This window comes from Castor canadensis, chromosome 17 (genome assembly GCF_047511655.1).
Source record: "Castor canadensis chromosome 17, mCasCan1.hap1v2, whole genome shotgun sequence".
NCBI lineage: Eukaryota > Metazoa > Chordata > Mammalia > Rodentia > Castoridae > Castor > Castor canadensis.
This window is the reverse complement of record NC_133402.1, coordinates 10,157,817-11,311,249: the sequence shown is the minus strand read 5'-3', so window position 1 is coordinate 11,311,249 and position 1,153,433 is coordinate 10,157,817. Positions and strand designations below refer to the sequence as shown.

The 1,153,433-nt window shown below is 41.4% G+C and overlaps 2 protein-coding genes, 2 long non-coding RNA genes, 1 other non-coding gene and 2 pseudogenes across 18 annotated transcripts; 3 read left to right on the top strand and 4 right to left on the bottom strand.

Annotated features, from left to right (window-relative positions):
* Positions 1 to 256,983: 256,983 nt before the first annotated feature.
* Positions 256,984 to 257,618, bottom strand: LOC109702272 (AP-1 complex subunit sigma-3 pseudogene; annotated as a pseudogene).
* Positions 257,619 to 428,112: 170,494 nt separating this feature from the next.
* Positions 428,113 to 902,533, bottom strand: Shisa9 (shisa family member 9). Of its 8 annotated transcripts, none has more exons than XM_074058977.1 (5): positions 901,621 to 902,521; positions 889,261 to 889,388; positions 645,816 to 645,968; positions 637,998 to 638,045; positions 619,555 to 623,349 (listed from the first exon to the last, which is right to left on the bottom strand). In XM_074058977.1, exons 1-5 carry the CDS (start codon positions 902,202 to 902,204, stop codon positions 622,970 to 622,972), a joined length of 1,293 nt encoding a protein of 430 aa, XP_073915078.1. In that variant the 5' UTR covers positions 902,205 to 902,521; the 3' UTR covers positions 619,555 to 622,969. The 8 variants fall into 8 exon arrangements, with proteins under 8 accessions (XP_073915080.1, XP_073915079.1, XP_073915078.1 ...); XM_074058975.1 differs by having other exon boundaries at positions 901,519 to 902,520; XM_074058980.1 differs by having other exon boundaries at positions 623,262 to 623,349; positions 645,816 to 645,924; positions 901,519 to 902,533.
* Positions 813,575 to 827,940, bottom strand: LOC141418537 (uncharacterized). Its single transcript, XR_012443166.1, has 3 exons — positions 825,942 to 827,940; positions 822,188 to 822,279; positions 813,575 to 818,304 (listed from the first exon to the last, which is right to left on the bottom strand). It is a non-coding gene; the product is annotated as an uncharacterized lncRNA (long non-coding RNA).
* Positions 900,681 to 913,544, top strand: LOC141418453 (uncharacterized). Its single transcript, XR_012443072.1, has 3 exons — positions 900,681 to 900,824; positions 910,149 to 910,278; positions 912,866 to 913,544. It is a non-coding gene; the product is annotated as an uncharacterized lncRNA (long non-coding RNA).
* A 58,860-nt stretch (positions 913,545 to 972,404) lies between these two features.
* LOC141418743 (U1 spliceosomal RNA) lies at positions 972,405 to 972,568 on the bottom strand. Its single transcript, XR_012443387.1, has one exon. It is a non-coding gene; the product is annotated as a U1 spliceosomal RNA (small nuclear RNA).
* A 19,877-nt stretch (positions 972,569 to 992,445) lies between these two features.
* Cpped1 (calcineurin like phosphoesterase domain containing 1) lies at positions 992,446 to 1,106,595 on the top strand. Of its 7 annotated transcripts, none has more exons than XM_020167241.2 (4): positions 992,449 to 992,622; positions 1,011,665 to 1,011,883; positions 1,074,734 to 1,075,156; positions 1,105,014 to 1,106,595. In XM_020167241.2, the coding sequence occupies exons 1-4, from the start codon at positions 992,553 to 992,555 to the stop codon at positions 1,105,241 to 1,105,243; spliced, it is 942 nt and encodes a 313-aa protein (XP_020022830.1). In that variant the 5' UTR covers positions 992,449 to 992,552; the 3' UTR covers positions 1,105,244 to 1,106,595. The 7 variants fall into 7 exon arrangements, with proteins under 7 accessions (XP_073915668.1, XP_073915669.1, XP_020022830.1 ...); XM_074059566.1 differs by having other exon boundaries at positions 992,485 to 992,622; positions 1,011,670 to 1,011,883; XM_074059563.1 differs by lacking the exon at positions 992,449 to 992,622 and adding an exon at positions 992,690 to 993,237.
* A 33,573-nt stretch (positions 1,106,596 to 1,140,168) lies between these two features.
* Positions 1,140,169 to 1,140,312, top strand: LOC141418728 (small nucleolar RNA SNORA48; annotated as a pseudogene).
* Positions 1,140,313 to 1,153,433: the final 13,121 nt, after the last annotated feature.

Genomic DNA, 1,153,433 nt, shown 5'->3' with positions numbered 1-1,153,433 from the left:
GCACTGTTCCTTCAAAACAGAGAATGTGGGCTTCAATGCAACACTGGGTTTGAAAAGATGAGAGGAGTTTTACTCAGCCATAAGGAATAATGACATGTGGCTTGAAGGTAAATGGATGCAATTGGAGGACATCTTGTTAAGTGAAGTAGCAAGACTCAGAAATATAAAGGTTACATTTTTTTCTTTCACACGTGGAAGATAGATCCAAAAGATAAACGTATACACAAAAACAAGCATGATCATTTACAAATGCATATGGAGGGCATGTCTGTAACAGTGGAACTGCTCTGTGGAACTCGGGGAAAGAGAGAAAGGAAGAGAGAACGCTAGCGCATCAGTAATATTGTAAAACGAAACATCTGTGAAGGTAGAGGATATAAGGTTGTGTATTGAAAGCTATTGAAAAATGGGGATTAGGAGGAAAAAGGGTAAGGGAGAGCAATTGAAGGAGTTGAATGGAACAAAGTAAGTAGACTCCCAGTAGGGATACACTGAGAAACTCCTTTGAACATTGACTTAAATATTAGCAACAAAAGACGGAATTGTAAAATTGGTACAGTGTGTGTGTGGTACTTGAGGGAGGGATGGAGGAAGGTGAAGGAAGGAGATTAAGGTGAGGGTGGATAGACTTCACATACTTATATGAAACAGAAGAGAGAAACCTCTTGCAATTTCTCTAAGTGGAGTGGGAAGAGGGTTAAGGGGGAGAGACAGTGGGGGTGATCTAGCCAGCATACAATATAAGCCTATTTGAAATTGTCACAATGAATCCCCCCTGTACGACAAATATATGATGATAGTAAAAGAAAAGATGAGAGGACTTAATTTCTGCCATGCTACAGGGAATCTCATGAATGCTCCCCAAATAGAGTTGATATTGCCCAGCAGTAGTAAGCATTGGCTCTTAGGATGTAAAAAAAAAAAAAAAATCCTACTCCTTTTTTGGAAGTATTGGGAATTGAACTCAGGACCTTGTACTTACAAGGCAGGTGCTCTGCCACCTGAGTCAATCCACCAGCTCTTTGTACTTTAGTTCTTTTTCATGTAGGGTCTTGTGATTTTGCCTGGGCCTGACCTCAGATCATAATCCTCCTATCTATGCCTGCTGTGTAACTGGGATGGCAGTTGCACACCACTAAGCTTGGGTTTTTGGTCAAGATGGAGGTCTTGCTAACTTTTTTGTCCTGCCTGGGATTCAGGAATGAGTTACCATACCTGGCTCAAAAAAACCTCACTCTTCTCGTGAATGAAGATATAAATACAGTACTAAATGATGGACATTTTCATTTGTGATAATAACATTTTCATGGTGGGAGGGAAGATTAGGAAAAAAGTGTACAAAGACTGCTTAGCAGGTGATAGTGAAAATGAGACTAGGTGACCCTGGGGTGTCTAACATCTAGTTATGTTTTTGGTCCCAGTTTTTCATTTCTTGACTTTGAGTTGGGCCATGTCATTTACTTTGGCCAACAGGATGTTAGCAGTGATGTGAGCAGAAGCTGGTGATGAGCTTATAGAGGTGGACTTGACCTCTTGAGTTCTAGTAACTGTGAAACCATTGGACTTGTACTGGACCTAGCAGTGGACCTGAAACTGAAGGGAATCCATGGCCTGGAGCAAAGGTGCCCAGCTGACGATGGGCTAGATTGGCTACACTTCAGTCAACCTGCAGAACCTTGAGCCTGAGAATAAAGCTACGGCTGAGAGCTGCTGGAACTCTGTAGGATTTGTTATACAACATTATTTTGGCTATACCTGTAGGGTTCCCTCACAACACGGTCCTGATTTCTTAAATAATTGACCTCATGTGCAACAGAGTTGGCCAAGCTTTTTAAAAATTTTTAATTTTTTTTCTCTTGCAGTAGTGGGGATAGAAACCACGGCCTTGAGCACATTAGGCAAGTGCTCTACCACTGAGCTGCACCCCCAGCCTGCAGAATTAGCCAGTCTCTGCTTTACACTCCAAGAAAGCACACTCTCAGGTATATACTGACCTCGCAGCATTCTGACCCCTTCCTTCCTGCTCTGAAATGGGTTCCATTTGTGACTGCCATTTCCTCAGGATGTTTGGATGCTTCTGGACTTGTTTATCTTTGAATGTTTTCACTCCTGCTTTGCAAACATGATTTAGACATGTTTTCTTTCCATTCTTCCTGAAACGGGGAAGTAATGTTTGAAAATTAAACAGAAGGTTTTACTTTCACAAATTAAGCATACTTTGGTGTGGCCTTTCTTATGGTAAGCAGGATGTCAAGTGAAAATTTAGTCATTTACTAGACTGCTTTTTTCCCTGATCTCTGCCTTCAAACGTATGTAAGTATCCAAAGACTTGGCTCAGTGTATATGAGACAGTTCTTCTCCAGATGTTTCTGATGTCACATAGACAAAGCAACATTATGGTGTTGTTAAAGAGTCAACTTCTAGTAATTTTGGAAGGGAATCACTGAGACTTTGGTTGATCAGAGGAGTTACTATTTATCACAAAATTTTAATGGCCTTAAAACATTTTATGTGGAGAGAAGAAAAAATATTCATAAAGTGTATTAGATTTAAAAACATAACCAGCGAGTCGGCAAATGAACAATGCATTTAAGCCCCAGCTATAAAACACCAGAGTATGATCTTGCATTTGCTTTTAAGCATGATATCACATAAAGAAAATTCTAAATTAAACCCGAAATCACACTCACCATGATTTCGGGCTGAGTTGTGTCATGGTAATGAAAGTGTATAGTTATAGAAGGAAAAGATGGCATTTGATATTGCCAATAATTCTTAAAGATAGAAGTGCAAAGACACAAGTATGCTTCATCTTCCACATTTTTCTCATTTCCCAGATGCTTCCCTTGCAATGAGGGATTAGAAAACATTATTATTATTATTATTATTTTGGGGGTTTGATCTCAGGATCTTGTGCTTGCTATGAAGTCAAACTCCCAACCCTTTTGCTTTAGTTATTTTCAGATAAGGTTTCCTGCTTTTGCCCAGGGCCATCCTTGGACTATGATCTTCCTACCTCCTCCCCGCCCCAAGTAACTGGGATTATAGACATGAGCCAGTGCACCCTCCCAAGAACCCTGTTGTATTTGAAGTCATCAAATTGGGTCTTTTAGCCTGCAAGCCAGTATTTCCTCATTCTCCCAGCCCCCAAGCTCAGAGTCTAAGTTGTTGTGGAAGAGTATTTGGGCCCCAAGTGGTAGAGTGGGATTTGAACCAGCTTACTGTGTGACTCCAAACCTATGTGCCAAACCATTGCCATAAAATATTGAGTGCCTTAGTTTTTCAGAGTAAGTTAGAGCTTCTTGGTTTGTGGCTAAGGTTGCCTTTCCCATAAGGATGTGACCTAGGGGGCAGGGAGGGGCAGACGGGTTCCTTTCTTCTTCAGTCCCCACAGAGCTGGGTTTCTTTTGTGTGTGTGTTTGGGTCTGAAAGTCTAAGAAGTCTTCCTGGATATACTGTCTAGAATCAATGATATCTGGGTGAATGAGCCACACCAGCTCCTCCACCACAGCCGTTGGAAGAGGAGTGAGGTACATTTTTATTTTTTTATTTCATGGCACAGGAAGAGAAACTGGAAGTGAGCCCTCGCCCAACCCCCTGCATGGGCATGGCAGAGAAACAGGAAGTGGCCGGCATTGATCACAGGACCCTGCCAATCAGCAAAATGTGACCCCTGACTGTGTCAGGTCAGTGTCAATCCAATCAGCAAGTCCTCCTCCCAAGGGCATAGGCATAAGCAGAAGGACAGAAGGCTGGGAGAGAGAGTTAAGTGACCTACTGTGCTAAGGCTTGGGGAGCAACAGTGTGCCATGTCCAGGTACTGGGGAGCAGTTTGAGCCAAAGATGTTGAGGATGGGTTCTCTATCCAGAGAAACGTTGGTCCTGGTGAGACAGTGGGCAGTGGGCTGATGGCACCAGCTGGGGTGGACTTTTTGTCCCTAGAGAGCACACTGTTAAACATTTACCAGGACATCACTGAAAAACAAGTATGCAGCAGCTTGAAAGCGATGGGCAATTTACCAATAAGCTATGTCTGGGACCATGTATTTGTTAAATCCTCTTAGAAATGCTGCGAAGCAAGAAAATCTCTCTAACAGATTTCTAAGCTCTGGCAACTGATCATCTGTTTTTCAAAAACAATTCCAAAGACTCCAGAGTGAAGGAAATTTGATGGGATGACCCATCAGGATGGAAAGGGATGCTGAGGAAAGGATTAGAGAAGTGGTAATCACATCTGAGCCTGCAGCCCCATCCTCTGGGTGGCTTGTGCTCTGCCTGTCAGTCCTCTCCCTTAGAGTTTCAGATTCAGCAGCTCCAGGCTGAGGCCAGAGAGTTTGCATTTCTAATACATTCTCAGGTAATGCTGATACACTGAGATGGGGACTATACTTCAAAGTCACCCGAGAGCTGCTGGGTTAGCCAGGAACCAATCCTGAAGCATTTCAGTAAGAAGCGGGAGTGATGGTGGCCAGGATTAGAAGGAGCAGTGGATAGGAAAGCACATGAAGGAGTGAGGAAAGTGCGCCATTCAGGAAGCACCTGCTACGCATTGGGCACTGATTGCCATGCGTTTCACAGACAGTCTCACATCACTTAATGATGGGATATGGTCTGAGAAGTGTCACCAGGCGATTTATCACTATGAACATCACAGAGTGTACTGACACAACCTGGATGGTATAGCTATATCTTTCTGTCTATCTATCTATCTATCTATCTATCATCTATCTATCTATCTATCTATCTATCTATCTATCTATCTATCTATCTATCTATCACCTATCTAATCTAGGAGCCTATTGCTCCTAGAGCTGTGATAAACAAAACAACATGACATTAAGCACAAGAGAAAATGACACAATTGAGAGACGTGGTAAACCTACATGAGGCTGCAGCTGACAGTAGAGCAGACTGCCTTATATACAAATAAAGAGATGGAAGAAACTCTAAAATAAAGATTAAAACGTATAGCATACATAAACAAGTAACATAGTCACTTATTATCATCATCAAGTATTTTGGGTGGTATGTGCTGTATTTATATGACTGGCAGGACAGTAGGGTTGTATTTCTTTTGTGGTGCTGGGATGGAACCCAGGGCCTTGTGCATGCTAGGCAAGCACTCACTACTGAGCCATACCCCCAGTCTCAGTAGGTGTGTTTGCACCAGCATTACCACAAACCTGTGTGTGATACTTTATGCTAATCTTACGATAGTTACATCGCCAGGTGACAGGGATTTTTCAGCTCCATTGTAACCTTGTGGGACCACTGTTGAAAAGATGGCTTGTCATTATTATGAGGCACATGTCTGTGATTGTTTCCACTAACATTCTCTCTTTAGTGAATACATGATGTCATGGTAACAAGCAAGCACAGAGTTCTGCGGGAACGACTAGGGTCTCCGTTGGGAACTGAGGTGAAGTGGCAGAATGGGGAAGGAGAAATGAGAGTTCCACTTTCCTCTTGATTCCTGAGTTTGGATAATTGTGTCAAAAATTATTTGAGAGGGCAAAATGCAGGGTAAAAGCTGAAAAATTCACGTGTTTTGAATATCAGCCAAAGGAATGACAGTAGTTCTAATTTCCTGTGCCTGCCTTGCCCCCTGGTACTCATTCCCTGCATTGCAGGTGTCAAGCAAGGGGTGTGGGGGGCTGGGAAGGAGCCACTGCTGCTGGCATATTGACAGGCACCGTTTCTATTCACCACGACACTCAAGCCTTCTGCTATTCCTTTTAATTTTCTCCATGCTGTAATTGTAAATGAAAAGCAATATTGCAAGACATCCAATTATAACCAGATTCTCATCCCCCAGGACTCATTGAAGAAAAAAAATTATGGGTGTGAGGAGATATTAATCTCTGCACTCACAGCTCCTCACTTGGTTCTAAAGCAGCTGCAAGAGCCGGCTGGCTCTCCCTCTCTCCTTTCTCCAGTGATGCACTTCATCAGGTGTCAGCTGGGCATTTTATTATAAATTACACCCTGAAATACTGGTTTCATAAGCACAGTGGTTAGGATCCCCTGAATAAGACTTTTTTCTTTGGTCTTCTGTTCTGGGATCATCCATCTTAGCTAGTGGGCTGTCTCATTTATACAAAACTTCTTTTTTGGCAATCAAAGTAGTATTTGTTTGTGGGGGAAGCGAGAATAAGGCAAATTGTCCTTGGAAAGATGAGAAAATGAGGTATTTTGTGGCTTTGGCTCTGTGAATGATGGTCAAAATCTGGAATTAAGAACCAGCTAAAATCACTTTTCTTTTCTCTTTCTTCTTGTTTAGACCATTTCTTCTCTTTTCTTCCTGCTGTTTAATATGTTAGTGAGTGTTCTAATTATTTTTTGATGTATAGAGATACTACCACAAACTTAGTTAGCTACTTAAAATTACTCACACATTATCATCTCACACTTTCTCTGGGTTGAGAGTTGGGACACGGTTTAGCAGAGTCTTCTGCAAGGTGGAAATCAGTCAGGGGTGTGGTTTCATCTGAGGCTTGACTGGGGAGAGGTCTAAGTGCACATGGTTGTTGGCAGAATTCAGGTCCTGCTGTGGGACTAAGGGCTTCCAATTCTTAGCCTCAGTTTCCACAGACCATTTGCATCTCCTTCCAAGGTGGGGGTTCAAGTGGTAGAGCACCTGCCTAGCATGTGCAGGTCCCATACCAATGTGGGGCTTCCCAACAACACAGCTTGCTGCTTCTTCAAAGCCAGCAAAATAGACAGACTTTAGCAGGATTGCTACTAGCTGGTATAATGTAACCACTGAATCAGGTACATCTTATCCTTTTTGCTAGATTCTATTGGTTAGAACCAGTCATAGGTTAAACCCATACTTGAGGGGAGGAAAACATGAGGGTATAATGACCAGGTAGTCAGGAGGATGGGGGGACCCTAAGAAATTGTCTTCCACACTGACAGCCATCAATGACAATGGCAATAAAAATAGTCCTGAGAATTATTATTATTTTGCACCAAAACCACACGACAACCTTCAAAGAATGTGTTATTAAGACCACCCTTGCTTTAATTATTGAGAGAGGTAAGGGAAGCTAAGGGCTCTGGCTAAAACTACATCTTTCAAGTCGAGGATTGCCAACTCCACACCTGCGGGAACCAGGCATGGAATGTTCATGTATGAAATGGCACAGGCAAGATTCTAATAGACTGGACAGTGGCTGACATGCCTTAAGGGGCAACTCCTGCTTGACCCAGTTCACTGTCACTCATCAGATTTTAGTTAAGACTCCTTAATTTAAAAAAATGGTCATCATTTAACAACAATAACATAAAGGTCCTGAAAGAAAGAAACATTTGCAGGTATAATTCATCTTATGGACCACAGCTTGGTGACATAGATGAGAAATTTAATCCAAGTTTGTGTTATCAGATTTGGCCTATTTGTCAGGAGTTTTTGGTTCTGAGTGACAGAAACCCACTGAACATGGTTTATTCAGAAAAGGAAATTTATTGACTCTTGTAACTGAGAAGGGCAGCACTTTGGGTACAGCTGGATCTGGGGCTTATGATGTCATCAAGAATTTTCTCTGATAAAAGCTACATATGACAAACCTACAGCCAACATCATACTTAATGGTGAAAAACTGAAACCATTTTCCCTAAAAACAGGAATGAGACAAGGATGTCCACTATCCTCACTTCTATTCAACATAGTACTGAAATTCCTAGCCAGAGCAGTTAGGCAAGAAGAAGAAATAAAAGGAATACAAATAGGTAAAGAAACTGTTAAAATATCACTATTTGCAGACGATGTGATCCTATACCTTAAAGACCCAAAAAACTCTACCCAAAAACTCCTAGACACCATCAACAGCTATAGCAAGGAGGCAGGATATAAAATCAAATTAAAAAATCATTAGCTTTTCTATACACTAATAATGAACCAACTGAGAAAGAATATATGAAAACAATTCCATTTACAATAGCCTCAAAAAAAAAATCAAATACCTAGGAGTAAACTTAACAAAAGATGTGAAAGACCTCTACAAGGAAAACTACAAATCCCTGAAGAAAGAGATTGAGGAAGACTACAGAGGGTGGAGAGATCTTCCATGCTCATGGATTGGTAGAATCAAAATAGTAAAAATGGCTATACTACCAAAAGCAATGTACATGTTTAATGCAATTCCCATCAAGATCCCAATGACTTTCATCACAGAGATTGAAAAAATCTACCTTAAAATTCATCTGGAAACACAAGAGACCGTGAATAGCCAAGGCAACACTCAGCAAAAAGAACAATGCTGCAGGTATCACGATACCTGACTTAAAATTATATTACAAAGCAATAGCAATAAAAACAGCATGGTACTGGCACAAAAACAGACATGAAGACCAGTGGAAAAGAATAGAGGACCCAGATATGAATCCACACAACCATACCCAACTTATTTTTGACAAAGGCTCTAAAAATATATTATGGAGAAAAGACAGCGTCTTCAACAAATGTTGTTGAGAAAAGTGGTTTCCCATCTGTAAAAAACTGAAACTAGTCCGTGTTTATCACCCTGTAGTAGTACCAACTCAAAATGGATCAAGGACCTTAATATCAGTCCCCAAACTCTAAAGTTGGTACAGGAAAGAATAGGAAAGAATAGGTATAGGCAAGGACTTCCTCAATAGAACCCCAGCAGCTCAGCAACTAAGAGAAAGTATTGACAAATGGGACTTCATAAAATTAAAAAGCTTCTGCACAACAAAAGAAATGGTCTCTAAACTGAAAAGACCACCCACAAAGTGGGAGAAAATATTTGCCAGCTACATATCAGACAAAGGACTGATACCAGAATAAGAGGGAACTTAAGAAACTAAATTCGCCTAAAATCAATGAATCAATAAAGAAATGGGCAACTGAACTAAACAGAACTTTCTCAAAAGAAGAAATTCAAATGACCAAAAAACACATGAAAAAATGCTCACCATCTCTAGCCATAAATGAAATGCAAGTCAAAACCACACTAAGATTCCACCTCACCCCTGTTAGAATAGCCATCATTAGCAACACCACCACAACAGGTGTTGGCGAGGATGTGGGGAAAAAGGAATCCTTGTACACTGCTGGTGGGAATGCAAGCTGGTGCAAGCACTCTGGAAAATATTTGGAGGTGTCTTAAAAATCTAAACATAGACCTGCCATCTGATCCAGCAATCCCACTCCTGGGGATATGCCCAAAGGAATGTGACACAGGTTACTCCAGAGGCACCTGCACACCCATGTTTATTGCAGCACTATTCACAATAGCCAAGTTATGGAAACAGCCAAGATGCCCCACCACTGACTAATGGATTAAGAAAATGTGGTATTTATACACAGTGGAATCCTACTCAGCCATGAAAAAGAATAAAATCTTATAATTCACAAGTAAATGGATGGAACTTGAGAACGTCATTCTGAACGAGGTTAGATAGACTCAGAAGACCAAAAATTGTATGTTCTCCCTCATATTCGGTCTTTAGATCAAGGGCTAATACAGCAATGTGATTGAACTTTGGTGACATGATAAGGCGAGAACACACATGGGAGGTATGGGGATAGGTAAGAAACCCAAAACACATATAGTATTTGATGTCCTCAATGCAGAGGAACTAATGCAGAAACTTTAAAGTGACAGAGGTCAATATGAGAAGGGGATCAGGAACTACAGAAAAGGTTAGTTTGAGAAGAATCAACTTAGAATGTAACACATATGTACATGGAAGGAATGCTAGGATCTCTCTGTATAGCTACCCCTATCTCAACTAGAAAAAATGCTTTGTCTTTCTTAATATTGCTTATACTTGCTCTTCAACAAAATTAGAGATAAGGGCAGAACAGTTTCTGTAGTGGGGAAGAGAGAGGGGCAGGAGGTAGGGGAAGAAAAGGCCCAAACATTGTATGCACATATGAATAAATGAAAAAAAAAAATTCTCTGCAAACAACCATTGAAAAAAGACAAGAAACTTGTATAGACATTTCTTCTCTTTTTTAAGACAGAGTCTTGCTATGTAGCACAGACTGGCCTTGAGTTTGTGATCCTCCTGCCTAAGGCTCCTGAGTATTGGAATTATAGGTATGCACCACCACGCTCAGCTTGAATAGATATTTCTTCAAAGGTGATATACAATACAATTTGCCAAAAAGCTCATAAAAAGTATTCAGTGGGCTCCAGCATGGTGGTTCATGTCTATAATACCAGAGTTCAGGAGACTGAGGCAGGAGGATCTTGAGGTTGAGGCCAGCCTGGGCTACATAGCAAGACTCTATCTTGAACAAACACATCCCTAAAGACGTTTAGTCTTATTAGTCAATAAGGAGATGCAAGTCAACTACAGTGAAGTGCAACTTCACACCCACTAGGACGACAATAACAACAGAAAAGAAGAAATCTTGGTGAGGCTGGTCACTGATTTCTCATACCTGTAATACTAGTTACATGGAGTCTGAGATTGGCTGGATCAAGATTCTAGACAAGACCAGGCAAAAAAAGTTTTCAAGACCCCATCTCAACAGGGTCTGGGATGGCATGCCTGTCATCCCAGCTATTATGGGATCCTCCTAAAATAGGAGGATCATGGTCTAGATTAACCTGGGCAAAAAGCAAGACCCTATCTTCAAAATAACCAAAACTTGGCGTGGCTCAAGTGGTAGAATACCTGCCTAGCAAGTGTGAAGTCCTGAATTCAAATCCCAATACCAGTACCACTACCAAAAAAAAAAAAAAAGGAAATCTTGGTGAAAATGTGAGGAAATTGGAATCACTGTGCACTGCTGACAGGGATGTAAAATTCTGTAGCTACTGTGGAAGACAGATCGGTGGTTCCTCACAAAAGTTGACAGAATTTTCAGATGAGCCACAAATTCTACTCTAGATATATGCCCAGAAAAATTAAAAGCAGGGACTTGTACAGACATTTGTATACTCGTGTTCATCACCAAAATGTAGAAATGACTCAAGTACCATCAATGGCTGAATGGATAAGCATGATGTATTATATATGTGTGTACATTATTCAGCCATAAAAAGAAATATAATTCTGATACATGCTACAACATGCATGGTCTTTGAAAACATTCTAAGTGAAATAAGCCAGATATAAAAGGACAAATATTGTATGGTTCCACTTCTATGAAATATCTAGAAGAAGAAAACATCTAGAGACAGAAAGTCAAGTAGAGATGACCATGGACTGGTGAGAGGGGAAGAATTGGGGACTTATGGTGTAATGGGGGCTGGTTTCCCTTTGGGGTGATGAGAAAGTTCAGGTTCTAGGTAGTGATCATGGCACAAAATTGTGAAGGTACTGAATGGAGTTTTATTGTACACTTGATAATTTTTTTTGTGGTACTGGGGGTTGAACTCAGGGTCTTGTGCTCTGCTGCTTGAGCCTCACCCCCAGTCCTTTTGCTTTCAGTTTGTTTTTAAGATAGGGCCTTGTGCTTTTGTACAGTCCAGTCTCAGACTCTCAAGTAGCTGGGATTATAGACGTGTGCCACAATGCTTATCTTTTATACTCCTTTTATTTTTTTCTATGTAGAAAAGAAGGTCTCTTCCTCTCCCTGCTTGGCTGTCTTCTGTATTGGCTTTCCCTATCAGGTTTAGACACTAGACAAGGTAGCTGTGAGAAGACCTAAGACCTAAGACCACATCTGTTCTTCTAGCAATTTTCATTGATTATCTCGCAACATTTTGAGCAAGCACATTAGAACTGCCTGGCTTTGGCTTTGATTGGCTGGTCCTGCTTCACCTGTTCTTCCCAAAGCCAAATCTGTGGCCAGTGAGACATGATGTTCCAGTGGAGTCCCTTCCTGCTGAATTGAGGCAGCAACACCATTGTAACGAACCCAGTGGAAGAGATAATTACATTTGAAAAAGTGTTCACCACAGGGCGAGCAAGGAAAAAAATTTCTCAGATAGAAGGAAAGTCTTAGAGAGGAGACAGACAATTCCAGAAAGAGTGGAGTTCACTTAAAGAGGGTCCTGTATGCCTCATTGTAAAGGGAGTCTGTCCTTGACCTAGAGGTTAGCAGAAAGATGTAAAAGGTTCCTGGCATCAATGTCCTTCTTTGCTTTATTCATCTAAATAACATACATATGATGACAATTTTGCCTTTTGACTTATCAAAATACTGTCTTTGAAACAGTCACTGATTATCATTATAGGTGAGAATTTGGGTCTTTAAAACCTTTTTTGTTAGCCTTCCTCCCCAAACAGCTGTTCAATAATTTTTACAAATTATCAATGTGAGTCAATGCCCTGTATAGCTATCCTTATCTCAACCAGCAAAACCCCTTGTTCCTTCCTATTATTGCTTATACTCTCTCTACAACAAAATTAGAGATAAGGGCAAAATAGTTTCTGCTGGGTATTGAGGGGGGGGAGTGGGAGGGGGCGGAGCGGGTGGTAAGGGAGGGGGTGGGGACAGGGGGGAGAAATGAACCAAGCCTTGTATGCACATATGAATAATAAAAGAAAAATGAAAAAAAAAATTCACACAATAGGTGGGATGTGGTGACTCAGGCCTATAATCCCAGTCGCTCTGGAGGCAAAGAATGGGAGGATTGAAGTTCAAGCCCAGCCCTGGCAAAAAGTTGATCAGACCCCATCTCAACCAAGGACTAGGCACAGTGGCTGGTGGAAAAAAAATTTTTTAAAAAATTAAATAGTCAGGGTCTATACAATGGTTATCATGTAAAATCATTCACATGGATGTATTCCTTACACTCTGTCCCTAGCTCCCATGAAAAACCCTAATAGTGGGATTCAGGGTGGTGCACACAGCAGCTGGGCTGGCTGTGAGCCCTGCACAGCCTGTGTCACTTGGCCCCGAGAGACTGTGTGTCAACTCAGAGACTTTCCTTAGGACTGGAGATCACAGCAAATGTGTGTGTTTGCCCACTCCTTTCTTCAGAAGGAAACCGATCAGCCCCCTTCCTCGCATCTCTAACAGTGCTCCCTGGCCTCCCACTTCAGGGAGAAGGCTGTCCTCCCCCCTTCCCTCCAGACAGACTTTATTCAGGGATCATTCACTCAAGGACTCTTGAGGCCAGCAGTTTTGTCAGCACGCAGCTCACCTCCCTTCCTTCTCTCTCCCCTGTGTCTCTTGAACCATCAAGGCTTGTGCTATGGACAGACTTTCCTGACCACCAAGGACATGCTCTGCCTCTTGAGCCTTCTCCAACTGAAGCAGTATGGGGACTCAGCCCTGTTAGCTTTCACCCTGCCTTGTTTTCCTGCCAGGTGAGGAAGGCAGAGGTGATGGGAATGAGGAGGGACTGGAGGGTTAAGACCAGAATGGCAGGACGTGAAACCCTGTAATTTCTTCATTCTGTTATAGCTTCTAGGACACCGTCTACTAGTGGACCTGGGTCCTCACCATACTGCCCTAGGGCTCTGTCAATCAAAACAAAGACCTCTGAGCAGAGAGAGAAAGGGATTGGCCTCAGTATTCAACTTGGATGTTTTTTGGCCATGTGTTGAACCCAAAGGTGAACTAGAAAGCTTACTCAGATATGCATGGTTCATGAAGACCAAGTCTAAAACCCTTGAAAATTTGACATGATCATTCCTACAAAGCTCCAAATGTCTACATATCTTAATCTCTTCCAATGAAACACAGGGATAAGAACAATAAAGATAAATTTCCCCATAACTGTTGGTGACAAGCCCAATCCCTGGTGAGAGGTATCTCTGGTTTATAGAGATGTGGAAGATGCCACAGGGGGTGTGTACAGTTATACAGGGTGTCAAAGTCAGTTCTCAGGCTGGAGGATTAAGAGCAAAGGGGGTGGGAAAAGGAAGAAGAAAGATGAGGGGCAAAAGCACTTTCCTCTTGAGAATTTTTGCCTTGGGAACAGGTGGTTTCCCCAGGGACGTCCACCTGCACCTCATGGCAGAGCTGTATCACACAGCCGCCCCTGGCTCTAAGAGATTCTGAAGGTGCTTTACCCAGGCATGTGGCTAGTTAGTTCTCCATCATAGAACCTGCAGGTGCATTGAGAAAGACATAACAGATCCAAGCTCTGGGATAGCTTTGCTTAATAAATGTGTTCCTACTGAATTATCTGCAAAGATGTTTGACCATAGAGCCAACCCGCCTTGGAGACTTTGAAGGGACCGAAAGACATCGATCAGATTTGAAGTTTCCTAACTGCCTAAGGGTTCTATTTATGTGCATTTTGGTGTTGGGGATGGAATCCAGGGCCTTGTCCATGCTAGGCAAGCAGTCTACCAACACTCAATCATTTAATTTTCTCTCTCTGTAGGAATATTAATATTAGTCTTCAACTTCATAAACGTTGTTTACACAACAGTTATGTGCCAGGCATAGTGCTAGATACTGGGTAATGATGATGGTGGTGGCAATGGGAATAATGACGATGACAACAATGACAGTGACAATGACGAAGGTGTTGATGACTAATGCTCACCAGGCACTTACCTTATACCAAGCACTATTTTGAATACTCTACTCATAGTGGCCAGTGGGCGTCTCACATCAACTCCAGGGAATTGGTATTTGTCCCCCAAATTGATAAAGGATGAGAACACCCAAACACAGAGAGGTTAAGTATTGCACTATGCGTCACTCAGTCTGGTTGTGGCAGAAGCTTGATTCAAATGTGGGTCATATTCTTAAGGACCCTCTAACCTCTGAGGGGCACCTTAGCAAGTAACCACTAGGCAGAGGTGGCTGGTGACCTGTACAGTGTGTAAAAGCCCTTAAATACCAACATTTAAAAATTAAGGGATTTCCCCACGTAAATAAGGATTATTTGTTTTTTCTTGAAAAATATCCGATTTGATAATATAGGGCTGGGATTCCCCTATGGCAACGGTTGGTTGGAGTTAGTGATGGCTCCTTCCTTTAGCAAGGCAGGTACTCCCCAGCTCCTCACTCCCCCCCACTCTCTACTGTGTACCCCAACCACTTTGTTTGCTCATGTGTGGTCCTGACCACTGGAGTTGTGATCTGCGTACATGAAGAATGAAGAACACAGCAGAGGAGCTAAAATACAGTCTTTTGGAGACACAGAGAAGGGAGTTGGTGAGAAATTCATAAAGCGTGCCTCAGTGGCATCTTCAGGATGAGGACGAATTTATGAAACAGGAAGAGAGAGAAAGGTATTTCTGGCAGAGGAGCAGCATGTGTCAAAGGACAGCTCTAGAAGGCTTAGAATACCACTCCCTTCTGTAGCGACTTTTGTGGGGTTTGCCATAGTTGAATCTATAAATTTGCCTGATACTGGAGGAAGAAAAATCTCTTTCTGTAATTGTTGTACCCAGCCTGAATTTTTGGTACAGCTTTAATTTCCCTCTTGTGTTATTGATCAAAAAAATAAAATCAGATGTTTCGTTTGAGCCAGCATTTTGCTTACCTGTCTGATGCTTATTTTCTATAGAATTTTATTTGTTTTCTTTCCAGCATGCTGGGGGAATTTACCTTCCTTGACCTCATCTTGGTTCATGCCATAGCTTGAGTCTGCAGCCATATTGAAGCACAGTACAGTGTGTAGACTGCCTGGATTTGAGTCCCACATCCATCATCCCTAGCTAGGTGTTTCCGGGTAGCTTCCTCAGCCTGCATGGGCTTCAGTTTTCTCATCAGTAAAATGAGAATGATGGTAGTCTTGACCTTCCAGAATGAGTAGGAGGATTGGATCAGTTGCATGAAAATTGCCTCAAGTAGTGGCTTGATATACCTCTTGGTACATGTGGGCTGTTACTAGGATTCTTCTCAGTGCCTGGCTTGTGCCAGTTGCTGGGGAAACAAGAGAGATGTGGTTCTAAGTTGCGTGGGGCTGTTTCTGGCAGGAAGGTGTCAGTAAGGCCAGAAAGAAGAATATTTTGTTTTTTGTTTTTGACTGAGATGGAAATGCCAGCATCACCAATTCCTAAGCCTAAATCCTTAGTGCACAAAATTGCTCTTCACTGAACTTTGCTGGGAACTTCATGCTGAGAAGGTAGATACTGTGCACGAGCTGTGGGCCACCCACACCCACCGTGAAATCTACAACTGTGTGCAACACTTTTTCATTTCTTTTCCAGCATCCCACTGGGCAGGGGCAGGGTGCTGTCTGGAGAGAGATGTACTAGAGATCATATTTAATGTGGCCCACAGATATATCAGTGTCTACCCTGAATATAAATTTTTGCTTGATAGTGCTGTAGTCAAAACAGATGTGTTGAAAAACAAAACAAAACAGCAGAAGAAAGACATTTGGTGGCTATTGTCAACTGTGTGTCTGCAACAAGTCTCAACAATGGATTCTCCAAGGTGGCTCATTGTTCTTACTCTGAAGGGAAGGAAATGCCTTCAGGTCTCCTTTCTCTCTCCCTTCTGCTACTTTTTTAACTGCGATGCTGCTTTACCTGTCACCTCTTGGTGACAAATGTGCACCTTGTGGGCTTTGAATTTATTCATCTAGTCTACCAAGGAAAGATTATAAATGAGGAACAAGGGGAAATCTATGAAACACACTTGTAAAAGGGGAAAAAAACACTAGCGTCTTTAGACTGATGTTGGTTTCTCATCTTCCCCAGGCAGGCTCCAAAAAGGCAGCAACACAGACACATTCAATTCTGATCATCACATATTTACAAAGCGAGGGCAAAGGCCAGTAGGCAAGAGACATGGAAAGATTCTCCCCGAACAGCGATTATGGGTAATCATATGTGAATTAAATGAGCTGTCTCCAACTAGGTAATACTTGGTATTAATGAGGCATTCCTTTGTATCTTTTCTCTGCGAAGGAAGGCTGGAAATGGAAGAAGGGTGGCTAAGATAATACTGTGCAAAAAGTAATTCTTAAAACAAGCAAAGCCAAATGAAGGATGCTCTTTCTGCTAAGAGACTTGACATTCAAGAGGCAAATGAGGATGAGAAATGCAAACAGCTGTTACTTACTGGGCTATTGACAATAAATCTTGGTCCAAGCCATTAAAAAGTCTTTGTGGTGGTGTGGGAAAGCATCTGCAGTTCTCTGCTCTGGAGGAGGCATTGGTGAGAATGGAGAAAGGAACAGGGTGAGATGCAAAGCTATGGCACCTACTGTACTTTTTACACTGGTGTTGAAAGGCACCAATGGGGGCCAAGAGTGGTGGCTCAAGTCTATAATCCAAGCTACTTGGGAGGCAGAGGTCAGGAGGCTGGCCCAGGCAAATAGTTCACAAGACACAAGACCCCATCTCAACCCATGGCTGGGATAGTTTGTACCTGTCATCCCAGCTATGCAGGGAAGCACAATAGGAGGATTGCAGTCCAGACCAACCTAGGCATAAAGTTAAGACCCTATCTCAACAAAACAAAACAAAACAAAACAAAACATTACAAAAAAGGGCTGCTGGAGTGGTTCAAGTGGTAGAGCATTTGCCTAACAAGTGTGAAGCCCTAATTTCAACCCTCAGTACTACCAAAAAAAAAAAAAAAGAAAAAAAAAGACACCAATGGGGGAAGAGAGAAAAGATACCTCCAACCAAAACTATGCTAACCCAATCACAGTTACTCTTCACTGGGTAACTGTTTCAGGCTGAGCACTTTTAAGGCTATTATCATCACAATATCTGTGAAAGTCAGGTAACACAATTCCCATTTTTAAATAAGCCTTTGTGTGTGTGTGTGTGTGTGTGTGTGTGTGTGTGTGTGTGTGGTGCTGGGGATTGAACCCAGGACCTTGCATATGCAAGGCAAGTACTCTAGAATTGAACTACATGCTCAGTTCTAAATAAGCTTTTTATCTTAGAAGAGTTCTATTTATTCATTTATTTATGCTGTTATGGGGATTGAACTCAGGACCTTGCACTTAGTAGTTTCACCACTTGAGCCTCCCGGTCCCCAACTCCTTAGAATAGTTTCAGATTGACAGAGATGCTGCAAAACAGTGTAGAAAGTTCTAGCATGTCTTACATCTGTTTCCCCCATGGTTAGCATCGTCCATCACTATGGTGCATTTGTCAAAACTAAGCAACTGCCATTGTTATGTTGCTGTTAGCCACACTTCAGATTTTATTTAGATTTGACGTTTTTCCGTGAATATCCTCCTTGTACTCTATGATCCATCCCATCCATGGCACTACATTGCATGGAATCGTAAATGATTCCCAATCTCCTTGGTCTGTGACAGTCTTGGTCTTTGTTTTTCATATCCTTGATAACTTTGTATTGGACTCGTTATCTTTAACAGATCAAGGTATTCAGCCTTGGGAAGGTTAAATGACTTGTGTGTGTTCATATAGTGGGATGGCTAATCCTGACTGTCAACTTGATTGGGTTAAGAGATGCCTAGGAGATTAGTAAAGCACAACTCTGGGTGTGTCTATGAGGCTGTTTCCAAAGACTATTAAATCACAAGGGCTCTGAACTAATCAATGATTTAATTTATTGGTGGAGTCAAAATTTGAATGGACTTTTGGGTGGCGGAACTGTGGAACGTGGCTCCTGATTGGAGGAGACAGTCACTGAGGAGGTGTTTTCTTGGGGGCTATATTTTGCTCTGGATACTTTCTATTATTGCTTTGCTCTACTTCCTGTCTGCCATGATGTGAGCTGCTTTGCTCTACCATGCCTTCCCTGCCATGATGGGCTGAACCCTCTGAAAACATGAGATAAATAAAATTTTCCTCTTTTTAAGTGGTTTATGTCAGGCGTTCCTTCACAGCAATGAGCTAACACATGCAGATTATTCACGCATCACTGGATTTCTAGTCAGCCAGGTTCAAGTCTGTTTCTTAGACTTACAAGGGCTTCACTCTCACCAGGAGAACTGGGGAGGACTCAGATTGCTGGGACCAACCTCCAGTTTCAGATTCAACAGCTCTGGAGTGAAACTTAGAATTTGTATGCATTTCTAACAAGCTTTGCCAGGCATTGCTGTTGCTGCTGGTCCGGACTCACATTTTGAGAACCATAGCAATAAACTAAGTCCCAGAGTGGAGTTATTTTAGATGAAAAAATGATCCATTTGATCTGTTTACCCAGATCACATTAATTGTGGATAGTTGTCAAATATCCACTTCACTGTTTCAAGGGTAGAGGTGAATTCAGACTTTGATTTCAAAGACCTTCCCTTCCTGCTTCCCTCCATCCCTTCCTCCTTCCACTTTTTTGGGCGTCACTGAGCTTGGCACAAAGGAGTGTAATAAAAGGATCTTCCTGCCCTGGGCCTTGGACAGGGTATATCACCCATCACGTCTGACGTGGCCATGTGACTCCATGTGAGTACTTAGGTCTCAGTGTCCCCACGTGAAAATTGTTGATAACTAATTCCTCCCCTAGACTTGGGCCTGATACAGTTACTGAAAAAAAACAGAAGACTGACAGATGGAACAAACGTGGACTTTACATATTCCCTTGGAAATCTGAGCTGCTTCCTTTCTTCTTGAGAAGGCTTCCATAATACTGATTCAAACTTTATTCTTTCCTGCTTTCCAAAAATGCTGAAGTGTGCTGAAAGCAGAATGTGGATTTGATTGAGTATTGATTTGAGAATTAATCCACCAAGGGGAGATGGACAACAGGACCTTACTAAACAATATATACAAGGGCCAGGCCTGGTGGCTTGTGCCTGTCATCCCAGCTTGTGAGAGACCATAGGTAGGAGGGTCATGGTCCCAGTTCAGTCTGGGCAAAAAAACCCCACAGAACCCTATCTGAAAAATAACTGAAGCAAAAAGGGCTGGTGGAGTGGGTCAAGAGGTACAGCGCCTGCCTAGCAAGCATGGATCCTGAGTTCAAATTCCAGTGCCACCAAAAAGATGCTCATTTTTTGAACTTAAGTATTTAATGGCAAAGTAAACTTCAGTGCCAATGTGACAGCTCCTAGTGACCTGGCATTGAATAACATCACAGGTTAAAAAAATTACTATGCTGCTGTTAGTGACTTTAAAACAAGCTACCTATCATACTTGTTGCTTTGTGAAACCCTGTATAGAGCAGCAACTCAAACTCATATTTCTTCCTTAGGTGACTCTAAAGCTATTTTAAATATTTCTTTAAGAAGACCTGAGGAGAGAAAAATAAAAACATGCAGCTTCTCAGTGTGATCTGGAAAAAAATACCCACAGACTTTCTGAAATCCTTGAAGAATTTATAACTATATTCATGATTTATACGATTTCCAAGTTTTTCCCTTTCACATTTTTATTAGTATCTCAGTCTGACTTTTAAGTCAGGCCCAATTCCCTAAAAAATACGAAGTTTCAGTTGTTATAATTTGTTACCTTACCCATCTCTGCTTCTTAATTATTTAAAACCTTTCTAAACAATCACAAGTTTTCTAAAACAAAGAACAAATCATTACGTACTCAGGCCCTGGGGCAGAGAGTAGAATTCTGCATGTGTCAGCATATTTAATCATCCCATTTGGGGGAAGATAATCAGTTTTAATTTCCTTAGACCATCTTCTCTTGTTTTCATTATTTTCTTTACTTCAAAGATCAACTTGACAATTATTTTTCTTCACAACAAGGCTGATGGTATTACTCCAAATCCATCCGATTTCATGGCCTTCAGAGTGCTTTCATGTATTATGAATTTCTCAGTTGGCAGTGTTTATTAGATGGAAACTTACAACTTCTCACAGAAGTATTAGCTTGTAGAAATTGCTGGTAGGGGTTTTTGGAAGAGAAGGAAATGTCAGTGTTTTCAGAGGGAGGCTGAGGGATAGTTTGCAAAACCTGTGTGTGGGTTCATGTTTTTGAGATGTGTACTATTCTGTTTTGTCCCCTGGTATTTCTCTCCCCTCCTCCCCAGTCAGTGAGCTGGCTCTGTGCTCCTTGCCTCAGGCAAGGTTTGTGGTAGACCTATCTATTTTCCCTTCCTCTTGCTTCAGAAATCTTTTTTTTTTTTTTTTTCATTTTTCTTTTATTATTCATATGTGCATACAAGGCTTGGTTTATTTCTCCCCCCTGCCCCCACCCCCTCCCTTACCACCCACTCCACCCCCTCCCTCTCCCCCCCCAATACCCAGCAGAAACTATTTTGCCCTTATCTCTAATTTTGTTGTAGAGAGAGTATAAGCAATAATAGGAAGGAACAAGGGGTTTTGCTGTTGCTTCAGAAATCTTGAACTCATTAATGAGACTAGTATTCAGGCAAAGAGGTCTTTTCTCCAGACTTAGAATAGGGGCTTTGGAAAGATATCTGGCCTTCTGGGCTATCACTGAATCAGAAGAGGGAGCTAGCATAAATTGCATTTGCTTTCAAGAAACAGAAACAACTATCTCCTAAAATAGTGGCTCAGTGGTCTCAACACACACACACACACACACACACACACACACACACACACACACACGCACTCCAGGAGTAGGCAGCCTAGAGCTGGTATGCTGTAACACAAATTTACCAGGTTCTTTCATCTTCTTTTTGAACTCCCTCCTCATCCTCCAAAGCAGCAGAGATCAAAGTTACTGGCATGGGAAGCCAAAATCCTGCAAGTGGGTCATTGTGACATCGTGAGGAGCACCACCTACTTCCATGCTTTGATTCCTGGGTCCATGTCATCTGACTGTGGCATAAATATTATAAACTGGCTGACAAATCACACCACGTATTGTATTCTGAAGATAGAAGCCCGTCCTGTCTGGGTGCTGTCTCTTTAAAGGCTTTGCACCTAAGTCTTCAGTAGTCTCCATTCTGTTAGGCGAGCTGGCCCTGGATGATACGGTTTGGCAAGACCACTGAGTTCTATGGCCAGGAGCCAAGCGATGGATTTATTTTGTTGCGAGATGAATTTCCTGATCAGAGAGACATCCTGCCATTAGGTCAAATATTCTATGAGTCCATAGACTCTTTATTCATGGATGGTGGTGTTGGCAAAAGCATTGTGGAGAGACAAGATAAACCCACGTAGAAGATGAGTCTCTGCCTCCTCTGTGATAGAAGGGATCCAGTGCAACCATCCATCATTCGGCCCCTAGGTGGCTGGCCTGTTCCCCAGGAAATGGGCAATACTGAGCTTTGGTGTCTGCTCTTGGCCTAGACACATGGGTAAGCCAAGCTATTGTGCCCATGAACGGTCCCTCCCTGCTACCCTGGCCAATTCACACATGGACTCATTGAGCAAGCCATGGGGCGGCTGGGAAAGAGGCTGGTGACGTCTAAGCTTGCTCGTCTGCTGGGTTATTGATTACCTTCTGAATCACGGATTTGTGTCCCAAACTCTGAACTTATTCCAAGATCCCCATCTGCATGTCACTACTCTTTAGAGGCCGTTCTTTCTAAAAACATAAATGTCCAGCCACAGATCATTAGCAACTGTTGTGTATTGTGTAGCTCAGGGCTTCTCTGGGTCCAGGAAAAGTGGACAGCAAATTCAAATTCTGACGACTGAAGGATTCTTCTCTATTCTGAGCCAGGCTGCAAAACTGCAGTTGTCCACTTCCGTGGGTAGCAGCCATTGTCCAGCATCTGCCTTTACCTTCCCGCTTAACACCACATTCGTCTTCCTAGTCTTTGGCTCAGCTTGCAATCTTTTCCTCTCTGTTTGCCTGTAAATTGGCTTCAACAACACTGCTTTTGGTTGACACTGCTTCTGGTGCACTTGGCACACTTTCTGCTGTGGTACTCGATTGAGGGCTTTCCCCAACTGCCTTGAGATCCTGAGCACATCCACTTGATCTATAAGCCCTCAGAGTCAGAGCCTTCTCAAAATGTCTGCACATTCACCACCTCTGGTTTTCAAATACAAATATTGCATGTATTTTCTCTGATTTTTACTGCACTAACCTGATATGACATTAAATTCTGTTCTCATTGTGTAGTATGCTAATTTAGGTGCATTTTTTTTTCTTTTTGCAAACTTTTTCTCTAAAAGGTCAGATGGCAAATATTTTTACCACGGTGGTTTGCAGGGGGGTATGGTCTCTGTTGCGAATATTCAGCTCTGCTGTTATAGTGCAAAAACAGCCATAGACTGTCGGTAAACAAATGGATATGGCTGTGTTCCAATAAAACTTTATTTATAAAACAAGTGACGGGCTGGGTTTGGCTGGCCATGGGCTGTAGTTTGTGGATCCCTAGTATGTACGAAAGATACTGGGTTTCGTACATTAAGGCTATGCTTTGAGTCAGTTACTCTTGTCCATGATTTGTGTTTTTCAGTTAAAAATCTGGGTTATCAACAAATCCTGTTGGCTTACAAGGACCCTGACCTTGACTCTCTCCTTGTCTCTCTTAGCTGGCTGGGCCTTATTCTTGGCCATTCATCCTTGCCTGTTCAGTAAGAATTCTGCCAAGCTAGTTAGATACTGGACTACGTTCCTCCCAATAATTTTCCATTCACTGATTCCCTCTGTATCTCTCACCTGCCAGAGTCCCAGTTGTCCCCTTTTGCAATAGTCTTGGTCTCCATTGCAATAGTCTTAATTAGCCTTCTATTCATATTTAACTTGTTCCAGGGCAATTTTTCTTTGATGGGCCTTAACAATTTTCATTCCCGGCTTCTTTTTCTTGTTCTAAGTCCATCAGCCACTGCCTGCCAACCTATGCTAAGTAGTAGTGGTAACAGTACATGCATTGGTTAGGCTCAGGGCAGGAAACAGAGGAAAGACTTTAAGTTCAGTTTAGTGTGGCAGGGCTAAGGGACCCAAGAAGAGATGGAGAAGCTAGCTGGGCTGGCACTCCTGGGGCCGCTCTAATGAATACTCTGAACATGAAAAGATATCAAGACTATAACAGAGCAGGGGTGGAGGTTGTCATGAGAGCTGGACTGTGGGGAGAAGGACACATCACTGCTAATCACCTTTTTACAGAGAGATAGCTAGCTGAGTGGCTAGTGACTTTGACCTCTGTCTCTGACCCCTGATCTTCTACCAATGTCTCCTTTTGGAAAAAATCAACCAGAAGGCACAGGTTAGGGATGCATAGTGACAGAGTCTAAAAAGATCAATCCAGGGTGTGGAGCAGGGAGTTGCTGAGTGGAGAGTGGACACAGGGAGGAGGGTACTGTGGGAATTTGAGAGCATGTGTCACAGTGGACACCCTGGGCTTACTCTGAACTTCCAAGGAAGTTTCTTGTGTTACCCACTTAAGCATCATGCCATCTGGTGAGCAAAATGGAGATAACTGATCATGTTAAGGAAATATTTACTTTTTAAAAGTTTCTTTTAAGAATAAGGGTGGATGTTGAAACCTTATCAGTGCCTTTTGTTTATGGAAATGATATTTTGTTTCTTTTTAAAATATATGGGCCAAGTGTGTAATAGTGCATGTGTTAGTCTGACTTCTGGTCTCTGTGACTAATACCTGAAAGAATCAGTTTCAAGAGGTAAAGATTTATTTTGGCTCACAGGGTTTCAGAGATTTCTGACTCCATTGGTGTGGGACTGAGGTAAGGTTGAATATCATGGTGGAGAGCAGGCGGTGGAGCAAAAAGCTTACCTCATGGTGAACGGGGAGGGAAGGAGCAGGTTATAAAATACATCTTCCCAGTGCCACTCCCAGTGACCTATTTCTCCAACTAGGCCCCACCTACTTTTTCACCACCTTCCGATAATGCCATTGGAGTGATTAGGTCAGAGCCTTCAGGATCCCATCACTTCCCAAAAGCCCATCAGCTGGCAACCAGGCCCCGATACATGAGCCTGTGGGGGACATTTAAAATTCACACTGGAGCAATGTACTTTCCAGTGATTCTTGCATTGCTGGGAGAAACTGGTATAAAGTTCTATTGAATTCTGTTTGTTGGTATTTTATTTAGGATTTTTGCATGGATGTTTACATGTGAAGGAGAGAATGGTTTGTTTTCTTCTATGTTATGTTATTTGTTTAAGTTTCATGAAAATATACACAACCTTTTCCCTTTCACTTTTTTCCCTCCCTCCCTCCTCCCCTCCTCCCCTCCCTCCCTCCTCTCCTCCTCCCCTCCTCCCCTCCACCCCTCCTCCTCTCACTCCCTCCCTCCCTCCTTCCCTTCCTTGCCTCCTTCCTTCCTTCCTTCTTTCCTTCTTCCTTCCCTTCCTCCCTCCCTCCCTTCCTTGCCTCCTTCCTTCCTTCCTTCCTCCCTCCCTCCCTCCCTCCCTTCCTCCTTCCCTTCCTTCCTTTCTTCCTTGCTTCCTTCCTTCCTTCCTTCATTCTACCTTTTCCAAACAGTGTTCAGTGAGTTTCACTATGCTAACTTCATCTATATCTATATCTATAGCATATGTATATCTATCTCCCCAGGACTCTTCTCCTTTCCTCCCCTCTGATCTCCACCCCCAGACAGTTGCTCTTTTGCACTTAAGTCTCATTATATTCTTCTTCTTGTTATCATCATCACTATTATTATCATTTTAGGTCTATATTCCACATATGGGCAAAAACGTGATATTTGCCTTTTTGAGCTTGACTCATCACATCATAATCACTTATTAACAAAGGAAGTTTTCTGGGGGAGGGCGCATATCTCTATAAGTCATTCTTTTTTTGGTGTTTAAGGTTTACAGTTCCATCAGGTTAAGAAGGTGACTATGGTCGATGTACTCTCTACGCAAGAATGAATACAGAATTTTTAATTCTGTTGAAGTCACCATAAGAAGGGGGCTAAGGTGGAAGAAGAAAAATAGAGGAGATGAAACAATTTGGTTATAATACATATATACATGGAAATGTTAGAAGGAAACTCCCTGTGTAGCTACCTTAAGCAAGCAAAAATGTTATTTTTTTATTTTACAAAATTGGAGAACAGGAGGGCACAACAGGTCCTGTCTGGAGGGGTTGGTACCAGTGGGAGGGAGGAAGAGGTGGAGAAAGGGTGGAGGAGTCTGAATATGGTGCAATATCGTGTACACATGGAAATGGAAAAATTAGACCTGTTGAAACTATTCCAGGAATAAGGGGAGGAGGGATAAAGTAGAATGATGGAGGGGTGAATTCAACTATGATATATTTGATATATTATAAGAACTTTTGTAAATACCACAATGTACCCCTACCCAGCACAATAAAAAATTAAAACTTAAAAAAGATTTATAGTTCCTTCATATAAGAATCAAATTTTTTTTGTAAAAATTATTCCTATACACACATATATCCTAGAAACATGCATGTATACACACATACATATATATCTATGTATCCTAGAAACACACACACATACATCCTAGGACATATCTATGATTTATGTACAGAAATACATATATGTGCAACTATGAGTGGGAGAGATCTTTTTACACTGTTGGTTTATTGGCAAGTTATTGATTGATGTATATTTATCTTATATCCTGTCATCTTTTTGAACTCTTAGCAATCCCAGTATTTTTCCAATGAACTGGTTTTCTTGGTATTTCAACCACACTGTCTAAACAAAAGTTTATTTTCTTTTCACACCATTATTTGTGAATTACCTTCAACTTGAATTTGCTTGAAGGATAATATTTATTTTTGCAATCCAAATCAGAATTGCATATTACAAATAAATTGTTTGATGCGGAAGTGACCCACAGTTAAAATTTCCTCCACAGTTGAATAGGATGATAATTGCAATGATTGCCTAAGATACAATTTTAGAAATTAAAAGATGGGATTTTTAACCTACCAGGTAGAGTAGAAAACAGGCTATTATGTGTGTGATTGAGTTAATGCACTGTTTATATGATCTCTATGTTCTTCATGTGAAATCATGCATTTATTTCATCTTGAACTGAGGAAAAGTCAGAGAGGTCTAAATACACACCTCTTCCACTCTCACCTTACTGTTGATTTGGAATAGAAAGCAGGTTTTGATTTCTAGAAATACTGATTATGCTTGTCACTCAATAACGTAATTTGTGCTTAAATATAAAAGAAAGTATGCAGAGAACTTCCCAGCACATCGAGGCATTCACTACATACATATTTCCCTCTCCTGCCTTTGAAAGGTCTGTGGTCCAAGGTCTGTGGCCCAGTGTTTTCATCTCCTGAACTTAAGCTCTTGCCATGTCCCACCAGTCCTACACAGTCTGCCTCCCGTCTCAGCTCCACCCACTCTTCTGCTGTTTTCCCCTCCTCCCTTGACCCCATCTCCAGAGATCTTGATTTTCCTTAAGCTTTTGCACTGGCTTTTTCTTCTTCCTGAGTGCTCTTCTCCCAAATAACCCCATGGATCTCTTTCCAGTTTCAGCTAATTCTTTGTTCAACTGTGTGTTCATCATGGAGGACTCCATGACCACCCTAAATTATCCTCCCCTTCCTTCTCCTTCTTATCTTCCATTGTTTAGTTTTTCTGCATAGCCCATATCACTCACTGACATAGATTTTATTTATTTTATTTGTTCATGTGTTTATTGCTTCTCCCTCAATTCAGACCACACATACTAGAATATTAGCTCTGTGAGGATGAGGACTGCATCTTCTTTGCTCTGTTCCTGTGCCTAGTACAGGGCCGGGTCCATTTAGTACCTGTGTGATGGGGTACACCCATCACAGTGCGTGGTTAATACATACTTATTGGGTGAGTGAATGAATGAAGGCCCCAAGCTCTAGCATATCATTTTTGATGATGAGTGATGAAATGACTGTGGCTAGAATTAGCTAATCAGACATCCAGCTGCTGGCATTGCCGAGGGCGGGGGAGAGGATCATCTCTTGGGATCTGAACACTTACAGCTTGTTGTTTGTAAATGGTTTATGTAGCTTTGGAGCCCACAAGAGAAAGTCTGGAACATAGGAGAAGTTGTAACTTTAATAGTTAAGAACAGGCTTGGGTTCTGGTCTGTTTAAGGTGTCTCCTGGCAGCTCTCTGGGCCCTCCCTTATTGTGTGGCAGGTGAGCAAGAGAGTGATCTAAACCGAATGCCTCTTGAAGCCTCTTCCAGGAACTGGCACATTGTTACTTAGGCTAACATTCTATTGAACAAAGCAAGTTATAGGCCCACCCAAATCTGTAGGATGAGGAAAGATAGATGCTCCTACTTTGTGGGAGGCATTGCCATGTCAAAGGGTGTTGAAAATATAATCTGAGTACAGGGAGGGAATGAGTTGTAAGCAATGATTTAATGTACCACAATTTTCACGTTATCACTTGAGGCAGGCATGGTGGTGGATGCTTGTAATCCCAGCAACTCAGGAAGTGGACATCAGGAGGGCTGTGGTTTGAGGCCAGCCTGGAAAAAAGATAAGAGAGATCTCATCTTAACAAACAAGCTTGGTATGGTGGCTCACATCTATAATCCCACTTATAAGGGATGCATAAGGAGGATCATGGTCCAAGGCTAGCCCTGGGCAAACATGTGAGACACTATTTGAAAAATAACTAAAGCAAAAAGGGCTGGGAGTGTGGTGCAAGTGGTGGAGAGCCTGCCTAGCAGGTGAAAGGCCCTGTGTTCAAATCCCAGTGCTATCAAGAAAGAAAAAAATTATCATCCCTTGGCAGTGAAACCAACATAGAAGAAAAGAAGGCCAAGAGAAGATGAGAGTAAACTGGCTAAAGCAGCACCTGCAGCCTAACCAATGGTGAAGGATAGAAGCTCAATGTAACCAGCTTACATTAGAAGAAAAACTGGACTTTGGGCTTACTTAAGTGAAAACAACAGGGGCAAGTTCTGGCTTCACATTTAGCTAGAGGTCATAGTGTTGTTTGTGGAAACAGCAGCATTTAACTTTCTTTGATGATGGAATTCTTTTGTCTTCAAATAGTTTGCAAGTCTAGTTTGAGCCCTTTCAACTAGGAGAAGAGGTAGTCTGTACACCTCCTAAATAATATTACATAAATATCACTTTATTCCACAAGGGTTTTGGTGAGAGTTAGACAGAAAAAACATCCAACTTAGCATTTATATTGTGATAAATCATTTTTTTTAAATCATGGGAAAAATTCCATCTCTTAGAATTTATATTTCTTTTTTGAGTTACTATAAACTTGAACAGAAAGGGGAAAGAAAGGATGAGACTTAGTCACATATCTTCAGTTTGTCAGTTAGCAAGATAATACACCTTCTGGGAAGTGGTTCTTTTTTTTTTTGTTTTTTTTCCGTTTGCTCATTGTTAGTGTATAGAAATGCTAATGATTTTTCTATGTTGATTTTATATCCTGCTACCTTGCTATAGCTATTGATGATGTCTAGAAGCTTCTGAGTAGAGTTTTTTGGGTCTTTAAGGTATAGGATCATGTCGTCTGCAAATAGGGATATTTTGACAGTTTCGTTACCTATTTGTATTCCTTTTATTCCTTCTTCTTGCCTAATTGCTCTGGCTAGGAATTCCAGTACTATGTTGAATAGGAGTGGAGATAGTGGGCATCCTTGTCTGGTTCCTGATTTTAGAGGGAATGGTTTTAATTTTTCTCCGTTAAGTATAATGCTGGCTGTAGGTTTGTCATATATAGCTTTTATAATGTTGAGGAACTTTCCTTCTATTCCTAGTTTTCTTAGAGCTTTTATCATGAAATGATGTTGGATCTTATCAAAGGCTTTTTCTGCATCTATTGAGATGATCAAGTGGTTTTTGTCTTTGCTTCTGTTAATGTGGTTTATTACGTTTATTGATTTTCGTATGTTGAACCACCCCTGCATCCCTGGGATGAAGCCTACTTGGTCGTGGTGAATAATCTTTTTGATGTGTTGCTGAATTCGATTTGCCATTATTTTGTTGAGGATTTTTGCATCAATGTTCATTAAGGAGATTGGCCTATAGTTCTCCTTTTTGGAGGTGTCTTTGCCTGGTTTTGGGATAAGTGTAATAGTGGCTTCATAAAATGTGTTTGGCAGTTTTCCTTCCCTTTCTATTTCATGGAACAGTTTAAGGAGGGTTGGTATCAGTTCTTCTTTAAAGGTCTGATAGAATTCAGCAGAGAATCCATCAGGTCCTGGACTTTTCTTTTTGGGGAGACTCTTGATTGCTGCTTCAATTTCATTTTGTGTTATAGGTCTATTCAGGTGATTAATTTCCTCTTGGTTCAGTTTTGGATGATCATATGTATCTAGAAATCTGTCCATTTCTTTTAGATTTTCAAATTTATTTGAATATAGGTTCTCAAAGTAGTCTCTGATGATTTCCTGGACTTCCATGGTGTTTGTTGTTATCTCCCCTTTTGCATTCCTGATTCTACTAATTTGGGTTTTTTCTCTCCTCATTTTAGTCAGGTTTGCCAGGGGTCTATCGATCTTGTTTATTTTTTCAAAGAACCAACTTTTTGTTTCATTAATTCTTTGTATGGTTTTTTTGGTTTCTATTTCGTTGATTTCAGCTCTTATTTTTATTATTTCTCTCCTTCTATTTGTTTTGGGATTTGCTTGTTCTTGTTTTTCTAGGAGTTTGAGATGTATCATTAGGTCATTGATTTGGGATCTTTCAATCTTTTTAATATATGCACTCATGGCTATAAACTTTCCTCTCAAGACTGCCTTAGCTGTGTCCCATAGGTTCTGGTAGGTTGTGTTTTCATTTTCATTGACTTCTAGGAACTTTTTAATTTCCTCTTTTATTGCATCGATGATCCATTCTTCATTAAGTAATGAGTTATTTAGTTTCCAGCTGTTTGCATGTTTTTTGTCTTTATTTTTGTTGTTGAGTTCTACTTTTACTGCATTGTGGTCAGATAGTATGCATGGTATTATTTCTATTTTCTTATATTTGCTGAGGCTTGCTTTGTGCCCTAGGATATGATCTATTTTGGAGAAGGTTCCATGGGCTGCTGAGAAGAATGTATATTGTGTAGAGGTTGGATGAAATGTTCTGTAGACATCTACTAGGTCCACTTGATCTATTGCATATTTTAGATCTTGGATTTCTTTATTGAGTTTTTGTTTGGATGACCTATCTATTGATGATAATGGAGTGTTAAAGTCTCCCACAACCACTGTGTTGGCGTTTATATATGCTTTTAGGTCTTTCAGGGTATGTTTGATGAAATTGGGTGCGTTGACATTGGGTGCGTACAGATTGATGATTATTATTTCCTTTTGGTCTATTTCCCCTTTTATTAGTATGGAATGTCCTTCTTTATCTCGTTTGATCAATGTAGGTTTGAAGTCTACTTTGTCAGAGATAAGTATTGCTACTCCTGCTTGTTTTCGGGGGCCATTGGCTTGGTAAATCTTCTTCCAGCCTTTCATCCTAAGCATATGCTTATTTCTGTCGGTGAGATGAGTCTCCTGTAAGCAACAAATTGTTGGATCTTCTTTTTTAATCCATTTTGTCAAACGGTGTCTTTTGATGGGTGAATTAAGTCCATTGACATTAAGTGTTAGTACTGATAGGTATGTGGTGATTCCTGCCATTTAGTTATCTTAGTTGTTTAAAGGTTTGATTGTGTGTACCTAACTTGATGTTACTCTCTACTGTCTTGCTTTTTCTTATCCTGTGGTTTGGTGCTGCCTGCCTTTTCATGGTTAAGTTGGGTGTCACTTTCTGTGTGCAGGATCCCTTGCAGAATCTTTTGTAATGGTGGCTTTGTGGTCACATATTGTTTTAGTTTCTGCTTATCATGGAAGACTTTTATTGCTCCATCTATTTTGAATGATAGCTTTGCTGGGTAGAGTATCCTGGGGTTGAAGTTATTTTCATTCAGTGCCCGGAAGATCTCACCCCACGCTCTTCTTGCTTTTAATGTTTCTGTTGAGAAGTCTGCTGTGATTTTGATGGGTTTACCTTTGTATGTTACTTGTTTTTTCTCTCTTGCAGCCTTCAATATTCTTTCCTTAGTTTCTGAACTTGTTGTTTTAATGATGATATGTCGTGGAGTAGTTCTATTTTGATCTGGTCTGTTTGGTGTCCTGGAGGCCTCTTGCATTTGTATGGGAATATCTTTCTCTAGATTTGGGAAATTTTCCGTTATTATTTTGTTGAATATATTACGCATTCCCTTGGCTTGCACCTCTTCTCCTTCTTCGATGCCCATGATTCTCAAGTTTGGTCTTTTGATGGAGTCGGTGAGTTCTTGCATTTTCTTTTCACAGGTCTTGAGTTGTTTAATTAGTAGTTCTTCAGTTTTTCCTTTAATTACCATTTCATCTTCAAGTTCTGAGATTCTGTCTTCTGTTTGTTCTATTCTGCTGGATTGGCCTTCCGTTTTGTTTTGCAATTCTGTTTCGTTCTTTTTTCTGAGGTTTTCCATATCCTGGCTGTTTTCTTCTTTATTGTTGTCTATTTTTGTCCTGAGTTCATTTATCCATTTATTCATTGTGTTCTCTCTTTCACTTTGGTGTTTATACAGTGCTTCTATGGTTTCCTTTATTTCTTCTTTTGCTTTTTCAAATTCTCTATTTTTATTGTCTTGGAATTTCTTGAGTGTCTCCTGTACATTTTGGTTGACCCTATCCAGTATCATCTCTATAAAATTCTCATTGAGTACTTGTAGTATGTCTTCTTTTAAATTATTCTTGTAGGCTTCATTGGGTCCTTTGGCATAGTTTATCTTCATTTTGTTGGAGTCTGGCTCTGAGTTTCTGTTCTCTTCATTCCCCTCTGGTTCCTGTACTAATTTTTTGCTGTGGGGAAACTGGTTTCCTTGTTTTTTCTGTCTTCCTGTCATTGTCCTTGGTGTTGTTACTGTCCCTGTACTGTGTGTAATTAAGTATTTTCTAGCTTGTAATAATAACAATGGTAATATTGAGAATGGAAGAGTGAGCTGAGATGGAAAGCAAGAAGTTAAAGAAAAGGGGAAAACAAATATACAGACAAGAGGGAGAAAGCAGAACAAGGTATCAGACAAGAGAGTTTCAAAGGTATAAACAGGGAGTGTTAGTGTACTAATCGACAGTAAGCTGAACAGACAATAGAGTGACAGAGAGAGGATTGAAAATCAAAGATAAAAAAAATAAAAAATAAGTATATGAAAGTAATATCTATTTATAAAAATGAATTAAAATAAAATGGAAAATAGAAAATTAAAAAAAACAAAAAAAACCAAAAAACCAAAAAACTTCCAAGTTTATATGCAATGCAATTTCAGTCTTAATAATTTGGATGTCCGTCTCAATCTCCAGTCCTGGAGTTGGTGCCTCAGATGTTGTTCTGTAGTTGTCTCATCAAAGGGGATGCATAAAGTAGAACAAAATTACACTCACACACACACAGAAGAAAAAAAAAAAAAAAAGCCCCACCAAGTGTCCCCAGTTCAAATGCAATACAGTTTCAGTAAGTTTTTCGGCTTGCAGGTGTAATTCGGTTGTTCTCTCATCAAAGGTAGGGAGAAAAAGAAAAAAAAAGCGTCTGGAGGCAGTTCTGAGAGTGGTATCTGCAACTGTGGCTTGCCTGCCTGCTGCTCTCAGCCTGTAGCTGGCGGCGTTATTTATGCAGCTCTCTGGGGTGAGCTTAGCACTCACCTGGTCCCGCAGGCTTTGTTTGCTCAGAGTTCTCCTGTGCGGGGGAGGGGGGCCTCTGCTTCAGGCTTTTCCCTTTCCAAGCACTGGGAAAGGCGACACTGCCCCGCGTTGTCAGGCCTGGTCCGTGTCTTCCCAAGCCGTATGGGCGCCGGCCACTGGCGGCCCGGCGGCCTCCTCGGTTCTCCGTTTAACGTGAAGTGGAGATTCTCTGCGCCAGCTGGAGATGTGGAGGAGTCAAAGTTATGCCTTTTCTCGGTGATTATGCCTGCAAAGTGTGTCTCCAGCGTCTCTCCAAGATTTCAATATAGGAGGGTCGCTTTCTGCTTCCTACCTCTAGCCGCCATCTTGGAATTCTCTGGGAAGTGGTTCTTGGTGTGGGTTTGGTGACTCAACCATGTCAGAGTTGATATCTTTGTGATTCTCTTGCCCTTTCCTTTATGATCACAAGGTGATTCTAGCTCAGCTGTCTCAAGGCCATCGGCTTGTATAAATTTTAATCATAGGGACAAAAGATTTTCCCCAGATGATCTGCTCAGCACTCTCCTACTTATGGCTGCAGTATGTCACGTGAGATGCTAGCTGCAAGGGAGTCTGGCAAGTCAAATAGCTGCCTTCTAGAGTGGAAGATGGGTAGGAAATGAAAACCCATTAGGATGGTCAGTCAGCTGACTATTGACATAAAATAGGAATCTCTGCCAATAATTCAGGCCCATTGAGAATCACTCTGGGGAGGAAGATTGCTTCCTTATGGCTGTTGCTTAGGTGTTCCTCCCTGGAGGTGGAAGGAGTAGCTTGCCTGGTTGTTGGGAGTGATGGAAAGTGCTTCCTTGTATACTTCTTTGCTGTCTCTGCCTGCAGGTGAAGTGTGTTTTCCCTTCTCCTTTCTCCTGTTATCCCTCCTGCTAGTTCCCAGCAGCTCTGCTTCAGCAAAGGCAAGAACCTTTAATGCAAGCCAGTGGATCAGTTCAGATGCCATGAAGCTGGCATTCTGATCCTTCTCTCTCACACTTCTGACATTTCCTAGTTCACAGTTCTTAACTGAGTCAGAATTTTGAGTAGAGGAGAACATCCCAAACCCAGATTCCTAGATTTTGTGCTTTTGTAGTTTACATGACAATTTCACATGTTATCAATAAACTTTATTAAGTTTGGCATTGTTTTAATTAAAGTCATACCTGAGTATCCTTAGGGGATTTGTTCCAGGAGCCCCTGCAGATACGAAAATCCAAGAATGTAACCTACACGTATCCTCCTGAATACTTTAAATCATCCCTAGATGACTTGTAACACTGAATAAGATGCTAACATTGTGCAAAAAATTGTCATCCTCTATTGTTTAGGGACTAATGACAAGTTACAAAATCTGTACATGTTCAGCAGAAGCACAATTTTTTCTCAAATACTTTCTCTGGTTGAACTTGGGAAGGTGGAACCTGGGGATACCGTATTTTATCCTATTTTACAGATGGAGACACAGTCTTAAAGAGGACACATGAGAAGCTGAAGAAGACTCACACAGCTCCTGATGGCCTAGCCAGAGCTTGGTCCCACTTTCTCAGCATTGGTCTGTGACACTGACATTCAAATTCCATGGTGTTTATTTATTCTGCATTCCCTAAACACTCTCATCAATTCTGCTCATCCGGGAGCATCGGCTTTTGCATCCCTTTGTCACCTAACCTGCAACCCTCTCCAGTCCATTGAGTCCATCGGTCAATGTTAATGTGCCAGCAGTTTCCTGGAGCTTTGTGGTTGAGGATCCTGACTGATATATTATTCTAAGTGTGTTGCTTAGGCAACATTGATTAATGATCAATTTCTACATTACAAGGTAATCATAGAGCCTTTATGAAACTGTTTAGGAAGCCAAGGTGGCCGCTTGAGCAGGCATGGGAACTCAGCTGTATGCAGATCCTTGGTGTCTGCTCCACTATTCTGCAGCGTATCATACACGGACACTACATGTGCGTGTCCAGATTTCCAGAAAGGATAGTGGCCTTTGGGTCACAGTTTTCTCCTTTATTGTCTGCAAGTGCATTTTGGAGTAGAGTGTTCCAAAATGTGGTTAAATAGTTTCTGATTTTCAGCTCTGCTTTTGCCAGTGGCAAGCAACACCTGACCCATAGTTAGGTTCTTTTTTTTTCTGTCAAAAGAGAAAAAAAATGCATTTAATAAATAAATTTATAATTATAAAGGTAATCAGAAGAATTACATACCAAAACCAAACAAACCAGTCAACACAATGAATTATTCTTCAAGATATGCAAACAGAAAATGATCTCAAATGAATACAACAGTACAAAAACCATCCACCTCTATCACATTGGTAAATAGAACACAAGGTAGACTCTTAAAGGTTGTTGAATGAATGACTGATGGAACGAATGAATAGGCAGTTGGGTAGTGTGCTCATCTTTCTCAGACCTGGCTGGTCACAACTCTTGTCTCTAGGTCTCCTGGACATTCACAGGTAGAGGGAGTCCAGAGTCTCTTTGATTGTCCAATGGCCAGGTAGCATCCATGCACTTTGAAAAATCCTGGGAGGACACTCCTGACGAATGGATCAAGAAAATGTGGTATCTATACACAATGGAATTTTATGCAGCCATGAAGAAGAATGAAATGTTATCATTCGCTGGTAAATGGATGGAATTGGAGAACATCATTCTGAGTGAGGTTAGCCTGGTCCAAAAGACCAAAAATCATATGTTCTCCCTCATATGTGGACATTAGATGGAGGGCAAACACAACAAGGGGATTGGACTTTGATCACATGATAAAGCGAGAGCACACAAGGGAGGGGTGAGGATAGGTAAGACACCTAAAAAATTAGCTAGCATTTGTTGCTCTCAATGCAGAGAAACTAAAGCAGATACCTTAAAAGCAACTGAGGCCAATAGGAAAAGGGGACCAGGACATAGAGAAAAGGTCAGTTCAAGAAGAATTAACCTAGAAGGTAACACACATGCACAGGAAATCAATGCGAGTCAACTCCCTGTATAGCTATCCTTATCTCAACTAGCGAAAACTCTTGCTTCTTCCTATTATTGCTTATACTCTCTCTACAACAAAATTAGAGATTAAGGGCAAAATAGTTTCTGCCGGGTATCGAGGGGGTGGGTGGTAAGAGAGGGGGTGGGGGCAGTGGGGAGAAATGACCCAAATATTGTATGCACATATGAATAAAAAAAAATAAAGTATATAACTTAAAAAAAAAAAGAAAAATCCTGGGAGGAGACAATAGAACTCTATAGTCACTCAGTCACCTTCGCAGTCCTAGGCTTGGGTTTTAATCTGGCTTCTTACTTTCAGCTCAGTAACTTTTGTTGTAGTTGTTGTTATTGTTTGTTTTTTTCTGTGACAGGGTCTCACTATGTAGACTAGGCTGACTTCCAACTCACAATTCTACTGCCTCAGTCTCCTGGAACTACAGGTGTGCTCCATAATGCCCTGCCAAGCTCAATAACTTTAGGCAAGTTTTATCCAGTTGAGACTCTGCTTTGTCCCCTGTAAAAATAGGAATTCTGTTGTCAATTCCTACTTTGTGGGTACACCAAGATTAAATGAATCAATGCATGTTGAACACTTAGTACAATATCTGGCTGCTAGAAAGTCCTCAATGATTATTAGATTTTGGTTCTTTTAACTCAGGACTTAATGAAGACAACATTACGGTTAGCCAAGAATGACAATCCACCCAAGGGAATGACAACTCAATAGAGTTTGCTATAGAATTAGTTCAAGTCAAATATTTACAATAATCATGAGAGGAGGAGCAGAGAGATTACCAAGACATAGTCTGATGTGGCTAAGAGAGTAGAGTTTACCCTTGTTGGTTTGGGACCTGCTACCCTTTGTGCTGTGCTGATCCTATTTATTTTTTCTCCCTCACTGTTGTTAGACTTCCTACTCTGAGTGCTTTGTGCTTGCTTGTTTCTGGATCTTCATTCTCAATTCTGTGTTGGCAATTGGCCAAAGTTCAGATTTCCAACAAGGAGGACTATATCAGCTGTATTCCCAGGAATGGATGTAGCTTCCCTGTAATTCACTTTGCAAAATGCTTACTATGTTTTCCCAAGAAGGTTTTTAATCTTCCCCTTTGCCATCTCTGTACCTCTTAGTCTCTTACCAAACTCAGGGCTTGCAACTTCTGCAAATTTTTGTTGGTGTGTAATTGCAGAGAGTAAAGTGCAAAATTTTAAGTGTCTTGTTCAATAAGTTCAACCCAAATCCCTGTTAGCTTTCATCACCCAGAAACTTCTTTCATACCCACTTCCAGATCACCTCTCCTCAAAGGCAACTGTTGCCTTCCTTCCCACCCTTACAGATTGGTTTTTTATGTTCTTGGTCTTCTTTTGAGGCAATCTTAGGCATGCCAGATTTATCCTTGTTGTTGAGTGGATTAGAAGTTCCTTCCATTTCATTACTGAGTGGTGCTCCATGATGTGAATGTACTCAGAATATTATCTGTTCTTGTGAGAGTGAACACTAGTGTAGTTTCCACTTTTTAACTACTATAGGTAAAGCTGAAGTTAACTTTTTTTTTTTAACAAAACTTTTTGTGGGTATATGCTTTTAAATATAATAATTGAACACAGTCATGGGGTACAGTGTAATTTTTTTGACAAATGTATATAATGCATAATGATTACAACATGGTAATTAGTATATGCATCGTCTCAAACATTTTCTATTTCTTTGTGTGTGTGTGTGATTTCAAAATCCTCTTTTCTATTGTTAATTGTAGTGATCCTGCTGTGCTATAGTGTACTAGAATTTAATCTGTTATAACTGTTAACTAACTCCCTCTATCCCTACCCCACCCCCCATTCCCAGCCTCTGCTTACCACCATTCTATTCTCTACTTCTTTTCAAATTTATTTTCAAATTTTTTTTTTTAAATTTCTGGTTATTTTTAGTGGATTTCATCATTACATTTTCTTACATGTAAATAAGTACTTTCTCTTTTCTACTTCTATGAGATCAACCTTTTTATCTTCCATACATGAGTGAGAACAGGCAGTCTTTGTCTTTCTGTGCCTGGTTTATTTCACTTAGCATAAATGTGCACATAGGTTTTCATTTAATTTTGTGCAACTATTTAGGAGTGGAATTCCTGGATCAGAAAATGTGTGTTTACAGGAGTTGCCAAACTTTTCCAGAGTGGCCATCTCACTTTATGTCCCATGATATCCAGTTGCCCTGTGCTCTCACCTGTACTAGTGTGTGTGTGGTGATGTGTCCTTGTGGCTTTAATTTGCATTCCCTTGATGACTAATGACCAGCTTTTCATATGTTTTGCATTTTAAGCTAATTAACATTTCTCTTATTGTCAGGAAGAGCAACTTCCTAGTTGAGGGATAAACCGGTCTCCCCGTGAGTCCAGATAATGGATGTCACTGCTTTTCTGGAGGCATGTCATTTCCATCCCCTTTCTATTTGCTGTCTTTTCCCAAAGCGCCCCATTTCAACTCTGCATAAGCATTTATACATGGCCCTGAGCTGGCTTTGCTACCTAGGCCATAGACATGCATTCAGTGCTTTCACTTAACATCTTGAAGATCACAATTAAAATCCCTGCAGAGGAAAGATGTCTGAACTTAAAGCATTCAACATGGCCTATTCAGAAATGGCTGCCTTCCACTAGCATGGCATTAGAGAGAACCGTTGGGTGGTGGATCCCTGGCTTTTATACTTGGTTCTTTTTTTCTTTTATTCATATGTGCATGCAATGTTTGGGTCATTTCTTCCCCCTTCCCCCCACCCCTTCCTTTACCCCTCCTCCCTCTCTCCACTATCCCCTTGCTACCAGGCAGAAACTATTTTGCCCTTATCTCTAATTTTGTTGTAGAGAGAGTATAAGCAATAATAGGAAGGACCAAGGGTTTTTGCTAGTTGAGATAAGGATAGCTATACAGGGAGTTGACTTGCATTGCTTTCCTGTGCATGTGTGTTACTGTCTAAATTAATTCTTCTTGAATGAAACTTTTCTCTAGTTCCTGATTCCCTTCTCTTATTGGCCTCAGTTGCTTTAAAGTATCTGCATTAGTTTCTCTGCATTGAGGGCAACAAATGCTATCTAGTTTTTTGGGTGTCTTACCTATCCTCATACCTCCCATTACACTTGGTTCTTAAATGATGACTTCTGGCTGAAAGATATGATCAGACGACATAAAAATGAAATGATTCTTGCTCTCTTAATAGCAGAGTGACTAATAGGATAACTGGGAGATGATACTGTTGGAGGGTGACTATGGATGCTGAAGGATGCAGCAGCCATGGAAAAGGACTCTGTCTTCTTACCATGAAGAGATGGATGCAAATCCTTTCTTCATGATGGGAACTCAAGCATAGCATTCCTGAAAGCAGAGTTCACAGGAATCAAAGTTCACATGCAATACCACAGAGCAGGCTTCCTTCCTTTTCTTCTTTTAAACAACATACGGTCTTACTTGGTTATTGTATTTATTTATCTATCTACTAAAATATTTGTCGATTTGTCCCTAACATTGCTACTTTATTAATTTATTTAAAATGTATGAACAGAATGAGTTACTTTCCAAGATTGGGGTAAACTAAAGCCCCAATCTTTTAATTTTTCTCATGAGCCATCCCCTATACTAATGTTAATAAGAAGTTCTGAGACCTCTGATCCCTCTGCACAGTATACTTTAAACTTGGCTTAGGGGGCATCCATTGCCTCCAAATACAGGCCAAGAGAGAATCTGTGACTCAGAGAGTAGCTCGCTTGGTATGGCACATTTTTTGTTCACTGCTGAGGGTCCTGCAGGCCCCCACCACCCCACTAGTCTTTGCCCCCAGATCAATGATCATTTGTGATGTTGGACAAACCAGTCTTTAGTGATCTACCCCCAGGCCTGGTGTTGAGGCTTAGCCACTGGTTCCATGTTCCTTATGGTGAGTGATCCCTTTGTAGAGTGAGTGTTGGTTTGTAAAACTCATAATCCCAGCCCTCCCTGAGGTTCTAGTGGGATTCAGAATCAGCATCCAAGGAAGGCATTCTTTTCTTCCCAAATGATGCTTGTCCTCTCAACAAATTTGCTTATGTCTCCCTCAAATGGTGAGCTAAGTAGCCATAGCTAAGCTAAAGGGCATAGCTATTAGGAGGCTAAGAAATCTCTCATTGTTATATTTTCTGGTCATATCTTTCAGTTGAAAAATATCATTAAAGAACCACAGTGTAAAAGCCAGAGATTCACCACCCAACAATTCTCTCTAATGCTGTGCTAGTGGAAAGGCTGCCATTTCTGAATGAGGTCATGTTGAATACCTTAAGATTTTCATGAATGTGCCTTGCATTTTAAGTACTTGATGGATCACAAAGATCCCAGTGTGTGGGAACCACCAAACCTGAACCCTTCCCATCTCAGAGTTCATGGAAGAGGTTGAAAGACTGCTCTCATTTTTTGTTCCTGTGTCTACCTGGCCACAGAAACAAACTCAAATTCTCTTACTGAGACATCTTAAGAACAATTCACTGGGCACTCTGCTATGAAAGTAGTGCCTATTAATTATTGTGCATTTAAGAAATAGAAAAATCACTCAATCATCCATCATTCTACCACATAGAGGTAACTCTTCAGCCTTTTCTATGTATCATTCTAATTTCTTACACACACCGACACACAGACACACATACACAGGACTGAATTATTAGTGTATTATGTTGTGACTTTTTTCACTTAAAAACACATAATCCATGACTCACTCAAAGATCTCTATTAAGTGACCACTCCATCTAGGTGCTGTTCTAGGCAGTGAGATATGGATGACAAAAATCCCTGCCCTTTGTGAAGGTTGCTTTCTAGGTAAGGTGGGGACAGATGGATAATAAAATAATTAAAATATGCTATTTTTCAAATAATAAGCACTAAAGAGAAACTATAAAGAAAGGAAAGGGATATGAAGAGTGTTTGAGTGTGAGTGTATGCGTCTGAGGGTGTGTGTGTTTATTTCTAGTGTTCCAATATGAATAGGCTGTGTGCTTTTCACTTACCAGCTGTCCTGCTCCAGGAGGAAAGGCAGATGGCGGGAAATAAGTGCTTTATTTCATTTATTTAACTCTTATTTATTTGGGCTTGTGCAGCATAAGCTGTTGAACTTTAGGGCTGTGAATGACAGACACTCTGATCCCAAGAGAAATTAAAAATGGGGTGATTTTATGCCTGGTACATGCACAGGACAGAAAAAGGGATTCAACGGGAGGGCAAAATGGGCCCCAAACAAAGACAGATACATCAGAAGAGACCTGGAAGGGGAGAGACAGAAATCTTTATAAAATCGACACTATTTTTGTTGTTCTGATTTGGAATATTTAAAAATGAGTAAATATGGAAGTGAAATACACATAACCTCCTATCTAGAGATAACAATACAATATTTCATTGCTTTCTATTCAGATATTCATGTGAGCATTTCTGCATGCAGTTTTATATTTTCACTTAAAATTTTGTCAAGAATGTCGCTAACAGGGATATTTGAAAGTGTGGTTTTTCCCTCATCGTATAATCTTCCCCCAGGTAAATGAAGCAGTACTGTAATTAATGCTATCATTTCGTTATTGATAGATGTTTTGGTTGTTTTCATTTTGTGTTGTTATAAATAATGCACCATGAAATCCTTCATCAGGCATCTTTTTCCAGATCTCTGAATATTTTATTAGGAATGAATTCCTGGGAGTGAGATGACTGGCACCAAGTAGATGGATTTTTCTTTTTTAAATGCCTGAAGCCTGGAAGGGATGGGAGGGAAGTGGTTGAAACCTTTGTGCGATGATATTTGGTTTCTTCAAGCAGTCATTCACAGATGACTTGCAATTCAGGTCATGAGTCCCTAATTTTGGCAGTACCACCCACTTGGTGGCAGTTCCTCGGACTGCAGTCATAGTACTTTGAAGGAAGCAGAGGTACCTTGCATTGCATGTTGGACTTAATTTTTTCAGGAAAACCCAACTTAACAGCTGAAAGACATAGAAGTAGAGTCAATGTAAAAAAATATGGCGGACACTTAAAAGCATTGTGTGGATCTTAATTGTATCTGACTTTAGGAAACACCTGTTAAAAATGTATCACATTTGTAAGAAAACTAGAAATGTAAGTAGTGACATTGATATTGATAATAGCAATACAATACATTTTAATACTGTTGACTTTTTAGGTGCAATGTTGAAAGGTAAGCTCTCATTCTCAAACATTGGGGATGAAATGATACGATGTCTGGGACCTTCTACGAAATTTGGGGAGTAGGTGTTGGGACAGCGTTAGTGGCTTCAGGGTCTAGGATAAGTACAGAGAGGCACATTTATAGCAGTGGTCAGCAATCTGTGGCTCTAAGACTAAATCTATCCCAGTCTCTGTTTTCCTAAATAAAATTTTATTAGAATTCCTCCGTGTCCATTTTTGTGCTCATATTTTACCTGGTTGAGTTTGTACTAGAATCCAGAGTTGAGTTGTTGCAACAGAAATCACCTGGTGTGTAAAGCCTAACACATTTCCTACTTTTACAGAAAGAGTTTGCCAAACCTTGATTTATACTATTTTATCTACTTTATGTTTAAAAGTATTCATAAGAAAATATTTAAAAATAATTCAAGTAAAAAGATCTACATAGTTTTTACAACTACCACCACAGAGCCTGGTTCTTCTACTAACAGTACTCAAATGCTGAAAGATGGGTGGGAATATCCTTCTAAAATAATTTCTTGTTCCGTGTGAGTAATAAATATATGTATGAAGCAAGATTCACAGAGCATGCTCCTAATGGTAGTTTCTGTCCCTACTGTCTCTCTTCTGCCAACTTCCCCTCCTAGGAGTTTCTTATTTTTTCTTTCAGGAATAATCTTTACGTGGGAAAGCATCATATAAATATATAGTATCATTCTTTCCCCCCAAGAATGACAGCACATTATTGTAGATTTGCTTTTTGTTAATAAATATGTCTTGGATATCTTTCCATATTAGTTATATAACCATCCTTATATACGCATGCACACACATACAAGCATACACACACACACACACTTTATTTTCAGCTCATTGGGAAAGAGGCAATAGTCATGAAATTAGACCCAGAGAGAACATGTGTTGGGTGTAGGAGAAGATGGGGTGAGGATCTTTCAATATCTGTTCCCAAATGTGGGGCAGAAGGAATTCAACAAGTTGAAGTTTCTTGAATACTTGTAGGCTCAGTCTCTTCTTTATCCTTCTTTAAAACAACGAGGAAAGACAAGCATCAATTGGCAAATCCTCTTTCTCTACTTTCAAAATATCTCGAGGACCTGAGCACTTCTCACTTCTCTCCATGCTGGTCTGACATCTAGTCAACTCACTGGCTGTCATGACAGTTCTTTCTGCTGGGAGCATGTCTTCTTCCCTGCTTCTCTACAGTCATCTTTTAAGTGAGATTGGTATCAGTCCTCTCTTTCCCCTCTTGTCCCCCGTCTGCTCAGAGCCCTTTAGTGGCTCACTTTATTGAGTTAGAAATCAACAGTCTCACAAAGATTTACAAGGCTCTGCCTGATATGCCCAAGCCCTGTTTCATGGTCCTCTTCCTCTCTTTCTACAGAAGTCACATTGGCCTTTGGTCTACTCTTCTTGGAAAGCTCTGCCTCACTGTCCACATGACTCACCCCTTACCTCCTTTAAGACTTCACTCAGATTTCATTTTCTCTCAACTCTTCTATTTTAAAATCACTGCTTCCTAGTAATTTCCTTTCTCTGTCCGTTATTAATTATTTTTCTTTAGTATTTGCAGCCCTTCAGTATTATTTTTCTAGGCTGCTGTAACAAATGACCAAAGCTTGTTGATTTAATACAACAGAAATTTTTTGTCTCAAAGCTCTGGAATTTAGAAGTGCAAAATCATGGCGATGGCAGGGCTTGTACCTCATGGAGGCTGTAGGGAAGTATTTGTTTCTTGTTTCTCCCAGCTTCTGGTGACTACTGGAGCTCCTCCAATTCCTTGGCTTGTAGGAGCATCACTCCAATTGATGATTCCATCTTCACATAGACTTCTACCTGTGTCTTCTCCCCTTTTCTTTTAAATCTACTTGTTACTAGATTTAGGGTCCATCCTAATTCAGGATGATCTCATATGGAGAGCATTGATTTTATTACATCTGCAAAGACAATTTTTTCCCAAATATGGTGTATGCATAGGTTCCAGGTGGACCTGTCTTCTTTTTTTTGGGTGGGGGGGGGGCACCATTCATCTCACTACACCGCTATTCCTCATAAACTTACCGATTTATTTTGATTTTGCCTTTCTCCACTTTGCCTCTGTAGAATGTAAGCACCAAGGGAGTAGGGTTTTTGTCTTTCCCTCCAACCAGTCTATTCTCAGTGACTGAAGAATGCTCTGCATATGGCAGGGATGTAATAAGTATTTGATGAAAGTAATGAATTTTTTTGCAATCTATCTTAACACTAAGAATTATAGGAAAACACATTTTCTCTCTGCCAAAGATGTCTCAGTTTTAATACATTACTTATCAATAAAGTAATTTGCAATGTGATGACTTAGTGTGAAATGTGCCCTATGTAAATGAGCAACATAAATCTAGAATAACTCACAGAGTCCATTTATAACCAGAGCCCTTTGAACCAGGAAAATCAATACTTAAGTTACAAATATCATCACCAATCATTTCTTACTTGAAGTTCTGCATTGCTTAAAGGTAAAAAATTTGATTTTGAATATTTGAACTCTAAGCATTGTCTTGAACTTTAAAAAAATGTGACTTACCCACACTTTGACATTATAAAATTGTGCATGGTCCAAAATTGAATCGTGGTTCAAAACTGGCTTGTTTAGGTGGAGGATTCTGTTTTGAAGACAGAGATGGGCTGATGTACAGGGATCTAGAGCCAAAATCTCTCCTACACAAGATCATTTGTGTCTCTTCCTGGTCCATGGTAAATATTCTCTTAGAAATGCCATTCTGTGTCCAGAAGGAAGAGGGAGAGGGAGAAGGAGAGAGAGAGAGAGAGAGAGAGAGAGAGAGAGAGAGAGAGAGAGAGAGAGAGAGAGAGAGAGAGAGAACAGGATTTTTTATTTTTGAACTCATTACGGACATTCTGATTGACTCCTAGACCTTCCCCTAGTTTCTCTTGTGGCAAAATCACTCCACTTGCCTTGCACTTATTAGCATGTTGCCCAAGTCCTATCTGCAGACTTGCCCTGTGGCTCCACTCCAGGAAAATGCTCTAATTTCCACCCCCTCTAACTGCCTGAGGGAGTCAGAGCCCAGGAGGGATCTTCACTGGGATTTTCTGTCCTTTACAAGTTATATTATTTTCAGAGAAGTTCTTGGCTTTTAAATCCAGAACAAGAGAATAAGGGGCATTGAGTGTTCTGATGATATTCTCAAGTACACCTCCTCCCATCACCAGAGTAACACAGGCTCATTGCTCAAAACTTGGGGAAAAGAAGAAGATCGTTAAAGACAAAGTCCAAGTCACCAACAATCCCACTGGGAGAAATAACTGATGTTACTGTTTGGGTTTATTTTCTGTCAGTATTCAGGGCACTCCTGTAGCTCACAGTCCATGTTTTTCCGATGGATAGATAATGTTATCTGTGAATGGAAAGATCAGAGCACAGCTGGTTTAAAGTGATTTGGTTGTGTTGACACGGTTCTGAGGGAAGAGGGATGCTCAGTTAGGCATGAGGTGGACCTCATCTAGCAACATGAACAAAAGGTAAATTTTAACAATAAGTGTCTCAAACCTATTTCTCCAGTGTTCTTCTAGAGCAGAGATTGGCATGTATTTTATGTGAACGGCCAAATAGTAAACATTTAAACCTTTACTTGGTAGATGGGCTCTGATGCAACTACTCAGTGCTGTTACTGAAACACAAAAGGAGCTAAAGATGATGTAAATGAATGGACATGACTGTGTTCCAATAAAACTTTATTTATAAAAATAAGCAGGGGGCCAGATTTGGCCTAGGGACTACCATTTGCCTATCTGTGCTCTAGAATCTTCAGAACCTGGTGACACAGTTAAGATTACATTGCGGCAGCTATATTTCTTACTGTCACTAAACACTTTAAGTGCTCCTCTAGTGGGTGGGGTATAATAAGAGTTGGGCTTTTTCCTTTCTGTACTTTCTGCGTTGGATACCTATAATTGGATATTCATAAACTGATGTAATTTAGCAGAGATTTAGAGCATGTCTCCAATATCATGGTACCAGAAGCAACTCAGTGGGGAGGTTAAAAAAAAACCCAGATTCTGTGTTCTAATTATCTCCACCCAGCTGTGTGATCTGATGTTATTTATGGAACTTCTCTATGTCTCAGGTTCCTCATCTGTAGGATGGTGGTAATAATAATACTGACCTTTCAGGACTGTTGAGAATACTAAAAGAGATAGCACCTATATACTGATAAGAGCAGGGCTTCTCAACCTCAACGCTATTGACACTTTGGGCTGGATGGGTCTTTGTCTTGGGTGTGCTGTCCTGTATGTGGTAGATGTTTATCACACCCATGATCTCTACCTACTAAATGCCAGTAGCACACTCCCCCCATTTTTGAAAACCAAAAATGTGTCTAGACATTGCCAAATGTCCCTTGAAGGGATAAGTGTCCCTGGTTGAGGACAGTTTGATTAGAATAATGGCTGGGCCTTAATTAATGCTCCTTATGTGCAGTCATTGGGAATTTCAAGTATTGAGGATGGGGAGGTAGGTCATTATATATTCACATATTGCAAGGATTGGGGCCTCTGGAGATAAGCACTAACTTTATATAATAATAATAACAACAATAACAATAGCATTCAAATGATAGTTCTGACTGTGTTCCAGGTATGGACCAAACACATTACCTTTATCAATTTATTTGATCTTATACCATCTCATTGAGATTGGGGCCCCGTCTTCTCAATGCTCCTGATAACAGTTGTTGTAGCTAATACTGGTTGATGCAGTGGAAGACAAGGTTTGAACCTGGGCCAGATTTTGGACCATATCACAAAGGGGAAATGGTTTTGAGTCATGTGGACTTTTGCTAAAGCTTGCTCCTGCTATATGGAAGCACACAGCACCCTAATGTGACATGCCAGGAAGTCCAGAAAATTCCCCCACGATTCTGCACACCAGAAGCATCTCTGTGCTCTTTATTTACCTGCGGTTAACCCAGAAGGCTACGACTTTAGAAGGCAGAGTTCAGGCACTGATAAAGCTTGACCAATAAAGAGCAATTTTGGAAAAAAAGTTCTTTAGCTTTTGGGTCAAATCAACTATTGTCCCCAAACAGTTTTGCTGAATGCATGGAAAGGAGGATTTTCTAAGATCTCCAACCTTTCCTGCAGTTGAGACCAAGTAAGATGATCTGCTGGGACTCTGAGCTAAGTGACTGCAGTGGGCTGTTTTGAAGTATGACTTAAACCATAGACCAAAGTGCCAGCTTCCCTTCTCCTCTGGATGGCAGAAAATTTGTGCCCGGGGGCTCCCAGCTTGGAAAATAGTGCCTTTCTTACGTCTTACCACAAGAGTGCACTCCAATGCCTGCTTTGGAAACTGGGTCGGCTACAGAGAGGGCTCTTTGGATCACCTTGCAAATAGAAAGTGACTGCTCTCATCCATATTTGCTTTACAATCTATGCTAACAAGCTGCAGTAATTTTATTCCAAATGCGTAAATATTATTGAGTTTGCCAAGGATACTGGCTGAATCCGGGAGAGAGCATTGACGTTCAGGACCAGGAGGAAAAAGAGGAGAGAAGCAGGCCAGGGGAGGAACACAGTAAAGCTTGCTTTAGCTGTTTCTTCTGTTTTTGTTTGTATTCTGGTATTAATATGCAGCCATGCAGATTTCAGTGTGGTCAAGGTTCATACAGACTCCATTCTCTGATCTTATTTGCACTAAGGTCCGGATGAGGGAATTCCAGAAGCAGAGAGGCAGTTGCTCAGGTTATGGCTTGGTTTCTCACATCTGTGTCTCTTGACTACATCTTTCCTTTAGATTCATTACTGTCTGATACCTTGCTTAATTGAAGGTCAGATCTCAAGTCTTCATAATTTCAACGAATAAGAGGCACATCCTGTCTCTGCCCCTCCACTCCCAAGTCTTGCCTGGGATTCTTGAGTCTTATCTGAATTACAGAGAACAGGAAGTGCCATAGAGACTGGCATTCCCTTGAGCCAGCTTCAGGAAGACAAGCTCGTAAGCACCAGAATGCCCAGAGGATTCCAGTTTCACTGACTTTTCCACAACCTCAGAGTTGGGCTTTCTGAGGAACTTGGAGGCTTTTGGATGAGGAATTTCTTTAGGAAAAAAAAACCCCAAAAAACCAGCTAGAACAAAAGCAAAAGCAAACAATCAAAACAGCAGCAGCAACCACAACCAGCACTGTATTTGTTTAACTTAGGTATGTGTAATAGATTCACTTTGGTTTGCACATAGGTGTTCAGTTGTTCCAGAGCCATTTGCCAAAAATCTGCCTTTTCTCATCAGCTCGATTTCACCTTTTTGTCAAAGATCAGTTGACTTATTTATGTAAGTTTATTTGCGCATCTCTATCTTGTTCCATTGATCTTTTTGTTTATTCTTTTGCCCACACCACGCTCTTGATGGTAGTTTTATAGTAAGTCCTTAATTTTTTTTCAATTTAGTTTTTAATTGACCCAAAATTATACACATTTGCAGGGTATCATGTGATGTTTTGAGACACATATACATTGTGTATTATTCAAATCAGGGCAAGCAGGTCTACCTCCCTGAACATTTACCATTTTTTCTGGTTCAAACCCTCATGGAGACAAACAGTTTTACCATAAACCCTACCCAGCTACTTGGGAGACAGAGATCAGGAGGATCACAGTTCAAGACCAGCCAGGGCAAAAAACTAGTGTGACCCCCCCCCATCTCAACAAATAAGCCAAGCAATGATGGCATGTGTCTGCAATCCCAGCTACGTGAAAGGCATAGCTAGGAGGATTGTGGTTCAAAGCCTACCTTGGCAAAAAATGCAAGACCATATCTGAAAAAAATAACTAAAGCAAAAAGAGCTGTGGTTCAAGTAGCAGAGTGTTTGCTAAGCATGAGACCCTGAGTTCAAACCCTAGTATTGTACCTCCCCCAAAAAACTCTGATAAACTTCGTAAGACTTGAATTTTGATATAAACTAAAATTGATGCCTCTGTACATTTTTTTGAGGGAATACCTTACCTTAACAAAACTTCCTTTCATTGCTTGTTCTATGACTGGGGAATAGGAAGAGATATTTTTTCCTATTCAAAACCAAAAGAAAAAGGCCAAATTCCCATAGTCCAGAGTGAAGGACAAGCCGACAACTGACAACAACTTGATTCTACCCTGGTTGCTGCCTCCTGGAGTGTGACTTTTTGAACCCTTGTCCAAAGTTGGATTTGCCTGTCACTTCTGACATTTTCAAGAAACTTTGCAGAAGCTCTCAGGAAACTTGCTGACTGAAGGAATGAATGATACAGTTAAGATAAGAATCTGTTGAGAGGTGAAGTGGAGTGAAACTTGACTGTCAGAAAAATCAAGAAAGTAACTTCCTTGCAAAAAGTAGGCATTTTATTCAAGCAATAGGTGCCATCACAAGCTGCAGGACCTTTCATTTTCACTTTTGAAAAGTTTTTAAAATTTATCTTGAATAGGCATTTCTTTAAGGAAGATATTCAGTCAGCCAGTGAGCATGTGAAAAGATGTCCAATGTCACCAGTATGGAAATGCAAGTGGAGTCCACATTGGGATAACTTCTATAACACTTCATACCTATGGATGGTTGCAACTAAAACCACACAAAAAGTATGTGTGTGGAGAATAACTGTTGGCAAGGATGGAGAAAGAAGTTAGAACCCTTGTGCATGGCTGGCAAGATTGAAACACATGCATATGGTGTGGAAAACAGCTTGGAAGTTCTGCAAAAATTAAACATTGAGGTATCTATGACTTGGCAATTTCATTCATTTTTTTTTTCATTTTTCTTTTATTATTCATATGTGCATACAAGGCTTGGTTCATTTCTCCCCCCTGCCCCCACCCCCTCCCTTACCACCCACTCCGCCCCCTCCCCTCCCCCCCAATACCCAGCAGAAATTATTTTGCCCTTATTTCTAATTTTGTTGTAGAGAGAGTATAAGCAATAACAGGAAGGGACAAGGGTTTTTGCTGGTTGAGATAAAGATGGCTATACAGGGCATTGACTCACATTGATTTCCTGTGCGTGGGTGTTACCTTCTAGGTTAATTCTTTTTCATCTAACCTTTTCTCTAGTATCTGTTCCCCTTTTCCTATTGGCCTCAGTTGCTTTAAGGTATCTGCTTTAGTTTCTCTGCGTTAAGGGCAACAAATGCTAGCTAATTTTTTAGGTGTCTTATCTATCCTCACCCCTCCCTTGTGTGCTCTCACTTTTATCATGTGCTCATAGTCCAATCCCCTTGTTGTGTTTGCCCTTGATCTAATGTCCACATATGAGGGAGAACATACGATTTTTGGTTTTTTGGGCCAGGCTAACCTCACTCAGAATGATGTTCTCCAGTTCCATCCATTTACCAGCGACTGATAACATTTCGTTCTTCTTCATGGCTGCATAAAATTCCATTGTGTATAGATACCACATTTTCTTAATCCATTCGTCAGTGCTGGGGCATCTTGGCTGTTTCCATAACTTGGCTATTGTGAATAGTGCTGCAATAAACATGGGTGTGCAGGTGCCTCTGGAGTAACAGTCTTTTGGGTATATCCCCAAGAGTGGTATTGCTGGATCAAATGGTAGATCGATGTCCATCTTTTTAAGTAGCCTCCAAATTTTTTTCCAGAGTGGTTGTACTAGTCTACATTCCCACCAACAGTGTAAGAGGGTTCCTTTTTCCCCTCATCCTCGCCAACAACTGTTGTTGGTGGTGTTGCTGATGATGGCTATTCTAACAGGGGTGAGGTGGAATCTTAGCGTGGTTTTAATTTGCATTTCCTTTAGGCAATTTCATTCTTAGGGTATGCCAAAGAATTGGGAACAGGGACTCAGTTACATGTATGTCAATGTTCATTGTAGCATTATTCACAATAGTCAAAAGATGGAAAGACCAAAGTGTTCATCAATAGATAAATGGATAAATAAAATGTGGTACAGCACATAGCAGGCTCTCATCCAGCTATAAATGGGGATGAAGTTGTGATGCACGCTACAATATCATAGACTTGAAAACATGATAAGCAACATAAACTTATAAAATGATAAATGCTATACAATCATATAAAATATCCAGAGTAAGCAAATTCACAAATACAGAAAGTAGATTAGGAATTCCCAAGGGTCTGGGGACAAGAGACTAAGGAGTTATTCTTAGCTCCTTTTTAGGCTGGGTTGTGGTGATGAAAAATTTTGGAAATAGTGCTACAATCCTGTGATTATAACTAATACAGTCTTAAAAATATTTTTATTAGCATATAATAGTTGTACAAGGATTTCATTGTGACATCTCCATATATGCTTACAATGCACCTTCACCATCTTCACCATCATTCTGTCTCATCCCCTCCCCCTACTTAAAATGATTTTGACAGGTTTCAGTGTTCTAGCTTCGTACCTGTATAGAAAATATTTCCACACCATATTCACCCGCCTTTATCCTCTTCATTCACCTTAAACATGACCTATTTTACATTCCAGTCCTTTAAGTGTCTGTTCATTGCTCAGCAGGGCTTTGCCCTGGAACTTCACTTGTGTATATTGTATACTTTAATCAGTCCAACCTCCTCTATTACTCTTCCTTATCCTCCATCCAACCCTGTATTATTCAACACTGTAAGTTTAACAAAAAATACAGAAAACAACAAAGAATAATATAACAACCATCCATACATCTGCTGGGTATAATTAACAAATATAAGCATTTTATCTCCTTTACTTCAGATATTAAAAAATAAAACATTGCTGGCTGGGCATGGTGGCACATACATGCAATCCCAGCTACTGGGAGGTGGAGGTGGGAGGTTCTTGGTCCAAGGCCAGCCTGGGCAAAAGTGTGAGACACTCTCTGAAAAACAAAAGGACTTGGGCATGGCTCCTGAGGTAGAGCGATTGCCTGGCAAGTTCAATCCCCAGTACCACAAACAACAAAACCCATGCTGGTGACTCACACTCCATGTCACTTCCCTCTGGCCAGGCTGGCTGCTTGCTGCTTTAAGAGCCTGCATCTTGAAAGCTTTACTTGAGCCTTCCCACAGCGGCCAGGAAGCAGCAAAAGGACCAGAGATGCAATGCCCTGAGGCCCACTCTCAATCAGTGAAAGACGGGAGTCACTTTTTCCCAGATTCCTCGTCCCTTGGTGGCTCAATCTTAGACATGTTCTATGTGGCTTTTCTGAGTGTCTAGCAAGATGGCGCCCCAGTTGTCCACAGTCATAATCCTTTGATTAATACATGCTTTATTGGCTTTTCCCCATCCACTTTCTTGTCATGTTTCTGTGCAATTACCACCCCAATAAATTGTGTAACCTCAGCTCCTCGTTTCAGACTCTGCTTTCAGAAGAACCCAAACAAGGACTCTCCTTCCTTCCTATTCCTCTTTCTATTCTCAGAAGCAATCAGTTCCACGAGGTTGGTTTACATTCTCCTGATCTACATAAACTTGTGATGCACAATAGATAATTGAATGAGCAAATAATTTTATGAATGGTGTCACTGTGTGTGTTTCTACAACTTGTTTTTCTCATCAATATGTCATTGAGATCGCTCTGTGTGATAGCAGAGTATGGTTCATTATTTTGAACGCTGTGTATCCTTCTAACTATTGTATTTCCGAATTACGGTTTGCTTTGCTGCCACCCCTGATATGAGCATTTATGCATTGCTTACAATTTTTTCCTATCAGAAACAATGTTTCATTGAACACCATTGTAACTTTCTTTTGCTTTTAGGGAATGTATTTAGAAGTGGAATTGTTCAGTTGAGGGTATACAATAACTTTAAAATATATGTTGCAGAGAAAGTCACATAATGTAAAATTAACCCTTAAAATTTCTGTCACTCCAAGATAAAGGCCTGAACCCCTTGAGCAGTGATACAGTTTTGGTATGGAGTGTTCCCCAAAAGCCTTTGTGTTTAAAGATAAGATTGACAGTCTGCAGAACTGTTGGGAGGTGGTGGAACTTTTAAGAGGTGGAACCTACTTAGAGGAAGTTAGGTCATTGAGGGTGTGGCACCCTGCATATTAGCACCCTGGTCTCTTCCTCTCTCTCTTCTTCCCAGCTGTCATAAGGAGAACAGGTTTCTTCTGTTACACATTCCTGCCATAAGGTACTGCGCTGCCAATAGGCTTAAAGCCTGTGAACCAATAACCTTTCCTTCACATAAGTTGTCTGTCTCAGGTATTTTGTCATAGTGATGGAAAGCTGACTAATGCAAGCAACTTCTCCCATGATCCTTTCCATTTAGCTCTGGTCAAACACAATTCTGTTTTCTGTCTGTATAGATGTGCCTTTTCGAGATATTTCATATAAATGAAATCATATAGCATGAAATCTTTTGAGCCTGGCTTCTTTCATTGAACATATTTTCAGGGTCATTCCCATTGTGGCATATATCAATGCTTCATTGCTTTTTGTGACTGAATGATAATTCCATTGTATAGAGAGTCCACATTTTGTATATCCACTCATCTGTTAGAGAAACATGGAGGACAGTAGGATCCAAGGGAAAGAGCATGGGGATATTGGTTTACATTCTCCCAGAAAGAAACCTCAAGATAAGGATTTGTGCTATGGTTTATTTGGGAGGTGATGCCAGGAAACACTGTAGAGGAAAAGAGAAATGAGACAGGGAAGAGAGGAGGAAAAAAGGGTGATATTATCGTGACGGTTACCAGTGTGGCCAACTGCAGGTCATTCTCACTGGCGAAGTAAGAACCAGAGTGGAACCCACCTCAAAGCCATCCCTCCTGAGGCGGGGGTGAGGTAGCTGTGGTGTTTGTTCACCAATGCTCACCATGCCTCCTTTGAGAGCTGCTTCCAGGGGCCATGAGCACCTCGGTAGCTCTGACTCATCAGGCACATGGTTGGGTAGGTTCTGCAGCCAGCGTGAGCCTCAAGGAAAACAGTGGCAGGTGCCAGCAGAAAGGGCTGGTTAAAGGGAAGTGGGTGAGGTCCTGCTAGTGTCTCCCACAATGGACGTCAGTGTGAGATTTGTCTTTAAATATTGGCTCCACTGTTTACTAGCTGTGCCATCTGGGCTAATCCTGTCATCTTCTGCTCTGTAGCAATAGCACCCTCTCCAACAAACATTTACAGAAACATTTACACTCCAGGCTCTGTGCTGAGCCCCTTGGATACTACTAATCATTTAATTCTCACAGCCCGCTTGGTAATTACTTTTACTGTCTTGCTTTACAGATGAGGAAGTGGAGTCTCCAGAGGGGAAGGGTATGGGATCATACCTCTGTCCTGCTCTGTGCCCTTGGCACTGTCCTCTGCAGATGCCCTCAATAGACCTCTGCTTCATTTATCCAATGGGAGGCACTGATGAGTAACTGAGAGGTTGGAGCATTTATTCCCTGCTGGGCTGGTGTCAGTTCCCAGTGCCTCAGTTGAAGGCATCAGGCCTCCTGGGTTCTGTAAGAAGCTTCCTCTCACTCCCATTTAGCTCCAGGATGGTAACAGCTTCTGGTTGCAGTTAGTCTCTGGGTGTTACAGTATCATTTAATCCTGCTTGTGTCTTGTAAAGTGTTCCTTCTTTCAATTCTTTTTAATCACCCCTATCTAGGCCATTTTGTGTTGCTATAACAAAATCCTCAAAGCTTGGTGCTTTATAAAGAAAAGAGATTTATTGAGCTCACGGTTCTGTAGGTTCCAGAGCATGGTGTTGGCATCTCAGCTCTGGTGAGGGTCTCATGGCAGATGACATCATGATGGAGGGACAAGGTAGGAGAGAGATCACATGAAGAAACAGGAAACTAGGGAGATTCAGGATCTGGGCTTGCTATTTTTATAACAAGTTTTCCTCTTGGAAACTAATGTGCTCCTACCAAACCCAACCAACTCCTGGAGACTAGCATTAATCCATTTGTGAGGGTGGAGCCCACATGACCTAATTACATTCATGTCATTACATTAGGCTCACCTCTGAAAGGTTCTACAATGTCAACACCACCACACTGGGGACCAGGATTCCAGCAAATGAACCTAGGGAGGGCAAGTCACTTTCAAACCATTGCAGCCCCCTTGACTGTGTTGCTTCACTCTAGGATCCGGACCAATCCAGTCACTCAGTCTAAATCACAGAACTGCTGTGTGCTTCTGTAATCCTCAAACATAGCTCCTAATGGCAGTGCTGCATTTCCTGGTAAACTGCACACATTACTTTTGCATTTTAAAGTGCATATTCTGGGTGTGATGGCTCATACCTGTAATCCCAGCTGCTTGGGAGGCCGAGATTGTGGAGATCATAGTTTGAGGCTAGCCTGAGGCAGAAAGTGAGACCTCATCTCATTTGCACATGGAGGTAGATGTCTGCGATTCCAGCTATGTGGGAGGTGGTGGTCAGGAGGATTGAGGTCTGAGGCCAGCCCGGGCAAAAGCATGAGACCTCACCAGTAAACAACCAGAGCAAAGGATTAGGAGCAGGACTCCAGAGGTAGAGGTCCTAAAAAACAAAAAATCACGGTATACTCTGCGCAAGGCTTGTTCATTACATAATCAGAGTGCTGACCTCTTGAAGTCAAAGATCATGTCTGATCCATCCATGTGTTCACAGCGCCTAGAAAAAGATGACCTTTGTAAGGTCATACAAATGCTGAATGGTCTTAGAAAGCAAAATCTAGGTTATTTGAGCTGCTCCCCCCCCACCCCGCCCTCTGTCCCACCTGCCCGCTCACTCACACTGAAGAAATTCTGGGCAGCACATGTAAGTGATAAAGGGAGCAGGGACAGTTACAGAGTGCCTGGGGGCTTCAACTTAGGAGCCAGTGTCCTGCTGAAAACCTCAGCTTCTCACCCGCAGGCTGTGCAAGTGTTCTTGAGTCACTTGGCCTCTCTGAGTCAGTGCTGCATCACATCAAGGATGACAGCAGGTAGTACTGTCACAGCAATTGGTGCTGCTGTCCCCACAGCGTATTTTGAGGGTGAAGTGAAGTAGCACCCATGAAGTACAAAGCCCAGTTCCTGGGAAGTGCTTAGAAAGCATTGGCCATTTTTGCTAAACCTCTGAGTGGATGAGGAAAACGGGGCATAGACCAGATTGAGAAAGGCAAATATCCATGTTCTCTCACATATGTGGAATCTAGGGTTAAAGAAATGAATAATAGGAGTGTAAAATGGAGTGAGTATTTGGAGGTGAGTACCAGTAGGGGAGGAAGGGCAAAAGAAGATAATGAAAATGAGGCAAATATGGTCAAAATACTTTACACACATGTATGCAAATAGAATAATGAAATTCATTAAAATTGTTATAAATGGGCAGAGAAAAAGTAATAAAGAGGTGAATTTGATCAAAGTACATTATACACATGTATGGAAATATCATAATGAAATCCCCTTCTGCAATTAATACATGCCAATTATATATATATATATATGTATATGTATATAATACAGGTGACTTGACATAGCAAGAGTCCATTTCTCACTCTGCAGTAGAGCCCTGCCTTTTGCTGGAAACCCGTAAACAGGATGCTGCAACTCGAGTGTTTGGGAATGGGGAGGGTCTTGTGTGTTATTCTGTGCTGTAGCTCCAGAGTCTGTGGGTGACAAGCTCCCGCAGGGAGGTCTAGGGTGCTGACCCGTAGCAGAATATACCAGCCCAAAGTATGCTACTTTGGCTAATGGATCATTATGAGCTAAAGGCACTTTTAAAGCAGCAGTTGCCAGAAGGCATTTTCATTTCTTTTCTTCCTGAAAGTATGAGATTAAAATTCCCAAGTGAAAGGAAACCTTCTCCAACGGGGGTCATAGCTGAGAGAATTGTGGGCACACAGAACCTGTTAAAATAACTTCTCTTCCTTTCGCCTCTCCACACAATCTACTTGTTTCCCCACAGTTGCCTGTCTTTGTTCTGCCTAGAATAAAAGCACTTATGAGTCAGGGGCTGGTGGCTCATGCCTGTAATCCTAGTTACTCAGGAGGCAGACATCAGGAGGACTGTGATTCAAAGTCAGCCCAGGCAAATAGTTCACGAGACCCTATTTCAATAAAAAAAAAAAAATCACAAAAAATAGGGCTGGTGGAGAGGCTCAAGGTGAAGGCCCTGAGTTCAAGCCCCAGTATCGCAAAAAAAAAAAAAAAAAGAAAAAAAGAAGCACTTAATTGTTTTGCCATTTCTTTGGATCTTCTTTTCCTTATGAGGGTTCCTATGTCATTGTAAAACTTACATAAATTTGTGTGCTTTTCTCCTTTTAATCTTTCCTATGTTGATTTAATTTTCAGACCGAGCCAGAGACCAGGACATGTAAAAATTTGCCTCCCCTACATGTTCTGTATATATATGTCCAATAAGAGAATGAGTAAGCGAAAGTGGAGTATCACATTCATTGGTGTTATTCACCAAGCGTGTCTGTGATAGAATTGCACTTTTCTGTGCTCTTGACGTTAAGGGTGACTTGCTTTGGCCAATGGAATGCAAGCAAAAGGGAAGTGTGTCTGCGTGGGAAGAGGTTTCACCAGCCAGGCTGAAGCCACCACAAGCCTTCCCACATGATGGTGAGACAGCAATTGTCTTGTGATAAAGCCTTCCTTACTCAGCCTATGTCTTTTGGTGACAATGGTGAGCAGACCCCTCCCTGACATTGACCTGCACTAGACAGGCATGGATGAGAAATAATTTTTTTTTTTGTGGTACTGGGGCTTGAACTCAGGGCCTACATCTTGAGCCACTCCACCGGCCTTTTTTTTGTTAAGTATTTTTTCAAGATGGGGGTCTCACAAACTATTTGCCTGGGCTGGATTTGAACCACAACCCTCCTGATTTCTGCCTCCTGAGTAGCTACGATTACAAGTGTGAGCCACTGGTGCCCAGCTGAGAAATAAATTTTTTTTTTATTATTCATATGTGCATACAAGGCTTGGGTCATTTCTCCCCCCCGCGCCCACCCCCTCCCTTACCACTCACTCCGCCCCCTCCCTCTCCCCCTTACCCCCTCAATACCCAGCAGAAATTATTTTGCCCTTATTTCTAATTTTGTTGAAGAGAGAGTATAAGCCATAATAGGAAGGACCAAGGGTTTTTGCTGGTTGAGATAAGGATAGCTATACAGGGCATTGACTCACATTAATTTCCTGTGCGTGGGTGTTACCTTCTAGGTTAATTCTTTTTGATCTCACCTGTTCTCTAGTTCCTGGTCCCCTTTTCCTATTGGCCTCAGTTGCTTTTAAGGTATCTGCTTTAGTTTCTCTGCGTTAAGGGCAACAAATGCTAGCTAATTTTTTAGGTGTCTTACCTATCCTCACCCCTCCCTTGTGTGCTCTCGCTTTTATCATGTGCTCAAAGTCCAATCCCATTGCTGTGTTTGCCCTTGATCTAATGTCCACATATGAGGGAGAACATATGATTTTTGGTCTTTTGGACCAGGCTAACCTCACTCAGAATGATGTTCTCCAATTCCATCCATTTACCAGCAAATGATAACATTTCGTTCTTCTTCATGGCTGCATAAAATTCCATTGTGTATAGATACCACATTTTCTTAATCCATTCGTCAGTGGTAGGGCATCTTGGCTGTTTCCATAACTTGGCTATTGTGAATAGTGCCGCAATAAACATGGGTGTGCAGGTGCTTCTGGAGTAACCTGTGTCACAGTCTTTTGGGTATATCCCCAAGAGTGGTATTGCTGGATCAAATGGTAGATCAATGTTTAGCTTTTTAAGTAGCCTCCAAATTTTTTTCCAGAGTGGTTGTACTAGTCTACATTCCCACCAACAGTGTAAGAGGGTTCCTTTTTCCCCTCATCCTCGCCAACAACTGTTGTTGGTGGTGTTGCTGATGGTGGCTATTCTAACAGGGGTGAGGTGGAATCTTAGTGTGGTTTTAATTTGCATTTCCTTTATTGCTAGAGATGGTGAGCATTTTTTCATGTGTTTTTTGGCCATTTGAATGTCTTCTTTTGAGAAAGTTCTGTTTAGTTCACTTGCCCATTTCTTTATTGGTTCATTAGTTTTGGGAGAATTTAGTTTTTTAAGTTCCCTATATATTCTGGTTATCAGTCCTTTGTCTGATGTATAGTTGGCAAATATTTTCTCCCACCCTGTGGGTGTTTTCTTCAGTTTAGAGACCATTTCTTTTGATGAACAGAAGCTTTCTTAGTTGCTGTGCTGCTGGGGTTTCGTTGAGAAAGTTCTTACCTATACCTACTAACTCCAGAGTATTTCCTACTCTTTCCTGTATCAGCTTTAGAGTTTGTGGTCTGATATTAAGATCCCTGATCCATTTTGAGTTAATCTTGGTATAGGGTGATATACATGGATCTAGTTTCAGTTTTTTGCAGACTAGTTTTCCCAGCAGTTTTTGTTGAAGAGGCTGCTATTTCTCCATCGTATATTTTTAGCTCCTTTGTCAAAGACAAGTTGGTTATACTTGTGTGGCTTCATGTCTGAGTCCTCTATTCTGTTCCACTGGTCTTCATGTCTGTTTTTGTGCCAGTACCATGCTGTTTTTATTGTTATTGCTTTGTAATATAGTTTGAAGTCAGGTATTGTGATACCTCCTGCATTATTCTTTTGACTGAGTATTGCCTTGGCTATTCTTGGCCTCTTGTGTTTCCATATAAATTTAACAGTAGATTTTTCAATCTCTTTAATGAATGTCATTGGAATTTTGATGGGAATTGCATTAAACATGTAGATTACTTTTGGGAGTATCGACATTTTTACTATGTTGATTCTACCAATCCATGAGCATGGGAAATCTCTCCACTTTCTAGTCTTCCTCAATCTCTTTCTTCAGAAGTGTATAGTTTTCCTTGTAGAGGTCTTTCACATCTTTTGTTAGGTTTACACCTAGGTATTTGATGTTTTTTGAGGCTATTGTAAATGGAATTGTTTTCATACATTCTTTTTCAGTTTGCTCATTGTTAGTGTATAGAAATGCTAATGATTTTTCTATGTTGATTTTATATCCTGCTACCTTGCTATAGCTATTGATGATGTCTAGAAGCTTCTGAGTAGAGTTTTTTGGGTCTTTAAGGTATAGGATCATGCTGTCTGCAAATAGGGATATTTTGACAGTTTCTTTACCTATTTGTATTCCTTTTATTCCTTCTTCTTGCCTAATTGCTCTGGCTAGGAATTCTAGTACTATGTTGAATAGGAGTGGAGATAGTGGGCATCCTTGTCTGGTTCCTGATTTTAGAGGGAATGGTTTTAGTTTTTCTCCGTTAAGTATAATACTGGCTGTAGGTTTGTCATATATAGCTTTTATAATGTTGAGGAACTTTCCTTCTATTCCTAGTTTTCATAGAGCTTTTATCATGAAATGGTGTTGGATCTTATCAAAGGCTTTTTCTGCATCTATTGAGATGATCAAGTGGTTTTTGTCTTTGCTTCTGTTAATGTGGTTTATTACGTTTATTGATTTTCGTATGTTGAACCACCCCTGCATCCCTGGGATGAAGCCTACTTGGTCGTGGTGAATAATCTTTTTGGTGTGTTGTTGAATTCGGTTTGCCATTATTTTGTTGAGGATTTTTGCATCCATGTTCATTAAGGAGATTGGCCTATAGTTCTCCTTTTTGGAGGTGTCTTTGCCTGGTTTTGGGATAAGTGTAATACTGGCTTCATAAAATGTGTTTGGCAGTTTTCCTTCCCTTTCTATTTCGTGGAACAGTTTAAGGAGGGTTGGTATCAGTTCTTCTTTAAAGGTCTGATAGAATTCAGCAGAGAATCCATCAGGTCCTGGACTTTTCTTTTTGGGGAGACTCTTGATTGCTGCTTCAATTTCATTTTGTGTTATAGGTCTATTCAGGTGATTAGTTTCCTCTTGGTTCAGTTTTGGATGATCATATGTATCTAGAGATCTGTCCATTTCTTTAAGATTTTCAAATTTATTTGAATATAGGTTCTCAAAGTAGTCTCTGATGATTTCCTGGACTTCCATGGTGTTTGTTGTTATCTCCCCTTTTGCATTCCTAATTCTACTAATTTGGGTTTTTTCTCTCCTCATTTTAGTCAGGTTTGCCAGGGGTCTATCGATCTTGTTTATTTTTTCAAAGAACCAACTTTTTGTTTCATTAATTCTTTGTATGGTTTTTTGGTTTCTATTTCGTTGATTTCAGCTCTTATTTTTATTATTTCTCTCCTTCTATTTGTTTTGGGATTTGCTTGTTCTTGTTTTTCTAGGAGTTTGAGATGTATCATTAGGTCATTGATTTGGAATCTTTCAGTCTTTTTAATATATGCACTCATGGCTATAAACTTTCCTCTCAGGACTGCCTTAGCTGTGTCCCATAGGTTCCGGTAGGTTGTGTTTTCATTTTCATTGACTTCCAGGAACTTTTTAATTTCCTCTTTTATTTCATCGATGATCCATTCTTCATTAAGTAATGAGTTATTTAGTTTCCAGCTGTTTGCATGTTTTTTGTCTTTACTTTTGTTGTTGAGTTCTACTTTTACTGCATTGTGATCAGATAGTATGCACAGTATAATTTCTATTTTCTTATATTTGCTGAGACTTGCTTTGTGCCCTAGGATATGATCTATTTTGGAGAAGGTTCCATGGGCTGCTGAGAAGAATGTATATTGTGTAGAGGTTGGATGAAATATTCTGTAGACATCTACTAGGTCCATTTGATCTATTGCATATTTTATTTTTTATTTTTTTAATTTTTTTTCTTTTATTATTCATATGTGCATACAAGGCTTGGGTCATTTCTCCCCCCTATTGCATATTTTAGATCTTGGATTTCTTATTGATTTTTTGTTTGGATGACCTATCTATTGATGATAATGGGGTGTTGAGGTCTCCCACAACCACTGTGTTGGCGTTTATATATGCTTTTAGGTCTTTCAGGGTATGTTTGATGAAATTGGGTGTGTTGACATTGGGTGCATACAGGTTGATAAGTATTATTTCCTTTTGGTTTATTTCCCCAGAAGTAAATTTTTAAGTCAGTGATGTTTGGGGAAGTTTTTGTTACTGCATCTTGCCCTTCCTGACGTATACAAATGACTACAGATGGTACTAGACTTATAATGGCGTCATCTAATAAGTTTTTGATATTATGATGGTGCAAAAACCATTTGCATTCATTAGAAACCAGACTTCACATTTCGAGTTTTGATCTTTCCTCAGGCAAGTGGTTTGTCCAGCTCTCAAGATGCTGGACAGCAGCAATGACCTGCACTTGTCACCTAACTATGCAATTATGAGGGTGAACAACTGATATTCCACAGTGTGCTGTGTTACTAAGCTAAGACTTTTGTAGGTCTATTAAGTTCACTTTTTTTGTGATACTAGGAATTGAACTCAGGGCCTTGTGCTCACCAGGCAAGGGCTCTACCACTTCAGTCCTTTTGCTTTTAGTTTGTTTTTTAGATAGGATCTCATGCTTTTGCCTGAGCAGGATTTGGACTGTGATCGTCCTATCTCTGCCTCCAAAGTAGCTGAGATTGCAGGTATGCACCACCATGCCTGGCTTAAATTCACTTTCAACTTACGATATTTTCAATTTATTATGGATTTATTGGAATATAACCACTTTGTAATTCAGGAGCATTTGTACAACTTAATGAAACATCTTGGGTGTTATTAAACATATAAAAACCCTCAAACATACTCAGCTGAAGGAAGAATCCTATAAATGTTGGCCTCATCAAGGCCTCACTTTGAAACAGATTACCTGATTACTGCTGTAACTTGAAAGATTCTGTTCCAATAGCCACAAGAACCTGCAGTAATTTGTTTGCTATCCTAGCTTTTTTTTTTTTTTTTTTTTCAGTACTGGGGATTGAACCAAGAGCCTCCCACATGCCAGGCAAATGCTCCACCACTTGAGCCATTCCTTCAGGTGTTTTGTTTTTATTTTATCTTTGAGATAGGGATTTTTTTAATGATTTTTAAAATTATTCATATGTGCATACAATGCTTGGGTCATTTCTCCCCCCTGCCCCCACCCCCTCCCTCACCACCCACTCCACCCCCTCCCTCTCCCCCCCACCCCCTCGATACCCGGCAGAAACTATTTTGCCCTTATCTCTAATTTTGTTGAAGACAGAGTATAAGCAATAATAGGAAGGAACAAGGGTTTTTGTTGAGATAAGGATAGCTATACAGGGAGTTGACTCACATTGATTTCCTGTGCATGTGTGTTACCTTCTAGGTTAATTCTTTTTGATCTAACCTTTTCTCTAGTTCCTGGTCCCCTTCTCCTGTTGGCCTCAGTTGCTTTTAAGGTATCTGCTTTAGTTTCTCTGGGTTGAGAGCAACAAATGCTAATTTTTTAGGTGTCTTACCTATCCTCATATCTCCCTTGTGTGCTCTCGCTTTTATCTTGTGATCAAAGTCCAATCCCCTTGTTGTGTTTGCCCTTGATCTAATGTCCATATATGAAGGAGAACATACGATTTTTGGTCTTTTGGGCCAGGCTAACCTCACTCAGAATGATGTTCTCCAATTCCATCCATCTACCAGTGAATGATAACATTTCGTTCTTCTTCATGGCTGCATAAAATTCCATTGTGTATAGATACCACATTTTCTTGATGCATTCGTCAGTAGTGGGGTGAGATAGTGATTATTAACTTTGCCTGCGATGATTTCAAACTTGTGGTTCTCCAACCTATATCTTCTGAGTTTCTTGGATTATAAATGTGTGCCACAATTCCTGACTTAGCAAATCTTTAATTTTTTGTATATTTGATCATTTTCACCCCCCATTACTCTCTCTTGTCCCCTCTCCCCTCCCATTGGTTCTTTTATTCTTCCCAAATAGTCCTCTTTCTTCTTTCATGTCCTTTAAAACATCTAGATTCTGCATATAAGAGCAAACCTGTGATTTGTGTTTCCAAACCTGGCTTATTTCACTTAACATGATGCTCTCCAGTTCCACTCATTTTCCTGAAAATGACATAATTTCATTCTTCTTTATTGCTACTCTCTCTGTCTCTCTCACATGGCATGTTTTCTTTATCCATCCATCAATTGTTAGGCACTGGGCTGATTTCATAGCTTGGCTGTTGTGAACAGTGCTTCTATCAACATGCGTGCGCACGTGTCTCTGTTGAATGCTGACTTATGTTCCTTCAGGTGTGTGCTGAGGAGTGGTACAGCAGGATCATGTGGCAGATCCACTTTCTAGTTTCTGAGGAGTCTCCATACTGATCTCCACAGCAGACACACAAATTCACATTCCCGCCAACAGTGGGTAAGAGTCCCTGTTCCCTGCATTCGTGCCAGTGCAAATCTCCATTCTTTGGGAAAGAAGTTAATGTTTGCAGACAGCCCCAACTAGAGTCAAGTCTGGAAAGTCAAGTAAGATTCAGCAGATTTGGATCCTTTTTGGTCAAAATCAAGATGGGTCTATAAACAAATGGTCTTATATTGTTTGCTCCATAATCTGGCCTATAATGAATAGCACTGGCTGTCTGTTATTAAACATTTGTCACATGTCAGGGATGGAGTGGGCACAGGCCTTGTCTGGAGAGGTGGGTTTTAGATCCCATTTCACAATAGGCTCAGAGAGGTTAAGTAAATTTTAATGGGTTTTATCATAACATTTTCATACTTGTTCCTTCATCCTTTCCTCTGCCCCTCATCACACAGCCCAGGACAGCTGGGATTTGTCTACAAGTTTACATGGCCATAGAGCACTTACACTCAAGGGAAAAGGGAACTTGACTCTGATCAGACCAGCTCTCAGTAACCTGAGTGCTCAGTGAAGTTTTCATTTAGTCCCTAACTCTTTTCCTACAAAGGCAACTTTGCACAGAGGTTAGTGCTTCTTTGGTCTCCTCTGGTTCTCCATCTGCGAAATAGAATAATGATCACACATGACAGGTTGTTGTGAGAGCTGGATGAGTTATTTTTTTAATAGTACTTTACAGTCAATTGCCTATTGACTGCCTTGTAACCTAACAGCAAGATTTGCTTCTGTTGATTTGGGCACTTACTACGTATAAGGCAACTGGAATGTATACCTCTGAACCCCACCTGCATTCCCTATGGGCTCTCGGGAAAGCCCTTGATTTCTCTGTTGAATTTTCCTATCTAAAAGTGGGTGTGCCAATTGTACCTACTTGATAGTGCTTTTGTGAAGATTACTTGATTTTTTCTTTTTCCTTTTTTTTTTTTTGGCAGTACTGGGGTTTGAATTCAGGGCTTCATGTTTGCTAGGCAGGTGCTCTACCACGTGGGCCACTCTGCCAGCTCACCTATGTACATCTTACAGGATCATGATTGACAGGCAGCATCAACCTCCCAACACCTATTATCTCTTCACCCTTGCAATTATGTAAGATGGATAATGTCAGCCCATTTTACTGAAGAGGAAACTGAGGAAAGACATGAACTCAGATCCTGCTCACTCAAATGCCTGTGTACTTTCCATTATCTCAAACTGAAAAATAATTCTATTTACAGTTTCATTCGGTTCTGCTAATATTCCAGCTTTCCTTGCTGCTTGATCTTGTGGATTCTTTGGGCTCCAAATGGTAGCTCAGAGCCCCGGCTTCATTTTCCCTTTTTATGGGCATAGTTGACTTTGAGATGAATCCCCTTGGTCTGGAAATTGGGGTTGAAAGTATTTTTCTTGAGAACTGGGACTTGAATTTTTACCCATGTACCTGCTGCAAATTGATTTTTCCCTCTCTTTCAATTTATCACTCTTAGAATTGCTTTGGAAAAGGTTTTTGAGTGAAAAAAAAAAGCAATCACCACCAAATAAGCAATGGTTGGAGGTTTAAAAAATTAATTAAATTTAAATTTAATCAGTACTGGCCAACAGTTAAATCTGTGCCCATTGGCTACTTAAGGTGGTTATTTGTGGATGAGGAATCTGAGGGCTTCTCTCATTGAATGTGCTCTGGGTAGGTTGTTAGAGACAGCTTTGCTCTGATGCCTCACCTGAAGCCATCTCTGGAGGGGGTGCAGTTGGAGTGGATAGGCAGCCCAGATCACTAAGCAGTTTAGAGCAGACCATTTTCAGCTCAGTCGAAAGAAAAAGGCTTATGTTGCAAAAGTGTTCAGTAATGCAAACACACAAAACTGCAGACTTTCAGCAGAGTTCTGGCTGCTGGGTCTCTTTGCAGAGGGTTTCAATAAAATGTTTGTTTAAACAGCAGTTAGGCTGGGCCCTTGTGGATTTATTTACTGGTCATTAGCTGCTAGAAGGAGAAGATGGGGAACTATAAGCTGAGAAGCTTCAATTAAAAGTTAGAAATTCTTGTCATTGAATATAAAGAAATAGATCTGAGGAAATTTGCAAGTCTCCAAGGTAAATTAAAGAAACAAAAGACACTTTTAACCCAAATTCCATCTGCAAGCAAACATCTCCAAAGCGCAGCAGACATTGTTCCCTCTTGGACAACTCTTTGCAATCATATCTCTGTGATTCAATCTTGTGGTTCTGTTTTTTTCAGACCATAACTGAAATCTTAACAGTTAAACATAATGAGGTTTATTCCCCACTCGTGTAAAATGCCAAGTTGGTTGAACAACCTGCCCTTCCTTGTTGCTTAGGGATCTGGAACATGCGGCCTCTGAGCTCCCTGAAGAGAGCAGGCAGTGTGGGAGGAGGAAGTAAAACATTTTAATGACTTTAACCCGGAAGTGAACGTTGTTACTTCCTCTCACAGTCTATTGGCCAACACTAGTCACGTGGTCCCATCTTAACTGCTGAGGAAGCTGAGAATTGTAGGGAGAGTACGTTTCTATTATACTCCCAAGATGAGGTCTATTGTCTTTCCTGTGTATTTTGAAATCACCCAATCATAATGTTTTACAGTTTTTGATGGGAATTGTGTATTTTTTGTTAAAGGAATACATTATTTGCACAACATTAAAAATATTACAAGTCTTTAGTTCTCAATTAAGTTTACAGATTTTTTTTTTGAGCTGTATGATGGTTTATTACATAGTAAAAGCACATCCCATCCAATAGTAAATTAGTTACCATTATACTACTGTGTTCAGTGAGGGTTTGGATTGTCAGTCAATATTACTTATTCAATTGTAGCTCATTTTAAAAATAAATTTTTACTAGAATATACTCTTTATATGGGGGGGATTCATAGTGACAGTCCCAATTAGACTTATATTGTACATTGGTCACATTGCCCCCATCGTCTCTTCCCCCTCAAACCTCTCACCACCCTACTTAAAGCAATTGTAAGAGGTTTCTTAGCTTTGTTTCATATAGGTATATGAAGTCCATCTGCCGTGTACTGTCATCTTAATCTCCTTCCTTCACCCTCTCCCTCTTATTAATTACTCCCCCCCCACCTGTTTTACAGTTCTGGTTTTCATTACTAATATTTAGGTTGATGTTCAAACAGTGTCTCAATGTATGCCCACTGTGGGTGTGCTTTACTTTGGTCCATTCATCCCCTTCCATCACTTTCCCTTTATCTTCCACTCCCATTTTGGACAGCTTTATTAGTTCATCCAAACCTATACATTTTGAGAGGATTAGAATCACCCTTCATTGCATTCTTTGCAACCAACACCAAACAGTGCATTCAATAACACCAAATAGTTATTAAGTGCATGAACAAAGAAAAGGAATAAACAAAACTTACAGGAATATAACATTAAAAAGAATGGAGCATAATTGTTTTTCTATAAATCTCTCACCTAGGAGATTGGCTGTTTTATCTATAGATCAGATAATCTTTTATTTCCTAGGTGTCAATCAAGTTCTTTGATCTGAGAATCTTCAGACAGGAGTATTTGAAATTTCCCCTCCTCTACACTAGTACAAGTGGTTTATTTAAGAGAAGTCTCTGTTCAAAGTTTCTTAGTGTGTTTTAGCTTGCCTATTAATTATGACTTCTTTCATGTTTACTTTTTTTTAAAATTTGGTGGTACCAGGGTTTGAACTTGTAAAATAGGTGCTCTACTGCTCCAGCCATTCCTCCAGTCCATTTTGCTCTTGTTATTATGGAGACTGGGGTCTTACAGAGGCCAGGCTGGCCTTCAACCATGATTCTCCCAACCTCAGCCTCCCAAGTAGCTAAGATTACAGGTGTGATCTACAGGTGCCTGGATCTTTTATGCTTTCTTATCATGCATACACAAATCAGGGGAAATAAATTCACGACTCTGTCCCTCAAACATTGACCCATGTGAATATGTTATGGTATTAGGCAGATTCTCCAAAAACAGAAAACTATAATTGGCTCATATGTTTATGAGGCAAGGAGGGCCCACAATCTGTTACCTATAAACTTAAGGCCCAAAAAAACAGTGGTATAGATTTTGAGATGTGTTCTGATCTTTTCATGTTTCAGCTTGGTTGTGCTACAGCCCCCAGGAATTCAATCAAATGCTAATCTAGGTGTTGCTGTGAAGGTTTTGTAGTTATAATTAAAGTCCATAATTAGCTGTCTTTACATAAAGAAGAGTATCATCAACAATCTAGGTGGGCCTGATTAAATCAGTGGAAGGCTTTAAGAGCCTTTGATGAAGAAGAAAGTCTGCCTGAGGACTACAGCATCAGCCTTTGCCCCAGAATTCTATCCTGCCTTTGCTGGCACCCTGCCCTACAGATCTGGGGCTTGCCTGGCCGGTGCCTACAATTTCTTGCAGTAAATCCCCATATCTCTGTCCATTTGGCTCTGCTTCTCTGTTGAACCTGGATTGATAAAGTAAGTTTGGAATATATATTTCAAAGGCAAGGCCAAGAGGTTTTGTTGGAGCTCTGGTTGGGGATGAGGGAAAGGATTGCTGATTCTTTTGGCTCCTACAGTTATCCCTGGTTTGCCAAAGTCAGAGTTGGATGGATTACCTTGTTCCTTGCTAAGTGATTTTGTCTTGTACCTTCGACAGCACCCTCCAAAATAGGGCTCTCCCCTTCAGACCCTCGTTACTGACCTTTCTTTAATGCCTGGCAAGTTTTCCTGGCCATGCTGAGTTAGCAGCATTTTAAGGACAAACCTCCTGGAATCATTGGCAGAACCTTACAAAGTACAAATGACCATTTTCAGTGCCAATGCTTCAGTCCCAAAATATCTTTAAATGGTCTTTTAATGTCTTTCCCTTGTGGTTCATCACCTTCTTGTTGTGGTTAAAGGGTTAGGGATGGAGGTGGGTATCCTTCTGGAAGGCCCCAGGCTGAGGGAAAGAAAAGATGGCTTTAATCAGATTTTCCATGTGGGCGTAGGATGGCAGATGATACCTGAGGTCTGTTCAAAGGAGTCTGGCAAGGTGAGGGACAACCCTTCTCTCTGGTAAATGATTCATGGGGCAATTGCTTAGCTGACCATAGATCCTCCTGGAAGTTTCTAAATGTGTTGAAAATCCTTGCTCTGTGAGGAAAAAGAGGCATCCAGAGAATGGAAAATTGGGGCAGATGCCCCCACTGGGAGTGCTTAAAGGGTACAGCTTCACTGTGGCTTCTGCCTCTGTTCAGGGCTTTCCTTGAAAGTCACAAAAACTAGGGAAAAATTGCATGAGCTCATTATAAATATGACACACACACACACACACACACACACACACATACGGAGAAGAAAAAAAAATAGAAAAACCTTCCAAACACACACTACCCAGAGATAATCACTGTTGATGGCTTGTTAAATTCTTCTCTCTCTCTTTCTCTCTCTCTCTCACATACACACATGTTCACATACACGCACATATTTTTACACAGCCACAACTTTTCCATATACACACTCACAAACTCATACACACACTCTCTCACATACACTCACACCCACACACTCATACCCACACATGCTTCTTAAGTGAGATCCCATCGTGCCTGTTCTGTAACCTGGTTTTTTATTCAACATTCTGCCATGATCCTCTTTCTGGGTCAACAAATTTAGAAATATCTCATCAATTTTAATGGCTGCTTAAAATTCCACTGTGTGGTTAAAATGTATAATATTTAACCACTCCCTATTGGTGGACATTTAGGTTGATTTCAGTGTTTATTGTAGAGAGTGTTGCTATGAAGATCCTTGTGGTTACATCTTGATCCACATGTATAATTTATTGCTCATTTAAACATGCTTTAAAACACACATATCTTTTGTTTTGAAAAGTGCTATACATAACTGTCTTTTTGGAGAGTTGAAATGAGAAAATGATGTGGTGTTTCCTGAGATTTCTGAATCTGAAGGAGAGTTCTCAGTATGGAGATGAAACCCACAAGGCAGGCTGAAGTCAGGTATGCCTGGACTTTCTTATTATAGAGATTATGCTATAAGTCCAAGTCCTGGGCTCTCTGTGGTTTAGTGCAACAGACTCCTCAGGGCTGAAACAGAGGCACCAGGCATAGATGGGGTCACAGAGGCAGAGAGAGGCAGGAGAAGCTGTGGGAACTCCCAGAAGTCTTGGCTGATTGACCTAATTCAGTTTGGGACTGAATTTAAATGTCTCAGTAGCACAGAGGCCCAGGAAATTTCTCTGTGGTGAGGTATGTGTTTGATTATCCGTGCACAATGTATTGGAAGTATTAAACAGGCTCACCAGTCTTTAGAGGTCTAGGAAGGCCTCCTGGAGGGAATCAGCTACAAGAAAGTGACTTAAGGTGTATTGGAAATGGCCAGGTGGTGGAGACATGGGACAGGGCTCCCGGAGAGAATCTTGGGAAGAGAACAGAACTGTAATAAAGCTAGGAGAAGAAGAGATGCCTGCCTTTTGCCTTCACTGAGCCTCAAATCTATATAAACAAACAAACAAACAAAAAAGCCAAACAAACTCAGGTAACTTTAGACAACTGTGCTAACTGTGACAACATGGAGACTGTGACCCAGCCTGGGGAAGTGCTTGGGGTCTGATAAAACTGAAACTGATATTCTCCTGAAGAGCAACATTTTTATCTTGCTCTTGGAGGACAAAAGGATCTTTTCTCCCCATGAAGCAGAAAATAGCGAACTGGCATTTGCTTCAGCAATCAGTATTATTGTCTTTAAGAAATCTCAAAATGCTTAACTGGCAAAAAGCCATTATAAATAAGATTTAAAATATGATGATTTGACATATGCACACATTGAGTAATGATGATCAAATCAAATTAATGAACACATCCTCATTACCACAGGAAACTGATGAAGCTCTAGTAACTGACTCCAAAGAAATTTTGTAAACCCATTCCTTGCAGTAAATTCCCAAACCTGTCTCTTCTTTATTGCTGAACATCACATTGTGTGTGTATTTATAATACATTTTCTTTATCCATTCATCTGGTGATGGGCTCCATAGCTTGGTTATTGTGGATCGCTTAGAGATAAACGTGGGTGTGCAAGTATCCCTATTGTATTTTGGTCTGAAAAGTACATTCCTTCAGGTATATGTCCAGGAGTGGTATAGATGGATCATATGGTATTTTTATTTTTAGTTTAAGAGGAAGTTCCACAATGATTTCCATGGTGGTGGCGCTAATTTACATGCTCACCAAAAGTGTATAATGGTTCTTGTTTCCTCACATCCTTACCTGCATTTGTTATTTGGTTTTTGACAGGTTGGCTATCATCAAGAAAACTTGGAGTAGTCTTGATTAGGGATAAAGGAGTAAAGAACCTTCAGCAAACAACAAAGCCGCTCACTTGATTGGTCTCCTTTATGAAGGCATCTGATTGGCTCTTGGCACTACCAAATGTTCCCATCTCCTGCCATACATGTTCAGGCCAATGGGGAGACTAGAGACTGATGGAGATTTATGATGTAAGCATCTACTTCTGAGGATGGTGAGCCTGCTTTCCTAGATGATGAGTATTTCCTTTGGCAAGTTGATTTTAGGGAAATAGACCCAATGGGCCCCTCCAGTGAGATAGGAGGTGGCCCACCCAATTGTTCCAGTATCTGTAAATCCTTGTGGAACAGTAGTAAAGACAGGGTTTGAACAAGCCTGGGTGTGGCTTAACCATCTGGGGCCTGTAGGCTGCACTGACATGATGACTGTGACTAACAAGTACACAGCTGGCTGCAACTCTTAACGCCCAAATAACTGTATTAATGAAGTCACTATCCCCTCCAGTCTTATTTAACTGCTCAATCTCCTTCCATTCCTGTTGCCAAGTCCTGTTAATTCTACTTCAGCAATAGCTTTTCTATTAGCCTCCCCCACCAGACAGCTCTTCCTTCTGCCCCTGGCTTACTGGTTCAGACTTTATCAGCTCTCATCAGGATTATTGTCATAGCCCTTAACTGATCTCCCAGCCTCCTGTTTCTACATTCTCTGTATTCTTTAATTGATCATCAGAATTCCTTAATTGTCTCGAGCTTCTCTTTGCTCTAGTGTCATAAAGAAAACCCTTTACTTTAACTAAATTTTATAGTCTCTTCTGTCTCTTGGTCCCCATCGTTCACTTTCCTCTTACAAATTCTTTCATGAGATAAGAGCTTCTTGTAGATTCCAGGGGCAATTAGATAAGCAGTGACATATTGGTGAATTTTAATTATTTTTTTATTGCACAATAGTAACTCATATTAATATGGGATCAGATTCTAGTTTCCATTTGAGGCTTATTTTGGAGCAGCTTCTCTGTGTGTAGGGCTCTAGGACAGTTATACTGAGATACGTAGGTAGGCAGTGCTTTCTGAAAGAGACTTGTAGGACTTGATAATATTTTTTCTGTAAGACTCAATATTACTTCCTGAATTGATAACAGCACATCGGACATGCTCTAATTCTTTTTGATTTGTTTGTTTTGGCACTACTGCAGTTTGAACTCAGAGCCTTATGTTGCTAGGCAAGCGTTCTATCACTTGAGCCATATTCCCAGCCCTTTCTGCTTTAGTTTATTTTTCAGATAAGGCTTGCACTTTTGTCCCAGGCTGGCCTCCGACTGTGATCCTACTACTTCTGCTCCCCAGGAGCTGGGATTACAGGTGTGTGCCACACACTGTAGTTTCTCTAATTCTTGAAAATATCCAATTAGCATACCTGAAATGACCTCATTTTTCTTGCCTTTTTTTTTTTAAAAGTAATACTCAGGTTCTGTTTCTATGGCCACTATGACTAAACAGGAAAGGTATTTAAGAAACCTCACTGGTGAGGTTTCACAAAGGAAATTCAATTTTTAATGCATCAGCTTGTCCTATATTTCATGTCTAATAGATTTATTTGGCTTTGTTTTAGAACAAAAGTGTAAACTTTATTTTAAATTCGAATGCAGCAACCTTTGAACTGTGTTTTATTAAGGGTTCGGGTGGCATGGTATGGGAAAGAGATTTGTTCTATGACTACTTAATCTACTTAATCTCAGAGGACTACATTTTCTGTATGTAAAATGGGAGGATGATACTAGATGGGGGACAGCTAATGGCTGTCCGGAGTTCTGTGTTGAGAACAATTCTGAGGCTGAGCCTTGCTCAGTCAGTGATGTCTACCCTGTCCAAAAATGGGAGGGAAGTAGCACAGATTTCAGGCATTTTTGCATCCATTCTATATGAACTTTAAGGTAATCTTCTAGCATATGAAAGCTCACCTTCTATTCTTCCAAAACAATGAACCATTCAACTGCCCTGTTAAGTTACCTACAATGTGTTGCTTACTAATTTAATTCTGAAGCAAACACAAGTCTTAATTTAGCTATTACAGTTTGGAGTAGTAAACTGCTCCATTATTTCTGACATTGGAGGTTCACCCATCTTCTTGTACTACATAGCTTTCTTTTGACACTTGGCCACTTGCCATCAGGAACACTGGCCTCACTCTTCTTCCTTAATTTGAGTTATTTAGAAGTAACCATTCTCATTTGACAACTCCATGACAACAACAGGGATATTTCTTCTGAGTCTTTGTAAGCTTGTAGGTGCCTCAGAACTCTTAAAGAACAAGAGTGAAGTAAAAACTGAAAGAACAAACCATCAAGCTGTGAATGCTAAGTAGAGTAAGGTTAAAGCTCTCCTGATGAGCAAAGAGTGTATAAGACTTTAGGAAGGAACTTAGAGGTCACAGGTCCCTTCAAGAGGACATTGAGACTCTGTAATTCCTCCAAGACCTCCTAGCTGGCAAATGGCTGAGTTGGGGCTCCTGACTGCAAGGAGAAAGGGTCTTTCCAATCATACCATATAGCACCTTCCAATTCATTCTTACACATCTAGAAACTGGGATAAACCTCATAAAAAATGCTAGGTACAAATATGGATATATTATTCTATTTTTAAACTTCAAAACCGGTGAGTGTTCTTTCCATTCAGCAAATTGGCCAAGAAAACTAGGGGCTTTTTATAGCTTAAGAAAGATGTAGTTTAGGCAAGGAGAGCTGAAATCAGTGCTCCAACATCATTTCTCCCTGCCACATAGCATCGCCATGGCACACTCAGCCCATGGCTAATTCAGGGCTCCCTCTGGTCCGTGCAGAACATCTTCTACAGATGACCTCTTGGTGCCATTCTTGTCTGAGGACATTACAAATCATTGTTCAGTACATTTGGTCCAAAACATGGATGTCCTGGGAACGGGAGGCTCACAGGTTAGGGCATTCGTTCCTTATGTGTGACCACAGTTCCCATCTTTTTCCTGGGAGTCCATATGTTAGGGGTAAGGCAGTTTGTCCTGGTGAAAGTCAGAGAATATCAATACCCTTCTTTCTCCAACTTTAGACCTTTATTCTTTTCCTAATATTACCCTTCTTAAAGTTGATAGCCTATTTTCTCCAACATTGGATCTTGATTTCCTGTAGATTAGTAGTTCTCAATAGGTCAATTTTGCTGCTCCCACCAGGGAACATTTTGATCATCATAACTTATGGTGGAGTGAAGGTTACTATTGATATATACAGGATAGAGGCCAGAGAAGTAGCAAAGTCTTTTATAATGCACAAAACAACTTTGCAATAAAGAATTATCCATTATAAATGCCAATGGTGCCGACACTGGGAAACTCATCTTTAAAGGTTTCAGGTGGCATTTGTACTTCAATTGTGATTTACCCTCCCAAGGATAACTGAGGTAGCTTTTTGAACCTTACAGTAGATAAAGACAGAGGGAAAAACAACTTAAATCTTCAGCAGGGCCCCTACTACTCTTATCAGAAAACTCTGTCTTGAGAATGCAATTCATTATGCCTACGAAGAGCTTGTTGGCGAAGAATAAAACAAACAAAATTCACATTGAGATCAGTGAGACATTCAAATATAATATTTGCCTGGTGATGGTAGTAGAATTCATAATTCTAGGTCCAAATATTGCTGGCTTTATAGGGTGGAACTGTACACGCAGAGCAGATTGTCACTGTGGGTCTAGAAATGTTTGTAAAGAGTTTATGAAAGGTAGTCAGCCTTCTTATACGCACTTGGCTGGGATTTTCTTGATTCTTGGGTCATCTTTTCATCTGGTCTTGGATTTCTCTTATATCCTCTTAACCTAATAGGTTTTGTTTTCTAGTAGGCTTCTTTCCCATGTTCCTTCTTTCAATTTTCTCAAGTTTTTATTATTAAGGGATATTATAGTAAATAACTTTTCACATTTACAAATATCGATATTTATTTACTTAGGCTGAAGTCCTAGGAAAATCAATGTGAATGCAAATTTTTTATGGCTCATGATGTATTTTTATTCTGACTTTTCCCTTCCGTATATAAAATGCCAAGCCATGGCGAGCAGGCATGTCTATTTTCTCCAACGATCCCCAGCATTGCTTCAATTATTTTGTTTCTGGTTTATTCAGACAGAAAAATCACCTCATTTAAATTTATTTCAGTTGAAATATTTAATGTTTGCTATGTGCATTCATATTTTGAAGGAAAAAAGATTCCTGTAGCTGGCATTTATGTCCACTTTGGGGGTGTACCGTTAGTTTTGCAATATTCCCCTACTTCTGTCTGAGCCAGTGACTTTTATCGCAATATTCTTTATGGCATTGGGTTGTTTTCATGTCATCGAGTATGCACCCGATGACAGTATGTATATGCTGTCTTCCAATACATTATTTGTTAAGTGCTGTCATTGAGCAACTGGCAGGCAAAAAAGGTCAAATAAATCTGTTTTTTTTTTTTAATTGCTGTTGTTGTCATTGAGTTACATTTGCTCACTGCTGAAAGGTAATGACAGTAATTTGCCTGAGTCCAGGTTAACCTTTTCTGTTCTACAAATTTATGCTGGATTTGGTGGTCTTTTCTTGACCACCAATATCTGACTGCAGGTGTGGGGATTCTTGGGAAAGGACTTCTGCTTACTTGCTGTATTATCTGTTGCCTCATGACAGATGACCACAACTTAGCAGGGCCAGAACAACACGTATTTATTGTCTTACTGGGGTCAGGAGTCCAGCAGGACCTTTGCTCAAGGATTCATAAGATGGCAATTGAAGCTGGGTGCCGGTGGCTCATACCTGTAATCTTAGCTACTCAGGAGGCAGAGGTCAGGAGGATTGCAGTTTGAAACCAGTCTGGACAAATACTTCACAAGACCCTACCTTGAAAAACCCTTCACAAAAATAGAGCTGGTGGAGTGGCCCTATTCAAATTCAAGAACCACATTAAAAAAAAAAAAAAAAGATGGCAATTGAGGTGGTGACCAGAGCTGCAGTTTCACTTGAAGCTCGGCTGGGCTGGGAAAGAATCTGCTTTCCGAGCTCACTTAGTTTGCTGGCAGTATTCTTTTCCTTACAGTTGCAGGATACCAGGATTTAGTTTCTTTCTATACCTTAGACCCTTCTTGTTAACATGGTCTTTTACTTCATCAAGTCAGCAGAGGAGAGCAAATCTCCTTGCAGGCCAAGCACTGTGACCTCATGTGACATAGTAATGAACAAGCTATCGCATAGCTTCTATTCTTTGCCCTGTTCTGTGTGGCCAGAAGCAAGCATGGTGAGTTTGGGGATTTTGGGGTCTAATCAACAAAGAAGATGTGTAGAACCAGCTTGTTTTGTGTATATGTTTATTTTTGGATCTATCTTCCACAGATGAGAGAAAACATGCGGCCTTTGTCTTTCCAAGCCTGGCCTACTTCACCTAACGTGATGTCCTCCAATCGCATCCATTTACCTTCAGGCCACATGGTTTCATTCTTTCTATGGCTGAATAAAAAAAGTCCATTGTATATATACCACAATTTCTTAATCCAGTCATCAGTTGGAGGGCATTAAGTTGTTCCCATAGCTTGGCTATTGTGAAGGGGGCCATAATAAACATTGATGTGCAAGTGTCTCTAGCTTATGTTCCTTTGAATATATGCAAGAGTCAGTATCAATGGATCTTATGACAGAGGGGAAGATGAATGGAGGAGATGAAGGTGAGGGACTATGGTTGATGTGTTTTATCTTCATGAGTATATATATATATTCATGTGTGTATATGTATGAAATAGAACAATAAAACATTTTGCAAGTGCTTTCAGTGGGGGGAAGGGGGTGGGAGAGAGGGTGTTGTGAGGTGGAGGAGAGGTGGCGGGGATGTACAATGTACATCTAACCAATGTACATTGTAAACTTATTCAAAATTGTCACAATGAATCCCCCCTGTAGAACAAATATATCCTCATAACGATGAAAGAAAATCTGATGTAACTGCAGGAGGCAGCAGCATTTGATGAAACTTACTTGGGTGACTGACATGTTTCATGAAGGGAAATCTCTCATAGTAGGAGACCTTCCAGATAACAGTGGTTAATGGAAGCCAAAGTTGAATTGTAGGAAAAGCTTCCTGAGCCAGGGTTGAAAATATTACAATAAGTTACGGAACATGCCCTTCAACGTATGCTTCCGCAGAGAACTCTGTTGACTTAGTTGTCTTGCCGCTAATCCAGGGTGCAATAGTCTTTCATGGTGGGACTTCCCTGAGCGGGAGCCTGCTTGTGTCCCCAGGCCTTCTTCCTTCTCTTCCTGAAAAGACATTACCAACTCATAGGGAACAAAGAACATTTTCATAGCTTATGAAAATAATTAATTAATTATTTAATAATTAAGCCCTAGGAAGTTCCTAGGGCTTAATTTCCCATAAAAGATGACTTTTATATTAATACATGGCAATTCTACCACGAAATTAGAGCAGGTTTTCTTTCTTCACCTGATTTGGAGAATGCTCCTCCTCTGAGAGCAGAAGCTGAATGGAGTATCTCATAGGTCATAGGATAACTATTATTCTGAGTTGTTGTGCATTTTGCTACTGAATTCATGTTTGGTTCCTGAATATGCAAAACCATGGTACCATTTCCCTCCCAGATGAGTGAGGGAACAGCAGCTCATAGAGATGTAGCTGGATGCCTGACTCCTTCTGGATTTTGTACAGAAAATAAGGAGGGAAAGTCATGCCCATTAGTCCTTTGTCAATTCTTATTTTATCTTTGCTGATAGAACAACTGCTTCTTTACCTTCAAAAATGTCCAAACATTTTAAGACTCGTTTATTTGACCTATAAAGGGTGTGTCTATAAGTAGGGGGAAGGTATACTATTGTATGTCCCTTCAAATGTCCCCAAAGAATACAGAAATATGGTGGGTTTACTTTAAGTCAGTCATGGGAATAAATAACTCACTTGCAAGTTTGTGAAGTCTTTGAGGTCTGCTTTATTTATATCACAAACGAGAGGCCTGATATATAGTAAATGGTCAGAAAATTATTCTTGAATGATTACATGACTCTTAGATGCTGGTCATAGGAGGAAAGTCATTTGGCTTGGACTACACAGTGTTAGTTTCTGTTTTGTGTTGAATAGTGTCCCCCTCCAAATTCATGCCTACTCAGAACCTTAAAATATGACTATTTGGAAATAGAATCTTTGCTAAGGTAATTGAGTTTATACTTGATTACAGTTGGTATCATTATAAGAAGAGACATAGAGACACACACAGGGAAGACAGGTATGTGACAATGGAGAGAGAGATTAGAACGATGCTTCTACAAGCCAAGGAGTGACAAAGAGTGCTGGCATCCTGCTGGTAGAAGAGAGTCATGGAACAGATTGTCTCTCTGAGCTGTAAGGTGTGACCAAATTTGTTGATAACTTGCTTTTGGACTTTCAGCCTCCAGAACTGTGAGAGGATAAATTTCTCTTGTCTTAAGCCATTTACTGAGTTGTACTTTGTTACAGCAACCCAAGGAAAGTAACAAGTATTCCCCCCATCCCTCCCCACCGTGATCATATTGTAAAGCACAGGATACTAAGGTGGAAGTCATTGAAAAAAATAAATAGCACCAGAACTTGTTTTCCCAATGAAATCTTATGTGGAACCTCAGTATCTAATATGGATATTTTAGACTGAAATCTAGTCCAATCTTCATTGAACCGATGGAGACAGGCAGAAAGAGGAAGTAGCTTGTCCAGCTTCAACCACATGGCTCTGAAATTTGGGTGCCTACTTTCTGAAGAATCATACCTAGGACATAAATCAATTTATAATGAAAAAAACACTTATTTTGGGTCACAGTTTCGGAGGTTTCAGTTCATGATTGGTTGGACCCCTTGCTTTGGGGCCTGTGTTGAGACAGCACATTACGGTGGGAATCTCATGGTAGAACGGAACTGCTTATCTCATGGTTGAGATGCAAAAGAGAGAAAGAGGAAAGAGCCAGGGCCCCAGTATCGCCTTCAAGGGCATGCCTCAGATGACTGGAAAACCTCTCATTAGTATCCACTTCAAAGGTTCCACCATGTCCCAATAGTGCTATAGGCACTTTAACACAAAAGCCTTTGGGGAACACTTATCCCAAAGTGTCAGGCAAATGAGGTAGGCCAATGCTCAATGAAGGCCCAGAGGACTGTAGAGAGCCTACCCGGCCACCTGAAGGCTGCTGTATGAAGAGGTGAGCCCAGCAAGGTAGATCTTATTTATTTAAAACAACACCATTTAAAAAAAAAAAAAAAACAACACCATTTAAAAATGACAGCTAATTAAAACTTTTTAAGGCATTGCTTGAAAAGAAATCCAAAAGCAAGAAACATCCTGTGTTTCCTCAGATTTTGCCCATTGACTATGGCAGGTAAGCCCAGTACTTCCAGCTCAGTGGGTCTATGACAGCTGCCACTCTAGTCTGTCTGTCCTACTAATCCCTCTACTATTCTGAGACACAGTCAGCTGCTAGTCAGGATGGAGGGGAGGGTTGGAGGGAATGTCAGGGCAGGGATTTTTCAACCAAAATATTTATTTTATTTAACAGACACGCACTACTTCCTATGAGCCAGCCCTGTTCTCAGCACAAATGGCAGCTCCTTTCAGGCAGGAACTATTATTAATTCCTTATTACAGATGCATCAACTAAGGTCAGAGAGATTGCAGATCTTGCCCAGGGTTATGCCCTTAGTAAGGTGTGCAGCCAGGATGCAAACTCAGGGAGCCTGGCTCCAGGTTCTGCACTCTAAACTTCTACTCCGATTGCCTTGGAAAACAAAGTAGAAAAAACAGGGTTTACTTCTATTTAACGAAGAGTCATCCTGAAAATGGAGGAGTTTAGAAAAGAGAATGAAGATGAGATTGGCTGATCTGACTCTGATCATAAAGCTTTGGGAAAAATTTGGTAAGGACCCAGCATTCTTTGTCTCCATTACAGAAAGTACCTCTGGGTCCCGTGAAACCCCATCCTCATGTGTTCTGTACTGTGGGCAGATTATCGCAGGGAGGGAAGATGGCTGCTAAACCCAAAAAACACAGAGAAATGAAGTATTAGTCTCTCTATAAAAGATAATTAGACCCAGAGAGATGATTTTAAAGGCTGCCTTTTAAAAAAGGCAGACACAGCTGAATGCATTTCCAGGCATCAAAAGTGTTCTTCATAATATGAGTGCCAAAGCCGAGAGGGGGCAGGGGATGAAAGGAGCATGCATATTTATATTTCATCCAGAAAGCCCCAAGCTCATGGAGTTCTGTGTGGCAAAAGGGAACAGCCACTTCTGTCTGCTCTTTTTTGACACAGATGGCATGGTCAAAATTGCAGAAATTCCACTGGTGGATTTAGGCACAGCTCTGGGTCCCTACACCATTACTGAAAGAGGCTGATAGGGAAATAACCTTGGATTTTCCAAGTGGAAATGAAGTTTCTGCAGGGGTATTGGGAAATCAGTGAGGGTCCTTGAAAATGGCAAGCCTCCATGGAGCTGAAGACTGTTTATGGGGTCTGAGATCACCAAGTTCCTCCTTTTTGGATTGGAGTTTTGTTGGTGAAAATGAGAAGGATACCATTCAACTAATGGTTTTCATGGATGGTGTAGAGATGGGTTTGGTTCCCTTAGAGGGTGGGGCCATGGGAATCATGGAAAGGAAGAGCCTGGTGGAAAGGAATATGGTGGGACAGTCAACTGTCCTGGGTTTAAGCTGCACCTCTGATTTTTCTGCAATGGAGTGAGGCTTTTGGAGCATGAGCTGTAAACACAGAAGTTGTGGGGCATCCAGAGAAGCCCAGGGAAGTCTTCTGAAGAAGGAACTCTGCTGTACACTTCTGCTTTCCAAATTTGGACTGAGGGAAGATTCAGCCAGTCCAGGGATAAAAAACAAACAAACAAACCAAACCAACTAAACAAACAACAGCAATAAAAACGTAGCATGTGTGCTAGTGCTTTCTTGTCCTGCACTCACAGCAGACATAGCTAATCAATCACAATGAACTTTCCCATGATCTTGGATGAGGCAGCCTCTACCAGTGACTTCCCATGTGAAGGAACCAGATTGGCCCTCCCTAATGCCTTTCCTAAGACCTCACTGATTTCCTCTCCTGATTTCTGCCACACTGGAGGGAAGCAGCCTAACACCTTAGTTAAGTTTCTTGTGTTAGAATCCCAGCTCCACCTCCTACTCTGTGTGATCTTTATCTTGTTGCTTGTCCACACTAAACTTCAGTTTCTTCCCCTGCAAAATGGGGACAGCACCAGCATCTACTTTAGAGGATCATGGTGTTGATGGTGGTGTGTGTATGCAAATAAAACTTCCCTAGCATGATGCTGGGCTAGATGCTCCACAACAAGATCCTTTCTTTCTCCAATAAGGAAGTTACACAGATGGGCTTAGGGATGGGTTTCACGTCCACTAGAAGGTAGAAGTATAAGGAAAGGAGCTAGGAGAGGAGGAAGTCGGGGTCAGGTCCCCTGCGGGGACTTGGGATCATATAGGGCTGTGGTCTCTTTCTTAAGAGCAAATGGACCAGGACGTGCACAGGTATGGATCCCCAAAGTGTGCCACACTCTCTCCCACCACAGGGCTATTGTTCAAATTTTTTGGCTTTACTAGAATGCTTTTTTTCTGTCTCCTGTTCCAAACCCATCCTACTAGCGTTTTCTAGTTAACTCCTGAAGATTTTTTTTTTTTCTTTTTTAAGACAGTGTGCTGCTATGTAGCCAGGCTGGCCTGAAACTCACAATTCCCCCATCTTAGCTTCCCTAGTGCTGGGATTATAGGCATGAACCACCATGTACAACCTTCCTGAAGGTCTTTTAAATCGCTTCCAACCATCATCTCTTCAGGAGGCCTTGCCTGATACAGCACCCCTTCTATTGTATGCTCCCAGGGTCCACATTCTGTAATCTGCCAGCACTCCCTCACTGTAGTTTAACCCCTACTTGTGCTATTATATGACCAACCTGTCCTCTGCTAGACTAGGAGCTGTATGAGACCAGAGGCTTGTGTGTTTTCCTCACCATTATCTCCTGGAGCCCAGCACCCTGCCTGGTATAGGGTGGATGCCCAGAATGTTTTACTGAATAAAGAAAGGAGCATGGGTCAGAGCTGTGCTCTAGAAGTGTTGCTCTGGTCACATGGTGGAAAGGACATGGGGCCACTGTAGACTCAGGGTAACCAGTGAGGAAGCCAACTCTAGCAACCAACTGAAAAGTCCCTGGTGGGCCTTGCACCCTATATGATGACAATACTGTGGTGACAATACCATGGTGACAATATGATGGATGGAAGTGGATGATGTCAAGAGCTAGGAGGGAAAGCTTTGTCTTAATAAATTACTGGCAGATGTTTTTTCCTTCATTTTCCTTTTCTTCACATTTTTATAGCAGCCTCCTTGCTTACTAGGACTTCCCAAAGGGAAAGAAGAAGAAAAGTAAAGCATATATTATTTTGCAAACTGGGACAGGGAAAGGCTTATAATCTCCATGTTAATCAGAAGTGGGCAGAGCCTGTCTGGCAAACCCTTTTCTCCCATCCCCCACAAAGGCCTTTACCAGTCTTTGAAATCTACACCTTGTTCAGCCAACTCACAGCTCAGAATGCCCAGTAGGAGGAGTTTATGAGCTCAGTGAATGAACTGCCGAGTGGAGAGGACCAGGCTTATTGAAGTCGTCAAAGCTGAAAGCCTGTTTGAACTGCGATGTGTCCTGCCGAGCATTTTATGAATATGCAGAATCAAACAGGAACTAGTAGGAGCCAGAGGGAGCAGGCAGAAAGGCTTTCTTTAAAATCCCAGCCAGTGGAGGCGCACATTTCAACTCATTAAAACACACAACAAGCTGTTATAGGCATTTTCAAAAAGAGCTTTCTACTGAGTAATATCCTGGGGGACTATTTCCCCCCCCCCTATTCTTTGTAGAAAGTTTTGCAGGGGTAACACCAAATGTTCTAAGACAGGCGTGGTCTCAAAGGGCTGGATGGAAGAGGAGGGCAGCCTGGGCTTTCAAAAGACACATTCCCTCCTCTTCCAACTGATCTGTCTAATCTCCTAGATTCATTTACACGTTTCAGTTTGATGGTCTTTGCTTGACAGCCTAGCCCATTTGCTTGCTGCTTTTGATGGAAATGGTTCTGCTTGAGTTCCCTTATTTAGTTTCATTTCCTAATTTTAGGTTTGGCTCTGGGTTTTTTAACCACTCGTGAAAAAGAATGACTCTCTTTACTTTTGCGTGTCTCAGTGGGGCATCCCTTTCTCCCTCCCCAAAGCTTGAAGTTCCTGCATGGGGTCACCTTGAAGATATCTCAGCAAAAAGCTGGTGGTGAGCAGACCCTTTTTACCAGCTGCATAGGCAGGAGACTCCTCCCAGCAGAAGCCCCTGCTCACATAGGGTGACAGCAGATAACATTTCCTTACTCGGTCTTTAAGTCTTCTCTGCTTCTTTCATTGGGCCTCACGATCTTTCTTGTTTGACCTCCACAGGTCTTGAGTCACAGGAAACTTCTCTTTCCATTCCTCTTCTGAATACAGAACATTGAAGGAAAATGAGAAATAAATGTTGCTATTTTGTGTTGTCCAAATGCCACTGATTAGACCCAAGACAGCCGTTAGCATCTTCTTGTTTGTCTCTTGTGGTAATTTGGAAACATGGCACCCATGGATCTGAGATCCATGCATGTCCTTTGTCATGTGACTTTTCAATGCCCTTTCTTTCTAACTCTAGAAGGCCAACCATGTGACTTGTCTTGGCCAATGGGATGTTAGCAAATGTGAAAGTGGCTCATGGTTGGGCTCTCTGCTAAGAGAAGTGTATTCTCAGGCTAGCCCACTGGTCCTAGGGGAAGGATGAGAGACATTTGGAGCCAAACTGTGTTTTCCAGCCATCTTAGCTAGAGCCATTAACATCTAGCCAAAACCAGAAAAACTGTCCAATCAAGGAGACCTATTAGCTAAAATAAGAACCTGTTATTCTATGACACTGGACTTTGGGGCAGTTTGCTAATGCAGTAGTATTTTAGCAATAGATATCTGTAGATCCTGAGTATTTGACTATGAGTTAATGATGACCTGCCTATTCCTTCCCATTGCAGGAATATAGATTAGATAGTTGGGTGTGTTAGAAGGAGGTCACAGAAGCACTGACAAGGTCAAGGATGCACCTTAATGGAAGGAGTTGTTTTTTTTAGCAGTACTGAAGTAGGGAGGTGTTTTCTACTGCTAGAGCCATGCCTCTAGTCCCCTTTAATCTGGTTCTTTTTGATATACAGTCTTGCTTTTTGCCTGGGCTGGCCTGGACCATCAGCCTCCTCTTTATGCTTCTTGCAGTAGCTGGGAAGATAGACACACACCACCATGCCCAGCTATTGACTGAGACAGGGTGTTGTGAATTTTTTGCCTGGGCTGGCCTGGAAGCACAATCCTCTTGATCTCCTTTGAGTAGCCAGGATTACAGGTGGGAACCACTGGCCTGAGGGAGTTTCTTTAGGAGATGCAAAAGCTTTCAATCAGGCAAGAATGCCCTGAAATTCAAGCCCTGAAAGTGGAGGCAGGTCTGTCTTCATTTCAGCTTTCCCCTTTTATTCTTTTGATGGGAGAGGGTCTGATTAATGTGGTGATGGACATCACCAAAAGCCAGCATACTGCCTGCATCTGGCTTGTCTAGGAGTGGAATTTAACAAGCTCATCCCAGTTTGCAAAACACAGTGGCTCTTTGTGTCTTCAGAGTCTGTTTAGGAATGAAATTGAATTGAAGTTTGCTGCCTGGTCAAGCTCTGTAATATCTAAATCTCTTTTAATAGCTAATCTTTTTAGCTATGCCTATTTTTTTTTTTTTTTTTTTGCAGTGGGAATGTTTTCATGCCTCCATGAAAAATCTGTTTTTAGGTTCTTGATTCATAGCTGTAATTTTGGATGGTCCTAGAAAGAACTTTAATTTTATTTCCTAAAAATATAAAATGCATTTATTGGAAGGATTAAATTTAGGTTGGTCTTCTTCACCCTTAATGTAACTGTGAAGAATGGTTGATTCCAAGTGGGAGTTGGGGAGCATTGGGTTTCATTCTATGCCCAGAGGCCACATATCCTCTCTCTGGTACATATATCTCACATTCCTCTCAGTTACCATATCTCCCTCATTTTTAGCCCATGTGCTTTTGATGGAGTTGGTACTTCACTGTCCACCCCCTTTCCCTGTTCCTTCTGGAGGGGTAGCATGTGTCCTAGGCTTGTCCAATCAGTCTCTCACATCCTTCAGGTGAGTACTGTCACATGACTCATGCCAAGCCTATCAGGATGGAATGATCTAATTCTGGGACGTTGGCTTAAATGGTTGAAAAGAAGTACCTTTGTCTTTCCCGTTGATCGGAGAGCTGAGAATGTAAGTCTGCTTTTTTCCAGAAGTCATTTTCTTCTTGGAGGATATTACCAGTGTAACCTCCACAGGGGAATGCAGAGATGGAGACAGACCTGGTCTCGAACTCCTGAATTCAGTTATACCTGAAACTGGCATTAACCCTGAGTTCAACGTTTTCATGAGCTAATTTCTTCCTTCTTCCTTTTGCCTTTAAAATTTAGATTTCTTTCTCTTTCTGCTTTTTAAATTAAAATAATTTTTTTGAGACAGGATCTTCCTATGTAGCCCAACTGGCCTTGAACTCCTGCCTCAGCCTCCCAAGTGGTAGGATTATAGGCCTGAACCACCACACCTGGCATACTTGGATTTCAACTGGGAAATTGGGATTTCTTTCACCATCTAACAAAAAGTCCTAATTAATGTATGGTGTTTGGAGAATACAACTCCTTTTTAAAAGTGAAATAAGATTCTTCTTGGAGGTTGAAGTAAGATGAGACTGTTACCTGACACTATTTTTAAGAGAAAGAAACCAAGTCTGTCCAGGTGAAGAGGGAACACACAGGAGATTAGAGGTATTGTGAGAGCGGGAGCAAGGCCACGACTGAACACAGCATTAAAGTTGAAAGTATTATTTTCCCTTGATGGACTATTTATTTTTGATAATGAGAATTTTGTCACTACCTCTGCTTCTCTTTTTCATTCTGACCACCAGGAAGCTTTCTTGTGTTCAGAAACCACATATCCAGTGCATTAAGTTCCTTCCATTCAGCTTAGTTTGTTGAACAATTGTCGAGCGCCTTTTTTGTGCCAGTGGTACTTGATACATGTAAGTGTTTCTGTAGAGGAACACAGACATACAATACTCTGTTCAAGTGCAATGTGTTAAGTTGCCACCCATTCCCCTTACTTTTTCTGGTTCCAGTTCATTGTTATCATGAATAATAATGTCATTTGGTTATAGGTCACCGGAAGTCCTCTGTAAGATAAGGTGAAGTACAAACTAAAAGATATTCAAAGTTTCAGCTGTCTTCAAAGCATCACTCTTAGCTTGGGTTTCTTCAAAAGCAGGCTAGTCCTAAGACAAATAAATGCACAGGTCATTTTTCTGGGAAAGATGATCCTGCAAATTTCCATGAAAGTGAGGGGAAGTGAGGCAGGGAAAGGACAAAAACCAGAAGTGGTGCATTCAGCAGGTTCCTGCCTGGGAGCCTGGGGCTCAATTCCATGGGAGTCCCATTGAGGAAGCTTATGGAGCGTGGCCCAGCCTTGCCCAGACTAGGAAGCTTGAGTATAGACTGAGCTGCGGTGATTGAGGGCTTGACCCAAGGTGTTGAATGCCCAGCACATCTGGATGTTCTGTGTGCTTGAGTGAGAACCCCAGGTTGGAGGAGCCTAGAGGCAGAAGAGCATTGTCATGTTTCTACCTGAGGTGGGAGGCCATGAAGGAAGTCTGTCAGCTATGGTAGGTCACAGGTGGGGCATAGGTGTGTGGGGTTGGATCTCAGATAGCACTGGAATCAACATCCAAAGCTATGACATTTGGCTTATTTATGGTCCTCTAAGAAGATTTTAAAGGTCATTAAGCCAAGACAACTGTCACTATGTTTCATAGATGAGCTTCACTTGGTGGCATGTACCTATAGTCCCATCTACTTGGGAGGCTGATGAGGGAAGATCACTTGAGCCCAGGAATTGGAAACTAGCCTGAGCAACATAGTGAGATTCCATCTCCAATAAACCAGTAATAAAAAAAGTCTAGTTTAAAATGCTTTAAACTAGACTTCACAGCTGGAAGGCATGGACCACAATGCTCTCTCTGAAATTTGGCACGAGATAAGGATGAGCACCTGTCTGAATGAGTGCATTTGTTACCACAGTTCTTGATTCTAGGACACTGCTGCTGCAAGACAAACCATTGGTGCAATAGCAGCTCTTTTTTGGGGAAAATGACATTAATGATATATACACCAACTTTATGAGATGTCTCAATTTCAGAAGAGTTAAGATGTGAAGGGGAAAAAGCATCTTAGAAGTAAGAAAATACAGTGAATCTCAGTTACACAATATCGACTAAATGCCAAATTCAGCGCTAGGCTCTGATGTGGTTCCTCTACTAAACTGAATTGAAGTACACATTTAAAAAAATAAAATCTCTATTGATAAATAATTCACATACCTTACAATTTACCCATTTACACAATCAGTGCTTTTAGTCTGTTCACAGAATTGTGCAGCGATCACCACATTTGACAATTTTAGAATATTTTTATTGCTCCAACAGAGACCTCCACACTCATCACTCATCATTTCCCCCTCATCACCTCTGTCAGCCACTCATCTATATTCTATCTGTAAAAATTCACCTATTCTGGACATTTTATATGAATGGGAACATACAATAAAAGCAAATGTTTTGTGAGCATATACTCTCGCTATAAAGAATACTATCTCATTTAATCCTTACGACAAGGCTGGCAAGTGGAGACCCACCATACGCATGTACTAGATGAGGAAACTGAGGCACAGAGAGGTAGAATGGGTATTTTGGTGACACTGAAGTTTGAACTCAGAGCCTTGAGCTTGCCAGGAAGCACTCTATAGCTTGAGCCATGCCCCCAAGCTGTTTTTGCTTTGGTTATTTTTTGAGATAGGGTCCCTCGTTTATACCCTGGTAGGCCTGAGCCATGATCTTCCTATTTATACTTCCTACATAGTTGGGATGACAGGTGCATGCCACCAGGCCCAGTTATTTGCTAAGATGGCGATCTCATGAATGTTTTTGCCTGGGCTGACCTTGTGAACCATGATCCTCCCAATGTCAGCCTCTTGAGTAGCTAGGATTACAGGCATGAGACACTATGCCTGGCTGGAGTGGATTCTTAAAGATCGCACAGGTAGTAAGTGGTGAAACTTGAATTTGGTGCCAGGCCATCTGCCGGGAACACATTCTTAACCTATACTGACTGTTACTGAAGAATGTAAAAGCTGGAATGATCTGTGTCATGTTCTAGACTCTCCCCTTGCCAGAGGTCAAATGGGGTGCTACTGCGTAGCTGTGCTCCCCTCATGTATGAAAGCTAATGCTTTAGAATTAGGCTTTCCAGTAAGGAGGCCCTCCAAGGACTGGAGCCTGCACCATGGTGGAGAGGTTGCTTTGTGTCTGGAGAGCCCATGTTTCACCACTAGCTGGGGCCACTGCCCCTTGAGCGAGCCACTCCGTGGACCTTCTATTTCCTCATGAGAACAAAGAAAACTTTGAATTGCCTCACTTCTAAGGTCTCTTTCATCTCAGGCCATCTTTGACTATTTTCATCTCTATTCTGTTCTCTGGAGAAGTCTGTGCTTAAATTAGCATCAATTCCAGTATGAAGGTGCCTCTTTACTGGGACAGTGAAGAGGCTGGATTTGTTCTAGGTTAGAGTTCCCAAAAGTGAATATTGAGAATCACTAATGCCATGAATATTATGGGATGTTAAACTTTTTTTTTCAAGCAAAGGGAGAAGTAGAAGGAAAGGAAAGGAAAGGAAAAGAAAGGAAAGGGAAGGGGAGGGGAGGAGAGGGGAGGGAAGGGAAGGTAGGTCATTGTGATGGTGAATCTTGACTATCAAACATTGGATTGAGAAGTACCCAGGAGATTCATTAAGCACACCTCTGGGTGTGTCTGTGAGGGTGTTTCCAGAGAGGATTGACCCTTGGAGTGTGGGTGGTACTATGCCAAAGACTGAGGCCCAGAAAAATAAAAGGGGAATAAAAGGGGAAAACAGAGAAGGAGAAAGCTAGCGAGCACAGTTATTCTCTTGTTTCTCCCCTCCTGTCTTTCTGCCTTCTTTCCCCTCTCTCTCTCTTTCTCTCTCTCTCTCTCTCTCTCTCTCTCTCTCTCTCTCTCCCTCCCTCTCTCTCTCCCTCTCTCTCTCTCTCTCTCTCTCTCTCTCTCTCCCTCTCCCATACATTATGAGGTAAGTAGTCAGTGGATTGCAACCATGATGTTGCCTTACCACAGGCTCAAAGTCAACAAATCAACATAAACAATGACTATGAACTGAAACTGTGAGCCAAAATAAATCTCTCCTCCTTTAAAGTTGTTCTCTATGGTATTTTGTCACAGTGGCAAAAAGTCTGACAGAAAATTTATACTAAGAGTGGTGTCATTGTCATGACTAAAACTGTTCTGATGTATTTGGAATTAGTTTGTGGGAAGATTTTGGAAAACATTTGGAAATGTGTGCTAGAGAAAGTCTCAAATGCTGTAAGCAGAGCTAAATGGGCAATTCTGGTAGGAGCTGAGAACAGAATGCTGATAGGCAAGTTGACAGTAAAAACTGCTCACAAGGTTTCAGATGGGAACAAGGACTCTGTTGGGAATTGGACTGGAGGTCATCTGTGTTACATTGTGGCAAAAAATTTACTTACATTTTGTCTAGTGTCCTGAGACTTTCCATGAGGCTAAATTTAAAGGTGATAGACGAATTAATCTGGTAGAGGACATCTCAAGGCAGTCCAGCATTTAGGTTGTGGCATGAGGACTGGTGGCTGCTTTTAGCTAAATTTACAGTAAGAACTGTGAGCAAAAAGCATAGTGGAAAGGTTTGAGTACCTTGTAATTTGCCTAAAGAAGAATGAGTAAAGTTGGGGCTAAGGAAAGTGTGGCTACTGAAAAGATTAGGGCCATTAAAAAGAATCCAAGTACTTTTTTTTTTTTTCATTTTTCTTTTATTATTCATACAAGGCTTGGTTCATTTCTCCCCCCTGCCCCCACCCCCTCCCTTACCACCCACTCCGCCCCCTCCCTCTCCCCCCCTCAATACCCAGCAGAAACTATTTTGCCCTTATTTCTAATTTTGTTGTAGAGAGAGTATAAGCAATAATAGGAAGGAACAAGGGGTTTTGCTGGTTGAGATAAAGATAAGCTCTTCCTTTATATTCCCTTGTTTCTCTCTTTTGGAAAGGGGATGTTCACTCTGTGCCTTTGTATCTTATCTTGGAAGTATTTACTTGTTTTCTGAATTTTACAGAGGCACAGAGTTAGGTGTTTGTCTTGAGTCTCAGAGGACACTTTGAACTTGGACTTCTGACAATGTGGGAACTGTTAAGACTATGAGGACTCTCGGATACTGACTGAGTGCTTTTTGAATTAAAAGATGGCCAGGTGGGAGCCAGGGACGGGATGCTATGGTTTTCAAGTTGATTAGATTGGGAAGCACACAGAAGATTAGTAAAGCACGGCTCTGGGTGTGTCTGTGAGGGTGTTTCCAGAAAGGATTGACTGAGGTGGGAAGACCTACCCTGCATATAGGTGGCAAGCTAGAAGTTGAGGATGCTGCATTTCCCAAATGTGTTTGAGCTGCTTGTTAATAAAGAAGCATCTTTAGCCCACTGGGACTGCATTCTCACGAGAGTTCAGGACACCCATTATCTTTCTCATGTAATGAGAATTCCAAATACAGGCAATTGCTGGCATTGGTTCAATAGCTTCAATGTGATACTTTGGTAATTCTTTTGGTCTTTTCCTCATCATCACAAAGCAGCTGCTGCTTTGCCAACCATCCTTTCTGTACTCAAAACTGCATAATGGAAGAAAGCATCTTGCCAGCTGTATGTATAGCCTTTTTATCAAGAAAGTTAAGGCTTATCCAGATCCCATATATCTTTATAGCAGTACTGCCTTATGTCTTTTTTTTTTTTTTTGGCAGTACTGGGGTTTGAACTAAGGACCTTGTGTTTGTTACGCAGGTTCTCTACCACTTGAACCATGTCTCCAGTCATTTTGCTTTAGTTATTTTTCAAATGGGTTCTTGTGATCCTCCTACTTATGCCTCCTGTGTAGCAGGGATGGTAGGTACATGCCACCACACCTAGCTTTTATTGGTTGAGATGAGGTCTTGTGAAATTTTTGCCCAGGCTGGCTTTGAACCTCAATCCTCCTGATCTCTGCCTCCCATGTAGCTTGGATTATAGGCGTGAGCCCCTAATTTGATCATTTTTAACTTTACTCTTGGTACTTCCTTAGGAATGCCTACTGCAGGGAGACCACTCAGCACCTTTTCTATGAGTCATCTTTCTATATTATACATAGGGGGTGTAGCAGGTACATTCATGCTTCAGTGTGACCCTGTGTGATATTTCAACCCCTGTCAGTCAAATCAGGAGTCCCCACCTTCCAAAACCAATGGCTGCCTTCCTTGGAGTCCTTAACTGCAATCAAATGAAGGGAGTATTTCAGTCTCCGCACCTCAAAACACAAAACTCAAGAACTGTGAGTAATTGTGCCAATTGGAGAAAGGAAGAGAGAGAAGGATAGTTTTAGTCCTTATTCTCTGTGGCTCACTCTATGAACCTAGAGACTAGGGTGCTTATAAAGAACATAAATTTCTCATAGTTTTGGAGGCCAGGGAGACCAAGGACAAGATGCCAGTATGGTTGAGGTCTGGGGCGGATTTCCTGTTTTCTTGGTCACTCCTAGCTGTGTCTTCACATGGTGAAAGGGACTAGCTAGCTCTCTGGGGTCTCTTTCATAAGGGCAGAATTCTCACTCTCGAGGGCTCTCATCTCTCAAAGGCCTGATCCCCTATAATACCATCTTGTAGGGCATTAAGATTAAGCACATGAGTTTATTTTTTTGGGAAGGAGAGACATAAGCATTCAGCACCTCCATGCCATCAGATACCAGGTGAGAGAGGGGTGTGTTTGACCAGCGCACAAGCTAAGAATGGTTTCTAGATTTTTAAAGTGTTTTAATAATAACAAAAAAGAAGGTTGTGAGGGGGACCATCTGTGACCTGCAAAGCCAATCCTTGGTTTAGCGCATGGATTCCATGGTCTCGGGGGTTTAAAATCCAGCTGTGCCACTCACTGACTGAGTGACCTCAGGTATATTACTTAGCCACTCAGGTCCTCATGATAGATGGGATTTCTAATAGGGCTTGGCTCACAGGATTGCTGTATGTAAAATCTTAGGCCAGAGCCTGGTGCACAGTAAGGACCGTGTAAGTCCTATATATAGTATTATTTTTCTATCTGGTCATGGTGCAGACTGGATGACACAAGGCTAAGCTTCTGCTGTGCTACGTTGACTATGCATGGAACTTGCATGCATGCTTCAAACTCTGAGTATATCTAAACTAAGCTCTGTTTAGTCCCAGGTGTGCAATGAACCGTATTCTTAATCACACTTACAGGTGGATCTATAGCTGAACAAAAACACTATAGAGAAACACAGCTTGGTCTTATGCCAATGGAGCAGCAGGTGGATTGGGGCTTGCTCTAGCTATCCTGCTCCAAGGTGCTGCTGGGCTGTCCCTCAGATCTTCTCAAGCTCCCCCATCCTGCTGTGATGATGCGTGGTTTCTTAGCAAAGAAAGGGGCAGCAGCTGTTACCAAGGTGTGTACCAGCATGCTGCTTTCGGCTGGCACCTGGGTACAGCTGCTGCCACTACTGAACACTGAGTCACCATGCTGCTCTGTCAGCAGGCTGAGCTGAGATGTGCAAAGACAAGGTACCAATTGGGCAACAAAATCACTGCTTCATTCTCCAAAGTGAGGAGGTCCTGAGAACTCCTGAACAGGCTTCTAGAGGCCCACTCATTGGCCTTGTTGACCACTGTTACACATTGGGATTTAGGTGTGTGTTATCTTAAAGCCATGGAACCTTGCTTTTTCTTTTTTTCCTTCCTTCCTTTCTTCCTTCCCTCCCCGCCCTGCCTCCCTCCTTCTCTCCCTTCCTTTCTTCCATTTTTTCTTTCATTTTTTAGCACTAGGGTTTAAACTAGGGCCTCACACATACTAGGCCAGTATTCTACCTCTTTAGCTATGCCCCTAGACCTTTTGTCTTTATTTCGGGGTTGATATAGGGTCTTGCCACTACCTTTGCCAGGACTGGCCTTGAACTTGTAATTCTCATGCCTCTGCCTCCTGATTAGCAGAGATTATAGGCATGAAAAATCACACTTCTGTTTTCCTCATTGGAAAATGGAAACAATGGTGGTTAATGGGTGGGTTAAAAGAGAATATTGTAAACCAGAGGTTGGCAACTTAACCACTTGCAAGCTAAGAATAATTTTTATATTTTTAAATGGTTGAGAAAAAACAAAATAAAAAATGATACTTCTTTTCAGTGTACATAAATAAGGTTTTTATAGGAACATAGCCACACTCATTCCTTTACACGGTGGTTTTTGTGGTACAATGACAGAGTTGAGTGTTTATGATGGAGAGGTCTTACCCTCAAAGGTGAAAGTATTTACTACTGGACCTTTTACAGAAGTTTGTTGGTCCTAACATGTTTTGGTCCAACTTCTTTCTTTGGAGGGGAGACACATGAAACACAATTGGAGCATAATTTGGGGGAAGGAAGGCAGTTAGTAAAGAGTATGTTATCCAGGCAGTCACTGGAGCTTAATGTCACCAAGCAAGTCTGGTTATGTGTATAGAACACAGCTTTTGAGTTATTCTCCCCAAGGGGTGTGGGAACTTAGGCATTTATCTATCACACTTATCAATCAGTTGGAGGCTACTCTGGGGATGGAGAGAAGCATTGATTTTCTGGTGTTTCTAGGAACAAACACATTGCTTTGTATGAAGTAAGGGTCCTATAAGAATTAGATTAATAAAAATACAATAAGACTATCAACTTTGGAAACGGGAAACGTGTGTTGGTTGAATCAGACTCTGTGTGACCTTGGGCAAACACTCAACTTCTCTGAACCTCGTTAAGATGGTAGTCAGGATTACATGAGATAATGTTGGCGCCAAGTTTGTGTGCCATAAATTTTAATTATTATTAACACTCACTAGGTTGGAATATATTCACATATTGAGTCAGACTCATAAAAGTTTTATGAAAATTGTGTCTGTTTCTCTTAAATCCTTGTGCATGTAATGAGATTCTGTAATTAAAATATTCACGACATCTGAAAGCCAGAGAAGTCAAATATTAATGAGTTAGGAGAGAAGAACATGGGCCAATGGTGCCATTCTGTGGGAGTGCTCCTGACGCGCATGGGCGCCTGTGTCTGGGCATAGAAACGTCCTAATATTTAATTAGCTCCCGAGGTCTCTGCAGCTGATCTCATTTTTATGGAAGGGACAAGGCTCAGGAAGTTTAGGACACATTACTGAAAATCCTTTTGGTGTCCTTGAGAACTTTCAATCTGATTTATTTCAACAAACCAATGTGTTGGTGAACACATGCCAGTTGGTGTGTTGGCTGGGCACATAGCACTAACCCAGGCAAGGTCTCCGTCTTGGAGATGTCTTTAATCTCCCTGTATTAGTGACTTTTCATCACTGTGACCAAAATACCTGACATAAACAACTTAAAGGAGGAAGGATTTATCTCGGCTCATGGTTTCAGAGGGTTCAGTCCATAGTCATTTAGCCCCATCCATTTGGATGGACATCATGATGACGGGAGCATGAGGTCAAGCTGGTTCTTTAACTCATGGTAGATAGGAAGCAGAGTGTGAGACAGGAAGAGGCCTGGGTCAAGGATCCTCCCCTAGTGACCTACTTCCTCAAGTTAGCTCCCACCTCCTAAAGTTTTCAGAACCTCCAAATTAGTACCACTGGCTGGGAGCCAAGTCCCCCACACTTATAGGAGCCTTCTTGGGGGGGGGGTCACTTTGTATCCAAACCATAATACTATCTGAGATGCTCTTATCCTCTTCATGAACACATCAGCTCCATTACTGCTCTTGCAAAGAGAAGAGGGAGGTTAACTCTGAGCATGAATGTCAGTAAAGATGTCCCCAACTGGGTGACAGGAATGGACCTGGAAGGATAAGACAAATTTTGTTAGGAGAGGGAAGAGCAGATAGGTATTTTTGGCAATGAGAGGCTAAGCAATGAAACAAAAACTTAAAAGAATGTAGAAGACAGTGCTCAGTTCATTAGGAACAGGGCTGGAGCCACAAGGATGGGATTGGTGTCATCTTTGATTTGAATTAGAATTTTATTATGTTAGCAGTGGGAGCTATGTGATGTTTGAGAGCAGGGGTAAATATAATAAGTGTTCTGTTAAAAGTTCCTCTGTTCTAAAAGGAAGGATCTAAGGGGGTGGGTTGGGAAAGAGTGGGAAGCAGGAAGGAGACAGTTCCAGTCAAAGGTCTGGATAAGAGACTGAGGTTAGACAGGTCTTGGAAGAAATAGAAAGTGGGCATAAGGTGGTCTGAGTCTATTAATAATAAGCTTTGTCTTCAGGGAGCAGAAGGGAGCACAGAGGCACAGAATGGGTGAAATGATGTAATTGGTGCATTCTTACTAGGGCTGTATTGTTCAAGAAAACCATCCCCCTCTCTATTGGCACCTACATGTTTCTTTGAACACTAGTTCTTCCTTGAGGATGTCCTGGCAATCCATCTTTTGGGTGAACTAAGCCTTATGAAAGTTACTCACACTTGCACGTGAATCCAAGAGGAGTAATGAAAGGAGAGGTGAGTAAAGAAAAATAGTAAGAAGGTGAGGAAAAGACAGGCTCCCCAGAGGGTTTTGGGGGGCTCTCATTAAGAAAGATGGATGTGAGGATACACAAAGGTGGCTCTTGTTTGTTTAAATTTAAAATCAACGTAAGGGTTGGGGGTGTGGCTCAAGTGGCATAGTACCTGCCTATCAAGCTTGAGGCCTTGAGTTCAAGTCCCAGTATTACAAAAATAATTGAAGTAAAATTCACATAAGATTAGCCCTTAATCACTTTAAAGGGAGCAACTCACTGGTATTTAGTATATTCACAACGTTGGACAACCAGCACCTCTAGCTAGTTTTAAAATGTTTCCATCACCCCAGAGGAAACCACGTGCATTAAGCAACAAGATTCCCCCAAGTCCCTTTTTTCTCCACCCCCTGGAAATGACTAGTCTACTTTTTGTCTCTATAGATTTACCTATTCTGGATGTTTCGCTTAAGCGGAATCATACAAAATGTGGTGTAATGTGACATGATGTGATGTGGTGTGGTGTGTGTGTGTGTGTGTGTGTGTGTGTGTGTGTGTGTATGGCTTTCATTTAGCCTTGGAACCTTGGAAATATTGTGGTAGGTGACTTCTTTTACAAAGAGACATTCTAACCTCACAGCATTTGTACATGCTGTTCTTTGCCTGGAAACTTTTTCCTCCAATGTACACAAAGCTGGCTTCCTCAGTTTATTTTAAATCTCTACTCAAATATTATCTGGTCACAGGACTCTTCACTAGATGGGTAGGGGATGTGCTGAGAGAACATAGACCTCAGAAGGATATACTTGGGCTGTAAGAAGAGAATTCCCCTAGGTCATTGTTAATGCAAATGAACTACTGCTTTCTGAATCTACCTTGTCTCTGATGGCTTTAACTGTTGGCTGCTTTTGTGTGGAAGGCAACTTTGAAACCAGGAGACTTAAAGATCTCATTGACTGCGGGGCTTTTGGGAGATGGCTTAGGTTGTATTTTAAAATATAGGTTTTACTGTCAAGGCCAACAGATCAGATGGCTGCCATTGAAAAGGTAGTTTGCTATAGTTATAGGTCCCAAGAGAAGGGGCTGTGCCAGGTTATATGGGGAAGCACCCAGGTTGACCAAAGGACAGAGGGAGTGAGGGAAAATGTGGCCAAGAGCCTTTATTGCAGTTTCTGTGAGGAAGGAAGGGTAAGCAGACTTAGGACTGGGTAATTTGAATAACTTCAGTAAACTCTGGGATGTCCAGAATTTTCTAGTATCTGGGCCTGGAGTGATTAGGGGAGAAGAAGAATAGTGGCCCCATCCAGAAGAGGGTTGGAGGTAAGGGCTGTTAACTGGCTGGTTTTTATATGAAATGTGCACCTACAGGTTGTTTGCTGTCTCTTAAAAATAGGCTAACCCTGAGAAGTCCATCCCTCTAGGTCAGCCTGGCCCCAAATGTCAAAGCATCTAGATAATAAAAATCACCAAGAAAATAAAAAAGGCGCAACTGTTCCCTTGATTGCTTTTTCTGCTGCTGCTGCTGTGTGAGGAGAGTCTAGCACAGACAATGGAGTATGGCTAGGGAGAGGGGAAACAAAACCGAGGAGCTAGAATCACCTGACACCTCTCTCTCTCTTTCACACCCACCCCCCACCCCCCCACACCCCGCACACCCCTCCAGTGTTCTAGCCAGCCCCTGCCACAATGGTACACTCTTACTGTGTGATGGCTTTTTCAGAGCTCCTGGTGCCCTGGGAACTGTTTATTTAGTGTTTCTTCATTTAGGGGAGATTGCTCCTTCACGAATTGCTTCACGGTGGTGGCTGCCTCTCCTTCATCTGATTAGCCCTGCTTCTTGGAGACATTTGGAACCATTCTCCCCCCTCCACATTGAACCATATGTTTTTTCTTTGAGTCTGTAGCATTTTATGCTCAAATTCTGGAACTATGATGTGACATTTCCCTCCCGATGGTTCCTAGCAGGTGGCTTATCTCAGCAGCTGGTAATGGTAGGGGATGGTGTAATAGGGAGAAATTAGGTAATGCCAACCTCCGTGTATCTGAAAAGCTCCTTTTGACTTTACTTCCAAGACCATTTCCTTCTCATGTTTATTGTCCTTTAAGTTCAGCATTTATGTGTGCCAGGGCTGGATGTTCCTTTGACATCTTTTCAAGGAGTTCTGCATCTGTCTGACCACCACAGAGACCCTGGGGCTCCCCATGGAGTAGAGGTCATATTTAACAGACAATAGAAATATTGATTGGGTCCTATGATGTGACAGACCTTGTGCCAAGTATATGTTAACTTACTGACTTCTCTCAACAACCATTTCAGGTTAATGCATTACTATGCCCATTTTACAGGTAAGAAACCTAAGGACAAGAGATTTTCTAGAGGCTGCAAAGCTAGAGTGAAGTCACCATCTGGAGCCATATCTACCAGGATTGTGTCTACCACATAATAATGGTATGAGGGAATCATCTGACTCCCCGTGTGGGTGATTCATATGTTTTTCTTCATCTAATAAGGCCCTGGGAAATACAGACTCCTAAGAAGCACCAATGGGACATAGAAGTAGCACTTCGTCTGTAGTTAGTCACTACAGGGTAGCTGTGTGCTAGGAGGGAGAATGCGTCTTTATGATTGTATTCTGCCATTTTCTCTCCATGTGTCCCTATTCTACTGAGAGTGATCTTTAATCATAGCAAAGTCTTCTTCTGCAGGGAGGAGACTGGCTAGAATTTGCTTCCTCTCTTTCCCACCCTCTGGGTGGAGGCTGCAGAGATATGGCAAAAGAGAAATTTAGAATTGTGGACCTTCCAGTTTGTCTCAAGACAGCTGTCTAGCAAAGATTTCTATTCAAGGCATGCAATGTTATTGATCAGGAAAAAGAGTTAGGGGGTCTATTAATTTCACTTGACAGAGTGTGTGTGTGTGTGTGTGTGTGTGTGTAACAGGGGTTTGCAAACTCAACACATCATTTCATGAAGCAGCCATCATGAAATGAGAAGTGTTTTCTCCATCAACAATGGGCTGCCATTTCCCAGGCTTAGCAGAATTTGGCACTGGGTAAATGTATACTCCATGTCTGATTTTTCAAGAGAAATTGGATATATAGATTGTTATGTAAAATTGCTTACTTTTAAATGTTGTCACAGATTCAAATAAAAATATCACTATACATCTGTTGGCAGTTAGTGACCTCTGACATCCATAATGAGAATGGGGACCCCGGGTTCTTATTTGCAAGGCTGGCTCAGGGCTGCTAGGCTGAGCTGCAGCTGGATGAAGGTGAGGGCCACTTGTTTCCTCCCTTTGGGAAGGGGGCTGAGCAGAGGAACTGCAGGGACAACCTGACCATAGCGGGGTCATCAAAAAGCAGGTGTCACACATAACCTCTAGGACGGACATGATTTGGGTTTCTTCTCTGTTGTGGATTTTCCTCTCACTATTTAGAAGAGTAATAAATGGGACTGAGAGATGGAGGAGGTTTATGGAGTAAGGGGGAGTCAGCATTCTTTCCCCATCCCCATTAAGATCCACAAAAAGGTGGGGGTTTGGTTTTCTCTTTCCTTCGTGATCTGGAGACGGGCTGGGGAAGCGACAGCAATCAGCTCGCTGGGGTTTTAATAGGGCCTCACAGCATGGCTCTGCCTGTGATGTAATTTTCAAGTCTAACTCCACTTCCTTCTCTGTCTGCACATCTGGTGATTGTAAGGACATAATTCTCTCTATATTTTTTATGAGCCACTTGGGCATAAAGACAGGTGATAGGGGATTCTGGAGAGCTAGATATTTGATTTGAGTTCTGGAACTCCAGGGTCTCCTTGCCCTCCTGACCTCATTCACCAATTATTTAATGAGCTCCCGTAATGTGATGAGTTCAGGAGGAGTTGCTGGATCTGATGGTGGATGTAATGAGCACTGTCCTTGCCCTCAGAGAGCTTCTTCCCTATTTGGAGGGGCAGTTATCATTTCAGATACTGGTAAGTGTTTTTAAGAAAATAAAATAGAGCCGGGTGTGTCAGCCCAATTACTCAGGAGGTGGAGATTGGGAGGATTGCAGTTCTGACCAGCCCAGACAAAAATGCAAGACCCTATTCGAAAAATAATTAAAGCAAAAAGGACAGGAGGCATGGCTCAAATGGTAGTGTGCTTGCTTAGCGAGTGGGAAGCCCTGAGTTCAAATTCCAGTACTTCAAAAAGCCCCAACAAAATAGGTAGAGCACAGAGAGTGCCTGTGACCAAGGGGGCCTTTTGGGTAGCCTGGAGAGCCTCCTGGAGAATGGACATTAGAGCTGAGACCTCAATGGCAAGAAGAAGTCAGCCCTTTGAATGCAAAGGAATGTAAGTGAAAACTCCTAAGGCAAAGTTGAGTGACTCCTAAGGCAAAGTTGGGGACAGAGTAAATGGCAGGGTGGTCAGAGCTTGATAACTAATGGGGAGACTGGTGGGTGGTGAGGTCAGAAATACAGGCAGGGGCTTGATCATGCAGAAAGTTAGTTGGTCTTGGTTTGGGATTTGAATTCTATTCTAAATGTGAGTTATAACCTCTTTATAGAGTTATAATCAGAGAGGTGACATCCCCCAATTTAGACTTTAATTTTTATTTATTTATTTTTGTGGTGCTGGATATGGAACCCCAGGCCCCTTGCATGCTAGACAGCTGCTCCCCACCATGGAGCTATGCCCCCCAGCCCAACTTAGGGCTATAAATGACCATGCTGGGTACTGTGTGGCTAAAGAGTTTGGATAGGGTTGTTTCAGCCATTGCTGAAAAAACAAACCACTTCAGAACTCAGCAGGTAAAAAAATAACAATTTATTTTGCTCATGTTTTGTGCTTAGTGATTGTGCTAGTCAGCCTTTTCATCTCTGTGGCAAATACTTGAGAAAAACCACTTAAAGGAGAAAGGATTTATTTTGGCTCATGGGTCCAGAGGTCTCAGGCCATGGTCATTTGGCCCCATTGCTGTGGACCTGGGGTGAGGAAGAGCATCATGATGGAGAGAATGTAGTGGAGCAAAGCTGCTCACCTCATGGTGGACAGGAAGAAGGGGTGGGGGAAGGGCAAGATACCTTTCAAAGACATGACCCAGCGACCTACTTCTTCCAACCAGGCCCCACCTTCCAATTTCAACCACCTCCCAGTAATGCCATCAAATTATGAATCCATCAATGAATGGATTAACCCATTGACGTCAGAGCCTTCGTGATCTAACCATTTCCTGAAGTCCTACTCCTGAACACTGCTGCACTGGGAACCAAGTCTTGAACACGAGCCTTCTGAGGCTCCATACCAGTGGTTTGGGCTAGGCCCAGCTGGACTCACTCATCTATCAAGTGTGGGTCAGCTTTGCAGATACTGGCTGCATTCTCACATGTGGCTGGGAGAATTGGGTTCTGGTCCATGTGGGTTGACCTGGAAAAGTCACATAGTGGCTGGACTGAATCCCGAAAGAGTGGAGATGCAGAAAATCTCTTGAGGCCTGGACTCAGGACTGGCATGATGCCACTTCTACCACATTCCTTTGGTCAATGGAACCTACAAGGACAGATCAGATTCAAGGGATGTGTAAATAGACTCTACTTCTAGTGGGTGATGTTTCCAAGTCAAATGGCAAGGATGTACATTCAGAGAAGGGAATAATTGTAGACATCCTTGTGAAGAACCAGCCTCAGGAGGCAAGAAGAGAAGCAGAGAGACCATTCAGGAGGCAGCTATCATCATCCTGGTAAGAGACAATGGTGGTCTGGACTCAGAAGACAGTCCTTGTAGTTGATAGTTGTCCTTTTTAGCACTTCTGCCTGCATTTCATGGTGACTTACTTCTGAAACAGGGTAGTAGAAACCAGTACTCATTGAACATTGCCTGGGCACCCAACTCAGTGGGGTTTATCCTCACTGCAATCCTCGGATATAGGAATCGTTGTCCAGATTTTGTGTATAACTGCAGTGAAACTCAGAGACATGGGGCAATCTGCCCTAGTCTACCAGCTGGTAAATGATAGAGTCAGGAGATGAGACTGGATGGATCTGAGTCCAAATTCAGTTCCTTTTCCCCTTTTAATTTAGAGCCCCGAGTATGGGATCAAATTCCTTTTTCTGAATTCTGGTTTGCTTCTCACTAGCTCTTACCTAATGTCTTTACCAAATGCGCTGTAGTTTTCTCATCTGTTAAATGGGGTCATGCTACCCACCCCATGGAATTGTTACCAGGACAAATGAGTTGCTGCTTTGAGGTGCTTAAAACAGTGTATGGCCCACAGCAGACTATATAAACATCTGGTGAATGCATAATAGAAATGGGTGCTCTGTGTTCATGGATGGACCTTTTGGTACTAAAGAGAAATTACAGGATGTAGTCTTGTGAGACACCTGGTAGAGTTACCTTTTTGATTCTCTTGGGTCCACCATTCATGGCTCTTGATTGCTCATGAATTCATTTTGAGCACTGAATGTGGCTTCCTGCCTGCCACTACTCAGATGGGAAGATCCTGGCACAAAGGGTAAGGTCCACTGTTTCTCATATTTGATTCTAAAAGGAGACATTTTCATTTGTCACAACTGGAGTTGACATTGAATGGGTTGAGACTAGGGCACTGCTAAACATCTGATAATGCACAGGCCAATCCCCAACAAGAGTCTTCCAAATGCCAATAGTGATGAGGTTCAGAAGTTGATAAAATTTTGCCTTATAAAATGGTAGTCTCTGTGATGTGTCTGGTCTCCACTGAGATGCAGTCTTTAGAAATCTTTTAGTTACTCAGGAGGCAGAGATCAGGAAGATCACAATTGGAGTCCAGCCTGGGCAAAAAATTAGAGAGACTCCATCTCAATCAATAAGCCAAGTGTAGTGGTATGCACCTGTCATCCTAGCTATGCAGGAAGCATAAATAGGATTGTGGTCCAGCTGGCCTGGGAAAAAAGTCAGACCCTATTTGAAAAATAACAAAATCAAGAAGGACTGGGGATGTGGCTAAGCAGGTGCTCTACCTGCTCTATCTGCTTTGCAAGTGCAAGGCCCTGAATTCAAATGCCAGTATACACACACACACACACACACACACAGAGAGAGAGAGAGAGAGAGAGAGACAGACAGAGAGAGAGAGAGAGAGAGAGAGAGAGAGAGAGAGAGAGAGAGAAAGAGGGAGTAAGAGAGAGGGAGGGAGGGAAAGGAAAGTGCCTCTAGGTGAGGCTGTTTGAGCAGAGCACCTCTCCATGTTTCTTCTTTTAGCAGAAAATTCTACAGTGAGAGTTGTAGAGTCAAAAATCCATCAGCTCCCATTTTACCAGGTATTTAGGAAAATAACTTTGCTCCTGCAGAAGAAATTACATGAATTATGTGAAAATCAGTGCTAAGGTAATAAAATTACAAGCTCAGGGCTCTTCTAAAAAAACTGCCTTTGTCTGGCAGGGTAATTTGAGTGAGAGAAGACAATTTCCACAGCCGCCACACTTTCATATAAAGAGGGGAAACAACTCTGGCTGCATGTAGCTATTCTGTGAAAATCCCCCCACTTTTTTCTAAAGACATCTGCAGATTTAATCACAGGGCAAACTTAGGGATACAGATCCATGAGAGGAATGCTTTGAGTTTTTTTTTTTTTTAAGTGCACATTCATGGGGAGGAAACTTTAAACCACTAAATGGATGGTAGTGGTGAAGACAGGCGCAAAGTACCCTTAGAACAAGGAAGAAATGGGCTCTGGGGCCATGAAGACTGTACTCATTTCTGTTGCCAGCACCCTGCTGGTTTGCAAAAGGAATGTACAGAACTGCACATGTGATGAGCAAAATCTCTCTTTGCTTCTTGTGCGGCGACAATTTTAGCTGGCAAGAAAAAAAGAAAGTCATCCTTGCTTTAATATATGAGAAAACCAAAAGGGCTGGGGAAGCAACATCTGTTCTTGAGACTCTGCCCCAGTGAAAACTTCACTCATTTAGAGGCAAATTGATGTATGCAATGTCTGGGCCAACGCCACACGAGAGGAGGCTACGGAGCAGGGAATGTGTTTGATGGAGTTGAAAAAGTGTAGACCCTGGAGCCAGAGGACCCAGTTAGCATCCTCACTTGTGCAGAATAGGATTTGACCTTTTAGAATAATGGTCTTATAATGGGGTGATTGTGCCTTCTCAGGGGAAATCGGGCAACATCTGGAGACATTTTGTGTTGTCACATTTGGTGGGAGGAATCTTGTTGGCATCCAGTGGGTGGAGGCCAAGGATGTCGCTCAGCATCGTTAGATGTACGGAACACCCCCATGCTACAAAGAATGGTTTCGACCAGAATGATAGAAGGCTGAGGTAGAGACACCTTGTTTCAGAGCTTCAGATGGTGCATCTGTGGAATAGAGACAATCACCATCCCTCTTCCACCTTGTTGTTCCTGTGTCAAAGGTGACAGTATGAGGAAGAATGCTCTCTACAAATGGTGGTTGCCTTCACGGGTCATTGAGCTCTCCAGAGTCTTCTCTAATTTCACTTTCTTACCTAATTTTCTGCACCATAGCCACAGAACTCTTCCTACAATGCAAATCTGAACCTGCTGCTTCTCCCCTTAACTCTTGTTCATGATTGTCCACTGATTGCCTCAATATACCCAAACTGAGTTTTGCAAACTCATGTTTCCACTCTGTCCTTCTTTCCTGCTAACCCACCACGGAATGCAATAAGCTTATCCTACCTATGTGCCTGTGCACCTGCTGCTGTCCTTTCTTGAACCTGCTCGTCACACTGCCTCACTTAACCAATTCTTCCTTAACATGATGCTCTCAGCTCTTATGCTGCCTCCTTCAAGAAGTCTCCCCTGGCTACCTTGGGAGAGAGAAGGTGCCTGTCATCTGTGTTTCCACAGTGCCTTGTGCCCTCTGTGTCAAAGCTCGTAACAATGTGTCATAACTGCTTTTTAAAAGTTTTTATCACCTTCTCCAGGATGTGAGTATTTTGTTCACTCTTACATTCTTAGTGCCTATAAGAATAGTATTTGACCATTTCAAGTAAATATTTGAACATTTACAATTCAATAAACATTTGTTGAATGAATGACTGAGTGGATGGTCAATGCTGTCTTTAAGCATAGCTGCTTCAGTTAGAAAGTAGCTAATTTTGACTTGCTTCTTTTCTCTCACCATCATGCTATTGAGCCATGGTCCACAGGGAGAAAGTTATGGAGAAGAATATACAGCAAAATTAGGATACTCTTTAACCTTGACCAATGGCCTCGAAAATGGCCTTGCATGGACATAACCACCTTTTGCCTTTAAAACAAGTTAACTGCTATTTTATGAAAAGTACTTGAGTCAGGAAGAGATGGGAACTTTGTGAGTTGCCGGTAGCTGTGGGGTTTGCATTTTTGTGGCAGTGCTAGCATTTGAACTCAGAGCCTCTTGCTTGCTAGACAAGTGCTCTACCTGAGCCACACCTCCAGCCCTACATTTTTTGGTGTGTGTATTTATGTGCGCAAACTCTAGACTATTTTTCATTGTGTGTCCACGTGAATTTTACTTTCTCTGGTATCAGCTAAGCTTCCAGAGGACAGGAATGACCTTTGCTTTGTCTCAGAGAGCCCTGAGCATCTCACATGTATCTCACTCAAAAGCCAGGTGAGGGAACATTGCAGGTAAAACCTCTCCATAGAGATACATGGTGTTCCCATTTTACAGATGAGTAAATTGAATATTCTCAAAGGGGTGAGTAACTGTGTGCACATGGTGAGTTAGCAACAAAGCCAGTACTAAAAAAAAATAGCATAGCTTCATTGGAGACAAATTATAGAAGCTGCAATGTCTTTAAATTTAGAAAACAAAGTTAGCTCCTGCCAGAGTTGTGATGCAGTTTTGACGTCTTCTGAAAGCCACTGCTCCCATCCAATTTTATTCTTAAAGTAGGAAGCAAAAGCTCCCAGGGACGTTCAGATGCATCTCCCCTTTCTACTTATCAGTATTTTTGCCTCTCATTATACCCATGACCTAGTTTTCTTGGGCTTTTTAGATGTCAATGAGCATATTACACTAGGTATTATCCTTGTAAGTTTTTGAAGTTCTTCAGCCATTATGAACAAGGTCTTAGACCACAGCTGGGTGCCACAGCCTATTTTGTCTCTGTTCTATTTCCTTAAGAAATCTAAAGGATGGTGTTGTCATCTTCCAAAGGAGAAACCAATAAAGAAAAGCTGCCCTCATACTGAGAACTCTCCCCCTTCTCGAAGGCAGCAGAAAAGTTGCTAAAATTGAATTGTATTGTGCAAGATAGTGCTGTCTTCCAACCAACAGAAAGCAAGCTGGGAGCTTGGGAAAAATATGGCATGACTTGGTGCTCAGTCCGGGGGAAAAAGCCAATGCTCGGCATTGTAATTGCAGGCTGGGGAAGAGAAACCAACCTTCTTCTATGTACCATGTTATGTCCTGCCTGGATGCTGTCTTTGGACATGATCTCTGTTTACCGTGGGGCTATCTGAGGGGCTTGAGTCTCTGTTTTCTTTTCTGTTCACAGCTTTACCCAGCAAAGTGTAAAAATGATCAGCGTTCTCAGCCGACTCCCTTGAAGTTGTCTTGGCAATTGTAGGGTTGGAGGATAACATGGAAGGAGCTGCCTCCAAGGTTTACAAGGCAGAGTGTTGTAATAGGGGCTTGTTCTTCAGTGGGTGGAGTGAGCTCATGCAATCTAATTAAGGAACTCTGAGAAGACCCACTCAAGCCCTCAAATAGACCCCCTTCAGATTTTAGAAATGTCAGCATGTCCTTTTGTGTCCATCCTGGCTTTCCACAATGTTTGCAAGGAGGCAGCACATAAGATGGGTTATACAACCATGTGGGTGATTTTCCTCTTGATCGTTCATATTGGGTGGTGGGTGAAGGACAAAAGCTAAAAGACAGAAAAGTGATGGCTGCTACTTTGGGCCTTTGGGAGCTATTTCAGTTGGTTTTTGTGTACCATTTTTATACCAATGTGTACAAAATCAATATTTGTGTTTTAAGCAGATTGGGGGATCATATGTAGTTTTATTCCTTCCATCTCAAGTTGATAAAAGTGAGGGGGATCTGGTGGTAGCTAGCCTGGCTTCACATCCAGTTCTTCCTTTGACTGCCTCTGTCACCTTGGACCATTTACTGAACTCTCTGTATCTCAGCCTCCTGGTACAATAGCTTACTTGAATAAATAAGTTGGAAATACACGCACTTACATAGACTTTCTATTCTAGTGCTTTCCAAATACTTGAAAAAAGTCATCATTATCCCAAATGGTGAGGGTATCTGAAAGTGACAGGTGGACCAATTAAAAGAGCTCTCAATGGCCAAATCTGGAATACTTTCAGCTATAAAATAAAGTCTGACTGAATTATAACATGAAGTATAAAAATAAATACCCGTGACTTCATGCTTACATAAATAAATAATGGAACATACATGTAAACAGTGGAGAAGAGACAAATTTCCCATGGAGAATTCCAGATAGTTTATATAGACACCTGCCCACAAGGAGGAGGAGCAAAGTCACCTGCTTAAGTAGTGTGATTTGAACCTGGTGATCTCCTTCCAAAGGGAACAGTATGAAAAGGAGGGAAAATAGGAAAACCTGTACAGTGGAGAAACCTGACAGCACTGCCCAGCCAAGTGATCAAGGTTACAACGGGCAATGATAAATCATGTTGATGCATCTGTTCTTGGTATGGTATGACAAAAATGGCAGCTTATCTTGTGGTCTTCTGAAGACTCATAATCCCAATCTAATCATAAGAAAAAATAGCAGACAAATCCTGGTGGAGAGGAATCCAACAAAATATGTGATGAATTCACCTCAAAACTGTCAGGGTCAACAGAAGTAAAGTATGAGAAACTGTCACAGCCAATAAGAGTCTAAGGAGATGCCTGCTGCATGCGATGTGGTGTCCTGGATGGGATCTTAGACCTGAAAAGGGCAAGGAAAGTAAAACTTAAAGAAATCTGAATAAATTGTGAACTTTGGCTGATAATAGTGTATCAATATTGGGTTGTTAATTGGAATAAATGTACCAAACTAATCTATGATGCTAATTATAGGGGAAAGTGGAAGGAGGTATATGGGAATTATTTCTTCTTTCCTCTCAAATTTTCTATACATCTAATAGTGTTTTGAAAACTAAGGTCTAATAAAAAGCTATTCATAGTAATAATTTGCTTTATGAAGTTCTGTCTCCTTGAAAAATTTAAGGCTCCCAGGAGGAACTGGTAAATCCGAGATGTCGTTCTGGGCTGTAACTGCCTTTATCGCCCAAGTAATTGTGGTGTGTCTCCCATATAGTACAACATGGGCTCCACCTTCTCATCTAAAAGAAGCACATTAGCTCTGAAAATGGAAATCTAGCAGCATGGCAGAACCCATGTTCACTAAAGAAAAGTGGTTAGATTAAAAAAAAAATCGATTATTTCTTTCTCTGCCAATACTGCTGTGTGCTAGATTACTCTTCACACAGGATTTTCATTATTCATCTTTTCTACCCATCTGGGAACTCCCTAGTGGACAGGAGTTTTCTCATTTATCTGTTTGCTTCCATACCTTAATCTTATGCCCAGTACAGATGACTGAAAAACTGGTGACGAGTGGAAGACCATCCAGCAATGTTTAAATGTGCAATACTGAAGCTCAACCTGATTGTCATGACACAAGAGAAGAAACTCTGTAACGATTGTATTTTCTCAATGTGACCACAGCAGTATCCCTCTTTCAATGTGATCTCACCACTTCTCCCACAGCACAATGAGGTTGATGCCCCCTCCCCTTGAAATAATAGACTTTTGTGACTGTCATGACCAATAACATGTGCCAGAAGTGATGCTATATACATTCTGAGGTGGCATCATAAAAATGTCATGTTCTTCTCTGCCTTGCTCTCTTGGGATACTGACTCCTGGAACCCAGCTGCCATGTTGTGAGCATTCCTAGTCATCTTGTGGAGAGGTACCTATAGGGAGAAGCTGAGGTCCTGGTTCACATCCTCTGCTGAGCTTCCAGCCAATAGCTGGCATCCACTCATCAGCCATCTTGGAAGTGGATTCTCCAGTCCCTAGCCAAGCAATTCCAGTGGATGCCATGTGGAACAGAGATGAACCATCCACAATGTCTTGCCCAATTTATAGACTCACAGAGTCAAGTCAATGACTGCCATTGCTTTAAGCCACTATGTTTCAGAGCATGTTATGCAGAAATAGATAATCAGAACAGATGGGCACATGAAGTCCTTCAGATGACAGAAAAGAAGACTTGTGACTTTCCCATCCTTCCTATTTCATACAAATAAAATAAGACACTGATATCGGAATTTGTCACCATGAATGGGAATCAATTAAGACGGACAGAGCTATACTTGGCTTCAGAAGGTTCTCAATAATAATAAGATAATGAATTAATCAATCAATTAATTCAGCAATTATCTGAGTATCTGTTGTGGTCCAAGTCCCTGGCTAAGTGCTGGGATATGTTGATGAATAAGACAGATATGCTCTTCTGTCTTCATAAAGCTCAACTTTCTAATGAGAAAATAAAAAATCACAAAATTATTTTCAATTATTTCAATGTCAGTGGTTGAAATAGATGAGAATATTTACCCATCTAAAGGATTATGCCATGATTCACTCACATGGCTTGGGTATCCTCATAGCAGAACTGGGAGGAGGCTCAGTTCCTTACAATTTGCTCTTCCATGGGATGCTCCCCAATGTACGTGAGGGCTCCCAGCACTATAATCTGCACTGGATGTCTCAGCAACCCTCCCCCTACCCCCCACCAAAGTTGATTGACTCAGGTTGAGCCAATCAGATTCTTGGAGCTGTAGGTAAGGTCTGTTAATGATTGTGCTAGCAACAGAAGGTTTAATGACTCCCTTTGATTAACCTGCCCTGGTTCCTGTGTTCCTGGAGACTGATTCTTCCTCCTTCCTCCTCTTAATTTAATCAAATATCCCAGGATCTTTCTGATTAATTCACATTAGTGTCAAAGCTTGCTAAAGTTGGTTTTCATTACTTGGTAATAAAACCAAACTTTCACTAATACAAAGTACAAGAGGGATTATCCCTGTCCTTTAAGACTCATGGGCTAGAACCAAGACCAACCTTCAGAAGTCACAGTGGGAGCGTTTCAGCTGAATATGTGAAAGAACTTTCTAAATGCTGGAGATATGCATAGAAGTAGGTAGTGAACTTCCTGTCCTTGTAGATTTTCAAGCAAAGGCTGGTCAATCAAGCATTTAGGTGTGATGTTGTCAAAAGGATTTACATGTTTACTCCAGAACTGGGCTGGTTGTAAGTAACAGTAATACTGATAAAAGTAACAGAAGCTAACAGTTTTGTGTATTTACTGTTTTGTAGGTGCCATGATATGTGTTTAACATGCAGAAAGTCATTTAATCTAATAACCTCATAAAGACATACTACCCTATTACCTCTTGTGAAATGAGGAATGCTGAGTCTCTAGCAGTTAGGTAACTCACCAAGGTCACTTATCTAATGAACCAGATTTAAACTCTAGCTGTGATCCCAGGACCTATGTTCTTTAGTCTTCTTTCAACGCCCCCCAAAAAAACCTCATATGAATTTTATCTCCTTTTCCTTATTCCACATCCTATAAATGACCACAAGTAAAAAAGGTAACGTAAAAATCTTGGATACTTGGATTCTGAACAATAGAGAGTACTTTCTATAAGAAGAAAAACCAAGTTTAAGCATGGTACACACAGTAGATTCTCAAGATGAAGAAAAATTACAAGAGGTCTTTAAGTTACAGTAAATCCTATGAAGGTGGAGTAGCTCCCACCGAATATATGTTCCCCAGGGTTGCTGGCTGTGTCTTTTTCTCCCTTCTTTTGTTACTTCTTCCAATTTGAACCTTTGCTTTACTCATTTCTACTCTCTTTCTGGACTTAATTAGGTTTGTTATTATTATTGTTGTTTTGTTTATCTTTGAAATTCAGAGCATCCCTCGCAATTTTGAATGACTCATTCTGCTCTGGATATTGCTGCTGACAAAAGATAAATGTTTATGTGTGTGGGAGATTTGAATTGCCAATAGCCTCTTTGATGACTGCTTCCCAGAAGCAGGCATGATTAAATTTAGCAGAAGTTTCTTTTAGAAATATGCTTTAAAAAAAGTCCCCAAACTCTACCTGATCATTTATCATTATTTTAAATTGTAGGAAAAATGGAAAATTCCTATCATTTTCTTAATTGAATAAAAGAAACAGATGCGGAAGGCTCCTGTTGAATGCTGAATAGAATCCAAGCTTCTAATTAGAGCATTTACCCACAGAGTTTCTTTGTGCCTAAGAAGCTCTGAGCCCTGTGTCTCTCCTACATTTCTGATGTGTTTCTTCATGCCTACCAGGTTAACACTGAGACCAAACCAATGCATGCTGCTTTAATAGAATACTTCAGCACTGTCCTGTCGCGGAGTGAGCAGCAGATCGCCTATGATCTTCCGGGCTTTTGTTAAGTCTATTATGATGTTTCCAAGGAGATGGGGTTCAGCAGAAAGCAAAGGGTGTTTGTTGAGTGTTGTTGGGAAACAGGGAGTTTTGTTTACTGAACTGGATCTGCAAATTCATTTCTTTATTATTGGTCTCTTGTTTCAAAACTAGGGAATGCTTGAGTTTAGGGAAGAATGCGTGCCTTCAGAGGTATGTATCTGAAGCTCTCAGCTTCAAGAATCTATAATGACCTATTTTGGGTAAATAAAGAGAAATACATTAAATTCTACAGACCTGTGAGTTCTGTTGGTTTGATATGAGAGATATGGGCCTCTTAAACCTGGCTTAAGTTGGAGTCCTGTGCAAGGGATATTTGATCTATTTGGAGACCCCTGGTTGGTACTGATAACAATAGCTAAAGTTTGCTGAATGCCTAACCATGAGCCAGGCACTGTGTTGGGGATGGGAAAAAGGGAAGAGGCTTAATATTCCTTCCATTGTGAATGGGGAAATCAAGAGTTGGGTCTTCATCCCTAGAATATCATGAACTGATTCTAACCACAGAGAATAAAGCTGTGAATACCACAAGCCAGCTTATGTTTCCTGCAAGCACAGAATAGTTGCTTTTAGGAGTATGGAAACTTCAGAGGTTTAGGCAAAAAACTACAAATTCCATAACATTAGAATATATCTTTTTGTTTTGTTTTGTTTTTGCTTACTCTAGATTCCCATGACCTAATACAGAGCCTCTCATATAACACAGGGACCAGTAAAATTTATCTGGCAGAGGCAAGTTAGTAAATGTTTTAGGCTTTGTGAGCTATTTGTTCTCTGTTGCAACTATACAACTCTGCTCTTGTAGTGCAAAAACAATCATAGGTAATACATAGGCAAAGGAACAAGACGGTGTCTCAAAAAAATTTTATTTATAAATAGAAGCCATGTGTTCAGACTATAGCTTGCTAAGCTGGATATAGCTCATAGTAGGTACTTCATAAATATTTGTTGAATAAATAAATCTAATATAGAGAGTTAAAACAACTGGAATTTAAGATAAAAGCAATCTTTATAAAAAGTTTGTAGCAGTAAATACCTGCTTATTATACAAATTTTGAGAAAAAAATGTACCTGAAGAGGAAAGCAAAAATCATGACTAAAATATAAAAAACTGGTGTATTTATTTCCTTTTAGCCATTTTCCTATGCATGCCTTTTTAATGAACAGACTGAACAACTAGAATTTAAAAACATTATAATACGAATTTATTCTATTTTTGTGAATAGTGACTAACTCAACTTCCCTTGGGCTCTATCAAAAGGAACAAGTCTTTTCTCTAAGGCAGCTAAAGGATTTGCTCCAAGTCAGCCCAATTGCTTCTACCCCTTGACGTCCAAAATTAGATTTCTGTCCATGATCCAGGTTCTGAAAAATCCCGAAATGCTTTTTGGATTCCAAAGGCAGATTTTATTAAAGAGCTCAGTAGAATTTCAGCACCGAGAGCTCCATTGCTTATGTGTGGGCCACTCATTTAACCAAAGGATGGCATTCCCTCCTAGTTCTGGATGCTGGGGAGAAATTCCTGGAACACTGTTTGCAGAGGCTGGGATATTTGGATGATGTGTTACCCTAAAGTGGGTCAAGAAGGGATGTGATGAGTAGTTGGGCCAGAAAGAGTTAATGACTTTGTGAGGGAGAGCAATCAGGGATATTTTATTTCTATGGCATGGAGAGCAATAATATTCCACCTTCTCACCCCGACTCCCTGCCCAAACGAACACACACCCCATGTCTGTGTGCATCTTTGAAGGTGTTTGACCTGTCCAAGACTGACATGTATGATTACATACTCTCTGCCCCTACACTGTCATTTTCCCTTCCTACCCATCACTTCCTTACCTACCGCTCCATAACTCAGCCCCATATTTCTGATTTTTAGAAGCCAGAGAGCATGTGGTCACCTAAAGCAATTCTAAGGATGTCAAGGAAACTAGCAGTACCCAGATGGCCTCTATGGCTGCCAGGAATATGATGACCCTTTCCTCCCCAGTTGGGAAATGAAAAGGCTGCAGAGAACACTCAGATTTTGCAACTTTTAAATTATGAATATTTGGCTTGGTGAGAAGGGATGTGGCTGAATCACGTGCACCAGGCACATTTGATACATGCCCATCTGGGCTCTTGCTATTCTTGACGATGACTGTATGGAATTCCACCCTCTACCTTGAACACCTCCTCTCTTCTCCTCAAAGACCTATGGTATCTATTTCTCAAATATAAAGCTCCATATCCTCTCTGAGCAGTGGAAGTGCAGTCTGGAAGCCTATCTTTCAAACTAGAAGGAAAGAGCATGGGGAAAAAAGTGGAGAAGGGTGAAATGTCCATGCTGGGTACTATCCATTCATGCTCTTATTTATTCCACCCAACAATGGTGTTGAACAGTGGAATATCTGCACTTTATGAACTGGGCTAGACCCTTTCTGTTGGTAATACCTTTCCCCACTATACCTGCCCCTCTTATAGTGCTTAAGGCAGAGTGGGGCATAAAGTAAGCACTATATACTTGTTGGCTAGAATTCTTCTTGTTGTTGTTTTGTTCAGCTGGGCCGGGGAGCATCTGAGTATGTAAAGCACCATCTCTGGACTGGGACAAGCCTGCACTTGAATCTGTTTTGCCTCTTATAAATTGAGCTCTCTTGAGCATGTTATTTTCTGATTCTCAGTTTCTTCACCTGAGATAGGGATCTGTCTAGAATGGGAAAGCATACCTATATAGTAAGTATGTGTTAGTTGTGTTAAGAATTAATTTCTGTCTTCTTTTTTTAGAGTAGAAGGGGTTTGATGCAATAAACTTGTCATAAGGTGGCTGTATAATCTGCTCAAATAGTTGGACCATCCTGAGTCCTCAGGATCACTCTCTAATGCTACAAGATTGGGCACTGGGCATTGTCAGTGTTTGCTCATTTTTAGGGAGAGGAACTCAAGTTACTGAGTTCATGTATAGCCTACATCCTGACCAACACTGGGGATGGCTAGGAGACTCTTGATATTAGCTACCCTTTCTCATATTCCTTAGGGTCAGGTGGCCATTGGAAGATGTTGGCTAGTCTTGGTTTGGGCAACTGGGGCCTGGTAGCTCTTCTCCACATAGCTCTCATCCTCCAGTGGGCTAGCCTGGGTGTGTTCTCATGTCAGTTGGCAGAGGGACATGAGAAAGAACAAGCTCAGTTGTGCCATTGTCTGTAAATCTTCTTATATCATATTTGCTAACATCCCAATGGCCAAAGCAAATCATAACCCTATAGCTAAGTTCAAAGCCATGGGGCAGGGCAAACCCCCCATCTACAAAAGTAGGACATTGCAAAGCTACACAGCACAGACCTAGGATACAGGGAAGAGTGAAGAATTTGGGCTAACTTTACAATACACCTCAATCTACCACTTAGCAAGCAACCCAGGACTGGGAGCCAGGAGGGACCAAGCAGATCTGGGAGAAACATAGGCTGGTTCTGATATAAGAGCTCATTTTACTATTCTTCAGTTATCAGCTCTTGTACTATTCATGCCTACATACTCATTGAGAATGAATTAGACTATTTGCCTTCTCAACTCTCTTTTAACAGAAGGCTTTGGTTGGCGATATTTGGTGACCCACATCTGATGGGTTACCTGTGATGCAGGACCTGTGCTGTATGGCCAGGGCATTTCTATGTAACCCCAGTGCCATGGCCAAGATTGAGGTGATTCTGAAGTGGAAGGAGATTAACTGCCAGGCAGACTACAGGGGACTTTGGGGTGGAGGATGAGTAGCCTGAGAGACTGAGCATTACCAGTGGTTTAATTTTAATCAGACTAGATTTAATCGTGTGTACGTGTGTGTTTCCTGCTATACTAGTAGGTGGGAACTAATGAGAAAAACCGGCCAAGTAATAAAAACCCCTCTAATTTGCCTGCATATCTTGGGGGTAAACCTGAGAACACAAATCATTTGTATTTTATTTTTGGGGAGAGGAGGATGGGAGCAGAGTCAGGAACTCTTCTCAGATTCTGTGACAGGAATAGAACCTTAGACAATTAAGATCCTCTATGCTCCCAGAAAGCAAAAGAAAGGATTTTGGTTTGTCATAAATGGCAGTAGACATGTAGAGACCAGGGTAATCAAATTTGTCTCCTCTGAGGGGTAGTGGGGCAAAGAATGGGAGAAATGAGCTTAATTTTACTTCGTTATTGATGGAGGTATTTCTTTTTTCTTCTCTCTCTCTCTCTTTTTGAGTCAGGCTCTCACTACTTACCTCAGGCTGGCCTTGAACCCAATCCTCCCCTCGCCCCGTTTCCTGAGTGCTGGGATTACAGGCTTATATCATCATGCCTGGGTGTAGGGATATTTCTATAGGTAACATCTGAATTCGTCAAGCCTCTGCGATCAACCAACATGTGCTGTTTGGACTACAACCACAGACTGAAAGTGGGAGTCACTGGAACTGTTTGGTGGGAGGGTGTTTTGCTCTATTAAATGCTTGCTGAATTCTTAATGCATGGGCAATGACAAATCATTCTACACTTTAAATATGAACTGTAAAAAATCCTTATTCAAAGACCCATATGCAGGCATATTGATATAACATTGTCATGGGAAAATATGAAATATAGCCTATTTGCTAACAGAAAATTAGTGAAAATTATGGCTCATCCAAATAATGAAATTATATATATATGTATATATCAATAGAGCTATTAAGAAACTCCATACACAGTATGCTTTAAGTGTTTTGAGATGAATCGCTCTCTCTCTCTGTCCATATATATTTATATCTTTACCAGTAACTATATGCATATCTACACCTATACTTATCTAAAACAGTATTGACAGCAATTGTGCTTACTTTTAATAAATGTAATATTTCTGGCAAGATTAACAGGAATCTATTTATTGCCTTATGGAGATGGTCTAGTTAGGAAATCAGAAACAAGAAGAGAATGATTCTTCATTTGGAATCCTTTTATTCCAATAATTAAAAAACTACTCACATGTATTACTAAAAACAATTTTAAATTAGAAATCATTGTATTAAAGCACATGTTTTTAAGATTAAAAAAAAAAAGTCAGCCACACAGACACACAGTGCCTAGGGTTGGAGGTCAAAGTTAATTAACCAGGCAGAATCTGGTTTTTACTAAACTGCAGCTGTTGGGTGTAAGGTTTTAATCTCCTTTTTGAGCTGCCAGATACAAAGAGAGACCTCAACTGGTTCAATCCAAGTTCAGTTATTTTGAGCCGAATTAAAGTAGAGGGGAGGAGGGTCTACAGGGGGAAGAGGGAGACGTTTCTGATCCCTTCTGCACATTAATTCACCACAGAGGCATTTTCTGATGCCATCCACCAATGCCTGCTGAGAAAGCTTGAAATAGCCCAGAGGGTGTGAGGAGAGGGAAAGAAAGCAGCATTTCTTAAATACACTTTAGGTTTTTGGAACTTTACAACTGTACTTTCCTTAATTCTTACAAGACCCTTATTTTACACAGAAGGAAACTGAGGCTCAAAAGAAGGAATTTGTCTAAGGTCACCCAGCTATGGAGCATGAGAACTAGGATTTCAGTCTTTGACTGAATGGTGCATGAGTCTTACAATCTTTCCATTCCACCATAATTTGCAGGCTGAAGTTCATTTACGGTAGACAGGTTATATGAAATGGAAGGAATGAGGCCAGCTCCCAGGCTGTATGGCAAGTCAGGAGATAAATGATTCTCATCTTCCTGGAGCAGCATTTATTCCTGCTGAAAAGTAATAAAAATTAACATATAGCACAGTAAAAACTGATGTAATATGACTCCCAGTGCAAACCTTACATGGGTTTTTAAGATAAAATTCGAGATTTCAGAAATTTCTGGCTTGTTTCAAAATCCTTTCCTCATGGCTTCTAAGCACTTATTCCTTGTGGTCAGCAAATGGCCGGGCCACTGCATGGTATGACCTTCTGAAGACCAGTGCAATGTGTTTGGCAACTTGCCTGTCTTCTAAACATTATTGGAGATTGTGAATCCACCTTGAGATAAGAGTAAGAGGGGCAGAAGTATCAAATATGGAAGTGAAGGGGGCACCTTCCATGTGCAAATATGCAACATGGATCTTGGATAGAGCTACCATAAAAATACATTTTAATCCAACCTGAAAGGGGCTCTTTTTTGGAGTCAGACATTGCCTGAAAGCTGTATCGTGACAATGAGACAGAGATGCTTCTCTGCCCTAGGTCCACAGCAAACATTGCTGGTCAATCACAGCTCACTTTCTCCACTGAACACAGACTGGAACTCAAAATGCTGCCCAACATAGCCCCTTAGAGCACTACCATTGGGTCAATGGAATTGGCATTTGTAATGAATCTGCCATGCAAGAATTAAGTATAGTGACCAATGCACACATTTCAGAGCCAGAATGTCTAGATTTGAATTCTGGCTTTGATACTTAGTTGTTTGGCCATAGTTGAGTCATTGCCTTCTAACAACCTCATTTTCCTTCTGCATAACATATGAACACAAGCAATACTACCTTAAAGTGTCATTGTAATGATCAAATGTGTTAATACATATGCAAAGCTCTTAGGACCAACCTGGCACACAATAAGCATGCTTATAACACTGATATAATTTAGTAAGGCAACTCTATATTACAGATAAAGAAACTGAGGTTCAGAGAGGTTAAATATTGCCCAAGGTCATTCAGATAGGACATGATATAGCTGGAGATTTGAATTTAGGTCTATGGGCATCACTGCTGCACACCTTGCTTTGTGTGATGATCTGTATCATGAATTCTCTCCCATGAAGGTTAGGTTTCTTTGCATTTCCAGTGGTCTGTGTGCATTGAGCTGACAAGCAGAAGCGAGTAGCATTGGATGAGGGGATATGAGTGAGTGGGGACTGGGGACTCATGGATCTGGCCTTTGATGAGCAAATAGGTTGCTTCTGATTCTGGAGGTGTGGCAGGAAGCAGATGAGACAGAGTGTTGGGCTGTGTGTTTTTATGGGGTGTGTTGTGAAGGAATGGGGCACTTGGATTTTAATTCCCTTATCTCCCAGCTCTGTGGGTACAAATCAATGGATGATAGGTGGATCATGTAACCACTAGACCACTGGAACTTCCAAAATAAACAATCCTTTTTCCTTCCACTTCTGAAAAGTGCACTGTATGCCTGTAATAGATTGCAAAAATGACCATCACGCACCTTTCATCAAGGACTAGAGGTTATTTAATGTCTCTTTTCAATCACGGATGTCTATATCAATTGACCAGTAGGAAACAGTAAAAATGACAGTACCAGTTCTGAGCTTAGGCCTCAAGAATCCTTGCGGCTTTCTCTTTTGCTACTTGGAATTATCATGTAGACTGTTCTCGGCTAGAGTAACAGATTATGGGAGACAAGTGGTGGTCAGAGACCACCACAAGTAAAAGCCATCCCAAGGCACTCCCAACCAACCACTGGCTGATCACAGACACATGCACGAATCTCACTAGAGATCATCCAAGCCAGTCAGGGTCAGAAGACTCTCCCAGTGGATCCCAGTCCAAATTGTTGACCCACAGAACGGAGAGTGAAATCAATTACTGCTATTTTGAACCAATCACTTTATTTTGGGGTTATTTCTTACACAGCAACATATAACTGGTAAACTGACTATGTATGGATGGTGGCAAAGTCCAACTACCCAAAATAGCCAGGAGAATCCAAGGTTTTGTTCTAAAATTTTTGATTTTTAAGTTTTGGCCTCTAGTCTAGATTTTTTTTGAATAAGGGTCATTTTCATTTTAGACTCCTTTGTCTCTGGTCAAGATTCTTCAAATATGGAGGGTTTCCTCTCTCCTCCTGCCCTCCTCTCCCCCTCCTTTCTTTGGTGGTACTGGGGTTTGAACTCAGGGCCTCACATTTGCTAAGGCAGTGCTCTACACTTGATCCATGCTCCACTCCTGTGCTTTCAGTTTATTTTTCACATAGAATTGACCTGCTTTTGACCATGTTGGCTTTGAACTGTGATCCTCCTATTTCTGCCTTCTGGAATTACAGGCATGTATCACCATGTCCAGGCCCCTCCCAGCAACTGTCATCAGAGCAGCTCAACTTTTATTTGTTAAGCTCCACTTATATTTCATTAACTATATATAATTAAAAATACATTTTTGTGTACTCACTAAGTTCCACTCAAATACTTTTTAAGAAACCCTTGCTGCCGGGTCATTAAATGATAAGCATGTTTGTTCATGGCAGAAAGACTCCTCAGCTTTAGAAAAGTCTGAAACCCTCTGCTGTGTACAGCATTTTCTGCATCCTTTGCTGAAGGTGGAAGCATTTCCTGGAAAGGTAATTTTGGCTGTAATGAAGTTGGAGCCATCTGTGTGTCTTGGGGAGTCTGGCCTGGCTGGAGGAGGGCGGGGCTAGGGCTGGCTTCTTTGAGGACTGAGAGGGCAGGGTTGAGATTCTGAGAGGCCTGAGGGTTGGAAGGCTGCCCCAGGGTCTCTCCTTCCCAAGTCCACTTTCATGTGCCAGGGAAGTCCTGAACCCAGCTCATGGCCCCACCCCCAGCTGATTCTTGGCCCTGGTTTTCCTTTTCCTCCTCCCTCTGCAAACCTGGGGTTGGTGCTGGCAGCAGCCAGAACAGAACCCAGTTCTCTGACAGCAGGACTTCGATGGCTTCATTTCTCCTCCTGATCCCTGGCATCCTCTGTCTTCTCTCCAAGGCTTGGCGCTCAGCAGTCTGGCCGGACGGGGAAATGTCACCTCTCATCTCTTCCCTCCTCATCTCTTAGCCTGCAGGGATGGACCATCTGCTTTCCCTCCTGTTACTTCTCGACTACTTCTACAGACGCAAGTAGCATGCAGGGGACTTAAGGGACCAGCTTGGTAGAGTTGAAGCAGTCCCCTTTCCTCACTGGGCCTCTGTTTCCTCAGTGTCCTGAAACCAGCCTTCTCATGCCACTTACACCAGCCTTTGAAGGTGGGTATCTTCCCTACTGTTTCGCAGTGAGGAAATGGAGTGCATCTTCCCCAAACTGACCCTGACCAAAGAGCTAGTATCCAACTGGGCAGTCAGGCTCCAGAATCCATGTTCTGGACTACCCTGCCATTCTCTCTTTCTCTTTTTTTAAAAACTATTTTTGCAGTACTGGCATTTGAACACAGGGACTTGTGCCTGCTAGGTAGGCACTCTATCACTTGAGCCACACACTCAGCCTTTTTTTTCTTGCTTTAATAATTTGTCAGGTAGGGTCTCATGTTTTTGCCTAGGGCCAGCCTTGGACTGAAATCCTCCTACTCATGCCTCCTGCAAGTTGCCCAACTTGTTTGTTGAGATAGGGTCTCATTAACTTTTTGCTTGGGATGGCCTTGAATCATGATCATCCTGATCTCCACCCCTGAGTAGCTGGGATTACAGGTATAAGCCACTATTCCTGTCCCTACACGGCCTCTCTTATCACAGTGCTCAATGCATTCAGTGGGTGTTCGACAAATAGCAGTACTATTTTAGTTACTAAGCCCCCTGGGGGAGGTCCAGAAGCAAATATTAAGAATCAAGTGGAAACTGAAGGCTCATTTACCTCTGGGGTCAGAAAATTTTTCCCATAAAGGTTCAGACAGTAAATAATTTCAGCTTTGTGAGTCATGTGATCTCTGTTGCAACAACTACTCAACTCTGCCATTGTAGCACAAAAGAAGCTACAGGCAAGGCATAAGCAAGAAGGCATGGCTATGTTCCAATAAAACTTTATTGACCAAAACAGAGGATGGGTGATAGTTTGCCAACAGTATTAGTCACTGTTCTATCACTATAACAAAAAAACCCAATGCACACTGCTAAGGAGTGAACAGAAGCCTATTTTGGCTCATGGTTCTGGAGATTTAAATTCAAGATTGGACAACCAATCTTGAATTGGTCTGGGCTGCTGATGAGAGGAGCCATCATGGAAACCACTCATCTTATGAGCCAGGAAGCAGAGGCCATGTTCCCATAATCCCTTCTGAGGGCACACCCCCAGTGACCTAAGGACCTCCCGTAAGGCCCCACCTCTTAAGAGTCCACAGTATCTCCAGTACTACCATTCCCCCCCATGGTGTTTATTAGCTCTGTGCACACTGTTATATTTTTTATATCTGTGTTCCTGTATCTAAATAAGCTACCATTTTTTATAGATTATGAGCCCTTATCCTACTGTATACATTATTTTTTGTTCAACACTACATCTGAGATTCACCCAGGTTGATACATAAAGTTCTTGCTGACCCATTTTGAAATGATTTCAGCCTCTGAACTTTTAAAAAAGGAGATGGTTTCTTCTCTCTCTGTCCTTCTCCCAAACACTCTTATCAGAGGTAAAGGCAGTTCATTGGTTTGGCGCATACAATTCTGCTCTCTGTATACAGGTATGTATCCAAATGCACTTATATACATGTAGAATGTCAAACACTTAAATATACAAATTGGATCAACAGAACAGACAGGAACCCAAGTCTTGGAGCCAGGTTGACTCCAAGGCCAGCTCCATCATTCTTTAGCTCATCAATAACTTGGACAAGTTAGCTCATCTGTCCACATTTTGCTTTATTCACCTATAAAGAGATAATAAAGATAGCTAGTGTTGGGTCTTGCAATCTATGAAATCTCTACAAATGCTATAGCAAGTACTTGATAAATGTAAGCTATTATTGTTACATGCTGGTCTATAATGCGGTATTTTCTTATAATCACTTTGCATGCTCCCTTTACATGTAGTCCTACATTTGTAGGACCATCTTGTAATGGAGAAAAACATATACACACATGCATGCACACATATTCAAACACACAAGCACACCTGCATGCACTATGCCCAGACACACAGTAAGTATAAGAGAGGTCTAGTTTACAACCCTCTCCCTATTCATGATCAGTTGCAACCCATTTCACGGGCCACCTTTTGTGCTCTGGTTTTCTATCCCACAACCAGAGGGCTAGGCAGTGTGGAATAGTCATTGTTAAGCTGGGGGCTTCCTAACCTGGTGTGACCACCAGATTCCCTGAAGTTCTGTGGATAAAATGTAAAGGATTGATCAGCTTGGATAGGAAATTTTTTTCATTGACCTCTAACTGAGTATTAGAATTTCTTCAATTATGAATGTACACAAGAGGGTATATAATTAACAATTCCTGTATCTGTAGTCATTGGAAATTATAGTGATTTCACATCCCATTACAATTGTCATAGAATCTTCAAATACCCTTTCTGCTCATCACTTCTTTTTTTAAAAATTATTTTATTCATTTATTCACATGTGCGTACATTATTTGAGCCATTCCTCCCCCCTCCCCCCAACCCCCTCACTCTTCCCTCACCCCCCTCACTTCCAGGCAGAACCTGTTCTGCCCTTATCTCTAATTTTGTTGAAGAGAAGACATAAGCAATAATAAGAAAGACAAAGTGTTTTTGCTAGTTGAGATAAGGATAGCTATACAGAGAAATTCCTAGCATTGCTTCCATGTACAAATGTGTCACAACCCAAGTTGATTCATCTCTACCTGACTTTTTCACTAGTTCCTGATCCCCTAACCATATTGACCTCTGTCACTTTACGGTTTCTGTATCAGTTTCTCTGCAGTGGGGACATCAAATACTTTCATGTTTTGGGTTTTCTACCTATCCCCATACCTCCCGTATGTTCTCTCCCCTTAGCATGTGACTCAAGTACTACAACATTGCTGTATTTGCCCTAGATCTAAAGTCCACATATGAGGGAGAACATAAGATTTTTAGTCTTCTGAGCCTGGCTAACCTCTCTCAGAATGATGTTCTCCGGGTCCATCCATTTACTTGCAAATGATAAGATTTCACTCTTCTCCATGGCTGAGTAAAATTCCATTGTGTATAAATACCACACTTTCTTAATCCATTCGTCAGTAGTGGGGCATCTTGATTGTTTCCGTAACTTGGTGATTGTGAATAGTGCTGCAATAAACATGGGTGTGCAGGTGCCTCTGGAGTAACCTGTGTTACATTCCTTTGGGTGTATCCCCAGGAGTAGGATTACTGGATCATATGGCAGATCTATGTTTAGATTTTTAAGAAGCCTCCATATTTTTTCCGGAGTGGTTGCACCAGCTTGCATTCCCACCAGTAGTGTACAAGGGTTTCTTTACCCCCACATCCTCACCAACACCTGTTGGTGGTGGTGTTGCTAATGATGGCTATTGTAACAGGGGTGAGGTGGAATCTTAGTGTGGTTTTAATTTGCATTTCCTTTATTGCTAGAGATGGTGTGCATTTTTTCATGTGTTTTTTTGGCCATTTGAATTTCTTTTTTTGAGAAAGTTCTGTTCAGTTCAGTTGCTCATTTCTTTATTGGTTCATTGATTTTGGGAGAGTTTAGTTTTTTAAGTTCCCTGTATATTCTGGTTATCAGTCCTTTGTCTGATATGTAGCTGGCAAATATGTTCTCCCACTCTGTGGGTGGTCTCTTCAGTTCAGAGACCATTTCTTTTGTTGTGCAGAAGCTTTTTAATTTTATGAAGTCCCATTTGTCCATCATTTCTCTTAGTTGCTGAGCTGCTGGGGTTCTATTGAGGAAGTCCTTGCCCATACCTATTGCTTTCAGAATATTCCCTGCTCTTTCCTGTACCAACTTCAGAGTTTCAAGTCTGATATTAAGGTCCTTGATCCATTTTGAGTTAATATTGGTATAGGGTGATATACATGGATCTAGTTTCAGTTTTTGGCAGATGGATGACAACTTTTCCCATTAACATTTGTTGAAGAGGCTGTCTTTTCTCCATTGTATATTTTTGATACCTTTGTCAAAAAAAAGGTGGACATAGCTGTATGGATTCATATCCGGGTCCTCTATTCTGTTCCACTGGTCTTCATGCCAGTACCATGCTGTTTTTATTGCTATTGCTTTCTAATATAGTTTGAAGTTGGGTATTATGGTATGTTCAGCTTTGCTCATTTTGCTGAGTATTGCCTTGGCTATTCTCAGTCTCTTGTGTTTCCAAATGAACTTTAGGGTAGATTTTTTAATCTCTGTGATGAATGTCATTGGGATTTTGATGGGAACTGCATTAAATATGTTGATTGCTTTTGGTAGTATAACCATTTTTACTATGCTGATTCTACCAATCCATGGGCACAGGAGATCTCTTCACCTTCTGTAGTCTTCCTCGATCTCTTTCTTCAGGGGTTTGTAGTTCTCCTTGTAAAGGTCATTCACATCCTTTGTTAAGTGTACTCCAAGGTATTTGATTTTTTTTGAGGCTATTATAAATGGAATTCTTTCCATATATTCTTTCTCAGTTTGTTCATTATTGGTGTATAGAAAAGCTAATGATTTTTGTAAGTTGATTTTGTATCCTGTCACCTTACTATAGCTGTTTATGGTATCTAGGAGTTTTTGGGTGGAGTTTTTTTGGGTCTTTAAGGTATAGGATCATATCGTCTGCAAGTAAGGATTTTTTTGACAGTTTCTTTACTTATTTGTATTCCTTTTATTTCTTCTTCTTGCCTAATTGCTCTGGCTAGGAATTTCAGTACTATGTTGAATAGGAGTGGGGAGAGTGAGCTTCCTTGTCTTGTTCCTGTTTTTAGGGGAAATGGTTTCAGTTTTTCACCATTTAGTATGATGTTGGCTGTAGGTTTGTCATAAATAGCCTTTACAATGTTAGGTACATTCCTTCTATTCCTAGTTTTCTTAGAGATTTTATCATGAAGTGGTGTTGGATCTTGCCGAAGGCTTTTTCTGCATCTATTGAGATGATCAAGTGATTTTTTTCCTTTGCTTCTATTAATGTGCTGTATTACACTTATAGATTTTCATGTGTTGAACCACCCCTGCATCTCTGTGATGAAGCCGACTTGGTTGTGGTGAATGATCTTTCTGATATGTTGTTTGATTCAGTTTGCCATTATTTTATTGGGGATTTTTGCATCGATGTTCATTAAGGAGATTGGTTTACACTTCTCCTTTTTGGAGGTGTCTTTGCCTGGTTTTGGGATGAGTGTAATAATGGCTTCATAAAATGAGTTAAGCAGTGTTCCTTCCCTTTCTATTTCGTGGAACAGTTTAAGGAGGGTTGGTATCAGTTCTTCTTTAAAGGTCTGATAGAATTCAGCAGGGAATCCATCAGGTCCTGGACTTTTCTTTTTTGGGAGACTATTGCTGCTTCAATTTTATTTTGTGTTATAGATCTATTCACGTGATTAATATCTTCTTGGTTCAATTTTAGATGGTCATAAGTATCTAGAAATCTGTCTATTTCTTCAAGATTTTCAAATTTATTAGAATATAGGTTCTCAAAGTAGTCTCTGATGATTTCCTGGGTTTCCATGGTGTTTGTTGTTTTCTCCCCGTTTGCATTTCTGATTTTACTGATTTGGGTTTTTTCTCCTTATTTTAGTCAGGGTTGCCAGGGGTCTGTCAATCTTATTTATTTTTTCAAAAAACCAGCTTTTTGTTTCATTGATTCTTTGTATTTTTTTTTGTTTGTTTGTTTCTATTTCATTGATTTCCTTCTGCTTGTTTTGGGATTTGCTTGTTCTTGTTTTTCTAGGAGTTTGAGATGTAGCATTAGGTCATTGATTTGAGATCTTTCTGTCCTTTTAATATATGTACTCATGGCTATAAACTTTCCTCTTAGGACTGCCTTTGCTGTGTCTCATAGGTTCTGGTAAGTTGTGTTTTCATTTTCATTAACTTCCAGGAAACCTTTAATTTCCTCTTTTATTTCATCAATGACCCATTGATCATTGAGCAATATGTTGTTCAACTTCCAATTGTTTGCATGTTTTTAATTGTTGTTTTTGTTGTTGAGTTCTAGTTTTAATGCATTGAGATCAGATAGAATGCATGGGATTATTTCTGTCTTCTTATATTTGCTGAGGTTTGCTTTGTGCCCTAAGATATGATCAATTTTGGATAAAATTCCATGGGCTGCTGAGAAGAATGTATATTGTGCAGAAGTTGGATGAAATATTCTGTCAACATTGGCTAGGTCCATTTGATCTATGGTGTGATTTAGTTCTTGAATTTTTTTATTGATGTTTTGTTTGGATGATCTATCTATTGGTGATAGGGGGTATTAATGTCTCCCACTACCACTGTGTTGGAGTCTATATATGTTTTTAAGTCCTTCAGAGTATGTTTGATGAAATTGGGTGCATTGACGTTGGGTGCATATAGGTTGGTAATTGTTATTTCCTTTTGGTGTATTTCCCCTTTTATTAGTATGGAGCATCCTTCTTTATCTTGTTTGATCAATGTAAGTTTGAAGTCTACTTTGTCAGAGATAAGTATTGCTACTCCTGCCTGTTTTCATGGGCCATTGACTTGGTAAATCTTCTGCCAGCCTTTCACCCTAAGCCAGTGCTTGTTTTTGTCAATGAGATGGGTCTCCTGTAAGCAACAGATTATTGGGTCTTCCTTTTTAATCCAGTTTGCTAATCAGTGTTTTTTGATGACGGAATTATCATCACTTCTTTAAAATGACAGTAGCCATTAGGGCCACTGTTACATTTTGTTCTCAACTGGTTAATATGGAATAGTGTGTATTGTACATCACAAGTTGATTTTAATATTTCTGTAACTACATTTCAATGTAATTCATTTCCTTTGTAAGATAATGTATTATACTTTATTCATTTAAAATTATGATACTGAGAAAGAGTCCATAGTGTTCACCAAATTGCCAAACAGATCTATATTACTAAAGAGACCCAGAATGCCCTTGGTAGCAGAGGGAGCTAAAAGGTAAAATTTTATCTCATATCATTCATCTCCTATGTTATATTAGGCCATTCTTTTCACTTTTGGGTATGTCAGTTTTTCTCATTAGTAAAACGAGGCCATTAAACTTCCTGGTTATATTCTGTTTCAGATCTTTTCCAGGTTGGTTAGACATGCTGTGTTCCTAACTAAGCAAATTTTGTAGCTGTAGTAGGTAGCCTTCTGTCTGTTCAGCATTAGAGTCCTTATGTTTGAGGGATTCTTCCAACTGAAGAGGCATAACCCTGAAAATGATGAGTCAGTTTCCCTTGCAGCCAGGGCACAGACCCACAGATGACTCATCAAATACTTTCTCCAGTCAAATGTTCCTGCCCTAGACTTTGAGTTACAAACTGGCAAAAAGGAGGACATGCAGAATGGATTTGGGCAGCTACTTCATCATTCTGGTTGTTAATCTAGATTCTAGTAGCAACTTTTTGGTGTCCAGTGTTGGTGGGGTTGGGCACACAAGCTGTGATGTCTTCATTGGATCTACTCTGAGTTTCCCACACCGTGCCTGGCTGTGTAGGCTTCAAATCTGTAATCTTCCAGACCTTCTGGAGAGTATATAAGTTACTCAACATCCTTTAAATAAACTCCTTCCTGTTAAAATAACTAGAGATGTTCTGTTGCTTATAATATAAATCTTGGGATTAGGGAGTATTGGAAAGCATAAACTCTTTAGTTCGGGGAATCTAACCCTGGAATTTAGAACTCTGAGTTTCTACTTCTTGAAAGTGCCATTTAGTATATGTATAGTCAAATGTTTTTATATGACAGGTCAAGGTGCATTGTTAGGTGTTTTCATCACTGCATAAGTATCATAGAATGTACTTACACAAGCCCAGATTGAATAGCCTACTACACACTTAGGTTCTGTTATATTCTTATGAGTCCACAGTCTTATATGTGGTTCATTGTTTATTGGAAAGTCTTTATGCAATGCAAGACCCTATTTCCATAACAAGTAAGCAATGGAGAATAAAAATGGACCCATGGTATAATTGCCTGGTTCCAAGATGTTATCTGTGTTTAGTCAGATAAAAATAACTCTGATAAAAATTACTGGCATGAACAACTTAAAAGGAGAGAAGATTTATTTTGGCTTGTGGTTTCAGAAGATTCATTCCAAAGTCAACTAGCTCCACTGGTGTGGACCTGAGGCCATGTAGAAAATCATGGCAGAAAGACTGTGTAGCAAAGGAGGTTGCTTATCTCATGGGAGCCAAGAAGGAGAGAGAAAAGGTCCAGGGACAAGACATACCCTTCACAGGCAAGTTCCCAGTAGCCTACTTCCTCCAACTAGGCCCTACCTCCCGCTAGCCCATTCAGCTATTCTCATCAGTGACTAACCCATGGAAGAAGTTAGTGCCTCATGATCCAATCACTTCTCTATAGCACCACCATCTGGAACCAAACCTTCAACACACGAGCATTTTTTTCAGGGGTGGGGAGGGGTGGGGTGGGGTAGGGGTACTTCTCAAAACCCTAGCAATGTCCAGTGATTCTAGTTTCTTGGTATTCTCACCAAGAATCTACCAGTCTACTCACCATACTAGGGTTGGTCTACATGACCAATAGCAAATGGCAGAGTGATGGGATGTCACTCTGGTTATAAAGCCTATAACAGCTTTCATCCTGAGTGATCTTTTTCTCTCCCTCTCTTAGAGGAGAAGAGAAGGTGAAGCCAGCTACCATGCAGCAAGCAACCCATGTAGTAAGGAAATATGGTCTTTGGTTAAAAGCCAGTGAAAAACTGACATCTTCCATAAACCACACAAATGAGCTTGTAATTTTCTAACCTAACCAAGTCTTGAGATTATTACAACTCTGGATGACAGTTTGAACTGCAACCTCATGAAAGATCTTGAGCCAGACCACCCAGCTAAAATCCTTGTCTTAGAATGTGTGTGAGATAATAAATATTTGTGTTTTTGAGTTGCTCATTTTTTGGGTGGGAAGATAATTTGTTACATAGAAATAATAATTAATACCCAGGTTAAATAAAATGTTCTTGCTATGAGTGTGTGTAGCTCTGTGGATGGAAAGCATACTGAAGGCAGCATGGTGAATCTCTCTTCTATTATTTAGACAGTAGAATATGTAACACTCAAATTGATAATACCTGTGGTACATAAAGAGTTCTTACAAATCAATCTGATTAAAATAAACATTCAACAGAAAATTCTGTGTGATGTTGGGTGAGTCACTTGTTTTCCTCATTTATAAAGTTTGAGATAAGAACAGTGTCTCTTTTGCAGGATTGTGAGAATGGTGTCTGATGCAGAGTAAGTTTGATGTAAGGGTTTGTTACATAAGACAAATAGAAAATTTCAGAAAAGTCACTATAAAATAGCCAACAAGCATCATTAGAAAAGAAGCTCTAACTCAGTGATGCTGGATCCAACCATCTGTGTCTGGGATAGAGTCTGGCACATTACTGGTGCTCAATAACTATTGGTTGAATGAATAAGACTTAAAGCAATGTGAGGGAGATCATACATAGTGTGTACAAATGACAGGAGACCTTCCAGGCAGAAAGAGCAGCAAGGAGAAATGTCACCATGAAGAAGCATGCCTGGCTTGTTTGAGGATGGTGTGATTGAAATGGATCATTCAAGGGATGTGGGTGTTAGAAGTGAGTGTAGACAGGTCCTGGGAGATGTGAGCAGACTTCTCAGCCATCATGAAGACTTTGGTTTTTACTCTGGGTGATATGAAGAGTCTGTAGAGGGGCTTTGAACAGTCTTCCTTTGACTTCTGTGTGAAAATAGACTGAAGGGGCAAAAAGGCAGGGACAGGGAGGCTAGTTAGGAGACTGCGGCAACCCAGGTAGGAGTTTGGGCTGGGTTGTTAGCAGAGGAGATGGAGTAAAGTGGACAGATTTTAGACATGTTTTGCAGGTAGAACCAGGGTTGGCTTCATGGGCATGTGACTTGTGCTGTCATACAAAGTTCCTAAATGACTCAGAAGGGCCCCATGCTTGCTTTAATGCTGCATTGTTACTATCTTGAAATTCTTAATAACATTTGGACAGGGCCAACCTTTGCACTGGGTTCCCCAAATTATGTACTCAATCTTGCATAGAACTAACAGGGTTTTCAACAGCTAGATGTGGGATATGAGAGGAAGGGAGAGGTCAGAGCCAAGGCTCTTAGCATTAGAAATTGAAGCTGAACTTGCCATTGAAAGAGGGAAGGGGAGAGAGAGACAGAGAGAGAGAGAGAGAGAGAAACTTTTCTACTATCCTGGGATCCTCTTTGGAGAGAGTTTTCTTCCCTTGGATTGCCATCAGGGAGATGTCCTCATCCTACTCTGGCTGGAGCCACATTGGCATAAAACAGCAATAACAACAGCTGTGTCCTCCTTGGGGACAATGGTCTGACCTCAGAGGGACTGTGCATGCAACTCACTTATTTTTAGAATTTCTCATTTCTCCTCACTGGCAATGGGGAGGTCTGGATGAAAAATCCTGAGGCTGAATGCATATGGTTGAAAAAAAACCCTTTAATTAAGAGTTAAAGACTTTAATCTGCCTATAACTTGGTTTTATTCCTAAATCCTACAATTTTAAAAGAAAGAAAATAATAAGAGGACACAAAATACCATCCTGCACAAAGCCATACATATGTTGAGCCAAAACAATTGTGGTCTCTTTGGCAATGAAACTCTCCATTTTTTAAACCTTGCTAGAAAAAAAATGTTTCATTTCCCCATCTGAACTGTGAATTTTTGCTGACTTGGCACAGAATACATTCTTTTCTCCTCACTGCAAGCACTACCCCCCAACTGTTGTCATGTCCACTCCTAATTCCCTCTGCTCCCTCCTTCTTGGGAATCCCAGATGAACCATCGAAGTAAAATGGTGCTTTACTTTTTATTTTTTTTGGACAGTGAAAAATTGTAGGAAAAGAGTGTGCACTCTTCTTTTTTTCCCCCCAAGATGCTAATTTCCCACAATTTGTGGGAAGGAGGCAGCAGCTTCTAAAAGGAAGGAGGAGCTTGGTGCCTGGAGTGTCAACTGCTGACGTGATTGAAAGGGACAAAGCCTTCGGAGTTTCTCAGATGGAAGTAATCCAAGGTTTGGAAGTACTCACCTTTGGACCTATGGAGCTTTGGGAACTTGTGCAGGGAAAGAGAAATGGCTGAGACAAGCTGGGGAAAGGCGAGCTCACTGGCCTGGAGTTGATCAGCAAGGGGAGCAGCTGCTGTGTGCGGGAGAAAACCAGCCAGTGCAGGGGAGTCTGGGGACCACAGGACATGTGGAGCTGGCCCTGGATGAGGACAGCCAGCATCCTCTTTCACAGGGTTGAAAATGTTCCTTGCTATAAAAAGCTTTGCAGACACAGATAACTTCTATGTTGAAAGAAAAGGAAAAATAAAATCACCAGCAAGATTAATGTACTTATATTAATATTAACTTATTTACATTAACTAATGTTAATTTGCCATGTTAATATCAATATAATTTTTACTACATACTAGGTAACCTTCCAGGTCACTGACTGACAAAATTTTTTTTTTTTTTTTGAGATAGGGTCTTGCCATGTAGCCTAGGCTGGCTTGGAATTCATGATCCTCCTACCTCAGACTCCAGAGTGCTGGGATTACATGCCTGGTTTGACAGACATTTTCCATATAGATATATTAAGCTTGGTGCCTATGTGGTCTCTTATAACAACTGTAACTCTCAACTGTGGCATAGTCAGGCAAAAGCATTCATTGATTATATGTAGATGAATGGATGTGGCTGAGTTCTAAGAAAACTTTATTGATGGGTGCCGTAATTTACTTTTTATGTGTCATGGAATATACTTCTTTTGATTTTTATTAATTCTTTGGAAATATAGCAACCATTCCAAGCTTGCTGGTTGTATAAAAATTGGCAGCAGTCTGTTTTTGGACTTCAGGAGAGGCCAAATCCCTGTTCTGGGCCATTTGAGCACATTAATTCATTTATTCCTCAGTATTCTGTCATAGTTCCATTTGGCAGGTGAATAAGTTGAGGCATGGAGGACACAAGAAATTGCCAATTATTAAGGCTTGAATTGTTTCCCCCTGAATTCGTGTGGAAGACCTACTACTAAATATCCTAAGATGTGGATTTATTTGAAAGTAGGGTCATTGCAAATATAATTAGTTTAGGGTGGGGTCATCAGAGTGGGCCCTGCTTTAATATGACTGGTGCCCTTACAGAGAGGGAAAATTTAATTGGCAAGTACTTTTAAAATAATGACTTATTAATAATAGTTTTTCTTCATGCTTCAGCCTACTTACCTATCAAATGGAGCTGTGAGAATTGAAAGAATTAATACATTTACGTCGCCTAGAACCAGAATCAGCAAATTGTCCCCAGATGGTGAAATACAGAGGTGTGCATGGGGAGAACTCCATGTGAAGGCATGCAGGGACTGGGGGATGCTGAAAGAAGCCACGGGATGTCAAGAATTGCCAGCAATCACCAGCAACCAGGAAAGATGCATGGAACAGATTCCCTCTCACACCTCCAGAAGGAACCAACCCTGCTGCCATACCTTGGTTTCAGACTTCTAGCTTCCATAACTGAGAGATGATAAATTCTGTTGTCAGGCTTCACTGTTACAGCAGCTGTGGCAAACAGTTACACTTGCAAAGCCAGTAAGTGGCATTGCTGTGGTTTGAAGACAGTTGCTGGATATTTTACCACCTCCTGTTCTTTCTGACCATAATTTTGTAATGAAGACTGTACCTTTTGAGTCAGGCACAACCAGGTCCAACACTTGACTATAACTTCCACACTGTGTGAACGTTGGTCACTTTCTTAGTCTTTTGAGCATGGCTTTCCTCATCTGGAAAGTGGAAATTCCAAGATATATAAGAATAATAAAAGTCAAGTGACATACTAATAAATGATGATATATGCTGGATATAATACGAAACATGGCACGTGGTGGGTATTTAATGCTCGCTAGCTGTTTTTGCTGTCTGCTGAGATAACCTCTGATTATTTCATCTCAGCTTTTCCAGTTTCACAAGACAACATTTTGTCTTCTGTCATTTTCTAGCGACTCTCTAGGCAGGCTCTTAGGAGCCTCTGTGACTCTCCCCTCCAACCGGACACCTCTGTCCCCACACTCTATTTGGCTTTAGTTCTTGTTGAGATACACAGGACCCTTGTCTAGTGGGAGAAGTTCCTTGAGACATGATGAAAAATGCTTGCTGACTTTATCTGCTTTGATTGTTACTTAGGGTTGGTGAGGGGAGAGAAGCAGATGCTCAAGTGGAGACCTTGAAAATGCCCTCTGGCTCCATCTAGGAGACTGAGCAGATGCTCTGAGCAATGGGGTAAAGGTGTGACCCAGTAACAGAGAGACATGTTGAGTGTTCCCTGAAAGCCCTTTTCAAAGATTGGTCTTTTTCACACACTCGCCTATTCCTTATGGTAAAGTTGAAATACTCATGTATTCAATTCCCACTGAGTGAAGATTCTTGAAACTAGGTAGAAATGCATTCATTTGAATTTAAACAAGGATCTCTGTCCCCATCCTCAACCATTCATTTCTGGATCAATGAAGTTCTTTTTAACTGCACATCCAGCAGAATAGAAAAGATTGGCAGAACCAGGCCTGGGCCACAGGAGGTAAATTCAAATAGGAAAAATAGGAACTGAGCAGTAGACAAGGAAACAGCCTGAACAGGAAAAGTCACTTATAAAACGATGGCCAAGACACTGGCAGCAGAAGGAGCCTCAGTACCTAATGTGTCAGAGAGGAAGAAGAGTAACAAACTTGGGAGAGGCTTAATAAACCTCACTTTGCATACTTCTTTTGCCACTTAGTTGCTATGTGATCATGAGGAAGTTACTTAACTTCTCTGAGCCTTAGTGGTCAAATCTTTGGAAGAAAACTAGTAATAGCTACCTCATTGAATTGTTGTCAGGATTAATTAAGAATGAAAGAATAATGTGATGTTTTAGAGTTATTATGAGGATTTAATACTATAATGTTTGTACAGTGCCTCCCAAGACATTTGGCTCAAAGAATGTGTGTGAGGAAGTTGATGCTTTGCCAGGATTGGGCTGAATGATCCCATGTTGGTGTGATCCCTGGTTTTTGGCTGACTTTCAGTTCTTTTTCTTTCTTTCTTTTTTTTTTTTTCTGGTTCTGGGGTTTGAACTCTGGGCCTCATGCTTCTTAGGCAGGCACTCTACCACTTAAGCCACTCCACCAGCCCTGTTTTGTATTATAGATATTGTCAAGATAGAGTCCTTGAAAACTATTTGCCTGGGGCTGGCTTCAAACTGAGATCTTTCTGATCTCTGCCTTTTGAGTAGCTAGGATTACAGGCATGAGCCACTGTGCCTGGCCTGATTTTCACTTCTAACAGCTCCCTTGCTTTGGCTTAGGACAAGTCTGAGGTATGCTTTACAGTTGTGTCATGCTCAGAGGCCCAAGCTCACCTTTGTGGTTCCAGCTGGAAATGCACCCTTGCTTAGTTCTCTCCTTCCTGATCCTCCTTCTCCTTTCTCTTACAGGTCCTTCCTGCCAATGCTTTCATAAATCACTTTCACATAAACACTTGTGCCTGGGTAACTCAATCTAAGAAGCATGCCCCTCCTCATGTCTATTTTAAGTCTGAGTTTGGGGTCTAGGATAAATCAACACGTCAGGAAAACCACTCAAAGCTCCTCTTTTGACTCATAGATAAAGACAGATATATGATAGCTGGAGTCTGTAGTGGAAGACAAATAAGATGTTAAAACCAACAATGATTCTGGGAAGAAAAGAGAGTTCTATTTGACTTGTAGAACTTGAGCCAGAAGACTTAAATTGTAGTTTTGAGGCAAAGATTTATGGCATTCTAAGTAAAAGGTACAGAAGAAAGAAAGCTGTTTGGACTTTATTTACTAATGTAGAAGAATCTTCACATATTTTGTTTCTTTTTCTTGCTTTGTTGCTTTGGTAGGGACCTGTAGTAAAATGGTAACTGATGACAGTGAGTACCCACCCTTGCCTAGTTCCTCGTCTTAGAGGGAAAGCGTTCAGATTTTTTGCATTAAGTATGATGTTACCAGCAGGGTTTGTGTGTGTGTGTGTGTGTGTGTCTGTCCTTTATCAAGTCAAAAATTTTCTTTAATTCCCAGTTTGCTAAGAGATCTTAGTATGAGTGATTCTGAGTTTTTGACTGCTTTTTCTGAATCGATTGAAAGGATCATGTGAATCTTCCTTGTTAGTCTGCTGATGCAATAAGACACATTGACTGATTTTTTCTTTTTGCAGTATTGGGGTTTGAACTCAGGGCTTCATATTTGCTCAGCAGGCACTCTACCAAATTGGGCCATGTCAACAGTCCTTTCTAAATTGAATTTTTTTTCAGTTAGGGTTTCATATGCCTGGTATAAGCCATAAACTGTGATACTCTTACCTGTGTGTCCTACATAGCTGGGATTCAGCTTGTTTGTTGAGATGGGTTTCATTAACTTTTTGCCTGGGCTGGTCTGGAACTGTGATCCTTCTGATCTATACCTCAAATAGATGGGATTACAGGCATATGCCACCATGCCTGGCCTTTCCTTATTCTTTTTTTCCTTTTATTTATTTATTAGCATATTATAGTTGTACTGGGGGTACATTGTGACATTTATAAAAGTGCTTGCAATATGTCTTAGTTATATTTCCAACCTTCTTTTTGAGACAGGGTCTCACTATGTATACCTGGATGCCTCCGTCTCCTCCTCCCAAGTGCTGGGATTATAGACACGTGCCACCATGCTTGCCACATTGAGTGACTTTTGAATGGTTAACCAACCTTGCATTCTCAGAATAAACCTGATTCAATCATGATGTTTTATTCGTCTTGCAAATTTTTCACTTACAAATTTTTGAAGCATGTTCAGATCTACGTTCGTCAGTACTATTGCTCAATAATTGCATTTGGCAATATGGTAGGCCTTAGTGACAGGGGCTATATAAATTTAAATATAAATTAAACTACGATATGAAATTAAAAAGTCACTTCCTCAATCACACCGGCCACATTTCAAGGACTCAATAGTCATGTGTAGCAGGTGGCTACCATTGGATGGTATAGATATTTCTACAACACTGAATAATGCAGACAGGTTTCCCCGTAACCTCAACTTTTGGATGTGTTCAAGCAAAGTTATAACTTTGAAACTTATCTGCCTTTTTCTCATTAGGGGTTGTGAAACTCCTTCCGGCCTTCTGTAGCCTAGCTGAAGTTGAATTCTACATGATTGATTACTTAATATCTTTTTTCCCTAAAAGTATTCTTGCAAATTCCCAGTATAGAAGGGGTCACCTGTGTTATATAAAAATAAAGTTATTTTTAATTTAAAATGGAAGGTGTTTGAATTTTGTGAATCCTAGGAAGAAGCAAATAGTGCTCTTAAAGATGTGTAATGTAAAAACAGTACTTTGCAAGCCAGGCTTTATCCGAGAAACAAATTTCTAGCGCTAAACTTAAATCACAAGAAAGCAGACTTATTCAAAACGTGCTGCTATATCTTTCTCTGGCATGGTATAATTTGTTTAATTGAAAGTTTGCTATAATCCCATAACTCTAGCAAAAGGAATTGTCCTGCCAAGTGGGATCTGTCTATCCTTTGCTCTGGCAAATCCTCAGGTATAACTTTTTACACGGCATATCTCTTTTCAATAATTAAACCTCATGGTCAGCACGTAATTTCTAAAGGCGTAAAGATCACAGGGAAAGAGAACTTTATACTTTGGCAAAGCTCAGGAAGGATGAGGGCATGGGAGTTACAAAGAAGAGTACACTGCTTAATATGGATGAAAAAGAGACTGTACTTTATTCAGAATTGTTAACTAGAGTCAGGAGACACAGATGAGATAGAAGACAGCATTTCTGGGAAAGGGTTTCTATTTCTGAGACTGGTCTCTGTGATGGCACCAATGCCATTGAGTCTAGAATAACAACTCCAGGACATCTAGTATGTCTATGAGAAGAGTTTTTTAGACATCTCCAGGGTGCAAATCCCATCGCAGACTATGTGAAAATGTGGATAGTGCTCCTGAGGTGGTGCTGGGTTTTAGACAAACCTGAGTTTTAAAGCTAATTTTTCCTTTGAGTGACCTTGGACAAGCCACTTGACCTCCCTGGCCCTCAGTTTCCTTCCAGAGAAGTAAGGATAATAACCCCTTTCTCTTAGGGTTATTTGGTAGTAAGATCTCTAAGCCCCTGACTCTTAGTCAAAGTGGGTTCAGTCTTTTCCCTTTCTTCAGAGGTACCTAATGATGGGGATTCAAACTCCATAGTCTACAAATGCTACTCTAGAGAAAGTTAGCTTCATAAAAATGTATAATTTTACATTTGCAATTCCAGGGACTTGGAGGTATTTTTGTTGAATGGGTTGAATTTTGCACTTGTGCCCTAAGGTGATTTGGTTATATGGAGTGAGATTTTATAAATTTTAATAATTTTGTTTTGCAACGTGGAGATCAGAGCAATTCTTCCCTTGGCTCATTGATGTGGCCAAATCTACACCTTAGTGAGACTATATAACTGGGACCCAGCATTAAAGAGAGTTTGGGCTTTTTGTATTAATAGATGATTGAATTAGCTGAGGCTATCTAAATTGCACTGGCCTAAGTTTTAATCATGGTTTTGCCACTTTCTAACTCTAAAAGCAAGAGAAAATTCCTTTTTACTCTTTGAGACTCCAGTTTTCTCAGTTATCAAATGGATGACAAATAATACCTGAGACTGTTGTAATATTAAATGATATCAGGCATATCATGCACTCAAAATAGTTATATCAGCAATTTATTGGATACATACCATTATTGACTCTGGACTAAGCACTTTCTATGGATTATAAGGTCTAAGTTCTTCATAACTCTATAAGGCTGTGCTATTCTTATGATTCCCATTCTATAGATATAGAGTAATGTGTCACTTGACCTTGCCAGACATGGTGCTAGGATGTGAAACCCAGGTTTATCTGACTACAGGTCTGTGCTCTGAACACCATTGCTGTACTCCCTTTCACTTTCTCAAGTCTCTGTTTCTTCCCACTTCATTGTGGAGCTTGGAAGCACGTTTTGAGTTTTGGAGTCATATTGACAGATTGCACGCCCACTGTTGCCTTCTGAGAACAACATTTAGAGCCTTCCAGTAGTGAATGCAGAAGAAGATACTGGGGGAGCAACTTCCTCAAAAGGTCACTCTTCACTCTTTGGTATTTGAAACCTTAGGATTTTATTTCTACTCATGCTTAGGCAAGGACTCTGAGAGCAGGTGTCGTGTTTTATAGACTGATTTTTCAGGGGAGTAGGGTGGCTTTACCTCTTTAAAGCACAAGTGAAGTTTGTCCTGTAGGTCATGACTGATAAACAGGAGGGTGTTCCCTAGATGGGCAAACAGTACCATGTGTCACAACAGACTCTTCTTAGAGGTTCAGTACTCAGCACTTAGTCTGCCAAGAAGAGATGGCTTGTTGTCCTCATTTTTCTTGCCATTTCCCATCTGGTCCTAATTAAGGCACAGTTGGAACTATGAAGTGAGGTGGACAACTCTTTCTTCAGCTTCCGAAGGATTGTATGCCAGAGAAGGTATCTCAGACGGGGTTTATTTGCATGGGAATGATGCCAAGGGTTATAAGCTACAAATGTATTTTTGACAGTCTCCAAATTCCTCCAAAACCATGTGAGTGAACAGTTCTTAAATCAACGTGCTGGACACTGAAAACCACGATAGCATTAAATCCACAATTGGAAAGGCAATCTTTTTTTCTTTTTGAGATAGCACAATTTATAGTCTTTCTTGAGACCCACTTTGATCTATCTAGCCAATGTTGTACAGCTTGATCGATGTGTCCAGGGGTAAAATTAGCATTTCTTTACATACATTTCTTTTTTTGTGTATGAATATATTGAATTGATGAATAAGGACCTGGTCACCCTAAAGGAATGTTATGAAATCCTTTCAGAGAAATGCCTCTCCCAGGATGAAGTAACAACTCCGTATTGTTTGCTATTGGTATGCACACCTGACTTTCAGATGATTCGTAATGCATGAATACAAACAACATCATCTTGTGTTTCCCTCAAAATCACAACCATAAGCACAATGTTCACTGCTTATTATTATTTACTTTAGTTCAGGTTTCTATTCATGTTCTCTAGACTCTTTAAAGCTTTGACAAATAGATATTATTTGATCCATTCTAAAAATAGGAAAAGGAGGCTCAGAAGGGTTCAGCTCATTGCCTAATATCACACAGCTAGTAAGGTGTAGAGCCAGTATTTGGACCTGGTATGAATTACTTCAAAGTTTTGCCCATTTTATTATTCTATAACCACTAGAGGGTATGATTAAAGATGATATTCAGTCCCTTGCTTTAAATAACTTACAGAGCGTTAAGGATTCACGACATAACCATCATAGCAAAGAACTAAATTTATTGGGAACTTACAATGTTTCAGAGACTGTGCTAAACTTTAGTACATGGTACTATTATCCCGAGTTGACAGATAGCATTAAATAACTTTCTTTATATGGTGGATCTGGACTTCAAACCCAGGTAGTTTGGGTCCAGAGTGAATATTTTTATTCACTGTTGCTTCCCAAGACTGTTGATCTGAGAAACAGACTGTTCAGAAGACATTTTAGTTAAAGTCAGGTTAAGTAAGGGGTCAGATCATGTGAGCAGAATCAATGGGAACTGCAGTTTGGGAGTTAAGGGTCAAGGCAATGATAGGTGATAAGTTGTCCTTAACACAAACATTCAGAACCATGGACAGCTTCCTGGTGAGTTGATTTTATGGTTTAAGTCTTAGAAAAGCTGTTATCTGATACAAGGTTAAAGTCTTCTACTGTCTTTGTTATTAATCGATTGTCATCTCTTCCCTGCTTGGCTGAGCTCCTCAGAATACATGGAATAATTTCTGGTACCCCCAAAGCTTCTTGATACCTGTAGCTAGGGGCTTCCATAGAGATACACAACATCCAGCTGGTTGGTGGGGGCGAGTGGTGTTTGAGACAGTGGCAGTGAAGGAAAAGAGAATTGTTTACCCTCCTAATCATTTTGTTTACCCTCTACCAGCTCATTTTTCTCTAAGTTAGGCTAAGGTTAAACTTGGGCCAGGACCCTGACAAAAATGTGAGCAGTTAAAACTGTTCAGTTGAAGAATGCAGGCAGTGTCACAAAGAAGCCCGTGATTAATCACCAAATGGAAGTACAGTCAAATGCCACTGGAGAGTGAAATCATTGTAAGCTGAAGTAGTCTCAGAAGGCAATTGAATGATGTATTTGGATAAGCAGAGATAAGAGGAAGGATATTTCAGAAAAAAGGAAAGAACAAATAAAAATTATGAAGGCTGGAGCTATAAAATGTCTAGAGGTGAGTAAACAGGCTGATTTTTTTTCTTCTGGAGTCTATGATAGTCTTAGATGTGTGTATGTGTGATCAAATTTGATTCTTTTATGTATGTATGCAAAATATCATCAGAATGAAAAAAAAATAGCAGGCATTTTTTGAGGCATTGGGGTATTGATATAGTTACACAAGAGTCCGTGCAACTCTTTAGACAGACATCTCTATTAACATTGGATTTCTGATATGATTATAAAACAGCTTTGAAGACAAGCTGTGAAGTGACGTTGCTCCCCAAGCAACCAGGGAGCCCAGGGAAGCTGGATTGTCATTTGCAGGAGATAAATGACAATGATCCCCTGAGATATAAGGTGCAGAAAAAATATAGTCCTATTAAAAGATTGCAATTGTGAAGGTTTTGTCCTGTTCCAGGCTCAGTCAGAGGAGGGAGACAAGGTACCATGTTAACAACAGGACTGTGTTCTCACCCAAAATATGAAAGATCATTTCCTTGCCATTTTTGAACAAGAATCTTTAGGGGTATTGAATCAAAATAAATGATCTAGGGATAAGTTGATATTTAAGAGAAGTAATACAGCTCAACAACTGGAGTTCCACTTCTGATGGATCTGAGAAGGCTTGACATTGATATTTCATTTCCAGACTCTTTAAGAGGACTGCAAATCTATTGCACAGTGGAGAAAGTGCCCAAAGCGAACTTTTGGAATTCTGACCATGGTTAGAGATCCATTAGTTGGTTAGGGAGGAAGTCTTATATTTTAATGAAGAAAAAGAAGAACGCCTGTTATTTTGGCTTTGTATGCCATGTGGTGGGAAATAAAGGACTATATGCATTTGATCCTTGCTACCGGAAATATGCAAGAATGCAGCTGCAGATGTGAGAATGTAGACTTTGGTACTTAGAATGGGGAATATTAAGGAATTCACCCATCCCCAAGCGATCATTTAGATTATTTCATGCCCAATGCCTGCTACTCAGTTAAACACCAGCATGATATAGAGGAAAAGATAGGAGCTTTGACATTGGAGACATGAAGGTTAACTGCCAGCTCTACCAAGACCTTCAAGTAACAGTGTGACCTTGGGTGAGTTACTTACATTCTCTGAGCCTTGTTTGTCTCATCTGTGCAGTGGGGATACTAATATACTCTGCAAAGTTGTAAAATATTAAATGCCCAACAAATGTCTGTGCACATTATGATCAAAAGCAGTTATTTTATTGCTTCCTTTGTGAGGTGGACACTTCTTATGTTTATCTTTCAAGATCTCTTCCTTCCTTTCCTGCTAATAGCACTTTGATATATTTTTTAGAAAGCCCCCCACCTATTCCAGTCCATGCAGTCACTGCAGACGTGGACACATCTTCATCAGTCAGGGTATTTCACCCTCTTGCACCCAAATGATTGGTTCAGGGATGAACATGTGACTGGAGATGTGTCAATGAGACTCCATTTACTTTTCTGGAATTTACTCTGGTGGTTGTAAAAACTATGCTAGGCAACTCCTCAAAAGGTTATGCAGAAATGTCCAATGACCTGCAGTCCCACTCCTAGGTATATACCAAGAAGTACTGCAAACAGGTGTTCAAACAAAAGCTTGTTTGTGGATATTTATAGCAGCAATGTTCACAACAACCCAGAAGGGAAACAATTCAAATGTCCATCAAATGATGACTGGATGAACAAAATGTGGTCTATCCACATACTGGAATGTTATTCAACCACACAAAGGAAGGAAGTACTTACACATGCATTGCCACAGAGGGACCTTGAAAACATTATCCTAAATAAACTAAGCCAGAGATGGGCCCCGAATTGTGACTGCATTTACGTGAACTGTGCAGAATTGGAAAATACATAGGGATAGAAAGCAGAGGTTGGGGGGAAGGAGGAATAGGAAGCACTTGTTTATTGACTATGGGATTTAAGAGTGATAAAAATGTTCTGTAACTAGTGTTGGTTGTGCAGAATTTTTTGTAAGTGTACCAAATGTCCTTGTCACAGGGTTGTAGTGGATTCCTCCTGTTTGCTCATTTCTGGCGGGATCAGGATGAAGCAAGTAAAACCAAGTTGTGCAAGTGCAGGCTTGAATCCTGTCATCAGAAATTTTTGGGGGCAGAACTGGGATAGAACTCAGGGTCCTGCACTGCTAGGCAAGTGCTCTACCACTTGAGCCGTGGCCCCAGTCTTTATTTAGTATTTTAATATTTACTTCACTACGGAATCATTTTCAGCATTAACCCAGACTTTTAAAAGTATCTCATTAAAATTGAATTGTTTCATTGACCCATTTAGCAACTCAGTCCTTTGTCATCCATGGAACTAACCCCTCCATGTTAAAATTCCGCTATTTGGGATGCTGAAGTGTGCTCTTTTGCTTGTTTACTTGCTGACCGATGGGATATCTCTCACAGATGTAGACTTATACATCTCTTTGAAGTGGTAGTATATTCACTTTACACATGAGGGAAGATGCTCAGGAACCTTTAGTAAACTGCCAATGTCATTGAGTCATGTGGGGGCAGAAATAGATCTTGAACCCAGGTTTTTGGGAGTACAGAGTTCTCACTCTTAAGGTTTAAGCTCTGTGTTTTTTTAAAAAATATATTTTCAAAGAATTCAACTAAGAGCAAAAAAAAAATCCCTTTTGATAAAGAGGAAACTTTTTGAATATGGAGAAGTCTCATAAAAGGGTCTAGGTCTGAGTTCTTTCAAACTTGAAATTTATATGCGGAGGAACAACTGTATGGGGATGGGTGATATTTGGATGAAACTGGGTAGGTTCACATCTTTTCTGAGCTGATTTGTCTCAGTAAATCCCCAGAAAATATCGCTTGTCTCATTTTCCTTCAATCCTTTTGTCTGAGTTTCAGCTGAGAATGCTTTTCCCCCTCCCATTCTTTGTAAATTCTCTTGATTTTGGTTATATAACAGGACCAAGCAATTGCCTTTACTGAACAAAAATCTCAAATGAATAGATATCAGTGATAATACCAGTAATTAACAGTTTTTCTCTGTAATGCATGTCTGAAACTGCTTTTATTGATTTATTTTGACTCTGTTCCATATGGGACAATTTTTCAGCTTGCACAAACATATGCTTATCTCCTTTTAGTTCCAGCCATCCTGGGCTCTGTCTTTTAAAGACTGTTAACTCCTTAGGACAGATCTGACAGGGGACTAGATGAAAGGGAACTAGGGTGCCTCACATTCACTGTAACCTTGGAGGATTATCAATGAGTGTGAAGGATGGGGTACTTCTTAGTTTGAAGGTTGATATTCTGTTTCCTTTTTTGATGTAATTTAATTGAAATTTGGAATGACATGGAATTGGGCGTGGGGAGAAAACAGGGTGATGGAAAGGAGTCATCCCAGCAAGGTAGAAAAATGTGGAAAAAATGAAGATCTAGCCACCAATTTTACCTTTCTGTAGCTCACCTGTGATCAGTCCCAGTTGTGTGAGTTTCTTTTCTTTGATCAAAGGAGAAAATGCAGTGCTGAAAGGAAAATTTGTTTGGATGCTTTGTGTCAAGGTTATTGGTTTTTTTTTTTCATCAGAATTGAGCCCTTTTATTAAATTATATGTAGAAAACTTACATGACACAGAAATGAAATTTCCCCAACACATGTGAGATCCTTCTAAACATGGCACTGAATATATAATTCTATGATCATTTTTCACATTGGTAATAAATCACAAGCTTATTTTCATTTCATAGCTTAGACATATGCATCATCACTTTCCTGTCTGAATAGTATTCCATTAGGTGAATGTAGATAACATATTTAACCAATTACCCAGTGCTGAATGTTTATTAGTGTATGTTTCTGTTTATTATACAAAGGGTTTCATTGCGATATTTCCACATATGTATATAATGGACTTTGATAAAATTCACCATACTCTCTCCATCCCCTACCCCTTTCTTTTCTTTAGTTTCTTTAGTAGCTTTCATTATGCTACTTTATACATACATATAACACATTTTACTTTGCATACATTCACTGCCATCACCCTCTCCTTTCCCCTTCCATGTCCTGGTGGTTCCCCCAGCAGTCTTTCTTTTACATTCATGCTGTATTATTATTTTCCTTAGGTCTAGATTCTGTGTATGAGGGAGAAACATGCCATATTTGTCTTTCTGAACTTGGCTTCTCTCACTTGACAGGATGGTCTCCAGTTCCATTGACTGTCCTGCAAATGGCCTAGTTTGCTTCTTCTTTATGGCTAACTAGTATGCTATTTTGTATATATATATATATATACATACTACATTTTCTTTATCCATTCATCTTCGTTGATTCCATTGCTTGGCTATTGTGAATAGTGTTGCAATAAACATGGGTGTGCAGGTGCCTCTATTGCTTTCCTTCTTGAATCCTTTTACTTTCTCTTCCCCTCCCCTGTATAACCATTCTGAAGTAAATAACCTCACTCTTTCATAAGAGTTTTTAGAAAAAACACTCTTAGTGTGATTGTTGGGTTACAGAATTCACCCATTTTGAAGCTGATGATGGATTTGATACTTTGGGAATATTGTACTGATATATACACAGGAAGTATGTGATTTTAATCACACTGTCCCAACTAGGATTCCCTGTAGGAATCATGTGTGTACTGAGAACTCTAGGATGGGTGTGAGTTAAGAAGACTGGTGACAGGGATGCTAACAATTGTGTTAGGGGTTATAGCAAGCATCCCAGGCAGAGATCACTGGGTGGGAGGAAGTAAGGGAACTTCAGAGTGGAAGGGATGCCACTGGAGACTGATCATATAGAACGGGGGTGGGGGGATAAGGAGAGAACATAAGAGGAGATTCAGGATGTGGGCATTGGGGGAGGGGATATGGATGGGGGAAGAGTGAGACCATGGAAGGCCTTGTGAACCACACAGAGGATTTTGGCTTTGATCTTGGATCACTGAACAGCTTCAGCAAGATGTAAGTGGGATGATGTTATTGAATCCACCAAAATCCCAGGCAACAGGTAAGGAAGGCATCAATTTCTCATGTGTAGGATAAAAAGACTGAACTAGAACTCCTAGTAGCTCACACAGGCCCTCTTCCTTTCTGTAGTACAAATTAGACTTTTTCTTTGCCCATACTACACTACTATTTGTGAGTCAACATATGCATGGGGAAATTTAACAAAAATCTCTCAAATATAGTAATGGGGCTGGAGTAGATGCTCTCCATACCCCACCCATAGCTCCCAGGCACTCGCCATTGCATGTTGAAGGTTGTTTACTTTGAGTATTTGCAGCTGTCTTCCTGAGGGCTTTTCTTTTCTGGAGACAGGAGCAGTTGCTCAGTGCAAAGGGTGAGCTGCAAGTGCCAAGGAGTTAATGTCCCTGGAAGCTGCCCAAGGACAGATAAATACTGCAGCCTTGCAGGCTGTGAAGTAATTCTGAGGTATGTGCTTACTCCATTGTGCTAAGAGGAGCCCAGCCTAAGGTCGGGATGTTCCTTCAGAGCTTCCTGGTTCTGTGTAATTTTATTTCGGAGCATGGGAGGCACTGAGGTTCTGTAGCTGGAGGTTTTACTGATGAGTATACAGACAACACTCAACATCCATTCCTTCTCCTACTCATAACCAGAGAGTCAGTGTCAAGGGAAGGCATCCACGGGCACCATGCATAAATCTTGCCTGAGAGGCATTTCTGCTTAAGGGCAGGATTAGACAGTGGGTACCTGCCAGCATGCTGACAATAGTGTTGACACCCTGTGTGTGTCTGAAGGCTTAATCACAAGCCCCTGACAATTTCAGGATAACCTACCTGCCATCTTCTCACCTTCAACACCTCCACCACCCCATGGATTCCTGAGGCTACATCAATAATTCTTGAGAACCAAAAGCACCAGGCCTCTGGCATGATCTTCAACAGTCCAGACTCCAGCCTGTCTCTACCTTCTGGGTCAGGCCCAGTGCTATGTCTTCCCACACTGCAGGTGGCTTCGGGTGAAGAATTACCTGCAGGGTAGACACTTGCTGTCATTTCCCAAGGACACTGGTATTGGGGATACGAATGAAATATTCATCAGTAGAAGGTGGTGCTTTTCTGCCAAGCTCCTTTAGGGGAAATTCCCTCCTTACTTTAGCTGATATCCCCATGGAGACAAGGGGGGAAAATTCGTATCTGGAAGCAGGCAGTTGTCTCAGAAATAATGGCTCTAGGCACTAGGAAGATGTAATCAATATTTACCTGCTCAGAGAAGGAGCATGGGAAGGAAATTGACTCCCTTCCCCACTGCACAGATTCCATTCTGGTGTCCTGCTTTCTTTGTGTGTTGGGAAGATGGGAAAATGCATCTTGGGGAGGGATAGAATTATTACATCATCAGTCTGCATAAGATAATCTATTTCTGAGGCATGTGAAGTTGAGCATACCCACCAAGCAGGTCTCCTGGTATCTGTCAGGTTTCTGCTTCTTTGTGTCCAAAGTAATGCAGTTTGGGACATACTTTTCCTTTAGCTTTGCTATCCCTTTCCCAGAAAAATAATAACAGACCCTTGTTTCATTATCGGTGTCATCTGTCTGGGGAAGGGGAAATGTATATGACTTGATAATGCTTCTCTGGGCTGTTTTACTGAAGTTGGACTGTGAGAATAGAGAATCTTCTGAACTACAATGCTTAATACTTTTTTCCCAGCAGAAGTGTACTGACCTGAGTTTCTGTTGTACACAAAACAGCAGAAGGGATGCCAGTGAAATTAAACAGAAAAGGGATTGATGATTTAGAAAACAAGTAGGAAACAGATGAGGCAAGGCCTGGCTAGGACTTGGCCTCAGGACCAGCCTGGGGTGTCCCCTTTGGTGTGGTTGCCCTGTATACTTGTCATCCTGCAACTGTACTACTAAGTCAGCTTCAGCTACAGGAGTATCTCTGAAGGTGGCTGTCTTTCCATCCTCTGTTCAGATTCCAAATCCTGGAGAGAGGCACCTGTTGGCTGGGCTTCTACCATCCGGACACTTGACTTGCAGGTATTAAGAACAGATACCCAGCCTTCTTCCTCTGTAGGGAAACTCTTTGAAAGGGTGGTGGTTTCTATTACCTGACCATTCTTTCTCCCAGCACTTCCTATTTCTCTTTGCCCCTTTATTGCTTTCCATAACTCCTGCACTTTCCAACATAGAATTTATTTACCTGTACCATTTATTGCCTGTATTCCCCCACTAGAACCTGAATCTGAGAAGTGCAGGGGTTTTGGTCAGATTTTTTTGTTTGCTAAATCCACAATTCCTGGATCAGCTCCTAATACAGGGTAGGTATTTAATAAATGTAAGTGGAGTGAATAAATTAAAGAAAAGAGGGGATGATTTGGATCCTGAGCTGTTCAAAAGATTCAGTGGGTATTTACCCACTGAAGAAATACCTCTCATTCTTGATAAAATAAATGACTACTTCCAGAAGTCGGCTCTTTGTTTTTTATCAAGAGCAGAGTGAACAGCTCATACACTGCAGAGCAAATGTGACACTGTGATTTAGAAAACTCTTAGATTTTCTCTAGACACAGTTGACACTTTTATCCAGTGTCTTTGGGCTTTGTCTCTTAAGTGAACCACTGAGGTGCCAGCAAGGCGCTTGGAACCTGTCAGAGTTGTGGACATGCTCTTTCTTTGGACAGAGACTAAAGGGAAAGTCTGATTCCTCTGCTCAGCTCTTTCGAGAAATGATGCCACTTGGCATGAGGCATGCAGGCAGATTTGTAGGGGAGAAAAATAGTTCTAGTTGTTTGACTCTGCTCCCTGCTCTGACCACTTGCTTAAGGACCAATATTTACTGAGCACATACTATGAGCCTTCTAAGCACTCCACATGGTCTAATCCACAGAGCAAGGCTAGGACAAGATGTTACTAATATCCTGTGCAGCTGAGAAACTGAGACACTATCAACATTTGTGTGAATGATGTCAAGTTGTTTGAGCACTTCCCTCATTTCAGAGCCACGGAGAGGGATCATCTGCCACTCTAAGCTAGGCTACCCTCTTTCTTAGGACAGGAGGGGAAAAGGCCTGCCTGACTCTTGCACTAAATAAGTTGTGTTGTACTATAAACTGAATGTCTGTGTCCCTCAATAAGGCCTATTTTGATTTTATTTGGAAGTGTGGCTGTTGGGAGTGATTAGGTCATGAAAATGGAGTCTTTGTGAGTGAGATTAGTGGCCTCATAACAAGAACCCCAGAGAACTCCCTTGCCCCTTCTATCATGTGAGTACACAGCAAGAAGGCACCATCTATGAACCAAGAAATGGGTTCTCACAAATACTGAATCTGTTAGAGCACTAATCTTGGGCTTGTCTTCCTTCCTTCCTTCCTTGCCTCTCTTCTCTTTGCCTTGCATCTCCCCTCTCCCCTTTCCCCTTCTTCTTCTTCTCCTCTTCCTCCTCCTCTTCCTTCTTCTTCTCACTGAAAAGTACTGGTTTTCTCCACAGTGATATGGTCTCTGCAATTAAATGAACATCAACTCAAGATGTGCCTTTACACTGAAACCAAGGAGCCAGGTGTTAGCAGAGAAGGTCTAGAGTTGCTAGGTGAGTCACGAGATACCTAGACAGTTTGAATTTTAGATGAACAATGGATTTTTTTTGGAGGCACAGAGTTTGAACTCAGGACTTTAAGCTTCTAGACAGTCACTACCACTTGAACGATGCCTCCAGCCTTTTTTGCTCTGGTTACTTTGGAGATAGGGTCTCACTTTTCACACAAGCTGGACTGGACCTCTATCTTCCTATTTTTATGCTTCCTATCATCACTGGAATGAGAGGCTCACACTGCCATGCCCAGCTTTCTTCCCTTGAGGTGAGGGTCTCACAAACATTTTTGCTTGGGTTGACCTGGAATTGCTATCCTCCTGACTTCAGCCTCACAAACTGCGATGACGAGCACATACCACCAATGACCAACTATTGGGAGATGGTGGGGCAGGGGTCTTGTGAACTTTTCACCCAGGCTGTCCTTGAACTAAGATTCACCTGAACTCAGCTTCCCAAGTAGTTAGGGTTATAGGCACGAGGCAATGGTGCCCAGTCCATTTAAAAATATATGTTTCATACAATATTTGGAACTTCTCAAAAATTATTCCTTATTTAAAATTCAAATTAACCAGACATGCTGTATTTTTAGTATTTGCTAAATATTGTGACCCTGTACCTCCTCCTAAGTACGTGAGTACTTTTTTTTCGTCTCTGGCTACTTTTGTTCTTTTATTAGCCTCTTTCTTCCCCATCTTGCTCAACGGCGAAATCAGAAGTCATAAAAGGCTGACAAAAACAACAAGAATTTTAATGGCCTAAGTCATTAATTCATCCTTGACAGGAGACATATCCAATCGTTTTAGGTTCAGTGATTTGGAATAGCAGCCTTTTCCTATTTTTTTCCCTCCATTCTATCCCCCACCAAGCACCAGTTTGGGTCAAGGAGCAATTGCTTCCATTCTTAGGATGTTTGTGGGAAAATTTCTTCTTATGTAGAAGGTGGGGATTTAAAGTCTAAAGGTAGATGTTGGATACCCTTTGGACAGATGTTAATTCCACTCTTCTTGTACTCCTGTGCTAATTTTAATAGTCATGAGCATACAGGTGCAGCTAGCAATGTGGAGGAGAGACACATCCCAAATCGGTGTGATTAAGACACACTTCCTCATTTCCACAGTATAATTTGATATGTTCTTGACTTTCATTTCTCCTAATCATCAACTAGTGGTGGCACCAAACATTTTAATGTGTAAAACCTCTGTGCCTCCACCTCCCAGACTCTCTTTCAAGCAGTTCATGTGTCTGTATATGCACTTGATCATCTGTAAAGAGCCCTGCAAAGAATTCTTACACACAGTGAAAATTCCTTTTGTAATGCAAATCACCCATCTTCCTCATTTTATCAGCTTTGTAAATTTTGAGGATTTTGTACATTGTTTTTTCTTTAAACACAGAATATTCTCATCTGTCACTAATGCCTTGGTCTTGGGTCCTCTTCCTTTCTTCCTCTACTAAATCCTTCCTCAAGTTCCTCCTCTTCCTTTTCTTTCTTCCTTTTTTACACTCTTATCCTCCTCCTCATTCTCATCCTTATCTTTTACTTAAATCCACAATTAAACATTATAGCTTAGAGCAATGGTCCTTGACTCTGGATACAGTTCAAAATTGCAGGGGTAGTAAGAATTTTAAATTCTCGGGGAAAATCACCAGAATATCTGCCTCAGTTGGCCTGAAGTGGGGTATAGCAGCAAGTTATTATTTATAAGCTCTCCAAGTGATTCTAATTGCAGACAAGGACTGAGGATCACCAGCCTAGAAGTAAAAAAAACCAAAACACATCAACAATACACCCCAAACAAAGCAAAAAGAAAAACCAGAGAACCCGAACTAAGGGAGCTCTCTTAGAATGAACCTTTTGACAGATTACTACCTCTGCGAGGCTCAGCTTCCTTTTTCATATTAGGGACAGTAATACATACAGTGAAAGTTGTAAAGATTAAATGAGATTATACAAGTCATGCCATTAGCCTATAGTAATCACTTTTTAATTTTGGATGTTATCTATTCCAGCAAACCAAATCTGGCTCACTGCCTGTTCTTGTCAATAAAGTTTTATTACAACACAATCATACCCATTTATTTACTTTCCATCTATGGCTGCTTTTGTGCAAAAAAATTAAGCAGAATTAAGTCGTTGAGACAGAGATCATGTGGTTCCTAAAGCTTAAAATATTTTCTCTGAACTTTAGCATGAAAAGTTTTCTGGCCCCTCATAGATCATGGATCTCACCATCTAGTAGGGTAGATGGTTTAACAACCTTCTGATTCTTTCACAGTGTCATGGAAAAATCCTGGAACAGGTTTCTTTCCTCAAATTCTCCCTGGACCATACATGAGATCTTAGGTAACCTACTATCTTCCTCTGGGCCTAAATAATCTTGAAGTGTTCTTTAATCTCTAGCACTTTCTGCTCCCATGCCTGGCATTCTGTGCCTAAGCTCTCTAAGCCCAGGTTTATCTTTGCTATGGGTTTTTGACCAAGAGGCTTTTAAATCAAAGCTGGTGAAACACCAGGCAGATTGTCTCTCTGTTATGACGGCTTTATAGCAAACCAATACAATTCTGTCCCAACCACTCTTCCTTCTCCAGAGGTTCAGAGGAAGGTTTATAAATCCCTCTGTCCTTGGTGGGATAGGGATCCATGGAGACTTTTGGGGGATTCTAGTCTCTGAAACCTATGAATGTTACCTTATATGGCAAAAAGAGACTTTGCTGACGTGATTTAGTTAAGGATCTTGAGATGGGGAGATGATTTTGGATTACCTGGGTTTATGGTTTGAATCTAAAATGTCCCAAAGTTCATATGTTAAATGTTTAGTTCTCATTGCAGCAGTGTTCAGAGGTGGGGCCTTTGGGAGGTGATCAGATCGTGAGGGCTGTGACCTTGTCAGTGGATTATATATGAGTTCATAGTTTAATGGGTTATTGGGAAATGGTGCAAACTTTAGGTGGTGGGGTCTATTTGGAGGAAGTAGGTCGTTGAGGGAATGCCCTTGAAGGATATAATTTCCTCTGTCCTCTTCCTCTGCCCCACTCTCTGCTACCTTGAGGTGAGTAGTTCTTTTCTACCATGACATTCTGCCTCACCACAGGTGCAGAAACAATAGAACTGAAACCTCTGAAATCATGAGGCACAGTAAACCTTTCTTTCTTTAAGCTGATGTTCTTAGTTTGTTATCCCATCAACAGAAAGCTGATTAACACATGGGCTATGCTCTAAATGTATTTAATCACAAGTGTGACATAAAAGTGTGTATAAAAGTGTGACAGAAAGAAGTAGAGAGATTTTTTCACAGAGAGGAGAGAAGGTAATATGATGACTTCAACTAAGAGATATTTGAAGATGCTAGCATTGAACATGGAAGAAGGAGCCATGAGCCAAGAATCACAGCTGCAGAAGCTGTAAAAGGCAACTAAATGGATTCTCACCTCAGTAGAACTTCTGGAGGGACCACAATCCTGCTGATACCTTAATTTGGTTCCAGTGAAACTGATTTCAGACTTTGGACTTCCAGAACTGTAAGAAGATAAATGAGTATGATTTTAAGCCACTAAATTTGAAGGAGTTTGTTACAGCAGCCATGGGAAACAAGCACGTTCTCTTTAAATTGATAAGTAACACCATGGAACCCAAAATAAGTCTCCTAGCAGGGAGAAAATTAATAAAGCATTTTGTGTTATTCAGCTTTGTGGGAAGACTGGAATTGAAAAGAAAAATGAATGGAAAAATGAAGAGCGAAGGAAAGAGAGAGATGAGTGAAGTTACAGGGAAATTATGGAAGGTGCAACCATGCAAGGCTCACTGACCCATTGCATAGAAGCTGGGTTTTTGAAAAAAGAAGCAGCTTTATTGAAGACTGAACAACAAAGAGACAGGAGCATGCTCAAATCTGTTTCTCCATTGGCCAGTAGTGAAGGAATTTAAGTGACTCAGGATAGGGAAAATAGAGGGCTCATTGGTTGTATTTGGGAGTCCTGGTGTAATACTTTACATCTAGTACCCAAGTCCAGGTGGAACTTGTAAATAATTGTGGTCCACTATGCAGCTGTTGACAGCACTCCTCACTTCTAATCTAGGTCTGTTAGTCCCTATTCTTATTCCCCAGGTTTTGCTTGTCAGAGGCTTTTGGTTCCACCATCTCCTAAGGTCATGATAGGTCAGGTCCTTGTGCTCTACTCTGCATCCTAAAAAAGAGAGAGCTTGAACAGATTTGAGTAGATGGGAAGTTGCTGTTTTATAGCTCAATTTCAAAACCTTGTGGTCTTCCTTACCTCTTCATTTCATTCTTCACTGGGACAAGCAAAATTCTCAGATGTCCCCCCTCCCCCAGGAGGTCTGTCTTCTGATGTGACACCTTCATGTAATCTCATCCCTTTGGTGCATTTGGGACCAACCAACAGAAGATGACAAAAGCGATGGGATATCACACCCATGATGACATTTTATTTTGTAAGACTCACTATTGGCATACTGGAGAGACTCCTGCTAGCTCCGAAGAAGCACACAGCCATGTTGTAAACCCTCTACAGAGAAGACCATGGGTCGGGGAGAGCTGCAGGATGTCTCAGGACCCAAGGGTACCTCCAGCTTACAGCCAGTAAGAAACCAGGGCCCTTGGTCATGCAGCCAAAAGAAAATGAATTCTGCCAACCACCAAGATGAGTTTAGAAGCAGGTTCTTCTCTAGTCAAGCCTCAGATGAAAATGCAGGACTCCCAACACCCAGTTTGCAACCTTGTAAGAACCTAAGCTAAAGACCCAGGTAAACTGTGTCTGATGCACAGAAACTGTGAGATAATCAACCTGCGTATTTTGAGCTGCTTGGTGTGTGGCAATGTGTAATACAACAATGAAAAATGAATATCATTACTGCCAATAAAATAATTTCTAGAATTAGGTGGAGAAGTTGATGACTTGGTGATTGTAGTTTTGGGCTACCACAAGTCTTCACTTTCCCTCACATTTACTCCTATTAATATATACAATGAGGACCAGAAGTATTGCTCAAGTTGTAGAGCACCTACTTAGCAATGCAAGGCCCTGAGTTCCAACTCCAGCACCACTAAAAATACCCCCAAAATATCCACAATGACTGTCTTAATGGCACTTTATTATTGAAGGTATCAAAAACCTATTTAAAATAAAGATATTACCAAAGATGTTTGGAACATGAGGTGCTTATTAGTTAAAAACCTAGTTCAGGTATCTGATAAATTCAGTAGTTAGTAGTGTAGAGCATGGTACTCAGGATAGATAATGTTGTCTTTGGTTTTGCTATGTAGCCCATGCTGATTTCCAACTTGAGATCCTCCTGACTCAGCTTCCTATAAGTGCTGGGCTTATAGGTGTGTACCACTATGCCCAGTTGATAGATTGGGTAAGAAGGGAGAATCTGGAGTGATCCAGCCCAAGAGTAGAGTTTAACACTTACAGAGCATTAGCTGTGTGTCAGATGCTACACTTAGTACTTTACATATATTGTTATATGACACATAGTGATGTTTTGTCAACTGTGGACTGCACATACAACTGTATAGACCACATAGTCCAAGTGTGGCATATGTTATGCCATCCAGCTTTGTGTAAGTGCACCCTCTGATGTTTACACAGTGATGCAATCTCTTAATAATACTTTCTCAGAATGTATGCTTGTCATTAAGTGTTGTTTGACTGTGTATGTTATTTGATCATCACATCAATACTATGAGGTAGACACTGGCACAAAGTTTATGTAACTTGATGAAAGTCATGCTGCTAATAAGTGCTGATGTCTGGGAGAGTTTATACTTTGGGATTCTTGAATAGATGGGTAATTGAGGAATGAGTGAATGTTAAGTGAGAAATGGGAAGGGATCTTCAGGAAAATTCTCCAAAGAAGAGCGGGATCCAAGGCAGCTCCACCCAGAGGCAAACTGAGATGCTACTTATGAGAATGGTCTCAACTGGTCTTTTTGGTAAGGGATGAACATGATTCTGAGGCCATGTCCAGGTTTAGTGGGAAGGAGTACTTTGATTTATTAGAGGTCAACCTCGGGTGTAGGAGGGAGGGAGTGAAGACACATGTGATATTGATTTGTCAGTTTTGACTTATAGCCTCACATGAGAAAGAGACTCTCTACATCTTTCTTAAATGATAACATAAAAACATTCTTCCAGCCTGACACAAAAAATTTGGACCACTCAGTAGTTGCAAATAACATGTTTCTTCTTCTTTCACATAGCATGTGCAAATGAAGCAATAAAAATTGAATGTATTTAAATACTATATATAGTCTTTTTAGAGAGAGTAGAATAGAAAAAAATTGGGATATATACTCTTGGCTTTCAATGGATTCCTTTTGTGATAGTGTTTGGGTCTTTATTTCTTGTGGAAATAGACCCAACCAACATCCTCAGGCATGAGCAACAGCTCAAATTCTCTTTTACCTGGCCTAGCAGTTGGCTTGAGGGGAAGCAAATGGCAAGAGTGTAAAGTCTATCTATGAACTTTTGCAAACTGGAACTAGGAGTTTGATTATTGAACACTTGAGAAGTTATCCAGTATTGCCAGGCCCCAAGATTCCCATTGCATGCAGTCGGTTAGAATGAGGTCACCTTGCAGGTGCATCCACACACTAGAGTAGAGTTGAAAAACAGGGTAAAAGGATGTGTTATAGAATCTCTGTTTCTACTTATTCTTGACTTTATCTGCTAATCAGTATGAAGCATATTGGCTTTGTGATCCAATATCTCCTCCCCTGTTCTTCAGCTTTAATGAGGTATACTTGACATAAAAGCTTATGCATATTTTGACATGTATAGTTTGAGGAATAATTCATCAAATCACAACCAATGTAATGAATATATCCATAGCACCCCAAGGCTTTCTCAAACACTGTGTAATCCTATCATTGCCCGCCCCACCCCACCAAATCCTAGGCAACCACTGATTTGTTTCCTGTTACTATCAAGTAGTTTTTATTTTATAGATTTTTGTATCAATGGAATTATGCAGTAATTTTTTTGGTCTGGCTTCTTTCACTCAACATAGTCATGTTGAGACCCATTCATGTTGTTCCATGCATCAATAGTCCACTGATTTTTTTTTCTTGCTGAGTAAGTAGTTCATTGCCTATCCATTGGTCTGCTCTTAGATATATATTTTTGTTCCACTTTTAACTGTTATGAATTATCATGTCATGATATTTGGTTATAAGTCTTTGTTTAGGCATAGGCTTTTTCTCTTGGGTAAATACTTAGACATGGAAAGGCTGGTTGGATGGTGAGTGTATACTTAACTTTTAAAGAAATTGGCAGGCCTTTTTCCTGTTCTCAACAATGGCTGTAGTATTGATAGGGTTTGAGTTGCTCCATACCCTTGCAGTCAGTCTCTCCCTCCCCTATGTTAGGCCCAAGTCATTTCTACATGACTTTCTGTTATTTGTAACCAAAGAGTCATGATCAACATGGTAGATACTCTGGTTTGGAGACCTTTATCTGCAGGACTTTTGAATTTGGATATTTAAAAAGTATTTACTTAGGACAAATAATACTCAGAAGAAATTGTATAAAAGCTTAAGCCATGCATAATGTGATTTAATTTCATGAGCTCAGCACTGTGTATGACTGAACAATATTAACCCCACACACTGGGAGACGTTGCAACCGATAAGTACCATTATTTATCATCCTGATCTCACAACTTGTTATTTCAGCCAGCAAATGGGATTCAGAGACTGAGAAGGAATAATGGTTGATGTGGTGAAATTAAGCAGTGTGTTTTTTAACATCACAAAATAAGGTAACAAGAATTTAATAAGCTTATTATTGTTGCCAACATGCCTGAAGGGAGAGAAATATTCTGACAGTGGCAAAGTATTTGAACAAGTAATGCAAAGACAAAAGTGGCAGCTTGCCAAAGTTTGCCTGGGGCCTTGCCAAACCTAAGGCCTCCTCTGGTGAAGAGAAGATAAAGGAAAAATAGCAGGTGACTAAGAATGATGGCTCTTGACTCAGATAGCTTTCTTGCATCCTGATGCAGCCATATACCAGCTGATAACCTTGAGCACTTATTCCACTTGCTCTGTGCCTCAGTTTCCTCATCTATAAAATGGAGATATTAAAAGTATCTACCTGTGTTAATCAGACTTTTCATTGCTGTAATAAACATCTGAAAAAGCAATTCAAGAAAGAAAGAACTTATTTTGCTCATGATGTCAGAGGTTTCAGTCTATCATGGCAGGAAGGGCATGGCAGAGCAGAGTGGCTTACAGCATGGTGGCCAAGAAGGAGAGAAAGTGAATGTCTGCTGCAGCTGACTTCCTTCCCCTTCCCCCTTTTATTCCATCTAGGTCCCCAGACTATGGGATGTTCACTCCACATTCATGACAGGTCTTCCTCCCTTTGTTAATCCTTTCTAGAAACACCCTTGTAGACTTACATGAAGTATGCTTCACTAATCTAGGCATCTCTCAGTCCAATCAAATAATCAAATGGATAATCAAGATTCACCATCAACTCCCTCATAGGGCTCTTGCGAAGATAAAATGACTTAATACATTGAAGTGCTTAGGACCTGGACAATGACTATACACAGTCAGTAGATGTTCATAAATGTCATCAATAGTGCTGTTATGTTGATACTGAATGGTACCCTCACTCAGTGCCTAGTGAAAAAACCTAAGTTTTCATAGTATCTTCCTTAGATGTTTTGGGCACTCTGCTTTCTAATGATCTCATTTCCTCCCATAATTTATCATTATTCCTATTTTACATATGAGAATCCTGGAGCTCAGTAAGATTAAGAAACAATAACTGGTAGAGCCAGTCTTTCAGCCCAGAATCTGAGAATTCTGTATTTTAACTTGTTCTCATGAGAAGAGGCAGCAGGCCCTGGGGCAAGAGTTTGGTACGGGCTCAGTGAGAAGAGAGGATATTGGTCTCTGGCAATATCTCTGGTCTTAGATGTGGGACAGAATAAGGCTTGCGTTACTTCCTTAAGGCTCCAAGTCTGCATTCTTCATGACTTAGTCAGTCGTCATACCGCCCTGTCTCTGAGTCAGTCGTCATACCTCCCTGTCTCTAAGATCGGAAGTAACCTTTCTGAGTAGGACTGAGGGCCCCACAGCTTTTGGCAGAAAAGGTCTTGGGTGCTTTTTCTGTCTTGGGGAAGAGCAGGGGGGTACATGACCCCACTCTGGGTGAGGAGGTTGTTTCTCAGGACATCGCGCCCCTGTTTTTGCAGGAACCCTATAGGGATTCCTACTAAACACAAAGATACAGAGAAGACACAGTCTTCTCTTTGAGACAATGAGTCCTGAAGTTTTATTGGCATGCTAGCCTCACTATTCAGGCACATTGTAATTCAGGGAAAACCACAGAGGCTCCGAGAGTAGGAAAAATAACATTTAGCAAGCCCTATAAACACTAGGAATGAGATCTTTGGGAACATTGGGAGAAAGAAAAAAATGAAGTGAATTGTTGAGAGGGGAGAAAAAAATCACAAATAAAAGAAGAAAAATTGTGTCTTGCTAAAAAGATCCAAAGCAAATGACACATATTAGGAACAAGAGAGTCAAGAAGGGTAAACTCCACATGAAAGACCAGGCTGGGGTAAGGCAGAAGATATGGAGAAAGGCAGATAATAGGTGATGAAGGCGGCCAAATGGGAAATACGCTAAACTCTTAAGTGCAAGCGAGAAAGATTCAAGTAAGGAGAACCTCAGATAAGACAAATACAAGAAATAAAACCAATTTTAGAGTGAGACTGATGGGCCAAATGGAAATGACAGGCAACAAAGTCACAGTGGGGAATATGAAGCATGAAGGAGACACATCCAAAGAGAAAGAAAACGTCTCAGTTGCCACGGCTGTCAAATGGCTTTGACAAAGGAGAGGAAGATAACAATGGGGGCCCTGGCTGATGGACAAATCCCCCAGCTTCAAGTCACATAACATTACAGGGATTTGCTTTGTGGTCCATGACCATCGCTGCCCTGGGATGCATATGGGGGCACATTCAGAACCAGTGATGTTGGTTCCTTTTCTGTTTGGGATTAGTTCCAGGGTAGAAAACTCTAGAAAGCAGCTATAAACTCTCAGAAGTAGGGCTGTATTTCCAAACTGCAATACCAAAGGGGAGGGCTGTCTATTTTAACAGTCATTGCATGGTGCTTTTTCCTTTCAGAGTCTTCCCTTTGTTTTTAAGTCAGTTTTTCAATTCCATCCCAAACTCTCACTGTATATCCACTTATGAGGGGAAAAGAGCTTGGTGGAGAGGCATGAAAATTTTGACTCTCAACAGACTGGGTTAAGTGGGAGGGGGTGTAGGAAGGTGAACATGGTGGAAATGTTTTCATGTATAAAAATGGAAAACTGAGACCTGTTGAAACTATTCTAGAAATGTGGGGAAGGGAGATAGAGAAGGATGGTGGAGGTGAATTCAACTCTGATATGTTGTAAGAACATTTGCAAATGTCACAATGTACCCCCAGTACAACAATAATATGACAGTAATAAAAAATTGACTGGGTTAAAAATCTGCCACTTGCCAACTTTAGCTTTCTCACATAGGATAGAGATGACCCTAGGTGGCTTTGGGGACCAAATGATATAAGCTGAGTAAAGTTCAAGGCTGTTAGATGCTGGGAAAGACATGGTGAAGCTTTATGGCTATGGATTAGGGCAGGCATATGATGTTTGCTCTGAATAATGTATTAGGAATGCTACCATGGAATCACATCCAAGGTTTGGAGATGGGATGGAGAAGGGCTATGCTTAACTCTATCAAGGTGTGGCCAAGGTCATGGAGAAGCTTGTGATTCGTAACCTGCTGTTCACTATTAGGAGAATGACCTTTAAGCCCAGGGAACATTATAGGGAAAGGCATGGAAGGGTGAAATAGGACAGTAAGTTCAGGAATGCAGACATTGGTTTGTTTCTAATAGTGCTTTCCATAGGAGGCTAATAGCTAGAAAGGAAAGAGAAGGCTCCATGTTTAAATGAATTAAGAATGGCTTAATAGATAGATTGGAGGACTAATAAGAGTCATAAATCTGGTTATAGGTATAGTGAATCTCCAAGCGGGACTATGTCAAAAGTCAGTATTTTTAATCCCAGAAACCTTTTTTTTTTTTTTTTTACTTTAGGAAGAGCTGTGCTCTAGGAACATCTTTTTTTTTTTTCTTTCATTTTTCTTTTATTATTCATATGTGCATACAAGGATTGGTTCACTTCTCCCCACTGCCCCCACCCCCTCCCTTACCACCCACTCCGCCCCCTCCCTCTCCCCCCCCTCAATACCCAGCAGAAACTATTTTGCCCTTATTTCTAATTTTGTTGTAGAGAGAGTATAAGCAATAATAGGAAGGAACAAGGGGTTTTGCTGGTTGAGATAAGGATAGCTATACAGGGCATTGACTCACATTGATTTCCTGTGCGTGGGTGTTACCTTCTAGGTTAATTCTTTTTGATCTCACCTGTTCTCTAGTTCCTGGTCCCCTTTTCCTATTGGCCTCAGTTGCTTTTAAGGTATCTGCTTTAGTTTCTCTGCATTAAGGGCAAGAAATGCTAGCTAGTTTTTTTAGGTGTCTTACCTATCCTCATCCCTCCCTTGTGACCTTTTTGAGGAGGATTTTGATGGTCTAGCATTGTACTCCTCACCCTATCCCCATAATAATGAGAAATACAAAAAACCTTAAAGGTTTATGAGATGCTGACCTTAAGAGTGAGGAATGACTGTGAGTAGCTTATTTGAACAATATTAAAATAACAATAGAAATCTAAGATAAAAAGTGTCACCAGCTTTGGATAGCATGAAACATAAAATTAACTGTTCCTATCCAATTAAGGCAGGTAAGCATTCTACTGTCTGACAGGATGGATATGGCAGGGCACAGAACAAGTCACCAGCAAATCTTCCTGGATTTTGTTTTCAGACAAGTGTAACCCTCAGTGGAATTTAAAAGTGTTGTGGAGGAGGTATAAGACAGGGAGAAGGAGACTCAGAGGTATATTGAAAGTGTCTTAGCCATGCAAGGAGAAAGTGAGGTTTCTCCTTCTCCCAAGACTAGGGAATCCTTTGGATGCTAGTGGAAAGAAGAACTATTCTTCCTCTTTGTAATGGAACTTGGAAGAATCAAGACCCTATATAAGTATGTCTGGCTGGTGTCTCAATAGAAATAATGTAATAGTTATTATTGCTATATAACGTATTACCCCAAACTTAATAACTTTAAACAGCAAACCTTTAGCATAGTATGTGAGAGTAACAGAGGGTCTCAGATCAGAGAAAAGGGGACATCAGAGGAAATACACTGATTGAGTGAGACACAATGGCTACTGTGCATTGTAGTTGATGGGTTTAGTAGACATTTGTTTGAATCAATGAATGAATAAATGAATGATTGGAAGTTCACTGCATTGGTGCAACATCAGACTAAAAATGAGATCATGGAAAAGATTTTTTAAAAAAGAAATCCAGCAAACATTTATTCTATTGCAATTTCTGTGGGTCAGGAATGTGGTTGTGAACTATCCGGCATCATCTCGAGTCTCGCTCATGTGGGTGTCAGTAGGGTTGAGTTTCTTGTGGGCTGTTGGACTGAGGGCTGGAGTTCTTCACTGGCCACTGGCCAGAAGCCACTGTCAGTTTCCTCTGAATGGCTCTCTCCCTAGGAAATCTCACAATATGGCAGCTTGTTTTATCAGAGCACATGGATGAACCAGAGTGCTAGCAAGACAGAAGTCAGAGTCTTCTGTAACCTAACATTGGAAATGATATTCCATTACTTTTACTATTTTCTGTTTATTGACTATAGTCCACTACCTTGGGGAAGAGATTCCACAGGGGCATGGGTACCAAATATTGGAGACTGAGGACTATGTCTACCACAAATGTAGGCATAATTTTTCTTTTTTGAAAACAACTGGAAACAGCAGAAAACTGAAGTTAACCAAGATCAAGGAATATTATTGGAAGTCTGTGTGTATAGCTGATCAATCGCAGAGGGAGTCTACCTAACTTGACACTACATCAAATCCTAGAAATCATAAGTGTCCTGTGGGAGGCAGTCCCAAGAAGAATGGCATTGAAAAAGAGGCACATTTATAATTTTAACATGTACTGGAAAATTGCTATCCAAAATAGAATGACCAATGTTCACATATAGAATTCATAATCCTAGCTGGATGTAGAGGCACATACATGCCTGTAATTCTAGCACTTGGGAGACTGAGGCAAGAGAATTGAGAGTTTTAGGCAAGTGTGGGCTACAAAGTAAAATACCCTTTTCAAAAAAGCCAACAGTTGGGAAGGTACCTGAGTGGTAGAGCACCAGTGTAGCAATGTACTAGGTTTGATGACTAGAACCACAAAAAAATCACAGTCCTTCTTTGTTTTCTTTCTTCTTACTGGAAGAATGTTCTGCAGCTAACTCTACAATGGAATAGAAGTGGGAAGAGTAGATATGTCCATTTTTCAGGATAAGTTGATGACAGATGAATCTCAAGCATTACCAACCATCAAAGAAAGGGCTTGAGATTAGATTTAGAGAAGTTCAGAGAGAGAGCCACTTGTCAAACAGTAAATGAACATCAGTTGGGAAATGTTTAAGAAGAGAATGGAATGAAATTGACTAGAAGAAGGACTTCAAGTACAATATGGAGAAAAATTCCAACTCTGAAGTCAAAGCCCATCCAAACATTAGCTAAAACTGACTGTAGGCTCATTCATTCATTTAGCCATTAAATGGTTGTGTGCTTACTATATGATAGGTGTTGTTGACATGTGACATTTGACACTGAGGACATAACAATAAACTTGACCAGAAGTCAGAAAACTAGGGCCAGAGAACCAAATCAGGCTCAACACATGATCCTATAAATAAAGTTTTATTGGAATGCAGCCACATTCATTAACATATGAATTGTCTGTGACTATTTTTACACAATGATGGCAGGGTAGAGTAGTTTTTGATAGAGACTATACAGCTTGTGAAGTCTAAAATATTTATTATTTGTTCTTTTACAGAAAATGTTTGCTCACCCCCAGGCTAGACAGTTGTGGTTTGCTCTCCCAAGGTTACCATTTACCAGGGAAGATAGACATTAATGTCCTAAATGTATAGTTATCAACTGTGATTAGTGTTCTGGGAAAGTACATAATGCTGTGATGGAGCCTAGTATGGGGCCACCTTTTTCTTTGTTTTGTTTTGAGATGGGAGTCTTGCTATGTTGCTGGAGTCTTGAACTCCCAGGCTAGAGTGATCTTCCTTCCTCAGGTTCCTGACTAGCTGGTACTACAGGTGTGTGCCACTGCAGTTGGGGCCACTTTTGATAGGATGGTCAGTGGATGAGAAGGAATCATCCTGCAAAGAACTGGGGAAGAGATTTTCAAACAGAGGGAAGAAAATACATCAAAGCTTCTTGGAAAGAGCTTATCCTTTTAAGGAATAAAGGGGCTGGTGTGGCTGTGCATGGAGAATGTGATGAAGCTTACTTGGGATCAGATGTTTAGGGCCTCTCTGGCCATGGTCAGGGATCTGGATTGTGTTTGGAGTACACTGTGTAGACATCAAAAGTTTTGTGATCAGTTTTTAAGAATTTCAAAGACCATTCTGTCTTTTAATTAAGTGATTGGAAGAGAGAATTGACTGGAGAGTGTTCAGGAACTCTTCCTGGCAGAAGGAGGGACTGGCCCTGACTGTTCAGGAACACATGGAAATATGGTGTGTGGATGGAGATGGAATGGTTTATTAACTGACTGATGAGGTATGTCAGGGTGCCCATAGAAGTGGGAAGCCCACAGAGGCTGCCAAGAAGTAGGGCAGGCAGCCTGGGTCTAGGAATAATTTTGTCAACTATATTCTTTAGTGGAAAAATCTTGATTCTTGGTGACATATCCCCTGGTGAAGTCTGATCCACAGGACTATCTCAGGGAACACTCATCATAGGACTTTTGCAGTGGAGAAAGTAGGTGATGAATTTTAAAAACACCAAGGCTTCAAGTTTCATTGTGTATACATGAACTAAGAGTTGCAGGCAGCTTATAATCTCCATTACAAACCTTCCTATCCAAATCCTGACTACAGTTTTCATTCTAGTGACCTATGACAGATGCTGGAAACGCCCCTAGTTTGACCTTGTAGTTGTTGAAAGTGTTCACGCTTGAAAAGAAATAGCTAAACAAACCATTTCTATGGGCTCCTCCTTAACATTGAGCAAGGAACTAATTCACCTTTTCCAGATTTTACTTTATCTTAATGCCTTTTTAATCCCTTAGAAGAACTGTAACAATTTAGTCTTAAGTTTTAAAACTCTAGCCAACACCTTCCCTCAGTAGATAGCTGTGTAACAGAGTGAACTTTCAAGAGGGCTCTCAGTTTTATTTAAAAGCTAATATTAAAATCACCTAAAATAATTTGCTATTTTAAAATCATCCCATTGAATGGAGAGAAAACCAAGAGGCAAGTTACTTAGGAAGAAGTGTTATGGGTGAATAATCAATTGTTATGGATGTCTCCAGTGTGCAATTATAAAAAGAAAGCCTTATAAGTCTAAATGCAAACATTCTCCCAAGGATTATCATGAGTAATGAGAAATATAAATATTTTTATAGCCATTTTATAATCAAGAACAATACAAATGAACAGTTAATATAATTAACAGCTTGTAAGACAATATCATTATAGAGAATGAAGACAATTTAAATGTAGCCACATCACGAGTGGATATTTTTTTCCATTTGCCTGTGGGTTAGAGATCTGGTTTCATCCTCAGAAAAGGCAATGAGAAAGAAAAGGCTGATTACCAGGACCAGGGAACAGAGCAGGTCTGAGGTTGGGAATGTTTAAAAAAGCTGGGGATTAGAACTGCTGCTGGAATGTTTGAGCAAAGCAGGAAAACAAGAGAGATACTCCCTTATCTCTTCTAGTATCTCCTATTAGAAAAACTCAACCAGGAGCCAGTTGGCAAGTGAGTTTGTGAAATTTGGTTTGGCAAGTTCTAGTCAGCATCACATACAAGACATAGAAGAGTGGACTTGGACTTGAGGGGTAATCGATATAACATGGTACAATAGCATCCTCTTTGTAAATAAAGTGTCCTTAATCATTTAGAGTCCCTTCTGGTTGGCCTCTGGGTCTTCTTGAATTTTGATAGCTTCTTTGTTTTATGGCACAAAACATTCCAGGCTCATCTTGTTGTACATTTTGGACCCCAGTCTTCAAGTCAGTCGTTTCTGCAAAAAGTCTGGTTCCCTTTAGTAGGGAATGGTATTTACCAAAATGGTATTACACCAAAATATGGGTGTAATGAGTTTTACCTAAAACACCCTAAATTTCAAGTAGAAACTGAACTAAGACCCATATTGTTGTCCTACCACTAGTTTAGGAGTTTTGACTGGAAATGTTCTCTTTTTTTTTTTGCTGTCAATCTCTTCTGGAAAGATATTATTCTGGGCTATTTAAAATTTCCCTCATACACATGCTTGTTTTCACTGGTTTCATGCTCAGCCTTCAAGCTTCTGGTTTTTAAGCCCTAAGGCATATTACAAGGTGACGATATAATTTATAAGTTACCATTCTGCAAAAAAGTACCTCAAGAATGACACCAAAATCAATTGAAATGACAAAAAAGCTTTGGTATATTTGTATTATTGGGATCTCATTTTTATGGGAACTGGTTATAAGACGAGGAATAAAACATGAAGCAATATTGAATTGTGAAAGATCTGTGGATTTTCTATATAATTCAATGATGGACAGTTGGTGCACATAGTGAAAATCTTATTTAAAAATCTAGGTTCATAGGAACTCAGAGAAATCATTCCTGTAGCTCACCAGCTATTTTGGACCATCACCAGGTGTCTTAAAACCCAGTGACATTATCCTAATCTTTGCTCTTCTTGTAGACTCATTCACTTTAATGTATAAGATTATACCCTAATAACTCAAAGCACATAATGATCCAATTGCTTCCTTGCACATAAAAAGTTATATGCTTCATAATTTTACACATGAGAAACTCTGTGAGATTGGTCAACTTAGAAAAATGATCTTTCATTAATTGTGCTTGGATATGCATAAAGGCTCAAGATTTCTAAAAGATACTTTGCAAATCTTTGAATAAGATGAATGCTTTAAGAAAATACACCATATTCACTTTTATTTTAAGAACTATTCCCATCACCAAACCTCATTAAGGACTCAGTTTTGAGAGATATTGGAGGATGGAGATTCTAAGTTATGCCCTCTCCTACCGTCCTGGCACTAGTTAAAAGTGAACACTCACAAAGATCTAGATGACTCTCAATGAATGGGTTCCTTGGTAAAAGCAGATTGAAGGAACAAAGCTTGGATGTGAGGTCTTCTTTTGCTTTTCCTTCATATCTAGTCTTGAGCTACCTGCTGACAGACTTGGATGGCAAACATCTCTTGAGTATTCTCCAGTGGAGATTAATGGAAGACCCTTGTCTATTTTGATACTTCAAAGTCTTTATGAGAGATGGCCAGAGAAAAACCTGAGGTCTGACATAGAGGTGCTGACCATGAAGAAGCGGAAAGGAAGCTTGACTTTCTTATCTCAGAGATCCATAGGGTTCCTTGAAATAGGTTTCTTGAAAAGGGTGAAGCTTCTTGCCTTGCTCTTCAGGCAGAGAGCCCACCCCTTGGAGGCAGATCCTTGGGAACCTCACCAGTCAGATTAGTTACTGGAGAAGAGGTTGAACCTGTCTCTTTGAGGACCTTTCTCAAAGGCTTGACATCTTGGAAAACACTCTTTCTTTGGAAATCTGAAGATAGGGAAATAGTTAGAAATCTTCCCCATTGTGAAATAAATTCAAATACCTTCAAGGGCCCAGCAGGTGTTATAAGCAGGTGAAGAGGTCGTGTAGCAAATGAGATGAAACACACCCTTCCTAAAGCCCACAGTGGCTCTGCTTCAGATCCAACTGGTGTTGACACATGAGGATATGGGTCCTAATTTTTAAAGAGAATCCAAAAATTGAGTTTTTAAGAAGACAGCAATATCCAATTTAAAAATTTTTATAGGTTATTCAGCTACTTTAAAAATGCTTTGCTGGCTAAACAGAACATATCTATGTGCTGGATTTGGCTCAGACATCACCAGTCTGTGACATCTGGCTTGTAGTATCATCAGTCAAGTCAAAAATATATATATACATATATATTTTTGCCAAGGATTAGAATAAGAAAAAAAAAATCCTGAACACGACAGTACTTGGCTTTCTTGGTCTCTCTCCCATCTCCCTGCGCTACCTCTGATTTGAGGCAGACAGTCCTGGCTTCTTTGTCATGTTCTTCTACTTCCCTCAGCAGCTTCTTCATCTAAGTCATGTGATCCTGAAACCACAACATCAAATACACAAACTTTGGCTGAAGTTCACTGTCAGTCTGATTAGCAGATAGAGGGAGCAGGAGATGCTCTCTTTGACAGAAGAGACATGGGGCCCCAAATTTAGACCAGAAAGGCCAAACCTTCATCCTGCGTCTGTACAAATGGCACTCTGCATTCTTCAGGGGCTGGAGCCAAGTGCATGTGATGGTTTTAGACAGAGCACATCTTTAGCATGTCAGTGTCTCTATGTGGCTGGAAATGGCCTTAAAATGCTAAGTGCAATTAAAAGGCTCCTTCTTAAATCCAATAGACAGTTTGCATCAGGCTCAGAACACTTTCTGGGAAAAGAAGCCTCATCATCCAACAAACATTTATTGAGTGGTTGGGGACTTTCAGTCGTTGAGCATTTAACATCAAACAGGATAATCTTGGATCTTGGCTTCATGGAGCTTACATTGTAGCCAGGGGGGGACAGGTAAGTAAAATCAAAAGATTTAGTTGGCTGCTGCTTCAAAGAAGCTAAAACAAAGTGATGTGGGGTGACTGAGAGTGGGGTCTCCTTTCATTAGGGTGGCTGCAGAATGCTCTCCAGGGAGATGATGTTTGAGCTGAATCATAAATACTTTTTAAGTGTCCCCATATTTTAAAATATGATATCTTAATTCTTAGAGTTAATAAATAAGACTATTGAAACTAAATATGACTAACTTCTAGAAATAGCATATCTCAAAGTACTAGCAATGGTTATCTCCTAGGTATGACATTCACCTATTAATTTAATTTTAAAAACATTTGTTGTGTACTTAACATGATCTTAGTACTGTGGAAAGTGCTGGAATTCAATTGTGAACAATACAGATGATATAATATGGTTACAAACATGAGGAGTGTTCCAAAGGAAAAGGAGCTACCTAATTTATAATGGTGGCATCAGTCCAATTGAAACTGACAGTGAGAAATGAGGATTCAGTCACACAAAGAATATTGGATATGGAGATTGGTGCAAGTGTTGTAGGTGTTGAGAATATCCTGTTCAAAGACTCTGGGGCAGGAAAGAATTTGTTATATTTGGAATCATGAGAGAAAATTTAGAGCAAAAGAACCAACAGATAGGACTGGGGAGATTTAGAGGCACTAGATCAAGGAAGTCCTGGGGGAGTGGAGATGAGGAGTTTTGATTTTATGTGAAGAGCAATGGGAAATGATTGAGTTTTAGGTTGGAGAGTGACTTGATTTGAGATGTGCATTTTTTGAGAAAAAGATCGCCATTGGTTGTAGAGTTAAGAATGGATTCTTGAGGACAGAATGGATGCAGGGAGGCCTGTTGGGAAGTTGCTGCATTTATCCTGGTGAGAGATGATGGAAGTTTGGGATAGGGAATAAGAACTCATGCTTACTGTCCTGCAAATTAATCACTGCACAAGCTGGGGGGTGGGCATCATTCATCTATATAGCATGCAAATGATGCTTTATGAACTTAATTTAAGCAGGGGATTGGTCCCAAGTCTTGGATAGCAGCAGCAGCAGCAGTAGTGAAGTGGTTGGACTTAGGATCTGCTGATAGGTTAGATTGAGGGAGTGGGCACTTAGGATTACTCCTATATTCCTGAGCTGGGTGATGTTAGGGCTATTGGTGGAATTTTCTTAAGTGAACAAACACTAAATGAAACAATTTGAGAGAGAAAGAGCAAGAGTTTTTTTTTTTTAGATTTGCTAAGTGTGAGGTGTTGGGAGGTGTCCAATGAAAGATGTCAAGCTGGATACTTAAGTCTGGAATTGGAAGTCTGGGGCAGATGCAAAATTTGGAGTCATCAGTATAAAGATGAAGCCAAGGATGTAGAGAAAAAGACAACAAAGCATTGAGTCTGTGGCTTCAGAGCCTTGATAGGTAGGGGTAAGAAGAAGAGGAGGTGTGAACTAAGAAGGCGAGGGTGAGCTGCCATGATCTAGGGAATGTCAGAAGAATGAAATATTGAAGGAACATGGGTGGTTTTGTTCTAAGAAGAGTTTTTTCTTACTAGAATAACCAGTGCAGGCACATGCATTTTTGTCTCTGATGATACAATTGCATCCACATTATTTTTCTACGTGTGGTGAGGGTGAGCAGATTTCTCTCTACAAGGCAGCCAGTTGTCCCTATGAGCTAAAGTGGGTGTTAGCAAGATGTGATTCAGGAATGTGTGGGACCCAACACTCAAATTTAACTTTCAAGTGAAATTAGTACAGCTGAAGTTGCCTGTAGTCAGGCCATGGTTCTTGCTGGGGGCAATTTTATCCTTGATGGGATATTTGCCAATATCTGGAGACATTTTCAATTGTCACCACTGAGTGGCAGGGATGAGGGAGATTGCCGCTGGCATTTAATGGGTAGGACTTAGAGATGATGCTACACATCCCATGATGCACAGGTCTGTCCCCTGCGACAGACATTATCCAGCTCCAAATGCCAACAGCATTGAGGTTGAGAAACTCTGGAGTGAGAGTTAGTTACTTGTCAAGAGATTTCATTGTTCTTCCTGGAAGACCTCCTTAGGGGAAAAGAGAAACCTGGCAAACCAAAGTTTCGGCTGTTCTTGTCTCCAAGGAATATCTATCCCGGCACAGGACTTGATTGATATGCTTCTCCTTACTGATGTTTCAGACATAGGAATTTCCAGGCATCTACTAGATGTAACTCAGAATAATTTCCATAGTTCAGGTACACGCTTTTTTTCAGAGAGAGAGAGAGAGAGCTAGAGTGAGACAGAAGGAGAGAGGGTTAGAGGGAGAGAGGGAAAGAAGGAGAGAGAAATGGCATCTTTGTCTTGGAAGAGAATTGTAAAGATAAAAGCACCACGGTGTCATTTACTTTCAATTATTCAGGATTCTCAAAGCTGTCACCATCTCTTACTCTCAAAAATGGCATTCATCTTTTATTCTCTTGGGAATTGATTGCATTTTCTTTACTTGTATAAAAAAAGCTTGTTTCCTGCATGAAAATAAAGTGACACATTATTTATGGTCTGATCTATGAATACACAGGTACTGTGGAATTTCTATATTGTCCCCAGTTTTCTTTAATGAGTAGTGTGGGGATGAACACTGGAGAGAAATTGGGTAAGAGAGAAAGTCATGAGGAGCTCAGATTATTGGATCCTTAAAAGGCACTGGAGAAATCATTGAATTTGATCTTTTTATCATCAGATACTTTCAACTTTAAGGGGATTCAAACTAGCTTGATATTCTCATTCCCCATCTTTGGAAGAGTACAACAGATTGCATGAAAAACTTGAACATGATTTAAAACTTGCCTGAACTTGCCAGGTCTGGAGGAGATTGGCTAAAGGTGTTCACTGAGGAGAGAGAAGGAAGAATGTGCGATGCTAAGGTATGGAAGAAAGGCTCCAGGACAAATTATTGAAGATCATGAAGGAGTTGACAACTTGAGAGAGAGAGAGAGAGAGAGAGAGAGAGAGAGAGAGAGAGAGAGAGAGAGGAAGAGAGAGAGAGGGAGAGAGAGAGAGAGAGAGAGAGAGAGAGAGAGAGAGAGAGAGAGAGAGTTTTCATACTCTTTCTCCAACAAGATGATGAAGAGAAATGGATGGTTAAGAGAGTTAAGAATAGTAAATATCAGATAGGATTTGTATACAGTTCACATTATCTAAAACATAATGGCTTAAAAAGGAATCAGTTTATTTTGCTCACGTATTAAAAAGTTCAAGGTAATTAAGAAGTGTAGCAAACTAGCATTGCTCCTGGGGCCCCAGGCTCCTTTCATCTTTGTTCTCACCAATTATTCTTTGCATATATCTTTGTTAAAATGAAAAGGTTTGGTTTCTCTATGTACAGAATTTCGTCTACTTTCCAGGCAGGAAGAAAAGGAAAGGGCAAATGTGGGTAATCTATTCCATTTTCAACCAACAGGAAAACCATGACTTTTCCAAAATCTTCTACCATGCCTCATTTGTCAGAACTGGATCACATACTCAACCCTAACTGCAAGGGAGTCTGGGAAATCTGTTTGTCAGCCACCACGTAAAACAATCTGTGTTCTGTTATCAAAGAAGGGGGTGATGATGAAGGTTAATTAGGTGTAGCTGGCAGAGTTTACCACATTTGAACTGAGCAAGACTCATCTTAGGGAACTGATTTGCCTGGTCCTTTCTAGTGAATTTGAATAAATGAGGGATTCCCATTTGAGTCTGTCTGACTTCTTTGAAATCAGGATACAGAGCAGCATAGAGCTCTGGTAAAACAGTATCTGTTTATTACCACCTGGGAACTGGTATCTACTAAAGGTCACATGGTGGGAACCAGAATGTCATCAGGAGTCTCAGAGATACTGGTGCCAAGCGAGACAAAATTAATACAGCTGCTTCTGTGTCTGCTTTTTGTCACTTTGTTTCTGGAAGCATCATATTTGGCTGAAGGAAAACAAACCTGAGCCAAAATGAAGCAATGCCAGAGATGGCCGTTTTTCTAAGTCTTAGAATGCAGCTTACCATGTTAGAGAAATGGTTAGTACACAGTAAGCTCTCAATAAATGTCAACTGTGGTCATTATTATTTAATAGGTAATACTGATTAGAAGGAAGTCTGACACACTGTAGAATGGCATTACAGAATGTAACTAAGAAGGATGTAAAATATATTTGGATAGGCGACTGGCTAGATTTTAATTATAATTAAAATTTTGCTTGCCAGAGGGAAGAGTATTATGAAAGAACTGAAATTGCAGAGGATTTAGGATTCTTTTCCTAAGTGTGAAAGGTAGCCACTGGGGCTAGGAGAGAGGGGAATTGAACTGGGGGTAACACATTCAGATTTATGTTACAGAGAGATCACCCTGGTTGTGATATGGTAGAATAGAAGTCTACTAGAAAATTCACTGGATGATGGTGGCTTAAGCCAGGCCACCATTATCCAAGATAGAGAAAATAAATTGATTTGAAGGGAATTGTGGAGACAGAATCCACAGATCTTGAGGATGAATTTCAAGTGAGATGTGAGAGAGAAGGAGGTTGGTTAAACTCCTGACTCTACTGCTCAGGTCTTGCTTAAGTCTTGTGGCCTTGAACAAGTCATTTAATGTCTCTGTGCCTTGGTTTTGTCACCTATAAAATGAGACTAATAATCGTATCTGCCTCATAAGGCTGTTATAGTACTAAATGAGATAGTGCATATCAAATGCTTAGTTCCAGTTCTGCCACATGGAAGATATTGAGAACTAGAAACAGAACCTTAGAACATTCTAGATGTCCCTCACCCTTTACTAAACACCATCTTCTTGGGGAGTTATATGTCCCATCTTCCTTCAGCAATAAGGGCAAATTACCCCCTTCAAAGAAAGCACCATTAACCATCTGTAAAAAATGTACATCTTGGATAACTTCTTTTCCAGGAAAATGACAAGATTCATATTTAATGCTAGGTGTCATACAAGCTATACATTATTATTTAATATCATCAATGAGACTAAAATGTCAAAAATCACTTTGGCTAAAAGGATTCACTCAGAAAGAGGTATGATTGGCCGTCCTTGTGATTGACATTCAGTGACAGGTTTAATGGGACAAAAATTATACATGTAGATTGATTTGCATATCTCATGCTTTCAATTTGCCCACACAAATTGGGTACTTAGGTACACAATTACCCAATTAGTGGGAGTCATTTCCTAATTGTGGGGGCAAACATGATAATTGAGCCCTCAAATGGCTAAGCACTCACGATTTGCTTCCTTGTAGGAAAGGTGGCACTTTTGAGTTTGATGTTAGAATTAAAAGCATCTAACAGACAGGGATCCCCTTCCTAAATGGATGATGGTGTCATTTCAGCATAGGCCGAGCATGGTGCTAATAGCAAGGAGCTGTTAGATATAGAATTTGCACATGAGGATTGTGGTTATTTTACTATACATTATCTTAGAATTCCTTGCTCCTTGATGCACCACTGAGCCATCAAGGAATTTTGTTGGTAGATGATATGCCTATTTTGTGAATCACCTTCGCCTGTGTGGGAGTAATAACTCCTTCCTCTGGCTTGTACTTCTTCATTTTAAGGGATAATCTTGCCCCAAAGGCAGATGCATTGTCTTTCACCACCTGCCTTGTGTTTGTGTATCACTTCATGGTTTCTGGCATTCAGATAGACCTAGGTCTATCTGACAAAAGGAGAACCTGGATAGGATCACCATATAATATCAAGATAATATTGGATGTTTGGATCTGGCCCAGATCCCAGTTTGGTGAGAAACTATTGGAGATTCTTATAGAGATGCTTGACAAAATCTTTCCTTCCTTCCTTCCTTTCTTTTTTTCCTTCCTTCCTCCCTCCCTTCCTTTCTTTCCTACTTTAAAAAAAACCCAGTAAAATGGAAAATAAACTTGTATGGCTATGATAGAAAGGAAGATATACAAATGGATAACAAGCAAAGGAAAAAAATCTAATAATTTGTGATGAAATAGATGCAAATAAAAATAACAGTGAGATACCATTGTACCCTCTTGAATGATCGCAGCCATAAATGTTGGTGAGAATATGGAATCTACTTTAATTCTCTTAAATTGGTGGCATGATTGAAATATGGTAGATCTACTTTGAAAAATGACTTGGCAGTTTCTTAAAAAGTTAAATATATACCTAGCCTATGACCTGGCAATTCCACTTTTAGATTTTACACAAGGAAAATGAAAACATAAGTCCACAAAAAGTATGTATATGAATTTTCATGGACAATTTATTTATAATATCTAAGAACTTGGAACATCGCAAAAGCCCATCCACAGATAAACAGTTTGATGAATATGGCTATCCATCCATCCAATGAATAAAACTACTCAGAAACAAAAATAAATGAGCTAGTGACCCATACAACATCCATAATACTGAATGATTTCACTTCCATGAAGCTCTAGAACAGAACAGCATCCATGAAGGAGTGGTATCGAACTGAGACTTAGAGTGAAGTAGGGTAACAATTGGCAGGGAGGATCAGGGTGTTCAGCTGGAACTTTGAAAGCCCTAATGAAGATGGAAGACGATGAGGTGGAGGGCATATGGTTAGCTGAATGGCGAAGTAACATCCTGACAACAGAAAGGCAAGGAGAGAGTTATGCTCAACCCACAGTAAGTGAGCCATCCTCCTTATTTCCACATCAGGACAAAGTAGGTTAAAACAATGTGTTATACCAGGTAATTGCACTTCCTTCATTTGGCTCCTATCAGAGTGCACCATCTTTTCCTCCGCTTGTTGGTACTTCATATTCATGTCTGAATGCCAAGGACATAGTACAATTCCTGGAACACACAATATCTGAAACAATTATTAAATTAAATATATAGAGAAATTTCATCTAAAGATAGCATGCAGAATAAAATATATCAATTTGTTCCTGAAATAATCAGTGTTTCCAATAAGGAAACTACATAGGGAAGTTTAAGCTTGCATTTTTTTGTGATAATTTAACCCAAATTCAACTCTATTTCCTACACTATGTATTCAATATGAAAATACTTATCCATTTTTATACTTAAGTAACAATGAAAATGCTCTCACTTCCACTCTGAATAAGCTGTATGATATAAAAAAAAAGTATGAAAAAAACCTATGGGGTTTTCTCAAACCACCAGGACAAACCAAGATCTTGCTTTCTAATTTTGTCCTTTCTATGAAAGTGCCTTGATTTGTGTACTAATTGAAATAGTATTAGCCACTGCAACTGCTGTTTCTTGGTATCTCGTTGGCTTCACCCATTAGAAATTTATTACTTGCTCATGAAAAGACAAAGGTCTTCTACTACATCACTTAGGGACACAGCCTTCTATCTTATTGTTCTGTCTTCCTTTTGGCTTCAGAATTATCTCTGTTCTGCTGACCAGTGGAAAAAAAGAAGGTGGCTAAGGTACATTGCCTCTCACCCACTTTGTAGTGAACAAATACATATCTCTTTTATTCACCTGCAATTGGGGAGAACAAGTCACATGACCCCTCCTAGTTGAAAGGGATGTTGGGATACACAGTCCTTGGAGGAGTAAATACTTCCCACTAATAATTCCATACTCTGTAAAGGAAGAACCAATTGTTGGTATCCAACCAGTCATTTATGTAACCATCCACATCTTTCAGTGAGCATCATCTTGACTCCTCAATTTTCCATCCAATTGGAACTCATTTCTTAGTGTTTTATTGAAAGGATTACATGCCCAGAAAAACAGTCCTGCCAGTTGAAACAGAAATGCTGAGCTCTCCAGCCAGACAGGCTCACCATGGGGGCAACGGGGTTCATAAATCACAATGCTGAGGCAGTTCGTCATCTGAAAAAGGAGGAGGAAGGGCTGCCAGAGCTTAGTTCATAAAACAGATGTTCTTTTGGTGGATAAGAGCAAAGGAGAAGTAAACCTGCAGAAATTGAAAACTTAGGAAAGTAGCCATCTTACCTTAAATAAAAAGCACATCCCTAAAGTAATTCACTTTCTCTCTCTTCCCACATCCTTTACTCTCGAAGGAGGGAATCACTTTTTCCTGTTTAATTGTGTCCCATTGTAAGCTTGGGTAATAGCTGTTTTTCCTGTGTTCCCAAACCAGGAAAGTGGGGGTATCAATTTTTCCCAGCGAGGATGAATGGGATGCCACTGTACGGATGACCGCAGGTAAGATATGCTTCATGAAACATAGCGATGTACCATCCTTATCATTAGGTACCACTCAGGATAAACGGGTCTCCTTTCAGCTATAGCCATTTGTTCTTTTAAGGGATGACATGAAATATGAAATGACAAGGGTTAATTCTGATCTCCTGTCTAATTCTCCATAAGGTTGCATAATAGGTCAATGTGTCAGGCTTCAAAAAAATAGTCTGGGCTGGCATTCACTGGGAAGGTTTTGTACCATAGGTATGGAGGTAAATCTGGAAAACAAGGTGGGAAAACAAAGCTGATCTGTGCTGCCACAGGGAGGATATGGGAGCATGGTTGTCCCAGGCCATGCAGCAACCGTCTTGAGAATTTGCCTCTGTTAACTGATGTGTCATCATTTTTTTTTTTTGTGATTTCCTGTTTATTTATTTATTTATTTATTTTTCATTTTTTCTTTTATTATTCATATGTGCATACAAGGCTTGGTTCATTTCTCCCCCCTGCCCCCACCCCCTCCCTTACCACCCACGCCACCCCCTCCCGCTCCCCCCCCAATACCCAGCAGAAACTATTTTGCCCTTATCTCTAATTTTGTTGTAGAGAGAGTATAAGCAATAATAGGAAGGAACAAGGGTTTTTGCTGGTTGAGATAAGGATAGCTATACAGGGCATTGACTCACATTGATTTCCTGTGTGTGGGTGTTACCTTCTAGGTTAATTCTTTTTGATCTCACCTGTTCTCTAGTACCTGTTCCCCTTTTCCTATTGGCCTCAGTTGCTTTAAGGTATCTGCTTTAGTTTCTCTGCATTAAGGGCAACAAATGCTAGCTAGTTTTTTAGGTGTCTTACCTATCCTCACCCCTCCCTTGTGTGCTCTCGCTTTTATCATGTGCTCATAGTCCAATCCCCTTGTTGTGTTTGCCCTTGATCTAATGTCCACACATGAGGGAGAACATACGATTTTTGGTCTTTTGGGCCAGGCTAACCTCACTCAGAATGATGTTCTCCAATTCCATCCATTTACCAGTGAATGATAACATTTCGTTCTTCTTCATGGCTGCATAAAATTCCATTGTGTATAGATACCACATTTTCTTAATCCATTCGTCAGTGCTGGGGCATCTTGGCTGTTTTCATAACTTGGCTATTGTGAATAGTGCCGCAATAAACATGGATGTGCAGGTGCCTCTGGAGTAACAGTCTTTTGGGTATATCCCCAAGAGTGGTATTGCTGGATCAAATGGTAGATCAATGTCCAGCTTTTTAAGTAGCCTCCAAATTTTTTTACAGAGTGGTTGTACTAGTTTACATTCCCACCAACAGTGTAAGAGGGTTCCTTTTTCCCTGCATCCTCGCCAACACCTGTTGTTGGTGGTGTTGCTGATGATGGCTATTCTAACAGGGGTGAGGTGGAATCTTAGCGTGGTTTTAATTTGCATTTCCTTTATTGCTAGAGAAGGTGAGCATTTTTTCATGTGTTTTCTGGCCATTTGAATTTCTTCTTTTGAGAAAGTTCTGTTTAGTTCACATGCCCATTTCTTTATTGGTTCATTAGTTTTGGGAGAATTTAGTCTTTTAAGTTCCCTGTATATTCTGGTTATCAGTCCTTTGTCTGATGTATAATTGGCAAATATTTTCTCCCACTCTGTGGGTGTTCTCTTCAGTTTAGAGACCATTTCTTTTGATGTACAGAAGCTTTTTAGTTTTATGAGGTCCCATTTATCTATGCTATCTCTTAGTTGCTGTGCTGCTGGGGTTTCATTGAGAAAGTTCTTACCTATACCTACTAACTCCAGAGTATTTCCTACTCTTTCTTGTATCAACTTAAGAGTTTGTGGTCTGATATTAAGATCCTTGATCCATTTTGAGTTAATCTTGGTATAGGGTGATATACATGGATCTAGTTTCAGTTTTTTGCAGACTGCTAACCAGTTTTCCCAGCAGTTTTTGTTGAAGAGGCTGCTATTTCTCCATCGTATATTTTTAGCTCCTTTGTCAAAGATAAGTTGCTCATAGTTGTGTGGCTTCATATCTGGATCCTCTATTCTGTTCCACTGGTCTTCATGTCTGTTTTTGTGCCAGTACCATGCTGTTTTTATTGTTATTGCTTTGTAATATAGTTTGGAGTATCGTGATACCTCCTGCATTGTTCTTTTGACTGAGTATTGCCTTGGCTATTCGTGGCCTCTTGTGTTTCCATATAAATTTAACAGTAGATTTTTCAATCTCTTTAATGAATGTCATTGGAATTTTGATGGGAATTGCATTAAACACGTAGATTACTTTTGGGAGTATCGACATTTTTACTATGTTGATTCTACCAATCCATGAGCATGGGAGATCTCTCCACTTTCTATAGTCTTCCTCAATCTCTTTCTTCAGAAGTGTATAGTTTTCCTTGTAGAGGTCTTTCACATCTTTTGTTAGGTTTACACCTAGGTATTTGATTTTGTTTGAGGCTATTGTAAATGGAATTGTTTTCATACATTCTTTTTCCGTTTGCTCATTGTTAGTGTATAGAAATGCTAATGATTTTTCTATGTTGATTTTATATCCTGCTACCTTGCTATAGCTATTGATGATGTCTAGAAGCTTCTGAGTAGAGTTTTTTGGGTCTTTAAGGTATAGGATCATGTCATCTGCAAATAGGGATATTTTGACAGTTTCTTTACCTATTTGTATTCCTTTTATTCCTTCTTCTTGCCTAATTGCTCTGGCTAGGAATTCCAGTACTATGTTGAATAGGAGTGGAGATAGTGGGCATCCTTGTCTGGTTCCTGATTTTAGAGGGAATGGTTTCAGTTTTTCTCCGTTAAGTATAATGCTGGCTGTAGGTTTGTCATATATAGCTTTTACAATGTTGAGGTATTTTCCTTCTATTCCTAGTTTTCATAGAGCTTTTATCATGAAATGGTGTTGGATCTTATCAAAGGCTTTTTCTGCATCTATTGAGATGATCAAGTGGTTTTTGTCTTTGCTTCTGTTAATGTGGTTTATTACATTTATTGATTTTCATATGTTGAACCACCCCTGCATTTCTGGGATGAAGCCTACTTGGTCGTGGTGAATAATCTTTTTGATGTGTTGCTGAATTCGATTTGCCATTATTTTGTTGAGGAGTTTTGCATCAGTGTTCATTAAGGAGATTGGCCTATAGTTCTCCTTTTTGGAGGTATCTTTGCCTGGTTTTGGGATGAGTGTAATACTGGCTTCATAAAATGTGTTTGGCAGTTTTCCTTCCCTTTCTATTTCATGGAACAGTTTAAGGAGGGTTGGTATCAGTTCTTCTTTAAAGGTCTGATAGAATTCAGCAGAGAATCCATCAGGTCCTGGACTTTTCTTTTTGGGGAGACTCTTGATTGGTGCTTCAATTTCATTTTGTGTTATAGGTCTATTCAGGTGATTAATTTCCTCTTGGTTCAGTTTTGGATGATCATATGTATCTAGAAATCTGTCCATTTCTTTAAGATTTTCAAATTTATTTGAATATAGGTTCTCGAAGTAGTCTCTGATGATTTCCTGGACTTCCATGGTGTTTGTTGTTATCTCCCCTTTTGTGTTCCTAATTCTACTAATTTGGGTTTTTTCTCTCCTCATTTTAGTCAGGTTTGCCAGGGGTCTATCGATCTTGTTTATTTTTTCAAAGAACCAACTTTTTGTTTCATTAATTCTTTGTATGGTTTTTTTGGTTTCTATTTCGTTGATTTCAGCTCTTATTTTTATTATTTCTCTCCTTCTATTTGTTTTGGGATTTGCTTGTTCTTGTTTTTCTAGGAGTTTGAGATGTATCATTAGGTCATTGATTTGGGATCTTTCAATCTTTTTAATATATGCACTCATGGCTATAAACTTTCCTCTCAGGACTGCCTTAGCTGTGTCCCATAGGTTCCGGTAGGTTGTGTTTTCATTTTGTGTCATCATTTTATGCTGGTTCTGCTGTGACTAATGGAGATTTCTAAGGTTGCATACTTTGAACATTGCTCTTTCACTCTTAATTCTCCCTGTTTCTTATAGACTGCTTGTTTGTGTGAAATGAAAAGATTGCTTTCAATTATATTAATGCTTTATTAATATGTTAAATGACCATACTCAAACTATTAAGCATGTTATGCAATGCATTAGTAATGAATGGAATCACTTTGCTTAAAGATCTCCTTATAAATCAGTTGAAGATAGGGAAAGAGTCATTGTTTATTTATAAGATCTGGGAAAGAAATTATACAGAGCAGACCTTACACATCCTCCTATTCTGAAAACACTATGAAACATTGATTATATGTTTGCTATTAAGTTCATGCTTCTGTTGCCTTTACGTTTCTGATATACTATTAATCTTTCCTAAGAATTAAATCTCAGAGGTCTGCTTTAGGTATGAGAATGGAAAGCTATGGAGTGAGGCAGTAAAGTTTGCTTGGGCAGGAATTAGATGTTCTTTCTCTCATTGTGTTGAAGGAACAGAGAAAGAATCTTCAAAATGTGCTGTCTGGTGATGCATGCCTGAAATCCCAGCTACTCAGGAGGCAGAGACTGGGAGTACTGTGGTTTGAGGTCACTCATCCAACAAAATGGGCATGTCATAGTCCATGTTTTTAATCCCAGTTACATGGAAGCAACAGGCAGGAGGACTGCAGTACAAGGCTGTTCCTGGGCAAAAAGTACAAGACTCTATTGAAAAATAATTAAAGAAAAAGGACTGAGGGCATGGCTCAAGTGGTAGAATGTTTGCCTAGCAAGCACGAGGCCTTGTGTTCAAAATCCAGGATAGTAAAAAACAAAATGGTGTCCTTATGTGAGCATTTCACACTGCCCAGGGCCCATAGAAAGCCTGCTTCCTGGCAAGTGTGAATTAACCAACATTCATTGGGTATCTAGTTTCAGAAGCACTGATTTGCTGTTAGAGGTTATAAAAGAAAAGGCATTATGTACAGGGAGTTTTGCAAAACCTTAATAGTCACTTTTCACAAGATTTCTAGAGTGAAATAGTCATAAAATGATAATAAACAGGAAACAAGGTACCGTTTCATTGTTTTTCTAAGATTTTGCTGAGAGCTGTGATTTTAGAAATTTCCTTGAAAAGAGCTTACATAAATCGGTGGTCTTATATAAAAATTTATTGAGACATCTATGAACCTTTAAACTATTAAATCTTATCATCTGGTGTCAGAGGAAGTGATGAGCATGACAAAAGTATTCAAGATGGTCTGATTTATTTGTAGGATCTGACTTTTGTGATAGACCAGGCAAAAGAAGAGAGGCCACTAGTAACCTGGTTCCTATAATGGTAGTAGTCCCTTTTTCTTCAGCAAGAAGAAGAGGAATGGAAATTAATAGCTGTTCTGAGCCTTCTGTTCTTGACATACCACATCGGTGCTGGGATTTGTACAAATATGATGGACATACAAATGCAAATAATAACCAGACCCCATTTACAACCTGCTCTCAGGATAGCAGTGTGTATGTGTGGGTAGATTTCTAAACAAGTAAGTTCTAACACATTGCAACAAAATAAGAATGACAGCAACTTATTAAGTGCTTACAATGGGTCCTGTGCTAAGGACTTCATAAGTTTTTACCAGTTGTAGAGGACTAAGTGATGAGGTTTGCTAAGACAGTTTCCCTGAAGGAGGTGACATTTATGCTTAAAGAAGGAATAGGATTTCTCCAGGTACAAAGGAGGTGAAGGAAAATAAATTCAACAATGTTTCTGTATATAAAGTTAACATGGAACTATAGATTGTGTTTCTGTACACTAATAATCCAAAAAAGAAAATTAAGAAAATAATCCATTCATATATGCACCAAAAAGAATAAAATATTTAGAAATAAATTTAATCAATGAGGTGGGAGTTGTATACTGAAAACCATGAAATTAAAACAACAAACCAAGATGGAAAGAAATTCTCTTTTTTTGTGAGTTGGGACAATTAATATTGTTAAAATGTCCATTACTACCCAAAGTGATCTGCAGATTCAATGCAATCTCTATCAAAATTCCAATGGCATTTTTTTTTTACAGAAATAGAAAAAAACAATCCTAAAATTTGTTTGGAAGCACAAAAGACCTCTAATAGCCAAAGCTATTTTGAACAAGAAGAACAAAGCTGGAGGCAAACATTTCCTGATTTCAAAATTGATTACAGAGCTATAGTAATCAAGGCAGTAATGGTACTCCCACAACAACAGACAGACATATAGACCAATGACCAGAATAAAGAGTCCAGAAATAAGCACACGGATATACCAGCAGCTGATCTTCAACAAGGGTGTCATGAATACAGAATAGAGAAAGGATAACCTCTTCAACAGTGCTGGGAAAATTGGATATCCACAACCAAAAGAATGAAATTGGACTCTAATTTTGCACCACACACAAAATCAATTAAAAATAGATTAAAAGCTTAATCAATCATAAGACCTAAAATAAAAAACTCCTAGAAGAAAACACAAGGAAAACTTCTTGATGTTGTTTTTGGTTATATAGAGCTGTAAACTTAAAGATCTATAGACTTTTAAAGGGTCTACATCCAAAATATATACTTTCTATAACTCAGTAGCAAAAACAAAAGCAAAGCAAACCAACCAACAAAACAAAACACTAAACCACAAATAACCCTATCACAAAATAGGGAAAGGAATGGAACAGACATTTCTCCAAAGAAGACTTGCAAGTAGTAAACACATGAAAGCATGGTTAACATTAGCAATCGTCAGGGAAATGCAAATCAAAACAACGAGATACTCTCACATCCCCGTTAGGATGGCTATGTTAAAAAACAAAAGACACCAAGTGTTGACAAGGTTATGGAGAAAAACAGAACCCTTGTACACTTTTGATGGGGATTGTTGTAAGCATTATGTAAAAACACTGGAAATTTCTCAAAAAATTAAAGTAGATGTACCATACATATGACCTTCCAATTCCCACCTCTGGGCATATATCCAAAGGAATTCAAATAAACATCTGGAAGAGCTCTCTGCACTCCCACGTTCAATGCAGCATTATTCACAATAGACACGATGTGGAACAATGAGTGTCAATCAGTGAATGAAGGGATAAAGTAAATGTAGTATGCACAATGGCGTGATATCCTTCAGCCTTAAAAAGGAAGGAAATGTTGCTTTTTGCTACAACATGAATGAACCTGGAGCACACTACACTAAGTGAAGACAGATGGACAAAAACTACACAATGTCACTTTTATGAGTGGTCTAAAATAGTTGAGTGCATAGAGGTAGAATATTGGTTGAGACAAACAAAAGAATGTGTGTTTGGAAAGACATGGGCCTGAAATAGTTTGTTATAATGGATGGAACAGTAAGTATCTTCATAGTTCTAGGGTGTACACTAGGAGAATAAAGCTTACATGAAATGAATTTGAAAACAGGTGGGGTGAAATTATAATATACTTTTTACCCAAGAAAAAGAAACTTTGATTTTATCTTACAGAGATAAGGATATATAAAGGAAGGAGGGAGGGATGGAACTGGATCTTTATAAAGATCTCTCTGGGACTGATGGCTGCCGGGAAATGAGACGAGAGCCAGCCAGGAGCCATGGGGGGATCTGAATTTAGCGAAAGGGATAATGTAGAGTTTTAGCTATTTGAAACACAGATAAGAAGTAAAATTAATGATAGGGTGATTCATTGGGCCTTAGAAGCGAGGCGGGGGAGAGGCAAAGATGAGTATCGTGTTCTAGGCATTGGGTGGCAACTCTAGTGAAAATGCTGGAGTCAAAATTAGACCCCCACTCCTGGTACCAGTTTATACTAGCTGGAGTTCTTAAGGCTGGCAGAGTGGCTCAAGAGGTAAGAACACCTGCTTAGCAAGTGTGAGGCCCTGAGTTCAAACCCTAGTGCTTCCCCCAAAAAATCAGCTGGTGTTCTTCAGTTGGAATCTAGATCAATTTGTATTTGCTTACTTTTTACTCTGGGCCACTATGAAGCCATCCATTCAGTGTCTCTGGGATGTTGAACAGAGGATCTGTCTTTATTCCCAGGCAAATTGCCTCTAAGGCACCATGTTGGATCTCATTTTTTTCTTTAAAAAAGATTGGACTTTTACTCATTTATGCTGGCATGGAAGTACTGATAACATCTCAGTAGTATACCTCTCCATGGAAACTGCATGTTCATAGGGACCAAAGTCTGGAGTTCAGATTCTCAGCTCAGATTCTGGTTCACCTGTTTACCAGGTCTGTGACCTTGAGCAAGCCAGAAAACCTTCGCTTTTTCACATGCAAAATGGACATTAAAAATACTCAATGTCGAGTTGTGAGAATTAGAGAAGTATCTGACACATAATAAAAGTTCAAATAATACTCATTTTTATTCTTTTTAACTTAAATGAATTGAATTATTAATGGGGGGATGTTAGGTACCAGAAAAGGGAATGAGTGAAGAGTGTGGTTTCAAGAGCTGGCCACTGGTCCTGCATTTTATGTTCTGCAGTGGTCACTATTCTGGTTTTAAGATGACTCCTTTGTTCTGTGTTTCATTTTCTATGTCATTATGCCTTATAGTAAGATCAAGTGTAGATATGAATTTTATATGAAGTGGAACACAGGACATTATGTTTTCTTTATCTTTTAGGCAGTAGCCTTCATACAGGTGGAGATACTAGGTTTCAGGCAAAGAAGTCATGACGGGCAGAATCACCCTAGCTCAAATGGCCAGAAGCATTGAAAAAAAAAAAGCAAAGACAGTATTAAGTTAACCTTAGGTTCTCCAGACACTTGCAAGGTAGATAATGAAAGGAGTGTTGCAGATATTGTCAAATTTCCCAGGAAGAGGAGAGAGAGCACAGACATTTTCATTTATTTTCATGTGAAGGGAGGTGATATAGGTTCACTTTGTGAAATTTCCTGACCTTATACAGGGCAGTGCTCAGAATACCAATCAGGACATTTGAACAATTCCTATTCTTTATGTAATTCCAGAGGAAGATGCTGCAGTGATACATCATAAATGTTCTAAAATGAATGATGTATTTGAGGATTTTATAAGTGTGACTTTTCTTTGGATACCCAGTGGATCCTGAGAAGCTGAACATGTGAAGTTTGGAAGATAATGAGATGACTCCCTTAGCCATGTTCTCCAACAGTAACGCTCACTATAATACTAACTTACCCTAGGAATTAGTGTTGTCTTTTATTTTTAGTGGTGAGGGAAAAACTCATGGCTTGGTCTCTAATAGACTTTCCATCTTTCTGTATAATAGTAATCCCTGTTGGCTCCTACAGTTACCTGAGGGATTTAGGATGGCGAGAAGTAGTTGATTTTCATCTTTCTTAACTTACTTGAGCTCTGAAGTCAGGGAAACTAGCTTTATATCTCAGCTCTATCACTTACTATCCATCAACCTTTGTAAAACTTATGTGAATCTCACTTTCGCCGTGGGAATAATATCTATTCATAGGGACATTGTAAAAATTACTTTGAATAATATAAACTGCTGGTACAGTACCTGGCATAGAGTACACACTTGATAGATGTTAATCATTATTAATTTGAGTCAGAAACCAGGCTTTTTAGAAAACAAGCATATATGTTATGGGTAGAGACTAAAGAAGACACATCAAAAGAAGGATACGCAGCATCTTTTTTCTCCTTCCACTTAATCTCCACCCTTACATCTGAGTATTCTTTGAGATGAATGAAGACCATACTGGATCATGGCATTGACTACTACTGGGCACCAATTTTCAGATATATTCTACTGTTATGGTTTGTGTCTGAAATGTCCCCCAAAGGTTCAGATGCTGCTTCCTGGTCCTCAATGCAGCAGTGCTATGGCATGGGGTTTTGGGGAAGTGATTGGATCATGAGGGCTCTGACTTTAGCAATGGGTTAATCCATTGGTGGGCTTATAATTTGTTGGGCTGTTGAAAGGTGGTAGAAATTTAGGAGGTAGTACCTAGTTGAGGGTTGTATATTTTGGGGGGCTAGTTCTTATCTCTGGCCCCTGTCTTTTCCTCTTCTCTCTGCTTTCTGGCTGCCATGAGGTGAGCTTTTTGCTCACTTGCCATGTTCTGCCTCACCACAGCCCAGAAACAAAAGATCCAAGTGATCATTGACTAACACCTTTGAAAATGTGAGTCAAAATAAACCTTTTCTTATTCAAGTTGATTTTCTCAGGTATTTTGTCACAGTTCTGGAAAGCTGACTAATGCAGCCTCCAAAAGCATCTAGGTGGAATCCATGGGTTATCTGAACAAGTAAGATGGGCGCCTGTGGTCCCATATAAGGCTCTGGCTCAGTCAGAAGCCTCTCTCCAAGGCTTCTCTCATCAGAATCTGCCCTTCCCCCAAGTCCATATCCTCCAAGTTCGTTACTGGAGCACTGCAGGTTATTTTGTAAAAGTTTTATCACTCCTAAGACTACTCATTGCAAGCTCAGTATCCAGGTTTTCTTTTTAATTGGCTGCATTGTTTCTTCTTGCTAAGAGACAGCGTTCATTAGCATCCAGATCTAAAGCAGCCTGGTTGGCAGGGGTCAGGATAGCTTTGATATTTCTGTTTTCTTTTTTATTGCCATGCGGGTCATTATCAGTAATAAAATTTGATTTTTGTTCTGCTATCTCCATCTTCCATGGTGTAATAATTACAAATAGAACTTTAAAACATTCCTTCTTTAGGATTTGTTTGCACAAAGTTAGAGGGTTATTTAGAGAATTGACTTGTTCTCTTAATACTTCTTCCCCTCTCCCTCCAACCATTCATTATCCATAGTAGCTGAATGGGAGGAAGCTGGGGTCAGAGGAAGATTGAAATGACTGAGAATAAAGGCACATTTGTTAACTTTAAATTTGATTTTAACACTTTGTTAAGTTCTCATGTCACAACCATTTAAATAGTATCTGAATTCATAAAAAGTCAATGTAACAAATATTTATTGAGAGTTACTTACTATGTATATTGCTCAATGAAAGATATAATTCAGGGTGGAAATATGTGTGAGTCAGATTCCCTTATCTGAAGCATATTGCAGTCTATTGAGAAGAGAGGCATAATTAATAAAGAAGCCCAAAGCTAAGCTTGATTTTATTACTTCCTTATCTTAACTGATACATAAAATCTCTATAGGTTAAAGGTGTACCATATGATATGTCAGTTCATGTGTATATTGTATAATATTTAAATCAGGTGAAGCATATGTATTTCCTTAAACATTTATCATTCCTTTCTGATGAAAATATTCAAAGTCTTTTCTTCTAGCTTTTTGAAATGTAAAGTGCATTAGTGTTATCAATAGTTAACCTCCTGTGCAACAGTGCACCAGAACGTCTTACTCCCCATGCCCACACCCCCCCAACTCTCTCTAGCTTTTCATAACCACTATTCTACTCTCAACTCCAATGAGATCAATGTTTTTACATTCCACATGTGAGTGAGATCATATATTACTTATGTTTCTGAGCTTAGCTTTCTTAACATAACTTCTCTAAGTTCATCTGTGTTTTTGAAATGACAAGATTTCATCCTTCTTATGGCTGAACAGTACTCCAGTGTATATGTGTACCACCTTTCCATGATGTATCCCTTAGCTTGTTTCCATTTCTTGGCTACTGTGAATAGTGCTGCAGTGAACATAGGAGTACAGATGTCTCTTTGACTGATTGATTTCATTCCCTTTGGATAAATATATATGCAGTAGTGGGATTGCCAGATCATATGGCAGTTCTATTTTTAATTTTTTAAGGAGCCTCCATACTGTTTTCCACAATCATTGTACTGATTTACATTCCCACCAGCAGTGTGCAAGGGCTCTCTTTTCTCTACCTCCTTGCTAGCACTTCTCATCTGTTTTGTTTTTGATAATAACTATTCTAAGCAGAGTGAGGCAACATATCTTTGTGGTTTCACTTTGCTTTTCTCTGATGATTGTGATGGTGAGCATTTTTCATTCATCTGTCAGTTATTAGTATGTCTTCTTGCAAGAAATTTCTACTTAGGTCTATTGCTCCTTTTCAAGTCATGTTTCTACCCCTTGTCAGATGTATACATTGCAAGTATTTTCTCATATTCTGTGGTAGTATTTCACTCCATTGATTGCTTCCCTTGTTGTGCAGAAGTCTTGTAGTCTGATGCAATCCTTTGAAGACTAGGGTTTAAAGCAATGAAATCATAAGCATGTGAGTCCTTCAGTTTAGTTTGCAGTAAATTTCTAAGGAAACATAAACTTGCTTAGAGTTCTAACTAGAGGTGGGTTTGCTTTTGCACTGAACTACACAGGCTTTCCTGCTAGTTCTTTATTGAGGAATAAAATGCATAAATCTTAAAGGTAAAATGTGGTTAACTTTTACATATGTATAAACCTATGCAAGCCCTACACACACACACACACACACACACACACACACACACACACACACACTCTTTATTTTTTTAAATCAAGGTACAGTATATTTTCTTCACCCTCCAAAAAGTCCTTTTGTGCCCTTTTCATATGAATTTCCCTCCCCAGAAGTAAATCCTATTCTGACTTCTATCACTCTAGGCTGTTTTTAAAAAAATCTATTCTTGAGCTTTATATAAGAGGAATGCTACAGTATACAGTATTCTGTTTTTCAAGTTCATCCATTTTGGTGCTTGTATCAGTAGTTGATATCTTTTTGTTACTGAGTACTATTCCTTACTATTCTCTTTGTTAATCCATTAATCTTTTGATGAACATTTAGGTTCTTGGCACAGGCTTTTGTCTATTGTGAATTAAGCTGCTATGAGCACTTGTGTAAAGACTTTGTACGGATACACACACCCATTTTTCCTGACTAAGGTATGCAATCATTAGTTTGCAGGGGATGCATATATATGGTTTTAGCCAATAGTCAAATTCTTTTCCAAAGTGATTGCTCTGTTTTATTACACCAACATCACTATATGAGAATATGAGAATCCATTCTGCACCTTGTCAGTCTCCTCATGTTCTCTCCAGTCAGACAGATCCTGGTTTAGATTCAGGATCTCCCACTGAGTGGCTTTGTAGTCTTGAGACAATTAATTTCTATGAATCTCAGTTTTCCCATCTATAAAGTGGGGGATAACAACTGCCATTTGCAGTGTTTGTGAGCATTAAGAGGCTGTATGTATAATATTCTATAGCTGCTATTATAATTATTGTCCACTTATTCTCATCATACATTAAGCATGTTTCTTAAGATGCAATGTGTAAGGTACAGTTGGTGGTGCTTGACATTCATTTTAAGTGTCACATACACACAGGATTATAAAACACTGAACTGTGTGGTGAAATTTTATTTCATTTCCAATTATCTTTAATCTCAGTTATATCCAATGAACAGTCTCAGTTTGGTGTTAGTCTGTATTTATCACACCTCCCACTACTTGCAAGTCTCCCCTTTTAATAAATGGACTGTAGGACACAGGCTCTTAGCCTTTAGCAGGTCAGAGTATCTAGAAATAATTAAATAATTTTCTTCATTGGTTTTTAAATTTTTACTGCTAGTTGAAGTGATGGCAGGTAATATTGGTAGTATTTATGGTTGTGATTTCATATTTTAATAAATTACTTAAATCTAAGAAAGTGAATTGTCTGAAAGGAAAAAAAATTAAAATAATGGTGCAGGAGGAACCCAGATGCAGCAAAAATAATGAGAGTTGTTTTATATCTGAAACTTGGAAAAGTCTGCCTCATAGGAGAGACTCAGCAGAGATTTTCAAATGCCATTTTACAAATGACAGGACTGTGATGTAGTTGAACCCTTATGTACTGGGATCTGACATTGACATCTCTATAAGTTAATGAAGCAAGTTACAGCCTGAATGTAGTGATAGGATCAGTGCTGGACTTCAGCCTCTTGACTCCTGTTCTTCCCAGGATGTAACTAATCCTGGAGATGTCTGGGTGTCTTTTCTTCTATAATTACACACTAGTCTATATTCGTTGATAAAAAATAAAACATGCAGAAAAACAAAAAGAGGAAAGAAGTTACCACCATGACCATCACCCAGATGTTCTTGTCTGGATTTCGGCATACTTACTCATTTACTCATCAATTCATAATTCATTCACCCATTCTGTTGCTAATTTATGCATTCACAAATTCACTAAGTCATTCATTTACTTGACAAATATTGATTAGCGATCTAATATGTGCCAGGCACTGTTTTAGATGCTGAGGATGTAGTGATGTGCAAACACAAAAAGGCACCCTCAAAATGCTTACCATCTCCTTCTTTTTCTATGGATAGTCACATATAGGAAGGCTTTAAATACTGCTGTAATACAATGTCCTTGTATTACCTATTTTTAAGTAAATCCTAAACATCTTTCTGGGTCAACACATGGACTTATATAATCTACTTGAATATGTGTGCACTGTTCTCCTGAAGTGGAATTGGGTAGAATTACTTACCAGTTTGTCACTGTTAGATTTAGGGTTATTTCCTTTCCAGTGTGAAATAGATATTGTATACATACAGAGCTTTATTCTACTTCCATTATGACCTCGATGCCCACTTCCAGTTCCACAATTGTCACCCATAATCTGGCTATTTTAACTACTTTGATTTTCTGTGCCCTCATCCTTGAAATGGGACCAATGCAATAATCTATCTCATGGGGTTCTCTCAAGGAGTGAGCATCTTGGTTTATTAACAAAAATTTGTTAAGCATTGAATGAGTATTAGTTGATGATATTATCTGTGATAATGCTGCAAATAATTACTCTTTTCTTGCACTGATATTTATATATTAATGAGTATACAATGGCTTGGCTTGAGTTTGTGTTTATATTGCTAACCTTGTCTTCTTTTCAATGATTGATATTAAGTAGTCAGTCAATATGATCAATAACTATTAGATGAGTAAGCTATGAAATGAATGGAATGAATATCTGGATGATGAATGAAGTCACAGGAACCAAGGTTGATTGACCCACTTACCACAGACTAACTTTAGGTTCATCATGGACATGGGGAATGTATTTGTCAGCTTAACAGGGTGTTAAGAGTAGTCAGACCTAGAGCTGTTCTGTCTCAAGTTGACTCCTCTCTCAGGGACCCCACATTCAGCCTCAGCATACTCATACACAGGCATGTGAGTGAATGGACATGCATCCTCCCCCCTTGGGGTTTGAGTTGCACAAAGAAGACAATGGGTGGTCTCTGGAGATGGAACTTTGGTGAACTAGACTGGAGCTAACCAAGAAAGACTCCCATGGTTACAGCTTTGACCTTCCAGAAAAAGTAAAGGGATGCTTGACTAACCTTCCATGTTATACATCTTGTTCACCAAGGAATGATAGAACCATTGCTAATTGTTTTAGAGTCAAGCAGTAGTGGTTCAAATTGCTAGCTATGTGACATTGGGAAGATAAACACTCATGGCCTTAGATTCCTTATTTGTAAAATGGGGACTCTAATGCCCACCCATATGAACTGTGGGGAATTAAATGAGGTAACTGTGCAAATGGCTTAGCAAATGTTCTTGCTGTTTTGAGACCTGGGGCAGAAGTGTGAGGTAATATTACATCCTTATTTGCCTTCTCTCTATTGACCTCTTCATGGCTGAAGCCTGGCACCATGAAAGCTTCTCCTTCTAATATTCACTCCCCAAATTTACCAGCAAAACTGTGAGTGCTGTGTTCCATGTCCACAGGCCTCTTACCAGGGAGAGTTATGAATTAATTCTTATGAATGGAATGGAGTCCAGAATTTGATACAGGTGTTTCTGTTTGGGCTCTGATCAGTCTTAGTACATGCACTGATCACAGCCTCTGTGTATTGTGCCTGGGGGTCAATTAAACTAGACCAGGAGCTCCTTAAAGGTAGGGGCCATGCCTTGTTCACCTGTTCATTCTGGAATGCTCAACACAATATAGGTGGTCTTTAAACACAAGATGAGTGAAGCCCTGTGGCTTCATTTATTTTCTTAATAGAATGTAAAGTCCTTGAAGGCCAGAGTATGTCTTCTTGCTCAGCGTTGAATCCATAGTGCTTAGTAGATTTTTAAATAACTGCCAATTGAATTAATGAATGAGACAAGGAGAAAGAAATGGTTTCACTACCCAGGGTATTAGCACAGTCCATCAGCAGACCCACATCAAGGAGGCAGAGGTGCCCATCCCAGGCCATATCTGTTGGTGGCTTGTCCGCTGTGCCCTCTTTGTTGGCACATGCTCTGCAACAGGCCCTGGTCGAGTGCTCCAGCCTCACTCGATCATCTTCTTTGTGATAAACAGGAGGGAAAATCGTTATGGCACAAGTTCCTTGTCATTCCACATGCCTCTGCCTTTGATGGATGTTCTGCATTTATGGAGTCATTGGTGGAAACCTAGAGGAAATGATTGCTATCCAGGCTTAACCCAGAGCAAGTTCATGATTAAACAAGTCCTGTGATTTCTACTGTTTTGCTGAGAAAAGAACAGAGGTTTGTTTTTTTACTTACAGAGCAAGCTGCCACTGAATTGCTCTTTTTTTTTTTTTTTTAAATCATCTCTAGGTTGTTTTTAGGAAGTAGATAAATAGGATCATTCTCAAATGGACAGGTAAGTGGAAGTACAAGAACATTTAAACCCTTTTGGTGGGAGCATTTGCCATGATTCAGCAGAGTTGGTATGGCAAATATTCAGCAGCCTCACAATTGAAGTCTTAAGAATTTATCCTGGAGAATTGCATGCATTTATGCACCAAGATGCATGCCCAGGAGTCAAAAATCCAAAGAGCGTTGTTTGCAACAGTTCAGACTCTGAGCAAAAGTAAATATCCACCACCATAATGACATATTGTTACAATGTAGAATAGTTACACATAAGAGTGTTACACAGAAATGAAAATGAATGACCCAATCGCACAGACGACTCTTTTATACCTAGTATTGAGTAAAGAAATAATATACAGAAAAGGATGTATAGTGTGGAACTGTTTACAGAAAGTTAAAAACAGACCAAGCAGAATATATTGCTTTGGTATGTATACAAAGGAAGAAAAGCTATAAAAATAAGAAAACAAATGATTACCATAAAAGTTAAAATAGTGGTTATTTCTGGGGTGAGATGAGGGAAAGGTCCTATCATTTGGGAATGTTGGCTGTATTCTATTTCTTCACCTAGATGATGGCCACATGTATATTAGCTTTATAAATAGTTGTTAAACTGTGCCTTTATACAGTTTTTTGTACTTTCAGCATTTTTTTACAACAAAGTGTATTTAAAAAATGTATCCCAGTATTTAGGCCAGTGCTTCCCAATTTTGCAAGAAACATCTTAAAACAAACTCTATTTTTGTTAACTATGAAGATTGCTGGGTCCCTGATAATTCTGCTTTTATAGTTATTTTTTTATAGTTATTTTCATTCTTTTGATAGAAAATTTTTTTATAAAAAATTGGTTTACAGTGGGTTTTTTTTACACTAGAATAAATGGGAGCTTTAAAAATGACTAATGTCTAGATCCTACCTCCAGAGCATCTGATTTAATTGGTTTGGTGCACATTCATATTGCTTTAAATCTCTCCTGGTGATTGTTATTTTCAGTACACTGGTTGAGAACTACTGGTTTAGGTTTGTGCTTCTTAAATTATAATGTGCTCTTGGATTACCTAAGGATCCTGTTTTTCCTTTTTTGGTAGTACTGAGGTTTGAACTCAAGGCTTTGCATTTGCAAAGCAGGTGTTCCACTACTTGAGTCATGCCTTCAGCCATTTTTGCTCTGAAGCATTTTTGCTTTGTTATTTTGGACATAGGGTCTTGCTTTCCCCCCCAGGCTGGTGCAGATTGCTACCTTGCTAAATTGCCCTTTCCACTATAGCTGGGATGACAGGTGCATGCCACTATGCCCAAATTTTTTCTATTGAAGTGAGGTTTTTCAAGTCATTTTTGCCCAGGCTGGTCTGGAACCATGATCCACTATCAGGCTTCCAAGTGGTGAGGATTACAGGTGTGAGCCACTGAGCCACTGCCCCGGCTGAGGATCCTATGAAATGCAAATCTGATTCAGTGGGTCTGGTGAAGGGGACATGAGATTCTACATTTCCCAAGGGATTTGGATACTTCTGGGTCACAGTGGATGTGAGGATCAAGGGAATCCAGACAGATAATGCCATAGCAGCATCTCAGGCAGCGAGCAGGTGTTCAATGAAGTCTGCCTCCTTCCCTGTGATCCCTGCTGTGCTGAAGGGCTCCAGGAAGCCTGTTCTCCTAGAGGCCATTGAAGGTGGGTTCATCCATTATTTTTACACATATACACACACATGCACACACACATACACATGAATATATACACACATGTACAGATATTCCTTGGCTTACTATAGTGCTACATCTCAAATCCATTGTAGCTTAAAGATATCATAAGTCAAAAATGCATCTAACAGACATAACCTACCAAGCATCATAGCTTAGTCTATATTACCTTAAACATGTTTGGGACATTGGATATCTACACTTGGGCATCCTTTTGCATATCACCAACCCAGGAAATGATCAAAATTCAAAATTCGAAGCATGGTTTCTACAGAATGCATAGAACTTTTGCACCATCATAAAGTTGAAAAACTGTAAGTTGAACTATCCTACATCAGGGACCATCTGTCTGTCTGTACTTAGGTAGAGGTGCTCAGAAAAAGAGAGCTAAATGAATACATACATTATGACTGGGAGACAAACAGTAAAACTTAAGACACACATGCACACATATACCCATGCACATATACTTGTGTGTATAAACATTTTTGTCTATTGCCTATCCCTAGCTATTTCTGATACACACACATATATAGCCATATATAAAATAACTTGTATATTGTAACATATGCATATATATGTATATCATGTACATATACACATACACAAATTATTTGCTTGTTCATTGTCTGTCTCCCCAGCTATAATTCATCCCCTTATTCAGTCCATTTGTCTTGGTCACCCAACATATTCTAGGCCCATTTTCAGGTACTGGGAACAAAAGAGATGAAAAGTCCCTGCTCTTGTGCAGCTTGCCCCTTAGTGGGGCAGGCAGCAGGATGCAGATGGTAAATGAGTTACAATGCTGCAAAGTCACATGGAAGGTGATATGTGCCATAGAAGAAGACAAATGGGAGGAAGAAGCCAAACTATCCCCATTTGTGGATGACATGATCCTATATCTAAATGACCCTAAAAACTCTACCAAAAAACTATTAGAAATCATATACTCTTTTGGCAAAGTAGCAGGATACAAAAACAACATACAGAAATCAGTAGCCTTCCTGTATACCAACAATGAACAGACCAAGAAGGGAATCAGGGAAATAATCTCATTTAAAATAGCCTCAAAAATAACAAAGTATCTTGGAATAAATCTAATGAAGGAAACTAAAGTCCTTTATGAAAACTATAAAAAACTGAAGAGAGGAGTCAAAGAAGACATCAGAAGATGGAGAGACTTTCCATCCTCATGGATCAGTAGAATCAACATTGTAAAAATGGCCATACTACCAAAAACAATCTACATGTTCAATGCAAGCCCTATTGAAATTCCAATGACATTCTGCACAGAAATAGAAAAAAAAATCATGAAATACATATAGAAACACAAAAGACCTCAAATAGACAAAGAAATTCTGAGCAAAAAGTCCAATGCTGGAGGATCACAATACCCAACCTCAAACTATACTACAGAGCAATAACAATAAAAACAGCATGGTATAGACACAAAAACAGACAGGAAGACCAATGGATTAGAATAGAAGACCCACACATAAACCCACAGAGCTATAGCTAACTGATCATGACAAAGGAGCCAATGGAGAGAAGACAGCCTGTTTAACAAATGTTGCTGGGAAAGCTGGATATCCACAGAAGACTAAAACTAGATTTGTGCCTCTCACCCTGTACCAAAATCAACTAAAAGTGGAGCAAAGATCTTAATATAAGTCCTGAAACTTTGAAAAAATTACAGGAAGTAGTAGGAAATACACTGGCACAGATAGGCATAGGGAACAACTTCCTAAGCAGAACTCAAAAGGCTCAGCATCTAAGAGAAAGAATGAACAAATGGGACTACATCAAACTAAAGAGCTTTTGCACAGCAAAATAAATAGTCACTAGAGTCAAGAGACAGCACACAGAATGGTAAAAAATCTTTACCAGCTATTCATCTGACAAGGGACTAATATCCAGAATCTACAGAGAACTAAAAAAACTCAACCCCCAAAGAATCAATGTCCCAGTGAAGAAATGGGCATATGAATTAAACAGGGAATTCTCAAAGGAGGAGGTACAAATGGCCAGTAAATACATGAAAAAATGTTCAACCTCCCTGGTTATAAAAGAGATGCAAATCAAGACTGCACTAGGATTTCATCGCACCCAGTTAGATTGGCCAAAACCAAGGGCAGTAACAACAACACATGCTGGTGAAGATGTGGCAAAACAGGAAATCTAATAACTGCTGGTGGGAATGCAAATTAGTATAACCACTATGGAAAACAGCATGGAGATTCTTCAAGAAGCTAGAGATAGAACTGCCATATGATCCAGTGATACCGCTCCTTGGCATATATTCAAAGGAATGTAAGTCAGGATACAAAAGAGACACCTCTACACCAATGTTCATCACAGCACTATTCACAAGAGCCAAGCTATGGAAACAACTCAGATGCCCTACAACTGATGAATGGATGGAGCACATGTGAGATATATATATTTGAAGGCAAATTGATGCAACTGGAGGACATCATGTTAAGTGAAGTTAGCCAGGATCAGAAACACAAAAGAGACATGTTTTCTCTCAAAAATGGAAGATAGAGCCAAAAGATAAACATATACACAAAACCAAACATGATCATATACAAACTCACAGCAGAACATCCTCGTAACAGTGGAACTACTCTATGGAACTTGGAGAAAGACAGAAAGGAAAAGAGAATGCTAGAACATTAGGAATATCATAAAACATAAGATGTGAATGTAGAGGATATAAGGAAGTGTATTGAAAGCTGTTGAAAATGGGGGGGGTAGGTAAAAGGTAGGGGAGAGCAATGGAAAGGGTTGAATGGACCAAGGTAAAGTAGACTCACAGTGGGGACACATTAAGAGGCCCCTTTGAACATAGAATTAGATATTAATAATGAAAGACAGCACTGTAAAGTAGGTACAGTGTGAGTGTGGGGGTACTTGTGGGAGGGGGAGGGTGAAGGAAGGAGATGAAGGTGAGGGAATATGGTTGATGGACTTCATATATGAAAGAGAACAAAGAAACCTCTTGCAATAGTTTTAAGTGGGACAGGGAGGGGGGTCGAGGAGAGAGACAGTGGGGTGATCTAACCAATGTACATATAAGCCTATTTGGAATTGTCACAATGAATCTCCCCTGTACAATGAATGTATCCTAATAAAGAAAAACAAAGAAGAAATAGGGCAGAGTAAGAGGAATGGGCAATGTGTGTGTGTGTGTGTGTGTGTACAGTTTTAAACTGGGTGGTTAGGGAAGGACTCCCTGAGCATAGGGCTTGTGAAGAAAGACTTAGAATAGGAATGGAGGTGTGCTGGTATCAGATGAAGGAGCTCTCCAATGCAGGGAGGGCAGGCAAGGGCCCAGGGCAGGAGGAGAAAGCTTGGTGTGTTGTGGGGAGGGAGGAGGCCAGGGTGGCTGGAGGTGAAAGTGACAGGGAAGGGCAGGAGATGAAATCAGACATGTCAAGGGAGGTGGACTTTTTCCCCGGAGAAGATAGGGAATCACTGGAGGGTGCAAACAGAGGCGTTACAGGATCTGACTGTGTTCTTAGCAGAGCGGGTCTGTTGAGAAATGACTACAGAGGTAGAATCGGGAGAAAGGTGGGAGGGAACAGCATCCATTCCACTAGCCCAGGCTAGGAGCACTGGTGATGACTCTGGGCTGCTGGGTGCTATGGGGCATGGCACATGTAGAAGACACATTCACGTGGGTGTGAGTGGAATGACACCCCCAGGGCTTTGCAGTGCACAGCATACATGTGCCTCTGGATTTCACAAAGGCAGGGGTTCACTTTGCCTCATGCGCTAGTGCTCAGGCAGGGTCTGGCATCGAGTAAGAATTCATAAAAATCATGTGGTGTGAGTGATATTCCTGCCTCCAGCTCCCACATTCTTGGAAAACACATTTCCTATAGGTGAGTCAGGGAAGGAATATCTTCACTGTTTTGGCAGGTCTGCAAATGTGTCCATTTTTCTTTGTTAGCCACTTTGAGTGGCTTGCTCTGAAGGCCCCTTTACACTTCAAAACACTATCATTTTAAGTCATGGGGTATAAGCTAGCTTTTTACAGCATACTTTGCAGAGAAGTAAGAAATAAACTTTATTATACTTTGCCATCCCCTCCTCCCAAATATCACATCTGAGTCACCTCTCACTGGCTGATCTGTTCTGGCTGCAATTAGAATTAAATTGCCTTTGGGACCAGAATGGTCTCACCTTTATTTACAGGACCTGCAAATCAAGCATCTCTTCCTAATTTTATCAGCTTCTTCAGTGACAAACACCTCTTTTCCAAAGGAACAGGTGGGTAGGGAGTAATGGAGATGGGTTGCGGGACATTTTTCTTTGGGGATGAAATGGAAATCAGGCCAGAAGAGAAGAGCCAATTTGGGCTTTGACAGTGGACACCCCAGGCACTCTGGGTTCGAGTCTGGGTACTGCCTTTCACTAGCTGCATGACTTTGAACAAGCCATGAACATCTATCTGCAAGCCTTGGTTATTTTATCAATAAATTGGAGAGAGAACAGTGTGTGGTCAAACATTTGAAAGGACCTGGGAACCAATGAATCATACATAAGAAAGTTCTTATATTCTGGGTGACAGTGAGAGGGACTGGAAGATATGAAATCAGAAAAAAATGTATTATCTTAGTTGTCAAGAAACCCTTCTTATTGTGCACTGTTTGCTAAAATGACTTGACTTCTACACCTGGTTCCATATGCCTTTCTTGCCTTCTCCATTGCCACTAAATTCATACAATGATGATTTATTAAACTCCTCCATGTGTTGGGCACTGACTCTTCAGGTAGGGAACACAGTAGATGTGGCTTCTGCCCTGGAGGAGTCTGCAAGCTAATGGCAGGGAGGCCAGGAAGGAAAAGATCACATACAGGTCTATGTGATTACTTCTGGGAAGGGAAAATGTTGGGAATGATGAGATTATCTAATAGATTACATAAGTCTGAAGGGTCAGGGAGGCCTCCTGTGGGGAAGTAGAATTTACCAGAGGCAGAAAGGATGGCTGGGAGTTAGCCAGAAGAAGGAAGGTAAAATTTTCCAGGTGGGTGCACCAGCCTGCGTGACGATTTGGAGTTGGGACAAAACCCAGGCTGGCATGGCAGGATTGTAACAAGTGAAAGGAGAGGTGAGTGAAGACAGCAGAAAAATGGGCCGGGAAGAGATTAGGTAGGCAAATTAATCTTTCAGAGTGATAGTGGAACAACATAGCTTTTGATGAAGGAGGCTAAATCAAGTATTCACAGTAATAACACAGAACCAAACAAAACCAAAAGAAAACAAAGTACCAGTCAACACCTGTGGGTCTTCTTCTCTTGGATGACCAGAAAGACTTTCTCTAGAACGTGTAGGCTGGTGTGTGTCTAAAATCAGTTCACCAACTTAGAACTCCATGTGTGTCCACTCATCTCCCTCTGAGAAGTTAGAGAATGAGGTTTGTTCCTTGCTCTTCTGTATGAAGAAGGAAAATTGCGAATCAGGAGAAGGCAAAGATAATTTAAGCTCCCATTGTGTAAACTAAATTCCTCACCAGCCTCAGAAAGCCAGTGCTGTAGTTGACAGTCCTCTTTAGAAACCCCTATCAATTACCTGATGACATTGTTCTAATAAACAGAATTCTCCCCAGTTCTCAGCTGGACCCCAGCAGACAGAAGGTTTTGTCCTCCAGGGGGCTGGTGGCCTCCCCATGTTATCATGAAAACCTCATTAGCAAGCCCAGGCAATCACATTTACACTGCTAATTGAAGAAAAAAGCTACAGTAAGCACTAGAGTGAAAATTCCTGGGAAATATAAAGCAAACCTTCTGTGTTCCTCTGGGGGTGTAGGTGTCAGCAACCACAGAGGACTTCTGGGCCTAATGCTAAGGCAGACGCTTAAAACGGGCACTGAAGACAATCAGAGAGGGACTCCAGAGTCTGTGATTGCCTCTGAGTTGGAACTTTGGGATATTTCAATTCAATGGGACTTGGTTAAAGTGGGGCACGGTAGCAAACAGGACTCATTTCTTGGATGGGTTCTCATAGGGCCAGTGGGGATGTTTAATTTGAATTGGTTCCACTTTTATTCAAATTGTCGGTTGGACCCAGGAACATGCAGTAAATTTGCTACAGCATATCCCAAACCTTCACGATGGCTGTGATTTGACCTGTGATCCTGTGGGGACACCAGATTATTCACTAATATGTCATGAAGGATAGTACTGCAGGGACAACAGGCTCCTCCTCTTTCCCTAAGGACAGCAAAACAAAGGGAAAACCATCTCCCTTTCCCCAAATGATGTGTAAACAAACTCTGCTTCTCATGTTGATTACGGGGTGTGTATGTGTTTTGAATTCACAGTTCTGGAGGTCCAAGATCATGGCACTGGCTTGTGTTTTATTCTGGAGAAGCACCCTCCCCTAGGCTGCATCACAAAATGGTGGATGTGTAAAGTTGGGAGTGCATGCATGCACTCATTTGGGAGTATAGGAAGCCAGAGAGCTGGGAGTGGCTAGTCTTATTCTTTCATAATGACCCTCTCTTGCAGGAACTGACTAGGGTCCCATGAAAACCATGACAATATTAATGACCTAATTATCTTGCACTAAGCTCTGCCTCTGAAAGGTCTCATCACCTCCCAACATCACCACATTAAGGACCAACCTTTTTTTTTTTTTTCATTTTTCTTTTATTATTCATATGTGCATACAAGGCTTGGTTCATTTCTCCCCCCTGCCCCCACCCCCTCCCTTACCACCCACTCCGCCCCCTCCCTCTCCCCCCCTCAATACCCAGCAGAAACTATTTTGCCCTTATCTCTAATTTTGTTGAAGAGAGAGTATAGGCAATAATAAGAAGGAACAAGTGTTCCTGGTTGAGATAAGGATAGCTATACAGGGCATTGACTCACATTGATTTCCTGTGCGTGGGTGTTACCTTCTAGGTTAATTCTTTTTGATCTCACCTGTTCTCTAGTACCTGTTCCCCTTTTCCTATTGGCCTCAGTTGCTTTAAGGTATCTGCTTTAGTTTCTCTGCGTTAAGGGCAACAAATGCTAGCTAGTTTTTTAGGTGTCTTACCTATCCTCACCCCTCCCTTGTGTGCTCTCGCTTTTATCATGTGCTCATAGTCCAATCCCCTTGTTGTGTTTGCCCTTGATCTAATGTCCACATATGAGGGAGAACATACGATTTTTGGTTTTTTGAGCCAGGCTAACCTCACTCAGAATGATGTTCTCCAATTCCATCCATTTACCAGCGAATGATAACATTTCGTTCTTCTTCATGGCTGCATAAAATTCCATTGTGTATAGATACCACATTTTCTTAATCCATTCGTCAGTGCTGGGGCATCTTGGCTGTTTTCATAACTTGGCTATTGTGAATAGTGCCGCAATACACATGGATGTGCAGGTGCCTCTGGAGTAACAGTCTTTTGGGTATATCCCCAAGAGTGGTATTGCTGGATCAAATGGTAGACCGATGTCCAGCTTTTTAAGTAGCCTCCAAATTTTTTTCCAGAGTGGTTGTACTAGAAGGACCAACCTTTTAACAGATGAACCTTTGGGGTACACACTCACACCATATCCAAACCATAATAGGGACCATGGGTAGATAGGGCCAATCTTAGTGACTGGATCAGGTTTGTATACTTTGAGCAAGTTAGATTTCGATGGCTTTTTCCTTCACTCTTTAAATTGAGTTGTTCTTCACTGACGGCTAAAGGGTTAATTAGAGTTAGCCCAGATGGGGACTGTTAGAGAGAAGGAAGAAAATAAGTATAACCTGTGATCTCTAAGTTCATTTTAACTTGAGGGGTGTGTTTCTTTAGCTTTTAATTATAGAAAATTTCAAAGATAAAAATTTCAGGAAAATATAATGAACCTCACATAATTATTATCCAACTTCAAAAATGATCAATTCATGGCCAGTCTTGTTTCATAAACACATCTATTCACATTCCTCCTTGCTTGAGAGTATGTTTAAGCTAATCCGGGATAGAATGATATTTCATTAGTAAAATATTTTAATAAGAATCTCTAAAGTAGATGTACAAGATTTGATCAGTGTATACTGTATGCATATATGGAAATAACCACACTGACTCCATTAATGTGTGCAACTAATACAAGTTAATCATTTTTTTAAAAATAAAACATACAAAGAGCTGTTTTAGAAAATATAAACACAATACTATTTTTGCACCCTCCAAAAAAATTAGAACTAATTTCTTCAAATATTCCAGCTGCTATTCAAATTCTTATCTCAGGAATTTTTTCACATTGTGTTTACTTGAATGAGGAGTGAAAGATTTCTTATGATTTAAGACTTTATATACAGTAATACTGACTTTCTTTTGGTGAACAGTTCTATAAATTTTAGCATGTGCATGGGAAGATTTGGATAATTACCTTAATTAGGATATGGAATGATTCTATTACTCCAGAAAATTCCCTCATTCTGCCTCATTGTATTGGATCCCTCTGCCTTCTGAAAAACCATTCATCTATTCTCCACTTTTACAGCTTGTCTATCTTAGAATATCTTAAGAATGGAATCCTATAAGATGGGAGGCAGAGGCAGGAGGATCAAGAGTTTGAGGGTAGGTGGGGCAAAGTTAGTGAGACCCTATCACAAAAACAAAATACAAGCAAAGGTCTGGGGGCATAGCTTAACTGGTAGAGTATTTGCTTAGCCTTCATGAGGTCCTGGGTTCAATCTCCAGTAGTGAAAAAACATGATATATAATATCACCCTAATATAGGCATACTGATGTTTCCCATACACTTGCCATATAAATATCACCCATATAAATACCCATCTAGATATAGAGCATTTTCAAACTTTTAAAAGTTTGAACCAAAGATACCATTTACTCTTGATTTTTGGAAAAAAGGGCCCAGTTGACTCCCAAACAGAAGGCTGTGCCATGAAGGATTCTGGGTAGAGGGCAGAGAGATGCGGAGGCCTGAGAGCAGCCTACTGCAGGGGGATTGTGTTCCTCTTGCCTTGGGCAGGTAGGCTTCCCGGCAGAGCCCTGATGGCCAGCCTTCCAGACTGCAGCTCCCCAGGAGCCTTTGCATTCTGTGAGCCTGCCAACAAAACAAACACAGTCAGAGACAGCAAGCATATTTCTTAAAAGTCAACTTGATCTACCTCCTGGAGGGGAGGCCTCATGTCCATGTGCCAGTCACATTAGAGTAGTCGGTTTCCTGCCAGCTGTCAGTGGGAAACGAGACACATGTGGGCTGTGAGGGCCCCTACCCGTCAACCTGGCAAGGGAAAAGTGTGCCACCCTGCCTACCGTGCACATAGCTTTGATCATCCTGGAAACTACGTCTCTCTCATTTGCTCAGAACATATGTAAATTTAGAAGATTAACTTAATTCACTTTTCCATGTCTGATAAGGTTGGGAACCCATGTGTGTGGGCTGGTAGATCTTTGGGATGCATAGCTAGTTTAATATCTCTTGGCCAGTTTAGAAGCAAATGGTTGCCCCTGGAAACAGTTATCAGTTTGAAAATAGTAAGTTATGAATATCCTCAATCCTTCATGTTTGAATTCATGGAAACTGTTACTTGCCTTTAATAAAGTAGATAATTTATGATTTCTGGTTCTGTAGGATGTCTATAAAACCCCATAAAGAACCCTTAAGAGTGGAAGAGAGTAATGCTCTAGTTCGTTATTAAACAATGACAACAGCAACAAATCTCACACCTATAGCTCAGAAGAATAGAAAAATCCCATCTCTTTTTCCAGCTCAAGTCTCCAATCTCAAATCTCAAAGCACATAAAGGCTACTGACAAGTGCCATGGCTGAGCAGTGGCTCTCCTTTTCTTCTCAGCTTGCTACCAACATCTCAACAGGGCCCAGACCTCTCATACTGGTGCACGAACCTTCCCTTCATGGTTACTATAGAACTGAACTCACTTCTGACTCTTCTGCAGAATCTTTCACCTCTCACTTAAATGCCCTCATGATTCTGCCTCTTCATTTTGGTATTTTAAAATGGGATGTCATGCTGGGCAGTGGGGTGGACACTTGTAGGACTAGCACTGGGAAGGCTGAGATGGAAGGATTCTTTCAACCCAGGTGTTTGAGATCAGCCTGAGCAACCAGCCCAGAACTCAAAAATTAAAACACAAACACAAACAAACAAATGCATGCCAGTGCTTGAGCCACGTTTGGTTCTACTGAACATAAGCCCAGGGATGGGGTGGGTGGGTTGAAATAGTCAGTGACTTTGTAAGGTACAGCATCTATAGAACCAGTGATGCTTGTAGGTACAGCATCTATAGTACCAGGTGGTTAAACCATTTTTTACTGCCATTATGGCTCCATTGGCTCAAGTGCCTGGTATTATTGAGTTAAAGTGATTTCTTCCTCTTGTTTTTCACCTTGAATTATATTAGCACATGCACACCTCTATTTGTTAAATTTTCTTTGGAATGTTTGGAACCCAGGAAAGGGATTAGGAAAAGAAAACACTTCCCATGCACTATAATAGCATGAGCCAAAAGTAGGAAATAAACTTTTTTTTTGTGGTACTGGGGCTTGAACTCAGGGCCTAAACCTTGAGCCACTCTTCCTGCCCTTTTGTGTGAAAGGTTTTTCAAGATAGGGTCTTGCAAACTATTTGCCTGGACTGGCTTTGAACTGTGATCTTCCTGATCTCTGCCTCCTGAGTAGCTAGGATTACAGGCATGAGCCACTGGTGCTCAGCTAGGAAATAAACTCGTTGTCAAGTGTAACCCCTTTAAAATTACAAAAGCAAGGATTTTTAAGTGAAGTACTTCCTTTAACATCCAGAGTCCATTAAAAATGTGGACAAAAAAAAAAGTTCCTCTTTTTATTCCACAACATTAGATCTCTGGAAGTAAGGCCCAGGTGGCTACATGGTTCAAGTTCACCAGGTGATTCTTATAAAATTCAGAATCCACAGCTTTGGAGGGCTGATTTGATTCTCAAATAGGAGAGAAGAAAAACACTCTATTCAAGGAAGACATGCTGAACAGTGAGTGAGAGGAATGATAGCCCCCTAAAACTTGGTGGGAAGAGAAAAGTGGATTATAGTGAAAGAAGTGAGAAATACTGCATTAGTAACAAAGTGTAGGCAATTCGTCATTTAAGAGAATTAGATTGTTTAATGCTGGATTAAGAATTTTTGAGACAAGGAAAGTCACATCATTTTTAAAGTGAAAATTCAGAGAAATAATATTCAAATCATTGAAATTTTTGATCCCAAAGGATCAAAAATAACAAGAAGGCATTTTTTTTTTGTGAGACAAAGCAGGGCATAATATATGTAGTTTCTAGTGGCATATCCCTATTTTGGAGCCTCAATTCTTTCTAACCTTGGACTCTGGGCAGACAAAAGTCATAGTGATTTTTACAAGATAGATTTTCCCTCCATGGAGAACTAGAGAAGGGAAATTCTTTCATTATTCAAAAAAGGAAGTTGATTATTTAATCAGTCATTTATTCATTCATTTATTCCACATTTATTGGACATCTGCCATGTTAGGCATATGCTAATTCTTTTGTTTCTGTTTGAAGACTGACCTGTACATTAATTACTTACTTACATCTGTGTAACAAAGGAACCCCAAGTTTAGTTTAAACTATGGGACGTTTATTATCTCAGAGTTTCTATGGGTCAGAAACTCAGGAGTGTCTTAAATGCAGTATTCTGGCTTAGGGCCTTTCATGAAGTTGAAGTCAAGCTGTTGGCTGAGGTTGTGGTCTCATCTGAAGGCTTGACAGAGGTTGGGGAATCCATTTTTTGGCTCACTCACACAGCTTTTGGCAGGAGATCTCAGTTCCTTTGGAGCATGGGCCTCTCCACGGGGCAGTCTGAGTTTCCTTACAATGGGACAGCTGACTTTCCCCAGGATGAGTGATCCAAGAAAGCAAGGAGGAAGCCACAATGTCTTTCATGATTAATCTTGGAAGTTACATACTGTGACTTCTGCCAAATCTGTCCCATTCACAAATTCTAGAGAAGGAGAATTACACCCATCTTTTTAATGGAAGAGTATCAAAGAATTTGTTGACATCTTTTTATACCACCACACCCCACTTTATTCAAAAGACTTTGTTACCTGGACTATGGATAGATTTGAATACAGACTTAGGGGTAATGTAAAATCAGGTTGACCTAACCATGTAATCTATCTCAGGTATTAATTATGTAGTGATTGTTGGCTATAGTCAAACACAATCAATATTTACATTAGAATAACTTGGGAGGGGAGAAGTTTTAAAAATCTGATACTTGGGTCCTACATCCATAAATTCTGACTTAAGTGATCTGGTATGGGATAGGGACATTGATAATTTTTTGAAAGTTCCTAGGTGATGAATTACTGCTCTAAGAAACTAAAAAAAAAATTGATTCATGAACCTTTAAGCAATATGCTTTTGGATGCCCTCTTAGATTTTATTTAATCACATAAATTGGTAAGCTTCCCCAATATTTTGGTGGCCCTTTGTCTCTATTTTTAATCCATTTTTATTCATTTTATACGTATTCAGTTTAGTTTTCCTGTTTATTTTAGATCCAGCTTCTCAACTATATTAGAGTTTGACATATTGATATTTCCTTACAGCTTCATCATGCATTCACACATCTAAAGGAGTAATCTTAACTCCAACAAAATTGGCTTGAAGCATGTGTGTGCTATGTGAAAATGTCAGGAATGCTATAATTATATTTTATCAGGTGAAGTTTAACATTTTAATAGGCAGTGTCTAAGACTGATTTGACAGGGTGTTTTTGGATGGTAAAATGGATGCTCAAAATAAGAAAACACCACTCAGAAACTAAATGAATCACTTCTGCCAGACAAGTATGACTGGAGTTTATCCTGAAGGACCTGTACAATTTTTTGAAGTGCTGTCTTATTTTAATATATGTTCATTAAATCTGATTTGGAAGGCTGAGAAAATAACCCCTCTTTGACTTGTTAATCATTAAAGAAGAGTGAACAGTTGGCAAAGTTCCAGAAATCTTTACCTGGGTATTTATTTTATCTCACCCTGAGTATAATTCACCCAAATAGCAAGAGTTTAAGCTACATAGCTCTCTATCCATCTCTTTATGTGTTAAGACATAATATCAACCAAATTGGATGAATAGTTTCATCAAAGCCACACTATTTATTATCATTATCATCTCATAAGAGGGAATTTAATTTACTTAGGGTTATTTGGCTGATATGTGTTGCTTTTGTTTTGTTTATAAATGGGACAGTCATGATTCACTTGCTTTGAGCTAGGTCTTTGACTGGAAGCATAATTTTGCACACTAGCTGATAAATAGATAAGCTAGGCATTTTACATATGGGTGCTGCAGTGCCTGCTCTATTATGAAATGTTGATTTTTTTTTATCTCAAAGAAAGATGTCTCTTTTCCATGGAATGCTAAAAAGATTCTCCTTTGGATAGACAGATGATCAGGATGCAATATCTGCCATCCCAGGACTGCCAAGTCTGATGCAGCTGATCTGACTAGTGGCTTCTTCTTCTTTTTTTTTTTTTTTCTCTACAAAGCACTTTGTGGGAAATAGAAGTTAAGGGGATGGATTTGGAAGTTAGACCTGGATTTGAGTCTCATCTTGACAGCTCACTGTATGATCCTGGGAAAACCACTTCTCTGCCTTCCATAGGAAATTGTGAGGATTAAAACAGTACATAAACATCTGTTTCTGTTTGTCTTGAATATTTATTTCCTTCCTTCTACTAGCTGCACCTACTGTTTCCTTTCAGAAACTTTAATTACATAATGCAAAATCTGCCACAGGGGTGAACACTTGGTCAATGAAAGTCCAAATGTATTTTATCCATGGATTTTTGTTCAATCACTTTAAAGACACTATTCCATTGCCAGCTGGTGTCCATTGTTATGGTTATGAAGTCATCAGTATTCCTCATTGCTTTTTTTGAAGGTAACACTTCTTTTCCCTTTGGCTGTTTATAAAACTTTCTCATTGCTATTGTATTTTAGAAGTTTTACTATGTTGTATCTGGGGTTGACATATGTTTGTTTGCTGATTATTTATTCCCTACTTGGGGTTCATAGAATTCTGAATCTGTGGTTTGATGTGTTAAGTCAGTATTGGAAAATTCTCTTCAAGAATTACTTCTCCCATACCCCACCAATCTCTTTTTCCTCCCCTGCTAGAATTCTAGTTACATGAATATTAGAGTTTTCCTAGAAGTCTCATAGCACTCTTGCATTTTGTGCATTTTTCATCATTTCATTTATATTTGTGTTTCATCCTTGAATATGCTCTACTGATACATGTTTGGATAGATTGATTCTCTGCTTTTCTGTGTTTGAAATGATATTTAAAGTCTACTGAATTCTCAACTTTGGTTTTTGTATTTTATCAGTCCATGAATCTCCACTGGATTCTTTGATATAGATTACAGCTTGTTTAAATTATCTCTCTTTCTATTTTCTTGAATTACTGTAGTTATTTTAAAATCTCTATTTGATAAGGTAGAATCTTTTCAAAAAAAGTTTCCTCCTTCTCATCTCTTGATGTTCCTGTAACTTTTTTTTTTATTAAATGCCAGACAAATGTAGAAATGTCATAGAAATGCTGGGTGATGTTATCTTTCTCTAGAAAGGACTGTTAAAATAATGAATTGGAAGGTCATTAAGCTGACAGTGACCCAGCACTTTGGGTTACCGCATAGGCAAAACAGTAAAATAAATATTAAGCTTCAATCAGAAATTGCTAACTAACCTTTGACTGGGGACTTTCCACTGGAATGATCTAAGTAAAGCTGCTGTTTCACATTAACCCAACCAATATTGTCTTTACCTTGTTTCTACATTCACCCTACAAAAACCTTTCCCATAAGCCCCTTCAGTGGAACACCAGGTAGTGAGCATTCTGGCACTGCCCAATTCATGAATACTCCTCTGCTCAAATAAACCCTTTAAAATTTTAAAAAATGTTGTTAGCATATAATGGTTGTATAGGGGGATACATTGTGATATTTACATATGTGCTTACAATATATCTTAGTTAGAATTTCCCCCCCCCATTGTTCTCCCTCTTCCCCCCACCCCCTAATATGCCAAGTTTATTTTTTAATGGGACATGCTTTTGATTTTATACGACAGTTAAAGGCAGCTTTCTATGACTGAATATGAGATTTATCTGAATAGAAGCTGGGTTTGCTACTGTCAGGGATGGACTACATTCTAGCTTCTCTTAATTCTAGTGTGGAGCCCTTCAGAACTCTAATGAAAACTTTGGGATGTTTATCAAAACTTCTGGTTTTTGAGTGATCAGTAATTTTTATCTATTAACCCTGCTCATTTCTGCTTTCTGATTGACTTTTTAGTCTTTTGCTATTGGATACAAATTTGCAAATGCCCCAAGTGAAAATGCATAAGCCAAATGTAAAGATCACTCCTGTCTTGAGACCTTGGTTCTCAAGTCTGGCTGTTTCTTTAGCCATGAAGTCTACTTTTACCTAGCCATCTGAAAGAGCAGCTTCATTGTTCTTCCAATATTCTTTTGTTCAGCTTTTTACCTTTCAGTCACTTCCAAATTGGCAGATACCTCAAGAGGAAAATTGGTACAGAATATTGGGCTTTTCTCACATCCTGACCATCTTCATAGCTTTCCAATGTTTTAAAATATATTTTAATTTCTTTCTATTGGACTGGGGATGTGGTTCAGTGGTGGAGCACTTGTCTAGCTACACAAGGCCCTGGGTTTTATCCCTTGCCCTGCAAAAATAATTCCAGATTTTCTACTTATTCCTGTGGCGATTATTGGTCTCATACAAGCTAGACCATAAAAGCCAGAAGCAGTGCTCTCTCTCGGAAAGTTTAATTTTGGTCTGAGACACAGAAATGAAAGGTCAATGTCAATTTACAGGAAACCAGCTCTGAGGCCTCTACTATTGAGATTCCTTATGATACTAGAGTGATGGCACTTCCTTCGCATCAATCACTCCTCCCTTCCTTTGAATCTATCTTCCACTAAGATGCAGTATGTTGTTTTTGTGAAAGAAATCCTTTTTACTAATCCAGTCTGAGTTTCTGTGCTCACAAACCATAAACCTAAACCATCTGTCAGTCAACTCCTCAGAATAAGAGGACCAACTTGTGTTCAGGTGAGAGCATAGTTGTGTAGTGGTCTGTGGGGTGGAGTGCCCTGGTGTTTACTAGATTTAAAAAATAACCATGTCACTAGACTGCTTAGTGACCTCGACTATATCCTCTTGTGTCTCATTCGTAAAACTTTATGTTTGTGCAAGATTATATCTGAAATTTCTGAAGTTTCTTAAGATCTAATGATTCTGTTGTGGAGCTAGTTGGATGCACAGACTTGCCCTTGGAAACCCATAGTCTTACCAATAAATCTTGCTGGTATTCCACATAGAGTGCTCCTTAATGATAAAAAAGCTAGATATAAAATTTTCTATCCATATACACCTGAATAGGAATAATCCTTGTTTGAGCAGTATTGCACAAGAGGTAGATTTAGTTGGAAAGATCATTTTGGTAGGGAATACTGATGGTTCTACCTGGCTTAGATATCTTTGTAACAGCACCTGAAAGTATTCTTTTAACCTCAGTACTTTACAAGGATACCAAAACATTTACTTTGGAAGACCTAGTTTCATGTTTAAGAATAACTATATGTTGTTATTTAAGATTACCTTAAACATATACTTTCAAAATTTTATACCTGTATAAACATGCAATCATAAATAGTGAAATGTTTGATTTTTGTAGGAGACAACTAATTTCTAACTACCTCCTTCTCCACAAGGACCTATGCATGTCACCATTGGCTGTGTGGCTGTAATATCCCAGTTTCTGGTAGATAATTTAAATTTGAACCCAAGCCCCCTCAAAGGCTCAATTATGAGATATATTTGTGAATTATTATCAATCTAGTCTTCAGGTTCTCTAAGTTTTAGGATTCATTGAATATGAGAGAGGTATATACCTGGCACATTCTCATTTGGCTTTGTCATTACCATAGCCCAAACTGCTGTCATCTCTCATTCGGATTATTACAGTACCCATCTTCAACTCCCTGCCCATTCATCTGCACATCTTCTCTGTGCATCTCATACAGTCTGTCCTTCTTTGCATGCCAGGTGATCTTTTCACAATGAAAATCCAATTGCATATCCACTTGTGAAAACCCATTGGTCTTAGGGCAAGTTTGCTGCATGGTATGACTCTTGCCTACATCAGTGACTTCTTCCACCAGTCCTTCTACTTCATCCATAGTGTTTTAAATTCACTATAACAGCCTTCTGCCATGGGGCAGATTCACAAGCTACACCCTCTGCTTGGAACACACTTCTTTCCTTTCTTTGCCTAGTAACCATCTACACAATTTTCAGATCTCAAGGCAATCCATGCTTCTTCAGGTAAAGAATGTCATAACCCCTTTGTCTAGGTGAAATCATCTTCAAAGTCTTTCATGTCTGCCAGCATCTCTGCTTCACTGTACTTGCATGTGTTCTTGTGCCTTGTTGCCTTTCTGTTTTTTGCAAGGTAAAATCCATGAGAGAAGAATTTCATTTGGCTGTACTGTTTGAACTCAAGCTTTGTGCTTGCCAGGTAGATGCTCTACCACTTGAGCCTCACCCTTAACTCTTTTTGCTTGGGTTATTTTTGAGATAGTGTTTTGTGTTTATGCCTGGGTTGGCCTGGACCATGACCTACTATGTAGCTGGGATGACAGGCATGTGCCAACACACCAGCTTTTTATTGGTTAAGATAGGGCCTCATGAACTTTTTGCTCAGGCTGTCCAGTCTTCCCAATCTCTGCCGCCCACGTAGCTAAGATTACAAGCATGAGCCACTGTGCCCAGCTGAGAAGAAATTTTACATCTCTGTATCTTCTTAGTCATTACCCTTTTTGTTCCACATTTCCAGGAACTATAGGTGCCTAATAAGTATTTTTGATGAATGATGGAAATAACTAACTTAAATTCATCATTTCATTTGTTGTGGAGATGGTTTTCAGAATGTCTCATTAAAACTTCCTTTCTATATAGTGTAGAAAATTTTCTTATCTCTGTACCAGAAATTATCTGTCTCATCAATAATTAACTTATTTTATTTTGTCTATGGATACTGAGAAATAAATAATGGATTGCTTTCCCCTTTTTGTTTGGTTTTTAAGCAGGAGAGGGTGAAATTTAGCATTGAATTCCAGCAGTTTATGTTCATTAACAAAATTTATTTATTCAGCATTTATTGAGCGCTTTCAGTGGAAAACACAGTTTCAGACAGATAGAACCAGGCATACAGTATGGCTCCTAAAGGAGCATACAGTTGTCAGTTAAGGAATCATAAGACTGAGGTACTTTTTAAACATGTACGAATAGAAAACATTGAAATCTGTCAAAATCACTTTAAGAAGGAGAGTGGGGGAAGAAGAAGAAGAGTGAGGGGGAGGTGATGGACCTAACTGGGGCATATGGAAATGTCACAATGAGACCCCCATATAACTATTATATACTAATAGAGACGTTTTACAAAAGAACTATACAAATCCCTCACAGTTGAGTTTGTGCTGTAGAAAATAAGTCTGTGGGTTTATGGGAAGTTGGAACAGTAAGATTGGATTTGGTCTAAGGGATGTTTGAAGGGTATCTGAAGAAGGAGTAAATGGTAACTGGGCAAAGAATGGAGAAAAAGGCATCCAGAGGAAAAGCATAAGTGACTATTCTCCATCAGGAAGAAGCATGGAGAATAGAAAATCCAAAATTAGCCCAGTGTGAATGTCATGGAGAGGGTAAGGAGGAAGGTCTGGGAGATGAGCCTGGACAGGTGGGCAGAGGCCAGATGGTACAGGACCTTTTGCAAAATTTGTGAAGAAATTCTGAATTAATCCAGAGAGCAATGGAAAATTATGAAAGGTTTCTAAAGAAGGGAACATTTTTTTTTAACTTTCAAAGAAAACAAGATGTGGGGAGAAAGGAACCTTTATACCCCATTGATGAGTATGCAAATTAGTGAAGTCACTATGGAAATCAGTATGGAGGTTCTTTGAAACACTAAAAACAGAACTGCCATATGATCTGCTTTGCAACTCTTGGGCATATATCTGAAAGAATGTAAGTCAACATATAAAAGATACCTGCACACTCATGTTTACTGCAACACTATTCACAACAGCCAAGATAAGGAATCAGCCTAGGTGCCCAACAATTGATGAGTGGATAAAGAAATGTGGTACCTATATACAATGGAGTATTATGTAGCAATAAAAAATGAAATTATATCACTTGCAGGAAAATGGATGGAACTAGAGAGCATCATATTAAGCAAGATAAGTCAGGCTCATAAATACAAGTATTGTATGTTTTCACTCATATGTGAAATCTAGACCTAGAAAAATATTATGATACGATTGTAAAAGGGGTACTGTTGCGGGGAGGGAATCTGTAGAAGGAGGAAGGAGAAAGGAGAGGGTGATGACTGAAGTTAAATTATTTATATATGGAAACAGCATAATGAAACCCACTAAAACTGTTAAAAAGCAGGGAAAGTGTAATACAGATAGTGTGAATTTGATCAAAGTATTATATGAATGTATGGAAATAAAACAATGAAACCTCTTTATACAATTAAATTATGATAATAAGAAAAAACAGGAGGAATAAGGAGTTAGAACCAATTAAAGCCATAATAAATATTGACTGTCCCGTATAGACAGCATATATTGATTTTTTTTTTAGCCTTAATATTTTGTACATCTTTATTTTTACCTCTGTAATACTGTCTTTGGCAAGATTCCCAAAAAACAGCCTAAGACGGGGGTTCTCCTGTGATTGATTGAAAGAGTGTTCTGAGGAGGCGTGAAAGGCAGAGGAAAAGAATTCAGGGAGGAGGAGGTGTCCCAGCTGAGGGTTCAGATCCCAGGGGAGCTCTGGAGCAAGCATTCCATCAGGGTTAAGGGAACCAGCAGGGGGCGCTGTGATCCATTAGCGGCCAACACAGCAGCTATAGGTTTGACCAGTGTCTGAAAGGGGCATCCTCACTGTCAACGACGGTGTTTTATTTACCTTTTTTTTTAATTGGAAGAGACTTGCTTTTAAAATATTTAATTCATTTGTAATAAATGCATGCGGTTTAAGAAAAAAAACTAGAAAGATGTGTAATCCATTTCCAGGTTCTTCCCAGAGACAACCACTGTTAAGAATTTCTTGTACAGCCTTTCAAAGGTAGTATACATATGTATTTATCTCTTTATTTCTGTAAAGGAAATTACAGCATGGTATGTCTTTTGTTCTGCACCTTGTTTTCACTCATATGTTTCATTTAACAATATAACTTGGAACACATTCTATATCAAAACACAGAGGACTGGATCTCCACTTTTAGTGGCTATAGAGGATTGCATTGTATATATATAGGCCATTGTGTATTCACTTTTATTTTGTCATTTAATTTTCTTTCTATGACTGTACTATGCATATGTATATACATAACCTCAAATACTTGAAATAGTGTAGAAGATAAATTTTTCATATATGACCCTGTGAAGCCCAATCAATGTTGTATATTCAATCAGTTCATTATATGCAGAGAACCTTGGCTGAAACTCTATTTCATCTGAACATGGCAGAATTCCCAAGTCAATTTTAGAGCAATTTCAGAGCATTTCCTACGTTATCAAGGAATCCATTACAACTACATCAAAAGCTCTCCAAACTTTGGTCCAGACTTTCTTTATTGACTTAATGTAAAGCCTAATGATACTCTATGGCTTTAAAATGAACCAGTGTGAATTAGATTTGAGCTCAAAGGTAACAGTGATGGTGTCTTTCTGTATCTACATCTTTATCTTTGGAGATTTAATTATCTTTTCTAAGTCATGATTTAATGGAGCAAAGATCTGAAACTGTTCCTGCTTGGTTGTGTTGCAAAGCAAACAGCTGACATTCTTACAAGAGAAAGAGCTGCTTCAAAACCTAAAGACAGAATCTTGGCTTCTTCCCTGTGGCAGCCTGTGTAGCAGCAATTCAGACTGTAGATACTAACATGGAGCTGGGTCAGGGTAAGGGTGCTAGTATTTCCCCAAGCAGAGTCTCCTTTTTCCATCCTTTCTAAAGGACAGATGCTACGGGTAAGACACTTAACCCCAAATTAAATGTAGCTTTGTACTTTCTGTTTGGTTTTATGATGCCATGTGGATAGAGCTTAGATGTCCGCTTTTATTCTTTTGTTCTTTATTATTCATTTATTCACATGTGCATACATTGTTTGGGTCATTTCTCCCCCTTCCCCCCTCGCTTCCAGGCAGAACTTGTTCTGCCCTTATCTCCAATTTTGTTGTAAAGAAGACATAAGCATAATAAGGAAGACAAAGCATTTTTTTAGTTGAGTTAAGAATAGCTATTAGGGAGATTCCTAGCATTGCTTCCACCCACAAATGTGTTACAACCCAAGTTGATTCCTCTCTAACTGATCTTTACACCTGATCTCCTTCTCATGCTAACCTCTGTAGTTTTAAGGTTTCTGTATTAGTTCCTCTGGAGTGGGGACATCAAATGCTTTCATGTTTTGGGTTTTCTACCTATTCCTGTATCTCCCATATGTGCTCTCCCCTTGTCATGTGATCCAAATCCAACCACATTGCTGCATTTGCCCTAGATCTAAAGTCTGTATATGAAGGAGAGCATATGATTTTTGGTCTTCTGAGCCTGGCTAACCTCGCTCAGAATGATGTTCTCCAGTTCCATCCATTTACTTGCGAATGATAAGATTTCATTCTTCTTCATGGCTGTGTAAAATTCCATTGTGTATAATACCACATTTTCTTTGTTTTTTTTTTTTTTTTTTTCATTTAATACCACATTTTCTTAATCCATTCGTCAGTAGTGGGGCATCCTGGTTGTTTCCATAACTTGGCTATTGTGAATAGTGCTGCAATAAACATGGGTGTGCAGGTGCCCCTCTGGAAAAAAATTTGGAGGCTTCATAAAAATCTAAACATAGATCTGCCATACAATCCAAGAATCCCACTTCTGGGGCTATACCCAAAGGAATGCTTTTATTCTGATAAGAGTATTTCATCAAGGGACACCAAACTCCTAGAGTTAGATTTTAAATGTCTACCGATGAATAACAATGAAACAGTGTCCACTATTGAAAGTCTTAGATTAAGCCCTTTATTATCTGATGATCAATAAGTTGAGAGTTGAGATCAGGTATTTGGTATAAAGTAGTAATTGACAATGACTCAGTTTGGTTTCCTGTTCTTCTGTCTTTGGAGAAGATAGACTTGATGGGCAAATGTCAACCACTGTATCCAATGCTTCTCAGTTCAGGTGTTGAATGAGATACTCATTATTAGTGAAACTGAATTTTAAGTTGGCATAATGTCACATTGATGGATTACATATGTAAAGGGATCATTTCTTCTTTTCAGTTTATTTCATTGACAATCTGCTGGGTGCTGGAACCCATCCAAGATCTAAAGCTTTGTAATACTCAAAGAAACCCTAGATTCATCATAGTTAAAACAGTCAGGAAATTGTTGTAAGAATTCTATGAGATAATTCATGCAAAATACAGCACAATGCTTGAGACATAGTAATCACTCATTCAATATATTTTCTCTTTCAAATTTTTAAATTGACATAAAATTGTATGTATTTGTCATATACAACACAATGCTAAAGGCAAAATATTTGAATCTAGCTCGTTAACAAATGCATTAATCACATAGCTATTTTTATGTCAAGAATACTTGATATCTACTCTCTCAGTACTTTTCAAGGATTCAATATATCTTCACTAATCAGTCACCCTGCTGTATAATAGATCTCTTGAAAATATCTCTCTTATCTAACTGTAAGTACCTATCCTTTGACCAAGATCTTTCACACTAAGCAGGTCAACCTCTGGTAACTCTAGTCTACTCTAAACTTCCATGAGACCTATAGTGTACATTCCACATATTAATGAGGTCATGTGGTATTTTTCTGTTCCTGGCTTATTTCACTTAACATAATATTCTCTAGTTCCATACATGGATGGAAATGACAGGATTCCATTCTTTTATGCCTGAATACTACTACCACATTGTCTTTATCTATTGAGGGACACTTGGGTTGGTTCTATTTCTTAGCTAAATTGTGAATAATGATGCAATAAATGTATTTCTCTTCAATGAACTGATTTCATTTCATCTGGATGTGTCATGTGGTAGTTCTATTTTTAATTTTTGAGGAACCTCCATACTGTTTTCCATAATGGCTCTACTAATTTACATTCCCACCAGCAGTAACAAGAGTTCCCTTTTTTCCACATCCTCATTAACACAGTTATCTTTGTCTTTTTGACAACAGCCATTGTAATGAGTGAGGTGGTATCTCATTGTGATTTTTATTTGTGTTTCCATGATGATTAATGACACTGATGGCCATTTGTATACATTCTTTTGAGAGCTGTCTATATAGACTGCCCACTTTAAAACTGGGCTTATTTTTATTAAGGATTATTATTGTTTTTGCTATTAAGAGTTTGAAGTTACATGTTATGAGTATCAACCCCTTGTCAGATGAATAGTTTGCAAATGTTTCTCCCATTCTGTAGGTTGTCACTCCATCATATTGCTTCCTTTGCTATGCAGAAGCTTTTCAGTTTGATGTAATTACATTTGTCTAATTTTTTCCCATCATCCTTTCTTGTTCACCTTTCCCTCCTAAATAGTTTCCCTTCTGTTTTCATGTCTTTAAAAAAAAATCTAGGCTCCAAAAAAAAAGAAAATGTGGATTTCATGTATATGAGAAAACGTGATAATTGTCTGAGGCTAGCATTTTCCTGATACCAAAACCAGACAAGGACAAAACAAAACACTGCAAATGAATATTCCTGAACAACGCAGATGCAAAAATCATCAACAAAATATTAACAAACCAAATTCAACATCGCATTAAAAAGATCATTTACCATAATCAAGTGGGATTCATCCCAAGAATGCAAGAATGACTCAGTATACACAAATCAGGAAATGTAACAAAGGAAATTCTGCCATTTGGGACAGTGTAGATGGACTTGGAAGACCTTATGTTAAGTGAAAGAAGTCAGGCACAGGAAGACAAATATTGCAAGATCTCACTCATGTGGTATCTAAAATTGTTGATCTCATAATAGTTGAGAGTAGACTATAATTACCTGACACTTGGGAGGATAGTGGGGAGAGAGAACTGGGGAAAGGTTGGTCAACAGGTGCTAAGTTATAGTTAAGAGAAATAAGTTCTGGTGTTCTGTTGTATGGTAGGGTGATTATTCAGAATGGTAATGTGCTGTATATTTCCAAAAATAAGAATACAGGATTTTGAATGTTTTTCACCACCAAAAATGATGTCTGAGGCAATATAAATGCTTACTCTGATTTGAGCATTGCATAATGTATACATGTACCAAAACCTTACATGATACCTCATAAAGAAGGCAAAGACTTCCTCCCTTCCAAAAAGTGGAATGACTCTTAGACCTGTTGGTCTTAAAGGTTTTGTTGATGGGAAAGACTAAAAGAAGCCAGGGGCTTGCAAGGGGAAGAAAATATTTGATTTTTAACATGTTAGCGAGGCTTTGGAGGTAAATAGAATTATTACGTAGGTAGCTGAAGATTATTCTTTGAGTTCAAAGTAAAGTCATGATTATGAGTGTAGAGGTGGAAGTTAACAGCACAAATCCATGGGAAAGGATAAATTATCAGGAAGAAGCATAGTATTAGGAGGATAGCAACTATTATTATTTTTAATACCTTATAATAAGCTTTATCATTTCCTCAACATGAAAACTTTCACCAATGTGAGAGGCTTGCTAAGTTGCTAGGGAGGAATGACAGAAACAGATATAGTGAGTAGCCAAATAACCACTGTGCCTAGTCATTTGTTAGAACATTCTTAGCTTTTTCTCTGTAGACCAGGTGGCTAGCTAGATAAATAGTAAGAATGACAGGTGATCTGGGGGGGGCTGTGAACAGCACCTCCATGTGCCAGGATTCTGGCAAAAGGCCCAGGCCAGTTCATTACAGAGTAGTGTTTCATAGTTCCTTCCCTGATTAGTGAATCATCCATATCAAATTCTCTTATATATTAGTTCATCAAGATTAACACAGTTGCGATGTGTGCATTTGGTTCTGCAAAGACTCAGCTCATTTAGTTTCTAAAAAGAAGTTTGAAACAATTGCTTTTAAGATCAAATCAGCTCTTTCCAGAAAATACTCCAGAGTAAAACTAAGGAAAACTCCTTGCTCTAAAGCCAGAGTTAATCAAGACACAGTGAGCTCATAGGTGACCTCTTTATTGCCTAGTGGGTCTCCAGGAACCAAATTTACCTGCTGCTATGGTTATGCAATGCCTCTTAGGCATGTGTGAGGAAACTTCGATAAGCAAAAAGGTTTTGAATATTCACTGGAGATGAAATTAGAAGTGACCTCTGTGTTACCAGTTGGAAGTCAGATATACCAAAGAATAACCCTAACAGCAGAGTCTACAGGATGCTGGCTGTTTCCTGCTTCATCCATGTTTAATTTTAACGCAAGTTGGAGTGAATGTGCATGTTTGAAAACAATAACTTCTTTAGCTGTTCAGTTTTTAAAAAACAGGATAAACAAAACATCTATTGTATTAGCTGTATGAAGTGGGAGCAGGGCACAGAGTGCTGTCCATGAATAAAAACAAAGGATGATAGAGGGTGATGTTTTATCATCTCCAGTGCCAAATTCAGAGAATGCTAGCCTTGGGGATGATTTGGCAGTCCCCATAATATTAGTAGTAAACTAATTTTTCCACATGCCTAAGTTAGGGTAGCCAAATCTATTTGAATTCAGAACATCACGATGTTGATGCTGCCAGGAAGCCTGGACGTGTCTTCTCTTTTGTCTTGAGCAGTGTTGTATAGATGCTGCCATCACAACTCAACTCTATTATTGAACCCATAAATGCTATTTTTAGCCCTCTCATATTTTTGTCCTAAATTTACACTGGTGGACCTGGCTCACAGGAATCTTTGGGTCCAAAACAGTTATATATAAATTTGGCAAGGGGGAGGATAGTGGCACAGACCACAAATAAACAAATGCAAGGCAAACAGACTCTAATGGTGAGGCACAAACGTCTGCCAGTTTCATTTCTGTTTTTTGTTTTGTTTGTTTTTGAATATTGGAGTGTCTGAAGTAAATTCTCCACCTGCATGGTACTGTGTTTCAAAGTTTAGCGCTGATGTTCTATCTCAAGACTTGTTATAAATCTACAGTAATTAAACTGGTGTTGTGCTGGCATAGGTATCAACAAAGACACCAATATAACAAAAAAGAGGGTCCAGGTGAAAGAAAGAGGTGGTCTTAAAGTATGGAAATTTTTCTTAAATAAGACACATAAAGTACAATCCATAAAGAAATAATTGATAAATTTAACCTCATGAAGCCACATGAGAACTAAGCAAATGTACCCATCAAAAGACTTCACAGGAAGAGTGAAACATGAAAAATTTGCTGCTGATTTACTTTGACTCTTCTTGGGAATGTTGGTATAACAAAACCATCCCAAGCTGTAAGAGTGTGGAAAGATGGCAGGCTGCTCAGATGTGACAACTTGTGCTGACCTCATCTCTGTCATCTTTGCCCGGTCCCTCCTATCAAAGTAATTGTCTCAGAGGTTCAATTTAGCATGTTGCTCTTCCTAGCTTACAATGCAGTGTTAAAGTATCTTTGAATGATGGTTAGAGACATGCTTTGTGGCATTTCTCACTGTTGTCAAAATATACCTTTCTTTCTTTTTAAACAATTTTCTGCCAGTTATTATTTCTCTTTTTATTAAAATATGTTAATTGTAAAAAGGAGTTTCATTGTGGTATTTCCATGCATGCATATAGAGTACTTTGATTGAAGTTACCCCCCCATTACTTTTTATCTCCTTTTTACCCTTAAAAAAACCAATTTGACGGGTTCAATTATTCCATTTTCATACGTGTATATGATGTACTTTGATCACATTTATTTCTTTCATCACCCATCTTTTCACCGTCCCTCATCTCACTATTTTCCACCCCAAAATGGAGTGCACACTCTATTTTACAGTGATGTCATTCATTTTTTTATGTCTAGATTTTGTGTATGAGAGAAAATGTGATATTTGCCTTTCTGAGTCTGGCATATTTTGCTTAACATAACTTCCAGATCCATCCATTTCCCTGAAAATGGCATAATTTCATTCTTCTTTAAGTGTGGCTGAATAATACTCTATTATATATACATACAACATTTTCTTAATCTGTTCATCATTTGTTGGGCACCTGGGCTGATCCCATGGCTTGGCTATTATGCTATAATACTCATGGGTGTGCAGGTGTCTATTGCATGCTCACTTACACTCCTTTGGGTATCTGCCCAGGAGTAATATAGCAGGATCATATGGTAGGTGCATTTTTAGTTCTCGGAGGAACCTCCATACTGAATTTCGTAGTGGCTGTACTAATTTATATTCCCACCAACAATGAAGATGTACCATTTCTTCTTCAGATATGTGTTTGTGTGCACATGCATGTGTGTGGTTGTGTGTGTGTGTGTGTGTGTGTGTGTGGTTGAAAAGCTTAAGGAATGCTAAAAGTGAGTTTCTACTCCAGGATTTAAATGTAACATCTGCCAATTATAGAGAAAATTTTCAATAGAGAAAGAAAAAAAGAAAACACAGCACTCTTATTACTACCTATCAACTAGTATTAACATTTTGATGTTTGGCTTTTTTTTCTATGTGTATCACAGTATAGAACTTAATTGAATTCTGATCACTCCAGTTAAAATAACAACACAAGCTTCCTCCATATGCTTTTATATCTTTGGGAAAAACATAATTTTCAATAGCAGCCTATGTAATTCAGCAGATCACAGTAAGTAGGATCACAAGCTTAAGGGCCACACTGCCTAGATTAAAATCCTGAATCCACTACTTTTTAGCTGAGATATTGTGGGCAATAAGTCAGAAGTTACTGAACTTCTCTTGCCTCAGTTTCCCCATCTGTAAAATGAACTAATAAGTAATTACCTCATAGGAAGGGCTGTTTATAAAATGATACTTATAAAATTGACTCGTATAAAATGTTTAGAATCATGTAAATGATAGCTAGTTTTTTTTGTGTGTAAAAGAGTGGATTTCCCCATCCTTCAGTGTTTCTTAAGCACCAGTATTGGGGCTTTCTTTGTTCTTGTGGACTCCTTTGTGCACCTCTCCATTCTCCTAGTCTTAGGCTATTTTCACTCTCCAAGATCAGGCCCTATTTCTCTTCCCATCCATGGTTGCCAGCAAAGATGACAGTCATGATTGCTACTCTTTTCTTTCTGGCTGACTACTGTTGCATAAACTTTATCATCCAACTTTCCCCCAAGTCATTTTTTCTTGATTACATGGCTTATTTTGGAAGTTAAAAGGACTGAATATTGACTATTTCTTTCCATTCTTACCATAACAATCCCAATTTCCTTTGAATGCCTCTGATTAACTAGAAGGGTCATGTATAATAGAGTATAGGAAAAAGCACAAAAATTAATATTTCAAGATATTATGTCATTATAAATGAATGTATCATAATTTACTTAATCACTTTCCTATTGCTGGACATGTAGAATATTTCTAATTTTTAGCTATTAAAATGACATTGTGATTAACATTGCTTAAGCCCTTTCATATTTTGGATGACTTGGAATGAATTACTAGAAATGGAAATTCTGGATCAAATAATACAAAAATAATAAATGCAAAATGTTAATTCTCAAAAAATGCCTTAAGAATTTCCTTTCTTGTGTTAGATATAAATTGTACTGCTCTATCAGGCAGAATATCAAGCATATGAACAAGGGCAGATTTTTAAAAATATTGCCACATATTTAACTGTGTGAATGCCTGTAATATCCTTTTCTGTTGACTAAAAGACCCTTAGCAGAACTTTGATGTCTGAATTTAGTACCTGTGGGAACAGCAAAAGTTTAAAACTATACATTAAGAAAAATATTCAATTTTACTGGATCTTTGCCTAGAATTGATTAGTAGGGGAAACAAAACAAAACAATTGCAGTCATAAAGGTAATAGGAGGACTACTGGAGTGGTGAACGGAGATGAGAAAAGGGAGCGGCAGAAGGGGAATAAGAAAGAGGAACAGAGGGAGTGAATGTGATCAAAGACATTGTATGCACACATGGAAATGTCATGAAACACCTTACTATGTACAACTTAATGTATATAAAAAAGAATTGGTGAGTGGTGGTGGCATGACCAGTGGGTAAAGGATGGTGTGACTGGTGACCAGAAGACAGGCAGTGCTTCTGGGTGTGCACATCATAATGATACAGGCTTCTGGAAGTATCACTGGCCAACTTTCAACGTATCCAGTCTTTAAAAAGGAATGGATAGGGGAGTGAATTACATGGGGCATCAAGATCACTATTATTCTGCAGCTTCATTTTAATATTTTTCAGTAGGTAATGGCAGGTTGAAATAATCACTAAGAACAAGGATATTCCTGATGTGCTTTTCAGTGGTGCGAGAATATTGTCCATTCTAACTTGGTGATGCAAAGAAGAGCAAATTCTGCAAGGGCTACCGCAGAAACCAGATTCTTGTAGAAGGTGGGTTTCTATCCATGTGCAACACAAAAGTCTCCCTAAAGGGCAAAAAAGTGTTCACTGAATATGAATAAATTATGTTATGCAATATTAGGCACAATTTTATCATACACTCAGTATAGCATGATTATGTATAAGAAACTACAAATGCGGTGCAATAGAATTTTCAATTAATAACTGGTTGGTCATTATGAGGCAATGATGAAAGCTTAGCCAGTGGTTCTGCTCTCATTTATCTGACTCTTCCTTTTATAAAATATCTAAGATCTGTGAATTATTTTCTGTACAACTCATGTTCTTCTTGCCTTATGTGGACCTCTGCTGGAATGCTTGCTTCTCTGAGTTAGAGAACTTAATACCAAAATTACAGAAAATTGTGTCTCTGGAAATATAAAAGCTTAACATTTAATTTAAATATGGGAGCCATCATCAACTGTGTTGCTATGGAGATTCTTCCTCCCATGTGCTTTGCAACATGTCTGCTGCCAATTATCCAGAAATAACTTCTCTATTTCTATGGAGTCTTCTATGTCTCACCTACTGCTGCTTCTGTATTCTGTTTGAGCTTTGGTGTAAGAAGGAGGACTTTATATTTCTATTCTTTGTAGGCAGGAAAGAAAAATCTCAACATGTCCAAGCTGAAAAGGATCCCCCACTGTTTTACTTCCTGTGTAACACTGTTACATACCCCTCTCAGTTGCAGCAGATGAAGGTTAATTTTTATTTGTTTTATACAATACAACAGACTACCACCTTGATAGCTGTGGTGGGAAAGGTGGTTGTGTGTTTTATGGGTCAAATTTTAAGTTTTACATTATAGGCTCCTCTCTGAACCTTTTTCCTCCTTTCACAATAGTTTGATGAATCATATTATTTTCCTACCTGAACTGCCATTCAGAGTTAGACCACTGAGCATTTAAAAGCTGAGGATGGGATTTGTCTACTTTTGTATTTTGATTTGGATCATCCATGCTTGGGAAGTAAAGAGTCTTTCTTGAAAGGCTTCAACACCATGTGAAAAAATTTGAAAACACAATCTGTGAATAGTGCGCTAGACTTGATGGATGGCATTATACAGCAGCAGGATTTCAACTCTGCACAGCCCTAGCTTGGTTCTGTCTGTAGGCCAAGAAGCCTCCTCTGACTCTACAGGAGCCCACTTTATCTGTTGCTGCATGATGACAGTGGATGACCTTTTTGTGGCTGATCATTCATTTTTTGGAGGTTCATTTGAGTGGTGTTCTAAGAACAGTCCAGGTTCTTAGGAGAACTTCATTGCATTCTATAGACTTATGTTTAGAGAAGTTTAATAACACAGACATGTCTTAAAGATCTAAGTTTCCTGGATGTGCAGCAGGGATGGGGCAATAGGTAGAGATATTTGAACACTTTGCTCAACTTAGAGACCAATACATGAAAAGAAATGAAAAGTTTGTCTGTCCCCTTCCCCCATTTTTACTGCCTACTGGGAGGAGGTAGAGAGAATGTAATCCAAGAGACTTGGATTACATCGTAGAAGAGATCCAAAAGTTTTATTGGCTGGCTCTGAGGTAAAGAAGGTGGGTAGCAGGGGAGGGCAATCAGAGAATTCCCAACTTCATACTATTTCAAGGTCAATTTTAGGCAAACATTTCAAAATTTTCAAATCATTAAAGGTTTCTTGGATCAGAATCTCCAGCAAATCTACATAAATGGGATAATAAATATGATCCTTGAGCTTGTATTCACTGTCTTTGGTATGTACTATGACTGCACACACTCCTTGGTTATTTGGTAGAAAAATCATCAATCTCTTAGGGATAAAAAACAGTTTTCTTCCTCCCCAAAACTTTGTACATAAAACTATTATAAAAGAACACCTTATGGTTGTAGGGAGAGAATGTACTATATACTACTGAGGAGATAACAATCTTAAAAAGTGGCCAAAAAAGTAGCATTGTAGGGCCAAAGGAAGGATATGTTTTGAGTTGTGATATTGCCTGATACCATTTTAAGAAATGAATCTTCCAAAAACCAGTCACATTAGTACACAAAGTTACATATATAGGGATGTTCATTACAACATTGCTTTAATTAGAAAGAGGCATTTAATTGTCTAATAAAAATTGTTCTAATAAAAATGAAAAACCTTAAGTGTTCAACAAGAGAATAAATAAATGACAGTATGTTCATATTGTGAACTGCCTTATGTAGGATAGAATAGAATTATTTTTCAATACTGAGAATTGAACCCAGGGCCTCCATGCGTGCTAAGCAAGTGCCCTACCACTCAAGCCATGCCTCTAGTCCTTTTGTTTGTGCTTTGCTTTAAGATAGGGTCTCACTAACTTTGGCCAGGGTGGCCTTGAACTTGTAATCCTTTTGCCTCTGCCCCCAAAATAGCTGGGAAAAGTAGAGCTTTCCAGTGTGACTCCATAGTAGAATATGATGATGTATATATGGCCATAGGGAAAAAAATCTAGAAGGCTATGAATTAACCTGTTAACAATGGTTACCTGTGGAGATTAAATTTAGAGGGAGGAGATTTTACTACCTACTTCTGTTAGTCAGACTTTTGTCTCTGTGACCCAATACCTGAGAGAAATAATTTAAAGGAGGAAGGATTTATTTTGTTTTATAGTTTCAGAGATTTCAGTTCATAGTCCTGGATTCCATTGGTTCTAGACCCATGGTGATATCATGGTGATAGGAACATGTAGTGGAGAAGATTCTTCACCTCTTTCATGGCAGCTGGGAAACAGAGAGAGAGGTCCACTATAAGATATAACCCCTATGGACATGCTCCCAATGACATATTCCTACAGTTACTTCCCACCTCCTAAAGTTTTCGGAACCTCCCAAAACAGAAGCAAGCAGCACCACCTAGGGACCAAGCATTCAATATTTGAGACTGTAGGGAACCTTATTTATTTATTCATCTATTTATTTTGTTTTTGGTGGGGCTGGGGTTTGAATTCAGGGCATTTATGCTTGCAAAGCAGGTACTCTATTGCTGGAGCCACACCTCCCTATGGGGGACATTTCATATTCAAGCCATAATATTTCACCCCTGGCCCTCAAAGACTCATGGCTATCTCATAACGCAAAATTCATTTAGTCCATCTCCAAGAGTCCCCAAAGTCTTAACAGTTCCAACATTACTTAAAAGTCCAAAGTATCATCTGATACCCAAGGGAAACTCTTAGCTGTGAGCTCCTGTAAAATAAAAGACAAATTACATACTTTGAAGATATAATGGTACAAAGTACAGATTTCCATCCCCAAAAGGAGGAATAGGGGACAGAAATTTCATGTTCCTGTCATCTCCAGTTTCCTTGAGTCTCCATTGCAGCTTAAACTTCACTTTCATAGCTTCACATGTCCCCCTCTCAGGGGCTGCCTGCCAAGACTCCAGCTCTATCACACATTGGCTGGACTCCCAGACTTTCCATTGAAATCTGGGTAGAAGCCTCCAAGAGGCTTGTCCATGTCCCAAGACTTTGTGGGATGCTGAGTTTAAAGGTGATGAACTAATTAATCCCATGGAGGAAATTTCAAGGCAGCCAGTATTCAGACGTTGGCATGGATATTACTGGCTATTTTTTTTTAGCAAAGTTTACAGTGAGAATTGTGACAAAAAGAGAGACAAAGAAAGTTTGAAAAACTTGAAGTTTGCCCAGACTGCAAGTTGGGTATTTTGTATACCTGTAAAACCAGCATCGTGTGGATGATGTCAATGTCTGCTCCCACATTGAAGAGTAGCAGAGCCCCCTTGGACTTGGCTGTAGTGGCCTCTGAATGCCTGAGTGGCTGAGTACAGTGAAACAAATCCAGGTGAAAGATCTTTGTGAGTGGTCCTGTTTGAGCAGGATGCCCCAGAAGCAATATCTTCTTTTTTTTTTTTTAATTTTAATTTTTTTATTTTATTGTTTTTATATTTACTCACATGCATATACATTGTTTGACACCCCCTCCCCCCCACTTCCTGGCAGAACCTGTTCAGCCCTCTGGTTCTCTGATTTTGTTGAAGAGAAAACATAAGAGATAATACGAAAGACAAAGAGTTTTTGCTAGTTTAAGATAAAGATAGCTATATAGAGAGAGATTCCTAGCATTGCTTCTGTACATATGTGTATTACAACCCACATTGGTTCATCTCTACCAGACCTCTTCACTACTTCCTAATCCCCTTCCCATAGTGGTCTCTGCCAGTTTAAGATTACTATATTCGCTCCTCTACAGTGACCATGTCAAGTTTTAGGTTTCCTTCCCTTTCTCTATTCTAACCGTGCGCAATATCTTCTCAAGGCGAAGTGTTTTACTCCTTCATACCCTGAAGCCTACAATTGGTGGTACCTGGCCAATTCCTGCGATGTGCAAGGCATCTTTCCTATTGTTCTGACGTAAAGTACTTGGCCTCTTTTTAATTGTGTTACACTCTTCAGCAATCACACTTTCCTGGGGCCCAACTTTACCTGTGCTTCTTTTCTGGGCAAACTGCAAGTTTTTCTAGCATTTCTGCTCTTTATTTTGGTCATACTTTTCAGTTTAAACTTGCCTAAAAGCATCCAACCATACCTATGCCACAGCCTGAATGCTGGCTGCCTTGAAATTTCCTCCACCAGATTAATTAGTGCATCACCTTTAAACACAGCCTCCCACAAAGTCTCAGGATATGGACAAAATGTAGATAAGCTCTTTGCCAGGACATGAATGGCCTCTAGTCTAATTCCTCATTGAGTCCTCATTCCCATCTGAGCTCTCGTGAACACATTCTTTACTGTCTTCATTTCTATCAGTATTCTGATCAGAGTTACCCACAAGAATCACCCATTTTAGGGCTTCTCTAGCCCATATCTACAAACTCTTCCATATTTTCCCCACGAGCTAGTTCCAAAGGCTCAAGAATCACATAGTTAGGTTTAGTAATGGCTATGACTCTGGTCCTGTGGTACCTATTTTCTGTGTTAATCAGATGTTCATCACGGTGACCAAGTACTCAAGAGAAATAATTTAAAGTAGGGAGGACTTATTTTGTTTCACAGTTTCAGAGATTTCATTCCATTGTCCTTGATTCTTGATTCTGGACTTGTAGTGAGGTAAAACATTATGGTGGCCGCAGTGTGCAGGGGGAGACGTTTCTTTACCTTATGGCAAAAAGTTTCCGTAACCTCCTGAAACAGCTTCACTAGCATTCTACACATGAGCCTACGGGGGACATCCCATATTCAAACTATAGCACTAATTTATATATCTGTATAGATATAGAACTTAAATAATTTATGTAGCAAAATGTTTTTAAATGTCTTAGAAAAACCAATTTTGCATATTTGCTTATTATATAACCTACGTAGTCCAAATTATGGTTAAGGATTTTACCAATGGCAAACTCCCAAGGATGTTCTCCCATGGATAGTTATTATTTTCCAAGTGATAGCTCACTTCTTCAACTCTCATTTGAGACAATAGTCAACATGTCTTGACTCTACTTGATATGATTATAGGGGTAATAAAAAACACACTGTAATTTACTTGTACAGTAAAGGAAGCCATAACTTTGTGTTTTTACCAAAAGAAAATTATATTAAATGCTATCTGTTGAAATAACAAGACAGAAAGCCGTGGCTATCAATGGCATTCACTGAACTCAGATGAGATGTTGTGCAATGTGTCATAGGTAATACTAAGAAGTGCTATCAAGCACTTCGAAGAAGGAGAGAAGCAAATATAGTGAAAGATAGCTCCTGAAGTTCCTGTCCCACTGTGAGTGGTCCTGTTCTGGGGATATTCTGGGGGCAACTTCATCTGAAGACAGAGAAGTCTTTATGAAGAGGTTACCTGAGATATATGGCATGATTAAAAGATTTGGAAGTATGTGTGGGTGGGCTGAAGTCAGGAAGGGATATGACAGGCAAAGATTGTCTTTGAAGAGCATTGCAACCTCTGTGAAATCAAGGAATTTGTTTTGCCAGACCTCAGTATACCTAATGTCTTTTAGCAGTCATAGAGAAAGAGCTCTACAGATTGGATATTTCCATTGTATAAATGTCAAGTCAAAGTTTGCATCATCAATATAGCATTCTAGTCTGGATAGCAGGCTGTGGATTCCAGTGCCCTGTTGATAAAACAATAGCTGTTCTGCCTTTTCCTGATGTGAGAGCTTCTGGGGAATGCTGATGGAATAAGTCTTTTAGCAAGAGCCTTGGAAGATTGACTGTTTCTTCCAAGAGACTTTTGCTGATTACTAAAAAGTAGACAAAATCTTTGCCAATAAATGTTTTACTGATTCCTCAGGGTGACCATATTTTAATAAGTTGCACATTTGTATAGCTCCATACATTTAACTCTGTATTCATATGACCTCACACTAATTCTGGAGTGATGATGGATAGCTTGTATTATTATTCCTCTTTTACAGCAACTGGGATCCAGAAGTGAAGGGACTTGTCACTAGGCTTAGAGCCCAGGAGTTGCAGAGAAAATCAATGTCTCTCAGCCTTTCTGCAGTTCCCTTTATTCCTACACAGGCTGAGGCCCTTTGAGGCCTCTGTGAGCAACCTGATAAATTTTAAGAGGTAGTGCTTGCTGCTGTAATTAAGGTGTGCATAATAGGTTTATGCTCCTTTGGGAAAGAGGAACAAAACAAAAGAAAACAAACAAACAAAAAATCCCCAAGGTTCTTCTGCTTTGTACATTCACTTGAGGGTTTCAAAGTGTGATGAAGCTTTCATGGCAAAAGTCTTTGCTTTGTTTCAGTTTCTGGAAGTACCAGGAATAGAAAATTGACTTTACCAGTGTGTTGACTGAAGTCGTGTTCAATTTTTTTTTCTGTTTTGTTTTTCCAACTATAACCTTCATTCACTTAGGTGAGTAAAACTCATTCTTCCATGTCTGTCTTTCCAAAATTTCCTTCTTCAAATATTCCAGACATTTGGGTTGATAAGTACTGGATTATTTGTGTTATGCTAAGATGTAATGGTGGGGATCACCCTTGGAACAAGTGTGAAATATTTGCCCATAGTTGGTTTATGCCTTTTATTTTTTATTCTCCCATTCAAGTGTTTAATTCCCTCATGTTTCCCTCCATTTACGTACCTACATATAGCCTCTATCTCCAGGAATGCATAAGACAACAAAATTGATTATCTATCCAATCAACAATAGCTGTTTGATATTTGTATTGCCCATCTATTATGTGTAGCAAGTCACCAATTAAGTCACCTAAATAACACATGTTATCCTTCAATTCCTATGAATCAGGAGACTGGGCATGGCTTAGATGGGTTCTGTGCTCAGTTTCTCATCAGGCTGAATCTAGGTGCAAGCCAGGCTGCAAACTCAAGTTTACACATTGTTGGTAGAATTAATTTATTTTGTAGTTGTAAAATTGAAATCCCTGTTGTCTGTTAGTTATTAGGTGGAGACCACTCTCAGTTCACAGAAGTCACCTTCAGGTCCTTGATTTATCACCTCCTCCTCTCACAATATGAATGATAACGTCTTCAAGACCTGGCAGGCACCTGCTACCTATTGCTTACTTCTCTGACTTCATTTAAGGACTCACCTAATTAAGTCATTATCCTAGGATAATGTTCCCATTTGTTGAGCTCAAAGCCTACTGATTGGTGGCCCTAATTACATCTTCAGACTGTCTTCATCTTTCTCACACAATGTAACCTTTCACAGGAGTGAAACCACATCTTACTCATAGATCCTGCAAACACTTAGGGGGAAAAGAATCTTGGGGTGGGGTGATCTCAGAATACATCTACTAAAGCTATGTATTGGATGGAGATACAACTGAGCACAACATACAAAATTCTTGCTCTGGTAACACATTTGCTGGGAGAGTCAGAATATATTAAATAGATATTTTAAATTTCCATTAAGTGCTGTGAAAACAGATTTGTTGGAAAAATGCTAAAGAATGAGATGGGGTAACATTTATACGGAACAATATAAAGGAGAAAGGAGAAAACACAAAAATCTAAAGAACAAGGATTCCATGCAGGATCACCACAACCAAGGTGATAATGACCTTGGTTTTTGAAGACCAGGAAGGAAGTTGGTGTAGGAGGACAGTGAGGAGGAAATAAAATCTGATGCAGGTGGGAACTCAGAATCCATGGAAAGAACCTTTGGGGATGTGAAACTAATGAGTAGTTTTAATCAGGGGAGAAGTAGGATCTGATTTGTTTCAGGATCATTCTGTGTGGAAATTGGATCATGGAAGATGGGAAAAGAAAGCTGGGATGCTAGACTGGAAAGTACTAAGAGAATCCAGTAAAGACATGCTGATTATTTGGACTGGAATGATGGTGGTGGGGGTGGAATGAAGAAAATGGAGTTGAGCTATACCAAAGGAGATTGGGCAGGAGTTACTGATGGATGGAATGGTGGCTAGCAGGGGCATTCCAGTTTCAAAAGGTTGGGAATTTTGCTTGAGGTCACATAGTCAGCAATTATCTGTAGGCAGACTGTGGATGCAAGGAACCCAGTCCCAAATTTGTTATTCTCTTTACATCCCTCTAATTCTTTAGTGAAAGAGCCATGAGAACCAGGTAGTAGTTGTCATTTATTGAGAAGACTGAAAAATTACTGTCAGTGGACATTTTTTTTCATCTTAACCATTGCAGGGAGAGGTGTGAGGGGTTGTTCAATAAACCTGACACACTTATAGCTGTATTGCAAACCTAAGTAGGATGGTGCTTGGAGCCATGATCCACTAGAGTGGGACTGGAGTTGGAAAATCAATCAACTGCTCATAAGACCTCAAGAAGAAGACCAGTTTTTCTTGGAAGCTTTCCTGGAATCATAGAATTCTGAATACAGGTTGGGATTTGTATTGTAAAAACACCATTGTATAATGATGAGCAAGAGAAGAAGGCAAAGAGCAAATTGTCACAGTAGATTTGGGGTAATTTATGAATCTGAGTTTTCTATTTGTAAATCAGGTTTGAGGGCTAAGATGACCCACAGAGTCATGCAAAGTATCATAAAAACAAGTTCTCCCTCACTGCCTGCCCTCCTGCCCACCCTGTCCAGAGACAGACAAAAGCATTTACATAAGCTCCAGACTAAATGATTGGGTGTGCCTATTCATCTACATACTAGAGATAAAAGGTTTTTTATGGCTATAAGTTATATTAACATGGACAAGGCCAGTGAGAAATGAAGGGTCTTAAAATGATGGAGTTAAACCAACAAACTTAAATGACTACTTGTGTCATAGTGTTTTTAAATCTCAGATCAGCTCAAAGCCTCTTGGTCTCCAATGGAAATACAGATATATCTGTAAAGAGAAGAAAACAAGGAGAAATGCTGCCCCTTTCTGAGCAATAGCTGGGAAAACACCATGAGGAATGAATGTCACTGAGAATGTGTTTCAAAGTTTTCTACTTTCCTGGAGGGTCAACAAGCAACCAGCTTTAGGAAAATCCACCGTGGCAGCTACAGTTCATAATAGCAATAACATATAAGAGCTAACAGTTATTATAGACTAGCCATGAGCTAGACACTATGTTGTTTTACACAAATTATCAAATTTAACTCATAATAATCTTGTCTTGCAGATAATAATATTATCTCATTTAGAGAAAACAGAGGCTTAGAGAGACTAAGGAACTTCTCTGAGGACTAAGTGAATGGTAGAGCTAGTATTCTAGCCTAAATATGCCCTACTCTGGGTTCAGAATATTGATTGATTGAGTGATTGGCTGTGGTGCTGGGATGGAACCCAGGGCCTTTCACATGCTAAGCAGGTGCTTTACCACTGAGCTACATCATCAGCTGGATTTTGTACTTGTAACCATAGACTATAAATATAGAATTACTGCCTTAGATGCTGGCCTTAGAGACTGCCAAGTTAATCCTACCCATTCTCTTCTCCCTATGATATTATGGATGAAGCAACCATGCCTTTGAAACGACTCTTCCAAGGTCACTTAATTGGATCAGCATTTCCTGAGTTGAAGTGTTGGAGAGATTTAATAGGTTAGTGACAATTCTGGACATCAGTAATATTCTATAGGCATTCTCGATAGGAAAAGTAAAGCCTGTGGCATAAGGAAGGGATTTGGATACTTGAAAAGGATATAGAAAGACTATAGCCATGTTTGCTTATGAGATGACTTCAGCCTTGAACTCCAGAAATTCTGGTTCAGTTGTAGAAAGTGTTCTACTGGAATCTGAGGAAAAAGTAGAGTTAAATTAACAAATGATTGAAAATCAATTGGAAATAATTTATTTAAAACAGTTGCCTAGCTAAACTTGCAGGTTTGCATTGTAACTTAGTTTAAACATAATTATAAGAGCCTTGTTTCTTTCAGGGTACATGACCTGAGATGTTCATTTATAAATGAGCCATATCTGAAGTTTCTGTCATCCATTTTCCCCGATAAAAGTATGTTCTGGCTAAAGGTCATAATTTTCTTAGTTGTCTTCAGATTGTTTAATTCCAGACCAGTGTTAGCAGTTGGATTTCTTGGCAGAATACATTGATTTTTCTAAAGAACTATTTTTTCATACCTCTCAGGAGTTGCTGTATCTTTATGACTGATGGATAAGCGATCAATGGTCAACTAAATCTACTACTAGTTACAACTCATGGAGGCATACTGTTTATATTTGAAGTCACATAAAACCTTTGCAATACAATTTGGAAACTGAAGTAGTCTAAAGGTTCCCAATTTGGTCCAGTGTTGTTCAATTCACTGAATGAACAATGTGAAGAATAATCTTTTAAGAAATTTTATGATTCATACTTTGAAGGCCTTTCTACATAACACCTCTAAAAGGCCTATATGCAGCTGTAAGAAACCTTTGCAAAGCAGTTTGGAAACTGAAGTAATTAAGTGGTTTGAAGATAAGGAAGCTGAAACTCCACAATCTCTCCATTATCACTTGGTTAATGGCAGAGCTGGGCTAAAGTCTCTTTTCTCTTTCTGCAACACTTTTCAGCTTCCAGTAGAATAGAGGGGATGAGATATGGAAGACACAGGATTTTAAAAGCCTAGCAGGAGAAAAGTGTATTCTGGGATGAATCCTACAGTCCAGGCTACTAGATCAGGAATGGTGGTCAACACCATGGAGAGCATGGGGGATTTTGGCATCAATGAATGGATCCAAGAACTACTATACTTAATCACAAAGGCTACACTATGCCTTCCTCTAACTGAAGATTTTTGTTTTTTACTTCAGATAAATTTCATAGTGGGTGGTTATCTTAGCTCTTTAAGGCTGCTGTAACTATATCCTAGACTGAGTAACAGTCTAAGAACAGAAATGTATGACTCACAGTTCTGAGGCTAGAAAGTCTAAGGTGCCAGCAGATTTGCTCTAGTGAAGACCCATTCCTAATGGGTGGTAACGTCTGTGTGTCCTCACACAAAAGAAGGGGAAAATAGACTCCATCAAGCATTTGTTATAAGGTAACTAATCTCATCACGAGGGCTGCTCCCGGAAGTACCCACCTCTTAATATAGTAATCCCCTCACCTCATCCACACGGGATGCCTGAACCTATGGATAGCACTATATCCTACACACACACACACACACACACACACACACACACACACTGATTTTTCCTATACATAAACGCACAAAGTTTCCTTCTTTCCATTTTTAACTAAGTACTTACCAGTCACTATAGTTGTAACTTTTGCAATGTGAGATGTGACAGCAAAACTAGCCTGAATTTCTTTTTCCTTCTTCACAATTTCATGGATGGAAGATTTGTTCTTACCATCAATCTCAGCAACCTCAATGTCTGGTAGTTTTATTTCCTTCTTAAATTGAGAACTTTCATTTTGTCATTTGAAAGAAGTACTTTATACTCTTTGGCTTATCTGAATTCCCAGGCTCACTATGCCTGTGCTTTGGAACCATTATTAAGTAAACTAAGGATTAGTTGAACACAAGTGGTGTGATATCATGACAGCTGATCTGATAACTGAGACAGCTACAAAGTGTCTAAAGGGTGGGTAGTACATACAGCATGGATATGCAGAACAAAGGATAATTCATGTCACAGGCCGGACAGAGTGGAACAATGCAAGATTTCATCACAATACTTAGGATGGCATACAGTTTAATGCACAATTTATTTATTTTTGGAATTTTCCATTTAACATTTATGGACTAAAGTTGATTGCAGGTCACTGAAACAAAGGAGAGCAAAACCTGAGGTAAGACAGACTACTGTACTCTCACCTTGGGAGTTAATTTTCAGCACATGAATTTGGGGAGGATACAATGTTCAGATCACAGCAGCAGCAAGGTGAAGTAGCACAGCACTGATAGTGATATCCTGGACATTCAATGTTTCTAAGCAACAATTTCTTCATGTGTAAAATGGTGATGAAGTGAAGATTTTTATCTTTACTGTCTGTACATACTAAATGAGATAATTTACTTGAAGAGAACATTTTAAGTAAAGTTGTACACAGTCTATCATATGTGGGTTTCTGATCTGGGTTTGTTCAGGGTATGATGTTGGGTCTTAGTAATCTTACCATTTGGCTCTGTTTCCCCAAAACAGAAGAGTGGTGTATATTATTTTGAAAGAAGTCACTTGAAGTCAATGTGGTGGATGGTACACACTCCCTATTCCTTTATATTTTTTACCTAAAAGCCCCTACAACAAAGGGAAGTTAAAAAGTAATAAAAAAAAAAAAAGAAGAAGAAAGAAACAAGAAAACTCCTCAAAGGCAAAAAAAAAAAACCAAAAACCAAAAAACAAAAAACAAAAAAACCAACTTGAGGAGACATACTAGCTGACAAAAAATATGCCAATATAATTTTGAATTCTAGAAAAAGGCTGAATAAGGGATAATTGACCTAGCATACTGAGAAAGCCAAGGTACTGAGAACCTGAGTACTTGTGAGAGGAGGGGGAAAAGATAATAAGAAGCAAGCCTATTTGCAGTAGAGAGGCCAAGAAAGTCTCAAAATATGGGTGTGGGAAAGGACTGGAAATTGGAGGACTGATTAAGTTAAGTTAAACCATAGGATGTGAGGGCGATCTGGCTGCGACATCTGTCACCCCATTGATCGCCAGGGTTGATTCGGCTGATCTGGCTGGCTAGGCGGGTGTCCCCTTCCTCCCTCACCGCTCCATGTGCGTCCCTCCTGAAGCTGCGCGCTCGGTCGAAGAGGACGACCATCCCTGATAGAGGAGGACCGTTCTTCGGTCAAGGGTATACGAGTAGCTGCGCTCCCCTGCTAGAACCTCCAAACAAGCTCTCAAGAAGTTAAACCATAGATCTCCTCCCATCTATAAACCTTAAAGCTACCTTGCTACACTTTCACCTCCTTGGGGGGAGATTTTAATCTTACTCTCTAGAGAAAATAGGTTAGGATGTCAGATTCAGGTGAGGTTGGGGTAAGATGCTGTACTGAAAATAAGGTGGCTAGAAAATATCTACATGCTGAATCTTAAGACTCAGCTCCCACAACACTGTCAGCCAGACCTCGACCACCCAGGTAGGGGGGAGAAGTCATCTCTGTGAAAACTGATCATCTGTAGAGACAGGGCTGCAGACATTTAGGGTATTTAGGGGTACTCAAAAGAAATAGGTCCTTAATCCTAAAGTCCATTAATTGACAGTTCTTTTGTAGAAACGTAGCATTTTTCATTAGTATCAATCATTTAAATGGATGTGTTATCATTCTGAGCGAGGCTAGCCTGGCCCAAAAGACCAAAAATCATATGTTCTCCCTCATATGCAGACATTAGATCAAGGGTAAAACAACAAGGGGATTGGACTTTGATCACATGATAAAGCGAGAGCACACAAGGGAGGTATGAAGATAGGTAAGACACCCAAAAAACTAGATAGCATTTGTTGCCCTCAATGCAGAGAAACTAATGCAGAAACTTTAAAGTGACAGAGGCCAATAGGAGAAGGGGACCAGAAACTAGAGAAAAGGTTAGTTCAAGAAGAATTAATTTAGAATGTAATACATATGTATAAGAAAGCATTGCGAGTCAACTCCCTGTGTAGCTATCCTTATCTCAACTAGCGAAACCCCTTGGTCCTTCCTATTATTGCTTATACTCTCTCTTCAACAAAATTAGAGATAAGGGCAAAATAGTTTCTGCCGGGTAGTGAGGAGGTCGGGGGGAGAGGAAGGGGGTGGAGGGAAAGGGAGGGGGCAGGGGGAAGGGGGGAGAAATGACCCAAACATTGTATGCACATATGAATAAAAGAAAAAAAATAAATGGATGTTAATTAGCTTGATTTAGTCATTTCACAGTGCATATACATATCAAAACTTCAAGCTGTGCACCCACCATTAATATGTGCAGTTTTTATAGTCCATCCCCAAATTATCATCTTAGTGCCTCACTGTTAAATAGGAACAAAATCTTCAGATGGCTAGACATTAAGGAACTCCTCTCATGTAAAAGTCAGTGACCTAAATAAACACAGAAACAGAATGCAACAGAAAGAGATAATGCCTAGATCACAAAAGCAACAATTCATATCATCAGAGGGACAGTAGAGTATAATGATTATATTTATGCAAGAAGAATAAGATGCTTTGGAAAGGCATAGCAAAAGATCAAGAAAGAACTTTTAGAAATTAAATATGGAAGAATATATGCCAAATTTTAGTACAGGGATTTGAAGATAAAGTTGAGGCAATCATTCAAAAATATTTAAAAAAATGGTAAAATATGAAAAATAAGAGAAGAACATAAGAATGTTAGACAGCCAAGAAAAGAGAGCAGAGAAAATTTCTAAACTCTCAGACTTTCATGATGTCAAATTTCAAAACAAAAGGGATCATTGACTGTCCATACAATGAGTGAAGAAAAATTCCACAGACTAAGCCACCTCATTGTGAAATTTTACAGCAGTAGTGATAAAGAAAAGGTCATGGAAGCATTATAAAAATTTTTAAATACCTCAAAGATGTGGCCTTGGAATGACATTGGGAGTTTGGAGAGTAAGGCTGCAATCTAAATGTTGGACTCTAGAAGACAATGTGACAATGTAGGCTGTCTCCAAAATTATAAGAGAAAGGCCATTTCCCTTCTAAAGAGCTTGTGTTCTGTCAAATGATCCATGAAATCTGGTGTCAGGAAAAAAAGTCTTCAAACATATGAAGTCTCATTAGCTTTATCTTAGAAGCATCCTTTGTTAAAAGTACTGAAAATGTCCTTGCCTAAATCTTATGAGAAAACCAAAAGAAAAGAAAGCTATGGAATTCAGGAAACAGAAGCTCAGGCTTCAGAGAGAGGTAAAGGGAATGTCTGGATGAAAGAAGTGGATTTCCAGGATAGTTAAGTCCTCTGCAGGAAGTCTTGAGAATTCCAGAGCATACTGGAGAAAGAAAGACTTCTGGAGGGTTCTCTTTAATAAAAATAGTAAAATGAAAAACTCACATCTTTGTCCACTCTCTCCCTTCCCCCGCTGATGAAGGCAAAATTAGTGTCGATCAGGAATTCTGAACTTGATTCACATATTTCCCCTACATTATAGATTATGAAAACAGAGCCAGGGAACTAAAAGTATTCCTGTTATTTCAGACATCCCAATCTGTGCACTCCAGGTGAACTGTCCAATCTAGAGATCTCTAATTAAAACACAATATTAAAATAACTCTTCACTGCTAAGTGCTCTGGAATTAGAAACATCACATCTCCATTTAAAAGTATTACAGAAGATCAAGAAGTCATACCCTTGAGGCTAAAATAAGTGGATTTTGGATTATACTGGATTTAAGTTTGAGGATGTAACTTTAACAATGATTTTTTCCTCCTTAGAAATAAATCTAATACACACCACCATTTTTCAGGAATGGAGGAGAAGAAAGCTTGTCTATTTATCACCTTTGTGTGAAGTCTTTGCTCAGAATGAAAATTCTATACAACCTCATGGGTATGTTCTTGTAGAAATAATGGAAAGATTTCAGGAACCCTTCCTCAGACTCTGTGTTGCTCTTATTTTATTGGTTTACCCAGCTCTAGAGGTACTTATTCTGAAACAATGGTAAGAAAGAGGTTGTGATAGGTGGAAAAAGGGGAGAAGCAAGTCAGAAAGATGGCCAGGGAGATCGTAATTTCCCCTAGGAAGCTGTGTGATGCAGGGTTTTCCTTCACTCATGGTGGATTCAAGAGTTCTCCTCCTATTCTTTCTCTTTGTCCTGGTTCTGCATTTTTTTTCTTTGAACATCTGAGATATGAGGTCCTGAAAAGATAAGTCAATTACCCAAGTTCATATACATAGTAATGAGCCAGGGTATGTGATTTTATCTGATAAAAGGACCTGCACTTCACTTACTATAGTAATTATATACTACTTATTACTTATAAAAGCATTGCCCCCTCCATAGTTGCTTCTTTATTAGCTCTGTTTTCTCATGAAGTAGAACCAGCATATCAGCCCTGAACTGCCAACTTCTAAACATTTGTATGAGAGAAGAAAGCAATTTAATTTAAACTACTGATATTTTGGGTTTCTGTTGTAGTCAAAATTAATATACATCCTTTCTTTGATAGAGCTTTCCCTTATTTTATTCTTTCCACAAATATTTATCAAGAAACTACTACATGCTTAGCCCTGGGCTGGCTTCTGGGAACAGGATGGTGGGTGGTAATAAAACATGTCTAGTGGAATACTTATTGGGAAATAGCAAAGAAACTTCAATTTGTTTTTAAGGTGGTTAGGATACCAGTTCATTAACCAATGTATAAATGTGAATTAAAAACAAGATTAGCAAGATGAAAGTTAGGGGGCACTGTGGGAGTGAGACAGGGTAATCAAATGAGATTTAATTGTTGGGGATCCTTAGGCCTTTGGGGGATCAGTGAGGACTGAAGTTATAATGCAAGGTGGAATAGGGGTGGTTGGTCAAGACAAATTGCTTCTTTTTAGTTCTGACACCATCTGTGGGTCCACAAACATCAGTATTCAATGCCAAGCATGAATTGAGCTTTTCCATCACCTTTTCACTTTGACCTTGTCTGATACATTTTAGGAAAGAAGAAAAGGCTCATTAGTGCTCCTCAAACAGCCAGCCTATTATATGTTTCTGTGAGACCCATAGAGCTCATCTTTGACTGTCCCAACAGATGAGATATTACAGGTTTAAAATAACTTCATATTACTAGGGTCACTTCCAAAGATGTTCTTAACCAAGAGCTGCCATTCATCCTATGGAGAAAAAAAAATCCACGAAGCTATTAGTAGCACAAGAATAAAGGCAGGTGGAGGGAAAGAGCTCAATTCCCAGCATCTTTATATAAAAATATCTCCCGTCAGAGTATTTGTTCAGATGGCTACAATCTCAGCAAGGGAAGAAAATGGAGTCAGGTGGAAGTTAGGAAGGGACAGGTGAAAGTAGGGCTCCTAATTTCTTTAGGAAACTGCTGGGCACCCAATACTCCATCCATTCTATGGATGTTTGTTCAGAATTTATTATATGACACATTGCACTAGGCATTAGGGACCCAGTGGTAAGAAGCCAGATATGTTCCTGGACCCTGTGAATCTCATGAACAAATAGAGTGTGAGAATCCAGGGAAAACTTGTGGAGTATAGAGAGTTGTAGGAAAAGGCAGAAAGAGAACATTTTTTGCATGCTTATATTTCTCTTAGTTAATCCCTGCAAAAACTATGAAAGATATGATTATGATCACTGTCTCCATTTTAGGGAGTCAAGGGCTCAGAAAGTTTAGATAATTGTCCAAAATGCTTTTCAAAGTAGCAAAAAACCAGAAATTCTCATCTAGGTCAGTTTGACTCCATTGCTTAAGTAATTGGTGGTTGGGTGAATGTCACATATCCATTTTTTAAAAGTTTATTGTCAGGAAGGGCCTATCCTGGTCTGGTGTCCCTCTGAAACCCATCATAAACATAAGCCATTCAAATGTTCTTGGGAATGAAGACTCATTTTAATATTAACCATAGTTGAATATAATGAAGAGAGTAAATCTCTCTGTATATGTTTTAAAACTTAAAGTAATATTGAAGTGGCATTAGAAATAACTGGTTTATGCTCTTAGTAATTCAATCTGGATGCATTTTATGATTGTTTTGGGATTGAAGAATGGCTACAAAGAATCTTTACTAGTCACACTCCATTATTTAGATCTTTGAATCTTTTTCCCTGACTACAAAGTAATGGAACAGATTTTAATAATTCAATCAAATCAGACATCTGTAGATGTCTGATAAAACTAGCAGATTAAATTCTGACCACTTTTCTAAGTGCTTTGGATTTATCATCTCATTTAATCTTTGAAACATCCCTCAGAAGTAGTTTTGATTACCATCATTCCCATCTCACAGATGAAGAAACTCTAGTTCAGAGAGGTTAAGTAGCTTCCTTCAGACCAGACAGCTGACAAATGACATAGCTGGGACTTGAACCTAAACAAGTTTGATGCTAGAGCTTGCTGAATGTTCTTCTACCTTCTTCCCATGGAAGGAGGGTGTCCTTTCTCTTTTGATCTGATTATGATAATTGGAAATTTGAAAGGTGTTTGAAGATGCTAGAAAGAAGATTAAAAGTGACAGGTCAATTCTTCTCTGGTTCTATCATTCATACCTTCAGATCTGAGCATCTCACTGGGATCTAAGACCACAATCTGGTTAGGTTTGGGGAACCTCCAGTCCAGGGGATCAGAGGGCTCCCTGTGAGGTATATTAATTAGATATTTCCCTTATGGTCAGCATGATTGTGGCTTCCTGAGAGGGACTCTTTGGGTCCTGTGCCACCAGCTGCCATCTAATGTTCCAGTGGGAACCCAGTTGACTCACCCAGTCTTGGCAGAATCCAGTGGTTTTCCTGCTTCTCTTTCTGAGGCCCAGAAATGCCTTTTCCTACGTGTCCTGAGCAGGTTAAAGCAAAGCTAAGACATCTCAGTTCCTTTTGAGCCTTCCCCCAACATACTTCCTTGTGGAGTCCAAGAAATGCCCTATGAGAAGGAAACCTGGGGTAGGAGGTGGGCAGAACTATAGGATAGAAGTAAGGTCTGCTTGGCAGACGAGGAACAGGGTTTCACAGATTTCACACAAAGGCTGCTTAAGTGATTCCACTTGGCCCCACCTAGGGCCTGGCTTTTTCTTCTGGAGGAAGATGAAGAAAATGGAGTAGACTGAGTGAAGGATGAGGGAGCCATGGCTGGAAAAGGAAGCATATGTGTGAGAGAGATTGTGTGACTGTATGAGTGTGTGTGAATATGTGCGTGTTTTTTCTTTTCCTGAAAAGAAGCTTCATTAAGTGAAAGAAAAATCCGACCCTCTTCAGGCATTGAATGAGAAATCTGTACTTTCTAAAGACAATTAAACAAAAGCTAAAGCATTTTTGTAGCTTTCTGGAAACAAATCTGAAAAAAAAGTTCAGGGAGAATGAAAAGGGAGAGAAAGAAAAAGGATGAAAGAAAAAGTGGAGGGGAGAGAGAGAGAGAAAGAGAGAGAGAGAGAGAGAGAGAGAGAGAGAGAGAGAGAGAGAGAGAGAGAATGAATATGAGAATAACAAATACAAGAAGCTAGATCTTGTCTCACATATGAGAAGAAATTGTTCTATTTCCCCTGTTTCTCCTAAGATGGCTGATGTATCAGGTCATGCATATAGGTGTTCTTCCATTCACACTCATTTCTTTGTTTTTATTTTTAATTGACAACCAAAAGTTGTATATGTTTAGGGTAAATAATATGATTTTTATTAGTGTATATTTATTGTATAAAGGGGTTTCATTGTGATATTTCCATACACACATACATGTAATGTACTTTGAGCATATTCACTGCCTCTGTTACTCTTTCTTATCCCTCTTCCCCTCCTTTTCTTCTTTTACAATTTTAATAGATTTCATTATTCTATTTCCATATGTGCATATTGCACTTTGATCACATTCACGTACCCCTCTTCTCTGCCTTACCCTTTCTGCCAGTTTCCTCCAAACAGTCCCTCTTTATACCTGTTATCTTTCTCATTTTTTTCGGTCTAGATTCTGCATATGAGAGAAAACATGTGACCTGTGTCTTTCTGAGTCTGGCCACTGTGGAAATAAGTCTGGAGGTTCTTCAATAAAGTAAAAACAAAACTACCACCCGATCCTGCTACATAACTCCTGGGCATTATACACAGGAATGTAAGTCAGCATACAGTAGAGAATGCCTGCATACCCATGTTTACTGTGGCATATTTGCAGTAGCCAAGCAATGCCATCAGCCTAAGTGTGCATCAGCCAGTGGATTAAAAAAAATGTGGTATTTACACACATTCAGTCATAAAAAGAGTGACATTGCATCATTTGTAGGAAAATGGATGGAACTGGACACAATATGACATTCTGACATATGTATACATGCTAAAATGATTAAATCAACCAAATTAACATATGTATTATCTTACATACATTATTATTATTATTGTTATTTTGGCAAGAACACTTAAAACCTACTCTCTTAGCAACTTTCAAGTATATAATACTATATTATTAATTTTTGTCACCATGTTGCATGCATCATCCACACTCATTCTAAGCGGGTTTCTCCCGGTGTTCTCAGTGGCTTCTACCTCTGTGCCCCTCACTCCACCCCATGTTTGCTTATTCTGAAGATACTAGAATAAGTTCTATGAGAGCTGGGAAATGTTTATTCACATTCCATACTTGCTGTACCTAGGTTGTGTGACCTTGGGCAAGTCATTCCCCTCACTGGAATGAAGGGATGTGATTAAACCAAATCCACTATCCCTTTTTCTGATGCACTGTTTGATGGACTTGTAATTCCCACAGGTCTCTTCTCCCTGTTGTCTGGAGTGAGCATGCCAGTTTTCCTAGTTTGTTTGAGCCTCAGATTCACTGGAGATTCTGGTTAGCAACACAAATCTCCAGCCCGATCCTGACCCACGGCTTCAGTCTCCAGGGCAGGGTTCTGGGAAGTGGGGAGAAACATCAAGTGCCCCAGGTGATTTTATCTTTAGGGAAATTTAGAAAACAAGATGCTAAGCTAATTGGATTTCATGGCTGATATGCTTTGATGAGCTATTTGTCCTATTTAAAATATTTACATTTTAAAGGGGTCTGACTGCCTAAACCAAAGTCTATTAGTGTTAGTGAATGTAGCATAGAGTTAGGAGGAATAATTCGAGAGCCTCCCTGGTGCCTGGAAATAGCTAAAAGTCACATACACTATGTCATCTTCCATGTGACCATTGGAAGGCAAGTTACTTAACTACTCCATGGCTCAATTTTCTTGTCTGTAATATGGAGTAAAAAATAGTACTAACTTCACCAATTACTGACAGGGTTACATAAGCTTAGTGCAATGTCTTGCACATAGCAAACACTCAACACATATTCTTTCCTTGGATCCTAGAAGAAATGCAGTACTATCTCCAATTTACAGATGTAGAAAGTAGATTTGTGTGGGTCAATCATTGCTAAGATGTGTTTTATAGGTAATTTGTAATTGACGAATGTGGAATTTAAACCCTATTCTTCACTGACCCTAAAACATTTGTTCTTCTTGCTTATACCTTACATCTGTCAGCTAAGTGAAAGAGGGTAAGGTAGGTGGTTTAGTCACGTAACTGGTCCATCCAGGAGTCTGTGTTCAAATTGGCTGTTGACCTTAATTGGATGAGCCATTCCTGTTAGTGGAACAGCCTCGGGATAGAACTTTCCTCAGGCCTTTGGATGGTTCATCTTCTTCCTTTGTTGTCATGGTTTAGCTCAAGGGAGTTAATTCACTATATTCCTTTCCTGGCTGGTTAGCTCTGGCTGTATTAAGTTTGATATATATTTCTAGTTTGATCTTTTATTTATGAGAGGCAGTATTCACAGACAAATAGAGAAGCAGAGTTTTCCGTCCCAGCAGAAAGTATTTGATTTACTTCCTGGGCAAGAAACAGAGAGTGATGGTTTGGCTTCTCTGTACCCACACCTGTGTCCAGGTGCAGAATTCGTACACTGTGTATGGGCATTTAACTCATCACCATATTTTGTATGCTGGTGGGTTTGCACACCTGCTAGGCTCAGCTGCAGATGCTATGGATTGAAGATTAGTGTCCCTCCTCCAAATTCATATATTTTTAAAATTTTACTTTATTTTTGATTTAGCACACATTAATAATAACATGTGTTTCATTATAATTCTGTACATGTGTGTAGTGTACTCTGGACAAGTTCACACCCTGTATTACATTTCCATTCCCTTCACTTCCCCCTTTTCAAGCACTGTTTCATGGATTTCATTATGTTTCTCCATATATGCATCATGTATTATTTCATATGTATCATATCTATGTGACATACTTAGATCCTCTTCACTCCTCAGCATCCTCTTCTTTCCCCTTCTCTTCTCCCATGGATGCCCCCTGACCGTCTCCCTTTTATATTCATGCCCTATCATCATCGTTGTTGTCTAGGCTCCACAAATGAGCAAGAACATTGAATGTTTGGTTTTTTGAACTTGGCTTATCTTGTACAAATTCATATATTGAACTCCTAATAAAAAATGTGGTGATAGGGCCTTGCTGAAAGTAATTAAGGTTAAATGAAATCATAAGGATGGGGCCTAATCTGATAGTGTCTTTATATAAAGAGAAAGAGAGACCAGAGACCCACTCCCCTGCTGTGTGAGGAGACAGCAAAAAAGCGGTAGTCTCCATGCTAGAAAGAGAGCCCTCACTAGAATTCAACCATGCTGGAACACTGACCTCAGATTTCCAGTGTCCAGATTTTTAAGAAATAAATTTCTGTTTAAACCACTCTATTTATGATATTTTGTTATAGCAGGTGGGGCGTACTAAGACAGAGAGCTATGCCCTTTTTGGCTAGATATGCAGAGCCATGTAGACCTTGCAAAAGTAGGTGTGTAGTTATCAACTTGAACAAATCAGAAGAAATAAAGTAGAAGTTGGCTGGAGGTCACTGTGAGGCATATGGTTTTGGGGGATTTGATAAGATAATTTGAAGGGAAGGAAAGTCATTGTTGTCCCACCAGTCCTGGCATGCCTTATTGTAATTCAACTTAGAGGTCCTAGATTACCTTGGAAATTCATCCTTTTAAAAAACTGTATACTTTAAAATGGTGACTTTTATGTTACATGAATTTTGCCCCAATTTTTAAAATTTTATTATTCATATGTACATACAAGGCTTGGGTCATTTCTCCCCCCTGCCCCCACACCTCCCTTACCACCCACTCTCCCCCCCACCCCCTCAATACCCAGCAGAAACTATTTTGCCCATATTTCTAATTTTGTTGTCGAGAGAGTATAAGCTATAATAGGAAGGAACAAGGGTTTGCTGGTTGAGATAAGGATAGCTATACAAGGCATTGACTCACATTAATTTCCTGTGCGTGTGTGTTACCATCTAGGTTAATTCTTTTTGATCTAACATTTTCTCTAGTTCCTGGTCCCCTTTTCCTATTGGCCTCAGTTGCTTTTAAGGTATCTGCTTTAGTTTCTCTGCATTAAGGGCAACAAATGCTAGCTAGTTTTTTAGGTGTCTTACCTATCCTCACCCCTTCCTTGTGTGCTCTCGCTTTTATCATGTGCTCAAAGTCCAATCCCATTGCTGTGTTTGCCCTTGATCTAATGTCCACATATGAGGGAGAACATATGATTTTTGGTCTTCTGGGCCAGGCTGACCTCATTCAGAATGATGTTCTCCAATTCCATCCATTTACCAGCAAATGATAACATTTCGTTCTTCTTCATGGCTGCATAAAATTCCATTGTGTATAAATACCACATTTTCTTCATCCATTCATCAGTGGTGGGGCATCTTGGCTGTTTCCCTAACTTGGCTATTGTGAATAGTGCCACAATAAACATGGGTGTGCAGGTGCCTCTGGAGTAACTTGTGTCACAGTCTTTTGGGTATAACCCCAAGAGTGGTATTGCTGGATCAAATGGTAGATCAATGTCTAGCTTTTTAAGTAGCCTCCAAATTTTTTTCCAGAGTGGTTGTACTAGTCTACATTCCCACCAACAGTGTAAGAGGGTTCCTTTTTCCCCGCATCTTCACCAACACCTGTTGTTGGTGGTGTTGCTGATGATGGCTATTCTAACAGGGGTGAGGTGGAATCTTAGCGTGGTTTTAATTTGCATTTCCTTTATTGCTGGAGATGGTGAGCATTTTTTCATGTGTTTCTTGTCCATTTGAATTTCTTCTTTTGAGAAAGTTCTGTTTAGTTCACATGCCCATTTCTTTATTGGTTCATTAGTTTTGGGAGAATTTAGTTTTTTAAGTTCCCTATATATTCTGGTTATCAGTCCTTTGTCTGATGTATAGTTGGCAAATATTTTCTCCCACCCTGTGGGTGTTTTCTTCAGTTTAGAGACCATTTCTTTTGATGAACAGAAGCTTTTTAGTTTTATGAGGTCCCATTTATCTATGCTACCTCTTAGTTGCTGTGCTGCTGGGGTTTCATTGAGAAAGTTCTTACCTATACCTACTAACTCCAGAGTATTTCCTACTCTTTCTTGTATCAACTTTAGAGTTTGTGGTCTGATATTAAGATCCTTGATCCATTTTGAGTTAATATTGGTATAGGGTGATATACATGGATCTAGTTTCAGTTTTTTGCAGACTGCTAACCAGTTTTCCCAGCAGTTTTTGTTGAAGAGGCTGCTATTTCTCCATCGTATATTTTTAGCTCCTTTGTCAAAGACAAGTTGGTTATAGTTGTGTGGCTTCGTATCTGGGTCCTCTATTCTGTTCCACAGGTCTTCATGTCTGTTTTTGTGCCAGTACCATGCTGTTTTTATTGTTATTGCTTTGTAATATAGTTTGGAGTATCGTGATACCTCCAGCATTGTTCTTTTGACTGACTATTGCCTTGGCTATTCGTGGTCTCTTGTGTTTCCATATAAATTTAACAGTAGATTTTTCAATCTCTTTAATGAATGTCATTGGAATTTTGATGGGAATTGGATTAAACATGTAGATTACTTTTGGGAGTATCGACATTTTTACCATATTGATTCTACCAATCCATGAGCATGGGAGATCTCTCCACTTTCTACAGTCTTCCTCAATCTCTTTCTTCAGAAGTGTATAGTTTTCCTTGTAGAGGTCTTTCACATCTTTTGTTAGGTTTACACCTAGGTATTTGATTTTTTTTGAGGCTATTGTAAATGGAATTGTTTTCATACATTCTTTTTCCGTTTGCTCATTGTTAGTGTATAGAAATGCTAATGATTTTTCTATGTTGATTTTATATCCTGCTACCTTGCTATAGCTATTGATGATGTCTAGGAGCTTTTGAGTAGAGTTTTTTGGGTCTTTAAGGTATAGGATCATGTCATCTGCAATTAGGGATATTTTGACAGTTTCTTTACCTATTTGTATTCCTTTTATTCCTTCTTCTTGCCTAATTGCTCTGGCTAGGAATTCCAGTACTATGTTGAATAGGAGTGGAGATAGTGGGCATCCTTGTCTGGTTCCTGATTTTAGAGGGAATGGTTTCAGTTTTTCTCCGTTAAGTATAATGCTGGCTGTAGGTTTGTCATATATAGCTTTTACAATGTTGAGGTATTTTCCTTCTATTCCTAGTTTTCTTAGAGCTTTTATCATGAAATGGTGTTGGATCTTATCAAAGGCTTTTTCTGCATCTATTGAGATGATCAAGTGGTTTTTGTCTTTGCTTCTGTTAATGTGGTTTATTACATTTATTGATTTTCATATGTTGAACCACCCCTGCATTTCTGGGATGAAGCCTACTTGGTCGTGGTGAATAATCTTTTTGATGTGTTGCTGAATTCGATTTGCCATTATTTTGTTGAGGATTTTTGCATCAGTGTTCATTAAGGAGATTGGCCTATAGTTCTCCTTTTTGGAGGTATCTTTGCCTGGTTTTGGGATGAGTGTAATACTGGCTTCATAAAATGTGTTTGGCAGTTTTCCTTCCCTTTCTATTTCATGGAACAGTTTAAGGAGGGTTGGTATCAGTTCTTCTTTAAAGGTCTGATAGAATTCAGCAGAGAATCCATCAGGTCCTGGACTTTTCTTTTTGGGGAGACTCTTGATTGGTGCTTCAATTTCATTTTGTGTTATAGGTCTATTCAGGTGATTAATTTCCTCTTGGTTCAGTTTTGGATGATCATATGTATCTAGAAATCTGTCCATTTCTTTAAGATTTTCAAATTTATTTGAATATAGGTTCTCGAAGTAGTCTCTGATGATTTCCTGGACTTCCATGGTGTTTGTTGTTATCTCCCCTTTTGTGTTCCTGATTCTACTAATTTGGGTTTTTTCTCTCCTCATTTTAGTCAGGTTTGCCAGGGGTCTATCGATCTTGTTTATTTTTTCAAAGAACCAACTTTTTGTTTCATTAATTCTTTGTATGGTTTTTTTTGGTTTCTATTTCGTTGATTTCAGCTCTTATTTTTATTATTTCTCTCCTATTTTTTTGGGATTTGCTTGTTCTTGTTTTTCTAGGAGTTTGAGATGTATCATTAGGTCATTGATTTGGAATCTTTCAGTCTTTTTAATATATGCACTCATGGCTATAAACTTTCCTCTCAGGACTGCCTTAGCTGTGTCCCATAGGTTCTGGTAGGTTTAGGTTGTGTTTTCATTTTCATTGACTTCCAGGAACTTTTTAATTTCCTCTTTTATTTCATCGATGATCCATTCTTCATTAAGTAATGAGTTATTTAGTTCCAGCTGTTCGCATGTTTTTTGTCTTTACTTTTGTTGTTGAGTTCTACTTTTACTGCATTGTGATCTGATAGTATGCATGGTATAATTTCTGTTTTCTTATATTTGCTGAGACTTGCTTTGTGCCCTTGAATATGATCTATTTTGGAGAAGGTTCCATGGGCTGCTGAGAAGAATGTATATTGTGTAGAGGTTGGATGAAATGTTCTGTAGACATCAACTAGGTCCGTTTGATCTATTGCATATTTTAGATCTTGGATTTCTTTATTGATTTTTTGTTTGGATGACCTATCTATTGATGATAATGGGGTGTTAAAATCTCCCACAACAACTGTGTTGGCGTTTATATATGCTTTTAGGTCTTTCAGTTACCCCAATTTTTAAGAGGTGCATTGACCTAGTACATCAAGCTAGGGGTCTGTATTAATGAAGGGTGGTTTTATGGAATAGAATGTTATGTATCTGTGATGACAAATGGATAAGATCAGCATGCATAACCTCAAATAGGTCTTCAAAAATAATGTCAAGGAAAAATAAAGATTTAAGAAAGGAGATAAATATAAATGGCACAACACTTTATGTTTTTTTATGGGTATCACACATAGCTTTAGAGCTACCTAGAGAAAACACATGGATTAGAAAGAAGTTTGCTCACCTGATAAAGATACCAGTTGTCTGGAAAGAGTGGATTGAATTGGGAAGGGGTTAAAAGAGAAATTTTAGAGGTGTTGGGTTTTTAAAAATTTAAATACAATCTGACTCAAACATAACTAAAATTTCACAGGGCAAGCTCATAGATATCAGTTTTATTATTCTCTGAACTTTTCTATACAGATAACCCACTCATCCAAACTAATATTTGGATATGCACAGAATATTTTTGGAAAACTCACGAGAAATTGGTCACATTGCTTGTTTTAGGGAGAGGAACTGGTAGACTGGAAGGGAAGTGTCAGAGGTAGGAAGGAAACTCAAACTATGTGAATTTGGGGAAGATGCTTAAAGTCCCTTGCTTCCTTGTCACTTTAAAATGTGGTAAGAAAGAATCTGCCTGTAGGAAATAATGAGAGTTAAATGAATTAATGTGTGGAAAGTGGGAGTTTGTATTTAATAATTAGTAATTACTTTTTGTGTTACTCATGTTACACATTATTCCTGTGCTGTTTGGGTTTTGAAAACAACTGTTTGATGTACATTTTTAGAAGATGTTTTAAAGGAACCATTAATATAAACTTTTCCAACTTTTGGATGTGTTTGAAAATTTTACATAAGGTGGAAAAACTGACATTGCAATTGTATTCATTTGTCTTATAATGCTTTTCTTAACTTGACATGTTTTCAGATAGCTAACTACAAAGAATTTGTGTGTATGTACTTTCTTTTCATACACATACAATATGTATACATACACACATACGCATGTGTACAAGTTTGATGTATATGGTACTTGCCCAAGAAATGTTTGTTTCCATGTATAAGTGGGCCATTCTATAACGTGAAGAATGGAATAGAGATTGCTTGTATTTCCAAAACTGTAGAACACTTAACTTCTTAGCTGGGGACTAAGGACTCAGAAAAAGGCTTCGTAAGAGGTACATTTGTCATGAACATGGAATAGAGCAGAGGTCTCATACCTGGAAACTAGGGTGCTGAACTAGCCTATAGATGTTTGATATGTACATTGTTTAAAATGTTTTTGATTGATTAAAAAATTCAAAATGATATTTGACCTTGGGAACTCAGTTCTCTGAGTTTCAATTTTCTTACTTGCAAGATAAAAGTTAAAGGCTTGCAAAGTTTTTATGAGCACTAAAAGAGAACACACAGGCAAAGCACAAAGTAAAACATGGCATTCATAAGTGTTTAGTAGCTTCTGCTAGTGAACATAGTAAACACCCCAATGTGAATTTTCCACCACATGTGTCTTTCACATGGCTGATTCACACTGAATCATTTTCTATCAGAGTCACATGAGAATTATTGCTAATGTCTTTTCTAATTCATCAAATAGTCAAATACTAGCCAAGAGCATCTACCCATCAGCTGCCATTGCAACCTGATGTCCTCCAAATGTCCTTTGGAGAAGCAGCTCATTCACTGTGTGACAGCACAGAAGTTGTGATGGCTCACTTTTAGACTGTTGTCTTGCCCTCCAGTCACTACATTGGCCCAACATAACCTCCAAGGCTTACCTGTCTTGGGATTTCAAACAATGTTCCCAAGAATGGGAGGAGGAGTGGCTCAAATTCTTTCAGAGAAGGTAAGAAAACCATACATAGGACATCAAAAAGAACACTTTGCAAAGCTCCTCCCTGTAGGAACTGACATGTACTTTTTTAAAATTATTTTTAAAAAAAATTTTTATTTTATTCATATGTGCATACAATGTTTGGGTCATTTCTCCTCCCTTGCTATCCAGCAGAAACTATTTTGCCCTTATCTCCAATTTTGTTGAAGAGAGAGTAGAAGCAATAATAGGAAGGACCAAGGGCTTTTGCTAGTTGACATGTACTTAAGTAGTAATTCCCTCTTCACTTTTAGACTCCTGTACTGTATGGTAATCCATGAATTATTCCAATTTTTACATCTAATTCTAGTACAGGTACTGAGATAGGGACAGTGCTTGGCATGAATTGGTTGAATCCATCTCTGAAAAACTACTTTTAAACTTTTAAAATATTCTATGGAAAACTTCCAACATATACAAAAATTGAATAATTATACAATGAACCTCTAGGCATTAATTATATAGCTTCAAATTTACTAACATTTGTCAGTTTGGGTCCAGAATTTTTCCCAACTTTTGCTTCTATTGTAATTTCAAGCAATAAGTTATCTAGCATTTTACCTGTAAGTTATAAACATTAATAACAGATACAGACTCCTTTAAAGGGCACTCCTACATTTAACAATATTTCTTTTATATCAGCTATTGCTTAGTCTATGCTCAACATTCTATATTGAATATTTAGAATATATTTCTATATGGAGTATTAGAAATATTTCTACAGCTATTTTTTTCAGATCAGGAGTCATACAATTCTTATACTTCAACTACAATAGTGGTTCATGAGAACACAATTATAATAATTCTCTTCTGTTTGTTCATACCATTTATCTGTGAGAAAAACTGAGTTATATGTCTTTATAAATTTCCCATATTCTGGATTTGGCTAATTATAATCTTATAGCTCTTTAACATCTTCCTCTATATGCTTTATTTCATACAAACTGGTATTTAGAGCTAGAAACCTTATTTACTTGTTCAGTCTTTGGAAAAAACCCTCTTGGATGATGCTGTATAGATGTAGGGTGGCAAGGTTTGGAAGAGTCCCAAGTGCAGTCAGGATGTTCATGCCTCCTGGACCATTTGTATGTTCTCTGATCAGTGAGCTCCCTAAGCCTTGGTGTTCAGAGTTTTTATGAGGTTTCATTATACAGGCATGATTGATTAAATCCCTGGCTAACTGATTGAATTCAATGTCCCAGCTCCTTCCCTTGTTAGGAGGCCTGATAGCTGAAAGCCCCAACCCTCTAGTCACCTCCTTGGTTTTTCTGGTGATCAGCCCCCATTCTGAATCCATGTAGAGGGCAGCAATATGTTGCTTCATTAGCAAAACAAAGCCATTCCTGTCACTTAAGAAAGTTCAAGGTTTTTTTTTTTTTCAGTTCTGTGCTAGAAACTTGGTACAAAAGAGAAAGATCCAACGCACATACCACACTTTATTCTCAATTCAATATTATTTTCAGTGGTGAATACTGCTATTATGACATTATTCTAATATGGGTGTTTAGAATAGTACTTTGCATATATTTATTTGTGTTTTGATAATTCTCAACCTTTTGGCGTTTATCAATAAAATGAGCCCCTAGCCCCATTTATCTGTGCACAGGTTCCATACATGTGGGCTTTTTCTTTCACCTGACCCCTTTAAAAAATAATTTAATAATTAATTATTAATTAATTAATAATTTAATAATTTAAAAAATCATTTAACAACTCCATTTCTCCTTATTTGTAATATGCCAATATGGCTGAAGCTGACTTCAATAAGTGAATTTTTTTTAAGTTCTTTTAAACATTTTATTGGAGGTTTTATACAAATTGAATATTATCTTTGCTTTCACTTGGTATTTCTGTTATAATTATATAATACAAAAGAAGACATAATGATTATTTTCACTGGGGCCCATGTAAGATTTCCCCAAAATCCCTTGAATTTACCCCAGTGTGCCACATAAATGAGTATCTTCTGTGTATGAAATTGTTAGGAAGTCTGAGAACCCCTGTGCATAGCCTGACAGTGTCAAACATGGAACTATCCAGCAAATATGTAGTATATTTAATGAGGTTCAAGAGAGCCCTTCATCCAAAACTAGTGGAAAGAAATCAAACAAAGTATGATGGATTTCCATGAAGTTCATTTTTCCAAAATTATTTTGAAAAGTAAAGAATTCCATCGTGTTTTTTAAAAAGTTAAGTCACAAAACTGAAGGACGCCTAAAGTAAACAATGTTGATCAAAAAAGATAAACTCCAGTCTGGTGCCACAATTATAATCATAACATTCATTTGAGGATACACCACATATTAAAGACCAGTGATTATTTCATATTGTAATCAGAATTATTTCCTTTAAGTAAATGATTACATTGAGGAACTGATCAGTTTCTTCCTCTGTTCTTGTGCCCTTGCTCTTGTCATCTTCCTTTAAATGTGTCTTCTGAGATGAACCAAAGCGAACATTTTTCATTATGCTGTCTTTGGGTCTACCATATGCAATCTCCCATAGAATCCAAGAGCAAGCACACTCTTGCCTCAGGAAGAGCACGGGATGGTCCTAACCACTCAGCGGGAGAGATGTCAGACCTCAAAACTAACATGGAAAACGCACAGGCAGCAAAACAGCATCATAGCATGAATGATCACATTCAGTACCTAGTTCTGTACAATTTTCATTCCAGGAAGCAGGAAGGTGACATACTCAACAATAATGACGGTTAGCAGCAAAACTTTTCTTTGGGGGAGAGGAGGAAATGCACCCCAATACAGGATGCAAGGATAACAAATGCCCTATGTAAGCTCGATTAAGCAATGACCTCAAATATATTAGATTTACATTGAAAAAATACTCAAAACAAAATCTCTCAAGCAACTATGAGTGCTTGGAACATAAGCGATTGTAGAAATAGTAGAAGCAATAGTAATTATTACTATTGTTAGTAATTCCCACCTTTAAATTTTTATACAATAAGAGATGTCATAGACATTGTATCTCCAGACGTCTTCAAACTTTAATAAATATATAGTTTGTAGAAAATGCAACCTTATTGGAATGTCCCTTATATTCAATTACAAGGTAGAATCAAAACCTCAGCCTAAGACATCAAAAGCACTTACTAAGTTCTATACTATCTTTGGTTATCTTCCTTAATTCCAGTCTTGAAAATATAAATGAATTCAGGACATTAATATCAGATACATTGTATCTGGCCTGAGATTATAGCATTATTAAGTATATTAAAAATGTCTTGCATTATGTATGAACTCTTAACTATGAATATAATTTTGAACTGATACACAATTTAAAAAATTAAACATTTTAGGAAAGGTGTTAATGATATACGGTCTACTTAACATTCATAATCATGAGTTAAAAGCAATACAATTTTCCATCTCTCAGTAGAAGACCAAATGCAACAAAAATATATTGCAGCTAATTTTTTGAAATTAGTTAAAAAATATACATGGAGTTAAAACATTGCAAACCACTGTTCAGTGTGTTGAGTTATACAGCAGTTATTTCAAATAACTACAGCCACAAAAAGTGCTCATATACAGTATAATACAGACATAGCAATTATAAATATATTTTTTGCTAGTTAACAAAGTATCTCTTTAAGTTATTTTTGGCATGATGCCAGAGGCTCTATCCAGACCGGATGCAAGGCATTGCTTATGTGTAATTTCACAACACATAGCACTTGGAGTCTTCAAGTAGATGTATAGTTAAAATGTAGGCTTATTCATGTATTCTTCCATCGTCTCCTGTAACATCCGATTCTTCAATGGCTTTGACAGCAGCTTTCTTGGATGTTTCCTGAATTTCTCCACCTATGATAAACTCATCAAGGATAAAATACGCCTTTGCAAAATTAAAGATAATATCCAGCTCGCAGACATTTAAGAATCTGTTCAAGGAACTTAACACTATAACCCAGGACTTTCTGAACCATTAGGCTTCCCTATTTCCAAAGTATTTGTCCAGCAACTCCATATACTGATGCACAATCTCTAGTGTCAAGAGCTCATTGTCTTGATTTTCTACTGCACAGCAAAAATATAAACTAGCATACCTTTTATAAACAAGTTTTAGCTCCTTCCAGTCCATAAAACTGCTTGTCCTGTGACCACGAGAGAGAATGATCTGAACAATTTCATGGGTGATCTTTTTCCTCTCTTTGTCAGGGAGAGTGGTATACCATTTTTGCAACTGCAATTTCCCTTGTGGACTGAAGAGCAAGATGAAATGTATCATGGTGGCCCGGCCACCGGTGCCTGAGCCCACGCGGCTGACAGGTGAGGCGCCCGCCTCAGACCATGGCTGCTTCCCACAATCAATAAGTGAATGTTGACTCAAATTCAATCACTTAATCTAGGCAAAGATGGTTACATTTATATGTATGTATGTGTATATATGTATGTGCATATGTGTATATATATCTATATCTATCTGTTTACTGAGAGGACCTAGAAGCAATGACACTTCAACAGCAACAAGCACTCTTAGAATCAATATCCTAGTTTCAATACCGTTTCCAACAATTGCTATTCTTCAATAAAAGAAAGCAAAATCCCTTGAAGAGATGATTGATTATAAGACTGGAGCCAAAAATATACAAGGTAAACCTGGAGCATCTTATGCAGGCATAAGAATGAAAATGTTGAACACAAAACTCCGTAATGATGGGAGCAGTTGAAAGGTACACAAAAATCAATCACATGAGCTCCCAATGGCCAAAGCTAGAACAAAATAAGCAACAAAAGAATAAAGCAGTGTTGGAAGACAGCCCAAAGCATAAAAGAAATGTTCATATGTCTATACTGTATTGTTAAATAATTTAATAAAGAGTGAAGGAGAAAAAAATTTCCCATGTAAAAGAAATTCGAATTATTTATATAGATACTCCTCCAAGGAAGGAGAGCATCAACTCTCATGGTGATGCTCAAAACATGTTGTGACTTCATCCAAAGAGTAAAGTATGAAAACGAGAGAGAGAGTAACTTTGGAGCAATGGAGAAAACTGGAAAACACTGCATCATGGGCAGTGTTGACACCAACTACCTAAGTCACATTGGTAGCAAGGACCCTTGATATCATGGCACTTTACCTCAGTTTATTCCTCCTATAGACCCACTTCATCATTTGACTGTCTCAATTGAGGATTGAGACCTTCTACAAAATACTTGACAAATACTCCTCAAAGTCTCAAGATGATCAAAAACAAGGTAATCTGAGAAACTAACATAGCTAAGAGGATTCTAAGAAGACACGTTGACTAAATATACTTGTGATACCCTAGATGGACTCTCAGGACAGAAAAAGGACATTTAGTGAACATTAAGGTAACTGAATAAACTACAAATTATAGTTCCTAATAATGTGTTAATGTCAGTCCATTAATTGTGACAAATACATTGCTCTACTATAAGATAGTAATAATAAGAGGATCTGAGTGCATTGTATAGAGGGACTCTGTCCTATTTCCATGCTTTTTCCCTGTAAGTCCTAACCTATTCTAAAATGAAAAGCTTATTAAAAAAAAATCCCTCCTCTATTTTACAATGTCCCAGCCTAACAGAAAAGAAGGAAATGATTCATTATATCAGTTACAATACCCATTCAGTATGCTCCTCAAGCATAAATTGGATTATCTAACTGTTAAAACTAAGGTGTGACTTTCTAATAGGCTTAACAGTTTCAGGTGGTATTTACATTTTAAAAGAGGCTTTTATTTACTCAAATCTCAAAATACAATACCCAGGAGATATTTCTGAGCAGAGCCTTTTTGATGCTGTGTATGAGTGACTCCATAGGCAATTCACACAAAGAAGAACAACACAAAGAGTTTCACAAACTTTCCGACAGACTTCTGAAGTCATCATAGAGAAAGTTGATGGCTTTTGGATTCTATGCTTAATTAAAATTTCAAAAGACCATTCAAATAGAGACAAAGCATGGTGCGTTGGAAGGAGCTTGGAGGGTATATCAGACAGACCTGCGTTCTAAGTATGATGTCTGCAATTGTACCCTTATGGTTTGTGCCACGCTACTTAATTGCTCTGGTTCCCAAGTTCCTTATTTTAAATAGGGATAATTTAAGATGTATTGTGTTGCCTAAGTGACATAACACATATAAAATAGTATAGCTGTATAGTGTCTAGCACACAGGAGAGTTTTAAAAAGATGATTGCTATTGTGGTTTATCATCATCACCACCACCATCATAATCACCGCAGCCATCATCACCACCATCACCATACTCACCACCCCCATTATCATCACCATCATCATAACCATCACCATCACCACAACCATCACCATCACCAAACCCCCATTATCATCGTCACTATCACCATCCCCATCACATGGGCATCACTACAACCACTATCATTGCCACCTCATCATCTTCTTCAATGCTCTTTCATTTGAAGCTGAGCAACCTGGGACAAATTGCTCAACATCCCTGTCTTCAGTTTGCTCATGTAAAATGGGCATAAAAACTTATGCTCTCTACATACTTCCTATAAACTTTGTTTTACTGTATTTTTTCTCTTCTGCTTGGACATGAATGTTGTGTTTATCTATTGTTACATAACATGGCCTAGCTATTCATCTATCTCTCTGTAAATTTATTTATAAATCTATCATTCATCTCTGTATGACTCTTTCATCTATCTATCTATCATCTATTATTTCTCTCTCTCTCTCTCTCTCTCTCTCTCTCTCTCTCTCTTTCTCTCTCTCTCTCTCTAATATTTAAGTGAACAAGTCCAGGTTCTCCTAAACTTGGCTAACAAAATAGAGCTAGAAGAATTTCCTGTACAGGAACTTGTATTTATTAATAGTGGAAAGGAATACTTACATGATCTCAGGTGAATTCTTGGTTTTGAAAAGGCTCAGAGACCTTTTTTGATATTCATGTGTTCCAGAGAAAATTCTCAGATAATGCATAAAAATGAAGGAAGCTTTAACTTGCAATAATTTAAGAACAACTATTATTTCTTGAGCAATACTGAAATTATGGTTTTATTATATTCCCAGTATTTTGAATTTGGAGTATAAAATAAAGCCAAGGCCTGGAAGTTGTTTCTACTTAAAGGTTGCCACTAATTGATATTTTTGAATTAAATTATTGTGTTTTTTTTTTTTTACTGGCAGCACTGAGGCCAGCCGAGAAAATCATTAGTATTTCTGGATGATTTGAAGCCTGGAGCCAGGAATAGTTCTTTTATTTTTCAATACAGCTGCCCATATTGCAGTATCCTTACAAGCAGTTGGACTATAAAAATTTATAGTCATACTGAGATAAGTAACACAGTGGTTAAATATGTTTTGCTATTCAGGTCATCCCACTTTCACTGGCACCTGCCTAAGACCACTAAGAGAGCCATTTTCTTCTCATACTGGAGCCAGTAAACAGGCAGACATGGTATTTGGATTGCCTGCTTGAATCTAACTCTGAGATCTCTTGGATTAAGTAGGAATCTAAGATGGAAAAAGAATGGAAGGATCTGGAAGGGAATTTCTCCTAGGCATTGCAATCCACATTAGCATAGGGGAGACAAGAAGTTCTACCACAAAGAAGACAGTTTAATAATATTAGTTAACCTAGTAGAAGCTAATATTACTATACCATTTTATTTCTTTGGAAATTCTCCTGGAACTTACTTTTTGTGGAATATTTAGAAATACAAAAACATAGACTATGTGTGTGTTATGTGTGTGTGCACATGACAGATATGAATTCATCTTATACCAGTTCTCTGTCCATTATCATAAGGGTTGGTGATAAAACATCCTCTGGCCTTCTTTTCTGAGTATCCTTTGAATTGGGCCAAGTGGAAGACAGGGGCTTTTCTCAATGGCTCTTTTTTTTTTCTTAAATCTTTTTTGCAAATGCACATTGGAAACATGCCAGTGTTTATTTGGAAACGTGTTCTGTTTGGGAGGATTTTTTCCCCCTTTTGAAATCTCATTTAAAGTTACCCAATTGTACTTCACTCTGTCTCTTTTTGCAACTTGGCCCTCCCCAAGGTCACTCACCTTTCTTCTCTGGTTTTCAATTATCTTTGGGTGCTTTTATTTCCATCTACAATTTTAGTTGCTACCTAGCAATTTGAGTCAGGGTGTTCAGCCTCTGAGATTTTCAAGAGAACCACACTGCTGATAATAAGCATTGGTCGACAGTCCCCATTTTCTGTCTGCATTGTTTAACGTTGAGAAGAATGAAATAAAAACAGCAAGCCAAGCTCTAGTATCTTTCAGGTAATTCTATTCATTTCACTGAGAGTTGGAGGGAAAAATGTTTGACATGAGCCTTTTTTATCGAATTTGTCCAGAGTAGATTGGAAGTTGATTTTGAAAACATCAAACCAATATCTACAGGAACCTGTCATTGGGAAATTTGTTTTGGTGGGTTAAAAAATATATCCCAACAACTTTTTGACCTATGCAATCTATTTTTGGAAAATGTTTTCCACATGTGTGACATATTTGGACTGCCTGGTAAAAACGCAATTTTTATTTGACAGTTTTAATATTTTGAACATTCCATGTTGACATTTTTATCAGATGGGTTGTTTTTGTTGGCAGTGGGAGTTTGCAAACTAATGAAGAAAATAAGAAAGGAAATTAGTTTGAAGCTGCTGAGTGTTTGTGACCAGGAGGTAAACTAAGACGGTACCAGAGTCTAGAGATAATTATCACTGACACAGTCCTCCATTAGCACTGGCAAGGGACCCAGGGTCTGACAGTTAAATTAAAGCTTGCCTCTAGTGAAAAATTAGCAGAGAATTCTGGTAACATTATACTGCAAGCCACTTACAGTAGGACTTGACAACTTGGTTCCATTCATGAGAATCAGGAGTTGGGGGTAAGGCTGCTTGGAAAATGTAGAAAATGAATTCACCTTTAGCAGGCAGTGTTTACAAAGAAATGGCCCCATTAGTGTGACATTAACTAGGAGTTTCCTCAATAGAATTCATTTGTTATGCAACGTGGAGTGATGGCTGGAGTCTAAGTTTTGAAGTTAGGCAGACTAGAATGTACAGCCCAGCTCCAGTCCTTACTGGATGTGTGTCTATTGGGTTAGTGGCAGCCTTTCTGAGCCTTAGTTTCCTCACCATCAAAATGTAGCTTGTAATATTACCTATCTTCATTTTGGGGAGAAGTTTCTAGGGATCAAACCCAGGGCCTTTCACATACCAGGCAAGCTCTCCACCACTTCAGTCACACTCCCAGCCATTTTTTGCTTTAGTCTGTTCTTCAGGTAGGGTCTCCCATTTTTGCACAGGGTTGGTCTCTGACCATAATGCTACCTCTGCCTTGTACCTAGCCGGGATTATAGATTTGCACCACAATGCCTGGCCCTTTCCTTTATGACTTTTTTGGCATAGGAGGTAGCTTTCCTTGGTAGCCAGGTGACTTGGTTAAAATGAGGTTCAATAGTGTTGTTAAGTCTTCAGAATGCAGGGAAGACTCAGGGAAGCTCTGCCATCCATGTAGTTCACTATTTCTCCCAAGATCCCCTAACACATTAATATTCATCCCTTTGCCTCATTTGGCACTTGCTGATCTGATGGCCCAAAAACAGTGACTGTTGGGCAATTTTCATACATGTGTATTTTTTAAAATGATATCTGTTAGTTGACTACTTATTTGGGAAATGGGCACAATATGAATATTTTCTAAAGAAGAAATTAATATGGCATGTCTATTAAAATTAGATATATAAATAACCTTCATTTATGAATCCAACTTGGAAGAATCCACTCTATAAAGTAAACGTATGAGCTGGGTATGATGGTACACACCCATAATACCAGCTACTCCAGAGGTAGAGGTAGGGGAATCATGGTCTGAGACCAGCCTGGGCAAAAACATGAGACCCCCTTCTGAAAAACAAACTAAAAAGCAAAAGGACTGGAACATGGTTGAAGTGACAGAACTCTTGGTTAAGGCCTTGAATTCAATTCCCAATACTAACAAAATGAATAAACAAATAAAAGCACTCGTGTAGAAAGCTAAATATATTAGTCTGTTTATTAAAGCCATTATTGAGGATGGTTAAAAAAAAAGTAAAAGGAGACTCAAGGTTGCCACTGACTGAGATGGTTGAGGTCACAGAGAGGTTTTTCTCATTCCATGGAATATTATACAACTTTTATAGGAGTGAATGCTATCCTATAACCTAAGCAACTTGCGTTTAGTATGTATTAATCTGAGTCTGTTGTTTACTATAACAAGACTAGATTATCCATTTTTTAAAAGAAAAAAAACCCCACAACTTGATGTATGTGGTTGCCCATCTTTGTATTGTTGTATAAACACAGAGAAGGGGGGAAACTCACACCAAACTTGGCCTTATTTCTGTGGTGGAAGAGGGACAGGAAATTGAGCAAGAAGTGATAAATTGTTGCCCTTTTCTTTGAAAAGCTCTATTTTTAACTTGTTGCCACAGCATCCATGTTGTATCTTGGAAGAAAAATCCTGTGAAGTCTGTAACAAAGGTACTTACCTGCCAAATGGGGATACAGTAAAAGAAAGGTACAGCGAGATTCAAGGAAAATTGTAGGAGCCTGGAGCATACAAAGAAGAATGGCAGAAGCTTTGTTCGTTTATGTGCTGGATTGGCTTAAAAACCTGCTGGAAGGGGAGAGTTTCTCTCCCTTCTTGCACAGTGGTAAGGGATGCTACAATGCTACAAAGTCACTGTCTGAATTCAGAAGAAAGAGAGAGAAAGAGAGAGATTATTTTGAATTTTACTCACAGGTCTGGGGAGGTCATCTTTAAGTCATTGAGGTGTCTTTTCTGATAGGAGAATCTTTGTTTACCTGGGTGCCTTGGGCCATACCAAACAGTCTATGCTCACAGTGTGAATTTTCGTGGGACTCTTCGGCTAGGTAGTATCAGCTTCACTTCTGGAACGGCTGGACACTAATGTCAACCAAGGATGTGGTCAATGTATTTATGTGACTGAGCCTCGATACAAAACTTAGCATACCAAGATTTGGGTGAACATCCCTGGTTGGCAATGCTCCATGCAGACCTTAACACGCTTTTGCTGGCAGAAATAAGCACTATCCTCAGGACTCCACTTCTGCGGGACAAGAAGAAATGCAATGCTTGGTACCTGCTTCTTCCCTTGGCTAATTCTGATCTGTGTCCTTTCCCTATCATTAACTATAACCACAAGTATAACAACTGCTCAATTCAGTGAGTCCTGGTGAATTATGGAGGCTGAGGCTGGTCTTGGAGACCCCCTGACTTGCAGTTGGTGTCAAAGTGAGGATAGTCTTGCAGATTCCAAAACTTTGCCTATCCTTCTTCTTGCATCTTACTGGCTGAAGATCCCTCACATGCTCACGTCTCAGCCAATCACAGACCAGTGGGTCTGCTATGGGTGGCCTGAACTGATATTTAGCTTTTGGCCTAGTGAAAGAGGCCAACCTTTCTTTGAACACATGGATCCTCATTCTTGGTCTTTCTGTTTGGAAGAAAGAAGGGATTGTCACAGCTGTTGGAGAAGCAACTAACAGTGACTACCATAAATTATTACAGCTTATTTCCCTCCCCAGCAGAGGTAACAATAAAGTTGCAAAGAGGTTTTTTAAACTCCTGCCTTTTCAATTCCTTTTGGACTGTCTAAGATTCCCGTGAGGCAGGACAATTTTCAGTCCAGGAAGTATAAGTGGTCAGCTTACCAATGCTCTTATCTACCAGAGATCCGTGTTTGTGTAAAATAGGGTAAAAAATTCACAAAGTATAAACCCAATGGAGGTCTTCCTTGGGGCATCTTTCTATCCACTTTCCATCAAGTTAGGCCTGGAATCTCAACCAACTTGCTTGGTCTTGTTTCTAGAGATTCCAATGCTCAATAAAAATTAAACATTCTTATGTGATCATGTTAGTTTATTGAGTGTTATTATATAATGTATTATGCAAAAGCTATATATTCATAATATCATTCAACTCTCAGACAATAATATGGGGTAGGCTTTGTTCACATTTTTTGTGCACAGTTGAGAAATTGAAGTTTAGAGAGATGAAGTAATTTGGCAACAGTCACATAGTCAGTAAATGACATAGTCAGATCTGGAAATGTCTCAGTTAGGGACTAGAGCTGTTAAGCTTTTTACCGTCATGTAAGGTCTGTCATCTTGGGGGAAAGACTTTACATTTAGATCAATGGGAAACTGTTGAAGGACTGTGAGCATAGGATTAGTCAAACATTCTTAAAGGCATTTAATTAAGATTAAGTGGTTCCAGGGCTAGGTATGGTGGCTTATACCTATAATCCCAGCTACTTGGAAAGTGGAGATAGGAGGATTGTTTGAGGCCAGCTCAGGCAAAAAAAAAAAAAAAAAAGTAGTGAGACCCTGTCTCAAAGAACAAGGTAGATGAGGTAGTGAACGTCTATTAGAATGACAGCTATGTGTGGCTTAGGAAGTAAGATTATAGTCCAAGACCAACCCAGGCAAAAAGCATGAGACCCTATCTGAAAAATAACTAAAGCAAATAAGACAGAAGATGTGGATCAAGTGGTAGAGTATCTGCCTAGCAAGCATGAGGCCCTGAGTTCAAACCCTGGTACCACACCAAAAAAAGATAAAAAAAAAGATGAAAGGGCTCCAAACTATAAGTAGACTTGTCCAGACCACTATGGGCATTTGAGAATCACCTTCCACGCACCTTGCCTTCAACAAAATAAGAGTCCCTTTGATCTGTTTCGCATCTTGGATTCAATGTAATATTGTGTCTGAATGAATGCAACATTGCACCATTTTTAGAAAAGAAAATTAGAAAGGCAATATTCTAGATCAGGGTTGAAAAACTGTAATCTATGGTCCAAATCCCAGCAGCTTCCTGCTTTTGTAAATATGCTTTACTGAAACACAGCCATGCCTGTTCATTTATGCATTGTCTGTGACTGCTTTTGCTGTAAGCCACAAAGCCTGAAGTATTTACTATCTGGTTCTTCCCAGAAAGTGTTTGCAGAACTCTGATTTAGACCAGGGTTTCTTAGTCTTGGCAATATTAACTTTTGGGCTGGATATTTCTTTGTTGTTGGAGTCTGGTCTGTGCATTTTAGGATGCATAGTAGCATCACTTACCTTTCCCCATGGATGCCAGAGCCTTCTTCCCATGGTTGTATCCACCATCACCCCCCAGTGGCAAGCTACTGATTTAGATAGTCGTTATTTCTAGATACGATATTCTAGACACATCATTTTCTTACTCGTTTAAGTGAAAGCAGCAGTGTTAGTCAGTTTTCCATCACTATGATAAAATATCCAAGAAAATTAAAGGAGGAAATATTTTATTTTGGCTCATAGTTTCAGAGGTTAAGTTCCTGGTTGGCTGGCTCCATTGTTTCTGGGCCCACAGAGAGGCAGAACAACATGGTGAGGGAGCCGTGGTAGAGCAAAGTGGCTTACCTCATGGTGGACAGGAGGCAGAGAGTGCACAAGGGAGGGCTGGGGACCTATGTTTTGAGGGCATGCACCCAGTGTCCTACTTTCTCCAACTAGGCCCCACCTCCCAAAGTTTGCAACACCTGCTGGAATGCCATCAGAATATGAAACTATCAATGTATTAATCTATTGATAAGGTCACGGCCGTCATGATCTAATCACCTTCCAAAAGTTCCAGCTCTGCACACTGTTGCTTAGGGAACCAAGCCTTTATCATATGAGTCTTTGGAGGACAACTCATATCCAGACCACAACAGGAGCTAATGGATTTTTAAATATTATTTATTCACTACTTTTTATTGGATATCTGCCGTGTGCCATTGTGATGTTATCTTGTCTGTATAGATATTTTTTGAGTCCCAAACAACTCCAAATACATCATTTCACCAATGTGTTTTTTAAAATAATCCCCTTCTGATGGGTGTGGTGGCTCACAGCTGTAATCCCAGCTACACAGAAGGCATAGGTAGGAGAATCAGAGACTAAGGACAACCATGGACAAAAAGTTAATGAGAGACTGACTGAAAAATAACTAAAACAAAAAGGGCTGGAGTCATGGCTCTCAAGTAGTGGAGCTCCTGTCCTAGTAAGTTAGAAGCTCTGAGTTCAAACCTCAATATTGCCAGCAAACAAACAAGCCCTTCTTATTTCTATGTATGTGCATATTGTAGAAGATGTTTTGACCTCATGTAAAGTGGTAGATGGTGATCTGGGGAAAGAAAAAGAACTTTGACTTTGAGATTCCTGTTCTGCTACTTCCATAGCATGGCATTATTTTGACAGCCCATTCAATTTTTCTGAACAGAGAGAAGATGATAATAGCTAAGTGAGTGGTTGTAAGAATCAAATGAACTGATACCATGGAAACACTGGAAATATTAACCATTATATGGATATTTTTATATGTATTCCCAAAGTGTTTGGAAACATTTGAGCACAAACATTGTCCTCGTACACATTTGAATTTATGTGTAGAACAGAAGAAATACCTCTTTGAAGCACTAAAGTTTTCAGAAAGTTTATGAAGTAATTGACAAAATTTTTGCAAGCTTCTTTTGCTGGTAAAGAAATACCATTTTGTGACTAATACATACAGGGGTATGGAGTAAAAGAAGGTTGAACATATACTACACTTTATGCTCAGTGATTATCAACTCTTGGAAGCTGGAATATCACTGTAGCGCTAGACAAGAAAATGATGCTTGATTACGATATTTCTGGGCCTGTAGTGTCAGTAAAATAATTAAGAAAAAAATCAAGTTGAGACTGTGACACTTCCCAATTTCACAATTTCGCCTGCTTTTGTAAATTCTGAGAATTTAGAGATCCTCTGTACCTGTACCATTATCAAGAACTGAAATCGTTGTCTCAAAATCTATTTCATTGTACTAATAGCTGGAGCACTGTCTACAATTTAGACATTTCCTTGCAGCCAAAAGATTACACAATGGTGTAATCAGGGAGGCCTGTAAGCTAATTATCCATGGTTGAGTTTTGATTCAGATTCAACTTTCTAATAAGAGCTTTTAAAGTTAGGTTTTGTAACACTGTGGATGGAATTTTTTCTTATATGTTGATGTACATGTGTGTGCATGTGGAAATGTGAAGGATGTTACAGATTGGAAACTGTCCAGGTAAATTATGAAAGGTCTCCATCCAAGTGCTGAAATGGTTGAAAGCTTCTTAGCATGTACATCCTGGGGTGGAAGTCAAAAAGTCCAGGTTGCATTCTGTCTTCCACTTAGTCACTCTGTGCCCTTGGGAAGTTATCTCTCTCTGGGCCTCAGTTTTCCCATCTGTAAAAGAAGCACATTGGATGGAACACAGCCTTTGATACTAAAATGACTATTCTTTCTCTTCATCTGGTCCTTGCTTCACTTCTGACTTCCAGCTCCAGTTGAGTTTAGGCCAATTCAACATGCTCAACTATAAAAACTATATTAGTTTCTCCTTGCTGTGAAAAATACCTGAGAAAAACAACTTAAAGGAAGAAGGATCGATTTTGCTCATGGTTTCAGAAGTTGTAGGCCATAGTTGGTTGGCTCTGTTATTTCTGGACATGTAGTGAGGCAAAACACCATGGTGGAATGGTGTGGTGGGAAAGAGCTGCTCACCTTATGGCAGCCAGGAAGCAGAGAGAAGAGGCAGTGAGCCTGTGATAATCAGTTACTTTCTTTTTTTTCCAGCTTCTTGGATGGTCCATCCTCATTCAAGGCAAGTCTTCCTCCCTTAGTTGCAGTTCTTCATGCTAATTATCTTTGGAAATAACCTCACAGACACACCCAGATGCGCTTTACTAATCTCCCAGGTGTCCGTCAATCCAATCAAGTTGAAAATCACAAACACCTTCTCCTTAACCTCTCCCATCCTAGCCTATCACTTCCTGCTAACTTTACCTTTAATAGTATCACTGCCATTATTAGATTTTCCAGTAAAGGTAAAATCAGGATTCCCATACCAATATAAAATACACATGTGTATATTGAGTTGAATAGTGTGTGCTCCAAGTCCATGTCCACTTGGAACTTGTGAATATTACCTTGTTGAAGAGAGGGGGTTTGAAAATATAACCAGGTCATTCTGGATTAGAATGGCTCTAAATCCAATGACTAGTATCCTTATAAAAGGAGAGAAATCTGGAAACAGACACAAAGGGAGAATGCTATGGCAAAATGGAGGCAGAGACTAGAGTGATATGTCTGTAAGTCAAGAATTTCTGACAGATTTAAAAACTTCAGAAAAGGCAAGGAAGAATTCTCCCTGCATCCTTAGGGAGAGCATGGTCTTGATCTCAGACTTTGATTCAAACTTCTGTCCAGAGTTGTAAGAGGATAAATTTCTAGTATCTTAAGCCATCTAGTTGATGGTACTTTTTAGGGCAGTTTGGCCAAGTAGTATACATGTGCTAAAGATTTTAATTTATTAATTCAATGAGGAGACCAGGCAGTAAAGAGTTCAAAGCATAAGTCTAAGAAGCACAAATTTATAGGAAGTAAAGGAGGGTTAAATTGGATGTGCAAATGATCAAAAATGGCTTTTTCATTGGGTGTGGGTGGAATGGTCCCTCTTCTGGACATAATTCACCTTCATGTCTATAACCTAGAGTTGTTTTTATTGCTAACAGTTATCCATGACTTGCAAAGTTGCAGAATAGCTCCTAAGGGCTCACATCACTTAGAAGGCAGACTCTTAAAGGGCACGGTTTTCCATCATAGCAAGATGTTCCCTTTTCCACTTTCCTGGCCACTCAGTCTTAGGACCTCAGGGTCTTTTTATTTTATTTTTTATTTATTTTTATTTTTATTATCCATTTATTCTCATGTGCGTACATTGTTTGGGTCATTTCTCCCCCCTGCCTCCCACCTCCCTCCCCCCGTGGCCCCCCTCCCCCCTCACTTCCAGGCAGAACCTGTTCGGTCCTTATCTCTAATTTTGTTGAAGAGAAGACCTAAGCATAATAAGGAAGTCAAAGCGTTGTTGCTAGTTGAGTTAAGGATAGCTATACAGAGAGACTCCTAGCATTGCTTTCATATACAAATGTGTTACAACCCAAGTTGATTCATTTCTAACTGGTCTTTAAACTGGTTCCTGATCCCCTTCTCATGTTGACCTTTGTCACTTTAAGGTTTCTGTATTAGTTCCTCTGGAGTGGGGACATCAAACACTTTCATGTTTTGGGTTTTCTACCTATCCTCATACCTCCTGTATGTGCTCTCCCCTTGTCGTGTGACCCAAGTGCAACCACATTTCTCTATTTGCCCTAGCTATAAAGACCGCATATGAGGGAGAACATACAATTTTTGGTCTTCTGAGCCTGGCTAACCTCTCTCAGAATGATGTTCTCCAGTTCCATCCATTTACTTGAAAATGATAAGATTTCATTCTTCTTCATAGCTGTGTAAAATTCCATTGTGTATAATACCACATTTTCTTAATCCATTCGTCAGTAGTGGGGCATCTTGGCTGTTTCCATAACTTGGCTATTGTGAATAGTGCTGCAATAAACTTGGGTGTGCAGGTGCCTCTGGAATAACCTGTGTCACAGTCTTTTGGTATATCCCCAAGAGTGGATTTACTGGATCATATGGCAGATCAATGTTTAGTTTTTTAAGAAGCCTCCAAATTTTTTTCCAGAGTGCTTGCACCAGCTTGCATTCCCACCAGCAGTGTAAGAGGGTTCCTTTTCCCCCACATTCTCGCCAACACCTGTTGTTGTTGGTGGTTTTGGTGATGGCTATTCTAACAGGGGTGAGGTGGAATCTTAGTGTGGTTTTGATTTGCATTTCCTTTATTGCTAGAGATGGTGAGCATTTTTTCATGTGCTTTTTGGTCATTTGAATTTCTTCTTTTGAGAAAGTTCTGTTTAGTTCAGTTGCTCATTTCTTAATTGGTTCATTGATTTTGGGAGAGTTTAGTTTCTTAAGTTCCCTGTACATTCTGGTTATCAGTCCTTTGTCTGATGTGTAGCTGGCAAATACTTTCTCCCACTTTGTGGGAGGTCTCTTCAGTTTAGAGACCATTTCTTTTGTTGTGCAGAAGCTTTTTAATTTTATCAAGTCTCATTTGTCCATTCTTTCTCTTAGTTACTGAGCTGCTGGGGTTCTATTGAGGAAGTCCTTGCCTATACCTATTAGTTCCAGAGTGTTTCCTGCTCCTTCCTGTACTAACTTCAGAGTTTCAGGTCTGATATTAAGGTCCTTGATCCATTTTAAGTTGATACTAGTACAGGATGATAGACATGGATCTAGTTGTGTGGCTTCATATCCAGGTCCTCTATTCTGCTCCACTGTTCTTCATTTCTGTTTTTGTGCCAGTACCATGCTGTTTTTATTGCTATTGCTTTGTAATATAGTTTGAAGTTGGGTATCGTGATACCTCCAGCATTGCTCTTTTTGCTAAGTATTGCCTTGGCTATTCGCAGTCTCTATTGTTTCCAAATGAACTTTAGGGTAGATTTTTCAATCTCTGTGATGAAAGTCATTGGAATTTTGATGGGAATTGCATTAAACATGTAGATTGCTTTTGGCAGTATAGCCGTTTTTACTACTTTGATTCTTCCAATCCATGAGCGTGGGAGATCTTGCCATCTTCTGTAGTCTTCCTTGATCTCTTTCTACAGGGGTTTATAATTCTCCTTGTAGAGGTCATTCACATCCTTTGTTAAGTTTACTCCTAGGTATTTGATTTTTTTGAAGCTATTGTAAATGGAATTGTTTCCATATATTCCTTCTCAGTTTGTTCTTGGTGTATAGAAGAGCTAATGATTTTTGTAAGTTGATTTTGTATCCTGCCAACTTGCTATACCTGTTTATGGTGTCTAAGAGTTTTTGAGTAGAGTTTTTTGGGTCTTTAAGGTATAGGATCATATCATCTGCAAATAAAGATATTTTGACAATTTCTTTACCTATTTGTATTCCTTTTATTTCCTATTCTTGTCTAATTGCTCTGGCTAGAAATTCCCATATTATGTTGAATAAGAGTGGGGATAGTGGGCACCCTTGTCTCTCTCGTTCCTGATTGTAGGAGAAATGGTTTCAGTTTTTCCCCATTAAGTATAATGCTGGCTGTAGGTTTGTCATATATAGCTTTTATAATGTTAAGGTACATTCCTTCTATTCCTAGTTTTCTTAGAGCTTTTATCATGAAGTGGTGTTGGATCTTGTTGAAGGCTTTTTCTGCATCTATTGAGATGATCAAGTGGTTTTTGTCTTTGCTTCTATTAATGTGCTGTATTACATTTATGGATTTGCATATGTTGAACCACCGCCCTGCATCCCTGGGATGAAGCCAACTTGGTCATGGTGAATGATCTTTCTGATGTGTTATTGGATTTGGTTTGCCATTATTTTATTGAGGATTTTTGCATCGTATTCATTAAGGAAATTGGCCTATAGTTCTCCTTTTTTGAGGTGTCTTTGTCTGGTTTTTGGATGAGAGTAATATTAGTTTCATAAAATGAATTAGGCAGGGTTCCTTCCCTTTCTATTTTGTGGAACAGTTTAAGGAGAGTTGGTATCAGTTCTTCTTTAAATGACTGATAGAACTCACCAGAGAATCCATCAGGCCCTGGACTTTTCTTTTTTGGGAGCCTCTTAATTGTTGCTTCCATTTTGTTTTGTGTTATAGATCTATTCAGGTGATTAATATCCTCTTGATTCAGTTTTGGATGGTTGTAAGTATCTAGAAATTTGTTCATTTCTTCAAAATTTTCAAATTTATTAGAGCATAGGCTCTCAATGTAGTCTCTGGTGATTTCTTGAATTTCCATGGTGTTTGTTGTTATCTCCCCTTTTGCATTTATGATTTTATTGATTTGGGTTTTTTTCTCTTCTCATTTTAGTCACTTTTGCCAGGGGTCTGTCAATCTTATTTATTTTTTCAAAGAACCAGCTTTTTTGTTTCATTGATTCTTTTTATGGTTTTTTGTTTGTTTGTTTGTTTCTATTCCATTGGTTTCAGGCCTTATTTTAATTATTTCTCTCCTTCTGCTTGTTTTGGGATTTGCTTGTTCTTGTTTTTCTAGGAGTTTGAGCTGTAGTATTAGATCATTGATTTGAGATCTTTCTGACATTTTAATATATGGACTCATAGCTATAAACTTTCCTCTTAGGACTGCCTTTGCTGTGTCCCATAGGTTCTGGTAAGTTGCGTTTTCATTTTCATTAACTTCCAGGAACCTTTTAATTTCCTCTTTTATTTCATCAATGACCCATTGATCATTGAGCAATATGTTGTTCAGCTTCCAATTGTTTGCATGTTTTTTACTGCTGTTTTTGTTGTTGATTTCTAGTTTTAATGCATTGTGGTCAGATAAAATGAATGGGATTATTTCTATTTTCTTATATTTGCTGAGGCTTGCTTTGTACCCTAAGATATGATCAATTTTGGAGAAGGTTCCATGTGCTGCTGAGAAGAATGTATATTGTGCAGCAGTTGGATGAAGTATTCTGTCGACATCAGCTGGGTCCATTTGATCTATGGTGTGATTTAGTTCTAGGATTTCTTTATTGAGTTTTTGTTTGGATGACCTATCTATTGGTGATGGGGGGTATTAATGTCTCCCACTACCACTGTGTTGGAGTTTATATATGTTTGTAGGTCCTTCAGAGTATGTTTGATGAAGTTGGGTGCATTGACGTTGGGTGCATATAGGTTGATAATTGTTAATTCCTTTTGGTGTATTACCCCTTTTATTAGTATGGAGTGTCCTTCTTTATCTCGTTTGATCAATGTAAGTTTGAAGTCTACTTTGTCTGAGACAAGTATTGCTACTCCTGCCTGTTTTTGGGGGCCTCTGACTTGATAAATCTTCTAGCCTTTCACTCTCAGCCAGTGCTTATTTCTGTTGATGAGGTGGGTCTCCTGTAGGCAGCAGGTTGTTGGATCTTCCTTTTTAATCCAGTTTGCCAATCAGTGTCTTTTGATGGGGGAATTAAGTCCATTAATGTTCAGTGTTAGTATTGATAGGTATGTGGTGATCCCTTAGGGTCTTTTAAAATTTCCCCTCCCTATAGTGATTCTTGCTTTGTGTGTGTGTGTGGGTAGGTGGGTGAGGGGAGGGATCAAATCCAACCCTTGTGCATGCTAGACAAGTGCCTAAACCCCCCTGATCCAAACCTTCCCTTTGTGCCCTCAAGCTGACTTTGGTTTACTGTTTCTTTGAGGAAAAGGGAAGCATAATGGTTTGAATAGTATCCTCCCTATGATTCATGTCTACCCAGAGCCTCAGAATGCAATTTAATTTGGAAGTAAAGCCTTTGAAGATGTAATTAATTTCAGATCTTGAGATGAAATTCTGGATTTGGGATATGTCACTGTAAGAAGAGGAGAGGACACAGAAAGACATACAGACATGCAGAGAAGAAGGTCATGTGGAATTGAGACAAAAATTGGGGGACACAGACTTAAGCTATGGAATGCCAAGAGTCACCATAAGTTAGGGAAAGTAAAGAAGTGTTCCCTAGAGCTGACAGAAGGAGCACATCCCAAGGACAGCTTTATTTTGGTTCAGTGATATTGATTTTGTTTTGCTGGCCTCCAGAACTGTGAAAGAATAATTCCTGTTATTTCTAGTCACTACTTTGGAGGTAGTTTGTTATGGCAGCATTAGGAATATTGGGGGAACATCAGTGAAAAATAATTCCACACAATTTTATAAACGAATTTTGCTGAGGACCTACTATGTGGTTTCCCATTGCATGCTAGTCATGGGAGATAAGGAAATTGATGACTAGAAGATCCAGTCTCCATTGCTAACACATGGTGGTGACCACACCCAGTGGCCTGATTTGCTTCATTTTTTGGCTTCCAAATGGATTCTGTTTTTCATTATGTCATTTGTATTTTGTTGTTGTATTGGATTCCCCTGGAGGACTGGAAGTGTTCCTTGTGCAGCAGAACACCTGACTAGCAAGGGTGAAGACCTAAGTTAAACCCCAGTATTGCCAAAAAAAATCAACAATGTCAGAGTTGTCATTCTATTAGATTATGTTTGTGGGCCACTGCAAATCTTCCTTCCATCTCTTACTGCAAATTCTGCTCTGCTGACCACTGCAGAGCAGGTGTCTTCTATCTCCAAATGGACAGCCCTCACCCTAGACCTTCAGGTCTCTGAGGGTATCTCGGAGTGTATGATGTAATTAATCCTTCAAGTTATAGCCAGAAGGGTATGGGGTGGTAAAGAGAGAAAGGGCCATATTTCTCCAAGCTGGGAAAAGTGAAATGGTACCTTCATTTGCAACATTTGTTGGTGTCCCATGTTTGTGAAAGAGGAAAAGGTTAAGACTATAACCAAGCAATAGAGAGTCCAGGAGATAACTCACTCCTGTCCTTTTGGATTTGCTGAGACAGTTTCTTTTTGGACTGAGAACCAGGACAAACCAGGAGAAAGAACTACCATCTTACTATGGTAAGAAATATTGTGGATGCATCATACAGCCCGTTCAAAGGGCTTGTGTTTTTGCATATACATGTCAAATAAGCTTTTAATGAAAGCTGTAAGTTTGGAAAGAAATTCTGACCTAAGGGATATTGTCCTTGGTAGCCACAGCTACTTAGTGATCTGGGTTGTCTTCCACTTGTCCAAGGTGATCCTAATGGACAATCCTCTTAGCACACCCTAGCTATTCTACAGAAAATGGCCCTCTCTTCTCTGATCTTTCTTCTTCCTCCACACTAGATGGGTCTAATTTTTTATGTCATCCCTTGGCCAGAAAATTTAGATAGCTCCTATCTCTTCATTTCCCATTAATAGAACAAAGCTTCTTAAGCTAATCGGAGGCTACATTTCTTGTCTTATCTCCCAATTTTATCTTGAAGTTTTGGTTATTGAAGGTGACTTGTTTTCTTGTCTCTGCAACTCTGGTTAAATCTTTATTTTAATTTGGAACTTGCTTTCTCACCATTTGTCCACAAATTCCTACCTATTCTACTTAGAACTTTCTACTTGTAAAAGTTTCCCAGGATTTTATCAGCCATTTGAAACCTTCTCCTTAAAACTTTTCTTCTTTGTTTCTGAGAAGGGTTTGGCTTATCACTGACTATAATTTTTTAAAAATTTTGGTTTGCCTGCCATAGTCCTCTTAAAGAACTAATTTACTATGAATAACTTTAGTTTCATGTTGTCGGAACAAGTAACACCTTGTCCACCTAGCGTGATTCAATTAACTGGGATGCCATATTTTCTTTTTTTGAATGTTCTTGATATTTTCTATTTGTGTTCATTAATTGTACAATGGATTTTTTTCATTGTGATATTTTAACACATGCATATGTACTCTGATCAGACGAGATCGGGCACGTTCAGGGTGGTATGGCCATAGACTGTACTTTGATCAAATTCACCCCCCATTAATCTTTCTTAACCCTCCTTTCCCCCATATTTGACACTTTTTAGTGGGTTTCATTAAGCTATTATACTATTTTCATACATATATACAATGTATTTTGAAAATATTCACCTCCATGATCCTCTCCTTTTTCTCTTCTGCTTCCCACTGGTTCTCCCCATCAAGCAGTCCCCCTTTGACAAACATGTCATATTATTAATTTTTTAGGTCTAGATTCTTCATATGAGCAAAAGCTTGTAATATTTGTCTTTTTGTGTTTGGCTTTTTTTCACTCAACATGATGATCTCTGGTACCATCCATTTTCCTGCAAGCAACATAATGTCATTTTTCTTTAGGATGACATATTTCCTAATTTTTAAAGAATTTACTTAAACCATAAGCTTTTTCTCTCCAAAAGGGTAAGGTATCATTTCAGAGAATTATACCTCACATTTCAGAATCTTCTCAGACACCTGAAGCCCATCCTGGACTACTAAATTCATTTGCCCAAGGTCACAGACTTGTGTTTCAACAGGTTGATTCTCTTCTACCTTGTATAAGCTGAAGTGGAAGGGAATTCTGTTTGGTATTGCCAACAGTTTCCAATGGAATTAACATTAAACTTAGTTCAAAAACTGTGCTTTTATGGATCTGCTGTATGAAGAAAAATAGATTACACGTGGACCTTGAGCAGATCAGGATGTCATAAGTGTCATTCATTTTGGTCCTGTAGTGACCCAAAATACTGAAATTCAAGTCAACTAGGGCTTGAACTTCCCTTTCTTTATGGCATAAAATTTTTTAGCACCTTGGTAGTGAGCCATTTAGTGCATCAGACCGAACGTGCTGATAAAATAATAATAGCCTTCTGGTCTCAGTTGGGCTATTTCTTAGTAAATAAGACCAAGCCTGTAGTCACTCAGTATCAAATCAACTGTTCAGGGGTGTGTGTGGGGGTTCTTTTCAGTTGTTGTACAAAGCTGTTAAAACAGCTATAGGCCAAGTAATTAATTAATTGACAAAATTAATTGATCTAATTTGGTCATTATTATGCTACAGAAAGCAATACACACACATAAGCAATAGCTTTGGATAATATTTGTTCTCAGGACTTTGGTGTGCTAATATGTCTTCAAGATCCTGATGTCAATTTTTTATTTTTTGGATAAAAATCCTGGAAGAATTTGGAGGAACCTTCGTGACATCTTAGCAATGATTTCATTGATTTGAGATCAATAGCATAAGTAGCAAAAGCAAAACTAGATGGGACTGCATCAACTAAAGACTTCTATACAACAGAGGAAATAATCAAGAGTAGAAAAGCAGAGTAAGGGATGTAAGAATATCTTTGCATGGTATATACCTGCATCTTACAAAGGGTAGTTTGTAATAATATTTTAATTCCATTAAAATTACCCAAAGACCTGATTAGACATTTCTCCAAGGAAGATATATGGCTGGTCAACAGGTATATGAAAAGATGTTCCAAGTCACTAAACAAAAATCAAAACCTCAATGAGCTGTTAACTCAAACCTACCAGAGTGTCACTATTTTAAAAAGACAAGTATTAGCAATAATGGGAAGAAATTACAACCTTTGTACATTGTTGATGAAAATGCAAAATAATGCAGCTACTATGGAAAATAGTATGGGAGTTCTCAAAGAATTAAAAATAGAACTACCATATGTCAACATGTTTTTTTCACTCAACAATATGACTTGGAGATCTTTCAATATTTTAACAAATACAATGACTCCATTCCTTTAACTACTGCATAATACTCCATAGTATTAAAATTTCCAAGCTTATGAGGCCACTTTCCTGCTGATGATTTAGTATATTTTCATTATTAATAGCAATGAAATTTATTTTTGTGACTTCTAAAACACCCTTTGGTGGACACTTTCTTATAAAACTGCATGTATCAGAAAGTCTGAATGGCATTTTGGGACTCTGTTAGTGAGCCTACTTATTCTTGTGATAGAAAACCTAAGAGAAATGGTTTAAAAAGAAGACAAATTTATTTTCACCTATAGTCTCAGAGGTTTCATGCAAGGTCAGCTGGCTCTATGTTTCTGGACCTGTGGCAAAGCAGAACATTATGGCGGAAGGGCAGATGGTAGAGGAGGCTGCTCACCTGATGTTATCCGAGAAGCAGAGAAAGACCAAGAGGGACAGGGACAACATACACCATTCAAAAGCACACCTGCAGTGACTCACCTCCTCCAACTACCCTCTAGATCCACCGCCTCCCAATATTCCATCAAATTATGACTCAATCTTGTATAGGAAGTACATCAACCATATTCACCATCTCAACTTCCCTCTTTTATCCTTCCACTCTTGTATGTGACCTCCCCTTAGTGGGGGAGATCACACATCATAATATTTTTAATAATATTTTCACAATATTACTTGTATTTATATTGGGCCCATATTCCATACACAAGAGAAAACATATGGTCTTTGGCTTTCTAAACCTGGCTAACTTCACTTAAGATGAAGTTCTCCAGTTCCATCCATTTACCTGAAAACAACAAAATTTCATTCTTTATGGCTAAATAGAATTACATTGTGTATAAATGCCACATTTTCTTAATCCATCCATCAGTAGTGGGGCATCTTGGCTGTTTCCATAGCTTATCTATTGTGAACAGTGCTGCAATAAACATGGGTGTGCAAGTGCCTTTATTGTAACCTTACTTACATTCCTTCAGGTATATCCCTAGGAATGGAATTGCTGGATTATATGGCTGTTCTATTTTTAGTTTTTTTGAGGAGCCTCCATATTGTTTTCCATTCTGGTTGTACTAATTCACACCCCCGCCAACAGTGTATGAGGGGTCCTTTTTCCCCACAGCCTCATCAACCATTTGTTGTTGTGTGCTTTTGATGATAGACATTCTAAAAATATAGACTTTTAAAATATGTTGAAACCACTTTAAGATGGGTACTAAGGTAGAAAGGAGAAAAATAGAAGGGATAAACCAATTTGGGTTATAATACAAAAATACAAGAAAATGTCACAATGAAAGACCCTGCATAGGTATCTTAAACAAAAATGTCATATTTTTTTTTTACAAAAAATGGAGAACAAGAAGGCAAAACAGGTCCTGTTTGGGGAATTGGTACCATGGGAGGGGGGAGGATACAAGGAAAGGGTGCAGGAGGGTGAATATGGTGGAAATATTCTGTACTCATGTATGTAAGTGGAAAAATGAGACCTGTTGAAACTACTCCAGGAATGGGAGGAGGGTGGGATAAAGAAGAATGATGGAGGAGGTAAATTCAACTATAAAACATTGTAAAAACCTTTCTAAATGTCACAATGTACCCCCAGTACAACGATAATGAAAACTATATTAAAAAGTATGAATCAATCAATAAATTAATCCATTGATGAAGGTAGAACCCTCATGATCCAATCACTTCTCAATGATTGGATCTATAAATGAGTATTTTGTGGGGATATTTCATATCCAAACCATAGTAGCCCCCTGCTACTATGTGTCATGGTCTATACATTTCTGAGAATATGCTGGTGAACAAAAGGGTGCAGTCTCTGTCCTTGACTCATCAGGCTAATAAATATGGCCTTCGTATGAATTGCTATCCACACCCTCAGAGTACTCGATGCTTGCTGCTCTTTAATCCTCTATGTATGTGTTTTTCATCCTCATATAAACTATATGCAGCTTTAGGGAATAGTTGTTGGTTGTGGTTTTGATGTTGGATGTTGGGCATCTCTCTTAACACTTAGCTCAACATTGTTGCTTAATTAGCATTTAATGATGATGATACTTAATAGGCATTGGCTACAAAAGCATTTGAGATATGGTGCCAGGCAAACCCAGACAATTGCTAATAAATCTAACTCCTGCTGTGGGTCCAGAGTACCACTTGGTATACTGCTAAAACCTACTTTTCAAGGACTTTGATGTTCCTACTGAGGAAGCCGGTCTTTAATATCTAAAGATTATTTGAAGGCCCCAATTTGAGGCTTCTGGTTCTTTCAAAGCACATGAATGGATGAGTCTTGGGGGGTGATCTGACGTAGCTTTGGGAAATATAGGGACTCAGAGAGGTGAACAGGGTCAATTCTAGCTATTGACCCTGGAGCATCTCACAAAGAAGGAGAGGAAGCTTAAATGGGTGCCAGAGGCTTCATCCCAGTGGCCATATGTCTGTCCACTTCACCTTCTATGAAACTGTTTCTGTTAAACTCAAGCTCAATAGAGATGGCTTACAGTTAAAATTTAACTCCTTCACATGATATAGTGGAAGTAAAATATTTCTAAGTACACATGCTCCTTGACTTACAATGGGTTACATCCTAATAAACCTATTTTAAGTTGAAAGTGCATTTCATAATGAACATCATAGTCTCCAGCATGACACCCTGTAGAGTATTGTTTACTCCCATTTTGTGCAATTGTCTGGAGGCTGTGGCTTACTGCAGCTGCCCAGCATTGTGGGGATATTGTACTACGACTCTGAGAAAAGATCAGAATTCAAAATACAGTTTCTACTGAATGCACATCACTTTTTCACCATCGCAAAGTTGAAAAGTTATTAAGTCGAGCCATCATAAGTTGAATGTTGTATCTTGGAAGACCATTATCCTACCTTGCAGCATTCCTGGTGCAAAATAACAGCTGCTCTATTTTATCCTCTCTCTTTCTTATGGCAGTAGCAATTGAGAATAAGCAAGTAGTAACAATAACAACCACAACGAAAATAAAAAGAAGTGAGGTTGATGTTCAAGTTGCATGTTTTACAACATTATGACAGCAAAGGGCAAGGAAAAAAACAAAACAAAACATTGGACCAAATTTGAAAATTGTCTTTCTTGTTTACACACTGGATGACACCTTTGTCACTTTTTTGGAGGGTAGTTGTTTTCTACTTGCCTTGATTCAATTCTAGAACTGGGAAATCAAAACAGCCCATTAACTTGTTCTGAGCCGTTTCAGTGGAATACTCTTTTCAGAGAATTGTCCTACCTCATTGCTAGAGAAGACAATTTTTTCTGACTTCAACGTGTGTTTGTACGGTGTTCTGAGAGAAGAAACACATCGTGGTAAGGTTTCACTTTAGTAACTGAAGATCCAGAAAAGCAGTTGCTTAAGTTAGGATAGAGTGAATATTACAGTATGGCTCTCCAAATGTTTGTACAATCGCCAGTTTTCCTCCACAATGCTTTCCTTCTCTACTCTGGGTGGCTCTTTTAATATTAAAATCAACATGAATCAGAGAGGTCTAGATATTATTCAAAACCACATGCTGCAAGTCTTCCTAGGCTGAGGTCTGGTAACACCAAACATCTCTTGGTTTTCCCAGACATTCTCATATGTCACCCCTGCTCTTGTATGGCTGGTTCCCTGTTATCTTCCTACTTAGCTCATCGGTGACAGAATCCTTCTCTTCCTTCTTTCAAATGTCACTTCCTCTGGGAAGCCCTCCCTGTTGTCACCTGTTACTCTGACTTCTGAGCTTACTCCTTCCTTTCATACTCATCAACAATGTACAATGTAGATTTTAGGTGGTCTTATCATATGCACAAAAAAATCACTACATGAGATGATGGATATAATCAGTGGCTTGACGGCTGTGACCACTTTACCATGTATGTGAATATAAAATCGTTATGTTGCATACCTTAAATATACAACAAAGTATTATACATTTTTAAAGAAAAATAAGTGCATTGAGATCCAATCCAAATGAAGACAAGAGGATCTTTGTCCTGTATCTCCAGGGATTCTTTTATTTTTTTCTTTTTGGTGGGACTGGGCTTTGAACTCAGGGTTTCGTGTTTGCAAAGCAGATACTCTACCACTTGAGCCACACCTCCAGTCCATTTTGCTTTGATTATTTTGGAACTATTTGCCTGGTCTGGCCTTGATCGTGATCCTCCAGATCTCAGCCTCCCAAATATCTTGGATTACAGGTGTGAGCCATTGGCGCCCAACCTCCAGGGATTCTTGACAGAACTTGGGGCTGAGAGAAATTAAATACCCTGGATCATCTCCTGCTTTGAGTCTCTGACTTCCTACTTCTTACTCCTAAAAACACCACCTTTACTCTCCCTTCCCATACTGACACTCTTCATAGCACCTCTAGTATAGATTACCTTATTTAGCTGAAGATTTTTTAACTGAAGTTTTTTTTTGCTAATAACAGTAAATTACAGATGAAACTTAATAAGCACAACTTAAAATGACATGTTAGATGTCATGGTGCCACCAATCCATCAACAATTCCTGGCACTGGGAAGTTCCCACTGACCGCAGCCACGCTAAGGACTTTTATTTCTCTGGATAGCTCTTCTTTCATTTGCTGGCCTTTCACAATCCTGTGTGGTTAAAATTCAGAGCATTCTAACTCTCCTTTGTTTGGGTTAAGTCTTCCTTCTTAACCCAAACAAATCTCTGACCTACTTTACATATCTGTCTGGTTTGTAGACATCATCTTTTATTTTATTTATTTTTTTGCTAACAGCATTCCCACCGGGTGAGAAGAAGGAAGACAGTTAAGGATATGTTTTCCTTTTTCCTCTGTATTGCTTTGTAATTTGCATTTTATTTTTATGAGTATATATTGGTTTATTAATCTGTAATAAAATTGTTAAAGCAAAAGTTCAATGTGTCATTTAAAAACAAATTATAACTGTTTTCCAGTTCTTTGAACAAGACCTAATTTTTATGTAGGAGTTTCTTTCACAGTGACCTTATAAACAGAAGAGGCACACATAAGGATTTATCTTCCTCCTATCCAGAGCAAAGCGAGCTCTTTGTTTATATCAGCCTTTCCAGAGATCACAAGAGAAGTCAGACCATGTCTTAATTATCTTCCTAGTATAAGGAAAAACTGTTTCAACAGAAAATGCCTCATTTGCACTGACTTATCTGACAACTCTCTAAGTTGCAGATAACTGGTAGCAAGGTAAAATAATTCCAGCTTGTACACATGCAAAGATTCTACCAATTGGAAGTACAATTGTGTACAGTGGAGATTTACCATTGTGGTAGAGGTTAGTTTTGCCTCCTTTTGCATAGTCACTTCAATATTGCTGGCACGTATATCTCCTCTGCACTCCCTTTTGAACTGGTGGCAATGTATTACCCATTCACTCATTGATGAGTCTAATGAGTTCTGCAGCATGCTTTCACTTCATGAGAATCATGACTTTCCCTTTTCTGAAATGTAAAAATTATCCCGTAATAGTTTCTCCATTGCCTGAGACCAGGACTTATGCATGGCACCATGCAATAAATGTGTGAATGAAGTGAAATGAAATGTGTGAATGACTGAAATGAAAAGACAAACAGTGGAATATATGACTTCAGTGTCATTAATATACCATGAGCAAGTGTGGGCATTTTTAACAAGCTTGAACTTGACTGCTACTTCTTAGCTAACTTTAATGTTATTGATAACTACTTGGATTTTACCCAAGCTATAGTCGTTCCATTTTTTTCTAATTAGAAAACGTTACTTACAAAGATCGACAGATGGAAATCAATATAAAGGTTCATCAAAAACTTAAAAGTAGACCTATCTTATGACCTGGCTACGCCACTCTTGAGCATGTAGCTGAAGGAGTATCCATCAACTTACTCAACAGAACACCTGCACACCTGTGTTTATCACAGCACTATTTACAATCAGCCTAGGTGCACAGTGACCAATGAATGGATAAATATAATATGGTATCTATCCACAACTGGGTATTATTCAGCCATTAAAAAAAAGAATGAAATTATGTTATTTGTAGGAAAATGGGTGGAACTGGAGATAATCATGTTGAGTGAGATAAGCTAAGCTCAAAAAGAAAACTATTGCATGTTTTCATTCATATGTGGAATGTAGACCTGAAATAACAATAATGACAGCAATGACAACAATGACAATTATGACAACATGATGGTGATAATGACAAGACATGGGTATAAAAGGGGGACTGTTGGGGGAAATCGGTGGGAGGGGTAACAGGGAAAGAAAAGAGTACTGGAGGCAAAGAGGATCGCAGTACATTACATATATATGAAAATAACATAATGAAACCCTCCAAATTCTGTTTGAAAAAGTGGGGAGAAGGGTGGGTGGTTAAGGGAATATAATAGGGGAGGTGATATTACTCAAAGTACACTGTACACATCTATGCTACTAAAAAAAATCAGAAGAAAATATTGCCAGCATCAAAAGAAAAAAGAGCTATCGTATAATCTCTCTGCAGAGTAACCTTTATTAATTCTTGGTTGATACTCCCTCATCTTTCCTCAGAGTCCATTCACTTAACAGGAATTAATTGAATACTTGCATGTGCTAAGCACTGCAGCTACTGTAGTGAGAAAGGCAGACAAGGCTCTTTGGAAGCTGGCATTCTAATGGAGGGGGAAGGAGAAAAACTAGACAAATAAATGAGTGAGAAAATCTCAGCCAAAGAGGTCACACAGGCTTCCCGACATGTACTTCCAATCAGTTTGCGTGAGTTGCAAACTGAAGTTTTGGGTCCTGTACTGTTTCATAATATGCTGTGCTCAGAAGCATCAGTGTGGATTTTGGTGTCAATCAGTCCCTGATTTTTCTCCCCACTGCCCGCTCCGTCTTGTACTCCAAAACAGTATAAGCAGGTGCATGATTGAAGGTGGTTACCCCTCAAAGGTCAAGAGCTCTGCCGCCCTACATGACTGCTGTCATCCACCTCAGATTCAATGTCCCTCCTCGGGGAGCAGAGAGGAATTTTTCCTGTGGGATAGCACAAGAGAAAAATGTTCCCGAAGTGCAGGCTTATGAAGGTCCCTTTGATGTGTCCTTCAAGGATGGCTCACTACTTCCACACTCACATCCTAGAGCATATCCTTCCCACAGGAGCCGGAGTGATTAAACAAACAAACAAACATAAATCTTACCATATTATTCCTATGCTTTAAAACATATGTGAAACTTTCAATACCCCTAAAATAAAATGAAGTCTCACAGCTATAAACTTTCCTCTTAGCACTGCATTTGCTGTGTCTCAAAGGTTCTGTTTTCATTTCTGTTTGATTCTAGGAAATTCGAATTTCCTCCTTGATTTCTTCAGTGTTTCACTGATCATTCCAAAGTGTGTTGTTTAATCTCCTCATGTTTGTATAGCGTCTGTAGTTTCTCTTGACTATTACATTCTAATTTTTCCATTGTGATATACTAAGGTACAGGAAATTATTTTGATTTTTTGTTAAGACTTGCTTTACAGCCTAAAATGTAGTCTATTTGTAGAAAGTTCCATGGGCTGCTGAAAAGAAAATGTATTCTGCAGCTGCTGGATGAAATGTTTGGTAGATGTCTGTTAAGTCCATTTCATCAAGGTGTAGTTTGGCTCTGAGGCATCTTTGTTTTTCTTTTTTTTTTTTTTTGGTCTGGATGATCTATCAATAAATGAGGGTGGGGTGCTGAGGTTGCACACTACTATTGTACCTGGACCTAACAAACTTCAAATTATGCTTATAGTAACAAAAATAATGTGATACTGCCACAAAATGGAAATATAGACCAGTGGAAGAGAATAAAAAACTCAAAAGTAAACCTACATTGCTGTAGCTTTACTTTGATAAAGGTGCCAAAAACATATGTTGAAGAAAAGATGATTTCTTCAGCAAATGGTGCTGGGCAAATGGGATTTCCACAAGTAGAAAACTGATACTAGATCCCTATTTCTCATCCTGTATAAAAATCAACTCAAAATGGACCAAGGACCTTAATGTAAGACTTGAAACTTTGAAACTACTGTAGGAAAGCACAGGGAAAACTCTTGAAGACATAGGTATAGGCAATGACTTTCTAAATCTGGCTCAGGAAATAAAAGTAAGAATTAACAAATGGGATTGCGTCAAATTAAAATTCTTTGAACATCAAAGGAATAAGCACTATATCAAAGGATAGCTGAAAGAATGGGAGAAAATCTTTGCCAGCTATTCATCTGACAGGGGATTAATATCGAGAATACATAAAAAACTTGAAAAATTAAATACCAAAAGAATAAATAGTTCAATTAATAAACAGGTAAATGAATTAAGCAAGCAGTTCTCAAAAGGTGAAGTACAAACGGTTAAAAATACACAAAGAAATATTCAGCATCCTTAGGCATAAAGGAAATGCAAATCAAAACTACATTAATATTTCATCTCACCACAGTCAGAGTGGCCATGATCCACAAAATAGCAACAAAAGCTGGCAAGCAAGCATGTGTGTGTCATGCCTATCTTTATTACTGGTGGGAATGTAAATTAGTGCAGCCACTACAGAAATCATGGAGGGTCCTCAAAAAACAAAATAGAATTGCCATATGACTCTACTATACTACATCTTGGTATATATCAAAGTTGGCCTATAGATAGCTGCACACCCATGTTCATTGCAGCACTGTTCACAATGGCCAAACAACTGAATCAGGCAAGGTGCCCATCAGCCCATGAGTGGCTAAAGAAAATGTGGCTTATACATAACAGTATGAGAGGAATGCAATTCTGTCATTTGCAGGAAAATGGGTGGACCTGGAGATCATCATGTTAAGTGAAATAGGCCTGATGCAGAAAGACAAATATCATGTTTCCTCTTACATGTGGATCTAGACCTTGTGTGTGTGTGTGTGTGTATGTGTGTGTGTGTGTGTGTGTGTGTGTGTGTGTGTGTGTGTGTGTGTGTATATGAAATTGAAGTAAAAGGGTGACCGGTGTTTGGGGAAGGGAACCAGCAGGAAGGGTGAGGGGAAAAGAGAAGGTGATAAGAGAGTGAGAGTGAATCCGATCAAAGTAAATTATATTCATGTGTGCAAATGGCATCATGAAACCCATTAAAAAATTGTAAAGGGGCTAGGGGAGAAATAAGAGAGAGTAATAGAGCAGGTAATTAAAGTGCATGATGTACATGTATACAAATATCACAATGAAATCCCTTGGTACAATTTTTGTATCTTGATTAAAAAAAAAAAAAGAAAGAAAACTCTACCACAGCTTTCAAGGGAAATCTCTACCCCAACTATTCTAATTTCTTCTCTTGCATTTATTTACTCACTTTCTAAAATCTACAGTTTCTACCCCAAGGCTTCTGCATTTGCTGTTCTCTCTTCCTGGAATGCTTTGAAATTTTTGTGTAGCTTGTTTTTTATCTTCATTCAGATCCCAGATTAAATTTCACTTCCTCATCTAATATTAAGTTGCTATTTTCTTACCCTTCATTATTTCACTCCATTTTAATTGATTTGAAAAATACTTTTCCCTATATGACAACTTTTGTTTTCTCCTTTTTTCTTTCACTAATCTTCTGTTGCCCCCACCCCACATGAAAACGTGAGCTCCTTGAGAGCAGAATGTCCTCTCCCACTCACTGCTATTTCCTTGCTTAGTGACTTGCTTGGTGTGTCATAGGTGATCAGCGAACATTTGTGGATCAAATGAATGACTATCATCACATTCCCTCCATCACAGAGTGGAGGACAGATATGCTGATGAAGGTCAAGGGATGCCCGGATATCTGGTGAAACACTGTCTCTGGGTACATCTGTGAGTCTTTGTTGGAGAGATTCACATTGGAATTAGTAAAGAACATTGTCCTCCCCAATGAGGGTACCATCCCATCCACTGAGGGCTTGAACAGAACAAAAAATGGAGGAAGAGAGGATGAGTCTTCTCTACCTGACTGCTTCAGCTGGGACGTTGACCTTCTCATGACCTTCTCCTGCCCTTAGTGCTGCTGGTTATCAGGCCATCAGACTCATACTGGAATCTACATCATCATCTCTCCAGCTGTCAGGCCTTGGAGCCACACCCCAACTTTCCTGACTCTTTGACTAGACAGTAGGTTGTGGGAGTTCTCAGCCTTGTAATCTCCTGAGGCAACTCCTTATCATAAATCTCTTTATAGCTACGTATTACAGACGTATAATTCATACTGTATATTTATTATAGTATATATTTGTAGTATATTTATTATACACATTTTTATATTACATTTATTATGTTGTATATAATAGGATATATAATAATTATATACATATTATTTGTGTTTCCCTGGACAACTGTGATTAATATGCCAAGTTCTCTTTGGGAAATACAGACTCTTTTTGCACTGGCTGCTGTTTGTAGAAGCTATTGCCAATGGAACGTGGGCGTGAGACCCCTGGCTGACAGACGTGCTGGTTCCTGGGGTTACCAGCATTCAGCTGTTTCTGTCTGAGTGACACTTCTTCCCTCCCAGTCTAGTCAAAGCGATTGATCTCTGAGTGTGGCTTGGGTTTCACAGCCCCAGAGGCAGCTATAATTAACTCCTGGAGCCTTAAAAAGGTTTTCTGAGCTAAACTGGAGCAACTAACTGTAAACAGTAGTTAGCTGGAAGAAAAGGTAAATTGAATGTGTACTTCTGTTTTCTATCATATGCATTTTGAAGTTCAAAGGGATTACATTAAAATGAATATCCCAGCATTCTCATTTCTATCTGCCTTCAAAAGAGCAAAGAAAAAGCTTTCAGTAAAGTAGGGCGGTGCATACCTCTCTTTACAAATGAAGGACAAGAATGTTGGAGGAGCAAAATGACCAGGCTAGTGAAGGCCATTTCTCACCTGTCAACTATGCCCAGGTAGGTGCCCAGTGAGGCATTCTACAGAAGGAGGTGCATCTAACTCTTATGATCATTTTGAGGGTAAACATAGCCAACCCCATTTTCTCAATGAGAGGAGACTGAGATGCAGATGTAAGTTCAGTTGATCATTCATTCATCCTCTCAAGAAATTTTGATTAGGTATCTATTGTATAGCAGGAAACTACGCTAGACACTGAGTCTTCAATGATGAGTGAATCAATGACTTACAAGCATTTATTCTGAATTACCTCAGACATACTAACAAAGTACTAAAGAAAAAGTATAACAAATATCCAGTTACTCAACACTTAGCTGAGGAAATAAATTGTCACCAAGAAATCGAAAGTCTCTGTGTTTTCCTTTCTCATTATACTCCTCTTCTCTTTGGGAGAAAATACTGCTGTAACATAAGTATTGTTACAAAATCCTATGGCATTTTAGGGATTGTAGTTAATTTTTTTCTTCTTTTCACATGTTTATATCTTTGAAATATCCTACTGCAAATATGCATTCTTTTCAAGAAAAAAAAAGACAAGATAATAAAAGTTGCTATTTTTTAAAGCCCAACAGAGATGGTGCAAATGAAGGTTTCTTTAGGAACTTTGGGCAGGTGGCCTTCCTTTGTTCTGGTGGGTCTTCTGGCCCCAGCTGCCCTAGCTGTCCTTCCTGACTTCTCTCTCTAGATCTAGACAACCCTGGGCCAGCTAGGACTCCCAGGGTTGTCCCAGGTTGTCCCAGCTAGGTCCTCTTGTCTCTTGAAAATATTTAAGGCACAGTGTTTGTTGACGCCTGGAGCTGGGATTGTCAGACTCCTGATGTGAATTTGTCCTTGATCTCTTGTTACTCCATGGACACCCACGTTCTTCTGGATGACAGTGACCAAGGGCAGAGAAGATCAACTGTTCATCCCCAGCAGCAGAAAGAAAGTCACTCAAACACATGTTCAATACTGAGGCTGAAATTAGGGTGGAACTTTTCCTTGCATTTTTTATGATGTATGACTTAGTCAACTTTGTATTTGCAAAGACAAAGGAAATTAATATTTAATTTGGGGACAGTGGAAGGGGAGAGGGAAGAATCCATTCTTTGTTTTGTTTTTGAATCTTCAATAGTCTTAAAATATCAAGCTTTAATCTCTCGCTTATGAGATAGACATGTCACCTCTCTATTTTTCATGGATGTTGGGCAATAACTGATCCTTGGGCTGAGATAGACCTGATCTTTAGCTCTGGGTCTGTTATTTACGTACCATGTGGCGTAGGCTTCAGTTTCCTCTTCTGAAAAATGGAAATACCTACCTCAAAGAAGTGTAATGGGGATTTAGCAAAAACAATCCTGGAGTACCAGCTGAAAAAAATATGACCCCTATGTACCCAAATGGTCTGCTAGAGATAGGGTGGCCATATGTGTCATAGGAAGGGTGAAAAAAATCTTTTTTTATCTAGAAGACTGGAATAGAGGACAAAAGAAGTCTGAAAATTTGAAACTTCTCCTCCATCTTTTATACTGCTTAGAGCCACAGTCTCAGAATATTTAACTCTTAATTTAATAGAGTTTTTTTCACATTTATGAAATGTGAAGGTCCAAGGTCAAATTGCTCTGCAAAATGTAAGAGTCCAAGGAAAGGAGCCTGAGAAAGCAGAAGAGAGCAGATAATTTTTCAGGGAAGAGAAAGTTGATTAACTAGGTAGTGTGGAGTCCAGCCAAAGAAGAGCTGAACTGAGCTGGGATTTTAACCCCAGTGCACCTGATCTCCATGTGTCGGTTCTTTCCATTAAACACACACACACACACACACACACACACACACACACCCCAAGAGGAGACAAAGAGACCTTGTTTTGCATCCTCTGTCCTACTGCTTGCAATTCTCCTGAACACAATTTGAATTTTAGCCGGGTTGCACTTGCTGGTCCCTCTGATTGAGGAGGACTCCTTTTCTCCCTGTCAGGTCTCCCTCTATCACTATTTCAGACCTCCTCAAGCCCAACTCCAATGCCAGCCACCCTACGAATCTTCCCCTGACTCTTGGGCTCTTCCCTGGTCTGCTCCTACACACATGTGCCTTGCACACAGCATGCACTGTTTAGTGCCCACCTCTGGTCTGTTAGCCTCACACTTCCCAGCTTTACCTAATGGTGCCTTGGTTGTTTTCTTCCACTGGGATGCAGACTTCCTGAGCAAGACAAATTGGTATTTTTTGCATTACTGAGGCTTAGCATGGGGTCTTGTTAGTTTTATGTATGAACATGCTCATTCATTCAACAAATCTTTGTTGAGCATTTACTCTGTGTTAGTCACTGTTCTAGGGGGTTGCAGTGAGCAGGGACAAAAATTCTTGTTCTAATAGAGTTTACATCTGTGTACCAGATAATCAACAGTATAAGAAAAATAACAGATGAGAGTAAGGAAGATTGGGAGAGCCAGGGCTGTGACTGCAGCTCAAAGTAGGGTGGTCAGGGACGAAATGAAGATGACCGCACTAGGAAGACACCATTTTGATCAAAGGAAGGACTAGGAGCCATATGGAGACAGCAGACAACGTAAAGTCCAGAGGTAGGAGTGGGCATGTCTGAGAGACAGCAGGGGGGCCAGATTGAGTGAGCAACGGAGAGACATACTTAGCTGAGGAGATCAGCGGGTCTTAGGGGAGAGAACAAGAGTAGGAGCAGACTCACATTTTGAAAATCTTTGTAGGTCATTGTGCAGGGCTAGGCTACTGCCTTGAGTGAAATGGGGAGGGTCTGGGGGCTTTTGAGGAGAAGCATGACATAATCTGACTTTATTTTCCCAGGATCTCACTGGTTCCTTTGAGGAGGTTGGACTGCCAGTGAGAACAACAGGAGGGCAAATGAACAAATGAACCGATAATAAGTGAATACCTTAAAAGAGGTGGGATCAAGTAGCTTTTCTTTCCTTTTTGACATAAAGAGGCTAGATTAAAAAAAAAACAGTCTCCACAAAAGACCACAAAGGAAGTCTTTTATTTATTTTAATTTTTATTTTATTCATATGTGCATACAATCTTTGGGTCATTTCTCTCCCTTTCCCCCACCACCTCCTTTCCCCCCCCACCCCTCGCTACTCGGCAGAAACTATTCTGCCCTTATCTCTCACTTTGTTGTAGAGAGAGTATAAGCAATAATAGGAAGGAGCAAGTGTTCTTGCTAGTTGAGATAAGGATAGCTATACAGGTTGTTGACTCACATTAATTTCCTGTGCATGTGTGTTACCTTCTAACTTAATTCTTCTTGAACTAGCCTTTTCTCTAGTTCCTGGTCCCCTTCTCCTATTGGCCTCAGTTTCATTAAAGTATCTGCTTTTTTTTCTCTGCTTTGAGGGCAACAAATGCTATCTAGTTTTTTGAGTGTCTTACCTATCCTCATACCTCCATTGTGTGCTCTCGCTTTTATCATGTGATCAAAGTCCAATCCCATTGTTGTGTTTGCCCTTGATCTAATGTCCACATAGAGGGAGAACCTACGATTTTTGGTCTTTTGGGCCAGGCTAACCTCACTCAGAATGATGTTCTCCGATTCCACCCATTTACCTGTGAATGATAACATTTCGTTCTTCTTCATGGCTGCATAAAATTCCATTGTGTATAGATACCACATTTTCTTAATCCATTCGTCAGTGGTGGGGCATCTTGGCTGTTTACATAACTTGGCTATTGTGAATAGTGCCGCAATAAACATGGGTGTGCAGGTGCCTCTGGAGTAACCTGTGTCACAGTCTTTTGGGTATATCCCCAAGAGTGGTATTGCTGGATCAAATGGTAGATCAATATTTAGATTTTTAAGTAGCCTCCAAATTTTTTTCCAGAGTGGTTGTACTAGTTTACATTCCCACCAACAGTGTAAGAGGGTTCCTTTTTCCCTGCATCCTCGCCAACACCTGTTGTTAGTAGTGTTGTTGATGATGGCTATTCTAACAGAGGTGAGGTGGAATCTTATTGTGGTTTTAATTTGCATTTCCTTTATTGCTAGAGATGGTGAGCATTTTTTCATGTGTTTTTTGGCCATTTGAATTTCTTCTTTTGAGAAAGTTCTGTTTAGTTCACTTGCCCATTTCTTTATTGGTTCATTAGTTTTGGGAGAATTTAGTTTTTTAAGTTCCCTATATATTCTGGTTATCAGTCCTTTGTCTGATGTGTAGCTGGCAAATATTTTCTCCCACTCTGTGGGTGGTCTCTTCAGTTTAGAGACCATTTCTTTTGTTGAGCAGAAGCTTTTTAGTTTTATGAAGTCCCATTTATCTATGCTATCTCTTAGTTGCTGAGCTGCTGGGGTTCCATTAAGAAAGTTCTTGCCTATACCTATTAATTCCAGAGTATTTCCTACTCTTTCCTGTACAACCTTTAAAGTTTGTGGTCTGATATTAAGATCCTTGATCCATTTTGAGTTAATCTTGGTATAGGGTGATAAACATGGATCTAGTTTCAGTTTTTTGCAGACTGCTAACTAGTTTTCCCAGCAGTTTTTGTTGAAGAGGCTGTCTTTTCTCCATTATATATTTTTAGCGCCTTAGTCAAAGACAAGTTGGTTACAGTGGTGTGGCTTCATATCTGGGTCCTCTATTCTGTTCCACTGGTCTTCATGTCTCTTTTTGTGCCAGTACCATGCTGTTTTTATTGTTATTGCTTTGTAATACAGTTTGAGGTCGGGTATCGTGATACCTCCCTTGTTGTTCTTTTTACTGAGTATTGCCTTGGCTATTTATGGCCTCTTGTGTTTCCAAATAAATTTAACAGTAGATTTAAAAAATCTCTTTAAAAATGTCATTGGGATTTTGCTGGGAATTGCATTAAACATGTAGATTGCTTTTGGTAGTATAGACATTTTTACTATGTTGATTCTACCAATCCATGAGCATGGGAGATCTCTCCACTTTCTATAGTTTTCCTCAATCTCTTTCTTCAGAAGTATATAGTTTTCCTTGTAGAGGTCATTCACATACTATGTTAGGTTTACACCTAGGTATTTACTTTTTTTTGAGGCTATTGTAAATGGAATTGTTTTCATATATTCTTTCTCAGTTTGTTCATTATTAGTGTATAGAAATGCTAATGATTTTTGTATGTTGATTTTATATCCTGCTACCTTGCTATAGCTATTGATGATGTCTAGAAGCTTCTGAGTAGAGTTTTTTGGGTCTTTAAGGTATAGGGTCATGTCATCTGCAAATAGGGATATTTTGATAGTTTCTTTACCTATTTGTATTCCTTTTATTCCTTCTTCTTGCCTAATTGCTCTGGCTAGGAATTCCAGTACTATGTTGAATAGAGTGGAGATAGTGGGCATCCTTGTCTCATTCCTGATTTTAGAGGGAATGGTTTCAGTTTTTCTCCGTTAAGTATAATGCTGGCTGTAGGTTTGTCATATATAGCTTTTATAATGTTGAGGTACTTTCCTTCTATTCCTAGTTTTCTTAGAGCTTTTATCATGAAATGGTGTTGGATCTTATCAAAGGCTTTTTCTGCATCTATTGAGATGATCAAGTGGTTTTTGTCTTTGCTTCTGTTAATGTGGTTTATTACGTTTATTGATTTTCGTATGTTGAACCACCCCTGCATCCCTGGGATGAAGCCTACTTGGTTGTGGTGAATGATCTTTTTGATGTGTTGCTGAATTTGGTTTGCCATTATTTTATTGAGGATTTTTGCATCAATGTTCATTAAGGAGATTGGCCTATAGTTCTCCTCTTTGGAGGTATCTTTGCCTGGTTTTGGGATAAGTGTAATACTGGCTTCATAAAATGTGTTTGGCAGTTTTCCTTCCCTTTCTATTTCGTGGAACAGTTTAAGGAGGGTTGGTATCAGTTCTTCTTTAAAGGTCTGATAGAATTCAGCAGAGAATCCATCAGGTCCTGGACTTTTCTTTTTGGGGAGACTCTTGATTGGTGCTTCAATTTCATTTTGTGTTATAGGTCTATTCAGGTGAGTAATATCCTCTTGGTTCAGTTTTGGATGATCATAAGTATCTAAAGATCTGTCCATTTCTTTAAGATTTTCAAATTTATTTGAATATAGGTTCTCGAAGTAGTCTCTGATGATTTCCTGGACTTCCATGGTGTTTCTTGCTATCTCCCCTTTTGCATTCCTGATTTTACTGATTTGGGTTTTTTCTCTCCTCATTTTAGTCAGGTTTGCCAGGGGTCTGTCGATCTTGTTTATTTTTTCAAAGAACCAACTTTTTGTTTCATTAATTTTTGTATGGTTTTTTTGGTTTCTATTTCATTGATTTTAGCTCTTATTTTTATTATTACTCTCCTTCTATTTGTTTTGGGATTTGCTTGTTCTTGTTTTTCCAGGAGTTTGAGATGTATCATTAGGTCATTGATTGAGATCTTTTAGTCTTTTTAGTATATGCACTCATGGCTATAAACTTTCCTCTCAGGACTGCCTTAGCTGTGTCCCATAGGTTCTGGTAGGTTTTGTTTTCATTTTCATTGACTTCCAAGAACCTTTTACTTTCCTCTTTTATATCATCAATGACCCATTGTTCATTAAGCAATGAATTATTCATTTTTCAGCTGTTTGCATGTTTTTTGTCTTTATTTTTGTTGTTGAGCTCTAGTTTTATTGCATTGTGATCAGATATAATGCATGGTATAATTTCTATTTTCTTATATTTGCTGAGGCTTGCTTTGTGCCCTAGGATATGGTCTATTTTGGAGAAGGTTCCATGGGCTTCTGAGAACAATGTATATTGTGTAGAAGTTGGGTGAAATGCTCTGTAGACATTAAGTAGGTCCATTTGATCTATGGTATATTTTAGATCTAGGATTTCTTTATTGAGTTTTTGTTTAGATGACATATCTGTTGATGATAATGGGGCATTAAAATCTCCCATGACCACTGTGTTGGAGTTAATATATGCTTTTAGGTCCTTCAGGGTATGTTTGATGAAACTGGGTGCATTGACATTGGGTGCATATAGGTCGATAATTATTATTTCCTTTTAGTCTATTTCCCCTTTTATTAGTATGGAATGTCCTTCTTTATTTCATTTGATCAACGTAGGTGTGAAGTCTACTTTGTCAGAGATAAGTACTGCTACTCCTGCCTGTTTTCGGGGACCATTGGCTTGGTAAATCTTCTTCCAGCCTTTCATCCTAAGCCTATGCCTATTTCTGTCAGTGATATGGGTCTCCTGTAAGCGACAAATTGTTGGATCTTCCTTTTTAATCCAGTTCGTCAAACGGTGCCTTTTGATGGGGGACTTAAGTCCATTAACATTAAGTGTTAGTACTGATAGGTATGTGGTGATTCCTGTCATTTAGTTGTCTTAGTTGTTTGAAGGTTTGATTGTGTGTGCCTAGATCAAGGTTACTCTCTACTTTCTTGGTTTTTCTTTTCTTGTGGTTTGATGCTGCCTGTCCTTTCATGGTTATGTTGGGTTTCACTTTCTGTGTGCAGAATCCCTTGAAGAATCTTTTGTAATGATGGCTTTGTGGTCACATATTGTTTTAGTTTCTGCTTATCATGGAAGACTTTTATTGCTCCATCTATTTTGAATGATAGTTTTGCTGGGTAGAGTATCCTAGGGTTGAAGTTATTTTCATTCAGTGCCCGGAAGATCTCACCCCAAGCTCTTCTTGCTTTTAATGTTTCTGTTGAGAAGTCTGCTGTGATTTTGATGGGTTTACCTTTGTATGTTACTTGTTTTTTCTCTCTTACAGCCTTCAATATTCTTTCTCGGGTCTCTGTACTTGTTGTTTTAATGATAATATGCCATGGGGTAGTTCTATTTTGATCTGGTTTGTTTGGTGTTCTGGAGGCTTCTTGCATCTGTATGGGAATAGATTTCTCTAGATTTGGGAAATTTTCTGTTATTATTTTGTTCAATGTATTACTCATTCCCTTTGCTTGCACTTCTTCTCCTTCTTCAATGCCCATGATTCTCAGGTTTGGTCTTTTGATGGAGTCAGTGAGTTCTTGCCTTTTCTTTTCACAGGTCTTGAGTTGTTTAACTAATAGTTCTTTGGTTTTTCCTTTAATTACCATTTTATCTTTGAGTTCTGAGATTCTGTCTTCTGTTTGTTCTATTCTGCTGGATTGGCTTTCCGTTTTGTTTTGCAATTCTGTTTCGTTCTTTTTTCTGAGGTTTTCCATATCCTGGGTTTTTCCTCTTTAATGTTGTCTATTTTTGTCCTGAGTTCATTTATCTCTTAATTAATCATGGTCTTTGTTTCACTTTGGTGTTTATACAGTGCTTCTGTGGTTTCTCTTATTTCTTCTTGTTCTTTCTCAAATTCTCTATTTTTGTTGTCTTGGAATTTCTTGAGTGTCTCTTGTACATTTTGGTTGACCATATCCAGTATCATCTCTATAAAATTCTCATTGATTACTTGCAGGATTTCTTCTTTCAGATTATTCTTGTGGGCTTCATTGGGTTCTTTGGCATAGTTTATCTTCGTTTTGTTGGAGTTGGATATGAGTATCTGTTTTTTTCATTTCCCTCTGGTTCCTGTAATAATTTTTTGCTGTGAGGAAACTTGTTTCCCTGTTTTTTCTGCCTTCCTGTCATTTCCCTTGGTGTTGTTATTGTCCCTGTACTGTGTGCAATTAAGTATTTTCTAGCTTATAATAATAACAATGGTGATATTTAGAATGGATGGGTGAGAGGAGTGGGAAAGCAAAGAAGGTAAAGAAAAAGGGAAAAACAAATAAACAATCAAGTAAAAAAACCAAAGCAAACAAACAAAAAAGTTTCAAAGATATAAACAGGGAGAGATAGTGTACTAATCAACAGTAAGCTAAACAGGCATTAGAAAGACAGAGAGAGGATTGAAGAAAAATAAAATAAAAAAAATCTCCAAGTTCAAATGCAATAAAGTTTCAGTCTTAATAATTTTGGTGTTAGTCCCTCACCTCTAATCCTGGAGATGGTGTCTCAGAAGTAGTTCTGTTGTTGTCTCATCAAAGGTGAAAAGAAACAAAACAAAACCCCCCCAAAAAAACCAAAACACTGCAAAGTGTCCCAAGTTCAAATGCAATACAGTTTCAGTAAGTTTTTCAGCATTCAGGTGTAGTTCAGTAGTTGTCTCATCAAAGGAAGAGAGAAAAAAAAAAGAGTCTGGAGACAGCTTTGTGAATGTCTATCTCAGGCTGCACCTCACCTGCCCACTGCTGTCAGCCTGCTGTTGCTGGAGGCGTTATTTATGCAGATCTCTGGGGTGAGCTTAACACTCACTTAGCCCCTCAGGCTTTGTTTACCTAGAGTTCTCCTGGGCATTACCACCACTGTTACAAGTTTTCCCCTCTCCAAGCACACTGAAGGAGGTGGCGCTACACCCGCCTTCTCCGGCCAGTGTTATTTATTTGCAGTTCACATGGGAAGTGGCCCTTCTCCCCATCCTGTGGAGTTTTCCTCCCACCAACACTTTTATAAGCTTTCCCAATCCTGGTTCTGGGTAGGTGCTGCCACTCTTGCCTTCTCTGGCTGGCTTGTTTATTTACAGTTCTGTGAGGGATTTCCCCTCCCCACTTCTTCGGTACTCAGGGCGCCCCACTATCTTTGCTACGTGTCTTTTTTATTGTTGTTATTTATTATTCAGTTTGTTTATTTCTCTTTTTTCCCTGGGTGGGGGTTGGTCTGTCCATGGGGCTATGCTGATCTGGCCCAGGTTTGTCTGTGGGAGTACCACATGCCGCTTAGCTCACCTGATGGTCTGCATCTACCCAAGTGGTCTGGGAGCTGGCGTCTGGTGGTGCGGGAGCCCTCCTGGCTTCTCTGTTTAACGTAAGTGGAGATGCTATGTGTGGGCTGGGGGTAGGAGTCAACATTTTGCCTCTTCTCAGTGGTTTTTCCTCTAAGGTGTATCTCCAGCATCTCTCCAAGATTTTACTTTAGGAAGCACACTTTCTGCTTCCTCCTTCTAGCCACCATCTTGGAATCCCTCTCAAGGAAGTCTTGAAGGTTATGCTAGCTTCCGACAAATGCCAGCACTTCTTGCGTCAAATGAATAGGCTCCCTCAGCCCACCTCACAATTGTATGTTCAAGTCTAGATGTTATGTGGAAAATTTTTACTCTCTCTCTCTCTCTCTCTCACACACACACACACACACACACACACACAGTGGAGTGATAAAGTTTTCTACCACTGAGTTTTAATTCTGACTTTGAGCCTTGTGGACTTTGACCAAATCTCTCTGGGACTCAGTTTCCTCACTCACAAAGTAGAGCTAATGATATCTACCTCACTTCACAGGGTAGTGTGAGAAACAAATATGTTACTCAAAGAGTTTCAGAACTTTCTTGGTCCTAAAGATTTGTTAAAGAAACACTTGTTAAAGATGTATATTTCTGGTCCTCATCCTAGGATTGTGAGTTTGAAGACTTCAGAAGAGGAGCCCAGGAATCTGATTTTTAACAAGCTTCCCAGTTGAGTCTGACAACCAAGACAGTTTGACACAGGCTGAAACACCATCTATGAAAGAGCTTTGTAAACCTGTGTTGCTCTAGTGCTAACCTCATATATTATTATTGTCATTATTTTCATTGATCTTGCCTACTGGAAGGGCTGATTTCTAGAGTCAGCTGATGTAAGTAGGGCTAAATCTACATGTGAATAAAATCCCACTGTAGAAGGAATGCACACTTGGTTTAATACTATTCTGTCATCTTTAAACTCTTAATAAATTTTTATGATTTTATTAGCATATAATAGTTGTACATGGGGATGTATTATAATATTTACATATGTTCTTACAATATAGTTTAGCTGGATTCACACTTTCCATTGTTTCCTCTCTTCTCTGCCTCCACCCCTTCTTATAACAATTTCAAGAGTTTTCATTCTTCCATTTTCATATATGGATACAAAATACATTTACCATATACACCCTCATTCACCCTTTCCTTATGCCCACCCCTCTCCCATTGGTACCCAATCCTGGAGACTTATTTTTCTCTCCTGACCTTCATTTTTTAATTAAGCATATAATGATAGTCCAAGAGGTTTTGCCTTGGTACTTCATGTCTTTATATATCATGCTTTAATCAAATTAACCCCTCTCCATTACTTACTCATTCTCTATCACCATGCTTCGCTTATTTTCAACAGCTTACTGTACAGTGACTATATTCACATATAGATGGGTTGTTTCAATATTTTCCTCTAACATTTTCTTTATCTCTCCCACCTCGCATAGCCCCCTCAGATGAACTCACAAATATAATTTTGTACTCTCTCTCTCTCTCTCTCCCTCTCCATGCTCATTGCAGCACTATTTATAATAGTCAAACTTTGGAAGCAGCCCAGATGCCCCATGACTGATGAAAGAATTAAGAATATGTGGCATATAAACATAATGGAGTTTTATTCATCCATAAAGAAGAATGAAATTATGTTGTTTGCATGTGCATGAATGGAACTGGAGAACATTGTGTTAAGTGAAGTAAGCCAAGCTCAAAAAATCAAAGTCACATATTTTCCCTCATATGTGGAAACCAGATCTATAAGTTAAATACATTTTTTAAAAAGGAGCTCCACATTTCACTTGTACACCAGACCCTGAAAATAATTTAAAATTGTTCCTGGTAGTTAAAGAGATATTATAATGAAACCAACTGAAATTAGAATTCTTTATAATGTGAACAAAAACTGATTAACTGATAGAATTACCAGCCATGTCCCCTCAGATTAACTTGGCAGCATTTTGTTACATCATCCTTGTGAAATGGACATTTCGGTACCTAGTGTTCTGAGGAAGAAATTAAGCCTTAGCATACTTGACACACTCAAGGAGCACAGAATGAGATGATGGTGGAGCACAGAACCTTGTTCCTGGAGGAAGCCAAAGATGGTTCAAGGGCTTACAGATTCATGTGTTCAACTCTACAGGAGATGAGCATGGCAACTAGAATTTTCAATAAGCAGGCACTGTGAAAAGATAATTAAATTTGGGAAACTCTGACTTATAGTAATTACCCAACTCAGTGGTTCCCAATCTGTTTTTTAAAAATTCAGATTCCAAGGCTCTGCATCAGGATTCTAATCACCACCTCTAAGTTTTCCTATGAAAACTTTTAAACCCATTGTCCAGGGCAATGACTTTGATAACTGATTTAGGCAGTGTCCCCTCAGACATCTTTTCTCTTTCTGATTATAAAAACTTAGAATTTGCATTGCTAGGCCTGGTGGAGCACACCTGTAACCTCAGTTACTTAGGAGGTGGAGGCAAGAAAATTATGGCCTGAGTTCCACCTGAGGAAAAAAGCATGAGACCCTATCTGAAAAACAAACTAACAGCAAAAGGACTGGAGGAATGGTTCAGGTGGTACAGAACTTGCTTAGCAAGCTTGAGGCTCTGTGTTCAATCAACTACCACCACCACCAAAATTAACTTACTAACTAAATGACTGACTGAGATAATTCATTCCTGGCCTGCTGGCCTCTGGAAGGCTACTGGGGTACCTGAAAAAGGAAAAACAGATTTGTATCATAGACTTGTGAAGTTTGCCTCTCTGAAGTTCAAAAGCAGAGAGAAGGTGGAGGTTTTGACACTTATTGATGCTCACCTTTCCAGAATCAGATATTCTTTATGCTACCCCTTTCTAAAAACCTAGATCCAAGACAGGTGTATTACTGAAATATCTGAGGCTGAGCGTGGTATAAAGAAAAGAGGTGTTTTTTTTTTTTTTTTTTTTTAAACTTCACAGTCCTGGCAGTTCAAGAGCATGGTGTCTACATCGGTACGGCTCTTAAGAGGAATTCATGGCAGATGGCATCAGTGTCAGGAGTGTGTGTGTGTGTATGTGAGAGAGACAGAGAGAGAGAGAGATCACATGTACAAACAGAAAGCACAAGCATGGAGAAAGACCAGACTGTATCTTTTTTTTGACAGTCTTTAATCCACATATATATATATATTTTATTCATTTATTCATATGTACATACATTGTTTGGATCATTTCTCCCTCCTGCTCCCACCCCCCATCCCTCCCTCTCCCCCCAATCTCCTCTCTTTCAGGCAGAACATGTTCTGTCCTTTTCTCCAATTTTGTTGAAGAGTAGACATAAGCAATAAGAAGAAAGACAAAGTGTTTTTGCTAGTTGAGATAAGGACAGCTATACAGAGAGACTCCTCGCATTGCTTCCATACACAAGTGTATTACAACCCGAATTGATTCATCTCTGCCTGACCTCTTCACTACTTCCTGGTCACCTTCCCATATTGACCTCTGTTGCTTTAAGGTTACTGTATTAGCTCCTCTGCAGTGAGGACATCAAACACTTTCAAGTTTTGGGTTTCCTATCTATCCCCATTCCTCCCGTATGTGCTCTCTCCTTAGTGTGTGACCCAAGTCCAAAAACATTGCTGCAATTACCCTAGATCTAAAGTCCGTATATGAGGGAGAACATACGAATTTTGGTCTTCTGAGCCTGGCTAACCTCTCTCAGGATCAGACTGGCTCTTTTATCTTAACCTTTTTGAGAACAAACCAGGCTCCCTGTAGAACTAAATCAATTCCTTCTGACTTTATTACTCAACAACTTAATTACTTCCCACTAGATCTCTTTCTTAAATGTCCTGTTACCTCCCAACACCACCACACTTAGTACCAAACTCTGAACATTTGAACCCTTGGGGAATAAACTGCGGCACCAAGTACCACACTTTTGAAGATCCCAAGTTGACTGACTTGCAGACCCAAGGGGAGATCTAGGTTTTCCATGAGTCTAGGCAAGAGAAATCTATGGAATTAGTGGGGAGTTACAGAACAAATTTGCTTCCCCATAGGAAGGACAATAGGAAAGGTTGGAGGCAAACACCTTAACAAAATGCTGCTCTCACTATCATGCACACGCTAATACCTGGAAATCAGGTTAAAATGCAGAGTCTGGGGGCTGGGAATGTAACTCAATAGTAGAATGCCTGCCTTGCATGCAGAAGGCTCTGGATTTGACCCTTAGCACCATAAAAATAATCTCAGTACCACCAAAAAAAAAAAAAAAAAAGAAAGAAATCCAAGCACCATAAAAATGTAGATTCTCTTGAGCAGTTTTGGGTGGGGCAATGCTGCAGGTGCACAAATCATTGTTACAGATGTGAAGTCTCAAATAATTCTGCTTTAAGATAACTGACAAGTTTCTTGCAATGACAAAGGATGAAGAATCCTCAAATATTCCTTTTGGGCAAATAATTTTCTCCATGTAGTTTTTAAAATTAAAATACTATATAAACTTAATGCTCGTGAATGCATACTCTACATTTGTAGCCCAGATTAGCTGTGCTACTTGCTACCTAGTGTTTGTTTTTGGAAACAAAAAGAAGCATCCATGAAATTAATCCCTGCATTGACTCTGATTCTTTGGTCTCACATTCTGGGGTTTGGGGAATAAGTATTTTGAAATACAAAAGAAAAGTTTTGTGTGAGTGGCAGAAGTTGTGGGGAATTGGGAGTGAGGCTCAAGGTAAAGTCTGTAGAAAAGTTTGCTTTCATGATTTATTTTTACCCAATCTATTTGGCTAATTGGCTTTCACATGGACGTGTTTGGATAAGAGCCTGGAAAGAGCTCAGACTTGAAGTTCCGGCCTCCTAGGGTGGCTGTAAAGATTATCTATATAAAATAAGTTGTGTCTTAGGTTATTAGTTAATTCATTGAGCAGTCATCAAATACTTACAAAGTGCTCAGAATTAACACACAATGAATAGGCAGATGAAATCCTTGCCCTCATGAAACTTAAAATCTAGCAGAGTAAACAGACATGAAGCAATTACACTAATAAATGAGCCAAGTATTGTGGATGCTGTGGACATCCTTCCTGGTTTGTGTATCTATCCCCAGCTGCTGCTGGCCTAACATCTCACACCTACATCCTTGGTCAAAGGCTTGCCATTGGACAATTCTGATTGCCTCAGCATTTTTGTCATTCCTCCCCAGGGCAACCCTCAGTCAGTGATAGCTGGTTCCTTTACACAAGGCAGAGCTGACTCAGAGAAGCCTGTTATGCTCCAGAGCTCCCAGAAGGACAAATGAGGCCAGATTGCATCCAGACATCTTATTCTACTTCCCTCGGTCAATTACAATTTCCTTCAGAGAGTATTTCCTTAGTAAGTCAATCAATTGCGCACAAATTCCCAGGCTTTCCTTCTAGGGAAGATGACTTGAGATATAAGATAATCCTAGGTAGCGATTAGGGTTGTCAGGGAAATACCACAGGTGACACATGACTAAGGATGACCAGGAAAGCAGGTCTTATTTTAAATCAGTGTCAAAGATGACTACTTGTAGGAAGGAATATTTGGCTAAAATCTGGTTGACAAGGGAGAGCTGGTCTGTGGAGCAGCATTTCAGTAGGTGGAATGAGTAATAGAAGGAGCTCAGGAGGAAATGAACCAGGCATATTTGAAGCTCTATAAGGCAGCCAGGGTATGGTCTATAATAGGTAAGAGGAGCACGGGAGGAGATGTAGTCACAGATCACCAGCAGTTGCCCTTCTCCATAAGCCCATGAAAGGAGTTAGATTGTATTCCAAATGTGATAGGAGGCCAATGGAGAGGCAAAACCTGACTTGGGTTTCAATAAGATCACTTTGGATGCTCTCTGGGGGAACAGATTGTAATTCAGTGCTTGGAAATAGTAGTTGCTAAATAAATAGTATCTCAATCAGCTGCTCAACTACCAACTTAGAGGTGTCTTAGAAAAGATTCTTCCATTAGAAGGGAAATTACCATGACCAGCCACCAAAGGCTATTTGTAATGAATGATAAATCCCTGATTCAGTGACTTCTCAATCCTGTACTCCTGGCACCACCCAACTCACCTAAAAGGGCCGTTTGTTATTGTTTCATTTATTGGAAAAGAAGCAAAGGCATAGTTCAAGCACATAGTTATCCCTTTTGAAGATTCCTTTATTGACTCTTTTTTTCTCATTGACTTTTCTTGCCTCAAATACATATAATTTTATTTGTTCCTTTACTGACTTTTAATATGGAAAGATGAGACATAGTCCTTCATAAATAGGGCAAGTACACGCCAGATGAAGGACAGGTTACCCTGTGTGGAATCCACAGTCACACAAGGCAATATGGAAATAGACTGTGACCCTCCTGGGATCTCACCAATGCCTTTCTTGGTTTAATGGGTCTCACCAAATGATTTTGAGCATTGAGAGAAGCAATACACCCTAACATATCTTGTCTTTGGTGTTGGCGATGTCTCAAATGTAGTCTCAAATCTTAGAAAACCTACAATGTATTGTAGGTACAATGTACAATGAAGTGAATTATTCCACCCTGTCGGAAGAACTTTCTGTGATTATGGAAAAGTTCTATATGTGTGTAGTCTGACATGGTTGCCACTGGACACATAAGGCTAGTGAGCTCTTAAAATGTGACTGGTGTCAATGGAGAATGGAAATTTAAATTTAAAATTTTAATTTCCATGCATGCAGTTGTTTCAAAGGGAAAAAAACAACATGAGAAAAATACTTGGACAGTGGTCGGAATGTGAAAAATAGGGCTTGATGGTGTCCCCATAGCAGAGAGAAGGCACAAAGATCCCCAACCTCATGAAGCTCAGGATATAAGGGAAAAGGGAGAGTTTAACGAATAATCACATAAATAAATCAATAGACTCTTGATATGTACAACAAAGGAAATGTATGGTGTGCTATCCGAGCACATAGTAGAGGTATTTAAAGAGGTGACATTTATCCTGGGGTCTGGAGAATGAGTTAACCAAAGTAACAGGTGCATGAAATTCCTTCCACACAGAGAAAGCATCAAGTTTGAGACCTGGCAGGAGCTCCATGTATTTGAGAAGCCAAAGATGACCAGTGTAGCTGGTCACAGAAGCTGAACAGGGGTGGGGACAGGTGGAGTTTGGTATGGAGCAATGCTCAAACAGCAGGTGGGAGCAGTATGGTAAGAACCTGAGCTGGGATGAGAGTTTTGGTTTTTGGTAGACTATAGCAGCAGTAATACCCACAGTCACAATGATGGCTAACTTTCATGGAACATTTTCTGTGTAATAGGCACTGTTCTAAGAGCTTTGCACCTATGCTGTTATGTATTTATCCTCATAACACCCAGTGAGAAGGGCATTGCTATTATTCTAATAGTAAAAAATGAGGACTGTTTAACTTGACAGATTTGAAAGCATGGCTGAAGTCCCACCACTGGTTAGTTTGTGCACTTGAACTTAGATCTGTATAGTTCTTGATCTCAAGCTTTTTACCATGACTTTATATCACCTTCCTTGTAATAAAGCCCCAATACCATTTCTGTTACTAATATTACTGCTTGCCAATCTTATACTTCCATTTCTATTACTTCTGCTATTTCTCCTACTACTGCTTCTGCTTTTGTCCATTCTTATCGTTGTTGTCTTTGCCACTGATCACAAATGCTGAACATATAGTCAATGGCACTATGTATAAGCCTAATGTCTCCATGACAGGTCTAGATGAAACAAAAGGCATTGTCAACTTGATCATCAATCAGTTCAACAAGAAGCATTACTTTACCATGTAATCTTGGATTTTCAACTCCAAAGTGAGAAGGATGCTGTTCTTGCTTTGCTCTACATAGTTTTGTATTATCCTAACTGTGTCCTGTTTATTATTGTTATAGAAAGCTCATTATTCCCAAGTCTAAAGAGCAGGGTGTTCTTGACCTGAATTTGCAGGTAGTTACAGGGCTTTTATGCTACATTTCAAAATAGGGATTAAAAACTTTCCATGGCTTTTCGAATTTCTCCAGAAGCCTATGCTGAGGACAGACCTGTGGAGAGGGAAGAGCACCATCATGAAGCAATTACTTTTGGGGCTGGCAGGTGGGAAGGTCCAGAGGCAGGCACTGAGTAATGTGAGCGGAGCCTCCAGCTTTGATTCTTGCATAGGATTAGCATAGTAAGAAGCAGTACAGATACACTTTGGAGTGGGGAAGCTGGGAGTCTGTGATCTCTACTCGTCCCAGAGTATACAACTTATGATATCCAATATATATTTTGGGGAAAATGGTGTGTTTTAAAGCAAAAAGCTTTCACTAAAATACAAATACAGAGCCAGGTGCCAGTGACTCATGCCTGCAATTCTAGGAGGCAGAGATCAGGAGATCATGGTTCAAAGCCAGCCCAGGCAAATAGTTCCATGAGACCCAATCTTGAAAAAACCCTCCACAAAAATAAGGCTGGTGGCATGGCTCAAGGTGAAGGCCCTGAGTTCAAGCCCCAGTACCGCCAAACAAACAAACAAACAAACAAATATAGCCAAGCCCCAGTAGCTCATGCCTGTAATCCTAACTACTTGGAAGATTGGGATTAGGATGATCAAGGTTTGAGACCAGCCCAGGCCAAGAGTTCGTGAGACCTCATCTCCAAAATAATCAGAGCAAAATGGACTGGAGGTGTGACTCAACCAGTACAGCACCTGCTTGATAAGTAGAAAGCCCTGAGTTCAAACCCAGTCCCACCAAAAATAAATAAATAAACAGACAAATAAATATAAAAGAATTTAAATATTTTGGGACTACAAATAAAATTAAAGTCTCCCTTCCACCTCAGATTTCTCATTGCTCTTCCCAGGGACAACCATTGTTAATGGTTCCTTGAGTATTTTTAAAAATGAAATGTCTATGCATGTACAAGCATATGTGTGTAAACACACCCTGCAGTTTTACACTAAAGGGATAAACTAAGTTTACTGTTCTGCATCTTGAATTTTTCACTTGCTGTTTTCATACGAATTACTTGGATCTTCCTTCATCTCTTATTTTCCATGTACGCTGTAACCTACAGAGTGGGTGACACTTAGAAAATGTCAGAACTCTCCTATCAAAGAATACTTAGGTTTTCTGCAGACTATATGCATGTATCTTTATGTATTTCTGGAAGTCAGCCTGAGTTAGGATTGTGAACTAATGGCTGGCAGCATCAGTTGGTGTTTGTTTGTTGATCTCATACAGGTTTTTGTTTTGTTTTTAATGGAATTAGTTGCCAACATTTGAAAACAGGGAAATTTTACATTTAAAAAAATTCAAATATTTTCCATCTCTTGAGGAAACAGTGTATCTGGCAATGCTGGGCTCATGTTCCCACAGAGCAACAGTGGCCATTGTGAAATAGCTATTGCTCATTTAGAAAGTCTTGTGCAGTATACTATAGGAGTCTCATTCATTTGTACTACCATTGCAAAAACCTATGTCTGAAAGCTTATAAATTCAAACATTTATGAGTAAGTTACACTCCTCAGCCCACGCAAGGACAAAGTATTGGCAAGTGACAAATTGGGGTCACCCTCTCCTCTCAGTATTAGGAAGCCTGGAGTCATGTCCTGGCTATGTGCATCCTGGAATCAGTCCAATAAGTAAACTGATCAGCTACAAGGTTGTCTTGGGTTTCTAGGATGTGGGACTTTCTATGCTAAAACTGGGGAACACACAGGTAAAGTGAGCCAAACTGGTCACCCACCCTGTCATCATTTGACTTTAACCTCCCCCCCAATCCTTTAGATTCTCAATGTTGAACACACAATATCAAAACTCCTCGTTTTTCCTTAAGACACTAATAGCTGAGATGAAATTGCAATAGAAAAAAAACACTAGAATTTCCAAGATTTGGAAATAGTGGGAAATTACAGACATGTCTTTAAGATCCTAGTATCATTGTCATAACTATTGTTACATGGTTTTACACACTTATAATCCCAGCTACTCAGTAGGTGGAGGCAGGAGGATCCCGAGTTTTAGGTAATTATGGGCTCTTGTGACAGCTCTACCCCATTCCCAACTTTCTTTCTTTACTTGTTCCCATTCATACTTCATGATTTACCTTTTCAAGGAAGCCACCACCAATACTTTAGATTAGGCTAACCTTTTGATATAGCACAATATGGTTACCTTTTCTTCCTTTAAAAATTTATTTAGAGTATATGTCATGATGTTATAAGATATATATATATAGTGAAATAATTACTATACTGGAACAAATTAACATATCCCTCATAACACATAGTTACCTATTTTTCCCCCATAGCAAGAACAGCTGTAATGTACTTATTTAGCAAAAATCCTGAATATGATACAATATTATTAACTATAGTCATCATATTCACATTAGAGTTTTTGACTTGTTCATCATACCTATTTGCTACTTCATATCCTTCGACCTACATCTGCCTATTTCATAACTTCCTGTGCTTAATATCTTTCTAATTATAATTTCCTTAATTAGAGTCTAGAAAAGCTCTCCTAGAGTCTGGAAAGCTCTGTCAAAAACTTAAAAACATGTCTGTATTGGTCATCTTTTCATTACAATAATGAGATACCAGAGGTAGGCTACTTTATAAGAAAAGGAGTTTATTTTGGCTTGGGATTTTGTAGGCTCAAAGTCCAAGACTAAGGGACTCATTGTTTCCAAATCTGGTGATGGCCTTCTTGCTGGCAGAATCCCAAGGTAGCTCAGGGCATCAGATGATAAGATACAGGAGTGTGCATGTGTGGTACTTTCTTTCCCTCATCTTATCAAGCCACTGGGATTCAATCATGGGGGCTCCACCCTAATAGCTTTATCTAATCCTAACCATATCCCAAAGGCCTCACCTCTAAGCACCACAGTCAGGTTAAATTTCCATCCTCTAATATTTAACATCAGGGATTAAATTTCAACACACGAAGCCTTGGAGGACATTCAAACCACAGCAATGACTTTCGTGCAAATACAAAGTGAACACATGTCAAGATTTTATTTCACTTCTTAATGAAGGGATTGGTAAAATGGTAAAACTTGCTCAAAGAGCATTTTGAAGAACTGGGAATTTATAGGCATTTTAAAAAAGAATATTAGAATAAGATTGCTAGGTTAGATATAAAACTAGTTAAGGGCCTACAGGGCAATGAAACTGTAGCATTTAGAGTTATGCTTTCTACTGCATAGGAATTTACAAGATTCAGAGTATTTAATGCTAATAAAAGACTAATGAGCAAAGCCAATGCAGATGCATTTTCTAAGCAAATTAAATAAGCAGTGTCAAATAATGCCCTGACAAGCTATTGAGGGTCACACTGTGCTCTTTTTTTAAAATTTATTTTGGCCTTATTTCTGAATTACAGATAATTTTTTTTTCTTAACAGCCTAGGACCCCTTTTGAGAAGCAGTTCAAGCATCTATCCTAGTGCTTGCATCAGATTTTTGCTAGAGTCAGTATCTAGTGAAATCAAAAGTACTATCTAGCATATTATCTTGAAGGTCATGTTTTTGGTTGAATTGAATCAATCAGATGTGAATTAGGTGAATGTATATATATGGTTTTTTTCTTTGAGAGTTTCTTCTCTCCTGACACCAATGCATGGTATCATTTCCAGTATCACTTCTCAACTCTTTGATACCAACTGGGTGCCCTAAAATTCCATTGAATTTTGACTCTAACCTGGAGTTAGAGTCAGATTACACATGTTTAAGGTTCAGGCCCCAAGACTGCCCTCCTTAGATGTGTATTATAAGGATCAGTCCTCTAGTTAAACACATTTTTTTCAACAATACATTAGAGATTTCCCCAACACCCTTGGTATGATAATTCTCTATCATAACTCATAACACTCAGGAAAATACCTTACTTACTCTGGAGAGTTTATTATGAAGGGTACAACTTAGGAAAAGTCAACTACAGAAGATGCAAAGGGCAGGATATGTGTGGCAGTGACATAGAATTTCTATTTCCTTTCTGGGACCTGGATTTGTTTACCAACCCGGAGACTTTATGAACCCTGCTATTCAGGAATTTTTTTAATGGGGGTTTCATTATGTAGGTATAATGATTAAATTATTGGCCATTGGTGATTAATTTAATCTCCAGCCCTTCTTCCCTTCCTGGAGGTTGGGGGTTGGGACTGAATGTTTCTAACTTCTACTCAAGGTTTGGTCTTTCTGGTGACCAGCCTTACCCTGAAACCATCTAGGGACCCATCAGCAGTCACCTTGTTATAAGAAAAGAAACTCCACATAGTAATTTCCAAGGGTTTTAGGAGCTCTGAGCTAGAAACCAGGGACAAAGACCATTGCCTTTTTATAAACCTACACCTTCATTCTGGGTAAACCTTGGAGGCTTTATCATTTATTGGTGCCTATCCCCTTAAAATTCTCATTCTCTTCTGTATAACCAGCAGGTAGACATCAGTATTAAGCAGTTCATTAGAGCTTTTCTCATTTGGGGCCCAGTGTATTTTATGTTATGGTTGGTTAAGATAGAATAGCAAATATCATTTTCATCTGTTCAGTCACCACTTCTTCTTCTGGTATTGAATGCGGCATTGCCCTGATGAGAACCACCTCTCTCCTACCCCAGTCTAAGTATTCAGAAGGGATTTATTCCATCCTCCTCTCCAGCAGTGGTCATGAGATCAGTCATGAACACTCAAAGCCCAAGAGTCCCTGCACTCACTGACATAGTGTTGGGCATATGATTTGGGTCTATCCTCAGCCTTACTTTTGTTGGAGCTACCATGAAACACATACTGTTTTCTCTTTTATTCAGCTTTTATGACACAAACCTGAAGGGTATAATGGGTACTTTTTTGCTGTCTTTTTTGAGAATAAGGTTATTGAGTGCGAGCTCCACAAAATATCAAAATAATCTGATGATAAGACAAAGTTGAACTGATTTATACCATGTTAAATGGAAGAACTACTTAGATAGAGTCTTAGTTCTCCAAGGAGGAAGGACAAAACTAAGATATTTATTGAGATTTTGAAGTCTGAGTTAAGCATAGTCTCTAATGTAATGACTTGGTTAGATTTGGTAAAGATTGCAATATAATAGTTAAGAATTAGTAGACATTTGTAATCCTGGTGCTCAGGCTGAGGGAGCTGGATCACAAGTTTGAGGTCAGCCTGGCCTGCATAGTAAGACCCTGCCTCAAAAAACAAAACAACAACAATGAATTGGTACAAATAGCAAAATCAGGAATTTGAGGTGAGGAGATGAAAGAGTCCTGAGTATAGACTATTTAATGCTTTGAATTGAAGAATTGATGGGTTTTTCATAAAGTTCCTATTTCTGTATGTGCAGTGCTGGTGATTAAACCTAGGGCCTCCCACATGCTAGGCAAGTGCTATATCATGTGAGTTATGCATCAGTCCTTTTGTTTATATTTTTTGTTTTTGAGACAGGGTCTTGATACCTTTTTGCCTGGGCTGGCCTCAAAGTCATGATCTTCCTGCCTCTATCTCCCAGCTAGTTGGGAATATAAGCATTTGCCACCTGGCTCAGCTTCACGGACTTCCTTGAATGAACAATGAAGTTATTTGCAACTTTTGTCTTGCTGGGCAGGCAAGAGTTTCCAGTAACAGTAAAATTATGTTCATGAGGTTAGTGTAATAGTTCACATTAATGTGAACAGTAAAGTGTGAGTGTGGTTGACTTCAGCACTTACAGCTAACATGGTGAAAAACAGAGAGAAGAGAAAAAATAGATTCCTTCTGGCATCATTGGAATTTCTGAATTCAGACATATTGAAGCCAGAATGTGGGGACTGAATCACTCCTTCCCTGTATTAGGAAGTAACCTCTCCTTCCTCTGTATTAGGATTATACATCCCTGTCCTTTTTCATTCAATCACAGTACCTCCTGATACACAGGGTGTATTGTAGTTCTCATGTTAATTGTTCTCCTGTTCTTATTCACATGACAGAATATGGCTAGGAGCACAGGTCACCATATCCAAACAGAGACTAAAGCATTTCTAGTTCCACTCATCATTTTACCTCCTGTGGTCATTTGTGAATTGGTCCTTCCTAAGTTACTACTATCTCTACAGGTGGGTGCCAGACTAAAGACCCACGGAACCCTCAAAACCAACTAGAAGTTCCAAGTCCTACCAGACCCAAGCTAAGCTGCCCATGGACATGTGGGGAAGAACAAAATAAATGTTTGTTGTTGAAAGCCACTGAGATTTGGCTGGTGATTGTTATACATTTTTTAAAAATGACTAATATTCAAAATGCACCCCTGGAATTTTGTATATATGATCCAATAAATTTTCCATTTTGCCTTAGTCAACATGAGTTGGATTTTTATCATTTGTGAGCCTGAAGAATTTTCTCTAGTAGTGTCTTTTTATGATATCATGTCACTTTTGGCTCATACAAGACTTTGAGACATCAGGACTTTTTCATGAGAATCATGGCCAAACCAGAACCTCACCAATCTATAATTGAACATCGATTTTTAAAGCAAATATTTATACCTATTAATAATCGTCTTTTGGCTTATGCCCAATGTTCCAGTCTAGTGAGATCTTTTTCAGCTTGACTCTTTCATTCTGAGGATTAGCTGTTCATTCAGCATTTTGTCAAGCACAAATTGGATCAGCATGACTACCAAGGCTTCCTCTAAGTCCTTGATGTCAGAGGACTGACCCTGAGCATTGACCTCCAGGGTGAACCCCAGAGCACACATAATCATTATTTTTTATTATTATGCATACATTGTTTGGGTCATTTCTCCCTCCTGCCCCCACCCCAACCCTTTCCCTTATCCCCCCTCCCTTCCAGGCAGAACTTGTTCTGCACTTTTCTCCAGTTTCATTGAAGAGTAGAAATAAGCAATAATAAGAAAGGCATAGCATTTTTGCTATAATGTACAAATGTGTTACAACCCAGGTTGATTCATCTCTAACTGATCTTTACACTGGTTCCTGATCCCCTTCTCGTGTTGACCTCTGTCGCTTTAAAGTTTCTGTATTAGTTCCTCTGGAGTGTCCGGGACATCAAATGCTTTCATGTTTTGGGTTTTCTATCTAACCCCGTACCTCCCATATATGTTCTCCTCTTGTCATGTAACCCAAGTCTTAAAATATTGCTGCATTTGCCCTAGATCTAAAGACCGCGTAGGAGGGAGAACATACGATTTTTGGTCTTCTGAGTCTGGTTAACCTCACTCACAATGATGTTCTCCAGTTCCATCCATTTACTTGAAAATGATAAGATTTCATTTTTCTTCATGACTGAATAAAATTCCATTGTGCATAAATACCACATTTTCTTGATCCATTCGTCAGTGGTGGGGCATCTTGGCTGTTTCCATAACTTGGCTATTGTGAATAGTGCTGCAATAAACATGGGTGTGCAGGTTTATTGTAACCTGTGTTGCATTCCTTTGGGTATGTCCCCAAGAGTGGTATTGCTGGATCAAATGGTAGATCAATGTTTAGCTTTTTAAGAAGCCTCCAAATTTTTTTCCAGAGTGCTTGCACCAGCTTGCATTCCCACCAGCAGTGTAAGAGGGTTTCTTTTTCCCCACATCCTTGCCAAGACCTATTGTTGGTGGTGGTTTGGTGATGGCTATTCTAACAGGGGTGAGGTGGAATCTTAGTGTGGTTTTGATTTGTGTTTCCTTTATGGCTAGAGATGGTGAGCATTTTTTCATGTGCTTTTTGGTCATTTGAATTTCTTCTTTTGAGAAAGTTCTGTTTAGTTCACTTGCCCATTTCTTAATTGGTTCATTGATTTTGGGAGAGTTTAGTTTCTTAAGTTCCCTGTATATTCTGGTTATCAGTCCTTTGTCTGATGTATAGTAGCAAATATTTTCTCCTACTCTGTGGGTGGTCTCTTCAGTTTAGAGATCATTTCTTTTGTTGTGCAGATGAACTTTTTATCCATCCTTTCTCTTAGTTGCTGAGCTGCTGGGGTTCTATTGAGGAAGTTCTTGCCTATACCTATTAGTTCCAGAGTGTTTCCTGCTCCTTCCTGTACTAACTTCAGAATTTCAGATCTGATATTAAGGTCCTTGATCCATTTTAAGTTGATATTAGTACAGGGTGATAGACATGGATCTAGTTTTAGTTTCTTGCAGATGGATAACCACTTTTCCCAGCAGCATTTGTTGAAGAGGCTGTCTTTTCTCCATCATGTATTTTTGGCCTCTTTGTCAAATATAAGGTGGGTATAGTTGTGTGGATTCATATCCAGGTCCTCTATTCTGTTCACTGGTTTTCATTTCTGTTTTTGTGCCGGTACCTTGCTGTTTTTATTGCTATTGCTTTGTAATATAGTTTCAAGTCAGGTATTGTGATATCGCCAGCATTGATCTTTTTGCTGAGTATTGTGTTGGCTATTTGTGGTCTCTTGTGTTTCCAAATGAACTTTAGGATAGATTTTTTTCAATCTCTGTGATGAAAGTCATTGGGATTTTGATGGGAATTGCATTAAACATGTAGATTACTTTTGGGAGTATAGACATTTTTACTATGCTGATTCTACCAATCCATGAGCATGGGAGATCTCTCCACCTTCTGTAGTCTTCCTTGATCTCTTTCTTCAGGGGTTTGTAGTTCTCCTGGTAGAGGTCATTCACATCCTTTGTTAAGTTTACTCCTTGGTATTTGATTTTTTTTTTTTTGAGGCTATTGTAAATGGAATTGTTTCCATGTTTTCCTTCTCAGTTTGTTCATTGTTGGTGTATAGAAAAGCTAATGATTTTTGTAAGTTGATTTTGTGTCCTGCCACCTTGCTATAGCTGTTTATGGTGTCTAAGAGTTTCTGGGTAGAGTTTTTTGGGTCTTTAAGGTATAGGATCATATCATCTGCAAATAGAGATATTTTGAAAGTTTCTTTAACTATTTGTATTCCTTTTATTTCTTCTTCTTGCCTAATTGCTCTGGCTAGGAATTCCAGTACTATGTTGAATAGGAGTGGGGATAGTGGGCACCCTTGTCTCGTTCCTGATTTTAGGGGAAGTGGTTTCAGTTTTTCACTGTTAATTATGTTGTTCAGTGTAGGTTTTTCATATATAGCCTTTACATTGTTGAAGTACATTCCTTCTATTTCTAGTTTTCTTAGAGCTTTTATCATGAAGTGGTGTTGGATCTTGTCGAAGGCTTTTTCTGCATCTATTGAGATGATCAAGTGGTTTTTGTCTTTGCTTCTATTAATGTGCTGTATTACATTTATGGATTTGCATATGTTGAACCACCGCCCTGCATCCCTGGGATGAAGCCTACTTGATCGTGCTGCATGATCTTTCTGAATACATAATCATTATTAAGACCAAATGTTCTAGATTAATGTCCACAAGACAGAAATGTCTTTCAACCCATGTTTTTCCATCATCATGATCTTAAAGAAGTTGAAATCAGGAGATATTATATAACAGTGGCTGGAAGCAAAATCTTTCCTAATAATGTTTTCCAAATCTATCAATTATGGAGTGACCCGTTTATCAAGTGTGTATGTAGGAATATACATGTATATATGTGTGTGTGTATATATGTGTTTGTGTTTCTGTGTGTGTATATATATGTGTGTATATATATATATATATATATATATTATGCTCAGCTTCTCTGCAAGGAGTGAGAGAGGAAAGATTAAGTCAGTGTTGTTACTAAAACAGCTGGTACTGTTTCTGGAATGCAGTAAATGCTCAGTAAACCTTTGGTTGAATGAATAGAATGTATTCTGGAGCTGTGGGTGCATGCGTGTGTATTCATACTTATGTGCATGCATGCATGTGTGTGTGTGTTGGAACAGCTGGATAATGTTTGCCATTAGCCCGGAGCATTGGCTAATGTTAAATTTAAATTAAAATACACTCTTGGGTGACTACATCTTCAATTTCATGGTTGATTCCTTCGTGATTGACTTATTAAGCTAAACCAGGAGTTGCAAGCTAAAATACCTCCAGGGGCTAGGAAGGAAACAAAATAAACAAGTGTGGTTAGGTTTAACTGGAAAATACCCCAGTGCCTTCACAGGAATGCATACTCAGTGTTGCAAGATATATTTTTTAGGTTTTAAAAATTATTGTTATTTAAATATGCTTTAAATATGTAAAATTTCCTCATTCTTAGATGTTTTAGAGTTTGAAATCTTTAAAACTATAATTCCTAAAATATGTCAGCCAAAGAAAATATATTTGAAGGCTACATCCAATGTACAGGTTGTTAATCTGAGAACGAGAGGCAACTTATTTTACATCTGAAATAGTATTTAGTTTGCAATGAACATTTAATTTACAATGAACAACCTTGATTACTATCAAATATCATTTTTGTTGGTGAGCAATACAAACCATTTAACATTGATGGGGACTTAGTTAAGGCCCAGTTTTAAGGCTTGAGGCTAAATTGCAGTGGGTATGTATACCCATACTCTTCTCTGGATAGCAATTCTTGGATTAGATTTGTCTTTAGCAACTTGCACTTTTATTTTACTAGACAAAACAGATTTGTTGTTCCCAGGTAACTGATCTCTTACAGTTGAAATAATGAAAGTGGTGTATGACCTTTGAAAAGTTCCCAGCCATACCCCAACCTTGTCCCACTGAATTGCCAAAGGATAGATATTAATATTCATAGAGAGATGGGTCCCATAATTGCTTATAACTTTGGGTCCATCAATCATTGTTTTTGCTTCATCCCATTCAATTTAACAACTGTTAGTCAAGCATGTTAGAATTCCCTGATGCGTTTTCTAAGATCAAAACCAGAATCTCTCCTTGGAAAAATGACCATGTTAATCAAACCCTTCAACTTCCCACAAGTTGAAAATTTTGATTCTTTGAGGATTTTATTTTATTAACTATTAATTGAAAAAAAACATGTCTAATGTTTGTGCCTAATTGACCCTGGATATTAAATCGATAAAATATCACAAAACATTTAAAAAAGCACAAGATTTTCAAGCAACTCTGAAAGTTATCTAAGAGCCACTGAGTCTAGGATCTTGCTTTCCCATGGGACTCTGACAATACAGAATTCTAAATTGCCAACAGAGAACTGGAGTGAGCAGAGAATCAGTGGAAGAATAAACACAGAGAGGATCTGAGTGGAGCAGAAAAGGTGGGGTGTTTGCTCATAGCAGGAATCTAATCTATTGTGCCAATGTGTATCAATTTGTAGAGAGGAGTTAAGGATGCTCTACTAAGAATCATAGAATCACACACTAGTTCAAGAGGGAAAAGATCTAAAATCAATTAGTGATGTCGCTACAGGCATAGGAATAAAAAATGTCATACTGTGTGGCAGGTGTTTGCTACCCATGAGCTAAGTAGAATAAATAAAACAATATGTCCATGGGATTATTTAGTTACAATTTTCCTAGGATATTCCCAGTTTATTCCTGATCTAGACCAATTAACTCTTGCAAATTGTGCACAGTACTCCCCTTTCTTTTTGAGTATCCCAATTCGGGAAATTTCTTGAATAATTATCATCAGTCCATTTGCTTATTCCTAAATTCTTACTGTTGAGTGTTGGTTACTCATTATTAGAAACGATCCTCCTTTCCCTAGTCCAGAGTTTTCTCAGTGTTCTACTCAAAACATCTCAGCAAAATGTATCCTTTGTTCCTTTAGGGACACACATGATTTACACTTCCCATTTAAAGTCCTCTCTGAAACATTTTGGAATATATCCATGAGATCACATCCCTCAGTCACTCCTACATCTCTGATAATTATCTACTTCTTTCTCTCCACAGTGGGACTGCATTCACAATAGTTCCTGCAATAGCAAAAAATCAAACTTCTCTTCTGAATAGGACTCTTTTGTTTATTCTGTCACACAGGCTATCCTGTCTGTGTCAATAAGCATTCTTCAAAAGCCCAGAGCAGCAAAAGACAAAGAACACATATGGCTCAGATTTTCCCCCTAGGAAGCTGCTGGGATTATAACATCTTTGATTCTGTCTGGGTTTTCCAGTGATTTCCTAAGGGCAGAGCCTAGGTCTTCTAACACACTCACCACAACCTAGGCTGTGGTTGGGTAGGTACACTGCCCAATTTTCTTGCCATAAGGAAGCTCTGAGATAAGCAGAGCTTTTGAACCTCAGCATTATTGATATCATGGCCAGATAATGCTTTGTTATAGGTGCTGACCTGTGCATTTTTGGGTATTTAACAGCACCCGGGGATTGTACCCACTAGATGCTATTAGTACTCTTTCTTCCCCAAAGTAGCAACAACAAAATACTCTCCAGATATTGCTACCTATCCCCTGGAGAAGGAGGTAAATTTTCCACATTTTAAGAATTTCTAGAATAGATACTCTAAATATCAAGACAAACAAACACCTCTCTTTGTCTTTGTATAAGTCATATTGGTGACATGCTGATGAACAACAATGGTGGTGTTCTATGCTCTATGTGCCCAGGAAAGAGTGGGAAAGGTGCTATGGTAGTCAACGAAGGAGGGCAAGCTTCTTCCTGGATAGTCAAGTAAGACTGTGAGAGGAAGTGCCTCTGCAACTTTGGATGACCACTCACTATTCCTCAGGAGGGAAAGAAGGGCAGATATTCCAAGAAGAGGAAAGTGCATTATGGAAAAGTGCTGAAAGGGGGAAGGTAAGTTTAAGTAAGTTTCGAGGGCTGGAGCAATGGGGACCTTGCACAGAGCATCATGGAGTCAGTTATAAGATGGGAATGTAGACTGAAGTCCAATACAGAAAATCACTAAGATATGAAGCTGGACTTCATTAATTGGGTGACAGAGATGCACAGAAAGCTGATAAGAGAGATATTTCCAGAGCTGGCTTCTGGGAAACCACATGGACATTGGCTAGAGGCAAGAGAGTGAAGTGGGTGGTGCCATCTTTGGAAACAGACTGCCCAGACCTGGAATTTTGCTTTCACCATTGACTAGTATGTGAGATTTTAATAACCATTTCTCTTCTTGAAGCCCCTGTTTACTTCTCTGCAAAATGAATATGATATTCCTATCCATCCCACTGAGCTGTTGTGTGGGTAAAACTAATTAATCCGTGTAATGTGCTTGGAGTATCTGGGTGTAGTGGAAGCTCATCAAATAATTATTCTTTTTTGATTGCAAAGGTAGAGAGTGAAGTCAGGGGTAATGAAATACAATGGAACATGAGATGGCACAGTGATTGGGTGATAGAGAGAGATGAGTTAGGTCTCACCTGAAGTGACTTGACTCAAAAAGTGTAAACCCTCCAGGTTCCCAGCAGCTAGAGACTCAGTTCTTCAAACGGATGTACCACCCCTGTATTTCCTACCACATCCATCTCTGACAGTCCTATGTAGGGAGCTTCCACCACTTACAACCTCCTTGACAATATGACCCTGTCATTTGAGAATATTTTGTTCAGAAAAAATCAATTAAGTGAGGGTCTCCTATTGGACAATCTCATTCTGCCTTCTCTTTTCCTGTTCCTTTCCACACCTGGCCTTCTGTTCTGAGCAAAAGGGGCTACAAATGACCTGCTTCAGGACCAAGAAACAGTTTAATAGAGTGGAGATTCATTAAGACAGTGCTGATGGTTTCTGTGGTCTCTGGAATAGAGAAACAGCCCAGAGGATTTCAATTCTCAACCAGTTTTCTGACCTCAATTTACAAGGCAGAATTAAGTTCTAGAAACATCAGAACAGAACAAAATAATGGAGCGATTGGTTTTTAATCACTGGTAGACTCATGGGGAGTTGGTAGACCTCTAACCTTACCATTTAATTCTCTTTTAAAAGGCAGTTTCAGTATCAAGGACACAGCTTGATGTGGATGATACTTCTTTTTATTTAAAATTTACACATTTAAAGACAATTCTAAGCACACGTTATGCACTATGTCAGTGCCAGGTGTTAGGACTACAGTGATAAACAAGACAGACATAACCTCTGTTTTCAGGACACCAAGACAATTGAGAGATCCAGACAATAAAGAAAGAAACCACAAGGAAAATTGTGGCAATTACTCAAAAATGAGCCATGGTCTTTTTACTTTGTGAAAGAAAATGAATCCCAATTTAAAACACAATTTTCAGGTGTTTTTTTTTATTTCAAAGATCATAAACATGTGAATCAGACAGACAATTTCATATCTACCTCTGGCAATTTTTGGAACCGACTTAAATCGATTAAAAGCCATGGGTTAATGACCCAGGTTTATTATTACTTTTTTTATATATCTAGGAAGTCAAGGCTCAGGGGAAGAAAAAACAAACCTTCTTTGTTTTAGCTTCTCTGTGGCTGCAGGAAGGTTGGTTTCTTATGACATTTTGGAAGAACTTCAGTAATAGTATTATTACAGTGTAGGCCTTGAAGTTATATATCTTGAGTTCAAATCATCATCACATCACTTACTATCTGTGTGACCTCTGGAAAGCTCCTTATCTTTCCTATCTCTGGGGTAATGGAATCTAATCTTCTGAGTTGTTGTAAGAATTGAATGAGATGATGCATCTGAAGATTTACTAAAGTATCTGGTATATATTACACACTTTAAAACATAATATTGCAGAACAAAGAGCCTTGTTATATTGCTAGGGTAGAGAAGATTACTTCTTTGGTCTCTGAGCAGCAGCAACTGAGAGTGAGGGATAGTTGGTTGATATGTAGCTTTGGTAAATCTTCACAATATGAACTTGGGTGATCAGATCCCTTCTTCAAACTCCAGATTTCTATTCTTCAGAATAGGGATTGTTTACTTCCTTCTGAGGCTGTAGTGATAGTATGAAGAACACGTGTAATACATTTAGCATCAGCCCAGACTATGGCCCTCAATACCTGATAAATGTCATTATCATTGTGGGAGTCAATTGTTTTGCTGCTTAGCATGCTTTTATTACTCCTGTCTGCCTTGATTGTGTTGCCTAGAAGCAGAGCTTGTAATAGAGATACTATGAAAGTGGTTTATTGAAGGATAGCTCTCTGGATACATCTGCATGGGAGTAGGAGAGGGCAGCACAGGAAGGATGCAAAGAAATGAGTCCAGGTGAAGTCTAAGTCTAAGCCTGAGATCATGACAAGCTTGGGGGCATGAGTCATAGGGAAGACTTTGATCTACCCAGAGGACTACTTACCTTCATATCAGTCAGTCATTGGTTGCTGACCGCTCCTAAGGGAAGGATGAATTCCCTAAGCATGTGCAGTGAAGAAGTCTCTCCTGAGAAGGGAATATGGGCAGCTGTGAGATGGACACACAGGTCTTCTTCTAAGTGTCTGGATGAGGCACCAACATTGCCTAAGGTACCCTTGCAGTGCACATTAATTTGTGTGTGGGAGCCCTTCTCTACTCCCTGTCAGGCCCAAACCCTTAGGGTAGGTTTGTGACCTGGGACCTGGCCAAGAGTGTATCAGATTTGCCTGACCATAGTCATTGGTTCTGGAATGATCTTGACACCTCAAGAGAGTCAAGGAGACACAAGGCAACTTTTTCTATCAGCTGCAAGGTCTTTTCTGCAATTGTGGGTTATCAGCAGGACAAGTCAGGGACCCGACATGGGGCCTACAAATGAAGTCAGCCCAATGCTTGTCAAGAGATTGAGAGAAATAAGGGAGTTTCTAAATAAATTCCCAGATCAAGACATGCCTAAAATTTACAATTTACTTTCAATTTGTATGAGTCCATCTTTTTTCATTCTCTTTTGTTTATTTCTTTGAGTTGAGCGTTCTGGACACCTGCAACCCATAGTTCACCTGATATCATTTATAAAGGACTCAGAAGCCCTACGCAAATTAGAAGCAATCAATCAACTTATAGAATTATTGTTGTTCTGTAAATAAAATATCCTTTTGACTGAGTGAGCAGAGACTTCCAAGCTGGGCAGATTTCCAAATTGCAGTTTCCATTCTCAGACAGAGAAGAGGGGCATTAGGAAGAGCTGAGCGAGCGCACTGATCCTGCTCCTACCTCTGGGAAACACATTTTCCCAGCTAATTTTCCCTGGGGCCAGGTGCATAACAAAGTGACTTTCAAACAAAGTGACCATTGCAAAGCTGGCAGCCCAAAGCAGGATAGAGAAAGAAATGAAATCATTTCAGAAGGAAAGGCAGGTGAGGTCGAGTGTGACTGGCAAGTGGACAGTGTCTTGTGATGGACAGAAGTGGTTGACTAACCACCACCACAAAGCCTTTTGAGCACATCAACCTTGTGGTTGTTACCATTTTCTTAAGATGTTATTGTATATCCATTTGCATTTCTTGTACTTTTTAAAAAAAATGTTTTCTACACTAATACAATATGTCCTGTATGGTCCCCTGGCCTAAAATCACAAGATCTCAAAGCAATCTCCACATAGTGAGAAAAAGACACACACAAAGTTTGTGTGGAACAGCTGATCCTTTGGGTTTGCCTATTATTGCTGAGTAAGCATGTCTGGGTTTGGACCTCCTTAAAGCATTATTAAAGGCATAGTTTACATACAACAACTTCACTTATTTGAAGTATACAATTTGAGGAATTGTAACATTTTGCACCTGTGAAATCTACACCACCATGACTCTTTATTTTAGTGTCTATACTGTCACACCTGTCTTCCTCTCACTCCCAGGCAATCCTAGATCTGCCGACTCCATGGATTAGTTTGCAGTTGTCTAGAACTGTACATAAGTAGATTTCGTGGTGCATTCTCTTTGCTTGGTTTCTTTCACTTAGCATAATTATGGTAAGCACATACTGATATTTATCTATATTGCTGTATGTAGCAAAACAATTTATTAACTTTTTTATTGGTGAATAGTATTCCATTGTATGGGTATACCACAACTTGTTTATCCACCTGATGATAGACTTTTTGGGTTGTTTCTAGTTTTTAGCTATTAAAAATAAAGTTGTGCAGAAGCCTTTTAGTTTGATGCAGTCCCATTTGTCAATCCTTTCTCTTAAAAGCAGAGCTACTATAGTTCCATTCAGGAAGTTATTACCTCTGCCTATATGTCCCAGTGTTTTCCTTATTTTTTCCTGGAGTCGTTTCACAGTTCCAGCTCTGATGTTAAGATATTTGATTCACTTTGAATTGATACTCATACAAGGTGAGAGACTGGGGATCTAGTTTCAGTCTTCTGCAGGTGGACATCCAGTTTCCCAGCACCATTTGTTGAGGAGCTTATCTTTTCTCCAATACATGTTTTGGGTTGCTTTGTTAAAAATCAAATGGCTGTATCTGTGTAGGTTTGTGTCCGGGTCTTCTATTCTGTTCCTTCAGTCTTCATGTCTATTTTTGTGCCGGTAACCTTCTGTCAATAGACTGAAGAGACAGCCTACAGAACGGGAGAAAATTTTTACCAGCTATACATCTGACAAGAGATTAATAACCAGAATATACAATGAACTCAAAAAATTAATGCCATAAAGAATCAACAATCCAATGAATAAATGGCAAAAGGACTAAATAAACAATTCTCAAAGGACGAAGTCCAAATGGCCAATAAATATGTGAAGAAATGGTCAATATCCTTGGCCTAAAGGAAATGCAAACCAAAGCAACACTGACCCTTCACCTCACTCCAGTCAGAATGACTATCATCAATAAAACAAAAAACTAATGCTGGCGAGAATTTGAAGGAAAAGCAACCCTGACCCACTGTTGGCGCCAATGTAAATTAGTGCAACCACTTTGGAAAGCAGTATGGAGTTTCCTCAGAAAACTAAAAACAGACCACTTCTAGGCATATACCTAAAGGAATGTGCTCCAGAATACAACAGAGCCACCTGCCCATCCATGTTTATTGCAGCACTATTCACAATAGCCAAGCTTTGGAAACAATCAAGATGCCTTACAACTGATGAATGGATTAAGAAAATGTGGTAGGTATACATAGTGAAATATATATATACACACACATAATATATACATTATTTAGCCATAAAGAAGAATGAAATTATGATGCTTGAGGATAAATGGGTGGGATTGGAAATCATTCTGTTATAAGTAAAGTACGCTAGGCTCAGCAGCACAAAAGTCACAGATTTTCCCTCGTATGTGGAAGCTAGAACTAAAAGATAAATACATACATGATATTATATACATTGTGTAGAGAAAGAGAGGGAAAGAATGAGAGAGAGAACATGTTTGCAATACTGGGTCTGTCTGAGGGGCTTAAGGGGAAGCAGAAGAGGAAAAAAGAACGAGAGTGAATAATATTGACATATCCTCCTCTGTATGTGAAGAGACATAATGAAATACACTGAAAGCTGTTGAATAGTCAGGGAGCAGGGTGTCAGGGAATGAGTAATAGAGAGCAATATATTCATGTGTGATATATCACAGCAAAACACTCAAAAATCAATGTACACTTAAAAACTGAAGGTCAGGAAGGTAAAACAGGTCCTGTCTAGGGGGTTGGTCCCAGTGTGGGGGGAGGGTAAACAGGAAGGTTGAAGGAGGGTGAATACGGTAGGTGTACTTTGTATACGTGTATGACAATAAAAAACAACCCTGTTGAAATTGTTCTAAGAAGGGGAAGGCGAGAAGAGAATGATGGAGAAGCAGACTCTCTTTAAGATACTTTGTAAGCACATATATCAATTTCACAATAAAACCTCCTTGTACAACGAATCTATGCTAATAAAATATTTAAAAAAAGCCCCATAAATCTGCTTTGATCGTGCTGTGGTTTGAATGTCCCCTTCCAGACTCCTGTTGAAATTTAGTTGCTGTTGTGGGAAGGTTAAGGGGTCATTAGATCATGATGGCTCTGCCTGTAGGCACAAGTGAGTGCTGTGGTTGAGGACTGCATTCATCCCCATAGGAGCAGGTCCCTGGCGGGAAGTAGAGTTCCGCCTGAGTCTTCTCACACGTGCTCACCTGCTCTTCTATGAGTTATGATTCAGCACCAAGAGCCTTGCCAAATGCTAGCACCATGTTAGATTTACCAGCATCCAGCACCTTCTGTTGTTCACAAACCAACCAGTGTGTGATATGCTGTTATATGCATACAAGACTGTATGTATACAATCTTCACATGGACATATGCCTCTAGGTAAATACCTAGAGTGAAATGCTTAAACCTTTAGGAAACTGCCAGAATAAATTCCAAAGTGGTTGCAATTTGGCAAATTCTCACCAGTCATATGTGAGAATTCCAGTTTCTCCATAGCATCATAAAAACTTGCTCTGGCCTGCGTTATGGTTTGGATGTAAAAATATTCCCAAAGGCTCAGGTGTTAAAGGCTGAGTTTGCAGCTGGTGGTGGTATGGAGAGGCGATTGGATCATGAGGACTCTATCTTTATCAATGGGTTAATCCACTGATGAATTCTCACATGAATGCACTATGAGGACTAGGGCCTACCTGGAGGAGGTAGGTCACTGGGATGTGCCCTTGACAGGTGTATCTTATCCCCAGTCCCTTGCTCTTGGTCTCTGCTTCCTGGTCATAGGGAGATGAATGGCTTACTCCATCCATCACCTACTCCCTATCATGATATTCTGCCTCGCCACAGCTTAAAAGCAATAGAGCCAAGTGACCGTGGACTGACACCTCTGAACTGTAAGTCAAAAATAAAGCTTTTCTTCTTTAGTTGTTTTAATCAGATACTGTGTCACAGCAATGAAAAGCTGACTGACTTAGACTATTTTTTATTTTAGTCAGTTTAAAATAAGGATACCTCAGTGTAGTTTATTTGACACTTCCCTAGTAAAGTAATTTCAGTGAACAGTTTTTCATGTGTTTATTTATCTCATGTATTACCTTCTCTGTTGAATTGTTAGTTCAAATATGTATATTAGTTTGCCTTCTTATTAACTGCTAGGAGTTCTTTATATATTCTAGATAGTAGTCCTTCCTCATATATGTTTCTCTCATTTGGGTGGTTACCCTTTCATTTGCATGGACTTGCTTTGACATCTTTGTCAAAAATCAATTGTCCATATCTATGTGGGTCTATTTCTGGAGTATTTTCTTCTGTTGATCCTCTTGGGAAATGATTTACACCTACTTATAACTGAACCACATTCATTTGGGCTACAGGATCACTTCCAGTCCTTCACTTAGCCACCAAATGAAGGTTATTCCAGAGCACGTATAATGTCTCTATCACCCCACTGTTCCCACAGGTCTTATTATATAAAAAAACCACGATTGATAAGGTGTCATGTTGTATACCAATGCACTAACATTAAAATATATTATAATTTTTTTGTAACTCATGAAAAAATTAATTTGATTTCACTAGAATTTAAGCTTCATTACGTAAAGATTCTTTTCTATGAAGCTGAACTAATTCCTGGCACATAGTACAAGCTTAGTTTGTTTTTGTTGAATGATTAAATTCTATAAGATGCACAATGGTTATGCTAATCACAGCAAGTCAAGTGATATTAGCTTCCCTTTCCCCTGGTAATATTCTATTTTCAAAGCTACTCAAGATTTATTTCAGTTAGTATTATCCTTGTGTATCTTTTCAAACTTTTATTTTTATCTTGTTTGAGTATCTTTAAAATTATTTGTATAGGGATACTTTGGTAACATGCAAAGAAATATGTACAGAGTAATATATAAATAAAATATTCATCTTTTTGAACTCCACATTTCACTGCCTCCAAAACTAGATAGACAATTTTGCCTTGGTTTTATTCATCTTTTATACTGATCAAAGATTTGTAAAACACATATTTACATTGTTCCTCCCTCCCTTTCTTTCTTCTTTCCCTCCATCCTTCCTTCTCTCTTTCTTATTCTTTTATCAATGCATCAACAATGTCACTCTAAGCTGATGAGTCCCATGCTTGATTGTACAAGGAGTTTTCTGACAATTCCAATGACTGAGCCCACTCAGGACCAATAGAATCTCTGTGGGTATCAGCAGTTTAAAAGTTCTTTTGATGATTCTAATGTGCAGTAGGGTTGACAGTCATTGTTCTGGTCCAGCACACACATGTAAATTGTGCTTTCTAATACCTGCAAAATATTTCATAGTAAGGATACATGAAAATTTACTCACCTGCTTCTCTATTTATGTTCTTCCAAATTGTGCCTGATGTCTTTCCTTTATGCTCTCTCATTTGGTGCAGAAAGTTCCATTACTACACTATTTTTGCCAGGGGTTATACCTTTTATCATTTTATTACCTCTCATTTTGAAAAATTTATGCTTTGGCCTTGAATTACATTCTATCTGATGCTGCTGTCACCACTCATGCTTTCAAGCATTGCTTTTGCATTTCCTAGTGTTCTTTTTACCTGTTCTTTATTTACAATATTTGTTGTCACTTGTTTTAGGAGTAAACAATATATAGCTGGAATTTTTTAAACATGCTTATCTGAAAGTCTTTGTCTTTTTAGGGGAGTTTCAGCATTTTAAATAAGAATCCAAAAGGACTAAAAGTCCTCAGGCCTCAGATGAAAGGACATCATGGTGGAGTTGCAGGCATCATGCCAGCTTGGTCAGCTGGGTGACCACCCCTCCCCTTCCTCTAGCCCTCTCCATTCCCTGCATGTGCAGCTGTCACATAAGGCACTTCTTACTGAAAATGCAAATTGAAAATGTAAACTGGTCCTTTCTTAATTTCATCACTTTTCCCTCCTAATTTACAGGAGGCTTAAATTATTAGCACTTGTCTAAACAATGCAGCTTCTTCTGGTAGCTCTGAGGAGGTGTTGCTTATAACCTCCGAATGATAAAGGTATTTGAAAGCACAACTCCCAAACGCCCACTCCATCATGGGCATTGTTCAGAGAGTGCCTGAGTGACCCACAGTCGTGACACATTCATAAAAGTACAAATTGAAAAGCAAATCAGAAACTTCATTTCTGTGTCTGGGACTCAAAAATCTGTGTATTATTTAGGTACTTGATGAGTCTCATCAGCAGGGGTAAAAATGGGGAGGCAGAAGTGGTCTCCTATAGAAACTGAAAGATTAAATTCCCTCCAGGGCTTCTTTTAAAAATTGTATCCTCAGCAGCAAATTAAGCATTTGTGGGGAGTTATTAACTCCATGCCTCACCTTTCTGGAGTTTCTGATGGTAAAGTTTATTAAATATTTACTCAGCGCAAGACACTGCATATGTGACAGTCAACCTTCTGTCACTAGGACAAAATAGCTGGGGGGTTTAAAACAACTTAAAGGAGGAACCATTCATTCTGGCTCATGGCTTCAGAGGTTTCAGTTCATGGTCACTTGGTCCCCGTGCTTTGGGCCTGAGATGAGGCTGAACATCACGTTGGAGAGAATGTGGTGGAGCAAAGCCACTCCCTTGATGGTGGCTGGGGAGCACACAGAAGGGACAAAACTGGAGACAAGATATACACTTCAAGGTCATGCTCATGGTGACTTACTTCCTCCCAGTAGGCCCCACCTCCCAGTTTCCATTTCTCCTCAATAATGCCATCAAATTATGAATTAATGCACTGATCAGGTCAGAGTTTTCATAGTCCAATCACTTCCCCCAAAGCTCCTCTTCTGACCATTGCATTGTGAAGAAAGTCTTCAACATATGAGCTCTTGGGAGAAATTTCATATCCAAACCATAACAACATCTGAGTAAATTATTTTATTTAGTCATTACCACAATGCCATGCCATTCTACAGGTGAGGAAACTGAGTCTCGCAGAATGATGTCACTTGCCCAAGGTTACCCAGCAAGTCACATAAGAAGCAGGGATTTGAGGCCAGGTCTGCATAGTGCCAGAGCTTATGTCCTAACCTCACTATAGAACAGATTCCACATGGTATGAAGAATTTATCATTATCTACCCTCTGCCAACTTTACCTGTATAATCTGGACACCTGGCTCCCCTCACAACCTGTTTTCTAGCCATACCTCACGTCTCCCTAATATATTTTGCTGTTTTTACCCCTCTACAGCATCCTGGGCATATATATCTCCCCACCTGAACCCCTGTAGAGTAGGGACACTATCTCACTCATCTCTGTGTTCTCAGCATCCCACACAGTGCCTGACACACAGAGATGCTTAATAATATTTTGGATGTACTCCCCACAAATTTTTCTTTCTCTGTACCATGAGAAAACATTCAAGATTTTTATGTCTGTCACCTCATTCCTCCTCAGACCAGTAGAAGAGGTACGTTTGTTTCTATCACTTTGTTGGTTTCCCCTTATATTGTTGGCCTTAAGCATTGGATTGTCTACACCACCTGTGAGGCCTTGAGTAGGCTCCCTTTCCTCTTTAGCTATTAAAGAGGCCAACAGGGCATATGTGTCCCCGGAGCTGATTCTATCTGATTGCTCTGCTTCTAGAAGGTTGGATCATATGTAAATATCAAGTGGATGAGTGGCTTCCATTCGTACCATCTTGGGCAAAGTTTCTTCTTATACTATTTCTCATGTGGCAGAAAGAAGGGTGATCCACCAGTGATTCTGTGCTGAGTGCTGGGAACACAACAACAACAGGGGCAAACAGGAGCAGGTACTCACAACACCTGCTACAGAGCCTGTAAGCTCAAATATCTCACTTGAGGGAGAGAGGTGGTCCAGGTAGGGACTGTGGCAAAAATGGAGAACACAGGTGAATTTCAAGGTGGCAGCCTCTTTTCACTCCAGCCATTTATTGCTATGTGGGGATATCAGTCTATTGCTGTCAGAACTTCCAACTTTTCAAGACTACTTAGAACTCTGGATCTATACATAATATCATTTAATCATAGCTAATAGTTCCAAAGTTTTGAAAAATCTTCATGGTACAACTTGCACAAATCTTTTGACATGATTTGGCCCAAGTTTTCCAATTTTCAACCTTCAAGTTAGATTTTAACACAGGCTTAAGGATTCACAGATTTGGGTTTGGATTCTCAATCCATCTCATGCTTCCTTTGGTGCCTTTGGGCAAGTGGTTAAACATCTCTGAGCACTGGTTTCTTCATCTGTAAAATGAAACTTACTCTAAGGGTTCTGAATTCAAACCCACATAGACTGCAGGGACTCTGCCCATTTTGTTTGCTGCTGTATCCCCAGTGCCTGGAACAATGCCCAGGATATAATAAGGGCCTCCATGATACTACTAGAAAGAGTAAATTGTTATGCTGTCCTTCCTCCATTGCAGGGGATGTGACAGGCAGGATCCCAGTGGTATCATGACATGATTTGAACAAACCAGTCCATCACTAGTTGGGATTCATTTGCTTGCAAGAAATAGAAACCTACCTCAAATGGTTTAAACAAAAAAGGGGAATTCACTGGCTTATGTCTCTATAAGACTCAAGGCTTCAGGTTTGGATGGCTTCTGAGACTCAAAATTGTCTCTTTTCACCTTTTGACTCCACTTTCCTTTGTGTTGGCTTTAGTCTCAGACAGGTTCTTCCCATGTAGGGGTAAGATGACTGCTGGCAGATTGGTTGTAGATAGTCTTTTCCCACAACTGTCCCAGCTACATTCTCATTGGCTTTGATGGGTTGCAAATATATCCATCACCCAAAACCTCTGGCTGAGAGAGACAATGAGATGGTCTGATTGGCTGGGCCTGAGTCACACACCATTTCTTGTTCAATCAATTCCTCTAAACCATGCAAATTTCCAGGTATCTCTAGAAAAGGAAGAGAGAATAAACACTGGTAGCAACAATAGCTCTAGAGGCCACATCAGGATGCCTTCAGTCTATAAACAGCCCCAAGTAACCTCACCTGTAGAGAGAAACTCCATCTTCTTATTCCAGAGGATGGAGATGACTACAGAATGCCAGGCACCAACTGCAAACCTCCCACCATGCAGGGAGCTGAGGGCTGAAGCACAGGTTATTTGCAAAGCCCTCTCTAGAGAGGTTGCAAAACATAGAAGAAATTTAACAGTTTCATCAGGTACTCATGCTGCACTGGACTCTTTAAAATACTCTCCTTCTTCTCTTTGATCTTGTTCGAATGGATAATGCCCATGGTTTTTGCTACGACTTAAATCCCTCACAAGACTGCTAGAAAGGAAACCTGCACCACCATAGAACAGCAACCTGGAATATCAAGTGCAAGAGGCCAATTATTTCTGATTCTTGAGACACCATCCACCTGACTTGCATATTCATGGATCTCCACGCAGATGAGATAACAGCTGCTGATTAAAATGGACTCACTTTGTTGTGGGGGAATCTGGGGATTCTAGGAAAGCCTCTTAAAGTTGATTGGTAGTGAAATGTCCTCTTTTGGGGCTGTTTTGTCCTTCCCAGTGTGGTTCTCTGGCTTCCAGGAGCAGATGGGTGCCCTCCGGATAAGTTGTGTGGGGAGATGAAAGTCTGGATATTGCTTGGGAAGGCAGAGCCTTATTTTACCAGCCTCAGAACTATTGTAAATTAGATCCCCCTTTCAAGGAGCTAGAGATTGGGGTGAGATAGAGATGAGGGTCTGTAGAAATTTGACTTGGAAGAGTGCTAGAAACTTAGTGTTTAATGGAGGGTATGTATGGGGCATCGCTTCTTCAAGTTTTAATATATGTACAACCCCCCCACACACAACATTTTGTTAATATAGAGCTTGTATTTTAGTAGCTCTGATGAGGGGACTGCTAGCTCTAGATGGTGCCAATATTGGTGGTCTACATAGCCACCCAAAAAGTATAAGGATATAGTGGTAGTGTAGAGCAAAGTTTCCCAAACTTGGTTGCATATTAAAATCATGTGGAGTGGTATTAAAACTTAAGATGCCCAGGCTATATGAATATTAGTTAAAACAAGATCTTACAGTGGTACCTAGGACTCTGTATTGTTATAAGTTCTTTCACATAATTCCTGTGTGCAGCCAAGTTTGAGAATCTGCTTTGGCTCCTGCATGCTATAATCATCTGGGGTAGTCTAAACAGTTGTAATTCCTGCCACCCTCCCCCAGGATGAGTCTCTTGAGCGGTGTGTGTTGTGGGGATGAACCTGAGCATTTCTGTGTTTTAAAGCTTGAGCGCTGATTATCTGCAGTCAAGGTATTTAGGCGTATAGAGTGAACCAACTTCTGCGGTTCTCTCCAACCCTGAGACCTTGTAATTTTTTACTTTGTGATCTTTAGAGGCATTATCACTTGGGGGCTTAGCTCTGTGTCTTCCAAGATTGATCTGTCTTGGTACCTCAGAACCAAATTCACTTCCCAACTGCAAAAGTCTCCTCTTCTCAACTGCAAAAATAATGAATTGCTGGAAATTTAGAAGTATAGGAATTACATCAGATAAAAATGCACTGTAATAGTGACCCCCACAAAGAAACTACTGTTCTGATTATAATCAATGAATTTAACCACTGCTTTCATTTTGGTTTATAGTCCTCCTTTCATTTTATGTTATTATAGTGAGAATACTTAATACGAGATCTGTCCTCTTAAAGTTTTTGGTGCATGATCCACTATTTTTGACTAAAGGTACAATGTCATACAGCTGCTCTCCAGAGGTTTTTCATCTGGCATAACTTAAGCTTTATACTTATCAGTTGGTAACACTGTTTCCTCTTCACTCTAGTCTTTGGCAACCACCATTCCATTCTTTGATTCTAATTCTATGAATTTGACTATGTCCCAGACCTCAAATAAGTGTAATCATGTTGTATTTGTGTTCTGTAACTGGCGTATTTCATAGCACAATATTCTCGTTGCTAACCCATGTTGTCCCTTACTGCAGAATTTTCTCATTTTCAAAGGCTGAATTGTTTTCCACTGTACACACACACACACTTCTTTGTGTATTCATCTGTCGATGGACATTATGGTTGTTTTAACATCCATATAGTGCAGCAATGAACATGGGAATGGTAATATCACTTCAAAAATCTTAATTTCAATTGCTCTGGATAAATAGCCAGATGTGGGATTGCTGCTGGATCATATGGACGCTCTATTTCTTTTGGCTGGTATTCTTCTAGTCTTCTTTATATTGCAAGTCTGGAGTTGTTTAAGAGCCCGGTTTTCCTTTTTGTAGTTTATCAAAATCACTTCCCTAAGGAGAAGTTATTCATACCGTCATATTGAGGCTTCATAACTCTAATCCATTTTTGAATATCCAGTACTTTGCACGTAGTAATCATCTAATTATTTAATGAATAAGTGAATGAAGTGAGTCATTGCACTGCCAGCACTTAACAAGGCATCTGGCTCATAAAAGTCATTCAACAAGTCTTCGTAGAATGAATGAATGAGTGAGTTCTGAAAAAAAAAACATTAAAAAAAACTTCTCCAAGTCTGGGATATGTAGGAGGCAGACTTTAGAATATAATTTACTTCACCATCCTTGCAGGCAGCCAAGCCCAATTACCTACAAATACTTCCCAATGTATAGGCTAGCTTGTACTTCTCTCTCAGTAAGGTTTCGGGAAATTAATTGTTTCATTTCTTAAAGACCTTTTCTGTGAAATAATTAAAGAAAAAACTCTCCACCATAGCAATTATCTACAATTACTAATGAAAACAGGTGTCTTAAATGCCTTTTCAAGTTGCGACATGAATGGTTCATTATCATAGCAGGTAACTACCAATATCCAATTTTCAATGGGAGGTTGAGATCAAACATAAGGTGGAGGGTTGTGGGGAAACACAAACGGAGCAGGAGCTTCCTGGATGCTGCTCATTAGATGAAATTTGGCAGAGGGGCAGAGGTTGACAAGCATTAAAATAAGAAGCAGAGAGTTCCTTGGAATGCAGAATACTCTGTGTCTGATAGAAGTCTAAAGCAGCAACAAGATAGAAAGAATAACAATCTTTTACTCCAAAGCTCATTTGATAGAGTAAAATTAACTCAATCAAGCTATTGTCTGTGAGCTCAGCTTCTGTACCTGTTGGGCAGCCATGAGAAAATCTAAACTTACTTAGCAATACAACACCTTTCAAATATGAGCTATAGGGTTGTGGTGGGCATGAAACTCAATGAACAGACAGAAAGGAATTAGCATAGCGACTGACATGCGATTAAAGATCAAGATGATGATAACATTCTCCTTTTTCATCTTTAAAGTTCCCTTCAGCTCTTAATTTCTGTGAATGTTCAATAAAGGTAGACCAGGTGAGAAAGGATATCTAAGCACTGCAGAAGTTAGAACCCTGCATTCCTTTCCCTATTCTTCCCGTTGCGATGCTTGCTGGCAGTTGTACATGCATTAAAAAACAAAACAAGAACTCTGCATGGGGAAGTTGAGAGGCAACAGCACTTGGGCCTGGCTGGCTTTTGGACAGTGTCCATGTATTTGGGTAATAGACATGTTTATTTTGAAGGCATTGCAGTCTTTATGTCTTAGTTCTAGTTGGAAATAGTGAAGTTGAATCAACATTTTCTCTGATTTTGCCTTCCAGAGATACCTTGTAGTAGATCAGAAGATGGAGGGTGTGGCATTTATCCCACTAAGGATATAGCAAGTAGGATGCCCCCTGGACTTTGTTATTTTTACAAAATGCACATCTCAGAAGCTATTCTGTTTAAAAGGCTTCCATGGTCTAATGTATTTGAGGAAAATCACATACTCCCTTTCCCTCCTAGGAAATTCACTATGGAAATGTACACATTAATGTAACGGAGTCCTACTGGACAGAAATCTGATTAATTGGATTTACCTGGTTTTTCCTAAACTCATTTAGCCACAGAACTCCTTTTATATCTAAGTACTGTTAACATGCCACCAGACCATTGTTCTCTGGATCATGTTTTAAAATACATTGGCTTTTAGTTTTGCTGTTTTTTTTTTTGTGGTTCTGGAGATCAAACCAAGGCCTTGTGCATGCTTAACCACTGAGCTACATCCTCAGGCCATAGTTGTTTATCTCTTCGGTTTCTCTATCAAGTTTTGAGTTCTGTATGAATATTTTCATGAGAAACTGAGCCAAAGGGCATTTTGTGTTTGTTCATTATTCAACGGTCCTGTGGATTCATCTTTCTTGTTCCTAGCAGGTCAACATTTATAACCACAGAATCTTCATCCTGCCTCCATCGTAAGGTGCCAGATTAAGCAGAAGACACCCAGTTGATTTCAAATTTTAGATAAAGAATGAATAGAGCCGGGCACCCGTGGCTCATGTCTGTAATCCTAGCTACTCAGGAGGCAGAGATTAGGAGGATCAACATTCAAAGCCAACCTGGGCAAATAGTTCATGAGACCCTATCTCAAAAAACCCTTCAGAAAAATAGGGCTGGTGGAGTGGCTCAAGGTGAAGGCCCTGAGTTCAAGCCCTAGTATCGCAAAAACAAAGAAAGAAAAGAAATGAATAGTTTTTTAGTCCATACTTACACTGTCTTTTTATTTGCCAAATTGGATAACCTTATCATTAAGGTGGATTTTTACCCCAAGGCTGGCCAGTCATGGAGTTCAATTCCTCTGTTTCCTACTGCCTATTCCAGAAATTGTTATTCTATACAACCCAGGTCAATCAGAGAATATTGTTTGCAATTCCTCATTTGGTGCTAGAGCAAAACACGTTATCTTTCATGTCACAAAACTGAAAGAATAGTAGTGACTGGGGACAACCATCTTTCCCCTCACGGAGAAAGGCTGTCTATGGAAGATAAGGCCACCGACAAAAAAGCAAGCCAAGAGATGGAGAGACACAGAGCTCTCACATCCTCAATGATGTCCTTGGATCCAGTCCTACCTTAAACTTGTCCTATCTTTAACCTGCCAGATGCACCAGACAATTCATCTGTCTTTTGCTTTTTTCTATGCGCTAATTTGAATAGCAACCAGTAAATAAGCATACCTAGCACTTCTTTTCTGCTGTCATATTCCTACGTTATTTAACATTTATTTCTCACCTCAATTCCAGGGCTTGCACTAGTAAATTCAGTCAGCTCATTACTTGGCATAAGTTACTCTGAGCTTCAATGTACAATGAAGTCATGAACCCAGAACTTCCTCTAGGGGCCTTTCCTCCTGCCCCAAGCTCCCCACATCTAATCATTGCTGGATTTCTGGATTTCTGGTGTCTGAATATGAGCTGAGTCCTGAAGGATAACACACTTTATCATAAACCCCCAGCAGAAGTATCAGAAAGGATTTTGCACAAATCTTTCCCCTCCTGGTGCCTATCAAGGAAGGTCCCTGGTATTAAAAAAAAACGCTTCACAGTATAGTAGCTGTCTGAGAATGATGCCTTGGGAATCTCTCCGATGTGTTGTAGTGGATATGAAGCCTGTCTTCCTAGTTCTAGACTCTGCACTTAATGTAAAGTGTGCAGAGTGACTTTTGGAGAAGGCCACTGATTGTCTCAGACACTCACTGGGATGAACCAAACTCTTCTAATATTATGGAACTAGTAGCTGCTGAAGAGTTCGCTTACAATTGTAGATTTTTGTCTCTTGTGTACATATGGTATTCAAAGAGACGATGTTAAGAGAAATAAATGACATGAAACACTGTTTTTGTTTAGGACTGACATGGCATTGCCATTTCTCTAGCTTCCTCTCCCTTTTTTGTGTGTGAATCATATGTTCCAGCTATCATAAATTATCAGTGAGCTTTTTTTGTGGATGTAGATCAGGAGGGTTTTGTTTGTTTGTTTGTTTGTTTTGTTTTTTATCTCTGTATCCTGGGACTCCATCATGAGACCTGGAACAGTAATATTTGTGGAGAAGTGAATTTTTTACAAATAGTAATTTTTCAACTCTGGTTCCTATGTATATGATTTGGTGGAAAACCTGCTTTCTTGGAATTCCTTCCCTTCCCCTCTTTCTACCATACTTGAATTTTGGTAGAAGACACCTCAGACAACCATAAAAGGCTTTATGGTTGGCTCATGTGACCCAACTCAGCCAATCAGCAGCCTCTGCCCTTTTCCTCAGCTATGGTGATTGGTTCAGAAGTGGAAGTAATGCTATAATCCCATTCAATCACAGTGAATGTCAAGGGAATCCTGCACCTCATAGCTATTTTCTTCTGGATGTTATTTGGGGTAGATGGTCAGCTTTAGACTCTGCAGAAAGTTTGCTATGGCGAAGGAAGCCATCCTGCAGACACAGCTAAGAGAACTGCAAAAAAACCGGAGCTTCAAAACTGCAAACTCAACGATATTTTCCATCTTTGAAGTAAATTGGTTCTGAAATTCACCCTAGTTCTGGACTTTTCACTTGCACAAGTTGATAAATTCTCTCTCTTGCTCATTTTAAAGCCAGTTTGAGTTTACTTTTTGCATTACTTGGAATACCCAGTCTTGACTGACACACAGAGTCCCACTTTCGTCTCCATGAGCTTCTTCCAGTGAGAGTTTCTGCTCAAAATTAAGGCAGCCACTCCAATTGGTGTGATTGACTTTCGCTGAAGGCACAGGCTGCCTTTTGATCTTCTGGGAATACCTCCTAACTTTTCTGTAATCTAGCCTGTCAGCCTTTATCGAACACTCACTTTGTTCCAAGCACTGAGCCAGATGCTTTGAGAGGTCCCAATAATAGCAGGGATCCCATCTACAAAGTGTTGGCAGGATGGAGAAATGGAAGGAACCCTGAGCTGTGGCTTATAAAATTCATGCATGTTGAGCTTCTCATTATCTCTGTGATCTTGGCTAATCACTACCCCTCTCTGGGCTTTTTCTTCTCATCTATAGTATGAGGAAAGTGGTTGACAATTCTCCAAAATCCTTTCTAGGACTAGCACATCAAAATATACCAATAATGTAAATATACTTGATTCTGTGTCTGTCCAAACTACAAGCTTACTAATGGAGACAGTATTTGTTAAGAGTCTACTATGTTCTAACTGTTAGAGACACTGCAGCAAAGAAAAAAAAAGACAAAAACACTTGCTCTCTTGAAGCTTACATTCTGGTGGGGGAAGTAGATACTAAATAAATATCTAGTAAGAGACACAGTCCATTCTCATCGCTTGCAAACTTCATATTAGAAAATTTGCTTGTTTTCTAAATTATTTGTAACTCCCAAATCAATCCTCGTGGCATTGTCACTATCATTATTGACATGCAGAGCTATGAAAAGCTTGAGTCCTGCAACGCACATGCCCCAGCTGAGGGTGACTAAGGTGATGCTCCACCTTCTTGTTTCCACTCTCATACTCCAAGGTGGTGTCGTTTTTGTAGTCTATTTAGAATCATGATTTTCACCTTTATGTGAAATTGTCCCAAACATTGCATTAATGTAGTTCCTACTGTAGTAAACAGATCTAGTGTTTCTATGTTCGAGAAAGCTGCAATATGTCTTTAGGACAAGCATTGTGTGTTAGATAAGCTTTATTTAGGCTTGGCTATGATGCTTTGTCTATTGTTTAGTGCTCATGAGTTACTGTATATTAAATAAAGGATTTTTAAGCAGACACATACAAAAGCAAGGTTATTTACTGATTGGATGACAAAAATCTTATGGCTAGAGATGCAGGGAACCTAACCTTGTGTTTCCCCTTACAGTAATGGTTCAGGATTTGCTAGCTGAGAGGTAGTGATGACTTTACTGAGAGTAATAAGAAGCGACCATACATGATGTCAGATTGTAAGAGCTATGCAGAAAAGCAAAGTAAAAAAGCAACAAAGAGCATCTGCCCTTACAAGGGTATAGGATATGTGTTTAAGATGCTGCCAGAGGCTGGGGCGGCTGGAGGGGAGTAAGCAAGTGCACAGTGGGAGGGGATAAATTAAGAAAGAAATGGGGACTTTTGGGGATCTTGAAAACTTGTCTTCATTGAGTGAAATGGGAACTGATGGAGGTCGTGACTGAGGAAGGGCATAATCTAAGTGAATTTCAACAGAATCCTTATGATTGTAGTGTTGTAAACAGACAAAAACAGAAAGAGGAAGAGGGATGGAGGAGACCGGTGAGGAGGCTCTTCAGGTAACCTGAGCAGGTGTGAGCTTGATGGTGAGTCTTGGAGGGACAGAGCTGCACAGTTGCCACTACCTCCCTGAGCAGAGGTTGCTGGGAGTTTGAGAAACTCTTTCTTGTTGTAAAAGTCCTTGAACTTGAGCAGTAAATTATCCTCAAAGTTCCATTAGTGCACCTTGGCATGGTTCTCTCCTCTGATGCCCTGTGCCATGTTCCTCCTGAGAAGTAGCTATAAATAACCCAAGATCTGCTCTCATCAGGAAAACAGTGCCTGGAGTCGCCTTCCGGACACATTAATAACCACCCTTTCCTTGCCCCCAAATTAATCTTGTTCTGAGGCAGTTTGCCACCAGTATCTTCTAATCATCATTTAATCCCAGTGCTCAAATGTCCTGTTAATCACCGGGCTGAGCTTCCCCCCTCAGTGATCTCAAACACTTTTCCAGACAAATCCATTGTACTGACATATGGAGATTGTATTTTTTATCTAATTGTCTGAATTCTCCACAGACTAATCCATCATTGCATGTAATTTGAACAAATTGTGTGCAGAAATCTCAGATTCAAGGAGAAGGCAAAAGATTTAATTCAAATTTTACTGATTCCTTAGGGACAGTGGGGAAGAGGAAGGAAGAGGAATTTGTTGAGCACTCTTTTCATTCACTGACTCATTCAATATTTTTTGAACATTTGCTGTGTACCAGGCATTGTTTCAGGTGCTGAGAATAGAGCCCAGTGACAATGATAAGCTTCCAAGACATACATTAATTATTTAAATGAGGAGTACAATGGTGTACTAGTTGGAATCTGGACTTTGGATTCAGAATATTCAAAACTTAACCCTACTAGTTGTGTGACTTTAGGCAAGACATTTAAACTTCTCCATCTCTCAGTTTCTTTTTAAAATTTTTTCTTTTTTATTGTTGTCCTGGGGGGTACATTATGGGATTTACAAAAGTTCTTAAAATATATCATAGTTGAATTCACCCTCTTCATCAATCTCCTCTATCTCCCCTTTCCCCATAAAAAAGTAAAAATAAAAATAAAAATACCTGGGTTACAACTCCTTTAATTAGTGTTTAATGGGTTTGGTATGGGTCTGGTTGATAGTGCTTGGATAAGTGGAGTGAATAAACACATGTTCTGAAGGGGAGTTTGGGGAATCTGGGTGGGTATAAAGGGAGACTGACCTAGTACATTTAGGCTTATTGCTTTACAGGGCTCATCTCACCTAAATATGTGCAAGTCTGAATAGTTGACCATACTTCCTCTTCTTCTTAAAGGAAATGAAGAATCTGAGAACCATGGGTGTTGGATTGTTCATCATTGAGCACATGAGTGAGATCAAAGTAGCAGAATGAGAAATTGAACCTAGGTAGATTTGGTTTCAAAGTCCTGCTTTGCCCAGGCTAAATTGCACTCTGAGACTGAGAGGTAGGAAGTTACTTTATCTCTACATACAAAGTGCTCTTCCCTTCCCTTAATCTGAGTAGCACTGGGGACGAATTTATAGAATGAGGACAATGGAATATGAGCCAAGTAGGCAGCCTTACAAAAAAAGACCAAGATGTGTTTTCTTGAGTCTTTTGGGGAATGGGGAACTCATTATCTCCACACACAGTCCATCTTATTCACAGAGCTCCTGGTTTGTCTGAGATAAACTATTGGATAAGATGATACATTCTCTTTTGTTCACCCTTGAAATAAGTTAACTTCTTTTTAAAATTTTTTCTTTTTTTTATTGTTGTACTGGGGGTACATTATGGCATTTACAAAAGTTCTTACAATCATAGATGAATTCACCCTGTCCATCATTCTCTTTTTTTAAAAATTTTATTCATATGTGCATATAATGTTTGGGTCATTTCTCCCCTCTTCTTCCTGCCCCCTCACTCCCCCTCTGCCCCTCAGCCCCTCGCTACCCAGCAGAAACTATTTTGCCCTTATCTCTAATTTTGTTGAAGAGAGAGTATAAGCAATAATAGGAAGGACCAAGGGTTTTTGCTGGTTGAGATAAGGGTAGCTATACAGGGAGTTGACTCACATTAATTTCCTGTGCATGTGTGTTACCTTCTAGGTTAATTCTTCTTGATCTAACCTTTTCACTAGTTCCTGGTCCCCTTCTCCTATTGGCCTCAGTCACTTTAAAGGACCTGCATTTGTTTCACTGCGTTGAGGGCAACAAATGCTATCTAGTTTTTTGGGTGTCTTACCTATCCTCATACCTCCCTTGTGTGCTCTCACTTTATCATGTGATCAAAGTCCAATCCCCTTGTTGTGTTTGCCCTTGATCTAATGTCTGCATATGAGGGAAAACATATGATTTTTGGTCTTTTGGGCTAGGCTAACCTCACTCATAATGCTGTTCTCCAGTTCCATCCATTTACCTGCGAATGATAAGATGTCATTCTTCTTCATGGCTGCATAAAATTCCATTGTGTATAAATAGCACATTTTCTTAATCCATTCATCAGTAGTGGGGCATCTTGGCTGTTTCTATAACTTGGCTATTGTGAATAGTGCCGCAATACACATGGATGTGCATTTCCTTTATTGCTAGGGATGGTGAGCATTTTTTCATGTGTTTTTGGCCATTTGAATTTCTTCTTTTGAGAAAGTTCTGTTTAGTTCACTTGCCCATTTCTTTATTGGTTCATTAATTTTGGGAGAATTTAGTTTTTTGAGTTCCTGATATATTCTGGTTATCAGTCCTTTGTCTGATGTGTAGCTGGCAAATATTTTCTGCCACTCTGTGGGTGATCTCTTCAGTTTAGAGATCATTTGTTCTGTTGAGAAGAAGCTTTTTAGTTTTATGAAGTCCCATTTATCTATGCTATCTCTTAGTTGCTAAGCTGCTGGGGTTCCATTGAGAAAGTCTTTGCCTATACCTATTAGTTCCAAAGTATTTCTTACTCTTTCCTGTACCAACTTTAAGGTTGGGGTCTGATATTAAGATCCTTGATCCATTTTGAGTTAATATTGGTATAGAGTGATAAACATGGATCTAGTTTCAGTTTTTTGCAGACTGCTAACCAGTTTTCCCAGCAGTTTTTGTTGAAGAGTCTGTCTTTTCTCCATCGTATACTTTTAGTGCTTTTGTCAAAAGTAAGTTGGTTATAGTTGTGTGGCTTTATATCTGGGTCCTCTATTCTGTTCCACTGGTCTTCATGTCTGTTTTTGTGCCAGTACCATGCTGTTTTTATTGCTATTGCTTTGTAATATAAGTTGAAGTCGGGTATCGTGATACCTCCAGCATTGTTCTTTTGATTGAGTATTGCCTCGGCTATTCGTAGCCTCTTGTGTTTCCATATAAATTTAACGGTAGAGTCTTCAATCTCTTTGATGAATGTCATTGGGATTTTGATGGGAATTGCATTAAACATGTAGATTACTTTTGGGATTATAGACATTTTTACTATGTTGTTTCTACCAATCCATGAGCATGGGAGATCTCTCCACTTTCTATAGTCTTTCTCAGTCTCTTTCTTCAGAAGTTTATAGTTTTCCTTGTAGAGGTCATTCACATCCTTTGTTAAGTTTACACTTAGGTATTTGATTTTTTTTGAGACTATTGCAAATGGAATTGTTTTCATATATTCTTTCTCAGTTTGTTCATTATTAGTGTATAGAAATGCTAATGATTTTTCTATGTTGATTTTATATCCTGCTACCTTGCTATAGCTATTGATGGTGTCTAGGAGCTTTTGAGTAGAGTTTTTTGGGTCTTTAAGGTATAGGATCATGTCGTCTGCAAATAGGGATATTTTGACAGTTTCTTTACCTATTTGTATTCCTTTTATTCCTTCTTCTTGCCTAATTGCTCTGGCTAGGAATTCCAGTACTATGTTGAATAGGAGTGGAGATAGTGGGCATCCTTGTCTAGTTCCTGATTTTAGAGGGAATGATTTCATTTTTTCACTGTTAAGTATAATGCTGGCTGTAGGTTTGTCATATATAGCTTTTATAATGTTGAGGTATTTTCCTTCTATTCCTAGTTTTCTTAGAGCTTTTATCATGAAATGGTGTTGGATCTTATCAAAGGCTTTTTCTGCATCTATTGAGATGATCAAGTGTTTTTTGTCTTTGCTTCTGTTAATGTGGTTTATTACGTTTATTGATTTTCGTATGTTGAACCACCCCTGCATCCCTGGGATGAAGCCTACTTGGTCGTGGTGAATGATCTTTTTAATGTGTTGTTGAATTCGGTTTGCCATTATTTTGTTGAGGATTTTTGCATCAGTGTTCATTAAGGAGATTGGCCTATAGTTCTCCTTTTTGGAGGTGTCTTTGCCTGGTTTGGGATAAGTGTAATACTGGCTTCATAAAATGTGTTAAGCAGTTTTCCTTCCCTTTCTATTTTGTGGAACAATTTAAGGAGGGTTGGTATCAGTTCTTCTTTAAAGGTCTGATAGAATTCAGCAGAGAATCCATCAGATTCTGGACTTTTCTTTTTTGGGAGACTATTGATTGCTGCTTCAATTTCATTTTGTGTTATAGGTCTATTCAGGTGATTAATATCCTCTTGGTTCAGTTTTGGATGATCATAGGTATCTAGAAATCTGTCCATTTCTTTAAGATTTTCAAATTTATTTGAATATAAGTTCTCAAAGTAGTCTCTGATAATATCCTGGACTTCCATGGTGTTTGTTGTTATCTCCCCTTTTGCATTCCTGATTCTACTAATTTGGATTTTTTCTCTCCTCATTTTAGTCAGGTTTGCCAGGGGTCTGTCAATCTTGTTTATTTTTGCAAAGAACCAACTTTTTGTTTCATTAATTCTTTGTATGGTTTTTTGGTTTCTATTTCATTGATTTTAGCTCTTATTTTTATTATTTCTCTCCTTCTATTTGTTTTGGGATTTGCTTGTTCTTGTTTTTCTAGGAGTTTCAAATGTATCATTAGTTAGTTGATTTGGGATCTTCAGTCTTTTTAATATATGCACTCATGGCTATAAACTTTCCTCTCAGGACTGCCTTTGCTGTATCCCATAGGTTCCGGTAGGTTGTGTTTTCATTTTCATTGACTTCCAGGAACTTTTTAATTTCCTCTTTTATTTCATCAATGACCTATTGTTCATTAAGCAATGAGTTTAGTTTCCAGCTGTTTGCATGTTTTTGTCTTTATTTTCATTGTTGAGTTCTAGTTTTATTGCATTGTGATCAGATAGAATGCATGGTATATCCATCATTCTTTTTTATCTCCCCTCCCCCCATTTTGGAGTAGTTGTAAAGGTCTCATTTTTCCCTTTTCATACATAAGTACATATTTCCTCCATATTCACCTCCACACCTTTTCTTTATATCCCCATTCCCTCTGGTACCAACCCCAGAAAGGACCTGTTTTATTTTCCTGTTCTCCATTTTTTAGGTTGACTTCTTGTTCATTCAGAATTTTTAATTCTTATTCTTATGCCCTTTGTTTTCCTGGTGTGTAGAGGACCTACCAAACCTTATTGGATTTAGATGAACAATCTGTCCCTTTTTTCCATCAGGAGTTTTGTTTTGTTTTTAGGAATACTCTTCTTAAGTAGTTATGCCATCTTTATTTGTCATCCAAAAAATCTGCACTGGGGAGAAAGGACTAATATTTGTAAACTCAGACCAAGTGCTCAGTTCATGATACAATGTTTTTATAGGTAGAACATTCTAGGGATAGTAAAACTAAAGCTTATAAGTGCTTATTATAACCAAGCACTGTGTTAACAGTGGATATTTGTTATTTATTAATTTAATTTTTATAACAACTGTAGGGGATTTTTATTTGCCCTGGTTAGTAGATGTGGAAATTGAAGTTCATTTTCTAATAACATGTAGTAAGTAGTGGCATAAATGTAAAAGTTCATTTTATTTGACTCCATTGCCTACTTTTTTAGCTACCAAACCTCAGCCTCCCCGATTCATCAAAGTCCTAATGATACAATGTGAAAATACTGTGCATATTCCAAATTGCTACATGACTGCAAGGCCAACAGTTTGTCTCTATACCTAGTGACATATTTAGTGTATAGTAAGCATTTGGTAACTCCTGAATGAATGAATGGTTTCAGACACGGTATTTGTACAGCCAGTGTGGTGTGTGGCCATTTAAATTTGCCTTAAAAATCAATTTCTTTTCATCAAACATGTATTGAATATAAAAGAACCATAATTTATTGGCAACTCTAGCTTTCTGGATGCATCCTTGGTAACAAGGGTTCCCCCTTTGCCTTGAGGAACTGGACCCAAGACAAGTACAGTGACTCTCCTTCCTTGATCATGTTGACTTTTAGCCTTGGCAATTCCCAGGTCTTCTCTTAGATTCAACCAGAAGTAAATATAATTTTTTATTTTTCCATGAATTTATTCTGAGTAGGGTATTTAAAGGAACCAATAACTGTGGGTTATTTGCATACTCACCAAGCTTATTCATTTATTCCTTCCCACATATGGAATGAAAGAGGTCATTAGTTAAGCCTGAAACAACTGGAGGTACATGCATCTTCATGCTCTTGTCCAATATGTCTTGAAGGACTTGGTGATTCAAGGTGGGAGGTCTGGGGGGAGGAGCAAGTACATCTGAATCTACTCCTCATTATTGGTGTCCCTATGGATCACAGTGGTGGGGCCAAGATAAGGATGGGAGCACAAGGTTCTTAAACAGTTGTGTTCACAATGGAGTGTTATTTGGCCACAGAGAAGAATGAAATTATGGTATTTGCAGGTAAATGGGTGGAACTGAAGATTATCATGCTAAGTGAAGTTAAGCCAGGCTCAGCAGGAAAAATGTTGCATCTTTTCCCTCATATGTAAAAGCTTGACCTAAAAGATAAATGTGTACATAAATACACATATGATCTTATACACTTATGTGTACAGATATATGTGCATACACATGCATATATATAATACATATATAGAGAGAGTGATTGAGAACATGATTATTATTATGATAATGGGCCTGTCTGAGAGGATTAGGGGAGGTGATAGGAGGGGAATGATAGTGAGTGAATAATATTGAATACACTGTACCTGTGTGAAGATGGCATAAGGAAATGCACTGAAAGCTGTTGAATAATAAGGGAGTGGTGTAATAGAGAAATAGTAATAGAAAGGGTTAATCTGATTAAAGTACAACATATACATATGAGAACTACCATGGGGGCACCCCACTTGAACAATCAATCCGTACTTAAAACGTGAAGGACAGGAAGGTGAAACAGGTCCTTCTGAGGATAGGTAGCAGTGGGGGGAAGAGTAAAAGTAGAGCCTGTCTGAGGGCAAATATGGTTGGTGTGCTTCTTATACGTGTATGAAATAGAACAATGGAACCTGTTAAAATTGTTCTAAGAGTGGGAAGAGGAAGAATGATGGAGCAGGTGAATCTGATTAAGACACATTGTAAGCACATATGTAAATATCACACGAATCCCCCTGTACAACCAATATATGCTAATAAATTAAAAAAAAACAACAGTTGTGTTCAGAAATCACCAATGCCATCGAAAGGGTTTATTTAGAAGAGTTGTGCCATGAGCTAAAGTCTCCAAAAGGAGGTTCCAAAGCAGGAGGATTTAGTGTCTTGAAATTAGAGTCTTTGGGTTCCAACTCCACTAGTCACTTCTTCATTATCTGAATTCCTCATTCCTCATCAGGGAGGATGTTAAGATCTCTCCATTGAATCTGGGTGGATAAGGTGGTTTAATTAAAACAGTATGGTTTTTTGGAATCAGTCAGACAGGGATTCAAATCTTGGCTCCACCAATTACCAGCTGTGAGTCTTTAGACAACTTTCTTGCCCTTCCAGAACCTCAATTTCCTTATCTGTAAAATGGCAACGAGCATATCTAACCATTTGGGATTGTTTATGGACTAAGGCAATGATGCATGTAAGTTTTTTGCCATTGTCATGCTTTTCTAGGTTGCATTTCATTCTTTTCCCAAGTTCCCAGCATCCTGAGAGTGTCATTCTGCATATCACTGTCCCAGAAGACAATCAAATTCAAAGTGAAGCTTATACTGAATGTACTTTTATACTATTATAAAATTGAAAAATTGTAAGTTGAATCATTTTAAGTCTGTATTGACTTGGGTAAGTAGGTATTCCATACGAAAGTCTGGCTTCACATGGAATTTGACTCAGGGTACAGGATATTTTCTATGTCTCTGTCTTCATTCCTCTTTTCCACCTTATCCTAAGAGTGACTCCCCTCATGATCCAAAATGGCTGCCAAGAGTTGTAGGAGTCCTGAGCTTCCTTGTCCCAGGCAGCAGGAACCAAAAATGCCTTTCCATATATCTGTTTATGGGGCAAGAAAGATATTTTTATCCATTTAGTAAATAGATCTCTTATCTCATTGGGTCAAATTGTAGCAGATTTGCTGAGCCAATCAGAGTGACTTCCTGGATTTTGTGGATTGGTTTAAGCCAATCAGAACCCATTCTTGGAGATTGGGTGGGGCTATGTGTGTGAGAGATGGAAGATAATCAAAACTTGGGTTTTCATTAAGCAGAGAGAAAGGGAGTGGATGCCAGGGCTTTTTTACTTTTGACCTTCCCCTAGAATGGAGTAAGTCTGTTCCCCCAGAACACTTTAAGGTATAATCTTTCACTATTTTAGAGGCTTATGTTCAGTTTTAATAGTATTTTATTTTGAATCCTCCACAGCCCTGATTCATTTATTTTGTGTCACAATGAGATGAAAGTCAACATGTTGATGGTATTCTGAGCTCTTTGTGTGCCCTTAACTGGAAGATTTCACATGGCTTTGGTAATATTGAAAAAAATATGCTCAATTTTAAGGGAGTTAATTGACATTAACTAAAGAATAAGGTGATAATTTGCTGGTGATTCACAGGGGAAAAGTTCTCAACAGCAACATAAAAAGTTGCTTTAGAAATCAGTTGCACAATTTCATTTGCATGTATGTGTATACATATATATGTATGTATACACACATACATAGTCACATAGACTCAGATATTCACAATCACTGTACCAGGTCATAAGCCAGGAAATGTTCTAATGATAGCATCATTTTGACTTGAGACTTTCCATCTAGCCTTTTCTCTCTACTTTGGCAGTGGCATTTTAGATCTGGTGAGCATTAAGGCTGTAGGTCATGGACACAATTTCAAATCCCTTCTCCATCTTTTGCTAGGATGATGTCTGTTCTCTTGCCTATAAAATAGAGATGTTAGTAGTGGCTACTGCAGAAAGTTATGGCAAAACTTAAAACTGAGAACACAAGAACAATGCCTGGCATAGAGTGACAGGCTGAGGGCCCAGTAGTAGATGTTATTATTGGAAATAGTAGTAGATAGTGGAGGAATAGCTATAACCTTAGTCAAGTAATCTACCCTTTTGGTGCCTCAGTTTCCTCACTTAAAGAATGGGCTATCAAGAGGACTTAGTTCATAGAGTTTTGGGGAAGGGCAAGTGCATTAAAACACATCATTCAAATGGTGTTTGGTACATAATAGGTGTTCAAGAAGGGTAGAATCTAATGGTTTGCAATGAGGGATAACTGTGTTCCCCAGGGGCCACTCAGCAATATCTGGAGACATTTTTGATTGCCACAACATTTGGAGGGGCATGGCAAGCATCTGGTGTGCAGAGGCCAGGGATGCAACTGAATATCCCACATTGCACTGGACGCCCCCACAACAAAGAATTATATAACCCAAAATATCAATAGTGCCTGGGATTGAGAAAATGCTATGGTCAACTGCCTAACATGGCTGGCTTTTTCTCCTTTTGTGATTTCTGCTTCCTGTGGAGAGTTGGGCAGAGGTCAAGTATCAGGAGAGATGAGAGACATACTGGCTTTGTGAAGTGGGTTTGATTATGCTGAGTAAAAAATAAAAATTGACTTTTAAAAAAATAAGGCTTAAAAATCTCATTGTTCTGAAACATCCCAGGCTCTACCACCCCCTGAGCTTGTCTTTCCAAAGCTGACCTGGGTTCAAATACCAGCCTCCTCAATTGTGACTTTGAGCAATTTATTGCTGCTCTTATTCTCACTTTATTCAGCTGCAAAATGGTGATAATAATACGTTTACCTCCTTTCGTTGTTGCAGGGATGAAATGAGCGCAGGCAACAAAAGCACTTGGCACAATGCTGAGCACCATAGACTATGCATGGCCATGAACTGCTGTATCTTAGCAGTTGTTGCTTCTTAAATAGCATCATGACACCTGCCCTTCCCACCTGTGTTGAGGTTTAAGAATATAAGGTAACATAGATGGGATGTTTTCCCTCCAAAAGTCTACAAGAATCAGAGATGCATGGATGCCATTTATGTTTTGTGGGACTGGGAGACTCCCTCTGGTGAGGACTTCATGAATTTCAAGAGCAAAGAACCAGCCCCCTGTGGAGCCTAACCTTACACTCGCCATTTCTTTGCAGAGATGATTATTAGACCTCTAGTTCACAGGTACCTGCATCTTATTTTCTGACTACAATTGATTTTCTATTTCATAGCAGAGGAAACACAAAGTAGAAGCAAAATGCATCCCCAACTCTTTTACCGGTATATTTCTTTTGACCTGATCATCATTCAGGATGCAGTATGAAGCCCGTTAGTGTGTGTGTTTGCATACAGAGATTGTGTGTCTGTATGTTGTGTTTGCAGTGATTGCATATATCTTGTGTATGTCTCCTTACACATGATCAGAGTTGAATATGTCAGATGTCTGGGCATCTCATCTCAGGATTTATATGTGAGCCTATGTGCATGTAAGTTGTAACTTATATGTAAGTTATATGTATATGTGTAGCTTCATGTGTGTGTCTGTGTGTGCATTTGTGACTGTGAGTTCATTAGTGTAGGAATACAAGTTTTATATTTGTATTTGAAAGTGAACAAATTTGTTTGCTTATGTAAGTGTTATAAGTGTGCTCAGATAGGTAAGAATACTCACACATGTGTCTTTAGGCATTTGTGCACATGCTGAAAGCTGTTGACTATAAGTTCATGTTGGTGTTTTATGTATTTTAGTGAATATTATCAAAGACTGTGTATCTAATACATTTGTGTGTGTTTGTTGGGGTGTATGCGTGTGCATGTATACATGTGTCAAAATGTCCTCAGTGGATTTTTGTCTCTGTGCCCATTACTTCTTAGACTGAATGTCTTTTCCAAACATGTCAAATTGGAAAAGAAACAAAACTATGTAAACTGAGAGAGAAAAAAATTATTAGTCAAGTAGTTCCTCCTTACCTTCTCACAGTAAACACTTATTGCTATTTAAAAACTGACAGTATCTTTTTTTTTTAATGTAGTGTCTTTTTTTTCTCTCTTTTTTCTTTTATTCATATGTGCATACAATGTTTGGGTCATTTCTCCCCCTTCTCCCTGCTCCCTCCCTTACCCCCCACTCCCTCCTTTACCCCCCCTAACCCCTCACTACCAGGCAGAAACTATTTTGCCCTTATCTCTAGTTTTGTTGAAGAGAGAGTGTAAGCAATAATAGGAAGGACAAAGGGTTTTTGCTAGTTGAGATAAGGATAGTTATACAAGGAGTTGACTCGCAATGCTTTCCTGTACATGTGTGTTATGACAGTATCTTTTAAAAGTAGGAAGGAAGCTATTTTAAAAAGCTTCTGTATGTATGTGACATTCTCAGAAAGGGCAGAGTCTCACCTGTAGGATCTTGCTTTGTTTACTTTCAGACAACCTGCACATCTGAGAGAATGTGCTGGAAATCCCCAACTTAGCTGTATGTTTGCTGATCCATGTTTAAGGGTTGCCAGTTGGGCGCTTTTAAAAAATGATGATGAGGACGTTTTCCTGGTGCTGAAGGGGGAAGCCAGAGGATTTTAAGTCTGTGATTTCAGAAAGTTCAAATCATAAGTTTGCACTGGTGAGGCACTCATACCTCATCTAGTTTAAGTTTCTTGTTGCATGGATGAGGAAACTGAGACCCAAGGTAGGAGAGCTTTGGGGGCTGGAGACAGTAGTGAACACCATGGGTGAGGGTCCCATGGAGCTTAAAATGTAGTGAGGCAGATCTGAATGCCTTGTCCCTCCTTCTTGGTCCAGTCACACTGCTTTCTTTCTCTTTCTCCACGGTCTCTCCTTCCTCAGGGGTTTTGCATTTGCTATTCCCTCTTCCTGGAATATTCTAGATCTTCCTTCCCATGGAATCTAAGAATCTCATAATTCTTAGATTCAATGTTAATTCTTTAGGGCACTCTTCCTTGTATGCACCAGCTACATTACTCCCCATCCCTATGGTCATTTCCTAGACATTCACCCTGCTTTATGGTCTTTTTAACCTATGACAGTTAATTCTAGGTTAATTCAGTTAAATTCAGTTAATTTATCTGGCCAAAAGGGTGCCTGAATAGCTGACAAAACATTTTTCTAGATGTGTCTGTAGATTTTTCGAGAAGAGATTAGACTTTGAATCAGGAGAATGAGTAAAGAAGATTCCTCCCTACCCATGTGGGTAAGCATCATATAGTCCATTGAGGGCTTGGATAGAACAAAAAGGTAAAAGAGGGGTTTCTCTCTTGTCTTGTTCTAGGACATCGATGTATTCATGCCCTGGGATATCAGAGCTGGTTCTCAGGCCTTTAAACCTGAACTGAATCATACCACATAATTTTCTTGTTCTCCAGTTTGCAGATGGCATACCATGGGACTTCTCAACCTCCATAAATCCATGAGCCAATTCCCAAAATAAATCCCCTCTTATATATCTATATATATTCTATTGGGGTAAAGATAGATTGGCATAGGAAGCCAGGATTCTACTCAAAGGACCTTACATTCTGCTTGGAAAGACATGTGTGAGGATTGTTTCAGTTATAAGTGGCAAAGTCTATCTCAGATAGGCTTAGCAAAAAGAGAAAGTTATCGGGGCATATAGCTGGGAGGTCCCTGGATGTAGGCAAGAGGACTGAATGAGTGATAAAGGTGTTCTTTTAGACCCTCTTCTCACATCTTTAATTTGAACTCCATCTATATGACAGGAAAAGCAGTCACTAGTAGCCCCGAATTTCTATTCTACCAGTTTGGCAAGAAATCCTATCTCTCCCATTTTCAGATGCAAAGTCCCAGGAAGAAGTCTGACTGATCCAACTTATGGTACATGTTCCTTCTTGAACCAATCATCGCAGCCCATTGAATGGGCTGCTCTAATTGGCTAAAGTCATGGGACACTTGTGGAGAATTCTGATATGAGAGAAGAAGGAGGGGGATCCTGGAAAGATCAGAGTTCCAAGTGTCCATGTGACAGGTCCCAGCAGAAGAGAAAGTTCCTCTTTGCTAGACTGCTAGCTCCTCTCAGGGGAGACACGTGGGAAGGTGCAGGGACTTCAGGCAGCAGCAGTGGTTGAAGCAATGTCTGCTTCCAAGACTAGCCTTTCCCATGCCCAGGGAAAGTGGGAAGGGATTTTCAACCAACAGCAGGTCTCCATTGCCAGGGATAACGGCAAAGTCCACAGACCCCTTTAGAAAGACTCCCACTTGTTTTAGTTCACTGGCTCCAAGAGATGTTTGCCCCTCCCCTCATCTGTCCTCCATCTTTCATGCAGAATTCTTATTCAACTGGATGTTAGAATCCTCCTCCATTTCTTTGTTATATTTAATGGCATAGTTACCACTTCCTTAAAAGTGAGCACATTTGGTGAAACTGGAAGTACTATGGATTCAAGTAGACCGTGAATCAAATTCTAAACTGGATCACTTTCCAGGTATGTGGTTTCTGGTTTGGGGAAAATTTTTCAGTTTCTCTGGCTCTTTCTTACCTCAGTGGTAAAAACTGAGTAAGTATCACTTATTATATTACAGAATTATTATGAAGATGAAATTAGAATATGCACACAAGGCAAATGGTATAGGACTTCACATTTGCTAGGCCTTTAACAAATGGTGGTCCTAGTGTTATTTTGATGAACAAGAAAGTTAGGATAATGATGATGATGTCAACAGATAATACCAAATTATTGGCAGTACCATCTTCTACTCTGGAGGACCCCAAAGTCACACCTAAGAAGGTGATTTCTCCAAAATTTATTTGTTCTTTTCACTTAGTGATTGGTGAAGGAAATCCAAGCTAGGGTATTATCAGCCAAAGATGCATCTGGTTTCTCAGCTGTGAAAACTCCCTGAAAATTGTTTGAGCATCACTGATGGAAACAGCATAAGGAGTGTGGTCTGTGATACTCCTGGGATGTAGCAAAACAACAGCACTCAAGGTCAAAGGCTCCGATAGACTGGGTGATCTTAGTCAGGCAATCTAACTTCCATGGACCTCACTTTACTCAACTGTAAAATGGGAATCATAACGAGCATACATCATAGTGTTGGAAAGAGAATTGAATGAAGTGGAGCATTGAAATATTTGCTGAATGATTGGCATATGGCCTTCCATTTGCCAGTTGTTACTCAAATGTATCTCCAATGTCCTGTCTTCACAGAGTACTTCTATGACCACCAAATTGAAAATCAATATTCCCTCCATTGTTATGGTTTGTATTATAGTGAGGCTCCACTTTTATCCTAGCATTTATGACATGTTACATGACACCATATTGTATTTAGATATAATCATCTTTTGTTTGAATTCCCCCACCTCACCCATCCCTGCAATGAGGGCAGAGAACGCATCTGTCTTGCTCACTGCTGTATCTCTAGCACTTCACAGATCACCTGTCAGAGTGTAGGCACTCAAAAATATTTGTACAAGGAATGAATGGGAAAATGTTGGAAGTCACAATGCTTCAGTGAGTTGGCAAAGGCAAAAGTTTTTGAATGAAGGACTGGGGAGTGGCTTAAGTGATTGAGAGCTTGCTTAGCAAGTGCAAGGCTCTGAGTTCAAACCCTAGTACTGCTTCAAAAAAAGAGCTTTGGAATGAGGCAGATCTAGGTTAAGTCTGCTATTTCAGTTGCTAAACTGGTACAGTGTGAACTCCCTGCTGTTGGTGACCATTATCCATTACTTACTAGAAGCTACGTGACAATAAAGCAAACATATGGGACAAGAAGATAGAGGTATTCTCAGTGATGTCACTGAAGCCCCTGATTAGTCCTACCTAAAGCTGAACTTACATTTTTATTTTGCCCATCAACGAATCCCTTTTGGGTTCAGTTGGTTATTTTAACTTAAGTAAGTTAACTTGTACTACTTGTAGCTAAAATATGCTTGATATACATGTGCATGTTGTTGACATTTGTAGGGAAGGGACTGAAGAGGAAAGAGTAAACCATTCTGCCTAGTGTAAGGGGACATACATTTGTGAGTCTTACAATCACATCTCAACTCACCTTGGGCTCAGAGGTGGTAGAAGGAAAGCTCAGAGTTCAAATTCTTTCTTTGCCACCGAGGAGCTATGGCTTCTATCTGATTTGGGGTGAGTTACTAACCTTCTCAGAGCCTTAGTTCTTCAGCTGCATGATGAAGGTGATGTTATATATAGACTGTGATAATTAAATGGTATGATGTTTGCTAATGCTCAGTAATTAGTTTGTGGTGAGCCCTAATCCTCTTGTTCCTGGGCAGTTACCTCATGTCATAGTTTCCAGGACAAACTACCATAAGCTTGGTGGATTAAAACAGCAGAGATATATTCTCTTATACTTCTGGGGAGCCAGCTGTTTTAAATCATGATGTCATTGGGACCACACTCCCTGTGAAGGCTGTGAGAGGGAATCTCTGTTCTTCCCGTCTCTGGTGAGTCCTGGTGTCCTTAGATTTATGACTGCATCACTCCACCCTCTGTCTTCCCATGAACCTCTTCTGTGTGTCAGTTTTTTTTTTCTTACAAGATTAGTGAATTTAGAGTCTACTCTAATCTAGTGTAATTTTACCTCAATCCTTACCTTAATTATGACTACAAAGACCCTATTTCCAAATAAGGGCACATTCTAAGGTTCTAGGCAGACATGAATTTGGGAGTCACAATGAAGTTCTGTTCTTGTGTTAAGTGTCCCCTTGCCCTTTATTTTGAATTCATCATCCTTTTGGGTGACTGATGTCACCCAAACATGAGTTCTCTTGATCATCCTCACTTTTTTTTAATATCCTCCCCTGTCGATGGTGGCATAATTAGACAATAGTGCAGCTCTTAACAACCTGATAAAGGAGAGTCAACCCCATGGATCCAACCTCAGAGTGTATTAACAGAAGCAAGAGCCTATTTGGGATGAGATATTCCATACATTTTAGCTTTTTGGTTATAGGAGTCATTTGAGGTCTTCAATTTCCTGAGCTTGGTGGTTCTGATAATAAATAAACATATACTGGTCAAGAGAACCAAATGTTACATTGGAAGTGAAAGAACTTTATAAATTGTTAAGTGCTGGGTTCAGTGAAAGGTAGGGGTGCACACTTTGTGGCTATAATAGGATTAGTTGGCTGTCCATTCGTTTTTAATATTCTTAGCTAAAATCCTTTATGTTGAGTCCTCATTCCCCAACTCACCATATCTATTTATCATATTTATATTTATTCATTTTCTTCACTTACTTTATTTGCTTGGATTTTGTAATCAGTGCTGTTTATAGTCCCTGGAAAGGAAATTTTCATGTCTGGAGATAATAACCCTTATCCTTTGGGATAGGGGCTATGCCCAACATTTCAAGTGACTCTCACTTCTTCTGGTTCAGCCAATAAGGAAAATTCAGACATATGATGATAATAAAAGAAAACAACACACAGCTTGGAGCCACTGAGTCCCTCATTGCCTTCTCTTCCTAAGGATGCCTGAGGGATCTGAACACCCTGGTGGAAGCTATGTTTGGAACAAGACCTAGCTAATGGCAATGAATTCTTTTAGGACAACTGCCTTCCTCTTGTCAGCAAAAATTTTAGCAGCTGAGGTTGAAAGTCACAGCATTGAAAAGAGAGAGCAAATGAAACCTAGAGAAAAAAGTAAAAGTATAAGACAGTAGGTTGAGCATGGTGTTTCATGTCTGTAATCCCAGATACTTGGGAGGTAGAGATGGCAGGGTTGCAGTTTCAGGCCAGCCCATGCAAAGTTAGCAAGCTCTATCTCAAAAACAAGCCAGGTGTGGTAGTGTAGGCCTATAATCCTAGATACTCTGGAGGCAGAGGTAAGGGAATTGAAGTCTAAGGCTGCAGTTGGGGGCGTGCTCAACTTGTGGAGTGCTTGCTTAAAGCTCTGAGTTCAATCCAAAGGATGGCAAACAGTGAGAAAATATATTTAACAAGAACCTCAATAACAGCAATAATAATGCATATTAGTTGAGCACTTACTTGGACTAGATAGTGATTGACACTTCATGTGCACTTTCTTACGTAAAGCTCACTAACAGAGTATTTGAGACAAAGATTCAAATCCAGTACTTTGGAAATGATCAGGAAAAATCAGTAAGGGTGTAAGGAGTGGACTATAAAGAGGAGACAGAAATTTTTTTAAAAACATGTTTTAAAACTCTTTACCTCAGAAAACACCAGAGCCTGACCCCACTGGGAAAGTCTCTTAGAAATAGTGTAAGCCCTGTGTCTCAGGGCTTCCTCACGGTGGGAAAGGGGCTGGAGGTACTTACACACCTATTCCCAACAGTATTGGCTAAGAGATGCTTCTGGGGACCCTTATTGTTTGACACTTCTTGGCTGTCACATGGATGGACAAAATACTTCAGCTACCAAAGAAAGTCTTCAGGCTTTGAAACTGAAGTTATCAGTCATGCTGGTAAGTACTGAAGTGACAGGAGCAAGGAAACATGAGGGGTCATTCAGAGTGTCTTCTGTAAGGTGTGTGTGTGTGCATGTGTGCACATGCACTGTTTGGGTATATGTGTATATGTATACATTTATATATACTATATACATATATACTGGGCACTGAGTCGAGCAAAGAATTTAAGCCTTGAATTGAAAATAAGACTAAAATAGCCCTTCAACTATCACCCAACCCTGATGTCACATGACTCTCGATCATCAACAGGAAGCTTTGGCTGCCAGGACTTTTCATGAACAGGTCATTTCTTCTAACCCTACAATGATGCCCAGTAAAGACCCTCAGAGAACATTAGGACCCACATTTAGACAGATTCCTCAATCTCTTTCCAAAGTTTTATCGAAGTTCCATCCTTGCAATTAATTAATTGAAGCCATTTTCTTTCTGAATATGAGTAAACAGCCTTTTCTTATCCACCCTTTACACACTTCACATCCAATGGTGTTTTTTAATTTCCAAAAGATTGTGTTATTAAAGTTTTGTGTGGAGCTGTGATTGTTGAAGATGCAATCAAGAGAGAGAATTGGTGCTCATAATTCAATGAATAGATGTTCTTCTGTGGTAATTTCTTCAGTAATTACTTGTGAAAACTGTGTTTCTGTAATTGAAACTCTAGAGTGTGGGGGTAATTTATAGAAATTTATAACTTATGATAGATTTTTATCTTGTTCTTTGATTTCTGTTCCTGTGTTCATTAGAACACTGTCCCCTCACCATCATCCTAAGCACTTAGACTAGGAGGCAAAAAACACACAGTGCACTAGGGAAGAAAGGTTCCTATGGACAGAGACAGGAGTTTAAAATCCATTTTCCAAAGGATGAACGTGTTATTATTGTTTGCAACATTTGTTTTCTAACAGTCTCTAAAATGTGATTTATGAAATGGTTTTGAAGAGATTGTCTACTTCAAGTGTGTGGATAATAACACCATTTTTCTCTTGTGGTCACCAGCTATTCTAAGTGTGTCTCACATTTATAAAAGCCTAGTTCGGGTGGGGGGGTGCATGGACTAGGCTACATGTTTTGCTAGGAGAGGACATTCAATCACGGAGCCATCTGAGAGAAAAGCTGTGCCTTCTGACCTGAGGAATTGCTGTAGAACGATGAGAAAGAGCAGCTCTTTAATGGTCAAGTCTAAGTGCATGCTGAAGCCACCCATGCCCTGCCCATGGTTCTTGCCACTCCTTCCTCACCAGTACATAACAGATAAAAGCCAAGTTGCATACAGTGTTTGAAGGACCCTAAACTCAAAGATGATTGAAAGACACTTTAAAAAAATATGTTTAATCAAACATATTTTAAAACCAAATCTACCTATTTCAACATCAAAATTAAACAAAGAAAAGTAGAAGAGAGTAAAAAAGGACATTTGTCTCATACACTAAAGGATAATCTACTATTAGTACTTTTGACATATCTAAGATTTTTTTCCTGTAAGGTTTTTATTCTACTTGACTTTATTTCATCTTGCATCTATAATTCCCCCCACAGCATTCAAAATGATGAAAACCACAATTCCAATTTTTTCTTTGGGTTTTTTGAAGTATGATTTATATATGGTCAAATTCATTCTTTTTGGAGCACAGTTTTGGAAATTTTGACAAATTTCTGCCACCTCTATACTCAAGATATAGAACAGCATAGGGGATGGTACTGAAGCAGAGACTTGAGTGATGAAAATAAGCAGCTGTAGGGATGTGGACATGAGGAGTTCTTTCGCCAGATGAATAAACAAAATGCAAGACTCTAAGGATGAAAACTGTTTGGCATATGTGAGGACCAAGAGAAGGCTATGTGACTATTACCTAGTGAGTAATAAGAAAAGTTGAGGAAGATACAGTCAAAGAAGAAAGCACATTCAGGTCAGTTAAGGCTTAGAGGCCATGGTGCAGTATGGATTTTATTGCAAAGATAATGAAACAATTAGAGTTTTTTTATTTAGGTAGTGACAAGATATGACCTATGTTTTAAGAACATCCTTCTGACTTCCAGAGGGAAAATTATAGAAAAACGTCATCTATTAAGTAAGAGGCAAAAACACATAGGTATGAAACAATGATAGCTCAGGGCAGGGATCAGCAAACTGTTTTGTGTGATGAGCCAAACAGTAAAAATTTTAGACTTTGTTAGACAAATAGTTTCTGTCACAATCACTTGGTTCTGCCACACAGAATGAAAACAGTTACAGATAATATGCAAACACACGAGGGTGACTGTTCTCCAAGGAAAGGAAACCTCATTTGCAAAAAACAAATTGCAAGCTGGATTCAGTCCAAGGGCCAAATTTTGTGGAATACTGTGAAAAGGTTAGCTAGCAGTATTAATTTTTGGAGCATCAACATATGTGATATTCAAGATAATAAAATGAATATGACCACTTAGAGAAAGAGTTTGGATTGTGTGCTGGTCCATTTTCATTGTCAACTTGATTGGATTGAAAGATGCCTAGGAGATTAGTAAAACTCACCTCTGGGTGTATTTATGAGGGCATTTCCTGAGATGATTAGATCATGGAGTTTCATCCATTGATGAATTCAAAATTCAAATAGACTATTGGGAGATGGTGGAACTGTGGAAGGCAGGGCACACTTGGAGGGAGTGGGTCATTAGTGGGCATGCCTTTGAAGGGTATATCTGGTCCTGGCTCCTTCCTGTGACTTCTCTCAGCTTCCTGGCAGCTATCAAGGGAGCAGCCTCGGCCACACACTCCTGTTGCTATGAAGTTATGCCTCATCTCAGGTCCAAAGCAATGAATCCAGCCAATCTTGGACTGAACCAAGAGCCAAAATAAATCTCTCCTCATTTTAAATGGCTTCTTTTATGCACTTGTCACAGTGATGAAAATTCTGACTAACACAGATGAAGAAGAGGAGAAAAGGAGAAGAGAGAAAAGAGAGAGAGGAGAAGGTGGGGAGGAAACAAAAGAAGAGATTGGGCAAATGGCTGATTCCTGTAGAATTTCAGCATTAAAGACAAATGACATTAATGACAAAGTTCCATTAGTACAAGAGACTGAAGAGGAGCTTCCAGTTGTGAGGATGTCATCTTCAAAGTCAGGGGAAGACAGCGTTTCACTAGAAGGAAGAGTGCTCAAATGTATCAAAGACTGCTGAGGATTCTTATAAGAGGAGTGAGAATTAAACATTAATTTCAGCCACACAGAAGTAATTGGCAACCTTGATAAGAAGGGATTCTGTGAAATTATGTATAGAAATAGAACAAACCCAGAATATGAAGCATTTTGCTATAAATTGGAAAGGAAATGGGAAGGTGAATGAAAGGAGATATGTCCTTTGAAATGAAAGTTACCACAGGTGTCTGTATACTTTCAGGAATGATCCACAAAGAAGACATAAGGGACAGTTATCCTTAACTAAGCAGGGATGCACCTGTGGAAGCAGTAAGGTTTGCATAAGTGGACGAGTTGCCCCTTGACAGAACGTCCATCCTATTTAAGAGGGAATTGGGAATTAGTCTGTGAAGATGCTTGTGTGCTTGGTGGTGGGAGTGGGATGACGGAGAAGTTCTTATGAATGCTTTCTTAAGAAAGCTTATAAGTTTCCGAGGATAAAAGAAAAGACACTGGAGGCTGGGAGACAAAATGTTTAATCATCTTCTTGTTGATGAACTTGAGACATAAGAGGTCAATGAGGTCAGTCAGCATGGGTCACATTTTCTCCAACATGCTGAGCTGCAAGGCTTTAGGCCCGGAAGAGGTGAAACATTGAATTCAGCTTGGGCTTGGTTGGGCTGGGGAAGTCAAATAGAGGGAGAAGAGGTAAGAGAGTTAAGGACATATCCTGAATGATATGATGTAGTGCTTGACAATGAATCTTAACTGTGAAGAAGAAAGTAAGAGCAGACCACAGATGATCAATATGAGTTAGTGACCTGAGACTGTGCATTAGAGGCTTCAACAGTGGAGAATTCTTGAACTAGGAGATTTTGCAAACAGTGGGTGATAAAGATCAGAAGGTGTGCTCAAAGAGTGAAATGCTTAAGTTTGAGATCTTCAATCTGGTACACTCAAAGTTCTAGAGTGAGATCATATAAACAAGGGCCGAGGTGGGCAAAAGAATAGATTTAAGGAGGCAGGGTGGTCCTGAGATGGTATTGGAGGGTTAGACAATTTTTGTGGATGTTAAAGTCATGAGGAAGGATGAAGGATGACAGGAATGATAATGGAGAGGAGGACAGTGTTCAGAATGTCCAGTGAATGAGAGTGAGTGGCTGGAAGATGAGCAGAAGACTGAAAAAAAGAGGCTCTGAGTGGTCAAGTTTTGGCATGGACTTCAAAGGTGCTGAAATTTTGGAGGCAGGAAGGAAAAATCAGTGGCTGGGAAGCAGCAGTGTGGCATTTGGAGGACACTTTCCCACCTTTTGGCACATGAAAAATAATTATTGCTCTCAGATGATAGTCATATTTTGATTAGCACACACACACATACACATATGTATCTAGGTGTTTATATATATATATATATATATATATAGAGAGAGAGAGAGAGAGAGAGAGAGAGAGAGAGTCATGTACTGCACAATTGCACAATGACCTTTTGGTCAACATCAAACTACATATATGATAGAGGTTCCATAATATTTATCCCCTAGTGACATCTTAATTTGCATAACCACACTATAATATTCACACAATGGTGAAACCTACTAACAACGTGTTTCTGAGAACTTATCATGTCTTTAAGTAATGCACATTATACTGGCAAGAAGAATGGGGATCAATAAGATTGTGCAACCTGCCCCAGGCCACAGGGCAGCATGTTGGATTCAAGCCCAGGTCTGCCTGATTCTGGAAACTGTGCTCTGGTTCAGTACAGCTCATGCTCTGAGCGCTGTGCTCTACTCAGTTTGCCATGGATTGTCTCTTCCAGTTGTGTTTCCTCTGTCTTGGCTACATAGCTTCCTTCTTCAGAGGCCCTCATCTGAGGTTACTCAGAAGGTACTGAAGATTTGCAGCCTCGTCTAGAGCTGGACTTGTTCCAGAATCCTTAAATTTTTGCCTTCAAGGTTAACAACTTATATACCAGGGAATTCACCCTTGACTTCTCTTCCACCCTAGATTCTATGCAGAGAAGGGATAAGTCAGTAGTGACAGCTGGTTTTCATTCTCCTGGTGCTGACAGGGAGATAATGAGTCAAATTGGCCCTGCTTATGAAATGAAGCCCTGAAAGCGAATTATCATCCGGTTCCTTAGTGAGGAGAGCAAAGAAGGAGATTTAAAGTAAAGTGATAACTGCCGATTTAGCTGGCATTCAGACAATCTCCTTAAGTCTTTCTTCTTTATGTCATCACTAAATGAGACAAAGTAGACAACTGGTAAGTGGGGGGAAGGTAAAACAATGCTTAAGTACTGTGATAATTCATCTTTGATAGCTCTCATTTAGACTCTATGCCACACACTGAACATGAATTTTTCTTTACAATAATCCTACAAGATAGGTTTTTCCCTCTTCCTGCTTCTATTTCACAGGTAGACAATTGAGTTCCAGTGTGATTATGTATCTTACTCGAGGTCACACATACATTTCTGATTACCCAATAGGGTCCCTCCTCAGGGACCCCATTCACTTGCCTTGACCTCACATAGCAGCTAGAGGGACGAAGTGAGGCCACATAATTTCCTTATGCTCATCCTTTCTTCTCTATCATGGACTGTAGTGCTTAAGTTCTGGTTTCAATATTACCATCTATGTGACCTTAGGGAAATTACTTGATCTTTCTCAACTTCATTTTCCTCATCGTAAGACTGGGATGATTATAACTTCCATATTATGGGACTGTTGTGAAGATTAAATGATTTAAGTGTATTAAGCATTTAAATCTGTAGTAGGCACATAGGCAACATTAGCTATTATTTTTTATAGCAGCTGCTATTTTTATTTGTTTGCAATACTGGGGCTTGAACTCAGGGCCTTCACCTTGAGCCATTCCACCAGTCCTATTTTTGTGAAGAGTTTTTCAAGATAGGGTCTTATGGAACTATTTGTTCAGGCTGGCTTCAAACCACGATCCTCCTGATTGCTGCCTCCTGAGTAGCTAGGGTTACAGGCATGAGCCACGGGTGCCCAGCTGTTGTTTTTATTATTGTTAGTAGTGATCTGACTAGTAAGGATGATAATGATGATGAGGGTATCAATAAGAGCTAATCGTTTGTTATGCTTATTCTGGGGTGCCAGGGTTGACTGGGACAACTGATCTATGTGTAGTATCATAATTAACTTTCAATGCATACTTTGGGATGCAATGAAGAAATTGCACCTCCAGCTGCTTTAAATGTTAGGTCATTTATTACTTCCGGGACAGGAAACTTAAGACAAAGGCAGGTTCCAAGGTACACTAATTAAGGGGATCAATAGTGATAGGGGGCCCAGGCTCATTTTATCTTTCTTCTTGGCTTTACTCATGTTGGCTTCACTCACAGGTTAGTCATAAAATGGGTAGACTAGTCCCAGGCATCAGCTACAGTCCAAACAACATCCAAAAATGGGAGACTCTTAGAAGGATGAAACTTTTCCCAGAAATTCATAGCACACTTCTGCTCTTGTCTCATTGGTCCAAGTAACATTGTATGACCATCCCTGAGCCAATGGGTTAAGTGGGATTTCCTCCACACCAATCAGGTGGCTTTAAGGGTAGACTCAGCCTCCTTGGCAGGGGTGCCTGGAGAAAATTATGCTTCTGTAAAGAAGGAAAGGGAAGTGAGTCTAGGTGGGCAAAAATCAGGGTCTGCTATGTTATTCCTTTTTAACAGAGAGGGAAACTGGAGGTCTGAAAGGTAAAGTAATTTCATAGCATCATCAAATCAAAACTGTAATTCAAACCCAACTGTGTCTGATAAGATACAAGTCATTTAGGGCCACATTAAGGCTTTCTGCGTTATAGGAAGGAGAAGCAACCATTTTTACTGTGCGTGCTATGTACTAGGCATTATGTAGCAATATTATAACAATCCCATTTAAGTCCTTTAATCAACACAATGAATTTGGCATTTTATGTCCATTGAATTGTGTTGGGAGAGGATAAACTGAGGTTTAAACAGAGGATATGATTAGCTGCAGGCCATTAATCTAACAAGTGGTGAAGTCAAAATTTGAACTCAGGTCTGTGTGGTTCCAAAGCCCCAACTTTTTCTATGATCTCCCCTGAAATAGAATGTCCTTCTCACATCACTCTATTTTGGGGATTCATATGAGAAAAATTCAAACTTTTAATGAGGATCCTGATGCATTTCAATTCAATGACCTAGTTTTTTTTTAAATCACTTTTATTTTAGAAAGAGACACTTTCAAAGCACATGCCCCAGTGAACCTTTTCCTTTTTTGCACTCAGAGTTCTGACCTCTTCTTCCCACCTGCCTTCACTGAGAACTTTGAGGATAAAACACCTTAATTGGCTGCTCTGATGCCCCCTGGGCTACATGGAGTCAGGAGTGTGGAAATGGCCTCTTTGGGTGAAATGAGAGCAGGCCTCCTCTTCTAACCTAGCCAATGCTAGGGGAAAGGTGAGGAGATTATGATCACATAAAACACAGATCTTGGGTGGCATGGCCTCCAAAATCTCTCCTTTGTTTGCTAAGAACTCTTCTAGTTCTAAGACAGGGAAAGGGATTACGATTAGTGGAGGGCCCAACAAAGTACCAGGTGATATACTAATGTTTAATTTTCACAGATCAAAAAAACCATGGTTCACAGAGCTAAAATAACTATCGAAGGTAGCACAGCTATTGAGTGAGTTTGGATTTGACTCGTGTCTGACTCCAAATCTTGGATTTTTCTGTTGTGTTTACTGGACTGTAAATTTCAAGATGCTATGTGCCAAACTCATACTCCTTGAACACCTTCCCCATATTCTACACCAAGTTACATTAATTTAAGTTCTTTTGGTTGCTAGTAACAGAAAACTTATTCAAGGGGGAGGACATAAGGAAAGGGTGAAGGAGGGTGAATATGGTGGAAATAATATGTTCTCATGTATGAAAATGGAAAGATGAGACCTGTTGAAACTACTCCAGGAATGGGGGGAGGAGGGATAAAGGAGACTGATGGAGGGGGTGAATTTAATTATGATATATTGTAAGCACTTTTGTAAATGTCACAATGTATCCCCAGCACAACAAAAATATGATAATAAGAACTTTAACAAAATGAAACTTACTCAGATTAGCACACAGGACCTCATTTCAGAGCCTTGTGTGGAAGGCATGGATGGGTCTATTTGGGAGTAAGACCTATTTTTTTAAATAATTATAAGAGAAATAACTGAAACTCAGGTGGATCTTATTAGTGTCGAGCACACTCCTCCTGGATTCAATTTGCTGTGCCCTTTTAATTCATCATCTCCAATTGGAAATGGAATTAGAGCATCTTAGGAACAGCTCTCAAAGTCCAAAGGTGATGGGATAACAAGTTCAAGTGGCTATTTCTGATATATAGGCAAACTTCAAGAGCAAAAGGAGAATTGCTGCGGTAACTTACTTCAGGGAAGGGTACTTCAGTCTGATCATCCACTTATTTTCTAGATAGTTATGACAACTACTCAGCCCAGGCAAAATTGATGCTAGCATCTTAAATCTGTATAACACTTTACAACTTACAAAGATCCCTCACAAATATCTCAGTGTTCACCAAAGTGCGATATCATAAATCACAGGCAGTATATAAGATGTGTTTAGGTGGTATGTGGATATTTTTAATAGTTATCTTAATGCATTTTAGAGAAAACATAATTAGCAAGTGAAAATCATGATTTCACAGATATTATTTCTTATGATAAAGTAGATGATTAAAGTGAGTTGATTTAAAGGAAAGTGTTAATTTCAGGTGGTAGGTGGATATGATAAGGAATTATGTGATATGTTTTTAAGGAAGATAAAAGTCTAGAAAATTGCTGTTATTTTGTTGAGTTACCAACAACATAGTATAAGTAAACTGTTCTTAGCTCCATTTTATGGGTTAGTAAATCCAAGATTTGAGAGTTTAAACAACTCATCCAGTTTTTATTAGTATGTATTAATTGTACAAAATGGTGGGCTTCATTATGATATTTTCATAGTTGCTTATAAGGTACTTTATTATATCCCCCCATTACTTCCTAATAGTCCCCCTTCTACTTTGATATCTTTTTTAAGACTTCACATATGAGAGAAAACAGGTGATACCTCTCTGAGTGTAGCTTATTTTGCTTAACATGATCTTCAGTTCCATCCATCCTGCATAACATGATTTTGTACTTCTTCATGGATGAATAATACTCCGTTGCGTATATATGTATGTCACATTTTCTTTATCCATTCATCCACTGCTGGGCAGTTAGGCTGATTCTGCAATTTGGCTCTTGTGAATGTGCTACAATAAACATGGATATTCAGGCATCTCTACTGTTCTCTACTTTTAATTCAGCTGGATATATACCCAGGCATAGTATAGCTGAATAATATGGTAGGTCTAGTATTACTTTTTTGAGGAACCTCCATACTGATTTCCATAATGGCTTCACTAATTTACATGCCCACCAACAGTGTAGAAGGATTCCTTCCAAAACATACAATCTTACCAACATTCATTGGGTTCTGTTTTCTTGATGGTTGCCATTCTAACTGGGGTAAGATAAAATCTCATTGTTGTTTTTCCAGTATTTATTGAACATTTGTATTTCATCATTTGAAAAGAATGTTTCATTTATTTGCCCATCTATTGATTAAACTATTTTGTGTTTTTTAGTCCTTTTATATATTCTGGATATTAATCTCTTATCAACTGTAGCTGGAAAAGACCTCCCATTCTGTAGGCTGTGTCTTCACTCTGTTGTTTCCTTTGCATTGCGTAATCCTTTTAGTTTGATACAATCCCATTTGTCAATTCTTGTTTAGTTCCTGAGCTATTTGAGTCCAATTCAGAAAGTCCTTGCTTATCTTCAAGTGTTTTCTCTGTGTTTTCCTCTAAATATTTCCAAAGTTTCAGGTCTTACATAAAGGACTTTGATCCATTTTGAGTTAATTTTTGTACAGGGTAAGAGGTAAGGATCAAGTTTCAATTTTCTGAATTTGAGGTCAGGGATCATAAAAGAAAGAAGTAAAATAATCCCTATTTGCAAGTAATATGATCCTCTACCTAAAAGACCCTAAAGATTCCACCAGAAGAGTCTTAGATCTGGTATACACTTCCAGCAAAGTAGCAGGATACAAAAAAACAACACACAAAAAAATGATCTTTTGTATGCATCAACAGCAATTTGATGAGAAAGAAACAGGAAAACAATTCCATTCACAAAGCTCTCCAAAATACATGATACCTAGGAATAAAACTCAGCAAAGACTTGAAAGACCTCTACAATGAAAAAATTATGAAACATTGAAGAAGACACTAGAAAGTCAAAAATTCATGGGTTGGCAGTATTAATATGGCCAATATTAATAGAAATGTAGAATTCTACTGTAGAAGTCTACAATATTGATTGTATAAATGGCCACATTACTGAAAGTGATCTATACATTCAATGCAATGCAATTCCTATCAAAATTTCAATGACATTTTTCAAAGAACTAGAACAAAACAATCCTAAAAGCCATATGGAAGCATAAAAAAAAACCAAATAATAATATCCCAAGCAATCTTGAGCCAAAAGGCAATGTTGGAGGTATCATACAAAATTTTTCCAGGCTTAAAGTCATTCTTTCCACCAATTGAATCTTCTACAGAATTGGTGTTTAATCCAGAACCTGTATTCTTAACACGTGAAAGAGGAATTCCCAGAGTCATTCACACTCCCTTGGTAGTTTTTTTTTTTTTAGGATTAATGATATCTGTGGCTCTGACTGCATAAAAGATTGGACTGATTCAGTGGTTCTCAAAGGGTAGTTCCAAGTCTAGCATTATCATCATCACCTGGAACTTGTTAGAAATGCAAATTCTTAAGCCTTCTCTAGAACTTCGAAATTTTAGTTTCTAGAATCAGAAACTCTGAAGATAAAGCCCAGAGTTAGCTGGCCCAAGATGTCAATAGTACTGAGGTTGAGAAACACTATACCAACTGGCCTGTGCTCAGAGATGGATGGTCAGTGGACAAAGATCTTCTCCAGGTTGCTGTGCCAATAGTCATGATACTCGAAATGGATCTCAAATTGTAGTCAGAGCTGGTGGTGGAATCTAACCCAAGAAACTAGGGAAACTAGAGGCAAATGTTCGAGGCTTGTGTTTGTTGTACCCTACCTTACCTCTTTTGGTCCTCTGGATTTCAAACTGCCCCATGGATGCTAGAATTCTACCTCTCCAAAAAGAATGCATGTCCAGGTCCCTGTCAATAAAGCAGTATAGTATAATAGCAACACCATTTGGAGGGTCATATTCTTTAGAGTGAAATCCTAGATTCATCATTTTTTAGCAGTGCAACTTGAGGCAAATTCTTCATTTTCCTGAGCCTCATTTTCCTACCTGCAAAACCAGGATGATTATAGTAGTACTTTTCTCTTGGCATCATCATGAGGACCATACAGGACTATGCATGCAAACCTCTTGGAACAGTGCCAGAAAATGCTTGCCATCTGCTAATTACAACATTTATCAATACTCTGTACTGTCTGTTTAGGTCTTCTGTCTTCTAAATGGAAAGTCTGTTCCCTTTGTGCTCAGTAACAAACACTGATGCTCACCTCTCTGGGTTCAGAATAAAGCTTTTCTCTCTCTCTTCACCTCTCATATGCCAGGTGATAAATTGTGTCACATTCTCCCTGATTCTAAGACATTGCCCTGGCTCTGGAAGGTTGGTGCTCTTACCAGTAAGGAGGACAATAACTGCCCTAAGTGCTGAGAATTAATTTTAAATGATGAGTGATCACCATCAGAGAAGATATTTTCAAGCAAGGAATTGCTTTGTCCTACATAGGCAGGCTCTCACTGCAGCTTTTATAAGCTCAGCCTAGACCAGGTTAATAGGGCTTTCAAAATAATAAAGAGGAAGAATCAGAATCTGTCTGCTCTCATTAAGTCTAAACCTTGCGTGCATATTCAAATAAGTTGAAATCACAGTGTAGGACAGGCAGCTGGCTTCCAGGTCAAACTAGGCTAAAGGGAGTGGGTGGGGAGACTTCTCATTACTAATCCAGGAAGCAAATGAGGTCAACATCATTAATGGCACAAGCTCCCCAATTTGTCTACAGATGATCAAACTACTGATGGAGAGGCTGATGGAGGAAGCTCTGAACACATCATCAGAATGGGAGACACTCAGGGTTCTTTTCTCTTATGCAACCTCAGAAATATGCCAAAAGTCTTCCAAGAGGCCCCTGTTTATTCATCTATCTCATACCAATGTCTCTTTCTGCCTTTGAATCTAGGCATCACAATGGAAATCCGCTTCAAGTAAAAACAGAACAAAAACTATGCAGCCCTCTTGATAACATGCTTCCCTCTTATGTAGAACTTTAGGAAAGGGTTTTCAACAGTCTTAGGATTCCAAGGCTGGGGGAGGACAGAGTATGGAAGATTTGAACGTCAGGGGAGTTCCTGCCAGATTTGTTGTGGTTGTTATTGTTTTAGAGTTCTGTTATGGGACCACAGAATATCTTTCTGGGTATATGTGAGCTTCATGTAAAGATAATAAGGTTGACAAAACCAGCCTCTGATTCCATAAGACATAGTTATTTCTATTTCTGTGTGTGAGTAAACCCACTTTACTGAGAAAGAAAAATAGCAAAGAGTAGAGCCCCCCAGAGCTGGGCAAGTCCCCAAAAAAGGAAAGCCCAGAAGGAGTTATGTCTTGAGTATTTTTATGAGGCATCCTATGACAACAACACTAATGGATGGAAACTTTCACTTCAAAGATTTGGTTAGTTTTTCAGGGATGAGTGATATTTTGGTAACTAATTCTAATAATGGTTGTAGAGAAAAATCTGCTAAAAGTTAAGAACCTCTAATGTAAGAAACATGAAACAGTTAAATAGCAAAGAATCTGATACGCCAATCCTTATGCCAGGTACAAGGGCAGTGACTCTCAACTTTGACTATGCTTTGGAATTAAGTAAGTCAGATTTGAAACATCCCAGCTAAAGACAAACCCCTAACTAATAAATCCAGAATTCCTGGGGACTCTCCAAGGTGTCCTTTATTTTTTAAACCTTCAAAGATTTCACTGGGAAGTCAGGGTGGAGAACCTCTGAGCCCAACTAACAGAGTGGAATATGACATACTTTGCTCCCTCAAGAATGTAAACAGAGGCTAGGCATCTAGCCTGTAATCCCATCTATTGGCAAGGCAGAGATCTAAAGGACCCTGGTCCAAGGCTAGACTGGGCAAACTCTTCTTAAGACCCCATCTCAACCAATAAAAAAGCTGGGCATGGTGGCACTCACATGTCATCCTAGACATGTGGTAAACGTAAATAGGAGGATCACAGTCCAGGCCAACCTGGGCATAAATGCAAGACCCTATTCAAAAATACCTAAAGCACAAAGGGCCATGGGAGTGACTCAAGTGGTAGAACACCAGCCTAGCATGTGCAAGCCCCTGAGTTCAAACCCCACTACCACCAAAAAAAAAAAGTGAGAAAAGTGGTAAATGAAACAGGCTATCGTGTGACTAAACAGATGGGTCCCAGGGTGTTAGATGCACTCTTGGTGAAGTGCACTATACAAGGTGTATGGGTTTTGGAGAGAATGGAAGACAAATTTCCCTTAGAAGGGTGAGGGAATAGTTTATGGAAGCCATGTCAAAAATAGTTTTGAAGATGATACGGTATTGTTTTCAACATGGCAAGTAGGGAAGATTTGTGGAGAAGGAAACTGGAAACTGTGTACCCCATTAGAGAAAGGCAAAGAAGATAATGGACATTTCCCACAAGTAAATATCAGATATGAAGCTATTTGTGCATGGTGGTCAGTCTAACCTGGAAATTTCCCTTGACTGAAGAGAAATGAGTGGCTAGAAAAATCCCTTTTCCCTCAGAACAGAGAATTGAAACCGAGAGGTAGAGTGCAGGGTAGGTACAGAGATGCCCTTCCTCGGTTAAGAGGTGACCAAGAGGGCCTTGTAGGGTAGCTACCCTTTGTGCTGTTAATATTTTTAAAGCATTTATTAGCACTTAATGAACTTCAAGTGAGTTCAAGAGACCAGGACACCGTATGTGCTACCTGTGTGTATGAACATACACACACATGTGCACACGCACACACACACACACACACACACACTCCTCATCTGGGAATTTCCACTGAACAGCTTGACCCTCTTGGTAATGGGCTGCTGTATGGAGATTTCCCTTTGCTAGAATTTTTAGTGGCACAGTCATGAACATGAGATCTGTGAGGGCTCTGCCCCATGAAAGGATGAATATTCTTACCGGGTAAATGGATTCATTATTTCAACAATGGGCTCCTTGTAAAATGATTGGTTCAGCCCCCTTTTCTTGCCCTTTCTTGTCCTCCCACCTCCTTCCATGAGACAATGCATCATGAAGAACCCTGAGCAGATTCTGGCCCCTCTTCTTTTGATTTTGTAACCTCCAGAACTATAAGAGTAAATTTATGTTTGTTATAAATTATCCAGTCTGTGATATTCTATTGTAGCTGCACAAAACATACTAAGGCAGTGTTACTTAATAAGACTTTAGAGGAAGAGGGAAGAAAGATGCCACTTTGGGAAAAAGAAGGGTGCAGAGTAGGGAATGTCATGGTGAAAGGGGAAGAAGCAGCTGAAGTCCCATTTCTGTCATTTCAGGTGGATTGGGAAGAATAAGTTAGCAGCTCTGCAGAACAGGTGGTGAAACACATGCATTGTAGTCAACCTCTCTGGGCTGAAGTGCAAGGAGGAGAAACTAGCTAGATGAATGGAGAGAGAAGAAAGATGACACTAGAAGAGGAACATTTCTTGCTTCCTATTTGATATCTGAGAGGAGAGGGATTTATACAATGCCCCCTGCGTCAATATGAATGCTGCATCACAGCCAAGTCAGAGGCATGCTGTGGGTAAGTCGAGTTAATCTGAGACAGACATCATTTTAAGCCTCACTTGGCTCTCATAGGGAACAGAAAGAGTTGGAATTTTTCTGAGACACCGAGGGGATTTGGATGTTATCTAAGAATGATGAGGGTGTTTGCTTTAAGGGTTGTTGCACTAGAGGCAAAATGATCCACTGCCGTGGACTGCAGGTGGACCACTTGACCTGGGAGCTACAAGGAGTAGTCCACTTTAGAGGGCTACACAGTATGAGGAGGAGCAGAGAGAACCTGTCACAGGTCCTGTCTGCACTGGGATCGTACAGAGTTCAAGTTCACCTGTCATTGAATTCCTCCTCACTCTCCAGCAGGGTACTCAGTGACCAGGTATTAAGGGGCATCTCCATGGGAAACAGAAGCCAGGATTCAGTGATGGGGACTGATGGGTGGCTCCCTGAAACCATAGCACCATGTAATTCCTCCCACACCCCATCCAGATCCCCATCCAAATACCCAAAGAGGAGGCAGTGCAAGGAGAGGTGGAGGAAATTGGAAACAGGGAAGAAGCTGAGTTTCTCTAAGAGATGGTTTCAAAGATTGCATCAGACTGAGTTAACTTGATTAAACTCATTTTCAATTCTCATCACTACCCCTCAGGATGAATCTTTGTGAAGATTATCAGGTTAATTCAGAAAATCTAAATGGTGAATTTTCTTTGAAATTTGACTATATTGTGCAGATTTGTGTCCCAGTCATACTCATTTCCTAGAACTGCCACAACTAATCACCACAAACTTGGTGGTCCAGAGTTAACAGAAATGTGCTCTTAGGAGGCCAGAAGTTGAAAATCAAGTGTCAATACAGGACATTCCTTCTAGGGGCTTTGAGTGAGAACCTGTTCCATGCTCTCCTAGATACTGGTGGTTGCTAGAAATCCTGAGCATTTCTTAGCTTATAGATGCATCACTCAATCTCTGCTTCCATCTTCACAAGCATTCTTCTCTGTGTTTCTGTGCACTCTCTCCATTTCTTAAAAAGATACCAGTGATACGATGTAGGGTCAACCTTAATCCACGGTTATCTCTTCTCAGCTACTTCCATATGCAACGACCCTGTTTTCAAACATTATGAAATTATAGCCAGACATGACTACTTGAGGCACATCATCAATGCACTTCACCAGACATATTTATACCATTTAAGCTCTGTGAAGATAGGGAGAAGGTCAACTTTATGGACCGTATTTGGCACCTCACACAGATGTGTCCCAGTGTGTATATATTGACTACATGAAATTATGGATGCATGCAATCAGTTGTGACTTTGACTCCTTCCCTGTTATTCTTCCACTTATCAAGGAATAGCTGATCAGTCCATCTTGAGCCAGACTACTCTTTCCTGTCCATTAGGTGAGGCCTGCACCCCCAAATTTTCCCCTTCCTCTGTTGCAGGTTTCTCAAAAAAATAAAAATAAAAATGTAGCTTTGATTATATGAGCAAATTCCAAAAAACGTGTTCCCTTCTGCTTCTAGGTAGAGGGTGACTACTGAACTTTCATTCTGCCCATCATAGCATATGTTGAAGGAGAGAGGAGTCCTACCTTGGTGTAAGCAAAGAGGACATTTAGTCTTTGCATTGTATGGGTAGCCCTTTCCACCCCTATTAACTTTCCATTTGTTTTGTTGTTTACTTGGATTCAAAATTAGCCTGAACAAAACACATCCATGCAGAACTGTGGAAGGTTTTGATCAACCTCTATATAATCAGGGGATAAAATAGGTCATAGGCAACTGATAGAAAAAGAGAAAACAGGGTATTTGCTTCATTAAAGCCTTGTGTCTAATTTATAGTATAACGATGGTTATTTCTTATGGCTTATTTTGCTGTATGCTTGCAACAAGAGAGATTATCTAGCCAACCTTGGTCACCCATTTAGGACCTGCAGACTAAGTTCAATACAGTGGTTTGGTGCCAGAACTGCTTTCAAAGTCCTGGGGGCCTGCATTTTCACTGTCATGGCCATATTCCAAACCTACATCTAAATGTGGTGTAAATAGAGATTTCTTTTCCATACACAACACTAGCAGCCTACTCTACCCTTTTCTTCTCTGAAATGCTCCTACTTTTGCTTAAAGGCAGAGAAACTCAAGACTTAAAGCCCAAGTCATAGGTCATATGGACTCCCTTGTGCATTTAGCTGTGTATTTCTGGTTTGGGTACATGGAAGACCTCTCAGAGAAAGAAGAATCTGAACTAACCAAGCTTTACAGAAAAAATAAATATGAGGTGGACAGCTCATATTAGGATAAAAAAGCATGCAAAAACAAAGGGAATGAAGAAGGTTGATTCTTTTTTTTTAGAAAAAAAAACTCCCCCAAAGAACAAGTATTTTAAGTGTCTAAAATGTACATCCTAAAAGGGACCACAATGATATAAAGGAATGCAAAGGTTAGTACAAGCAACTAATGGAGGACCTAGAAATCCAAGTAAGGAGTGAACATTTTTGAGTTTCACTACTTGAGAGCACAGTTTGTTAGTTGTGGTCTTTTTTTTTTTTGCTTCTTGTGAATGAGTTGTGAGAGCAAAGAACAGTCCTGTGCACAGTATCTCATGAGACTTTGGTGGTCCTATGTGGTCCAGCCCCATCAGGCCTGTCAGTATCCAGCCTTGTCCAAAAGTATAAATTTCTCAAAATGTGGATACATCCTCTCAAGTCAAAATATTCACCAGCAACATCAGCATCACTTTGTACAGATGTTCCTAGAAACTCACAACTGTAGATCCCATCCCAGACTTGCTAAAGCTAAATCTGAATTTTAACAAGATCCCCCATGATTTGTATGCACACTAACATGTGAGAAGCATTGGTTTCAACTTCTCTTTGCAGCAGCTTTCTGAATTTCCATCCAATTGAGCACTACTGTCATCACCATAACAACTTGTATTTCACAATCAATGAAGTTGTTAACAAGAAGGACAAAAGGAGCAAGCTGTAAATACAATGTTTACCCCAAATTTAGAAGTGTTTTGTTTCTAGAAGTCTTCTTGTAGTGGTAGCAATTTCTTTTTTGTGACTATGCCTTACTTTTTAGCATATGATAATTACTTATTAATGCCAGAGAAATCAACAGTATATCTGGGCATTTCTAGCACCTTGTTAGGTTTTCATCTCTGGAAGTTCAATTTAGGTTCTAGCAAGATGCATACCTGTATTCTCCAAAGTTAAGCAAAAATACTAAGAAGACATGACTCTTACGAATTGTATCCTCTCTGATCACCTGATATCTTGATTGCCAACAGAGAGCATTTAACTTATGTTCTATCATTGATGTTGCACAAATATGTTTCCTCAGGGTAAAATTAGTATGGGAAAAAAAACGTCTATTTTCTTGCCTCTCGTAGAGATTTATCATGTATGCCAACATATTTAAGATTCTGTGGTATCCTATGGAAAACAAGCTTGTTTAATTTACTGTTCCTCGTACGTTCACCACGGAACACACTTAATGGATGCATTAATCTCTCATGAGGCACAGTTGGAAAAGCTCTTCTTCAGGACAGAAAGGAATGAATGATGTCAGGCAGCATAAAATGAGCCACCAGAAACACACTGTTGATGTAGAAATAAAAGGAGAGAGGAAATCATGCTGAGATCGGCTTAAAATTATTTATTGGCCTCAGACTTCTGTCTTGTGAGAAGGTTCTCAGCTAATTCAGATCACATCTAGTTGACTGAATACCTTTTAAAGCCTCCTCCAATTTGCTAACTGCTGTTGGAAAATGAAAAACGTATTAGCCAATCTCATAGTTAGGATCAAATACAATGTTTCTGGAAGAGGCAAGAGCTTCGATGTGAGATAAACCTGTGATCCTGGGTAAGTTTTTCACTTGTATGAATCTTAATTTTTTTTATCTTTAAAATTGGGGTAATGGTAACCACATACTAGCCCTGTGTGATCAGTATTTTGCTTTCAAAGGAAGAGGAAAGGAGTGGGTGATGGGGTGAGGTGAACACGATCCAAGTACCTTGTGTACACATATGAAAATGCCATAACAAAACCCATTTAAAACCAACTTAAGTGGAGTAAGGAAGAGTAACGGGGTGACAATGGTCAAAATACACTATATTTATGAAGGAAAGAAATATCACAATAAAATCCTTGACTGTACATTTTAATATATGCTACTAATAATTTAAAATTAAAAATGAACTTTTAAAAAAGTTAATTATATTTGAAAGAAATATGAATTACAAGAAAAATCATATATATATATATATATATATATATATATATATATACCAATGTGGTTACCATTTCTGATGCTCTTTGTATTTCATGTAGTTCTATGTTTTTCTCTAGGGTCATTCTTTTTCTGGTTGGAGGAATTGCTTTAACCTCTACTTCTAGTGCCAATCTACTTCAGCTGAATTATTTGGATTTTGTATTCTGAAAAGTTCTTTATTTCACCTTTCTACAAAATAGACTTTTATTTTTTAGAGCAGTGGTAGGTTCACAATATTGAGTAGGATGTACAGGGGGAGCCCACATCCTCCTGCCCCCATTAAACTTCAGCTTTGAAGGATATTCTCACTGGGTATAGAATTCTAGGTTAATAGCTTCTTTCTGTCTTTTTATCACTTTAGAAAGACTGCTCCACTAAGTCCTCTGGTTGTGTCATTAATCACAAGTTTACTGTCATTTTATCTTTGTTCCTCTGTTCATGATATATTTGTTTTTCTCCTTTATTTGATTTTGTGATTTTTCTCTTTATTACTGGTTTTAAGTAATTTGGTTATGATGGATCTTGGTGCAGTTTTTCTTCGTGTTTCTTGTGTTTAGGTTTGGTCGTACTTCTTGGGTCAATGGGTTTATAGTTTACATAACATTTATAACATTTTTGGTCATTCTTCAAACATTATTTTTCTGTTCTCCACTCTTTGGGGTCTCCAACTACACACATACTTGATTTAAATTGGTCACCACTACCCCCATTGACATGAAACTCTGTTTATTTTGGTTTTATTCTTTCTTCCTCCCCTCACCCTGCATTTCTCTTTGGAAGGTTTCTATTGCTATGTAATCTTTTTACTTATTAACTAATTTTTATTAGTTATACAAAATGGTGAGTTTCATTATGACATTTTCACACATGTATATAATGTCCTTCAGTCATATTCACCCTACTACCCTCTCTTGTCCCCTCCCACTGATTCCCCTACTATCCCAAATATCCCCCCTTCTATTTTCATTTCTAGTCTTCTGTGGATCTTTTCCAGCATAATTTTTATGTCTGAAAGTTCAGTTTAGGTCTTTTAAACTTCTTCCATGTTGTTACAATGTGCCCAATTTTTCTTCTACACATGGGATATACTTATAATACCATTTTAATATCCTTGCCTAATTAGTTGCATATTATTTTTCATTTCTGGATGTGTTCCCATAGATTAATTTTTCTCCCTATTATGGATTGTGTTTTCCTGCTTCTTTGCATCCCTGGTAATTTTTTGTTTGGATACCAGGTATTGTGACTTTAGTCTGTTGAATGTTGGGTAATTTTGTATTTCTACAAATATTCTTGAGTTTTGTTCTGAGATGCATTTTGTTTAATTGAGAATGTGCTAATGCTTTTGAGGCAAAGCTTTTGTTAGAGGGCATCAGAGCAGGCTTGATTCTAGGGCTAATTTTGCCTCACTCTCAGGGCATTCTGTTCCAAGCACTCTATGCACTGTCCTGAATTTGGTAAAGATGTCCACTCTAACTAATGGGAATCTGAACTTGTCCTGTCCTTTGTGAATCCTGGGTGTTGTTTCCTCTGTTACTATCAGGTGGATCCTTCTCAACTTGGGTACTTTTCTCATGTTAACCTGCTGGTCAGTACTCAGCCTTGAACCGGAGAGATCTTTAAATTCTTCTCTCTCCCTCCCCCATCCCTCTCCTCTCAGTATTCCCTGTGAACTCTATTAGCCTTGACTTCAACTCTGTCTCAGTTCAGAGATCTCTGAACTTTCTTTGAGTTTGCCCTCCCTACATCATGGCTTGAAAACTCTCTCTAGGAACACATTGGGGCTATTTGTGGGGCTAATCTGATTTGGTTCCCTTCTTTCAGGGATCACTGACTTGTACCCCCTGATATCTTTCATCCAGGAAAACATGTTCTTTTATTCTGTCCAGTTTTTTAGTTGTTTCAGGTGAGAGGATAAGTCTGATTCTTGCTATTTAATCTTGGTTCCAAACAGAAAGCTCTATAAGGAAAGTAAAATAAAAATGTATGTGAAAAATTCCTTATGAAGCCAGAAAAGGATAAACAATACTCTTATGTTGTAGTTTGTGATCTTAAACTAAGACTCACCTTTAGATATCTCTGCTTCTCTGTTCCAAACAATTTCTTGAATATCACAACCTTGTATGAATTCCCCATGTCTAGTAATAGGGTCTAACCTCAGTGACTTAATTTCCCTAAATGATCAATAGAGAAGTACAAGAGTCTGATCTGAACTTAAAATTTTTTTTTATATAGTGCAACTACTATCTAGACTTCATTGATATATTAGTAGTTACTCTTAATTTATAAACATCAGCTAAAATTTGCTATTTAGTCAAATACATGGCAGTGATGTACCCCCAAACTAAAACACTACTAAATTTTGCTCTTCCCAGGTATGTATGCCTAGAGGAAAATCTGATTGGCCTATGCAGGCAGAGACATAATGCCACCTAGAGGCTTATACACAAATTGCAGGCATAGTTGTAATACATACTAACAGATACATATTACCTGCAGTAGTTCTCAGGATAAACTACATGGATATCAAAGACTTTTGATTGCAGAGATGGTAACCCCTAAACTATTCTCTCCTTTTTTCGAGACAGGATTTTACTATACAGTCCAGGATGGCCTCAAACTTGCAATCCTCCTGCCTTGGCCTCCTAAGTGCTGGTTGCAGGTATGCCTACCATACCGGGCTGCTAAACTATTCTTTTATTACAAACAGAAAATCAGCAGAAAATTTAAATTCATCAACAATAAACATATAGAATAGTGTGTCATTTATTACTTCTTTAGGCTGGAATTATAAAATAAAAAGCAGTGGCTACTACTTAATAAAATATTATGTTCAAATAATCATTTTTAAGCCTCAAAACGACTGCACAAGGAAATCACTATTATTTACTTTTCTGAGTGAAAAAACTGAGCCAATGTTTTCAACACAACATGGAAAAACTGGTTATCACGAACTGGTTAGGATTCTGTTTGGCAGTTATAGTTTTATTTGACTGATAAGGTGATGAGGTGAATTATTCATAGTACACGCTGTCTATGTGTACAGTGTTTGGAATGAGAAAGTTTGAAATCAAATCTCAGCCTAGCCACTAATTAGTTTTATGATTTTGTGGAAAACTTATTTGAATACACCTCCTATTTTAGTAATAAATAAGAGAAAGCACTATTTGAGTATTCACTATGTGCCAGTCATCAGAGTTAGCTAACATAGGAAGCACGATTGTCCCCATTTTCCAGATGAGGACAATAAGACTTAAAGGGGATTTACCCTAACTCACATGATAGTAAATGAAAAAACAAGGTTTGAGAGAGGCAAAAAGACACTCCCTTCAAAGGCAGTTGGCAGGGGTTAAATATCACAACATTTGCTTTCTCACTGGGCCTCCAATAAATGGTATTTCCCCTTTTCTCACAGTAACCTCTTTTTGTTTGTTTGTTCATTTATTCACATGTGCAGACATTGTTTGGGTCATTTCTCCACCGTGCCCCTCTCCCCCACACAGTAACCTCTTTAAACAAAGAGTCTATAGACTCTTAAAATAAAGTTCTTTCTGTTGAAAATACTTGAGGTCAATGGGCAAATTTAAATTCAGAAATGCAAGAAACTTTTAAAATATCTTAGGAATGATATTGCATTGCTCTATGGGGATGTCATGCCTGAGGCTCTACATGTATGTCCTAAAATAATCTTTGGTGCAACTATGGTGAGGCAGGTGCTATTATTAACATCCTTCCTGTTGAGAATTATGCAGGACATGACAAACCATATTCAGTTTTGCACACATGGAGAGGGGGAAACTGAGGCAGCCTTTGAATCCAGGCAGTCTGACTCCAGAGTTCTGAACTCTATTCACTGAACCGGACTGCCTCATCATAGCTCTTGGTGTACACATTCTTACGTTGCATTTCTTTTTTTGAGGAGGACGGTGCTGGGGATTGAACCCAGGGCCTTGCACATGCTATGCACATGCTCTAACTCTGAGCTACACCTTTGGCCCATTTTTTGCATTCCTGATTGAAGCTAGCTTTGGGCTTGCTGCCAGGACAATGGTAATCATCCAAAAGGATTCTACCCCACACGTGGATGCTGCGTCCCACTTAAAGGCAGCATCACAAGTTCAAGACAGGTTATGCAAATATTTCCCCTGCACTTTCCATGGTGTACTTACCCTCTTGCCCCAGCCTGATTTTGAATTCCCATTCATGAAAGCTAATTTGGAGCCACGGGGGGATCAAAGGCACAAAATCCTGGAAACCATATGAGAAATCCCTTTTCTTCCCAGGTTTATAGCAATTACATCCTTGATAATGAATTGCTCATCAGTTCTGCAGGAGATGGAAGTGATTGCCACGGCAGGTAGCAATCATTTTGTGCAATTGCCACAATTATCAGTCCCCTTCACGATGATTGGGATTTAGCAATAGGGACCAGAAGAGTGGAAGGTTTTTCAAAATATGGACTAATATTAGAAGCTCGCCAATGAGAAATTACATCTTTCCCCTGATGAAGGCTTCTTAGCATGTAGGCAGTGGTGAGAAAAATACGCTGACATTTCTAAGTCTCCTCCCTTAAAGAATTTAATCACTCTATACACCCAAAAAATTGGATGGTTTTGAGATATTTCATGGATTTTATCTTTCCTCTTCACTGTTTCCATCCATTAACATGCTGGCATGTGTACATCTCTGACACGAGTGTTAAATTGTAAATGTTTTTAATGCTGCAATATTGAAAGCACACATTCCTCCATTCCCCAGAAAAATAATTTAGTGACATGCATAAGAAGTCTGAAAATTTGTATACTCTTAGGCCTTTTCATTCCTGTTTTGGAAGTCTAGTCTAAGGGGAGAAAAAGCAGAAAGGTGGAAAACAACTTGAGTACTCAGTGTTATTTCTAGTAGCAAAATATTAGAAAACACTTCAAAACTCAGTAAGAGCAGAATCGTTAAATAAATTATGGTTCATTAAATGATGGCATATTATGCAGCCATTAAAAGTCATGTTTTGAAGAGGAGTTAATGACACATGGAAAATGTTCATTACAGAATGTCAAGTGGAAAAAATAGTCACAATCTAAGCTGAATGATAATGGATGTGGTACAATTTATTAAGCATCCGTTATGTAACACTGAAAGGTGGATATTTGATCCGCATATAACAGAAAAGAAAGCAAAGGCTCAGAGAGTTCAGTGCAGAGCAGGGAGAGAGAGAGAGGGAGGAATAATGTTAGCTGGAAAGATACAAAATATATTGGTAGTTACCATGGAAAAATAGGAATCAAAAAATGATTGTTTTTCTGGCCATAGTGGTACACATCTGTAATCTCAGCACTCAAGATGCCAAAGCAGGAACATTGCAAGTAAGGCCAGCCAGGGCTACTGGGCAAACAAAATAATTGTTTTTTAGTTTAAGCATGTTGGTAATTTCCGTCATAAGAGTGTGTTAGGTTTGTAATTAGAAAAAGAGTAAATGCCATTAAAATGTTCTGGACTCCTGAGGAAGAAATACCTTTGGGAAAGAATATTTCCTGGAGCTGTGCTACACAAAGCAGGATGTTCCCCTCAACCCTAGCCTCCAAACTCGAGCTTACCAGAAGTCACCATGACTTCTGGTAAGGACTGATTCAGGCACAGGAACAGCTACAGGGGTAGCTGTCTTTTCCCACTATATGTAATTCCTGTGCCACAATGAAGAAAACTCATCCACACTCAGGGTTTGTCTTTAATAGCAAGAGTTCTCCAAAACACAATCTAGGAATCCCTGGCACAGAGATCATTTGGGCTCCTTATGAAAAACGGCACTTCCTGGGCCATTTCGCCCTCTTGAGTTGAGGGTGAGGCTGGAGACTCTGCAGCTATAACAAGGGCTCCAGCTGACTCTTGTGTACACTAATGTCAGACAGCCACTGCTCTACAAGAAATTCTGCTAAAAGAAAGGAAATAAAGAAGGTGATGCTTAACCCAGCAAGAGGCTCTACAGAGCAGATAATTTGATACAGAAAATTCCTTAAATCAATTAGGTCAGCAAGTTCCTACTAGGATCTTGGCTCTGTTCCTTCCTATTTTGGTGATCTGGAACTTGTGAAGTTACTTCCTTTTTTTTTTTTTTGAGCCTGATTGTTCTCATATGAAATGGGAATATCAACAATAATAGCTATGATAAATATTATTATTATAGGTGGGCCTACTTCATGGAATGACAGCTAGAGCAGTCCTTGGTTGAAATGTAATTGCTCAGTGATTGCTCAAGTTAGGTGTTTAAAATGAAGCAGATCCTATGTGATCTAGTCTCCTTCCTGGAAGCTCTGTGACCCCATTCTCTTTTAATTTTTTTTTTAACTGGTATTGGAGGAGGTACTCAGGGCCTTGTGCTTGCTAGGCAGGCACTCTGTCACTTAAGCCACGTCCCCCAGCACTTCTTTGCTTTGGTTATTTTTGATATTGAATCTTGCTTTGTGGCAGTCCATGATCCTTTATTTACACATCCCATGTAGCTGGGATAATAGGCCTGAACCACGATATCTAGCTTTTATTGGTTGAAATGAAGTCTCACAAGCTTTTTGCCTTGTCTGACCTAAATCTCAATCCTCCCAGTCTCTGCCTCCTTAGTAGCTAGGATTATAGGCTTGAATTGCTGCATTCAGCTCTGATCCCATTTTTCTACTCCTATCCTTACCTCACTCAGGTACACTGTCCTCTTTGGTTTTGCTTATACATGCAACATAAGGGTTTTGAATCGCCTTTGTCCTGGGGAATATTCATATATCTAATTCTGTCATATCCCTTTTCCATGAGATTATCCCACTGAAATTTTCAATCCTTCATCCTCATCACATTCCCAGTCTCCCCTCCCTTGTTTTTCTTTTTTTTTTGTATTGCATGTTCACCCTTTAAAATATTGTATAATTTAACCTTTGATTATCCTTATTTTCTTTTTGCCCCACATATCTCTGTTGGAATGTAAACTGCAAAACCAGACATCTTTTGCTTCATCTTGTTGTCATTCATTGGTTCATTGAGGTTCCCAAGCACCTTGAACAGTACCTGGTACATAACAGATGTTCAATAGATAGCTGTTGAATAAATGCATGGGCGGATGAATGGATAGATGGATGGATGGATGGATGGATGGGTGGGTGGAAAAAGAACTTGGCAAATCTCCATTCTCTTATTTAGCAAGGGGTTGAGAGTTTACCTATGGCAGTGTCTTGAATGTTCATGTACCTACTGATTTGTCTCTTGCTATGTCTGGGGTTTAGCTAATTCTTTAGAAATCACTATTAATTTCCCCTATCATCTTTCCCAAAAACCTTTGCAGGTATGAGAGGGACCTACATTTATGTATTTATGACTTGGACTGTTCAACAATCAATCAGTGGGCAAAGAAACTAGGGATGCTGTTTGTCAAGGATGTCATTTAAAAATACATGTTTTTGGAAAAGATGAGTAAAATGCCTCCCTTTCCAAAGGCACAGGTGAAAGGCTTCTGAAATAGACACCGACTGGACAATGGTGTGCTTCATTATGACAAGCCAGGGCTATCCCATTCATCTCACCAGACTCTCATGAGTCTAATAAAATAAGTATTTTCTTTTTCCAAATAAGTAAAACCAGTTCCTGCTCTCTGTCTTTTCTACATTTCCCTGAAGAACCTCAGAGAATAGGACTACTGGTCTAGAACTTAAAACATGGTTAGAAAGTCTATATTATAGGCTGTAAAACCCTCCACATCTTAGCAGTAGATGCTGGTATCCATTGGTGTTATTATAGTTACCGCTGTGGCTATTATTTATTTGCCTTCAGTGTGCACATGAAGATGTTTGCTTACTGTTCCTGCTTCTCTGCTCTAAAAGTCTTCAGGTTTGCCCTGAGTGATATTAGTCCAGAACAGTCACTTGTTGTCCCCTGATAAAAGCAAGTTTTCTCCCAACCAGCTCACTTCCTCTACGTCTGCACGAAGGTGATCAATAAGAAGGTATAACTCACCCAGAGTGCATTGTTGCCAGGAGAGGGGACCAGACAACAGAACCACAAAAAGCTTCTTGCCACATAGGCTTCCTTATACCAGGCCCACTTGAGTTCAATGATTGTTTTTGTCATTCTGCTCAGCAAGGTGCAATTTATCTTTTCTGAGATTTCAGAACAGGATGCTCCTCTCTTGTTCTTAGGTCTTTTTCTGATAACCACACTGGAGTTCTTAAGCAATCAAGGTGCCAGAAAACAGAAAAGGAAAAAAATGGACAATTCATGGAACATTCAAACCACACAGGGCAGCCATTCTCTAATTTTTAGTACCTAGACACAGATCAAGAGCAAACTGGGGAAATCTGTGACCATTCTCTACAAAGATAGGGTCTCAGTTGAGAAAGACCTTGGTCCAAATCTTCATCAGTGTGGACTTGGGCAATTGATTTAACTTTCCTGTGACTCAATTTCTTGAATTGCAGAAAAGAAAGATAATGTCTCTTAAAGAGTTGACATGAGGACTAGAGTAATTACTTAAAGAACTTGTTATATAGTTGGTACAAAGTTCATTATTATTGCATGGAGATATGTCCATTTGTAATTCCCTGAGGGGCTGGTGACCCATATGTTGTGACTACCATGACTCACATCCCTCTGTCTCTTAGTCCTTCTGTATTACTGGTTGTTTTTTCCCCCTCAGGCAAAGATCTCCGTTGATGGTGATGATTTCCACAATCTTGTCACCTTAATTGCTGCTGTCACTGTTAAGTATTGAAATTAATTTTGATTTCTTTTTGTTTCTGCTTAGCACTTGGAATGTGACTAATGGGACTATTTTTGGCTTTGGCTTGGAGCAGTGTTCCCAGGAGCTTGAAGACCAGTGCTGGCTTGAGCTTTCTATGTGGGGCCACTTTCTGTCTAGAGACTGCCTGGGTATTAGAAATCTCAGGGAAGAGAATCATTTGGTTGTGGTCATTTTGGCCAAATGGCACATAAACAGTGGATTCTTTACGCTTATAAGTTCCCTCTTGTACGTCTTAATGAAACCTTACACATTGATCTTACTGAAATTTGAGTATTGTAAGGAAGGAAAGCAAATAAAAATTGTTGAGTGCCTAGGCATTATATGGCTTTATGTGAATTACGTGAGTATCCATAAAAACTTCAAGAGCTAAATGTAGAGATATTCATTTTACAAATTGAATCAGGAAAGTAGCTGGTAAGCAAGTAACAAAACCGGGATTCAAATCTGAATATATTGGACTCTAAAGTCAAACAATGCACATTCTGATAAACTAGCCTGCTTCTACAAATTCACTTAGGGAGTTTTGAACACCTAATTTAGAGGTATTTGTTTATCATATACATCCCACCTCAGGGGGTGTTTTCCTTCCTTCTGATAATTTATAGTGTGCTTGCTTGCCTTTCAAGTCTTTGTTCTATCTTACCTTCCAATGTGGGCTCTTTCTGTCATGTAGTGACATGTCCCTGTTCCTATTTCTGCCCCTGCGTGATTCATTCTCCCACAACAGATTTAGTATCACTATTTAAAAAACTAAAATCTCACTATATTAACCCCCATGCTTTAAAACTACAATCACTTTCCATTGTATTTAGGATGAAAAAAATTGGAGGTGTATTAAACACAGCCATATTTGGGGGTGTGCATGTGGGGTCACTCCTCCCATGAAGAAGGCTAGCCTTGTGACTTGTTTTGATCAATAGAGCATGTTAACATGGGACTGTATAACATCCAAAGCTAGGCCTAAAGAGATCTGCTACTCCCAGTTTTGCATGTTGAATGTTCCCCTTCAGAGTCCAGAAGCTGTGCTGCAAGAAAGCCCACGCACCATGCCTTAGTCCTTCCAGCTCAATTCAATACCCAGGTGGATGCATTAGTACACTGGGCCCAGAAAATACTAGCAAAAGAACTACTCAGACATTTTATAGAATCCTGAGAAATAATAAGTTATGTTTTACACCATTAAGTTTTGATGTGGTCTGTTACTCAGATACAGAAAACAAAAAATATCTAAGACCTTGTACTTTAAGTATTGACTACATCCCTATTCTACACACATTGTCCCATTTTATTCATTGTCCTCCAACCACACTGACTCCTTAAGATTGTCAAATACAGCACACCCATTCCTGATCAGAGGAACTTGCCTCACTCTTCCCTCTATCTGGGACACTCTTTGGAGGGCTTCTATACATTCTTCAGGACTGTTATAAATGCCATTCCTTTAGAGAACCCTGTATCATCTGAAAGTCGGTCACCCCATCCTGTTTTATTTTATTTATCTATATTTTGATTGTTTTAATACTACTTGAGTTTATAATTGCACTTGAGTTTATTGACTCATTTATTATCTGCCTCTTCCAATAGATTTTAAATACCACAGCAGTAAAGTCAGGGTCTGTATTTTTCTTTTTGTGTGCCAAGCACATGGTAAGTACACAATAAATACATTTGTTAAATAAATGACCAGCATTCCATGCTTTCCAGCCTCCTCTAATATGCTCCCTTGAAGTTATTCTAGTGTTTTAGCTCTGCTTTCCTGGGACAAAACACATCCTGCACAGGGTTCTTTTCCCACTTTGCACAGTCTGTAAATCCTAGCATGAGATCCCAGGCTGTGCATACTCAGCCAAGTCTTTTAAAGAGCAGGAATTAGGGGCCTAAATTATTTGACTTGCCAGATACTTGCTTGCTTTGGAGTATCTTGTAGGCAAGAATCTGACAGCTACAGAGGCAATCTTTAAGAATATATACTAAAAATATTCTCTTTAACACAAAGTATTTCTAAATAAATACTTTTATTTCATCCACTAACCCATTCATTCATCTGTCTATCTATCTATCAATCATCTACCTACCTATCTATTCTTTCAACAAATATTTATTGAATCTCTATTATGTGCCAGGTATCATTCCAGGCATTTGAATGCAATGCTAAATAAAACAGGTGTGGTCCTGTCCGTAATGAAGGTGGCTAATTAGTGGTAGGAAGGCAATGAATAGGCAACCAATAAGTCTAACAGTATATAATTGCAAGTGGAGAAAATTGCTATTTGGTAAGGAAGTCATTGTCTTATCTATTGAAGTGCCCTGCCCTCAATGACCTTCGTTACCCTTAACATAAAATTCGTGTTCCTTACAAGTCATTTCATGGCTTTGTCCTTCCGCCTACCTCCTTTATCCTAAGAGATTTCTGTTGTTTCAGTCTCCATTTTCAGGTTATGGTTTCTCCTCCTCCAAATCAGGGTTTCTCCTCCTCCAAATCAGGGTTTCTCAACCCCAGGGATGCATAAGTGCTTGTGAGGCTATCCTGAGCCTTGTAGGATGTGTAGGAGTACCCTGGCTTTTACCAGCTAGATGACAGCATCACTTCTCCTCACCCTTAATTTGTGGAAAGCCAAAACATCTGGTGAAATCTCCAATTGTTTCCTGAAAGGAAAATGCACTCCTGGTTCAAAACCACTGTTCTGAGTTGAGAGGGTCAAGTTTCATTCGACTTGGAAGATTATCATGTGTCAGCTGTACTGTCAACCAAAGTGCATCCCCTCCTCCAGCCAAGAGGTGGCTATGTGACTTTTCTCAGGCTTTTAAAATACTCTCTACTGAGAATTTATTCTGGAGTGAAGCATCAGATTGATAACAGGTGACCCACCCCTCTGCAGCTTCCAGATGAGACCAACTCAGCTTCCTAGGGCTTCCTGAAACAGCACTTTCTGAGCCTAATTCTTCAACTTCCTTAGTGCTTTTTAGAACTGCCCTACATTCTTCCAGTAAGCTCCCTTTCTCCCTTAGTTAGTTAGAGCCAATTTCTGTGATTTATGACCAAAGAATCCTAACTAGTACATCCTCCTACACACCTTCCAATTTTTAGGATAACAGTAGTAACATACTCCCCACCTTCTCTCTCACTTTTGCTCTCTCTCCCCCTCTCCCTCTGTGTCTCTGCCTCTGTCTCTCTCGGTGCTATGCCCAGAATATCCTCCCCACCTGGTCCACCCACCTGGCTCTTTGTCCTCCAAGACCAAGATCAAATGCTGACTCCCTCCATGAATATTCCAGAGACACTTTTTATGCTGGTTCCTCTATTTCCCCTACAGAGCTGCCTTGACTGACCCATTACACCACACTGCTTTTTTTGTTTGCATGTCTGCTTTCCTGCCATGAAGCACTGCTTTTGGAGGGTGAGAATCAAGCCTGTGAGGGCTGCACACGATGCTTAGCACACGGTCCCTTCTCAGTCCTGCTCTTTGCATGGGTGGGTTGGTGGATGGATGCGCTGACCCTGTGCAAGGACAAAAGGTCTGAGAATCATCAGACTCCAGGATGGAGAGCAATTGTGTTGACTTGTCCCAGAATAAACCTTTCATAGGTTGGCACTCATATGTCCAAAGTGCCTTGGGCCAAAATCAAAGAGTTTATTTCTCCAGATGCACAGAGGACAAGCAGCACAAAGTCACTGTGACCTCTGAGATTCTGCTTTCTTCAAAAATAACATGTTTTTTTTTCTGATTATAAAATCAGTACAAATATATTGTGTGGAATTTATATAATGCAAAAAAGGCAGGAAGGAGAAAATAAGAATCACTTGTAACCCCAGCACCAGAGATAAATGTTAGCCTTTTGGAGGGTTTCTCATTTTATCCCCTATGTATAGAGGGATTTATTTGCATTCTATTTTTGTTATATATGCTCTCCCATTTGATCTGAAAGAATGCTCATTTTTCTTTTCGTACTTTTAGAGTTTCTATGATATTCCATTTTGTAAATGAACATTGCTGATTGAACCAACCCTTTGGCTTTCCCTGACTGTGTCTTTTTCCCTACTTTAGATAGATGGTTGTCAGTAACACTGACTGGGGCTGAGGAGGGCAACAACCAGCGTCCAACTTATTCCTGCCCAACTCCAGAACCAACTCAGGGTGGACAGGGAATTCAGACCAGTGGAGATCAAGCTGTCAACTTATTTACAAATTGGTTTCTATGTTGGAGGTTGTAGCTTCTATGGGGAAACAAACATTTTCCTGACACCGCACCCCAGTACTTGGAAGGCTCACCCACACAGGTACCAGCAGTGTTGGAGCCCAGACCTCTCCCCATATTTCTAGAGCACAGATGAGAAGTTGCCCTCTCTGCAGGAAGGCAGATCCTTTCCCAAAGGATGAAGGAAGAGAAGGCAGACTACACTGACCAGTGTCTTGTCCCAAATTCACCACCCAGACAGGACTCTCCTTTCCTTGGAGCAACCCTCATGGATGCATTCCACCTTCCTGACAGTGGCTGATCTCTCTCTCTCTCTCTTTTCTGTTTTGTAGTACCAAGGATTGAATTCAGTACCTCGAGCTTGCTAAGCAGGTGCTATTTGAGCACACCCTTAGGCCCTTTGCTGTTAGTTCGTTTTTTTCAGATAGTGTCTCATACCTTTGCCCTGCTGGCCTTGAGCCACAATCCTCCTGTCTCAACCTCCAAAGAGGCTGGGATTACAGGTGTGTACCACCATGTCTGGCTGTGGTAGATCTCTTTAAACATAAAGACTACTGTCTTAAAGTTAATTTCTAGGAGAATGATTAGTTTAAGACAATATTTTTAAGATTTGTGAAACTTATTCCCAGCAAACAAGCTGCAAACTTCAAAGTTTGTTCCAATTTCCCTTCCCTGCAATTGAACGTATCCCTTCCTCTACACCAGCATGGAGTAGTATCACTTTAAAATTTCACTTTTTAAAGTATAATTGTAGCAGTGGGTCTATCTGAGGAGACTATGGGGAGGCAGGAGAGGAAAAGAGAATGATACAGAGTGAAAAGTATGGAAATACATTGGATCTGTGTTTGAAGACAGCATAACAAAATGCACTGAAGGGTGTTGAATAATAGGGAAGCAGGACAATAAAGTGAGTGGGGGGGGGTTGATCTGATTTTATATGCAGTGTATGCATGTGTGAAATAGCAAACCACATTCCACTTAACAATCAATACACACTTTTTAAAATTGAAGGACAGGAACGTAAAACAGGTCTTGTCTGGGGATGGGTAGCAGTGGGAGGGGAGGGCAAGCAGAGAGGATGAAGTAGGGAGTTTGGTTGATGTACTTGGCATATGTGTAGGAAACTAGAATTTAAAAATTGCCTCCCTTTGTTATTTGATAGGCAAAGACCCAGCTTACTTTTTCATTTCCATTTACCTGAGTAGTAATAAAACTGATCTTTTTCGGCATTGGCTTGTTTTTAGATGTCTTTTTCTCTGAATTATCTGTCTGTCCAGGTGCGTTGTCCATTTTTCCTTCTGAATTCTATCACTTTGTGTGGATTTATATGCTATGTACATCAAACTTTCATCTGATATATTTTTAATTTTCTCTTTTGCTATGTTGTTTTTAGTTTAAATGGGAGATATGTTGTCTAACTTGTTGGGTGCTTGCTTTGTGATTTCTTCCATTGCTTACAAATTTCTTCCTATTCAGACACAAAATACTTACCTACATGTTTTTCTGATTTTATTCATATATTTGCATGTAACATTTAATCTGGTTGGTATTTTTTTTTGGTGTGTGTTGTAAGTTTAGGCTTGTTTTCCTCTCTAACTGATGCATAATTAATTGGAACAGCACCATTTGTCTTTTACTGCTATTTTTTTTGCATATTTTCCTTTTATCTATCTGTCAGCTGGTCTGCTAGGATCTCATTTTATGTGCTATATTATAATTTTCATATTTATCAGGGCAACAGGCCCTTCTTACTTTTCCGATTTGTCCTCAAATCTCTTGATCAGTCCTATTTATATTTCCAAATAATCTTTAGAATAATTTTACTACGTTCTGAAACAATCCCTTTAAGACGTCCTGTTTTGTTTGCTTGTTTTTCTTTTGATTTTGAAGACAGGGTTTCACCATGTAGGCCAGGCTGTCCTCAAACTCATGATCCTTTTGCCTCAGCCTCTTGGGAACTGGAATTACAGGTGTGTACAACCGTTCCCTTTTAGAAGACTGATTGACACTGAAATAAGTACAGCAATTAATTTTGGAAGAAGTAACATTTTAATAATACTAAGCTTTCCGATTCATGAATATGGCATGAGGGGTGCTTCAAATCTTCAGGCATGGTCCTCGACCAAGACTGTGAGTGTGCGCACGCGTGTGTGCTAGCTATTAGTTCTGGGTGTCTTATTTTCATATTTTCTTATTGCTACTGAGAATGGAATTTAAAAATATTTTCTGCTTTATTTCACATATATGGGAAGCAGGCAGATACACTGATTCTGCAATTCCTCATCTTCAGAACCTACTTATTATTTCCAATTTTCCCCAGTTCATCTCTTTCATAAGTAGGCAATTACATCTTAGAGAAGTAACGACAGTTTTCCTTATTCCCTTTGTTCTCACACATGACTCTTTGGATTGGCTAGAATCGTCACAATATTAATAAAACATAATGAACTTTCTCATCTGACCATTAATATTAATAACATCTCTTTATGTGACGTTGGCCACTGGCTTGATGGTTGCAAGCCATCAAGTTGAATTTGAATGTTATCAAATTGTAACTTTTATCATTTATGTATCAACACTGATAAAAGTTACAATTTGATAACATTCAAGTCACTTTCGTTTTATTTTTGTTGCTCTAAGTTTTAATTAGCAATGATTATTGATTTTATATATAAAAGCCTTGCTGTTGGTTATCAAATGGCTTTATGCTTACTTCACTACTAGCAACTTGGAAATTTGGTGGATTCTATTGAGTCGTAATCTTTCCTCCTCAAATCTTAAAGTAGAAAAGTTTGAAGCCAGTTGATGTTTTAATCGTTCCATGTAAACTAGTTTAGGTGCTTTGCTTAGCTCTAGTTTATACTTGGCTACATGGAGAAAAAAGTGAATTTATCCTTGAAATTCTAAAGGTTGATGAGATTATTTCTGATTAATGGTACTCATTGGCTGTATTCAAATTATAAATGTGGATCATCAAGAAATCCAGTAGGTGTTTTTTTCTATTCTCTTTGATTATTGTGTTTGTCCTGTTTTTAAGATTGCCTTTAAGGATCAACAATTCGTGGTACCCTGAGTCTCTGTATGTCATGTCATTTAACATTGCTGCAGGTCCTTGCTCTTTGACTCTTCTGAGCGAGGTTTGTGGCTTGTCCCACACGCCATTGGCTTATTACATTCCATCACATTTTGCAGTGATTTCAACAGGTGATTCTTTGAAATATTAGTTCAGTATAGGAAGATTTATTAGAATAGCATTTAGATTAATAAATAAAATGAGAAACACTGTATGTTGATACATAAATGATAGAAGTTACAATTTGATAACATTCAAATTCAACTTATTATGTAATATCTTAATAAATTAATAATAGAGGAATGCTCCTTTAATATGGTAGAGAATATGTATCATACTTAATAAAAAATTTCTGAACTATTTCTATTAAATAACAAGTAAGGCAAGGATGCCTTGTCTTATTCATTGTCCTCAGGTAGCTCTAACCAATGCAACATGTCAAGAAAAAGAATTTGGATGAGTAAGTATTATGAAAGAAGAGATTTGCATATGACATGAGTTCTGTATGTAGGAAATCCAATAAAAGCAGCTGAAAAGCTACTAAAAATAGAATTCAATAAAAAAGATCAGAAAAAATGTATATAGAAAAAGTAATCATATTTTATATGTTATGAATAATCAGAATGTAATACAAATGAAGCACTAGTCATTTTAGAAATGAAACCTGTTATCATTCCTAGGACAAACTTACCAAAAAGTTAAACTTACTTCAAAATTCATATAAAAGAGTAAATGGTTATGGAGAGCCAAATCTACTTTCAAGAAGAAGCTCAAAGATAGATTTGACTTATCTGCTATTGTTCTATCATAAATCTATATTTTGAGAATCCAATTCAAAGAAAAATAGATTAATAGAAGTATAGAAGTCCAGGGGGTTTAGAATCTTATGTGTAAGTGTGTATGTATATGTGTATATATATATACATTTGATGTATACTTGATAGACAACAGAGGGCCCAAGTTATAGAAAAGGGGATAGATTATGTCATGTCATAGATGATATTGGGGAAATTGTCTTACTATTTGGCTGAGACATTTTATATTTCCTTTTAATATTTCCATATCTTACATATGGAACATTTTCTTTTCTGCCCTTTTTTAAAGTTTTTCTCAATTCCTTTATATAATATCATTACATACTTTTTACCTAGAATATTTATTCTTCATTCATCAAATATTTTCTTTCAATTAGAATTCATAAATTTCTTTCAAGTTCTAAAAGTAACATGTATTTAGTTTAGGAAAAAATACATAGAAGAATATAATAATTATCATTATCCCATTAACCAAAAAAGTCATTGTTAATATAATGAAGTATTTCCTTTTAGTCAAAATTTGTGTTTATCTTTTTAAACAGAATTGGAATTTTTTGGTATAGTCTGTTTTCCTTAACTTTTGAAAAAGACAGTAGAAGTCCCCTGTAGGCTTTACCCTGCCTCTCATAGCACCATCACGTGTAACTTCAGCATGTTATCAAAACCAGGAAAGTAACACCGTAAAATATTATTCTCCATGCCACATATCTCATTTAGTTTTTGCCATCACTGAACGTGGGGTTGTGTGTGCATGTGTGTGCATGCGTGTGGCTCCGTGCACTTTTATCCCACACATCCACTCATGGAACAGCCACAACCCACACACAGCATTGTGACAACATCACAGAGTGCTCGCTCCCGCGGTCCCCTAGGTTCACACCCTCCACCCCAGCAATCTGTTTCTTCTCTGTAGTTTTGATAATCAGAAGGTACAACGCCTCAGTGAGACAGAAGGAATACATTTGATATTTTTCTGAGATTTCTTGCACAGCATGGTGAAGTAGGTAATATTTGAGTACAGTGAATTTCAAAATCACTAAAATTAAATTTCAAATATTTCCACCACAACAAAGTTTTAAATATTTGAGGGGATGGATATGTTAATTAGCTTGACTTAAACTATCCAATATTGTATTTAAAACTCATTTACATCACTTTGAACCATATACACGGAATCATACAGTATGTCCCTTTCTGAAATTGATGGGTTTTTCTAAACATAATACCCTGGAGAGCCTTACAGGATGTTGGATGAATGTATGGGTGGACCAGAGTCCGTATAACCCTCTACCCATTGAAGGAAATGTGAGTTGTTTCCAGTTTTCCCTATTAAAATGAAGCTACTAACTGGGTACAGTGGTTCACTCCTATAATTCCAGCTACTTGGGAGGTGGAGATTGGGAAGATTGCAGTTCTAAGCCAGTCTAAGCAAAAAGTTAGCAAGATTCCATCTTGTTCAGCAAGCTGGACATGGTGGGGCGTGCCTGTAATCCCAGCTACATGGTAGGCATAGGTAAAAGGATATGGTCCAAGGTTAGCCAGGGAAAAAAGGCAAAGACCCTATCTGAAAAATAACTAAAGCACAAAAGAGCTGGGTATGTGGCTTAAGTGGTAGAGCCTCTGTTTAACAAGTGTGAGGCCCTGAGTTCAAACTCCAGTGCCATCAAACAAACAAACAAAAGAACAAAGCTGCTATAATCCTCTATTCGTGCACAGATGAGATTCTGCTGTGTACATTATTTTCAAGCCCCACTTTGAGAATGTGGCATGCTATCATACACATTCGTCCATGTCATTATTTGGTGTTTGAAAACATAGTTTCTAATGGATGCAGGGTATTCGCCCATATGGATCTGCCTCAGTTTATTTAACCACTTCCCAATAAGTTCATGCATTTTGAATCTTACTGGCAGCATACAAGATGCTTTTTAGAGTTTTCTTCTCTTTCTCATAGAAATCTTTGAAAAATGTGTGCACTTTCTATGCATTTTTACTGAAATGGTCCATTTCACGTATGATTAGAAGTTCTTCCCTAGATCCCAGATTGTTGCATTTTTATTCCTCTTCATTCCCTCAAAAGTGAAGAAAAGTAGGCAGACTTGGTATTTGCTGACAGACAGATCAGGTGGATTTCCCAGGGTGCCCTATTGTCCACCTGGGTCCTGTTGAATCCCCAGCTCTCAGCCTGAGTGATGGATGACTATTTAAGGCCCTCTGCCGCTGAGCAGATTCCTGAAGGCTGGTGGCTATAATTGTGTGTGGGCAGATGAGAGACCTTGGCTCCACTGATGGAGAAGTGAGAATTTATTCATGGATTATTTAGCAGGGTGTCTGGTTCGTGTCTTTTCAGAAGTAGTGCATTAAACATTGCATGGTTACACAATTCCCATTGCTTCTTCCATCTCCCTCTTTCTTCCCACAATTATTTTTGTGGGTGGTGTTGGAGATTGAACCCAGGTCCTAATGCATACTAAGCATATACTCTATCCCTCAGCTAACTAGCCCCTTTCCTCCCACATCTTAATACCCACATCTTGCATGCAGGTCGCAATAGGCTTCTTTCTCTTTGCAGCCTTTACCATGTCACACCTCCAGCCATCACAGTCTCCAAGTGACAATAATAAGAAAAGCTGTCCTGGGAAGGGAGGGGGGGTGGTCAATGCAGATGCCACAACTTCATTAGAACCTACCTCCTACATACCAGAGCCCCATGTGTCTCAGCTATCAGGGGTTATGGAAAATCTATTACCTTTTCCTTCCCGAGCTTGTTGTTCTGCCTCAGGTGGACAAGAGAATTCTTCATGAAAATTTCTTCTGGGGTCTGTCTGGCCAGAGACATTGCCGGCATGCATCGTGGTGTGGTTTGAAACTATTTTAACAGAAATGAGGTATTGTGCAAATCAGATGCCTCTGGATTTCCACACTCGGTACCCAGAAGTCTGTAATAGCTTTGTGATTGAAAAGAATGGTATTGGGACAGTGTCTTATTCTCCTCCAAATGATGATGACTGTCATTTCTGAAACACTTCATTGTTTAAAAAGCACTCTATATGCATTATTTTAACTCATTCATCCAGTTTTTGAGCACCTGTTATATGCCAAGCACAGAGAAAATGACACAATCCCCCCCCTTTTCCATAAAATTCTCCCATGACTTCATATAACAATCAAAATAAAAATTCAATTCCATTCTTTCCTGCCAGGAGTTGGCCTTTCCTGTCTCTCCTACCTCATGTCCCCTCATCCTATCTGTTCCCCACTTCTCTTTAGACCCAAAAGCCTCTAACTGTTCCTCACACATGTGAGCTTCTGCTTACCTCATAACCTGCTATTACCCTTGCCTGAAATGCTCTTTCTCTATATTTGTATAACTCACTGCTTCTTGTCTCTCAACTCAAAACATGCTTCCTTGAATTATCAAACACTGGAAACGAAAGCATCCACCCCAACTAAATCATTGCTTGCCTGAGCAGCAGCACTTGTCGATCAATAGTTAGGAAGCCCCCCACTTTGAGTCAAGCATGGTGTCAGACACTGTGGATACAGTGGTGGTGGTGAGTAGCTTTCATGCCCTGACTTCTTGGAGTCTACATTCTTCTCCTATCTGACAGTCATTAAAGAGACAGGACCTTGCCAAAAGATGGGTAATAGAGATGAGATAGGATGATGTCAGCCTAAAAGGGATGTTGCAATGATCTAAAATCCCTTGCCAGGAACTCTCATTTGTTTTGTTTTGTTTTTTTCCTTCTTTGACTTCTAATCTGCCCATTTATAAGTTCAGATTCTAGAGGAAAAAGGGATTAAATTTCAAAGTGACCCAAAGGCTCTCCAAGAGCACCATTAACTTTACCTGTTTAGGAACCTGGCTGGCTTCCCAGCCCCAGTTCCAGGAGTGATTCACTCTATTTAAGTGAGGACACAGAGGCTCAAACACACTGGTCCCAGTGTTTGCCCACAGAATGGTCCAGTGGAAGCTCTATTTGACTTTTGCTTTTCCCCTCCTTGTGAGGAGATTGACAAGGGCCAGTTGCCATGGTGATGCAGGATGCTGAGGTCCTTGCCTTATGCTCCAAGGGAAGGGTCCTTTGTTCTTCCTTCTGGATGGAGGAGGGGTGAGATAGGTAGTGACAAGAGTGTAGCTGCAATCCAAAATAGGCAGTACCTCCACTCTAGGAGCCATTCATTCTGGTTTAAAATCCCACCCCTGTTGTGATTAAACTCTGCAATCCCAGCAGGTTCTTAACCCTTGTTAGCTAGTTTCCTCACCAGAAAAGTGGTGACAGTAAACAGCCTTGCTTTAGAAAGCCTCTGAAAAGTAAATGAAGATATTCCTGTAAATACTTAGGACAATACCTGGTATATAGCAAGGTGTGCTATTGTCATTTTATGATGACTGCCACTGTGGTTATCATTATCATCACCAATACATTTCTAGTAGCTTCTTTGTATAGGACAGAGCAGAATGACTTCTATTTCACAATTTATGAGCAAGAGTTCTAATGCATGTGCCTCAGTTTCCTAAACTTTGCAAATAGAGAAAATGAGGCACAGAATGGTTACCCTCCCAAGGTCACAGTACAGATAATTGGCCAAACTGGGGTTGGACTATGGCAGACTCTAGAGCCTCTGTGCTTATACCACCATCACCTCTACTTTAAAATGATTTTAGATTACTTGCAACTCAGTTTTATTTTACATCATTTCTGCTTTGAATTTTCCCATTTCTTAAATGAGAAGAATGATTCTCAAGAGCAATCTTTCCCTCCAACTCTTTTTTTTTTTTTAAAGCAGGGTGTACACAGAGTCATGGCAAGGATGCCAGGGGATTTTGTGAAACTAGGTGAACTTGATAATATTCAACCACTTTAACCTACAAAATGCCACTTCCATATAGTAGAAATATGCTAGACACACAGATGATAGGTCAGAGAGAGATGAGAAGAGTTGGATTTCAGCTGAGTTTGCAAAGGTGAAGAAGCAAAGGTTTTAAACAGGATGATCTGGGAGGAAGTCATAAAAGGACCAGTGTTCCTAAGGTCATCACACAGTCATAACTGAGGGTTTGTCAAAACATGGAAGGAAATGAGGCTTTGATTACATAGAGAGACTATAACCTGAAAATTCCCTGGAGTAAAATGAGTCAGAGCCTTTCATCTGGGAAATACAGGCTCTTCAGATTCCCTTTATCTTCCCAGTGTAATATACATATTCATTTATATGTATTCTTTTACTCAAGCTCTTTCAGACCTTCTGTTTTATCTTCCCTTCTGTAGAGTGCCAGGAAACACATAAGACATAGAAGGTGCTTAACAAATGTCTGTTGATTGGCCAGTTGACCACCCAACACTCCATTGTGCTGACGATCACATTAGACTGTCAGAGAAATTTACAAAGGATTGGCTTTATTTCGGACAGGTTGTAAGATATTATTTTTTCTCTGTTTAGGAGAGGGAAATGTTTTTACTAACTACTGAGTCTCTTCTAAATTTTTAGCTATGGACACCATCCTAAAATCGAAGGCTATATTGCTGCCAGATCTCTATTCAAATTCAGGATCAACTAACTTGTGTTAAGCACTCATTGTGGGCCACACAAGTTCATTTAACTAAGTTTTCTGAATCTTCAAAATAAGCTTGAAAAATAGGCTCTGTTGCCTCCACTTTATAGATAAGGGAACTGAGGCACATGCATTTGAACTCTTGCTCATAAATTGTGAAATTGAAATCATTCTGCTCTGTTCTGTACAAAGAAACTACTAGAAATATATTGGTGATGATAATGATAACCACAGTGGCAGTCATCATAAAATGACAATAGCACACTTTGCTATATACCAGATATTGTCCTACGTATTTAAAGGAATATCTTCATTTACTTTTCAGAGGCTTTCTAAAACAAGGCTGTTTACTGTCACCACTTTTCTGGTGAGGAAACTAGCTAACAAGGGTTAAGAACCTGCTGGGATTGCAGAGTTTAATCACAACAGGGGTGGGATTTTAAACCAGAATGAATGGCTCCTAGAGTGGAGGTACTGCCTATTTTGGATTGCAGCCAAACTCTTGTCACTACCTATCTCACCCCTCCTCCATCCAGAAGGAAGAACAAAGGAACCTTCCCTTGGAGCATAAGTGTCTCAGATATCCAGGGGAAGGATTAACTGAGAATATATATAAATTAATTTGACAGAATTCCAGGCATACGATGAATAATAAATAGTGATAAGTAAGTATTAAGTATTATGCTACACTGATTGCTTTATCTTGCTGGTTACCTCTTTTAGACTGTGAACTCTTTGCTAGCATTATTAAATATTATTTGAGTTTGTTACCCCAATGCCAAGCAAAGCACCAATGATAAGTAATCATAGATGCTTATTGAATAATTAAAGACCTAGGTTTGAATTCCAGTTCTGCCATGTACTAGTTGTGCAATCTTAGGAAAACCACTCAGCACTTCTGAACATCTTTCTCGCTTTTATCTGTAGAACAAAAATCATAATTTAAAAAGCAAGTATTCTACTTGCTATCTATCAGTTACCTTCATAATTAATTGCCAAGTAGCACCCCTTCAAGTCATTCTACAAGTATTTTTAATGTCTACCATGTGTGTGCCTAGGAGTATGCCTCCTACCAGAATATTCTCAAGGTGAAGGTGCCTTATTAACTGCATTAGCTCTCCTCATATGTAAAAGGTCACTTACAGAAAGATTCATTATTGGATGTGGGAATAAGGCAGTCTTGATGTAAAAGCTTCATACATGATAGAGAAAAATAAAGCATTTATGTTGATTCTGAGACCTGAGATCAGTAGATCGATAACAGTCCATAATTAGATTTCAAACTTTTGTCCTTAAATATATGATTCACATTCTTTGACTTGAAATTACAAATAATTCCTTTTTGCAGTGTGGGGACACATGGTATTCTTAGGTTGTGTACATTTGATGCTGAGGGAAGAAGAATAGGGTGGTAAAGCCATTAGGGGCTTAGGGGGTAGCAAGGATGGCTGTTGGGGTCAAGTTCACTGGCTAACTAGCTCTCCCTAGTGGTCCATCATATTCCAGGTAGAATGATCTGAATAGACATTATAATTTGTTACTTGGATGTGAGCCAAGTTTAAGTACTGATTTTACTCTCATGAGTGAGATCAGTCACTTTAAAAGGGATTTTTCCTCCCTATTTTCAAATTATCCCCACTAGCCCACACTCCCCATAATTACTTCCTGTCCCTAACCGAACTGCATAGGCCCAAATACACACACAGCAATGAGGAAGGAGGTGGAAACCATTCAGAAGGACCAGGAGATAGGCAACCAACCATTTAGCTCGATGTGGAAGGTGGAGAGAATTACTGTGAGTAGCCAGTTGAGCATCTACTGTATGTCACGCATTGAGCGAATGATTTACACACACCTTGCTAAAAGAAAGTATTGTTCTAGACAATCATTCCTCCCGCTGGATAAATGAGCAAAATCAAAACAGAAATGATATCAAGTAAAACCAAATTGGCAATAATCTAAAATGATTTCAAAGCAAAAAATATCAAAGGTGATAAATGTTAATTTTCTATGTAGGTAGTGACTCTTGGTTGCAAATGATAGAAACCCAATAAGTTTCAGAAAAATGAAGCACTGGGGTGACTCATAGAAGCCAGAACATCAATGTTCTTGGACCTATGTGTAAGTAGAACCTGGAAGTTTTCAATGCTATGATGACAATCTCTTCTCTCAGTCTATCTTCTTTCTGAATAGTTATTTCATTTTCAATCTCTCTATCCACACTGGCTTTCTACACTTCCCTGGTCCATATGAAAGTAGACATAGATATCAACACCTCCCAAGTTTTACATCTCAATAGGACTTCATGCCAGTGAAATCTCTTTCTAGGTTCCAGATCTCCACATCTCAGAGAAGGACTCCGATTGGATCAGATGCCTGTTCATGGACCATCCATAGTGGGTTAATAGTTTTCTAACATGAAACCTTCAAAATAGCCCTCTAGCTAGCGGGGAGGGAGTAAAAATGATGTCTAGGCAGATACTCAGTATGAAGGTGAAAGAACCTCTATATATGACAGCTGAGCTTTGCACCTGTAACCCAAGCTACTTGGAACCAGAGACAGGAGGATCATGACCTGGAGGCTAGCTCAGGTGAAGATAGTTGTGAGACCCTGGGTTCAATCCTCAGCACCAAAAAAAATAAAGATTGAGAGAGAGAGAGAGAGACAAGCCATATGATCATAAGATAGCACAACAAACAAATGGCTTAGTATTGTTACTGTGGCATAACTTGACTGATAACACCAGTCAGCAGGAGCTTCCTACACAGCTGAAGAGCTAACGTTTATCCATTGACAGTTGCAACCTCTGAGGACACTCAGAGTGTGGACTGTGGACTGGAGCAATATGGGAGGAGCAAGGAGGGAGACCAACAGTAGTGCATGTGCAGTTTCTGTTCTGTACTCATGCATTGTATACACATATCTCCTACAGTTATTATTCCCATTTTGTTTGTGTGGCAACTGAGGCTCAAGAGGTGAAATAACTTGCAGAGTTGCAGTTGAAATTCTAAAGCCTGTGCAGTTTCCAAGATCTTTTCACTCTGAATCAAGCGCATTTGTGGTTTCTCTCCTCTCTAATGCCTTTTCAAACTTAGAAAAAGTTTTCAGAATAAAGTTAGGCAGCAAATATCTTGTTTCTTCCCAATTTCTATAAAGCATTTTGTTCCAGTCTGGTCTTGGTGTGCTTGCCAACACCTCTGAGTCAGTCAAACCATCCTTTAAAAAAAATGAAAAAAAAAATGCAACCAAACCATCCCTGAATGATTCATGACACCAACATACATATTTATAGGCTATTTCCAAGAGTGAAATCCACTTGAGGCTCTCTCGTTCACACCCCCATGCATCTGGAAGCCTGTATCAGGCACTTGGAAGAATGAAAGACTATGCCACTTATTCACCCACACGTGTCTGTGATGGGATTTGAACTTTCGATGAACCAGCACTACCCCACAGAGCCAAACCCTAAGTGCCCATCTGTAATAATTGACTTCTTTTTTTTCCTTTTTTAAAATTTATATTCATTTATTCACATGTGCATACATTGTTTGGGTCATTGCTCCCCCTCTCTCCCACCCCCTCCCTCTTCCCCCCACTCCCCCTCGCTTCCAGGCAGAATCTGTTCTGCCCTTATCTCTAATTTTGTTGGAGAGAAAACAAAAGCAATACTAAGAGAGACAAAGCATTTTTGCTAGTTGAGGTAAGGATAGCTATACAGAGAGATTCCTAGCATTGCTTCCATGTACAAATGTGTTACATGCTAAGTTAATTAATCTCTTACTGTCCCTTTCACTAGTTCCTGATCCTCTTCTCATGTTGAGCTCTGTCACTTTAAGGTTCCTGTATTAATTCCTCTATAGTAGGGACATCAAATACTTTCACGTTTTGGGTTTCTTACCTATAATAGTGGACTTCTGAGATGAGAATTCTGCTCTTGGGTCCCACTAGACATTCTTCCAGTTAGTTTTTTTGTAAGTTACATCTCAAGCTTGAGACACCAGCTTCTCTCTCTCTCTCTCTCTCTCTCTCTCTCTCTCTCTCTCTCTCTGTGTGTGTGTGTGTGTGTATCTTCCCCTAGGACATGGCAGAAGGGGCATGTTGACATCAGAGTTGGACATATTTAGGTTTGGAAATCTGCTTCTACAGATGCTGTAACTTTGGAATGTCTTTTAATTTCATTTAGACTTAATGTCCTCTCTTCAAAATGGAGCTGTTGTCATGAGGAGAGTGTGGGCAGGATTTAATGAAACTCACAAAGCATAGTGAATGCCCCTTGGGGTGGAAACAGGAGTGGATACCACTCCTAAGCCTGTAATGGAAGAGGAAGACGTGGTTCCTGACACCCAGAAAAGGCAGTTGTATGGAGAAGGCTGCAAGGCAGGAACTGCCTTCTCAGAGCAATGCAGCCAGTTGACCCATGGCGTCTTGACAGGGAGAGATCCGGTAGACCAAATACCCCATCCCCACTCTCCTCTCTCCCTCTAATTTCCACAGTCACCTCCCATTAGTTGAAGCCATCTCGAAGCTGAAAGGCAAGGAAGGCCCATGCAGTCTATATAGCCCAGTATACCAACACCCAAGGAGGTGGACTGGTGTGGAGGGCAGTCTGGAGAGACCAGTGGAGACTCATGACTAAGTTCCACATGGAGGACAGGATGCATGGGAGCATTGCATCACACTGCTTGACTTGTGATATGTGCTTAGAAAACATTGGAATGATTACTTAATCAACATGGTAGAATTAGAGATCTCCCACTTGTCATTCATTGCCACTTCAAATTTATTATTCAGTCCTAAAGAAAATTTGGGAGAAGATAGTTTCCCTTCTCAGTGTTATTTGCAAATCATTGTCACCCCAGCAGCAACCTCCAGCACCTTCTTTCTTCTCTTTTAGGAGAAGCATTCATTCATTCGTTGATTTATTCAGCAATGACTTACGCAGCACCATCTACTATGTGAAAGACATGGCACAAAGACAGGGTGGTGGATACACCCTGGGTCTCACAGTGCTTACAACTGGCAGGGGGCAGAGGCACAAGAACCACCAACTAAAGAATATTATATGAGATGTGAGGTGGGAAGGACAGGGGGATGCATCATGGATGCTCCTCCTCACAGAATTGGGTTCCATCCCAATGCTGTCTGTCACTGGTAAACATTTGAGAATAAATACTCAGGGGTAGGCAAAGAGCAGAAGCTTCACAGCAAGGAAGATCAGTTTTTAACTGCAAAGGTTTGAGGATTCACAAAGGCAATTGTTCAGCCCAACTTTGGTGTCTTTCCAACTCTTTGGTGTCTTTCCAGCTTTGTGGTGGGATGTGTGTTTAAATGAATAAGATTAGGGTCGTTTCTAATTGCGTATAGAAAAAGATTCTTGTTTATGGGCTGAATACATTCTTTTCCAACTAATTAGCTTGACAAAGCTGAATAGAGAGTTGTTTCTGACCCTCCCCAGGCAAATAAACTAAGTGTTTTATCCTGTTTACAACCTTTCCGCAGCCTTCTGAGAGTTTGCTGCCAAGGAATGTTGTGCAGGGGATGGACACATGTATTGCTCCTTTTCTAGCAAAGGAATCACTATGATGTCAGGAGCTTTACTTGTGTGTGTGTGTGTGTGTGTGTGTGTGTGTGTGAGTGTGAGTGTGTGTGTGAGTGTGTGTGTGTGTGAGTGTGTGGTACTGGGGACTGAACTCAGGGCCTCATGACAAGCCTTCTACCACTTTTAGTTTTAGTTTGTTTTTCAGATAGGGTCACTCACTTTTGCCCATGTTTGGCTCAAACTGTGATCTTCCTATCTTTGCCTCTAGAGTAGCTGGATAGACAGCATGGGGATCCCTACCCTCGATGGTTCCCTCACACCATTCTTAGATTCTTATCTCTGTCTGCCTACAAAAGAATGCTTCCACAGCAGCTGGGGTGAGAGTCAGACATGCTCTCTTCCAGGGGATGCACAATGTAATATGGTAGAAAGAGCTCAGCTCAAAAATGGCAAAAATGCTTAGTAAACCAGATGATAGCTATGCTAATTCACTTGATTTAATTATAACACATTTTATACATGCATCAAAACATCACATTATAACCCAGAAATATACACAGTTATTTAATAAATATTTAAATAATATTTTCATCATATTTTTAAAATGATGGTCTTAGCATGCCACTAGCCTTGTCATCTGGGAATACTGGAGGGTAAATGGAGATGGGGTGTGTCCCAGCCAATTGTCCTAAGATGAGTACACCAAGAAATCAAAGTCTTGAATTATGTCCAAGAAGCAGAACACACACCCATGCTGACACAGTGGTGAGTGCCCTGAGCATTCTTCTCTTCTGTCCCCAGATCCCTGAGGAAGAACAACCAAATATTTCCTACACTCAAGGGAGGCTGGGAGTGACCTAGGTCTGCAGTGTCCCTGGTTTTGATCAGATGGGATGGTGGAGTGATTCTGAAGAGGAGCTGGCACAGACTGCTAATGACAGAAAAATAGAAGTCCCTCCCCCTGCATGATGTCACTGTATAATCCCCCAAATTTAACCACAACCTCTTGACAAAAGACAGGAGAAGAACTTCGCATAACCTGTAATGTACTTTTCTGTGCTTGGTAGAAGTGAGGCTCAAAACAAAACTGAAGGTATGAGCCAGTCAGAATTTTTGTTACTGTGACAAATATAATTTAAAGGAGGAAAGATTATTTGGGTTCATGATTGGCTCTGTGTTTCTGGGCCTGTGATAAGGTGGCCAGGAAAGGAGAGAGAGAGAATGAGCAAGGGTCTGAGACTAGATATAATTGATGGCTAATGGATATGAGAGCCTGTGTTGCAGATAAGGAAACTGAGGCACAAAGAGGTTAAATAATGTGTCAAAATTAATGCATCTTGCAAATAACCAAGGCAGGACTCACATTCATGTCAGTCTAGCCCCTAAATATCTTGTCTTAACAGACACTATTCTATGCCCTCTGAAGGATTTATTTGCTTTAATGAAATGTAGAGTTCTCAGTAGCGTGTGATGTAGACAATCACTGATTACCTGGTGGAATGCAAATTATTTTCAGCAAGTTTTTCAATGGCATCACCTAAGATTAATCAATTGGCTTTTAGAGGAGAAAAATTATAGAAGAGAAAAATTTTGAGACCCTAGTATCAGCACTAGTGAAACCAAGGATTGCCTGAGCAGAAGCAAGAAACCCTATCTGGAGGAAAAAAGCTAAAAGCAAAAATGGACTGGGGCATGGTGTAAGTAGTAGAATGCTTGCCTAGCAAGTACAAAGTCCCAAGTTCAAGCCCCAGTACCAAAAGAAAAGGAGGGGAGGGAGGCAGAAGAATTCGGGTGTTAGGATCAGACTCAGAGAAGGAGACACGACAAAGGAAACAGGAGTAATGCTGGGCCACAGCCAAGGAATGTAAATAGCCACGAGAGTCTGGAAAAGGCAAGGTTATGGATTCTTCTGGAACATGGTCCCGGGCTCATACCTTCCAGCCTTCCAGCATTGCAGAGATAACAGGTCCATGTTGCTGTAAGGCATGATAACTGGCCACTGCACCAATAAGAAATTAACAGAGGTTTATCATGGGAATATCCAATGCACCAATGCTGGTCAGTCACCCAGCAGTTTATTGAGTGCAAATTTGGACCATAATCCCAAAGATGTAATACCAAACACTACATAATCCCAGCACTGAAATCCTGAAAGATGAAAATTCTTACAGCCTTAAATTCTGAAAGATCAAAGCCCTGAAAAAATTAATACTGGAAAAAAATAACTATAAAAATTATTTGAAAGAAAACTTATTTATGCCTTTAAAATGGAATTTATTTGAGTAACACAAATACACTTGAGAACACTTCATAGGCTAATCTACACAATAAAACAGGTAAGAATTACATACATTTTTGCAAACCTAACCACTTAGGTAAACTAATGACAGCTGTACAGTGTAATAATTAAGAGCAGATAAATCGTATTTGTAAATAAACAGGTCAACAAGTGAAATGTAAAATGCATATCATTTGGTATTGTCTGCACCCAGTTTTATGACTGCAGTCATCTGAAAAACTTCAATGGGCAATCTTAAATCTTTGACAAGATTGATCAAATACCATGATAAATCACCTAAGCATCTGTGGTCCAGTGGATGTGTAGGCCAGTGAGACTGGAGTCCACAGCAGCAGAAAAAAAATCTGTTACAGCTCCCAGAAGAGACCATTTCACCTATGGTGTTTGACTTCTCTGCCTTAGTTGGTTGGATGGTTCCTGCCTATATCCACTGGACTTTATACTCTAATCTCCTCTGGAAACATCTTCACATAATAGTAGAAATAATAATGCTAGATTTCTGCATATCCCTTCCACCTTTCTTATGTGTTGCAACTATCCTGTATGCAACTGAAAACATACTAATCCCTAGGCCAGAGCCTGTGTTTCTATTTCTCTTATATAGCCCAGCTTTCCAATGGGAATTGCAGATTTGGAGATTTCAGCTTTCAGGATTTTAGCATTGGGATTGGGAGGGATTTTAGACTTTAGAGATTTTGATCTTTCACGACATCAACATTTGGGATCATCCTGTTTGGGACTGAGTCTTTTAAGATTATAATTGGTGCCAATTGAATATGTACCTCCAAGCACCAGCCCTAGACATTAGTGTTCATTCAATCTTGAGTCCAGCCAGTGAGACTGCATTTTTACCAACCTTCATGCCCCACTTGTCCAGGTGGTTCCAATGCAGGAAGACTTAGAAATACCAAGGAAGAAATGAAATCTAAGAGGATCTGATTTTTTCAAAAGCTGGATAAAAGCTTTTGGAATATGTTTGGCAGAAGCAGTAAACCATAAGTAAGTTATCTATAAAATCCTAGCCTATTTGAACTGGAATGGAGCTTCCAGGATGATCCAGTTCAAGCATAAATTTTACAGACACAAAAAGTAAAGCAGCAGGAAGTCAGGGGCTCTGGGAGCAAATGATGGAGACCAAGTCTGGCCCAGAATCCATAGCTACAGGACAGTCCCTTTGGACCAAAGGAAGAGGGAAACTGGTTCCTCCAAGGGTATGATTTTTTTGTTTTGTAGAGATACCACCAATTTGAAAGTGTTTTTTTTTTTTTGCTTTGGTTTCCAGATAGCTCAATGCCAAATTAAAAAATTCAGCTTTCATGCAATCTTATGAGCTATATATTTACAGATTTTCTTTTCTCTTGCTTTTTTCCTCCTATTCTCTCTTCCCCTGTCTCTCTCCTCTCCTCTTCTTTTCATATTGGAAATGAAAACAGGAATATGTCTTTAAAATTCTCATGGAATGAAAAGAGACATATATTAAATTCTACAAAAATGGAGTAAAACACATCACAATCAACCATGAACGTGCACAGCAGTATGGAGTCCTCCCTGCACTGCTTCTTCAGTAGGATCAGGGGCAGGTGGGGCTCTCACTCAAGTTACAGCCAAAACCCTGGCAGATCAGAACTCTAAAACTGGGCACTGTTCTCAGAGATTCCTGCAGAAGCTTGCATTTCTGCAAAATAAATGAACAAATAAACTTGTGTTTGTGTGTATGTGTGTGTGCATGTGCACATGTATTATATGTCTATGCATGCATATCTTACAAGTTTAAAGGGATAATGAAGGCACTCAGAAGGAGTTAATATATTTTTCCTACACAGCAGAAGCTTTCAAAGATCTAATACAGGAGAGTTCTCTAAATGGTACTCTGTAACTCCACGAGGAAGCTCTAAAATCTCAGCAGTGAGAGATGAATTTTGGCAACAGCCCCTGCAACAGGAAGCCTGAGGAATGTGAAGATGTCCCTCAGTGATTCAGGATCTCTTTCATGTGTTTTAAAATACACACAGACAGTAGATGTGTCAAGTTCCTGACATGTTCCTCCTGGCAGGTTTCCTTTTTAGTTAAAGAAAAGGGGGGATGGAGGAGGGACAGAAAGAATTTCAGATGAAGATGCTACGATGTTCTTCAAACAGAAAATCCATGATCAGAATATAGCAGAAAATAAGATGGTGAGAAAACCAACAAGTTTAGTCTTTAAAATGCAGATTCCAGTCTACATTGAAAAATCCTTTCTTTGGAAGAAGGAGAGAAAAAGGGAGGGAAGAAGAGTGTGGGACAAAGAGGCTTGGTAATGACTTGCACTTGGAGCAGGGCTGGAAGTCTCTCCAATTCACCTCCTTTCACCCATTCTTTCAGTTTATGGTCTAAGCACAGGTGAGTTCTCTGAATTTGTCATGTTATCTCAAACCTCTGTGATTTGGCTTGGCCTGTTCTGCCTGCTTTAAAATTCTTTCATTCCTTTTGCCTGACAAAATCCTTCTCCTCCCCTACTTGCGCTAAGACAGCTTTACTAATTGCTTTTTTCCATCTCAAGGTACCCCCCTCCTGAGACCCAAGGGTGCCCTGTGCTCCTATAAGACAACAGTTATGCTGCATTGAAACAGTTGTTTATGAGTCTGTTTTGCAACTAGATTGTAAGCACCTTGTAAAAATGGAGACCAAAAACATGCTTCTTCTGAGACCATGTCAGTTCACACACATAGTAGGTATTCAGTAAGTGTCTTGTGAGACTCCTGCAGTGACCACCCATGGGCCACATAAAAGGAAAAATCTAAAGGTGTTTGTGGCTGAGTGGCAAGAACCCAAGGAAAGAATAAGGTGGGCTCGTTGGGATGGGAGGGAGGAGCTACATAGTCCCAACTCCTAGGTTTCCTTTCAAACCCTGAAAAATTCCACCAACTGTTACAAGAGGTATAAGCTTTGGTGCATAAAGACTGAGTTTGAATTTCAGATTCTTTTAAGTACTGTCATATGCAGTAAAGTATTTTCTATGTGCCTGAGCATGAGTGTGTAATTATTTATTTCTCCTTTACATTATAAATCCTTGAGAGACCGTGACTGTCTTGATCATTCCTGTCTGCTCTACTCGATACATATTTGTTGAATAAATAAAAAAATATATAACAAATGAATGTCATGGGTTAAGGTGTGTGACCTTTGGCAAATCACACAACCTCTCTCACATATAATCTCCTATGTACATGAATTTCCTCACATATAAAATGAGGGTGATAATTCTTTACTCAAAGTCAAGACTAATCCTTCACTCCCTTCCTCACAACTAACCAATCCTGAGTATGATCTAACAACTTTCCCTCCAAAACATAGTCCAAATTTATCTCGTTCAATTTTTCTCATCACCATTTCTAAACAAAGAACTTTTATCCTCTACAAAGAGTCCTAATTCATTTCCTTGATTTCATTCTTGCCCATTCCACAATTTGTTCACTAAAGATAAATCAGATTGATTTTGTAAGATATAAAACAACATGGAGGGGGCAGTACTGGGGTTCAAACTCAGGACCTTATCCCTGCTAGGCAGGTGCTCTGCCACTTGAGCCACTCCAGCCCTTTTTGCTTTAGTTTATTTTTCAGGTAGAGTCCCACACTTTTGCCATGGGTTATCCTAGTACTGCCATCCTCCTACCCATGTCACTTGCATTGCTAGGATTGTAGGGATGTGTCACCACACTGGACCACTAAAACATCCCTGGAATAGTAGCCCTTAGGAGATGGAAGCAAGAGGAACCAAATTTGAGGACAGCCTGGGCTACGTAGGAGACCCTGTCTCAAAACAATAAAAAAGAAAGAAAAGAAAAGAACAACTCTTAACTCTTAGCAGTCCCTTGCTTAAAATCCTCCAATAATGTACTTGGACTAGAATAAAACCCTTGATCTAGGCTTACTCAGACTTCCTCACTGAGGTTCTGTCAACACATACTGCCTCCGCTCCTTTTACCTCTGCTTTCCAAATGCACTGACCTTTCTTTGCTATTCCTTCAACTCATCCGTCTGTTTTCAACTCAGCCTCTTAGCACTGGCTGTTTTACCTTTATCTGAAATGCCTTGATTTTTCCAAGGTGGTCTCATTCTTGTCATTTGGTTGTTGCCTTAAGTGGTTACTTCTCAGAGACCTCCCCAGTGAGCTGATCTAAAGGGATTTGTTCATAGCCTTGTACTTTTATTCTACTTATTTAGTTGACATTGTCTGTCTCTTGCTCCAGAATATAACTCCATGGATGGAAAGTACCTTGTATAATTTATGGCCTACATCCAAGTACCTAGAACAATACTAATAATCTAAACTATTTATTGAATAAACACATAAATCCCTACATGTTAGTATAGTTTTGAAGGTTAAATAAGACCATTTATGAGGTGCTCAGTGTCTGACACAATTGTAATAAATATAGTTGTTTGAATTATTTATTACCTTGCTTTAAATAAAAATCGTCACATCTAAGTTTCTATTGCATTTCTATTCAAGTCATTGGAAGTTGGGGGGGGAGGTCCCCCAAGCAGAATTCATTTATTTTTTACTTCTATGACTTGTGTCATGATGGACACCAATACTCTGCTGTCTGTGGAAGAGAAGAGCAGAGGAGGATAAGATTGTGCTCAGTTGTAAGTCACAAATGCCAAAAAAAAAAAATGACTTAAACAGATAGGGGATATTTTCTTCTTGCATTTTAAGGGGTCGGGATATAGGACAGTCAGGGTTTATACCAGGATCCTTCTATCTTCCTGCCTTTCATCCTTCTCTTTGGGGCTTCTGAGCGTGGACACACATACTGCACGCTCAGTGGGGACCAGTCACTTTGCACTGTACATGAACAGCAGTACCTGGAATCACTAATGCATATAGGATCAGGGCATGGAAGCACAGGCCTCTGGTCCCTTTTGCTTCCCAGGGAGAATTTGAATCATCGCTACTCCCACAAAATTGAACACCCTCCTCACAATTATCTCATTCTTCAGAAATAGGACCATTTCATGCAATGCTTGGGTTACTATCCTGACATCTTCTGCACTTGCCTTTGTGATTGTATAAATTACAATAAGAAGCATGGGTGACAATTCAGTCTTTCTTAGTCCTTTTCTTGTTTTTGCTGACCCATATCAGATATTCTGTGTGAAGAATACTTTAGATCACAGTGACTTTTGCTTATCTGTGGCTTTATTCGCTAAGGTTGTTATATTTCTCAGGGTAGGCTAAGTTTTGCTGGGGTAAAATATAAAGTCTTAAATTCCAATATAAATTCCATTCTGCATAAATGATGAGTTCTTGTTCATCCAAAGGCCATTGTGGGTTATGTAGCTCAGTGAGGCAATCTTTCCCAAATTCACCAAGGGATCCAGTTTCTTCCTTCTGATGGCCATCTTAACACATCTATTTGGGGGTGGGGTGTGACTGCAGGAGAAGCAAAAAATGGAGATTTGGAGGGAGACTTTTACTGCCTCATCTTGGATGGTACACACACCACCTGAATCTTAATTTGTTGACCAACATTAGTCATTGCCTAAGTGCAAGAGGGCTGGATGTATAGTCTTTTATGCTCCAGGGAAGAAAAAAGAGAGTCAGATATAGAAAAGCACTAATAATTTCAAACAGAGCAGTGTTCCTGAGCTGTGTACACAAAATTCAAGTCTTTGGATGTTAATAAATTGAAATTCTAAATATTTTTAAAATGTTATGTGGTATAGTAAGAGCTTATAAGGACCACACCACATCTCTTCTGTCGTACAAATTTCAGCACCATTGCCACAGACAGTTCCATGTCCATTTTCCATGTCCCATATTAAAAGTGGAGTGTCATGTCTTACCCTCAGCTGATCGACCCAAAATACACAGAGGTTGAAGTCTCTTAGGGCAGCTCTTCAATTATAAGAAATGTCTCAGCCTTCCTGTCCTCCAGCAGGACAATTCTATAATGCATTGGACATGAACCCTTAAGGGGTCTCAGGTTAACCTAGCCTGCTTTGTGTTTTCTACTTCCTTACTTCTGTATAAGGGAAATATATATTCAGTAAAACAACTGTGCTCAAGTCTTTTCTTAAGTTTTCCTTTTATGGGAAATAGAACTGAAAGATTTGTGATAAGATAAATTTGAGAAATACTGGTTTAACTGCCTTTGGTAACGTGTTTTCTTTGTTACAGGATTTTCAGTCTTTAGTGTTGTAAAGTTCATGCCAGTTATGACACTTCAAGAGGGGGAAGAGGCAATTAGAGCTTCCCAACCTTGGATTGTAAACTTTTATCCCCAGTCAACTTTCAGAATTAGCACTCCATGAAACAAAAGTTATGGATAGCTTATCAACTTTGTACAACTTTTCTAATTTTTAATAACTAAAATATTAAAATTTCTTAAAGAGATAGAAGAGTAGGTAGGGGGAGGAAAAGAATTTTAAATGCCTAAGAGTGCCTCATTTTATTCCACCAAGAATAAAGAATTGGCTACAATGCAGGTGGCTAGCCCTAAGGCTATGTTTAGTGACAGGTCCTAAGAGGCAACATTAAATGATAAGCATTATCTAGAAAACTTCATGCAACTCTCATTGAAGGATGGTAACGTGTGTTCTTCAGTTGAAAAGAGCAAACTCCCCCACACCACCCAATTACTGTGCTGGATGGTGAAATTAAACCCAGCAGGTAAGTACCTCCTATACAGATTTCTGGAGCTATCTCATGCTCTGGTTTAATTGTATCAGCCTGTAGAGAATGATTAGCTTAATTAATCTTACCCTGTGATTTCCCTGAGGAGGAAGTTGTTCTGAATTGCACGGGTGGAATAGGGTGAATGAGTGACTGTGTCTATCTCCAAGTGGCAAAGAAGCATGGGCTGGAAAAGGATTGAGAAAAAGAGCCAGAGTCATCTAGGTGAGCATGGAACTGGGTTTTTATTGGCTAGGAAAAGAGAAGAGAGAGAGGCAGTCTGTACAGGTCAAGGCTCAAAGGCCAGGTTTTGCCTATGTACTCTTATATATCTGCCAAATTCCAGGTCTCCGCTCTCTGATAGGGACTCTTTGAGGACCAGGTAAGTGTCTTTACTTCCTAGAGTTTTGTCATCACCTGGTACAGGAATGGGCAACCTATGAGGCTATGAAGGTGTGAACAGAGAAACAGAGCAAGTGAGTAGCTTGTTGAAACTCATGCACTTGTAATTGAAGGTCTATATGCCATGTTTGCTCTCACTACTGTAGGAGACTTTAAGGGAAAGCTATAAGAGAGATTCGATTCTCCATGCTGTTTAGCCTATGTTATTAGCATAGAAAGGGAGGCACAGGTTCATGACAATTTAAATAACTCCTTTCTTCACTCATTCAACAAATATTTTAAGGACTTATTGTGTGCCAAACATTGAGGTCATAATAATAAACAAAATGACATATCTCTGCCTTTGGGGAATTTATACTCTGTAATAGAGAAGCATTAATGAGAACATTCTCACAAATATACACTTACAAATTGCTTCAAATATGTTTCAAAAATATGGTGCAAAAAAGTGAAAACCATGCATAGTGACACACAGCTGGAATCCCTGCTAGTCAGGAGGCTGAGGCTGGAGGATCATGAGTTTGAGCCCAACCTGAGCTACATAGTGAGATTTTGTTTCAAATAAAAGAAAAGTCAGGGAAGGCTTCCTAGTGGAGGTGGCATCTCAAGTGTGAATGTGAATTAACCAAGCAAACGGGGTAGAAAGGTATGCATTTCAAGTAGTAGAAAAAGCACATGCAAGTCTGAAATGCGTAGAGAGGGCAGAGCTGGAAAAACTGAAGGATGTGAGTTGGGCTGGAGAGTCCTGAGCAGCATGTCTTTGGAGGAAGAGTACATATAGTCTGAGCAGCTGGACAAAGAATATCTTCAGCTGAAAAGGATAGGTGATGGCCAGGTGCAGCGGTTCATGCCTGTAACACCAGCGACTCAGGAGACAGATGGTTTAAACCAGCTTGGCAAAAAGTTCACAAGACTCCTTCTCAACCAACAAAAACCTGGGTGTGGTGGTGCTTGCCTATCATCCCAACTACTTGGGACACTGTAAGTAAGATGATCATTGTCCAAGCTGGCCACACAAAAATGCAAGACCCTATCTGAAAAATAACCAAAACAAAAATGGCTGGTGGCATGGCTCAAGAGACAGCGTTCCTGCCTAGTAAGCATAAGGCTCTGAGTACAAACCCCAGTACCACCAAAAAACTTTTTTTTCATTAAAAAGGATGGGCAGGGCTCCAATAATAGTTCAGGGTTGGATAAAGGCAAAACCATCTCAAGACAGGTTTTCATGTTTGGAAATTAGGCAGAATGGGTCTCTTGAGAGGTCAGAAGCTTGTCTGGAGCACAGAAAGGATCTAGGAGGAGGAGGTCAGGACTAAGTCCATGATTAAAGTGAGGACGTTGGACTCCTGCTTTATTTGATGTCAGCTGCAAAACCCAGCTGTGGGATTAAGCAAACCTTTTGAAGAGCACATCATGAAGGAAGTTAGAAAGGCAAATGCCCACCAGTCCCACTGTCCTGTGTAATGCAGGCATCTGCTTTTTCTTCCCCACCTCAAAGCCTGAAGTCCATATTGGCCAGTGACTCAACACCTGACTCCTGAGCACCTTGTGGCACTAGATATATGGCAGTGAACAGAATGACTAAACTGATTTCCACTTTCCTGTGGTTTGTAGAGAAACTGGAGCAACTTGTTAAATAAATAATTACAAATGTTAATCAGTGTGGTGAATAAATAGTAAAGGAGCCATGAGAATTTCACCAGGAATCCCACCCTGTCTGAGAAGTCAGTGGGGGTGAAGGGTTGAGACCACCACCTTCAAACTGAAGCCTAAAGAATGAAGGGGGGTTTGGTAGGCAAATAGTGTCTCATGACTGGGGTAGAATGATTGCATGTATTTTAAGCATAAATTCATAGGTCCTGAGATGATGGGTACTGCAAATATTACAAGCAACTAAAAGGTATATGTGTACATGTGACTGTAGAGAAGAGACCCATTGGAAGAATAAACTGAATTGTCAGTAAGTCTTCCTACATGGAAGCATGCATCCACAGTCTACTGAGTGACTCCCTTCCAAGAGAAATGGGGTGTATCCTGTGAGATTTAAATGAAAGAATGGCAAGAGCTGGCATCTTTATCTTCTAAGATACTTTATCTCCATATATCATAGGACAAGAATTCTCTAACCAAAGTCTGTGTCTTACCCCAAGTATCCAACAGCCATGAAAAAGAAGGGAGATAAAGGCAACCGGAGACTTCCTTGGTCATGTGAGTCTGAGCAACTCAGGTTCTTCTCTGAACCTCATCCCCTCCCCTGGGTACCAAGAATTTGGGTTCATAACTTGGTGACTATTTATTGAATCATCAGAGATAAACACACTTGGTTTCCAGCTATGAGCTTTCTCTGGAATGGAACTCTACCCTTATCCCTTTAAAGGACTTCTTGAAACATAAGCACATCTTTTTTTAAAATGAGATCTTTGTGTACATTGATATTTTTCAATATTAGATGAGTAAGGAAATAAAGATCACATCCTTTGTGGGGAAAAAAGGATCCCTCATACACTGCTGGTGGGAATGCAAGCTAGTGCAGCCACTCTGGAAAAAAATTTGGAGGCTTCTTAAAAATCTAAACATAGATCTGCCATATGATCCAGCAATCCCACTCTTGGGGATATAACCAAAGAAATGAGACACAGATTACTCCAAAGGCACCTGCACACCCATGTTTATTGCAGCACTATTCACAATAGCCAAGTTATGGAAACAGCCAAGATGCCCCACCACTGACGAATGGATTAAGAAAATGTGGTATTATACACAATGGAATTTTACGCAGCCATGAAGAAGAATGAAATCTTATCATTCACAAGTAAATGGATGGAACTGGAGAACACTATTCTGAGCGAGGTTAGCCAGGCTTAGAAGACCAAAAATCGTATGTTCTCCCTCATATGCGGACTTTAGATCTAAGGCAAATTCAGCAATGTTGTTGGACTTGGGTCACACGACAAGGGGAGAGCACACATGGGAGGTATGGGGATAGGTAGAAAACCCAAAACATGAAAGTGTTTGATGTCCCCACTGCAGAGGAACTAATACAGAAACCTTAAAGCGACAGCTCAACATGAGAAGGGGATCAGGAACCAGTGTAAAGATCAGTTAGAGATGAATTAACTTGGGATGTAACACATTTGTACATGGAAGCAATGCTAGGAGTCTCCCTAATTGCTATCCTTAACTCAACTAGCAAAAATGTTTTGTCTTTCTTATTATGCTTATGTCTTCTCTTCAACAAAATTAGAGACAAGGGCAGAACAGGTTCTGCCTGGAAGTGAGGGAGGGTGCTGGGGAGAGGGTAGGGGCGGGGGGCAGGGGGAAGAAATGGCCCAAACAATGTATGCACGTGTGAATAAATGAATAAAAAAATTTTTAAATCCCACATCTTTTTAAAATCTGACAGAGGAATAGGGAGGATAAAACCCTTTCTAGTCTAATGGCAAGGTGGAGATGGGTTTTGTTGTGATGCTAGTTGCTGTTAAGTTTCTCAGCTCTTTTCAAGGAAGATAAAATACCATCAAGTATAGTGATGTGTTCAACAGGCAAATTCCAGGAGCATTTGTAAAAGCAATTTGTGTCTAAAGTCTTCCTCCTGAATCATTTTCACTTTTAAATCACAGAATTCTTCCACTGGGGACAAATAAACCTGGTATTGGGTGAGTAAGAAAGAAAGAGTGAAATATGCCAGTGCTCCAAGATTCCAAGTGGGAGTGAAAAGAGTAGAACGAGATAAGCCACCATCTTGCTGCCCCTTGCTTCTACCCATCAGGGAACCACTGGGGAATATCACTAGAGGCCCATTCTCTGAATCGTAGATTGGCAAAAGTTTTCAGTAAAGGCAAGATTGTAAATCACTTGGGCCTTTTGGGCCATGCAGTCTCTGTCGCTACAAGTCAAATCTGCTTTTGTAGCATGAAGGCAGTTATAAAACTACTTACAAAATCAGGCAGTGGGCCAAATATGACCCATGGGCTATAGTTTGGCAATCCCCATGCTAATTATATTAGGAGTGTCTTTTTTCCTGAGAGGCAAAGGAGAGACAGAATGGGCTATGGAGTCAGACAGATGTAGTCCTGAACCTAATTCTGTCTCCATAGGTGTATGCCCTGAGATAAATAACTCACATTCTTGAGGCTCTGTGGAAGATGTGTGATGTGTTGTGGCCTCCTATCTCTCCCTGAGACAACAGGGTTTTGTGTGTGTGTGGGTGGGTGGGAGGGTGGAATCTACCTCTCCCCCATTCTCATCCCATGTGGTTCTGGTGAAGAGTTCTTAATTCCTGGATCCAGACACAGATCACGTGACCTGGGCCATACAAACCAATTTACACCATCCTCCTGGCTTCAACAATTGCTACTGCCACCTGGTAGGTAAAGACCAAGGATGTCAAACACTCTATGATACACAGGACAGCCCCTTATAAAGGATAAATTAAGTGTCTGCCTCCAAATGCTAGTAGTACTGAGGGATGGTATCCTGCTATAACGTGAATTGCTAACAGTAGCATTCTCCTTGATAAAACATATGTTCCAGTATGGAGTTTCCATGATGCTTCATAACAAAATCTTTGATCCCCCTAGATCCATAAATTGGAACATGAGAAGGGGACTAGGAACCTGTTTGAGGGTTTCTGGAAGTCTTTATCTAGATGTACGAGTCAATGAATTACTTGTGTCCTTATTTTCCTTGACTGCAAAGAAAGACAGACGTAGAACCTACCTTAGGAATTTTATGAGGATATTATACACAAGGGCTGAGCATTTAGCTCAGTTTTAGAGCACTTGTAGTCTACCCAAGGTCCTAGGTTTAATCCTAGGAAGGAAGGAGGGAAAGAAAGGATACAATACCTATGACTCTCTTAGCCCAGTGCCTTGGTAAGCATTCAATTCCAGCCACCATTATTACTTTATCATATATTATTACTAGTAGTTGTAATCAATGGGAAATTTTTGAAAAAAAGTAAGTCAATGGTTTGGAAAGGAGGGAGATGATTTCAGCTTGAGATGAAGCATGATAAAAATGAAGTTCCAAAAAGGAGGCTTTGACATTAAATCAGGAAGTCTGATTCGGACTCACGTGATACACTGGAAATTTAAGTTGCATCTGAGTACCTAGGCTGTGCTGGAGACAGCAGCAATGGGGTTCCGTTGTAAGTTTTGCAATGATTTAGGATGCAGCTTCATGAGAACTCCCTGATGAGATAAAGCAACCCAGGAATGATGAAACCTATCAGGTAGGAGTCTAAGACTTTGGACTCCTCCAGTAGGTCAGCGAGATCTTGGTAATGTCTCCCTGCAATTGGGGTGGTTGTTACCCATAGCTATCCTTTATCAAACCGTAAGTGCCAGGCAGGACACACTTACCTGGAAAATGTCCTTGAATCTTCACAACTGCTCTATAATGGAAGTAACATGTTAATGGAATTATGCCCATTTTAAAGATAAGGTACCTTGGCAGAGAAAGTTTAAGCAATGGGTTTGCTAAATGATTCTCACAATACACAGGTATTAAGGTGAGCCAAAGTAGCATGTGCTTTTGAATCTAAGAGAGCCTGGATCTTTCTATTAATTAGCATTCCCTTTGAGCATAAGGTAACGAGGGAAAAAATTGAAAGAACAACCTTGCCAACTAAATAGTGAAGTAATTAGATGAAAGTCAATATTAACAAGCTTGTGCAATTCCAGGGAGCCAAAGGCATAGATTCAGAAGCCTCTGCCACTTAGCAATTTTGTAGACTTGTGGCCTATGGGCAAGAAATGTGACAGAGGAATTGATTCTTTGCCAGTTGATTAGTTGCTCGATATTTCCTGAGCAGCCGACAATCCTGTCCCAGGCATAACCACAAAGATGCTGTCAACTGTAACTGGTTAAATAAAGAATCTGCTAGGGAAGCTTTTTCTTTAAGGAAAGGGAGTGTCCTGCCCTGTACCTACACATGATCTACAGAAGGTGTTTTCCTTCTTCTCAACCTTGACTACCCAAACCAAGATCAGAACCATCAACACAGTTGCCATCGACTTCCCTCATTTCTCTAACCAGAGGAGATACAGATCATGGGAACCCCTGCAGAGAGCCGGTCAAGCCCTCCAGACAGAAAAAGCTCAGAATTTTTCCCAGACTCCTGTCTGTTCCAGCATGCTTAATGAGTCTGTCTCCAAGTACCTTGGAGCTCCCTCTCCTGCCCCCAGGGTCTTCTCTGCATACCAACAGGGTTAGTTCCCGTGCTATTTCCTGGAATGGCTACAGTAGCTTCCTTACTGACTGCCTGTTTTCATGCTCATTCTTCCCAAGAGTAAAGACAGTGAACTTTCTACACTGTGATCTTGACTATGCTACCCCCCAATATAATAGGCTAAAACTTAGCTCATTAACACGACCTAATCATATCCTCTAAAATCTAGGCCCTACCAACTACTTCTCCATCCTCATCTCTTACCCCTTCAGGGAATTACCTATCCTCATCTCTTACTTCCTTCAGGCCCCCTTCATGATGAGTGACTTCTGTTCCCCAAACTTCACCTTCATACATACTGTTTCTTTTGCACAAAAGTAATTCATTACTTGTCTTTCTTTCTCTAAGCTTAATGGAATTAAACTACTTGTTTTATTTAAAGACTCAAATCAGGGATCAAATTACTTTAATTGAATGAAGTACTTGTTCCTTTCTGTTTATGTGGCCTCCTTTTTTTTTTTTTAATCTTTTCTGGTGGTTTAAAATGATGTTCACAAATTCTTCAGCACTTTTCCTTTTAAAATTTTTCCTTCAAATTCTTTAACACTCTTCCTTTCTAAATCCCCTACCCCTTAATTGTGGGCCAAATTTTGCAACTTGCTTCTAACAAATACAATCTGGTAGGGTTGATAGAGTGTGGTTTTTGAGGTTAGGGTATTAAAGACATTTTTGCTCCCCAGTTTTCCTTCTTGGATCATCTACTCTAAGGGAAACCAGTTGCCATGTTGTGAGGATGCTCAAGCAGCCAGGAGATACCCACACGGAGAGGAACGCCATCCATCAACAGCACTGTTTCAGTGCCACTTCAATCTCAGTTAAGCCTTTAGATGACAGACTGCAGCCCCAGCTGATATCTTAACTGTACTTACATTAAAGACCTTGAGCTAAAAGTGCTCAGCTAATCCAGTTCCAGGTTTCCAAGTCACAGAAATTGTATGGATAATGGCTGGGGATAAAGCTCATTGGTAGAGTGCTTGACTAGAGTGCACAGGTCTAGATTTGATCCCCAGCACTGTCAATAAAAGAAGAAAAGGAAGGGAAGAAGGAAGGAATGAGGGAGGGAGGGAGGAAAGGAAAGAAGAGAGAAAGAAAGAGAGAGGAAGGAAGGAAGGAAAGAAAGAAAAAAAGAAAGAAAAAGTTATACGGATAATAAATTGAGATTTGTGTCACCAAGTTTTGGGGTTATTTTTCATGTAGCAGTAGATACCTGATATAACTCTAAAAACCAACTTCCTGAGACTAAATTCTAATTCTGCCCCTAACTAGTTCCATGACTTTCAGCAATTTACTTCATTTCTCTGTGCTTGAGTTTCTTCATGTGCAAAATGAGAAGAAATATTAACTATTTCCTAGGGGTTCTTGTGAGAATTAAATGAATTAACATCTGTAAACTACTTACCCCAGTGCCATGCTTAGGACGTGCTTATTATTGTAATAGCAGCATAACACGATATTATAACTGTGGTCAGTGTATCTTTTCCATTAGGTTCCTTGAACACAGTGCCAGCATATTATCTTTCTTTGTCTTCTTTTACCTAGCACACTCCTGGTACACAGGGTACCTGCTCTCTGTGAATTGTAATAATCAAATTCATGCTCTTCACAGTTCTTCTAGCATCAGAAAACACTATGGCCACGCAGCTAAGAATTTGAAAGCTAAAGTTAGACCTTGGCTCCAATCAGGTGTTTTCTTATAACTGTTATTTATAGCTATAGGAATTTAGTGTTATTTAACTTTGTTAAAATTCTTATTCCACATGTGTAAAATGAGGATGATATTAGCATTAATCTCAGCATTATTTCTGGCTACCAATTGTGCATAACAATCTATGATAAAACAGAGGCATAATGCTAGAAAACTTACTTTCATTGTGCAATGCACAGTCTGGGCAGGGCTCTATGGGAAAGGTTCCTCTCTGCACCACTAGGAGTCAGCTATGGCCACTCTGCTTTCAAAATGGCACTCCCCTATGGTTGCCAAGTTGGTGCTTGACTGTTGGCTGGGAGTTCAACTAGAACTAAGGGCTAGGGAACTTGGTCTCTCTTCATGTAGGAATATTTATGTGTCCTGGGCTTCCTTTTCCAGCATGATGGCTGAGTTTAGGAGTGACTGTCACAAGAGAGAGAGAAAGTCAGGTGGAGCTGCATTGGCCATTTTAACACAGCATCAGGACTTACACAGCATCACTTTCACCATGTTTCACTTATTATTCCAGACAGTCACAAAAGTCACCCAGGTTTAAGAAGAGGGAACTGAGACTCCATCTCCTAATAGGGAGATGGCAAGTTTCAATAAGGCAAATGGAACAGAAAAATATAATGTTTTATGAATTAAATAAGATATTGAACATAAAATTCTTACTTGGTTTCAGGCACGGGGTATATATTTTATAAATATTTGTTAAATGAATTATAACTAAATAATTTCATACTTTCTAGGGGATTAGGACCATGTGAAATTAATAACACAGCCCCTGGCAAGACACATAGTATATGTTCAATAAATTTTTGTTGGATAAAGTGACAAGTTGAAAAATCAATTTATGCCTAAAACAGTGAAGAATGCAAGTGGGAAGCTGAAAATGAAAAGAAGCAGTAAAGGGCAGGATGGGTGTGTTCAGGCCATATGGAGCAGCTGGTTGGGAGAAGGTGATAATTCTTAAGATCAGTTCAGTTTCCTTGAGTCAAGACCTCCCCATGATCTTCTGCAGCATTATAAATCCAGACTAGCTGAAGGATGAATCATGACAGAGAAGGAGGCTAGTTCATGCTTATAATATGGACCTCACTATTGGGCTACTAAGGATAAGATGTTGACATAATGGAAGGAAGGAAAGGAGGAAAGAAGAGAGGGAAGGAAGGAAGGAAGAAGAGAGAGGGAAGAAGGGAGAGAGGAAGGGAGGGAGGGAAGGAGGAAGGAAGGGAGGGAGAGAGGGAAGGAGGGAAGAAGAAGGACTATATGTGACTAGGGAGGAATTCTCCTTAGGGCCTGCCTAGAGAAGCCCTAGTCATATTTTTTATTTCTCATATTAAACCATTACTTCATGTACCTTTCTTATTTCTCAGGTAAATCACCAGGACCTTCAGTTCAGATTTGAGAACTGTCCTCTCACAAATGGACAGAAAGGTGGCAATAGAAAGTTTTGAAGATTGTGTTTGTCGGTAGTTGAGTAACCAGTACAAAGAAACTCATTTCAAGAAGAATGAATGTTAGCAATGGTAATAAACCAGCTAAAAGGACAAAAACAAGCAGAAGCTGAAACGGTTGAAGGCTCTGCAGAGCTGGTCTCTGTGCCATGTGTGCTGGATCCCTGTTTTTCGTGGTAACGAGCCTCAGGTGTAGCAGCTGCAAGAGTCAGACAACTGTGCATATGGAGGGGAACATAGTGCACACTTTAGTCACCAATTTCAAGTTTGTGGGGAGGGGGTAAAACCACCCTCAGTTTTGACAATTAATAAGGACTCACAGAACTGTTACTCTGGAAGCTGTTACTCTGGTGGCCAGTTTATTCCAGAGACAGAATACAAATTAAAATCTACTAAAGGAAGAACACAGGAGCAGAGTCCAGGGAGAGCTCCAAATTCCTATAGCACATGGACAGAACTTCTTTCCAGGCATACTTGTGTGACCATACTCGTGGAATACTGCCCGCTGGGGATGCTTACCAGAGTCTAGACTTTTGATTTTTCCTTGGATGGCAGTTCTTCTAGAATTACAACTGCTAACATGGGGCTATCAGTCTTTAGCTTCTCTAGAGGTAGAATTGATGATGATGGCCCAAAGCCATCATCATCAGTCACATTGTTAAGCTGTCCAATGACCAAAAACCCCAGCAAACAAAGACAGTCCATTAGGCATGACATTCTAAGAGTGTAGAAATTATATCCCATTAGCCAAGGGCAAAGACTAGGTATCTCTTTGGGTAAGATTAATTCTCCACTATAAATGGTCCCCAAATCATGATGGTTTCATTTACAAGTTTTATTTTACAGTGATACAGAGTTCTATGCATTCAGTAGAAACAATACTTCAAATATTGAATATTTTCTTTTTTTAGGGTAGTATTATGCAATATAATACTCTCCTGCAATGTTGGGCCACCACAGCTCCTATGTAGCCAGCCATGTAATCATAGGGTTTTAAAAAAAACACTCTATAGTGCACGTGTTGCTAGGTTAGGATGTTCAGTAGATTGTGTATATTAAACTGTTTTAAATAGAAAGGTTGAACCAATTTGGGTTATAATACACATATACATGGAAATGTTACAAGGAAACTCCTTGTATCTGATACAAACAAAAATGTCTTTTTTCAAGAACAGAGAACAGGAAGGTAAAACAGGTTTTGTATGGGGGTGGCACCAGTGGGAGGGGGAGAGGATGTTGGAAAAGGGCATAGGAGGGTGAATATGGTGGAATATTATGTACTCATATGTGAAAATGGGAAAATGTGACCTGTTGAAACTGTACCAGGAATGGGGAGAGGGGGATAAAGGAGAATGATGGAGGGGTGAATTCAACTATGATATATTGTAAGAACTTTGGTAAATGTCACAATGTACCTCGGGTACAACAATAATTGAAAACAGATCTAAAATATATTAGGTACAAGGATTTGAACTCAGGGCCTTTCACTTGCTAGGCAGGTGCTGTACCACTTGAGCCATGTCCCAACTCTTTTTTGGCTATAGTTATTTTTCAGGTAGTGTCTTTGTGTTTTTGTCTGGGACTGGCCTAACCCTGAAATTCACCTGTCTACACCTCCCTATACCTGGGATGTCAGGCATGTGCCACCAGGCCCAGCTTCTGCACTGGGATGAGTTCTCACTAATTTTTTGCTCAGGCTGGCTTCCAACAGCAATCCTCCCAATCTCTGCCTCCCAAGTAAGGATTACAGATGTACAGCACCACACCCACCATTAACTATATGTTGATTTATGATATCGTCACCTTACAGTGGTTTCATCAGGACATATGTCCTGCACCTGTACACAGTGTCCTTAAAGCATGGACATTGGCACCCAGATTGTCCCCAGTGAATCCTTCATTCATTTCTGTGTGCAAAATACTGCATGCAGCACTGTAAGGGAAGTTGCTGTGAAAAAGACACGGTCACTGAGCTGACTCCTTGTGAGTAATAATGGGGATATGGAGAAGATGAGAGAGGAAAGTGACCTCTTTGCTAGAGAGGTGGCACTGGACTGGGAAGAACCAGGAAAGTCAAATGCACTATTTAAGGTGACCTATGGCTCCCAGTTCTTATTCCAGAAAGGTAAGATGAGGAAGGAAGTCTAGTTCTGTGGCCAGAACATGGTGACAAGTCACTCAGATCTGTGGGGGGAAATAGGCAAAGACAAGTCACTAGCCAGATTTAATTTTTTCTTAGCACTTAGTACATCTGGAATAGTCTTGTTGACTTGCTTGTTTAGCACTGTCTCCCCTATCAGAATGATTATGTGTGGTGGTGGGGGGTTGCTTGTCTTTCTCACCATGGTACCCCAGTTCTTGGAACAGTCCCTAGTCCAAAGTAGATATCATTAGATATTCGTTAAATGAATGATCCCAACCCCATGCCACAAGACGGATCTCTGAGCTTTCTACTTACAGAGTTTTGGTTTCTCTAATTCAAGAGAAATTCATAGCTTCCAACAGTGTCTGGGTCCCTATCATCCCAGTTCCTTCCTTGCAGCAGGAAGATGATGCATTGTATCAAGGGGAATGGGGGCTTTTCCTTTTAGATCCCCTTAAAAGCAGAGGGACAGCTGTAGATGCAATGCAGCTACCTTTAACATAAAACTCTACATGGAGGTCATGCGGAATCTTACGCTTACTTCATGTTTTTGCTGTGTAACACATGAAAGCACTTGGGAAAGGGGTGAGTGAACATAATTACCCATCTCCACATGCATATTACAATTTGGTCGTGGTCACACAAATGCTTTCTAAACATGGGTTGTCGACAAAGGTGGTGAGAATTTCCACTCCTCTCGTCTACTATGTACAAAATTGCATCCGTTTTTTGAAATGCCATTTAATTGATTTCCACATAAATCCTGGCGAATGCAAAACACTGAAGCCAAACCTGAAGTCAGTCCAGTTGTTGCTGGGGTATATAATAGAATCTGACTTTGCTTTCTTTAGAGAAAATAAGAGTTATATCCTATTTGAGGGAGTATAAGTCAGCAGAGAATGACTTGGGACAACACAGAGGTGAGCTTCTTTCATTTACTGGGAAATAAATTCAGACAAAGACTGGGTTAGGGGAAGGTGATCGATGCAAAACATTGAATAGAAAGGGAATCTTGTGTTCTGGAAAGGAATGTATATTGAGTTATATATATAGAATAAATTTAGATAAATGGATTATTATAAAGATATAATTATGTGGTTATATATGTTTGAAGATATTCTGTAGGAATTGAATGGACTAAAATGTAGAATAAGAACATGACATGGGGAGGAAGATAAAAAGGATGGCGCCGACTGTGTTTCTGTGGTGGCAATAGTGAGATAAACCAAGAACACAGGTCGAAGCCAACCAAGTAACCTGGAGTGTCCTGCTAAGGCTAAGCACAAAAGCAACTCTCCAAATCGCTTGGTTCCAAGACTCCCCTTCTCCCATGTTCATGTAACGAAGAAATTCACATGCCTAGAACTATGTAGTAACCGGGGACCAAACTACACTGGAAACAGCTCCTACTTGATGGAAGCACTAAAGTGGAATAATAAGGGGTAATCCTCCTTCCTTCTGCTCATTCCTATTGATTTGCATCCAATGCCTGGTGCTACCTCATGGTCTGCCAGGCTCAGGGTGGCTTCTTTCCTTGAGGCCAGGGGAAACACAGGTGTCAGAGCAAAACTGGATTTGAACCCTAATTTCATCACATAGTAGCTGTGGGATGTTGAGCAATCCCTTTCTGACTCTGTGTTCCTTATCTGTAGAATGAAGTTGACAGTAGCAGTACCCACCTACAGAGTCACTGTGAGCGACAAACGAGTTTGTACAATGCCTGGCATGTGCATGTGCTCGCCCAACATTTTGTAAGGTGATAATAAACGCTTCGAAGAGAGGACTGATGAGTGTGAGTCTGGGTGGGAACAGAAGGGATGTCAGTAAAGGAACACCTAAAATATTTCTCCTACTCTGCCAACATCTCTTAGGATTTTTTTCCTCTGCCTGAATATGCCTCCTTATCCCCTCCTTAGTGGTGCACATTAAAATAATTTCTCTTTCATTTCCTCTGCCCACCCCCAAAAGCCCCACAAACTTGTAGGGAAATGGGGTGTACAGTGGTTCTGGAAACTTCAACCTTTTGTAACTGTGCATGGTTGGTCATATATGTCCTGTAGGGGGAGCCATCTCCTTTCCCTCTCATCTCTCTACAACCAGTCCATGAAAAAGAAATTTCTGTTCTCTCAAAAGGATCAAGCCAGTATGACTGTGCTGTCCTTGCCTGTCACTGGTACTACTTCAACATGGAGGATTTCTTTATTTGACGTGAGATGAAAGGATTAAAACATAAATTGGAGTAGTTTTATCTGCTCGAAAGAATTGATGCACTCTTTTTCTCCCCTCTTTTTCTCACTCTTTACTCCTCCCCAGGAGTGAGATGAACTATGGTCTTTCATGCACCTGATTGGACAAAAACCAGCCAGACCTAAACCTTCTCTTTTATGGACTCTGAATCATTAGTAATTGGCATAAAACAAAGTATCTTAAAACTAGTAACTTAAAACAACGATGACCATTTACTACATTATACAAGTTTATGGACTATCTAGGTAATTCTGCCAATTTGGGTGAGCTCATTTGTGCATCTTCAGTCAGCTGGAGATTGGCTGGGGGCTGCTGGTCTACTATGGCCTTGACTAGGACAAGTCAGCTCTGCTCTGCTGTGGCTCTCATCCTCCAGCAGTCTAGCCCAGGCTTGTTCTCATGGAGGCTGCAGGAATCAGTAAGTAAGCAAGGCCAGTTGTAGAAGAGTACAAGAAACCCATGCATGTTTTCAAGTTTGCTACCATTTTATTTTTACAAAACAAGTCACATGCCTGAGCTACAGAAATACAATTTACAGGCAAAGGATATGGATAAAGTCAGGTCATTAATTAGAGCTATCAAATTCAATCAAACTACCCCAATCCCAAAGTTTGCCTTATGGGCTTGGTGTATATATTCCATACTGCAAAGATGAGAACAAATAGTGAGACCAGAGTTTTGGACACCAGGCCCAAACTCCTGGGATTCTGCATGCCAGGTCCATTCACTTGCCCCTATATGCCAAATAAAGGGGCATAGTGAAGGACAGAGAAAGGAGATTTATTACACAGCTCAGGACACACCGTGGGAAGAGGCAAAGTAAGCACTCAGCCCATCTTTAGTCAACTTTGGGGTACAGACATGAGCTTTAGTTTTAAATAAGTAAAGAATTAGGAGCTGGGGACAAAACAGTTAAAACAATTCCAGAAACAGGTATGTTCCAGTGGTAGAGAGGGGCCTGGTTGAGCATTATCTCATACCTTGTTTTTCAAGGGTTCCAGAGAAGCTGTTATCACTGTCATCACTTGAGGAGAGTGATCTGGTTCCCAAGATATGATTACTCCTACTCCAAGTTGATCTTCATCATTATAGATAATTGTCCTCATTTGGAAGGGTGGTCTGTCCTATAAGGCTCTGCTGTTCTTTCGAGGTAGTTTCAGTGCCTTGTCATAAAGATGTTATCCATCATTCCGTCCTCCCTTGATTGCAAGGTGGCTGCAGGAAAGAACAACAGGTAAAAAATGGAGACAGAGATGCCAGGCTTTTCACTTGTTTTTAGTTAATTCATGGGCCCAAGTAAGGAGTCAGTGCTTTTCAGCAAAAGCGGTTTAAGTACTTCTTACAATAGTATTACCTGTGGAGGCTAGGGATGCTTTAATGCAAAGAGGATTTTTGAGCCAAACTTTGGAAAGATGAGCATGCATTCTTTTATAGAAGGCAGGACAAGCCAGGAGTAGAGCACGGCTCAAGCAGAAGCTCGGAGGCCCCACACAGCTTGGTGTACTGGAAAAACTGGAAATACCTTTGCAGAAAAAGTACAAAGGTGCATGATGAGAGCCGAGGTTGAGGTGGTGCTAAATTGCTTGGGTTTTATGTTGCAGTCTACCGGAAGTCACTGAAGGTTTCATGCTTCTGAATGAGGTGATCAGCCTTCCTTTGGAAAGACAACCCCTGCCCGAGAAGTAGGGAGAGGAGGAAGAGTCTAACACTCACTGGATCTATAAGTCAGAAGACTTGTTGTCAAATAATGCACCTACCCTGCCTTATTTAGCTCTATTGTTCCTCTCAGGAACACAGCTAAGTAGTTCTAATTCACAAACCTGGAAGCCAGCTCTTTTCATTGTCAGACAATAACATATTCGGGCTTGGGCCACAAGAAAAAAAGAACACCAGAAATAATGGCTGAAATAAGAAGCAAGGCCCCATGTTTGAGGCTCTTTCTTGCATTTTCATCCTGAAGCATCTATAATTAGGCTGGAGAGAAATGGTTTACTTAATTCATGTTATTTCTAGCAGTACTCAGTCGTATCTTTATTACCTCTGTGCATGCTCCCTCTATAAGGACTGACAGCAACAATGGGCTTTACTTATCTTCAGGAAGCCAGCCCATTCTTTCGATGAAGGAAAAATGGCCCCAGCCCCAGGTTGCCATAGACACTGGAGAAGGCTGTCACCAAGCTGCAGCACACCTATTTCCTGGTGACATTCAGAATTAGAGGTATTGGGGAATCAAAAAGAAACTAACTTGAAGAAACAAAGGATCCCTTCAGCAGCTCCTGACATACTTCTTTGCAGAAGCAGCCTTCCCATGCCCCTTCTCCTTTCCCTCCTCCCTGAAGCCAGATGAATGGATTTGAATCCAAAAACCTTAGAAGAATGAAAGCAATAACCTGCACGCATGACTTAAATTCATGCACAGAATCAAGACCCCCCTTTAAACCAAGTCAGTGGCTTCCTGGGGTGCCAAACTTCTTGACATGCTGCCAAGTCCTGAATGATCTGTCACCTGCCTATGTCTCCAATCCTGTTAGTCACTCTTCTGCTGCCACACTGTCATCCTCTGAGTTCATAAATATGCAAAGCATTTTCCCAGCTGGGGGCCCTTGTCCTTTGCATTTCCCCTTTCTAGATTTCTATTCCCCTTAATATTTGTGGTCTAGCTCCGTCTTGCTGCCCAAGATTCAGTTTTCATGGAGACGATACCTGCCTGTAATATCTAAAAATAATTCCTCCAGCCCCAGTTATTCTGTTACATCATCTTCGTTGTTTCCTGGCAATTGTCATCATCTATAATTATCTTTTATTTACTGTTTGCTTATTTATGGTTGATCTCCCCCACTAGGGTGCAAGCTGCATAAAGGCAGGTGCCTGATAGATGCCTTTGTTTGGTTTCTTCCTAAAGCAGACACTGAGTCAGGGGCTCCAGTGGTTTATTTGTGAGGTGCAGTAAGGAGATGGAGAGTGAGACAAAGAAGGGAAGACAGCCAATAAATGATGACATTAAACAAGTTATCATTGGGGTAACTGGAGTATAACCTTCCTGGAGAGCTGTATGAGCCAGGTGTGTGTAGGACATACATCCCAGAGTTCCCCCACCTGAGCAGTGGGAGAGCTTGGTAATTACACACTATCTTCCATCAGTCACCAAGGGCTGTTTCCAGGTAGTAGGAATTCTTCACTCTGTTGTGTCCACGGACAGAGAAACTTTTAGGCGAAGTGTTGTGTAATGTACCATTGGAAGTTGGGCTGTGTGTGATGTTGATAATAAGGCCTAAAGGACAAGGAGGGCCTGTTGATAATATCTGTCACAGTGCTCTGTAGATACTCCTCTCATGAATGATTGTGCCTGTTGCTGCTGATAATATCTGGCCCTCAAGAAATTTTCCAGGCTATTAAGGCAGACAACTAGCACACATCAAAGAAGGCACAGAATTAGGGCTCAGGAAGGGCTGGATCCAAACCCACTTGTGTGGCCTAGACAAATTTCATGACCTCTCTACATCTTTTACAGGTAAGTTCATCCCCTGAAAAATGGGGGTAATGATTCCTACCTCAAAACATTATTGTAAAATAGAGACTGTATACCAGGCTAACAACTGTACTGGAATATACCAGGTGGTCAACAAATATCATTGCTCTTTGCCATGAAATAGCAGCAAATTCTATATGGCTGTGTGTGATTAAGGGATTCATTGGACAACAAATGCTAGTAGACTCATAAAAGTTACTGTTGGCAAGATTTTCTCTTAGAAGAGTTAGGTATACTTTGAAGAATAATGGGGTCACCATGGATCAGTAGGAGATGGGAAACTAGTCTGACTAAGAACAATATTCAACTCTATCAGATGCTTACCAGGTCTCAGGTCTTGTTGGAGGCACTTTTTATATATTTCATTCTAACCTGACAATATAACCCTATGGGGTAGGTGTTATTATCTCCCTACCCTCAGCTTTGAAGATGAAAAGTAAATGAAAAGAAAGTTAATTCCCTGCATGCTAAGTAGCAGAATATGGACATAGAGTAGGAATTGTCTTTAGAGAACTGTGTAGGAAAAAGATACAGTGGTTCCCCCCAGGTGTCTACAATACAAAAGTAGGAGTATGACCATTTGGGTAGAGGCAACTTAACAGAGTGGTGGGAGCCACATGGAGCCAGGGGGCCATGAATATCACAGAAGAAAGGCTTTACTCAATGAAAGGAATGGAAGGATTGTCATGCTGCCTCTTTTCAATTGAGGCAGAATTTACACGCAGTGTAGTGCACACAAGTTGATGGCACAACCCAATGAATTTTTGCTTCTATATACAACCATATAATCACCACACAGTCAAAATAGAATATTCCCATAACTCCAGAAAGTACCCTTGTTCCCCATTCCAGTCAGTAGCTCCCTTCTTCTAAGGAGTCACTCCTTTGAGTTTAATCCCTAAAAATTAATTTTAATGTAACATCTTTCTAATGTGTAAAAGGAATTTGTGCATGTTATAGAAAATCTAGACGAAAACCAAAAAGATTGAGAGTATGGTGAATTGCCTGTAATCTTACAGCTCAGAAGAAAGCTGCTTCAACCTATGATCTGTTCCTTTCTGACTTGATTGTGCATTTTAAAATCTTGAGAACATGTTGTATATTCAATTTTATATTCTGATTCTTAAGTGCATCATTAGGATATATGCATTTTCCCAGTACAAATTCTTTGTAAATTTCATTTTATATGGCTTCAAATATTCTATTGAGGAAATGCTTGCTGATTCCCTAAATGTTAGTACTTTTAGTTTGTGTCCAAGGACTCAGTCATGACCATGACTCTTTTTATCCATAAAGCTCTGTCTGAATTTCAGATTCTATACGAATGGGAATAGAAACTCTCAAAATGATACCTCCTGATAACTCATGCTAAATGGTTTTCCAGAAGTACTGATTATAGCATTCCTATCACCTGGATTAACAAAGGGCCCCCATTAGGCAGCATCTTCACCAGCATTGACCACTACTGTTTTGGGTGTTTTGTTTGTTTCTTTGTAACTTGGAGGACTATCCAGAAAAGTTGACAAAAGCTCTTGAGTTAAAAATCTCTTTTTAGTATCCACTCTGAAGAACAATGCTGCTTTACTTTTCCTCTCACATTCTGTAATGTTTAGAGATTCTGGATATGTGACCTCAGAAATCACTTTGGTTCAACATCTGGAACCATCAATGAGCAATAAGTAAGGAGGACAGTGGAGAGGCATCGGTTGCCTGCCTTGGGGCAGAGTGACAGATGACCTTCCGTTACATAACCCCCTTTAGAAGAGTACATTCTGTTCACCTCCCATCTTATCACAGGCATCGAGAAGGAGGAAGCTGACCAGTCTGTGACTTGGGCAGCTTCAGAGGGTGACTTTGTGACAATGAGAGCCACATGAGAGCTGGTAATTACAGCATAAAGCACAGCCGAGAAGCATAATGATCATGGCCACCCCTAACATTTAGGTCAGACTCAATAATGGCCTTTGAAGGCATGTTCTGCTATTTAAAATTACCCTCCCATCTCCAGGAAAAATGGCCTTTTGCACTGAAATAAAAGGCCAGTGTATGTGTATATGTTCTCTGTGGAACACTTCCAAACTTGCTTCTAGGAAAAGCACTGCAACAAAAATTTTCCTCCAAATGTGAAGAAAAAACCCTACTTCTTATAATAAACTTTTCAAAAACTCAAAGAAGTAAGTCCAGTGGTGGTAGCCTCTGGCAGCAAGAGATTCATATAAACAGACGGGTTCATTCTAAACCCAAATTGGAAGTACTGCCTGCTTGCTGAAGGTTAGTTACCCCTGGGCCTGTGTTGATTTGAACATGGTTTTCCCTTGCAAGTTATTCTCCAAGTGACTTCAGTATCCCATGATGGTCACCATCATCGAATTACGTCTGGACCTCTTTTCTCAAATCTGTCATGCATTAAAATGATGGGCACACAGTGATTGATGTTGTGAATGTGTTTATGATTTTTTTCCAGGAGACATTTTTAGATGATATAATATTTATCCACAATGGCAATGAAAGATTTCTGGGGCAATCATTCAAAACCTTGGACAGAAAAAAAAAATGTTTTCGTGTGTAGCTGGTGAGTTAATGCCCTCCAAGTCTCAATAACCCTGACCTTCTTGGTTCCTTTGTGTTTATCCTGTGATTTGCTATTTATAATGCATGTCCAGTCCATAAAGAAAATGATTTCAAATTCCTTGGGTAGTAGATGGGCATTAAAAAGGCAGTATGTCTGAAGGCCGGACATCCCAGGTAGCCTGTATTTACCCACAAGACAAGTACTGTATGTGCTGTGGGTTTGGAAAGTATTTTTTCTTTCTCCTCCTACCCCATGTTTCTGGGATATATGCCTCACCTTTCAGTCATGCTGTGAGGCCAGAGACTGGGGAACATGTGACCTTTCTATATATCTCTCAATCATTCCTCTGAGTTCCCGTCACATCCATGGGGCACAGCAAAATATGTAGGATGCTAGGTCCCAATACATACGGAACCCAAACCACCACTTTCTAGACTTAGGAACCTACCTGTTGCTCCTGAGGCTTCAAACATCAGTCCACCATACTACATATCATCTCTTTAGTGGATCTTTGAGAATAAAAATCTGCAAAGGATATGGTGGTGGCATTGACTTTTGGTTAAACACACTCAAGTCAAAGGCTCACAAATGACAAGCTGCTTCCTTTAAACAGGGATGGGGGACAATACAGAAAGCAAAATACAAATGGGCCTGTATTTTCTGATTCCCCATAGTCCGTCTCTCTCTCTCCTCTCTTTTCTTTCTCGTCTCTCTTCTGTGTTCTCTTGCTCCCTCCCTCCACCCCCCTCTCTCACACACATACACACACACACCTGGCAAATTGTCCTGCCATGCATGTTGTCTTGTTTAACTCCTACTTATCCTTCCAACTCCCAGCTCAGAATCCCATTCTCTGGGATACCTATTTGTATCTCTCTAGCAATTAAAAGCAAGTCACCTCCCTGTTCTGCTGATCTTGTTCTGTCTGCCTCATTGAACTCATCATACCAAATTAAATGTTTGGTTTTATAGACTATGAACATCTTGCCTGCAAGGACCAGTTTGTTCCACCATATTTTTCCTCCCTAGGATTTAACCTAGTGGTAAACACGTAATAGGGACTCAGCAAATGTTTTTAAATTATATTGACTGCTCCAGTGAACCTGCACCTATTATATAATACATAATACATTGAATACTTACCATGCGCAGAGCACTATTCTAAGCATTCTGTACTTACTCCTTACTAATCTTGGGGATAATATTATCTTCCACGTTAAAAATGAGGAAACAGAGTCCAAAGATTGACCCAAAGTCACACATCTATTAAGGGGTAAAGTCAGGATTTGAGTCCATGAATTTAACTTACTGTTAACATATCATAGCAATATGAATTAAGACCAAAGCATTCAATCAGAGGAAAAGGTAGTTTGTCACATGATTCCAAATGGCCCAAGGGGAATGTTTCCTTTTTACTATCACTAATGTTTAAGACAATATATGCTCATTTGCTTCTTTCTTCATTCTCTAAATAAATACTTATTGACTGCTATGTTCCAGGGGCTGTGTTAGGAATTGGCTTTAGAGATGAATAGAAAAGGATATAGCCGTTATCTCCAAAAAGCTTAGCATTTAAATTCAATTTATTTCTCTTTCAGCAAACATCTCCTGAGAACCAACTTTGTGCCAAGACTGTGCTAGGTGCCAGAGATACAAAGATGAACCCAGAAGACGGTAGGCTCCTTGACGAACTTACAAGTGGTTGGGAAGACAAAGACACAGCGATGATTAAAGCATAAAAAAGGTATAAAGGAAAATAAATGTTTTCCAGGTACCTAAGATTTCTTGGAGGAGACATGGTGGTACCTGTGTCTTCATGGATCCATAAATGCTAACCAGGTGCAGGACATCGGCAGATGTACCAAAGACGTAGAGATGAGGAATAACTTCCTGTGTGTTATGTACAAGCAGGCTGATGCTGCCTGAACATAGAGGGAGGCAATCAAAAGCTAGAGACAGAGTTCAGAGAACATAAAGACATGGATAACAGAACATGCTAGAAAACAAAGGAAAATTTCCATGATTTTTTTTGGCAGTACTGGGATTTGAACTCAGGGCCTCGTGCTTGCTATGTAGGTATTGTATCACTTGAGCCATGTCCCCAACCCTTTTGCTTCAGTTATTTTTCAAATAGGGTCTTACAATTATGCCCAGACCAACCTGGACCATGATCTTCTCATTTGCACTTCCCATGTAGCTAGGATGACAGTTAAGTGCCACCACACCTAGCTTTTTATTGATTGAGATGGGATCTTGTGAACTTTTTGCCTGGGCTGGCCTTGAACTATGATCCTCCAGATCTCTTTCTCCCAAGTAAATACTATTTCAGACATGAACCAGGGTGTCTGGCTTCCATGGAATTTTTACTATTTCCTATTGAAGGTCCTATGGAACTTTCAATTTTCTCCATAATAATAAATAATAAATGAGAAGAGCACAAACTGGTCTTCATAAAGAGCAGGGGAGGTAAGCTTCCTGCTAAGATAGTTGTAGAAAGCCTAGATCTTGGAAGATAGCTTCTACCTGACAGTTACTGCCTCACCAGGCCCAGAGGTACTTTGGAAGCAGTGTTACTGGACTTCTAGTCTGGACTCCTCCTTTAAACTAGAAGGAAACTGCACTTAAACATGATTGATGTCCAGATTATTTCATAAGTGTCAGAAAATAATATCAAGGGAGAGTAAAAATGAATAAAAGGCAGACCCAGGAAGAATAATGAAGGTGCGTTAGCGGGTGGTTTAGGATGCATGGTATTTTGTTAATGTTAAGATTTCCCAGGTGATTCATGTAAGTTCAAGCACAAGACAATAAATAGGAGTTTTTTGGTTTTTTTTCCTTGTTTGAAACAATGAGCCTCTGTGAATGAAATAAAAATATAAGGACTTGGGAAGGTGGGGAGTAAATTATAAGGGCATAAAATTGTTGATAGGGGCTATGTTCCACCACACAGTAGCAAAAACAACCATAGTCATTTATGAATGTTTGCTACTTTAAATATTACCAAGTGCTTCATTATTTCATGTGATCCCAATCTCATCCATGGGAGGTAGAAATGACACTGTCCATTCAATAGATAATGAAGAATGAGATAGACGAATGTTGCCTCACGTCTTTCAAGTGATTATTCAAACTCAGGGACACTGAAAGTAAAATGAATTCATTTGCTCTAACACCCTCCTCCAACCACCCACTCCTAGCCAAAGCCCCCCAAGAATCCCTCCATCCATCTAGTACCAACATCATATCTAACCATCAACTTTTACAAAATCTCTTTGTTAGGAAAAACGCTGCTCACAAAGAAAGCTCACGAGAAAAGTCTCACATCTATAGAGCAAAGTTTAACGGCAGGCCCAAACTGCCAGGCTGGCCAGGGAAAAGATGGCGCAGCCCCGAGTCTGGGTGAGCAGTGGCTTTTATAGAAGGGGGAGGGTAAGGAAGTTAGTGCATGCACAGTAGTCTCTGGTAGAGGTGGGGCTGTCTTAGAGCATGGGAATTTGTTTAAGGGTGGGGCTGCCATTTTGGCAGATTCACAAAATGGCGACATTATTGTTCTATCATTCCCCCATTTTTTCTTTAATAATGATGAGGGTAGGGGTTGAGGATCAGGAATTGGGGTGAAGCATCGGTCTCTTTAGCTGCTTCCTGCTGGCAAGGGGGCATTGTATGGGGCAGGATCCTCAGGCTCCTGTGTCCTGGTGGGGGCCCTCATAGCAGTCCTCTGGATGGTTTTAGAGAGGTTGATATCCCTGGAGGTACAACTGGTTAAACTTTTGATCAGCAATAGCAGACATGTAGTATGATACAAGAGAGGAAGCTTAAGAATAGGAGAGCAAGAAACATAGGCATTAGGATGGGCATTAGCCAGGAGAACCACTGTGAAATGTTGTTACCCTTCTCCATTTTCTAATTGTTTCTTGAGAGGTGCCACCATTGGGGGAACTCATTGAGCTTGACAGCAGTGGGTGTCATGAGAATGACCAGATGAGGGCTGGTCCATTGAAGTCCCAATGGAGAGGATAGAAGATCCTTTTAGGAGAACAAGATGCCCTGGTTTAACAGAAATTGTTATAGAGTAGGGCAGGATCTGGACTGCATGCTTTCTGAGAAGTTCCCTGAGAAGGTTAAGATAAGATAGGTAGTCAGCCAGAGGAGCAGAGTCCATTGGAGGCAAGTTTTCTAAGAGAAATTGGTGGCCATACATTATTTAAGACCCAAATAGGAGGAGCATAAAAAGGTGTCTGCTCAGGGACTGCATACCTAGGGATCTAAATTCTGCAAAATCCTATAACTGCCAGGAAAGTTGTAAGCTGTCTTATGGTATGGGGGTTGGGAAATGGAAGATTGGGTTGATGCATTTATGACTCAGGCAGTGAGTCTGTCCCTTTAAGGCCACACCTAGGCAGGTGACCTTTGGGAGGCAGGGGCTGTTGGGATTTAAATGTAACACTCTTGGATAAAAGAGAGCTTTAGCTCATTATTTTATATAAATTGACACTTTTAACTTTTTAAATGTTTGCACCATATTTAGATAAAGAATAACATAACACTGCTACAAGGTGGTCATTTAAGACACATAAGCAAATATGTGAATGAACTCTGATTTAGTAGTACTTAAAGCTTGATAAGATCAGCAGAAAACACAAATAATTTCTTTGATAAAATCTTTCTCTATAACAGTTTTTTGCAGATGTTACTCAGAGCAGAACAATATTAAGATAACCTTGTTATTTTATAGACATAGAGGATTTGATTTTAGTTTGACATGACCCTAAAAATCTTTTAGGCAACTCTTAGATTATAGTCAACTTTAACTTTATTACACATTGAAGGTTTTTATACACTTTTAAAACTTACTTAGACCTTTATATAACATATTAAACCTTTTGATGATTTGTCTTTATCCCTCCTATTTGAAACAATCTTTAGGATAAATTCTTCTTTACAAAATCCTTTCTCATCCAAAAACATTTCTTTTTCCTTTAACTTCTCAAAAAATCCATTTACTACCTATCTATATCCTTTTAGTTGTTTACTTTGTAGCTTGTATTTTAAAATTAGCTTTTATAAGAATTTTAAATTTATTATATGGGCTGGAGTAACTAATTAGTAGCCCTGTTGTTTTAAGGAATTTATGATCAAGGCATCAGGCCTCATCTTCCCTCAGGCTTGAGGGGATATTGTTTTTGGTGTGGAAACTGTGAGGGATTTTTGATTTTTATTTGAATAGGGAGGGCCATCCTGGCCCACCCTACACTCATCTCATCAGTCCACACTGTGGAATCTATTTGTTCCTGAAGGAGGGGGCAGCAGAGATAGCTGCCTGGGGGGAGGAGAACTGAGCTTTTTATTGAAATAGTAAATCCCATCCCAGCAGGGACACTGGAGTTTTAGGTACTATGAGGAAAGAGTGACAGAAGCAGAGGTCTCCCCAAGAGCAGGCCAGAGGCCAGGTAAACTAGCACTCTAGGGGCTTGCCAGGTTTGCCCCGAACGATAACTTTTGTCATTGGACCAGGGACCAGAAGAAAAAGGAAAAACAGAGAAATGGGCTCCACTGTCTAGAAGGAAAATGACCTTTTGTTTTTCTGCCATTATGGCTTCTCAACATTGATGTCAAGAAGTGGAGTGTGGACAGGAGGCTGGGACCCATCAATCCATAGGAGGTGGCACCTCACCTTCCATCTGGTAATGGGGGCACTTAGACCTCCAGTGGTTACCCTTGCAGAGGGCAGGGTCCCGGTTGGGGGCAGGGCTGTCTCCCGGGCTGTCCCCCCTTAAGCATTCTCTGCAGAAGTGCCCCTCCTGTCTACCATGGTAGCAAGTTCAGGATTCAGGCCCCAGTTGGGTGGGGCCCTCTCTGAGAGCAGCAATGAGGCCATGGTGTCTCTTATCTCTTTTGCTCCTGTTAGTAAGATCCCGGACATACAGACATAGCTATAAATACAGACATGGCTATATTACTTGGTTCAAAGACTTTTTCCCTTCAGCCACAGTCTGAGTTTTTACGAATATCTGGGGCTGACTGTTAGAAATTTGTCATTGAGGAGAACTTCTCTCAGCTGTGACTCTGGGTCCATCGTGGTATGCTTTCTGATAGCCTCCTTAAGATGCTGTAGAAAGGTAGGGGGATTTTCTTTTTTTAGGGCATTGCTATAAAGCAAAGTTGTTATTTTACATTGACACCTGACACTCTGCAGAGCAGGTCTCTGAACTATTCTGGGCCTCAGTTTCCTCACTTGAAGAATGAGGGATCTGGTCTAGGTTAAACTACATTTTTCCACTATGAGATGGCTGAAGTGACATTAATGCCACTTATCTTCCTTACCATTTTTTTTTAATTTAGTAATGTTGGGGAATTGAACCCAGGGCTTTGTACATGCTGGGCAGACATTTTTTCATTGAGCTACATCTTTATCCCCACATATATATATTTTCCTTTTATACTTTTATAGAAAAGGTCTAATTGGAGTATGGTATTGTAATTTAAGGAACCCTGTGAAGGCCACTTCTCTTGGTCACCCAAAGCATACTGAGGCCAGGTCTCAGTACAAAGGTTTTAACATCTACCAGCCAGAAGACTGGAAGATGCAGGTCCCATTTAGAAAGAACAAAACGTTAAGGATCCTGTTTTTTAGCTAACAGCAGGCAGCCTCTTTAATAAAGGCTACCTTTTTAACAAAGAAATAAATCATTTGTAAAGTTAGAGAAGGGCATTCAGAGGACATTTCAGGACAGTGCCATACGGGACAACTAGTGTTAATATTTGGAGGGAAAAATTTATGTTGAGGCCAAAGGTATAGAAAATTCTAAATGAGAAGTTTAGAGACCACAGTAATGTCCATTTTGTTATTTCTGGAACTATAACCTTAAGCTAACAATTGGCTTACAAGGGCTGGGTCTGATGCTCCAAGGTGTGAGGTGGGGTTAGGAGCAGGACTTGTGCAAAGTGCCACTCCCTCCACAAACACCTGGGACAAATGCCCCTGACTGCCTAGGCCTGATCCTGTGGCCCGTCACCCCTCCCCCCTTCCTGTGTACTCTGCGCACATTTATTCTAGGGGAAGTGGTGGCAGGCTGCAGCTATTGCCACATGTGGCTGGCTGGCGGCCCAGGATGTTCTGTGTCCTCTCTATGGATTTTCTTAGCTATGGCAGGCGTTTTTGCTGTGTCCAGAAGCCGGCATCCTGTGCACAGGTGCGCCTGTTTGCTTTCCCTCCTCCCCTTGTGGGGGCAGAGGTACAGCGTGAGCATGGCAGCCACAGGTTTTTGCAAGCACTTTTGTAAAGCAGCTGATTTAAAGTTATGTTAGACTGAGAGGCCTGGCAAACTAGTTGGAATAACTTAAGTCATAAGGTACCATGCCACAAGTTTTCATAGGAGGCAGGGTCCCAGTAAGCCCAAGGAGGGGAAGGCAGACAGAGACAAAGGACACACAGTGAGACCATGGAGGAAGCAGAAAAGGCGTGCTGACATCTTAGGTAGGGGAGGGGAAGGCAGAGCCTGGAGGCATGACACATGCTTAAGGGATTAGCCATCACCTGTGTCTCTAGGTTGCTCCCATTGACTGGTACTGGCATGCTTTCAGCAAAACGAAACCTCCACTCTCCAGTCGCTGTCTCAGGAAAAAGAGCATTAGACAGGAGGAGGGGAAAGAGAAGTAGTCGACAGATAATCAAACAGGATTCCCACAATGTAGCATGAGACATATCTGAATAAACCCCAGGCTTGGTCTCAGCCCACAGGGAGGAAGCATGGGCTCTTCCAGACCTGGAATCGCCTTGAGGCCAGAATTGGCAAGGAGTGGCTTGCTTAACTCCATGATGGGGAAAGTTTTTCAGGAAGATAGGAGGAGGTAGGTATGGTAAGCGGTGCAAGAAGTCTGTTTACATGGGGAAGAGGAGGTTTGGGAGAGGAATTGGTTGATTTAGAAACTGGTTTACAGGCTAATAGAATCTGCACAGGGGAACAGAAAGTACAGAGGGAGGGTTTGATGCAGAGATAGGGAAAGGATTGGATGTAGGAAAGTTCCTTCCATTTACCAGGATGCTCACAGAGATTGTATAAATCCCTTAAAATATTGAGATTGAAAGTGCATTTAAGTGGCCATTTGGAGGCATTGTCCAATTGGGGCCAGGCCTGATTACAGAGAAAAATGAGCTTTCATGGCTTAAGATCAGGCGTTAGGCAGAGGGGCCCAAGGTTGGCCAGGAGGCATCCCAATGGGGAGTCTGAAGGAATTTGGGATGGCCCAACTCCCATGGTGAAGGCCTGACCTGAGGAGAGATATGGCAGGTGTCCCCAAAATATCAGGTCCTCAGGAGAGAGAGAGAAATGTGGAACACAATGCCCAGAGGGAACGTCTTCACCACGGGGATGTCCACAGCCCCTAGTGGGGAGCCCAGTTCCCAGAGACAGAGCAAGCTGCGATCTAGCACTAGGGTTTTCAAGGAAATGAGAGAGAGAGACCATAGCTCAGCATGTGAGGAGGACTCACCGAGGGAGAGAGGACCTTGAAGGAAGATTGGCCAGCGGTGGATGGTGGTTGGAGGCGCGCTGGGGTGGAAGAACTTCCCTGTGAGCTAGTGAGAGAGTGACGTTTTCTAGGATCAGAGGTCTCGGTCAAGCAGCTCAGATCCCAAAGGAAGGGACTGGGAATTGAGAGAGAGAGAGAGAGCAGGATGGGGTGCGGGAGGCCGGGAGAGCAAGGTCAGTGCCGGGAACTCAACCCGACCAGAGTCCTGGCACCAAATGTTAGCAAAAACGCTGCTCACAAAGAAAGCTCACAAGAAAAGGCTCACGTCCATAGAACAAAGTTTAATGGCAGGCCCAAACTGCTGGCTGGGGAAAAGATGGCACAGCCCTGAGTCTGGGCGAGCAGTAGCTTTTATAGAGGGGGAGGGTAAGGAAGTTAGTGCATGTGCAGTAGTCTTTGGTAGAGGTGGGGCTGTCTTAGAGCACGGGAATTTGCTTAAGGGCAGGGCTGCCATTTTGGCTGATTCAAAAAATGGCGACATTATTGTTCTATTACTCTTCATTACAGGTAAAACCCATAATAGTTGGAACAACTGGAATTCCAAAAACATTATTTTCTGCTTTTCTCCAGTGAACTTCCTCAGAAGAAACAGTTTATTGTCTCAAAAGAAAAGCAGAAATGTCATGAGTAAGTCCTCTTCTGGGCACTGTCCTGGCTGCTACTATCTGCTCTTGCCTCTCATGAGTTATGACCCTGGGCAAGCAAAGCAGCCTTTCAGACTGGAGGCAAGGAGGAGAAATTCATCTGCCAACCTAGTTATATTTGGCTTGCAGAGTGTTTTGTTTTGAACGTTTTTTTTTTAAACTTTTAATTTTGAGAACTTTCACTTGAAGTTGCAAAAATATTACAAACAAGTCTGATGTACCTTCCCCCAGCTTTCTCTGATGATAATTAATCTTACACATCTATAGTACAATCTCATTGCAGGACTGTTTTTTTTTTTTCTGAATTAATTCCCCAAACTGAAACAGATCAAGCAATCATCAATTACAAAAGTAGGAGGTCTAACATCAAGGTTGGATATCAGGCCTTCCTTGGACACTTGGAAGACCTGACAGTGTGCTTTTGCATGGACACGATTGGCCATGAGCAGTCTTTGCCTATGGTCAACAGGCAGGTGCTATCCAGGTTAGAGACTTTGCTCACTTTCATTAACTGTCTGGCCTCTGGGGAAGCTGCTTTGTATTTTCAGATGTGCTTTCATTGAATTCTTCAGGAGGGACAGTTTTGAATGACCTAGGTGTACCACTCCAGCACCTCCCTTCAGACATAGAATAATACAACATCAGCCCCACACATACCTTCAGGTCCAGCCATGTCTGAAACTGTTATGCTAAAAAAAAAAAAACTATGATGTGCAGATTCCAACTATTTTGGACTTTGGTGACTCCAATAACCTCCTGAAAGCAAGGGAAACTATTATGCCCCTCTGACCGTAAAAGGTTTAAGTATTTTCAATTTATTTTTTTAATTTATTTTTGTCTTTTCTTTTTTGGTGCTGGGATCAAACCCAGGGCCTCACGCATGCTAGGCAAGCGCTGTACCACCAAGCTACATCTCAGCCCCAAGTATTTTCATTTTAGAAGAATATTTTATGCTTGCTTATTTTCTCCTCTGTGATCCAGCTCACACCTTCCTTTGGAAAGGGAGTTCCAAATACAACTCACATGTCATTTTCTTCAACTGCTTTTATCTTTCCTTAGGTCCCTGTGAAATAAAATTTATTCCTTCTCTGCATCTACTGTTTCTCCTACTGCCTTCCCACTCCCCATCTCTTGATCTAATTATTGCTGTTTGAACTGGATTCGTTTTCTCCACTCCCTGTTGATCACTACTAGGATTTGGAACATGCCCATACCCCTTCCTTAAACCAAACACAGGCAGGTTTTAAGCTAATAGAAAAGACATTGAGAAGGAAATTCAAAGCAGAAAAAGAGACTGTTAACAGATTAACTAGGAGGCAGTCAATCTTCACATTTTTAAATCTGGATGTCTTGTATTCCCTGTGTTTTTAAAACAAGACAATGGTAAATGCTTCCCTTTCCCCTCTTCTCCCTCAAGAAAGAAGTTTAACTCTATTTCCAATCTCCAACCCAGCAGGAGACAGGATGGATGGGATCCACTAACTGGCAGCTCTCCCCTAAAGCCAAAAAGAAGAAAGACAGACACCCTGGGGAAAGCAAAGGCATTAAAGGGATCAGGGTTCCATGGATTAGGAATAGGAATTAGAAAACACACAAAGGGAAGAGCTTTCCTTCTAAGGAAAGGTAACCTCAAGTATCTATAAGGACCCCCCACACTTTTAAAAGGCTATCTGCAAATTCATAGATTCTGCGGGACGTGACTGATATCTGGTAAGACTGATAATTTGGCCTCTCCTCCTCCATCAGTCCAAGAAGACTGACCCTCTCAGAAAATACATCCTCTGCCATGTCCTTGTCTACCAGCATTTCATCTCATCTTAGCCCCAGCTGCTGGGTGCTGCTAAATTACTGAGATCATTGCCCTTCTAATGGGGAGTTTGGAAGGTCAAAAGAAGCAGCCTTGACTCCCAGCTGGGCTTTTGAGAGCTGACCTTTTATTTCCTCTGTGGCTCTGTGGCAAAAACAAGTCCTTATTTTCCAAGAAGGTCCTTGTAATTGGGTTTAACACAATGGTAGCAGCAGAGACTTTGGCAAGGTGGAAACCCAGACTCAAATTCAAGGAATTAAAGATTTGAGAACTCCAGAGGCCACCAAAAGCTAAATCTCCTTCCAGTTTCTGCTGTTTTTGTTTTTTTTTAATTAAGGTATACAAAATCCTCCTCCTACCCCTCTACATTCTAAGCACGTCCTACCCAAAAGTTAGGCTTTTCTGGATAGATAATTCTAGAACCACCTTTATGAAACACTTCATGTATCACTTCACTCAACACTTTGTGTGTGTGTGTTTGGTGAGAACTCTTAAGATCTGCTCCCCCCTTGGGAGGTTGAGACGGGGCATCACCTGTGTCTAGGAGTTCAAGACCAATCCTGGCAAGCTAGTGAGACCCCGTCTCATAAATAAATAAAGTAAATAAATAATAAAATAATAAGTATCTACTCTCTTAACAAAATTCAAGTACACAACACAGTATCCTTAACTAGAGCCACCGTGCATTATATTCTCACGACTACTATTCCTACAATTGAAAGTCTGCATACTTTGCCAATTACCTCCCATTTCCACCACCCCCAGCCCCTGCCCTTCCTGAGTTCAACCTCTGCGAGATGACGCAGCATTTGTCTTTCTGGGCCTGGTTTATTTCACTTAGCGTAAGGTCCTCTAGGTGCATCCATGCAATCATAAATGGCAGGAGGATTTTCTCCCCAGGAAAAATGTCCCAAGCATGGCCTATATATCCTTTGCTTTCTTTTAAGGTCATGACCTCTAGTTTTCTCATTAGCAAGTTAGGAGCAATGGAAGGGTGGAGGGCACCTCATTGTGTGAAGAATTGAAGACTGTAATTAAAGTTGCTGTTTAATCTTTTCTAAACTTATTAATCCCAATTATTTTTAACCTGTTCACATGGGCCTTTTTTCCCTGAACTTTTAATTAATTTTTACTGCTTATGTCCAGTCCTTCTTCAGAGGTTACCTACTCTTCATAGTTTGCCAAAGCTTCTCAATAGTAATGAAATGATTTTTGTTTTCTGCCTGGTTAGAATAGCAGATTCCTATACACTTTTTGACAAAGAGCTAATAGCAATGATAGGCCTAATTTTCAGCTACATTTCTGCAGCAACATTTCCTCCACAAAGCCTCACCCTTGTTTTCTTCTTTTGCAACTTAATGTTTTATCTACGAAAACAAAATGAATATTTAAGATATGTTCAAATAGCTTTTGTGGCTCTACCAGGCATATAAGAGCATGCTGGGTATTGTAAGAGAGAGAAAATGGGTCCTGCTGGGTCCTTATGATATAAACACTGTAACGATGAACATAGTGAAATGACTGACATCCTTTGAGTACCTACTGTAAACCCAATACGTACTTAATCTCTTGGAATCCTCCCAGAATCCTTGCAAAATAGATGATGCCATTCCCACCTTCCAGATGAACAAACTGAAGTCCAGAGACAATGAATGACTTGAAGTTCTTACAGTTAATTAAATAATAGAAAAATTAATCCAAACTTGTCTTACCTTAAAGTCAATACAGTCATTATCCATGGGGGCTTGATTCCAGGACACCCATGGATAGAAAAAATCTGTGGATTTATAACCTTTGCACATGCTCCCATATAGTTTAGGTCTTTTCTAGATTACTCATAATCCCTGGTACAATTTAAATGCTATGTAAATTGCTGTTATATTGTATTGTTTGGGGGAATAACGACAAGAAAAAAGTCTATACTTTTTTGTTTGTTCGGTTTTGTTTTTTTTTACAATTTTTTATTGGCAGATAATAGTTGTACATTGTGATATGTACATAATTGCTGACCTCCATTGTTCGTCCTCGTCCCCCTCCCTCTTTTGTAGAACAATTTCAACAGTTTCACTCTTCTATTTTCATATATGAATACAAAATATGTCTACCATATTCACCCTCATTCACCCTTTCATTACATATGTCCACCCCTCCTACTGGTACCCACCCCGGGAAAAGACCTATTTTACCCTCTTGCCTTTTTTTTTTTTTTTTTTAGTGTATATTGATAGTCCTAGAGGGTTTTGTGTTGTTACTTCAGACCTGTATGTATAGTGCTTTAATCAAATTAGCCATCCCTGTTACTTACTCTTTCTTTATCACCATGCTCCCCTAATGTTCAACAGATTACAGCACAGTGCATTACGGTATATCCATGTACAGATGGGCTGTTTCAATAGTTTTTATTCTCTAACATTTTAAGAAATAGTCTATACCTTTTTTTCAAATATTGTCTGAGAGCCCAGCATACTCTCTCAAAAAAAAAAAAATAAGCCAGGTGTAGTTGCATATGCCTGTAATCCCAGTTATGCAGGAGGCATAGGTAGGAGGATCATAGTACAAACGCAGCCCTAGGGAAAAACATGAGACTATCTGATAAATAAACTAAAAGCAAAATGGACTGGAAGTATGGCTCAAGTAGTAGAGTACCTGCCTAGCAAGTATGAAGTCTGAATTCAAATCCTAGTACTGCATATGTACATATATATGTGCAATATATTATATTATTATATATAGCACATATATGTTACATATACATATATATATAATTTTTTAATCTGAGGGTGTTTGAATCTGTAGGGATAGAACTACAGATACTGAGGGCCAGCTGCACTTAGAATTTTGAGGCTCTATTACTGCTTGCTGATATAACCTTGGGTTCCTTCCCCTACACTTGGAAAAGACAAAGCTGGCATAAGGATCACCTTCAGAAATGCCATATCTCCTGGTAGTCACGTTGATTCTCACGAAAGTGGGACTCATCTTCCCGCCTTCCTCCACATGCCTCTTGAGGAAATACAGACTGAGAGCAAGCACATGGGCTCCTGGCCAGGCTACTTTTCTTCCCACCTCCTCCACTGTGCAACCTGGTACAAAATGCTTCACCTCTCTTTGCTTTCAGTTTCTCATCTGTAAACTGGAGATATCGAATAGTGCCTACCTCATTGTGTGGCTGGGTGAATTAATATGTTTAAAGTGCTTAAAATTGAGCCTGGATGAGATAAACACTGAGTAATTAGTGGCCATGATTATCACAGAAATCTATTCTCCTCAGAGATAGCAGTAGGAAGCCTGATAATGTCCATCTCTGGGTATCCATATCATTTTTATGGTAACCATGGCAAACAGCATCTCCAGATGTTTCCATGACATTTTTTTTTCTTGAACAAAAACTTGAAAAATCTCTTTTGAGAACCAAAGATATCTAATTTTTTGCACACCAAAGGGAATCTAGGTTTCTATCAGAGCCATAAAAGGCTTTAAGCAAGGATATGGGGGATTAGACAGGATGTCCTAAGCAATTAACTACACAAATGGACGAACAAATAGCAAATCTACATAAAATACAAGGTCATTGTGTTCTAAGGTGACTGTCGAAACTTAAACAGAAATAGAACGGAATTCTGAAATGTCCTTGTTTATTGGAGTAGCTTTTTCCTTTCTGTTTTTTAATATAAAATTTATGTTGAAGGATAACAACATGGCCAAGAACACAATTTAAATGAATTTCTGCAATAAGCACACAGGTATGTCAGAAGACATGAGATCCCTTTCCACTTAGATTTACCTTCCATTTTCCATCCTACTCATAGCCGTAATGAAGAATGACAACATCTAAATGTTTAAAAATAAATCATTTTGCTTTGAACTGTCAGGGCTATGGGATATATGAATGTTTTTTACCCTCAGATATTTGGCCAACCTTGAGCTTACCCAGAAATACTTTTTTTTTATAGTTCTTTTAATGAAATTTATTATATAATAGTCCTTAATTTTTTGTTAAAAAATTCTGTGTTTCTTGGCTTATTTATTCATTTATTCATATGTACATACTGTGTTACTTTCTTTTTTTTTCTTTTATTATTCATATGTGCATACAAGGCTTGGTTCATTTCTCCCCCCTGCCCCCACCCCCTCCCTTACCACCCACTCCACCCCCCCCTCTCCCCCCAACCCCCTCAATACCCAGCAGAAACTATTTTGCCCTTATCTCTAATTTTGTTGTAGAGAGAGTATAAGCAATAATAGGAAGGAACAAGGGTTTTTGCTGGTTGAGATAAGGATGGCAATACAGGGCATTGACTCACATTGATTTCCTGTGCATGGGTGTTACCTTCTAGGTTAATTCTTTTTGATATAACCTTTTCTCTAGTTCCTGGTCCCCTTTTCCTATTGGCCTCAGTTGCTTTTAAGGTATCTGCTTTAGTTTCTCTGCGTTAAGGGCAACAAATGCTAGCTAATTTTTTAGTTGTCTTACCTATCCTCACCCCTTCCTTATGTGCTCTCGCTTTTATCATGTGCTCATAGTCCAATCCCATTGTTGTGTTTGCCCTTGATCTAATGTCCACATATGAGGGAGAACATATGATTTTTGGGTCTTTTGGGCCAGGCTAACCTCACTCAGAATGATGTTCTCCAATTCCATCCATTTACCAGCGAATGATAACATTTCGTTCTTCTTCATGGCTGCATAAAATTCCATTGTGTATAGATACCACATTTTCTTAATCCATTCATCAGTGCTGGGGCATCTTGGCTGTTTCCATAACTTGGCTATTGTGAATAGTGCCACAATAAACATGGGTGTGCAGGTGCCTCTGGAGTAACCTGTGTCACAGTCTTTTGGGTATATCCCCAAGAGTGGTATTGCTGGATCAAATGGTAGATCGATGTCTAGCTTTTTCAGTAGCCTCCAAATTTTTTTCCAGAGTGGTTGTACTAGTCTACATTCCCACCAACAGTGTAAGAGGGTTCCTTTTTCCCCTCATCCTCACCAACACCTGTTGTTGGTGGTGTTGCTGATGATGGCTATTCTAACAGGGGTGAGGCGGAATCTTAGCGTGGTTTTAATTTGCATTCCAGAAATACTTTTCAAAGGGTCAGGAGACTTGGTATATTAACTGATTCATTGATAATTACTGTTTTCTTTTTTTCATTAATATTTTTATTAAGATATGTTCATTGTACCATCTCTCCCCCTTGACCCTCATTCCCTCCCCACTTAAAGCATTTGCAAGAGGTTTCATTGTTCTATTTCCTTTAAGTATATGAGTCCATCTGCCATATTCACTCACTTTAATCTCCTTTGTTCACCCTCCCCCTCTTGGAAGTACCCTTCCCCCCCACTGTACCTATTTTACAATCCTGTCTTTCGTTATTAATATCTAAGTCGATGCTGTGAGTCTACTTTACTTTGGTCTGTTCAACTTCTTCTAGTACCCTCCCTTATCCTTTTATTACCTCCCACTCCCTGTTTTTCAACCTTTTTCAGTTACACTCTAGTGAACATGAAATTTTAGAAATTAAAAACTCTTGTTGGAATAGACGTCATCTTCTACCAAGTTGGGCTCAATCACAGATAGTTTTCTGTCCTTCCTTCCTACATAGTTTGCTGTCGCTTCCTGATGTTTTGTTATTCCACTTTACTGTGTGAGTCTAGCTTATCTTCTTAACCACATTTCAGATTGCTTGAGGGGAGAGTTCTTGCTGAAGCTCTATGAAGTGTTTGTAGTTCCCAGTGCTCATGACATGCGGTTATCTCAATTATTGATTCAAAGAATGGGCACATCTAGCTTCTCAGGCAATAAATGTTGTTAGAATAATAGAAGTGTTACTACAAAAACAAAAACAAAACCTTCGTATTTTCCTAGAAGCTGGTGTTTTCATTAATTACCATAATGGAGCCAGCAAATAGGGAAGAATTTATGTTTGAAAAAGAACAGAATACCTACAGGGCTGAAATCTTGTCACACAACACATTTGTGGTTTTAGTGCATTTTTCATTTTAAAGAAGGATTATTAATTAAGCCCCAAAGGCATTCTGTGCTTACAGTGTATTTTGAAAAGCACCAATCTCTTTCCAAATAAAGCAGACTCCAATGACTTTATAATCGGAAGGGTGGCTAATGGGTTGCTTGAGTGCTACTTAGATAGAGGTACTTAGGTAATGTTCTGCTAAAAACCTAGAATGCCAATCCCTCTCCCCATTTTTTTTTTGAAACAGGGTCTTTCCATGTAGGCCAGATGGGCCTCAAACTCAAAATCCTGCCTCAACCTCCTCCTGAGTGCTAGGCTTACAGGCATGCACCAATCACACCTGGCTTAGTTATCCCTCTTTATTCATTCACTCACTTATTCCTCAATTCACCGAGAATTATTGAGCACCTACTGTGAGCTGTGAGTGTGTGTGATAGCTTGTCTAACACAGGTCACCAACCCAACAAGTATCAGGCAACATGTGGTCTAGAGTGAACACCACCAGGTTCTCTATTCTAGAGATGTAAAGATAAACCAGCCCTCTAGCCTCACCTCAAATGCTAGCTATCTCTTCCATGATCCAGTTACTTCCCTGCACTTCCAAAGTTATTGATCAAGGTCTTCTCTATCCATCTATTTCCTTTTATGTTATATTATTACCATGGATGCAGTGAAACACAGTGGCAAGAACATGGATGCCAGAGCTAGACTGAGATTTGCATCCTAGCTTTAATTTGTTGAGTAAACATTACAGGAGACCACTGTTTTGGGCTAGCCTCCTTTAGTGAGCCCCAATGGATCAGATTATGAATCAAAATGGAGTCACATCACCCACGCTAAAGTTCTGGGTTACCAAACCAAAACTCATTTGTTATCTGACCTTTGGAGAAATCAGGAGAGATAGATGAAAGTCAGATTTCTCAAATAGGCCAGCTTCAATGGACGTGGATAATGGAGTTCTCTTTGCCTATATCCTCATCCAAAAATAAAGTAACTTTAAATAATCCGATACTAATGAACCTATTTATTATTTTTCTATTATTCTGTTTCTCTGTCCCTGCCTTATAAGGAAGGTGATTTTTGAAAGGACCAATTAGCTTTCTGGTGTTTGTTTCTGCTTCCTTTAGCCCTCCTTTGTCTATGAAACCAAACCCACCTCTTCTGGCCTCACTGGAGCACTTACTCTACTTTGTGTAAGGAAGTTTTGACCGATTGTAGAATTGCATAAAGCCAATTAGGATCTTTAAAGTAAACTGTTGCAATTTTTGTCCTTTGACAGCCCCTATTTGCTCTGGGTCATTTTGTTATTATTTTATTTTGTTTGATTTTTAATGCAATTCTTGGGATCCAACCTAGGGTTGCAAGCATCTAGGCCTAGGCAGATGCTATACTACTGAGCCATATCAGGACTGTTCTGTGTCCTTGAACACATTAGTAAACCTCTCTGGGCCTCAGTTTCTTCATCTGTGAAGTAGGATTACTACAAGATGGCCAAGAGATGCAGCCTATGTACTATGTTTCACACACATGGAGATAGTAGAAATTGTCACTAACAGGTTTACCATTAACCACACTTTTTCAAGGTGCTTTCTATACATTCCCTTTAATTCTCACATAGCCTTGTGAACACAGTGGTTCCTTCAGAGTCACAGGTAAACATGATGCAGCGAGATTAGGAAGCTCTGTTGCCTTCACACATTGGGTTAAATGTGGATCTAGATTCGAAATCAAGGTGATTGCCTTCTGTGTTCATCATCTTACCATTCTGCCATACCAATTTTTCTAGAAGAACATGACAGGCATTAGAAAGTGGCAATGGTTATTATCCTTGTACTAAATCCAATTTTAATTGTATTTCTTCACTGCTATATCAATAACATCTGGAAGCAAAAACCTGTCCTACTCCTGTGCTAAGCACATAGTCGGTCCACAATACTTGTTGAATCGAATTGAAATACCTTTCCTAAAAGCAAAACAAACCAAAAGAAGACAAACAGAAATCTAAGGGCTCTATTATGTCAGATTTTTAATTCTATCAGATTTTATGGATAAATGTCTTTTTCATGGCCCTAGAGACTTCCTTGTACAAAATGCAAATTCTTGAACCAGAACATCACTCTCCATTTCAAACATTTCACAGCTCATCAGCCTCCAATTTCCTTCTTCCTCTCTCAACCCCTCACCATAAGCCATTCTTAGAAAATAATTTTCACCTTCTATTCCAGATTTGCAACTTCTATTTATTTGCAACCTTGTGAATAGTCACCTGTCTATTGGCCCAGGGGAACAGCATCCATTCTAAAAGGTTTAATGAGAACACAGATGTCTACATCTTCTGAACTTGGAAGTATACAGGAAAGAGGAATGAGGGAGAACTGACCAAATTTTTCAATTGTTTGTGCAACTTTTCATCATTCTCAGACTAGAATAGCAACTCATAAAATGAGACTCTACTGGACTGAGTACAACATGAAGACAAGCTATTTTTATTATTTTGTTACTTGATTTAAGTACATGTTTCCCTACAAGTCTTGGTCTATGAACTCTCTGTGAAAAAAGTAAGGAAGGTGTCCACCCAGAAGTCAATTGACTCTCAGATTGACTGACCTATCAGTGGAGAAAAATCCTGTCTATCACAAAATAAGCCATTGGACACTGTGTTGGAAAACAAAAATTCAGTGGACTGAATGCTTACTTGTTTTGTTTTTCCTTTTCTTGCTTCAAGCCGTTTGTTTGAAACTGGTTATTCAGCCTGATAAGACCTGGATAAAAATAACTTGTATATTGGAAATAATAACTAAGAATCACATATTTGAGTTGGACAAAAATTTATAGATGACCAACTTCAAGCAACTCCCCAAAGCAGAACTTTGTTTGTAATTCAATTCTTTTTCCCATTTGACGTCTGAGTACTTGTTCAGTTCCTGGCATTAGCAGGCACTGTGGCTACAGAGGAAAACTGGGCTCATTTTTAGGGGAGTTCACTATGTACTTGCAGAGGCAGGTAAGCAGTAAAATTTTGAGGGGTCAAGTTCAGTGTGCTGAGGTCAAGCTGAATGATGATGATGATTCCAGCAGCCTTCCTCAGATGGAGTTGGGTATTGATGGATGTGTACTGGTTTCCTCTCATCTAATGAAGAGATTTCCAACCATTTCCCATGAAGGAACCCTTCATCCATCTCCAGCAGTTAACCAAAATTAGGACGGTTGGTGGAAAACTTCTTAAACCTTAACATTTCTTCTTGCCACACCTCTATTGTCTCCATTTCTGTGTTTTGAAAAAAACATTTTCTTTTTACAGGGTCCCGTTACTTATTTGAAGACAGTCTTTATACTCCCTGTAACTTCTGTTTTTTCAAAATAAACATTTTCCAATTCTCTTAATATCTATTTCCTTCATCTTCCTGATCCCTCTTTCCTGGTAAAAAATAAAATTAATTATTTATTGCATCTTTTTTTAAAGGCCTATGTTAACCTAAGTACTTTTCACTTATTAGCTATTTCTGTTTTAAATAAACATCCCTTGAGATATTATTTTATCCCATTTTTCAGGTGTGTAAATGAAGACTCAAAAAAGTCTAATCTGCCCAAAGTAACTCTGTAACAGTGACTGCTTCTCTGGGATTGTCCTTGTCAGAGTTACACCCTGTTCCTTTGGCATTCTAAATTCTGAAGAAAAGCCACACACCTAAGTGATTAAGATTGCAGCTGCTAAATAATCTTCCTTTAGATTTACAGAACAATTGGTACCCTTCAAACAACATCAGAATGTGGAACACCCCTCCTTATTCTTTAATTCTGTGCACCAACTAACACAAATCATGTAAATTGATAAGATATTTAGCTTGCAGAAAAGAAATGTGTTTGTAACTAGCCTTAGGAAGTCAAGGTCATTATAATGTACCAGTCAGAATTTTTAAAAAAAAGGTAGGGTGGAGACACACATTTCATACCCTGGATAATGAAGACCTCACCCAGCATAGCCTTCTTGTCTATTGTCCCCTGCTTGTCCTTTCTTTCTCCATAAATGTCCTTTGGGTCTCCTCAGTGCCTTAAGATGGGGTTCTGAGCCAATAACCCCTCTCCATCTTCTCAGGATTCTGGCCCTGGAATAACACTGCTTTCCTTCCACCAATTCTCATCTCCCAAGTACTGACTTTTGAGTGAAAAGCAGCTGAATTTGGGTCTGACAACAATATTGCTAACAGCAATGATGCAGTCTGTAGTCAGAAGATTTCCAAATTCTTTGTGTCTCATGTGGAAGAATCCATGGCAGGACACGTGGGTATAAATGGAGTTTATTAAAAGCTAGGGAAGGGGGCATGGTGGGACAAGGTGGAAGCTGGAAGCAGAGACAGCGCCTTTCTCTTTTACAGGTGCTTTTAAAACCTATGCTAACCTATGGGAAGGGAAGAAACTGGTGATTCCTAGCCAATAATCAATGAGCAGTGAGGTGCATGGGTGGTCCCTGGGGGTGGGGTGTTTTGAGTTGTCCTTGAGCTAGGGTGTGAATAGCCTTCACACATTTGCAATTGAAAAGAAGGCCCAGAGAAAGTGAGGAATGCTCAATATGAAAAACAATATGAAGTCATATTTTCTAAGAGTCCCACACTTTCCCCAATTCTAGCCTGTCTCAATACCACTAGTACAATCCAGACTTGTTGATCCTACAGCCCTAGATTTTAAGTGCTAACAACCCTGCCTCCTAAATGCCCACTGATCTTGTTCATTAAAGTGCTCAGAGACAAAAAGCTTGGGATACCTTTGCCACCTGTTAGCTGAGGAAAAGCATTATATCAAAGAAGTGGATGCCCTGGAGCCAATTAGGAAAAGGAGGAGTGAAGTGCCTATTTGTAACTGTAGTTGGCTGGGTGCTCCATGTTCTGAGTAGGGAAGGAAATATTTTGATTAGAAGAAATGTGATGTAACTATCACAAGCATGCGGAATCAAGTCAGTTGTGAAACACCAGTCACACTTGTATCTGTGCCTGATAAATATAGCCTATTGTGTGCCAAACCCTCAACCACATCCATGCAACTCAAAATGGTGGGACCACAAAGTGACACAGACCACACTTGCACCCTTATCTCCCTATCTTTACATGTTATTATGTGTTTCTTTACCTTCTTCCCATCCTTCGATAATATTAAAATGAGCATTTGCATATCTTAATGAGAAATCATCCCAAGACCATGGATGAGTTTGTCTGCCAGGGAACATCTGACTATGTCTGGAGAAATTTTTGGTCGTCACAAGAGTGGGGAGGGTGCTATAGTCATCTGGTGAGCAGAGGCCACGGTGCTGCTACACTTCCTACAATGTATGGCACAGTCCCACAACACAGACTCATGTCCCCAGAGGGCAGTGGTGCTGAGCCTCTCATTTACCTGTCACTCTCATGTACCCTTCTCTTTTCCATTTTCCCTTTATTTCCCCTTCCCCATTATCTCACTCTTCCCACTCACTCTATGTCTGTCTTCTATCTAACTTCTGATAGAACAATAATGTCGCCATTTATAAATCGGCAGCCATTGTATCCTCAGACCTCACTTGAGAGAAACTTCCAAGGACAGCCCCACCCTTAACAGAAATTCCTGTGCACTAAAACAGCCCCACCCTACCAGAGACTACCAGCGCGTGCCCTAACTTCCTTAACCTCCCCCTTCTATAAAAGCCAAGGTGGCCCAGAATCACTGCTGCACCATCTTTCCCTGGCCAGCCTGGCAGTTTGGGCCTGCCATTAAACTTTGCTCTTGGACGTGAGAATTTCTCATGAGCTTTCTTTGTGAACAGCATTTTTCCTAACATTTGGTGCTGTGACTCGGATCAGGGTGCACTCCCGACACTGACCTTGTTCTCCTGGACTCCCCCACCCCATCCCACTCTCTCTCTCTCTCTACTCCCACTCCCTTCCTCCGGGATCTGAACTGCTTTGCTGGAACCCCTGATCCTAGAAAACGCCACTCTCTCACAGTTCACAGGGAATTTTCTCTGCCCCAGCGCACCTCCAGTTGCCATCCACCACTGGCCAATATTCCCTCAAGTCCTCTTTCGGTGAATCCTCGCACGCAGAGCTGTGATCTCTCTCTCTCTCTCATTTCCTCAAAATCTTAGCACTAGGTCTCAGCTAGATCTGTCCCTGGGAACTGGGTTCCCCACTAGGCACTGTAGAGAAGACATTCCTTCTGGGTACTCCACATCTCTCTCTCTCTCTCTCCTGAGGACCTGATATTTTGGGGATGCCTACCATATCTCTTCTCAGGTCAGCCTCACCATGGGAATTGGACCACCCAAATTCCTTCATACTTCCCATTAGGATGTCTCCTGGCCAACCGTGTGACACTCCACCTAACACCTGATCTTAAGCCCTGAAAGCTCATTTTTCTGTGTAATCAGGCCTGGCCCCAATACCCATTAGACAATGCTTCCAAATGACCACTTAATGGCACTTTCAATACCAATATTTTAAGGGATTTATACAATTTCTGTGAGTGTGCTGGTAAATGGAAGGAACTTCCCTACTCCCAGTCCTTTTCCTATCTCCACACCAAAACCTCGCTCTGTACTTCCTGTTCCCTGAGCAGGTTTTATTAGCCTCTAAACCAGCTTCTAAATGAACCAAATCCTCTCCCAAACCTCCTCTTTCCCCATGTAAGCAAACTTCTTGTGCTGCTCAGGTTGCTTGTTCTTCCTATCTTCCTGAGGGACTTTCCCATCATGGTGTCAAGCCACTCCTTGCGAACTCTGGCCTCAAGGCAATTCCAGCTCTGAGAGAGTTCATTCTCCCTCCCTGTGGGCTGAGACCAAGCCCTGGATTTATTCAGGTACGCCTCATGCTACAGTGGTGGAGTCCTGTTTGATTATGGCATCTGACGACTGCTTCTCTTTCCCCTCCTGTCTAATGCCCTTTTTCCTGAGACAGCGACCAGAGAATGGAGGTTTCATGTTGCTGAAAGTGTTCCAGTACCAGTCAATGGGAGCAACCTAGAGACACAGGTGATGGCTAATCCCTTAAGCATGTGTCATGCCTCCAGGCTCTGCCTTCCCCTCCCCTACCTAAGATGTCAGGACACCTTTTCTGCTTCCTCCATGGTCTCACTGTGTGTCCTTTGTCTCTGTCTGCCTTCCCCTCCCTGGGCTTACTGGGACCATGCCTCCCATGAAAAACCTGTAACATGGTACCATATGACTTAAGTTATTCCAACTAGTTTGTCAGGCCTCTTAGTCTAAAGTAACTTTAAGTCAGCTGCTTTACTAAAAGCACTTACAAAAAAAAACTACAGCTGCCCCGCTAACACCCTAACTCCGCCCACACAAGGGGAGGAGGGAAAGCAAATAGGCAAGCTTGTGCACAGCGGGAATGGCTAAGAGAATCCATAGGCCAACCCAACACACATCCTAGGCCACCAGCCGCACATGGTGGTGGCTGTGGCCTGCCGCCACTTCCCCTAGAATAAAACGCGTGCAGAGTACACAAGAAGGGGGGAGGGGTGACAGGCCACAGGATCAGGCCTAGGCAGTCAGGCTCACTTGTCCCGGGTGTGTGTGGAGGGCATTGGTGCCTTGCACACACCCTGCTCCTAGCCCCACCTCACACCTCGGGACACCGGACCCAGCCCTTGTAAGCCAATTGTTAGCTCAAGCTTATAGTCCCAGAAATCGCAAAATGGACAGTATGGTACTGTTATTGGCCCGGGATGCCCTCTGAATGCCCTTCTCTAACTTTACAGATGATTTATTCCTTTGTTAAAAAAGTAGCCTTTATTAAAGAGGCTGCCTGCTGTTAGCTAAAAGACAGAATCCTAACATTTTGTTCTTTCCAGATGGGACCTGCACCTTCCAGTCTTCTGGCTGGGTGATGTTGGAAGCTTCATACTGAGGCCTGGCCTCAGTGTGCCTTGGGTGACCAAGAGAGGTGGCCTCCACAGGGTTCCTTAAATTACAATACCATACACCAATTAGACCTTTTCTATAAAAGGAAAAAAAGTGTACTGAGGTCCCCTATACAAATTTTCTTTCATCTCAGATTGGCTCCACAATTACTACTTAGATATTCAAATGCTGGCCATTCTTTGTAGGTCATAGGATAAACATGGAAAGGAGGACCAGAAAAGCCCCTTATCAATGACAAGGGCCACCCCTACTGCTCCACCCTCTGCCCTCCCTTCTAAGCCACCCCAATATTCAGAACCTCCTAATAGGTGCTTCCCCCTTCAATAGGCAATGGTAGGAAGAGGGTGAGTCTATGTTCCCTTACCAGCTATCAGATCTAAGGGAAATTTAAAAACATCTAAACAGTTGTGCTGATGCCCAAATACATCCAAGCCTTTATTTCTGTAATCCAAACATTTCAACTGACATGAAAGGATATTATGCTTCCACTAGACCAGACTCTTGTCACATTAGAAAAGCAATGGGTTCCGGCCCAGGCTGCTCAGCTTGAAATGATTACCATTTACAATGAGCCCCAATACTAGTGGCACCTGAAAATGAGAAAATAAATGTGCCTACTTACAGGGGCACAGGCAGTCCCCTTGACAGATCCACACCAAAAGGGGATGATGACATGGCTCAAGCAGTAGAGTGCAGCTTTGCAGGCATAAAGTCCTGGGTTCAAGCCCTAGTACAGCCAAAGAAAAGAGGGAAAAAATATTTGGGGATGAGGACATAGCTCAGTGGGAGAGTGTCTGCCCAGCATGTGCAAGGCCCTGGGTTCAATTTCCCACCATTGCTAAATCAAAAAAAAAAAGGTAAGGAAGATAAATGGCATTAATGTCACTTCAGCCATCTCATAGTGGAAGAAAGTAGTTTAACCTAGACCAGATCCCTCATTCTTCAAGTGAGGAAACTGAGGCCCAGATCAGTTCAGAGACCTGCTCTCCAGAGTATCAGGTGTCAATGTAAAATAACAACTTTGCTTTACAACAACATCCTAAAGAAAATCCCCTTACCTTTCTGTGGCATCTTGAGGAGAGGATGCTATCATAAAGCATACCATGGTGAACCCAGAGTCACAGATGAGAGAGGTTCTCCTTAAAGATAAATTTCTAATAGTCAGTCCCAGATATTTGTAGAAAATTCAGTCTGTGGCTTAAGGAGAAAAGTCATTGGATCAACTAATACAACTAGACATGTTTGTATACTAAGAGACATGACCTCATTGCTGCCCCCACCAGACTGGGACCTACATCTCAAGTTTGCTACCATGGTGGACAGGAAGGGCATTTCTGCAGAGAATTCTTAAGGGGGGACAGCCTAGGAGACAGCCCCACCCCCAACCAGGACCCTGCCCTCTCTGCAAAGGTAACCACTGGAGGTCTAAGTGCCCCTCCCCCATCTCCATATAGAAGGTGAGGTGCCACCTCCAATGGATTGATGGGTCCTGGCCCCCTGTCCTTACTCCACTTCTTGGCATCGATATTGAGGAGCCTTGGGGTAGCCATGATGGCAGAAAAACAAAAGATTATTTTCCAGCTAGACATTGGAGCTCATTTCTCTGTCTTACCTTTCTCTCCAGTCCAATGACAAGGTTATCATTTGGGGCAAATCTGGCCAGCCACTAGAGCACTATTTTATCTGGCCTCTGGCCTGCTCTTGGGGAGACCTCCTCTTCTGTCACTCTTTCCTCATAGTACCTAAAACTTCAATGTCCCTGCTGGGACAGGATTTACTATCTCAACTGAAAACTCAAATACTCCTCTCCCCAGGCAGTTATTTCTGCTGCCCTCTCCTTCAGGAACAAATAGATTCCACAATGTGGACTGATGAGATGAGTGTAGGGCGAGCCTGAACGGCCCTCCCTATTCAAATAAAACTCAAAAATCCCTCACAATTTCCACACCAAAAACAATATCCCCTCAAGCCCCTCTGAGAAACAATAAGGCCTTATGCCTATGATAAATTCCTTAAAAAAAGAGGGGGGGGGTGGCTACTAATTAGTTGCTCCAGCCCATATAATAAATTCAAAATTCTTATAAAAGTTAATTTTAAAATGCAAGTTACAAAGTAAACAACTAGAAAGGATATAGATAGGTAATGAATGTATTTTTTGAGACATTAAAGGAAAAAGGAATGTATTTAGATGAGAAAGGATTTTGTAAAATGGGTTTGTCCTAAAGACTGTTTCAAATAGGAAGGATAAAGACAAGCCATCAAAGGGTTTAGTATGTTACATAAAGGTCTGAGTAAGTTTAAAAAATGTATAACAAAAGCTTCAGTGTGTGGTAAAGTTAAAATTGACTATAATTTAAGAGTTGCCTAAAAGATTTTTAGGGTCATGTCAAACTACAATCAAATTCTCTATGTCTATAAAATAAAAAAGTTATCTTAATACTGTTCTGCTCTGAGTAACATCTGCAAAAAGCTGTTACAGAGAAAGATTTTATCAAAGAAATTATTTGTGTTTTCTGCTGATCTTGTCAAGCTTTAAGAACTACTAAATCAGAGTTCATTTACATATTTGTTTATGTGTCTTAAATGACCACCTTGTAACAGTGTTGTGTCTATACTTTATGTAAATATGGTACAAACATTTACAAAGTTAAAAATGTAAAGTTATGTTAAAAATGAGCTAGAGCTCTCTTTTGCCCAAGAGTGTTACACTTAACCTAAATCCTGAAAGCCCCTGCCTTCCACAGGTCACCTACCTAGGTGTGGCCTTAAAGGGACAGACTCACTCATGACTGCATCAACCCAATTTTCCGTTTCCTCTCCCCCATACCATAAGGCAGCTAGAGCTTTCTTGGGAGTTACAGGATTTTGCAGAATCTGTATCCCTAGATATGCAGTCCTTTAGCAGACACCTTTTATGCTCCTTCTAATAAACTTGCCTCCAACAGACCCTACTCCTCTGGCTGACTACCTACCTTATCTTAACCTTCTCAGGGAACTTCTCAGAGGGCATGCAGACCAGATCCTGCCCCATCCTATAACAATTTCTGTTAAACCAGGCGATCTTGTTCTCCTAAAGGATCTTCTACCCTCTCCATTGGGACTTTGGTGGACCAGCCCTCATCTGGTCATTCTCACAACATCCACTGCTGTCAAGCTCAGTGGGATCCCCCAGTGGCGGCACCTCTCAAGGAACAGTTAAAAAAACAGAGAAGGGAACTGGAGGACCCTTGAAATTGTTTAGGGAACAATATTTCACAGTGGTTCTCCTGGCTAATGCCCATCCTAATGCCTATGTTTCTTGCTCTCCTATTCTTAAGCTTCCTCTCTTGTATCATACTACATGTCTGCTATTGCTAATCAAAAGTTTAACCAGTTGTACCTCCAGGGGTATCAACCTACCAGGATACAGGAGTCTGAAGATCTTGCCCCATACAGTGCCCCCTGCCAGCAGGAAGCAGTTGAGAGACCGAAGCTTCACCCCAATTCCCAATCCTCAGCCCCTACCCTCATCATTATTAAAGAAAAAATGGGGTAATGATAGAACAATAATGTCACCATTTATAAATTGGTGGCCATTTTATCCTTAGCCCTCACTTGAGAAACTTCCAAGGACAGCCCCGCCCTTAAGAGAAATTCCCACACTCTAAGACAGTCCCACCCCTACCAGAGACTACCATGCATGCCCTAACTTCCTTAACCTCTCCCTTCTATAAAAGCCAAGCCTGGCCCAGAATCACTGCTGTGCCATCTTTCCCCAGCCAGCCTGGCAGTTTGAGCCTGCCATTAAACTTTGCTCTTGGACATAAGACTTTTCTTGTGAGCTTTCTTTGTGAGTGGCATTTTCCCTAACAACTTCTTTCCCTTCTTGGTGACAGATTAAAAATAAAACATGACTTAAAAAAAAAAAGAGCGGATCTTATATCTAAAAATCCAAATGGTAAGGTTGCCAGACATAAACAACACGGATGGTGAATTTAGGATGCCAGGATTTGTGAAAGTACAGTGCCCTAGAAATGTTTCTTCCTCTGGGCTTCAGCCCTATTGGAGCTTTGCAAACCATCAAATTACAGAAAGGCAAGACTAAATTTGTTCCTAGGTAGATAAGGATCCAGTTATATAGAAAGACTCAATTTTTCCTACTCCCAAGGTTTTGTCTCCTGCACTGGTCTGGTATAATACCTCAAAATGACCATCATTCTGTTACTAAGAGCTGTATTCATGTGCTCAGACTTCCATAAGTGTGTACCACGAATGAGGTGGTTTAAACCACAGAAGTGTGTTTGCTCATGACCCAGAGGGTGGATGTCTGAGATCAAGAAATCAACAAGGTCGTTTTTTCTGAGGCCTCTCTCCTTAGCTTGTTAATAGCGACCAGCTTCACACCCTCTTTCTTCTGCGTATGGGGTCTGTGTCCCAATATCTTCTTATAAAGACAAAATCATCTTGGATTAAGACCTATAGTTATGACCTTTTTAAAAACAAACAAAAAAACCTTAATTGTGTCTTTAAAGACTGTATCTGCAGATACAGTCATATTCTGAGGTACTGGGGTTTAGAACTTTGGCATATGAATTTGGGATGGGAGGGAACACAATTCAGCCCATACAGGGACTTGTAACTATTGATAACCTTTTCCTAAATTATAAATATTATAATTATATGCTAATATACCCCTCATCAAACTATATTTTCCTCTTCTTTTTCTGGAGGCAGGGTGTCACTTTGTAGTCCACTTTGAACTCACTATGTACCCTAGACTGGATTCAAATTTGCAGTCATCCTGCCTTAGCCTCCCAAATATTGGGATTCCAGGAATACACTATCATGTCCAGCACTGCAAACCATCTTAATTCATAAGTAACCAGTCACATTCAATTAATCATGAAATCATTTTAATTATAATTCTAAAACACTTTCTGATTTCAGGTTCCGTAGCATGAACTGAGGGCCTCACACATGGTAGATAAGAACTCTACCACTGGGTGCATCCCCAGCTCTCCTGGGTCATCCCAGGACTTGAGTTGTGTCACTCCAAAATGTATGTATTGAAGTTCACAGTTCCTCAGAATGTGATCTCCTTTCAAAACAGGGTCTTTGCAGTTATGAATAAAATGAAGTGAAATTGGAGTCATGTGTACCTCTAATCCAATATGTCTGGTGTCCTTATGAAAAGAGAAAAGCTGAGTACAGAAACAGACATGCAAAGAAGGAAGATGATGTGAAGACATGGGATAGGCACCATATGTAGACAAAGGCAAACATTGGGGTGATGGAGCAAAAGCCAAAGAATGCCAAAAATTGCCAGTAAACCACCAGAATCCAGGAGAGAGGCATAGAACAGATTTTCCCATGTAACTCTCAGAAGAATCAACTGCATTGACACCTAGACTTTGGATTTCTAGCCTCCAGAACTAAAAAAATATTTTTAAAAATGTATTTTGTATTGTTAAAGACACATACTCTGTGGGACTTTGTTATACCAGCCCTAGAAAGCTAATACAGATCCTCTTCTCTATATAACCATAACTGTGGGCCAAACTGAATTCAACCTTATTTCTCACCTGGTCTGTTGTAATCATCTTCAGGTACCATTGCCACTGCAATACCTTCTCCTTCCATCCTTCCCATCTCCAGTTGCATAATACAAATACATACATACATGCATATATATATATAGATATATAAAATTTAACAGTCTAAACAAAGTTCACCATTATCCTGAGGATGTGTTTCAAATCATCAGCCCAATATATGAGTATAAGACCCTGCATTAATAAGATCCTTTATCTTTCCTGAGCATCATCTATTCAATTTTAAGATTTCCTAAATTTCTTCTTGGGGTTTCAGAATACTTTTGGGCATGAAATGGAAAGAAGGACCTGTTCCAAGGAAGACAGCCCCCAGGTGATTTTTATGTCTGTGTTCTAGATTAAAGACCACAACACAGGCAGAATTCTCTCTCTACTTAGAGTTTGTGTACTTGAGATAAAGGATCCCAATAGTTTTGAGTTCTTAGTTAATGCATTTGACAACTCAGCTATTCCCAACTTTCTGTATCCAGGAAGGAAGGCTGTTGCTGATGAAATCAAACAAGAGTGTAGCTTAGCGCAACTTTAAGACTGAATCTCTCTCCCTCTCTCTCCTTGTTTTTTTTTCTTGGCTGTAATGGGGACTGAACTCAGGGCCTCATGTCAAGTACTCTTCTACTTGAGCCACTCTGCCAGTCTTCTTGCTTTTAGTCTGTTTTTCAGATAAGCTCTCATGATTTTCCCTAGGCTGGCCTTGGTCCTTGATCTTTCTACCTCTGCTGGGATTACAGGTGTGTACCACCAGGTCCTGTTCTCTTCCTCCTTGCTGATAACTCTAAGCAGGAATAATCAGCTCCATTACATTAGGTTAGGAGGATGCTCCTTCACAGACCAAATAAAAACAATTCCTAAATGGCAGTCCCGTTTACTACAATACGAGTTAAGCCTTGACCACACACTGTGCTAGCAGTTTGTGTTTCTTCTTTTCTTGGCTTTCTGGCAGCACATTGATATTCTGTACCCTCAGTGACAAATTCAATCTAGAAAATTCTCTTCAAGTTTCCCTTATCCTTAAGATTTCAAGCAATTGTCTCCATCTTGTCCTTAGGGTAAACTCTAAACCTTATATACACGTCTCCTTGAAATCGTCCACTATGAAATAAATATTTATTAAACACCTACATTGTGCCAAGCACTCTATAAAAACTCCAAGAGTGTTATAATTCTATAAAAGATGAGGCATTTGACTCATTATTGAGTGGGTTTGTGCCTTCAGTGACTTTTCTAGTTGTAGGTATGAATAATACCTTGTTTGCCTCCTTTATGGCTTGGGGAAAAAAACCCATTGTTTGTTGCCAGTCTGATATTTATTTCGTCTCCTGCTGCACCACTCCTTACTTACCTCCTTCTCTGAGTCTCCCCTGACTTCAGCCACCTATCATATAAATCTGATTTTTAGCCTGTGCTCTTCCAGCTCTGTGCTCCTTTCCTCTCTACTCTGAGAATGACATTTCCATTTTACAAGATGAACTGATTTCACATCTCCTCCTCTATGCTTTTTTTTCAAGATGTTCCAACTCCCAATTAAAATTATTCATCCCCTACTCTTCTTTAGAGCGTCTGTTGTTACTCTTTCTGCTGCCATTGCATCTTCATCTATTTTGTATTATAGTAACTTGCTCACACTTCTATCATAAAGTCAAATCTTGGCTCAACCACTTATCTAGCTGTGTAAATTTGGATAAGCACCTTGACTTCTATTTCCTCTTCTGTAAAAGGAAGTATAATAACTACATTTGTCTTCAAGCAAATGCTTCATTTCTTTCCCTTTAGAAGGTGAGTCTGGCTGATAAGTTTGTATAAAAATAAGATGTGACATTTCTTGGTCTGAACATTTAATTGATAAAGTAAGATACTTCAAGGCTCTTTTCCTCCTACAATTCCAACCAACAATGCTTCAGATACAAACCAGACATGTAGCAGGCAGAATATTCCAGAAAGTTACAGAATGTTCTGCTATCCTGGTTTCAGAGTAGCAGAGTTGTCAGCTAACTGTAAGAGGCATGTAGCATGAGCAAATCACAGCAAAAACAAAACACATGGTTATGTCAAACCTTCACGATTTGGGGGTCACCTGTTACTGCAGCACAGCCTGGACTGCTCAGACTAATATAGACATTATTATGATAACTAAACTTAATAACGTCAGTACAATACTTGGTGACTCCTGAAGATGGGAAGTGTCCATTGCTGGCGTCATTCATAAAGCACACGACCAGGCAGAGAGGATGTCAATTCGACCTCACCTATGCATAGACATCCACTTTCAACGTCATACTTTGATGTGATCTAAAAGATCCCACAACAAAAATAACTTACTAAGTTACCTGTGTGGCACTTACTTCCTGCTTATATATTGTTCTGTCTGAAATTAAGCCCTCTAGCCTGTCATGAACTTATACACTAGAAATAATCAATAGAAATACTTTAAGTGGCTTTGGTTTTATGAGCATGTCAAGGCTCTCCAGGTGCCCTTATGAGGGAAGGCATGTCCTTCCATCACCTAGAGGGCAGAGGCATCATAGCATGACTGTCTCTAGGATGCAGAGGCTCAGTGTTGTGTTTAGGAGGATTCATTGTTAAGTCAGAGACCTGCTCTCAAATTTGATTCCACCACTTTGTGAAGCTAAGGGAGTTGATTACCCTCCTGACCCTACAGCTTCCCATGCATAAAATAGAAAAGAAATAGTGCCTATCTCACAGAATTGTTATGAAAATCAAATGAGATAACATGTATAAAACACTTGGCAAAGTGCTTGGTATGTAGTAATTTTCCAATAGATGGTAGCTATTATTATTGTAGCAAGTTGAAGCTCAAAGTACATTTTCTGCCAAATACTCTACAAAACCCATTGAACTGTGAATTCCTATAATAACAGGAAGGAAAAAGAAAGAAAGAAAACAGGGACCTTCGATGTTGGCCTGGGAAAGGAGAGATCATTCTTCTGTGTTGTCTGCTCCCTGACCATCAGCTTTTCCTACATAATGGCTGGGAGTGCCAAACACAAACAACTTGACTTTGAAGAAGCCCTAAGAACAAAATCTACACCTACAGGCTTGGTAAAGCAACAATAACAACTATAATTTCACAGTTTCTCTTGGGTCTTCAGGTTACTTAAGAGTTCTCTAGAAAGAAACTAACAAACAAACAAAGCCACTGTCAAGTTAATTTTCCAAGATAATGTAAAATCCAGAAAGAAAAAGTTCAGGGCATTTGAAAGCTAAAATGTTCATGTTCATGTGAACGAAGAGTTCTTTTTGAACAGAGAGTTTATTTAGATGTTGTAATGTTTTTACTTCCTTTTTCTGACATGGGACAGAAGTTTTCTTCAACTTGAAGGCAGACAGGAGCAGAGACTCTGCCTCACAGCAGCCAGGGTCTAAACCACAGGTCAAGCAGTGGCTCAAAGTCTGACTTTGCTCCAAGCCCGGTTTTGTAAATAGATGTTTGCAAAATTTTTAATTGAGACATCCATTTGTTTACAAATCACCATGACCACCTCTGAGCCCTGGTGTAAGGTGAGAAATTTACCAGTAAGGGACTTCTGATGGGTTGTGACCTAGACTAAGGGTTGACAATGCCTGGTCCCCAGTTTTACTTCATTTCATTTGTCCTATTTTGCAATTGCTCCCAATAGCCCTTTCTTCTCTGGATCACACTGGAGACAAGTATCAGCTTTCTGCTAGTGCTGTCTTAGAGAATCAGAGTTTATGGGGTTGACAAAGAAGAGATAGTCCGAGAAGTATGGAAATCCAGTGATACTATGGTCAGAGGTATCCAAAAGGGAGCAACATTGGAATAGCAAGTGAGAGGGGACTGACTGCAATAAAGCATGTGTGATTTATTTAACACATCTCTTGAGAACTTAGGGATGGTTTGGATAAATGATGCAGTTCATTTGGAGAATCTTAAACAAAATTTAACTAAGAATGTCTTTGGAGGAGGAAGTAGATTATGGATTTATTTCTTCTTTTTGCTTTCTGCTTCCTTTGAACTTATTTCATTTTTGTAATAAGAGAAAAAATGAAAACAATTTCCAGGTAAACACATGGCAGATGTCAGCTGTCTAGAGGATAGTAGTCTTTCTGCAAATTGAGTAGAAAACAATTTCCATGACGCCACACGTCAAAGTCTTCAGGCTTCTTTAACAAGCTTCTTCAACAAGACACCCAACCCTCACAAGTTCCCGGATGCTGGTCAGAAAAGACACCCAGAGAAATTCCATCTTTGTGTTACTGACTCATAAAACATACAGCTGACCATGCTCACCCCCCTCATCTTACATATAAAGGAAATGATTTCCAGAGACACTAAAGTATTTATCCAAGGCCAGGCAACTGATTAATGGTCAATGTTAAAATAGGAATCCATGGGTTATAATACATATATACATGGAAATGTCACAACGAAATACCCTGTATAGCTATCTTAAACAAACAAAAATGTCTTTTTTTCAAAAAATGGAAAACAGGAAGGCAAAACAGTTCCTGTCTGGGGACTGGCACCAGTGGGAGGGGAGAGGACATAAGGAAAGGGTATAGGATGGTGAATATGGTGGAATATTATGTACTCATGTATAAAAATGGAGAAATGGGACCTGTTGAAACTATTCCAGGAATCGGGGGGAGAGGATAAAGGAGAATGATGCCAGGGGTGAATTCAACTATGATATGTAGTAAGAACTTTTGCAAATGTCACAATGTACCCCTAGTAAAACAGTAGCATTATAATTTTTAAAATGTTTAAAAAAAGATTGTTGGGGAACCCTGGCTCAAGTGAGTATGTGGCTTTCTTTAAAATAAAATTATAGCATATATACATATGTATATATAGTTTATATACAGTTAATTTATAAATTTATATAGTTTTTATATATAAGCTAATTAGTGATGGTTCTATGATTATCCCTGATAAATAAATATTATGTATTTTTTCTCTTAAAAAATAAACCAGGAATCCAAGGTCTATAACTTCTAGTTCAGTGTTCTTTCCTTCTTACTCCAAAATTGCCACAGAGACTTTGGTTTTAGAACTAGAAAGAACTTCAGCTCTCATCTGGAGTAAGACCCCCCATTAGGCAGGCAAAAAAATGGGGACACAAAAATTGGTAAAAAATAATATCATTAAGATCACTCACTGGGTAGAGAAAATAACAGGGTCAGAATTTCAATCCCAATTGTTTTACACCTTTGTTCTTTAGTGAGGATGCATAAGTTATATTCTCACACCATTGGTATCTCATGCAACCCTCTCTCCCCAAATGGGAGAACTTGCAGAATGCATTAGAGTCTGACATCAGGAGTGGGTCCTTGAGGGTGAACTGTGTTCACAAAAGTGGTCTCTCCTATCGCCAAAGGAATCAGAAACTGCTTAGCTTTGGCTGCAGCTGTTGAGTTGTGCACTCTGAGCTGGCCGTGCACAGCCAGTCACTTAGATTAGAGGATGCAGGGATTAATCTTAGATCACCACAGATGCATTTCCTGTGTTTGCCACCAGGCATTTAGCTTTTCCTCTGCATTCTGCCCGTCAGGCATTTCTTTTAGTGTGACTGGAAAGGATTTACTCCAACATGAGATTTGTTTATGTAGAAGCCCCCAAGGCATCTGGCGAAGTGGAAAATATGGCCCATGAGAGGTCTCATGAGAGTTCAGGCAAGAGTTGAACAGCAGAATGGCCTGCGGAAAAGAAGGAAGAGAACTAATATTTGTGGGTACCTGCTGTGTATCAAGTACTGTGTTGGGTCCTTTTACCTGCAGCAAAATAATATAAATTAAAATTTACTGAGTGTTTATCATGCTCTGTTGAATGAAGTTTGTGAATCAGTTCATTAAGAGTCCACAGACAACATACTGGAGTTAGATGGAAGGCAGAAAGTGCTTGCTGGCAGTAATGACGCAGAGGAAATAGCACTGCTCCAGGTGCTCTCAATGCAGGACCCTCCCATACCTGGCATGAGCAAAGAATGAAGAGTTCCTGCCAGTTACATATTCTAGTTAAAGAGGAAGGGCCAATGCTTACATCCAAGAGCTCTCTGGTTTGAATTAATGGGTGCCAGCTTAATCAGTGGTGGAAATGGACTTGGTCTGTGCATAGTGTAAAGAGTAGAAGTTCGCTCACTGCTTTCCCCTAATGTAAAATTTAGCTGATTCACTTGGAGCAGTCATACCACCATTATTTCATGAGTGGAATCAATGTCTTCATGAGAGGATTTCATGAAGACATGAAATAGAAGCTCAGCTGTTGCAAACAAGGCTGATTATGAAATGCTCTGACATGTGTACTGAGGGGTAGAGGCATTTCACTATTTGTGCATTCTGTGGGATACTGGTGGACTCCCAAGGAGACCTTCAATTTCATCTTTTTCCCAATTCTCCCTCATCATCTCCTTCGTAGCCATATTGAGCTTTTCTGTCTCTCTAATATACACACTCTCTCACCTCTGTGCATTTGAAACAGCTGTTTCTTCTATATGAAGCACTGCTCTTGCCTTCTTTATTATACCCCACCTTTCCATAAACCATCTGTACTAAGAACAAGGTTCTTCCAGTCTCAGAATAAATGTAACATTCACAGAATTCATTGAACATTTAGAGCAGGAGCTGGGAAGCTATGGATCACAAAGTCAATCTACCCTTCCCCTCTGGTTTTACTCATAAAGTTTTATTGGAACACAGTTATAGCCATGCCCATTTGTTTGCACCTTGTCTATGACTATTCTTGGACCATCCTATTTGTAATTAAGACTGTATAAACTGCAATGCCTGGGGTGGATTAATCTGGATTTTCAACTTGACTGTATTGAGAAGCACCTAGGAAGTTAGTGAAGTCCACTGTAGGGTGTATCTGTGAGGGCATTTCTGGGGAGGATTAACTAAGGGGGGAAACTCACCTTGAATATGGACAGTACCATTTTAAAGGATGGGATACTGGATGGAATAAAATGATACAAAATTGAGAAAGTCAACCAATGGAGGCATTCTCACTCTATCCTTCCTGGCTGCCATGGTTTGAGCTGCTGTGTTCCGCCATGCCCTCACCACCAACCATGGTGGACTAAAACCGTTGAAACTGAGCCAAGCTAAATCTTTCCTTCCTCTCATTGTGGATATCAGGTGTATCATTACAGTGCTGCAAAAGTAACTGATACAATACCAAAAAGTATTTACTATCTAACCAACTCCTGTTGTAGTCTTTCCTGCTAAGTCCAAGAAGAGATACAAGCAAACAGTCACTGTAAAATACTTCTTCTACTTTTTATTTTTCTTTATTGCTTACTAGCATATGTTAATTCTTCAAAGGAGTATCATTGTGATCTTTCCATACATACATATGCTGTACTTTGATCAAATTCACCCCCTCTATTTGATTTTTCTATTCCCTCCTAAAACTATAATTAATCTTTTCATGAATCATCAAGCCCCAGAAGTCCATGCATTACACACTAAAAATGCCTAAGACTTACAAAGTTAAAATGTTTAGGAGAAAATAATTGTGTATTGGGCCAAAAGTCATTAAAATATTTCTAGTTTTGAGACTTCTTCCATTTCCTGACTAATTTAGTTGCACCACCTTCCAAAGCACTGATCAATCTCCTTCTTCCATGCGGCCCCTGTTTATTCTAGTTCTAAAAATTCTTTCTTATTAGAGATTATTCCTACAAAACTTGATGTGTGAGTCATTTATTACAGGCTCCCTGGTGACCATTCTTATGTTGTCACATGCCATTGTTTAATATATATTAATTCTGTTTACAAAATCCAATGCTAAACCCCTGAGGGTGAGGTCATTAAGTACAAAGCTTAAGCTAAAATGCTACAAAATGTAATCCTCATCTTCATAAGCTAGTTTGTACAAATGAGTTTATATAAGACTCAATATTCACATTTCACTGGTTTTGTTTCAACTGCTTACAGAGACCCTTGAGGCCTCTGAAAGTGTCCCCATTTTATGCCTGGGAATCCCCCAGGGGTTGTCTCATTTGTGCTCCTTTATCATGCTGTTAGCTATGGCTACTGTGCAGGGTGAAATGTGTTCTTCCTCTCCTGTTTTGGAGACCGTGTTGTTTATTTGGCTTCTTGAGCTGGCTGAGGATAGCTCATTATGATCAGTCCAAGCATGTTATCACCTGTGTTCTCAAGGTTAGATTTTTATTTTGAAGCCCTTATGGTGCTAGGTCCACATTGTATGGCTGTGAATTCTTGCAAAAGTTGAATAAAGTCCCTCCACCTATGCGATCTTTTACCATCTGGGTTCCAGAGCACTTCAGCTTGACCCATTAACACCAGAGTTTCTATGACTTCTGACTTTCCATGAGCCTGGGCAAGTGTTCCTAGGTTGAGCGCCAGGTGACTGCCATATTGTAAGGAAGTCCAAGGAGTTATATGGAGGGAAAACTATGCCAGTCAGCCCCTACACATTACAGCCACCTCCACCCAGGCACCTGCCAAATAGTTCTCTTGAACATTCCAGCTACGGCATATGGCATACATGCTGAAGAGTCAAGGCTCTAGGCCAGCAACCCTGATTGAGCCATTTCAGCCATCTTCAGCCACTCATTACCCCAAACATTGTGGAACAGAGCATGGATGGAAGGACTAGTAATCCTTTCACGTGATTTAAAATTCCTGCTCCACAGAATCACGAGCATATTAAAATGACCACTTTTTAATGTAACTATGCTTGGAGTTATTTGCTATGAAGCAATAAATAACCGATACACCTCTTTCCACTTCCTTCTTAAGCAGCATGCTCATAAACACATGTAGGTGACCACCCTAAAACATGCCTAAAAAAGTCATAGTCTCAGAGATGAACATAACATAGTTCCTTTTATATGAGGGCCTTCAGTCCAAAACACAACATGCATCTGTTGAATGAAGGAGGAAAGGAAGGAAAGATGGAAGTATTTTGCAGAGAAAGGGAGGGAGGGAGGCTCATGGGTTCAAGGTAAGGTATCACTTGGAAGAAATGTTCCAAAGGGATTTTCAAAGTTCTATAGCTTCAAGCCAGGTGTGGTACTTCATTCCTATAATCCCAGCATTTGGGAGGCTGAAGCAAGAGGGTCTTGAGTTCAAGGTCAGACCTCTTCTTAAAAAAAAACCAAACAAAACAATGAAAGTCCTACCAGCTTTGCCATACCAAAACTTCAAGCTCCCTGTGTTTGACTCTGCTATTTGGAAGATAAACCATAAGGAGCATATTGATAGGAAAACTCACAGTGCTTTCCTTGCTCTAGTCATTGCAATGACCTTGCCACTGTCTCTAATCAGGGATGCTGTAGTGAGCTGTGCCTTGAGCAGAGGTGACCACATATCACCCCACACTCAAGTACATGCTGTATTTGCAGGTTGTATCTACTGAGGCAGGCTGTGATGATGAGGTCTGCCCACTGCTGTGCCATTCAGTCAAGTGACTTCTGGTTTAGGAAGGAGGGATACAGCAGTGGTCAACAGGTTGTAAGACATAGATGATGAAGATTTGCAGAAGGAAGTGAAGACTCAAGAACAAGAGAGAGAAAGCAAATAAAATGAACAAGCAACTGGTCTCCTACCTTGCTGTGGACTCTGACTACTTCCTGATTGCAATCCAGTTATTTAAAAAACTAAACTAAAAAAACATGGTCTTGCTATGTAGTCCAGGCTGACCTTGAACTTTCAATCCTCCTGCATCAACCTCCAGAGTTCTGAGATTGCAGACATGTGCCACCATGTCTGGGTCAGCTCAGTTCTTAACACAGTAACTCTATTCTCCTTTAGTGGACAGATTCAGTAATCTTTTTAAAGCTTAAAACCTCCCAAATAATACAAATGACAAGGAGAGAAAGTTGGCTTTTAGTCTCTCTTTATAGGTGCCTCTACCTCTAAATTCCCCCAAGTGACAAAACATATCATAAAACATGAAACATGCACCCTGCTCTCACTGGGGTGCCAACCATCCTTCAACACATCATCACGAATTCTGTGCTGATGTTAACAGGCTCCTACCTTCCTGTAAATGACTGCATCAATCCACATCTTGTGTAGTTACGATGTGGTGAGATAAGTAGTGATTTATTCAAAAGGAGCCTTCAGCAAGCAGAATGTTATAGCCCTGGTGATTTTCTTTGTGGCTGCCTTAATTTTTTATAAGCAGTCTTTCTCCATCTCAGTTAACATTGGATTTTGATGTAAACATTTTCTTTTATTCCAGAGGTAACTTGAGGGAATGTTTCTGAATTTCTTAGGTTTCTGAATGATTCACAAGGAATAAACTTGTGAATCAAAGTGCTCCTATGTGTCTGAGGTCCTCCTAGTTTGAAAGTGTGGACCCTGGAGGTGGGCTGCTTCTGTTTGAATAACTGTTTTATTGCTTTACCTGTTGTATGGTCAGTGGTAATTAAGCACTCCAGTTGTTTCTCTTCTAAGATTGGAGTGACCATTGTATCTATCTGTGATGTTGAAATAATTCAATACATTAAAATGGCAAAGTCCATTTAAAAAGCCTATGATAAAGTGCTATCTGCCATGGTTACCTTTTACAAATTTTTAAAATAGCCTTCACCTACTTCTCTTGTATTTTATTTTACATTTACTTTTGACATTTTATTCATGCATAGTATACCTATAGAAATGTGCTCCTAAAAGTACGGCTGGATAAACTTTCACAGACTGGTCACAGTCATGTAATCAGTCTTAGAGCAAGAAACAGCACATCATGAATACACCAGACACTCTCCTGCTCATGTCCCCTTCCAGTCACTACTGGGCAAATGCTCCTCTGGCATCAACATCATGGATTGTTTTGCCCATCTTTGAATTTTAGATGCATATAGTGTTTCAGTGTATACTGCATCAGGTATAATAGGCCACTGTGTGAATATGCCAGTTCACTTTTTCCACTGCTGATGGAAATTTGGGTGGTGTCCAGTTTAGAGATGCTATGGATAATGCCACAAGCATTCTTCAACTTTTCTCTGGGTGGATATTTGGACACATTACTGTTGGCAGTGTAAAGGAGTAGTGCATAGAGTATGCATGTGCGTAATTTTAAGTCAATGCCAAATGCTTTTTCAAGGCAATTGTACCTCTTTGCACTCCCACCAGCTGTGCATGAGAGCTCTTATTGCCCCTCAGTCCTGTCACTGTGTCTTTTTCATTTTAGTCATTTTGATAGGTGCATTGATTTTACTTTTGGAAATCAGTCTGACAAAGAACAATGGAAAGAACACAGCTGTAAAGTAAAATCCACTTTGTGCCTCTAACTCTGAAATTTACATATCCACTTCCCAGACATGTGACATAGCCAGTCATTTTACTTCTCAGAGCCTGCTTCCTTTGTTTAAAATGAGGCTAATAGAGTCCCCAGGGGATTCAAAGCCCTTGCTTCCAGGAATGCTGTGTGGGCATTTGTGAACTCCTACTCCATCCTGTTTGCAAGTCCATTTTCTCCATGTATGCTAGAACTTACTCATCTGCTGGGGCTGAGCACCAATAACAAATTGCAATCATTAGGTTGAGGTAGTAATTTCTGTGGTTGGAAAGTCACAGCTTAATGGGTCATGCTGCTTTCGCAACAGGACTTTTGAATACAAGATTACAACTCAGAGAGGTGGTGTAGGGTTTGTTTTCCTACTATTTACTCAGTTAAGAAGTGAAAACTGAACCCAGTGATAATTTAAAACTGTACACCTATTTTTGTACACCTGATTCTGTCTCATTTGTTGACCAAATGTGACAATTCAGCCATGAGAAAGCAAAATTTAACTCATGAGGAAAAGACATAGCTACTCATCAAGATGGTCTTTCATGGTGGGACTCAGAAAACAAATTAATCTGCTCACAGAAGTCCTTTGTTGGCTGTGCAACTGCCTTCAGTTCAGTCATTGCTCCAGCCATGGCTTCAGACAATGGGATAAAACTGACCCTGTTTCAGTTTAGAGAAGTCTTATTGCTTAACTTTTCCTTGATAGCTACAGTGTCAACAAGTATCTACAACTATGAGTGTCAACCTGCTTCTGTTCATATGTACATTCATAACCCTCCCCCTCCCCCAAAGCAACAATGCACATTTGATTAGGACATCTGCATCAAAGACCCTTCCACTGACTATACAACTCATGGACCTGCCACCTTTCAAACCAGAAATTTTCTCATTTCCATAGTCTTAGAAATAGTCTGCTTGTTTGGCAAATGGTAAGAACTAATGTCAAGAGAAGACAAATGACTTACACAAGGTTAAATTCAGTGGCAAGCTGTGTCTGTCCAAATTTTCTGATTGCTGCTCATAGAATTTTCTTCAAATTCCATGAGGAAATGTGAGATTGCCATGTATCTATTGCATGGGAGACTCTTTCTGCAAGGAAATGTCTCAAAGTGTGACAGATTCTTCAGTGTCACATTAAAGATCTCCTTTGTGAAAATTCTTCTGAGTGCTCACCAGATCCAGGTGAAATTAATCTCTCCCTTTTCTCTTTGCCCTGAATATTTTGTGTATTTCTCTATTATACTATCTTAATCATCTACCTACCTACCATCTATTTATCTAGCATGTATGCATACCACATTCCCAAAGCATACCACATTCTATCAGAGTTTATTATTTGTCTCTTTTTTTCTCTCTCCTTGAATCTGAAAACTGTCTGGAGTCAAGGATCATAAGAGGTTGATCTTTGTCTATTATGCAATGGTTTTCATGGGGAGAGGGAGAGAAAGAAGAAAAAGAAAAGAGGAGGAGAAAGAGAAAGACTAAAAGGAAGAGGAAAAAAAGAAGAAAGAAAAGAGAATTGAAGAGATGTTATGGACAGCTGCTGTATTTGCATACTGAGCACTCATATTGCCTTCTGCTATCTCTGGCATCCCTATTTTTATCTGGAAAACCAGTCCTCCCTACTCCCAGCTCAGGAAACTCAAGCAGAGCTAACCTCATAGCGTCTTACTCCATAAATGAGCAAAAAGTCAAGCTGTCCAATTGTCATTTTCTCCTTTCTGACCATAATGATCATTATATGACCCCAAGACAGACTGGGGTAACTGGGAAAACTATTAGAAGCACTAATCAAAGAAACTCTTCTTCTCCTTGCTGTAGCCACCATGAAAGTTGACTCTGCTGGCAAAGGAAGCTTATTCAGAGAAGGGAAGATGGCAATGAACAGATTCCTGATGCTATGACTTGGGCCCCTACATCCAGCTGTGCTTGAGGTTGATTTATTTATTAATCTACTTCCATGAATCAATGTACTGCCCTTTCCTTCTGAAATCATGAAAGTTGAGTTTCTTTCGTATGTAGCCAACATAATTCCAATTAATATTAGAGTTATAAGAGAGAGAAGAAAGGGGGAAAAAAGGAGAGAGGCCCCAGTCACCTTTGAGGTCTACTTAGGTCACTCCCCTGGGCTGTCAATAAAGTTAGTAAATGAACTTTCCTGTTAAGACAGGAGGGGCTGTCCATACCCAAATGGACCAATATGGAGAACAGCCTCCTTCTTAGATCTTTGTAAATCACCCTACCCACCTGTACACTTAGAAGTGACATAATCTTGGGCAAATCTATTTCTCTTTATGATACACAGCAATTTTAACAATACAGTGAGGGATTGGTCTGTGTTTTCAAGGCCTCTTCTACCTCTAACACTCTTCATGCCTCAGTTGATGCTTATACAGTATCACCCACAAAGGTCTCTCTCCTTGGGTGACCAGTCATTTCAGATTTCTCAGGATAGAGGAGGATCCTGAAACATGGGACTTTCAGTGTTAAAACCCAGGAAACTGTGACAAGTTTGTCACTCCAGACTGACATCTTCTCTTTGTTTATCTCAACCTGAGGTAAGGCTTCTTTGGTAAGTCATATGTTGAAGAGCTAAAATAACTGTGATCTGTCTGCAAGCAACAGTGATTGCCTTATATAAACATTGTTTTATTTTTAAATTTCAGAATGATAAAAGTAAAACATGCTCTTTGTAGAAATCAAGAGAGAAAGGGAGAGAGAGAGGAAGGGCTCAAATATTTCAGCATTCAAAAAGGTTTCCCAGATGGATATAACTTCTCGTTGATGAAATGCAACTGAGAACCCAGAAAGTGATTTCTTATGGTCCATGTATAGGTTTCTTAAAAACTTTCTCATCCCTGGTGTGCTTAGGTGAAATGACTCAGAAAGGAAAAGAATATGGTACACTAGACCAGTCTTAGGGAGGGAGGGTTAACCAGGATCCCCCTTTCTAAACTTTTTTCACACCAGATAGTCCTATCATAGATTAATAACAGCTACAGCACACTGACCCCTCATATAGGCTAGGAAACTTGGGTGCTGTGGTATCATCAGCTTTGTCTCCCCAAAGGGAGATTACCCCTTCCTCTGGATAGCAAAGACTCCTGGGTTTTAGCTGAGCTTGTGGCCTCCCAGAATAAAGTCTATGTATTCCAGTCTTTTCTTAAAAATATGGGCCAAAGTTTTAACCAGTGACTGTGAGCAGAAGAGCAACTTACTGGTTTCATCTTCAAAATATGTACTATTACCCTACTTCACCTTTATTCAGCCTGCTGCTTGGAATTTGAGTGTGCTGTCAAAGCATCTTTGCCAAAGTAAACAGTAACAACAGCCTGTGAATGGCAGAACAGCAATGAGGATCCTGGATCCCTGAATGACCTTGGGAATAGAGAGGACATCTTAGCCTAGACTGCTTGCTTTGGGTTCATCTTCTTTATATTTGAGTCATAATTATTCTGGACTGCTGACACATACAGGTGAGCTAATTCACACGCATCTTCACATCTGACCATTACTATAGCTGCTTCTGAGGAAGAGAAGTTAAGCATTCTGCCCATGATCCACATGACTGGTTAATGGCTGAGTCTAGATCTGATTGACGTACAACTTGGGCTCCTAATCACCAGGCCAGTAGGCAAACGTAATGCCTTCTAGCTTTCAAAGTGGTCTATATTTATTATCTGAATTAAGAAGGCGGAAGTTACTTTTGCTCTTATCAGCCAGATCATCTTAGAAGACTTAACTAAAATCATCCAGTGAATTAGTGACGGATCTAGTTTGAAAATCTATGTCTCTAGACATCAAAACCTTACTCTTCACTTGTCCATCCATATAGCTCTACTAGAAGAACACTATTAAGGTGAATCAGATACATGTACTAATGTACTACAGCTTCTCCTGATAGAGAACACACTAAACACACATTCAGGTTTTAGATTCAAGGCTACTGAATACAAGCGCTTCCTTTGAATTAAGGTATATTTGACAGAAAAAGTAATCACTTCTCAGTTAAAAATAAATGAAGCCATGGTCAATTTCACTTTCCCCTCCCACAGATAGTATCTTTTTCAATAGTTCTATTCACAACCTTTATCAGGGAAGGGGAATTTAAACACCAATTCTTTGAGCAAACAAATGATCTAATTCAAGCACAACCTGACAGGCTTTGTTTATTGAGACTTAACAACATTATATAATTCTTATAATTGATTTAGCATACTTGAAAGAACCAGCTTAGCTCCGCAGTGCTAAAGTTTCTGACAAACACTCTTTCTTGCATATTTTCTGAATTTAGGTTCTAATTCTGCGTGCCAGTTAATTAGCGCCACCTTTAATTTTAGACAACCCATATCAGTGAAGGCACCCAAAATTCCATCTTTGTTTCCAAAGGTGTCTGTTTGTTGTGCGAATAGGTACTTAGCTGCCAAAATAAATAGATGACATATCACTTTGCGAAGCACTGTTGCCTCATTGGGCAGATGTGTCTTGTGATGGTGACTAAATACAGAACACTAGATTTAGGGTAAAGATGCTTACACATTTAAAACATAATAATAAAACTACTGATTGAAAAGATGTCACTTTGATTTTCTGGTCACTGCGATTGTGGAACTATTCATCTTTTCCAGGCATGGAACTAAAGACAAGTATGAGTAAATTTCATACTGAAACTTTGGAGCCATCTATGGTGGCTTGTGCCTATAATCCCAGTCTTGGGAGGTAAGGCAGGAGGATCACGAGATCGAGTCTAACCTGGGCGATGTAGTAAGCTCCAGGCCAGACTTAGCTCTACAGCAAGAGCCATCCATTTGGAAAATTCCAATACTGCAAGATTTGAGATTTTATGAAATGTTAGCATCTGGACCGCAACATAAAATTCCTTTTTATACAGGCTCCTAATTTGTCTCACCTTCCCCTGCTCTCTTGATCCTAGAAGATGAAAACTGTGACTCATATGATTTAGAATGTGTCATACTGTTACATTCCAGGACCATATTTCAAATAGTAATATTCTTTTTCTGAGTACAATGAAAAAGTTCTAGCTCTACTGTTACTATTGATGTGCTCATGAGTGTGTTACCTAAACTCCCAGACCTGGTTCTTCCTCTCTAAAACAACCACAGTGATGGCTAGCCTACATAGATTACATGGTGTTTATGAGAATTGGTTTGATTTAGTTCAGTAAGCATTTATTGAGTACCTAAAAGTCAAATTGTTCATTTGACAAATATTTATTGAATCTCTTTCCACTATGCTCCAGGCTCTGTGTGAGACTCTGGAGAAATAAAAGATGCAAGGTTGAAACATGTCAGCTTTCAAGAATTTACAGTCTATCAGGAAAGACAGAGAATTAAAGTGAAGTAGATGTGAATTCAAAACCTAAGTGTACGGATGCCAGAAATAACAAAGATATTTATTGTCTTAAATTGGGTTAGGTCCCAATCTAAGTCCCTAGCACATCCAGTTGGCAGGTAAATCTGTCTCGGAGATGACTGGAGTTTACTCTCTTAATGTGGAACTTAGCAAAGACTCTCAATTTCATCCTTGCAAGACTATGAACTTAGTTGTGCAGTCCCTGATTCCTGATGCATACCAACCATCAGAAAATAAATGTGAGTTGTTTTAAGGCACTAGATGTGTGGCGATTTGCCACACAGTAATATAAAGCAGATACACAATTTCCTCTAACCTTTTTCAGTCTACCCTATTTTCTAGGTGGTTCCTGAACCTCGCTGGAGCCATTGTTTCCATGGCACCTAAGAAACAGACATTCCTATTGACTAATAGGCCAGAGGTTGGGCCCAGCCTCTCTTAGATGCACCAGACTTTCAAATTTTTGTACTTACCATGTTGTTCCTGGGGGCCAACATCTGCCTGTTCTCGTCTTGGAGGAGTTTCTTACCACCGGACCTTGAAGTCACATTCTTCTGGGATGATACCAGCATGGCTTAGGATTTCATAAGGTATGAAAAAAAAATAATAGGTTCTGCTTTTGCCTTCAACATGACACAGTAGCAGAGGAAGGGAAGGGCCTACAGATTCCTTGGGATTCACTTGCATGGAGATGGGGAAGTGGATGTGGAAGCATTGTTCCTTCTCCTTTGTTCTGATCCTGCTAAGCATCTCATGTATTTCCCAACCATACTGGAGATACACAATACTGTCCTAAGTGCTATGATACGGTGCAAGTGGAGTGCACAGCAGAGGCCATTACTGCTTCCTAGTGAGTCTTAAGGAAGATTTACTGATGGAAATGGCATGTAGTCTGAGAGGTAAAGAATGGGAAGGAGATAGCCAAGTAAAGGGGTGCTGAGGTGAGGAATAGGAGGAGAAAATGTGTGAATGACTCAAAGACAAGAAAGGGCATGGCATATTTGAAGACTGAAAGAACTGAGCGAGGAAGGAATAGAGAAGAGGGGAGAGGAAGGGAATCAAGATGAGTAAATACAGAGGGGCCAGGCCAAGGAAGGCCATGGAAGCCCATTTAAGGAAATGATAGTATTTCTGCATCACTCAGCTTTTGGTGCATAATTTTGCATAGCAAAGACTTCCCAAACTCACTGGCCTCTATAAACAAGCATTTGAGTGTTGTTTATGGGTTTTTGGAGAGGCTGTTACTCTTCTAAGATTTGGCTTGGATCCATTAGGTTTGAATCCAGGCCAGGTGTTGGATCTGTTCCACCTGTCTCTTCATTCTCTTTGGAACAACTTCTTCCTAGGGGTGTTTCTCTCATGGCAGATGGCAGATATGTAAGAAGGAAAGCAGAATTGTGTAATGTTTCTTAAGGCCTCAGCTGGGAATTGGCATGTTGACAGTTCCATGCAGGTCTCATTGGCCACAGCAAGTCACATGGCTAACCCAACATTGATAGGGTGGAGAAGGTCACTCTGCCCATAGTGGAACACACTGTAAATGCCCATGGAAAGGGTATGGGTGTATAGTTTCTAAATTCAAGGAGGGAGTGAAGAAGTAGGAACAATGACCCAAGTTGTCATAGCATCCCAAGGACAATAAAAATCTGTGCCAGGGTTTTAGGGGAGCTGTGACCTAATTAGCAAAACACTATGGTAGGGTGACCTAGAAACAGCCAGAAACCTTTAGGAATCCTAAGTGGGGTGCATTCCCTCATGATTCTCAGTCAAAGTTGCCACCTGAGCCCCCAAAGCTGGACTGCTTGTGCCAAGACTCACACAGTCTCCCATAGGCTGCTGCTCCATCCTTAATCATGAAGCCTAATAGGACTGACAGCATAAAAGCAAGAAAGTTCTATTCAAGTTGGAATGTTCAACATAGATGGTTAACACAGTACCCTCTGCCACCCCTCCTGCCCCAAGTCCCTTACAAATAGAACAATAAATACTATAAAAAGGGAAAAGTTCATAAAATTATTGGAAGAAAGAAGGAGATGACATAAGTGGACCAGAAACTATGAGAAATTCCTACAAGAAAGTAGATGGGATCTGACAGAAGAAGGGCAAGTTGGCAGGGGGGTTGGACAGGAACAGAGACAGTTTGTGTCTCTCAGTGCAAAGTGAAAATGCTGGGCCCTTGTTCAAAAATTATTAAGAATTTCAAAATGGTAACATTGGAGAATTAAAGCAGGACTAGGGTCCCATGCAAATTTGCAGGTAACATGCCATGGAGCCAGCCCCTCTTGGGACATTCCAATGCCCTGGCAGCAGATACAGTGAGTGGGAGGGGACAGGAGCTGCCATTTGTGGTTGGTTTGAAATCAGGCCTGGAATTGGGGAAGTTGATTGGTTCAGAGCCCATCCTCCTCAAGCCTGAATTCTGTATTTGTTCCAATCATTGGGTGAGAATTGGTTCTCCCAGGCTGGGGTGCTGTATTGTTTTCCTGAAGTTGGACACATATTGCTAGCTGGGTGGCCTAAAAACATGTACTTACTATCTTACAGTTCTGGAGGCTGGAAGTCCAAAATCAAGGTGTCATTGGTAGGGTCAGTTTCTTCTGAGGCTCTGAGGGTGAATCTGTTCTTGCTTCTCCCCTAGCTGCTGGTGGTTTCTTGGCAATCTTTGGTGCTCCTCAGCTTCTAGGTGTATCATCTTAATCTTTGCCTTCATCCTCACATGGCCTCTCTGCATGCCTATCTCTTTGTCCAAATTTCCACTTTTCACAAGACACCAATCATATTGGATTAGGAGTCAATATTTGCAGTATGACCTTATCTTAACTAATTACATCTGCAATGACCCTACTTCCAAATAAGATCACATACTGGGGCACAAGGGGTTAAGATTTTAACATATGAAATTTAGTGGTGGTGGTAGAGGAGGAGAAAGGAGGAGAGGACACAACTTAATCCATAACATAAAGTACAGGGTCATACCCTGGTAGAGACATTTTCACTCCCAAGAAACCAACAGGGAAGCTTCCCTGCTTCCCTACCACATACCTCACCTGGAAGTATGTCCTTCCCCATCCCAGCCCCCACAATCACCGAGAGAGCAGAAGGCAATAAACAGACACCAGAAAAACCAAGACTATTAAACACTTGGGGGCAAACCACATGTCAGGGAATGAGGAAGTTGCTTTTGAAGAATATCATTTGATTGACAGCCCCTGAGTTGTTACCTTAATTATCCAACAGGTGCAGTCATTTCTTGAGCTACCTCACTTGTAGTCAGTTTACAGAGCTCAAAAACACTGTGACTCAATTTATGGGACTATCCAAGATCAGAGTTTAGCAATCTAGGCTCACATTGGAGTCATCTAGAGAACTTTAAAAATAATGATGTCTGATTCCCACCATTTAGTTAGTTTAGGGTGCAACCTAGGCACTGACATTCCTTTTAAAGCTCTCAGGTGATTACAGTGTGCAGTCAAGGTTGGAAACCACTGGCTTGGAACTCCCAGAACTCAGCCATCTGCATAACTACAATGAAGCATATTGGTTGCAGATGGTTTGGCATGAACTTGTTGGGGGCTGTTTTTGGTTTGTTCCTTCAGAATTAGATGCCTCACATCTTTTTGCTGTAACTATGCAGCACTGTATGCTCTTCTTTACTTTCTTTAACTTCTTCCAGCTGATAAGGAACCAAATCTTTGCTGTATGGAGCTACACTCTTGATTACAAAGGCAGCTCCTCTGCTAGAAACGGAGGCTTGCAATAACACAATGAAATCTACCAAGACTGAACTGAACAAATAATAGACTTGAACTTGGTGCAATTTATTTTAAGGAGCAATAATATGGGCCGTAACATCTTTCTACTGGAAAATGCAAATTGATCTCTTTCTCTCTCTCTCCTCCCCCTTTATTGTCACATTGTCACTCTTACCCTTTCTTGCTCAGCGTATTTCTCCTACTATCTCGTGTTCTCCCTCATAGAGTCCCTTTCTTCCCTTTTCTATCCTCAAAATTCTTGCTTTCACAGATTGTCATGGTTGGGGTGGAGGGTGGTAGACAGGTACATTCAGCCATGTGTAGAGCCTGAAATCTTCTGAGTTATCTCAGATTGTTTCTTGGAAAATGTGTGAGGACAAACCATACTGTTGAGAGTGGGTCTTTATCTCTTTCGTTTTGCCCACAGAGAGCTCATTTTCTGTGTTGCCCTGTTTTTCTGGCTGCAGAAACAACTTAGAGGAGCTGGTTACACACATGCATGTTACCTGCCAGGCACCCTCCCAGGCACATACATAGGTAAGGATATTGAAAAACAAGACAAGAGGGGATTTCAAGATCAGGAGGTTTGCTTTTATGCTTAACTTTGTGTGGCAAGCACTTTAGAAGGAGGAAAGGGGAGAAGGAGAGAGGTCACAGAGTAGAGATCCAGGAAGAAGAAAAACAAAAAATAAGAGACCTGAGGGACAAAGAAAGCCAGTCACTAAGATGCAGAGAACAAGAATTCAGAATCAGACCATAACAACTTGGAACAGCAAGAACTAGTCAGAGACACCCAAAAAATGCACATCATACTGGTACTCCCAAGTGGTAAATCAGTTCCTTGTCTGGAACCTAATTTAGGTCAGATACTCCAAGTAGACAGAGTATAGGTTCAGTTCAGGTGTGGCTTGGGGGTTATTTTGATGTCGTGGTTCATTGGTTTTAGAAAATGCATGTTTGTTTCAGCTTTACCTGATGTCTTATGAAAAGACAGAAAGAAAAAAAATCCCTTGAGTTTTAGGTTTAGTCCAGGAAAAGAAAAAAAAACAAAAAGTAATTTAAACATTTAAGTTCTGCTTACTTTGGGCTCAGCAAGCCAAAGCAAAGTATTCTGATTTCATTTGCTCTTACCATATGGAGGCCTCAGAGATCCCTTTCAACCAAGCACCTAACCCAGTGTGGTCCTTAGAAGTGAGGAGAGATAAGGAAGTAGAATGGAGCAGGTTGCTAGTGTTACAGCTTCTAAGAGCACCCAGTCCGGAGCAGTGGGTCAGCCCTTCGGAACCAACAGAACTCATCAGTGATTATGGCTGGTAGAGATATTGCATTGTGATTTTTCAGGCCAACTTCAGCATCCCCAGAAAATCCACTTTGCTTCTTTAACTTACTAATGCCATGGATGTTTTACTTTGAAGAGATAAGACCTGTCTGTTGTAGTACATTGATATGAGCCTAGTTTAATCAGAGGACCTACTGACTTCCAGTTCATTCTAGGCTGTGTTCACCTGGTTATGAGATACTTAACTCAGTGAAAGGTTTGTATGCCACAGTAAATGAGTGGATACGTGTGGAAATCCAAATAATAAAACATTTTTCCTTTTAAAATTATATATATTTAAGATGTACACATATGCATGAGGAAATGACAATTCCTCAAAGTATGGTCCTTAAGTGCATTTGGCTGAAATGCACCAATCTGAAAAGGTTACACTCTGTACGATTTTAACTGTACATTCTGGGGGGAAAACTATGGAGAGAGTAAAATGACTAGTGGTTGCCACACGTTGGAGGAAAGGAGGTATGATCAGTGGAACTCAGAGAACTTTTAGGGCAGCGACACTACTCTATTAGACACTAGAGTAATGAAGAAATGTCATTGCACTTTTCTTGAAATCCATATGATATGACACCAAAAGTGAATCCTAATGGAGCCTAGAGGGACTTCGGGTGGTGATGATGTGTCAATGTAGATTCATCACCTGTAACAAATACATCCCTCTGGCAAGAGATGTTGATAATGTGTATTTTATGAAAACTTTTCTGCACCTTCCACTCAATCTCATCACAATCCTAAAACTGTCTTTAAAACTAAGACTACATATATGCATGTATGAAAACAGAGTAATGAAATCCATCAAAAATAGTAAAAACAAAGTGGTGGGGATAAAAAACAGTAATAGTGGTAGTAAATATGATCAAATACATACATGTATGGAGGTATCACAATGAAAGCCCTTTGTACACTTAATATATGTTAAAAATAATGTCTTTAGTTTTTTAAGGGTCAGATAATCTCATTTGGAAGGATGCAATTTGACATGGAAATTCCCTCCTCTCTTTTCCATCTCCATAGGATTTGGGTCCTAACTTTTGTTCATATGGGGCTTTCCATTTCAATCTAAATCGGTTAATGGTGGAATAATTACTTCAAACACACGACTGTCCAGATTCTGGGCTCTCTCAATGGCATTGCCTCCCCAACCTGAGTGGATGCTAAACAGTGTGGTTATCATCCCCCTGAAGGTTTCAATGGGTATCTATTTGACTGCTGAGACTGAATCTTCCTCATGCTTCTGTTCCACATTTTAGTCCACAAAGATGGCCTCAGGACTAGAAAGTGGAAGCCATCAGGACTCGATGATTTCGTGTAGCAGAACTGCTGCGCAGGCAGAGCATGGAACTCTCCTGAACAGTATGCATGGACTTCATCCAGCGTATGGTCTTCCCCATCACCATGGATATTCAAGCAGACAGTGGATGGCCAGAAGGACCAAGGCTTCATAGAAAAGGCATCAAAGGGGGACTCTGGGGAATGTGGTATTGTCAATTATTCTTTCTTTGCAGGACTCTGGATCAAACCCAGGACCTTGTTCATGCAAGGCAAGTGCTCTACCATTTGAGCCGCACCTCTTGAGTAGCTGGGATTACAGGCATGAACCACCACACCCAGCTTTCATATTGCCAAGTTTTGAGTATGGAGATATGTGTGTGCTTTTTTTTCTTGGAGAAGATATTCACCAGGTTTCAAAATTTGGTTTGATTGTAATGGTTAAGAATGATGGCGATCAAGGGAGGAAGGGAGCATGTAATAAAGTTATATTCTAAAGTTTACCATCTAAGTTTCTTATCAATTAATTCTTACCAATGAAAATAGGCCCTCAAGAATAAAACCAATGCAACTCTTATATACTGCTAATGGGAATGTAGATTAGTGTAGCCCCTGTGGAAATCAGTATGGAGGTTCCTCAGAAAACTAAAAATAGAACCGCCATATGATCCTGCTGTACCACATATATGTGGAGAAATCTAAGTCAGCATATAAGAGTTATCTGCATATCCATGTTTATTGTCACAATGTTCACAATAGCCACGTCATGGAATCAAACTAAGTGCCCATCAATGGATAGATTAAAAATATGGTATGTATATAAAATGGAGTACTATTCAACCATAAAGAAGAATGAAATTATATTGTTTTTAGGAAAATGGAAGGAACTGGGGAGATCATCATGAAAAGCAAAATAAACCAGACTCAGAAAAACAGAGATCACATGTTATCTCTCACATGTGGAATCTTGATCTAAAAAAAAAGAAAGGACATGAACATAAAAGGAAGATTATTGGGGGAGGACAAGTGAGAAGGCGAAGGGAAAAGAAGAGGATGATAGGAGGTGAATATGATTGAAATACACTGAATGCATGTATGAAAACGTCAGAATGAAACCCACTTTAAAAAGAATAATGCCAATCCAGACAGCATCTGAATGATTTGGGGTTTATTCTACACTCCAATATAGAAGTCAAGATTTTCCTACACTCCAATATAGAATTCAAGATTTTCCTGGAGTCAGTGCAAAGCATTAACTGTAAACAGGCAAGAATATCTTATTGATGTGAAGGAAATGTTATTAAAGGGTGTTTTCACTCTCTGGGGCTATTATAACAAAGCACCACAAAATGTATTTGATATATTGTAAGAACTTTGGTAAATTCCACAATGCACCTCCAGCACAACAACAACAACAACAACAAAAACCCAGAAAGTCATTCTCTCACAGTTCTGGAGGCTAGACATGCAAAACCAAAGTGTCTGTAGGGCTGTACTCCTTGCAAAGCCTCTAGGAGAGGATTGTCCCTTACCTCTTCCAGCTTATGGTAGCCCCATGCATCCCTTGGCTCCAGTCTCTGGGGTTCGGGGGGTTAAGACTTGAACGTATGTTTTAGTAGTGGGAGAGTTGCAATTCAACCCATAACAAAGTGAATCATGGTTGCACATTTGTGTAAATTTACAGAAAGGGATAAATTTTATAATATGTAAATTATAATTTAATAAAGTCATTTTTTAAAAGTTGGTAGCTTTGGATCTCAACATGTCACCTGGAAACTTCTAAGCTGTACTCCATCAACTAGCTGTTTTGTTTCTCATATCTAATTCAGAGATACTCATGTGATTTTAGAGAACAAAAAAAAATAGAAACAACTCAAATCCCAATCAACAGGAAAATGGTAAATGCATTTAAATATAAGCATACCATGGAATATTACACAACAATTCTGATGTGGTGAAAAATTATAATAACAATTTAAAATGAGACTGTTTGACATCTGCCAAATGGAAAGAAAACTAAGACATACTGATCTAGGGAAAAATAACAAATAATAGGTTATCTCCATTGTCAGGTTATGTTCCTTTCCCCGTGTCTCTGAGTTTACATTTCCCTCTTTTTGTAAGGATATCAGTCATACTGGATATCAGGTCCATCCTACTCTGACTTCATCTGAAACCTCATTTTTATATACAAAACTATCCTGTTTCCGTCAGGGTACTTGGGGTTAGGAATTCAACATATGTTTTAGTAGGTGGAGAAGGAGCTATTTAACTGGTAACTACCACATGTTTTCTGAGGATACGTGTGTAATGAAAACAGTATTGATCATTACTATGTTCAAGACACCACATTAAATCCTGTTTTATAAAGAGGAAGCTAAGGCACAGAGAAGTAAAGCCACTCCCCCATAGGTACTGTTGTATCAAGGAGCACATTCTAATTATTTTTTTCTTAGTTATATAATTTTATACTTTTCCTGAAGTTGATAATTGCCTCATTTTTTTGCATTTGTTTAGCTTTTTACTTATATATTACTTCACAGTTTCACAGAACACTATCCTTGAAACGCTTTTTCTCACAGTGAAGTGAATCAGTTTTCTGTTGGTCCCACTGTTTTTCTGGGGATACTTTATTCATCTCTCAAATTCCTCCATTTTTCCTGCTCTACTTTATTTTAGCTTCCCTCTATTTACCTAGTTGTTACCCTCTGTTTGCCCAGCTGTTATCTCAGGACTTCTCTGTAAAACACACTTGAAATTACCTATACCTCTATTCTCTGCTTGTATTCTTCCCTCACCTCAGGAACCCTATTTTTCTGATTTTTGTTTTTTTTTGGCTTCCTCTTCATTTTGGTGGAATACATTGTCCAGCAGCTTTTTGAGAATTTGTGAATCTCAAAAACATACTTGAACTATTGTTTGAAGAGGGATAAAATATAATCTGGAAACCATTATTAGCCAGAATTTTAAAATAACTACTGCTCTAGTATCTTCTAATTTTCAATGTCATGGTTGAGAAATTCAATATTACTCTGATTTCAAGTGCTTTGTACTTTCTGCTTTTCTCTTTTAAGGCATTTAAATTTTGCTCTTTATCACCCTTATTTTAAAACAGAATGATATGTCTCTCTTTTTTTGTCTTTGGTTCTTGGCACTAGAGAGAAACAACATCTTTTAATCTGAATAATGCTTTTCACAACTGGGAAAATTTCTTGTATCTTTTCTTTGATAATTTTCTTTCCTCTTTATTCCTTATCCTCTATTTTGAGGACTGTTTGGGTGAAAATATTGGATTTCTTGGATCAATGCTCAAGTTAAACATACGTATGTGTTTGTCTGCATCTATGGCTTTTTCTTCACATTCTCTGAACTATCCTTGATTTTATCCTCTAACACTCATGCTTATTTACTTCTTTTATAAAAGATCGGTTATGATGTTTTGATATAAAAAGAGCTTCTTCACGCACTCTGAAAATTCCTTTATTTATGCTATCCTATTTCAGGGGTGCTTGGTGAACTCTCAATATAATGTGATATTAGCTATCATGATAATTAATATTAACTGAGCAAGGGAGTATTTTAAGAACTTAACAAAATTAGCTCCTTTAACCCTCAGAACCACACGGATTGAGGTAAGGGAATGGTTCTCCAAAAGAAAAGAAAGGCATTTGATAATAGAAGGGGAGATGGATGTGGGACAGCCATAAATGACAGATACCCATCATGGAATGACTCAGAGTGCCATGTGTCTACCAGAGGCAGGCATTGTTGTTAAGCACTGGGACTGGGAACAGAGAGCGGGGAATAAGGCACCATCCCTGCTGTGTTCAAATCCTTTAATATAGTTGGAAGCTAATGCCATTTGCCACTTGTCAGCCCCTGATGAATTCCTCCTCCAGTGCCTTGAAGCAGCCCGAAGCTCTGCAGGAAAGGCAGGCTGGAGCAGGAGGAGAGAAGATGGGGGGTGTATGGGGACTGGGAGTTGCTCCTTCTTCATGAAGAACTCTGATGGGAAAATTGTCAGCTCTACTCCCACTCCTTCTGAAAGTCAGTATGATGCTGCATCCATCTTAATCACCATCAGAGAGAGCGAGCATTTTAATAAGCAGCATTATTCACGAAAACTTTGTTCTCCTTTCCCACTTCCTTCCAAAATAAGATAGATGTGAACTTGGAGTGAACTCCTCATTTGTCTCCTTCCTGCCTCTTTTTTTTTAAAATTCAAATCTACTATCTTCTTACCATGGCCCTAAACTCTGGACATCCTTTGGGGAAAAGGAGTGGATCAGCTGTTCAGTTTGGGGGTGGGGGCAGGAGGGTGTGTCTGGAGGTAATCTGGGTCCCTAGAAACTTGTTGAACTTACTAGTGGGAACTGAGAGATGAAGGAGATGGGATCCCTTCAGTGGTGAAACTTACGAGCTCATTCACTCAACCACTTATTTATTAATTGGTCATTTCATGTGTACTTTGTTGATAATATAAACAGTGATCAGATATAATTTCTATCTCCAGAGGAGCTAACTACTGATTCATTGGATGAATATTTTGAAGTGTAGTACTGAACCCCAGAGGAGGTAGTTGGAATGTATATGGCCCCTGCAATTGCATTGTTATTGAATGCTCATTCATGTTCAAAAACAAATAGCTACTGAGCACCTATATGTCTGTGCCAGACTATGTTCTCACAGAAACATATTAGCAGCCCTGTGCTGCTCAGTCTGGTGCAATTGGAGGACATCATGTTAAGTGAAGTAAACCGGGTTTAGAAAGACAAAGTCCACATGTTTTCTCTCTTACACGGAAGATAGATTCAAAATATAAACATATACATAAAAACAAACATGGTCATATGAAACTTACAGTAGACCATGTTTGTAATAGTGGAACTATTCTACAGAAGTTGGGGAAGAAGGAAAAGGAGAAGAGAATGATAGTGAGTGAACAATATCAAAATCCATTGTACCTGTGCAGGCAGAGGACACAACAGTGGGGTTTGGAAGCTGTTGAATGATGGGGGTGGGAGGGAAGGGGGAAAGGAGAGTAACAGAAGGGGTTGAACAGGCCAAAGTAAAGTACACTACAGCGGGATACTTCTGAGAAACCCTTTGAACACTGACTTAGGCATTAATAATGAAAAACCGGACTGTAAAATAGGTACAGTGTGGGGGGTACTTGTGGGAAGGGGAAGGTGAATGGAGATGAAGGTGAGGGAATATGGTCGATGGGCTTCATATACATACATGAAATAGAATGATGAAACTTCTCACAATTGCTTTAAGTGAGGTGGGGAGGGGTTTGTGGGGGGTGTAGATGATGGGGGCAATCTAACAAATGTACAATGTAAGGCTACTTGGAATTGTCACAATATCCTAGTAAAAATGGAAAAATAAAATAAAATAAATTCATACAGTACATCATATATTATAAGTGCCTGCCATAGCAATTTCTCCATATTCAGGTCAGTTGGCTCCACTCTCACTTCAGAGAGGGCACATGAACATGGGCTGCCCATGTTGAGCACTGCACTTTCCTGGACAGAGTGATTGTTTGAGAGATGGCTGCATGACTCAGGCAGGATTATAACACAATCCAGAAACTTTGCCAGAGCTACTTCATAGTAGGTGCTGCTAGGGTTGTTTAGTATGTAGAGTCATTCTGCTATCACATGGGGAGACCTCTCTGAGAATTAAACCAACACAAAGTAAGATGGAACCAAGAGATGGAAAGGAGCTGTATTAGTTCATTTTCTATTACTATGACAAAATATCTGAGGCTGGCTAACGTGTAAGTAGAAAAGGTTGGAGGTTGAAAGTCCAAACAACATATTGCAGGATCTGGTGACAGCCATCCCTCAGCTGTGTTACTTTATGGCCACCCCCTCTCTGTGTCACCATGGTAGGAGCAAAAGGAGAGATCACATGGTGAGGTAGGAAGCCAGAGAGTGAGGAGAGGTCAGTCTCATCCTTTTATAACAAGTCCTCTTGTAGTAATGAACTCAGGGCCACACAAGACCCACTTTTGAGAACAGTGCCCCCAGTGACTTCACCAACTCCCATGAGGTCCCAACCCTTAAAGTCCTACTTCTCAACATCACCACAACAGGAAGCTTTCAATATACAAACCTTTGGGGGGACAAACTCCATCCACACCACAGCAGAAACCAAGCCTTCTTGGCATTATTTGATGACTGGAATCAGTCGTACCTGAAGTGGGATAACCCAATGGCAGAACCTTTCAGGTATGTGGGTCATGCCTGCCTTGACCTAAACTAATTTGACTTCTATCCTTAAGTGATGTCAGACTGCAGCAGCATCTACCCTAGCTTTTCATGTTTTTGAGAGTCAGGGGAGGGATACAGGTCAAATTACTCCAATTTCCAGGGTAAGAATTTTAAAATTTTTTGGTGGGATTGGGCTTGAACTCAGGCTTCATGCTTCAAAGCAGGTGCTCTACTGCTTGAGCCATAGCTGCATTTTGCTTGGGTTATTTTAGAGATGAGAAATCAAAAACTATTTGCCTGGGCTGGCCTCAAACCTCAATCCTTCTGAGCTCAGCCTCCCAAGTAAACAGGATTATAGACATGAGCCACAGGCACCTGGCAGGATTTGTTGCTGTTGTTGTTAAATACAGAGGGAATATCCCCAAAAGGGAAAACCAGAGTTGTATCCTGAAAAGAAGCTTTACTCACCAAACCAAAAGGCCTGGACAACATATTTTTACCTAGAGAACTACATATGTGTTTTTACATTTTGTTAACATATTAAAAACGGATAAAGACAAAAAACATGTAAGTATCACAGAATCAAGTATCCCAGCTCTATTTTCTGCTCAGCACAGCCCGGGAGTCCAGGTAACAAAGTTTTCATCTAGCATTTACCTCTGTGACTTGTGTAGGAGGTATCTGCACCTTAGAACTCTGTTGAAATTCAATTTGTGTGTATGTGTGTGTGTGTATATATATATATATTTTTTTCAGGATTCACCAGAGAAACAAAACCAATAGGGTTTGTTTATATAAGGATGGGTAATTACAGGTATATGTATATATAATGTTTATGTTTACATGTGTATACATATTTGTGTACACACAAATTATTTGGAAATTGACTCAAGCTGTTTATAAGACTGAGAAGTTAATTCCATGATCTGCTGGCTACAATCCAGAGTTGAGATTTGGATTTAGGTTTGTCTGATGCCAAAGAAAAAACTTGAACACTATACTGGAGGGCTATTTATCTTTCACTTAGAAAAAGATATTCTCTAGCTACTCAAGAGGCTGGGAGGGGAGGATCCAGGCCAGCCTGGGCAAAATGTTCTCAAGACAACACGCCCTTTCAATGGGAAACAGCTCGCTATGGTGGTGCATGCCCATCATCCCAGTGACTGCAGGAAGCATAAATAGGATTACTGTGATCTAGCCTGGGGAAAAAGCAAGACCCTATCTCAAAACCAAACCAAAACAAACAAAAAAAGACAGAGCACAAAAGGCTGAAGATGTGACTCAAGCACAGAGTGCCTGCCTAGGAAGCAGGAAGTTCTGAGTATTTGGAGAGGGTGAAAAGGATCCTTAGCTTTTATGCCAGTTAGATTTGGCAAAGGAGCTATCGTTTACGTGAATTCGAAGATTAGGGTTAGTATAGGACAAATTTGGAGAAGGGATGTCAATGTCTGAGGTAGAAAAATAGCTCAAGATGTACATTCTGTCTCTGCTCCATACAAAAGACCTTGAGAAATGTCTTAACGTCTATTGGCGTTCTACCTGTTGTGATCTATAAAATGGAAATAGCAGCGGAGCCTACCTCATAAGTGTCCTGTGAAAATTAAGGGGTACAATGTTTGTTAATGGATGACTTCATACTTTTAATGCAGTTAGAGCTGTGTCTGGCCCATACAAACACTACGTGGGGTGCTGACCAAGTGAAAATAAATATAGAGAGCTGAGAGGGACACCAGGCGCAAAGAGCTGCTTTATTATCGAAGGCTGTTTCTGTTTCTTGGATCTTCTTCCCTGGTATGTTGCCTACTATTCATTCTTTGTTGGTCTTCCCCTCCCTATTTTAGCTCTCCTTTCTCCCAGCTCACCTCTCACCCATTCACTGGGTCTAGGCCTTTCTTAAAACCCTTTTTTGGGCTGGTGGAGTGGATCAAGTGGTAGAGTGCCTGCCTACCAAGCATGAGGCCCTAAGTTCAAACCCCAATACCACCAAAAAAGCCTTCTCTGACTTTCTAAGACAGGCACAGTCTGATCTGATAGCCCACTCTTTTCTGGTCATTTGTCTTCACTCCCAGTAGACTGTATTCCTTGAGAGTGGACACCAAGTCTGGCCAGCCTCCTGCAGAACCACCAGAACCTGTTGCTGGAGTATAGCATGTACTAAACACTCAGTAAATGCACGAGTTGGTCCAATGAATATGTGCATCAAATATAATAAAAGTCTTCACTCTAAAATATCTGTGCTGAGCACCCACTCCCTTCTAGGTGCCTATCCTGGTGTAATGGCTTAGCAAGGAACAAACAAAAGCCCCTGTCCACAAGGAGCTTCTGTCAAAGTGGAACCCAGTTATAATACTAGATGCCTTGCCATCATAACCCTTACAGAGGGCTTACCTTTCTCACTAACTCCCAAAATCTTTTCCTTGTGGATTTCTGCTCTGAGAGCAAGGGGAAGCAGTGACACAAACTTGGACGCATCAACAAGCATTCTTACTCAGCTGGCCATCTTGCAGCTGAAATTATGTCCCTGTTTTGTTCCCTTCTATGCAACGGGAACACTGTTGCTCCTCTCATGGGATTCATGTTTAATGAAATAATGTGTGAGGACATATTTTCAAAGTGTCAAAGGGCCAGGTGATGTGAAGAATGTTAATAAAAGAGAAAATGAGAAAAACAACAACCAGAGTCCAAAAGGACATGGTGGAACAGTTCACTAGAGGAGAGTTTCTTGAGTGCTAATCACGGGATAAGTTCTTTATATATATTCTGAGGCAGTCACAGAATCTCTACGGACTGGGCAATTTTATACTCATTTTACAAAGAGGAAACTGAGGCTAGAACAGGTAACCTGAGCAAGATCACCTTAAAAATAAGAGACAAATCTATTAAAGACAAAAACTATTTAGCTCCAAAGGTCTATATGTGCTTTTTCCATGACATCAGTTTCCCAAACTTATTTAATTGTGGTTACAGCTAACCCACGTGTGCAGTCCATGGTGCATAACTGGGGCTCCTCCTGCCATCATCCCCAAAGTGCTCCCTGTTCATACTATGCACATCTCACCACAAAATCCCACCGCAGGAAAGGTGCTGAGTTCATTGAGTCAAAACAGCATTTAAAAACAGGGCCAGACATGGTAGCACATGCTTGCAATTCTAACTACTCAGGAGCAAAGGCAGGAGGATCACTGTCCAAGACCAGCCTGGGTAAAAGCACAAGACCCTATATAAAAAGCAGACTTAAAAAAGCAAAATGACTGGGGGCATAGCCCAAGTGGTAGAGCACTTGTCTAGAAAGCATGATGCTTTGAACTCAATCCCCGGTACTGATTTAAGAAATGTTCTTGCTACCTCCACCTTAAACAGTTGATAGATCTATGTAGTTTTCCTTTGTTCTGATTTTAAACACAGAGCTCACATGGAAAACTCAAACAGTTTCACACTATTCACAATGAAACCTGGGTCTTTCTCCCACTTAGGATCCCAGTCCCACTGTATAGAGAAAGCTCCTACTAACAATTCTGATGACTGATCATTCTAGAAATGATCTGTGGAGACATGGGATCTCATTGCTCATCAGCTCACTACATCCAGAGCAGTCCTTCAGCCAGGGCTGGCTGTGCCTCTTTCATTACCTTATCCCCAGATAACAAATGCCAGTGTCTAGAGAGTAGTGATCTTCACTACTTAGAAGGAGTTGCAGTCACTACTGTTACCTAGTGAGAAGAGGTCATGGATTCTTATAAACATCTTACAATACACAGGCCAGCCCCTCAAAAGCAAAGAATTACCGACCCCCAAATGTTAATATTGCCAAAGTCAAGAATCCCTCATTTAAAGGAGTTATTTTCCATCTTGCATCTAGTGCTTAGTAACATTAGTGTTGAAGTTCTTTCCATATCAGCTCCTTTTCAGTGTTTAAACAACTTAAAATCAATCTATTACAAATCTTCCTCAGTGAGGGAGAACACCCATTTTCCTCACCCTCTCGGCCATACTGGGTTTCAGCAAACATTTGCATCTTTATCAATTTGATAGATAATTTTACCTCACTGCTACTTAAAATAGCATTTCATTACTCATGAGTGTGGTTGCACATCTTGAATGTGCCTTAGTTATCCTAAGTTCCTAGAAATGGTCCTTTCTTGCGACAAGTACAGGAGATGTGCCCTTTCAGAAGGAGGTTTTATCTTAACACCTCTTTCTCCTCCTTCTGGAGCCTGCAGAGCCCTCAGAAAGTGTGAAAATGATGTCAACACACTTATGTGACTACACACTTCTCAGAAGCTTGCTAGGTAGGGAATCCCAAGTCAGCCCACCCACAGCCACAATGTACCTGAGACCATGCCACTACTTATCTTTATAAGAAAGTTGTTTTGTCACAGAGCCCCAGAGAAATTAAAGTTGTAGAAAATTGGAAGTAGGACTGTGTCTGTGAACAAGTAGATATAGTTGTCTTGGGCTGACTATAAACTAAATTTCTGTTTCTAGGGGTAGAGCTGAAAAAATATCCCTTGCTCTGTAGATGATGGGGTCTTTATATCAAGAAGGCAGATACCCAAAGGGAAAGAAAATGGGAAGAGCTTTCATGCATCGTCCATCATTCCAGGAGGCAGGGGAGAAGAAAGAGTTTCAGCATCTCATCACCCATTGATGGGAAGATTAACTCCTAAGAGCTGGACCTTACCTTAGATGGGAAGAGAATGACCAGTTCTTCTTTTATTATAAACAACAAAAGTAGCTTATGGGCAGCTCAGTGCACATGTGCTGATGCTCAGGCTCTGAGGGAAGAAAGCTACTGGCTGATCATTTTATGGAACAGACTGATTATTGAGAACTAATCACAAATGAGCTTCCAGATGCTGGTAGCCCACCAAATCTTCTTTATTGTGTTATCAAATGCAAGTCATTCCTTTACATTTCAAATATCATATATATTCTTAAATCAATGCCTCATTAGCTTGCAGGGAGGGGAGAACAAAGAGAATTGTATACTCAGATTACCCTTTTCTTGTGCCCTGATCCCAAATTACCTATGCCATCACTCTGAGATATTACCTAAGTGTATTATCTTATTGCTCAAAACATTTACAGCCTCTCCCTAAGGGAACATGATATACTTGTGCCCATTGGTATCAGGTTTGGTCATACAACTTGCTTAGGCCAATGGAATGTGAACCAAAGAGATATGAACCATTATGGATGGAAGAGACATCCTATGGTATTCCACCTCCTGTTTCTTTAAGCAATGATCATCAGTTTCCCTGGAAGACTTCTTCCATCAGCCCGAGTACCTGTTTGAATTGCTGTAACTTTTGAAATAAGGAAATATTAAGTCCTCTAGTTTGTTTCTTTTTGTAAAGATTGTCTTGACTGTCTGTGAACACTTGCATTTCCATACGAATTTTTAAATCAGCTGGTTAACTGCTACAAAAATGGGGGCTAGGATTTCAAGTGGTGTTAATTCCTTATATCAATTTAGGGAATGTTTCTCATAATGCTCCCTTAAAATTCAGTTTTTATTTCTGTAAGATCAGTAATGTCCTCATGTTTGTTCTTTTTTCTTTTTTTGGGTGGGACTGGGGCCATGTTCATGCTAAGAACAAAAGCTTAGGATCTTTTCAGCTCTTACCTGAGTATGTCCATATTTTTGTGCATGAATCAAGTCTTGCACACTTGTGTGGTCTTGTAGATTTTCAGGAGCACATCAGTGATCTTTAAAACTATCTATGGACATCTCATTCCCAACCTTTTTAAGTTTTCTCATCAACATTATGTTTGCTCACATTTTTTTATTGTGGCTTCCCCTTATTGTTTTTTTATTTTGTATTAGGACATATTCATTATATGGGGGGAGAGGGGAACAATTCATTGCAACCATTCCAAATAGGCTTATATGGTACATTAGTTAGATCACCCCCACCGTCTCGCCCCTTGACCCCCTCCCTGCCCCATTTAAAGCAATTGCAAGAGGTTTCTTTGTTCTATTTCATATAAGTATATGAAATCCATCAACCATACACTCTTGCCTTAATTTTCTTCATTCACTCTCCCCCTCCCATAAGTACCCCCCAAACACATGCACATTGTACCTATTTTACAATCATGTCTTTCATTATTAATATTTAAGTCAATGTTTAAAGGGGTTTCTCAATGTGTCCCCACTGTGAGTGTACTTTACTTTGGTTCATTTGACCCTTTCCATTGCTCTCCCTTACCCTTTTACCTACCACCCCCTATTTTTCAATAGCTTTCAATACATATTCTTATATCCTCTACCTTCACAGATACCACTTTTTATGATATTGTTGATGCTCTATAATTCTCTCTTTTTTTCCCTCCTCCTCTTGTTTTTGACAAATACCTCCAGGGAAAAGGTGGTCAGGTGAAAAGCTCTGACTCGCTTCAAACATAAGTCTTGTGAACCAATGTTTCCAGGGGACTGTGAGACATGTCAGTAATGACAATTATCTGAGAATCATGCTTCTAGAGTTCTCTGAACTTGTTCTGCCCCTGCCAATGACTGTGAGGCTTCTGGTTTTCACCATGTTTGTAGGCTGTTGGTTTCCAAGGCTACCATACTGAGGGTGGGCATGGGAATAGGGCAAGTGTAAATGCCACAGGTTTTTCTATTCTTAACAACATTTAGCTTTTCCTTGAATAAAAGATCCTTTGACTTTTGAAAGCATTTGCTTAATTTCCAGAGTTCTTAAAAAGTTGATTTTGAAAATTTTTACTAATGTTTTCATTACTTTGGTGAAAAAGCAGATTTTTAAACGTCTTCATGTGTTTTCCACTGATGACCCTTTCATGGACATTAAATTTGAGCTTTAAAACTTTACTTTAATAACCACCTTTTCAAATATTGCTTCCCTTAAAGTGAAGGTTTTACAAAAGCAGTAATTCAATTTATCTTAAGTCCTAACATACTCTTCTGCCTGGTACAATATCTAATGTTCAGCATGCACCCAGTATATATTTAATGAATATGTGTGTCATTGCATTCATTTGTGTCTGCTTGTATCCTTGTGTGTATTTGTGTAACTGCATACCAGTATGCATGGATGAAGCTGTGAATCATCATTTGTTACTGGAAACACCTCTGTATCAATAAGAATTAATGTGTAATGATGAAGAGCATGGGCTCTGGATATACACTGTCTTAGTTTACATCTTTTTTTTCTTTTATTCATATGTACATACAATGTCTGGGTCATTTCTCCCCCCTCTCCCCCTCCCTTTGTCCTCTCCCTCTCCCAGTTTACATCTTAACTCTACTGCTGACATCCTGTGTGGCCTAGAAGGAGCTTAATCTCTCTCAGTTCTCTCATCTGCAAAATGAAGTTATAAATACCTGTGAAACCAAGATGTGAGAATTAAATAATACTGTAAATGGAAAGTATTATCACAGTGCTTGGCACTGAGCAAAAGCCCAGTACATCCTATCTAAAATCACAGCACCCCCATCACTTCTTGTTTCTTTCTTTATTTTTCTCCTTTGCACTTACCACCAACTAACATGTTTTACTTACTAATCATTGTTCACTCCTACCACTCCACCTAAAATGTATGCTCAGGGATCAGCTTACTGTCAGCTTTTTAAACTGTTGTGTCCTCAATCCTCAGCATGTGGAAGATGCTTAATAAATAATTATTGTGTATGTGTGTAGGCAGGGGAACTGGTTCAGCCAAGATTTTCATGATGGTAAATGGTGAAAGACTGAGTTCCAGGCAGCTCGCAATGTTCAGGCACCAGTGAGACATATCCATTAAAGTTATAGCCTGTGGGTTTCACAGACATTAGGAGACACATGAAATATAGGCAACTTGCAGAGTAGTTCAGAGAATACCTGTTCTCCTCAGGGCAGTTTCCTTCCTCTACTGCTCATCTTATTCCTGCCTGATGTATTTATCTATCCATTGTAGCAGGCCTTCTGGTCCATAGAACTGTGCCCTGAAGAAATGAGTTCACCTCCATGTCCAACTCCAGGAAGTGCCCCTCAGTTAGGGGGTGGAATCTGGGGCTCTATAGGAGGTGCTTTCTAGACGGTAGCAGGGAATTGGTGACATTTCCCTACTTCCCTTGAGAATAACTTGCTGATATGATCATAGCATTTCTTTCAAGACAATGAGGGTGATAATGATGTTGGTAATAATTGTGGTAGAATTAGAGAGGCAAGGCATAGCTGTGGAGAAATAGTCCTCAGTCTTCAAGTGCAGAAAGCCATGGCCCGAAGCCACACCCCTCCCAGGGAACTCTGTGACTGAGTGAAGTGGGAGGATGCAAACCTGGCCATTTTGGCCCTATGCTGATCGATTCAATGGCCACTTGCTGCTCCAGAGCTATGGTCAAGTCAGCCAACACTCTATTGGACCTGCATCACATTTCATGCTTTTGTCATCTTCTTTCTTCCAAAGGTGATTGTTACTAAATATGTACCTTTAAATCTTTCCTTGTCCAGGTGTTAAATCCTAATGAATGATCTAGCATCCCAAATTCTGTTTCAGTGTCTGCTCCTGCTCAGTGTCTGAACCCAAACTGTGGTCATCTTTACTTATTACAAGCTCTTATTACATGTTTGCCTGTGGGCTGATCACTTCATGCATATTCCTTCATTTCTTTTACATGACAGTTTCATGGACTGGTATGTCCTCAATCTCATTTGGTAGATGAGGGAATTGAGGTGTAGAGATAATAATGACAAGTTCAAAATCACACGGTTAATACTTGGACCTCCAATGCTGGGTGAGAGACAAGTTTTTGGCACTAAGAGTGGTTTAGTTTTTGTTGTTATCTGTAGATAGGGCAGACTCCATCCCAGACTCCATTCAAGTGTGTGCAACAGGATTTATGTTTTATGGAGAACCTGCTGATGTTATTTGCTCTTCCAATATTGGGAACAGTTGATGTCAATTAGGATCTGAACTGCCTCATGGTGCTGGGCAGAGAACTTTGCTTAGGTTCAGACAAGTATACTAATTACCCAGTGAATTTGAAAAATGCAACTTTATTTTTTTCTGGGACCTGACACCACATCTTGCTATTTATAAGCTGTATGATGTTGGAAAAGAGATCTTATTCCTCTGAGCAGCAATAAAATGCAATAATGTTATGTACCACAGAAGTGGTGGTGAGGTTTAAATAAGATAATATATGCATGGAACTTGGCACAGAGTAATAATGATCATTGTGAAAACAGTGAACAAACTATTGAGACCCTAGACTATGCCAGGCTCTCTGTCAAACAATTTTTGCATAAAAACTACTTTCTATCCTCAAAGACAACACTATAAGTTGGCTGGGGGTATAGCACAGTCAGAGGATGTGCTTAGCATGTATGAGGCCCTGGATTCAGTCCCCACCACCACCACCACCACCAAAAAAAAAAAAAAAAAAAACACTATGAGATCATTTTTATGCCTGTCTTGCAGATGCATACCAGAGGCTCAGGGGATTAATTAACTTGCCCAAAGGTCCTAGAGCCCAGGCCTTTGCATCACTGTTCCCAGTGTCTGAGACCTTATTTTTATTTTTTATTGGTATAAATTAATTGTACAAATGGATTTCTCTATGGTATTTCCAGACATACATATATTGTACTTTGATTAAATTCCCTCTCTATTACTCTCTTCATCCCCTTCCCCTTCATTATGATATTTTCATACATATATAATACACTTCTGCTATTTTCATATATACATATAATGTATTCCAATCAAATTCACCCATTACCCTCTCCTTTCCCAAACTGTCCTTCTCTTGCAATCATGTCAGATTATTATTATTATTACTTTAGGCTTACATATGAGGAATTGTTAAAACTATTGAACTAAGTTTTTACTAATCACATATAATAATAGTGAAAATAACCAAATGATAGTGTTAAATTGCAATAGCACATAGCTATATTTTATTACATATTGAGAAACTAGACAAATTGCTTATAATGTTTTGATGTTCTTTTATAACATTAACCAGGAAACTTTTTTTTGGTGGGACTGAGATTTGAACCCAGGGTTTGGCTTGCAAAGTAGGTGCTCTACTGCTTGAGCCACACCTCCAGTCCATTTTGCTCTGGTTATTTTGGATATGGGGGTCTCATGAAGTATTTGCCAAGGCTGTCCTTAAACCACAACCCTCCCAATCTCAGCCTCCCAAGTAGCTAGGGTTACAGGCATGAGCCACCAGCTCCAAGAAACAATGTTAAACTATCTCCAAAACTATCTGCTATTGAAACAAAATATTATAAAGGGGAAAAAAACAGAATTGTTAAAACATAATCAAATTAACTTAGTCCTCTTTTAGAAGTTGAAGAAAGGCTATGAAGTATAAGGGAAAAAAAGAAAGAAAAGAATGCATGTATAATTTAAATAATTTACATTTTTATAAAATGTACCAAATAGTTGACCCTCAAAAGAAAACTTACATATTTCATATTAACGTCCAGCCTAAGCAAACTTTTAAATCTAAAAAAAAAAAATCCAAGGTATTTCCCCTTCTTTCTTTAAGATACACATTTTCTTTAACAACTAGAGAGCTTTCAGAGCATAAAGATCGTTTTTCATTAAGTTCTCTGTTTATTTTAAGTGTACATTTTACCTGCGCTGTGTTTACAATGACTGTAGAAAGTTTTCAATCACATTGGCTTCTCTGAAGAGCTCATCTGGCTTGTTGATGTAAGACGCATCTGCTGCTGCTCGCACTTAAGATCTTTGCATATGTACACAACATTAGATTAATTTCCTTGCGCGTACCACTCCAATTTCTCTCCAGGGCTTCATCTTTATAAAATATCCCAGAACATTCAGAGAAAGATAAATACGAGTTTCCAAAAGAAACAGCTGTGGATTATCTGGCATTTGCGACTCCAATTCTCTTGGCCTCTTGCAATTTGTAGATCAGGTTTTACAATGCGATTTGCCATCATAGTCTGGAGACAGCAACTTCCGCCTCATCCCGGAAGTCCGGGAGTGAGGACCACAGGCACTGGCCTGCACAGACTCCACGCATGCGCGTGTGGTGACGTCATACAGTCCCAGAAGTCAGTGCGCGAGTCACATGACATTGCCACGCCCTGAGGCATTCTCAGTGGGCCCTGTGCGTTTCCGTTAGTTCATTGGGACTTCTGTTCCAATGTCACTTCTTAGAGAAGACTTCCTTGATGTCTGCCTATGTAAGGTCATTCTCTTTGCCCATCACTATGCCTTTCCTTCACTTTATCTCTGCTGAGACATAGGCGTTTGCTTGTTATTTCACTCCCCTACCAGCATGTAAGTTTTCTGAAGGCAGAGACCCTAATGTTTGGAACTGTGTAATCACATGACAAGCACCCAACAAAAATTTTATGAACGAATGAAGTGAATGAATTTGTACACACATGGAGATACATCCAGAAACAAGCCCTGGGAAATTATGGTCTCTGCTACTTACTATACTTATTCAGTACAAGTGCTTTGGGAAATCGAAAAGGAGTTTTTATTTTTACCTATTTATACTTTCACCTCACTCAACTATTTTATAATATATTCCTCGCTCTCATGGGAAAGCATTGCCACGGAATGATTGTTTCCCTCTTGCAGGGAGCAGACAGAATTTATAGGTTAAACTTTTGAAAAGGCTTATCAAGGCCTTGACATCCCTTCCTAGTGAAAATAAAAACTCACCTCCATGTAATGAGAAAACAAAATTATGTGGTTTCTAGAAGGTCCTTTGTTGAAGGTTTCTTTTGGTCTAATAATTGTTCTATTTTTAAGAGTTCTTTGTAAAATGTCCCTCTTGGGTTGAAAATTTTGCTAGCTTGCCTTGTGTAGTCACTGCTCAGAGAGAAACATATCTGTTCCTGTTCCCCAAAGTGGAAAACATTAAAAGGAGAAGTTAAATGTTACCATGATGACCAGGTGTGCTGGCACATGTCCGTAATCCCAGCTGTGTGGGAGGCATAGGTAGGAGGATCATGGTCTGAGGAAGGCCCAGGCAAAAGTGTGAGGCCCTATCTGAAAAATAACCAAAGCCAAAAGTGGTTGAGGCATGGTTCAAGTGGTACAGTGCTTGCCTAGAAAGCACAAGGCCCTGAGTTCAAACCTCAGTACTGAAAAAAATTAAGTTACCATGAGTTCTCCCTTCCTGACTTGAGAGGCATAGTAATCCTACTCACCGCCTGCACATGACATTCCTGACCATGGAATGGGGACAAGGTGCTCCCTTTGCTACTGGTTCCCCTCATGAGAGAGCTTGCTTATCTGGATGTTTGATGACTCTCCTTGGTCCACAGAAGGGACCAGGAACGTCAAGGATGTTAGGTTTCATGGTTACCAAAGAATAAAATAATGTGTAAAATCTTTGGTCATTCTCCTCTCAGAAGCCCCCTTTCCTCCACAATGTGGAGAAATCTCAACACACTTGTTTAGGAAAAAAAATCATTACAAAGTCCCATCACCCTTCCAGACCCAATTCAAGCATCATGTCCTCTTGTAAGCTTCAAAATTAATAATGGACTCCTTGACACTTAACATACAGTTCATATTGTTACCAGAGTCCTCAGCCCAGAAAGAGTTGGGGTCTGACTTCTGGGAGTCCCAACAAATAAGGTCCAACTGCTCACCTCAAAAATCAAATGGAAAAAGGAATGGGGAAAAGTAGGAAAAAAGTTTATTCAGTATAGCTATATTGGGAAGACAAGGGGACTAGTGTCCCCTCTCCCAAGATTATATAGGGGAAGAATCATGGTAGGGGCAAGGGATATACATAGTCAAGCAGTCTTGGTCAAACTGTGATCATGTCTCAGGTATGGTTCTGCAAGGTCCCGTTGGCTCCAGGGAAGCCATCACTGCTTGAGAGTACAATTCAGTTCCCATCATAAGATGACTGTTCCTGTTTTCCTCTCAGGGGGGGCCTTATTGAGGGGAGGGGGCGGGAAGACTCATCATGGAGTGATCTGCCTGCAAGGCTCACTGTTGCTGGACCCTTGATACTATCTTAGTCACTCTTATCTTGATGTCTTCAGTCTCCAAAGGGGGATGAGACAGGTTAGGTAAATTTAGAACTAATCAACCTTGTATCAACAATTTTGACACAGATTAGTGTATTTATTTATGGAGTTGAGCAGGAATCTGACCCAAAGTTTAAGGCAAAGGAGACAGATGTAAAATACAGGCAGAGATGCCAGCCTCTTACCCTATGTTTAGTTAACCCATCAGGCATCTGAAGGCCCAGAGAAGAGTCAGTGCTTTTAGGAAAAGCAGTCTCTATTACAGTATCTCATGGACAGTATTCTGTTTATGGTTGGTGTTTCTTTCTACTGTATTAGTTTGATAGGCCTGCCATAACAAATTATACAAACTAGTGGCTTACATGATAGTAATTCTGTGTCTCAGAGTTTTAGAGATAGGAAGTCCAAGATCAAGGTGTCAACAGGTCTGGGCTCCCTTTGAAGGTGCACAAGGATCTGTTCCAGGCTTATTACCTGGCTTCTAGTGGTTCCTTGATTTGTGCTAGCATAACTCCAGTCTTCACTGTGTTGTCCCTGTGTGGCATTTTCACAGTATCTAAATTTCCCCTTTTCATAAGGACAGAAGTTGTAATGAGTTAGGGACCACCTAATGACCTCGTTTTCACTTTATTACCTTTGTAAAGATCTGGTCTCCAAATAAGGTCACATTTTGAAGGTTAGAATGTCAACATAGCTTTTGGGGAAAACCCAATTCAGCCCATGACACCAACTCTACCATAAATATTTTGACTTTATATTCTATTTTATTTTCTCATTCTGGGTAACATCCGTAGCCCTGGACACAGTGTTTTGCACATAAAGAAGCCATAAAATATTTAAGAGTGGTGTTGTCTGATGGTGGGACCATGAATTCTCAATGAGAGTATTATGACTCCCCACAAGGGAGCAGGAGCAAGAATTGATTTGGAGATAGAAAGAAATTACTATTTATGTATAAAGCACAAATATGTATGCCATACATTAAATACCTAAGAGAGACATACAATATATAAATAGCATATCTGAAATTAAAATTTCATATCAGGGAGGAAATTCAGAAAAAATATTATTTACAAAGGCTCATTAAGAGAATAACATCAGAAAAAAATTAAGAAACACTTGTGGAGTGATACTGTTTGCAGATGAATCTCTAGTTTTATCACTTCCTGTGCAACCTTGCGGCTATTCATTGTGAGAATATAATGAGGTAAACCACGTAGAGTCTTGCACATACAGAAAAAATGGTCCATAAATAGTAGCCATGGTTACCACCTTAGGTGGCACTTAATTGAATGCTGAGAACTGTGATGTCTGGCTACCCAGAGCCTGTCTCAGGTTCCAAAGTCTGTGGGTCTCAAAGATTCTACGTCTAGCAGTGTGGGTTCCCATGGATTCATGTGTTGAAAGCTTGGTCCCCAGAGTGGTAATGTTAACGGGTGGTGGGACCTTTTAAGAGTGGGTCCTACTTAAGAGGTCATTAGGTCACTCGGCATGTATTCTTACATGGGATTAAGGTAGTTCAGGTGGGACCCTGAATTAGTTCTCAGGAGAGCGAGCCACTGGCTCATGTGATTTGGAGGTTCTCAAACTACAGGGTCATGAGCTTCAGTGGATGCCAAGAATACACCCCTAAATTTATTGCATCAGAATCTATGCAGATGACCAGGAGCTTCTAAATGTTAGCAGTCCCCCCAAGTTGCCCAGCCACATTAAGAACTGATTTTCTGGCTATTGCTTTTCACTGTACACATGGATAAACAGAAGCCCAAAGAGGAAAAGGACTTACCCAAATCCCATCCTTCTCAGTGTTCATTTCCTTCCTCTAGACACAGGGCTTGACCACAATATACAAAGAAGGTATGATGACTTCATAGTTGTCAAATGACTTTCACATTGTCTTTTATGAGAGGAAGGATATCATCACGGTTAAATGCACAGGCTTTGGAGTCAGACTTTCTTGATTCAAACCGTAACCCTGCCATATAGCAGCTTTGTCACTTTGGAAAAGTTACCTAATACTCACTGCCTCTATCTTTTCTTCCACATCATGGAAGAACCTATCTTGTAGAATTTTAAGCAGTAAATGTGGTCAGTCATTAAGTAGAGTTCACAGAATCAACAAAGAAAAATGCAAAATTACCTCTATTATAGAGTCTCAAATTTTATTTATGTGAAATTCAAATTTGTCTTGGTGTAAGTGTTTTTATTTTCTAAATATGGCAAGCCTATCACTTAGAGCACTAAGAAGAGTACTCAGCAAGTGCTAATAAGTGTTTGCTTTTATTACTATTTTATTTTATTGTTGCGCCCTCCCGATTCCCAGCCTCTCTCTCAGACTAAAGAGTCCTTCAGAACCTTATTAACTTGGCTTCCAATCACTGCAGTGCTTGTTAATTCAAACAGAGGGTAGATTAGAGCCTTTCATTGCTAACCACTCCCTCAAAAGTAAAATAAATTTATGTTAAAAGCAGGATATAGTAGAAACATTCAAAATAGGTAACTGAGCAAGGTGTTTGTATGACACTTTGAGAAACTGTTATTTCCATACAGTTAGAGAGAGAGAGAGAGAGTGTATTTGTGCTCAAAAGAAGCTCCGCAAAACAACACTTTCTGTTCAGGTTAATAGTATCAGATGAGGAAAATAAATTCTCTATTGATTGAAATTTCTTTCATTTTGTTTCCAAGAGGAGTCAGAAAGTTAGCTTTTGAAACTGAGATCCATTACTATCAGTGTCTTTAGGCTAAAACATTTCTTGTTTTAGGACCTTTATTTCATAATTTTGAAAATAGGGCCACCATATCATGTGAAGGGCCATTGACTTGACTTCCCATTTCTCAGGGAGGTTTGTTTCTGAGCAGAAAAGACAACAGACAATCAGCAAGGTATATTTGCAAAGGCAAGTTGCACAGGTTATTACCAAGTCAGATAGAGTAAAAACGGACGGAACCCATGATTAGAACCCTGGAGCATATGTTATGGGGGTGCACATTGAAATCAGCTGGGGACTTCAGATGCCATGCCAGGTCTCTGGCCTCAGAGATGCTGATTCAGTTGATCTGCAGAGGGTCATGCATACTTATGTCACCACAATTTTGGAAATCTGTACCTGGGGTGAGAACCATTGCTCCAGCTGGCCCCTATGAGCTCGTCCTTCTGTTTTCTTCTCAAAATCACCCAAATCCTCCAACGTGGAGCTCATGGGACCATGTGTCTCATTGCTAATTAGTACTTTATTTTCATTTGCATGTGACTTTGCTCCTTAATATGTGATTAGCATGAGGAGGGAGCCCCATGCTGGGAAGTAACCCAGCAATCTAGTCTTGGCTAGATTTTTTAAGTTTACCTTATTTCTGGAATCCCAAAAAAGTAAACTTTCAGTAGCTTCCCACATCCTTAAGTCACACCCTTCTGTGACTTAACCTACCTGGCCAGAATGTGTTTGTCTTACCCTACCAATGTAGCACGTTTCATCTCTTGGACTATTCTGAAATATTTTGAACATACAGAAGAGTGTAATCCATTCAATAAACTGCAAGCAGCCATCCTCTGCCTCCTAGATTGAGCAAATGTTATTGTTCTGTTCATATAAATAATAAACTGTAGTTTTCCCTCCTCTTGCACCCCAAGTGCTCTCCTGAGTATTGGCCACTACTCTGCAATTATTGGGTATCCCTCTTATCCATCATGCTATATACAGATGTCAATAAACAGCACAGACTACTGTTTTGTTATGTATTTTAACAGATTACACTAAAGACATTATTGTGCAGTTTGCTTCTTTCATTTGGCATTTGTTTGAGATTTATCCAAATTTCGTTTATTCATTTTAACAGATGTCTAATGTTCCACTATATAAATATCTAACACTCTTTAGATCCATTCTAGCACATTTGCTTTCTACCAACATGACATTTAGAATATTTCCAAACACACATATTCATATAAAATGATCTTACCAACTAAGGAGTCTCATCCCTACCAGGAAAAGTGTTTAATGATACACCTAGATATGTGCATATTCATTTATACATTATACACTTGCCTACTGTCAATCATAGGTTGAGTATTATTTAAGCTTAATTTCCAAGTTACAAAACTATTATTAATAGTTCTAAAATGTCTTCCCATATTCCAATGTTTTCATTTTTTGACTGCACATCTTGCTTTGGAGACCATTTTTCTAACCAAATGCATTTTGTATTTATTAATTAACCAAATGTTTCTCTATCATCCAAGATAAGAATTGACAAGATAATTCACTTCTGATCCAAACAACCCACCATTTTTCCACCAGCTGCCTGTATCTTTTAAAGGTCTTCTCTCAATGTAAAATCTAGCCTATACTGCATTTCCTACACTCTTGTTTCCTCATTCCTGCAACAACCCCTGCCCACCCCCAGAAAAAGTTTTAAAATCTACATAATTCAGTCAGGTTTTGAGTTTCCACTGGTCTTTCTCCTGGTGGTAAGAAGTCCTGTCCCCTTTACTTCTCAGGTTTCTGGATGTAGAGGTGACACTGTGTGTGTGATTTCAGAAGCCTGTGAGTTTGGTCTATTGTACTTCCTTGCACAGGAGACAATTCGTGGTACCTTAGTTCATTAGCCCCCCTCCCTACGGTGTCAGAAGGCATCTCTAGTTTTCCAAGGGTTGGAAAAGTCTAGTTGCAAAATCATCCCCTTGGTTCCTGAGTCCACTACTCAGATATGGCTGGTTAGAAACAGTTCTGCCTTGTCTGACCAGTTGGTTGATTGACCTGGTTAAACTAATCACTTGAAGGCAGTAAGGAATTGCCAGTCTGGCAGCTTTTTTTGGAGGAAGATTTCTTGAACTGTAGAGGATTCCAAGTATTAACACTATGGATTTGGATTGGAACTAGGACACTGATGCCCAGGATGACTGTGGGATTCCCAGGGGAAAGTAAGGGCCAATCTATGTTTTTAGCCCAAGTTCTAGGAAAGGAAATCAGCTCAAGTGTGTGTGTGTGTGCATGTGTGCGTGTGGGAGAAAGTGTGAGAGAGTGTGTGTGAGTATGAGTGTTTGGAAGGGATCTTCATTTTCCTGCCCATTCTGCTTCTTTTTCACCATGTTTTAGGATTAGGAGTAAAATTTTCATTCCAAATGTTGCAAAAGTCAACAAAATATAGATAATGAGTTCACAGACTCTTTATTCAGAAATCTCAGTTTCCCACTTAAGAACAATGTAAATTTGAGCAAATGGATTGACTTCTCTGGATATTAGCTCTTTGTTCTGAAAAGATGGGGACAATGGTATTATTTCCCACTTTTCTTTGTGAGGATTAAAGGAAAGAATATCTTTAAAGTGACTGGAACAGAGTAAAAGCTTAATAAAGGGTGCCTATGGGTGGCCTCTTCACTCTCTTGTTTTATGTATCCTGTTTGCCAGAATTTAAACCCTAGCATGACTGGGTACCACAGAGTAAACTCCGCATGGTGTTTAGCATTAAATAAGCACTCAACACATGGTAGTTGCAAAAAGTATAATCAATCACTAAGTGTCTGTTGACAAACTTTGTTGGACACTTTATTTAGATGCTCACCCTGGCAGTTGGTTTAAGTCTTTGCATTTACATTTTATTGACTGGGACTCCTCGTTGTACTGGTTTGACAAATGATTTTTGAGGGCAGGATCTTTGAGAAAGGAGATGAGTTGCATGCACACATTAACTCACCTCTTTACAACCCAGATCCCTGCTACTCAGAGTGTGCTCTAGGGACCAGCAGCACTGGTATTACCTGGGTACTTGTTGCAAATGCACAGTCCCAGTATCCCCAGGCCTCCTGAATCAAAATCTCCATTTTAACAAGCCCCTCAGGTGATGTGCAAGCACAGTAACATTTGACATGCATTTAGTAACTATTTACAATATGTATGAAAACACACCTCCATTCTCCTTAGATAGATGTGTCCTCTGTTTTCACATGCTGAGTCTGTCTGTATTACAAGTACTCCAAGAAAGTAAGTGGAAGAATTCTCAGTGCTACATCAAAGTACTGATTGTTGAGTAATCTGCAAGAGCTTTTTAATTGACGTGAACCACTTAAACAAGATACCAGATAGTTTTTCAACAGATGAGTAATTGATGGAAGTTTTGAACACCCGTTTTGCTCATGACTCTTGAATGACCCACTGAGAGACAAAATTCCATGTTGATAATAAAACCAAAGCAGAAACTCTGTGCATTTCAATTCAAGACAATCTCGAAGAATTCAGTAGAGCTTTTATTGCCTAAGAGATGAAACTATCCTTTGAGAAAACTTCTTGACCTGTGAAATTACTCTATTTCTGTCCTCAGTTTTTCCAGTTTCAATCCATATATCATCCATGAGATCCCCCACACACATACAAACCTAGAAGTCATTCTTAACTTCCATTCCCACTTTCCATCATCACAACATGTTGCTTCAAATATTTCTGCAATCTGTAAAATGCAGATACTAGAAGTATGCTCTCTGTAGAATGGTTGAGTGGGATCATGTGTTAAATGCTTGCTATGGTGCCTGGCACACAGCATGTGTTCAATAAATGTACAACATGCATACATCAGCAACTTCCTCACATCACAGGTCCTCTCTGGCAGAGGCAGTGCTGTACTGTGGTTAAGAGTGAAAGTTAGGAGCAAGCTTCCCTGAACTTGAAGCCTGATTCAGTCTCTTAGTAGGAATATGACATTTCCTGGCCTCTACAAAGCTCAGTTTCTAGTTGATGATATTAGGAACTTTCTCAGCTTGTTTCAAAGGTTTAGCAAGTGCATGTGTATAAAACCCTTAGCATAATATCAGTGCACAATAAGTATGCAATACCTACTAGCTATCATAATCACCACCATCATCATCATCACCACCACCACTACCATCTTTTTGTAACAGATTTGTGTTGTCCTAATACGACAGAGGCAGGGGAAATTGGACAACTCAGCTTCCCAAGGCTTTCCTCAGTTGAAATGCAGGGTCTTGCATTTTACTTTTCTACTTTTCCCCTTTCATTATTACTTGCTCATAGTTGCTCATTTTCTCATTCTGACTCCTTACACAAGGGCTAGGCTCCTAACCTTGATGGTACTAGCAACGTGCATAAACAAACATGCTACAAACAAAGAAAATTAGCCAAACACAGGTATTTCTCTTATAACTGTCATTTGCATTCTTCAAAAAATGATTCATGCCCCGGGTGATGCACCCATTCGAACAGCACATTTCGTCAGACACAGGGAATCAAACCTCTACTACAGTTGATACAAGAATAAATGAAAAAGGAAACAACCTTTCAGAAGCTTCTTATCATTAAATTGTCTACTTAATAAAAATATTCCCTGGTGTTCATTATAATTGGGTATTGTCTGTTTAATATTGTCTATATGGTATATTGTCTGTTGAATAAAAGTACTGAATGGTGTTAATTATATTTGGGTGAAAAGAACCATCTTGCATATTCATTGAAAGACACAAGCCTCCCAAATTCTGCAAGTTGAGTGAATGCTGAATGGGGAAGTATCTGTTGTTGCTTGTTCTAAATTTGCTTCTCTTTATTTTCTCAGGGTGTCTCTTGTCTTTCTATGATTCAATGTCTGAGGCAAAGAGACAATTGTTTTGCCTTCCTCCTTGGAGTATGTGAACATCAAAAATGCTCTCATTCCTCCCCAGATTCTGCTCTACTTCATATTTCATTAGGGACCTAGTGGGTATAGATCTTCCAAAACATACCCAGGCTAGTCCCAGAAGACAGAATGAATCTGTCTATGTGGGCCTAAGCCAATGTCAAAAAAGGGAGGGGCTATTTAGAGAGCTACGTTGATTAGATCATCAAAGATTTTTGTGTGTGGTTTCCTTTGTTATTTAGTATAGTTTCTTAGCCACACAACTTGGATCGGTGGTTCTCAAACTTGTGTATGCATCTGAAATCATGTTGGAAGGCTTGTTTATCCCCAGACAGGTGGGCTCTACCTCTAGAGCATCTGATCCAGAAGATCTCAGACAGCATGAGACAATGTGCTCCCAAATATCCCTGGTCTTTGAGTCACTCTTTGAATACTTCTTCCCTAAAGATCCTGAATCAGAAACTTCTGAGACTTGAGGATGCACGTCTCACATACATACAAAAGTTTAAAGCCACTAAGGTAAAGCATGTTTTTCCTGAAGCCAGCACTCTGTTAGATTCAACACCGAGCCTGCAGAAAAGGCTGGGCCCTGTTGTCTTTGGAGCTCTTTCCTCCTTAAGCCCATAGCCCTGCTTTGTGTTCCAATTCTACCAAATCCCTTACAATGCTCATAATTTTATGCTTTTTGCACCTTTCAATCTTTGCACGTGGTTTTCTTAGAATGTTCAGAACACTTTTCCTCACTTCCTTGCCTAATCCTTCAAAGACCAGTTCATTTTCTATAATATCTGCTAGCATCCTCCCAGACTTCCTGATTCTCTACCATTCTTTTAAAAAATTCATTTGATTATTCATTCTTTCCTTCAACGAATGCTTACTGAGCTCACTTAGTTGCATGTCACTGTACTAAACACATGGAATAAAATGTCAAATAAAGGAGACTTTGTCCTTCCCCTGGGAAATTAGAGTCCAGAGAGGGGGACACGGAGGGAAACCTAGGCCTTACACTAACTTCAATGCTGCACCTATCTCACGCTGAAATTGTTGTTTACTTGCCTACTTGTCCTCATATGCCATGGCCCATTGCATTACATCGCATTACATTTATGTTTTATCTCTGTGTGCCACAGCTACAGAGTTCTGATCAATCACATGGTTGAGTACGCTGTAAATGTTTTCTAAGTTTAACAAAACATACATCTTTTCCCCAAAGTCGTAACAATCTAATATTAATAAAAATGCAACAGGTATGGAAACCTTAATTATATTATTAGTTGGCACAGAATTATATGTGTGGGGGCTGTTTTTATTTTTATGAGGAAAATCCCTTAAGAAGTCATTTGGAGACTTAGGAGATGGCAGTGCATCGATTTTGGGGTGAGAGCAAGATAATTAAAAAGAAGGCTACATGGTTTTTTGTAGGAAAATGGAGGCAAGCTTTGCTCCTAGAGTAGAGAGAGAAGGAACAGAAGAAATGGAGATAAAATGGGGAAAGTGAAAAGTGGAAGAGAGAGCTGAGAAAAAGAGGGACTTACCACTAGTAAAATGGGGTGAGGCTGAGGCCCAAGACGAGGTGAAGCATGAAAATTCTTTAGCCTCAAGATGACCCAGACATTTCAATAATAGGAATGTCTCTCTTATTTTTTTGTATTACTTTCTGACATTTTCTATCTTTATATCACACATCCTGCAATCTCCAACAAAATCAATCCATCAACTCACAAATGCCTTGGTTGAGTGCTTTGTTAGTTTGCTCATGTGAAAATCAGTGAAGAGGCTGAATTTTATCTCTGGGACATCACATTGAGGGCAAGGTATTCGTGGAACAATGGTAAAATTATTCATGAGATGAAATGATTCTGTTAAATTAGGATGCCACCTGGACAAAGAGTACTAAGCATGGCTAGCAAGTTCAGCAGGACACTCTTCTCACCCTGTAGATACTTCAGTGAACAAAATGGAAAAGTCAGTTTCACAGATTACACTACAATGTACACCCTAAAAAATTCACAGAACTCTTGGGGAAGGCTTTGAACTTCCCCTGACCATGAAAATGAGGCCAATGTCAATCTATTGTAGAGGGCATGTAGTTGGGAGACCCTCTGGGCATTTGCATCTACTACTGTAACTGGAGACTATTATTATTATACTAATAGTAATTGTATTTTTTTTGTGGTACCAGGGTTTGAACTCAGGGTTTTGCATTTGCTAGACAGGCACTCTACCACTTGAACAACAGCCCTGGCCGTTTTTGCTTTCATTATTTTTTGCCCAGGCTGACCTGGACTGTGATTCTCCTACCTACACCTTCCATGTAGCTGGGATGACAACTTGTGCCACTGTGGCCAGCTTATTGATTGAGATGGGGTCTTGCTAACTTTTTGCCAGGGATGGCATTGAACCTCATTCCTCCTGATCTCCACTTTTTGAGTAGCCAGGACTATAGGTATGATCCACTATGCCTACCTACTAATAGCAATACTATTTCATTGCATTCCTGCTGCCATTAGTACAGGGAAATACACATTTATCATTGAGCAGAAACATTGAAGAGTGATTTCTACCTGTAAGGCTGCCTCCTTTACTTCTCTCCACAAATCCATGGCCATGGAGCTATTTTTAATCCATACTTTGCAGATTGAGAAATTAAGGCTTGGGAATGTAAAGTGAGTCTCTTAAGATCACATGACTCATAAGTGATGGTATTGGGATTTGTCCTTCAGCCATTCTGATTCCAAAGCCCATAGTTCTTTACCTCCAGTTAGTAATGATGAACAATAGTGAGCAATTATGTGGCTGTTTTCAGTTATGTGTTAGTGCAAATGATAACACAGATGGGAAATAGTGAGTTACAAGGAAGGCTCGTTCATCCATGTTGTACATTCTTTGTGTGAGCCTATTGTATGAGACAGGAGAAATGGTATGGGTTAAGGCAGAAGAGAGGACCTCTGTGATGATGGAGTGGGATGGTACAACCATCAGGGTGTGATGCCTTAGGAGATGTGCCAAGTAATATAGTGTGGGAATGAGATACCTTAGAAATTTGCAGATGGAACCACCATGTGATTAAGAACTCAAGCTCTGAAATCAGGAACAAGATTCACATTTCAGGTCCCCATGTACTCAATCAAACAATCCCGGGCAAGTTTTTTGACCTTCCTGTGCCTCAGTCTTAAGGATAAAATAGCACCATTCCTAGACAGTGCAAGTGAGATCAGGCATGTAAAGTTTTATCACAGAGGTTAACATAGGGAGTGAAGGATGGAATTAGAAAGCAGTGATGATTTGGTGATAGATAAGGAGAGGTTGCAAGGATGCCCCATGTGTAAGCAGCTAAGGGGAGAGTGGTGCCTTTAACTGAAATAACGGATTCTGGTGGACAGACAGGTTTAGTCAAAGCAAAATAAAAGTGTTGGGTCTCCAGAAAGAATCACTTTAAATCCCTAGAATGAAAAGGAAGAAAAAGAAAAAGAATTGTAGAAGAAAAGAAGATGGGTATCTTCTCAACCTTTAGGGAGATATTGAATCATCCATCCATATGGGAAATGAGGGAGGAAGAGAAAGTATTAGAAAAAGGAAGATGGTCTAACATAGGAGCAATGTCAGTTTGAATCTCCCCTCAAACAGAATCTGAGACAAGGACTTGGGTGCAGAACTTGAGAGGTGATTTCCAAAAGAAGGAATGAGGGCATAGAGCAAGTGAGAAGGAAGGGAAGCTGGTAATGGAGGCATTATGGAATTCGTTAACTGCTACAGGCAACCAGAACTCATCTTAGTGGGGCCCCTCTAAGGAATGAACCCCAGCCTATTCCCCTGAAGGCTGAGAAGCTGGGGCCATCAGCCACTAACCTCATCTCCCAATGGCTGAAGGCTGTGCAGTTGGTGTGAAGTTCATGCAGTTCTAAACTTCACCTGTGTGTGGCAGAAATGAGCTGCCACCATTTTGATAAATTTCCTGAGAGAAAAGTACATAAACACAGTGGGGACTTGAGGTGGGACTCTGACTACCCCACTTGTAGCAAAAGTCAGAGGTGAGCCAAGGTTGAATGATGATTCTCTGTGTGGTCTTGGGCTGATGTAGTTGTCCCTCTCTCTTGCTTTTCATTCCCAAGAATAACTATAGAAAACGCAAAATTTTGAGAGAGGAAGAAGTGGCTGGAACAGCCTGGGCTCTGATCTATTCCTTCCCCCCGACAATAGAGCATCCACTCAGTAGCTTTAGCCCAGTGTCTCATGTTATCTAAAGATATAAAACCCAGGGTGAACTGCTTTCCATGGCCTGTGGGTTGCAGTGCAAGTGGAACATGCATGCACAAAGGACACTTCATCCACTCCAGGCAGCTTTGCTGAGCTCCAGCTTGTCATGAATCCAAGGTTTCTGTGGCCCCTTGCTGCCAATCTGTAACAAGTTCACTTGCTATAACTTGTTGTGTGGGGATGATCTTTCTCACCAGACTCAGGCAAGTAGATCCCCAATGCCCAATGAACCTGTTTCCCAAAGGGAAAGTAAAATTGGGCACCCACAGCATCTACCAGAAAAAGATAAGTGGCCAGTAAATTTTCACAAAAATCCTGAAATGTATAAACATTTTTAGTGTCATTTAACATCTGAGGACTCAAGGTTCAGAGAGGTTTAAGTAAGATGGTAAATTGAAGTTTAAATTCATGTTGGACAGGATACAAAACTTACACAGTTTTCCAACCCTCTGTGTGCCAGCTTCTTGCAAGAAATCTATTAAAATCAGAATGGAAATGGTATTAATGGCCCAATTCTCCCCAGTACTAATTATTGGAATTTCACTGACTTATTATTCTGCAAATCAGGACCTAAAAATATGCATTTCTTAAGAGAGAGGATCAGTTCACAGGGTAAGAGGAAATTGAGAGTCACAGAGAATCTGAAATTGGATATTCTTCTCCAGTTGAGTCCAATGGGTGGGAATTGCATTTCTCAGTCCAATCAAGAATGTTTTTTACCTCGAGGAATACAGAGCTATTAAAGTTTTGGGCTTCTGGCCTCTGAGGAGGAATTCCAATAATTCTATCTGTAATCTGCTTTGCTCAGCATTGTACACAGCATTTTAAGGTATTTTTCCCCTGTTTTCCTCATTCTGACAGTTCCTTCTAACACTATTTGGTCCTGAAAACACCTTGTCTTCTTGGCCTGTCAACCATATCGTATACGTCTTCTTATGGCCATGCTGCAAACAGCATTGAGAGTGCTATTGCAGCTGACATCTGAAATTCATAACCCTTAGCAGTCTACTATACATCAGTATAAGGTGGGGGCAGGGAGTTCCCATCCATGTCTAACCCAGGGCCTTCCACAAGGTGGTTGGAGCACTTAGGATTATGCTGAATGTGACATCAGTGTTCTGAAAAGAGAACGAAATTCTCTATGTCTTTGGTTCTTGAAGGATGGAAAGATGGAAGGATGGGAGAGAAGAGAAAGAAGAGAGGGGAAGAGAAGGAAGGTGGGGAGGAAGAAAGGAGGAGGAGAGAAATGTACTGAATATTTATTTATGATGACTCCATGGTCATGGATTCTTTCATGGAATTCTCACAGGTTGGTAACAGATTAAGTGGATGATACAAAGGAGAGAGACACAGGGGAGAGAGTGAGAGAGACAGAGAGAGAGAGAGATTTTTAAGTTTAAAAAAGACCATGTCTAAAGCCAGGATTTGAATTCAGATGTCTGACTTTAAACATGATGGCAAACAGCACCACATGCTACTACTTTCTATCTTGCCCCAAAGTAGACATCACTCATCAACCAGGCCTTTTATTCTGTTGACTCCAGAATCCTTCTCATACCAGTGTCCGAAATAGTCATGACCAATCAAATAGAGTAGTGAGAGTCAGGTGGTACCATTCCTACTTACCAAAGATTCGCTGGCAGAGGGAAAATTCTCCGTCTTTAAAGGAGGCCATATCCATCACACAGACATACCATTACCTCCAGAACACTCTTTAGGACCACATAGGAAGTCCTACCTCCCCACTGGGATCATGGTTATATAATAGCAGGAAGGTGCTACATACAGCTATCCAACCATATCCCAACACCAAACACTGCTAACACACGCATGCATTTATTTTCAGTCTTTTGCTTACTCCAGATATTTTGCTGTTGACTTGAATTTAATTGTGATGAAACTGCAGCTGTATTCTAGGATCATGCTTTTTTTCATTTAATGGCACAAAAAAGCATCCAACAAACTTCTGTGTCATAAGCAATTCCAATTGTTAATTTCTATTGGGCCCTAGATGTATGGAATGAAAGAAATTGGACCAGGTACTCTCTTCCCTAACTATTCTGCACTACTGAGGATTAGAGTGATTTTCTAAAGGACCTACAAGAAGTAGGTGTTGCTACTCAGCTTAGGCATGACCAAGGACTTGGGATGGGGGAAAGGTGCAAGTGTTAGAGCCCAAAGGTACTATTTTTTCAACCCTCACATTCCCTCTACATGCCAACAATTGACACTTTTGATGTCAGCAAAGTCATTTGATTTGGGCATAGCCAGAGGATCTTGGCCTACGTACAACTTGTCATTCCCCAACCTTTCCTGCAGCAGTGAATTTGGAAAATCTCTTCACAGGAGAGCAGTGTGTTTGCTATCCTACCACTGTTACTCACGTTTGATCTCATGCTTCTTGCCTGGAGCTCTTATTTCAGACTAAATTATTTACTGGTGTTAGCAACTAAGCCTGTGTTATTCAAAATATAAACCTGAAATATCAGAGCAATCAAACCTCACCAGCTGACGCTATTTATGCTTTGCAGATATATAGAGAGATCAAAGAATGACTCATTATTATCCCAACACAGTGATTTTTCCAAGTGGGAGAAGGAAACAGGCAGTTTTCCCTAGTGACTATGTACTTAAGGAAATGCACAGCAATTCGGGCAATTGTTGACATCCCCTCCTGGGACCATCTCCATCTGGAAGGAGGAGGACAGGGGTGGGTGGGGAATCAGGATCTGGGATTGACTTGAAAATGCTTCTGGCTTCCTTCCTTTGCAGGTGAATAGTCCCTGGGTTGTATTGTTCACCACAGTGTGTTGTCCTTGTCCTCTGCTTCCTCCTCCTTCTCTGACACCAAGTTACACACAAGACTATGTTTATGTGAAAGCAGTTTCATTTGCTTACCCTGGTAGCCTTAATACTGGCTGTCTAGAAGCCTTGCTTCTACCTTCTCAGTAGCCTCCGTGGTATAGAGAAGAGGCAGTATAGACGGTAACTGAGAGACATATATCTGGATTTGAATTCTGGTGCTGTCACTATTTTGTTGTATGACTGGGAAATGTCTGGTTCTTAATTCTTCATCTGAGGTTGGTGGAGTGGCTCAAGTGGCAGAGCACCTACCTAGCAAGTGTGAGGCCCTGAGTTCAAGCCCCAGTACTGCCAAAAATAAAAACCAAAAGGAAAGGAAGATTAATTTCTTCATCTTTATAAAAGGATTGTCATGAAAACTGTTTGGAACAATTCATATAAAATTTACTCATATAAAGAACTTTACACAATGCTCGCATGCTGATGCTCAATAGATGGGAGCCGTTATTACTGTTGGGAAAACCTGCAGTGTTAGAAATATTGCAGCACGGCCATGATCACAAATCAGACGCATGCTCAAAAACTGAAGGCAAGACAAAATTTACCTCTGCAGAAAGGTAAATTTTGACCTAAGTCAGGCAAGCCAGCACACACATGGTGGCGGAAGGACCCTTCAGTTCTTATCCCTGATGCAGTACTGCCCCTTGCTCTAACGAGGGAGCTTGGATTCACAGTCTTCATAATTGACTGAGGTTGAGGTTTAGGAGAGGGCATAGAGGAAGAGCAGACATGATTAGAGAGCACAGACACGACATTTAATTTGATTGGTGTATCCAAAGACAAAGAGATGACCCATAAGATGGGAATTTCTAGGATTCTGGGGAAATTGAGGCCTGAAATGACTGTTGAACCTGAAGTGTCAGCACCAAGTATATAATTAACCTGTGGGCCAAGGGGACCTTGAAGCTGAGATTCCTCTGGACAATGAATATCCTAAAACTAGCAGTTTGAGTGTTAGGACATCTGATGACAAATAATTCTCTGCTTAAAGGCAGAAACTTTACAGCCAGGTGACATGTCACTGAGCACATAGGCAACTGGGGAAATTAACGAATATCCACACAATGACAGACATTCTCCATGGGGTGGTGGCAGGGAGAAAGGGGTTCAAACCCACGAACCTGATATTAAGTCTCATGCTGTACTGACTGAGCTAACTCTTTCACAGAAAAGATTTAATTTAGTTGGTTTTCAGGAAAGGTCCAGGAAATGCTGGTGGTAGAAGGTATCATGGACCTTACAGTCCTTGTTATAGCTGGGATTTGTGTAAAATTAAGTCTTCCTCAGTCTGACTTGGCCAAAGCCTCTTTTGAATAATAAGGAGGTTTTCTGTGCAATAGGAAGCAAAATCATAAAGCCAGCCATTCATTGAGACATTCAGAATGATCACCCCAACTCTCACTCTTTCCCTATTCTCTCTTTGCAAAAATGAACACAATTTAGGAGTATTTTGAGGGGCTTGTACGTTAGGGGCCTGAAGGCAGATCTGGAAAGGACCCTCTTTTACACATGAATGCCTGCATTTAGGATGTAGAGGCGGCCTGCTGGCTCTCAGAGTACTGAGTCCTGAGGCTGAGGTTGGACAGGAAAGAGATTCAACTCAGTGGACATAAGTGCAGAGAGAGAGAGAGAGAGAGAGAGAGAGAGAGAGAGAGGGAGGGAGAGTTGGTGATTTAGTGGAATTTGACTCTACTGATTATGAAAGCTGAGAAGTCTCATGATAGGCCAGAGAATCAGTGTGACCGTCCTAATCTGAAAGCCTGGGAACCAAGGGAAGCTGATGGTTTAAATCTCAGTCTGCGGATGATGGCCTGATAACCCAGAGGGCCACCGGTGTAAGTCCCTGAGTCTAGAAACTGGAGAACCTGGAGTTTTAATGTCCAAGAGCAGGAGAAAAAGGATGTCCCAGGTCCAGAAGAGAGGGAACAAATTTGGCCTTCCTCTGCCTTTTGCTCTGTCTGGGTCCTCAGCAGACTGGTTAGTGCCCACCCACACTGAGGGCAGATCTTTCCCTCTCAGGCAATGCCAATCTCTATTAGAAACAGACACACTCGGAAATCACAGCTATCAGGGTGTCCCTTAACCCAGCCAGGATGACACCTAAAATTAACCATCACAGGCTTTCTCAGAGAACTCTGGTAACACTAATGGACCTCTTAGCTTCTGCACACCTTCTATGGACCTAGGTCTGTCTCTTTATATCATTTAATCTGTCTCTTCCAGACCAGACAGAAACCAGACCTCTTTATCTGTTCATCTAAACAAAAGTAATCATCCTTACATGAGATTTATTGTCACATCTTCATTCTAAGACTCCATCCTTACAAGATGCATCACTGATTTAATAGCATCTTTCTAGGAGAAAAACACAAAAATGAATGTGCACAACAATTGTCAGTTGCATTGTGCTTTCCGAAATGGTTAAATGTGGAAAGCCGTGCAATTCAAAACAGAAAGCCAAGTCATGTTAACTACAAGGTCACTTGTTGCAACAGATATACTTGAATAGTCAACACATTGGAAATTGTAGCAGTGACTCGGCACAGTTATCAGGGCTCTTGGCACCTGTCAACTGTATCTATTTTGGGGTCATCAAGACCTTGGCATCTGGCCCTTAGAGAATTGACAGAGTTACGTCTCACCCTGTAAAATCTGTTCCCTGTGGTTCCCACCTCTCTCATTATTTAGGCGAATTTTATGTTTTCTCACAGCTACATCTATATGAGCCTTGCCCCTTTAGTTCATCATGTGTTAATACTGCAAGTGATTAAGACTCAGCAAAGCCAACTATGGTGGCGCATATCTATAATCCCAGCTACTTTGGAGACAGAGGCAGGAGGATCATGAGTCCAAGGCCTGCTCAGACAAAGTTAGAAAGACCCAATCCCAAAAACAAATGGGTAAAAGAAAAAGATTCAATGAGCTCCAGGTAATAGGAAATTCTAAACTAGTAGATGCCTTGGAGTGTCATTGGCCAGTGTTCACCATGTGACCTCTGCAAGGAACAAGTCCTTGAAGCACACACTAAAGTGGGATATTTTAGAATTTGCTTCAAGGGTATTGGGGTTTTTTTTTTTGTTTGCTTAGGAACCAAATACTCACTCTAGAAATGACCTAGTACTTTCATGTCAATCAGTAGCACCAGAAAAATGAGTTACACTTATTTTATTGCTAAAATGAGCCAAGCCCATTTTAGTAATCTTTTCTTCATCCAGATGTGTAATGTTCTTTTGAAAGAAGTCCTCCAGTTTCCTCGTTCATCCTCTGCTAACAGCCATTTTCTCTTCACTATTACCTGAAAGAGGAGACATTTAGGTGCAGAATGTACTCATATATTCTCATACTGCCTATAAGTATTTGTAGGCACTGGATGTGCACTGTGTGATTATAATTGGAATTAGGTTGCAGACAGACTTGAGAAAAGATGAACTGGAACCCTAGCTCTGCCTGTTATATGTTCCAAAAGCTTGAGCAAGCTTTTTTCCTCATACTACACTGAGGAACCAGTAGTCAAAGTGTATCCCAAGCTGGGAGCAATGGCTCACACCTATAATCCTAGCTACTTGGAAGGCTGAGATGAGGAGGATCATAGTTCAAAGACAGCCTAGGTAAAAAGTTAGGGAGACCATCTCAACCAGTAGCTGGGCGTGTTTGTGTGCCTGCTATTCCAGCGATGTTGGGAAGCATAAATACGGGGATCAGGGTCCAGGCTGGTTTGGGCAAAAAGCGAGACCCCCATCTCCAAAATAACCAGAGGGGAAAGGGCTGGAGGCATGGTTCAAGTGGTAGAGGCCCTGTCTAGCAAGTGTGAAACCCTGAGTTCCAACCCCAGTACCACCAACAAACAAACTGTATCCTATACATTATCTTTTCCCAGTCCACCTGGAAAAGAGCTAACAGTAATTATGTGCAACACACTCTTTTTCTTGGATTATCTTTAGTGAATAAAGGCAAAGAATAGAAGGTAGACAGAAAAAAACACAGACCTGTGAGTCATATTATACAGAACAATGTGAATATATCTTAAAAACTCAATGTGAAGAAAGAAAGGTAAGGAAGAGTTTGGAATTTATAGCACAATATTATTTATGTAAATTAAAAACATGAACACACAAACAAGACCATATTTTTAAATTAATAAATGTGTGCAAAATATAGAAGGGCATATATTCAGTGCACTGGTGTGTATACCTGGTAGGGAAAAGAAGAAAATAAAAATTAGAAACTAGAGTAAAAGAGTCTCCTACCACTAACTAAGAACGACAATAGACCGTGAGTGGAGAATTTGACCTCTAAATTCTTTGTATTTGAGATCCTTCGCTAAAGTGAACAACAAGAATCAGTAGTGACCTTCCTCCTCCTATTACAAAAGACTTGTCAGAAATTGGCACACTCAGTAGAAGAGCTATGTTCATCTATACTGGTGCAGTTGACTCAGAGACCTCGAGGGATTTAAGGACCCCCTGTATCACCATGTCTGGCCTGTTCTTCAGTAAACCCAGTTTGACCTGAGATTTTGACCATCATATACTCTATAAAGCTGAAGGGATCTTCACTATATCAAGACCTAATGACATCACAGCTGATTCAAGGTGCCACTTCATTTGCCTTAGCAGTTGGCTACTCGATAAACAAATCACAGCAGATTCAATCAAAAGTTATGAGATTTTTCTAGGACAGTCCCCTGCTACTTCCTTCTACTTCCTGCATGCACTAGGAATACTAAAATTGAAATTCTTTGGGGACTCATTTTCTCTATCAATAGAATGGACAAAATGTCTTGCCTTAGCTCTTTCCTGTTCAGGGAAGCAAAGAGGATAAACACCTCCTTTGAAGTCCTTACTGTATCTTAATGGCCAGGAGCTCAGGAGTTGGAATGTGTTTCATGGGATTGAACTTGGGTTCTGTTGTTTATTGGTGGTGCTCTTTGGGACATATAACTTTACCTCTTTCTGCCCTCCGTTTCTCAATTTACGAAATGAAAACAATAATAATATGTATCATAGGTTCTTATCATCATGCCTGAAAAAATGATACAAATTCAGTAAGTATTGCAGTTATGTTATTATTGTTGTAACTATTATCATTTATACTGTTATTACTGTCAACATCATTACTGTATTATCCTATTTTGGAGCAGATGCACTATGGGCAAACATAAGGATCTGATTTTTAGAAACTACTTTGAAATTTGCAACAAGACTAGAGATCCCTCAGAAGTAAGAAAAGAGCACAGAGAAGGAAGAAGAAAGAAGAAATGTTAGGAAAAATAAATCTGCAGTGCTTGGAAGCATTCCAGGTACAGAGTAATTTCTGTACCCTCTGGCCACCCTTCTCTCTTCACACACATACTCACACACATGCATGAGCATGAGAATTATTTGTAGATTAATTATTATAAGACCAAGAGCTAAATGATGGTCAAATACAGATGAATTAAATTAAATGTTGGCTAAACACAGACCTATTGCCTAGATCTCCAAATCTATCACTTCCCGTCCTTCCTCCTCCACAAAGTCAGTGAGTGAGGAAAGCTCTGGTTCTGGTCTGTGATTCATACTCAATGAGTTTCTTGGATGATATCATTATAAGTACAATAATTCCAGGGTTTTCCTTTGAGTAATGGAATATGTTGGTGATGGAGTTGTCATTTGTCTCTGTCATTAGAAAGTCATGAGCTGTGAAACTAAATGTGATCCCATGGCTGTGGCAGAAAGGGTACGCTCTGTAATGCTCTGGATTCATTGCAAACTGAATTTTTTTATTTTGTACTATGACAACAATGATTGATGTCATTCAAATTATCCTTTCTCTCATTGTTAATTCACCAAGTTTTTCTGAACATTTTCTTATGGATTAGTATCAATGCTGAGGCTCGGTGGACAGCCAGCCAATGCAGCAAAAGCTTTCCAAGATGTTTACTGATGTTCTTCTCCTATTGATCTAATTAAAGCTTATGTTGCCTAATATAATTAGCTTCGTTGGCCTTTCTGTCAGGATAGTTCTTACACTATTGGACGTGTAAGCACCAGAAGTAAAATGCTTTAGGGTAGTGAATTATGATTCTGAAGGAAACAACTTTGAGAGTACAAATAACATGAATTGACTAGGACTTTAATTATGGGATCCTCCCCACACACTTATCTTGGAACAATTGATGCTTCTTTTCCTTCTAGACCAAATCTTTCTCCATGTAGAGGTTAGACAGCATACACTATGTTGTCAAATAGGTATTAAATTATTGGTTAAGGGATCTTCCTAATCCTGGGACAGAGGGGATGGTGACTTCCATGTTCAGTGAGAAGATGACTTGCATTTTATTGAAAATATAAGGGAGAAAATGTAAAAGTCTTAAGAAAGCAAAAGAATGTAAGAATTAGATCATATGTTGAGGGATTGACCTTGTGAAGATAAAAAGCAAAGAAAGAGGTGAACAGACACATTGGAAAATTTGGAGATTTGGTGATAGCAAGATTGGGGGGTTCCCATCTGAAGTTTTCTAATTTCTCAATTGAGTAAGAGGTAATGCCACCAGCTGGGAGGAGGTTGGGTCAATGATGAAGCAATAGCCATAATAATTGACATCCATTGAGAGATTCCCATGTACAGGTAATATTTTAATCATTTTTCATATATTAACTCTTAATCTTCCAATAGCCTTATGAGGTTGGATTAGATCTTTGCACAAGAGCAACTTCAATGGAAAAAATCATAGGATACAAAGCTAGTATCCTGGCTATTTTCTCTCTGGGTGAGTTTTAGCTGCTTGGTGTAGCACAGAGAAGGAATACAGTTTGTTGCATCAAAAGCTGGCATTTTCTAGGAAAATAGGGTAACGAGAGAAAAGAAGACAAGAACACTGAGTGAATGCCATTCAGAAGCAGGTGACTGCAAGTGGTGGACCGTGAACTGTAAGCAGGGTAAAAATGGGAGTGAAAAGATGAGAAGAGCAACAAACATGGGAAAACTATCAATGTCAATAATGTCATAGAGAACTTGAAGAGTTATTGTATTAGAGTTAGCTTAACTCTAATAGTGTTCAGTGAGAGGGCGTTCTAGAGTGTGATTCTGGGGTGGTAGTTGAAGTATAGAGGAGGTGCAATAAATAGATATGATAAACTTTGTGTTTCAAAGACGACAGGGGTAAACCTGAAAAAGTGTTTTAGTCATCCTGGAAATAAATCATGGCAGCTTGACTACGAGGGTGGCCATGAGGATGTAGGTTAGGATTTGGGAGACATTTAGTAGGTATGATAATGGTAGATGGACTCAGGGTGTTTGACTATGGTAGGTCAAGGAGGGGCAAAAAGAAGAAAAATATCCTGATTTCGAACTTGGGCTATTTTGTAGATGTTTGTCTGGTTCGATCACAGAAAAGGAAGAGAATGATGGATCCAGAGTACAGGCAGACTCTGAGACACTTTAAAAAGGTTTAAGAGAAATCAAGGTGTCTCTGCTATGTATAGACAGGATCCTTGCATGAGGCTTTCAACACCTCATCTCCTGTAAGAAGAGGTTTTCATTTGACTAGGTGACTAATTAACTCAAGTAGGGCTTGGAGGAGGAAAGACTGTTGAAAATGGAGAAATGAAGACAGAAAGTTCAGGAACCATTGCAGTCTAAGAATTGAACATAAGACCAACCAGGACTAGAGAAAACTGAAGTAGTACTGCCTGGCCAGGCTGGGGAGTCTTCTGAGCCAAGGTATGAATAACAGCAGGTGTAAACTATAAACATCTTTTATGTTTCTCAGAGATGTGGTCACTGTCATTTACAGTGTTGTTTGTCCTCATTTTGAATTGTTTCAGAAGAAGAAATCCCTAAGGATTTTCTCAATATCCATCTTCTTACTTCAGCATGAAAGAGTTTATTAGGTTGCAGGAAAGAGAAATCTACTCATAGAAGATTAAACAAAATATGGGAATTCACTCAAAGGATGTTGAGGATATTTTACTGAAGCTACAGTAAAAGCAGAGGTGGAATGCAGACTTTCAACTTGCAGGTCTACCCATTCCTGTTTCTATTTGCTTGGCAAGTGTTCATTGGGCGTCTACTATGGGTCAGGCACTGTGACAGGTGCAGGGGATACAAAAACAAACAAAAGTAAAGATGTTTTCTCCCTAGTGGAGCTTGGGTTCTACTGGGAGAGGTAGTCTTTAACCAAACACTCACACATACAAAGGTATAATTGTAACTGTGACTAATGTTACGACTGGAAGGTGCACTGTATAATGAAAACCCATAGCACACAAATTTGACTCAGTCAGGGAGACCAGAGAAGGCTTCCATGATAATGCAACCCTGACATGATACTAGAAAAATGTGGAGAAGAGTACATGGACTGCTCTTCCCTGTAGAAGGAACACAGGTGAAAAGGCCCTCTAGCAAGTTGCACCTGGTAAGTTCAAAGGGCAAGAAGGCCAGTATGGCTGCAGCAGTAAAAGGAAAAGTAAAGGTCTGAGTGGCTCAGCGCAGACTTATTTCAGCAGCAATAGGGAGCCACAGATGTTTGAAGCAGAGAGAGGGTGATTAATTTTTAGATTTATCTTTCAAAAGCATCGCTATGACTGAACTGTGGTGTATAATTTGGAAGAGCTCAGTTTCTGATTCTGACTGCCTCGCAGAGTGATTCAGATTGGCACAATTTGGATCAGGTGTCCATCCTGGTCCACTCACAAATTGTAACAGGTAGTTAGAAGCTGGTGTTGCTGAAAAACACTTGATTTCTCACTTGGGCCTGCAAACATACAAAAGCTAACTAACAGCAGGATAGCAGCTTGACATCCCTGCTTCCATCTTGTATGTGTCTTTTGCTCTGAACCATTCTGTCCTGCAGTCATCCAGGAAGGACAGGACTAATGACATCCTGTGACAGGAGTCAGAGCTTCCCCCCTCCCCAGACAACAATGACTTTCTTATTGTAACAAGGCCCCACCTGACAAATCCTGAGACAGTGAGCAACAAGACCACCTCCAACCAGACCACCCCAGTGACTGTGACTGCATAGTAATTGTGCACACCTCTCTCCCCTGTCCTCAATTCTTTCTGTACTCAAACCTAAAGCTCACCCCTGTGCAGGGAGGATGGCTGAAGTGCTTATTTTGCCTCTGCTTGTGGTTGTGTCTATGGTGCTGCATGAAGGACTCATTTTTCTCTTCACCACTAGTAGTCTCTTTATTTGGTAGATTCGGGTGAGTCACTGGACCTGACATATGGAATCCCAAAGAGTTAGGGGGTTGTGGCCTAAAATTCTGCTTACAATATAACAGGAGGTGAGGCCCCACCTCATGGGAAGTGTTTAGAAAAGACAACCCTACAGAACATCCCAAATAATGCATCCATTCTCATGGTGCTATCACTTTCCATAGTAAGGAAACCCCAAAGCTACCACTGTCCCATGCTTGTTCACCATAATCTCAATCTCATTTTAACCTCAAGAGGTAGAAATTAGTCTCCCCATTTTACAGATGTAAACAATGAAAAATTGAGCATGTTTTAACTCCAGAATGACTATTCTAAAATCTATATATTCATCAGCATTTCCCTCTCAGATGTCACAACCCTGGATATTAAATAAGTAATTATCATCAACATTCCTCCATGTTCAGTCACTAATATAATTACTATGGACAGCTAAGATATATAGATAGACTATTTGCCAGGGCTGTTCTAAACAATTTACAAATATCCATTCATTTAACTCTAATAACCTAAGAGCTGAGTATTGATATTGTTGCCATTTATAGATTATTAATTGAGGCTCTGAGAAGTTTAACAGCTTAAGCAGGTTACTCGCAAACAAGTAGCAGAGTCATAACTTGAATCCCAGCTGGCTGGCCTCAGAGTCAGACTATGAAACATTATGCTGTTCATAATCTCTCTCTCTCTCTCTCTCTCTGTCTCTCTCTCTCTTTCAATTTCTCTCTCTGTCTCTCTGATCTATCTATCTCTATGTCTCAAAACAAATACACCTGACAAATGAAAAATTTCCACTATGGCTATCATCCATTAATTCTTATCTGAATATATTTTTAAATGATTCACAAAAGACCAAAAGCTTTTGTGTAACAACTCTGTGATGTTGGTGTTATGATTGTCCCTATTTTACTGACAAGGAAACTGAGGCTCCAAGAGATGAATTACTTATTTGAGAAAACACAGATTGTAACAACTGGAGGAATCAGGATTCAAGTCAAGGTCTTTCTGATCTCAAAGCCCTTGTTACCAGGATGTGAAAACAATTCCTCATCACCTCTGCCCACTGGCTCCATTTCATTCCTCCTTGAATGAACTACTGAATCTCTACAAAAAAATAATGTGGAAGACCAATGCGGTTAGCAGTGCCAATTAGCCCTGAAGTCATACCAGTTCCTGCTCTGTGACAACCATACAGATGAGACTGTGTCCCATTTGTTAAAAAAAAAATGTCATAACAAGGAATTGATCTCTTGCATTTTCTGCTTCAGTTATAATCTCTGGCATGGAAATGAGTTATTTAGATTGTTAGTTTCTGACAATCCCCATAAATTGCAAGAGGCTCAGCAGGATGACAGGTGACACTATTTTGCTCTCTGCCATACTGTATCTCTCACTCTGGTTACAATTCCTCTCTGTAATTCCCAGCACCAAGCAGCCATGAATTATACATGCACTTTCTGAAGTTTGATGAAAGTTCTCCCACCTATTACATTGTGAGGTTACCAAGTCTAACATAAATCTAATCTAAACACGCTTAAGAAAATATTGTGCCATTTGTTCTATTATTGTGGATTTGCTTTATGGTATTGTGTATTCAAAGTGCCTGCAGAGCTCCTGCTTTCTATATATCCACCTGGGGATTAGAAACCAGTCAAATGAGTCTGTAACAGGCTCAAAGACATTAGAAATCCAATAAACATGGGTCTCAACATTCCATCCCATCACTCAGGAGGCAGTCCCTCCATTTCCCTGGAAGCAACCAGCAGGAAAGACAGGTCCTGCAGTAAAAAAGCCAAACTTCCAAATAAAAATTTCGAGACAGAGAAAGCTGGAGCCCCTTCCCAAGCCCGTTGCTGGCTTGCTATTGGCTATGGGTGAAGAAATGAACTTTTTAGGAAAGTTATTTATGTTATTTATGATAGAGAATAGAGATTCTTCCTAGATGTGCAGCTTTCTGGCCCTCGCACACTTTCTAGTCTAGCTATTTTGAACATCAGCAGATCTTTGAAATGTTCATGTGGAACAATTCTATTACCAACTATTCGTCAGTGACCTCAAGGTCCTTGTACTGATTAACGTTTTTTTGTCAAGTGTAAGTAAAAGAATCACAAGTCAAATTGACTTATAATTGACTTATAAGTCAAAATGAAGAAATTGTAAGGTTATGCACTTGGGAAGTTTGGAGACATCAGAAGCTTCAAATCTGAGGGCTCAAATGACATTGCCAGGTTTCAAATGTTTCCCATCTCTCAGCTCTGCTTTCCTCTGTATAGCAGTCACTGTAGAAATCTCTCTCCCTCAGTTGACAAGAAGCTCCTGGAAATGTTTGGCTCATAGACTATAAAAGCCAGAGCAAATACAGCACCTTGTTTTTCAACTATTAGAAAAGCTTCAGGTATTTATTACACATTTGTATCATGAAAAATTAAAATATTGCACATGAATATTCCTGGTGGGAGTATCTCTAGAAAGGTCCATTGATCTGGCAATGCTGGGCCTTCATTGATAAATGATAACCATGGACAGGCTGTTCAGAGAGGGTCCCTTTGACACAGGTCACAGGCTTTCCAGTTAATGAACCATTCTCCCACGTCCTATTACCTCCCAAACCCTAGAGCCATGCATCAGTTATCATTTATCAGAATGCTCTCTTTGTTGTTTTGTTTTAGAAGAGGAACATTTCTTTGTGACCATATCTTTAAGAAAATTAGGTCAATTAATGAACAGAGAGCCCTGTGGTTTTTCTTGCACCTGATCCACTTTAATCACACATACTGCTTGCCTGGCAGAGCTGAGAGATGGGAAGCCTTTGAGACCTGCCTGGCTTCTGAAGATAGAGAGGATTGAGCCTTTGAAGGAAGGTAGTAGTACTATGTTGGTGTGGTGGGTGGCAGAACATGTTGTGCTTAAAACAGAGTCCAGGAATGGACCTCGGATGGAGGAAGAATGAAATCACAAATGAATATTTACCCACAAATTGAGTAGTTCTATTTCCCCTCATCCCAAATCGAATCCCCCAACCCAAGTGTAGTCCATCACTGAACTGATGGCTCTTGAGAATTGTCTAAAAGGAGGTGTAGGAAATACATTTTTCATCTTTCAAGCTGGTTGTCCTCTTATCCTCTTGGATCCCCACCTATTTTAAGAAAGCAATGATATACCTATTGAAAGCTATATGCGTCATTTCTTTCTGGGATCAGAATGATTCACTGAATGCTTTTTGCACGGGACCAGCAAGAAATTAAATAATTAAAATAATCCTATCTTACATCTTTTGTAAGTCACAGTGCAGTAAACAAGGATCCAGATCTATATTAGGAACCAAATATAATTTTATTAAATTATTGTTTTCTCAGATTTCTCCATGATCCAGAATGTGGATTGATTCTTTATTTGGCATAGAGACCACTGTTGTTAACTCTTTGTAAGCTAAAGAAGGATGAGTATTATGCCTCAACTTTTGAGTTGGCAAAAGTTAGTTCTTTAAAGGTCGGGTGCATGCCTGTATGCACTTGGACAAATCTGAGCAATATAACCATGGGGCTTTTCTGCTAGCTCCCAGAGTAGGGGAAACCAGAGGACTTCTGATCTGAGAAGGCACCACACCAGACCCCCTCCCTTCAGTATTTAACTATAATTAGCAAAAACCATCCATATGGCGACACTTCTCAGGCCAGATGGGTGGTTGTCAGGCAGCACATGATCTTTGCTTCACTTTAAAAGAGACATGAGTAATCCTGGAGATATTAATCCAGCAAAGGCTATATTTATCTTCATTTCTTTGGTTGATAGCACATCTCTATTTCTTCTCTAGGTGTTGGAGAGTCCGTGTACAAGCTCTAAGACAGTCTTTCTCAAAGCCTAAGGAAACAGGATTCCACTCTGTGGTTCCTATTGAAGTCCTCATCCTCATCTTCAACTGGTTTCAGCAGCTCTTGAAGGTGAAGAGCACCAGAACCTCCAGGGATGTCAGAGGCTTAGAGAATGTTCTGGAAATTTAACAGATGGGAAGGGAAAGTACGTAGATGGTCCAGAGCAAGTTAAGGATGTAGCTGAAGTGACATGACTTCTCTTTGATTTGATGTGAGGGTGACATTCTATTTTGTATCTGCTGAAGTAGCAAGTTACTTTCATTCTCAAAAGATGAAAAATTACAGGCCTAGTGTCAGTGGCTCACACCTATAGCTACTTACGAGGCTGAAATTGGGAGGATCATGGCTCAAGACCAGTCTGGGCAAATAGTTTGTGAGAGCCCACGTACAAAATAACCAGAACAAAGTGGACTGGAGGTGTGGCTTAAGTGGTAGAATGCCTGCTTTGCAAGCGCAAAGCCCTGAGTTCAAATCCCAGTCCCTCCTGAAAAGAGAGTGAGAGAGAGAGAAAGAAATAACATGCTTACTCTATTTTTTTCATCCTTTAAAAGGATGCAGAGGGTAAAGATAAGAAAACATATCTCTGGTGGAAGTGAAACTAGAAAGGTAATCAGGACTCAAGGTAGCACTCTCTCTTTATCCACAAGCTTTCTCTCTAAGGATGGCTCTGCATATCTCATCTCTCAACTCCATTACCTTCTCCCTATTTCTTAATTAGTCCCGTCAGCTCTGCTAATAGCCATCAATTCCAATAGCCATCCTCCACTGCGTCAGATGACCTCAGAGGCCATTGGCCAGCTAATGGATGAGCTACAGATGGAACCCCTGATTCAATCAGAAGTGCACCCAGGAAAGAGCAGCCTTACTGATGTGGCGGGGCCAGGTCAACTGGAAGGGATAGTGAGCATGAGGAACACTTGAGGTTGCAAACAGCACAGTCCTTATCACCTTAAAGACTTTACTAATAGTATTCTTTGTTAAAAGAATGACAGTTTTACTGATAAATTCCTGGTCCCACTTCAGTGCTTTGCATTTATTTTCTTATTTAATCTTCACATAATCCCAAAAGATAAGTATTGTTACCCTTATTTCACATATAAGGAAATGGAAGCCTATACAGTTCATCATTTGCTTATGATGGTTCTAATATATTTTTAAACTTCTGTTTTAACCAAGTTTTGGGACTCTGGCTGGAGGTTGAACAGTTCTTCTTCCTGAAAAGCTACTAAGTCCACACTCCAACATCTTCCTTATTGAGATTTCACATTCTGGTCCAATCCATTCATCCTAATCGCCCCAGGACTAGGTGCCAGACAACCAGAGACAGATACTATGTCCAGAGCATACTGAAATTATCCAAATGAGCCAATCCTGAGTCTGCCTCACACTTTCCTTCCCACAGAAACCACAATAAAGACTTTCATCCACAGTTCCCTACCCCAATCTGCCTTCAGATGGGCCTGGTGTTTCCTGAGTGGCCCTGTGAGGTATTGCTTCTCCCCAGGGAACTAGGAGTACAACAGACCACGAAACTCATCTCAGTTTTCACTCCTGATGTGTGTCTGGCCTCGCCACACCTCACCCACAGTTGTATAGTTAAAACAATGGCATGCCTGGGGAGGGGTAGAAGCAGGTTTAGATCCAGAAAGCATAACATCAGGAGCTGTGCACAGGAATGTGCCTCTCAGCCTCTCGTTTAACCAGGAATGCATCTTCCAGAGAACGGGCACCACCAGCCTGTGGCTCTGGGTTGACTATGAACTTCACACAGACAGCAGCTATAAACAGTTCCATATCCTCCTTGCAAGAGTTGTCCTAGGTATGCCTTACTTCCTTTTCTGGTCAGACACCTATTAGAACCTATCATGAAGTTCCTCGACATGGTTACTAGATCTGGGTCACCAGGTTGGGGCCAGAAGTTTCTTGATCTCATTAGAGAAAGAATTCAAAGATGGATGCAAAGGAGACTTTAGAAAAGCAGATTTATTAATGCAAAGTAAAGTGAAAGTAACTCTCCAGAGGGGAGTGACTGCCCTGAGGGTCCCAAGACCTGAAGCTTTTACTGGGGTCTATGAACATGGAGGTGCTCATTCCTGGAAAAATGGGTTATATGTCATCAACTTCTCATGCACATCAAGCCAGGGGAGCTTTAGACTTCAAATGGTCAGACTACGGCTGTCATTTTCTGCAAGCTGTTGGGGCTGCAAGTCAGCAAGACCCTACTGTGTCATCAGTTATCTCATTTAATATCATCAAGCCATGATGCCATTTTTTTAATCAGCATCCAAGTCTTGTTCACAACCATCAGGTTTCCCGACTCCCTTCCTAACCCCTATGCCAATATCATTATTACTATTATTATTATTTTGCAATTTATTGGTAGTAAACTCTTTAAAAAGCCTAGGAAATCTTAAATCTCCATGATAGAAACTTTAGCTACCTTATTAAAAAAAAAAAGGATAAGTGCATACCTGTGACTTTGGGTAAGACACTTGTTCTTTATGAATCTTAATGTCTTCATAAGGAAACAGGGACAGTACTTTCTACCTTGTGGAATTATTGTAAGAACTGAATAAGAAAATGCCCATGGAAATGCCTGGGAGAGTTCCCTGGCCCCAGGTCCTGCTTTGTTATTCTGGCCTGAATTATTCTTTGCTTGTTCCTGGCCACTGAGATATCTACCTAGCTTGGACCAAGGGCCAACAGTTACACATCATTCCTCTTTGTCCTGAAGACATTGATCTATTTCTTTGTCATGGGTATTATCATTGAGTTTGATTCATCACCTTCTTATTCTTCCATTTTGTTTTTCTACAACTACTCTTTCATGTTTTAAGCCTAGTTCTTTCCCTCTCTATGGCCATTAGATTTTGTGAGTGAGCGACTTGCTTCATCTTCATCCCATCAGAACATCACCCTTAGGCTGGACTGTCCTTTCCTGAGCTTTAGCTCAGGAAATATTTTTAAAACTGAAGGCTGGCTGTGATCATGTAATAGTAACTGAATTTTTGAGTTGGCATTAGAAGTTTATATTCTGTGAGACAGCGTTCCATGACAGATTAGCCATGTCTGCCTGGGCACAAAGTAGATGTGACAACCTGTATTTTATCTCTAGTCTATGCTTATTCCATTGGTTTTCCCCCACCTCCCCTCCATCATTCTGTTGGTCACGATGCAGGTGAAGTCATGGGGAAATACTAATACATATGCTTCCATTGCCACTCAGCAAACTACTGAACCTTTTTTCCCTCCTGGTCCATCAGATGCTCCACCTTATGCAAAAAAAAGCATATGGTGTGATTCGTTCTTTATTGCATAAGGGAAAAAAAGACCCATTGAACCATCTTTCCTGGGTCGTTGAAGGAATTAGGTCGTTAGAGTCTTCCTTCATCTTTTTCAAACATTTTTAATGATCCCTATAATTAAGTACAAAAACTCTGGATAAATAAGACATGACTGTTTCATTCTTTATGACCCAATAGTGATAGTATTATTAATTGTTACATTTTAGGGGATACCTTCTACTGTCTATCTGGCACCGTGACAGACATGTTGCATAAATCTTTTTATTATTTTGAAACAGGGTCTCATTATGTAGTCTAAGCTGGCTTTGATCCTCCTGTCTCTGCCTCCTGAGTGCTGGAATTATAGATGTGCACCACCATACCCAGGTCTCACTTAAGTCTATAGCAACACTATGAGGTCTGTTGTTTTCTACAGGTGAGAAACTTGTTCATATCACACTGCATTTGCGTACCAGAGCTAGATTTTATCCTGGATGCTAATTCTGTCCAAAACCTGAGGTTTGTTTGTTTGTTTGTTTTTTCCAAAATAATGTTTCTGTGCAAAGGTCTGGAAGTCTTTATCTGCAGCCCAGACTTCCCAACTTAGATGTGTTCTTTCTTTATTTGTGGTTTCATTGGGCTTTGAGATGGAAACTCTGTGTGTCTGTGCGCATACATGTGCAATGACTCTATGTGTTTGTGCACCTTGGAGTAATAATTAGAGTATATTAATTGTATAGCAGGGTTCTATTATGATATGTCTATACATGCATTAAATATGCTTTGATCAAATTTGCCCCTCTTTATTCTTTCCTACCCCCCCTCTTTTATGATCATACTCACCATCTTTTTGCCCTGTCCCCTCTCAACAGTTCCTTCTCAAATAGTCCACCTTTTATATCCATGTCATTCTTATTTTTTAGGTCTACATTTTGGATTTTTGTGATAGATTTGATTTAGAAGACTTGGGCTCAAAAGATTATGCTGTAAAGCATTCATCAGCTAGATCACAGGACATGGGAGAAGCATGGAAGAAGTCTGATTTGGGCTTCAACCAGAACCAAATATCCCTACTAGAGCCCATCTCAGCTCCTTGTGCATTGAGTTCCTAGGGCTTCTGTATTGAAGTAGCCCAAATTGGGTGATTCATGTGGCCTCTGGAATACAGAGTCCTGGAATATCCTGCTCCAGAAGGATCAGGTAGGTAACATTTGCTGAGCACCAAGGTGAAGGCTCCCTAGTAAGCACTTTACAATCATTACCTTACTCAGTTCAGTTTGTAATGGGCAAATAATTACAATACTTACATCACTTCATGTATCCTTCACAACACACCCAAGAGGTGAAAACTCCCACTGGCCCCACTTTAATGAGGAGAAAAGTGAAGCCCAGAGAAAGGAAAACTCCTCCATTAGCAGGGCTAAAGCTCCAAATCAGGAGCAAATTGGGGGTTCTTCCCTCCTTCAGCCACATGGGTCAATAAGGGTTGGCTGATGACTAACACCAGCTGAGACTTCAGACAATTGTGCCAATAACTACCTTCTCTTTAGGACTGATGGGAATGTGAAAAGCCCCAGGAAAATAAATCCAACACTGTTTGTTGGCTAGTGATGGTTGTCGATCCCTAATGAGGAGCAAAAAGGGTTCATATTTCTATTCTTGTTGTGAAACTTTAGGTAGTATTGGCCTCAAAATCCAGACTACCAACCTCTGTTGCCTCTCTGTGAACTAGATACATAAACATGACTGAGAAAATCAGATGGAATAAGACAGGTGTGGAGACAGGACAACGCGATGACAATGTTGATACTTTTAGCTTCTGTGGCTCTAGTTACGGCAGAGACAGTTTGAAACTAGAGGAGATAACCTTTTCTGAGGGGCAAGGTCATTGTTATCTCTTATAACAACATTGTGAAGTTTTAACAAGGAAGTATAGAGCAGAAATTATGTAAGTACATCAAGCAGAGGCATTGGAGAACATCCCCCCCAACACACACACACCGACATACCCCTTTTTGCTGGAAAGGCTCCTATGTTCACTTTTTTTTAATATTATTCACTTACTCATATACGCATATGTTGTTTGGGTCATTTCTCCCTCCTTTGCCCTGCCCCCACCCTCACCCTGCCACTGCCCCTCGCTTCCAGGCAGAACCTGTTCTGCCCTTATCTCTAATTTTGTTGAAGAGAAGACATAAGCATAATAAGAAAGACAAAGCGTTTTTGCTAGTTGAGTTAAGGATAGCTATACAGAGAGACTCCTAGCATTGCTTCCATGTACAAATGTGTTACAACCCAAGCTGACTCATCTCTAACTGATCTTTTCACTGGTTCCTGATCCCCTTCTCATGTTGAGCTCTGTCACTTTTAAGTTTCTGTATTAGTTCCTCTGGAGTGGGGACATCAAACACTTTCATGTTTTGGGTTTTCTAACTATCCCCATACCTGCCGTGTGTGCTCTCCCCTTGTCGTGTGACCCAAGCCCAACCACATTGCTGTATTTGCCCTAGATCTAAAGTCTACATAGGAGGGAGAACATACGATTTTTGGTCTTCTGAGCCTGGCTAACCTCGCTCAGAATGATGTTCTCCAATTCCATCCATTTACTTGCAAGTAATAAGATTTTATTCTTCTTCATGGCTGAGTAAAATTCCATTGTGTATAATACCACATTTTCTTAATCTATTTGTCAGTAGTGGGGCATCTTGGCTGTTTCCATAACTTGGCTATTGTGAATAGCGCTGCAATAAACATGGGTGTGCAGGTGACTTTGGAGTAACCTGTGTCTCATTCCTTTGGGTATATCCCCAAGAGTGGGATTGCTGGATCATATGGCAGATCTATGTGTAGATTTTTAAGAAGCCTCCAATTTTTTTTTCCAGAGTGGTTGCACTAGCTTGCATTCCCACCAGCAGTGTATGAGGGTTCCTTTTTCCCCACATCCTCACCAACACCTGTTGTTGGTGGTGGTTTTGGTGATGGCTATTCTAACAAGGGTGAGATGAAATCTTAGTGTGGTTTTGATTTGCATTTCCTTTATTCCTAGAGATGGTGAGCATTTTTGCATGTGCTTTTTGGCCATTTGAATTTCTTCTTTTGAGAAAGTTCTGTGTAGTTCAGTTGCCCATTTCTTTATTGGTTCATTGATTTGGGGATAATTTAGTTTCTTAAGTTCCCTGTATATTCTGGTTATCAGTCCTTTGTCTGATGTGTAGCTGGCAAATATGTTCTCCTACTCTGTGGGTGTTCTCTTCAGTTTAGAGACCATTTCTTTTGTTGTGCAGAGCTTTTTAATTTTATGAAGTCCCATTTGTCCACCTTTTCTCTTAGTTGCTGAGCTGCTGGGGTTCTATTGAGGAAGTCCTTGCCTACACCTATTAGTTCCAGAGTGTTTCCTGCTCCTTCCTGTACTAACTTCAGAGTTTCAGGTCTGATATTAAGGTCTTTGATCCATTTTGAGTTGATACTAGTACGAGTACATGGATCTAGTGTCAGTTTCTTTTCCCAGCAGCATTTGTTGAAGAGGCTGTCTATTCTCCATCATATATTTTTGGCACCTTTGTCAAAAATAAGGTGGGTATAGTTGTGTGGATTCCTATCCGGATCCTCTATTCTGTTCCACTGGTCTTCATGTCTGTTTTTGTGCTAGTACCATGCTGTTTTCATTGCAATTGCTTTGTAATATAGTTTGAAGTCAGGTATTGTGATACCTGCAGCATTGTTGTTTTTTTTTGCTGAGTATTGCCTTGGCTATTCACGATCTCTTGTGTTTCCAAATGAACTTTAGGGTAGATTTTTCAATCTCTGTGATGAATGTCATTGGGATTTTGATGGGAATTGCATTAAACATGTAGATTGCTTTTGGAAGTGTAGCCATGTTTACTATGTTGATTCTACCAATCCATGAGCACGGGAGATCTCTCCACATTCAATAGTCTTCCTCAATCTCTTTCTTCAGTGGTTTATAGTTCTCCTTGTAGAGGTCGTTCACATACTTTGTTAAGTTTACTCCTAGGTATTTGATTTTTTTTGAGGCTATTGTGAATGGAATTGTTTCCATGTTTCCCTTCTCAGTTTGTTCATTGTTGGTGTATAGAAAAGCTAATGATTTTGTAAGTTGATTTTGTATCCTGCCACCTTGCTATAGCTGTTTATGGTGTCTAGGAGTTTTTGGGTAGAGTTTTTTGGTCTTTAAGGTATAGGATCATATCATCTGCAGATAGGGATATTTTGACAGTTTCTTTACCTATTTGTATTCCTTTTTTTTCTTCTTCTTGCCTAATTGCTCTGGCTAGGAATTCCAGTACTATGTTGAATAGGCGTGTGGACAGTGGGCATCCTTGTCTCATCCCGATTTTAGGGGAAATGGTTTCAGTTTTTCACCATTCAGTATGATGATGGCTGTAGGTTTGTTGTATATAGCTTTTACAATGTTGAGGTACACTCCTTCTATTCCTAGTTTTCTTAGCGCTTTTATCATGAAATGGTGTTGGATCTTGTCAAAGGCCTTTTCTGCATCTATTGAGATGATCAAGTGGTTTTTGTCTTTGCTTCTGTTAATGTGGTTTATTATGTTTATTGATTTTCATATGTTGAACCACCCTGTATTCCTGGGATGAAGCTTACTTGGTCATGGTGAATGATCTTTCTGATGTATTGTTGGATTTGGTTTACCATTATTTTATTGAGGATTTTTGCATCGATGTTCATTAAGGAAATTGACTCATAGTTCTCCTTTTTTGGAGGTGTCTTTGTCTGTTTTTGGGATGAGAGTAGTATTGGCTTCATCAAATGAGTTAGGCAGTGTTCTTTCCCTTTCTATTTTGTGGAACAGTTTAAGGAGGGTTGGTATTAGTTCTTCTTTAAAGGTCTGATAGAATTCAGCAGAGAATCTATCAAGTCCTGGACTTTTCTTTCTTTGGAGACTCTTTTTTGATGCTTCAATTTCATTTTGTGTTATAGATCTATTCAGGTGATTAATATCCTCTTGGTTCAGTTTTGGATGGTCGTGAGTATCTAGAAATCTGTCCATTTCTTCAAGATTTTCAAATTTATTAGCATATGGGTTCTTAAAGTAGTTTCTGATGATTTCCTGTGATTTAGTTATAGAATTTCTTTATTGATTTTTTGTTTGGATGACCTATCTATTGGTGATAGGGGGGTATTAAAATCTCCCACTACTACTGTCTTGGAGTCTATATATATTTTTAGGTCCTTCAGAGTATGTTTGATGAAATTGGGTACATTGATGTTGGGTGCTTATAAGTTGATAATTGTTATTTCCCCTTTTATTAGTATGGAGTATCCTTCTTTACCTCATTTGATCAATGTAAGTTTGAAGTCTATTTTGTCCGAGATAAGTATTGCTCCCCTGCCTGTTTTGGGGGGCTGTTGGCATGGTAAATCTTTTTCCAGCCTTTCACCCTCAGCCAGTGCTTATTTCTGTCAGTGAGGTGGGTCTCCTGTAGCAGATTGTTGGATCTTCCTTTTTAATCCAGTTTGCCAAACAGTGTCTTTTGATGGGGGAATTAAGTCCGTTAACATTCAGTGTTAATATTGTTAGGTACCTGGCAATTCCTGTCATTGAGTTGTCTTTGTTGTTTAAGGGTTTGATTGTGTGCAGCTGAATCAATGCTATTCTCTACTTTCTTGCCTTTTCTTCTCCTGTGGTTTGGTACTGCCTGCCCTTTCATGGTTTTGTTTGCTTTCACTTTCTGTGTGCAGAATTACTTGAAGAATCTTTTGTAATTGTGGCTTGGTTGTCATATATTGTTTTAGTTTCTTCTTATCATGGAAGACTTTTATTGCTCCATCTATTTTGAATTATAGTTTTGCTGGGTAGAGCATCCTAGGGTTGAAGTTATTTTCATTTGGTGCCCGGAAGACCTCACTCCATGCTCTTCTTTCTTTTAAGGTTTCCATTGAGAAATTTGCTGTGATTTTGATGGGTCTACCTTTACATGTTACTTGTTTTTTCTCTCTTACAGTCTTCAATATTCTTTCTCTATTCTCTGTGCTTGTTGTTTTAATGATAATATGTCATAGGGTAGTTCTATTTTGGTCAAGTCTGTTTGGTGTCCTGGAGGCTTCCTGTACCTGAATTGGCATAGTTTTCTCTAGATTTTGGAAATTTTCTGTTATTATTTTGTTGAATATATTGCAAATTCCTTTTGCTTGCACCTCTTCTCCTTCTTCAGTGCCCATGATTTTCAGGCTTGGTTTTTTGTTGGAGCTGGTGAGTTCTTGCATATTCTTTTCACAGGTCTTGAGTTATCTGACTAATAGTTCTTCAAGTTTTCCTTTAATTTCCATTTCATCTTCAAATTCTGAGATTCTGTCTTCTGCTTGTTCTAGTCTGCTGGGGTAGCCTTCCATTTTGTTTTGTATTTCTGTTTCATTCTTTTTCTGAGGTTTTCCATATCATGGGTCACTTCCTCTTTTACATTGTCAATTTTCATCCTTAATTCATTTATCTATTTGTGGTGTTCTCTGTTTCACTCTGTTATTTATTTAGGGCTCCTATGAGTTCATTTATTTGTTTTCGTGTTTTCTCATATTCTTTATTTTTGTTGCCTTGCAATTTCTTGAGTGTCTCCTGTACATTTTGGTTGATCATGTCTTGTAACATCTCTATGAAATTCTCATTGATTACTTGCAGGATTTCTTCTTTCAGAGTGTTCTTGTGGGCTTCATTGGGTTTCTTGGTGTAGTTTATCTCTGTTTTGTTGGAGTCTGGATCTGGGTATCCGTTTTCTTCATTTCCCTCTGAATCCTGTACTAATTTATTTTGGGGGGAGAATGGTCTCCATCCCTTTTTTGTCTTTCCATCATTCCACTTGGTACTGTTTCTGTCCCTGGTCTATGTGTAATTTAGTATTAGCTAACTTACAATAGTAAAACTAACAAAACAGAGAAAGAAAGAGAAAAAAGAAAAAGAAAGAAAAAAAAAAGAGAACCAAAGAAATCAACAGGGAGAGATGGTGGACAATCAAACAGTGAACAAGACAAACACTTAAAGAAAAGAAAAAAAAATTCCCAGTTCAGGAACAGTCTTAGTAGTTCTGGTGTTACGCCTTTAGCTTCCAGTCCTGTTTGTCTGTGTCTCCTAGGCAGAATTGGAGCCAACGTCTGGCAGTGCTGGAGCCCTCCTCTTTTCTCAGTGTAACAAGGCATGGAGAAACTTTTTACAGGCTGGGGGTTCAGAGTTTTGGAATTTTGTTTCTTCTTTTTGGTTTTTTAATTCCAAGTGTGGCTCCAGCAGGAAAGTATTCTGTTTGGTCTGCTGAAGGTCTCCCAAGCATGTTTGGAGCTGGTGGGCCTGCAGGGCAGTGGCCGGTGTGAGGGTGAGCCAGTGGGCAGGCAGCTGCCTGGCAGGCTGGCAGGTGGCAGCCTGGTGGGCCTGAGGGGCAGGGGCTTGGTGGGCCTATATTTTCACCTTAAGGTAAGGTAGTTTATGTACCAGATGTTTAATATTTTTCTATCTTCTCCTAATTATTTTCAAACATCACTAAGGATCTCCCTCATCCAAACCTTCTAGTAGGTGAATGGAAATGTGGATTATCTTCACCTCAAAGTTGAACAACTTGTTCTTTCAAAACCATAATGTGACTTTTAGCTACAGAAATTCAGAGATTGTTGGACAATGTCTAGAGGTTCTATTCAGCCTGTGTGCTGTGAAATATGCATGACAGAAAAATAGATTTGAAAGCCTCCTTCCATCCTAGTTGTCAGGAGGGTATGCTCAATATACATCATCAAATGCACACCTGGGCAGGAGCTTGAGGCAGATCAATGGTTCTACCAATGGTAACATATCACACATTACCTAAGTCAGTTCCCTTTTTTCCAGATTACTCAAGGAACCAGAAGAGGCATTGGTTCCAGCTGGAAGGGTTTCAAAACCCAAGTGGTCCTCCCATTTCCCTAGCTCTGGCTTTTCTTTCCTCCCTTTGAACAAAAGAAAATGGAGTGTTTGGTGTTTGGATGGATGTTATATTGACACATTTGCACTAATGACCTCAAACCCATTCAAGGTGTAAGAGCTAGACTAAAGAATGATGTTCTCTTCCTCGTTCTCCAAAGAAAGGTAGCTCATTGGGGTCTCTACCATCTGAAGACAGAGACAGAGGACATTTTGCTGAGAGAATAAGCAGGCTGAGGGCTGGATATTTTTTGAGCTTATTCAATTCTGTTGCTTTAAAAAATTTCATTGGCACATAACAATGCATATATTTATCACAACAACACGATGTTTTGAAATATGTACACATTGTAGAATGGCTAAATTGGGTTAAATTAACATATGCTTTATCTGATGTACTTAGCTTTTTAACATCTACTCTTCAGTGATTTTAGGAATATAAGGCATTAATATTAACTACAGTCACCATGTCATACGGTAGTCATCTCTTCCTTTTATTTGCATCACCCTCAACATTCTCACTCATATATTCTGAAATATTTATGTCTAATTTAGACCTTGGATGTTTTGCTAGTAAAAAGTCAGTGCTTGTTTTATCTCCCAAATTATCATATAATTTATTTTATTTTAAAAGACAAAAACTGACCTCAAAAGAGGAGAGTAATAGAGGGGGATGAATATGATCAAAGTACATTAATTATATGCAAGTATGCATGTGTTGTGATGAAAACCTTACTATGTAAAATTTAATATATGCCAATAAAAAAGAGGAATCCATCTGGAAAGGATAGAAAAACTCCTGAGGCAGCTCAGTCCACATTGGGCATCCCTGGAAATTGCTGGTGGCTCAAATATTGGCCATTTAGCATCTCTGTCCCAAGAGTGGATGGCAAAGGCATGAACAATGCCAGAACAGAACATATGAATACTCACACACAAACGCCCAATTATTTCATTGTATTTTACTATCCTCTATATAGGGTCTCTGAGACCTCTCCTGGATTGCACTCTGTGGGATTTTTTTTATTCCCCTTCCCACCCCATTCCTCTTCCTCTCTACTGGAAAATTCAGCTACTCTGAAGTCTCAGGGAGGATCAGAATTCTCATCTGAATAGGAAGCTTCCTTGATGCTCTGATGGAGAGATCTTTGTCCTTGTTTAGGGGATAACATCCTTCTGATCAAATTTGAAGCTTCTTTAGTAATATATGTATTTTTAAGATAGAATAAGAGCTCATCTGGCCAATTACAGTGGTCAAGTCAATCCTGATTATATCTCTCTCACTTTCTATATTCTTTCACCTGCCCTTTCAATTTTTCTCCAGCAAGAAATGGAGATTTCGCTGCAGGAGGCTAGCCAATACAACAAAGTCCTTTGTGGGAATGGGAGAAGAGTCCATCATGACTTCCAAAAGATGAAGACATTGGGTGACCAACTTGTCTTGTTTGTCTGAGTCTTTCCTGGTTCTAGCTCTGGAAGTCTCAGATCTTGGGAAACTTATCAGTCTCAGACAAACTAGAACAGATATTCATCCTAAAGATGTGCCACTGCCTCTTCCAAAAGGCCTGCCCTCTCCTGTATACCTTTATAGGGCTCTCTATTTTTTTTCCTGGTGTTATCTCCCGAAACTTAGATCAACCTTCAGCCATTTCTCTTGATCTCTGATCCTTCTTACTTCCCTGAAATGCCACTCCCTAGTTTCCCCCACATTCTGATTAGTGAGAGATCCCTGGCCCAAGATTTGGGGTGGGGGATGGTCATTTTCCAAAAGTTATCAGGAATGAGAAACAGATAATGAAGTCCACCTAATGTGTACAGATTACTCTGTCAGATCCTTAATACATACCACGTCATCATCCTAACATGGAGTAAGTAATATCATGGTTTCCTCTTTCTAGTTAAAAATCCAAATCCTAGAAAGATTACATGACTCAAAGAGACTGAAATGAAATCAGAGTCCATGTCTCATCTGGAGAGAAGTGATCCTAGAAGAGAAATTTGGAATTATAGCTATAAAATTTACCAAAATGTTGAAAAATATACTGTGATTCAAGAGAGCAGATGATGTAGCTAGGTGGGAAAACTGAAATTCATGCATTCCTTTTTTTAAAAAAAAAACTGTGCAATTTAAGTAACTTTTAAGCTTTGAAACATAAAAAAGTAGTATTTATAATGTGATTTGCTCATAAAACTATCATGTTTGGTGTATTTAAAGATGTGAGAACATATGAAGAAGAAGAGTTTGAGGAAAACAGCTTTTTTTTTTTGGAGAAAAGTTAAAATGTATTTAAAAGAATCATAGTAAGAAGCAGTGTTGTATGTTTTTATCAGATGTTCTATTTGCAGTTGTTAATGTTTCCTATCCTCTGTTAATACTCAGCATACTTCAAACTGACCCTCTAGGGCTCTCCCACCTATTCAGAGAACCAGCACCAAGCATCATTACTTACCTCCATCCCCTAGCATTCTCACCTTCTTCTACTTGTGGGACATCCCATGAGTCTGGCACCCTGCTGGCACTTTATCAAGTTGTAGCTTTTATCCAGCTTCCTACTCCTATTGTTTTTGCCTCTTCACGATTAACTACTCCTATGGAGTAGTGCCTGTGTTCACTCAGGGTGGTCCCTTAGCTGAGCTGGGAGACAGGCTGGATGCTATAGTACCCCAGAGGATTGCCTCTTTAAGACTTTCAGAGGAGTGAGACCAGGGAGCTGCTCCCTTACCACAATGTATATATGGCAGATACAGCCCTATTTCAGAGTTTCTGGCTTGATGAATGGAGTGTGTGCTAGATTTCAATCCTGGTAGACCTCTTGACAAAGTAGCTGTCCCTGTTAACCCCAGATGAGGCCGAGGTCTTCAAAGGACCTTCAGTGGAGTTTGTTCCAAAGTCTGAAAAGTAACTTAGACACTCATAATAAGGGTAGCTTAAATTACAGTAAATCTATAAAATGTAGTACTGCACAGCCTTTAAAACATCAAGATAGAGCTATGTCCACTAAATATAGTACATAACTTAGTAAGTACTGAATGAACAAAATAACATACAGAAGAATTTGGAAGTCTGTTCTATCAACACATGAAAGACAGTAGAGGGGATAATAGAAGCATATTTGCTTGTACATGTTTAAAATATCTCTGGAAAGATACCTAAGAAACTATCACAGAAAGGTGACTTGGGATCTAGAAGTAAAGAGCTCAGAGGCTTTATTTAAACTGGCTATCCTTTCATAGTACCTGCTTTGTAAAGTCATTTTCATTTATTACCTCTTCATAGTCTTGTAAACTATGAAACTACATATACAAATAGATAAATGAAAATTCAAAGGTACTTTGACACATTGTGCACATTCAAGAGGCATGTCATAAATTTATTAAATGCAAAAATATCTATTGAACAAATCACCACACAAAGGATAGCATGTACATACTTGAGCAAATCTGTTGGCCTCTGAGAAATGACAGTAGATGAACTTGCTGCAAATTTGAATGTGCCTCTGGGTAGTTCTCCCAGCCAGTTAGTCATTTCTACAACAAACACTGAGAACTTACTAGATGCCAAATTGGTATGAACGTTTGTGCTGCAGAGATGAATAATACATGGCTGATTCACTTGTAGCTCACAGTTCATGGGGTAGGCACACACCTTAAGCATCACTACAACACAATGTAATAAGTGCTCAACCCAGAGATACTGAAGAGTGATCCACCAAAAGGATTATGGGGATCTAGAGAAATACATATGTTCAGAGCTCAAAGTACCTAGTTCAATCTTTTCACGAAAAAACTCAAGAAGACAGACCTGACCAAGTCCACAAGATAAGAAGCAGCACTGGGATCTTTGAGCCAACTATGCATTTTCAATTCTGCTGTGTAGCAAACATCTCCAGTATCTCAACAGCATGCACCAATAAGCATTTATCCAGCTCAAGGTCTATGACTTGAATGGGGATAGGCTACAGACTTGTTGGCATGGATCTGCACTACTCCATGTGCCACTCATCCAGCAGCCTCCCCAGGCACACCATTCTCCTGGCATAGAAGATATGCCAGAGAGCAAAGGCAAATACACAAGGCCGTAGAGGATGTAGTCTTACAATTGGCACAATGTTTTTATTGGTTAAAGAGAATCACATGGTCAGAACCAAATTAGGGTGTGGTGATCATTTTCTACTCTTTTATTGGGAGAAAATGAAAAATCATAAGGCAAAAGGTGGGGCTAGAGCAAGGGGTGATGACTTAGGGTCACAGTGCAGTTCACTACAGGAATTTTAAACAATATCTTTTGGTCACAGCCCAGTGCAATAGACTGCCTCTTAGGGGAAAAAAGAAGTTGCTGGATGGGAAATCCAAACACCTTCATAAGGAGGGGAAGCTGTAGATCATACACTTGTCATCACTCTGCTATTTTCAAGGGGGAAACTGACTCTTTCTAGGAAGCCAGCACTTCTGGGTTCACCTTTTTCTTCCCTTTCTAATCTAGTCCAGTCTGTCTCAGATTCTGAAGAGGTGTGTGAGGGCTAGAAGGGGGGATGATGAGGAGCACAAGTTCCATGCCCACTTTGGAGTTGAAAGTAGGAGGAAGGGAACAGAAATGTGTTTATGGGAGGAACAGGGCTCTCTTCTTGCATTCATCTAAAAAATGAATAGTTTCCATTTTCTGTTCAAAGCTAATACATGAACGTGATGTTGTTGTGAGTATGGCAGAATGTTTTTCAATGATAACAATTTCCAAGTGTGACACAAGGAGGCACAAGGAGGCAAAAGATGTATCTTTTTATGAGTTTGTTGATCTACTAACCAAAAGGAAAAGGTCCCCACCATCAACAGGCTCCACCACTGACTGGTCTCACCCCAGGCTCTCCTTCCTAGTTAGATCCTGGCTAATCCCCTAAAGTGGAGTGAGCAGAGAGAAGGGGCAGTAGAATTCTGGCTTAGTGTATTAGGAAGAATAACCTGGAGAATTACTTTCACGGTAATCATGCCTTGGTGTTTCCTGGAGGCAAGACTTTTTAAAATTGGTAAACACTATGTCAAGAACTGAAATAACTGTTATCATGGTCCTTCACCCTAAATTGCATATATTGTTGCTGGAGAAGAAGAAAATTTGTTTGGTGGGTGTTGATGAGGTTGTTTTCGGGATAACTGGGTTGCAAATACATTCTGAGATGATTCACTGAGTTACTGATAATAAGGACCAGAAAGGAGACAGACAAAATAATAACAATAGATACCATATATGGAACTCTTATTGAGTGCTGGGTATCTCCACCAGGTCTCTTTTCTCACTATCCCAGGATAGTAGAGACAGGCACATGACCTAGTATCAGCCAATCAGTCTCTTTCCTGGGACTATGACTCTTGAGTGAAGAAATATAAGGACAATGGGAACCACAGAGGTTTGTTTATTCCAAAGTTGACACTTTAGTAAGATCATTGTGATGGTTAATTTTCTGTGTCAACTTGCCTGGACCACAGGGAGTTCAGGTATTCAGTCAAACATTATTCTTGATGTGCCTAGAAGGGTGTTTCTGAATAAGATTAACAATTGAATAGGTGAACTGAGTAAAGCAGATTGCCCTCCTCATGTGGGTGGGCCTTATCCAGTCCATTAGAGGCCTAAATAAAAGAAAAGGCAGGACAAGGGAGAAATTCCTTTCTGCCTGACTGCTCTTGAGCTGGTACATCTGCCTTCTGGCACCTAGACTAGAACTTACACCATTGGTTCTGCTGGTTCACAGGCATTTGAAGTCAGACTGGAACCACGTCACCAGCTCTCTTGGTCTCTCCACATCTCCAGCTTATAGAAGGTAAAACCTAGGACTTCTCTGTTTCCATAATTGCATGAACAAGCTCCTATGAAAGATATAGGTATAGGTGACCTGGCTACTGCTAGAGCACTCTAACTAATACAGTCATCAACAGGTTCGTGCTTCCAAGGTCACTTGGAGATATCCAGACACTTTGGACTATGTATTCCCAACCATCTTGGGAGCTACTCCTTGTTTGTTTAATTAATTCATTTTTTAAATATACAGCTAGATTCTATTGCTTTGTGGCCTGAAGTTCACACAGGTGAAATTACTTAACTAATATCACACCGGTCAGAATTTGGACTAATGTGCCTACAGCTAGAACTTGCATTTTCCCCTTTTGAGGCAGGGGGTACTCAATCAGAAGGTGGCAGAATGGATGTTAGACTGGAACCCTGGTTGTAGCTTTTTACCAACTTAGGCTATAGAAACTCTGGAGGCAACTTTCTGGCTCAGTCTAGATCAAAGAAGATGCTAAGTGATCAAAGACTGATTGATTGATTGAAAGTGGTCAATTCTAATTTAGAGCTAAATGCCAAAACTTGTGGACTCATGCTAAATTGCTAGGAGGTTCTGCACTTAAGTTACATTGGAGACAGAATGTAGCTTCGGCTCTGCTCTTGAGGCAAATTTAGTGACAATTCATTGCTAATCTGACTCATGGCCATGATACCAATCACATTTCACTTCCAAAAGGGCATCTAGTACAAATGGAACAATAATAAGTAGCATCAGCATTCATTGAACCCTATTTTTGTGCTAGGCACCATCCTAAATATTTCCCATAGATTATCTGCTTTAGTCATCACATCAATATCAACATCATTATCTCCATTTTAAAAAAGAAAAACCAAAGAGAAAATTAAATAACTTTGCTAAGTTTTCTGAGCTGGATTTGAACCTAAATAATTGGGCTCTTAAGCAAACAAAGACGATGCTGAGACTCCCAGATGACTCTATTAAGAAACCCCTGCTGGTATACCTGCTTCTCACAGTTGTTGGGATAACATGACTTAAGACATAGTATGGCTGGCAGCATCTCATATTTTATTGACTGTGTGATATCTCTCCTGACTGTGATGAGGACTCAGTTCTGTTACATAGGAGTTAAAACTTTGGAGGCCAATATTGATTCATAAAGATTTGCTACCTAATATTATAATCATGCCTTTAGCCACATTGCAACCACCATGTCACTAGGACGGGATGCGGATGAGGGAGTGGGAATAGAGAAGTTAGACACAAACATAGCTGTTACTATTTCCTTATTCTCTGACCTGAAGTGCTTTATCTCAGCCTTTGACATTCCAAACAGACCTTGACTAGCATCCTTGGCACCTCTGCTAAGCTGCAAAAATCAGGCAGTCTAGATTTTGTATGCAAAAAAAGGAGAAAAGAGACATTCCCCACTCACCCACCCACAGCCTTGTTTTCAGAGGGCTCTAACTGGCTCTGAGCCTGGAGCCATAATCAGCTAGCTGAATTAGCTGCTAAGAGAGGGAAGGCTGGGAAACCATTATGCAGATGTCTGGCTACTCAGGGCCTTTCTGGCTCCAGGGGCTTTAGCAGCACTGGGGAAAGGCTGTGGATTTGAAGTTTGGTCTGTGCTCGTTTTCAATTATCTTTCCTATTAGATCACAATATAATCATTACTATTATTCTTCAACACTGGCTGATTTGCTGATGTGGTTGACTGAACTCAGTTAAGGCATTCAGCTCCTTTTGAGGCCATTTCCATATCTGCACAATGAGGATAATAGACCATGTAGCTGGTAATATTGCTATAAGAATTAAAAAAGAGACTATTTGTCATACACTTAATTACTAAGACATATACAATATGTACACATACACTCTATATAATTACAATTCTATTATGTCGTTTAGTGAGCATTTACTGAGCATTGATCACATGCCAGGTATTGTGTTGGGTACTCTAAAAATCTAATTTAGTTATCACTAATCCTTTAAGACATGATTATTATTATTACCCCCATTTCACAGCTGAAGAATTCCAGAAAGTTAAGTGGCTGCTCAAGGGTCATATAGATATTAATTGGTGGAGATTATATTATTGTGACTATTATTAGCTTTGTCATACAGACCCAACTCTGTAACAATGCATAAATTCCATCTATAGGTTGCATATACATCCAAGCACAAACACACCAGAATTCTTAGACACATCTAAATACATAAGGAACATAGTTTATACAATACATAGACTCAGTGAATTATAGAATTTACCTTCTCTTTCTATTATCAGAGACTCCCTCCTCCTTCAATTGGTTTTTTTTTTCAGTACTCAACTAATGTGGTAGATTAAAGCAGGTAGGATGCTAACATTGGCTTTACTTTCCCAAGAGTAGCTGCATTATAACAGATAAATTCTGGACACAATGCAAAAGCTGCCAGAATTATTTGCTCTTAGGGGAATTTCAGGCCTGTGGTAGGAAGACAAGAAAGAAAATCCTAGGAGAAAACCATGCATTCATTCATTCATTGTCATGTTATTGATCATCAGCTATATGCCATATACTATACAAGAATGTAGAGAAAGCTGTAATGAGAGAGACAAGATGCTTGCCCTCACAGGTATTAAAGTCTTCTGGAGTTATGGTTGTTCTTGACACACCCTCCTAATGCTACCATAGATGGATGAGGCTGGTCACAATCTGGGGATTGTGTTGCCATTTGCAATCTTCATTGTGGATTTCCAGAATCTTGGAGCTAGATTGTCCAATGTGATGGCCATATGGGTTATTTACATTTGAATTTAAATTTATTTCAAAACTAAAGTTAAAATTTCAGTTCCTTGGTCACCTTAGCCACATTTCAAGTGGTCAGTATCTCCATCTGGATGATGGCTACTATTTCCATTAGCGTAGAGTTTCATTGAACAACATCACACTAGAGGAGCCAAGAATAAAGGTAGTTTAGAGATATTCAAATTCTACCCTCACCTTGTGCAAATGGTAAGCTGGAGGCCCAGAAAGAGGTAGCCTCAGAATGAGCCCATAGTCAGTGCAGCTATAAATGGAAACTTTTAGTGTCGTTGCCAAATAATACCACTGCCGTCAAGACTGTGCCACCCAGCTTCTCCACCTCTTTCCACAAATTAAGGATAGAGAGTTATTGACATCAGATTCAACATTGCTTTGTAGGTTACATGAGTAAGACTTGTCTTCAGAAGATAGGCATTCCCCAGAAGAGGCCCATTGTCTCCACAGGAGGTTGTGTGTATTGATAATAGCAAGAAGAGAAACAAATCCAGCTACACAGGAGGCAGAGGTAGGAAGATCATGATCCGAGGCTGGATCTGGGCAAAATCTATCTGAAAAATAACTGAAGCAAAAAAGGGCTAGAGACTTGGCTCAAGTGGCAAAGCACTTGCCTAGTATGCTCTATTCTCTGAGTTCAAACCCTAGTACCATCAAAAGAGAAAACAGAAGAAAACCCCAAATTATCAATTTTCCTTTATGCATGACTTCTGGTACAAATCTAAGCACTTGGAAAGCATAATCTGATTTCAGACTCTGAATACTTTGTTATTATTGTTATAGGTAAGGAAACCAAGTCTCAGAAATGTGAAGTAACTTGCCAAGGTCACCAAGCTATGAAGAGAGAGACATGAATTGGAACCTGGTTCTTAATCTCTGAGCCTGTGACTGTTTTGCCTACTTTCTAACCTAACATTTCATTTTAAAGCTTCTTCTTAACAGGATAAGAAATAATTATAATTGCAGATTTTCCTCTATGTTGGCCTCACTTCAAATTCAAATATCAAAACAAATGTGAAAACCAAAGTTTAAACAAGAGCCATCCCCACTGGAAAAGCCACACACATTTGTCTCTCCCTGCTCCCCCTCCTTTTCTTAAGCAGATCTGTGCACACCTCTGTGGTACATCCCTGGAAACCTTTCTGGAGGTCTCAGGAAGAGCCATAGCTGAGGCTTCTGCAGACTCAGGTCTGCACATCATGGATGGACATGACGAATTAAAGTGGATCCTGAGTGACCCCTAATACACCATTCCAGGATAGGCCAGGAGGGAGAAACAAAGTTAGGGCGGTTCTCTTGAACTTGGGCTCCCTCCAACCTCAAACTCAGCTGTGCCATCCCAAATCTGTGTCAGGCAAGCAGGAGAGTCAGCTTTATTCTTTTGTGATAAAGCACTATCATCTCTTATTCATGTAGGGTTTATCTTGTAGTGTCACTTTGATGACTAAAATATTTGTTTGAGAGCTCTCCCGAAGGGTGTCCTAGGGCAGGAGGAATGCAGCTGGCTGGAGAGATTTCTTGCCAGCAGCTGAGTTTGTTCTGCAAAAATAAATGTGGTGAAATGAGTCCATGGGGAACACCTGAATCCAAATGGGAACACAAGAGTGGGAAGGTACACTTGGAACCAGACTGCAAAAGGCCTTTAACTTCAGCTAAGGCATTTGAATTTGATTTAGGAAATGATAAGGATTTCAGAAATGGGATTTTTTGGTTTGTTTTTCCAGAAGATTGTCATCATCTTGGTTATTTTTGTTGTTGTTGTTTTCAAATATTAAACACCTGCTATGTGCCGGGTACTACTCTAGGCCCTGCAAACTTGAGGATGAACCAGAAAGATGCAGCTAGGCTCTCATGGAATTTATAGTGGTTATCAATTGGGGACATTTAGAAATGTCAGGAGGACTTTTTGGTTTTCATAAATGGGGGGGGGGGGACAGTGCTATTGGCATGTACAATAGACCAGGGATATTCTTCAACATCCTGCAATGCAGAAGACAGCCCTCCCCCAACCAAGAACTGAGGAAATGTCAATCATGCTGAAGCTGAGAAAGCTGAAGGATCAAACCAAACTCATAAGTGATACAGACTTTGTCTCCTTGCTTATAAATCATAGACATTACTGTGGTGCTAGGTACAGAGTATATAAACAGTGGACCTAATAAAATAATGTCTTGGTGGGATGACTCTGGAAATGTCATATATATACCAATGTCAAATGTTAGGCATCACAAACAGAGCACTGGAGTACCTGAGATTATTTTTCTTCCAAGTAGAATCTCAAGGGACCCCAAGTATTTCTGGGGGAGGGGAAAGGGAATGACTGATGTGTTTAAGGTATCAGGAAGAATCTGGGACCAACAGGGTCATGTGGAGTTTGCCACATGAAGAGGCAAACAAATACTGGCTATACGCATGACATCATGCATCATTGTGTGCATCCTCCCATCTGCCCTTTGAGGTGGAACTGTAGTGATCTCCACTTTACAGAAGGAACTGAAGTACAGAAAGGTTGAGTGACTTGCCCAAGACCACCCAGATAGAAAGCAGAGCCAGGCTACAAGAGAAAGCAATTTGGCCCCAGAACCTACACTCTGCCTAAATTTCCTATTGAGAAGCCCCCACTGTGTGTGTCATTGGAAGACCACCAATGAGCATCCCCAACTGAGCCATCTGTCCTGGAATGTTTACTTGAACTCTACAAGGCAAATTTATAAACCTTAATCAAAAATGGTTGATACAGATTCCTTCGAGCAAATGTTTGAAAACTTCTTGTCATCTACACTCCTGATCATGCCCAGGGTCCCAGTGTCCTGGCCATTCTGCAAGCTGCCTCTTTTCTCACCAACATGTGCCCCTTTTTAATTTCTACTATTTGCAGCCCAAAGAATTCTGGTGTAAGAAAGCTACAGGAGGGAGGTGCTAGGCCTCTGGAGCTCACTGACTTTGGGAAGCAGCTAAAGAGTCAGTCTGTGCAACAGAGATGAAATGTGTGAAGTCAGAAATGAAGCTCAGCCAGGAGTGGAGGAGGAGAAGCCTCCGACCTTAAGGGCACAAGAACAGGTGACTTGCAGGTTGCAGGAGGTGCATAAACCTGTACATGGCTATCTAGTTTAAACCGTGGCTCTCAGTTAGTCACTGTATAATCAAGTCACTTAATACCTCTGAGCCAGTTTCCTGTTCTTGAAGGAGGTTAAACTGGAGTCAAATAGAGGAATGAATGAGCTGAGGATGTATTTCATCACTCCTAAGGTACACATCTCCACATTTTATCATCCCCAAAATTGGAATGTGCCTCACAATTGATGCTGGATCATAGATTACCAGATTTGTTTTCTTAGTAACGCGTAAAAATATAAAATATTAATTTAATCTTAGAGTCAGTGATCCAGGACGCCTGGCACATTATATGTGCTTAAGTGTTCCATTTTTTTTCACCAGCTCCTAGCACCTCATCAACACTCAGTAAGGGGGACTCAAATTAGATCCCTCTTGGGTTTGAGTCTGACCTGAAGATATATAATCAGGATCTGGACACAGAAAAGCACATAGAGAAGTCACACACTGGGCTCTCTTCCTGGAGACAGAGGTCAACAGAAACCTACAGACAGAACCCCCTCAACAGGAAGAAATGATGAAACTCAGGTTGTAATAAATCACTCTGGACAGGTTCTCTGAGGTTTCGGGGAACTTTTGCAATCATATTTCTTCTTTGCGCCACAATTTGCAATACAAAGCCACTGACCTCTCCACCGGTGCTTCTCAGCCTACCAGCAATCCATCCAGACTCTGGTGGCAACCAGGGACTCAGTGATGGCTAAGGGGTGCTCCACGCCCAACTCTGCTGGCCCAGTGATAAGCCCTTTCTATATATCATCCTTCATCTTCAGCTTGGCCACAAAATTTAGTATCTGAGGCTTTCTTGATTATTTTCACCATTGTACTGACAATTTATATTCGTTTTTTTTACTCTGACCTATAGATGCACTATTTGGTGAACATCAAGTTCATATGAGCATTTTTATCAGTATTTACTCCTGCTAAAGAGTCAACTACAGAGAGAGTAATAACATAACGATTAAGACAGAAGGGCTGATACCTAACTGCCTGGTTTCACGTGTTTTCCTCTAAGCATGCGATCTTCCTCTGTAAGAAAGTACTAACCACTTTCACTCCCACAGCTTCATCTATAATGTACCATATTATGTACCAGGTGTGGCTCAGTGAAGTGGACATCCAAAAATCTATCTCATGCCCACACCTATGAATGAGGTGGGTGTCCTATGAGCAGCTCCATCTGATAGATGAGGAACAGTGCTTTGAGAAGTTACGTAACTCACCCAAATGCACAGGTAGACAGCTGAAGGCTGTCTGTCTTGTGTCCATGCCCCTACCCACAATTCTAGTTCATATTCCCAACCTGGTAGAAATGGTTCCCTGATTGGAAGGATGGACTACAATGACATTAAAGGAGACAATGGAAGTGAAGTATATACCTCAGGCCTAGGCCTCACAAACACAGCAAAAGTTGGCTGCCCTTGCAAAGTCCATAGACCCAGCACCTGCCCTGTGCCAGCCACACACTGTGCTATATCCATTAACATATGACCTCTCTCTCTTTCTCACAATAACCTTAGGAAGTGGGGGCATATCATTACTCCCTCCCTTTAAAAATGAGGAGTTGGGTACAGAGAGATCCGTTGTTACAAATCACTCTGTATCCTGGTAGGTGCTGTACTAGGGGTTTGCTACAAGACACAAAACACATGAGTGGCCAGATCTCCCCAATTCCAAGACTCATTTTCTCCCCAGTACATCTGTGATTCCAACAGGCCCTATTTGACAGGGCACATCCACAGATCATTTCAAAGAGACCAAGCAGAACTGAGATGTTACTATTGCAGACCATGGTGACACAACCAGAGGCACCTGCACACCCATGTTTATTGAAACACTATTCACAATAGCCAAGTTATGGAAACAGCCAAGATGCCCCACAACTGACGAATGGATCAAGAAAATGTGCTATTTATACACAATGGAATTGTACTCAGCCATGAAGAAGAATGAAATCCTATCATTCGCAAGTAAATGGATGGAACTGGAGGACATCATTCTGAGCGAGGTTAGCCAGGCTCAGAAGACCAAAAATCGTATGTTCTCCCTCATATGTGGTCTTTAGATCTAGGGCAAATACAGCAGTGTTGTAGGACTTGGGTCACATGATAAGGGATGAGCAGTCATGGGAAGGATGGGGATAGGCAAGAAACCCAAAACATGAAAGCGTTTGATGTCCCCACTCCAGAAGAACTAATACAGGAACCTTAATTTAAAGTGACAGAGCGCAACATGAAAAGGATATCAAGAACCAGTGTAAAGATCAGTAAGAGATGAATCAACTTTGGTTGTAACACATTGGTACATGGAAGCAATACTAGGAATTTCTCTGTATAGCTATCCTTACCTCAAACAGCAAAAATGCTTTGTCTCTCTTATTATTGCTTTTGTTTTCTCTCCAACAAAATTAGAGATAAGGGTAGAACAGATTCTGCCTGGAAGTGAGGGGGGTGGGGGGAAAGAGGGGCGGAAGGGTAGTGGGGAGCAATGACCCAACAATGCATGCACATGTGAATAAATGAATAAAAAACAAAAGCAAGGACTAAGGAGTTGTATTTAGAAGGCTTACCACACAAATTTGTAGGTACGCGATGCAGTGTTTTAACTATAGGTGCCAGGTTGTACAGCAGATATCTAGAACATATTCATGTTGCATAACTGAAGCTTTATGTCAACTAAACAACTTCCATTTCCCTCCATCTAGTCCCTAGTAGCCATCATTCTGTTCTTTGCCCTTTATAGCTTTGATTATTTTAGACTCCACATAAGAGTATTCTTACTACAGAAGGAAAGAAGGAAGGGAGGGAGGGAGGGCTGGAGGGAAGAAAGACAGAAGGAAGAAAAGAAGGAAAGAAAGGAAGGAAGGAAAAGAAAGAGAGAAGGAAGGAAGAGAGGGAGAAGAGGAGGGAGGGAGGGAGGGAGATAGGTTAAAGAAGAAAGGGAGGAAGGAAATGACACAGACAACATTTGGAGATGATGCATATGTCTGTCACTTTGTGGTATATTCATATGTCCAAACTCATCACACTTTGAAGATTAAATAGGTGCAGTTTTTGTATATCAATTATCTTTCAATAAAGCTATTACAAAAGTAAAATAACAATAAAAAGCATACGGAGTTTCTTTTTCTCCAACTTCCCTAGAGCTAATCCTAAGTGCCAGAGGAAAAAGGGGCTTGTAGGTTCTCTAGCCCCAGCCTTCTCCTTGCAGCAGAAGAGAGGCTGGGATGTGCCCAAGGGTGAAGCTGGTTGTTGTCAGAGCCCAAGCACAGTCCCAGGACTTCTGACTCTCAGCCAAACAAACCTTCCTTAGGGCTAGTCACCCCACACAGAGAATGTAGGACTTCTAAGTCAGGATTTTTAAATATATAGTTTATTTTTTTGGCACAGTAAAAGCTGTGCATGTTTGCTATAGAAAATTGGGAAAATACAGAAATAAAGAAAGTTGTGACAAAAATAAAATGATCTGTTTCCCACCACCCAGAGAGCTGCAGATAATTTGGCTTGTTTCCTTCTAGGACTTTTCCTATGCATAGCTTTCTGTTTGTTTTCTTTTTTCATTTTTATATAGTTGTGAAGGCTCTGTGTATACAATTTGTTACCAGCCTTCCCACTTAAATTAACAATATTTTCCCATGTTATTACAGAGTGTTCATAAACAAGGTTTCCCTTGCAATTACGAAAGGCAACAGTCTGCTGACCTACTCCTACCCACCATCAACCTATTCACAGCCCCTTGGGAACCACTATTAACCATTTACTTTTCAAGTTGTTTTTTACTGTTACCTCTATATGGCTAAATAATATGTGACTTCTAGATTTCTCTACTTCAGGAATTATCTGTTGATTTCCTGCTATGGTAGATAGGAATTGATTCATTCCTTCCACCTCCAGTTATATCCTTCTCTTGGTTACCATTGTCATTATACAAGCAAGCCCAACCTCACTTTTCTCTCTCTCTCTCTCTCTCTCTCTCTCTCTCTCTCTCTCTCTCTCTCCCTCCCTCTCTCTCTCCCCACTCTCACTCTCTCTGGGGAGGGGGGATGGAGTTGGAGTTTGCACTCAGGGCCTTGTGGGTGCTAGGCCAGCTGTCTACTACTTAGGCATGTCCCTAGCATTAACTTTATTAGTTGCACTGTTTTTATAACATTTTGTAAGATCTTGCTCATCCTGCCTGACACTTCTCAACTTCTAACTGTAGTTGTTCTTTTAATTAGTCAGTTTTGATGTTCATACTCTCTCCTGTGCCTATCATTACGGTATTAATGCTTTCTCTAGAACTTAATCCTAGAACTTGAGAACATTTAAAACTTTACATTCTTATGAACAATTGGAAAGTGTTAATGACTTTATAATATTGCATGTTACGATCACATCACAAGTTATAATTATGAATGTTTAGGTTGGATCTTAAGGAATTTTTATTTGTTTACTAATACAAATTATACTGTGATGAAAATAAATTATTTCTGTGTCTGTATCTTCTTCTTAAATGAGATGTGCTATTGTAGCCAGAAAGGTGCCTAGTATGTGTGTTTTCTTGATATTTGTCAGATTAGTGGATGAAGTTTGGCAGGTCTAAACAGTTTTAAGGTCTTTGACATCGTGTAGAACTACTTTTTTAGCAGCTTCTAAGTGTTCATCATTGAATGTGCACGAGGTCCATGATTGTATGTGGGGATAGGAGGAATCATTTATATAAGCTTCATATGAAAAAGCGGGGAAGAGGGAGTGTTGACACTGAAGAGACTAGGGGAGGGGTCAGCAAGCTTTGGTCCCTGGGCCAAATATGGCCCACTGCCCAATTTTGTAAGTCAAGTTTTATTTGAAAAACAGCAACACCCTTTTGTTTATGAATAGTCAATTCATATACAGCAGCATAGTGGGCTCATTTTGACAAAGATTGTAAGACCCATGCAGCCTAAAATACATAATAGCTGGCCTTTTACGAAATACTGGTAGACTTCTGGGCTAGAATATCTCGAGGTTGTTATTATACTATTTTCAAAAACCAAGTGAATTGGCTGGAGTGGTTCCTTATTTCTCTTCTAGGCTGAACATCCTTCCTGAAAGGTACTGGGCATATACTTAGGCTCAGGAGGAGAAAAAAAACAAGGCAGGAGGGTGAATGGAGAGGGTGATAGGGGTGGATGTGATTGAAGTGCTTCATTTGCATGTATGAAAACAGAATATGAAGGAAACATGCTGGAAACTGTTAACATAGAATAGGGGGAAGGCAAGGAAGTGCAGAGGAGGGGTGTACATTGACTTAAGCACAATTCATGTACAGATATAAGATCAATGCAAAAATCCCACAGACACCTAAACATTGAGGGACAAGAATGAAAAACAGATCACACTCAGGGGAAGGCACTAACAAGAGGGGGAGGGTAAAAGAAGAAAGTAAAGAAGGTGAATATGGGTGATGTTCTATATAAGAATGAATGTAGAATTTTTAATCCTGTTGAAACCACCATAAGAAGAAGACTAAGGTAGAAGGAAGAAAAAAGGATCAACCAATTCGGGATACAATACAAATGTACATGGAAATGTCATAATAAAACTCCCTGTAGAGCTATCTTAAACAAACAAAAATGTCTCTTTTTTTTAATTTAAAACAAGAACATAAAACAGGTCCTGTCTGGGGATCAAAACCAGTGGGAGAAAGGAGGATATAAGGAAAGGGTGTAGGAGGGTGAATATGGTAGAAATATTACATACTCATGTATGGAAATGGAAAAATGAGACCTGTTAAAACTATTCCAAGAATGGAGGGAGAGGGATAAAGGAGAATGATGGAGGTAGGAATTTAAGTAAGATATATTGTAAGCACTTTTGTAAATGTCACAATGTACTCCAGTACAACAATATGAAAATAAAAATTTTTTAAAGAAAATATAATATGAAACCTGTTTAAAATTATTTTAAAACAGGGGGATGTGAAGAAAGAGCAATAGAGGAAGTGAATTTGATCCAAGTGCATTATATCATGTATAAAAATATCACAATGAAACCCCTTTGTATAATTAAGATACTCTAATGGAAAAACAGTTTCTAAGTGGAGAGCTCTCCCATGCTCATGGATTGGTAGAATCAACATAGTAAAAATAACTATACTCCCAAAAGTAGTCTACATGTTTAATGCAATTCCCATCAAAATCCCAATGACATTCATTAAAGAGATTGAAAAATCTACATTAAATTTATATGGAAACACAAAAGGCCACGAAAAGCCAAGGCAATACTCAGTCAAAAGAACAATGCTGGAGGTATCACGATACCTGACTTCAAACTATATTACAAAGCAACAACAATAAAAACAGCATGGTACTGGCACAAAAACAGACATGAAGACCAGTGGAACAGAATAGAGGACCTGGATATGAAGCCACACAACTATAACCAACTTGTCTTTGACTAAGGCGCTAAAAATATATGATGGAGAAAAGACAGCCTCTTCAACAAAAACTGCTGGGAAAACTGGTTAGCAGTCTGCAAAATGCTGAAACTAGATCCATGTATCTCACCCTATACCAATATTAACTCAAAATGGATCAAGGATCTTAATATCAGACCCCAAACTCTAAAGTTGGTACAGGAAAGAGTTGGAAATACTTTGGAACTAATAGGTATAGGCAAGAACTTTCTCAATAGAACCCCAGCAGCAGCTCAGCAACTAAGAGCATAGATAAATGGGACTTCATAAAACTAAAAAGCTTCTGCTCAACAAAAGAAATGGTCTCTAAACTGAAGAGATCACCCACAGAGTGGGAGAAAATATTTGCCAGCTACACATCAGACAAAGGACTGATAACCAGAATACATAGGGAACTCAAAAAACTAAATTCTCCCAAAACTAATGAACCAATAAAGAAATGGGCAAGTGAACTAAACAGAACTTTCTCAAAAGAAGAAATTCAAATGGCCAAAAAACACATGAAAAAATGCTCACCGTCTCTAGCATAAAACCACACTAATATTCCACCTCACCCCTGTTAGAATAGCTATCATCAGCAACACCACCAACAACAGGTGTTGGTGAGGATACGGGGATAAGGAACCCTCTTACACTGCTGGTGGGAATGTAAACTAGTACAGCCATTCTGGAGAAAAATTTGGAGGCTTCTTAAAAATCTACACATAGATCTAGCATATGATCCAGCAATACCACTCCTGGGGATATACCCAAAAGACTGTGACACAGGTTACTCCAGAGGCACCTGCACACCCATGTTTACTGCAGCACTATTCACAATAGCCAAGTTATGGAAATAGCCAAGATGCCCCACCACTGACGAATGGATTAAGAAAATGTGGTATCTATACACAATGGAATTTTATGCAGCCATGAAGAAGAACGAAATGTTATCATTCACAGGTAAATGGATGGAACTGGAGAACATCATTCTGAGTGAGGTTAGCCTGGCCCAAAAGACCAAAAATCATATGTTTTCCCTCATATGCGAACATTAGATCAAGGGCAAACACAAGGGGATTAGACTTTGATCACATGATAAAGCGAGAGCACACAAGGGAGGTATGAGGATAGGTAAGACACCTAAAAAACTAGATAGAATTTGTTGCCCTCAACGCAGAGAAACTAAAGCAGATACTTTAAAGCGACTGAGGGCAATAGGAGAAGGGGACCAGGAATCAGAGAAAAGGTTAGTTCGAGAAGAATTAACTTAGAAGGTAACACACATGTACAGGAAATTAATGTGAGTCAACTCCCTGTATAGCTATCCTTATCTCAACTAGCAAAAACCCTTGGTCCTTCCTATTATTGCTTATACTCTCTCTTCAGCAAAATTAGAGAGAAGGGCAAAATAGTTTTTGCCTGGAAGTGAGGGGGTGGGGGGGAGAGGGAGGGGGTGGGGGGCTAAGGGAGGGGGTGAGGGGGAGGTGGGAGAAATGACCCAAACATTGTATGCACATATGAATAAAATAAAATTAAAAAAAGAAAAACAGTTTTCTAATTTTAATATGTAACAAGTAGGGCTTTGAGCACTTTGCATATTCTAACTCATTTCATTTTCACAGAAATACTATGAAGTAGTTACTATTACCATCAATTTTACCTCTACAGATTAGGGAACTAGCATTAAATAACTTTCATGAAAAATCATAAATCTGGTAAATAGTAGCGAAAAAAAATCATACCTGTAAGTGGAACTTCAGAGTCAAGGTTCTAACCTATCATACAGAGAAGGGAGAGGAGAGATGACCACCAAGAACAAGCTCTGCTCAGTTGAAAGACAAGTGAATACACATTATCTGAAGCAACTATTTTGTTTCTTCCTAGCTCATTATCCTCTTCTTTATTTGTTGCCCTGTTCCACAGAAGTTTCATTTAGCCACTGTTTAACCAGCATAGCTCTGTCCTGAGCTGATTGATATCCACCCAAGAACCTGACAGAAGTTGGACCAATCAAAGACTTTTCCTTCTACAAGCTGAGAGGAAGAGAAAACCAGCCTCATTCTGGTACTGGTCCCAAAACATGTATTTATAGAAGGTATTAACTTTGTCAGATAAAATATAGGATTCCCACTTAAACTTAAATTGCTGATGGACAATATTTTAGTGAAAGCATATATTACATAGGACACACATTAAAAAATAAACTTTATTGTCTACCTGGAATTCAGATTTAACTGAGTGTCACAATACATATAATTCATCATAAATAAATACAATGTGTATATGTGTGTATATATGCATATGTGTGTATATGTATATGTGTGTGTATATATATATGTATGTATGTATTTTTGTTTTATAAATGTGGTAGCCCTGTGAATACCTTTATTTTGGAGAAAACCTATGTACAAGCAAGAAGGATTAAACCAACACACAGAGAGAAGCAGAGAAAAGAGACAGGTGGTACCTTCTAGGCCTTGGCTCCGTCCTCTTCTCCATCCTCATCCTTGGATGTCAAATGCACACTTGCACTTACACCCTGAAAACATCTTGGTGACAACTCTCATACAAGTGTGGCTATTGATGGATAAGATCAATGATGTTATTCGCAATGCAGTGGCAAGTTTAGGCCAAAGGTTGTAGTGTCTCAATCTTTGCTACATTTCTTGAGGATAGAATGGCTTATAGGACGTATAAGTCACTTTCATTTCATGCCAACTTTATTGAGTTGGATTACTCCTACTAAGCAAACATACCTCTACAAATGACGGTATAAAAATCAAGATAGTCACCTGTGGGCTGAGAAGTGGGATGAAGGAGAGGAGGGACATACAGAGGGCTTCAATTGAGTTTATAGTGATTTAGTTCTTAAGCCATGTGATAAATACCTGCATGTTTGCTAAATTGCTATTTCTACATTTTTTCCTAAGTATCTTAAAGTAGGAAAAAAAAATCCCAACAACTCTTCAAAAAGCCTACTTCTAATCCTTGAACTCAATTGTAATTATAAACACAGTTTAGGTGGAAAGTTTAAATGTTTATTTAATCCTTATTTAGATTTTAAATAGAGAACTGGGTTTTTTGTTGTTGTTATTAGGTTTGGCCTAGAATTCCCAGGAGATTCCATTTGGAATCTCAGCTTTGTCAATACAAAGGTATTAGTGCCTGGGACAGCACCCGTAAATAATGTTCGAAATCTATTGAATAAATGTCTGATGATGCTGTGAATTCATAGCTGCTAGCTACTACTTCCTTGATATCCTGCACATATCCTGCATACATACAGCATATGCCTGAAATTATGTTGGGAGTGGGACAGGGTTGGCACAAGCTAAGTTGATGGAGTTATTGTCTCTGGGGTACCAAGGATATTTTTGATCTAAGACATTTCCCCATGACTTATGCTCAAGGGATACCATATGACCAACATTGTCTCCACAATTTTCCTGCCTCAGTTGCCCACCTTGAATAATATGACCACGGGACACTTGGTGCTATGGTTACAAAGGATGGAGTAGGACCAGGGACCGTTACTATGAGTACAGTCTCTTGTCCTGCCATTCCACTTTAAATTCCATCTTGACTAGCAATGCTATTTGATATTTGTATGGTGCTTTTCATCCACATCATCCCTTAAAGCATCAGAGCAAGATTCTTCCCCAATGGGCCTCAAATAAAAGCTACTTTGATGAACATGAAAGAAATGGTCACACAAGCTGATGTTCTAGGGGTTAAGGCCGTCTCAGAACATTGTATTCTTTTCTCATTGTCTGTTATGCGTGTGGTATCTCAAAATAATTACTTTATGAGGGGATCTTGGCATTCCAGATACATTTTAAATGTCCACAAAGAGCAAGGGGAACATGGGCATTAGATGTAGCACAAGGAAAGACCAGAAAACAAATTGCCCCTGGTCTGCGATATATGGAGCTCAGGGTATCTCAGTGGCAGAGAGCTTCGTGAACACAAATTCATTTTATTTGCAGTGAAATCCAACTATAATTGTTGGCAAGACCATCAAAAAATTGTCCTTACCTCGTCATGGAAATAAGCCCCTAAATTTTCTTAAAAATCTGAACTTATTGGGTAGATGAGAGGGATGGTCTTTTTTAAAGGTTAAAAAAACTGAATCACTTTTATAAAGAAGAAAACCCTGCATTTTGTTCATTTCCTCTCTATTAAAGTTACCTAAACAATGTATTGATTCCTGTAAAGAGAAAGAATAGGAAAAAAAAAACCACGCACATTCAGTAGGATTTAGAACCTTATTACATTAGAGCTGTAATTCAAAAGGCTTTGGGAAGAAGACCTTTTGTCTAATTAGTCATTGTAATCAGCTATCTATGGGAATAGTGTCAATTCTGAAAGAGAGAATCAGTTAATCATGTCTACTCTCAGCACAAGAGCTGGAGTCAGGCTTTGTGCTTTCTGGACTCCTGTACAACAAATACAGAACAGGCAGCTAGCCTGCACTTTCACCAGAACAAAAAAGCACATCCCCCTTTCACACTGTGAGGCCCCCATCACAGCTCACCCAAATGTTGAACCCTTCAAGCCTCAACCCTAAACCAAGAGGAAACAGCAGCAGAAAACAAGGTTTGGGAAACACATGAAAGGACTGTTCATTTAGGCCTGCATGATCTTGACAACACACAACATTTTTTAAATTTGCATGTGCCAGGCAGTGCACAAAGTCCTGTGCACATGTTAGGATATTTAATCTTCACAACAACTCTGGAATATAGGAGCAATTCCTTTGATTTTACAGATGATAGAGCTAAACTTTGGAGTAGATAAATGACTTGTGCAACTTTGCACAGATGGACTTGAAATTCAAACCCAAGTCAGCCTGACTGCAAAGTCTACATTTATTTCTTAATACCATAGGACCACATTTGTAATATACAAAATGAAACGAGATAAAACTTCCCCATAGAGTGGAATTATTTCATTTGTAAATACTTACTGAGAACATGCTGTGAGCTAGGTACTGGCATGCACTCACTCACACACACACACACACACACACACACACACACACATATATACGTACATGGGTATATGTACATATGTGTACTGGTTTCAAGATGTCTACAGATTCTTTGATGTCTCTCACTTCTCATGAGCAAAAGTGACAGCATATGACTTATGTGTCTAGGTTGCAGCTTCCTGGTCTCTCTGACTCATGGCTTGCATTTCTCTGGAAGACGCTACCATGTGAAGCAGCCCCTGGAGAAGCTTATATGAAAAAGAACTGAGACCCACTGCCAAAAGAAGCATGGATGGGTCATCTTGGCCTTGGGTGCTCTGCCTCTCTCAAGCTTTTGGTTGATTGCAGACCCAGCCAATGTCTATTTTTTGGGGGGCGTACATTTTTAATGGGTTTCATCATGACATTTACATATAATGTATTTTGATCATATTTACCCTGTCCCCATTACCCTCTCTTGTCCCCCATACCTTCTCCCACTGGTCTCTTTCCTCTTCCCACATGGTCCCCATTCTATTTTCATGTCTTCTTATTTTTTAAATCTAGATTCTACATGAGAGAAAATATGCAATAGCTGTCTTTCTGAGTCTGGCTTATTCTTAACACAGTGATCTCCAATTCTATCCATTTTCCTGCAATTGACATTACTTCATTCTTCTTTATAAAACTCCATTGTAGAAGAGGACCAAGAACTAGAGAAAAGGTTAGTTTGAGAAGAATTAATTTAGAAGGTAACACAAATATACAGGAAAGCAATGCCAGTCAACTTCCTGTATAGCTGTCCTTATCTCAACTAGCAAAAACCCTTGGTCCTTCCTATTCTTGCTTATACTCTCTCTTCAACAAAATCAGAGATAAGGGCAAAATAGTTTCTGCCTGGTAGCAGTGGAGGGGGGAGGGAGGGGGCAGAGGGAAGGGAAGGGGGAGGTGAAGGGGGGAGAAATGACCTAAACATTGTATGCACATATGAATAAAAGAAAAAATATTAAAAAACTCCATTGTGAATACATACCACACTTTCTTTATTTACTCATTGGTTGATGGGCACCTAGACGGAACCCATAACTTAGCTGTTGTGACAAGTGCTGCAATGAACATGAGTACGCAGCTTGTCCTACTGTATGTTGACTTACATTCCTTCAGTTATATACCCAGGAATGGCACAGCACGATCATACCATAATTCTATTTTTAGTATTTTTGAGGAACCACAACACTAAGAACTAAAAAAAAAAAACCACACACACACACAAAAAGAACAAATAATCCAATCAGTAAATGGACAAATGAATTGAATAGACAGATCTGAAAAGAATTACAAATTCTCAGCCAATATCTTGACTGCAGCTCATGAGACACCCTGAGGGGCTAAGCCTCTCCTTGAACCTCAATCTTCAGAAACTTACATTTTCTTTGTTGTTTGAAATCAGTGTCTTAGGGCAATTTGTTGCATAGAAATAACTAACACTGTGTGTATATTTGCATTTATGTGTATGTGTGATTGAATAATGATCAGAAAACTAAAGAACGGCAGTGTGGAGCATAACCAAGATCTCTTGGTTCTTGACAGAGCTAGCTATGGCCAGGTGTCCGCCATTCCTCCTGTGTATTTAACTGCTGGTGCTATTTACTTTCCAGATTCAGCAAAGCTACCTGTGTTGGGCTTAGTTTTGGGAAGAATTAGGTATTCCAGGAGGGGCTTCAGAGCTCTGTCCAGGTTTGTAATGTAGGCAGATGCACACACAAGCAATAGGCTTTTGTTTTCCTTTTTTTTTTTTTAATAAAAAAAGGTTAATTTCCTGTCTGCATGCCTCAGTTCTATGGGGCACAAATGAGAGATTGTGTGAATAGATTGCTAGCTTTACAGGATCCCCATTAATAGCAATGATTCAGCAAGACCAAGAAATAAGAAGTTAGGGTGATGAAGCAAGCCATGCCCCCTACTGCCTAAGACCTTCTGTGTCTACCCAGGACACTTTAAAATCCAGGTGTCCTCCTCACTTCAAGCACGGCCCCCCCCACTCCCTCGGCAGTAATAAAATGGCTAACCTTGTCACCATTTTTCCTCAAGCCCCCCTTGCATCAGGCACTGTCCTGAAGCAAAGAAATGATCTTTCTGGCCTTCACAATAACTCTGCAGGTCAGAGGACATTAGCCTCATTTTACCAGGAGGAAAGTACGTTCAAAGAGAATAAATTTGATGGAGTCAAGTCTTGGCCTCAGGCCAAAGCCCGTGGTTCTTCTATTGCAGTGTGTCCTCCCAACTCCCTTTACCACTCAGCACACTCACGAAATCGTTACTCACACACTCAGAACACTGATCGCTTAATAAATGTATGCAAGTGAAGTTTTTTAAGAAATTGAATACCCTTTTCCAACTCATCTCCATAAATTTTATCCTTAAAACTACAATGCTTACTTATAATTTTCTGCTGCTCATAACAATTAGCTCAGAACTATTGAAGTTTAGGAGCTGGGATTTAGCTCACTGGTACAGCACTTGGTGGGCATAAGTGAGGCCCTAGTTTCAATCCCCAGCATCCAAAAGTAATTTTAAAAAGTAGTTTACAACCTTTCACTCATGCATCATCTAGTTATTTTGCACACTACCAGTGACACTTGGCTTATGTCTTGGATAACAGGACGATAGCATCAGTATCTCTTAGAAGTCCACTGGAAGTTCAGAATTTTGTGCCCCATGCATGACACAGTGATCAGACAATGCATTTTTTAACAAGATTCCCGAGGGTGAGTCTTATGCCCATTGGTGTTTGAGATAGCTTGCAGGATTTCACTTCTGTATATAATGCGCCAATGTGACTCCAGTCTCCCTTTCTGAGCTTCTCTCGTCTGGGTGGCGGGACCTTTTTACCTGTCTGACCTGACAGGTGCAACCTCAAAGTCACCTAGGCTTTACCAAATCTGGCACCCCAGAATTTCAAAGGCATTTCCACAATGAACTTATACTTGAAGTACCTGGGAGACTCGTTTGTACAGACTGTAGATTTTCCAGTCAAGGGTTAATAGGGATTTTTGAAGGAAGAGTAGGCAGAGTTGGTGGTAGGAGAGGAAAGAAGAGGAGAAGAGGAGAAAAGAGAGAAGTGGAGGGGAGGAAAGAGGAGAGAAGAGGACATGAGGGGAGGGGAGAGGAAGAGAAGAGAAGGAAGGGAAGAAATCACATAGTGAATGTTGACAAAGAAAGGATAAAGACCCAGGAGAGTGAAAAAGAAAAAGAAGGTGGGGGGTGGATCTTACCATAGAGGTGAGAAGTGCCCCATTTTGTGCGTTTGGGAGTGTGCACAGTTTCTTTGAGATTTTCAACAATTTCCCCCTGGCTGAGGACCAGCAGGGGAGAGTGTAGAGACAGGAGACAGTGACATAGGCACATTTATTGATTCCAAATAGACTTTCCTGGGAGTACATCAGAATGATTTTCAGGATTCAATTGAATCGACCCCTTTAAATTAAATTCTTTCATTGCTGCTCTGTTCCTCAACCACCACCCAGTTCTGTACTAAAGGGGCTCCAATGCTCAATTAATAAATGAGTTTTTGAGTAATCTGACTCCACATTTTGCTGATGGGGCAGAGCACACAACAGAAAAAGCAAGGAGAAATGCAGGACTGTGCACCTGTTTGGCTTTTCTCCTGGAGGGCCTGCCTGCCTGAGCTACTTTGGGGGGTAGGGAGAGGAAGGAACAGGGTTGCTTTTGCCGGGGAGCTCCAAAAATGGATCCTGCTCAAGAGGAGCTAGCTTCTCTTTACATCTTGTTATGTCATAGTGTCCCACTCAAACGGAACCTGGAGGTGGAGCCAGTCAGGAAGCCAGAGCATCTCAAAGTGCAGGAGTTTTGGGGAGAAAAGTGAACAAGAGCCTGCTGCTTCAAGGCTCTGTTCTTCCTCCTGCCATCACCTTGCATTCTTTCCTTTGCTTGGATCAAGGTGCAATTTCACATCCTGGAGGAGGGAAACAGCTGGGCTGCTTTGAAAAAGGGAGTGTTGTATGGAAGTGGAGGTGGAATATTAAATCTTAGCAATGAGGTCCTTTTGGGAAACCCTGTTCCTATCTGAAACCTCAAGTGCACTATTTTATTTAATCCTCACAATCATGCTACAGAGTGGGAACAACTAGTGCCTAAAGTCAGACAAGAAACTGAAGCATAGAGCCGTTAAAGGATGAACCCTTGTTCACGTAGCAGGGATGTGTACATAGGTCATGTATCTTTGTATCTCTGGAATGGTTAAAAGCATGATCTCTAGAGCCAGCCCAACTATACTGGAATCTGAGTTCTCCTGCTTACAGGTTCTTTGAGTGCATAATATCTCTGTGCCTCAGTGTCTCTGCAAAAGGGAGAGCAGAATCATACCCACGTCAAAGGTTTGTGAAAAGCAAATGAGTAGCTAAATGTGGATGATTGAAATGCTCACTTAGAGCAGCACCTGCCTAAACAAGGTAAATGCTGGTGGGTTTTTGGCAAATGAATGTAGTTCTTAGCCACAAGGCACATTTTGTGCATAAAGGAGTGGCATCAGTCAGATGGAAGATCCATCCAGGATCAGCTGGATGTTGCTGGATGAGCAGGAAGTCACTGGGCTGCTCTCATGAGTGTCCTCCTGCAAGCCTCCTCCATGGCAGTAGCTCCCTTGTTTTTGCAACTCTAAGGACCGGACAGGCACCCCATGCTGGGAGCTCCCCCTCTGCCCATGACTGGAGCCCAGGGGTGTGTGGAAGGAGGCTGCACGTGCCCTTCTGACAAACTTCCCACTGCTCTGAAAGCCATAATTAGGCCAGATCTCAGCATGGGGCCATGATGTGTTTGAGGGAAATTTTGGGCTCTCCTTCCCCAGGGTCTAGTTAACTGAAAAAAACCTTCCAAAAAAGCTATTCATCAGCATTGTGACAGAGAAAGTCTGAGTCTGGAAGAGCTCACTCTGACCTGAGGGGCTCTGGCAATGCTGGGGGTGGCACTGCACGGGGATTGGTGAGAGCTCCAATGCTAAAATCAGACAGACGTGGGTTCAAATCCCAGCTCCACCTCTCACCAGTGCTGTAATCATTGGAAACTTACTTGTTAACTCAAAGCCTTATTCCTCCTCTGAAAAATAAGAGTAATTATATTGCCTCCTTGATAGTTGCAATGGCTGAAATAAGATAATCTTTTATAAAGCTTATAGCACAATGCCAGGGGTATAATCTCTTAGTGTTTGTAAGTTCTTCTTACTTTATTCTTGATAATATTGGGACTGATGATGAATTAAATGACAACTCATTTTCAGGTGGATTGTCCCCAATGGACTTTGATGGTCAATAGCTTCCAGTTTAGTAGGATCCATCCTAGTTTATATCACCTGTGAGCTTCAGAGCGAGATGAAGGACAGAGTCATGGCCAGGAAGCCTGTGGAGCTGCTATAAGGAAGAAAGCATCTCTGTACTTGAATGGAGAGAAGCGGGTATCAATGAGTTGAATTGGTCCCCTCAGGGATTTCTCAGCATCCTTGCAGGTGCATTGATGTACAGATTCAGACATCACAGATAGCTGTGTCCCTGTATAGGAGGGAACACTTGAAGTTCAAGCTCCCCTTCTTGCCCTGAGTGCTAGGAAGCTCAAAGCTAACAGTCATACTATCTTTCTTACTATTCTTCCCTAAGCACACTTTTCTCTGCCAAAGGGATTTTGTATCTGCTGCATCCATTAAATACATATAGGACTATTTCTCACTTCATTTAGGTCTGTCATCTTATAGACATTATTTCTGAGTGTGCTGTTTCAAATATCAACTGCGCTTTAGATACTCTTAATTCCTTTGTCTCAAGAAGAAAAAGAGCCCCCAATTACAGGTTTATCTCAACTTGGTCTCCAAAGGCTCCCCAAGGTAATTTTATCCCAAAACCCCCCACCCCAAAATACATGACAAAGTTATCAGGAGCCTTAAAAATACCATTCCCTTTGGTTCAACAATTTGACTCAGGAATACCCTAAGATAGGGATATGAAATAAAAAGAATGTTGATCCAGAATACCCATCAATATTGCCCACATAGAAGAGAAAAGTTAGAAATTCCGAATTTCTAATCATAAGGGAATGGATCAGAGAGGTATTAAACATCAGTGTGTTGGAACACCAGTGTAGACATGCCAAGTCTTTAATTCTGCAGGGATGCCATTAGTGTGAAACGTAAATCTCGGTATTGCTATTTACTTACAGAATAATTTTGAATGAATGCATGGGAATCTATACATAAAACTATTGAGGTTATCACTGGCAGAAGGAAATACGGATGGCTATTCTTTTTCTGTCTTTTGTATTATCTAAGGTATTTATATACTGAACACGTACTAAACTTACAACATTGTAAATTACATGAAGGGTTTTTTTAAAACACATCTCACCCCACATGCCTCATTTCCACAAATGCGACCATCACTCACGCAGACAGAATGTGGTCCTGCACGTCCATCGGTACCTACCACATTCCCAGCACTCCTGAACACAGTGACACAGAAAGCTGCCTTGTGTGTGTGTCCTGTTCAGGAGACGGCAGACACGGAAAATAATAACTCTCTAGATAATACAAATGTGTAAATATTGCCAGGATTTGTTGCATAAAATACTAAAAATATATATAACTTATTTTCTCACCTTCAGAAATCCCAGCATCTGTTTCTAACCTCCATAAAAGATAAAGGGTGGGGAATTTTGCAGAGAAAAAAATGTGTAAGTCTTTTCTTTCAAACTGACAGAGGAAGAAGTGGGGTTGATAATGAAGGGAAGTGAGTTGGCTATCATCACTTCTGAAAGCACAGCAACTAGACTGGATTTCATAGCGTGTAACAGTGGACAGTTACAGAAGGACTGGGGACAACAGGGACACTTCAGATTGGCAAGGATGTGCGGAAATCCTCCTCTCTACCTGACACACACCAGGGTTTATTTACTAGTGTATATTAATTGCACAAAGAAGTTTCATTGTGAGACTTTCCTACAAGTATATAATGTACTCTGATCAAATTCACCTCTCTATTACTCTTATTGCCTCCCTCCTTCCTCCTTTTCTTTTTTTTTTTTTTTTTACAATTTTAATGGGTTCATTATTCTATTTTCACACAGGCACAAAAGTGCATCAGTCATTTTCATCCCCATCAGCTTCTCCTTTCACCTTCTCCTGTTCTACTGGTCCCCCCCACGACAAACAAATCGCCTTTTACATTTGTGTATTTTTTAAAATATCTTGAGTCTGAAATGAGAGAAAACATGCAGTATTTGTTCAGAGTCTGGCTTATATTGCCTAACATGATGATCTCCACTTCCATCCATTTTCCTGCAAATGACAGAAATTCATTCTTCTTTATGGCTGAAGCATACTCTGACCACACCAACTTTGATACAGCCTCATGAGACACTAGCTTGTCCTGCAAGGACTTGTCTTGTGACTTTGGTCAATTGAAGGAAAAGCCTTAGGAGAACAAGAAAAAAAAATAGACCTCTCCAAATCAATACTTCTTCCTCTGAGTTTTCGAGATCTCTTTGGCATTCTATGTGCCTTCTTCTCTCTGTGTGTACTGTGTGTTAAGTTTTTCACTTCTAGTTTGCCCATCCTCTTTCTTTCCTGGGGATTTTTCCTTTTTCATCCGATCATTCCCCAAGTTCTCCACCACAATGGTAAGCCATACATGCCGTCACCTGAGACACTTCTTACCTGCCCAGCCACCTGCAGGACAGTGAACAATCCCAGGTGAGAAGACCCACAACTGGCCCCAAGCCTACTATGCAAACCAAGGCTGGCCTCGGCTCAGAACCCCTGTTCTAATCCCCAGGGTCCTCTGCAGGACCGGGAAATGCCAGGAGGTGCCTACCGGGTTCCTGGGGCCGGATACCCAGGACTGATGCCAGAACAGGAGAGTCACTCAGTTTTGTGAAGATGCCACTGAGATCTCAAGGATTGATTTTTGAAGCTTTGATTGAGTTCAGTACTTTTCCAGAAGAGCAGGAGGCCTGCAGCAGCTGGGTGCTTCCCTGAATTCAGGAAGAGAAAATTCTCCTGGTCAGACTAACCCTCTAAATCAGACAATGGCTAGAGATCCACAGTCAAATTCAGTCCATAAATGTATTTCCCTTGGTTTGTGCAATAATTGTTATCTGTTCAAATGTTGTTATTCTGTAAAATGTGAATGAGTCCATGTGAAAGTCTCCAGTCCTGATTTTGTTCTGAAAAAATTATTGTCACAGGCTGGTGGTGCCCGCCTGTAATCCCAGTTTGGGAGGTGATGATCAGGAGGATTACAATTTGAGGCCATCTCAGATCAAAAGTTAGTGAGACACCCACCTCAACAAACAAGTCAGGTATGGTGGCACATGTCTGTAATCCCAGCTGTGCTGGAGGCATAGATAGGAGGATTACAGCTTGAGGCTAACCCTAGACAAAAAAAAGTAGAACCTATCTGAAAAATAACTAAAAGCAAAAAAGGGTTGGTTCAAGAGGTAGAGTGACTATCTAGCATGAGGCCCTGTGTGTAAGCCCAAGTACCTAAAAAAAAAAAAGTATTGTTTTCATAGTCACATAGTCAAAAGCATGAACTCAAGACAGGTTTCCAAATTTAGAATCTCAGTTTTGTGATTGGAGTCAAGATACCAAATCTCTCTGCTCTCATTTTTTCATCTGTAAAATGGGAATAATAATTACTAATAATAAATGCCTACCCCGATTGTTCGTTGTAAGGATTAAAGCAATTAATGTCAGTGGTGCTTTTAGAGCAGTGTCCTCCATGTGTAAATGCTAGAACAGTTTCTGCCCCGCCTGGCTGTGACACTGGACTTGCACTCACAACAGTTATCCCTCCCCCTCGCTCCAGACAAGGAATAACCTCTCATTTAGTGATGCTTCCCATCCGGCTCAGTTCATCCCTTACATGGCCTCTGTCAGCACAGGAGTTTGAGATACCTGCTCTTGAATGAAGACACAGCGTCTGACAATGTGGGACCTTTGTACACCCATGAGGATGACAGCTCCCAGACACTACAGGGGCGGATCTCCTGGCACAAGGAAGTCTACGAGTATGACAGACAGAACATTATTTCCTTCCCTGGATTGGTTGTGTGACGTGGTTTGGCAAGCCACCTAGTTCTGGGGTGGGTTGTTACATAACAAGCCCTATCTGATAAACCAGGTAGCACTGTCCAGTGACCAAGTGGGGTAGTTCATATTTTTTCAGGATATGATCATGATGCCATGTGTCTTAGATATGAGCGGAAGCTCTGTGAGAAGTGGGCCATTGTTTTACTCAAATGATGAGTTAAAACATTCGAGGTCGGAGGTTGGTGAAGCCAGGTAGCAGGTTGGTGTCTCAGCTCTTTACACAACCTTGGGCAAAGCCCTAAGACACAGCAGGCTACAATGCAAAGCCCTTGAGGGATTGTCTCACTCTCCACTCACCTCCTCCTAGTTCTTGTCATCTCCATATCCTCACACACATACAATATTCCAATTTGTTTTGTCTCAAATGTTCTGTGGAAGATGGAGGTGAGAATGGAGGCAGAGGCAGGGAAAACCTTTAGAAATAATCGGAGGTGTCCAGGTGAATTAGGAATGTAAGAATGAGGTAGAAAACGAGCGAGGAAATTGAATCATAAACACAGTGCCAACAAGAAGATGCACCAGGTAGCAGTCGTTACCTGTCAGGCATGATTCTGGCGCATGACTTATGTTTAACCAACAGTCTTATGAATTAGGTACCACGTTATTTCCTCCACTTTATACATGATGTTTAAGCTAAGGAAGCCCAGCCTACGAGAAGGAGATTATTTAAGAGCTTTGCAGGTGACACAATAAACATGACTCAGAGTTTGGTTAGCCATAGGAGGCAAGGAACAGGGAGTTAAAAAAAAATCAGCCTTCTCATTTGTTTTATGGAAGTGTGTATTATGGGTGTGTGTGCATGTGTGTGTGCTTGTGTGTGCACCCAGTCACAGTGACAAACAAGTGAAAAAGATCTGTGTCATTGTTTTCCTAAAGAGTAAGACTGACTAAAGAAGACCCATGGAGAATGTGTGAAAGACTTCACTTGGGAATTGATTCTGATTTGTCCCCCGGAGATCAAGGAATCGGAATTGGGACAAATAGGTAGATGCTTCTGAGGGATGGATTTGGTTATAACGTAAGGAATAACTTTTCAAATGATCAGAACTTTATACAGAAAGCATGAGCTGCTTTGAAGTCAGAGCTCTGCCTGTCACTGCAGATGTCTAAGCAAAGATCCCACATCATTTGCCAGGGATGACGACAAGAAGAATCTAGTTCTTCTGTGTGTGTTGTCAGATAAATAAGTTATTTCAAAATCATAGTGTGAAATGGCTTGTCCTGATGCACACAGCTGGGTACTTGTTGAAATCTTGTGGAATATGCAGAGGCTATGTAGAATTTGTTTTGTCCTTTTAATTTTTTTCACTAAATCAGTATCCATGACCTGACAAGAGAAATGTTATTTTAAAGGGGGGAAGAGCATGGGTATTCTTGGTTCTATCTTGTTCTTACAAAAAGATCCTTATTTGAAGGGGAGCAGTGTCCCTTCTCTCTAGAACAGAGATCAATATTGACTTTTCTGCAAATGCAAGTAAGTATACATTTTAACCAAGGCCCTCATTCAATTGGCTACCCTAGAGCTTTTGATCTTTTATTGTTTTCTTTTCTGAAACAGGCTCTTTCTAAGTGATCCTTGCTGGCTTGGAACTCACGATCCTCCTGCCACAGCCTCCCAAATGCTGGGATTACAGTTGTGTGCCACCACACCCAGCTGAACTTTTCCTCTTTGGTGATTTTTAAAATATGTTCTGAAAGAAGTTACTTTCTAGATAGCCCCTCAGGGCACAGTATATAAGACAGCCTCAGAATCCTTCATCCACTCACCACTCTTGTTTTGAAATCAGGTTTCTTTTTGTATTAATCCCCCTTATCTGAGAAGCTGTCTGTTAGGACCCAGATGACCAATTCTGGAATGAGGGGTGAATCTCTGGGACTTGCACTTGGTCACATGATGGAGGCCACTAGGAAAAGAAAGAAATCTGTGCAAACTGAAAATTTGAGAAATAATTAAAAAGATGAAAAAACATTTAGACTAGTGAAAGCACGGAGCTAGGTTCAGAGTCTAAACAAAAGGGCCATGGAGCTACAAGGACAAGGTCATTCCTTGAGATAAGGTACAGAGATAGGAACAGAGGGAAAACTAACCCTTCTTGATGACGTAGACCAACACCTCCTCCACTGCAAGGGCTCCAACTGCATGACATAAATATTTTAAAAGCAGCAGCCAGGACAAACACAGACACATTTGGACTTGTAATTGAGTCTTGGCAGTCACAGCCTAGAGGCTCTTGGAAATCAGGGTCTCTGTTCACCCTTGGCAAAATAGTTTCAGAACCACAACAGAACACAGAGGCCTGGGTGTGGCCACGTTTAGTCTCTGCTTATTCTTAATATCACATCTGACAGCAGAAGAAATTGACCATAGGAAACCGCATTCAGGCAAAAAAAAAAAAAAAAAAACAGGGAAAATTTACAGACTCAGACATAAGAATTTTTGAATTCCAAGGAAGAGAACAGTGGCTCTGTGGCCACTGTTTCCTTTGCTCTTGGTGGTAGTCACGAGCTGTGATTGTCGTGTTTCCCTGGAAGCTCAGAGGCAAGTTTGTAGTTTGTCTGTCACAAGTGGTTCAGGGTACAGTAGTGTGCCTTTAATCCCTATTTCTGGCTCCTTTTTATTGCTCTACTCTTCCATTTTCAGCCTTGCACCTGTTTTAATTTGAGCCTTCTCTTTTCATGTTACATGCCCTTTGGTATCATATGACATCTTTTTTGGAAAAGCAATCATTCGTTAAAAAAAATTATCTGTACTAGGTTTTGAACTCAGAGCCTTGTGCTTGCTAGACAGGCACTCCACCATTTGAGCCACACCACCAGCTCTGGAAAAGCAGTCATTCAAATATCAAATGAACGCATACACTGACCCGCCACACGCACACGTGTAGTCATAGACTCTACCTACACAGGCTTTTATTTTCTCTCATAGACTACATGAAAAGAAATTGAGAGCTCTCCATGAGCGACATAAAAGCAAAGCCAATAAAGTGTGTTTGGGCAATGGAGTAGGGATGGTTATTTTGCTGCTCCTGTGGGAATTTTACATTTCTAGACTACAGAAATGGAAGACAGAATTTGCAAAGACAGCTGCAAGAATAAGTTCTATCCAACCCCAAGTTGCCAGTCCTCTCAATCAAGACCTGGAGTCTGTTTCCAAACACCTTGGGTTTGGGGTAGCCCAGCAGCTTGCATAAATCAATAAAAAGTAGTAGAAGTGCTATTGTATGGGTTTGGGTCCAGGTTGCACAAGCTCTTTCTTGTAGTAGCTAGTTCCAGTCTCCTGAAATACTTCTCAGAGACTGTCACATATGGAAAGAGATCTAGCCCTGGGAGAATGAGTACAATATTATGGCTATGTGTGCAATACCGTAGAAGTGAAGATTAGGTTGTATCACATGGAACTGGCCAGGGTACTCAGTTCACAGAGCAAGCTGATGCCAGCAGCCAGACTAGTCCATTCTCCAGCCCTGCAGTCTCATGTCCTTCAAGAGTGTTCAGAACTGCAGCTCTTCCCTGGGGAACCCAGCTAGTACAAGATCGGAACTCTGTGATACAGTAAGAAAGAGATGACAGTAAGGATCAAAAGATGGACCTCTCATCCCAGCTCATTCACCAGCATGCTGTGTACTTATAAGCATGCAAAATGACCTCTCTGGTCCTTAGCCTTTCATCTGCATAATGAAGAAAATTATTATGGAGGCTGGAGAAGCAAATGCTTGAGTCCTCTTTCAGCTCTAAGAGCCCTTGAATGTGTGGCTCTAAAACATGTCTTCCTAGCTCTTTATCACAGCAGGAGCTGGGGGATTTTGCTGTGACAAGCTGGAAGCCTGTGAGGGGGAGGCAGGGGGTTGCATTTCATTCTGTCAGCATCCCTTCTTCTAAAGGGTAACATTGTCACTCACAGCTTATCTTACTGTGAACTTTCCTTAATGGTTTAGTTGGATTCAGGCTCAGATTAATCATCCTGGACAACAGGCAACACGACAAACTCATCTCTAATTAATTGGCAGAGACACAAGATGCCATGTTCCCTTGGTGCAGAAGGTCTGTATCTAGATCGGGCTCCATCCTCCTAGGTCTTAACAGTGGTGTCCCATTTCATTCTCTGTGTGTTCATCTTGCTTTAAAGCATGGATAAGTGCCACCAAGGAGAAGGAGAACAGGGAGTAGACTCAATTCAGGAACGTGCCATTCTGCTTACACCCTTTCTCAAAACCAACCTTGGAGGAGTTCTTCGGCTGTCTTCTATAAATGGAATTTTTTCCCACTTCATAGTGTTAAGCAAAAATTCAATATTATTGCTTCACATGCAGGACTGTAGAAGTGAAGATTAGGTCATACCACAAATGGCTTGAATTTTTCTTTTTGATGGAATTTTATACCAAAGAGATTTATTCACACGCAGTTATGCACACATCATACCACTGTGTCTGATGCTGAATCACCAGTATATAAAACCATAAATATTTGTTGAGTGAATGCATAAATCTCTCTCCTAAAACAACCACACTTATTTTTCTTCTTCCTTACCCTCTACTAATTCTTCAAATCACACTAACCTTGCTTTCATCTCCACAGTCATAACTTCAGTATTAGGAGTCTTCAAATACTATGAAGAGTATAAACACAACTCAAAGTAGCTCAGGCAAAAGAGGGAGTTTTTAGAACTCCATCTTTCTTTCTCTGGAGAGAAAGTTGGTGTGGCTCACAGTGATCAAAGGAAAAGATTTTAGAGTTTGGGGGTTGTGGATTCATCCTAAAACTCCATGCTCCCACTTATCAAAATTCATCTCTCTCTCTCTCTCTCTCTCTCTCTCTCTGTTTCTCTCTCTCTCTTTCTGTCTCTCAATTGTGAGAAAAATAAATAAATATCTGTTCTTTTAGTCACATACAGTCTATGGTACTTTTTTTTTTTTGATGGGACTGGGTTTTTTTTTTTTTTATGTAGGGCTTCATGCTTGCAAAGCAGGGTCTCCACTGCTTGAGCCATACCTCGGTTCATTTTGCTCTGGTTATTTTGGAGATGGGGGTCTCAAGAACTATTTGCCTGGGCTGGCTTTGATCCGCAATCTTCCTGTTCCCAGCCTCCCAAGGCATTTTTCAATGGTAACTCAACCCAACTAACACACCAACCTAGTCAACTTAACTGCTTATTGCTCTGATATTTTATTCTGTGATGCTCTTTTCCTGACCCACATTTTCAGTTAGCATTATCACTCTGGCTTCCCAGATAAAATCTTCATCTCAGAATTCCCACATGATCTACTCGCCCTACTGCTACAGAATTGTTCCACTGTGCCTCACACTCAGGAGTCAAAACTGAACACAGCATCTTCTCTCAAAGCTCCTCCTCCGTCTCTGTGTCCATCCATGCTCCTCACTCACCTCAATGAACAGACCTACATTCACCTGTTAGCAAAGAAATGTAAACATTTGTACATCCTTCCTCCAACCCTCAGGTGCAAGAACTCACAAAATTCTATTTGTTACACACACCAAGTAATTCTAGAATTTCTTCATTTGTCTTCATTTTTTGCTGACAACACCTTCATGAAAATGGCCACCAATGCTCAGCTGTATTTCTGCAGTACTCCCCTACATTGTCTCCATCGTGTCCTGTTCTTTGTCATCTACTCTACAGCCAGACCTTGATTATACTATTGCTATGCACAAAACTAAGCACAAACAAAAGATCCTGTGTGATGAGAGTCCACCTCACCTTCTGCTATTGCTTGAATATGGTTCATTCATCCAAATTCATGCAAGAGTTTAATCCCCAAAGTTATGTTAATGGTATAAAAGTAGGCAGACATTTAATCCAACAATGACATTCACAGGTGGGGCTTTTAGAAAGTGATTAGATTGGGATAAGATTGTTAGGATGGAGCCCCCATGAATGAATCCTGGTAGCTTTATAAGAAGAGGGACAGAAACTTAAACTGTAAAGATACACATACACTCCCGCCATGATGAAGTATGATCTAGACGGATTCTAGACGGATTCTAGACGGATTCTCACCAGAGCCTGTGTTATGCTATTTGGACTTCTAATTTCCCAAACTGTGAGCAAAATAAACCTCTTTCCTTTTTAAAGTAGCCTGCCTCAAGTTTTTCACTGTAGTAACAAAACTGAACTAATACACCTTTCCAACAGTATTTCTTACTCTTTCTCCCTCATATGTTTTTCTTAAGCTATGAAGATCTAATTAAAATTTTTGGACCATATCATGCACAGTAATGCCTCTGAATGCTTGACCATCTATTCTCTCTATTCAATTGCTGAGTACCCAGTTAACTCCCCCTAGTCCCTCTAGTTTTAGCTTACCTGCTCTTCTCTAGGGCACCTTCCCTTCCCCCAAAATTTAACTAGGTTTTTATGGGATTTCATAAGCCATGCTTTAACCTTATTGTAGGACCACTTTACAATATTGTAAGTGAAGAACTTGCTTTTTCCCTTTCTGGAGAGACTGTGAGTTCCTTAATGGTGGGAGACTGAAGTCTGCTGAGAATACTTGACACTTGTTTAATGAGCGAATCAAAGAGGTGCTGAGAAAAATATATAACGAAACCATAAAAACTCATGCTATACTCCAGTTGCATAGTGACCATAATTCATTCAGCTCAACTCTTACTAACATGAAGAGTAAAACCAAAATAAAAACAACCCCTCCACAGCTTCACCTTTTTAGTTGGAGTCTACTCACAAAACTCTTTGAAGTATCATTTTTATGACTTCATATTCAAGGTCAAGGAGTTTATTTGGGCTTTATACTGACTTCATTAACTTATTGAAAATCTATTCTATCCTTCCATCAATGTCTGTTGTTCTGGAATGCTTTGATCTACAAATGAAGATCTGTCTTATCATTGATTGTCCTCAAGTGATAAAAACACATCAAAGCCCTCAGATGGATTTTGCCGATGACACATTCCTTCTTGTTACTCTTCTCCCTCACATAGATTTTTTTTCTAAGTACCATGGAGTAAACAAACACTGGCAGTTATATTTTACCCAGACAAGTGGCTCACTCAGACCTCTATGCCTGTTGTATTTGGGCTCTTCAATTTTACACTGGCATGAATAAATTTAATGGCAAAGAAAATGTTTACATATTTGGCTACTGAAAAATAGGACATAAAATTGTAAGTAGAGACTTCTGGTTTTAAGTGTATGACTAAAATGGAAGAAAAAATATATACACATATAGCAACAATCCATAGCAGAACTGGAGAGACAGTAAAACTAACACTAACACACTACGATGAAAGAGAAAAGAAACCAGAAAAGATTGATAAGGAAAACAGAAGGGATAAAGGACAAAGAGTTAATTTACTAATTAAAAAGTAAAGCAGTTAAGCCATCCCCTCAATATCAGAATTATCTGACATTCATCCTCAGGATAGTATTTTGTGTACAGATCTTAGACCTAAATATCTTGACAAAGATTTCCAAAGTGGCCAGGGAAGTGGGGCTGTGCCTCAGATAACTTACAGCTTCCAGGAAAGACAGCAAGATCATGCATTCAAAATAAAATTCTTCTCCTTACATACCTTAAAGGAGATTCCAGTTGGTCTCACGCCCCTATTTCTCTCCCTTTTCTTTGAGGAAAAAGGCCAGAACTAAGACCCTTATGATCTAAATCTTCATTCATTGCCAAAAGAACATGAAATTTGCCTTAAATTTCTGGAGAATTACTGGGATGAAGACTTACTCACAAGTTGCCAACATCATTCAATTTAAATTTCATCAATAATTATGAACAACCAATAAATACCACTCATTTGAAGAAACCTAATGGTGTGAAAAAGAATCTCAAAATACAATAAACATACTAATGTGTTAGGGAACAGTTAACATGTTACACCAAAGGAAACTTATTGAGCTATCACATCAATAAGAGAGAACAGACTACTAAGGAAAAGAAATAAACAGAACTCTCAAAAACAAAAAATTTCAAACCAAGATCGCCAAATTAACATTGAATAGATGGATGGTCTGCACAGAAGAATGGATAACAATGAATATTAAAAACTGAACTGCAGAATAAGCTGGGGGATTCTCTCATAAATGGCTAAAAAACAGTCAAATATGGGTGGAGATATTAGGATGTGAGAGTGATAAATCCAGAAGATCTGACATCTATTTAGTAATGTTCCAGAAAGAATGAAAGAAACCTATCAAATAATAAAATGGAAAATCTTTCTGAGTTGAAGATAAGACTTCCCAGAGAGTCAGCAGTGATATTTCATTTATTTAACAAAATTTGTTCTGACTACCTGTATATTAGTCACTATTTTAAAGGTGGTAATAAGGCATACAATTGTCACATCTGGATCAGATCCAGGTCTAGGTTAGAGTAACCTTGTACTGTGCTAGTCTTTCCACTGTAAAAAACTATAACACTAGAAGAAATACATAAGCCAATAGATTTTTTTCAGACACTTAAACAGGCAGCACAAAGCCATGGTTCCTGAAAGAAGGGACACCTCAGATGAGTTCCAAGATCTCATAGCTCTCTGCTTGGGAGGAACCTTCCCAGCATAATGCAGAGACCTGAAGACTTCACAGAGCACAGTCGTTCTGCTAAGTTGAGAAAGCAAAGATTGGAGTCCAGGACATCTGCAGTTTACAATCTGTTCGATAAATGAGTTAATAAAGTAGTGTTTAATGAAATCATCAAAGAGATAGAATCTGTGCAGTGGTGACACTATAAGTCACTGTAGGACTCTTTTGTAAGCCCACAGCTGAGTGCTGATATTAAGTGAGATGTCTCCAGACTTAACAGATAACAGATGCAGTAGGCTGAAAATGGAACTTGAACACCAGAGGTCAAGAGTGATGGAGGAAGTAAGTTAAGAGATGTGCTGTAGTTCTGTTCCTGGAGTTCAGATCTTTAAACACACCTAAAATCCAGCTGAGGCAGAAGAATGCTCTCAGTTTTAGGATAAGGGCACACCCTAAAGTAAGAACTACCCATGACTTGCCTTACTGAAACATGAAAGCAAGGCCAAATAAGATCTGCAGGAAAGACAGAGATAGGAGGTTGTTGTTACATGACTTAAAAAGATTAATGAAACAACTCTTCAGAAAAACAGAATCCAAAGTCACTATAATCTGTTGTCCACCAAGTTTGGTATTCACCTAAAATGCATTAGTCACAAAAAGCATCAGAAAAAAGTGCTCCATAGTGGGAATTCCAAGATGGTGGCTAGAGGGAGGAAACAGAAAGTGTGCCTCCTAAAGTAAAATCTTGGAGCAATGCTGGAGATACACCTTACAGGAAAAACCACCCAGAAGAGGCAAAACTTTGACTCCTCCACACCACCCACCTGCACATAGCATCTCCGCTTCATGTTAAATGGAGAAACCAGGAGGGCTCCCACGCCACTGCCAGATGCCAGTGCCCAGACAGCTTGGGAAGATGTGGACCACAAGGTGAGCTAAGCCATACACGGTACTCCCATAGACAGCCCTGGGTCAGATCAGCATAGCCCCCTGGACAGACTGACCCCACCCAGGGAAAAAAGAGAAACTGAATAATAAGCAATAACAACAAAAAAGAGGGCAGAGCACCCTGAGCACTGAAGAGTGGGGAGGGGAAATCCCTCACAAGCTGGCTGGAGAAGGCAGGAGCGGCGGCACAGGCCCAGCAACCAGGAGTGGGAAAGCTTGTAAAAGTGGCAGTGGGAGGAAAACTCCACAGGAGAGGGGGGAAGACCCACTTCCCATGTGAACTGCAAATAAACATGCCGGCCTGAGAAAGCTGGTGCAGTGTCACCTCCTCCAGTGTGCTTGGAAAGGGGAAAGCTTGTAGAGTGGCAGTTGCACCCAGGAGAACTCTGAGTGAACAAAGCCTGAGGGGCCAGGTGAGTGTTAAGCTCACCCTTGAGATCTGCATAAATAACGCCTCCAGCAACAGCAGGCTGACAGCAACCGGCAGGTGAGCCACAGCTGCAGATAGCCATTCACAGAACTGTCTCCAGACTCTTTTTTTTCTCTCTTCCTTTGATGAGACAATAACCAAACTATACCTGCATGCTGAAAAACTTACCGAAACTGTATTGCATTTGAACTTGGGACTCTTTGTGGGTTTTTTGTTGTTGTTGTTTTGTGATGTTTTGTTTTGTTTAGTTTTTGTTCCCCTTTGATGAGACAATGATAGAACTACTTCTGAGATACCATCTCCAGGATTGGAGACTGAGGGACAAACACAAAAATTACTAAGACTGAAACTTTATTGCATTTGAATTTGGAGATTTTCACTTTTTTTTTTCATTTATTTATTTTTTATTTTTATCTTTTTTTTATTTTCAATCTTCTCTCTGTCTCTCTCATGCCTGTTCAGTTTACTGTTGATTAGTACACTATCTCTCCCTGTTTATATCTTTCAATGTTTTTGTTGTTTGTTTATTTTGTTTTTTTCTCCTTGTTTATTTGTTTTTCCCTTTTTCTTTAACTTCTTTGCTTTCCATCTCCTCTCACCCTTCCATTCTAAATATCACCATTGTTATTATTACGAGCTAGAAAATACTTAATTGCACACAGTACGGGGACAATAACAACACCAAGGGCAATGATGGGAAGACAGAAAAAACAGGGAAACCAGTTTCCCCACAGCAAAAAATTAGTACAGGAACCAGAGGGGAATGAAGAAAACAGATACTCAAATCCAGACTCCAACAAAATGAAGATAAACTATGCCAAAGAACCCAGTGAAGCCCACAAGAACAATCTAAAAGAAGAAATACTACAGGTAATCAATGAGAATTTTATAGAGATGATACTGGATATGGTCAGCCAAAATGTACAGGAGACACCCAAGAAATTCCAAGACAACAAAAATAGAGAATTTGAAAAAGCACAAGAAGAAATAAAAGAAACCATAGAAGCACTGTATAAACACCAAAGTGAAACAAAGAACACGATTACTAAAGAGATAAATGAACTCAGGACAGAAATAAAAGTGATCCATAGTCAAGAAAACTAAACTTGTCACTATAAACAAATCCTGAGTTGGCCCAAAGGTGGGGCTAATCAGAGGAAGATATTTCAAATCTATTATAAATAGAGTGGGCTTTCTTTATACATGGGTACCACATCTGTGGATTTAACCAATTGAGAGCCAAAATTATATTTTTTAATAAATTGTGTCTGTACTGAGCATATCTTGTCATCATCTTCTAAATAATAGTGTGACAACTGTTTACATAGCATTTCCATTATACTAAGTATACCAATCTAAAGATGATTTAAACATATAGGAGGTTGTACATCAGAAACATGCAAATCCTATGCCCTTTTGTATAAGGAATTTGAGCATCCATGATTTGGATATCTATGGAGGATCTTGGCACCAATCCCTTATGGATGCCAAGGGAAGACTGTGTATGTAAATATTCGAGAAAAGACTTAAAGGAAAATACAGTCTTTACAAATGAATGAATAGGAATCTCAGCAGTAAAAATGGAAACTAAAAGACAGAACCAAATGAAAAGTCTAGCACTTAAAAGTCTAATACCCGAAATTTAATAGCACACTGGATGGGCAAAAGAAAAAGTCAGTAAATCTGAAGACATAACTCTAAAGATCAAAGATACAGTGATTGAAGAAAATTAACAGAACTCCAAAGTTCTGTGGAACAATCTCAAATGATCAGTACACATGTATTTTAAGTGCCCAGAAGAGAAAAAGTAACACTGGAGTAGAAAAATGTATATGTTGGAAGAAATAATGGATAGAATTTTCATTTCATGAATTTATGATGCATAATAAAACAGGGAGTTATAGTTCAAGAAGCTCAGAAAATGTAAGTACAACCACACTTAGGAACAATATAGCCAAAGTGGAAAACAAAGGTAAAGAAGAAAAATCCTCAAAAACAAAGACATAGGACACATAAATCACATAGAAATATAAGAAATAGCACTGACTTCTCATCAGAAACAATAGAACGAAGGAATGATAGAACAATATTTTTAACATGCTAAAGGAAAAATTAAAACATGACAATCAAAAGTCTAAATACAACAAAAATCACTTTCAAAACCAAGGGTAAAACATGGACCTGTGCAAACAAATGGGACCTGAGAGAATGAATTGTCAAGAGGCCTACATCAGAAGAAAAGAGAAAGGATATCCTTCAAGCCAAAGAGAAACAATAATGGATAAAAACATGGTGCACATAAAAGAATGGCAAGCAGTGGAAATGATAAATTAGTAAATAAATATGAAATGTGGTATTTTCCTTTTCTCATAATTTTCTTAAAAGAACACTGATTAATCACAAACTAACATTGCAAAGTGGGGTTTAAAACACATACAGAAGAGAAAGTATAGACAAGTAATAAAGCATGGGGGTTCTGTAATGAAATTATACTCTTACAAGGTTGCTACCTTTGTGATGTGTGGATGGTGAAGTGTGAAGCAGAAGCTAGGAAGAAGTAACCCATGAAAGAAGCAGAAAAGGGAAAAAAATTACAAAGTGTTATTAAGTATGAATAAGTATTACTACCACTCTATACACCTTCTAATAAGTGTAAAAGGTGCATTGATAGACCTATAGCAATCACTAAAAACTTCAGGAGATACACAATGGAGAGGTTAAGGGAATATGTAAAATGCATTTGTATAACTCCAAAGAAGGAAGGAAACAGATGAAAATAAGAGAGATTAAAAAAATATATAAACATAAATGAAAACTAATTGAAAAATAATTGACTTCAATGCAATCAAATTAATAGTCCCATTAGGTATAAATGGGTTACAATAAAATTAAAAGGCAGAAGTTGTCATGCTGTCTTAAAGAGACACATTTTAACTATAAACACACAAGATTAAAATTAAAACATGAAAAAAAGATACAAAATGCAAACAGTGAGCATAAGAAAGTTGGAAGCCATATTAATAAGAATCCATATTAATAAGGAAATCATATTAATATCAAGTTTTATGACAGCTTAAAAAGATAAAAAGAAACACTCACAATAATAAAAAGAACAATTCACTATGAATGCAACAGAGCATTAAAATTCATGAAGCAAAACCTGACAGAAATGAAACAAACAGATCCAAAATCATAGTCAAAGATGTTAATAAGCCCCTCTCATCAGCTGATGAACAATAGAAAAAATTTTAATAAGGATATAAAAGTTCAAAACAACACATAAACCAATTTGACCTAGTTGATATTTACATAACACACAAAATTGTAGAGTACACATCATTTTCAAGGGCTTAGGAAACATCCACCAAAGTATGATATGCTTTGTGTATTAAAATCTCAATACATTTTTCAAAGTGTGAACTTACTACATTTCAAAGGAAATATCAATGTGTTTAACGATATTTACTTCTCTTGCTTTTCACTATCTTATTTTTTCACACACAGCATGAAGTTTACTGTCTTGTTTTTCATTGTGCATTTCAGTGGCATATCTACTTATTTATTTACTTTTTGATGCAATCACCATCAATCTTCAGAACTTTTTCCTTTTTTCCTATTTATTTTTATTTACTTTTTTGCAATGCAGAGGGTTAAACTCAGGGCTGCTAGGCAGGCACTGGCTTATTTCACTTAGTATAACATCCTCAAGATTCATCCATTTTGTAGCAAGTATCAGAAGTTCCCTCCTTTTTAAGGTTAATAATATTCCATTGTACCTACATTTGCTTACTCACTCATCTGTTCATATACTTGGTTTGCTCCCACCTTTTTTAACTTGGCTGTACAAATAATCTGTTTGAGTCCCTGCTTTCAGTAGTTTTTTTGTATATACCCAGAAGGAGAATTGTTGGGTTACATGGTAATTCCTTTTTTTTTTTTTTTGAGGAACAACAACAATAACAAAAAAGATTAGTGCTGTTGACCATCTTTTCATGTTTTTATTGGCCATTTACACATTTTCTTAGGAAAAATGTCTCATCAAGTCCTTTAATCAGGCTGGGATTTTTGTTTGTTTTGTTTCATTTTAGTTGTAGGAATTCTTTATATATTCTAGATATTAACTCCTTATCAGATATATGATTTGAAAAATATTTTCTTCCATCGCCTAGGTTCCTTTTCATTTGTTTATTGTGTCCTTTGATGCACAGAGGGTTTTATTTTTATTTCATTGGGGAATGCTGATGACACTGAATGACACATATCACCACTGCATCAACTAACCATGGCCTCAACTCAGAGTGGGTACAGTGGCCAGTGCTCTGGGTCACACTTCCAATGAACCTTGGGTATCTGTGCTTGACAAGAATTCAGTTGACTGAATTCTCAGTATTGGTTGATGCTGTAGAGAATCAGGGACACCTCCCTGATACATGTTTGATGTCACTGAGTTTCTTCCAAAGGATGGCCATCATTGCTAAGTGGCTTTTCCAGCTTCAAGGCAACATGAATGACTTCTTCAAACAATCTGATTCCACAGAGTCAGCATGCCATGGAGTTTGGGCCACCTGACATAACCAGCAGCTTTCTCCTCCTCCTTTCAGGGTCATCCAGCAGTAATTTGTCTCCCCTGTGCCATCCCGCAATATCTGTATGGTGGGAATTCACAACCACTCATTGCACAGCTCCTAAAGGCTGGAATAATTAATTAAAATTGAGAAGAAAACCATTTTTGAGCCTTTGCATGGAAACTATAGGAGTGAGTAACTTCTTCAAGGCATTTCAACTAATAGAAAGAAAGGAGAACTTTTTGAAGAGTATAGTAACAGCCTAAAGTACATTTCCTAAGCATACATATCAGTAATCAAACCATAAAAGCAGAACAATCGTGTTGTATATAGCATTTGGAAATTTACCCAGAACATCGAAATGGATTCATGTGGAGAAAGTGAGAGCCGTATCACCAAATTTAAAGCACCGATGAATAAAAGTGACAATTTAAGATAATGACCAATCCATTGTCTTTTATCAGGTGCCAAGACAGCTTTGGACCAGCCTCATAACTGAGGGACAGAAACACATCTTTTATGTTTTGATTTTATGAGGCTTCAAGTAAAAAGTAAGCAAACTAACGGCGTGGATTATTGATACTTGTCTAGCCAAACCTCTTGCTTTTGACAAGTGAAAAAACTAAAGAGGTTAATGACTTTTTCAAGGTCACATAGCAAGTGATTCATTCCTAAAAACAACCATTTTGGAAGATTCACTTTTTAAAACTGATATTTTCAGTTCCTCTCAAAAGTGATGCTCTGATTGATGGACCTGGGAGACTGTCATTTGAAAGTGCTTTCTGATCCTAGAGACATGGGTAACCATGGATTTGACAATTGATGACAATCCTGGAGGTTATTAATGTTGTAAGGATTGGGGGGAGAAGGAGAATTCACTAAGCTTCTGTACACTGAGCCCCATGGCCTCTTTGTATGAACAATCTCATTGAGTTTCCTAAATGCCATATACAGTAAGCATTCTGAAGTACCAGACAAAGAGCTTCATGGGTTAAGAGACTGGTCCACAACCACACAAATGCCCAAAGACCGGAGATTTCAAAGTGCTCCCATTATTGAAATGTCACACCAGTAGCATATCAGGTCTCTTTATTTCTATTGTCATGAGAGGGGACACAGAGTTGAAAAGTGAGTCTTTAATAATACTACTATAAACTTTGCTCCCATGTGAAGACTCAAGCTGAAGATGAGCTAAGTCAACGGGATACCATGAAAAGTACCTCTTCTGGCCAATCGACCAGAGGTGTCAGTGCATGTTCTTCAGTATTCTGATTCCCCAGCATTACAAGTTCAAAACTGAGAGTAAAAGCAATAATTACAGTTGTCCTGAGAGTTTAAACTCACTGGAGAAGGGACAGAGAGAGAGAGATGGAGTTGGAAAAGGTAGGTATCAGTGAGCCAACTGGAAAATTCTGCAGAACTGGCATAGGTGACTCCAAAAGCTTTAGAGAAAATGAAAATTCCTTTCAATACATCTGTATTTCTGGTCGGAAACAATGGGATGGGAGAAGATCATAAGAAAGAAAAAGAAAGACAATAAGCTTTTCCTGAAGCAGAGAGGAAGGGGACCGATTTTTGTTGTATGTCCTCCAGATACCTAAGCACTTTGCCAGTGCATGGATAGTTCACTCAGTCCCCATATAACTGGTGTAAGCTGCTCTCTAAAGTTAGTGGGCATCCAGGATGATATTTCTTTTATTTTTTTTCAAGTAATCTTTGGGTCTTTGTCTACCAGATTGGCCAAAAAAATTTCATAGCACTCTAATCTCCCCATCAATTTGACTTACACCAGAAAGAACAATGGTCTAATGTATGCAGGGCAGGGGATGGGTGGGGAAAGTGTGGGAGAAATGGAGTAGTTACCCAACTTCCACACTCAGGCAGGAAAGCAGCAGCTTCTAAGCTGTCTGCCATTTCCATTATTTCTCGCTACCTTTCTTTTTTTTTTTTAATGAACAACTGTATTGTGGTATATTTTACATATCATGTACTTCACCCATTTCAATTGTACACTTTCATGATTTTTGGTAACTTTACCAACTGGTACAACTGCCAACACAAATCAGTCTAGAACATGTATGCACACACACCCTCCCCAACGATTTCTCGTCCCCATTTGAGTTAGTCATGATTCCTACCTCAGATCTAGGCAAACACCAATCTTTTATTTTTTTCTCCTTGAAGGTACTGGGGATTGAACTCAGGGCCTTGCCCTCACTAGGCAAGTGCTCGACCACTTGAGCCACACCCCCAACCCTTCTGTTGTTAGTTTGTTCTTGAGATAGGGTTTCATGCTTTTTTTTTTTTTTTTTTTTTTTTTTTTTTTTGTAGTATTTTATTTATTTATTTATTTATTTTCATTTTTCTTTTATTATTCATATGTGCATACAAGGCTTGGTTTATTTCTCCCCCCTGCCCCCACCCCCTCCCTTACCACCCACTCCACCCCCTCCCGCTCCCCCCCTCACTACCCAGCAGAAACTATTTTGCCCTTATCTCTAATTTTGTTGTAGAGAGAGTATAAGCAATAATAGGAAGGAACAAGGGGTTTTGCTGGTTGAGATAAAGATAGCAGGGTTTCATGCTTTTGCTTGGGCTGGCCTCAAACCAAGAAATTCTACCTCTACCTCCTGAGTAGCTGCAATGACAGGCATACAGCACCACACCCAGCCCTACTAATCTACTTTCTAGTACTATCTTTTCTAGACATGATTACACAATATGGGGTCTCTGTTCTGTTTTCTTTTTCACTTTACATAATGTTTTTGAGGTTCATCCATGATTTAGCATGTCAGTTGTTTGTTCCTTTTTATTGTTAAGAAATATCATTATATGACTATATCATATTTTGTCTCTCCATTAAACAATGTCCACACAGAATTGCACACAGATATTCAGAGCAGCATTTTCCCACAGAGCTTCAAACTAAAAACACCTAAATTCTTTTTCACACAGATCTACATCAGTGGCTCTCAAGATTGTGTACACCTGGTGATTTTTGGCTTCACAGACTTGGAGTAGATCTCAGGACACTTGTCAGTTTTCAAATGACTCTACAGGCCATGATAATCAATGTTCTACAGAATCTAACAGATATCATTTACCCCTCTCTACATTGTTATCAAAGGTCCTGGACCACCACTGTGGTTCTTTCATCCCATTGGTTCTGAATTGAATTGGGCCAAGGTTTCCCAAATGTGAGCACCACATTGTAGCATTTCATTTGGGCATCAGCCAGGGGGGATACACATCTGCCATCCATTGAATCCCCCAAATTCCTCCATTTACCCTTTTCAGGGTCAGAAACCAGTGATCAGTTCACTGTTTTCTTACCCCTCAAAACCTAAGACACTGGGACCCCATGCTCTATTTCCTAAGCAAGACTCCTAACCCATCTTCTGCCTTAGAGGGTGCTATCTTTAATGCTTTAATGGCTTTCCTTTCAGCCTTATTTCTATGACTCTGAGGTGCTCTGCCCCTCCCCATTTTCTGTTTATTCTACATTTTCTTAATTAATAAAACAGAAAAAAAATCCTCAGTTGACACTGTGGCTCAGCCTACACAATCACTCTACCATATAGAGTATATTATGATACTTATTCCTCAGCTAGATTAATTGGTCAAGGTCAGACAGCCAATAATTGTAGATCCAGCATTTCAATTCAGGTCTTCTTAATTCAAAAGCCTGTGTACTTCTCCACCTCGCTTCTTTGCAGAGAAAGTATTTCCACATTCCCTTTAAAGTGCAATTTAATTGTAAATACATTCTTGCAAAGCTCATTCTGTCTGCCTCATTTTCTCTTTCCCTTCCTCACTCTCCTAAGAGAGAGTCATTAGGAAGGTACATTCTGTTTCTAACTCTGCTTTGCATTATACAAAAGGTCTCGTCCAAAACTCTGGTGGAGGTGCCCTGGAGAGTGTAATGGAGTCCTTTTACCCTCTCTATTGGGGCTGCAGAATCCTGTGGCTTCAGGCCCAATAATACAAAGTCCTACTCCTTTCCACAGCCAGGCTATAGCCTGTAGACCCTCACCATCAGGGGAGATGTAAATTAAAGGCAAACTTAATTTTTCATCAAATAAACAGTGGGATTTTGTTGGGGTCTGGTGAGCAAGGTAGGGCATCGCTCCATTTAAGCCCTTATCAGAGCCCAGCAAACATTTCCTCCCAATGTGGCTGGTTTTAAATTTACTATGGCAGGTAGAGTGATGATAATGAAGTCAGCCTCTTAGGGTTTCATTCCAATGCCCTGTACAAAAGCTGACGTTTGGTAAATGTCAGCCTTGGTATTGGAGGACTTCCTTTAGGTCAAGTTTCACCCAGTCTATGGTGATTGTAGGGGAATGGATTTGGCTCCTGACCTTGGATCAAATCCCAGACCCTCCATTTACAAAGTATATGGCAAGTTATATCACCTCTCTGAGTCACAGATTGCCACCACCTCTATACCTTGCTTTCCGCCATTGCCTCTTTCATTCTTTTTCTTTAGCCATACCACTTCTAATATATCACCTAGGAACTTGCATAACCCATTTCCTCTGCCATGAATATACACAGACCATTATAGCTGAAAGAAGCCATTTTGTCTACCTCACTGTCTTTTCTTTTACATGAGGAAACTAAGTAAGGTACAGAGAGAAGAAGCGATAGGTAGATAGATAGATAGATAGATAGATAGATAGATAGATAGATAGACAGACAGATAAAGATATCTGGGTATCTCTACCACTTAATTGTTGCTTGTTGAAGACAACCATATATTAGCCTCTACCTCTGTCCACTACAGACACATCATAGCTATATATCTAACAGATAATAGGTATCTGGGTATAACTGGTATTATGTCCAGTTGGGCACATAATAGGTACTCAGAAAATACCTAGTGTGCCACAAAATTAGTGATGGTGATTTTCTTCAATAATTGCTAGACATTCTGGCTGCATGCTGATTTTTTTAAATTAAAGATACTCTGGTATTAATATAGAAACATTTTAACTTGTTAGGAAAGAAATATCAAACGGATTTGTGCCCCTCCATACTAAAGGAGAAATATGCTGACATTAAAGATGGAAACAAGACCACTATCACTATAGAGAGAGGCTCCTTCATTTTCTCCTACATGGAGAACATTATGTTCTCCTAACTAAGCACTTTGCACAGCACGACTTTCTCAAAGACAGAATTTTTCCTTGAACATAAGGCGTAGCTTACTCATTTCAGCATCCCAAGCATCTATCTCTCACTCTCTCTCTCTCTCTGGCCCTCGCCCCCACCACCAATGTCTAACACAAAAACAGCTTTTTGATTCCTATTGGACTGGGATTGATCCAGGAGAGGAGCTGACAGGTGGAATGGTCAGGTACGTGTGGGTCCTAGAAGTCCTCCCCCATGGATTTGTATAGCAGTTTCATCCAGCCTCATCTCCCCTGGCCCCCAAGAGTCCATCAGACCCTTTCCTCCCTACTAATGCTTTTCTGGTGGACTCCTTTGGCTACCGAAATCTTTTGAGTCACAAGAATGTCTATCTGAGACAACAGTGCCAGGTGCTAGCTACATCAAGAAACTGAGAAACAAGAAAAGAGCCCCCAGGGGCAATGTGCCAAATACCAAGCCAAATTCTTACCACCACCCTGCAGGGTCCCCATTAACTCAATTTTACAGAAATGTGAGCAGTATTCCTGAGAACACAGAGAATATAGCGCAGAGAACAGACCCAGGTTGATCTGACTCACTCCTAATGGCTTATAATAATCCACTAAATGGATCGTATGATTCTCTTCAGCATCCCCTCTTGTTATACATGTAGATTATGCTATCTTCACCACTGTAAATGACACCACAATGAAGGTTTTTTTTAATACAAACATGCTTTGGCTGCATTTACAATTGCTGCCTTGAAGGTAAAGTTGTTGAATTAAGAATCATGGATATTTTTAAGACTCTTGATATATGTTGCCAAATTGCTTTCTAAAAGGGCTGTCTGTACAAACTCACATTGCCTCCAGCAGTATGTGAGAGTATCAGTTTTACCACACCCCTATCAGTTTGGGTATTTCCATTTTTTGGAAATGTTATACATTTTCCAGCTGAAAATAGTATTGCCATTTTAATTTGCATTTCTTTGATTACGAGTAAGGTTGAGCATTTTCCCATATGTTTTTAAAGCCATTTTGTTTCTTCTTTGTGATTTTCATTTTCTTGTCTATTTTAGCTTTCAGGATCTTCCCAATTTTCATAACGATTTTATAAGCTCTTTATGTTAGAATATTTGCTTAGAATATTGTACCATTTTGCTTCCTTTTAAGACTTTTGAATCCAAAGACTTTTTCAAAAAGTCCTCTCTGATCCAACAACTTGATAAATGATCAGTTTTATTCTTTTTTCTGTTGATTATTTTCATTAAAAAAATTTAAGTCTTTTACTGAGGATGTTTTATTTCTTCTGTTTTTAGTGTTGAATCTGATGTGGGATCAGCCTGAGTTTTCCCAAATCGCTAGCTAACATTTGTCCCAGCAGGGTCTACTGAATAATCTCCCCCCTTCCCCACAGCTTGTGATCATTTATTAAGGCTTTATTCCTGGAAGTGACTGTTTTTCATCTTTCCCCTCCCAAGCAGGCAAGGGCATCTGCAGATAGTCTTTGTTCTCTCTTCCACCCACCACCACCACCTACTGATTTCCTCCTTCAGCAGGGTTCCCAGAGCCATCCTGGGACTTCCAACCGAAGAATTTTCCATCTTGAAATTTTTTATTTTTATTTATTTATGTCACATCTGCAATGCCAGTCTACTTTCCTGGAGGATCAGGCCTCCTTGAGCAATTCCAGTTGAAAAACATAGCTGCCGCCAGTGTCTGTGGGAAGGCTGCTTGTGTGTTTGAACCTGCCTATGTTGCCTGGATCAAAGCAATCTCTCCCTAGAGCCTGGGCAAGCCTCAAGGTGGGCACAGCCTGAATAGGATTCCAGAGAAGAAATGGAGGGAGACTCTGAGAACCATAGGGCCCTTGTCTTAGTCCAGGATTGGGGAAAGACTTCACCCTCATATATGAGAACCAAGTCCTGATCTTCCCAAAGAAAGAAATCAATAAATAATACCTAGGAAAGTATAATCAAGAAATAGTAGCCTGACACTGGTGGTTCACATCTGTAATCCTAGCTCCTTGGGAGGCTAACCTCAGGAACCTCCTAGTTCCAAGATAGCCCAGGCAAAAACATTTGTAAGATCCCATCTCAATGGAAAAAAGCTAGGTGTGATGGTACATACCTGTCTATACTACCTGTGGAAGGAAGCATTAAACAGGAGGATCTTAGTTCAGGTCAACCTGAGCAAAAAACAAGACTCTATCTCCAAAATAACCAGAGTAAAAAGGACTGTAGGTGCAGCTCAAGCAGTAGAGAGTAGATGCAAGTGCAACACCCTAAGTTCAAACCCCCAGTACCACCAAAAAACAAAAAAGAAGGAATAGTAATATATGCATATTTACCAATATAGAGCTAACTTTCTGGAAGAAAGGATTAACCATTAAGAGTCCTTACCTTAGGGATGCATCCAAAAGGGGAGATAGGAGACATGGGGATGAAGACTTCTGCTTTCTTCATAAGCAGATTGAAACTTTTAACTATGCACCGATAAATGCCTTGAGATGGAAAAAATAACATACTTTAAGAATCAGTCACTGAACCTGACATCGCAAGGACAAAATATACACCCACTTCCTTATCTGATATCTGGTGAACAGAACTGAATCTTTCTTTTTTTTGATCTGATATCTTAGAAACAGAGATTCTCACTGTCCAAGCCTGCATAAAGAAAATAGTTGGAATTTAGAAGAATGATCTCCATGTAAACTTGTGCCCTAAACACTCTGATTGTTGATATGTTGTTCTTTAAAGAAACAAAACCCTCCAAACATCCTTCCTTTGTTTTGAGTTATCTTTTGCCTCTTTCCACAGAAAGGGGACAGGTGTATCCCATACTAAACTGTTCATCCCTGGAAAGAAGGGACAGTGTCTCACTGATTTCCTTAGCTTCAGTGTCTATCACAAGATTTGATGCTTATATATACTTGATGAATATTTGCTGAATGAATGAGAGGGGAGGAGAGGGGAGGGGAGGAAAGAGATTATTTTTCCCATTTATTGGTTTCCCTGTTTGGAAAGATAAGGATTTAGTTTTCTTATATGGGGTGATTTGGAAAGATTCCCAGTGTTGGACTAAGATGAGAGTTCTTTGGCTAGTACCAAAAATAAGTGTTCTTTTTTCAGCAAGGCTCACCATTAACTCAAATCTACAGTATTAGAAGGAGGATCTTCTGAAATACAACTCAAGACTCGAAAGAAGAGAGAAGCAATCTGTTTAGCATAATAACATATAAAAGAAAAACTAGCATGAAGTTAATCTTTGTAGTAGGAAAGGTTTGGCTGCATTTGGGATGCTTCATCCTGAAGTCAGACAGCCACAAGAAACTCTGCGCCTTGTTTTCCCTCACTCACATGACCTAAAACAGCCTTTCTCTTCCTCCCTCTCTGTTTAGCTCTGAAATAGATACAGATGATGACAAATGACAGCCCATGAAGCTAGACATGCATGAACTAAGGTGGGGGAAATTAGAGTTCAGAATTGTAACTATATCAATGTTTATAAAATTTTGTGCTACAAATTCTACTTTAAGAAATGGAGGGCTTTCCTCCTTTTAAAAACTATATGAATTTTTCCATTTTACATATTTCCTATTTACATATTTTATACTTGTTATTTGAATTATTTATAGACTCACAATAAGTTTCTGAAATAGTACAGATAGATTCCATGTACCTGTCACTCAGCTTTGCCCCACCAAGGTGGCATCTTACATAACTGTAGTACATGACCAAGCCTAGGAAACTGATGCTGGCTCACAAGATGTTATGTATGGTCACAGAGGAACTATGGGTTCCTGATAATGAGTTTGTGGGACCATCCACAAAGCCCATGACCATGAACTCTCCAAGTTAAAAGCCCTTGCAGACTCTCATCCCCAGGGAAAATAGCTAAGAGAAATGTCTAGGAAAAAGGACAGTACAGTTAAGTTGGGCTTGGGAAAGTAGAGGGAAGGCTTGAGAAATGAGGTTTATGAGATGAGGCAAATTGCGAACCCAAAGGAAAAATTATTTTCAAGGAAATTTAAGGTGAGTCAATCAAGGTGTCTGAGCATCTGGATTTAGATTAAGAATAAAGAGATCTGCATGGCTATGCATGGGGTGGGACCATAAGACATAGGTGTACCCGAGGGGGTGGTGCATATTAGAAGGAAGAGAATTAATGCCTCCTCTGTAATTTAGGCTGAATGATCAGGGATTGACTTTATATCTCTCAACTGATTGATCACAGTGAGTGCAGTTCAGCCAAACAACCAAGCTTTATGCTGGGTAGCCCATTGTCTGGAACAGCCAGCATCTTTCTTTCTTCCTTTTTGCTTCCTTCCATCATTCATTCAACAATTGTTTTTTGAAAACCTCACTGGGTCAGGATACAAAAGCTTCATCACTCCTATCATAGGCCAAATTGAAGCAGTAAGTAAGTTTCTTCCTTTAAGGATCTCTCAGCCTAGTAAGCAAAGCAGAAGGTTAACAAATTGGATACAATCTCGTAAGGATGCTAATATAGACAGAATGATACGAAAGCTAAAAGCCACAAGTGCGTTTCAGCAGGGGGCTTGGATGCCAGGGTCTGGAATTTGAACTTTTAAGGATATTGCATGAAATCCAACACATTCTGGCTGCACTGTGTTGGTGCTCAAGCTGTCTGCCTCACATCAATTCACAGCTGGCATTACCCCATTCTTTTTAGGCATGGAGCATTTCAGGGCTGGTTTTCCTTCTTGGGTGATTGACAGCCTGTTGTTTTGCCAGATTGTTTGGGGGCATTCGAGGGTGGTAGAGATACTGTTTTCCTCTAGTCTGAACCTCAAAGAGAGCTCCCAGCTCTTATCTCCGTTTTCCAAGTCTCTGTAGATGGGGCCCACGTGGGCTGGCTGATTTAATTAATGTCTATGTTATCTATCTGCTACTTTTGAAACTGTTGTCGTGTTGTTGGCATTAAAGCCACACAATGACATGCCTGCAGGCTACCTCTGCCAGCAAACTCCCATCCACTGACATTCTCAGCCACAAAACTAAGAGGCAAGGCAAGAGGTGTTTTGATTCCTGAGGAATCATTCATTTCTACTCCTGAGAAAGATGGCTACAGATAAGTTTGAGTCTCGTTAACTGTGTTACAAGTCTCTTGGGCTCATGAAAGTCATGGTTCCTAGCCCATGTATCAACCCAGGTCACAGAAAGTATTTATGATCATGTGCCCTCAGCATGTGACCTCTGGTGGCCAGGTGGCACCGTTAACCCACCAGCTTCTTCCTATTTGAAGTTACAAAATATTAAAAATAGTAGGTTTGGATAATAAGAAAGATGATTCTGAAAATAATTATTACAAGGAGTTGAATGACCAAAATTTCATTCTGTGTCAACTTCACAATAAATCCTTAAGCTCCATAAGCTTGGAGAGCACGAATGAGAATTTTTTGACTCTGGAATTAGGAAGAACCCTAGTTTGAATTGGACTCTGACACTTGCCATCCATGTGGCCTTGGCCAAGACACTCAGTGTCAATGTCTAGCACAAAATACGAATGTTAGACTCATCATCGCTGTTGTCATCACTATTATCATTTCTATCATCATCAAAATCATGATAGCTATCACTACCACCACCATCACTAACACTGTCATCATCACCAACCTCACCATCCTTCTCCTCCTCCACCACCACTACCACCGTCATCTATAACCCTATGGGTTCAGGCTGAGTTCTATTCTCTTCCTATGAACTCCCAAAACACCATAAACTTTTCAATTGTAGAATATGTCACATTTTGTGAAGATTCTTCAAAGACATAGACAACCCTCTACTGGAGTTACTAGTTATACCTAGTAACTACTCAATATGTCATTAACTGAATAAGTATCAAACAAGAGAATCAACTCTTAATAAGCAACTATTGTAAGCCATATGCTTTAGAAATTTGTTTCTAATCCTCAAAAGAACCTTAAGAGGTTTCAATTTACATTTCCTCACTATGATAATAAAGACCCTGAAAAGTTAAATAACTTCTAAAAAGGACAAACTGTTAAGAAGTGACAATGACAGTACCCAAACACAAGATTTCCGATGATCATTCATACCAGGATGACTTCCTAATGAACCAGAACATTTATTTATATAGCATCTTCTTTACGCTGACTATTCTAGGTACTCAAACTTTTACTGCCTCCAAATAGCTTGTAGGGGAGGGAATTAAAATGGAGGAGTGGATGGCAGATGGCCAAATGGTGTCTGGAACACTAAATTACATGGCCTTAAGGCTTCTAAGATTTTCTAGCCAAATTCCAGCCACTTAAAATTAAGAAAATGCACTTTTTTTTTCATTTGCAAAACTATCCATCCACGTGGCATGCCGAGGAGTCTGGTCATGATGTTTTTATTTGCAGAAAGCTGCTTATGAAATCTGAGTTCTCTGCAAGGAAAATGGCAAACACTGGCATAAGTCACCAATAACATCAACTACTTAAACTAGGTTTTCCTTCAAAATGCTACATAATGAGCAGGTTTCAGATCTCATTAGCTTCTAAGTTGCAGAGAAGGAAGCCTAAAACATTAAGCGGGGAGGGAGCTTTCCAACTCCAAAGGTCAAAGTTACAGGCTTTTACATAAATGTTTGATCCCAGGTTGACACCCATACAAAGGTGGCAACATCTGCAAAGACATCTGGATTGTTTCTTAGAACCTCAATATTTAAATTGACAGAAATAATCCTTGGAATATATACCTGCCAACATTCCTCTACTTTATAAAAAAAATAGTCAAACTAAGGCAATGCTATAAAGCTAATGTATCACAGAGGTCAGAAGGGTGGTGATGATAATGGTGATGTTATCACACCTGTTGAACATGTACCATGCAGCAGATATCATCCTAGTCACTGCCCTTGAATGTTACCTGTTTAATACCTTATGGGGTTGTTATTGTTAGCCCAATCCCACTGATGAGGAAAGAGGGTCCCAGAGGTTAAGTAACTTGCCATGTAATTAATAAAAAGTAAGCCAAATGCTGCTTAGACCAGCTTAACTATATTCGTTACTCTGTGCAGGATCTCCAAGTCTGTCCCCAGGGTTATAACAAAATGTCTCATATCAGTAGGAACCATGCTAGAAAAAAAAACAAACATTCTTCTGGAAAGGTTTCCATACCAATGGCCAAACTCTTCAGACAGGAAGGAATGTGTTGTCCCTGGGGAAAGGGAACAAGAGGGAAAAGGCAAAGAATTCTGATTCTGTTTCTATGCCTATAAAATTTCCTAAACGGGCAAAGATTCCCTCGTATGTCATTTATATACTGACATCATTTCTACAATTGGCTGCATAGATTGGGATGACCTAGAACTTCTGATTCCCCTGCCTCAGCTTCCCAGATGCTGGGATTTTAAGTGTGTGCCACCATGCCTGGCTTAGAGTTGGAGCTCTTAACACTGGGTTCAAGAGCACCAAAAGTAAAGCTATATGAACATCAGAGTCCATGAATTCCCTGATAATATATCAAACATATTACATGTATATTTTTTCTGGGGAAATGATCACTGCTTTCATCAGATGCTCAAAGGAGCCTAAGACATCTCTTCACCAAAGGAAGGTATTTTCAATACCTAGAACATTCAACCACAAATTTCCCCTTGTGCTCAATGAACTGAGGAAGGAAAGATGTAGTAAAAGCAGCATTCATTCATGTACTCACTTATTCACTCATTCATTTCCCTCATTCAAGTATTTTTCAATTCCCTTATATTACACGCCAATCAAGGCAATGTGGATTCAGAGGCAAGTTAGGAGCTTCTGACTAGTGGGAGAAAGATAGACAAGCAGATGAATAAAGAAATATGCTAATTTCAATAATGGGTATATACAGGCCATGAGATGGAGCATTGAAACCAAGCTGGACAAGTCAGGTAAATTCTAGTTTGGGTCTTTGAGAGCAAGAAACTATACGTAGAGTGAAGTTATTCTATGCAGAGCAGAGAACCTGCCCAGGTGGTAGGAATCAGCATGGTGGATGAACGGAAGAAGTTCTGACCGCCTAACTCCCCTCACTTTCTAAGAGAGGGAAATGTGTGTTCTCCTGCTGCTCAGACAGTGCTGGTTCAGAGCTGATCCTCTAACCTGGCATCTTCTGCTGATGCATTACAAGACCACGTTGCCTCTGGGCACACCTGCTCAACAAGATGACCACCACTTAACAAGCTCAGAAGGGACTGTTCCTTCATTTGCAGAAGTCCACTTCCTTCACTTTGCCCCCAAGGTGTCTATTGAAGATTTGCTGGGAAGCACCAGAGACAGCAGAATTTTGATGTCACATCACGAAAATGTGCCCTGGAGACTATTTGGATCTGGATGAGGTGATTAGCTGGGCCAAGAGGCCCCTTTCTGGAAAGAACGTCATAGTAATTGCTGACAGCCCTCTGTATGATGGATGGGAGAGTCCAGAAATAACAAGAATAATGAATAAGCAATCAGTCTATTCTTGGATCTGCTATTACTGACCCTCTAATTGGGTGTCTCAGAGTCTCCTGGGGTTCCCTAAACTATAGCACTGTTCCCAGGGGACCCAGCAACCAAGGCTGGAGACATAATAATTTATAACAAATATTCTGATTGGAATCAATGGCCATTCTGGAAGCAGGGACAAGTTGTGCTAATCTCTTGCATTTCCTTTCTCCAAGATTTGTGAAGACTGGACACAGAAAGTTTTTGACCAGAGAATAGACTTGAGTTTGAATCCCAGTTCTGCCAAATCCTAACTGCTTAGCTTCTACTCTGAGGCTTACTCTTATCTAAAATTAGGGTTAATAGTTGCCACCTCATACGATTTTTGTGGAGACTTGTGCGAATATATGCAAATTTCCTGGCACATAGTAGATTTTTGATAAATGATAGTTATTAGCATTATTATTATAGTGGGCATCATTGGTGAGGACGCTAAGACTGGCAGGCTGACAAATAAGAAGCCAGAGCTACATTTTGAAAACTACCACCCAAGTGTGCAGTAGCCCTAATTAGAATTTTCATTAAGTTCTGATAATGAGAAATGTGTGAGAAGACAATTTTCAATCTCCCAAGAGAAAACAAGAAGTGGGAAGATTTTTAAAAAGTGAAGGAAAGAAAAGGAACTTTCAATGGCACCTCACTTTTGGCTTCTTAAATTTGGCATTAAGAGAAATTGGATATAACTCTCTCTTGACCTAAATGCCAGATGTTTCATAATATTCTTGTCCAAGGATAGTATCTGTGTAGGTATATTTTCTTCCCAACTCAAGAATTGGTGGATTCACAGAATAATTGAGTAAATCCTACCTCCAAAATGGAACACGTTTGAGCAAGAGGGTTTGAAAAAGTGGTTGAGGATGAAGGTTGTAATGGGTAACCTCGCTCTACAGCAGCCCTCTCTATGAGGCTTGCCATGTGACACAAATATAAAGTAGAAACTTAAGGGAACTGTCCAAGGGTGAGTAGTATTGACCAGGATCAAAGAACTTTGGTGCTGTCATAGGAGCCTAAGAGTTCTGATCACTGGAATGCTAATGAAGTTGTGAGGAACTGCACACAGAATTAAGTCATCAATGGAAAGTTAATGCCTTTTTAAGAAACCTTTGAGGCTGGGTGCTGGTAGCTCATGCCTGTAATCCCAGCTACTTGGGAGGCTGAGATCAGAAGGAGCAGGGTTTTTTTAATTATTATTCATTTATTCACATGTGCATATATTGTTTGGGTCATTTCTCCCTCCTGCCCCTGCCCCTACCCTCTTCCCCCCTCCCTCCTCCCTTCCAGGCAGAACCTGTTTTGCACTTTTCTCCAGTTCCATTGAAGAGTAGAAATAAACAATAATAAGAAAGACAAAGCGTTTTTGCTAGTTGAGATAAGGATAGCTACACAGAGAGATTCCTAGCATTGCTTTCATGTACAAATGTGTTACAGCCCAGGTTGATTCATCTCTAACTGATCTTTTTTTCCCTAGATCTAAAGACTGAATATGAGGGAGAAGATATGATTTTTGGTCTTCTGAGTCTGGCTAACATCGCTCAGAATGATGTTCTCCAGTTTCATCCATTCACTTGCAAATGATAAGATTTCATTTTTCTTCATGACTGAGTAAAATTCCATTGTGTATAAATACCACATTTTCTTGATCCATTCGTCAGTAGTGGGGCATCTTGGTTGTTTCCATAACTTGGCTATTGTGAAAGAGCAGGGTTTAAGTCAAGGACATCCCAGGCAAAAACAAAAGTTTGCAAGACTCCATCTCAAAAAAAAAAAAAAAAAATCTGGGCAGGGTGGCACACACCCGTCCTCCTAGCAGAAGCTTAAAATGGGAGACTCAAGGTCCAGGCTGGCCAGGACAAAAAGAGACCCTATCTCCAAAATAACCAGAGCAAAGAAAAAAAAAAAAAAAGGACTGGAAGTGTGGCTTACAAAATCCTGAGTTCAAACCCAGTACCACCAAAGAAATTTCTTTGAGGTCCCAATATGCTGCCATCTCCCTTGTTTCTTTGGACAGTTCTCCCCATAAATGTTGGTGACACTGTCATAATGATAGGAGAGATGGCATCTTTACAATACTAATCTCAAATCATTTCCATCCATTCATTCATTCATGCATGTATGAATTCAAGAAATACTTATTGAATGCCTACTATGTCACAGGACCTGTGGTAGATGCTGAAGGTAGCAGCAATCGAAGATTTCCACCCTCAGGTAGCTTCCATTCTGAGGACAAGAGACAGATCCTATGAGTAGACCTTAGTACATAAGTATTACAATAAGATACAAAGGGCTAAGTGATATACGAGAACAGCAGAGCAGGTGAAGACAAGGGCATGGCAGGGGAAGCTACAGATTGACAAGGTGTCAGACGTCATTAAGAAGGTGAAATATGCATGGAGACATGGAAGAGGCAAGGGAGGCAGGCAGGGGAGGAATCTTGCTGCATGAAGAAGGATCCTACAGGGTTTCTCATCCTCAGCACTGCTCATATTTGGGGACAGAAAATTTTCTGTTGCCTGGGGAGGAAGACTGTTCTACACCTCATAGGATGTTAACAGCATCCTTTGCTTCTACCTGCTTCCCAAATTGTGACAACAATTTTACCAAATATACCCTGGGAAATAAAATTGTTTCAGTTGAGAAACACTGTCAAAGACACAAAGGCAAACACAAGTTGGACCATTTTGAGGAACAGCAAGAAGGCCATGGCAGCTGGAACAGAGTGATCAAAGGGGTGATTGGTATGACAAAAAGGCAAATGGGCTACTGAAAGGCCAGATCAGGGAAAGTCTTTTTTAAGGACTTTGACTCTACTTGGAGTGAAAAGGAGAGAACTGAAGAGTAGTGTGTTCTGTTTTGAGGCAGCATGCTATATGCTATGCATCTTTGCACAATATTTATATTGCAACTGGCTCCAGATCACAAAGATGGGATTAGAGCTCAGTTCTCTCTGGCCAAGTGGGAAGTGGCCTGTCATGTCTCTTGTTACCTGCCCCCATTCTGTTGCTTACTAAAGAGTTGGACTAGTAGATAATGATTCCAGACATGGAATTCTTATGAGAGATATAGGCTAGTGCCAGCAAAAAAGCAAAGGTCACATTGTCCTGGGTTGCACTCTGAGCCTGAGCAAGGTGCTATGGGCAAGTAGCATCATTGGGGAATGTCCTGAGAAAAGGGGAGAGGGGCTGGGAAGAATGACATAGGAGTAGAAAACCAGCACCAGTGGATGTATGGAACTTAAAGCCACTGTGGGAAAGTAGGTTCCAGCCCACTCGGAACATTGCTCAGGATTGTCCATCAAAGGAACAGAAGTGGGGAATATGTACAACCAACCAGTTTCCATCCTCTATTTAGTCAAGAGTTGGTACATAGGTATTAGCCTCTCACACTTCCAGGTTTGTACATGCCTGCTGCGAGCTGGAGATGGAGAGGCAGAAAGCAGGCATTCTCTAACGTACCTGGGCCAGGTGCTATCTGGGTACACCTGCATAGTCACAGCAATGGCCGGAGGAGAAACAAGCTGGCCAAAAGGAAGTGAAGTGAAGCTCAAGAGGATCTGAGCTTCACAATAGATGAGTTGAGGGGCTGACATATTCTCCGTGTGCTATCGCTTTGCCTTTGGAGATACCAAGGTAGAAGCTTGGGGCAGGGCACCTTCACACACAAAGGCCCTCATCTTTGACTCTTGTGGAGCCTCTTAGAGTTTTTCCACCTGCCACCTCATCTGCTCCTCACAGAAACCTTGCAGAAATACAGGACGGCGTGAAGGCCCCTCCTGAGCAGATGAAGAAAGATGCTCCAAGACCTGAAACACCTACAGCAGAGGCACATAGACTACGGGTGGCAAAGCCACACTCAGTCTGTAGCCATGAGACGGACACCAGTGCTCACACCTGTAATCCTAGCTACTCAGGAAGCAGACATCAGGAAGATCGCGGTTTGAAGCCAGCCCCAGGCAAATAGTTTGTGAGACCCTATCTCAAAAAAAAAAAAAAAAATAGGGCTGGTGGAGTGGCTCAAGGTGAAGGCCCTGAGTTCAAATCCCAGTGTTGAAAAAAAAGAAAAGAAAAAGAAATTTAGAAAGGCAGAGTTGCTAGATGAGAGGACCAGAGCTGTCTGAAAATATCACTGAGCATAATTTCTTCATTGCATGATCAAGGAACACATGTCCCAGTCATGCAGCTAACCCCAGAGTAGAGTTAAAATCAAGAATTTGTGGCTCCTGTCCTAATGTTCTTGGGAGTCCACTCTCCTGCAAAACAGCAGGGAAATCACCCGTGCACCTCTGCTACCCAGATCCTCCTCCCCACTGCTGATGTGATTAAGCATAAATTCTACTTGCCATTCCCCAGGGTTGCAAGCTTTAAGTAAAACTCTGGATAGTTTTATTATCTCCAAGTCACCTTTTGTCACAGCTGAGGGTCTGAGTTGAATTGAATTCACCAGAACTTCATAGACTGTGCAACCTTCAAAAAGGAGTTTGGAAAACAGCAGCAGGAGGCAGGAGCCTGACTGGGCAGCAGGGTGGATGTCCTCCAGCCAATATAAAATTAGCTATGTATGTGGTGGGGGAAGGGAGTACAAGGCAGAAATGCAGAGATGAAGTGGAGGAAGGAAGAGTGCAAGGAAGGAGCCATTGAGTCAAAACAGAGACATAGAGAGGGAAGCAGAGAAAGAAGAGAATGCAGAAGGAAGGATGCAGAGCCTATAATTTATGTATCTGTTTCCCCATCTGTATGCCAAGATCTTGGGAGGCAGGACCTATGTCTGCTTCATTTCAGTGTGCCAACACTTAGTCCCAACTATGACACAGAGCAAATGCTCAGTGTATATTTGCTAAATAAACCAGAGAACAGAAAGACATCTCAGCCTATAACAAATTTACAAAAAGTATATTGTTATCTTTATTTCATACACAAGAAAATCTAAATCACAGAGGCTAAATTTATTGCCCAAAGTGACAAGGTGCTATGGTTTGGATGTCCCCTCCAAAACTCAAATTGAAATTAGATCCCCATTGTAACAATATTAAGAGGTGATTAGGTCATGAAGGGTCTGTAGGAGAGAGCTTTTGAGAATTGTCACAGGAGGAGGCACCTGAGGAAAGGGTAGATCCGTCTCACTCTTGCTCACTTGCCCTTCTGGCATGTTACGACACAGCACATGAAGCAGGATAGAGAGATATGGTAAGAGGAAATAAATATTAATATTTAAATAATAAATATTTAAAAGACTAGATTCAGGAATTAAAACATAACTAGGAAGTAAATGTTGAAAGAGCAAGCTTTCCACCCGTCTTGTAGATGTTAAGTAAGCTGTAAACTCCTTGAATAAGTAGGGGAGACACTAAATAAAAGGCATGTCTGGCAAACAGGTGCCTAAATATTACACTTGTCTCCATGTTTTATAGAATATAAGCACTCCCTAGATCCTTTTGTCTCTACGTCTTGAGAAGAGAAATAATTAGAACCATCGTAGCCATGTTTGGGGTAATAGACACACTTTTAACCCATTGTCTCCATGCTTAACAAACTTGGCAAGAAGATTAGGGATTGTTAGTGACATGACCAGGCGTCTAGATGGGAATTCAGGATGGAGTCCCCCAGATAAATACCTCCTGCATGTCATGTAGGGGATGCTTCTCCTTCCCTTTTCTATTTCTCCCTACTTTATCCTGTTTTCCTAAATAAATCCTTCCTGTATATCACTCTTTTTTTGTGAATCCCCTTGAAATGCTCATCATTGCGGATCTCAAGTTCCTGTGGTTTGTGTGGAAACTGGGAAGTTGAGGTGACCTTCACTCCCACCCCTGCCTTGTGCTTTCCCTTCTCTAATGACACACAGAAGTCCCCATGCTCGTGGACTCCTCACCCTCCAGAATCATGAGCCAAATAAACTTCTATAGTCTATACTTTGCCCAACCTGTGCTATCCTATTATAGCAGCAAGAAATGAACTAACACACACAATTATAAAATATGGGCTGAGATTATTTCCTTAAACCAAGCTGACCCCAAAGCCATGCCCCAAATGTCTCCTTTTAGCTATATTTTGTGATAAACACTCTCCAAAATTCCTGCATTTGTGAATCAAGGAAAACTCATCTCACCTACTGGGACTAGTCAGGTGAGGGTATAGCCCCAGATGTCTGGAAAGGGAGGTATAACCAACATGGTTGGTGCTTTGCCTGGATGCACTTTTATCTTTTTTTCTATTTTCTTGCACCTGTCTTCCAGATTTTGTGTGCCTGTTATTCTAACTACCAGTACCCAAGACTCTTTCCAGAGACTTTTCCCCAAAGTATACAGCAAGTCACATTTCCAAAGAGTTCCCATCCTTTTGACTCATGAGTGGCAGCTATGTAAGAATGAAAACCCAGGATCCTGAGTGCAAATTCTGAGCAGTAATACCTCAAAGCTATCTTCTATGAGATCTTGCTTGAAGTTGTACCTTTACTTGAACTCTTCCCCTTCTAGTCAACTCTCACCATTCCCTAACCCATTTCTCCAGGAATCCCTTCCTTCCTTGTACATGTATCCTTGTCTTATGATTTGTTTCTGATGACCCCAACACAAAAGAGAGGAAAACTAAGCTACCCCATTAGTCTGGTTCTCAATGTATAGGAATCAATGATGAGTAAATATTTCATATCAATAACAGCTTCAGTTTGTTGACATCACCATTGTTAAATATTTTATACACTTTATCTCAAATGCTCGAACACTGCAGGATGTGATGATTGTGTTTATTCTATAGATGAGAAAATTTGGGCTCTGAAGTCAGTAATTCCCTAAGATCATGCACCTAAAAATGTAAAAGGGGAGCTTTAAATCCAAGATTCTCTGATATAAACTGACGCCTCTCATGATGGTGTTTGCTTACACATTGCCCACGTTCCATCTTCTTTTGTTCTTGGTTTCTTGGAGGAGGAGGAAGAAAGGACAGAGGTGATACATCAGAGGGATCCTTGTATTCTCAGGTCCCATACAGTACCTGGCCCATAGTAAGTAGATGGTCTGTACTTGTATAATGAATAATTAAATTAGGTGTTTTGAGCGAAAACAAGCACTCAGAAGTATCCTCTACATTTTATCCAAAATTCAAATGGCTCTGTGAGAAAGCATCAAATACTCTTAAAGCAGATTCCATGGCAAATAATGAGATGAGAAGAAAGGCTTTAGAAGCTTCATGGTGTTGACTTTTGGTAATCAATTCTATAGACACCTATTTGGTAGAACTGCTGTACATTCAGCTCAACTGCCTTTCATAAAGGGACATAAAAATACAAAAACAAAATTATAGCATCATAAACAGCTTTAAATTACCAGAAAATAAGTCACCTGGGCATCACAAAATACATCTTTAGAGTTTTACCATTTTTACCTTTTAAGATGAAGACAATGAAGTACTCTATTTAGATGTTGAGATTTTTTAAGTCAAGGTGCCCTTTTATAATGTTTTTGAAAGAGGCATTATAAAATCTGAATCTAAGTGAAACCTCTGAACTTGCAAAGAGGAAAAATTCAAGAGGATGTGACAAAATTATTTCCAGTAACCATGACATTTCTTGATGTGAAATGCTTTCTCTGAACTGTACAACAGAGTGCGAGTAAGGATTTAAAGCTGACAAGAAAATAAGTGAGATGCCAGGCTGACAATGAAGACATTCTTTTCCTTCAAAGATTTTACCACAAAAACTGGATCCAGATAGAACCAGCAATGTCAAGAGAGCTAAATGGAGCACTGGAAATGGTAGAACCAGACAACCCCAAGTTTAGATCATCATGCCAGCATTTGCTCTGTGACTTTAAGTAAGCCATTTAACCTCTCAGTCTTTTTATTCCTAAAATGGAGTTACTAATGTTTTCAGGATTAAAGACCAGGTATGTAAAGGTTTTAGCGCAGAGTATAGGTTTAGTTGAGACAATGATGATAACAACGGAGGTAACAGATGACATTTACTGGGTGACTTTCATGTGCCAGATACTTTTCTAAGTGCTTTATCTTTGGTACCAGTTAACAGAATTCTAGCTACTCTAATAGATAAGCCCTAACATCCCAGAGATCAACACAATAGAAGATTATTTCTCACATACAACAAGCTCAGCGAGCAGTGGGAATGGTGGTGAGGGAAGTCATTGCTTAATGACTTAACAGAAATATTTTGGAGACTCAGGATGACTGAGGTGCTGTCATCTTCACCATGTGGTTTCCAAGGTTGCCCTGGGTGTTGGCATCCAAACAGCAGATTGCAGAGGGCACTGGGTCAATCGTGCGGGAGGTTTTGAATGGATCAGGTCTGAAAGTGGCCTGCATCACTTCCATCCATACTGTTCAAAGTCAGACACAGGACTCCCATCCACATGTAAGGGGGAAGGGCTTCATGATTCTTATGAAGAGAGCCATGAACTCCACATTAGGGGCTTGCTGGGCACTCGGCTCTCTGTACCAACTTATACCTTCCATGGTGAAGGCCTCATACAATGAGGGGTGGGTGCTATTATTATCCCTATGATAGAAGATAGAGAAACGGAGGCACATGAAGTAGCCAGTGGCGGGGCTAAGATTTGATTCCAGGTTAGTTGGTTGACTTCCTCTCTGACCATCCCAGTGTGCTCAGGCTTTGGTGCTAGAGGAGTCTTACCATCCATGGTCTCTAAGATGGCTCTCAATGACTCCTATGTCTGGTCTTCACAGCCTTATGTAATCCTTTTCCCTAGAGCAAGTAGCATCTAACCCACAGAACATGGCGATGTTGACAGGATATGACTCCTGTTGTTAGGTTTCAAAAGATGGTGACTTCTGTTTTGCCAAGAGACCCTCTCTCTTGCCACCTTTGATGAGGCAAGCTGCCATGTTGGAGAGGTCCACGTGGAAAGAAATTAAGGGACAGCCTCTGACCAAGAGCCAGATAGAAACTGACATGTGCAGTCCAGTAGTCCTTGAGGGCCTTAAATCTAGCAACAACTATAAGAGAGACAGGCGGGGCGGGGGGGTAGAGACAGATTTTTTTCCCAGCTGAGTATCCAGATGAAACTCCAGCCTGGTGAAACTCCAGCCTGGTTGACAACTTGATAGGGGCCTCTTAATAGATCCTGGTACACAGGACACAATAAGCCATGTTCTCACCCCTGACCCAAGAAACTCTGAGATTTAAAAAAAAAAAAGATAAGTTTTGGGGTAATTATGTAGTTATGCAGAAATAGAATAGAAATAGTAGGAGTAAATTTTCATAAATAATACATCATCTAAATTTGGGGGTCCTCAGCCTTTTTTAAAAGCCACAATGGATCCCACTAATTATTACTTTAGTCTCTGTAGAATTCTAGATCTGTAAAATTCCTTCTATCAAGCAAACTAACTACATTCATCAAGCAGGAATTGATTTCCATTTCTGTCTTATGAAATTGGCCCAATGAATCCAGATGTGGTGGTACATACCTGTAATCCCAGAATTTGAGAGGTAGTGGCAGGGGGAACATGAGTTTGAGGCCAGCTTGGGCTACATAGCAAGTTCCAGAACAACTTGGGCTATAAGACCCTGTCTCAAAAAAAAAAAAATGCCAAAACAAAAATCCCACCAAATTATATCTGATTGGTGCACAGTAAAATCTTATTTTGGACTTGACTGTGACATCACCAGCAGCCAAATAATTAGAAGAAAAGACACCACACCAAGTTCAGATGTGTGTGCTTTACCCAAAGCCAAGGGCCTCAGTGTTTCTTTGAGCTCCAAGTCTTGGAGTATATGATGATTTCTGAGGGAAGTTTCTAAATATTGAAAATAATACTATCTGGACTCAGACCTGTGTGTGAATTGTTTTTTCATTCTCATAACAACGTAACAATGCTATTATTATACCCACTGGATCCCAGATCATTCCTGAGGCTCCCAATGTTCTACTCCATGACAGTTAACCTTGACTGTCAACTTGATTGCACTGAGAGACTCAGGAGATTAAAAAAGCACACTTTGGGTGTATCTGTGAGGGCGTTTCCAGACAGGACTAACTAAGATGGAAGATCTTTCCCAAATGTGGGTGGCCCATGGAATAGGCTTGGGGTCCAGGTGGAAGTAAGAAGCTGGCTAGCACAGGTTTCCTCTCTCTCTCTCTTTCTCTGTCTCTGTCTCTCTCTTTCTCCCACCTTCTCTCTCCTCCTCTCTCCTTGTCTCCATTCCCCCTCCCTTTCTCTCTCTTCTTCCCTCTCTCTCCCCCTCTCTCTCCCTCTCCTCTCCCTCCCTCCTGGCTACCATTATGTGAGCTCTGCTACACCATGCCCTTCTCACATTGATGAACTGAAACCATGAGCTAAAACAAACTCTTCCTTCCTTGAGTTGTCCCAGAGCCCTCTTCTGGTCCTACTCTCCTTCCCACTTTGACACTCAGGCATCCCAATACTGTCTGTTTGGTTGATGACAACAATACTAAGTCTATTTGTTGGTGCAATATGGAGGACAAACTTGAAGACCACGAAGGACAGAAATATTGACCAAGGAAGCATCCATTCAAGGCTGGTAGGGCAGTGACAGCTAGTAGGAGAAGACACTGGTCAGTGGATACCACCTGATTCAGAGTGTATTTTTCCCTGAACTGTATTTCCCTGGAATTCTTTTGGGCCACATTACAGTTCTACCCCATGGGAGGCAGACAAAGGTAGTTAGCATGCAAGAATGAAATGGATCACTGTGGCGGAGTTGACTTTAGAATAAAACACATCTGCCTTTGAATTCCAAATTTGCCACTCGCTAGCTGTATGATCTTGGATGAGTCATTTCACTTCTTCAAGCCTCATCCTGAAAATGGGTGTACATCTCTTGCTCAGAGCACTGACAAGAGGAGGAACAGAAGCAGTGCAGGTTTGATGCCTAACCCAGAGCCCGGTACATAATAAAAGCTTGATAATTGGCAATAGAAGTCATTACAACTATTAATATTACAATGATTGTTACCTTTCAAGGTGGAGGTTATATCTATGAGGGAGACATTACAGGTTATGTAATGAGTATGAATTAGGTTTAAAAACTAGAATCTACCAGAAATGATGGCACATTCTTGTAATCCCAGCTTCTTGGGAGGCAGAGACCAGGAGGATCACAGTTCAAAGCCAGCCTGGATAAAAACACAAGCCCCTACTCAAAAAATAACTGAAGCAATAAAAGGACTGTGTGCATGGCTCATATGGTAGAGCACCTGCCTAGCAAGCACAGGCCTTGACTTCAAAACTCGGTACCACCAAATATAAATAAATAAATTCAGAATCCGGTAATTTCTGGGACAGGGAGGTCCTTATAATTGGCATTATTATTATTTATCTATTTTTGCTGGTACTGGTGTTTGAACTCAAGGCTTTGTGCTTGTTAGGCAGGTGCTCAACCACTTGAGTCACCACTCCATCCTGGGAGGTCCTGGAGACTGAGAGAAGCTTATGTGCAATGGCAGCGGGCACTATTGTTGATGTCTACAGCATGCTCTTAAACAAACAGTCTCCAGAAAAGAACTTGCTGGACCTCTCACATCTATGTGTCTTTCTTCTCAGAGGGTGAAGACCTAGGAATATCCCTTATGTGCATTCCAGTGTCTAGCTGGCCTCCTTCCAGGGAATGGTGAGGCATTTATATAATTGCTTAAAAAATTGCCCAGCATAGTGTATAATCAGGAAAGAGATTGAAGTTGAATCAGAAAGAACTGGATTTCCAACAGCTCTGCCAGTGACATGCTGTGCTACATGGTGCAAGTTTATCCTCTCTGATCCTCAGTTTCTTCTTCTATGAGAAGGAAATAATAAAAATGCAATTCCATCTGGTCATCATTGGGATGATATGAAGTAAATACTATGATAACAAAAAGCTAAGCCTTAAGTGCTTACAAGCTCTCAAGCATTCAGCTAAGGTCTCTTTATTTTACTTCTTTATAGGAGTCAATAATAGAGATAGTTACTACTAATTATAGATACTTAATCACTGAGATATTACCATTACCCCTATTTTAAAGATAAGAGAATAGAAACAGGGAGATAATAGGTGAGTAGCTCTAAAGTATGCTAACCCTAACCATAGATTCTTGAGGGATCCGTGGATAGAATTCGGTGGGTTTATAAACTTAAATGGGAAAAAAATCCTAATTTTCACAAGATTCTAATTGAAATTTAGTATGTTACTCACTTATAAATATAGACAACAGACCATAGTGATATTAACACTGACCTGGGGCTTTGCCACCAGTAGAATCCCAGATTTTGTCACATCAAATCTCAGTTGCAGCAGATGGTTCCAAGAATGGTTTGTGCTATCTTTACTTTGAAACTGGCCATTAGAGCATGCTAGTTAATCCATTTGTTAAAAAGCACATTAATTCGGGTTTTTAAAAGATTTTCATGACTATATTTCAAGATAATGAGTTACTTCTGAAACTCTATGCATTTTATTTTATTTTCTGCATTGAAAATCATTATTCTGAGAAGACCCCATAGACCACAAAGGTGCCTATGCACAAAAGAGTAAACTCCCATCTGACTCCAAAAGCCCTCATAAAGCTAGGTATCTGACAATATTCAAAACACAGAAGCCATGACTATAATGATTATTTTATTATTACACACAGTAAAAACCCTAGTCATCCAGAAGCAAGTCTTTGGAAGTGGTAAGGGTTGTGATCTGACAGCTATACCTACTGCCACAGTGTTGGGGGGTGTGGGGCATTCAATAAGGTGAGAGAGCAGGATCAAAAATTAACCCCAACTCCTCCTTCTGGGGCTGAAGAAATAAAATCACAAGGAAAGCTAGTTTCAGGCCCTGGGAAACATGGCCAATTAGTGTTGCAATCAATGCTACCTCCCAGGCCTTCTGGAATCTCCGGTTCATTCTAGAACACGATCCTTCAACTTGGGCATGAAACCAAGTGTCTCTGAATTCGCACACCTCCACTCCATTTCCTCTGCATTCTGAGGTCCTCAGGATGAACAGGCAATGTAGTATCACGTGTGCTCCTCAGAGCAGGACCCAGGAGGCAGTGCACCGCAGTGGCAGGTTTGTTAAAACACTGGGTGTTAGGTCCCAATTCAGATCTACCATATCTGAACCTCTCTGCAGGAGAGGGAATTCGCACATTTATGAAGCTTCCCACCAATTCACATCTTTATTCAAGTGAGAACTACTGGCAGAATAGTTAAAGCATGAGCTCTGTAGTTCAAATCCTACTACCACCACTTACTAGCTTGATTGATTTGAATGGATTAGTCAGATTTTAGATAGGTCTCTAAATAGCAGCTTCAAAGCATATTAGAACTATCTTTCACAGTAGGAACACTGACAGTTGGCAACACACTGATTTTGCTTTTTGAGACAGATCTTGTTATATAGTCTGTTCTGGCTTTGAACTCTCAAACCTCCTGCCTCTACCTCCTGAGAGCAGGGATTACAGATATGCACCACCATGCCTGGCTAATATGATGTCTTTAACAGTGTTGGGCTCTGCAAATATGCTTTCTGATTGTCGTTGTTGTTTATGAGTTGTGACCAATTGGTGGCTTTTTAGAGGAGAAGTGTGTCCTTCCCCACAACGGTGTGACATCGTCCTCTGATTGCATCCATAGGGCTCTGAGAGTGTCCTAGCCAATAGTTCTATTTTCAAATAATTCCCAGGTCCTAGAAGAGCACTAAACCAAGGAGCTGAACTAAGAGATGTGACACACTTACCCAAAAGACTTCAAACAAAAGAGGCTCCTGTACAAACTTTTATCAATTAGAAATTTTCTTTACCTGAAATGAAATCCCACGCATTCTGAGCATTGAAGACTTATTGTGTGTGCTGACACTGGTGTTCCCTGGTAGAAACTCAGATCAGGACACAAAACTCTAGAAAGACCCGTGACAACCCCAACAGCATCACAGATAATCAGTTTTATTGCCAGGTAAGAAATTCATATTAATATAGTGAATACATATGTTTACAAATAAACATTCTTAGAAAACAAACAAATGTTTTTTTTTCTTCATTGTAGGAAGTATTGTTGGTATCATAAACTCTGCAGTTGAGACAAGTATTAACACAGGTTTACTTGCAGAACATACGGTTACTAAAATATTTGCACATAAAATATGCTCCATTTACACAAAAAACTGGGGGAAGTTAGATGGAGATGCCAGGCAGAGCCCAAGGCAGATGGAGGCTGAGACACTCTTGGAAGGCAAAGGAAGCCAAACTCTGGTCCCATTGGGTTAGAAATCAAGGTATAGCTAAAGGGAAGAAGAGGTTAGTGCCAGGGCATGGAATGAGGAGAGAAGAGGCTCTGTTTTAATCTGTTTTTATCTTCTTTATCTTCCCATGATAGCTACAGAGTCCTGGTCTTGGAACATGGCAGTCATAGATAGTTCCATAGGTTACCCCCTCTTTCAGTATCATGAGGTCTGTCTACCCTCCCAAGAGGAAGCCAAAGAATAAATAGACTTCCCTGTCTAAATGTCCATCCTCAGTTCATCCTGCAAAACTACCAGGAAGGGAATGAGACAGAAGTATTTCTGGGACTGTCCTCGGACAGCATTACCTGGAAAGCACTTGACCATCTTCAGCTTCCATCATGGCTAAATCTTATTGACCAGGCGGCATCTTTGCTGCCAAAATTTCTACTGAACACCCCTAAGAGTCAAGTTCACTGCACGAAATTTACCCCAAAAGCAGCACAAGGAAGAAATAAAACACTATAGATTCGGGAACCAAGAAATACCCTTAATCAGAGTTGGGAGAAGGATAAGTTGAAGCAGGTTCAGGGCAAAGAGTAAAGGTGACCTTAGAAGGAAGATAAGAATTACAGAAGCTTTGAGATTCAGGGAACCACACAGATAAGTCAATCCAGTATATCCTAGAGTGTGGGCCGTGTACCACTAGTATACACAAATGACTATAGGTTGTACGTGGATGCAACAATATTTAACAATGATTCACGAAGGAGAGATTGCTATTTCCTTTTACCTTTCAGTTCATCTGATTAATCCTAGGAGAAAGTCACCATTGGGTGCCAGTATCTTTTTAACTAGGCAAACACCTGCTAATCTCGCTTTAATATAGAGAAAGCATACCAGACACTTCCTTGGGCATATGCACTTTAGCTAGAATTTAATCATTTCTGCCTTGTTACCTTTGTACTTATTTTAATGCTTACTTTCTATTTATGGCAATTGATACCGGTTTTCTGATTGTGATAAGGAGATGAAGTTTTCCTTTACAAATAACATGTATCAAAATCGAATCAATTTAAACAGCAACATTGTGATGGTGATACACAGATACATGTTAACTACTGCTAGAGATGTAGCTAACTGATGTCCAGGAAATACTGACACTTCCCAGCAGTATTTACTCTACTCTGGGTGGGGGGGGGGAGGTTTGAAGTTCACAGCATGGGGGCTGAGGAAGTGGGCACTCAATGTCTGACCCCAGTTTTCTCCTGCATGACATCTTGTTATATGCAGGACTCTTATATAATACGTTCTTTGCAAGATTTCATATTTAAACACAGGCAGATGTTTTGTTATTTCGAAACCTTGAAAAGCTTGACCTAGCCCCATTTTCCCATGATTCAGATGGGAGACTAAGGCCCAGAGAGATCAAACTCCTTTCCAGTGTCCTCATATCTGGTGGGAATGAGGAGAATAAATATCTTTGTGTACTGATTCCATCTGCCAGGGTGGGGAGACAGGGGAGGCAGAACACTGCGGGAAATGCTCCCTTTATCCTTTGACCAGATCTTTTGGAGATTCCTGTTAATTAATTAGCTAAGATCTTTAGGGGCTCAGTAAAATCCTCCCACTTTAAATGAAATTCTCTCCTCTCTCCATGCACCTGTTTGGACTTCTACTAAGCAAATAGAACTTTTATTGGAATTGTCTTTGTTCGGACACTGAAGGGCTATTAGCGATATGAGAGCCATTCTGAAAAAAACAACCTTGGGAAATTCTGGGTGAGGAATAAAGGCATCGAATACCTGCAGAGGTAATTTGGAGGGACCGTGGGAATTGTGGGAGTGTCCTTAGGCAGCCCTGACATTTGCAGTGGTCCCCCCACCCCCACCCCTTAGAGGGTGTTGAGGGGTGGGCTCACCTACAAAGGAAGGATGGAAACATTTTCTACTACGGCAGAATAAACGGGAGGGTGGGAGGCTAAAAGAACACAGGTTGCACTTGGGAAACAAGACCGTCAATAAACAACAGCAACACATTGAAGGCACCACCCACACTTACGACATTTTCAAGTCCAAAGCAGTTGAAGTTTTGCAGTGGCTGCAGCAATGCGCTGAGGGGGGAAGGGAAGTTGGGGACAGACAGTTAATAGAGGACTTCTTTCTGTGGCTGTTTCAGATCTTGGAGGTGAGAGAGAAACACCAGGGTTCTGGGTCCCCTTTTTGCCTCCTTTTGACATTTCCAACTGTAGATTTTGTTGTTGATGATGTAATTGTTGATTTCCTAAGTCTTGAAGATTTTGTCTGTTTTGTACTGGGATTATACTTTATGTCTTTAAAAAAAGTTATTTTGGATTCTCTGGACCCTCTCCCGTCCATAAAAGCCCATCCCTCCCATTTCCAAGGTGATGGTCTTTATGGGAGTTGTCTAGAATGTTCTTGGCTTCCCATCACTGTTGGTGGGTTCAGAGTCTTTTTTTTGTGTGTGAGTTTGAGTGTGTGTGTATTTTTTGTTTTTTGTTTTTTTTTTTGCTTTCAGCATCAGTGATATGAAAAATATCAATGTAATGGTTGGGGTTCAATTACTGTCTCTTGCTTGTCACCATTTTGTGTCCACATAGTTCTTGGGATTAGAAAATGCTTTTATAATGCTGACAGATTTCTCCCCAACTCTTCTGATTTCTTTCTCTACCCACTTTTCACCCCGAAAGACAGCATGTGGCAAATGGTGTATGTGCTCAATCGACGATTTCTCTAAATTGTGCTACTTATATAATTTTTTTCATCATAATTTCAGTTTCAAGTGAGGAGGAAAAGAAAAATTAGCCCCACAGTTTGGGCATGTGAGTTGGCCACCTTGGGCCTGAAGCTGAAAGAGTGTGCCTCAGTTTCCCCTTTGCTGTATTGCTGAACGCCCATGCTTCGGTCTTCCTCAGTTGCCTGCCAGCAGGAGTTAGGCATGATCCAGGAAAAGCGTGATTCCGTGTCACGGGTAGGTCAGTGGTGGGTTCCTGTTGACAGTGAGTATGTGGGTGCGTGGGGGAGAATAGGGAGGTGTGGCTGGGGTGACTTTTTTGCCTCTCTCAGCTGAGTGTGGTCTCCAGGGTGCTCCCGGTACTGAAAGCTCAGACAGTCACTTCTGTTTTGCTGTTGGTGATGAAGTATGGCTGTGTGGGTGGGAAGTGCTGGGTGCGAGTTCCCAAGGGGTCACTGGAGCCCGACTCAGCTGTGCCAAGCTTGCCCTTGTTGCCATAAGCCTGCCGCCGGAGAGACTGCTCGTTGGGGTCCCAGCCCTTAAAGTTGGTGGTGGAGTTGTAGGCCAGGGGATGTGGGGGCATCTTGTTGGTGCGGAACTTCTGTCCATTCTGCTTTGCAGACCCGTGCTCAGGGCTGAAGGCCCGGGGCTCATCCTCCACTCTCACCGGGTGCAGAGGTAGGTTCCCCTTGGCGGCCAGCTCAGCCAGGTGCCTTCGCTTGGAGTAGAAGTCATCACTGACCTTGTCAGCTGTACAGTGAGACAGGTGGATGGAGAAGTGGAGGAAAGAACAGAGAGAGAGAGAGAGGAGAGGAAAGTTAGGGATTGTCAGGTCAACTTGAAAACTGTATAAAAATGGGCCAACAATCCAAACAAGACACAATAGAAACTCCACCTGAAACAAGACAGAGGCAGGCACAAGAGGATTAAGGCAAGCCCAAGGGGATCCCTAGATCCCCCTAAATAAACATTTCTCCCAGCAGGGTCTATTACATCATCTTCCATTCTTGGCTTCCCTATAAAATTCAAGTGTTGTTTCTTCATTATTTAAGCCATACATTCTCACTAGAGAAAATACTGAACATGTAGAGATACATTCGTAGCTATCACCTACCACTCAAGACAGCCAGTATCAATAGATGGATGTGTTTTCCTCTGATCTCTTTAATAAACAGACTTTAATTTGAGGTTTTTATTGGTTTGTTTGGTTGCTTTTATTTTTGCTTTTAGCATCAAGCAGAGCCATGTTCAAATTCCAACTGTGCCACCTGCTAGCAATGTAACTTTGGCTAGGTTACCTAACTTCTACCAGCATCAGCTTCTGCATAGGGCATTTCATAGGGTTGTTGGAGGGTTAAGTGATTTGATGTGTATTAAAATGCTTAGATGTTAGCTACCACCATCATCATCACAATCATAAAAACTGTTTTTGTTCCTCCTATAACACTCTTATCAAGCAATCCCCATCTTGTTATAAATTACTAATTCACAACATTTTAATGCCTATATAATATCTCATTGAGTGGAATTATCAAAATTAGTCAATCCCCCATTGATGACTATTCAAGATATGCCAATATTTTGCTATTACAAGTAAAGCTCCAATGAAAATCTTTTGGCCTAAGCTCACAAAACTCACTTTAAATTTAGAAGCTTGAGTTTAGAACCATTATAAAAATATTTTCTCAATCTAGATCACAAACTGGGAAACCATGACCCATAGAACTGTTTTTATAAATAAGTTTTCTTGGAAGCAAAGTGACACCCGTTCATTCAGTAATGGGTGCCATTGCTCTGCTATGGCTATGGTAGAGTTGAGTACTTGCGACTGGGACCTTATGATGTGAAGATCCTGGAGTATTTAACATCCAACTCTCTGAGATAAAGGTTAACTGAGTCCTGATCTGGACTGACCAAAGAGTAGACATTATTAAGGCTCTTGATACATACTGTAAGCTACAAATGAGTTATACCAATGTCCAGTTTCACCACACTCTCCCTTGCACTAAGTCCTCCCTCCCTCCCTCCCTCCTTCCTTTCCTTCCTTTCCCCCACTCCTTCCTTGCTTCCTTCCTTCCTTTTTTTCTTCTTTCTTTCTCTCTTTCTATCTTTCCTATGTACTTATTTGACAATTTTTTAGTTCCCTTCTAATTTTACTTTCTCTTATAATTTTCTTAATTATAAAAATCTCTAGGACAGGCAGAGTGGCTCACTCTTGTAACCCTACCTACTCTGGAGGCAGAGATCTGGATGATTGTGGTTCCAGGCCAACCCAGGCAAAAAGTTCACAAGACCCCATCTCAACCAATAAACACTGGGTGTGGTGCTGCATGCCTGTTATCTAAGCTACACAGGAAGTATAAATAGAAGGATATGCTCTCTTTTCTTTCTTTCCTTTTCCCTTCCTTCCACCCATTATGTTTATTGAGTGCTGGTTTACTCCATTAGAGGGCAAAGTGGCCTTGCTTGATCTGATCAGGAAGGAGGCAGTTTGGTATCAGAGATTTCTTTAAGAAAGTGCTGCTTAACTCTGAAATCTGAAGATGAAGAGCAATAAAAAGAGAAACCAGGTGGTGGAACAGACAGAATATTGCAAGAGCGGCCATAATACTTTGCATCTCTTCCCATCAAGAAGTGAAGTCTACTTCCCCACACCTTGAAATTGGCCTGCATTGTGCCTGGCTTTGACCACAAATCATAGAACCCCTTTTTTGTTTGTCCTTGGTGGTAGAGGGGTTTGAACTCAGGGCCTCACCCTTATTCAGCAAGTGTGCTACCACTTGAGCCACACCTCCAATCCCTTTTGCTTTAGTTATTTTCAGATGGACCCTCATGCTATTTGCCCTGGGGATGGCCTCAGACAACAATCCTCCTGTGCATCTACCTCCTGAGTAGCTGGGATTATAGGTATGTACCACCAAATCTAGCTTGTTTTTTGATAAGTTCTTCAGGTGTTTTTTTTTTGGCCTGGGCTGACCTCAAACTGTGATCCTCCTATTTCTTCCTCCCAAATAATGTACCAACTTTTGATATCAGCCTCTGAACCATGATTCCATGAAGAAGAAGTCTGTGGGATGAGAAGAAATGCACAGGTCAGTTACCCACATTCACCATGCTCAACAGCCTGTTAACTGCCAGATATCCAGTGACACCATCCTGGACAATACAACCACCACCTGACCTTCCCTCTGACCCCAGACACTAAGCCAACTCTGCCAAAAGCAGCCAATCAATCTAGCTCAAACCAGAAGAACTTCCCAGTAGACCCAGAACTGTTATCCTATTATCCAAATAAAAGGTTGCCCAGCTACTAAGTGCCAGAATCATTTGTTAAGCAGCAGTAGATATCTGATGCATGACAACGTTTGCAAAAACCCTTAGGTGGAAAGGCTCACACATGATCACTTCAAGAAATTGAAAGCATATCTGAGAGGTAGAATGGAGAAAGCAAGGTTATCCTCCACTCATCTAGTGTCCTGTAGGCAAGATTGTCTCATTCACACCTATCTATTTGTCAGATCGCCTTCCTCAATGGGGCTCTGCTGTGTTTTATAGGTGTGAAGGACAGGTGCAGATTTGGTGCCTGAGGCATGGAACAGTACCTCTAAAGAGATTATTTCAACAGCAAGGAGGCGGGTACAGGTTAGGTGGATGAACCATTCTCACTACCTGGTAATGCAGGTTTCACAAAACCCCCTTCACACAGTGTTTCTTGTTCTCTCTGGATTTGGAGCCAGATGAAAGGGAAGAAATGAATACCTAGCCACTCTTTGCTTTGTGCAGTGTGGTCTCTGTCCTAGTATATTAAAAGGCTCCATGTGAAAGAGATAACAGATTCATTGAACAGTCTCGTAAGCCCCATCAATAAATGCATTAACCTAACCAGCCCCACTACCTCATGGGCAGATGGCTGACAAGCCAACGAGGAAACAGATGTGTGAGACTTTCAACGACACTGACCATCTCTAGTTTGATTTTTCTGCATTTATAAAAGAGGGAGAAAGAGAAAAGGTGCCTTTCTTCCAATGAGCCTAATTGCCTTGAAGGAGCTGGGGCTGTAAAATTAAACTGTACCATCCTCCATCTGTTTCTCTCTTAATTAGCAGCAGACACTTGTACAGGTGCAGGGCGGATTGGAGTCTCTCATCCATGGACGTAGACAGCATCAAGGTGATACCCGGTTTCTAAGACAAGCTGCACATCTGAGGGGCTCAGCAGGTGGTCTCCCAACCTACTTTCTTTCCTTGGGCCAAAGATATCTCCAGGAGGGCTTCCCATAGCTCACTCTTGCCTGCGCATATTCTTGCACTTCAGGTATGGAATTTATCTGGTAAGTAATGCCCCAGCCAGAACTCTCACCATTCCTCATCTGTGTCTGTCTTTGGTTCAAGAATATGATTAAATGCAGTCATTAATCTTCTGATCATATTTAAGCACAGAATCCAAATTCTTTGCAGTTACCAAATCAGCATGACCTGGACTCTGGCTCCTTATCTACCCTCCTCTCTTCCATAGTGATAGAGAACCCATCACAGGGTGCAATTTATTTCCCAGGTCTGCTGCAACAAAGCACCACCAGTAGGGTGTCTTTGACACCCATTGCCACACCATTTCAATCTCTGCCTCTGGCTTCAAATGCCCATTCTTTCTTCCTCTCCTCTCTTCTCTCTTCTCTTTTCTCTCTTTCCTCCTCTTCCTCCTCTTCCTCCTTCTCTGTCTCTCTCTTTCTGCCTCCCTCTCTCCTTCCCTCCCTCCCTCCCTCTCTAAATTTCTTTGTGTAAAAACACCAGGCATTGGGCCCACATTAATCCAGTATGACCTTATTTTAACCTGATTATACCTACAAAGGCTCTATTTTCACATGTGCTCATAACCTGGGGTTCTGAGCGGACATGGATTTCAGAGGACAGTATTCAACCCAGGATATATTGGTATTCCTTTGTTTCTGAACACACAAGGTTACCAATATCTCAACCTTTGGACCGGATTCCTGTTTTTCCTTCTGGCCAAAGTGTTTCTTCTTGTCACTTGGTCTTTTGACCAATGGCAACCTCCTCAGAAAAACCCTCCTGAAAGCCCAAAGGAGACACACCCACCAGTTGCTCTCATGAGCTCCTTCTACTTTAATATGTCTATAGTCCATATGACTATATGAGGTTACCTTTCTCAGTTACTTAGGTATTTTCTGTTTCCCTTGGCTATAACATAAGCTCCACTTAGGACAAAGATTGTATGTGCTCTGCTCACTGCTATTTCTCCATGTGTTAGTCAGACTTTTCCTTGCTGTGATAAATACCTGAGAAAAGCAGTTTAAAAGAGGAAGGATTTATTTCAGATCATGGTTTCAATGGTCAGCTAGCTCCATTGCTTTGAACACAAGGCAAGGCAGAGTATCATGATGGCAAGAGCATGGTAGATAAGAGCCACTCACCTTACGGTGACCAGGAAGCAGACAGAGCAACAGGAAAAGGCCAGGGACAGGTATATCTCTTCAGGGTACACCCCCCCTTATTGGGGGAACAGGGCCTTCCATAGTTCTACTACTTCCCGACAGGCTATTCAAATTTTAAATCCATCAGTGTATTAACCCATTAATGAAGGCAGTCTTCATGATCCAATCACTTTCCCAAACCCACACCCCTGAACACTGCTTGCAATAAGGGAACACGCCTTCGATACATGAACCTGCGAGGGATGTTTCATATTCCACCTGTAACACCCCAACATCTAGCCAAGTGACATTTGATTAAGGAAGTAAAGCATTGAAGATAATTAGATTCCAATAACATTCTCTAACATACTAGAAATGGGCAGGGTGCTTCATTGCCGGGTTATCTGGCCCATACCACAAAAGATTAAGTGATCTGTTCTTTCCAGGCATTGTAGGACTGAAGCTTTGGTTAAGGGCTTTTATATGTTGGGTGGGTGAAATAGTCTTCATATGGTTGCCTAAAAGTTTAAAGAGGCCTGGATATTCTTTAGCAGACTTAGTTCAGAGGAGGTAGAACAAAGTCAGGTGCAGGAGGCAGAGAAGTCTAAAGAGACTGCATATCACAGGAGACTAACTGTTGACATGGTATCCGTCCCTACTGCCCTACTCTAGTCAGTGGTAAACTGAGTAACAGCTCACTTTATCCAGCATGTGCCCTATGCCAGGTACTCTGCTAGGGAATTTACATTTGTTACTGTTTTTCATACCCTGAAATCCTACTGAGATGGGTGCTATTACTGGTCTCACCTTAGAAATGAGAAATCTGAGGCTCAGTGAGCTTTGGAAACTTGTCTAAGTAATGGAGTTGGGTTTTGACCCAGGATACCTGGCTCCACTGATTATTTGAAGACTACTACACTCACACTCATTTAACTATTTTTTTTGCATTGTTCAGCATGAATCTATTCCTTCAAAACTTCATGGGTGAGACTTAAGCCACGAAAATACTCTTTGTGCTTCTTCCTTTCAAGATCAATAAATACATGTAAATGTTAAATTCTCAAGAGAAAACATCAACATGTCACAGTCAGAAATTTATGAAGCCCAAATACCAACTCCTGCCCGCCCCCCAACAAGGCCAAATATGCTTAGCTTTTTCTTCCTTAAAGCAGAGCAGGAGAAGGAGCTGGGAGTGACATGAGAATGTTTCTGCCAGGCTCTGGTTCTTCCAGTATTCAGGTGGCTGCTTCATTGCAAGAGGTGTGAGTTCCAACATCCTTGGTGGTGCCCTGGCACTGGCTGAACCACTGGCCAGTCACAGATGGGAAGTGACCTCCTATCCCAGAGCTGAGTTACATAAAATGCTGTGTGCTTCTCATCGAACTGAAAGGAGACTGAGGTTTCATTATCACTCCAGGTTGGGCACTCTTTGGGAATGTTCCATGTGTTTTCTCATTTAGTTGGCCTTCTGTGTCAACAGGATAGATGTAGTTGCCTGGGCTCTTTCTGCTATGTCACACCAATTCCGTCCAATACAGTTTTATTAGTGAGGTTGTACTTTGAGATATTCACCAATACTTCTTCTTCTTTAATTCCCACTGTCTCTTCTGCACCATGCAGAGTACAGCAATCACTTTTATGATGACAAAGAGCCAAACTGTGAGTTTTGCATCCCATACTAGGCTCCTGGAAGCCATAGTAGAGCCTCCATTCTTGACAGGCAAGACTTCAGTGAGATTGGAAAGTGTTGAGAAGAGAAATTAATGATGTTGAGAGCCTGAAAGATTCTAAAACAAAATTTAGAAGTACGTCATTCAACTTTAGTGACTGTAAAATCTTCTTCACAATAGGAGTAAGGAAAATGAACTTTGAGAGCAGGTGGAAATGCCAACTCTTCTACTTATAGGATTGAGACCTTGAGTAAGTTAGCTAAACTGTCTATAAAATTGAAAATAAAATAACATGGCCTATGTGGTAGCAGGGTTGAGAATACTGAAGAGGACCATGTAGAGTACTTTGTACCAATATCATTGCCTCAAAGTAGGTATTTGATAGATTTCAGCTGCTACTATGGGCAATGTTAGAAAACAAAAAGTATATAAAATAAGGGTATTAAAATCTATTTCGCAGATTGTAGTGAAGAAATAAATGGGACAAGGCATGCAAAGGCCAAGCACATTATTGCTACTCTATATTAGGACTTCTTAAATGTTTAGCCTCATCTGAAAGTTGTTGTAGGTAGCTAATTATCTGCCATACCTATCTGCTGAATCAAATCTGTTCTACCTTTTTTTCTTGGGTCCATGTTCAGGCAGCTCCAAACTAGATTTCTTGGCCTTCTGGGAAGCTAACTTTGGGCATGAGACTGATCTTGCACCAGTGAAATGCTAGCAAAGTGATCCATCCAATTTTTACTCCATCCAATTTGATTAAAAGAAAATTGCTGCTCTGGGTGTCCCCTCCTACCCCTTCTCTCAGGATAGAATGATGCTACGTAGTATGGTTTAGATCTTAAATGTCCCTCAAAGGTTCTGTATTGAAGGCTTGGTCTCTAGCTATGATGGTTCATCTTAAGTTGATTGTCAACTCAATTAGATTGAGATACACCTAGGAGATGAGTAAAGCACACTTCTGGGTGTGTCTATAAGGGTGTTTCCAAAGAGAATTAACTAAGAGAGAAGGCCACACCTTAAATATGGGCATCACCGTCCAATACACTGATGGTCTAGATGGGAAAAAAAAAAAGGTGAAGAAGGAGGAAACCTATTTCTCTCTCTCTCTCTCTCTCTCTCTCTCTCTCTCTTTCTCTCTCTGTCTCCTATTTTCTGACCACCACAGTGTGACCTGCTGTGTTCTGTCATGTCCTTCTCACCATAATGGACTAAAACCATGAACCAAAATAAATTTTTCCTCTCTTAAGTTGTTTCGCTCAGATATTTTGTCATGCAACAAAAAAAGTCTAACACAACCATTGATAGCACTATGGAACAACAGTGGAAACTTGAAGTGATAGGGCATAATGAAGAAAGTAGGTCTTAGGGGACATGCCTTTGAAGGGTATATTGGACCCTGGCCCTTTCTTCTCTTATCTTTCATTTCCCAAGCACCATGATATTGAGCAGCTCTGTTCTACACACACTCCTGCCATGATGTTCAGCCTTGCCACAGGCCCAAAGCAACAGGGCCAAGGAACCATGGATTGAGACCTTTGAAACATAAACCAAAATAAATCTTTCCTCCCTTTAAGTTGATTATCTCAGATACTTTGTTACAGCAAGAGAAAGTTGACTAACACACTATGACAGCAACTAACTGTAACAGTCCCCATGTGGACAACATGGCAGGTGGTGGTAGAGTGAAAAGGCTGGAGGAGCCTGGGTCCCTGAGTGACCACTTGGAGTAGAGCTACCCTACTCCTTTTGGGACTGTTAAATGAGAGAGAAACACACATCTTTTTCTTAAGCCACTGTGTTTGTGGGACCTTTTTGGTAATGTCAGACAATATTTACTTTAACTTAGGTAGAAATGATTTCTGGGTCTTTGCCTTTTTTTCCTCCTTCACAAGCTAAATTAAAAAAGTAAAAGGAGGATATCCATGTTCTTCATAAAATACCCAGGCATCTCTCTCTTCTTTTGAAATACATACTGTAAAGCTGTGCAGGTTCCTGAGGCAGTCTCAGCAGGCAGAAACAAGAAAGGCAAGGAAAAAGCTGAGCTATCCAAGCAGGAGAGGGCCAGGGAGGAGATAGGAAGACTTGTCTTTATGGTGAATTAGCCCCATTTCACCTCATTCAGGGCCTTGCAAGTAGAGGGAATTGCATTTGAACCAAGTCCTAATGAAGCTTACTGCATCCTGCTCTCCTTATGCAACATCAAATCTTTTCCTGAAGCGTGTCTTTCTAAGAGAGGAAAACAGAAAAGGGCTGCCAGGAGACTAACTGCCCCCCCCTCCATTTTTTTAGTCTTAACCCTGAAGGCTCCCAACAGGAGGTCTCAACTGCCTTTGCTGGGGAAGATCCTGGAACTGCTTGGATTGGGCTTTGCACCAAAGCTGCCCAGGCTGTACCAAGAGCTGCCTTTGTTGTGGCTTCCTGGAGCACTCTGTGAATCTCTTACAGCTGACAGCCCTCTGAAACCTCAGGCCCTTTGTCTCTTCCCTTAGACAGTCCAGCTGTGCAGTCACCATTTACAGAAAGGCTGCTGAGCAAAGGTGGATGGGGTCATGCTATAGACATGGCTGACCCCCTGACACAAGGGGGCCCCAAATGGGAACTGTTTGCTCACTGCCTTTCCATCCACCTGGCACTGCTGCTCCATAGATGGAGATATTTCTTTTCAGAAATTTATTGTGTGGCTTATCTTCTGATCAGTCTTCATGGAGTCCAAGTTCTTCCATGTAATTAAGATGGTTCTAGACATGGCACTAGCAGAAGTTGGAAGAAGTGCAGGTTTGGTTTGATTGCTTTCCTGCACCTGGGCCATTATCAATAGAATGTGTGTCGCCTTCCTCTGTTGAGAACGAAACTCATGGACCAAAGCCAAGCTACCTCCATCAATCCAGCTAAAACCAGCCTCAATCAGCCATATCCAGCCAACTCCCAGATAGGCTGGGCAAACTCAACTGATATCAGAACCTCACACATCAGCATAAATCATTGGCACATAGAATCTCAATCTAAATAAGTGCTGAGCTCACTAAATTATAAGCTGTGAGATTTGAGGTCCTTTGTTACCCAACACTGTATATAGATACAAAGCATTCATTCACCTACTTCCAGGTGAATTTTTGAATGGAATCCACCTCTTCCCTCAGTGGAGGGTAGTCCCTGTACTCTATCCACTCCCCAGGGACTACAAACAACCCATTTTATAGCTCTCACCATAACAATTTTTTGAGAGGTGGGAGCATGATAAGGCAAACCAATCAAAGTAAACCATGAGGTCTTTATAGAGATAGAGAGGACCCAAAAGATCAATAATACTAAACTTTGCATTTTATATGACAGGTCACTTTAGTATCCATTATCCACCAAGCCCTAGGGCACCCAAATGGGTAGAAGCAGCATTGGGTTGAGAACACAGGTGTTCTGATTTCATCTGACTTTCTCTCAGTCCTTCTGCAGAAAAGGCAACAGGATTTACTTCAAATGTTATGCCCAGCTTCATTTAATAATTTATTAATAAATGTACATGGGGAGCCTCCTATGTACTATGGACATCATACAAGGTAGCTTTGGAATGAATGGGTCTAGCTGGCTGTTGCTCAGAGTGACATACTTTCAAACTAATAAAACATTTATTGCTATCTTGATGGGATGGTATTTTCTGAAAATCAGAGAACCTTCTCCACTGGTTCATTTCATGTCCTGTGGGTTCCCAAGAAAGCTCATCAAAGCTCCAGTGCTTGCATGTTCTTTTCAAAAGGGCTGAACTCGGGAGCCAGTGGGATTTGGTTTTTATTAAAAAACATCACCTCATATCACCCCCACCCCATCCTCCTTCTGCTCTATAGCCTACTGCTCTCTACCAAACCCATAACCCAAATCAGGAAATTGCAAAGGCCAGAATTTCATGAGCTGCTTCAAGGCTGCCTTTGGGTGGGTGTTCCCCCGGGACAGGCTGTAGGATGTGTGTACTCCAATGCAACTGTAACCCAGTTACACATTTGCTCTTGTCTTGTGCCTCCTGTAGTATCTCTTGGACCAATGATTCTCACTGGGATACATTTATTTTCTCAAAAGAAAGAAAGAACTAGGATTTGTTTAATATGTGCTATGGGCAAGGCACTATTTTTAGCAATTTCATCTCCATGATCACATTTAAACTCTTTTTTATTTTTGGTGGTAGTGGGAATTGAACTCAGGGCCTCATACTTGCTAGGCAAGAACACTACCACTTGAGGCATGTCCCCCTCCCTTTTGCTTTTTAGTTTGCTTTTCAGGTAGGGTCTCGTGCTTTTGCTCAGGCTGGCCTCAGATTGCCATCCTCCTACCTCCACCTTTTGAGTAGCTGCAATTACAGTCATGTACCACTATGCCAGGCCACTTTTTGAAAGGGTGTTTTTAAGATAGGGTCTCACTTTCCTTTTTTTTTTTTTTTTTTTTTTTTGCTGAGGCTGACCTTGAACCATAATCCTCCTATCTCTGCCTCCCAAGTAGCTGGGATTACAGTTGGGTACCACCACACCCAGTCTACATACTTTCAAAGAAAGATTCCAAGGCAATATTTTTTTCCATATGGTGGACAAAGGAATAAAGGCCCAGAGAAGCTGAATAATTTGGTCATCAGGTCACTCTTCCACTGCAAATAGGAGGCAGAGCAGGAGATCAAATACATGACTGTCACCTTCTGATGTTCTTATCCTCCAACAGTGGCCCAGCACAAACCCAACACTAAAGAAACAATTTTATTTAATCAATCATCAAAAATATGCATTCTGGGAAGAATTCTAGCATGTAGAAATTGGTGCTCTAGGGCAAGTTGAGTTTGCATTTAGAGTTGGGTCTTAGAAAATGATAGGACTAAATTTTAATATATATAAGAATCACTCAGATAGTGTGTTTTATAAACAGAATATGCTAGACCCTGCACTCAGGTCCTGGTCCTCAGGAGTGTTGGGCCCAGGATTTACATTTGTAACCAACATCTCCATGATCTGTCAAGCCCTTCTGCCTCTATTTGAAATCTGAGTCCTGGTCCTGTTGAGATGCAATTTTCTTGTGTGGCTTTAGGCAACCTCAGCTATCTCAGGGGGTCCCTTTTTCCTTACCTGTAAAAGCAGAGAAAGCTGAGTAAAGTATATTTCTTTTGGCAAGAATTATCTCTGAAGCAGAGCTGAATGGAGTGAGTAGTCCCTTGTTTTACATATTGAGCACCCACTGTATATAGAACCCATGCTAAGAAACTTGCATCAGAGCCTCATACAATGACACTCACAAACCCCATGAGACAGAATGCTCTGATTGCTTTTATTTCAACAATGTTAGAAATGGAAGTTCAGAGCATGCAAGTGTCTTGGACAAGAGCACACGGGCAGATTCCAGTCAGAACCAGAGAAAATTAAATCACAGCATCATTCTGGAAGGTTCCACCAACTTCAGGTCACTGCTTCATTGCAGCTCTGGAAAGTTCAGATTCATTTTGCAAAATAAGGAGGTTCCAAAGACATGGTTTATCTTGATTACAACTGTCCCCTGGGCTGGAAGTGGTTCCTCCTGTGGTTTGTTTTAAACACATGTGCCAGGTATTCCCAGGGCCAAGCACGTGTTGATCAGCAGCAGTGACCACTAGGGGGCGATATGCATGGGACGCTCTAAGCAGTGGAAAATAAAGAGGGTGAACCAGTGTGGTGTTTGCCATTTCCTGCCCTGGCAGACATGGTGTTCTTTCCAAGTCAGTTACAGACAATATGGGTGACAGCAAGAAATGTAAAATTTGTCCTCACATTTCTCCTTTCTTATCCAACCTAGCCCCTACCTACTTCTTGGGCAATGCCCTATTTTCTGAAGGTGGGTTCCCAGCCACATCCACGATGCTGGATATTAAGATGTTAGCTTGTCAGTCTTAAAAGAGATCCAATGTCAAAATGTATGGGAAGTGATGAGTTAAACAGAGTTTAACAGTTTTTATTACCATGGGATTTTCTGGAGCCTCAGGATTTTGATCACTTGATAGTAATAATGAAAGATAACCAGTAGTCACCTGCATGCACTTACCACTTTCCATCTGTGAGGGACTGTGACACATTTGAAGCATTATCTCATCTCCACAACCATCTGGATGGTAGGTTACAGGTCAGAAAATAGGGGCTCAAGGAGACTGAATGACTTGCTAAATGTAAAGGTTGGCAAGTGAGGGGGGCCAGGATTGGAACTCGGATATATCTGCGTCTAAGCCCATCATATCCAGCTTGTCTCTCCCTTTTAAAAAGATAGTAGGATGTGGTAGGCAGTGCCATACAAAATCCCAGCCTTGTTATCATGCTTCATGTAGACTCGAGGTCTCAAGAAAGACAATATCCCCAAAAGGATTCGGGCCTTGCCCTATCTGGGATCCCTTCTCTATTCCTCAGACAAGGCAAGATAAAGGTACATTTAGCAGGACAAGTGAAATCAGTCTGGTATAGTTAGAAAACAGCTCTCAAGCCTTGCTTCTGACCTGCCCTGAAATACCTCCTAAATGTATCTGACAATAGCAGGCTGATATAAGGACAGAGATGCAGTCTGCCTCCAAATGGTATCATGGGATCCTAATGGCTTTGTTTTTCACAAGGGGGAGAGAGAAAAAAAGTTTATGCCTCTCAAATTAGCAGGTCTGTCATGTTCCAAATTGTTTGCATTTCTAAAAATGGACCTTGACATGTGAGTAGTTATTATCTAAAACAAGACCCAAAAATCTGTCTCTTTCAAGGCAACAACAGGGTAGTCAGGGGATTTTCACTAAAGCCCTCTTTCCCAGTGAGAGACTAGACAACAGAGCCTCCTCCCCAAAACCAGTTGTTTCTGAGCCTCTGGAGTCCTGGTCAAATATCCTCACCAAAACCTTAAGCCTCAGAAAGACACCTAGAGTCTTGGTATCCCAGCAAGATTTCTCTACTGTGGTGGTTTACACAGTGCAGCTCGCACCCTAGCAGCATTAGCTTCACTTCAGAACCTGTTAGTGATTCCACTCCTGGGGCCCTACCCACCACCTAGTGACTCAGAAGCTCCTTGGTTTAGTGCAGGTATCTGGTTTTTTGTTTTTGTTTTTGTTTTTGTTTTTGAACAATCTTCCAGGTGATACAGTGTGTGCTCATGAGGCTCAAATGAGAGAACCATGAGGTCCACTGGTTTTTCTTCCCCATCGCATCCATTCACTCATAGGTCCTGCAGCCCCTCAGTTATCCCTCCATCCCATCATTTTCTTCTCTCCACCCTCTATCCACCTCAGTGTAGTCATCACCTGCCTAAAAGAACATCCTAGTGAATGTCCCCAACCCCAACTCACCTAGTCCCGTCTCTACTTGGAAGTCAATGACCTTATGAAAAGACAAAATGGTCATGCAGGTACCCTGCCTACAGCCTTCCTTGTCTCCTAGTCTCTCCTGGTTCAAGCTAAGTAAAGAGTTCTACCTTCACCTCCATGAGTCAGCTACTTCCTTCCCACTACTGGATCATGCCAAGCATAAGGAAAGAAGAAGAATGAGAATAATGCTTCTGGTCTGTTCTGAAAAGAACTTCTCCCATTGACCCCCAGAGGGAAACAATTTAGCCATTAGAGTCAGATGGACAATGGTTCAAATTTTAGCTCTGTGGCTTAGCAGATGGGTAGCATTAGACAAGTGTGACTTATTCTCACTTGGACATCCATGACCTCATCTCTAAATGGAAATGACAATGCCTACACAACCAAGTCATTGGAGAATTAAGTGATAAAAATGGATATGAAGAGCCAGCACTCTGGCACATAGTAGGAAGTTAGTAAACTAATAGCTACCAGCTGGCCGAGTCGCTTAGCTAGTTAACTCACATGCTCACGTCAACCACCTCCTAATCCTGCTACCCTGCCAATCATTCCCCCAAACTCCTAGTTAACAACTTGATTGTGTTTCTCTCTCCATCAGAAGTTGTGTTCTTTTCCCCTGTGTTTTTGCCATTTTGCCATTGTAGCTTTCTGAGAAAAAAATTACTGGATGTCTTACCTGAAATGGTTTCTGAGAGAGGAATTTTTCTTCAAGCAATGAAAATATTGGGAAGCAAGGGGTAGCACATTGTCCAATGATTGCATTGAGCACAGACAAAACACACCCAGGCCCACGTGCACATACAAGCACACAATACCTACACATAGCAACTTAGACGGACTGTAGGTTCTACCCAATCAGACACACATGTGCACTGGGTCACATACAGACACCAGGACCCTCTATTCCTTCATTATTTAATTTGACAACACCTGGACAAAAGAGCCAGAAAAAGCCATACGATACCTTTCGGTGACTTAAGTGTCGCAACTGCCCAGTCACCATCAGAATTTCCTAAAAGAATAACAATCAAGAGATGCTCATCTGTTGGCTGGGTGGGCATCCTGTGTTTGCAGTGCCCTCACACCCATGTGCTGCTGTCTGCCCCAGCTGCAGCCTCAAGGGCGGGCAGACCTCCAGGGACCCAAGGGGCAGAGAGGGAAGCCACTTGTAAGAAGTCCCTTGAACATGCCTAGATGTTTGCACTTATTTAAAATAGAGAGAAAATCATTAGGCAGTGTGTCTGACTTTAAATTTCAACTCACAATAAAGAAAGGAAAAATTGAGTTACATGAGGTCACTTTGTCTAATGTTTGCACTCTGACAAGACATGAAATTTGATCTGTTTTCTTATAATCCCACTCCTGACTCCTGAAAGGGGTACATCATTCCAAACCCAAGCTTCACACTCAAGAGCAGGACCTGTTCTTCCGGCTGTAACTTTAAATGATACATGGGGGTAGAACCTGCCTAACCACGGTACTCAGTACAGAGCCCATCTTGAAAAAAATTGTTCAATGAGTGAATGAATTCAATTTTTCTAAGGTATGGAAATTCCCCTAAACACTAAAGGGCTCAAGTTTATCTGAGAATCCCATATGAGTAATACATTGCTTTACAGAACAGCTGTGTGTCTTGAATTTTCACTATAAATCAGTTTCTCCAGATTGAATTCCCTTTTAGAAATACCGAATGAGCCCTGAGGGATCTCATATTATTACCAGAATCCCATGGTGACTCCCATTATAAAATAAAGGAAGATAAGAAGGACCCCACCCCTTCCTTAATTGCCCTGGGTTTTTCTTAAAGCAGGGCAACCCCACCCACAAAGGCCTCTCCCCATTGGCTGGAGGCCTGACCAATCAGTAACTGGTACTAGTTCTCATTTCCTTTCTTAGGAATCTACCTGGGAAGACCAAGTCCTCAGCACTTTCTGCACAATTTCCCAAGATATTAGCAGACTGCCAGCTGAGAGGAGACACAGGGAACAGTCTGTGATCCGAATGATTACAGAGCACAGATTCGGCCTCATTTAAACATGCCTGGTTGGCCTCCCAGGCGTGCCAAAGGACACTCAAATTGCCATGTTCCCCCTGTGGATCTGAACTCTACACCCTCATCATTCACACAGAGGGGAAATGAGAGTAACAGGAAAAGAGTGATGAAGTTAAAATTAAGTGGGACCAGCCGGGGATGACTTGGTGTTTCTTCTTCCTCGGAGCCAGGGTCAACTGGAAATAGTAAAAGGGTCCCAGATCTTCCTTCTCTTGTGGACACAAAGCTGACCATTTCCTGAGTCACTGATTCAAAAGATGTTATCCTATGTCCAAGTCAAATCCATCACTGTTAGCCTTGAAGGCAGGAAACACTCATTTATCCCTAATACCGAAGACAGGGCTTACTTAGTTTTAGCAAGATAAGAAAGTACAAGTTCCTTCATAAATCCATTGACAACAAGGGCACTTAAGAATACGCCAGGCAGTTTACCAAAAATGTGTTTAAGTCCCTGCTAGGCATTTGGTGGCACTAGTGGATGGACCTAAGGTATAGAAATGAAAGAGATGTGAGAGAACATTCCACGTGATAAAATATTTATCTTCATTTGGATGAGGTTACTTACAGGTAAGCATTTTTCAACAGTCACACTACTGTGAAATTATGATCTGTGTAATTTCACTGTATGTAAATCAGATTTCAACGATAGTATCCCTCAATTATACTCAGCATTATGGGAAATCCTTGACCTTCAAACAAAGAAAAGCAATTAATACCTTACTAAATCTTGTTCAAAAAGGGATGGGGTAGGGAATTGGTCTCCCCTAGTGATCTTTTGCCTCGTTATATACTTTGGAGGTTAGAAATTGCTCTGCGGAACACAGAATTGTTTCATGTAAAGAATAAGACTTTTGCATCAGGCAGTCTTGAACATGACCTCAAACATTTAACCACATTGAGCTCCAGTTTCTCCATTTGCAAAACAGTAAGACTAATGCCTTCCCTGGAGGTGTGCTGTTTGGGAATTTAGTGACAATAGCTTACTTTCAGCCCTTTTCAAAAGAAGTTAAATTAGAAGAGATCAATTTATGGCTGTGATCCTCACGCTTCTCTTCTGGTTTCCAAACATAATTCCTACGGCAAGGATGGAGAGGGAATTCTTGCCACATTTGAAGTACATCGTTGCTGAGGTTAAAAAAAAATACTATTGGAAAATGTAACACAATTCTGGCAAAATAGTCAACTGTGTCAAATAGCAAAAGGGAAAATATTTTCTTAAAATCAAATTTTAAATTGGATTTAAAAAATGAAGGCACACAGCACTTTATCAGTTAACTGGGTTAGCCAAGGTTGTACCAAGCCATCTAAAGGGCACATGATCAGGAATTTTCAGTAGCCTAGGAGTTTAACTCTTAGATACCGAGAGAAAAAACTGGACAAGGGGCCAATAGAAGACAAATGCCGATGCTCAGGCAACTCCCTCTTTGTAATGGCCATCAGGAATTACATCAAAGGGTAGACTTTTTTCTGATCTATAGGCAGGAGTCATCCCTGTTTGAACCATCAGGTTGCCTTTAGGGATATTTTTACAAACACTTCTTGCTGACATTGACCTTGTGAGAACCAGAGATGGTTCTCACATTATAAATACTAATTACATGGCAGCCTAGGCCAGGGAACTTGGGTATTACAAGAGCCTTCCAGTTATATTTTGGCTCAGTCTGTAATAAGACATACTGCTCAACTTCAACCTTGGTGGAAGATGTTTCCAAACTGTTTGAACCCAATTCACAGCCTTAGTAGGGAGAATCAATTGAGTGAAACCCAACCACTCTTTGATGGACTGTTGCAGTCACACATCTAGGCATTGACCTTCATCATCCAGGCTATCTGTGGGGAGAGTGAAGAGGTCTGGGCTGGTTCTGCTGGTTATCAGGATATTCACAAAACACATTCATCATTTGTTTCCTTGCTTGTTTGTTTTATCAGCTCTCTAATGTGCACTTTCACATGTATCACTGAAACTGAAGGGAAGAACATGGATTCTACTCCCTCTCCCTAAAAATTTGGCAATCACGTTAATGAGTGTACCATGTATCTTGGAGATTGAAGGAAGAATATGACCAGCAAATGACTCTGCTCTGGTGAGTTTAATGTGAGGCAGTATTTAGTAGCTAAGATTGACTTGTCTAAGCCATTATTATCAGATGGGGAAAATGAGACCTTAGGAGGCAAAGTATTTTCTGCAAGTATGTGATAATGTCTGATCTAGTTCTTACACTCGGTGCTGACCAATTCCAGAGGCCATGCTATGTTCTGGCTTCTTGTTGACCACCTCGGGTTCTTATCTTGATATCATATGGCATTGTTTACTGGTTTTACAAATAGTTATTAGGAGCACTTACTAAGTGCCTTATACGGTGCTATGTGCTGACTGGGACTGACCTGGTCCATGCCTCAGTGGGACCTACAATTGAGGGTCACCAGATTCCTTGTTTGGAGAATGAATGAATGGTAATTTATCCCCAATATCCTTTCTTCCACAGAGTCCTAAAGAGTTCATCCCCTGACATTTCCCTAGTTTGTGCTATCTTTCACCAATGGCTAAGCAGTAAACTCTTTGAGAACAGAGGCCATTTGGTAATCACATACATATACACAGCATTCCCAAATTATAAAGACAAAAAGCACCCTCTCTCAACACAATGTAGATGATTTCCATAAACCAACAAAATTAAATGAAATGGAAAGGAAGGCGGGTTTAGGAAGAATTTGTCTCAGGAACTACCAAAAGTTACCATCCTTTCTTCAAACCTCCCCCGCCTCCCATTGGCAGTGAATGAATGGGACATGTTTCATACCCTACAGGAATCCTAATAAGAAGAATGAGGGGAATTTCATAATTTTAGAATTTTAAAATTAAAATGGAGCTTGGGGACTACATACTTTGGCTTCCTTATTTTTTACACAAAGAAGTTGAAGTCCAAGTGTTTCTGTCATTGGCTCAAATCCACGAGCAAAATAAGGGAAGGGGACTGGGATGGAGTAAGGGATGAGGGCTAAATAAGGGAAGAGGACTGGGATGGAGTAAGGGATGAGGGCTAAATAAGGGAAGAGGACTGGGATGGAGTAAGGGATGAGGGCCAAGATAGAGCCTCTGATTGTTCACCTGATGTTCTGCGTATTAGTGCCTCTAAGAGAAATTTATTTTCCAGAGTCATTTTTAAGCTTAACAGTTAGCCCTAGAGGCTGTGTGACCCTCGCCTTATTCACCAGATTTAAATGTGTAGAAAATGAGTCTAGTTATGAGAGGTTGCAGTGCCTTCACCAGCAAACCATTTTTTAAACAACTTTTCTCCTGGGTGGTAATGATTCCACTAATGAAATGCATTTCATCATTCACACTATGATCACATTATGCCTTAATAAAGAACCCTTGAAAGAACATTTATTATGGGATTTGCAGTTCACTGATGCAGGCAGATGCTAGATACCTGGGTAACTACTGGGTCAAGCCATGCCTTACTCTGCTCCATTTGCTGGAGACCCACAAGACCACCTGCAAGTCTGTTAAAGTCCCAAGAGTTCCCACAACAATCCAAAGGAAAGATGAAGAAGAAGAAAGGCCCATAGACCACATCCAGGATTGGGGAGGATTCCCCAAGTAAGATCCTCCCATTTTCTAGAATATAGAAGGGTGTTTCCTATTAGCCCAGGCATTCTTTGATTCTTGTCAAAAAGAAGCTTATTCATTCATTCAACAAATATTTCATGAGTTCCTGATTTGTGAGAAAAGGGGCTACACAAAAAGCATCCCTACCAAAATCCTGGAGAGAATCAAGGAGCCATGTTAGAGCATCCATCTCTTACTTACCTAAGAACTATGTTGAAGAAATGAGTTGCATAGGATGGTGTGACCAGTTCTAAAAGAACTGGGATGATTTTTAATGCCTAAAGAAGAATTTAATATAACAGCAGATGTCATTTGTAAGGGAAACATGGGGCTCAGAAAAAGAGGCAAGCCATCAAATAGTGTCTGAAAGCCTTACAGTTATATCAGCAGTGAAGAAGCTCTAATTTTTGATCACCTAGGATACAGTCCTTGACCCTTCCTAGTAATATCTGAGCATATTTGAACATGCTTAGGGTGCACATTCTATGTAAACATATGATATGTGTGACTACAGGAAATCTGTAGTTTGGGAGCATCATGGGCATTGAGCTGGGCATAGAGGTAAGGGATGAGACTTTGATAACTAGGAGGAAAGATCTTAAAGGCTCCAGATTTCAAAAGGCCTATGTTGGTGGGAACCCTGTGACCTTGGTATTATACATTTGGCTCAACTCCTCTTTCAATGATTCCATCTGGAAGTTTTAGGACACCAGGAAACATGAGCTCCTAAATGTAGATTTCTGTCACAAATACTTCCTAACCATTTAGTTAGTGTGTGACTCTATGTGAGGCTCCAATAATGCTGCTTTTGTGAATGTGATGTTTATAGACCATGGTTACACAAGCATCATAGACACATGGTAGTACCTATGCTTGGGGTTCTGATATTAGTTTATAATAGAATGAGGATATTTCACACTTGACTCACTCAACACATATCTCCTATGCTACCTCTAATGAGGACCTTGGCAATGGGGGAAGAAAAGAAGATGAGAGATCGACAAGAAAAGAAATTGTGTGGCTGGTGGGTTTTCTGCCTGTCCAAAGTTTTCCAGGAATCAAAAGTATGTGGGGACCAATAAATCAATCTTATAAATAGCTAAAGAACAGAAGAACCTCTACTGATAAAATGAAATACCAGTTAAAGTGAATTTTTTGTTTGCTCCTGGGCTCCTGACAGTCAATTCTACTAGGAAGGAGAGGATTCCATGGTTGGAAGGAGAATATTTAAAGATAACTAAGAAGAGCTTTCTTGGAGATAGAATGAGGAAAGGATTTGTCCATAGAGCTATCAATAAGAAGACAGTGGGACTCTGCAGAAGGAAGGTTACGAATACATATTGAGTGCATAGCTTTACAAGACCATAATGTGAGCTATCTTAGTTTACTCTTATAGGCATCATCATGGACTGCAAGACCGAGGCCTAAAGAACGGGTAAGTGTTGTCCAAGGTTACACACAAGTAAGTGAAAAGGCAAGATTTGAACCCATATCTGTCTGGCTCTTTCCAGTTTTCCAAGGAATAAACTCAAAGAGATAGGTTAAGTGAAAAAGCTGGCTTGAAAATCTCTCCTCTGAGACAGGTAGCAAAAGCAGGACTCACAGGACACAAATAATGCTTCTTTTGTGAATCTGATGTCTATATAACATGGTTATCATAAGCATGATAGATACATGGTAGTATCTATGCTTGGGGTTCTGGAATTAGTTTACAATAGAATTGGGATATTTCACACTTGATTTAATCAACAAGTATCTCTCATCCTACCTCTAGTGAGGGGCTTGGCAGTGGGGGAGGAAAAAAGGATGAGCCCCTCTTTTAGGTAGGCACAGGAATGTAGAGAACAAGCAAGAAACTTGGAAGAAGTTCAGAGGAAGCACTTGAGGTGGAACTTGGTTTTCTTGGATGTTGGGTTGATGGAAAGGTTTAAATCAATGGATCTCAACTCTGGATTCACAATAGAAACATCTAGAGAGCTTTTGAAAACTTCCCATGTCTGAACTCCATCAATTCAGTTAAACTGTCTGGGGTTGGAATGAGGCATGGGTACATTTCACCTGCTCTGCAAGTGTAGTAATTTGCATCCACAAGTGAGAACTATTCGCTTAGGGAGACCTGAGGTTTGTCACAGCTAATCACGAATCAAGAATTGCTAACTTTGCTGTGGCCCTGGCTTCCATCCAATGAAATTCTTCTAGAAGCAATTTGTTCAGAGCCTCCATCACTGTCACAGTTATGTCATCCACACATGTGTGGGGGATAGACTCAAGAGAACCAGGGCAGTGGTAGTGGCCTTGCATCTGGAGTGATAAAAACACCAGTTCAATTTTCAGCTCTGTCACCCAAATTAAATCAGCTTCCTTGAGTCTCAGTTTCCTGATCTGATAATTGGGATAATAATTATAACTTCCTCTTTGGATTAGTGAGGCAGCATGTATTTAGGCTCCAATGTAGTGTTGCACATTTGGCAAAAATAAAATTAATAGTAGCGTCAGACTGCACACCACAGAAAATGTTTATATGCTGAAGAAGGATGCTGCCTGTAATAGGAATGTGCATTGTTTACCAGATTCTCAGAGATGAGAGGGACTGTGTATGTGAAGGGTGTTACCTGCTAGAAGGCAAGGCATTGCTGAGACCCAGACCTGGATTCTACGTGTGGCCTTCCTAGGAATTGTTAGAGCAGGGGAAGCCCTAGGGGATGTCAAAGGGGTTGAGGCCTTGGTAGGACCTCAGGAGCATCCAAGTCCTCCTCCCCAGGAAGGAGCTCTCACCACATAGGTACCCCTCCTGGACCATGCTTCTCCACACTGAATCAGAGGAAATAGCTGGGAAACTGTGGTCCTCAATAATCTGGGTTCCAGGTAGAAAGACAGAAGGTAAATAATAGATAATGGATAGAGATAGCTGGATAGATGGAAGGAGGGAGGGAAGGAGGGGGAGAGAGAGACAGAGACAGAGACAGAGAGAGAGGCACAGAAAAACACAGGGAGGGAAGGAAAAAGAGACAGAGATCATAGAAAAAAAAACAGTATGAAGAAGTTGGCGAAATCTAGAAGGAGAAGCAAACCGGAGGAGAGGAGAAAGAAAACAGACCCATACAGGATGTTCTTACCAACTGCCTTCAAGGAAGCATACTTGTTGAGCTCTTTGCCCGGCGGCTGCTGTTCGTAGGGGTTGGAGATCTGGCCCAGGCTGGGGTAGGAATGTGGGTGGTGTCCCATCTGCAGAGGAGAGGTGGGTACTGCATTATTCATCTGGGTGGTATCTGAAAGTGAAAAGACAGAGATGGTCGCAGGCAGGGCAGAACTTTCTACTCACCCCCACTCTCAACACACCTCTTAAGACTAAACTCTCCCCACCTTTTGGAGACATGAATGGCAGAACAGCAGAGGGTGTGTAAGTCTTTCAGAAACAACTAACTTCCTAATCTTTATTGAAGAGCAACTGCAGATCAGGATGGGTGACAGAGGACAAAATATATGCTCAGAACATCTCTGCCTCCCCCCAAATTCACATGGCAAGGTCCCATCACGATAGGAGTTACTTTTGTCCTCAAAAGTATAAAAAGATGCTGACCTCAGTAATAGTCAGGAGGCCATTCCTTTGCCAAGAGGCTGGCAAACATTGAAAGGACCATAGGACATTAGTGCTGGCAAAGGAGTTGAGAACAGAGAGGCCTCATAAGCTACTGGTGGATATACCACTTCCTGTATCTGCAGAAAGGAATCTAGCGGGGTGTATTGAAATCTAAAGTATGTGAATATTGGACCAAACAATACCAGGTCTAGAGTCTGAACCTACGGAAACAAAAGCACCAAAGGTAAGGACCTTTGAGAGATGTTTGCTGTACCATTGCATTGGGTTATTTTTTTACAAATATAAAATGAATAAAAAATACAGAAATGAATAAAAATACAATCTGAACTGCTATCACTATGGGAATTCTTAGAGATTATTGTACATAAATATTACATACATATATACATTCACATGATAGAATATGTTAGAAAAATGTATTAAAGTGCATTATTGCTACATGGCAAACTGGGGAGTTTCTTATGGATTATATTAAGCAGGGGAAAGCAAGCTTCAAAGTAATAGAAATAATATAGCATCTTTCTCTTAAAAAAGGAAATCTATGCCTATTTCTAGGTGCTATAGTTTTTCACAAGATAGAACAAAATACATAAAGACACATAATGACTGTGGGCTACTTGGTGTGGATGGGTGGGAGGGAATTGGACTCTTAGGGAGAGAGGTTCCAAAAGGTTCCTCTGAGAAAATCTATTGAGATAAGATCTGGAGGATGGATACAATGTTAGTTGAGTGTTGTGGAAGGGAGAAGCCACAAGGTAGCTTGTTTCAGGCAAAGGAAACAGCCTGGGCTGTGTAGCTGAAGGGAATCCGGCATGCCCAGGAGCTGAGGGGGGCCCCTGGCCTCTAGCCATGCATGGTTGAGAATATAACATAAGGAAAGTAACATGGAAAGGTTGGCAGGGCCCAGTAGAGCTTGCTAAGGGATCCTGACTTCATTTCCTAGGGCAATGGGATGGAAAGTTGGGGGCAAAATTGACATAGGTGACAAGGAGTCCTGGTGGGAGAATCATGCTCAGTTTCAGCCAGGATCTGGGTTTCCCCCAGATTCACCCACATCCATCCAGATACGCATTTCATTAGATGCTAGAGTTGCCTTCATCTAGAATGTGCATCGTTTTCCAGCTTTTGCAACTGTTACCTACTAACAGTTCCATAGCTCTTCCTGGTATCCAGAGAATTGCTCTCAGTTGACAAAGCCACCACCCTGGGCTTAATGCACTTCAAGTACCTCACACTCAGTATCTGGGATGGTCAGAAACCAAAATCTGGCTGACACTAAGGTGCAAAGACCAGCCACTTGCCACAAGGTAGAGATAACTTTAGAAAGCAATGGATGTTCCAGAACTCATTACGGATTGGGACACGTTTACGGCTGGGGTCAGCAAATTTTTTTCTCAAAAGGGTCAGTCAGTAAATATTTTAGGCTTTGCAGGCCTCTGCTTTGATTATTCAACTTTTCCATGGTAGAATGAAAGCAGTCCCTGATAGTATTTAAATAAATTGGCATGAATATGTCTCAATAAAATTTTATTTGCTAAAAGGTAGCAGCAAATTTGGCCCAAGAGATTTAGTTTGGTCACCCCTGGTCTAGACGTCACCTGAGACCCCATCCTTGTGTCACTTCTTCATCTCTCCTATTGTGTTTCCCTCACAACTTTAGGAAGTAATATGTATTTGGTTTTTCATATGAAAAGCACTTGCTCAGAGTCACATGTATCTGACCGCCTATCTCAGACTCTGCTTCTGGGTAACTCAACCCATGACATATATGGCATATGCTTGTCTTTAGAAACCAGTAAACCCAGATGGAAAGATGTAAGGGTACTGTGTCTGATGCACACATAATAGGGAGTGTATTTGTATCACTGCATATGCCTGGGCCATCACACAAACTCAAATGTCTAAAGAGAATGTCACCAAACAGGTCAACTAACCCAAGCCTCAGACCAGTATTCAAAGAATGACGTGTATCTTTCTGATATAGCTTTTTGGCTAACATTCAGGTAGGGCAGCAGAGCCTCAGAATTAACAAAACAATAGAAAAGGTACTGATAAGATGTGACTTTCACTGTATCCTGGACCCCAAGATGCCTGACATTTCTGTCTCTGAAGTTGGCCATCTGGGGGTTCTGTTTGCTTTCTGTGGGAATGTCAACCAAACACATATTTTGGCCAAATGTTGGTCCAATGAGAAGTGGGTTCCCATCTGTTATCATTATCTGTTGTTTTCTGTGTTTGTATTTCTGTGATATATTTCTGAGTGGCTGGTCACTATGCTTATAGATTTAGAACAACCACTTCCGTTAACACTCTGCTTCATCTCCATCTGAGTCACGTGATGGCTGACAACCACAGTAACTATCTCCCTTTGGGTTTCCCCCAAAAGTTACTGAGAGAAAGCTGCAAATGCAAGGATGTTTGGGAAATGATCTCAGGACATACTTATAGCAAAAGATGGGAGTGAGAGACAGGAAAGAAAGGCAAACAAACGAAGAGTGTGATGCCAAGTAAGATGAAATGATGGTGAACTGGAGTTTAATCCCACTCTGGAATTCTGATACTTGCATGCCTTAAAATTGCTACCTAGGCAAGGGAGCACTTTTGTCTGACCTTCATCAGTCATTGGTTGAGGTCTGCTTCTGGGAGACATTAACTTCTCAGCACTTACAACCTGCCATGTCCATGGGCACAGTAAGTTCTGGTGGCAAAAGTCACCCCTACTCATAATTCAAGAGATGTCAGTTGAAAAGCAATTGAGTATGCTCAGAAATGGTAAGAGCCCCAATGTTATGGCAAGTCACACCACTAGTAGTCATTGAAGTGAGCAAATAAATCAACAGTATTTCCTTCATCTCACCATGATTGGACCAGAGGGGAGCATGTGGTCTAGGCTGGGCCAATGAGATTTGTTCCATGAATTTTTCTATTTGGAGTCAAGATGCTAGGAGGCCGTGAAGTCAAGTGACTTTGAACCTACCACGTGGAGATAATCTTTCTTTGTCATTAAAGAATAAGGATAACAGTCACACAAGGGAAACCAAGGGAATATAGAAGCCCTCTTTAAAGTACATACTATGATTTTGGGGGTTCCTGTCACTTACAACATAGAATTCTAATTCTATGTGACTGGATTCCCTGCAGTAAGCTGAAACTGACCAAAATTGGTTGGAGCCATGGTGAAGAAACAAAAAATGAGAATTGCATCAAAATGGAAAAGCTCTTGCCCCTCTGTCTGCTACAGAGCTGCAGTAGAAACTTTCCAGCTGGGGAGGTGGAAGGAAAGGGGGAGAGGTAGGTCAACAGGTATGAAGTTCTAAGTTCTGGTGTTCTATTGCAAAGTAGAATAACTGTAGTTAACAAAATAGTGTACATTTCAAAATAGCTAGAAGAGAGGATTTTGTGTTCTTACCACAATGATCTAATAAATGTTCAAGGTGATAGATACCCCAATTACCCTAATTCAATCATTACACAGTGTATACATGTATCAAAACATCACACTGTACCCCACAGATAGGTGCAATTATTATGTGCCAATTAAAAATAAGATAAAACCTAAAAAAAATTGAATAGTACATAGAGAAAGCCCGGGGACATTAGTTAAGCTAATTAACTAATGGTGAAATGGCAGGTCTTCCTTTTGAGAAATAGATCTTAAACACTAACTTGTCTAGTTAGAATTGACATCCCTCAAATACTATCCTCCAGGATGAACCCATTCCCCCATTTTTTTTTTTTTGCAACTTCATCCTAACCCCTACCACTATGCTCAAGTCCTCTTTCCATGCCTGCCAGAAGAAGTGCTAACCACTTCATTAGAGGAAAAAAGTCTGTAGAGATGCTCCTCATAGGACATCTTGGGACAGCTTTTACATTATTAACAGAATACTTAATATTCCATTATAGAGTATTTGCTTTTAGATTTTTTCTGCGACGTCTTGCACTACCTCGAGGGCTTATTGAATATAAGTAGGCATGACTGAGAGGACCCACCAAAGCAATCCCACTCAAAGGAAGAAATAAGGCTGCCCCAAAGTCGTGTTCCCACTTTCATATGCAGAACCATAGGCAGCAAATTTCTAGCAGTTTTAGATAGCCATTTTGTGCTAGCTTCCAGGCACTGGTTATTCACAAAAATTAAAATCCAGTCTCAGGGAAACCATCAAGAATTATTAAACAGGCATTGGTGACTGGGTTTTAAAATGTTATTTTTATTTTACCAGACAAGAAGATAGGCCAGACCTGGCAACCCAGGTTTTCCCCCAAATATATCCAGCAAAGAAGGAAAAGCAAAAGTGCCGATGGGGTTAGGCTCAGGTTGGAATCCAAGAAAATTAGAGCCATGGGGTGAGTTAAGACTCAGAGGGAGTAAGATTTAGGTTATAATCTGAAAATACTGCTCTTGCTAGTGGTTGAGAAGATAATTTTAAAGATGCATATGTGTGTATGTATGTATATGAATGTATACATATGTATTTACACACACATATATAGATGTATGCATATATATGTATATTATGTGTAATTTCTTTTGCCCAGTCATGACCATAGAAGAACCCCGAAGAGCCAACAATGTTTTGCTCTTGGCAGAATGATTTCTCTTCTAGATACACCTGTGCTCCACAGACATCTCATCCACCTCTGTAGAAAGGTACTTCCTTCCAATACACAAGAAAACTTCCTCTAGCTCATTATAATTTTGCAACTCCTCACAACCCTTCAAAAGAACTATGGAACACTTGCTGTTGCATTCCATCAAGACCCTCTGTCAGTACATACGAAGTTGATATCTGTGAACTGTCCTCCAGAAAAAATGGCTTCAAATCTGACGATTATTTTCAAAGAAAGTAAAGATACAGTCACTCTAATTGGAAGCACATCTGGCAGCCTTACGCCAAAGTAACCACTGTGTAAATACCATTATTATCTGGTATACCTTAGTCACTCAACAGAAATAAAGTGGATGCTATTCAGATTGGCTCAGTTAGGGTAAAAAATGCTCAGCTATAAACACTGAGAGGAGGCTCTGAGTTTCTCTGTGCAGAAAAGACAAATAACTATCAGAAACCATTTGGCTTGGAGAAAAGACAAAACGAGTAACTTCTTCAAAGCATATCATAAGGAAGAATAGTACAGAAAGCACTGGAAAGTCAAACAGTTCTGTTTTGTGGATATTTTGTGTACCAGACACATGGCAAATAATTTCTTATACGCCATTTCCTTTATTTCTCAAATAAACCCTACAAAGAGTGATGTAGGATATTTAATATATTTTATGTTAACTTTTTACTGTAGAACAATTTTAATTTTACAGAAATACTTCAAAGATGGTACAAAGAGTTTCCATGTGCCTTATACCTGAGTTTCCCTATTATTAACATATTATTATATCAATTATAATGAATGAACCAATACTGGTACATTACTATTAACTAAAGCCCACACTTAATTTAGGTTCCCTTAGCTTTTACCAAATGTCCTTTTTACCTGCTCCAGGATCTCATCCAGGTACCACATTAAATTTAGTCATATCTCTTTGGGGTCCTCTTGGCTGTGACAGTTTCTCAGACCTTACCTGTTTTGATGACTTTGATAGTTTTGAGTTTCAGGTATCTTGTGAAATGTCACTCAAATGAAATTTGTCTCACTTTTTTCCCCTCATGGTTCAATTGGAGTTGTGGGCTTTGGGGAGGAAAAACATAGGTAAAGTGACCATCTCATCACAACACATCAAGGATATGCACTATGATGACTTACTACTGTTGATGTTAACCTTTATCACCTAGCTAAGGTAGCAGTGTTGTTTTTTAGATTTCTCACTGTAAAATTGCTCTCTTTTCTCCTCCTCTTTGGAAGGAAGTCAGTATGTGCCATTCGCATTTAAGGATCAGGGAATGATATTCTGCCTCCTTGAGTGGAGAGTGTCTACATAAACTTTTGGATATTCTTCTTCATGGGATATTTGTCTCTACTTCTTCCTTTGTTTTTATTTATTCAAGAGTCTATTCTATTAATGTGGCCACATGGATATGTACTTCATGCTTTGGGTTATAATACAATACTAATTTATTTTGGCTTTTTGCTCAAATTGCTCTATGTTTAACTACTGGCAACTATTTCAATTGGTTCATATGTCCCTTTGACATATCTTCATCTTTCTTTTTTTTAACACTTCCTCAACTTTCTGATAATTCAGTATTCCCCAGGCTCATTTTTTATATTTCTGGTCCTAGCCCAAGGTACGTACATCTCTTCAAGGAGCCTGGCTCATCTCATTGAAAAAGGGTATAAGAAACTCAGAGGTCTTCTAGTAAGGGTACTGTGGTTGCTTCAATCTCTGTCCGATGATGGAATGAGCAAATCTGTGTGTGTACTAACATGTGCCTATATACACATTTATAAACATCTATATATATAACCACCTGTGCCTACATTAACCTAAGCATGAATTCATCCTGATGTCTCCATCTCAAATCTATTAATTCAAATGGACTGTTCTAGCCTCTGCCACCTTCTCATCTATAACCCCCATTCCAGCTATATTAAACTAGGTTCCTATCATCCACCATCCACTTACTTTTTGATTCTAGTATATGTTTATAACAACATCAGAATTGTTAACTCCTAAGGGAAGCAACTTTATCAATGAGGATACAGTGAATAAGAACTATTTTTTAAAATTATTAATATGTATTTCTCTTTTTGTCTTCCTGAGTATATGAACTTTGCCCTGGATAGCCCATGACTCCCATGCCTGGTAAGAGTTGGGAATTTATAATTAATTACAGAAGTAACACAAGATAAATTATGATGATGAGGAGGAGAGAAGGTGAAGAAAACACTTCTTTACACAATGCACACTTGCAGAGGGGTTATGAGGTATCAGATACTATTCTACATACTAACTCATGTAATTTGTCAATAATTGCTATGAGATGCAATTATTACCCCCATTTTGTGGAGGAAGAAATCAAGGCATGGAGAGGTTTTGTCCAATGTTACTTGACTTGGCAGTGGCAAAGCCATTCTTTGAACCTGGCAGTCTCTAACTCTAGGAATCTGTGGTCTTAGGCACTTCTTTACTGACTCTGTGAGAATTAATATTCAAAAACTCTAAAATGACTGCCACCAACAATAACAAATTTTAAGTCACACTACTATCTTTGAAAGATGTTTTTCCCCTAGATACCTTCATCTACACTCACTAGCATATTTTTTTTCTTTTTTTTTCATTTTCTTTTATTATTCATATGTGCATACAAGGCTTGGTTCATTTCTCCCCCTTGCCCCCACCCCCTTCCTTACCACCCACTCCGCCCCCTCCCTCTCCCCCCACCCCCTCAATACCCAGCAGAAACTATTTTGCCCTTATTTCTAATTTTGTTGTAGAGAGAGTATAAGCAATAATAGGAAGGAACAAGGGTTTTTGCTGGTTGAGATAAGGATAGCTATACAGGGCATTGACTCACATTGATTTCCTGTGTGTGGGTGTTACCTTCTAGGTTAATTCTTTTTGATCTAACCTTTTCTCTAGTTCCTGGTCCCCTTCTCCTATTGACCTCAGTTGCTTTTAAGGTATCTGCTTTAGTTTCTCTGCGTTAAGGGCAACAAATGCTAGCTAGTTTTTTAGGTGTCTTACCTATCCTCACCCCTCCCTTGTGTGCTCTCGCTTTTATCATGTGCTCATAGTCCAATCCCCTTGTTGTGTTTGCCCTTGATCTAATGTCCACATATGAGGGAGAACATACGATTTTTGGTCTTTTGGGCCAGGCTAACCTCACTCAGAATGATGTTCTCCAATTCCATCCATTTACCAGTGAATGATAACATTTCGTTCTTCTTCATGGCTGCATAAAATTCCATTGTGTATAGATACCACATTTTCTTAATCCATTCATCACTCACTAGCATATTAAGACAAGACATGGTTGGCAAGACAATAGAGTTTGGGCAAGGATGACCAGAAAAGAGGAAAGGCGTAGAAAGGCTTGACTGCTCTGATTTTAGGAAGGTCTGGGAAGAAAAAGAGATGAGGAAGATTAAGATCATGTCACTCAACTTCCACTCTTTGGGCTACAGAGCTAGGGTAGAGGGAGGGATGCTGGCTGAGTGAGAGAAATGTGAGGGGTGGGTCTCCTGTCTTGAGTCCATTTGGGACTCTGGCAGGAGCTCATACAGCTCATACTTGGCTAAGCATGAGCATCTGACCCAAAGATTGACTAGTTAACTCTCCCCGATGACTCCTTTCTCTCTTAAGTAGATAGACACCACAGGCCAACTCAGACAAAAGTCATGTACTCAGAAAGGTTAAACAAAAAAGCACATTAACTATGCAAAAATATTTCACTCACATTCTCCAAGTAGTACAATATTATTTTATAAATAAGAAAATCAAAGCTCAGAGAAGTTGAGCAACTTTCACAAAGTCACACAACTTATTATAACAGTAACAGGATTTGATTCCAGTTTGTCTAATGGCAAACTTAGTGTTTCCTCAACTAAGCCAGACTGCAGCAAGCAGGAAGAGCTTGGGGAATCAGCACTGATTCACCAGATTCTTTTGTCTTGAGTCCCTTCCTTCTCCCTGCAGTTTCCCAATCAGATGAGAAAAACCCTAGTCAGATCTATGGGGTTTTTTTATTTCTTCTTTTATCCAAAGAACAGAACTTGATGTTGCATTCAGAGAATAAGCAGGCTTCTCCCTGCTCCTTTGAGGAATCTATGTGTACCCTTCTCTCTTCAACTTGATTCATCCTACCATTCCTCTGTACATATTTTAGTAGCTCTGATATTCCAGGAGTTTTGCCTGGTGGATAAATTCTAGCTTCTATACCACTTACCAATAAGAGAATCTGATAAGAAATTCTTTTTCCAAAAATATCAACACTTGAGAGGGATCATCTTTTTACCTAGCCAATGAGGCCATCGTGGTCCCTCCCACAATCCTCCCTCATCCCTATTCTTTCTCTGTGCCACCTCAGAAGTCAAGCTGTCCACATACAGCACCATCTCAGATAACACAATGAAGTAAGAATGGGGTTTTGAATCAGTTAGTTTTGGATTTAAACTCTGGATTTCCACTTACCAACAGCATCTTTGGGTGTGTTCTATAAAGTCTTTATGACCCCCAGTCTTCTGTGCTCAAAACTGGGAACACAGTGTCCTCATGAGGTTATTGTGGGATTTAAAGACATTAAGCAGAAAGCATTGTAAGCATTCAACAAAAGATAGCTAAAGCTTTATCACCTCCGATTGTCCATAAAATCAAAACAAATTCAACGAGATGGCCATAAGCAGAAGGTATTGGTTTCTATAAAGCCCCCTCTGGGCTCAGAGTTCTTGGACATATTCCAGATTATTCAGTTGTATCAAAACTGGACCAAAGAGAGGGAACAGGCAAGAGATGGTCCTACAGGAGCCAACTGCACTGGTAATTCTCATAACAATAAAAAAAGAGAATAGACATTCAGAAATCAGAACAGAATCCTGGCCTTTGGCTCTGTTTTTCCTTCCTAACCTTTCCAAATATTAATGCCCAGCATCGTTTTAGGGACAAACCTGAAAATTATAGTTTGAAATGCCGTGTAGATTTGTCTCTGGCTACAAGGAAGGAAAAGAAAATCCAATGCAACTCAAAATTACCCTGAATTTATCAAAAGAGAACATAGCAGGCGAGGCTCCCACCAGAAAATGTTCATGTAAAAATGGGAGTTAAATCCATCTTATTGAATCTCGGTGACAAAGGTACCAGTAGGAATTTGCAATGGAGGAAAAAAGATGCATACATAATCACAAAACCTTTGGCAAATGAGCCATTTGTGTTACCCAAGGGTTTATGTCTTTAAAGCACGAGAGCATTTATTTTTATTTTGACCATTTAGGAAGGGAATATTTGAAAACTAGAATTGTTAAATATTTATTTAATGCTCATTATTGGCCACTTTTGATACAGGCTCAGGGGAACAAAGATTCATTTCAAAGTCTCAGGCTGTGCTGTGAGTAGAAGACAGTTCAGAGTGGGAGGCAGACGAGCAACATGACAGAAGAAATGGAGAACAGGTGATGATCAGGTTATAATGAGCACATTATGGCTGTGATACAGCAAAACAAAGGCTCCTGGGAAGGCAGGAGAGAGGGCCACCTAATTCAGGTCCATAAGATAGGGGACCTCTTATGTCTATATTCTAAGAAAGAGGGTATTTCAAAGGCAGCAAAAAGAAGAGGAGGAATTCAATTTTAATTTGAAGTAGTACTGTGTATGTTCAAGAAACTCAGTTACAGTGTATTGTTATCACTTCAGAAACAGAGTATCTGTGGAACATGGTGTGTACCCTCTAAAACCTGTGTTGGAATTTATTCCCAATGCAATTAGTTGTGACATGGTGGGACTTTTAGGAGGCGATGAAGTCCTTACGGGATTAGTTATGTTCTCATGGGACTGGATTAATTACCGTGAGAGTGGTGTTATAAAGCAAGGCCACTCCTTTTGTCTTGCCCCTTCTCTTTCTGCCCACCTGCTTGCCCTTCTATTTTCCCACCATGGAAAGGCACATCACAATGCCTTGGCCAGGTGTAGCTATCCAATCTTGGCCTTTTGGCCTCCAAAATCATGAGATATGTCAACTTCATTCCTTCATGAATTACTACTCAGCCTTAGGTATTTTGTTATAGCAAATGGAAATAGACCAAGTCAGGGTTCTTCCATCACCACCATGGCTCACAGTCATTACTCTAAATATCAAAGGTTATTGAATGTCCACAACCACCATTTCAGCCAAATCATGACAACAGTATTAGCAATGGACATTTGCCCCTCACGCAAGAACCCCAGAGGGTTGTGGTTTCATTTCCAGTCCTCCTCTTCTCCTCTGCCTGCATCTTCCCTCCTCTTATTCTGCAGTCTTCCTTTGTCCTTCATCACTTTAGCCTCTTTCATCAGTCACGCGGTGAACAGCAGCCAGTCCACTTTCAAGTTCTAATGTGTTGTGGTATTAAAAGCTAGATACCCAAGCGTGTTAGAATAAATTGTGAGGTAACAATTAACCATATGTAGCAAGGCTACTTCCTTCTGCAAAATGCTCCCCTTCACATTTTCTTGAAACTAATGCTGAACCATCTCTTAGTTCTCAGCTTAAACAGTGTGTCCTCCCAGAGACCTCCACAGACTCCACCCCATCACTAAACACACTTGTATGCTGTGTAACACTTCTGTCAACAATACACACATAGCTGACAGTGGTGTCAAAGATGATATGACCAAGTGATGTTGTAGTCATCTTAGTTTGTGTAAGTACACTGAATGATGCTTGCACAATGACAAAAATCACCTACCAGTTAATTTCTTAGAACATATCCCCATCATTAAGCAATACATCACCTTTAGCTCCTGTTATTTACTAGAACTATATAACAAAGTACCACAAACTGGGTGGTTTTAACAGCAGAAATTTATCATCTCACAGTTCTGGAGGCAAGAAATCCAAGATCAGGATGTGAGCAGAGTTAGTCCCTTCTGAGGACAGAGAGGGAAGAGCTGCCCATGAAACTCTCCTAACTTTTGGGGGCTAGCTGGCATCTTTTCATTCCTTGAATTATAGGCTTCTGCTTTCATTTTTCACCTGATATCTACCCTATGTATATCTGCACCCAAATCCCCTTTTAAGTAAAATCACAATCTCACTGGGACCCATTCCCCAGTAACTAATCCAGTCCTCCTAAAATGCCATTAATCACTGATAACAACTTGATCACCTCCTAGAGGCCTCTCCCTGCTCCCGCATGAACTCTTTCATCTAATCTACAATGACCCTATTTCCAAATCAGGTCACATTCTTAGGTACTGGGGGCTATGTCTTCAATATATGAATTTGAGTAGGACAAAACTCAACCTAAAATACTCTCTTTACTTCTCTTCCTTACCCATGTGGCTACTTCTCCCCCACGTCTCTTTGTCTCAGGGAAATGTGCTCATACATCATTACTCCCTTTCCAGTGCCTAGCCCAGCTCCTTACCTGGAACCGGATTCTAATACAGGAAAAGAAGAGAAAAAGAGAACATTTTTCAGCCCTTTGCTATGTGACAGGCAGTATGCAAAATGCTTTACCTAAAAGTCATATCGTGCTCAAAGAAAAATGTGGGATAATATATTGGCTTAGCGACATAGCTACTTTGGATGCTTTGATTTTTTTTTTTTCTTTTTAGAGTAGGTATGAAGTGGATAAATGTTTTGTTTATAGACCATTTGATGCCTGGGACAGCAAACGACAAGAACAAAAAACAAAGACAATAAAACAAATGAGAAAACTGGGCTTAGCTTACCCACAAACAAGGATACTCTACTGATCAGGCAGTAACACAGCACACTCTCCCATGGGTAGAGGATGAAGTATAACTGAGCTACACCAACTTTCTACAAAAGACAATGTACACAGGCTTGGAGGAACTTCTGGATCTTCTCCCTACGGGTTATTTTAGGGAGTTTTCACTGTGTACCACAAAGGCCTTTGGATCAGTTTAGGTTGAAGCTAAACTGTAGTGGGTAGGCTGAGACCTGCTGGGAAGTGAAAGGAGGAAGGAAGTGATCTGGCTACTATGAATACACATTTCACGGGAGCCAAGTGTTAAAAGTATGAAAGTGTTATTTTATTTTTTACAAATTGTTATTAGGATATATTCATTATACAGGGGAAAATTCATAGTGACAATTCCAATTAGATTTATACTGTACATTAGTTACATTGTCCCCATTGTCTCTCTCCCTCTGTCCCCTCCCCACACCACTTAAAGCAATTGCAAGAGGTTTCTTAGTTCTGTTCCGCATAGGTATATGAAGTCCATCTACCATATACCATCATCTTAATCTCCTTCCTACCATCATCTTAATCTCCTTCCTTCACCCTTCTCTCTCCCACTAGTACCCCCCACACACTGTGCCTACTTTACAGCCCTGTTTCTTGTTATTAATATTTAGGTTGATGTTCAAAGGGGTGCCTCAATGTATGCCCTTTGTGGGTGTGCTTTATTTTGGGCTATTCAACCCCTTTCATTGCTCTTCCTTACCCCTTTTCCTGTTTTTCAACAGCTTTCAATACACTTCCTTATATCCTCTACCTTCACATCTATGTTTTATGATATTACTGATGCTGTATCATTCTCTTTTGTTTTTCAACAGCTTTCAATACACTTCCTTATATCCTCTACCTTCACATCTTATGTTTTATGATATTACTGATGCTCTATCATTCTCTTTTCCTTTCCCTCCTCCCCCAAGTTCCATAGAGAAGTTCCACTGTTACAAACATGTTCTTCATCTGAGTTTCTATAGATCATGCTTGTTTTGTGCATATGTTTATCTTTTGAATCTATCTTCCACGAATGAGAGTGTTTTTTTAAAAAGAGTCTACATTCTTTGAACAAATGTGTCAGGTACATTATAAATATGTAGACCCGATGGTTTCTTGGAGCTGTGAGTTGTAAGTTTCTGAGGAATCTAAATTAAGAAAGTAAGTTAATCAGATATTCTTTGCCTCACAGACTCCAGAGAGTTTCCTGGCCAACTCATGTTTCTCTCACATTGGAAAGCCTTCAAAGTCTCGGGCCAATATCTACTAAAAGAAAGAGACCAAAAAAAATATTTCTGTCCCACTAATACAATCCTGCTCCCCACATAATACTTAACTTTCTGCTAAGAAACAGTAGAAACAGTTTTTTTTGTATGACCTCCCCTCTTTGGGTTAGGAGAATTCTAACCTACTCCTATCCAATAGCTCCGTCTCCCTCTTCATTTTCCAGCTGGGCCATGGCTTTTGGATTTTCACAGTGAGGCTCAAAATCCTTAACTTGTAAAACAGATGGAAGAGAATCATCTCATTTTCCAGCCCCTACCCTCACACCCAGACTATCAGGATTGCAGTCAAGGCCAGGATACATGTTTATTTAAGAGAATTTCCACTCTATCACTAAAGAAGAAAAGAAGAATGCATGTGGCTGTGCTTGAGTGTGAGTTCTAGTTCTGCCTTAGTCACTGTGCAATTGTGTGTAAGTTTCTTTTTTTTGTTAACTGCTGTGCTGGGTGGGGGTACAATGTGGCATTTACAAAGGTTCTTACAATGTATCAAATATATCATACTTGAATTCACCCCCTCCATTGCTGTGTGTAAGTCTTAACATTTCTAATTCTCAGTTTCCTCATCTGTAAAATAGAGACATTCACAGCACCTACCTATAGTAATGATATTGTGAGAAAAAAACAAAGCGTGCAAAGTTGTTTATGCCTATCACGCAGCCCTCAATAGCTATTGGGAAGATCAAGCTGTTGTTACAGAGCTATCTGACCACTCAAAGCCTTAAATGTCACAAGTGAAGAAGGAATTTTTCTTCAGTTCTCAGGCCACCTTGTATTTAATTCAAGGCCTTCTTTAGATATTATTACTGAATAGAGAAAGAAAAACCAGTAAGCCTCAGAAAAACTGGACTTAGAAATAGTCAGCTAATTGTTGTCTAGATACCTCCCCATCGTCTCCCATTTTGGGGCAATATTGCTACACCCAAATATGCTTTTCTCCAAGGTCTCATATACCCAAGGCTAGAGCAGGCTTCTCTTTTTCATGTTCTCTGTCCCTGACATGGGCAGGGATGTGGTCTGTGTTGCTGGGAGATGGGGTGGGCTCTTCCTACATCTCAGAGCTAGACAACTCCATCAAGTTGCCAAGTGGTTAAATGTTGGGGGCTGTAAATGAGGCTCATCTGTCAGCCGTGGGTGGCACCAGTTCCATCTGCTATGTCAGGAGCAGGGAGTGTGACTGGAAGAGCAACTTGTAAAATGCAAGGCCCAAAACAAGAAGGAGAAGCTTTGTTAGGAGTTAGTATAACTGTGATCCTTGAAGAGTTTCCTGGTCCCTTTAAAAGTTTTACAAATGATGAAACAATTAAATTTTTTAAAAGTTTTACAAATGAAACAAAAACAAGACCCAGAGAGGGGGTAGATTTTCTCATGGTCGCCCAGCAAATGTGCCAAGATGACAGCCAACTTTCCAAAATTTTAGTTCACTTTTCTCTCCATTGTACATACCTAGCTCATCCTTGTACCTAACCCATGAGTGGGAGCAGATGCTTTGAGCCACTTGAGAATAAAATAGCCCAGCTCTCTTCTCTACACTTACACTTGTTCTTCAAGTTCAAACACATCTCCCTCTCTGGTCTCTATAGAACCCCAGAATAAACCCAATTCTTTGCTCATTCATTCATTCAGTAACATTTTGGAATGCCTTCCTATATAATGCATCATAACAAGTAATGCAAATACCTCAGTGAGACAATCAATAGATGTGCTACTTCCTGGAGCTCATAATCTAATGGGAAAGGCAGAAATTAGACAAAAGGGATCTTTAAAAGAAAAAATAGTGGATGATAGTCATGCATAATTCACCTGTGGTGGGATATTATGAGTAACAGGCTCCAATATGTCCCCTGACACACATTTGTATACAGTGGCATTTCTTCATTGGACAAATGGCCAAAGACAGCTAGTCTCTATAGGGAGTTAATACAATAGGATCAAACTACAAAAGAGCCCAATGCTGAACTTTGGAGCTCTCTAACATAGTGTTGATATGGACAAGCATTGGCTGAACTAGTTTTTAGAAACTAGCCTGCTCCATGTACTTTGTACATGTGTATGAAACTAGAACAATCAAACCTATTGAGACTGCTCTAAGAAGGGGCAAGGAAAGATGATGGAGAATAATGGGGTGGGGATGAGTCTAATTAAGATGCATCCTAGGCACATATGTGTCACAAGGAGTCCCCCCTGTACAACTAATGTGTGCTAATAAAAATGTTAAATAATAATAAAAAAGAGAAACTAGTCTGTAAGATATGAGGAATTCTGGATTACAGGAAAGGAAAAAGTTAGAGAACAGTTAAACTAACTTTTTGTGTATTCTCTGGGATGGGGCTGTGTGTACTGACCATGGTAAGATACCCATCTCCATAACCTCTGAGTCCCCAACAGATCTGAGAGTTCGGCCATGGGTCAGAGAGATTCCCTGATAGTAGACTGAGCAGGAAAAGGGAAATGAAGAGAGAATCTAGCTTTTCCCACTCAGCAAACGAGGAGCATTCCAGTCCCTGGGCCTTCAAAGGTCAAAAGCTGGAAAAGAGTCTATAATTGGAGTCATGTGTCCTCCCCAGCTTCCGAGTAACCACGCGGATGCATAACATCGAGTCAGCATTGCGGCTCCATTATTGTCTCAACTGCAGATTAAGAAAGGGAAGAAGAGAAGTGGGTGATGTGAGCATTGCAGATCTGTGAGGCCATTATCTGTCTTGAGCTCAGGCCCACCCTACCACCCACTCTTCCATGTGAGGTTATAATGGAACACTAAGCCTGCAATTATATTTTACTTGTGGAAAAAAACAGTGGTGAGTCAAAAACCCAGCTCACAGATGTACTGGGCACCACTGGTTATATAAGTGGGAGGGGGCCATGTTTTGGGCTGAATCCAGAACCCCCACTGTGAGTCCATGTACTTGGTTGGTCTGGCTGCCCTGGACTGGGTCTCCCAGTGTCTGTAAGCAGCACTTGACAAGGACTGACATAAGATCATTGGACACAGGAGAGGTGGTATCAGCCTGTGGTTAAGGCTCAGGTTCAGATTCGAGGAGACTTGGAGAGCCTGACAAGCCTTGGGGTCAGGACAAGGAGCCATAGAAGTCATGCAGCATGGATCATATCATCAGAGACCAAAGAGGAAAATGAGTGTAAGGATGGATGACTCTTGATGACCAAGAACCAAACTGATAGCGGAAACTAATGTAGACAGATAATGACCAAAGGTAATACCTATGTCCCAATATACCTGGATACTGCGTAAGCCCCCCGCCAAATTTAGATGCAATCTGGGGGATAAGAACATATTAATTTGAGCAAGGAATTCATAATTGACTAAGTTTTTAACAGTAAGCAGAATAAAGGCAAGAAGTTCAGTTATTTTTTTAAAGATATATATATAATTACATTTTGGAGGGGGAGAGGGAGAGAAAGAGAGAGAATGGAATATGTCTTTGTTTAAATCCTAATTTCACCACTTAAAAACTACATGGCTGTGGGTCCCCTTAGCTCTCTCTTGCTTGTTTTCTCCATGTGCAGTACTCTAAAAAGAACACTGCTATACCCTCCCCAGCCTTGGAAGCAGGTGGACATGTGGATGGAGCCATGTCTCAGTGTCCACTTCTGCCAATGTGGATCCGGCTTGCTATTTTCCAGGGGTATGTCCTACGTTGAGGTGCACCTCACCCCATGTGCTAACAACGTCCCTACTGAGAAACACTGGGGCTAATCTTAAGTCCCTTTAAGACTAGCTGAAGAATTACTGGTCACAGCCCCACCTCTCATATAGGATATACAACCTTTGCCTCCTGTCTGGCCACTGGTGGCCATGAGACAGGGTTGACACCCGCCTTAAGTCTCCATTCAGGGGGCATGTCCCACCCAACTCATGGACCTTTCATAATCCCTTCTCTTACCCCTTACAGAATCTCTGGAATATAGAAATCACCATCTCCCTTTTATTTAATTAATTAAATTTTATTGATTATAATTAATTCTACATATGTATGGGGAAAAATGTGAAGTCTCCATACATTGTGTAATGATCAAATGAGGGTAATAAACGCATCTGTCACCTTCACTATTCATCATTTCTTTGTTGTGAGAACACTCAAAATCCTCTTTTCTGCCATTTGAACTATACAGTGTGTTACTGTTAGCCAATAGGACACCAGATCCTACTCCTGCTATGTTGCTATAACATTGTACCTACAGGCCAACTTAATTTTATCCCTCCCCTTATTCTCCCATCCTTTTTAAAGGAGGAAAGTGAAGCCTAGAGAGCATCCTACAGACAGATCTGGGACTCAAGTTCAGAATCAAGTGAGTCCCTTTTGGTACCCCATAGTGAGGACCTGTCCCAGGTTTCTCATGAGTTCTCTCAGGAAGTAACTGGAGTACAGTGTGACTCTCCCCCTCATGAGCAGTCTTCCTTTTCCCACCTCAGAGCCGTTCTTGGCTCCTGCAGACCCTTCACACTCCCACAGGCCTGCCTGGCCCCTTATCTGAAGAAAGACAGACCTGAACCATCTTCTTCTTCCTGTCCCCACCCAACCCGTATGAGGACTGGTCATCACCCCTCCCCATGGTCAAGTCCATCCCTCTTCCTGGACCTCCTGTTTCCTTGTCCCTGAGGCCAGCAATCCACCTAGCCTATTGGTTCTCATAAACACTCAAAGGTCTTGGACCCCAGTTCTGTCCCCATTTTTCCTGCCCTAATTCACATCATCATCTCTCCTGGGACCACATCCAGGAAGCAGTGAAGACACCAATAGGCCCATCTCAACTCCCAGGAGGATCTCAAGGATCATTTCAAGAGGAAGGGTGAGTTGCTATGAAGCCAACTTGTAAATTGCATGAAGGGGGAATTTCTGTGTTCTCAGAGGAACCAACCCATCACAAAGCCAGACCCAGAAGAAAGTCATTTGTTGTTGCCTAAACAACCAGGAAGCTTGAAGTTGTCATATGAAAAGACCTAACAATGAAATAAAAAACACAAGACAAATAAATGAAAAAAAAAATAATGCCACTCCTGGGTATATATCCAAAGGAAATGAAGTCAGAAGGTTGAAGAGACATCTGCACTCCCACATTCACGGCAGCACTATTCACAAGAGCCAAGAAAGGAAATGCCAAAAATGTCATGAACTGATGAATGGATAAAGAAAATGTAGTGTATATTTCCACAATGGAATACTATTCAGTCATAAAAAATCCTGTCATTTGCAAACAACACAGATGGAACTGGAAGTCATTATGTTAAGTGACATAAGCAAACCCAGAAAGAAAAATAGTGCATGAGCTCGCTCATATGTGGAGCTAAAAAAATTGATCACACAGAAGTTGAGTCAGAATGGTGGTTACCAGAGGAGCTTAAGAAAGGAGCGTACAGGGAGGGATAAGGAAAGGTTGATGAATGAGTAGTAAATTACAATTGGATCAGAACAGGAAGTTCTGGGGAGCTACTGCACAGAAGGGTGACTTTTGATAACAGCAATATACCATACATTTCAAAAAGCTAGAAGAAAGGAGTTTGCAACTTTTCACCATAAAAATTGATGAATGTTTGTGGAGATAAATGTGTTTAACTTGATTTAAACATTACTCAATGCATACATGTATCAAAACATTGTGTATGACCCTATTAATGTATGTAATTTTTATGTTTTCATGTAACAGTTAAAATTAAGTTCAAGTTTAAAAAATTTTAAAATATGGTATTTTACAAGTAGATACCTGCTAAAGGTACAGGATGATAAACATGGAGTTAGGAAGGACTTTGAAAATCCTGTAGTCCGGTCCCTCATTTTACTGGAAGTGAAGTGGTGCACTGAGGCTCAAAGAGGTGGCATGGCTTATTTAAAGCCACAACGTTCTGACCCAGCCTATGGGGTCTGAAAGACTGTAGCTCCCTAGTCAGCAGCATGCCTTCTGGAGTCCTTTCCCTATTTCTTCTTCTAGTTAATATCATCACTGTTCTGGACTCAGTTCAACCATCATCCCCTCCTGGAAAACTTCCCTGGGTTTGATACCCCACCACTTTGCCCTAACAACCCTTTAAGCTTCTCCTGGGATTAAATATATTTACCAGATGCTATCTATTGTAAGGGCTGGATTTTTTTCACTTATCTTTTTTGTTAGACCACATTTTCCTAATCTGAGCAAAATTGACATCTTCAGACAGATCACTGTTTGCTGGGGTGGGAGGGCTGTGCTGTGTACTGTGGTGTTTAGTGGCATCCCTGTCCTCTACCTGCTAGATACCAGTAGCATCCCCCTGCAGGCTGTGACAACCAAAAATGTCTTCAGACACTGCTAAATATCCCCAAATAGGATGGGTGAGATTGCTTCCAGTTGCAAATTGCTGGTCTACACTGTGAGGGCTGTAAGATTGTATCTTATCCAGCACAGGCCATGAGGCATGATAAACAAGCAATAAATCGAATCTATAGTTGTGAAACTACATGTGGGGTGTGTGTGTGTGTGTGTGTGTGTGTGTGTGTGTGTGTGTACACGTACACATGCCATTCCAACATCGTGGTTTCCAAACTATGTTATCAAAGGATTAGAAGCATTTTATTTTCCCTGGGATGCAGCCAACATTTCTGTGTATTTATGTCACATTGTTAAAACAAAAGTAATAACAATGTTGGTGATGAGATCAGAATTGAACAACTCTTTGTTTCTGGATTGGTGAGTGAGGGAATGTGTATGTGTGTATGCACAAGTGTGTGTGTGTCCATTTGCCTCTGCTGACTGATAAACAGTTCCTTTACACGCAACATTCACTTGGAGAAGAAAACGTATTTTCAGTGGAACAAGAAATCCCTTTCTTCATTCCATAAAAGAGATATTATTGGGTCATCAAAGCCTCATTATACATTGAGCTTCTATGCTCTGCTCTTCACTCGGGAGCACGTGGCAATCACAAGGAAGAATTTTTATTGCCAGATGAACAGATCGGGAAGTAAGATATTATGAAATGTGCTATTAAGCAGCAGATAAGTAATTAAGTGACAAGCAAAATACATTATTTGGCATTTCAAAATATTTCCACTTCATCACCAGTTCATTAAAATCCTGCCTCCTCTCTTGTGGCCCACTAGAAATTAACATCAGGATTATTTACCAAAAATAAATACAAAATGAAACCATCAAGATAAGTGAGTTGTGATTAAGTCATATGATTGCTTTTAGCACTTTTCTATGTGCCGGAATAGACAGGCGACAACCAGACCCAAGTTGTCTCTGGGAGGCTGAGTGACACAGTTTTTGCCAACAGGAAGTGACCATGATACATTTTCATGATTACTCTGCACAAAGGAAAGGGTGATGCCACAGAAAGAATAGGCAAACCCAAAATCAAGATGACTGTGGCTTTTTAAAGAGGCCCACACATCGATTTTATGCTGTGACTGATGACTGAATTCAAGAACAAATCCCCAAAGGAAAGAGCAATCAAAAAGTTACCTGGTTTCTGTTTAGCTCTAATCCTCTAGCCACATGCTCATTTCAGTAAGTCCTTCTTATATGCTTAGAGCCAGAAAGATGCACAGGTACATAACTGGAGCTTTCTAATCCCCTGGGCATTTTTATAAAACCAGGCATAAAGTTAGCACCCACTGAATACTCATTGATTTATTTGACTGGTTTAATCTGAATAGTAAGCCAAGCAGAGACCCTAGTTTAAAAAAGAAAACATCCATGAGCCTGAAAAAGTGAGTTGATTTAATTAAGGCAGAAGAGAGAAGAAGGGAAGGGCAAAAAAGAGGGGAGGGGTAGGAAGAAGAAAAAAGGAAGAAGAGGGAGGGAGGTGGAAAGCAAAAAGATAGGAAGGAAGGGAAGAAGAAAGGATATATTCTTACATAGAATATACCAAACACTAGGATACACATTTTCATCTGTGTAGTTCATATAATACTACTGTAACAAAAGTCCTATTATTGGCATCATTTCACAAATGAGGAAAGGATCAGAAAGAGAAAGAATCCATCCAGCATCACAAATGTTGAATTTTTTCATGTGCATTTGCCTGTGTGCACACATATATACAAACATGGTCATATCACCACCTCATAATGGTTGCTATGCTCTCAGGATGAAGACCAAAGTCCCTTTCATGACCCACACATCCCTGCCCACTCTCCAGCCTGGTTTGCCACCAGTGCCCCATCACCCACTGCATTCTCAGCCATGTGACCTCTTTCCTGTTTCCCAAATGCCCTTCGTTCTTTCTCTTCTGGGACAGGACTTTGGCAGATGCCATTTTCTCTGCCAGAAATACTCTCATTCATCCACTTACCCTGCTAGTTAACCCTTCCCTTCCTCATGTCAGCTTCAAAAGCTGCCTTTCCTGAACCTCCTTGGCTACATCAGTGGTGTCACCCAGTATCACATACCTCCTTCATTCGTTCCATCCCCACTTGCAGTCTCTCCAATTTCTTCATGAATGGATAGCCCTTCCAGTACACAAGAAGCCACCAAGTTTAGGGACTTTATCTGCTTCATTCATCATTGAACCTCCCACTTGGCAAAGATACAGCTTGCAACAATTGTCTATCACAGGAATGAGTACATCAACCAGTGAATATGTTTATTTAAATGTCTATAGTTTTAAATACAGGCACAAGAGTTTAGAATGAGATTTTCACACCAGCCACAGTTGCAGAACAGGAAAGCCCCAGGAGGAGAGAGAGATCCAGGACTGGGACCCAGAGCACACTTCCACCACAGTGATCATCTGTCATCATTAGCCTTAGGGGAACTAGAGACAGCACTATAAAGACTGCATTGCTCTCCCACTTCTGGTCCAAAACCCAAAGCCAGGATTTTGACAAAATGGTTCCTATTCCCACCTTCCTTTAAAAAATGACAGATCAGTGGCATTTTTCATTAACTCTTCATCTAGTTGCATTTTCCTATCCTCATTTCATATTAAGGATTCTTTATGAAAATAGCTATGAGAGGGAAATTTAATGGGACTGTGATTTTTTTCAAGCTCTATCTCTCTAATTAACACCACAGAGGAGGATTGTTTTTTTCCCTAACATAATGGCCTTTCAGTGTTAAAAGGGCTTAATATTATGGTAAAATATGTTAGCATTCCTGGCATTCTGACCCAATTGATAACATGAAAAGGGAACACATCTGTCTTCCTGGAGCTTCTGCCACCGCAAGTGGTGTTGTTTTCGGTATTTTCATAATGAACTAATCAACTGCTTATTCACTAATTGCGTCTACATTAAAAACTTATTACCCTGCAAAAGGGCTGCACTGTAATTGACCTTTCAACTACAGTGGGAGGGATGAGGATCACACAGCAACTGTGAGACAGAGGAAATGGGCAACGCAGGACAGGATATTTTTCTCCTATCTGAAACAGGTGCGAGGTCTTCAGTAGGGTTGCCAGATGCAGAGATGGAAATCCAAATGTTGGGAGCTGCTCCCATTTTTCAAGGGTAAATACCTCAGTAGTTTTGTTATAATTATCAAGATGATGAAAGCAACCATTGTAGTGATGGCAGTCATTCACTGAGCTAAGAGATCATGCCGGGCACAATGCAAGTGTCATCCTATGCTCTGTCAACTCCATGAGGCAGCTGTGGACACCCACTTTTACTAATAAAGAAACAAGTGCTCAAAGAAGTGTGGGGTGATTTGTCCAAGGTCATATGCATACCCTTGTGACTTCACTGTCCATATCTTAGACTCCTAGTCTTCCAAGAGATGCTAGAAAAATGAGAAACTAGGTGCTAATGAGATCCAAATACAATTCAAACTCTCACTGCTTTCTTGCTATTCCCAGCAATTCACAGCCTCCTCAATGGATTCCTTCTCCTTTTCATGGTTTAGTAGAGAACCAATGCTTTTTATTTTACCATACCTGGGGCACGTAGGAAGACTACATTTCCCAGCCTCCTTTGCTTATAGACTGGGACCATGTGATTACAAATTGGCCAGTGAAGTATGAGCAGAAATAATTGAATGCCACTTTCTGGCTACTGGTGTGGCAATCTTAGAGATCAGAGATCAAGCTTACATGGAATAGCAAGATAGAGGTGGGAGAGCCAATGCATAGCAGAGTTGTGTAAGCAAGAAATAGAGTTTTATTTATACTGAATTAACAAGCTTATTTATCACTGTTATACAGCCTACCCTGGCCTAACTTGGCTACTTCATCAAAGACTCATTATATCTCTTAGTTCTACATTCAGTCAACAGATACTATTAAGTACCTCTTGTACGCAAGGCAGCAAAGAGATGAGGGCAATCAAAACAGACATGGTCCTGGTCCCCAAAGAGTCTGGTGGGGGCATGCCGATAATAAGTAAACAAATGAATGCATAAATTAAATTATAGTAACTATGGTCTTTTCCATGGAAGACCCAGCAAGATGGTTGAGGCTGAGAGCTACAGACAGTCAGGAACAGGTGCAATAGTTTTAAAATTAATATTATTCAGGTGTAGCTAGACCAACAGATGAGGAGATGACTGCCATTGAGAAAACTGCTTGTTATCCTAACAGATCCCAAGAAGTGGGGGCCATGCCACAAGGGGCACTGGGAAAGCATCAGGGTTGATTGGAGCAGAGGGTGTGAGCTTTACTTTGGTTCCAAAGGGAAGGAATAGACAAGGCAGAGTTACTGGGTTTAGGATTGGCTAGTTTGAATAATTTTGGTGAGTTCTCAGACCTAGGGTTGTCCCTAGTATGTCTGGCACCTGGTCCTGTGGTAATTAGAACACATGGATCATAACTGAGTATAGAAGCCTAATAAAGGAGGTAGTTGGATATAAGCTCTGAATTGTTGGTTTGCATATGAAAGTCTTCCTTGAGACGAGTCCTTTATGATCAATAAAAATTCACTGACCCTAGCCTGAACAGTTCCTCCAGGGTCAGCATGTCTCCAAGATGTCAAAGCATCAAAAGTGGAAGAGGTAGTTATTACAAGCATTTGAGCTTAGTCCTAAATAATGAGTCATGAGAAGAACAATAAGATGTGCTCAAATCAGACCGAACTAGAAAAATCTAAGAAAAAAGAAAGGAGCCATTAAAAATGTAGGGAGACGTACAAGTTAAGAGAAGAGAGCATTTAAGAAGTAGAGAGTAGACAAGAACAACAAAGGCTGCTAAGAAGTGAGGTAACATAAAAATAAGCAAGTAGTATTCCTACACAAAGAAGTATTCTTAACAGAGTAGTCTATCCACTGCCTCTTTTCTGTTCTCCTTCCTCTGGCATCCTCTGGCTTCCTTGCTCAAAAACACCTTGTGAAGGTCACTGGTCAAAAGCTTCCCACTGTCACATCCAATGACTCTTCCTTCACCTTCTCTTTTAACAGCTTCTCTGTGACATTTGGGAGAGATGCCGGAGACACAGCAGAAGACAAGTCAGAAATATCTGCCTTCATGGTGGTGCCATTCTAGTAGAAGAGATGATAACACTATATATATATATACCTATAAAATTCCAGGCAATCCTGATGTTATGGATAAAGGAAAAGAGAAAACAAATAGAGGGTTTTATTAGATGTGGTCAGGAAAGGTCTCTCTAATCTTGCCTTGTTAAAGTGTGACCCTAAAACAGATAAAGTGCCAGATGGTTAATCAGAGAGTGACAGGAACAGATCTGTTATCAAGAGGGTTGAGATATGAGGGATAATTTGGACATGACTTGTAAGAGTTTCCTCAATTATATGTTACCCTTTCATGCTCCTGCATTTTGTCTCAAGTTCTTCCTTCTGTCTGGAAATTCTTAGCAACCTCCCATAGCCAGAGTTGGGAGAGAGAGACATAGAAAAAAGATACAATCTTCAGCAATTTCTTTTGTATTTCAAGACTTTGACTCATCTCTGAAATGGGACATAATAAAACTACATTTGAAGGATCAAAGAAGGCATATATAAAATCTCAAGCATAAGCCTGTGCAGACAGTAGGCATTAACAAATTGTAGCTGTTGCTTTAAGGATGATTTCCCATTGAGAATTCAGTTAGCTGGGAATCATAGGCTCCAGACTCAGTTGGTAATACCTGCCATTTTCTGAAAGGTTTGGGGGCCTGATTTAAAAGTTCCCCCACTGTTTTTATAAAGACCTGTTGACAGGATTTATTGGAAACTGTCCATTAACATGTTTAAATTCTCAATAAACCCCTCAACCACCTTTGGTAAATTCATCTTAATAAATTCACAGCAGAAAGGATTCTGCTCACCGAGCAGCATGTGATCATGTCTCCCCTGTTGCCTGTTGTGGGAACTGATGACCTGTGTGGAACTGTGAAATGACTGAAGACAGAGAAAAGACACTGTGAATTACTTTCTCTAATCACCATCTGAGGAACTGGCCTCAGCCTCACTTCCCCATCTTTTGGATAACTTGTAATGGAATTTTCCCTAAACCTATCACATTCATGATTGTTGACAAATTTGACCACTATCTATATTACTATTTATTAAATACCCCCTCTTAATTTCCCCTAAGAAGTTACACATTGAAATTATGATACACTTTCCTAGATACCCCTTGAAATTTTCTTATGTGTACCTGAGAGGATGTGTACTACAGAGTTGTTGTACGAGGGAGCCAGCAAGGTCTACAGGTTATAATTCTAGTTTGTGAAGTCCAACTGGCTGAATTTTCATTCCAGTTTTGCTGATTCCTGAGTGACTTGGACCCCATCAGGTAACCTCTCTGACCCTCAGTTAGTCATCTCAAATATATTTAAATAACAAGATTGAATTATTTAAGTAGATAATAAGATTTTACATAATGAAAGATTTACTTGGTAGAATTAAACAAAGTGAATTAAAAAAAATGGGTTAAAACTCAAAAAATATTTTAAATGGTGCCTGGCATGGAGTATGTACTCTATAAATATTAATTTTTGCCATTCTTATTATCACTTCTACAAGTATTTTCTCAAGAAAATGCCTGGCATGAGGTAGGTACGGTTGCATACCTGAAGTTCCCCAGGAACTAAGTCAGGAATAGGAATAGTTCATGTTACCATGGAAAAGTGGAAAACCCCATGAATCACAGGACACAGTATAGGCTATCCAGAAAGGTATTGCTTAGTATTGAGGCAAAACAATCCCTAGAACAAATGTTCCTCAGGTTCTAACCAATGAAGCCTGAAAGCAATACTCAAAAGGCATTGCTGTGTCCAAGTAATTTAATTGCATCCTAAAAAAAAAAAAGCTCAAAAGGTCAGGCATGGTGGTGCATGCCTGTAACACCAGCCACTTTGGGAAGATCATGGTTCTAGGCCAGCCCAGGAAAAAATTAGTGAGATTCCTTCTTAATAAATATTCCAGACCCGGAGGCACACAGCTGTAATCCCAACTATGTGGGAGGAATAGGTAAGAGGATTGCATCTGAGGCCAGCCCCAGGCAAAAACGAAAGACCCTGTCTGAAAAATAACTAAAGCAAGTGAGGGTTTGGGGTGTGGCTCAAGTGGTACATCCCCTGCCTAGCAAGTTAAGACTCTGAGTTCAAAGCCCAGTACTGCTGAAGGAGAATGAGGAGTTAGAGGAGGAGAAACAAAAGCTCCAGAACACTCATGGAAACAAACAAACCAACTGTAATGCTCGACATGCCCAAGGTCAATAAAAATGTCTGCCACTCAATAAAAATCACTTGGCATGCAAAGACGCAAGAAAAACAGCCTAATGAGATAAAAACCAATCAATCGACACCCTAAAAAGATGCCACTGATGTAATTAGCAAGCAAAGACGTTAAGTTACCAATTACAACAGAATTCTGGAGTTCAGGAGTTCATGGAGGCAGTAGAAACAGAGAAGGCGCATGTCTACAGAGGAAAACTACCAAGTGCAAGATGAACGAAATGTCCTGAATGAAATTAAAAATCATGCAATGGAGAAGAAAATATTAGTGAACCACAAGATGCAGCAATTATAACCAATTAAAATGAAGCACTAAGACTTACAAAAAAACCCAAAACAGCCAAACATGGAAATAGCACCGCTGACCTGTGGAAAATATTAAGTGGACCACAATACATATGATCCAAGTTACTGAGACAGAGGAGAAAGGAGGAAGTGAAAAATATTTTAATAACTGATGGGCAAATGTCCTCAAAATATGACACAAACCGTACACCCACAAACTCAAGAAATAACAAGCACAGGAAACACAAAGAAAACTACACCAAGGCACATCGTAACTGAATTGCTAAAAATCAATGACATGCAAAAAACCTTAAAAATAGCTAGAAGGAAAAAGGATACATTATATGCAAAAGAAAAAGCAGATTTAGCAGAAATAATAACCCAGAAGATAATCCATAGAAGGGAGTCTCTGAGCCACAGAACAGAGCTCAATGATTTTAAAAGGGCTCATAACACATAAAGCATATTCTGTGATCACACAGAATTACATTTGAAATCAACAGCACAAAAGTATCTCACATTATATAAAGTACATACTATGTCTGCATGGAATTAAATTAAAAACAAATACAGAAAACACCCAAATATTTGGAAACTAAAAATACAGTTCTAAATAATCTATAGATCAAAGGTAAAATCAAAATGAGAATGTATCTTGTACTAACTAGAAATGAAAACATAACATATCAAGATGTATAAGATGCAGCCACAGCAGTAGTTACAGGGCAATTTATAGCATAAATGCTCACAATAGTAGACCTCAACCGAACAACTTCAGCTTCCAGCTTAAGAAATATTTAGCTGAGTATGATAGTACATGACTATAATCCCAACTATGCAGGATGCATAAGTAGGAGGATTATAATCTGAGGCCAGTCCCTGGCAAAAAGTGTGAGACTCTATCTGAAAAACAACTAGAGCACCTGCATAGCAACAGCAAGGTTCTGAGTTCAAACCAAGTACCACCAAGACAGAGAGAGAGAGAGAGAGAGAGAGAGACTGACGTAAGGAACAGCATGGTGATTCATGTCTATAATCCCAGCACTCAGGAGGTTTAGGTAGGAGGATTACAAACTCTTGGTTAGCCTGAGCTACACAGTGAAACCCTATTTCATTTTTTAAAAAATTTTTATTTTATTCATATGTGCACACAGTGTTTGGGTCATTTCTCCCCCTTCCCCCCACTCCTCCCTTACCCCCCTCCACTTCCTCCCTTACCCCCGCTCACCCCTCAATACCCAGCAGAAACTATTTTGCCCTTATCTCTAATTTTGTTGTAGAGAGAGTATAAGCAATAATAGGAAGGAACAAGGGTTTTTGCTGGTTGAGATAAGGATAGCTATACAGGGCATTGACTCACATTGATTTCCTGTGCGTGGGTGTTACCTTCTAGGTTAATTCTTTTTGATCTCACCTTTTCTCTAGTTCCTGGTCCCCTTTTCCTATTGGCCTCAGTTGCTTTTAAGGTATCTGCTTTAGTTTCTCTGCGTTAAGGGCAACAAATGCTAGCTAATTTTTTAGGTGTCTTACCTATCCTCACCCCTCCCTTGTGTGCTCTCGCGTTTATCATGTGCTCAAAGTCCAATCCCCTTGTTGTGTTTGCCCTTGATCTAATGTCCACATATGAGGGAGAACATACAATTTTTGGGCCAGGCTAACCTCACTCAGAATGATGTTCTCCAATTCCATCCATTTACCTGCGAATGATAACATTTCGTTCTTCTTCATGGCTGAATAAAATGCCATTGTGTATAAACACCACATTTTCTTGATCCATTCGTCAGTGGTGGGGCATCTTGGCTGTTTCCATAACTTGGCTATTGTGAATAGTGCTGCAATAAACATGGGTGTGCAGGTGCCTCTGGAGTAACCTGTGTCACAGTCTTTTGGGTATATCCCCAAGAGTGGCATTGCTGGATCATATGGTAGATCTATGTTTAGATTTTTAAGTAGCCTCCAAATTTTTTTTCCAGAGTGGTTGTACTAGTTTACATTCCCACCAACAGTGTAAGAGGGTTCCTTTTCCCCGCATCCTCGCCAACACCTGTTGTTGGTGGTGTTGCTGATGATGGCTATTCTAACAGGGGTGAGGTGGAATCTTAGCGTGGTTTTAATTTGCATTTCCTTTATTGCTAGAGATAGTGAGCATTTTTTCATGTGTTTTTTGGCCATTTGAATTTCTTCTTTTGAAAAAGTTCTGTTTAGTTCACTTGCCCATTTCTTTTTTGGTTCATTAATTTTGGGAGAATTTAGTTTTTTAAATTCCCTATATATTCTGGTTATCAGTCCTTTGTCTGATGTGTAGCTGGCAAATATTTTCTCCCACTCTGTGGGTGATCTCTTCAGTTTAGAGACTATTTCTTTTGATGAGCAGAAGCTTTTTAGTTTTATGAAGTCCCATTTATCTATGCTATCTCTTAGTTGCTGTGCTGCTGGGGTTCCATTGAGAAAGTTCTTGCCTATACCTACTAACTCCAGAGTATTTCCTACTCTTTCTTGTATCAACTTAAGAGTTTGGGGTCTGATATTAAGATCCTTGATCCATTTTGAGTTAATCTTGGTATAGGGTGATATACATGGATCTAGTTTCAGTTTTTTGCAGACTTCTAACCAGTTTTCCCAGCAGTTTTTGTTGAAGAGGCTGCTATTTCTCCATCGTATATTTTTAGCTCCTTTGTCAAAGACAAGTTGGTTATAGTTGTGTGGCTTCATATCTGGGTCCTCTATTCTGTTCCACTGGTCTTCTTTTCGATTTTTGTGCCAGTACCATGCTGTTTTTATTGTTATTGCTTTGTAATATAGTTTGAAGTCAGGTATCGTGATAGCTCCAGCATTGGTCTTTTGACTGAGTATTGCCTTGGCTATTCGTGGCCTCTTGTGTTTCCATATAAATTTAATGTAGATTTTTCTATCTCTTTAATGAATGTCATTGGAATTTTGATGGGAATTGCATTAAACATGTAGATTACTTTTGGGAGTATCGACATTTTTACTATGTTGATTCTACCAATCCATGAGCATGGGAGATCTCTCCACTTTCTATAGTCTTCCTCAATCTCTTTCTTCAGAAGTGTATAGTTTTCCTTGTAGAGGTCATTCACATCTTTTGTTAGGTTTACACCTAGGTATTTGATTTTTTTTGAGGCTATTGTAAATGGAATTGTTTTCATATATTCTTTCTCAGTTTGTTCATTATTAGTGTGAAACCCTATTTCAAAAAAATTTTTAAGAAACAAATCTTTTCCAAAGATCAAAGAGGAAGGAATAGTTTGCCATTCATTCTATGAAGGCAACATTACTCTAACAAAACCAAAGACGTTTTAAGAAAACTACAAGCCAATGTTCATCATAAACAAGATGAAAATTTCCTCAGTAAATTTTAGTGAACTAAATTGACAATATACAAAAAAATCATACCTTATGAGCAAGTGGTCATCATCTATACACAATGGAGTTTTATTCAGTCATAAACAAGCATGAAAGTATGTTGTTTACAGGTAAATGAATGGAACTGGAGAACTTCATGTTAAGTGAAGAGAGCCAGGCTCAAAAAGTCAAAGATAGCATATTTTCCCTCATATGTGGAAAGCTAGATGTGTAAGTTAAATGTATATATAAACACATATATGATCATATATATGTATATATAAACACATACATATAGTGAGAGAGAGAACAAAACTGTATTTGTGGGTCTGTATAAGGGCACAATGGGAGGAGGGAAAGAGAAAGAAAATGTTAGAGTATGAAAAATATTGAAACAAGTCATCTATATATGAATATAATATAACGGAATGCACTTTAAGTTACTCTAATGAATATTAGGGGAGCGTGGTAATAAAGAATAAGTAATGGGGGAGTTAAATTGATTAAAGCATGGTATATACAGGCCTGATAATCCAACCCCATGGATTATCAATATACACTGTAATAAAATGAAGGGCAGATGGGTAAAATAGATCTTTTCTCAGGGGGTAGGGGGAAGTACCAGTGGGAGATGGGTAGGCATAAGGAATGAGTGTGAACGTGGTGGATGTATTTTATAATTCACATATATAAATATAAAAATGAAACCTGTTGAAATTGTTCTAAGAAGTCAGGGGGAGGGGGAGAGAAGGGAAGAGAGAGAACCATGGAGGGGGTAAACCTAACCAAGATACATTGTAAGCACATATGCAAATATCACAATGTATCCCCAGTACAACTGTCTTATGCTAACAAAAAAGAAAATTAATGTAACTCATAATGTCAACAGTCCAAAAAAGAAAGACATAAAAGGCCATTTTCAGTGGATACAGAAAAACAATTTGATAAGACCTAACATCCATCACTCATTAAAAAATACAACTTTCAACAAACAAGGAACACAGGAGAAATTCTTCAAACTAACAATGGCCATCTATGAAAAAATGTATAGAGATACCCAACACTTCCCTAAGGTCAGAAAAATGGCAAACATATCTGCTTTTATCATTTCTTTTCAACATAGATCCAATACAAAAAAATAAGAGAAAAGGAATCCACATTTGAAAGGAAAAATTAAAACTGTCTTTATTTCTATGTGATGCCATCATCTCCACAGAAAATCATTCGGGATCTATTTGTTAAAACTAATGCATTCTTGGGAATGTCCCTAATAATCACAACTGATAAATTATTTCCACAAGGTCATAGGACATAAGCTCAATATGCAAGACCCCATTATATTTCTATGGAATACTAATGAACTATAAGAAATTGAAAGTTAAGAAAAATATCATTAATCATAGCATCACAAATATTAAACTGTTAGGAATAAGCCAAACCAAAGATGTATAAGCTCTGTTCAATGAAAACTATAAACCCTACTAAGAAAAACTTTATCACACCTAAATAAAATGTAGGGATATACCATGTTCATGGTTTAGAAGACTCAAGATTATTAAAATGTCAATACTCCTCAACTAATCTAGTATATAAAATTGAGATTTCATTAAAAATGAAATTTTGGTAGAAATGACCATTTAATTTGACAATGCCAAAAATTCTATGGCAAGTCAGAAGATCTGGTAATAGCCAATGCAACTTTAGAGATGCTAAGTAGCTTCCTCAAAGACTTTGGGATTTATCAGGACTAGTCTTGTTCCCTGACCTGGGACCCGGTCCAGGTAGGTACCTCCAAACACATTTTATCATTTTGTCCTGACTGTGACCCTGCATCTTTAGCATTATGGGCCTCCTTTCACAGACTGGGAACCTGAGACTTGTAAGTGAAGTGACTTCCCATAGTCACTCAGGCTCTATCAAAGTTCTTAAGCAGGTATATGTATTTCACAAATAGTAATAAGTGACAGAATGTCTTTAATCATTCTTTCCTGTCTTCTTTTCCTTCCGTCTTGAAAACTGGATGCACTTTTTTCAAAAAAACACCTTAAGAATTAGTATTGAGAAGAACCATCTTTGATAATAGGAAAACTACTTTAAGGTAACAAAAAGGGGGAATTCAAGAACCCCTTCTCTTTTTCTCATTTACTTCCACATAAATGACTAACTACTTTGCTTTCTTTACCTGAGCACTTGCAATCAAATCTTTTTCAAGTGTTCTGACATCTACTTTGCTAAGCTCCCCTCCCATTTTCTCTTGTGACAGTGATCATATACCTACCATGTAAAATGGCATTACAATGAAGTCCTGTGGTCTGGCACACTGTCAAGCCCCAGGTGACTACTTATTTCCAGGTCCACTTGCCATAACCCAATTTCATCAGAGGGAAGAATTTGGAAGGAAGAAGCCTTGAGTTTGTTTAAATGAAATGTGGTTTATTATTCTAACAATCAATTCCTTGTATTAAAGGTGTTCTCTAAACTCAGCACAGTGATTGATGCTAATGTGAAGTAGAAAAGAACACCCCTACCTTTCAAAGTGGTTTTCCTTGACAGGCCTGTAAGAATCTCCTGAATATCTTGTTTAATTTGTATCTTAATGACTCTTAAATCCAGACAAATACCTCCTTTCCCTCTTTCCAAAGAAAGAATTACACCATTCTACTCCCACTCAAAAAATCCTAAAAACCCATACTTATTCTTATTTTTTTCCCATACCAACTAGATCTTCAAAGAACCTGAGAATTATATGCATATGTTCTGTCCCCAGGAAAAAACTCTTTCTCAGCCCCTGCCAAACACCCACCTTTCTAGCTACTTTTACTAAACCTTACATTAGCTTCTTGAGAACACTGGAGGCTATATGGATGAATTCATCTTCCACTGACAGCTACACCTTAGACCCACCTCTGCCATCACATTTTCTCCTTCCTTGGTATAAAGCTCACAAGGAAACAAATCTTTAAAAACCCTCTACATATAGCATTAGCAGGGAGAAATAACTAGAAATGAGTCATTTCTTATAGAGCAGAGTCCAAACTCCCAATGCTCATTCCACCCAGAACTTCATCTTACATGAGCTGGGTACTCAGAGGACCCACTGCCTATACAAGAGACTGAAAGATATAAAAGTCAGAGGATGAAAGACCAATAATGCACAGACGAGATACATAGACGGGCTCTTTACTTCTGGTCCTATTCATAGATTTGAACCCACATAGGAGGGATTTCTGGGACAGAAAATAATGCCATTGAGTCTGTGTGGATAGAGCATTTACTTACAGGGAGGGAGACAGTGTGAGTTGAGATGGGAAAGGTGCTAAAAGACAAGACTCAAATGAGGGCATGATTAACTGAGCTAGAAGCCACTCAGAAAAAGGTTGCAAGATTCGTTAAGAGAAATCACTCAGAAACAAAACTGCAGTAAGAAAGTGTTAGGATACAGGTCTCATGGGGGGCTAACTACAAATGCAGCAGAGTCTGGTGACATAGGGGGCTGGCATTGGGGAATATATCCTTGCAACATCACAAAGAGTGACCCATTGATGTAATGAAGATCCCACAAGTCCCTACACTTCTGACCATCCGGGGGGAGGGGGTTCTAATTTCCCATGAACATCTCCAGACAATCCCTAGACAACCTGGGTATTGCATAGACTATCATTTGCTCTGCACACAACTTCCTGGAGCCAGCCAGTACAAAAAATTCTGAGAATTTCTATGGCTCCTTTGAAATCCATGTCTTTAGTTTTGCCCAGGGTTTGCCTTTTCCTGAAAATTATTTGGTTCAAGTGCCAACTTTTTAGTGTCACCTGCCATGGAGAATGGAGCTAGGGAGAGCAAGCAGGGTCATTTCAACACCAATATCTACCCCAAGGCTAAGAATCTAGTTGCTCCTTCAAAACCACACAGCCTGAGAAAGAGATGCTGAAATTTTGCCCACCCTGTCTAAGCCAGAGGCAGCAACATTAAGAGGCTGCAGGGTGATATCACTTTTCTATGTCAGTGTGTTCCTGGCAAGGTATTCTGATAGATCTATGTACATATTTGACAAGGAGATTGTTAAATATCAGGTTCAGAGGGTGGTGCCTTTAAACTAAGCCCAAGGGGGCATAAAACCTGTGTCCAAAGAGCTCTTCTGAGAACCTTCTCCTAAGACTTGTTCTCATACTCCATGTCTTGGTTGGGACCTCCTGATTGGATGGCATTGGCAAAAACATAACCCACTTAGATGTACCCTACTTAAGCTAGTATAGGAGCACATGATCTTCTGTCTTGGGTTTCACTATTTTATGGGAAATGACAGGGACCAGAACAACCTGAAGTCTAATACACAACTGGGGAGAGATAAATTTCAGTCAACAAGCAAAAACTTAGGTACCTCTTCGGTGAATAGTACATACCAGCCACTAGAAGCAGATGGCAAGAATCAGAAGATGCAGATCTGGCTTGTGGGGAATCTGACTGCATAAGCCAAGATACAAAGGGCTACAGAGGGCTTCTCTACTGCTCCCTTCTCTCTCACTGCTTTAAGCCAGTCACCTTTTTATGCCCCCAGAATCCACCAGCTCACACCTACTACAGGGTCTGTGCACCTATGGCTCCCTGTACCTGGGTCTGCACATGACTTGCTCTTTCTTAGAAGGGACCTCACAATTTATTTCAATCATGATCACATTTCATATTTCACACACTATGAAATTATTTTCTTTCTTTATTTGTTCATTTCCCCCCTGCCCTATTAGAATTAAAATTCTCTGAGAACAGATAGCTTGCTATCTTACCTGCTTTACTTCAAGGGTCTAGCACATAGAAGGCCCTCAACAAATATTTGTGAAAAAATAAGAGTAAGGATAAAGGGGAGGCAATATGAGTTTCCAAAGCATTCAATGAAGGCAGAATTCTTTGAGGACTAAATGATCACAGAGTGCTACACCCAGGGTACGGCCTAGGTTTTGTTTGTTTATTCACCCAAGGTGAGTTCAGACTTTCTATGTAGCCCGGGTTGACTTCAAACTCATGATCTTCCCACCTCAGCATCTCAAGTGCTGAGATTACAGGTATGAACCACTACACCCAGCCTCAAACCTAGGTTTTGGAGAATGGAAAAATAATTTGGGCATCTCCATGAATCTTTATTCTTCTCTAAGAGAGCCCATATATAAGTAGGTGATACCTACAGGACCTGATATCAAAGGAAGGCTTTGGAGGCATAGAAACATAGCAAGTGATTATCCAGAGAAAAGCATATGCTGAAAGGATGCTTTGATTGATGAATCAAAAGTCATTTCTGTTGTTCTTCCAATTGAAATTTCATCCCAGTTTTAAGGAAAGGAACATAGCCACTCCTAATCCAGTGCTCTCTTAAGATTTGGAATGATCTGAGCGATTTTCCCCTGTATTTCTAGAATAGCTATTCTCAGAAATATCCATGGGCCACTGGAGGTCTGGAGATAAATCCACATCAGAACAAAGGAAGCCTCATCTTCCTCCACACTAGGGAGGAGAAGCCACTGAAAATCACCCCTGAAACGCAAGACCCTAAAACAAATTCTAGAAAATGAGGCAGAAAACCAGAATTTGCTAAGCACATACAAATGTGCTAAGTACTGTGTGCCTGCATAATGTTAATTCATGTCACTTTCACAAGAATTCCTAGAGATAGGTCTCAGTTTGCAAAGTTTGTACAGAGGAGGAATCCATATTGTAATTGATGGTCAAAGGCTTGCTCTGTTTGTTTTGTTTGGTTGTTTTTTTAAAAATCATTTTCATTGCCTTGTCCTATATTTGAAGAGTCCCCCTTTTATGGGTCTTGGAGAGAAATAGAGTCTGTCTCTAACAAGTTGAAAGTATTTTTCCTTTCCAGTCTCCTTTGCTGCTCAGACAGGGGCATATGACCTTGGTTTGGCCAATCCGATGCATCAGCCATGGACTTTGAGTTGGAAGTGAGTAACACAAGAAACAGGGACAATGAGGCAGCCATCTTGGGAGCAGTTATGCGGCAGTGACATTCAGTGTTCTGTGGGACAATAGAATAGCTTCACAGTAGAGTTTCTATGATGCGGGGCAGTTCCAGCTCCTGAAACCTTATTTCTGCTCTATTTCTAAGACATTTCCCACACACCCTGAAAGTTGTATGGGAACCCTAATATCCTTTGATGCATTGATTTTCTGCTAGAATCATTTAGAGTTTGGTTCTTTTGCTTACAACTAAATGCTCAGACTGATTCAGCCTTGGGGACAACAAACAAGTCCCAGTTGGCATTTGAACATTTGTAAGTATGAAGAGGAAGTTAATGTTTTCTCCACTGTTGCTCCACTGCTGTGAAGGGGTAACACTGGAAAAAAAACTTTCATCCTACTTTACAGAACAGGAACAGAAAGGATAGAGAACCACTTTGCCTCCATGTGACCAGAACCCAGCTCCAAGTTCCTGCTTCTTTCTAATGTGCCAAACTTCACCCTCACCTCACTCTTCTCCACCACCAGTTCCAGCATAAAAAACTTGTTTTGAACTAATGAAGGATCCCATGGAGACAAGTCAAGTCAGGAGAATACTGACACTAGATACACAGAAGTAGGGGCTTGATGGACATTGAGCAGCTATTTCTGAAACTATTCTCAGAACCAGATTCAAATCCATGTTCACCACTGTTCTTAGGAGACAGGAAAGGGAACAAAAGATTGCATCAGGGTGGGAGAATGGAGGGGTCTTTCTCATTGAGAGCAATCCAGGAAGGACAGCTGAGAGGCAGTGTCAATCATCTGATCACAGCAATCTGCTCTGGTACTATTTTCACATGTTTAAAATGGTGGTCATGCCACCAACTGCACCAGCCTATCTGAGAAAATGAATAAAAGCCACAGCGTATAGCAATGAATAGGCAACATTTCTTATATGCATTCTTTCAAACCTCACCAAACCTTATGAAATATGTGTTTTTGTGAAGTCCATTTTGCTGATGGAAAACTGGTACACAGAAAGGTTAGGTAATTTGACTAATTTTAGCAAATTATTGGCAGAACTTGGATTTGAACCCAGGCATTCTATCTAGCTCTAAAATCTGAGATCTTTGATTCTATACTAATCAAGAATTATAATGTATGCAATAGAGCTTTGCAGCTATAAATTGCTCCATACATATTAGCAAACAATTTACTCACTGCCAATATAGATTAGAGGCTCTAAAAAGGTAAACTTAGCTCTGTTTTGTAGTCCAACACCTAGCTCGGTGTTTAACCTATAACAAGTATGTAAATCATTTTAGTGGGATGGATAGATGGACAAGTAGGTGGATGATGGATGGATACATGGTGGATGGATGGTTGGATGGATACATGGATGGATGGATGGATGATTGGATGGATACATGGATAGATGAATGGATGATGGATGGGAGGACAGATGGATAGGAGGATAGATGAACAGACACGGACAGGCAGACATGTAAGATGATTAAACAATAGCAAGAAAGGTAGCTATTTGGAAGCAAGAAAGAGTGAAACATAGAAACGAACCTCTAAATGGGGATCTTCTGATGCATACTTCAAAAGCCCTCAGCCAGGTTTCCACAGAAACAAGTTTCATCTATACATCTTCTGTATAAAAAACAATCCATACCCTCGCTCCTGCATGAGGAGCAGAAAATATTTCTGCCCCTTTCCTCATTTCCCCCACCTTTTATCCTGTTATATACAATTTCTTTCCTGATAAACTTTGCATCATTTTCACTACCAAAAAACACTCAAAGATTTTCAGTTCCTTCTTTTATACCTTCCCATTTTGATGAGCACATGTTGTGGAGTTGTGTACATAGACAAGAGTGTACCTGATTGCACCTATGCACGGTGATGGTTGTGCATAGAGTTCTGTGTATCAACGTAATCCCAGAGGAGTGTCTAGCTGTTAGTATGCAGTTTTGCAAGGACATAATTTCATGTGTATAAATTGGATCTATCATGAGCATTTTTAGGACTGCGTGTCTGTGCTCTGTGCACACAGTTAATAATGGGATAACACTTATTTAGAACTTACTAGGTGGTGGGCTGTACCCCAGGAACATTGCATACATCACCCCACTTAATCCTCACAACACAGCAGTTGAGGATGCAGCAGCTATGCACCTGTGTATGGCTGTCTGAGATGTGCATTCACAGATTTCTATTAAGTAAGCATAGGCTCAGACTGGTTGTCAATTTTCTGCTGCTTAACCCAAACTACATGAATAGCTCCAGGCAGGCACCCTTTCCTGGACTGAAAGCAATAAGAATGAATTAAAAGATAGATCATAAAGTCCTTTCAAAATACCATCCACTTAAGAAACAGCAGACACCTGGCCTGCATTTTCTTGCTGTGTAAACACATTCCCACCACCTCACTTGCTTAAATAAGGCTCACTCCATTTTGGCATCCCTGCAAACACATTTTTTTACAGTTTCTTTTTCAAAAACAAGATTGCTCCCTCGGCAACTGTTTCCAAGCACATTCCCTCATTCTGGGAAAGGAAAGGAAAAGCAGAGAAAGCCTCTTGTTACTATACAGGGAACACAGAATAGGAACAAGGGGAGAAAGGGAAGTAGGAAAGAGGCAGAAAAACTAATGACATAGTGAAATGTGCTTCACCAAATAGAACTGACCAAATGACTCTCTTGACCCAGTAGTATTTTACCTGGGCCAACAATTTCTAATTGGTTTAAAGGTTGTGGTCTGGGTACCCTAATGAACACAGACCTCTACCCCACTTGGTATACACACACACACACACACACACACACACACACACACACACACACACACACACACACTTAAAGGCCAGAGCTATCCATAAGACAGTCAGGTGGAGGTAGAAGAGATATCAAAATGATTTCCCTTACAGAAGGGACATCTGAACAATGACATTGTCTCATCATTAAGTTGTCTACTTACAACAGCAAAATTATTCCCAAGGTAGGAAGGCAGGGGAGAGTAGGAGACAAGAAGGAAAGGCCTAAACTACCAGCTTTTGCCATCCCAACCCTCTTCAATCCAATCTATGCTTTTAAAACAAAATTCCATTGCATCCAGTTCATTCCATTCTATACTATCCAAGTATTCCATGCCACATCATTTCAACACATTCTACTCCAATAAATTCCATTCTAAGCCATTCCAAACCCTTCAAAGTCCCGCTCATCCCACTTAATCCCAGTTCAATCCATTTTGTCCTAACCTACTTCCATTTCTTCTCATCCCATTGCAACTCAGCCTCTTCCATAGCAAGCCATTCTCTTCCAACCCATTCCACTACTTATCTTTCATTCCATTTCACTGTGGTCACCATCATTTCAAGTTATTTCAATAACTCCCACAGGAAGAATTTCATCAGCATCTATATTAAGAGCATCTGTGGTGCTACGAGAGATGTAGAGAAAAGAATAGAGTCTCCATCTTTGCAGTCTTAGAAAGGCAGAAACGACCCATGCAAAACAAGAGAACCATGTATTCCTATTTGCCTTCATAGGCCTAGGTAAGTCAAGAATCATAGACAAAGGGAAGATTCTAAACATGAAATTTTAATTTTCTGCACAGTTCATGAATAAAAAACTATGATTTCTTTAGTGCTGTGCAAACTGCAAGAGCCTAAACTTTAAAGCCAGACTAATAAGTGGTCAAATGCCAAATCTTATTGGCAACTATATCAGAAATGATTAGATCACATCACCCAACAGCCTCAGAAATGGTTAAGTCTCTTTACCCAACATTCTCAAATTCTCTGTGACTGGAAATAATGAAGTTTTATTTGTCAGTCATGATTCTTTTCTCTCACATATCAACGGGAGACTCTGCTCTGTGTCATCCTCATTGCCAAGAACCAGTCTCTATGTGGAACACTGGCCATCACCATGGTGGAGGGAAAAAGTGCGAGGTAAACTGTGTACAGGCTTCAGGTTTCCAGCCAGAAAAAGTCCATTTTACATCTTCTGCCCCTGTTCAAAGATCAGAGAAGAAAAAAAATACTTTTGGAGGGTTAAAGACCAGGAAAATTATCTGTGTTCCTGATGGAAGAACTGGTGGGAGATCCTAATGACTACCATATCAGCAATGTACCTGTAGAACCCCTACCTTAAATTTCTTGAAGTCTCAGTTTTCTCATCTGTAAACTAACAACAATTGAATGTATTTCTTAGGTTTGTCTTAAAAATTAAATGAGATAGGTATAGAGAAAGCCTAGCACATAGTAGGCACTTAATAAATATTAATTCCCTTTCCAGAGCCTCTGCATTTATCTCCCTGCCAACATCCTTGCAGAGGCATCAGAGGCACAAGCTAGATGCTCTTATCTGGGAACAGAGAGGAATTTTCAACCCTCCCCCCCACTCCACTCCCACCCCAGCCCTCAGATCTGTTGCCTCTATCTGCAACAGGAGCTCCAGCCACGTGCTTGTGGCTGATCCATCTGTTTCACAAATGTAATTATATCACAACACTGATTTCTGATGGGCAGAGACCAATACCCAGAGATGCTTCGTTTCTAAACATTGCAGAAAAAAGTATTATAATCCCTGGAGCAGAAGTGTAATCAAAATGAACGATCATCAAGTAAAATATTTTCTCATGCTCCAGAGAAGACTGGCAAATGTCCTGGAACATCAGGTTTGGTCCCCTCCAGAGGGCCACGTGTCTCTGCTCACTGGAGCTCGTAATGGGGTGAAATCGATACTTTGGGGGATGCCTTTGGTTCATCTAAAGGCCCTGTGGCAAGCAAGACCTGAAGACCCCCCTCCTCTCGTGCGAGCTTATTTATACATTGGAGTTTCACTGCACACCATACCTGGGAGATCCAGGAACCAGACAGTCTCACTGTTTATCAATTTATGCAGCCAACACTTAGCAAGTATCTCCGCTGGGCTACACTTTGGGAGAAAATGATGGCTCTCCATCCCTAAGTAGATCAAAACTACCAAGTTTTCCATTTAAATCCCAACAGAGAAACAAACATTTAAAGGTACACCCTGTTTTAGACACGTGTTGTTTTTACTGATTGATATGTGTGTTCATTTCCTATTTATTGCTGCTGTGACAAATTATCACCCACCAACTTGGTGGCTTAAAACAACACATTTATTATTTTGCATTTCTAGAGGTCTTACCGGGTTAAATTCAAGGTGTGTTCCTTTCTGCAGATTCTAGGATAGAATCATTTTCTTCCCTTTCTCAGCCACTAGAGGCTGCCATGTTCTTTGGCTCAGGGCTCCCTTCCATCTTGACAGTCACCAATGGCTGGTTGTTTCTCAAAGGCACCACTCTGGCATTCTTCTGCCTGCTTCTACATTTAAGACTCTTGTGATTATACTGGCCTACTCTGATAATCCACAATAATCTCATTATTTGAAGTTAACACATCAGCAACTTTAATTCTATCTGCAACCTTAATTCTCCCTTGCATGTAACATACCATTTCCAGTGGTTAGGATGTGGACATCTTTGGGAGACTATTATCTTGTCAACTAAAATATTCATTCTTCCTTCTGATACAGACTTGAGAAAATCCACCAAACTAGGTATCTCATTCTCACCTGGCTTGGGATAAGCCTGGGATTTGACTCTGATCTGGGATTTGAGTCTTGAGTTGCATGCTCCAGTATTGGAAAATGGTTGAAGTCCAATATTTTCAATGACAGGACATGCCTGAAAGATAAATCTAGTTCTCAGTTCTCTGAAAGTTTCCTGGTCTCTTTCCCTTCTAAAACATTTTTCTCTAGCATTTCCTTTGGCTCTGGGAACCATTCCACATTCCCCCAATAGATTATGTATTTGTTTAAATCATCCAGAGATGGTTTCTATTGCTTGCAACCTCTGATCCCTGATTAATTCAGACTCTTGTAGAGATGCAGAAGATAAGCAGAAGCACCTTCCAAGCCTACCCATAGACAACCTCTCCTGACTTACATGGAGGACAGCAGATTTATATTGGGAAAAAAAAAAGTGAGAAATAAATAGCTCAGCCAGAGGAATTTATTTCCAGAGAGTGGTAGACGTGTTATATGCATCTCTGGGTATTTTCACAGTTCCATTGTTAGAACTAGCCCCTTTTATTTATTTACACTGAATGAAAAAGGCAGTATGATAATACACATGAAATAAGGTTCCTGTTTTGTTTTCATTCCTGATCTTTTTCTTACACAATTTAATCTAGGGAGCCACACTCATCCCTGGAGACAAAGTATGCAGAATTGACTACTGCTTCTGTCCATTCATTCATTAATAACAAATTAGTACACCTACTATGTGCTAAAACCCCTTAGGATACAGAGATGAAAATGTTGAATTCTCTAGACACAAAGGTCTTATTCATTTATTTACCAAAGAAAAAATTCCCTATGAGTACCTACTATGTGCCAGTTAGCCCACAAGGCTATTCTCATGGAGACTGAGTCTAGTGATGAAGGCTTTAAAGTAGGCATACACCAATGTGCAGAACAATCATCATGGGAAATCTATTTTTCTGAATGAGAGAAGTACATTTGGCTAACTTATAAGCATATAAAATGCATTTAGTTCAAGAGTTTGTAAAGGTTTAATTATGCAGTGGTGTAAATTTGGAAATACTCTTTATATAACAACAGTAGAGACAGATACTAATTGAGGGGATTTGAGGTAACATGTCTGGGTGGAGAAGATATATAAAAGACACCGGTGAAATAAGTAGGATACAGCTACAGAATCTTTATGGTCTTGTGACCGTAAGAGGAAGGTGAGTTTCTTCTTCTTTTTTTTTTTTTTTCAGACAAATGGAAGAGGATGCGATCCATTGAAAATTGAAGGGCTTGGGTACACCTCTCATCCCTTTTATGGCACTCCCTCCTCATGCTGATGATAATATATAAAAAGAAAATTCATATGTGAGTGAAATAAATAATAATTAGGGGCAGAGTAACCCAGGGCAAGACGGTTCCACCTTGGAAAAAATGAGGGCAAAGATGACATAGAGAACGATTATGTAGGGATTCCACGAAAAGGACAGACCAGGATTGTATGCTTAACTGCATCTTGGCTCTGATACCTTCTTGGGGTTTCCTCTGTCACCATGATTGAAAGCAGACTAAGTAATTAGGAGATCTTGGGTGTCCCTGTTCATCTCTATTACCGCATGGCTCAGAAGGATCACTAGACAAGGCTTCTCAAATGTGGTTATGCAAATGAAACATCTCATTAGTAAAATTCTTATTGTGACTTGGTGGGTTTGGGTTAGGGCTGATATCTACATCTCTCATAAGCTACCACGAGCTCCTCAAGACCAAGGAGGGACACTGACCTCATCATCTCCAGGCTGTTGTGAGCCCTCTTCCTTAGCTATACTTGCTGCCTCTCACTGCCCCCAAAGAAGACCAAGTCTGCCACAGTAGCAGAGAATGGAATAGAGGGACAGGAGTCACCATGCATCAGATGCAGTGAGAGAGCAGGAAAAGAAACCTAAGTCTACCTTTGACTAGCATGAAATGTGACATTTGGGCCTAGTCTTGAAGGGTAAGTAAACACTTGCTAAGCCAACACGGAAGAAGATGACAGCCACAGAGATGAGAGAGCATGAGAAAAGACACAAGGTGGGAGCAAATGTGATACATTTGGGGAATTACTGAAGTGCACAGTGCCACCTCCAAAGGGAAACTGTAAGAGTGGGGAGTTCTTGACTTTTCTTGGGAGTCAAGTTTGGCCAGAGTTGACACAAACAGACTTGGTTCTTTAAAAATGATAAGAATGATGATGATTGTGTTTTCCTATGTTGAAGACTATGCTGGGCTCATTTTATGATTATCTCTTTCAAGAATCACAATAATCTCCTGGAAAAATAAAGGGGAGTAAAGTAGCTTGCCCAGGATCAATATATGAGGGAGGCAGAAATTGATACAAGGCAACGTGACTCCATCTGCATCACTGCCCTACATTACTCCCTGCCTGGTGATCAATGGTCACTCTCTCTCTGCTGGTAGGTGGGTACTGAGAACTCCCCTGTCATCTGTGCCCAGTAAGCATGAGCAACACCCAAGGCATGGAACCACACAGAGACTCTGCATGGGCCCCTCAACTCTGTTCCAGGGTCAGAACTGCAGCCTGGTCAGCAGAAGTTCCTCTCTTTTCCCCAGATATTTCTCTCCCATCAAGAGAGTTTTGAGAGCTACGTGTGGTGGCAAATACTTGTAATTCCAGCACTCAGAAGAGTGAGACAGGAGAGTTGCCAATTCAAAGTCAGCCTTGGCTTCATAGCAAACCCTGCCTCAAAAAGAGAGCTTGAGAAGGGACACGTGGCAGGGACAGATCACTTTTTAGATGTTGGTCTGCACTTCAGTATTTACCAAGCAGGGTTCACTGTGTCAAGGATGCTCGGTGAACTTGTCAAAGGCATCACTTTCCCCCACATATCCCCTTAGCCACAGTGGTGAACATCCGTCCTCTAGGATCCCTGCTGCTGCTAGTGGCTGAAAGGGTGTTGCACTTCTGTCACTGAGGGTAGAGCAGCCACTGACGTCAGAAGTCAGAGCTGCTGGGTTACATAACACCAGAAGCTGCTGGAGCATAGACTAAGGACATATTTAACCTCAGGGGAGCTAAAAATAGGCAAATAGAATTTTATTTCCCCATAAACTTTCTAAGCTTTTAAAAATATATATATTTTTAGTGACCCTAGGCTAAGATTGTGTGTGGCCTCAGGCAATTTTGTTCACTATTGAATTAGGAACTCTAGAAAATAGATGTGGTCTGTCTGAATGGTACAGTCACGGTGTGTGTGTGTGTGTGTGTGTGTGTGTGTGTGTGTTTAGAGATAGAAACATAGACATCAGTATGATCTATATAGAATGACGTTTGGCTGTGGTTTGTCATGGTATACCAATGGCAATGTGGCATTGGTGTAAATGTCAATGTGACTTGAGTAGGTGGGGAGTATGAGGTGTGTGTATTTTGTGGGTGGGGAGGTTTTGATACAGGTGTGTTATATATACCTGTGGCTAAGAGCAGGAGTTATGAGGAACACTGTGGAAACTGCATGGTGTGTAGTGTTGGCAGATTTGCGGGGCTGTGCAAAGGGTGTGTGAACCTGTGGCATTGCATCTGCTCTTGCTGGTGTGACTAGGTGGTGTGTGGTTTTCACAGAGTGTGAGGAATATGTGCATGTGCAAATTTAGGTGCAGGGAGCTGGAAAGGAAATGTACGTAGGCAGTGTGACGTGTGGGTGCGATAATGGATAGAGCACACAGGTGACACAGGTGTGTGCTGGAAGGGTGTGTCACATACAAACACACACACACATATGCGGCATGCCTGATACCAAGAAAGGCGAGGACAGAGTCCTAAGGCCCCCTCCACAATGCTTAGGGCATACTAGACCTTCCTTCAATACATTTCCAGAATCCTATTTGAAAGTAGTCTCCTGAATGTTGGCCCCCTACTCTCTTCTGTTCCTGTGGAACCCTAGCCTCTAATCCCACCTGTGACCAAACACAGAATATTTGAGTCAGGTAGCATTTCTTGGTACATGTAGGCTTCTCTTAGCTCTGGTCTATAGGCATAGATTTTTTTCATCTGGTAGAGATGGTCAAAAACAAAACAAATATAGATCAAAGAACTTATCCTAAGCAGAAACAGCTTAGAGTTCAAGCTCAATTCATTCTTTCCTGTAAGATTCAAGAAAATAGTATGACTTAGAGGAAATGTCCCAGCTCTGGGGTTTATACTCTGCTCTGTCATTATTTTGTGGTCTGACTGTGCAAACCCTTCCAGTTCTTGGTTGTAGAATCTCGCCTTACCTCTTAGCCACTGTAGTCATGTGCCCTTGCAGGGCAGTACCTGGCACATGGTTGGTGCTAAGTATTGTTAAAGAATGCATGCTGTACTTGTCAGCAGATCACAGAAATTAACCTGATGATTCATCAATGAGTTACTAATAACTGTCACTTTTCACAGGCACTACACAATGTGCCCCAGACCTCATCTCTCATTCTTGCAACAAAATCATGAAGGCAGATCTGAGAGTCCCATTTTGCAGGTAAGCAAACTAAGTCCAGACTCAGTGAGGCTAACCTATGGCCACAATGAGTTTGCCCATGGCCACAAACCAATTAAATGCTATAACTGAATTCAAAAAGCAGAGTTAGTCCCCATACTGTGCAATCCCACAATCCAAGCCTCAGTGTACACATGAACAGTGAGGTGGCCCAAAGGACTCTGAATCTAGAAACCACGTTACCTACTAAATACAAAATGAACACCAGAGCAATGGTAGGTAATGCCTACTTACAGAACTAGCTAAAAAACATGTTTTTTAAATCTCCAAGGCTAAGATGTAACACTAATCTGTGGTTTCCCAGAGAGAGGCTGGGATGTTCTTTTGTTCTCATCCCTTGAATGGGTCCTTGTCCTACACGTGAGGGCACAGAGGAAAATACTGGCATTACAGCAACAATAGGACTGGAGAAACTGCACCATCAACAACTGCCAGAAAATCATGACACTAATTAAGAAAGATGCTCCTTGTTCTGCCAAAAGCTCTATCCTTTTGCAGGGATCAATAAATCAAAAATAATTGTTTACTTTGTCTCAGCTTTGTTTCTCTCTTGCCTGTATTTTTTTCCTTTTTTCTTTGTATAATGTGAAAGTTGATAAAAGAGCCTCATTTTCACTAATGAAAGAAACTTAATTTTTTTGCCACTATATCCCTCACTAAGAAGAGCAAAATCCACTTAGTGGTTGTGTCTACTGCCCTCCATTTGTCCAAAGCAAGACCCAAGATCACAGTAAGGCCACTTTTAGCATAAAATTTATGCTTCCATTAAATTTATTGCTATTGTTTAAGACAGACATTTAATGATAGTTGCTGTGAAAGTCATTAAAAATGACAGTAGCTTCTTCTCACTCATTTCTTATGTCAACTCCCATCCTAATAGCACACACATAGCCAACAGTTTGGTGCCTCAAAGAACATGGAATCTAGAAACCAGGTTACCTACTGAATACTAGATGAACACCAGAGCAGAACTTATAGAACTAGCTAAAAAAATTTTAATCCTCTAGACTGGGGGGGGTAACACTAACCTGTCCATCAGAAGGATTCTTGCTCTGCCACACACATAGCAAGGAGAACAGTAGAACACATTCATCATTCCTCTCCCAGGACACATGGTACCCTAACTGATCTGAGTATATTTTATAGCACATGTAATAGATCAAGTGCTATGATGGTAATTGTCTAACAACCAGATTTCTAGGGGATTAAAAAGTCTTAATTTGTAACATTTACCAGTTATCAAGAGGTAAATACTCCCACCATAGACAACCACAAGGACTCAACATGAAGTCATTGAATGTGTATTTGGGAAGAGATGTGTATACCTGGTAGCTAAGGTGCTTTAGGTAAGTTCAACATGGAAAGACATCTACATTACCATGGAAGCATTCCCCTCCCCACCAGTGAAATAAGGAGGTGGTAACAAAATAATGAACTTGGGGTAAACAAGAGGCAGAAGTATTTTGAGCCAGATGGGGAAAATCAGAAAGACTCTTTGGTAGAGGGAGAAAAGAAAGCACTGCCTGCAGACTTCATGGGAGAGGTGGGGTGACTAATGACAACTGTAATATCCAGATGTGGGATAGTGGAATGTTCTTCCATAGGGTAGGAACTTGTGTTTCTTTCAGCTGTTTTGGTGAGGGATCTTTCTGCAGTCAGAGTTAATTTCCTGCTTCATCATGGAAGATCTGAAGATCTGGCCCTCCAGGCTTATCAACACAAACCTTTATTCATGGTGTCCAGTATTATACCTGTTGAGGTTGTGGGAGGCACAGAGAGGCAGCAAATGGCTGCTGTGTTTTTAGACAAATTTCTGTGATTTGTCTATTTTCTCATTTAACTAAAAAGGGAATAGCCATAAAACAGAATTAATTAAAAGACTTTAAATGGGAAGCCAGGGTAAGAGGCACACAGAAGCTCCCTATAATTTTTCTGTACATATAAACTATTCTAAAATAAATCAATTCAAAAGAAAAGCCTATAAATGACTTCTGTTTCTTTGAGTTTTTGTGTAGGATTTAAGCTATGGTTCACTTATGGACAAGTCTCAACTTGTCACTCCTGTTTAAAACTCCTCCACTGTCAATATATATAAATAAGAGAGAGAAACAAAAACAAAAACAAAGGCTCGTATGAAATTATCAATAATAACAATGATTGCTTTTATATAGATGATGGGATTCCATATGTAAGGTAGAAGAGTGGTGTGTTTTATTTTTTTCTTTTCCTAATTCTTTCATTTTTCTGTCTTCCATGATTACTTTTGAGAGAAAAAGAGATATTGAAAAGACTTCACCATTGTCCCATCACCTGTTAGGTGAAGCATAACACACAGGGCCCTTCTGATCTGGCTCCTTTTGTCCATTTTCGTCATTTCTTTCACCCTTCAGGTGGCAGTAGTTCTAGATAATTCCAAATGCCCATAGTTGTCCCAGAAATGTTCTGTGGTGTCACAGACTTAGCTTTTGTGCATAGGACCCTGTAGCCTCAAATGCCTTCTCACCTGCCTAATCAATTGTTATTTCATTCAAAACCTAGCTGGCACCTTCCCTGACCCCACCAACCCTCCCTACAGAATTCCCATTCACCCTTTGCTTCCATACACATTACGACCATCACACTTTTCACGCTCGTTGATATTGTTTGCTGGTTATGTTTGCCTGTGTAGCTAGACTAAGAGAACCCTGAGGGCAAGGACAGTGTGTGCTGCATCATCATACTCTCGCCACCCATCACAGTGCCTGCCATGTGGAACTGGCTGTTAGACATCTTTGTCAGGTGGATTTATGGAGTGGACAAACAAAGAGATGCATACTACTCCTAGGAGGGAGCACTATCTACTCACAGAAGAAGGAGGAGAAAGAGCCCAAAGCCAAAGCAGAGAGCTGGAGCTAGGCTGGGAAGGAGGTGAAAGATGGGAGGAACCATGACAAGGGCACAGGGATAAAGATGACCAGGAATTTCATCTGAGTCAGAGCCAGAGGTTTAACGAGTGACTCCAAACACCAAGGCTGCCTCTTCTGAGGTCCGTACCTGGGTGAGTTTTAAAGTTGCCTTGCTGTGAGATGCCAAATAACAGATTCTAACCTAACTTATCTTGTTTGCTCCTATGTACCTTAAATTGTTAGGAACAAAATACTTCTTAGAGACGATCAATTCCAGGGGTTTGTAAATTGCATCTCACAGAAATCTGAAATTTTGAAGAATTTCCCTATCTGAAAGATAGGGAATATGGGGGAGACCAATGCTATAGATTGCTTCATGCTCACTTCAATATGGAGAGCCTGCTTTGGGCAAGACTTACATATTGGCACCCCATGGGAAATTCTTGAAGAAATAATAAAGGAAGGGATGGATGGATGGATGGATGGATAAATGGATGGTTAAATGGAGGGAGAAGGAAGGGCAGGGGGGAGGGGAAGGGAGGAAGGAAGGAAGGAAAGAAGAAAAGAAGTTGAGGAAGAGAAGAGATAGAAGGGACAAAGTACAATAAAGCCCAAACCTGTTAAGAGAAAAGTCAGGGAGGGGATGTTTCTGAGGTCACAGAGGAATGGCAGTGCAGCTATGGAAACTATCTCTGTCATTCCCAACTCAGGGTACCATGTTAAGAGGACAAAGGTACAATAGCATGATCTCCCTCCCCTGCACTCCACAATGCTTCAGAGTAACCCTTTTAGGATGTCCCAAGTCCAAGATGCCCAACAAATCAGAAAGCAAGGGTGAAGGTGGGTACCACAGAAATATAAACTTCAAATAGGAGGTCGGACACTGGCCACCTCATAAACCATGAATCCTGCAAAGAAGATATTGCCAAGTAGGATCCTTACGACCTGCTCACATGAATAGAAGGGAAATGATTCATAATCAGGGCTGCAATTGTTTGCACATAAATAAGATCTGGTGTCCCTGGAAAACCCTTATCTCCCTAAATGGCTCAAAGATTCCCTTTGTGAGGCATCCATCCTAATCCCAAATAATGGAGAAAAACCTCTTTTCAAGACTGTACAAAAGAGAACTTAAATGCAGAAGAAATAGGTGTTTTACCAAATTCTCCAAGTGTTTCTTATGCATGGAACATTTGACAGGCAACATCCTTTATAAATCCACTTGAACTTAGCCCTAAAGAAAGACGTAAGGGCTGCCCATGAAAACGAAGACTGGAAAAGTCATCCCAGGCAGAAGGCACATCTTGGACAAAGGCATAAGGAGAAGAATAGAGCTCATGTGTGATCTGGGAGCAGCTGTTTGATTCAGCTGGAGTGAGTGCATGACCAGAGAAATGAGGCAGGGAATATGTTAAAAGATTTAAAGCCACAGTCCTCTGTGGAGGGCTCTCTAATGAATCTCCCCAGCACAATCAGTTCAACAACCATCACACTAATAGATTTTAGAAGTAAGGTGACCTTTTTCTTGTCCAGAGACAGAGGTACTTGTTCATCCTCCATATTTCTTGAGATGATTTTTTTTCCTAACTTCAGACTACAGTCACTACAATCACCATATTAGGATCCCCATACAAAAGCATCTATCATAGCTATCACCATCTGCCTACTGTTTCAGCTCCAACAAATATGCTTCATTCAACTCAATTTGGCCAGATACAAAAAGTCAAGATCATTGCCAAGGCAAATCTGGACCTGACTTCCCCTAAATAAGTTGAAGCAAGCTTGAAAACTCCTGGAAGGGAAAAGGAGGAATTCTGTTGACATGCCAACATGCCACCCTCTCTCTCATTCCGCTCCTATAACAGACATAATCAATCAACCCCTGTTCCCTCCTTTGCTTAGTGTCCGTGCTATCCAAGAAACCTTCTGAACTCAGCTCTGAAGGTATCCACCGCTGACTGAGAGGAGTTTGCTCCTAAGAGGAAGCTTTCTCATTTTTGAATGACATATTAATCAAAATAAATGTTTTAATGGACACAGGGGGAGAAAAGGCTACCATTTTTCTACATGGTATGGAGTGGTCAATAAGAAGAATCCCTTAATCCAGAGTCATAGGTGGAGAAACTGAGCTACCCGCTCAACAAGGAGGTTTTGTATATTTCACTCAAGGGGAAGAAGAGAATGAGAGGAAGTACATATTCACTGAGCCCCTTCTGTGTGCCACAAGAACTTTATATAGAGAATTCATTTAATCCTCATGACAACCTTAGAGGATAAACATTATTATCCGCATACTACAGAGGAATTTTGGAAAAGTTAAGTGACTTGCCTGCTGCCAAAGAACTAGTAAATGGAAAGCTGGAAGTCAAGCCCAGTCCTCTCCGAATTGGCATACAGCAACTTCCCTGACCGCCTTCTAATAAACAGAGGCATCAGAGAGATTGAGTCATGTTTATAGAAAAGAACTAGATCACAGTGAGGCACTGATGGCTTGTGTCTGTAACCCTAGCTACTTGGGAGGCTAAGATTGTGAAGACTGCAGTTGGAGGCCAGCCTTGGCAAAATAGCTCATGAGACTCCCATCTTCAAAATAACCACAGCAAAATGGACTTTGTAAGCACAAAGCCCTGAGTTCAAACCCCAGTTCCACAAAAAAAAAAAAAAAAAAGCAAAGGAGATCACAAAATAGTAAGGGCTTCATGGTGGCTATTCCTAGAGAGATCTGGCAGCTAAAAGCCAGTGAGTTCTCTTAAAGGTTCTTCCTGGCCCAGAACTCTTGGTCCAGATGGCCAGTGACAGATTTGGTTGATCCCAAGAAAGACCAATAGTGAAACCCTGGACTATTTACAAGAGGAGCACAAAATTTTCAAGGAACAAAATGGTGGCTTTAGCAGACAAAACCCCAAAGAAGAATTTGTTGATCTGTTGCCTTAATTACCAATTCTGCAATCTGGTTTGTTTCCCCTGTTGGCCCATGATGGGGGATCTGATAGAATAAACACATCAACCTTGTCATAGATATTAGGTATATTTTACTAATAATTATATTATTATCAAAACAATGTCACAGATTGAACATTTTAAATGGGTGAAGTTTAGGATTCAGCATGTTTATTAGGGAATCAACACCTGTCATGGGAGCAAGATTAGCCAGAGGGACAAGCTGAACTTTGTCAGGCTCCAAAAACTTGGAATAACTCAACAAGGAGCTGTGGGATGTATGCTGCCCATTATAGCTGCCTCCTTTCAGGCAAAATTGGTCCAATCTTTATTTATCTGCTTCATTCAGTCACTAAAGCTGGATGCTCTGGGAAGAGATCTTTCCAACTATGGGAAACCCTAAAGGAGCTCACAGCTGTAGGCTATCTGATCACACTCCTTGTAGCTGGGCAGGAAGTCTTTTGAAGAAGGGTCTAGCTACTGGTATTTGAGTAAGGCTCAATACTTTACAACACTGTCATGTCTAAGTACATTTGCTCTTCATAATCCAGACCTGATTGTGGTTTGCTGTTCCCACTGCTGTTCATACCATTTGCTACAGTTCCCCATGCAAATAGTATTCCTTGCTCCCGTTGACATTACGCTCAATCGTGTGATTCACTTTGACCAATGATTTATGAGGGCATGATGTGTTTCACTTCTGGGCAGAAGCCTTAACAGCCACTGTGTATGTGACTGCCTTCTCTTTTTGCCCCTCTGCTGAGAGTTCAGAGTGTTCCACAGAGTCTGTCAGCACAGGTTTCTGAGTACAGGTACTGGAGCAGGGCTGTGGGCACTCCACTATGGATTTTGTGTGTGTGTGTGTGTGTGTGTGTGTGTGTGTGTGTGTATATGTGTGTGTTGTTCCAAGCCACTAAGATGTCTGGGAGCATTTGTTGCCTCTGCATAACTTAACCTAGACTGACTACAATGTCTCCCTATCACCACAAGGCACAAAGCCCACACTCTTCAGCCAGGTTTTGCATGGTTTGGGCCCTGCCCATTTCTCTATCCTCACCTCCATGTTCCATTCCAACCACATCAAACCCATTTCTCTTGAAAAAACCCCACATTAGTGGTTCTCATAGAGGGTGATTTTGCCCCCCAAGGACCCAGAAAATGTTTGGCAATATCAGTATACATTTTTATTTGGGGCACGGCATGCTACTAAATCTAGTAAGCAGAGACCAGGGAACTCCCAAATATTCAAGATTTAGCTTGAACACCCTCCACCCTGAAAATTTCCCTTACCTCTTCTCCATAAGCAGAAGTAACCTCTCCTGACTTCCGCATTAGCGTGGGTAGAAACTACTTTGCTATTTCTCTCCTCATACATAGCATACAACCAAGCACTCAGCAGCAGCTCAATATTTGTTGGAATAAATAATAACTAGCATATATTGGGGTATTTGTGTAGGTCAAGCACTGTACTAAGTGCTTTATATCCATAATTTAACTCAAATTTAAATTATGTTAAGGAAGGTATTACCAACCATTTTGCAAATGGGAAAACTGAGAACCAGAGAGATTAAGTAACAGTCAATACTTGGAAGACCCTGAAATGGGTTTGATGCGGTTGGTGTGGAGCATGGAGCTGAGGCCAGGTGGGAGATGAGACTGGAATGATGGGAAAGGGATGAATAATGTGAAGCCTGGCTGAAGAGGGTGGGCTTTGTGCTTTGTAGGTGATAGGAGGTGTTTCAGTCAGTCTAGGTTAAATTATGCAGAGGTAAGAAATATTCCCAAACATTTTAGTGGCTTGAAACCACACACACACACACACACACACACACACACACACACACACGCATCTATTGTGAAGTGCCCAAGTGATGCTTCGATCCACCTAAATCCTGTGCTACTCGGTAACAAAGCTCTCATACATAGGAGACACTCAATACATGGTACCAATGGTGTATCAAAGTCAGGTAAATGGAGAAGTCTCCCCCAGTGCAGGCATAGAGGGAGTGCACTGTTGGTAGGAAATTTTAAAACAGTAATAAACTCACAAAGATTTGTTCTGACTTATTACCATGTTGCAGCAATTCTAAATAATGTCAGTGATGAAATATTCTTTCCCATCAAGGCAGGCTACTTCTACCCACCCCCGTTTGGTACAACACTGAATGGTTGCTAAATGAGTGAATGAACTAGTTGATAGAATCACTGATAATGAGAATGATGATATAGCAATTGACAGAGAACAAGCCAATTATTTCCATGACTTTCAATTAAAGCAAAGCCCATAGCCTGGTTTGACATGTTCTCTCCCTTGGGTAAATGTGGGTGAAATGGAGGGGAAAACCAGCCAACCCAGCTGGATGGGGTTGGCATTCAGAAAAGGAAGAAAACCAGTCACTTTACACATCCCAACAGCCATGCATCAATCAGCAACCTGAGGTGAGGAGACAGAGAAACGGCTCATCTTGACACCTGTGCCAGTGACCAGAGCTGCAGAGATTTAAGGAAGATTCTGGAAGGAATCAACCTGAATTTCTACAGATACCATTGGGCAACGAGCCAAGTTTCCATAGCCCACTGCTCAGCAAACTATTATTCTTTCAGGAAAAAGAAAAGAATTAAAACTGTGGACATTCCTTATGGGTAAGTTCTGTTTCTTGGGCCTTTGCTGATAATTTTATGGAGATTTTATCAGGACAGAGGGTGGGAATTTCAACATTTCCATACTTTATTTTCTCCATTTCAAAGAAGAATCTCTCTTACACTCAGTAAAAATCAAGGTTCAGAAAAATAAAGAACTTGGCTAAGACCCACCCAGTTCTTAGTCCCAGTCCCTGTGACTGTTTATTTGTCTCTTTCTCTGCCTCTTTGGTGTAGTTTGTGAGTTTCTGGAATGTTGAGAGCATATCTTATCCTCTCTGCTACCTTAACTGTAAAGTAGTCTTTGGTCTGTTGAATTAGTAAATGATGGTTTTGCCTCTTTTGTCATGGTTTAATCTGGGTGACTGCCTCTTAGTACAAATTCCCTAAGTGACTAACCTGGTCACACAGAATGACCTTCCCAATCATGGGAGAGATTTAAAGATCTAAATCAGGGGACATTCCCAAATATTTGTCTTTAGTCTGAAATGCTACCTACAACCTGCTCATTTCTGTACTGAAGTTTTCTCCAAAGACCTTCAAATTAATGATATCATCAAGAGGATCTCAATAGGAGATAATTGCTTACAAAATCTTTCCTTACTGCTTGTTAATTTTTGTTTTCATGGAGTAGGTACATGTCACAACTACCCAATAATATTAGACCACTGGTACCCACTGAGGGTGATTTTGCCCTCAGGACCTAGGGGATGTTTGGCAATGTCAGGACACAATTTTTGTTAACAAAACTGGATAAGGATGATGACACTAAACCTCGTGGGCAGAGGTCAGGAATGCTGATAAAGACCCTAAAACACAGCACAGCCCCACAACAGAGTCATCCCACCCCAAACATCAACAGTGCCACAGAAACTCTGCCTTAGCACGACAGGTGAAAAACATATGAAGTCACAAAACCCATGTTGGGAAAAAAAGAAAAGCCATAAGCACCCACCAGGTACATAACATTTCTATGTGTTGCACATTTTGACTGAATCCTCATCCAAGAGTTCTTTGAAGATATTATTATTTCCCCCATTTTATTAGTGAGGAAACCCACGCACCCAAAGTCACCAAGCTATTGAGTATCAGAGTCACCATTCATCCATCCACTGTTGGCTCCAAGCCTGTATTCTTTACCACTCTGGCATACTGGACGGAAATCAGGGAGAGTTTCTGTTATGGCTTCAAGAATCATCCCTGGAGAAAAAAGCCCAGCGTCTGTGCTCCTTGCCAAGACTGGAAGGCAAAAAAGCAAGGAGCTCACACTTATGTAAGCTTCTGTGGAAGGAAGCTCTCTGAACAGTCACTGATTTTCACAGTTGAGGGAGCAAATGGCAAACCCATGAGTCCAGGCTTAGTTTCTACTTCTGTCATAGTTAATGAGGGAGGTTGGTAGAGTGTAAAGCACACTATGTAAGGAAGCAGGACACGTGGATTCAAGACACGCCACAAATATGTGGTGGGATGTTGGGCAAGTTACTAAAATTTCTGGTGATTGCATAGAGCAGGAGTAGACAGACTATGGTTTGTGAGTCAGATATGGTTTTTGGTAAATAAGGTTTTATTGCTACATGGCCACACTCACCTTTTATTTATTGTCTATGGCATCTTTGGTGCTACCATGGTAGAGTTGAGCGGTTGAAGCAGAAGACTAAGAAGTTACTACCTAGCCCTACACAGAAAAGGTCTACCAAACTGTGGTATAGAGGTAACTCACTGTGGATGTTTTTTTTTTAATATGTAAGCTATGAAAAAAAAAAACCCTCTTACCTGTGCTAAATAATACACTGAAATATTGTGCCACTCTGATGAACTCACATATGCAAAAGTACTTTGACAAAATACTAAGAAATAGATGTATTGAGGTATCGATGTTCTATGATAGGAATGCAATGAAACACTGAGAAAGAGAGAGAACACATAGGATTTGGAATCAAGCACATTTGAGTGTGAATCCTAGTGCAACTAATTATTACAACTGTGATTTGAGGACAGTTATTAAATTCCTTGAGTCTCAGTTTTCTTAACTGAAGATGATAATAAACCTGGGAGGAATAATTCTACTTAAACCCTAAGGTTTCTGGGAGTATTAAATAAGACACTCAGTGACTGATTAACTTGCTCATTGGCTGAGTTGTATCTGTGTCCCACTTTGTGCCAGGAACTACGCCAATTACCAGGCAGACAGGCAGATGGCCCTGAGGACCACAAAGAAAATAGCTCTGGAGCAAGAAATTTCAATACAAAAAAGTTCTTTGAAAATTGTGAGGGCCAGTCAAATTAAGTGATAGCATGACTGTGACTGTTGCTGATAGCTGGAAATGTTTTAAAGACATAAGAAGCTCTCTGGCTTCCTAGTTAGGAGGAGCTTTAAAAAGGTGATGGGGGAATTCATGAGAGTGGAAGGGCTTTACTCCTGGAAGGGAGAAGGCACACAGGCTGAGCACCACACAGATCAGAGGCCCCATGAAGGGCATGGGGTAAGAGAGGGCAAAGCAGGGAGAATGAAGGATGTAAAAAATCAAGGTGGCCTCAGATTTTCCCTACTGAACATTCTGGGACCAAGAAGGAAACTACATACCCACCAAAGATTCTTCCTTTCTGAGCCCCTCCAAAGAAAGCCATGCCAAGCCAAACCCCCCACAGAGCATAAGCACAGCCATACCCGTGTGCACTGTAAGAGAGAGTGCATACATTTTTACTAAACTGGTTCCCTCTTCTTCCTAGGAAACTAGCTTTTACTAGGAAGAGCCATGTGATAGTCTGTTCAGTGGGACCTTGATAAAAGTTGTTTTTGTCACTAAGCCTGACCTTTTTAAAGACTCCCTGTATTTCTTACCCTTTCACTCTCCATTTGTATGCTGGTTAGATGGAAAGTCCACAGAGTGGAGGACTTCAAGACCCTAGGAGAATGGTGGAGCAAGAAGGTGGAAAGGGCCTGGGTCACTGAATGACTGCATGGGGCAGAGCTCACTGTTACATGAATAAGAAACAGTGATGATAGGAATGTGCTGAGAGTTTGGGGTTGCTTTCTTCTTCATGGTCCTAATTCATACATAAAATTGTCTTCTTTTTCCTTTTGCATTTACTGCCACTGGAGTGTAAGTATCGTGAAAGAACTCTGTCTCCTTATTCACTCCCCCATCCAGACATCCAGACCAGTGTCTAACGTACAAGAAGATGCTCGGGAGATATTTGTGGGTAAAAATGCTAGTGAATTAAGGACAATATAAGTGACAACCCATGGCCTAGACTCCTAGGAAGGATGAAATCAATGCATGTACACAAAGCTGCACTTCTGTAAAGAACAAAGTTCTGTCCGGGTATGACTTTTAACATTTTATTAGCATATCTTAGCTGTACAGGGGGTGGGGAGGCAGGGTCACTGTGACATTTCCAGATATGCTCACAATGCACCTTGCTTAGGTTCATCCCACCATCATTCTCCCTCATCCTCTCCCCCACACTTAAAATGGTTTTGACAGGTTCATTGTTCTACTTTCATACAAGTATATAAAGTATATTCACCCCTTCACCCTGTCCAGTCACCTTCCCCTCCCACTAATGTCTGCCCTCTAACAAGACCTGTTTTACATTCCTGTCCTTCATTTTTAAATGTATGTTCATTGTTCTAAGGGGTTTTGCTGTGGCATATATTGTTAATATATTGTACTTTAGTCTTAATTCTCCCCTCCTTTTCCCTCTACCCCCTATTATTCAACAGCTTTCAGTGTGTTCTGTTATGCCTTCTTCCTACACAGATTCAATGTATTTCAATATTGTTCACTCTGTGTCTTTCTCTTTCTCTTTTCCTTTGCCTCCTACCCCAGGACCCTCAAACAGTACCACTTTTGCAAACATGTCATTATATATACATATATATATAATATATTACAATTAAATATTATATAATCTCTAAACATATATAATTATATATATATAATATATAAAATCATGTTTGTATTTGTGTATGCACTTGCTTACAAATCTATCTTTTACATACAAGAGAAAACACAACCTTTGTCTTTCTGATCCTGGCTTATTTCACTTAACATGATCTCCAGTTTCATCCATTTACCTACAAATGTCATAATTTCATTCTGAATAATTACAACTGAATAACATTCATATATATATATATATATATATGTATATATATATATATACATATATATATATATATATATATATCACATTTTCTCTTAATTCATTCATCAGTTGTAGAGATGTTTCCATAACTTGGCTATTGTGAATAGTGCTGCAATAACTTTTACCACCACCAAGATTGGTTTTCACACACATGGGCACAGAACATGTGCACTGGCACAGCCACATCGAGTGCTTACATCATCATGGATGGAGCAGGTACACACACTCAGCACTGCTAAATTCTTACAGGAGAATGAGAACCCAAAGTGCCTATGTCCTAAATAGAACAAAGGACTTTCAGACTCCATGTCCTTGAGGGACAGACATCAGATGGACTCACAGTGTCACAGAGCCAAGCCTAAGCTTTGGGTCTGAATGATCTGGGAATGAAAACATTGACTCATCTTCACCGGATTCCTTCTAGCTGTCTAGCACTGTGATAAGAGTGTCGTATGTAACCTATCTCATTCATGGCAATTTCCTTCACAATCCTACATGGGAGGTATGATTAATATTTTCACTTCATAAGTCAGAACATTCAGGCTAAGAGATAAAGAAAAGTGGAGCTACCTGGCTGCTAGACCTGCAGCGCACACTCTCATTGCTCCTCCACTGTGCTTTTTCCTCCCAAAAATGGGAGTAACAACACTCACCTGATACTGTTATCAGAATGATGAAATCAAATTAGACAATGCATGTAGAATTTCCTACAAAACACCTGGCACTTAGAAGGGGCTCAAAAACAATGTCACCTTCCTTCCCTTCCTTCTCATCATATCTTTATCAGAAAATCAGCAGCAAGCAGAGGCAGCGTCCCCAAGTGACTCCACCACCAGGGCCAGAGAGTGTTCACCCAACCCTTAGTAGTATTTAAACTTTGTCTGGGCACCTAATTATCTCAAAGATGCAGAACTCAAAATAGCACAGCCTGTCTCACCTCAGGAATGGTCCCATCCACAGACATGAGCTTATTAAGCAAGAGAAAAGTGTCTAATAAAAGAATTTAACAATTGCAGTCCTTACAACAGGAGAGGCCGACAGACCAGCCTCAGAAACCAGGCTCACTTTCCTTTCCATCTCAGCATCTCTCCAAAGTGCCACAGCTCAGTCTCAGCCCCCATGCTTTGGAAATGTGACTCTACTATTAAAATTGTGTGACTTAATAGAAACAGCAACGTGAAAGACACAGTTCAGCCCATTTCACAGATCAGGGGACTGAGGCTTAGAAGATCCAGGCTTCTGGAATGAAATTCCAAAGTTCACCCTGCAGCCTAGTTTCCTGAGAAACAGGTAATGTTCACAGCTTAATAAATCATCTTTCAAAGAAGAGCCAAAGAGAAACCCTTCAGGAGCTGGCTCCTAGAGTTTGCTCCCCTTCCCTTTCTTCTCTATCCCTCTTTTGTCTTCTCTCACTTCTTTCTTCTCTCTCTCTTCTCTCTCTCTCTCTCTCTCTCTCTCTCTCTCTCTCTCTCTCTTTCTCTCTCTCTCTCTCTCTCTCTCCTCCTCTCCTCCTCCTCCTCTTTTCCTCCCTCCCTTTCTCTTCTTTGCATTAAATTCCTACCTTGTACATAGACATTATATCTATCCTTTAGGAACTCACAATCAGTGGGAAAAGGTAAAAGAACAAACCAGAAAACCCTGACAGTGAGGTATGCATTACTATGGGGTGGAAGAAGAGGAGTACTAGTAGACGATGGAGGAGCATGCCAGGAAAGGCTTTCTCTTCAAGGCACCACTGCACCACTATCCAAACTCTTGTCCAAGCTGAAGATGTCACCAACCACACATGTGTGGGGCTGCCATTGCTCTATCAGCCTCTGTGAACCACTGAGTTCCCACCTGACGTCAGAAGACAGCTAAGGACTTGCCACTAGTTAGAACACATCATGGAGCCCTACCCCTGCTTGTCCCCTGACAATTTCAAATATCAGTGGTCGTCTCTAAAGGAGACTAGAAACTAGAGAAAAGGTTAGTTCAAGAAGAATCAACTTAGAAAATAACACATATGTATATGCAAGCAATACTAGGAATCTCCCTATATAGCTATCCTTACCTCAACTAGCAAAAACCCTGGTTCTCCTTATTAATGTTTACACTCTCTCTTCAACAAAATTAGAGATAAGGGCAAAACAGTTCCTGCTTGAAAGCGAGGGGGTGGGGGAAAGAGGGAAGGGAGGGGGTGGGGGAAAGGGAGGGGGCGGGGGGAAGAAGGGAGTAATGACCCAATCATTGTATGCACATATGAATAAAGGAAGTTTAAAAATAAATAAGCAAATAAATGGCCGTCTCTAAGACAGCCATCATCATCATTCAGACAAAAGGGAAATGTGCTCAGTCTGTGCTCTGCTCCAGGTAATGGTGGTCAATAGCCCTGGCATGTCAGATATCAGTTAGCTAATGTCCAACATTAGCCATGGAACTAAGCAATGCTCAGTATTTGTGTGAGTCAATTAATGAACAATAAACAAATATTTTTAAGCACTTACTTTGTTCTTACACCAGACTGAGTTTTCCCATCAATCAGTGTCTCATATCAAGGAGGTCTTCAGTAGAAGGAATAAAGCATCAGATTTGGAGTCACTCAGATTTGTGTTGCTAATTGTAGGATCTTGGGTAAAAAAATCTTAACTCTATGAAGCTCAAAGTTTCATTTATACAAGAGTGGGTAATAATATCTACACTGCAGGATTATTGGTTGAAATAGAGCCTCATCCATTGTCTCAGCCACCATAAAACAAGGACATGGAAGAGGACACTTATGGTTTCTAAATACCATGGCTACAAAATACCACCAGGATTCTGTGAAATAAGTACCATCACTTCTCATTCACTGGGAAAGAAGTGGAGACTTCGAAAGGAGAAGCCACTTGCCCAAGGCATACAGCTAATAGAATAGAGAGCCAGGATTGAGGACACAATCCCTCTGCTCAGCAAACCCATCCTAGTGCAGAAGTCACTGGTGAATCCACACATCAGGTTGGTCTATGTTACAGACTAACCACTGGGTTCAGAGTTTTATCAATCTATCTTGGGCTGACAGAGTCCAAGCTGTGCCTGCCCTTGTCTTAATCCACCATCCCCTGGAAAGTAACTAGGTAAACTGGTAATAGCAACAAGTTCCGAATGCTTCATGCTCTCACAGATCCAACCACTCTTGGGTGTGAGAAACTGGCACGACTTCTTCCCCCTTCCACCCAACACACTCACACTCACACACACACACACACACACACACCCTGGCTATTAACTCTGGTCAGATGGCAAACTAGCTCCAAAACCTTTTCTTTCCTCTCAGCTTGAGAATGCTCCAATTGGTGATTGTCCATTATCCCTCTATTTAGACAATTTTCAACACACAGTGGAACCTTTAAACAGTGTGAACAGTGTTGTCAATCTTTCTGCATGCTGCCTCTGCTAGGCATTAAGAGGTAAATTGACTGCACAGTGGGAGGGGAATTAGGAACACAGTCTCCATTAATAGCAACAGGCCCTGAAGTTCACTCATGGGAAAGGGACAGTAGAGACACCTGTATACTAAGGGTTAGGGAGCCCTGAGTCACTGTCCCCCCATTTAGTCCTTTCCTCACCAGGGGGGAGAGTTCCCAGCTGCAGGGTACACAGTAGAGTGGGTGGAAAGGAATAATCACACATCAAGTGACAGTTAGATGCAAAGCACTTTAATAATATTTTCTCATTTTATCCTCAAAATAACATCAAGGGTTGGAAGTAGTATTCACATTTTGGGGATGAGAAGACAGAAATTGATACCCAAATTCCCATAGCTCATGTGTGATAGAGCCAGACTTTGAAATGTGATTCTGTCTAACTCTGGTCATCTCATTGCTGGCAACAACCTTCCTATGGAAGGGCTTCTTTCTGACATACTGCCTCATGTCTCTCTCTTGCTCAGAAGGGTGACTTCCCTCAGAGGCAGCTGAAGAATCATACATTTATTATCTCCTGCTGATTCCCCAAGGGAGGCTCTTGCCCATCCTCAGGATCTGTTCAACAGCTGGGCTCAACACCTATCTTTGTTCCTACAGGGACATAAGCAACCCCTCCCCTTTGTCTGTACCATTCAATGGGGCCCTTTCTCCTCTATTATTCAGAGCAGCCATTCTCTGCTCTGCCAGTAGGATTCAAAGACAAAGCAACTAGACCACTAATCCCCACTCCATCTCCCTAACAGGCACTATTAATTGATTTCCCTCCAGCCATTCCTACTAATGGATCTGATTAGGCGCTCAAGATTTAATCCCATTGCCTTCCATGTCCCAACCAATCACAGTTCCTAAATAAATGAATGAGTTTGTCCTTTTTGAATCACAAAGTCTCTTCTCTCCAATCCCTTTTCCTAAGAGAGCAGAAAATGAAACTGGTCATCTTCTAACATATCCATTTATTATCATGTCTCTTTATTTTTCTAGCTCCCACCCACCCATCCAAAGACTTGGATCCTGACAAATATCCTCATTCAGCCTCTAGTTTTATTATGCTTATTTGGGTTATGTGACCTGTGGCAAGTTGGCATCTTCATCTGTTAAGACGACATAATAATAATATCTTCCCTGCAGTATCATTGGAAGATTTAAAAAGAAAACAGACATAGTGCATCAAACATCAACATCCTTCTTCCTCTTCCTTCCAACTGCCAGTAATTGCGCTTGCCTATTTTGTCCTTATAGAAAAGAACAAGCCCTCAAATCCAGGTGACGCTCTATATATAATTTTTGCAATTTTACTTTTGAAAAAGTATTCAGACATCTTAGGGGCATCTCCTTCTCCTCCACCACCACAGCCTGACTGGTTTCCTACATTAAAGACAGCTTTCTTGTCCATTCTCCAGTATTTAGGAAGAACGAGACCTTTGTGTCTCCCTGAAGATAACAGCTTGCCAAAGGCAGGAACGATTTGTTGATGGCTTCGCAAAGAAGAAGAAGGAGGACAAGGAGGAGGAGGAAACTGAAAGAGAAAACTGAGGCTGGGAGAAAAGCAAAATGAATATGCCTTTTATACATACCTGTCATGTGCGTGTGTGTGTGTGTGTGTGTGTTTATGTAGTGATTTATTATTATGGCAATAATATCAATTGTAAAAAGCACTTTTTGAACAGGAATGGACAAAAAGAAATGTTAGGATCACTCCTTTCCCTTCCCTGCTCCCACACCTCAAGATTAACAGACACTATTTGATGCAGATAGATGCTGTTTATGCTTGATATAAATCCTCCTATATTAGGCCATCTATATTAGACTATTTGAGGATTTGCATTAATATTTTAATGTTTATATTGAAGAAATTACTAAATGTCTTTGACCATCTGTAAGATGGGCTATCAGTACCTATGAAACAATTCCATGTGCTTAGCAAATTGAATGTTCTTACAGACATTTAAAACACAAATAAGACAAGCCAAGTCTCTTCCTTCTCTATCAGCACCATCAACTCATCAGCCTCCCCTGCTGCACCTTGCTCCTATGCCCAGTGCAGGGCATCCTGGGCTTTTCATGCCTTGTTTTGCCACTTTCGTAGCCGAGCTGATTTGACATAAATATTTATGTATAAAATATGTTCTCCTGGTTCCCAAGTGTTCTCAACCCCACAACCATGGAGGGAGCCTTTGGGACACTGTGAACATGGTGCCTCCATGCAGGCTGATAGAGCACAAGGGCCATCAACTTAATCCCAAGTTGTGGGGAAGGAACAGATGTTTGATGTACAACCCTCTGTGAACAACGCCCCTCCCCATAACAGGTCCTTGTAGATATGCCAAAGAGTTCCATGGTTCTCCAGAGGAATTTATTAGCTTTGATGCATCACTATAGACAGTCCATGAGAGTTTCTGAATGGTGGGGGAGCAACTCTGCATTCAAACCGGTTTGGCCAAAGAAATATCCATATATCCAATTGTATCTCTGCACTCTTCTTCCCTTTGCTCCACTCTCATCCTGGGTGCTACTTACAGGTATACCCATGCCTGCCTGCTCCCTCCTAAGGTGACAATCTCTCCATCTTTAAGGTTATGCTAGCTATTGTCACCCCTTTACTACTCAGCCACTAAGCCTCACTGTTCTCACTCCTATATGTCTTTGTGTTGTTCCCATTCTTTCTGGACTCCTTGCCCCTATTTCTGAAGTCATCCACCACCTCTTTTTCCAGAAGATACCCCTTAGGTACTGCTGCTTCTGAAAGTGAACTTACATGGTGGCTTAAATTTCACATGATCCTCAAAAATAATAACAAAATATTAGCTCCCTTTCAATATTTAGTACTTGTCTGGTATAACTAGTTAGCCAGTCACGTGTTTGCCCTGAGCTAAACATGAATCCTACACTACAGTCTTCTAGAGCACTGATCAGGAGGAAAGCTATTTTGTGTAGCCTGGATCACCCCCAGACCCACAGCAGGGTGGGGTGTCACTTCCCTGAAGGAAACAGAAAATAGAGATTTCTGTCCATACCTTTTGAGAGGTGATAAAGAGAGACAGTTTAAATAAATTAATTATTGACAATAATTAAAATGTTTGCTAGTCATATTACTTGATGGCTATTTAATAATTTTGTACAATATATAATAAATATTATTATTAACTAAAAATAAATATGCACATTATATTAAGTGGAAATGTGATAAACAATCTATTGAAAAAAAATACTTGGTAGATAGAGATAGGAGAACCCAGGTTTGAGCCCAGCACAAGAAAAACTTAGCAAGAGTCTATCTCAGAAAAACAAGCTGGGCGTGGTGTTCCATGTCTGTAATCCCAGCTACTCAGGAGGCAGAAGTAAGAGGATTACTGTCTCAGGCCAGCCTAGGGAAAAGCATGAAACCCTATCTGAAAAATTACTAAAAGCAAAAGGGCTTTTGGCAAAAGGGCCTGGCTCAAGCATAATGCCCTAGGTACAAAAAAGAAAGAATGAATGAACGAAAGAAAAAAATTCAGAGACTAGATTCAAAATCAAAGCCAAGGGCTGGCGATGTAGCTCAGTGTTACAGTGCCTGCCTTACATGCTCAACACCCAGGATTTGATGTGCAGCGCAGCAAAATTTTTTTTAAAAATAATGATCTAGCCCTTCTTCATATGTCATAATGAAATTACATGATGAGTGATTTAAATGAGCTGCGTCTTCAAAGTCAGAAAAGTTAGCTGCTAAAAGCAATAATGCCATTTAAACTTGTGTGACCCTGAGCAAGGAAACCCCCCCCCCCAACATCTGGTTTCACAGCTGTGAACCAAAGGCATGGCTGTCCCCAAAGGAGGCTGAAATGAGAACAGGCAAAAGCATTGTAGACTTTGGTGTCCTAAGGCCTCATTCCTCCAATGTGTGTGTGGGGGGGGTGCAGACCAGCATCCTCGGCATCCCCTGGGAGCTCGTGAGAAACACAGCATCTCTGAACCCACCCTGGACAAGCTGAACCAGAGTCTGATTTTCTTCATTTTAACAAGATTCTCCATCACATCCCCTGCACCTCGTCACCGCCCACAGTGCCAACCCAGGTGATCCCCATGCACCTCACTGTTTGGGAAGCAGTACCCTGGTTGCCTGTCTGACATTCCCAGGAGTTAGGAAGACAAGAGTTATTGCTTCTTCTTGCTGTCTCAGGCTTCTGTGCGTGTGGCCCCCCACTGAAATGCCCTTCCCTCTTCCTTGTCTGCCTCATTCCTCCTTGGTCTTTGGAGCACGACTGAGATAAACTTCAGGAAGTATTTCCGGGAACACTCACTCACTTATCTCCCTGCCACATTACCTGCCTTCCCTGTGCCTTCCTCTATCACCAAACCTTAGGCTGTTCTATTACATGACTGTTGGTTAACATGATATCTCTCTAGACACTGAGCTTTCAAAGAGCATTGCAGAAGGTGTCTACAATGTGCCATATGCAATTCTTGCGTATTCTGAACGCAGCACAGACACTGACTGCCATAACAAATTACCAAAAATGATGGCTGAAAACAACAGAAACTTATCCCCTTCATTCTGGAGTCCAGAGGCTGAAATCAAAGTGTCAGTACAGTTATATTCCTCCGAAGATTCCAGAGGAGAATTCACTTCTTACTTCTTCCAGCTTTTTTTTTAATGGGACTGGGTTTTGAACTCAGGCCTTCATATTTGCAAAGCAAGTGCTCTACTGCTTGAGCCACACCTCCAGTCCCTTTTCTCTGGTTATTTTAGAGACAGGACCTTGAGAACTATTTGCCTGGCTTGGCTTCAAACCACAATCCTCCCAATCTCAGCCTCTCAAGTTGCTAGGGTTACAGGTGTGAGCCACTGGTGCCCTGCTCTTCCAACTCTTGATGGCTCCAGGATCTCTGGTCATATTTATGCCTTGTTTTCCCAGTGCTCTCTCTTCTATGTGCCTCTTACAATTACACTTATTTCTGGATTTAGGACTGGAAGATAATCCAGAATGAACTCCCCATCTCAAAAGCCTTAACTGACAACATTTGCAAGACATCTTTTTCCAAATAAAATCACGTCATGGGTTTTGGGATTAAAGTCCTTCTTAAGGGTCACCATTCAACCCTACTGTACCATCTCACAGTCTGTATCCAAAATTGTCTGCCGTAGTAATGAGGCCCACTTTGCAGAAACAGAAATGAAAGCTCATTTTTAAATTTGTTGCAAAACAAATTTAAAAGTCTTCTCAGTATCACACAGCTAAAATAGCACTGGGACAAATATATGTATCTGTCTGCTGGGTGTTTGTCCCTAAAATATACAAGGGTCCTAACCTATATTAATGAGTGCATGTATTATATGCCTCCTGCTTTTCAGGAAGCACTGTGCATCTATGAAATCTTCTTTATCCAGCAATCTTGAATCTTATGTTCATCACATTCCAGATAGAGAAACAGAGGCTCAGCTCAGGAATGTGTCAGTTCCCACAAGTGGCAGCAGAGTTGAACACAGGGATACCTGGATCCATTCACGCACTGAGGGATATTTACTGAGGGCTGGCACATGCCAGGAGTGATGCGGGTTCAAGATGCACACTCTTCTAGACTTGTATCTAGACACAGACTCACAGAAGTTGGCATCAAACTCCAAAGCCGGTGTCCAGCCCATTGCCTCACGCTATCTGGCTCTCACTCAGCACCTCTGCTCCATCTTCTCAAAACACTTTCCCATCCAAAACTTCAGCTCCTTTCAGAGACCTTAAGCAATGTCACTCTGCTGTGCTATAAACCATGGAGCTCTGACAAGCTCTCGTGGAGCCCATTAGAGAAGGGAACACCTTGGGAAGTCCCCATGAACACAGACCTGAGGATCTGACCTGTTTAGGTGTCCTCCACACGCCCCTAATGTCTCCATGCCAGGTAGATTCCACCATTAATTCTTTGCTGGCCTAACAAGGGTATCTAAAATTCCTCAGGAATCGGCTTAAGTGCACGTTGGAGTGAAGGATGGATATAGAATAAGGTCAGAGAGGTTAATAAAGAAGGTGCACTCCTAGCTTCAAGGTCACAATCCACTAAATGATTCAACCAAGAATAACATGGCATGCAGAATCCCAATTATAAGGAAAGTTTAAGAATTAAAATGAAAATATATTTTAGAAATCCCAGAGTTGTCCACATAGGGAGTAATACTTGAACTTGGCCTGAAAGGCTGCCTAGATTTCTACAAGCACAGATGAAGGAGACTATAGTGTCAGAAGGGGAGAGTCTGGGGGATTTGTTCATAAGATGGTCAGCATAGGAAGGAATTCCAGGGACAAATGGTATAGGATTTGCAACCTGAAACACAAGTAAGGCTATCTTACCTGTGTTCAGTTGATCTTAACTACGGTGATAGATTTACCGGCTACAGATGCCTGGGTTAGGCTGACTGGGCCATCACATGATTTTGTTATTGGTTTTATTGGTGCCTTGGGCATATGGGTCACCAAATATCTTTAGCATCATCCCTTCTATAGGACCATTCAAGAAAAGCCAGTGGTCAGTGAGTGAAATAGGGTATGTGTAAGATGAAGAAAGGGTGGATATAGACATGATAATGTTAGAAGAAGGAAGACAAGGAGGAGGAAGAGGAGGGAGGAGGAGATAGATGACAAATGGATGGAGGGATGAATGAACACTTGGATTGATGGACAGATGGGTGGGTGGGTGGGTGGATGCATGGATTGATCAATGGATGAATGGTTGGATGAGTGAATGGTTGGGTGTATTGATAGAGAAAGGAAAGTGGGAATAGGTAGTTGGATAGAGCCAGATGTGATGCTTAGCTGGATACCAACACTATGAAGCACTAGAGTATGATTTGAGTGGAAAAAAGTGAGACGTAAAATACGATAAAATTCACCTAAATCCAAACATAAAAATACTGTACATGGTTTAGTGAAACTTAAATCTACAGGTAAAAATTTAAACAGAGAATAAATTAAGCATAAGAAGGAAATTCATGATTCTAATTGCCTGGTTAGGGGAGCATATGTGGCACTGGGGAAGGGAAAACTTGAAAATTATCTATAACATACTCCTTCTTAGGCAAAAACAACAATATCTGAAGACATATGACCAAACACTAACAACTGTCAGTTCTGGGGGATGTGAAGCTGGATGATTATGATCTACTTCTTTAAATTTTCTGTATGATTTTTAATGTTCTCAAAATAAAAACTTAATAAAAGAAAATGGGAAATGAGGGAAACTTCAATATTAATACTTTGCTAATTGTTAAGTCCTTGTGCTTTTGAACAACAGTCATTTATTTCCAGGAACATTTTAACCAACACAGGTAATCCCAGAATGTCCAGGCACAACTCCAAATTTCCATAACATCCTCAGGATGTATGTGCTGAGTGAATAAATGAACTAATGAACAAGTGATAGAAGGAATCAATGATCCCTCCTATAGTATTTAGGGAAGAAACCCACAGTGTGGGGGAATCAGACTGGCTGATATTTTGACTATGACCACAGAGCTGTTTTCCTCCTAAAATATGGATCTGGGCCTTTTTCCAGTTTCTTTTGTGTTTAGCCCTGCCTCCTCCATGGGTTCCAAGAACACAGCCAAAGAATACAAACGAATGAGCCCAGTGATTTCAGGACATTCTCCGTTCCTTGGCTGGGTCCCTAGAGCAACTGAATATTCAGCACATTAACTCTGACCTCACTGCCCAAATTCCTTTGCGCCCTACACAATAATGAGCCTTGCAAGCAAGACAGCTTTCCCAGGGATGTGGCGTCAATTCCTGTCCAATGAGTGCCACGTCCTAAGGAAGGCAGATAATTCAGAGGTGCTGTACCAAACCAGACAGTCCTCTCCTACCCTGGAGAGCAGGAAGTGCAGCTCAGGAAACAGCCTCCAGACTTGAACCAGATAGACACAGCCTGGAATACAAAAACCCTCTAACCCCAGCTGTTGCTAAGCAACTGGGAGGGCCCTCTTACCAACACACCTTGGCCAGCATCACTGTGACCAATGAAAATATTTCCACTGGAGGTCAATTTAGGTCTGAAAGCCAGGAAGATGGATCCAAATTTGTTGCTGTGCTGTCAGGGAGCTGAAGATGAAAAGAGACCCTAATCCCAAGTGGCACAGAGTTGAGTTAAAGGGAAAATGTCAACCCCACAATCTCTGGCCCTTGCAAAGGTGAGCTAGAGTGATGAACCAGGTATGCATTTTAGTGGGCTCTGAAAGGTGTCATGGAGCACCTCCTCCCAAGAAATTAGCTTCTAACAAAACTTAGGCACTCACAGTCCTCAGTAAGAGGTACAAGACAGAACTACCTGTTCATTTGTCCAGAACTGACACTAAGGGTTTTGATTTAGTAGATGTGGGTTAGTGCCCTACAAGACATATATTGAATGTACCCCTTGGAAGACATAACCTGATAAAGCCCCATAAAACTTATAATTGAAAAAATGTGACTAACGAAGAAAAACAAAACCTTTTCTTTCCCTCTTCCCTCCTTCCATCACACAATTCAACAAATATTCATTGGCCATCTCATTTAGCTAGCAAGAATGAATGTTTGATTTGCATCTGCCTCTGACTAAGCATGGAGGGAACTCTCTACTCCCTTCAAAAACAAAAACAAACTTTTCCTCTTTTGTTTTTTAAACAATGTGACCATCTGGACCTAAGTGGAAAGTTCCTTGGGGTTGTTTTTAGAAGACAAATGGAAAAGGACAATGGCCCTGAATTCAACTATATCTGGCTTTGAATCCTAGCACTACTTGTTAGCTGTGTGTCTTCAGGCAAGTTTCCTAACCTCTCCGGTTCTCAACTCCTTCATTTATGAATACAACATAAAATGAACTTCCCAGCAGGAGATAGTGGGCATCCTTGTCTGGTTCCTGATTTTAGAGGGAATGGTTTCAGTTTTTCTCCATTAAGTATAATGCTGGCTGTAGGTTTGTCATATACAGCTTTTATAATGTTGAGGTACTTTCCTTCTATTCCTAGTTTTCTTAGAGCTTTTATCATGAAATGGTGTTGGATCTTATCAAAGGCTTTTTCTGATGAATGGATTAAGAAAATGTGGTATCTATACACAATGGAATTCTATGCAGCCATGAAGAAGAACGAAATGTTATCATTCGCTGGTAAATGAATGGAATTGGAGAACATCATTCTGAGTGAGATTAGCCTGGCCCAAAAGACCAAAAATCATATGTTCTCCCTCATGTGTGGACATTAGATCAAGGGCAAACACAACAAGGGGATTGGACTTTGAGCACATGAGAAAAGCGAGAGCACACAAGGGAGGGGTGAGGATAGGTAAGACACCTAAAAAATTAGCTAGCATTTGTTGCCCTTAACGCAGAGAAACTAAAGCAGATACCTTAAAAGCAACTGAGGCCAATAGGAAAAGGGGACCAGGAACTAGAGAAAAGGTGAGATCAAAAAGAATTAACCTAGAAGGTAACACACACGCACAGGAAATCAATGTGAGTCAATGCCCTGTATAGCTATCCTTATCTCAACCAGCAAAATCCCTTGTTCCTTCCTATTATTGCTTATACTCTCTCTTCAACAAAATTAGAAATAAGGGCAAAATAGTTTCTGCTGGGTATTGAGGGGGTAGGGGGAGAGGGAGGGGGCAGGGTGGGTGGTAAGGGAGGGGGTGGGGGCAGGGGGGAGAAATGACCCAAGCCTTGTATGCACATATGAATAATAAAATAATAAAAAAATGAACTTCCATGGACATCAGCCTGAAGAAATAATAACTGAAGACCTGGCCTCACCCAGCCAGGATGACAATTTTTTTTTCTTGCATAAATTTTTCTTGCTTTCTTGTCTCTCTCTACACATTTTTCCCCTTTTCTCTCCTTCCTTCAAATACAAACCTGCTGCATGTTTAGAGAACCAAAATCTTAGCTCTGAATTGCCTGCAGTTACCTAGAATAGCCTGAAATTCAAATTTTACTCACTTTGTAGAACAGAGACTTAAAATTTAAAAACAGCAATAAAAATAAATTTTAAAGTAAGGGTAATGATACTTAATGCTTACTGTCTATGTATCCCTCACTGTGCTAAGTGTTTTACATAGATTATCTGTTAATTCCCAAATCAGGAATTCAGTCCCACTTTACAGATAAAGAAACCAAGGCCCAGAAAAGTTAAATTATCCAATGATTTTCTGCAATCAAGATTTGCATCTGGTACCCAAAATCAGCGCTTCTTAAAGCAAGGGAGGAACATCTGTTGCCTGTCTAGTGATGGTGTGAATATCTTACAGGCTAGACTTAAATTTTGGAAGCCCAGTTTCCAGTACGTTTGTAACATCTTTAGGCTCATTAGAGGAAGACCAGTTACCGCTAATGAGCTCTGTAATGTTGGCATCTATTCAACTTAGATGGTTCTCTTATCTCTTGGACATACAGAGGATTAATTCAGTACCATCTGTTTAAGACCAAATTTTTCAGCTCCCCATGGGATCAATGAGGCCACATGTCACTCTGTGATATGAGCCCTGCCTTCATCATAGTTCTTTGGTTGTCTGATTGCCTTCATTGACCTGCCACACCATCAAAAGGCTGTTCTCCCTCCCCTTCCTCCTCCTCCTTCTCATCCTCCTTTTCCTTCTCCTAATTCTTCCTAAAATTTCAAGTGTCCCCTCTCTGTGCTTTTGAATGTTGAACTAGAGCCAAGCAGCAGCTAAGAGTGAAAAGGTGCCATTTCTCAACACAACTCCCCCGTCCCAGAGAAACCAGGAGCAAACATCACCCTCTTTTCATTCCAGCTACCAAAGTTCACCTTTCCAGCTCAACATTCATCTTTTTTGTCTTTTGCATGAAAAGCCCTTTCAGCAGGGAAAATTGCAGCTGCTTTTACAGCTACTGCACCAGTCCCATCTGGAGAAAAAGCCAAGTTCAGACAGCCACAGACGTCTTTGTATTCCCTGTTCCTTTGGGTTGCCATGGCAGGAGGGCGATGCTTGGAGGAGGGGCTGGTGGGTAGAACCACTCCAGCAAATGGCTGAGCTTGGGGAATGTGAACCTCCCTATGCCTGCACAGCTGCAGCCCTGTGCTGAGGGCATCCCGGGACATGAAGGATACTCAGACATGGCTCTTTGACTTGGCTGGGAGGACATTTTGACACAAAATAAAATTCAAGCCATTAATTCTTGACAAGTTGAATATTACAGATTTATAATATCTATAGAGAAATGAAAATATACACACAAAGACTTACATGTGAATATTCATATTACTCCCAATTTCCCCAAAATAATAAGAGCCCAAAAGCTTCCCTCAATGGGGTAGAGTTTCCATTTAATGGAATATTATTTGGCCGTAAAAAAGGAAGTAGCATAATGTGCTATAGAGTACATGAATCTCAAATACATGCTAAGACAAAGGTGCCAGACACAAAATACTACATGCATGTTACCATTTGTATAAAATACCAAGGAAGGGCAATCTATGGAAACAGAGAATAGATTGTGAGGGACAGGAACAAGGACCCAATTGGGAATGGAGGAAAAAGTTCTGAATCTGGTAGATAGGTTCCAAAAATGGTAGGGCTTCAGATGCACAGATATGGCTCAATGGTAGAATATTTGCTTAGCATGTGTGAAGCCCTGGGTTTGATCCTCAGCACCACAAAAAGAAAAAAAAAACAAAAACAAAAAAAATAGATGGTGGTGATAGTTTCACAAGTCAGAAAATTTACTAAAACAGAAAGGCAAATCAGGTCCTGTCTGGGGTTGGGGTTGGTACCAGTGGGAGAGGGGAGGATATAAGGAAAGGGTGTAGAAGAGTAAATATGGTAGAAATATTAGGTATTCATGTGTGAAAATGGAAAAATGAGACCAGTTGAAACTGTTCCAGGAATGGAGGGAGAGGGGATAAAGGAGAATGATGGGGGGGGGGGGGTTAAACTATGGCATATTGCAAGAATTTTTGTAAATGTCACAGCATACCCCCAGTACAATAATAAAAATAAAATAAAACAGTTTTGAATGTTCTATATTCACAACTGTATAAAAAGTATATATAACCATCATAAACAAACAAAAATGCCTCTTAAAAAAATGGTTCAGCAAACCAATAAAAAACAATGAAGGACAAGAAGGTAAAACAAGTCCTGTCTGTGGGTTGGCACTAGTGGGAGAGGGAAGGCATAAGGAAGGATATAGAAGGTAAGTATGGTGGAAATACTGTGTTCTCACGTATGAAAGTTGGACAATGAGACCTTTTGAGACTATTCTAAGAAGGTGGGGAGGGGAAAAAAGGAGAAAGAAGGGGGGTGGTGAACCTAAGATATACTGTAATCACTTTTGTAAGTGTCACTAAGTACTCCCCAGTACAACTATAATATGCTAATAAATAAGTTCTTTTAATTTACTAAAATTTAATTGTAGACTTTACGTGGGTGAAAGTTATGCTATAAAAGGGATGTTTCCATAAAGATGTTTATTTTCAAAGTTATTAAATATTCAGCTTTTCTGAACAACTGGATGTTGACTGTAGCAAGCACTGTGTGAGGTCACTGCCCACCTCATCTACCTGCCCAGGTCTGAGCAAGAAGAGAAACTGAGGCAAGGGGTGAGTACTGAGCGATGGGTGACAATGAGGGAAGAATCTGGTATCAGGGCTAGCCCTGAAAATGGGAAACTAAATGTGTCTGTCCCCCATATCACTTAGCAATTCCAAGAGAAAAATAAACAAAAAAATTTGATTTTCAGAATCCCAAAATGCTAGTAAATAGTCAATGTCTCTGGAGTCGAGACAGTCAGGTCAAAGTGGCCACCCTGAGTCATCACAGACCTGTCACAGACTTGGAGAGGACAGTCTCATTTGTCCCATATGACATGACACTCTAGAAATTTTAGTTCAGGAGCCTACATTTTAGGAAGAACTTTGAAAGTTGACTATACCTAGGAAGCAGTACTCAACCCAAGGTTCATAAACACTCACTCATGTTATAATCAGTTATAATGACAGGTTTTTAAATCATAAAACAAATAAATAAATAAAAAGTTTGGCTTAGATTCAAGATTTCCCCAGTGGTAAAAAGCAATCTCATTCTTTTCTAATCTGCTTTCTAGTTCCTCTGTGATTTTTTTCCATCTAGAATTACACTATACACATTTCCCAGAAAGTATTAAGCATTGCCTCTCATGTGTCTTCAGCTAATGACAGACTTCATCAAACAGCATTTCTTCATCCACCCTCCTCAACAACACCTCCTTCTCCTGCCCAAATCGCTTTTTGTCTTAGCTCTTGTGTTAGTCAGTTTTTTGTCACTCTAACGCATACCTGAGAGAAACGACTTAAAAGGAGGAAGGATTTATTTGGGTTCTCAGTTTCAGAGGTTTCAGTCCATGGCCAGCTGAAACAACTCCTTTGGAGTAGAACATCATGGTGGGGAGCCCAGAAGTAGAAAAAGTAACAAGAAGGGGCCAGGGCCAAGATAGCCATCCCCAGAGACCCACTAGGCCCTGCCTTCTAGAGCTTCACCACCTCTCAATAGTCTAGTCACACTTTGAATCCATCAATGGATTAAAGTATTCATTAGGTCAGAGCCCTCAAGATCTAATAGTCTCTGAATACACCCTCACAGATACACCCAGAAGTGTGCTTGACTAATCTTTTATGAGTCTCTCAATCCAATCAAGTTGACAATCAAGATTAACCATCACTTTGATCCATGTAACATATCATGCATTGCCCCATAAGAACATGCACACGAAAATGCTCCAGACTCTTTTTTTCGCAAACTGAATCCCAAGTGCCTTGCATACACTTGGCTTATAATAGGTGGTCTATAAACAAATCTTGAGTGGATGAGTAAAATTATGGAAGCAAGATACTATAAAACTACAGCTGACAAGCTCAGGTGCTTAGGAAATAACCAAATGAAACTAACATCTGTGGGGTTTAGTAGATGTAGGGATGGTGCAATGCAAGACTAGACTCCAACTCGTATATTCCCTCCCTATTCTGATTGATACTGATTCAAGATTAAGGACTGGCTTGTACTAAGATTAAGGCTACTGGTCTATGGGCCTTGAGTTTTACCATCTACTTCTTGTCTGCCAATGCATTCTCATGACAGGTAAAGCTTTGGATGACCTGGCTCCAACCCACCTGGTCATTCTCACCTGCCCCCTCCACTGTGGCTCCCAAACAAGAAAACTACTCAGTCTCAACCCCTGCTTCCTGCTTCCAAGTAGCTCTTTTGTTGTTTTTAAACATGGAGGACACTGTGAGGTGAACACAGTTGGCAACAAACAAGAACACAACAAACCTGCCACAAGAACACTCCAACATAATGGAGGGAAAATTTGCATGGGCGGAAGTACTAATGCATGAATGAGGATAAGGGCCAAAAAATGAGGGCCATTCCTGCTGCTGTGGCCCCATCTGACCCACAGCCTGCAGGCCTGGGAAGCTTGGCTACCATGTTTAAGAACCAAATTGATTCTCACTGAGACTCTTCCAGCTCTGCATTTGCCTGTGCCCCTGGCTTCCTTCCAACCAGCCCTTGCTCCTTCCACTCACTTGCTAGTGGGACACTGAGAACACTCTGTGACCTCAAGTGTGCAATAACCCTCCTCAGAAGCATAATAATTTCCCTTTACACATAACCAAAATCCTATAAATCAGGTTCATCAGGTGGAAGGTAAATCATCAAACTCCTGACAGGGGAAGAACTCTGAGAAGGAGGCTTTCTGCCTGTCCCAGGAGATGGACAAGAATAAAAGTTAGGACGCTGGTTGCCCGGAAGGACTCTCCACTCATTGGCCTGAAAAGTCTCCCACCCTGTGACTCTGGAGCCTGTTACCTCTCTTCATCCTGACTGCCTACCTAATTGCTTGATATTTCTGAATCTACAGTTCAAGTCTGGTCTTTTTACAAGCATGTATTATTTTACTCACTCCCTTGCTCACTGAATATTTAAATAAAGACAAGACTCATCATTTTAAACATCTACTATGTAAAATCAGAAATTTTACTCACAAGAAACACAAACCAACATCAGCTAGATTGAGGCAAAAATAATAAGTGAAAGAAGGAAAAAAGCAAATTTATTCAGTTTTTGCGGCTATAAAAATCCAGGCATGTCTGAATTCAGAAATTCAAACCATATGACCAGAACTTTTTCTTTCATTGTTTTATGATACTGTTTCTTCTGGGTTGGTTTCCATCTTAGGAAAATCTTTTCCTGTTTACATGGCTCTTCACATCAATCATCTCAGAATGGAATTGGTGCTTCCTAAATTCTAGCTAAAGTCCCAGAGAAGGCATGGATTGGCCCATCCAGGTCACATATCCATCTTTGAACCAATCCCTGTGACCAGGGCAATTTGGCACTCTGATTGGCTAGGTCAGCCATGGTCATAGCTCTCTTTAGAGCTGGAGCTTAAGGTCAACCCTGTTTGAGAAGGGTTGAAAAAACAGAGAATAAACAGTCCACAAGAGCTAGTATGCATCAAACACCTAATCCACATTGCCTCACCAAACCTTCACAAACACGCTGGATAGGCGTTATTATCCTCTAACTAGGAGAACGAGGCTCAGACAGCCCTACCTCAGCCTCTCCCAATGCCATGGAGCTGGAAGGTGGAGGAGGCAAGGTCTGACGCGGGGATTTGAACATGTGCCAAACTACCTTGTGTCAGGCTCCTTGCTGGGCCAGGAAGATGCAGAAATGAAAAGTGCACAGTCTTTGCTCACTGACACGCCAGTGTGTCAATAGGAATAAATGTGACACCACATGGTAGAAAAAATTCACAACTGTTGAGCTTATTAACCAAGAAAGTAGGCTTTGGAGTCACTGAATTAGAACCTGAGTTCTAATTCCAGATTGGCAGCTTACTAGGTGATTGACCTTGAGCCAGTTGTTTTCTCTTATGCTCAATTTCGTGATCTGCAAAAAGAAGAAGTGGGGTAGGGCTCCAGCAACAAAGGCAAAGAGGCAGAGGTAATACAGAACACATGGTGGAAACAGAGAGGTCAGGGTACAAAGAAGAGTGTGGCCAGGGCAAAATGCAGGGACAAAGTGTGCCAGATCACGATGACTTCAAATGCCAATAAATCATCCAAGGTCGGCACTCAACTGAGGCTCCACATTTCCCAATCTCAAAGCTTTGTCCTGTCAGCCAGGGAGAGGCAAGTTCTCAGTCAGCCCAAGAGGAGCAGGGAGCCTGTAAGGATGGAGTTTCTCAGCCCCTGGCAACTTTCCTCAACAGATAAGCCTGATTCCTCCTGACAGCACAAGCGATTGCCCAGAATGAAACTGGCTGCTTTGAAAGTTCAGTTCTCTCTCTGCACTCTATTTTCTCTCTCTCTCCCAGACTTGCCGCCACCCTGCTGGCACCAGCCCAGCTCTCCCTCCTCCAGAGTCCCCACAACTAGCCTAATTGGGAGGCTGCGGGAAGCCCCATGGGGACATCCTGCCCCTCCCCTCTCCTTCTAAGTCTCCCTACAAGAAAAGAGCTTTGCAAAAATAGGAAAGCAGGAGCCACAGGAGCCCAAAGAGAACAGGAGACCTGTTGTGGTAAGCAAGGGAGAGAGAGGGCGACAGAAATGGAGTGAGACAGGACCTGCTCAGGACTGAATGTGGCAGGAAATTATAATAACTCTGCATTTTCTCCAATCTTAGACACCTTCAACCCACAAACACTTTCCAAGATAAAAGAAACCCAATTACTTTATAAGCTGTGCACTCCTAGGGTACACTTCGAAATGCTAATAATACAGTGTCTTAGCAGTGGGGGAACACAACAATAATAGGAATTAATTTTTATTAAGTACATAGAACATAAACGTGCATTTTTAATGTATATATTTTTGGGTGCTGGGGATCAAGCCCAGAGCCCTGCACATGCTAGGCAACTGGTCTACCACTGAGCTACATCCCCAGCCCCTTATATTTTTGTTTTTAACTATATTTTCCTGACACTAACCATTTCTCATGCCTTGATTTGAATCTCAACGATAGCCCTACGAAGCAGCATTTATGCTTGTTTTATTGGTAGAGAAAACAGAGGCTGAATTAAGTTAGGCAACCCATGATGGCATAGCTGGTAATCAATGGAGTAGAAGCTTAAATTAAAGTATGTCTGAACCCCAAACACATTCTTTTTCAAAGAAAATGCTTTATTGAGATTAATTTATATAGCATAAAATTCACCAGTTGGAAGAATAGATTTCTGTGGTTTTTAATCCTTTTCTAGAATTTCAGTCACTATCATCTTTCAGTTTTAGAATACTTCCAACATGTCCAAAAACTCCTGCATGCCCATTTGCTGTTAATCCTCACTCCAATCTCCAGCCACAGGCCACCATTAGTCTCCTTTGAGTCTCTGTAGAGCTGCCTTTCCTGGATAATTCATTATAGAACCATGCAGCATGACATTTAAACATCTGGCTTTTTTACTTAGCATGCTGCTTTTGAAGGTCACCCTGTTGTACCAGGTATTCACGTTTAGAACCTTTTTTATTGCTGAATTATATCCCACTATATGGACATACCACATTTCATTTATCCATTCACTGATTGGTTGACATTGGAATTTTTCTCCTTTGGAGATATTATGAATACCATTTGTATGAGTATTCATAAATACAGATTTGTGTGAAGATATGTTTTCATTTCTCTTGGGTAGAGTCCTAGGAGGAGGGAAAATTGCTAGGTTGTATAGTAAGTTTACATTTAACATTTTAAGAAACAAACTGTTTTCCAAAGTAGACACACCATTCTGCATTCCACCCAAATCCAAACAATTAAATACCACTGAACCTTGAAGCCAAACTGGAATTCTGACATGTCTGACAGTATGGCAGACTGGTAAACAGACCCCCTGGGATGATGCTTTTACATGAGTTGGTTACATAAGGGTATTGGCTGGGGATGAAACAGCAAGAGGCTCTGATGCCCCGGTAGAGACATGGGGATAGACAAGAACCAGGTGCATGGCTGTGAGAGCAATGCAGAGATGTGACAAATGCAAGAACTAAAGGCTGTGTTGTATGAGACACTAGTGCAAAGCAGGCTTTGCAGTTTGGGTAGTTGACTATCCCGGGGCTCTGGAAATCTCTAGAGTTGATCTGGACATCTTTAGAATTTGCACCTTTGTGAACATCAGGAGACAGAATGAAATGATGATCCATGGCATCCTCAAGAGCTTACAAGCTTACAAACATGGACAATGAGGTGAAAGTAGAAGAGAAAACACAGCAAACAACACCATTGGCCAAAAGCGAGAAAACAATGACCCAGGTGCCATGGCTCACCCCTGTAATCCCAGCTACTCAGGAGGCAGAGGTCAGGAGGATTGTGGTTCAAAGCCAGCCCTAGGCAAATAGTTCAATGAGACCTTGTCTCAAAAATACCCATCACAAAAGAAGTGCTGGTGGAGTGGCTCAAGGTGAAGGCCCTGAGTTCAAGCCCCAGTACCAAAAAAAAGAAAAAAGAAGACAATGAACCTACCACAAATATCCTCAGACATGTCAGAGACAAACGGGATGGGCACGGAAAGAGTTTTTAAGAAGTCCTGCATGTGTGAATAAGGAGACAAGCAAGAAAATGTGGGCAGTTCTGTTACTGTGACACCCTTATGACCCACAGCGTGGGAGGCCTGGGAAGCTTGGCTACCATGGTGTTCCAGGGTCAAACTGAATCTCACCAAGACTCTTCGGCTCTGCATTTGCCTGTGTCCTGCCTTCCTTCCTGCTAGCCCCTACTCCTACGCATGTGCTCATGGCACATGACCTCAAATGTTCAGTATTTCACTCAGAAACATAATTCCCCTCTATGCATAACCAAAGCTCTAGAAATCAGGTTGGCTGGAGGAAGGTAAGTCATCAAACTCATACCAAGAGAACTCTGAGAAACGGGCTTTCTGTCTGTCCCAGGAGATGGACAAGAACAAAAGGCAGGACCTCACACATCTGGAAGGCTGTCTTTCCCAAGGTACAGTGTAGGCTCTGGAGTCTAACACACCTGAACTTGAACCCCAGCTCTGCAAGTGACAAGTTATATATCCCCAGAAATGCCTTGTTATCTCTCTACCTCAGTTTCCACATGTTATAAATCATCAAACTACCTTGCAGGCTATTGGGAAGAAATAAGAAATATATTCCAATAGATTGGTGTGTTGGTAGCCTTCAATAAAATATGTAAGGTGTTTGAAAGGACAAAAAAGGCATTGCTCTATGAATAGACTATCAGGAATTGTCACCTCCCTCTGCCAACACTTGAGCCTGTCTCCATTAAGAAAAAAAATCTAGAAGTTGAATGAGAAATTTGTCATTTAAATTAAGATCACTTTTGGTCAAGGCAGAACAATAATTATTTTTTTCTCAAACATTGACTGGGTTGGATTCCACATATTGTTTGGGATTAACAGGGACAAAACAAGTCACAGAGAGTAAATTCTCCCCATATGTCAAGGGGAACCAGTGGAGTATCACAGCTGTACAGAAAAGGGGAAGAGGATTGGGGGGGAGGGGCAGGAGGGAGGACAAAAGGAGGAAAATCAATTACAATGTCATGGATGAAATATTTCCAGAGTCCTGGCTGTGACCCTGACTTTGCCATGTGATCAAGTTGCCCTAGAAGGCCACACTGGGACTTGAGATAGGACACAGGAAAGCTCTATCCTCTCCCTGCCCCTCAGTACTTCAGAAGAGCAGCATGACCACTCTCAGAGATGAGGACCACCAAGTCATGGGGTAAGGACAGAAGGTCCTGGCAGAGGTAAAGACAGCCACCCTATGGGGGTCCAGGGGAGGTCAGAATTGACCAAAAAGGCAGCCCTTGGTCTGTTGGTAATTCCCTCTGAAGGTCACTCTGCCCCACGCCCACATGTTGAGCTACAGCACCTGCCAGGTGTTTGGTGACACAGTGTAAGTAGGGGAGTCAGAACTGGGCAAGGCCTAAGGCAGACACACGGGGTTCTGAATCCTGGGGAGGATCCTGGAAGTTCTTGTAGACAGGACAGAGCCCCAGGCAGGCCTCACTCCTATCTGGAGCCCCAGTGTCAACAGACCCAACTCAAAAGCCTGATGGGGGTGTGGACAAGTGAGTTGGAACGGAGACCTCACTGGAGGGAGGCAACCATTCTCAACTTCTCCCAGTCTTCCTGGGTGAAATTTAGGTCTGGTGTGGTCAGATTCTCCTGATGTTTCAAGAGAAGTTCAAATCTGGAGTTTTCAGTGACATACTTTCCCCCATCCCTTTATATGTTTATTTGTTTTTGTTTTTCAATTGACAGACAACGACCATGCATTATCATCTCACAACTAGTGCAAGGGCTGCTATCAAAAGGACAATGGTAAGTGTAGACGAGAATGTGGGGGAAAGGGAAGACTTGCACTCTGTTGGTGGGGATGTAAATTAGCACAGTCATTTTGGAAACTAGTGTGGAGGTTCCTTAAAAAGCTAAAAACAGAATTGCAATGTGATCCAGGGATCCCACTTCTGCATATATATATGTATATATAGATCCAAGGGAGCAGTGTAACATCTTCTGAATTTCAGCCAGCAACTAGTTAAAACAGTTGTCTATGTGTGTAATGCATATATGTGTGTAGATGCACACAGATATAAACACACATACACGTACACCAAATCCTGGAATTCAGTAAACCAGGAATATGTTTACTGCAAAGGCAGTGCAGTGCGTGTGTGTGTGTGTGTGTGTGTGTGGGTCTAAGATTAAAAATATTATGCAACCCAAGCAAAACATGGTGGCTTCTCAAATTGGCCTGAGGGCTTCAATTCTGCAACTCAGCACTAACCAGTATTGCTCTGTTGGTTTTATTTGTTCTTGGTGGTCAGTTTCAAGTAGCTCTTTTTTTTATTAATTCTAGACTTATTGAGATATAATTGACAAAAATTATATATATTTAAGGCACACACTTGATATTTTACTATACACAAACATTGTGAAAAATCACCATAATAAAGCCAATGCATGTCTCCATCACCTGACATAGCCACCATTTTCCTTTGCCTCTTTGGGCTGAGCACTCTTAAGAATTACTGCCCTGGCATATTTCCAGTGCAAAGTATTATACGTATTATTAACCAGACTCACACGACTGCGCCTTCCACTCTGCAGAGCTCATTCATCTTGCGTAACTGAAACTCTACTTCTTACAAGCCTGAAGGACATTATGCTACCTGACCCAAGCGACGCACGAAGAGGTGCACAATCCCGCTTACAGGTGGAGTGTAAAGTCGTCACACTCACAGAAACACAAACAGCCATGCCACCCTCTCTCCTAGGGGGTGACTTCTAGAAGGCAGAGGGAGTGATCAACCTCTCAGGCTTCCGAGCAGTCCTGAGCACACTCAGGTCTAGGGTAGGAGTGAAATGCCACTGGGTGACGTGGTGTCCTCCGCAGGCTGTGTGCTGTTGAGAGGGATTGGAGCACACTAGCTTCATCCATGAATGGCTCCATTGATGAGCTCACAGACTGTTAGAAGTGGGACCTATGCACTTTTTCTCTCACAGGTGGAATACAGACCTAAGACAAATACAGCAGTATTATGGAAAACAAGTCACACTAAGGGGAGGTCACATCTAAGAGACGGGAAAAAGAAGGAAGTTAAGAAGGTGAATAGGGTTGATGTTATTCCTACACAAGAATGAATATGGAATTTTTAAACCTGTTGAAATCACCATAAGAAGGGGACTAAGGTAGAAAGGTAGAGGGGATGAACCAATCTGGGTTATAATACATATATACATGGAAATGTCACAAGGAAACTCCCTGTGTAGCTATCTTAAACAAACAAAAATATCTTTTTTTTTTTTTTAACAAAATCAGAGAACAGGAGGGTAGAACAAGGTCCTGTTTAGGGGTTGGGGTACCAGATTGAGGGGGAAGGAGGTGGGGAAAGAGTGTGGGAGGGTGAATTCGGTATAAATACTGTGTACACATGTATGAAAACGGAAAAATGAGACCTGTTGAAACCGTTTCAGGAATGGGGGAGGGGATAAAGGAGAATGGTGGAGGGGGTGAGTTCAACTGTGATCTATTGTAAGAACTTTTGTAAATGTCACAATGTGCCCCCAGCACAACAATAATAAAAAAAGAAGTGGGCGTAGTTGGAGGAATTTGGTCACTGGAGGCCTTGAAGGATATATATTGTCCCCAGATATATATTGTCTCCCTCTCTTGCTCTCTCACTCTCACACTCTCTCTCCTTCCCAGTCACCATGCATGAGCCTCCTCTGGCACAAAATCCTGCCATCACGATGCTTTGCCTTAGCCTGTAAGAATGGAGCCGAGAAACCATGAGCCAAAGAAATCCTTGCCCCTCAAGTTCGTTTGCTCAGGCACTGTGACACAGCATCAAAAAGTGACTAACACATCACTGTGCCAGTTACACCCTCCAAGTAACAGAAACCAGAAGGTCATACAGAACAAAGTCCTGTGGGTTGTATTATACCAGCCCAAGATGGGTGAGTGGCACCCTAAGGTCCTTCTATCTGTGTCCTGGTTCATGTCACAATGTACCTGGTAAATTATTAAAAACAATACACACACACATACACACCAAATCCTTGAATCCATGGGGGAATATAATATATATATTTGGTTTTAGGTTCTTTGGCAGTACTGGGATTTGAACTCAGGACCTCACGCTTACTAGACACGAACTCTACCACTTGAGCCACTCCCACAGCCCATTTTGTTTAGACAGTGTCTCATACTTTTGCCCAGGCTACCTTTAGACAGGAATCCTCCTATCTCTGCCTACCAAGTAGCTGGAATTATAAGGGTGTCTCACTACGTCCAGCTACATATTTGTTTTACGTGCTATTTAAAAAGACAAGTTGAATCACTGGCTGACATATGAAAGGTGGAATGCTTTATGTTGAAACCTGCATCTCTGAGGTCTCTTTGTGGACTCAGCTCTGGTGACCTTGAGCTCACATTCCCTTGTGGCAACAACCAGCTCTTCGGCTAGAACTGAAGAGGGGCCATCCCTTAAAGAGCAGTATGCTCTAGCTTCCTGCTCTGTCCTCCAGCCTGACCCTGGTCAGTGTGTCAGTTTTTGACCCTGTCTTAAAGAATGGAGAGGAATGGTCAGGAATGGAAAAGCCAGGGGTCCATGTGGAGACCCTCGGGAATCTAAACTCTGGGAGTTTACCCCAGCTCCACCAGAGACCATTCACAACACTGCAGCCACAGAGAAATCTGATCATGTCACTTCTTGAGTCAACCCTGACCAGTGGCTTTCAGCTCACTCAGAGGGAAAAGCAGTTTTTAGAAGGGCTGCCAAGTCTGAGACAAGTGGCCCATCCTGAGATGGTCTGCTGCCTCCCCCTCGCTGCAACCCCATCCATTTTGTCCCAGCCAACTGGACTCCTCCCTGTTTAGGACAAGCATACTCCTGCCTCAGGGCCTTTGTACTTATCCCTTCCTCTGCCTGAAACCCTCTTCCCCAACATCCCCACTGCCTGCTCCCTCATTCTTCCAAGTCAAGGCTGAAATGTCACTTCGTGAAGTGACCCCTGGTCAGCCCACTCTAAGTCACAACAGCACTCCCTCCCCAGCATGTCCTGTGATCCTCTGTTTTATTTTTCTCCATTGTACTTGCTACCTTCTACTATCTTATATAATTTAGATACTTAGTTTGTTTATTGCTTGGCTTCTAGTTCCTAGAGTGTCCTAGAGGGCAGAGGGGTGTGTGTGTGTGTGTGTGTGTGTGTGTGTGTGTGTGTGTGTGTGTGTGTGTCTGTGTGTGTGTCTGTGTGTGTGTGTGTGTGTGTGTGTCTGTGTGTGTGTGTCTGTGTGTGTGTGTCAGAGAAAGAGAGAGAGAGAGAGATAGAAAGAGAGAGAGAATGAGAGACAGAGAGGGAGAGAGAGAGAGACAGACTGTTCCCTATCCCCTACATCAGGGTTCTGTGCAGGGCCTGAATATTGTGAGTTCTGTGCAGAGAACATTCGGTCTCTGTCACAGCTGCTCCACTCTATCACTGTAGCACCAAATCAGCCATAAATGACAACTTAATGAATGGATGTGGCTGGGTTCCAGTGCCATTTTATTTACAAAAACAGGCAGCAGCTAGATTTGGCCTGAGGGCCATGGTTTGCTAACCCCAGATCTAGAAAAGTACCTGGCAGGCATTAAATACTCAATAAGTATTTGTGGAATGAGCTCAGCAGCTTTTCAGGTCAGCTCCTTACCTGCACACAACACTTCCTTTGACTACTTGTTCCTATGTCTACTCTTTACAATCACTCCATTTTGCAGATGGAGAAACTGAGGCTCGGAGAGGCAAAGGGCACTGTCAAAGATCTTGGAGCCAGGAGACTACCTGAGTCCAGAGCCACCCAGCCTCCCTGCAATTCCAACCAACACTGCACTGAGCCTGTTCCCAGAGGCAGCCACAATCACACACACAGTCGACCAGAACATGAATGCTGTCCTAAAGAGGAGTCAGTGGACATCCAGCCTCCAGAAATGGCTCAAGTGCTTTGGGTTAGTCCCAGATGACACTTTTTTCCAGGCTTCCTTCCTTTCCAGCTACAGCTTGAAAGTGGCTTGTGTGTCTCCCAAGGAGAAAAGTCGGGTGACTTTTCTGCCCTTTTACTTGGAAAAAATAAGATTCAAAGAGAGGCCTGGCATGATGATACACACCTGTAATCCCAGTTACTTGAGAGGCAGAAATGGGAAGATCATGGCTGAAGACCAGCCAGGCACAAGACTCTATCTGAAAAATGAAAGAACCGGGAGCGTGGCTCAAGTGCTAGAGTGTTTGCCTGGCGAGCACAAGGCCCTGAGTTCAATCCCCAGTACAAGCTAAAAAATAAAAATCAGAAGTGAAAAAGCAAAGCACGGGGCTGGTAAGTCAGAACAAAATGCTGAGTCCCAGGGCTTCTGGCAACTCAGAATTTGCCAGAAATTCTGAATTCAAATTTCTGAATTTGAATTAAAAGAGAGAACGGCTGTCATTCACTCTAAGAGCTGGCAGTAGTGGACAGCAGCCACACACCAGGGATTCATTTGCACTTTATATCCGCTAAATCTTCCAACAACCCACCAGGGTGTATATTTTCACTCCACTTCTACAGGTGAGAAAATTAAGGCTCAGAGACATTGTTACCTTCCGAGGCCACACAGCTTCTCAGTGTCACAGCTGGGACTTGAGCCCAGGTTCACAGGACTCTCCAGTGACATCATTAAGAGCATGTGATCAGAGCCTGGTTCAAAATCTTGGACAGGTGGGCTGGGGTGAGGAGAATCATCCCAAATGCAGGCTGTTGGAAATGCTGTGCACTGTGAGGGAGTGAACACTGCAGCTCACACGCACCAGCACCTCTTCACGTCGACGGCAGTCACCACTCGTACTGCTAATACTGGGGTTAGGATTCTGTTGCTATCACCGGCATTTGTTTTTTTTTTTTGTGGTACTGAAGTTTGAACTCAGGGCCTCACACTTGCTAGGTGGGCGCTCTCCTCCAGAATCACTACAATATTTTTGCAGACAGCGTCTCATTAAGTAACCCAGGCTGACCTAGAAGTCATGATCCTCCTGCCTCGGCATTCTGAGTAGGTGGGATTACAGGCAAACACCACTATGCCCAGCTCCACTACCAGATTCTCTGCTCTGACTCCAAGAATTACAAGGTTCTCCCCATTGGCCAGAGACAGCCTGATTAAGTAACATGAGGTCCACTGTGATGTTCTGCTGTACCTACTTCTACAAACCTTCCCCATCCACCCCAGCCACACAGTGCTGCTAAGCTACACTCCATAAAGGAAGGATGCCCCCAACGCCAAAGCCCCTGAGGACTGCAGGGTCAGTCGCTTCCATGTACAGCAGACTTCCCACCATCCTGGGACACATCCCATAGAGTGCCTGCTCTCTCTTTGGGCCAAAGGAGACAAGAGTACTATTCTAGAGGTCAAGGGTCCTGAACTAGAATCTTTTATCCAATTTCCTGCATGAGGAGCAGGAACTATTTCTCCCCTTTTACTCCAATTCTCCCTACTTTATCATGTTAGACTAAAATAAATCCTCGCTAAAATGTCAATAAAATAAAAAGGGTCCTTGGCTCAAGGCCAAACCTAATGCCAACTCTGTGTGGTTTGGGAAACTCCCTTTCTCTCCCTGGGTCTCAGTTTCTTCCAGGATAACAAGAAGTGGCAGAACTCAATGATGGATGAGGTTCTGAACAGGGGCTCACACAACTACTTTTACTCAGTTACTCACACAGACATTCAACAAACACTTACCAAGTATTTTCTATGTAGCTAAGCACTTCAGACAGACACAGCCCCCACTCCCCCATGAACAGAAGTTCATGGTTCTGAACTTCTATTGGGGGAGATAGACAAAAAATGAGAGAACAAATATATAACTTCAGAGGGTGATCCATGCCCTGAATTAAAATGGAGGAAAGTAAGAATATTGTGTGGAATACAGCGTAGGGGACCGGGAGTCGCCTTAAAACAGGTGATAAAGGGCTCGGGGTATAGCTCAGTGGCAGTGTGCTTGCCTAGCATGGTAAGGCCCTGGGTTCCATCCCCAGTACTGCAAAAAGAAAAAAGTGTCAAGACTGGGCTGTGTGAGCAGTGCTGTGAAGGAGGAGTTGCCCATAGGAAGACCCAGCGAAGAGTGCTCCACGTGGAAGGACCAGCACACACGGAGGTCTGGGTGAGGACAAGCTTGGGGTCTTCACCGAACTTCCAAAGTTCCAAAGATAGAACTGAGCAAATGAGGCATTCACACCTGCTAAGGACTCAGTTTATTTTATTTTCAAGATAGCGAGTGACTAAGGCCTTTGGGAAGCCATAAGGCCACCAACCAGGCAACTCCAGCTTCTCCCAAATATCTTCTCTGCCTAGATCAACCTGTTCCATTTCTCCACATTTTCTAATATTCATCTTGAGTGTCAGCCTTGGCCCAGCATCCCGCTCTGAGCCCCCAGCCCGAGTTAGCTCGGGTGCCTCCCTCCGCTCCCATAGGAGCCTATGTCTAACACACGGGGACATGATAGACGGTGATTGACTGAACCATTTGCCCGCCCCCACTAATCTACAAGCTTCTTGAGGCAAGTACCCTTACCTTTTTTGTTTTTTCACAGTACTGGGGATTGAACTCAGAGCCTCATGCTTGCAAGACAAGCACTCCACCACTTGAGCCACTCCCCCAGCCCTTTTTACTTCTGTTTGCTTTTTTAAGACAGGGTCTTGGTACAGTGGGCACTAAGTGTCAGATCAAATCAGTTTCCATCCTGAATATTTACCATAAGCTGGGCCTACACTGAGAACTTTTAGGGAATCTCTCACTGAATCCTCTTTCATCAGCTATCACATATGTAAAATTAGCCCCACTTCGTAGATCTGGAAACTGAGACTTAAAGTTGGTAACTGACTTGCTCAAAGTTGCCCAGCAAAATGTGGATTTAAACTCAAGGACTCCTGACTTGAGAGCTTTCATTCTTGACCACCAGTGGTTCTCAAAGTGTGACCCCTGACCCAGCAGAACCAGCATCACTTGGAGAACTTGCGAAAAATGTAGACTCTTGGCTCTTGCCCCAGAACTCGTGCCTTGGCGAGTTCTAGGCATGCTAGCCAGCAGTTGCATGTTAACAAACCCTCCAGAGGACTTCAATGCATGGTCAAGTTTGAGAACCACTGCACTCCAGTTTATTGCCTTACACCGCAAACTCATTCACTGTTTATGCAGTGTTCACTGAAAAAAGACCATAACTAGATCCTGACTTGACAGGATTCATTGCACTGTGTTTGGTGAGTGAATGTTAGACCTATCCTACTTAGAAACCCAAGACCCTTCCCCATTTAATTAAGACAAGTAACCTCTGCAGAATGTATGGCTCAAAGTAGAAACGGATCAGCAAAGGTGACCACTTCCCAGCTCTCTCTGCTTAGTTTAAAAGCACAAAGACAAACGTGTATTGTAGACTAATAGGACAGGTTATTGCCAAAATAGAGGTGAGAATGAAAAGGTCTCAAGCAGACCCCTGCTGACTTCCTTCTCAGAAACAAGTTCCATGTTGTATGGCAATACACAATGATGACTCAGAAAACTCTGTTCTTCTCTCTCCTAAGAAAGCATGGAACAAACCTTTAAATCAGCAAGTTTTCTCTGTCAAGGTGGAAGAAAATAATCGAGCACCTCTGAATAGGAAAGGGAATATGTTTTTGCCAAGGACTGACTCACGTATGTATTATTGTTTTCATAGCACACTGCAACATTGAAGTCAGTCTCTATTTTAGAGGAATAAACCAGGTCTCAGAGAAGTTAAGTGACTTGCCCAAGGATATCCAGCTCATAAGAAACAAAACCTGAGGGTCAGGCATGGTGGTTCACTCCTATATTCCCATCTGCTCAGGAAGCAGAGGTTGGAAGATCTTGGTCCACGGCTAGTCCCAGCCAAAAGCATAAGCCATATATAAAAAAAAAAGTGAAAGCCAAAGAACTGGGGTATGAATCAAATGGTAGAGCACTTGCCTAGCAAGCTCAAGGCCCTGAGTTCAATTCCAGCCCTGAGAAAAGAAAAGAAAACCAGAAGAAAAGCAACAGAAGGAAGAAAAAGCAAAGAAAAGAACAAAACTTGAATTCAACCCCAGGTCTTCTGGCCCACCCCTGCTCTTGTTCACTATACAACACTTCATCCATCACTACACCCTAAACAAGTCTACAAGCCAATTAGGAGCCGGTCCAGAAAGGTCCTTCACCAAGGAAAATGCAATTCATCGTCAATTTAGAAAGTATAAATCTTATTTAATAAGGGAGGTAGCAGGCATGGCATTGGTGCTGCACCTTTTGAATTAAAGTTGGCTTTCCCTCCAACTTTGAGAAAAGAGTGTGTTTTTCTATTTTAGGCATTGTTACAACCAGAGCAGTCAAAGTGAATTAGTTTGGGGAATTTTTTTTTTCATTTTTTTGCCTAGTCATCTGTAAACAAGATCTATTAAAATAATTAAATGCAAATTTGGTAATTTCCGCAACATTTAACTCAAAAATAGCAGATTTTTATAAGAATGGGTATATTTAGCTCTAAATTGGCTCTTAGCTTACTTTTGTCTAATGGTCTATTTTAAAGTCATCTTCCAAGGATGGGAAGTTTGGAGCATGTTTCATGAACTGTTCTGTGCAGTTCTGAGAGGGGGGAATAACTCATCTTCTACCCTCACCTGAAATCAAAGGAGCATACTTGGATAATCTGACATACTTTACCTTCCCTCCTTTCATGTAACAATGACAATCTTTTCCTTCCCAGAATCCCTTTTGCTGGCATCATGACAAAGGACAAAGAGAGAACGGAAAAGTACCAAGATGCCTGGACCCCAGGCAGCCTCCTTGAGATAGGGACTTGTGTACAGAATGGCTTCTATTGGTGCATTCCTCTAAAGGGAGTGGCCTGGAGGAGGACAGAGCCCTGGGGAAGGCAGGCAGACATGAGAGGACCAGAAAGAAGGCGGGGGAGCCACACCTCCTCAATCCTATGGTGCCTTCCCTCTGCCAGGGGACAGAACCTCAGAGTCAGCGACAATTCCACCTGAACTAGTTTGCCCTTGCACTATTTATATTCCCCGTGGTATTGTGAAGATGCAAAGAGAGAGGTGGGGGAGGCTGAGGAAGAAAAACGCCATAGTCCCAAAGCACACCTGAGCACCTGGGGAAAAAATTCAGGGCTGAATTGGAGCAATGGTAACCCAAAGGCAAACAGGATTTTCCCAGAGGTCTGGCTTTCTCTGGGCTTCCTCAGATGCACAAGTCCTTGCTGGCCTAAACCTGGGATCCATGACAGCTAATCTTCATGGGACTCACCAACACTCCTTATGTGGGTCCTCATCCCAGAATAAGAGTTGTTCCCCAAAAGCAGTAATGCACCAGCACTTTTCTGCTAATGTTTATTATAATTTTACAATAAGATGCATTTTATGCATCACTTAGTTAATCCGATCTGACGCCTTGTAAGATGAATCATTATCACCACCCACTTTGCAGATGAACAAACCGAGCCCCAGGAATGGGAAGCATCAGATCGGGATCAGCCAGCTAGTGAATGGCAGAGTGAAATCACTAATTGTATAGCCTATAATTTTTATTAGGTTATCTTCAACAGAAGTTATTTCATTCTCTAACAATTCTAGGAGCCAAGGGGTGAAGAAATGATCCTACAAAGGAATCTTCCTCTCTTGATGTTTGCAGCTCTAGATTAGCTTAGACCTCGAATTCTTGCATAAAGATTTCTACCGAGGGACCACCCATGCGTAATACACATCTAGCCTTTCCTGTTCTCACTGGAGATTTTTTTTTTTTTCAACTTGGAATCTTGGGCCACAACCTTCCTTGGAGCTTCCTTAGACATGTGGGTAGTTTTTCCAGCCCTTTTGAAAGAAGGCAGAGTTCTAGATCCTATGGGTATCTGTTGCAACTCCATTCCCACATTGGCACTAGGCCATTTCAAGAGACATCAACCTTTATCAACATGAGTCTTTTTCTTCCAAAATCTGTATCTTTCTTCAAGTTATTTCTTTCTTACTGTTGGAGGTTAGTCCAAAGGTTCTATGTATTTTGAAGAAGGGAAAGGGCTCTACCATATTGTCAGTCAAGTCTGCCATATTGGTAGTTATTCTCCCCATACTACAATAATCAGAATTACACTTTACAAGTTTAATTTGTGACTACAAATCTAATTGTGTTAGTCTACCCGCACACACACACACACTCCTCACACCCACTTCTTAACTTCATTTAATGTCTTCCTTTTGACTGAAAAACCAAACTTAAGCTGTGCAGAATCTTTATAAATTTGATGCAAACCCATTTTCCAAGTATTGTTCTTATTTTCTGAGCACTTAGGTTCTATTCGGAGAAGCATTGCCCACGTGTATATCTTCAAGGGTTTTCTCTAGCTGTTTCAAAATTTCAGGTCTTACTTGAAGATCTTTGATCCATTTGGAACTGATTTTGGTACAGAATGGGAGATAGGGATCTAGTTTCAGTCATCTACATGTGGATATTCAGTTTTCCCAGCACCATTTGTTGAAGAGGCTGTCTTTTCTCCAATGTGTCAGATGGCTGTAGTATGTGGGTTTATTTTAGGTCTTCTATTCTATGCCATTGACCCACCTGACTGTTTTTGTTTAAAGAAGGGGGAGGGAGAATGAGGGGGAGGGATACAAGGGATGAATTTGATAGAGGTATATTGTATGAATATGTGGAAGTATCACAGTGAAGCCCCTTTGTACACTAATATGTGCTAAAAAAGAGAGAGAGCCAAGTAGTGTGCTGGTGGCTCACACCTGTAATCCTAGCTTCTTGGGAGACTGAGATAAGGAGGATCATGATTCAAGGCCAGCCTAATCAAATAGTTTGCAAAATCCCATCTCCAAAATAACTAGACCAAAATGGACTTGATTTGTGGCTTAAGAAGTAGAGCACCTGCTTTGCAAGTATGACACCTTGAGTTCAAACCCCAAATTTCCATCCTCAACTCCAATCAAACTCATTATTTCTCTGCTCTTCAGCCACCCTAACCCTTCTCAAACAAACAGATCTCCAACTAAACTGTCCAGACTTAGAAATTATATACAGATCCTCCCCAATCCTCTTTCCCTCATTGGTTTCTCATTCTTTAGATGTCAATTGCAACATCACACCCACAGAGAAAAGTTTTCTGGCCATGAAAAGAGGTGGTGGTAACACTTGATTATAGGTCCACGCAACACCCAGAACCTCTTCAAAACTGTCATTTAAATTGCACAAAGAGTTTTATTTTTGTCTTTCCCATTGGACTGGACCCTCCATGCTACAGTTTGGATCTTGAACATCCTCCAAAGGCCCATGTGTTAAAGGCTTGGTTCCCAGTCCATGGCACTACTGGGAGGTGATAGAACCTGTTGGAGGTGGAGCCTAGTAGAAGGAAGTTAGGTCACTAGGGGACATGTCCTTAAAGGGGATATTGGGACTCCAACCCCTTCCTGTCTCTCTTTCCTTCCCAGCTGCCATAAAGTGAGGGGTTTCCTCCGCCATACACTCCTGCCATGATGCACTGCTTGATCATAGGCCCAAAGTCAACAGGGTCAAGCAACCATGGACTGACACCTCCCCTGTTTAGGCCATGAGCCAAAATAAACCTCCCCTCTTTATAAGCTGATTTATCGCAGGATGTGTTACAGCAATGAAAAGCTGAAGAACAGGAGAAACCTATCTGGATTTTGCAAGGCTGCACACCCACTGCCTAGCACAATAATATTTGTTACACAAATATGAGAGCCCTGGCTCCAGCCCTTCATTTCACTGTCACTCACAGACAGCTGAGCCCACTGCATTTCCCCCACAAGGCTCTTCTCAGGTGAGAATACCATTGTCTGGGAAGCTTATTTACCACATGATCAAAACTTGCTTCAAAGCAGCAGGAGGTCACCGGGTTTATGGGAACATTTTCCCACAAAGCAAGGGCAGCTCCCTTCACTGCTTGTTTTCCAAAAGCAGCAGCAGCAGGAGAGAAGGATGACAGAAGGATGTGTTTCTGCCAGTTTGGTTTTGGGTCTGCCCTAGTCTCTCTCTCTGAGTTTGTGCCATTTGGTCTTCTCTGGGGCTGAGTTTATTTGCTTTGTAAGGTAAAGGGACTGATCAAGACAATCTAGAAGATGTTTGTCTGCTTTCTGAGAAAACTGTAATATGAATAATGTCATTGCAAGAAGTTTGCATCCCCCTTCCTCTTCAAATGCCTGCCCACTGGCAGGTGGTCTTGGGCAAGTCCTTAAATGTTCCGCTTCAATTCCTGTATCTATAATGTAGAGTTAATCCCAAATCCTGCCCACTACTTTTGTCACCAGATTGTAGCCATCTTAATGTGGTGGATGAGATTGCTTTCTTGCCCCAATTCCCTTTGCCAGTAGGTCTCTCCATCCCCAGCTGCTATAAATAATGGGTGCTAACAGCTCACAGCTGGCCTTCTTCTATGGCCAGTTGGTTCCAGGTGAAAGGGAGCTTACCCCTCCAACCCTCCCAAGGAGCAGCTCAAAGTCCATGACTGATTAATACAGGACTGTAGAAGGCCAGACCCTTGCCTCAACTTGGGACCAACTCAAAAAAAACAGTTGTTGTCCAGATGTCTGCATCGGACCAGCCTAAAGACCAGCTGACCACCACCTCCTTGCTAGGCTCATTGCCCAACAGTCTTGCTTTCCTCACTATCCTTCTCTGGAAGGCATCACTCAAAACAAATCACTTGCACAGAATCCGCATCTTAGACTCGGCTTCTATGGCAGCCAGTCTAAGACACAAACTGAGGCACTCTAGATTTGCACATGCCATCTCCTGTAGTGCTCACAAGAATCATGAGTGATTCGCTCATATGGTCATTGCATGGAGGAGGTGAACAATTCATCCAAGCCAGAGTCTTAAAATGTCTCCATCCTGATGGAGTAGCCATCCAGCCCCATGGAGTAACCATGAACCTCAACAGGTTCGCCATCGGCTTTCTGGTTCCAGACTGGGGAAAGCTCATCTGGCAAACCAGATCTGAAATAGGCAGTCATGCACAGTGGGTGTTAGGGAGAAAACTTCCAGGTGAAGCCAGTGGAACAATCCAGCAGAAAAGGTGACCCAAACCAAATCCACGCCAATAGGCAACGAAGGGTGATGAGTGTACTTTGGGAAGGAGGACTTTCTCTAAAACCCGCACACTGGTAGTCTCTGGATAGCATGAACTTTCCATCTTTGGTCCTATTTTATTTAAGGAATAGCTCTTAGGCAACATTCCTTAGCCCCTACCCACACATGCACAAATTACTGCTGCAGAAAACCTTTTTATTGCCTCCCCAGAATCCCTCTTCCTCTCTCAATTCTACCTGCTTCTCATTTGTAGAATTAACCTCTGCTCCAAACTCAAGTCATGTGGTTTAGGAAGAACTAACCTTCCCTTCCATTCCAAGGATTAACCTGCATGTCATACCCCAGCCAGCAATTGGCTGGGAGAAGGCACATGACTTCATTTGGGCCAATAAGAAAGAGAGAAAGCAAATTTCAGGACTTGAGCAGAAGGTACCTAAAGAGATAGTCTCTCTTCTCTAAAAGTGAAAATTCTAGCTGTTTGCCGAATAGAAGAAAAGCAGGGGGTTATGACAACCCACAAGAGGTGCCTGGATATAAAACTGTTGCCACAAAAAGGAAAAATGGAAGGAAACCAGACAAACCCCACCTGAATGGAGCAACAGCTCTTCATTAGCCTGCCACGTTAGTCAATAAATTGCATATAATTTTTAAGCCAGAGCAATTTGCATATTCTTTTTGAAACAATAAAAATCTTGTGATGTGTTTCTATTCTGTGTGTTCTCAGGGAAGTCCATGCCTCTGGTTAGCACCCCACATCTGCTTCAGAGAGTGAGCTCCTACAAGTTTCTCTGTTCTTTTCCCACCCACTGGGGGTTTTTTGTTGTGGTGGTTATCATTGTGTTGCCTTGGAAATTATCTAACAAGTTATCTAATCAGGTAACTTGTATTCCTAAATATGGCAAAATATTCAAAAGATCTTTAATGAAGTCCTTGTCTCCACCTGTCATCTTAGTCCTGAATCAGGGTTAGGGTCAACAAATTGTGCCTACACACACACACACCATTTCAATTACACTACACACACACACTCACAAACACACACACATTCCTTTGCTGTGATAACCTAGTGTCATATCATACAGCAACCCCCTCATTACGCTTCATAACCCCTTTTGTGGTTTCTGTTACCAGCGATCACCAAGAAACTTAAATACAGAAAGGTGTTTTGAGACAGAGAGAGAGAGAAAGGGTGTGTGTGTGTGTGTGTGTGTGTGTGTGTGTGTGAGAGAGAGAGAGAGAGAGAGAGAGAGACTATGTAACTTTTAAAATAGTACATTTCTGTAATTTTTCTATTACCAGCTATCATTATGAATCTCTTACTGTGTGAATTTATAAATTAAGCTTTATCAGAAGTATGTGTGAATAGGGAAAAACATAATACAGATAGGACTCAGTACTATCCAAGGTTTTGGCTTTCCAGTGGGGGTATGGGAATATACTTCCCTGTGGATACAGAGGTCTGTACATCCTGGCTATAAACCTAGGGGAGGAGAGATAGGGAATGCACACATTGGCCACCCCAGATCAAATAATACCTTAAAAGCTCACTACAATTCCAACTTTCCTTGCAGCCAGAAAGTCCTTCCCCATGTTCTATCTAAATAATTCAGAATGCAATTTCAGCCCCGCTTTCCTTACCCTACTCACCATGGCTGTGTGGACTGGACTGTCAGCCCGCCCGACCCTTTTACATTCATGATTAACAGTGCTATAAAGTTGTATTTCCCATCCTGTCTTCCTCCACATGCTGAATGATCCCTTCCCACAGTTTTGGGTCTCCATCTAGACAAGTCACCCCTTCTTCATAGAACATGACTGCAAGACTCAGATCGTGTGGAATCTCTGCCTTAGGCAGGGGGTGGGGGAATAGGTCATGCTGTTATCCATTCCTGGGTATAGCAAGAATACCCTGAATTAAATAAAATGAAATTAAGAATGGTTTTGAAAACCTCAATCCTTCCAAATTTAATGCTATGGTCTGAATACTTATGTCACCCCAAATTCACATGTTGAAACCTAATTCCCAATGTAATGGTATTAGGAGTTGGGGCCTTTGGGAGGTGATCAGGTCCAGAGGGTGAGGCCCATGTAAATGGAGTTAGTGCCCTTATGAGAAGAGACAGGAGAGCAATGATCATCACTTGGCCATGTGAGGACAGAGCAAAATAAAAACCCAGCTCTCTACAAAGTAGGAAGTGAGCCCTCACCAAATACTTGCTCTCCAGAACTGTGAGAAGTAAATACTCTTTAAGCACTTTTGTTATAGCCCTCACATGACAGAGACACCTTCTCCCACCTTGTGCTTGTCTTACCTCTCCAGTGACAATGGCCCACTAAAGTTGGACATTAACCAATCACTGCAAAGCATTTACTGGAAATTCTGGTAAGTGACAACAAAAGCCAAAGAGTTCAGTCACTCGTGTACTGTACCTGCTCTTCTTTTAGGAATTCCTTCTCCCCACAAAGTCTGTGGTCTGGCTAAAATTATAGATCACCAACAAGTCTCACCCTCCTCTATTGTGTTAGTTAACTTTCCATCGCTGTGACAAAACACCTGAGGGGGGTAAAAACTTGAAAGGGAGAAATGTTTATTCTGACACCTGGCTTTATAGGTTTTTGTCCATGGTTGCTTAGCTCTGTTGCTTTGAGTCTGTGGTAGCATTGAACATCATGGTGAGAGGGGAACCAGCTTTCCATCATCCCCTTCAAGGGCACACCCCCAGTGACCCAACTTCTCTCCACTCAGCCCCATTTCCGAAAAGTTCCACCCCTCCCAATAGCATCACAGGCTAAGAACCAAGCCTTTAACACATGCATCTTTGGGGGACACTTCAAAACCATAGCAGCCACTCATCAAAGGGCAGACATAGGGTCCACGCTTGACCAGTGAGATACTTCATGACTTGACTTGCAGTGCTGGGAATCAAACCCAGGGAACCAGGCAAGCACTTTACCACAGAGCTGTATCCTCAGTCCTCACTTTAAATATTAAATGAAGCAAGGTTGAGATAAAGCTTGGAGCTGATGACATGGTAGTATATAGACAAAACTGTCCAATTGTCCTACTTTCTGCATATCTGGAATTTTCCTGGCTCCTGGTTTCCCCTGCCTTCGCTTCTCTTAGGCATTCATTATATTCACATTTCTTTTATGTGAGGCAGGGTTGGTTTCTGCGGCTTCCATCAACGAGCACTAATGTGTAGTGTTAACGCTCCAAGAAGGTGTTTCCTGGGATTTTAAAATCTTAATTATATATTTTTAAAAACAACCATTTCACCCCCGTGTGCTGGCATTACATAAGAGTTTGGTCCCAGAAATGGATGGCAGAATTTCTCCTCCATGTATAAACCAAATAATGTCATGACAACAGAATTTTTGTCAAGGAACCAAAGTAAGCTGAAATTGCTTTTGTGACGTTGATCTAATGTCTCATTAAAATTAGGCAAATCAAGGGAAAGCAAAAGCCATCACACTGAGCGATGTGTCAGGAGAAAAATGTGTCTTCCAGCGAAATGCCTTGTTTATGGGATGTCTGATTGGCACGGCCAACCTCTTGTTGTTAAAGCATTTTTGCAAAAAAAAAAAGTGTAATTTGCTAATTGCACAGTGCAAATCACTTAACAGTGGAATGGGTTTCACATTGTCATTTTTCATGACCTACCTTTTCTCTCTGTGCTGTTTTAGTCCATCATCCCAGGATGCTGATAACGAAACAATAATACATAGCAAAAGCTTCAAATATTAGAGACACTGTACTGGGTCTGCACCTGCACAGCCTGGATTCTCCTTCTCAGGACCCCATTAGGTAAGTTTGGTCATCTTTCATGGTTTTTGGAGTAGAAAATTCAAGTTTGGTGGGAAGTAAACTCCAAGTGTGCAAAGCTTGTAAGGTACAGTTGGAATCTAGACCCTGTGATCTCAGCCACTATTCCATGGCATTTTGTAAGCGCCTTCTGTGTGCTGAGGACTGTGCTAGACATTTCATATAGGTTCCATGCCAGGTTTAATCTTCTGAAGTCTCTTTTCTTGGCTCCGTTTTATAGAAGACAAAGTTGAGGCTCAGAGAAGTAAGTCACACAAAGTCACTCAGCTAGATTCAAACCCAGAGTGTCTAGTGCTGTAGCTTTTACCCACTCTGCTGTGCCTCTTCTAGGGAAGGTTAGCTGTGCCCTCCTCCTTTACCCTCAAAATTAATTTTAAAAGTCTTTTTTTGAAAAATGTAAGCATGCCACCTCCAGTGTTGCATACTAGGTTTCACACACTGGAGGGTTCCCACCACCAAGCAGGATTAAGTGAGTCAATAACATAATCTAAAATCAGATAACTGGACATGTTGTCTACATACTTGCTATTTTTCTTTCGTATCATTACTACTACTGTCTACCTAAGCATCTTATAATCACCTGTTTTAATTCTAGCCAGGTATGTGCTCCTTTCAACCATTAGGATTTTGTGCAATAAAGCAGGCTCTGGGATTCTATTGCTTAGGCTTCTAGTCCCCTTCCTCAGCTTCTTTTTGCCATATTGTTTTTCTAGTAATCACCTTTTTAAAATTTCTTTCTTTGCAGTATTGGGGTTTGAACTCAGGACCACACCTATGCGAAGCAAGCACTGTGCCCTTTGAACCATGTCTCAGTTGCCTTTTTGCTTTGTTTTTCAGAAAGGATCTCATGCTTTTGCCTGAGGCTAGCCTTGGACTGCAATCCTTTTACCTCTGCCTCCAGAGTGGCTGGGATTACAGATGTGCACCACCACACCCAGATCTTTCATAAATTTTTGACTGACACATAATTGTACACATTTATGGGAGACATTGTGATATTTCTATTTATGTATACATGGTGTAATGATCAAATGAGGGCAATGAGGACATCCATCACCTTAAATATTTATCATTTCTTTATGTTTGGAACATTCAAAATCCTTTCTGCTAGCTATTTGGAAATGTACAATGCATTATTCCTAACTATAGTTGTCACCCTACTGTGTACTAGAACACCTGAACTTACTTTTCCTGTCTAACCGTAACTTTGTACCTGTTGACCAATCTCTCCCCATCCCTTATCCTCCCTCTCTCCTACTTTCCCCAGCCTCTAGTAACCATTATTCTCAACTTCTATGCAATCAACCTGTTTTAGATTTTACATATGAGTGAGGTCACATTGTATTTGTCTTTCTGTGCCTGGCTTATTTCACTTACTATAATAGCCTTTAGGCTTATCCATGTTGTCACAAATGACAGAATTTGTCATTGTCCTTTTTAGGGCTGAATAGTGTTCCATTGTGTATGTATCCCGCATTTTCCCCATCAGTTCATCTATTGATTATCATTTAGGTTAATTCTCTCTCTTGGCTATTATGAATAGTGCTGCAAAAAAATGATGTATGTTTGCCAAATTTTTATTGTCATGCTATAACTTGCTATTATGTCCTTGTAAATAACCAAAGCGCACACACACACACACACACACCCCACACACACATTCTTACATGCAAATCAGACTCCTGCCTCTCATTAATCAAAGTTACCTGACTGGCTGCTGTCAGAAGTAGCAGCAATTGTGCTCCAACTTCTTGGCTGGACCTCCTTCTAAGACCCTTTGTTTGACTGCCCACCTGAAGCTGTCATGCCAATCCTGATTCTTACTGAACACCTGATTTTTACCAGGCTCGGGGGAGCTACTGATTTCCAACTGGGCAGGGAATGTGTAACAGAGGCCTCTGGGATGGTTCTCCATCCCCACCTGCCTAAGAACTGCTCCCCAAACACAGAAGTGGGTCTCTGGGCTCTACTTCCACACCCAGTCCTACTTCCTGGCCATTCTTAATTGGACCAGAAAGGATCATGTGATCCAAGGAGAGCCAATTAGATTCTTTTTCCCCAAAACTTGAAACTGGAGGTCAGAGATCATGGTCTGGGTTGAGTACACCTACGTATAGAGAGTTGAGGTTGCCATGTTGAGTGGTCTTCTTTGCCATGTGGTAAAATACAGAAAGCTGGTCTGGACAAAGAAAGAAATTGAGACGGGTTTTTTTTTTTTTTTTAAGGAGAGGTAGAAAGAAAAGAGACACGGGGGGAAGAGGGGAATAATGACCCAATCATTGCATACACATATGAATAAAGGAAATTTAAAAAAAAGAAAGAAAGAAAAGAGACAGAGAGAGATGAAGACAACTGCTGAGCAAACCTGAGAACAAAGGCTTTCCAGCCCGGAGAGAGTGGAAGAGTATTGGCTTTGGTTCTGGTCCTTGTCCTGGTACCTCATGCACCATGGGCTCCACCTCTGCCCTAGGCATCTGTGAGCTATTCCTGGGTTTTCCAGGAAGTAAGCTCTTTGTTTATCTAGTGCCAGTGGGTTTCTGCTTCATACCTCAAAACCAGTTGTAACCAAGGTGTACCCTTGGCAGCGAGAGCTTCTCTTCTCATTGTTTAAATCATGGAATGACCCTCCCCGTGATTTTTTTCCTAAGTTCACCTAATGCTTGCTGAGGGCTTACTGTGTGCAGACACTGCAACAGTGTTAGGGAGACAGTGTCAAACACATTAGCGACCGTACTAACCTGTGGAGACCACAAGTCAACACTTGGAAAAGGAGGGAGAGAAAGTAAAGCAACCAGTTACTGCAAACTGTGTTGGAATTGCCACATGAGGAGGCTTCAAGAAGGTCACCAGCCTCCTGCAGGTCTTGGAGCCACCAGTGTGTGGAGGGGAAAAGATGAGCAAACAAGAGTAAGACTGGAGGAGAGTCTGCAGAGCCAGCTTTATGTTTTGATTCAATTACTCGGTGACCATGTGATCTGCCAGGAAGCCAAGGCATGTCTGCAGTCCCACACCTCTAAAATGGCAAAAGGTGCATGTGTGTGTGTGTGTGTGTGAGAGAGAGAGAGAGACAGTGTGTGTGTGTGTGTGTGTGTGTGTGTGTGTGGGTGTTTGTGAAAGAGAGAGAGAGACAGAGAGACAAACAGAGACAGGGAGATAACAGACAATGTCTGGAGACATTTTGGTTGTCACAACTGGTGGGGGGAGCACTGCTACTAGCATCAATGTGTAGAAGCCCTGTCCTAAATATCCTATAATACATAGGACAGTCTCCCACCACAAAGCATGATTTGACCTAAAATGTCAATGGTACTGAGCTGGAAAACCCTGAGTCAGATCAATCTCAGTTGGGTCTTACTAGCTGTGCAATGCTTGGCAGGTTACTTTTTCTTTTAGCCTTATTTCTTCTGTAAAATGGGAAGTGATGATACCTTCACCATAGAGATCTTATGATAGTTAACTAAGGTCATTTGTGTGATGTCTTTGCACAGAGGAGCAGCCAATGTTGTCTGTAGATAGTAACTGAATGGGCCTCTCTGTTAGCATCCCCAGAAATCTCCAGGCGTAGTTTTTTTTCAGGACCAGAAGTAACCCACAACCTTAGCCAACATTCCCCTCAGTCTGTGTGTCTCTCCCTTTTCCTAGCTCTTGCAGACAGCAGGTCCTGCAGAGCACATAGGATTCAAAAGACCACCACAAGTGTCCATGGCAGGAGAAAGATTCAGTATTCCTTTCTTCAGGACCCAGAGGCCCAGGCAAGTTTTTCTTGCCATCCAGGTCCTTTATTTACCGAGGAGCCAACACCACGTGCTAGAGATCGGGGCACATTGATAATAGAACCTTCCCAAGTATATAATTATATGGCACGTTGACTTCATTATGCCATCGAACAGGTGACTAGGAAATTTCCGTGGCCCAGCTGTTCTTCCTTGGTGGTCCTGATTCCCAAATCTGGGCCAGGGAAATGAGCCTCATGGCTACTGGCTTTCCTGGTCTCACCTCCTGTCCCCAACCCTGCATTGTGCCTGGGTGCACTGGCAGAGGGCTGGGCACACAAGCCTCTACCGCAGACCGGTTCACTTTCTACCCCTGCCGACCTCACAGACACAGACAGTATAGCATCTCTGCAAGGGTAGGAGGCTGGCTATAGAATGTCACATTTAGCTTGTCAGGCCATGCTCAGATAGAGAGATAAAAGATATTTACTCACAGCACGACACTCCTTGGGGCTAAATGCTTGTCACTTTTAGTGTGCACAAACGTCACCATTTGAAGCTTATTAGACGAGGTATATCCTCGGGCTGGTTCTGATTGGGTGGAGCTGACAGACCTAATGCTTAGAGAGGTTCTGCTGTGAACCACTGGGTGCATCAGAATCACCTGTGAGTGGGGATTCAGATTCATCTCCCAGGGCTGCCATAAGAAGCGACGACAGACAGGTGGTGTAAACAACAGAAATTCATCATCACACAATTCTAGAGGGCAGAAGTCTGAACTCAAGGTGTTGGCGGGTTTGGTTCCTTCTGGAGCTGAGAAAGAGACTCTGGTCCATGTCTGTCCTATTTCGTAATGACTGCCAGCAGCTCTTGGTATTCCTTGTAGCTGCGTCATTCCAAACTATACCTCTGTCTTCACATGGGCTTTGTCCCTGTGTGTCTTTCCCCCTTTTCTTCTCTTATAAGAAGGCTTGTCATTGATTTTAGGGCTCATCTTAATTCAAAATAATCTCACCTCATAATCTTTACCTTAATAACATATTCAAACTGGATGCACACCTGTAATCCTAGCTACTCAGGAGGTAGAGGTCAGTTAAAGCTAACCCGGGACAAAAGTTAGCAAGACTCCATCTCAACCACTAGCTGGATGTGGTGGTACACCCTTGTCCTTCCAAACTACATGGGAGGCTGCAATCAGGAGGATCAGAGTTCCATGCCAGTCTGGCCCAAAAACATTTGTGAGACCTCATCTCACTGGAAAAAGTGGGTGTGGTGGCACATGCCTGTCCCCTAAACACTGGGAGAAAGTATAAAATAGGAAGATCATGGTCTAGTCCAGCCTGGGCAAAAAGTGAGACCCTATCTCCAAAATAATCAGAGCACAAAGGGCTGGAGGCATGGCTCAAGTGCCAGAGCACCTGCCTAGCAAGTCTCAAGTCCTGAGTTCAAACCCCAGTACCGAGGCAGATATATATTTTTCCCACCATTCAACCTTCCAACACAGATCACAGTACACCACATCCAGAGTCCCTGATTCAGTGGGTCTGGGGTGATGCCTGAAAAGTCTACATTGCTGACAAATTCTCAGGTGATGCTAATGATATCCAGGTCCCACACCTGGAGGACCACAGCTCAAGGCAAACATCCTCCCAGCCAAGTGATTTCACGTCCTGGTACAGAGCAAGTGTCGGACATCTACACTGCAGGGAACCATGAAAGATGACAAGAATTTTTTGCCCTCATCCTTCATCCTTGATACATAATAAATTCTTCTCACTGACCCCAATGAATCCCCAGGAAGCAGTAAGGCCTGTTGCACCAAAAAAGAGAGAGAGAGAGAGAGAGAGAGAGAGAGAGAGAGAGAGAGAGAGAGAGAGAGAGAGAGAGAGAAGGGGGAGATATAGAACTTAATCAGCCCTTGCTCTGTGTTTTGCTATCCATGTGAGTTTGGACAAAACATTTCATCTCTCAGAGCCTCAGTTTCCTGCCTACAGAATGGGTAAAAGAGTCTTGAATGACCTAATGGTAGTTTTTAAAGGATGGAAAGATCCAGATGACACAGGTACTCAGACCAACTGCTGGACCTGCAGACCACAGCAAGCCAACAGTCCTGCCAAGTGACTGGGTTGTGATGTGTGATGGCATGTAACAGAAAGAAGGGCTCTGGCTCTGATGCGGCCATATGAAGACCAAAAGTCCACATGTCCTGCCCAGCGCTTCCTCTCCTGGCCCTGTAAAGCCCCAGACTCCCCACACCACCACCATGCACAGGCACTAGACTACCATGCTACTTCCCAGCCCCATCTCCAGAACCAGGGATGGTAACACATCTCTAGACTTCTTGGCGATTGCTGGGGATGTGCCTCATTAACTTAGATCTGGCAGGTTTCCCTGCACTAGGGCCAGGTTTGTTTCCAACAGTCAATTCTCAACACCATTGATGCCACTTTGACACTCTGAGAACACAGGGGAGATGGCCTGAGTTCACTGCCCACTAGGAGAATGAGGGACCCAGAAGCCTTCAGCAGGGACAGAGCTGGAACCTGAGATGAGGGACCGTTCACCCTCCCTGCACTGTGGAGAAGCAGGTCCTCTCCTTAGAACCCCAGCTCTGCTAAAGCAATGTGAGACCTGAGGCAGGTCAGGAGGAGGCCTCAGGGTGTCCAAATAGCCTGGGTTCAAATCAGGGGTGCATCACAAGCTAACTGTGCAACTTCTAGAAATCCCCAACCTTCTCAGCCTCTCCTACATGAGCTGGAAAACGGAAATGATGGAAAAGGCAGCCTCCGGCAGCATTGGGAAAGATTGTGAAATAACTCATACCCGCATACTTATTGGAGGGTCTACCTAGCATTCAGAAAGTGCTGAAATCCTTGCTAGCTTATTCTTCCTCTTTATATGGGAAAAGCAAGGCACAGAATCACAGGTTCCTGAGACTCAATTGGCTATACAGCTGACTCTTCCATCATTTTTAAATTGTTGTATAGGTTGGTGCATATCTATAATCCCAGCACTCAGAAGGCTGAGGCAGGAGGACAGCAAATTTGTTTAATGCCAGCCTAGGCTACATAGCGAGACGCTATCTCAAAAATATAAAAATAAAAAATAAAATTCTTGCATATTATAGACAGCATAAAATTCGCCATCTTGATGGTTTCTAAGCATATAGTTCTGTGGCATTAAGTATATTCATATTATTTTGTCACCATCACCAGCACCCACCTCTAGACTCTTGTCATTTGGGAAAGGCAAATAAGCAAGTACAATGCGACCGTTCTTGGGAATGTCAGATATTCATTAATTGGGTGGCTGGTTACCCAAGAGAAACAAGGCCAAGTCAAGGCTAAGAGTGGGGTGGATCAGGAGGACTGAGAAGACAATTGCATACACTTTTTGCCAGCCCTCCTCTGGATCTCCCAGGGAAGGTGGCTGTGAAGACCTCCTCACAGCCGAGCATGGTGGTGCACATCTGTAATCCCAGCACTTGGGAGGCTAAGGCAGGAGGACCTCGAGTTTCAGACCAGTTTCAGCTGGGTTCAAATTGCAGCTCAGCACTTGCCAGCTGTGTGTCTTAGCCCACTTACTTCCTCTCTCTCAGCCTCTCTCTGTAAAATAGAGAGAAAAATAACACCTATACACAGGTTTGCTAATGAGCTAGTGTATAGAAAGTGCTTACAAAACAGTAGCTGATGTAGAGGTGTTAGCTCTCCGAGCACAGCTCCCCACCCCCACTGTGCAGCCTCCTGACTCTTGGGAAACTGCTTAGCGTGGCCTCATTCTGCAACTCTGAATCCTCATTAGGACAAGGAGTGCCTTCCCTGGCAGAGAAGCCTGCCGCCCATGGCACGTTCAGGTTTTTATTTTTTTCATATTCCTGAGACTGTCCCTCCTCCAAAAGGGGACTGCAGACTAGAATCACCCCGAAAATCTGCCCACCAACCCAGAGTCAGGTCCCAGCCTGGCCAATCGCATGTGCTCGCCCTGTGGCGGTTTCCTAGGTAACCAGTACTCCTGTGCCAACCCAGAGAGACTGGGTGCTAGGCGAGGCTGAAAAAAAGACCCACAGAGATGGTCAGAGAGGGAATGGTGACAGGGACAGAGAGTCATGGAGAGGAGCAATGCAGGCAGACATGTGGGGGAAGAAACAGAGGCGGGAAGGAGACAGAAGAGGGAAATCCCATTCTTTCTCTTGCTTTTTTTGCACACGTGCACACAAACACATGCACACGCATACTCTATGGGGTTTTTAAGTGAAAATGGCTAAAACCACAATATGAAAATGGAAAGATCTGGATGATGGAACTTCTTGGTGACACTCTTAGTTCTTTTTTGCTGCTGGGACAAAATACTGTACGCTGGGCAGCTTGTAAACAATAGAAACTTATTTCTCACAGTTCTGGAGGCTGGGAGGTCTAAGATCAAGATCCCGTCCTCATATATGGTGCCTTCTCACTGTAGCCCCGCAGGACAGAAAGGCCAAGGATCTCTCTGCAGCGCTCTCATAAGGGCACAAATCCTGCTGATGAGGTGGAGCCCTTGTGGCCCAGAGCTTTCCCCTGGGTGCCATCTCCTAATGCCCGTGGAGTGTGGACTAGTTTTCATGGTATAAATGGAGGGGACACAAATATTCAGACCAGAGAACCCTCCCTGGTGTGGGCACACGTGAGCACACATGCACGCACAGACACACACTCACAACAACTCTTATCATCACAAGTCACCGAGAAACTTAACGACCCAGACGCAGTATTTGGTGATACTTGGGAAATATGTCAAAGCCAGGCCTCAAAATCAAATTTCTTTGTGTAATTACTAGAAACGAATGGAAAGAGAACTTGGAAATACACCCAGCCCTGTTCTCCAGCTGAAAGCAAGGCCACTCCTACCCCTGCCTAACTGTCATGTGAAGCTTCCTGTTTTAAGAGGAATATCCCAATGTCCCCTAAGTGGTAGGGAAAATGAAGACACAGGTACAGTGTTTGTGTACACACACAACTACAAGGCCACAAAATAATAGGAAAGTGATAAAAACAACCAGTATTTACAAAGCATTTCTTATGTAGCAGGCACTGTTTTACACGTGTTACTTCACTTCGTCCATAACAGGACTGCTGTTGGCCCATTTAGGGATGAAGAAACTGAGGTGTGGGAAGGCAAAAAGTGCTGTCCATAGCCCAGATGAGGAAACTGAGGCACAGAAAGGTTAAAAAGGAGTTCCTGTGGGCTCACACATCTCAGTGATAAACCTACTAATCCAGCCAAGGGAGCTGGAGCTCAGAGTCTGTGCTGAACCACTCAGCCATTTGGCCTTCCCAGATAAATGGTTCCATCCCAGCTAGCCTAAAATTGATGGTGTGCAAGAGAAGGCAGACAATTAAAAGAGAGCGTCAACCTGTACAGGGAGTGTGACAGCCAGTGTCTGGGGTCTTGAGGAAGTGACATATGAAGGGAGAGATCTGAAGGGTGAGGAGGAATGGGTGGGAGGGCAGCAGAAGACTGGAAGACATGTGAGAGGATGAGAGCAGGGGATAGGTGGTGAGAAGGCCTATCCCAAAGCCTGGCTGGAGTCAGGCTGCGGCAGAAGCAGCAGGTGCACATGGAGCTGGAACTTAAATTCCCTTAAGAGAAGATCTAAGCTGGGGTCCGAAGCGCAGACTGTGTAGTAAAGACAACGCCATTCACTAGGGAGAGCGGTGACGTCATCAGATTTGCCTCTTAGGAAGAGCGCACTGGCCTCAGCCTAGAGAATGAACCAAAAGAGGCAAATGCATCTGGAGAGATGGAGAATCCCACCTACTTCCCACAACAAGGCACAGACAGGAGAGGCCTCTGGCTCAATCAATGTCATTCTCTAGAAAGTCAGAGAGCCAGACTCAACCTTGAGTTCACCCAACATCAGAGCCCAGCCCTTCAGCACCTACCCAAGCCTCTAACCATCTCCTTGTCTTTACAGGCTCATTAGCTCTTGACCAACAAGAGCTGTAGGAGATTCCGCCTTGGCCATTTCTCCTGCCTAGACACTGGGCCCCACACCCAGAACTGAGAAAGAAAATATGTATAAGCTAAGCCAAGCATGCACTCTGTTTCTTCTGGCTGTATCCACTTCTAAAGCTCAATTCTGAGTGTAGTGTCACCACCCTTGTCCCCGGAAGCCTTCCAGTTACTAGTTCCTTTGGTCCTCTCCTATTCAAATACCCATCCTAAGAACCAAACATCTAAAGCTCCCTGGGGACCTTGATGGTGCTCTAGCCCAATGCAAGAAAGACACTTCCCTGAAGTCCACGTCCAGGCTGTGATCTAAAAGCAGTCATTTATTTCTTTTATTTCTTCTTCTTCCTTTACTTATCTGGCTAAGAATTCCAGGACTGTGCTGAATAGGAGTGGGGAGAGTGGGCACCCTTGTCTCATTCTTGACTTTAGGGGAAATGATTTCAGTTTTTCCCCATTAAGTATGTTGCTGGCTGTAGGTTTGTCATATGTATCCTTTACAATGTTGGGGTACTTTCCTTCTATTCCTCGTTTTCTTAGAGCTTTTATCATGAAGTGATGTTGAACCTTATCAAAGGCTTTTTCTGCATCTGTCAAGATGATCAAGTGGTTTTTGTCTTTGCTTCTATTAATGTGCTGTGTTACATTTATAGATTTGCGTGTGTTGAACCAACCCTGCATCCCTGGGATGAAGCCAACTTGGACATAATGAACAATCTTTCTGATGTGTTGTTGGATTCAGTTTGCCATTATTTTATTGAGGATTTTACATCGATGTTCATTAAGGAGATTGGCCTGTAGTTCTCCTTTCTGGATGTGTCCTTGTCCAGTTTTGGGATGACTATAATGCTGGCTTCATAGAATGAGTTAGGTAGTGTTCCTTCCCTTTCTAATTCATGGAAAAGGTTAAGGAGGGTTTGTATTATTTCTTCTTTGAAGGTCTGGTAGAATTCAGCTGAGAATCCATTGGGTCAGGTCCTGGGCTTTTCTTTTATTGGGAGACTCTTTATTGCTGCTTCAATTTCATTACATGTTATAGATCTGTTTAGGTGGCTAATGTCCTCTTGGTTCAGTTTTGGATGGTCATAAGTATCTGGAAATCTGTCCATTTCTTCAAGATTTTCCAACTTATTGGAAAATATAAGTTCTCAGAGTAATCTCTGTTGGTTCCCTGGATTTCCATGGTATTTATTGTTATCTCCCCTTTTTCATTTCTGATTTTACTAATTTGGGTCTTTTCCCCCCTCATTTTAGTCAGATTTGCCAGGGGCTTGTCAATCTTGTTTATTTTTTCAAAGAACTAGCCTTTTGTTTTGTTGAGAAATAAAAGGAATACAAACAGGTAAAGACATAGTCAAAGTGTCTCTATTTGGAGACGACATAATCCTATACCTCAAAGACCCAAAAAACTCCACCCAAAAACTCCTAGACACCATAAATAGCTTCAGCAATGTAGCAGAATACAAAATCAGCTACAAAAATCAGTAGCCTTTCTATATACCAACAATGAACAAATTGAGAAAGAATATAGGAAAACAATTCCATTTACAATAGCTTCAAAAAAAGAAATCAAATACCTAGGAGTAAGATTAATGAAGGACCTCTACAAGGAGAACTACAAACCACTGAAGAAAGAGATTGAGGAAGACTACAGAAGATGGCAAGACCTCCCGTGCACATGGACTGGCAGAATCAACATAGTAAAAATGGCTATACTACCAAAAGCAATCTTCATGTTCAGTGCAGTTCCCGTCAAAATCCCAATGACATAACAGAGATTGAAAATGTACCCTAAAGTTCATTTGGAAACACAATAGGCCGAAAATAGCCAAGGCAATACTCAGCAAAAAGAGCAATGCTGTAGGTATCACAACACCTGACTTCAAATTGTACTACAAAGCCATAGCAATAAAAACAGCATGGTACTTGCACAAAAACAAATAGAAGACCAGTGGAGTGAATAGAGGACCTGGATTTGAATCCACAAAGCTATGCTCACCTTATTTTTGACAAAGGTGCCAAAAATATTTGATAGAGAAAAGACAGCCTCTTCAAAAAATGTTGCTGGGAAAAGTGGCTATCAGCCTGCTAGATCCATGCCTGTCACCCTGTAGTAGTAGTAACTCAAAGTAAATTAAGAACCTTAATATTAGACCTGAAACCTTGCAGTTAGTACACAAAAGAGCAGGGAATACTCTGGAAGCAATAGGTGTAGGCAAGGACTTCCTCAGTAGAACTCCCAGAGAGCAGCCCAGAAACTAAGAGAAAGGATGGACAAATGGGGATACATGAAATTAAAAAGCTCCTGCACAACAAAAGAAATGGTCTCTAAATTGAAGAGACCACTCACAGAAAATGTTTGCCAGCTATACATCAGACAAAGGACTGATAACCAGAATATACAGGGAACTTAAAAAACTAAACTCTCCCAAAATCAATGAACCAAAAAAGAAATGGGCAACTGAACTTAACAGAACTTTTTCAAAGGAAGAAATCCAAATGGGCAAAAAACACATGAGAAAATGATTACCATTTCTGGTCATAAAAGAAATGCAAATCAAAACCACACTAAAATTCAACCTCACCCCTGTTAGAATAGCTATCATCAAAAACACCACCACCAACAAATGTTGGCAAGGATGCAGGGGAAAAGGAACCCTCCTCCACTGCTGGTGGGAATGGAAGATGGTATAATCACTTTGGAAAACAATATGGAGGCTCCTAAAAAAATAAAACATAGACCTGCCATATGAACCAGCAATCCCACTCCTAGGGATATACCCGAAGGAATGCAACTCAGGTTATTCCAAAAAGGCACCTACACACCAATGCTTTTTGCAGCACTATTCACAATAGCCAAGTTATGGAAACAGTCAAGATGCCCCACTATCAATGAATGGAATAAAACAATGTGGTATTTATGCACAATGGAATTTTATTCAGTCACAAAGAAGAATGAAATTTTGTTATTCACAAGTAAATGATGGAACTGGAGAACATCATCTTAAGCAAAGATAGTTAGGCTCGGAAAGCCAAAAATTGCATGTTCTCCCTCATATGTGGATTATAGACCCAAACAAATGCAGTAATATTATTGGACATGGGTCACACACTAAGGGGAGACAGGGAGAGATAGGGAAAGGAAAGGAGACCTAAAACTTGAATGTGGTTGATGTGCTCACTGTTGAGAAGCAAATAAAGCAATCTTAAACTGGCAGAGGCCACTATGGGAAAGGGACCAGGAAGTAGCAAAAAAGTCTGGCAGAGATGAATCAATGTGGGTTACAATACACAAGTGCATGGAAGCAATGCTAGGAATCTCTCTGAATAGCTATCTTTATCTCAAAGTAGCAAAAAGTCTTTGTCTTTCTTACTACCTCTTATGTTTCTCTTCAACATAATCAGAGAAGAAGAGGGAAGAACAGGTTCTGCCCTGTAGCAGGGAGGGAGAAGCGGGGAAGGTGGCACAAATAATACATACACATGTGAGTAAATGTAAAAATGATAAAATAGAAGAAAGGAAAAAAAATAAAAGCAGGCATTTAGAACAAACTTTCCAGAGTCTCAGCGAGTGAGGACTCTGGATTCTGACAAACATGAAAAACATAAAGTAGACTATGAAACGTGACTGACAATGGAGGCCCTGTTTCTGACTTCCTGGGCTGATAGCTGTTACAAAAGCCACACGTACGTATTTATTGCACACCTAACATGTGCCACACGTGGAGCCAGGGGCTGCACATTCATGACTCCTTCCATTCTCTACACATCCCTACGAGGTGGGTTTGGTTAATGTCACCACTTCTCAGACAAAGACTGTGAGGTTCGGGGTAGTTCAGAGATTTGCCTGCATTTATAAAAATAGTAATCAGTTCATTCAACACATTTGTTAATTGGCTGTCTACCATGTATCAGGCCCTCTTCAGTTGCTGGAGTTATTGTATCAAACACCAGCCACGTGTGTGCGTTTCTCCTGGAATTTATATTCCTTAGAGAGAAGAGACAGAAAATCAATCAATCTATAGGATGTGAATCAACATGATGATTCTGGTACAGTCAGACATGTTAGGTTGTGTCAGGACATGTTAGGTTATGCCCCAGTAACAAACAAGCCCAAAGTGTCAGCAGCTGGACCATTTCTCACTCCCACTGCATGTCAGGGGACGTGAAGAGCTGGGGCTCCTCAGGAACCCAGGCTGGTGGGGGCCTCATCTTGGTACATGTTCCATCTCAGTGAAGTCACCATGATGAGAGGAAAAGGACATGAGACCACACCCTGCCTCTTAAAGCTCCCACCAAGAGTGAGATGTGTCACGTCTGCTCACATTCTATTGGCCAAAGCAAGTCACATGACCACATCTTACTTCAAAGAGGTTGGGAAGAATAATCCCAACCCCATGCCTGGAAGGAAGAGAAACAGAGTCGCCCTTGCTTCTCCTTAGTGAAGGGTGGAGAGTAACCGAGGAGGCAGCTGTCAATCGGGAGGTCAGAGAAGGCGCTGGTGACAATGAATTGAAGAACATGCCTTGAACTTTGCTCTTTCACAAGCCCATGCCTAATTCTTGGCAAGACTGCTAGGGTGAATTTTCAATGATCCTGGCACAAAAGACAGTTCACAGACCACAGGTACACAAGACTGAGACTTGCACAGGGAGCAATGGAAGTCAGCCCATTGTCAAGGTTACTACGAACCAGTGAAAGACCTGCAAAGTCATCCTGACAGGCAGAGATCCCAGGAGCACCAGGCAACAGTCTCTGTTTCCTCCTCCCATGGAGAAGTCAAATGATTATACCTTTGTTCAGAAATCTATTTTCCCTGCTCCACTTTTTCCCTCTGACCTTCCATAGCAACAGAATTTTTAAATTAAACAAAGAGCACTAAACGCAGAGGTGGAAATCTTGTCTGTGAGCTAGAAATATGAGTAAAAGCCCATCCGGGAGACTGATGTTACCATTTTCTACATCAAGCAGATGAACAGATATGTCCATTTCATGGGAGGAGAGGAAGTACACGTTGGTTACACCCCCAGACATGACTTTGACCTTGAATTCCATCTTCTCTCTAAAAAGCTTTACTTACAAGTACTTCTAGTTCTGGTTGTAACATTAATGTGTTGTTCAGCCTAGGACACAACTCACACAGTGGGGAGGGGGCAATTTTGAAAAATTTGAAAAAGAAGAAAAAGGAGGTAGGAGAGAGAAGACAGAGAGAAAGAGAGAAGTCAGTGATAACGAAGTGGGATCATTGTCAAGAAGGCAAAGTGGAAGAGTGAGGTACAGAAATGACTTCCACCCCTATTAGACAATGACCATGTCTGGGAAACCGAGGGAGATATAGGCAGTGTCTGGAGGTAAGGCAGACTGACCACATTAGGCCAAGTGGGAACTCATCACCATCGTCCTGAGTGGTGGGAACTCTCATCGTCCATGTCACAGATAAAAACACAAAGCTCAAAGAGGAGGGACACAGCTGGTGGTCATCAGCTCTCAGCTCAAATGCCACACCCCTGTAAGGCTGCCCCTCATCCAAGTACCTCTTCCCTTCACTCTCTGCACTGGCTCTGCTTGGGTCCCATTCTAGGGCTTACCTCTCTTGGGAGGTGTTTTGCTCATGTAGCTATTCTCTCGGGTCTTATTCACTCGCAACGCAAAGGTGAGCTCCCTAAGTGAGCACACCTGTCTGTCAACTTGCCGCTGCATCCCCAACATCTACAGAAGTGCCCAGCAAACAGTAGATACTCAGCAAGCTTTTATTGACTGAATACATACCCACTGTAACTTGCCACTACACATCTTTGAGTCCCAGTTATCAACAGAAGTTGAGTTAAAAGTCCAAAGATGGGAAATGAGAGAAGGAGTCAAAGCCATGGATCCATCACACGGAGGAAGCAGGAGAGCCATGAGCCTAAGGCATGAGCACAAAGCCCGCTTCAGAAATCAGGAAGCTTCAAAGGCCCATCCTAGGCAGGGCAGAGCCAAGGGCTGGGGTGGGACCCGAGGGTCAGAGAGACAGGGCCCAAGTCCTGCCAGAATGGGTAAGAAAGTGGGCTCTGGGGACATCCCTGCTATTTCCCAGTGCAAGAAAGCTCAATGCCATATACACTCGTAGCCCCCCATCCAGTCTCCCAGGTGGCCCACTCCCACCTGCCTCTCTTTCCTGGTCCCATTGTCTGTATCTCTGCTGCAGCCTAGATGGAAGGAAGTACTGTATTTTATTTGCTAAATCAGGGGCCCCTAGCAATGGTGGTCACCTAACTCCATGCAGAGTGGGAAGACAGAAGAGGCCTTTGGTTGAATCTTATGGACAAAGATAATGATGGCATGAAACCCTTATATGTCAGACTTACTAAGTCACCATCCTCGATCCTGATTGTATGCAGTGCTGGGTAAATAAAACTGTTCTAGGAATAAAAATAGTGTGTTTTCAAGATGTGAAGAAAGCAGAGTCTCTTAGATAGACATTCTGTTTAGTTAGCTCATCAATGCTCCACAAGAAACAACTAGGGTAGATGTTAGTGCTGTTCCCACTTTACAGACACTCAAACTGAAGCTCACAGATAGTAACGGTGGCCTGGCACAGGGGCCATACCTGTAATCCTAGCTCCTTGGGGGGCAGAGATCAGGAGGATCGCAATCCAAGGCCAACCTGGGCAAAAAAGTTCACAAGAACCCCATCTCAACCAATGATTGGGTGTGGTGGTGAGCACCTATCATCCCAGATATACAGAGAAATAGAAATAGGAGAATCACAGTGCAGGCTGGCTTGGGTATACAGCAAGACCCTATCTCAAAAATAACCAAAGCAAAAAGGGCTGGAGGTGTGGCTCAAGTGGTAGACCACCTAGCAAGCGCAAGGCCCTGAGTTCAACCCAGTACCACCAAAAAAACCCAAAACAGAGTGATCCCACTCTGCCACTTCCTAGACACCAGCCAGGCGCCTCGGTGCTTGACATGAATTGTTCCTATTGATGGACACAACCACCCTCACAAATGTGCTTTTATGAAACCCATTTTACAGATAAGGAAAACTGAGACAGGGTCGCTCAGCTAGCAAGCCATCCATCTGAAAACACACCCACGTGGGTGTGGTCCCCCAATACTCTGGTCTCCCCAGGAACCAGGACCAGGGTAAGGCTAGCGAGCCTCACCTCCTTGGCTGCAAAATATACAGAACACGGAAGAGCTCAGTCATCAAGATAAATAATATTGTAATGCAATAGTTTTCAAAATCAAAAGTAATTCCAAGAAATCCATGTTGATCAAAGTATCCAAATTTTAAACACAGAATTGGTAGCTGTGCTGTGCCAAGTAGAATTCGAGCCTGAGGCAAAAATATTCTCCTTACCCTATTCTAGCAAATTCCTCTGAGTAACCAGGTCCCAGGGGTTCATGAGGGCTGTGGTAACCCAAGCCCTCAAATAATAAAAACCCAGTACTCTTTACAGCACTCTTTAGCAAACATTCTGTAACTGAACCCTCAGTACTCAATACCCAAATTAGGATCAGTGGGACACAGAGAGGTTAAGTAATCTGTTATAGGTCACACAGCAGGGTTGCTTCTCCATCCTACAAGTCTGCAGAACCTGCCCATATAAAACAAATCATGGTCTTTGCCCATAAGATTTACCTGAATGCTTCTTCTATATCCCAGTGTGCATGGAGTTAATTAGTGACTATAGCTAGGGGGTCCCAGATTTAACCACAGGATTCCCAGTTAAACTTGAATTTCAGATAAACAATGGACTTTATTTAGTGTAAGTCCTGTGCCATTTTTGGAACATAGACTAAGATCTATCCATTGCGTGTCTGAAACTCAAACACATCCGGACATCCTGTGTTATATTTGGCAATCAGAGCAACACAAACTTGGGATAATAAAAAAATAATGAGAGTTAGCACTTCCCGGGCATTTTCCCCTGTCACTTGTCCCCTGCCTTTCCTCCCAAACATCAAGCTCTTTCCAGATCTTTACATGGACTCTTCTCTCCCCTTGGTGTGACCCTGTCCCCCTACCCAGTGGCTTCGTTGTTTTATACTCTGAGCCTTGGTTTCTGTGCTGCCTCCTCAAAGAAGCCCCACTCGTCACCTCATTCTTTCAGCCGGTTGTTTTTTCTTTTACAGTACAAATCACATCTGGCCATGGTGCATCCTATGTCTGGCTCGTTTTTGGTTTGGCCCCGCCACTCTGTAATGGGGCTCCAGAGGCCAGCAGCCCTGCCTGTCTGGTGCGGTCTGGATCCCCAGCTCCCAGCACAGGGCCCTGGGTCCACAGAGCCCCAGCCAGTAAGCTGGATTGATGGAACCCTTGGGTCTTCCTCACACCCATCCAGCAACATCTTGCCCGTCCCTAAAGCATCCTCCAAAATGCCCTAATGCCTGAGTTCCCCTAAACCCAGATGGTGCATAAACCTGCCAAGTGCAAGTTTTGCTGACATGGAATAGCCTTAGAACCTCGAACTCATCAACCTTCTTGTTACTTCCCTTAACAATAACCAGAGAGAGAGAGTATTATATAACTGTAGAGGGGAATAGTCGTCAAAAATATTTCCTTGCCTAACATCATCCTGTTATTATTTTGACATCTGTGTAGGCTGTGGAACGATTCTTTTAACACTGTGTGTGAGGCATATTTATATCTCTGGCTGTAGCATGGAGCATATGCAAAGCCTTCAGAAGCCTATTCTAGGTCTTGCTCGTAACCACACCAGGCCCCGTGCGGAGGGCTCCAAGAATGAGCCCTGTGTTTACTATGGTTAACAGGATTTGCTTCAAAGTGGCAGGGTGAGAGCCAAGCCCTCCTTGTCTTGCTTACCAGCTCCTTGTCTCCTGCTGGAGACAGAAGCTTTGGGACTAATGGGGTCCCTCCCCCAACTCCCAGCATGCCCCATGGCTTGAAGGGGACACCATCCAATGTCTAGCAATAATTGTGTGACAAAATGCCCTGAGTCAGTGATTGTTTGGTCCTGTTGCCTTTGAGTCTGTGGTGAGTCAGAACATCATGGTGGGGAGCACAAGGTGAAGCCAAGCTGCCCAACTCATAGCAGCCAGGAAGTAGAGAGAGAGACAAGAAGGGAGTAAGGTCCCAACATACCTTTCAAGGGCATGTCCCCAGTGGTCCACTTCCTCCAAGAGACTCCGCCTTCTCAATTTTCCATGACCTCCCTCTAGTGCCACCAGCTGGGGACCAAGTCTTCCACATGTGAGCCTTTGGGGAACATTCCAGATGCAAGCTATAACACACCCAAAGCCACCATCACCCAAGGGCTGTCATGCCCAGGCACTGCACTTAGCTGCTTCAGACGTGGCTTTACCCAATCATCACCTTCACTCCTGTGATCTGTTCCAAACTTCCCACTTTTCAGAGCAGGAAACTGAGGCCCAGAGGGACCTGCTTCATGTGTCCAGCTGATAAGACACACAGTGGAGGATTTTGCCTCTGTAGGCATGGACTCTAGGGACAGTGTGACAGATATCATCCCCCTCCTTCCCAGCAGGCCCCTGTCAGAGGAGGGAAGGGAACAAAACCTGGATGGTTTTCTCAGGGACTATGTCTGCCCAGCCTAAATGATATGGCACCCGGGCTTAGTAGAGCAGAAGACATGCACACAACTTTCATGTGACTCTGGATGAAGGTCCTGACCTTTCTGAACTCTGGTGGCCTCACCTGTAAAATTAGGACAGTAACAGTAATTACTGCCTGCATTTTTGGTAGAACTACAATAACAGAGCAAGTGGCTTAAGCAACAGAAATTTTTTAGGTCACAGTTCTAAACTGAAAGTCCAACATACATGTTTTGGCAGCATGGGTTCCTTCTGAGGACCCTCTCTCTCTCTCTGTCTTGGAGATGGCTGCCTTCTCCTGGTGTCTCTTCCCACTACCTGTGTCCAGATTTCCCTATTTTTAAGGATACCAGTCATACTAGTTCACACTAAGGACCTCACTTTTACTTGAATTGCCTCTGTAAGAACCCCATCTCCAAATAATCTCATGTTTTCAGGTCCTGGGGGTAGGATTCCAGCATATGAATTGGGGACCAGGAGAACAAAATTTGACCTATACTATGACTTCTAAGAATGTTTTGTTGATTAATACAAAAATATATACAGTAGCACTTCCCCAAATTTCCACCTCCATCAAATGCCTGGCCAAAGGCTCTAGGATTGTGAATCTCCCCTGGAAAGGCTGCTTGGTTGATGGGTAATGGCTCAAGTGTGCAATGGCCTCACCAGGGTCTCTTGCTGCTGGAGACACACACACACATACACACACGCACACGTGCACACACACACATGCACACACACGCACACACACATGGGTACTGGTGAATGGCACAGTGCAGCAGGGTGCATGGCAGCCCCACGTGTACAAAAGTTTTCAATGACCAGTTATACTTCTAGCAGCTACTTTGAGCTTAGAGCAAAACACTAGGAGACAGTGTTTGTGGTGCTAGCATTTTATTCCAGCTCTGCCACTCACCAGCATCCCAGCTTCCTTCCCAAGGCCTCCATTGCCCATCTGTCCTGGAAGGGGAACTCCTGTTGACCAGCACCTGCTATGCTTGGCCTTGAGCTGTGAGGCACTTTGTACTTTCCTCCCTATTTATTCTCACAGCTACCATGCTGGGTGTGTATTCTTGTCCCACGCTGCAGATTAGCAAAGTGAGGCATTTGGAGGGGAAAGGTGGAACCCTGTGTTCCAAACTTACCCAAGGTTAAAGAATCACCCTTCCCTGCAGCAGCCAGGGCCAGGCCTGGGAGTTTGCATTTCTAACTAGTTCTTGGGTATTTTTAGTACCAGGCAACAAGCAAGTCAGCCTGTCTTTCCCCAATCACTTGAAAAAAATTTTTATTCTTTTGTTGAAAATTCAGTTCTCGGGAAATAGTGATCAGGAGGATTATGAATTAGGGCCAACTGGGACAAAAAGTTAGTGAGACCCCATCTCAGTTGATAATCTGGGAAGAATTGTATATACCTGTGATTCCAGCTACCTAGGCGGTGTAGGTAGGATTGCAATCTGAGGCTGAACCAGGACAAAACTGCAAGGGCCTAACTGAAAAATAACTAAAACAAAAAAAGACTCAGAGCATGGGTCATGTTGTAGAGGGCCTGCCTCACCACAGAAGGCCCTGAGTTCAAACCCTAATACTGTAAAAAAAAAAAAATCAGATTCTTGAGCCTGCCCCACCCCAACCCTACTGAGTCAGAATCTCAGGGAGGCATGATGGGCACATTTATCTGTGGAAATGGTTCCACAGGTGTTTTTGAGCTGTTCACACTCCTAAGAGTGTATTGAAAAGACAGACTCTGGGGCCTTGACCTCCAAAGTCTGATTCCCTGGGTCTGTGGTAAGGCCAGGAACCTGCATTTCAATAAACCTTCCAGAAAATTAGGTTCCAAGGAATCAGGGATTCCTGATCTTCCCAACATTGCCTCTTGAACTTGCTGGGTCCTAAGAATGACCAAGGTGACTGCCTTCCATACACGAGAGTCCCGTTCCATGCATGGCTGTTTCCGGAAGGTCAAGGGCAGCCCAAGTTCACAGTACGCCCTTGGTCAGCTCTCTGGCTGCTGCCCAAGCAGAAGAACTGGCCATTGGAGTCTCAGCTGGGCTCTTTTCCAGCCCAGGAAGGGGGTTACAACTCCACAGCTCCCTCTGCTGGCCTGGCTGTGACACCAAGGGCATTTCCTCGGGCTTCCAGTTGACAGTGATGTGTGGGGGCGGGGAACCCACCCTCCCATTAGTTAGCCTCATGGGCCTCTGAATTTTGAAAGAAATAAAAATCTTTCCCAGTGACGCAGTGAATAACAACCTGAATTGCTTGTTGCCTGGTCCTAACGGACCTGCACCAGACAGCCTATCTTCAACCTAAATTTGCAAACCTGCCAAGCACACCACCTCTGCCATCCCCCATGTCTACTTCCTCTCACTCCTTCCTGGTCACACTGCATGTTAACCAGACCAGGAAAAGAACACTTTAGGGCATGCATCTGAGCACCCCTGCCCCACCCTAATAAACCAAGGTCCCTGCAGCCCTCACTGTTGTGTTCTCCAGTCCTTCACCTCAACAACATTAAAAGGCAGGAGGCACATTTTATAGTAGGGAAAACCAAGATGCAAAATGAGGAGATAAACTTAACCACGGAGCACAGAACTCCTAAGGGCCACCCGCTGGATTTCAACCCAGGAAAACGGGTCTCAGAGTCATGCTATGCATTTGCCCATTAAATTCTGCCATCCGTGACAGGTGTTGAGCAAATCTTCTCATTGCCCATGGCATATGTGTCTCCCCCTCTCTAGCACAGCCTCATGTCTGACCTTGACGCCCACAGTTGATTCCAACATGGTGCCATTGACCCAGAGAAGTGGATTTGAAGAGTGAGACTTTATTTCCTCACTTTCAAGCCTCTATTAAGTGATTGGACCCCTCCTTAGAGGAAGCCTGGCTTGTTCCCCCTTGGAAAATGCACTCCTTTCCTTCTTCTGATGCCTCTTTGATCACAGTGTATGCCCCCAACACGCCTCCATCATTTCATGCCGTGTGTGCTTTCTTGCTCTTTCAAAATAAATTCAGAGTTCATCCTGCATCAGTGTGCCCCCATGTCTGACACATCCACTCAGCCAACACTGGCTTGGCACCTACCATGAGTCAGGCACTGGACTGTGCCCTGAGGAGTCCATGACAAGGCCTTATACTGTAAGAGCTCACATTTCACTGAAGGACACAGATCTGCCACCCAGAAAGCACATCCATGTCCAAAGCTTCATGATAGCCAAGAGTCTGGAGGTCCAGCTGGCACCTTCCCTGTGGGCATGTCTTAGCAAGGGTGCATGAATGGCTAACAAGGACAGTTGGTAGCATGTTCAGCCCCCCTCAGCTGAGCTCAAGAAATGCTTAAAAGGAAAAAGCAACCCTTGGTTAGTAATGTGTAACACAACATCAAGTTCACTGTATCCTTGGTAGTCCAGCGACTTCTCTGTGGCTCACTAAGGCATCTCTGTGTTTTTACAGGTGGCACCAGCCTCCAGGGAGCTGCAAGGGAAGCCAGTGGGGGCATGGCAGGACAACTCAAGAGTCCTGCCTAGCTCACATTCACCAGAGCAGGACACTAGTTCTTTCTTCGATGGATTTGATGATGTCACATTACAGTTCTCCCAAAGCTGGGGTTCAAACCATGAGAGCCAAGAGACTTTCCAGTGATCTTCACCAAGATGTAAGGAAGTAGAAACCTTGGGGTACAGAAGTAGAAAGGGGGAGCCATCCGTCGCCCCCAAGTACTTGGGTGGAGCTCATGAGGTGTGAGTTTCTGTGCTAAAACACAGGCATGGTCCTTTCTCCCACTCAGCTTAAAAGAAACAGAAGAGTGCCATGGTCGTGAGCCCAGATTCTAGGACAAAGACGCGTGAGTTCTAATCTCAGTTCTCATTTGCTTCAAGAATGTTGTTGGGAAAATCACTTCTTTCTCTGTGAATCAGTTTCCGCACCTACAGGATGGACATAATTACAGTACCTGCTTCGTGAGAGTTTTCTGTGAATTATATAAACTAGAGTGACTATAGTAGGGAAGGTTTAGTAAAGAGGAATCCTCAGGGTATAAGCTATTATTATATGGGGATGGCCATATGGGGGAGGCTATGAGTGTAACAATGATTTATATAAATACACACACAGGACACCCTAACATGAATGAGATGAAGGGATTTGACCTGGAGAGATCAGTGAAGGTTTCTCTGAGGAAGAGTGAAAGCTACCTACAGTTAAGGGGAAAAGAATAGAATAGGGAACTGCATGTGAAAAGGTCCTGTGGCAGGAGGGAGAATGGAAATTTCCAAGAACTAAAAGGAGGCCAGTATGGCTGGAAGGCAGACAGCATAGCTCAAGAGGATGATGGAGGTGTGGACAGAGGCCAAAGAGGCCTCCAATGGTAAAGATTTATCTCTATTCTTAGCACCTGGCTCAAGGCAAATCTAAGCGCTCCCCATTCCAGGCAATTCATTATCTGCCTTTTTCATTAACCATCTCCAGAGGAGTTCACAAGCCCCCTTAGCACAATCCTACTGTAGCCCTGCAAATAAGTCTAAATTGTCAGCTATTTTTAAAAGGAGGTTATGATAGAAAGTTGAAGACATTCTTCTTGATTCACCAATAAGAGTTTCCAGGGCTGTATGTGTAGTCAAATGACTTACAGGGCTCCTTGCCTCACAGAAATATCGGGGAGTTTAAAATAGAAGAGCCCTCACTTGTTGCTCAGGAAACTTTAAGGCCACGTAAAAAGGTGGAAGGGAAAGAAAGACAGAAATAGTCATTGAGGACTAATAGTGCACGGGTGCTGGGTGGGCAGCGGGCTCCACACATGCACACCTCTTTTCCTCCCCCTTCTCTGTGAGGTGAAGGTCATTACCATACCCACTTTCACAGATGGCAATGCCAAGGTGCTTTCAATTACTTACCTAAAGCCAGAGCTGGAGCCAAAAGCCTGATGCTACAGCATTTTTGCAACCCTGGCTTGGCGGTCAAGGTGAGAATAAAAGACACAGGCTGGTTCAAGGTTGTGCTGTTGAGTCACTCAGTCCCCTCCTGATGGGGTGGCTGACCACGCTGATTTGCTTATGACCACCATCAAAAGTCCTGCATCTCAGGGGACCCCCTCCCACATAATAACCATTCCAGAAGGTTGCTTGCCCACCTCCTGTGCCAAAGCACCCAGGAAGATCCACACAAGGCAGACTCCTGAGTAGATGTGCAAATAAGTTATAAATAAGAGGCAATAAACAGTAAAATAAAATAGATAAGAGGATCCCTGTTCAGCAAGCTTCTGCACATCTCCGAACTCCCTTAAAAGCAAGGGAGAATAAAGGATTTTAAGAGTCAAGGTTGGATAGAGTGACCATGATTTTTTAAACCCAAGAATGGAGTCAGTTATTCAGTCATCAGACCAAAGCAGACATCAAATATCTGTTGAATGGCAACTGCCAGTCATGGCTCTGTATGCAGAGAGTATTCTATGCAGCTCTGGTTTCTGCCCTTGAGGAAGATTAAGGAAGGCATCAAAATAAGCAAACCATTATGTAAACAAGGTAGTTTCAGGGGTTGAAATGGACTTTAAAGAAAATACATCCAGTGAGGTGAAGACGTGAGACTTCTCCAGCTGAGACGTCAGGGAGGGGTTCTCAAGAGAGGTGACTTTGAACCTGATCATGAAGCCATATCCAACAGCTGGAGGCCTACATAAAGAAAGGCAAGCATAAATGCACAGTCACTGAGGCAGGTGGGCTCAGGAGACACAAGGGAAGATCAGGAAGGTCTTGGCAGATGAGAACGGAGGCAGGGAAATGGGAAGGGTAAAGTCAGAGAAAGGAGATGGTGGGAGTTCAGATTTCAATCAGGTGGGTGGAAAATCCCTGCAGGGATGTCATGAGGCAGTCCTGATCTGGTTGATTTCTTCAAAGTGAGCACTGGACCACTGAATGGAAATGGATTATAAGGGGCTCCAGTGGAGATAGAGAGACCTGTCAGGCTCTGGCTATAGCCCTGGTGACCAAGGACAGAAGCTTGCAACAGGTGGAGTTGATGCAGAAGAAAGGAAGTGATCAGATGTCAACCACATTGCAAAGATGAGACAACAGCACTTGCTGGATTGGATGCAGGGCGGAGGAGGGGAAGGACTCCTCCAGGAGCCAGGTCAGCTGAAGTAACTCACCTCAGTTTCCCCAAATGTAAAGAGCCTACAATGAGAGTGGCCAGGACAGAAAGACTGACTAGCAGAGAGCCCAAGCCAATTAGCATTTCTTAAAAAGTCAGCTTCTTCTGTATGTCCCAGGTTTATCTGCCACTAGGAAAGAATACCATGTGATTGAAGATATTTAACTTAACCCAGGAAAACAGAAGCAACTCCTGGCAATTTGGAGTCAGGGGTACAGCTTGGCTTGGTGAACTCCCCTGAACAAGGCTCTTCATTTGGCTGTACTTCTACCTTAGATTACACTGAAGGCTCAATTATTTTGGTGCAACTGGAAGGCCTGAGCACCTAAGAGATGTGGTTGAGTAATTACTCATCAACCAGACAGGGGAATAGAGAGGATTTTCCTAATGACTGTAGAGCAAAGATAACACCTTGGGGCCAGGCATGGTGGCTCCTGTCTGGTAATGCCAGCTACTTGTCATCAGAAGGGGGAGTTAGGAGGATCAGTGGTCCAAGGCTGGCCCCAGGGAAAAGCACAAGACCCTATCTGAAAAAAAAAGTTAAGAAACTAAAGCCAGAAAAGGCTGGGGGTGTGATTCAAGCAGTAGACCTGCCAACAAGCATGAAGCCCTGAGTTCAAATCCCACTATAGCTTTAAAAAAAAAAAGAAACCTAACAAAAGAGCTCGTGCCTTATTTCTTCACTCTTACATGTACTCTCCAATCATCTTTAGAGCCAAATGGTTCGGATGCCATGTTCACCAAGAGTTATTACAGAAAAACGACTTCACTTCCACAGCTCAGAGGTGTATGGGAGAGGGATAAAATGCCCCCAAATCATAACAGAAGCATAAGCCTCTCTGAGATCAGATCCTCACTTGCTGTTTGACGCCACGTTGCTTATTTCTTCTTCTCATGGGTTGTTATTATTTTTTAATGACTGGGATTTCCACCATTTGTAAGTGAGCTGGACGTGCTTGGCTCCCTCTAGGAGATTTAAGGTTTGCAATGATAAGTGTTAAAAAGTTTTTTAAATGCAAAGGCTGTGTGGGACATGGGTGAGGGCAAATGGAGCTCTGATTTAAGGTGGTCTTTGTCCTCTGCAAATATGGGCTGACTTCACATGTTCACTTTTCTTTGTCCACTTGTTTGTTTAAGCCATCTTTCCCTACCACAGTTGCTGTTCATGCCATTCCCATAGACTTAAAAAGGCCAGGCATTGGCACACATCTGGAATCCCAGTTAGGCAGGAAGTAGAAATGGAAAGCCAGCCTGAGCAAAAACGTTAGCAAGGCCCTATCTGAAAAACACAAGCTGGGTGTGGCCGTGCACATCTGTAATTCCAGCTGTGCAAGAGACAAAGGTAGAAGTTGGCAGTCTGAGGCCAATCTGGGGAAAAGCAAAGACCCTTCCTGGAAACAGGCTAAGGCAAAAAAAGCGGGGCATGGCTCAAGTGGCAAACGTCGTTCTAGAAGTATGAGACCATGAGTCTAAACCCCAGTACTGAAAATGGAAGGGGAGGGGAGGGGACGGGAAGGGAGGAGAAGGGGGGAACTGAAAGCGGGTAGATGAGGTGTTGGGCAGTAACTAGTGCAGTCATATTTTCTGAAGCCCAAATGGAAGCATGCAAGCCACCCACCAGAAGCTAACACGTATTTGTACTCCCTAAGGATCATGGGATCCTTACCATGGCCCTCTGAGAGAAGAATTATAATTCAACCCCTTCTTCAGATGGCAAAACCAAGGCCCAAAGTCACACACTGAGAAGTGGTAACACAGACCTTCAGAGCACACCGTTACCCTGATTCTATACACAGGTTTATCCACAGGAACATCATGGCAGGACATTTAAAATGGGAACTTAATCAGTCTTGAGGAGACAAGATGTCACTTGAACACAGCTTGGGCACAGACACAGAAAGACAGTGCTCTGATCTGTTTGTGGCTTGTTGGGAGATGAAGGAAAGACAGGGACTTCTCAGTGCCTCCATCTCCTCATTTAAGTACTAAGATAACTGTTACTATACTTTTCTTACAAAGGTAATACATGTTTGTGATTTAAAAATGATAAAATTATGGACAAGTAAAAGGAGGAAAAAGTTTATCCATATCTCCACCCTGAGAATAATTTTGATATCATGCTGTATATGAATATATGTCTATATCTCTAACTCTATCAGTATCACAAGTAGGGTCATATTACTCATGTTATTTCGTAAACAAGCTTTGATTACAGTTTTGCATCATAGGGACCTTTGCATGTCAAGAATTCTTCTCCATCGTCATGATAGTGTCACAGCATTTCCTTTTTGTAACAGCCTTTGATCGGGCATTTAATGTGAGACCTCCAAGTTGATTTCGTAAGGTCAATACTAGAAGTTACTTCTCCTTTTAAGATGTGTAACCTCTGTCCTTGAAGACTTACAGAGACAAGTGTAGGGAAACGTGAAAACAAATATCAAAGGAAAGAAGCAAGGAGTGGAGTCCCAAGCAGGACCTCCCCAACCTGAGCATCTCCCAAGGTCAGATTCCTCAGGGAGAAGCAGTTCGGGTGAGGCAGAAGGTGGAGGCAGGACATGGTGACTGCCTGGCCTGAGGAGGAAGAACAGCAGGGAGAAAAAAAAGCTCGTTATCCTTTCAACATTTTCTCTTTGTCTAATTTTCTCCCTTTGACAGGGAAGATTTAAGCCGTGGATAGAGAAGAAATTCATGCTGTCAAGAGCTGTTCTTGCTTTGTTAGAGCACACACAGCCAGTCTCACTATTTTCTGCTCCCTCGCCACCGTCAACAATTCAGTGGGGGAAACAGCGGAGACACATTTCCCTCCCCAGAGACTGAAGAGCAAAGCCAAACTAGGTCACTTCTGAAGGAGCCTCATTTCAACCAAAGAGCAAAGAAGCTAAGAAGGAATCACCCACTGGGAGCCCAGGGCAGGGCGCTGGAGAAAGTCATAAAATGAAGCCCAGGTTGTCTGGTCAACCTGTTTATTTGATCAATGGGAAAAGTGAGATTAGGGGAGCACAGCCATCCCGGAACCCAAGTATGCTAACTCCTAACCCAGAGCAGCAGTGGAATGACTTCCATGACACCTATTTCAAGAGTGAGCCTGTAAACCAACAGCCCCCATGTACACACTCACACACACACACACACACACACACACACACACACACACACGCACACACCACTCCTCACCAGAAATCAGAATGGCAGCTCAAGCCTTTGTACTTCCTGGTTAGTGTCTACTGAGCCTAGACCAAGAAACATATTTCTAGTGATGCTACTTTTCCCTTTAGAGAGTCTAGCAGCTCACACATTGGACCAAAAATGTTTGTTGAATGACTAACAGGTTTAAAGAGTTGAACACAGACTCAATCAATAAATAATAGAAGAAATCAAATATTGGCGAGTGAATAGTTGATTTATATCTGGTCTACTTAAGGAAATTTGTACATTTTTGACTATTAGTTCTTGTGACCTCTACCCACTATAAGCTTGTCTGAGAACTTCTTTTCTAGCTTTCTTCACCCATAAAGGACTTTATAAAAGTTCTCTTTAAGTACATAAGCTATTTTCAGTGGCTTACAAGGCTTACCAGCAATTGCACACTCAAGAAATGCCTGGACTTGGTTTGAATTTCACAATTGCTTCACCTCCTTATCATGCTGGTCCTAAGTTCTGATGATTCCCTCTGATTTTGAGTCAGGCAAAAGGGAAAATCAAAATAATTCCTTTTGCCTTCCTCCTCATCATCATCCTTTGTGTGAGATATACCAGTTATCACAACAACAGAGAGAGCAGGAAAACAAGTAAGAAACTTGTTATTAAATAAAAAATGTTTCCTCAAAGCTGTGTCCTCTAACTTCATCTCAAAAAAATCGTTGGGGTTGGGAGGGGTTATCTCCTGGGGAGTTACCCTTCAGAAGGATCCAGAAGGCTCAGGGTAGGCTCAGCTACCCACTAAACAAAAATTCTGGACACCAACTGCTATAGTTTGGATCTCAAATGTCTCCCAAACCAAGTATTAAAAGCTTGGTCCTCAGATCCTGGTGCTATTGGGAGGTGGAGAACTTTTGGGAGGTGGGGCCTAGCAGGAGGAAGTGAGGTCATTGGGGGCATGCCCTTGAAGAAGTTATTGTGACCCTGGCACTTCCTCTTCCTCTCTCTTTGCTTCCTGGCCACCATGAGGTGAACAAGCCTCTCTGGCCACATGCTCCTGCCATGATGTACTGTGCTGTCACAGGCCCAAAGCAACAGGACCAAGAAACCATGAAATGAAACCATAAGCCAAGATAAACCCTTCTCTTATTAAGATGATGGCCTCAGATATTTTGACACAGTAATGGAAGGCTAATTAACATATGAAACAATGAACCTTGAAGTCTACTGGACAGAGTCTGAATTCCACATCCCCATGGTAGAAACTCTACATGTTTCTCAGTATCTCTGAGTTTCAGTGCCTACGTTGGTAACCCCTCCTTACAGAGAGGGGGTGATGATCCCATGAGACGATGCTTTGTAAGCATACAACATAAGGGCTGGGACTTTATGTATGCTCAGTAAACCACAGCAATTTTACAATTCAGTATCATAAGCAGTATTAATCCCATGGGGTTATGTGAACTTCAAGTGAGACAAAAGATATAAAGAACCTGGCACAAGTTTATCAGCCAGAAGTCACTTGAAAAATGTCTTTCGCTTGTAACTTTTTCCAGATGGTCTTATTGGGAAGTTTCTGTATGTGCTCTTTTTCTACAGGGCAAAACCAGTGTGTAGTCAATATCTAGACACCCTTCACAAAGCCACCAAACAGGTAACCCCCGGGCCACACATCAGACCATACATAGCCTTTGGATTTAACACCTATTGAGCAGACAACTGCAAACTTCTTTCCACTGCCTATGGAAATGAAAATGGAAAATCAGCCCCAATCTAGAACTGGATATGTTTCACCATTGGAGGAAACAACTGGAGGCCCTGCCCCTGTCCCCAGAGACTGGGAGGTTTTCATAATTCTCCCCATGGTGAATGAGCACCGTGGATTGAGGGTTTGATTGATAGAGGGATGGGCAGCCAGCTGACCAGGAGCTCCCTTCTTCCCATGGTGGGTGGAAGGGGCAGAGAAGGGGGAACTTGCCAGGGTGACATTAAAACACCAATCCCAAAGGTGTTAGATTAAGGATAGTAAATAGAGCTGGATTTGGGGCAGATCCTCATAGAAGAAGCTTCTAGCATTCTTTTCTGGAAAATACCAAACCGGGTGTACTGGAGAGATATTCACACACTAACACCATCTTTGACATTGGTACCACTTAGCAGATACCCTGTCTCTGTGTCCAACACAGAGCTGAGCAGTATGGCAGGGAAAGACATGGTGTGATATGGGAACAGAGAGCAGAACAGAAATATCTCACCCAGAGCTCCAGGAAGACAGAATGGAGAAAACGGGCAGGCAACTGGAATTTGAAGCATGAGTGGAAATTAACCAGGCAAAACACAGGTGGGGTGCTTTAGGCAGAGGAAATAATGTGATTGAAAACATGAAGGTGGAAATGTTTAAGGAACTGAAAAAAGTTCATGATGGCTGGATTAGAAGGTGTGAGGGAAGAGAGAAGTGGGAATTCAAAATAGACCAAGGCCGGATCAAACAAGGTGTCTGGGGTGATGGTTAAGAGTTTAACTTTCTTTGTTAGAGCAATGGGGAGCCATGGAGGGTTTTAGACAGGATGCTATACAATTAAATACCCATTTATGAAGCTTGCCTTAATTGCTTTTACAATATTGGTTCTCTTAATAACTTACTGTGTGACTATCAGTTATTCACATCTTCTCTGAGCCCTGGTTTCTAGAAGATGAGAAAGGATTGGTAGGATACAGCCATAGCAAGAATTCATCTTGGCCTCTCCCAGGGAAGGCTCAAGAAGCCCTTGGCATCACACAGCTCCCAATCCATCTAAGATGTTCTGCTCTCTGGGAACCTGGAGCCTCTAACCAGAATGCTTCTCATAAAAACATCTTAAATACCTTTGTCAGGATACATAGGACCTGAATTTAGGTTCAGAAAATACATCTGCTTTTTATAAGGCCCCTTCTGGCTCAAATACCCCTATGATTCTACATTTATTACCTATCTTGGCCACAACAAGGCTGTGTAATAAACACACTGCCACAGAGGAAAACCCAGCCCTCCCTTGGAGAGTGGAGGGGGTAGGTAAGATGTCTACCTTGTATCACATCACCTGCAGACCCAAGCCCCCAGGTGATATCCTATTAACATCACATTTGGAGAAAATGAATGGCTTTGATGGTTGTTTGGAGACCACCTCAATTCCACCACGAGAGAGTTACAGACTGAAACACTGACATATAATTAATCTGTGCTTTGCACACGCATCAGATCAGTCTTCACAGGTCTGACCATCTTGAAATTTGGAACGGATTCATAATGGGGATGCAGGCTGGCTTATCAGGAGGGAGAGACAAAAACCTCCTCCCCAGGCATGATGCAGCCTCTCCCATGGGGGCCGGGGGGGCAGCCACACAAAAGCTCCCCCATCATTCCCTATCCCAGGACTTATCTGGTTTGTATCTTGGTTTGCTCATTGGTCACCTGCATCTCATTGGAGCTACTGCATCTCCAACAGAGCCAGGCACACAGTGGATGCTCAGTAAATGTTTCTTGAGTAGTCCATCTCCATTATTCAAGTCTTATTCCTGGACCGTCTACACTATTTAAATCAAGACAGCGTGGCATGTCTGTGAGTGGGGTGGGCTCTGGAGACAGAATGCCTGCCTTGAAAACCTTGTGAACTGAGCAATCTACTTATTACTACCTCCATATATACCTGCCCAAAGGGCTAATACCTACCTCCTACTAAGCCTCCAATGAGATATGTGTGAGAAACTTAGGACAGCACCTCGTAAGTACTCAAAGTTGGCATCACCTTGACATTTTTATGTTGACTCACAAACTTTTATTAAATTATACAAAGGGTTTCATTATGATATTTCATTATGATATACATGCATAGAATGTACTTTGATCAAATTCACCCCTCTGTTACTTCATCTTACCTCCCCCACATTTTAAAGCAATTTTAATGGGTTTCATTATTCTGTTTTTATACATGCATCTGAAGTACTTGGGTCATATTCACCACTACCCTTCACCCTCTTCTTTCACCCTCTCCCCAACGGTTCCCCCATTTATACTCTTATCATTCACTTTTTAAGTCTAGATCCCATAAATGAGAGAGAACATGTGAGGTTTGTCTACATGGGCAAATGAATTGAACAGACAGTTCTCAGAAGGATGAATAGCCAAAAAAAAACCAAAATAGATGAAGAAATATTTGACATCCTTCGCCATAAAGAAAATGCAAATCAAAATGACTGAGATTCCACCTCACCCAGTCGGAATGGCCATCGTCAAGAAAACAAGAAAAAACAAATGCTGGCGAGGATGTAGGGAGGAAGGAATCTCACACACTGTTGGTGGGAACGTAAACTTGTGCAACCCCTGTGGAAACCAGCATGGAGGTGTCTCAAGAAACTAGAGGGCTGGAGGAGTGGCTCAAGTGGTGGAGGCCTGCTAGCAAGCGTGAGGCCAGAGTGCAAACCCCAGCACTACCAAAAAAGAAAGAAGAAAAAACTAAAAATAGGGCTACCATGCAGTCCTTCTCTACCATTCCCAGGCATCTATCCAAAGGAAGGTAAGTTGGCATACAGTTGAGATCCTTGCACACCCATGTTTATCATGGCAGTATTTATGTATATATCCATAGCCAAACTATGGAATCTGGCTCACAATTTTTTTATTGTTTTATTATTCATATGTGCATACAAGGCTTGGGTCATTTCTCCCCCCTGCCCCACCCCCTCCCTTACCACCCACTCCGCCCCCTCCCTCTCCCCCCCACCCCCTCAATACCCAGCAGAAACTATTTTGCCCTTATTTCTAATTTTGTTGTAGAAGGAACAAGGGTTTTTGCTGGTTGAGATAAGGATAGCTATACAGGGAGTTGACTCACATTGATTTCCTGTGCATGGGTGTTACCTTCTAGGTTAATTCTTTTTGATCTAACCTTTTCTCTAGTTCCTGGTGCCCTTTTCCTATTGGCCTCAGTTGCTTTTAAGGTATCTGCTTTAGCTTCTCTGCGTTAAGGGCAACAAATGCTAGCTAATTTTTTAGGTGTCTTACCTATCCTCACCCCTCCCTTGTGTGCTCTCGCTTTTATCATGTGCTCAAAGTCCAATCCCATTGTTGTGTTTGCCCTTGATCTAATGTCCGCATATGAGGGAGAACATATGATTTTTGGTCTTTTGGGCCAGGCTAACCTCACTGAGAATGATGTTCTCCAATTCCATCCATTTGCCAGCGAATGATAACATTTCGTTCTTCTTCACGGCTGCATAAAATTCCATTGTGTATAGATACCACATTTTCTTAATCCATTCATCAGTGGTGGGGCATCTTGGCTGTTTCCATAACTTGGCTATTGTGAATAGCGCCGCAATAAACATGGGTGTGCAGGTGCCTCTGGAGTAACCTGTGTCACAGTCTTTTGGGTATATCCCCAAGAGTGGTATTGCTGGATCAAATGGTAGATCAATGTTTACTGGCTCACAATTTTGATTTAGATACATTTAAAAAATTTTAAATGACCCCTACCAAAACCCACAAACATCCTGGATCCCCTCAACAGCTCTAGGAGATAGATACTGTTATTATCCCCATTTTATTGATCCAGAAACTGAGGTTCAAGTCTCCAGCACAACATGACAAGGAAAGGACAAGAGCAGGGATTCACACAGGCCACGAATGGGGCTCCAGGATGTGCGTGCTTAACTCTTGCCCAGAGATGCCATGGGGAAACCTCCCACTAGTTTTCAAATAGAGAAAGCGAGCACTGACATCAATTTGAATCTTTATGTGGATTTTTATGATACAGAGATGTAAACATGTAGAGAGAATGCTAGGTAAAAAGGTTGTAAGTGACCATTCGGCTGTCACCCTAGACTTGACCACAGTTGAGTCTCTACCACGTGACGGGGAACTGAAGCAACTCACCTCATGCCCCCAGCCAGAAACCCTCTCCCGTCTGAGTCTTCATAGGCACAGTGCCCTCTTCCTGGGATCCTTCCCCAGCCTCGTCTGTCACGTCTGGTTTAACCTTAGCACTTCCTTGGAGACGCCATCTCATAAAGTCCTGTCCTCTGACCTAATTTTCAAAGTCACTGGGTCAGTGTCCATGAGCTCTAAGATCTGTATCTATTTCACTGATGGGCTACACTTAGCAGATACTCATATTCATTTGTCTTGTTGAAATTATTTTATAGGTGAGAAAAATCAGGTTAAGAGAGGTTCATTCGTTTTCCTGAAGTCATCCAGCCAGGGCAGGGATTCAAACCATGTCTCTCTGGATCCAAGTTCTTCCAGATTCACAGTGTCTATAAGAGCCATGTGGATTTCCACATTCGCCTTTCTGAAGTTAGAGAGTTCCAGGAGACTTCCTCTGAGGTCCCTTTCCTCAATCAGATTTTCAGATTCTGTACTCTTCTAATCCAGGGACCATAAACACACATCATTTTTTGACCAGCCTAAGTTCTGGGTATGGGACAAGGAGAAATGAGGTATTTCTGCAGTCAAGGATGAGGACAGCTGGATAAAAATGGGAAGTACCAGAGGAGACACAATGAAGCAAAGCTGAGAATCTTAGAGGATCTTGGAGGATCAGGATTGGTTTCCTGGCAAGAATACACCCCAGGGGTCAGTCATCCTGGAGAGAGAAATTTGGGGCTGCACTGGCAATGATCAGCCAGTAAAACTTCAGTAAGCTCAAGCTAATAAGGCAACCTTGGCAGACACAAGAGTCAAAGCCCTGAAGTGTGAAATGCAAAGCTCTGGACTACTGACCATCAAGTTCAAGGAGGGAGGCACTGTCTGAGAAAGTTGTTGGGGCTGTGAGTTAGATGTCCTGCTACACAAAGGTAGATGTCAACTTTAAGGTCCTCGTAAAAACAAGAGCATCTTAAAATCCAATTCAGAAGTCACAGAGCAATCACACACACACACACACACACACACACACACAAATATGGTTAAGTGAAGGTTAAGTGAACTGGAGGGAGTGGGGAGAGGAGAGAGACAGAGAGCAGTAGGGAAGGTAGATAAGATCAAAGCACCATAAAGAACTATATATACGTGCATTACAGAAACATCACAATGAAACCCATTAATGTTTACACTTGATATTACCTAATAACTATAAAAAGGAAACTTTTCCTAAAGATAAAAAGGTAATGGCAGGGAGTGACTAGGTGTTTGCCATGCTGGAGCCCAAGGCACAAAGGAATATTGATCAGATTGGCTGAATAAGCAGGCTCCACTTGGCCAGGGAGGTAACGGTGAGGAAAGAGGGTGGGGAGGGAAGTGCAGCAGCGCTGCCCTGTGGACCACTACCCTGCTGGAACAAAGTCCCATCAGCAGAAAGCACGGCCAATTGGAAGAAGGCCATTGTGTTCTGTTTGTTTCTGAACCCCCTCCCCAGCCGAGGATCTGAGAAGAGTCAGCCCTCGATGACAATATTTGTTGGATGGATGGATGGCTTTGGATTTGCTTAGGACCACCTTAAGCAGAAGTGCATATTCCTAGTTTTGGGGTTGCACCCCTTCCTCCTCTAAGTGCAAAGTCACTTTCAGAGCTCAGCAGGGCAGCTTAAGACATGTTTGCTCTAGCTCCAAAAAACACATTTAGGCTGGGGATGTAGCTCAGTGGTAGGGTGCTTGCCTAGCATGCACAAGTTTCCATCACCAGCACAGCATGCATATATGTAACGTGTATATGTATGTATTTATATTATTCACTTGAACCAAAAGTCTATCCCTAAGAGTCCTTACACCTTAGTATGGTAGGAGAAAAGAAAAGAAGCATTTCCCTACAGAGTGACTCTTCAGTATTTTTTAATTAAAAATTCTTTTGGGACATTCTATGCATCAGGCAGTACAAGAGAAAAAAAATAGGCAACAGTCCTGCTCTCTTGAAGTTTATATTCTAATGAAAGAGTCAAGCCATAATCATAAAAATGCACAAATGAATGAGATCATTTGGAATTTGATCAGTGCTATTAAAAATTTAAACAGAGATGCAAAAGACAGACTGGCAGGGCAGGAAGCTTTTTAGAGAAGGAGACCATTTGCACAAGTGGCATCTGAGCTGAACTCTGAATGACAAAGACATGGTCCTGCAAACATCTGAACAATAGAGCCACACACTAAAGATAACCGTGGGTAAAAAGGTCCTGACGTGGAGGCAAGATTCATGTATTTTAAGAGTGGGAAGGGTGTCGGTGTGATTGGAACTCAGTAGTAAAGGGAGAGGGTGGTAGGGGAGATGAGCAGGAACAAGAGGCAGTGACCAGATTAAGTACCATCTTACAGGGCACAACAAGAAGATTGGACATGGGTTTTCCAGAATGGACTGGACCTAAACTCATTAGCAATTCTGGCGGTCATGTGAAGAATGGCCTGTAGAGGGAGAAAGAGAGGAATTAGAGAAAGCAGGGAGGAGCCTATGGCAGTGCCCTAGCAGGGAAGACCATGATGGTTTGGACCAAGATGTGCTATGAAGCCAGAAGACTTAGGATATATTATTTAGGTAATTCAAGTGACAGTACTCAGAAGAGAGGGGTATCAAGCACTCAGCCAGCTATAGGGATGGTGATAAATGGTCATTATTCTCATTTTTCAAATTAGGAAACTGGTTCATGTCCCACAGCTGGAAGCTGCCAGGGCTGGAGCTGGAAGCCAGGTCTATGGTGCTTAAGAGCTCCTGTGTTCTTTCCATCCTGCCTTCTGTTTATGGAGCTTTTGCTCTTGGCGGTCAGTGCCAAGGAACAGGTGTGTGGGGTTTGTGCATTCCCTGTGTGCCAACTGTTCCTCATTTGGGGAGGAAAAATGAACCTCACACTAGTTAATGCCATACTGCTTATTGATTTAGGCAAATGCTTGGCAGCTCCAATTCATCTTCCGAAGGGTAATGTAATAAGGGCCCACATTATACTGTATCTTTCCCTGGGCTCTGCATATGTCACCCTCCTTAGTTTCACAATGTCCTCTGTGAGTTACGGAAATAAACAAAGCTCTGGTATTGACGCATTGGGCAGGCATGTGGTTCTGCAAATAACGAAGCTGGGGATAGGAGCATGGAAAAGTTTGCAGTGGAGGTTCTAGGACAGCCTTATGATCTGTACAAGTCACTTAGCTTCTCTGAGTTTTAAATTCCTCATGCAAAAACTGGGATAGCAGCCCTGTCCTAATAATTGTAGAGAGTCCAAGTCAAATCATTAAGACATTGCATGTGAAATTCTTCTGTGAACTGTACTATGATGCAAGTTTAATATTGTGAATTCCTTAGTATTAATGAGAGAATGGGGTAGAGAAAGCCACTGATTCAGTCAACAAATATTTATGAGTCTCTACCATATGCAGACACGAATAATTCAGCAGTGGGTAAAATAGGCATGGCTGAAGTCTTCATGGAACTTATAATCTAGTGGGAGAAAGGATTAACCAATGATCATATCAGTGTATGTATGTTTAAAGAAACATGCCTGGTGATATTAAAGATCGTAGAAGGCTTCCCTGGAAAAATGGTGTAGCTGAAACCCGAAGGGTGTATAATATGAATTAACTGTGAGATGGACAACTGTAAGGGAGGGGGAACAGTAAGTGAAAGGTCCTGAGTCAGGAAGAAGTGAGGGGTGCATTACCCCCCAAAAAGCCAGAGTAGTTGAAATGAAGTTAAGGCAAGTGGGAGACTCACACAAGATGGGGATGGGGGGGGACAGGGGCAAGATTTTAAGGATCTTTTGGGCCACAGTCAGGCTGACCTATTGCTCTGAAGGAAATGGAGTAAAGGAAGAGAGATGAGAAAAAACAAGGCAACTTAGAGAATGATTAAACAGTCCAGGCAAAATCCAGCACAGAGTGATACTTTCAGGGACATCCCCGTAGTTCAGGAGGGGGAGAGTCAAGAGGGGATAAGAGACAGGAAAAGAAGTGTGGCTCAGAGTTTTGAGGGCCTCTTGATGCTTATAAAGGACTCCACACAAGGAAGCTCGGTTTGGAGGCACATTTAGCACATTTGATAGACAGCAAATAAATGAGATGCACATGTCTACAACGCACTAGGGAAAGGGACTGGAAAGGGAGAGACTGGATTTGGGATGATCCTTTTGGAGGCTCTTTCTAGAATCTAGGCAAGAAATGAGGGCTAGAACCAGGTGACTACAGTGTGAATGAAAGAAGATCCTGGCAGGTGAGGACCTAGGTTTGAGCTCCCAGCTGGGGCATTGGCCCAATCTTGTAAGAAAAGAGTTCCTCTCTGCCCTGTTCTCTTGCCAGCATCCTTTCCTGAACCTCAGCCCCTCCTCCAGGGCCTCTTAGCTGTAACTCACACTCTCTGCTGCTACAGCTCCCTCCTCCCTATCTTGGTCAGGTGCTGTGCAAAACCAACACTGCAATGGTGTGTTATGTAACACTGTTGTTCCTATCCTGGGAGAACTAAGAGGGGAAGAAAGTCTGCCTGACAAGTAATTATGTATGTAAAAAACAATCTGCCAGAGGCTTGGGGAAATGTACCTGTAGTTCTTCCACACTTTGGCATGCACACCCGCTTGCATGGTGCATGCCTCAAAACACCCTGGGAGCCAAGCACAGTCACACAGGAGAAACGAGACAGCCCTTGCCCATTTCAGCCTCTGTGTGTATGTGTGGTGTGTGTGTGTGTGTGTGTGTGTGTGTGTGTGTGTGTGTTGTTATTCTTTGCTGTCCTTTTACTTCTGAAATTGCACTGAGGACAAAGTCTGATTCTACAACTGCAAAATGAGGATAATAATAGTCCTTAATTTACAATTAGCTGTGAGAATGAAATGAAATAATGCATACAAATAGGGCCTTACATGAGAGCTGGCACATAGTGAGCATTCAGTAGAGGAGTTTTGGAGCTGCCTTTTAATGAGTGTTCACCCTGTGGCCCGGTCTCATTGCATCACCTCACTTAACATACTAGAGCACTGACCGTGGTGCTGAATTATTTTCCATAGTTGGGAAGTTTTTTTCCTTCAGCTCCAGCAAACTGATTATGTCACCCATCCATCATTCTCCAGTAATTCTTAACCATGTGACTTTCAGAAGATGTAATCTTAGGTCTCTTTTTTAAAAAACAACTTTATTTAGGTATGAGTTATAGTCAACAAATGCACCCATTTAGCTATACATTTTGAAGACTTCTGACAAATTTACATACCAACATAACCATCACCATCTTCCAGACACAGAGTATTTCCATCACCCCAGAAAGGCCCATTGGATCTCATCTTCATTAATCTCTATTCCCAGCCTCAAACACTGATTTCCTGACACTAGAGATTTGGTTCATAATTTCTAGATTTCATATAAATAGAATTATGTCATATGTACTCTTTGATATCTGTCTCCTTTCTCTCTGCATATTATTTGAAACTCCTCACATATCTATAGTTTGTTCCACTTTACACTAAAATTATATTTCACAAGTAGTTTGTGCCCTTGCTTATGGATGGATTGGGGGGAGTGTTTCTAGTTTGGAGTTATGAATAAAGCTGCTGTGAACGTTATATCTTCATTTATTTGTTCTAACCTAGAATTGGAATGTTACACTACATAGTTAGTGGACGTTAATTTTTTAATTATGAAATTTCTCTTATTCTGTAGCATTTGACACCTAAAATGTGTGAGAATTCTAGTTGCTCTGCATTTTCACCATCACTAGATATTGTTGGCCTTTTTAACTTGACATTCTAATGGATGATATCTTATTATGGTTTCAATTTGCATTTCCCTGATGACTAATGATATTGAATATCTTTTCATGAGCTTTTAAACCACTTGTATATATTCTTTGGTGAGTTGTCTGTTCAAAGCTTTGCCCACCTAAGTCTGATTTGAATACTGTCACAAACTCAAGATCTTTACAGTGGAAGCTGAGAATTACATGAAGACATAATCAGCCTTAGGAGAATACAATCCATAAGAACTTCCTCTTTACTCTGAATTTTTGAGATCTTTGAACTAACAGCTATTGCCAATGTAGAATGTTGGAAGTGGATTCACCACAGACCAGTGGGAAAGACCTGTCTTGTGGTCTCAAACCAACCCCTTACTAGCTAGTTGATCCCTTACAAATCATTTAACCTTTACAAGTCTCATTTCAGTTATGTAAAGAAAGGAAGCTAATGCAACCTACTTCAATGTGTTCTCAGAAGGCCTGAAGCCAATCTGCATAAAGTGTTTGTTGCATGGTAGGCACTCAGTACATGGAGCTATTCATTCTATCCCAAACACATCAGTTATCTGTTGCCACAATAATATTGCTCTACAAACCATCCTCCAAAACACTGTAGCATTGAAAAATAAGCATTTATTTAGCTCTCAAATCTGTGATTTTGGCCAGGATCACCTAGGTGGATCTTCCTACCCCAATTCAGCACATTCACATGTCTGGGACTGGCTGGCTGCCGACTCATTCAGGATGATTATGGATGAGACCACTGAATGACCTGGCTCTGGTTTACATGTCTCTCATCCTTCAACAGGCTAGACTGTGAATGTTCTCTTGGCAATGGCAGAGGTGCAAAGCAGAAAGCAGAAACACACAAGAGCTCTTCAGCTCTAAGCTCAGAACTGGCAGATAATCACTTTTACCATATTCTATGGGCCCAAAGCAAATCATGGGTCCAGACAGAATTCAAGAGGTGGAGAAACACATTCTACCTCTTTGGGGATAAAATTTCCAAAATCACAGGGAAAAGAATTGGCATACAGGTAGGATGAATGAATTGGGTCTATCATTTCAATATCCCACAAACAACTTCCAAGTGATCCAAAAAATGATAAACTTAACTTACTTTCTATTCTCACATCCCAGTAATTCTGGACTAAAGCTGAATATCTATGATCCAGTTTCCCCTGATCTCAGAAAAAATGACCTGACTTTTATAAGATGTGTGAGCATAGATGCTCATTACCAAGTCTAGCAGGACCAAGAGGTGACACAGAAGCTGAGAAGTTGGATCATATGTATGAAGATATTGATAGCACTCATCACCCCACCCCACCAACTTTATTCCTCTGTGTTCCGCTCTGTCCTGCCAAATGGTCTGGATTCCAAGGAACTGCTCTGCTTGGGTAACATAAAAACTCTGTCCTCAGACAGAGATCTGAGATGCCGCTCCAAGCTCATCCTGGATTATCAACAGCCAACCAATCTGAAACATAAATGAACTGAGCTGACAATGGAACATCTGCCCAGCTGACCCTGGCCTTGTACGTGAGCTTCTTTCACAGTACCAACTACAGGTTAAGACACCTTGGACTCAGATCCTGAACAATAACAGATAGATGGCTGCAAGTTGAGGAGACCTGTTTTATTATGGATTCCTACTGAGTAGCATGATTACCTCTCCATGACAATTCCATTGATCTGTCCATCCATACACTGGGCTCCCGGCAGATTATTTATATACCAGGACATCCCTCCACCATGCCTCACCATTGTTTTGAATGTAGGTAGGCCCCTGGTCCAAGTGGGGTCAGAACCATTTCTTAAGCATTTGGAATTGGGACATATACTTCCTTCTGGTGGATGCCCTATAATAGTTTGGGAAGAGTGGAATTGGCAGTTCCTGTCCATTACAAAGATCATGGGAATTAATGAAGCAGAAGGGAAAATGGTGTCAGAAAAAGACAGAATAAAGCACAGAGTATATAATAGATTCCAAATGGCTTCAAATTCCTACTTTGGGTAATCTCTTGTACTGGCACATTGTTGTTTTTGTCTATCTAATATTCATTCTTCCTTATCTAGGAATTAATACTTTGAATTTCACTTGGAGAGCCACCCCCTAAATCCTCAGTCAAGGTTATTTGCATAAATGCTAACCATACCCTATCCAAGCAAAGGTCTGTCACCCAACGCTGGCCAAATAAGAACATCCTCTTCCTCTGGTCACAGTTATAATTTTAGGGACGAGAACATGAACCAGTTAGACCCAGTTAATCCCAAGATTTAGGCAGATGAGACTAGAAGAAGAAAGAAGCACCCTCTCTTTTCCACTAGACTTGAAGCTGTATGGATGTAAGCTAGTGACCACCATCTGGCTGCCACAAGGAGAAAGTCTGTCTGCAAATGGAGTCAACACATTAGAAGATATGGATGTGATATGAGAATGAAGTCCTGGTGATACTGAGTTCTTTGATCAAGCTCTGACTGCAGCAAGACATTCAGAGAAATTTTACTTCCAAGCCAATCAACTCCTTTTGTCTCAGCAAGTATGAATGTCTTACAAAGTTGTAAGTATGATTTTCCTGAAGCCAAGAAACATTCCTGTTCTTGAGCCATCCTGTAACTTCTCCTCAGTCCCTCTTTTCTACCTACAAAACTGGAATAGTTAGTAGTAGAAGAAAAACCAAAAGTCATAATTCAGGTCTCTTCTACTATATCATATGAGGTGGAAAATAGGGCTCAAGGGCCCTCATGTCACTCTGCATGGGCAATGTACAAGGTATTTTAATTATATGGTCAGCCTTCTATTGGTGGAGCATATGCATTCCTAAAAATTACTGTCCAATTAAAAAGCAAGCAATAAAAATTATAGTGCTTAAGGGGAAATTAGGTTAGGGGCACAACATTCAAAAGCTTCACAGGTGACACATTTTTTAAAAAGACAGGAACCTAATAAAAATGGTAGCACACTTTACACATGTTGAATGGCTTTAAAATGCATAAATACATATAAAATATATACATATTTCAATAAATACAGTCCTTTACCTCAGAAAGCCTGAGGTTGGATTGCAGAAGCCAATCCTTAGAAATGGTTGCAGTTTATGAATTTTGATTGTGAAGTGATGAAAGTTGAACAGAAAGTTCACACCAAATGTGGATGGGTGTGGGTCATAATTTAGGTAATTAGTAGATGTCCAAGGTATGTTCATATGTATGTTTTGTGTATTTCTAGATAACTCTGTTCTGCTGAGTACCATTTTCTGCATCCATCTATTGTTCCTCACTGATGAAATTGCACATAAGCAAATGTGAAATCCACATTTCGCTCAAATTGTTTCCTGACAGATCAATCACACTGGAACAAATTCATGTTTTCAGAACACGAGTTTCAGAACAGTCTCACGTGAGCCTTATGTTAACCTTATAACATAAGCATTATTTTTTCCCATTTTAGAAGTGAAGACACTGAGTCTCAGTGAGAGTCCAACCCACAGCTGTAGAGCTAAGGCTCACATGCTTTCCACACTGGCCTGATTCCCCTCAACTCCAATGTCTTCTCTGATACATGAATACATTGTCTTGTCCTTGACTCTCTCCTTATCAAGCCTCAGAAATTACACAAGATTCTGTACTGAAATAAAGAAGTTGACACAATACATAATAACTGTGCCATATTGTCCACTCTACCTGTTATTCCTTCTATAAAATGGATCACTGTCATCTGCTACCCACCCACCTCAAAGAGGAGGTGTAATGGCTGAACACACTATTGACAAGGCACTAGACCTCATTAGCTCATGTTACATGATGACTGGGTTCCTCTTATCCAATCCACTCTATTTAACAGGGGAGGAAACTGAGGGCCAGAGAGGGCCAGGGTCTCACCAAGGTCACACAGAAAACAAGTGGCAGAAGAAGGATTTAAATCTGAGACTGTAGGGCCCCAGTTCAGTCATTTCTCAATATGCCTTGAGTAAGATCCATTGTAGCCAGGGTGCCCAGTGAAACCTGGTTTAACCATTGTTTATTTAACCTCTCACCATCAAATCTCAGACATGTAGGATTGACTAGGAGGTGTGTGCTCAGCCTTCCACGCCATGCAATTCAGCAAAGTCACTTGACTTCACATAAACCCATGGCTTGTTACTCTGACAATGAGTGATTGCCTCATGCTAGGAGCTGAGCTAGTCAATCACTCAACCAATATTTACTGAGAAGTCCCCTGTCAGTGACTCTCTCCCTTTTGCATGACAGGATCTTTTGAGACTTGTTTTCCTCATTGCATTCCTCTCCTATAAATGATTTTATAGAGTTTTCCTGCCCAGAAAACTGCATTTATTAAGGAATAATTAATTATTTTCTACCATATTTTATTCATCAAAGCTGTAAAGAGCTGCCAGTCAGTGCCTCTGTTCTACAAGAGATAACTACACTTTACTGTGACATTACACAATGTCGCAGCAATTCAAGCCAAGAGCAGAAAAATATTGTGTTTCAACTTGCTTTTGTGGTCCAGATCTTGGGTTGGAGCCCCAGAAAACAGGCTGGGGGGGTAAAGTTTGAATGCAAATAGTTTGTTTTGGAAGAGATCTCAAAAAGAGGATAGGCACGGAAGGGAGGCAAAATCGACAGGTGACTGCTTGAGCAACTGGACTCTCCCCTCTGGTGGACTCCGGGAAGTGTTGTAGAATGTTTCAGAACAGTCTCCCTCAAGAGATGAGAAAGCTTGGTAGCCACCACTGGCTTAGGGCTATTGCCAGGAACATCAACTCTCCAATACTTCTAGACCACCTCATCTGCAGGACAGCATGCCAGAGAAAGCCCTCAGACAGGACAAGTGGGAGGTTTGGTAGTAGGATGCTATCAGTGTACCTGATAATAAAGTGCTGAGAGACCAAGGGCAGGACACCACTACATCCACTACACACACCTGATTGTAGAAAAATACTCAGTTTAAAAAGTTACTTCAAAAACACTAATTCCAATAATAATGATAGTGATTAAGTGCTTACTCTGTGTAAGACACAATGCTAGACACCTACTATGAATTGTTTCTCTTCACAGCAATATCAGAAGATAGGTCCTACAATTATCCTCCATTCATAGATGAAAAAACCAATTCTTAGAGAGCTTAAGTAAGTTGCCTAGAGTGATTGGGCTGGGAAGAAGCAGAGCTGAGATTTGAACCTGTTGCCTCTCTTACCAGTGCTTTTGCTTTCGACTACTTCCTGCTGGCAGAAATCATAAAAGTGAAGAGAAAAAGATACACACATATAATTCTGGAGGATGAGAAGTCAAAGAGATAGATGTGTGCCAAGCCAGGAAGGTTCTCCATAGGGAAGGGCCATGTAGAAGACCTCTGTCACGTTGCATCTGTATCAACAAGTGACAGCACCTTCACTTTCCTTTGGGAAGGGACTCCTTCTCCATTCACAGACCACTTAGTTTTGAAGGGCTGACACCACCACCTGGTTCCACAACAAGATTCAGGCCTGACCTATCCAAGAATTCACCATCATTTCTAGACAACATAATTGGTTTAAGAAAGGTCACATGACCTCAGCTGTTCCAGTGACAATCTACACCATAGCCATTACACAGGAAGAAGCTCTCTTTCCATGGAGGTTGCTGGACTGAGAAGCATGAACTGCCAAGAGTGCTGTTGCGAGACCTGGAGAGAACCAGCATGAGAATGAAGCCAAGTAGAGGTAAGCAGAGCCAAGAGATAGGGGCAGACTTCTTCTAAATAAACTTGACTAAGGCATGACTTACATTCACTAAAATACATACAAGTTAAGTATACAGCCAGATAACTTTTTACACATGCTTTTGGCCATGACCAAAAAGACCATCAAAAGATAGAACATTACTTGAGAAAGGTCTTTCATATCTATTGGTAGTCAATTATGCCCAGTCCAGACCGAGCAACCTCTGCTCTACCTTCTATTAGTACTGTTCTACATTTTACATTTAGAATCTCATATGAATGGTATTATACAGTGCAGACTCTTAGTGCCTGGCTTCTTTCACTCAATATAAGGCTTCAAGACTCAATGTTTTGGGTATATTGATACTAACTTTTTTATTACTTAGAATTATTCAACTGTGTGAACAACTGCTTATTTACTTATTCTATTGATGGGCATTCTGGTTGTTCCCAGCTTTGGGTTATTATGAACAAAACTTCTATGACTATTAGTGTAGAGTATTTTGTGGACATAGTTTTCAATTCTCTTGTGTAAATACACAGGAATGGAATTTCTGGGTTCCAGGCTAAGTACATACTGGATTTTAATAATGTCAGACTTTTAACAACCTCTTTGGAGCACCTGTATCTAGCTAGCCTCTAAGACTTTTTGTTACAAGACCACAAAAAATGCCATTAGTTGCTGAAGCAAGTTTGAGATGGGTTTTACTGCTATTTATAATTGAAAGAATACTGATGGGGTCTACCTTCCAGGTAGACATGTCAATAAATGTTGGCCAGAACTTCCAAACAAAGCAGGGCACTCTTCACTAAACACTGAACAATGAATAATACAACTCAATATTGAGCACAGAAATCTTGGGGACCCCAAGTATTTTACTATGTGATAAATAGGATGTACTCCCCAAAGACTCAGATACAGTAAGGGGGATGAGCTCTCCAGGCTTCCTCCAAACCACAGAACTCCCCATAGTTATGGTATCTTGAAGGCAAAGCCAGTAACTTTCAACCTTAAACTCTCACATGTTGACTATGTCCAGGGAAGCACTGGATTCCCCTTCTCTTGAGCCAAGTCCCTCACCTTCACATCCTTCTCTAATAAAATGGAAGCAATTCTAATTATCAGAGTAACTGGAGGTTTCCCACTGTGTTGAGTTCTTCATACACACTATATAAATAATCTTCAAATAAATAACGTGAAGATTCCCATTATTACTCAAATGTACAGACAGGGCAATGGAGGCTGAAAGAGGTGATGAACTAGCTTACAATGAATATGAAATGGTTTAACCTCTATGAAAAATAGCACAGAAGTTCTTTGATAATTTAAATAGAACTACCATGTGAGACAGAGATCCAAGTTACAGATACAGAACCGAAAGAACTGAAACAAGTATCTCAAAAAAAATCTGCAAGCAGGAAGTGGTAGTGCACACCTGTGGTCTGAGCTACTTGCTAGGCAGAGGTAGGAGGATTGTGGTTCAAGATTGACCCAGAAAGCGTGAGACCCTATCCAAAACACAAACTAAAAAAGCACAAAAAAGGACTGGGGGGTGTGACCCAAGTAGTAGAGTGCTTTCCCAGCAAGCACAAGATCCTCAGTTCAGTTGCCAGTACTGTCAAAAAAACCAAAAAGGCATCTGCACTCCTGTGTTCATTGCTGCATTATTCACAATCGCTAGAATAAAGTGGCCACCCACAAGTTCATCAGGAGGTGAATGGATAAGGAAAATGTGGCATAGCCACATGAGGGAACATCAGTAAGTCCTTTAAAAAGGGAGGACATTCTGCCATGTACTACAACTTGATAAGACTTGAAGACATTGTGCTAAGTGGAATAAGCCAGTCACAGAAGGACAAATGGCATATGATTTCATTTGTATGAGGTACTTAAAATAATCAAACTCATAGAAACAGAAAGTAGAGGGGAACATTACAAGAGGAAGAAGAAAAGGGAGTTCTTAATCAAACAGCATAAAGCCTCAATTGTGCAAGATGAGAGCTGACCAGCATCGTCCTCACAGCAAACAATACCAAATTGTACACTTAAAACTTTAAGAGGGTAGATCTCATGTTGAGTTCTTACCAATAGAAAAAAAAATGGAAGAATAGAGAAAGAACTGATATGCAGTTAGAAAGAGGTCAGGTGTGACCTATGTCTACTTCATGCCCTCTGGGCACTCAGCTACTATGTTACACCAATCAGCAAATGCCTATTAAAATTGAGGCTCTGTGTTGGTGGTTCTCACCCTGCCTGAACATTAGAATCCTCGGGAGATTTCAAAAAACCTACTAATCTCCAGAGATGACACAAAAGCACCACCATTTTATAAAACTCTCAGGGGTTCCAGTGTGCAGCCAAGTTTGAGAACCAGTGGGTTCTGACTAGAACAGGTATCAGAATTGCATGGAGACTTTGGCAAAAAAAAACTGCCAGCCCCATCTCCGAGTCTCTGACTCAGTAGTTACGAGCATGTTCTGAGACTATGCATTTCTAACAAGTTTCAAGGTGATGTTGATGACGCTTGTCTGGGGACCAAGTGATGATAACCACTGGTATATGAAGATAGAAAAAAAAAAAGAATAATTAGCCCTTGCACTCAGATTTGTCCCTGTATCATACAGAGACAGTTATAATACAGTATCACAGGCATCATGATAAATGAAACATGGTATATTCCAGAAATAAAAAGAAGGTGGACATAAAAGATCCCTAGAGATTCAGAAAGAATTCTAAGAGGAACGATATGCTGAGTTTTAAAGAATCCTCTTAGAACACGTGTATCAATGCCAAAGTAACTCTAAAATAAAAACAAAAAGGTTATAAAGCAAAGAGCCAGGCTCAGAGCACATACTCAACAAAATCCCTTCTAGAACAAGCTGCACAGGACCCAGGTCTTCCACATCTGACATCTCTCTTCTAGCATTTTCCCCTTTATTAGCAGTGATGTCAACATATCTGCATTTGGTAATGAGACCCCAGCTCCACCACTGCTGCTTCCAGGCAAGCAGAGGTAGATGCTAACCAAGTGCAGGAAGGCATCCCAAGAACCTGCAGATTCTGTCAACATGGGAGAGTCCACTGGACAGCAGGCATTGTCCAGGGTTCTTTATGCTCTGTATCACCACCTAGTTTATAGTGGAAGAAACTGAGGTTCAGAGAGGTGAAAAAACTCATTTGTGGCACACAGACCATAAATGGAAAAGGTGAGATTGGAATTCAGTTCTGCTCATCCCAGCCTCCTCTTTCTACTGCACTACACTGCCTCTTGGAAAATCCTGCCTGGCTTGCACCAAGCCCAGCACTGGAGGGAATAGGGAATCCAAATCCCTTATTATTTATCTGGTCCTCTACAGTGCAAAGTGACCAAGGGTACCAAAAAGGGTGTTACATCTGAACTAACCAAAATCTGCCCCTGCCCCCATGCCTCAGGAGGCCCTGGTCCAGCTGGTCTGTCCAGCAACTGGACTCCAGCTGTCAAAGACAAACAGGTGAATGCCAGGCTGGGGAGAGGTCCAGAAGGAGCAACAACAGAATAGGATGTTCTGGGTGTGGCCTCTCCCTCCAGCTGCTCATAAGAGGCTATGCAAGTGCTCCCTCTATCCTAGAAAGAGCCTGGTCTCTGGAACCAGCAGATCCAGGTCCTAGTCATTCTACAGGTGCCTGAGCTACTTTACTTCCTCTGAGCTTTAAAGTGATAACCAATCTACTGCATGTAACTAAGGATTAATGGGTGTGAGAAATAAAGGACTTCAGCCCAGTTCCTGGCACATGTAAAAACCTACTACTATTACTCTCTTCTCTTCTTCAGCCTCTCCTTTCCCTGAATTTTAGGTGGTAAATCACATTCCATAGTGTATTTTATTCCCTTCCTTCTTCATGGTGTAATCTCTTCTATAGGGTGATGAATAGTGTCCCTCTGAAAGAACCTAAGATTATAACCTTATTTATAAAAAAGGGCCTTTATAGATAAGGATCTTGAGATGAGATCACCCAGGACTACCTGGGTGGCCCCTAAGTCCAATGACAGATGTCCTTTTAAAAGTAAAGCAAAGGAGAGTCAGGTTGTAGCACATGCCTGTGGTCCCACCTACTTGGAAGGTAGAAACAGGAGGGTCACAGTCTGAGGCCAGCCCAGGCAAAAGCCTGAGACCCTATTTAAAAAACAAACAGAGAAACAAAAAGACTGGGGCATGGTTGAAGTGGTAGAGAGGTTATCTAGCAAGCATGAAACCCTGAGTTCAATTCCTAGTACTGTCAAAAAAAAAGTAAAGCAAGGGAGATTTGAGCCATACAAATACAAAAAGAAGGTCACTGAAGACACAGGAAGAAATTGGAACTATGCACCACAAGCCAAGGAAACCTGGAGCTACCTGAAGCTGAAAGAGGCAAGGGAAGATGCCCCCTTAAGACTTCAGAGAGTGTTGCTCTACCAGTGCCTCAATGTCAGACCTCTGGCCTCCGAGACGGTAAGAACATTAATTTCTGTTGTTGGAAAGCCATGCTTTAAGGTATAAAGTGCATGGTAACTTGTTACAGCAGCCCCCTGGGATGTTAATATATCATCTATCCCGATGTGACCACCTTAGCCCATAGAAGGAAGAACAGTTATTCAAACCCGTATCCACTTCTCCACCCCACCCCACCCACAGTCTCCCTGCCTCTCATGGAAAACGGGTTGCTTATTTGATTACTCAGAATTGATTAAGCCACATTCTGCTAAGCTAAGTAGGCACGGTAACTAAGCTTTAAGTATCAGACGCCATATTCTACCGGGAAGGATAATTTTTTGTTTTGCAGTAGTGAGGATTAAACACAGGGCCTGTCCCATACAAGGGAGGTAGTGCACCACATCTCACCTCCAACTTGCAATCCTCCTACCTCTACCTCCCGAGTAGCTGGTATTATAGGTCTGAACTGCCTTGCGCAGCTTTGAACTGGACAATTCTTCACTGTGTGTGCATAAGCTGGGGTGAGGAGTGGGATTCTGTGCACTGTAGGATATTGAGCAGTATCTTGGCCTTTACTCACTAGATGGCAGGAGTCACCATCATCTAAATTGTCTCCTGATTCTGTCAAAGGCCCCTGGGAGGCAAGGTGGAGGCGGGAAAAATTGCCCCTGGTGGATAGTCATTGCTTGAGGGGGAAGGGTTCATGATCCTTGTCTTGGAGATCATAGGAGGACCGTCCATCATCATTATCCACGAGGTTCAATAAGCAAGTATGGCATCTTTAGTACACTCAGCTCTTCCAGACTCAAGGGAACCAGGGGAAGAAGTCACTATTTAGGTTTCTAGGTTGAAGTTCTTGGCCCAGAACCAATCACCAAAAAAGTCCAGGATTTGGGATATCTTCAGTGCTCACAGCTAGGAATACAGTAAGATTCTGTGTCCTTGTGTACAATTCCTTCAATGAGGGGAGAGTGATAGGACTTTGGGTATCTAATTCACACCCTGAATGCCTGACAAACTGTAATTGCAAAGGTCTGAGAACCTATCCTTCCAAAATATCAACAGTCTAGTATTGTTTGGTACATTTGGACCCCACTATAGGGGGAGGCAAGGGTAAAGGAGACAAAATGATATATAGAGATCGGGTCCTAAAGGGTCTTGAGTGCCTTATCATTATGAACTAAATATTTGTGTCCCCTATAGATGCATATGTCAAAGCCCTAACCCCACAAATATGTAGCTGAATATGGAGATGGGACTCTAAGGAAATAATTAAGGTTAAATGAGGTCATAAAGATGGAGCTATGATCCAATAGGGTTAGTGCCCTTATAAGAACAGGCAGAGAGAACTAGCTCTGCCTCTCCACACACCCTCCAAAGAAAGGCCAAGAAAGGATACAAAAAGCAGGTAGCTGTCTGCAAGCCTGGAAGACGGCCCTCACCAGAAACCAAATCAGTTGGAAACTTGATCTAAACTTCTGAACTCTGTAACTGTGAGAAAATATATTTCAGTTGCTTAAGCCACTAATTTGTTATGTAGCTTGAACAGACAAATACAGTATTGAGGAGTTCAGACCTTCTCCCATAGGTTCCATTCCTGTACCACCTGCATCAGCAGCATGCAGAAGCTCTTGCAAATACAGATATCCCATTCCTGGCTTTCTGAGTCTAGTGTCTAGAATGTCCATTTTCACAAACTCACCAAGTAGTATTTAAAACTTTCATAACCAAAGTCACCATGTGACTCGTAATCAATAAAGAACTCCAAGAAGATTTATACTTTGGAACTATCTCCAGCTGCAGTGCCTCTCCTGAACTGGGAGTGAATGAGATGGGGACAGAGCACTGAGCAGCTCCCATCTGACATTCCCGTTTGCTTCTCTCCACTACTCTGCAAATTGCCTTCCTCCCCATGGGTCTCTCTCCTCTTCCCCTATCTTGCTCAAAGTTACAGCTTATAAAGGATGCCCATGAAGTGGAAGATGTGGGTGTTAGGAAGGTGCTTAGAGGTGTGGTAGACAGACTGAGGGGAGAAGAGAAAATCTAATCTAGCTCCCCAGCAGAGGACAGCATAGGGTTAGCAAACAGTGGATGGTCTCAGTTTGTATAAACAAGAAGGTCAAGTCCAGAGCATTCTTTTTTAAGCAGTTAAATAGGTCCTTTGAGAAGGGGTTATGGACATAAGGGGGTTTCCCTAAATCACAATTGACCCTTTATTGCATGAAGTGTTGGATAAGGTGACCAGTAAGGCAAAGACATTCCAGGTTGAATTTATTAATTAATATAACTGGAGTAGAGCAAAAGTTAACCAAGCTGATGGGCCTTGAGCCTATTCCTTAATTGCTCTGGACCTCAGTTTCTCTTACCTGTAAAATGGGATCATGGATAACCGACCTCATAAGCTGATCACGAGGATCCAATGAGAATATTTATGGAGAGCATGTGAAGTGCCCAGCACATAATCGTCCTCAACACCAGTCAATTATTGTTGTTGATCATAATAATATCATTGTTTTTAAAGAATTGGTACTTTCACTGGGCACTGGTGGCTTATGCCTGTAATCCTAGCTACTCGGGAGGCAGAGATCAGGAGGCCAACCCAGGTAAATAGATGGCAAGACCCTATCATAAAAATACCCAACACAAAAAAAAGGACTGGTGTAGTGGTTCAAGTGGTAGAGCACCTGCCTAGCAAGTGTGAGGCCCTGAGTTCAAACTCCAGTGCCACCAAAAAAAAAAAAAGAATAGAATAGATCTAAATAGGAAATCTCAGTTTAGCAGTAATGATGAAACTCTCAGAAAATTACTTAACAGCTTTGAATTTTATTTTCCTTGTTTGCAAACTGGGAAGGCTAAGAGCATGTGATAATGTGGGGAGACTGCCTTGCACAGAATCCCAGGACCCATGTTCTCAGAAGGCAGAAGTTTTCTGCCATATATAGGTACAGTCACAGTTGGACTATAGCCATACCCTACACCCTTCCCCTCAAACTGTACTTGGAAATTCCTCATACCACAGAATGCTTACTAGGTCAAAATTATCCTTCTTGGGGGCTATATTTTAAGTGTCCCTACAATATCCCTGGTTTTCTGAAATAGTCTTTATTTCAGATCACTTCATTCTTTTCCACAAAGTCCTTAATATATGCAATTAGTATTTTTATAAGATTTTCCATAAGAAGGAAGTCATAGGTCAGAAAAATAAATCAACACATGAAACAAAATGGGATTGGTTAATCAGCCCTGTAGGATTTTCCTAATATAAACTTCAGTAGTAAAATCTCTACCAACAACTGAGAGACTCGGTCACCAGAGTCCCCTTTCCAGGGACACAAATACTCTCTGCCGCACCCCACCCCCACCACTGCACAACCAACCATGTTGACTCACTAACTGAGGTTTGCCGCTCACCGTCCTCCCCACCACAGCCTTAGTTCTAAGAATCCTCAGTGTGGAAAAAGACTAGGAACAATGATCACTTTCCAGCTAAAAGCACCAGGATGGTTGAAGCCAACCAGAGACTAGGAAGCTAGAGAAATTAATTTGTCTTTGTGAAACTGGCACCAGACTTCAAAGGTGCTGGTGAATAAGCTGCTGCAGAAACCGTTGGAACTAACAAAAAAAAAAATCTACACAGAAGGCACCAGCACCTCCAGCCCCCAGATACCCATGCATCTGGCCTGCCTCTGGGGGCAATTTTAGCATCCATTCCCTAAAAAAATCAATCCCAGATGCTTGGAACAATTAGTTTAAAGCTAAAGGTAAAAAAAAATTAACTTACTTCTCAATGTTGTGTGGCATAAAGGGGTGACAGAGCAGGGTAAAGAACACTGGCTTTGGGGATGCAGAACTTGTGTTCAAGAACTGGATCTAGGGTTAGGAGAATGGCTCAAGTGGTAGAGGGCCTGCCTACCAAGCATGAGGCCCTGAGTTCAAACCCCAGTACTGCCAAACAAAACAAAAAAAAAGGAACTGGATCTACCACTCTCCAATTGGACAAATTGTTTGACATCTTTGACCTTTGGTCTTCTTATCTGTGAAATGAGAATGTTGCCTTCAAGAATGAAAGAGATGTGTATACTGTGGTTTGGATCTGGAATGTTCTCCCAAAGGCTTATTCCCCAGTGTGCTGTGATGAGGAAGTGGTGGAAAAATTAAAAGTGGGATATAGTGGGTGGTTTAGGTCATTGGGGGTGTGCCCTCCCAGAGGACTGTGGGATCCTGGTCACTTCCTGTTCTCTCTCTTTACTTCCTGCCATGAGACGAGCAGTTTGTTCCACCACACACTCCCACCATGATGAACATGTTGCCTTACCACAGGGCCAAAGGCAAGACAGCCAACCAACCATGCACTGAAGCCTCCAAAACTATGAGCCAAGATAAACCTTTTCTCTTTTAAAGCTGATTATCCTAGGTGTTTTGTCACAGTGATGGAAAGCTAACTAACACAATACAAGTGCATGAAACAGGAGTCAGTAAATGTTTGGGGGAAAAGCCAGATAGAAAACATTTCAGATTTTGGAGGCTCATATCAGTCGCCATCCAAACTACTCAACTCTGTCACTGTAACACAAAAGCAGCCATAGACAATAGATAAATGAGCAGGCATACCTGTGTTCTAATAAAACTTTCTTTAAATTAAAAAAGTAAACAGGTTTGGCCTGTGGGCTGTAATGTGGTGACTCCCAGTGAAAAACATGAAGCCTAAAATGTACATATATATAGACAGAAACCAATAAATGGTGGTTTGATGGTGCTGATGGTCATGCCAGTGATGGAGAAGTGCATTTTCTGAGTGCTTCCTCACATCCATCCTCTGCTGCACACTTGGGGGCAGAAATAGCAGGCACATAGGTTACATCCCCACCTTCCAGGAACTGTCAGTGTACACCAAATAAACAAATAATGGGTGAACCAGAATAGAGCAATGAAAAACATCCAAGAGCTACCTTTGATGTCCTGTGAGTTTATAATCACAAAGTCCCACTGTGAGGCCTGCTTTTTCTTGTGTGGTGTGGGGTGGGGGAGAGAGAAAGAGAGAGGAGAGACAGACAAAGGATCAGGCTTAACCCTGCATTTCATCCCCTGGTTCAAAATTCATCCCAGCTGTCTGCTGGGACAGAGTGACAGCATGGCACCTCAGATGGGGACACAGCAGAGTCCCCAGATGAGACTTTCTTTGAAACTGCCCCTGTTGGAGCTCCACTCTGTGAAGTCAGAGTTAAAACCAGGGGCTTGGTTTTCATGGACTTACTGGTGGTGCTACCACCAACAGAAGGAAAGAAACACACATGAAAGCGAATGAACTGCATTGATTCAGGGCATTATTGCTCCTCTACTTAATTACCTCACAGCAACCATGACCAAATTGCTGACAGAAGATGTTAACAAGCATGCCCAGATTTAAAAGGGGAGTGGGGGTCAAATGATTTTAGGAAATGCCCCTTCGCTGAGAGTCACAGCCCAGGTTAACCTATTAAAGACTTCCTTGAGTCCTGAAGTCAAGAATCTATTTTAATTTGCTACCTGGGAGGATGGCTGGGGAGCCAAGCAAACCTGGGTTGAGATCCCAACTCAGACACCAGCTCTGTTATCCTGAGCGTGTTCCTTTAACTTCTGCCCGCCTCGGCTTTCTCATCTGTGAAATGGGGATAATGGAAACCTGTATTTAACTGAGTCCTTATGAGGGTCAAGTGTGGAGACCCACAGAGACCATTTTGCAGTTTTCCATGTAGAGGGACTTTGACGTTACCAATTACCCCCCCACCCTTATTTGGCTGTGTTAATATCTTGGACCAAGCATGTGAATATGGCGCTCATGGATTAAAGACCCTTTGGGGCCAGAGTATTATGGGCAGAATATTTGGTGAATAAGTGTTCAGTACCTAGCAAGTGCTAGTTGCTGAGGTATGAAGTGCACAAACAGGATGTGATCCAGACCACTGTGACTTAGAGTCAAGTGGGTTTCTTTTGAGTCCGCAGCCCATGAGTTAATTCTAGGCACCACCGGCCATGCCCTCCTGGCCGATGAAAACTCAGCTTCCTCTCCAGCCTGGGAATATCACAAGCAGATGCTCTGAAGGCTGACACAGGCTGCAGGCTAAGAAACAAAGGGCCACATCACCCTCATCTTCTGGGCCCATCATTCCAGAGGATGCTGGTGGCAGCAGCCACCAGTCATGTCAGAGGACAAACAGCCTGCCTGCAGGGAACATGTTTCTGGTCAAAGCCGTAGGCTTTGGAGCTCATTAGCACCCGGATTTGGAAGACTGCCAGACCCGGGGTCCTGATGCTATATCAAAGGCCCATGGTATGGCCAGAAAGTGCCTCTGATCCCAGCATGTGTGGTGGAAAGGTCCTGTCTCCTTGTCCTCAGACTGCTTAATCAACAATATTTTCGGAGAGGGAGCGAGAGGGTAAGAAAGGCAGGCCCCTCTACCTGTCTCCCTGCGCCCCTCCTTCCAGAATGCTGAAAATAGTCTAATTAGACTGTCCCCATGCCTGAGTGTCTTGAAGATGACAGGCACAGAGCTTGTCATGGAGCTCACACACCTGAAAGTGGTCTCTCCTCCCTGTCTGGCTGCAGCTGAGGGTAACTCAGGACTCTGTGGACTAGAACACTGCAGGACTGAGAGGAGGGGCTGTCACAAGGCAATAGTGACAGACAAATTGTGCAATGTCCAGAAGATGCTTATAAAAGCACTGAGGAAATTCAATGGTAAACCACTGAGGATGCTGTGTGGCCAAGGTTAGCACGAACCCCACCTCACTCTCTGGGACCCGATGATTTCACACAAGAGAAACTTAGTGGGCACTTGTGTACAATGTGTAGAGGGCTGGGGATTAAATGCAGGTATGCCAAGAGTTTCTTGTTACCGATTTTTTTTAAAGAAAAGAGGATGCACCCCTGCCCAGCTCTCTGGTCGCATCTGCACCTGCTCTCCTTCCTGCTCTCCATGCCCTGGCCACACTGGCATTCTTTCTACACCTAGATCATATGACCTTGTCCCGACCTCAGGGCCTTTGCACTTACTGTTTCCACTGCCTGGAACTCTGCCCCACCCCGATCTTTCCCTGCCTGACTCATCATTCAGATCTCCTCTTTGAGGTCACCCCTCAGAGATAGTCACCTGAATGATTGTCTAAAGACATCCCATCTTTTCACTCCAGTGCCACTACCTGTCTCATTTGTCCTAAAAATGATCCCTGGTTCAAATCATCTTTTGTCTGTGATTTACTCTCTGTCCACCAGTAAAAAAAGTGTAAGTTACATCACGACAGGCTCTCTGTCTGTCCGGTTCACTGCTGCCTGCTATCGGTACTCAACAAAAATGTTCTGCAAAGGAATGAACAAGAATGTCAGGGACCTGTGTGCAGAGACCTGTGTGCTAAAATTTTAGAGGTTAATGAGTAAAAGACTCAGATTCACGAAACATATAATGCTGATTCTAGCCATCTCAGCCATTCTGGAGGTAGAGGCAAGAGAATCACAAGTTACAGTCCAGACTGGGCAAAGGTTGCAGCAAGACCCTGTCTCAAAATAAATAAATAAACAAACAAACAAACAGGACACAGTAATCCTAGCTATTTAGAAAGCAGAGAGCAGGAGGGTCACAGTTTGAGGCCAACCCTTACAAACAGTTTATAGGACCCCATCTCAACCAATGACTGGGCTTGGTGGTACACACCTGTCATCCCCAGCTATGTGGGGAAGCACAAATAGGAGGACCATGGTCCAAGCCAACCTGGACATACTTATATGATTATACTTATAATGCTTCTTATATGATTCTATATACCTGAGATCTTAGCTAAAATTCTATTATTTTCATGACTCAGCATGCCAAGAATCCTAAGAGATAATTTAAGTCTCAGGATCTATGACAGTAATGATTCTGAAACTGAGATTTTTCAAAGCCCAAGATTCTGTTGTTTATGGACAATATCCAACTTCCTGGTATGGGGGTTCTTAGCCTGGGGGCTTTGGGGCCAAATTTGACCCACTAACAAATTTTGTTTGACCTCCTCAATGCCAACCTGCAAAATATTTTTAGTTAATTTATTATCAGTATTTAGAATTTGACATGTTTCATCTTTTAAAAATTAGAGTTCTGGCTTCTTTTTTATGTAGGAGAAAACCAGTCATGCTGATCCCACTCCCACTGGGGGAAGAATACATTTGTGAGCAGATTGCCACTGCCACAACTGGGACACAGGCACACTGGGGACTTCTCAGAGAGTGTGAAAGCATCTCAGAGTTGTTCCACACAAGGAGCAAAGAAGCTGAACCACTAATCCAGTAATGTCTTTACTTTTAAATTGTCATTTATTCATCAATGCTCCCTAGAGCATTCATTTCCTGGCACTTCCATCCTGCCTCATTCTTATCTCATGCAGGTTCTTGGGGCCAGAAAAAGCCACTGGGCAGAGTCATGGGCTTGAGTAAGGAGCCTACAGCCTGTTTAAGAAAGTATAAGGGGCAAGAGGAAAGTACCGACAGTGTCCACTTATAGTCACCTACAAGAGTCAAGCACTGGGCCCACTAAGACATTGCTCCTTCCATTGTGCAACTGTAAAGAAAGAAATGCAGACACAGGTTACTCCAGAGACACCTGCACACCCATGTTTATTGCGGCGCTATTCACAATAGCCAAGTTATGGAAACAGCCAAGATGCCCCACTACTGATGAATGGATTAAGAAAATGTGGTATCTATACACAATGGAATTCTATGCAGCCATGAAGAAGAATGAAATGTTATCATTCGCTGGTAAATGGATGGAATGAACATCATTCTGAGTGAGGTCAGCCTGGCCCAAAAGACCAAAAATCGTATGTTCTCCCTCATATGTGAACATTAGATCAAGGGCAAACACAACAAGGGGATTGGACTTTGATCACATGATAAAAGCGAGAGCACACAAGGGAGGGGTGAGGATAGGTAAGACACCTAAAAAATTAGCTAGCATTTGTTGCCCTTAATGCAGAGAAACTAAAGCAGATACCTTAAAGCAACTGAGGCCAACAGGAGAAGGGCACCAGGAACTAGAGAAAAGGTGAGATCAAAAAGAATTAACCTAGAAGGTAACACACATGCACAGGAAATTAATGCAAGTCAACTCCTTATATGGCTGTCCTTGTCTCAACTATCAAAGGCCCTTGTTCCTTCCTATTATTGCTTGTGCTCTCTCTTCAACAAAATTAGAGATAGGGGCAGGGTAGTTTCTGCCGGGTAGCGAGTGGGTAAAGGGGGAGAGGGAGGGGGCAGGGGGATAAGGGAGGGGATGGGGGAAGGGGGGAGAAATGACCCAAACATTGTCATTTTATTCACATATGAATAAAAAAAAAAAAGAAAAGACACTGTGTTCCTGCCAGACCATGAAAAAAAAAAATTGGAGTCCTTGGGTACTTTGGCAGTGAGCTGTGCAATTAAACTCCAAGTCTAATAATAAAAAAATTATAACGTAATAGCTGATATCTCTATGTCTGGCATGTGCTGGGCAGTGGCATGCACTTTCTAATCTTTTTAAGAGTGTTCACCAAAATCCAGTCCTTCGTGCTCTATTTTCACGTTTTTACCATTTCTTTGTACCATATATACTATTATTTCACTTACCAATTGTCTTGAGAATTTATTTCATTATTAGTTATATAAAGGAAAGTTGTCATCACTATAGCAAGTAATAGTAAAGCTAGCATCATTGACCATAAATAGAAGGACGTAAATACAGTCAAAGCCGTGTTTCAAGTTCTAGGTAACACTCGCTCTGAACCCAATCTCTGTTGGCTTTTTTGTGGCACTGGAATTTGAATTTAGGCTCAGGACCTCACGCTTCTTAGGCAGGTGCTCTTTCTGCGTGAGCTGCTTGACCTTCACGAGCCCTGTTTTAGTGATTTTTTTTTTTTTTTGAGATATGGTCTCACAAACTGTTTGTGGGGTTGGCTTCTGATCTCTGCCTCCTTAGTAGCTAGCATTACAGGCAAGAGCCACTGGCGCTCAGCCTGATCTGTTGGAAAGGGAGATTAACAAGAGTCAGAGAGGTTCTGTAGGCACACGAGCACCCAACAAGTATCTCTTCTTGCCTTACTGAAACAGCTGAAAGAGAAGTGGGAAAAGAACTTTCTCTCTTGCTCATGTCGCTTACTCTCCCACCCATATACCACCTAAATCGCTTCCCAGGTCCTCACTGCCTGCGGAGGGAAACAATGCCATGTGAAAGACGGGAGGGAGTTGTTAGCCCATTTTACAGGTGGGGCTGAAACTCAGAGAGGTCACATAATTTACCCAAGGGCAAACACCTAACGCGTGGTGGAAGGCAACTGTAGAATGGAGGTCTTTCTGGAGGAAAAATAGCCTGTGTCAGACTTCAGTGTCCTCGATGATGGAGCTTCAGCCCCAGAAGCACCCTGTGCTTGCTTGGGGTTTTCTGGTACAAGTTCGTGTCATCAAGCTCCTGAATGAGGAGGTGGTGCAGTGCCTGGAGTTGGGCAGGAGGGGTCTTGACAGTTGGCAGCCCAGTGCCACTGCAGCTTTGATGTTAAGCTTTGGCATTGCATACAGCTGCCGCCATGCTTGAATGGGGGCTAAGACTGCACCAGAGCCTGAGGCTGTGCCAGGCTGGCAAGGTCATTGCTGGAGGCGAAAATTGTCTGCTGTGGGTATTGGAGTGCTGGAAGAGAGCAAGCCTGATTCAAATCCCACTTACTCTTTTAAATTACTTAGCACAGCAAACTAAGGGAAATATCTTTCTTCTCAGTTTTTCTAACCTGAGAAATGGGATGGTGCCAATACCCATTTTTTAAGGTTGATTTGAAGATAAAATGAGCTAAAGCATGAAAACCTAGCAACATGCAGGCTACTTGTTACATGATGGTTTTCTCTTCCACCTCTCCCTCAATTAGAACACATATGCTACTTTATATTTTATCATATCTGTTTTATATTTTGAGACAGGGTCTTACTATGCAGCCCAGGCTGTCCTTGAACTCATGATCCTACTGACTCAGCCTCTGGAGTGCTGGGATTATAGAGGTACACTACTATGTGCAGCTCATACATGCTACTTTAAATCTTCCTCCTCCCCCCAGGCTCTCCTCTCCCCAGCTTGGGGGACAGTCCTCCTTTCCCCCAAGCTGATATAATCTTCTTGGGGACATGGCTTGAGAATAGTACGTATTTGGGCTAGGTGGTGAGAATACAGTGTCTTGCACACACTGGGACTGAAACTGACAACTTTTGGCTAGGTCCTCTCAGCTGACACTTTTGCCTCAGTGCAGCACAACTGCAGGGCCACCCCAGCTCCAGGCTCCCTGTAGGATTGGCTGAGGCTTTTGTGGTGACTACATTACAGCTCAGGTTCTCCTTCTGCACAGTCTGTGGTCTCACTCTTCCATCATTATGATCTGAAACACAATTGCCAATAAAGTATCTGTGTGCAAAAAAAAAAAAAAAGAAATGCAAACAAGTACATGCAATAAGAATGGCAGGAGAGGAGACAGATGACAGGGGACAAAAGGGATGCAAAAGAGGGAGAGACTAGTTCCATGCAAGGGGATGTCAGGGATAGGTGCATGGAAGAAATTAGGCCTGCGCAGAGGGTTGACAGTCAGGCACACTGCACACACTATGCAGATCTGGGCAGGTCATATGAAAGCCGAAGTTAGAGGATTATACAGAAAGGGACAAGTCATGATTGGTCCAGTGAAGCCTGTAAAAAACTTTGCATTCTTACCCTAAGGCAACAGGACATGTTTGGTTTTCATTTGGTTTGGTTTGGGTTTTTTGGGTGGTATTGGGGTTTGAACTCAAGGCCTCACAGTTGCTCTACCACTTGAGTCATACCCCTTATGGTTGTGAACAATGAAAAATGTGGTATTACTTAGATCCCCGTGACTGAGGTAGGGAGGTAAGTTGGAAGGGAGACCAATATGGCAGTCATAACAATAAGTACAGGCAAGAGGATGCTGATGGTGAAATGGAAACTACAGGGCTGAAGACCTGGTGGATGTGGGAAGTTGGGGAAGAAGAGTCTAGGGGAGCCTTCCGTCTTTGTTCTTGGAGAAGTGGGTGGTGGGAAGAGCCATCTGCTAAAGAGGAAGGGCTAAACTAGTAGGAAAGATACTCAGTTTCCTTTTGGATATCTAAAAGAATGTCAAGGATACACTTCGCTAAATGAGTCTGGAGTTTGAGACAGTTTAGAGTGGGAGATTGAAGTCCTTTGATGGCAAGGACTCAGCCTGTGGTGATCATTGCACTTCCACCAGCATCTAGAATAGACTGTCACATGAATAGTGTTCCATAAATATCTGCTGATGTAAGGAGTGAGTGATCTAAGGGGCTTATCAGCACCAAAAGAAGCCTGATGCATAGGTGTGCAGGAAGTATGGAGGGTGACAAAAAGATAACTGAAGGCACCATGGTTAGGCAGGTCACAAAAGAGTACCTGAGCTGGACAATCTGAGAGATGGAAGAGAAACATAGGAGAAAGTAGAGCTTTGGTACGGGGGGAGGGTAAGCTTCAAAAATTACAGTGGCTAGTGGTACCCACCATATAAGGCACCCAGTGAGGCTGAAGGAAGGATGTCAGATCCAGCAGTGGGTCCCTCTGTCCCTCCAAAGAGCTGTAACTATCTGAAAGCAAGTTCCCAGTCTTTTCATTAGTGTCTGTTACAATTCACATTCTCATTCTTCTCCTGACTTCTCCATCCAACATATAGTTATGAAGCACCTATTGTGCTTAGTCAATTGAGCCAGGCATCACACAAGATGCTGGAGATCAAACAAGAAGACAGATTTAAGTCAAATGAATGAATAAATGAATGAATGAATGAATGAATGAATCAAGTTTCAAAATGACTTGCAAAGTCCTCAAGGACAAAATCTCTGTGTCATGCTTCACTGGTATTTTCTTTGCCCTCAGCCACACGTCAGAGAGACAGAGAAAATGCTCGATAAATATTGACTGAGTGTCACAGGCTGACTGGTATGCTGATAGGTAGCAGTGGAAGAGACCCTTCTTCTCCCTTCTCTCCCCTCCCCACCCCATTCTCTCTCATTGTTGATGGATCCTAGTTTGACCTCTTCCACTTCAGATTTAGAAAACAAACAAGGGGACAGATGCTGAAACACATCACTCCTACCCCAGATTGCTGAAGTCACTCTGGTCCCTTCCTTTGGGGAGGAAGAGAAGAGATGGCCAGGGATATTTTTCTTTCCTTCAAATCATGCAAATGTTCCAACATCTCTTCTTTGCACAGATGATACATTAACTAATAAAAGCTCATCTGAAATCAGTCTCTCAGAGTGTGTATGCACGAGAGAGAGAGAGAGAGAGAGAGAGAGAGAGTGTGTGTGTGTGTGTGTGTGTGTGTGTATTTACCTCACTGCCCATCTGTAGCCTGAGCTGCAGGGAGACATATGCCTTTATGGGTGACTTTGCAGTTGAAAAGGACTCCAATATTCTGTGCTTGACTCTCTGAAATAAGAGCCTCCCACTGCTTCAGACCTTTCCTTGCTCATCACCGAGGTCACCCAAGAACTGCCATGTGGTGGCAGTGTCCTTCCAAACAGGCAGCAGAACCTGGACCGGTGATGCCCAAGGAGCAAAGTGTCTGTGTGTAGTGAGGAGCTGTTCCTGGTCTTTGCCAGGATCCACTCCTGCTTGTGTTGCTAACAGCCCTTCCCTTCCCCAATCTCCAGCCATGGGATAAGCAGGGCCAACCCCAGTTGCCCAGCTCCAGGGGTTGCCAGGTTGGCACATGTCCTAGACCTAGCCTATAAAAAAGTCCCACTGGCCTGAGTGATGCAGCAGCGATGAGAAAATCCTCAGACTTTTGTAGGAGAAAACCTGACTATATTTCATCTCTGCCATCACTGACTAGCTATATGACCTTGGAAAAGTAGCTTAACATCTCTGAGCTTCATTTCCCTCCATTCATAAAAATGGGCATCCTTCCATGAGGTGTTGGCAAGATGGCTTGGCACATACTACATAATAAGTGCTTTAGAAATGTAGGTCATGCTTCATCCACCCCAGCCTCTTCTTATACCTTTCCTTAGTAGCTGATATCATCAGTCTTGCAACCTTCCAAAATTCCCAAATTTAAGTCTCCAGCAATGATCTCTCTTCTGAACTCCAGACTCATATATCCACCAGCTGACTTGGCATCTCTGTTTGGACATCTCCCAAGCACCCCAAACTTAACAGTGCCTCAAAATGAGGCAGGGATCCACCCTACCCTCCACCAGCTCCACAAACCAGTCCTCTCCATCTCAGGAAGGTGGGTCTTACATGGCCTCCTCCCCTGGGTCTTCACTGTCCCACCCAAATATCCAAGAGCATCTTCAACTTCCCTCTCTTGCCACTAAGCCTTCACCGTGTTTTATTCATTGTATCTGAATATTTCTTAAATCTGTCTTTTTCAGCACCTTATCTATCCCACCCTAGGCTCCATCACCACTATCTCCACTCTATGCTATACCTGGGTAATTGTGATCATGTCACTTTCCCCTGCATAGTGCCTTCCAGTGACTCCCCAGATCTCCTACAAAAATAAATAAATACTCCTTACCTTAGCCCCAAAAAAGAGCATGAACCGGTCCTCTGACCTCACCTTGACCGTGCCTTTGGCCCTGACTTTGGAGATAGTTAACACACAGGCCTGGATCCCAAGTAACTTGCATACTTGGATTCTAGTTTCTGACTCCAAAGTTCACAGTTGACTACATCATATCCCTCCTTCAGACCTCTCTAATATAAGCAAGCTGGTCACCAGGGCCTTCCCGATTTGCAGAAAACTAGACTTTTTCCTACAGCTCCTTTGAGGCAGGCTTAGGAAAGACCCAAATGTGCCAAATGGCTCCACTCTGGCCTCCTCTCCTTGCCAGACCAACACATGGCCAGCCCAAGACACCTGTAGTGGAAATCACACAAAATGCATGGGCAATACACAGCTGATACAATGCCAATTAATGATATTACACACAATATTACAGATGTTCTCATTCCTGATTATTTGTTGTTGTAAGTGGTGGCCTCTGGTTGCTTTTATTTCTCTACCCTATATTAAAGAGAAGTTTTTATGCCATTTGAGCAGGCAGAGTTTTTGGTTTTTGTGGGGTTTTTGTTGTTGTTGTTGTTTTGCAGTAATAGGGTTTGAACTCAAGGCCTTCACCTTGTCCACTCCACCAGTCCTATTTTTGTGAAAGGGTCTTTGAGATAGGGTCTTGCAAACTATTTGCCCAGGATGGCTTCGAACCATAATCCTCCTGATCTCTGCCTCCTGAGTAGCTAGGATTACAGGCATGAGCCACCAGCTCCTGGCTCTCAGGCTGAGTTTTTATGTATGGCCAAAACAAGTCATTCTTGGGAATGCACCAGCACAGGAAAAGGTTGAAATCCCATACAGGTTATGAAAGCAAGCAGGGAACAAAACAAAATCTTTGAGGACACATAGGTCCAGGTGTAAATCTGGATTTGACCGTTTTCTAATGTGTGTAACCTGTAGCAAAATGGATTGTGTTTTTTCCCTGCCAGAAACCCTTCCTTGACTCCCCCTTGACTCGGGGCTGAGGTCTGAAGTTCCTTCTGTGATGGACAAGACCCTGCATGGTGTGTTCTGCCTATTTCCTACACCACTGTGCACCACCCCTCCCATTTGTCTGTCTGCCTCAGCCACACTAGCCACACTGTCTTTCTCCTGAAGTCTTTCTCACGGACTTCACATTTGCCATTCCCTCCAACTGGGAGCCCATGCCAAAAGATTTCAGCTCAGCACAAAAGATGTCAGCTCAGCACAAATTCTTAGGGAAGCTTTCTTTGACCGTCTCTCCATCACTCAGGTTCAGTCTGATGCCCTTTGTTGCTCTCACACACCCTCTAATTCTACTTCTGCAGCATCTTGATGACTGTAATAAAATCATTAATTGGTAATGCATGTTTGAGCCTCCTGTCCTATAAAAGTGTAACTCCATGAAGACAGGAACTGACCAACTGTCTCACCAGGTATCACCAGCTCCAGCACTGGACCTGACATAAAGAATTTAATCAGGGGACCAGGCACAGTGGCATATGCCTGTAATCCCAGCTATTCAGGAGGCAGAGATCAGAGAGATCACCATTAGAGGTCAACCCAAGCAAAAAAAGAAAAATAGCAAGACCCTATCCCACCAATAGCTGTACATGGTGGTACACACCTGTCACTCCAGCTATGCAGGAAGCAGCAATAGAAAGATTGTGATTCAGACCAGCTTGGGCATAAACATGAGACCCTATCCCAAAAATACCTAAAGTAAAAAGGGATTTCATGTTCCTCAAGTGGTAAAGCATCTGCCTAGCAAGCATGAGGCCCTGAGTTCAAATCCCAGTACCACCAAAAAAGAAGCAGCACTCCACCAGCTGAATGAATGATTGATGAAGTGATTTAACTTCCTTAAACCTCTGATATGTATGGTGATAATCATGAGAAACTGAGGACAGCTGCAGAAAGAAGCAAGGGCATTCCACAGGCTTTGTGTCATGCCTTGCACATGATAAGGGATTAAAAAAAAAAAAGGTCACTATTCAGGGATATAGAACATGGTGTTTATGAGCCTGGCTCTGTCACTTAGGAGCCATATAACTCCAGGTATGTGACACCACTGTGATCACCCAGGCATTTATGAGGTCTCATTGGGATCTTTTACGTGAAGGTCCTAGCATAGAATAGCAGGTGTTGCCGGGCGCCAGTGGCTTGTGACTGTGATCCCTGGTACTCAGGAAGTAGAGATCAGGAGAATCACAATTTGAAACCAGTCTGGAGAAATAGTTCCTGAGACCTAATCTCAAAAATACCCATCACAGAAAAGGGCTGGTGGAGTGACTCAAGCAGTAGCGCACCTTCGTAGCAAGCACAAGGTCCTGAGTTCAAGCCCCAGAACCTCCCCACCAAACCCCCCCAAAAAAAGCACAGCTGCTATTGCTTTAGATTGGGCCCGTGGTTTTCAGTCCCTGGGTTCCCTGACAAAACACTGAGGCTGAGGTCCCCCACCAGGCCAATTATATCCATGTTCTGAGAGAGGGCCCTGGGATACGTTCCAACATGTTGTTGTGAAAACTCTCAAACATATTATATGTGAACTCTCCCACGTAACATCTCCATCCTTGCTTTCTCTCCTATTCATCCGTCTACCCATCCCCCTCCTCACCCAGCAACCCATATTAGCTGCTATGCTTGTTTGTTGTTTGTTTATCGTAGTCTCATTATATAGCCCAGACTGGCCTTGAACTCATGATTCTCCATCCTCAGCCCCCCACCCGCTGGGATGACATGTGGGTACTACCTCACCTGACTCCATATTAGTTTTATACAACTTTTTTGGCAGCACTGGAGTTTGACCTCAGGGCCTCACACTTGCTGGGCAGGCATTCTACCACTTGAGCCAGGCCTCCAGCCCTTTACATATTTTCAGGGAAATGGCAGATATCACTATATTTTCCCACACACACTTTAGCATGCATATCATTTCATTAACTAAAATTCAGTATCTGTTTGCATTGTTTTTTCCATGATAAAATTTATCTAAAATTTACAACTCGTTACTGAACTATATTAGAAGTTTAACGCATATGTCTATGTAGCCCAAACTCAATCAAAATATGGAACACCAGCATCACACCTGGAAGCTCCCTCAGTTACAACCCCCCACTGCACAGAATCAACCCCTGTTTTTTTTTTAATTGGAATATATTTATATTGCCATACTGGAGTTTGAAGTCAGGGCCTACAACTTGAGCCACTCCACCAGTCATTTTTTGTGATGGGTTTTTTTTTTGAGATAGGATCTCATGAAGTATTTACCTGGACTGGCTTCAACCCTGATCCTCCTGAGCTCTGCCTCCTGAGTAGCTAGGATTACAGGCGTGAGCCACTGGCACCTGGCTTAATTGACATATATTAAATTGTATGCCTGACATTTCCATACATGCATATAATGTACTTTGATTGTATTCACCCTCCCTACTCTTTCTTGTGCCCCCATCTGCCCTCCCTCTTTCCCTTCCCCTTCTACGTCCCAGTAATCAACCACTGTTTTGATTTTTCTCTTCTACCATAGATTAACTTGGGACATTCAATTTAAATGCCCTAGAGGACTGTCTAGATTCCAAACCAAAGGCAAAGTCAAAGCATCCACTGTAAGGGGTCTCAAGAGAAGGGAGGAGACACAGGGAGCAGAAGGAAAGGTTCCTTCATCCTTAGTCAGCAGGCCCTTGGGATTGATCAGCAGAGGAGAGGAGGAGAAGCAGATCCCTGGGTTCCACCCACCCCATTTCAGTGTGGCCATCTGGAGTTTGTGCCATCAGCCAATAAAGAAGTCACATCTCCAAAAGAAGCAATGCATGATGAGGGCAGTGGCCAGGACCCTCTGTCTTTTTCACATCCCAGATGTCCAGGAAAATGCTTCCCTTTAGAAAGCTTAGTCTTTTAGTTTTATACATCATGTGCCTAGGTCTGAATTTAGCCACCAAGGAGCTCAATAGGAGTCGAAACAATAATAGCAGAAACTAGTCCCTTTTCACTGCTTACTATGTCCTGGAGCTCTGGTGAGCCATTCCTACACACTGTCTCCTGTAATCCTGCAACCTACATGGCAGTGCCCCACCAGATGCCTTCTGCCCACTGCTGGGGATGCTGCTGCTGCAAACTGTGGACAACTGCAATCATTCATGGGCCACTGGACCCACCTTGCCCAGACGTTCCTCCCACTCTGCAGTAGCCCAGCACCAGTGACTGACTACATGAAGACATAAGAACTTTGCTCCTTGCCACGTGTACACCACAACCACCCACAAGATCCAGCTGAGGCCAATGTTGACCTAAAACCACATCCTGGCTTTGCCTCTGTTTCCTGTCTTGCTCCTTCTTCCCTCACAGGTTTCTCCCAAGAAAGACTCCCTATAAATTACTTGCACAAGCATCTCAGACTTTGCCTCTGGAGTTCCTAACCTAAGATCTCCCTCTCTAGAGATGGGGAAATCAGGCCCAGAATATGGAAGCAGTCTGCTCACAGTGCCAAGCTATAGCTGGAGAGAGAATGACCATACTCAGTTCATTGGTCATGAATCCTCAATATATGTTAATAAGGTGTCAGACACAAAGCACTGGAGATGCTATGCCTTCATTCCTGGGAGGTTCACAGGGATGTTCGGTCACAGATATATCTAGCTCTAAACCTCTGATTTGATTGGGTGTCCACAAGTCAGAATTAAGAACCCATACGTCACAGGATGGTCATGAAGATTGAATAGCATCCATGCACAAAAGAGAGTTATGGTGATACAGAAACACAAAAGAACCCAAATATTATTCCCCATTGAAGGCCAATGGCACACTGTCTTGGCTCTTTGCCATTCCTCCTCTTGCTGGATACATAGCTGGACTACACTTCCCATCTTCTATTGCTCTACGTGTGGCCATGTGACTAGTTCTGGACAATGGAATTTAAGAGGAAATGATGCTGGATATTGAGGGACAGGGATTTTAAGAAACAGGAGTGCATTCAGAACACTCTTGTTATCCTTTTTCTGCTGTGTTGAAGACAATCTCAAGGCTCTACCCAAAGTAGATGCAAAGCATCCTGGGAGGGCACTACAGCAAATTCACAGTGGTGACACAGAAGATCTTAAAGTTTTAAAGGAGACACAGCAGTATCTGTCAGGTCCCATGCAAACTACTAGCTCAAGGTCACTCGAGGTTTCCCATTAGTCACTACATTCTTTGTGATGATGTCATATCTTTGCAAAGCTGAGTATCTAGCAGTTGCTATGATTAAACACAAGTGTAGAAGATCCTCGTTATTTACATATTCTGCATTTGTGAATTCACCCACTCAATACAAATTATTTGTAACCCCAAGATCAATACTCGAAATCATGTCATTTGTGAGCATATGCAGAGCATCACAAATCTGAGTCACCGACGAGCCCTCTCCCAGTTGAGGTCAGACAAGGTGATGCTCTGCCTCTTATTTCAGATCTCATGATGTAAATACAGGTCCTTTTCTTGGTCTATTTAATGCTACAGTTTGGTGCATTTTTATTCTTTCTGTTGGTGATTTTGCTGTTGGAAATAGACCCAATCCCAGTGCTAAAGTGCTATCCGGTGTTCCAAGCACAAGAAGGCTGCAATGGGCTCCATGGAGAAAATATACATGTATTAGAAAAGCCTTGCTCCAGCGTGAGTCACAGTGCCACGACCATAATGAGTTCACTGGTCATGAATCCACAATGTATATTCAAAAGGTGTCAGACACAAAGCACTGGAGATGCTGTGCCTCCATTCCTGGGATGTTCAGCTGCACTACAGCAACCAAAATCAAAACAGTGGTTACCTCTGGGGGTCGGCTGGGTTGGTGACAAAAGTCATAAGGGAATAGGGAGGGACAGAAATGTTCTTGATTGTGATAGAGGAGTTGATTGCACGAGTACATCATTTGTCAAAGTGCATTGAATTGTGTACTTATGGTGTGTGCATCTTGCTGTATATAAATTATACTGATTAAAGCAAATTCTAGGCTAAAGATTTGTCAGTTGGGGGTTGAAGAAACAAATTATATGCAAGCTGAGTGGTTTCATCCCCAGAGGACTCAGCACTGGGTGCTTTATATAAAGCTAATTTTGGAAGCCATTTTTTTTCAAATTTCAAAAATATTATTCAGCATTCCAAGACGCCAGACCAAAAGGAAGCTATTTTGTTTGAGTCAGAGAGAAGTGATGGAAGATTCCTTGAAGGCCCCACTCTTGGGGGTACCACTTCAGCTCTACAAGGTCCCTGAGAAACATCCAAATATCTTTGGGGTTCAGAGATCCCAAGTTGAGAACCACTGATACAAGTGAGCCAATAGAGCTACTGAATTCAGTTGCATAGTTGAGCACTGCACAAGTCCTGACTATGATGTAAATAACATTCCCTAGAGATATGCAGTGCAGCAGCCTTGGAGCTGTGCTGGTAGGGGAAGCAAGTCAGGCAAAACTGGAAAAGAAGAAAAATATGATAACCAGCACTGAGCCCCAGCTTCCAGCTCAGGGGGGTGTTGTAGGGGCTGCAGCAAGGTTTGAACACAGCCCTGTTAAAAGGAAGCAACAGTGACCACTCACCTCCAGCTGACGGTTGCTATGTGGGAAAACAGGCTCAGCAATACCACAGCCTCAGACTTTCCTCAAGACAAGCCAAAAATCTGGATTTCTGTGATGCCTCTCAGTTTTTAAATGCTAAAAATTAAAAATACATTGTGAAGCTCAAATCAAGCCTGTCTCCAGACACATTCACCCTACTAGGCCACAGTTTTGCAACTTTCAGTTTAAGATGTTAATCAAAAAGCACCTGAGCTCCTGGCACCCAATAAAATGAGGACACAGCATCACTCCTTTGTGCTCTAGATCCATCTAGGAATCTGAACTGTCTGTCTGCTTTGTGTGAGCCAGGAGACTTCACTTGCTCCTTCCACCAGTTTCCAAGGAATTACGTAATTGGCATTACAGAAACAGCACAAACCACAGCTCAAAAAGCACTGGGAGCCAGGACATGGTGGCACACACCTGTGATAGAGGTAGGAGGGTCACAGCCCAAGGCTGGCCCAGGCAAAAAGCATGAGACCCTATTTAAAAAATAACTGGAGCAAAAAAGGACTGGGGAAGTAGCTCAAGTGGTAGAGCACCTGCCTAGCAAGTGCAAGTCCCTGAATTCAAACCCCAGTATTGTGAAGAAGCAAAAGGAGGAGGTTGTGGAGGGCAAAGGGGAAGAGGAGGAGAGCACAGGGATAGCTGCTCTTTCTCTATGTCAGTCTACCCCTTAGCCAACAGTGCACGGTGCCAGGCACTGTGAAAGCAGGACAAACAAGGCTATAGTGCACACACCTCCCCAAGCCCTCCACCTGAACACCCTTCCCGTGGATAAGCAAGGTAAAGCTGCCCAACTAGTGTTTAGTGTGTGAAGGCTGACGTTTCTTTCTAAATGCATAAATGTGCATGAAGGCAAGCACGTTTTGATCTTCTGTCTCTTAAGGCCCTCTTCATATGACAGCTTTGAGAACTCCTCTGAGACTTGGGAACTCTAACAGTGGAAAGCCAAGAATGGAGTTGTAGAGACCACGGACAAATTCAGAAGCCAAACACATCATTTATGTTGGGCTGGAGGCTACACAGATATTTAAAGACACTCGCGTTTGTAGCTGAGACTTTCCTCCTCAGGCCAATGTCTCTCAAGGTGCAACTCACAACGCCCTTACCATAGAATCACCAAGCTTCTTAGACATTCAGCTTTCTGGTCCCACCAGATGCCTATTAAGTGAAGGAGTCTCATGGAGGGACTTACAATGTCCCCTCTCCTCTCTGCCCAAACCCCACCAAGAAATGTAATCTGTTTTAGAGAAAGCACTGTGAATACATGCACAAGATGCATTTCTTAGTAACCCAAGATGAAGCTGGGCATGGTGGTGCATGCCTGTAATCCCAGCATGCAGCTCACAAGGCAATGCATGCATAACGGACGAACAGACTCTACAGACAATACTGTACCATACTGTACTATGCCATGCCGTGCTTGCCACACTACAAGTGAGAGGTAATCTTTCTGTGCCTCCATTTTCCCAGCTGTGAAATGGGGGGGTAGCATTAGTACCTACTTTACAGTAGTATGGGAAGGAACCAGAGATGAAGCATGCAAAGTGCTGCCACTGCCTAGTCCTCAGTGAGCATCCAGCAAACATTTATTATCACTGCAAGGCATGCCCTTTGAAAAGTGCAAGACACTGCTTGTCCTTTTCCAAAGCCAAAATGACATAGTGATCTCATAGACACAACAGTTACAACAGCAAAGAAGGAAATTCCATAATAAAATCTTTTGTTAGAGCTGAAAGAACATCCCTGAGACAGAAAGCTAAGAGCAAGTCTAGTTTCTGGCTCTTATCATGCAAGCTTGGACAATTTTTTCCCTTCTGAGAGACTCAGTTCCCATATCTGAAGACATGGTGTTAATAACACTTTCTCAAATGTTTGTTCCTACCACCATCCCATCGCTACTGTGAAATATTTCCATAGCTCCCATCCCACTGCTTCTTAAATATCTTTATTTATATTCACTTACTCAACAAATATTTCCTGATAATAATTGACTTAGTATTGATAGTGTCAATACTAAGACACTATCACAGGTGTGGTCATTTTTTTTTTGAGTCTTCTTTGCTCCCACACTGAGCACTCACACAATGTATAAGCTAAAGGTAGATATTTTTTCCTAAGGCACATTAAAATAAATGCGTAATTATTCATGGATAAAGTAATGATAGGTATTTTTCTAATGCACATTAAAATAAATGCAAAAGTATTCAAAGTAAAAGGGTCCATCGAGGTCCACTGTAATCCCAGGTGCGGCCAGTGGCGCAGGTGGAGGCTTTTGGACGCATGGCTTGGATAATATCTAAAAGTGCCAGCATCTCTCAGAATTGTACCATTCTACATTGCTTTGAAGAAAAGATTGATACAGCTCATCTTCCCCTCTTCCAGCCCACTCTGATAAAGCAATGAACAGAGTGACGATTAGTTATTCAGCAATTACAAGAACTTTTTTTCCTGCTTCTGAGATGAGGGCTCTGTCAGTTCAAGAACATACTGGAATGTCCTGGATCCTGGTTTTCAATTCGCACTCCAAACTTCACACACTTTCATCGCCTTCTTTCCAGCAAAATGGGATGTCTGTTTATGCCCAGGCGAAGGCGTTTTTATCTTCAAACAATATCATCAACTTTCAATGACCTCTCTACATCTGACAGGGGAAAGTCTCCAAAAACCCATAATCAGCCTACGAGACAGCTTTTACCAAACAATATTTAGTAAAGCTATGCATAATGAGTCAAAGACGTATGTTTTGAGTTGCCTTTGAAATACAAAAAAGGTTTAAAAGAGAAAACTTTCCCTCCGATCAATTCAAGCTCCCTAAAACTTCAGTAGAAAAATATGTTAAGGACACAAACTAATAATTCACAGGAGGAAAAATACAAACAAGTAATATGCATAAGGAAAGATACTCAGCTCCTTAACCATCAAAGAAGATGCAAATTAAAACAAGAGAGGGGAATGTCTTTGTTGTTTTAAATTAACAAAGGTTTATAACATAATTTTTTTCTAGCTAGAGTACAGTAAAATAACTACCTCAGTTGGAAGAATGTTATCTGCAATTTGATACTATACTTTAGGTTCCTTGGAAGAGGTTGTAATCATTGAGTAATTTTCCTTCTAGGAGTCAACCCCAAGAAAACCAAAGAAGAGCCAGACGTTGGTGGTTCAGGCCTGTAATTCTAGCTACTTGAGAGGCTGAGATTGGGAGGTTCAAGACCAGCCTGGGCAAAAGTTTGTAAAACCCCATCTCAACCAGTATCTGGGCACAGTGATGCACCCCTGTCACCCTATTTATGTGGGAAGTTGATATCAGGTGGATCGTGGTCCTAGAGACTCCCAGGTCAACAGAAAAAAACCTGGGCATGGTGGCATGCATCTCTCACCCCAGCTATGTGGGAGGATCATGGTTCAGGTCAGCCTGGACAACGAGCAAGACCTTATCTCCAAAATAATCAGAGTGGAAAAGGGTTGGGGGCATGGCTCAAGTGGCAGAGCACCTGCCTAGCAAGCATAAGCCCCCTCCTCCCCAAAAGAAAGCCACAGAAGATCTGTCAAGCAAGTTTGGTTCAATGTGGAAAGATGCTCGTAATGTCTAGGACTGGAGTTCTTCACTGCAGCATCACAGGCAGTGAATCCTCTGCCCGACCCTCTACCCACTGGACGCCAGTAGTGTTCCCTGCCCATTTACACAGTCCCAGATATACGGTAATCAAAATCGTCTTCAGACAGTGCCACATGTCCCCCGGGAGGCAAAGCCTGCATTGAGAATCACTGATCCAAGATAAAAATCTTTCAAATCAGCAAATGATCAAGCATAACAAAATTGTTAAATAATCTGTGATCTATTAATATGACAGAACATTACATATCTGTCTAACATGTTGTTTTTAAGGAGCATTTGATGACATAGAAACGTAATCATAATAAATTGATGACTTTTAAAAAACCAAGAAGAATGGCTGAACATAGTAGTACATACCTATAATCAGAGCTACTCAGGAGACAGAGGAAGGAAGTCTGCAGTCTGAGACAGGCCAGGCAAAGTTGGCAAGACCCTGTCTGGAAAACAAACTGAAAAAACAAAAGCACTGGGGTCATGACTCAAGAGGTAAAACACTTGCCTAGCAAGAGCAAGGCCCTGAGTTCAGACCCACTGTAATTATCTCAGGGCAGCAGGATAAAAGGCAATTTTCACTTCCTTTTCAAAATATCTAATAAGCTCAGAGAATGAATTTCTAGTCTGAAAAAAAAATCTGGCTTTGAGTTCTAACAGTGTCACTTTTAGCTCCTACTCACTCTTAACCTTCTAGTCACCATGATTTCATCTGCAAAACAAGGACAACCTTGCGCCTTTTGCAAAGAGTGAGGAAGGAAGGTGATGCCAGCAAAACACTTAGCAAGATGCCTGCAGGTTGCAAGTATTCGGTTAAAGGTTATTTCTCATTAGCAATTAATTTTTTTCCAATTAATTTTTTTTCTTAAAAAAGAAAACAAACACAAAACACAAGCCAGAAGGAGCTGACTATTGCCTCTGGAGACAGACCATCTGAGGAGTGACTGCTGATGGGTTTGGCACCAAGCAGAACTCGCTTAGTGGCAGAATGAAGACAGGGATGAAAACTCCACCTGGCAGAAGGGGATGACCTGTGCAAAGATGTTATTTGAGTTGGACAGGATGGTGAGTGAGCTTCAAGTCAAGACTATTGATGTGTCAAGCTCCATGAAGGGTTGAACTGTCTAACAGTTTCAAACAGTTTCCACAGAGGCCTTGGAAACTGGAATGTAGGAATGCTACGGTGTACGATGTGGTCCATTTGGACTGAAGCCTGGACAGTCGCAAGTCTAAGTTCATTGGGGAAGAATCAAAAAGGACTATGGGTCCTGCCATTAGAATGTAGTCAAAGAGTACGGAGGCCTGGTTTTCAGGTCTCGCTGTATTGTCCTACAAGATCATTTTCCTCTTTGAGTCTCTGGTACTGATGTGTTTAGAGATGTAGAATAGCTGGGCGGCTAAGAATTGGAACACTGAAATCAGCCTCCAAGAGGTCAGTCCTGGCGCCACCAGGAACTAGCTATTGTAAGCCAGGGCAAGTTGCTTAGTTCATGGATCACATCTGTAAGAGGTGTACTATGGTTCCTACCCAGAAAGCGCCTAGCAGCTCCTCACAGTGCTTAATAAAATGGCATCTCTAATTGCTTTCTTAAAAATTTACTCTAATTACAGAATTAGAACTTCTTTAGGGTGGAATTATTTATTTTGGAGCTTTGGGCATGATTTTCTTTGGTGGACAGAAGCACAAAGGGTGAAAGACAACAAGTCTTCAGTCCCATTAAGAATTCTCAGGTGGCTGGGTATGGTGGTTTACACCTGTAATCCCAGCTACTTAGGAGGCAGAGGTAGAAGGATCAAGGTCTGAGGATAACCCAGGCAAAAATGTAAGACCCTATCAAACACAAATAAAGCAAAAAAATAAAAAGGGGCTGGAGGCTTGGCTTAAGTGGTAGAGCCTTGCCTACCAAGTGCAAAGCCCAGAGTTCAATCCCCAGTACCACCAAAAAAAATAAAAATAAAAAAGGAAGGTGGACACTCACGAATTTGAGGGCTTAATGTAACAGTTTTGATGACAACGCCCTCTTCCCTCCAGTGATTATTTACCTGGACCAGGTCCTGAGGCCAATGACCAAAAATGCAACACCTTGGCCTCACATTGCTCAGAATCAACACAAGCCAGTGTGGTGCTATCCAATGAGAGAGGAGGTCACGACATCCTGGCTCAGTGGTCAGGCCTCCAAGCAAGACTGCCTGGTTTTAACTGCAGATCTTGAAAGCCATGTGAACCTCTTTAAACCCAGCATTAGTAAATGCTTCTTCTCAGAGGGCTGTTATCAGGATAAAATAAGGGGACATTAGAACCATGCCTCGCACACAGTGTTAATATGTGTTAGCTGTTGGCACTATTAAAATGTGAGCAATTACACCATCTCTAGCAATAAAGGAAATGCAAATCAAAACCACACTAAGATTCCACCTCACCCCTGTTAGAATAGCCATCATCAGCAACACCACCAACAACAGGTGTTGGCAAGGATGCAGGGAAAAAGGAACCCTCTTACACTGTTGGTGGGAATGTAAACTAGTACAACCACTCTGGGAAAAAATTTGGAGGCTACTTAAAAATCTAAACATTGATCTACCATATGATCCAGCAATACCACTCTTGGGGATATACCCAAAAGACTGTGACACAGGTTACTCCAGAGGCACCTGCACACCCATGTTTATTGCAGCACTATTCACAATAGCCAAGTTATGGAAACAGCCAAGATGCCCCAGCACTGACGAATGGATTAAGAAAATGTGGTATCTATACACAATGGAATTTTATGCAGCCATGAAGAAGAACGAAATGTTATCATTCGCTGGTAAATGGATGGAATTGGAGAACATCATTCTGAGTGAGGTTAGCCTGGCCCAAAAGACCAAAAATAGTATGTTCTCCCTCATATGTGGACATTAGATCAAGGGTAAACACAACAAGGGGATTGGACTTTGAGCACATGATAAAAGCGAGAGCACACAAGGAAGGGGTGAGGATAGGTAAGACACCTAAAAAACTAGCTAGCATTTGTTGCCCTTAACGCAGAGAAACTAAAGCAGATACCTTAAAAGCAACTGAGGCCAATAGGAAAAGGGGACCAGGAACTAGAGAAAAGGTTAGATCACAAAGAATTAACCTAGAAGGTAACACACATGCACAGGAAATCAATGCGAGTCAACTCCCTGTATAGCTATCCTTATCTCAACCAGCAAAAACCCTTGTTCCTTCCTATTATTGCTTATACTCTCTTTCAACAAAACCAGAGATAAGGGCAAAATAGTTTCTGCCAGGTAGTGAGGGGTAAGGGGGGGTAAGGGATGGGGTGGGGGGAAGGGGGTAGAAATGACCCAAGCATTGTATGCACATATGAATAAAATAAAATGTGAGCAATTAGAAGTATGGATCCTAGGACTGGATCCTAGCTCTCTCAAACAATAGAGCACCTGCCTACCAAGCATGAGGCCCTGAGTTCAACCACCAGTGCCGCCAAAAAGTAAAAAAGGAAGGAAGGACCCTAAAAAGACAGTCTGTTTTTCTGAACTGGCAAAGGGATAGGATTCAGCCTATATTCAACCTCCAATATCCAGATTGGACAGACACAAGTGAGCTCACCACACCCTAATTGCCCTCACCATGACCACGTAGATCCTAAGCAAACCTTCTCCAGAAGCAGAATGTGTCATTGTCTTAACCACCTCTCCAAAAAATGCAAAAGACTGTGGCTGCAAAGAGAAAGAAAACTGCAAGTCACCTCCCAAGACAATGCTTTACTCTATTTTTACACAATGTACAATAGGACCCCGCAGGTCATCCTGGGTGGTCCTCAAGCTGAGTGACTTGTGTGTCATGGTGACTTCCAACAGAAGCCAATTCTTTCTTTGCCTGCCATGAGCCTGACAATTGGGCAGACAAAAATAAGGGTTTTGCTGAATAAGAGAAGTATCGTGATGCCCAGCAAAAAATATGGAAGTACATAGAGATGAGTTATAAAAGAGAAATTATAAGAATATATTTACATAAGGCAGGAAAGAGGGGAGGAAGCCCTCTAATTGGAGCAGAAAAAGAGTATGCGGCACAGCTGTGGGCAGCGCAGGGTTCTGTAAGCATGATTGGGGCCTGGAATACCAGTCTTACCTGACGAAGCAGACAGGTGACAGGTGTCTTCTCTGTGACTTTCACCTGAACACCTGCTTGCCCAGAGGTTCCTTCTGCTCATCTTTGGTGGTCCCCAAGCTGAATGACTTGTATGTGATGGTAACTTCCAATAGAAGCCAGTTCTTCCTTTGTCCTGGCGCAGGCCTGAACATTTGGGCAAAGGTATTTGAGGGTTTTTTTGAACAAGGGAAGCATTGTGAAGTCTAGGGGAAAGTCCACTACCAATTTATAAATTTGGGCTGGCTGACCTCCTGTTCTCAGTGCATGCACATGCACACACAAACACACACACACACACACACACACGCATGCGTGCTTTGGTAACCCCATGTATGGCTGCTTGCAAAGATGACAGATCAAGTATTTAACAAGCTAAATAGTACAGCTACCAACTAATCAGAATGGACGCAATCACAGCTTTGTAGAAGGTTCTAGAAGTACATTGTTACTATCTCCTTTAGTTTAAAATCGTAGGAATGTTTAAAGGACCCAAGGGAAAGCCCAGGGTGGAAGGTGGGCACTTGGAGCACCTGGCTATATTTTTCATCCAGCTATTAATTGAATTTTTAGTATTCACTATGGCCTACTCATACATTTCACCTGTCTTAATTCCACGTGTCTTAGAATGGATTGTGTAGAAGATGACCCTGAAATGAGAATTCAAATGTGAGTGACTTAAACTGTTTCTTCAGGGAGAAAACTGGTAAGGAAGCAGATGACACAGCACAAAGAAAGAAGGAAGGGTGAGGACTTTAAGCAAAGTCGCATGGATATGCTCAATCTGGTTCCACAAGGTGCTCTGAAGTGTAAATCAGCCCTACTTTTGGTCTGATGTTGGGTGAGGAAGGGGCTTTCCTATTCCTGCACTCATTAGTCATTAGTCCAGGGCCAGCCTGGGAGTAGGATATAAACTCTCCAGCTCTTTGCATGCAGGCAAAACTGCTCCAATAGCCCAGACAGTCCTCTGCAGAAGTGCCATTAGTTCTGACTGTTGGAAGCCAAAGCACAGGAAAGCCCAAGATTGGACACCACAGAAATGGGTAAATGGGCCAGGAGAGATAAACAGGTTTGGGAGACCAGGGTGGAGGGCCAGCATTGTCTACACCACCAGCTGAGGGTCAGCCCAAACCCTTTGATGGGGAAGAAATGCATGCAAATGATGACAGTCATTCTTCTTAGCATGGGGCACATCCTCAGGTCCTCAGTATTTTTCTTATCAGATAATTTGCTTCTCATCTCCATTCTTACCTCTTTCAATGCCAAACAGTAATAATAGCTAAAATGTATAGTGTCCACAATGTGCCAGGGACTGTGCGTAGGGCCTGTCCAACCTCACAACACCTTTTCAAGGTGGTCAGAATCTTCCCATTTTACAGATGTACAAACTAAGGCTCAAGAAGTTTAAGAAACCTGGGAGAGGGTTCATAAGAAATAAATAGTAACAGAACTTCCAATAAACCTCAGGCCAGTCAGATTCAATGCCTGCCTCCATCCAGCACTACTTCCTTTTATGATTGATTTTTAATTGACGAAACTGTATACATTTATGTTGTACAACATGATTTAATACATGTGCATAAAACGCTCCTTTTGGTGCAAATATGAATCAGAAGCAGATCCTGAAATGAGCACAATACCATTCATGTCATGTGCAAACATCGTTCAAGAAATGCCTATGGGACAGACTGGTCGGGGAGTGTAGGAAGCAGGATGTGGGAGGGAACTAAGCCAAGAAAGGGTGATTTCAGGGTGAGTCTCAGTCTCAGCTCTAGAAGGCACATTGGGCTGCAGAGTTTGCTCCACCTACAGCCAAGAGAGCTAAGCTCTCATACACTCACACTAGTTAGGTACCAGGGCATGTGGATCCCCAGGAAGGGTACTCCAGGAGTCCTTTGAAGGGAGTCACAGGAGTGGACATTGAGAGGCAAAGAAGCCTGCCAAAGGAATCCAGTCAACACATGGGTCAAGCAGGATACCTACCACCCCATTCAAAGCCCTAAGCACTTTTTCACACTCTAGGTTACTCAAGAACTAGTTTCCCTGCTATCTCGGGAAATTTTTAGCCTTTTCTGATAGTATAAACATTATCTCTAGGACCATTAACAAGAGCTAATTACCTAAACACATCTAATCGCAGGAAAGTATACCATTTGTGACAGAGACAAAAACAGAGAGAGAGAAAGGGAAAGGGAGAGAGTCATAACTGAGTAACTTTCCATGAAATTTCAGCTTTATTCACACAGACATCAGGAAATAAAAGGGAATTCAACTGTTCACAGAACTTCAGCAAATTGAACTCACATTTTGGGGCAAAATAAAAGGCAGCATAGATTTAATGTGAAATCCTGTACAAGAGAGGTGATTGACTACATTACAGGAGCTGCCAGTTTTGCCGTGGCAGATACTGAATGTGCCTTTCCTTTCTTTCTGTGCGCAGTACCTCTGCTACTTTCCTTCATGTTAAAGGCACCAATATCGAAGAAGCTCAAAGAGATGGGAATTGTGTGTTGGCAAGTGGAGTGACAGGGGAAAATTGATAGGAAGGCCAGGGACCCCAAGCTGGAAAGGCCAGGATTATATGAATGCCAAGCCCATGTGAGGAGCTCCAGATGGACCAGAACTCTAAAATTGATGTTAATTATCAAGTATTTAATTTTTTTTTGAAAAACACCAACAGCCAAGTAGAATGGGTACCAATATGGGAGTCATGAACAGGAGCCAATGCCAAGAACCAACAGGCACTAATTATCTTAATCATGTACTATGTGGCTACAAGCAACAGAAACCCACTCAAATAGCTCCAGCTAGAGGGGACTTTAATTGAAAGGATCAGGGGTAGGAGACAGAGCTCCAAAGGGCAAATAACTAGAAAGCTAAAGACCAAAGCCACTGTCTCCTCTCTCATTCCACATTTGAAAAATGTTTGTTGAGTTTTACTCAGTCCTAAGGAATAGTAACCACAAGTGACTGGAAAGTAAATGGATACAATTGGAGGACACCAGGTTAAGTGAAGTTAGCCAGGCTCAGAAAGACAAAGGCGCATGTTTTCTCTCACATGTAGAAGATAGATCCAAAAGACGAACATATACACAAAAACAAACATGATCTGTACAAACTCAGATGCAGGACATATTTGTAACAGTGGGACTACTCTATGGAACTCAGGGAAGGAGGGAAAGGAAAAAAGAATGACAGAGCATCAGCAATATCGCAAAATATAACATCTGTGAAGGTTGAGGACCTAAGAATGTGTATTGAAAGCTGTTGAAAAATGGGGGCGGGGTAAAAGGTAAGGGAGAGCAATGGATAAGGGTTGAATGGATCAAAGTAAAGTAGACTCACAGTGGGGACACATGGAGAAGCCCCTTTGAACATAGAATTAGATATTAATAATGAAAGACAGCACTGTAAAGTAGGCACAGTGTGAGTGTGGGGGTACTTGTGGGAGGGGGAGGGTGAAGGAAGGAGATGAAGGTGAGGGAATATGGTTGATGGACTTCATATATGAAATAGAACAAAGAAACCTCTTGCAACAGTTTTAAGTAGGATGGGGTCAAGTGGGAGAGAGAGTGGGGTGATCTAACCAGTGTAAAATATAAGCCTGTATGGAATTGTCACAATGACTCCCTGCTATATGATGAACATATCCTAATGAAAATGTTTGTTGAGGGCCCTACTATGTGTTGGGCACTGTGCTGAATGCTTTGCCTACATTATCTCACCCAAAGAAACTCATTTTTCAGCTGGAAAAGCTGAAGATCCAAGAAGTTAAGGAAATTGCCCAAGTTCACACAGCCTAGGAGTCACAGAGTTAGAATTGAAAAATATGTCCTCCAGCTGGGTGCCACTGGCTCATACCTATAATCCTAGCTACTTGAGAGGCTGAAGTCGGGAGGATTGCAGTTCAAGGCTAGCCTGGGCAAATAGCTCACCAGACCGCATCTCCAAAATAACCAGAGTAAAGTGGACTGGAGGTGTGGCTCAAGCAGTAGAGTGCCTGCTTTGCAAGTGCAAAGCCCTGAGTTCAAACCCAAGTCCCATCAAAAAAAAAAAAAAAGGAAGAAAACATGTCCCACTGGGTAGGGTCTCAGCCTCTCTCTAGTGGTCTGTCATATTCAAAATGTAGGTTGGCCTTTTCCTACATGAACAGGCTTGCAGAATGGCAAAAATGGCCACCCCATCTGGGTTGTAAACAACACTCCCAAGACAAAATACCAAATGGGAGAGATGAACCTCCCCCCTTATCCATAATTACATCCAACAGTACCCAATACTACCTGATTAAGAGGGATTTAAATCTCTTAAAATCCTAGCTGGCTTTTTGCTGTTTCATCTGTGATAATGGGGTGGGAAGATATCACCTTATAAAATGGACAGCTAATACATACGATAGTGGCAACTTCTCTGTGAAATGAGTGTGTGGGTAGGAAGAATGATATTTGCCATCACTTGGGCATGCAATGCCTCTTGAGTGAATACCTATGTATTATTCTTCCCAGATACAAGAGCTTCAAAGATAAGAAATGATCAGACCTGCTTATAATCCCACTTACTTGGGAGGCAGAGATCAGGAAGATTGCAGCTCAAAGCCAGTCCAGTGAAAAAGTTAGCAAGACCACATCTCAACCAATAAGCCAGGCATGGTGGTATGAGCCTGTCATCCCAGCTAGATGGTACGTGTAACTATGTGAACCATGGTCCAGGGCAGGCCTCAGGCAAAAAACACAAGACCCTATATGAAAAACACTTAAAGCAAAAAAAGAACTGAGGGCATGGCTCAAGTGGTAGAGCACCTGTTTAACAAGTGCAAGCCTTGAGTTCAAACCCCAGCATAGCCAATACAAAAAAAAGAAGTTGATCATACCTGCCCTTCAGAGCTCGTGATGTCTGTGTTAACCATGGCCATCCAGCAGGGTAGGTAATATGCCTGAGAGAAAAAAGGAGTGGTGCCAGCTTGCAGAGGAAGGGTACCTAACCTAGCCTACTAAGTTAGGGGAGATGTCCTGAGGATGGGGGCACATGGACTAAGTCTGAACAGATGAGTATGCATGACCTATTATATGAAAATATCGTACATGCCATTTGGGGGGAACTTTGGGGAAACTGGGTAAAACCAGAGGGATATAAAGGAGAGTACCAGAAAATGAAGTTCCAAAGGTGGGTGAGTAGCTTTCTTCACTCAGAAAGGTATTCATTTTCTCGAGACAATGTTATCTGGTGCAGTACTGTCCAATAGAATTTTCCATGCAGATGGAAATGTTCTAAATCTGCACAGCCCAATAGCACAGTCACTAATTGCACACTTGGCACATGGCTAGTGTGGCTGAGGAGTTGAATTTTTAATTTTATCTCATTTTAATCAATTTAAATTTAAATGTCCACACATGGCGAGAGGCTGCCATATTGAATGTCTGAGTGTAGCATAAGCTGTGAGCCCGAGGCTGGCTTGATGTGGCTCCAATTCCTACTGGCTCTGTGACTGAGGAAGTTCCTTAACCAGTCTGTACCTCAGTCTACCCATTCGTGGCATATGATAATCATGCAACAAGCTTCCATGTCGTTCATGAGTTGACAGCAAGCACTGAGAGGTGTTAAGTGGGGGATCTGTCAGGGCTATCTTTGAGAAAGACTCTGTTAGTTGACTTGAGCTGCTGTAACCAAGCACTGTAGACTGGTGGCTTAGACAACACAAACTTATTTTTCACAGTTCTAGAGGTTTTAAGTCCAAGATCAAGATATCAAAAGGATATGCAGGAAGAGTGACTCAAGTGGTAGAGCACCTACCTAGCAAGCTTGAGGCCCTGAGTTCAAACCCCAGTAAAACCAAAAAAAAAAAAAAAAAGATAAGACAAAGACATCACAGTGCTGGTCTCTTCTCAGGCCTCTCTTCTTGACTTATAGAGGACTTATTGTCTTCATGTGGTCATTCCACTGTACACATTTGGGTCTTATGAAAATATCAGTTGTAGTGTTTAAAAGCCTACCTGCATGATCTCATTTTACTTTAATTATGTCTTTAAAGACTTTGTCTCCAAATACAGTTGCATTGTGACATGAAGGGAGTTAGAAGTTCTACATGTGAATCTGAGGGAGGAGACAAGTTATCTCACGACAAAGACCCAGCAGGTTGACTATCGAGATTACAAGTTGTATTTCAGGGAAAGATACCAAACGTGCTCAACCTCTGACTTTCTCCACCATGATTGACCTTGGAGGAACCAGCAGGAAAGCAAAGGGACTGCTGGAGTGTTTAGAGACTGACTCATATCCAAGACAGAAGCTGTCAAATGCAGCTGGGAGAGGGTAAACTGGAAGAGGATGCAGGAGTTTGGTCCCTACTGCTCCCCTGCCACTGCCCTGGGGCAAACATTCACCTTCTCCTCTAAACTCATTGAGAATGATTGAGAGTTTGGTCTTAACTCATCCATATTGCCCATCAAAGAAGCCTGATACCTCCATAGCAAGATTGCACAACCAAAAATGAGCTCACAACCCCAAATTGCAAAGCATTTGAGGAGTCCAACTGTTTTAAATGAAAAACAATGCAATGTGTTACAGATTCCAACCAAAGCAAAAATTCTAGAACAGATGGACCTAGAATTGTCCATCTAATTCTAAGCCCTTTACTAAACATATTTTAGAGATACAGATATTAATAATATAAAACAAGAAGAAAAATTTAAAAGAATGAAGTTTAAATATCAGGCATGACAAGTGTAATAGTTGAAATAAAGAGCACAATGAATAGATAAATAGACATGGAATGGATACAGCTGAAGAATGAATTAGTCATCTAGAAGACCAGATTGAAGAGCTCTCCCAGAAGGAAGACGTAATGACAAAAAAAATTAAAGCTAAGTGATGTAAAGGACAGCAAAACAATAAGATCCCAACTGGGTGTGGTGGCACACACCTGTATTCCCAGCTACTCAGGAAGGTGAAACAGGAGGATTGCAAGTCTGAGGCTAGCATAGGTGAGCTTGGTAAGACTCTATCTCAAAATAAAAATTAAAAGGGCAGGGAATGTAGCTAGTGGTAGAGCGTGTTCTTAGCATGTGTGAGGTCCTAGGTCCAATATCAATAACATAAATGAAGAGGAAGAGGAGGAGGAGGAAGAAAAAGAAAGAGAAAGAGGAGAAAGAGAAGAAAATTCCCAGAAAAAAAGAGAAACAAAAGTAGGAGTGAATAATTTAAGAAATGATAGAAGGCTGGGGTGAAGCTCAAGTGGTGGAGCACTTGCCTGGCAAGTGGGAGACCTTGAGCTCAATCCCCACTACTGTCAACCACAACAAAAATAATAATAGATACAAACATCTCAGAAAAAAGTTACAAAGAGTAGAAATAAGGAAAACTCCCACATCTACAACCATTGTAGTGAAATTTAAGAAACTATCAAACAAAGAGGAAATCCTATAAGCTTCCAAGGAGAAAATGCATACTAAATTTTTAAAGAGGAAAAGTCAGTTTGACATCAGAATTTTTATCATCTGCAACACTAGCTGTAATAATATGCAAAGATTTTTCAGAGATTTTTTTACGTAGAATTTAAAATGTTACATCCAATTAAGCTGTCATTCAAATATAAAAGTATAACAAAAGTATTTGCAGACACAGAAGACCTCAAAGATTTTCCATAGAAGTCCTCACATTAAAAATACTTTGAGATGAATTACCTAAACAAGAGGAAAGGCATATCCAAGAGATGAGAACAGACATATAGGTATAGGGAGTCAAATGCCTTGGTAAAGTTTGAAGCTATTTTTAAAGATTGGCAAGGGCAAATAAAAAGAGAAATTTTGTCCATAAAAGCACAAAACTTAAAGTTTCCAGGTCCAAGTCAAAGTCTGGCTCTTGGACCAGCAGCATCAATACCACCTGAGCTTACAGAATTACATCCACAACCCATAAAAACAGATTCTGCAGTTTAATAAGATCCCTCAGTGATTTGATTGAGTATTAAAGAAGCAAGAGTCCAGATAATGTCAGCATAATGGATGAGACAGTGGGAAGGGAAGAGATAAAGGGATGAGAGAGCACACTAACTTCTTATCTTACAAGAGGGGAGATAGAGACATCCATTTTTAAAAGTAAAGCAAGGATACAGACTAAAATAAATTAAGATGGATAAACAACAGTCAAAATTAATGAGCCACAGCAACACACATTATGAACGGGTCTTAGTAAGTGGGGAGGGGGGGAAGAAAGGAAATTCTAAAAGATAATATACACATTTCACAAGCCTAAAATCAACCAAAATAAAATATATACATTTAAAAATATAATAGAAGCAATAAATATATCCAAAGGAAAGAAAATACATGGTAAAACAAGACTGGTGGTGAAGTCACGTAGTTAGTTGCACAGTATTGTCAATATTTTAGCTTTTGTTTGGAAAATCATTTCACAGGTGCTTATTCCATTGCTGAAAATAATTATCTATAACTATTAAATATAATTAACTGGACAAAAGTAAGTCCCATGTAGAACAATGAGAGTGAGACACAAATCAAGGATTATGTTCGATACAGTTTTGTATACTAAGGTCCAAAAATAAGTAAAAATCCAGCACTAGGAATAGTGTTTTACATAAAGAAGATACTCAAAAATCTTATGGAATACATAGGGAATTACTTTGACAACAGTGTGAAGGATTGACCAGAGAGAGCTGAGACAAGACCAACACAAAGGGTGTAACTGTAACCAAGACAAGACTTGATGGAGGAGGGGACCAGAGGAACAGGCAGGGGGACGCTGGTGTCTGAAGAGCTAATGAAATGTAAATTTGGTGACTGATTAGATGCTTAGAGTTGTTGAAGTTGGTAAACACCTTCCAGCTCATGAACTATCCTGTAGTCCAAAGAGACTGTGTCTCTTGCTATTTTCTTCCCCCAATATCTTATTATGGAAAATCTCTAAAATATAGAAAATTTGAAAGAATTATATGGTGAGTACATCTAACCATCTAGATTCTATAATTAACACTTAGGTATACTTCCTCTCACACATGTCTATCCTTCTATCTATCCCTTCATCCATTCATCATTCAACTTTTCATAAGGAAGAGATTCTGTTACAATAAGAAGCAAAAATATTTAAAAGAAAATGTCTCACCTCCTTAAATGTAGAAAACAAATAGTCTACAATGACCTCAAACTATCTCCCCACCCAAGGGATCTGAAGGATGGAAACTCCTTCAGAGGTATGTACAATGTCATTCACATTAGATATTAAGGAAATTATTCTAGAAACAAAATACTATAGTTCTTTACGGTTGTTTATGGAAGTTTTATAGAGGTGGTATTTCATACCATTGGCATTTGGTCTGGGGTTTGGAAATATGCTCATTGCCTAGTATTTCAAATTATTTACCATCAAAAAGGAGAATAATTAAATTCTGAGTGCTGCAAATAATACACAAACGTCAGTTAAAATCAAAATCGACTCCTTGGGTTACACACTACTTTCCTTCTCTATATAAATCCCAGTCATAATTTGAGGAAACAGAGCTACACTTATGAAAATTCTTCCCCAAGGAGGAATAGAAGTCATGCTTGTTTCTTCCAGATATAAACACTGAGGAGTTCAATGATGCTCTACCAAGTCAGTGGTACCATTTGTTTAATGATGGTATGATCTAGATGTGGGCAAGGTCTGGGCTTCCAAATGAGCTCTCATGTTCTCCTTCATATTTATATCCATTCTCATTCATTTTCTCTCTCTCTCTCTCTCTCTCTCTCTCTCTCTCTCTCTCTCTCTCTCTCTCTCTCTCCTTCCCCTCTCCCTCTCCTTTTCTACTCTCCTCTCTCTCTTCTTGTCTGTCTTTGTACCAGCTGGTCCCTCTGAAAACACCCTACCTCTTCTCCCACCTTACTAACCCACTAACTCCATTATTTAGAATGTCAGTTCTCCAGAGTCTTACCTGATTCCCCTCCATGTTGGGCTGTGTCCTCCACAGCACAGATGCGCCCCTTTACCATGAATTCCCTGAGAGAAGGGGCCATTTCTTTCATTTCTCCATCCCCAGGGCCTACTATAGGATCATCCACCCAGCAACCCAGCCCACCAGAGCCTTCATTATGTGGAATACACCAGTCTCCAAGAAGGGGGCAAACAATGCAGTGAGTTGTGCTGTGGATTCTAAAAGCATCCATTCCCATGTTGCTGGCAAAACCAATGCATAACTTCAAGGGGATGGAATAAAATGTCCAAAACACTATCTGCTCACACTGCTCCTTCTGTTTCCATATCTCTCAAGCTCACAACCTTCTCCTCCTCCAGAGAAACTATGCACCTTAAGTGTCATCTCTTCCTAAAAACGTGCCCTGCCCTAACTTCAAGGCACTCTCCAGGGTCCCGGCTATATCTATTTCCACTGTCTGTCTCACATTCCCTGCCTCAGGTGACACCCTAAACAAAGCCACACCTGAAATCAAGGAAGTCTGACTCAACCTGGGTGTTTTACTGTTTCCCACTGTACCTCTCACATGCCTGAAATCCACTGAAATGCACACTTGGAGAGGGAAGACATAACCATGCATTTCAGCACACCTGAAATGACTCAGGGAGATTCAGAGAATGGGGAAAGTAACTGTGGTCCAAATATAAGTAAATTTCTGGGGAATTAAGCATCTTTCCAAAGCTCTGTGATTCAGAGATGGTAAGAATTATTCAGCAAGGGATACTCAAACCCAAACCTTTGAGGTTTAAGATGATGCACACAGCCAATGGCTACAAAAGGACAAAGGAAAATCTGAAGGGCCACCCTCTTCAAAAATTAATGAGTTTCTTTTTCTAGAGCAATCAGTGAGGAAGGCAACTCATGATTGGTTCCTACGTGTTGCCAAGTGAAACTAATTGAGAATCACAGTAAAACTTTGATTAGACAGGATGCTCTGGGTCATCAGATTTGCTGATGAATTAAAGTTTAACTAGAAATGTCCATGGGTTTAATGTTCACTGCCAAAAATTCTGTTCAGATAAATGAAGCTATTATCCTTCTTTACAACTTAGGCCACTGAGTGTGACTTCAAGTCTCTCGAGGATGACCAGAACTCTTGCCAAATATCTGAATCAGCATTCATCCCCTGCCTGCGCCCCCACCCACAATTTCTATCTTAAACTCACCAATTTATGATTAGACAAGTCCTGTCCATCATGGCAGGCCTTCATGCTTTTACTTGGTCATTATCACCTAAATATTTCCATGAATCTTTAAACACCCAACTTCCATAAATCTAATTATTCTGACACAGCCAAGATCTCTATTCTTTGAGCCCCCCACAACAGTTTGTTCATGTGATTATAACAGCTGTGTGAACTACTTCTTTTATACTGGATCCACGTTTAGTGGAATTATCAGTAAAGATAACAACACACACTTAACCAAAAGGTCCTCAAGAGCAAAGAATGTATTTTATATAAATTGGTATTCACAGCAGTAAACACAATGCTTGGTCACAACAGGTACTCTACAAATGTTCGTTGGATGGATGGATAGATGGGTGGATGGATGAATGAAAGTATTTTTCATGAATGTTAACAGGATACAAATGTTGGAATTTTAGCTGACTCCCTAGCAACCCCAAAGTATATGCAGATACAGATAGATATAGATACAGATAAAGATGATGTAGACATAATGGGAGATGGAGATAAATACACATAAATTAGATATGGATAAAGACATAGACATAGAGGTAAATGTAGACAGCCCCAGTTTCAGGATAATTTTCACACTGAGCAACCTAAAATCCCAGTGAATCGAAAATTCTGATTAGTAGACATTTCACTTAGAATTGGAAATCACTTACTAGGTATGACTTGTGCATACATCTGAGCTACATTCTTAATTTTCAGAAAGTATAGTCTGCTTTTAGGGAAACTGGACACTTCTGCTTGCCTGATTTCCATACACCCTTCTTTTGGTACAAGCATATCAATTTTCCCTTAGGGAACTATCTTTCTTCCATTAGATATAATTTTAGTGGAAAATTATAAAAACATACCTTGCCTTCACCTGGCCAAGGAGTGGCCCAAGCTTGTCCAAACATAATTTCTCCCCTTAACTTGTATCACAGCATGTGAATACAAGGACTGGAACTACACAGCTTTTCACAGTCATCCTCTAGAGACCCTGGAACTCCCTGGTTTCTGTCCTTCTGTGGCCTCATTCTTCAGTTCTTCACAATGGCCAGAATTGGATTTCTGTTGCTTGCCACCAAAGAATGCTGACTGTACTAATAATTGAGACCTTCCACTTACCTCTTCATTCCTCCTGAGCTCCACTTCCAATAATAATACCTTGATACCACCTATACATTATAAGGAGAGCAAGCATACTTCTGTGCCATAGGCAACAGAATCCAGAAGGATGCTTAAAGAATACTTTAATAACCATCTCCAAATAATATCTGGGCAAAGGAAGCGATTTTCCCAAAGCCACACAGCCAAATGGTGATAAAACTAAGACCAGACCACAGTTCTCTGAAATCCCATACTATAGGGATATGCCATCCCTATGCATATCTCAAAAGTCCTTAGGAACCAGTCATTAATTACAGGTAGAATAACTGTAAATAGTCAGTGTGTTGCAAGTACATACTACCATTAGATTTTACTAAGTGCATTTTGTCTCCAGAGAGAAAGGAGCTATCTGAAGTCTCTGCCCTGAAACTCAGACATTCCCTTCACCCATGAAAGCCTGAATGGAATGAACTAAATTGGTCTCTAGCCATGTCTTCATGGGCATCAAGAACCACTTCCTAACCCAGTGCCAGTGACTCACTCCTGTAATCCTAGCTACTTGGGAGGTGAGATTGGGAGGATCATGGTTCAAGGCCTGTCTGGGGAAAAATAGTCCAGGAGAGCCCATCTCAGTGGAAAAAAGCTGAGTGTGATGATGTATGCCTGTCATCCCAGCTATGGCATGAAGCAAAAAACAAGAGAATCATAGTCCAAGTCAGCCTGGGCATAAAGTAACCAGAAGTAACCAGAAAAGGGTTGGTGGAGTGACTCAAGCGGGCACCTGCCCCAGCAAGTGCAAAGCCTTGAGTTCAAACCTCAGTACAGAATGAAGGGAGAAAGGAAGGAGGGAAGGAAGGAAGGGAGGAAGGGAGGAAGGAAGGAAGGAAGCACTAGTAGAACCATCAAATGAAACAGCATGCACATTCCTCTAACTTTCTGTTTTCCTAAAGAATCATCTCCATCCAGGGAATGCTCTTGATCTTATTTGATTTCAGGAAAACTGACAGATTCAATGAAGAAAAGAAGGATAAAAGGAAAAGTTTCTTTGAATATTGGACTCAGCAGCTAGGCTCTTCAGGGAAAGTGAATGGGATATAACAGTCTTCTGTTCTTGACAACTAAATCTATCCTCCAGAAAAATATCACCCATCCCTACATTCACTGCTCCAAGCCCTTCACTTATAAGTGCACTATCCAATATAGTAGCCAAGAACTATGTACACATAGTCAAATCGAACTCTGAATTCATTAAAATTAAATCAAATTAAGAATTCAGTTTCTCAAAGCAGATACCTTAAAAGCAACTGAGGCCAATAGGAGAAGGGGACCAGGAACTAGAGAAAATGTTAGATCAAGAAGAATTAACCTAGAAGGTAACACACACGCACAGGAAATCAATGTGAGTCAATGCCCTGTATAGCTATCCTTATCTCAACTAGCAAAAACCCTTGTTCCTTCCTATTATTGCTTATACTCTCTCTACAACAAAATTAGAGATAAGGGCAAAACAGTTTCTTCCGGGAATCTAGGGGGTGGGGGGGGGAGGGGGTGGGGGGAGGGGGGAGAAATGACCCAAACATTGTATGCACATATGAATTAAAAAAAACACACAAAGGAAAAAAAAAGAGTTCAGTTTCTCACTTGCCACATGTCAACTGCCCGATAGTCACATATAGTTAGTGGTTGCCATATTGAACAGAGCAGATAAAGAACATTTTCAGCACCATGGAAAGTTCTATTGGACAGAGATGATTTGGAAGAAAGTCTAAACTCCTCACTACGGTCTGAAAGACTGTATGATTTCATCCTTCCAACCTCTCTCACCTTACAGCATGTCACTCTCATTCTTACTTGGTTCCAACCACACTGGCCTTTTATTTGGTTTTAGAAGTTGCTGTATTTTTTCCTTGCTTCAAGACCTTTGCATTTGCAGTTCTCCTTGGCTGGAACACTCCTCCATTCTTATTTCCCATTTCTTCTTTTTTTTCAGGTCCTAATTCAAAGACTGCCTTTCCAGAAAGCCTTACCAGTCACTGTAGCTAATGTGCCTTTACCCTTTTAATATTAGTATTTACAATTAGGCAAAATATTCACATCATTTAGCTGTTACTTTTTCTTCCACTTGTCTCCACCCCCCCATCTGTCTGTCTCTCTCTCCAAGAAGAAGGATTTTGTCTAACTTCTTGACAGCCATATCCCCAGTGTCTAGAATGGTGTCTGGCATAGAGGAAGGGCTCAAGAGACATTTTGTGGAATAAATAGACTAAATATAATACTAAGAATCCATGGGACAATGCTCTAAAGAGAAAGCTAATAGAAATAACCCCCTGGGTGCCACTAAAACTGAGCTGAACACTGAGCTGGAAAGAAGAGCAGAAAGTCTGCCAAATATTGGCTTTCTCCATTTTTCTTTTGCAGGATTTTCTTCACTTTGGTGGCTTTGATTAATTATATCAAAGTTCCACCCCAACAATGGCAATGGCATTAATAATAATAGCAGTCATAAAAATAATAGGGCACAATACATGGCTCCTAGTGCCTGGGCTCTCAGAGAGATGACCCACACAATAGCACAGGGTAAGTAAGGAGATTATGAATTTTTTTAATGACAGCATCCCCAGAGCTCGGGGAGGATGTCTCCCTCCCCAGGTCACAGCTCTCCCAGCCCCTCCCCAAGCTTCAGAGGCTGACTCATGCTTCATGGGAAGACCTTTCTCCCACTGAAGACCAGGCAGTCAGCCAAGAGACAAGCGGGTTTCTGCCTCCTCACCGACCCAGATGGGCACAGCCTTCGTCTCCCCCATTACCTCCTTTGCCATCTGTGATCAGAAGTGATCTCAGTTTTTTGGCCAGTCACAAAGGCTTTGAGATTTACTAGACAGCCCTGCGGAGCCAGCAAGCTGAGGGGTTCTCGCCACCTTCTGCTCACTTGGGATTTGGAGGGCAAGCCGGGGCAGCACACTTCACCTTTGAAATATTTGCCCCAAGGGTTGGTCTTGTCTTTAGGCTGGAAATTAGTGCTTTGGAAGACTGAGCTAACAGGGAGCTCTCACCAGTGCCCAACTTCCTGTCCTGACCCCAGCTGGGGGTCTTCAAACAATCCGGGCTTCTAATTCACCACAAATTGCTATGACACTTCCAAACTGTGTTCCTCAGTCAAGCTCTAGTTGGCCCATGTGGAGAGGATTTCGTTCACTCTTTCAATAAATATTTCATGAGTGCCCAGTGTGTATCAAGCCCTATTGTAGTTACAGAGATAAATAAATGACTTAAACAGATTAAAAAATAAGAAAAAGAACACTTGCCTTCATGGGCTTACATTCTAAGCCCATTTTAAAACATAAACCCTCCAATAATAGAAAGGGTTTATCTATTTTTGCTATTATTTATTTTTGCTTTATTTTGAAAATAAAGAGTAACACTTATTATCACTGAGCTCAATAAATTAAAAATTACAACTATACATCAAGCCACGGGTAGCCTCCATAGCCCATTTTCCTCCCTCCCCCCACTATATCCACTTTCCTGAATTGGATGTTTACTGTTTCCCTGCACACCATTGCATGGTGCCCAAATAGTTTATTATATTGCTCTTCATGTTTTGAATATAGCTTCCAAAAGTTAGATTTTTGGTACATTATTATTTAATGCATATAGTTTTAATATGCCCATTTATTTGTCTTTTCTAATGTAAAATTAACACTGAAGAAATTCAAATGGAAAAGTTTACACTTCAGAAATGTACAGGATGACTTTCCACAAAGTGAACACAAAAAAATAATGAGCACTCATATAAAAGGAAAAAAATCCCTTCCTAAGTCCCTGGAGCTATGTCATGCATCTTTCCATTCACTACCCTCTACCTGGGGTAATGAGGTTCAAGAAGGTTTCACCATAAATTAACAATGCTCACTGCAGAATATGGATCAGCAAACAATGGAAAACTTTGAACTGTGGACCATCCCAGTACACCACCTGTTTTTATAAATAAAGTTTTATTGGAACACAGCCACATTCACTCGTTATCTACAGCTGTCATTGACCTCAACAGCAGCACTGCGTAGCAACAGAGACCACATGGCTCACAAGCCTGAAATATATGCTATCAAGCTCTTTTTAGAAAGTTTAGACTCCCTTTTCTAGACTTCCACATAAATGAATCACGTAGCATGTACACTTTTGTGTCTGGCATCTTTTATTCAACAGTGTGTCTGTGAGACTCATACATGTAATTGCAGTTTTCATTCTCGCTGATAGATGAGATCACATTTTATGTTTACAATGCAATTTATTTATCCATTCAACCATGGATGGATGTTTGGGTTGTTTCCAATTTGAGGCTATTATGAAGAGCACTGCAATATACATTCTGTACATGTCTTCTGGTATAGTTCATTCATCATAATTACTGCAAGGTAGTCCATTAGATAAGTACACCATAATTTATTTATTCACACAGCTGATAATGGATATTGAGGTCAGTGATTCCCAAAGTTGGAGTTATTTGGGAGCTTCATGACTTGGTCCCACCCTGGAGATTGTGACTTACTTGACATGGATATATGTAACATAAGCACTAGAATTTTTTTAAGATCTCCAGGTGAGTCTAACCTGCAGACAAGCTTAGGAACCACTTGTCTTGGTTGTTCCTGATTTTTCCACTATGACCAACAACACTGCAATTACTATTGCTGCATGCCCACCCACCCAAGACCAAATGGCTTCTTTTAGGACCTACACCTGAGAAAGGAATTGCTGGTTCAGGGCACACAAGCATCTTCAACTTTCCTAGAATTTGTTAACTTGTTCTCTGAAATATTTCTTCTAAAAGATCCCCAAAGATCATCACAAGTCATGGCAAATAGGTGACACTCAGGAAACTCCTGATGATTGACTAGAATCAGGTGGGAATTCAGGAGACACACTGGATGACCACCTTCCTTCAGAAAGATGAGTATTTAACTATCCAGGATAGATCTTAGTCTATCCCAGGTTCAAAAGCTCAGTTGCCACACCTGGAAGCCTCCTCTGAGATTTCTTCCTTTTTTTCACTCATTCATTTGACAAATATTTTTACCACTTACTCTGCGCCTGGCACAGGGCTAGAAATAAGTAAGATGGGGGCTTCTTGTTCTTCAAAGGGAGTATGGTATGTATAGAGATCACTCCAGTGCAATGGACCAAGGGAAGTTTTGTGCCTTAGCTTCCTAATCCACAAATAGGAATGGTTATATGGATGGCAACACATAGACCTGGTACACAGTTAGCACTCATTATTGCTATCATACCAGAGGTAGAGATAAAGTGCTTCCAGGATGTGAGACGGAAAGAAGCTCTTTTTGCAAGGAAGATCCAGGAAGGAGGTGGCACTGGAGCTCAATCCTAAAGGTCAAGGATAGGAGTTGACATTGTGGCGGTGTACAGTCAGAAGTTCCCTATGTGAGCAAAATCACAGATGTGAGTATTCTCCAGAGATAAATCAGTGGTGCTCAATCAGAGACTGTTTGGCACTCCAAGGGATACTTGTCAGTATTTAGAGACAATTCTGGTTACTACAACCTGGAAAATACTGATGGTATCCAGCAGATAGAGCCCAGGAATACTACTAAACATCCTACAGTGGACAGGAGGCCCCTCACAACACAGTTACCCAGTCCCAGAAGATAACATTAACAAGATGGAGAGACCCAGTTTCAACATGACGGAGGATGTGGTTGGTAAAAAACTATCCCCCATTTGCCAGTGCCTGAGACAAGCCCTCATCTCTCTATTTTCTTTAATAAAAACTACTCATTTTTCAAACATAGCATTTATCATGTTTGACCACCTACTGTGTGCTGAGCACTGTTGCTTTGTGTGCATCTCATTTTACCCTCATGCATGTGAAGTCACAAGACGCAGGTGTCATTTTCCAAAGAAGGACACCAGGGCTGTGTGGCTGCCAAGGCATGCCAGTGGAAGTGAACTGCAGAGCCTGCAAAACCCACACTACACTACCGTTCCTGAAAAAGTCACCTGCTAAGTGACACTGGAAGCCAATCAGCTTCGTCCAGTTTTCACCAGAGTAACCCGGCGTTTGTTCACCTGGTTCCAAATCAGTTGTCAAAAATTGCTCATGGTCATATCTTCAGCACATGGTAGAGTGACTCACACACACTAGGTGCTCACTAAAAAAAGAGACAGGAAGGAATCAGTGATTGCCAGGGGTTGGAGGGAGGGCAAGGCGAGTGTGTGCAATGAGTACAGAGTTTCTTGCAGAGGCACGGGAAATGTGCTGGAATTAGATGGTGGTGATGGCTGTACAATTTCATAAATGTACTAACAACCATGGAAGTGTATATTTTAAAAGGCTGAAATATTATTTGCTAATTCTATCACAAATATATATATGTTTACACATACATACCTGTCTCAAACAGGCATCAAACAAGGCAATAGCACCCATCATCTCTTAAATTTCCTAAGGGCTGAGCCTTCCAGATGAAAACAAAGACATTGGTGGGTCAAAGCTTTCCTGGAGAAAGACATATGCACACAGGCACCCATTCATCAGTCTGTGAACACACATGTGAATGCATAAATGAATAAATCAGCCCAAACTCCAATTAGAAGAAATCACAATTATCAATAGTCAGTTAATTAAGTCCCATGACTACTAATTTTAATTGCTCATTTATGTGGAATTCTAATAGATATATGGTCTTGATTGAGCCTTTTGACAACTCCAAGAAGTAAATAGGGCAGAAATTATGACTCATGCTATTTGGGGGTGCAGGGAGTTAAAAAGGCTCAGAGAGCTCAAGCAACTTTTCCAAGGTGAATAGAGTGAGGGAAGTTCTTGGCCTCTGTCATGTTTTCAAATTCTATAAATCTACTCCTCTGTACTTCACAAAAAGTTTGGCAATCTGGTGAATTCTTTCCAATGCAGGCCAGATTGTGTCTGTAAAATATTACCCTTGACCAAGCCACATCAGGCTTCAAACAGAGCTAGATATGAACACATCCTGCCTTAAATTTCCTAGAATCTGTGCTTTCAAGACAAAAACAATGACATTGACATTGCTGAATCAAAGCTTTCCTGAAGCCCATATACCTTTGAACATTTTCATTTACATGGCCAACAAATTCTCTCTAGCATTTTATTCAGTTTGTGTTTCTGTTACAAAGCGTAAGACCAAAAAGCCTAAACTGATACAGCACACCCCCCTCCAGTTTATAACTGTGGTGCTCCATGGAATTAGTTTATAATCCTTTTTATTTGGTCAGGCAATAAATATTTATTGAGTGCCCAGGTTCTGTGTCTGGGGACAGTGGATGCATTCTTCCATCCCTCAAGATCATCTCTGTCTATATCTTGGCTCCAAGTTCTTTTCAAACCAGGATCTCAGGCCAGACCTGACTACGGACTGACTCTTATCCAGGGTAGACCTGGGCTCAGCCCAATGCTAGCAACAATTTGTTCTGATGAAAAGCACAATTTGTGAGTGTTATTAATCTGCAAGCCACAGTCCTTTGAAGCATCCTTGTTTGCAGAGAGGTTTTCACTTAGTTAATTACGAGGCTATGACTTGAAGGGCTTCTGAAGCTCTCTCCATGAGAGCTAGAGGGAAGGGATTACATGAGTGATTTTTCTCTTGGCTCCAACATCCAGAACATGTTAAAAAGATTCTTTTAAAGCCTTCTGCCTGTGGTCAACAGCATCTAACTCTGGGCCTGCTTTTCACAGCTCAGCTCAAAACCTCCTTCCCTATGACAACTAGTGACCCCTACAGACCTAGGAATCAGAAGGGGGATCATTTAAATCCCAGCTGGACACCTTCCTAACCCTGTAACCACAAGTACTGTTTTGTGCCTCAGTCTCCCATCTGCAAAATAGAAGACATAACAGTATCTACCTCCTAGAGTTATCAGGAGATCAATGTGATATGTGTGTAGAATGTTTATTAGGGCACTTGGCATAGACTAAGGGTCCAATTAATAATAAATGTTAGTAGTAGTAATCATCCTACAAGCTGAACAGTTCCTTTCTCCTCTGAGTGCCTGTGCTTCAGTCTTGTCTGGAGCCTGACATTATGGCTATTTATGTCTGAGTCCCATCTCTCCTGCTATACTGGGAGCCTCTGAAGGCCAAGGTCTTGTTGTATGCCCCCTGACCTCTAGCACCCCATTCCTGTTGGAGGAGGAAGCAAGACTGTTGTTTGGATCAAATATCCCTCTATCCAATACTTTCCTGGGGAGATGTCCTCACCTTCCCCATGCATCTTGCTCACACATTCTCTCACAACACACTTTTAGCTGACAATTAAGAACAAATGGCACTTCAAGTGCCCAGAGCCAGGCTACTGTTGTGTCCAGATACCTCTGACTACAGAGAGGACATGACAGAAACAATTGTGGCAACACAAGAAGAAAGAGATGGGAATGGATGGAGCTGAAGAATTCAGATTGCCCCAGCATTGGTAAGTGACCATTGGTCAGTCCCAATAATAAGCTCCCAATGAGAGAAACACAATTCCCCAAATGGTAATCTGGGAGCTTTAGTGTGGGCAGGGGCTAGGGGACTCACATTATCTTAGTTGGCTCAGTCTGTCTAGGCAAATACCATAGACTGGGGACAACAAAAGAAATATACTTCTCAGAAGACTGGAGGCTACAAGTCCAAGGTCAAGGGCATGGCAGTTTCTGTTTCTGATGGGGGCTCTCTCAATCTTTTTGTTTTGTTGTGTTGGTTTGGTTTGGTTTTGGGGGGGGGGTCTTACTAAATAACCCAGGCTGACCTGGAACTTGTAATCCCTGCCTTAGCTTCCCAAGTGCTGGGCTTACAGGCATGCACCACCATGTCCTTTTTTTCTCTCTCTCTTCTTATAAGGACACTCACCTCATGGGAGTCCTGTCTCTCATGGCCTAGTCTAACCCTAATTTCCTCCCAAAGTCACCACTAAATATCAATGCATTGGAGATTAGGGCTTCACTATGTGAATTTTGAGGACACATTAAGTCCATCCACAAGGGAACATGACAACTGTCATTTGCACAACTGGGGAACTGGAAAAGAATGGTAAGAATGTTCAGGAAACCCAGAACCAAAAGCAGCCCACAGACCTGGGGTCCATCCTGACTGGCTCCTGCTGCCCGTTGGCAAGTCCTTTGGTCCTCTCTGAACCTGTTTCCCCTTCCTACCTTCAATGGCTGTTGTAGTGAGAATGTGAGACTTTGTGTGTGAAATAACAACAGCCTGACAGCAGCAAATGACGGTCAGATGGTGGAGGGGCACTGTCTGTCCATCTGTCTGGAGTGAGCCATGCCCATGCAGGTGAGACAGGCAGAGTGCCAGGCATCGGGAAGCAGGTCCAGCCATGGCCAGAGGCCTCCATGCTGGAGCTCTGTGCTAACGTCACTGCAGGATGGACCACTGATCCTATTTTAATTACTCTTACCAGGCCAAAGTCCTGGCTGCTTGGTTCTCAGTCCCAGCCATGCTGGAAGATGGAACTCCCTGGACAAGAAAGGCTAGCTCAGGCAGGAATGTGCAATCACACCTGACAGTCGCCCAAGTCACAGGGCTCAGCTGAACATGGACTTGGAGTCAGCACAGCTCACAGGAGAGGGCCGCGGGAGGAAAAGTCTAGTGCAATGGATCCTATGGTTTCTGGGCTGATTCAGAGGCTGTTCTCAGCAGGGATTGTAGGCTCTGTGTTCCTAGCATTCTGGAATCTATGACATGGTCATTATTTGTCCCTTTCTTCCTCCTCTCTCGTCCTCTCTACTCAGCCTTTGGGGATTGGTTCCCAGGGCCTCCCCTAACCCCTTAGTCCTATTTCAGGTCATTCTGCCAGCCCCACAAGCATACTTTACTGCACTGTGCCTCTGGGCCTTTGCCCCTGTTGTCCCCTTAACTAGGACACTGATTCTTCCCTCAACAAACTCTCATCATTCACCAAACCGTAACTCAAAGTCACTTCTTCCAAGAAGCCCTCATGACCACTCTGGATATATGCCTCTTCTTTTGGTCTTCCTTGTGTCTTGGCACAGCATAGTAAATACAAATTGTCTGTTTCCATATCTGATCCACCCAAAACACCACTGTATCATCTTTGCCATTGAGCCCCTAGCTCGGGATCCGGTAGATAGTAACTGCTCAGCTAAGGGAAGAATCTTGGGAGGTGGAGCCCAGTGGGAGGTGTTAGATCATGTAGCAGAGGCTCTCATGAGTGGAGAAATGCCATTCCTTCAGGATTGGCTGGACTTCCCATGAGTTCTTCCCCCTTTCCTCTCTCTTACACACAGGAGTCTTTCCTTCTGACTTCCACTGTGGCCTGTGTACCTCGATGCCCTCACCAGACACAATTGCCTAATCTTGGAGTTTCCATCTGCTAGAACTATGAGCCAAAATAAACTTCTACCCTTCATAAGTCACCCAGACTTGGGTATTCTGTCACAGCACCAGAAAGGAAACTAATTCAGCAGTCCTCTCCCTTCTTTCTCTCTGACACCATTCTGTTCCCTGGTTTTCTCCACTTAACATGATATTCCAGGGACCTTTCCATACCAGAATAAAGTCATCCTCCCTTCGTGACATTTGTGAGGCCACACCATGGTTTATTTAGCCTACTCCATATTGATGGAGCTGCCCACACTTCTAGCCTCAAGTGACATTCCAGAAACATTATCCTGAGTGCTAGTCCTCCTGCTTAAGCCCCTTTGTGGATTTCCACTGCTCTCAAAAAAAAAAAAAAAAAACCCAGAATCTTTCACATGTACCTGCTCCCCTTGTCATGTCCCCTCACACATGCTGCCTCTGTTGTAGCAGCTCTGGCCTTCTGTCCATGCCTGTGAAGTCCCAAGGTCTCTCTGCAACCCAAAGCCATTCCTGAACCACATGATCCCCTATGCCTAGATTGCTGTTCCATGGCTGGGAAGCGTCCCCTGACCCTGACCAAGTGCCCCCATTTCATGCTGTCCTGTCCATCAGTCACTCCATTTGTTATACACATAACTGTAAAAGTGGTTCACTGCCAGCTGTTTGGTGTCAGCATCCCCCCAAAAATAGATTCAAGGCTCTATTCAAACAGGAGACATTTTCCCCTTAATTCAGACTTCTGGTGTGTGCCTCTTGTTAGATTATTGGATTGCTGAAGCAGATGGATGATTCTTCAAATATTGAATAAAAATGAGTAAGGGTAGGGGGAATGAGTTTTGAGATGGATCCCCAATGCCTACAAAGTGCTCAGTGCTCCGTAGAAATGTTTGTGGAAAGAATGGAAGAAACAGATTAGAGAGGAAAAGAAGAAAGGAAGGAGGGAGAGACAGAGGGGGAAAGGGATAGGAAAAAAGTAGGGGAGAAGAGAAACAAAGGGAGAAATGAGTGGAAGGAGGCGGGGGAAGAAACTAGGAGGAAAAAGAGGTCAGGTGAGGAGAGGGGAGGAAAAGGGAAATTTATCAGTGAATGCTCTGTGCCTGGCACTACACTAGACCCTGTGATAGAGGGAAAGAAGTAGAAGAAAAGCCTACTGGCAGTCTAGCTAGAGATGATTCATTTGCATACGAAACATAACGAGAGTTCAAGGGTACACAAGATCAGGCCAAATGCCAAGGCACACACCAGGCAAATAAACACGTAAGGAATGTGAGGCTGTGTTGACCTATTTATAAAGTATTTCTTCAAGGGTTCCATAAATATGTAATCCCAAACACTATATAGTTAGAAGCCATAATTTCTGTTCCTGAAGGGAACCTTTGCACATTAACAGTTAATTTTAAATGTAAACTCTCTTTATGTGGTTGTTTTTTAATTTTTTTTAAAAAGCCTTTTAATTCAAAATAAACACCATTATTTTCATCTCTCAAACTCCTACTTAAAGTGTAGAAATTATTGCTTACAGGAGAGCACAGAGGGGCAGGATGGTGCAAAGAGCTGTGGGAATGGGGAGGTAGGTCTGGGGTCCACTGGGCTCTGCCACTCATTGGCTGGATCACCTTGAGCCAGTCAGTCTACCCCCATGGGGCATCAGTTGTCTCTTCTACACACTGGAACTGGAAGGAAGAATGAATTCAGAATATTCCAGCTCTAACAATGATTGTCTCCCTTTGCCTTGGGAATTTGGCCACTATATAGGGGACCCTGCCTCCTAAGAGTCTGACCCCCATTTATGCTCCGGTCTCCTAGAGGTTTTGTCATCCTTGGAAGAGGATGGTGGAGAAGTTCAGGCCATGGTTCCATCTGACCTTTCCAAGCCCTTCCTGTCTGCTGTGGACACCCCAGGAAATATTTTTTAATGAGTGAAATGAATGAAGGAATGAATGAACAATAAAAAAAATGAACTAGTAAATTGTACTTACCAGCACCCTGCACCCAACTCCTCAGGTCTTGCACTCCATCACTTAATGCAGGATCAAGTTCATTATCAATCCAATAAAACATTTATGGGCTATCTGTTATGAACCAGGCACAGGAATCCAGCACCGAACAAGCAAGTAATTTCAAGCTCTTAAAACATAGATCACGTCATATCACTCTCCTACATCAAATCCTTTCATGGCTCCTCATTGCAATAGAGACAAGATTCAGACTTCTCACTGTGGCCTTTATGTCATGCCCAAGGCTTCCTATGTGACATTATCTGGTGTCACTCTGCCACTAGCTCCCTGTGCCTAGCCATACTGGTACACAGCCAGTCCTCAGAGTCAAGTCTTCATGGCAGAAAACAAATACAGTTGGCCCTGTGTAACTTTGGGTTCTGCACCCTCAGACTCAACCAACTTCTAATCAACAATATTGTTTTAAAAATTATATGAAAATATGCAGACTTTGTTCTTGTCATTATTCCCTAAACAATACAGGTATAGCAACTATTTATATAACACTTACACTATGTTCAGTGTTGTAAGTAATCTACAGAGGATTTAAAATATACAGGAGAATGTGTGTAGGTTATATGCAAATATTACATAATTTTAAATAAGGTACCAGAGCATCGTTGATTTTGGTATTAGAAAGAGGTCCTGGAACCAATTCCCCAAGGACACCGAGAGCCTGCCCTGCTTATTAATGTAAGGTGCTGAGGTGGGGAGGGGGATGTTTGTTATGCAGCACTGTTCCCATAATAGCTGACCGATACTGAGTACTGCCATTTATGGGATATGTAATCTGAAGACAGCCACTTAACCTTTTTCAGCCTCAGCATGCTTTAAAAGGTTTTGAAGATGCCTTCATCTCTTCTCAACCGACCTCATGCAGTGACTGTGGGACAACAGAAGAATAGGGCTTTGAGAACTGTAAACCTAAAATAGTATCGTCAACATCAGTGGGGTCAGCTCCGACTCAGGAAAGGTCTGTTAGTGTCCTGAGAGCCTAGTGCGACTCAGCAACCCGACCCCAGGCCCTCTGCTTATTGTGTCCAGCACACGCCTCTCTGAACCAAGGGCCACACCCTGTACAAATCTTTTTTGCCAAGCAAAAAATTTGGGCTTCAGAAAGCAATTACCACAGCCAAGAATCAAAAGACATTTTTACTTCTAAGACTACTGGAGAGAAACCATCATAGGTGTTCACAGGCTGAGAGTCCAGGGAAATCCATTATAATTTAGCTTAAGATGGTGAAAAATGGGAGGCAAAACTGAATAAATCTGACATGCAGGCATGCAATGAAATACCTCGCCAGCACTTACAATAAATATTAGATGAGGAACTTTCGTAAATAATGCCTGGTGGGGACCTAAATATCCACAGAGGTGACTTGAGCAAGAGAACAAAGCAACAAGGCAGTGTTTCAGTTCCTCTACTTCTGCCTCAGTCAGAGAAACTCTGCTTTTATCGGTGTTGTGGTGTGCCCCACCTTACCCCCAAAATTCATCCATTGACGCCCCCTCCCCCAATGTGATGGCATTGGGAGGCAGGGACTTGGGGGTAAATAGCTTTAAACGAGGCCGTGAGAACAGAGCCCCCATGATGTAATTAGTGTCATTACATGATGTCATTAGTGTCCTATGACAAAAGGAAGACACTAGAGCCTGCCTTCTCCCCCATGTGGGGACATGGTAAGAAGGCAGCCATCAGTAGCCAGGAAGAGAGCCCTCACCAGGCCTATGGCCATACCACCCTGAACGTGCCTGATCTCGTCTGATCTCGGAAGCTAAGCAGGGTTGGGCCTGGGATGGGAAAGCCCTCAGTAGAAGCCAAATCCTCTGGCAGGTGAATCTCAGGCCCCCAGCCTCCCGAGCTGAGAAAAGCAAATTCTGTTGTTTCAGTCACTCAGTCTGTGGCATTTTGTTATAGCTGCATGTTTGTCTGCCTTCGCTGTGATGATATTTGAAGGTGATGCCTTTGAGAGATGATTGGGGTTAGATGAAGTCATAAGAATGGAGCCCTCATGAATGAGATTACTGTCCTTAAACAAGTGACAGGAAAGCTTGTTTCCCTCTCTGCTCTCTGCCATGTGAGAACATGGGAGGAGTTGCAACCTACAACCCAGAAGAGGACCTGACCAGAACTCAACCAGACTGGCACCTGATCTCAGATACCCAGCATCCAGAGCTATGAGAAAGAAACTTCTGTTGTGTACAAACCACCCAGTCTCTAGTATTGTGTTATAGCTGACTAAATGGACTAACACAGCCCGAGCAGACTAAGATTGTGGAAGGTTCCAGAAGCTGTTGAAAGATGTTTGAAAACCATCACTAGAGTTGTGAAAGGAAAATAACCATTTACAGTATGAGAGAGAGAGAGAGAGAGAGAGAGAGAGAGAGAGAGAGAGAGAGAGAGAGAATGAATGCTCTCTAAAACGTTAGCAGCATCTCTAGGCAAAAGATTAAAGGTTAGTTTTGAATGAACCAATAAAGAAATGGGCAAGTGAACAGAACTTTCTCAAAAGAAGAAATTCAAATGCCCAAAAAACACATGAAAAAATGCTCACCATCTCTAGCAATAAAGGAAATGCAAATCAAAACCACACTAAGATTCCACCTCACCCCTGTTAGAATAGGCATCATTAGCAACACCACCAACAACAGGTGTTGGCAAGGATGCGGGGAAAAAGGAACCCTCTTACACGGTTGGTGGGAATGTAAACTAGTACAACCACTCTGGAAAAAAATATGGAGGCTACTTAAAAAGCTAGACATTGATCTACCATTTGATCCAGCAATACCACTCTTGGGGATATACCCAAAAGACTGTTACTCCAGAGGCACCTGCACACCCATGTTTATTGCAGCACTATTCACAATAGCCAAGTTATGGAAACAGCCAAGATGCCCCACCACTGACGAATGGATTAAGAAAATGTGGTATCTATACACAATGGAATTTTATGCAGCCATAAAGAATGAAATGTTATCATTCGCTGGTAAATGGATGGAATTGGAGAACATCATTCTGAGTGAGGTTAGCCTGGCCCAAAAGACCAAAAATCATATGTTCTCCCTCATATGTGGACATTAGATCAAGGGCAAACACAACAATGGGATTGGACTATGAGCACATGATAAAAGCGAGAGCACACAAGGGAGGGGTGAGGATAGGTAAGACACCTAAAAAATTAGCTAGCATTTGTTGCCCTTAACGCAGAGAAACTAAAGCAGATACCTTAAAAGCAACTGAGGCCAATAGGAAAAGGGGACCAGGAACTAGAGAAAAGGTGAGATCAAAAAGAATTAACCTAGAAGGTAACACACACGCACAGGAAATTAATGTGAGTCAACTCCCTGTATAGCTATCCTTATCTCAACCAGCAAAAACCCTTGTTCCTTCCTATTATGGCTTATACTCTCTCTACAACAAAATTAGAAATAAGTGCAAAATAGTTTCTGCTGGGTATTGAGGGGGTGGGGAGTGGGAGGGTGCGGAGTGGGTGGTAAGGGAGGGGGTGGGGGCAGAGGGAGAAATGACTCAAGCCTTGTATGCACATATGAATAAAAAATAAATAAATAAAGGTTAGTTTTGATTCTTTCTTTTGGTTTATCCATACATGCTAAGTGACTGGTGATTAATATTGGTCCTCTGCAAGAGATGACAATAAACCAGTGAATCAAATATTCAACAAATCGATGTCCTTGTTATGGCTTGGATATGAAGTCTCCCCCTGAAGGCACCTGCTTTGAAGGCTTGGTCCTCAGCTGGTAGCACTATTGAGAGGAGATTGGATTACAAGGTCCCCAGCTTCATCAATGGACTAATCCAATGACAGATTCATAACTTGAAAGCATTATTGGGAGGTGGTGGAAATTAAGACATGAGGCCTAGTTGGAGGAAGTAGGTCACTGGGGGGATACCTGGAAAGACAGACCTTGTCCTGGGCCTCTTCCTGTCTCTTCTCTTTGCTTCTGGCTGCCATGAGGGGAACAGCTCAGCTCCACCACACCCCTCTGTCAGAATGTTCTGCCTCACCTCCAGTCCAGTAACAGTGGATCCAGCCAACCATGGACTAAAACTTCCAAAACCTTGAGTCAAAATAAATCTTTCTTCCTTTGAATCATTTCTCTTTGGTATTTGTCACAGCAACAAAAATGTCTGACTAACACAGCCCCAGTGCCTCTTGTTGTTGATTGAGGGTACTTGGAACCTGGGGTATGGATTCAAATCTCATCCCTACCACGGATGAACTAGACATCCTTGGGCCAATGACCTTATTTTTTCTGTCTCAGTTTCTCACCTGCCCAGTGGAGTGCATCATAGTTCTATCTCATGGAATCCTCAAGACAAATAACCAATGTGAAACACTCCCAATGGTGCCTGGCACAGAGTAGGCAACCAGAGAAACATGGCTGATTTCATTCTACTTTTTTCAGACATCCTCTCAGAAGAGACAGCTCCCCACAAAAAACCTCACCTACCCACTCTGAGAGAGACACCCCACATAAACCATCACTCTGTTCCTCTGCACTTCTTTATTTATTCACACTATCATTCCCTGAAGTCCCATGCTTTACCTACTAAGATCATTATTATTCTTACCCATTGGCAAGTAAGTCAGGGGCTGTGCCTGCACTCAGCACATAGTGAGTGCTCAATGAACATTTATAAAAGGAAAAGAGGGCAAGAAAGAGGTGGATATCAATTCTGACTTGAAGGCACAGAGGGATTTTGATAATAGGATACTGAAGATGGAAGAGATCATTTCAACATGCCAACAGGTAAAAATTGGGGAAGAATTACACATCAGCTGCAGCCCTCCAGGAGGGTCTCAGCATTTAGGACAGGGGTCAGTGGCACGGAGCTGCCAGAGGAGAGGCATAGACCCTGGGAAGAGATTCGAGTCCATCCTAAACAGGTCACAGAAAGTTCTCTGGAGACCAAAGAACCATTCCAATGGAGCAATTCCACATTGACACAGCAGGAGCTGCAGCTGCAGTTTCCTCAGGATTTCGTATTAATTATTTCCTGGCTTAAGGCATTCTATGTTAATTGCTCTCAATTGAAAAACTCCATGTTTATGTTTGCATTAGCAAAAGCCAGGGGAATATGTCATTTTTTAAAATCACTTAAGTTCCCAAAGCCTCCACCTTCCAGGGTAGACCAGTTACCCAGACCTGCAGAATACCAAGTAGCATCTTTAATTGCCATATTGACACGCATATGTTCCTCTCCTCTAATTTTTGAGAAGGAAGTAAATGTTTGGCTTTGTTTTCCCTTCTGCATATTTCTCCATCTTTAGCCTTTCGTGCAGAAGAATTTCATAGTCCAAGCTCCCTGAAGTGAAGTTTTCCCCTAAAGCTTCCAAAAAGCATCTAGAGGTCAGAAGTAAAGATGAGAAAATCACTAGATAAAGAATTGTGCCCTAACCAGAACAGAAATTAGAGTATAGCGGGCACATGAATGGTGCCTCTTCCCAGATTCCTTTTCCAGACTGGTTCACTCTCCTCCCCCCCACCTCTGGTCAATATAAGAACTTATTATAAGTACTTATATGTAAGTTCCTAGTTCAGTAATATTTTTTTCCTAGAGCAGGGGTCAACAAACTATGACCAATGGGTCAAGTCTAGCCCATCACCTGTCTTGGGGTTTGAACTCGGGGCCTCATGCTTGCTAGGCAGGCACTCTTAGTGCTTGAGCCACTCCACAGCACTTTTTTGTGATGTTTGCATTTTGGTTTTTATTTTTTGGGTTTTTTGTTTTGTTTTTTGGGGGGTTTTTTTGGTTGGTTGGTTGGTTTTGTTTGTTTGGTTGGTTTTTGTTTTTTGTTTTTGAGATAGGGTCTCACAAACTATTTGTCCAGGACTGGCTTTGAAACTAGGATCCTCTTGGTCTCTGCCCCTGAGTAGTGAGGATGACAGGTGTGAGCCACCAGCCTCCAACCCACCTGCCTTTGTAAATAACATTTTATTGGAACATAATCATGCATGCCCCTCATTCATGTTTTACCTATGGCAGCTTCCCCTCCACAAGTGCAGAGCTGAGCGACTATGACAAAGACTGAAGGACCTCCAAAGTGCACAATATATCCTCTCTAGCTTTTACAGAACAAGCTGTGACTCCTATTCCAGAGTCGTGTTGTCCAACAGAACTAGAGTGAGAGTCACAAGTGCAATCCACACAGATAATTTCAAGTTTTCAAGGAGCCACATTAAAAAGAATAAAAAGAACAAGTGAAATTAATTTTAATAATATGCTTTGCTTAACCTGGTATATTCAAAGTATTATCATTACAACCTATAATCCATGTTTTAGAAATTAATGACGTTAGAATTAATGATGTTAAATACACACAATCCCGTGTGTATTGTACACTGATAATACATTACAATTCAGACTGTCCATTTGTCAACTGCTTAATCGCCATGTGTGACTGTGGGCTGCCATCAGAAAGCACAGCTCCAGAGTCTTCCTTGGTTAAGTAGAATGTGATTCACCCAAAGGTTGTACCTCCCTCTCTTCAGGGGACACCCACAGCCAATGACCGCTGACATGGAGCTACAAAAGATCAACTCCATTGCTTTACGGTGGGACTGACTCTCTGGTATGATGAATGCTCCATGGCTCCCCATGCTCCATGGCTCCCCATGGGATCAGGCTGTAGCTGGGCTCCAGTGGAGACTACATTCTTGCCTCACTTGCTCCCCTGCCAACTCCTGCTCCATCTCTCCCTTCCAGATCTCTCCTGAGAGCACACTGACAAGAAATGCCTTGCACTTCCAGTGAACTTGTCTTAATGTAGGGAGAGAAGGGTACAAATATTTATGGAGTTCTTATCATATGTCAGATACTTACCTTATTACAAAGCTATGAGCTGAGAAATACGATCTACATCTTAAACATACAGAAACGGTACATGCCTATAATCCTAGCACCCAGAAGGTCGAGGCAGGAAGATCATGAGTTCAAGGCCAGCCTGGGCTATATAGTGAGAAGCTATCTTCCTGTCTCAAAAAGAGAAAAGAAAAAAGGACTTGATGCAGTGGCTCAGGCCTGTAATCCTAGCTACTTGGGAGGAAGAGATGGAAAAGATTATGGTTCAAGTCCAGCCCTGGGAGAAAGTTTGCAAGACTCCATTTCAGCCAATAGTTGCGTACAGTGTCACACATCTGTCATTCCAGCTATGTGGAGAAACACAAATAAGGTACAGTCCAGCTAGGACATAAAATGAGATCCTCTCTCAAAAGTAACAAATGCAAAAAGGGCTGGGGACAAGGCTCAAGTTGTAGAGAACCTGCCTCACAAACATGAAGCCCTGAGTTCACACTCCAGTGTGGTCAAAATAAAAAAGAAACCATTAAGAGATAAGTACATACAGCCATATGATACCATATTATGGGGTTATTTTAAATCGTATTAAGAAAGCTATGTAATTACAATTAAACGCTTATACACAATATTCATTGGAAAGCATAAAGCAAAAATGTTCTGTGTGAATAGAAGTGTTTTTTTCAAATATGAACATTGGAAAAAAATCTTAAAGAGATATTGCTGTAATCTGGGATAGTTATGTATCCCCAAAATTCACATTGAAAACCTGATCTCCAAAGTGATGGAATTAAGAGGTGGGCATTTAGGGGTGTTTAGATTACAGGAGCAGACCCCTCCTGAGTGGGATTCGTGCCCCTTGTCAGAGAGGCCTGAGGGAGCCTGCTTGCCCGTCCATCATGTAAGGACACAGCAGGAAGCACCATCTATGAGAAAGCCCATCTCACCAAACACCAAACCTGCTTCACTGTGATCTGCGACTTCTCAACCTCCAGAATTGTAAGAAGTAAACTTCCATTGTTTACAAACTACCCACACTGTGTTACTGTGTCACAGCAGTCCAATAAACTGAGAGAAATACACCATAATAGAATCAATAACTTACTTTGTATAACTAGAATTGATGACTGATTTTTCTTCTATTGCTACCATTCTGAATTGACCACTTTTTCCAAGGCAAGTCAAAGCTTCTTTGTTGATGAAATGTAACTTCCCTTGGTTTGGTTTGGAAATCAACAAACTGGGGTTCAAATCCCAGCTCCATTCAAATGTCATGACCTTGGGCTGGTGCTGTGGCTCAAGTGGTAAGTGCAAGACCGTAAGTTCAAATCCTAGTACTGCCAAAAAAAAATCTGGACTGGGGTGTGGCTCAAGTGGTCGAAAGTGCCTGCTTTGCAAGTGCAAAGTCCTGAGTTCAAACCCCAGTCCCATCAAAAAAAAAAATCTCAACTATCATGAGCATGGGTGACTGATTTAACATCCCTAACTTCAATGTTCAGATCCGTAACAGAGACAGTGGCATATATCTCACTGGGTTCTTATGAGGATTAGATATGAATTTGTACTCATCCTTTTCCCTTAAAGTTAATGCAAGTGGGGGGGGGTGGATAAAGGGATGTTTAGCATATTACATGTAGTTGGGTGAGAGGGGGTGTTGTTAATGATTTTTTTTATCAATCTTGCTTAATACTGTCCATTAACTCTCATGCCTGGCCAGCAAAAAAAATTTCTTTAGCTTTTAAGAATAGAATAAGTGATTTGATTGAGTCTTTTGTTTTTGAAAGAACAATGAATGTAGAATTTGGTGAAATTGACAGAGGTATATTACCTGACACTAGAATAACTAAGTTAAACCTCTTACTCTTTATTATTTGTCCAAGGCATACTGATAGGAACACGTACCTTCCCTGGCTGCAGGAACCATGTACACATGTCAGTTACCTAGGGCGTCATCTGCTTTCCATCCTGTTGTGAATGAATGGGCATTGCTGTGGCAGTGTGGACCCCACATTTCAGTATGTGCGGAATTTCCCCAATCCTTTAGGTAAAGTGGGTCTTTGTTACCATTATTTTTACCCCCTCCCTCTCTTGCCTTTCACTTTTAGACCTTACTTGTTAATATTGCAGGCCGCAGGCATGACAGGCAGGGAACAAGCGAAGAACCAATGGAAAAGTGTCTAAAACTCCTGTGTTCACTAACAGGCTTCTAAATGTCTCACTGGGGACCACAGAGAGGGCTGGAGAAGAAAGCAAGGAGATGCTGGGTCAGCCACTGCAGCCTTAAAGCAAAGTTGGAGTCTCCTTGGACTTTAAGATTGTTCTAGGCAGCTTATTTTATTTTTGTTTAATCAAATAAACAAGAGGGGTTTTTCATGAGGAAAAAAAAAAGAATTTGTATACAAAGTGCTTAGGACATTGCTTGGCACCTGACAGGTTCTAAATAGACATAGACCAATAAATAGAAAATACCTACCCTGAAGACCATGGTCATCACCCTCTCCTGCGTTTCCTCAAATGCAATCCATAGATTCTCACCACGATTGTCAAAATCCTCTCAATTCAGGTTGCCCTAGGCTCAGCAACAGAAGCCACAATTGGCAAATGTGCATCAAGGAACAGTCTCTACTCGAGAGGGTTACCCTTGTCCCCGTCTCTGCATAATTATACCAGCTCCATGTCTCAGGGGATCCAGGCCTCCAGCTCACAGCTCTACACTAGCAGCTTCAAGGGGCAGGGAGCTCTTTCCTTCGTGTGATTAATGAGACTTAAATTGGCCCTGTGATAAATGAGTTATCCTAAAGGCATGGAATATTCAAAACTGAATTCTCCTTTGACAAAAATAGTCCATGGATTTCAAGAGCTACCGTCGCAATGTCCCTGTCAGCAGGCACGTGATACCAGCCCATGCTGAACGAGTTCTTGTTTAGCATTGACCAACATCGAGGACTGAGATACCCTTTTCTCCTTTTGCTGTTCCTATGAAGCCAGAGTATGTCCTTTTCATCTTTATCTTAAGTGACCAGACTTGTTTATAGCTGCTCCAAATAATTAGGTTTGAATGCATTTGTGTTTAGCACACGCCAGACCAGGCACTCCTCTGATTAAGGGTTTCTAAATGGAATTCTTCCCTGGAAATGAGCTTTCAGTGGATTTCTTCACTTAACAAGCTACAGTTCCCTTGTAGTCCTTGGACAGAATGTGAACCCACTAGTCCTTGATAGACTTCCAAATTCCTCACCTCTAACCCAATCCTCGCCATCTCTCCAGGTCCCAGAGGAAGTAACCTCCACTACAGGAGCACCTTAGATTATATTGAACCCTTCTTCTTCTCCGATCCCCTAGACTAGAAGCTGGAAAACTGTTCAAAAAGAAAACCAGAGATTAAATTCTTTAGGCTTGGAGGGCCATAAGGTGTTTGTTATAACTATTCAGCTCTGCATAGACAACATGTGAACCCAAGGCCATGCCTGTGTTCAAATAAAACTTTATTTATAAAAACAGAGGCAAGCAGACATTGGCCCATGGGCTGTGGTTTGCTGACTCCTATCCCAGAGACCTTCTGTGGCTGCTCTTAGTGTTGTGCTCAGATTAACCGCTCATGGCTGTCTCCTTCTCCACCTTGGCTATTGAGCACCTCTCCTAGGAAGTTATCAGCCTGGGGGAAAGGGGGAATCAGAACCATTGACTGACTGACACAAAGGTACAAGGCCAGCCACCTGCCTCAGATCAGGACAACTTTGGTGGGTAGCTCCTGCTCCAGAGCTCCCTTGTTCCCAGGCTAAAGCCAGTCTCCAACCAAGACTACATCCTGGCTTGGTTTGGCCCCTTAACCTGCCCTGCTTCTTTTCTTCCCTTTTCTACTGAATATTTTCTGAGTAAATCAGATGGTCCCAAATCCCAATCCTGGCTTTGCTTCCATGAAACCCAGACTGAGATAAGACTTAAAATCCAACCTAGCTCCCTATGGCTATTGTCTTTTTTTCTTGGTTGTCGTTTGCTTTCAAGATGTATCTTCCCTAATAAGATTATGAGCTCCTTGAGGGGATATGGGATTAGAAGGAGGATATGTCTGAGGCATGGTGGTATAGGAGGAAAAAACAGCTTTTTAGCTTAATGACTAGCATTAAAATCCTGGCTCCTGGTGAATGACTTTGGACAATAAGAATAAGAGTAAGAAGAACCATGGTGATACCAGGTGCCGTGTCATGAGGACACGATGGCACTATGTTAAGTGCTTCCTGTTAGTCACCTCAGTGTCCTCACATCATGTCTTAGTCCATTCTGGTCACTATAACAGAAATACCACAAGCTGAGTGACTTATGAGCCACAGAAATTTATTCTAATAGTATTAGAAGCTGGGAAGTCGAAGATCAAGGGACTGGCAGATTTAGCATCTCATAAGGTTCTACTTCATGCTACATGGACAGCCAACTTTGCTGTGACTTTGCTTGGAAGAAGGAATTGGTGAGCTCTATAGGATTGTTTTTATCAGAACACTAATCCCACTCATGGATCCCCACCTTCATGACCTCATCTAACCCCAGTACCTTGCCAAGGCCTCATCTGTTAATGCCACCACACTGGGGATTAAGTTTCAACCTATAAATTTGAGAGGGACATTCCTCAGGCCATAGACACCATCACTATTAGGAAGGTCCTGTTGTTATTTCATTCATAAATGAAGATACCTAGGCTCAGAGAGAGTCCAGGTCATCCAACAACTACTACTTTGAAGTGTTGGTTACTTGAAGCTTGATTTCTAACACAAAGGTCAAAGCGCCTAGCAACCAGCAATGTCCAAGTTATATTATCTCATTAATACTTGACTGGTGTCTGCACAATAGACACTCTTTTCACACGGCTTGATCATTTTGTGATGCATTTTCACCCTACACCCCCTTTCAGCTTACTGCTCCCAATGGGACAAAGAACTCTAAGATGAGGGAATCGTGTCTGATCATAAGCTTCAAGCTGTCTAGCCTCCCCATTCAGTCCCCTTCCTGTGGACTAAAGATTTATGCTCCCAGAAACAACCCTGAATGTCCTGCAATAGGCAAATAGGACCATGGCATTACACTCACTCATTTATTTACTCAGAGGTTTTTTATTGGCGGTACTGGGGTTTGAACTTGGGACCTCATGCTTACTAGGCAGGCACTGTATCACTTGAGCCACTCCAGCAGCCCTGCTCAACAGCTATTCAATGGGTGTCTGCTTACTTGCCAGGCCTATAAGTCAGCCAGCCTCCAACATGGTCCCAGTGACTCTCACTTCCTAGAACTCCCACCATCACCAAGAGTGAGACCTCCTAGAAGCAGATCCTCCAGCCCTGGTCAAAGTTTCAGATGATGGAAGCCCAAACCAACATCTTGGCTCCAACCTCATGAGAGACCCTGAGCCAGAACCAAACAGCTAAGCCACTTCCCAATTCCTGCACCATAAAATCCATGTGAGAGAATAAGTGATTATTACTGTCTTAAGCCACTAAGTGAGTCCCATATGTGTACTTCTAGTGTGTCCCCCAAACTTTATCCCCAAATTTATAGGCTGCTGCTATTTGGAGATGGGGACTTCAGGAAATAAATAGAGTTAGGTGAGGTCATGAGGATAGGGCCCCTATGATGGGATTGGCAACTTTATAAAAAGAGGATGAGAGACCAAAGCTTGCATACTCACTCACTCACACCAGCTGTCCATTGTACCGTGATGCAGTATGGTGGCCCTCCCCAAATGCCAGTGCCTGGACATTGGGCTTCCCAATGTGAGAAATAAGTGTATTTCCTTTATAAATTACCCAGTCTATGATTTTCTGTTATAGAGTAGAAAACAGACTAAGGCAATGGTCTTAAACTGTCAGGCATCATTAAATAAATAATGAAACATTTAATAGAATATTCTGTTCCAGTTTAAAAGAATGTGTATAGAAAGGTTTAATACTTAATATATAATATATTTAATACTTAATAGGACAGACCAATAACATAATTTTAAATAACAACCACAAAATAAAAGAAGACAGTTAACATAAAAAAGATATTAATTACAAGAAATTTTAATTCATGAGGGCAGGCTAATATTCTCAATTTTAAAAAGGAAATGGATTTGAACCTATCGTATTTGACAGGTCCTAACTATAAGCCAGGTACTCTGCATAAAATATCCTGTGTAATTCTCAAAACAGCCCTAAAAGATAATATTATTCCCACTTTTCCATTGGAAAAATATAAGGCACAAAGAAGTTACCTAACTTGTCCAAGTCCATAGAGCTAGTAAGTGATGGAGTCTGAACTTGAACCCACAGCTATCTAACCTTCAACTTGTGTTCACAGACACTAAAACTGCTACTGCCTATGAACAGAATTAAAAGGAAATGCACCAAATGTGTGTTCTTCAAGAATTTTTTCTTATAATATTCATTCTCTACAAGTGGCACAAAAAGCCTTTCAAACCCCTGTGTCTCAGGTTACTCCAAAAGCACCTGCACAGCCATGTTTACTGCAGTGCTATTCACAATAGCCAAGTTATGGAAACAGCCAAGATGCCCCACTACTGATGAACAGATCAAGAAAATGTGGTATTATACACAATGGAATTTTACTCAGCCATGAAGAAAAATGAAATCTTATCATTTGCAAGTAAATGGATGGAACTGGAGAACACCATTCTGAGCGAGGTTAGCCAGACTCAGAAGACCAAAAATCATATGTTCTTCCTCATATGTGGTCTTTAGATCTAGGGCAAATACAGCAATGTTGTAGGACTTGGGTTACATGACAAGGGGAGAACATATACAGGAGGTATGGGGTTAGATAGAAAACCCAAAACATGAAAGCATTTGATGTCCCCACTCCAGAGGAATTAATATAGAAACCTTAAGTGACAGAAGTCAACACGAGAAGGGGATCAGGAACCAGTATAAAGATCAGTTAGAGATGAATCAACCTGGGTTGTAACACATTTGTACATGAAAGCAATGCTAGGCGTCTCCCTGTATAGCTATCCTTATCTCAACTAGCAAAAATGCTATGTCTTTCTTATTATTGCTTATTTCTACTCTTCAATGGAACTGGAGAAAAGTGCAAAACAGGTTCTGCCTGGAAGAGGAGGGGAGGCGGGGAGAGTAGGGGGGCGAGGACAGGAGGAAGAAATGACCCAAACAAATGTATGCACATGTGAATAAATGAATAATAATAATAATAACCCTGTGTCTGTGCTGATGTCCCACTCTGGCTATTTCAGTCCAATCCCTCCCTGCAGTTGAACATACATCAGGATATTTTTTGTTCAAATTGCAGGATTAACAAGGAATACAAAATAAGTCATGGAGAGATGCAGTCTAACTCAGCAGTAGAATGTTTGCTTAGCATGCATGAGGCTCTAGGTTTGATTCCCAGCACTGCAAAAACAAAAGTTCTTTTAATAATAATAAACTAGGCACAGTGGCCCACACCTGTAATTCCAGCTACTTGGGAGAAGTGGACCAAGAGGACTGCAGTGTGAGCCCAGTCCAGGCATAAAGTCATGAAACTCCATCTCAGCCAATAAAAGCTGGGTGCAGGAGGGTAAAAGAAGGAAGTTAAGAAGGTGAGTATGGTTGATCTACTTTCTACACAAAAATGAACAGAGAATTTTTAAACCTGTTGAAATCACCATAAGAAGGGGACTAAGGCAGAAAGGAGAAAAATAGAGGGGATGAACTAACTCAGGTTATAATACATATATACATGGAAATGTCACAATGAAATTCCCTATATAGCTATCTTAAATAAAAATGTCTTTTTTCAAAAACAGAACAGGAAGGTTCTGTCTGGGGTTGGTACCAGTGTGGGGGGAGGATATAAGGAAAGGGTGAGGAGGGTGAATGTACTGGATATATTAGGTACCCATGTATGAAAATGGAAAAATGAGACCTGTTGAAACTATTCCAGGAATGGGGGTGGGAGATAAAGGAGAATGATGGCGGGGGAGGATTTAACTAAGATATAGTGTAAGAACTGTTGTATATATTACAATGTACCCCCAGTACAACAATAATATGACAATAAAAAGAAGAAAAGCAAAGCTGGGCACAGTGTCACACACCTGTCATCCCAGCTACATGGGATATAAATAGGACAATCATAGTCTGAGCTGTACTGGACACAAATGTGAGAACCTGCTTGAAAACTTCCTAAAGCAAAAAGGGCTGGGAGCATGGTTCAGGTGGTAGAGCACCTGCTTCCCAAGTTGGAAACCCTGATTTCAAATCCCAAAATAATAACTACTGATGTCTTGGGCTTAGCAATATTCCAAGAAGGAATTATTCACAATAATATTAATGCCTGTAACAACCTGAGTGCGTGTTGTGTACCTAGCAGTGAGTAAGACTTTTTTTATTTGTCCTCTAAGAAGCAATGTAGCTGCTTAGAGGTCAATATGACACAGAAACAGGATTCAAAGCTCATTGAGTCAGTGAAGGTTTACCGAGCCAGACCGTGTGCTAGGTAGAAGGATTAAACAGGGACCAAGTCACACAAGGTCCCTCTTGTCTCAGAAGCCACATTCCAATAGAACCGTGGTTTTCAATCAGGACAATCTTACACAAGTTGTCCCCATAGGGGATATTTGACAATGACTGGAGACATGTTTGGTTATCACAGTGGGAAGAAAGTGCTTCTGGCATCTAGTGGGTAGAGGCTAGGGATGCCGTCACACATCCTACGGTGCACAGGGCTGCTCACACACACACACCAGTGACGAGCCCACCTAAGATATCAATAGTGTCAAAGTTGAAAAAGCTGTAATAGACAAATGGCAATGAACAAGTAAAGCAAGAATTTCCAAATGTCAACCCAAGTAGTGTCTTCTTAGCTTTTATCAACCTGTAAAATGGGATGAGCACTATATGAGCCTTTCATCAATATCTACAAATGTAATGGAGGTGTGTGATTTTTAACAGTCATGTCTGTAACAAAGGGGAGATCACTATTCAAGATGACTGACAGGAGACATACAGTCTGTGTTAGACAGCTTTTCTGCTGCTGTGACAAAATACCTGAAGAAAAACAACTTAGAAGAGGAAAGGCTTATTTTGGCTCAGAGTTTCAAGGCCCACGGTCACTGGCTCCATTGCTTTGGGCCTGAGGCAAGGCAGAATAGCATAGTAACAGGAGCAAGTGACAAAGGAGGCTGCCTACCCCGTGGCAGCCAGGAAGCAGAGAGAGAGAGAGAGAAGGCCAAGGACAACAAATAGCCTTCCAGGACACTCCCCTAATGACCTCTTTTCTCCAACTAGGCTCCACCTCCTAGTTTCTGCCACCTCCCAATAATGCCACCAAATTATGATCCCACCAAAGGACTAATTCACTAACTAGGTGAGAGCCCTCAGGACCCAATCACTTCCTCCTAGGCCCACCTGTGAACACTGCCTTAGCAACTAAACCTTCAATACATGAGGCTTTGGGGGACATTTTGTATCCAAAGCATAACACATCCTAAAGCTTAATCCCATGCTTAGTTTGCTGCTGGTTATCTTCAGTCAATCCCTCCCTCCTTCTGTGAGGAGAGGTGCATTGATTTGTTTATTCAGTCAGTTTACACATCTTATCATTTATTTATTCCACCTCATTTCACAAAGGATTTGAGGCAGCAAGGAAAATATAAATAAACAATCACACATCCAAAACAGGGAAAATATAAATTACTACCGAGGTGTGTTGTGTTTGTCATTGTTGTCTGATTAAAACCTTACTTGAAGCTCTTCCCTTTAAATATCACATGAATGTGGGAAGAACACACATACCCTCTCTGTTGCATAATAACCTTTTGAAATCTATGAGATTGGGTAGAGCTGACTCCACCCATGTCCAATAGTGGACACCTGACCCCTGACTGACCAATCAGAGCACCATTTCCCCTGGTTAGTGATTGGTCCAGGGATAGACACATGACTTATATAGACCAATCATGGATCTGTCCAAGATTTTCTCCAAAGTTGTAGGCAAATTTTCTCTCTCCTCTGATATCTGGATCAATTAAAACAATCCTAGCCCAAGACTGCCAGTAGCCATCCTGTCACTGTAGAGAAAAAGCCTGTCTGAAAATTAAGCAAAGAAAGGTCCACAAAATCTAAAACCAGAGAGACAAAGCCTTTTTAACAAAGCTAGATCTTTGTTAAGATCTAGCTGTGCCTCCAAGTCAGAGACATGGTCCAACAAATTCCTATTTTGGGTTTGCATTAAATTTCTGTCACTGGAACCTAAAAGATGCTGATGAAAGAAAAATGGAAAAGAGGGAGCAGGAAATAAGGATCCACATATTCTCAAATTTGGTCTTCTAGTAGACAAAGTGAAAAAGGAAATGGGCCAAATACTTTGTTCTTATCATGTGTGAGGTGAGAGCAGTCAAGCTCTTTGAGCTGAGCAAAGTGTTTTCCTGGGATGCACTTCTCAAAGCACAATAGGCTTTGTAGAAGAAATACTGAGCAAGGTAGAGGACAGAGTCCTCACTGATTGACATTCTTCAGTGAATCCAAGAACAGACTTTATAAGTCTACTGTTACAGACTCGTCATAGATGTGGAGGGACTCCACATCTACGGTTCTGTGAGATGAACTGAGGTGATGTGGTCTGAGTGTGTATGTTTCCAAAGTTTCTCTCGACACTTGAAATCCTAAAAACTGCTCCCAAAACATTTCAGTCACTACTAATCCTCAGCCCATTTCTGTCCTTTCCGTCGCAGACAGAAGCTCATTTGCACCAACTTCTGAATGGCACATTCACCCCAAACAAGAGTGGAAATTCAAGAGACTTGGAACATTCAGCCCTTCAGCCCTGAGAAGTGTTGTACAAAGGCACCTGCAGATGTCAGTGGCTGTCCCCGGGAGCATGCCTGTTCCTCAACTCATGTCACCATGATTAACTCAAGCTGTTGGGATCTCACATTACCATCAGACTGCTACAGCACTGGGATCTTGAATGGCTCCAGCCCAAGTAACAGATTGTTCCAAGAAACCTGTCCTTACAAACAAAAAACACTGTCCCCCTGAACCTTGAATTTCAGAATGTTGCTGCATTGGTAAGGTCCCTTACAGCCTCACTCAAGTACAGCAGACAAGGACAAGTTTGAGGCAAAATATTCTAATGGATGGCACTTTTCAGTTTGTTGTATTTGTTTTATATATCCTAGGAGTGGTGCAAGGAGGTTTTTTTTTTTTTTTGGTGGAACTCAGGGCTTTATGCTTGCTAGGCAGGTGCTCTATCACTTGAGCCACAGCCCTTGTTTGCTTTAGTTATTTTTCGGGTAGGGTCTCCCATTTTTGCATGGGACCAGCCTGGGACCACGATCCTCTTACCTATGCTTCTCACATAGCTGGATGATAGGCATGCATCACCACACCCAGCTTTTTGGTTGAGATGGGGGTCTTGCTAACTTTTTGCTTGGGCTAGCCTCAAACCATGATACTCCCAATCTCAATGTCCTGAGTAGCTGCAATTACAGGCATCAGCTACCCAGCTCTTACGTCAAGAATTTTAAATGCATTGTTTCATTTCGTCTGCATAGTGATAAGGCAGTGGATAATAACACCAGTTCCTAGAGGATGAAAGAAAGGTTCACACCATTAGCGAAGGGCCAAGCCTATGAATTTGGACCCATATGAGATGGACCCTCAGCCTCCTGCTCAGGGCCTGGTCTCCCTCAGACCCTGAACAGTAGATATCCATGGAGCCATAGCAGGTGGGAGAATTGCAGGCCTCTGCAGTTTATCCATACAAACGTTCCTTCCTTCTCCCAGGGCTACAAGAGATCAAACCATTAAAAGATGATACCTGGGAAAGGGCAAACCTTAATTATCTACCACTTACACCAGAGTTAAAAATTAGTTGGCCATATAGTTAGGACCCTTAAAGCATATCTCTCAAATTACAATTCAGGCCCATCTACCTCACTCTGTTGAACATGTATATATCACAGCCCCACACTTACTTCCTCTGCATCGCTGGCCTAAGAAAATCGCTGGCTTGGCTGAGGGATGTCCCATTAACAAGCGCTTGCAGAGTCCCTGCTCTACACCAGGTGGCTGCTAGGCACATGCCTGTCACTGTTCTGATAGCTCGTTGGATATTCCAGTAAGAGTAGGGGACACAGAAGGTGGGAGAGAGATTGAGAAAAGCTGATGGAGTGGAGAAAACACCAGCCAGCCAGATTTAGGAATTCAAACCCCAACACACTGCGTGGACCTGTGACGGACTCCCTAGGGCGTTCCCCATGGGGTTGACTTGAAATGAGAGATACAGTCACTGCTCAGTAACTGTGGGATCAACTGTGGGATCCTCTTCCAAGTGCAGTTAGTCCCTCAGATCTGTGACTTCTGGAGCCACAGATTCCACCTCCACTAACTGAAATATTTGGGGAAAGACTCATGTCTATAGTGAACTTGTACAAATTGCATTTTTTTGTCATTACTCCCTAACCAATACAGTATAACACCTACTTCTATAATGCTCACATCGTGATGAGGTATTATAAGTAATCTAGAAGTGAGTTTCATATATGGAAGGGTTGCAAAGGTCGTCTGCAAACACTACACCACTCTCTAGCATCTGCAGGTTTCGGTATCTGAAAGGGATCCTGGAGCCCGTTCCCCAGAGACGCTGAGGGATGATTGTTTAATGAGAAATGCAATGGTCGATGCACATAAGATGTGATTCCACTAATGACGAGTGTCTGGAAAGAATGATGGGACAGTCAGGGATGTTCAAGAGAAACCACTTCCTTGGGATCTTTTTTTTTTTCATATTCTTTCCCCAAATAGCAATAGAATGGTTAACTCAGTGACTTCATCCAGTGCTTACTGGGAGCACAGCACAGAGTAGACGTGGTGGGGAACACCTAGCAGTCTCACTGCCCTCAAAGAGTTCTCAATCTAGTTAGAGGGGAAAAATTGGACACTTCTGTGAAATTTAACTCACACCACAAAAGTCAAACACAAATGCAACCAGGCAGGCAAAATGAAAAGGCAGAATGAGAATGAGCACCTGGGAGTCAGTAACCACAGGCTGCCATGGAGAGACCAGAAAGCAGCTCAGCAGGAAAAGACGTGGGAGCTGAGGAAGTGGACAGACTGATGACAAAGAGCTGAGCAGAGCTTGGAGACTCTGAAGGTAATATTCATCAAGTAAGACACAAGGACATCTCAGGAGTATTGTAGGATGGCACTGATAGTCCCACTATGGCCTCAGTTCCCCCAGGGTGCCCAGTTTCTAGAAGACTAGGAACTGACCTACTGAAAATACGCGAATTGAAACAATGATAGCTTTCTTCTTCTCCTTCCTGGAAGTGGATCCCATTCTCAACCCTGGTGTCCATCTCTCTCACCCTGGAGAGAGCCACTGGCTACAGGTGTGACATCAGCTCATCTAGGAGCAAGTGGCACCCACCTGCTGAGGTCCCTCTGCATTCTCCAGGGTGTCCACAGCTGATTTCACCTGCCTCTTGGGATTCTACATTCCTCACCTTCTAAAGTCATATCTGGTACTAGTCATCCTTAGTTGGTCCACAGTCCCCAGGACCAGCAAAAGATGCACTTCTGTCAAAACATGCTGATATGGACCAATCTCTATTTGATACTGTTACAAACTGAACGTTTGTGCCCCTCCAAAAAATTGTATGTTAAACCCTAGCCCTGAATGTGGCTGTGTTTGGAGCACCTATGAAGAGGGGATACCAGCTAAATGAGAGCATAGGGACTTTACAAGAGAAGGGAGAGATGCCAGAGCTCTCTCACACCCCCCTGTGGAGACTCAGCAAGAAGGCAGCCATTTGCAAACCAAGGAGAGAGTCCTCACCAGAAACCCAACCTTGCCAACACCTTCACCTTGGCCTTCCAACCTCCAGAACTGTGAGAAAATACAATACTGAAGGTTAAGCCACCCCATCTATGGTTGTATGTAAGGATAATCCAAGCCAAAGAATGTAGCCACTACTAAAAGAAGTTGGCCGAGTGCAGAAACGCCCATAAATGCTATTAAACACATAGAATGCATTTGGGAGAACAGACAATAATCTGATTTCCAGGGCTGACTCTGAGGAGGAGAATTGGGGGCTGGAGGAGAGAGGACACTTAGTGCTGTCTTTACACCCTTTTTACTGCTTGACTTTTTTCTCTATGTACCCATTGCCCTACTCAGATGGATAAATACATTAATTTGTAAAGATTGCTATATGTAAACGGATAGACTACTAGTCAAAAGACACTGCCTGGAGGCCCAGATAAGCTGTCCCAGGAAATTCCAAACTCCAAAAACCATCAAAACTCAATTTGTAAAACTCCAACAAATATAAGCACACAGTGGGTTGCCCAGCATAGGGGTGAGGCTAAAGTTTCCGGAGGTTGAGAAACTTAGGTTATAGCAGGGATCTCAAGAGACAGCACAGGGGTGAGGAAGGAGCACATGAGCCCTGCTCTCCGCTAACCAGCTATGCGAGTCTGTAAACAGGCAAGAACCACTGAGCAGCAAGATGGACATCAAGGAGAGGCTCCACAGAACAGGACACCGGAGTCTTGTGTGGGTAGAGGCCTGAGGCCAGAGGGAGCAGCTATAATGACGTTCAGTCAAAATTCAAAATTCCCCATGATGGCTGCCTCTCTGGTTGAGCACCAAATGATATAACTGGCTTGTGTTTAGGGGCCAAGTTATATGAAAAATGCATATCTTTAAATGCTAGAATCACACTCCCGAGAAGCTCGTGGGAAGTGAATCTGTCTGAAGCAAAAGCAGACTCATGTCTTCCGTCTCACTTTGAGCATATGCTCATTGTGTGCAAGGAGGACAGAAATAATCACACATTATTTCTGTTAGGAGCTCCCACTCCTGCACCCCCCTCCCTTCTCCCCATCCTTGACCTGAGATCACAGAGCTGAATGCACATAACTTAGGACACTTACACCTCACTGTACTACACAGTAGGGGAAAACAACATGGCATTGGACCAACCTGGCTCCTCCTCCAACCACGGAAATCTAGAGAATTACTGTAATCGCATCTCAACTGCTCAGGCATCCCCAGTTTCCTAGCAACCCTCCAAAGGCACTGGTGAAGGGTTGAAACAAAGACTTCACGGGTAAGGTAGTGGCAGGTGCATCTGAGATTGAGCACTTCCCTAACTTGTCTCAAAGACCTCTATCATCCTTCACCTCCAACAACCCAATAAGTCACCTGTTAGAAAAGTGTTATCAGTACATCTTCTCACGGCCTCCCAAAGACTCACTTCCAAATTCCTCTCCCGGGTCTTTGAGGAGTTCTCTTCATCCATCAGCTTCATCACTTCTCACTCCCAGTGGCAGTCCCTCTGGCCAGCCAAGGCTAGTTCTTTCATCCTGCCTTAACAGCCTTCTACAATGTCCCCCGCCATGTGCCCGCACACCTATTCACACCCCCCTCCCTGTAATCCGTTACACAGCTCAGGCTTCCCTGCTCATTCCTTCTTCCTCCTTCCCCATGACCATGGGCACCAACTCCTGCTAGAGACATCCTAGAAGTTTTATTATGCCTAGCTGGGCGCCTAAGGAAGATACACCCCACAGTTAAAGAGCACCCTAGGAACTAAGCCATGAGGCAAAAAAAAGCAATGTAGACAGCATCGCTGTTGTAGAATTGAATGGTACATGGAGACACTTGCACACTCACGTTTGTGGCAGCAGTGTTGACAGTAGCCAAGCTATGGAATAAGCCCAGGTCCCCAACAAACAATGAATAAAGAAACTGTGGTTGATATTCAGAATGGAGTATTATTCAGCCCTGAAAAAGAATGGAAGTATGTCAATTGCAGGAAAGTGGATGGAACTGGAGGTCATTATGTTGACTGAGGAAAGCCAAGCTCAGAAAGGCAAATCACATTTTTGCTCATATGTGGAACCTAGACCTAAAAATGATGATGGTGGCAATGATAATAACAATAACAATAATGACATAAACATAAAAGGGGACTATTTGGGGAAGACAGTGGGAAGATGAAGGGAAAAAACAGAGGGTGATAGGGAGTGAATATGATCAAAGTATAGTGTGTGTGTGTGTGTGTGTGTGTGTGTGAAAATAGCATAACGAACTCCACTGAAAACTGTAAAAGGGGAGGAGAGAGAAGGAAAGACAGAGTAATACAGAAGGGGTGAGTTTGATCAAACTACATTATATGCATGGATGCAAACATCACAGTGAAATTAATTTATATTAACAAAAAAATTTCAGGAGCCAGGCACTGTGACTCAAGTCCATAATCCCTGCTTCTTAGGAGGTAGAGAATGGGAGGACTGCAGCTTAAGACTAATCTGGGTATAAGTTCATGAGACCCCACCTCAACCAATGGCTGGGCTCAGTGGTGCATGCCTGCCATCTTAGTGTGTAAGGAAGCACAAACAGGAAAATCACCAGCCAGGCCTAAGGGGAGACCCTATCTCAAAAATAACCAATGCAAAAAGGCTAGCAGAGTGATTCAGGCAGTAGAGTGCCTGCCTAGCAAGCACAAGGCCCTGAGTTCAACTCCCAGTACCACCAAAAAAAATTTTAAGAAAGAAAAGAACGGTTTAGAAAAGACATGGACCGACAGCAAGGTATACAGAATGCCAGAGGAGCAGAGAGCAGGCAGGAAAGAGGATGTGCTTGGCTCTTTGGGGGTAGTTTGCTTTCCTTTTTGAACACCCAGAACCCATTCCCTATAGCTTCTGACCAGAGTTGGTTTCTTTTTTGGGGGTGTTTTGTTTTGCTTTGGATTTTTTGGGGCAGTCCTAGGGATTGAACACAGGGCCTTGTGCTTACTAGGCAAGTGCTCTTTCACTTAAGCTATGCCCCCAGCCCTTTTGTTTTTATTTTGTTTTTGAGATAGAGTCCCACTAACCTGCCCGGACTGGTCTAAATTTACACTCCTCCTACTTTTGCTTAGGAGTAGCTGGGATTACAGGCATGTACCATGATGTCCAGGCACCCTGGCCAACATCTCAATTTCACTGTGGAGACCTTGCTCTCCCTCGTATACAGTCTTGGCGAGACTGTCAATCAAAATGCCTACCCTTTCCAGGCAAGGCTTGAGCATATGACTCATATTGACCAATCAGACTCCTCTGGAGCTTTCATTTTTATTTTTAGTGGAACTGGGATTTGAACTCAGGGCTTTGCACTTGTAAAGCAGGTGCTTCAGCCACACCTCCAGTCCATTTTGCTCTTGTTATTTTGGAGATAGAGTCTAACTATTTGCCCAGGCTGGCCTTGAACCCAGATCCTCCTGATCTCAGCCTCCCAAGAAGATAGGATTACAGGTGTGAGGCACCAGAGCCCAGATCCCCCGGGAATTTAAACTTGAATGGGCACAAAGACAGAAAATGGTATGAATGACTAATGTCATCAGAGGAACTCAAAAAGAAAAACATGGTTAGGACTTCCTCATTTCCTACGACCACATTCAGCTATTCTTTAAGTTCTGTGAGCCAGTCCACATTCTTCAGAGTTCCCTCTTTGCTTACATCTGACAGAATGGGTACCTATTTGTAACCAAAGCATTCTGCCTGGTAGGGACTATTTGCTTTGAGCCTTGAAGGATGAGAGACTAGAGCACAGACAGGACGGGAAAGGAGATTATTAGTGGCTTTGACTTCCACTTTCGTTGGCAGGCTGTCCTACGAGCTTGGCTGATAACAGTGGGGAGCACATACAGCAAGTTCAAGTCTGCCTGGAGACAGGATGAATTGCCTTAGGACATAATGAGTTTATCACCACAGAAGGTGATTAAGTAGTGCCAGGCAAACAGTAATCCAGTATCATTCTTCAAAGTCTTCTGTCTAGAATATTATTTTCCCTGTACATCAATACCTATTATACAACAGGATGTTTAATAGATATATCAGTTTTGAAAACACTGAAATAAACACACTTATAAATGGGTTTATTGCATTTATTCTGAGAGTCTTTATTTGTCTAAGGAACTCTAATTCTGCACAACATTTAAAGGGCAAGTGCTCAGTGTAACACTGATTAGAAAGCAGTATCACATGGCCAAATCAAGCACTGAGACTTATGGAAAGTGTCTAACACAGTACCTAGCATGTAAAAAATTATATGACAGTCTCTAATGAGTACCTCACTTTGTTCTCAGTTTCTGAATAGCATTTCTTCTTTCCCTCCCTCACCAGACTCCAGCCCCACTGGCCTTGCTTTATTTCCACAGGCATGATGAAGTACCAACCTGCCCCAGGACCTTTGCATATTCTGTTTCCCTGCCTAGCATTACCTCTCCTCCCACTCTTCACCTGAGTGGTTCCTTCTTATTCATCCTTGGGTCTCACCTGAAGTGTCACTTCCTCAATGTCATGAGCCTTGTGATCCTTTGTCCCACCCCTTTACGTCTTTCCTTGTGATGTTCATCACAGGTTCTGTCTCTGTCTTAGCTACCTGAACGGTGTTCCCCCTGCTGAAATGCAGGCTTGTTGTTTGACACGTGGGCACTGAGCCTATCCAGATCATGCAATGGAAAGACTTGGATCGACGTCATAGAGAAGTGTTCTGTAGAGGTAGGACACGGAACAACATGGAATTCCCCCTTCTTGATAGCATATTTGCGAGAACACGAAAGCATTCTTCTTGTGTCCCTTCGTGATATCAACTTTGATTTTAAAGTAAAAGAACAGGACACAATGTTACATGTCGTTCTGGATTGGCATTCCCACAAGAATCTGAAGGAATTCCGTTCTGATAAGTCATTTTAGACTTGATGCAGGGAAATCGCTTAGAGAATCTAGAAGAATAAAAAGTTACCACATGCACCAAAGTGTTCATATTTTCACTCACTCATTAAACAAAGATATGCTAACCACCTACTATATATCCAAACGCCATATGTTAGGCACTACACACTTGAGGCCTTCCCCATCCATCAGTCTGGTTTATATTCCCACATTTTATATCACAGGGAGAATTTACAAAAGCGTAGGTCCTTTAAGGGTCATCTATTATATTTGTGATAGAAACTGAAGAACACGTGGCATGCCAACTCTATTCTCCTATCCTGCTGTTGCTGCAGACATGGTTAAATCAATCACAGAACTCAACACCCCTGAGCTTGGCTGTGGCCTCACAATCCTTTCTCACCCTGCACTGCTGTCAGCCATGACCAGTTATCAGTGATGGCACCCACGATGAAACCCGTTTCGTGGAAGACAGAGCCCAGGCTTTAGAGTTCGGATCAAACTCTACCTGAATCCCGGCCCTGACATGCATTAAATTGAAAGCTTGTGTGTTTACTCTTTAAAAGTGTAGGAATCAGCCTTGGTGCCAACAACCAATGAATGGATAAAGAAAATATATTTTAAAACTATACTCAATGGAGTATTACTCAGCCATAAAGAATGAAATTACATCATTTGCAGGAAAATGGGTGGAACAGAAGATCACCACATCGAGTGAAATAAGCCAAGTTCAAAAGGCCACATATTGCAGGTTTTTGCTCATATGTGGACTCTAGTCTAAAATGATAAAAAATAACAATATTAATGGGACTAGAGCATAAAAGGGACACTGTGGAGGGGAGGTCAAAGGGAGAGGGAAGGGAAAAGGCGAGGATACCAGGAGGGTTATGGAGACAGCATAAGGAAACCCACAAAATACTGTTTTACAGGGCAAGGAAGAAGGACAGGGTTAAGAGAATCTAACAGAGGGGGTGAACTGGCTCAATACGTACTCTGTGCATACATGGAACTTTATATGAACCCTGTACTATCAATGAACCCTAAAATCAAAACCGATGCAGATCACCCTACCTACTCGGCAGAGTTGTGAAGAGTTAAATGAGATGCATCTGACACAGCTGGCGTACAGCAGCTCTGCCGAGGGCTAGCTGTCAGTGTTAGTACTTTCACTGTGAGTATGCCCCATACCTCATTTCACTTACAGCAGTTGCTTCATAAAATGAGCAACTGCAATAGGGCGTAAAGATCAAAACCCAGGGACAGGTAAGCGAGAATTCCTCTTGGCATCCCCTCTGTTTCCTCCCACACTTTTACTAAACAGTATCCAGGGAGGAGGGGGATGCTCAGAGCACTCCAACCAAAACCCCAAAGACTGACTCTCTGCTTCTTAAGTGATTTTCTTAGCTGGACCTGACCTGGCTCCGAGGTGAGGATTACATGATCCACCTAGGAATCCCAATCTAGGGATTCAGTGTCAAAGGGTAGGTAAGTACTTGATTTTAACCACAGATAAGGCAGAGTCTGGGGCCTGCCGTTGGATTGTTGCCCTATTAAAGGATATGAAATTGACCTGTGGGTCTGTTGTCTTTTCCTTCTCCATATCCACACCTCCACCCTCTGAGTTTTAAGCCTGCCTTTTAAATATAATAGTTAAATGTAAAACACCGCTGTTGGAGGTTTAATAGTCTGCTTGGTGACATACTAAAATCAATATTGTGATCCTAAGCAGGGATTATATATGTTGCTTTGCCTCTCCAGTGTTAAGGGTGTTTTCATTATCCATATCAATACAACACAGTCATTTCATAAATACTAAACACGCCCAGTTCCCTTCTGAGTTTGCTTTCATGTGAATATCATTGAGAGTTGGCACGGATTTGGAACTTGATGAGGTAGGCGCTGATACAGAGAGGCTAACACAAATGAAATGGAGGAAAATGCTACTGACAAAAATCAATGGTGCTGCATCCATGGACTGCGCTTTGAAAACGCTGCCTTTGTGCAACATGCCAGAAATGCCAGGTGATGCTGGGATAGGAATGCGTGGGCTTTTACGCGTGTGCAACTTCTCTAGGTACATCACTAGCACCTGCCAAACTCTGCTCCAACACTGAAGGCTTGGTTCACAGGAAATAAAACCCAATGAACTGACAATGGAAGATAATAGCAACTGCTTGAGGAAAATGCACCCACTACTGTATTTTGGCAATATCCATTCATCCAGCAAACTTTTATAATGTACCTACTGTGCGCTGGGCACAGTACCAGGCACTAAGGATTCAGGAGGAAGCAAGTCATGTGCGATCTGTGCTCTCTGACATATTGATGGGAAAGATTAAAAACTAAATAAATGAGATCATTTCAGGTAGTGATGTGAGCTGTGATAAAGGCAAAAACGCTGAACTACTAGAGCTAATAGCGCTGGGATTCTAGGGGCAGTGTAGACTACTTTATACAAGGAAGGCTTCTCAAAGAGCTAGTAGTTTAAGCAGGACCTAAACCAGGACAAGGACCCAGAACTGCTAGGATCTGGGGGAAGTGTGTTCGAGCATAGGGAATAGCAAATATATAGCCCTTGTGCTGGAAGCAATTCTAGCACTTTAAAAATAACAGGACAGATTCTGAACCCATCCACCTCTAAGCTGATGAGCAGGACAAAAATGTTCATAAGGAAAACAATTTTTAAATATGCTTATGCAACTTCTTTGTCAGCTATTATCAAAGAATTGTTTGGTGACCTTCTTTGACTTTGAGTATATGCATTAATTTGTTAAAATAATACTGTAAAGAATGAAGCACTTACCACATTCCCAGTTACCACTCAATAAAAGAAAGCAAATACCCCCACACTACCCTTACAGCACTTCCAATTCACCGGCTTTTGGCAAGTCAATATTTTATTAAAATTTCAAGAATATCTGAGAATTTCAAAGGGCTTCCTCTGGATGACAGGTGAGGTACTGTACCAATACCTATGAAATCTACTTCTTTCTTTCAGACCCTAAAGTCTATTTTGGAGAAATACCAAGTAAACATGTATTTGTGATCAGTAGTTACTTCCTAAATATTCAATAATTATTTCCAAAACAGCATTAACCAGACAAATTTCATTATTGTACAACTTTAAGAAAATCCATACATTTTCCTAGATCGTCATTTTGTTATTTGTAAAACATAGAGAATGGACTACCAAGCTGGAGGAGTGACTCAAGTGGTAAGAGCACTTGCCTTGCAAGCATGAGGCCTGAGTTCAAATCCCAATGCCGCCAAAAACAAAAAGGAAAAGTGAGAATGGACTATGTATAAGCTCTGTGGAATCATACACACATACACACACAAATAAACATACATGTTGTTAATTTCTGTGTCCCTAACACCACGTTCCAGTGCCTAGAATTTAGTAAATACTAAATAAATATTCATTTAGTGAGAAAAACAGCCAAAACTGCAAATTCACATTCAAGTTTTCAATAAACAAATTGGGGCAAGAGAAAGAGGTGAGAGATGAGAGATAAAGGAGATAAGAGAGAGGGAGGAGAGAGATGAGACAGGAAGGTGGGGAGGAAAAAAGGGTGATGGAGAGAGAGCTAAGAGAGGGAGAGAAGTGAGAGAGGAGACAGATAAGAGAGAGATGAGACACTGACAGAGAGAGTAAGAACAGTGAACTCATGAAAATAAGTTTTTCATGATATTAACTTCAATTGATTTAAGCATTATCTTTTATTTTGAGAACTACTTATTACCTAAGTATTTGGTGTTAAAATGCCCACATCTTTGGGGTATTGACAAGGATAGTATTTAGTAGTTATTTGTTACTTCATTTCCTTTTCTGGCAAAATTGAAGTTAGTACATTATGATGATCCACGGTTCTATTTGTTATCTGTAATCATCTTTGAAGCCAGAAATGCAGCACACAAAAGGAAAGGAACTAAAGCCTCAAGTTCCCTCCAGCTCCAAAATCCTGTGAGGTGGTCTTCTGGCTGTGTTGGAGCTGGATGAACTCCAGCCACAGAGAGTTCAGCACCGTGGACAGATCCACGTGGGGCTGCCATGTTCCTTTGTGGGAGGAAGGGCTGGGTTTAAGGGCTCTGCTTTGAGATTCCCAGCCTTACAGTGAGCACACAACAGCAAGCCTAATACCTAAATTAATGAGTTTAAGTCTCCATTTAATGAAATATTCAGATTATGATTACACTTAGTTTCATTAACTGCATTCTAAGACTAATGTAATGAGATTTCCTTTTCAACTTGTAATTAACTTTATTGAGAACGCTTATTGGGATTTTTTTAAAGCAGTTTCCTAAAACCTTACTATAAATCATTTTAATATACATACTATGGCGTTATCTATATTATTTAATTTTATGTTGTCTGTGAATATTAAAAGAACAAAATTCAACACTAATCAATTCAAGAGGAGAATGGCAAGCTGAATGGAAGGATGCTCTGAAAAGAACCTGAAAACTGGTCCTGAAATTCTGGTTATTCTATGTTAGACTTGGTCTTCTTATTTTCCTACAAAAATCAGTGTGATCCTAACCAAATAAAATCCTCCTCTTCCTTGATATAATTTGTGTAAAACTCTTCAGATCAGGGGGAAAAATATCTCTTCTCTGACAGTTAGTTGTTTGATCAAAGGAGAGCAAAATGAAACTCTACTTTTCTTCCCTCTGTTTCCTAGAAAGTTGTTAGGGAATGTTTTTCTCATAGAACAAACTATCAGTTCCTGAGGAAAAGCTGTCTTGATCTTTCTGCTCTCCTCTCCAGCCCTGATGTTTTGGGGTGACCTCCTGCTTGCTCTCAGGGCTTTTCTTCCTGTCACACCATTTGGCAATTACCTGTTCTGCAAGCTCCGATACAGTGATGGATGTCCTACTGTCTCATCCGTCCTTACACCTCCAAGTTCTCACACAATGACAGACAGCAAGATTTTAATAAATGTCAGTTGAATGTTAATTGAATGGAAGTATCCATTACAGGAAAGCACACGATTGGCTAAAATCCTCTAGAATAGGAATGGCGATTTTGTTTCAGTTGGTCTATTTTCAAAGATGAGTGTAATCTAAAACAGCATTTCTGAGTGGGAATCAATAAGGAAAAGGAAACAGAGCCTGGTGCCTCTCCCAAAGTGGATCCCTAGGACAGGCACAAGAAAGGTCATGAACACACTACAAGACTGAAAGCCAGCTAGACATGAGGTCATGGCCAGGGTCTGAACTCCCTATCAAATACCTCCATGACCTTGGGCAGGTTACTTACACTCTCTGAGCCAGCTTCTTCATCTATAATATGCCAGGGCAATACACATCACTTTTTTTCTTTGTTTTGAGACACTATGTGCACCGGGGCTGGCCTCAAACCCACAACTCTCCTGCTTTAGTCTCCCAAGTTCTGGGATGCAGTTTCCACTTCAGTTGTTTCATGGAGTTGTTAAAGAATGTAAAATACATGTAGGGAATAGGTACAGAATAAATGTTATTATTTTATTTATTACAACTTTTATCCACACTACCAATCTCGCAGTAAGTGTGTCACATCACTTAATCCATATATGATGGCAGAACTACTTTTCCAAAAGAAATATGTATAAGGACAGGCTTTCCCCAGTATGGCATCCTTTAAACTAAACCAGACACTGTGTTGAGCGCTTGACTATTTCTTTACAAATAGTCCTACAGCTGGTTGGAAAAGCAATGCAAATCTAATTAGTCATTACCATGTGGCTGGCATTAGTAGCGATTTTTGAAAAGAATCCAAGAGATGACTTACAGAAGGTGATTTTTTTCCTTTAAGTGCTTCCTTTCTCTGGCTTTCACACACACAAGCATACATGCAATCTCATTTTCTGAGTGGATCATAACACATATTTGGAGCCATAAATATTCCTACTGGCCTGGTCTGCCAGTATAAATAAAATATTAAAATCAATACTCCTACCAGAACAAAAGCTTGTATGTTTTAGATGGGAATAGAAGACAGACATAAGACAGGAACAAATGGCTAAGAAAGAGACCAGCTGCTCCTTCTGAGCCAATTCCTTGCGAAGAAATTGACAATTTCTTCAGTTCTCATTTGCATCAAACAGTAGGAACAAAAACACACACACACGCACATCCAAATTGTGTTACCAACTGGTGCACAGTGAAAACATTTTAACTGTGAAAACAACCACACAATCAATTCAGCCTCACCTGTTCATTGCTCTGTAGTGAACAGCCACCCGTAGTACCAAAACACACTCCTGTCACAAGTAACAATAGCAACAACCGCACTCATGTCACCAGGCACCACATGAAGGTCTTCACACTTTTGGTTCAGTCTAAAACAGGGTTAAACACTCACCTGAGCTGAAATTACCCAAGTTCCCACAAAACTCAAAATCTCAAGCATCTGGATAATGGGTTCCACTGGGATTCTTTTTCTTTTTTTCTTCAGTACTGGGGTTTGAACTCAGGGGTTAACCTTGAGCCACTACACCAGCCCATTTTTTTGTGATGGGTTTTTTCGAGCTAGGGTCTCACAAACTATTTGCCCAGGCTGGCTTCGAACTGCAATCCTCCTGATCTCTGCCTCCTGAGTGCTGGGACTAGGATTACAGGTGTAAGGTACCAGCATCCAGCTCCACTGGGATTCTCCCACACACACACTGGAATTCTTATCATTTGGCAAAGTCTATAAACACTATTTATTTATTTAATTGTGTTTTTGAGACAGGGTCTCACTATGTAGCACAGGCTGGCCTCAAACTCACCATCCTCCTGCTTCAGCCTCTTGAGTGCTGGGACTACAGATGTGGGCCACCACGCTAGGAAACACTGTGTATTTTCCAAGCACTAGAGATACAGGAATAACTTGAACTGAAAGATACAGTGACCGAGATGGTGGTGCTCCATCCTCTCTACCTGCAGAAGTCCCTGAGGAGCACCTGATCCTGACTTCTCCCGATACCTAATATTTACCATCACACAACCCCATGGACACAGTAAAGGCTGAGCTACGGACTCGGACAGGCCTGAGTTTGAATCCTCGCTCTGCTGATTAACTATGATATCATGGATAACTTCTCTAATTTCGACTTTATTTTATATGTATTTTAAAATACGTATAATAATACGAATAAAAGAATAATGAACTCCCCATGTATTTGGTCACCAGCCACAATACTTCCAATATATTCCCAATTTTGAAATGTTTCATCCACCATCTCCCACAGTTTCATATTTTTCTGGAGTGTTTTTAAAACACATCTCAGCCAGCCATCAAGTTAGATGAGCTCTTTAATTTTTATCAATCTCAGTTTTCCCATCCATAAGATAAGAACCATGATACCTCTTCTGTATGATTTCTCACTCCTTGCACAAACATTTACTGGGTTGTTGCCATGAGCCAGCCCAGTTCCTGGTGTGGCAAGACAGCTGTGACAGTGCAAAGCATCTTCTCCTATGGACCTTACATTGTCGTGGAAGAGGCATAGATAAAATGATGAATAAGACAATCTCAAAGAGAACAAAATGTGGTCAAGACAACCCTGGGGAAGTGGGGAACAGTGGATGACTTGGGGACCAGAGATAGGCAAGGAAGACCTCTCTAAGGAGGCAGCAATTGGAGTAAGAGTTCAGACACAGAGTCCTGGGAACAGTGTGCTGTGGGCGAGACGCACAGCAAGTGCAAAGGCCCAGAGGCAGAAATGAGTCTGACTATTGGTGGGCTACTTCCAGTACTAAATGACCTAACAGATTTGGAGCACTTAGCCTGGCACACAGAAAGTCTTCGATCAATGTCAGTCCTGCAGGAAGGACCCATCAGAAGATGGTAAGTTGGATGCACATTTTGGAAAGAGCTCTGTTTCCTGGGGTGTCACTGGACACTTCAGATTACTTAGCACATCCTTCCACAGCATCTACTCCCAGAGGAAGAGACAAACACTACAGCACAAGTAGACATGATATAGACAGCATTGAGATCAAAATCACAGACCACGAGGCCTGACAGCTTGGTTTAAATCCCAGTTCCACCAAATCATAGCTCTGTAAACCTTAGTCAGGTCACTAAACCTCTCTGAGCCTCTTTCCCCTTCCTTACATGTGAAGAATTCAACGTGTTGGGGTTACAATGCTCTCTGTAGAAGTCACTGTTAATATTATCCTATCTTACACTTCATTTATTCTTTTTTTTTTTTTTGGTGGTACATTTTTTTATTTTTGAAATTGGATCTTGTACTTGCTAAGCAGGACCTCTGCTGCTTGAGCCACATCTCCAGTCCTTTTTTTGCTCTGGTTATGTTGAAGATAGGGTCTCACTTTTTTGCCAAGGACATTCTATACCATGATCCTACCATTTTATAATTTCCATAGCACCTGGGATGGCAGGTGCATGCCATCACACCTAGCTTTTTTCCTTTGAGATGAGATCTTGTGAACTTTTTTTTTTTTTGGACCCTGGCTGGTCTAGAACTACAATCCTCCCAACCTCAGCCTCCTGATCATTTATTCTTATATACTCCAATATCTATACTTATTTTTATGCCTGCCCTGGATATGAAATTCCTCCCAACTTTTAAAAATACTTGGGAACATCCATGCCAATATTTCCAAAAGTCAAGTACAGTACATCCCAGGCACCTTGGTGAACAGGGACAAATGAGTCAACCTAGAGTTGAGCTCTGTAACCTCTTCAGAAACTAAACCACAGGTCTGCTTTTTGATTCATGGTAGGAAGGTGGGGCTGGAATGGAGGAACCTGCTCTTGTTTTTTGTTTTTTTATTCATTTACTCACATGTGCATATATTGTTTGTGCATATCATTTCTCCCTCCTGCCCCCACTGCCACCCTCTCCCTCCCTCCCCATCCCTTCCAGGCAGAACCTGTTCTGCACTTTTCTCCAGTTCTGTTGAAGAGTAGAAATAAGCAATAATAAGAAAGACAAAGCGCTTTTGCTAGTTGAGATAAGGATAGCTATGCAGAAAGATTGCTAGCATTGCTTTCTTGCTACAACCCAGGTTGATTCATCTCTAACTGATTTTTACACTGGCTCCTGATCCCCTTCTCATGTTGACCTCTGTTACTTTAAGGTTTCTGTATTAATTCCTCTGGAGTGGGGACATCAAATGCTTTCATGTTTTTGGTTTTCTACCTATCCCCATACCTCCCCTATGTGCTCCCTCCTTGTCATGTAACCCAAGTCATACAACATTGCTGTATTTGCCCTAGATCTAAAGACTGCATATGAGGGAGAACATACGATTTTTGGTCTTCTGAGTCTGGCTAACCTCGCTCAGAGTGATGAGAAACCTGCTCTTGATAATGAGTCTGTGTCCCAAAACATCAAGTCATCATTTGTCCTCAGTTTGGGGTGAGAACTCACTAGTTTAGACTACGGTGTAAAATAAATAGTATAGCCAAAGCAGCAGATGCTCATGTTGCATAAAATCTTCTTGTCCCGTGAATAAATTTCAGGACTCAGTCAGTGGCTGGTCCCCTTCCAACACTGACCAGGTGAATATTTTTATGTGGATGTTTTTACAGACCATGATGATAAAGTCATTGGTGATTAGTCTTTACTACATCATTATACAATATCACACAGCCCAAATTCTACCATAGAAGAGTGCTGTGCTACAGACAACATGGAATCCCAGACAGAATCCTGGAATGGAAAAGGACACCCATGAAGAAAGTAGTAAAAGTCAAAAGATGTCTGCAGTGTAGCCAAAGGAATATGCTAATGCTGATTCCTTCATTTTGATAAGTGTACCACAGTGGTTGATGTAAGATGTTTGCATGAGGGGAAAGCGAGTGGGGAACTCTGTGAGCAATCTTTGCCACTTTTCTGTAAATAAAAGAATATTTCCAAACAAACAAAAGTTTCATTTCATAAAACGTGTCGTTAACACAGCCGAGTTGGGACGGGCAGATCCAGATGACCCCTTGCCACGTCTCCCAGAACACTGGGTAGGGCCTACCTTCACCCTCCACTTGCAGCAGGGGTTAGGGTGACATGGGCAGACAGGGAGTTGGGGTGGGAGCAGAGTTTTGTTCATAGGACTTAAGGACAAAATGTGCCTCCAAAAGAAAACTATAATTACGTAGAAGCCAAAGACTTGGCAGAAACCCACCATCCCCTTGGAATCTGTGCCCTGTTAATCAAAGAGGTTGAAGCCATTTTGATTATCAGACTAAATGTTTTTAGGCAATGTCATGGAATGCCTGGAAAGAACATGAACTGTATGAGCTGAAGAAAAATCCACTTCTAGATAAAAAGGCATGCCCTGTGTGTCACAGGAAAAATTAACCCCAGGGAGTTTTCTAACAAGGTTGACCAAAACTCCCCCCCTTTTGAATCTTTCTCCTACTTGTTTGCCTTTACCCAAGTCCCCTCTCACCAACTTCACCTCCTAAACACCTGGAATTTCTACACTGGAGATTAGTTCTCTTAGCATTTGATCCAAACGTAAAGGAGAGATCAGAAAGTAACCTACCATTAATATTAAGAGGAGGAGAGAGACAGAGGTGGAGATTAGTAGTCCTTGGGAGCAATGTTGAGTGGGTCTTTGACTAAAAGTGAAAATGCCTGACTGACACCACTGAATCCCCTTCAAGTCTGACAACTGGGTGTTCAGTAAAGAATGACCTAAAAGCAGCATGACACGCCTTTCTTGCTGTACCACAAACATGGCCTCTTTCTTTCCATTTTTGTTATGGTAAGTCCTTGTGGCTCCCATGATGCCCACAAAGCAGGTTTGTACTCAGTGAGTGCATTTTAATTCTGAGGTGAAGGGCTGCTTTAACTTTCCATCTGCCAGACTGGTTCCTCCCCTCCTTCTCTCTCAGTCAAAATTGGCTCTGGTGAGTTTTTGCCTAATAGCTGTAAATATCAATCAGCTAGGCCTGTCCTCTCAGTGAACTCCCCAAATCATTCCTTCTTCAAAACATACACATTTTTCTGTCTATAACATGTAAACAGCACCTATAAATCAATAAAAAGATAAACACAGCATTACAAAGAAGCCTGTTATTACTGTTAACTATTGAATTGATGAGCTATATAAATTAAATGTACTAATGTAAATCTGTCAAAGGTCACATGCTTATTTTTCCTATTTAGATATTCTCAAGAATGCCAGGGGGGAAATGAGTGTATCAACCTGGCAGGATTACATGAAATCAAAATCAGTAACAATTCTTGTAAGAACCTATCATGTGCGACATTTCTCTGGAATTCTCCCCTGGGGCTTACCAGGAAGGTTACAATAGATTTGCAAGATGCTTTCTCCCTTGTTGTAAAAAATCACTGATCATTGAAGTATAAATATAGACCCAAAGCAAGAATCATGAACAAATCAAGGTAGTGTGGAATTACTCAGTACCTGGACATCCATCTCTGAGCTGTAATTTCTTTTCAATACAGCATAAACAAAAGTCTTCTTATTTAAGCAGCATCCATTATGTTCCCTTGCCCTTCTGCTTGGTGGAATGATGAAACTTGGGTGAGTTTGTTACTCAATGAACAACTTCAGTGAGTTTGTTATACCATTTAGGTGTGATTCAAAATCACCCTGAAGATGGAAATGCCAAATGAAAACCCTGTTAAAAGTCATCTTTTATAGCCAGCTTCCCAATACCATTTCAGGTCCTCTGCTCCATGGTGACATTCACTCACTGATATTTGACAGCCACATATATCCAGGTTCACCCTATTTCCCAGTGCTGGCTGAAAGGGCACATGGTCATTTTCATCAAAACCAGAACTGGCCACAGCAATTGCTTTGTCATAGTTGTCACTACTTGCCATATCTTTCAGGACTTTTGAGATTTGGTTATAAAATTCCAATTGCTGATATACTGTGTTCTAAAATGTGACTATTTCTTATACCATTTTATGATCCAGGTAAGATGTAAATAAGGTCAAATTATTTAATACAATGAAGCCTAAAACGTTCCATTTGGTGGTCCATTTTTCAGCATAAACATTGACTTTGTGAACACAGTGCAACAATTTCCAAATCCACAAAAATGATTGGCCTGCAGAATCAGAGAACTTACATCACCTATGTCAAATCTTGCAGACTTCCTCCTCTACACATTGAACCTAAAAATTTGCAACATAACAGTCCAAAACTATGATTCAGTACATAAAACACACAGGTGACTGGTAGACGAACTTCACCAAAGGACCCCCAGACTGCGAAAATGTGCACTCCCAAAACCATTTCTGTTTTTAGGAACCTCCAGCCACACCTAACTGCATCCTTTGAATTGTCTGGCTTTTGTTGTCTAAACCATGCCCCCCACATTACTTTAATGTGGGAGTTACTTTTTGAAAATATAATTGCTAGGATTAACCACAGTTACATGAAATTATCAAAAACTAAACAATCTTATTCTTCCTCTACTCCTCTTAGCCAGTATGTCAGCTCATTATGTATGTCGTATATATAGAAGGAAAACATTTGGGAATAAACCAAGATCCTCAAGTGTGCTCCGGCCACTGAAGAATGCCTACCGAAACACCATAGCAAAGTCAGATTTTTTTTTCTGGCCTAACAATGAACCTGCATTTTCTGCTGTAGAGTTGTGTATCAATTACATATGCACACCCAAACCCATATGACCACAATTCAACAACTGCCACATACAGAGAGAGAGCCATTTTGTGGGTAATTTTTTATGAAACTAGTTTTATTTTTTAAATAGACAAAAATTCTTCTGAACTAGATATCTGTTCATTAAAAACAGCATAAAACCTAAAAGTAACAACTGGTCGACCTCAGAAGGCAGCCCTAAGTGAACAGGCCATTGGCTAACCCGTGATGAAATCAACATAAACCAACAAAATGGATTCTTGGCTAACAGATTAGTGGTCTAAAACAAGCCAACAACATAACCCATTGATTAACTAGATACCAACCTTGACAAATGAAGCAAGGGCCATTAGTTAATACAGAAATTAAGATGAACCAATGTCTACTACTTAACAGAAGAATCAACCATAAGAAACCAACCAAGTGGATCACTATTTAACAGAGAAAGCTACCAAGTGAAATCCCAGAGGGGATAAAACTTCACTCATCAGCAAAGAGAACCTCTTAACTAACCAAACACACACCGGGAAACCTGGCAGTGATCACCATGCCAGACCAGAAGTGACCCACGCTGCGTACTTACGAAGGTTATTTATGGGGGTTCTCGTATCCACGTTCTCATAGTGCTGCACATGGACGACGATATTAAGGTCTCTCTCCATGTGGTCAGTGTTGCAGTGGCCCTGTGGCCTCATGACATCTGCAAGGGCCCTGAAAGAAGAAAGAATTGAGATTCGTTCATTCACGATACAATGGCCGGCACCTGCTACGGGCCAAGCACCGGCCTCCTAAACAAAAGACAAGGCTGCTTACCCCATGGAGCCACCATTGGAGGTGGGGTTGGCACAGAGAAAAACACAGAAGCAACGAATCAAATGGTGACAATCAGAGGTGACGCGGTGACTTCATCCAGACCCCTTCACGACCCTCCAGAGCTGAGAGGCTCGCATGAGGCGAACATGCACTATGTCCCCACTGCACATTTAGCTCTGCCTCTACCAACACTGATACCAACACTTCACGCATAACCACAGGTCCAGAATTAGTAACAATAGCCCACATTTATTGAGTACTTACCATCAGCCAGTCACCATGCTAACTAACCACATCACATCTTAACTAAACAAAGTGGCACAAGACACCTTATGGGGATTGTCGTCCCTTTGCAGATGAGCAAAGGCTCAAAGAAGTGAATTAACCCAAAGAAGCGAAGGTCACACAGCCAGAGTGTGGTGCAGGAATTTGAACCAGTGTTTTTGAGAGGATGGGAACACAATTCAACCCACACATATCAATGAGCTTCGCAGTTAGTCTTAACTTAGAAAAGCTCAGTGTTTGCACGTGGAGCAGAGACAACTATCAAACAGATATCTCAGCCCAAGGTCAGACCTACCAACACATTTTTCCCTCTTTATCTACCCTCTATCATACATTTAGATATACAAATATCCTTAAAAGAGTGTAATATTGTCAGTATCATTTATGTAATTAATGTTTTAATTGTACACCCTATTCTGTCTTTTCCTTTGTTCACACAACATGTAACCTAGCCATATTGCTAGGTACATGTCTTTCATCCCTTAAAACAGTCCTGGGCACAAGTCCATCCTAAGCAACCCCATATTTCACTTACCTGCTGGGACAACCAGCTCCACTGTAACAACTAGCAAGGTGAAGGAACCGACCAATCAAAACAGATGCCAGCTACAAACAGCCAGGTGTTTCATTACAAAGCAGTAATCATTTCTATAATTAGAGATATCTAGATGGTCACCAGCCCCTTCCCTGAGGGATCAACACCGCAATGAACTACTTCTTCTTGGACCAGGGAGAGTTCTTCCAGAGTAGGTACCTGTGAGTGGTATGGCCATGCTTTAGAATCCCCCAAGATGTTCCTAGTTAACCAGACCCCTGGAGTCCACAAAAAGGAGGGTAGAGAAGGGAGATGAGTGGTTTGGGAGAGGCCCACACAGACTGGCTATAAGCTTGGTAGCCCCAGGCTGTCTGCTGATATCCACCCAATCACAGCAATAATTCTCACACAGTGGTCTGCTAACCAGCACGTCATCACTACCCAGGAACTAGATGGGAATTTCAGATCCATCCAGACCCGGGTCAGAAACTCCAGGGCTGGGGCCCACGCAGGGCATTTTCACAGGCCCTACCTCCCATAGACTCAAGTTTGAGACTATGCTAGAGCAATAGAGGCCCCGAGTTTGAGAAAATGCCTGACCGGGCCAAGAACCACCACTGGTGAGAAGTCGCAGGTGACAGAGACCCAGATCTTAGCAATGGGTCGGCATTAGAGGAAAACACGGAGTCCACTAAGAGACAGAATAACAACAGCTCTCATTTATTTATTCATTCAACAAAAGTTTATTGTCTACTATGTCCATGCACGATATGAGGCCCTGGGGACACAGCACTGCACAAGCTGAACGAGATCGCTGCCTCCTGGAGCTTACATTCTATGGGAAAGAATAAAAAATAAACATGTTAAATAAATAAGCAAGGGCTGAAAATTAACAAGCAAATAAAAAGCAATGCAGTCAGGAGAGGCTGAGGCACAGCTGCATTTTCACAATGGCCAAAATGTGAAAACAATCCAAATGTCCATCAACCCACGACTACATACACAAAATGTGTGATATGAAATGGAATATTACTCAGCCATGAAAAGGAATGAAGCCCTGATACAAGCAATACCATGAATGAAACCTGAAAGCATTATGTCCAGTAAAAGAAGCCAGACCCAAAAAGTCATGGGTTGTATAATTTCATTTGTGCAAATGTCTAGAATAGGCGATTCCGCCAAGAGAGAAAGTGGCTCCATCATTGCCAGAGGCTGAGGGTGGGAGAGCTGGATTGGGAAGAGGCCAGTAAAAAATACAGGAGATTTGGGGGGGGGGGAGGGATTATGAAATGATTAGAATTGCAGAATGGGCTGGAAATAGTGATGATGGTTCCACACTGTTGTGAATAAAAGTCACTAAATTGTATGCTTTTAAATAAATTTTAGAGAGAGATGGTTGATCAGACTTCTCGAAGAGGTGGTATGGGAGTGAGAAGTTGGAAGGAATTGTTCCAATTATTGCTATAATTGGGCTTTTGGGGACATTGCAGGTCCACTGTGTTAAAGTTGGCGCTACTGGGATATGGTAAACACCTTAAGAGGTGGGTTCTAGCAGGAGGTCTTCAGATCACTGGGGGTGCCCTGAAGGGGACTGTGGAACCCCAGTCTCTTCCTCTTTCTTTTTGCTTCCCTGACCCTGAAGTGAGTAGCTTTGCTCTCCCACATGCTCCTGTTAAGATGTGCTGTCTCGCCACAGGTCCAAAGACAATGAGACCATCCCACCACGGCTGTGAGCCAAAATAAACCTTTTCTCTTCATAAGCTAATTATATCAGGTATTTGTTACAGTGACAGAAAGCTGACTGACACACATGAAAATGATGGAAAGAGCATTTCAGGCAGAACAAACAGAAAGTACAAAGGCCCTGAGGCAGGAAAGAGGTCAGATATTTGAAAAATAAGCAAGAAGGCCAATAAAGCTGGAGTCGGGCAAATAAGAGGAAAACATTACAAGGTGTGGATTATCACAACCCATTTTACAGAGGAAAAAACTGCCCAAGTCAATCCAGTTCATCAGTGGAAGGACTGACAGGAGTCACAATCCTGAATGTCTTTGAAATCAAAGTTCGGGCTCCTTCCTACCTCTGTGCAGAAAGCGGGGTCTGAAACTCAAAGGGGATCAGGGAAGGGAAGTTTGGGGAATAGAGAACAGAGGCCTTCCAACCCTAACTTGCCTTTGTCACTTCTAAACAGGTTCTTCATCCTGAGCATCAAAGGACCGCTGAATTCCTCTGTAATTGAATGGAAAATTTGTTTGTGCATTTTTCTTGAGCAAGGATCCATAGCTTCCAATAGATTGCCCATGAGGTCTCCCCAAAACTTCACAATATTCAAGCTTTCCAGAGGATCACAAAGGATCAGGACAGCTACTGTGAACTTGGTCAGTGCTGTTATCCACAGATGTCCTGGGCTTCTCCTGAGAGCTGAAATTCAGGAAATTCCAGTCTCAAAGCCAAGGACACTTTTCCCCAGGGTCACCACCATTTCCAGAATATGCAGTGGAGATAGGATTCTCAGCCACCTCACATCCTGGACCAGGACTCTCCAAAGTTCATGCTGGGGACTGCATGGGATGATTTGGAAAGGGAAGGAAAATGCTAGAACTTCAATATATGGTCTTTAGGAAGCATGCAAAGTCTGGGCCGGGTGCAGTGGCATACACCTGAAATTCTTGTTTCTTGGGAATCAGAGATGGGAGGGTCACAGTGTGAGGCCAGCCTGGGCCAAAGCTAGAGCCTATGTTAAAAAAACCAAGTTGGGTGTGGAGGATCACTACTGTAATCCCAGCTAGGCAACATGCAGAGTGGAAGGATGGTGAGTTCAAGGGCAGCCAGGACTACGTGGTGATGAGCTCCGTCTCAAGGAAAGGAAAAGAAACAACCTTCTCACAAGGTTAAAACAGGGATGGTCTATTCAGATCCAAACAAAGCCAGCCAAAAACAATCAAAACTCTCCTGAGAGGGCTTGAGGAGAGGCTCAAGTGGTAGAGCACCCGCCTAGCAGGTGTGAGACTCTGAGTTCAAACCCCAGTACTGCAAAATAAATTTTAAAAACTCTCATGAGGAATATTTAAAAATATGGATTTACTAATTCCTGAGGAACACCACCCTCTGTGAACACCGTCCTTTGAGATTTTAGCTAACGACAGTAGCAAGCCATCACAACTAGCAACAGATTTTAAAATACTGTATATTTCACCTTCCGCTCGGCTTAAACTTGTTCTCTGAATGCTTAATAATGTACTTCCTAATTACCCGTGAGTCCCTGCATATATGTATTAGTAAAACAAATGTGCATATATTGGAATGCCTGCTAATTTTTTTTTTAATAGCGATGTGCCAAATAATTTAATGACTTAGAAGCCAGGTGCTGGTGGTGGCTGGCGCCTATAATCCCAGCTACGTGGAGATAGGAAGAATCATGGTTCAAGGCCAGACAGGGCTTGCTATGCCCACTACTTGATGAAACATTCTGGGTGTTTCTGAGAGGGTGTTCTTGGATGAGATTAACATTCAATTGGTAAACTGAGTCAAGAAGATTGCCCACCCTAATGTTGGTGGGTTTTAGCCAATCATTTGAAGGACTAAACGAACCAAAGACTGACCCCTTTCCAAATAAGAGAGAATCCTCCAGCCGATGGCCTCAAAACAAGGACGTTGGTTCTTCCTAGGTCAATAGCACCTTGTCTGCTGGTGTTTGGACTTGACCCGAGACAGCGGCTCTGCAGACTTGCCAGTTCCTTGCAATAAAGCTCTCAATATATTGGTTCTGTTTTGCTGGAGAACCCTGGTAATACAGGGCCTTTATTGAAAAATCTACGCTTTGATCCCCTTGATATTCCTTAACCCAGTTCAGAACAACTCCGTTGACACCATCATTTTTGAGGTTGAATGTGATTGGTCATTGGCAATTTCGTGAGATTTAATTCAGAACTAATTTACTTGTACATTTCCTTGGGTGTTGCTGGACCCCATATTTGACTGCTGGCTCTGTGAGGGCAGAAATTGCCACCTGTAAAACTCACTGTTCTCTCGTGGCTTGCACTTCAGCACTGGGCACAAGGTGAGTGTTCAATACATATCTACCAGGTGTGTGAATGAAGAATGAATAAATGAATGCAAACCAGGATGTCAGAAACCAGAACTGTCACTGCATCAGGCACTCAGGATACAGCTGTGGAGTGAAAGAGACAGCCATTGTCCCTCATCCCTTACTGTGAGCAACAACAGGAAACAGATAATAAACTATCCAACCAAGAAATGTGTACCTTAACTTTAACTACAATAACAAATAAATAAATAGCACTGAGCAGTGGGCTGGGTGGTGGAGCGCCTGGGACAGCCTTCTTGGAGAAGGTGACATTGGACCTGAGACCTGAATGATTCAGACAGCCCAGCCATCTGAAGTCTGATGGAAAAGAATGTGAACCAGTGCTCTGGCTCCAAGGTGGGAATGAACTTGGCCTATCTGAGGAACAAGAAGAAAGTGTTTCATTGCCAGTAGAAGAGCCAAATTTTCCAAACAGAGCTCCAAGTCCCAGCGTCTTGCTTCAAAGTTCCAGGGCCTCTGAGGTCCAAGCTACATTCTTAATTGTAAATACAAGTGGGATTTCTGAGCATTGCCTCTTCCACAACAGGCAGCATTCACTCTTCGAGAACACAAGGCCCAAGGGCACGAGTTAGCATTCTACAGTAGTTAGTTTCAGGGGTGCAGACACTGGTAAAGCCGGCCAAACTGCACACTCTTTATTTGTGCATTTTTACCGGGTAAATTATGCCTCAATAAAGATGACTTAAGCCACGCCCCCCCACCCCTTTTTTGTTTTAGTTATTTTTTTCAGATAGAGCCTTGGATAGAGATCCTCCTACTGCCGCCTTCTGCATAGTTGGGATTATAGGTGCACGCAATTACACCCCACTTGTTCTTTCAAATAGGGTCTTGCTAACTTTTTTTTTTGCCAGAGCTGGCGTTTAACTTCAATCCTTCTATCTCCATCTCCCATGTAGCTGGGATTCCAGCCATAAAGTTGATTCTCAAAATGCAAGGATTCTATCTCCAAAAAGAAGCAAACAAATTCTGGAAGAAAACTGAATTACAGACTTTCGGTGGCCAACAGGTCACGCACGCACATGTGGGTTTCTCCAGCTGGGGAAGCTGGTCAAAGACACAGAAAAACCACAGGTGTGTACAAGGATGGGCAGATAGGAGGGAACATGGAAGACAAAGGAAAAGCCAGGAAACCAGAGTCATTTGTCATTTGATGCCATTTCTTCACAGCTCTTCTGAAGTATGTTTGAAAAACACAGAAGACACTTCACTGTGCACTTTACCACTTGAATTTTTGATTCTGTTTGAAGGTGGGCAAAATAATGACCTGTGTTCCCTATTGGCTTCAAGTGCAGAGAGCTTCAAAAGCAAGTTTCTGCTCTCAAGGCCATTTCTCACCAACACCTCCTCACTGGCCCTACCAGGGGCAGACACAGAAAGCCACCACAGACTTGATCTTCCAGAGGCTCCTTGAGCCAGCCCAATACACACACTGTTGTTCAAGGGTGCCAGGCATTTCTCTGTGATCCCAGGTGACTGGAAGTCCTGCAGGTTTGCACTCACAGTAGTGCTGCCTCCCAGCCAAGGCCCCGCCTCCTGCCTCACAAGGTCTGGGTTTGAAGTCAGACTCCTTCACTCCCAAGTATCATGCATCCTCTTGGAAAGCAATCTGTGCTTCCAGAAATGGCAGTGTGTCACAGAACCTACCTCATGGGGGAGGGGTGTGAAGTTAAAGGAGAATTTACACATAAGCTTATGGCAAAATTGCAAATCCAGTCAGGGTTCTTCGACATCACCCAGACAACACATTGCCTGTGGGTTTAATCCTATTCTGAACCTGCCAAGTCCTTCTGTTCAGATTCAAATGCAAGTCCAGAGAGGTTAGGTGACTTGGCCAGTAACACAGAGCAAAGGCTAGACTCAGAGAACCAGACTACGACATTATTGTCTTCATTAGACAAGAGGGAGAAAATTCCAATAAAAAGAATGGTGAGATGGTAACAGTTGGTAAGCAGGGATCATGTGACAAGTCCTGTGTTATTGCTCTCCAAGCTTGTTCCTCAATGAATTTTCAAACTACAGTTAAGAACTGGAAACTCAGAGAGGTCAAGCAACCTTCCCAAGGTCACACAGTTATTAAATGACTTAGCCAGGATTAAATGTCAGGTAGTCTGACTGGTGCCTGTGCCTTTCAGACCATCTCAACTGACTCTAGAATCTGCAAGTGACATGACTGAGTGATTTGGGAAGGTGGAGGTCACTGAGCTGAACCGAAGAATCTCCTGAAAAAGTCAGGCACCACTCAGCCACAACCAATACCTGCCTTGTAAAAACACAGGTCCAATGTCACCAGACCCTAGCAAATGCTCAAGAGCGATCAGAAATTTGGGTTTCTCTGTGAATCTCCCAGCTTTCAAATTCTGGCGACAGATCCCAGGTTGTTTTTTAAACACTACCACTACGTATAGTAGAGATTAAAAGAGATTTCACAGCCAAATGCGACGTAACTTGAGAAAAAAAAAAAAAAAGTTCTTGGGCTGGCTGAGTGTCTCAAGTGGCTGAACACCCACCTAGCATATGTGATGTCTTGAGTTCAAACACCAGTACCACCACCAAGGGGAAAAAAAGTGTTCTGAAAGACATTTGAGGTTTGACTGAGAAATTTTAACATGATTGTGTAAGGAGAGCAACGACAGAGGTGACGACAGAGGTGACTCCATTTTAGATGAGAGGCACTTTAGCAGCAGACATGTAAAAGGGGCATGGGAAACAGCAGGCTTCTCACAGAAAGAACAAGTCTCTCACCAAAATAAGGGAATGCAGCTGCACAATGTGGGTGGTGGGCCCCAAGGCCAGGACAAGCTGACCAGATCTTCTTGGAATGCTCAGTTCTATAAGGAGGGGGACAGGCAAATGGCCGAGTTCCGTGAGAAGCTGACTAGGCACCAACCAGTCACTAGTTTCAAGGTAGACTAGTTGGACCTAAGCCAGGTAGCACCCTACATCACTCCTAGACTTCAGCTACGCTATGGCTTAGCTTTCCAAAGCCCGTCCTGTCATAGGGAGCTTTGCTGTCCTTTTAACAAACTTTGTGCTTGCTTTACTCAACTCTGATCTGGTGTCTTCATCAACTGTGCCAGGACACGAACTTGGGATTGACAATCCAGTATCAACTGGATATTTAATGATAGTGTGGAATTTTTGCTCCCTTTCTTGGGTACTATAATGGAATTGTGTTGTGCTGAAGAATAGTCTCATTCTTAGTGGATCCAGGCTGAAGTATTTAGGGACTGAGTATTGGGTCTACAACTTATTTTCAAATGTTTCAGCCAAGAAAAGAAAAGAGGAAAGGAGAAAGGGAGGGAAGAAGAGATGGAGGAACACACAAGCAAAAAGGAAGAATATATGGAGAGAATATGACAGCAATGAAGCAAGTCTTTAAAAATATTAGAATTTGTTTAGATTAGTGGTTCTCAACTTGGGGTGGAGGAATTTGACCCCTCTATGGCATCGGGCAATGTCAAGAGACATTTCTCACTATCATGAGTGGGGTGTGGGTGTGTGCTGCTGGCACGCAGTTGGTAGAGGCCAGAGATGCTACCAAGCCACCTACAATGCACAGGACAGTCCCTCACAACCAAGGGTTATCAAGCCCAAATGTCAACACTATCAAGGTTGAGAAACCCTGATCTAGATGAAGGCTGTCCTGGAGTTCTTTTTATTATCCTTTCAAGTTTTTTTGTATGTTTAAACTTTTTCACAATAATAAATTATGGAAAACTTTAAAAGTACCTAAATAGAAATGCCTTGCAGCCCAAACAAAACCTCTCTGTGTAGTTTGATCACCAGAGCTGACGACCATTGACAGTCACTTCTCCCAGTAAACAGTTACTGAACAAGACATTTGTACAGTTCCTACAAGATGGCATGTAAGCTCCCCACTTTTCCTGGTGGCATTCTCCTCTAATCTGTCCTCATCAGCCCAGGCCTCTGAGCCTGCACACTGCTGTGTTAGAGGCCTCTGCTGGAAAACACAAGTTTAGTGGACATCACAGCCACCTGCTCCCTGTCCTTGACAAGAAGCCATTTTCAGGCAAAAATAAGAACCCCATCTCCATGTTCCTTGCAGCTCCAGATAAAAAATAAGAGGCTGTGGCTGGCAGGTTAATTTCACCTGGAAGCTGCCTGGCTCACAGCAGTCTCTCTGCTCCCATACTTCCTGTGCTGGGCCCCCCTGGACATCCCTCAGTGCCATCAGGCAAAAGCTAATGAGCCTATTGCCACACTGGAACCCCAAATGACTAACTACATCAGTGCATGGGGCACTTGGGGAGGACCTGGGTTAGCCCAGGTAACACGGAAAGGCTACTTACACAAAGAAAACAAACAAATACGACAGTCACTTCGGCCCTCTCTTTCTAGGATTAACTATCTCCTGACTCCATAAAATATTCCCAACCCAAGACCCATGTTTCCCCAGTGTAGACCCCTTTATCTCTGAGCCACTTGGGGTGTGGGGAGTGTTAAAAGCAGATTTCTGGGGCCCACTCCAAACCTATTGATTCAATCTCTGTGAACAGAACTCAAGGCTCTGCACTGTGGAATGTGTCTCCAGATTCTGAGGCTGGATCTGAAAACATCTGCCCCAGGCACAAATTGAAACCAGGAGACTAGAGAGTGCACAATGTTCCAATCCTGTGACTTCAGGCAAAGCCACCTTACCTGCAGCATGATTTTCTCATATGTAAATGGGAATTAAAATAGCACCTGTCTCATAGGGTAGCTGTGAGAACTAAATGAGAGCGTTTTCACACACACACACACACACACACTCCCTCACTCACTCCCCTGGTCAATACCTGGCACCCAGCACTGTGCTCAGCTGGTGTTACTTCTTTTTCCTTGACAGTGATTGGCTAAACAGTAGAATCACCTGGAGAGCTTTTCAAAGGTGCAGAAACACAGGCCCCACCCTAAATTCTAATTTAAATAGTCAAGGTTGGGGGCCCTGGCAACAGGATCTTTTTTAAAGCTGTACAGGTGATGCCAAACAACAGAAGGGTTGAAAATCATACCTAAGAAGCTGCCAGTGAAAATCAACAATTCTCTCTTTTCCAACTTAGTACTGAAAAACTGGGACTATGCACTTTCAACTGCATCCTGAAGATTTATACAGGGAAAGTCTATATGAAGACACTGCTACCCCAGGACTGGGTACCTCTAAGTGCTGCCTGCAAGCAGACTTCTCTGATAACTGCAGAAGAATGTGATAAGAGTCATCTGTCCCACAACAGAGCTGCCAGGGACAGGACAAGATGAGGAAGTTGGGTCCCTATTGGACCCTGAGGAACTGGTGGAGAGGTCTTTGGCCAGGAAGCCAGATCAAAGAAGGCATGAAGCTAGCATCAATTTCTCCCATACATCCTCAAAGGTTAGCTCTCATCTTCTCACCTCCAGCCCCGCCAACTACCAAGAAGCGCTTCTTTAAGAGACATTTTCCCAGGAAAGGTGAAATCTCTTGTTAGAGATTTCAGCAAGAGTTAACCAGAATCTGCAAAGCATCCTACCTGACTCTGAGTAATCCTTCCCTGCAAGGTTTTACAAGGCGACACCGCAGCCACAGTCCTGCATCCTTTTCTCAGCCTCAGCTTAACGCAAGCAGGAGAATCAGGGACTGGCAGCGGAAAGACTCGGTGACCCGGCACCTCTGGATTGCAGGAGGTGGGCGGGGCCCGCTCCTTTAGTAGGTCAGGGTTTCTTGAATGCTCTGAGCTTACTTCTGTGTCTCAAGCCCTCATTATCCAACCAGACCTCCCCTCTGACCCAAACTGACCAGAACTTCCTCACCTCTGACCCAAACTGACCAGAACTTCCTCACCTCTTCCCCCAAATCCCTCCCCTCTGGGGGGAAAAAACATCATCGGATACTCTGCGTATAAATAGAAAATAATTACTAGTGAGGTGGTGATGTTCCTTCGCCTATTTTTGGTGGGTCTCTTTGTTCAGATTTTTTAGGCACGCACACGGAGCGCGTGCACACACACGCGCACACTAGGCCCTTGGCAGAGGGGGGCAGAGGGGGACACAAGGGGGCGACTTCATTGCCCAGAGTGGGGAAGGGGACAGTCAAGGCTTGCACTCCAGTCATTCAGCTGTTCACTGGCCTCCTGTGGCTTCTTCCCTCCTGAACCTCACACTAACCCTTCGCCTCTTCCCCCGGCCGGGGGCAGCTTGCTCATGGCTGCGTCCTCCGCCCCCAAAGTTACTGAGTTGTGCGAACCAATTTAGACACTTAAAAAAAAAAGCAAAAGGCAAATAGCTCCATTAATCCCCTCATGTCTTCTCCCATCTGCTGCGACTTGCCCGTGGTGGGACTTGCATAAGGAATAAGACAAACGGGAAAGTTGACGAATCAGGGTGTTTGGATGGCGGAGGGGGCCCGGACCCCGGGAGTCGGCGCCAGTCAGGGTAAGGGGCTCAGCGCAGCGCGCAGTGATGGCCGCTGCCTAGGGAAGGGAGAGGTGGTTGCAGGCGAAAGGGACAAGGAGAATAACAGGATAGGGGAAAACAAGGTTCCCTAGAAGCTCTGGGAAAAGAACCCGCTCCAAGCGAGGCTTTTGTTCTCGCCCTCCTCGCACTCTCCCCTCCTTCGCCTCATTTTCGCTAGTCTTATGAGTTGCGGGCGGTACTCATTCCTTCTCTCCCTCCCTCCCTCACACACGCGCACGCGGGCTCACACACGCCCCCCTTCCCTCTCCGGTTCGCCTGCCTCTGTTTACCTAGAGGCTAGCACCTGGAATCCGAGAGGTGCCATGGATCCCCTCCCCAAAACCCAAGACTATAGGGACACGGGCTCCCAGGCTGTGTGTCTCAAGTCCTCCTCAATCTTTGGCAGAAGCGGGCGGCAAGAGGGAGAGGGAGCCAGAGACCCCCCTACACACACACACACACACACACACACACACACACACACACACACGGTCACCCCCGTCTGGACTGAGTCCAGAGCCTCTTCTCCGCGCCCCAAGCCAAAGTTGGCTTCCCGGGTGACATCCCCCTGCGGAGAGGCTGGGGAGAGGGGAGTCACGGCCTGGGGGAAGCTGGAGAGGGAAGGGAAGATTAAGTGGAGCCCTGAGAGGAGGGCGAAGGGGAAGCAGCCCACCTGGACATGTGCTCCCTTTGGGGCCGGTGCGCTTTCTCCAGCCCCAGCTTGGTGAAGATGCCTACGAGCACCATGACAGCCACCACCCCGCAGATGACGTACACGATTAGATTGGTCTTGTCCTTGGTGGGGTCGTGCAGGGGGTCGTCCTTGCGCGCGGGAGGCTTGCCCGTGTTCAGCCAGAGCGGAGTGTCGTAGTTGGTGCAGGTGCTTTGGTTCAACCGCCGCTTCTTAAACGTGCAGCAGAACCGGAAGCCACAAGTCCCGCAGCAGAAGATGAAGTCGCCCGAGCTGCAGTTGAACGGTGGGTCCCACTGGCCCATGACATCGAAGTAGCCCCGACAGAAGTCCGGCGTGGGCGCTCGAGTCGGGGGCGCGTCCGAGACCCCTGCACCCTCACCGGCCTCTCCGGAGGTGGCCCCGGAGCGGTTGCCCCCCGTGAGCACCAGCACGCCGCCCAGTTGCGCCAGCTGCCCATGCCCGACTCGCTCCTGCGCCCGGCACACGCGGGCGCACAGCTCGGTGAGGAAGCAGCCGAGGAGCAATCGGAGGACGCGGCGCATCGTGTCTCCCAGCTCGGGCTCGACCGCTCGGCCGCTGCTGGAGCCGCTGCAGCCGCCTCTCGAAATGCGGCCGAAGCTGCCGAGGCTGCTGCCGGGGGCTGCGAGCCGCCGCGGGCCGCACATGCAGGGAGCGGCGCGGGGCGCTCGGTGGTCTGCGGCCACTGCGCTCGGCTCAGCCTGCGTTCGCCTCCAGCGCGCCGCGCGCCGAGGGGCCGGCCGGGGAGGAGCGCGCCTGGCCGGGCGGGGGGAGGACGAGCGGGGGCAAGCGCGGGGTGCAGGTCCGGCCGGCCACTGGGAGAGGCGGGGGCGGAGAACTGGGGAGAGTCGGTCTATCCGCGGCTCCCCTCCGCCTGCAGCTCGGGACTCGCCGCCCGGCGTCCGCTTGCCGGATCGTCTCACCTCTCCAGCTCGCCAAGTGCGCCGGAGAGAGCGAAGCGACACTTGTGGAATGAAGGGAGGGCAGGAGGGAAGGGGGAGGGGGAGGAGGACGGGCAGAGGAGGCGCGGGTGGGGAGTTGGGGGGGCGGGCGCGAGCTCGAGAGGGGCGGGGGCGCGGGGAGAGGTGACTCGGGCGGGCGGGAGCGAGTTGGGGGGCGTGCGGAGCTGAGCCAGGCGGGCGGGCGGGGAGGAGCGAGCTCGGCAGCCGCCGAGGCTGGAAGAACAGCCCGGATTTCCCGGCAGGTGGAGGACCGCGGCGGGACCTTCGCGCACTCTCAGGGCGGGAGGCGCAGCTCAGACCTGACCAGGGCGCGGAGGTGGCTCCGCCCGTGGCTTTTTCAGGGTGCGTGCGCAGAAGCTGCGGTTGGAATCTGCCCATCAGGGAAGGGGTGACTAGGGGAGATTGAGGACAGACTACATGGCTTTCACTGAAGACATACTAGGCGCAGTCTAGTCAGGATCGCCCTTCCCAGGCGTGTAGTGCCACCTGCCCTTCCCGGGGATGCGCCCTCCCTCCCGGCGCGCGACCCGGATGGCTCCAGTCCCTGGGCAGGAGTGAAGACCAAGGCTAAGCTGGGAAGGTGGAGTGGCGAGCCCCTGGGCCGGGGTAAGCACCAGCGGAGCGAGGCTTGGGATGAACTCCTCAAAGAAGCTCAAAGGGTAGGGAGGGGCTGCAGACAAGGCCGAAGCTAAGGCGAGTCCTGGAAGGTCTCTCCTAGCAACTCCCCCAGCCCCTCGAACCTGCTGCCTTCTGTCCCTCTTCGCCCCCGCAGCGTTCTCTGAGCTCCACAGGAGGGCACACCGCCGCGCCGCCTCTGCGCTCCGGGATCTGGCGCAGCGCAAGGCCTGGCTGGGCACTCCACCTCAGCCACCTTGCGGGGTCCTGGAGCCCGTGCATCGGTCTCCGGAGCAGATCGGCCAGCCCTTGTCCCCAAGGAGCCCCCCCGCCCCGGACATCCTCACCCAGGGCTGCGGAGCTCGGTCTGTGCATCCTGGGCTTCCGAAGCCTTTCTGAGCGTTTCCAAATTTGCTTGGTCGGTCCTAGTGGATACCAGCCACCCGTCGGCCTTCTCCCATTTCTCCCACTTCTTCCTCTCCTCTGCTTAAATTTGACTTCAGTAGCCCCCAAAACAGGATTTGTACTAAAGCTGCTAGACTAAATTTAGATCTCCACACGCCCCAGCGTTTTGTTTTTAATTGCATTAACTAAGTATACACTTTGCAGTCGGCTAGGCATTTTGCAGGGAAACAGTGTTTCCACCACCCTCCTCTCCCTTTGGCTGCTGTTGAGGGTTTTTTAGGGCATTTTCAAAGAACCGAGGAAGTCGGGCCATGTGTAAAAAGGCATGCTAGGGTCCCCTTTATTAAAAAAAAGTGGGAGGATTTATTGAGACTCCCTGACAAGTTTTCTTCTAACAAAAGGGAGTTTGGCTAATCATTCCGGCCAGGCCCCTTCTCTTTGAAGAAGCATCACCTTTTGATGTTTGGAGGGGAGGGGGAGTGACAACACACACCTGGTCACCTTGATAGACCATGTCAGGGAGGAGACCAGGTCCAGGGGGAAGGACCTACTGATATGGTCCCCATCTAGAGAAAGTGTGAGGTTGCTTAATCCAAAGTCATCAGGCTCATTAAACCAGTATCCCGAAACAGGGCAGTGTGGTATGTCTGTCATGACTGGCAACCCACACCCACCACTACCTTGTGAGGCCTACAAACACACACTGGTGTGGCACAACCAATGATAGCTGGCATTTACCCCAGGCTTGCAACACACTCTCCCCACCCCGCCCCAGTTTGATTTTTCTAAAATCACCTCCTCACAGAAGCTTAGAGCAGAACCCAGTGTTCAGCAGACAATCTGGAAATGCTTGTGGAACCTTTGAGTGATGGGTCTGTCTCACTTAACTTGCTACCTGTTAGGTAATATTATGGGGCCAACAGCACAGGGGGAGAGCTGTGTCCCGTAGTTTTAAAGTAGTCTCCCAGGGAAGGTCATCAGGTGAGTGCCAGAGTTGGCATTTGGCCCAAGAAATTTGATTCCAAAGCCTGTATTCTAACCACTTCCTGTAGTCCCTCCCTAAAAACAGGTCTCCAAATTGTCTGTTCACCTAATCTTCTAATGTGTATTTATGGGTTTTGTCTGTCTCCAAGCTTTGTGGTGTAAACTCCATGATGGAAAGGACATTGACCTAGGATGGTGCTGGACATGATGTACAATCAAAGATGATTGTAGGCTGTGTTAGTTAATTAAGGAAAGTGTCTTAGCCAGACACTGGTGGCTCACACCCATAATCCTAGCTACTGAGGAGGTAGAGATCAGGGCAAACCAGCCTGTGCAAAAGTTTGACAGATCCTATCTCAAAAACCCAATACAAAAAACAGAACTGGTAGAGTGGCTCAAGGTGTAGGCCTTGAGTTCAAACTCCAGTCCAAAAACAAAAAAAGAGAGAGGAAGGGAACACTGAGGACATGGATGACAGAGTTCCTGCCAGTGTGACTTGTACAAAAAGGTTGAGAGATGTCTACACATAACAAATCAGGTTTGGGAGTGAATCATCCAGCAGGCTTCCAAGACTCTAAGAAAATTGGGCTTAGATAGTCTATGTGCTCTGTCCAGAAAATGATGAAGCTAGGACTAGATGCAGACAGCCCAACTCTAACCCAAGAGTAACCCAGGACTCTCCTACTGCCCCCATGCCTGCCTCACCACTGTGGTACATTCCAGCAAGCATTGGACATGCACAGAAGAGCAGGTCACAGATACCTTCCTGCAAGGGTTGGGGTTTTAAGATGCTTCTAAATTTGATTTTTTTTTTTGTGGTGGTACTGTGATTTGAACTCCAGACCTCATGCTTGCAAGTCTGGAGCACTATTATTTGAGCCACCACCACCCCCCAGCCTTTTTTAGTTATGTTTCAGGTATGGTCTAGCAGTTTTTCCCAGAGGCAACCTGCAACCAAGATCCTCCTACCTATGCCTCTGTCATACCTGGGATTTAAGTACATACCACCATGCCTGGCTTGTTGATGAAGATGAGGATCTCACTAACTCTTTGCTCAGGCTGGTCTCCAACTATGGAACCTTCTAATGTCTGTCTCTCCATTAGCTGATATTATAAGTGTGAGCCACTATGCCTGGCCCTAAGTTTGATTTTAAAACATACCTTAGAGGCAAGAGACAAAATGTAGACAAAAAAATCCATTTTAGAATCTGCTTCTAACCTCTGCAAAATATTGCCTGTCACCAGGACATTTGACTGTGGTCCTCAGAGGAGACTCACTCTGGCTGCTGCTCCTGGCTTTAATTAACAGAGACTGCCCCCTGTTTGTGACAAGAAAAGTGCAGGAACTGTGATTCAGAAAGAAGCACAGAGAATTCTGTGGCTCCTTTGCTAGGAATTCTAAAGACTGAGACCTCTAATCCCTGTGAGCTTTTCCCAAACCAAATTCCCTTCCTGCACCTGTCTGCTTCTTCCTGCTTCCTCCTGGAATATTGTCCCAACCCATTTCCCAAGCCTTTGAAAAATATTTAGGAGAGAGACGAATCATCCTGGTCCATTTCATTCTACAAAGGAAAAAAGTCCATTTTCTCTAGGCATGGCAAGTCAGTAAACGTAGTCACTACCTCTTGTAGGAGTGTGATGGTTTGGAACATGCCCCTGTTTGGAACAGACGTCTAAAAGGTTATTTCTTTTCCAGCTTCTGGGTGTGTGTGTGGGGGGGGTAGTATAAACTTCCTAATTGAAACATCAGACAAGTTCACAGAAGATGAAAAAATCATTATCAAATGCCCCTCTCCTTCTACTCCCTAAATGAATTCATGCAGATGTGCTGAAATTAAAATGCAACTCTTAACAAAAGTGCTTTCTATGAAAGAGATGATGACATTATTATTTACAACATGGCACTTTTAATATCTAAAAAAGAATCTCAGTTTGTTCTAGCATTAATGTCAGACTGCAGCAGAGGCTGCTACAAGAATGCAATTGTAGTCCCCAACAATTAGGGACAGCAACTTGTCAGAAGCGGTGCTTGTCTACCAGGACTACCTTGTAACAATGTTTATAAACCGCTCAACAAATTATGCTGTGGCCATCACCTCAATGAGTTGTGTGTTAATTTTCCTGCTCAGGTGGCTTTTAGGGTTTCAAAGAGGTTTCTAAGCAACTGTTAGCCTTGAGAAAAAGAGAGAGAGAGAGAGAGAGAGATGAAACTGAAGGAAAATGTAGCTAGCACCTTGCCAGTTTCAAGAAACAAACTGATTTTCATGTGGTTTATCCTCTGTGCCTGAAGAGATAGGGAAGCCAGGCAGAATTAAATTAGATCCAAAGCATCTCTCTCTAGCCAGTGGTGATACAGGTGGTCCAAAGATTGTTTTAGATAATATTTTCATAATTATCTCAATATATTAGAAAAAAATAACATGTCAAACACATGAGTTCACAGGCACAGGTGTTTAATGCAGAGCTCATTTCTGAAGTGCATTCATGTTAAAAAACGAAAACTGAATGTTACAATTTTATTTACAAATAAGGGGGAAAACTGAAGTGTCTAGTACTGAAGCCTAGAGCTTAGGAGGCATTGGTTTTTAGGTCAGACCAAGTTTTCTTAACCTCAGAATACTGACATTTTGAAGTAGATATGGCTGGGCCGTGGAGACTGTCCTGTGCCTGGCAGGATGTTAAGCAGCATCTCTGGCCTCTTCCCACCAGAAGCCAGTAGCAGCCACCAAGTGTGACAACCAAAAATGTTGACAAATGTTGCCAGATGTCTTCTGGAGAGGCAAAAATCACAATCCCCTGAGAACCCTGAGTTGTGCCTATGACTAAATCCTGGCTTTCTCTCAGGAGGTAGGTGACTTCAAATAAATCCCTTAATCTCTTCCAGCTTTGGATTCCTCACCTTTAAATGGGGAAAAGAATGGTGCCTCTGTCCAGGAACATTTCAGGCCCTCCACACTTGGTATAAGTGTCTGGCACAGTGAATAGGACCTCCACAGTACTTAATGGTCACTCATCGCAGAAACCTGAAAGCCTATCAGGTGACAGCAGCACACTGAGCTCAAGGAAGACTGAGACGAAGTCCTTGTCCTCCAGGATTGCAAAATCTGAGGGGAAATAGAATAGATAGACAGAGCAGGTTTTGGGAACCACTGTGCAATTCCACAGGGCGCTGTGCCTACACGAACCAGCCCCACAATTTGATTCAGTGCCCCACAGCTGCCTTGGAATTCAGAGTGACTACTGGACAAGTGGCCCCTTGTTCTCATTTTACACTGGGCCCTCACAGTCACACACCTGCTATAAATCAGGGGTAGAACTCAAGCAGAACAGGAGTCAAGGTTATGGGAACTTACTCTGCCTAAGCATGATGGGAGGGCTTCTTGAGAGTGGTGACATTTCAGCAGGCACCAGTTAAATGTATGCCGCCATTCTCAGAAACATAGCAGGAGAACTTCAGTAGACAGCTCCAAAAGCAATTCTCCAATGCCAGTGACTTTCTCACTGCTCCACAGAAAACTGAGAAAAAGTAAGTCTGATGAGATGTGTTTGATAAACACTTTTTAAAAAAAATTATTACACATTGTATTCGTGTTCTCAAGTGATGGAAGTTAGAAATATTAGTGTTGTCTTTATCAGGGTTTGGGGTATGGGTGAGTGTGTGTGGTATTTGATTTTTTTTTTTTAAGCAGGAAAAATACTAGCAAACCTGTTAATCAAGGTTGAATGACCCCAACTTTTGGTCACTTTATTATAGGTGAAATCTGAGATTGGGACCATTAATTTAAAAACCCAACCATAGCTTTGCTTCACAAGTAAAGTAGTAAGTTAAAGCAATTACCTGAATAATTTAAGCCCTCCAACTGCTCCATGAAGCCAAAATAGGTTTTGGGGTCATGCATTTTCCAGCTAGCTACAATTGATTAAAATGCCTAGGTGTATCCCCAGGAATGAGTGAGTGAGACAAGATGAAAACACCATACCCCTGTCTCTCTGCTCAAATTCCTATAAATGCAGAATTATTGGTTAGTTTTTGCCATGTAACAAATCGCCCCAAAACTTAATGACTTAAAACAAAAATTTTCTGGGCACCGTGGCTCGTGACTGTAATACAAGCTACTCTGGAGGTGGAGATTGGAAGAATTAAGGTTCAAGGCCAGTCTAGGGAAAAAGAGTTAGCCAGACCCCATCTCCACAAACTAGCCAGGAGTGGAGGTGCATATCTGTATTCCCAGCTATGTAGGAGGCATAGGAAGAAGGACTGTGGTTCAGACCAGCCTGAGCATAAATGCAAGATCCTATGTGAAAAATAACTAAAGCAAAAAGGAGCAGGGATGTGGCTTAATCCCCAGTGCTGGGATCCTAGGCCTCCACTGCGACCGCCCTTCTCTGCTCCATGAGGCCTCTCAGACTCTCCAGCCAGGCTTTTTCCCCTGAGGGAGTAAGGACGCACACAAGTCCCACTGAGACCCAGCTTAGAATAGGCAATGCCTCACTTCTGCCACGTTCTATCTGCTGAAGCAAGCCGTAAATGCAGTGCACACTCACAAGGTGGACAGACAGACTTTTCCGACAGGAAGAGCTACAGATTTACATGGAAAAGGCGGCATGGGAAGACAGACCTGTGAATGACTGCAGATGATTTTGGTATCAGCTTACCATACACCACTATCAACCACAGCAGGATGAAATCCCTGTATCACCCAGGCCAACAATATCCAGGGAGAAGCTGGCGCACAGGAGATCTACTGCACCCAAGGAGTGACAGTAACAGAGAGCTGTGGACACCGCGTTTTCACCTCCAGGCTAAGAAATATGTTTGAAGTCTTAGGCTCAATTCAACATCCAGCCATATGTCCAACAGGAAACGGGGCGGAAGGTCTTTGATGCCACAGTGTGTCTCCTCCTGTGTGTGTGTGTGTGTGTGTGTGTGTGTGTGTGTGTGTCTTTTTTTTTTCATTTTTTAAAATTTATTTCACCAGACTCTGTTGTCTCACATCTTTAATCCTAGCTTCTTGGGAGGCTGAAATCAGGAGGATTGTGATTTAAGATCAGCCTGAACAAATAGTTCATGAGAACCCATCTCCAAAATAATAAGAGAAAATGGACTGGAAGTGTGACTCAAGGGATAGAGCACCTGCCTAGCAAGTGTGAAGCCCTGAGTTCAAACCCTAGTCCCACACACAAAAGTTATTTCTATATGTTAATTGTACAAAGGCGTTTCATTGTGATATTTTCATACATGCATATAGTGCACTTTGATCAAACTCACCCCCTATCACTTTCTTAACCTTCCTCCATCCCCTTTTAACAGTGTTTAGTGTTTCATATGTGATTTTCATACATCTATATAATGTACCTCTATCATAGTCATCCTCCATCACCCCTCCTTTCCCTCTTCCCCCTTCCACTGGGTCCTCCCCCAACAGTCTATTATTATTATTATTATTATTATTTAGGTCTAGATTCCACATAGGAGAGAAAGTATGTGGTATTTGACTTACCTTTCTTGACATGATGTTCTCTAGTTCCATCCATTCTCCTGCAAATGACATAATTTCATTCTTCTTTATGGATGAATAATACTCCATTGTGTGTATCTACCACATTTTCTTTATCCATTCACAGATTGTTGTGCACTCTGACTTGGCTATTGTGAACAGTGCTGCTATAAACACAGGTGTGCAGATGTCTCAACTGTGTGCTGACTTGCACTCCTTTGGATGTGTGCCCAGGAGAGGTACAGCAGGATCACAAGGTAGTTTCATTTTTAGTTTTTTCAGGACCCTCCATCAACTTTCTTGTCCTGTCAGTCACAAATTCAGTCAACTCCCCTTCCTGAGTTCACATCAAATCCTTCCCTCTCCTTTCCTTTCCTTTGCTTTCTTCCCTTCCCTTCCCTTCCTTTGTCTTGCCTTCCCTTTCCTTTCCATGGTCACTGCTATAGTTCATGCTTTTGTCATTCTCTCAGTGACAATGACAAGTCACACTCTAACCTTTCCTACCCCCTCTGTCCCCATCCCAAATCTAATTGCTCTTCATTCACTTTGCAAGCCTTTATTGAATGTTCACTTAGCACCAAGGACTCTGCCAGAGGCTGGGGATCCACAAGTAATAAGACAGAGAACAAATTTATCAGTTAGCATAGGTCATCTGCTATGATAAATAACATCAAAATCTCAGTGGCTTAACCCAATCCATGGTGACTTCAGGCCTCTGAAATCATTTACTGCTGCCTTGTGGTTGAAGGCGACAGCAAGAAGGATGAAGAGAGACACTTTTGGGACTGGGCTAGAATTGACAAACATCCTCCCATCGTATGTCGTTGAAGTCAGTCACATGGTCCAAACTTAAGAACAAAGGAGGCTGGGAAATATAGTCTACTTCTGTGCTCTGAGAAAGAATGAGGATTGTATATATAATCCATACAGCACAAAGAGATTATTATAATACCAGGGTGATGGATGCTGTGATTGGAGAAGTCTAACAGCAAAGAGTTAAATATATTTAATACAACCTGGGAGGCAGGAAGGGAGTGTGGTGGACTGAATAACATCCCCCAAAGCATCAGGGTCCTATCCCTGGAATCAAAAACATATTACCTAGCAAAAGGGACCTGACAGTTGTGACTATGCTAAATGTCTTGAGATGAGGAAAATATGCTAGATTATCCAATTGGGCTCTACATGTTATCACTGAGTTCTTATTAAAGAGAGTCAGAGGGTCAGAGGGAAATTTGACCACAGAAGAGGAAAAGGGGATGCAATGACCGCCCCCCCACCCCCGCCAGCAGTGGTTGGAGCAATGCTCTTTGAAAGGGGAGGAAGGGTCTATAAGCCAAGGAAGCTGGAAAAAGCAAGAAGTGAGAATTGGACTGTCAATGCCTAAATTTTTGCACCTTAAGTATCAATTTGGACTTCTGGGCTCCAGAACGGTAAGTGAATAAATTTTGCTCATTTTAAGACACTAAGTGTATAATAATTCATTTCAGAGCAAGAGAAAATGACTACAGGCAGTGATGCCTCAACTGAGCTGCAGGTAAAGATTGGGGTTAATGAGCCAGGTAAACAGCTAGGAGGGTGGGAGCAGATGAAAGAGGACGAGAGGCAGCCAAGTTGCCTAACAAGCAGGATCTTACAGAATAGTTGAATTTTAACTTTCATATACTGAGGAGACACTGAAGTAGCTATGACTTGACCACTATTCACATTTTCAAAGAATGACTCTGGCTGCTCTTTGGAGAAGGAAGTTAGCGGCTCAGGGTATGACAGAGCACTAATTTAATACATACATAGACTCAACAGGACTTGGTGACAGACTGCCTGGGCTCCCACTGTTGACCAAGGAGCATCAGCAGCATCAGCTGTACCAACGCCAATGGCCAAAGGAATCTTCAGAGACCATAGCCAGCTCAGCCATAGGGAGATCAAATGTACAGGGAAGGTGCCAGAAAACCCAGATGCCAACCCAAAAATGTCCTACTCCAATTTCTATAGCTTACCAGAATCACCATGCCCTTTGTAACTCAAATAAATTAATTCAAGCCTCATCCCCATGCAAAGGTAAGGTTATCATTAACTCCTCACTCTTGCCCAGCCCAGGGATCAAAGGATTTCTGTGTCTCCTAATCTCTCTAGCTCTGAGTTCGTACTTGTACTTGTACAGTTATGAATATGTGACTCTACAGTTAGCCAAGGGAAGAGCTAGGGCTGAAATCCTGAGACCCCCCAAAATGCTGGGGCCAACTTGTGCACCCTTAGTGCATGGAGAAAATGGCTAGATGTTAGTCGTGGTTAGAACTTGGGACATTTTAACAGAAAGTCCTGGAGATGAAGGTCAAACTGAAGATCAGATCAGAATTCAAATGCCTGCTAAGGAACTCAGACCATTCTCTGCAGTTGGTGGTACCTCATCCAAAACTGTACAGAAGGACACATCCAGGTAGGCATCATATGTAGGTCACTTTGCTGGCTGGTAAGGTATTCATCATCCATCTGGGATAGAGACAAAGCCAATCGGTCAGAGCTGAGGTTTGATGTGGTAGAGTCCTGTGAGGGGTCCCTGTCTTCCTTCCTGTGCAGAAAGGAGCAAAGAAAGTTGAGAAGCAGAATAAGGAAATGAGTCTGAGGTCAGAGAGGAGCAGATATGAAGCAAAAAGATATTTGACAACCTCGTTAATGGCTTTCTCATCCCAGGGACTTGGAAGCTCTGTGTGATCCTCTGATATCTTTCAACAAAGTTCTCTTACCTTCTTCCTTTTTTTGCCTAAAGTAGTTCAAGTTGATTCCTGTGGCAACTAAATGAACCTTGACCAAGATATTCTATCTTCTGTTTCTCTATTCAAGGCCCCATCACATCAGAAGAATATTACATATTCTTTATGGGTGGAAAGGCAAGGGAGAGAGAGAACCAGAACAGCCCCAAGAGCACCTGCCTACCAAGCACAAGGCCCTGAGTTCAAACTCAAGTACAGCCCCATGGATATGCCCCCCAATGTCCTGCTTCCTCCACCTCTGAAGATTTCCATCACAGCCAATAATGCCATCAAATTGTTAATCCATCAGTGGTTTAACCCACTGATTAGGTCAGAGCCCTCAAGATCCAGTCACCTCTCCATGACTGATCCCACCACCTTGAGACCAAGCCTTCAATCAGTGAGCCATTGGGGGCACTTCATATCCAAACCACAGCACATTACAAAAATGAAAATATTAGAAACAAATGTGTGTCCATCTGAGATGGGAAAAAATAAACAGAAGATAAACAGCATAACTCACTAGAATGTGTTGTCCTTAGGAAATGCTGCGTGAGACTTTGCCACTTCTTATTTGATTTCTTGTGACATGCCTTAGTTTGTCATTTTAATAAATCCACAAGTTTTCTTTAATAAGCATGGCTTTGTTGAGTCTCATGGAAAAGACATGCATTCTTCATCTTGAATTATTCACTTTATGGAGTGAAACAATGTTAATTAAAAAACTCAGAGTCTATGCCTCTTTCATACACATTTGAGACACAACAAATATTAAGAGCTGGGGATGTTTGAAACTTCCTAACCTTTCATTCTGAAATTAAATCAGCATCTTGTTATAAAGACAATGTTTGTCATCTACTATAGTCCATCAATGAATCCATAAAATACATAAAATTACCAATGACTTGTCAAATGTGCAGTAAAATCAGCATTATTGGATCAGACACTGTTGGTACTCTCCCCAGATCCCCTCAGATTTCTTTGACTATGTCTTGTGTGTCCTCAGATACTTTGTTGTGCTTTCCTTGTACTATCATGACAAGAAGGCCTTGGAGCAAATGTCTCAGGCCAGTGGAGCAAATTTCCTTGGATGCCCAGTGACTCAGGGTGCTAAGAGATTACATGTCTGGCCAAGGGGGTTAAAAGATCTTGAGTCAATGACTTATGGATGGAGTATGAAATTCCAACTCTCTTGCTTCAAGGGCAACTGAGATGTGGCTTATCCTTCAGAGTCCTCTGTGGATGAAGCTGGGGAATGTGGAACTTTTCCAGAAATCCCTTCCTTTCTGGGTTTTTCCTGCAAGCACTTCCTTAATAAATCAATTGTACCTGATTCTCCATCTCAGGATTTTCTGAAGAACTCAACCCATGTCGTATAATTTAAACTGAAGATCAGAAACAAAAAGCACAAATATTTCTACGAGTGATCCCAGACCACTCATAGAAAGATCCGGTTCCAAGGTCCCACAAAAGGGTATGATTCAAATCATAGCTGATGTCATGACAACTTCTTGAAGCTTGAACTATAATATTTATTACTCAGGTTTGGTAAACTGCTAATGACTCTGTCTATTGAAATGATGCAACCTCCAGCCTGCACAGAGAATCTCCACTTCACATTAAAGGGAGAAACCAGGAGGGCCCCTGGGCCACCAGACACCCGCGCCCAGACCACTTGGGAAGACGTGGACAAGGTGAGCTAAGCGGTATGCGGTACTCCCACAGACAACCCTGGGCCAGAGCAGCATAGCCCCCTGGACAGACCGACCCCACCCAGGGAAAAAAGAGAAACTGAGTAATAAGCAATAAGAACAATAAAGACATGTGACAAAGAGGGTGGGGCACACTGAGCTACAAAGATTGGGGGAAGGGAATCCTTCCCGGGACTGTAAATAAACAAGCCAGACAGGCCGGAGAGGCTCTGGAGGGAGCGGGGGCGTGCACCCAGCAACCAGGAGCGGGAAAGCTTGTGAGAGTGGCGGAGGGACGAAAACCCCACAGGAGAGGGGGGGAAGACCCACCTCCCACATGAACTGTAAATAAACATGGTGGCTGGCAGGAGCAGCAGCACCGCCCAGTAAATCAAGAGCAGGAAAGCTGGTAAAAGTGGCCATGGGAGGAAAACTCCACAGGAGAGGGGGGAAGGCCCACTTCCCACGTGAGCTGTAAACAAACACGCAGGCCAGAAAAAGGGGGTGCAGTGTCACCTCCCCCAGTGAGCTTGGAAAGGGGAAAGCTTGTAGCAGAGGCTCACGCACAGGAGAACTCTGAGAAAACAAAGCCTGCAGGGCCAGGTGAGTGCTAAGCTCACCCCAGAGATCTGCATAAACAACGCCTCCAGCAACAGCAGGCTGACAGCAGCAGGCAGGCGAGCCACAGCCACAGGTAGTCATTCACAGAACTGTCTCCAGACTCTTTTTTTTTCTCTCTCCCTACCTTTGATGAGAAAACAACCGAACTATGCCTGCATGCTGAAAAACTTACTGAAACTGTATTGCATTTGAACTTGGGACTCTTGGTGGGCTTTTTGTGTGTGTGTGCAGTTTTGTTCTACGTCATGTCTCTCCTTTGATAAGACAACTACAGAACACCATCTGAGGCACCGTCTCCAGGCTTGGAGGCTGAGGGATGAACACCAAAATTATTAAGACTGAAATTTCATTGCATTTGAACTTGGAGGTTTTTATTTTTTATTTTGTTTTATTTTATTTTATTATATATATTTTTTTCTATCATTTACTTATTTTTTCATTTTTATTCTTATCTTTACTCTTTTCATTTTTTATTTTCAATCCTCTCTCTGTCTCTCTAATGTCTGTTCAGCTTACAGTTGATTAGTACACTGTCTCTCCCTGTTTATATCTTTGAAACTTTTTTGTTTGTTTCTTTGGGTTTTTTTTCTACTTGATTTTTTGTTTTTCCCATTTCCTTTAACTTCTTTGCTTTCCATCCCCTCTCACCCTTCCATTCTAAATATCACTAGTGTGGAGATTCCAAGATGGCGGCTAGAGGTAGGAAGCAGAAAGCGACCCTCCTATAGTGAAATCTTGGAGAGACGCTGGAGACACACTTTGCAGGCATAATCACTGAGAAAAGGCATAACTTTGACCCCTCCACATCTCCAGCTGGTGCAGAGAATCTCCACCTCACGTTAAACGGAGAAACGAGGAGGGCCCCCGGGGCCGCCAGTGGCCGGTGCCCATACGGCGTGGGAAGACGCGGACCAGGTGAGCTTCGCGGTACCGCGGTAGCCCCACAGACAAGCCTGGGCCAGAGCAGCATAGCCCCCTGGACAGACTGACCTCCACCCAGGAAAAAAAGAGAAACTGAGTAATAAGCAATAAGAACAGTTAAGACACGCTGGAAAGAGGGTGGGGTGCCCTGAGCGCTGAAGATTGGGGGAAGGGAATCCTTCCCGGGACTGTAAATAAACAAGCCGGGTGAGCCGGAGAGCCTCTGGCGGGAGCGGGGCGCGCGCCCAGCAACCAGGAGCGGGGAAGCTTGTGAGAGGAGGGAAGACCCACTTCCCATGTGAACTGTAAACAAACATGGTGGCCAGCAGGAGCAGCAGCACCACCCAGTAAGCAGAAGCAGGAAAGCTGATGAAAGTGGCAGTGGGAGGAAAACTTCAGAGGAGAGGGGGGAAGACCCACCTCCCACATGAACTGTAAATAAACACACAGGCCTGACAACGCAGGGCAGTGTCACCTTTCCCAGTGCTTGGAAAGGGGAAAGCCTGTAGCAGAGGCTCCTGCACAGGAGAACTCTGAGCAAACAAAGCCTGTGGGACCAGGTGAGTGCTAGCTCACCCCAGAGAGCTGCATAAATAACGCCGTCAGCTACAGGCTGAGAGCAGCAGGCAGGCAAGCCACAGTTGCAGATACCATTCTCAGAACTGTCTCCAGATGCTTTTTTTTTCTTTTTCTCCCTACCTTTGATGAGAGAACAACCGAATTACACCTGCAAGCCGAAAAACTTACTGAAACTGTATTGCATTTGAACTGGGGACACTTGGTGGGGCTTGTGTGTGTGTGTGTGTGTGTGTGTGTGTGTGTGTGAGTGTGTAGTTTTGTTCTACTTTATGCATCCCCTTTGATGAGACAACTACAGAACAACATCTGAGGCACCAACTCCAGGACTGGAGATTGAGACGGACACCCAAATTATTAAGACTGAAACTGCATTGTCTATAAACTTGGAAGTTTTTTGGGTTTTTTTTTTTAATTTTCTATTTTCCATTTTATTTTAATTCATTTTTATATATAGATATTACTTTCATTTACTTATTTTTTTTATTTTTTTTATCTTTGATTTTCAATCCTCTCTCTGTCACTCTATTGTCTGTTCAGCTTACTGTCGATTAGTACACTAACACTCCCTGTTTATACCTTTGAAACTCTCTTGTCTAATACCTTGTTCTGCTTTCTCCCTCTTGTCTGTATATTTGTTTTCCCCTTTTCTTTAACTTCTTGCTTTCCATCTCAGCTCACTCTTCCATTCTAAATATTACCATTGTTATTATTACAAGCTAGAAAATACTTAATTACACACAATACAGGGACAGTAACAACACCAAGGACAATGACAGGAAGACAGAAAAAACAAGGAAACCAGTTTCCCCACAGCAAAAAATTAGTACAGGAACCAGAGGGGAATGAAGAGAACAGAAACTCAGAGCCAGACTCCAACAAAATGAAGATAAACTATGCCAAAGGACCCAATGAAGCCCACAAGAATAATTTAAAAGAAGACATACTACAAGTACTCAATGAGAATTTTATAGAGATGATACTGGATAGGGTTAACCAAAATGTACAGGAAACACTCAAGAAATTCCAAGACAATAAAAATAGAGAATTTGAAAAAGCAAAAGAAGAAATAAAGGAAACCATAGAAGCACTGTATAAACACCAAAGTGAAAGAGAGAACACAATGAATAAATGCATAAATGAACTCAGGACAAAAATAGACAACAATAAAGAAGAAAACTGCCAGGATATGGAAAACCTCAGAAAAAAGAACGAAACAGAACTGCAAAACAAAATGGAAGGCCAATCCACCAGAATAGAACAAACAGAAGACTGAATCTCAGAACTTGAAGATGAAATGCTAATTAAAGGAAAAACCGAAGAACTATTAATTAAACAACTCAAGACCTGTGAAAAGAAAATGCAAGAACTCACCAACTCTATCAAAGACCAAACTTGAGAATCATGGGCATCGAAGAAGGAGAAGAGGTGCAAGCGAAGGGAATGCGTAATATATTCAAGAAAATAATAACGGAAAATTTCCCAAATCTAGAGAAAGATATTCCCATACAGATGCAAGAGGCCTCCAGGACACCAAACAGACCAGATCAAAATAGAACTACTCCACGACATATCATCATTAAAACAAGAAGTTCAGAAACTAAGGAAAGAATATTGAAGGCTGTAAGAGAGAAAAAACAAGTAACATACAAAGGTAAACCCATCAAAATCACAGCAGACTTCTCAACAGAAACATTAAAAGCAAGAAGAGGTGGGGTGAGATCTTCCGGGCACTGAATGAAAATAACTTCAACCCCAGGATACTCTACCCAGCAAAGCTATCATTCAAAATAGATGGAGCAATAAAAGTCTTCCATGATAAGCAGAAACTAAAACAATATGTGACCACAAAGCCACCATTACAAAAGATTCTGCAAGGGATCCTGCACACAGAAAGTGACACCCAACTTAACCATGAAAAGGCAGGCAGCACCAAACCACAGGATAAGAAAAAGCAAGACAGTAGAGAGTAACATCAAGTTAGGTACACACAATCAAACCTTCAAACAACTAAGACAACTAAATGGCAGGAATCACCACATACCTATCAGTACTAACACTTAATGTTAATGGATGTAATTCACCCATCAAAAGACACCATTTGACAAAATGGATTAAAAAAGAAGATCCAAAAATTTGTTGCTTACAGGAGACTCATCTCACCGACAGAAATATGCTTAGGATGAAAGGCTGGAAGAAGATTTACCAAGCCAATGGCCCCCCAAAACAAGCAGGCGTAGCAATACTTATCTCTGACAAAGTAGACTTCAAACCTACATTGATCAAACGAGATAAAGAAGGACATTCCATACTAATAAAAGGGGAAATAGACCAAAAGGAAGTAATAATCATCAATCTGTACGCACCCAATGTCAACGCACCCAATTTCATCAAACATACCCTGAAAGACCTAAAAGCATATATAAACGCCAACACAGTGGTTGTGGGAGACTTTAACACTCCATTATCATCAATAGATAGGTCATCCAAACAAAAACTCAATAAAGAAATCCAAGATCTAAAATATACAATAGATCAAGTGGACCTAGTAGATGTCTACAGAACATTTCATCCAACTTCTACACAATATGCATTCTTCTCAGCAGCCCATGGAACCTTCTCCAAAATAGATCATATCCTAGGGCACAAAGCAAGCCTCAGCAAATATAAGAAAATAGAAATAATACCGTGCATACTATCTGACCACAATGCAGTAAAAGTAGAACTCAACAACAAAAGTAAAGACAAAAAACATGCAAACAGCTGGAAACTAAATAACTCATTACTTAATGAAGAGTGGATCATCGATGCAATAAAAGAGGAAATTAAAAAGTTCCTGGAAGTCAATGAAAATGAAAACACAACCTACCGGAACCTATGGGACACAGCTAATGCAGTCTTGAGAGGGAAGTTTATAGCCATGAGTGCATATATTAAAAAGATTGAAAGATCCCAAAACAATGACCTAATGATACATCTCAAACTCCTAGAAAAACAAGAACAAGCAAATCCCAAAACAAATAGAAGGAGAGAAATAATAAAAATAAGAGCTGAAATCAACGAAATAGAAACCAGAAAAACCATACAAAGAATTAATGAAACAAAAAGTTGGTTCTTTGAAAAAATAAACAAGATCGATAGACCCCTGGCAATCCTGACTAAAATGAGGAGAGAAAAAACCCAAATTAGTAGATTTAGGAATGCAAAAGGGGAGATAACAACAAACACCATGGAAGTCCAGGAAATCATCAGAGACTACTTTGAGAACCTATATTCAAATAAATTTGAAAATCTTAAAGAAATGGACAGATTTCTAGATACATATGATCATCCAAAACTGAACTAAGAGGAAATAATCACCTGAATAGACCTATAACACAAAATGAAATTGAAGCAGCAATCAAGAGTCTCCCCAAAAAGAAAAGTCCAGGACCTGATGGATTCTCTGCTGAATACTATCAGACCTTTAAAGAAGAACTGATACCAACCCTCCTTAAACTGTTCCATGAAATAGAAAGGGAAGGAAAACTGCCTAACACATTTTAGGAAGCCAGTATTACACTCATCCCAAAACCAGGCAAAGACACCTCCAAAAAGGAGAACTATAGGCCAATCTCCTTAATGAACATTGACGCAAAAATCCTCAATAAAATAATGGCAAATCGAATTCAGCAACACATCAAAAAGATTATTCACCACGACCAAGTAGGCTTCATCCCAGGGATGGGATGCAGGGGTGGTTCAACATACGAAAATCAATAAACGTAATAAACCACATTAACAGAAGCAAAGACAAAAACCACTTGATCATCTCAATAGATGCAGAAAAACCCTTTGATAAGATCCAACATCATTTCATGATAAAAGCTCTAAGAAAACTAGGAATACAAGGAAAGTTCCTCAACATTATAAAAGCTATATATGACAAACCTACAGCCAGCATTATACTTAACGGAGAAAAATTAAAACCATTCCCTCTAAAATCAGGAACCAGACAAGGATGCCCACTATCTCCACTCCTATTCAACATAGTACTGGAATTCCTAGCCAGAGCAATTAGGCAAGAAGAAGGAATAAAAGGAATACAAATAGGTAAAGAAACTGTCAAAATATCCCTATTTCAGATGACATGATCCTATACCTTAAAGACCCAAAAAACTCTACTCAGAAGCTTCTAGACATCATCAATAACTATAGCAAGGTAGCAGGATATAAAATCAACATAGAAAAATCATTAGCATTTCTATACACTAATAATGAACAAACTGAAAAAGAATATATGAAAACAATTCCATTTACAATAGCCTCAAAAAAAATCAAATACCTAGGTGTAAACCTAACAAAAGATGTGAAAGACCTCTACAAGGAAAACTATACACTTCTGAAGAAAGAGATTGAGGAAGACTATAGAAAGTGGAGAGATCTCCCATGCTCATGGATTGGTAGAATCAACATAGTAAAAATGTCGATACTCCCCAAAGTAATCTACATGTTTAATGCAATTCCCATCAAAATTCCAATGACATTCATTAAAGAGATTGAAAAATCTACTGTTAAATTTATATGGAAACACAAGAGGCCACGAATAGCCAAGGCAATACTCAGTCAAAAGAACAATGCAGGAGGTATCACAATACCTGACTTCAAACTATATTACAAAGCAATAGCAGTAAAAACAGCATGGCACTGGCACAAAAACAGACATGAAGACCAGTGGAACAGAATAGAGGACCCAGATATGAAGCCACACAACTATAAGCAACTTATCTTTGACAAAGGAGCTAAAAATATACGATGGAGAAATAGCAGCCTCTTCAACAAAAACTGCTGGGAAAACTGGTTATCAATCTGCAAAAAACTGAAACTAGATCCATGTATATCACCCTATACCAAGATTAACTCAAAATGGATCAAGGATCTTAATATCAGACCACAAACTCTTAAGTTGATACAAGAAAGAGTAGGAAATACTCTGGAATTAGTAGGTATAGGTAAGAACTTTCTCAATGAAACCCCAGCAGCACAGCAACTAAGAGATAGCATAGATAAATGGGACCTCATAAAACTAAAAAGCTTCTGTTCATCAAAAGAAATGGTCTCTAAACTGAAGAGAACACCCACAGAGTGGGAGAAAATATTTGCCAACTATACATCAGACAAAGGACTGATAACCAGAATATATAGGGAACTTAAAAAACTAAATTCTCCTAAAACTAATGAACCAATAAAGAAATGGGCATGTGAACTAAAGAGAACTTTCTCAAAAGAAGAAATTCCAATGGCCAGAAAACACATGAAAAAATGCTCACCATCTCTAGCAATAAAGGAAATGCAAATTAAAACCACACTAAGATTCCACCTCACCCCTGTTAGAATAGCCATCATCAGCAACACCACCAACAACAGGTGTTGGCGAGGATGCGGGGAAAAAGGAACCCTCTTACACTGTTGGTGGGAATGTAGACTAGTACAACCACTCTGTAAAAAAATCTGGAGGCTACTTAAAAAGCTGGACATCGATCTACCATTTGATCCAGCAATACCACTCTTGGGGATATACCCAAAAGACTGTTACTCCAGAGGCACCTGCACATCCATGTTTATTGCAGCACTATTCACAATAGCCAAGTTATGGAAACAGCCAAGATGTCCCACCACTGACGAATGGATTAAGAAAATGTGGTATCTATACACAATGGAATTTTATGCAGCCATGAAGAAGAACGAAATGTTATCATTCGCTGATAAATGGATGGAATTGGAGAACATCATTCTGAGTGAGGTTAGCCTGGCTCAAAAAACCAAAAATTGTATGTTCTCCCTCAAATGTGGACATTAGATCAAGGGCAAACACAACAAGGGGATTGGACTTTGAGCACATGATAAAAGCGAGAGCACACAAGGGAGGGGTGAGGATAGGTAAGACACCTAAAAAACTAGCTAACATTTGTTGCCCTTAACACAGAGAAGCTAAAGCAGATACCTTAAAAGCAACTGAGGCCAATAGGAAAAGGGAACAGGTACTAGAGAAAAGGTGAGATCAAAAAGAATTAACCTAGAAGGTAACACCCACGCACAGGAAATCAATGTGAGTCAATGCCCTGTATAGCTATCCTTATCTCAACCAGCAAAAACCCTTGTTCCTTCCTATTATTGCTTATACTCTCTCTACAACAAAATTAGAAATAAGGGCAAAATAGTTTCTGCTGGGTATTGAGGGGGCGGAGAGGGAGGGGGCGGAGTGGGTGGTAAGGGAGGTGGTGGGGGCAGTGGGTAGAAATGAACCAATCCTTGTATGCACATATGAATAATAAAAGAAAAATGAAAAAAAAAAGAAAAAAAAATATGGTGAAAAATGAAAAATAAATAAATAAATAAATAAATAAATAAATATCACTAGTGCTATTATTACAAGCCAGAAAATACTTAATTGCACACAGTATAAGGACAATAACAATATCAAGGGCAATGATGGGAAGACAGAAAAAACAGGGAAACCAGTTTCCCCACAGTAAAAAAATAGTACAGAACCAGAGGGAAATGAAGAAAACAGATATTCAGATCCAACTCCAACAAAATGAAGATAAACTATGCCAAAGAACCCAATGAAGCCCACAAGAATAATTTAAAAGAAGACATACTACAGGTACTCAATGAGAATTTATAGAGATGATAGTGGATAGGGTCAACCAAAATGTACAGGAGACACTCGAGAAATTCTAAGACAACAAAAATAGAGAAGTAAAAAAGGAAAAGAACAAATAAAGGAAACCATAGAAGCACTGTATAAACACCAAAGTGAAACAGAGAACACGATTAATAAAGAGATAAATTAACTCGAGACAAAATAGACATTAAAGAGGAAACAACCCAGGATATGGAAAACCTCAGAAAAAAAGAACAAAACAGAATTGCAAAACAAAATGGAAAGCCAATCCAGCAGAATAGTACAGACAGAAGACAGAATCTCAGAACTCGAAGATGAAATGGTAATTAAAGGAAAAACCGAAGAACTATTAATTAAACAACTCAAGACCTGTGAAAAGAAAATGCAAGAACTCACCAACTCTATCAAAGACCAAACTTGAGAATCATGGGCATCGAAGAAGGAGAAGAGGTGCAAGCGAAGGGAATGCGTAATATATTCAAGAAAATAATAACGGAAAATTTCCCAAATCTAGAGAAAGATATTCCCATACAAATGCAAGAGGCCTCCAGGACACCAAACAGACCAGATCAAAACAGAACTACCCCACGACATCTCATCATTAGAACAACAAGTTCAGAAACTAGGGAAAGAATATTGAAGGCTGTAAGAGAGAAAAAACAAGTAACATACAAAGGTAAACCCATCAAAATCACAGCAGACTTCTCAACAGAAACATTAAAAGCAAAAAGAGCGTGGGGTGAGATCTTCCAGGCACTGAATGAAAATAACTTCAGCCCTAGGATACTCTACCCAGCAAAACTATCATTCAAAATAGACAGACCAATAAAAGTCTTCCATGATAAGCACAGGCTTAGGATGAAAGGCTGGAAGAAGATTTACCAAGCCAATGGCCCCCAAAAACAGGCAGGAGTAGCAATACTTATCTCTGACAAAGTAGACTTCAAACCTACATTAATCAAACGAGATAAAGAAGGACATTCCATACTAATAAAAGGGGAAATAGACCAAAAGGAAATAATAATTATCAACCAATGTCAATGCACCCAATTTCATCAAACATACCCTGAAAGACCTAAAAGCATATATTAACTCCAACACAGTGGTTGTGGGAGACTTTAACACCCCATTATCATTAATAGATAGGTCACCCAAATAAAAAATCTATAAAGAAATCCTAGATCTAAAATATACAATAGATCAAATGACCTAGTTGATATCTACAGAACATTTCATCCAACTTCTACACAATATACATTCTTCTCAGCAGCCCATGAAACCTTCTCCAAAATAGATCATATCTTAGGGCAGAAAGCAAGCCTCAGCAAATATAAGAAAATAGAAATTATACTGTGCATACTATCTGATCACAATGCAATAAAACTAGAACTCAACAACAAAAGTAAAGACAAAAAACTTGCAAACAGCTGGAAACTGAATAACTCATTACTTAATGAACAATGGGTCATTGATGAAATAAAAGAGGAAATTAAAAAGTTCCTGGAAGTCAATGAAAATGAAAACACAACCTACTGGAACCTATGGGACACAGCTAAGGCAGTCCTTAGAAGAAAGTTTATAGCCATGAGTGCATATATTAAAAAGACTGAAGATCCCAAATCAACTAACTAATGATACATTTGAAACTCCTAGAAAAACAAGAACAAGCAAATCCCAAAACAAATAGAAGGAGAGAAATAATAAAAATAAGAGCTGAAATCAATGAAATAGAAACCAAAAAAAAGCCATACAAAGAATTAATGAAACAAAAAGGTGGCTCTTTGAAAAAATGAACAAGATTGACATACCCCGGCAAAACTAACTAAAATGAGGAGAGAAAAAACCCAAATTAGTAGAATCAGGAATGCAAAAGGGGAGATAACAACAAACACCATGGAAGTCCAGGAAATCATCAGAGACTACTTCAAGAACCTATATTCAAATAAATTCCAAAAACTTAAAAGAAATGGACAGATTTCTAGATACATATGATCATCCAAAACTGAACCAAGAGGAAATTAATCACCTGAATAGATCTATAACACAAAATGAAATTGAAGCAACAATCAATAGTCTCCCCAAAAAGAAAAGTCCAGGACCTGATGGATTCTCTGCTGAATTCTATCAGACCTTTAAAGAAGAACTGATACCAACCCTCCTTAAACTGTTCCACGAAATTGAAAGGGAAGGAAAACTGCCTAACACATTTTAGGAAGCCAGTATTACACTCATCCCAAAACCAGGCAAAGACACCTCCAAAAAAGGAGAACTATAGGCCAATCTCCTTAATGAACATTGATGCAAAATCCTCAAAAAAGTAATGACAATCTGAATTCAACAACACATCGAAAAGATTACTCACCACGACCAAGTAGGCTTCATCCCAGGGATGCAGGGGTGGTTCAACATATGAAAATCAATAAACGTAATAAACCACATTAACAGAAGCAAAGACAAAAACCACTTGATCATCTCAACAGATGCAGAAAAAGCCTTTGAAAAGACCCAACACCATTTCATGATAAAAGCTCTAAGAAAACTAGGAATAGAAGGAAAGTACCTCAACATTATAAAAGCTATATATGACAAACCTACAGCCAGCATTATACTTAACGGAGAAAAACTGAAACCATTCCCTCTAAAATCAGGAATGAGACAAGGATGCCCACTATCTCCACTCCTACTCAACATAGTACTGGAACTCCTAGCCAGAGCAATTAGGCAAGAAGAAGGAATAAAAGGAATACAAATAGGTAAAGAAACTGTCAAAGTATCCCTATTTACAGATGACATGATCCTATACCTTAAAGACCCAAAAAAACTCTACTCAGAAGCTTCTAGACACCATCAATAGCTATAGCAAGGTAGCAGGATATAAAATCAACATAGAAAAATCATTAGCATTTCTATACACTAATAATGAGCAAACTGAAAACGAATGTATGAAAACAATTCCATTTACACTAGCCTCAAAAAGAATCAAATACCTAGGTGTAAACCTAACAAAGGATGCGAAAGACCTCTACAAGGAAAACTATACATTTCTGAAGAAAGAGATTGAGGAAGACTATAGAAAGTGGAGAGATCTCCCATGCTCATGGATTGGTAGAATCAACATAGTAAAAATGTCGATACTCCCAAAAGTAATCTACATGTTTAATGAAATTCCCATCAAAATTCCAATGACATTCATTAAAGAGATTGAAAAATCTACTGTTAAATTTATATGGAAACACAAGGGGCCACGAATAGCCAAGGCAATACTCAGTCAAAAGAACAATGCAGGAGGTATCACAATACCTGACTTCAAACTATATTACAAAGCAATAACAATAAAAACAGCATCGTACTGGCACAAAAACAGACATGAAGATCAGTGGAACAGAATAGAGGACCCAGATATGAAGCCACACAACTATAACCAACTTGTCTTTGACTAACGCACTAAAAATATATGATGGAGTAAAAGCAGCCTCTTCAACAAAAACTGCTGGGAAAACTGGTTAGCAGTCTGCAAAAAACTGAAACTAGATCCATGTATATCACCCTATACCAAGATTAACTCAAAATGGATCAAGGATCTTAATATCAGACCACAAACTCTAAAGTTGATACAGGAAAGAGTAGGAAATACTCTGGAGTTAGTAGGTATAGGTAAGAACTTTCTCAACGAAACCCCAGCAGCACAGCAACTAAGAGATAGCATAGATAAATGGGACTTCATAAAACTAAAAAGCTTCTGCTCATCAAAAGAAATGGTCTCTAAACTGAAGAGAACACCATGGAGTGGGAGAAAATATTTGCCAGCTACACATCAGACAAAAGATTGATAACCAGAATATACAGGGAATTTAAAAAACTAAATTCTCCTAAAACTAATGAACCAATAAAGAAATGGGCAAGCGAACTAAACAGAACTTTCTCAAAAGAAGAAATTCAAATGGCCAAAAGCGCATGAAAAAATGTTCACCATCTCTAGCAATAAAGGAAATGCAAATTAAAACCACACTAAGATTCCACCTCACCCCTGTTAGAATAGCCATCATCAGCAACACCACCAACAACAGGTGTTGGCGAGGATGCGGGGAAAAAGGAACCCTCTTACGCTGTTGGTGGGAATGTAAACTAGTACAACCACTCTGGAAAAAAATTTGGAAGCTACTTAAAAATCTAAACATTGATCTACCATATGATCCAGCAATACCACTCTTGGGGATATACCCAAAAGACTGTGACACAGGTTACTCCAGAGGCACCTGCACACCCATGTTTATTGCGGCACTATTCACAATAGCCAAGTTATGGAAACAGCCAAGATGCCCCACCACTGATGAATGGATTAAGAAAATGTGGTATCTATACACAATGGAATTTTATGCAGCCATGAAGAAGAATGAAATGTTATCATTCACTGGCAAATGGATGGAATTGGAGAACATCATTCTGAGTGAGGTTAGCCTGGACCAAAAGACCAAAAATCATATGTTCTCCCTTATATGTGGACATTAGATCAAGGGCAAACACAACAAGGGGATTGGACTTTGAGCACATGATAAAAGCGAGAGCACACAAGGGAGGGGTGAGGATAGGTAAGACACCTAAAAAATTAGCTAGCATTTGTTGCCCTTAATGCAGAGAAGCTAAAGCAGATACCTTAAAAGCAACTGAGGCCAATAGGAAAAGGGGACCAGGAACTAGAGAAAAGGTTAGATCAAAAAGAATTAACCTAGAAGGTAACACACATGCACAGGAAATTAATGTGAGTCAACTCCCTGTATAGCTATCCTTATCTCAACCAGCAAAAACCCTTGTTCCTTCCTATTATTGCTTATACTCTCTCTACAACAAAATTAGAGATAAGGGCAAAATAGTTTCTGCCGGGTATTGAGGGTGTGGGGAGGGGGGGGGAGTGGATGGTAAGGGAGAGGGTGGGGGCAGGGGGGAGAAATGACCCAAGCCTTGTATGCACATATGAATAATAAAACAATAAAAAAAGAAAAGAAAAGATGCACTATCTTCTCTTGCCCACATGGGTAAGACCAATAATCTTTCATTTAAGAAATTAATTAAGTGCTAATTACATCTTCCCTTGGAATTATTAACTTGTGGGAAGGCAATAAAAAAAAACCTTTGTGGATTCTTTTATTCCTTGCATCTCTCTGACCTTGTTAAAAGAATAGAATTTGCTGTTGTGCTGTAAGATCAATTTGCAAGTCTAAAGGGAAATATTTTATTCCTTTTTAGAAGCTCACAGGATTTCTCTGGGGGATTAATGAGTTGACTACATAACCTTACCCAGAGGTGTGGCTCATGGTAGGCACTCTGTTAGTCACCTTCCTTCATTTTGCAGCTGTAGACTATAAAAATATTCTAATTTTGTGATTCCCAAGGCATGGTCCTACAGCAAACTCACCTGGAATATTTACTGAACACATACTACTGGGTTTCGTCCTTCTGGCTCAGAATCTCTGGGCAAAGACCAGAAATCACCACTCTTTTCAAGTTCTTTGCTTGAGTCTCATGCATTCTAAAATTTAAAAATCACTGTGTCGTATTCAGTGGTTTCTAACTGTGATGACCATGAGACTACTGGGGTGTTAATAAGTACTACTTGGTTCTAAGATGACAGAAACTTAAGTGAACTTGACTTAAGCTAAAGAAGGAAACAAAAAGTGGAATGATTTATTAGTGCACAAAACCAAAAAATCCAAGGTCAAGTTTAGACCTGGCTAGATTCAGGTACTCAAGTGCTGCCTTTAAGATTCCATCTCTCTTCTGTCTGTCTCCTGGCTCTCTTATCTTCCCTGTTGTCCTCTCCCATCCATGGTTTCTCCATATCATAGCCACCCACAGTTCTATTCTGCTTGAGCTTGCCCCACACCCACGCCTGACCCACACCCCCAGCCCATTTTTGCTTTAGCTATTTTTCAGATAGAGTCTTGGGGTTTTTTTGTCTGGCCATCCTCAGATTATGATCCTCCTACCTATATCTCCCACATAGCTGGGATGATAGGCACATGCCACCATACCCATCTCACTGATTGAGATGGAGTCTCACTAACTTTTTGCCTGGGCTAGCCTCGAACTGCTACATCTCTCTTCTTGTCTTTATGCTGGTTATCCTCAGAAATGGGAGCATCCTTCTTTCCTGATAGCAAAAGTCCCTAGGAGATATTATATTGGTCTGCCTTGGGCCACATATCCCTCTTGGCCAGAAGGATGTTGTTCTCTGATAGAAAAGGCCTGAGTGATATGATGATATCAGTATCAACTTCACCTAAATCAGGCAAAATGAGTTTTCCTCAAAAAATAAATGTCCTTTTCTAGCAGAAGAGGGGAGGGCTATTTTGGAAAGAGATAACAGAGATCACTGGATCCAGAATCTGTGGTCTATAAAAGCCCTCCAAAGGAGTCTGCTAGACCCCACATTTGGGAAGCAGAGTGAAGCTGGTGTGCTGGGTCAGGAAAAAGCCTTCTTACCAATAGGGAGGGAATTTGCTATACATCTGTTTCATTTTTCAGTGCTAATATAGCTATACTTGTGGATAGGTACCTGGGTGGTAGTCTGTTTTCTTTTTTCTTTCCTTCTGTAATAAACAACAGTGATTGTGGTAAGCCTAAGCCTCGGGGGTACATTTACCTTAAACTAACTCAAATCACTCATCTGTCCTCACTGGAGAGTTCGAGTCTTGCTTCTCCTGTCTAGGGAGAAGTGGTAATGACAGAACAAGATGGGAGGCCAGTTCCCCTTGGTTCAGCAGGAGTTAATCTTCCACAAACCTTGGTGGCCAGAGAATGAATGTAAGCATGGCCTGTCATCACTCAACAGAGAGAAAAAGGTTGGTGTTAGAAAGAGCTTCGGAAACGTGTCTGCGTGTCCACTAGGGAGGCAACAGGTTAGTGTAACATCTCCCAAGCACATGTGCTGACAGGAACAGGGGCCAAATGGCAGACTTGTTGAAAAGGGAAAACCAAGTGTAATACAGATGATTTCTTGATGAAAAAGTATTGTACTTTGGTGAGTACCGTTACGTTTCTCCCTTGATATTTGTCAACAGAGGAGAATATTTTTGTCTTGAACTGAGAAAGAACAAAGCCAGTCTCTCTCCAGATGCTTATTTATATCAATGCTGGGGATGAACCCTGTATAGACTGTTACGGTCAGTACGCAGCGGGTAAAACTTGAAGCATGACTCAAAAGAACATGGAGTCTAATTTGGCAAACACATCGAGACATTGGGAACAGATGTGGGGAAAGTTGCTGAGAGCAGGTCCTGGTTGTATCTTTTGTGCCCATTTTGCTTCCATCAACACATCGTATGTAAAGAGCAAAACATCATCACGTTTTCATAACACACTTATCTGCCTTCACACACACAGGAGAGCATGGCGTTTGCCAATTAAAAATGTTTACTCTCAAAGGCAGGTAGAGGAAGCCAGTATTATTTTAGACCAGACAGCCAGGACAAAGCTATAGTTCTAACACAGTAGCTGAGGCATTTTTCAAAGCATTGCAACAAAGATAACAATGATGGGGATATCAAAGCCACATTTGGGGACTGTAAGGTGACCGAGGATGTCCTTTTGACAGCTTATTGGGAAGATCTTCACCCACATACTTTCATCTACCTGTTAGCAAACTGACCTTTGTAGTGGTGATTTTATGGGTCTTATCTTATGCAATATTGAAACCTTCAACAGATGGAACTATTTTTCTTTTTTTCTCTTCCTTGTTTTTATTAGCATTATTAATTATACTTTATAATGGTTTTCCTGATGACATTTTCATACACACACATTTTAAGCACAGTCACCCCCATTACCCTCTCTTGTCCTCTTCCCCACCTCCTGTTGAACCCATGATTTTTTTTATTCTGGTGGTGTTAGGGATCGAACCCAGGACTTGGCACATGCAAATGAACTCTATCACTCAGCTATATCCCCAGTTCTTGAGATCATTATTCTGACCTGCCTACATTTATCCTTACTGCTTTTAAAGTGCCCAGACCAGATAAGAATATCTTTCCTCTCTCAGTAATACAATTGGATATTCATTCAATCATTTATTTCAGAAATATCTACTTGAGGTCTACTACATGCCATGTACTAAACTGGGTACTGAAAATTCAGAAATGCAACAAACAGAGTTTCCTCATCCCTTGGAGTCTATGTTCTAGACTACATGGTCCACTGTGGCAGCCATGAGCTGTCAAGAACTGGAGAAATGGCAGGTGCAAGATGACATGTGCAATCAGTATCAATACACACAGGAGTTCAAAGGTAGTACTGAAAAAAGAATGCAAAATAAGTCCATTTGTATATTGATTGCATATCAAAGCGATAATATTTTACAAATCTAGTCAAGTAAGATACATTATGAAATCACACCACTGGTCTTTTTCCTCTTTTAGTGTAGTTGCTAGATGATTTTAAATTATGTATGTGTCACACATTTTTTGTCTATTGAACAGATCAAAGCTTCTCCAATAGACTGATATTGCCCTCCCCTTCCAGGAAAGATTGGGCAAACATTAACTATCTTCTTTTTAGATCACTGACATCTATCATCCCTGGAAATTTCAACTTGCAGGACCAATTTTGAGCGGTTCTAGGCATTATGTCTGGATGGGATTCCTGGGGCTGCCCCTAGCTGAGGTCTGGATTTCTTTACATTTGAACCATCAGGGAGCTCAGAGCTCTACTTGGGATGCGGGGGGGTGGTGTGTATTGAACAAATCTTAAGCAAGGAAGTGTAGCTGATTATAGACAACCCGGTGCACAATTTGGAGTGTGACTTAAGATGCAAGAATGCCTTGGAGTGTTCTGGAATTTTCTTCCCCTAACTTTTCCCCCATGACTACTTTCTCCTTTGTGTGATAAAAATTTCTTTTCTCACTTCTTAAAAAAATTAACTGTGAAATGTGAATATATATAAGAAGAGAATAAAATACGATGTTACAATTTAACAAATAATTAGTAAGCAAATATCCATGTAACCACTACTTAGGTCAAGAATAGAACATTCTTAGCAGCCCCAGGACTCATCTCTATTTTCCCATCATGACTCCCTTCCTCCCACTCGGATTTTGAGGTAACTCCTATTTCCCTTCCTTTATAGATTCACAACCCATGGATATATCCCTAAAAAATACAATTTTACCTCACCTATTCTAAGCTTTACACAAATGACACTACACGAATTCTTTTTCATCTTTCTTCTTTTATTCAATATTATAGTCTTTAGATTTGTCCTCACAATTACATGTGGTTCTATCATGTTTATTTTCACTGCTACATAGTACTCCTTTGTAGGAGTATTCAATATATTTATCCAGTCTACTGATGAGGCACATTTAGGCTATTTCCACATTGGGGCTATTTTGACCAATGCGCCTATGAACATTCTAAGACATGAATGCTGACCTCGGACCTCAAAAGCACAGATTTCTCCAATGTAGGTCCTCCACAGATATTAATTCAAAAACATCTGCAGAATCTAACCTTGTATCTGTGCCTGAAGTTGAACAAAATCAATTTGCCTGAATGTCTTCTTATAGTCATAACTGTCTAGAAATGAGCCCCAAACTCTCTTCTAGCTCCATATACTCAGCATTCAGTGCTGTTGGAGGTCAACATGTTAGGAGTCATCACCTTAGCTTTTTTCTTTGCCCTCATCTATTTGCATAAAGGAGGGGAAAGACTGTGGTTCATACATATTCTTGTATCTCTTTTGCACTGCTCCCAGAATGATTTAGCTAAAAGGAAAAAATCTCACCCATGACCCATAAGACAAAGTCCAAATCTTTTGTCCACATCAGAGCTGTCTGTGAGCTGCTCAGTGTGCTAGCCACTACACCCTGACCTACACATCCTCTTCTCAGCAATGTCAGTGACTTCAAGTTCCCACCATGCTCCATTGTTTCACACCCCATGCCTTCAGCCTCACTCTTCCTTCTGCCTGGAACAACTTCCCCAAATCTTGTTTTCCAAATAAGCCCCCACCCATCCTTCAACATTCACTTTATACCTCCTCTCTCCAAGAAACCCTGCTTCTTGCTGCACCCCAGCTCTTGGCCAGACAGGGTGTTCTTTGGTTGTACCTCATTACTACCATGGGTTTTGTGGGTCCCAGTGTGCTGTATTATGACTGTGGACCTCCCTCCTCACTGGCTGAGAGCTCGCTGAGATCATGGACTCTTTCTTATTTAACTGTCTTCCATGTTAAACATAGTGCCAGTCACTTAATGGCTACTTTTATTGTGAACTTGACTGGATCACAAGGTGCCCAGATATTTGGATAAACATTATTTATGAGTGTCTGCAAAGATGATTCTGGATGAGATTAGCATTTGAATTCATGGACTAAATAAAGCAGGTGGCCCTCCCCAATGTGTGTGGCCATTGTCTAATCTGTCAAGGGCCTGAATAGAATAAAAAGATGGAAACAGAGAGAATTTGCTCTCTCTCTGTGCCTCAGTGTTTGAACTGACTAGTTTTCTGGTGCCTTCCAACTACACCACCAGCTTTCCTGAGTCTCCAACTGTAGGCAGCACATAGTAGGGATTTTTAGCTTCTGTAACCTCGTGAGCACAATTCCTTATAGCTATATACATGTGTGTGTATCTGCTATTGACTTTGTTTCTCTGAAGAACCTTCAGTAATACATATGACAAATGCTAGGTTAATATTCATTGAACAGAAATTGATACTTGAACTTGGCTTGGAACTGGAAGAGCTTTAATGGGAGAGAATAGTCCCAAGGACACCATGCACTGTTGCAAATGCCTATTACAAATGACACCTCCTGGAGTGGTGCAATATAGAAGCTCAACTAACCTCACCCCATTCCTCTTGTTATTGTCTGATCAAGAAAAAAATGTCCCCATGTGACCTACCTGTCCCCAATCTCTTAAACTTAGAGTTGCTATCCAAAGTTACTTAGAGATCAACATGCAAGAACCATTTAATACCACAATGGTAAATAATCACATCCTTAAATAACTATTTCCTTCTCAATAGATCCTCAACCATATCAGCAGAACATAGCCTTGTGTTTGTATAAATATGCAGTTTATCCTTAATAACTCAGTATTTTACTGTACCTCAAGGTCATGTTTCAGAATTAAAAGGAATCAATATATAAGCCTCCACAAGTGTAAGATATTAGAATTTAACTAACTGAATGGAAAAGTCCAGAAAATTGTCTGTTCAAATATTTGATGTTTAATTTTTTTTCTTGTGCCTGTCTTAAATGTCAAAAGAGGGGCATGAAATCCAATTAGTTAAATGTTGTAGCTAATTGGGTACATGGAATCAGAACTTTTGTGATAATTTTCCTGAGAAAAACATAGAAAAGAGAAGTCAGATAGGGAGGACACTCTTCTTGCTTCTCCTATCCCTGTGGCAGACACTATTAATTGGTCCTAGCACCAATTTCCTCTGAAGGTAGCAGAGCCTCAAGATCCTTGTCAAGAGCTCACTCTGGACAGAATTGATCCCAGAAAGGAAATGCCTTTTCCATTTCAGATTAAAAGCATACCAATAAATATTTAAGCAAAAGGCCATTTCTTATTTTTCTAAACTGGATAAGGATGAATTCTAGTTGGTGCTAAGACTGGTGCTAGTGTACAGAGTCAGTAGGAAGCTGAGATGTTTCACTTACCCTGAAGGTTCTCCTGGTTTCTTCAACATGCACCACTGCTTTTTCTCTCCTCTGATTGTTAGTGGTCTTTAGAATTCCCCCCAAGTAGGTTGGCTTCCTGTTGGCTTACTAAAGTCGTCAGCAGCAGAGGCAGTGGTTTAACTCATGAAAAACACTGAGCATAAAGAGAGATGTCCCAGCAAGGACTCCCTCTCCAGACTGGTGATCTGGAAGGAGAGGATAACAGGAGGAGAAGGGTTGTACCCTTTCAGTAAGCTTTCAAAAAAACATCCAGGGCTGGCACATGGCTCACAATATGGGAGGGCCTGAGTTCTAAATCCCAGTCCTGCCAAGAAAAAAATATATAAAAATAAACATTTTTGGCGAGGGATTTAAACAACAGCAAAATATTTTCCCTGCCCTTTTGAGCCTGATATCTTCAACTCATTCATAGTCAAACAGTGTAAGAAAGTCAATGCAGAGAACACACTCCCTGAAATTCAGGAGACATTTGCTGGGTTTAATAATTTAATATTTAATATTTCCAATAACCTTTCTGCACCTTTTGTCAGACAAGATTAATAACGCTCCATATCTGTAATGCTCCGAACTTAAAATTCTGCCACCGGCTTGCCCTGAAAGGCCCCCTTTGTCAATGAAACAGCTTGCTTTTCCTAAGTTAGCTTGTTCCCTCACCTTTGCTCAGCTTGCTGACCACCTGGAATTCTTTTTTCTCTTCTAGCTCCATATGTCCCAATCCCACCTGGCTTTAAAGTCAACCAGAGACTCCCTCATCCTCAAAACCTCTCCCAACTCATGGAATTAGACTATGTCCACTCTGCATGTCCACGACAAACCTTCTGCATTGTGCCACAACAAATAAGAACATGGGTTTCTAATTCCAACAGACACCTGGGTCAATATCCAGGCTCTGCCTCAGAGTGACTATGTGGCCTCAGTTTCCTCATCTATAAAGTGGACATAAAAATAGCATCCACCTCAAAGAGTCCTTCTGAGGACTGAGTAAAATAATAAATGAAAAACACTTCATAGCCATGCACACGGTAAGCACTCATTTCAATATCACCACTGTTACCCCATAATCTGATATGGTTGATAATTTTTAATACCTAGTTTTGTATATTTCAGACTCTCAAGTTTAAGAGCACACTGTGTCCCCGAATGGACTTCAAACATCTCAAAGACAATGGTGAGTTTATTTTCAGCTTGCTTCTGTTGGGTGACAAACCATCCCCAAATTTACGAGTTTAAGACAACACCAGTTTTTGAGTTGATCGAATTACCTGGGGGGCTCCTCAAGGCCGACTGCTGGAGCCACGCCTAGAGTTTATGACTCAGGAGTTCTAACAGGAGCTTGAAATTTTGCATTTCTAACAGGTTCCCAAGATGCCCCTGCTGCTGGCCGTGAAACACACTTCGAGAACTACCAGTTTAGTCCAGGCTCATGTGGGCTGGCGATTTGGGCTGCGCTCAGAGGGGCCATTCTGGTCCTGGCTGGGGTCACTTGTGCATCTACTGTCAGGCGCATGTCAGCCATTTGACTGTCCTAGATGTTGGTTCCCTGCCAGCTTAAGTGACTTGTGTGACTAGATGACTTGTAGACCATGTGTCTCTCATAGCTGATCAGCACAGGATCTCTGGCATGAAGCTCAAGACTTCTCAGAGGAAGCAGAGGCCACGCACCTTCCTGAGGTCTACAACGACACCGGCACTTTTGCTTCATCGTTTTTCCTGGTTTTTTGGGGTTTTTTAAACAGTCTGCTATGTAGTCCAGGCTGTCCTGGAATTCTTGATCCTCCTTCCTCAGTCTCCTAAGTGCTGGGAACGCCATGCCTGGCTAGCTTTGCTGCATTTTAATGTTCACAGCCTTGCAGGAGGCCTGGGCAGACTGCGGTGGGAGTGGGGGTATAAACATGGGTTCCACTTCCTGATGGCAGAAACTGCAAAGCCACATCACAAAGGGGTGTGGCTAAAGAGAAGGGAGGAGCCCATGGCCAAGTTCACAATCCACCACCTCACCACTGATCCTAACACCTGATGAATACTCAGGAGACAGTGGTATTCTCCTAGCAATGGAGTTTGTTTTATTTTTTCTTTTATTTTTCCAGTAATGGGGCTTGAACTCAGGGCCTACACCTTGAGCCACTCCACCAGCCCTAAGGTTTTCTCGAGATAGGGTCTCTCGAACTTACAGGGGACTACTAGTGGGTAGGTTTTCAATTTCTTGCTGTGTGATCTTTGCCCAGAGCCTCAGGGTTTTCAAGTATAAAATGAGGATTGTAATTCTTATCTCACAGAGTTGCAGTAAGGATTAAGTTGGAGAAGCAGAATAACATTTAGAATTTCCTGAGCAACTTAACCTCTTGACACCTCAATTTCCTCATCTGGAAAACAGGCACAAATCCTCCCCATCTCACAAGGCCTCTGGGAGGATCAAATGGGATGATGTATGCAAAGTGCTTGCCTTATAAAGCACTCACAATTATTTCTAATGAGATCACATTGCTGGGAGCAGCACCTGGTAACAGTGAGTGTTGGGCCCAGCAGAGCACCTCTTATTCACTTGGATACCAAAGAACAATGGTAACTTGCCCCCATTCAATAATACCAGGTACATGAATGGTGCCCACGGTGTAAGCTTTGAAAATGTATATGTGCTCCTGCAGCCTGCCCAGGTAACCTGTGGGGTCCCACAGTTACCACCAGCTGGACACCTCTGCCCATTTCTCTTGTATGTCTGTCCCACAGCTCCACTGCCTCCTTTTCTAGAGTGAAAGTAGGTCACGTTGATTTTTCATCTTTTAGAGGCAGGCGAGATACAGGAGGAAAGGATAGGGTGGGTGGAGCCAGTGGACAAGGATGAGAGATGGGGATGAGAGGAATTCAAAAACCTTTTGTACCTTCCCTAGGAGGGGAAAGGAGGGTGGGAAGGAAGGAAGGGAGGGAGGGAAGGGAGAGGGAAGGAGGGAAGGAAGGGAGGGAGGGAGAGGGAGGGAGGGAAGGAAGGAAGGGAGGGTGGGAAGGAAGGAAGGGAGGGAGGGAGGGAGAGGGAGGGAGGCAGGAGGCAGGGAAGGAGACAGGAGCCTGGCAGGCAGATGCTGCTCCCAATGGTAGAAAACCAGCAATGCTAAGTGAGCAATCTTGTCTACTGCCCACTTAATTGTCCAAAGAACCCACAGTGACATGGAAGGCCACATGCTCTGCTACCAGCTTTCAGACTGGTCCCTGGGGCTTCCCTCTCTCCAGGTGACTCCCATTTAGTCCAGGGTTAATGGGTCCCCTACCAAGAAGCCCTTGTCAGACTGTGCAGTTAAAAGTGCCTCATTCAAATAATCACCATCAGAACCCAAAAGGCTCTGGACTGACAGAGCTGAGGCTGTGATTCCAGGCAAGCCTGGAGCAAGGCAGCCTTCCAGCCTGCCACCCAGACTGTCTCACCCTCCTCTTCCCTCCAGGAGGACGGCAGATCACCAGGAGGCAGGGACCTTGTTACCAACCCAGGATCAGGTTCAGGATAGCAGGAGGGTGTAAAGACACCCAAGGAACCTGGATTTTTCCCCAGGGAAGCCGAAGATGTCTTCCATTAGGCACCTGGGGATGGCTCCCGTGCTATGGACCAGGTGCTACTGCAGGTGTCAGGATGTTATGGTATAACAGGCAAGGCCGCTCTCCAGGAGCTGAGGTCCTAAGGGAGAAACAGAGGCCAAGCGAACTATGAAACAAATGCAATGATGTCACAGAGTGAAGAGAACTGATAGAATGACACTAATGATTGGCTTGGAGCAATATTAGATGGGGTCATCAGAGCTTCGTGAGTGAACAGGAAATACAATCAGAGAAGTAGGTTGAGGTGGCAGCCATTATCCATATATACCCCTCCCCCCATCCCTGCCTCCTGGTTCACAACCTTGCATAGACAATGAATGTGGCTGACCAGTTGCCGATTGGGACAACGGCCAACCAACCTGGGTCACAGAAAATCACTGCAGCTTCTGTTATGTACTCAGACCACCCGTGATGAGCAAGGCCAGCCTCCATGGCTGGAGAACATTCTGGAAGTCCCAAGGGAAGATCCATTTGGGAGGAAGCTGAGGCCATTCTGGCAGCCACCACCAAAGTGAGCCATCCTCAAAGTGCACCCTTCAGCCCTACAAATCCCCAGACAACAAAGCCAGCTAACAACCTGACTGCAACCTCATGAGAGCTGTGACTTAGAATAGCTCTCAAAGTCACTCCCAAAGCCCAGGCAGAGAACTGGCAGAGTAGTCCGAGTGGTAGGGCTCCCGCCTAGCAAGCTCGAGGTCCTGAGTTCAAACCCAGTACTACCTGAAGGAAGGAAAGAAGGAAGGGAGGATGAGGTAATGATGGGTTTTTCTTTAAGCTTCTGTGTATTGGGGATTATTTGTTACACAGCAATAGATAACCAGTACAGTCACAAAGTCATGGCAAGAAGCTGGGACTTTATTTTTAGTACCCAGTGAAGAGAATTGAGAAGCTGTTGTCATCTGATTCATGTTCACAAGGAGCCCTGCAGACTCTGAGAAGAACAGAGTACAGGAAAGGAAGAGAGACCAAGGTATAGGAAGGAGTCCTAGCTCTGGACTGAAATGTTCCTTCATTTCCTTCCAATTGCCCAATCACAGTCTTGCCAGTTCCCAGTGGGAGAGGGGAACAATTCTGAGGTTTAGAAATGGTCACCAAAAACTTCCAGCTCACCCCAAGGTACTGGCACATTTTCTGGCTCGCTTGTGACAAGGTGAGGTCCTATGACTAGTTTGGGAAAGTGAATTGTGAGTCCAGGTGTCCTGTACCACTGGGGTCACAGCACTGCACTAGGGACTCTCCAGAGCTCTCTCCCTGGATCCTTGAGTCAGCAAGTGGAACAACAAACCATCCACGGTCAACCCTAGATGTACATCCAGGTACAAATGAGAAGTGAACCCGTTCTGTTGTAAGGTATTACACTGATTTGGAGGATGTTTATTCTTTCAATGTAAACTAGCTCAGACTGACTGATCACTTTCTTCTTGTGCAGATTTTTACTATAAATAATCACCATTGTGGTGTGCCTCTATGCCCCTACTAATGAAGTCTACGTGATATCATTTGGTCTTCCTGTCGTTCCTATTTGAAGGGTCAAGGGGGAGATGCAATTAATTTTTTTAGGGTTCTGGCAAAGTGTACCAAGAATGTTAAACATTTCATTTTTATATAACATTCCCAATCTGGGATTCAGCTGCAAAAATCTCTATTTTAGACCAAAAAAATTACTTAATATAAGCTATGCCTATGTTTATGGTTTATGCCTATAATTCCAGGAGGTGGTGATTGGGAGGATCACGGTTAGCCCAGGCAGTTAGTGAGATATCCCTCTCAATAAATAAGCTGGGTGTGGTGGATCACATCTGTAATCCCAGCTATATGGAAGGCATAGGTGAGAGGATCAGTCTGAGGCTGGCCCTGGGCAAAAACAAGAGACCTTATTTGAAAAATAACTAAAGCAAAAAAGGTCTGGGGAAGTGGCTCAAGTGATTGGGCACCAGGCCCTGAGATCAAACCCCAATATTGCTAAAGTACTGGGAGGAGGACGAGGAGGAGGAGAACTTAATGTAAAGAGTTCAGTAGAGAGGAAATGGCTGTGAGGACCAGAGAGCAGGCTCATGGCAGCTACAGACGCCAGCCTGCCTCCTGCTCTCTCCTGACCCATAGCCATCAGCTGTAAGTCTACCCACACACTGATGCCTCTCATCCCCACTAACTCCATTCCAAGCACAGTTTTCTTGTCAGCCACGAGATTGCTGGTTCTGGATCAGATCTAGGACTTTAGCTATAAGGAAGACTGGAAAACACAGATGTTAGCTTTCCAGTCCTGCAGTAGAGAGACGTGCTTGAAAGAGAAAGCTTACTGGATCTACCATGCTCACTTTCCCCATCTGGAAAATGGGCTTATAACTTCTGTCTCAGGAATTATACACACAGGGCTATGTGGAATGATAAAAATCCAGAGATGTAGACATACTCAAACACTAGTGCCTTCTTGGTTTTGTTTTGTTTTTGTGGTACTGAGGTTTGAACACAGGGCCTTGCACTTGTGAGTTAGGTCTTGAGCCACACCTCCAGCTCTTTCTGCTCTGGTTATTTTGGAGAGGGAGTCTCGCTTTTTGCACAGGCTGGCCTGAACCTCAACCCTGCTTTTTAAGTTTCCCACTGCCACTGGGGTAGCAGGTGCATGTCCAGTTTTTTTCCATGGAGATGGGGAATTGTAACCTTACCCACACACACACCCCACTCTACTCCCAGCCTTGAACTGGAATTCTGATCTCAGCCTCCCAAGTAGCAAGGATCAGAGGCAGAGCCACCGGTTTACCTTCTTGATACCAAATCTAGAAATCCAATAATCCTATATGGTCGGTGTAATTATCTCCCTCTGGGGAAGAAAAGGTTTCAAAGGCTGAGCTCACACAGGTGGTAAGTTCCAGGCTTGATTTCCTGAAATGGCTCAAACTTGGAAGCTGCTAGACTTTCTAAACCACCACAGCGTTCCTGAGCTTTAGCCTCATCTAGCCTGGAAGGAATTTTCTGTTTGTTAATTAGTGTTAAATGGAACATGCTGATTTCCTCCAGGCCCAAGGACTCTACATGTTTCTGATTATTTAACCGCAAACGCTAATTGATGTCTTTCTGCCCCGCCCCCACCTAAATTATTTACTAAGATAAACTATCCATATGAGTCATACTTGAACCAGGCCTCACCTTCACTGCATTTTACAGCAAGCTTCAAGGAAGATTCTACAAGGAATGTTCTTTCTGGTGGTGCTCAGTATGGGACTGAACATAGGACCATTAAAGAATATCTCAGGCCAATACTGGTGGCTCACACCTGTAATCCTAGCTACCTTGGGAGGCTGAGATTGGGAGTTCTGCAGTTCAAGGCCAGCCCAGGCAAAAAAGTTTGAGCGATCCCATCTCAATAGCTGAATGTGATGACACACACCTGTCTTTCCAGCAGTGCCAGGAAGCATAAACAGGAGGATCGTGGCCCAGGCTAGCGTGGGCAAAAAGCGAGACCCCATCTCCAAAATAAGCGGAGCAAAGAGGGCCAGAGGCATAGCTCAAGCAGTACTGCACCTGCATCAAAGCATAAAATCCTTAGTCCAAACCCCAGCAGGGACTAAAAAAGAAAAAGAAAGAAAGAACACATCAGGCTGTCCCTAAAGAGAATAAGAATCAAGTCATGCTGTCTGAATCAGTAACTGGAGCTGCTCAATGCTGAGCCATTGATATGTGCCAGGCACTAGGACAAGCATGCAGACAGACCATGGCATAACAGATCAAAGAGGTGGCCACAGAAGACAGCCCAGGTTCTAAACCCAGCTGAGTCTTGACTGAGAAGCCCAGTTCTCAGGGAGCCATCTCACTTCTCTGCTCTGCCTGTTTTCCTATTTCTCTGTTCTCATCTGTCCTCCCAAGATGGCAGCTCAGCTAGAATAGGACTGTGAGAATTCTCTCACATTTGCCCTATTGCTAAATGCTGGTTTCTCACCTTACAAAGAGTTACTACCCAGACAGTGAACAAATATAAAAAGATCAAAAATTGGCTGGTTTGGGGAGCTGAGAGGTAGATTTTTCTAGTGTTATGTTAACAACTGTTTAGCCTCTGGCCAGTTTTGGTTCAAAAAGGGTTAATGATTTTTTGTTGGGATGAATCCCAAATGACAGGGAGAAGCAGTCCCTCTGGTTTCTAACCCCAAATTAAATTAGTCTCTCGGAAAAGGTAAAACTAGAGAGATTAAAAGCTGTGTTTTTAATTCATTTTTAAAAAAATTCTTCTTGTTCTGAATTTCATTAGTTTTATGTTAATATTGTGACCAACATTGCTTTTAGACCAACCAAAGAAAAAACACTATTCTTTATTTTCCTTAAAATATGTTTTACCTTCAGAAACGTAGCAAGTAGGAAGATGAAATTCACTCTTAATGTAAGCCTTGCTAATTTGTAATATTACCTGAGAGAAGTGTTGGGGCAGGGGGGAAGAAAAGAAATAACACAAGGGGTTATAGAGAAAAATTTGGAGAAGATGTGATTATAACAGAAAAGAAAATAACACCCAGATTCAAAGGAATGGAACAGTTGGAAAATATTTTCAGTTAAAGGCCAGATAACAAATGTTTTCAGCCTTGCAGGTATGGAGTCTCTGTTGCAAGTATTCAACTGTACCATAGATAAGTGAGTGACTGTGGCTGGGCTGTGTTCCAATACAGCTTTACTTACAGACATGAAGTTTGAATTTCATATAATGTTTTGTAGTACAGATTAGAGCTGTGAGAATGTGATTGGGATCAAAGTGAGGGCCCTGTGCTGAGGACTATTCTTATGATCCACGCCTGACCAAGGTCAAGTCTGCATCGTGTAAAGTAAGAGGACAAAAATCTAGAGCCATTGCTCTGCGTTCAAAGCCCAACTCCATCTGTGACTAACTCCATGACCTTGGCCAAGTCATTGAACCTCTCTGTATCTCAGTTTTCTCATCTGTAAAAAGGGTTAGAGTATCTAACATCTGTGGGGTTTGTGAGTAATGAAAAAAATACATGTAAGGTTTTAGAATAGTGCATTCACCTGGCACTTAATAAGTACTCAAAAAATGTTTTTGTTACTGTCCTCCTCTCCTGGCCATCCCAGAGGTTGTACTCTTCTGTACTCTTGTGTTTCTCAACTTCCAAGCTCCACCCTGTGCTATCATGTATCTCAGTTCCCCATCTGTAAAGTGGAGATAACAACAGAACCTACCTTAGAGAGGAGCTCTGATGGCAAAATTCCCTACATGTGTGTAAGGCGCTTAGCGTGAAGCCTGGCATGCTGGAAAGACTATACAGATGTCTGCAGAAATTGTAACGCCGATGCTGCTGGCAGTATGTTGTCAATGATAACGATGAGGACGAGGGGATGGTGGTGGAGAAGATGATGATGATGGTGACAGTGGTGACAATGATGATGATATGGCGGTGGTAATAGTGATTTTGATGTGATTGGTGATGATGAGAGAGATGGTGATGGTAGTGGAGATGATGGTGGTGGTGAGGAGGAAAAGGATGGTGATGGTGATAACAATGATAGTATTGATGGCGACGATGACGACGGTTATACAGATACAGTGCATCAAAAGTAACAAAATGCACTGCAAAGGGGCGAACATAACCAGACTATGTTATATAACAAAACTTCCAGCAACCTGGAATTTCCAAGGTCATTAACTCAGCAAAGCAGCAAACTTCTCAGGGACCCAGGCCCTTCTCTGTTTCTCCTCTGCTGTTCTCAGTGTGGTGGCTTTTGTCCCCACGTTTATCTCCCCTTGGAACAGTATGGCTGCTACAGCTTGCAAGTATTGAGTCCTCGCACTCAAAGCTCAAGATTAATAACCAAAACATCCCTTACTTAAGTCCCATCGCTCCCTTTTTTGGCAGTACTAACGTTTGAACTCAGGGCTTCACAGTTGCAAACTTCGAAGAGTCACTACCTCTTGAGCCACGCCCCCAGCCCTCTTGAGTCCTTTTGGAAAATGAGGAGACGTTTTCCCAAAATTTCCCTATAGCCTTCCCTTTGGATGTTGTTAGCCAGAATCAAAGCACAAACCTAAACTACTGGTGGAAATGGGATTACCATTATGGACTTGAATTCGTCAAAATCCACTTCCTGTGGCTAAAGAGAAACCCAGCATCTTCTGGAGCACACGAGCACCCAACCCCTAAAACATCCAGTCTGTTAACAAGACAGGAGTTGGCTCTGGAGAGAACCTTTGCCAAGGCCCCCATCTTCATGCACCATTTACCCAAGATGGCACCACCACTTTGTGTTATAGTCTTCCACCACAGTGTGAATTTCTTAATAACAGGAACAACTTATTCATCATCCTGAGAGGCATTTGCTAAGTATATTTTTGGATGGATGGACAGACAGATGGATGGATGGGAGGATCTTATAAAAACTGTGTCCTCTGGTGTCACTGAGCCGGGAATGTTGTGCTCATACCATATTTTGGCGAGAATCATACTGCCAGGCAAAACAGCCAACATCCACCACAGGAAAAATCACTTATGGGTGAATTTTATTTTTCAGTCAGGAAAGTATAGTGAATATGTTAGACCCTGAAAGTTGGGGAAAAACACGTCCCTTCCCTGACTACAGACTAACTCCATGAAGACAGGGACCTTGCTTCTTCATCTCTTTCTGTCTCTTAATTGACTAGCTAGCCCAGAGTCCTTACTTGCTCAGAAGTTTTTTTAATCTGCAATGAAAGAATACATCTATTTCTTCTTTAATTTTCTTCATCTAGTCAGTATTCATTAGGCAGTTGTTTAATAGAGTTTGTAGGAGTATTTGCAGGTGCTCTGACTGCTTGAGCCACTCCATCAGCCCACTTTTGCAATAGTATTTTTCAAGATAGGGTCCCCTGAACTATTTGCCCCGGGGCTGGCCTGCAACCTCCAACCTCTTGATCTCTGCCTCCTGAATAGCTAGGATTACATGCGTGTGCCACTGGTGCCCAGCTGTGGGAGTATTCTTTAAGTATACTTACTATACCCACATGCTGTGTTAAACATTGGATTCTGGCTTATTGACATTTAGGTTAATTTGAAGGAAGCTTATTAAAGAGTTGTTTCTAAAGACGTTTAGGTTTGTTGGAAATGCCACAGTGTCTCGAGGAGACCGCTTTGAAGATACATGCACATTGTTTCGTAGATACGTTTTTGTGGAAGTTAGGAAGAGAGCCTAACAGCCAGACATGTCGTATGATACCTGTTTGGGGATTTTACAATGGAGGTTTAAATGCTTTTCACAAAGTTGTACAATTAGTAAGTGCCAGATTTGTGTCTGACTTCCAAGACTACCTGCTGTCTGTACTGCAGACCAAGGTCAAGATCTTCTCTCTTCTTTTGTGGTAATAATAACATCCCATTTCTTACAGAGCACATGGCCACACAGAATGAAGACTCTGCATCTCAGCCTCTGGTAGTTAGATATGACCATGAACAAAAGTTCTAGGTGTTAAATGAGAGCAAACAATCTCTAATGGCTACTAGGAAGCCTCCTTAAGAAGTACTGCCATTAACACTTTTCTTCTTCCTTTCTGCCTTTCTTCTTCCCGATGGCTGGAGCAACAGCAGCCATTTTAAACCATGAGTTGAAAGTCATGCGTGAGTATGGAAGAAGCCTGAGACCCCAATAACCGTGGACTTGCTATACTTACTCCAGACTACTGACTGCTAGACATAATTTGCATGAAAAAGAAATACAATTCTGTTGTTTAAGCCAATGTTCTTCAGCTTTTCCCACAGCTCAACTAACCTAATGTACCTCCGTGTCTCTCAGTATTGCTTTTGAAGGAAAAGTTCTGAAACACCCATCAATATCTATTTCACCTCAAAAAAAAATCATGGAGTGGATCAGGTTGCTTAAGGCAATACTCATAAATACATAGTATGTTCAAGGTGAGCATGTAATGGAGTTCTCTTGAAACAATTGGTGTTGACCTTGGTTTCTACTAAACACTGAGATTTAATACTCACCAAAGTCAAATATTGATCTCTCCATCCCTTTTCTCAATGTTTATGCAATAAACTAAGGTGGAACATGGAGAAGAGGTCAAGGGAAGGGCTCTACTGATTTCTCCAGGACAACAAATGGACTATGTCTTAGTAACACCAATAAGAAACATCACAGTTCAGGCTGGGGCTGTAGCTTGGTGGTATAGCTTAGTGGTAGAACAATCATCTACCATGCATGAGGCCCTGGTTCAATCCCCAATCCTGCAAAAAAATAAAAGTATCAGAATTAAAGTAAGCTAAGTAGTTTTTTTTGTTGTTGTTGTTTTTATTCATATGTGCATACAGGCTTGGGTCATTTCTCCCCCCTGCCCCCACCCCCTCCCTTACCACCCACTCCACCCCCTCCCTCTACCCCCTACCCCCTCAATACCCAGCAGAAACTATTTTGCCCTTATTTCTAATTTTGTTGTAGAGAGAATATAAGCAATAATAGGAAGGAACAAGGGTTTTTGCTGGTTGAGATAAGGATAGCTATACAGGGAGTTGACTCACATTAATTTCCTGTGAGTTTGTGTTACCTTCTAGGTTAATTCTTTTTTATCTCACCTTTTCTCTAGTTCCTGGTCCCCTTCTCCTATTGGCCTCAGTTGCTTTTAAGGTATCTGCTTTAGCTTCTCTGCGTTAAGGGCAACAAATGCTAGCTAGTTTTTTAGGTGTCTTACCTATCCTCATACCTCCCTTGTGTGCTCTCGCTTTTATCATGTGCTCAAAGTCCAATCCCCTTGTTGTGTTTGCCCTTGATCTAATGTCCACATATGAGGGAGAACATACGATTTTTGGTCTTTTGGGCCAGGCTAACCTCACTCAGAATGATGTTCTCCAATTCCATCCATTTGCCAGCGAATGATAACATTTCGTTCTTCTTCATGGCTGCATAAAATTCCATTGTGTATAGATACCACATTTTCTTAATCCATTCGTCAGTGGTGGGGCATCTTGGCTGTTTCCATAACTTGGCTATTGTGAATAGTGCTGCAATAAACATGGGTGTGCAGGTGCCTCTGGAGTAACCTGTGTCACAGTCTTTTGTGTATCCCCAAGAGAGGTATTGCTGGATCAAATGGTAGATCAATGTTTAGCTTTTTAAGTAGCTTCCAAATTTTTTTCCAGAATGGTTGTACTAGTTTACATTCCCACCAACAGTGTAAGAGGGTTCCTTTTTCCCCATATCCTCACCAACACCTGTTGTTGGTGGTGTCGCTAATGATGGCTATTCTAACAGGGGTGAGGTGGAATCTTAGTGTGGTTTTAATTTGCATTTCCTTTATTGCTAGAGATGGTGAGCATTTTTTCATGTGTTTTTTGGCCATTTGAATTTCTTCTTTTGAGAAAGTTCTCTTTAGTTCACTTGCCCATTTCTTTATTGGTTCATTAGTTTTGGGAGAATTTAGTTTTTTAAGTTCCCTATATATTCTGGTTATCAGTCCTTTGTCTGATGTATAGTTGGCAAATATTTTCTCCCACTCTGTGGGTGTTCTCTTCAGTTTAGAGAGCATTTCTTTTGATGAACAGAAGCTTTTTAGCTTTATGACGTCCCATTTATCTATGCTATCTCTTAGTTGCTGTGCTGCTGGGGTTTCGTTGAGAAAGTTCTTACCTATACCTACTAACTCCAGAGTATTTCCTACTCTTTCTTGTATCAACTTAAGAGTTTGTGGTCTGATATTAAGATCCTTGATCCATTTTGAGTTAATCTTGGTATAGGGTGATATACATGGATCTAGTTTCAGTTTTTTGCAGACTGCTAACCAGTTTTCCCAGCAGTTTTTGTTGAAGAGGCTGCTATTTCTCCATCATATATTTTTAGCGCCTTTGTCAAAGACAAGTTGGTTATAGTTGTGTGGCTTCATATCCGGGTCCTCTATTCTGTTCCACTGGTCTTCATGTCTGTTTTTGTGCCAGTACCATGCTGTTTTTATTGTTATTGCTTTGTAATATAGTTTGAAGTCAGGTATTGTGATACCTCCTGCATTGTTCTTTTGACTGAGTATTGCCTTGGCTATTCGTGGCCTCTGTGTTTCCATATAAATTTCACAGTAGATATTTCAATCTCTTTAATGAATGTCATTGGAATTTTGATGGGAATTGCATTAAACATGTAGATTACTTTGGGGAGTATAGACATTTTTACTATGTTGATTCTACCAATCCATGAGCATGGGAGATCTCTCCACTTTCTATAGTCTTCCTCAATCTCTTTCTTCAGAAGTGTATAGTTTTCCTTGTAGAGGTCTTTCACATCTTTTGTTAGGTTTACACCTAGGTATTTGATGTTTTTTGAGGCTATTGTAAATGGAATTGTTTTCATACATTCGTTTTCAGTTTGCTCATTATTAGTGTATAGAAATGCTAATGATTTTTCTATGTTGATTTTATATCCTGCTACCTTGCTATAGCTATTGATGGTGTCTAGAAGCTTCTGAGTAGAGTTTTTTGGGTCTTTAAGGTATAGGATCATGTCGTCTGCAAATAGGGATATTTTGACAGTTTCTTTACCTATTTGTATTCCTTTTATTCCTTCTTCTTGCCTAATTGCTCTGGCTAGGAATTCCAGGACTATGTTGAATAGGAGTGGAGATAGTGGGCATCCTTGTCTGGTTCCTGATTTTAGAGGGAATGGTTTTAATTTTTCTCCGTTAAGTATAATGCTGGCTGTAGGTTTTCATGTATAGCTTTTATGATGTTGAGGTACTTTCCTTCTATTCCTAGTTTTCTTAGAGCTTTTATCATGAAATGGTGGTGGATCTTATCAAAGGCTTTTTCTGCATCTATTGAGATGATCAAGTGGTTTTTGTCTTTGCTTCTGTTAATGTGGTTTATTACATTTATTGATTTTCATATGTTGAACCACCCCTGCATCCCTGGGATGAAGCCTACTTGGTCGTGGTGAATAATCTTTTTGATGTGTTGTTGAATTCGGTTTGCCATTATTTTGTTGAGGATTTTTGCGTCAATGTTCATTAAGGAGATTGGCCTATAGTTCTCCGTTTTGGAGGTGTCTTTGCCTGGTTTTGGGATAAGTGTAATACTGGCTTCCTAAAATGTGTTAGGCAGTTTTCCTTCCCTTTCTATTTCATGGAACAGTTTAAGAAAGGTTGGTATCAGTTCTTCTTTAAAGGTCTGATAGAATTCAGCAGAGAATCTATCAGGTCCTGGACTTTTCTTTTTGGGGAGACTCTTGATTGCTGCTTCATTTTCATTTTGTGTTATAGATCTATTCAGGTGATTAATTTCCTCTTGGTTCAATTTTGGATGATCATATGTATCTAGAGATCTGTCCATTTCTTTAAGATTTTCAAATTTATTTGAATATAGGTTCTTGAAGTAGTCGCTGATGATTTCCTGGACTTCCATGGTGTTTGTTGTTATCTCCCCTTTTGCATTCCTAAATCTACTAATTTGGGTTTTTTCTCTCCTCATTTTAGTCAGGTTTGCCTGGGGTCTATTGATCTTGTTTATTTTTTCAAAGAACCAACTTTTTGTTTCATTAATTCTTTGTATGGTTTTTCTGGTTTCTATTTTGTTGATTTCAGCTCTTATTTTTATTTGTTTTGGGATTTGCTTGTTCTTGTTTTTTTAGGAGTTTGAGATGTATCATTAGGTCATTGATTTTGGATCTTTCAGTCTTTTTAATATAGGCACTCATGGCTATAAACTTTCCTCTCAGGACTGCATTAGCTGTGTCCCATAGGTTTCGGTAGGCTGTGTTTTCATTTTCATTGACTTCCAGGAACTTTTTAATTTCTTCTTTTATTTCATCGATGATCCATTCTTCATTAAGTAATGAGTTATTTAGTTTCCAGCTGTTTGCATGTTTTTTGTCTTTACTTTTGTTGTTGAGTTCTACTTTTACTGCATTGTGATCAGATAGTATGCATGGTATAATTTCTATTTTCTTATATTTGCTGAGACTTGCTTTGTGCCCTAGGATATGATCTATTTTGCAGAAGATTCCATGGGCTGCTGAGAAGAAGTATACTGTGTAGAGGTTGGATGAAATGTTCTGTAAACATCAACTAGGTCCATTTGATCTATTGTATATTTTAGATCTTGGATTTCTTTATTGATTTTTTGTTTGGATGACCTATCTATTGATGATAGTGGGGTGTTAAAGTCTCCCACAACCACTGTGTTGGTGTTTATATATGCTTTTAGTTCCTTCAGGATATGTTTGATGAAATTGGGTGCGTTGACATTGGGTGCATACAGGTTGATGATTATTATTTCCTTTTCGTCTATTTCCCCTTTTATTAGTATGGAATGTCCTTCTTTATCTCGTTTGATCAATGTAGGTTTGAAGTCTACTTTGTCAGAGATAAGTATTGCTATTCCTGTCTGTTTTGGGGGGCCATTGGCTTGGTAAATCTTCTTCCAGCCTTTCATCCTAAGCCTATGCTTATTTCTGTCGGTGAGATGGGTCTCCTGTAAGCAACAAATTGTTGGATCTTCCCTTTTAATCCTTTTTGTCAAGTGGTGCCTTTTGATGGGTGAATTAAGTCCGTTAACATTAAGCATTAGTACTGATTTTTATGTGTTGATTCGAGTCATTTAGTTGTCTTAGTTGTTTGAAGGTTTGGTTGTGTGTACCTAAGTTGAGGTTACTCTCTACTGTCTTGCTTTTTCTTTTCCTGTGGTTTGGTGCTGCCTGTCTTTTCATGGTTAAATTGGGTTTCACTTTCTGTGTGCAGAATCCCTTGAAGAATCTTTTGTAGTGGTGGCTTTGTGGTCACATATTGTTTTAGTTTCTGCTTATCATGAAGACTTTTATTGCTCCATCTATTTTGAATGATAGTTTTGCTGGGTAGAGTATCCTGGGGTTGAAGTTATTTTCATTCAGTGCCCGGAAGATCTCACCCCACGCTCTTCTTGCTTTTAATGTTTCTTTTGAGAAGTCTGCTGTGATTTTGATGGGTTTACCTTTGTATGTTACTTGTTTTTTCTCTCTTACAGCCTTCAATATTCTTTCCCTAGTTTCTGTACTTGTTGTTTTAATGATGATATGTCATGGTGTAGTTCTATTTTGATCTGGTCTGTTTGGTGTCCTGGAGGCCTCTTGCATTTGTATGGGAATATCTTTCTCTAGATTTGGGAAATTTTCCATTATTATTTTGTTGACTATATTACGCATTCCCTTCACTTGCACCTCTTCTCCTTCTTTGATGCCCATGATTCTCAAGTTTGGTCTTTTGATGGAGTCAGTGAGTTCTTGCGTTTTCTTTTCACAGGTCTTGAGTTGTTTAATTAATAGTTCTTCAGTTTTTCCTTTAATTAGCATTTCATCTTCAAGTTCTGAGATTCAGTCTTCTGTTTGTTCTATTCTGCTGGATTGGCCTTTTGTTTTATTTGCAGTTCTGTTTCATTCTTTTTTCTGAGGTTTTCCATATCCTGGGTGGTTTCCTCTTTAATGTTGTCTATTTTTGTCCTGAGTTCATTTATCCATTTATTCATCATGTTCTCTGTTTCACTTTGGTGTTTATACAGTGCTTCTATGGTTTCCTTTATTTCTTCTTTTGCTTTTTCAAATTCTCTGTTTTTGTTGTCTTGGAATTTCTTGAGTGTCTCCTGTACATTTTGGTTGACCCTATCCAGTATCATCTCTATAAAATTCTCATTGAGTACCTGTAGTATGTCTTCTTTTAAATTATTCTTGTGGGCTTCATTGGGTCCTTTGGCATAGTTTATCTTCATTTTGTTGGAGTCTGGATCTGAGTATCTGTTTTCTTCATTCCCCTCTGGTTCCTAATTTTTTGCTGTGGGGAAACTGGTTTCCCTGTTTTTTCTGTCTTCCTGGCATTGTCTATGGTGTTGTTACTGTCCCTGTACTGTGTGTAATTAAGTATTTTCTAGCTTGTAATAATAACAATGGTAATATTTAGAATGGAAGGGTAAGCTGAAATGGAAAGCAAGAAGTTAAAGGGAAAAACATATAAACAGACAAGAAGGAGAAAACAGAACAAGGAATCAGACAAGAATGTTTCAAAGGTATAAACAGGGAGCATTAGTGTACTAATCAACAGTAAGCTGAACAGACATTAGAGAGACAGAGAGAGGATTGAAAATCAAAAATAAAGATAAGAATAAAAATAAAAAATAAGTAAATGAAAGAAATATCTATATATAAAAATAAAATAAAATGAAAAATAGAAAATTTTTAAAAAAACAAAAAACCTCCAAGTTCAAATGCAATGAAGTTTCAGTCTTAATAATTTGGGTGTCAGTCTCAGTCTCCAATCCTGGAGATGGTGCCTCAGATGTTGTTCTGTAGTTGTCTCATCAAAGGGGACACATAAAGTAGAACAAAACTACACACACACAAAAAAAAAAAGAAACCCCACCAAGTATCCCAAGTTCAAATGCAATATAGTTTCAGTAAGTTTTTCAGCATGCAGGTGTAATTCGGTTGTTCTCTCATCAAAGGTAGGGAGAAAAAGAAAAAAAAGAGTCTGGAGACAGTTCTGAGAATGGTATCTGTTGCTGTGGATTACCTGCCCGCTGCTGTCGGCTTGCTGTTGCTGGAGACTTTATTTATGCAGATCTCAGGGGTGAGCTTAGCACTCACCTGGTCCTGCAGGCTTTGTTTGCTCAGATTTCTCCTGTGCATGAACCTCTGCTACAAGCTTTCCCCTTTCCAAGCACACTGGAAAAGATGACACTGCTCCCGCATTGTCAGGCCTGCGTGTTTATTTACAGTTCATGTGGGAGGTGGGTCTTCCCCCCTCTCCTGTGCAGTTTTCCTCCCACTGCCACTTTCACAAGCTTTCCTGCTCCTGATTACTGGGCAGTGCTGCTGCTCCTGCCAGCTGCCATGTTTGTTTACAGGTCATGTGGGAGGTGGGTCTTCCTTCCTCTCCTGTGGAGTTTTCCTCCCTCCGCCATTCTCACAAGCTTTCCCGCTCCTGGTTGCTGGGTGCACACCCTGCCCCTGCTCCTGCCAGAACCTCTCCGGCCCACCTGGCTTGTTTATTTACAGTCCCGGGAAGGATTCCCTTCCCCCAATCTTCTGCGCTCAGGGCACCCCACTCTCTTTCCCGTGTGTCTTTATTCTTACTGCTTATTAGTCAGTTTCTCTTTTTTTCACCAGGTGGAGGTCAGTCTGTCCAGGGGGCTATCCTGCTCTGGCCCAGGCTTGTCTGTGGGAGTACCGCGGTACCGCAAAGCTCACCTTGTCCACGTCTTCCCAAGCCATCTGGGCGTGGGCAACTGGTGGCCTGAGGGCCCTCCTTGTTTCTCCATTTAACGTGAAATGGAGATTCTCTGCGCTGGCTGGAGGTGTGGAGGGGTCAAAGTTTTGCCTCTTCTCGGTGATTTTGCCTGCAAAGTGTGTCTACAGCATCTCTCCAAGATTTCATTATAGGAGGCACGCTTTCTGCTTCCTCCCTCTAGCCACCATCTTGGAATCCTTCAGCTAAGTAGTTTTTTATTATAATGTATCTAGGACATACAAAAAGTATTTTCATAAATATTATATTAAATGTATTATACTTTATGTAATAGTTACTCAAAGCTGTGTTTTCTCCTCTTGGCCTATCAGAAGACTGTACTGAAAACATTCTTTGGCCCATTTTAAGCAAAGATAAACTTATACCAAGGAAATTGTAAAGGAAGACTAAGTCGGAAAACAACAGAGATAGGCTGAGGCTCACGGTCTTTCCAGTGCTTTCAAAATCCTAAAAAGGAGGCCAGGCACAGTGGCTCTGCCACTTGGGAGGCAGAGATCAGGAGCGTCATGCTTCCAGGCCAGCCCAGGCAAAAAGTTTATGAAACTCTACCTCAACTCATCCCAGTGCACCAGCACAAATAGGCGTATCATAGTCCAGACCCTCCAGAACCTAAAGTGAGATCCTAGCTCAAAATAAACCAAGGCATAAAGGGCCAGGGATGTGGCTCAAGTGGCAGAGAGCCTGCCTAGCAAGCGCAAAGCCCCGAGTTCAATCCACAGTACTGCAAAAGAAAAGCAAAAAGACACCTTGTTCAGCATTGCAATATAGCAATATAACACCATAAAACGTGCCGTTCTTAGTAATGTGTTTTAAAGGAAAGTACGGTTTTGTGCTGACGTTTTAAAAATATTTTTCTCTATAATATTTTCATGGTATAGGAAATATCACCCTGAACTATGAAAATAACATTTAGTTTTGAAGTTTCGTTATTTTAAAAACCAAATTCAATTTATAGAAGGCTCTACATTAACTTCTTAAGCTTGCTTCATCCAGAAATTTCTAATGAGTGGTGACCTCCAAATGGGTCATTCTGACTTAAGTTAATCTCGAACATTTTTTCTTAGGCTATTTTTCTTGCTCCTTCTCAATTTTTATTATGGAAGGGAAAAGGGATTAGGGATTTTTCAACAACATACAACAAACCAAAAGCAACTCAGGGCCTACATACCTCGGCAGGTTCCTAAGCCATGTGTCCTTGGACTAGACACAAATGCTAGGTCACATTACAACTGTTCAATCCATTTTTGTCATTGTGGCTCTTTAAAAAAATTATGCTACCTTTTGGGAAAAACCTTTCCTTGTGTGTATATGTGTGAGAGAGAGAGAGAGAGAGACTGGGGTTTGAACTCGGGGCCTCACATTAGCTAGGCAGGTGCTCTACCACTTGAGCCATACCTCCAGCCTTCCATTCTTTTTTTTTTTTAAATACCAATTTTTCCTCCTAAAACACAAATAAATAAATATACTATAAGAAACAATAAGAAGTGATAGTTTGACACTATGGTTGCAGGCCAAGACACAATCTCTGATTTAACCAACATAAGTATTTCAAGTCAGAAAATATCAGGTGAAACAAATTTGAATTATGAAACATGTTTGAATGAGGTCAAAAGATTTTCCTTGTGTCCACACACAGAGAGAAAGGGATGAAGAACCCACAGTCTCTACAGCTTTCTGTGTGTTCTGCATGTGTACTCTTTCCATGAGCACACTCATGTTTAGATGTGTTTCTTTCTCAAGGTATGTTTCTGAGCTCTTTCTGTGTGTGGGGGGGTGTACACATGTGCATGTGTGCATGCAGTCTGAGTGCAAGATAACCAACTCATCAGCCCCCAAATGGTTTGAGAATTACTGAAGAAAATGGTGCAGAAAGAAAAATGTACCTTTCATGGATTAATTCCCAGGGCCGGCAAATGGCTCAATTGGTAGAGCACCTGCCTAGCAAGTGTGAGGCCCTGAGTTCAAACCCCAGTACCCCCAAAAAAAAATCCCCAAAGAATGATTCCCTTGGGTGCCTACTCCACCAACTCCCACCCACAATTAAGTCTCACCTCACCCTCCTTGGGTGAATATAGTAGAAATATTCTGTACTCATGTATGAAAATGGAAAAATGAGACCTGTCAAAACTATTCTAAGAGGGGGAGGGGAGTGAAGGAGAATGATGGAGGGGGTAAATTTAACTAAGATATATTATAAGAAATTTTGTAAATGTCACAATGTACCCCCAGTACAACAATAATATGATAACAAAAAGATAAATTTAAAAAAATCATTTCTCCTCTTTTGGCAAGGTCAAACTACCTTCTTTGCATTGTATCTTATATACAAACTATATTTGTTTGCTTTATTTTTTATTTCTTATATAAATGCTTTTTCATTGGTCAATTGATAACCTCTTCTCTTTGACAATTGTGAGGATATTGTGGATTGAAACAGAATGTATCATCATTTTTCTTATTAAAACTCATAGGGAATTTTTTCCTATTGAATGGCTTTTGACTTAGCAGCAGGGTTTTTGGTTTTGTTTTTTTGGTGGCACTGGGATTTGAACTCAAGGTCTCTAGCTAGCAAGTCAAGCGCTCTTACTGCTTAAGCTACTCTGCCAGTGGTGCAGCAGAGTTTTAAGGAATGAATTGAAGTCATTAAACAAGAGATAGGCATATAGACTTTTCCTCATGCAGAAATAGGTCAACAAATCACCTATCCTACCACCATGCTGTCATTCTTACTTTCTTCCTATGTATGGGAATCATCATGTGGGCCCCAAGATTGTCTGTCTTACTGGTATCTGTGGCCTGCATAATCCCTGGGACTGTGAAAGTGAGTGGGCCAACTGCCATAGTTAGGTTATGCCAGGCAGCAGAGCTGACCTGGAGAGAAGGAATGAGGGATTGACATTAACTAGTCATGTGAACATTTAAAAGCAGGGAGCTTCCTCTGGCTGGTTGTGGAAAGGATTGTCAGAGAGACTCACAATTTGAGGAAGGTTCTTGATGGCTGACATGCAGAGCCATAGAAAAATACATGAGAACAGAATGCAGAAGTTGAGAGCAGTTCAATGGCCAGCGACTATCACAGTCCTCCACACAAGGAAATGAATTCTGACAACTACCCATGGCCATGACTCTTTCCCTTGTTGACCTTCCAGATTAGGGGGCAGCCCAACAGATGCCTTCATGTCAGCTTTGTGGTATCTGTCACACATTGCTCCAGACTACTGACTTATACAACTGTAAGAAAAAGAAATGGTGTTTGTTCGAAGCTACTAAGTTCATGGTAATTTATTACACAGCAATATAAAACTAATATACCTTGAATCAGCCAGGTTAGGCCAAGTTGTATTACATTAAAGATATTTTAAAACCCACAGACTCTCAAGAGTCATAAAACAAAAAAGATTAACTTCTCACTCTCATAAATATCCCGTAGGAGTTATTAGAAGGGCTACACTCAAAATAATCACTCTGAGACCCAAGATGCTGGAGGATTCATTTTAAGATTTGTTTCCACCACAGCTGGGAAGAAGAACAGAACTAAGAAGGTTTCACACCAGCAATTAGATGCCCAAGCTTGGCATGGAGGGTTGTCCCTTCTGCTCACAGCTCATTGGCCAGAGCTAGTCATGTGACCCTGCTCCATGAGAAGGAAGCCAGAAGTCATAATCCCCTGGGTGCCTACAAGGGAAAAGTAGTGTGGAAACAATGGCTGATGCTCTGTTACAGCTGCCTGAGTCTCCTCTCCCCTGTTCTCTCCTTATCGCCAGCTCTTGGTACATTCTACCAACACCATGCAAATGGGGAGAGGGCCAGAAGAACACCACGCACAGGTCTCAGGCCAATGGTGTTCAGGACAGATCAAGCCAACGCACACAGCTGGTGAAGGCTCCACACTGTGCTGCAAGTTTTTTAATTAGTTACCAACATTTAAAAGATCAGAACTTATCGGGTAGCAGTAACTCACACCTGTAATCCTAGCTACTTGGGAAGCTGAGATCTGGAGGATGCCAGTTTGAGACCAGTCCAGGCAAATAGTTTGGGAAAGCCCATCTCCAAAATAACCAGAGCAAAATGGATGAGAGGCGTGGCTTAAGCCATAAAGCACCTGCTTGCCAAGTATGAGACCCTAAGTTCAAATCCCAGTCCCATCAAAAAAAAAGACAGAAAAGAAAAAGATCAGAACTTTTCCCATAAGCCTGAATTTATGGCTTCTCTCTAAACATTTGGAAGTCCCTTCAATGATCCTTCTCAAAGTCAAGGTGAGGTTCTGTGACATGATCCACAATGTTCTCCAAAGAGAATTGTTAGATGAGAAGAAACTAAATGAAAATGTTATAGCATATTCTCACACCTGGATGTATAAAACAGAGCTGTAAGAATATGCGTGTCAAACTATCAGTCCTAGTCACCCATTGGGAATGAAATTAGATGGGGGGGGGAGGGGAACCCCAGCAGCCCAGAATTTTTATGAGGTATTGTATCTAGCCGAGAAAAGTCGCCAAGTTTAGATGCCAGCTTAATAAAGATGAGTACACGTTTAACACCTTAAATGGAGGAAGAATCTTAGCACCATTTATTTTGAGGATGTTTCATTTTCTACAACACAGCAAAATAAAACCTGAATGTGCTAGTGCCCTCCTAGAACCATTTTTTTAATTAATTCTATACTCCACTTTTTAAAGAAAAGGACAAACAGCAAGAGAATAACTTAGGCAGGAATTTTTGAAAACTTTGGGGTGTTTTACACATCAGTACAAAGGCACTTCACTCATATTTCTACCTGTTTGGTACTATGTCCAATTGGTGGTCACCATAGACAGGTGTTGGAATACTGAAACAATGTGAAGCATCAAAGAGACATTTGACTTTGATCTTGATCTGTAGTAGAGAGCTATTGTTGTATCTGCCAGCCATCCTTTGAATCTTCTAGAATTACGGATCACCTCCTCCTGCCTCTAACACTTCAATTTCCTTTTGAAAAATTTCCCCTCACTCACTGCATCTGGAATTGCTGATTGGTAAATCTAAGTGTCTGTCTTTATCTGGGAGGCAGGATAATGACTGTCCCCCCAAAGATGGCCCCATCCTAATCCCCAGATGTTACATACGATACATGGCAAAGGGGAATTAAAGTGACAGGTAACGTTACAGTTGCGAATCATCTGACTTTAAAATAAAGGATGAGGATGGGAGAGAAGTGTCATGACAAAGGTCCTTAAGAAGGGACAAGGGACCACGTAGTGCACACATAACCCCAGCACTGCGGAGGCTGAGGCAGGGGGAGCTTACGTTTGAGTCCAGCCTGGGCTTCATAGTGAGACCCTGTCTCAAAAACAAAAACTGAAAAGAATAGGGAGGCAGAAAAGGAGAATTAAAGAGAGATGTGAAAAATGGAAGCACAGAGAGAGATACAGCATTGCTGGCTTAGAATGGAACACAGAAGAACAGGTCCAAGAGCCCAGGAGCCAGGGGCCTCCAGAAAGCGCAGAACACAAGGAAAAAGGGTTATCCCTGGAGCCTGGAAAATGACAGATGTGCTGACACTTGGGGGTTAGCCCAGTGAGACCTGTGTCAGACTTCAGAGAACCATAAAACAATGGATCTGTGTGGCTTTCAGCCACTAAGTTTGTGGTCCTTTATTTGTTGTAGCCACAATAGGAAACTCTCCATGAACACCCTTCCCTCTGCTAAAAAGCCAGAGTGACACACACAGCCTCCTCTTAAACCTGGCGAGGCTTGAACTCCTGTTCCTGGCAATTAAGAGTCATGATCTCATTTGCTGAATCAGGCAGAGGACCGTTTTTCTGTAGGTTATCCATCAAGGATTAACTGAAAAGAATTATAGTGTCATTAACCTTTAGTAAACTAGTTAATGACAGTCAGCAGTCAGAAGCACCTATTGCTAATCAAGATTAAGATGGAGGACACTTGTTTTTATAAGATTTTGTTTTCTCATTATTTCTCTGAAAAAAAAATAGGACGAGATGATTTATTAGATAAAAGTCTGGGATTCGGAGTCAAGGAAATCGCAGGTGAAGTTTCATTTCCTCTGCTTACAAACTGTGCAACCTTGAACATGTGACATGGTGGGAGGAAGCCTCTGTTCACTTCCATGTGACGATTTGACATCCATGTTTCTGGCAGCTGTCTCTTGGATCTCAACTTGTTTCAGGAGTGTTCATTCATCCTCAAAGATTGTAAAGATTTCAACATTTCTCTAGCCTCTCCTCATCTGTGAAATATAGATGGTGTCACAGAAGTTTTAAAGATTCAAAGAAAAGCCAGGTGCTGGTGGTCCACACCTGTAATTCTACCCACTCAGAAGACTGAGATTGGGCAGATCAGGATTCAGGGCCATCCCTGACAAAAAGTTTGGGAAACCCTCATCCCAACAGAGAAAAGCTGAGTGTGGTGGCATGCACCTGCCATCCCAATGATGATGGAAAGCTTAAAATAGAGTCATGGTCCAAGTCAGCCTGGGAAAAAAACAAGACGCTATCCTCCAAAGTAACCAGAGCAAAAAAGAGCTGGAGTTATGATTCAAGTTGTAAAGCACCTGCCTATTAAGTGCAAAGCCCTGAGCTCAAATCCCAGTACCACCACAAAAAAAAAAAATTAGAGGAAATAATACATATAAACAAATTGTACCAGTCCTGGCACAGAGTGAATACTCAATAAATGCTAGTTAACCAAATGAAACCAAAGACAAATGAGCCTCTTTGAGCTTCAAAACAGGGTTGGCATCTTTCTCCTGTGTGATGTTAGGATTTAAAAAGATGAGGTGCTTAAAATGCCTTCCTGGCACAAAATTTTGGTTTCCTCAGCCTTCGTCTTCTTGGAAAAAGATAAACGTGACAGTATCAACATGAGCTGCTTCTTGTCTTCCCTTTGGTCCAAAAGCATCCTTCCTGCTATTTCTGGGAGTAGGGCAAGACGTGAGTTAGATCTGTACCTGTCTCTGAAGCTCTTTGCCAAATACATGATCACATTGCCCTGATAACCTTGTCTACAGTGAAGAAGCCAGACAATGAGGACTCTGATTTCCCAGAAAAGTAATACCTTCAATCTGTTCCATTCCCACAGTCTCCCAAAAGTAGATCCCTTGTAGCTGTGTCTGAATTGACTGCACCGCTGAGTCTGGGAGTCTCAGTATTCTGTTTTGCAATCACTATTTGGCTGAAATTTATATAAGCATTGACTAAGAAGTTAATAGCAAGATGATTTAAAAGAAAAAAACCAAAGATTCCCCACTGAGATATATTAAAACTGGGTTTTCTGCATTACTATCATCCTTCTGGCACATAAGCTATGTGGGTATATAAGATGCATCTCAGACATGTAATTACATCTTTAGGGGAAACCCTAAGTATGTTTCATTGTATATATTTTGAAAGTGATTTTAAAATGGTTTTTGTTGGAACAAATATTACTTTTGGTTTATTTAAATACATTTTACTGTGTATTAAAATCCAATAGAAAATTATTAGCCCTAAATGTGCAATAATACTGCATTAACCTAGCAAAAAAGTGTTAAAAATTAGCTGAAAGAAATGTGTGACTATCTGTGATTAATGTTCCAAAGCAAAGTTAGAGAATCATAAACTTAAATCTAATCCATTAAAGAATTAACCTTACTTTCCCACAGAAAATCTTGTAGTCTGTGGCTTATTATTTTGGTTAAGAAATCTACCTGGAGAAATATTAGTGCTTTGAAATTAGTCATCTTCCCTGTATTAAAAAATCTGTGCCTATCTGTGCAACGGTGGTTGTCATTGCAGATCGCTGCCACTAGGGGCAGCAGTATCTACTGTTTTTCATTGCTGGCTGGGTGATTGGGGTGAAAAAAATACAGAATTTTGCTTTGTGGCTTTGGGAGATGGCTTCTTTTTAGGCCTTAGTTTTCTTAAAAAGAGTTTGAACTCGATGTGCTCTGAGGCCCTGACAGTTAAAATTCTATGACTCAATAATTGCTGTTTTTAAGCTGGAGAGCCAAGTTAAAATTCCAGATGTCATTAATGTAATCCAGTGACTTGGAGTGAGTCAGTTACTCTCTGTATGTTTTGTCCATTGTGGGTGCTGTAACAAAATATCGTAAAGTGGGTTTATGAACAACAGACATTTATGTTTTACTCTTCTGGAGGCTAGAAAGTTCAAGGTCAAAGCACTGGCAGATTTGGAGTAGCATGAGGATTTGGTTTCTGGTTCTTACTGTGTCCTGACATGGTGGAAGGGGCTAACTAGCTCTGTTTTATAAGGACAGCAGTCCCAATCCATCTTCCTATGTATCTCTTTTGTGTCCCTGTCTCCAACTCACCCTCTCCTTTCCCTTACGAAGAAACCAGTCAGTCATACCCCAATCCTGTATGACCATATCTTAATTTAATTTCATCTGCAAATACCCTTCTTCCAAATAAGGTCATACTCATAGATGCCACAGGTAAGGACTTGAGCATATCACTTTGAGAGACATTTAATCCAGTAGGATGGTGACAATGATGGTGGTGATGATGGTTATAGTGATGGTGGGAAGAGGAAGAAGAATGGAAAGAAGACAATAAGGAAGATAAGACAAATAATTATTGAGCATGAGAAAGGTACCATACTTTTTTTTATTGGCAGTATTGGGGTTTAAACTCAGGGACTTGTGTTTGCTAGGCAGGTGCTGTACCACATGAGCCATACCTCCAGCCATTCTTGCTTTAGTTATTTTTTCAAAAGGAATTTTGTATTTGTGCTCTGTCCAGACTGGATGGCAATCCCCCTGATCTTTGCCTCCTAACTACCTAGGATTACAGGCATGAGTTATCCTAGGCTCCCATGCTCTTATTATCTTCATTTTTCAAGAACAACAACAACAAAAACAAACTTTGGCTCTAAGAGGTTAAGACTGTTGCCTAAGGTCTCTGTACTGAGAGAATGAATTTGAGATTCACTTCATGCCCCAGTATGTGGGTTCTAGGCTCCCATCACACCTGTCGTGCCTCTCATGTGCTGTCCTTGAGGGGTCGAGCCTGATAAATGGATCGTATGTTTTTTATCTGTGAAAAATGATTTTAAAAAACCCAATTTTTGCACCTCTGTGAAAAATGATTTAAAAAAACAATTTTTGCACAAAGTGAGCAGTACACAGATTGATTTTAGATTGTAGGCAGATGAAAGTCACATGGAGAGGACAGTAATTCCCTCCCTTTTAACATTTTTATTTTAAAATCAATTAGACCAGTAGGAAGTTCTGCAAAAATAACATAGAAATTCCTGTGTGCCCTGAGACCAGTTCAATGGTGACAGCTTATTTAACTTAGTGCAATGCCAAAGTCAGGAAATTGACATCCATACAATGCTTTCAACTAGACTGCAGACCCCAGTCAGGTTTCACCCGTTCTTGTGTGTGTGTGTGATTCTATGTCATTTTATCACATGGGTAGGGCCATATAACCAACACAATGCTGATACAGAACAGATCACCATCAAGAAGTTCCCTCTCAGTCAGTCTTCCTTTTCAAGTGACTTCATTACTTCAAAGAGAAAGCCACGTGGCTCTCACTGTTTCTATACCACCCAACTCTCTCTTTAGCAAAAAGATCTCAGGTCCTCTCTTAGACTCCCTTGCATACTACAGAAGCTACCAGCACACATTGCTGGATTTTCTTTTCCCGTCTAATTTTACCCTTGCCCATCTGTGGCATTAATTTACCTAAACATGAGCAAGGAGATCATATTTTTTTCTCCTTTAAGCAAAGGTATTTGAGTGACAAAAGTGAATTACAATGAAGAAAATCAGGGAAGGAAAAAAATCATACAGGTGCTATGCAGATAAGACAAAGAAATTAAAGGTGGTCAGTATAGGCCCAAAAGACCAAAAATCGTATGTTCTCCCTCATATGTGGACATTAGATCAAGGGCAAACACAACAAGGGGATTGGACTATGAGCACATGATAAAAGCGAGAGCACATAAGGGAGGGGTGAGGATAGGTAAGACACCTAAAAAACTAGCTAGCATTTGTTGCCCTTAATGCAGAGAAACTAAAGCAGATACCTTAAAGCAACTGAGGCCAATAGGAAAAGGGGACCAGGAACTAGAGTAAAGGTTAGATCAAAAAGAATTAACCTAGAAGGTAACACCCATGCACAGGAAATCAATGTGAGTCAATGCCCCTGTATAGCTATCCTTATCTCAACCAGCAAAACCCCTTGTTCCTTCCTATTATTGCTTATACTCTCTCTACAACAAAATTAGAGATAAGGGCAAAATAGTTTCTGCTGGGTATTGGGGGGGGGAGCGGGAGGGGGTGGAGTGGGTGGTAAGGGAGGGGGTGGGGGCAGGGGGGAGAAATGAACCAAGCCTTGTATGCACATATGAATAATAAAAGAAAAATGAAAAAAAAAAAAAAAGGTGGTCAGTATACCAGGGATTGAAGTTTACAGAACACAGGGTTATGAAACAACTTTGAACCTAACTCAAACTCAGAAATGTTTTACAACATGGAACAGGAAGAAGAGAATGTAGACTTTGCCCCTGAAAATACATGGCATGCCCATCAAAACTGGAAATTAAAGACGTGTGTTTTTATTCCTGCATCTCAAGGCCTTTTGTGAAAGGAGATTTCAATTCAGCTGGTCACTCACAACAGTGACTCATCCAGCCAGTCTTTGTATTCCCCTCACATTATTAAATATTGCCACCACAGGGGTGGGTGGCATACCAGGGCTAGGACAGGCAGTGGCTTTATTCTGAAGATCCAGAAGGCTGCTCATCTGAAAGCTGGTGATGTCACCAAAGGCAAGTCTGTAGTTTTTTTTTCCCAAAGGAAAGAGAACTCATAGAATTGGTCCCCAAGAGAATCAAATGAATGCAAAAGCCTAACAGAGTATGGCTCTGCTAAGGGTTTAACTCATGGTTTCAGCTTTTATGTCCAAATAATATATTATGGCACTGTTAGAGAAAGGATTTAAGACCACACTGAGTCAAAAAAAAAAAAACCAATTAATTTGTAAAACCTTATTGCTGGAAATAACATCAGGTCCCTCCTCTTTCGGGCAATGGATTTTTCAAGGTAGTTTGAAAGACAATTAAACAGACTTGGCTTGACCAAGCGCTGGTGGCTCACGCCTATAACCTAGCTACTCAGGAGGCAGCGATCAGGAGGATCGTGGTTCAAAGCCAGCCCAGGCAAATAGTCCACAAGACCCTATCTAAAAAAAAAAAAAACCCACATAAAAGGGCTGGTAGAGTGGCTCAAGGTGTAGGCCCCGAGTTCAAACCCCAGTACCTCCAAAAAAGAGGACTTCTCTCCTCTAGTCAATTCTCAACACAGCAGTCAGATCAAATCGTTCAAACCCCAGTACCAAAAAACAAACAATATGTTGTGTGTGTCAGATTCTTTCATGCCGCTACTCAAAACCCTTCCAAGGCTCCCTATTTCCCTTAAGCTAAAGTCAAAGCTTGGACAATAGCGTAACAGGACTTTATGTGATGGCCTGCTCCCACCCTCTCTGTTCCTTGTCCTCTTCTGTCCAGCAGCTCTGGGAACTTGCTTTCCTTACTGTGCCCAGCATCCCCTCCCCTCAACCTTTGGAGTGTTTCTCTCTACCAGAACTTCCTTTCCCCAGATGGCCTTTTGGTTAACTCCTTCACCTCCTAATCTTTTCTGAAGCTGAACTTACTCAGTGAGGGCTATTGTGACCCTGAAATTTAATAAGGCCCCTTGCTTTCTCTCCTGCACTGCTCCAGTTTGCCTTCCCCCTCCCATAATATAAGTACCATCTCCTATGACACTGTATCATCTATTTTTTGTATGCTTTGTCTAAGTTCCCTGGGTGAAATGGAAGCTCCCTGAAGGCAGGTATCTTGGCTTTATTCATTCCTGTATCCCAAGCCCCCAAAGCAATTCTTGGCTCAAAGAAGACATGCAATTTTTTTTAACAGAATGAATGAAGGACTGTTCCAAAGAGGAGATACACCCCCTACTCCTCAAACATGGGGATTTGCATATTTAAGTTTGAATGCTTGCCTATCCCCACACTGTCTGAAAAGTAAGACAAGAATTTTACTGCTCCTGTTCACCTTCAGATCCCATGCATAATGGGATCCTGAATGTCATAGGATGGGGGCTAGGAATACAGTAAACATGTTACCAGTTAAAAAGTTCACAGCTTCAGTTCCAGGCATTGTGGTGCATGCCTGGAATCGCAGCTACTCTGGAGGCAGAGATCAGAAGGATTGCTCTTTGAGGCCATCCCAGGCAAAAAAACTAGTGAGACTCCCATCTCAACAAACAAGCTTGGCATGGTGGTGGCATGCCTATAATTTTAGGTAGGTAGGGAGGATCAGGTCTGAGACCAGCTTAGGCAAAAGCACAGACCCTATCTGAAAAATAACTAAAGCAAAAAAGAGATGGGATGTGGCTCAAGTGATGTTGCCTAACAAGCTTGAAGCCCTGAGTTTAAACCCCAGTACTGCCAAAAAAAAAAAAAAAAATCCACGGCTCCTCTGAAATGTACAGGCAAACCCTCCCGCAGGACCGGAAAGCTCAGCCCGCAGAGTTTCAGAGGGGCCAGGAGTTGGTTAGACAATCTGGGAAGATGTTGCTTCTTGAATGTTTTTCTGATTCTCTCCAGAGCACAGACCAGACACCTCGGTGGGAAAACGTCTGTTGTAACAAATCTGCCTGCCATCGTGTGCTGGCAGGAAAGACAGAGTGGGGATGGAGTAGTGTGACCTGCTGAGGAGGCTACAGAGAAGACAATGCGATTTATGAAATGAGGGGTGTCTTTGGGTGTCACAGTCTGTCCCCATGTTCTCATTCAAGGGAGACAGGGTAGTGCAGCTCCGATGCAGGAAGGCGGTGGAGGTGTTGTAGGAAGATGAGGGTGAAGAAAAAGAAGGCTCGGCCATCGGTGATTGACTAGCATGAATTGAGCCCTGGAACAGATCCCTAGAACCACTGAAAAAGAACGGACAGGAGGAGGAGAAAGAGAAGAGGAAGGGAATAAAAAGAAGAAGGGGGAGGAAGGAGGAACAGAGGAAGAGGAGGAGAAGAAAAAGAAAAGCATTGTCTTGCAATTGGGACAGGAAAACCCACTATGTGACCAGGTGTACCGCCTGAGCTAAGGACAGTTGAAGCTTGTAGCCAGACATGTATAGTGTCTCTGTGACAAATTTGGTTAAAAGAAAAAAAAGAAATTTGTCAATGTCTAGAAAAGAAATCTGAAGAAAATAAAGCATAATGCTAACTGCTGAGAAGACAAAGATACAAAAAATCAGTCTAACGAACCAGTATTAATTGGGGTTCTTATGCCTGGCTTGGTTTTCCTGGTTCCTCAGATGACCTTGGGGAGGATGTCGAGCAACTCAGGTCCCCACAGACACACAGGATAATCCCTAAAAGAAGCTGGTGAAAGAAAAAACATCCTGCTAGGCATGGTGGTACACGCCTGTAATCCCAGCACATGGGAGGCAGAGGCAGGAAGATTCCAAGTTTGAGGCCAGCCTGGGCTACATAGTGAGACCCTGGAGAGAGAGAGAGAGGAGAGAGAGAGAGAGAGAGAGAGAGAGAGAGAGAGAGAGAATATCATGCCAATCAACAGCCTTAAAAAGGCTCAAGCCCTTTGATTCAGTCATATCATTTTTGGAGTCTTTTTTTTTTTTTTGGTGGAACTGGGAATTGATCTCAGGAGCTTGTGCTTGCTAGGCTAGCATTCTACCACTTGAGCCATGTCTTCCGTCCTCTTGATTCTAGTTTGTTTTTTGGATGGGACTGGTGCTTTTTCCGAGCCAGCCTGGGACCATGATCCTCCTACCTCCACCTCCTGAATAACTGGGATTACAGGCATGTGTCAACACACCCTGCAGGAGTCTTTCTCTTAAAGAAATAATCCTGGACTACCCCCAAAGCTTCAGCCTGGTTAACTACAAAACTGGTGCATAGATAATAGCAAAAACTTGGAAAGGTTCCTTGTGTCCAATTGTAACAGATGTAACCACAAATGTTCCTGTCATACACCAGGCTCAAAATATGTGTATGCTTATATCTACATCAGCCTTGTTTCCAACAAGAGACAAATTCAGAACAGCCTTAATATTCGTAAGTAGAAGTATGGTTAGATCAATTATAGTACACACATACAATAGAATAATAGGCCGGTATTGAGAATCCTAAGGCAAATTGTGTGTGTGTGTGTGTGTGTGTGTGTGTGTGTGTACAAACATGGATGAACATCCATTTAAATAAACTCCATTGAAGGCAGCCATTTTTTTTTTCCTCATACAGTAGCTGGAAAAGTACCAAGACATAATAGATGCTTAAGCAACAACTTTTGAATAATAAATATGTTTCTTAACAACAACCAAAAAGACTATTAAAGAGCATACAAACTAGTCAGTTTGCATGTGTATATGCATTTGTACAAGTCTGTGCCCTATTAGTAAGGATGGGATAGCTTCTGCTATAACAGACAAACCTCTTAAAGAAAATGTCATGTGTTAGTTCTCACTTACTCTGCGTGTTTGTCACAAGTTGCCTGGGAGCTCTGTTCTGCATACTTCTCTCTGGGGCCCCTCTGAGGAGCCCCTACTTACTGGAGCATTGCAAAAGAAACAAAAGCCCTAACGGGGCTGTATCACTTTTACGTTCTCACAGCACATTGGCAGATCTAGTCACATGGTCTAGGCCAAACAGAAACCAGGCAGCAAGTGTATCTTGTTTTAGGGGAAGATGGAGGACTGAAAACACCTGGTAAGTACCACTGATGAGTACCTCGAAATCTCTTGGAAAAAAGACATGGAATTGAGAAGAATGGTTAAAACTGGAGGGAGGGAATTTCTACAGTGTGAGGCATTAATTTTTAATCTTTATTTTGTTTGAAAGTATGTTTGTATTTCTTATATTTTTATATTTTTGACATTTTACAACTAATTTATTCAATAATGAAATATTTTAGAAGAGTTTATAACTTTTAAAGGGAGACACTAATATAGTGAAATGTTCTAGTCTTAAAATGTTTAGGAAGTGGTTTTATAACATGAAGAAAATTTTGTGCTGTGGTGTTAAGTGGGAAAGGTAAGGTAAGACTTCTTTATATAGTGTTATTCCAACTGTCTACAGAAATGCTTACAGAAAGAACACCAGAAAGAAGTATGCAAAATATTAACAACACTTTATTTGGGCATTTTGGGTGGTGCAATTATGCCTGTTTTCTTTATTTTCTTCTCCTCAATATTTCCTTAGGCTACAAATTTTCTATAATGATTCAGTGTTGCTATTATAAAAAGAAAAAATATAAACTAAAAAATGGCTGGTCTCCAGGGAAAAGAAGGCCTAATATGGCCACTTGAGCTTTTAAAATGTAACTGTACGGATTTGTCCATACCCATTACTTTTCAGGAAAAAACCCAGTGATAATTGGACATTTCCTCTCAGAAAAGCCTTGAGTTTTATAAAAGCCCTCAGAAATAGGAATGGGCTTATAGCCCAAATAAAATGGGGGAAAGGGCTGGTGGGGTGGCTCAAGTGGTAGAGTGCCTCCCTAGTAAACATGAGGCCCAGAGTTCAAATCCCAGGACTTTTATACAGACTACTTTGAGTTACTACTCTAAAGTAAGACTTTTACAGAACTACAAATTTTAAAAGATTTTTCTATTTCACCAAAATAGATCTTTGTTTTCAACAAGCATTCATTAAATTACTCAGCAACAATATTTATGTCCTCCTAAACTCATCTATGAAGTTGTATCTATGTGTTACATTACACTGAGTCAGAGAAATCTTAAGCTGGGAGTAACAGAAACCCAAAGAAGACAGGAGACATTCATTGTTAGCATTTTTTTGAGCTCTGGCTGTGGGTAAAGTACCCACTGAGCAGGGCTGCTCCATGCTGGGGCCAGGTAATTCTTAGTTGTGGGGGGGCTGTCCTGTGCAAGGTAAAGCGTTTAGCACCACCCCTGGTCTCTATCCACTACATCCCAGTAGCTCAAACCCCACCCCCAGCATCATGGCTCTGACATTGCCAAAGTCTCCAGGGTGACATTTGAGAACTACTTCCATGTAATCTTTTGTAAAAATTCCTATGATATGGATACTATTTTGATGCCCATTTTACAGAGAGAAAAAGCAAGTCTCAGAGAGGTACCTACCTTGCTCCTCACCACAGAGCTAATAAGTGACAGAGCCGGGACTCATCCAACACCATACATCGCCACATAGTGACATGGTCTCTATCAATAAGGGAAACTTTATCCACAGTGTCAGGCCTGTGCTGAGTACTTTCCACACACACCCCCACGGAATCCTCACGTCAACCACAGGAAGTGATTATGCTCATGAATCCTGAATTCTATAGCACCAAACAGACTTAGCAGGGCTATATAACCTTGGTCAATGTCATACAACTAAAAGGCTGCAAGTCTAAACTACAATTTATGGTTTGATCCCAGAGTTCATGTTCTTCACCACCACAAATACCCACAATACCTGAGGGCTTGGTATACTGCACTCTGCCAAGGAAGGGTATGGTAGCATGAGAAAATTCAGTTTTCTCATGCAATTAGAGACAAGGCCTGCTGTAACCGAGATCATTCATTCATTCATTCATTCATTACACATGCCCAGAAACTAGGGAGGAGTGTAGAATAGCGTAAAGAGCGCTGTCTCAAGCCCTGCTCTACTAATTACTACCTTTATGACCTTCAGCGAGTTACTTAAGTTTGCTGAGCCTCAAATTTCATTGTCCTCATCCAAAAAATTGAGATAATTGCCTATGTTTTAGGCAATGAACTATTGCATGGGAAGTGTGTAGGTTAGGATGAACACATAGTAAGTGACCAGTGAAAATACAATAACTGTTTTTATTGTGACTGTTGCTTCTCAGAAGGAATTGAGCTGGCTATGTTATGGATCTGTGCAGAGCTGAATAACATGAAAAGAGCCAAAGAAATGTCACCATCATGCAAGGGACAGCACTGGAATGCCAAAGCAGTCCCTAAGCTGTGTGACGTGAAGTCATTTACTGCTGTTCCATGTGTTAGCTTTTGAAGAAAAAAAACCACATTAACTCATGTTTGTCGTTATGTTTTCTTTAGAAAAAAACAAAGATTTGATTTTATGTTGGCAAATGTAATGAAAAATACTTACAACACAAATTGCACTCTAAAGAGACTGAAATGCATCTACAGTTTTCTAGATTTCTTGTCATCATTTTCGCCTGTTTCTACTTTGAGGATTTGGGGGCGAAAAAGAAAACAACTTCTGTTGCTAGGAACATTTCAATAAATGAAGTCATATCTCTGCCCACAAAGATACCCCATGACCAGTCTTCCTGCTCTCTTGAAAACCAAATCACACGCAGATGTATGGCTGAGACTAAAGATGTTTGTTAAGGCTAGTCATTTCAATTCTGAATTTAGTTACAGATTCAAAACACAAAAGGAGAAAAAAAAAAAGGTTGGATAGATAACATAAATTCTTTCTCCCAAGGCAGCTTTGCTTCTCTGCTTTGAATTTAATCATCTACCCAATTTGTCTTTATCCTTATGTTCTAAAAATCACAAGGGAAGGCTAAGTCTGATAACTAGGGGTCAGGATTTAACATTGGAAATCTTATGGTCATTCATCTTACTTTCTAAAATCATCTCTAAATAAAATCCACAGAATTGGTAAATTCACCCACCTTGGCCGGACCATACAGCTGCCCACTTAGATTAAATCTGAAAGGAAAATGCATTGAGAAGAACACTGGAGTCTGTATTAGAATAACCAGATTAATCTTCCTGAGATGTAATCAGATTAATTTGTCCGGGGGGGTAACAGAGCATAATGGTGAACTGTAGGGAGCTACAGCAATTGATGGACTGGCTTCAAATTCTAATTCTGCTCTTTAACTGCTATGGCAGATCGACTCCATATAGCCTCCAAGGATCCCCAGTTCCTGGCCTTTGTGCCCTGGTGTAATCCTCTACAAAAGCCTGATGACTCGCTTCTAATCAATAGATATGGCAAAAGTAACAGGATGTCATTTCTGTGATTAGGCTACAGAAGTGAGTTCTGTCCTCTGCTGGCTGTAATGTGGTGGGTGGGTTGCCTTCCATGTGTGGGTTGTCATATTGAAAGGACCATGTGATAAGGAACTAAGATGGCCTCCAGCAAACAGACAACAGGAAATGAAACCCTCAGGCTAACAGCTCTTGAGGAACTGAATGCTTCCAACAACCATTCAAGTGATCTTAGAAATAGAGCCATCTCCAATCAAGTCTTGAAAGCCCATGGGCAGAACACTAGCTAAGCTGTACCCTGACTCCTGACCCACAGAAACTCCAAAATCACAAACAGTTGGGCTGGTGGAGTGGCTCAAGTGGTAAGAGCACCTGCCTAGCAAGCATGAGGCCCTGAGTTCAAACCCCAATGCTTGCAAAAGAGAAAAAGAAGGAAAATCATAAGTAGTAGTTGTTTTAAATGGCTAATTTGTGGCAACTTGTTAAGTAGCAATAGATAATTAATGAAGTTGTTGTGTTGCCTCAGATGACCCATTAATCTCACTGAACCCAAGTCCCTTTTTTGTAAAGATGGGGTGCTAATATCTATGTCTTCTATGTCCTGGGGTGACTATGAGGTGTCAACAAGCCAAATACTTGACATTGTAGCTGGCATCTGTTTTCTTTTTTTTTTTTTTCTATTTAGTGGGGAGAGCACGAACGCAGTCCCCCACTACCACAAAGTATGCAGTCGATTTTCCCACATTTGGGGAAATCGCAGGGGTCAGCACATCCGGAGTACAATGGAGAAGCCTCGCCCTGGGAAAACCACCTTCGTGATCATGGCATCTCCCCTGCCAGGTAAGTATGGCACCTGTTTTCTGTGGGGTTTTTTATTATTATTTTTGTTTGTTTGTTTTTTGGCAATGCTAGGGTTTGAATTCAGGGGGACCATGCACTTTCTAGGGAGGTGCTCTACCACTTGAGCCCAGTCCTGTAGTTTAAAGCTTACTTTAAATTTTACTTTTATTTTTATTGATAAAGTTCTGTATTCACAATACACATCAGTCTCAGGAGATAATCAATGCGATGAACAGGAATTTAAAACATGTAAAGCCAATTCTTTTTGGTGGTGCTGGCATTTAAACTCAGGGCCTTGCACTTGCTAGGCAGGCACTCTATCACTTGAGCCACACCCCCAGTCCAATCCAATTTTTTAAAAAATCACATTTCATGAATCCTGTTATAGTTGTGTGCACAAGAAGAGATCCAGGTCAGGTTTCGACCCCTTAACTCTTGTGTGGTAAGAGTTGAGGGAGAGAGGCAGCATTGCCTTTGTGTGCCACAGGAAAGAAGCTTCCACAGGGAGGCCACTGCAAACAAAAATTCCACAGAAAATCTAACAGAAAGAGGAGTGTAGATGCACCAATGAGAAGTAAGCAGCTTACGCAGGACTTGCCAGGCATTTTGGCAGGTGTGTGGGCTATTGGAAGGACCCATATAGTACTGGTGGAAATAGAAGACATGCTGGCAAAACCACCATTTTACATGTATCTACTCCTTTACCCAATGATCCTGTTTCTAGGGGTGTATCCTGAAGAAATCATCAGAAAAGTAAACCAAGGGGTTTAAACTGTTTATTGCAGCGGTGTTTACACGAACCACATGATATGGATAATGTTTGACCATGTTTGACCTATGAACACACAATTCTATATAGCTCTGCCTAAAAGAACAGCATTTGAAACAACTTCAGAATCCAAGAGGAATTGTGGAATTTTATACACACACAAATACAGCCAGGACTCCATATCTACCTGTCTCACACCTGCAGATTCAACAAATGGCCAACCGAAAATACTAGAAATTTTGTGCTTATCCTGAACACGGAAACTTTTTTTCTTGTCATATTCCCTAATCTATACAGTATAACAACTATTTGCATAGCACTTACACTGTATTAGGTATCATTAAGTAATCTAGTGATGACCCAAAGTGTACTGGAGGATGTGTGTAGGTTACATGCAAATACTACTCTTCTCTGTATGAGGGGCTATATAGCCACAGATTTTGATGTCCTTTGAGGGTCCCTAAAACCAATCCCCCGAGAATGCCAAGGACAACTCTATATGTATATGTACACGTACACATACAGGGTGTCAACATGTTAAATACAGAAAGCAGCTTGCAAAATAGTATTCTTTTATTCTCCTAAGCACTTTCATGGAGCACTATGTCTAGCAAGAAAGGCTCAGGGGAAAAAAATAACACACTTTGAGTATTTTCTAAACGTTTATCCGCACTGTCATTTGTCCTGTGGAAGAACTCCGACTTCATTAACATCCCTTCGAACTCCTGGTTGGGGGTGGGGGATGTCTCCCATTGCTCCTCCCTCCCCCCTTCCCCTTTCCCCCCTCCCCTCTACCACCTTCCCCCACTACCACCCCTTCCAGCAAAAAAATCGTGGTCTAGCCCCTTCTGATTTGTCAGCCTGCTTCTGGAGATGGCCTGCTGTGCTCTTACTGGCTTTCTGAAACCAGGCAAAATTTAGATTGACAGGTCCTGCCCCTACTAGGAGAGGCCTGTGGTTCTGACCATGGAGTGGCTGCAGAGTATGGCTGATTGAGAGGCAGAAGGCTTTAGAAAGTTGACTTTGTTACTCACAGCAGTTGTGCCCTCCAAACTGCCTTCTGTCAGCAATGGAAGACATAGTGACCTCCTTATATAGCTAATCAAGGAAATGTATTGATTTCTACCTGCCTGATTCCTAGGCCTACCTCTCAATTGTTTATGAACTGAAATTGGTAATGGTGTTATTTCTTGGACCACCCTAAACTACAAACACACACACACACGCACATGAGTGATTGGGGAAAACTAAATTACAAGAAATTTTCATTGCTTTAGTATTTTATACAGACCATAACTTCATTAGATGAATGGACAACCATGGAGGTTAAAAACAATCCTTATATCTCACACAATCTGCTCTTTGTATTTCCTGCAATACCACCCACCCCGTTGTCAGGAAAAATACATGACCAGAACACCAGGAAAGAAGAAAAAAATTGAAAAGAATTTGATGGGTTACTTTTCAAAAATATAAACCTCCAAGTGCCAATGATAGAGAACAATTTGGTATTATTTTCAATTATAAAGAAAGAAGAACGATCAGTTCTTAGAGTTCTAGAAGTCTTGAGCCAGTGTTAGCTTTGTGTAACTCAAAATTGAATTTATTTAAAATACACCTCAAACAGCAGCCCTTCTGAGAGACCCTTCTCCTGATCTGGTTCCTGAGGGTTGAGATCCAAGATCCCCACATGGGCTGGCTGAATTCAGTCACTGATAGCACCCATGGGAGATCGAGGGCCAGAAAGGAGGTATTTCTCCCCTTTCTTTTCTGCCTTGAGCAATGTGTCTGGCAAAGACTATGTCTTCACTGTGGTTCCAGCTTCCAACTGGACATACCCACAGTGAGATCCATTTTATCCAGGCGATCCCTGCCTGAGGACACTGGTAACATTATCTCCTCTCTCTGGCCCCAGCCTAAGGGTGGGGATGGCTCTCTGTTGGGGATGAAACCTCTGGTTGCCTCACTGATCCCTGTCTGGCTCCTCAGCTCCTCCCTTCCCTGGAGTCAATATCCTGCATTAAATTCCCTTTGTTGAAAATACTTGACAAAAGGTGTTTCCTGGTTGAACCCTCCCTGACACCATGATATTAGAAAGAAGAAAAGAAAGACTAGGTGTTGTGGCGTATATCTATAATCCCATCTGTGTGGGAGGCAGATATAGGAAGATCATGGTTCAAGATCAGCCCAGGCCAAAAAGAATTAGTGAGCTGGGTGCTGGTGGCTCACCTCTGTAATCCTAGCTACTCAGGGTACATCATGGTTGGAAGCCAGCCTGAGCAAATAGTTCACAAGACCCTATCTCAAAAAAAACCCATTACAAAAAAGGGCTGGTGGAGTGTCTCAAGGTATAGGCTCTGAGTTCAAATTCCAGTACTGCAAAAAAAATTAGTGAGACCCTATCTCAACAAACCTGCCAGGCACTATAGTTTTCATTTGTAATTCCAGCTATGAAGGAGGCAGAAGTTGAGTGATCATGGTCTGAGGCTGACCCCAGACAAAAGTAGGAGAACTTTTCTAAAAAATAAACTAAAACAAAATAAATAAAAAGAACTGGGGGCAATTCAAGTAGTAAAGTAGTTGCATAGCAAGCACAAGGCCCTGAGTTCAACTCCAGTACCAAAAAAGAAGGAAAGAAAAAACAGAAAAGAAAAAAAGACAGATCTGAGATAGAATAATGTCATCAATTTTTGACCAAAAAGGGAAGAAAAGCCTGTTTTCCTCAGAAATTATGCCAGGTTTGGTCAGAAGCCCCTAATGTATGGTCACGAACCTGAAGTCTCCATCACCAGTTGTCCCTTTATGTTGGCTGTGGTTCGTCTACAGTGTGGACCAATCATTTTCTACTTTCATGCTGCCCCTCAATCCTTGCTGGGTTGTTTTATCCTCGAGAACTCCTTCCTTAAAAATAATGACTTATGGTTCTAGCTCTTAATTTCAAGAACTAATGGAATTCCACCTGACTCTTATTCTAAGAATTCTTTTCTTTTGTTTGCTCTTTTTCCTGGACCAGGGTTTAAGCTCAAGGGCCTCACACTTGCTAGACAAGCACTCTATCCCTTGAGCCACACCCCAGCCTCCTAAGAATTCTACTCTTAGTGCATATGACTTTGGGAAAGTTATCCAAACTTTCTGAACCTAACTTTCCTTTTGTGTAAAATGGGAAAATATGTAACACCTCCCCCTTGTTGGATTTCCATGGGGACAACAGGAGTACACACAGATGCTCAGTCTGTGGCCATTGCTGTAGTTACCTCACTGTCCCTAGATTTCCTGAAGTGACTCTGGCATCTTGGATGCCCCCATCATCCTGCACAATTTCTGCCTCATGTTCTCAGCCATGAGTGACCATGTTCTATCCTTGGCTCTGAGTTCTTGTTTTTCTACACTCACACCCTCAACATGCTCTGTGATCTGATCATCAACTCTACTCATATAATCCTGAAATACATACCACTAACTTCGACTTCTCACTGGATTTGCATATCCAACTGAATATGGAGGGAAAATATGGACGTACAGAGCTAGAAGGGACTTTAAAGAGTTTCTAACCCAGGGATCTTGTCTTTTCTGTTTTGCACTGCTAACAGAATACCTGAGACTGGCTAACGTATAAAGAATAGAGGAAATTTGTTCTCTTTGGTTCTGGGAAGCCTGAAATGGTGAGCATCACATTTGATGAGAGCAGTTGGGTTCCTTCATCCCATGGCAGAGGATGGAAGGGAAAGAGATTGTGGGAGCAGGAGAGGGTTGACAACCCATTCTCCATACAATGAACCCACTCCTGAATCATTGCTAAAGGTCCCACCTCTTAATCCATTTGTATTAAGTTTACAAGACATGTACTTTGGGGGACACACTCAAACCATAGCAGACCTCAAATGCAATTGCCTAGCAGGGGACCAAGAAGGTACCCAACATGGGAAGCCAGCTGGCTATAGATAGCAAATGGTGACTGATACTTGCTTCCATATCAAAAGACAACAGGATATGGAGGAGTGTGTGAGAAAACAGGACCACGTGTCTCATCTAACAGGGAAGGCTACTGCCCAGTTTCAGCCAACTGCTGGAGGCACAGATCTGGGCTTTTGTCTAAACTTTCCCAATTTTGAAATGTTAGTACCTAATTAAAATGTAAAACCTGGTATAGAATAAACAAACCACATCTGCCAGTAGCTTGCCTGCTCTGGGCTTACAGAGTGTCCTCCATTCTTACAGATCCAGGGTCTGGGGCTTTGAAGGGTTGTGTGATGATTCATAGTAACAGTGGCAAGGCTTCCAAATTCTAAATTCCCTCAAATTTGGCTTGTCCAAAACCCCATTTTCCTGGGCTGAGGGTGTAGCTCAATGGTAGAATGCTTGCTTAGCGTGCCTAAGGCTCTGGGTGAGGCTCTGGGTGACTTCCAGCATTTCAAAAAAAGGGCAAAAACTTTATTTTTTATCTTCAAAGTATCTCTCCCTTCTAACTAACACATCTCTCTCTCCCTCTCTCTCTCTCTTTTCCTTCTTGGCTTTTGAGATAGGGTCTTGCTATGTGTCTCAGGTTGGCTTTGCCTTGAACTTGTGAGTTTCCTGCCTCAGCCCCTGAGGGCTGGGAACTAATTTCTAAGAGTAGAAACACTTTTCCCTTCCATTTTCTCAGGTTAGAAACCCCAGCCTTAGATCCCTGTCTGAGTCCCTATGTTCATCCTGTGGGCAGGCCTTATTTTCTATAGCATCTTTCTTCATTTTTTTCTCTTCCGTTCTGACTGCCAGAACCTTACCCCTAGCCTTCAGGCTTCAAATGCTCTCCTCATTGTCTTTCTATTTGAAACTTATGTGTTTTGAGCTGGAGGCGTTGCTCAAGTGGTAGAGCACCTGCCTAGAAAGTGCAAAGCCCTGAATTCAGACTCCAATACCACCAAAAATAAAAATAAAAATAAAAGACTCATCTGTCTTGCATCTCAGGTTCCTCACCATCTGACCCCTTTTAACCAATTTTTCTTCTACCGCTGTATGTAATCCCTTCCCTTGCCTACCCACATAATCTGTTGACCACTCTCACCTATAGGGGGCGCTAAAGACCCTCCTCCCTTCCCTACAGTTGACTTGACCAAACTCAACAGAGCCATGTTAAGGGATGAAGCTTTAGTTCAAAGTCAGAGTCAATTCTGATTCCTCCTCCTTTTGAGAGCAAGCTAGCCAGCTTCATCTGTTTGTAATGTTGACAGTAATAACATGTATCATCTTTGAGTGGGGACCAGCTGTTTTTCATGGTCTACGAAGCATTCTATTTTATGATGAAGACACTGGCTCAGAAAGACTAAAGGTTATGTCCAAGGTCATATGGCCAGAAAGTAGGGAGATGCTTTCCATTTTTGTTACCAGATTTGTGTCATGGGGTCCAGAGACCAGAAAGTTCTTGGTGCGGTAACAGAAAAAATTTGAGGAAGGACACAGAGGAAACATAAGCAGAATCAGGTTTATGAATGCAAAGTAAAGTGAAACAAGAGCAAAAGTGTATCTCCAGATAAGAGCACAAGCAGGCACAAAAAGGAGCACTGTCCTGGAGGTCCCCAGACCTCAAGTTTTTATTGGGGTCTGTGGACATGGAGGTGGTCAGTCCTGGAAAACTGGGTAAATGTGTTACTAACTTCTACATGTCTAGCAGAGGAATTCTTGGCATTGGATGGTCAGATTGGGCTGACATTTTCTGTAGGCTGTGGAGGCTGTAGGTCAAGATCCTGTTATATGTCACAATCATTTCATTAGTGTCAGTGGGGCAGGATGCAATTCCTTATCAACATCTAAGCCATGGTCCTCAGCTATCAGGTTTCCTAACTCCCTGCCTGCCTCCTGCCTTAAAGATTTCAAACAGCATGATGGGTCCCCATAACCCTGCTATAAATGCTGGTCGTGAGACCCATGGCTAACTTCTTTGCATCTTTCACAATGCCTCAGTCTCCCAAATGTTGAACAACAGTAACACAAAATTGTTTTCATTTCCTAAGATTTCCCTAACGAAGTATCACAAACTGGGCAACTTAGAACAGCAGAAATAGATTCTCTCTGTCCAGAACCAAGGTGTTGGCCAGGCCATGCTTCCTCTGAAGTGTCTAGGGAAGGACTCCCTCCTTGCCTTTTCTTAGCTTTTGGTGTCTTAGGAAATCCTGGGCATTCCTTGGCTTGTAGCTGCATCACTCTGATTTTTGTGTCTGTGTGTATCCCTGTGTGTTCTCTCCTCTTCAGACAAGGACACCAGTCATTGGGCTTAGGGCCCACCCTAATCCATTGTGACCACATATTGACTTGATTACATCTGCAGAGACCAGTTTTCCAAATAAGATAACATTCACATCAGATTCTAGGTAGACATGAGTTTGGAGGGGACACTGTTTAACCAAGTGCATAATCTTCAAGAATATACACTTTAAAAACAAAGGTCAAGAATGTAAGACAGAGATTCCAAGATGGCAGCTAGAGGGAGGAAGCAGAAAGCAAGCCTCCTATAGTGAAATCTTGGAGAGACGCTGGAGACACACTTTGCAGGCATAATCACTGAGAATGGGCATAACTTTGACACCTCCACACCTCCAGCCCACGTAGAGAATTTCCACTTCACATTAAATGGAGAAACCAGGAGGGCCCTCAGGCCGCCAGTCGCCGGAGCCCAGACGGCTTAGGAAGACATGGACCAGGTGAGCTTCACGGTACCGCGGTACTCCCACAGACAAGCCTGGGCCAGAGCAGCATAGCCCCCTGGACAGACTGACCTCAACCGGGGAAAAAAAGAGAAACTGACTAATAAACAATAAGAACAATAAAGACACGTGGGAAAGAGGGTGGGGCACCCTGAGCGCCAAAGATTGGGGGAATGGAATCCTTCCCAGGACTGTAAAACAAGCCGGGTGGGCTGGAGAGGCTCTGGCAGGAGCGGGGGCGTGCGCCCAGCAACCAGGAGTGGGAAAGCTTGTGAGAGTGGCAGAGGGAGGAAAACTCCACAGGAGAGAAGGGAACCCACTTCCCACGTGAACTGTAAACAAACATGGCGGCTGGCAGGAACAGCAGCACCACCCAGTAACCAGCAGCAGGAAAGCTTGTGAAAGTGGCAGTGGGAGGAAAACTGCACAGGAGAGGGGGGAAGACCCACCTCCCACATGAACTGTAAATAAACACGCAGGCCTGACAACGCAGGAGCAGTGTCACCTTTCCCAGTGTGCTTGGAAAGGGGAAAGCTTGTAGCAGAGGCTCACGCACAGGAGAACTCTGAGCAAACAAAGCCTGCGGGGCCAGGTGAGTGCTAAGCTCACCCCAGAGATCTGCATAAATAACGCCGCCAGCAACAGCAGGCTGACAGCAGTGGGCAGGCAAGCCACAGCTGCAGATACCATTCTCAGAACTGTCTCCAGACTCTTTTTATTTTTTTTCTCCCTACCCTTGATGAGAGAACAACCGAATTACACCTGCAAGCTGAAAAACTTACTGAAACTGTGTTGCATTTGAACTTGGAACACTTGGTGGGGTTTGTGTGTGTGTGTGTGTGTGTGTGTGTGTGTGTGTAGTTTTGTTCTACTTTATGCGTCCCCTTTGATGAGACAACTACAGAACAACATCTGAGGCACCATCTCCAGGATTGGAGACTGAGACTGACACCCAAATTATTAAGACTGAAACTTCATTGCATTTGAACTTGGAGGTTTTTTGGTTTTTTGGGGTTTTTTTTTCAATTTTCTATTTTTCATCTTATTTTAATTCATTTTTATATATAGATATTTCTTTCATTTACTTTTTATTTTTATTCTTATCTTTATTTTTTTTAATTTTTGATTTTCAATCCTCTCTCTGTCTCTCTAATGTCTGTTCAGCTTACTGTCAATTAGTACACTAACACTCCCTGTTTATACCTTTGAAACTTTGTTGTCTGAAACCTTGTTCTACTTTCTCCCTCTTGTCTGTGTATTTGTTTTCCCCCTTTCTTTAATTTCTTGCTTTCCATCTCAGCTCACCCTTCCATTCTAAATATTCCCATTGTTATTATTACAAGCTAGAAAATACTTAATTGCACACAGTACGGGGACAGTAACAACACCAAAGACAATGACGGGAAGACAGAAAAAACAGGGAAACCAGTTTCCCCACAGCAAAAAATTAGTACAGGAACCAGAGGGGAATGAAGAAAACAGGTACTCAGATCCAGACTCCAACAAAATGAAGATAAACTATGCCAAAGGACCCAATGAAGCCCACAAGAATAATTTAAAAGAAGACATACTACAGGTATTCAATGAGAATTTTATAGAGATGATACTGGATAGGGTCAACAAAAATGTACATGAGACACTCAAGAAATTCCAAGACAACAAAAATATAGAATTTGAAAAAGCAAAAGAAGAAATAAAGGAAACCATAGAAGCACTGTATAAACACCAAAGTGAAACAGAGAACACGATGAATAAATGGGTAAATGAACTCAGGACAAAAATAGAAAACATTAAAGAGGAAAACAGCCAGGATATGGAAAACCTCAGAAAAAAGAATGAAACAGAACTGCAAAACAAAATGGAAGGCCAATCCAGCAGACTAGAACAAACAGAAGACAGAATCTCAGAACTTGAAGATGAAATGGTAATTAAAGGAAAAACCAAGGAACTATTAATTAAACAACTCAAGACCTGTGAAAAGAAAATGCAAGAACTCACTGACTCCATCAAAAGACCAAACTTGAGAATCATGGGCATCGAAGAAGGAGAAGAGGTGCAAGCGAAGGGAATGCGTAATATATTCAACAAAATAATAACGGAAAATTCCCCACATCTAGAGAAAGATATTCCCATACAGATGCAAGAGGCCTCCAGGACACCAAACAGACCAGATCAAAATAGAACTACACCATGACATATCATCATTAAAACAACAAGTACAGAAACTAGGGAAAGAATATTGAAGGCTATAAGAGAGAAAAAAACAAGTAACATACAAAGGTAAACCCATCAAAATCACAGCAGACTTCTCAACAGAAACATTAAAAGCAAGAAGAGCATGGGGTGAGATCTTCCGGGCACTGAATGAAAATAACTTCAACCCCAGGATACTCTACCCAGCAAAACTATCATTCAAAATAGATGGAGCAATAAAAGTCTTCATGGTAAGCAGAAACTAAAACAATATGTGACCACAAAACCACCACTACAAAAGATTCTTCAAGGGATTCTGCACACAGAAAGTGAAACACAACTTAACCATGAAAAGACAGGCAGCACCAAACCACAGGAAAAGAAAAAGCAAGACAGTAGAGAGTAACCTCAACTTAGGTACACACGATCAAACCTTCAAACAACTAAGACAACTAAATGACAGGAATCGCCACATACCTATCAGTACTAACACTTAATGTTAACAGACTTAATTCACCCATCAAAAGGTACCGCTTGACGAAATGGATTAAAAAGGAAGATCCAACAATTTGTTGCTTAGAGGAGACCCATCTCACCAACAGAAATAAGCATAGGCATAGGATGAAAGGCTGGAAGAAGATTTACCAAGCCAATGGCCCCCGAAGACAGGCAGGAATAGCAATACTTATCTCTGACAAAGTAGACTTCAAACCTACATTGATCAAATGAGATAAAGAAGGACATTCCATACTAATAAAAGGGGAAATAGACCAAAAGGAAGTAATAATCATCAACCTGAATGCACCCAATGTCAACGCACCAAATTTCATCAAACATACCCTGAAAGACCTAACAGCATATATTAACTCCAACACTGTGGTTTTGGAGACTTTAACACCCCATTATCATCAATAGATAGGTCATTCAAACAAAAAATCAATAAAGAAATCCAAGATCTAAAATATACAGTAGATCAAATGGGCCTAGTTGATGTCTACAGAACATTTCATCCAACCTCTACACAATATACATTCTTCTCAGCAGCCCATGGAACCTTCTCCAAAATACATCATATCCTAGGGCACAAAGCAAGTCTCAGCATATATAAGAAAATAGAAATTATACCATGCATACTATCTGATTACAATGCAGTAAAAGTAGAACTCAACAACAAAAGTAAAGACAAAAAACATGCAAACAGCTGGAAACTAAATAACTCATTACTTAATGAACAATGGATCATCGATGAAATAAAAGAGGAAATTAAAAACTTCCTGGAAGTTAATGAAAATGAAAACACAACCTACTGGAACCTATGGGACACAGCCATGAGTACATATATTTTATAGCCATGAGTGCATATATTAAAAAGACTGAAAGATTCCAAATCAATGACCTAATGATACATCTCAAACTCCTAGAGAAACAAGAACAAGCAAATCCCAAAACAAATAGGAGAGAAATAATAAAAATAAGAGCTGAAATCAACGAAATAGAAACCAAAAAAACCATACAAAGAATTAATGAAACAAAAGTTGGTTCTTTGAAAAAATAAACAAGATCAATAGACCCCAGGCAAACCTGACTAAAATGAGGAGAGAAAAATTAGTAGAATCAGGAATGCTAAAGGGGAGATAACAACAAACACCATGGAAGTCCAGGAAATCATCAGAGACTACTTTGAGAACCATTATTCAAATAAATTTGAAAATCTTAAAGAAATGGACAGATTTCTAGATACATATGATCATCCAAAACTGAACCAAGAGGAAATTAATCACCTGAATAGACCTATAACACAAAATGAAATTGAAGCAACAATCAAGAGTCTCCCCAAAAAGAAAAGTCCAGGACCTGATAGATTCTCTGCTGAATTCTATCAGACCTTTAAAGAAGAACTGATATCAACCCTCCTTAAACTGTTCCACGAAATAGAAAGTGAAGGAAAACTGCCTAACACATTTTATGAAGCCAGTATTACACTTATCCCAAAACCAGGCAAAGACACCTCCAAAACGGAGAACTATAGGCCAATCTCCTTAATGAACATTGACGCAAAAATCCTCAACAAAATAATGGCAAACCGAATTCAACAACACATCAAAAAGATTATTCACCACGACCAAGTAGGCTTCATCCTAGGGATGCAGGGGTGGTTCAACATATGAAAATCAATAAACGTAATAAACCACATTAACAGAAGCAAAGACAAAAACCACTTGATCATCTCAATAGATGCAGAAAAAGCCTTTGATAAGATCCAACACCATTTCATGATAAAAGCTTTAAGAGAACTAGGAATAGAGGGAAAGTACCTCAACATTATAAAAGGTATATATGACAAACCTACAGCCAGCATTCCCTCTAAAATCAGGAACCAGACAAGGATGCCCATTATCCCCACTCCTATTCCACATAGTACTGGAATTCCTAGCCAGAGCAATTAGGCAAGAAGAAAGAATAAAAGGAATACAAATAGGTAAAGAAACTGTCAAAATATCCCTATTTGCAGACGACATGATCCTATACCTTAAAGACCCAAAAAAACTCTACTCAGAAGCTTCTAGACATCATCAATAGCTATAGCAAGGTAGCAGGATATAAAATCAACATAGAAAAATCATTAGCATTTCTATACACTAACAATGAGCAAACTGAAAAAGAATGTATGAAAACAATTCCATTTACAATAGCCTCAAAAAGCATCAAATACCTAGGTGTAAACCTAACAAAAGATGTGAAAGACCTCTACAAGGAAAACTATACACTTCTGAAGAAAGAGATTGAGGAAGACTATAGAAAGTGGAGAGATCTCCCATGCTCATGGATTGGTAGAATCAACATAGTAAAAATGTCTATACTCCCAAAGTAATCTACATGTTTAATGCAATTAATTTAGGTAAGACACCTAAAAAATGAGCTAGCATTTGTTTTCCTTAACACAGAGAAACTAAAGCAGATACCTAAAAAGCAACTGAGGCCAATAGGAGAAGGGGACCAGGAACTAGAGAAAAGGTGAGATCAAAAAGAATTAACCTAGAAGGTAACACCCACGCACAGGAAATCAATGTGAGTCAACTCCCTGTATAACTATCCTTATCTCAACCAGCAAAAACCCTTGGTCCTTCCTATTATTGCTTATACTCTCTCTACAACAAAATTAGAAATAAGGGCAAAATAGTTTCTGCTGGGTATTGAGGGGGTGGGGGGGAGAGGGAGGGGGCAGAGTGGGTGGTAAGGGAGGGGGTGGGGGCAGGGGGGAGAAATGACCCAAGCCTTGTATGCACATATGAATAATAAAAGAAAAAAAAAGAATGTAAGACAGCGGGCCACGTTAGGGGTGGGTTCCCACGGGAGGGAGAGGGAGAATATGGTCTACATACTTTAGACACTTGTATGAAAATGGGACAATGAAACCTTTCGAAATTGTTTTAAGTGGGGGAGGGGATGAGAGAAAGATGGTGGGGATTTACTTAACCAAAGTACACTGTAAGCATAGAGGAAAATACCACAATGAACCCCCCGTACAACTGACTTATGCTAATAAAATGGTTTTTTAAGTTGTATATCCCTATTGCCAGCAACTCAGCAAAGATTCCTTCTCTCTTCTCATCACACCTGGGCAATATGTGGAATGTTACTTCCGTTCACTGAATCAGGTGGTTGGCGTCCATGGTGCCATGGACAAGCCTCCCCCGTAGCATGTCAAATCACCTGGAGGCATTTTAAGGACCAATACTGAGGGCTCAGGTAGACTCAATCAGAAACTCTAGGATGAAAATGTGGGAATGGATGTGCTTCAAAATTTCCCAGGCAAAAGCTGGCTGGGTGTGGTTCAAGTGGTAGGGCACCTGCCCAGCAAGTGTAAGGCCCTGAGTTCAAATGCCAGGGCTGAAAAGAAAACCCTGGCCTAGTGCTTAGGGAAGATAACATCCAGCAAGACTTGTCAGATGCAGACTTTTGTGTAGTTGTCCGTCTTGTGGGAAAGAAGGCACGAATATATGACATCAGCCAACACGGGACTTGCTTTTGCTCAAACTATGTCCAGCAGGGAGGGAAAAAGGAGGGGGAAGGAGAGGGGGAAGAAGGGGAGGAGGGAGAGGAGAAGAAGAACACGGGTAAAGTGTGTGCAATGAGACCAGTGGCTTTCCATTTCATCCTGAGCTCCCAGTGATAGGATGCCATCCAGAGAGGGCCAGCGACCACCTGCAGTTACTTTGCCCAGACACAGAAATAAAGAACAGTGGTGGAGGGAGGAGTTGACATATGTAGAAAGCCATTGTTGTCATTGATTGAAAACTTACCCAATACCAAGGCACATGGAGAAATGAAATAGAATTTGAAATCTGCCCTCAGGACTCTAACATTAATGAGTTTAATTGAGAAGCAAACTCAATCCAATTCATCATGTGTTGATTAATGATTGGTACACATCTGGTCCTGTTTTGCACACTTGGTATACTCCAATGGATATGTAAGCTCCAGGCAGCTTATATCTCTACAAAGAACATAAGTGTATACTCAATGTATAATTGACATACTGACAGGAGAGGATGGGAGCTTTAAGGAGAAAAAAGTATTTTCCCTATTCTCTTATTTTCAGTACTGGGGTTTGAACTTTGGGCTTTATGCTTGATAGACAGACACACTACCACTTGACCCATACCCCAAACCCTTTGTACTTTAGTTATTTGGGAGACAGGAGCTCACGTTTATGACCAGTATACATCCTGCATAGCTGGGATGATAGACGAGTACCATGCACCCAGCTCTGGGTTGAGATGGGTCTCACTTTTTTCCCAGGTTGGCCTTATCCTCCTAATATCCATCTCCTAAACATCTGTAATTACAGATGTGAGCCACTACACAAAGCCCATTTTTTCTTATTCTGATAGAGGAGTCGGGGAGAACTTCTTTTAACCAAAGTTGATAATAGTAAAAATATTTGGATGCTTCAGGAGTCTGGGTCACTATTCAGATGAAGAAAATGAAGATTAGAAAGTAACAGGAAGCCCCTACAGTCATCCAAAGACTACTTTACAAAGGGCAGTTAAGCAATGTAGGGAAGAAAGAAAAGAAAACAGATGGGTGAACAAAAGCCTAAGTGGATAGATTAAATTCAGGTTGCTACATGAAAAAGGACTGGAGTAATTAGTATTATCTGCTTCAGAAGTCAAGAACTTAATTAGGAGAGTTAGGGATATTTTAGGCTGTTAGTGCTCTGAATGACAAGGAAGTCCCATTGGACAGAAGAACAGAAGTAATATACAGGGCTCACTGATTCCAAGTTGACCATCGATGTTCCAAATCAGCATCATCCAATAGAAATCTCTGTGTGAAGGTGGGGTGTGATGGCATGTGCCTGTAATCCTAGCTACTCAGGAGAATCTTGGTGCAAGGCCAGCCCCAGCAAAAGCACATGACCCTATCTGAAAAATAAAGTAAAAAAGCAAAAGGACTGGGAGTGTGGCTCAAGTGGTAGAGTGCTTGAGGCCCTGAGTTCAATCCTCAGTACCACCATGAATGAGAAGTAGAGAGAGAAAGAGAGAGAGAGAGAGAGAGAGAGAGAAATCTCAGCACTCATGGGAATGAATAGAAAATCTAAATTTTCCAGATAAAATACAGATGCTTAGTTAAATTGAAGTTTGGATAAACAAATGATTTTTAATATAAATATGTTGGAACAATCTTAATCTGAAATTCAAATTTAACTGAGTGTACTGTATTTTTTCCCAAACTCCAGCTGCTCACTACTGAGCACTTGAAATATGCCTAGTGTGCCTGAGAGATTGTCATTTTCATTTTATTTAACTTTGATTCATTGAAGCAGTCACATGTGACCAGAGGTTACTGGTGTGGATGGTTTGGTGGGAAGAAATAGGGTAAGAGGAAGGTCTCTCCTCTGAATTTATTGGATATAAATTCTCCATTCTAGCTTCTGAATTCAGGACCCTGAGGGTTCTGCCCTGTCAAGAGGTTGTCAGTGGTTTAAATAACAACCACAGCTGGCCACTGGTGGCTCACACCTATAATCCTAGCTACTCAGGAGTTAGAGATCAGGAGGATCACGGTTCGAAGCCAGCCCAGGGAAATAGTTTCGAGACCCTATCTCATAAAAGCCCATCACAAAAAAGGGCTGGTAGAATGGTTCAAGACATAGGCCCGGAGTTCAAAAAAAAAAACAACCCAGCACTGCAAATAAATAAATAGCAACCACAACTTTAAGAAGCCATTTATTTCTAGTTAAACACATGATCCCTCACTGTATGGGTGAGGAAACTAAACCAGCAAGGTTAATTGCAGAAGGGCACAGTGTTAAAGTCAGTAAAGTCAGCGAAATAAACAGTAGGTCAAATGATCTGACCTTAAGCTCAGGTCATGTGACTCACCTCTAAGTCAACAACTGGTTGTTTCCTAAGCAATGTTGTCCAATGGGCACAAGTTTTCAAGGCCAACCCTTAAGAAAGGTGGGCCATGCTTGTAGTCCCAGAACTTGGGAGGCTGAGGATAGAAGATCACTTGAGGCCAGCCTGGGCAACTCAGTGAACCCCACCTCTAAAAAATAGTCCTAAGAAACTCTTAAAGCCAAATGGCAGGCAAAAGTTGTATTGGCATAGATCTAAAAGCGTGCCAATGGCTTGATAACTGACTATAAAGGGCAGAAAGCTAGTAGGAAGAGAAATTTCAGTTTTGCCATTTTGGTTACTGGTGGGATGACCCAGTTTCCCTTGGACTCCCAGATCACATCTTTAAAGAGATGAAACTTCATTTTGGTTGGGGGGAGCCACAGTAAAATGTGAGAATGTATATCAAATGCCTTGGCAGTCACCCCTAAAGAATAATCGCATATGATATCACGAATGATAGTTTTATTTCCAATAACAACAACAAAAAATATAAGCCAGGTGCCAGTGGCTCAAGCCTGTCATCCCAGCTACACAGGAGGCCAAGATCAGGTGACTCTTCATTCCAAGCTTGAGATGCTGAGTAAACAGAAGAAGCCGGATGTGCTGTTGCAAGCCTGTAATCCCAGCTACAGTGGGAAGTGCAAATAGGATTGTTGTCCAGCCAGCCAGGCATAAATGTGAGACCCTATCTCAAAAATAATCAGAGCAAAAAGGGCTGGAGGCATGGTTCAAGTGGCAGAGCGCCTGCCTAGCGAGCACAAGTCCCTGAGTTCAAACTCCAGTACCCCCTTTCCCAAAAGCATAAGTTATGCAACTTACCTAAGAGGGTTATAGGGATAGCTAAATGATCTCGAGGGCATGAATTTACTTTTCTGTTGGAGAACATAGGTGTAGCTTGGAACTTTCTAGAAATTTGTCTGATATCTTACAAAGAGGAAAAAAATTGGGAAAGTCCTGTGAACACGAAGCCTATGACAGTATTAACTAAATTGGTAAATTGGGGGCGGAGGAAAGAATCTGGGCATGGTAGTACTGGCCTGTAATCCTAGCACTCAGGATGCTGAGGCAGAAGGATCTTGAAGCCAGACAAGGCTACACTGTTTCAAAAAAAAAATAGCACTCATTATTATTATTTTTATTTTCAGTACTGGGGTTTGAACTCAGGGCCTACACCTTGAGCCACCCCACCAGCCCTTTTTGTGGTGTGTGTGTGTGTTTTAAGATAGGGTCTCATGAACTATTTTCCCAGGCTGTCTTTGAACCCCGATCCTCCTGATCTCTGCCTCCTGAGTAGCTAGGATTACAGGTGTGAGCCACCAGTGCCCGGCAGCACTCATTATTTTGTTGTTGTTTTCAGAGTACACATGGCATTTTGACCTGGTCTAAAAACTAAGCTATTTCATTTTCAGTTTAAAACACACACACACACACAAACTGAAAAAATAGATTGGGCTGGTGGAATGGCTCAAGTGGTAGAGCACCTGCCTAGCAAGCTTAAGGCCCTGAGTTCAAACTCTAGCACCGCCAAAAACAAAGCAAAGAAAAAACAGATCAAATAGGTAAAAGTGGCAGCCCCGATGCCTTTTCAATGGGCTTTCCATTATTCCTGATCCCACAGAATCCCCAGTCTATTCCTGAGCCCTACCTCAACATTGCAGGTCAGGACTAAATAAAAGTGAGGGGTGTCTGATACCCACAGTGCTTTCATTCTCCATAGCCGTATTCAACTTGAACTGTGAACTGTGATCCCAACTCTGGGACCCCAACACTTCCAAAGAAAGACCTCTCACAGTCTGTATTCATCAGGGTTCTCCAGAGAAACAGAATCAGTCAAATGTGGAGTTAGCAGTAAGAAAGGGTTTAGTTTAAGGAATTGACTCGTGATTATGGGGGCTGGCAGGTCCAAAATCTGCAGTATGAACCAGCAGGATGCTGAGTCCAGGAGAGCACTGATGCTCCAGTTCAAGTTCAAAGGCTATGTGCCAGCTGAATTCCCTGTTGCTTGGGGGGAGATCAGTCCAGCCCTACAACTGCACTGGAGTACAATCTGCTTGACACCAGGTCCAAATATACATATATTCCATTAAAAAACAAACAAACATCATCCCAGAAATATTCAGGATAACCTTTGACAAAATATCTGGACCCCATGGCCCAAAGTTAACACATCAAATTAACCAGGAATGACTAAAACAAAGCATTTTTCTCTAAATGAGGCCTCAGGTTCTTATGCAGCCATGCCTATGGCTGACTATAGTCCCCAACCTTCACAGCCTTTTCATCACACCAGGCTTCACAAACCTGGGCTGGTGAGAAAGAAGGGAAGGAGGGAGACACTGAGGATTTACCATCACAGCGATGAGGCACGACTCACCACCGCCCAGTTGTAAGGAGGAGACACACCGTCTATTAAAAGTAGACGGAAGGACCATAAAAGTCCAGCAGCCTCAGGCCTGTGAACGTTAGGACAAATTGCTCTGCCTGCTTCATGGAGGGGGAGAGCACACAGGGCTGTTGTGTTCTTCATAACATCTCTGGGTCTCTAAATTCCAGCCATGGTGTCTCACAAGGATGTGGTGTGGAACTCAAGTTGCTAGGCAGAGCTTAGTGATGGATGGAAGGGAGTTCTCTCTCTGGAGCGCCAAGATAAAGCCAAAATGACAAAAGGCAGAGGGAACAAATAGAAGTTGCATTCTTACAGCATTCGTTGGGCAGCTGGATCAAACCTCTCTTGAATCTGCACAGGGTTTTAATTTATATGTGCCAACCATTTTTCTGATTAAGCCCATTTGAACTGATTTTTTTTTGTTATCTGTGACAAAATGATGCTTCGATATGAAAGATGACACCTGAACGCAGTGTTGAAAGAGGAGTAGAATTTTGACTAGAAAATAATGAACTGAAGGGTATCCTAACAATAGCAATTATGATAACAATAAGTTTTAACAATATCAACTACAGCAAAAATTTATCAAGCACTTAGAATGTTCCAGAACTGCTGCCCTCACACTCCATCTAATCCTTAGGAAAACCATATGAGGCTGGTGCTATCATTATTTTGTTCTAGATGAGGATTCTGAGGTTCAGAGAGGTTAAGGGACTTGCCTAAGGCCACACAGCAGGGAAGTGCACCAAACAACTTGTCAGTCTGATGCCCAGGAATACACTCTTCTCATGCTGCTTGCGTGCCCCCTCTCATCCTCCAGGCAGACAAAAGAAGAATGGAGGAGCTGAAAGAAGTCTGGTCAGAGTAGAGCAGAACCACTGACCTGCTGCAGAGCAAGACAGAGTAACAGAACAAGGTGCTGATGACTGGAAAGCTCAAGATGCCTTAAAAGTAGGTCACATTGGACCGTCCTGAGAGAGGACCCAGCCCTTCTGACCTAATAGAGTTGCCAGATAAAAATTAGAGCACGCAGTTAAACTGGCATTTCAGATAAAAATGATAAAAAAAATAGCGTATCTCCCAGATATTGCATAGGATATACTTATACTAAATTAATGTGTGTATGTATATATGTATATGTATATATTTATGTATGTATGTATATATATATTTTTAAATCTGAAATTCCAAGTTAACGTGGGTGGGGAGAGCAGTCCTGGACTTGCACTTATTAACTCTGGCAACTCTTTAGGGAAAGACTGGCCCCACATCCAGTGGCTTCGCCCACGTGGCCGCCTGAGACTCCGCCTCCCCTCTCCAGGTGCGCGGGTCGATCCCAGAGCGGCCGCTCACTCCGTCCTGGCCAGGCAGCACTAGTGGCGCCCGAGCGGCCCAGCCACTACCCATTCCCGCCCCGGCCACGCCCCTGCCCGCCCCGGCCACGCCCCCAGCAGAAGGCCCCGCCCACAGCGGGGCAGGCGGGGCAGTTGGGCGAAATTGAGTCGCGCCGCTCCTTCCCACGTAGCGTGTTTAGGCAAGGCCAGGAACTGTCTCGCCATGTCCGCTGCGGAGGCGGGTAGTGTTTTCCACAGAGCCCGGGGCAGGACCCTGGACGCGTTTTCTACAGGTACTGCTGGCCCTTCGCCCAGGGAGGGGACATCAGAGCTGCGGAACCTTCCGCCGGGGGAACCTTCGGTGTGCGAGCGCGCACCTCCAGCCGGACTCCATCGTGGGCTGCACCCAGGGCTAGGGACCGCAATAGGTGCTGCACGACCGCGGCTCCGCGACGTGGTGGAGAGAGGAGTCCAGCGAGGGGTCTGGTCTAGGGTGGGGCTGACGTTGACCTAACTTCCCGCGAGAAGGGAAGTAAGAAGGCAGCAGGGCAGAGTAAAGAACAGCTTGTGGGAGGTGGGGGTTGCAGTTGAACCTGGGCTCCAAGCTCTGCCTCAGCGAGCCTTGGCCTCAGTTTCCCAGTCTGTAGAACGGGAGCCATAGTGAGGGTGTGGGAAGCCCTGAATAAGAGCTCGGTGCCAGTGGAGGCTGCTATTTTTAAAAAGGTCTTTCACCAGGTTGCATTTTATACTCCCACGTTTTGGCTATTAACTGTAAGAATTATTCACCAAAATGTTAGCAGAAGCCATCGGAACAGTCGTGGTCGACTTAAGTGCTTGTGGAACCAGAATTTTGAACCCCAGGCACAAACTCCTGGGTTTCCATATGTCAGGTGTATCCATCCTCCTTGGTAAGCCAAATAAAGAGACAGTAATGGTGAAGGCAGAGAAAGGAGGTTTATTACACAGCCTAGGACACACCTGGGAAGTGGGAAGAGGCAGTGTAAGCACACAGCCCGTCTTTAGCCATCCTCCTGGTACAGACATGGCTTTAGTTTTGAATAGTAAAGAATTAGGGCTGAGGACAAAAGGTTTGCAGAAACAGTCCCAGTCACAGGTGTTGCTTGGTTGGTCATTAGATCAGTTCTTGTTCCAGAGAAATTGTTATTGCTGTCATCACTTAAGGGGAGCAATCAGGTTCTCATGAGATGATTACTCCTGTTTCAGGGTGCAGCCTTATCATTATGGGTAATTGTCCTCATTTGGAGGGGTGGTCTGTCCTGAAAGGATCCGCAGTTCCTTTATGGTAGTTTTGATCCCTGGTCATAAAGATGTTATCGATCATTCCTGTCCTTTCTTTATTCCAAGGTGGCTGCAGGAGAGAATGGCTCAGAGCAAAGGACAACAAGTACAAAATGGAGACAGAGATGCCAAGTCTTTTCTCCTGTTTCTAGTTAATTTGTGGGTCCAAGAAAAGAGTCAGTGCTTCTCAGAAAAAGCAGTTTAAGTACCTCTTAAACTTGGATGTTGGATTTAGAGCATCTGCCTCATTGTAAAAATGTATTTGATAATACCTGTCTTATAGGGTGAATGGAGTGTTAACAGATACCGAGTGTTTCTGTAACCCAGTGGGACACATGCTAAGTGAATGTTAGTCCTTGAACTATACATAGGTCAGGAGGGAGCTTGGTTCCTGATTCCCCAGACTTGCCCAGGGTATCACACCCTAAGATTTCTCCTGTAATTCTCTGCTAGAACCTTTTTATTATTTTTTAAAATTACTCTTGTTCCCACTTCCTTTAAAAACAATTTTAATGGGTCTCATTATTTTCATTCATGAGTATAATGTACTTTCACCATTCATTGCCCCACTCCCGAATCTGATCTTTTTCTTCTTTGTAACTTGCAGCGGGGGAGTGGCAAGGTTCTGGAAGTATTTGCAACGAGTCTGGAAGTATTTGCAACGAGAGATCCACGGGTGGATGTAGAGAAAAAGCAATCTGCTATGGTGCTGTTCTTTACATGTTATATTTGATTTGGCTTTCTTTCACCCAATATGATTTTTTTTTAGCTGTATCGGTATTGGTATAAATAATTTCTGCTCCACTCATTTCCTGCTGCGTAATATTCTATTGTGTGAGTATCTACTCGGTGCAGTCTGTGGATGGATATGCTGAGTGTCTTCTCATTTGCTTCTTTCTTCTCCTTTTGCCTCTCTGAATCCCTCTAGCTTTCCCACCTTGCCCCAAGAGATTGACCTCTAGGGACATCATTGGATTTTTTGCCCTCTAGCCCAGCCAATGGGAAGCCCCCACTGGAGATCAGAGGGTGGGGAAAGCAAAAGTCAGCACATATCATGTCCAGTGCGGTTACCTTGAGCTGCCTGTGTTCCTTTCCTGAAGGTCACTGGTTCTCCCAAGACTTTTTTTCTCAGACTCTTTACAGATTTGGGTAGCCTCACCCCTTCCTCCTTGTAAGCAAATGAGTGACAGCAGGCCTGCTTTGGGTCATGGGCTGTAATACCAGCTATGGTTACTTTGCCACCCAAAGTGGTTGTACCTGTTTTTTACTTCTACCAGATGTTCAGGAGAGTTTCCTTTTACTTCGCTGAATGTCTTCCTTTCAGTTTGAGAAATACTTACTATGCTTTTTTTTGCACTCTCTGGTATCTTATGAACAGAAAGTGGGCAGGGGCAAGTTATCCTTAGGGGCTCAGACCTGAGCACAGAGGTATGGCACAAAAAGAGCAACAGATGGCTCCGATGGCCACTGTAGTGGGAGGAATCGGGATTGTGTTGGCAGTATGTGATAGTGGGGGTTTCCTGCCCTTGGTGTAAGGACTGGACTCACACTTGATGAGATGGATTCTAGGGATCATCAGGAATTCTGAGGCAACTCATGGGGTGTAGTACATAACTAGGGATGTAGGAATGGCTGCCATCCAGAGGGGGAGTAGGTGGTGCTGCTTTTGGAGTCAAAGGCTTTGCTAAGGGAAAGTGTAGCACAGTGGATAGTGTGCTGTGCAGCTGTGTGAGGGACCCTAGAATATGCCAGTGTTTAGGGCCAAGGAGAGCACAGGTGGAAGTGCTCAAGGCAGAAATAACTAGAGATTCTGGAAGATAAAGTCAGGAGCTGGCCTTGGCATCAAAGCTGAGCAGGAGGACTTAGACCATATGGCATAAAGGATCAGATGTTGGAGAAATCTATGTGAATGTAAGCTGAGCTGGCAACTTTGATGGGTACTCCTAGAGGTGCCCAAGGCCCTATGGGAAGTACAGCCTCGTGCTGGTAAAGTTGCCCCAAGGGCAGAGTCAGAATTAGTCACCTACCTCCAGAATTAGTCACTTAGATTCTCTCTTTTTTCTTTTCTTTTTTAAAATCAAGTTTTTATTAGCATAAAGTTGTACAAAGGGGTTTCATTGTGATATTTACTTACACACATATAATGTATTTTGATCAAATCCACCCCATCTATATTTAACACCTCCTTCTCTCCCCCTTTTAGCAGTTTTTAGTGGGTTTCATTGTGCTATTTTCATACATAGATAAAATGTACTTCTGTAATATTCACCCCCCCCCATCACCCTCTCCTTTCTCCTCCCCTCCTTTTGGTTCCCCCCTTACACCATCCCCCTCTTTACAATCATGTCATTATTATTTATTTTTAGGTCTAGATTCTGTGCTAGTCAACAGAGCTCTTTACTCTAAGACCATATCTCCCTCCCCCCACCCCCGCTGGGCTGATTTACACAACTCACTGCATCCCTGCAGCTTCTCCAGTAGTGTGAGATGTGAGGCTCAGTCTCAATCATCCATTCCTTGTTAACACAATCTGCTAGACTCTGCCGATGCATGTTTATAAAGAAGAAATTATACATGTCTCACCTGAGGAGGCTTTAATTCCTAAGCATGTTCAGATACTCATTTTAATTAGGCAAATTGATAATTACATTTCCTTGACACATATCCTAATTAGGACTACTTTCTCATAGCACCAACTGTCTTTTGAGAGGTTTACCACATCTGATCTGAAGAAATTCTGAAAGGGTGAAATAAGTCCTAAAAGGGACAAAGTATGTTTACAAGTTATATTTAATTGTTACTAGGTCCTAAATCTCTCTTTCTGGTTATTTCATCACCAGAATATTTTCCTCCTCAGACCACAGGGCTATTGGTTGCTTTTTGTTTTTGTGAGCTAGGGTTTCACTGTGTAACCCAACCTCTCACTATGTATTGGGATTACAGTTGGGCACCACCATGCTAAGCTTTGGGTGGTTTCCTTTCAAGTATTGTTTTCCTAGACATCTTAACCCTCTACAGCTAATTGTGACTATTTCTTAGTCCTCTTTGGAACCCCCTCAGTGGACAGTGTGAATGGATTCTCAGTAACTGGCAGCTTGCTCTATGTCTTGCAGGCCTCCCGGAAGAACTTTTTTAGAAATAGTAGCCCTGGAAGTGCTTTTCCATTGAACAGGGTTAGAAATAGTGTGACTGAAACATTTCTAATGGGAGTTGAAGGAATAAACACTTCGATTGTGCTACATTTAGGACAAGTTACTTATTTTCTATTTGAAGAGGGTCTGTTAAATAAAACGTATGGAAGGCATTGGTTGGGCCCAGGAGGCCCAAGTCAATACACTGAGTTTAATCACCATAACTGAACTTTGGACTGGGGGAGTGCCTCAAGTGGTAGAGCACCTGCCTAGCAAGTGTGAGGCCCTGAGTTCAAACCCCAGTGCCGCCAAAAAAAAAAAAAGAAAAACTGAACTTCGGTTGGTTGCAGGAGGCCCTGTAGCCAATTAACTCAGCTGTAAACAATTAACTAGTTAAGCTATAACCAAATTAATGGTTGATTGCTTAAGAAGAAGCCGGTTAAGTTAATAACAGTGTGTGTTCTGTCTGGTCCGTTGTTGGTTAGAGTTCTCAGAACCTGCCCTGGTTCTGAAGCTGACCATTTGTGAATCATTTTTATTTTGTTTTGCTTTGCTCAAATAATTGGCCTAAGGACTGTGCCTCATAACAGTTCCTGTGACTAAATAAAAATGGCTATTTTCACCTTCTCTTGTAACCACCTATTGAGAGGTAGAGTGACCTCTAAAAAGTTCACACTACAGCATTTTCAAAAGACAGATTTACTTTTATTTTTGAGTACACTTTTTGCCTTTTTATTTTTAGTTTATAATTAACAGTTTTTAGCAAATTTGTAAGAGGGGTATGGCCACAGTCTAGTTTTAGGAACCACACCTCCCCCTTTGCCAAAAGAAGTGTGGATTCTCCATGATCCATTTGCAGTTTTTATGTGTCCCTGTTCCCAGCACAGGGAACTACTGCATACCTCCACAGATGGGCCTTTTCTGGACATTGCCTGTAAATGGAGTCATGGTATGTGGTCTTTTGTGACTGGTTTCTTTGCCTTAGCATGAAGGTTTTGAGATTCATCCCCGCTATAGCATGGATTAGTATTACTGAATGGTTTTTCATTGTGTCACTAATCACATTTTGTTTATCCACCTATTAATGAACACTTGGATTTTTTGACATTCATAGACATGTTTATTTGGACATTTTTTGGTTTTTATGAATGAAGGCACTGTGAATAGCCACGTAGGCTTTATACAGATATACATATATATATATATATATATATATATATATAGTTTCTTTTGGGTAGTTAACATAGGGTTGGAATTATAGGTCGGACAATAACTATACTTAACATTTTGAGGAACTGCACCATTTTACCTTCCTGTATACAGGTTCTAATTTCTCCATTCCTCACCCCCCTTACTCTCTGTGTCTTTAATCATAGCCATCTAAGTTCGTATGAAGTGGTCGATCTCATGGTGGTTCTGATTTGCATTTTCCTAATGAGTAATGGTCTTGAGCATCTTCTTGCTCAGTGGTCATTTGAAGAATATTTATTTAGATACTTTGCCTACTTTTTAATTGTGTTGTCTTTTTGCTACTTAGTGAAGAGTTTTCTGTATATTCAGGATACAAGTCCCTTATCAGACATAAGACTTGTAAGTATCTGTGGGTTTGTCTCTTCACTTTGTGGGTGATATGTTTTAAATTTTGAGGAAGCCAGCTTTTTCTTTTGTCATCTGTGCTTTTGAAGTCATACCTAAGAAGTCTTTGCTTAACCTCAGATCATGAAGATTTACTGTTATGTTTTCTTCTAAGAGTTTTATAGTTAGAATGCTTACTTTTAACCTGTGGGTTTTTTTTTCTCCCCCCCCCCCCCCCCCCCCCCCCCCCCCCGTGGTGGGGTTTGAACCTCAGGGCTTTGTGCTTACAAAGAAGGAGCTCTATGGCATGTGCCACACCTCCAGCCCAGCTTACATTTAGATCAAGTACTTTTATTTTCAATCCTAGGAATCAAACCCAGAACCTTACACATGCTAGGCAGACACTCTACCACTGAACTACACCTCCAGCCCCAAGGATAATTTTCAATTAATTTATGTGTGGCATGGAGTAAGGGTCTAATTATTAGAAAATTTCCATTGTTACTTATTTTTTAATCATAGTGGAAGCCTTTGGGGTTGTAAGACAAAAGTTAAAGAGGGGGATTAAAGAATTATATAGGTACTTTTAGCATTTCGTTATAATGCAGACCACAAATGTGCATGTACTTACCAGTCTTTGAGGTCTGGCCAGGGGTTTGTCTGGGCTTGGGCTTCCAGATGGGCTATACATAGCTTTTGTTTGTTTGTTTGTTTGTTTGTGTAACCACCACCCATGAATGAGTCTTTCTAGTTCCGTTTTTTTTCCCAGTGGACACCTAGTCAGAAATCTCTTGGAAAGCATTCTGAGTGAAAAATTCTTCTGGGTGTATTTCCCTTCAAATGTTTAACACTTGTCTCTCCAGCACCTAATTCATGGTGTCTTATTTTTTCCAGCTTCTCTAGGATCATCCCCAAGCATTCATCTTACTCACAAACATGCTTAGAGTTGGAAACAACTCTACATTCATATCTCTCCTCCCACTTACACATTTCAACAAACATGTGGGGCGCAAACCCCTGGGGGCAGGCCCAGAAGTGGGTGCAGCAGCTGGCCCTGAAGTGTGAGCCCAGACATGTGAGCCACTAGCTGGCCCTGGGCAAAAGCCAGTCCCTTTTACAGAGGGCTTTGACAGTGCTGGTTGGACTGTCCAGGCAGCCTGGTAGAAGTCTATAAAGAGACCATCTTCTCAGGGCTTGCAACTTTTATGTCTATACATGTAAAAGTTTTGTTGTTCAGTTTTGGCTTTGTGGGACAGAATCTTGCAGTGTAGCCCAGGCTGGCCTGGAACTGAAGATACTTCTGCCTCCTCCTCCTCAGTGCTGGGATCACACAATGTGATTTTGAACTGCCAAATCCTTGAGTGAACAGGGACAATAACCCCTGGCTGGGACAACTGGAGACCCTGGAGCCCAGGACTGCTGCCTCCCACTTTCAGAAGTGAGTTTGGTATGCAGCTGGACACTTGGGAAATACTGTGGAGTAAAAGCATGTCTAAACTCCCTGCATAGGCTTATTTAAAAAAGAAACCAGCCTTGCGCCAATGCCTCAGGTCCTCATTTGTGAAATGAAGACAGAGTGTTGTCTGGATTTACCTGAAGCTGCAGCTGCAAACATATGCTGGTTGATTTTGGCTTGTGGTGACTTTAGGTACCTAGGACCTTGTTGGTTCAGGTCCCCACGTTAGTAAAGGGGCAGGTCTAAAAGACAAACCACTGTCTGGTTCCCACCCAGCCCTTGGGCCTCACTGCCAGGCCACATGGAAACAGGACTGTCTTCATCGTCTGCCCAGGTTGCTCCTTCCCTTGGTTTCACCAGCTTGCCTGTTTGCCAGAGTCTGAGGGATCTTTCATGGCCTCTGTATTCTCCTGTACCCTCCCTGTCCAAACTTCCCCCAATCCTGTCCATTCAACCTCTAGAACATGCTGAGGTATTATTGACCCTTCTCCTACCCAGCTCCCACCCTGCTGACCCCTGCCACCTCCAGCTGTCACCTGGACAGTTCAACAGCCTTCCACATTCACTCTTTCCCTGCAGTCCACTCCTTTTGCAGCAGTGTGACCACTTTGAAGAAAATCTGGGATCGGTCACCCCTCAGTGTGGCTTTTTGACTCTTTGACTCTTTCTTGTAGATGCCTTCTCCTCCTTCAGGTGTCAGTTGAAGATTGCTTGTTTGTAAATGAGGTCCCTGCAACTTGCTTTCCCCCATTCTTTTCCTTTATGGCTCTTAGGACATAAAGTGTCGTAATGTTGCATTGCTTCCTGCAATTTTTCTGTCTTTGTCTCTGTGCTGTAGATTCCTGTCTAGACTAGGAGAGTGGCCATTTGATAATGAATAAAAGGACAGACATGAATAAATATACTGCTCCAGAACCCCTTGTGTGTGTTTGCCTACACATCATGGATTCTCTGGACAAGACAAAGATGAAACTGAGCTATCAACCAGCCAGCACAATATAGCGTGCCCACACCAGGTGGCTGTGCAGTGTGCACCCTTCACAGTGTTATTTGTGGGAGGAGGTTTTGCTTATCTGGCGGGTGCCCTCTGCTGCCACTGCCTGGAGGAAGGGTCGCCTTCTCTTTGCAGCCAGCACCTCTGTTTACTCAGTCTTGTGCTTATAGGGCTTCATCTGCCCAGAGGTCTGATGGGCCAGCAGGTGCCTGCTCTCTTGGACAGGAAATTTGAGGAATGGGGGCAAAAGTTACAGCAAACATCTACCTGAAGTAGGTAAGCCCCTAATGAAGCTCTGTTTTTGGAAAGTGCCGGAAGGTTCTAGACATGCCTTTTTCCCTGTAATTGTTGTCCATGATAGCATTGGCTAAAGCCAATGATGCTGAAAGGCACCTGGCCAAGAAGCACCTGCTTAGTTCTCCAGAGAGTTGCAGATAAAGATTTTGGCAGGTCCTTCACCCTTGGTTGACAAGGGTGGCAGCCATGCTTTGACGCAGAATCCAGTGTGTATCTCACAACCACCTTTTGATGTATTTAGGCTGAGAATAGAGGCCAGTTACTTAGGATGAATAATTGGAGACATTGAAGATTACTGTCATAGTTAATTATTTTGGGGGGGGGGACAGATTCCTGAAGGACACTTTTAAGCCACTCTTCAGATACCACACAGTTCCCCCTGTTAAAGCATACAATTCTGTGCCTTTTAATGCATTCACAGAGTTGTGCAACCATCACCACACTCAGCTTTAGACCATCTTCATCACCCTGGAAAGAAACTTTGTACCCCCCTAGTTTTCCCCAGTCCCCAAGCCCTAAGCAAGCACTAATGAAGGACACTGTTATCTGTTGTATTAAGGCTGATGATTTTATGGTGTGTCTTTTAGATTGCTATACCAGAGAGTCCAGGCATGGTGAATTGTTTTGCTACCTTTTTTTTTTTAAAAAAAAAAAACCACTAACATATGATCATTTACCCAGAAAGATGAAGAGTATTGCTAAGACATTTAGATGGTGATTCACGGTGCAGATTGCTGCTGGGAGGATCTGCAAGAATTGCATTCCATTGGCCTTTGCCAGAAAGCCTCCAGGCAGCTGTAGAGCTACCCGTCTTTGCTGTTTTGTCACCATAGCAGTACCCACAACGTGGGAGATGTTTTCTGAGTCCCACTGTGTGCCAGGGGACAGAGAAATGGGTGCAACTCCAGCTGCCTTATTTCTGCTAAGGCAAGGGTCTGTGCCTAGTGTAAATGCTACCCAGTACTCATTAATGTATTAACTTTTTCACAAGACTTTTGAGGGAGTGCTGTTACTCTCACTTTTCAGATAAGGAAACTGAAGCCCAGTTTGTGGGGATTGTTGATTGTGTCACACAGTTGGTAAGAAGTAGAAATGGGTTTGAGTACAGGCACTGGGGCCTCAGATTCTGGAAAACACCACGACCAGGTAAGGGTTTTAGGAGATGGAGACTAAAGTTGGACAGCAGCTTTAAGCCTCGCCAAGCCTGCATGTCCTGTGTAGTCTAACCCCCTGCCTGGAGGGCCCCAGCCCCCCACCAGCCACCCTGTCCTGTGTTTGCCTCTGTTGCCTCTGCAGTTCTAACAGATGTGTAACTAGCCTAGTTCTTTGCTTTTGTCCCTCTCTTCCACTATTCTATAAGGCCTTAGGGAAGGAGACCTGTTGGCATTGTTGAATGTCCAGCAGTGGGCATGGCCACAGCCACGTAGAATGGGTGGCCAGAATGTACGTGCTTAAATGAGTGAGGGAGGCTGAGTTGCTGCTTGCAAGGGAGAGAGTCAGGCTCTGTGGTGGAGGTGGTGGCCAGGCTGGCCTGGATGGATGGGACTGCAGCAGGAAGAGCTGGGAGAATGGAGAGCCTACCCAGAAGAAGGATGGGAGGTGTGGGGTGTGTTTGGGGAGCAGATAGCAGTCCGTTTGGGAGGGTTTCTGTGTGTGTGCAGCAGGTGTGTCAGCAGCACTTGGGGCATTGGCTGGATCATTCTTTGTTGCGAGGCTCTGCCCTATGTATTGCAGGATGTTGGGCATCCTTGGCCCCTACCCACTGGATCCTGTAGCACCACCCACTTCCCTGTCTAGTGGGCCTAGGCCCCTGGTCTAATGGAATCAGCTGTAGACATAGCTGGGATAGCTTTGGGCTCATTTTGGCTGCAGGGGCAGAGTGAGCAGGAATCCATTGACACCTGCGTTTATCCCTTCGTCAAATATTGGCTTGCAGGCCTACTATGTGTCAGGTTGGAATGGCACATGCTGGTGATATGCTGGAGGGGAAGCAGACGTGGGCTGGTCCTCGTGGAGATTTAGGACAGTGACTCTCTAGCTAGAGGCTTAGTGACCGGGCTGGAGGATGCTGGGGCTGCAGCGGCGGGATTGTAGATGTTGAGAGCTGGTTGACTGGCTACATGTACACAGACATATGAACTCCCAGGATCTATAGACTGATGGACTAGAGACAATGGTGGCAAAGCTTGAAACATCTGAAGAAAGAGCCAGGAAGAATGAGTGAAAGATGGGAGTTTGCTCGTGGAAATGTTGACCTAAGCTGAATCTAAGCTACAGGTTGGATGTGCCTAGAAAAACAAACCTACAAAAATACATTGTACGTATTTTTAAGTAATTCTTTGTCTAATCAGATAGAGAAATATCACCCCACCATTCCAAGTCCAGTGGATTATTTGTTTTGTTTTGTTTGTGGTACTGGGTTTTGAACTCAGTGCCTTGTGCTGAGCAGGTACTCTACCACTGAGCCATGGCTCCAGCCCATTTTTTAGTTATTTTTCAGATAAGGTCTTATGTTTTTACCTGAGCTCACCCATTCCTCTATCCTCCTACCTATGTCTCCTATGAAGCTGGGACCACAGGTACACACCACCATTCCTGGCTTATTAATTGAGATGGGGTCTTATTAACTTTTTGCCTGGGCCAGCCTCAAACCTTGATCCTCCCGATCTTACCTCCTGTGTAGGCGAAATTATATTTCTGAGCTACCACTCCTAGCCCCAGTTCATGTATTATTTTGAGTCAGGTAAATTAACAGGAGCCCAAATCTTCAATTCTTAAATATTTGTACACTGTAATGATGTGATGTTGTAATAATAAGAGCTTGCCAGGCACCTGTCGCTCACACCTAATCCTAGATACTCAGGAAGCAGATCAGGAGAATTGTGGTTAGAAGCCAGCTCAGGCAAATATCCGTGAGCCTCTATCTCAAAAAACAAAAAAAATCACAAAAAAGGGTTCAAGCTGTAGGCCCTGAGTTCAAGCCCAGTACTGCCAAAAAAAAAAAAAGAGCTTGTTAATCAGACTACCTGACCAGCATATTACCATTTTAAACTCTGTCTTCTCAAAGTAGACTTAGAAAGTGTGGCTTTTCTTTATAAAAATGAAGAGAGCTATCTATCATTGTTTTCCACCTTGGATTATTTGAGGTCACAAAAGACAGATTTAAGCCAATGCGAGAGTACCAGTTATTATAGTTCTAGGTGCTGATGACATGGTGACTCTTTTTGGACTTTTCCTAATTGTGCTATGAAAACTGATTCATTTGCTTTTGGGGATACATTGGCTATAGTCAGTTTTTAACTGGTAACAGCAAAAGGATCAATGAAATTTCTAATGCTTGGTATATATTAAAAAGTCAGTTTTCATTAACAATTGATGAAAACACCCAAAAGGTATAATAAAAATGAGTGAGAGGAAACATATTGTCAGAGACAAATCCAAGGAAACACTTAGTGCATGATGTTGAAAGTGCAGAATGTAAAGAGAATTGCAATTTGAACGTCTGTCTATCAGACAGGATTCTTGGCAGGTGCACAGTCTCATAGGAAGACTAATGGTGAGGCATTGTGTAAAGTCTCACGGGCTTTTCCACTCTTCTCTGCATGCAGTTGCTTTGCACCTGATTAAACCATTTAAGGAACAGATCCTCTGTTCATCCTCCAATTTTGAAAGATGGTTTCCAGGATAGCCTCTTACCCTGGAGCAGAAATTGGACGCAGCCAGATATTGTTGCTCTCTCTACAACCTACAGATTGAATTTCAATGGCAAACTTTTCCTTTAAGAATATTTTAAAATTAATTTTAAAATTGATTTAGAAAACGTGGAAACTCAGTTTGTTTCCTCTGATTTGTTAGATAAATGTAGGCATGCCCAACTGAATGCTGCTTCTCTGTAGTCTCACCAGTTCTGAAATCAGGAGCTTGTGGAGGAATAGGCAGTTCATCAGGTTCCCACCCTCACCTTTTGTTAGATCGCAATCATTTTATGTGTCTGTTTTGTTCTCCTCTTCCTCATCTGGAAGGGTTGCCATAGACAAGTGCTTGTCATGGTAGATATTACAGAGCCAAGTGGTGAATCAGGCCAGGTGTGAGCTATGGAGAGGTCAGGCGCACAAGCCCCATGAAACAAAGAAACAGCTCCAGCTTATTCTTGGCCTGCTTCATGTGGTCCCGTGACTTTCCGAGAAAATCCAGAACCTAGTCATGTATGTGAGACTCATGTCTTTAAAATGTTGGTAGCAAATTCCAAACTTTATAAACACTTCTGCTAGCTGGACCTTGACTTTTTCATGTCTGGAGAACATCACCAATTAGCACCCTCAGAAGATGGGTGTCTGGACCCCCGCCCATACCCTGAATCAGCCCCGTGCTGCTGGCAAGTCCTGTGGCATCACAGGCTACTGGGAGAAAGCTTCTGGCCTTGCCAGCGTTATTCTTGTGTAGTTATCTCACTTACTGAGAAGATCCATTTAAAGGAAATGTTTTAGAGATGGACAACTTTTGGGCCCTGGCTGCCAGAGGGACTGAGGGTGACCACTAGTCTGTCTTCTTTGTGGTTCTCTCCAGCCCATCAACACTGAGATCCTGAACAGCTCTTAGGAAGAGGTTGTTACTTATTAACTGTGTGACCTTGAACTTGAACCCTTCTTCCCCTCTTTCAGACCTCGGTATCCTTGCCTTGGTTAAGTGAAAGACTGGGGCAATGTTGACAATTCCTCCAGCATTCTTTCCAGAGCCTAGGTGGCACCAGGTGGGTTTCTGTGAGCTAAGCTTTCCAGCCTCCTTTGGATGGGCTGAAGTAAAGGGTGTTAGTCAGCTCAGCACGGGAAGGTGAGGTGCAAACTCAGTTAACTGAGTTAAGTATGTGAGATGAGGCCTGGGTTTTTTATTACCATCTCCAGTGGACTCTCAACTGTGCCTTATGACCCTGCCTTCTGCTTTCATGGCTGTCATGATTATAATAAAAAGTACAGCAAAAGCAATGGAATATCATTTTCATCTTTGTGCCACTTAAGATCATTAACTTCTGTTTGCTAGCAGATCCCCTCCCCTGCTGGCCTCGATGAAGCACGTTTCTATGTTGTGTGCTGCCAGAGGGATTGAGGGTGACCACTAGTCTACAGCCAGCTAGAAATGGTAGCCCTTAAGTTCCACAGCCATAGGGACTGAATCCTGCTTGGAAAAAGACCCATCCCACATGAGTCTTTTGATGAGCCCTCCGAACTGGTTGACGCTGTGATTGTGACTTGGGAGGGATTCTCAGCACAGAGAACAGGCTGAGCCAGGCTGGACTCCTGACCCTGAGGAACTATGTGATAATGGATGTGTATTGTTTTCAGCTGCTGCATTTGTGGTAACTTGTTACACAGCAGTGATAGCTAAATCACCATCTCTTTGAATTGTTAGAAGATTAAATTTACTGTGGACATTCTTGTTCATACCTGACTTAGGTGTTTTAAAGAAATGTCTTGCCTTATTTTGTGTTATTGCTAAATGTGCCATAGGCATTGTCCCTAGCTTTCTATCCAGTTTGCAAAGATTGCAGCCTTATTTTGGTACCCTCTGGATCAGAAATGAGATCTTAATTCATTCAGTTCTCTTTATTCTTTTTATTCATTCCACAAGTCCTTAGTTCATTTCAAAACTTGACCATGGTCTTATCAGAGTCATCAATTAGGGCTTCAGGTTCTTTTATAAAATATATATATATATATATATATATACACACACACACCTCTCTTATGCTTCTGAACACACATGTGTGATGCATGCACATCCTTGTTTATGGGTACTTTCGCTGTATGTCATGATGTATAAAATCTAAAGTAGAAAATTTCTCAATCACGTTCTTATCATTTAAAGAATCTTGGCTTGGTTTTGAAAGGCAATTTAAAGGGTAATAATGAGATGGTCATGGATAATACTGAGACGTTAGGACCAACTACCTGAGCTAGCCGGAGGCAGGGACCTGAAAATGAGCAAACCCAAAACAAAACTAAACCAGAAACAAAATTATCACTGTCAACAAAATGAAATCCTCTTAGTGGTATTTCAGTTGGGGAAACAAAAGTCACTGTGCATTTGTTTCTTATCCAACACACCCAAGTTGCCAGCAAGCAGAGTTCCCTGGTTAGTTGTATGCCAGACTTCTCATGTTCCAGTGTGCACACAGATCACCTGGGGGTCCCTTCAAATGCAGACTGACTCAGTCAGGGCTGGGCCTGAGATTCTGCATGTCTAATCCACTCCCAGGGGCTGCTGAGCTGCTGGTCCCCAACACACTGCCAGGAGCCCAGCTTGGCTTGTCTATGTCCACGGGCAGCCTGATCTCACTACTGTCATGACATCCGCTCCTCCTTCCTCCCCTTCAACCCTCCATTTCCAGTTAATTCTCCTTAATTAGGGCTGCCAGGCATTTACCCTTTATCTGGCAGTTTCATATGTAAGCTCTTTAGGAAAAGTTAGGGAAAAACACACACACACACACACACACACTCTCTCTCTCTCTCTCTCTCTCTCTCTCTCTCTCTCTCTCTCTCTCTCTCTCTCTCTCTCTCTCTCTCTCTCCATTTCCAGTAATGCTGTGATTGCCTGTCAGCTTCTTTAGGGATGGGCCTCACTTTATCCAGATATCCGTGCCTCAAGCTGTGAGAAAATGCCTCCAGAAGATCTCAAGAGAAACTGGACTGTTCAGGGACAGATACTTGCTTTGCCTTGGAAGGGATGGTGTCACAAGCTCACCTGGGCCCATGTAGCTGCTAGCTGTCCCTGTCCTGAGGCTAAGACTGGACTTAGGTGAAATAATTCAATGCAAATATTTTTAAGAATTCAATTTCATAATGTAAAAAGCTACCCTTTTGAGGAATGGGAGAGGTGTGCATTTACAAAAGGATCCTCCTCCTAGAACTAAGCATTGCAAAGCCCCAAATGTCTGTAATTCAGCCTTGATTCAAAGTAAGGTGAGAATAAAGACCACCAGCTTCTGAGCAAGAATCCTCAGTGGACCCAGACACTCTGCAGCCCTGACTGAACAAGTCACCTTATTAGGTAGAGACAGAGGACATGCATGGTGCATCGCTATGTGAGCTGTCATTCACTTTAGATTGGATGTATTTATTTTGTGTTTTATCATCATAAAATTGACAGCCCATCTAAGTTTTTATTAAGTAAATAAGGAATGCATAATTTATTTTAATAGCTCCAAGGACTTTTGACTTTTTAAGGCTATGATTATTTGTCATAGAACACGACTTGTTAAAGTGTTTGCTGCTGGGAACTGTTTCTAAACTGTGTTAGAAGGTTGATTTATGCAGTGACCTTGGGTGCCCATCACCTTCCAGATCTGGATCTGATTAATTTGTACAGTTTAAATAGCTTGGCAAAGAGCCTCAGAAGCAGGCACATAGCTGAAAGCATTCAGTGATATACAAAGGTTATTATTCAAATAAAGTTAGTAAATGTTGCTAACAACTTTACAACATAAAGCAGAATCTCAGTTTTCTTCGTGACACACATTCGGCTCTCCAGGAAGTCTTTCTCCTCCTTGACCCTTTGTTGTTATTGCCTGCTTTCTAGATGTCTATCTCTGTAACAAACTACTCCTCAATTTGAAGCAGCAAAGCTGCCTTACCTCAGAGTTTCTGTTGGGTTTCTAGGCTTGGCTTCCTTGGGTTTTTTTCCTGGTCTAGCGTCTTAAGGCTTCAGTAAAGGTGTTCCCCTGGGCTCTGTCTCATCTGAAAGCTCGATGAGGGAGAACCCTCTTTCAGGTGCAGAATGCTGCTGCTCAGGGGCCATTGGCCAGGGACTTCCCTTCTGTTTCTTGTCACCTTAACCACTCCATGGAGCTGTTTACACCATGACAGCTTTTGACTTCCAGAGTGAAGGTTGAGCAAAAAGGAGGTGATAGGTTATGGTCTTTTTTTAGCCTGTTCTCTGAAGGGGCATGCCATTTCTGTTTGCTGGAAACACGTCCCTGGGTTCAGCCCACACTACAGGGTCTACAAAGATAGGATCTTTGGGCAGGATCTCTGGAGGGCCATGGTAGTCTTTGTACCACACACAGTAAGGGCTGGGTGAGTGTGGGTCAAACCCTCCAGCACAGCCAATGGCTGTCCTTTGCAGTGAGACGTACAGCAGGGTTTCAGGCACTCTGGTCAGAACGTGGCCTGGTGGGTTGTGATCTGGATGAACATCTAGGCTGTAGGCTGAGGACTGTTGGGTTAACATGCATGTACCATTTGTTTATAAAGTGTGAAAAGGTGTTTCTGTTCACTTGTTTTTATTTAATTAACTTCTGTACTTGACCTTAGCCAAACAGAAGTGATTTTTATTAGCTTCTGAAGAGGGAATTGAGATGAGCGGTGGACTGAAGCCAGAGGTCTGCTGTAAGATGACAGTGAGCTTATGCAGAAGGGAGGCTTTGTAATTTTAAGGTTCCTTTGTGCCTTTCAGACCTCCAATCACAAGTCACCACCTCAGGGAGGCCTTTTGTGCCTCTTATTTCAACCAGCCATGACTTCATTCTTAGTTCCCTGTGTCTCCCAGAGCACTCTGAGTCGGTTCCCTGCCTGTTCCCTTGTTTGTTCTCTCTCCCTGTAAGAACTAAGCACCAGGAGAGCAGGGACCGTGTCTGTCTTGGTCACCCATGCATCACCAGGACCCTTCACGGAGCCTAGCAAACAACAGGTCTCAGAAAATACTGAGTAGATGAGGGAATCAAACACACAGGTGTGAAACGATAATGAGGTTGTGACTTCCATGGGAATTGTTGGTATTAAAAAGAAAAAAAACAGCCTCACAATTGTGGAGATGGTTTTGTCCTTATCACTAAGGCCTGGAGGGCCATTTGGCAGTAAGTCATGTCATTTCTCTGGGTCTCAGTTTCCTCACAGGATAAATGAGAATGCTGAAGATCTGGGTCCTCAGTCTGTTTTCTTACCAGATCCTCACGGACAGTGCAAATTCCAGGTACTGCTCTACAAGAGCAGCTCTGGTTTCCCTCCACACCCTTCCCCTCCCCTTCCCTTTCCTCACCTCCCCCCCCCCACCTCCCCCATCCCTAGGACCTTGGGATGCTAGGCACGTGCTGTACCTCTGAGCTATATCCTCAGCCATTGTTTTCGTGTTTACATTAGTCTGCCATGTGAGAGTTTGTCTGAAGAAAGAATTATGTGCCAAAAAAAAAGAGAAATGTTTGAAACTTGCACGGCTTCCATACCCACTAGTGGCCATTTCACTCTGCTAAAGCAGATACCGTGGAAGTTCTGTTGTATGAGGTTAGAGACTAAAAGCCAACAAAGCTTCCCAGCCCAGCAGAACCAACCCGAAGAGTAATGCAGTGATTGCAGTTGAGGGGACCTGAGAGAGAGCCCTTTCTTAGAACATAAAGACTCCTGTCCCAAAGATCTGTCAACCAGTACTAAGTTATGGTTAGATAGAGAAACCAGTCTTGCTGTGCTATTGAACTATAGGATGCCTACAGATAGCGATAATATCCTGTAGGTTTTAAGAGAGAAATGGTAAGTGTATGAGAGGCTGTTGAACACTGTTTGATGTATACATGTGTCAGAGCATCACATGGTACCCACAATGACGTGCAGTTTTTATGTGTCAAAATATTTTAAAAGATCAATAGTTTCTTGAGCCTATATGTGTCCAGACGTTTTAAAAGATAGTTTCTTGAACCTATTGTAAAGCATGGTGACTAGTTCATAGAAATGTGTAATATACTTGCAGTTTGCTAAGAGAGTAGGTCTTAAGTTTTCTCACTGCACCCCCTTGCGAAGTAACTATGTGAGGTGATCACTCTATTAGTCAGCTTGAGTGTGGTGACCATGTCACAGTGTACCTGTATGTCAGATGTCCTCTTGTAAATCTTAAATAGTATGTATTTTTATTTGTCAACTCTACCTGAGTAAAGCAGGGGATAAAAAGAAAAAAGAACATCCTTTCCTTCCCTAGGTACAGCCTCACACTAGGATATTGTCACGATGCTTCCTCTGAAGTGTGAGCACAGGTTCTTCTTCCTTCACATTGACTCACTCATTTCAAGATTTCATTTCTGGCACTGTAATTCCCTCCAGGTAGCCAGAGCTTGGAGTGCCAAGTTTTATAATTAAAATTCTGTTGTATCCCATGAAACAGCACAAATGGTGCCATTAAGCCTGGCAGAAAAGATTCGTAAGCATTCCACCTAGTAATTTAAATATAATGCTTCTGGCAGCATTCGGTTTGGGGTATTTTTAATTCCAATTAGAATGCTATTACTGAGCATTAATATCCTCTATACACTGCTGTGTTGTGGCTCTGAGGTTCATTTTGGCCACCTAGCTTTTACACAAACAGCGTGGGTTGTGGCTGTAGCAGCCCACGTGTTTTCTTCGTGGTCTTTGGGAATCACCAGGTCTCAGGCATAATTAGTATAAATCAAAATCCTCTAGTCTATGACAGGAAAATGGTATGTTTGAGTAGCTGCTTATTAAAATGACCTACTTAATTTAAGAAAAATATTGTATCTACTTGCATGGTAACCCAGATGCCTGCACTGTTGGATTTCATATTATTCCTCTCCCTCTTTTTTTAAGAAAAGGAAAGGGAATGGAAAGGTCCATTCTACTTCATCCAAGGGGCAGACCCACAGTTTGGGCTGATGAAGGCCTGGTCCACTGGAGACTGTGACAACGGTGGTGATGAGTGGGGGCAGGAGATCCGTCTGACTGAGCAAGCTGTTCAAGCCATCAACAAACTGAACCCCAAGCCCAAATTCTTTGTTCTGTGTGGTGACCTCATCCATGCTATGCCAGGTAAGCCAGGGCTTGTCTTTTATGTACAACCTTTTCTACTTCAGCCAGTCATGACCTTGTGTGCAGGGGGAAAAATGATTTCTGTCCAGAGACATCTCTATTCAGTAGCAGCTCATTCCTTCAAGACTGGTACAGTATCATTGAACATCAAAAAATGCACCCTTGTTTTGTATTTTGTATTTAGAGAGAGTTTGACGAGATTAATCACAGTAATTAGGCAGAGCTGCAGTTCTGGAGCCAATTCCCTCTTCCTGTTACCCCCCCACATCACCTTTCTGCATTTCTAAGGACCAACTTGAGCTGCTTCTAGACAACATATCCTTAAATATGATTGGCTTCCTTTTCTCCTCACTTTTTACACTTTTATTTCTCCCACATTCTTGCTTTTTCAGTTGCAAGTTAGAGAAATGCAACTTACACTTATTTCAGTTTTTGTTGTCTTGTTTTGTTTTAAAGGTACACGTTGCCTCATGGGACTGTAGTGTCCAGGGCAGATCTGGGTTCAGGTTCAGCTGGAGTCAGGCTCAGATGTTACCATCAGCATGTGGTCTTTCCATTGCTCATCTCTGCTCCCCACTGGGCTGACTTCATTTGCACAGGTTGTCTCAGTAGGGGGTCTTGGGCGCTCTCAGTTTATATTCTTTCTACAGAAAACACAGCACAAAGTAAGTGCCCTATTTGGGGTGGTCCAGTCAGAGTCCCAGACTACAGTCATCTGGCTCGTTCATACCCCTGAAGCTAGCGTGTGAGGTCAGCTCCACTACAACTGTGCTGTCTGAAGAACTGGATGGTTTCCCTAAAGACAAATGAGATGCTAGGAATGCAAAAATAACAGATGCCTTTGGAACACACCCCTACTATATCTTTCTCTTCCAGACAGGACTAAAGCCCGGCAAGCAAGTATAGGCAAGAAGAAAGTGCTCCTACCCATCAGGAAGGCAGAGCTGGTACCTACAGCCTCTGCCCCTCACCTCTGTCCCTATGGCTGCTCGGTGGAACAGAGATGACCTGAAAACCATGGTAGAAAACACAGCAGTGGCTTTTTTTTTTTTTTTTTTGGACGTATCAGAGTTTGATTCAGGGCCTCATACTTGTTGAGGAGGTTCTCTAGGACTTGAGCCACATTCCCAACCCTTGTAATGGCTTTTTTTTCTTTTTTTTTTTTTTTCATTTTTCCCATAGGATCTTGAGTTTTTTACCTGGGTTGGTCTCAGATAGTTACCTTCTTTGTTTCTTTTTCTTTTTTTGTAACTCTCTTTATAAACTAGGAATGAGTCCTGCCATGATTTCTAACTCCTCTGGGGAGCAGAGTTACTCTATAGGAAATGGGAGGGCATTCTTTTACCCTATCAATGCCACTTGTCCGGCAGCCTCTGTGCCCAGAGCAAAGCCCAGAGTGAAGATGGGAGATTGGGAAGGGGGCAGCAAGTTTTGTTTTCTGTAATGTTCAGGTAGCACAAGCAGCAGGGAGAATCCCCAGGCCACCCTTCATTCTCTTGTGCTTGGACTTTACACCAAGTCATGTGTGTGGACATGTCCATGTCATGACTTCCCCAAGTAGAACCCAGTGATGTACCCTGGGGAGACACCTGACCCACTATTGGACCTATACAGAGGTGACAGGAAGAGTAAGAGGGATTAGAATCCCATGGACGAAGACCTCAGTTAGAACCCAGAAGACTGGGCTGCCTGCCCCTGTCTGCCACCAGTGAAATGGGTGAATGTGAATGAGCTCTTTAGCCCAGGGAAGTAGCGAGAATTAAAAACCTCAACAGCCTGGGTTACATGGTTTGAGGACAACAACTTTGTACCTCTGCAGGGGAGGTGACCATCTTGGCAGCTTTGTCCAGATCCAGAGCAGAAGCACACTTGTAAGGACAATCCTCTTTCTTTCTTTCTTTCTTTCTTTTTTTTTTTTTTCCAGTACTGGAGATTGAACAATTGAACCCAGGGCCTCACAAATGCTAGGCAAGCACACTAACTCTTGAGTTGCACCCCAGTCCTTGTGTATTTTTTTAAATTTGTTTTACTTATTTTTTTATTGTTGTGCTGAGGGTATATTGTGACATTTACAAAAGTTCTTACAATATATCAGATATATCATAGTTGAACTCACCCCCTCTATCAGTCTCCTTTATCCCCCCTCGCCCCATTCCTGGAATAGTTTCAACAGGTCTCATTTTTCCATTTACATACTGTGTACACAGTATTTGCACTATATTCACCTTTCTTATCTTTTCCCCACCTCCTCCCCTCTGCCCCTGCCTCCAACTGGTCCCCAGCCTCCCATACAGGACCTGTTCTGCCCTCCTGTTCTCAGATTTTGTAAAAACAAAATGACGCTTCTATTTGTTTAAGATAGCTATACAGGAAGTTTCCATGTGGCATTTCCATGTATGTATGTATTATAACTTGAATTGGTTCATCTCTGTTTTCCTCCTTTCTATCTTAGTCCCAATCTTACAGTGATTTCAACAGGTTTAAAAATTCTACATTCATTCTTTTTTTATTAGAACATTTTTTATTAGGATATAGTCGTAATGGGGGGAATTCATGGCAACAATTCCGACCAGGCTTATATTGTGCATTTGTTAGATCACTCCATCATTTCCCCCCATCAGCCTCCTCCCCTCTTGTATGGGAAGTATATTCACCTTCTTAACTTCCTTATTTTACCCTCCCTCTCTTGTATGTGACCTACCCTTAGCGTGACCTGTTTTTCATAATATTACTTGTTTTTGTATTGGGTCTATATTCCACATGAGAGAAAACGTGGACTTTGGCTTTCTGACCTGGCTAACATCATTTAAGATGATGTTCTCCAGTCCCATCCATTTACCTGTTTATTTTTGAGACAAGATAAGTTCTTCCTAACTTTGCCCATGCTGGCCTTGAACTCTTGATCCTCCTACCTTCAGCTCCCAAGTAGCTTGGCTAATAGGTGGGCACCACCACGCCCAGCTGCTCAGTTTGTTTTGTAAAGAAGTAAAACGTTAGCTGCTCATAAACTTGACCATCCTTGGTGACTGGTGACCAAGGGTTCACAAGGGCTGAGGTCGTACAATATGGAAGTGACTTAGGGGCCAACAGATTTGGAGTCGTAGAGGACCGAGCGTCCTCAGGTAAACTGAGGCAATATGCTAGTTGGCCAAGCAGTTTCTGCTGCCTCCCAAAGGTGTAACTAGCAATAAGCCAGAGTCACACAGTGGACTAACTTCTGCTGCTGTTGGACCCTTGATCCTAAGATTCCAAATTGTAACATTTTTCTTCCCGGTGGTTTCTTTTCTCTAAAAGCAGGATATTGTGAGGCTCACTGGAGTTATATAACATGTTCTTGTAGATGTTTACCGACTTGTTCTGAATTATGTTAATGCATGCAGTCATGTTTCAAAATCAGATTTAAAATAAAAGCTTTCCACACAGTTAACACTACTTCATAAGAGGAATATACTGAGCATAAGTAAATTAAAGGTACAGTTTTTATGATCAGTTCTACCAGTTGGTCAAAAGACCTTGTCAGTATGAGCCAGCAAACTACTGAATGTGTATTTTATATTCAGTGCAACCAGATCAGAATTCATAATCACCTCTGAAGACTGGACTTGACGGACCAGTGAGAGAACTGAAACTGTTTTGAATATTGTGGCCTGAGATTAAACAACATTTTTAAACTAGTTACTGTTTTCTAATATGCCTCCCTGTCATTTAGCTCAATGCAGGGGCAGACACTAGAAAAGTAATTATTTCCTTTGACTGCTTAGCACATTGTTAATTATCAAATGTATGTATCAATAGGCAAATAAGATCAGAAAGCATATTTTTAATTCTACCGTAAATAATATTTTGGGTCAAGTAGATATTGGTTCAAAATGAAGCAAAAGAGTTTTCAGAATAATGTTTTTTAATGAAAGTAATAATAATGCTTTTCCATTATAAATATCCATCATCATATTCATTCATCCACAAATAATTCATTGTTGGCACAGTAAGTGCCAACAACTGCAGTGCAAGATGCTGTGGTTATAGCAGTAGAAATGAGAGACCAGGTCCTTTGGTGGAGGTTAGAGTTGGCAGGAGGAGGCACAAAAACATGGCTGGTGAGAGGAGTCATTGGTGCCAAGGTACATGGGGCCAAGTCTAAAAATTCGAGCTTCTTTGTTTTGGACAAAGTCCATTTTGTTTTTAAATACATTTTCATTCCACACACATCTTTGCGGTTTTATAGGTATTTTCTTATGTTACAAAGCTTCTCTATGGGATAAGCCATATTAAGAGTGGCAAATGAAGATTTGCACAAATATAGAGACCATTGATTTTCAATCCTTCATTCTTAAGAATGGGGTTACTTACATTGGCTTTACCGATGTTGAGACATCGATCCACTGGGAGTGTCCCAGGAGCCTTGTTAGATTCTAGCAACGTGGAGCTGACAAAATGGAATGTGATGGTACAATTAGGGTGCAAGAGATTCCCATGAGCCTTTGGGCATTTGTAACTAACGCATGTGTGTCCATTCTGGTTTGTTAAAAATGGCCATAACCAAACTGTACTGGCAATTCCTTTGCTGTGAATCTCCATTGCGAGTTCTTTCTGCATTCCCTTCTCTTGAACAACTGCAATATGACTTAGTTTCCAGTGATGACTTAGACTGAGGACCTCCTCTGTTCTGTAATGGGGGGGCGAGCCTTCATTTGCATGATTCAGTAGATGGGTATTCATTTCCTGTAGCTGCTGTTGTACTTAAAACAACACACACTCACTCTCAACATTTCTGGAGGTCATAAGTACAATGTGAATCTGCAGGGCTGTGGTCCTTCAGAGACGCTAGCATCAAGAGGCTGCCTGCATTTCTTGGCTTGTGGTCTCTTCCATCTTCAAAGCCAGCAGCATTGTATCTTCTCTCCTCTTTGACTGTCCCACTTCCCTCTCATACAGACCCTTGTCATTATACTGGGCCCCTCTGACAACCCAGGGTAATCTCTCTTTCTCAATGTCCTTAACTTAGTCACATCTACAAATCCCCCCCACCCCCATTTCACCTGTAATCCCTGGGAATTAGGGTGTGGACATCTTGGAGGGGAGATTATTCAGCCACCACAGATGGCCTGGGATGGGTGGAACTCAGGGTCTGGTACCTTGCAAAGGAGGTGTCATTGTTATTTCTGTTTTAACTAATGGGAAAAGTGGCTCGGAACAGGGAAGTACCTTTCCCAAGGCCATGTACATGGTGGATCAAGTTCATCTATTTCCAAATCTCATGTACTTTTTACTGCAGCCTCACTATGCAAAAGGTGACTGAAAGCAGTAACCAGAGCTCTTTAAAAATTCAAATCTCTTCTCTACCTAGAACTAGCGGGTCAGAAGCAGCATTGTTGTGAACCCGCCAGAAGAATCTTGTGGACAGTAAGGTATAATAAGCATTTGCTACACTAAAATGGACAGGACTCTGTGGCTTCTGCTTTTCAAGGTATTCTATATACTTTCTATGTGTCTATCACAGTGAATGAAAAGTTCCTTCAGGTGATAAAAGTAAGTGTTTAGCAAGAGAACCATCACTCCTTTAGACTTATGCTCAGTTTTCAAAGGAAATCTTTTAAGTGTGTAAGTTTTGTTTTGCTTCTTTAACAATTTGAATAAACAGGATGCCTGATTAGGCAGAAGGTTGACAAACTGCTCAGGAAAACAGGTACACATACATGTTTTAAGAGGATGTCTGTGGAATGTTCTGGAGAGCTACAACTGTGTCGTACACATATACATAATCCTTTATCTGCCATTCCAAAATTCAGACAGCACTGAAAATTAAGATTTGTTTTTCTTAAATTTGAAATTAACTTGATTGGCAGCAGAACTGCCCCAAATTGACATGAGACTGTTTATAGTCTTTATTTATCTAATATAAGAATGCTCATATGTTTTATCAGCAAAAGATTCCTGGGTTCTATTATGGGTTCTTATCCAAGTCTCCTCCTGTGCCCTGCATTGCCATTTAAAGTTTGCAAACCTCCAATTTCAAATGAAATGAGTTCCAGAGGGTTTGGGGGAAAATTTTTGGATCTGCAGAATTGATACTTTGGGATTTATAGAGAAAGAAAACTTTTGTCACTAAAAGCAGAAGCCTTTTCCTCATTCTGGTTTAATGTTGTTCCCCAAGTTAACTTCCACACATTTACTGTGCAGTAACCACATTTTAGTTTTAAAGACAAAATGGCCTTTGTTGTGTCATGGTTGAATTTTTGGGACATTCCAAAGGGACTCAGTATGAAAATGCAATTGAATCCAGAGATAATTCTAGCAAATTGGAGAAGGTACATTCACAAAGGTGATGTTTGCTACCGAAAAGTGCAGAATAATACACTTAAGTAGAAAAGTCTTTACTTCAAGGTAGAGAAGGGCTGGGCTTTTTCAGATATGGCTGCAAAAGGCCAGCAAGGAGATGAGGCAGTCAACAGCATTGGTGAGAATGGGAAGCAGCACAGGAATGTAAAGTAAGCAGAGAGAAGTGGAACTGTGCTGTTTTTTCATCAGGAAAACAGTTTGAGAGAGTCTGGAAAAGTTAATTTTCATATGGTTTGGTAACCTTGACCTTGACCTGAAATTAGGTGTGGAGGGCTGGGTTAAAGTCCTGTTAAGAATCAACATGGCCAAATGACCATCAAGACTTTGTCCCACTTGGAGATTTCTAATCCTGTGATGAATGTTTGGTGTTGGGAAACAAAGCCTTTGTACAAAGATGGAAAGCTGTGGTGTTCTAGACTTCAGGCAAAGGACAGAGCCATTTGTCCTTCTGTGGGTCACACGATCCAGGGGGCTTGACACTCATTTTCCTTGGGCTGGGCAGGCACAAACACATGAACATAGTTCTGGTACAAGACAGACTCTGATAAGCAAAGCCTCAGAGGCATAATTGTGAAAACCAAAGCTAGGATTAAGGCTCTGGCCAGGAAAGGGCCTTATCTCATTTTTCCAACCTCTTCAACTTCACCTTCCCCCAGCTTAGTTCTGAATTCCTAAAGGGCAATGCGTGCTCTCACTCTCTCAGTGTGTGTGTGTGTGTGTGTGTGTGTGTGTGTGTGTGTGAGAGAGAGAGAGAGAGAGAGAGAAAGAAACTTATTAACTGTTGGGTGCCTAGCACATGGTAGGTACCTCATATAAGTCTCTGAAAGAGGGGGCCAGGCATTGTGGCTCATACCTGTAGTCACATCTGTGCAGGAGGTGGAACTAGGAGAACTTCAGTTCAAGGCCAGCCCAGGAAAAAGTTAGCAAGACCCTATGTCAGCAAATAAGCCAGATGTGGTGGAACATGTCTGTATTTCCAGCTATGTGGGAGGTAGAGGTAGTAGAGGTCCAAGGCTGATCCTGTGCAAAAATGTGAAACACTTTCTGAAAAATAAATAAAAAGCAAAAAGGGCTGGGGGCATGGCTCAAGTGGTAGAGTGCTTGCACAAGGCCCCGAGTTTAAAAAAAAAAAAAAGTTCTGCCAAAAAAACCCCCAATTTGTGGGACAGAAGAATAAATGATTTGTATTCGGGCACTGTTCTAGGGATGTGTGCTGCACCAGTGAGTGAAACAGACAACACCTGTGCTTCATGTAGAAGTGAAGGATACAGGAACATGGAAATAAGACATTCTAATCTCTTTTGGGATTCACACTAGAGTAGATACTCATCTGTTTTATTATGAGTCTACTAGATTTTTAAGTTACACAAGGAATATGTCAATAGATTCTCTTTGCAAAGATTTAAAATTAATGTCTAGAAGAAACATGAACCTCTTCCCCAAACCCTTCCCCCATGGTCACCATAGCTAAAAGTGTTTGTGTATGTAAGCAACCTTGCCTAAACATTAATGCAGTCAGACACATTTTCCTGTGATTTCCTTTTCCCTCTTCCATCTGTCTGGAAAATCTTTCCCCATTGATACATATGGATTTATGTCAGGCTGTTCCACTGCCTTCCATTCCATGGATGGGAGTCTCATAGTTGGTTGATCTCCCTCCTAGGCATGACAAGAAGTGATGGTCTCCCTGAGATCACTGTGGGTTGGAGTCAGCTTACATAATGCTGCTATGAGCACCCTCTGTTGTGCTCTTGTGTATAGAATTACCAACTGGACAGGCTGGGTTTGAGATCCACTCTACCAGTAACTTCCACAAAGTGAATGCTTTGCTCGAGGTTCCTTCTCTAGGGGACAGAGACTGACTAGCACTTTCCTTCTATGTAATCTTTATATGCATTGGGAGGCCTCAGTCCCTGTCATACAAGATGTGCTGCCTACCACATCTCAGAGTTCCCACTGCATGAGGTCCTTCTGTCCATATTAAAGCAGGACTTTTGTTTGTTTTTAAGCTCAGTTAATTCACATTCATTTCCTCAGCTGTATAATTAGCCTTAAGTTTTTATTTTTAAGTGCCTACTCCAGCCTCTAAGAAATGCCAGGATTTAAAGACAACTTATCATACAGTTTAATACGCAGAAACCAAAAGGGATTTACTTGCAAGAATGTGACGCCTTAGTCAAAATACACTCTGCTCAGGAATGGGGCATGGCTGTCTACACTCAGCTTCTCCAACAGGCCCTGTGCCTGCCGAACCCTGAGCCATACCCAGGGAGCAATCATCCTGGCCCCTTGGCTCCCGCTTCTTCACATCCATTATCCGCCCCGTGAGAGCATCCAAGTAATCAGCAGCAGTACCTCCCTTCTGCTGAGGCTGGTTTACCTAATATTACTAATTAGGGAACTTGTAGCATTGCTTAGAAAGTTGCTTCTGATTAGGTGCACGATCATCCATCCCACTAGCATCTGCCACATGTGACATGGGAACAGTTTAACTCTGTTCCGAGTCAGGGACGTCTTGGACCTCTTTGGCAGGTTGAAGCCCCTGTACCACATCAAGGAGCAGTGTTTTTAACTGTGTAAGATAAAATGCATAGAATTTCCAAGGAAACCAATTAACATTGAAATATAGTTATCAAAATATAAATTATTTGATAGGGATATGAACGCTTCTTTGTTGGTTTGTGGTATAACCCAGCCTCAAGCAGGGCTAATCACTACCATTTTTTCCACAGTGTTCCCATTGAGAAAAACAGTGAACTCCGTATTCTGTGGTATGACCAGAAACTTAATGTGGCTGGAAAAGTCCATGTAATTTCTTATGGTGAGAAATCACAGAGTCCTTAATACCTCTGTGAGTGTTTGCTAACTTCCTAACAGAAGGAAATCCCAATAACACTCAGAGTCTAGTGGAAATCGAAGTTTTTCATGTCCCAGGACCCCAGAATTCCCACGGACCCCAGATTCCCATGGGTCCCATATCCATAAGCACATCCTCTCATTCTCTGACCAGTGGGAGCTGTCTTTTCATAGCCAACTTGTGGATATTATAATTGGCTGAGATACAAACTCAGTGGCAGAAACTGTAATTTAAAGACCAGAAGGTTCTTAATTGTAGCTAGGAAAACATGGAAAGGTGATTACTCAATGAACTTACTGGAGCTGAATAATAAGGACTGGTTAATAGTTACCTTTTGATTAAGAACAAAAAACAAATACAACCACCATGCCCTTTCTCTGGGCTCCAGCATTTAGATCAAAACCTGAAAACTCAGAAGCTTGCCTTGCTTATTTGCTCCAGAAGCATTTAAGAAGGTTTAAAAGGAACAAAAGTATACAGTAGAAAACTATAGCAAGAAATTTAAGTCAGGATCAGAGAAACTGTAAGTTCATATAGGGAAGTCAACAGAGGCAGAAACAAAAGGGAGGCAGAACTTCAGAGTTCTGGTGACTGATTGGGTTATGTTGAAGGTTTAGCCAGAAAGAATTGTCAGAGAAACAAAATCATACCCATATCTAAGAGGGACATAGCTTTTCCTAGAAAAAGAAAGATTAAAAAAAAAGGGAGGGGGGTAAGGGGAAAGAAATGACCCAAACATTGTATGCACATATGAATATAATAAGGAAAGAAAAACAAAAAACTTTATGAGGATTTTCTAGTGAGGCACTAAGTAATACAGTGTCTGAAAAGGGGGTTCTAGGGACAGGTCTCTGAGCCTGGACATCTATGGATACCATGGATACACCTTGTGCAGTCTCTAAGCCCTGGAAAACTGGGCAGAGTTGAGGGTATTTGCAGAGATGTTTTGGGGAATGAAATGGTGAGAAGGTCCATAGTTGTCATCAGATCCTTTAAGGGCTCAGTGATGGTTAATTTTTCACATATCAATGGTTCATTTATTTTATTGCTGAGTAAAAAATAGTCTGTTTGTATATTCAAACATATAATCACAGATTAGATACAACCTTCTGTTATCCACAGATTCCTCATTCTCAGAGGATACTTAATTTTATGTCTTAATTTCTCAGGGCTGAGGGGTGCCCAGGTAGCTTGTAAAACACTTTTTCTGGGTGATCTGTGCGTGTTTCTGGAGCAGATTAGCCTTTGAGTAAAGAGCATCTGCCCTCACCAATGCAGGTAGCTGTATCCAGTCCACCTAGGGCATGAACAGAACCGAAAGGGAAAGGAAAGCAAGTTCGACTCCCCTTTGACATTCATCTTCTGCCCTGGACATCTGTGTTCCTGGATTCAGGCTGAATTCCTCAGACTTGGACCAAATCACATCACCAGCCTTCATGGGCTCCAATGTATGGTCAGAGGTGAGAGACTTGGCCTCCATGATAGTATGAGTAAATTCCCATAATAAACCTCCTCTTTCATATCTTTGAGTTGCCTACTGGTTCTTTGGAGAACGCTGGCTGATAACAGGCTCCATGACTCAAAAATAAGATGAGAGCCCTGAGGAGTACAGGAACAAATGCTTCTGATCTGAATGTTTCTGTTTGCTTCTCCCTTGGCTTATAGCAGCCAAGCCTGTGCAGTCCCTTAGGCAAGAGTTGGTGGCTGCTCAGAGACAGGACCAGCCCTCCCAGCAGAACAGTTCTGGGGCCCCTTTGCCCTCACCCTTCTTGAAGTTTTCTGGAGCTGGTGGATGGAGGCCATGGAATCTTGCAGAAGCCCCTGGCTCACTGACATGGTGTGGGCAAATCTCACGTCTTCCTAGTTTTTGCTTAGCTGACAATTATTTATTGTTTTGCTATAAACACTCATTTCCTGGAATTAGAATATTTTGCCTCCTTCATGGGCCTATTTTCTACAACTAAATGAGGTACTAAAAGAAGATCATGATCCCAGCAGGGTTCAATTATCAGGTAGTCAGCCAAGTGATCAGAATGGAGAATGAACAAAATACCGAGTGGTTGGAAAAATGCCGAAACTGCTGAGGACCTACATTTGGCAACCCCCAGATTCAGAAACTCACCTGTATGTCTCAAATTCGGTGTCGTTCCCCGCCCCCGTTCCTACATAGTTGATTGGGAACCAGTGCAGGTTCTATCAGTACACATTGTTTGGTTTGTATAAAAAATTTACTATTCCATTCTCTGTTTATATTTCATTGGGGTGAGATACTGTTGTCATATCCATAAATCTTTTTGTGAAGAAATTTTGTATTGATCTAGAAGGCAGCAGCTTTAGAAATTTCACTTGGATAATTTACATTCCTTAATCTTTTTCTTTTCTTCCTCAGAGCACATTTATATCATGCCAAACCCCTCATTATGTCAAAGAGTTAAATCCCTTTTATTAATTGTGTCCTACTTGGTTAATAGTAGCAATTCAATAGTGAGTTGCTATAAATGTCTAGGAGCAGCTAGTGTAATAAGCTCTAGCTTTTAGATACAAAATTAAATGATTCTTGCCTAATAACGTGTGTAATTTGAAAACCGGTAGAACCTGATTAAGCTTGATCTGTTAGCAGTGTGGTGCTGGGTCACTACCTGAGTGATGTTTATGTCTGCAAAGTTTTAGATCAATGAATTTACATACCTCAATTAATTAGGGAAAGATAATGAAAGCATTAGAGAGGGAAAGGATTATGACTGTATAAATTCTCAAGGACCAGATGAAAGCAAATGTGTCTAATCAAAGGAGTAAATCACTTTCTCAAGTTCCACTCATGGCAGCTGTGCCACCATGACCCACTTCTAGTGGAAGCAGAGTTCATATGATAGAGCAGTTTCCTGTGAGGCACCGCCTGTTTCTCTAGTCACTGCCAGTGCTTGACTGGTGGTGGCTGTTGTCAAGTCCTAAGACTTGAATGCGTTTATTCATTAGTTTTTCTAATTGATAACTTATGCACCTGTTACTGTTTAGCAAGAAATAAGCAGAGCGTCTGACATGAGGAAGCTTACAGGTTAGTCAGGGATAGGGACAAGAAGCATAAGGATGGACAGATAAAACAAAATGGCGGCTGGGTGGGTTTTACCGGTGTGGTATGTGGCACTGTGAGTGACTCTGTGTGAAGCCCTGACCTGGTGGGTGAGCTAAAAAGGCTTCCTTGGATAGGGTGGCTCCTGCCCATATCCATGGTTTAAAAAATCAAATGCAATACAGTAGGCCTTTGGTATCTGCTGGACTATGGATCCAAGGAGACAGTGGTTGAGCAAACCACAAAGCTCAGGGTGCACAGCCATCAACACTGTGCTGCGCATGCTCGGAGTGCACGGCGGTCAGCCCTGTGCTGCGCATGCTCGGAGTGCACAGTGGTCAGCCCTGTGCTGCGCATGCTCGGAGTGCACAGCGGTCAGCCCTGTGCTGCGCATGCTCGGAGTGCACGGCGGTCAGCCCTGTGCTGCGCATGCTCGGAGTGCACAGTGGTCAGCCCTGTGCTGCACATGCTGGACTCATTTTTCCCATAATGCCACCTGACTTCCACCCAAGACATGGCTCCTTTCGACAAGTCTCAGATTCTCAAGTTGTCACATCAATCAAGCACATTCACTTTTACCTTGCTTCTGGGGCACCATTTGCTTGTGGGAGGCAGGTTTTCACAAAATGAAGAATGGGAAAGTACACAGCAGATCACACAGTGATTTAAACACAACTGTTGATAATGCAGGGCTGACTGAAAGCTTGTCTGCACCAGCTGAGCTGCAGAATGTGGACACAGAAATTTAAATTTTTTGGTTTTGAAGTTTCTTTTAAATTATATTTTTGACTGTGTTTGGTCAAAACCACGTGTAATAAATCCACCAATAAGGTGCACTTAGTGTAGTACTGAAAGGTATCCAGAAAAACACCTAAATGTTTCATCATGGACCTGCTGCTTTTCAGAGAACTGCAATTCAGGGGTCTTAATGGAAAATTGTCAAGCTTAGGTACATTTGCATATATTTCCTTTTATTTTTAAAAAATGCAAATGGGAGCAAAATGACACAGCATTGTTTACTTTTTTTTTTTTTTTTCCTGTACTGGAGCTTGGACTCGGTCTCACACTTGCTAGGCAGGTGCTCTACCACTTGAGCTGCTCCACTAGCCCTGGTCTTTCTGTAGCAAAACATGCAGATGTATTTCACTTTACAATGGACAAGGTCCCTATTTGTATTTAAACAGTCCCTATCTAGTGAACACTTAATGTTTTGTCCTGCTGTGACCCGTACTACAGCACCCTTGCTTGAGCCCTGCCTCATTTATACCTGTGTAAGAGTTACAAGAACATGGCTGTGAAGTCACATGGCTTAAATTCAAATTCTGGCTCTCTTGCTTACCTGCCCAATAACCTCAGCAAATTACCTAACTTCTTTAATCTGAGTTTCCTTACCTGTGAAAGGCAGATGGTAACAGTACCAATTTCGTAAGTTTCCCACAAGAGTTTAATATGATAGTCTATAAATTATAAAGTGCTTAGAACACTGGCTGCCATTAATGCTCCCCCCATCAACTACAGTTATTTCTGTTTTATTTTTAATAATGATTTTATCCAGAGATTATTCACAAACTCTCCAATTTTAAAGCCCCTGGGTTTTATCATAGTCAAGGGTCTATACAATCACCACAGTCAATATTTCATCAACTGAAAAGGAAACCCATACAGGGATTTGATCCCTATTTCCCTCCATCCCTCTTAGCTCCTCACAGCCACTAATCTGTGCTCCTTCTATGGATTTATCTTCTGGATATCTTATATAAATGGAATCATCCATAGTTGTGCCTTTGTGACTGGTTTCTTCACTGAGCAGAATGTTTTCTTGATTCATCTGTATTGTGGCTATTTTTAGATAATATCCTACTTGCTTTTATACCACATTTTTTGTGTCTGTAAGTATATTTTCTGTTCTATGAAATAAACTCTTACAAGCAGATGAAGTGATAATGTTAAGGAAAATGGAAATTAGTCCTTTATCTTGATGTGTGGTACAATTAGCCCAATTTGATGTCTTCATCCCCGTTACTAAGTAATTCCCCTCATGGCCCAGGAAATCAAATTCACCATCTCCTCCCCAAAGAACAAAAAAGTAAAAGAGGGTATTTTTAATGTGAAAATTAAGGTCCTGAGGAAGTAAGCAGAAGGAGTATCCAAGCCGGCCCATGTCCCTGCCTTGAGGCTGACCCTGATCACATCTCAGATAGCTGAGGATCTACTGTTCAGTTGTAATGATGGTGAAACCCAGACTTTTGCAAATTAGAAAGTTCATTGGCCGAGTTATATTGCCAGCACCCATAGCTTTCGTGGACCTCTTAGCCAGCCACTTCCAAGAAGACTGTTTTCCCAATCAGTTCCTTATATCAGCTGCCAGAAATTGGGAAGACCTTGTCATATGTAGTAAGTACCTGGCTTAGTGCAGAGCTGCCACACAGCTGTGCTAATTAAGAAATAGCAGTGTCTTTCTCCCACTTTGCAGATAAGCAAAGTGTCAGCATCCCTTCCTCCCTCCACCCCCAGCAGGTTGCTTATGGCGCTATGGCTGCAGTTTGGCTGAGTAGCTCAGACCATTTTACCCCCTTCACCTAGCTGCAGCCCTCCTAGGGTGAATCCTTTCATCTGCTGCCCTCCACTGGGCTGAGCCTGCATGAAAACTAAGAAGGATGGGCCGAAGGGAGAAGACAAGTGTTCCCTGGCTGAATTTGATGACAGTGAGCTGGAGGTGCCCTTTTGGATACAGGCCTACATGTACAAAATGGCTTTTCTCTATATCCACCAGAGCAAAGCTCCTTGTGCAGATGGAAACAGGATGTTTAGGTACAAGCTAGGCCATCCTGGCAGCCTCATCAGCACTGTCTGGTTCAGGCAATAGAAGATACTGGCATGGGAACTGCTGCTCTTTGTTTAATAGACTAGGCAGCAGCACTCAGTGATATCACTCTTTAAAATTCCACTTGAGCCCTTGATCTAGGGATCTCTAAACCCATGGCACATGGTGCGGGGGATCGGTAGAACTTCTGACAGAAGGCAGTTTTGTCATTTTCAATATCCAGGCCTGCTGAGGACATGTGCTCTGGGGCCACCATACCCTCAAAAGCACACAACAACCTGACTATATCAATGTAGCAGTCCCCAGCCTTCAGTGAGAATGGATGTGGCCATTCCGTCCAAAATGTCAGCATCACTGTCTTAAATTCTTTGTTCATTTTGAGACATGTTGAATACTTTTATCTGTGAAGGGTAAAGTTAGCAGGCAGCTATGTGGGAAAGACAGAACCCAGTACTTAGGTTGGTCATTTCTCCCTAACCTTCAAGTACCTTTGCGTTCCCCTCATGTTGGGGAGTTCTCTCCTGGATGTGATCACCCAGAGCCACCTGAGCTGAATTTGACTCTTGTGCTGTGAGACTAAGGAAGAGTCAGGGTCCATCTTGCATCCTGAAAGGAGGTGACAGCTTCATCCAATTCCCAGAGTCATCGTGGCCAGGGTTAGCGTCCAGCACCTGCTACCAGCAGGGTCAGTGGGACAAGCCAGGGTTCTGTGCCTGGGCATGTGTTTTTATGTGGACAGTGGTTGGGTCGCTGGTGGCTGCCTCTGCCCTCTTAGCCTCCAAATCTGGTTTTCTAGCTTTCTTGAAGATTCACAGCTACCTTTAATATCCTAAAGGATATTAAATATCCTTTAATAAATTGCTTCTCTGCTTTTAGTAGCCAGAGTCAAGTTCTCTTGTTTGCAACAAACAACCTGACTGATGGAAACCTCCATACCCACATCTTCTAGTCACTGCCTAAATTATCACCATAGGGCCAGCGTGTGCTTCTGAGCTTCTGGCTAAGTGGCGCTGCCTGATTCAACTGATCATACTTCAAAGCATGCAAAGCAAACTCTCTCCTTAGACTTCCTCTTGTTTGGTGGCAGGCATGTGATTGCTCCCTTGATGATAAGGATATGACCTTTCAGATTCATACCTAAGCTGCATTTGCTCTCCACCTAATTGCTGTCAGTACTGCCCAGTCCCTCATTCACCAGACAAATCCCACTGGACTCCCCTCTGTGGGCTTTCCCTTTGTGTTTGCAGAGGCAGGAAGAGTGGGCTTGAGAGCCCTGGCCACGCCACTGTCCTCTCTCAGAGGAGACTATGGTCGCCCCTCCTTCAGAGGCTTGCTATGGAAAAGATGAGATGGTGAGCCAACAGGATCAGCACACAGGAAGCATCAGGTCACTGAAGATGTAACCATCCCTCTGTCATCTACTCCGTCTTTCTGTTGTCCTTGCCATTGCCACTGTTGTCATCCTCAGCACAGCTTACTTTGAGATTCAACTCCAACTTCTGCCCCTTGAAAACCTCTCCAAAGTATAAGTTTTCAGTAATTCCTTCTGCTCCTTACCTGTATAATCAGTCATTTCATTGGCACAGTGCTGACTCGAGCTGTCATCTGTTGCTATTTGTCCCTAGCATGTGCTAAGATGGTGAAGTCAGAGGATGGCCGCTCATTAACCCTGTGAGTGTGACCTAGTAAGTTCATAAAATGTGGAAAATAATCCCCCTATCAGTGGACAAGTGGGAGTAACTGAGATGATGAACAGGAAACACATAGCATAGTATCTGGCACGTAACATGCACTCAGAAATGGTAATGGTGAGAGTGGCAGGTTTCTTGTCTCCTTCCCAGCCTGCGGGGTCCTAAGACAAGTTGTCTCCATCTGTCCCTGTATCCCGAGTAATGAGCAGTCATTCAAAGCAGAGAGCCACTTTGGAGAAAGGTTGCTCTGGGTTTAAAAGCAGTGTCATTTGGGAGCCAATTGCCATGGGCAGATTCCTGGACCTCACTGAGCCTCAACTTCCTTGTGTGTAAACCTGGAAGTTGTCCCCATTCCAGGGTGTGTGAGGGTTTAACAGGGCCTGGGATGAACATGGGTTGTCACAATAATGGGTGATGTCATTGTTCTGCTTTATTCTTACTTGACACCTGGCTGGGTCACACAATACTGTGTTCCTTTTCCTGCAGGAAATAAGTCTGAAGGATCAAAAGTATCTTTGTCATCTCTTTCTTTTACTCTCCAGCTCTTATTCCACATATTCCAAAGGCTCACAAGACGGAATTGTGAGGACGGAGATGTCCTAAGAAAAAAATAAGTATTTGATTACATGAGTTCCTTCAAGGACTTGTTCTTCCACCTCTGTTGCCACATGTTTTGCTGTGTTTTAGGGCAGTCTTAGTTATCAACTAAATGTATTTGGAAACTTGGTCTTTTCAGCCAAATGCTCTGACATACCACTGTCTCCTGTAAATAGTGACACAGTGTTTTGATCTGACATCATCTGGCAGCCTGCTAGGGGACTTACTATTCCTCTTTTAAAAGTTGCCATTAGGGCTGGTTTGGCAGACGATCTGGAGGGAATGAAGCCATCATGGATGCATACTGTAATTCACTCACACCTTGGCTACAAAGGCCCCCAGAGGGCCTGCTGGGAGAGTCCGTGCAGGTCAAGGACCCTGGTGAATTTAGCTGCCCTTCCTTTTCAGGGTCTCCAGTGCAGACACAAGATGTATAAATGGCATCTGCGCAGAGTATCAAGGCCTGGGATCTGAACTCTGCCTAGAAAACATCCGGTGTTGGAAGGGAGGCCACTGGAGGCATTCAGCTCTGTGTGCTGTGCTTTTTAGCACAGGAGGGTCTTCTGTGTGAGTCAGGTCGGCAAACCCACTGTGTTATGTTAGCCTAGGACTCCTAATATTGTGGCAGTGTGGGTTGAATTCTGCAGTTTTATCTTGCTCCAAATACAGGCAACTGTCCAGCCTGTTCTGCTAGGGATTGTCCTGGTTTTAGCAGTGAAAGCCCCCCTTTCCCATCCTGCAAAATGTCCCAGTCCTAGTCACACTGGTCACCCTTGATATATGTAACAGGGCCCTGCTGTCCCTAGATTGTACTTTGTGTGGATAGTGTTTTTTAAGAAATGGAACCTAAAAACTTTAGAAGTGAGACATGGAAAATTGTTGATGTAGGTGTTTAACAAATATTTAGCACTTTGTAGGGGGGAAAAACTATGGAGGACACATTTTGGAAGAGCATTAATTGAGGTCTGTAACTTGGATCTCAGGAGGTGAAGTTTGCTTGAACACCCCTCTGTTGCTTACTTTGGTCTGATTTATTATTTGGTAGGCTGGCCTTCCTGGCATTTCTTGAATTACTTTTGATAAATACATGCATCCCTACTAGTACTACTGCCTCTGTGCAGTTTGCATTGAACAGCTCATAGGAGATGTAAGTAGGTTACAAATCGCTCCTAGAATTCACAACACATACCCTTGTGATTTTCAGCTTTGTTGTGTCCACTTTCCAAGTATGGACAGCATGTCTGTCCCAAATCGACAGTCCTGTCAGCACATCACTGTACCTGTTCCCAAATTGAACCCAACTTCTGATTTTTTGAGACATTTTCTAGAGACCGGGTCCCCAGCCACCCTTCCATACAACTTTCACTCAGCATCTATGTTATCCCATGATAGACTGGTTCCAGAACCCCTCAGATATCAGAGTCCTCAGATGCTCTGTCCCTTCCCATACCCAGCCTCCCATAAGTTTTAAATCATCCCTAGATTACTTATAATACCTAACACAATATGAATGCTATCTAAACTGTTGTTAGGACATTGTTTAGGGGGTAATGACAAGAAAAAAATCTGTACATGTTCAGTGCAAACGTGGTTTTGTTTTTTGGTAGTTTTGAGGATTGAACTCCGGGCCTGCTCTACCCCTTGAATCATGCCCTCAGCCCTATTTGCTTTTTTTTTTTTTTTTTGAAGTTTATTTTCCTGGTAGGGTCTTGGCTTTTGCCAGGGCTGGCCTTAGACTGCAATCCTTCTACCTATGCCTCCCCTGCAGCTTGGATCACAGGTATGATTGCTAGACCCAATTTTTTAAAAAAACATTTTTTAGCCATGTTTGGTTGAATCGTGGATGTGAATCCCACAGATAGGATGGCTGACTGTATGCCACTAACCTGGATTTTATGTCATATCTCGAATGTATCTTCTCCATTTACTGAATGATAAATCAAATGAGTGGATTGATGTTATTACCTGTTCAAAAGTAGTTATATCAATTGCAAGAATGTCCTAGCGTCATAACACGTTAACAGTGTGTACTGAAATTCTCAGAAGAGAACCATCTGAGAATGAGTAATGCCCACTCACTACTGGGGGAGCAGTCATAAAAATGATGCAGTTCCAAGGCCAAAAGAGACTACTTGACCCCATTTTTGCTGCTTCCCATCCAAGAGAGAAATTAGTTTTTGTCAGGCTTGGATGCACCATACTTGTCTGCATCTTCCTGACACTGAGTCTGGCCCACCTTTCTCTGCTATACTTGAATGTTTTCTTTAATTTGATCCATTGTGGGGCCAAAGAAAACTCAATATCCTCCCTTTTGGCCTCTTCCTCTCAGCAGTGGAGAAGTTCCTGGGAAATTAGATTTTTATAAATAGAATGTGCCAGAGGATCTTGGAGGAGCTCTGCAGGGAATCCTTCTGTACCATGAAGAATCTGCTTGTCACACGCACTCATCCCTTCAATTTGTCTCACCAGGTTTGTGTAGATCTGGTCTGGAGATGGTGCCTCTGCCCCCACAGTGCACTGCATGAAACTGCAGTTGGTGTGGGGGGCATCTCGGTGGGGAAGAGAGGCCCTGGGGATCATTCACTACAGCAGAGCAACAAGCAGTTGCTTGTGACAGTTGCTTTGAACTAAGGGGACTTCATCTGATTTGGGATTGGCTGGGAAACATCTTGTCAAAATGGTCTAGAGATGGAGCCAGTTTTGCAATCAATCCTTATTGTTTCATTTGCTATCAGAGACTCTAAAACACAGCTCAAAGGCTGCTGTGTCCCTGAGTGTGGCTCTCCATTACTGAGATTCAATTTGGGCAGAAAACATCTGTCAGTTTTCTTCCACCTGAAAGAGCTGTGGCATTTAAAGAAACAATAAATCTGAGCACTAGGGATCTGGAAGGCTGCAGAGGAAGCTGCAGTGACCCCAGAGAAGTCACCATGGCACCATGACTAAGATACTTATTTCACCACCCAAAGCTTGTTCTTGGCCGTTCAGATCCAGTTTCTCCACACTCCACACTAGAGAACTAGTGACACTTCCCTACATCCTGTGTCATTCGCCAAATGGAGCTGAATTCCCCAGAAAGGGGGTGAGGGGAGAAACCACTGGGAGAAGATCCAGATAAAGAAGAAGCCCAGGGGCTGAATGTGGCAAGTAGGAAGGATGCTTAAGTCAGCCCATACAGAGGGGCAGGAGAGCAGGTGGGCACCAGGAACTTGAGGGAAAGGGGAGTTTATGAAGCCCTGGGAACCAAGGTGATTTTATGATAAGAAGCTTAAGCAAAAACAGAAAAAGAATTTGTCTGGAAGACTGAGACCTGGGAAGATTTTGCAGAATCCAAGGGCAGGACGAACAGTCAGACCTGAGCAAGGAGCGGAGGTCTGGGTACAGAGGGAGAGGAGGCAGTGACTAGTGACTTCTGCCATCTTAAGGACCATGTGGCTTTCTCCCTCCTCCTCCTCCTCTTATCATTCTTATACCTTTTTTTATTTCCCTTTTGTGAAGACTAGCCTTCTTGGTTTGGGTGCACAAACAGGATCTGCCTTCACATCACTTCACAGCTCAGCTTTTTAATGAGATGCACTGAAATCAAAAGGCCCAATGTCTTTGTCCATAAAGAGAAAATGCAACTGGCTCAGCAGGGATCAGATGTCTCCTGAGGTCATTCAACTATTCCTAGGGGCAGGGACTCTGGGACTCCTCCACACAGATGTAGGAATGGGCTGGTGTCTTGTCTCAGAAGGGATCTGCTGCAGTTTGCCTGGGGGAGAAAAGAGAACATTTCTGATGTTGCTTAGGATTCTTTGGATACAAGCAACAGAAAACAAGTGGCCAATTTTTTTTTCTGAAAAAGGAATTTATTTAACTAGTCAGAGGTGCTCAGAGGATTGAAGGGAAAGCTGGAAAACAGGCCTGTGGGAAGCAGAGGGTCCAGAGAAGCTGTGGGGAGCTGGGAAGCAAAGCCCAGTCGATACCTCCACAGCACTGTCCTCTAGGTGAAGTCACACGGTTGCCTGTTCTCGTCCTTGGATCATGTACCCAAGGGAGCTCCAAGTGAGAGGACATCTAATTGGTCGTGGTCAGTGTGCACACCCATACCTTGGCCAGGAAGAGGATGTCATCCTGTGGGACAGTCCCAGCAGAGCCTGTGAATGGGGGGGGGAGAGGTAGTGCTGCAAGCCACAGTGGGGGGAGGGCAGGTATGAGAAAAAGGAGACACAAGTGCAGAGCAGGCAAAGCAGATAGATTCTGCCATAAAGGACCATTGGAAATGATGCCAGAGCAGGAAATCCCAAGAGTGCTGTCAGGCAGTGTGAGGACCTGCTTGACTGGAACAGAGACCGTGACAGTAACTGCAGCTGCTGCTGCTGCTGCTCCTCTTCTTCCTCCTCCTGCTTCCTTCCTTTCCTCCTCCTCTTCGTTCTCTCATATTATTACCACTGTCATCATCATCGTGAAAGCCCTACCCTTGTAACCTATTTACCTCCCCAAGCCCCATAGCCAAATGCCATCATGTTGGGGGTAAGGACTTCAACGTGTGAATTCTTTCCAAATAAATATTTTTGGTGATTGATAGCTGTTACGTTGTAAATATGAAATGTCTCCTACAGGTCCCTGTATCGGGGGTTTGGTTGTCAGCTGATAGGCCTTTGGGATGTGATTGGATCCTGAGGGCTCTGACCTAATCAGCGGGTCAGTCCCTTGATGCATTCATAATATGGTGGCCGTATTGGGAGGTGGTGAAGGCAGGAGGTGGGCCTAGGAGGAAGCAGGTCACTGGGGGCCATGTCCTTGGGGGCTGTATCTTGTCTTGGCCTCTTACTGTACTCCCTTTTCTCTGCTTCCTGTCCACCACTGTGGCAGCCTCCGCTGCCACACACATCAGCTGCTGTGATGTTCTGCTCAAGTGCATGGGGCCACATGACCAAAGAGGGAATCCTCTGAACTGTGAGCCAACGCAACTCCTTCCTCCCTGAAGTTGTTTATGACAGGTATTTGGTCACAGCAGCAAGAAAGGTATCACAATAGCATAATAAGTTAAGAAGAAAAAAATTTAAACATAAATTCACATTGCACCACTTTTTCTGTGTGTGGGCCTGGGGTTTAAACTCAGGGCTTTGAGCTTGCAGCACAGCCACTCTACTGCTTGAGTTACACCTCCAGTCCATTTTGCTCTGGTTATTTTGGAGGTGGGGGGGTCTCTCGAACTATTTGCCCAGGGTGGCCTTGAACCTTGATCCTCCTGATCTCAGCCTCCCAAGTAGCTAGGATTACAGGTGTGAGCCAGTGGCACACATTTCCACTGTACTGAATTTATGCTTCAGATGTGGAATTTGCTTAACAAAACTTTATTTTCTGTTGGTCTTTAACTTTTAAATGTGAAAGGCAGGAGAGCCTGGTCTTGCTACAGAGGCAGAAGAATATCTCCGTAATTTTTCATACCATTATATATAGTCAGTCTCCTTCTTGTTCCTCATTTGTTTACCTGCTGGGGTAGCCCTTAAGTAGCTGATTTTCAGAGTTTAATAAATTCAATCTACTCAGAACTGACAGATTGATTTGTCCACCTAATCTGAAGGCAGCTGTGGTGAACAGAAGGCAGTTAGCAAGAGGAAGTAGGAGCTGTCGAGACCCAGCAGAGCTCCAGTTTTGTGTCGTAGACGAATAGATACCTTGAGAGTTCCTTATCAATCGTGGCAATTCATGAAACCCTGACAGGGCTCAGGTGTGTGATCATGATTGTTCGATCACCTGGCATCAGGTGGACTTTGTAAGACACAGAGGACACTTCTCATTGCCAGTTGCACTCCGTGATCTTCTTGTACGACTGTCTTTTTTGTTTTGTTTTGTTTTGTTTTGAACTCAGGGCCTTCACCTGCTAGGCAGGTGCTCTACAACTTGAGTCACCCCTCGAGTCACCCCTCCAGCCCTTTTTGCTTTAGGATATCTTTTTGATAGAGTTTTACTTTTTACCAGGGCAGGCCTCACACCATGAATCCCTCTACCTGTGACCCTCTGTAACTGGAATGATAGACACTTGCCACTATGCCCAGCTTGTTGGTTGCGATGGGGGGTGGGGGGGGATCTTGCTGACTTTTTGCTTGTGCTGACCTTAAACTATGATCCTCCTGATCTCTGCTGGGATTACTGGTGTGAGCCACTGCACTAGCTGGGCTTTCTTAAAGAACAATCCTTTTTATTTTAGGAGAGCATTTTCAGTTCTGCTGTGTTCCTGGTGTATTAAATTTTGTAAACTGGAACTGTTTTATTATAAGAAAGCCTTATCTTTTAAGGCAAAATGGTGCTTTTGTGCCCAGACATCCAGAATGCAATGGGAAATGCTTGGCCTGGGGTCAAACAGGACTGGGTTTGAATTCTGTCATTGGTTCTACCCCATGGTGACCCTAGAAGACTTTATCTTTCCAATTCAGCATTATTTACCGAGTTGCCTAGCATAGGCATTTCTCATACTTTATCATTAAGCCCTCCAAATCTTACTGGGGATTAGGTATTAGGCTACAGTTATAAAATGTTTTAAAATGTTTCGGCATATTAGAAAATCTGAAAGACATAAAGGACACCAAAAATAGCCTGAAGATTAATATAATGATGCACATGTGTCCAGTAGGCAGCTTAAGAAATAAAACTTTATCAATTCTGGTGACGCCTCCTGGGTGGCAGTGAGAGTTGAGGATTAGAGCATGTGACTGAAAATCCAAGTAACAGTGGTATATATTAGAGAAGAGTCCTCAGGTTATGAGAAGCTTGGAGGTAGTTATTCCCAGGACACAGGCTTTGTAACTTTTCTGCTCCTTCCTCTTTAGAGTATGGCCCTTGTCCTCAGGCTTGCAAAATTCCTGCCGGAACTGCAACTATCACATCTGTATTCTATGAGAAAGAAAGGTCGGCAGCAAAAGGGCTTTTGTAGTAGGCTCATCCAGTGCCTTTCAGACTAGAATTATACTGGAAAATGTAGTTACTGGTAGGGACAATTTTTGCTGGTAAGATAGCATAGATTCTATCAGTAAGGATGGAAAGAAGAGTTCTTTACCCTCTCTTGAGTGTATGCCCCTTTTCCCTGCCAGATATAAATACTAAGCTAAAAGGTTTTTGTTTTTTTTTTATCATTGCATCTTCTTATGTATATATCATATGTGTGGGCATCCCTCAGAAGAACGAGGCTGACTTTACATTTTTAACTTCATAACAACGGACTCATCCCTGTATCTTTCTTCCACGACGTCCTTCCGTGGCTCACTTAGCTGTGAGCCGGAGTCATCTGCATTGGTGTGTGTTCTTCATTTCTTCTGGCTGTTGTGGAGTATTCCAGTGCGTACCTACACCAGCTCACATACGCAGACTGCTATTCGGCAGTGACACATAGCTGCTGTGAACTTTCTTGCCTGTTGCTGTGCCACGAGTTCAAGCTTCTACAGTAAGCAAGTAGGAGTGGGTCTGCTGGGCCATGCCCCACGGGTGTTCTTCAGCACGCCTGAAGAATGTTGCCACATTTCTCTACAAAATTGTTGCATTAATTTCCACTCCCAGCAAAAGCCTGTAAGGGTGTCCACCGGCCGATTTCTCCCCAACACGTGGAGTTGCTGGGTTTCTAGGTTTTAAGTCTTGGGTGTGGGATGGCTCTGTGCTGTTTTACTCTTAGCTTCCTGGAAATATAATTGGCACACATTTAGAAAGTGCACACACTCGCAGTGTACCTTTTAAACAGCTTTATTTGGGGTATGACTGACATAAAGGAACTGCAAGTATTTAATGTGTGCAGTTTGAGTGTTGACATATGGACATACTGTGACCCCCTGTCTTGATCACAGTACTGAACACATGTATCACCCCAAGTTTCCTCACACCCCTTTGTAATTTCTCCTTCCTGGACCCCCTCTGTCCGCAGGTGACTCTGCTCTGCTTTCTGTCACTGGATTAATCTGTGTCTTTTAACTTTTGCATAACAAATCAAACAGTATACACCCTTTTTTGGCCTGTTTTTTCTCATTCAGTGAAACAGTTTTGAGACTCAAGCCTCATGCTCTCAGTTCATTCCTTTCTGGTTGAGTAGGTCTTTTCTTTTTATCAGTACTGGGTATGGAACTCAGGGTCTTGCATTTGCTAGGCAAGCGCTCTACCACTTGAGGACCCCCCCCCAGGCCTTTTGCTTTTAGTATGTGTTTTAGTTAGGGTCTCAAGCTAGCTTTGCCACAGTCCTCCTACCTCTCCTCCCAAGTACGTGGAATCAAGTGTGAGCCACTAGGTCAGGCACGTTTTTGAGATATGGTCTCATTAATCTTTGTCCTGGCTGACTGAGAACCATGATCATCTTGTCTCTGCCTCCAGAGTAACTGAGATTGCAGACATTTGCCACCACACCTTCTTCTGAGTAGTTTTCCACTGTGTGGATACATCACATCGTGTTTATCTGTGCACCACTGGGTAGATATTTGACTGTTTTCACTTTCCACTCTGACAGATAAAGTTTATAGGGACACTAATGTACAAGTGTTTGTGTAGGCTTATGCTCTCATTTCTCTTGGGTAAATACCAAGAACAGAATGTCTGTGTAGAACTAGTATTCTTCACTAAATATTGGGTAGATGGGTTGGCAGAGAGGCTCTAGTGGTAGGGCACCTGCCCAGCAAGCACAAGACCCTGAGTTCAAACCCCTGTATCATAAAAACAAGCTGGGTATAATACACTAGGAAAGCCATGGGACCTGGAGTTTCCTCTGTGTGTAGGTTTTTATGAATTTCATTTCCTTAATAACCGCAGGGGTGTTAGGGCTCTCTGCCTCTTCCTGCATGATTTTGGTAGCATGTGCCTATGGAGATGTCTTCATTCCTGTGCAATGTGATTATCAAAATTGACTCTGGTGATGGTCAGCTCTGCCAGGGTGCCATATTTTCCTATCTATTCCCCATCTCCCTTTTTCCTCCTTGCCTGACTTGGATCATTTCTGTGATTCCATCTAAGCCCCTCTGGGCCGCTTGCTCTTTTCACTGCAGCATTTCATCGGTCTGTTACCATCTCCAGTGCCTGGGTCACCCACCACTGATGTGTCCTTTGCTGCAGTGGATGCCCATCTCTCTATCCCTGGTCTTTGTGCTCTTATTGTTATATATTTTACTTCTATAAACATTATAAACCCTGCTGTACATTGTTGTTTTTGCTTTAAACAGCCAATTTTCTTTCAAAGAGATTTAGATAATAAGGAAAATTGCATTTGGCCTCAGGCCTTTGTCTAGGTAATATTTACATCTGTGTTTTTTTCTTCTGCCTGAAAGGGCTTCATTGAACACTTCTTCACTGAAGCTGCTATTGCTGCTGAAGTTTTTCAGTGTGCCTATAAAAGTATTCCTTTTTCCTTTTTTTTTTTTTGGCATTACTGGGGTTTGAACTCAGAGCCTTATACTTCGTAGGTAGATGCTCCACTGTGCGAGCCATACTCCCAGTATTTTTTTCTTTATTTATTTTTTAGATAGGGTCTGATGTTTTTGTTGGGCCATGCTCAGACTGCGATCCTCCTACCCACACCTCCTGTGTAGCTGGGGTTGCAGGCACTTGCCACCACATCCTGCTTGTTAGTTGAAATGGTGTCATGCTACCTTTTGCACAGGCTTGTCTTGAACCATGACCCTTGCAATCTCTGCCTCCTGAGGAACTGGGATTAAGGTCACCATGCCCAGTTTTACCTTTGTTTCCAGAAGCTGTTTTTATTGGACATTGAGTGATAGTTTAATATTTGTAGTGTCTCCCCCCACTTTCAATTGCTTGCTTCATTGAATTCTGGCTTCTATTGCCTCCAGCAGGACCCTTACTTTTGTTTCTCTGTGATGTGCCTGTTCTCTCTGGCTGCTTTTAAGACCTTTCTCTTTGTTGTTGGTTTTAGGCAAGTTGATTACAATATGCCTGGGTGTCATTTTCTTCATGTTTCTTTCTTTTGGGGTTTATGGAGCTTCTTAGATCTGTGAGTTTATCACAGATAAACTGTCTTTACCATATTTGGAAAAATTGCACCCAGCATTTCTTCACATAGATATTTTTTCTATCTCCACCTCATTTCCAGGGATTTCTGTTCCACATTTATTAGTTTGCCTGAAGTTGTTCTGTGGCTTACTTATACTCTGTTTTTTTAAGTTATTTTCATCTTGAATTATCATACATTAATAACACGGGAGGATTTCATTGTGATAATTCCATACATGCATACTTCTCCATTATATGTCCGATCCCCTTTTCCTCCTCCCCTTATTTTTTTGTCTCTTTTTTTTTTCTCTCTGTGTTCAATTTTGGATCATTGAGTTCACTAATTTTTGTAGCATCTAATCAGCTGGGATCCTTTCAGTGCATTTTCCATTTTACACATTACATCTTTAATCTCTAGAACTTTGCCTTAGGTTTCTCTTGAATTTTACTCACCTCCACTTACTCCACCTTGTTGGAGGTAGAATCTGATGATAAGGACTGTTTCCATGACCTCCCCCACTAACTGTCATCTGTCATTTCACAATTGGCTCAGTTCTCATTGTGGGTGTTACTTTCCTAATTCTTTGCATTTGCAGCAATTCAGGGCTGGACACTAGACCTAGTGAGCTTTTCCTTGTTATCTGCTGGTTATTTTTGGCTTTCTATAAATACTTTTGAACTATTCCAGGACACATCACTTGGAAACAGTGGATCCTTTCATTCTTGCTTCTAAGCAGAGTCTGGAGCCCCTTGACTGAAGCTAACCCCTGTGAGGTGGAGCCCAATGCTCCTGAGGTAGGCAGTTTCCACTGTAACTGGTAGAGTCAGGAATCGGTTCTGTTCTCCTGGGGTGGTACCGTCTAATGTCTGCATGTGTATCCTTTTGTACCTCAGAGGCCCCCTGTAATGCCATGCTCACTTCTCTGACAGATGAAGGATGAAATAGCAAAAATTTGGAGCTTTCTGTCAGGGCCACCCTCTCCTTTTGTTCTCTTCCTGCTAACCTTTGATCCCTTGGTACCTGCACTCCAGCTCTGTGTTCTCAGCTTGCAGAGACTTTCAAACACTGTCCATTATCCCTCCCTTCAGTGTGGCCTCCATGCAGTAGTCTGGTGGCTGTAGGGTCCATCCCACTGATGTCCTGTTCTTATGGGTCAGGACCACATAGCCTGCTGTTCAGTATCTCAGCACCATTGCTATCCTGTATTTTGTCCAGGTTGTTGTTTTGTTACTAGTGGTAGTGGTAGGCATAGCTGTAGTGCTTTTCTGTGCTGGGACTTGAACGCAGGGCCTGAGACTTACAAGGCATGTGCACTACCACTGAGTCACTTCCCAGCTTCTGTCCCGGTTTTTAATTGTTCCCTGAAGGAGGGTAAATCCAGTGTGGTTACAAATCCTTGGCTGGAAGCAGCAGTAAGACTTCACTGTGCTTTTAATCTTCTTTTTTATAATCGCTAGAAAAGCAGGCCTTTTCTCATCTTTTCTGCACACTTGGCTTTCCTGCTTTGAATCTCTGCTCATACTCCTGAGATGTCTTTTTCTTAGTAACCTGGAGTGTTTCTCTATGTATTCAGTAGATTAATCTTCTAGCATCTTATATTGGTTGTTGCTGTCTTGTCTTATATCTAATTCTCTTTTCCTGTTTAAAATCATGTTATTTTGATGAACAGAATTTCCAAGTGTTAATGGAGTTTAATTTGTTATGATCAGGCATCTTTTTTGTATTAGAAATCTTTTTGTGTGTGTGTGGTGTTAGAGATGTAACCCAGGGTGTCTCCCATGCTAGGCAAGCACTGTACCACTGAGCTGCACCCAAGCCCTGCAGAATCATCCCTTGTCCTCAAGTTCATTAAGGTTTTCTGCTGTACTGTAGTCTAAAAGCTTAAGGTCTTTTGCACGTAGGTCTTTCATGCATTTGGAAGTGATTTTTGGCTGTGGCAGGGATAAGAATCTGACTTTCTTTCCATTGGGACTAAGGTGCCCCAGCCCTGTTTACTGAATAATCTCTCCATGCAGAAAAGAGCAAACACATGGGCCTGAGACACCCTTGGACAGCCTTTACCAGGGGGCCCTCAGCTGGTGCCTGGGAATATGGATTTGAGAGGGTTCTCATGCCTCTGCACTGCACTGCACTGCACTGTCTGCACAAACACTGGTGAATGCTGAGCCCCTGCTCTTCTTCTGGGAGGCTGAGTTTTGGTTTATGAGGCTACCTCTGTGACCAGCCCCACGGTTGCTGGGTCTCCATGAGGCTTCACGGATAGGGAAAATGATATGTGCGTCATAACAACTCATTGACGGGGAAATTAGGCTGATCCTATGTGGCTACACAGCCAGAGGACTCTGGGAAACCCAGGCCTGGTTTCCAGTGTACTTCACTCTGACAGATGTGTTCCATGTCCTTTGGCTGTGAAATCATAGCAACAAGTATGACTGTGTGCTGATCCTGTCAGTCCTCCTAGTGAGTCATTGAATCTGGGGACCTCAATGTACTGTCTTTCTACTCTGATATTAAAATAATCCTGAGAAATAGTTCTTGGACCAAGTTCTAGTCTTGGCTATCACTTTAATTATCTAATTCCTTCCCTTTTGGGTATTTTTTTTATTGTTTTATTATTCATATGTGCATACAAGGCTTGGGTCATTTCTCCCCCTTGCCCCCACTCCCTCCCTTACCACCCACTCCGCCCCCTCCCTCTCCCCCCACCCCTCAATACCGGGCAGGAACTATTTTGCCCTTATCTCTAATTTTGTTGAAGAGAGAGTATAAGTAGTAATAGAAAGGAACAAGGGTTTTTGCTGGTTGAGATAAGGTTAGCTATACAGGGAGTTGACTCACATTGATTTTCTGTGCGTGTGTGTTACCTTCTCGGTTAATTCTTTTTGATCTCACCTTTTCTCTAGTTCCTGATCGCCTTCTCCTATTGGCCTCAGTTGCTTTTAAGGTATCTGCTTTAGTTTCTCTGCATTAAGGGCAACAAATGCTAGCTAATTTTTTAGGTGTCTTACCTATCCTCACCCCTCCCTTGTGTGCTCTCGCTTTTATCATGTGCTCAAAGTCCAATCCCTTGTTGTGCTTGCCCTTGATCTAATGTCCACATATGAGGGAGAACATACGATTTTTGGTCTTTTGGGCCAGGCTAACCTCACTCAGAATGATGTTCTCCAATTCCATCCATTTACCAGCGAATGATAACATTTCGTTCTTCTTCATGGCTGCATAAAATTCCATTGTGTATAGATACCACATTTTCTTAATCCATTCGTCAGTAGTGGAGCATCTTGGCTGTTTCCATAACTTGGCTATTGTGGATAGTATTGCAATAAACATGGGTGTGCAGGTGCCTCTGGAGTAACCTGTGTCACAGTCTTTTGGGTATATCCCCAAGAGTGGTATTGCTGGATCAAATGGTAGATCAATGTTTAGCTTTTTAAGTAGCCTCCATATTTTTTTCCAGAGTGGTTGTACTAGTTTACATTCCCACCAACAGTGTAAGAGGGTTTTTTTCCCCACATCCTCACCAACACCTGCTGTTGGTGGTGTTGCTAATGATGGCTATTCTAACAGGGGTGAGGTGGAATCTTAGTGTGGTTTTAATTTGCATTTCCTTTATTGCTAGAGATGGTGAGCATTTTTTCATGTGTTTTTTGGCCATTTGAATGTCTTCTTTTGAGAAAGTTCTCTTTAGTTCACTTGCCCATTTCTTTATTGGTTCATTAGTTTTAGGAGAATTTAGTTTTTTAAGTTCCCTATATATTCTGGTTATCAGTCCTTTGTCTGATGTGTAGCTGGCAAATATTTTCTCCCACTCCGTGGTGTTCTCTTCAGTTTAGAGACCATTTCTTTTGATGAGCAGAAGCTTTTTAGTTTTATGAGGTCCCTTTTATCTATGCTATCTCTTAGTTGCTGTGCTGCTGGGGTTTCGTTGAGAAAGTTCTTACCTATACCTACTAACTCCAGAGTAGTTCCTACTCTTTCCTGCATCAACTTTAGAGTTTGTGGTCTGATATTAAGATCCTTGATCCATTTTGAGTTAATATTGGAATAGGGTGATATACATGGATCTAGTTTCAGTTTTTTGCAGACCTTTTGGGTATTTTTTAAAGTGCCCGGCACACATCTTATATCATGCAATAAATGGGTATTGATGACCCTAGGGAAGGAACAGAAAAAGTGCCATCCATAGTAATTTGGAGAAGGAGAAGGGTGTTAAATATTGAGCAGGAAATTTGTCTTTCTTTCATTGTCTCTCTCTCTCTCTCTCTCTCTCTCTTTTTTTTTTTTTTTTTGGTAGTACTGGGGTTTGAACTCAGGGTCTTGTACTTGGTAGGCAAGTACTCCCTCAGTCCTTTGCTCTTAGTTTGTTTGTCAGTTAGTGTCTTGTGCTTTTTGCCCAGGCTGGCCCTGGGCCATGATCATCCTACTTCTATTCCTGTGTAACTGGGATTACAGGTGTGGACCACCATGCCCCACTCAGCAATAAATCAGTGTATCTTATGTTTCTGCAGTGGTGACAGGAATTTTCCTGTATCTGTTCAAAATAGGCAGTCATAATTTTTTATCATCTTGGAACAGTTCTTGTTCCTGTCATATCTTTGGTTAGGAGTTGCCTACCTTCCCAATCTTGTCTGAGAATTTAAAATCCCAAGGTTGTTTAAAAGGCTCCACACTCCTGCCCCTGTATATCATCTCTAACTTAACAAGCTGTCAGCCACTTGCTTTCATTTATAGTATATTCATTCTTGGTTTTGCAATTACATTAAAATGTTTTAAATATCCGCCCTACAGTTATTTGAAAAAAAAATTTTAAGTGTTATGGTGATATCTATTTAGTTCTCTGTTCATGTGTTTATAAGAATATCTTTATTTCATAATGTTTTAAGTTCTGTTGACTTTGGCCACAGAGAGGAGGGAAGTGTGCATGTGGACTGTGTGATTGGCACGGTGTACCAGGAAGTGGACATTGTAACATGGTTAACTGTGAGCCTGTCCTAAAACTCCAGTGACCTCCTATATCATTCAGTGTCTTCTGTCCCATGGAAATTCACAAGCCTACCCTATGCCCCGGACACTGATTTTCTCCGGTAGCTTGCACAAACAGACCAATAGTGCCCAACTGACTTCTTCCCCTAATGAGGGGAAGCAAAGAGTCATGCCCATTTCAAAAACTGCTGTGAATCGAGCTGAGTGCTCTAAATCACACCCACAGTGAGCGGAGTCTCCTGATCACAGCTAATGACTCAGATGTCTCTCTCCACTCACATGTGCTTCTCCGGGCTCCATAAACAAGTCTGTCTCTGCTCACTTATTCAACAAAAAGGGTGTCTAAAAGGGGTTTATATTTTCTGCTGATTTTTAAACGCCTGGCTTAATGCCATTCTGAGCATCTCTGGTGCCATTTATGAGGCAGAACCATTCTGTCTGGCGATTTAGCTTCTCAGCTGTCCTGCCCACTGCATTAGGAGTGCCATCAGCCAGTTGCCCTGCAGTGATTGTCAAAGCTTGTCCTCATTGGGCCCCGTTATGTTGCTGTGCTGAGCCATTCTCCTGGTTTAGAAATAGAAACGTGACCTAGCACAGTGCTGGCTCTCAGAGCTATTGGGCAAGTGACTCACTGAGCGTATTGAGCTGGTTTTGACCCTTCTCAGCCTTCCTGCCTTGATCAGCCAGGAAAGATGTGCACACTTAAGAGACTGTTGTTTTTAACTCAACTGGTTCATAAAAAATAATAGTACATATTAGTGGAGTACCATGTGGTCTTTCAATGTAGGTATGCATCGAATAATATTGAAGTCAAGTTACATATTGCTATCTCTGCAAAAATTGATCATTTCTTGATCAATTTCTTGATCAAGGCTCAACCTTGTAATCCTAGCTATTGGGGAGGTGGACATTGAGCTCAAGTACAGTCTAGGCAAAAAGTTCATGAGGGACCATCTCAACCAATGGCTGGTCACTCTGGTGCATGCCTGTTCTCCCAACAACTCAGGGAAGCACAGAATGAGAGGGTCTCTGTTCAGGCTGACCTGGGAATCCAGCAAGACCCTACCTCAAAAATAACTAATGCAGAACTGGCAGTGTGGCTCAAGTGGTAGAGTGTCTGCCTAGCAGGTGTGAGGCTCTGAGTTCAAACCCCACACCACCAAAAATGAAATGATCATTTCTTTATGGGGAAAGCATTCAAAATCCTTTCTCATGGTTTTGTGAGACAGACATTCCATAACTAGAGCCACCCTGCTGTGCATCAGTACCCCAAAGCTCCATACCCCTTTCTATCTATTAATATTTTCTGCTTGGCCACACAGCATTGGTAGCTTAAAGTAGCAGGGGTCCACAGCCCCAGTTATGCCCTCGGGGACCTGGGCCTTTGAGCACCAGCCCTCTTGCCATAATATTGTGCATGCTGCTTTGTGGCCTCAAGATGATGGCATCAGCCATATATGGGTCTCCTTTACCATGGAAGTAAACACTTCCTTAGGTTTACACCAACTCCACCCCCCCCCAGGTGAACTTGCATAGAGGTCCCATGGTCAGATCTGACACTCAAGGGGATTTCTGGACTGCAGAGGATCTTAGAAAGCAGGGAAGAGAAATGTGCTTGTTGGCTGGGATCAGTCATCACCATCTTCCCTGGGTGGAGGTCTGGGGGAGGGGGTGACACATGGCTGCCTTAGCAAAATTGGATTTCTCTTGGCAAGGAAGAAGGGAGAGTAGACACTGGGCGTGCAGTTTGCTGCAGAAGTATCTTCTTCCTCTCTGAGACTGCTATTAGAAGGTCCAAAGCAGCTGTGGGCCACGTCTTCTGTGGTGGCTACAGGAGGGTCACCTGGGGGTCACCCAGGTGTGTGGAGTCTCCCAGAACTGAGCTGGGGCAAGTCACCTGGAGTGGTCATGGCTGGAGCAAGGCTTCCTGAGGCAGAAATCCTAGTTTAGCAACAGCCTTGATGGCATTGGTTTTTGCAGCTGGAGTGGAATTCCCTCAGAGCCACAGAGGGGGGAGGGGACGGTGTTCAAAGCAGCTTTGATGACAGCCATGATCACCAAAAAAGGGCCTGGCCGACCTGTAGCTCCCCACTCAAGGCAGTGGGCACAGGAAAGGGTCTGACAACTGCCTGTCTAAATGGCTGAGTATCTTGACCATGCTAGCTTAGATTACTTAGAAGGGAAGAGCATCAAAGGGTGATTACAAAGACCTACTATGAAATTAACATTCTTAACAGTACTCAGCTCCTGGCCAGATACCCTTAGGGTTATATAACACTGTCATAAGTGTCTCTGCCATTTTCTTATTATTTTCCCTCATGATTGCAAAATGACTTCTGTAGACCAATCATTACTTCCCTTTTTAAGAAAAGAAGCAAGCAAGGATGGCAGTACCACTGTCATCTGACCCTTTAGTCATGAAAGCACAGGTTTCCCCAGAGTCCCTTCCCCTCCCCCCAGCCCTCCCTAGCCAATTTCTGCTTGTCTGTCCTTGTCACTTGGTCACTTTTAGCTAGAGAGAAGTTACAAACCATGTAGGTAGCTTTCCCAGCCTAGCTGAATGCACCTACTTTGAAAATTCATTCATTCATTCATTCATTCAGTGTCCACAGTGAGCTGGTGTATGTCCTATGGGCACTTTACACATACCTCTTCTTGCTTTCATGTCAGTTCTGCAAAGTTACTGTTCTTACTTTGCAATAGAGTCTCAGGAAGAATAAATAATTTGCCCCTCTGGAAGGGGCAGAGCCCAGACTTCAGCTCTATCCTGCCCCTTCCCCAAGCTCATTCACCTTCCCCAGGGCCACACTTGCCTTCCTGAATGCTATCATGGGAGTATGAAAACGCCTGCCTCGATCTGTTTTCTCCTAGGGGTTAATGATTATTCGCCTGCCAGAATATAGCTCCTGCATTAAACATAGCTTGGCAAAAACAGTTTGCTAAGAATACCGCAGCTGAAAAAAAGTAATGCAGTTATAATTTGGGGCAGGTTTTGTGTTTGGGGGCTAAGGAAGTGGTATTCGTTTTACGAGCAGGGTTATAATTTTTAACACAGGGCCTGTGTGGTAGGGCTGCCTGACAAGCATTTACCCAGCAGTCCATCTGCACTCTTAGGACCTGAGTAACGATTGTGTATCATCTTTTCCTGTCTGAGGGGAAGTGCTTTGCCAGGAGGTTTTGCCCTTCATGGTTCCTGAAAATCCCAGCACTCTTGTTTCAGAATAAACGAAACAGCGATCATCTTTATTCATCTCCACAGCTTCCAGTTAGGCATTTGAGAACTAAAATATTCAGAGACATTTCAGCCCTGCGCCATGTTTTTTTAATAATTTGCTGTGGTTTTCATGTGTATGATTATAAAAGTAATAGATGCACAATTGAAAGAAATTTGGGAAGAAGAATGAGAAAAATCACTCATAATTCTCTACCACCCAGTGGCAAGAACTGGTAACATTTTGGGCGTATTTCCTTCCTAATCTCTTCCTTTTTCATTGTTTTGCATGGTTGAATTTATACACTATTTGCAGACACCATGCTGCAGTGTATAACATAAACAAGCTTCTTGTTATCATTACTAGGACCACTGTGAATGGTGTTGTAATGTCACTTCACTAGGTATGCACCATCCTTTACTGGGCTGTTCTTCTCATCATGGACATTTGGATTGCCTTGTGGATTCGTGATGTATGCCTTAAATTGCTAAATTTTCTAAAGAAAGAATAATCCAAATCTGAGCATGTGTGCAAATGGGCCCTCTACCAGCACCAGATACCATGCCAGAATTTAGGAGGCTGAAGCAGGATTACAAATTTGAGGCCAGCCTCAAACCAAAAAACAAGAGTACTGTGTTAGCAACATCACAGTCATTATGGCTGTTGTGATCCCTTTACTCTGGGAGGACAAGATGCTGCCACCTGTTTCCTGACACAGAGAGGATGAATTCCAAGAAGATAGAGAAGAGTCATTCAAGTGTTTCCTCCAGCCAGTCCCTTCTGTTGCTCCATGGCTGGCCACTACTCTGGTAACCTCAGAGTCCCTTTGCCGCCTGGCTCCACCCAGCTTCCCTTTTCTTCTTGAGGCTCAGCGTTGGCCAGCTCATGGCTCCCTTTCAGCCCCACCATCACGAGCTTGAACCCTAAGACCCTGCAGTGTGCTGTGCTGCTAAGCCAGGATGCTCTGTAGCGTCAGGTGGACTGAATGCATGTCCATTGGGATTCTCCCATTTACTCTGGGCATATCAGGACTTGTAAGCCCCGGAGCATGTGCATTTTGAGACATGATGCACACCATAGTCAGCCTGAGTTTGGGGTGCTCCTGAAGGCCCAATCAACTCTACACTCAGAGACTCTCCCGTAGAGAGTCCTGCTCATGTGGACCAAGTCTGAACCCCAAAGTGCTGGCACTAAGCTCAGTCATGCTCTAGGGCTTATGGGATCTGACTCATTTCTACCTCCCCTGGGTGGAAATTATGGACCATGACGGTATCCAGCCCAACTCTTTTCTCCCATCGGGGTCGTTTCATCTAAATATAATTTTATTTCCTCACTGGGACACTGAGGGGAGCAGGTCCCCTTTTAATCTCTCGCAGAAGCACTTGAGCAGTTTCTGGATTGAGAGTGACTTCTAGCTTCTTCCAGAACATCTCTTCCTGTTTTATTTCATCTCTAGTAACTCATGCTTACTTGAGGCCTGCTGCGAGCCAGGCATTGTTCTCAGTGTTTTGCAGAGGTGAACTTAACTTAATCTTCATAGCAGTCCTATCAAATGGGCTGTCTACTTACGCATATTTGGGGCTGGGTATAATTTACCTGTGGGGAAGGGGACACCTAGATGTTGGTGCAAATTGCTTTATCGTTCCAGCCTCATCATCCCATCTGTTTTCCAAAGGGAAAGGCAAAAACAAGTATTGTTCCATAAAGTGTGTTGGGGAAGTGGGGCAGATTTTCTGGCCACACAGGGGAATTGAATGCAGGGTCTCACAGATAGCTGTGCACTTGGGACAGCAGCAACAGAAGACTTCTGTGGGGACCTCCAGACAGTACTCCCAGCTTTTTCCCTATTTATTGATGGGGCTCACCCACTTTCCTGCCTTTGACCCACAGTCCATCCTGAGTCTTTCTGCCTTGCCTGGTCTCTGAGTCTGTGGTGGGCACAGGTGAGTGCAGAGATGCTGCTGGACACCAGGTAAGACAGCCCTGTGGTGCCAAGACCTGACCATCCCTGAGGGCCTTCCACTCCCTGTCACGTCTTGGTTTTCAGCACCTATGTTTGGCTTCCACTACTTCCCTGTGATAAGGATGTCTTGGGTCTCCTACAGACTCTCAGGGAAATTGAATTACATTTAAATTTCTTTGGGGCAGGAAAGTTATTTTTTAATCACAAAAATTATCCAGTAATGCTTTCAAGGTTACAGAACTGCTGTTTGATAGTAAGCAAAATCAAGGTTGTGATTTAAACTTTTACTTTTGAAATTTCATTTTCCATCTTTATCAATATCACACATGCATGCAGACTTGAGTCCTGGGCACAGTGCATCATGAAAAGCAGCAGCTCACTGCTGTGCACAGGCTCGTTGCTCCCTTCTAGAGCAGCTGCCTCAGGGAGTTCACAGATCCACGGCTGTAATTCTAAACCTTGTGCTCATGCTGCTGTTTCTGGGGCTGCTTCTTGAGCAAATAGAGTTAGGTGGACAGTGAAGATTTAACTCTGCTCTTTCCCATCCCACCCCCACTTTCCATCCCTGTGTCTTCCCTGTGTCCATACATCCTCGTTGGGGTTGTATCAGCATTCAGTATTGATGATTAATGGTACCTTACCTGTACATACATTATTTTAAGTGTTCTTCACCACTCACTCCTGTAATATGCTATAATTGTATTTCCTACATGCTTTATCTGTTGTATCATTGAAAATTATTTTTAGTTTCTTTTTTTTTTCTTTGATGGTTCTGGGGATTGAACTCAGGGCCTCATGCTTGCTAGGCAGATGCTCTACAATTTAAGTCATGCCCCAGATATTTTTCACTTTAGTTATTTTGCAGTTAGACTCTTGGATTTTTGCCCGGGACCTGCCTCAGACTGGGATCCTCCTACCTATGCCTCCCATGTGGTTGGGATAACAGGCATTGCCACCACACCCAACTTTTTGATTGAGATGGGTCATGAAAACTTTTGCCCTGGTTGGCATTGAACATGGTCCTCCTGATCTCTGCCTCCCAAGTAGCTGAGATTACAGGTGTGAGCCATAGTGCCCTGCCTAAAGTTATTTTTTAGCTTTTTAAATGTTTCAACATCAAACTCTTCTTCCAAGAGATAACTGTATCATTTTCAATAAAATGAAAGTCTTAGGTGTTGTGTCGATTTCTGCTTCTTGAGGCAGTTTCTCCCAGAACCACCTAGTTCCTGACTACTCACTGAGTCTGCCAATAGCTAGCATCTTCGACTTCTATCCCCACTCCTGGGGGCTCCCTTTACTTTTCTCCCATGTTGGCTTCCCATTTCCTTCCTGTTTAGGTACATCCCATCCTCAGGAAGCTTCTGGAGAGGACTGTATATCAGAAAATGCCTTCATCCTACCCTCCTATTAAGCCAGTGGTTTGCTAGTTTGGCTGGGTACAGGAGGGTAGGCAAGGGCCATCATTCTCTCAGAATTTCAAGCCTATTACTTCCTTGCCGTTGCTTGCTGAATGTAGGTTTTAAGTTCAATTCCATTCTGATTTTTGATCTTTTATATGAAACTAGAGACACAAAGGCTCTTCTCATTGCTTCCATGACTCTTAGATAACACTGATGTGCCTTGGTGTGAGCCTATTTGATGTATCTGAACTCCTGTCCTTCCATTCTGGGAAATTTTTTAAATTTATTTAATTGATTTCTCCCTTATGATTTTTGCTTTTGCTGAATTTTCTGGTACTTGCTTTGTTGGACCTTCAGGTTGTCACATACTCCTCCTGCCTTTCCTTGTTCCCTCTACTTTTTTGAGGTGATTGCTCAATTTTATCTTCCGGGCCTTCTGTGGTTTTCCTTTCTGCTACTATAGTTTTCATTTCCAACAGCCTTTTTGTTGTTGCTCCTTTTAAAAAGTAGCATGGTAAAATTGATGGGTGATGTAGCTGCACTTTTCTAAGAATGTTAATCACAGGTATTTTTTTTTTCTTTTCCCCAAAAGGTCTGTTTCTTCCCATTTCAGTTGTTTGGGTCTGTTTCTTATATTAGACTCTTTCCTTAGGTGTCTGTGGTCCTTGGCTGTTTGCTCCAGTTTCAGAGCACAGCACTTAAAAACAAGAAGGAAGAACATGAGATGCTTATTCCCATGGAGGGGCTTATCACCCATCATCTTTACCTTGGGTGGCAAAGGCTCACATCTCCTAACTCCAGCATCTGTAGGGTTTTTTATTTTTTGTTATTTTGAGACAGGGTCTTGCTATGTAGCCCAGGCTGGCCTTGAATTCTCCATCCTCCTGCCTCAGCCTCACCAGTGCTGTGGCCACAGCTGTGCACCATCACCCCCAGCTATGTGGTTGTTTCTTTTTTGGCTCTCAGATTCTCCAGAGTGGACTCCTGCCATGGGGGCTGCACCTGGCTGCTTTCTTTCTGAAGGCACTGGAAGTCAAGCAGCAGGGAAACTATATTGCGAAGTTCAGATCAAGCCTTTCATCCTGATCTCCCTCTGTTCCCCAGGGCACTGCTGACCCTCAGTGCCTGCTGGCTCTCGGGGCCCCTTTGCTTACCCTTTACAAAAGAGGAAGCCCTCCGTCCTCTCCTGGGGGAGAAGCACAGCTGCCAGCAGCTTCAAGCCATCTTCCTCCTTTCTCCCTCCCTGGCCTTCTTTTTCCAAGGGAACCTGGCACCATGAGTTCTGGGACCTTTTGGAGGTAATTGTCATATAAATTAGATTTTTTTCTTCTTGTTCATTTTTAAAATGTTTTAAAAATTCAGATTTAATATAAAATAGTAAGATGTGGTTGATCTGAAGAACTTGAACATGTGAATTCAACTTAATCCTCGCTCGAATTGAGGTAGGAGACATCGCACCCTCCCTTCCCCTCTGAAATCTCCCTCGTGGCCCTTCCTAGTTGGCAAATGTTCCATCAGTGTTAGTTGATTTTGTCTGTTCTGGAACTTCATAAAAATGGAATCACACCGAAAAAATATCTGAGATTCCTTCATAGCAGCAGTTAGTTCTTTGTCACTGCTGTGTGATATTCCATCTGATGAATAACTCACAGAGGATCCACCCATTTCACTGTCAATGGACACCTGTTGTTTCTGTATGGGGGCAGTTGTGAATAAAGCTACTGAGAACATTCTTGTTGGTATCATTTACTGGACCTGTGCACCCATTTCTGTGGAGTAGAATTCCTGGGTCATGAGGACATTGTTTCTTTGATAAATATTGCCAAAGAGTCCTCCAAAGTTGCTTCAAGCCAGTTGCTGTGTGACTTTTCTCACTGCCAGCTGAGCATATCACTTTATAAGTGGACCGAGCACATTACCATCTGCTCTCTGGTCTGCAAATTCTCCTCCCCTTTATCTTGTCTTTGAGGGCTGGCTGTCTTTTCAGGGGAACATGGGGAAGGAAGAGAGCTAAGACATATTTTCAGCTCACCATCTTTACCTGGAAACCTCTCTGAGGATTTTAAGGTGGCTTTTAGCTCTCTCAGTTTCACGAAACATAATTACCCTGTGTTTCCTCTGAGTCGTTTCTGCTTAATGGCTTATAAAAACAAGGTTTTAATACTCTCAGCCTTTCACTGCCACTCCAGAGATTGTTTCCGTGTTCAGCATTGCCAACAAAATGACAAGATAATTTGAATTCCACGTCTCTATCAGATATAGTGATTAATAAACATAGGCATAGTCTGTGCAGTTCTTTCTCTTAAATATTTTTCCCTGAGTTTGCAGAACTCTGCATACGCTGCTGAACGGATTTTGAAGCTGAACAAGTGCAAGTCTAGACATAGTTGAATGCCCTAACCTTTAACCTCGAAATTAAGCAAACTTGAGTACCAGGTGTCCATTCTTCACCATTTTGGTGTGGGTGCACCAGGGCTAGGAGGTACAGTTGAAGACTGGTGCTTGGAATTAGAAGTCAGCTTTTCCCAAAGAACCAATGGTATATAATTGGTGCTCCACACCTGACGCTTGGGCTCCCCACGGAGCTTCTCCCAGTGCAGAGATGGTGACAGGCTAGGTGGAGATGACAGGGAAGAGTCCCAGGCACCTTCTCTGTTCACCGCGGTGGGGACCTGGCCAGCAGACAAGGTATAGGCACACCCAGTGCTAGGCGCCCTCGCCCTCTCAGGCCCTGCTGACTCTGGATCCCCATCCATTTCCCACCCAGGCCTCCTCGCTGAGCTCTCCTTTTGTTCTCTCAAACTTGACCCATCCTTCCTCCATGACAGGACCACCAACAAGACAGTGTTCATTTTCTCCCAGTTACTGCTCACCTGAGGAGGGGCTCCCAGCTAGGGTCCACCAGGAACTTAGTATCTTGTACAGCATTGAGCCAATCAGTGCAATAAAGCAAAGAACTTAGCACAGTGCTTGGTGTATATGCTAAGGGTTCCGTGAGTGGCAGCTGGTGTGAGAATTATTACTTTTTTATATGGAGGCCATTTCCAGGATAGTTATTTGCTTCACTCGGTTGAAATTAAATCATGGTTGGCTCACCTCTCTCCTCTGGGATCTGAAGAATATAACCAAGCAGACATCTTCATGTATCAGTGTTCTATCCTGCTAAATCCACTAGTTCAGTTCGTTTTATTTCTATGCGTAGATATAACATAATTACATCTTCACTGTCCCCCCAATCAAATGCACTCACTGTGCTTATTACTCTACCTAACACGTTCCTTTCCTTTATTACACTGAATTCCCCCATGATCGTTGCTACCCAGGGATATAAGTAATGGTTAACCTTCCAGGCTAGTAGATAAGAGCAGTTCTGACAAGGGGAAAAGATACAAAATCTGACAACAGTAATAGAAATCTCAAATATTTTGCTAGGAAAGTAAAGAGCTAGGGACGGCTATACTAAGCCTGAGCATAATAACTGTTATGTCATTGAAATAGTAGAGTCAACCTGCCTTATTTGTGATTTTATTACACAGTTTTGACCACGTTGGTCAAAAAATAATAAAAGAAGTTTCAAAAACAAAAGTATTAAATTCCCATTGACATATTATGTAGCTCAGCGAATGAGAACATCTCAAGTAGCCCTACATTTTTGTCAGCTGTATTTAAATCATTTTGTGATCTGCTGAGTGTTTCCCTGCCCTTTTGGGAAAATATGCCTCCCTCTCCCCTCCAAAAAAAAGCAAGGTAAGAGTTACAGTAATCCTCCCAAGCCTGTTCTTTTGCTGAAATGCTCATCTGAAGTCAACCAGCTACATTTCAACCTTGTCTAAATAGTACTGGACACACTGGGTTGTACTTGGCCTACTTGGTGAGCCTGGAGGTGAAGGTGTGCATGGTCTAAAGCATGGGCGGCTCACCTATCTTGGATAGTCGCTTAGTTGGGGGTTCCTTGGCATGTGCTGTGTGGACAGTTCTTAGAGTTGAGTAGAAGAGTCCCCATCCCCACCCCCTGCTCTGTGTAAGCATGGTGTGCACACACAGCCTCATGGGGAAGAGACCATGCCACCCAGCTCAGGATCCCTGGCAACTAACCTGTGCGCATCACACCATTGCTCTTGGTTTCCTAGGTACTTTGAAGATAGAAATCTACAATTGCAACTTTATAGCTAGAGGAATTCAGATGCCTGTGGTTGATAAGAAGTGATGCTCCATAACAAGACTGTCAAGATGAAACCTGTGAGAGTTGCTTGCCACAGTGTCCTGGCAGTTAGGTGGAGGTGCACATGGATAGCTCGACGTGTTACTGCCTAAAAGAGCACAGCCAGTAGGCTGCTCAGTGAGGTCTAGAACCCAGGGTCTCCCCATTCCTTGTCCCCACCTGTGGACCCCATTGACATACAAGTTCCCAGGCCTCTCAGCTTGCATCTAGGCTCTAAATCCTTCCCCAGCCCCTCCCCGGGATGCACTGAGCCTGGCTTTACTCACCTGTAGCCGGCCAAAATAGAGCAGTGGGGTTGATGCCACTTGAACCCCAAATGGCATGATACTGAAATAATAAAACAATACACTGTGCATTTCAGAATGTTACAAGATGTTGAGTGTTTTCACCGTAAAGAAATGATAAGTATTTTATTTCAACATTACACAAGGAGTACACGTATCAGAGTACACCTGGTACCCCAGAAGAATGTACAATTTTTATATTTTTAGGTCTCAGTTGAAATTATATGTATATTATTATGGCAGTGCTAGGGATTGAATTTGGAGCCTTGCACTTGCTAGGCAAACATTCTACCACTTTTGCCATGTCACCAGCCTTTTTGTGCTTTATTTTTCAGATAGGGTCTTGCATTTTTGCCCAGGGTCTGCCTCAGGCAATGATCCTCCTACAGACAACTGGGATTACAGACATGTACCACATGTCTGGCTTGTTTATTGAGATGAGGTCTTGTTAACTTTTTTGCCTTGACTGCCCTTGAACTACAATCCTCATATCTACACCTCCTGAGTAGCTGGAATTATAAGCGTGAGCCACTGTGCCTGGCCTAAAAACTAAATTTAAAAATTCCCTCCTTGTGCCTTCGCTTTGAAGTGATACAGTCTTGTCACATTAACCACTTGTTTAGAAGCATGTCACTCAAGAGTTGGTGGTGATGAGTGAATGCAAACACACTTTGTACTCTTGTGAAATAGCAGGGACACAGCTGGTAAACAGAAACACACCATCCTGTTGCACAATCAGTCTTCAGATATGCAGAATAGGTATCCTCCTTTTCCTGTCTCCCAGGGCATACCAGGCAGTCACTACCACTGTGCTAATACCAAGCCCCAAACACAAGTTTTAGAATGGACAGTTTTCTGAAGGTGCCTTTCACATGAGATGGCACAAGGACACCCATGGTGCCTTCAAAGGACGATGTGAGGATTCGAGGAGGTGAAGCCCATTCGAGGAGGTGAGGGTCGTGTTGAGGGGGTGCAGTTCAGCCCCTAACAGGCATGTCCCATAGCCACAGATTGCAGTAAGCCAGGAGTTTAATTGCTTTTGATTGCCTAAGGCTTGGCTGCTTCTCTGGTTGGGAAAGAGGCTCTCAATGACAGAGAAGTGATGCCATGTGTGCATGTGCGTGTGAGTGTGCACGTGAACGTGTGCACATACGTGTCAGAGCTGGACTGGGGCTGGATGGAAAACCTGCTGACTGCTGTTCTTGTCTCCTCGGGAAGCCTGGGTGGATGGGGAAGAATTCCAAGGCTGCACAGTGGTGTCCCAGTACTGAAAGCCTGGTATGGAGGATCTTCCCATTCATTTCTGCACTCACCTCATCCCAAATTAGACCAAATCCACAGGTATCCACTGAGCATATTCATTTGGCAAAGAACACGCTGCAGGAGCCTGCTGCTTACCATAGTGCCCCACCTTGGGGACTGTGGTCAAGCCAGGGTCTGAAATCTCAAGTAGGAAGAAGCCCCTAAAAGCTGGGGAAGGCTGAGCAGACCGAGCGGGTGGGAAAGGATTGGCCAAAGTAGAGTCACATTCTTGCCAACTGAAAATGCTCTCCCATTCATGCTGTCACTCATCAGCCTGCTGGATAGGTGACCACAGCTGGAGCAATCACTTGGTTTGCAAGTCACTGCTCCCAGGCTACTCACTTGATGATCGCATCAATTCTGCTGCAAATGAGCCAGGAATCCTCCATCTCCTCCCGAATCATGTCCTGCTTACTAAAGTTGTCCTGCTATTTAACTTAAAAATTTCCAGCAATATCATGATTGGTTCTCCTTTGATATCTTGTGCCGACGGGGAATAGGGATTATACAGGTTATATTTTCTTTGACTATGCGACATCATTTCTTGTCTGTTTGCTGCAGAGAACCTTAGTTTGCTTATTCTTGTTATGGGAAAAAAAAAAAGCTTCTTTGTGGAACAGTAAATGGCTTCACAACACTGTCGAAACCTATTCTTGACATCTGTTATTTAGACAACTCCAAAGGGGAGAGAAAATATTTTGAAGGTCTCAGAGATAGATGACTTTTTAGCACTAGTTTGCTAGTGGAATTTTGCCCTCTCTGTATGTTGCTGGCTTGGGGGGTAGGGGGCATGAGAAGGTAAGAAGAAACACAGGTTGTTCATTTTTCGTTCTGTCTTTTCTATTAAGATGGTTCTATTCCTCCGCTGTTTGTAGCAGCTTCCTTCCTCCTTTACCCCAAAGGGGAAAACAAAATGTGTATTACTGTGATGGTTTGTGCTTGGCAGGCATCAGCGCTAAATTTCTGGGGTATCTGCCTGTGTTTCTGGTTAAGATACACTTTAAATGGAGCATCGTGGCAATTTTCCCACCAGAAGGTACCCTAAGCTGGAAAAAAAATGACTGTAGCATAGAAACCAGTGTTCTTGGAAATGAAGTAACCTGCCTGGATTTTCAATGAACAATAAATTATAGTGCATTAAAGTCCCCCAGGAAAGCATCACAGCCAAGAGTTCATCTCCTCCATCCAGGCTTTTACCATTGCTTCTGAAATAGCATGGCGAGCTTCCATGAGTAACACCCTGTGCCATTCCGATGTTGCTCCTTTTCAAATACTTTAACTGGGGGGAAATATAGTGGGCCTGGGGTCTTTATCCTGATCACAATGTATAATTTAAGGATGTTGAGCTGTAACGAGGTTTTCACACCGAACCTATATAAAGCCCAAAGCCCACATTCTTATCAAAGATACAGAAAACAAAAAGGACCCACAGCTGAAACACAGATCCCTGGGATGGAGAGGAGCATGCAAGCAGAGCACCTCTCTGGGAAAGGCAGGCTCACAGCTGTATGGTCAGGTACAGCTAAGAAGGACACAGAAGAGAACCTGTCATTTTTCTATTTTCAGGGCAAAAGCTTCTCCACAGTGGTCAAAGCTGCAAATAAGAAAAGCCCTAGTCCCACACTGCTCTGATGGAGTTCTCTCCCCATTCCCTGGGGAGAAAAATGAGGTCACGAAGTCACAAACCAAGTATGCACATGTTCCACGAGGATGAGCGCCTTCACAAAGACACCCCATTCCCTCTCCAGGCTGGCCCAGGGCCATGGGAACTCATCTGGTTTTGTGCAGTTCCAGTAATGGTCTGACAAAAACACACGTGTGTGCATGTGATGTGTGTAATTATTGTGCCTGCAGTTGTGCCTGTGTTTAATTTCCAAGATCTTATGTGTGTATGCAAAGGCAGTGGTGAATCCTCTTTTCCCCCACTGCTGGATACAAGTTTCCCAGAGTCATTGCTAAGCATACTTGCATATTTTTCTCCTTTTATTGTCATAATTTTGTTTATGATTTTAATAGAGAATCTGTTTACATGAACAAAATTCAAAAGGACAAAAGAATGTGTGACATTTTCTCCCAATCCCATGTCTCTCTCCAGAGGCATCACTTCGAGAGACAGTGTATCCACGTGCGTGTGTTTATTTTACTACGTGTATTATAGATGGTATGTGTGCTGTGTTGATCTTCCTTCTTGCCCTTAGCATAGACAATGGAGCTCAATTCTTTCTGTTGATGCTCTTGGGGGCTAGAGGTAGGGGACATGAATAAGGTGCCAAGGGTGCAGGATTTAAGGAGGCTCTCACTTTTGGGGTCATGCACATGCAGGGTCAGCACTTGCATAAACCTGAGAGTGAGGGTCTCCTTAGCTTCTGCACCTTGGTCCCCTCATCTTTCTCCCAGCCCAGATAATTGCAGTCAGTTTAATGACTGCAATTTATCATAGCTTGTGTGCAACTTCTCTCTTTTTTTGCACTTATTATTGGGAAGACTTCCCAAATGTTAGTTTGTTGGGTCAGAGTGAATGTGTGTATTTTCCAGTTGGCATAAAGGAAACTACTTAAACCCCAGCGTGGCTTATCACCAACAAATTAATATCAGTAATTTTTGGTTGTTGCTGGTTTGGTAGGTAACAGAACATAAGGGAAAATGTGGTTGAGCTGACCAGCTGCTTAAGGGGTTGGACCTGGTATCACTGCCTTGCATCTCAGCATTGAAATCATGGGGTAACTTCAGATCCTCCCTTTATGGTGTTTGCTTTACACTTGCTGTTGGCACCAACAGGAGACAGATTGGATTTCTTCCACTCACAGCTGAGAGCACCCGCTCATGACCAGTGTCCCATCACACAGCTTCAGGAGCGAGGCTGGGCTAAGCCAACTCTGAATTCAGGCTGGGTAAGCTCAGATGGCACTTGACTTTAGAGTGGGCAGACTTATTTATGCTAAAAATAACTCGTTCTTTATCGTTCTTTATCTGAAGCTCAAATTTAACTAGGCGGTCCATACTTTCTATGTTTGGCTTACTTGGGGTAAAATCCAACTCTGCCACTTCTGTCCTCTGTGACCTTGCATGAGTTCTTCACCCATTGCCTCAGTCTCTTTAATTGTACCATTAGCCCTCCTGCGTTGGGTTCTCATAGAAGCAGATGAGGTTATCTGCATATAGTATGTAGCCCAGTTCCTGGGGCTTGATCAGCACTGCAGAAACTTGAACAGCTCTTTCCATGACTCCAGTCTCATACCCTTCACTGCCCACTTCCAAAAGGCACCCTGGTCTCCTACCTGCCCACCTTCACCTTCAGCAGGCTGCAGTTTCTTCTGAGCCTTTTGATGTCTGGGAGGACATTGCTTCCTCTGGGAAGGAGCCTTTCATGGCGTCCGTTATCCCTACACTGAGCTCCCAGGCGCCTGGTGCCCCTTCACATAACTTCATAACACACAGTGCCACACGGTCATCTCCTGTTGCCATGTCTGGGCTCCTCTCTAGATATTGAGCCCTTGAAAGCCAAGATAACACCTTATTGATGTTGGTGCAGCCATGACCTTGCACACAGTGGGATGTCAGGTGTGTGCTGAACAAATGCCTAACCAAGGACAAGCAATGTCTGGTTTTCCAGTCCTGGATGTTATGCCTAGCTTTGGAAGAACATGGGTTGTATTTGGAGTTTAACAGAAATTCTCATCAACATTTCCCATTAGGTTGTGGGTTTAAGATCCCAAATGATGAGCCAGACCTAGTGGTATGTACCTGTGGTCTCAGCTACTCTGTAGACTGAGATGGAAGGATCACTTAAGCCCACGTGAAGTTTAAGACCAGCCTGGGCACTATAGTGAAACTCTATTTTGAATCAAAACAAAATCAAAGAGACCCCTAAAATCCCAAGTGGGGCCAAAGATTAGGAGGACCGCCTCCAGAGCCACAATTCAGACTATACGATAGAATTTTATAGTAAAAATGGCACCCCTCCCAGTAAGGCTGTTTCAGGCATCTGACACACCAAAGGCTCTGAACAGAAATCAGTTGTGCTCCATCCTTCCACTGCAGGGACTGGCCAGGACCAGAAGTGGGTTTGCATATAACTGCCCTGGAACATCTTTGTCCCTGGACATTGCATTGTCTGTCGTCAGTCTTGAGAAGTGTCACACACACCAAGTACCCAGTAGCATTTTGTTCAGTTAAATATTCTCATGTGTGTACATCCCTCCCAGCAGCCCAAGGCTAGCTCCAAAGAAGACAAATACAGGGATGATGAGCACTCTGGGGGCCAGTTAATGGAAGACCGTGACCAGAGGTAACAAGTTCAGACAGCGACAATTGACATTTACAATTTTCTCCTCTGAGTTTTCTCAAACAGCCTAAAGCTTACATATAGTTAGATGGTCTCCTTTCTTCTAGTATCACAGCGCTGTTCCAGTCTTTATTACCTTTTGGCTGAAAACCATAGAATTAGCTCTTTCCCATGCCCTCTCCCTCTACTCTCCTTCCCATAAAGCCTCCCATTGCCCTTAGCCAATGCATCCTCAGAAAGACACGGTCCTCTAACCTGACCCCAGCATCCTGGTGTTCCTCACCTGACACCCCACCAGCAGCCCTGTGGAGTCTGAAGGGCAGTGCAGCTGCAAGTGTTGGGTGGGATGTTATTTACTTAAGTCTTCGTCGGCTTCAGCCTCTGGGTGTGGGCTAGCTGTGCTAGAACCAAAAGACTGGTCAGCATGCTGGGAGTGTGTTTGCTATGAAAGAAACCCAAGTTACAGTGGCTTATCAAAATAGAAGTTCTTTTCTCTTTGACACTACAGTCTTGTTGCAGCCCACTGTGTGATAGTCCCAGCATTCATCTTGTTCTACTGGCTGCTGAGGAAATGTGAGGTTTAGAAATTACACAGTGGCTTTAGGATGCAGGCTTATTTGGATGGAGTGGGTAGAGTGGCAGCAGAGAGAGAAGCAATTAAGAAACTATTGCAGAAGACTACATAAGAGGCAACTCAGATCGGAACCAGGGTAGTGTCAAGGGCTGGAGACACGTGACAGATTCCCAGGATGCTCTGCTCTGGTGAAAATGCTGCTAATTTCTCAAAGCCTTCATTGTTCCTCCAGTTGGAGTGAGCTTTCCTTCTGAACCTCAGGACCAGTATTAAGAATGTCTAATAGCACTTTTCACTAGCCTTCCAATAGGAATTGAATCTGGAATGTGGCTTTCCTTTCCTAAAAAGCTGTGAGCTTCCTAAGTGGTGGGTCTTGATCTCAGCTCCCCTTGATTCCACAGCTACCACAGGCTAATCCTAAAATTTAATGTGGAAATTCAGGGGACCGAGAATAGCTAAACAACCTTGAAGAACCACATTGGAGAATTTACACTTCCTGGTTTTAAGCTGACTGGAAAGCTGCAGTAATCAAAACAGTACATATGTGGCACAGAGATCAATGGAATGGAATTGAGAGTCCAGAAATAAACCTTCACACTTAATGCCAATTGATTTTTGACAAAGGTGCTGGGATGATTCAGGCGGGGAAAGGATAGTCTTTCCAATGTGTGATACAGGGACAACTGGATGTCCACATGAAAAAGAAAATTGGGACTCCTATTTCACACTGTGTACAGAAATTAACTCAAAATGTGTCAAAGACCAAATAAGAAAACCTGTATAAATTTTCATCACCTTGTATTAGGCCATAACCTCTTAGATAAACACTGAGACTGACGGAGTGGCTTAAGTTAGTAGAGCACCTGCCTAGCAAGTGTGAGGCCCTGAGTTTAAACCCCAGTGTTGTCACAAAAAGAAAAAGAAAATCATTAGATACAACACTAAAAGCACAGGTGACAAAATGATAAATTGGACTTTATGAAAATTGAAAACTTTTGTGCTTCAAAGGACATTATCAAAAAAAAAGTGAAAAGACAACCCACAAAATGAAAGAAAGTACTTACAAATCCAGTGTCTCTGATAAAAGGTTGGAATCCACAATACATAAAGAATGCTTACAACTCAACAATGGAGAGGCAAAGAACCCAACTTAAAAATGCACAAAGGAGTAGAGTAGATATTTCTCCAAAGAAAATATATAGATTGCCAATATGTACATGAAAGATGCTCAGCCTCATTTGTCATCAGATAAATGCAGTGCAAACCACAATGAGATACCACTCTGTACCCACAAGGATGGCTGTAATTTTAAAAAAGAAAAGTAACATGTTGGAGAGGACATAGAGTCATTGGTCCTTTTACATGTGGTAGGAATGTAAAATGGGGCTTCAGAAGACCATCTGCTAGCTCCTTAAACAGCAAACATATAGTTACTATATTACCCAGCAATTTCACTCCTAAGTATAACCACTCAAAACCTTACACATAGATGTTCATAGCAGTATTACTCCTAATAGCCAAAAACTAGGAACAACTCAAATGTCCATGAAATAATGAATGGATGAACAAAATGCTCTCAACTTTAGAATAGAATATCATTCAGTCATAAAGAAATGAAGCACTGGTACAGGCTACAACAAATAAACCTTGAAAACATGACTCAAAGGGGAAAATCAGTCATGCAAGAGCACATATCAATGCCTTGGCATTTGCTTTACATTTGTTCCTGTTAAAATTATATTTATACTTGTTTACCTAACAGGCTACTTTTAGTACATTTGTAATTTTTAGATCTCTTGGTTATCTTTCTGTTCACGAGTAATTTTGCACATAAAACATTCAAGGCTTAAAGGAAAGTGAAATGTTTTCTGTCCTAATCCCCCATAAATAATTGCTATTAACAACTTTGTCATATTTTCTAGCTGTATGCATCTCAATGTACTAGCTTGTTTTATTTCTACTTTCCTTTTTTCACTTAGCCCCCAAAGCTTTCACAGTAAAGCTTACTATGTTCCCCTTGTCATTTCTTTGCATCTACTCCATGCACTTGTTTCTTATTCCTTAGTAAAAGTACACCATCAAGTTCTTTTTAACTAATGATGGATCGAGCTCAAATGTTTTTGTTTTCAACTAATGCTACAATGAATGAGGTGTACATTTTACCAATGGACTTCCTGGGTCATTAGATATAATGAAATTATTGAAGTTTGAATATTTCCTAATTGCCCCCTGAAATGAGTTTTGATGACTGAGCTATGATTTTTACCACTTAGCTAGTGACCTAATTGACTATTCTGTGACCACCCTACAAGTGAAGAAGGGACATGCTAAGCATGTCCAGAGACTTCTTAGGGCTGGTGCTGGAAATTTTTGTCTTTGGCAATGCATCACCTTCTTATACAAATACCTTAATCCTGTATCATCCATTTATCCTTCTGTCTACAGGACAGGTGTGACTCCAAGCTTTGCAGCAGACAACTTGCCAGGTAAACATGCATAGGATCTTGTCCCTGCCCGTCAATACACGCATGCACAGTATTCTTTCCTGCACAACTTGGGGTAGCAACAGCAAAGGGGCCAAGTTCCCTCAGGGTAAGGAACATGCAAGGAAGATCTCAGGTAACTTAAGACCTGCCCCTTCTTCTCCACTTCTCAGTGGGGAGAGGAGGGCTGGAAACATTTTTTCCTGTTCTGTCTGTGGTTACTGTTCTCTCTTGAAAATGTCTTTTGATGCCCCAAAGTTTTAAATTTTCATGAGGCCCAGTTTGTCTAATTTTTTCATTTGTTCCCTGTGCCAGTATACCAAATTTTGTATTAAAAAGACCCTTCAGTCTCTAACTTGTTTCTCTCAGTCTTTTCCTTGTCATTTAAATGCCATGACCAACGTCCCATTGGTTAGACACCTGAGAATTATTTTCGAGTTCTTTCAGGACAAGGATTCCTGTCATCCCTACCTCCTAAATTCTTACATCCCACACAAGCTTGTCCTAGAAACCTAACTAAGGGCAATGAGAGATGCAGAAAAAGACAACAGACAGAAGACCAAACATGCATAAAGCTGAGGCCAGGTAGGCTGGGCACTCGGATGGAGACACACCAGCAACCTCCACCTCCAGTGAGTTTATTATATACAGTGGCAAAATGAGGTGGAGAGGCAGTTCTTGGGGGAGGGGCATGACATTGTAATTTTTGGGAACAGGAGGAACCTGTGACAGCCTCTCTCTGAATGTAAACATCTTAGGAAAAACAGCTGTACTGCATCTTGCCCACTTCTGAGGCAACCAACTCAATCCTGCAGTTTATTGGGCATAACTGTGCTTGCTCCCTTTGGCAGTTTGGGGCTGTACCAAATTCAAACCCGCAGTTTATTTGATACACCTGTGCTTATGTAGCCCCCTCTCCACACTAAATGTCTCTCAAATCCTAGTTTTGCTCCACTTCTTCATTGCTAACATACAAAAATACAATTGTTCTTTGCTAATCTCCCTTATTACATTAAAACATAGGAGCATGTTTTGGGGTTTTTTTTTTTTTTTTTTGGAGATTCTTTAATTTTTCTATGGACATACTTATATCTTCTGAGAATAGACAGGTTTCTTTTTTTTTCCCATCTGGGTGCCTTTTCTTTCTTTTTTCTTGTTACATTGCATTGGCTAGGGCTTCCAGTGTGGTGTCATAAGAGTGCTGACAGCAGACCTCCTTGCCTTATTGCTGGTCATAGGGGGAGAGCCGTCAGTCTTTGACCATTAAGTACAATGTTAGCTATGTGTTTTTATAGATGTCTTCCCTTCAGGCTAAGGATGTTTATTTCTCTTCTTTTTGCTAAGAGATTTTATTAGACAGTGTGTTTTAAGGCTATTTGGGATACAACCAAGATGGTCAACCCTGCTTTAATGGATATTGACAGAAATCATACATTTTTTGACACCACATCATGGTAAAATTCAAAGTCAAATGGGGGATGGGGAATAAAGGAGAATGATGGAGGGGGTGAATTCAACTGTGATATATTGTAAGAACTTTTATAAATGTCACAGTGTACCCCAGTACAACAACAATATAATAATTCAAAGTCAATGAATGATGCAAATCAGTATTTTGCAGTCAGTATAATGCTTTTTACTTCCTGTTTTAATTGTTTTAAAAACCTCACAGCTTTCCACACTGCTCATCAGTCTTCCAGGCTTCCCCTCAGCTGGCAGTAGGTGTATGCTCACACTGGGGTCCCTTGCCTCTTGGTGTACCCCCTTCTAAGTAAACACCTTGCATCCACCTTGAAGACCTGCCCAGGACAATCCTCTTTTCCCTCTTCTAAGTCATTTCTCATAGTTTTTCACCCTTTTCTGTGCTTCCCTCCCCATCCTTCCTTTATCCCCATCCTTCCTTTATACGCATCCTTTCTGTAAGGTTCAGAGCCCTGCTTGTGACATCAGAAAAATCTGTCTTTGACTAGGTTTCTACTTCATTTTGTTCACAGTGCTTGTGAGATTTAGCTTTAGGCTTTCTTCTCATATATTTGCTACAACACTAGCACTATTTTTAGGACTGAGAAGTGCTACAAACTGTGTTAATGCCAACATGTTATCGATATTCTGACCCTAAAGAGATTCCGATATACATAATGAGAGCTTGTTAAACAAAGTGCAAGAATTTTCATTAAAGTTGGCTTTTTGTAATCTAGAATTTACTCTTTTAAATGCTTTACTAAAAATTATTTCTATCACCAGGGAATGTTACCATGCCTTCAGAAGTAGTTTATTGATTGTTAAGTTTACACAGTGAGTCACCAATGAAAAAGGAAGAATTCGTTATATTTGGGTTGGTAGGAGCTGGAGAGAAGACAGCTAACATTTTTGCAGACGTATTTGTAGCATCATTACCTTGGTATGAATCCTATTCCAGAGGCTTGGGAATTATCTTTTCACACACAGTGAGACTAAGACTCAAAGGAACCAAGGTCACACAGTTCATACGGAACAGAACCAAGGACCAAGCCCAGATCTCACTGGCTCTACCTCTAGCATTTGAGATGTGCTACAAAAGAGATAGGAAGTGCTGAAACTTCTGTGAAAGAGAGGCTCATCTTTTTTCTTTTCTTTTTTTGCAGTACTGGGGCTTGAACTCAGGACCTTCACCTTGAGACACTCTGCTAGCCCTTTTTTTGTGATGGGTATTTTCAAGATAGGATCTCTTGAACTATTTGCCTGGACTGACTTCAAGTAGCTGATCCTCCTAAGTAGCTAGGATTACAGGCGTGAGCCACTGGCACCCAATGAGGCTCGTCATTAATTGAGGAGATGCAGGGTTTCATGGTTTTTAATAGGTATTGGTATAATATTTGTGATTTCCCCCAAGACAGCATCCTTACGAAGTTTGGAAACAGACACCGCATGACTGTGTAATTCCCAGCACTTCAATGCAGATTACTTTGCAGATTACTCATGTCTCCTTCCTGAGTTTTGATTAACCCTTTCTTTCAGAGTCCTCATTCTTCACTCTTCTGTTTGTGGCCATTAACTCACAATGGAACACTCCCTACCTCTGCCTCAGTTAGTATGTGCCAGGCCGTGGTGAATGCCCAAGAACATGAAGAAGGGGAGATGCTCTGCACCCAGAATAGCATAAATTCCTGGCCCTGTGGATCAGGGCAGCTGAGAGAAGTCACCCTAGAGCTAGGCCTTTTGCTACAGCCAGGACTCTAAGGAGAGGTAGGACTCTGAGCTAGATCACCAGATTCATTCTCTGCCACCCCTACTGGTGGTCCTGTCCCTGTGAGCTGCTACATTTGCAATGGCTGCAGGTCTTGGAGCCATGCCTAGCCCCTGGTAGTACAGGGGAGAGCCTGCCATTACCAAGCATCAGACCATCCCAAGTCAGCGTGAATAGGAAGAAGGAAAGCTAGGACTGGATTTGAGGCCTTTTAGAAAATCCAGTAAAGAGAGTGTTGACTTGTGGAGCCTTAGGCAGTGGAGTGCATTCCATGTTCGAGGCCTGAACTAGCAGGCTATTTGTACAGGAAAAGAATCGATGGAGTCCCAGAGGGAATCCACCATCTGGATGTGGCTAAAGAAGCCACATCAATCCATACCTGAGAACCTGGACCCAGGGCCAGCCCAGAACAGCCATAAGGAAGAGGCTGACCTACAGGAAAAACCCCTGTATCACTCCCTGGGATGCCTCCTGGTCCTGTGTGCCAGGCAGGACCTGCTTCTGTCCAGGCTGAGGCCACTGTCTGTGCAGTAGTGCTGCAGGCCCCAGCTCTTTCTGGGCATCTCTGCCAGCCTGCCCCAAGCAAGTCCCTCTGGTCTCTGGAGACCCAAGTGCTGAGATGCAGCCACCTGCGTGGCCATCTGGATGTTCTTTAAACCTGAGGATCCTGGGACAAAGCACCTCTTAAAAATCAAAAGACTTTGTTTTTTTCTTTTTAATGCAAATAATATCTAAACTTAGGAAAGGAATAAACTTGAGAGAGGAAGAGGGAGAAAAGAGACTAAAGGTCTGCAATCCCTACTTCTGTGTCCCATAATTAACCAGAGTTAGATGGTTTGAATCTTTGGAGACAAAGATACATTATTATTCATAATAGAAGAATATCTGTAAACCTCTTAAAAATTTATATATGATTTTACTCCACCATGCCTTAGGATTTTATTTTATTTTTTATTATAATTTTTTATTAGGATATATTCATTATACAGGGGGGAGGGATTTGTAGTGACAATTCCAATTAGTCTTATATTGTACATTATTTACATTGCCCCATCATCTCTCCCTCCCAGCTCCCTCCCACCCCACTTAAAGCAATTGCAATAGGTTATTTAGTTCTGTTTCATATAGGTGTATGAAGTCCATCAACCATATACCATTACCTTAATTTCCTTCCTTCACCCTCCCACCCCCCACACTGTTCCTATTTTACAGTCCTGGTTTTCATTATTAATATTTGAGTTGACATTCAAATGAGTGTCTCATTGTATGCCCTCTGTGGGTGTGCTTTACTTTGATCTGTTCAATCCCTTGGAATACTTTCTCTTACCCCTTTACCTCCCAACCCCCCTTTTTCAGTAGTTTTCAGTAGACATCCTTATAGCCTCTACCTTCACATCGTATGGTATGTGATATTACTGATGCTCTATCATACTCTTTTTCCTTTCTCTCTTTCCCCGAGTTCCATAGAGTAGATCCACTGTTAGAAACATGTTCTACTTCTGAGTTTGTATATGTTTGTTTTTGTGTATGTTAATTTTGTATCCTGCTACTTTGCCGAAAGAGTTTATGATTTCTAGTAGTTTTTTGGTAGAGTTTTTGGGGTCTCTTAGGTATAGAATCATGTTGTCTGCAAATAGGGATGGTTTGGCTTCCCTGTTGAATTCCTTTTACTTCTTGCTGTTGTCTTATTGCTCTAGCTAGGCATTCCAAAACAATATTGAATAGAGTGGAGAAAGCAGACAGTCCTGTCTTGTACCTGACTTTAAGGGGAACTGTCTCATTTCTCCACTTAGTATGATGTTGACTCTAAGTCTGTCATATATAACCTTTATTATGTTTAGGAGCATTCCTTCTATTCCTAGTTTCTTCAGAGCTTTTGTCATGAAAGGGTGTTGGATTTTGTCAAAGGTTTTTTCTGTGTCTGTTGAGAGGATCATGTGGGTTTTTTCCTTGCTTCTGTTTATGTGCTGTATTGTGTTTATAGATTTACGTGCATTGAACCATCCTTGCATCCCTGGAATGAAACCAACTTGGTCATGGTGTATGATCTTTTTGATGTATTGTTGAATTCTGTTTGCCAATATTTTGTTGAGAATCTTTGCATCTATATTCATTAAAGATACTGGTCTATAATTCCCTTTTCTGGATACGTCTTCATTGGTTTTCAGATTGAGTGTAATGCTGGCTTCATAGAAAGAATTTGGTAGTGTTCCTTCCCTTTCTGTTTCCTGGAAAAGTTTGAGGAGTATTGGTGTTAGTTCTTTTTTAAAGATTTGGTAAAATTTGGCCATGAATCCATGAGGTCCTGGGCTCTTCTTTGTAGGGAGACTCTTTATTGTTGCTTCAATTTCATTGCATATAATAGGATGATTTCGGTGGTTAATATCTTCTTGGTTCAATTTTGTTTGGTTATATGCATCTAGGAACTTATCCATTTCATCTAGATTTTCCAGTTTACTTGAATGTAAGTTTTCAAAGTACTCTCTAATGATTCTCTGGATTTCATTGGTATTTGTGCTTATGTCCCCTTTTTCATCTCTGATTTTATTAATTTGGGTCTTCCTTGCCCTTCATTTTTTCATGTTGGCTAAGGGGTTGTTGATCTTGTTAATCTTTTCAAAGAACCAACTTTTTGTTTCATTGATTCTTTGTAAAGTTTGGTTTTGATTTCATTGATCTTGGCCCTGATCTTTATTATTTCTCTCCATCTCCTGGTTTTGGGTTTGGTTTGTTTTGTTTTTCTAGGAGCTTAAGGTACATCATTAGTTGTTTATATGAGAGGTCTCAGTTTTTTTAATGTAGGCACTTATAGCTATGAACTTCCCCCTTAGCACGCCCTTCACGGTGCCCCTCAGATTCTGGTATGTTGTATTTTCATTTTCATTGGATTCCAGGAATTTTTTGAATTCTTGCCTTATGACTTTGGTCACCCATTGGTTTTTCTGCAGTATGTTGCTCAGTCTCCATGTTTTTGAGTATTTTCTGGGCTTGCTTTTGTTGTTGAGGTCTAGTTTTATTCCATTATGATCTGATATGATGCAGGGGGTTGTTTTGATTTTCTTGAATTTGTTGAGACTTGCTTTGTGTCCTAAAATATATTCTATTTTGGAGAAAGTTCCATGAGCTGCTGGAAAAAGAATGTGTATTGCCTGGTTGTTGGGTGAAATACTCTGTAGATATCAGCCATGTCTATTTGGTCTAATGTGTGGAGTAGCTCTGACGTTTCTTGATGGATCTTCTGTCTAGATGATCTATCTATTGGTGACAGTGGGGTACCAGGTCTCCCACTATCAGTGCATTAGCATATGTCTGTGCTCTTAGGGCCATTAGAGTTGTGATTTGTGTTTTTTTAAATATAGATGTGTGCCCCTGTGTTTGGTGCATATATGTTAAGGACTGATAGTTCCTCTTGATAAATTGTTCCTTTCATTAATATGAAGTGACCTTCATTGTTTCTTCTGATTGATTTTAGTTTGAGGTCTACTTTGTGAGATCTGAGTACAGCTACTCCTGCTTGTTTGTGGGGTCCATGTGCTTGGAAAACTTTTTTCTACCCTCTGACTCTAAGCCAGTGTTTATTTTTTTCAGTTAGATGAGTCTTTTGTAAGCAACATATGGTTGGGTCTTGTTTTTTTATCCATTTTGCTATTCTGTCTCTTGATTGGGTCATTGAGGCCATTTACATTCAGTATTAATATTGAGAGGTGTCTGTTGTTTCTAGTCATTCTTGTTTCCCTGTTGTTTAGTTTTACCTATTCCTTGTTTACTGGTCTGCTTGCTCAAAAGGGTTTATTCTTTCTTGACTCTTCCTTTCTCACTCTAGTTTCTTCTGTATGCAAAAGTCCTTTAAGTATCTTCTATATTGCTGGCTTGGTGGTTGCAAATTCCTTTAGTTTTCCTTGTTGTGGAAGGTTTTAGTTTCTCCTTCAATTAGGAAGGATAGTTTTGCTGGGTAGTATAGTCTAGGTTGACAGTTGCTTTCTTTCAGGGCCTGAATTATGTCTTTCCTTAACCTTCTTTTGTTTAAAGTTTGAACTGAGAAATCTGCTGTTATTCTAATGGGTTTGCCTTACATGCAACTTGTCTTTTCTCTTTTACAGCTTTCAGAATTCTTTCTTTGTTCTGTGTACTGAGTGTTTTGATTTATGATGTGTCTGGGGTGTTTCTCTTTTGGTCTTGATGGTTTGATGTTCTGTAAGCTTCCTGCACTTGGATGACTCTCTCTTTGTTGAGGTTAAGGAAGTTTTCAGCTATTATTCTGTTAAATAGGTTGTCAGTGTATTTAGTTTGTATCTCCTCTCCTTCTACACCCATGATTTGTAGGTTTGATCTTTTCATGATGTCCCAGATGTCTTGCATGTTCCATTTGTATTTTCTTAGTATTTTTTTCATGATCTTTTACTGTTTGGTCTAATTCCTCTACTTTTTCTTCTGTTCCTGGTACTCTATTTTCAACTTGCTCCACTCTGTTTGCCAAGCTTTAGATTGTGATATTTATTTGGCATATTAAGTTGTTTATTTCAGATTGATTATTTTTCACAGTTTGTATATCTTTGTTGATTTCCTCTTTCATATCATAGATAAGTCTTCTTAATTTCATTCACCTGTTTGTATTTTCTTTGAGCTCATTTAACTGTTTATTCACATTGTCTTTGAGGTCAGATACTAACTTTTGTTTCTTCTTTTAGGTCATTAATCATTTTTAGTATTTTTTTTAATTCATTACTTGATAGCTCTTCCTCTACACAGGTGTTTGGATCTTTAGTGGTGGAATTGGCTTTTGATAGAGAACGGTTGTCTTGCTCTTTCATTCTGTGTTCAGATTTATGCATGTGGAGTTGTTTTGGGTGAGGGTTTTAATCCCTTATGCCCCTGTAGTTGGGGTTTTGTGGGGTTTTTTCTCTCCTGGTGCTTCAGCAGTGTTCCTCAGAGAGGGTTATGCTGGATATGTTACCCCTTGCGGGGCTCTTGTTGTGGTGCCAATTTCTTCTTTTCTCCCCTCAGTGAGGGGGCTGGTGTTCCTGCTCTTTGATGGGGGCTCAGGGGCTCTCCTGCAGTCGTGGTAGGGAGTGTTGGTTCTCTGTGCACTGTGGATGGCAGGCCTCCTAGCACCAGCAGGGTAGTGGATTGCCACTTGGTGGAGGAGCTGGGATTCCAGCTCTTGGACAGGAGAAACTCTCCCGGGAAGAGGGCCTTACCGCTGAGTAATGGAGCCTGGAGCCACATGGCAACTTTAGGGGCAGGAGATCAAGAGTGTTGACTTGAGAGTCATTCTGTCCATTCTTCCCGTGGTTAGTTGTCTCTCTATTTGCAGATTCAGAGAGGGCTTTGCTTCTCGCTGGTTATGGGACCCTGTGGGTGCTTTTGGGGTCCTCTGATCTAACTTTCTCAGGGTAGTTTGTCACTGCTGGACTATAGGAATGTCAGCAGTCTGCCATCTTTCCTGCCAGCTAGGATCTTAAATTTAAGATACTAAAGGTCTTCACATAGCACCAGTAGAGCTCTACCTCTTTCTTTTTGTTTATTTCATTAGGATTATATAGACACATTTCAGTGAGATATTGAAATTCTGAGCTCTTAGGCATCTAGAGACATAACTAAAAGTAAATGACATGAACCTTGGCAGAATTGTAAGGAGAAAGGGTTGATCCACAGTCACAATGGTGACTTAACAAAGCTTCCCAGAAATGAACATATATCAACAGGCCAAAAGAAAGGAATAATGCCATAGGGGATTTGAACCATGCCATTAAGGAGTTTGAGACACTCAGCCCTCAGCAATTAGGAAGTGCACATTCTTCACAGGCTCACAAGGGACCTTCGGAGCACCTGGTGTATACATGGGCTGTAAAGGAAATCTCTCAAGCAGTAATCTCCTTGCAGATGTCATTGCTGAAATGGTTTTGTGTTTTTCCTCTATTTCTTTCCTGGGTTCTACTAGCTCCTTTTTCACATCTGCTGTTTTATGACTGCCGGGATTCTGAATTCTTTTATTTTTGAATTACAGTCTTTCCTAACTGTAATTGCTTCATAAGGATTTCTTTTGCTTTCTTTCATTTTTATTTGTAATTGACACATAATGAGTGTACATATTTACAAAGTACACTGTGGTAATTTGATTCATGTACACAGTGTATAATGACCAAATCAGGGTACTGAGCATATCCATCACTTCCAACATTGTACCGCATCTTTGTGACGGGAACATTAAAAACCCTCCTTTCTTGTTGTCTTGAAATGTACACTAAATTATTATCAACTGTAGTCACCTCAGCTTTCCTTTTAATTCATGGAATGTTGGATTTAATTTCATCTGCCTTTGTAGCATGGCTCAGGTGGGTTTCCCCATTCCAGGAAGATTGGCTGGCTCCTTTTCCCCATTTGTGAGTCTGTCTTTGCCTGACTCCTAGCATATTCCACAGGACTAATGTGTCCTGCTTCGCTTTTCTCAGTAATGCCTAATGATGTTGGAGACACGTGTGCACATCTGTAATTTGCGTCACCCATTGTCTGACTCCCCAATTTAAGAGGGAGGGCTTTGTGTGTACTTGACTCCCAGGCTTATCCCCATTCACTAAATCATTACCTTATACATAGCTGTCACTCACTACATATTTGTTGAATAAATTCACAGAAAGCTGCAGAAAACAGATGTGAGATTGAATTGGTCATTTGGAAATCCATTTATTAAGGCTTTAATACATTATTACAGGAAGCGCAGAAGCCAGCAGTGTATAGGAGGAGTCTGGTTACTCATACATTTTCCAGCTCTCTGTCAAAATAATCATTTCCATTCTGAATCCTGTGTGCTAGAGCAGGAGGGGGATGCATGCTTAGTGCTTATTTGCAAGGCTTTGCACCTTGGGGCACTGTTAGTGGAACACAAAGTGACTCTTCCTATATCGGCACTTGGCAGGATGCTCACGCTAGCTGATCTAGCCATTCTGTTTCTAAGGATTTCTCCCATAAAGGAGCCAGTGCAGTCTGCAGGGCCATGGGGATGGTGAGATAAACTTCAATAGCCATCAATCAGTGTGAGTCTTACCATCAGTGCCAGCTCCACACAACCTAGGGGTGTCCAGGATGTGCCACTGAGATGGAAGAAGTGCTGCAACCCACCTGTATTTTGTGTTCATCCAAGTGAAAGATGAAATTGAGCTTCACTGGTCTTTACTCTCAGCATCAATTCCACACCAGCACTCACCAATGGCCTGGTAGACATTGAACTTCCTTCGTGTCCTGGGGAGGTCATTGGACTCCAAGGGATAGATAGAGCCAGGTGTAGTGGCACACACCTATAATCTCTGCCACTCAGGAAGTGGAGGGAGGAGGATCATGACCAGCTGGGGCAAAGTTAGAGACCCTGTCTGGAAGACAGAATACAAACAAAAGGACTGGGGGTATGGCCCCCAATCCATGCTTGCCTAGCATGCTCAAGGCTCTGGGTTCAATCCCCAGTATATCACGTCCCTGTGCCCAGTTGGTTTTCTAGATCATTCTCTATCTTAATTTCATGTCAGTAAACACATAAGCAGCCCCTAGCCACCTCAGATGTGACCTTTGCTCTTCAGGGTCACCCTGGCGGAAGGAGCAGACACAGGACCTGCAGCACGTGCTAGAGAAGGTGGACCGGGAGATCCCCTTGGTGCTGGTCAGTGGCAACCATGACCTGGGCAACATCCCCACAGCTGAGACCGTGGAGGAGTACTGCCGGACATGGGGAGATGACTACTTCAGCTTCTGGGTCGGAGGCGTCCTGTTCCTGGTGCTCAACTCCCAGCTTCTGTTTGATGCCTCGGCGTGCCCAGCACTGAAGCAGGCACAGGACCGCTGGCTGGACCAGCAGCTGAGCATTGCAGGGCAGCGCAGGTGCCAGCACGCCATTGTCTTCCAGCACATCCCACTGTTCCTACGGAGCATCGATGAGGACGACGACTACTTCAACCTCACCAAGGCCGTGCGGAAGGAGATGGCAGACAAGCTCAGCAAAGCAGGTAGCCTGAGATCACAGTGTGGGTGCAGAGAGGGTTCTTGCTCCTCCTGCAGCTCCTCCTGCAGCCCCTCTGCAGCCTGACAAAGCGGGGAGAGGATGGGGCTTTGGGTGGACCTGGGTATTGATCCAGCTCTGCCAATACTGGCTTTGTGGCTGTCGACAGGCTACCTAATCCTTCCTGCCTCAGTTTCTCTACCTGTAAACAGGTGTAGGGGTAGTAGCTATCATAGGATGGTTGAAAGGAGTGATAGAGAAAAGACCTGTGAGGGATTATGATACCCCCAGCCTGCCAAGTGTAAACTGCTCACAGTTAAAGGTGGAGGTCCTGCAGCTGGGGTTGTGATGGTGTGGGTCTGAACATGGCTGTAAGTGCCACAGGTGATGGGAAGGGCAAGAATGGCTTTGCTTATTTCTTGGAAAGCAGGAACTGGTTCAAGGACAGATGATCCTTAAGAGGTAGGCTTCCCACCAAGAGTCCTCACATGTAACCAACAAATCCTGGAATGTGGCTTCAGTGGGCAGGGCCTGCAGGTCTCCTGGCTTTGCTTTTAGTGGGTTGGATTACTGTTCTCTTCTGGGTCAGGAGACACAAAGGTGTGTAGTCCAGTCTCGCTGCTTAGACTTGCAGCTGATCATACATGGGACCCACTCCAAGTGAAGACACCCCATTTTTTAAGGTAAGCCTCAGCTTGTGGTGGCCTCCTAGTACCAGCCCAGGCCTCTGTCCTCCCGGGAGCCTCCCCCGAGAATGTATGACAGGCTGCTTCCTTGAGTTACCAGAGGCTTGGAAGTATTCTAGCTTCAACTTCTGTTCAATGTGTTGTCTTGGTCCTAATTCCTCCTTTCATGTCTTTCCAGAACTCACTTGTATCAAACATTTCTAAAATGTAAATACTTTGATTTATTTGTCGTGGGGAGCGGGTAGAGGTGGCCTAACCTAGGGGTGAAACTCCTTGAAAAATCAAATCTTGCTGCTGTTTTCATCTCTATTAAATGTGTTTGCACTGACTTGTGAAAGGTACAATGGCCCTTCTGTACTTTTGAGACATTTTGCAAAAAGCTTGGAGACATTTCCCAACTGTCCCATGGAAACAAAGTTGGAACACATCTGTTAAAGGGCTTTGAAATTTTCTGCCATGCTTGCATTGGTATAGAAAATTGTACTGATGCCAAGGAAGCAAAGTGTCAGGATGGCATGAGCTCCACCATGGAGACTGTTTTGTAACCCAGAACTGAGCCAGGAAGACAGTTACCACCACTGAAAGTGTTCCTTTCACAGCACGTGATAAATGATGCAAATGGCATCCATCCTGACTGTTCATTGTTCTCCCTTCTCGTGGACCAGTTCTCCATCCTAAGATGACAGAGTAAATGCACTAATCAGGCTTCCTGAGGGAAGCCTGCTTACCACTCAGTAAGTGCCCCAGAGTGGACTCTGTAAGATTAGGGACCAGGACTGTGGTCACAGCCAGAGCTGTGTGTGTCTGCAAGGTGGACTTCAGTTATCCCAGCTCACCAAGGCAGGTATCTGTAGCCATAATGCTGATTGGCTCATTTGAGCAGGACATTTGAGCCCCAGCCATTTGGCAGCCGCTACCTATAGCAGAGCTACAGGATAAACCAGACAGAACAGGACTTAGTCTCCATTTTCCACTTTTAATGGCACCAGGCCCTGCTGTTCTAATGTCTCTGTGTTGGGTAGGAGCTTCCTTGCCTGGGGAACTCTAACCCTTTAGCTCTAACTCCTCTTCAAATGACACTGCCTCACCTGGGTCCTAGTGGCAGCTTGAAGTTGGGCTTGCTGTTCCTCTCCTGCCCATTCTTCACCCAGCAGCCAGAGGAACCTGCAAGTCCATAGCCAAACCCTCCTGGGCACTTCCTTCCCCTAGGACAAGGCCTACCTCATCGCCTTATGTTTCATGGAAGTCTCCACCTTCTCCTCCAGCCTCCTCTATGTCACCTGGTCAAACCCATGCAGCTTTGACTCCTTCAATATGAAGCTCTCATCCCACCCTACCCCACCCCACCCCACACACTCTCTAAGTTCTCTTAGCTTCACTTGATCCCAGCACTTGTCAAATAAATTTACAAGTGTTGATATGTCCAAATCTCCCATTAGACTCAGTTCCAGAGCGCCAGGGCAGTGCTCTGCCCATCTGCACTCGGGAGGCCTGACTCAGGAAGGAAGGGAGGAAGGAAAACCTGGGGCTTATACCTGTTGCCCTCAGAGGCCAGCTGACATGACCTATGCCAGGTACAACTAGATCTAGCCTGGGCTCCCACAGAGCTCCCAGCACAGCCTCTTGGGATCGTCCATCCCATTTGCACAGACTTCACATCACAGGGAAGGCCACAATTCAGTCCCAGGGAAAGCCTCCAGTTTGTCTCTGCCCTTATCCACTTGCTAGCCTTCCAGGATCACTCAGCAATCTGTTTCTTTCTCCCCAAGTGTCCCCTTCCCACCTCTTCCCCAGGTTCCACCATCAGGCATGAGAAGGTGCTTCTCTTTGGTTACTAGCCTTAGGATCTTCACCTAAACCTGCTTCACCAGAAGGAACCAAAGAGATGGGCACCCTTCCTGCCAGTCCGTTTCATTGACTGCCAAACCAAGCCCTTGGCCTCATGACCTTCAGACACAGAACAAAGCTAGTGTGACTCCAGGAAGATCCCATTCATGTGTGGATGCAGCTGCATGGGCTGCATACCCTGTTGGGTTGGGGACGAGAGGCAGGTAGTTGGGGGTAGGGGACTGTGCATGCTCCCAGCTCAGAATGCAGACAGTGACTAGGGGCACAGCAGTAAAGCCTGAACTCATTCTGGAAAGCCAGAAGTTCAAGTGATATTTTGTAAAATTCATTAACTTAAAGGCCATGATAAAACTGGGGTGACAGTGGTAGAAGGTCTTTAACATTGCCTCCAGCTTTTTTCCCACAGCAATGTTATTCCCTAATACTATTTCAGTCTCATTTATCTCCTTACATGAAAATGCCAGTAATCAAAAATATGTCAGAAGCTCATCAGACAGTAGCTTTTAATTATGATAATTGTGTTGTTATAAAATATTCTTTTAAGGAACATTCATCCTCAAAGCACCGTGGAGGTAAAGCCCTGCTTCCTTCCATGAGTTTAATGAATAATTCTGAATCATTGTGTGGGATGAATAACTGATTTAATAATGAGCACCAACAATCGTCTCCTATTGTTGCATTAATTTCTGTAAATGGGATGAGGTAAATGGGGAGAAAGGACTGTCACCATACAATGGACCACCCTGCATGTCAGAATGTGCTGTGATCCGAAAAACAAGAGCTCCAAGCTTAGGTTTCCCTAGAAACAGGTGCTTCCTGTTTCTGCTTCTGAAACATGATTTTAAAAAAAAAAAAAAAAAACCCTTCTTTGTGTGGTACAAAATGTTGTCAGTAACTAGGGCAAATAAACAGATACCAGGACAGGGCAGGTATACAGATGGGAAGCAGCACCTGTCATTTTTCTGTCTTTTTCTTCACTTGAGGATAATCAATTTCACCACATCCAAGGGTTGTAGAAATTGGTTTTCCCCTTAATTCACCTGACGCCTAGTTGGAGTCACAAAGACAGATAGTAGGTAATGAAATCTTGGTGGAAGCTGGACCTGGCCCCCATTCATCCCTCAGACCTTCGTTCAGCACAGGGTTAATACATAACCCAGTTATTACAGGTTGCAATTTAAAAACCCAGTCTTCAAAAACAAGTCGAGCTCTTTAAGTGTCCGTGCCTCCCTTGATATCTCGACACCTTTTCTGTTTTCCATTCTCAACCTAGAGATTAGAGCTGTGTATTAAGAGCCCCGAGCAGATTTGGCAATTATAAAAAATACTAATATGTTGATCTTTCCTATAAAAGTTAATAGGTAATTTCATAGAATTAGAGTTTCATCTCTCATATTTATGCTTTTAAAAAAATTATGAGAGAGATTGAGATCTTAGCCTATGGCATGGTTTTAGAATTTCAAAGTTTTAAAAAACATAAAGGTCAGGTTCCCAATGCTCACTTTCTAAGAAGAATAAAACATCACCTCCTCCTCTAATGGCTTACTGAGTGGTATTGGAATTGCTTATGTCCTGATTCCTCCAGGAAATGGGGTCCCAGTTTTATTCACTACCATAAGCCCAGCCCTGAGCTGAGACTGTCCCATAGCAGCCCTTCAGTAAAGAAATACTGGTAAAATGGGACCACAGTAGGCTTGATTCACATGTACTTAGTAGCATCCCAGGTAATACCCATATCACCTGTGGATTGGTGTTGGCCAGCTGATTCTAGCTGGGAAATGCGCTGCCTCTAGAGCAAGGTCCACAGACCTTCTCCTGAAAAGGATCAGGTCATAAATATTTGGGACTTTCCCACCCCGTGGCAGCTCCTTAGCTCTACGTTAGTGTGAAAGCAGCCAGAGACAGCACACACTGGGCACAGCCATATTCTAGTGATACTTCATTTACAGAAACAGATGGTGAGCCTGCTGGCTGCAGAGCTCCCACGCTGGGCTCAAGTGAGGCTTTTGCCCTCCCTGACACCTAGCGCACACTGTATTACGTCTAATTCCAGCTTGCTTCTGGCAGCCCCGTTGTGGCAATGGCCTGATCACTGAGGGGGTCTGTCCACAGCACGCCTCCTCTGGTTCTCAGGGGACGGTGTGCCTGAGGCCCTCAATGCAGCTGGGGGAAGAAATGGGATGGGAAGGTCCATCGGGACTCCTGAAATGTCTTAAGACTTGGATGTTTATTGAGAAAACATAACTAACTCACCAATCTAAAGATAAGCATTAAGTATCGTTGGGATGCAGCTAAGGGAAGACTTAGGAAGGTGGTACAGTGAACTGGTGTTTGGGCAGGTGGAGGGGTGTAACACAGCAGGTAAGCTCCCAAGCCTTGGCTCTGTGCAGACCTGCATCCTGTACTGTGGTGTGCTCTCCTAGCTGAATGGCTGAACATCTTTCTGTTTTACTCTTCTTCTGGTAAAATGAAGTACTTATGGGGTTGTTGTGAGAATCAAAGTGACACATGTATAGAAGCACCGTGCGTGGCACTTAGGAAGCTCTAAGCAAAGGATTATTTGTTGTTATGTGACCCTGAGACTCCACAACAGGCATTAACTATGTGGGTGCTTCCCACTGCAGGCATGCAGGCTCCCTTCTCTCAGGGCATGCGTGAGAATCCCCAGACAACAAGAGGCAGGTCTGCTTCCAGGACTGGCCTGCAGTTTGCTGACATCACTTTGCAAATTAAAAGAGAAAGGAATTACACACCCTGCGTATCGTGCAGACTACAGAAAGTGGAGATAGACAAAAGCCTCTTGGCTCCTGGGATGCCCAGGAAGAGAGACTGCTTTGAGTCCCTGACTTCTCAGAACACAGTTATTTTTAGTTTTATGAAAGGGTTACTAGTTTCAAAGAAAAGGAACCATCGAACTAGATGGAAAGTCCCTGTCAAACTTAATGACAGAAGTCTATGAGATTGAAAGAGGCACAGAAGATAGGCAGGAGATGGATTTATTTGGGAAGAAGCCCTATGGGAGGGAGTATCTAGCCAAAGCCAGAACCCAAAATAAACATACCCAATACCTTTCTATGTACTTTCTACCTGTTGACCTTTTCTTTGTAACTTGTGTTTTAAAATAACTTTTATAAGAATTTTAAATTTAAATAAAGTTGTTTTTCCAATAAAATACTCTACTGGCCTTATATTTTTAATATATAGATCCATGAAGAAAGGCAATCTTAAACTGTTTATCCATACAATAAGCAACTTACAGACACATTTGTTAATAGAGCCAGTTATTATTACTTCATTCATTACAAAATGAAACAGATTAAGGTTACTGTTCATAAAATAATGCCTATATTTTAGTTGGACCTCATTGACATAAGAACCTTGAAAAACTGTTTTTTCTTAAAAGTAGCAGCAGAAGAGGTGAGGAGAGAAGAAAACAGAAGCCTTTAATTTTTTACATCTACTGTTGTAAGAATCTCACTTAAGATGTTCATGTGCACCCATGTGCAAAAGGTTTTCAGTTAGGCATGCCATAAATGTCAATTTAAGTGTGCACAGATTCAAGAGCTCAAAAATTAAGTGGCCATGAGACTATTGGTCAGTTACTTCTAAAATTTTAGCAAATTGGGATGTGCCCCATTCTGTTCTTTTAGGACTCATTTAGGAGACTCGGTAGCTGAAGCAAGAGTCTACTCTAGGAAAGTGCTTTGAATCAGTCTCAGTCTCCAATAAGATTTGCCATAGCTATCAGACTTTAGTCTCTAACATCATTGTACAAAACAATTACATTAATTCCAAGTGTACGCTTAGATATTGAAGGCTTAGGTTTACCTCTAGAGGGTGTTTTTTAAATAATCTCTTAATAATAGTTTACCTTGAGCTACAGTAACTTTGTTATTAGCCAAACCTTTAACATAAATTTAGGGAGCCTACTCTTGGGTGTAGGGTTGGCATCCCATATCTTCATCCAGACAAAGGATATGGGATGCACGAATCCACCATCTTATTTTATACTAAAAATTTGTGGTTTTTTAAATTAGAATTTGTATGTCAGGCTAGGAAAGGGGCAGACTGTTTTGGTAAAAAGGATTATGTCTCCATTGAAACTTGTGATATCTGACTATCTTAGCAAGATAGCCCTCAAGACTTAATTTTAGGCAAGGGACATTTCATAATAAAAAAATCCAAATGCCTTATTGAATCCATAGCAGAACTTAGAAGGGCTGCCCTTTTGCCTTTGAGCTAACCTGGAAAACTGAGATTTCAATTTAAAATCCATGGGGCGTTCGTAGGAGATAAAGAAAATGTAGAGAATTGAGATTCCCTGTTTGGTCCCTCCAGCCTGTGCACACATGAGGCTGAGGGGGTTAGGTCCATAACCCCAACCACTTGGTGCCTTGGCCAGGAGAGTGGACAGGCCAGCCCAGGGTGGTTGCCTGCAGCAACCTGGATATGACCTGTTCCCTCTTCTGGCCTTGACATGTCTGCGGTGGGAAAACACCCCATCTCAAAAGTAAGACTTAAAGGAGAAAACTGTTAGTAGAGGGTTTAGGTAGACTTAGAGGCTTAGCACTAGGTGGAAGACCAGAAGTTCAGGACATTTATGATGTGTGGTTGATGACTGGAGCTGCTTTTCATCTTTTTAGCCCTTGGATCCTGTGAGTCACTCAGGTGGCTGAGAAGACTGACCATGTGACTTGAGCAGGACTTTTCTTTCCCTTTCTCCTTGTCCATTTCTGTCTCTGTTGTCCTCTCTCAGATGGCCAGTCCAGGAAAGGAGACAGGAGCAGGCTATGGAGTGGGAGGCGTGAAAGAAACCTCCATCATAGCTGAGACAGATTTAGAGAGAGAGTTTCGAAGTTACCTTATGTTGTGAGTTGAGGGACGAGGAAAGGATGACATTGAGCTGGGTCAAAGTCAGAGGAGGAGGGACTTTTTTTAAGGAAAGACAGAAATCTGAGGGGGATTTTTCCTTTAGGAGGAGAGTATGATGAGGCGAACAAGATTGACAGAGAGAGGGCCTAGAGCAGAGATAAGCAGAGGCCTAGATTAGAGGGACTGTGGACCATGTCCCATAGCATTGGAGGAAGTTTTTGAGATCATGCTGAATTTGGAAATTGAAGATGTCCTGTTTGTTGGGGTAGACCTGTTACAGTAGATGACTTCTTTGAGACCCAGGGTCTGAAGGTTTTGGAGGAGACAGCGCAGTAGACTGGCCCATTTTTGGGGAAAAAGCAGTTAGTAATCTCCGTAGTGGTCCTTCCTGGTAGGACAGAGTTATCAGAAGGCAGAAACGTCCTCACTACCAACTGACAGTCCATGAGGCAGTTCACCTGGATTTTCCTAAGCATCCTTAGAAAAGAGCAGGTGAGTCCACCTAGTTGGTGGACAGAGGGAGTCTCTCACCCTGCTAGGGCTTCACCATGGTTGACAGTAGGACATCCCCAGTAGGTCAGGCAGTGAGAGAGAAACCTGGAAGGAGGGGAAACTCACCAAAATTTGAAGGCCAGTGACAGATGGAAGTCCAGTGATGGGAAACTGGTCCCTGGTGGAGCCATCAAAGAAAGGAAAGGGTGAGAGAGATCAAGTGATGAAAAGGGAGGGAGAGGAAGCAGGGGATGGGGGAGGATGGCTCTAGTCTTCACTCAGGGTCCTAGAATGAATGTAGGGAGGGCTGCTACTTGTCCGCTGCTTCCTAGGTTGCAAGACCTGAGAACTGATCCTACAAGCTCGGTCCTGGGTTTTGGCACCATCTGTTAAACCGAAAGAAGCTCAGAATAGAGAGGCAGGAAATGGCTCAAACACTAGCACAGGGTTTATTTGGGAAGAAGTCCTGCGGAGGGGAGCATCCAGCCAAAGCCAGAACCCCACTGCCACTTACAGACTTAGAGTAGATGTAGGGGAGAGCCCTGAGGGGAAGTTTTGCTGGGTGGGAAGGTTTTTCTGGGGTTAACAGTTGTCCTATCATGGCTATCCTTTTGTTAATCCTAACAAAGTTGAGTATTTTTTAAAGCACATGCTTCACCATTTAATGTGGTTGTAAACAAGCTTTGAATGCATAACTTCATAGTCAGATTTTTCCACACCTAGCAAACGTGCCTAGGAGACACCAGCAATTGTCTTAGAATGCCCTCTGTTTAAAGTGCATTTTTAAAAACTTAGCTGGGTGGTTATTCTTTAATCAACTTTCTAATAGCAATTGACAAAACAGTCCTTTTTTAAGCATCTGTAGAGCCCAGAATTTCAACCTGGGGAGTCTTACCCTCTCTAATTATTCTCTAGCACTTGCTCGTACATTAATTTTCCCAGGTTTGGTCTGTCTCATGCTGTGATCCATTCATCATAAAGCATCGTGCTTTTAGTCATTTGATGCCTGTGTCTCATTCGCTGTAAGCTTAGATAAAAGACCAACTGCCGGAGCTACATCTGGTATGAAGTGATGGATTCTCTTCTCACTTTGGAGGTATCCTTAACAGTTAAGCTAATTAAAGTTAAAATCAAGTCCTGATTGTAAATATTTGTAAATTGAGAATCTGGCATTGTGTGAATGTGTGCTGCTGATTCCCAGAGTTAAGTCAGCATTTCTTCACTCAGCAAATAGCAGGAGGCTCGTGTGAGGCCCTGAGGCCAGGGCTTGAGCAAAACAGGTAGAGAAAGTCCTTTTCTGGAGTTGCAGATCACTCTTAGATTAAAAGTTAAAAATGTTGTTGAAAAAAATCTCACTGCAACATTTCAAAAAGGAACTTCTGGGGCCTGGAAAACAGCAGTGTTTCAGTTTATGAAGTCAAAATATTTTATAGTCGTGTTTTAAAAATAGCAATTAGTGTCATTTTGAAATTAGCCCAGAGTCTCCTTTGTAAAATCTCCATATCCCTAGTATCGTAGTCTGTTTTCCGTTACTGTAACTGAATACCACAGGCAACGTCATTTATAAGGAATAAAAGTTTATTTGGCTCAAAGTTCTACAGGAGGGGTGTTCAAGATCAGGTGGCCACCTCTGATGAGGTCCCTTCTGCCAGTGAGCAGTCCCCACACAGCGCAGGTGTCAATAGGATGAAATGGTGGCATGGGTTTGGGTGAAGACATGCACCCCTCAGCACCTGTCTGAGAAAAACACTCTCACTTCCTCTATTAGTTCAAGTTACTTTTCATTGACTGGACTTGCCTTCATTTAAACAGTACAAATCTAGAACATTGCTGTGTAAAATAAGCTAGAAACTGCTTTGATGTCATTGCCTTTTCATTTAAAAACAATGTTCTCAGGCCAGATGTGGTGGTTCATCCCTGTAATCCCAGCTACTTGGAAAGCGGAAATAGTAAGATAGAGATTTGAGACCAGCCCAAGAATAAAGTTAGTGAGACCCCCCTCCCCATCTCAACAAATAAACTGGGTATGGTGGTTCACATCTATAATCCCAGCTACTCTGGAGGCAGAGGGAGGAAAATAGTGGTCCAAGGCCAGCCCAGGCAAAAGCATGAGACCCTATCTGAAAAACAAAGCAAAAAGGACTGTGGTTGTGACTCAAGTGTCTAGCAAGTGTGAGTTCTTACCCCAATACCACAGAAAGAAAAAAAAGAGAAAATTGTATTTATGATTGATGTGAAAGATGAAGAGCCCTGAGGGCCAAGTGTGGTCCTGCATGCCCCTCGTCTCAACCCTGAAGATGCCTCATCCGTGTCTGTGGTACAGGTGAGGAGGAAGGCCCTCCAGGCCTTGTGTCTGTGAGAGGAAGGGAAATGACTTTTCTTCAGTGTCTTCCTTTTGCAGGGCCCTGTCCTGTGTGCAGTTGAAGTCCAGGTGGAAGAGGCCATGTTAGGGCAGGCTGCCCACCCTGCCTGGAGGGCCTAGCGGTCTGTGGTGCCACTGAAGGACCAAGAAGAGGGCAGGAGATGGACAGTCCCCTCAGAGCCACAGTACTGCTCACTCCCGTCACGCTCTCCGTCACCGTGGCTTCTACAAACAGCCCCGAGGGGCTGCTGTCTCCCCACTGTACTGACCCTCAAGCTCAGGTGCTAGAGGCTGGTTTTTGCAGGTCACAGGCTGAGGCAGGGCAGTCCCATCAAGGTTGGTAAGATAAGCCAGCCTCTGGACAGAGCATCGGCTCTGGCAGGTGATCCGTCCTGGTAATTATTGCTATTAATACCATCATTAGTGCTGAAAGTGTTTTAACTGACCTAACGCTAAATGAATTGACGCTTAAGGGCAGACCTGTTTTCCCTTTGGTACCGCTGACCTAATGTGGGGACTGGAACCCTGGTCTTTCTCACAGTGAGGGTTCTGCCCCTCCTCTGCTAACTAGACTGAGTCCTGTGTCCCTGTGACAGTGGCTGCACAGTGTCCCCAGTGGGTACTAAAGTTCACAGGGTGAGCTGCTTTGTTGAGAGTCAACCTTATTCTGCGTCATTTAAAACACACTGAACACGACACCAGTATGATAACACTGCCACTTAAGAAACACGACACGACAAGCACTGTTGCTCTGCTTTTGTAGACAAGGAAACTGAGGCGCAGGGAGTCAAACTGACTTATCCAGCCTGGAGGCGACCAGGCAAGGCTGGGCTCTGCCCTGGCTCTGCTCAGCATCGTGGTAATGAGCAGAATGCACCTAGGAGTGAGTGTTGGCAGCTGGAAGGAAAGAATGCCACACCTGGGTGAGGTGGAGTCCACCTCCGGGACCCTTTCACTTGTTTCCTCCAGGAGCTCTGAGGGAAGGAGCTGGTCCAGCCAGGGAGGCATGGCACCCCCAGGAATATGAGTCCTGCGGGGGTGCACGCATTAGCTGAGGATTATGCACCCCAGAGAAAGCTCACTTGGAATGGAGACCGTAGCTCCAGAGGATTATGCACCCCAGAGAAAGCTCACTTGGAATGGAGACCGTAGCTCCAGAAAGAGGGATTGAAAAAATAACAAAGGTGGGTCTGAGACACGATGTTGAGAACAGAGACAAGGTTGGCAACCAGTTTGTCTCAGCTGGTGTTTGGTGAAATGCCAGCTCAGCCTGAGCAGAGAGTGGGTCCATGTGGACTTGGCTTCCATGGCCCAAAGTTTCTGAAAAAATTCTTGGTCCGTGCAAAGAATTTGGCAGCAGCATTATTAAGGTCACCTGTGGATTTCGCTGGGTTTCCTAGGGCTCTGCTTATGAATGTGTCAATAATTCGATGATTAGCTTCCCAGGATCTGGGGGGAGGGTATGGTACATTCACTCTGCCAAGCCTTTTTCGCCAGTGACCTCCCCAGTGTCATTTCCATCCGCTGTATGAAATCCTGCACCACAAGCAGCGTTTTGAAGTCTCTCATAATAACAGTGCATTCTGTCCAGCCGCCCAGGTTCAGGGGTTTGAGCAGGGTCTTGGTTTATAAGCAGTCCCTTCATGAGCGTGTTATTAAGAACTGCCTTCTTCATACCGTCGAGATCATGTGACGTGAGCATTTTGGATGCACAAGGTTATGTCATGCAAAGCATTATCTCATGTTGTTAAAAATGTCCCTGAACTGCTGCTGCGTTGTGCAGAGACAAGATGTGTTCTGTTAGCTTTTTCTTCCCCTGCCATGGGACTGGGGATTGAACTCAGGGCCTCATGATACTCTACCTCGTGAGCCACGCCCCGGCCCTTTTGCTTCTAGTTTGTTTTTCAGGTAGGGGCTCACTGACTGCCTGGACTGGTGTCCGATAGTGATCCTCTGCCTCCACCTCCTGACCAGCTGGGATTGCAGTCATGTACCACCATCCCCACTTCCTTTAACTCTTGCCATTTTTAGACATTTAGGCCGTTTCCACTGCTCTCTGGGATCAATACTACTGCCGTGAACTTTGTGTGGAAAAAAGCCTAAATCTTAAAGCTGCTTGCTCATCTTCCTATCTATGGAACTGATGCCTGAGGCTGGTCTTGGTAAGGCCACATGTGGCCGCGTCACATTTTGCTGAAGAGATTCAGCATTGTGCCTGGAGCTCTTGGCACTAAGGGTGCGATGTTTTGTCAGTTGCCATCTCCATCTTTTCATCTCTCAGTCTATCACTCATGTTGTCTGCATGTGAAACAAGGACAAAGATGGGTGAGTACTGCCCTCACCCCCACCTCTGCCCCGCCCCCCAGGAGGCGCAGAGCCTAGGGGAGAAGTCGGGGAAGGGACAGACTTGCCCCCAGTGTGGACACCACAGAGGGGGACAAACTTCATGATGCCTTCGAGATCTTTATGTTTTCAGTTTCTCTCGCCATAAATACATTCAAAGATGGGAAGGCTCCTTTCTTGCTCTGTTTGGCAGAAGTATGGTTCCTCTTGATGGATGACCTGCCTGGCACCTGTGACCCTGGACGACCTCCATATCAGCGGCATTTCATGCCTCTGTCCTTCCTTTCTTCTTCCATTCATTTTTTCCTCCTTTTAATTCATAGCAACCTTACCATCATGCTTGTGTCTTGAAAAATCAGTCCTTTCAGTGCCAGTGTTGGGTCACCTAAAATTCACTTAACTCGCATTTGCAGGTAGCATCATCTTGGCCAAGCCCACCGTCTGTCTATGGCAAAAAGAAACCTTTTTTGTTTTCTCCACCAGCATACTGAAGTGTTGGGATCCAGTACCTGGTTCCTGTCTTCCTGTCAGGGCTGTGGAATGGCACTTCTTTTTCTCTTTTTTTACCCCAAAAGTTCTTTGTTTGGTTTTTATTAGTGTGTATTAATTGTACAAAATAATGGATTTCATGGTATTTCCATACCTGCATATAATGTGCTTTGCTCATATTCCCAACTCTTAATCTTTCTTACTCCCTTTTCTCTTCCTGCATCCTTACTCCCTTTTACTTTCATGACATCCCCTCCTCCACACCCCACATGTGCTACTTGTCTTTCTGAGTCTGGCTTATTTCATTTAACACGACAATCTCTGATTCCATCCATTTTCCTACAAGCAACCTAATTATTTTGTTCTTCTTTATGGCTGAATAATACCCCATTGTGTATAGATACCACATTTTCTTTTCTTTGCTTTTGTTTGTTTGCTTCCTTGCTTGCTTGCTTGCTTGGTGGTACTGGGGTTTGCCAGGCAAGTGCTCTACCACTTGAGCCATACTCCCAGTCCATTTTCTTTATTTATTCACGTACTGACCGGCACCTAGGCTGACTCTATCACTTGGCAGTTGTGAATAGTGCCACGATAAACATGGGTTTGCAGATATCTCTTGTGTGCTGACTTCTATTCCTTCAGGGATATGCCCAGACATGGTGTAGCAGGATTATATGACAGTTCTACTTTAGGTTTCAAGGCTCCTCCATCCCAATTTCCATAGTGGCTGCAGTAACTTACATTCCTGCCAACACTGTGTAAGAATTCTTTTTTCCCTGCCTCCTCAACAACCTCGTTGAACTCACCTACCTCTTGGCCTAACTTCTAGCCAGGCCTTGCTGGTAAAGCCTAGAGCTTCTGATACAAAAGAGACTTTAGCTATAATTATAATATTTCTTTTTTAAAAACAGTGAAAGTAGATCTTACGATATGTTATCTCTGTGCAATAGCAATATGAATGTTACATCATTTTTGTACTCATCTGTATCTTTTACATTTTTTAAATATGAAAAAAAGAATAATAAAAAGAAGTCTTGGTCAGGGGTTGGCAAACTGTTTTTGCAAAGAACCTAATAGTGAAAGTCTTAGGCTTTGTGGACCATGAGGCAAAACTGAGTGTCTTATGCAGGTGTTTACATAAACCTAACTGTAGCCAGGTAGAAATGTAAGAAGTATTCTTGGCTCCCAGGGTGGAGTAGCCTGGCCACCCCAGTCTCAGTACTTCAGCTCCATCATGATGACATGATAAAGTGAGCCTTCAGTATTTTTCCCAAAATTATGGACATCATACCTCTTCTGACCACAAGGACAGGGCCACCATCTAAATCAAAGACAGCAAGAGATCTTTGGTTTTGAGTAACATGTTTGAGGGGTTTGGTAGTTCACACTCTGCCTCCGATGTGTGTTGTCTGTTTCCAGGCTGTCATAGAAATGTGCCTAAACTTCACTGAGCTACCCTCCCCATCTCTGTGTCCTTCCTGCTCTGATGAAGAACCACCTAGGTGCTGCCTTTGGATCCGTGCTGGGTCCTGGAAAAGCAGCTTCACAGGGCAGAATCAACATCAAGATCATTGACCAAACAATACTTCCACAGACTCTTACTGATGTTACCCCAATGAGGAAACTTCCCAGATTTCCTGGATAACAGGTGAACTCTGTTTGTAAGAGCTTCCAAAGCCAACTTTTATAGTGTTCAAAAGTGGATTACTGGTCACCCCAAAAGGAAGTTCCTATTCTAACAAATACAAGGTTCAATAAGGGCCTTTGGGTTCTACGAAAGAGGAAGCTGCAGTGTGGTTGGCTCAAAATAAGGAAATTCTGTCATATGAATAGAAGGCCACAGGTGGTCAGAGTTGACCAAAATCTCACCCAGCTTCTTCACCCAGAATCTCTGCCCTCTCTGGCTTGACTCTTGCTGAGACTGGGTTTTCTGCAGTGACTACAGTTCTGGATGTTTCATAAAGACTTGGAAACCCCAGAGACAGAAAAGGGGAAACAAAGTCTTTTCCAGAACCCCCAGCAATTTCCTCCCAGAGCTGGGTCGCAGGGCCCTTCCCAGCCCCTTGGCAGCCATAGAAGGAGAATTACCATTGCTGCCTTGACCCTGGTTCTGGGAAGGAAGCCTTTGACCTCCTAGAGCTGGACTTTTCCCAGAGCAAAAGCAAAAAAGAAAGGGAAGGAAATGGATATTGAGAGGCAACCAGCAGGGTCTCCCAAGGCAAGGAAGGAAGTTCACACCTAACTTCAACCACAGCACTCAGAGGTGACCCCAGCAAGAGATGTGAGTCTGTGCCAGGATTCAAAGACATCACCTCAGAAGCCCTCAGCACCCCATGGGGGATCTGTTATCAGCCACTTTTGGAAACTGAGGAAACCTGCTCAGGGAGATTGTCATGTAGCATTTAAATAACAGATGGGATTCCAGATCAGCACTCACTCCGGCATCACTGCCTTTCATCTTCTTGTTAGTAATGTCGGGCCTCCTTCTGTCAGGAATGTAGTAATCCTTTGATAAAATCAGAACATACTAGAACTCTGCGGTCCCTTAGATTATATTGCCAAAGAGGGGAAATTGGGTTTCCCCTCTAGGACACCTGGAGCAGAGAAGACAGACTGGATCACAGGAGGCCAGGCAAAGGTGAATACTACACTGAGGATGGAGGGGAGGGATGGATAGGGAGGCTTAGACAGACAAACCAACAGGGTGGGACAAGTAGACCAGGAGGGGAAAGGAGGAAGGAACTCGCCCCTGGATCAGTTACTGTGGGTGCTGGGCAGTTAAACCCACAGGAAGAGGGGTAGGCGTGGCAGGGGAAATGGGCTTAGTTTCCAGCACTTCAGGAACACCAGAGAGAGAGGTCCTTAGAAACACAGGACCTGGCATGGGCTAGAAATGACTCAGAGTCAGTGGCAAATGGGAGACTGAAGTGACAACAGAGCCACGGTCACCAGTGAGAGAAGAGACAGGAGGAAAAGGATGTAGATGGAGCCCAGGGAAGGCCATGCAAAGAGCTCATGGAGGAAGAGGACCCAGGAGCAGAGTCTCAAAGCACCCAGGAAGGAGAAGCTTGTTACATTAATTTGGCTAATGTGTTCTTTAAAGGATTGTTGCCTGATGGGAGTTTTGGGTTTTTGTTTTTGTTTTGTTTCTTTCATTTTTTTGTTTTACAGTGATTGAATTTAGGGCTTTGTGCCTGCTAGGCAAGCACTCCACCACTTGAGCCACATCTCTACCCCTTTTGTATTTTTTGCTTTAGTTTTATTTTCAGATAGGGTCTTGTGTTTTTGCCAGGACTGACCTTGGACTCTAATCCTCCTTCCTACACCTCCAGAGTAGCTGCAATTATAGATATGTACCATGATGCCTAGCTCTTTTCCCCAGTTTTTAAAACAGAAATGGACTTAATCAAGGTGCTGACATTTCAGTGACTTTGGTCCTCCCCCTCTGCCTTCCCTGGCTCCAGGCAAAGAGAGGCACCTTCTCCCTGGCACATTTCATCCTTAACATTCTGTTATACTGTTCCTTTCATGGCTGGCCAGCACCCCTGTCTACCTCCCTCTAGTATTTTTGGACTGATTTCCAATTTGATACATGAACGTTCCATCAGTCAAAACAGTCTTTTTAATGAGCCTCTTGTCCTGACAGCTGTGTTTAAGATTGGGCATGGGAAGCGGGTGCTGGGAATTTAGAAGATTGTCCGTTCTGGACTGAAACTTGAATGTGCGCCCCACGCGCCATCCCCTTACAAGCCTGCGTCTTCTTTTAAAAATAAAGAGGAAATTATGAATAGCGGGAAAGATGTAATTTGTGCAAGTGAAGAAAAAAAAGATCTGATCAGATACTTGGAGAAAGATAAGAAGAAAGTGTATTTATTGAGCGCCATCGGAGTATGTGACCTGCAGCTTCCTGCCAGGTGACCCCAGGCATATTTGCAGCTCTTACTTGGTCTTTGTGATGATTCTGGCGGGTAGTTGGTACTGGGCCTGCCTTCCAAATTAGGAAACTGAGGCTCAGAGATGTTGAAGAATCTACAACACTCACATGGCTCAGCTGAGCAGCAAACCCACATCCATATCGCTTGGCTGTCACCTCAGGCCTGCCACTGTGTATTATTTTGGCTCAGTTTCAGAGGGTTCAGTCCCTAGTCTTTGGCTCCTTTTGGTCTAGGTCTATAGTGAAGGCAGAACATCATGGTGGCGGAAGTGTGTAGCAGAGGCTACACACCTCATGGTGGGCAGGAAGCAGAGACAGGAAGGGACCAAGGTAAGACACAGCCTCTGAGGACACGCCCCCAGTGGTCTAGTTCCTCCTCATTTCAGCACTTCCCAAGAATGCCATCATGATACGACTCCATCAAGAGATTAACCCACTGATTAGGTCAGAGTACTCAGGATCCAGTCACTTCCAGAAAACCCATCAGCTGACAACCAAGCCCTCTATGCATGAGCCTGTGGGGGATATTTTATATTCACACCATAGCACACTGCTTTTCTGGCAGCCAAATATTAACATTAATAAAATGCAGCCCTGTTGCATATTCCACACATGTTTTCAATGTCCAGCTCCTTAGGAAGGGGAAAATAAAAAGTCAAGCACAGTCTGTCATGGAGAAAAGGAATAAGGGGGCAGTGAGGCTGCAGGATGCAGGACTGTAGTTAACTGTGGAGTCCAGTGCCTGGAAGCCCCACCATGCAGCTGGGCTGTGGTCACACCCCCAGCTGTGGACACCCAAGCACCGCCAGGCGCCTCTGCACCATGGAGAGAGATTATTTCTCAGCACTGCTCTTTACCTGGGAGCCTGAGAGTTCGTGGGCTGCAGAGGGAGGAGGAGATCTGTGTCCTTTTGTATTGTAAGTGGCCATGGGCACTGTGTCACAGCAATGGAAAGTCATAAATAGGAACATGGGCCCCTCTCGGCCAACCCAGGTATTGGTGCAATAACTGATGGTGAACCTCTTCTGTCCAATGTCTTCCGGAAGCTTTAAGAGAGGAAATTCGGGAGCCTCGTGTTTGATGCCTGCTGCTTCTGAAGCCACCTTGAGTCCCTTTCTTGCTCCTGGTGTTCCCCAGGATTGATGTGTCTGTTCTGGAGCACCGACTCTAGTGTCAGACCATGGCTTCAGACCCCATGCTGCCATTCACAGGCTAAGTCAGGCAAATGCCAAATGTGTGTAAATCTCATGTCTGTTTTCTCATCTGTAAAACTAGAATAATAACCTAATCTCCTTCCTAGGAAAGTGATGGGGGAATAAATGAGTTAAAAACACAGTACGTGCCTGCAATGATGCCTTGCAGGTAGCGAACACTCCAACAGCAGCAGCATCACCCCATAATCGTGAGCCTGCTTGGTCACATGTGAGCAGAGAACTGGAAGAGTGAGGGTATTCAGGTCAAAGCCACCTCCTACAGGAAGCCTCCTTACGGGGCCTGCAGCATTTCACATACGGATGGAATGTGTGCTTCTTAGTGGGCCTGATCCAAATACATGTGCTAGCTGTGTGACCCCAGGCAAGCCACGTAACTTCCCTGTGTCATTCCTTCATCTGTGTAATGGGTGATTTCTTCCTTAAGGGGTTCTAAACGAAGCTTAAGTGAGATGATATATGTTCAGAGTGCTTAGCTTATAGGAGATATTCAGTAAATAAAATGCCACTCAGTCCTGTTGCTTCCTGCATTTTGTCATAAACAGCTCTTGCCATTACTCCCTAGCTGTAGGCCTTGAGGTTCCAGTTGCTGGAATGGTGCCCACTGTGTTTCACACTGTATTCTCCACGTTTCCCAGCAGTCCTGGGCCACTGGACACTTAGGTCCAGGAAATATACACAGCAGGGAAATTCTGAGTGGTTATGCTAGAATGTAGAACTCCCCAAATTGGCGAGCCACAGGCCCTGACTCAGTAGTGACAAGCCCACTGACTGTCCCGCCAGCACCACTCAACCTGCCTGAGAAACACTGTCTCTCCCCTGGCCTTGTCTCTGTCTCTGCCTGCCTCCTGCCTGCCTGCTTAGGAAGCTAACTCCTCACAAGATTCCCATACCTGTTTTCTGTAAGGTCACACCCACCCTTTCTTTTTCCCTTCCCTTTTCTCTTTTTTCTCCTGGTCACAGAATAGCTCATGGTACCTGATGACCTATGACACAGTTTTCGCTGGCATCACTGACAAAGGTACGCTCCTGCAGAATAAACATGCGAGCTGCCCCATTAGAACTTGTTGACCCGTTCCAAGCCTAAATCGGCATTGCATAGCACAACTATTCCTGATCTCCTGATTGATTTGAAGCAAGCTTCCAATATTAGAATATTAAGTTATGCAGAGATCCTATCCCATCCCTCTGATTGATTTGAAATGAATCAAATCTTAAAAATAGCTTGTTTGCATCTTCATCACTTGATACCATGGAGAAAATAAATGAGAAGCTAGAGCTACGAACGCTGTTGCATGTGGACGCTGTGACCGTCTTTGCTGAAAATTCTTCTGGCAGTAATTTAAGATGTTTGTCATCGCCCCACAGCAGTTCCTAATTCAAAAACAATCTCTCCGTAATACTCAATTAAGGAACCATAGAGGCGTGTCGGAATGGAAATTCTGCCCAACTCCTAAAAACTCCAGTATAATCCATCCGCCATCAGGGAACTGTGTCTCATTAATACATTTCTCACTTCTATTGAGTTATAAATCGATGCTCCCCTACCAGAAGCTGATAGAAACCCAGGCCCAGTAAACTTCTGTTGGCATGGAAGGGACCGAGTTGTCACTCTCACAAGAACCTGCACAGTACAAAGCTTGGATGTGGGGCCCGGCATGGGCCCAGCTCCAGCAGTGACAGCTGGCCCTGCCTGGAGGAAGCCTGCTGGGGGAAAGGAGCTATTGGCATGTCCCTATCCCCTAGACCACTCTGCCACCCACAAGAGGCATTGCTACTACTTGTCCTAGAGATGAGGAAGTCATTCACAAAGGTCAGAAATGCGCCCAGGTCCCCAAATCGGAACTGAACCAGAGCCTGCAAGGCTGGTTAAGGCAAGGGCCCTTGATACCTGAGTCCCTGAGCTCTGGTCCTGCCACCCCGATGTCCAGCTGTGAGCTTTGTGTTCTTAGCTTCTCTTGGCCTCTGTCTTCTCAACTGGACAGTGGAGATGACATGAGTCCTAGGACCGATGTCCATTGGAGGACGCGGTGGGATGAAGGATGGAAAGGACTTCGCGTCCTGCATGGCACAGATGTTGCTGATTCTCTTCTGCGTCCAAGCTCCTCTGGGTTCCATGCTCCTCCATGTGTATTTGCCCTTCCTTGAAGCAAGACAAGGAGAATATGTTCAGGTTGAAAGCTCCCAGGCTTTCCAGGAACTCACACCACAAAATATTCACCAGGCTTCCTCTGGATCTGGTTCTTCAGTTTCCACTGGGAGCCTTGAACACACCACCAGAGTCTGAGAGAATGGAGTTTTTCTGTCTAACATTTTTTGTTGTGGGCAGTACTGGGGTTTGAACTCAGGGCCTGGTGCATGCTGGCCAGGTGCTCCACCACTTGAGCCACACTGACGGTCTTTTTATGCTTCAATTATTTTTTGAGTGGGGTCTCGAGTTTTTGTCCAGAGCTAGCCTCAGACCACGATCCTCCTGCCTACACCTCCTGTATAATTGGGATCACAGGTCTACAACACCATGCCTGGCTTATTGGTTGAATAGGGGGCAGGAGGATATCTCACTGTTTTTCACCAGTACTGACCTCAAACTGTATTCTTCCTGCTCTCCATCTCCTGAGCAGCTGGGATTACAGGCATGGACCACCGTGCCTGGCTAGTCTAACCACTTTGGGACAAACTTTAGCCTCCTGCAGACCATCCCTTTATAAATTCCTCATGTGTCCATTGCTTGATTTCTCATTCAGGACCCCAAAATGTTAATTTCTCATTGCAATAAAGGGAAAAAAAACTTCTATTAGGGGTGGAAGGTTTTGAACACAACTGCTTTGCTCACTGGCTGTTTATTTCTAGACCTTTTTAGGCTACTCTGAGACTACTCATTGGTCATATTTCCTGTTGTCGCAGGACAATAAATGGTGAGCCATAGTGGATATAAAGGTACAAGGAAGGGGACACACAGATGCATAGAAGCCCTGCTGTCTGAAGTACAGTGAGCTCTGCTCCAAAGTTGCATCACCCACCTAACCAACCACCACTGATGCTCCCATCTCTGTCACTACCAAGGATATGGTATGAAATTTAAGCTACTAACAAGCTTCTTTCACAATCGCCAGGCATTTTTTTTCCAAAATAGTGCAGCTTACATTTGTGAGGTAGGCAACAAGAGCCAAATTGCATAAGCATCATTTAGTGTACAAAAAAATAGTACTTTGCCAAGTGCTTCTGCCAACCGCTTGGAGCTCCCTGAGGCGTGGAGATTCCAGGAAGGCTTCGAGAAAGCAGTCGTGTCTGTGGGATCAGGAGTTTTCGGGTTTCCGTTTGTTGCAGGGACTCATCAGGCAACCAGCCCAGTGCCTCCAGCCACAGCTCATCCACTGCACGGCTTGGGCCCTAGTATGGCGGCACCAGTATCCCTCCTGCCTTTCCTTGGTCCATCTGGTCACCCCTTCCCTGATCACATCTCCTTGATACTTTATCCCTGATCATGTGGCGACCTGCTAAGAGTTACTGTACAGTAATATGAAAGGGAGAGTGGTGCCCCATGCTCAGCCCGCCCCCTTCCACGCACACACCCTCCTGCATGTGCGTTATCTTTATTTCACAGACAGCACAATTTGCAGCTTGCTGTTTGTGCATGGTATGCTTGGCGCCTTGCAATGCCAGTGCATGAAAACCTGCCTGCCTCTTTTTTTCTCAGTTCCTGTTTGGAAGTCTCCCCTCACCAAGGTTTGCTTCTCATGGCTTCAGTTACCCATGGCCATCTACAGTCCACCAATATCAAGTGGCAACTGCCAGGAATAAACAAGTGATGAGTTTGCAGTTTTGTGCTAGTCTGAGTACATGGTAAAGTGTCACCTGCTGTGTCCCTGCCATGTGAACTGTCCTCTGTCCAGCCTCTATGCTGTATGTGCCACGCACTGTTAGGCACTTAGTAGCCTGCTCAGTTATCAGACTAGCTGTCACAGTACAAGTCACTTGCATTTTACTTACTAATGTCCCCAAAGTGCAAACTGAAAAAGAATATATAAAAACAATTCCATTTACAATAGCCTCAAAAAAAAAATTCAAATACCTAGGTATAAACCTAACAAAGGACGTGAATGACCTCTACAAGGAAAACTATAAACTTCTGAAGAAAGAGATTGAGGAAGACTATAGAAAGTGGAGAGATCTCCCATGCTCATGGATTGGTAGAATCAGCATAGTAAAAATGTCTATACTCCCAAAAGTAATCTACATGTTTAATGCAATTCCCATCAAAATTCCAATGACATTCATTAAAGAGACTGAAAAATCTACCGTTAAATTTATATGGAAATACCAGAGGCCACGAATAGCCAAGGCAATACTCAGTCAAAAGAACAATGCAGGAGGTATCACAATACCCGACTTCAAACTATATTACAAAGCAATAACAATAAAAACAGCATGGTACTGGCACAAAAAACAGACATGAAGACCGGTGAAACAGAATAGAGGACCCAGATATGAAGCCACACAACTATAACCAACTTGTCTTTGACTAAGGCACTAAAAATATACGATGGAGAAAAGACAGCCTCTTCAACAAAAACTGCTGGGAAAACTGGTTAGCAGTCTGCAAAAAACTGAAACTAGATCCATGTTTATCACCCTATACCAATATTAACTCAAAATGGATCAAGGATCTTAATATCAGACCACAAACTCTAAAGTTGATACAGGAAAGAGTAGGAAATACTTTCTGTGTGCAGAATCCCTTGAAGAATCCTTTGTAGTGGTGGCTTTGTGGTCACAAATTGTTTTAGTTTCTGCTTATCGTGGAAGACTTTTATTGCTGCATCTATTTTGAATGATAGTTTTGCTGGGTAGAGTATCCTGGGGTTGAAGTTATTTTCATTCAGTGCCCGGAAGATTTTACCCCAAGTTCTTCTTGTTTTTAATGTTTCTGTTGAGAAGTCTGCTGTGATTTTGATGGGTTTACCTTTGTATGTTACTTGTTTTTTCTCTCTTACAGCCTTCAATATTCTTTCCCTAGTTTCTGAAGTTGTTGTTTTAATGATAATATGTCATGGGGTAGTTCTATTTTGATCTGGTCTGTTTGGTGTTCTGGAGGCCTCTTGCATCTGTATGGGAATAGATTTCTTTAGATTTGGAAAATTTTCTGTTATTATTTTGTTGAATATAGTGCACATTCCCTTTGCTTCTCCTTCTTCGATGCCCATGATTCTCAGGTTTGGTCTTTTGATGGAGTCGGTGAGTTCTTGCATTTTCTTTTCACAGGTCTTGAGTTGTTTAATTAATAGTTCTTTGGTTTTTCCTTTAATTACCATTTCATCTTCAAGTTCTGAGATTCTGTCTTGTTTGTTCTATTCTGCTGGATTGGCCTTCCATTTTGTTTTGCATTTCTGTTTCATTCTTTTTTCTGAGGTTTTCCATATCCTGAGTCCCTTCCTCTTTAATGTTCTCTATTTTTGTCCTGAGTTCATTTATCTCTTTATTAATCGTGTTCTTTCACTTTGGTGTTTATACGGTGCTTCTATGGTTTCTTTTATTTCATCTTGTGCTTTTTCAAATTCTCTATTTTTGTTGTCTTAGAATTTCTTGAGTGTCTCCTGTACATTTTGGTTGACCATATCCAGTATGATCTCTATAAAATTCTCATTGAGTACCTGTAGTATGTCTTCTTTTAAATTATTCTTGTGGGCTTCATTGGGTTCTTTGGCATAGTTTATGTTCCTTTTGTTGGAGTCTGGATCTGAGTATTCCCTCTGGTTCCTGTACTAATTTTTTGCTGTGGGGAAACTGGTTTCCCTGTTTTTTCTGTCTTCCCATCATTGCCCTTGGTGTTGTTATTGTCCCTGTACTGTGTGCAATTAAGTATTTTCTAGCTTGTAATAATAAGAATAGTGATATTTATAATGGGAGGGTGAGAGGAGATGGAAAGCAAAGAATTTAAAGAAAAGGGGAAAAACAAATAAACAAGTAAAAAAACCAAAACAAACAACAAAAAAAAAGTTTCAAAGATATAAACAGGGAGAGATAGTGTACTAATCAACCATAAGCTGAACAGGCCTTAGAGAGAGAGGATTGAAAATAAAAAATAAAAATAAATAAATAAATAATAAATGAAAAATAAATAAATAATAAAAATCTCCAAGTTCAAATGCAATAAAGTTTCAGTCTTAATAATTTTGGTGTTCATCCCTCGGCATCCAACCCTGGAGATGGTGTCTCAGAAATAGTCCTGTCATTGTCTCATCAAAGGGAAAAAAAACAAAACAACACAAAAAAAACCCCACAAAGTGTCCCAAGTTCAAATGCAATACAGTTTCAGTAAGTTTTTCAGCATGCAGGTGTAGTTCGGTTGTTGTCTCATCAAAGGTAAGGAGAAAAAAAAAAAAGAGTCTGGAGACAGGTCTGTGAATGGCTATCTGAAGCTGTAGCTCACCTGCCCGCTGCTGTCGGCCTGCTGTTGCTGGAGGCGTTGTTTATGCAGATCTCTGGGGTGAGCTTAGCACTCACCTGGCCCTGCAGGCTTTGTTTGCTCAGAGTTCTCCTGTGCGTGAGCCTTTGCTACAAGCTTTCCCCTTTCCAAGCTCACTGGGGGAGGTGACACTGCACCCGCTTTCTCAGGCCTGCATGTTTGTTTACAGTTCACATGGGAAGTGGGCCTTCCCCCCTCTCCTGTGGAGTTTTCCTCCCACCGCCACTTTTACAAGCTTTACCGCTCCTGGTTGCTGGGCCTGTGCCGCTGTTCCTGCCTTCTCCAGCTGGCTTGTGAGGGATTTCCCCTCCCCCCTTCTTCAGCGCTTCAGGGCACCCTGCCCTCTTTGCTATGTGTCTTTTTTGTTGTTATTGCTGCTTATTCAGTTTTTTTTCTCTTTTTTCCCTGGGTGGGGTCGTTCTGTCCAGGGGGCTATGCTGATCTGACCCAAGGTTGTCTGTGGGAGTACCGCGGTACCGCTTAGCTCACCTTGTGGTCCACGTCTTCCCAAGCCGTCTGGGCGCTGGTGTCTGGTGATGGCCCGGGGACCCTCCAGGTTTCTCTGTTCAATGTGAAGTGGAGATGCTATGCACAGGCTGGAGGTGTGGAGGAGTCAAAGTTTTGCCTCTTCTTGGTGGTTTTTCCTATAAGGTGTATCTCCAGCGTCTCTCCAAGATTTTACTTTAGGAGGCACACTTTCTGCTTCCTCCCTCTAGCCGCCATCTTGGAATCTCCCCCTCCTGCCTTTCTTTTGCTCTGCTCATGCTCCTTTTCCGTCTCCCTTGTCTTTCCTTAATTCCATTCCCAATCATTGTCTCCTTCCCCAGAGAGGAACTGGTGGAAATTCTTTAGATCCTGTAACAAAGAACATTAAGAAAAGCGGAGGAAATCTTATTATGGTCTTGAGTTAATATTGATGTATCAAATGTGGATTGATTGATTGTGTTTAAAAAAGTACCATCTGATGTGAGGTGTTCATTAATGGGGAGATGGGTACCTGTGGTAGCATGGGGTTTTTCTGTAAATCTAAAATCTAAAATTGCTCTAAATTTCAACACTTGTTTTAAAAACCTTTGATAAGTCACATTTAGTCATGGTGTCTCCTTAGGCTCCTCTTGACTGTGACAGTTCCTCTGTTCTCCTTGTTTTGATGATGACCTTGACAGCTTTGAGAAGCAAAGATTGCCCCTGTTCAAGGTTTAGGGGATTTTTTTGTTTTTTGTTTTCATGATTAGATGGTGGTATGGGTTTAAGGAAGGAAGATCACAGAGGTGAGATTCCATTTCATCAGTCTTATCATGAGTACACAAGTATACAACAAACCCAGTATGACAGCACAGCCCTTTAATTCCAGCACAAGGGTGACTGCATGTTCCAGGCCAGCCCAGGCTACATAGAGAGAAAAAAGAATACATACCATCAACATGATGTCAGTAGTGATGTTTGTCCAGTGTCTCCAGAAGGATCCCTTTGCCTTTTTCTGTCCCCCTCTGTATCCATCCTCTTTAAAATGAAGTCACAGTGCACCTCACCTAAGGGGTGAGGGTCTAGGCTTTACCTCAAGTCTGAAAAATCTGAAGAAACTGTTGTTATTCTTCTGTATGGACAATTTGTTCCTTTTTCTCTCGTTTATTTGTATCAGCATAGACTTGCGAGTTTTTGAACTCTGGATTATAATTCAGTGTTTTGCTCAAATCATTAAGCTTGGGCTGTTGGGAGCACTTTCTCTGACTCTCTGTCCCACTGACACACCCAGAATTACAGGATTTGGTTCTGAACACTTCCCTTCCCTCCCATCTGGCTATACAAGATGTGTGTCTCATCTTGTCCTGCCCCAGTCCTCCCTCCAGCCATTTCTCTGAGGGTCCTTGGTTCCTTTCTCTTAGTAGAGAATGGTTGTTAGGAACCAAGGTGTGCGTGCTGGGTGTGCTCGCTGCCAGTCTGCGCCCTTGATCCCGGGTGCTCGCAGCTGACAGACCTCAGAAGCACCGTGTCTGTAAACATTGGTCACAGTCCTGTCCTGCCTGCAACCATCGCTGTCCACCTTCCACCAAACATGGACTTGTTCTGATAGCATCAGCCCTGAACTGTTACCTCGTGGATCCTTCTAGCCTCCTTTCCTTCGCATAAGTCATGTTTACCTTTTTATTGAGCTCTAATCCACATATTATAAAATTCACCCTTTTAAAACATAAAATTCATTGGTTTTAATGTATTCACATGGTTTTGCAGCACCGCCGGTCTAATTTCAGACTGTTTTTCTCACTTCACAAAGGAACCCTATGTCTGTTAGCTGTCATTCCTCACTTCCCCCAGCCTCTGGCAACCATAATCTCTTTTCTGTCTACAGGTTTACCTATTCTGTACATTTTATATAAATGAGATTTTGTATTTTGTGACCTGTGGCATCTGGCTTCTTTCACACAGCATAGTGTTTTCAAGGTTCATCCACATTGTAACAGTTGTCAGTACTTCATTGCTTTTTATGGCTGAATACTATTCCACTGTATCGATAATCACATTTCATTTTCCAATCATCAGTACATGGACAGTGAGTTGCTTCTGCATCTTGGCTACTATAAACACTGCTGCCATAAACAGTCACGTCCAAGTGTTTTCATAGAGGCACGCTTCCGTTTCTCTTGGCTGTATTTCACCTAGGAGTGAAATTGCTGGCCTGTGGTAATGGTGTGTTTCACACTGAGGAATGACCAGTTTTTCCAAACAGCGGCACCATGCAGGTCACCCTGGCCACTGTCCAGGGATTGGATTTCTCCAAAGCCCTGTGAACAGGGGTTACTTTCTATCTGTCTTGTCACAGGATCCTGGTGGGTGTGAAGTGGCATCTTGTGGTTTAATTTGGATCTCACTACTGATCAATGATCATAAGTGATGATCTGTCCATGTGCCATGGGCCGTGTGTGTCTGTCTCCTCTTTAAAGGAAGGTCTCATCAAACCCTGTCATTTTAGCATCAAGTTCTAAGCATCCTCGTATTTTCTAGATGTTAAACTCGTGCCGATATATAAGTTGAAAATTCTTTCTTCTGTTCCATGCTTGTTGTTTTCTTTTTTGGTGGTTTTTTTAATGCGTGCGCATGTGTGCGTATGTGTACATGTGCGTGTGTACGCATGCATATGTGTGTGCACGTGTACATGTATATGCACGTGTGTGTACGCATGTGTGTGTGCATGCTCGCACAGGATATTGAACTAGGAGCCTCGTATGTGCCAAGCACATCCTCTCCACTGAGCTGCCCCTCAGCTCCATGACTGTTAGATTTTTAAGGAATTTTGTGAACTGATTGCTAGCATCCATTATTAAAAATTAACTTACGTAGGTTCTCTATTAATTACAGTTAACCTTCTGTACTTAATCACCTGTAGGTCAAAAAATATTTTTTGAGGGCTGACGGAGTGGCTTACCTGGTAGAGTGCCTGCCTAGCAAGTGGGAGGCCCTGAGTTCAAACCCCATTACCTCCACTGCAGAGTGGCTCAAGTGGTAGAGGACCTACCTAAGTTGGGACCAGGCCTGGTGGTACATCCCTGTAATACCAGCAACTCAGGAGGCAGAGGTTAGAGGATTGCCTTTTGAGGCCAGCAAAAATTAGGGAGATCCTATCCAAAAACAAGCTGGGTATGGTGGTACATGCCTGTAATCCCAGCTACTGAAGAGGTGGAGGTAGGAGGATCATGGTCCAAGGCCATCTTGGGCAAAAAAAGCAGGAGACTCTATCTGAAAAACAAACTAAAAGCAAAAGAACTGAGTGTAATCCCCAATACCAAAAAAACCCCAAAACTTAAAAAGCTGCATCTATGCTGAACATGTCCGGATTTTCCTTTCTTGTCATGAGTGACCCCTGAACAACCAGGATGCCTGCTGTCTGCTTAGCATTTACATTGCACTAGGCTCTGTGCATAATCTGGAGATGACTTAAGTGTGCAGAAGCACTGCATAGGCTACAGATCTACGCCATTTGTGTGAAGCCTTGAGCACAGCAGTATTTGGGGTTCATGCAGCACCCTGGAACCCTCCCCCACAGATATCCATGGACGGCTGTGTTGCTAAAAAGCAGAGGCAGGCTGGGGATGTAGCTTTGTGGCAGAGCACTCACCTAGCCTGTGCAAAACCTGGCTTTCATCCCCAGCCCAGAAAAAGAAAAAAAAAATAAGGTTAAGTGATAAATAATCAAAACTTGTCACACTTGTTCTTTTGCTGCATCTGACTGTGGTCACTGCTCCCTGGGCTATTCAGTTTCCACGTAACTGCCCTGCTAGCATCTGTCCTTCCCATGGCTGGCTGGGTGGCATCACACTGCCATCCTGACATTGACTGTAACAGCCGTTTACACCATGGAAATGGAGAGATTGCTAATGTCTTTTCAATTGCTTGGTAGGCAGCCACCAGCACAGCACTGCCCCAGCCCAGCCCCGAGCAGCAGCCCTTCAGTCTCGCCTAAACAGGGGCACCCCATGCCAGCCACATGAGCCATGCGTCACTCTACCTCGTGGAAAATGCCGTGGGCCTCTCTCATCTTTAAGAGCTTGTTCTGGCAACATTTTGACCCAAGTCGTTTCTTTGCCTTCCTGCTTTGTTTCTGGCCCATACAGCTGTTTATTTGATTTTTGAGTCTTGGGTCTTCTTGCGTTTTATCTGTCTTTATCATTTACTCCATTTTATCTGTCATGTCAATAAGTTTGGAACGAAGGAGGGTCATCACTGTTGACCATGCTCTGCTATTCTTAGAATGCCACCAACATTTGTTTTAATTTTCAATGCTGAGGATTGAACCCAGGGCCTCACACATGCTAGGCAAGCGCTCCACCACCAGGCTTCACCCGCAGCCTATGAACATTCTTTTACTGCACCATGTGACGTGTGTCTGCTGTCATGATGTCTTCACACAGTCACTCATTGTACCCCCTTGTCTTCCTCCTGAGTTCTTTCTTGTACCAGTTATGAGAACCATGCTGATGATATGTTGTATATATGAGTTATCCTTGAAAAGGTCCTGAATGTCACCTATGCTGCCTTTTAAAATTATATACAGTTTTATTGCATGTCATACAATATGTTATTGTTCCCAGATAAACCATGGGCGACCCCAGCTGACTTACGTGGAAATCCCCAGCCCTCTAATATCTTTCTCCCTTCCCCGCAGGAGTCAAAGCTGTGTTCTCCGGCCACTACCACAGGAACGCTGGGGGCACCTACCAGAGCCTTGACATGGTGGTGTCATCTGCCATTGGATGCCAGTTGGGCACAGACACCCATGGGCTCCGGGTGGTCGTTGTCACCGCTGAGAAAATTGTTCACCGGTACTACAGTTTGGATGAGCTGAGTGAGAAGGGACTAGAAGACGACCTCGTGGGGCTGATGAAGACAGGGTGACTCCCCTTTGGGGTCTGCTCACTCCTTACTTCTGTGCTATCTTATTTTTCCAGAAGTCACACCCCTCTGCTGAAATGTCAGAGTAGACCAGGTAGGGCTACTTTGATGTCTTTTTGCATAAATCAAAGTGTTGGGTCCTATCCTAAATTATAGCCAAAAGTCTTTGCAAAATAGAACTGCCTTTCCTTTGAAAAGGAGGTTCAGGACCTGGCGTGTATTCTTGATTAGCATGATGTCAGGCTGTCTGCGTGATGTTTGAGTGAATTCTCAACTCTGCTTTTGAATGAGGTTCCCTCTGGTAGCATGTGATCGATGTCTGCCTCTTGACCTCAGATCCAGCTTAATATACAGGTGTGAACTTTGCTAATTCCTTGAATAAACTTTATCTGATTGTGTTAAATTGTGGTCACGACTTCCCAAATGCTAGGCCACACAAACACCACCCCCTTTTCTTCCTAGAAAAGAAAACACCTGTCTCTTCCCTTCCCAGAGCCACTGAGGCTTATTTTAACAAGGAGCCAAGCAGCCACCCTGCTGGTAAATTCTGAGACATTTATTATTGGCTGACGGAGAGAACAGAATATAGTTGATACATTCAGTCAGGACTTCAGTTTGCTTCGGTGACTATGAAGTCACCTTCATACACACACTGGCCATGTATGAAAATCTCATCCAGAAGCCTCTAAAAGCAGCATGTGAAGTCACCCTTAGCCCATTCTGTTTGTCCACAGTCACAGTCTGTCTGCAGGCAGCCGGCAGACAGGGTGGGATGGCAGTGCCTCTTAACTGCATCTCTTGCAGAGAAAGCAGGAATTGGTGCAGACTGCCCAAAAGAAGCAAACAAATTCTGGTGGGCACAGCAGTCCTTGCAGGCACACTGTCTAAATTGACACCGACTTTGATTAAATGCAGCTGGACAGTATCCCTGGACAAGAGCGTGGGGTACTTGAAATCCAAGTTGTTTTGTGTCGTCTGCTTAGCTGTCGCTTGTCGGCAGCTCCTGGACACTGTGTACTTTGATCCTCCTGGTCTTTTAAGCAGTCGTCCAGTGGACAGGTAACCAGATATTGCAGACCCTTCAGGGATTCACAGTATCATGCAGTAGTGTTCGGTGACCCTACACTGACTGTACTAAGGGTTACAAATGAGCTGCAGAGTGCATTAAATTTAAAAAATTCCTTGTTCAGGTTTTAGTCAGTGGTGTAAAACCATGAGAAAATAAATAGAAAGATAATTGGATATGTAAATTCGTAAGGAACAAAAGAGGAGAAGTTAATTATACCACAGATTGGTGACACACCACAGCTCATTGTTAGTGGGCACAAGAAAATTAAATTTGTTCCAAACCAGAATGCTCGTCTTGTTGTGTTTCTTGTTTTGTGTCCATTTTTCTTTACAGCAGGCGTGGGTATGAGAGGCCAGAAGACAATACAATAAGGCATAACAGGTAAGCCACCTGGAGACACGGGATGAAGTGACACGTGGGCCATAAACACACGAGCTTTGGCCCCACAGTGGGACTCAGGAGGGAAGGGTTTAACCGCACCGAGGGAAGCTCTGCTCTGGGGTGCAGCTCGTGGGCTTGGGGAAGGATATAGAGCTAAGCAAATCCCTTTCCCCAAAAGCCTAGCAAGTGAAAGAACTGTTTCAAAACACCCCAAGAATATGCCAAGAGAAAAGAATCATGGGAAGTTCCTGCCATGGTGTTTGGGGATTGAACCCAGGGCTTTGTGCCTGCTGTGCACTGAGCTCAATCCCCACTGAGCTCAGTCCTCAGCCTCCCGCCACTTTTAAGTCATAAAGCAGCCAAGTCCCACCACAGTAAGGCTCAGAGAGAAGGTAGGAAGTACATCTGTGATGAGCATGTGTCTGTGCCCACTCAGTGGTAGACCTTCATTAGTGGCTCACTTATCCTTTTTCTTTAAAAATGAAAAAAGTACCTTAAACCGTGAAAACAATAAAAGACTTTCTTGAGTGCAGGCGCCTATGGTTTTGAGTGGTGGTTTACGTGTTTCAAGTGCTTTGGCTCAGAAAGGTCAGTCATGTGGCCAAGGCCACCAGCTCACAGTGAGGGAGGAGCGATCTCGAGCCCATGCTCCCACACACTGCCTTCTCTCCCTTGTTCTTCGTGGAACTTGTTCTTCATAGCGAGAGGCTGGCACCTGGTACCAGATCCGCTGTGGCAGAATACTGCTGTGCTCAGCACCTCTGGTCACCTTAATGTCGCACTATGGTTCCATCCTGTGGGCCGTGGAACCTAGGCACGGCCCAGGGCCCTCTCCCTGCTGGCACCAAGTTCAGGGCAGCGAAGCCTCTGCACCCGGCTGCTAGCTCCAGGCAGAGACTTGTCACTTAGAAGCTGAACTGAACCATGATGGGTCCCGGGACTCAGCTCTGTCCACAACACCAAATGCTTTGTCGCATGAAGCTTGATCCTCATTGTGGCTTCAATTTGGACATGGCTTGTCCCTAAAATACTACAGGGTTGAAGCTTGGTCCCCAGTGTGGCAATGTGGAAAGGAATGGTGTGATGATCACACAACTGCGTTTACTTTTTATAAAATAGGTTTATCTTGAGTCTTTGCTTTATCTTTGGACTCACTTTGATTGAATAGTAATGTTACCATATTCTGACAACTGTCTTTACAAAGTAAGCCTCCTTACTCATGGGCTTTGTACCATCCTTAGAACAAAGTCCTTGCTGTGGCCTCCAGCGCCATCACTCTGCCCATGTCCTTCCCTCCAGCCTCGTCTCTTGCCATGTTTCCTGACCACCCTAGAGAGCCTGGCCATGAGACTAGGCTGGTGAGAAGGGAAGGGACAGAGGAAACAGGTGCGGAGAGTAGCAGGCAGCAACTGATCTTTTTATAATTCTGCCTCCAAAGGATCAAACAAACCTCTCTTGTCAATAAGGGAGGGGGCAGCTGAGACATAGGGGGATCAGTTCAGTGACCACTCTTGTAGATATGTCACCTGCCTGTTCTCATTGAATGCTGACGACTTCCCAAAGTCAGCACTGCCGTTATCCGCAGTTTGTAGATGAAGCAGCTGAAGCAAAGGGATGTTACGGATCTTGCCTAAGCTGGCAAGTGGCTTGTGCCTGTGATCCCATATACTTGAGAGGCTGAGATCTGAAGGATTGAGGTTTCAGACCAGCCTAGGCAAAGTGTTTGAGACTTCATCTCAAGGTAAAAAAGTTGGAGGTGGTGGTACACACCTGCCTTACTAGCTTCAGTGGGAGAATTGCCATCCAGCCTGTCCTGGGCAGAAAGCAAAGCCCGATTTCCAAATAACCAGAACAAAAAGGACTGGAAGTGCAGCTCAAGTGATAGAGCACCTGCCTAGCAAGTTCAAAGCCTGAGTTCAAACCCCAGTGCCACAAAAAAGAAAAAAAGAAAAAAAAAGGAACTTACCCAAGGTCACAGAGCTTATACATGCCAGGAGTGGGATTGAACCAAGCAGTATCATTTTAGAGCCCATGACCATCTGCTGTCATAGTCCTCATAGTGAGCTGCTGGTATCTTGCATGGTGACAAACCTTCAGCATCCTATAGTGGAGCAGATTGAGATAACACATTGTCCCTTCACTGAGCAGGTGACCATGTCAACAAACAGAACCCAGCTTTCCCCTGCTGGCCTCAGAAACCACTCTGCCTATCTTATGGTCACACCCTGGAAAGTAAATCGTCCTCCTCCTGAAGTTATGTCTCCACCCACAGCTGGCACCGAGGCTATGTTTTTAATTACTCAACTCAGCTTAGTACTTTTTTTCCCTTTCTCTCCAAGGCATTCTAGCACTAGTCACACATTTCCTGAAAGACGTCCAGCAGAGGAGTTTCTGGGCCAACTTCTCACCTGCAGAGAAGAAAGAAAGTTCTATTGGCTTTATTTATTTCTCCTGACATAATTGGCCAGTGGAGGATAGATGCTGATGTCACATGTAATTAGTGGAGCCCTCTGCCCTCCTGGTCACAGTGCCCTGCTGGCTTGTTGGTGGGGATGGCGAGTTTCAGATGGATTGTCTTTATGAACCTAGGGCTCCCACAGAGATGCTCTGATTACCAGTTAGGAAAACAAGCATTTAGATGTGTAGACAGTTCAACATCTCCCAGACGGCAGATCACTGGTAACACCCTTTCGAAGCAGGACTGGCTTTTTCCAAAGGTGACAGCTCCAGATCTTGGGGGACTAGAAATTAGGAAACTCATCTCCACTTCCCTCCGTCCTGGACACCTTGCCATCTTGGCTCAGGCAAGATCCTTCAAAGGCCGTGAAGCTAACAGTTTGCTTTGAAATGGATTCTGAATGGTAGACATTCTGACTAAACAGCCAGGGTGATCGTAGTGCGGGTGCCGCTTATTGTCATGAAATCAAACCCCGCATAAAGAAAAGCCGCTTCATGCAGCACAAAGGATTGCGGAGGATACAAATCAGAACTGATACTGATAAATTTCACAACCAGCTTAGTTAAAACAGGAAACTGAGTAGGGAAATGATTTGAATTCCCCTGTGGCAGGATTCCTCTGAGCTTCTGAGAGGTAAAGATTTTTAACAGAGTTAATTACAGTCTGAGGTTGTTGAGCTGGAAACATTGTTTCTTCTTCCACATCCTCAGTTCTGGGGCATCAGTAAAGAGAAGCCTGTGTTGGGTGCATGGAAGGTTTCTCTACTGACTTTGCCTTCTAGACCCTTGGCTTCACCTCTGCCTCTCCATGACCCATCCCTGCTGCACCTAGCTCAAAATGATCTCTCTCCCACACTCGCACACACACCACCACTCTCACTTCTATTGGTTGAGATGGAGTCTCAGGAACTTTTTGCCCAGGCAGGGCTGGTCTCAAACCATGGTCCTCCCAATCTCTAACCTTCCCAGTAGCTGAAATTATAGATAAGAGTCATTGTACCCAGCCCTGACCTTTTCTCTTGAGAATATGATGACATCTAAAATCCCCCTGTCCTAAAATGGCCCATGTACTCACTGTCTGACCCACACTACCAGTGTTGTTACCCCTATATCTCCAATGCCCAGGGTATGGGAAATGCTCAACATACACACACATGCATCATTGCAGCTGAGATGTGCTCGGACAAAGTAGACTGGTTCTTTGAGAGAATGTAAGTAGGGATCTAGCCTAGGCCTAGGTGGGGACAAGGGACACACTTTAATGTGACCTCTAGGCAATGAGTTAACAAGAGAGATGGGGAAAGGAGAAAGGACACCCCAGCCATTAGGGAACACCTTTGGCTGTTTTCACTGAGGACACTGGGGGAGATTTAAATATACTGATGACCAGTCTGTCCTCCCAATGATTCTGGATGGCCCAGGAAAAAGTCTAGGTCTTAGGACCCTTTACACTTCCAATGTGACTTTAGTGTCCAGCCACATGTGAGAACTATCATTCTAGATGTGGGCACCACCCATGCAAACGTCCTGTGGTCAGAGGAAGCCTGAAGAAACTAGAGGGGTTCAAGGGCCAGAAGTCAGAGGTGGAGATTAGGACAGGAAATGGTGATGACAGGTAGACAGAGGGGCTTCAGAGAACATGTGAAGGAGGCTGTCTTGGCAGGTATGAGGAAGAATAATGTAATCCAATTGTCATTTCAAAAGGATCACACTGGCTTACGTTGGAGAGCAGATTAGAGGGACCTGGGTGCCTGTGGTGCCTGTGGGGTATCATGTCAGAGTGAAAGGACCACTGTTTCAACTATGACAGATGATGAGGACCTAGACTAAGGCAGTCCATCAGGTGATAGCAACCTGGAAGCAGTCAAGAGTTATGTTACCAGTTCTTAAAAACAAACAAAACAAAAAAAACAGGATAATAAGCAAATTATATTATCCAAGGATTAAAAGAAATATGTTACTAATTCTTATCAGGTCAAAATCTTTGATTTTACCCACGGGAATGGGCTCAGAAAGGAGACATGGCTCTTCAGTAACAGGAGGAAGTCAACGTGGCCCTGACCTTCGGGTTATGGTCTAAATGCTACTCACGACCAGAGGAGACAAGCAAAGGAAATGACCATTAGGGTGCTGGATGAAGATAAAACCCTCATATGAAACTTCCAACTGAGAGGACCAAAAGGTCACTGGCAAGTTGAAAAATACTGTAATTATAAGACGTCTGAAACACCAGCCAGGGGCAGCTCCCTGACCTGTCTCAGTGCTGGCTGGGACACTGGGAAAGATGGGGCTTGACATTCAGCTTCTGTGGGGAAGGCTCCCTGCCACTCCCTGCCTCCTTTTTCCACAGTGGAACCTGTGAATTCCTTTCCGAGACAGCCCAGGCCCATTGACAGCACCTCTTCAGTGACAGGAAGAAAGGTCATTTCTAGCATCCCACTTTTAGCTGCACAGTAAGCAATGGGGGTCCTTCCTTTTCTGTTGATAATGATCCCCTGCCTCCAAAGACGTGACTTTTCAGTGTCTCTCTTGAGCAAAGGAGATGGTGACTCACATCTCACCAGCCTGAAACCATTAGTTTGGGGAAAAACCCTCCAGATAAGGGTAAAACCCTACAGTTAATCTCTCCAATCAATACTCTGTATGTACATCAGACACAAGGCTTTCCCACAAACACTTCCAGTTAACAGATCATTAACTGAGTATAAACTCTACTGAAGGCATAGGGAAGAATATATAATTCCAGAATGTTAGAACTAGGAAGATCTTCTAAGAAAACCTAGTGATCACCAATAAATGGCACTCTCATCTTCGTGGCCCCAGACATAATCACACCTGACACTGACAGTCTATCATGGCATTCTTCCAATAGAAGACTGACTTTTTGAAAACACAACTTTGTCTAGCACTAGAAGAATACAGATTTAGCATAGTCTGTGGATGTCTTGCCACAACAATGAGTTCAAGGATTTACTGTTTCTCTGTTCTGGGAACTACAGGTTCCCTTTAGGTAGCTTATTTAAATGACCTGGCTAGTCTTCAGCTCTAGCTCTCAAAGAACCACAGCTCTCAGTAGCCCTGCATCGTCCCTGCCCTTGAATTTGGGCTGGTTCTGTGATATGCTTCTGCCAATTTAAATATGGCAGAAGTGACAGCATGCTGGCATCTTCCACTTCGGTGCTGCTGGGATTTAGGAACTACATCTAGATGCCCATGTCATATGGAAAACGCTCAAGAGGAGTGAGAGAGGTCCTGCCTTCCTGTCCTTTCCAAGGCTCCAGACATAGGAGGGAAGCCATCTTGGTCACAATCACCATAACCACAGTCTAATTTCTATTGCATGAGACCCCAAGTCAGGCCAGTGGAGCAGCTGCCTAGCTGAGCACAGCCTACCCACAGAAACGTGGAAGGTAACTAGTAAATAACACTAACACATTGTACTAGGAGGGAAGTGAGGCTTATAAAAAACAAAAAACTTAACTGCAGTTTGAAGGATGCACTGGTGTTAATAGAAGACCACTCCAGACAAAGGAAATAGCTCATATAGAGGTCCTGAGGCAGGAGGGACTGCCAGGAGCCACTGGGGCGGGGCAGTGGTGGGTGCTAGGGCTGGCAGAGTAGCAGCACCTAGGCCATGCAGAGCCATCAGAGATGGGCCTGGAATGGGACTGTAACCCAGCTCTGGGCCAGAGGAGTATAAGGGCAAGTCTGCCAGGGCTTTGGGAAAGACTTTCCTCCCTGATGAAAAAGAACCCATGTCCTTGGAGAGCCGCTGCCCCTTTCCCTATTTTGGGAATCATTGGGCTGTTTGTTCAACCTATAAAAAAGAGTAAGACAACAATTGCAGACACCAACATCATCAAGAGAGCCCCATCTCCCGCTGCTCATTCAATGAGTTGACAAACATCCATGCTGTTTGGGGCACTTTTAACCAGCGTTCTCTTACTTTCACCATTTTTCAGAAGACAACTGTTAGGTCAGCAAAGAAGAAAGAAATTGCCCCAGATCACACAGCTGTGGCACCTGTCTATAACACCTGCAGCCTCAGCAATGGCAGCTCAGTCAAGCCGCTGGCCTAGAACTTAACACCAGGGACAAAGGAGGCTCAGCGGCCATCACAGGGCCATGCCCAGCTGGTCTCCGTGTATTCCAGCATCTCTCAGCCCGCCAACAGGTTGTGTTTTCAAGGCCACCCATCACCACAGTCTGCCACCTGGAATGAGCTTCCCGTAGAAATGGGCTCTTGTGGCAGTGGGTGATGTACCAAGTGGGCCCCTTGGGCTTGTGCTGCCCACAGCATAGTCAAAATGACATGCATTGCAGATGTCAGAGCTATTGCAGGGCTGCAGTGGTGGCAAAGAAGCAAATGAGCATTAAATTGAATGTGATTTTAAAAAAATTTATCTTGATTGCTTTGCCTGGGGAAAAACGGATCTAATTAGAAGAGGTGGAAGGAGATGGAGGCTTTTAGATACTTCCAGGGGCTTCCCTCATAGAAGTGCAATCAACATCTGCTCTCTGCCGGTAGTGTTGTATACATCTGGTCTGTCCCTTGCAGCTTAGCTCTATCTACTGCTTCTAGTGGCAGGGTGGCCAAGTGGTTAAGAGTAGGGAGTTTTGTGCCAGACTAGACCAGGGTTCAAGTCCTGACCCAACTCCTCTTCAGCTTGGACAACTTATTCTACTCTCTGAGTCTTTTCCTTCCCCAGCAAAGTACTGCCTTATAGAGTGGTTATGTGACTGTGCTGGTCAGCTTCCTGCTACTGCCAAAAATACTTGAGAGAATCAGCTTATAATGACAAAAAGATTTACCTTAGCTCCCAGTTTCAGAGATGTCAGTTCATGGTCTGTTGGCCTCATCTGCTTTGGGCCTGTGGTAAAGCAGAATTTCCTGGTGGGAAGCACACAGTGCAGCAAAGCCACTTATCTGATGGCAGTCAAAAAGCACAGTGAGGACAGGAAGAGGCCAGGGCCTCAGTATCCCCTTCAGGCCACATCCCCAGTGGTCAGAAGACCTCCCACTAGGCTCCCCCCTTTTCTTTCTTTCTAAATTTTTTATTAGCATATATTCATTGTACAGAATGATTGCATTGTACATTGTACAGCATCCTCCACTCCAAATCCCCCCTCCCACCCCACTTAAGCAATTGAAAGAGGTTCATTGTTCTAATTCATATAGGTAAATGAAGCCCATCGACCATGTTCCCTCACCTTCATCTCCTCCATTCCCCCTCCCCCTCCCACAAGTACCCCCACACTCACACTGTACCTATTTTACAGTCCTGTCTTTCATTATTAATTCCAGAGTCAATGTTGAAAGGGGTTTCTCAAAATATCCCGGCTGTAAATATACTTCATTTTAGTCAGTTCAACCCCTCCATTGCTCTCCCTTACTCTTTTCCTTCCTACCCCCCATTTTTCAACAGCTTTCGATACACAGCCTATATCCTCCACCTTCACAGATGTTACGTTTTGTGATAGTGTTGATACGCTATCTTTCTCTGTTCCTTTCCCTCCTCCCCTGAGTTCCACAGAGAAGTTCCACTATGACAAACATGGTCTACATATGCGTTTGTATATGATCATGTTTGTTTGTGTGACTATGTTTCTTTTGGATCTGTCTTCCACAGATGAGAGAAAACACCAGTAGGCTCCACCTCTTAAAGTTTCCACCATCCCTGGAGAGCACCATGGGCTGGGAACTAAGCCTTTAACACATGGGTCTTTGGGGTACACTTATCCAAACCACAGGAGTAAGTAAGGGCAATAATGCAGTCAGGGAATCAGAGGTCAATGATAGTCACTGCTGACATTGGTAGTTATTATTAGTCCAGAATGAGGTCCCAGACATCAAATTGGACTTGGGTTCCTAAAGGTAGAGCCTATGACATAATTGTTTTTGTCAGCTGGTACCGCTGCAGCACCCCCACCACAGTGAATGTCATTAGACCAATGGCTTTTTGACAGTCGGTTCAGGAATACCAGGAGTTGCACACACTGTCCTGATTACCATGAATTAGAAGATGCTCCAACATGGGAGGAGGCATACACATCCCAGAGGCCTTACACAGCAGAAGTGATGGGTGGTAGATTCAGGTGTGAGCTTTTTCCGGTTAATGACCTCTCTGAGCCTCAGGTACCTCATCTCTGAAACTGAGGAAAGGCAAGGCAAATTACACCCACTAAGGGTTCCTGTAAGACAGGTTTCTCGGCCTTGTTAACTGCTGACATTTGGGACCAGGTTATTCCTCACTGTGAAACTCTGATTTGTGTATTTTAGGATGTTTAGCATCCTACATCCCTGGCCTCACCCACCAGATGCTACCAGCACTATCCCTACCAGTTGTACAAATTCACCCTTGGCTGAGGACTAGGTTGTGAGGATTGGGGACGATGTGTGTACATAAATAGCAGTGCCTCACACATTGCAAAGGTCCTGTGGATCAGCCCTGTGGTTATTTACATCCAAATCAGCATAGGCAGTGGGGTTTTTCCCCTTGTCAAAGACAAGGAAACAAACCAGAGCCAAGCTTTGAATAGTTTTGCAGAGTTCCCACTTCAGCCAGTCAGCCAGGTCTGTCACACCCTGGGCAGCCCTGCCTCAGCCTGTGTAAACTATGTATACACCAGCCTCTGAAGGGCCCAAGTGCACAGGAAAGAACTTTGCTGTGAAATTCACACTTGAACCTGGCAGCACATCTTACAGGGCTGGTGGCTCTGGAATCCTGAGGAGTGTGCTCAGCAATGTCCCGGTGCCCCTCCTCCATCCTGAGGCCCAACGGTGATGCCCACAGCACGTGAATCCATTTTGAAATCACTTTTTTACCTCCAAGTGCAATGCCAACCTGACCTCTCATTGTCCGTGAACACCATCACTCTTTTTATGAGCTCACTGGGAGCCCAAACGATGACTTCCAAAGTCAGGATGGGGCACAACTGTGCAGTGAGGCCACCTCTTCTCTGTTGCCATCCTGAGATCATGAAATCCACCTTGTGATGCCCAGTCATTACCGTCCCTCCATGCTCCTATTCCTTTCCATTTGGTTTTTGATCTACTTCTCTGCACTGTTGTTTTTGCCACAAGAAGTTCTTTGGACAAAAAGGGTTGGCTCTTTCTGTAAGAGTGAGAAACACTGCTCTCTGCCATCATTGTGATTTGAAAAATGTATTAAATGCCCAAAGATGTCCCATAGTGATGCAATCTGCCTAACCCCCCTTAAACACAATTTCTTCCAAACCTATTTCACTGCAAACCCTTTCCAGCTACATGGCAAAGTCCATTTTGTTCACATTTTTCATCTGTGAGTTCAGTCTGGCCGTGTGACAAAGCTCCAGCAAATGGAAGAGGGGAAAAGCCACAGGCTGGACTCCCTCCAGCTCCACCTTGCAGACACTTCGCACACATGCTGCTTCAATTGCATTGCCATGCACCAGCTGGATGGAGAGACACTGAGGGGCTAGAGGAAGGCAGAGCCACTAATGGAGGGAGCCTGGGCCAATAAATTGTCAGGTGAAAGGCTTGCATGGAACTGTAATGTGAGTCACTGATATGATGGGATTTTTTTATTATAGCTGCTGGTGTTACTCATCCTGACTACTTGTTAAGGGATCCTCTGCCCCCAAATTTATATAGTGAAGCCCTTCTCCCACCTAGTGTGGTTATATTTGGAGATGGGACAACTGACAGTGCTTGGGGACTTCATACAATTTCTGTTGCTTAATACAAGAGAAAGAACAACTCCTACTTCCTGTTAGAAAAAAATCCACAAGAAAAACCCCAACTGGCTTGTGTGGGTCAAATGCCCTCTGCTGATCAACTAGCTACAGCACGGGCAGGGAAGGATGGTATCCAAGGACTATGGGTGTGTCCCTATGACTGGGACCTGTCTCCAGTGAGGTGGCTCATTGTGAGCTAGAAGTGCCAATATGTACTGAGAATCATGGCTATTTGAGAAGTAACTTATATGTGAGCAGTGTGTTTCCTAAGGTTAGCATAACACATTACTGCAAACCTGGTGACTTAAAAAAAAGGAAAAAACCACAGAAGTTTATTTTCTTACAGTTCTGTAGACCAGAAGTGCAAAATCAAGGTGTAGGCAGGGTTGGCTCCTTCCAGAGGTGCCAGGAGGTCATCCCATGTCTCTCTGCACACAGCTTTTGCCCTGATGTCTGTGTGTCTCAAATCTCCCCCATCTCATATGACACCTGTCACTGGATAATCCAGGATGCTCCCATCCCAAGATCCTTAATTTAATCCCTCCTGCAAAGACTTTATTTCCAGGTAAGACCATGTTCACAGGTACCTCAGGTTAGGGCTTGGCCATGTCTTTTAGGAATCATATTTAGCCCCCACATGGTAAGAGCTCGATTCCTTTAGGGCCATGTCGGGTTATTGGTCATTGGTTATGTGTTGGTTCCTGCCCTCATATGGAAAGCACTCAGAGGTGTCCCCAGTTGATTTTCATTTTATTCTTCAAGGTAACGTTTGTTGATCTATATAACACATTCTATATCACACACATGTTGGAAATTACAATTTTAATGGAGAACAGACGTTTGGGGAAAGCTTCGATTTCCTGTTCTTTTGAAATTCTTTTCCTAAACGCCCCATTAGCCCTCTCTGTTGAAATCTGTCATTTTTGAGTAAGTGCCCATGGCTACCTGGGAGCCAGGGGGTCCCTCTCTAGCTATGACCTGTTCCATCCTCTAGCACAAAGCAAACTGCATGACTCCACCTCCCAGGCCAAAGCTGATTGGCCAATCAGATTCCCTTTCCTTAGAGAAGTCCTCTGCAGAACCAGGTTGGATTTCTGGTGGGGACAGCTATTATCCCTGTCACGGATGGCCATTTTCTGTCCTGTGTTCTGAAGGCGGATGGGCGAGGGGGAGGAATAAGGCCGAAGAACAGAGAGAAGCCATGTCAGAGGTGGGAAAATAGGGCGCTTGGATGCCAGGACTTACTTGCCTCATCCTGTCTCCTGTGCTTCCGGGAGGACAGCACTGTGAGTGTCTTGATCCCATGTGATCACACGATGCCCCTGGACCCTTATGTCCAGTTCCCTCCATTTCAATATAGCTTCAGGTAACCTTGAAGGAGTCCGTCAGATGGCACTGGGGAAGCCCGGCAAATCCCCTTTCCTCCCTGACAGTGCATAAGCCTCCTCCACACCCCTGTCCACACCTCTGCTTCCATCTGGACCTTAATTTGCTCCTCTATAAAATATGAGTAGTAATAGCTGCCTCATAGGGTTATAATAAAAAGTTAAATAAGAAATCTGGGAGTATAGAAAACTACTAAATATTATACAGTTCCTCTTTTTCATAGAGTGAATTACTCAAGAGCAGAGATCTTGGGAGAGCGCCTGCCTAGCAAGTATGAGGCCCTGAGCTCAAACTCCAGTACCACCAAAAAAAAGTAGAGCCGGGCACTGGTAGCTCATGCCTGTAATCCTAGCTACTCAGGAGGCAGAGATCAGAAGAATCAAGGTTCAAAGACAACCCAGGCAAATTGTAAGATCCTATCTCGAAAAAAACCCATCACAAAAAAGGGCTGGTGGAGTGGCTCAAACTGTAGGCCATGAGTTCAAGCCCCAGTACCACCAAAAAAGAAAAAGAAAAAAAAGAACAAAGACCATTTCACTGTTTTGTTTTGTTTTGTTTTTTAATTTTAATTCCCCATGCTTAGTTTAGGATGTGATACATGCTAGGGTGCTCAATAAATGTTTGTCAGTGAAGAAAGTAGCTGATAATTGATGAGCTCTGTGAACGACCTTGCTTAATATGATCATTAATTAGACAGTTAGATATGATCATTAATTCCCATGTCATCGAGAGGAAGATGAAGGCACAGAGAAGCTAGTGAGTTCCTCGAGGTTGCACAGGAAGTGCAGCCTGCTGCCCCTGCCCTCTAAGCTTAGCTACATCACATCCGCCTGACCTCCTATGGCCTCTTTATGAACCGAGGAGGCATTTGCAGTGCTGAAACTCTGGACAGGGTGATGATTGCTGCCCAGGAGCTGGGAGCTGAGGCCCACCCTATGCCTGTTCCCTGAGCCCTGTGAGCTGAGCTCATTTGGAAAGTTGTGTGTTGAACTCCAGCTTCCCCGCGCAGGGCAGAGGTACCACATGCCACACGCCCAGTGCACGAGCCTCCCTCTGCAGCGAGGGCCAGTGACAGGTGCCTCTGGAGGACCTGCAGACACCCCCTGCTCACCCACTTTAATTAGGGAGAGGTGTCAAGAGCTGTCTGTGTTACCTGGAAATACCATGCAGGACTGAACAACCTGCACGCACCCCAAATCGCCACCTTCTGGCTCAGGCTAAGTTTTCACTCACTTTTATTTCTTGATTGATTTCTTTAAATTAAGCAGATAATGCATCTGTGTGGTAAAATTCTCAAATAGCAAAAGAATGTACACAATAAAATCAATTTTCCTTTTTAATTGAAGACCTCCAAGGCCACCTTCCCACAAAGCACAACTACTTCCACAGTCTCTGTTATCCTTCTAGAAATACTTTATGAGCACACATAAAATACTGGGGGTTGGATGTATTTAAAAAATACAGACACACAATTTCTCTCTAGTTAGTAAGACATGTTGGATGCTGCTCAGTGTCACCCCATGTAGAACAGCTGTGTGCTTTCTGTGACATCATTTCCATATCACGTGGATGGATTTGTGATGTTTCCACTTCACAAATGACATCGCATTGGGTGTCATCTCCTGAAATTAAAAGGACACTTAGCCTCTGCTCAGGAGGCAGAACTAGGAGGATCTCAGTTTGAGGCCAGCCCAGGCCTCCTGCCCCCCCCAAAAAAAGTTTGTGAAACTCTATGTGGAAATCAAGGTGGATATGGTGACACAAGCCTGTGGTCCCAGCAACTTGGGAGGCAGAGATAGGAAGATCGTGGCCCAAGGCCCAATGCCTCCTCGAGCTCCTAAGTTATCTGCCTTTGCCCTGTGTGCAGCAAGTCCATTAGAAACCAATTCCTGATGGCGAAGTTGCTGGGGCAAAGGCTAAGTGTAGTTTTTGTTTTGTTTTGAACACAGAGCCTGGGCGGTGCTGGGCAAACGCTGTGCAAATAAAGCATTGTGTGCTTGGACCACTTGGGCCACACTCCCAGCCTTTTTAGCTTTAGTTATTGTTCAGATAAGGTCTCTCACTTTTGTCCAGGTTGACCTCAGACTGTGATCCTCCTACTTCTGCCTCCCAAGGACCTGGGGCCACAGGTGTGTGCCAACAGGCCTGACGATTTCTTTTTTTTTGGTAGTACTGGGGGTTGAAGTCAGATCCTTGCATTTGCCAAGCAGGTGTTCTACCCCTTGAGCCATGCACCCACACAATGTCACCAATTCCCCATTCCCCAAAATGTGGGAGAGTCTGTAGGGCAGGTTCCCCCTCACTCTGTGTCCTGGTGTGTGACTCCACCTTGTCCCTTTGTGGCTCCATGAATACTGCCTTGCTTGTACTCTGTGCCCAGCTCAGTGTAGATCCCCTCCCACAGGTTATAAACCAGAATTACAAGGCTGACTGTTCAAGATTTTTCTTAAAAACAATCAGATGGATAACATAAACAGTGCACGTTCATCTAAGTGATTGACAAGTGCTCCTAACACTGAAGGGATGTGTTTATGACATTAGTGGCAAATACAGAAGGCAAACATGGGTCTCCATCTTGGGTCATCCTACAAGCTCTCCAGGAACTAGGTAAAAATATTCCTAGCAGGGCCCCAACCCCGAGATTCTGATTCAGTAGACTTGGGTCAGGGCCAGGACCGAGCTCTGTATTTTTAACAAGCTCACTAAGAGATGCCAGGCACCCACAAAATGCTATAGATTCACTAGAATTTCAAATATGATCGAAGAACAAGAAATGGCAGAAGGAACAATGCTTGTCTCTAGATCCAGTAACTCTGGACTTAGTGTATTTGTTTCCCAAATTTTCCTATCCAGAAACTTTGATGTTCAAAAAACAAATGGATGCTCTAAAGAAATCTAGACTTTTTCCATCATTCCCTTCTTCCCTCCCTTTTTTCTTCCCTCCTTTCTTTCCTGCATTCCTCCCTATTCCTCCCTCCTTTCCTTCCTTTCTTCTCTCTCCTTCCTTCCTTCCCTCCCTCCCTCCTTCCCTTCCTTTCTTCCTTCCCTCCTTCCTTCCCTCCTTTCTTCCTTCTTCCCTCTTTCCCTTCCTTTCTAGCTCAGTCCAGAGAAATGTGAAGATTGACACATCATCCTGAACTTTGTTGCTCTGAAAAGCACCGTTGGGGCAGTTGTCAAGACTTGTGGACAATCTCAGGGTGAGAGGTGAGAGTTCTTTGATCTGATTTTTCTACTTTGCTGTAAACTGGAAACTTTAAGATTTTATGGAAGCAGCTCACCATCACTTTGGGGACATATTAAGGCTTTCCTATTGTTTAAACCCTAAAGTATCATAAATGCCTCTTCACACTTTAAAAAACATTTCTAATAGTGGGCCTCTCTGGCCTATCTTTTAAGTGGAACCCTGTGCCCCTTTCTCCATAAAAAAGGATTTAAAATACTTTATGACTGCACTGGTATAATACATGTGTAAAATTTGTATAATATTACCATAAAATTGGTATAACATATTAGTATATTAAAACATTTTCTTGACCTGAAACTCATTTTTTTCTTCTGGTTTTAAAAGAAATGAAAGCACTTGCGGCCATGCCTCTGGGCCCACTGAGCCAAACAGAGATGGCAGTCCAAGTGAACAGAGCCACACAACGGGAACGCCATCATTTTTAGCTTTGCATCAGTGAGCTCACTGTTGAAGTGACGATGCCCACACTTCATCTGTCATGGCTGCCTCTGTGGACCAAGGTCAGCAGACAGGGCTGATTCGTTCTGACTAAGTCATGTATTTCATGACTTAGTGCAATTTCTTGAGTCATTCCTGTTGCCCCCCGCCCTCCTCCCGGTCCTTGACCTATCCCTGAGGTCCCCAACATGCAGCCTGTGGCTTCCACATCCTCTCTGCCTGACTCTGTTGCGTCCACTGGTCCAGGTAGGAGACCAGCCAGAGACTGACAGCTGACACTCCAAAGAGACGGACCCTCTATCACTAGGATGAGGGTTGGTGGCAGGGTGCCCAGTGTCCTCCCCCATTGGCTACAGTTCTGTGCTGAGTTCCACAGCTCAGGGATTGAATGTAACTTGCTGTGACACGCACCCCACTGGCTTGTCCCCCTCTGTGCCTCTCTTCCACCCCACTTCCCTGTCTCCCAGGGTCCCCTCCCAAATCAACTACTTGCACCCAAATCTTCAGCTCAGAATATGCCTGGGGACTGGGGAGGGAACACGCACCTGTTTGCGGGAATCTAGATCGACATGACTGAATTTAGATGGGTGTGATCTGACTCTTCAGGGGACACAGAACCATGCATGCATATGCGGCACAGTGTGACATTTCTACCTAGACATAGGGTGTGTGATCAAATGAGAGAACCTTCTCGTCTAGCTAATTTGAAATACACAGTGAGTCCCTGCTGACTGTGCTGTCACACCCTGGGACTGCTTCCTCTTCCAGCCGTGCTATCCATCCTGTCTGTCCCCCTTGCGCTGCCCTTCCCAGCCTCTGGAACCTCTGTTCTATGCTTTTTCTTTGATGCCATCCATCTGTTTAGCTTTGTGAACTGATGTTTTTATTTTTAAAACAAATTCTCCATACTAGAGTTACTGGGTCAAAGATGTGAGCTTGCTTTCAGTATTATTTAACGGACACTTTGTCTGCCCAGAGGACCAAAGCAGACCTTCCTCACCCCAGCACGGCCCTCCACTTCTCCCAGGGTTGAACTCTTCCCCCTACAGGCACCTTCAGCCAAAATGAAGGATCCGGAAAGCTGTGTGGTGTCACCAGGAAAAGTCGGTGGGAACCCTGGCTCGGACACTTTGTATTTGAGTGACTCTAGGTGAGTTAATTTACCTTATTTTCTCTTCTGGAAAAAGATGGTTTAGAGAAAAAAAAAACTTAAGAGTTTTGTGGGTTTTTAAAAACCCACAAAATTTTTAAAAAAATTTTTTCATTTTGAAATAATTCCAGACTTTCAGTAAAAATAGTAGAAGGAATTCTCTTGTAACCCAACTTCCCCAAATGTTAAGATTTTTATATACTTGCTTTATCTGATAGAGACATGTGATAATAAATTTATGTAAAATGTATGTATTTTATATATGTGTATAATATATATGGTTTATGAATGTACATTTAAAATTTTCTGAACATTTAAAAATAAGATGCATACTAATGTCTCTTTTTCGATTTTTGCTTTTTTTTGAGTCAGGGCCCTGTTATGTAGTCCAGGCTGGCCTTGAACTCCAGATCCTCCTGCTTCACCTCCTGAGGACTGGGATTACAGATGTGTACCACCACTCCCTGCTTTCTCTGTTTACTAAGTGTGTATTTCCTAAAAAAAACTTTTAAAAAAGGTCATCCTCTTGCATAATCACCATACATTTATCAGGAAATTAGCACTTGTGTGGTACTGTTACCTCATCTGTAGATCAAATGTCCCAAAAATACCTCTTTTACCAAATTTTCAAAAATTTTCTTTTCTGGGTAAGGTTCCAACCCAGGATTATGTGTTGCTTTTTTTTTTTTTAAGCAGTCCTGTCTCTTTAATCTTCCTTCATCTAGAATGTTCCTCAGCATTGCTCTTGCTTTCCTGACCTTGACGTTGTTGAAGGCTACAAGCCAATTATTATGGGAAATGTCCCAGGATTTGACGATCTGTGTTCCCACACCGCAGGAGGAAGAAGACCAGTGTCTCTTTTTCCTGCTGTCCTGGACTCTGATCACCTAACTGAGGTGGTGCCTGCTGGCCTCTGCCATGGCGCACTTAACCATTCTTCTCTTCGCAGGCGGTGACGCGTGAGGAGCTATTTTGGGACTGTGTAAATGTCCTGTTTCTCATCAAACACTCAGTCTTCTATTTTAGCTGCCACTGTCACCTTTCCACTAAAACTCCTACTATTGAAATGGCTGCAAATTTTAATCAAGAAGATTAAAAGCAAGTGTGTGTGTCCGAGGACCTTTGACCTACTGGTTTTATTTCAAAAAATTACATCTCAAGGAAACAATGCAAGGTGTGAACCAAGATTTAGATCCAAAAGAGTTTCGTGACAACACTACTAAGAAGAGCAAGACTTGGAAAACATCGAACAGTCAGTTAATATCAAGAAATACGATACGAGCATTTAAAAGATTTTTTTTGTCACAATATAATGCTAAATATTAAAAAGTAAGACCTAAAACTTTATTCAGTTAAATGTGATTTGGGTTTCTGGGTTGCACCCTGGAGTAGAAAAAGGGTGTAAGTAGAAAAGCTAGGGAAATTCAACTAGTTCTTCATAACTGTTCATGGTCACGTACCAATAGTGATTTTGTGGTTTGGGTGCATGTACCGTCATAGGGTACGATGCAAATGTTAGGGGAACCGAGGAAGAGATACACAGGAACTCTGTACTATAGATGCAACTTTTCTGTAAAGCTAAAATTACTCCAGGATAAAAATTCCATTAAAAATTAACTGGAAAGTCAGGTGTGGTGCCGCATGTCTGTGATCCCAGTTCATAGGAGACTGAGGCAAGAGGATCAGAGTTCAAAGCCAACCAGAAAGACCCTGTCTCAAAAAACAAGGGCTCAAGCAGTTGAGCACCCTCCTTGCAAGCTGGAAGCCCCAAGTTAAAGCCCCAGTGCTGCAAACAAACAAAACAAAACCCAAGCAAACTTGCAGGTGATGGAAATTCTCACCGGTTTGTGGTGATGAGTACATGGACATATACAAATGTTCAGACGCACTGTTCACGTCAAGTGTGTCAAGTGTATTGTATGTCAATTGTACCTTAGTGGAGCTTCAAAAAAAACTTGTATTTGGTAAGTTCCCAATTATGTTAAAATATACATATAGGGAAAAGAAACTGAGTAGGAAAATGTCAAAATGTTCTAAATTACCAAAAGGAAGGAAGAAGGGAAGGGAGGGAGGGAGGGAGAGAGGGAAGAAGGAAGGAGAGAGGGAGAAAAGGTTGGGAGGGAAGAAGGAAGGAAGGAGAGAGGGAGCTGTAACGTTGCAGCTCAGGCCGTCCCTGTCCGCCTGTCTGGACCTCAGCGGATCCAGAGTGCAACAGCCTGAAGCTTAGGTGGGTTGGCCGGCCGCTGCCAGGTAACAATCATGGGAGCAGGACTTATGGGGCCCTGGCAGGTGACAGGGCTGAAGCCTGAGCCTTATTACCTTGGGTGAGGTGACTTCTGGACAGAGAAGGAAGGCGATGGCTGTGGCAGTGCAACCTGTCTGCCCCACCCCTCCCTTGGCTTTGACTGGGGACAGGAGAAGTTTATCTGTCACTAAATCCAAGTGGCAGGACCCACCCTGGAGTTCTTGATGGAGTAGGTCTCAGTTGCAGCCCAAGAATTTCACCTCTAAGCAGCATCTGGGCAGACCCGTGAGGAATTAGCGGGCCATTAGGAATTCCAAGCAGCAGAGCACAGAACAAGTCATGTCCTAAGCGTGGCCCCTGTGACCACACGATCACATGTCCACGAGCCCACCTGCTCCAGCTGTTGCAGTTGGTCTGAGGATGGCTCCATGGGAGCCACGGCTTGGAGTTCATCCCAGAACAGGAGCAGAGCTTTTGGGTGAGGGCATTGGAGCAGATCAGTGCACGGATAAGCACTTTACAGTTTGCAAACCAGGGCTTTCCTTCATCCTCCTGTTGATGCCTCTTACAGACGGCCAGGTATGACACGAAGCGTGTCTGTGTGCATTCCCATCTGAAGTGATCTCCTCCCTCAGCCCTTGGGGTATCGTCGTGTCATTCCCACTTTGCAGGAGAGCAAACTGAGGCTCAAGCAATGCAAATGCACTGCCTAAGAGCTGGTGTGAAACCCGACTGGGAGTCCCGCCACTGGAAGAAAGACCTCGGTGCAGACCTGAGGTCTTTCCTTTTGGTGGTTCTAGGGATTGAACTCAGGTCCTGAGCTTGCTAGGCAGTCTCTTTACTACTTGAGTCATGATCCCAGTTCTTTGCTTTCAGTTTTTGAGACAGGTTCTCACCAACTTTGCCCAGGCCAGGCTCTGTCTTAGATCTTCCTATCTCTGCCTGAGTAACTGGGATTATAGAAGTACACCGCCATGCCCAACTCTGATCTCATTCTCTTCACTGGAAGTTGGTAATGTGTATATCTCACTAGCTTGAATATTGGCACCAGCACATACAGGTGACATAAACACTTGGCCATTCTCGTGAGACAGGTGCTCAGTCTTTATAAGGAGGGACTGGAGCTGAGAAGTTTAGTGACTTATCCCAAGCCACACAGGTGGTGGGGTCAGAATCCTAATCCAAGTCTGCCTGATGTCACAGTCTGGGACTGTCTCTAGATAGTGCTGTAGCAGTGCAAACTCGTGTGACCAGATCCTGTGAGCAGAGCAGGCCAGACACCCAGGCCATCTGCCTTCTGAACCACTGCTCCTGGTGAGCCCAGGTGGAGGGAGGGACCTGGCAGCTGACGATGGTCTCTGCCTACACACAGCCACTGTGTGACCCCAGCAAGGTGCAGGGAGGCCCTGGCCTCAGCGTCAGCATATGTTTGCTCCTTTAAGTTAGTCAAGCTCAGCTCTGACTCCAGGTTCTGGGACAGAGAGGCTACCCTTCTCCTAACAGCTACTGAAGAGGCTTCCCGCAGTCTCCCCACCTCCCCGATGTCCCCAGAGTCCCTCCCCTGGTGGCAGCCAGAGACTCCTCGGGACCTGTGATCAGATTGTTCTGTTTATTGCTTTAAAAAACACAATGACATCTGTGGAAAATAAATCCAAAAGATAAACCTATACACACGTACACACATGCACACATGCGTAAGTGTGCAATAGCAGTGCTGTTTGAGGGGACTGGGGGGCAGGAGGCGAGGATGATCATGAACAATATTGAAGCCCTTTGCCTGTGCGGGAAGATGGCATGACCACCCTGAAAGCCGCTGAAGGTAGGGAAGGGAGCGCAGTTGAGAGGACTGACCTGAGTAAACCAGTGTACTCGCTGGTGAAATACCATGGCAAACTCATTTGACCAGTGAATATACACTTTAAAAATGAAGGGCAGGACGGTAAAACGACCTGCAAGGGGGAGGGGGAATGGAGAGGGTGAACGTGGTCCATGTACTTTATATACTTGTGTGAAAATAGAACAGTGAAACCTGTTGAACTCATTTTAGGTGGGGGTGGGGGGAGAGGGAGAATGATGGAAGACACGAGTCTAACCAACGTACATGGTAAGCACATGTGGAAAAGTCACACTAAAACCCCTGTGCGACTGATACGTGCTAATAAAAATCTTTTTTAAAAACCAATGATAACTGGTTGTACCAAAAATGAAACCAAAGCTTCTGTCTGGCCAGAGGACCCCTGAGTTTTCAGGACCTCTGTCCACTTCTGTCACACGTCCCGGGCTTCCTGCAGCTCATATGCTGTGCTCATTCCTGCCCCATTTGAACGCCTGGCATGTGTTGCCCCCAGATCTGGTGGCTGATGTCTAGTTGTTCAGGCAGCCGTCTTTCAGAGAAGTTACTGGCCTACCCCGTATAAACGCTCCTGTCTTCCAGCAGTCTCTAGTTTTCTACAGGGCCACGGCTGGGATTCCATGCCTCAGCTTGTCTATAGCTTCCTTTCACTGAAGTCCAAGTACTAACAAGAGCACGGTCCCTAACACCTAAAGCAATGTACTGCTTAGCAAGTATTTCTTGCAAGGAAGTACCACTCTTGCCAGGCATGGTGGCACACATCTGTAACCCCAGCTACTCAGGAAGCTGAGGCAGGAAGATGGTGAGCTCTGCTGTTGCTCTGATCACAAATACAGGCGTTCTCCTGAATTTCTTTGGAAATCCAGTCGGCTGTCTCTTCAAAGTGCGCCCCCAACCCCAGTGCTTCCCTCAGTCCTAGCTCAGTCGTCCCTTGCCTGTGCTATTCAGTAGTCAAGCTGGGCTTCACACTGCTCTTTTTTCTCCTTTGGTCTGTCCTCTGCCAATCCGGAGACGAGCCCCTCTGCAGTTTGCTTGCTTTGAGATTTTGGACATGCTTGGTGCCTTTCCCAGAAAATCTGTGAAATGCAAACGATGTCAGCTAGCCTGAGGGGTGGTTAGACTTCACGTGGAGATGCACACGAGTGCGGGGTGGGCACTCAGTGACCCACTCTGGCCCCCGGGCCTTTGCACTGTTCTTGCATAGAGTGCTCAGGAACAGTGAGAATATGTTTGCCAGACGCATGATAGATTTCAGTCAGATATGACCACAGACCCCTTTCCCCGGGCAAGACCTGTGGTCATCTCAGATATGACCACAGACCCCCCGGGCAAGACTGTGGTCATCTCAGATATGACCACAGACCCCCAGGGCAAGACTGTGGTCATCTCAGATATGACCACAGACCCCCTGGGCAAGACCCGTGGTCATCTCAGATATGACCACAGACCCCCCTCCCCGGGCAAGACCCGTGGTCATCTCAGATATGACCACAGACCCCCCGGGCAAGACCTGTGGTCATCTCAGATATGACCACAGACCCCCCGGGCAAGACCTGTGGTCATCTCAGAGAGGAGACTGAGACACAGGAGGATGTACCCTGGTTGTAGGCTTCCCCACATGTCACATCTCAGCTCTGCCACTTCTTGTTTGCCTGTGTAAAATAGTGACAATGACAACTCCTGCTTCACAAATTGCTGAGAGAATTGAGTAAGAGTCCTGTGGGAAGGACTTGCCCAGTGTCTGTCACTTTGGTTCCTATAAAGTGACTTCCTTCTCCTTTGTGCCACCTGGGCCAATGATGCCTGAGAAGAAAAGACTCCCCAGGAGGAATGTTCCACAAGGGGTGCCAGCAGCCACCGTTGGCGACAGGAAGGGGCACTTTAGTCTATGGAGTAGGGAAGAGCAGAGAGCAGGAGGTGTGGGGTCAGTTAGCTGTGGTTCCAATGACAGATAGCCCCACCACTTCTTAAAGAGGGCTCGGCTTCCTGTCTACAGGCTGCACAGAGCAGAGAGACTTCAACTTGAGAGGCAAAACTTACGACTTACTCCTGTCATTTCCAATGCTGGGTGAGATCTCAGGATGTGCTGACTGACTGACTGACCTCATCACAGCAGGAACAGAAAAGGATGATGGTATGACCCCTTTCACAAGGCCAGGCAGGGGATCTGGATCACAAAAGCTGGCTCTACTGATGGTCATGGAGGTAGGTAGACAACTTATTCTAGAGCTGTGATCAGCCCAGTGGCCAGCCACACGGGGCTTCCGGGCATGAATTTGATTTAATGTCGGTTAATCTCAAGTGATGGCCCCGTACTTGACTCTGTTTTTGGAAAATGTTTCAGTAGGTTTGAAACGACTTGGGCCTGGAGTCTACTTGTCTTCAATGAAGGTTTACAACTGGATTGAGATACTAGTCGTCCTCCAGAAAAGTGGCTTGTCAGCTTTTAAGTGCATTGACGTGACGTACCTTTGATCTACCGGGTTAAGCAGATGAGTTATTGAAATGTCACCCATTTTCTCTGTATACCAATGCAACCCTGGACATTTGGCTTGCACTGATTTTTGTGGCCTGCTCTGCTGGGAGGTTCTGAGTTTATCTTTGCATTTGGCATTACTGTTGTCTCCAGTTTGGGCTGATTTGGGGTCAACAATGGTCTCTTGTTCTTTTTAATTTTCCTTCCCTTGACTTCTCAGTGGGGTCAGACATTTTCTCACGGACACTGGCTTATAGTTGTGAGAACTTGTGTTTCTTCACATTGGTTTGTAGACACCCTTCTAAATTAACAGTGGTACTTGTGTTCTTAGACTCCTCTGCCTTTTGGTTTCTTATGTTATTTGATGTAATAAAGCTTAAAACATAGTTCTTCTCAGGAGCCAAATTCTTTGTTTTGGTTTTGGTTTTTCCATTATTACATCTGGGCTTTGTCTGGGAATGTAGCGTAAAGCAAGTATCCGAGAAATGAGACACACTTTGGAAAAAAGACAGTTTTCTATTCTTAATGAGTTTGGTTACTGGGTGAACGTGCCTGCTTTGCCTGGTCATTAAAGGTTCTATGTGACCTGAAGTCTTCTCTGCGCACTACTGTGGTCCCCAGGCTTGGTCCCATTTCCTTCTTCCCTGGGGTGAGGTTTAGTGCGTTTCCGGTTGCCGGCCTCTCCAGGCCTTTCCTGCGTGAGCATCTGGGCTGTAGAACGTACTGTTTTGTTTGGTGTCCACAGTATCGTGATGAACCATTCTGCAACCCTCCACGTGTGTCTCAGCTCTGTCTCAATAAACTTAGAGAACCTCCCTCTAGAGCTTCCCCGTGTGTTTGTGGTACAGGCACATCAAGGCTGGTCTAGTCGCTCACCCACCGGGCATTGAGTTCCTTCAGGAGTTTTTTTCTTCCCCATGCAGTCTGCAGTGAATACCCAGGCCTTCTTGTTGCAATAGGAGGGTATGCAAAAAGGAAGTGTTGCTCTGTCCCATGCATCCATGTCACATCTAGTCTCTGAGATGGCGACAGCCATTTACCACGAGCGATGTATCAAAATGCATGGTCATGCTGAACATTTTGGTGGCATAAGAGATAAAGCAAGACTCCATTACTTTATAGTCCCCTGACTCCTAAGGAGGTCACACATCTTTTCTGCTGATCATTGGGTACTTTTTTCTTATTTTGGCGGTACTGGGGTTTGAACTCAGGTCCTCACATGTGCTAGGCAGGAGCTCTACCACTTGAGCCACTCCACCAGCCCTGATCAGGTAGTTGTGTTTCCTCTGCTATGAATGTGTCCCTTTTCCTCTTGATTAGTTTTTGTAACCAATGTTATAAAGGGTCACACACCTAAAATATATGGATGCGTTAATGATTCAGTTGTTACAGAATCTTCTGGAATGCTGCTTGCTTTCTAACTTTTTGTGTCAGTACTGCAGTTTGCACTCAATGCCTTGACGCTTATGCTCCACTAACTTTTGATTTTTGCCCTGCAGAAGCCTAAGTTTTGTGTATGGCCGAGTTAGTCTTCTATTTGTAAAGGTCTTTAATACCCCAGCGTCACACACATTTGCCCTTGTTTTCTTGTCACAGCTTAATAGTTTTGGTTAAAATTTGTGTGAGTTCCAACTTGTTTTTGTCTGCACGCACGCCCGTGGTCTGAGCACCACTTACTGAAGAGTGTCACCCTGCTCGTGCAAGCCTCCCTTCAGCGTTTCCTTGACTCGTGCGCTCCCACTCTCCTGGCGCATCCACGGCTGTGTAGCGCAGTGGTCTTACTGATCGGGTCAGGCTCCCTTTTTCCTGCTCAAAGTTGTCTTGGCTCTTTTGCATTTATTTTAAAATAAGGTTGTTCCATTTTATGAAGATAAGACTTTGATTTAGGATGCATTAATTTTATAAAAGAACTTAGAAAAATTTGCCATTCGTATGTCTTCCCAGTCATGAATGTAGTATCCCTGGTTGTGTAGTAAACATTTATAGTTTTGGACTGGAGGCATGGCTCAAGTGGTAAGAGTGTCTGCCTAGCATGTATGAAGCCCTGCGTTCAAACCCCAGTACTGCTAAAAAGAGAAAAATCAAACAAACAAGAGAAGTTTATAGCTTTCACTATAGAGTTTTTTGTTTTATTTATTTTTTTTTGTAGTACTGGGACTTGAACTCAGGGCCTTCACCCTGAGCCACTCCACCAGCCCCTTTTTTTCTGAAGGATTTTTTTTTAAGATAAGGGCTTGCGGTACTTTTTGCCCAGGGTTGACTTCAAACCTCGATCCTCCTGACCTTTGCCTCCTAAGTAGCTAGGATTACAGGCATGAGCCACTGGCACTGGCAACACTATAGAGATCTTATTTGTATAAAGCTTACAGTTTTATCGCTCTTGTTAATTTGTGTTTTTTTAAATTTTACTGCTCAAATCATAGCAAGCATGCAAGCATGCGTGAGTGTATCTTTATTCTGAGCACTGTGCTTATGTTAAGTGTCTTCTTGGATAGCTGACCCCAGACACAGTGGCCGTTGGAAGGTTTCTCGTGGACTGGGAGGTGGTGGAGATGAGTGAGAATCCTGTCCAGGTCCCCATCTCTCAGTCCCTGTGTTCAAGGACAGAGCCACCCAAGTGAAGTTGGGTTAATAGATCATTGATATCCACTAGGAGTGTGACCAAGGTCAGTTAGGGGAATGCACTCACTCCTGTCTTTCTCTCTCTCTAGTTTTCTCTTTTCATCTAATTGACAACTTGGATTTTTGGTGTGGAGGCACCCTGGGGACCAAGGGAGAATGGAACAGGCAGCTTGGTGCATCTCTTACCTCCTGCTTTAATGAGAGCAGCTTCTCTTATCATTTTAGAAACTGCTTTGCTGGGGAGCCCTAAAATCAGCTGAGGTCCTCCTGAGTCCTTAAGATGCAGGCAAGATGGATCTAAACTCCGATTATGGATTTTGGAAGTCCCTTCCAAGATTTTCCCCAAATCCCCTGCTTGGCTTATCATTTTATGCAACTACCAAATTCTTACTTGGGTTGAAGAGAGTAAGATTTCATGTTCTGAATTCTGACAGAATAATCCTTGATTATTTCCTTAACTTTTCTGAGCCTCTTCATCCATCTGGAGCACAGGTTTTGCCTTGTTCTGCTTACTTGTTCAGAGGATTGTAACTGGTGGATGTGAGACACTGGACATGAAAATTAGAGGTAAACACCACTGTTCTTCAGCACAAATATATTCGCTTTCTTACCATGCCTCCCTTCCTTTCCCAGTCTTAAGAGATAGCAAGGAAAACTACTTAGCTCACCTACAATCCTGGTGCTTGGGAGGCTGAGGAAGGAGGATTGTGAATTCGAGGCCAGTTTGGGCTACATAGGGAGCCCCCACGACTGGCCTTCAATAAATGGCTCATGGCATGTGAGGGCCAGACGCAGTGTGCCGCCTGTTTGTAAAAGTGATTGTACACAGTGGCTCGGGAGTGAATAGTTGCACCGAAGCTCTAACGGGCTGCAGAGCTTAAATTAGTAACTAGCAGGCGCTTTACAATTTGCCATCGGCAACCACTTCTTCCCAAGCCGATACGAGGCAGAGGTGGAGAGGGTTCGTTCAGTTGACCAAGGGTTAAATGCTGCGACTCTGTGTGTTAGGTGGGGGATGTGTGCCTAGGTGACTGTCATAAACGTCACCCCGCTCCAGGAAGCTTCCATTCTGTCACCAAGCCGTCTACTCTACATAAGCAGGGTGTGCGTGAGCCGTAGACCAGAGTTTGAATCTAGACGTGTGTGTGGAATGGCTTTGGCCTTTTAGTCTGTCTAAGCCTCAGTTTCTGTATCTGTCAAATGGACCCACCCCCTCCCCCCACAACGTCTCTTAATTGCCAAAAAGGACTGCTCATCCTTCTTGGAATGACCTCACCTTGAACCTGGCCTCACCACCTTCATTTGTCCTTCTCCCTATACCTGCCACTTGTACTAGCCAGCCCCTGGCTGTCTCCCTGCCACACCTCTGCCCAATGACATTCCTGGCCAAGAACGCCCCTTTCTTGGGCCCCTAGTGCTCACCGACCACCTTAGGTGACCCTGTTCTGTTTGAAGTGTCACTTTCTAAGCAGGAACCACTTGCCTACCAAGGGCATTGCTGAGGACATCTGGTCCATTGGGCTCAGAACTCAAGGTTGTCGCATTTTAAATTAATTGGGGTCACTGATGCTATCTCCTTACCCCTGTTCCTCCCCTTCCCCAAAGCACCAGGGCACACATGGTCACTTCTCACCCTTTTCTGTCTCGCTCCTGATTAATGTGACTTCCTCCTCTGGGGGTCTCTCAGCAGATGGCAAGTGACAACTCTGTTCTTGCCAAATGTTCCCCTGGGGACAGGGACCAGCTTGCCTTGGACTTGGGGATCTCAGAGCACTCTTGGAGACTGGCTCAGAGCAGGATGTGGTAGAAGGGACGTACAAGACCCCCAGACCCCAAACACCTCCATCCTCATCCCCCACCTGGTCCATGAGCGGCCCCTGTGATCCCTCATGTCTCTTCATGTCTCCTCTGTCACTTTTCACTAGGACACTGCTGGAGCCTCTCGTAGGGTCACCTGCCTCCCATCTTGCCTGCCACAGAGCAGCCACAATGTGCTTTCAGAGGCGACTTGAGGAGCTCAAGCCTGGCCTCTTTTTGTCACACCTGTCCTTGCCTCCCAGAGCCCCTGCCTGGTAAGGTCTCCACATATGCCCTCCACTCGAGGTGGTGGCCAGGGCAGAGTGGCTCCCCGTACCTCTGCAAGGAGCTGGCACAGCCTCCTCTTACCTCCTGGCACCAGATACACTTGCATGCCATGTTGGTTTTCTAGGGTGCTGTGACAAGTCCCCACAGACTTGGTGGCTTAAATAAACGTATGGTACTACAGGCCAGAGGGTGGAGAACAACACTGTCACCAATGTTGGTTCCTGTCAGAGGCTCGGAAGACTCTGTTCCCTCCCTCTCCCATCTTCTGCTGGCCACCAGCGTTTCTTCGTTTGTGGACACATCACCTTTGTCTCTTTCCCTTCCTTTAAGGACATTGGTCATTGGATTTAGGGCCCATCTTAGTCCAGTATGACCTCATCTAAACTGATTATATCTGCCAAATAAGGCTGCATTCTGAGGGTCCTGGTGGACATGGGTTTGGGGAGACAATTCAGCCTGCTATAGGCTCCTGAGAATTTCCCATGGACTCTGTTCCAGATCCTCTTCCCTCATCAAAACCTATTCTGCCTTGTGTTCTCAGTTCTTTGTTGGGGAGGTGGGGGAACCTTTCAGTGTCACAGTCTAGGTGAGGCTCTAGAGAGAGTAAATAAGGCTAACGCACCCTGATAGGTAATCAGCAAGATTTAATAAACTCCTAGTCTGAAAGGGAGGCCTGCGTGCTATGGGGTTCTGGGGTGCATGTGACCCAGGCAAGTCGCTTTTCTGTCCCTCTTACCCAGCCTTAGGTCACAGCATAAGGTGTTGGTCTGTGTCATTGTATTTAAGCATGGAGATCTTTTTGAGATGTCAGGGAGAGGAGTGAACATCCAGGGACCTTGCTCTTCTTGGGAATGGGCTGGTGCATTCTGGGTTGTACACAGGATAGCTGTGTCATATTAGGCAGAAGTTATTGCCATCGTTTAGAAATTATGGCTTATGAGGATACTTGTGGGTGCCAGCTGCAAAGGCTGGGCTTGGGGTGTTTAATTTCAAGTGTCACCCTGGAGGGTGTTTTTGGGTTTTTTTAAATTTTTGGGGGGGGCTGGGGCTGGGGTTTGAACTCAGGGCTTCATGATTGCAAAGCATGTATTGCTGTATCACTGAGCTACACCTCCAGCCTATTTTGCTCTGATTATTTTGGAGATGGGGGCATCTCTGGAACTATTATCTGTTTTGCTCTGGATACTTTGGAGATGGGGTCTCTGGAACTATTATGCCCAGGCTGGCCTCAAACCACAATCCTCCTGAGCTCAGCCTCCCAAGCAGCTGGATTACAGGCATGAGACTCTGGTACCCAGCCACAAAGGCATTTTTGGATGAAAGCAAGCAGACTGCCCTCTTGCATGTGGTGAGCCCCAGCCAATCAGCTGAAGGCCTCCCTGTCAATAGAGGCTTCTCCAGGTCTCACCCAGCCAGAGACCAAGCCTTACCTCAAGAGCAAACTCATTGTCCAAACAGGGTTCTTATTTGAGGTATAGAGGCTTGTTCCCCTCAGCCAAGCTCTTTGCATAAGAACTGGCAATTGTTTGGGGTGACAGGCAGAGTTCTGGCTGTTTTTATGACCTCAAACACAGATGGGATCTTGAGCTCTCTTATAAGGGCTACCATGGGTGGTTGGGCAGGTTGCACACGGCTCCACCATGCCCCTCGATGGGGCAAGTGGAAGGTAAAATCCAGCCTCTGCCCCACCTGTCACACCTGTGTATGAGAGGGTGGCTGCACCTGCCCAGGGGAAGGAAAACTCCTTATTTGCTCAGAGGTGTGTTAAGGGATAATGGTGACCTGGTTCCTGGTCACACACTACTAAAGTGCTCTTAATGGATTGGGGACAGTGAGGGGAGGGTCTTTACAAATCTCCAGCAGAAACCTAGAAAGCAAGAGTGAGTTACGACCACACAAACTGGAGCCCGCTATACCGGCTCTCAGGTTTGGGCCCCACATAGCAGTGCGTGACATTGATGCTCAGACATGAAAACGCCACTGCCAACCCACGCTGCCCACGGGAAATGTTCATGTTCCTACGGCCACCCAGGACTTAGGGTCCTCCATGACTCCCTGCTAAGGTTTGTCCTGTGGGCGGGTTGGGGGCTGGGAGGGACATGGCAGACTGGAGAGAGACCCCCATGACCTGAACTTGGTCCCCGAGTCCCCCAGACAGGAAGTAGGTGTCCTTGTCAGCCATGACGTCCCAAGTCCCTCTCCTCTGACCAAGAGATGATGTACCTTTGAGAATCTGGATTTGTCATCTGGTGAGCTTGACCTCAACACCCATCACCAGTGAACCTGACTTAATAAAATGCAAATGGTAACTTCACCTTCCCAGTGGCCAAGCTGCTACCCAAGGAAGGGCCGTCCCCATCATTAACTGGATTGTCCCCCGAGGGGCTCTCAGGCCAGGCCGTCAGTGTGCGTGTGCTGATCAGCTCTGCCACTTGTGAGAAGAAAATGACCAACACCACACGAGCCGCTGGGAGCATCAGGAGGTCAGCACTGGATACACAGTAAGTACTCAATAAATGCTGGCTGCTGAGATCCCGATGATCTAGTGCCATCTGCACAGGAAGGCGGGCTCAGGGCAGCTCGAGACTTCAGACTGGGAACAATGTCTCCTTTCAGTTTTTAAATCTCTTTTGCAATTGACATACGATCTGTGCATTTTCCTGTTTGTAAGTTGTAAGTGAACAGCTTTGTGACAAACACCTGCATCCATATATGTACATCCCCATTAGGGGACAGAATGTTTTTATCTCCAAAAAAGGCTTCTGTCCTTCCCTGTCAATCTAAGCTACCACAGTTCTGACTTCTACACCGTCCAGTGGCATTGCTTCTTCTAGAACCTGGCGTGATGGAATCATATGACTGTCCTCTTTAGTTCCATCCCCTGTCACACAGCACGTTTTTGAGGTCCCTCCTATGTCACTACATTTATTCATTCTTTTTTATTGCAGAATAGAACTCCTTTGAATGGATATACCATCACTTTTGGATATGTCCATTGGTGGGTGTTTGGATAGTCCCAGGTTTGGTGTGTTTTGAATAAAGCTGCTGGAGCACTGCCATACAGAATATATTTTCATTTATTTTAAGTGGTCTTTGTGTTGTAGGTGAGGTTGAGGAGCTGTGGTCCGAGGAGCTTGTCGTGCCATCGTACAAGCTTCTGAGGACTCTCTTGCTCTCCGTCCTCGCCAGTGTGGTATTGGCAGCCTGTGACTTTGGCCTTCTGATGGGTGAGTCCTGGTGGCTCCTTGATTTTTAAATCGTGTTTCCTTGACAACTAACTATATTGAGTGTTTGAGAGCTTCATGGAAATTTGCATAGCTCCTTTTATAAAGGGATCTTCAAATCTCTTGCCTGTTTTTCTTTTTCATTATTGATGTAAGATTTGTTTATTTTGGATGCAAATCCTTTGTCTGATGTGTACTATTTTTTTTCTCCTTGGGATTTGAACTCAGTGACTCCTCCTGCTAGACAAATGCTCCCACTTCAGCCAGACCCCCAGTCCTTTTTGCTTTCTTTTTTTTTTTCAAATAGGGTCTCACCTTGATGCCCAGGCCACCCTGGACCACGATCCCGCTATTTATGCTTCCTGCACAGCTGGGATGACAGGCACATACCACCATTCCCAACCCTTGGTTGAGATGGAGTCTCAGTAACATTTTGCCTGGGCTGACCTCACACCACTGTCCTCCCCATCTCTGCCTCCTGAGTAGCTGGTATCGTAGGTGAATCACTGTGCCCGGCCTTTTTTGTGTTCTTACTGGTGCTTTTAATGTACAGAAGTTTTTATTGTGAGGAAGTATATTTTAACATTTGAAATTTTATGACTTTTTCTGCACCTAGGCTAGGGAATTTTTGCCTATCTCGGTTGCTAGGATACGATACGTCCGTGCTTCCTGGATGCTTTGGAGTTTTAGTGGTAATGTCGCGCTCTGAGCGGCTCATTTGCTCTTCGTGTCAGAGCGATGTGTGAGTCAGCGTGTACTTTTTCAGCATGTAGATACCAGTTTTTCCCAGCACCATTTGTTGAAAACATTTTCTATTCTCTGTTTGTCCTGGCACCTTTTTGGAAAATTAATCGACATTTTTTTTTTAAGCATGGGACTGTTCAAACTCTATTCTGTCTCATTGATATGTTTGTCTTTGGGTCAAAATCATTACTACTTTTTCCAAAGTTATTCTGGTTATGTTAAGTTCTTTGCTTTGCCGTAAAAATGTTAGGCCTCATTTACCAATTTCTAATAGTAAAAAAAATTAAAAATTAACTGAAATTTTTGATGCTGCATTAAACCTGAAGTGAATTTGGGAAGAATTGGTGTCTCTCTCTTTTTTTTGGTGGTGGTGGCAGGGGGGAATCAGGGTTTGAACTCAGGGCCTGCGCCTTGAGCCATTCCACCAGCTCTTTTTTGTGATGTGTGTTTTCCAGATAGGGTCTCATGAACTTTTTGCCCAGGCTGGCTTTGAACCTCCATCCTCCTGACCTCTGCCTCCTGAGTGGTCAGGATTACAGGCGTGAGCTGGCATCTTTATGCTGTTGAGTCTTCCAGTCTGTGAACACGGTATATGGCAATGTCCCTTCATTTTCTTAGGCTGTGTTCTTCATAGTGTTTTATGATTTCCACCACAGAGGGTTTTGCTTTTTTTTTTTGTATCTAATAAAAAACTAATTATGGCAAAGCATGCAACATGGAGTTCATCTTAGTTGTTTTAGGGCACAGTTCAGTGGTTTTAAATGCAGTCAGTACTGCAGAGCCATCCCTAACTTCACCTGCATAATTCATCCTTTTTTTTTTTTTTACTTGTGAAAACAGTGTTTACCAGGTTCGGGTGACCATCTGTAAAAAGCAAGTGTACTAGAGAAGAGAACAGAAGCCCAGTGTCCTAGCCTCAGCTCTGCCAGTAATTCTGAAATCACTGAAACCTTCTTGGGCGGCCACCCGTTTCTAACAGTGGTCGAGGGTGGCGTGGGAAGGGTAGGTAGGCCAAGGCTTGGGTGGCTGAGTCAGCAAGTGGACTGGGCGCTCCTTAAGTAGGTAGAGAGAAAACTCCAGTTCTGATTCCTTAAGCTTTTTTAAAGTAAAATCCAACAAATACATAAAAATTGAAAAAGTCGTAATTCTTCACTGTGTAAGTCTCTTTACTCACTAAACAACATCACTTCTCTCCCCCAGGGCCTGTCAACCACTCCTCTACTTTCTGACTGACTACTCTGAGATATTTCTTTTTTGTATGGGTTTTTTTTTTTTTGGTGGCACTGGGATTTGAACTCAGGGCCTCACTCTTGCTAGGGAGGCACTCTTACCACTTGAGCCACTCCACCAGCTCTGTTTTGTGATGGTTTTTTTTTTTTTTTTTTTTTTTTTGAGATAGGGTCTTGGGAACTATTTGCCTGGACTGGCTTTGAACCTCAATCCTCCTGATCTCTGGCTCCTGAGTAGCTAGGATTACAGGCACCAGTCACCAACACTTGGCTCTGACTCTGAGATTTTGAGTGCTGTACATACCACGTGTTGGTATATACCACCGTCCAGGGTTCATCTTTTTGTGTCTGGCTTTTTTCCCCCCAGCACTGTGTCCTCAAAGTTCAGCCATCTTGTAACTGTGACAACGTCCCCCCTTTTTAAGGCTGAATATGTGTTGTGCTTACTTGGTGTCTGTTGGTGGACTACCTTCCCCCTGCCCCCCTCCCCCAAAAAAGGCCTACTTCAAGTGAATTTAGCAACAGTACAGAACATGAGATCAAAACACAAAATTCAACTTACTTCTATTAGACCAGCAACAACCAAATTTTAAAGTCAAAATTTTAAAACAACTCTTGGCAATGGGTGAAGAAAGACCTCGTTGCTGGCATTGGGCTTGTGTCAGTCATGGGCAGAGCAGATGACAGTCCTTTGTTCATCCTAGCTTGATGCTTGGGTCTGTGACCAAAGCTATTTCATGCCTAGGGCCTATTATTAAAAAACTTAAAAAACAAAATCTTCCAGCATCAAAGGAATAGAACACTTGGGGTGAATTTCAACAGAAACATGAAATCTCTGTATGAGTAGTTCTAGACTACCAGAACAGGAGAGAAAGGCCAGAAATAAACACACATAGGTAGTCGAATGATTTTTAACAAAGCTGCCAAGACTTTCTTTATATCTTGTGTTTGAGACAGGGTCTCGCTATAAAGCCCAAGCTGGCCTTGAACTCGCAATCCTCCTGTCTCAGCTTCCCAAGTACTGGGATACAGGCAGCACCATCATGCCTGGCTTTCCAAAACTGTTTTCAGTCACTGGGCTGGGAAAACTGGATATCCACACACAATAATCAGAAATTGGACCTAATCACCTTACACAAAAAGTAACTCAAAACGGATCAGACCTAAAGCTAAAACTCTTAGGGGAAGACACAGGGCAAAAGGTTCATGACATTGGATTGGACAGTACTTTCTTGGATACGATACTGAAGACACAAACATAAGAAATACATAAATTGGACTTCATGAAAATTAAAGAATTTTGGTTATCAAAAGACATTATCATCAGGTACAGTGCATCACACCTATAATTCCAGCTACTTGGGAAGCAGCATGTAGAAGGGTCACGGTCAGAGGCCAGTCAGAGCAAAAAGTTAGGTGGACCCCATCTCAGTCGATAATCTGGGTGTGGTAGTGTGCGTCTGAGGCCAGCCCTGGCCAAGACCACAGGACCCTCCTGAAATACAGCTAAAGCAAAAAGACGTCTGGGGACATGGCTTGGGGATTCACGCACACACTCGTGAGAGGTTCCGATCTGTCGTTGTCCTGTCTTTGCTTTGAGACGTAGGTTTTCTGAGCTGGGAAGGACTGTCTCTGGGACTGTGTGACATTTGCACCGTTTGTTCTGCAAATGTTCCATAAAATTCTCCGGATTAAATGATCTTAATAGACACAGAACTGTTCGAGACCGGGTGCAGCTCAGAGAGAACACTTGCCAAGCCCTGGGGTCCATCCCCGGCACCGCAAAGCAATGACAGGAAGAGCAATCAGCTATTCGGATGTGTTATTTCTCCCTGGTCACTTTTAGTCATTGGTTTTGTTCAAGGGATGTCAAACTTATTGAAACTTCATTCTTGATGTTAGCAACTTAGCTCCCTTTATATCTTAATCAGTCTAGCTAGGGGTGTATGAATTTTACTAATTTTCTCAAAAAGATTTACTAATTTTACTAATCTTCTCAAAAAACTTTCTTTTTCCTCCCTCCCTCCCTTATTTTTTTAGATAAGGTCTCACTGTGCAGCCCTGGCTGTCCTCAAATTTGCAATCCTCCTGCCTTCACCTCCCCAGTGCTGGGATTGCAGGGGTAAACCACCATGCCTGCATTCAACTTTCTCTTTTCTTTTTTTTTTTTTTCTTTTTTGATGCTGGGATGGAGTCCAGGGCCTCACGTAGGCTAGGCTGTACCACTGAGTCACATCCCAGCCCCCAACCTTCTCTTTTTCCTGATCTCCATTAGACATTTCACCCTATCAATTTCCGTCCTGAATTGTTCCTTCTTTCTGCAAGCTTTGGGTTTAATTTACTCTTTTTCTAACTCTGCAAAGGTGAAGACTCTAAGTCCTTAATCTTAGACATTTCTTCTGGAACCATTCACTTCTCGCTAAGCCCTGCTCTAGAATGCGAGCACAGAATCACCCTCTCCCACTCTCCAGCCACACTCAGATTAGATGGCTTGCTGTTGTCACTGAGCTAGTTCTGCTCCTTTCAGCATTGGTTTAGATCGTTTCTCCTGCCCTGCTTTCAAATTCGTTACTTCCTCTTAAGTGTCTAATCTGTTCATTTCATCCGGTGAAAATTTTCATTAGAGAAATTATATTTTTCCATTTGGAGATTTTACTGTTATGATTTAGTGGGGCTGGGGTTTGATCTCAGGGCTTTGCACTTGCAAAGCAGGTACTTCACACTTGAATGGCACCTCCAGTCCATTTTGCTCTGGTCGCTTTGGAGATGGGATCTCATGAACTATTCGCCCAGGCTGGCCTCGAACTGCGATCCTCCCAATCTTAGCCTCCCAAGTAGTCAGGATTACAGGTGTGAGCCACCAGCTCCCAGATGAGATCTGATTTTCTTAATTCCCATTTCTGCATTGATTTTTTGTTTGTTTCCTCATCTCATAACTCCTTGAAAACATTACTAATGGCTATTTTTAAGTCGTGACCCGGCTTTCATCCCAGCTGTCATTTCAGGGTGTGCCTCCGTAGGCTGGCATGAGACGGCCGGATTTTGTGGTGTTAATGGAGATTGTTTGTGAAACAGCCCAGTCCTCTTGAAATTTGTTAGTGTACACATGGAAGTTCCTTTATTGTAAGACTAAGTGAGCTCTACACGGTGGCTCCTCTCCTGAGTGTCCCCTGTGTCCCCTGGGGCTTCTCAGGTGCTGGTTGGCACTCAAGCACCTTCCACCTTAGACGAGCCCTGCCTGGCATCTGCTCAGCTCAAGCACCCGGGTGACGGTTCTGTCCCAACAGCTCTTGGCCCCGTGTCATGGACTGTCACCCTTAGCCCTGACAGTTTGATGTCCACTCATGTCCTCAAGGGGATCCCGGGGAAGAGTTAACAACTTTCTCTACCTGTCTCTCTAGGGTCTTCCCCACTGATTCTAACTGGGTCAGCTGCGTGACTGTCCAGTCTCTGTGTCCTCAGTAACCCACGCTGTGGCAACTCAGTTGTCTCTGCTGGGCTCCAGGATGAGTCTCCAGGCGGGAATACGGCTTGTTATGTCCCCTTCTCTTGGGATCGCAGCCCTGCAGTCAGATGTCCCAGTCTGAGCGCAGTTAGTTCACATCCTGCCCAGTGTTGGCTGCTCACTGCAGGAGGCCATTCAGGTACCCGTCTAGAGGTGCAAGTGTCGCTGTGTTTCCACTTCTAACCACACTGAGGGATGGTGCTTGCTGGGGACAGTGCTAGCTGAAGAGCCACCAGAAGTGACCTCGGACTGGGCTCCTGGTCCATTTTGCCCTGCTGGTCCTTTTCTGTCTCCTTGGCATGGCAGATGGTAGGAAATTGGCCTGGCCACAATTCAGCCTTCATGTCGCTCTCTTCCCCCTAGTCCTTTAAGTTGCCCCAGAGCCACCATTGGTGTCCCAAATCTCAGAACAGCTGAGATTTGGGGACTCCCAGCCTACCTGAAGGCAGCAGCCCCAGCAACTTGTCCCCAAAGACTGGGTCTAGCTGAAGTGAGGTGTTCCCTGAACGGTGTTGGTCGATGGTGTCATGTGAGAGCTGTGAGTCCTCTGGGCTGTCCAGTGTGGCAGTGGCTCTGCCCAGCAGTCCCTACACTCCTGCCCCACTTGTAGAGGGTTTGGTGACGGGGGCTCATCCCCACCTCTGAGGTAGCCCAGAAGGAACCACAGCAGGTACTGTGTGTATGTGGTGTGGTGTCCCCAGCAATGTAAGCCTCCGTGGCTGAGGGACCAGGAGTGAAGTGACAGAGGAACGAGGAGTGAAGTGACTGAGGAATGACAAGTGAAGTGACAGGAGACCAGAAGTGAAGTGACTGAGGGACCAGGAGTGAAGTGACAGGGGACCAGGAGTGATTACTGGCCTTATAATAATCAGGACTTTAAATATATGCTAGACTGGAAGCAGGACCTTCGTGTGAAGTTTGTCCCCAAAGCACTGGGTGTTTGCTTCAGAGGTTGTAACTGATGTCACCTGATACATACACCGCTGCACTGTGACCATTGCCAGGTCACATGGGAGGGTAGTTATTCCTTGTCCTCACCAGCCTGGTCACACCAAGCTGAGGCTCTCTTGGGCACTCAATTGTCTGTCACCCTCCCTAACACTTACTTTCATTGTTTTTAGACAAAGTTAAAAATCAGGCTTCAGCAACAGGACTTAGTCAGAAGTTAATCCATTAATAAATGGATTGTTTCCATTTATTACTTGAAATTGGAAAGATTTAATAATGGGATGGTGTGGTCTGTAGCCAGTCAGAACAGGTGGACCATTTAAGTTCTAACCTTGTTATTTCCCTCAAGTGACACTGGCTTTTCATCTAAGGGAGAGACCCTAAGTATGAAACTGAGTGGCTTTAAAGGAAAATAGTGGAAATTGCGCACAAGGTACAGGAAAGATTGGCAAAGTGGCCTCCGGTGCTGGAGTTAGGCAGTGGAGAGCCAGGAGGGAGATTTTTAACAGATTTGACATAAAAGTCATGTCATATAGCAAAGTCGCCCACCTGGATGTGCAGCTCAGTGTCTCTAGTGTAATCACCAAGCTGGGTGACACCATGGTCATTATTATCTAACCTCAGATTTTTTTTTTTGAGTTTCTGGGATTGGAACCTAGGTGTCACTCTTGCAAAGCAGGCGCTCTACCACCTGAGCACCACCTCCGGTCTCTTTGCTCTGCGCAGTTTGGAGATGAGGCTTCACTTTTTGTCCAGGCTGCCCTGGACCACGATCCTCCTAGGGGATGCTTTCTGTTGTGCATCTCCACACACAGTTTTTTTCCCTTGAGATGGGGTCCCATAACCTTTTTTGCATGGGCTGTCCTGGAACCGCAGTCCTCCTGATCTCTCCTCCCAATATGTGCATCGCCACTGGTTGAGATGGGTTCTCAAGAATTATTTGCCTGAGCTGGTCTTGAACCATAATTCTTCTGATCTCAGTCTCTCAAACTGCTAGGATTATAGGTGTAAGCCACCAGTGCTCAGCTAAGTTTCACATATTTTCACCATCCAGCTGGGAACCTGGCTCAAGTGATAGAGCACCTGCCTAGCAAGCTTGAGGCCTTCAGTTCAAACCCCAGCACCACTGAAAAAATGTTAGAGTATTTCATCGTCCCCCAAAGAAACTCCACACCAATAATGGCCACTCCTCACCCCTCCATCCACTCTGGCAACCAGCAACCTAGTTTGTTTGTCTTTGAACTTGCCCACCGTGGACATTTGGGGAAACAGACCCAGACAACAGGTGACCTGGGGTCTGGCTTTCACTCAGTCCAATATTTTCAGGGTTTATCCATGTGGAAGCAAGTGTCATTACTTCATTCCTTTTTTTTTTTTTTAGATATAATTCGCACAAAAATAAAATTTACCCTTTAAAATGTACAAATCAGTGATTTTGCCGGCATTTACACAGTCTTGTTCAATCATTACACAAATCCACGTAACACCAGAGGCGACCCTGGCTATGTCAGCTTTCCAGTTACTACAAATGCTTTCAGTGGCTGACTTTATGGAAGTGTGTGTTTAGCTCAGAGTTTGGGGACCTAAAATGTCGCGACTCAGACTCTGGAGGGACCCCATGGTGGATGGTGGACCTGTGCAGATGATCGCACGGCAACCAGGAAGTAGAGAGACAGACAGATGGACACTGGCAGCTCACAGTGCCTTCTGAGGCCACTGCCCCCACAGAAACTAAGTCCCACCAGGCCCTACTCTTTTTTGTCATGTTGTGTACAGGGTTGTCATTGTGCTATTTCCATAAATGCATGCAATGAGCTTTGATCAAATTCACCCCCTCGATTATTCTGGGTTTTGTTTTCTGGCCGTGCTGAAATTTGAACTCAGGGCCTTGTGCTTGCCGGTCAGGTCCTCTGCCACTTGAGCCACTCCCCAGCCTGGCCTCTATTCTTCTAATTGCCCTTCCCTCAGTTTTCATGGCCTCCATCGTGCTGTTTTCCCACATGTAGCATAATGTACTTCGGTCATACTCCCCCATCACCCCTCTCCCTCTCCCCGGTCCCCCACAGTCCCCCACAGTCCTCTTCTATGTCACTAGCTGCAGTGGGCTGGCGTCGCCATCACAGAAAACACCTGGACTCGTCTCTGGGCTTCGCCTATCTCACCCGGCACGGCGGCCTCCGGCTCCATCCGTTTTCCCGCGTGGTGGAGTCGCTCTTCATGGATGGGTGACTCTCCACCGTGTCACACCTCGTTTCTTCAGCCATCATCAGCTGAACAGCGCAGCCGTCACGAATGAGGCTGTGACAACACGGGCGTGCAGGTGTCTGCGCTGTGTGCTGGCCTGCGTCCCCTCAGGTCAGATGGCAGGTCAGATGGCACTTCTAGTTCAGTCTTCTGAGGGGCCGCCATACTGACCTCCATGGTGTACACCCCACGACTAGTGTACACCCCACGACAGTGTGTGAGGGCTGCGTCCCCGCGTCCTCGCCAGCATCTGCCATTGTCTTCTCCGTGGTGGCCATCTCAACGTCACTCTCATTTGCATTTCTCTGCCATAGGCCACACCTCTTAAAGGTCCCCACTATCTTCCAAGGTCACCACTCTGAGATCAAGCTTCCAATCACAAAGGACCCTTGGGAGGACACTCAATCCACGCTGAAGCCATGGTGGCTTTCAGAAACGCACGGGGAAGGCCCCCCCATGTGCTTTGTTGGTTCACCTACACTGCCCAGCCAAATGCTGCTGTCTTTAATAGAAAGCTCTAGAAGGAGGCGTAAGAAGAGATCAAGGCCATTCAGATGGGAAGGGTGTGGCCACTCCCAGGCTCCTCCTTCCACTGAATGTGGCTGGTGACGGCTGGGAGATTGGTGACACTCCTGGGCCTCAGTCTGAGGCCATCGGCCTTCAGGTCACTGGCCATGATCACTCTCAGGGGTCTTGGAGAGGAAGGTCACCAACATGGAGTCTGTGGGCCCTGAGGACATGCAAGACAATTCATCAGAAAGCCCTCACTATTTAAAACCCCCTCCGTGGGTAGTTTTCTAAGAGTGCATGCCATCATTTCCAAACTTTGAAACGACCCTGTATTGCAAGTTCGGGCTCAGTGCGCTCACAGCACATGAGATCTAGAATGTTCTAGAAGAACTCATCCAAAGAGAGGGGACGTCAAGTAGGGTCCCTTCCAGAGCCCCTTCCTCCCCAGCCCACCCATGCCAGCCCCTTCCTGAAAGCGCTTCCGTGTTACCTTCTGGGCTGATTTGATGGTTGGTTCAGGGAGTCTAGAGGAAAAACTTCAGAAATTCAAACATCTTTCCGGTTATATTGCGTCACCTGCACACTCCTCTGTCTGGTGACATTGTGTCACCCGCACACTCTTCTGGCCTGCATGGAGGTTTTATATCCAAACTTTGGCCTGATGGCGTCCTGAGCACATGGGCTCTTGGCTTCCACTGCCACCTCTTTATCCAGCTTGGTTCCATTGACCACCGTCAGGCCACCTCGGTTCAACAACCCAACACGGGGCCCAGGGAGCATGGCGCCCACAGAACCCAGGCAGAAGCCATGCTGCCTTCTCTGTGGCTGTGTGGGGATGTCGTTGCCTGCCCCTGCCATTGCCACCTGCCACGATGTGATACAGTAGAGAACTGAGCCAAGGCAGGCACTGTGGCCCCGAGCCTCTGAATCTGTGAGCCAAAGAAACCTCCTCTCTTCCTAAAGTTAGCAGCCTCAGGTGCTTCATGGCGGCAGTGCAGAGCTGACAGACAGCAAATGGGATTGCTGGGCCCGATGACAAATTTCCCTCTCATGAGTCTGATATTCATCCATCTCTCCATCCAAGTGATGTGCGTTAAACACCTGCTCAGGGAACCAGGAGTCCGGCAGAGAACCAAACCCCGCAAGTGTTCTGATGGGCAAAGGGAACAAGTAGCAAGAAAAATACTCGGTCCAGCTAATGACTCAGGCAGGAATGGAGGCGGGATCAGGGACAGTTGTAGACCCTCCCAGATGACAGGTACCTGTCACAGTAATGAGGCTCAGAGGATGAGAGGGTGTGTTGTGGCACCTCGCAGTTGTGCTGTGGAGATAAAATTATTTTCCACGTACCTATGGATCTTGGCAGAGCCACCACTCCACGTGGCCTAATTCATTTCAAGCCAGACAGGGAAATGCTTGTTTTCTTCGGAGAAGAGGACGCTGATACGAAATTCAGCATTTGAAAATTTCCAGCCTCAGTCTGGGGTCTTCCCTTCTCTTCCTAGCTGAGGTCTTTCGGTGACAGCCCCTCTGCAGGGCGTGCAGTCGGTTCTCAGAAAGACTTCTGCTGAGAACCCAGCCTGGAGACGGGGGCTTCTATGGGAAGCCCCTCAGATGAGGGTAAACTGAGACCTCATGTGTCTAGCATGCTTTTGTGGCCAAGATGTGGCCTGGTCTGTGGCTCAGGGCCTGGTTCAAAATTTGCAGCCCCCTGAGCAGGTGTCTAGGGATGAATGAGGAAGCCAACACCTCTGCCCAGTCACGGAGCCCTGCCTGGCTGGATGTGAGCTCGGATGCAGCAAGCACCAAGCCCGAGTCTGAGCTTTGCCTTCAGGCTGTTCAGGGAGACCAGGGGCTCAGGTGGCTTCCGTGTGGCCAGGTTTTTGGAGAAGCATCACAGTGAAGGTTGGATGATTGTGCCTTTTGAGCAGAAGAGGAGAAGAGCCAAAGGCCACTGATCAGTTATTCACCTAGCAAATATATACTGTGCCTACTGAGTGCTGTGTTCCCCCAATGGTAAGTAAACCAGCATGGTCCCTTCTCTCTAGAAAGGTCTATCAGTGGCTGCTGCCATTGAATAGCAAACTTAAATCAAGATCGTGCCAAGGGGTTATGAGACCCTGGTGGAGAGGGAATGTAGCCCAGAAAGTCAGAGAAAACCTCTCTATGAAAGTGACTTTGGAGTTGGACCCAAAAGATGAGTGTGCAAGATACAGAAGGCACATGGGAGCCAGCATCTGCAAAGCGCCTCGTGTGCTTGCTTTGTGGGAGAACAGAAAGGCGGGTCCCACGGGAGAGAAAGGTGTTTGGGAAGTAGGCTGAATTACAGAAGGGGAAACGGGAGGGCACCACACAGTGCCTGACCCCATCCTGTGGGCATTGATGAGCATGCAGAATACTTCTGCTTCTGTCCCCAGTGCTGTCATCTCTGCTGCTCTGGTTCTCAGTGTGGTACCACCCTAAGGACGGGTGTGTGTCACTCATGGAGACCAGGAGCTGGGACAGACTCCTGAAGGACTGAGAACATTGAGACCAGTGAAACTCTGAACCCAGACCCCCTCCAGGCCCCAGACAGTAGCCTCTGGTACTGTCACTCCTGCCCATAGTGGAGGGAAGGGCGGGGATGTTCCAGCAGAAGGTGGCCTAGCTGAGCTGCATACCCTGGTGACCGTGATGGGGGCCTGGCTGCTCCTGGATTTACGAATTCAGATTCAAAGCTTGTGAAACCAGCCTCGCACTGCTGCCTCTAAAACTGCTATTTCCCTGAATCCCTGATGGCTCAAAGACAAAGAACATCAAGTGACAAACACTGCTGAGGGCGAGTGGACAGAAAACAGGGTTGGACATCTCCGGACTGACGATGTGAAATCAGTCACTTGGGAGCCTTTCCAAAGGGGCTGCTCTTTTTCCAGGTCCATGGTGCCTTGGGGCAGGAGCTGGGCCTGGGGCAGGGGGCCTGAGGCGAGGTTGGGATGTGGCTACAGCAGGTACCAGCAAGTCATGCTCCCACTGAAGTCTGCTTTGCAGTGCTGTGTGGTCTGGGTGTGTTCCTCCACCTCTCTGGAACTCCATTTCCTTCTAGGGTTGCTGTAAGTCATTTACTTATCACATTCTAACTTGGGCAGAGTCTGACTGCAGCCCTGTAGCTAGAAAGCCTGTGGCCTTCTACAGCCATCTTTCCAAGCGTCACGAGACGCCACACAAGGTCAGCACCTTCAGTTCAGTTCAGTGAACCTGGTCTTGACACTTACGGGACAAATGAATCCTGAGTAGCTGCTGTGTGACACAGTGATCCGTGCTGGAATTTAGGTTATGAGGGTCCTGTGGAGCCATGTCCTTGTCGGGAGACGGCTGCCCCAAAACTTAAACTGTGTCTGGAGGAGAAGAGTACTCTGGGGACATGTGGCAGGACTGGGGCCAGGTCAGCCTGGGAGGCCACAGGTGCAGCAGCAGATCCGGGTGGGAGGGGCCAAGTGCGGGTGTTGCCACAGCTCCCCAGGGGCTCTGGGTGCAGACAGGTGTGCGGGGCGCTGTGCCTGGTGTTGGCGATGTCCTGTGTCTTGGCGGGACCTGGATAGCACAGAAGCATTTACACAGGGTGGTGGCAGATCCTCTATGTCTTGTTGGGAAGTGACTCTGTTTTCCCTGGGAACAGGTGACCAGAAGGGAAGCCCTTTGCAGGACAGTGATCCAGGCAGAGGTGTCAGCCACAGCAAAGGCCACAGTGTGTGAATGAGTGGATCAAATGATGGCGGGTGGACAGGGAGGAGAGTAGAGAGGCTGGTGGCCATACAAACCCTAGTGGTGGCAGCAGGGGTAAGGGACACTGGAAGCAGTCACATCTAACATTGATTTCAAAGGTGGAGCCAAGGGTATTTATAGGTCATCTATATATAGATGGGGCCAAGAAGAAGGTGACAAGAATTGATGGGGTTGGCCATGGAGAGCACCCATGGGAGTGGGGGGAGCAGGCGCTGTGGAGAGGGCAGGTGAGACAGTGGGATGTGACTAGCACTTGGGTGAGGGGACACACAGGACCTGGGTTAGGTGCAGTGGGCCCAGACCGAGGCCTGCAGGGCAGAGTGCACCAGAGCTGACATGGTGCCTTGGACCGCAGTGGCTCGGCTGCATGTTGGTTAGGATTTTGGATGTGGCAGCCTCAGAAAGACACAGCCTCACAACCTCCATCTTTTTATTCTTCCAATGGGGTTACTGGGCAGACAAAATGACATGTGGCTTGTGTGATATTGTCAGACAATGATGTGACTGGTACACAGAGGAAGTCACTCAGCATGGGAGGGGCCCTGAGCCCCGTAAGCCTCTAGAGGCGAGGGACATGGGGCTGTCAACTGAGGTCAGGAGCCAGAACAGCACACGGGAGTGTTCCTGGACACTTGCCCTGACATCTCAGGGCCGTCAGCATAGTGGGGAGCTGGGCAAGGCTGGAACTGGGAGTGCCGAGGAGGGAGGAGGTGTCCAGGACGTCAGGACTGTACAGAACAGAGGCTGGGGAAGAGGGAGTCGGCAAGGATGCATGAGGGTGGTGGAGGTGAGGAAGAGAGGGGCATTTTGGGGACACTGTAGGTTCTTTGCTGTGGAGCGTGGAGGGCAGCATGGCCAGGGTGGGAAACAAAGTCAGGATCCCAGGGATGGTGCCGACAGTGCTGCCAGGCGTGTTGGCGGGGAGAAGGCCCCGGGAGTTGACTGGGGTTGATGAGAGAGGCCCGCGAGTGGCCACCAGGGACGGAGAGGCAGCACAGGGGTCGGCATGTACAGCCACACCCTGGCAGTGACAGACATAGGTGAATGCTCAGCCAGGCGGTGCCGCATGGTCCCACGGTGGGAGAGCCGGACTGGGACGGGCAAGGGAGGAAGAGGCCACGGTCACTCTTACAACTGTTCCACGTGATCCCCAGATGATGCCCTCAGGCCCCAGTCACTCCTGCCACACCACAGACTCAGAGGCACAGTCAAACCACAGCGTGTTTGCAAGGAGGCAAAGTAGCCTGCGACATGGAAACACAAAGGAAAATGGAGTGCCTCTCCCTGGGAGGCCACCATGCCTGGAAATGGCCAGAAAGCAGAGAGGCACTGGGGGGCGGCTGAGGTGATGAGGGAACGGGAAGGAGGGGGCCAGCCAGGGTGTGGCTTGATGGAACCAGTCCCCAAGTTCCATCCACTTTGTCTGGTACAGCACTCGTGTCACCCCGACATCCGCACTCACCTCCTCCCCTCCAGTGACACCCCTTCAGATCTGGTGAGAGCCTACTTTATCTTGGTAGTGGTTCTTCTTTTCCACTATTTATCATAATTAGAATAAAACACAGATACCTTGCTATGACACAGAATTTTAAGCTAAATGGAATTATTTTGGGGACAGAACACAGCCCTTTTTCATCCTCCTGGTCTCAGGTTGAGTCTCACTTGGCCAAGAGGAGCCCTTGGCTCATGGTTGTTTTTCACCAGCCCCAACCCTGGGGCCATTTGGACTTTTCTGGTTGTAGTAACTGAACAGTTTCTCTTGGGATTTTCTACTGAGCACCCCACAGTGCCCAGCCCAATAAAGGAGTCATCCAGCCTGAGTGTTCGCCTGGTCCCCTGCTGACAGTGGCTCCTGGCCCCACCGTTCTTTCCCGGGTCCCTGTTTATTCCTTGATGGTACTTCCTGCAGTGTTAAAAAAAGAACAAAACAAAGCAAAGCAAACCCGTCTCATTCCCTGCTCTATGCCCAGCGTCTGATATACCATAGGTGCTTAATAATTCTGTTTCTTAAATGAGTGAACAAATGGGAATCTCTTATGAGCTGTTTTTCCCACAGGGAATTTTTATTCCACAACTCCAAATTATGCAGAGCTGCCTAAGGATATGTGTAACTCCAAATGGGATTTTGTTCCATTTAATTAGTCAAACTGCATCCTGCTGTCCAGGGTGTCATGTGAAATGGTGAAAGAACTTTCTGGAAGCTTTTTTCATAACATGTACATTTGAAGTTCATCTAAACCCCAGTTTGCTGAAAAAGAACAGAAACAAACAGACCACACACACACACCGGAGCACCTAATTTATAAAATGTTGCCATTTTTATCTTGCCACCTTAAAGAGGTTTGTCTCAGATTATAACAAAATTTCCACAGCTTATTCCAAAAGAAAATTTTAATACAAGAGATTTTAGAAAATTAAACGTATTTGTTTAAAAATTCTATCGTGTAAACCTTAACATAAGAGGGTAGTCAGGACACTACGTGCTTAGGTGGAACTTTCCAGGCCTTGTGTCCCTCCTTCACGGGTGGCCCTGTCATTCTTGTGACAGCACCTCTGCGCCCCAAAGACGATCCTTGGAGAAGTCGGTAAGTTGTGGGGCAAGCGCTCCCCAACCTGTGGGGGTCACGAAGGTCTTTCTGGGGTGATGGAGATGATAAATGGCTAAGGAGCCCCCTCCCCCTCCCAGAGCCCCACTCTCCCGTGGCAGGTGTGCACCTGCTGTCCTGTGTCCTCCACCTCTGTTCTTGAAGATGGTGAGGGATGTCCCAGGGCACTGAGTGGCCTTCCTTGGCAGGAGGGTGTGCAGATTGGGGGGACAGGTTGGCCAGTGGCTTGCTAAGCAAGATGGGGAAACAGGCAGCAGTGAGAACCGAACCCAGCACCTTCTACTAGGGCGCTGCTCGTCC

Excerpts from the sequence above, each read along its gene's own strand:
- Shisa9 (XM_074058975.1), bottom strand. The coding sequence starts at position 902,204 with ATGTGCGGCCCGCGGCGGCTCGCAGCCCCCGGCAGCAGCCTCGGCAGC. Across the intron at positions 645,969-889,260 it reads AACCCCCATAAATAACCTTC|ATACCACCCAGATGAATAAT; the intron begins GTAAGTACGCAG and ends TTTCACTTTCAG. Across the intron at positions 638,046-645,815 it reads TGCTTCCTTGAAGGCAGTTG|GAAATTCTGATGGTGACTGG; the intron begins GTAAGAACATCC and ends TTATTCTTTTAG.
- Cpped1 (XM_074059563.1), top strand. The coding sequence starts at position 993,120 with ATGTTAGCAGAAGCCATCGGAACAGTCGTGGTCGACTTAAGTGCTTGT. Across the intron at positions 993,238-1,011,664 it reads AGGTGTATCCATCCTCCTTG|AAAAGGAAAGGGAATGGAAA; the intron begins GTAAGCCAAATA and ends TCTTTTTTTAAG. Across the intron at positions 1,075,157-1,105,013 it reads AGACAAGCTCAGCAAAGCAG|GAGTCAAAGCTGTGTTCTCC; the intron begins GTAGCCTGAGAT and ends CCTTCCCCGCAG.